This window comes from Halichondria panicea, chromosome 5 (genome assembly GCF_963675165.1).
Source record: "Halichondria panicea chromosome 5, odHalPani1.1, whole genome shotgun sequence".
Lineage (NCBI taxonomy): Eukaryota > Metazoa > Porifera > Demospongiae > Suberitida > Halichondriidae > Halichondria > Halichondria panicea.
In genome coordinates, this window is record NC_087381.1 from 1,453,070 (window position 1) to 2,560,616 (window position 1,107,547).

Consider the following 1,107,547-nt stretch of genomic DNA (forward strand, 5'->3'; position numbering starts at 1 on the left):
AGGATGGCGAGTGACAAGAGTAACTGCCTGAGACCAGAAGCCCACCATAATTATCATAAAATTTATACATGAGCAACAATGGAAGAGGCTCAAACTTCATATAATTATACGTATACGTAGAATATATATTTATAATGAACATCAAATGCTCTGCATTGATTTGATATGGAATACCTTGCAATTACTATATTTACTGCCAGCTCAATAATTGTAATTGCTGTACATAATATAACTTAATTAAGCATGCAATTTGAACTGTTGGGTCCACTATTATCAGCTATTAATTTTAGTTAAGGCTGATGTGCTCTCCCAAAACGGGTCATACCAACTATCAAGTGAAATACAAAACTTGTTTTCAGCTTCAATGCATATCTAGTATGTGTGCATGCAGGTGCATGGTTGCTGCAATTGAATACAGAACAAGATATCAATAGTCTAAGAAGTATAATTAATAGGCTAGGTATGGAGTTCTATTACCTCCTAATGTTAGCACTGTCTTCACATCTTATGATTGCTACTGCTGATTCTGTAACAGTAGAATCAAACACTGAAGCAGTGGATAACAATACTTGCTGGACAAAGATACAAATACCCTGTGAAACTTCATCAACCACACAAACTGGTTTAATGAAAGATCTGAGCTCAGAGAAATGTATTGGTTCAACAGTAATCGAAGATCCTGACCTGGATTGTTATCCTTGGATGTTTCGTAATCCCAGAAATGGAAAATGTGAATGTAGTAACATTCCACTTCACTCTGTACTATGTGATGTTGAAATCAGCAGGACATCCATTCTAGATTGCTATTGTATGACTTACGATAGTGAGAGCAATGAAACTCAATTAGGAAGATGTGTGTATGGTTGCGGGCATAAAACAGACACTGTGTTTTATACACTTCCAAATAGCACAGACGATCTTAATTCATACTCTTGTGGAAGAATGAATCGCGATTCAACACTGTGTGGAAAGTGTCTACCAGGATATTCACCACTCTTGTACTCGTATGAAATGAAATGCAAGAACTGCACGGGAGAGAACATGACCTACAACTGGATCAAGTACATAGCAGTTGCTTACATTCCTTTAACATTCTTCTTTTTCTTTGTCGTAATCTTCAAATTCAATGGAACTTCACCAATGCTGAAAGGTTTCATTAGTATTTCCCAAGGACTTTTTTCACCTATAGCTGTTAAAGCTTACTTTTCCGTTACTTCAAGGAAAGCTTATATTGAGAATTTCACCAGAGCTTTAGGTAGTTTTTATGGTATCTGGAATTTGGATTTCTTTCGTGCTGTCAATCCACCTATTTGTGCAACAGACATCAGTCAAATACAAGTGCTTGCTTTGGACTATGCTATTGCCTTTTATCCATTGGTACTGGTTATTCTGACTTACTTTCTCATTAGTTTGCATAGCCGTGATGTACGTATAGTTGTTTGGTTGTGGAGACCTTTTCATAAGGTTTTCAGTTTAGTTAGTCAAAACTGGGATATGAAAGGATCGATTGTGAATGCTTTTGCTACCTTCTTTTTACTCTCCTACTTAAAAATTCTCAATGTTACTGTTGATATACTAGTGTTCACTGAAATGTATGTACTGAAGGCAAACAGCAAAGAATATGTTATAAAGCATGTACTTTACTATGATGCCACAGTGGAATTCTTTGGACAGGACCATCTTCCGTACGCAATAGTAGCTTTGTTTGTCGGAGTTTTGGTTGTAATACTTCCTATAGTGTTTCTGATTGTATATCCAATGAAATGGTTTCAGAAATGTCTCAATGCTTTGAAAATTCAGCGTCAACGTCTTGACATGTTTGTCAATTGTTATCAAGGTTACTACAAGGATGGAACGAATGGTACCAGAGATTATCGATGGTTTTCAGTGACTTACTTTTTTCTTCAGCTGATTGTGTTCGTACTATTTACGTTCTCGCAAAGTATCTATTGTTTTTCTATCGCAGTGTTATTCATAATTACCCTCATGTTTATGCAACTCTCACTACGACCATACAAGGAAGAATTCAAAGTGTACGACATAACAGATGCCTTCATGCTACTGATTTTTGGTGGAATGTTCATTATGGCAATCGCAGGAGATGAAGCTGACATCAAAGCTTCCTACTTCAGTACATTTTCTTATTCATTTCTAGCACTCCTTGGAATTATCCCGATTATTTACTTTCTTGTAGTAACTATTTGGTGGCTCCTGGTAAAGAAACAACTCAAAACTTGGTGCATCAGCAAACTTCGTAGCTTTCGAGCTCAGCCTGAAATTCCACAAATTGAAGAGTCGTTTTCAGACAGTGATATTCCACACCGGTTGGAAAATCCATCAGATTACTCATCACCAAATACCCCGCTGATTTCTGCCACTGGAAAAGATGCAAAGTATGGTTCAGTTGCTTGAAGTGTCATTCCAGAGCCATGGTTGTAATGCTAAAGTTGACTGTACTGAAAGTGTAGCTTCCCTTCACATACAAGTATATAGGTGTTTGTGCACAGTGCACAACTATAGTGGTAGAGACAACATGTCATAATTACTAGAGCACTACAGTGAAAAACAGTGTTAGTCGAGGTTGAATAGCTTTATAAGTGACAGAAAATAGTTATTGTTACTGCATGAGCCATCATGTAATAATTCAGTATCATAGTTTGATGTACAATTCTTGCAACTTTGTTATAATAATTATTGTTCTACTATATTATTATAGGTAGTTCCACCGGTATTGAGTCTTCACATGGAAATAACAGGGCTCCTCCACATGGCAATTTACAGGAAGGAGGCAACTAGCCTCGAGACCAGGCCTATTAAAATTAATCGGCCTGGATTCGAGGCTAGGAGGCAACTGACCGCAATTTGTTTCCCCGGAAACCACACCCACTAATTATCGCATAGAAGCACATGCAAAATCGCAAAATTAATTGCAGAAAACTGCTATTTACCTGTTCTCCTTCTCTTTTCTTCATCAACAAGACAGTGATAGAGCTCATTTCTGCTCATTCTATATACCTAGTTAGCTAGTTATCTAGAAGTTAGCTAGCTAGAACTATTAAAAGCTAGCGAGGTGAGTCACATGAAACTTGAAGTTCAATGGTACAGGAGGCAAGGACCTCCTCTGCCTCATTGCTAGTTACACCCCTGTAAGTCTCATGTACCTCAGATGTAATGTTCTGTTACTACTATAATTTATTGATCATTTGTTTCGTGCATATGTATAGCCTCGTTCGGCCTGGGAACAAGACTAATGCTAATTAATCTTTAAAAAATTTAGGTACTCATGTGATATCTCCTCTGGTACATGTGCATGTGCATGAAACGCGTTCGAAAGTGAATATCATTAAGTACAATGAAAATCTTAGCAGCACTTAGCAGTTTGACATAGCATAATTTTTACATAGCTAGAATCCGCATAGTAAGACGCTCCATCCCCGCATGTGCTCCTGGTATACGTCAAGAGACTTTTTATGACAAATTGGTTTAGTACCTCGTGTCTGAACATACTATTAGCAAGATTGTTGAAACTCACCGTCACTGCATATATCAATGGGTTTCATTCTCAATACTGCATGTGTATGTAGCAATCAGTTAATTGCAGTCATTGCATGCTTATATAATATACCGTATAGAGGGTAATTTTCTTGGGGCAAAATATTCGTGGTTTTCGTGGGTGACGGTCTGACCACGAATATTTTACCCACGAATGAAGCGACCTTGCCTACCTTTACCTGCAGTGCAAGCAGCAACCACGAAAATATTATCCACGAAATGACTAAATACTGCTCAACCACGAATATATTTTGTCCTCCAAAAATTACCCGCTAGACGGTATAGTATTTTCGACACCTTGTAATATTAATGGTACACACAGCGGAATTTTCATGATGGTATTACGCAATGTAGCGTAGCTCACTTACAGTGGCCCTGAGGTATACACCTGCTCCATTTTGCGCTTGCGGTTCATTTTGCAGTTCAACTGCGTTTCTGCAGTTCGCTTTTGCAGTTCGCTTTTGCAGTTTGTTCTGGAGTTCGCTTTTGCAGTTTGCTTCTGCAGTTGACTTTTGCAGTTGCTCAATCTCACAATAATCACATGACATCAACATGTGCTTTAATAAGAAACAGACAAGAGAATAATTATGCTGGCTATATAATTATAGCTAGCTAGCTGTGTCTAATTCTAATATCTGTGCATGTCTGTCTGTGTTTTATCATGGCACATTTGCAACAACTCAACGGTATACGGTAGGATATATGCATGCAGACATTGAATAGCTACCCCATTTCAACATATCTGTTGATGGAATACTTTTACTCGTGGAGACCTTACAAATAATCGTTCATACACAGACAGACACAGCAGAGATATTAGACACAGTTAGCTATAGCCAGCATAATCATTGGCTTGCCTGTTTCTTATTAATAATTAGATGTTGCAACAACATAATTATATGTTGTTGCAACATCTTGTTGTTTATTATTGTGGTAACCTGTTTCTACAGGCTTGCTATCAGCATTTCTATAGGTCCTGCTGTACAATCTATGTCCTTAATGCTGTAAAATCATATTGAATTGTGATGTCAGTGATCATTGTGATTGAGCAACTGCAAAAGTCAACTGCGAACTGCAGAAGCCAACTGCAGAAGCCAACTGCAAAAGTCAACTGCGAACTGCAGAAGCCAACTGTAAAAGCCAACTGCAGAAGCCAACTGCAAAAGCCAACTGCAGAAGCGTAGTTGAACTGCAGAAGCGCAGGTGAACTGCGAAATGAACCGCAAATGCAAAATGGAGTAGGTGTATACCTCAGGGCCACCGTAATAATTACCAGTTGATTGACTATTTCAGTTGACTATATACATTTAGATCATGTTTGCCATAAATACTGCAATTTGATTGGCTAAAGGAAGTGTTCTGTCCAAACTTAGAAAATCAAGTACACATGCATGTATATATACTTATAGAAAATCATGTACTTACTGAAAATCATGTACTTCACTTAGAAAATCATGTAGCAAAGATCAGATAAGAACATTCAAATCTGATTGGCTAAATACTCATGGTTGCTATGATCTAAAATGCTTAGACACTGTTTAGGAAGTTTCCACATGATTTAGAAGTCCTCAGGGCTAGTAGAACCCTCACTGCGTTCGGGATACTACAACCAGCCCTTTGGGCTTCTAAATCATATAGAAACTTCCTAAACAGTGTCTAACTATTATATATAATTATATAAATGAAAAAGAAAACAGAGTATTCATAATTAAAATTCCGTGCAATACATAAATAATGAAACATTCTAATATTGTTTACTGTTTCACTTTCATCTCCAAAATAATACATTTTACCAGGTGCATGCTGATGCTCTACTAAATAGGCTTACGCTTACCGAATAGATCGAGAACAAGATCCCTCAGTTATAAGATTTAGATACGGAGTTCTATTACCTCCTAATGTTAACACTCTCTTCTCATCTTGTGATTGCTACTGCTGATTCTGTACCAGTAGAAGCAAACACTGAAGCAGTGGATAACGATACTTGCTGGACAACGGTACAAATGCCCTGTGAAATTACATCAACGACACCAGCTGGTTTAATAAAAGATCTCAGCTCTATTGGTTCAACAGTGATCAAAGATCATGACCTGGATTGTTATCCTTGGATGTTTCGTAATTCAGCAAATGGAAAATGTGAATGTAGTAACATTCCACATCACTCTGTACTTTGTGATGCTGAAATCAGCAGGATATCCATTCTTGATTGCTATTGTATGACTTACGATAGTGAGAGCAATGAAACTCAACTAGGAAGATGTGTGTATGGTTGCGGGCATAAAACAGACACCGTCTTTTATCCACTTCCAAATAACACGGACGATCTTAATTCATACTCTTGTGGAAGAATGAACCGCGATTCAACACTGTGTGGAAAGTGTCTACCAGGATATTCACCACTCTTGTACTCATATGAAATGAAATGCATGAACTGTACGGGAGAGAACATGACCTACAACTGGATCAAGTATATAGCAGTTGCTTACATTCCTTTAACATTCTTCTTTTTCTTTGTCGTAATCTTCAAAATAAATGGAACTTCACCAATGCTGAAAGGTTTCATTAGTATTTCCCAAGGAATGTTTTCACCTATAGCGGTAAGAGCTTTTCTTTCAGTTGTTTCAAGGAAAGCTTTTTATATTGAGAATTTCATTAGAGCTTTAGGTAGCTTTTATGGTATATGGAATTTGGATTTCTTTCGTACAGTCATTCCACCTATTTGTGCAACGGACATTAGTCAAATACAAGTGCTTGCTTTGGATTATGCTATTGCCTTTTATCCATTGGTACTGGTTATTCTGACTTACTTTCTCATTAGCTTGCATAGCCGTGATGTATGTATAGTTGTTTGGTTGTGGAGACCTTTTCATAAAGTTTTCAGTTTAGTTGGTCAAAACTGAGATATGGAAGGGTCGATTGTGAATGCTTTTGCGACCTTCTTTTTACTCTCCTACTTAAAATTTCTCAACACTACTACTGAGTTGCTAATATTTACTAGAATGTATGTACTGAAGGACAACAGCAAAGAATATGTTATAAAGCATGTACTTTACTATGATGCCACAGTGAAATACTTGGGACAAGAACATCTTCCGTACGCAATAGTAGCTTTGTTTGTCGGAGTTTTTGTTGTAATATTTCCAATAGTGTTTCTGATTGTATATCCCATGAAATGGTTTCAGAAATGTCTTAATTGTTTCAAAGTTTAGCATCAACGTCTTGACATGTTTGTCAACTGTTATCAAGGTTACTACAAGGATGGAACGAATGGTACCAGAGATTATCGCTGGTTTTCTGTTACCTACTTTTTTCTTCAGATGATTGTGTTCGTACTATTCTCAGTCTCGCTAAGTATCTATTGTTTTTCCATCGGAGTGATATTCATAATTACCCTCATGTTTATGCAACTGTCATTACGACCATACAAGGAACAATTCAAAAAGTATAACATAACTGATGCCTTCATGCTGCTGATTCTTAGTGGAGTGTTTATTATTATCATCGCAGGAGACGAAGCTGGCATCAAAGATTCCTACTTCAGTAGATTTTCTTATTCATTTCTAGCCCTCATTGCAATTGTCCCGATAATCTACTTTCTTGTAGTAACTATTTGGTGGCTCTTGGTAAGGAAACAATTCAAAACTTGGTGCATAAACAAACTTCGTAGCTTTCGTGCTCAGCCTGAAATCCCACAAATTGATGAGTCATTTTCGGAGAGTAATATTCTAGAGAATCCATCAGATTACTCATCATCAAATACCTCGCTGATTTCTGCCCCAGGAAAAGATTCAAAGTATGGCTCTGTTGCTTAATTGTGCTGTATAGCCATGATTGTATGCTGAGTAGTAGAGTGTATTGTCTGAAAGTGTAGCTTAAGCCTACACAAATAGGTGTTTGTGCACAGTGCACAGTATACATGCATAGAGACTATGTTTTTGTGTTCTTAAAAACTAGAGCGCACTAAATTGCAACCCCCTCAGTGTTATTCGGATTCTATTTTGGTATGGGAATGTATGATGAAATAGTTATGGGTGTGAGAGCAGCCTCCACTACACACATTGCCTATAGCTATCTATAGTGCTATTAAATGAAGTTGTAGGTTCCAAAAGAGTGTCATGTATATTATAGAGCACACGTAGTGCATGCACACAACAATAATAAATAATGGTGATAAAATATTCACTATAAATATAAAATTATTATATATACACAAGAGTACATGTACTCCTGATATGAACTTATTTGTGGGCCCACTATATAGCTATATTACAAGTTTTCAGGCCTGGTATAGTATGATGAAAGCACCACGGGTGCTGATACCTCGGCGGATGAGTCAAAGCTACATAACATAAAGCCATAGGTATTGCTAATACACACGTGATACTATTTGTCACGACAGAAGAGATTTAAAGGTAAAGAACCTGCAGCGTACAAGCTGAGACCCACACATGAGAAGCAAGTGTTGTTGGCTGTTTTTTACAGTTAACCCTTTAACCGTCACGGGCCACGATCGTGGCCCGCAATAGTGACTTTTTTTGCGAAATTCTAATTCTGCGATACTTAGGAAGTAGCTCGAACTACGCACATCCCTGTATAGAGGAAGAGCTGTAGAATCACGTGCAATTTAGTCTAGAATTTTCCAAGCCATGTTGCTATATTAAAATTTCATTAGCATCTTACCGCACGAAGTTTATAGCTATGGCTAGGTTGTTTACTTGTGCCGATGTGCTTGAACAGCTTGAGGACAGCAATGGCGATGTCTCCTCTGGTGATGACAGTGCCTATGAAGGAGAGAGAGGATAGTAGGATACCTCCCAAAGGCTACCAGCTTTATGCCAGACGCTGATGAACTGTCTGGGACTGAGGACATGCATGACATGGACCTAGACGCTAGAGCTATGGACCAGGACGGTGAAAGACCAGGAGAGGGCTCACTGTGTGACTCTGGCAAGTAGTATAGTATAGCCTGAATATCAGTAGTAAGTATAGTATAGCTAAAATAGAATTAGCAGTAATGAACAGTCTTTATGTGAGCTTGTAAATATCATAGATCGTTCACCGATATAGTATTACATGTACGTATTGTACTTCAAATTGATATATCTTAGCACTGTTACATTCATATGATGTGAAAATCAAGCTTAGTCAAGCCTTTATACCATTATGATAGGCTGATCCATAAAAAAAAATTTTTGGATTTTATCTCACCGCTGGCCGAGCATTTAAAATGATAAAAACGGGTGAGCGTAATAACCGTGGTTGTTATGGCAACACATGTTGCACCATTTTATTCCTTGTTGTATGGACATTCTATTGGTATATGGTTGCTAGGCATTTTATTGCTCTGGAAACCCGATAGAGAATTTACAGACATTTCACTTCACTGTTAATTAAGAATCCGACGGTTAAAGGGTTAACATAATAAATGCATGTCGCAGGAAAAAAACATGTACTATAGTGCACTTGACTTGTGTATACAACCGTTTTGACAACAGCAAAATCGATCAGTTAGTTCCACAACAACATTCTTTTCTACCCTCTTTCTATCCCGAGTCCCCAACACTCACTCCACTGGAATGCTGATATGTGTTACACCGGTCCGTATCAACATTCTACACACGAAAACAAGTTTGATACATAAACAAGTAAACCATAAAAATTATAGTCTATCTACGAACTATTGTATTGTTCGAACAATCAGTATTAATAGTCCATTTGAATTTATTTGGGACCACTATCATAAAGCTATTTAGCCACGCTGGTAAAATGTACTCTCCCAAAACAAGCCATATCATAAATGAACTATCAAGTGAAATACAGACTCTATATTTTCAACTTCATTCCTTACATGCAGGAGGTGCTTGCTAGTATATTATTATTTTATAAACTGTATTCAACTTCATTCACAATCTTATCATGTGCAGGTGTCACTATAGTGGACTTACCCCTACTCCATGAATGTAGAGAACAATAATTATTATAGTCAGTCTAAGATAGGTATGGAGTTCCTTTACCTACTATTGTTAACTCTCTCTTCCCATCTTATGATTGCTACTGCTAATTCTTCACCAGTAGAAGCAAACACTCAAGCAGTGGATAACAATACTTGCTGGACAAAGATACAAATACCATGTGAAACTTTATTAACGACACAAAATGGTTTAATAAGAAGAGGTATCAGCTCAGAGAAGTTCATTGGTTCAACGGTAATCGAAGATCATGACATGGATTGTTATCCTTGGATGTTTCGTAATCCCATAAATGGAAAATGTGAATGTAGTAATATTCCACATCACTCTGTACTATGTGATGTTGAAATCAGCAGGACATCCATTCTTGACTGCTATTGTATGACTTACAATAGTGAGAGCAATGAAACTCAACTAGGAAGATGTGTGTATGGTTGTGGACATAAAACAGACACTGTCTTTTATACACTTCCAAATAGCACAGACGATCTTAATTCATACTCTTGTGGAAGACTGAACCGCGATTCAACACTGTGTGGGAAGTGTCTACCAGGATATTCACCACTCTTGTACTCATATGAAATGAAATGCATGAACTGTACGGGAGAGAGTATGACCTACAATTGGATCAAGTACATAGCAGTTGCTTACATTCCATTAACATTTTTCTTTTTCTTTGTCGTAATCTTTAAACTTAACGGAAATTCTCCTTTGCTGAAGTTGTTCATTAGTGTGTCCCAGGGAATCTCTTCACCCATAGCGGCAAGAGCTTTTCTTTCAGTTGTTTCAAGGAAAGCTTATATTGAGAATTTCACTAGAGCTTTAGGTAGCTTCTATGGTATCTGGAATTTGGATTTCTTTCGTACTGTCATTCCACCTATTTGTGTGACGGACATCAGTCAAATACAAGTGCTTGCTTTGGATTATGCTATTGCCTTTTATCCATTGGTACTGGTTACTCTGACTTACTTTCTCATTAGTTTGCATAGCCGTGATGTACGTATAGTTGTTTGGTTGTGGAGACCTTTTCATAAGGTTTTCGGTTTAGTTAGTCAAAGCTGGGATATGGAAGGGTCGATTGTGAATGCTTTTGCTACCTTCTTTTTACTCTCCTACTTAAAGATTCTCAACACTACTACTGATTTGCTAATATTTACTACAATGTATGTACTGAAAGACAACAGCAAAGAATACGCTAAAAAGCATGTACTTTACTACGATGCCACAGTGGAATACTTGGGACAAGAACATCTTCCGTACGCAATAGTAGCTTTGTTTGTCGGAGTTTTCATTGTAATACTTCCTATAGTGTTTCTGATTGTATATCCAATGAAATGGTTTCAGAAATGTCTCAATGCTTTGAAAATTCAGCGTCAACGTCTTGACATGTTTGTCAATTGTTATCAAGGTTACTACAAGGATGGAACGAATGGTACCAGAGATTATCGATGGTTTTCAGTGACTTACTTTTTTCTTCAGCTGATTGTGTTCGTACTATTCTCATTCTCGCAAAGTATCTATTGTTTTTCCATCGGAGTGTTATTCATAATTACCCTCATGTTTATGAATCTTTCGTTACGACCATACAAGGAAGAATTCAAAGTGTACGACATAACAGATGCCTTAATGCTACTGATTTTTAGTGGAATGTTCATTATGGCAATCGCAGGAGATGAAGCTGACATCAAAGCTTCCTATTTCAGTACATTTTCTTATTCATTTCTAGCACTCCTTGGAATTATCCCGATGATCTACTTTCTTGTAGTAACTATTTGGTGGCTCCTGGTAAAGAAACAACTCAAAACTTGGTGCATCAGCAAACTTCGTAGCTTTCGAGCTCAGCCTGAAATCCCACAAATTGAAGAGTCGTTTTCAGACAGTGATATTCCACACCGGTTGGAAAATCCATTAGATTACTCATCACCAAATACCCCGCTGATTTCTGCCACTGGAAAAGATGCAAAGTATGGCTCCGTTGCTTGAAGTGTCATTCCAGAGCCATGGTTGTAATGCTAAAGTTGACTGTACTGAAAGTGTAGCTTCCCTTCACATACAAGTATATAGATTCTAGGTGTTTGTGCACAGTGCACAACTATAGTGGTAGAGACAACATGTCATAATTATTAATTTTCCTAGAGCACTACAGTGCAAAACCCTCAGTGTTAGTCGAGGTTGAATAGCTTTATAAGCGACAGAAAATATAGTTATTGTTACTGCATGAGTCATCGATATAATAATTCAGTATCATATATATAGTTGATGTACAATTCTTGCAACTTTATATTGTTCTACTATATATTGTTCTACTATATTATAGGTAGTCCACCAGTATTGAGACTTCACATGGAAATAACAGGGCTCCTCCACATGGTATATGTGCATGTATGGAATGTGCTTGGCTAAGATTGACTTATAGTCTCATGTACCTCAGATGTAATGTTTGTTCCTACTATAATTTATTGATCATTTGTTTCGTGCATATGTATAGCCTCGTTCGGCCTGGGAACAAGGCTAATGCTAATTAATCTTAAAAAATTGAGATTCTCGTGTGATATCTCCTCTGGTACATGTGTGCATGGCGATAACGCGTTCGAGCAAATATCATTAAGTACAATGAAAATCTTAGCAGCACTTAGCAGTTTGACATAGCATAATTTTTACATAGCTAGAATCCGTATAGTAAGACGCCCCATCCTCGCATGTGCTCCTGGTATACTTCAAGAGACTTTTTATGACAAATTGGTTTAGTACCTCGTATATAGTCTGTCTGAACATAGTATTAGCAAGATTGTTGAAACTCACCGTCACTGCATATATCAATAGGTTTCATTCTCAATACTGCATGTGTATGTAGCAATCAGTTAATTGCAGTCCTTGCATGCTTATATAATATACCGTATAGCGGGTAATTTTCGTGGGGCAAAATATTCGTGGTTTTCGTGATGGACGGTCTGACTACGAATATTTTGTTCCACTGCTGTGATCGGACCACCGGACCAGGTCCATTGCTGTCCAACGGACCAGGTCCACTGCTGTGATCGGACCACCGGACCAGGTCCATTGCTCCTGGTCCGGTGATCTGATCACTGCAGTGGACCTGGTCCGTTGGACAGCAATGGACCTGGTCCGGTGGTCCGATCACAGCAGTGGACCCAGCTGGTCCGGTACCCACGAATGAAGCGATCTTGCCTACCTTTACCTGCAGTGCAAGCAGCAACCACGAATATTTTGTCCTCCAAAAATTACCCGCTAGACGGTATAGCATTTTTAAATTAGTGACATCTTGTAATGGTATACACACAGCGGAACTTTCATGATGGTATTACGCAATGTAGCGTAAGGATATAATTTAGCCCTTAGCTCAGCTATAACTATATTATCCTATTTGGGCTTAATTGAATGCATGCATATACACAAGTTGACTATTTCAGTTGATTGACTATTTCAGTTGACTATACATACAGACGAAAGAAAACAAAGTATTCATAATTAAAATTCCGTGCAATACATAAATGAAACATTCTAATATTGTTTACTGTTTCACTTTCATCTCCAAAGCAATACATTTGACCAGTGGAACGCTGGTGCTCTACTAAATAGGCTTACACTTACCGAATAGAGAACAAGATCCCTCAGTTATAAGATTTAGATATGGAGTTCTATTACCTCTTAATGTTAACAACCTCCTCTCATCTTGTGATTGCTACTGCTAATTCTGTACCAGTAGAAGCAAACACTGAAGCAGTGGATAACAATACTTGCTGGACAACGGTACAAATACCCTGTGAAACTTCATCAACCACACAAACTGGTTTAATAAAAGATCTCAGCTCAAAGAAGTCTATATTGGTTCAACAGTGATCGAAGATTATGACCTGGATTGTTATCCTTGGATGTTTCATAATTCAACAAATGGAAAATGTGAATGTAGTAATATTCCACTTCACTCTGTACTATGTGATGTTGAAATCAGCAGGACATCCATTCTAGATTGCTATTGTATGACTTACGATAGTGAGAGCAATGAAACTCAATTAGGAAGATGTGTGTATGGTTGCGGACATAAAACGGACACTGTGTTTTATCCACTTCCAAATAACACAGACAATCTTAATTCATACTCTTGTGGAAGACTGAACCGAGATTCAACACTGTGTGGGCAGTGTTTACCAGGATATTCACCACTCTTGTACTCGTATGAAATGAAATGCATGAACTGCACAGGAGAGAACATGACCTACAACTGGATCAAGTACATAGCAGTTGCTTACATTCCATTAACATTCTTCTTTTTCTTCATTGTCATGTTTAAATTTAACGGAACTTATCCTTTGAAGTTGTTCATTGGCTTGTCCCAAGGAATCTTTTCACCTATAGCCTCAAGAGCTTTTCTTTCCATTGTTTCAAAGAAATTAGTTTATATTTAAAATTTCACTAGAGCTTTAGGTAGCTTTTATGGTATCTGGAATTTGGATTTCTTTCGTACCGTCATTCCACCTATTTGTGCAATGGACATTAGTCAAATACAAGTGTTTGCTTTGGATTATGCTATTGCCTTTTATCCATTGGTACTGGTTATTCTGACTTACTTTCTCATTAGTTTGCATAGCCATGATGTGCGTATAGTTGTTTGGTTGTGGAGACCCTTTCATAAGGTTTTCAGTTTAGTTGGTCAAAACTGGGATATGGAAGGATCGATTGTGAATGCTTTTGCTACCTTCTTTTTACTCTCCTACTTAAAATTTCTCAACACTACTGTTGATTTGCTAATATTTACTACAATGTATGTACTGAAGCCGAGCAGCAGAGAATATGTTATAAAGTATGTACTTTACTATGATGCGACAGTGGAATACTTTGGACATGACCATCTTCCGTATGCAATAGTAGCTTTGTTTGTCGGAGTTTTTGTTGTAATACTTCCTATAGTGTTTCTGATTGTATATCCAATAAAATGGTTCCAGAAATGTCTCAATGTTTTGAAAATTCAACGTCAACGTCTTGACATGTTTGTCAACTGCTACCAAGGTTACTACAAGGATGGAACGAATGGTACCAGAGATTATCGATAGTTTTCTGTGGCATACTTTCTTCTTCAGATGATTCTGTTCGTACTATTCTCAGTCTCGCTAAGTATCTATTGTTTTCTATTGGAGTGTTATTCACAATTACCCTCATGTTTATGCAACTTTCATTACGACCATACAAAGAAGAATTCAAAGTGTATAACATAACAGATGCTTTCATGCTGCTGATTCTTAGTGGAGTGTTTATTATGGGAATCGCATGAGATGAAGCTGGCATTAAAGCATCCTACTTCAGTACATTTTCTTATTCGGTACTAGCACTCATTGCAATTTTCCCGATAATCTACTTTTTTGTAGTAACTATTTGGTGGCTTGGTAAAGAAACAACTCAAAACTTGGTGCATTAGCAAATTTCGTAGCTTTCGAACTCAGCCTGAAACTCCACAAATTGAAGAGTCATTTTCGGAGAGTGATATTCCACACCGGTTAGAGAATCCATCAGATTACTCATCATCAAATACCTCGCTGATTTCTGCCCCAGGAAAAGATTCGAAGTATGGCTCTGTTGCTTAATTATGCTGTATAGCCATGATTGTATTCTGAGTAGTAGAGTGTAAAGTGTAGCTTAAGCCTACACAAATAGGTGTTTGTGCACAGTGCACAGTATACATGCATAGAGACTATGTTTTTGTGTTCTTAAAAACTAGAGCGCACTAAATTGCAACCCCCTTAGTGTTATTCGGATTCTATTTTGGTATGGGAACGCATGATGAAATAGTTATGGGTGTGAGCAGCCTCCACTACACACATTGCCTATAGCTATCTATTGTGCTATTAAATGAAGTTGTAGGTTCCAAAAGAGCGTCATGTATATTATAGAGCACGCGTAGTGCATGCACACAACGATAAAATAATGGTGATAAAACATTCAACTATAATATAAATTATTATACACAAGAGTACCTGATATGAACTTATTTGTGGACCATTCACTATAAATATAAAATTATTATATATACACAAGAGTACATGTACTCCTGATATGAACTTACTTGTGGACCCACTATATAGCTATATTACAAGTTTTCAGGCCTGGTATAGTATGATGAAAGCACCGCGGGTACTGATACCTTGGCGGATGAGTCAAAGCTACATAACATAAAGCCATAGGTATTGCTAATACACACATGATACCATTTGTCACGACAGAAGAGATTTAAAGGCAAAGAACCTGCAGCATACAAGCTGAGACCCACACATGAGAAGCAAGTGTTGTTGGCTGTTTTATACTGTTAACATAATAAATGTTGTGTATATACAACCGTTTTGACAACAGCAAAATCGATCAGTTAGTTCCACAACAACATTCTTTTCTACCCTCTTTCTATCCCGAGTCCCCAACACTCACTCCACTGGAATGCTGATATGTGTTACACCGGCCTGTCCGTATCAACATTCTACACACGAAAACAAGTTTGATACGACAAACAAGTAAACCATAAAAATTATAGTCTATCTACGAACTATTGTATTGTTCGAACAATCAGTATTAATAGTCTATTTTGAATCTATTTGGGACCACTATCATAAAGCTATTTAGCCACGCTGGTAAAATGTACTCTCCCAAAACGAGCCATATCATGAATGAACTATCAATAGCATTTAAAGGCATGCATTTAAATGCAGTTAACATCAGATGGGGCCACTTCCTGTTTAGCAGCATAATTGTGGTCAAATGCAAGGCCAGGTATAAGGATCATGTGTTGCACATAATGCACATAATACAATCATTGTGCATGCACTGTAGCTACTGCTAGCTCTATCACAAGCATAAACATATTCAGTTGTCAGCTGCAAAGTCTTCGTCTAACTTTGGTCTAACTACATACGATGCCACGTGGAAAGAGGACTAGAACTACCAGATCCACAGCGACAAGCCGACGCTCTACTCGAGCTGCCACACGAAACAATTCGACGGCAACTCCTCCTGGACAGGTAGTCCCAATCACCGCTGGACAGCCTCCAGCACCACCAGCCCCACCACCTGCCCAAGCCGACTTCACGGCATTTTTGCAAGTCATACGCAATGAAGTGCGGGCCGAACTAGAGGCCCAACGCATGGCAGCAAGCTCCCTTCCCGTTTCAACCCAATCCCAGGACCCACTGGAGCTGGCCAACTCTCTACCACAGCCACAGCAGCACCCCGCTCAGCAGCAGACACCGCTCACCACAGGACAACAGCGGCAACCGACCCGGCAACAACAAGTGATGCCCATTGCACAGACCGTGCAGCCTCCACAATATCAACCCACACAAGGGATAGGGACTCTCATCCCCACCACTCTCCAAGGTTGGTGTTATAAATACATTGCTAGCGCTTGGTACATATATCATATGTGATTGTCCATTTTTTTTAAGCTTCTCGCATAGCGTTGTGGAGTACACCTGTTGATTACTTTCCCATTGCTGCCATAATTATAGCTAATTGCCAGCGGCTGAAGTAGCAGTTTAGCCATGTCCCACGCCCCGTCAAACACTTGCTGCCCAGTATGACTATAGCACAGCATAGTATCTCATTTCCAAATCGCACTACCTAACCGTGAGCGCTTGCATGATGCTTGCATGATAAGCACTATGACACGTGGGATTAACACTATACAGTCCTATTCAGTACCTTGATAAGCACTAGCACTATTTACTCTTGTGGCTTGGCTAGGGCAAACTGACTCAGACTAACAGCTTGAGAAGCATATGCACTACTCACTTGTGGCTTTGGCTACTATACTCCTATTCAGTACTATTGCACAGCAGGAAACCTCAAGCACCATTAACAGTGAGTGCTTGCATGATAAGCACTATGACACGTGGGATTAACACTACAGTCCTATTCAGTACCTTGATAAGCACTACACACTATTTACTCTTGTGGCTTGGCTAGGGCAACCGGACTCAGACTAACAGCTTGAGAAGCACTATGCACTACTCATTTGCAGCTTTGGCTACTATAGTCCTATTCAGTACTATTGCACAGCAAAAAACCACACCGCTCATTCACATGGCCTTGGCCCTATTCCGTACTATTGCACGAGCATGATAAGCAGTCGATTTGGCTAGGACAATTGCAGTCCTATCCAGTACTAGTGAGCATGCAGTAACTAGTGAGCAGTATATTTACTTGCTGGTATTGAGTAGGACAGATTGCTACAGCCCTATCTCGCATTATTCACTCGCGTGGCTATATCTCACGCTTCTATTGTTTTTGCTTTTGTTTTGTGTTCCTCATTCACTCATCAATTCTTACGAGCACTTCGCCTCACTATAATATCTAATCCAACCCTCCTAGCAGCCCTTGGGGTCATACCACCACCAGCGCTGTTATCTTCGGTCCCGTTGACCCAAAACCAACTCAGCGCCCCATCTACATACCAATCGCCACAGTCATCCTATGGAAGCGGACTGATTCTCTCACCGGCAGAAGCGCCCGTCCCACAAAAAATTGTCGACAAGATTCGATCTGGTCAATTTGTGGAGATGCGAGAATTGCTGGCCGACAATATCTCCCTACTAGAACAGCTCCACAGCATCCACGCTCCAGGCAACATATCAGCGGCAGGCCCATCACGCCCCCGCATGAGGGATGTCCATACATTGCCATTATGGTTGTATTGCTTCCTGACTTACACAGTAATTCCCACCACAGATCAGCCCACAAAAGATAAGCTTGCCTATGCCCGGCTGATGATCCTAGAGGCCTCTCGTCACGGACACCTCGGCTGGCTGGACTACGATCGCTCTTTCCGGCAACAAGCTGCCGTGAAATACAGACTCTATATTTTCAACTTCATTCCTTACATGCAGGAGGTGCTTGCTAGTAGATTATTATTTTATAAACTATATTCAACTTCATTCACAATCTTATCATGTGCAGGTGCCACTATAGTGGACTTACCCCTACTCCATGAATGTAGAGAACAATTATTATTATAGTCAGTCTAAGAGATAGATATGGAGTTCCTTTACCTACTATTGTTAACTCTCTCTTCCCATCTTATGATTGCTACTGCTAATTCTTCACCAGTAGAAGCAAACACTGAAGCAGTGGATAACAATACTTGCTGGACAAAGATACAAATACCCTGTGAAATTTTATCAACGACACAAAATGGAAGAGGTATCAGCTCAGAGAAGTTTATTGGCTCAAAGGTAATCGAAGATCATGACATGGATTGTTATCCTTGGATGTTTCGTAATCCCATAAATGGAAAATGTGAATGTAGTAACATTCCACTTCACTCTGTACTATGTGATATTGAAATCAGCAGGACATCCATTCTTGACTGCTATTGTATGACTTACAATAGTGAGAGCAATGAAACTCAACTAGGAAGATGTGTGTATGGTTGCGGACATAAAACAGACACTGTCTTTTATACACTTCCAAATAGCACAGACGATCTTAATTTATACTCTTGTGGAAGACTGAACCGCGATTCAACACTGTGTGGGAAGTGTCTACCAGGATATTCACCACTCTTGTACTCATATGAAATGAAATGCATGAACTGCACGGGAGAGAACACAAGCTACAACTGGATCAAGTACATAGCAGTTGCTTATATTCCATTAACATTTTTCTTTTTCTTTGTCGTAATCTTTAAATTTAACGGAAATTCTCCTTTGCTGAAGTTGTTCATTAGTGTGTCCCAGGGAATCTCTTCACCCATAGTGGCAAGAGCTTTTCTTTCAGTTGTTTCAAGGAAAGCTTATATTGAGAATTTCACTAGAGCTTTTGGTAGCTTCTATGGTATCTGGAATTTGGATTTCTTTCGTACTGTCATTCCACCTATTTGTGCGACGGACATCAGTCAAAATACAAGTGCTTGCTTTGGATTATGCTATTGCCTTTTATCCATTGTTACTGGTTATTCTGACTTACTTTCTCATTAGTTTGCATAGCCGTGATGTACGTATAGTTGTTTGGTTGTGGAGACCTTTTCATAAGGTTTTCGGTTTAGTTAGTCAAAGCTGGGATATGGAAGGGTCGATTGTGAATGCTTTTGCTACCTTCTTTTTACTCTCTTACTTAAAGATTCTCAACACTACTACTGATTTGCTAATATTTACTACAATGTATGTACTGAAAGACAACAACAAAGAATACGCTAAAAAGCATGTACTTTACTACGATGCCACAGTGGAATACTTGGGACAAGAACATCTTCCGTACGCAATAGTAGCTTTGTTTGTCGGAGTTTTCATTGTAATACTTCCTATAGTGTTTCTGATTGTATATCCAATGAAATGGTTTCAGAAATGTCTCAATGCTTTGAAAATTCAGCGTCAACGCCTTGACATGTTTGTCAACTGCTACCAAGGTTACTACAAGGACGGAACAAATGGTACCAGAGATTATCGATGGTTTTCTGTGTCATACTTCATATATCAGCTGATTATGTTCGTACTATTCACAGTCACGCAAAGTATCTATTTTTTTTCTATTGGAGCGTTGGTCACAGTTACTGTCATGTTTATGCACCTTTCATTACGACCATACAAGGAAGAATTCAAAGTGTACGACATAACAGATGCCTTCATGCTACTAAGTATGAGTGGAGTGTTCATTATGGCAATCGCAGGAGACGAAGCTGGCATCAAAGCTTCCTACTTCAGAACATTTTCTTATTCATTTCTAGCCCTCATTGCAATTGTTCCGATGATCTACTTTCTTGTAGTAACTATTTGGTGGCTCCTGGTAAAGAAACAATTCAAAACTTGGTGCATCAGCAAACTTTTTAGCTTCCGTACTCCGCCTGAAAATCCACAAATTGATGAGTCATTTTCAGAGAGTGATATTCCACACCGGTTAGAAAATCCATCAGATTACTCCTCTCCAAATACCCCACTGATTTCTGCCGTTGGAAAAGATGCAAAGTATGGCTCCGTTGCTTGAAGTGTCATTCCAGAGCCATAATTGTAATGCTAAAAAGCTGACTTAGTATATAATATAGAGTTTGCTGGCAGTATATCACATACATAGGACTGGTTACATGCAGAAATGTTGTTGTGTACCTCGGTGACATCTAATTACTAAATGTACCTTTCAGTTTGTACGTTTATATTATTATGATTGTCCACCTATATATACTGTGCACTGACATTTGTATATAGGTGTGGGTATTTGTTGTATATACTGCATATAATTATTGTGTGGGTGTAGATCTATCCATTTATCAAAGTGAAACTACTACACAAACACAAATGACAAATTTAGGTGATGTCATTGTATATAAAGAGATAAGTAATGGATATGGGTATAATTATAGTGCCAGAATCACTGTTAAGGATGGTGTAATCACTAGCTGTATAATTGTATCAGCTTTCTCAATTCTCATCACCCTGGAATAAGCGGACGCTGATCTATATTATTGGCACTAGAAGAAGTAGTCACTGCTGTATACACAGGACCATAGATAGCAGGGGGTGGGGCAATTACCCCCTGAAATTCTAGATGGCATTGCAGGATGCATGATGGATGATCCACTAGTAGCAAAGAAACCTCCGCAATTTCTGCTTTAGTAAATGTAATTTTGCTAACTACAAAACTCTATGGTACATGCAGTGGATTGCACAAGCACACTGCATATTATGTTTCCTCGGGCCACCCCTGTAAATCTAAGCTATCTACGGACCTATACTGAGTATCTATAATGACAGCTAGGCAAATATATTTTACTGATATTAGTTACTCACAGTCTGTTTGAGTATTCAGAAACAAACTTACAAAACGAAAATGAAATTACTGTATCCCCACACAGTAAGTTAGAAAAAAGCAAAGCAACGGATGAGGCTTAAATGTTGCTTAAAGCTGTATTTCATTTTTTCCCCTGTTCTCCCTATAATAATTATAGAGTCAACCTACACTTAGAATATGCAAATTGCAATGATTTTATATCCACATGTAGATCACGTTGCTAGATCTATCATTGAATTAATTAGCTCCAGTACATATTTTATGGCTTGTATAGTATGCAATATCTGAATATAGTCAATTCGAACATCATTATTTGAGTCAGGCTAATAGCAATAATTATATATATCTGCTTATTTTAAGCATACACTATATATGCTTGTCAAGCCTCTACTTACCGAACTCTCAGGTGAAGTAAACAGAAGTTGATTATTTAATTAAACGTACTGTTTTCAACTTCATTCACATGTATATCATGTGCAGGTGTCGCTATAATTAGTGGATTTACTCCATCAAAATATCAATAGCTATTATTAAGATATAGGTATGGATTTCTTCTATCTCCTAGTGTTAACACTCACTTCTCATCTTATGATTGCTACTGCTAATTCTGTACCAGTAGAAGCAAACACTGAAGCAGTGGATAACAATACTTGCTGGACAAAGATACAAATACCCTGTGAAACTTCATCAACCACACAAACTGGTTTAATAAAAGATCTCAGCTCAGAGAAATTCATTAGTTCAACGGTTCTCAAAGAACATGATGTCATGGATTGTTATCCTTGGATGTTTCGTAATCCCAGAAATGGAAAATGTGAATGTAGTAACATTCCATATCACTCTGTACTATGTGATGTTGAAATCAGCAGGACATCCATTCTTGATTGCTATTGTATGACTTACGATAGTGAGAGCAATGAAACTCAATTAGGAAGATGTGTGTATGGTTGCGGACATAAAACAGACACTGTCTTTTATACACTTCCAAATAACACAGACAATCTTAATACCTACTCTTGTGGAAGAATGAACCGCGATTCAACACTGTGTGGACAGTGTCTATCAGGATATTCACCACTCTTGTACTCGTATGAAATGGAATGCATGAACTGTACGGGAGAGAACATGACCTACAACTGGATCAAGTACATAGCAGTTGCTTACATTCCTTTAACATTCTTCTTTTTCTTCGTCGTAATCTTTAAATTCAATGGAACTTCACCAATGCTGAAAGGTTTCATTAGTATTTCCCAAGGACTTGTTTCACCTATAGCTGCAAGAGCTTTTCTTTCTGTTACTTTAAGGAAAGCTTATATTAGAGCTTTAGAGGCCTTTTATGGTATCTGGAGTTTGGATTTCTTTCGTGCTGTCATTCCACCTATTTGTGCGACGGACATCAGTCAAATACAAGTGTTTGCTTTGGACTATGCTATTGCCTTTTATCCATTGGTACTGGTTATTCTGACTTACTTTCTCATTAGTTTGCATGGCCGTGATGTACGTATAGTTGTTTGGTTGTGGAGACCTTTTCATAAGGTTTTCAGTTTAGTTAGTCAAAACTGGGATATGGAAGGGTCGATTGTGAATGCTTTTGCTACCTTCTTTTTACTCTCCTACTTAAAATTTCTCAACACGACTATTGAGTTATTAGTATTTACTAGAATGTATGTACTGGAAGCTAACAGCAAAGATTATGTTATAAAGTATGTCCTTTACTATGATGCCACAGTGGAATTCTTTGGACATAAACATCTTCCGTACGCAATAGTAGCTTTGTTTGTCGGAGTTTTCATTGTAATACTTCCTATAGTGTTTCTGATTGTATATCCAATGAAATGGTTTCAGAAATTTCTCAATGCTTTGAAAATTCAGCGTCAACGTCTTGACATGTTTGTCAACTGCTACCAAGGTTACTACAAGGATGGAACGAATGGTACCAGAGATTATCGATGGTTTTCAGTGACTTACTTTTTTCTTCAGCTGATTGTGTTTGTACTATTTACGTTCTCGCAAAGTATATATTGTTTTTCCATCGGAGTGTTATTCATAATTACCCTCATATTTATGCAACTTTCGTTACGACCATACAAGGAAGAATTCAGAGTGTATAACATAACAGATGCCTTCATGCTACTGATTTTTAGTGGAATGTTCATTATGGCAACCGCGGGAGACGAAGCTGACATCAAAGCTTCCTATTTCAGTGCATTTTCTTATTTGATTCTAGCACTCCTTGCAGTTGTCCCGATAATCTACTTTCTTGTAGTAACTATTTGGTGGCTCCTGGTAAAGAAAAAACTCAAAACTTGGTGCGTTAGCAAACTTTGTAGCTTTCGTGCTCCGCCTGAAATCCCACAAATTGAGGAGTTTTTTTCAGAGAGTGATATTCCACACCAGTTAGAGAATCCATCAGATTACTCATCACCAAATACCCCACTGATTTCTGCCACTGGAAAAGATGCAAAGTATGGCTCAGTTGCTTGAAGTGTCATTCCAGACGCATAATTGTAATGCTAAAAAGCTGGCTTAGTATATATAGAGTTTGCTGGCAGTATATCACATACATAGGACTGGTTACATGCAGAAAGTTGTTGTGTACCTCTGTGACATCTAATTATTTATAGCTAAATGTACCTTTCAGTTTGTACGTTTATATTATTATGATTGTCCACCTATATACACTGTGCACTGACATTTGTATATAAGTGTGGGTATTTGTTGTATAGTGCATATAATTATTGTGTGGGTGTAAATCTATTTATCAAAATAGATAATTACTCATCTCTTTATATACAATGACATCACCTGAATTTGTCATTTGTGTTTGTGTAGTAGTTTCACTTTGATAATAGATCTACACCCACACAATAATTATATCACAGAGGTACACAATAAAATTTCTGCATGTAACCTATGTATGTGAATTAAAGAAAACTATAATATTATACTGCCAGTAAACTCTATATATACTAAGTCAGCTTTTTAGCATTACAACCGTGGCTCTGGAATGACACTTCAAGCAACGGAGCCATACTTTGCATCTTTTCCAACGGCAGAAATCAGTGGGGTATTTGGAGAGGAGTAATCTGATGGATTTTCTAACCGGTGTGGAATATCACTCTCTGAAAATGACTCATCAATTTGTGGATTTTCAGGCGGAGTACGGAAGCTACGAAGTTTGCTGATGCACCAAGTTTTGAATTGTTTCTTTACCAGGAGCCACCAACTAGTTACTACAAGAAAGTAGATCATTGGAACAATTGCAATGAGGGCTGGAAATAAACAAGAAAATGTTCTGAAGTAGGAAGCTTTGATGCCAGCTTCGTCTCCTGCGATTGCCATAATGAACATTCCACTCATACTTAGTAGCATGAAGGCATCTGTTATGTCGTACACTTTGAATTCTTCCTTGTATGGTCGTAATGAAAGGTGCATAAACATGAGAGTAACTATGAATAACGCTCCAATAGAAAAACAATAGATACTTTGCGTGACTGTGAATAGTACGAACATAATCAGCTGAAGTATGAAGTATGACACAGAAAACCATCGATAATCTCTGGTACCATTTGTTCCGTCCTTGTAGTAACCTTGGTAGCAGTTGACAAACATGTCAAGGCGTTGACGCTGAATTTTCAAAGCATTGAGACATTTCTGAAACCATTTCATTGGATATACAATCAGAAACACTATAGGAAGTATTACAATGAAAACTCCGACGAACAAAGCTACTATTGCGTACAGAAGATGTTCTTGTCCCAAGTATTCCACTGTGGCATCATAGTAAAGTACATGCTTTTTAGCGTATTCTTTGTTGTTGTCTTTCAGTACATACATTGTAGTAAATATTAGCAAATAAGCAGTAGTGTTGAGAATCTTAAAGTAGGAGAGTAAAAAGAAGGTAGCAAAAGCATTCACAATCGACCCTTCCATATCCCAGCTTTGACTAACTAAACCGAAAACCTTATGAAAAGGTCTCCACAACCAAACAACTATACGTACATCATGGCTATGCAAACTAATGAGAAAGTAAGTCAGAATAACCAGTAACAATGGATAAAAGGCAATAGCATAATCCAAAGCAAGCACTTGTATTTGACTAATGTCCGTCGCACAAATAGGTGGAATGACAGTACGAAAGAAATCCAAATTCCAGATCCCATAGAAGCTACCTAAAGCTCTAGTGAAATTATCAATATAAGCTTTCCTTGAAACAACTGAAAGAAAAGCTTTTGCCACTATGGGTGAAACGATTCCCTGGGACACACTAATGAACAACTTCAGCAAAGGAGAATTTCCGTTAAATTTAAAGATTACGACAAAGAAAAAGAAAAATGTTAATGGAATGTAAGCAACTGCTATGTACTTGATCCAATTGTAGGTCATACTCTCTCCCGTACAGTTCATGCATTTCATTTCATACGAGTACAAGAGTGGTGAATATCCTGGTAGACACTTCCCACATAGTGTTGAATCGCGGTTCATATTTCCACAAGAGTATGAATTAAGATTGTCTGTGTCATTTGGAAGTGGATAAAACACAGTGTCCGTTTTATGTCCGCAACCATACACACATCTTCCTAGTTGAGTTTCATTGCTCTCACTATCGTAAGTCATACAATAGCAATCTAGAATGGATGTCCTACTGATTTCAACATCACATAGTACAGAGTGAAGTGGAATGTTACTACATTCACATTTTCCATTTGTTGAATTACGAAACATCCAAGGATAACAATCCAGGTCATGATCTTCGATCACTGTTGAACCAATAGACTTCTTTGAGCTGAGATCTTTTATTAAACCAGTTTGTGTGGTTGGTGAAGTTTCACAGGGTATTTGTACCGTTGTCCAGCAAGTATTGTTATCCACTGCTTCAGTGTTTGCTTCTACTGGTACAGAATTAGCAGTAGCAATCACAAGATGAGAGGAGGTTGTTAACATTAGGAGGTAATAGAACTCCATATCTAAATCTTATAACTGAGGGATCTTGTTCTCTATTCGGTAAGTGTAAGCCTATTTAGTAGAGCACCAGCGTTCCACTGGTCAAATGTATATCTTTGGAGATGAAAGTGAAACAGTAAACAATATTAGAATGTTTCATTTATGTATTGCACGGAATTTCAGTTATAAATACTCTGTTTTCTTTCGTCTGTATGTATAGTCAACTGAAATAGTCAATCAACTGAAATAGTCAACTTGTGTATATGCATTCAATTAAGCCCAAATAGGATAATATAGTTATAGCTGAGCTAAGGGCTAAATTATATCCTTACGCTACATTGCGTAATACCATCATGAAAATTCCTCTGTGTGTATACCATTAATAATTATTACAAGATGTCACTAATTTAAAAATGCTATATATACCGTCTAGCGGGTAATTTTTGGAGGACAAAATATTCGTGGTTGAGCAGTATTTAGTCATTTGGTAGATAATGTTTTCGTGGTTGCTGCTTGCACTGCAGGTAAAGGTAGGCAAGGTCGCTTCATTCGTGGGTAAAATATTCGTGGTCAGACCGTCAATCACGAAAACCACGAATATTTTGCCCCACAAAAATTACCCGCTATATAGTATATTATATAAGCATGCAAGGACTGCAATTAACTGATTGCTACATACACATGCAGTATTGAGAATGAAACCCATTGATATATGCAGTGACGGTGAGTTTCAACAATCTTGCTAATATAGTATGTTCAGACAGACTATATACGAGGTACTAAACCAATTTGTCATAAAAAGTCTCTTAACGTATACCAGGAGCACATGCGGGGATGGAGCGTCTTACTATGCGAATTCTAGCTATGTAAAAATTATGCTATGTCAAACTGCTAAGTGCTGCTAAGATTTTCATTGTACTTAAGATATTCACTTTCGAACGCGTTTTCGCCATGCAAACATGTACCAGAGGAGATATCACACGAGTATCTCAATTTTTTAAGAGCATTAGCCTTGTTCCCAGGCTGAACGAGGCTATACATATGCACGAAACAAATGATCAATAAATTATAGTAGTAACAAAACATTACATCTGAGGTACATGAGACTAAGTCAATCTTAGCCAAGCACATTCCATACATGCACGTATACCATGTGGAGGAGCCCTGTTATTTCCATGTGAAGACTCAATACTGGTGGACTACCTATAATATAGTAGAACAATATAAGGTTGCAAGAATTGTACATCAACTATATATATGATACTGAATTATTATATCGATGACTCATGCAGTAACAATAACTATATTTTCTGTCACTTATAAAGCTATTCAACCTCGACTAACACTGAGGGTTTTGCACTGTAGTACTCTAAGAACAAAAATAATGCTGTCTCTACCACTATAGTTGTGCACTGTGCACAAACACCTATATACTTGTATGTGAAGGGAAGCTACACTTTCAGTACAGTCAACTTTAGCATTACAACCATGGCTCTGGAATGACACTTCAAGCAACGGAGCCATACTTTGCATCTTTTCCAGTGGCAGAAATCAGTGGGGTATTTGGTGATGAGTAATCTGATGGATTTTCCAACCTGTGTGGAATATCACTGTCTGAAAACGACTCTTCAATTTGTGGGATTTCAGGCTGAGCTCGAAAGCTACGAAGTTTGCTGATGCACCAAGTTTTGAGTTGTTTCTTTACCAGGAGCCACCAAATAGTTACTACAAGAAAGTAGATTATCGGGATAATTCCAAGGAGTGCTAGAAATGAATAAGAAAATGTACTGAAGTAGGAAGCTTTGATGTCCGCTTCATCTCCTGCGATTGCCATAATGAACACTCCACTCATACTTAGTAGCATGAAGGCATCTGTTATGTCGTACACTTTGAATTCTTCCTTGTATGGTCGTAATGAAAGGTGCATAAACATGAGAGTAACTGTGACTAACGCTCCAATAGAAAAAAAATATATACTTTGCGTGACTGTGAATAGTACGAACATAATCAGCTGAAGTATGAAGTATGACACAGAAAACCATCGATAATCTCTGGTACCATTTTTTCCGTCCTTGTAGTAACCTTGGTAGCAGTTGACAAACATGTCAAGGCGTTGACGCTGAATTTTCAAAGCATTGAGACATTTCTGAAACCATTTCATTGGATATACAATCAGAAACACTATAGGAAGTATTACAATGAAAACTCCGACAAACAAAGCTACTATTGCGTACGGAAGATGTTCTTGTCCCAAGTATTCTACTGTGGCATCATAGTAAAGTACATGCTTTTTAGCGTATTCTTTGTTGTTGTCTTTCAGTACATACATTGTAGTAAATATTAGCAAATCAGTAGTAGTGTTGAGAATCTTTAAGTAGGAGAGTAAAAAGAAGGTAGCAAAAGCATTCACAATCGACCCTTCCATATCCCAGCTTTGACTAACTAAACCGAAAACCTTATGAAAAGGTCTCCCAACCAAACAACTATACGTACATCATGGCTATGCAAACTAATGAGAAAGTAAGTCAGAATAACCAGTACCAATGGATAAAAGGCAATAGCATAATCCAAAGCAAGCACTTGTATTTGACTGATGTCCGTCGCACAAATAGGTGGAATGACAGTACGAAAGAAATCCAAATTCCAGATCCCATAGAAGCTACCTAAAGCTCTAGTAAAATTATCAATATAAGCTTTCCTTGAAACAACTGAAAGAAAAGCTTTTGCCGCTATGGGTGAAAAGATTCCCTGGGACACACTAATGAACAACTTCAGCAAAGGAGAATTTCCGTTAAATTTAAAGATTACGACAAAGAAAAAGAAAAATGTTAATGGAATGTAAGCAACTGCTATGTACTTGATCCAATTGTAGGTCATACTCTCTCCCGTACAGTTCATGCATTTCATTTCATACGAGTACAAGAGTGGTGAATATCCTGGTAGACACTTCCCACATAGTGTTGAATGGCGGTTCATATTTCCACAAGAGTATGAATTAAGATTGTCTGTGTCATTTGGAAGTGGATAAAACACAGTGTCCGTTTTATGTCCGCAACCATACACACATCTTCCTAGTTGAGTTTCATTGCTCTCACTATCGTAAGTCATACAATAGCAATCTAGAATGGATGTCCTGCTGATTTCAACATCACATAGTACAGAGTGAAGTGGAATGTTACTACATTCACATTTTCCATTTGTTGAATTACGAAACATCCAAGGATAACAATCCAGGTCATGATCTTCAATCACTCTTGAACCAATAGACTTCTTTGAGCTGAGATCTTTTATTAAACCAGTTTGTGTGGTTGGTGAAGTTTCACAGGGTATTTGTACCGTTGTCCAGCAAGTATTGTTATCCACTGCTTCAGTGTTTGCTTCTACTGGTACAGAATTAGCAGTAGCAATCACAAGATGAGAGGAGGTTGTTAACATTAGGAGGTAATAGAACTCCATATCTAAATCTTATAACTGAGGGATCTTGTTCTCTATTCGGTAAGTGTAAGCCTATTTAGTAGAGCACCAGCGTTCCACTGGTCAAGTGTATTGCTTTGGAGATGAAAGTGAAACAGTAAACAATATCATTTTATAATAAGAATGTATCATTATTTATGTATTGCACGGAATTTTAATTATGAATACTTTGTTTTCTTTCGTCTGTATGTATAGTCAACTGAAATAGTCAATCAACTGAAATAGTCAACTTGTGTATATGCATTCAATTAAGCCCAAATAGGATAATATAGTTATAGCTGAGCTAAGGGCTAAATTATATCCTTACGCTACATTGCGTAATACCATCATGAAAATTCCTCTGTGTGTATACCATTAATAATTATTACAAGATGTCACTAATTTAAAATGCTATACCGTCTAGCGGGTAATTTTTGGAGGACAAAATATTCGTGGTTGAGCAGTATTTAGTCATTTGGTAGATAATGTTTTCGTGGTTGCTGCTTGCACTGCAGGTAAAGGTAGGCAAGGTCGCTTCATTCGTGGGTAAAATATTCGTGGTCAGACCGTCAATCACGAAAACCACGAATATTTTGCCCCACGAAAATTACCCGCTATACGGTATATTATATAAGCATGCAAGGACTGCAATTAACTGATTGCTACATACACATGCAGTATTGAGAATGAAACCCATTGATATATGCAGTGACGGTGAGTTTCAACAATCTTGCTAATATAGTATGTTCAGACAGACTATATACGAGGTACTAAACCAATTTGTCATAAAAAGTCTCTTAACGTATACCAGGAGCACATGCGGGGATGGAGCATCTTACTATGCGGATTCTAGCTATGTAAAAATTATGCTATGTCAAACTGCTAAGTGCTGCTAAGATTTTCATTGTACTTAAGATATTCACTTTCGAACGCGTTTTCGCCATGCACACATGTACCAGAGGAGATATCACACGAGTATCTCAATTTTTTAAGAGCATTAGCCTTGTTCCCAGGCCGAACGAGGCTATACATATGCACGAAACAAATGATCAATAAATTATAGTAGTAACAAAACATTACATCTGAAGTACATGAGACTAAGTCAATCTTAGCCAAGCACATTCCATACATGCACGTATACCATGTGGAGGAGCCCTGTTATTTCCATGTGAAGACTCAATACTGGTGGACTACCTATAATATAGTAGAACAATATAACGTTGCAAGAATTGTACATCAACTATATAATTATATGATACTGAATTATTATATCGATGACTCATGCAGTAACAATAACTATATTTTCTGTCACTTATAAAGCTATTCAACCTCGACTAACACTGAGGGTTTTGCACTGTAGTGCTCTAGTAATTATGACATGTTGTCTCTACCACTATAGTTGTGCACTGTGCACAAACACCTATATACTTGTATGTGAAGGGAAGCTACACTTTCAGTACGGTCAACTTTAGCATTACAACCATGGCTCTGGAATGACACTTCAAGCAACGGAGCCATACTTTGCATCTTTTCCAGTGGCAGAAATCAGTGGGGTATTTGGTGATGAGTAATCTGATGGATTTTCCAACCTGTGTGGAATATCACTGTCTGAAAACGACTCTTCAATTTGTGGGATTTCAGGCTGAGCTCGAAAGCTACGAAGTTTGCTGATGCACCAAGTTTTGAGTTGTTTCTTTACCAGGAGCCACCAAATAGTTACTACAAGAAAGTAGATAATCGGGATAATTCCAAAGAGTGCTAGAAATGAATAAGAAAATGTACTGAAGTAGGAAGCTTTGATGTCCGCTTCATCTCCTGCGATTGCCATAATGAACACTCCACTCATACTTAGTAGCATGAAGGCATCTGTTATGTCGTACACTTTGAATTCTTCCTTGTATGGTCGTAATGAAAGGTGCATAAACATGAGAGTAACTGTGACTAACGCTCCAATAGCCAAAAAATATATACTTTGCGTGACTGTGAATAGTACGAACATAATCAGCTGAAGTATGAAGTATGACACAGAAAACCATCGATAATCTCTGGTACCATTTTTTCCGTCCTTGTAGTAACCTTGGTAGCAGTTGACAAACATGTCAAGGCGTTGACGCTGAATTTTCAAAGCATTGAGACATTTCTGAAACCATTTCATTGGATATACAATCATAAACACTATAGGAAGTATTACAATGAAAACTCCGACAAACAAAGCTACTATTGCGTACGGAAGATGTTCTTGTCCCAAGTATTCTACTGTGGCATCATAGTAAAGTACATGCTTTTTAGCGTATTCTTTGTTGTTGTTGTCTTTCAGTACATACATTTTCGTAAATATTAGCAAATCAGTAGTAGTGTTGAGAATCTTTAAGTAGGAGAGTAAAAAGAAGGTAGCAAAAGCATTCACAATCGACCCTTCCATATCCCAGTTTTGACTAACTAAACCGAAAACCTTATGAAAAGGTCTCCACAACCAAACAACTATACGTACATCACGGCTATGCAAACTAATGAGAAAGTAAGTCAGAATAACCAGTAACAATGGATAAAAGGCAATAGCATAATCCAAAGCAAGCACTTGTATTTTGACTGATGTCCGTCGCACAAATAGGTGGAATGACAGTACGAAAGAAATCCAAATTCCAGATACCATAGAAACTACCAAAAGCTCTAGTGAAATTCTCAATATAAGCTTTCCTTGAAACAACTGAAAGAAAAGCTCTTGCCGCTATGGGTGAAGAGATTCCCTGGGACACACTAATGAACAACTTCAGCAAAGGAGAATTTCCGTTAAATTTAAAGATTACGACAAAGAAAAAGAAAAATGTTAATGGAATATAAGCAACTGCTATGTACTTGATCCAGTTGTAGCTTGTGTTCTCTCCCGTGCAGTTCATGCATTTCATTTCATATGAGTACAAGAGTGGTGAATATCCTGGTAGACACTTCCCACACAGTGTTGAATCGCGGTTCAGTCTTCCACAAGAGTATAAATTAAGATCGTCTGTGCTATTTGGAAGTGTATAAAAGACAGTGTCTGTTTTATGTCCGCAACCATACACACATCTTCCTAGTTGAGTTTCATTGCTCTCACTATTGTAAGTCATACAATAGCAGTCAAGAATGGATGTCCTGCTGATTTCAATATCACATAGTACAGAGTGAAGTGGAATGTTACTACATTCACATTTTCCATTTATGGGATTACGAAACATCCAAGGATAACAATCCATGTCATGATCTTCGATTACCTTTGAGCCAATAAACTTCTCTGAGCTGATACCTCTTCCATTTTGTGTCGTTGATAAAGTTTCACAGGGTATTTGTATCTTTGTCCAGCAAGTATTGTTATCCATTGCTTCAGTGTTTGCTTCTACTTGTGAAGAATTAGCAGTAGCAATCATAAGATGGGAAGAGAGAGTTAACAATAGTAGGTAAAGGAACTCCATATCTATCTCTTAGACTGACTATAATAATAATTGTTCTCTACATTCATGGAGTAGGGGTAAGTCCACTATAGTGGCACCTGCACATGATAAGATTGTGAATGAAGTTGAATATAGTTTATAAAATAATAATCTACTAGCAAGCACCTCCTGCATGTAAGGAATGAAGTTGAAAACATAGAGTCTGTATTTCACTTGATAGTTCATTCATGATATGGCTCGTTTTGGGAGAGTACATTTTACCAGCGTGGCTAAATAGCTTTATGATAGTGGTCCCAAATAGATTCAAAATAGACTATTAATACTGATTGTTCGAACAATACAATAGTTCGTAGATAGACTATAATTTTTATGGTTTACTTGTTTGTCGTATCAAACTTGTTTTCGTGTGTAGAATGTTGATACGGACAGGCCGGTGTAACACATATCAGCATTCCAGTGGAGTGAGTGTTGGGGACTCGGGATAGAAAGAGGGTAGAAAAGAATGTTGTTGTGGAACTAACTGATCGATTTTGCTGTTGTCAAAACGGTTGTATACACAACATTTATTATGTTAACAGTATAAAACAGCCAACAACACTTGCTTCTCATATGTAGGTCTCAGCTTGTATGCTGCAGGTTCTTTGCCTTTAAACCTCTTCTGTCGTGATAAATGGTATCACGTGTGTATTAGCAATACCTATGGCTTTATGTTATGTAGCTTTGACTCATCCGCCGAGGTATCAGTACCCGCGGTGCTTTCATCATACTATACCAGGCCTGAATACTTGTAATATAGCTATAGTGGGCCCACAAATAAGTTCATATCAGGAGTACATGTACTCTTGTGTATATAATTATAATTTTATATTTATAGTGAATGTTTTATCACCATTATTTATTATCGTTGTGTGGCATGTACGCGTGCTCTATAATATACATGACACTCTTTTGGAACCTACAACTTCATTTAATAGCACTATAGATAGCTATAGGCAATGTGTGTAGTGGAGGCTGCTTACACCCATAACTATTTCATCATGCGTTCCCATACCAAAATAGAATCCGAATAACACTGAGGGGGTTGCACTTTAGTGCGCTCTAGTTTTTAAGAACACAAAAACATAGTCTCTATGCATGTATACTGTGCACTGTGCACAAACACCTATTTGTGTAGGCTTAAGCTACACTTTCAGACAGTACACTCTACTACTCAGCATACAATCATGGCTCTATACAGCACAATTAAGCAACAGAGCCATACTTTGAATCTTTTCCTGGGGCAGAAATCAGCGAGGTATTTGATGATGAGCAATCTGATGGATTCTCTAATCGGTGTGGAATCTCCGAAAATGACTCATCAATTTGTGGGATTTCAGGCTGAGCACGAAAGCTACAAAATTTGCTAATGCACCAAGTTTTGAGTTGTTTCTTTACCAAGAGCCACCAAATAGTTACTACAAAAAAGTAGATTATCGGGAAAATTGCAATGAGTGCTAGTACCGAATAAGAAAATATACTGAAGTAGGATGCTTTGATGTCAGCTTCATCTCCTGCGATTGCCATAATAAACACTCCACTAAGAATCAGTAGCATGAAAGCATCTGTTATGTTATACACTTTGAATTCTTCCTTGTATGGTCGTAATGAAAGTTGCATAAACATGAGGGTAATTATGAATAACACTCCAATAGAAAACAATAGATACTTAGCGAGACTGAGAATAGTACGAACAGAATCATCTGAAGAAGAAAGTATGCCACAGAAAACTATCGATAATCTCTGGTACCATTCGTTCCATCCTTGTAGTAACCTTGGTAGCAGTTGACAAACATGTCAAGACGTTGACGTTGAATTTTCAAAACATTGAGATATTTCTGGAACCATTTCATTGGATATACAATCAGAAACACTATAGGAAGTATTACAACAAAAACTCCGACAAACAAAGCTACTATTGCGTACGGAAGATGGTCATGTCCAAAGTATTCCACTGTGGCATCATAGTAAAGGACATACTTTATAACATATTCTCTGCTGTTCGGCTTCAGTACATACATTGTAGTAAATATTAGCAAATCAACAGTAGTGTTGAGAAATTTTAAGTAGGAGAGTAAAAAGAAGGTAGCAAAAGCATTCACAATCGATCCTTCCATATCCCAGTTTTGACCAACTAAACTGAAAACTTTATGAAAAGGTCTCCACAACCAAACAACTATACGCACATCACGGCTATGCAAACTAATGAGAAAGTAAGTCAGAATAACCAGTACCAATGGATAAAAGGCAATAGCATAATCCAAAGCAAACACTTGTATTTGACTAATGTCCATTGCACAAATAGGTGGAATGACGGTACGAAAGAAATCCAAATTCCAGATACCATAAAAGCTACCTAAAGCTTTAGTAAATTTTTCAATATAAACTAATTTCTTTGAAACAACGGAAAGAAAAGCTCTTGAGGCTATAGGTGAAAAGATTCCTTGGGACAAGCCAATGAACAACTTCAGCAAAGGATAAGTTCCGTTAAATTTAAACAGGACAATGAAGAAAAAGAAGAATGTTAATGGAATGTAAGCAACTGCTATGTACTTGATCCAGTTGTAGGTCATGTTCTCTCCTGTGCAGTTCATGCATTTCATTTCATATGAGTACAAGAGTGGTGAATATCCCGGTAGACACTTCCCACATAGTGTTGAATCGCGGTTCATATTTCCACAAGAGTATGAATTAAGATTGTCTGTGTTATTTGGAAGTGGATAAAACACAGTGTCCGTTTTATGTCCGCAACCATACACACATCTTCCTAGTTGAGTTTCATTGCTCTCACTATCGTAAGTCATACAATAGCAATCTAGAATGGATGTCCTGCTGATTTCAACATCACATAGTACAGAGTGAAGTGGAATGTTACTACATTCACATTTTCCATTTGTTGAATTACGAAACATCCAAGGATAACAATCCAGGTCATGATCTTCGATCACTGTTGAACCAATAGACTTCTTTGAGCTGAGATCTTTTATTAAACCAGCTGGTGTCGTTGATGTAATTTCACATGGTATTTGTATCTTTGTCCAGCAAGTATTGTTATCCACTGCTTCAGTGTTTGCTTCTACTGGTACAGAATTAGCAGTAGCAATCATAAGATGAGAGGAGATTGTTAACATTAGGAGGTAATAGAACTCCATATCTAAATCTTATAACTGAGGGATCTTGTTCTCTATTCGGTAAGCGTAAGCCTATTTAGTAGAGCACCAGCGTTCCACTGGTCAAATGTATTGCTTTGGAGATGAAAGTGAAACAGTAAACAATAATAGAATGTTTCATTTATGTATTGCACGGAATTTTAATTATGAATACTCTGTTTTCTTTCGTCTGTATGTCTAGTCAACTGAAATAGTCAATCAACTGAAATAGTCAACTTGTGTATATGCATTCAATTAAGCCCAAATAGGATGTTTTCGTGGTTGCTGCTTGCACTGCAGGTAAAGGTAGGCAGGTCCCTTCCATTCGTGGGTAAAATATTCGTGGTCAGACCGTCAATCACGAAAACCACGAATATTTTGCCCCACGAAAATTACCCGCTATACGGTATATTATATAAAGCCTCGATCCCAGGCCGAGTTTTCGCTTTTATAACGGTTAGGCGAACAACTAGGCCTGGTACTAGTTGTCTGCGCATGCGTCAGTCGTTGTCAGATTCTGACAAATGGATATTCTCGTTCACTTTCGTGACATTTATATTCGTGTACTATCGTGTACTAGAAGTCAGTTCCCGTTTTATCATTATTGGAATCGATTGGAATGGCTCTTAGCTGAAGCTTCTCTCTTCTCTGAAGCTTATTCTGAAGACTGAACAACAAGGGAAGAGGTATAAAGCTTTGTCAAGCTTGTTAAGGTCAGATATTTTTGTGTGGGCCCTATGGCTATGCTATCAAGTCTTGTTCATGTTTGGCAAGATCTACCGGTAGGTAGACTATAGTTTCATCATTAATATGGTGGATCAAGTGAAGAGTGTGAGAACTTGGTGCTGCCATCATCAGCTCGTCGACAATGACACTATAACCTGTTTAATACATATGTATTACATATGTATTAAACAGGTTATAGTGTCAACAGTATATAGATCTACACGTATTTAGAATGTCTACTTCTCTGTACAGGAGCAATGGCTAATATCCAGCTATCCCAACAGTGCTCCTCTTGGCTATACTAACGAACGAGACTGGACAGTTTGAGGTAAAGGTTTAACCATCTTTGGTTTCTTTTAATATTGTCCTATGCTCACAGGACTGGAGTATGACCTGCTCATTCGAGCGTTGCTGGATAGCTCAGAGACATCAAGAGAATCTACGTTTTCTCAAGCAAAATTTAACTGAGCTACGAGTTGGGGCCTAGAATCAGAGAAGTCCAGCAGCCTGCTAAATCTTTTTGAAACGTAATTTGAAGGCATTCAATCATCCTGAAGTTGTCCTGGGTCACTGTAATTGTGCTGCAGCACAACTGGCAACTCCCCAGGCCTTTGTGAAGCAGCTCCCTATGTGCACCTTTTGTGTACTCCCTATGTGCATCTTTTGTGTACTCACTCTGTGCATTTTTCTGTGTACAAATTTCGATTGTTGATTTATTAAATATTTTTGCCAACCACAAATAATTTTATACAATGAAAATTTGACGCATGCGCAGACAACTAGTACCAGGCCCAGTTGTTCGCCTAACCGTTATAAAAGCGAAAACTCGGCCTGGGATCGAGGCTATTTAAAATGATATGGAGTTCTATTACCTCCTAATGTTAGCACTCTATTCATATCTTATGATTGCTACTGCTAATTCTTCACCAGTAGAAGCATGCAAACACTGAAGCAGTGGATAACAATACTTGCTGGACAAAGATACAAACATCCTGTGAAACTTTATCAGCTAGTTTATTGAGTTCAGTGAAGGTTATTGGCTCAACGATAATGAAGATCATGACAAGGATTGTTATCCATTTCGTAATCCCAGAAATGAAAAATGTGAATGTAGTAGCATTAGGTGATGTCATTGTATATAAAGAGATGAATAATGGATATGGGTATAATTATAACACCAGAATCACTGTTAAGGATGATGTAATCACTGTCAATTCTCACTACCCTGGAATAAGCGGTTGCTGATCTATATCACTGGTACTAGTCACTGCTGTATACACAGGACCATAGATAGCAGGGGGTGGGGCAATTACGGTCAATTACCCCCCTAGCATTCTAGATAGCATTGCAGGATGCATGATGGATGATCCACTAGTAGCAAAGAAACCTCCCGCAATTTCTGCTTTAGTAAATGTAATTTTGCTAACAAACTCTATATAGGTACATGCAGTGGATTGCACAAGCACACTGCATATTATGTTTCCTCTTGTATATTAAACCTGATATTACGAAGAAGAAAAAAGGGGCCACCGCTGTAAATCTAAGCTATCTACGGACCTATACTGAGTATCTAGATCTATAATGACAGCTAGGCAAGTATCTTTTACTGATGTTAGTAACTCACATGTCTGTTTGAGTATACAGAAACAAACTTACAAAACGAAAATGAAATTACTGTATCCCCACACAGTAAGTTAGAAAAAAGCAAACCAACGGATGAGGCTTAAATGTTACTTAAAGCTGTATTTCATTTTTTCCCCTGTTCTCCCTATAATAATTATAGAGTCAACCTACTGCACTTAGAATATGCAAATTGCAATGATTTTATATCCACATGTAGATCACCTTGCTAGATCTATTATTGAATTAAATTAGCTCCAGTACATATTTTATGGCTTATATGCAATATCTGAATATAGTCGATTTGAACAACATTATTTGAGTCAGGCTAATAACAATAATTATATACATGTGCTTATTTTAAGCATACACTATATATGCTAGGCAAGCCTCTACTTACCGAACTCTCAGGTGAAATAAACAGAAGTTGATTATTATTTTAATTAAACGTACTGTTTTCAACTTCATTCACGTGTATATCATGTGCAGGTGTCGCTATAATTAGTGGATTTACTCCATCAAAATATCAATAGCTATTATTAAGATATAGGCATGGATTTCTTCTATCTTCTAATGTTAACACTCACTTCACTTCTTATGATTACTACTGCTAATTCTGTACCAGTAGAAGCAAACACTGAAGCAGTGGACAACAATACTTGCTGGACAAAGATACAAATACCCTGTGAAACTTTATCAACAACACAAGCTAGTTTAATGAAAGATCTCAGCTCAAAGAAGTCTATTGGTTCAACAGTGATCGAAGATCATGACATGGATTGTTATCCGTGGATGTTTCGTAATTCAACAAATGGAAAATGTGAATGTAGTAACATTCCACTTCACTCTGTACTATGTGATGTTGAAATCAGCAGGACATCCATTCTTGATTGCTATTGTATGACTTACGATAGTGAGAGCAATGAAACTCAACTAGGAAGATGTGTGTATGGTTGCGGACATAAAACAGACACTGTCTTTTATACACTTCCAAACAGCACAGACGATCTTAATTCATACTCTTGTGGAAGACTGAACCGCGATTCAACACTGTGTGGGCAGTGTCTACCAGGATATTCACCACTCTTGTACTCGTATGAAATGAAATGCATGAACTGCACGGGAGAGAACATGACCTACAACTGGATCAAGTACATAGCAGTTGCTTACATTCCATTAACATTTTTCTTTTTCTTTGTCGTAATCTTTAAATTTAACGGAAATTCTCCTTTGCTGAAGTTGTTCATTAGTGTGTCCCAGGGAATCTCTTCACCCATAATATAGTGGCAAGAGCTTTTCTTTCAGTTGTTTCAAGGAAAGCTTATATTGAGAATTTCACTAGTGCTTTAGGTAGCTTCTATGGTATCTGGAATTTGGATTTCTTTCGTACCGTCATTCCACCTATTTGTGCAATGGACATTAGTCAAATACAAGTGTTTGCTTTGGATTATGCTATTGCCTTTTATCCATTGGTACTGGTTATTCTGACTTACTTTCTCATTAGTTTGCATAGCCGTGATGTACGTATAGTTGTTTGGTTGTGGAGACCTTTTCATAAGGTTTTCGGTTTAGTTAGTCAAAGCTGGGATATGGAAGGGTCAATTGTGAATGCTTTTGCTACCTTCTTTTTACTCTCCTACTTAAAGATTCTCAACACTACTACTGATTTGCTAATATTTACGAAAATGTATGTACTGAAAGACAACAGCAAAGAATACGCTAAAAAGCATGTACTTTACTATGATGCCACAGTAGAATACTTGGGACAAGAACATCTTCCGTACGCAATAGTAGCTTTGTTTGTCGGAGTTTTCATTGTAATACTTCCTATAGTGTTTCTGATTGTATATCCAATGAAATGGTTTCAGAAATTTCTCAATGCTTTGAAAATTCAGCGTCAACGCCTTGACATGTTTGTCAACTGCTACCAAGGTTACTACAAGGACGGAACAAATGGTACCAGAGATTATCAATGGTTTTCTGTGTCATACTTCATATTTCAGCTGATTATGTTCGTACTATTCACAGTCACGCAAAGTATCTATTGTTTTTCTATTGGAGCGTTATTCACAGTTACTCTCATATTTATGCACCTTTCATAACGACCATACAAGGAAGAATTCAAAGTTTACGACATAACAGATGCCTTAATGCTACTAAGTATGAGTGGAGTGTTCATTATGGCAATCGCAGGAGATGAAGCTGACATCAAAGCTTCTTACTTCAGTACATTTTCTTATTCATTTCTAGCACTCCTTGGAATTATCCCGATAATCTACTTTCTTGTAGTAACTATTTGGTGGCTCCTGGTAAAGAAACAACTCAAAACTTGGTGCATCAGCAAACTTCGTAGCTTTCGAGCTCAGCCTGAAATCCCACAAATTGAAGAGTCGTTTTCAGACAGTGATATTCCACACAGGTTGGAAAATCCATCAGATTACTCATCACCAAATACCCCACTGATTTCTGCCACTGGAAAAGATGCAAAGTATGGCTCCGTTGCTTGAAGTGTCATTCCAGAGCCATGGTTGTAATGCTAAAGTTGACTGTACGGAAAGTGTAGCTTCCCTTCACATACAAGTATATAGGTGTTTGTGCACAGTGCACAACTATAGTGGTAGAGACAACATGTCATAATTATTAATTTTCCTAGAGCACTACAGTGCAAAACCCTCAGTGTTAGTCGAGGTTGAATAGCTTTATAAGTGACAGAAAATATAGTTATTGTTACTGCATGAGTCATCGATATAATAATTCAGTATCATATATATAGTTGATGTACAATTCTTGCAACTTTATATTGTTCTACTATATTATAGGTAGTCCACCAGTATTGAGTCTTCACATGGAAATAACAGGGCTCCTCCACATGGTATACGTGCATGTATGGAATGTGCTTGGCTAAGATTGACTTAGTCTCATGTACCTCAGATGTAATGTTTTGTTACTACTATAATTTATTGGTCATTTGTTTCGTGCATATGTATATAGCCTCGTTCGGCCTGGGAACAAGGCTAATGCTAATTAATCTTAAAAAATTGAGATTCTCGTGTGATATCTCCTCTGGTACATGTGTGCATGGCGAAAACGCGTTCGAAAGTGAATATCATTAAGTACAATGAAAATCTTAGCAGCACTTAGCAGTTTGACATAGCATAATTTGCATACCAGAATCCGCATAGTAAGACGCTCCATCGCCGCATGTGCTCCTGGTATACGTTAAGAGACTTTTTATGACAAATTGGTTTAGTACCTCGTATATAGTCTGTCTGAACATAGTATTAGCAAGATTGTTGAAACTCACCGTCACTGCATATATCAATGGGTTTCATTATATAATATACCGTATAGTGGGTAATTTTCGTGGGGCAAAATATTTGTGGTTTTCGTGATTGACGGTCTGACAACGAATATTTTACCCACGAATGAAGCGACCTTGCCTACCTTTACCTGCAGTGCAAGCAGCAACCACGAAAACATTATCTACCAAATGACTAAATACTGCTCAACCACGAATATTTTGTCCTCCAAAAATTACCCGCTAGACGGTATATATAGCATTTTTAAATTAGTGACATCTTGTAATAATTATTAATGGTATACACACAGCGGAATTTTCATGATGGTATTACGCAATGTAGCGTAAGGATATAATTTAGCCCTTAGGTGCTCTACTAAATAGACTTACGCTTACCGAATAGAGAACAAGATCCCTCAGTTATAAGATTTAGATATGGAGTTCTATTACCTCCTAATGTTAACAACCTCCTCTCATCTTGTGATTGCTACTGCTAATTCTGTACCAGTAGAAGTAAACACTGAAGTAGTGGATAACAATACTTGCTGGACAACGGTACAAATACCCTGTGAAACTTCACCAACCACACAAACTGGTTTAAGAAGAAGTATCAGCTCAGAGAAGTTCATTGGCTCAAAGGTAATCGAAGATCGTTACATGGATTGTTATCCATGGATGTTTCGTAATTCAATAAATGGAAAATGTGAATGTAGTAGCATTCCACATCACTCTGTACTTTGTGATGCTGAAATGGTTTTCTGTGACTTACTTTTTTCTTCAGCTGATTGTGTTCGTACTATTTACGTTCTCGCAAAGTATCTATTGTTTTTCTATCGCAGTGTTATTCATAATTACCCTCATGTTTATGCAACTCTCACTACGACCATACAAGGAAGAATTCAAAGTGTACGACATAACAGATGCCTTCATGCTACTGATTCTTAGTGGAGTGTTCATTATGATAATCGCGGGAGATGAAGCTGACATCAAAGCTTCCTACTTTAGTCAATTTTCTTATTCATTTCTAGCCCTCATTGCAATTGTCCCGATAATCTACTTTCTTGTAGTAACTATTTGGTGGCTCTTGGTAAGGAAACAATTCAAAACTTGGTGCATAAACAAACTTCTTAGCTTTCGAGCTCAGCCTGAAACTCCACAAATTGAAGAGTCATTTTCAGAGAGTGATATTCCACACCGGTTAGAGAATCCATCAGATTACTCATCATCAAATACCTCGCTGATATCTGCCCCAGGAAAAGATTCGAAGTATGGCTCTGTTGCTTAATTGTGCTGTATAGAGCCATGATTGTATGCTGAGTAGTAGATTGTACTGTCTGAAAGTGTAGCTTAAGCCTACACAAATAGGTGTTTGTGTACAGTGCACAGTATACATGCATAGAGACTATGTTTTTGTGTTCTTAAAAACTATATAGAGCGCAATAAAGTGCAACCCCCTCAGTGTTATTCGGATTCTATTTTGGTATGGGAACGTATGATGAAATAGTTATGGGTGTGAGCAGCCTCCACTACACACATTGCCTATAGCTATCTATAGTGCTATTAAATGAAGTTATAGGCTCCAAAAGAGTGTCATGTATAGAGCACGCATACATGCACACAACAATAAAATAATGGATAAAACAATCAACTATAAATATAAAATTATTATACACAAGAGTACCTGATATGAACTTATTTGTGGACCCACTATATAGCTATATTACAAGTTTTCAGGCCTGGTATAGTATGATGAAAGCACCGCGGGTACTGATACCTCGGCGGATGAATCAAAGCTACATAACATAAAGCCATAGGTATTGCTAATACACACGTGATACCATTTATCACGACAGAAGAGGTTTAAAGGTAAAGAACCTGCAGCGTACAAGCTGAGACCCACACATGAGAAGCAAGTGTTGTTGGCTATTTTATACATGCAGTTAACATAATAAATGCAGGTCGCAGGAAAAAAACATGTACTATAGTGCACTTGACTTGTGTATACAACCGTTTTGACAACAGCAAAATCGATTAGTTAGTTCCACAACAACATTCTTTTCTACCCTCTTTCTGTCCCGAGTCCCCAACACTCACTCCTGGCACTGGAATGCTGATATGTGTTACACCGGCCTGTCCGTATCAACATTCTACACATGAAAACAAATTTGATACGACAAACAAGTAAACCATAGAAATTATAGTCTATCTACGAACAATCAGTATTAATAGTCCATTTTGAATTTATTTGGGACCACTATCATAAATCTATTTAGCCACGCTGGTAAAATATACTATCCCAAAACGAGCCATAATTATCATAAATGAACTCTCAAGTGAAATACAGACTCTATATTTTCAACTTCATTCCTTACATGCAGGAGGTGCTTGCTAGTAGATTATTATTTTATAAACTGTATTCAACTTCATTCACAATCTTATCATGTGCAGGTGTCACTATAGTGGACTTACCCCTACTCCATGCATGAATGTAGAGAACAATAATTATTATAGTCAGTCTAAGAGATAGATATGGAGTTCCTTTACCTACTATTGTTAACTCTCTCTTCCCATCTTATGATTGCTACTGCTAATTCTTCACCAGTAGAAGCAAACACTGAAGCAGTGGATAACAATACTTGCTGGACAAAGATACAAATACCATGTGAAACTTTATCAACGACACAAAATGGTTTAATAAGAAGAGGTATCAGCTCAGAGAAGTTCATTGGCTCAAAGGTAATCGAAGATCATGACATGGATTGTTATCCATGGATGTTTCGTAATCCCATAAATGGAAAATGTGAATGTAGTAACATTCCACTTCACTCTGTACTATGTGATGTTGAAATCAGCAGGACATCCATTCTTGATTGCTATTGTATGACTTACGATAGTGAGAGCAATGAAACTCAACTAGGAAGATGTGTGTATGGTTGCGGACATAAAACAGACACTGTCTTTTATACACTTCCAAATAGCACAGACGATCTTAATTCATACTCTTGTGGAAGACTGAACCGCGATTCAACACTGTGTGGGCAGTGTCTACCAGGATATTCACCACTCTTGTACTCGTATGAAATGAAATGCATGAACTGCACGGGAGAGAACATGACCTACAACTGGATCAAGTACATAGCAGTTGCTTACATTCCATTAACATTTTTCTTTTTCTTTGTCGTAATCTTTAAATTTAACGGAAATTCTCCTTTGCTAAAGTTGTTCATTAGTGTGTCCCAGGGAATCTCTTCACCCATTGCGGCAAGAGCTTTTCTTTCAGTTGTTTCAAGGAAAGCTTATATTGAGAATTTCACTAGTGCTTTAGGTAGCTTCTATGGTATCTGGAATTTGGATTTCTTTCGTACCGTCATTCCACCTATTTGTGCAATGGACATTAGTCAAATACAAGTGTTTGCTTTGGATTATGCTATTGCCTTTTATCCATTGGTACTGGTTATTCTGACTTACTTTCTCATTAGTTTGCATAGCCGTGATGTACGTATAGTTGTTTGGTTGTGGAGACCTTTTCATAAGGTTTTCGGTTTAGTTAGTCAAAGCTGGGATATGGAAGGGTCGATTGTGAATGCTTTTGCTACCTTCTTTTTACTCTCCTACTTAAAGATTCTCAACACTACTACTGATTTGCTAATATTTACGAAAATGTATGTACTGAAAGACAACAACAAAGAATACGCTAAAAAGCACGTACTTTACTATGATGCCACAGTAGAATACTTGGGACAAGAACATCTTCCGTACGCAATAGTAGCTTTGTTTGTCGGAGTTTTCATTGTAATACTTCCTATAGTGTTTCTGATTGTATATCCAATGAAATGGTTTCAGAAATTTCTCAATGCTTTGAAAATTCAGCGTCAACGCCTTGACATGTTTGTCAACTGCTACCAAGGTTACTACAAGGACGGAACAAATGGTACCAGAGATTATCGATGGTTTTCTGTGTCATACTTCATATTTCAGCTGATTATGTTCATACTATTCACAGTCACGCAAAGTATCTATTGTTTTTCTATTGGAGCGTTATTCACAGTTACTCTCATATTTATGCACCTTTCATTACGACCATACAAGGAAGAATTCAAAGTTTATGACATAACAGATGCCTTCATGCTACTAAGTATGAGTGGAGTGTTCATTATGGCAATCGCAGGAGATGAAGCTGACATCAAAGCTTCTTACTTCAGTACATTTTCTTATTCATTTCTAGCACTCCTTGGAATTATCCCGATAATCTACTTTCTTGTAGTAACTATTTGGTGGCTCCTGGTAAAGAAACAACTCAAAACTTGGTGCATCAGCAAACTTCGTAGCTTTCGAGCTCAGCCTGAAATCCCACAAATTGAAGAGTCGTTTTCAGACAGTGATATTCCACACAGGTTGGAAAATCCATCAGATTACTCATCACCAAATACCCCACTGATTTCTGCCACTGGAAAAGATGCAAAGTATGGCTCCGTTGCTTGAAGTGTCATTCCAGAGCCATGGTTGTAATGCTAAAGTTGACTGTACGGAAAGTGTAGCTTCCCTTCACATACAAGTATATAGGTGTTTGTGCACAGTGCACAACTATAGTGGTAGAGACAGCATGTCATAATTATTAATTTTCCTAGAGCACTACAGTGCAAAACCCTCAGTGTTAGTCGAGGTTGAATAGCTTTATAAGTGACAGAAAATATAGTTATTGTTACTGCATGAGTCATCATGTAATAATTCAGTATCATATATATAGTTGATGTACAATTCTTGCAACTTTATATTGTTCTACTATATTATAGGTAGTCCACCAGTATTGAGTTTTCACATGGAAATAACAGGGCTCCTCCACATGGTATACGTGCATGTATGGAATGTGCTTGGCTAAGATTGACTTAGTCTCATGTACCTCAGATGTAATGTTTTGTTACTACTATAATTTATTGATCATTTGTTTCGTGCATATGTATAGCCTCGTTCGGCCTGGGAACAAGGCTAATGCTAATTAATCTTAAAAAATTGAGATTCTCGTGTGATATCTCCTCTGGTACATGTTTGCATGGCGAAAACGCGTTCGAAAATGAATATCATTAAGTACAATGAAAATCTTAGCAGCACTTAGCAGTTTGACATAGCATAATTTTTACATAGCTAGAATCCGCATAGTAAGACGCCCCATCCCCGCATGTGCTCCTGGTATACGCTAAGAGACTTTTTATGACAAATTGGTTTAGTACCTCGTATATAGTCTGTCTGAACATAGTATTAGCAAGATTGTTGAAACTCACCGTCACTGCATATATCAATGGGTTTTATTCTCAATACTGCATGTTTATGTAGCAATCAGTTAATTGCAGTCCTTGCATGCTTATATAATATACCGTATAGCAGGTAATTTTCATGCGGCAAAATATTCGTGGTTTTCGTGATTGACGGTCTGACCACGAATATTTTACCCACGAATGAAGCGACCTTGCCTACCTTTACCTGCAGTGCAAGCAGCAACCACGAAAACATTATCTACCAAATGGCTAAATACTGCTCAACCACGAATATTTTGTCCTCCAAAAATTACCCGCTAGACGGTATAGCATTTTAAATTAGTGACATCTTGTAATAATTATTAATGGTATACACACAGCGGAATTTTCATGATGGTATTACGCAATGTAGCGTAAGGATATAATTTAGCCCTTAGCTCAGCTATAACTATCCGTCTAGAAAAACATTTGCAATGTGAAAAATTGCTAGGATTGGCCAGGGGAACCACAAAAAAGCGTGGAAACAAGAAATCAGACGAGAGCATAACTCCAATCCGTTACAACGTCAATCACATGTACTGGTAGTTTCCCATGTTTTCCCAGCCAATAATATGCCATGCAATTTTTACTGGTGGAGTGATGACAAATCCCTATATATTTATTATACATCCATTTTGGAATGTGCGGGCACATAATCATGATGATTTGTGATGAATTGATGTTCCTAATACATGCAGTGTTGAGCACAGGTATACACACAGTACATCCATGCGTAGTAACATGCACGGGACCGTACTGGTGACCTGCATGGAATGATGTGGTGGATGGAAGCTGGTAGATAGATCTGGAACACTGTCTATTATTTAATATACTATGTATTGTACATGTTCATGATGTTGTAACGGATTGGAGTTATGCTCTCGTCTGATTTCTTGTTTCCACGCTTTTTTGTGGTTCCCCTGGCCAATCCTAGCAATTTTTCACATTGCAAATGTTTTTCTAGTCGGATTCCCTTTCTTTTTCAGTACAGTTTACGTATCATGACATGCATAAGTGGAACGTCAAGAGGCAGTACAGAAGTTCAAGAAGAGAAGACAGGACTAATCAGATATCTTCTCTGGACTAATAATAATGAGCTATTATAATTAATAAATTATAGTAATGAGTAATATTGCTTGTATGTTGAATTTGTGAATCAGTATTAAATGACAGCCATTTTAAGAGCATGCCTGTCAGAGAAAGGGAGCTAGAGCTGAACAGTGTGAAGAAAAGCAACACCTCAGGCTCTGGAAAAGCTGATTTAGGCACGGTTTATTAGCCACGCCTATCTATTATTAATTGGCCACAACGCAATAAAATTATTGCTGAGTCATTAAAGATGGCGGAATTGTCTAGGTAAGAGAAATAGAGACTGGGAGGTCATCTGCCTCGGGAAGCAATCGCAAATCTGAAGAAGCGCTTTGTAATCCAGGTTGTAGTCGTTTGGAAACCCTGTGCAGAATGTCCTGGAGATGGCTGTACTTGGAGCAAATGCTGGGCAAGAAACTTGCTCACTTACTTAGTCAGTCAACAAAGAGCGGTGAAACGTCGAAATAGTACAATTTTTAAAATGACAATATTCATTCATTAAAATGTTCATGGATTATGAAATGAGAGATACAAAGAGAGAAAAGGCTAAATAAACTATCTGTCTAGCCAGTTCCTTGATGTGGCCTTTCCCTGCAGAGATAGAACAGTTTGAACATGAGTCAAAATAATTGAAATATTGCTAAACATGGGCAAACCCACTGCCAATCCATATGTAAAACCTACTGGTTTTACTAATATTATCCTATTTGGGCTTAATTGAATGCATATACACAAGTTGACTATTTCAGTTGATTGACTATTTCAGTTTACTATACATACAGACGAAAGAAAACAAAGTATTCATAATTAAAATTCCGTGCAATACATAAATGAAACATTCTAATATTGTTTACTGTTTCACTTTCATCTCCAAAATAATATACTTTACCAGGTGCTCTACTAAATAGGCTTACGCTTACCGAATAGAGAACAAGATCCCTCAGTTATAAGATTTAGATATGGAGTTCTATTACCTCTTAATGTTAACAACCTCCTCTCATCTTGTGATTGCTACTGCTAATTCTGTACCAGTAGAAGCAAACACTGAAGCAGTGGATAACAATACTTGCTGGACAACAGTACAAATACCCTGTGAAACTTCACCAACCACACAAACTGGTTTAATAAAAGATCTCAGCTCAAAGAAGTCTATTGGTTCAACAGTGATCGAAGATCATTACCTGGATTGTTATCCTTGGATGTTTCGTAATTCAACAAATGGAAAATGTGAATGTAGTAACATTCCATATCGCTCTGTACTATGTGATGTTGAAATCAGCAGGACATCCATTCTTGATTGCTATTGTATGACTTACGATAGTGAGAGCAATGAAACTCAACTAGGAAGATGTGTGTATGGTTGCGGACATAAAACGGACACTGTGTTTTATCCACTTCCAAATAACACAGACAATCTTAATTCATACTCTTGTGGAAATATGAACCGCGATTCAACACTGTGTGGGAAGTGTCTACCAGGATATTCACCACTCTTGTACTCATATGAAATGAAATGCATGAACTGTACGGGAGAGAGTATGACCTACAATTGGATCAAGTACATAGCAGTTGCTTACATTCCATTAACATTTTTCTTTTTCTTCATTGTCATGTTTAAATTTAACGGAACTTATCCTTTGCTGAAGTTGTTCATTGGCTTGTCCCAAGGAATCTTTTCACCTATAGCCTCAAGAGCTTTTCTTTCCATTGTTTCAAAGAAATTAGTTTATATTGAAAAATTTACTAGAGCTTTAGGTAGCTTTTATGGTATCTGGAATTTGGATTTCTTTCGTACCGTCATTCCACCTATTTGTGCAATGGACATTAGTCAAATACAAGTGTTTGCTTTGGATTATGCTATTGCCTTTTATCCATTGGTACTGGTTATTCTGACTTACTTTCTCATTAGTTTGCATAGCCGTGATGTGCGTATAGTTGTTTGGTTGTGGAGACCTTTTCATAAAGTTTTCAATTTAGTTGGTCAAAACTGGGATATGGAAGGATCGATTGTGAATGCTTTTGCTACCTTCTTTTTACTCTCCTACTTAAAATTTCTCAACACTACTGTTGATTTGCTAATATTTACTAGAATGTATGTACTGAAGCCGAACAGCAAAGAATATGTTATAAAGCATGTACTTTACTATGATGCCACAGTGGAATTCTTTGGACATGACCATCTTCCGTATGCAATAGTAGCTTTGTTTGTCGGAGTTTTTGTTGTAATACTTCCTATAGTGTTTCTGATTGTATATCCAATGAAATGGTTCCAGAAATGTCTCAATGTTTTGAAAATTCAACGTCAACGTCTTGACATGTTTGTCAACTGCTACCAAGGTTACTACAAGGATGGAACGAATGGTACCAGAGATTATCGATGGTTTTCTGTGGCATACTTTCTTCTTCAGATGATTCTGTTCGTACTATTCTCAGTCTCGCTAAGTATCTATTGTTTTTCTATTGGAGTGTTATTCACAATTACCCTCATGTTTATGCAACTTTCATTACGACCATACAAGGAAGAATTCAAAGTGTATAACATAACAGATGCTTTCATGCTGCTGATTCTTAGTGGAGTGTTTATTATGGCAATCGCAGGAGATGAAGCTGGCATCAAAGCTTCCTACTTCAGTACATTTTCTTATTCGGTACTAGCACTCATTGCAATTTTCCCGATGATCTACTTTTTTGTAGTAACTATTTGGTGGCTCTTGATAAAGAAACAACTCAAAACTTGGTGCATTAGCAAATTTCGTAGCTTTCGTGCTCAACCAGAAATCCCACAAATTGATGAGTCATTTTCGGAGAGTAATATTCTAGAGAATCCATCAGATTACTCATCATCAAATACCCCGCTGATTTCTGCCCCAGGAAAAGATTCAAAGTATGGCTCTGTTGCTTAATTGTGCTGTATAGCCATGATTGTATGCTGAGTAGTAGAGTGTACTGTCTGAAAGTGTAGCTTAAGCCTACACAAATAGGTGTTTGTGCACAGTGCACAGTACATGCATATATAGAGACTATGTTTTTGTGTTCTTAAAAACTATATAGAGCGTACTAAACTAAAGTGCAGTGTTATTTGGATTCTATTTTGGTATGGGAACGTATGCTGAAATAGTTATGGGTGTGAGCAGCCTCCACTACACACATTGCCTATGGCTATCTATAGTGCTATTAAATGAAGTTGTAGGCTCCAAAAGAGTGTCATGTATATTATAGAGCACGTGTAGTGCATGCACACAACGATAAAATAATGTTGATAAAACATTCAGCTATAAATATAATTATTATATTATATACACAAGAGTACATGTACTCCTGATATGAACTTATTTGTGGACCCACTATAGCTATATTACAAGTATTCAGGCCTGGTATAGTATGATGAAAGCACCGCGGGTGCTGATACCTCGGCGGATGAATCAAAGCTACATAACATAAAGCCATAGGTATTGCTAATACACACGTGATACCATTTGTCACGACAGAAGAGATTTAAAGGTAAAGAACCTGCAGCATACAAGCTGAGACCCACACATGAGAAGCAAATGTTGTTGGCTGTTTTATACAGTTAACATAATAAATGCATGTCGCAGGAAAAAAACATGTACTATAGTGCACTTGACTTGTGTATACAACCGTTTTGACAACAGCAAAATTGATCAGTTAGTTCCACAACAACATTCTTTTCTACCCTCTTTCTATCCCGAGTCCCCAACACTCACTCCACTGGAATGCTGATATATGTGTTACACCGGCCTGTCCGTATCAACATTCTACACACGAAAACAAGTTTGATACGACAAACAAGTAAACCATAAAAATTATAGTCTATCTACGAACTATTGTATTGTTCGAACAATCAGTATTAATAGTCCATTTTGAATTTATTTGGGACCACTATCATAAAGCTATTTAGCCACGCTGGTAAAATGTACTCTCCCAAAACGAGCCATATCATAAATGAACTATCAAGTGAAATACAGACTCTATATTTTCAACTTCATTCCTTACATGCAGGAGGTGCTTGCTAGTAGATTATTATTTTATAAACTATATTCAACTTCATTCACAATCTTATCATGTGCAGGTGTCACTATAGTGGACTTACCCCTACTCCATGAATGTAGAGAACAATAATTATTATAGTCAGTCTAAGAGATAGATATGGAGTTCCTTTACCTACTATTGTTAACTCTCTCTTCCCATCTTATGATTGCTACTGCTAATTCTTTACCAGTAGAAGCAAACACTGAAGCAGTGTATAACAATACTTGCTGGACAAAGATACAAATACCCTGTGAAACTTTATCAATGACACAAAATGGTTTAATAAGAAGAGGTATCAGCTCAGAGAAATTCATTGGCTCAAAGGTAATCGAAAATCATGACATGGATTGTTATCCTTGGATGTTTCGTAATCCCATAAATGGAAAATGTGAATGTAGTAACATTCCACATCACTCTGTACTATGTGATGTTGAAATCAGCAGGACATCCATTCTTGACTGCTATTGTATGACTTATGATAGTGAGAGCAATGAAACTCAACTAGGAAGATGTGTGTATGGTTGCGGACATAAAACAGACACTGTCTTTTATACACTTCCAAATAACACAGATGATCTTAATTCATACTCTTGTGGAAGACTGAACCGTGATTCAACACTGTGTGGGAAGTGTCTACCAGGATATTCACCACTCTTGTACTCGTATGAAACGAAATGCATGAACTGTACGGGAGAGAACATGACCTACAACTGGATCAAGTACATAGCAGTTGCTTACATTCCATTAACATTTTTCTTTTTCTTTGTCGTAATCTTTAAATTTAACGGAAATTCTCCTTTGCTGAAGTTGTTCATTAGTGTGTCCCAGGGAATCTTTTCACCCATAGCGGCAAGAGCTTTTCTTTCAGTTGTTTCAAGGAAAGCTTATATTCAGAATTTAACTAAAGCTTTAGGTAGCTTTTATGGTATCTGGAATTTGGATTTCTTTCGTACTGTCATTCCACCTATTTGTGCGACGGACATTAGTCAAACACAAGTGCTTGCTTTGGATTATGCTATTGCCTTTTATCCATTGGTACTGGTTATTCTGACTTACTTTCTCATTAGTTTGCATAGCCGTGATGTACGTATAGTTGTTTGGTTGTGGAGACCTTTTCATAAGGTTTTCAGTTTAGTTAGTCAAAGCTGGGATATAGAAGGGTCGATTGTGAATGCTTTTGCTACCTTCTTTTTACTCTCCTACTTAAAATTTCTCAACACTACTACTGATTTGCTAATATTTACGAAAATGTATGTACTGAAAGACAACAGCAAAGAATACGCTAAAAAGGATGTACTTTACTATGATGCCACAGTAGAATACTTGGGACAAGAACATCTTCCGTACGCAATAGTAGCTTTGTTTGTCGGAGTTTTCATTGTAATACTTCCTATAGTGTTTCTGATTGTATATCCAATGAAATGGTTTCAGAAATGTCTCAATGCTTTGAAAATTCAGCGTCAACGCCTTGATATGTTTGTCAACTGCTACCAAGGTTACTACAAGGACGGAACAAATGGTACCAGAGATTATCGATGGTTTTCTGTGTCATACTTCATATTTCAGCTGATTATGTTCGTACTATTCACAGTCACGCAAAGTATCTATTTTTTTTCTATTGGAGCGTTAGTCACAGTTACTCTCATGTTTATGCACCTCTCATTACGACCATATAAGGAAGAATTCAAAGTGTATGACATAACAGATGCCTTAATGCTACTAAGTATGAGTGGAGTGTTCATTATGGCAATCGCAGGAGACGAAGCTGGCATCAAAGCTTCCTACTTCAGAACATTTTCTTATTCATTTCTAGCCCTCATTGCAACTGTTCCGATGATCTACTTTCTTGTAGTAACTATTTGGTGGCTCCTGGTAAAGAAACAATTCAAAACTTGGTGCATCAGCAAACTTCGTAGCTTCCGTACTCCGCCTGAAAATCCACAAATTGATGAGTCATTTTCAGAGAGTGATATTCCACACCGGTTAGAAAATCCATCAGATTACTCCTCTCCAAATATCCCACTGATTTCTGCCATTGGAAAAGATGCAAAGTATGGCTCAGTTGCTTGAAGTGTCATTCCATGCAGAGCCATGGTTGTAATGCTAAAAAGCTGACTTAGTAGAGTTTACTGGCAGTATATAGTTTTCTTTCACATACATAGATCACATGCAGAAAGTTGTTGTGTACCTCTGTGAAATCTAATTATTTATAGCTAAATGTACCTTTCAGTTTGTACTTATACTATTATGATTGTCCACCTATATACAACTGTCCACTGACATTTGTATATAAGTGTGGGTATTTGTTGTATAGTGCATATAATTATTGTGTGGGTGTAAATCTATTTATCAAAATGAAACTACTACACAACAACGAATGACAAATTCAGGTGATGTCATTGTATATAGATGAGTAATGGCTTAATGGGTATAATTATAACTCCAGAATCACTGTTAAGGATGATGTAATCACTGTCAATTCTCACTACCCTGGAATAAGCGGTTGCTGATCTATATCACTGGTACTATAGTCACTGCTGTATACACAGGACCATAGATAGCAGGGGGTGGGGCAATTACCCCCTGGCATTCTAGATAGCATTGCAGGATGCATGATAGATGATCCACTATAGCAAAGAAACCTCCCGCAATTTCAGCTTTAGTAAATGTAATTTTGCTACCTACAAAACTCTATATAGGTACATGCAGTGGATCACAAGCACACTGCATATTATGTTTCCTCTTGTATATTAAACCTGATATTACGAAGAAGAAAAAAGGGGCCACCGCTGTAAATCTAAGCTATCTACGGACCTATACTGAGTATCTAGATCTATAATGACAGGCAAGTATCTTTTATTGATGTTAGTTACTCACAGTCTGTTTGAGTATACAGAAACAAACTTACAAAACGAAAATGAAATTACTATATCCCCACACAGTAAGTTAGAAAAAAGCAAAGCAACGGATGAGGCTTAAATTTAATGTTGCTTAAAACTGTATTTCATTTTTTTTCTTGTTCTCCCTATAATAATTATAGAGTCAACCTACACTTAGAATATGCAAATTCTCAATGTTACTGTTGATATACTAGTGTTCACTGAAATGTATGTACTGAAACCCAACAGCAAAGAATATGATATAAAGCATGTCCTTTACTATGATGCCACAGTGGAGTTCTTTGGACAGGAACATCTTCCGTATGCAATATTAGCTTTGTTCGTCTGAATTTTTGCTGTAATACTTTCTATACTGTTTCTGATTGTATATTCAATGAAATGGTTCCAAAAATTTCTCAATGTTTTTAAAATTCAGCGTCAATGTCTTAACATGTTTATCAACTGCTACCAAGGTTACTACAAGGATGGAACGAATGATACCAGAGATTATCGGTGGTTTTCTGTGTCATACTTTTTTCTTCAGCTGATTATGTTCGTACTATTCACAGTCTCGCAAAGTATCTATTGTTTTTCTATTGGCTCATTAGTCACAGTCACCCTCATGTTTATGCAACTCTCATTGCGACCATACAAGGAAGAATTTAAAATCTATAACATAATAGATGCCTTCATGCTACTGATTCTTAGTGGAGTGTTTATTATGGCAATCGCAGGATGAAGCTGGCATCAAAGCTTCTTACTTTAGAAAATTTTCTTATCTGTTTCTAGCCCTCATTGGAATTGTCCCGATAATCTACTTTCTTGTAGTAACTATTTGGTGGCTCCTAGTAAAGAAACAACTCAAAACTTTGTGCAAAGCAAACTTCGTAGCTTTCGAGCTCAGCCTGAAATCCCACAAATTGATGAGTCGTTTTCAGAGAGTGATATTCCAGACCAGTTGGTGAATCCATCATATTACTCATCACCAAATACCCCGCTGATTTCTGTCACTAGAAAAGATGCAATGCAAATTATGGCTCATGATCAGTATTGCGTTATTCCAGATCTATGGCTAGTAGAATGTACTGACAGTGTAGCTTCCCATTGCATACCAGTATGAATAGATCTATATTTTTGTGTATTCCGTATATGCATATGCTAGAGATTTGAGGGACCTCGTGGACGGTAATAACTATGTATAGAATCGTAACTTCATACTAGAATGCAATCAGTCTGGAAACAAGGTACTGAAGCAATAAAGATCAGGTACTATATAACTGAACAAAGGAAATAATTATTATGGTGCGATTATAGGCTCGATTCGTTTTAAAAATCGTCATGGCATTATACTTGCATAATCTTGTAGAGAACAATAGTAACATCATATATATAGCGTACAGTTAACTCTATAAATTATATATAAATGTCAAAGAGAAAAAAACTTTTTGAGCACATGACTGTACATGTATGTTCATGCAACATTGACTGTATATATAATTATATGCACATAGATCTCTATACTATATTTATACGCAACAAAAAACAGTATTTTGTCTGCCCTCATGCAGTATTAATATTCTAATGAAAGCAAGAGGTAAACAATTGTGTTTAGTAACTCACAGTCTGTCTGAGCACATAATTATATATAGTTATATTATTGAGCTGAAAGAGTTATAGGATACACATAATGGACCCATTAATATAGACTATAGTTATTATTTTAGTCAGGCTAGTAAAAGACTCTCCCAAAACGGGCCAAATCAACAAAGGAACTATCAAGTGAAATACAAAAGCTGTAATACAAAATGTAATACATGCAGCTAGATGCAGTTGAGCAGTTACATTTGGAACAGACATAGCCTCGATTCAAGGCCAATTAAAATATGTGGCTAGAACAGACCATAGCTTATCTATGAACAGACACAGCCTGACTGAGACACTGTCAGCTACGCCTGGAGGCATAATAATGCAGTGAATCTTCTACTGCAGTGCAAAACAGCATGCTAGAACTGAAGGAGCATGTGCAGTACAGAATCTTAGTCTCTATTAAGTGTTGCATGCTATCATTGCTATGGATGTCAATGTTGAGAGAGAATCCTTTCCAAGTCTTCCAGACCAGCTCACCATCCAGCTAATTTGTTGTTCCCAAGCGGTCATTTGGAAAGTCCAAACCAATTCTGTCCTCTTGCCAAAACTTGGCTGTTTCTCCATTATGATGTGAATCAAGATGTTATGTTCTGTAACATTTGTGTTAGGGCTTTAAAGCTAAACAGAATCAAGTCCAGCAGTAGCCTCGAATCCAGGCCGATTAAAATACGTATTTTAATCGGCCTGATCTCGAGGCTAGTCCAGCATTAGACACTAGTTGATAAGATCTACATGGGAAGTACATGGGAAAAGTGCCTCAGAGCAGGTATACTCTGGAACTTAGTATACCTGCAAATTGAATATACCTCGCTTGCACATTGCACACTATTATACGATAGGACATTAGATATAGTGTATAATATACAATAAATGCATGTCGCAGGCAAAAACATGTACTATACAATATAGCTCTGACAACAGTAAGAAATGGTGATAAAACATTCAGCCACTTTTGTTTTAGCTCAACAACAGCATTCTTTTCTGCCCTCGATCTTTCTATCCCGAGTCCCCACAATACTCGCTCCACTTATAGAATGCTGATCTGTTACACCTGTCAGCATTAATATTCTACATGAAAATAAGTTTAATACATTCTATCCGAGCGCCATAATAATTATTGTCACGAATAATCAATAAAATTTATTTAGGACCTACTATTATCTGTTAGTCACGCTAGTAAAATACACTCTCCTAAAACAAGCCGTATCACAATGAAACTATAAAGTGAAATACAGAAACTATTTTCAACTTCCTTACATGCAGGAGGTGCTTGTTAGTAGATTTACAAACGTCAGTTACTGAAAATACAGAACAAGATATCAACAGTATATAAGGCTAGATATGGAGTTCCTTTACCTACTATTGTTAACTCTCTCTTCCCATCTTATGATTGCTACTGCTAATTCTGTACCAGCAAAAAAACAAAAACACAAACACCATCAGCAAAGCAAAGTGCTTTCAGTAGCCGTAAGAAAACAAAACAGATCACATGCATTTAAGAGCAAAGAGTATATCTGTGCAATATACATGCATAAACAGAGCATTGCAATTCAAGCTATAATTCCAATACACTAGGTATTCAATGCACCCCCTTCGGTATAAGATAATATTTCTTTTTTAACAGTTAATTTTGTAGAGAAAAGCAAAGTACAGTGATCGTTAATGGAGGTTCCACGTACTGTATACTGCACATAATTACACATATACGTTTTAATGGTAACATTAATATAGCACTCGACCATTACGTTGTTGTCGACTGCCTCCTTTTCCTTCCTCCTTCTGTGCTGAATTCCCCCCATCTATATACTCGATTCCATGCACTCCACTGGAATACTAATCTGTTACACCTGTCAGTAATAAGTAACTCACAGTTTGCCTCACTACCGAAACTCTATAATTATTTTATCAGTTGATGATCAGTTGCTTGAGATACCATAATTATGCTATATAGGTTACTATAATTATAGTAGTATAAATTATGTATAATGTCATAGTAAAAAACTTATTGTGCACATTCATGACTGTACATGTATGTATTTCTACATTGACTGTTGCACATACCGTATATAGCGGGTAATTTTCGAGGGACAAAATATTCGTGGGTTGAAGGTCTGACCACGAATATTTTACTCACGAATGAATCCACCCTAATTGCCTACCTTTACGTGCAGTGCAAGCAGCAACCACGAAAATATTACCCACGAAATGTCTCAATATTGCTGAAACACTGTCCCTCAAAACTTACCCGCTAGATAGATCTCTGTATTTATACACAACAGAAAAGGTTTAGCAAACAGTGTTTTGTCTGCCCTCATGCAGTATCAATACTCTAATGAAAAGCAAGAGGTTTAATAACAAACAAGTAATTCATAGTCTGTCTGAGCACAGATATATAGTTATGTTATTGAGTTGAAAGAATATAGGTGTTTTTATATTCATAATGGACCCATTAATAGAATTAATCGATAGTTATTATTTTAAGTCAGGCTAGTGAAACACTCTCCCAAAACGGGCCATATCAACAATTAAAGGAACTATAATTATCAAGTGAAATACAAAACTGTAATACAAAGTGTAATACATGCAGTATAGGTGCTTTGTAGATTTAAAGACGTCAGTTTATACCATAGATAGTAGATGGTTATACTGAATCGATACAGAAGAAGACATCAATAGTCTAAGATTTAGATACGGAGTTCTATTACCTACTAATGTTAACAGTTTTCTCTTTCCATCTTATGATTGCTACTGCTAATTCTGTACCAGTAGAAGCAAACACTGAAGCAGTGGATAACAATACTTGCTGGACAAATATCTGTGAAACTTCACAAACCACACAAACTGGTTTAATAAAAGATCTCAGCTCAACTGGTTTAGCGATAATCGAAAATCATGACATGGATTGTTATCCTTGGATGTTTCGTAATTCAACAAATGGAAAATGTGAATGTAGTAACATTCCACTTCACTCTGTACTATGTGATATTGAAATCAGCAGGACATCCATTCTTGATTGTTATTGTATGACTTACGATAGTGAGAGCAATGAAACTCAATTAGGAAGATGTGTGTATGGTTGCGGACACAAAAGAGACACTGTCTTCTATACACTTCCAAATGACATAGACGATCTTAATTCATATTCTTGTGGAAATATAAACCGAGATTCAACACTGTGTGGGAAGTGTCTACCAGGATATTCACCACTTTTGTACTCGTATGAAATGAACTGCATGAACTGCACGGGAGAGAACACGACCTACAACTGGATCAAGTACATAGCAGTTGCTTACATTCCTTTAACATTCTTCTTTTTATTTGTCGTAATCTTTAAATTCAATGGAACTTCACCAATGCTGAAGTGGTTCATCAGTGTATCCCAGGGAATCTTTTCACCTATTGCTGTTAGAGGCTATTTTTCTGTATTTTCAAAGAAATCACATATTGAGAAATTTATTAAAGCTATAGGCTGCTTTTATGGCATCTGGAATTTAGATTTCTTTCGTGCTGTCAGTCCACCAATTTGTGTGACGGACATCAGTCAAATACAAGTGCTTGCTTTGGACTATGCAATTGCCTTTTATCCATTGGTACTGATTATTCTGACTTACTTTCTCATTTGTTTGCATAGCCGTGATGTACGTATAGTCATTTGGATGTGGAGACCTTTTCGTAAGCTTTTCAGTTTAGTTGATCAAAAATGGGATATGGAAGGGTCAATTGTGAATGCTTTTGCGACCTTTTTATTACTCTCATACTTAAAAGTTCTCAACAAAACTGTTGATTTACTAGTATTTACTAGAATGTATGTACTGAAAGCCAACAGCAAGGAATATGATATAAAGCTTGTACTTTACTCTGATGCTACAGTGGAATACTTCGGACAGGAACATCTTCCGTATGCAATATTAGCTTTGTTTGTCGGAGTTTTTGCTGTAATACTTCCTATAGTGCTTCTGATGGTATATCCAATGAAATGGTTCCAAGAATGTCTCAATGCCTTGAAAATTCAGCGTCAACGTCTTGACATGTTTGTCAACTGCTACCAAGGTTACTACAAGGATGGAACGAATGGTACCAGAGATTATCGATGGTTTTCTGTGACTGGATTTCTTCTTAAGTTAATTGTGTTCCTACTATTTGCACTCTCACCAAGCATCTATTGTTACTCTATTGGAACTTTATTTATAATTACCCTCATGTTTATGCATCTTTTGCTACGACCATACAAGGAAGAATTCAAAGTGTACGACATAACAGATGCCTTCATGCTACTGATTCTTAGTGGAGTGTTTATTATGGCAACTGCAGGAGATGAAGCTGACATCAAAGCTTCCTACTTCAGTGCATTTTCTTATTTGCTTATAGGACTCTTTGCAAGTGTCCCGATAATTTACTTTCTTGTAGTAACTATTTGGTGGCTCTTGATAAAGATAAAGAAACAACTCAAAACTTGGTGCATAAGCAAATTTTGTAGCTTTCGAGCTCAGCCTGAAATCTCACAAATTGAGGAGTCATTTTCAGATAGTGATGATATTCCACACCGGTTGGAGAATCCATCAGATTACTCATCACCAAATACCCTGCTGATTTCTGCCCCAAGAAAGGATGCAAACTATGGCTCAGTTGCTTGTGCTGTCATTCCAGAGCCATAATTGTAATGCTAAAGTGAACTTATAGACTTAGTATAGAGTTTGCTGGAAGTATATACATAGGTCACATGCATGCAGAAAGTTGCTTTACTTTGTGTATTGAACTATCCTTTGTACGGTTATAATTCTGTGTTTAGGCAAGATACTTTTTACAAATTGTTTTTAATACCTAGTAGTACGTCTGTCTGCATGAGATTGTTGAAAACCACTGAGAAAATTGAGACATTTTTATTATATTTCCATGGATATAATTATATATAAATTATTATGTCCATGCATGGGTATTAATAAATGTCAGGGGAAATGTGTATATCTCAGTGGATATTTGTCATAGGTATGCATGGTATTTATTGTGTGCATATATTGTGTGGGTATTATTTATCAAAGTGCAGATATTCAAATTCAGGTATTTGCAAAAGTGTTAATATTGAACAAAGTCAGGGTATTTATAAGAAGGTGATGATACTTTTCAAGGTGTGGTTTTGTTACATTACAAGTGATAGTCTCGTGACTGTTACATCACCTGCCACACCAGCTGAAAGCTTGCTTGACTCTGGTTGGTAAAGGGACCACCACTTGTTGGCACTTGAGGGCCACTAGATGCTTGGGGGCATATAAAGACAACACTACGACATTCACATTTACTGAGCCTTCAGCAACCATGTGGTAGGTTATGTGACAGTCAGTAACAAAACCACATTTTGAAAAGTATCATTACTTTCTGGACAATAACCTGACTTATGTTCAAATCCACTAGGTGCCAACGTCCAAAGAAAAATTTCGGAACAAAAAAATTGAGGGGTTTAGCCCCATTTTGTAATGACACTATAATAATTATAGATGAGATTTATTATTAGCAGTCGCTTTCTGCGCATGCATGCTCAGTATGATCATGATGGAGAGCCCCACCCACAAAAACTGCAAAACAGTGCAGCAGCCCAGAGGATAAACTTTGTATTATAAAATAAACACTATAGCAAAAAAATTGTTTACTGTTTCACTTTCATCTCCAAAGCAATACATTTTATTAGGTGCATGCTGGTGCTCTACTAAATAGGCTTACACTTACCGAAATTAACAAGATCCCTTATAGTCTAAGAGATAGATATGGAGTTCTATTACCTCCTAATTATGTATAACACTCTCCTCAAATCTTATGATTACTACTGCTAATCCTGCATGCACCAGTAGAAGCAGACACTGAATCAGTGGATAACAATAGCATAAGTAGCAGTATTTTGTCTGCCCTCATGCAGTATCAATAATATTCTAATGAAAGCAAGTGTGTTTAGTAACTCACAGTCTGTCTGAGCGCAGATATATATTGAGTTATAGGATATACATAATGGACCCATTAACATAATAATTTATAGTTAGTATTTTAGTCGGGCTAGTAAAAGTCTCCCAAAATGGGCCATATCAACAAAAGAACTATCAAGTGAAATACAAAATCTGTAATACAAAATGTAATGCATGCAGCTAGATTCAGTGGACGAAACAGAACAAGACATCAGATTTATAGATATGGAGTTCTATTACCTGTAATGCATGCAGTAGGTGCTTGCTGAATTTAAAGAAGTCAGTTATACCATAGATAGTAGATATAGTTATATACTGCATCGATACAAAACAAGACATCAATTGTCTAAGATTTAGATATGGAGTTCTATTACCTCCTAATGTTAACTCTCACTTTCCATCTTATGATTGCTACTGCTAATTCTGCACCAGTAGAAGCAAACACAGAAGCAGTGGATAACAATACTTGCTGGACAAAGATACAAATACCCTGTGAAACTTTATCAACCACACAAGCTAGTTTAATGAAAGATCTCAGCTCAAAGAAGTCTATTGGTTCAACAGTGATCGAAGATCATGACATGTCTTGTTATCCTTGGATGTTTTACAATTCAACAAATGGAAAATGTGAATGTAGTAACATTCCATATCACTCTGTACTATGTGATGTTGAAATCAGTAGGACATCCATTCTTGATTGCTATTGTATGACTTACGATAGTGAGAGCAATGAAACTCAATTAGGAAGATGTGTGTATGGTTGCGGACATAATATAGACACTGTCTTTTATACACTTCCAAATAACACAGACGATCTTAATTTGTACTCTTGTGGAAATATGAGTCGCAATTCAACACTGTGTGGGAAGTGTCTACCAGGATATTCACCACTCTTGTACTCGTATGAAATGAAATGCATGAACTGCACGGGAGAGAACATGACCTACAACTGGATCAAGTACATAGCAGTTGCTTACATTCCTTTAACATTCTTCTTTTTCTTCGTCGTAATCTTTAAATTCAACGGAACTTCGCCAATGCTGAAAGGTTTCATTACTATTTCCCAAGGACTTTTTTCACCTATAGCTGCAAGAGCTTTTCTTTCTGTTGTTTCAAGGAAAGGTTATAGAATTATTAAGAATTTAACTACAACTTTAGGTAGTTTCTATGGTATCTGGAATTTGGATTTCTTTCGTACCGTCATTCCAAATATTTGTGTGATGGACATCAGTCAAATACAAGTGCTTGCTTTGGATTATGCGATTGCCTTTTATCCATTGGTACTGGTTATTCTGACTTACTTTCTCATTAGTTTGCATAGCCGTGATGTACGTATAGTTGTTTGGTTGTGGAGACCTCTTCGTAAGCTTTTCAGTTTAGTTAGTCAAAACTGGGATATGGAAGGGTCGATTGTGAATGCTTTTGCGACCTTCTTTTTACTTTCTTACTTCAAGATTCTCAATGTTACTGCTGACTTGCTAGTATTTACTACAATGTATGTACTGAAGGACAACAGCAAAGAATATGTTATAAAGTATGTACTTTACTATGACGCCACAGTGGAATTCTTTGGACATGAACATCTTCCGTACGCAATAGTAGCTTTGTTTGTCGGAGTTTTTGCTGTAATACTTCCTATAGTGTTTCTGATTGTATATCCAATGAAATGGTTTCAGAAATGTCTTAATGCTTTGAAAATTCAGCGTCAACGTCTTGACATGTTTGTCAACTGTTATCAAGGTTACTACAAGGATGGAACGAATGGTACCAGAGATTATCGATGGTTTTCTATGACTTACTTTCTTTTTCAGATGATTTTGTTTGTACTATTCACAGTCTCGCAAAGTATCTATTGTTTTTCTATTGGCGCATTAGTTATAGTCACTCTCATGTTTATGCAACTCTCACTACAACCATACAAGGAAGAATTCAAAGTGTACAACATAACAGATGCCTTCATGCTACTGATTCTTAGTGGAGTGTTCATTATGGCAATCGCAGGAGATGAAGCTGGCATCAAAGCATCCTACTTCAGTACATTTTCTTATTCGTTTCTAGCCCTCATTGCAATTGTCCCGATAATCTACTTTCTTGTAGTAACTGTTTGGTGGCTCGTGGTAAGGAAACAACTCAAAGTATGGTGTATAAGCAAACTTCGTAGCTTTCGAGCTCAGCCTGAAATCACACAAATTGAAGAGTCATTTTCAGAGAGTGATATTCCAGACCGGTTGGTGAATCCATCAGATTACTTATCTTCAAATACCCCGCTGATTTCTGCCCCAAGAAAGGATGCAAAGTATGGCTCAGTTGTGTGTGCTGTCATTCCAGAGCCATGATTGTATGCTAAAGCTGACTATATGTATGTAGAGTGTACTGGCAGTTCCCTTCGTAATTATAAGCATTTGTGAAAAGTTTTTCGTGTGTGTCTAGAATAATTTATTTTGCTTTGACTGATTGAGTCAGACATTTTCTCAGTGCTATTAAGATTTCGAATCAATGTACCCAATGCTCATTCTTCCCCCGTGCAACTCTATGGAACAAACTTATAGTTTACTGCCAAATTAATGTTTCTGATGACTGTACACATATAGCCTTGGTTTGGGCCTGAATACGAGGCTATAGTACACATGCAATGTATTTCTTACGATTATTTTACAATTTGGCCTGTTTTTGGCAGTCACACCACACCATGCAGTACTGAAATAGCACACTAATTTAGGTGTGATCCAAACAATAATCTAGCACACCAATTTAAGTGTGACTGTCACACCAACTATAGTGTACCCTACACATCAAAACTGGTGTGTGCATGTATTGGGATCAGTGTGGCAAACCACTATTTTTAGAGTGTATAAGTCACATGAATTAAGGTGACATAATTTCGCGAGTATTAATTTCTGCTATTTTTGCGAATGAGAGTAAATCGCAAAAATTTGAAATTACAATGTTAAAACCACTCGCGAGTACATAGAAACACTATGATTTCACAACTTGAGCAAGAATTAGCAGAATTTAATACCAGCAAAATGAGCTAAACAGTGAATTTGCAAACAAATCTAGAATCTACCTGTGAAAAGATGTCACCTTAAGGTATATTATACTCACGGAGTCAACACTTGGCTTACCAAACTGCCTCTACTTCTATATTGCAACGAAACTCTCAGGTGAAATACAAACAGATTTATAAACTGTTTTCAACTAATAGAACAAGTCAATAATTTAGTCAGTTTAAAATAATGATAGATATGGAGTTCTATTACCTCCTAATGTATTGGCTCAACGATAAATGAAGGTCATGACAAGGATTGTTATCCATGGATGTTTCGTAATCCCAGAAATGAATGTAGTAGCATTAGGTGATATCATTGTATATAAAGATGAATAATGGATATGGGTATAATTATAACACCAGAATCACTGTTAAGGATGATGTAATCACTGTCAATTCTCACTACCCTGAAATAAGCGGTTGCTGATCTATATCACTGGTACTAGTCACTGCTGTATACACAGGACCATAGATAGCAGAGGGTGGGACAATTACCCCTCTGGCATTCTAGATAGCATTGCAGGATGCATGATGGATGATCCACTAGTAGCAAAGAAACCTCCCGCAATTTCTACTTAGTAAATGTAATTTTGCTAACAAAACTCTATATAGGTACATGCAGTGGATCACAAGCACACTGCATATTATGTTTCCTCTTGTATATTAAACCTGATATTACGAAGAAGAAAAAAGGGGCCACTGCTGTAAATCTAAGCTATCTATGGACCTATCTAGATCCATAATGACAAAACAGGCAAGTATCTTTTACTGATGTTAGTTACTCACAGTCTGTTTGAGTATTCAGAAACAAACTTATCACAAAACAAAAATGAAATTAATGTATCCCCACACAGTAAGTTAGAAAGCAAAGCAACAGATGAGGCTTAAATGTTGCTTAAAGCTGTAGTTCATTTTTTCCCCTGTTCTCCCTATAATAATTATAGAGTCAACCTACACTTAGAATATGCAAATTGCAATGATTTTATATCCACATATAGATCACCTTGCTAGATCTATTATTGAATTAATTAGCTCCAGTACATGTTATGGCTTATAATTATAGTATGCGATGTCTGAATATAGTCAATTTGAACATCATTATTTGAGTCAGGCTAATAACAATAATTATATACATGTGTTTATTTTAAGCATGCACTATATATGCTAGGCAAGCCTCTACTTACCGAACTCTCAGGTGAAATAAACAGAAGTTGATTATTATTTTAATTAAACGTACCATTTTCAACTTCATTCACATGTATATCATGTGCAGGTGTCGCTATAATTAGTGGATTTACTCCATCAAAATATCAATAGCTATTATTATAGTCTAAGATATAGGTATGGATTTCTTCTATCTCCTAATCTTAACACTCACTTCGCTTCTTATGATTGCTACTGCTAATTCTTCACCAGTAGAAGCAAACACTGAAGCAGTGGATAACAATACTTGCTGGACAAAGATACAAATACCCTGTGAAACTTTATCAACCACACAAGCTAGTTTAATGAAAGATCTCAGCTCAAAGAAGTCTATTGGTTCAACAGTGATCGAAGATCATGACATGTCTTGTTATCCGTGGATGTTTCGTAATTCAACAAATGGAAAATGTGAATGTAGTAACATTCCATATCACTCTGTACTATGTGATGTTGAAATCAGCAGGACATCCATTCTTGATTGCTATTGTATGACTTACGATAGTGAGAGCAATGAAACTCAATTAGGAAGATGTGTGTATGGTTGCGGACATAAAACAGACACTGTCTTTTATACACTTCCAAATAACACAGACGATCTTAATACCTACTCTTGTGGAAGAATGAACCGAGATTCAACACTGTGTGGAAAGTGTCTACCAGGATATTCACCACTCTTGTACTCGTATGAAATGAAATGCATGAACTGTACAGGAGAGAACATGACCTACAACTGGATCAAGTACATAGCAGTTGCTTACATTCCTTTAACATTCTTCTTTTTCTTCGTCGTAATTTTTAAATTCAATGGAACTTCACCAATGCTGAAAGGTTTCATTAATGTTTCCCAAGCACTTGTTTCACCTATAGCTGCAAGAAGTTTTCTTTCTGTTACTTCAAGGAAAGCTTATATTGAGAATTTCACTAGAGCTTTAGGTAGCTTTTATGGCATCTGGAATTTGGATTTCTTTCGTACTGTCATTCCACCTATTTGTGCGACGGACATCAGTCAAATACAAGTGCTTGCTTTGGATTATGCTATTGCCTTTTATCCATTGTTACTGGTTATTCTGACTTACTTTCTCATCAGTATGCATAGCCATGATGTGCGTATAGTTGTTTGGTTGTGGAGACCTTTTCATAAGGTTTTCAGTTTAGTTGATCAAAGCTGGGATATGGAAGGATCGATTGTGAATGCTTTTGCTACCTTTTTTTTACTCTCCTACTTAAAATTTATCAACACAACTGTTGAGTTGCTAATATTCACGACAGTGTATGTACTGAAGGACAACAGCAAAGAATACACTATAAAGTATGTACTTTACTATGATGCCACGATGAAATACTTGGGACAAGAACATCTTCCGTACGCAATAGTAGCTTTTTTTGTCGGTGTTTTCAGTATAATACTTCCTATAGTGTTTCTGATTGTATATCCAATGAAATGGTTTCAGAAATTTCTCAATGCTTTGAAAATTCAGCGTCAATGCCTTGACATGTTTGTCAACTGCTACCAAGGTTACTACAAAGACGGAACAAATGGTACCAAAGATTATCGATGGTTTTCTGTCTCATACTTCATATTTCAACTGATTATGTTCGTACTATTCACAGTCACGCAAAGTATCTATTGTTTTTCTATTGGAGCGTTAGTCATAGTTACTCTCATGTTTATGCACCTCTCATTACGACCATACAAGGAAGAATTCAAAGTGTACGACATAACAGATGCCTTTATGCTACTAAGTATGAGTGGAGTGTTCATTATGGCAATCGCAGGAGACGAAGCTGGCATCAAAGCTTCCTACTTCAGGAAATTTTCTTATTCATTTCTAGCCCTCATTGCAATTGTTCCGATGATCTACTTTCTTGTAGTAACTATTTGGTGGGTCCTGGTAAAGAAACAACTCAAAACTTGGTGCGTAAGCAAATTTCGTAGCTTTCGTGCTCCACCTGAAATCCCACAAATTGAGGAGTCTTTTTCAGAGAGTGATATTCCACACCGGTTAGAGAATCCATCAGATTACTCCTCTCCAAATACCCCGCTGATTTCTGCCATTGAAAAAGATGCAAAGTATGGCTCAGTTGCTTGTGTTGTCATTCCAGAGCCATAATTGTAATGCTAAAAAGCTGGCTTAGTATATATAGAGTTTACTGGAAGTATATCACATACATAGGACTGGTTACATGCAGAAATGTTATTGTGTACCTCTGTGACATCTAATTATTTATACCTTTCAGTTTGTATGTTTATATTATTATGATTGTCCACCTATATACACTGCCCACTGACATTTGTATATAGGTGTGGGTATTTGTTGTATAGCGCATATAATTATTGTGTGGGTGTAGATCTATCAATTTTATCAAAGTGAAACTACTACACAAACACAAATGACAAATTCAGGTGATGTCATTGTATATAAAGAGATGAATAATGGATATGGGTATATTTATAACACCAGAATCACTGTTAAGGATGATGTAATCACTGTCAATTCTCACTACCCAATAAGCGGCTGCTGATCTATATCACTGGCACTATAGTTACTGTTGTATACACAGGACCATATATAGATAACATGCAGGGGTGGGGCAATTATTTCCCCCCTGGCATTCTAGATAGCATTGCAGGATACATGATAGATGATCCACTTTTGGTAACTACAAAAGTCTATAATAATTATATAGGCACATGCAGTGGATCACAAGCACACTCATGTTGTGCTGATACATTTCCTCTTGTATATTAAACCTGATATTACAAAGAAGAAAAAAGGGGCCACCGCTGTAAATCTAAGTTATCTACGGCTGCCCTGCTGAGTATTTATATAATGATAGGCAAGTATATCTTTTACTGATGTTAGTAACTCACAGTCTGTTTGAGTATTCAGAAACAAACTTACAAAAAGAAAATGAAATTACTGTATCCCCACACAGTATAAGTTAGAAAAAAGCAAAGCAACGGATGAGGCTTAAATGTTGCTTAAAGCTGTATTTCATTTTTTCCCCTGTTCTCCCTATAATAATTATAGAGTCAACCTATACACTTAGAATATGCAAATTGCATAATTATTATGTTTCCTCTTGTATATTTATTATATAAATATAATAAATTATATCCACATGTAGATCACCTTGCTAGATCTATTATTGAATTAATTAGCTCCAGTACATGTTATGGCTTATATAGTATACAATATCTGAATATAGTCAATTTGAACATCATTATTTGAGTCAGGCTAATAACAATATATACGTGTGCTTATTTTAAGCATGCACTATTATATGCTAGGCAAGCCTCTACTTACCGAACTCTCAGGTGAAGTTGATTATTATTTTAATTAAACGTACTGTTTTCAACTTCATTCACATGTATATCATGTGCAGGTGTCGCTATAATTAGTGGATTTACTCCATCAAAATATCAATAGCTATTATTAAGATATAGGCATGGATTTCTTCTATCTTCTAATGTTAACACTCACTTCACTTCTTATGATTGCTACTGCTAATTCTGTATTAGTAGAAGCAAATGCCGAAGCAGTTGATAACAATACTTGCTGGACAAAGATACAAATACCCTGTGAAACTTTATCAACGACACCAGCTAGTTTAATAAAAGATCTCAGCTCAAAGAAGTCTATTGGTTCAACAGTGATCGAAGATCATGACCTGGATTGTTATCCGTGGATGTTTCGTAATTCAACAAATGGAAAATGTGAATGTAGTAACATTCCATATCGCTCTGTACTATGTGATGTTGAAATCAGCAGGACATCCATTCTTGATTGCTATTGTATGACTTACGATAGTGAGAGCAATGAAACTCAACTAGGAAGATGTGTGTATGGTTGCGGACATAAAACAGACACTGTCTTTTATACACTTCCAAATAACACCGGTGATCTTAATACCTACTCTTGTGGAAGAATGAACCGCGATTCAATACTGTGTGGGAAGTGTCTACCAGGATATTCACCACTCTTGTACTCGTATGAAATGGAATGCATGAACTGTACGGGAGAGAACATGACGTACAACTGGATCAAGTACATAGCAGTTGCTTACATTCCTTTAACATTCTTCTTTTTCTTCATCGTAATCTTTAAATTCAATGGAACTTCGCCAATGCTGAAAGGTTTCATTAGTGTTTCCCAAGCACTTGTTTCACCTATAGCTGCAAGAGCTTTTCTTGTTGTTACTTCAAGGAAAGCTTATATTAGACCTTTAGATGCCTTTTATGGTATCTGGAGTTTGGATTTCTTTCGTGCTGTCATTCCACCTATTTGTGCGACGGACATCAGTCAAATACAAGTGTTTGCTTTGGACTATGCTATTGCCTTTTATCCATTGGTACTGGTTATTCTGACTTACTTTCTCATTAGTTTGCATAGCCGTGATGTACGAATGGTTGTTTGGTTGTGGAGACCTTTTCATAAGGTTTTCAGTTTAGTTGGTCAAAACTGGGATATGGAAGGGTCGATTGTGAATGCTTTTGCTACCTTCTTTTTACTATCCTACTTAAAATTTCTCAACACGACTATTGAGTTATTAGTATTTACTAGAATGTATGTACTGGAAGCTAACAGCAAAGAATATGTTATAAAGTATGTACTTTACTATGATGCCACAGTGGAATTCTTTGGACATAAACATCTTCCGTACGCAATAGTAGCTTTGTTTATTGGAGTTTTCATTGTAATACTTCCTATAGTGTTTCTGATCATATATCCGATGAAATGGTTTCAGAAATTTCTCAATGCTTTGAAAATTCAGCGTCAACGTCTTGACATGTTTGTCAATTGTTATCAAGGTTACTACAAGGATGGAACGAATGGTACCAGAGATTATCGATGGTTTTCAGTGACTTCCTTTTTTCTTCAGCTGATTGTGTTCGTACTATTTACGTTCTCGCAAAGTGTATATTGTTTTTCCATCGGAGTGTTATTCATAATTACCCTCATGTTTATGCAACTCTCGTTACGACCATACAAGGAAGAATTCAAAGTGTATAACATAACAGATGCCTTCATGCTACTGATTTTTAGTGGAATGTTCATTATGGTAATCGCGGGAGACGAAGCTGACATCAAAGCTTCCTACTTCAGTGCATTTTCTTATTTGATTCTAGCACTCATTGCAATTGTCCCGATAATCTACTTTTTTGTAGTAACTATTTGGTGGCTCCTGGTAAAGAAACAACTCAAAACTTGGTGCATAAGCAAGTTTCGTAGCTTTCGTGCTCCACCTGAAATCCCACAATTTGAAGAGTCTTTTTCAGAGAGTGATATTCCACACCGGTTAGAGAATCCATCAGATTACTCCTCACCAAATACCCCGCTGATTTCTGCCACTGGAAAAGGTGCAAAGTATGGCTCAGTTGCTTAAAGTGTCATTTCAGAACCATGATTGTAATGCTAAAATAAAGTTGACAGTACACTGAATGTAGTTTCCCTTCACATACAAGTATATAGGTGTTTGTGCACAGTGCACAACTATAGTGGTAGAAACAGCATTATTTTTGTTCCTAGAGCACTACAGTGCAAAACCCTCAGTGTTAGCTTAGAAAATAATTATTGTTACTGCATGCACAAGCTATTGATAATAATTCAGTATCATAGTTAGCTTTAATTTAAATGCAACTTTAGTGTTCTAGATAGTTCCACCGATATTGAGTCTTCACATGGAAAAAACAGGGCTCTTCAACATGCATGATATACATGCATGTATGGAATATGCATAGGGCTATCCTCTTCCTCAGGCCTATAAAATAACACCGGCTAGATGAACTCCCTTCTGAAATAAAATTGGCCTGGGAACAGAGTACAGTTGTAGGACGTGATATGATAAGTTAATTATTGATTGTGTGAGCAGCCTCGAGGCCCTCAATTCTACTCACTTTCAGCATTGCTTGCCTATAGGTACAGAGAGGATAATTATCATTGCATAAAATCACACAGTTAACAGTATTAAAATTAATGTCGTAGGTCCCAAAGGTTATGTATACATACAGTGTGAAAACATTCAACCAGTTTTCACTATAAATATAAACATATAGCAACAGCATATCCTATTTGCCTTCCCTCTCTGTCGCTTAATTCCTCAACTCTGGAATAGGCAAAACTGTATAGCTTCGGTCGGTCCCAGTATTAATCAGTATGGCACTGTAATGAATGCATATTGATGCTAGTAACCACTGTAACTGTATAATGGATGATATGATCACTGTATATAATGGATATCCGGTTTCCCAACTCAATCTCTCATGCACTAGACAGGAATAAATTAATGGCTGCTGCTGATCTGTATACGGGAATCTGTCAGTATTGTAATGATAGGCAAAAGACTTTTAGCTAACTCACAGTCACAGAAGCACACCACTATAAAATGAAAATGAAATCACTATCCAGGTTGCATGTATTATATACCCCATACAGTCAGTTAAAAAAACCAACAGATGAAGCTCAACTGTTTTAAAATTGTTCTCCCTCAGTAGATTCAATCTACACCTAGAGTATAATTATGCAAGCATTGAAAACCATGCAGGTCCTGTAATTATCTATGGTGAATATTTTATCTCCTCTGTATGCGCAGGAGCACATGAGGGGATAGAGTGTCTTTAGTATTGCGGATTCACTATCGTCTCTACCACATTTCCTTTTGTAATGTACTAAGTGCTCTGTACATGTGCAGAGGAGGTATGACACGAGTACCTCAATTTTACAATTAGCCTCTGCAATAACGTCGAGCGTGGGCGGATGATGTTATTGCAGGCTATAAATTGCTAAATTGAGGTACTCATGTCGTACCTCCTCTGGTACATGTGTGGCGATAAAGCGTTCGATATAGACGATTCAGAATATATCCGCGTATTAAAACGCTCCATTCCCTCATGTGCTCCTGCCCTCATGTGCTCCTGGTATACGTCGACAAGATGGTATACACACAGCAGAATCTTAATGCACGCATGATAGTATTACGCAATGTAGCATAAGGGCTACCTTAGCTCAGCTATAGTTATTTATTCTATTTGGACTGACTTACATACACACAAGTCTTTCAGTTGACTATACAAACAAACAAAAGAAAACAGAGTATTCATAATTAAAATTCCGTGCAATACATAAATGAAACATTCTAATATTGTTTACTGTTTCACTTTCATCTCCATTTGACCAGGTGCTCTACTAAATAGGCGTACGCTTACCAAACAGAGAACAAGATCCCTCAGTTATAAGATTTAGATATGGAGTTCTATTACAATAACATCCTAATGTTAACACTGTCTTCTCATTTTATGATTGCTACTGCTGATTCTGTAACAGTAGAAGCAAACACTGAAACAGTGGATAACAATACTTGCTGGACAAAGATACGAATACCCTGTGAAACTTCATCAACCACACAAACTGGTTTAATAAAAGATCTCAGCTCAAAGAAGTCTATTGGTTCAACATTGATCGAAGATCATGACATGTCTTGTTATCCGTGGATGTTTCGTAATTTAACAAAGGGAAAATGTGAATGTAGTAACATTCCATATCGCTCTGTACTATGTGATGCTGAAATCAGCAGGACATCCATTCTTGATTGCTATTGTATGACTTACGATAGTGAGAGCAATGAAACTCAATTAGGAAGATGTGTGTATGGTTGTGGACATAAAATAGACACTGTGTTTTATACACTTCCAAATAACACCGGTGATCTTAATTCATACTCTTGTGGAAGAATGAACCGCGATTCAACACTGTGTGGGAAGTGTCTACCAGGATATTCACCACTCTTGTACTCGTATGAAATGAAATGCATGAACTGCACTGGAGAGAACATGACAGACCTACAACTGGATCAAGTACATAGCAGTTGCTTACATTCCTTTAACATTCTTTTTTTTCTTCGTTGTAATCTTTAAATTCAATGGAACTTCACCAATGCTGAAAGGTTTCATTAATATTTCCCAAGGACTTGTTTCACCTATAGCTGCAAGAGCTTTTCTTTTTGTTACTTCAAGGAACGCTTATATTAGAGCTTTTGATACCTTTTATGGTATCTGGAGTTTGGATTTCTTTCGTACCGTCATTCCACCTATTTGTGTGACGGACATCAGTCAAATACAAGTGCTTGCTTTGGACTATGCTATTGCCTTTTATCCATTGGTACTGGTTATTCTGACTTACTTTCTCATTAGTTTGCATGGTCGTGATGTACGTATAGTTGTTTGGTTGTGGAGACCTTTTCATATATTTTTCAGTTTAGTTAGTCAAAGCTGGGATATGGAAGGGTCGATTGTGAATGCTTTTGCTACCTTCTTTTTACTATCCTACTTAAAATTTCTCAACACTACTATTGAGTTATTAGTATTTACTAGAATGTATGTACTGGAAGCTAACAGCAAAGAATATGTTATAAAGTATGTACTTTACTATGATGCCACAGTGGAATTCTTTGGACGCGAACATCTTCCGTATGCAATAGTAGCTTTGTTTGTTGGAGTTTTTGCTGTAATACTTCCTATAGTGTTTCTGATCATATATCCGATGAAATGGTTTCAGAAGTGTCTTAATCCTTTGAAAATTCAGCGTCAACGTCTTGACATGTTTGTCAACTGTTACCAAGGTTACTACAAGGATGGAACGAATGGTACCAGAGATTATCGATGGTTTTCTGTGGCATTCTTTATTCTTCAGATGATTGTGTTCGTACTATTTACATTATCGCAAAGTATCTATTGTTTTTCTATTGGAGCGTTAGTCACAGTTACTCTCATGTTTATGCAACTTTCGTTACGACCATACAAGGAAGAATTCAAAGTGTACAACATAACAGATGCCTTCATGCTACTGATTCTTAGTGGACTGCTCATTATGATAATCACAGGAGATGAAGCTGGCATCAAAGCTTCCTACTTCAGTACATTTTCTCATTTGATTCTAGCACTCATTGGAATTATCCCAACCATCTATTTTTTTTGCGTTGATCATTTGGTTGCTTCTGGTAAAGAAACATCTCAAAACTTGGTGCATAAGCAAATTTCGGAGCTTTTGAGCTCAGCCTGACATCCCACAAATTGAAGAGTCATTTTCAGAGAGTGATATTCCACATCGGTTAGAGAATCCATCAGATTACTCCTCTCCAAATACCCCGCTGATTTCTGCCCCCCAAAAAGATGCAAAGTATGGCTCAACAGTTGTTCCAGAGCCATGATTGTATACTAAAGTTGACTATAATTATTAGTATATAGTGTACTGTCTAGTGTAGCTTCCTTTGGCATTTTTATACTCAGACCGATTTTTATGAAAAGACAACTCGGCCTGGGATCGAAGTTTAAAAAAAAAAAAGTTTACGTGTCTTATTATAATTATGCTCGGCGGGGGAAGAAGAGAGAAAAGTAATCCTAAACTCTACTTGATTTTGTCCCCAATTTGATTAGCCTAGGTTTGGCCCCCATATTATAATATTCTTATACAGCACAGAGTAGCCCGAGCCCGACTCCACTACCAAGAGCGCGTATTGACGAAGTCATAATTGTCAGTAGTGGGCTCATAATCACTGATGACAAATTCTGGCGATGTCATTGTCTAATGAGTAATGGCAGTACTCATGCAGAGGAGGTCAGACATGCGTGCTTACATTCCTTTAACATTCTTTCATAATTTTTAAATTTAACGAAACTTTTCCTTTGCTGAAGTTGTTCATTGGTGTGTCCCAGGGACTTTTTTCACCTATTTCCATTCGAGCTTTTCTTTCTGTCATTTCAGGGAAGGCGTACATTGAGAATTTCTATAGGCTGCACCCTATAGCACCTGGAATTTGGATTTCTTTCGTACTGTCATTCCACCTATTTGTGCGACCGAAATCAGTCAAATACAGGTGCTTGCTTTGGACTATGCAATTGCCTTTTATCCATTGGTACTGGTTATTCTGACTTACTTTCTCATTAGTTTGCATAGCCGTGATGTACGTATAGTTGTTTGGTTGTGGATACCTTTTCATAAGGTTTTCGGTTAAGTTAGTCAAAGCTGGGATATGGAAGGGTCGATGGTGAATGCTTTTGCTACCTACTTTTTTACTTTCTTACTTCGATGTTACTGCTGACTTGCTTTTATTCACCAAAATATACATGGTAAAAGCAAACAGCAAAGAATACACCATAAATCATGTTTTTTACTATGATGCCACAGTGGAATTCTTTGGACATGACCATCTTCTGTACGCAATAGTAGCTTTGTTTGTCGGAGTTTTTGTCATAATACTTCCTATAGTGTTTTTGATCATAATTATATCCAATGAAATAGTTTCAGAAAAAATTCAGCATCAACTGCTACCAAGGTTTCCACAAGGATGGAACGAATGGCACCACACATTATCAATGGTTTTCTGTGACTGGCTTTCTTCTTCATCTAATTCTTATTACAGTCTCACAAACTATCTATTTTTATTCAATCGGAGTCTTAGTCGTAGTCATCCTCATGTTTTTACACCTCTCATTGCGACCATACAAGGAAGAATTAAAGTGTATAACATAACAGATGCCTTCATGCTACTGATTTTTAGTGGAGTGTTTATTATGGCAATCGCAGGAGATGAAGCTGACATCAAAGCTTCCTACTTCAGTACATTTTCTTATTCGTTTCTAGCACTCATTAGAATTGTCCTAATAATCAGTGTTGATCATTTGGTGGCTCCTGGTAAAGAAACAACTCAAAACCTGGTGCATAAGCAAATTTCACAGCTTTAGAGCTCCTGAAAATCCACAATCATTTTCAGACAGTGCTATTTCACACCCGGTAATCTAATGGATTACTCCTCATCAAATACCCCGCTGATTTCTGTAACATCAAAATAATACGATAGATACGTTATTCAAGTAATTTTATTAATAGTAGAAAATATATACATGGTTAATTATGATGGTAGGCGCTCGTGAGTGTCCCTTCTCGGCCACCGTGTGTACAGCTATAATTACACAACATGAAGAAAAGAGTTGTATTAACAGTACATCACGAGGGCATGACGTTTATTTACAAGCTAACACATCAATGCAAGTGGAGCTTTCATGCATGCATCGTGTATTATATACCCTAGGGGTATAGTTTTTGTTATCGTCTTGGACATGAATGTATACAAAGTAGCTTTCAATTGACCCACACAGAGGCAAAAGAAAAACAACATTTAAGCCTAACGTTTTACATCGCTTTGGCTATAAGGTACATCAAGAGTCGACATAATTATATAATTATCCGTGTAATAAAATTTATACAAATGGAGCATGAAAACTACTTTCTCCACAATGGCATATAAAAAATATTTCTCAGAATTATCTCAACATAATTTATTGGAAGTGTAGCTCCCCTTCATTACCACTTTGTGTATGTGCAATTAATGAAGGAGAATTAAATTTTGTACGCAGGTCTATTAGACATTCAGCCAGGGATCAAAGTGTCAATCATGCATGCAGCGATAATTATTAGTAAAACCAGTAGGTTTTACATAGGATTGGCAGTGGGTTTGCCCGTGTTTAGCAATATTTCACTTATTTTGACTCGTGTTCAAACTGTTCTATCTCTGCAGGGAAAGGCCACATCAAGAAACTGAATAGACAGATAGTTTATTTAGCCTTTTCTCTTTTTGTATCTTTCATTTCATAATCCATGAAGGTTTTAAATGTATGAATATTGTCATTTTAAAAATTGCACTATTTCGACGTTTCACCGCTTGTTGTCTGACTGACTAAGTAGAAGTGAGTAAGTAAGTGAGTGAGTGAGTAAGTTTCTTGCCCAGCATTTACTCGAAGTACAGCCCTCTCCAGGACATTCTGCACAGGGTTTCCAAACGACTACAACCTGGATTACAAAGTGCTTCTTCAGATTTGCGATTACTTCCACGAGGCAGATGACCTCTCAGTCTCTATTTCTCTTACCTATAGACAATTCTGCCATCTTTAATGACTCAGCAATTGCGTTGTGGCAAAAATTAATAATAGATAGGCGTGGTTAAGAAACCGTGCGCCTAAAATCATTGGATGAGTGCAGGCTTTTCCAGAGCCTGAGCACTGTTCAGCTCTAGCTCCCTTTCTCTGACAAGCATGCTATATGCACTGGCTAGATATCATGCTCTTAAAATGGCTGTCATTTAATACTGATTCACAAATTCAACATATCAAGCAATAATATTATTACTCGTGACTATAACATGCTATAATTATTAGTCCAGAGATATTCTAGAAGATATCTGATTAGTCCTGTCTTCTCTTCTTGAACTTCTGTATACTGCCTCTTGTGACGTTCCACTTGTACTGAAAAAGAAAGGGAATCCGACTAGAAAAACATTTGCAATGTGAAAAATTGCTAGGATTGGCCAGGGGAACCACAAAAAAGCGTGGAAACAAGAAATCCAACGAGAGCATAACTCCAATCCATTACAACGTCATGAACATGTACAATACATAGTATATAGACTGTGTTCCAGATCCATCTACCAGCTTCCATCCACCACATCATTCCATGCAGGTCACCAGTACGGTCCGTGCATGTTACTACGCATGGATGGACTGTGTGTACCTGTGCTCAACACTGCATGTATTAGGAACATCAATTCATCACAAATCATCATGATTATATGCCCGCACATTCCAAAATGGATGTATAATAAAAGGATTGGTCATCACTCCACCAGTAAAAATTGCGTATTTATATTATATTGGCCGGGAAAACATGGAAAACTACCAGTACATGTGATTGACGTTGTAACGGATTGGAGTTATGCGTTCTTGTCGGATTTCTTGTTTCCACGCTTTTTTGTGGTTCTCCTGGCCAATCCTAGCAATTTTTCACATTGCAAATGTTTTTCTAGTCGGATAAAGTTTATGATAGCAGCCTTCACACCAGGTATTCCATTTTGCAGTATACACCTGCTTTGTCATGGCATTACTTGCAATGCATTAACCCTCAGTACACTTAATAGATACCGTATTAAGATTAACCCTCGGTACACTTAATAGATACCGTATTAAGATTAACCCCTCGGTACACTTAATATATATCATAATTATTTATTTAAAATTAACTCGGTACACATAATATATAATACCATATTAAGATTAACCCTCGGTGCACTTAATAGATACCGTATCAAGATTAACCCTCAATACACTTAATAGATACCGTATTAAGATAATATATACTTTCTATATAGTGCATATAGTTAATTTCGGAGGCAAAAACAAAGCATAGTCTACAAAAACATTGCAGTGTGTTGTTGTCAACAGTCTGAGTCCTCTTTTTCCTACCTTCTGTGCTGAATCACCCCCCACACTCTCAAACACGTACTCCACTGGAATGCTGATCTGTTACACATGTCAGTAATATTTGCAGTTTGTTTGAGCACAGAAAGAAACCCACCATATAATTTTCTGCTAAGGGCGGATCAATTAAACTTCATCTAAGATGCTGTCAACATATAATAGCTGAAGAAGTTTATACATGATTTAGAAACTCAAAGGGCTTGTTGCAGTCCGAACGTAGTGGCGGTTCTACTAGCCCTGAGGGCTTCTAAATCATGTCCTAAACAGTGTCTAGATCATAGCAACCATGAGTCTCTAGCTATAGCCAATCTAATCTTCACTACATGATTGTGTAAGTGAGTATGATTGTCTACATAAGTACATGATTTTCTAAGTTGGGTAGAACAGTACCTTTAGCCAATAATATTGCAGGATTTATGGCTAACATGATCTAACTACAGATAGAATATGAACACGAAGACTACAGCAAATTTTCTGCATTTAGAATGCCCCACATGTAGCTGACTATAGACTACTTGTCTATCTATCAAATATTGTTGGCTTGCAGTACACAGTGAATATGTTATGGCTGTAATATTGCCCATTTTGAAATTTTTGAGACCACTATCATATTACATCTACAGCTATTAATTTTTTAGTCAGGATTAGTAAAGTAATGTACTCTCCCAAAACGAGCCATATCACAACGGAACTATCAAGTGAAATACAAAAACTGTTATCAACATCATCTACATGCAGGTTGTTGCTAGATAAAAAGTAAGACATCAGTTAATGAATTTATAAAGATACGTATAGGTATGGATTTCTTCTATCTCCTAATGTTAACACTCACTTCGCTTCTTATGATTACTACTACTGATTCTGTAACAGTAGAAGCAAACACTGAAGCAGTGGATAACAATACTTGCTGGACAAAGGTACAAATACAAATACCCTGTGAAACTTCATCAACAACACAAACTGGTTTATTGAAAGATCTCAGCTCAGCTCAGTCTATTGGTTCAATGGTTCTCAATAATCACGATTTCATGGACTGTTATCCTTGGATGTTTCGTAATCCCAGAAATGGAAAATGTGAATGTAGTAACATTCCATATCACTCTGTACTATGTGATGTTGAAATCAGCAGGACATCCATTCTTGATTGCTATTGTATGACTTATGATAGTGAGAGCAATGAAACTCAATTAGGAAGATGTGTGTATGGTTGCGGACATAAAAGAGACACTGTGTTTTATCCACTTCCAAATAACACGGACGATCTTAATTCATACTCTTGTAAAAAAGTGAACCGCGATTCAACACTGTGTGGGAAGTGTCTACCAGGATATTCACCACTCTTGTACTCGTATGAAATGAAATGCATGAACTGCACAGGAGAGAACATGACCTACAACTGGATCAAGTACATAGCAGTTGCTTACATTCCATTAACATTCTTTTTTTTCTTCGTTGTAATCTTCAAATTCAATGGAACTTCACCAATGCTGAAAGGTTTCATTAGTATTTCCCAAGGACTTGTTTCACCTATATCTGCAAGAGCTTTTCTTTCTGTTATTTCAAGGAAAGCTTATATTGAGAATTTCACTAGAGCTTTAAGTAGCTTTTATGGCATCTGGAATTTAGATTTCTTTCGTACTGTCATTCCACCTATTTGTGCGACGGACATCAGTCAAATACAAGTGCTTGCTTTGGACTATGCTATTGCCTTTTATCCATTGGTGCTGGTTATTCTGACTTACTTTCTCATTAGTTTGCATAGCCGTGATGTACGTATAGTTGTTTGGTTGTGGAGACCTTTTCATAAGGTTTTCAGTTTAGTTAGTCATAGCTGGGATATGAAAGGATCGATTGTGAATGCTTTTGCTACCTTCTTTTTACTCTCCTATTTAAAATTTCTCAACACTACTACTGAGTTGCTAATATTCACGACAGTATATGTACTGAAGGACAACAGCAAAGAATACGATATAAAGCATGTACTTTACTATGATGCCACGATGAAATACTTGGGACATGAACATCTTCCATATGCAATAGTAGCTTTGTTTGTCGGAGTTTTTGTTGTAATATTTCCAATAGTGTTTCTGATTGTATATCCAATGAACTGGTTTCAAAAATGTCTCAATTCTTTAAAAATTCAGCGTCAACGTTTTGACATGTTTGTCAACTGTTTTCAAGGTTACTACAAGGATGGAACGAATGGTACCAGAGATTATCGATGGTTTTCTGTGTCATGCTTTCTTCTTCAGCTGATTATGTTCGTACTATTCTCATTCTCGCAAAGTATCTATTGTTTTTCTTTTGGAGCGTTAGTCACAGTTACTCTCATGTTTATGCAACTTTCGTTACAACCATACAAGGAAGAATTCAAAGTGTATAACATAACAGATGCCTTCATGCTACTGATTTTTAGTGGAATGTTCATTATGGCAATCGCGGGAGACGAAGCTGACATCAAAGCTTCCTACTTCAGTGCATTTTCTTATTTGATTCTAGCACTCATTGCAATTGTCCCGATAATCTACTTTCTTGTAGTAACTATTTGGTGGCTCCTGGTAAAGAAACAACTCAAAACTTGGTGCGTAAGCAAATTTCGTAGCTTTCGTGCTCCACCTGAAATCCCACAAATTGAAGAGTCTTTTTCAGAGAGTGATATTCCACACCGGTTAGAGAATCCATCAGATTACTCCTCACCAAATACCCCGCTGATTTCTGCCACTGGAAAAGGTGCAAAGTATGGCTCAGTTGCTTAAAGTGTCATTTCAGAACCATGATTGTAATGCTAAAATAAAGTTGACAGTACACTGAATGTAGTTTCCCTTCACATACAAGTATAGGTGTTTGTGCACAGTGCACAACTATAGTGGTAGAGACAGCATTATTTTTATTCCTAGAGCACTACAGTGCAAAACCCTCAGTGTTAGCTTTAGAAGTGATAGAAAATAACTATTGTTACTGCATGAGCTATCGATAATAATTCAGTATCATAGTTTGTTAGCCTTAATTTAAATGCAACTTTGGTGTTCTAGATAGTTCCACCAGTATTGAGTCTTCACATGGAAAAAACAGGGCTACTCCACATGGTATACATGCATGTATGGAATATGCATAGGGCTATCCTCGTCCTCAGGCCTATAAATAACATCGGCTAGATGAACTCCCTTCTGAAATAAAATTGGCCTGGGAACAGAGTACAGTTGTAGGACGTGATACGATAAGTTAATTACTGATTGTGTGAGCAGCCTCGAGGCCCTCAATTCCTCTCACTTGCAGCATTGCTTGCCTATATAGGTATAGAGAGGATAATTATCATTGCATAAACCACACAGTTAACAGTATTAAATGTCGTAAGTATCAAAGGTTATGTATACATACAGTGTGAAAACATTCAACCAGTTTTCACTATAAATATAAACATAGCAACAGCATAATTATTATCTTATTTGCCTTCCCTCTCTGTCGCTTCCTCAAATCTGGAATAGGCAAAATTGTATAGCTTCAGTCGGTCCCAGTATATTAATCAGTATGGCACTGTAATGAATGCATATTATAATATTATAATGATGCCAGTAATCACTGTATAATGGATGATATTATGATCACTGTATATAAATGGATATCCAGTTTCCCAACTCAATCTCTCATGCACTAGACATGAATAAATTAATGACTGCTGCTGATCTGTATATGGGCATCTGTCAGTATTGTAATGATAGGCAAAAGACTTTTAGTATACTATAGCTAACTCACAGTCACAGAAGCACACCAGTATATAAAATGAAAATGAAATCACTATCCAGGTTGCATGTATTATATACCCCATACAGTCAGTTAAAAAAAGCAACCGATGAAGCTCAACTGTTTTAAAATTGTTCTCCCTCAGTAGATTCAACCTACACCTAGAGTATAATTATGCAAGCATTGAAAACCATGCAGGCCCTGCAATTATCTATGGTGAATATTTTATCTCCTCTGTATGCACAGGAGCACATGAGGGGATAGAGTGTCTTTAGTATTGTGGATTCACTATCGTCTATACCACATTTCCTTTTGTAATGTACTAAGTGCTCTGTACATGTACCAGAAGAGCTAGGTATGACACGAGTACCTCGATTTTGCAATTAGCCTCTTCAATAACGTCGAGCGTGGGCGGATGACGTTATTGCAGAGGCTATAATTGCTAAATTGAGGTACTCATGTCGTACCTCCTCTGGCACACGTGTGGCGATAAATGGTTCGATATAGACGATTCAGAATCCGCGTAGCTCCATTCCCTCATGTGCTCCTGCCCTCATGTGCTCCCGGTGTCATAAAATTTTGGGCCCCCCGGGCCTAGAATGTTAACAGTTTAGGCCCCCCAGGGGGTCCAAACTGTTAACATTCTAGGCCCCCCACTGTGAGATTAGGCCTCCCTCTTCTGCTATCCTTTTCTGCACGATAGAACGAAGTCAAAGAGATATAATAATATGGTAAGGTTAGCTCTATTAGTTGACAAAGCATCAAAGAGACTGCATGCATGCAAAGACTCTGTATCAAAGTAGCAAAAATGTTTGCATTATTATTCTATCAAAGTGAAGGAAGATTTACCTTTCAAGTTACTCATGCTTTACCTATAAGAGCTTTGATGCAGCTCTGCAATGTTGGATCTGCCTGTAAGACAATCGATGTTGTTGTATAGCTATCGCCATAATTATTTGCAACTTCGTGCTTACTTTCTCAGCCAAATTTCAGGACAAAAAAGTATAAAACACACAATTTCAGTGCAAAGACAACAATTCATATCTTCCTCCATGTTTTCCTATACATAGAAGATGTAAATTGTTGTGGGGATGCCCCAATAGCATCACTGGCTCAGCTCTCAAGTAATGTGGAATCACAGATAGAAGTCAAGAGAGAAACTGTTGTATCATGGTGGAATCACAATAGCAGTTTCCTTTCAGAACAAGGGTAATCTTGGACAGTCCTGATCAATTCGGGACAGTTGGCACCTATGTGCTTCGTGCTGCATGAGGCCTGATTCATAGAATGACATGGTGCAGTGTGATGGCTGTGAGACCAGTGGTATATACTACTGTACATGCATGAAATGTGTGTGTGTGAGGAGAGCTGCATTCAGTAACTGGCACTGCATAGACTGTGAAGACCATAGAAGACTGTATTGGTGTATTTTGAGAATGCACTGTCACATAATGTTACCGCTGTTGTGCTGTTAATGGGGGGCCTAAAATGTTAAAATTCTAGGCCCGGGGGGGGCCCAATCTCATGGGGGGCCTAAAATTTTATGACACCGGTATACGTCGACAAGAAACTTTTTAGTTTAGTCATACATTATACATCGTATAGTCTGTCTGAACATACTATTAGCAAGATTGTTGACTTACCGTCACTGCATCTCAATCAATTTTTTTATCATGTTCATGCATGTGTATGTGGCAATCAGTATGTCCATGAATGCTTATAATTATTATACATGCTGCGTTTTTAAATTAGTGACATCTTGTAACGGTATACACACAACAGAATTTTAATGCACGCATGATAGTATTGCAATGTAGCATAAGGGCTACCTTAGCTCAGCTACTTTCAGTTGACTATACAAACAAACAAAAGAAAACAAAGTATTCATAATTAAAATTCTGTGCAATACATAAATAATGATACATTCTTATTATAAAATGATATTGTTTACTGTTTCACTTTCATCTCCATTTGACCAGGTGCTCTACTAAATAGGCGTACGCTTACCAAACAGAGAACAAGATCCCTCAGTAATAAGATTTAGGTATGGAGTTCTATTACATCCTAATGTTAATACTGTCTTCTCATCTTATGATTGCTACTGCTGATTCTGTAACAGTAGAAGCAAACACTGAAGCAGTGGATAACAATGCTTGCTGGACAAAGATACGAATACCCTGTGAAACTTCATCAACCATACAAACCGGTTTAATAAAAGATCTCAGCTCAAAGAAGTCTATTGGTTCAACAGTGATCAAAGATCATGACCTGGATTGTTATCCTTGGATGTTTCGTAATTCAACAAATGGAAAATGTGAATGTAGTAACATTCCATATCGCTCTGTACTATGTGATGTTGAAATCAGCAGGACATCCATTCTTGATTGCTATTGTATGACTTACGATAGTGAGAGCAATGAAACTCAATTAGGAAGATGTGTGTATGGTTGCGGACATAAAACAGACACTGTGTTTTATACGCTTCCAAAAAACACAGACGATCTAAATTCATACTCTTGCGGAAGACTGAATCGCGATTCAACACTGTGTGGAAAGTGTCTACCAGGATATTCACCACTCTTGTACTCGTATGAAATGAAATGCATGAACTGTACGGGAGAGAACATGACCTACAACTGGATCAAGTATATAGCAGTTGCTTACATTCCCTTAACATTCTTCTTTTTCTTCGTCGTAATCTTTAAATTTAACGGAACTTCACCAATGCTGAAGTTGTTTATTAGTGTTTCCCAAGGAATCTTTTCACCTATTGCTGTTAGAGCATTTTTTTCTATTATTTCAGAGAAAGCTTATATTGAGAATTTCATTAAAGCTATAGGCTGCTTTTATGGTGTCTGGAATTTGGATTTCTTTCGTACAGTCATTCCACCTATTTGTGCAATGGACATCAGTCAAATACAAGTGTTTGCTTTGGACTATGCTATTGCCTTTTATCCATTGGTACTGGTTATTCTGACTTACTTTCTCATTAGCTTGCATAGCCGTGATGTACGTATAGTTGTTTGGTTGTGGAGACCTTTTCATAAGGTTTTCAGTTTAGTTAGTCAAAGCTGGGATATGGAAGGATCGATTGTGAATGCTTTTGCTACCTTCTTTTTACTCTCCTATTTAAAATTTCTCAACGCTACTACTGATTTGCTAATATTTACGAAAATGTATGTACTGAAAGACAACAGCAGAGAATATGCTAAAAAGCATGTACTTTACTATGATGCCACAGTGGAATACTTTGGACAAAAACATCTTCCGTATGCAATAGTAGCTTTGTTTGTCGGAGTTTTCATTGTAATACTTCCTATAGTGTTTCTGATTGTATATCCAATGAAATGGTTTCAGAAATGTCTCAATTCTTTGAAAATTCAGCGTCAACGTCTTGACATGTTTGTCAACTGCTACCAAGGTTACTACAAGGATGGAACGAATGGTACCAGAGATTATCGATGGTTTTCTGTGGCATATTTTTTTCTTCAGCTGATTGTATTCGTACTATTTACGTTCTCGCAAAGTATCTATTGTTATTCTATTGGAGCGTTAGTCACAGTTACTCTCATGTTTATGCAACTCTCATTTCAACCATACAAGGAAGAATTCAAAGTGTACAACATAACAGATGCCTTCATGCTACTGATTCTTAGTGGAATGTTTATTATGATAATTGCTGGAGATGAAGCTGGCATCAAAGCTTCCTACTTCAGGAAATTTTCTTATTCGTTTCTAGGACTCTTTGTAACTATCCCCTTAATGTACTTTTTTGTAGTAACTATTTGGTGGCTCCTGGTAAAGAAACAACTCAAAACTTGGTGCATAAGCAAGCTTTGTAGCTTTCGTGCTCAGCCTAAACTCCCACAAATTGAAGAGTCATTTTCAGATAGTGATATTCCACACCCGTTAGAGAATCCATCAGATTACTCATCATCAGTTACCCCGCTGATGCCTTCCACAAGAAAAGATTCGAAGTATGGCTCAGTTGCTTGTGCTGTCATTCCAGAGCCATGATGGTAATGCTAAAAAGCTGACTTAGAGTTTACTGGCAGTATTATATAGTTTTCTTTCACATACATACGACCGTGGTTACATGCAGAAAGTTGTTGTGTACCTCTGTGACATCTAATTATTTATAGCTAAATGTACCTTTCAGTTTGTACATTTATATTATTATGATTGTCCACCTATGTACAACTGCCCACTGACATTTGTATATAGGTGTGGGTATTTGTTGTATATACTGCATATAATTATTGTGTGGGTGTAGATCTATCAATTTTATCAAAGTGAAACTACTACACAAACACGAATGACAAATTCAGGTGATGTCATTGTATATAAAGAGATGAGTAATGGCAAGAGTAGATAAGAATAATGATATGGGTATAATTATAACGCCAGCAGAGGAGGTTGGTCACAATTGTTAATTAATCTTCTAATTTTCTCCGTATAACCTTCAATTCCATGGAAACTTGCAGAGAAAGTAGCTATCCTAGCTAAGCCAAAAGGCTGCAAACGATCATAGCTTTGTACTAGTAGGAAATGATTCTAACAATACTCAGTGACACTAGAAAGTGAGTAGCATAGTCATACTCGAAGTAATATTAAGCAGAAACTAAGATTAGTCACAAAGTTCCAGTTGTTGCTGCACTTTCCTTGTTTCTTTGACTCCTGTCTTAATATTATTAGACTACATTACATCATCTGTAATTGATCTGATTGGCTAAAAACAGTAGATTACATGGAAGCATAATCTACAGGAAGCACACTTATTCTACAGGAAATGGGCGCATATTAGTAAAACCAGTAGGTTTTACATAGGATTGGCAGTGGGTTTGCCTGTGTTTAGCAATATTTCAATTATTTTGACTCATGTTCAAACTGTTCTATCTCTACAGGGAAAGGCCACATCAAGGAACTGGCTAGACAGATAGTTTATTTAGCCTTTTCTCTCTTTGTATCTCTCATTTCACAATCCATGAACATTTTAATGAATGAAATATTGTCATTTTAAAAATTGCACTATTTCGAAGTTTCACCGCTCTTTGTCTGACTGACCATAGATGTAGGAGAGAGGGATTGGAAACGGAAGTAGATTTCAATGTACTTCACATATGACCTCGATAAACATCCGCGCCTCGCTTAATGAGGGCTAATCTATTCCCCAGGAACTTCGCGGGTAACTGAGATTATTGCAAATCTAGGATTTTATGAGTTGTCACTAGTATTCTGTTAAGTTTTCCAGTATCCAGTGCAACTGTGCTTTATATAGATAGTGAATAACCATTATTCAAGCTCTATTTACCGTTGCAACTATCTTCTTCATTGAATTTAGGTAAGTTTAATCTTGTATTGTACACATTTATCCCTTTTTCTCTGAAATGATTAATGTTTAGGTCGTATACTTCAATATGCTTGTTGGTAAATCATGTGGTATCACCCCAAGCCAAAGAAAATTAGTCATACATCAGCTGGTAGAATTTAGTGCTAGAAAAAAGTTGAATTAAAGAGCACCACTAAAGATCCCTTTTTTGGGAATACGCTAAGCGTTACAGAAATTTTAATTTTAGGCATACATTCCCTTATGATTGGTGATCACCCCAAGAGCATTAGTTTTGGATCAGGTGGATGTATAGCTTTTGTGTGCATGAATGTGTAGTCACCTATTTTTACCTCATAATTGTTATTGGCCCGGTAGTAGATTGTGGTGAAGGGCCTGTAGGCCCGAGATATTTAACTACTACAAATGCTGTTTCATATAGCAATACCTCGCAAGCCAAAACTTACTGAGTACGCTGAAGAAAAGAAGACAGAAGAATATCCCTCCTCTCTACACCCCTACACGTCACCGCCCTCGTAAATGTTATCGGCTGTTCCGGCTATATATACACCCTTGTATACCTCACCAGCTTCTCTCCATCTAAGACTGTCTGATTAGAGTGCTAAACTAATCATAATTATAGCTGTATAATAATCATTTTTATCGTGTAAGTTTTTGTTAATGTTGTTCGGTTTGATCCCACTCGTTTTACACTTAGAAAGCAACTGGCAGTGCTGTGGAGTGTTTTTGCTGTCTCCAAGTGTATGTAATTATACTTAATGAATTGGAAATTGAAATGTACGCTCACCAGCCTAGTATATATATTTAGACTACATTACATCATCTGTAATTGATCTGATTGGCTAAAAACAGTAGATTACATGGAAGCATAATCTACTGGAAGAACTTATTCTACAGGAAATGGGCGCATATTCTACAGGAAATGGGCGCATATTCTACAGGAAGTGGACGCATATTCTACAGGAAGTGACAATAATTTGCAGGAAGTTCTCAAAAGTTGGAATGAAATTTTTAGTGAAAGTGACAAGAAGATGACAAAAACATTATAAAAAACACAGAATGCAATAGTTTGTTCAGTCAATATCCATTCTTTCCATGTCCACTGTTGCTTTGTATTGCTTTTTCCAGTTGGGCATGGGCAAGGGGGCCAGGAAGCATCAAAAACACTTTAGCAGTTGCTTGACACTTTCTATTGAGGTTCCATGCCGGTCCAGTCTGCTCTATACCCCCTCCACTCCACCACAGTGCTTCATTCTTCTTCTTGTAGTGTTGCAGAGTCAGTTCTAGCATAGTTCTATGTTCTTTTTACTTGTCTGTTCTTTCCAGTATCTTCAGGAAGCGTTTCACAAGCTTTACTAAGTTTTACTGTAGTTTTTCGTTGTTTTGAAGCCGTCTTCTTGTCTTTTTCTGTCAACTGGTACATGGTGTCTCTCACAGCTCGTCCAGCTCGCACAAATTCAATTTCTGTTGCTACGCACCAAACCTGGCTTTTTATAACCACGCCTCGCGCATGCGCAATGAAGTCCAAGTTAGATAGACCACACCCACTCGTAGAATATGCGTCTTAGTAACCGCCTTGGTTACGGTTAGATTCCCTCGGCTTTGCGCCTCGGGCTAACCGCAACCGCGGAGGTTACATAGACACATATTCTACTCTTAGGTGTAGTCTATCCTATACTTATGTGCCCCACATTCCAAAATGGATGTATAATAAATATATATAGGGATTGGCCACCAGTAAAAATTGCGTGGGATATTGGCTGGGAAAACTACTAGTACATGTGATTGACGTTGTAACGGATTGGAGTTATGCTCTCGTCTGATTTCTTGTTCCCACGCTTTTTTGTGGTTCCCCTGGCCAATCCTAGCAATTTTTCACATTGCAAATGTTTTTCTAGTCGGATTCTACAGGAAGTGGACACATATTCTACAGGAAATGGACGTATATTCTACAGGAAGTGACAAATAATTTGCAGGAAGTTCTCAAAAGTTGGAATGAAATTTTTAGTGAAAGTGACAAGAAGGTGACTAAAAACACAGAATGCAATAGTTTGTTCAGTCAATATCCATTCTTTCCATGTCCACTGTTGCTTTGTATTGCTTTTTCCAGTTGGGCATGGGCAGGGGGGCCAGGAAGCATCAAAAACACTTTAGCAGTCGCTTGACACTTTCTATTGAGGTTCCATGCCGGTCCAGTCTGCTCTATACCCCCTCCACTCCACCACAGTGCTTCATTCTTCTTCTTGTAGTGTTGCAGTCAGTTCTAGCATAGTCTTTTTACTTGTCAGTTCTTTCCAGTATCTTCAAGAAGCGTTTCACAAGCTTTACTAAGTTTTACTGTAGTTTTTTGTTGTTTTGAAGCCGTCTTCTTGTCTTTTTCTGTCAACTGGTGTCTCTCACAGCTCTCCAGCTTGTCCAGCTCGCACAAATTCAATTTCTGTTGCAAACCTGGCTTTTTATAACCACGCCTCGCGCATGCGCAATGAAGTCCAAGTTAGATAGACCACACCCACTCGTAGAATAGGTTACGGTTAGATTCCCTCAGCTTTGCACCTCGGGCTAACCGCAACCGCGGAGGTTACATAGACGCATATTCTACTCTTAGGTGTAGTCTATCCTATACTAAATTGGCACCTCAGGGCTACAAGGGAAAATATGGCTCATAAATTGGCACCTCAAGCATATGCAGTAAAAATGTGTTTTCGATGAATGAAAATGTCTTGCATGAGAAACAAAATGTCATAAATGAAAACATAGAGACAGAGGGTGTAGTCTGTAGACTAGTTCATCAAAAATTCTGCTGTGTGCTTGCAGAAGGAGCTGCTTTAGAGACACTCTGGGAGAGGGCTAGGGCTCAGGCTGAGCCTTGCTCAGTAGCACTAGTACTGCACGCACTGCACTAGGCCTGTTCAGCTTCTGTATTTAAATAAAAAGAAGCCAGTTTAGTAATAATATAGGAGTGGCTATTTTAAGCTTACCTTTGCTTGCCTACTAGCCTGGCATAGCTGAAGAGAGCTGGTCTAGACACCGTCTAGAGCTAGCTGTGTTGTTTCTTAACTAATACATATTTTAAGCATACACTATATATGCTAGGCAAGCCTCTACTTACCGAACTCTCAGGTGAAATAAACAGAAGTTGATTATTTAATTAAACGTACTGTTTTCAATTTCATTCACATGTATATCATATGCAGTCGCTATAATTAGTGGATTTACTCCTACTGCATCAAAATATCAATAGCTATTATTATAGTCTAAGATATAGGTATGGATTTCTTCTATCTCCTAATGTTAACACTCAATTCGCTTCTTATGATTGCTACTGCTAATTCTGTGCCAGTAAAAGCAAACACTGAAGCAGTGGATAACAATACTTGCTGGACAAAGATACAAATACCCTGTGAAACTTTATCAACAACACAAGCTAGTTTAATGAAAGATTTGAGTTCAGAGAAGTTTATTGGTTCAATGGTAATCGAAGATCATGACATGTCTTGTTATCCGTGGATGTTTCGTAATTCAACAAATGGAAAATGTGAATGTAGTAACATTCCATATCGCTCTATACTATGTGATGCTGAAATCAGTAGGACATCCATTCTTGATTGCTATTGTATGACTTACGATAGTGAGAGCAATGAAACTCAATTAGGAAGATGTGTGTATGGTTGCGGGCATAAAACAGATACTGTGTTTTATCTACTTCCAAATAACACAGACGATCTTAATACATACTCTTGTGGAAGAATGAACCGCGATTCAACACTGTGTGGGCAGTGTCTACCAGGATATTCACCACTCTTGTACTCGTATGAAATGAAATGCATGAACTGCACTGGAGAGAACATGACCTACAACTGGATTAAGTACATAGCAGTTGCTTACATTCTTTTAACATTCTTCTTTTTCTTCGTCGTAATCTTTAAATTCAATGGAACTTCACCAATGCTGAAAGGTTTCATTAATATTTCCCAAGCACTTGTTTCACCTATAGCTGCAAGAGCTTTTCTTTTTGTTACTTCAAGGAAAGCTTATATTAGAGCTTTTGATACCTTTTATGGTATCTGGAGTTTGGATTTCTTTCGTACCGTCATTCCACCTATTTGTGCGACGGACATCAGTCAAATACAAGTGCTTGCTTTGGACTATGCTATTGCCTTTTATCCATTGGTACTGGTTATTCTGACTTACTTTCTCATTAGTTTGCATGGCCGTGATGTACGTATAGTTGTTTGGTTGTGGAGACCTTTTCATATGTTTTTCAGTTTAGTTAGTCAAAGCTGGGATATGGAAGGGTCGATCGTGAATGCTTTTGCTACCTTCTTTTTACTATCCTACTTAAAATTTCTCAACACTACTATTGAGTTATTAGTATTTACTAGAATGTATGTACTGGAAGCTAACAGCAAAGAATATGTTATAAAGTATGTACTTTACTATGATGCCACAGTGGAATTCTTTGGACGCGAACATCTTCCGTATGCAATAGTAGCTTTGTTTGTTGGAGTTTTTGCTGTAATACTTCCTATAGTGTTTCTGATCATATATCCGATGAAATGGTTTCAGAAGTGTCTTAATGCTTTGAAAATTCAGCGTCAACGTCTTGACATGTTTGTCAACTGTTACCAAGGTTACTACAAGGATGGAACGAATGGTACCAGAGATTATCGATGGTTTTCTGTGGCATTCTTTATTCTTCAGATGATTGTGTTCGTACTATTTACATTATCGCAAAGTATCTATTGTTGTTCTATTGGAGCGTTAGTCACAGTTACTCTCATGTTTATGCAACTTTCGTTACGACCATACAAGGAAGAATTCAAAGCGTACAACATAACAGATGCCTTCATGCTACTGATTCTTAGTGGACTGCTCATTATGATAATCGCAGAAGATGAAGCTGGCATCAAAGCTTCCTACTTCAGTACATTTTCTCATTTGATTCTAGCACTCATTGGAATTATCCCAACCATCTATTTTTTTGCGTTGATCATTTGGTTGCTTCTGGTAAAGAAACATCTCAAAACTTGGTGCATAAGCAAATTTCGGAGCTTTCGAGCTCAGCCTGACATCCCACAAATTGAAGAGTCATTTTCAGAGAGTGATATTCCACATCGGTTAGAGAATCCATCAAATTACTCCTCTCCAAATACCCCGCTGATTTCTGCCCCCCAAAAAGATGCAAAGTATGGCTCAACAGTTGTTCCAGAGCCATGATTGTATACTAAAGTTGACTATAATTATTAGTATATAGTGTACTGTCTAGTGTAGCTTCCTTTGGCATTTTTGTACTCAGACCGATTTTTATGAAAAGACAACTCGGCCTGGGATCGAAGTTTAAAAAAAAAAAGTTTACGTGTCTTATTATAATTATGCTCGGCGGGGGAAGAAGAAGAGAGGAAAGTAATCCTAAACTCTACTTGATTTTGTCCCCAATTTGATTAGCCTAGGTTTGGCCCCCATATTATAATATTCTTATACAGCACAGAGTAGCCCGAGCCCGACTCCACTACCAAGAGCGCGTATTGACGAAGTCATAATTGTCAGTAGTGGGCTCATAATCACTGATGACAAATTCTGGCGATGTCATTGTCTAATGAGTAATGGCAGTACTCATGCAGAGGAGGTCAGACATGTGTGCTTACATTCCTTTAACATTCTTTCATAATTTTTAAATTTAACGAAACTTTTCCTTTGCTGAAGTTGTTCATTGGTGTGTCCCAGGGACTTTTTTCACCTATTTCCATTCGAGCTTTTCTTTCTGTCATTTCAGGGAAGGCGTACATTGAGAATTTCTATAGGCTGCACCCTATAGCACCTGGAATTTGGATTTTTTTCGTACTGTCATTCCACCTATTTGTGCGACGGAAATCAGTCAAATACAGGTGCTTGCTTTGGACTATGCTATTGCCTTTTATCCATTGGTACTGGTTATTCTGACTTACTTTCTCATTAGTTTGCATAGCCGTGATGTACGTATAGTTGTTTGGTTGTGGATACCTTTTCATAAGGTTTTCAGTTTAGTTAGTCAAAGCTGGGATATGGAAGGGTCGATGGTGAATGCTTTTGCTACCTTCTTTTTACTCTCCTATTTAAAATTTCTCAACACTACTACTGAGTTACTAATATTCACGACAGTATATGTACTGAAGGACAACAGCAAAGAATACGATATAAAGCATGTACTTTGATTATACGAAAGAAATCTAAATTCCAGATGCCATAAAAGCTACCTAAAGCTCTAATGAAATTCTCAATATAAGCTTTCCTTGAAATAACAGAAAGAAAAGCTTTTGCAGATATAGGTGAAACAAGTCCTTGGGAAATACTAATGAAACCTTTCAGCATTGGTGAAGTTCCATTGAATTTGAAGATTACAACGAAGAAAAAGAAGAATGTTAAAGGAATGTAAGCAACTGCAATTAGGAAGATAAAACTAAACTAAAAGTTCAAAGGTCAAAGTGTAGTCTTTCTTCTGAATAAAGATAGAGTGAAATTGAAAGCCAATCACTTAATTTGCAATTACACATGTACCGGTACATGTACTTACAAAGACAACTCGGCAGCAATTGTCATCTCCCATCAGAGACTCCGCCTTCCTCTGGTAGGCTGACTCCGCCCCCAATCGAGACTCTCCACGTACAAAAGAGGGTGGTATGTTCTCAACAAAGCTTGTGTACAGGAATCATCTTATAGCAACTCTCTTCCGAGATAATAGCGTGAAGCTGTAGATGTGTGTGTGTGTGAAGGGGAGTGGGTTATTTTAATTTTTCAAATAACTATAAAAAAAACTCGTAGTCGGCAGGATTTGAACCTGCGCGGCAGAGCCCAATAGATTTCTAGTCTATCACCTTAACCACTCGGCCACGACTACACACACAAGTACTTCCACATCTACTGCATATGGGTGCATATCATAATAATATTGCTCACCAAAGCTCGTAGAAGCACGCTAACGACATGTAATTAGCCCCTCCCATTGCTAGACCCCTCACCTGTCTGACGATGTTCTGTACGAGTCGGTCGATGGTGAACACGACGTAGGCATTGACTCCGAACATCTCACGACACGTGTCTTCATACGTCGTTGTGTCGATATTTCCTGTACATGTACAAGTATGTGTATGGGATAACCTTTGACGTGGTCAGTTCAATGAGATCGATTGCTACATAAAAGCTTGCATGGTTTAGTATATCTATTCGGATATCGTAGACAAAAGTCTACTGAATTCTCTTGTAATTGCGTACATGTAGATACCCTAACTCAAGTAATGGACAGTAAACAGTACCTACCTACAATAAGTATTATACTAAAAAAGGCCTCACTCTGAGCAAGGAGCAGATTACAGAACCCCCCCTCATAACAAACAAATAAAGTACACCAAACAAGGGAGCCACACACCAGTAAACCCAACCCCAAACTAGGGAATCACAAGGTACCTTCTGTAATCTGCTCTTACTTAAAGGGAAGGTACCATGAAAAAATAAAGTATTATTTTTTTGCCTTAAAATGTTCTTTGTGAGATATAAAATAACCTTGATGCAAAAAAATTTTTTTTAAAATTAAAGTTTCTGAGGAACAGGATTGTTAAGAAAGGCTTAAAATTTTACTTCCTGTTGAGGTCAAATGTGGGCGCGGTCAAACGTGACGTCAGAGTAGGTACTAGTAAACATTGAATTGATGCATACTGGTGGCTGCATGAGTCTGACTGACAGACACATGTGATTTTAGCTATGATTTTCAAGCCAGTTGAGTTTTTCCTACTCCTTCTCATCTGTTGAGCATGAAAAAAGCTGCAGTGAAGATAAAGCAAGCGCTGTGGAGCCATATCTGTATGAGCGAGAAAGCCTTCCCATGCTAGTTCGAGTGGTGATGATGATGGTGACAATGAAGGCAGGATAGGAAATGTTAATTGACTAATTAGTATATAGACTAGGTCTATATGTATAAGTATACAGTCATGCAATTGAGTGTGTCAGGTGTGAATGCATGCGGTAGTACGTTGTGTAGAAATGTATATACCAATAGAGAATCAGTGTGATGGATTTGATCCTTGATATGTGGGTGCTACAGATGGCGTACACTGCCCACAAACACAGATATGGTGAGGCAGATGAGAATGAAGTATACACCAGTAAGTTTATCAGTGCGAAAGGTATAACTTTCTTAACTAGTCGGTTGTGCTGGGGCTGGCTTGGAAGACATATAATTATACGAGTTGTTCTACCAAGCTGTGCATGCAGTATAGCTGCGATTCGTAACAAATTTCCTTCTTCTTCACATGCAGGATTATTGACTCAACCTGTATTACGTGTATTACTCTTGAGACAATTTAAAAGTTACGTTTTTGTCAATGTCGCGACAAACGTTTAGGAGAAGAAGATGCTGGGCTCAAAATTAGGTTGTATGGGATTTGACAACAGGGGGAGAGTCACCATGCATGAGTCCAAGCACTTCACACTAAATATCGACATCCTTGGTAGTTATAATTTATAATTTAGATGGGGTTTGAGTTACTATCGGTAATCTTTACATTATTAACACGTCAAGTTTTAGTTTCACTGGTCTTTGCATGACAATGAGACCCTTGCTGAAGTTGTTTCCAACATGAAAATAGGAAGAGAGGTACTGCATGCATATGTAGTCTGATCAGGAGTCTCAGTTGCATGCCGGGTCTACATGCAGGAGTCACGGTATAGAGAGGTTGTCTCTTGTAAAGCATCAAGTATCAACTGCAGCGAGGTATTATAATTATACATGATTGAACAAAAACAGAAGCTATTAACCTGTCTCCGTTCTCGCTTTTCCGTATACAGTGGCCGACCGGGCACTTCTCTATAGGGCTATCTCTCCATTCCATGACTCTGATCTCAGGGCCTCTCTTTTTACAGGACAATATGGCAGTTTATTTCTGAATAACTGCCTTATAGAAAACAGTTAGAATGGCTTCAGACCTCAGATCTCAGCTTCTTCCTCTTTTGGATCCCAAACTGAGCAGCAAGGGAGGTCATATCTGTGAGTTTTCACTGTACACAGAAACAGGATTCTGTTGCTTTTCAGTGAGCTCTGGTAAATAGGACTTGTTTTTCCCACTCATATTTCAACTGAGAGAACTGTATGACTGCTAGATGTAAAGGAGCAACCAGCTGCAACACACTCAACACACACAGAATACATTTTACATGCAGCACAAATGCCTACTCTGACGTCACGTTTGACCGCGCCCACATTTGACCACAACAGGAAGCAAAATTTTAAGCCAGAAATTGTGTTTCTACAGTCCTGTTTCTCTGAAAAGTTAATTTTCAGAAAAATATTTTTTTGTCTCAGGGCTATTTTATACCCCACAAAGAACATTTTAAGGCAAAAAAATAAAACTTTATTTTTTCATGGTACCTTCCCTTTAAAAGGCCTTCTACATGTATACCCAACCTAAACTAGGAAATCACAAGGTATCTTCTGTAATCTGCTCTTACTTAAAAGGCCTTCTACATGTATACCCAACCTAAACTAGGAAATCACAAGGTACCTTCTGTAATCTGCTCTTGCTTTGAGAAACACAGTAAAAGGCTTTCTATAAACCCCTTGAGATGTGGTCACTCAGTTGTACCCTACCTTCCATGAAATTCTTGGCCATATTGAGGAAAGTGGGGTAGTACTCTTCCACTTTGATGTCAGGTGGTTTCCGGAGACCCAGTTGGAGCGCCACAGAGCTCTCCTTCACCTCTGCTGACTCCACCCCATCACCCCCTGAAGGGTAATAGCAAATACAGTCTATATCACATGCACATGAAAAACTCCAAAATCCAAATTAAAGTACAGATTAAAAATTAATGTTCCTGTATGTACATGTATGTATGCTAAAATCAAGGGAGGGAGGGACAGCTCTACATAATTCCGCTATGACAGATGAATGAGAATGAAAAAAAAGTTTCACAGGGTATTTGTATCTTTGTCCAGCAAGTATTGTTATCCACTGCTTCAGTGTTTGCTTCTACTGTTACAGAATTAGCAGTAGTAATCATAAGAAGTGAAGAGAGTGCTAACATTAGGAGATAGAATAAATCCATACCTATATACATATCTCTTATGTCTTATTCTGTATAAATTCATTAACTGATGTCTTGCTTTTAATCTAGCAACAACCTGCATGTAATAAGCAGTATTAAATTTTAGATGAAGTTGATAACAGTTTTTGTATTTCACTTGATAGTTCCGTTGTGATATGGCTCGTTTTGGGAGAGTAAATTTTACTAAGCCTGATTAAAAAATTAATAATTAACTATAGATAATAATTATGATAGTGGTCTCAAAAATTTCAAATGGCGTAATATTATAGCCATAATTATAACATAGTCACTGACTGTGTACTGCCAGCTCAAAATATTCAATAGACAGATAAGTAGTCTATAGTCGGCTACATGTGGGGCATTCCACATCAAATAAAATTGCAGAAAATTTGCTATAGTTTTCGTGTCCATGCATATATATATTATTTATAATATTCTATCTGTAGTTAGCCACAAATCATGCAATCTGATTTGCTAAAAGTAGTGTTCTATTCAACTTAGAAAATCATGTACTTATTTAAACAATCATACTTCACTTACACAATCTTGTAGTGAAGATTAGATAAATCTGATTAGCTATAGCTGGAGACTCATGGTTGCTATGATCTAGACACTGTTTAGGACATGATTTAGAAGCCCTCAGGGCTAGTAGAACCCTCACTATGTTCGGACTGCAACAAGTCCTTTGAGTTTCTAAATCATGTATAAACTTCTTCAACTATTATAATTTATGTTGACAGCATCTTAGATGAAGTTTAATTGATCTGCCCTTAGCAGAAAATTATATGGTGGGTTTCTGTGCTCAAATAAACTGCAAATAATATTATTACTGACAGGTGTAACAGATCAGTATTCCAGTGGAGTGTTTGAGAGTATGGGGGGTGATTCAGCACAGAAGGTGGGAAAAAGAGGAGAATCGACTGTTGACAACAACACACTGCAATGTTTTTGTACACTATGCTTTGTTTTTGCCTCCAAAATTAACTACCGTATATGCTTGATCAGGAGCCGCGGCTACTAAATGTTTCATTTTGCTGGAAGAGGAGGTAGCCTCGATCCCAGGCCGAGTTTTCGCTTTTATAACGGTTAGGCGAACAACTGGGCCTGGTACTAGTTGTCTGCGCATGCGTCAAATTTTCATTGTATATTTGTGGTCGGCAAAAATATTTAATAAATCAATAATCAAAATTTGTACACAGAAAATGCACAGAGTGAGTACACAAAAGATGCACATAGGGAGCTGCTTCACAAAGGCCTGGGGAGTTGCCAGTTGTGCTGCAGCACAATTACAGTGACCCAGGGCAACTTCAGGATGATTGAATGCCTTCAAATTACGTTTCAAAAAGATTTAGCAGGCTGCTGGACTTCTCTGATTCTAGGCCCCAACTCGTAACTCATTGCTTGAGAAAACGTAGATTCTCTTGATGTCTCTGAGCTACCCAGCAACGCTCGAATGAGCAGGTCATACTCCAGTCCTGTGTCTGTGAGTATAGGACAATATTAAAAGAAACCAAAGACGGTTAAACCCTTACCTCAAACTGTCCAGTCTCGTCCGTTAGTATAGCCAAGAGGAGCACTGTTGGGATAGCTGGATATTAGCCATTGCTCCTGTACAGAGAAGTAGACATTTTAAATACGTGTAGATCTATACATATTAAATTTCTCGGTTATAGTGTCATTGTCGACGAGCTGATGATGGCAGCACCAAGTTCTCTAGCTCACACTCTTCACTTGATCCACCATATTAATAATGAAACTATAGTCTACCTACATTCTTGCCAAACATGAACAAGACTTGATAGCATAGCCGGCCATAGGGCCCACACAAAAATATCTGACCTTAACAAGCTTGACAAAGCTTTATACCTCTTCCCTTGTTGTTCAGTCTTCAGAATAAGCTTCAGAGAAGAGAGAAGCTTCAGCTAAGAGCCATTCCAATCAAGTCCAATAATGATAAAACGGGAACTGACTTCTAGTACACGATAGTACACAAATATAAATGTCACGAAAGTGAACGAGAATATCCATTCGTCAGAATCTGACAAACGATTGACGCATGCGCAGACAACTAGTACCAGGCCCAGTTGTTCGCCTAACCGTTATAAAAGCGAAAACTCGGCCTGGGATCGAGGCTAGAAGAGGAGGCTACAATTCAAGAGAGGCCACTGTTCAAGAGCGGCGTTTATTAGCTCCAGATAATTTAGTTTGTCATCAAAAGTTGTTTCCACCTGCATAAACTTGAACTCTGCCATGAGAAAGTCTTTGTGAAGCACTAACAAGCTGCTACTTGTAGCTACGTACATGTAGCTAGCTGCTAGTAATAATTTTTTTGGCTGCCACGTGCAGAAATGCTAGAGTCAAAGTTCACTGAGGCTACTATTTGAGAGCGGCTACTAAATGTTTCATTTTGCTAGCAAGGGAGGCTACTATTTGAGTGCGGCCTTTATACAAGAGCGGCCTCTGATCAAGCATATACGGTATATGCACTATATATAGAAAGTAGATATTATCTTAATACGGTATCTATTAAGTGTATCGAGGGTTATAATCTTAATACGGTATCTATTAAGTGCACCGAGGGTTAATCTTAATAATTATGGTATTATATATTATGTGTACCGAGTTAATTTTAATAATTATGGTATATATTAAGTGTACCGAGGGTTAACCTTGATACGGTATCTATTAAGTGTACCGAGGGTTAATCTTAATACGGTATCTATTAAGTGTACTGAGGGTTATGCCATGACAAAGCAGGTGTATACTGCAAAATGGAATACCTGGTGTGAAGGCTGCTGTCATTTACACCATAAACTTTATATCGCTGCATGCATGATTGACACTTTGATCCCTGGCCGAATGTCTAATAGACCTGCATACAAATTCTCCTTCATTAATTGCACATGCACAAAGTGGTAATGAAGGGGGGCTACACTTCCAATAATATTGGAAGTGTAGATTTGATACAAATATTTTTTATATGCCATTGTGGAGAAAGTAGTTTTCATGCTCCATTTGTATACATTTTATTACACGGATAATTATATATGTCGACTCTTGATGTACCTTATAGCCAAAGCGATGTAAAACGTTAGGCTTAAATGTTGTTTTTCTTTGCCTCTGTGAGGGTCAACTGAAAGCTACTTTGTATACATTCATGTCCAAGACGATAACAATAACTATACCCCTAGGGTATATAATACACTATGCATGCATGAAAGCTCCACTTGCATTGATGTGTTAGCTTGTAAATAAACGTCATGCCCTCGTGATGTACTGTTAATACAACTCTTTTCTTCATGTTGTGTATAATTATAGCTGTACACACGGTGGCCGAGAAGGGACACTCACGAGCGCCTACCGTCATAATTAACCATGTGTATATTTTCTACCATTAATAAAATTACTTGAATAACGTATCTATCGTATTATTTTGATGTCACAGAAATCAGTGGGGTATTTGATGAGGAGTAATCCATCAGATTACCGGGTGTGAAATAGCACTGTCTGAAAATGATTGTGGATTTTCAGGTGTAGCTCTAAAAGCTGTGAAATTTGCTTATGCACCAGGTTTTGAGTTGTTTCTTTACCAGGAGCCACCAAATGATCAACACTGATAATAAAGTGTATAACATAACAGATGCCTTCATGCTACTGATTCTTAGTGGAGTGTTCATTATGGCAATCGCAGGAGATGAAGCTGACATCAAAGCATCCTACTTCAGTACATTTTCTTATTTGTTTCTAGCACTCCTTGGAATTATCCCAACCATTTATTTTTTTGCGTTGATCATTTGGTGGCTCCTGGTAAAGAAACAACTCAAAACTTATAAGCAAACTTCGGAGCTTTCGAGCTCAGCCTGATATCCCACAAATTGAAGAGCCATTTTCAAAGAGTGATATTCCACACCGATTAGAGAATCCATCAGATTACTCCTCTCCAAATACCCCGCTGATTTCTGCCCCAAGAAAGGATGCAAAGTACGGCTCAGTTGCTTGTGCTGATTCCACAAAGCCATGATGGTTGCATACTAAATCGGACTGTGTAGAGTGTACTGTCAGTGTATAGCAAGCTCCCTTCATATAATTATACATACAAGTTGGCGTTTGTGCAAAGTTTTTTGTTTGTGTCTAGAATAATTGATTTAGTCGGCTTGACTGATTGAGCCATACATTTTCTCAAGGGGGGGGGGGGAGTAATCCCAGCTCTCCTTGATTTTGCCCCAAGAAAAAAATCCAGATGATCGAGAGTATGAATCATTGTAAATGGGTGTAAAGATGTAACTGTTGTAATTCCAGCTTTCTAGTAACCACTGTAATGGATGCATATATGTAATCACTGTATTCCTATTCAGTGAGTCAGTTAGAAAAAGCAACGGATGAAGCTCAAAGCTGTTTCTCCCTCAATAGGAGACAGCCTACACCTATATAAAAATATTGGATTGATTGATAGAATGGACCATGCACATGTATCCTGTATTATTGAATGATAAGCTGGCAGTGTACAGTAAATGTTATAATTATGCCTACAGGATAGTAACATAAACGTATTATATTAGACAGTTGGCTTGCCAAGCCTCTACTTCCATACCGCAACGGAACTCTCAGGTGATTCACAAACAGATTTGTTTATTTATAAACTGTTTTCAACTTCAGTCACATTTTTATCATGTGCAGGTGTCACTATATAGTGGACTTACCCCATAGAGAACAAGTCATTATTATAATCAGTCTAAGTGATAGATATGGAGTTCTATTACCTCCTAATGTTAGCACTCTCTTTTCATCTTATGATTGCTACTGCTAATTCTGTAACAGTAGAAGCAAACACTGAAGCAGTGGATAACAATACTTGCTGGACAAAGATACAAATACCCTGTGAAACTTCATCAACCACACAAACTGGTTTAATAAAAGATCTCAGCTCAGAGAAATTCATTGGTTCAACGGTTCTCAAAAAACACGATGTCATGGACTGTTATCCGTGGATGTTTCGCAATCCCAGAAATGGAAAATGTGAATGTAGTAACATTCCATATCGCTCTGTACTATGTGATGTTGAAATCAGCAGGACATCCATTCTTGATTGCTATTGTATGACTTATGATAGTGAGAGCAATGAAACTCAACTAGGAAGATGTGTGTATGGTTGTGGACATAAAACAGACACTGTCTTTTATACACTTCCAAGTAACACGAACAAACTTAATTCAAACTCTTGTGGAAGAATGAACCGAGATTCAACACTGTGTGGGAAGTGTCTACCAGGATATTCACCACTCTTGTACTCGTATGAAATGAAATGCATGAACTGTACGGGAGAGAACATGACCTACAACTGGATCAAGTACATAGCAGTTGCTTACATTCCTTTAACATTCTTCTTTTTCTTTGTCTTAATTTTTAAATTTAACGGAACTTCGCCTTTGTTGAAAAATTTCATTAGTGTGTCCCAAGGAATCTTTTCACCTATTGCCATTCGAGCTTTTCTTTCTGTCATTTCAGGGAAGGCGTACATTGAGAATTTCATTAAAGCTATAGGTTGCCTTTATAGCATCTGGAATTTGGATTTCTTTCGTACAGTCATTCCACCTATTTGTGCAACGGACATCAGTCAAATACAAGTGCTTGCTTTGGACTATGCGATTGCCTTTTATCCATTGGTGCTGGTTATTCTGACTTACTTTCTCATTAGTTTGCATAGCCATGATGTGCGTATAGTTGTTTGGTTGTGGAGACCTTTTCATAAGGTTTTCAGTTTAGTTAGTCAAAGCTGGGATATGGAAGGATCGATTGTGAAAGCTTTTGCGACCTTCTTTTTACTCTCCTACTTTAAAATTCTCAATGTTACTGCTGACTTGCTAGTATTTACTGGAATGTATGTACTGAAGGCAAACAGCAAAGAATACACTAAAAAGCATGTACTTTACTATGATGCAACAGTGGAATACTTGGGACAAGAACATCTTCCGTACGCAATAGTAGCTTTGTGTGTCGGAGTTTTCATTGTAATACTTCCTATAGTGTTTCTGATTGTATATCCGATGAAATGGTTTCAGAAATGTCTCAATTCTTTGAAAATTCAGCGTCAACGTCTTGACATGTTTGTTAACTGCTACCAAGGTTACTACAAGGATGGAACGAATGGTACCAGAGATTATCGATGGTTTTCTGTGGCATACTTTCTTCTTCAGATAATTCTGATTGTATTATTTACAGTCTCACAAACTATCTATTTTTATTCGATCGGAGTCTTAGTCGTAGTCATCCTCATGTTTTTACAGCTCTCATTACGACCATACAAGGAAGAATTTAAAGTGTACAACATAACAGATGCTTTCATGCTGTTGCTTCTTAGTGGAGTTTTTACTATGGCAATCGCAGGAGATGAAGCTGACATTAAAGCTTCTTACTTCAGTAATTTTTCTTATATGGTACTAGCGCTCATTGGAATTGTCCCGATAATCTATTTCTTTGCATTGATCATTTGGTGGATCCTGGTAAAGAAACAACTCAAAACTTGGTGCATGAGCAAACTTCGTAGCTTTCGTGCTCCGACTGAAATCCCACGAATTGAAGAGTCATTTTCAGATAGTGATATTCCACACCGGTTAGAGAATCCATCAGATTACTCATTACCAAATACCCCGCTGATTTCTGCCATTGGAAAGAATACAAAGTATGGCTCAGTTGCTTGTGCTGTCATTCCAGAGCCATGATGGTAATGCTAAATAATAGTAAAGCTGACTCAGTAGATTTTAGCAAAATGTTTAGTAGTGTAACTTCGATCCCTTCACATGCATGTTAGGCATCTTTTAGTTGTATAGTTAATGTGTGTTTATTCGCACATAAATTATGCGCATGAATGTGGGGCTCCTTGTCTTCTGAAATAATGGTGTATCCTGTGCGATAGAGTCATGTGAGAGCGGTTCATGCAGTTTGTCGAGCATTTTAAGAGGAAAGCAGTTTATTGTGTAATGCGCATGGTTAGCTATGGCAGTACTGTATGTATATATGCCTTGCATGGGAGTGTACAGAGTTTAACAACCAATCCAGATAGCAAAGATTCAATCTTAGCTCTTTCAAGCAACATTTCCGAGCATATGTACATGACTGTATATAAAAGAAACCTCAACGAGGTATATACATACATGCGTCCAATTCTTTCTGAGTTAGATCCATGCAATCGCATTCTATCCTGAAGCAGTAATGAAGCCAGCAAGCTCTTGTAGTGACGCCCCTCAAGACGGACCATCTGAAAAATACTGGATTGCCACTGATAGTACTAGATCTAGCTCTCATTCGCCCTAGGGCGCTACTGTGACATGAATCTGAACAAGCTAGCTGTAGCTGCAACACTGCTGGAGGATGGATTCAAGAATCAGTTGGATTACATGGAAATAAATTATAGCTGATTCTGAGTGCTTCTGATGAATCTGTATATTAAAGTTATGACTACTGTGTCCGTGTGTCCTTTTTTGGTAGTGGGCTCATGTAAAGTGTATCTAGAATGTGCCTTTTGCACATGTGCACGCAATTAATGGGACTGACATAAGACATAAAGATAGTTAACTAAACAAATGAAAAATATATTCCTACGACGACCTTTGCCCAACAGCGTATACTAACTAGCCTCGATTCCAGGCCGCAGGAAAAGCTTTTGAAGGGGCTGCATTACACAGTACAGAGCCGGTGAACAGAGCAATGAAGTTCACACTGTTGTTAATCATTAATTACAGAAGCTGATACAACACAGTCATATAATTAGAACACATAAAATATTAAATTTCTATAGTGCACAACAGTAAAAATTAATTTTAGGCAAAAAACAAAAGAACTATAGTGCACGTATATACGTAGATTTTACTACACGTACAACAGTTTTGAGAGAATGACAAGAAAATTTTGGTGTTAAAAGATTCAACCAGCTTTCACTAAAAAGTTTCAGCCTAGCAACAGCCTCCTTTCTTCCCCTCCTTCTCTGCGGAGTCCCCAACTCTGACTCCACTTGAATAGGCCGGCTGCTGATCTGTTACCTGTCAGTGTGTGTGTGAGGGGGAGGGGGTCATAATCATGTGATCTAACAAATAAATGTTAACACCGTTCAGAACTAGCAAGCTACCTCAGGAATAGATCACAATATGTCATAATAAATGGAAAGTCATCAAATATCTCGGAGGTTGTGTCAGGAGTTCCCCAGGGTTCGGTGCTGGGACCTCTTCTTTTCCTAATCTTTATAAATGACATCGATCTACATCAAAATGAAGGAAGTCTCTTGCTCTATGCTGATGATCTTCTTCTTTACCATCCTATTCAATCTCCTGAAGATTATATAAAATTGCAAGGAGATATTGATCAACTCCAAGCATGGTCTGAAAGAAATGTACTCTTGTTTAACCAAAGCAAGTGTAAATACATGACTATATCAAGAAAATTCAGCCCACCACTTCCCAACATGTGTCTCAATATCAGTGGACGTCCCCTACTTAAAGTTGACCACTACAAGTACCTTGGCGTGTGGATCTCTCACGACCTCTCATGGTCAAAACACATAGAAGAAATGTGCAGAAATGCCTGCAAGCAGGTTGGTATAATTTACCGACAGTTCTATGGCCACTCGTCACTAGAATGTTTAAGACAACTCTACATCTCCCTTGTGAGATCAAAACTGGAATATGCTGCCCCTGTTTGGGATCCACACCAAAAAACAAATTCTCACAAAATAGAAAAAGTACAAAAGTTTGCCCTTAAAATCTGCACAAAACTTTGGAATATGGACTACGACTCCCTATTAGATACTGTGGACCTACCGTCCCTTTCTACAAGAAGATTGTACCTGAAGCTATCATACCTTTACCAGGTAATAAATGGTAACTTTAAATTCCCTGATCCACCACTGGAAAGAAGAGTATGCCCTCTCAATCTAAGAAGCACAAAAAATATACAGTTTGAAAGACCAATTTGCAGAACAAATGCATATGCGAACTCTTTTTTCCCAAAGGCAATATCTGTGTGGAATGAATTACCACTGGAGCTGCAGGAAAGTACATCGATTTTGTCATTTAAGAGAAATGTACTCTGTCACTTGCATTAGTATAATACTAGTCTTTATTTTTAATTTGTACTCGCTATTGTAAGTAATATATACAGGGCACACATTAGGTTAGCGTAATATGCTACTAGTGTATCCATGCATTTTGCAGAATTATTATAAAAAAATAAAAAAAAAACACGAATGTTTATGACTGAATAAGGGCTTTCATATTATGTAATCGACATAATAATAAACATAATTATAAAAGTTGGCACACATCACTGTTACTGTGCTAGTCACTTACTGATTTCCTGTCCATTTTATTCTTAATATCCTTCGCAAGTGCCAAGAATGCCTGTACATAGGAGATGCAAGTATAAAGGTAAAGATCGACAGAGTAAAAAGATGGTAATAATATAATTATATACAACAGGTAAAGGCATCATACTGACAAGTACTAAACACGCTCATGAAAGAGGGAGCATATGCATAATTGAATGAATGAGCATGAAAATACAAATATCAAATAATTATTTCTTAATAATTGATACATACCGAATCAACGTTCAGTCCAGACTTGGCACTGGATTCCATGAACTTGACCCCGTGCTCCTCTGCAAGCTGAAAGTGAACATAGAGAGATATAATCAACTCCTTTCACTAAAACTTCTAACAAAGAGATAATTAATATACTTCTAATAATTATTATAGAGAACGCACGGATCTTCCTAATTCAAAGTGTATAACATAACAGATGCCTTCATGCTACTGATTCTTAGTGGAGTGTTCATTATGATAATCGCGGGAGATGAAGCTGACATCAAAGCATCCTACTTCAGTACATTTTCTTATTCGTTTCTAGCACTCCTTGTAATTATCACAACCATCTATTTTTTTGCGTTGATCATTTGGTGGCTCCTGGTAAAGAAACAACTCAAAACTTTGTGCATAAGCAAACTTCGGAGCTTTCGAGCTCAGCCTGATATCCCACAAATTGAAGGGCCATTTTCAAAGAGTGATATTCCACACCGATTAGAGAATCCATCAGATTACTCCTCTCCAAATACCCCGCTGATTTCTGCCCCAAGAAAGGATGCAAAGTACGGCTCAGTTGCTTGTGCTGATTCCACAAAGCCATGATGGTTGCATACTAAATCGGACTGTGTAGAGTATACTGTCAGTGTATAGCAAGCTCCCTTCATATAATTATACATACAAGTTGGCGTTTGTGCAAAGTTTTTTGTTTGTGTCTAGAATAATTGATTTAGTCGGCTTGACTGATTGAGCCATACATTTTCTCAAGGGGGGGGGGGGGGGGGAGTAATCCCAGCTCTCCTTGATTTTGCCCCAAGAAAAAAATCCAGATGATCGAGAGTATGAATCATTGTAAATGGGTGTAAAGATGTAACTGTTGTAATTCCAGCTTTCTAGAAACCACTGTAATGGATGCATATATATATGTAATCACTGTATTCCTATTCAGTGAGTCAGTTAGAAAAAAGCAACGGATGAAGCTCAAAGCTGTTTCTCCCTCAATAGGAGACAGCCTACACCTATATAAAAATATTGGATTGATTGATAGAATGGACCATGCACATGTATCCTGTATTATTGAATGATAAGCTGGCAGTGTACAGTAAATGTTATAATTATGCCTACAGGATAGTAACATAAACGTATTATATTAGACAGTTGGCTTGCCAAGCCTCTACTTCCATATCGCAACGGAACTCTCAGGTGATTCACAAACAGATTTGTTTATTTATAAACTGTTTTCAACTTCAGTCACATTTTTATCATGTGCAGGTGTCACTATATAGTGGACTTACCCCATAGAGAACAAGTCATTATTATAATCAGTCTAAGTGATAGATATGGAGTTCTATTACCTCCTAATGTTAGCACTCTCTTTTCATCTTATGATTGCTACTGCTAATTCTGTAACAGTAGAAGCAAACACTGAAGCAGTGGATAACAATACTTGCTGGACAAAGATACAAATACCCTGTGAAACTTCATCAACCACACAAACTGGTTTAATAAAAGATCTCACCTCAGAGAAATTCATTGGTTCAACGGTTCTCAAAAAACACGATGTCATGGACTGTTATCCGTGGATGTTTCGCAATCCCAGAAATGGAAAATGTGAATGTAGTAACATTCCATATCGCTCTGTACTATGTGATGTTGAAATCAGCAGGACATCCATTCTTGATTGCTATTGTATGACTTATGATAGTGAGAGCAATGAAACTCAACTAGGAAGATGTGTGTATGGTTGTGGACATAAAACAGACACTGTCTTTTATACACTTCCAAGTAACACGAACAAACTTAATTCAAACTCTTGTGGAAGAATGAACCGAGATTCAACACTGTGTGGGAAGTGTCTACCAGGATATTCACCACTCTTGTACTCGTATGAAATGAAATGCATGAACTGTACGGGAGAGAACATGACCTACAACTGGATCAAGTACATAGCAGTTGCTTACATTCCTTTAACATTCTTCTTTTTCTTTGTCTTAATTTTTAAATTTAACGGAACTTCGCCTTTGTTGAAAAATTTCATTAGTGTGTCCCAAGGAATCTTTTCACCTATTGCCATTCGAGCTTTTCTTTCTGTCATTTCAAGGAAGGCGTACATTGAGAATTTCATTAAAGCTATAGGTTGCCTTTATAGCATCTGGAATTTGGATTTCTTTCGTACAGTCATTCCACCTATTTGTGCAACGGACATCAGTCAAATACAAGTGCTTGCTTTGGACTATGCGATTGCCTTTTATCCATTGGTACTGGTTATTCTGACTTACTTTCTCATTAGTTTGCATAGCCATGATGTGCGTATAGTTGTTTGGTTGTGGAGACCTTTTCATAAGGTTTTCAGTTTAGTTAGTCAAAGCTGGGATATGGAAGGATCGATTGTGAAAGCTTTTGCGACCTTCTTTTTACTCTCCTACTTTAAAATTCTCAATGTTACTGCTGACTTGCTAGTATTTACTGGAATGTATGTACTGAAGGCAAACAGCAAAGAATACACTAAAAAGCATGTACTTTACTATGATGCAACAGTGGAATACTTGGGACAAGAACATCTTCCGTACGCAATAGTAGCTTTGTTTGTCGGAGTTTTCATTGTAATACTTCCTATAGTGTTTCTGATTGTATATCCGATGAAATGGTTTCAGAAATGTCTCAATTCTTTGAAAATTCAGCGTCAACGTCTTGACATGTTTGTTAACTGCTACCAAGGTTACTACAAGGATGGAACGAATGGTACCAGAGATTATCGATGGTTTTCTGTGGCATACTTTCTTCTTCAGATAATTCTGATTGTATTATTTACAGTCTCACAAACTATCTATTTTTATTCGATCGGAGTCTTAGTCGTAGTCATCCTCATGTTTTTACAGCTCTCATTACGACCATACAAGGAAGAATTTAAAGTGTACAACATAACAGATGCTTTCATGCTGTTGCTTCTTAGTGGAGTTTTTACTATGGCAATCGCAGGAGATGAAGCTGACATTAAAGCTTCTTACTTCAGCAATTTTTCTTATATGGTACTAGCGCTCATTGGAATTGTCCCGATAATCTATTTCTTTGCATTGATCATTTGGTGGATCCTGGTAAAGAAACAACTCAAAACTTGGTGCATGAGCAAACTTCGTAGCTTTCGTGCTCCGACTGAAATCTCACGAATTGAAGAGTCATTTTCAGATAGTGATATTCCACACCGGTTAGAGAATCCATCAGATTACTCATTACCAAATACCCCGCTGATTTCTGCCATTGGAAAGAATACAAAGTATGGCTCAGTTGCTTGTGCTGTCATTCCAGAGCCATGATGGTAAATGCTAAATAATAGTAAAGCTGACTCTATAGATTAGCAAAATGTTTAGTAGTGTAATTCCCTTCACATGCATGTTAGGCATCTTTAGCATTATTTTGTATAGTTAATAATTATGTGTGTTTATTTGCACATAAATTATGCGCATGAATGTGGGGCTCCTTGTCTTCGGTGTATCCTGTGCGATAGAGTCATGTCACAGTGAGAGCGGTTTATGCAGTTTGCCGAGCATTTTAAGGGAAAGCAGTTTATTGTGTAATGCGCATGGTTATAGCTATGGCAGTACTGTATGTATAATTATATGCCTTGCATGGGAATGTACAGAGTTGAACAACCAATCCAGACAGCACAATTCAATCCTAGCTCTTTCAAGCAACATTTCTGAGCGTATGTACATGACTGTATAAGCAACATTTCTGAGCGTATGTACATGACTGTATATACATGCATGCGTCTATTCTTGCTGAGTTAGGTCCATGCAATCGCATTCTATCCTGGAGCAATAATGAAGCCAGCAAGCTCTTGTAGTGACACCCCTCAAGACCGACCATCTGGAAAATACTGGATTGCCACTGACAGTACTAGATCTAGCTCTCATTCAGGGCTACTTTGACATGAATCTGAACAATATCTGTAGCTGCAACACTGCTGGAGGATGGAAGAGGGTAACCACCTTGACATGACCGATCCCAACCAGAGTACGTTGTCCAGATTATTTTTTTGTGAACAGAAGAGCGGAAACATTCAGGAATCAGTTGGATTACATGGAAATAAATTATGGCTGATTCTGAGTGCTTCTGACGAATCTGTATATTAAAGTTATGACTACTGTGTCCGTGTGTATTTTTTTTGGTGGTGGGCTCATGTAAAGTGTATCTAGAAAGTGAAAGCACTAAGAGAATGCCTTTTGCACATGTGTGCGCAATTAATGGAACTGACATAAGATGATAAAGATCGTTAACTAAACAAATGAAAAGTGTACAGCACTAGCCTCGATTCCAGGCCGCATGGAAAAGGCTAAATATTAACATTACACAGTACAGAGCCAGTGAACAGAGCAATACTGTTATTAATCACAAGCTGATACAACACAGTCATAATTAGAACACACAAAGCATTAAATTGCTATAGTGCACAACAGTAAAAATTATAGTTTAGGCAAAAAACAAAATGAACTAGATCTATATAGTCTAGTGCACGTATATACGTAGATTTTCCTACACATACAACATTTTTCAAGAAATTTGATTCAACCAGCTTTCACTAAAAAGTTGCAGCCTAGCAACAGCCTCCTTTCTTTCCCTCCTTCTCTGCGGAGTCTCCAACTCTCACTCCACTTGAATAGGCCAGCTGCTGATCTGTTACCTGTCAGTGTGTGTGTGGAGGGGGGGTCGTAATCATGTGATCTATACCACAAATAAATGTATATGTATTAATACCGTTCAATAATATAATAGTGGCTATTATGCTCCAAATTTTACCGGTTATTCTATTCTCCAATTCCCAAGCTATAGCCTATTATTCTCAGTGATTCAGCCCATTATTCTCATGAAAAAATCGATATTAAATTTTTCATTAAAAATCTCACAATAAAAATCAATTACTGAATTATACTTTCTTGCCTGGTATAGAGAGAGCATAATTATTGTAATTAAATGTCATAGTCTAGAACAAGTATTATTATTGTGCACATGACTGTACATGTATGTTTATGCATCTGATTCATTATACACAACAGAAACCATATGCATTTAGTATTTATTTATTTATTATGTCTGCCTTCAGGTTATAGTTGTGACACAGGCACAAGTGCCACATGGGATATATTGGCTCAGTAGTGACTTAGGCCCGAGGGCCACAGGCCTCGAGGGAAAAGGCACTACTGAGCCAATATATCCCATGTGCGCACGAGTGAGCTGTGTAACAACTGATTTGTTGCATTCCTTGTGCATTCCTTTCCGTGTACACATCACTCCTTTTATAATAAACATGTAATGAATATTGTGAGTGACTGAGGCTGAAATATAGATATGGCAGGGTCCTTTTATAGGACAACTAGTTTCAACTAGGAATGCACCAGACGCATGAAAAACTTCTTCCTACCACTGAATCTAGTGTTATACTATAAAAGGGACCGTTTCAGGTTACTGGGTGGAGGGTGGGCTTTAGGTAACTTCAGCCATACTATGCCAGTATCTAGATAGGCAGATATTGGCAGAGTGTTTCCTTTGATCTGCCCACTCAAAATGCAACAATATCTATCATGAACAAGAGGTGTTAAGTAACTCACAATCTGTCTGAGCACAGATATCTATTATTGAGCTGAAAGAATAGTGAATGTGTTATTATATTGTACTATCATTGTATACATAATTATTATAGTCTAGCTAATATTTTAATCAGGCTAGATCTAGTAAATACTCTCCCAAAGCGGGCCACATCAGCTAGCAAAGGAACTATCAAGTGAAATACAAAAACTGTAATACAAAATGTAATACATGCAAGGAGGTGCTTGCTAGATTTAAGGACGCCAGTTACTGAATTGATATGATTTAGATACGGAGTTCTATTACCTCCTAATGTTAACAGTTTTTTCTTTCCATCTTATGCTTGCTACTGCTAATTCTGTAACAGTAGAAGCAAACACTGAAGCAGTGGATAACAATAACTGGACAAAGATACGAATACCCTGTGAAACTTCATCAACCACACAAACTAGTTTAATGAAAGGTCTCAGCTCAGAGAAGTCTATTGGTTCAACAGTAATCGAAGATCATGACCTGGATTGTTATCCGTGGATGTTTCGTAATTCAACAAATGGAAAATGTGAATGTAGTAACATTCCATATCACTCTGTATTATGTGATGTTGAAATCAGCAGGACATCCATTCTTGATTGCTATTGTATGACTTACGATAGTGAGAGCAATGAAACTCAACTAGGAAGATGTGTGTATGGTTGCGGGCATTAAACGGACACTGTGTTTTATTCGCTTCCAAATAACACCAACGATCTTAATTCGCACTCTTGTGGAAGACTGAACCGTGATTCAACACTGTGTGGGAAGTGTCTACCAGGATATTCACCACTCTTGTACTCGTATGAAATGAAATGCATGAACTGCACAGGAGAGAACATGACCTACAACTGGATCAAGTATATAGCAGTTGCTTATATTCCTTTAACATCCTTCTTTTTCTTCGTCGTAATCTTCAAATTCAATGGAACTTTACCAATGCTGAAAGGTTTCATTACTATTTCCCAAGGACTTTCTTCACCTATTGCTGCAAGAGCTTTTTTACCTACAGGCTATTTCAAGGAAAACTTATATTGAGAATTTTACTAGGTAGCTTTTATGGCATCTGGAATTTGGATTTCTTTCGTGCTGTCATTCCACCTATTTGTGCAACAGACATCAGTCAAATACAATAGTTGTTTGGTTGTGGAGACCTTAATTTTCATAAGCTTTTCAGTTTAGTTAGTCAAAGCTAATATTCACGACAGTATATGTACTGAAGGACAACAGCAAAGAATACGATATAAAGCATGTACTTTACTATGATGCCGTCAAGGAGGGCCCCGGGTTTACGATGAAATACTTTGGACATAAACATCTTGTATGCAATAGTAGCTTTGTTTGTCAGAGTTTTTGTTGTAATATTTCCAATAGTGTTTCTGGTTGTATGTCCAATGAATTGGTTTCAGAAATGTCTCAATTCTTTAAAAATTCAGCGTCAACGCCTTGACATGTTTGTCAACTGTTTTCAAGGTTACTACAAGGATGGAACAAATGGTACTAGAGATTATCGATGGTTTTCTGTGTCATATTTTTTCTTCAGCTGATTATGTTCGTACTATTCACAGTCACGCAAAGTATCTATTGTTTTTCTATTGGCTCATTAGTCACAGTCACCCTCATGTTTATGCAACTCTCATTACGGCCATACAAGGAAGAATTCAAAGTGTATAACGTAACAGATGCCTTCATGCTACTGATTCTTAGTGGAGTGTTCATTATGGCAATCGCAGGAGATGAAGCTGACATCAAAGCATCCTACTTCAGTACATTTTCTTATTCGTTTCTAGCACTACTTGGAATTACCCCAACCATCTATTTTTTTGCGTTGATCATTTGGTGGCTCCTGGTAAAGAAACAACTCAAAACTTTGTGTACTTCGGAGCTTTCGAGCTCAGCCTGATATCCCTCAAATTGAAGAGCCATTTTCAAAGAGTGATATTCCACACCGATTAGAGAATCCATCAGATTACAAATACCCCGCTGATTTCTGCCCCAAGAAAGGATGCAAAGTACGGCTCAGTTGCTTGTGCTGATTCCACAAAGCCATGATGGTTGCATACTAAATCTGACTGTGTAGAGTCAGTGCACTGTCAGTGTATAGCAAGCTCCCTTCATATTTATAATTATACATATACAAGTTGGCGTTTGTGCAAAGTTTTTTATTTGTGTCTAGAATAATCGATTTAGTCGGCTTGACTGATTGAGCCATACATTTTCTCAAGGGGGGGGAGGAGTAATCCCAGCTCTCCTTGATTTTGCCCCCAGAAAAAATCGAGATGATCATTGTAAATGGGTGTAAAGATGTAATTCCAGCTTTCTAGTAACCACTGTAATGGATGCATAGTTATATGTAATCACTGTATTCCTATTCAGTGAGTCAGTTAGAAAAAAGCAACGGATGAAGCTCAAAGCTGTTTCTCCCTCAATAGGAGACAGCCTACACCTATATAAAAATATTGAATTGATTGATAGAATGGACCATGCACATGTATCCTGTATTATTGAATGATAAGCTGGCAGTGTACAGTAAATGTTATAATTATGCCTACAGGATAGTAACATAAACGTATTATATTAGACAGTTGGCTTGCCAAGCCTCTACTTCCATATCGCAACGGAACTCTCAGGTGATATATAAACAGATTTGTTTATTTTATAAACTGTTTAACTTCATTCACATTTTTATCATGTGCAGGTGTCACTATATAGTGGACTTACCCCTACTCCATGAACATAGAGAACAAGTCATTATTATAGTCAGTCTAAGTGATAGATATGGAGTTCTATTACCTCCTAATGTTAGCACTCTCTTTTCATTTTATGATTGCTACTACTAATTCTGTACCAATAGAATCAAACACTAAAGCAGTGGATAACAATACTTGCTGGACAAAGATACAAACACCCTGTGAAACTTCATCAACCACACAAACTGGTTTAATAAAAGATCTCAGCTCAGAGAAATTCATTGGTTCAACGGTTCTCAAAGAACACGATGTCATGGACTGTTATCCTTGGATGTTTCGTAATCCCAGAAATGGAAAATGTGAATGTAGTAACATTCCACATCACTCTGTACTATGTGATGTTGAAGTCAGCAGGACATCCATTCTTGATTGCTATTGTATGACTTACGATAGTGAGAGCAATGAAACTCAATTAGGAAGATGTGTGTATGGTTGCGGACATAAAAGAGACACTGTGTTTTATCCACTTCCAAATAACACGGACGATCTTAATTCATACTCTTGTGGAAGAATGAACCACGATTCAACACTGTGTGGGCAGTGTCTACCAGGATATTCACCACTCTTGTACTCGTATGAAATGAAATGCATGAACTGCACAGGAGAGAACATGACCTACAACTGGATCAAGTACATAGCAGTTGCTTACATTCCTTTAACATTCTTCTTTTTCTTTGTTGTAATTTTCAAATTTAATGGAACTTCACCAATGCTGAAGTTGTTCATTAGTGTGTCCCAAGGAATCTTTTCACCTATTGCTGTTCGAGGTAATTTTTCTGTCATTTCAAAGAAATCATATATTGAGAAATTTATTATTAAAGCTATAGGCTGCTTTTATGGTATCTGGAATTTATATTTCTTTCGTGCTGTCATTCCACCTATTTGTGCGACGGACATCAGTCAAATACAAGTGCTTGCTTTGGATTATGCGATTGCCTTTTATCCATTGGTACTGGTTATTCTGACTTACTTTCTCATTAGTTTGCATAGCCGTGATGTACGTATAGTTGTTTGGTTGTGGAGACCTTTTCATAAGGTTTTCAGTTTAGTTAGTCAAAGCTGGGATATGGAAGGATCGATTGTGAATGCTTTTGCGACCTTTTTATTACTCTCCCACTTAAAGATTCTCAGCGCTACTGCTGACTTGCTAGTATTTACTGGAATGTATGTGCTGAAGGCAAACAGCAAAGAATACACTAAAAAGCATGTACTTTACTATGATGCCACAGTGGAATACTTTGGACATGAACATCTTCCGTACGCAATAGTAGCTTTGTTTGTCGGAGTTTTTGTTGTAATACTTCCTATAGTATTTCTGATTGTATATCCGATGAAATGGTTTCAGAAATGTCTCAATTCTTTGAAAATTCAGCGTCAACGTCTTGACATGTTTGTTAACTGCTACCAAGGTTACTACAAGGATGGAACGAATGGTACAAGAGATTATCGATGGTTTTCTGTGACTTACTTTCTTCTTCAGCTAATTCTGATCGTATTATTTACAGTCTCACAAACTATCTAATTTTATTCGATCGGAGTCTTAGTCGTAGTCATCCTCATGTTTTTACAGCTCTCATTACGACCATACAAGGAAGAATTCAAAGTGTACAACATAACAGATGCCTTCATGTTGTTGCTTCTTAGTGGAGTTTTTATTATGGCAATCGCAGGAGATGAAGCTGACATTATAGCTTCTTACTTCAGCAATTTTTCTTATTCGGTACTAGTGCTCATTGGAATTGTCCCGATAATATATTTCTTTGCATTGATCATTTGGTGGATCTTGGTAAAGAAACAACTCAAAACTTGGTGCATGAGCAAACTTCGTAGCTTTCGTGCTCCGACTGTAATCCCACGAATTGAAGAGTCATTTTCAGATAGTGATATTCCACACCGGTTAGAGAATCCATCAGATTACTCATTACCAAATACCCCGCTGATTTCTGCCATTTGAAAGAATACAAAGTATGGCTCAGTTGCTTGTGCTGTCATTCCAGAGCCATGATGGTAATGCTAAATAATAGTAAAGCTGACTATAGATTAGCAAAATGTTTAGTAGTGTAACTTCCCTTCACATGCATGTTAGGCATCTTTAGCATTATTTTGTATAGTTAATATGTGTGTTTATTTGCACATAAATTATGCGCATGAATGTGGGGCTCCTTGTCTTCGGTGTATCCTGTGTGATAGAGTCATGTCACAGTGAGAGCGGTTTATGCAGTTTGCCGAGCATTTTAAGGGAAAGCAGTTTATTGTGTAATGCGCATGGTTAGCTATGGCAGTACTGTATGTATATATGCCTTGCATGGGAATGTACAGAGTTTACCAACCAATCCAGACAACAACGATTCAATCCTAGCTCTTTCAAGCAACATTTCCGAGCGTATGTACATGACTGTAAAAGAAACCTCAACAAGGTATATACATGCATGCGTCCATTCTTTCTGAGTTAGGTCCATGCAATCGCATTCTATCCTGAAGCAGTAATGAAGCCAGCAAGCTCTTGTAGTGACGCCCCTCAAGACGGACCATCTGAAAAATACTGGATTGCAACTGATAGTACTAGATCTAGCTCTCATTCGCCCTAGGGCGCTACTGTGACATGAATCTGAACAAGCTAGCTGTAGCTGCAACACTGCTGGAGGATGGATTCAAGAATCAGTTGGATTACATGGAAATAAATTATAGCTGATTCTGAGTGCTTCTGATGAATCTCTATATTAAAGTTATGACTACTGTGTCCGTGTGTCCTTTTTTGGTAGTGGGCTCATGTAAAGTGTATCTAGAATGTGCCTTTTGCACATGTGCACGCGGGACTGACATAAGACGATAAAGATCGTTAACTAAACAAATGAAAGATATATTCCTACGACGACCTTTGCCCAGCAGCGTATACTAACTAGCCTCGATTCCAGGCCGCAGGAAAAGCATTACACAGTACAGAGCCGGTGAACAGAGCAATGAAGTTCACACTGTTGTTAATCATTAATTACAGAAGCTGATACAACACAGTCATATAATTAGAACACACAAAATATTAAATTTCTATAGTGCACAACAGTAAAAATTAATTTTAGGCAAAAAACAAAAGAACTATAGTGAACGTATACGTAGATTTTACTACACGTACAACAGTTTTGAGAGAATGACAAGAAAATTTTGGTGTTAAAAGATTTAACCAGCTTTCACTACAAAGTTGCAGCCTAGCAACAGCCTCCCTTTTTCCCCTCCTTCTCTGCGGAGTCCCCAACTCTGACTCCACTTGAATAGGCCGGCTGCTGATCTGTTACCTGTCAGTGTGTGTGTGAGGGGGGAGGGGTCGTAATCATGTGATCTACCATAAATAAATGTACACCGTTCAGAACACGAATGTTTAATAATGAATAAGGGCTTTCATATTGTGTAATCAACATAATTAGAAAAGTTGGCACACATTCACTGTTACAGTGGTATATAGTCACTTACTGATTTCCTGTCCATTTTATTCTTAATATCCTTCGCAAGTGCCAAGAATGCCTGTACATATGAGATGCCAGTATAAAGGTAAAGATCGACATATACAACGGGTAAAGGCATCAAACTGACAAGTACTAAACACGCTCATGAAAATACATAAGATCAAATATCAAATAATTGTCATCTTTCCTAATAATTGATACTTACCGACTCCACGTTCAGTCCAGACTTGGCACTGGTTTCCATAAACTTGACCCCGTGCTCCTCTGCAAGCTGAAAGTGAACACAGAGAGATACAATCAACTCCTTTCACTAAAACTTCTAACAAAGAGATGACATGGCTCTTTAATTAATATTATAGAGAAAGCACGGATCTTTATATGTACTGTATATTGTAGCATTGTGTAGAGCACATACAATAGCATCACACACCATCAGTTGAGTACCGTATACTGGGTATATTTCGAGGATATAAACTTTCGCGGAATGACCTTTAGAAAGATTTTCGCGGAATAGCAGCCTTTCTGCAGCATGCGATATTAAAAATTCGTGGGTATAAATGTTCGCGGTAGATGCATGATTAGCGAAAACCACGAACATTTATACCCTTGAAATAATTATACCCGCTATACAGTATACACCCAGATACCCTAAAAGCTTAACTATCACACAATCCTAGTCCCCCCTCCACACTATAAGTAACTGCACTCACCATAACCCTAAACGCTCAACTATCACACAATCCTAGTCTCCCCCCATACTAGTAAGTAACTCACCACTCTCCCTCTCTCTTGGCTGACTACCCGGGACTCTTGGAGGTCGCACTTGTTACCCAGAATCATCTTTTCCACATCGGCTGAGGCATTCTACAACCAGAGTGAACGTTGATTGTGAAAGAATTGCATATTATACATACATGCACACGTTCAGAATACACGTTCACACCATAAAAACACTTCACCTGTCTTCCCTTTTAGGTATTATACATCGTACTTTTTTTGTAAGATGAACATGCTATTATGTTTTTAATTTTAGGTACAGTTGAATTGAAAAACTGCACTTTACAAGAGGGGGATTCCCCCACTCCACCCCTACATTGATTGACATGGGAATCGGGTTAGTACCTCTTCGATATTTCTGATCCAGTTCCTGATGTTCTCGAATGTTCTCTCGTTGGTCACATCGTACACTAGCATGATGCCCTGCAGGACATAAATGAAATGTCGTAATTAATGTGTATAAATAGAAATACAAATTGCTAGAATGGGTACAAAGGTCAGGACCACTATTTTAGATTTACAATCATGAAAGTACATTAATTAATGTTGTGTCTTCATTGTTAATCAATCAGATGCTTTAATTAACAGTACAATAAACATGTAGTCTACAGTGAGCAAAGTTGATAACCGTATTACTAGAATGCTTTGCCCGCGAAAAACCTTTGCCAAAGAGCCAAATCAGCCAAAAATGTGAGACTTTGCAATCTAACATAGACTGCGTTCTTGCGAGTAGGCAGTGATTACAACCAAACTATCAGCAGTACAGACAATAGTCTCAGTAACTAAAGTCTGCAAAACCCATTCTCACCATACTCCTCAAATTAGTAAAAGTATTCATGGTTTGAAACACGCAAAAAAACACAAATTGCACCTCAGATAATAAAAATTTTTCCGGGAAACGACCCCCAGACTCCCTTGAATTAAACATTACCCCCTCCTAAGCAAAGTTCACGAGCAGCAAAACAATTTCTCACCATGGCCCCTCTATAATATGCAGTGGTGATGGTCCTGAACCTCTCCTGACCGGCGGTGTCCCAGATCTGGAGTTTGATCTTCTTACCCTCGATCTCCACCGTTCGGATCTTGAAGTCGATCCCTGCGGAGGTGTGTATACTATTAATGTCATGGAAGTTACACGGACATGTACAGTGTATATGTAATGATGGGAGTTTGCACCGAAGCACACCATATGCATGGTGCTGTCTAAGATCACATTTTTTTAGGAATGAAATTGGATGCTATAAACTCAAGTTATTGTTTTGCAGACTAAGAAAACCACTAATCCGTAGGTTTTAAACTGGCAATACAATGTGCATGTACAACGCTGTCTATGCCCTTATTATTATAGTATGTACATGTACACTCCATTGTATCACACACACACACACACACACACACACACACACACACACACACCCACACACACGAGCTTAGTTACACATCCCTACAAACAAAATACTGTCCTACACATAAGTCCTACACATAATAAAGCTGCTACACACACACATGTATATATGATAGTGTCGACACTGCCTTATTAAGGTGGGTGATTGAGCAACTATAGTCACATGTGTGATCACCCTAAAACAATGATGATTCCTCAAGCTAGCATTACCATAACTACCACAAATCAGCTTAAGTGCGTGCATGTGCTGTGTATGTGTGCATGTGTGTGTGTGTGTAAGATCAAAAATTCACCGATGTCATTATTACTCTACTCTATATACCGTACTACAATAACATAAAAACCAACACCACTATTCTCCCATCTCCCTAATCCAAACACACACACCGGTTACTCATGTACGCACATACGTACCTATGGTTGATATAAATGTAGAGTTGAAAGCATCTTCAGAGAATCTCACAAGAATACAAGTCTTCCCCACACCACTGTCTCCAATCAGTAGCAACTTGAACAAGAAGTCATACGTCTTTGCCATCCTCACAGCGAAAGTATGTACAATGTGCTTTTGATGAGTGATGCAGTACTTTAGTATACTGTGGCCCTAATTAAACAACTTGCTGGGCACACCCTTTTTGCACTGAGGAGAGGCTGTAAAAGCCAGAAAGACTCTTTGTCAGCTAGGAACTATCGCTGGTGGCTATACACTACCTATACAAGTAGCTACACTGCTTCTACACGAGTTCCTAGTCGACAAAGAAAGCTATTTTCAGCAATCACAAAGTGCAACTGTTAATTGTCTCCAAACCGAGTCACGTGAGGACATTCTATGCTATGGGCGTGGCGCACTGGCAGCTGATTCAGCAGAAAAAGTTGTAGGTGTGACCGACACATTTTATGTTGAGTCAGCAGAAAACTTGTCAGTGGGCAGGGCTGCTTGCTTGGTGATGCTGAGTCAGCACAACTGTGCCTCACCATGTGGCTGTGTTTCAAGCCACTGTAAAGAGATGGATTTTGCTAGAAAACAGCTCCAAAAGTATGGTTGGAAAGAAGGTAAGAATGACACTAGCTCTACTACAGTTATAGTATTGCTGATTTTGTGTGCACAGGTCAAGGGCTTGGCAAAACTGAGAGTGGTATAGCTAAACCAATCAAGGTTGGAATCAAGAGAGATCATGCTGGTGTAAGCTTTAGTACTGCTATTACACTGTACGCTCGTCTCCATCACGAGCAATGATATGCACACTCTCATTCATGCACACATAACTGTACTATGAGTCGGCAAAAATGTTCGACTGACTGTTGTATCTACGTTTTAAACATGAAATGCATGCATGTACATATATGTAGCGGATCAACTTACTGGCATTCTATATATAAATAATTTGTCCGTGTGCAGGTTGGAGCTGTTCCTGGGGAGGAATATACTAGCGACTGGTGGAGCAGTCTCTTCAACAAGGCTGCCAGTAACATATTAGTAGTTGACGGACAGGTACTTACAGCATTGACCGGCCGTCAATCATAATTAAGGGCTTATTATTATGTCGGATTTACTGTTCCAACACAAGGCTGAAAGTTTTTATACACAATTTTAACTATTCAAGATAGTTTGATTGGTCTCCCGTAGATATATATAAACTTGACCCATTATATAATACATGCAGCTCTGCTAAAGCTTGTTGATTGTGTATATACTAGTTGCTGTAAATTTGCTTATAAATTACACAAAATTCTTGTGATAGCTCAGGCTTTAAAGGTGCTCCGATTCAATCATTAGCTGTTTCATATAAATTCTAATTTGTACTCTCTATAGGATACTGTGGAACTGAAGACAGGTGCAGATTCTGGTGTTTGCCTCAAGAAGAGACACTACGGCAAACATCGTTCATCTCTCCTATACGGAGGGTTTGTAGACGCCGCTACAAAGTCACATGATGTAGGTCTAGTGACGAATGATAAGGACTTGAGCAAAGAGGTTGTGCCAAAGAAATTGATTCAAGAGAGGTGTGTTATTGTGACTGCTACCTCTCTATTGGCGTGTTTCAACACACATACAATAATTAATTGATGAATTGTATACGTACAATAATTATACCACTATGTTATGTATTTACTTTATACAGTATCTCCGATGATGCTTTAATTCGCGCTTGTGAAGGACGAACTGGACACAAGTAAGTTTCATGGAGAAATTTGTGCTACAAAATGTCTTATATAATTATACTGTTCATTCATACTATACCTTGCACCTGAGGCTATACCTGTAACTCTGAGACCTTGTACCGTGCATACTTCAAGCTATTATATCCCGCTGGCTCTTTGTGACCATGCAACATTTCTTCGTACACTTGTCTTGTACAACTATGCTAATGTTTGTGATTTTGACACTCCTCACATCTGTTATTTGATCCACTGCAGGGCTGCCAGACACGGATTAAAACTGTGTGGAAAATTAAAGAGACTGAGAGAGCAAGAGGGAAAGCAAACTGAGATGATACATAAGAAACAAAAAACACACAAGTGTGAACACTTTCTCAATAGAACTGAATCTTTTTAATCTAGCGATTCTATTATTTTGTTCTTAAATATTATTTATTGACGAACAGAAATCATTCACTCTAGGATCGATATCATGGAAGTATGATAGGGAAGTAATTTAATTGATAATTATATAAATACCAGTTTTTAGTCTCTCCATTAGCTTTTAGCGAACATATATTTGTATAAAGCTGAAAGCAATATTTTCAGATTCGTTTAGGTCATCTTCGCAAAGCCTAAACTCGATATCTTCTGAACTTGGCTGGTTTAACTCTCTACAGAACACCGGTGGGTTGTTTCGAGTGCAACAGTCATCAGAGACACCTACCATGCAACCTTTAGAATCGCTCCACATTATACCGTTGTTTGGGGGATTTCCACAGAAGTAATCGCTACCTATGAAAGATTGGTCGGCGTGAGGAGATTCGTGATTACTACTGAAAGTCCAGATGTGTTCTCGTGGGCTGGAACCATATGTAAGACTAACCCCATCGACATAGTTTGTGTCAATACCTCCAGTGTGAAAACCATCTGCTAAAGCGACTCTATATCCGATAATTCTGCCACAAATGTGAGAATATTCAACTCCATGGGTAGGAAAAATTATAGACCTACAACCAATACTATCTTTGTTGCAAAAACGTACTGTCTCGGTATTTATCGTTATCTCTATTAGGCTAAAGCCAGATGGACAATCTTGTTCCGGATCTATCATGTTAAGGTTTGCTATTCGCATCCATCCATTTGTGCTAGTGGTGCAGCTGCAAGTTGTTTGGTCCATTTCGCAATAAACTTGAGCAGGTTCGCTAGTACTTGTCGTGTTAATCCAATAGTTACCAGATGGTAAGATGGAAATTGCAATGCAAGAGTTCGCTGGATTCTCAAATGTACCTATTGAAGGTGGTAGGGTTGGCGGCGGTTGAGTCGTTGGTCCTTCCACCTCCGCTCTTAGCTCTGCAATCTCGTTTCTCAGATCCTGTATATCACTTGAGACCGTAGACGACACATTCGGGTAAACAACTACCAAAACAATCGCAGCAACTCCAGCACAGAGAGCCAAGAAAGCAATCAAACCAACAAAAAATAAAAAAAAACATTGTAATTTGCCAGTACTTTTATCTTTTTTGTCCACCTGTCTTTCATTGTTGCTTGTCACCGCTGTAGCCGGTTCATAACTTGCCAAAAAGTTTCCAGCTTTGGGAGTAGTTGGTGGAATATAGCTTAAGTTAAAACCTGTCGTAGTAGGTTCTTCCATGTTCGATCCATATGCATCAGTGTTCTGGGTTTTCATTTTGTCTACCTGCCTTTTATTGTTGCTTGCTGGCCTGTAACTTGCAAAAATGTTTTCTTCAGGAGTAGTTAGTGGGAAAAAGTCAAAACCACTCTTATTGGGTTCCATGTTAGCTCCAATGCAGCAGTGTTCAGGGTAGGGCAGCCAATGATTTGTTTGTTTATTGTGTGGTATGAAAAATGGGTGGGTATGCTAATGAATACACTGTGCACAATGTTGCTGAGAAAAGTTAGGTGAATGAATATTATTGCACATGCGCAGATCTAGCTCATCAGCAACTACTATAAACTCTGATTTATAGATTCACAATCATTCCCCATTTACAATGTGTAATCGTGGCGCTGTGCACGTGATCAACACACAGGGTGAGAACATCTTGGGTTGGTTATTGCTTAACCTTGCAAGCTAATTAATAGCTTCTACACCCATGCATATATAGCCTGCTACACCTCAATTTCAATACAACTGGCATTTCAGTATCACTTCGACCATCTCAAGATCTGCCAAACACACTACAAATAAATATTGTTCACAGTAGAGACTACTGAATGTGTACTTGTGCTAGAGTCTAGCGCAGGAGCCATAATTATTGTCGTGTGGTTATATACCTGTCCTTGGACATTTTTTTAATTAAGTACTAATCGTGAATATCTTGCAGTATAGTGACTATAAGAGAGTTGCATCTAAATGCTACTTTACATGTAGTCTTGTAGATGAGCCATCTTGCATGCCTGGCATGGGGATTCTTGGGCCCAAGGCTGGAGCTATCATTACTGCATGGCAACATGCAGCTACATGTAAAAGTAAGCTGCATGATGGTACAATAATAGACAACTTATTATGGACTCAAATCGCCCATGAGTTCATGACACCTTAATTAATAATTAATCAGTATTTTACATAACCGTGACAAGTCATGCTACAGTCAAGCATATTATAGCTAATACATTCAGCTCTCCGAACTATGATTTAGTTTACCATATCATGGATTAAGCTCTCAGCGAACGTATATCTCTACGAAGCTAAATGGAATATCTTCATTGGAATTCACTTCATCTTCGCAAAGTCTAAACTCGATATCTTTGGAAATTGGCGGGTTGAGCTCTCTATGAAACCATGGTGGGTTATTTCGAGAACAACAGCCAGATGTGTCGGCCATTTGTGTTTCACACTCTTCAGTACTGATCCACATTGCATAGTAATTGTCTGCTGGGAGAGGATTTCCACAGAAGTCAGTAATTGTCTCCAACAAACTGTTGCCCTGTACCAGGTGTATCCAACCAATTACTAAAGCTCCAGATGTGCTGCCGAGGCCGTGATCCGTACGTAAGACTAACACCGTCTATACATAGGTACTGTCAATACCTATATCAGGGTTAAAATCATCTCCTGAGAAATGTCTATGTCCAACAACCCTGCCACAAATCTGAGAATAGTCAATTCCGTAAGTGGGGAATAATACAGACGTGCAACCAATAACCTCTTTGCTGCATAAGCGCATCAGCCCTGTATCTGCAACATTTACAGTTATAGTGTCAAAGCCAGTTGGGCATTCTTGTTCTGGATCAGACATGTTGACTTTCGCTATTCGCAACCATCCACTCATGTCATCACCACAATTTCTTTGATCCATGTCGCAATAAACTTGAACAGATACGCTAGTACTTGCCGTATCAATCCAATAGATTCCAGATGTTCTGTCTTCAGGAATTGCAGTGCAAGAACTTGCTGGATTCTCAAAAGATCCGATCGCAGGAGGTTGGGTTAGTGGTAGTTGAGTTGGTGGTGGTTGAGTTGCTTCCACTTCCAGTCTCAGTTCTGCAATCTCTTTTCTTAGCTCTGTAATCTCGTCTTTCAAATTCTGTGTATCACTCGGGACTGTACATGTCACATTCGGATAGACAACTATCAGAACAATTGCGGCAACTCCAGCACAAAGGGCCAAGAAAGCTATCAAATATATAAGAAATATCATACAGCATTGGCATTTTCCAGCTTTTTTCTCTTTTCTGGCAGCTCGGTTTTCGCTGTTGCTTTCTTCTACAGTTAGTTCATAGCTTGGCAGAAGCATGTCATTAGGAACAGTCGTCAGTTCATAATCATTCTTCGACTCCATGTTGGCTCAACTGCAGTGTGTGTCAGTGAGCCCAGATGTGTGCTAACCCATGAATACATAAGTATCATTTCATGCAGGGTGTGTCAGTCAATGAATATAAGTAGCATTTAATGCAGGGTGTGTCAGTCAATGAATGAATATAAGTATCATCCACCTCCTATCCAGCGCATCACATGATTGTTGTTTTTTTGCTGGTATAGGTATATTTATTAATTTATTAATTTTAGATTGGAGAAGCCTGCAAAAAATTGTGAGCCTGCTCACAGCTATACACTGAAAAAAAGGTTTCACTGGAATGTGTCGCAGATGTATGTCTCCATATAGATGACGCATTCAGATGCAGAAGTAGTCGAATACCCGTCTCTACTTGAGCTTTTTGCGTAGAGGTGGGATTCGAGACTATTTATGTTTACGCAGAATAATATCAAACTGTGTGTCTTTTAGTTTGGAGCTGCAGAACGATTGTGAGCTAGCTAGCTATAGTGAGAAAGATTTCAAATGTTACCCCTGCGGTGTATCTCCGCGCAGTGTTGTGAGCATGCGCATGCATTAAAAGCAAATTAAGGGCGGCTAATAATAAAGTGAAGAATATTCTTATAGGGGTCAAAGGTCATAGAGGCTAGGTACGTATGTAGACTTGATCTCACACGTACGTACACATGGTGATGTGTTTCTGAATCTAAGCTTAGCATAAAGCCGTGTACCCTATTGCTTTTCTGTTCTCATTGATTAAAGTACCGCCCTATTGCAATGGCAAGTGCCACAAATTCCAACACGGTGAGTTTCCCATTTAAAGCACACCATTAATGATTACACATTAATTTTTACATTACACACACACACACACACACACATACATACATGAAATGAAATGATTAACTTCCCTTCACGCCCACGCCACATCACACACACAGGCCACTCCTCCATTGAGCCAGGCATCACACAGCCCAATATCGGCAGCTGCCCTCTCGGCAGCACAACTCGTAACGTCTGCCGCTGTCAACAGTACTGCGGGGGCATCGTCACAGTCACAGGTGTGTATACTTGTGTGTGTGTACATGTACCCCAATAGGCATGTGCTTTTACAGAATGACATGTACATGTATGTGTGAAGTGTATGCCCAAGACAATATGATCGATGGTGGTTACTTTGTTACCCTGCTCTACCACACACCTCTTAGTCCTAGTTACTACATAAATATTTTAATTTGTGTGTTGACTCGAGATTAATGTTTAGCGACCATTTCGACAATTCTGAGCAGAACACTTTTACATGATTGCATGTGTTCCTAGGAAGTGCTAAATGAACCAATTTCTACATGTAGTTCAAATTTCATGTACTTAACACTACTATAAGTAAATGTATGCACACACCTCCCTCCACACCCACACACCCACACCCCCCCACACACACACACCACCCACACACACACACACAACCCTCTCTGCACACACCCTACACACTGATACACACATACACACTCACAACCCTCCCTCCACACACACACCACACACACACACACACACAACCCTCTCTGCACACACCCTACACACTGATACACACATACACACTCACAACCCTCCCTCCACACACACACCACCCACACACACACACACAACCCTCTCTGCACACACCCTACACACTGATACACACATACACACTCACAACCCTCCCTCCACACACACCACCCACACACACACACAACCCTCTCTGCACACACCTTACACACTGAGACACACATACACACTCACAACCCTCCCTCCACACACACACCACCCACACACACACACAACCCTCTCTGCACACACCCTACACACTGATACACACATACACACTCACAACCCTCCCTCCACACACACACCACCCACACACACACACAACCCTCTCTGCACACACCTTACACACTGATACACACATACACACTCACAACCCTCCCTCCACACACACACCCACACACACATCCTCCCCCACACCCACCCCCTCAGGGTTCATCATCGTCGAGTCAGTTCCAGCGTCTGAAAGTGGAGGATGCTCTCTCGTATCTGGACCAGGTCAAGCTGCAGTTCGGGAACCAGCCGCAGGTCTACAACGACTTCCTTGACATCATGAAGGAGTTCAAGTCCCAGAGGTGCTCCTGGTACTATAATAATTATATACATTGTATAATTATGCGTTCGATCCTCTAAATATGGACATTTCGCCCATACAATGTAATTATGTATAATGGATAGTTTTATTAGTGTTGCTTGAAATTGAAGACATCCATGGATACGTTGATATAGTGAAACGTCCGAATAAAGGGGACACATTGGGAGCAATTGTACCACTCATCCCTTTGTCGAAATATTATATTATAAAAATGTTATTCAATGACGGAAGTACATTCCTTTGAAGATTTTCAGCCTCTCTATTTCTTGAAGTACTGATTTTGGTACATGTACATATAATAATACGTCATCCTATCGTTCTTTCCTGCCTCCAGTATTGACACTCCCGGAGTCATCAGTCGTGTGTCTAACCTCTTCAAAGGTCATCCGGATCTCATAGTGGGTTTCAACACATTCCTTCCCCCAGGCTTTAAGATTGAAGTGCATCAGAACGAGATCAACATCAGTGGCCCTGCCCAACACTCCGTAACACTGGCCAAGATAGCACAGGCTCACAACAGCAGCACTGCCGCCGCAATAGAGGCAGCAAAGGTGGAGATGAACGTTATATTAAAGAATTTTATATACTGTATCTATTATTTTTACGAGATTTGTACATTATTTTATGACAAATAGAGGCAGCAAAGGTAGAAATGACTATAAATATTGGAATTTTTATTTATTTTACGAGCAATTACTATAATTATGACATTCAAAAGATTATTGTTAATTATACATGTACATGTACGTGCACACACCACACCTCACATCCCCTCAGGCCGAGGCCGCCCTCTCCTCTGCCACCACAACCTCTGCTGGGGGCACCGCTGCAACAACTGGTTCAACCGGATCAACCAGCGGAGGCCATCAGCCAGTCGAGTTCAACCATGCTATCAACTATGTCAACAAAATTAAGGTACACTGTAGTTTTTGTCGGCAAACTTCAATCAGTTTATTTGAGAGGTCTGTAACAACTCTACCAATAAATTTGAAGGGCAAAGGTGTATTTATGTGGCGACACAAAAAATAATTGTATGTACATGTGCATGTATACGAATTACGGAGAAATATCCAAATGTCGTATATTTAGAGTGTTGCCTTGAACTCCATTCCTATACACTCAGAATCGGTTCCAGAACCACCCGGACATCTACAAAGCTTTTTTGGAGATCCTACACAAATACCAGAAGGAGCAGCGTATTCTCAAGGAGGGTGGCAACATCAGCAACATCCCTCTCAATGAGTCAGAGGTGTACATGCAGGTACGTAACTAAGGGGGTGTGACTAAGGGGTGTGGTCTCAGATATGTGCGCTTGCTGAGATTAGTGTGTGCAATTGTGAGAATTTATCATTGTAGTTTTCAAATACAGACACAGCAATAATTGTTAAAAAGCTGTAATTGTAATTCGGTTGATCTTATTTCAAAGAAGAGATTTGCTGGTGCCTTTCAGATTGTGTACTTCTCTGTCATTGGCAGCTAGTATTACAATGTACAATTCACACACCTCTTACCACGTACAGGTGTACAGGTACTCTACATGTATGTACTATACATTATTTTGTTTACAGGTCTCCAACTTATTTGAGAATCAAGAGGATCTCTTGTCAGAGTTTGGTCAGTTTCTACCGGATGCCACAGCGTCCTTTGGTGCCTCCTTTATGGGCCCACCCCCTACCAAGAAACCAGCACTCAGCTCGTCCGGGGGCGGGAAGGGGTCCAAACCTGTACACAGCAGGAAGGCATCGCAGGTGAGAGGGGGTGTGGTCATGGTAGATGTATGAAGTAAAGAGGTACACACGTACACTGTGTACTTTAATATATGTGCAACCTCCCCCCACACACACACCACACACCCCACACACACACCCCACACACACACCCCACACACACACCACACACACACACACCCCACACACACACCACACACCCCACACACACACCCCACACACACACCCCACACACACACCCCACACACACCCCACACACACACCCCACACACACATCACACCCCCCCCACACACACACCCCACACACACACCACACACACTCACACACACACCCCACACACCCCACACACACACACACACACACACACACACACACACACACACACACACAGAGTGGGAGTACTTCCTCAGGGGGAGGTGGTAAGAAGCCGAAGAGTTCGGCCAAAGATGTCCTGGCTGAGGCCGCCAAACACACCAACTATACTGAGGTGGCTCTCTTTGACAAGGTACACAGTACACAGTCTGTAGTCATGGCGACAACTATAAAACAGTGTGTACAATAGCAGTGCACGTGCACTAGTCTCGTCCCCACACCCACTTCCGCTCCTCATTAAGTGTCCATGTATGTGTAAGAAAAGGGCTACAAGTACATGTATACGTGCATGTTCACATATAGCCCATAAACAACATGTTGCAACATACATATGTAAAATTCTCATAAGAAACATGAGAATTTTACGTATGTATGTTGCAGCACTGTACATGCTACATGCTGTATGTAGCGTACTGCCATTGAAAACTTTAATACATGTATAATTTACTTGTACATGAACATGGCCACACCCCCTCACAGATTCGTCGGGCATTTAAGAATCCGGATATCTACGATAATTTCCTCCGTTGTCTGGTGCTGTTTAATGAGGAAATTGTATCGAGACAAGAGCTGGTGCATCTCGTCACACCGTTCCTGGGGTGAGTAGTCATGTGACACTGTCATGTAGTGGTCATGTGACCTTCATCATTGACAGGGTGTCTTTTAGCTTATCCATACTTTTAATTCTGCCCACCCGCTGCATGTACATGTTAACCATTTGTTTGTGCAATTGTATTGATCACCAGAATACAAGTTAAAACTGTTTGAACCCAACTTGACAATTTCGATAGTTACCGATTCTACATTTTACTGAGTTGTACTACGTGTATATACGTGTACAAAAAAAGTACATGTACTGACTGTGACTGTAATAAAAGCCTTTATGTTGTGTCAATTTCATCCTACTTCCTGTATAGAAAGTTCCCTGAATTATTATCCTCGTTCAAGACGTTGCTGGGGTTCAAGGACCCTAGTCTAGTGGAGGCCTTGCCCTCATCGGGGGGGACCACCCCCTTCTCAAACAAGGAGAGGGTCACAGAGTTTGCTGCCGAGATAGGTAAGTACATGTGTACCATTAGTCAGCCTGGCTGTACGTGTTACGCATACATGTATTAGAGGGTGGCTGTATTATAGAGGGTGGCTGCTAACACAGGTACAAGCACATGCTATAGAGTCTCTGGACCATTAACCAGGCTGTATTATAGAGGGTGGCTGCTAACACAGGTACAAGCACATGCTATAGAGTCTCTGGACCATTAACCAGGCTGTATTATAGAGGGTGGCTGCTAACACAGGTCCAAACACATGCTATAGAGTCTCTGGACCATTAACCTGGCTGTATTATAGAGGGTGGCTGCTAACACAGGTCCAAACACATGCTATAGAGTCTTTGGACCATTAACCAGGCTGTATTATAGAGGGTGGCTGCTAACACAGGTCCAAACACATGCTATAGAGTCTTTGGACCATTAACCTGGCTGTATTATAGAGGGTGGCTGCTAACACAGGTCCAAGCACATGCTATAGAGTCTTTGGACCATTAACCAGGCTGTATTATAGAGGGTGGCTGCTAACACAGGTCCAAGCACATGCTATAGAGTCTTTGGACCATTAACCAGGCTGTATTATAGAGGGTGGCTGCTAACACAGGTCCAAGCACATGCTATAGAGTCTTTGGACCATTAACCAGGCTGTATTATAGAGGGTGGCTGCTAACACAGGTCCAAACACATGCTATAGAGTCTTTGGACCATTAACCTGGCTGTATTATAGAGGGTGGCTGCTAACACAGGTCCAAGCACATGCTATAGAGTCTTTGGACCATTAACCAGGCTGTATTATAGAGGGTGGCTGCTAACACAGGTCCAAGCACATGCTATAGAGTCTTTGGACCATTAACCAGGCTGTATTATAGAGGGTGGCTGCTAACACAGGTCCAAGCACATGCTATAGAGTCTTTGGACCATTAACCAGGCTGTATTATAGAGGGTGGCCTGCTAACACAGGTCCAAGCACATGCTATAGAGTCTTTGGACCATTAACCAGGCTGTATTATAGAGGGTGGCCTGCTAACACAGGTCCAAACACATGCTATAGAGTCTTTGGACCATTAACCTGGCTGTATTATAGAGGGTGGCTGCTAACACAGGTCCAAACCCATGCTATGGAGTCTTTGGACCATTAACCTGGCTGTATTATAGAGGGTGACTGCTAACACAGGTCCAAGCACATGCTATGGAGTCTTTGGGGACCATTAACCTGGCTGTATTATAGAGGGTGGCTGCTAACACAGGTCCAAACACAGCTACATGTATTTAGGCATTAAATAGGCAGTAACCTGCTTACATACATGTATATGTATACAATGCAATTGACAGGTTGTTTCACAGTATTATGATTTGACCAACCTGCCCACAGATTACAAGAGCTTGAAACGTCATGGTGCCAGTTACAGAGCCCTCCCTAAAACATACGCCCAACCGAAATGCTCCGGACGATCTCACATGTGTCAGGATGTGCTCAACGATACGTGGGTGTCATTTCCAATGTGGTCCGAAGATTCAACTTTTGAGGGCACCAGAAAAACTCAGTATGAGGAGTACATCTTCAGGTGTGTACTATATAGATCAGGGATGTGCCCACTCTGGTCGGTGGTAGTGGTCGGTACTAGATATAGTACTAGTACTTTGTCTCTAGACAAAGAATAATCACCTTTTAGCTAGGCCTACAATAGTTGACTACATTTTAAGCTGTAAAAGAAGAACATTTGTGAGATTGTTCTTAGGCCCAGTTGACTACATGTTAGGCTGTAAAAAGGAACATTTGTGTGTTTGAATTTGTAAATAGCCACCACTTTGAAAATGATGTGCACATCACTGTTAATATAGCAGGTAATTTTGCATAGTGCAGATTTTCGTATAAACTATATATTTAGTTCAGTTTCCATGCTTGAGTAGTAGAATGTTGAATGATGTCATACATGTAGTAATTACTACTTGAGTAGTTAACACGAGCATGCAGTTACATTGTAAATATTTCATATTTTTAATTTTTGGACAGATTAGAATGGTTACATACATGTAGGGCCAATTGTGCAGTAATATTTCACCGTAATTGCGGTATTTGTAAATCTCCTTTACATGCATGCACGTACGTGATTCAGTAGCGCTTTGTACATGTACAGACATAATTATACATACAGACTCGGTGTATACAAATTCTCGTATTACTATACATGTACGAATATACCAAATTAGCAGAAAACGTTGCGATCTGGCAAGGATCGTGATGTCACCATACAAGTGTCATATATACATGTGTACGTATAGTACGTCTTTGCTACATATGTACATGTATCTAGTCAATAGCGAAATACAGCATATCTTTTTACGGGACGCAATTTAGATCATGGCCGTTCATAGATCCCGGCCATATGGCACTTTTTTATCGGCTGACTAATTACACTGTACGTACATGCATACATGTATATATGTACATGTACAGGAGTGCATTGTACAGTACAGAGCTAGCTAGCTACATGCAGACGTGTTTTAGTGGCAGCATGCATGTCATTTTAGTTCATAGTCTTGGAAAACTAATTCTGAGTTTAATGTTGGCGCAGTTTCCTGCATGAGTGCAAGTGCATACATTCCAGCAGTGTAATAATTATATACAATATGTATACTTATGTATGTAGTATGTTTTCAATTCTAAAGTTTTATCGTACGTACATCTCTATTATCTCAATGGGCGTGTCTTCATCTAGAAGAGCTTGATCAGCACAAATCCTCATCTCGATATCGTCTGTAGTTGGTTGAGGGAGTTGCTTGCAGAACCAAGGTGGGTTGTTGAACTCACAGCAAGTACTGTTACCCCCGCATCCCTGACCGTCCCAGAGTGGATCATCAGAATAGACGATATGAGTATTAGAAGTAATGAGCTGTCGACTTCCAGTTTCACAGAAGTAGTCTTGACCAATGAAGGGAGGTACAACTCCAGTGTAGGTGAGGTCAGGTCTTGTGCAGGGACATACCTCTATAGTGGAGCGAGTTTCATCGATTGCATTCACAAATGTCCAGATGTGCTGACGAGGCGACTGACCATGGGTTAGGCTCACACCATCAACGTAAACATCATCAATAGATAAAGCTCTGTTATTGAAATATGGAGTGAAAGCATCCGGAGTGGTACTTTGATACGCAATAATTCGACCACAAACTTTCGAATACTCCACCCCATAAGTTGAATAGGTAGTGGAAGTACATCCTGCTGGTTCTTCTACTCGGCCACAAGTACGCGATGGTGGTTCTGTTCTGGTTACCAGTCTCAATCCCTCTGGGCAGTTTTGGTTGGGATCAGTCATGTCGAGGTTGGCTACTCTCATCCATCCTCGGCCTCCTGCAGTGTTGCAGCTACAGCTTGTTCGATTCATGTCACAGTAGACCTGAACAGGAGAGCTAGTGGTGTTTCGAATCCAGTATTCTCCAGATGGTCGGTCTTGAGGGATGTCACTACAAGAGCTAGCTGGGTTTCCTATTCTTGCTCCAGGATAGTATGCCATTGGACCTAACTCAGCAATATGGTTGTTCAGTTGCTCGTTAGTAGACTGTACTTGCTTATTAGTACTGCTCAGTTGCTCAGAAAAGTTGTTTTGAAGGAGCAAAATTGAATCACTGAGTTGAGCTTGTAGGATTTGAATCTGTTGACTGGATCGGTTGTTCAGTTGTTCGTTCATGGACTGTATTTGCTTATTGTTACTGCTCATCTGGTTCTTCAACTCTATATTGGTGTACACGAGTGCTGCCACAGCTACCAACAGAGACACAACAAAAGCTACGACGACAAGAATTGCAAACCATTTCTTACCAGATTCATTTTTAGCCACTTTTTGCCTTATTCTCTTTGTGTTGCTTTTGTTGTCCAGGACACTACTTTCGGTAGATTTAATATCTCCAGCAGTATTATGCTCTATGTATCCAGTGTTCTCAACGGTACTGTACTCATTATCTTCGTCTGATTGGGTGAGACTTCTCTGGTGGATATTGTAAGCGGTGTTTTCCTGCGATATGGGGACTTGTGTGTCTCTTCTGTTGTTAGCATGCACAACATTGTAGGCAACATTTGGATCCATAATTCACTGTTGAAACTTGAAATAACTTCAATAATTCAGAACTCTGATACGTAAAAAATACACAGGTTATTTACAATACTAGAAAGAACCTTCTAGAACACTAGTGGTACTTGTAACAGAAATGACTAAATAAGGACATGAAACTAGAAAGGAATCACTAGAACTATAACACAACAGGTACAATACAGTATTGTCTTTATCTTAATGTTAGTTCCATACGGGAAGGATACCACAAAACTCTACCACTGGCTTGAAATAGTGTTACTATATAGACTTAGCTGAATGTTGGTAAGTGCAACACTCGATCGGTATACATGCATTTCCTTCTAGGTTTGTCTCAAGTCATTGACGCCAACAGTTACAAGTTATGTTATAAGAGGCTTGCACGATACTAACAGAGACAGAACAAAAGCTATGACCGCAATAATTGTAAACCACTTCTTAGCACATTCGTTTTTAGCCAAGCCTTGCCGTATTTTCTTTGTATTGCTCAGAACGTCGGAGGTAGAATTAGTTTTTGTTGTAAACACTTCTCTGTTTATTGCATAGGCTGTGTTATTTTTCGATGCAAACGTTTCTCTCTCATTGTTCTCAACCGTAGTGTAGCCATTATCTTGGGTAGAATCGTTATTGTAAGCAGTGTTTCCTTGCAATGCAGTGGCTTGTGTTTCTCTTCTCTTGTTGGCATGCGCAACTTTGTAGGCAGTGTTTAGCTCCATAATTTAAAGTTGAAACTCTACCACTAACGAGGCTAGCTGTTACTGTGCATGAGGTTAAAGTAGTTGCCGTGTTTTATACTAAGTGTAGCACTCGGTAAATATTTCCCTTTCAGATTTGTCTAATGCATCGATGAGTTACATATTGTTGTGTGCACGGGAGGCTTGCATGGTGATTCTATCACTTGCTTGTTTGTTCTGACTGCTTGCATAATGATTCATTCATTTTGTCACTGCATGTGCATGATAACACAACACCTTCTACCATGGTTTAGTAGTAGCTTTATGTTACATGTATGTAGCTTTGACACTTCCACTGAGGCATTATTAGCACATTATTCACGGTTTTTATTTTCAGATTAATAGCACTATTAAGTATGAAAATAACCCGCTATTATAATACGATACCGTACATTTCCTTTACATGCGCACGTACATTGTAGGTCAGTAGAACTGTGGTACTGTACATAATTATATGTACATGCGCAGACTCAGTGTATACCAATTCTCGTATTACTATATGTACTGTGTCAGTGTGGGAATCCTGTTGCCGAACTTTTACTTCTGTTTAATACTTGAGGCTATATGACACCAAGAGTTTATGATAGAGAGAGAGTATCGAACGTAGGCATACTGTACATCAGATGTATGCGGAGAGTAACGTGACTTCCTGTATCTGTCACAAGCTTGGAATTTGCACACTGACCAATCCAGTGTGGGTGATGTAATCTATCAAGAAAGTAGATTACATCACCCACACTTGGATGGGTTGATAGATTACATCACCCACGCTTGGATTGGTCAGTGTGCAAATTCCAAGCTTGTGACAGATACAGGAAGTCACGTTACTCTCCGCATACATCTGATGTACAGTATGCCTACGTTCGATACTCTCTCTCTATCATAAACTCTTGATTGACACACAGTACAACTACTTATTTAGGTTGTTCTAGCTGTATTATAGGTGTTATTGGTACAGTTGTACATGTGCGAATAAACCAAATTAGCAAAATTATTTGCTATCTAAGTTTGCTATCTGGTTAGGATTGTGATGTCATCATACAAGTACCATATATATAAACTGTACGTATAGATTTTGGTTATATTAGCACTAGAAAAGTTTGCATGGTTTGATGCAAACCATTGTAGTAATAATTATGATTATATCTTTTACGGTAGATCATAGCCATGCATAAAGTGTGTACATATATATACATACATAGAATCTAAATCCCACGGGGCACTTTTTCATTTGATGAACTAGAGCACTAAAGTGCAAACCCTCGGCTGGTGACATGATTATAAAGAAACCAGAAGACTGATATAATGCAGTGCATATAGTGATGTTGTTATCATCATCATGCATGACTTGCACAGCAACTCAGGAGCAATAAAACTAAACCAGACTGGAGGCATGCTGAAACATTTGAGAACAGGTAGTAGTACTATAAATATATGCACTGTGGATTAGGATCACAGCAAAGAAGCATGGAGTCTCAGAGAAGTATGGCTCCAGGTCCTGCATGGATCCCAGTCAGCTAAAGCAAGCTTTCTGGTTTAGTGACCCTGTTCCAATATTGTTCCTGGTATATACAGCTTTCTACTTTAGTGACCCTGTTCCATTGTTTCTGGACCTGGTACAGGATCACTTCAGTTATAAGTAACGCATGTGCAAGTTCTGTTCAAGCTACATTTTGCTCGCTTTTATTAGACAATGAAGCTTTAACACCGAAAGCTGCCACTATTAGAAGTACTGACTTGTTGTGTGGAGGCTACCCATGCTGTAAACGCAGTGCTAGAGCATCCAGGTAAGCAGACCCAGTCACAAGCTTCTTAGCTTTTGCTCGTTTTTATTTGACAACGAAGGTTTAACATGAAATTCTGCCACTATTAAAATTAATAACTTGTTGTATGAAGGCTATCCATGCTGTAAACGCAGTGCCATGGCATGCAGGTGAGTAGACTCACACATTACAAACAAACAAACAAACAGACCAACGGACTACTATACCCGTGGCCGCCCACGCGCGCCTCGGGTAATAAGCATTACGTCATATGTAATCTACACAATCATGTATATAGTTACTGGGAAGTATGCACAATCATGCATGTATAGAACTGGCTAGCTACAGGTGCATGTTGTAGGTGGTAGTGTCATTTACAGTAGTTCATATGGATTCAGAGTACAGTGTTAAACTTAGTGTTAAATGTGTTAGTGCCAAGTGCAATGTGCAGAATAATAACAAAACGTACTATTTTCAGTTTGAATTTTTAGCGAACGTACATCTCCATTATCTCAATGGGTGTATCTTCATCTGGAAAACCTTGATCGAAACAAATCCTCATCTCGATATCGTCTGTAGTTGGTTGAGGGAGTTGCTTGCAGAACCACGGTGGATTGTTGAACTCACAGCAAGTACTGTTATCCGCGCAACCCTGACCGTCCCAGAGTGGATCGTTAGCGAAAAATCGTCCCCTATCGCCAGCCCCAGCGCCAGTCTCACAGAAATAATCTTGTCCGATGAAGGGTGGTACGGTTCCTAGGAAAGCATCGTTTGGACGTGTACAAGGACATCGGCTGGATTGGGTGTTAATGTTAGAGACAAACTCATCAATGGCGCACGCAAATGTCCAGATGTGTTGCCGTGGTGATTGTCCGTGTGTGAGACTGATTCCGTCAACGTAATCTCTGTCGATTGTCAGCGATGTTCTTCTTCGATGAAAAGGTGCAAAAGCATCCGGTCGACCATTTTGATACGATATGATTCGACCACACACATGCGAGTATTCCACTCCGTAAGTTTGAATTGGAAAAGACGTACAACCAGTTCTGAGTTCTCCTGTTCTACCACAAGTACGCAGTGGTGGCTCTGTCCTTATTGTAAGGTTGAATCCGTCTGGGCAGTTTTGGTTGGGATCGGTCATGTCGAGGTTGGCTACCCTCATCCATCCTCCTGCAGTGTTGCAGCTACAGCTTGTTCCATTCATGTCACAGTAGACCTGAACAAGAGAGCTAGTGGTGTTTCGAATCCAGTATTCTCCAGATGATCGGTCTTGAGGGATGTCACTACAAGAGCTAGCTGGGTTGTTGATTGTTCCAAGATAGAATGGCTCAAGTTCTTCAAGAATAGAATTTATGTTCTGAACATCTCTGAAAAGTATTTGTGAATTTTGTTGATCAGAAATGTTGTTTAGTATTATTGTGATTGATGTTATTTCTTGATTAACATTCCTTAACTCTATGCTCGTGTGTACCAGTGCTGCCACAGCTAATGTAAGAGATAGTAGAGCAAATACAATAGCTAGGATGGATACAACTCTGTGGTGTTTTAGTTGAGTCGTCATTTGAGATGTGTTTGTTGTATGCTCATCTTTTCTCGTAGTTGTATTTGGCACTATGTATACATATTCGTCCGTTTCTTGTGTTTGACTGTCTTTCCGAATTTTATTGGCATTTTCCACAATGTTATAGGCTGGATTTTTTTTACAACTTCTTTGTGTTTCAGTAGATGTCTCCACAATGTTGTAGGCAATGTTCTGATCTGTAAGTGTTGCATATTTCTCATTATCGATGATGTTATAGGCAATATTCTCTTCCATTTGATGAGGGGAACCTTGCATTCCATGTTGTGTGACGTTCTTAGTAGTAGGAACAACATTGTAGGCTACATTAGACTCCATAATTGGAATTGTTAGCTGCTGCAAACTCTTTGGTTGTTGACAGCAGTTAGGACGTTTTTTTAACTTTCCTTCGTGACTTGTTGTACGATAGACTGACATGCACCTATATATATACTGCACACAGTGCCACATATACCTACAGTGTGAGTGGGTGTAGAGCATGCACACATCATTATAGTGGACTTTTCCTTCCTGCTAACAGGATATGGGGGACACAAATATATGGCATCTTATAGTTGTTGTGTGTAATTTAATTAGGCCAGTATTTTAACCTTGCCTCCATGCATGCATGTACTTACACTAGTACTGCAACCTACATAATTATAATAATAGATGTATAATTAGAAATCTCTGCTTACATGTATAATAGCATTCAAATCGTAGTTTACCTTTCCTTCCTGCTAACAGGATGCAGGGACACACACATACATTTATACAGACAGTGCACTCTCGCTAATCCTGTTCTCTCAAGTACGGTCACCTCAATATAACAGTCGTTTTGTTTCGTTTGGCACGTATTGCTACATACATTGTACATGTACATGTAGCTTGATCTTTGCTGCACAAAACTCGCCCTGAAATACGGTCACTCGCTATTCTATACCGGCCAGTTCTGGCTACCCCAAACTAGTTTTAATGTACGTTTGTTATGACCAGTTATGACGTTTTGGGTGTGGTTTGGCAAAATCATTAACTTCAAGGTATAGGACCACTGTTTAGCCGCGGCTATTTTCTGAAATACAGCTACCTTCGCTATTCTGGCCCAAGGGTGACTGGATTAACGAGAGTCTACTGTACATAATCATGTATGCCCAGGAGTAGATAAGAGTAAGAGTGTTGAACTGCTGTAGTAATGTGGAACCTTGACATGCGTCATCACTGTCAGCACTATTCAATTAATGAGTGCTGTTAAGTACACTGTGGTCTGTGGTTTGTTACACTGTGGTCTGTGGTTTGTAGCACTGAACTGTGCAATCACAACATGTGCAGTTTCTGGGAAGTGTTGATAACATAACAATTAGTACTGATTAGCCTCTACACAGGCTCTCCTTTTTCTTCTTTATCACAATCATTCAATAAGATAAAATACTGTATTAATTGGAGAAATAAAGAAAGAAATAGACGTAGAGTTAGGGCCTGTATCGGGAAGTCGCGTGAGGGTAGAAGGGTGGTAGAAGGGTGAAAATGAGCGTGGGCATGCTGAGCTAGAAATGTTGGACTGCCCACGCAGAGATCTATGACTAATAAAACTTTGCCTGCAGCAAGCTGGACATGGACTTGGAACTGGAAGTTTGCAAGCACTATAGCTAGCTATACCTTAGGCTTAGCTAGATGATCTACTAGTCTAGATTGTGTGTTCAGATTCTATCAGACTATTACTTTTTCTTGTGTCTTTCTACACAGTATAGATCAAGAATAGCTTAGTCATCATTATCATATAGCAGGTAGCTACTGCCACCAGAGCTAGCCACGCTGTTCTCTGATCTGACTTGTAGCACAGCTTGGTGGTTATGCGTGGGAGAATACCTTACGTCACGATTGTGGGCTACATATCGCCCACGTTCATAAAAATCCTTGTGGATCACGTGATTTCCCAAACCAGGCCTTACTTTTTCTTAACTGTACGCCCATTTTTTTCTTTGCTGCCTCACTATGTCTTTCTTATGATTTTAATGGATGAACAGTGACAGCAGCAAGAAAAAGTAAGGCCTGGGAACGAGGCTAAGTACTGATTACTATCAAGTGATGACACAAGAGCAGGAAATTGCTATTACTAGCAGTTCAACACTCTTACTCTTATCTACTCTGGCTATTACAACTTTTAGTTGTTGGAAGCAGAATTAGGCTGCCTCGCTTACTCTTATCTACTCTTGGTATGCCTTATAGGCTATTATTAATGAATTAAGTTAACTTTAATGACTGTACAGAATATATTGTGTATTTAATGCGTTAATTCTAGAAAGGATTCAATATGTCTTTTTAGCATAATTTATGTACATCTCTATTATCTCAATGGGTGTCTCTTCATTATAAATGTCTTGATCAGCACAAAGCCTCAACTCGATATCGTCTGTAGTTGGTTGAGGGAGTTGCTTGCACACTGGTCGGTGGTAGTGGTCGGTACTAGATATAGTACTAGTACTTTGTCTCTAGACTAAGAATAATCACCTCTGAGCTAGGCCTACAATAGTTGACTACATTTTAAGCTGTAAAAGAAGCACATTTATTTTGTGAGATTGTTCTTAGGCCCAGTTTACTACATGTTAAGCTGTAAAAAGGAACATTTGTGTGTTTGAATTGTGATTGAGGATTGTAAATAGCCAACACTCTGAAAATGATGGGCACATCACTGCTAGCTTAAATGTAGGGGTTACCGTATTATAATATAGCAGGTAATTTTGCATGGTGCAGTTTTCGTATAAACTATATATTACATGTATTTATGCCTCGAGGCGTAGCCGCACGAGGGATACGGTAAAGCTGACTGTGTGTGTGTCTGTCTGTCTGTGTGTGTGTGTATTCCAGCTATAACTGCTCAACGGTTGCAATGCGACGAAAACTAACAGCTTCTATAGGCTTCTAGCCACGTTCTCTTGGATTTTGATTCGTGGATTAGCAAACTAAAGCTTCTTTCTCGAGTTATGGCTAGTTTGACTCACATTGAAGGCTGTTGCAGTCTCTTCAGAATCTTTCATAGCATCATCTGTCCGCACAAACTTTCTATTCAACATATGAGTTAGCCTTGCACTAAAGCGCTAGCTTTTTGTTAGCTACAATACTCAGAAAATATCTGTTAAAACAGCTAGCTAGCTAGCAGTACAGTAGCCATTTGTGAAATTGATCTCTTTGGACACACCCTTTAATTATTCCTGTGGATGTAATGCGCATGCGCGCTCATTCCCACGTGTGATATCCAAGATCCAGATCCAGATTCTCCTGGCAGAATCATTTTTGTCTTGAGGGCCTGGTAAACCACAAAACACTACCATATAACAATATAGATAACAATATGCATGTACACAGGTCTTTTCTTCTTAGATATTATATACACTGAACTACAGATCCTGGAAGAATCAATTTTCTTCTTTCTTGAGGTCCTGGTAAGCCACATAATACAATAAATAACAACAATAGATGCATGTAAATAAGTATTTTCTTCTCAGTGACTTTATATAGATAAGCTAACTTTAATATAAAATTCATTATAGATAACACTCTAATACTTTTGAGCGAAAGCAAAAACATGGCGAGAGGCATTAGCACAGCGCCAGCTTGAACACTAGTTAGTTCAGTTTCCATGCACTGTTTGCTTGAGTAGTAGAATGTTGAATGATGTCATACATGTAGTAATTACTACTTGAGTAGTTAATACGAGCATGCAGTTACATTGTAAATATTTCATATTTTATAAATTTTAGAATGGTTACATACATGCATGTAGGGCCAATTGCGCATTAATATTTCACCGTAATTGCGGTATTTGTAAATCTCCTTTACATGCATGCATGCACGTAGGTGGTTCAGTAGCGCTTTGTACATGTACAGACATAATTATACATACAGACTCGGTGTATACAAATTCTCGTATTACTACATACATGTACGAATATACCAAATTAGCAGAAAACGTTGCGATCTGGCAAGGATCGTGATGTCACCATACAAGTGTCATATATACATGTGCACGTATAGTACGTCTTTGCTACATATGTACATGTATCTAGTCAATAGCGAAATACAGCGTATCTTTTTACGGGACGCAATTTAGATCATGGCCGTTCATAGATCCCGGCCATATGGCACTTTTTTATCGGCTGACTAATTACACTGTACGTTAGGTACTTTAGGTAAATAGCTGTGAGCTGGCTAAGGCTATGGCTATATAGAGTCACTTTCAATTTGTTTTATTGTCTTTTTATTGTCAAAGCTTTTCCTCGCATTGAGCGATTCATCAGGACAAAAAATAATAAAAACAAATAGTGACTTTTATAGACAAAAGTGATATCCAGACGTCAAACCAGACGTTATACAGGTATTTTACTATAGGGCTACCTAGTCAACGTCAATGCGAGGAAAAGCTTTGACAATAAAAAGACAATAAAACAAATTGAAAGTGACTCTATATAGCCATAGCCTTAGCCAGCTCACAGCTATTTACCTAAAGTACTAAAACACTGTACGGAGTACATTGTACAGTACAGAGCTAGCTAGCTACATGCAGACGTGTTTTAGTGGCAGCATGCATGCATGTCATTTTAGTTCATAGTCTTGGAAAACGGATTCTGAGTTTAGTGTTGGCGCAGTTTCCTGCATGAGTGCAAGTGCATACATTCCAGCAGTGTAATAATTATATACAATATGTATACTTATGTAGTATGTTTTCAATTCTAAAGTTTTATCGTACGTACATCTCTATTATCTCAATGGGCGTGTCTTCATCTATAAGAGCTTGATCAGCACAAATCCTCATCTCGATATCATCTGTAGTTGGTTGAGGGAGTTGCTTGCAGAACCACGGTGGATTGTTGAACTCACAGCAAGTACTGTTACCCCCGCATCCCTGACCGTCCCAGACTGGATCATCAGAGTAAAAGATAAATCTACGTTCTTGTCGACTTCCAGTTTCACAGAAGTAGTCTTGATCGATGAAGGGAGGTACAACTCCAGTGTAGGTCAGGTCAGGTCTTGTGCAAGGACACACACCAGAATCGGATCGAGTTTCCTGGACTGCATTAGCAAATGTCCAGATGTGCTGACGAGGCGACTGACCATGGGTTAGGCTCACACCATCAACGTAACCATCATCAATAGATAAAGCTCTATTATCAAAATATGGATCGAAAGCATCCGAAGTGCTACTTTGATATGCAATGATTCGACCACAAACTTTCGAATACTCCACCCCATAAGTTGAATAGGTAGTGGAAGTACATCCTGGTTCTTCTACTCGGCCACAAGTACGCAATGGTGGTTCTTCCCTGGTTACCAGTCTCAATCCCTCTGGGCAGTTTTGGTTGGGATTGGTCATGTCAAGGTTGGCTACCCTCATCCATCCTCCTGCAGTATTGCAGCTACAGCTTGTTCGATTCATGTCACAGTAGACCTGAACAGGAGCGCTAGTACTGTCAGTCGCGATCCAGTATTCTCCAGATGGTCGGTCTTGAGGAATGTCACTGCAAGAGCTTGCTGGGTTGTTGATTGTTCCAAGATAGAATGGCTCAAGTTCTTCAAGAATAGAATTTATGTTCTGATCAGAAATGTTGTTTAGTATTATTGTGATTGATGGTATTTCTTGATTAACATTCCTTAACTCTATGCTCGTGTGTACCAGTGCTGCCACAGCTAATGTAAGAGATAGTAGAGTAAATACAATAGCTAGGATGGATACAACTCTGTGGTGTTTTAGTTGAGTCCTCATTTGAGATTCGTTTGTTGTGTGCTCATCTTTTCTCGTAGTTGTATTTGGCACTATGTATACATATTCGTCCGTTTCTTGTGTTTGACTGTCTTTCCGAATTTTGTTGGCATTTTCCACAATGTTATAGGCTGGATTTTTTTTACAACTTCTTTGTGTTTCAGTAGATGTCTCCACAATGTTGTAGGCAATGTTCTGATCTGTAAGTGTTGCATATTTCTCATTATCGATGATGTTATAGGCAATATTCTCTTCCATTTGATGAGGGGAACCTTGCGTTCCATGTTGTGTGACGTTCTTAGTAGTAGGAACAACATTGTAGGCTACATTAGGCTCCATGATTGGAATTGTTAGCTGCTGCAAACTCTTTGGTTGTTGACAGCAGTTAGGACATTTTTTTAACTTTCCTTCGTGACTTGTTGTACGATAGACTGACATGCACCTATATATATACTGCACACAGTGCCACATATACCTACAGTGTGAGTGGGTGTAGAGCATGCACACATCATTATAGTTGACTTTTCCTTCCTACTAACAGGATATGGGGTACACAAATATATGGCATCTTAGTTGTTGTGTGTAATTTAATTAGGGCAGTATTTTAACCTTGCCTCCATGCATGCATGTACTTACACTAGTACTGCAACCTACATAATTATAATAATAGATGTATAATTAGAAATCTCTGCTTACATGTATAATAGCATTCAAATCGTAGTTTACCTTTCCTTCCTGCTAACAGGATGCAGGGACACACACATACATTTATACAGACAGTGCACTCTCGCTAATCCTGTTCTCTCAAGTACGGTCACCTCAATATAACAGTCGTTTTGTTTCGTTTGGCACGTATTGCTACATACATTGTACATGTACATGTAGCTTGATCTTTGCTGCACAAAACTCGCCCTGAAATACGGTCACTCGCTATTCTATACCGGCCAGTTCTGGCTACCCCAAACTAGTTTTAATGTACGTTTGTTACGACCAGATATGACGTTTTGGGTGTGGTTTGGCAAAATCATTAACTTCAAGGTATAGGACCTCTGTTTAGCCGCGGCTATTAATTTTTCTGAAATACAGCTACCTTCGCTATTCTGGCCCAAGGGTGACTGGATTAACGAGAGTCTACTGTACATAATCATGTATGCCCAGGAGTAGATAAGAGTAAGAGTGTTGAACTGCTGTAGTAATGTGGAACCTTGACATGTGTCATCACTGTCAGCACTATTCAATTAATGAGTGCTGTTAAGTACACTGTGGTCTGTGGTTTGTTACACTGAACTGTGCAATCACAACATGTGCAGTTTCTGGGAAGTGTTGATAACATAACAATTAGTACTGATTAGCCTCTACACAGGCTCTCCTTTTTCTTCTTTATCACAATCGTTCAATAAGATAAAATACTGTATTAATTGGAGAAATAAAGAAAGAAATAGACGTAGAGTTAGGGCCTGTATCGGGAAGTCGCGTGAGGGTAGAAGGGTGTTAGAAGGGTGAAAATGAGCGTGGGCATGCTGAGCTAGAAATGTTGGACTGCCCACGCAGAGATCTATGACTAATAAAACTTTGCCTGCAGCAAGCTGGACATGGACTTGGAACTGGAAGTTTGCAAGCACTATAGCTAGCTATACCTTAGGCTTAGCTAGATGATCTACTAGTCTAGATTGTGTGTTCAGATTCTATCAGACTATTACCTTTTCTTGTGTCTTTCTACACAGTATAGATCAAGAATAGCTTAGTCATCATTATCATATAGCAGGTAGCTACTGCCACCAGAGCTAGCCACGCTGTTCTCTGATCTGACTTGTAGCACAGCTTGGTGGTTATGCGTGGGAGAATACCTTACGTCACGATTGTGGGCTACATATCGCCCACGTTCATAAAAATCCTTGTGGATCACGTGATTTCCCAAACCAGGCCTTACTTTTTCTTAACTGTACGCCCGTTTTTTTCTTTGCTGCCTCACTATGTCTTTCTTATGATTTTAATGGATGAACAGTGACAACAGCAAGAAAAAGTAAGGCCTGGGAACGAGGTTAAGTACTGATTACTATCAAGTGATGACGCAAGAGCAGGAAATTGCTATTACTAGCAGTTCAACACTCTTACTCTTATCTACTCTGGCTATTACAACTTTTAGTTGTTGGAAGCAGAATTAGGCGGTCTCGCTTACTCTTATCTACTCTTGGTATGCCTTATAGGCTATTATTAATGAATTAAGTTAACTTTAATGACCGTACAGAATATGTTGTGTATTTAATGCGTTAATTCTAGAAAGGATTCAATATGTCTTTTTAGCATATGTACATCTCTATTATCTCAATGGGTGTCTCTTCATTATAAATGTCTTGATCAGCACAAAGCCTCAACTCGATATCGTCTGTAGTTGGTTGAGGGAGTTGCTTGCACACTGGTCGGTGGTAGTGGTCGGTACTAGATATAGTACTAGTACTTTGTCTCTAGACTAAGAATAATCACCTTACATGTATAATAGCATTCAAATCGTAGTTTACCTTTCCTTCCTGCTAACAGGATGCAGGGACACACACATACATTTATACAGACAGTGCACTCTCGCTAATCTTGTTCTCTCAAGTACGGTCACCTCAATATAACGGTCGTTTTGTTTCGTTTGGCACGTATTGCTACATACATTGTACATGTACATGTAGCTTGATCTTTGCTGCACAAAACTCGCCCTGAAATGCGGTCACTCGCTATTCTATACCGGCCAGTTCTGGCTACCCCGAACTAGTTTTAATGTACGTTTGTTACGACCAGATAGGATGTTTTGGGTGTGGTTTGGCAAAATCATTAACTTCAAGGTATAGGACCTCTGTTTAGCCGCGGCTATTAATTTTTCTGAAATACAGCTACCTTCGCTATTCTGGCCCAAGGGTGACTGGATTAACGAGAGTCTACTGTACATAATCATGTATGCCCAGGAGTAGATAAGAGTAAGAGTGTTGAACTGCTGTAGTAATGTGGAACCTTGACATGCGTCATCACTGTCAGCACTATTCAATTAATGAGTGCTGTTAAGTACACTGTGGTCTGTGGTTTGTAGCACTGAACTGTGCAATCACAGCATGTGCAGTTTCTGGGAAGTACTGATTACTATCAAGTGATGACGCATTTTTTTCTTTGCTGCCTCACTATGTCTTTCTTATGATTTTAATGGATGAACAGTGACAACAGCAAGAAAAAGTAAGGCCTGGGAACGAGGCTAAGTACTGATTACTATCAAGTGATGACGCAAGAGCAGGAAATTGCTATTACAACACTCTTACTCTTATCTACAGCAGTTTTAAGCACCTTTGCAACACACACACACAAATGGGTAAACCACAATCTAAACCTACAATGTAAACATGGAATACATGCAGGCTAGCCTTGAGTGGTTTCTTACCAAATAAAAATTGGCCAGTGTACTAACACAACGACTATAGATCTAGCTATACAGGGTTGCAGTAATAAGGCCTACTCCACAGATGTGATATGGAGAATGATGTACCAGAGCTGAGGTGTGTACTTGGTCTATCTCATATCACACAGAAAAAATAACTAGCAATTTGAAATGTGAACATAATTATTGACAGCAGTGACAGCAGTGGCGTAGGAAGAGAGTTATCACTTAGAGAGCATGGAAAAAGTTTAGAAGGGGAGCTGATACGCATGTGCACACATATTAAAGTGCCTGCAAGGGGGTCTTAGGGTAGTCCCCTAAAAAAATTGCATGCTCTGGTATTGATTGGTGTATTTGGTACAATTAAAAGCTTGATCTTTGATTCAATTGAGCTTGGGTAAAAAGCAAGCATGCAGTGTTAGGGGCCTGGTTCCTACTTTTAGTACACCACTGGACTGGACAGTACTGCAGATGGTCTCCCATTTGAGTAACCACAATTTACTACAATAGTACATTGTGGTTTTATGCTTGTGTTCATGTGTTGCAAAGGTGCTTAAAACTGCTGTACTCTTGCTATTACAACTTTTAGTTGTTGGAAGCAGAATTAGGCGGCCTCGCTTACTCTTATCTACTCTTGGTATGCCTTATAGGCTATTATTAATGAATTAAGTTAACTTTAATGACTGTACAGAATATGTTGTGTATTTAATGCGTTAATTCTAGAAAGGATTCAATATGTCTTTTTAGCATAATTTATGTACATCTCTATTATCTCAATGGGTGTCTCTTCATTATAAATGTCTTGATCAGCACAAAGCCTCAACTCGATATCGTCTGTAGTTGGTTGAGGGAGTTGCTTGCACACTGGTCGGTGGTAGTGGTCGGTACTAGATATAGTACTAGTACTTTGTCTCTAGACTAAGAATAATCACCTCTGAGCTAGGCCTACAATAGTTGACTACATTTTAAGCTGTAAAAGAAGCACATTTATTTTGTGAGATTGTTCTTAGGCCCAGTTTACTACATGTTAAGCTGTAAAAAGGAACATTTGTGTGTTTGAATTGTGATTGAGGATTGTAAATAGCCAACACTCTGAAAATGATGGGCACATCACTGCTAGCTTAAATGTATAGGGAGGGGTTACCGTATTATAATATAGCAGGTAATTTTGCATGGTGCAGTTTTCGTATAAACTATATATTACATGTATTTATGCCTCGAGGCGTAGCCGCACGAGGGATACGGTAAAGCTGACTGTGTGTGTGTCTGTCTGTCTGTGTGTGTGTGTATTCCAGCTATAACTGCTCAACGGTTGCAATGCGACGAAAACTAACAGCTTCTATAGGCTTCTAGCCACGTTCTCTTGGATTTTGATTCGTGGATTAGCAAACTAAAGCTTCTTTCTCGAGTTATGGCTAGTTTGACTCACATTGAAGGCTGTTGCAGTCTCTTCAGAATCTTTCATAGCATCATCTGTCCGCACAAACTTTCTATTCAACATATGAGTTAGCCTTGCACTAAAGCGCTAGCTTTTTGTTAGCTACAATACTCAGAAAATATCTGTTAAAACAGCTAGCTAGCTAGCAGTACAGTAGCCATTTGTGAAATTGATCTCTTTGGACACACCCTTTAATTATTCCTGTGGATGTAATGCGCATGCGCGCTCATTCCCACGTGTGATATCCAAGATCCAGATCCAGATTCTCCTGGCAGAATCATTTTTGTCTTGAGGGCCTGGTAAACCACAAAACACTACCATATAACAATATAGATAACAATATGCATGTACACAGGTCTTTTCTTCTTAGATATTATATACACTGAACTACAGATCCTGGAAGAATCAATTTTCTTCTTTCTTGAGGTCCTGGTAAGCCACATAATACAATAAATAACAACAATAGATGCATGTAAATAAGTCTTTTCTTCTCAGTGACTTTATATAGATAAGCTAACTTTAATATAAAATTCATTATAGATAACACTCTAATACTTTTGAGCGAAAGCAAAAACATGGCGAGAGGCATTAGCACAGCGCCAGCTTGAACACTAGTTAGTTCAGTTTCCATGCACTGTTTGCTTGAGTAGTAGAATGTTGAATGATGTCATACATGTAGTAATTACTACTTGAGTAGTTAATACTGAGCATGCATGCAGTTACATTGTAAATATTTCATATTTTATAAATTTTAGAATGGTTACATACATGTAGGGCCAATTGTGCATTAATATTTCACCGTAATTGCGGTATTTGTAAATCTCCTTTACATGCATGCACGTAGGTGGTTCAGTAGCGCTTTGTACATGTACAGACATAATTATACATACAGACTCGGTGTATACAAATTCTCGTATTACTATACATGTACGAATATACCAAATTAGCAGAAAACGTTGCGATCTGGCAAGGATCGTGATGTCACCATACTAGTGTCATATATACATGTGCACGTATATAGTACGTCTTTGCTACATATGTACATGTATCTAGTCAATAGCGAAATACAGCGTATCTTTTTACGGGACGCAATTTAGATCATGGCCGTTCATAGATCCCGGCCATATGGCACTTTTTTATCGGCTGACTAATTACACTGTACGTTAGGTACTTTAGGTAAATAGCTGTGAGCTGGCTAAGGCTATGGCTATATAGAGTCACTTTCAATTTGTTTATTGTCTTTTTATTGTCAAAGCTTTTCCTCGCATTGAGCGATTCATCAGGACAAAAAATAATAAAAACAAATAGTGACTTTTATAGACAAAAGTGATATCCAGACGTCAAACCAGACGTTATACAGGTATTTTACTATAGGGCTACCTAGTCAACGTCAATGCGAGGAAAAGCTTTGACAATAAAAAGACAATAAAACAAATTGAAAGTGACTCTATATAGCCATAGCCTTAGCCAGCTCACAGCTATTTACCTAAAGTACTAAAACACTGTACGGAGTACATTGTACAGTACAGAGCTAGCTAGCTACATGCAGACGTGTTTTAGTGGCAGCATGCATGCATGTCATTTTAGTTCATAGTCTTGGAAAACGGATTCTGAGTTTAGTGTTGGCGCAGTTTCCTGCATGAGTGCAAGTGCATACATTCCAGCAGTGTAATAATTATATACAATATGTATACTTATGTAGTATGTTTTCAATTCTAAAGTTTTATCGTACGTACATCTCTATTATCTCAATGGGTGTCTCTTCATCATAAATGTCTTCATCAGAACAAAGCCTCATCTCGATATCGTCTGTAGTCGGTTGAGGGAGTTGCTTGCAGAACCACGGTGGATTGTTGAACTCACAGCAAGTACTGGTACCCCCGCATCCCTGACCATCCCAGAGTGGATCATCAGGGAAAAAGATAAATCTACGTGCTTGTCGACTTCCAGTTTCACAGAAGTAGTCTTGACCAATGAAGGGAGGTACAACTCCAGTGTAGGTGAGGTCAGGTCTTGTGCAGGGACATACCGCTGTAGTGGAGCGAGTTTCATCGATTGCATTCACAAATGTCCAGATGTGCTGACGAGGCGACTGACCATGGGTTAGGCTCACACCATCAACGTAAACATCATCAATAGATAAAGCTCTGTTATTGAAATATGGAGTGAAAGCATCCGAAGTGCTACTTTGATATGCAATGATTCGACCACAAACTTTCGAATACTCCACCCCATAAGTTGAATAGGTAGTGGAAGTACATCCTGGTTCTTCTACTCGGCCACAAGTACGCAATGGTGGTTCTGTTCTGGTTACCAGTCTCAATCCCTCTGGGCAGTTTTGGTTGGGATTGGTCATGTCAAGGTTGGCTACCCTCATCCATCCTCCTGCAGTATTGCAGCTACAGCTTGTTCGATTCATGTCACAGTAGACCTGAACAGGAGAGCTAGTACTGTCAGTCGCGATCCAGTATTCTCCAGATGGTCGGTCTTGAGGGATGTCACTACAAGAGCTAGCTGGGTTTCCTATTCTTGCTCCAGGATAGTATGCCATTGGACCTAACTCAGCAATATGGTTGTTCAGTTGCTCGTTAGTAGACTGTACTTGCTTATTAGTACTGCTCAGTTGCTCAGAAAAGTTGTTTTGAAGGAGCAAAATTGAATCACTGAGTTGAGCTTGTAGGATTTGAATCTGTTGACTGGATCGGTTGTTCAGTTGTTCGTTCATGGACTGTATTTGCTTATTGTTACAGCTCATCTGGTTCTTCAACTCTATATTGGTGTACACGAGTGCTGCCACAGCTACCAACAGAGACAGAAAAACAAAAGCTACAATGAAAAAAAGTGCAAGGCACTTTTTAGCACATCCATTTTTAGCCAAGTTTTGCCTTATTCTCTTCGTGTTATCTAGAATGTCGTAGGTAGAATTAGTCTCTGCCGTATTATTTATTACATCAAAAGCAGTGTATGATATGTTAGTTCTCGATGCGAACGTTTCTCTCCCGTTGTTCTCAATGACACTGTAGCCATTATCTTGAGTGGAAGTTCTTTCGTCTCCAGAAGTCCCAATATTGTAGGCAGTGTTTTCCTGCACTGCAGTGGCTTGTATTTCTTTTTCTCTTCTATTTTTAGTGTGCACAACATCGTAGGAAACGTTTGGCTCCATAATTCACTGTTGAAACACTACCACTGACTTGAAATAGAAATAGACAGGCTGCTACTGTATGTTAGTTATAAACTATATAATATATAGACTTGATATTCAGTACATTTCCCTTCTACATTGTCTTGTTTTGGTATCCCTTTATTCAGTACATGTACAGTGTGTATCTTTAAATGATGTCATGCATGCCAAGGTTATAGGGTATGTTATAAGAGAAGGGTAGGAGGTTAAGTATGTATATATATAGGCATGCATCATAATAAAGATTCTTAGATTACACTGAGTATTTTCATTTGCAAGATGGTTTATTGCTGTGCGTGCACTGTGTAATTGTGTGACAATTTGTATTAAGTTGCGCAACCATTTTTGGTCATTCAATTAAGTGTGCCCAATTGGGCCTGAGTACTATAATTAACTGGCTACTTTATGAGCATGATTTGAAGTCAATCATATCTATATATGCATGGGTGAGTGCATATATGGTAGCTAATTGAGATCCCTCTTTTCATTGGAGAGCTACAGTACTATAGCAACCAATATGAAGTTCCCGTTCAGGAGAATAATTATAGCGAGCCAGCAGCAATTATTCTCGTTCGCATTCTAAGCACTATTCTCCTGCGTTGCAATGGCTTGTATTTCTCTTTCTCTTCTATTGTTAGTGTGCACAATATACATGTGTATAGCGTATTGTGTACAGGCAACGTTTAGCTCCGTAACTGCTGTCAGAAATCTACCACTGACTTGAGACTGTTACTGTATTTGACAAGTTGCTGTGCACTTGGGTATAAAAATACCCTAAGTGCAATACTCGGCACATTTCCCTTCCTGTAATGTCTATTGTTAATCAGTAGATCTACAGTGTCTGTGAGTCATCAGATGGTTACAGGTTATGCTGTAAGAGAATAACTGATGTGTGATGGGAGATCAGTATGTGCTTAACTAGGCGTATTATCAATGGAGGGGAATGTTAGGGTTATGCTTTTTTATGCAAGAAGTTTCTTGCTGTGCATGCACAATGTGCACGAATGCGTGTCAATGTCTATTTGCTTTAATTCAGTGCTGAATGCCTCGTCGATCAAAAAGAATTAGTCATTTAAGCATGCTCCATTGTGCCTGCAAGTACTGCATTTAACAGATGACTTTTTACACAGGTGTGAGGACGAACGATTTGAACTCGACGTTGTCTTGGAAACCAATCTCTCTGCAATACGGTATCTCGAAGCCATTCAGAAGAAAATGTCGCGGTACGTAATGGTTGGAGCTTACTATTTCAGTATGTGCAATGTACGTACATGCATGTATATGTTGATACTCCCAGCTCACACCCACTCACACCACTCACACCCTCACACCACTCACACCTCACACCCTCACAGGATGTCTTCCGAGGAGCTCACTCAGTTCACACTCGACAGTGGTGTAGGGGGGCGCTCTGAGATACTACAACGAAAGGCCATACATCGTATCTATGGCGACAAGGCTGCGGACATTGTAGATGGCCTAGTAAAGAACCCCAATATAGCCGTACCTGTGGTTCTTAAGAGGTAAGAGTGAATAAATAATTATTGACCGTAATGTTACAATACTGCTTGTAAGCATGTTACGTTTTAGTTTGATTCAAGTGCCCAAAAGCTCATTCTAAGTTTTCAGAAAACCTAAAAATGGATTATTAAAACTCAAAACTGGGTGGTTCTGGAAATGCAGTGTGTCATGTGACTGTGTGTATCTTGTCTTGTGCTATGTATTATGACTATGTTATGTACGATCTATAATTATATCTGCACACAGGCTGAAGTCGAAACAAGAGGAATGGCTTGAGGCTCAGAAATCATTCAACAAAACGTGGAGAGACCAACTGGAGAAGTATTACCTCAAGTCTTTGGACCACCAAGGAATCAACTTCAAACAAGTGAGGAGGATGAGTGGGTAGAGAATGAGTGGGTGTGTGATGAGTGGGTGGAGGATGAAGTGGGTGTACATGTACATTACATTACACTGAGTAGCATTGCAAATCAACCACTTTATATCACTTCACGCGTACAGTGCACAGCGTCGTATTACTACTGACAACAATGTTTTGCAAGCATCAAACTCTGCGAGTGCTACTACATGTCATGTATACTGGCTTTGCAAAAAATATGATCACAACCTATTTACGTATCATATGACCTTCGCAAAATCACAATGTTGCTCATTCGCTAAGGTTTTCCACATTGTAGTAATACAGTACATGTAGTTCACATAAATTTTCTTTGTTTTGGTGGTACATAGTACATGTAGCTGTTAGCGCCCCAAAACGTTTAATCCGTACGTTTATCTAGGTGGAGCTCAAAGGAGGTCTGACACGTGATCCAGTTTTTAATACAAAGTATTGTTTTTTAATCCGTAATTTTGCAAGAGCCCAGACTACATGTACATGTATTATTATCTCCCCAGGTGGACACTCGAGCCATGCGCTCAAAGTCCCTCATCACAGAGCTAGAGACAGTGTTTGACGAGAGACAGGAACAGCTGGCAGAGGGCGGGGCTCCAGTATTAGGACCACACCTACTTTACTCATTTCCCAGTGAAGGCGATGTGTTCAATGATGCTGTCGGCCTTGTCATGTACTATACTAAGAGGGCGTCCAGTTTACAGCACAGCGATGCTTTAAAGATCAGGTCCCTGTTGACCATGACACTGGCGGACTTCTTCTTTTATCCGAGGTGAGACTCAGAGAGGATACAGCACATGTACTGTATAGAGTGTTGTAGTATGTGCATTTGTTGTATAGCGTGTGTGTCTATAATTATGTTTGCATTTCCTCGCATTCCTCGCTTATAAAAATAACAGTATACGGGGGGAAAAGCTCTGTATTTTCAAATTCAGCTTGTAAACTTTCTCACACCCTCCAAATACACACCTCGTACACATCCACACACACACACACACACACCCACCCACACACACCCACACACCCACACACCACACACCACACACACACACCACACTCTCACAGAGCCGAGGTGAGCTCAGAGGATGACCTCAGTCCTGACACAGACTCTGACTCTATGGAAGTGGATATCACTCCAACCAGGGAAATGGGTGAAGCTTCTACGCCTGTCCGAGTAGCTAGTAACCAAGACAACAAGAGCGGAGACAAGTCAATCGGGAGTGCACTAGTACCTGAAGTTCAACCACACTTTGCCGTGAGTATAAAGTAACATTTAAATACGCGTGTACACCTCTTGCAGTAGCGGGTTGTTAGAGAGGTTTTTGAAGGCCAGGACAACGTGTGATTGGGTAAAGGTCTCATTTGTAGTGAGAGAATTTTCGGCGCAGCTAAACACGATAGCTCAGAGGAGGTCCATTTTCGAGAGCCAGAGTCTGTTGACAATAGAGATCGGACTACAAATTAGTGCTCTGTTTCTGTATAAAGCATATAAAGCATGAAATAAAATGTGAACTGAAAATGCTACTCTAATTGAGCTAAGGTATGTACAGTAGTATACAGAGGAGCCTATGGCGTGGTCCCACTGTGTACTGATACATTGTGGTGCAAAGGAGTGTAACAGCCACAGTATAAGTTGTTGTTGTGAAGAGTGTTGAACTACTGATTTGTATCTCTCGTAGAGCATGGACTATCATGTGATGTTCACCAACAGTGTCCTCTACACATTCTTCCGACTATTCCAGGTGGGTGTGGTCATCACTGTGTGTGTGTGTACCATACTGTACATGTACATGGTATCATTATGGTCATAGTACATGTATCTCAAAAACAAAGATCTCTGCATGGTTGTGTTCTCCTGACCCGTGCAGTTTCTGTGTGAGCGCTTGAACAAAGTGTACCAGTCTTCTCTGTCGAGCATAGCGGAGCTAGAGTCCCACTCCACTGTCACAAGTCTGGAGGAGCTGAACGGTGAGGCAGACGGGGAGGGGGTGGGGTCAGTTAGCATGACGACTAGTGACGTATGCGTTGTGTGTTTTAGATCGGTCTGATTACAAGTATAGTTGCATGAGGTCTCATAAATGTTCAGTTATTATACTTAAAGGCAGTATGCAATAGAGTTACTTGTACATTGTACCTAATGACCTTAATAGAATCGGCTATTTTCATACCGATACAATGATTTCATTCTCGTTCATTTGTCATAGCGAAATTATGTAGAGCTGTCCCTCCCTCCCTTGATTTTAGCATACATACATGTACAAACAGGAACATTAATTTTTAATCTGTACTTTAATTTGGATTTTGGAGTTTTTCATGTGCATGTGATATAGACTGTATTTGCTATTACCCTTCAGGGGGTGATGGGGTGGAGTCAGCAGAGGTGAAGGAGAGCTCTGTGGCGCTCCAACTGGGTCTCCGGAAACCACCTGACATCAAAGTGGAAGAGTACTACCCCACTTTCCTCAATATGGCCAAGAATTTCATGGAAGGTAGGGTACAACTGAGTGACCACATCTCAAGGGGTTTATAGAAAGCCTTTTACTGTGTTTCTCAAAGCAAGAGCAGATTACAGAAGGTACCTTGTGATTTCCTAGTTTAGGTTGGGTATACATGTAGAAGGCCTTTTAAGTAAGAGCAGATTACAGAAGGTACCTTGTGATTCCCTAGTTTGGGGTTGGGTTTACTGGTGTGTGGCTCCCTTGTTTGGTGTACTTTATTTGTTTGTTATGAGGGGGGGTTCTGTAATCTGCTCCTTGCTCAGAGTGAGGCCTTTTTTAGTATAATACTTATTGTAGGTAGGTACTGTTTACTGTCCATTACTTGAGTTAGGGTATCTACATGTACGCAATTACAAAAGAATTCAGTAGACTTTTGTCTACGATATCCGAATAGATATACTAAACCATGCAAGCTTTTATGTAGCAATCGATCTCATTGAACTGACCACATCAAAGGTTATCCCCATACACATACTTGTACATGTACAGGAAATATCGACACAACGACGTATGAAGACACGTGTCGTGAGATGTTCGGAGTCAATGCCTACGTCGTGTTCACCATCGACCGACTCGTACAGAACATTGTCAGACAGGTGAGGTGTCTAGCAATGGGAGGGGCTAATTACATGTCGTTAGCGTGCTTCTACGAGCTTTGGTGAGCAATAATATTATGATATGCACCCATATGCAGTAGATGTGGAAGTACTTGTGTGTGTAGTCGTGGCCGAGTGGTTAAGGCGATAGACTAGAAATCTATTGGGCTCTGCCCGCGCAGGTTCAAATCCTGCCGACTACGAGTTTTTTTTATAGTTATTTGCAAAATTAAAATAACCCACTCCCCTTCACACGCGCACACACACACACACACACACATCTACAGCTTCACGCTATTATCTCGGAAGAGAGTTGCTACAAGATGATGGAATTGTACACAAGCTTTGTTGAGAACATACCACCCTCTTTTGTACGTGGAGAGTCTCGATTGGGGGCGGAGTCAGCCTACCAGAGGAAGGCAGAGTCTCTGATGGGAGATGACAATTGCTGCCGAGTTGTCTTTGTAAGTACTTGTACCTGTACATGTATAATTGCAAATTAAGTGATTGGCTTTCAATTTCACTCTATCTATATTCAGAAGAAAGACTACACTTTGACCTTTGAACTTTTGGATACCGATGAAACACCAGACACCGTTCGCCAGGATGTCAAGGTGAGAGTTTAATTTGTGCCCTGATTTAGTTCAATGTCATAATCATAGCAGGCCGGGTTTCATCTAGTGAGGGACAGGGGGAACCTCCCCCCCCCTATTTGTTTTGTAGATGTAGAATAATGACATCATCACATTATGATGTGCAATATGTAACCCCCCACACACACACATACACGCGCACACACATACACGCGCGCACACACACACACACACACACACACGCACACACACACACAGAAGTGGCATAACTACCTTCAAGCGTACAGTCGTACAGGGGAAGAGGCTCCCCCTGAAATGATGGATATCATGACCACCAGAACTGTCTTCTTAAAAAGGTGGGTTCTTATATATAGACTCTATATATATAGCTACTGGCATGAGTACTACACATCCATGTAGATCTTCCTTTTTGATATCACAGTTGCATGCAAGCATGTAATGTATACCGTATAGCGCAAACTTTTCGAGGGGCTTAATTTTCGCGGATTTCGTGGGTTAGCAATCCTACATGAAAATTGTTTTTTAGTTAGAATTATCTGCTATAACATGCAAATATTTAAAAGGCGTGGCTTCCAGTAAGCAGTCATTCCGCGAACATTGTTCAACGATACCATCTCCTATTGTATCCTCTACACATGCTGTCTGTATTGCTTTTAGAGGCCATTCCACGAAATATAATTGCCTCGCGAAAATTTCGCGCTATGCGGTATGTGGTTTCTGGAAGCTTGAGAAACCAACGTCTTGGACATAGTTCTTGATTACTGGTGTGTATAAGGTTTTGAGCCCTATAATACAAATGTTGCCATTAGAGCTATGTATGGGTTTTATGTATTAGGGTAAATTATGATTTCTAATCAGGAAATGGGATGAGGTGGTTTCTGTATGTGTTAAGTTTGCTTCCTTGTTAGAGAAATTTGAAATTTGATATGTTCCCAATCAACAACTTCCTTTGCATACCATACCATACATTTATTTGGTAGCTAGCTAGACTAGCACTGGAGTTTGCAGAATCTTTGCAACACATGAATAAAAGTGTTGTATGAGCACTGTGGTTTCTTGTAATTATGGGAAATGCTCATACATTTAGTAATGAAACAGACCACAGTGTGTACACAATGGTATAAGGAACACGTAATGCTCTACGCTTTTACTGGTGTGTTGTAAAGACTCTGCAAACTCCAGTAAAATGTTTGATGATATGTATGACAGTAGTCATCAGACTGCACGTTGATGCTGTACGTATATGCACTCTGTACTAACAGCCCCTCCCTTTCTGTCTCTCCCCCTCTCTCTCTCTCTCTAGGAGTCTACGCAAGTGCTCCATGCCTCCCCTGGTTACCGAGGAAGAAGTCATCCTCTCTATCCTGCCCAACATGGAGACCAGTGGAGCCATCGAGTTTAAAATGGACAAAAAGTCGTATAGAATGGTCCCACTGGCCAACAGTGAGGACTATCTCTACAACAAGAACTCCCTGGACCGAGCTAGAGAGGTGTGTTTTGGTATATACATGTACAAAATCTATAATACTGTGCAGAGAGGCCAAATTGTGTAATACAATAGTTATACCGTATATATAGCGGGTCATTTTTGGGGGACAAAATATTTGTGGTTTAGCAATATTGAGACGTTTCGTCGGTAATATTTTTTTGGTTGCTGCTTGCACTGCAAATAAAGGTAGGCAAGGTCGCTTCATTCGTGGGTAAATATTCGTGGTCAGACCTTCAACCACGAAAACCACAAATATTTTGCCCCACAAAAATTACCCGCTATACAGTACATGTACATACTGTTTATAATTATTCACGTGACTCACATGCACACACACTCACGCACACCACTTCAGGTCAACCCGCTAGTATTCGCACGTAAGAAAACCAAGTTTCAAGAGTGGCTCAAGGGCTGGTGTGCTGATCATGTGACAACCGAGGATAGTGACCTTTGTACCGACTGGTTCCTTGGGAAAGGGGCTTTATTTGGAGGAGACACGCCCCTAACGGAACGTCGAGAGGAGCAATGTATCGGACAGTCACGGAATAAGTACATAACCAGCTGAATATAACACTTTGAGATGAGACTCTTAAACTATAGCTACCTAAACTGCTATTGCATATAGTATGATTTTGAAAAGCAATTTTTTGTTGTTGCTATCCCCTACTACGTCTTTCTTGTATAACTATAAATCTGATCTTTAAAATAAATGAAATGTGTTGAGTGAATGGTTAGGAATTGATGTAAGTATCGTAGGTATAATTATCACGGGCACGATCGAGGGGGTTGATAATATGCTCTTATATATTATAGTGCTTTCACTTTCTAGAACCCACTACTAATTAATACAGCCTATATTTATTTTGTTAATTGCTAGTTGACTGCCTTGCAACATTTATATCAGCATATAAATTATATGCAAAATGATGGGGCGTCTTCTGCCATAATTATAATAATAATTAGCTTTGATTCTGCTTTGCATGTGTATTAAAAAATAATGGGTGTATATGTGGTTAGAATTAAGAACTACAATTAAGTGTAGCTAGCTAGGTCTCGCTGTCTCACTAAATTGAAACGGTATATATTCAATTATAATTCAGTGTGGCACCTATAATTATAACATAATTATCTTACTATAGTTCAGTATGCACCTATCAATGCAATTAAAGCCCCACTACCCCCTGCCCTCCCGGGACAAGGGCTTTGTTAGTAAAACCTAGCCATGCATGGGGGTGGGAACTTTGTAAAGTCAGTATAATATTATTATCATAGCTGTTTGTATGTATACTAAAGTATTGCAATTATTATTGTGTTCAATTGTCATGCCCGGGTATTTGCCAGGCCGGGGTTTGTCAAATAAAATAGCCCCGGGGGAGAGTCCTTTGCACCTCATAATTGACAAAGCCCCCCTTGTCCCAGGAGGGGGGTAGGGGGGCTTTGCATTGATAGGTGCATTATAGGCACTAGTAAAATGTTTTAGCAATATTATACTGAGTGGGTGTGTGTCAGTAACAATTTCTGCATGGATTACTAAATGCACAGAATGTATAATTAAAGTCAATGAGGCATTGCAAAAAATGCATGCAATTAGCGCAAGATCAGCGTACATAGATCTCAACGAGCTCGATGGGTGTGTCTTCGTTAACAATACCATCATCACCACAAATCCTCAACTCGATATTGTCTGTAGTCGGTTGAGGGAGTTGCTTACAGAACCACGGTGGATTGTTGATTATACAGCAGTTATGTGTGCAAGATGATTGTGGGGCAGCCCAGTTCGGCTCTGGGATATCGTTAATGCCGCAAAAATAATCATTACCCACAAACGAAGGGACAGTTGAACCGGAATTGATTTCCCCACCAACAAAACTCCAGATGTGTTCCCGTGGCAACATTCCGTACGTGAGACTGACACCGTCAAGATATATATCGTCTACGCTATTGTTCCTTATGCCATCAGGTGAGCCCTCACGATATCCAGTGATTCTTCCACAGATAATAGAAAATGGTACGCCATGTGTAGGGTATGTGGTGGACACACACCCAGCTGTTGGCCGAACCCTGCCGCAAATACGAGTGGGTGTAGTTGGAGATTGAATAAATCGTTCGTTGAATCCTTCTGGGCAGTTTTGGTTGGGATCGGTCATGTCAAGGTTGGCTATCCTCATCCATCCTCCTGCAGTGTTGCAGCTACAGCTTGTTCGATTCATGTCACAGTAGACCTGAACAGGAGAGCTAGTACTGTCAGTGGCAATCCAGTATTCTCCAGATGGTCTGTCTTGAGGGATGTCACTACAAGAGCTTGCTGGATCATCAAATGTTCCTATTGTAGAAGGTATCTCGGTAGTTGCAGCTGATTCTGTTGGAGGGTCGGTAGTTACAGCCTCTGCACACTGTTGAGTAACTGCACATTTTAAAAATAAACACAACAATTAATTAATGTCCAATTGATCACTAAGATCTAACACACCAAGTTGTTCCAGAGAAGCACTGATTGATACTAATGAGCTCTCTAAAGTTTCTCTTATCCTTCTGATGTCCTCTTTGACCTCCGAGTCCCCAGAGCATGAAGACTGTCTCACATAGCAGGTGCTGGGTTGGTTCCAGGCTGACCCCAGACCAAGGATAGAGCAGATCATCAGCAGTTGCAATTTCATGATCATTTCAATATTGTTTCAAATGCACTATAGAACTAGCTGATGCCTTTATATATTATACAGTAACTGTACATGTAATACTATTATGGTTCGAATTCTAGATCACATCTATGTGAACTGATAGCTAGCTGTTATAGCTAAGTGCACAGGAAACTAATGGGACAGTTGCTATTTCAATTAAAAACCCAGACAAGAATGTGAAGGAGGAAACAACAATGATCAACCGTGCGTTCACTCAAAATCGTATAAACAAATTCAAGTGAAATGCAATAATCACTAGCTATACTATAACAAACTTATTTATACGATTGTCAGTAAGTAATTAGCTAGAGATAAAAAAATACAGCAGTTCTCTACAAAAATGTAACTGTCATGTGATTGCAGTCTACTTCTACATCTTGAAAATAAATCCATCGTCAAGCACATCATCGACGAGATAGTTGAGGTAATTCCCCTGAATGAGCCCGTCTCCCTGGTAGCCGGCGTTCATGGCGGTCCAGCAAAGCTGGTCATCCTCTACCTTTCTCTCCATGAAGCCCCAGATAGGACGACGCATAATGGGAACAGGCTCCATTTTTGGCAGCAAGAGGAACTTGCGAACGGTATCGATCTTCACACCATCACGGAAGAACTGACCTGCATGCATGGATAGCAACGCGGCATTGTGAAACTATATACATGTACAGTCAGTCACTATAGACCTCACAAAAAACTGAGTTGTTTATATACTGATTTATGAATAATAATAATTACAATTTTCAAATTCGAAATTCAAATTCATGCACATTTTCAAATTATGGGCACCCTATTTTTTGTAATTATGTAATTAATATGTTATAATTTTCACTTACCTACGAGACCATGAACATGTTTGTTGCCCTCGTTGTCGATGGTAACGCTGTTCCAAAAGATGTCCAGATGCTCGCCAAAGAAGGTCACATGAAAATGAAGACCAACGTCCTCCAAATTGACACACACGCTTGGGTGCTCAAGATCATTACCTTTGTCCTCGGGGCCTTTCTCCGTTATCATCAATTTCCCGTTTTTGAAATGCAGAGTGTCTACTCCAGCGGCTTTGAGTGTGAGCTTGTTTCCCACGGAAACGGTCTTGGTCTTAGCGTCAAATCGTAGGCTAGTCTTATTGGCACCATAGTAATTCTCTCCCTGTACAATAATTCCCAGTGCCCCCATCCAGGTGACCTCTTCACGGACGGAATCGGCAACAAAGAGCGCGTTGATGTCGACACGGTCTGTCGAGATTAGGTTGAAGGCAAAATCGCGTTCTCCTTGTACAGTGAAACAGAGTAGTTTGCCCGAGGGCAGGATTATACTGAAATGTGGGTCGTCTCCACCTCCCATAGCAACTGTGAGTGCATGTGTGGGGGCGTATGTAATTACCTTGATAATAAAACGATTACATTAATTTAAGTGATGATATAATTTTCTTGCTAAGTGTGTGCACTATACATAAGTTACATCATTGTCGTATATAAATATGATGACGTTTTACTAACCGCATGTATTCCCATTTCCTATAAAGCCAGGTCGACAAGCACATGTGAATCCATTGGTTGACCCGATTTGGGTGCAGACTGCGTTAACGTCACAGGGGTTGCTGGAACACGGGTTGTTTGATACTAAAAACGATAAGTGTTGTGTGAGCATGTAAGTGTGCATTAAGTTATACATTGTTAATCATGATGACGTTTTACTAACCGCATGTATTTCCATTTCCTATAAAGCCAGGTAGACAAGCACATGTGAATCCATTGGTTGACCCGATTTGGGTGCAGACTGCGTTAATATCACAGGGGTTGCTGGAACACGGGTCTGTTTATGAGTGTGTGTAGGTGTGGGAGAGATGTGTGTGTGTGTGTGGGTGTGGGAGAGGTGTGTGTGTGTGGGTGTGGGAGAGACACATTTTAATGAGAGTGATAAAACAGATCGAGGCATGTGTGTGTGTGTGTGTGCGTGTGTGTGTGCGTGTGCGTACGTGTGTGTGTGTGTGTGTGTGTGTGTGGAGGGAGGTAAACGTACAAGGATAATTATTAAAATATACTTACTAGACCCAACATCATTGTCTTGGATAGTAATAGTCGCAGCCCCAGGTGACAAAGTTACTCCTGCTGCACTGGTTGCCAAGACAACAGATAAAGACTCCGCCCCCTCGACAAATGTGTCTTCTATAGTCTGCACATTCATGCACATAAGTTGTTGGTCATTTCCTGACCCGAAAGACAAAGAAGCTGAGAAGGAGTCGTAGTCAACACCTGCTGTAGCTGATCCGGGGGAAGTGGAAAAGGAGAATATGATTTCACGATCCACCTGTTGGTTGTTTTGCACTTGTGCACACACCAACACGTTACCGCCCTCAACCACACCGTAGGTAGACAATTGGAACCCAATCGTTACAGCTGTGTGTGTGTGTGTGTGTGTGTGTGTGTGTGTGTGTGTGTGTGCGCGTGTGTGTGTGTGTGTGTGTGTGTGTGTGTGTGTGTGTGTGTGTGTCACTGTGTGTGTCAGTTAATTTATACAGGGTGTGAGTGTGCATGTGTGCGTGTGCATGTGATGCATTACAACCGATAAAGTTCTCAATTAAGTATCACAAGGGTGTACCTGTTTCTAGGCAGTCAAATTAGTAACTAACAAACAAACTGCATACTGTTGTTGCTTGCGTAGAGCACACAACAACAAGAAGCCTGTGGCAGTATGTATAGGTATTGATTGAGTTAACATTACAATTGCCGTGGATACCTATGAAGGGTGCAGCACATGCACACAGCTATGTTTTCTGACTGCCCAACGGCATTTGCAATAATTCGTATGGGCCCAACAACACGTATATTCAGTAAAATCAAACGCAGAATAGCATTTCAGGTGCAGCTTACGTGTGGGTCCTGTCCCACCCCCAGTGATAGTGATGGTAGCACTTCCTGGGCTCTCCGACAAATCGGGATTGTTGAGCTGGTTGAAAATGAACAGAGAAAATTCACCGTCGCCATTATTAACAATGGGGACTGTGATGCAGAGTGGCCCTGGGTTTTGGGCATTGAATAACAAAACGCCACTCGTAGAAGTAAAGTCGGCAGGAGAAGCTGCAATTAGCAAAGCATAACATGCGGTATAAATTTTAGTTTCACCAATGTATAGCTGTCAATGACATTATGGTGGGTTGTGAAGCATTGGAGATTCAAATCAAAAGGATTCTGACTTTATACACTTTAGGTCTAACTCTATAGCTCTATAGTCTGCAAAAGTTTTACTTGCTGATTTCAATTTAGACTCAGTCATTGCAAACAATTTTTACAGTTGCTGATGCATCTTACTAGCAGTTCCAGGCACTGTGAAGTAGCCTACAGAGATTTGTCGGCCAGCAATGGACCCAGACTGTACTGCCACACATGCTTGAGCGGAGCCACCACTAGCAACAGCGTAGTTCAATTGTTCGAAGCCAACCGTCAGCTGTATATACAAGACCAGAAACAGGAGTATGCCATGGTTATAGAGGGTATAAAAGCTATCAACACGTTTTAATCGATGCATGTAAAAATATATACACTGCTTCTTGTGCAATTGATAAAGAGGAAACTATGTTGAAAGACATTTCGATTTAACATTTTGAATACACATTCACACACAAGTTTCTATAGTTAAGTATAGCAATGCTCGCTATAGCTTCTGACATGTATGTAAATTAATATACTGACTCACCGCCTGCGAATACACAGCGGGAAGGGCACAGAGAAGACCCGCCACGCAAAGAGATAACCAATTCATGTCTCTCAACTCGATATTTTCTTCTTACAGCTTTCTATAAATCTCAATATACAATTCTCAAAAACTACTGAGAAATGGGCAAAGTGTCTGCTTAAATGTGTATGCACATGCACGCACTTGTAATGTATTATAGCATACCTTGGTAACTATGGCGTGAAGATACACACACACACCGAATTAGGAGAAGCTATACAACAGTTTACTATAACAGGTTTAGCGAGTCAAACTGGTACTCGACACGCATTTGAACTGGACATACTAACCCATGCAATGGTTCGAATAATATGCAGTTTCTTAATTGCAAGTAACTATCGTTCAATCAGTACGTATCTTCCACGGTAACGCTGGAATGGTCAGTATTTCCACATAGCAACGACAATTGCTACGGGTTCAGTATTGGGAAATACAATGACGAGAGTATAAGTGCATGCTGTTACCGTATTACTAGAATATTTTGCAGATGAAAAACCTTTGCGAATGATCGAGTCAAATCAGCAGAAAAATTGACCCTTTGCTATTATAGCGTTCTGGCAAGGATCGTGTGTAATTATACCTACCAATTTTAGGCTTTGTGGTTTTATTTATATATATGTGAATTGATCAAAATAATGATGCTCGCAAAACATTCTAGTAATACGGTAGTCAATGACAAAGTTAGAAAAAGTAGTCAATGCAATCTCAACACACACATGTACAAAAACAAAATTTTCTTACCTATAATAATTTAATTTTAAATTATCTGACAAGTACTAGCTTAGTTTACATTTGCACACGTGCAGATTTTGGATCATAGAGTGGCTGCAGGCTAATTTTAGCGGGGTATCTTTGTCCATCAATTTCCACCGTGTAATGCCCGCTCTTGATGTACTCTGTCGTGATCTTCTTCACCCCCTTTGGTGCCTCCACAAACCCCATGACAACCGGGCTGCCGATAGAGTATCCGTATGAAGCTGATGTAGCGTAACCAACGTATTCTCCATTTCGATAAATCAACTCACTGCCCCAGGGAAGTACGTCTCGATCAGCTGGTATATCGACGGTGAAAGAAACTAGAGATTTTCTTACTCCTCTTTCCCTCTGTTCCAATAGTGCTTGGCGACCGATGAAATCACCCTGCAGGTTGTCGACGAAAAAATGTCACTATAATTTTATACTTGTTAGTCAGGTTGCCTATTATAGTGTCTATATACTGAAGCATTTGTATATACATGCATAGCTACAGACACTTTTTGGAACACAGCAAATTAATGTGTGGATAATGCAGTCACTGTACATGAAAGAAAGTTGTGACAGTTTGTGTGATAACACCAATACAAACAGACCTATTACAATTTAAAAATCAGATCCCTCATATTACATGCTGTTGTTAGGTTCCCACGGTCAAAATGTATACATGGCATAATTATATAGTTACTTATACTGAACACATAATAATCACAAAGCTTTATTGCTCAGTTAAAAATTTCATGGTATACAACAAAGCAAGCATGCATGGACACGTACCATGCACGTGCATGATGTCCACCATGGCATGCATGCAAACACATGCATGTGATGTCCACCATGGCATGCATGCAAACACATGCATGTGATGTCCACCATGGCATGCGTGAAAGCACATGCTTATAACATTAATCAGTTGCTGACAAGATATTTGCACACTTGAGGTCACAACAGATGTGCCTGAACTATCACAAATCTTTCTTGTGTGAAGGGACAAAAGAAATTCCGTTTACCATAATCGTATGGCAAATTAACACAGTATAGTCATGCACCCACTGTTCTAGGTACAATAAAAGGGACCTTAGTACACATGAACAAAAAGCTCCTAAGTACAATCTAGAGAAGTTAAAAAAGTTGACTGCATGCAAAATGCTTCTCTCAAAGATCTGTGCTTCTATCTTTTTGTTATCTATTCTAGTCTCCATTAACGGGCAATCAGGATCTGGATCAGGAGATTGTAATCCATGCCTTGAAGTAGAGTGTCCAAGATATCTAAACGCCGATTGTACAGCTGTACTTTGTGAAGCCGTCTTTACGTGGAGGGATAATGATGTCACCGACCGATGTGCCGTAACTACATGTGAAACCCGTGAGTGTCCTTCGAACAGAGATTGCGTCGAGGCGGTTCGTCCAGCGAGATGCCCTGAGAACAATTCGAAATGTCGACAGTTTATTATAAGCAGGTGTGAGCTACGACCTCCAAGCCACCCGCTGTCATGTGACGATATCGAGTGTGGGGTGGGCATGACGTGCCAAAGAAGAGACAGACCAGCTGGTTTTAGACCAGTGCTGAGGTGTGTGCCACAGAAAACAAATTTGTTGCTACCAGATGATGATTGAACAATTGTTACACAAAAGTTTAACGAGTTAGCCTAACTACGTAGCTACGCCTATAATAGGCCACTATTATTGTATCGTCTACATTGAAATAATTATTGTGTCAACACTGTACTTTAATAACATTTATATATTAGTTGAAGCAAGAGTTCATTAGGAAGAGTAAGCAACTCCACTTAGGCATTTGTCCAACCTACGTCACAACCACATGTTGTTGTATAAACCGTAAATTTGCAATGAAGTGATGATAGGTGATTATCAGCATTGTTATTGTTAGCGCCTTGTACCTAAAGTGGTTGCATGTGCATGTGGTTAAAATGTGAGTTTTTGTGACATACGTATACCTTAAGGTCGGTATTATTAACGGGTTGTTATTTTAGCGAATTTAGCGAATTGACATTTTTTCGCTAAATCAACCACTCGCTAATAATACAAACACGTCAGCATTACGTACAATTAGAGAGTAATATTGATTCAAATCGCTAAAATTAGTACCCGCCAAATGCAGTATCTCAGCAAACCGCTAAAATTAGTACCCGCCAATAATACCAACCTTAAGGTATATAGGTCAGGCAGAATGCCTCCTGTGTACAGTCTATTGGAGTTGTGTACTCTTCCTAATGAACGATTGGTTGAAGTTATGGTTTATAGTTATAGTGCAGGTCTATTTGTCCGTTCTGACCTGCTGCAGGCGTGTATGCCTGTGGCTTCGTTGTCCCGTCTCAGCTGTATAATTATGTACACAATGTAGCTAGCTTATATTGCACAAGTACACATATCGTGATCGTCCATGATAATATAATTATAAAGAGTAGATAAGAGTAAGAGTGTTGAACAGCATTTGTCTAACTATGCGCCATTACTGACATAGTAGTAAATACTAATTTTGTTAGTCAAGCAACAAATCCGAGAAACCTCGCACATGCTGTACGTTGCACACATGCAGGGCAAGTGCTACAAACCACAGACCACAGTTCACTCAACAACACCAGAGGAGGTACGACATCCGCGAGTCTTAAAGACCCATATTCCTTATTATATCCTGATCAAAGTTCAATAGCACATCAAACGAAGTGATACTCATAGCAACTCCAGGCATCCCTCCTGAAGATTCTGAAGCTGAAACAATTAAGCTAATAGCTATAACCTAGATCAAACAGTGCACACAAATCAGACTCTTGGCAGCTAAAAATAGCCCAGTGCTTGTGTTTGGCAGGTAACACGCAATTGAACTTTGACCTAAGCAATGTGAGTCTAAAACACTTCCTTTGACTCGCGGATGTCGTGCCTCCTCTGCAACAACACTATTAAATTGAACAGCGATGAGCTCAAGCAGTTCAACACTCCTACTCTTATCTACTCTTGCATATATAATTATACAGACAAAATTACAATGCTGAGCATGCACTAGGTAGCGACTCGCTTTGCTTGTCCTAACTAGATACTTACAGTGTAGTTGGGCGTGGCCCCACCCTGGACGTGAACGTAGGGTTGGGCACCACTGCAATGTCAGGTTTGTTCCTGCTGCAGAAAATTTGCAGCCCAATCAGATTGCAGAGTTCAAGTGTGAAGGCGTGGCTCATTAATGAACGAGTCAGTAACTAGTCATTCTCTTCAAAATGCAACAATAGTAGACAAGCCAGCTTGATCCAGGAACACGCCAGGTCAGTTAGAGCTAGTGGTATGCAAAAGTGACTCCTGCAGTAGCATTCTAACTGAGCTTTGCGGTTACCGCCCACTTGGAATTAATCGTATTCATGCTTAGCCACTCCCTAAAGCTAAGTACCGTGGAACAAACCTGACATTGCAGTGGTGCCCAACCCTACGTTTGCGTCCAGGGTGGGGCCACGCCCAACTAACTTACATGTACACACTTGAGGTCATAACAGATGACTGGTCAGGGCCTTTTTTTTTTATTCATACGAAGTGTCCACCAGTATTTCTTGTGGAGGAAGCAAACTGTTTACCAATCACTCCAATTATCCACTAGCATATATTTTTGATAGAGAATTTTCAGTAGTACAGACCAAGTGTGCATGCGCAATCCAGTTTGAAATTTGAAATTAATGAGATTCATAACAAAGCTAACACCCACTCGCCATATGCCGTAACTACGTATGCGAAAAACTAGCAATTGAATTATAGAGTGGCTTATTATCATCATGACTAACTATTATATCATAATGACAATTAAGTACACAGTAGTACGCACAGTAGTATGCAGTCATGCACCACACATGCATGTTCTATAAAAGATCACTCTAACCTCTCACTTATCATAAAAGGTCGCCTATTTTTTTTTTTTTTTACAAGAAGAAGTTCTAGATTGCATGCAAAATGCTTCTCTCAAAGATCTGTGCTTCTATCTTCTTGTTATCTATTCTAGCCTCCATTAACGGGCAATCAGAATCTGGATCAGGAGATTGTAATCCATGCCTTGAAGCAGAGTGTTCAAGATTTCTAAACGCCGATTGTACAGCTATACTTTGTGATGCCGTCTTTACGTGGAAGGATAATGATGTCACCGACCGATGTGCCGTAACTACATGTGATACCAAACAGTGTCTTTCAAACAGAGATTGCGTCGAGATGGTCCGTCCAGCGAGATGCCCTGAGGACAATCTGAAATGTCGACAGTATATTTTGAGCAAGTGTGAGTTACGACCTACAAGCAACCCGATGTCATGTGACGATATCGAGTGTGGGCCGGGAATGATGTGCCGAACGAGGGAAAGACCTGGTTTAAGTCCAGTACTGAGGTGTGTCCCACAAATAACAAATTTGTTGCTACCAGATTTTGAATAAAGACCAAACGATTATAAAACTATACATGAATTAGCCTATAGCTACATGTATCCTATACAAAAACATGTATAGGTAATATTATTGTAGCGTCTACGTTAAGATGTTGTGTCAACATTGTATTTCAATTATTATCATTGGAACGTGGTTGAATGAAGTTACGTTGTAACTAAAGTGAATTAAAGAAGGTTTTGCTGAGTGCATGACACCTACGTAGGACATTGTTTTATAATTACGGTAATGGCTAACTTTAAATCTGTTTAAAGGATCGATACCATGTATATATGTATAAATAATTATGTATACCTTGTTAAGGTCGACAGTGAAGCCAAGTCGAGCCTCCCAAGGTGACGTTTCAGTGTCCATCTCATGGCTCCAATGGCGATACCCCTTCTCTATACGGAGGCTGTCCACTGCATAAGCCCCACCCATTTTCAGGCTGTAGTCTCGTCCAACTGAGAGGAGGGTCTCCAACACAGACTGGGAGCACTGTATGGAATGGAGATCGACAGTTTGGATTCATTGTATGGAACAGGGACATGTTCACCATAATTATAGAGATTGATACTTGTACATGTTAAACGGGATGATCCCGAGACTACTCCATGAAAAGGTACAGTTCAACCGATATGGTAAGGTACTATGGTAGAACAATGAATTTCATTTGACACATCCTGTCTGTCTGATACTGTAATACTACGGAATGTGATACAATGACCATTATGCATAACCATCTGGCAGTTATACCGGAGTGTAAAGCTCCAACCAGCTAAAAGTTAACATTTTCTATGCAGGATGTCTTCCGAACCGCTTCGAACTATGGCAAAACTTAGGTAACAGCATGTTTGGTGTGTTTAACATTTGTTCGACTCGATCTTTGGAACTTTGATAAAACAGTTCAACGTGAATTAGTTACCAAGGTCGAGAAAATTACCATTCACATTGCCCTGTGAGTTTGAGCTGGACACATTATAACGATCGATAATACTTGTCAACCACATAAAGCCTAAATGAAGCCACAATTGACCATAGAACTTCCAGGGCTCCAAACTCAACTCAAATACACTTCAATTGTGTCCATTTTTGAAGTGTTAATCAGAAGGAACTGTGTAACAACAGCTGTGCTAATGTCACATGCATCAAAAGCACCTTAGATGTAAATTACGGTTAGATAATCACTTTGACACCTTACAGTCATAATAAGTTATCACTCTCGGGATATTTGTATTACATGTAGATGCGTTCTTGGTAGCAGAACAGAGGAACAGAGAGGGTTGGAAACTAGGGACCAAATCGTGTGTTTAAACGGGATCAGCTCTCTCACAGCTCGGGCATCTTGGTGCTCAAATCACAAACCGCGTTACATGTACCAAACTAGTGTGCGCTACAACCATTGACCCTGATGCTCTAATGCAGCTAAAGAAAAAGAGACACTTTCCAACACAATCTTCGTGGGGAAGTTAAGAACTTTATTATGCATGCCTTTAAAAATGGCCGGCGGCCGGGTGGAATTAAGACATGCATCTTAATTCCAACAAACGTTATGTAAACACAAATCGTATCAAGTTACGTATTGCACAGTGACATTCCACCTCGATCAACACAATTGCAGAAATGCATGCTGCACTAATTGACCACGAGTGTGTAGACTAGTGTACATAGTGCCTACGGTGTGGTTCCACTGTGTACACTATAGTGGTTGACTTAATAAGGTATGTTTCCTCCATTGCATTTTAAGTGAGGTGGTAGTATAACTCGGAACTGTACGTGGTATTGTACAGACCTCAGTGTACGGTAGAAGGTGTGTGTGGGGGGTGGGTGGGGGTGGAGTGTGTGTGTGGGAGGGGGTGGATGGAGTGTGATTGATCACCAGACTGCTGTCTGTAGATAACACACTAGCTAGCTCGAGACTAAAGCAATTACTTATATACTTGTATTTCAAGTGAGGTGGTATAAGCTGTGTGCATGTATAACTCGGAACTGTACGTGGTATTGTACAGACCTCAGTGGGAATGTTGAGCTCCCATCCCAGCTCTCCCATGAAAGTCATTCTCAGTGCTCGCACGTCAGCAACCAGCCCGACATCAATTGTCTGTGTGTGAGAGGGGAGGGGTGGAGTGTGTGTGGGGTGGTGGAGTGTGTACGGTAGAAGGTGTGTGTGGGGGGTGGTGTGTGGGGGGTGGGTGGGGGTGGAGTGTGTTTGTGGGAGGGGGTGGATGGAGTGTGATGATAAAATTGTATCACCAGACTGCTGTCTGTAGATGACACACTATATACTAGACTAAAGCAATTACTAGCTAAGGTGATCCAATATGTCATTGATTTTCTATTGTTTTCTAGAAGATGCATTTTCAATGTTGTGTTTTGCTGTACCCCATGCATGGTATTTGCCGAAATTGGATCCAACAAAAAGGTCCTTCTAAGCTTTCAGAAAATCCTAGAAATTGGATTACGAGAACTTAAGTTGTGACTGCATGTTTAAAAGCATCACTTATAAATTACCTGAACAGTAGAGAAAGGGAAGTGCTGATTGTCGAGTGGAACCCTCGTGACTTGCTCAAGCATCTCCCTTGATTTGGGACCCATCAGTGCCAGCACAGAATACCTGAAGAACGAAGTGCATTTAAAGCATTATACGTACGTAGCTAAAAGAAGGAAGGTGATAATTAATTAATTTTAGGCTCGTCTTCCATATCTAATTTCAGAATTAAGACTTCATGCAGGGAATTATAATCGTCCCGATTGTCATTGTATGATAGCTCCTGATCGAGGCATGAAAGGTACGGATATAGACACTTGCTTTTAGAGATCGAGCTAAGACAATTCATTCTTACTTACGAGACGTCTATAAACATTTTAGGAATCGGAAAACCCCAGCAAACGAAATGTAGCTATATTTGATGCCCTCACTTTGCTGTAATGTCCGTCAGTCTTACAGTGGAAGGTAAGTGTTTCTTCACCCACTTAGCCACGTGGGTGACCTGCAGTCATAAATACAAAAATTTCAAAAACATTCTCCTAATTAGTTCAACATTACTTGTGCAGACGGAGCGATGAGGAGGTACTTATCAGCGGATAATCTAGATACGGTACAGTCGGTCTGATAGCCTCCTTGAGTGTTGAGTAGTCCAGTGTAGACCACAGTGCCTGGGGGCACGGCAACATTGTTGGAGCACAGCTGCTGCATAGCCGATTCAGCATCTGGGCCCTGTATGAGAAAGAGGGAGAACATGTGTATAGTGGTCTCTTTCTAAGCTTTCAGAAACTTAATCATTGAAATTGGAGCCACAGAATTTATGGCAGCTGAAAAGATTGATTGATTAAACGGAGAGGGCTGGGGTGTAGTACGTTGAACATCTTTCAACAGCCATATATTTTTAATTCATTATATCTGAAAGCCTAGAAAGTGACATTTCAACGAAATTTGGTGAGGCTAAAATTTGTCATTTTCCGGCCTTGGATCATGGGCTATGGTATTGGCAAAATACATGTACCTTCATCTCTAATAATAAACTGTTGTAAATCGAACATAATAGCTGTTAAAGATAAAAAGCATAGCTATTCAGGAAAAGACTTCTTTCCTATGAGAGCAGGTAGGTATAATCAATGTACGCACGTATAACTCTAACAATAACTTTTGACTCAAAAGCCTTATCGAGGATTTGCGCTATCTCTACTCACCTCAATCTCAAACTTAGCGAAGGTGCTCATATCAAACAAAGCCACACTGTTTCTGCACGCAAGATGCTCCTCCTTCACGTCGTCAAACCAGTTTGGCCGCCCGAATGTTTTGTTGTTCACGCGCTCATCAGCTGTTAAAGTGAGCAATTATCAAATCATAAGTCGAAACAGCCAGCGCATACATTTATTAATAAATGCAGTTCTTACGATAATTTTATAAGTTCCCCCTATTTATTTAATTAAGTAAAGGAATTTACAAAACTTGAGTTTTAAGTTTGAGGGAGATATAGATACAAGGCAGCAATTAAGTTGATAGTAAATTCATTTGGTTTAATCACACGAAGAGCAGTTACAGTTCCTATGGTATAATTAAGTTCCCCTATCAGAAATTTAAGAACACCTTCAGGCTTAGTTTGAGGGAGATAGATACAAGGCAGCAAGTACGTAAGTTGGTTGAGAGTAAAGTAATAGAAAGAACATTTTCCATAGAGAAAATATTTCTTGGAAGGATAGTGCATATAATTATAATCAGCTAACAATAATACCTGATTTCCCTTTGCCGTACCAATTGGCCCTCTCCCATCCGTCCATGCATCCCCAACTGGCGCCCATCCCCTCCTGCATAGAGTACATAGGGTTCATCTTGATGCCACGCCCACTTTCCAGCTCCCAGCCAGGGTATGAGATCGCGTAGTGACGACCCAGTACCTCCTTAGAGCGGTGTTTGAGGTATTGTTTGTTTGAGGTGAATGGACTGAAACGAGCGATGTCATATTCCCATAAATCCATCGGAGGTTCTCCTGTAAAGTGTGTGTTGTGTGAGGGTGTAGTACGTGTGTGTGTGTGTGTGTATAGTGTGTGTTGTGTGAGGGTGTAGTGTGTGTGTAGTGTGAGGGCTGAGTGTGTGTAGTGTCAGTTAGTGTGAGTGTGTGTAGTGTAAGTTAGTGTGAGTGTGTGTGTGTGTAGTGTGATATTGCATATATATGCCGATCTCACTTTATGAAAACAGTGACTGTAAGTTACACGGACAGTAACAATCAATGTAAACAGGAACACATGGAAGTCAGTATATATACATGTACATGTACACACCGGTAGCAATCCACTGTGACAGTACGTGGCCATATCCTCCAGAACTAGCTACACCAGTGGAGTTGAGACCTGCCAACACATAGTAGTTGTCAACCTGGAACACAGTATAAACTCATTGTATGTGCATATTTCAACTACCACAAGTTGATTTACAGAAATTTGCAGTTGAGTTACCATCCCTGAGAAACTATAGGGCCATGTAAACGTCAACAAATAAAGGGCAGGTCCCAAACAAACAGTTTATGTACAAACTAACTCCTCAAGACAGCTAGACCATCTCTGTATAATTATGCATTCTTTGTTCCCCGTTATAAAGGCGTTCTACCTGTATCTATACAAATGATTTGAACCACACTTTATTGAATGTACAGCAAATTATCACTTTCTTTGTCCAATAATGTAACTCAATTACCTCAGGGGCTTCCCCCATGATTGCATGCATGTCAGGTGTGAAACTCTCAGGACCGTTTATCTGTTGACGGATTTCAGCCTTCTCCATTAGCGGGATACGGTTGAGTACCTGGTCCATTAGTGGCTCTGTGGGGGTGGGGTATTGTGTAGTGTGTGTGGGCGTAGTGTGTGTGTGTGTGTGTGGGTGGGTGGGGGGTGATGAGTTCAAAATACATGTGTACGTACACACATTTAAGACAAATTGACAGCCAGGAATTAAAACACACAGCAAATGAGGGCGGCTACTATTTGAGACACTCACGAATATGCTCCCAATCCTCGGGCAATAGTTGGAACTCGAATGGTTTGGGAATTCCCTCGGTGAAGATGGGAGTGCCGTTGGTCTCAAAGCAGCCCACCAGTAGCCCGCCACTCCACTCTCGTATGTACATGGTCCCCTCTTTGTCTCTGACCGTGGGCATGTTGAAATCAACCCCTGCAAATCGAAAAATGACAAATACACACAGCGAACATAAAAAATGCAGTGGAACCTCGATTATCCGAACACCTTCCAGAGGTAGGCCAGATAATCAAATAAATAAACCACACCTTGATCCACCCACTTAATTGATAAACAGCAGTGCCACATGGTTGTCTGCGCATGCGCAGAAGATAAGCAGGCCCGTCTCCATAGTAACAACTGTAATGTGCATGAGCATTTAAGGGACACGCCCATTTTCTGTTTTCAAGCAGAATAATCGAGGTTCCAGATAATGGAGGGCCGGGTAATCGAAGTTTTACTGTAATCATTAATTAACACACACACTACACACATACGCAAAATTATATGCCTGCATTACATTAATCACATTGGATACACTTCACTCCAGCCACCTTAGGTGGCCCACCTACCAAGAAAATGGTAGTGCAGAGAGCTTAGATAATGTTAAGCATGTAGTATGTGACAAAAAGTGGCTATCAAAATACTCTTGGCTATATACATGTATACATGATGTAAGGTTGCTAACAATCACCACGGATATATAAACTTTGTAAAGAAGCCTTTTGAATCCTTTCTACAACATCTTGCATGTGATTCCGAGCAATGTTTCCAAGAGCAGCCTGTGTACACACTTGCTATCTTCCTACAAGACACAATGTTCCAGTACACCAGAATTCTTTCACTTGTCTTGTCCATTTTATGTTTCATCCGTGAAGTTAGTCGGTATGGAGGCCACGAGTTCTGTGTATTTGAGGAGGGTATATAAAGAGCTATGCTACTGCACGACTATATCAAACTTGAAAATCAACATCAAGAAGTTCGAAGTTCCAGTTAAGAAGTGAAGAATGAAGCTGCATCTTGTGCTCTTTGCGACGGCAGTACTAGCTGCCAGTGCAGTGCATGCAAGGTTCACTCTGAAAGATGATGTGTTCCAGAAAATTGCCCTGATGCAAGATGAGTCGGAGGGAGATGACGTTAGTGGAGGTGTGGTGGCATCTCCGACTAATGGAACTCTTCAGAGTATCTTACAAGAGCTGAACTTAAACAAAAGGTATTAAAAAACCATGAGGTTGTTCGGTATGCACTTATATATAATAATATATATCTGCTTCATTTGTCCCTATATAATTATACATGTCTCTATAATAGAAGTTATATATGAACTCTGGTAGGGTGCGTAGGGGGACTGGTTGCTATGCCGCTGGACCATATGGAGGTGGTGGTGGTGGTGGTTTCCATGAGCTCATTGACAACTGCCAATCTCTTGTCAAACGAATCATTGTCCGTTCTGGAAGTCTAGTGGATTCTATTGAGGTGACGTATCAGCTCTCCAATGGCCAATTACACTACGGTGGACACCGCGGAGGGCACGGTGGAGGGGCACATGTTGTGGATATTAATATTAATGGTGGTGAGAGAATTATCAGTGTTTTCGGTCAAAGTGGAAGTCTACTTGATAATATCGGTTTTGCTACAAACCATGGCAGAATTTTTGGACCATACGGTGGAACTGGTGGTGGTAGGTTTACTGTTAACAACTGCGTCCTTCGTGGGTTTTTCGGACGATCTGGTAGTCTGATTGATAGCATTGGGTTCTACTGTGGAAGTATTTGAAACGAAGATTAACTCTGACATTCTTATAGGCCTAGCCTTATAGAGAACATGTAATGTATATTAGCTAAATCATTCGCAAACTATGTCATGAGATTGTATACGTAACATTGTACACATGCAAGTCATGTGCATGTGACATGCACATTAACAGCATGCATAAAAGCAGAAGGTACGTATATAAACATACAGGCAAAATACTCATCTATTTATGAACCCTAAACATGCAATTAAGATAATAGGTCGGTGAAGGACACTTTAAACTAAATAGCCGGTAGCAATTACTAAATGTAAATTCTTTCATTTGAAAGTTAGGGGACAATACAATTTAGGGGAAAGTACAGCAACTTGTGAAACGGTATATAAAAAAGACAAGACAATTTCAGATTTATTCAGTCTGCACAGCTTGATCTCAAACTCTGCCGGAATAAGAATGAAGCTTGGTGCTGTAGTCTTGGTGACTGCAGTTCTAGCTGCAACCACAGTGAATGGTCACCTGCCCCTGAGTGTACAAAAGGCCCTGGAGCGATTCTCTTCGAAGCAGACAGAGTTTGTGGAGGATACTGAAATTGCTGCTACTGCCTCAAACGCAACTATCGATAGCATTCTAAGTGAACTGAACATAAACAGAAGGTAATCATTTTGAGAATTCCCCGCAAACAAAAAGAGTATTTTTTTTGCATTACGCATGCGTATATTGCATATACATGTACCACCTTATCAACTGCATGTGTTTGAAATGATGCTGTAATAATTATTATACTTGAAGGATTGCATATAACAAGCAATTTACGATTATGTCTATAATTATACATTTTGCAGGAAGCGTCAGAGCACTGGCTGTTTTCCAACAGGTCTCTACGGTGGTAAAGGGGGTGGTGCTTTCCATGAGCTGCCCGACGATTGCCAAGCAACTATCAAAAAGATCGTGCTTCGTACGGGATCACTTGTTGATTCCATCCAGGTGACTTATCGACTCTCAAATGGAAAAGATTACACTGCTGGTTACTATGGCGGCAAAGGAGGAGGAAAGAATGTCATAAATGTCAACATCGAAAAAGGAGAGAAAATAATCGGAGCATTCGGAAAAACGGGGCGTTTGGTTGATAATATCGGCTTTTTCACAAACAAGGGAAAAGTGTTTGGGCCATATGGTGGGAAAGGAGGCGGTGACTTCACTGTGCACCTGTGTTCCATTCGTGGTATTTTCGGACGAGTTGGTTCGCTGGTGGATAGTATTGGATTCTATTGCGGAAAACTCTCGTGCTAAACTCACAATATACTGGAATGTAAAACTTTAGGTATATACATGTAGTTTTTTAGAGTTAGTTTGCATGTATACAAATAGAACTACAACATTCTAGTACCATATTAGTGATATAGATGGCAATTTTCAAAGAATCTTTTTACGAAAATGTGTATAATATCTAGACAAGTTTATTCAACCCCCCGCTATGGCTTATAATTATAGTACTGAGCAGATTTCTCTATTCATGATTCAAGACACAGCACAGTAATAAGAGTAAGCTGCAGGAATCTACTGTAACAGTACAATTAAGAGACACACTGGTACAGAAGAAATTTAATGTTTGGCATACCTTCGAGAGGTTTGGTGATAATGTAGTAATGCATAGTGGAGTGAAGGGGTATGTTCACGGGGGTGTCAGACAGTGCCCCTAGGTCTCTTGCCCACTGCAGGTGTATAATGGTATACTGCATGGTGATACTGGTGGATCCAGTACTACACTGATATTACAGAGCTATTTAAAATTGAGAGGGTGTATGTGCATGGTGATTCAAAAGTGACTACATACATGCATGTATACATTGCAGCTTGAATGGTTCCTAGGCAACAATTGGCTTAACATGAACTCCAGGACCTATTATATAGATCTGTACAAAACAGTGTGTTTGAAACTTTGCATATATACACTGCCTGCCATGGTCAATAAAAACGTACCACACCACATGTATGTATAGAGACGTACGTACGTAGGAAGATTACTAAAATTGGTGAATTAATTAGACGTCACATTGGGCTGACACTAAGTCTGGGTGTGGTTTACAGCAAGGTGTGTATGCCTCAAAATATGAGGGGGTGATCATTTGTCATGTGATTGATGAATTAATTACCAGTTCAACTCACCTGTCCAGCACAATTGACGAATGTTTCACACTCGATGTATCCCTGATCGGTATGCACACCTCTCACACGCCCACTCTCCACCTCCACACGTTCCACGCCCACACCCTCCACAACCCGTACCCCCTGCATTGTGGCCCCCTTGGCCAGTGACTGAATGAGATCACTAGGGTTGCCCATCGAGGGGTCCCCTGGAATGTATAGTGCTCCCTAAAGGCACGAGTGAGTGAGTATGAGGTAATCAATAATAATAATTTGCAGTCAAGCATGATATGTAGAATTAATGACCTTTACCAGATATTGAACACCCGCTCTAGCTCTCATTATATTATACGTATACAGCGTTTAAAAAAGTTGGTGTGACTATATTCATAACAAGGTTTGCCGAATCTTCATAATCATTATTTAATTAGGCAGGAAACCATACTAATTACTAGAATGTTTTGCAAGCATTAAACATAATTATGCGTATTTGAATTGATCACTTGGCAAAAATAAAAATTGCTTAGTACTGTAATTACACACGATCCTTGCCAGAACGCCAGTCAAAAAAGTCTTGGCTCATTCGCAAAGGTTTTCACCAGCAAAATATTAGATCGAGTAGATTTTGCTCCATTATAATAACTTTAAGGAAGCCATGGGCCTTGAGCTGAGATTTCTGATACATTGACAACTGACAGATTTCCCCGAAGTAAGGAGGTGCTCCGAATACAAGCTCAGTTCTAATTATTCCGGACACTTCGCATGCTGTATAAAAATCTGTTCCAATTATACCTGGACAATTTCCAAAATAATTATTTTTTGCTGTCCAATAAATTAGAAGATATACGGTAACTTGGTTTTAGTAATACAGTACATACAGTAATTAAACTCACCGCGAGATCGTCTGTCTTCAGAATAGGGCAGAGTTCTGATGCCTGCTCGGGTGAGATTATCTCAGCCTCTATAACACCGCAACTCCTGTGAATACGACACGACATTATATACCAATTGTGAAATGTCGAAAAAACAATAAATAGTAGCTATACGTAGGTCATCGCTGTATTAAATGAACACTCCTGAGAACAATATACGTATACTCTTTCTGATTGACCATTACTATAATTATAAAAGCTGTTATCACGACTCTAAAGATGTAGTTAGACTAGCTTTTACCTGGCCACAGCTACATTTCTTCTGAACTCAGTAAGCTTGTCTTTAGTTCTGGCAAGGTTGAGGTTGCCTGTAGCTCTACAACCTATAGAAACACAGCTATTTACGTAGTTGAATGTCTCGAACAATGAATCAAGTTTCCTTTCTATATACATGTGTGCGTACAGATATATAATACGTACCGTATATATAGTGCGAAAACTTTGAGGCACTTAAGTTTCGTGGGAAAAAACATTTTTCGTTGAATAAATTTCGCGCTATTTGTTTAAATGACGTTGTGTCTTCCGTTAGCTAAGAAATTTTCGTGGACCTAATTTTCGTGGAGGATTGCTAACTCACTAAAACGGCAAAAATTAAGCCCCTCGAAAATTTCGCGTTATATGGTATTATTTGCAGTGACCTATTAAAAGTCGAATGCTGATTAATTAGTAGTATGGCTACGAGTGCAATATGGGATTAATAGCACGAGTAACAAGCGCTGGCAAGGATAATAGCACTCGGCGTAGCCACACTATTGACTTCTTCGTGTATGATGAATTTCTCTGCAGATTTTATTAACATTTTGGCCGCGGCCGTTATTTGAAAACAACACGTTGTCATTGACAGCGTGCAATTACTTGACAGGTAATTGCACGCTGTCGTTGACGACGTGCAATTACTGGACCGGATGTGATACAAGCTGTACACTCTCCAGCCACTAGTAGCACATCATACACACAATAATAATTAACGAAATTGTGAATGTCCATCGCAAGTCAAATTTAGTCTTCAAAAAAGATCGTTTTGGTTGCAATTATATCTACCAAACAGAGAGAGCTAGTACGTACACCGTTACAAACCAGTAGACAATCCTGTCTCCTTTTCCAGGTTCATATAGAGCTCGTTTGAGATCTGACAGATCTTGGTGTGAGTTCGCGAGCCCCTGCTGACGCCTAGCAACCCGGCAGAGTGCCAGCTAGTACCACAGCTCAATCTGCAAGCCAGAAATGCGTGTGCATAAATTGTGGTCAGTAGACTTTTGGTGTAAATGTGGTAAGAATGGTTGTGATGGTAACTGGTCAGAGGAGGTCCGACATGCGTGCACAAATCACTACAAAATCAGTGCATTGATGTCATTGTGGTCTGTCACGTGATAACCTTCTGGCCACAATGCACTGAACTTGTAGTGATTCGTGCACGCATGTCAGACCTTCTCTGGTAACTGGTAAGGAATACTTGACACTTTTGAGAAGAAATTGAATCAAGTTTTACACAACAATGTTCGTGAGAAAAATTGCGAACCGCGAGAAAATCCCGGATGATGATAACTTTTGGTGTGAAAAATAACAATTGAGTGAATGTGGTAAGAAAGAATGGTTGTGCTAAATATACTCTTGAATGAAGTTTTACAAACAAATGTAAATTTTCTCGCGAGAAAATATGTGAACCGCGAGAAAATCCCGCACGATGATAATAGATAATAAGGAAGTTTCATTTTTGTTTTGGGTGGACAGGAAATCGATTACTCACCAAACTAACCTTCCCTGCTCGAGTAGTATGACATCCGTGATTCCCACTTTTGGAAGATGGTAGGCTAGTGAAGCACCCGCAATTCCTCCACCGCAGACAACCACCTGTGCCCTCGAGGGCAGGCTCTGATTGGTCGGAGCATCACTTGCCAGACGTCTCCATCTAAGGGTAGAACAAAGTAGGTAGGTAATTACGGTTCAGGTGAACACGATGCATGTAATAAATGAGCCCACAATATAGGACGTAGAGTAGACATAGCTTCACATCAAAGTTTTAACGGATATCGGGTCTACATCATTAATTCGACTTTTGGAGCATGCATCTACTGCTAACCTAGTCCACTGTGTAGGCCTAGACACAGCACATTGATTGATCTTCCTCCATGCACAGTACATATCTCTCTCAAGTCTCAGTACGCGCAGTGCAGTATAGACATGCTCTTAGTCACACCAGAGAGATAGGGCAGCCTTTTGTGTTCTGGCTCTGCCACCACGCCCACTAATAGCACACCCTGTTAAAATCAAGGAAACTAACTCGTTTCCTCTTTGGCCATGTGGTTGTGTTCTCATAAAACAAACGGAGTTGAAGTACCAGGTCAGGAAAACGTTTAGTCTATTTTTTTTTACTACTGATAGAAGATGAAGATGTTCACAGAATGTTTAATAGTGGCAATAATCTCTTTTTGGACCATACAGCCAAGTGAGTTTGCATGAAATGACGTTATAAATAAGCCAAGTTGCCATAGCTTTCTCAGCAATGCAAGAGGTAATTATTATTGTTTCAGTAGCTTGTCTACTCTCTACTAAATGTGCAGATTTTTTTTAGTCGTTTGTAAAAGATACACACGCGTATTGCTATGTCCTACGTATACGTCTGCACCTTTTATATCTAGAACATTCATTGTCAACAAAATTAAGCTTGTTACCCGTACCACCCCGCTCCTTAATCCGCTTCCAAGGTGTTCTATCTTATCATAAATTATCAGCTAGGTTGTCATGACCCTCTACATGACGCATCCCAGCTGTGTCTGAGCGTGGTTGCAGGCGACAGCAGCTCACATTCTCTGGCATCCATGCATTAATTCCTAGAGGCAGAAACAAAGATAACCTTATTAGATAATGCAAGCACCCTCTTGAGCTAGCTAGCCAAGCTGGAGGCATGGCAACCAAGTGTTTGTGGATTGGGCTGTATAATAATTATAATCAAATTTTACATATCATTTGATGCATTGTGTACGTCTGAGCAGACTGCAGAGACGTGTCATGTGGCATCCTGTTGTGGATGGTGTGTTTGAGCCTTTGTCGAGGGGATGTTTGTATATGTGCAGTGTTGCACCTGGCTTTATATCGCAGTTGGCCGTTCTCTTGAGTCGAGGGGAGGGGGAGGGTTGGCTGTTAAGAGTGGAGACGGGTCAGGGTCAGGGGGGTGGCTGAAGAATGTATCTGGGTCATGGTCAGGGGGGTGGTTGTTAAGAGTGTATCTGGGTCATGGAGACGGGTCAGGGGGGGTGGCTGAAGAGTGTATCTGGGTCAGGGTCAGGGGGGTGGTAAGAGTGTATCTGGGTCAGGGTCAGGGGGTTGGCTGTTAAGAGTGGAGACGGGTCAGGGGGGTGGTTGTTAAGAGTGGGCTCGTATACACAGTGTGTTACGTGGTACATACGTCTTATTACGTCGCCTGTTATCGTTGACACGTGAGTCATGTTTATAGAAGTATGGGAATGTTAGTTTTAGCCTAATTAGCAGAAGATGTCTTCATTAAACATTTGACTATTGGCTTAGTTAACACTCTAGTAAGTAACTATAGTAATTGTTGTTTCACAACCTTTTGTCTTGTTAAACTGAAAATTACTAATAATAATACTGATAATTACTCTCTAAGTTAAAACTTCCGGTGTAAAACACAATAATAAAGGGATTTATTTAGTCAGCTATTGTTAAGCTCATATCCTCCCGGGCTGCGTATGTTACCACACTGGTGTCAAGGATATTCACTGTAATAGTTGAGGGTAATGATATTCACTAGTTCGATGTTTACGCTTCCCTTCTGACGGGGCATTTTCAGTTCCTTTATTATCCTGAACTTGCAACGGTGTACACATTTTTTTTAAAAAACTGTCGTCAACAATAAATAGTGCAGTGATTAGTCATGGGAAGTGAGCCGCGTCTTTTTAGTCCCTTGGAATGTACTAATATTCCGTATCCAATGACAAACTCTTTATTTGCCGATATGCAATAAATGATTGAAATTCATACAGGGAATATTACCTCGATATCACTATGAATAGGATATCGTATGTACATTGTACATGTATGTAAGTACGTGTCATTACATATGTCATGTGATTACAGTAGCAGTTATGATATCGTCGGAACATCCTCAGGGCACAATATGTAGGGGACAGTCCTGATGAGCTTATTGCTTACATGCAGTACCTGGTAGTTAGTGTTTACCAGTTAACTGGGTTTTGTCTTGTTGTTTTTGTGGCTAAAAATAGCTCATTTTGACCCCCGTGCCTGTGCGCTCATAGTGAAATGGTAAACAGGTTACCAGTCTCAGAATCACGGTAACTGCACCGAGGGACGAGTTAGATTGTCAACACTGACTCATTTACACAACTTCATGTTTAAACTTGCACACAAGTTGTGTAAACTTGTTCCAAGGTTCCGAAGTTGAAAGACATATTGCTTATGCAATGAAGCATCCATGCACGAACAGTGAAAGCTGTTCAAATGTCACATGTTATTACTGTACTGGAGTTTACGGAATGCAGCATCTTTGCAACACATGTAGGGGTTTATTCAGTGCAGGGTGGTTTAATTTTCACCCGCTTGAAATTTTCTGTCACCCGCTTGGAGCAAGCTCTTAGCAACTTACTTGGAATTCTGGGGGAAATGGTAAAATATTTAATACTAACTTGAGATAATCGTAACAGTAAACCACTTCACACTCTATGATCTCGGTTATTACACGCATGGTTCCCATTATGGTCAAGTAGCCTTGTCTTTCTCAATGGTAGCCTGTACTTAACTAACTATCTTTCTCAATGCTATCATGCCTTAATTACCTTGATTAGCACGATTTATATATGGACGTCAAGAGTCACATTACATACAATAATGAATCCTTAAAATTAATAAATACAATGTTGAGAAATATGATCCTTGAAGCCCTGAGATTTATGGTTGTCGTTCCAATTACGTCTTTTGGGAAACAACATCGTGAGGTTTGTAGAGGGGGGTGGTCTAATTCAATATTGCGTGCATTTGTACGGACACAGTACATGTACGATTGAGTGGTTTCAGTGAGTACAATGTCTGAAACCTTTTCTGAGCTTGTTCTTAATTGATAGAGATGACCTTGTAAAGAGGTTAGTCTTCCCAACATGTGTGCATGTGATCTTCCTTGCAAGACCACCTCTCCATATTCAGAGGAGGTACAACACACGAAGTGCAAATGCACGCAAGACCCACCTCTCCATATTCAGAGGAGGTACGACACACGAGTGCCTCGATTAGGCTTGGTCACGTGCAAAATTCAACAGTAAAGTCATTGTTGTATGTGACCTAGCCTAATTACCTCCATTTTAGCCTGATCGTGCGTGGTACTCGTGTCGTTTGTACCTCCTCTGATAACCTTCCTGGCAAGACCCACCTCTTCATTCAGAAACACCCTTCTAGATTGTTGGAAAGTTCTTATGAGGCTTCTTGCATGCAAATAATACGCCCCTTCCGTTTTTGTAGCCCCTCTCAGGAACTGCATGTGATATCATTGGTGGCCACGGCATTTCTATTGTCAGGCCTAGGGAACATATAAGTCTCTGCATACATACATTTACCTTAGTAGCTCTAGTTTGTCTATGTCACTATGGAATGTTATTATGTTGCTTCTTTCGTTTAGTTTATTATATTCAAAGGAAGCTGTATGCATTAAAAGGGGAGGAATTTTGTTGTTGAGTTTGGGACTTAAAATAAAGTTTTTTACTTTACTTGACCACAAAAATTATGCGGTTGCTAGGAAGCGATTGTCAACAATGTTTGTGGTAATTCCGCTCTAATCTGTGCCATGTTAATAAGGTTAAGTGCTCAAGAGTCTAATTATACACTGTAATAATTGATAAATTAATGAAAATTAATTGCGGTATGTGTTAAAATATTCATACATAGGAATGTGCGTGTTTGATGTTTATAGTCGTAATTAAATTTTAGTGGAGATACGTGTAACTATGTTTTTTTGCATGTACAATTGTGTGTATACTCTGTTATGCTTTTTTGCCAGTAAGTAAGTACAAGTAAATATTAAATATTGAATAATTGTACTTTTGAAGCTGGTTCCTTAATTCGATAACTTTAACACTTTGTCAGTAGAGATCGAGATTTTAATGCTTAATTAATTGTTATAATTAATAGAGCAAAACTAATGCACCGTGTTACGTGCTGTTTAGTGTGATTGTCATTAACCGCTAAAAGTTAACGATCGTTTCAAAACAAGCGCCCTCTTTGACATGCATTTATAATCTGTATTGTAATTACATCGTTTTTATTGCTTCTAATTACCCATAATTAGAATGATTAACTCTCGGTATGTGTTACATAACTTTTTCTAACAGGTGTCCCAGATAGTCCAATAGTCTAGACTTTTGTCCATTGTCTATTTCCTCTCTTTGTATGTACGAAGAAATTGCGTGGTACTTCAATTGACAATGTAGGACAATTATACAGTCTTAATGTACAATCATGTGGCACATAATTGTAAGAAAAGCACAAGTCAGTAATCAATGTGTATATACGTGTTACTTAGTATACCTCTGTAGAGTACAATCCTTTTGGTCTCACTTGAATAACATTTTTCAAAAGCAATGCTGCTATGGACTAGCTAATTGACCACAAGTGTGTAGACTAGTGTACACAGTGCCTACGGTGTGGTCCCACTGTGTACACTGTAGTGGTTGACTCAGGTATGTTCACTACTGTAGTAAGGTTTGCATGAAAAACTGTGTGCATGGGATGTCAAAATTAGAGAGGCCAAAGCCATCCCCACAATTGAATTCAAACTTTACAGTTACCACTGGTTACCAGACTTGGTGTGGGAATTTGGAGTAGGTAGAGGGTAGGCTCTGCCTTTGATCACTACAATACAGTACATACAGTAATACAAGAGTCAGCTTATAAATAGCTTTATCACTGCCTAGGCTGCATTTTAAATCTTATTTATAGGCTTTTTTGGTCTTTTTCATTGTGTTGTGTGTCATGCCTTGTGTACTGTGTGGGTAGTGTGTGTGTGTGTGTGTGTGTGTGTGTGTGTGTGTGTGTGTGTGTGTGTGTGTGTGTGTGTGTGTGTGTGTGTGTGTGTACTGTGTGGGTAGTGTGTGTGTGTGTGTGTGTGTGTGTGTGTACTGTGTGGGTAGTGTGTGTGTGTGTGTGTGTGTGTACTGTGTGGGTAGTGTGTGGGTAGTGTGTGTGTGGGTAGTGTGTGGGTAGTGTGTGTGTGTGTGTGTGTGTTACCACGCAGTGGGCGTATACATGCAAGTTGCCAGAATTATTTGCTGGGATGCAAAGTCATTCAACAGTGCACAAGCACTGGAACATACTTAAACGTATTAGATGTCTTTCTGTGTGGATAACGAGTTAGGGGTGCTTGAGTTTGGAACGTCCTGGCATCCTCCAAAGAATTTCAATAAAAGGCGCTTGTTTAATATCCGTGACAACCAAGTTTGGTGAATTGATTTTGTTTTCCTCCACTGGGTGTTAATTGTTTGCAGAGCTATGTATACACTGAGGGTGGTCTGTTAGGGAGGAAACACGAACAGTGGCACAGTTACCGACAATGACACGTGTGGTCAATGTATCAATAGAAACATTGACTCTTTGATACCTTTATTTTAGGTCAATATTTATTGTACAAGCATCCCAGTATTTCTCATCCCAGTGCATCTGTACTAACCCTCCCTTTCTGTTCACTGGGCTTGTTAGTACAATTGTATTATTTATTGTAAAGGAAGTTGCTAAGTGCCGAAGGTCATCGTTCCCAGCTGTTGCATTGTGTTTGGTATAAATATTTAATAAATATAAATTTGTGAAACCATACAGGGGCAATGTGTACAGCAATACCTGAATGCTTGCTACATGTACATGTCCATTAATTTATCGTATAGCGGGTAATCTTCGTGGGGTAAAAAATTCGTTTATCTGGAAAACGGTGGATTCGTGAGTAAAAATTTCGTTTAGTCTCGTTCCCTGCACTGCATTCCTACGTTAAAATTTTGTGGAGGTCAGCTTGCCGACGAAAATAACGAATTTTTTACCCCACGAAAATTACCCGCTATACAGTATATATATATAATGTACACTCAGGGTTTATTTGAGGAATTTGCCTAAGCGGGTGAAATTGTGGTTTTCAAATAATTATTAGGGGGGTGAGTTATATTTGGTGCAAGTACATGTACTACATTTACTTGCTCTAACAGAACATTTCAAGCGGTTGGAATATATCACCCGCTAACCTGCACTGAAATAAACCATGATATGATATTGTCACTGTACAATGTAAGAATAGGCGGCTTGTGTCACTGTGCATGTCACTTCCATGTTACTGTGAAGTCGTTTGTTTAAGAATTTTAACTTTGTTATTCTAGAGCTCACTTCAAAGGGCCTGCATTGTGTACAGGTGTATACTAGTTCCTGTGTACAGTCTAGGCTACCTCATCTGTGTGTCTAGCTACATCACTGAATATGTATTATTATTGTGTTGTCGTTTGCTCAAGAACAGTAAGTGTCTTTGGAAAGCAGCCACTTCAGAGAGGGCATGCAACTATTCTAGCCAAGAATTGAATTTGATTCGATCACAATAACTTGTGTAATGTCTGGTGTGAAATTAACAGTGTTGCAGGCCATGCATAATTATGACACGTGCAGAAGCTTATTTGTGACTCTAGGTTTAGATATGGATAGCCGAGCTATCTGTTATCTTGTACTTGAACATATGTGATGTACAATGTGTGTACACACATCGGGATGGTGGCAGGTTGTAGCGTAAGTGGATAAAGGTGTAAAAGAGGTAGTAGATAGTTGTACATGTGCAAGTCCGGAACATAATGCATTGACATTTAAAACACACGAACAAGCAGCAAACAAATTGACGACATGTACACTTGTATATTATGATAATGTGTGCATGTACCATTGATATTAATAGCTGAGTTGCTCGTATATAAATATAAGCAGATGATATCCCACTAGTTGTACATGTGCAGGTCGGACCATGTTCAGAACATAATGCATTTAAGTTTAACACACACGAACAAGCAGCCAACAAATACACACGTGTACATTATATATGTGAAGTTTTATGTACTGCATATTGTGTTGTCACTGTGATATTCATACATGTATAACCGGGTATAATGTCATCATCCCTCACACACCACACACACACACACAACACCCACACACACACACACACACACACACACACACACACATACAATACCCACACACACACACACACACAGCTCACTCGCAAACTGATGGAGACGTCAGATTAGCAGGGTTCGGAGCCAACCGATTACGAGGGAAACTGGAGATATTCTACAATGGGGAATGGGGGAGGGTGTGTGCCACGCCCACTACCATGATACGCACCAACACTTTTGAGTTGGATGCGGCCAACGTTGTGTGTCGACAGCTAGGGCTGGGGTTTGCCGTTAGCTACTCTTCGTACATCCACCTTCCAGAGCAAAGGTATTAATAGCTAATATATTACTAACAGTGAAACCTGTCTCTCTATTGTGGTGTCCCTCAGAGGAGGTCGACACGAGTACCTCCATTAGGCTAAAATTGAGTTAATTAGTCACATGCAACAATGACTTTAACATTAAATTTTGCACGTGACCAAGCATGATCGAGGTACTTGTGTCGTACCTCCTCTGGGTGTCCCTATAAGCAGGCCACCCTCTATAATACAGCCAGGTTAATAGGCCTCAAAGTCTCCATAGCATGTGTTTGGACCTGTGTTAGCAGGCCACCCTCTATAATACAGCTAGCTTCCCATACATTGTATTTACTGAGTAAGATGCGCTAATAATATAATATTTGGTTGGTGTAAGGAAGAAATTTTTGCCTGGTAATTAGTTGCCATACGTAGTACCACAGCAATTTGTCATGGCTTGGCCGAGTATATCTAACAAACATTTTCTGGCAATCTTCTAAAACTGTTTTTATGCATACATGTATACAGGTGTACACAGGCTAGACATTTTGTGACACACTCTTGATGTGTTTGTTTAGTCTCCAGGGTGGGGGGTAGGTATGTCGTGCAAACACAACTATAACCCCCATAGCTGTGTAGTTGTCAGACACTGTTAGTCGAGTCCATTACTAGTAATGCCAAGATTCATAAAATAGGGACTTAGATGTTGTATACAGTATAGCACCAACCAATGCCCCACAATGATAGCTGTTCAATATATATTCATATAACAGATACTTTAAATTTCATTATAGTGTATATACTGTCAAGGGCGTACATTATTGAGAAAAAGACATGCGGCTCACTATTAGTCTAACCTGTGAGCTGTTACATAAAATGCCCTCTCTCTTTTTATATGCCCTGGTATCATATAGCTGCCAAACAAAATTTTCGAGGAAACTAACTATTTCCCAGATTTTATTTAGAGGCTAGACATTCTAATAACCGGTAATCGTTTCTAGGCTCAATATTAATTATTGGTGAAAACCACGAAAATTATGCACCCTTGAAAATATTATGCTATACGATATTGCATACAAGGTTGACTAGATGTGCAGTGTACACATGGCATGCCAGTGCCAAGCTTCACTGTCTGTTTAATCATGCTTCCATTGTCATGGTTACAGGTCTCGCTTCGGAGGGGGGAGTGGTCCTATCCACCTGGACGGTGTGGTGTGCAGAGGAGGGGGGCAGCCTCACCTGCTGCGCTGTGACCACGGGACACTGGGACAGCCCTCCAGTGACTGCACTCATGACGATGATATCAGCGTGGAGTGCTGTGAGTTAGAACCTGTGATGGTGGCTTTGGTTGAATCTAGAGTGTTGATTGATTGTCAGTATGTAAAGAACTCTTATAATGTATGTGTTTGAAGTAGGAAAAAGTAGGTTTTGTAAACAATCACTGTAACGCCTTGGGTAGATCAAGCGGCTGTAATAACTGGTTAAACACAGACAGGTTGAAACACATGCTTAGGGGCCCACTGTACATGTATGTATTATCGCATGGCAATGATGTTAGTAGCCGGTGACCTGCTTTATAGGGTGACCACAACAGACATGTATCTTCACAAAACGAAGACTATTTATAGATCAGCATGTCCATTGTGAAGCGATTTTAATTTTGGATTCTACTACATGTGTTTTAGTTAGTACATGCAGCACATGCAATTGTGTCGCGAGCCACGCTGTCTCATGTTCCAGCTTTCTACCAGACTAAAAGTCTATATCTGTACATTCGAGTACAAATTTATTGCATAGCGATGTAATTACCAGGACCTGGTTTATCACGCACATGTACATGTATGTAATTACGTACGTCCATGTTTGGCATACCTCAAAGTCATTGTCTCTGATTCATTGTCTATTAACTATTGTATCAACTAACTGTTAGGTCATCGCTATTTCTGCACAGAATTGGAATTTTTGCAGCTATTACTGAGTTTACATATTAAATTAGCTTAATGCGTCAAAAATCTACCCACTAGTTACCGTTTCCATTGGTTACCTAGCGTGGAACTTCAAGAATGTGAACGTTTTTAATTGAACAGTTTGTCTTAAGCGGCGGATATATTTTTTGTTTTTCTCACCATCTCGTGGTGTATTTCTTGGCATATCTTCTACGCGTGTTTAATGATATTGGATATAATTGCCTCGTTAAGTTTCCCGAGTTCCTCCTAACAGCCTTTCAGGTGCAGCTTTGTTTTTGGTCATTAAGAGCCCTTACTAACAGTCTGTCTGTCTCTGTGTGTATAGCTAGTCACATAATGTGCACAAGTCCCTAACTCCAAGTACATGTATACGTGGGTGGGGGTTTCCCCACTTTCTACATGTAGATGCACTTTTCATGAGCCCACTACCGCGTTCAATAAACTATTCTACTACATGTTGTAACTTCCCAACCTAAACTACTCAGCAATAGACTACCGTATAGCGGGAAATTTTCACTATTTGGTTCCATAGCCCTCTCCTTGTTTTTGGGTGCATGAAATACTGTAAAACATGTATTTTTTGTGTGGTTCTTTAAAGTGTAAGTATAATATTGCTACAGCGAGTGTACACAGTTTGCCTTGAGTGCAAATATTAAAGTGAAGAGAGACTGGTTGTCTAAGTACCACAGATAAAGATCTTGTACCTGCATGTTTCTTTCTCTTTGATGTGGTAAACATAACCCTTTGATCTCACTCCTACACAATGCTAGAGTGTGCATTAGTAGGCCTCCATTCACTGCAGGAGGTGCTAACCACCATGCTCAAGTGTCAGAGCTTTTATCTAAACAACCTGGGAAGCCATTATCAAACCAACATCTTGTGGTGTGGTGTAATTAATAGCATAGCAACACTGTACACATGTGCCCCATTCACCTGTGTACACTGTCTTATGTAAACTCACCAAACCACTGCACATGTGTATAGAAAAGTGGCTACCTTGCACTATTAACACAGTACTAATAATACAAAGCTAATGGGTTCTCCCAGGATTTTGGGTCAGGCCCTACACTATAAACCAGGCTATTTAAGGTATACAAGAGTGACTATATATACCTATAAACCAGGGCTGGATAAGTGCATTTAAGGACACCACATGTCATCAGTATAATGTGTACTTAGGGCTCTAGTATTCATGGCACCATTAATGTATTATTAAGCATCGTTTATATTAGCTAAAGAAAGTAATAATTATATTGTGCTTGGTCACCCTGCTTCAGTATACTGACTGTTTTCGTATACATGTACGTACAGTGATATTGTTAGATGCTTTTTTTTTAATTTACACACATAGTTCTAATTGCAAGTATACCGTATATCTTCTAATTTATCGGACAGCAAAAAATAATTATTTTGGAAATTGTCCGGGTATAATTGGAACAGACTTTTATAGAGCATGCGAAGTGTCCGGAATAATTAGAACAAGCAAGCAGCTGCATGCGAGCTAGCTAAGTTTAATAGAACAGGGTACGACTGAATAGTTGCACTAGCTATCTAAAACTAGCTACTCAAAGGCTATCTAACTGCAGCACTCTAAGTCTCACTTGCCGTCTATGAATGGTAACTCAACTTTTCAAGGTATTGTCCGGATATTTAGAACAAATGTAATATTAAAGTACTGGAGTGTCCGTTGTATTAGAACAACGAAAATTGCCCAAAAGAGTGTCCGGGTAATTAGAAGTGTCCGATAAATTAGAAGATATACGGTATTATTATATCTGTACAATAATCTTTCTCCTAATAACAACTTGCTTGCTGCTTGTAAACAACAACATGTTGTACTGCTACAAGATTCTTACATGATTGTAGCAGTTGTTTACCCACAAGTACAAGCAAAGTACATCCATTATCATTTTTGTGGTCAATTGAACAACTTTTCCTGAGGAGCCAGCATTATGCCATGTGTTTGTGGTATCTGTAGAATACTTACAACTTGGACAAATCCATTTTTGTAGGCTTCAAACACTCTTTCCTCCGAATGTTATCTGAGCATCAACAGCATTGTATTGTGTGTGTAATTGTATAATGACAGTACAAGAATAAGATCGCAAAGACCTATACTAGTACATGTTGATCGCAAAAAGCATGTCAATTTTTCTGCTGGCTAGTTCCTTTGAAAAGGTTTTTCACTCACAAAATATACAGTGTATGTGAAACTAGAGTAATACATTATACAGTGATCAATCTACGAATTACATTATTAGAGACCGGCCATAAAATGAATGGTAGAAGCCTCCGTTGTTATACCCGGCCTGTCTTAACAATGTCCGAGTACGCTATAATGATCGCAAGCTCCCTAAACATTTTAGCTAGGAGGGGGGGGGATATTTCCCACGACCGCTGATCATGGGGGGAGGGCTCGGAATATCGTCCGGAATTCTTGTCATGTGACTGGCATGTTGTGAATAATTTTTGCTCGCTTAATGATGAGAGTTAGAAACCGAACGTACTTGTAGGAATTCATGGTATCCCTTTTTTTGACAAACTAACAGCCGGCGTGTGTAATTAACGACACGCTCGCAGTAATTGTCGTGTTGTTTTACGGCATATGGCTGTTGAGTAGGAGGCTTATTAAATTAGGATCTTACAGGGAAAATTGAATTATCGGATCTGGTAATTTTTTACGACAATATCTCCTATAGTTACCGTGAGATCGACTTAAAACTTAATTACCAATTACCGCTCGTTATATTGTTTGCACTTTTCTGCTTCTAACATGTAAATAATAAATAAACATCTTAATGACATGTATTATGTATTTTAGTCTTCACACGTTTTTTCTGCTGACAGATAATTCTCTGTTGCACATACACTGCGATTAAATCACAGCACTGACTTCATCCTACACAGCTGTTACATTAAGCTCCTTAGCAACAAGTAACTACATGTACATGTATGACAGTTGGCAGATTACTTCCTATGAAACTTTAGAATAGCAACAAATATTCCCACATCAAACAAAAAAGGCAAACAGCTCGTGACTAACCACTTCCAGTGCTAAAAATCCCACTAGCTTTGAATATTGTGTTTTTAGTGCATCCATACATTGTGAGGTTGTATTGCCAGTGCAAGTATGTGTGAGGTTGATTTATGTAGTTCTTCCCTGCACTTGTATATGCAGTTTAGGTCATCAGCTAGCATACTACAATGCCATATATAATATATGTAGCCCTATATGCTTCTTTGTGACTGTATTTCCGCTATACTTGCTTTTATCTAGACGCCATATTTGAGTGATTCTCGAGGAAATTGTGAGAACAATCGTAAATTATGGCAACGAAATCCTACACTCTGTTTACATGTATTTAGTGTAAATTTCCTGTCTTTCGCATTTTCACGCTCATTTCTACTTCTATATCTGGTTACCTTGCCAACCAACCTACGTACATGTATCATGCATGATGGCTATAATTATGATCAAAGTCGAAGTGGTTCTTAAACTTCGTGTGGTCAATATATGGATACTTGACCAGCAGCTCGTATAGAGTTCAAAGGTCATTCGTACAGTATAATTATAACTGTGCAATTATGCTCTCAATTTACATGTAGAGTAATTATTAAATTACACTATGAAGATATTTGACTGCACTTAGGTATGTTCCATCTTCACACAGAATAATGGCTGTGAATGTACAAACACACAGCGGATCTGTTACCCACACTGCATTAGTTTAAATTCAATTTAGCCCATTTTGGGGCGTTGAAATTTGATCGATTCTTGAATGACGGATAGTTTTACAATTGTCGTCCACTTGATGAGGTATGAAGAATGTTTCGTTTGATCCGATGTTTGCCTGAGCGTGACTGGGTTGGTGTCTGGTTACAATGCAATAAAACTGGTAGTGAAAGTTCGCACTTTGTGTCCTTTGAAGAACACGATTGGTCGGCTTTTACGTACGATCGTGTTCAACTTTCAGTACCAGTTTAGCTATATTGTAACCCTACACCAATCCGCTCACGCAAACATCGGATCAAACGTAATATTCACTTTTACGCACATGTACATGTACGTACAATCACATGACAAGACTGCTCTCCTGACACGGATGGGTTGTTTGCTAGAACGTGCTTTTTAAATCATCTAGCAACGTCTATAGCGAGTAATTTTTTCATTTGATTTAAATATCGTTGTATTTCTGATTGAACCTCAGAGCACGATTGAAGAGATCATTGACCACCTTTACCTCCAGTGCAAGGAGCAGCCACGAAAGTAATATCCACTGAGTGTCTAATATTGCTCAACCACGAATGTTTTTTACCCCTGGAAATTACCCGCTATACTGTCTTTCGTTAACATTGTCTCTCTGCAAAAAGCTACAACGTAAGTAGATGGAGCTCTAGCTATAGTTTTAGTGATTACATAACACTTGATGAAAATGTTGATAATGCAGCAGTCTTTATAGTGTTACCTAGTGCTTGCTTGGCTTCTTAGTGTACAGTATGGTGTGATTCTCTGAGTGTGGTGGCTTTTAGCTAACTTATTGTGGTGACAGAAAATTGCAATTAGTTTTGATTGGACCTACTCTAAGCATTATTAGATTGTAGAGAAATTATCGCCAGCTGGCATTCATGGGATACTTGAGTAGAGAGGGTCTTTCAACCAGCTGGCATTCATGGGATACTTGAGTAGAGAGGGTCTTTCAACCGGAAGTAAACCAATTTTTGAGACACTACATTTTCGAGGTTTTTGAGGATTAATTGACCTCGAAAACAGAGCTTGCAGACATTGTTGATGATGTAAGCACATATCACATGATGTAGGCTTCACTTGTATACACATGGAAATTGCCACAAATGGACACAAACAACTTAATGCCGTTATAATTATGCTATTAAACCACTTAACTGTTGTAATGTGTTGAATTTGTCAGTAGAACATATGGAATGTGTTGCATTGCATTCTCATGGACCCCCTACACACATTCCCACACAAACATTCTCGTCACTAACTTTCATAAATTCGGTTATTGTTCAGCACAATCTCGCGTATACATACATGTACATATACATGTAATATCGATCCTCTCGCTGTACATGTATATCTGTCTTTGAACGCTGGGTCCATACAATATTGACACAGACCAATTATGAGTTGAAACGTCGTGTCTCTATTGTAATTGTTCATTTGTTTTTCCTAATGAAGTGTCTGGCCCAAACAATGCACTGGATGCGTGTGTTATAATTATACATTCTTCATAATATAGTAAAGTGTGTCTATTGTGGTCATCCTACATGTATAAGCAAGTCTCCCTCTATAATACAGCCAGGTTAATCGTCCAAAGTCTCTATAGCATGTGTTTGGACCTGTGTTAGCAGGTCACCCTCTATAATACAGCCAGGTTAATGGGCCCTAAAGTCTCCATAGCATGTGTTTGTATATACCTGTGTTAGCAGGCCACCTCTTTATTGCATCCACTAGCTAGCTGTTTGTCAGTCTTAGGTGGTGTGACTTGAAGACAAATTTCTTATAATTATTAGGCCTTCCCTCCACACATCACACACACACACACACACACACACACACACACACACACACACACACACACACACACACAGCCGAGCTCCACGCTCCGTACAGTGGTGAGGTGAGACTGTCCGGAGGCTCCTCTGGTTTACTGGAGCTCTACTCGACGGGTCGGTGGGGGGCGGTCTGCTCAGAGGGGGGTTTCGGAGATTCACACGCCCACTCAGTGTGTCGACAACTCGGCTACACAGAAGCAAGTTCACAAAGGTGAGATAATTAATTTGCATTAAATTTGCTGAAAAATTGATTTTTCCACTGTAACTTTTTCAAGCAAAACTAGTCTAAAGTACTTTTTATTTCGATATTCGGGATCCATTTGCAGAAATTGTACTGCAATAGAGATCAAGGTACTATTTTTCAGCATACGTGCCTGTTTTGGTTGTAGAGATACACTGCGTGTCTTGCTGAGTTTTTTCCTCTAGACAAAATCGCTTGGATATTGCACCTGTATATAGTACTAGCCCCCCACACTCGCACTGAAACCATCAAAAAGAGCGTTTTGTTTTGTGAGCTGTTGTATGCATACATGTAGAACAGATGGTATGGTGCTTATTTAAATATTGGATATTATAAACGAGGGTCTTCATCACACTAGTGGGTCTTTATGCATTCCTAGTGGGCAGCTGTACTTGTACGAATGGTGGGTAATCTCACAGTCGTGTGGACAACTACTAACCATCGTGGTCACGTAGCCACCAAAACACCTGCATGTGAGCTATTGCAATTAAGCTTAGCTAGCATTTTAAGAAGACCTGTACCGTATACATGTAGCGGGTTATTTTCGTATGGTGACAATTTTTCGCATTGTAGAGCATCATACGAAAGTTGAAACTACATATTGCAATAGCTGTACATGTACACAGAATACGAATTATTTAATTGGGCAGTTCATACAAAAATTTGCACCAACGAAAATCGGTACGTGATTTAGTGTAAAATTTTTTCATTGTTGGAAAACACGTTAGCCATTCGGGCATCAAACAGTACATGTACATCATGCAGGGTTTGTTTTACAGGTGATTGTCAAGGTACAAGAGTAGGACATTTACTTAATTCTCAGCCCCTTTTAATTTTGTTTAGGTGCACTGTAGAGTGTCTAGTCTAGCCACATGTACATGTATGTGCTGAGAACATGCTATCAATAATTTGAACCCATAATTAAGTACGTGCCAAATTGAAGAATCCTCCCTAGGCTCCATATATAATAAACATTCACTGTGGCATGTTTTACAGGCTGTTAACATCACCATGACTACTTTGTGTACGGCACTAGAATTATGTCAGTTTGGCTGAGCGTTGATTGATTAAAGACAATCGCTACTCCAGCGTATAATCGCCCTCATCCAAGTACATAATTAAAACACCCTTTTTGGAGGAGGCGTAATAATTGAAAGGAATTGAAATTTAAGAAACACGATACAATTTTGCAGTGGCATGCATTAATAATGCGATTACAAAGTCTGGAATTTCGATCTAACAATAATAATTATATTAATTAGAAGATCTGTAGACACTATAGAGCGTTGTAGACACACACCTGTCAGTGGGCTATAGCCCCGGGTGGAGTTAGTCTGTCAGTACATGCTTGTCATATAAGTGAGTCAAAATCTCCCCCACACGCAATCACTTCAAAAATAGTGAGTGTATGTATCTGGCTGCTAGCAATGAAGGCAATGATCCAACCATTGTTATAAATTATAGGAAAGTTTCTTCTAAGGTTTGTAAAGTACGACTAACAATCCTTCATAGTTAATACCTTTTAATCAAACACACACACACACACAGAGTGGTACCCTCCACAGACTACAGTGGCCTCTATTGGGACCTTGAGGGGGGGTCTCTGAGTGATGCCTCAGGGGAGGAGGCGTGTTTCACGACCAGTCTACAACAACTGCCCACTGCATCCACAGCATCCGACTGCTCCCCGGTACACGTGCAGTGTGGTGAGTTACATAAGCATTGCAGTGCATGTGTATGTATGGATTACAGACCCTCATTATGCCTTGGGGCGTAGCCGCATGAGGCATACGGTGAAGCTGTCCGTGTGTGTGTGTGTTCCATATAACGGTTGGCAGCAATGCGAATGGAACTATAGTCTTAGATTTTTACTCATTTTACAAAGACTGTACTTGAGCTATAATCAAGTTTATATCTGCAAGATATATGAATGGTGTGTACCAGTGGATACGCCAATTAGACTATAATTAAAGCATTGACCCTTTACCAGTTTTCAATTAGCCCAAATGTGTGGGCGTTTGTTTACATTGCATTTACACTGGTAAAGGTCACCTTTTTCTAAAAATGAAATTGCATGTACACTGGTAAAGGGTCACCCTTCCATAAAGCGCAGCATTACTTTCATTTAACATTATTCTTTTGCAGTATACAGAGATGAGGATGCAGCTGTACAGACTGGTGGAGATGCTTACCTTTGCACTCTGAACCCAGCGACCCCTTACGAAGGAAATGTGAGGCTAATAACCTCCGGGGACATTCTGACCGAGGGTCCAGTAGAAGTATTTTACGACGGACAATGGTCACAAGTTTGTTTTGACACTTTTTCAGTTTTCGACGCAGATGTCGTGTGTAAGCAGCTGAGATTTCCATCTGCCTTCAATTCATATGATGCAGGGTAAGTTGTACTAATACAGTGATGTATTCATGTGTTTATGTGTTTAGGGATCTAATAAAATTGTCTGTGGTTTTGGTTAGATTTTAGCCTGTTTTGTGTTTCAACAAAGTAATTATGAGACTGTACGATACTTCATTTGCATGCGTGTTCTCTCTCTTTTGCGAGTCTTTTGTTGGCGATCTATGCAAATTCAATTCGCAATCGAAAAAGTCTTACACTCGAAACACGGTATACTGTAGTTAACTTTTGCATTAGCTTCTGCAGTTATTAGCTGTGAAAATTACTCAGTACTAAAATGCTTTTGTTCTATGAAAGTTCAATGCATTTCTTAGGGTGGGCCAACTAGCTTGCTGTTACAGGAGTAGCCCTTAGATACCTCATACCCCCATACATGTTCTAACCTTGCTACTCCCCACGGATGCAGGGCTCTCTCCTCTGATGACACGGCAGTTAGTGTACTGTGTAATGGAGTGGAGACTGATGTCAGAGACTGCACCACCACTGTCCTCAACTCCTCACAGTGCAGTTCACAAGGCGGAGCAGACTGTAAGTCGTAAAGAGTGGAATTGTGAACTTGTAACATTTCATCATTGGGCCAGCAATTCTAGCTTTGCCTTTGGCAATTAAATGACCTGCACTACAAATCTTTACCTTCATTTTGTTGTCCAAGTTTAACTGGTACTTGAACCTATACACAAGCACACACACACGCACGCACACACACACACACGCACGCACACACACACACACACACGCACGCACACACACACACACACACACACACACACACACACACACACACAGGTGCCCCTTACTCCTATCCATACTCTGAGATCTTCCTACTAGACGGTGCTGGACCAGCTGGTAACTTGTTCATCCACGGAGGGTGGGACCCCCAACCAGTGTGTGCTATTGGGTTCGGTCAAGCTGAAGCCGAGGTGGCTTGTAGGCAGATGGGGTACGAGGGAGCAGTGGCCGTGAGACACCAACCATAGTAAGTGTAGTTATAGTTTCATTGCACAAAAACAGTCCAATGACAAACAGTGTCTTAAAATTTAAATAATGCAATTTCGTACTCATTTGTACCGTATAACCGTATACCGGGACATTTTCTAGGCGCTTAGTTTTCAATTTTTCATGGGTTAGCAATCCTCTACAAAAAATAATCTAACGGTGGACGTAACATGCATACATGTCAGTTTTGAAGCAATTCCACAAAAGCTAAAATTCCGTGCTGTACAATATTATGCGTGTACTGTAGCTGCATGCATTGACTAACTAACTATGGTAACACATGCTCTGTAATTCCATGTATGAGTTTTTCATCCCAACTGCTCATGACTTCTCTCACCTCATGCTCCCTTGCAGCTATGGAGATGATCTGTTTACAATGGACGGTCAGTGTCTTGGTTCTGAGACTCACCTACTCAATTGTGTACAGCCTCCAGCAAACAGCAGTCAGTGCAACTCACTGGTCAGACTTCAGTGTGGTGAGTCCCCTAACTCTCTCTCTCGTATAGTATCAAATTGTACAGCATTAGCCATGATCTTTACCTCTACTATACTTGTACTACTACTGCTGTTTTACTATTGCTGCGATAGATCAGTTTGCAAGTTACATAATTATACTGTTGGTAGGACCCAGTTATTGCAGTATCCTTGGGTTTGTTTTAGTTAAAAGCAAGCAAATTTCTTGATCAGCTGGGAAACATTTTTTTTACTGCTCTCCTTGTATACATAATATTCTAAACCCCCCCCCCCCCCCCACACACACACACACACACAGCCACAAGCCCGTCCTACTCCCCCTCCCTACGACTGGTGGGTGGTCCCATTTCCTCGCTAACCAATCAACCACTCTCTGGCAGACTTGAGGTCAACTTTGACGGTGTCTGGGGGGCTATAGGAAGTACTGGCTTTGACCATCTTTCGGCTCATGTGATCTGCACTCAACTAGGCTATGCCTCTGCAAGACAAGTATTCAACAGTTCTCGGTATGTGATTTTGGGGAGCATTCAGTCGTGGCCCACGCTAGGTATATTTTTTGGTAGTTCCCTGAAAATCAGTAATGACATGATTTGATGTACGTTATTCTTTATTCCAGGTTTGGTACTGGAATGGGACCCACCATCCTGGACCAAGTGCAATGCCGAGGCTCCGAATCGTCTCTGTTCCAATGTCCCTATTCCGTGGAGGTGGGAGAAACTCACGTCAGCAACAGTGTGGGCATTGAGTGCAGTAAGTCTCAGTGTGTACATCTACATGTACAAACTGCTGCATTTGAATTTGGCTTGAAAGAAAATAATAAAACACATTTTAGCTCTCAACAACTTCCTCTCTCTCTTACCAGAATACATTTTATGTACCCTATACAAATACTATATATACTACATTGTAGCTCTATGTATTGAATGGAGACATTATTTAGTACAAGAATCGTTTTTTTCCCTATCACGCTAATCGTTCACCCCCTCCCCTCTTATAGGTGAACAGTTGGAGTTTGTTGATGGATCCCTAAGACTACTAAACAATAATAACACTGACGACACTTCGTCTGGTTCATTGGAGGTGTACACATATGGAGTGTGGATGAGTGTGTGTGGTGTGGGCTTCACCATGGAGACGGCTACCGTGGCTTGCTCACAGCTCGGCTTCATAGACGCTCTCAGTTACTGCACCGACTCATGGTGAGATAAATAACCAATTCAATGTCATTATTTGAAATAAACTGTTGCAATCTGCACGCAATTTAATTTCTTATCAAGTGGTATTTTAGATCTTGCTCAATATTTTACAGCCATTTTAAATAATTAGCTATAGAGAACGGCAACTCAAACCTGAGAAATGAAAGTTCTGATTCTTTCTTGCCCATCAGTGTGTTTCTAGTTTTGAATGCAGCTGCAATGTTCTTACTACATTTCCTGCTCTTCCCTCTGCAGTTTTGGTGAAGGTGGTGAATACGTGCACCCTGTTGAGTACCAGTGTGGGGGGTCCGAGGGTTCGTTACAGGAGTGTGGGGGGTCAGTCCGTGTCAATACCCCCTGCAATGACTCAAGCAACATCGGCCTTGTCTGCAGTAAGTGCTACTTGCTGGAATCATGCATGGTGGCTGTACATTTGCCTTTAAATTGGGAAACATTTTTGTAGTTTTGAGGGCTATATAGATTTCCTCTTAGCAATCTAACTAATGAATATTCATCACCTCTATAGGGAGACCTCCAACTATGAAAACCCCCATCATGACCACACCCACTGCTGCTATGGTAACACCGGACGCTATTCCTACCCCTACGGTTTCTACTATCATCCCTGGCCTGAGTGATACGTATTTCTATATTATCGTGGGTGTTGGAGGTTCGGCAGTGTGTGTGTTACTGATCGGATTTCTGGTGTGTTGCATCTGCTGTGTTGCTAGGAGACGTCAAAAGAGGCGTGGCACTTGGCGGTCATCCGTACACAATAATGGTAAGTCCTATACGATTACAAGCTAGGTTATAATATTATTCGTCAAGTGTATTATCTTAGTGTGCCCTAAATTGAGCGTGTAGTGCAATTTCATAACTTTCAGTGTCAAGCCACACCCACGCACACACACACACACACACACACACCCACACACACACAGGAACTCATCAAAATGGCCCTAGGCTAAGCAACAGTAATTCTCGATGGTCACACGAAAGAAACTCCAAACTAGCGATGGAGAAAGTCAGCGATTTTAACGATCCCCTGAACCCTGCTGAAATGAATGGCTTCACTCACACACCGAGCTCTGCCTCTGACAGTGACCCTAACTTGGACTACAAACCAGAAATGTCGCTGGAATTGAAACCGGAACATTTCGATCCACACTACGAGAATTTACCGCAGAGGCCACCTAATGTTACTGTAAGCAATACGATATATTTAAGTGAAGGCTCCAGCCCAGCGAGCCCACCCCCTGGTTACGACGAACTCGAGTTTTTACCTCATACTGCAACAAATGTATGATGGTCACATGACTAATAGACTTCAAAAACCACCATTAAATATACGAACAATTTCATAATAATAATTATTCTATAATAATTTATTTGCAGTAATTATTTTATCATGTCATTTTTTTGCTCCAACAAGTCTCTTAATGATTAATTTCTCTCCACCCCATTCTGCACGTATTGTACACATAATTATTGTAGTCACGTGTTAACAATCTGATCATTTGAAATAACGAATTCACATATTCCATGCATGCATCGGGTGCAAGGCTAATTATAAAATATAGAATTCTCTTATATAATAGAGTATTCTGCATAAGGCCACTGTTAGTTGCATACTTGTTTCAGATCAACCTCCCTCCTCGGTTTTGCTCACCTCCTCAATTAAGTCATTATTGCTGATGTCAGCCATTATTTGAGATCAAAGTCCTTTTTTTTGCTGACATTGCATTATTTTACCATGTGACATGTGCAAGTTGCATTGTGCACCAAAAAGCCAGTGCGTAAAAAAAATTATATGTTCAGACTCCGTCCTTTTGTGTATTTTCGTCAGTTAAAAAAACAGGATATGACGTCATCAAATAATGGGATAATGAGTAATGAAGATCGACCTCCCTCCCTCATCGGGGTTGAGCTAGCTAGAATTCTCATCTGAAACAAGTATGCAACTAACAGTGGCCTAATTATAGAGTCTAGTTCCTTTCTAACTAGCTTACTATAATTATAAACCAAAGTAAATACCGGCCTGTATTCAGTCAACTAATTAACACATGCATGCACGATAACTTTAATATGAGTGTCCTGTATACAGTTCGACACTTGTATATAATGATCAGTCCAACAGTCCGAGCCAGTAACCACACCTCCTGCATACATGTACAAGACAAAATTACACTTTATTATCTAATGGCCTATAGCTGTTATAGGATATATATATATATAGCCTCGATCCCAGGCCGAGTTTTCGCTTTTATAACGGTTAGGTGAACAACTGGGCCTGGTACTAGTTGTCTGCGCATGCGTCAGTCGTTCGTCAGATTCTGACGAATGGATATTCTCGTTCACTTTCGTGACATTTATATTCGTGTACTATCGTGTACTAGAAGTCAGTTCCCGTTTTATCATTATTGGAATCGATTGGAATGGCTCTTAGCTGAAGCTTCTCTCTTCTCTGAAGCTTATTCTGAAGACTGAACAACAAGGGAAGAGGTATAAAGCTTTGTCAAGCTTGTTAAGGTCAGATATTTTTGTGTGGGCCCTATGGCTATGCTATCAAGTCTTGTTCATGTTTGGCAAGATCTACCGGTACGTAGGTAGACTATATATAGTTTCATCATTAATATGGTGGATCAAGTGAAGAGTGTGAGCTAGAGAACTTGGTGCTGCCATCATCAGCTCGTCGACAATGACACTATAACCGAGAAATTTAATATGTATAGATCTACACGTATTTAAAATGTCTACTTCTCTGTACAGGATCTAGGAGCAATGGCTAATATCCAGCTATCCCAACAGTGCTCCTCTTGGCTATACTAACGGACGAGACTGGACAGTTTGAGGTAAGGGTTTAACCGTCTTTGGTTTCTTTTAATATTGTCCTATACTCACAGGACTGGAGTATGACCTGCTCATTCGAACGTTGCTGGATAGCTCAGAGACATCAAGAGAATCTACGTTTTCTCAAGCAAAATTTAACTGAGCTACGAGTTGGGGCCTAGAATCAGAGAAGTCCAGCAGCCTGCTAAATCTTTTTGAAACGTAATTTGAAGGCATTCATTCATCCTGAAGTTGCCCTGGGTCACTGTAATTGTGCTGCAGCACAACTGGCAACTCCCCAGGCCTTTGTGAAGCAGCTCCCTATGTGCATCTTTTGTGTACTCACTCTGTGCATTTTCTGTGTACAAATTTCGATTATTGATTTATTAAATATTTTTGCCGACCACAAATATACAATGAAAATTTGACGCATGCGCAGACAACTAGTACCAGGCCCAGTTGTTCGCCTAACCGTTATAAAAGCGAAAACTCGGCCTGGGATCGAGGCTAATATATATATTGCAATTGGCTGAGGAAAGCACGAAACAAAACATGCCATGTATAATAATTATAATTATGCATGCATGCGCATGCAGCTATAATTATTATAGGGAAGTTAATTTAAAGATTTCATTAATTAGGAATTAAGAGTACGGCAAGTCCTAATATATATAGCTGTATATACCAATTAAGCTAGAGTTCTAATAAACTCTATTATAGACTGTACACATAATTTATGCAGGAGGCTGCAGCCCATGCAGACCTAATTCGTATTATAAGTTAACCACAACCACTTAAAATGCTGCAGGGCGTAATAATTAAACGAAGTGACAGCACATGCAACAGCAAAACAGATCGGGGGCAGATGAATGTACAGGGCAAGAAACTATAATACTTGCATGTGTGTTATGTGGCCTAAATGAAGTGCAAAATGCTAAAAAGCTACGAAAGTGGTGCAAATGCCTGCACATCAGTACCAGTTATGAAGTGTGCATGATAATTACATACGTGTACATGCAGCATGCATGATTGTGTATATATACTCACATTGAGTGATCAAGTGCTGACATATTTTATCCTCTCTTTTCTCAGTTTCAGTAACAACTCCAGTAGATCAAGAGGAGCTCTGTATAAGTTGCTGCATAAGGATTGTGCGTCTTCCAGAAATGCAAACACTTCATCATGCATGGCTGCTTGGGTTCCTTAATTCTCTCAGGCACAACGTAACGCATTCACATCAGCTGGTTCTGTGGGAGTTAGTCCCATGGCATTCGAATAGATCGCTACACCATCGACATTTTCTGCCAGGCAGGGAAAATCAGTGACCTAGCTCTATTTCACTGTTGAGTTGCTCATCAATTAGCTTGTATTGTCTTACTAGTTCTTGGAGAGGGACTCGATTACACATTTAGCGGGAGGTCCTACAGAAAAAGCAAACATTGATTATAGGGGCAAAGAATTCACATGAAAATCCTATATAGTCAGCAGTGAATTACCTATTGGACTTCTGTAATCACGTAATATTGGAGTTCTTACTCTCTGGACCGGAATTGCTGAGTATTAAAACTTTTCCGAGGACTCGGGCACCTCATCCAGGGGCGGATCCAGGACTTTTGGTAGGGGGGAAAATCTTTTTCTAAAAAGGTCAACTGTTTTTCATTCTTGGATCTGTTTTCTGCATGACTCATCAAGAATTCTCAGTCATGCACTATAGTATATATCTACGTATACAATATTTACTGCATGCATGTATACATCATGAATCAGCCGCACTTGGAAAACTTCCAAGTGCGGCTGATTTATGAGACTAGTAGCGACTATAGAGACTAAAATTTAGCAAGAAAGTGTAGTGGAATATTTAAGATTCCTAATGGCCCCCATGATTCCGTACCAAACAGATAACTGCAAGCCAAACTACCAATGGATATGGAGACTCAATGTGTTCTCCTTCTGCTGCTTTTGCTGTGTGCTGTGTCCACCTGCTGGGGACAGCAAGGTATTAAAATGATTACTATATTGAGTAGTAGGTATGAGCTATTTACTTTATAGACTAAAGTAAATAGCTCATAGACTACTACAGTAATGTATGCATGCAGTGACACTAAAGTTCGCATGCATACAGTCTACCTGACCCTGGGATTGGGTCCTGTCATCACTGCTAACAATACTGAGATCCTCATCACTGCCATTGGAGAGGATGTCCCGGGTGGTGGTCTGCCTTCTCTCACCTGTCACACTGATCTGACTACCTGCTGTAGAAATATTGGTGACAACAATGGCAATGGATCACTAGGACAATGGACGTATCCTGATGGGAGTGTGTTACTGAACAATAGGGACTCAACGGATGCTGAACAGCAGTTCTATAGGCTAAGGAATGCACCTCAGCTCATCAGACTGGCTCGTAGAGAGTTTAACGACCCCCTCACTCCAACTGGGTATTACTGTTGTACTGTACCAACTACTGGAGGAAATATGACCTTCTGTGCTACACTAGGTGCGTGGCCAGGCATGGATTGCACAATGCTTGGCATGCAGTAATCTATATAACACATGCATGCATGCAGTCGTGTGTATGTCCCTCCTTTTTCCCACCAACGGAGTCATTTCCTACTCTGACCCAACACTGGGTGAGAACACTGTGGCTGCCTATACCTGTGACATTGGCTACACTCTCAATGGAGGCAGCACCAGCACTTGTAGGAGTGGAGAGTGGAGTGGGTCAGTTCCAACTTGTCAAGGTGCTATAATGTTACATAACGCATTCTTTAAATTATTCTTGTACTATAATTTGTAAAGCTACCACTGTCACATGCTCTGATGATCTCCCGACCATCTCTAATGGAGGCATAACCTATGTTTTTGGGTCCACTAACAGCAGACCAGTGGGTGCTACAGCCACTTACGTTTGTTTTAGTGCCTACCGTCTAGTTGGAATGTCAGTGAGGACTTGTGCAAGTAATGGAACCTGGAGCTCATCAACAGTTCCAGTGTGTCAGCGTAAGGATATGGTGTATATGTTGAGTGTGCATGTACCTGTTGCCATAATTATAGAGATAGCCTGTTCTGACCTACCCTCATTGGTAAATGGAAACATCGACTATAGTGGAGCTGAATCTCCTGGCAGCAGACCAGTGGACACTGTGGCCACATACACCTGTAACTCTGGCTACACTCTCAATGGAAGTAGCACCAGGACCTGTAGGAGTGATGGAAATGATATAGTATGGAGTAGGTCAGCTCCAATTTGTCAGCGTAAGTAAATGGACTTGTACTGCTGTTTGTCATGTGCATATTCCCATTCAGAAATCACGTGCTCTGACCTACCCTCACTGCCTAATGTTCGTATAATGGTGGATCCACTGACAACAGACCTATCAACACCATAGCTACACAAAGCTGCAGCACTGGCTTCATCCTCAATGGAGACATTGTCAGAGTTTGTCAGAATGACAAAACATGGAATGGCTCACCTCCAACTTGTCAAGGTGAGGACAATTAAATAGTTACACGGCTAGTACTGAGTTGATTCTTGTTTATAGTTTCTTGTGGCCCCCCTCCCACTATTAATAACGGATCTCTCGGACAACCGACCAGCACCATGATCAGAGGAGAGGTGACCTACACCTGTGTCACTGGATTCATTCTTATTGGCCCTGAAACCATCACATGTTTGAGCACTGGCAACTGGAGCAGCTCACCGTCCTGTCAGAGTAAGCGTGCATGGCAGTTTCTGCAATGGTATATTATCACGACCCCCCATAGCCCCTCCCCCTGTGTACTTGTCCCTCTCCTCTACCAACTACTTGTCTGGGCTCTCTGAGATCCCCCTGTCCTCCGTGGGAGACGGGAGTGGCCTCGTCTGTCATACTAATCTTGCTGGCTGCTGTGAAGGGAACACGGGAGATTGGCACTATCCTAACGGGTCTGTTGTTATGGAGGATGGAGCGTTGTACATTAGCAGAGGTCAGATGAGTGTCAGTCTGATGATGAGTGGAACAGCTACTGCTCCTGCTGGTGTCTACTGCTGTGTGGTGCCTACCAGTGGAGGGATGGACACAGCATGCATTGTGTTAGGTTAGTGATATTAAACATACTCACTGCATGTTGCTTGTCATTGTCTCATTACAGCCTCCTCTACTGATGAGAGCTCCCCCTCCTCTGACAACACTGGTGCTGTGGTGGGAGGAGTGGTGGCCCTGGTAGCAGTGGTAGCAGTGACTGTAGTGATGGTGACCTACTTAGTGCTCCGATACAAGAGAGGAGGGAAAATGTGAGTTTGTTTAAAAATTGCATGTTTAAAAAGTGCATGGTTTGTGTGTACTTCTGGACCAAAACTTGAAACTGGAAGTTTTTATTGTCACAACTACTTCTGTTCTTTCCACACGCAGTACTGTTGCTCGAGATATTCCCCTTACTGACCAGGGTCAAAATGCAACCGCTATCTACGAAACTGTGCATGCTACTTATGAGGAGATCCCAGCCAACAGAGAGGTCAAAGGTGACTACAGCTACACACAGAACAATGCCTACTTGACTGAATGTGGGCCTGGAGAAACTCCAGCTGCTGGAGGAAAATACAATAACAACTACAAGAATTAATATCATGTTTTTAACTCATGCAAATGTGATCATTAGTTTGTGCACCATGTAAAAAGTAGCTATTGTACAAGCCCCTCCCCTCCCACTTCACAATAGTCATAGCATACATGATTGGCTTCACGATAAGTTCAGAGTCACATGACTACACAGCTGGGTCATAGACCTGCCTGTTGAAGCCGTCCGTAGGTGATCATTGGAAAAGCTAACAATTAAAATGGTTTGAATGGTGTCTGTATCTGCTGTAGTTTTTAAGATACAGTGGAACCCCTCTATAACGAACACCTTTGGGGAACAATGTTTTGGCCTTTATACAGAGGTGGCCTTTGTTGAGAGGTTGTTTTGTACACAAATTGCTCATTTGGGACCTGGGTGCCTGGCCGTTATATAGCAACTGGCCTTTGTTGTTAACAGAGGTTCTGCTGTATCACTGTCCGACATAATTATGATGACGTCCGATGATCATAATTATACTTTATACTCTAGTTGATAATAATGTTGAAATTGTCAGTAGAATGTATGGAATGTGTTGCGTTGCATTCTCATAAACTCCCTCCACACATTCCCACACAAATTAAACATTCTCGTCATAAATTTTGTTTAGAACAATCTCGTGTATATCGATCCTCTGGTTGTACTCGTGTATCTGTCTACGAACGCTTGACACAGACCAATTATTGTTGAAACGTCGTCTCTATATAATTATTCTCTGAAGTGTCTGGCCCAAACAATGTATTGGTTATATACGTTGTACCAGGAGCACATGAATCTGCTCCTGCATGTGGTCATCTTATAAGTAGGTCATCCTATAATACAGCCAGGTTAATGGGGCTTCAAAGTTTCCATAGCATGTGTTTGGACCTGTTAGTAGGGCAGGCCACCTCTTTATTTACTATACAACCACTGTTGGTCTGCCTAAGGTGTAACTTGAAGACACGTTTCTTGTGACTATTAAGCTTTCATTTACATACACCCCCTCCACACATCACACACCTCCACCCACCCACGCACAAGACTGAATTCTTCCTATAGGCTCATAATTAAGCATTCACTGTGGCATGTTTTACAGGCTGTTAACATCACCATGGCTACTTTGTGTACGGCACTAGAATTATGTCAGTTTGATTGAGCGTTAATTGATTAAAGACGATGGCTACTCCAGCGTATAATCAATAATCAGCCTCATCCAAGTACGAAATTAAAACAAGTTTCTGGAGGAGGCTTAATAGTTGAAAGGAATTTATATTTAAGAAACACGATACTATTTTACAGTGGCATGCTCCAACAAGTCTTTTAATGATTAATTTCTCTCCACCCCATTTTGCACGTACTGTACACATATTAATTATTGTAGTCACGTGTTGACAATCTGATCATTTGAATTCACATATTCCATGCATGCATGGGGTGCAAGGCTAATTATAATAATTATATAGGATTCTCTTAAATAGAGTATTTGAGTCTAGTTCCTTTGTAGCATAATAACTAGCTTACTATAATTATATAAAACCAATTAATAATTATTGCAAAATAAAATACTATAGTATCTATTTTACAGCCAACTAATTAACACACACGATATATAACATAATGATTTTAAATATTAGTGTACAGCGTTCGACACTTACATAATAATCAGTCCAACAGTCCGAACCAGTAACCAACCACACCTCCTGTACAAGACAAAATAATTATTAATCACCATTAATTATTATAATTATAATTATTAGACACTAGTTGATAAGATCTACATGGGAAGTACATGGGAAGTACATGGGAAAAGTGCCTCAGAGCAGCTAGGTATACTCTATATGGGACTTAGTATACCTGCAAATTTACTTAGTATATCTATTAGTATTCCGTTGTCAAGTAATTGTATTGTAGTACGTCAAGCGGTTTGCGCATGTGCACTAGTATATCTAAATGAGTTAGTTTTGTCGGTGTCTATATATAATTATGTGATTTAGAAGCCCTCAGCCATTTTAGTACCCTCGCTACGCTCAGGATACTAAATCAGTGCCTTTGGGCTTCTAAGTCCCATTGACACCTCCAAAACAGTGTCTAACTATTATATAGTCCGGCCTGTTACGATATATTGGCTGAGGAAAAAGCACGAAACAATTAAACATGCATATATTACGGAAGTTTTAAAATTAGGAATTAAGAGTACACGTACACAAGTCCGCTGTACCATGCAAGAGTTCTAAAATAATAATATTTATATTGACTGTGCACAGGAGGCAGACCTAATTCACTTATAGTGTATTTCAAGTTAACTGCAACCACTTGAGATGCTCAGGGCGTAATAAATGAAGAGACGGCACAACAGCAAATTAAACAGCATAATTCAAATCAATGTACAAATGTGCTACTAAAATAGAAAAAAATAGAAATGTCTATTTTTAGCACTTCATGCATGGTCTATCATTTTCTTGCGTGCTGCACTATGATTATAAATTATAGGGTTTTTTTAGCACAAAGCTCATTAATCGACACATGTATGGCTTGGCAATTAAGATCAGCAATGAACGTGCAGGTACAGGGCAAGAAACTGCATGTGTATGTGGCCTAAATGAAGTGCAAAATACTAAAAAGCTACGAAAGTGGTGCCAATGCCTACTGCACATCAGAACATAAAGTGTGCTAGCCTCGATCCCAGGCCAAGTTTTCGCTTTTATTAGTTAGGCGAACAACTATAGTTTTTAGTTTTCGCTTTTATAACGGTTAGGCGAAAAGCGAAAACTCGGCCTGGGATCGAGGCTAAAAGTGTGTATTATTATAAATAATAATTTTACATAAAAATTGTACAGCATGCATGATTTGTACCGTATATTATAGCGGGTAATTTAAGTGAGGTAAAAAAATTCGTTCAACTCGAGAAACGGTGGTTTTTGTGAGTACATATTTCGTTTAGCCTTGTTGCTTGCACTGCATTCCTACGTTCCGGTAAGCCACGCCTACGTTAAAATTTCGTGGAGGTCAGCTTGCCCACGAAAATAACGAATATTTTACTCCACAAAAAATTTCCCGCTATACGGTATACTCACATTGAGTGATCAAGTGCAGACATATTTCATCAGCTATCCTCTCTGTTCTCAGTTTCAGTAACAACTCTAGTAGAGTTCTGTAAGTTGCTGCATAAGGATTGTGCGTCTTCCAGAAATGCAAACACTTCATCATGGCTGCTTGAGTTCCTTCTCTCAGGCACAACGCATTCACATCAGCTTGTTCAACGAGTTAGTCCCATATGGCACTCGAATAGATCGTTACACCATCGTAGTTTTCAGCCAGGCAGGGAAAATCAGTGACCTCTATTTCACTTTTAAGTTACTCGTCAATTAGCTTGTATTGTCTTACTATAGTTCTTGGAGAGACACTCGATTAGCGGGAGGTCCTACAGAAAAAGCATGAGCACCAAGAATTCACATGAAAAGTATAGTCAGCAGTGAATTTACCTAGGACTTACATAAACCGCCACGTAATATATTAATAAGGAGTTCCTACTCTCTGGGCCGAGTATTGGAACTTTTCTGAGGACCGAGGGACGTGACCCCGAGTCATCCGGCTACGATTTTTGACAAGTTTAGCAGATTTAGCAGCCCTTTCAGTTTGAGTATGCACTTGACTGTCACCACCAGCCTGTGGAGAGGAGTGAGTGATACAGTTTCAGTGCTTGTAGTATCTTGACTGCATCATGCGTGACAGTGTACAAGAAAAGTAACTAAACATAATAAACAAACTGCAGTGCATGGGGGGAAATATCTTTCATTGTATATAATGTTACAAAAATATTGCAATGAAAGTAGTAGTCTATCTATCAATAGATAAATAAATGTACCTAGGACTCATGCGCTTAAAACATACAAAACCATAACAAAATAGTTTTGCAATGTAGAGTAAGTCGCCGAACTCCGTCAGACATCAAAGTGCGTCAGGTAAAAGGGCGTGTAACGCACAAACAAAACAAGACTGGTTCAAACTAATTACACACACTAACAGATGGCCATGGGCATATTGTCCAGCGAAAACTTGGATAGGCCAAGTCGCTTCCAGTCCGAGCAGTGATAACTTGAAAAAACTACCGAATTTTTCGATTTTTGTCAGAACGTACCGATCCCCGTTTTTGCCAAACTACACAGCTAGAGCTAACTAACACAAGCTGAGTACAATCTAGATAGAGTGCAGTACAGAGTGGAGCAATTCCCAGAATCAGGCAACCCTGCAAAGCGGAGCTACACTTATTTCTCTGTGAGGGTTGTAAAGTGCTTAGTCAGCAATATTTTAGCTATAAGCGCTAATATTAGCGCCTATGGGTTATAAGCGCTTATAATTATTAGCTTCTGTTCGGTGGTTGAACCAGAGATACAAAAGAAAGGGGATTGGAAACGAAATTTTTACGAAATTTTTGCGTGAAGCATTCCGTGTTATAGGGCGTGGCTAAAACTACAAAGAATTATATTTATAGTCAGCATGCTCATTACCTGTCTTGACTGCTCTACAATGTGCTGTACATAGAAACAGTGAAATTGATCATTTTTAATGTTGATTTTTCTAAAAAGTAAAGAGAATTTAGCTCTAAAAAGTCGACTAAGCCATGCAGCCACTATTACTAGACAAATAAATGCTATGCAAGAAGAAATAGCCTTTACTATGAAGTCGTAGGAGGGACAGGCCCGTGGTGTGTCTAAAAGTATACTAAAGCAGTTTGAAGGACTATACTGCAAACGTTTATGAACAGTACAGCTTATTTATAGCATGAAGCCATTCTATGTAGCACTTAGATACATAATAACCAAGTCAAGCAATGTCCTTTGCTGTTTTGACTTCACAGGAGGGACAGAGAAAAGTTGACATAGAGTAATTCAAGCTAAACTCAAAAAAATTGGAAATAGAGTAAAGACAACGGACTTAGAGCTTGTCAGTGGTATAAGCTTACTTCTCTCAAGTATCTCCCAGGCCCTGAGTGATCTCTAGTGGATAGGAGAGCTAGAAACCAGGGATACAAAACCGTAGCGCAGTCCTCCATGTAATTATTTGCGAGCGCAATAATTACACGGAGTGCTTCACCGGATGTCAGTCCTTTTACATAGGGCGTGGGCGGTCGTTTCCAATCCCCTTTCTTTTGTATCTCTGGTTGAACCAGTCTTGTTTTGTTTGTGCGTTACACGCCCTTTTACCTGACGCACTTTGATGTCTGACGGAGTTCGCCGACTTACTCTATGTTCAAAACATGGCAAGGTCTAAGTATAAGATAGTGACTAACTTGATTTATAATTACAATGTTTGTAAAATAATGAGTTTATAATTGTTTGTGTTCATTCCATAGTAATTTATGAGCTAAAAATATTGATCTTGAGCATAACATTGCAGTTTTACCAGCAGCTACTCCTAGCAACATTTCTAACATTAATTTTAGACTGGAACTTTTGGCATCGATCGTTCGATTTCGGCAACAATCATGGTGATCATTACCCACTCCTTGAGCTCTCCGTGCTTAACTTCTTCTCTTTGCTTACTGATGTTCATCATGATCGTGTGATAATTATGCCTCGGTGCGCATGCGCAAGCAAGGTATACGGTAGTGTGTTTGTGTGTCTGTGTGTGAAGACCGCTACAGCTGCTCAAGGATGAATCAAGTGCAAGTAAGAGTTTCTATAGGCTTCTAGTCATGTTTACTTGGATTTTTGATTCATGGATTTGCAAAATAATGCTTCGTTCTCGAGTTATGCCTAGTTTTGCTTACTTGGAATGCCATTGCAGCCTTTTCAGAAGAGTTCGTAGCAAAACTTGTTCACCGAGTGTTACTACTCTACTTAGTAGTTAGCTCTGCACTAGAACACTAGCTATTGGTAGCTGCAAGAGTGAGCAGAGAGCTGCAAGGCTCTGCTGACTTGTAGCCATTAATTTTAGACTTGGAATTTTTGGCATCGATCGTTTTTAACAACAATCATGGTTGATCATTACCCACTATTCGGTTGATTGCATGCAGCAAATTTATATCAACCGAGGGCATCAGCACCTGCGGTGTTTTCATTAAAAGAACTTTTTAGAAAAGTATTGTATTACTAAGTAAAAGTTTTACAAAAATATCTGCTATATCCGGGCTAGCTTAGTCAGTGAGCGGTTGTCGGCTTTGGTTTAGCTCTATGGCCTTGAGTCGGGCCTCCCTGACTGCATGGGAAATAATAAATTATTCGCATATATATATATATACCCCCATGACTAACCCTGCGTAACGTTCTCTGAGGCACTTGAACTAGTTGTAGTAGGTGTAGCTCCTACGAGAAGTGAGAAGTACATAGCAAAATGAAGAAAACACTATCATACCTGATTCAGCAGTCAAGGGCAGAGGTGTCTCGTAAGCAGGATCTCCCTCACCTACATTGTATATGGCATGAAAATTAAGACTATAGACTCTACAGTGCTAGCAGCCTAGAGAGTAAAATACCACAATAGGTAGTTGTACTTAAATGTATCTCAAGATTGGAAAATTTCTAAGAAATTGTGCTGATACCATTTTAGTGAATAAATAAGCTACAACATTATTTGAAAATATTTCCTCAAAAGTTGTTGTAGTGGAAAATCATTTTAGGTGAAAATGGGGGTGATCGTAAAGAAAATAATGTGTGTAACATCAAATATCTCCGGAACTAAAGTATTTTTGGACAACTTTGTTGTATCAAAAAATAGAAAATTTATTAACAATTAATGTGCAAAAACAATTAGACCTTAGCCAACAAATTTGCTTGAGTTCCGTCGCTAAGCGAAAAGGCACCCAAAAAACACGATAATTGAGTAGTAATCAGTGTGTAATCAGTGTGTGTACATAACAAAACCATGCATAATTATGTTAGATAAACTATTCAGGAATGTTGTGCCAGAGTTCCCTTACCTTAGCCAACAACGATTGGTCTTTTCCATCGCTAAGTGATTGTCCACTATAAAACATTTTTACTTTTATATAAACCACCACATACCCACCACCTTTGGTTTCCATGAAAACAATTTAAGGTATATTCTTTTATCTACACATGCAATGGTATCAGCAAAATTTCTTAGAAATGTTCCCATCACAAGATATTCACACTTATGTACCAATACAATACCAGCAAAATTTGGGTTTTTCTACTCTCTACATCTACACTAAGATTACCGGAAGTGTGTATTATTGACTTCATATCACAATTTATATGGGCCCTTATGGGCGTTAATGATATTCATAGACAGCGGTATTAGCACAAAATGGTACAGTCTATTTTTTAAAGAATAACTCTGCAACAATATAATTATAACAAGAAGTAATGAATGATAGAGAGTTGATGCGAAAATAAATAAGCTGATATAAAAATCAAGCTCTATTATAGAATGATGATTGAGAGAAACAAAATAAACAACTTCTTTGTTTACAGCAACTTTGATTTCTGGGCAAAATAGTTCTGAGGGTGCTGGACAAGTATAGACAGGCTAGACTATAAGACAACACTGGTAACTACTAGTGCAGCTCTTAAAAACACCTTTGACTCAGGCTTACATCAGATACAACAAAATAAACATTGACAAAAATAAGTAACTTCAATTCTTGCCTGTCTGCCACTTGAGTATCCAAAGTTTCTTGAAAGTACATAGATAGCTAATAGCATACACTTGAAGTTAGTATTTCCAAAAAACTAAGCAGCTATAGCACTTGCTAATTTTTTTTTATAGATGGTCTTGTGCACTTACATCAGTACTTTTATTGGATATTGTCTGTTTGGTCCAACTTTGATTTCTGGGCAAATTAGTTCTGTTCTGTTCTGGATCCTGATGTTGCTTTAGTCAGCTCATGATCACTATAGCTACTATTACAATGACTCTGGAACCTGGCTTGCACTCCTGGGCCTGGGTATAGATGCTGGAAATACTGAAGAACTTGTTCAATTCTGATAGTAAACAGTGACGTCACAGAAACCATAATTAAGTTTACGGAGCATTTCTGTAGTAGAGTAAGGCATCTATAATCAGACACAATGTATGTTCAGACACTCAAACAAGCAGTGATAAACATTTTTCTTTTGCACCATCTGATCAAGCATGTGTTACTATGAATGTATGCAAAAAAGAAATCAACTACTAAGTCTTCAAGAGCTGAAAATGTGCTAGTAAGTGTTTGATAAACGGTAAGAACGGACAAAAAAATCGATCATCAGACACAACCTACCGTTTCTTCTGTAGGGGGATATGCTGAGAGTCACAGAGTAATTATGTAAGGACAATAACTAAACAATAAAACCCCCAAAGTTGGAGTTGCAAACGCTTGTATGTCCATGCAGCAATTATTTCTGCTGAGTCATTCGCGTATCAATGATCAGACAGCAATGGGGTCAAAGATCAAAGGTTATTGGCATCTCACGTACAACTACCCAAAAACCTTTGACATTTGGCCCCGCAGTTACACATGGGATGCTAAGAACATTTGACGTTTGACCCAGTGGTGGATCCAGGAAATATGAAAGGGGGGTTCCAAACTACGAGCGCGCAGTGCGAGTAGTGAAAGTCGCGCGTAGCGTGAAATTTTTGGGGTTACGCCCACTTCCGGTCACACATGACTAGGTAAAATCCCAGGGGAAGTCCCATAATAAACTTGCGTAGAGCTAGCTAGCTCTGCCACGAACAGTCAACTAGCTAACCTAGGCTAGCCTGAACACTCCTTTGGCAGTTGATGCATCAGAACAACAGGTACAATCATTGAATCAAGCTACAATACTGATAAATAGCTACAATACTGATCGATAAATAGCTAGCTGGTAGCTGTAGTAAAGCCACAATAGCTTAGTCTGAAAGGGGGGATCCATGGCACCCTGGGATCCCCCCCCTGGATCCGCCACTGTGACCCCATTACTGTCTGATCATTGACATGCGAGTGACTCAGCAGAAATAATTGCATGGACATACAAGCGTTTTGTATTACACATGCTTGATCAGATGGTGCAAAAGAAACATTTTAATCACTGCTTGTTTCCTTAGAATGAGTGTTGTCTGAACATACATTGTGTCTGAATATTACGGTGGTCCAGAGAGTTCACAAGAGTACGATTGACCTTCGCTAGTGGACAGTATGATTGGCCTTCGCTAGTGGGCAGTACGATAAACCTTCGCTAGTAGAGAGTACGATTAACCTTCGCTAGTGGAGAGTTCATTTTTTTCTAGTAAAAGCTCACCTTGTAGCTAAAAACCTTTACCTAGGTACATAGAGGGGTGCTGACCTTATATTTGACCTTTGCTACACACAGATGCTATTTACTACTATAATATTAAAGAGCCATGCATAGCCTGCTTTGGACAGCAGGCACAACACTAGCCTATAGTAGGTTACAGTTGAACAGTAAGTTGAGCTTGTTTGTGTGCTGTTGTTTGTACCTCTACATGTACGTTGATCTAATACAGTCATTCCTACAGGCTACATGTTCTACTCTGGACTTCAATCTGGCAAAAGAAAAATAGTCCACTCAACACTGAACAGTCCTAGTATTAACTACAACAAATCAACATGTACTAGAAACAACAGCACACAAATAAGCAACCATGCAGCTTAATTGCTTACTGTTCAACTGTAGCCTACTAGGCTAGTGAGTCACTAGGACATCTAGTGTTGTGCCTGCTGTCCAAAGCAGGCCACGCATGGCTCTTTAATAATTATAGATAGCATCTGTGTGTAGCAAAGGTCAAATATAAGGTCAGCACCCCCCTACGTACATAGGTAAAGGTCTCTAGCTAGAAGGTGAGCTTTTACTAGAACTGTCCACTAGCGAAGGTTAATCGTACTCTCTACTAGCGAAGGTTAATCGTACTCTGTGAACTCTCTGGGCCGTTGAATGCCTTACTCTATTTACACTAGTGAACAAACCACAATCATGATTGTTACTAGCCTCGATCCCAGGCCGATCCGTCTCTAATTGAACGCTAGGTCGTAGCGTTCAATTGGAGACGGATCGGCCTGGGATCGAGGCTAGATTGTTACATAACAACAAGGAAATACTACTCACTATGACACATAACCACAAGTACATGATTTGAAGCCAAATTTGGAGTCTTAGTGTAGACTGTACTGTCTAGGCTGCGCTGCAAGTAGTTGGGCAGAGCCCAACCGTCCCTGACGGGAGGTCGGGTTTCAAGCCTATGCCAGGATTTGTCTTGTAACACGCTGATAAAAGCAGCTATGAATAATCATTTTATTCTTATTATTCTGAAGTGGGTGTTAACCAATTTTACCTTGCTTGAGGTTGCGCAACCGGACGTGACACAGACCACAGTAGAAATGCTGCAATCTGATTGGGCTGCAACTACAAATCCTGACATAGGCTTGAAACTCTACCTCCCGTCAGGGACGGTCGGGCTCCGCCCAACTAGGCTGCAAGCACTGTACATGTCGAAGGCATGTATATTTACTATCATACCTGATTCAGTAGACAAGGGCAGAGGTGTCTTGTAAGCAGGATCTCCCTCACCTACATTGTATATGGCATGAAAATTAAGACTATAGAATCTACATGTCAAAGACATGTATATTTCCACATTGACACATAGCGTACCTCTATGTTTGACAAGCTGCTGTGCCAGATCTTCGAGACCTAGCGGATCATTGTACAGAATGAGTACCAACGTATTGAATATCAAGGTAGCCTTTTCTTGACTAATAACCGTTTGCACATGCGAATACACGGCCGACATCAGTTTACTGGCTTTAGTGTAATCATCGATTCCAGTTGGGCTGAGAATATTCCTTGCTGCCATTTCTCCCACTAACTTATTCTGAACCAGTAGATCAGCAAACACTTTGGGCACAGGAAGTGTGGACAGGGCCATGTTCAGTGTAGCAGTGAATGCGCGCAGTGTATCCAACTCTTTGTACTGGGCCATCTTCTAATTTCTAATCTAAAATACAATCAAGGCTGTAGGTTTGCAGGGGTGGCAAATAACAACTGTTTACTAAAAAAAGGTCAACTGTTATTTCACATCCTCCGAGTACAGCTGTTTATGGCAACTTGTAACTTGCTGTGGCACCAACTCAGCTATTCATGAGCAGCTGAAACAAGCCAGAGGCGTATCAGAGCAAAGATATAGGAAGGGAAGGATTGGCAATGGTAGAAAATTTGAAGCGTGACACGTACTACGTCATTGGAATGCATCACTTTGCCTCTACTTTTGTTGCCTCCAAACTATGGCAATAAAAATAACAGAGAGAACAAGTCATTATTAACTCTGAAAGAAGTCATTGATGACAGATGCAAGTTGACATCCCAAGAATCTGCCTCATGTTAAATACTGAGAGGGATTCTCAAAGTCAACAAGAAAGAGAGAAGCTCAGAAACAACACTTTAATACTTAGACAATACTGCTTGTGTTCATGTCCATTCTCACATTTGATACAAGCTCTGGGCTTGTATGCACAAGAACTAGATAACATAGATAGACTGATAGTACTGTAGCCATTATCAATATTCTCTGTAACATGTTCTGTACGACATTTTATCAATACCAAATTTTAATAAATTATCAACATTTCACAAGTCATATAAAGTTAAAAAGTTAAACTGCCATAATAAGCTGCATAATGAACTGCTACTGCTGCTACTGCATGAGGTAGAGCTGGTGCTATACAACTGTACAGGTCTTTTGCATGTAACAAAGTCTTTCATTTCGTTTTTTAATATGTAGCCCAAAACAGTCAATCAACTCTTCCTTCTTCAGCTTCATAAATTTCTTCCAGCATACTGATAGTACGATGAAGATCTAATAGTATGACTGTGTATGTGGGGACGGGGGGGGCATATGAATGAGTTAGTAAAACACTGTGGCACTGACCTGGAGCTTTCTATCCCAGTTCTGTTTCTTACTATATAAGCCGATAATCAGGCCTTACACCTCCAGTCATATTTTCTGCAACAGACAAAAATTTAAAGCACAAAACCTGTGCCAGTTGATGGACCTGACATTGATGAACACTCTCATGAAGTCAGTATAATTTTAAAAGCATGTGTGTTTCTTAAAAAGGGAGCATAAAACGTCAGATGAAATAAGCCATACGCAACACTACAACATGCAACACATTCTAAATGGTATGAATAGGCGATTTTTGCCTTTCAGTAGATCAACCTACATACATACAACCAGGAAAACTTGAAGAATAGTAATATGGATGAGTACTGTTTCTTAAAAAGGGATCAAACCTTGTAAATTGTAGTTTTTCTGTAGTAAAAAGTCTTTGTTTCTTTAGTTTTACAAACTGGCGAGATAATCTAACTCTAAATAAAGCACAACATCAGTGTAACACCATGAGAGGTCATGAGGCACTAAAGGAAGACCACAAACAGACTTTTTTTGCTTTTCGCGGGCATTCTGGCAGGAAAACAGGCGAGTCACGGATGGTTTCATTACAAAACTGCAGAAACACATGTAAAATGATCACGTGAACCACTTCCGTTGCCAATAGAGCGGTTGCATCGACGTCATCGCATTACGTCATAAAAAGTTTTTGGAGGACAACCTCCCGAAAATTTACATGGCGGCTGCACAGAACTCTCAGTTTAGCTTTACTCTCTTAGCAGAGAAAGCGAATTAAGCAACGTTAATAGCTATAGACGATCAAAGGACCCCTACCTGAACTGCTGCAGAGGAAATGAGTTTGATGTAAGCTCTCATGCTTATAAATTATCATATGAATCAGGAGTGCATCATATCATATGGATAGATCTATGTCAATATCTGCTGGCTGCCTTTTAGATCTAGTCAGCAGCAGCTTTATATGAAGTACATACACAGTACATCTAAATGATCATAATGGCAGGGGAGCATAATTTATAGCGTACTTTTGTTCGGATTACCTTCTGATGTATGCACACACAACACATACAGGGTGTGCTCCTCCTCTCGATGATATGGTACAAAGATTTGGATGCTTGCTTCTGTCATCTTCTAAGCTCAATAATTAACAGTGTTGTTTTTTGTTGTCTTTTTTTGTCAATCTTGAGTCAACCAACATTCATTATTGCTCGACCCATATTAAAATTACTATTAATGTTTCAGAGACCAGAGACGATGTCGGTAAAGGTATATACACTGAGCACATAATTAATACATGTACTGACACATGATAATCAATGTCAATTTTATCTTGACTTTTGTCTCCATCATTCTCTGTGTGGGAGAAATTATGTAATCATGAGCACTCAAAGGAGGTACTGTATAATTATACGAGATGACGTGCGCCTGTGTAATTAACAAGGCAACGTAACTTAGGAAAATGATGTGCACTAGCTATAAAGTAGTAGTAGTAGTACAGTGGAACCTCTGTTAACAACCACCTCTGAATAAATGCCAGTTGCTATATAACGGCCAGTCACTCAGGTCCCAAATGTGTACAAAACAACCTCTCAACAAAGACCACCTCTGTATAAAGGCCAAAACATTGTTCCCATAGGTGTCCGTTATAGAGGGGTTCCACTGTATATTACCACTCAAATACATTTGCGATAAAATTACATTACATTGCATGCCATACGTTCAATTGACTGATGACACATGTGCATGTCCTATCTCCTCCATAGTCAGCGCCTTGCACAGCACACATAATTTAGTTCAGACATAATAATAATCATAGCTTTAGAATTAACCACGAACGAATGATGAACAAGCAAAGGTCACAGCTAGCTTGAACTCAACTGTGTTTTATACTTAAGACAAAAAAATACTTGAGATAGAAAAATACTTGAGATACGTATATATAGCTAAGTGTAGCAGGTAAATAATGGCCCCCGCACCACTCTATCAAAGGAAACTGTCACACTTATTTTTTCACCTCAAACTGAGTGTGCAGTGAGCTCGAGCATAGTTTTACACAAACTTCCCAAAAATATTATGGTGGCGCTTAAGTGCACAGCTATTATAGTGTTGAGTGCAATCTTTTAGTATATAGTATGCAGTGGATCTACTGTACGGTTTGATTTTTTGTCTCTGTATTTTACAGCAGCTCTACAGTACGAATCAAATGCATGTGCATAATAAAAGAAAAGCCTACTGCCTTGCATCTTTTAATTACAGCAACCGTTGGAGGACTTAAATAATGGAATTCAGTCAGAGTTGGCGCTGTAATTACAGCATAGTAACACAAAGAGCACTTACATTAATTTAATACTGTGGTGATCGTGTCCCACACAATCCTCCCAGCCAGCAATGATCGATCGATGCCTGACACATGATGATCAGGGCACTCCTACCTTCACTTGAACATAATTATGGTAGCCATCTTCACACAGAGCTCAGCTTGTTCAGCTAGTACACTGTCAAGAAACAAGCAAAGGAAAACCTGAAAATTTTGTACTGAGATATAAATGTGTGAGAATAAAGTGAGAATAAAGCTAGTGAATTTCAGTGGATTTCCTTAGCTTGTACATTATGATGCATGCAAGTTTCTCACCTCAGCCTTCTCTGTAAGCTAAGGTAGACTTACAGTTACAATACTAGAGCACTCTGTATCCTGGATCATAGTTCTACTGTGCCAAATGGTGTCGAGTTCTTTGTGTACTTTTACATTGTTTACACCTGTGTTTTTGGAGGTTGTCCTCCAAAAACTTTTGTGCGTGGGTGGATGACGCGCGATGCAACCGCTCTATCCTTCCCTCCTATATCTATGATCAGAGCAAAGGTCATCACTTTTTCTCAACAGTCAGCATGCGCATGCGCATCAGATAGCTCTGCCCACATTTAAAAACCATGCATGGGGCCAGACCTTTTTCTCAAAGGGGGGAGGGGGAAGAGAGACAGCACTCCGTCAGAGGACAGAGGAGGTACGACATAGGTTGACCTTTTTGCTAATGAGTTACTCCCGTATTGCATTCCTGCAGCATGACAGGATGTCACGCCCACATTTACCTAGAGGAGGTGTGGCCTTGCGTCATAATTTATCATCAAGTTTCACGGAGGAATTGTGAGTGTACGGAGAAAGAAGAGAATATACGGAAGCACAACACCAAAACTTGCTCTCCTAGCTAGCTAAAAGACTACAAACAATCATAGTACTCTACAGTAGTTATAAATAATGCCTAGCTATATCCTGTGACATAAGATAAGAAAATGAATAGCATAGTCATTGTTGAAGAAATAAGCTATTAACTTACAGTGTAAGAGTTTGTTGTGCTTTCTATGGCTCCTGTGTTAATGTAACACTTATAGTAGATACTAAGATTGATAAACTAGTAGAAAATGCCTCTTGGAGAGACTCCAGAAGAGATAAACACAAAGAACAGTAAAATAGCGCTGACGGTGCATAAAATACCTGCTGAGTCAACACAAATATCATGTGGGCGTGACACTTGTCATGCTGCAGGAATGCAATACAGGAGTAACTCATTAGCAAAAGGTCAACCTATGTCGTACCTCCTCTGCACTCCGTGTGCTCTTGGAATGTCAATAGGGAGGAGACTGTGATATTGGAGGTTATAAAAAAGGAGTAGATGTAGCAATAGAGTACAAGGGGGTATTATGAGACCTCTAAATGTGTCTGGCCCCCCTGTCTTGCAGTAATCTTGAGGGAGCTAAATAGCCTGTTCACTAACTATTATGGTCAATATGCTTTGCATGTAAGCAAAAAAAATTAGTGACAGTGCTTTGTTTGCAGCTAATGCTAGCATTTTAGTGTTCAAAGTGGTTTGGGTATTATGAGACAGGGGGGGTATTTACGAGACACCGTTGTAATTAATTAATTTTAACGCTAATTGGTTGTTCTAACATATCCTGGAACTTTTTGATATTAAAATATAGTGATTATTTTGACTATAAAAACAGTTACTCCTGTTTTAACTGATACCTAGTGAATTTTACTACAAACATTTGGCACCCACTTAAATTTGGTCAATTAAAAATGTTTTTTCCAATTAAATTATGTACTTAAACAAACTATTGTGGTATCTCTGTCAACACAAGCATACAACTCCAAATTTCTTTTGGAAAAAATACTAGAGTGGTAGTGCTATTAACTGCAGACAGAATAGCTGAAGCACTCCTGTTTTAAACAGCTGTCTCATAACCATCTCATAATACCCTCTTCTACTCTACTCGGCTGTAATCCAAATTTTATCATAGATTGAAAAGGAAGGGGATTGGAAACGACCAGGCCTCCCTGTGTAAATGGTTGAAACACTCCGTGTTATGATTTCGCGATCGCGATTATTTTTGTTTTGACCGTACTCTGGTTGTATTTCAACTGTTTCTAGCTCTCCTATCCACTAGCGATCACTCAGAGGCTGGGAGGTTACTCTAGAGAAGTAAGTTTACACCACTGACAAGCTCTAACTTGTCTAAGTCCGCTGTCTTTACTCTGTTTTTAGTTTTTGTTGAGTATAGCTTGAATTACTCCATGTCAACTTTTCTCTTTCCCTGCTGCGAAGCCTAAACCATAGATAGTAGAGGGGAGGGATTGGAAACATCACCGGTGACAAATGTATTTCCCTAGAGAATTCTGACACCATATGCGTGTTGCATTCCGCAAGTGATGATTGCGATTGATTGCGAGCCAGATTGGATCAATCGAAGACAGAGTAATATTGAACATTTATACTTTATACCACCTGCAATAATGATGATAAGCTTGATAGGAAACATTATTCTAATTATCTGGTTTTGTACTTTATGGAGAAGGCAAATCACAAGGAGAAGAGATGTACTAAAAGAAATTGGATTGTTTATCACTCTATTCCTCATTACTATGCTTGTGTTTTTGATGGGTTTTCTCCCTATCTTTTCATCTCGGTGGTTTACAGCCTTACAACAAACAGTTATTGCAACTTTTATATCGTTTTTCCCACTCCTAGTTTTTGGCTACTTGTGCTACTGTAACAGCTTTCGTAGCCGAACAAGACATGTGAGGTTTGCCAATAACAGAGCAGATATCGAGACCGCTGGTCCAGGACTACGAAATGCTCCACCCTCCACTAGAGTCAGCCTACCTACGGACACAGCCGATCATGCTCCCAACTTCCTGAGCCCAAGCACAGCTGAGCCTTCAGAGGTGACGCCATTGATAACATGAAGGACTGATTACAACGGTATAGTATAGCATTAGCTATAATTATAATATAATGTCTACAAAATTAATATGTACCTTTTAACTTGTATGATGGCTTTGCAATTTCATCCATTACAAATAATACGAGTGATGCAAGCTGCGCTGTGCTAATGCCTCTCGCTATGTTTTACTTCGCTTAGAGTGTATAATTATATAGAAGAGGTAAATAAAGTTTGCTTTGTATAATGTTCTGTTATAACATAACATTATAAGAATTAACATTATAAGGGTTCATGTCACAAACAATGTTTGTGACAATGAACCCACACAGTCATTATAGAAGAGGAGCTTAATGGAAACAGGCTGTACAGTATAGGTTAGCCTCCTTCACAGGCCTTGGATTGAAGAGAAGGGGCTAGAAACCTTTAATCATAATTATACCGGTATCTACTAACAGTGTCTATATAGATACTAGTGCGCATGCGCAACCTTGCCCTTGAATAATAATAATTATATTTATATATACCTTGCTTGGGTCTTTCACAGGAGTATACTCGTCAAAAGAGGGTTAAACTTATTGAGAGATTCATCCTGATGGTTGTCTGATCCTTCCGAAATAGGATCCAAAGAGATGGCCTACTGGTGAGGAAAGGCGATCGCTTGGCGTTCCCTCTATGATGCTCCGCAAGGCTGGTTGACCCGTAAACAGAAGGTCCAGCAGCAGTGGATCACTAGGTAACAAGGACAAGCGAGTGGCTAGTAGGGATCAAAACGGGATCACTTTTAGTTATATAGTGTAGATGGTGACATTCAGATTAAAACTGTAACACCCTTCCTATCGCAGTGATCAATGTGTTTTGATACAAGTTCAGTAATTTTCATGCTTGTGTGCTGAAACAGGTGGGCGTACGTTTATCTAATAAAACATGAGCTCTGTGACGCTTGGAAAGCGCCACACATGCACAGCACATTAATCCACAGGTCCAAAGCATGCAGAATGAAATTGTACGAGAAGATATTTCACAAAGACCGGAGATTTGGAGTATTGGAGATAGTTGAGAGAACGTTGATAATCAGTTTTCACAGTCAATTCGGTGGTAGATTCTACTTAACAAATACAAATTTAACTCAATACTTAAATGCTAAACCCTGTTTCTAGAACGTTCTACTAACAAACTAGCTACATCATCTAGAATGTTCTTGCAATCTAACTAGAATAGTCTTACAGTGCATGCAATGTGTTTAAGTCTGAGAGAGGAACTATAATTATACAAATAAAACAAGACAGTTATTTTTTGGACAATTCATGTGTCACTTGTCTCTAGCGATCCTAATCTCAATCTCATTGGCAATGTCCCCCTGACCAAGAGCACGGGATCTGAGAGCCTCAATGAGAGCAGACCAGGAGGGGGGAGGGTCGGTCTGGGTCAACCAGTGCTCCAGCATGCCAGTTAAACAAGCTCCAGCTACATCATGATGGTTGTGATGGTTGTACTGAATCTCCTGTAGGAAGAAAATCACAGCATGATAACTTACTTCGTCTAATTGACTCCACTAATAAAACTATTTTGTGAGGGGCCATTACCTATTACTTGAAGAAGTAGGTACAGTACAGTACAGCATAGGATACATAAACCTTTACATCAATTGAAGGAAAGTCTAGAAATTCTGAGGCTATTTAATAGTATATCATAATTATATATCCTCACCTCTAATTTCTCCATGGTTATAACTCCCAACTGTTCTCCCAGACACTTCCATTTGGCTCTTGCTTCCCAGGTGGTCTCTCTCACCACCTTCAAGTGCTGGTCTACACTGAGTGGCTCTGTAGCAAGCAAGTCAAGCTGAAATCAATGCTAATAGATTATGACAAACCTTTCTGGACAAATACGTTTTGCTGACCCTGAGAGGGAATGGATGATTCACCATCTCTAGATACTCCCAAATCCTGCACATAGGAGTTAGTTAATGCAATATACTGTACGATGGCCGAGAAGGGTCACCCGCCTCCGCCAACTGCCACAAGGAACCACGCGCGGAGGTTTTGTTACTGATCGCGCATGCTATGTGTATATAAGTGTTATGATGCAAATTTAAGCACTCGCGGCGTAGGCACATTAAACGCGCGCGATTCTTCCTATTGCCTGCGGGCGGTTAAACAAAGAACCGCCAACAATTTTCCAGTCCGTTTGCACAAGGTCAAAGGTCAAATAATCATGTATGCATTCTAATTAACGCACGTATTACTTTGTTTGAAATGGCCATGGTCTCACTATAATAATATATACGTACTATAATTATATGCTAGTGATCTGCAAGAGTAGCTTTAGGACCAAATCCAACTCACTGCATTGATAGCCAAAGAATACCTTGCGTTAATTAGAATGCTGACATGATTCATTGACCGTTGACCTTGTGCAGACTGACCGGAACATTGTTGGCGGTTCTTTGTTTAACCGCGCGCAGTTCATTATGGCGGTAGGCGGAGGCGGGTGACCCTTCTCGGCCACCATAGCACTGTATACACACAATTGTACAACATACAGTAGCCCTCATATAAAAGTTCCCGTTGCGTTTCAGTTGCACGTAACGTTCCCGTTTTTACGGAGTCAGAAAACGCTAACTAAACGGTAGCGTATTATTCATAAACGCACCGTAATTACCTACACCGTTCTAGGAGAAAAAACGGGTGGAATTTGCTGAGTTAGCAATAATAATTTTTATTTATTCTGTATGTACTAAGCAAGCTACAAATGTACTAACTTCTCTAGTGTAATCCAGGGGCATACAAATAGCACTGGGAATACTGCAGAACTTACATGCAAGGCTGGAAGAAAATGAGAAAGTTGGTAGTAGCAAGTCAACCGGATCTCTCAGTCTGGAATCTTAGATACAGCTACATTATTATTATGATCTGATTGTACTATTACTTTTGTTGAACACTTCATTATAAATTATACACTATCGTATACAATGTCCTGTATCATTAAAACATCATGTCAAATGAAGAATAACAAATTCATGTACAGTGCTATAAATATAAATATAAATGTTCAAACTGAATGTCAGTAATTATTCTAACTAGATCTAGCTCGCCTTGACCTTGCTTCTTAGGGATTCTGTACTTGCTCCGTAGCTGTTTGTGAAGGATGAGGATTCTTTGTTTAGTAGAACAGTTCACCAGCTTGATTTCTTGGAACACTAGCCAGCTAGCTACGGAGCAAATCATGCAGCTACACGTGCGAACGTTATTTCAGAATTAAAACGGTTATTTCCGTACCGTATTAAATTTTAATGAGCTGGCTTCCGTTTTCATTCCGTTTCTACGCGAACCGTTGTACGCAAATTGAACGGTACGGAACGGGAACTTTTATATGAGGGCTACTGTACCTGATGTTTCTCCAAGTCTGCTGCAATGTCTGCTGCAATGTCTGCTCGACTGATGACGGGGCACTTTAGTGCTCTAATGAGGACCGACCAGGAGGGGGGAGGGGAGGGTCTCCTCACCCAGTCCTGCAACATGGCATGGAACCTAGCTGCTGCCGATGGGTGGTCACACTCAATGACCTGGTCATGACAACAATGATGAATATTCGCTCATGCATTACATGATTGTCACTCTGATACATGTATCAATAATGAGGTTTCATACCTTTCTAGCTTTGTAGTCGATATCCAGCTGTATTGCCAGACTGTACCAGTCAGCAGTGATTGCAATGACGGCTTTCTTCACTTTATCTAGTGGTAGCAAGTCTTCTCCTGCATGTGGTGATGAACCATGAGGTCACAATTTGTAATCTCCACAAAATTTAAGTGCCTCGAAAATTTCGCGCTATACGGTATTTGAAGTCAACAGAGTATAGTTATATACACAAACCTCTCTGTGTGCATGTGGCTGAGTCATTCTTTCCGGAAATCTGAGATACTGAGAAAAAAAAATCTTTTTAACACTATAATATCAAGAGAGTTATGTTCACACTGGGAGTATCATAATGCCTGAGCTGCATGAATCATGTGTGTAGGCTCAGGTTTTAGTGGTCCATGTATGTATTAGGTATTATTATACAACCTGTAGAACACAATCATGCATGCACTTAATAATTATGAGACCCAATTTTAAGTAAAGTGAATATAATGTTTATAGCGTGACTGATAGTGTTCCCATATTTACCTTGCACCAGGTGCTCCTCTCCGAATGTGTCATGGTCCTGTAAAGAGCATTATAATAGTTACACATTCTACACATTGTTTTACAAGCACTGTATGCAAACAGGCACCGAAGTGTGCATTTTGAAATGCTGCATGCAGTAACATAATACTGTACACACAGTGCAAAGTAAACACCTTTTTTTCCAAGTACTGACAAATGTTGGTAACAATTTTTTCCTTCCTCAGATCCCATAAGATCCTAATCAGTGCTCTGAAGGTTGCTTCGCTGGGTTTGTGTCCCCTCCAGATTGACAAACAGTTAATCACTGCTACTTGATTACTGCTACTAACATGACCGGAAGTCCTCACATCAACTTGTTCGTTTCCATTCAACTTCAGTGGGTTGAGGTAGAGCTCCACAGTATCAAAGTGCATAGCTACTGGAGCAAGGTCCTCTTGTGTAATCTCTCGATTCAACTGTTTGTCAGTGACTCCATACTTGACCATCAACTCACAGAGACTGGTAGTCCGTGGATCCTATACACATAATTATAGGACATGTAATTTATATTGGATCTGCATGCATGTCTATAATTACACTGTTCTGGGAACATTTAAAAGAGTAAAAGTTTCAGAATAAGTGCGAGTTCTATTGCATTCGGGGTTACTAAATTACAAATTCACCTGTTGATCATCATCACTAATATCATCATGAGCTAGGTCCTGCATGTGCATAGGGGAAATGGGAGTAGTAAAGTAACGTTACAGTGGGTATATTTCAAGGGTATAAATGTTTTCACTGAAAGCAAGCATTTTATACTTACGAATTTTATCACATGCATATATGCATGCATGCATGCTGCAAAGCGGTTATTATTCTGCCAAAATTAAATCTTCGGCTAACATGCCGTCTTTCCACAAAAATGTATTATACCCACATAATACATCCACTATACAGTATAGGTCCTGCTATGCATGTGTGCATGCGTAAAAAAAATAAGAGCTAAGGTGCACGGTATATATTTTTAAAACTCCTGTTTTTGCTGGCCATACATATACACTATATATTACAGCTGCATTCATGCTTAGAGGTACATTATTATATACAACTCACCTTTGTGAACCATGTCTTCATTTGAAGGGTTACATCTATAGCAATCTTGCAGCTCTCGCAAGTCATGCTTTTAAGGTGCTGGTCTTCTGGATTAATTACTAGTAATGATGATCCGCTACCCATTGTTTTCTTACAGTTGCTTTGAGGGCATTTAAAAGCAAAATCATAGCCATGTGACGGCTGGAATAGAGAACTCTGTCGCATTCTGTCGATTACATCCTTGATTGATTTCTGTAACATGTCTTTAAGCAGTGGGCAAAATTTGCTGAACTCTTCATCTTTAGCAGCACCTAGGGGTCGAGATACTCGAAATTCACAATACTTGGCCCGGGAAATCAGCACAATATTGTAACGGCCTCGAAATCGAAATGTGATTTTGTTTTTGTACACCACTTCTTCTTGCTCGTTCCCAAGTAAAAGCAGATCCTTGTTGTTATTATTTAATAAATTAGCCACAAGGGCAGAAACAAATCCCAATGGTACAAAACCAGTTTTAAAACGGACACAAAGGGGCTCTGGATCTCGAACAGTATCTGCTCCATCGAGAGACATGTTCAATACCTCACTGGTGGCTGTTTGAAGAACTGCTGGAAGAAAGTACCCATTGATCGAATCCACAACCATCGGAACAGCTATGTTTAGATACTCCAACAACGGTATTAGGTCTTCAATGGGTAATTGGTTTTTTTTAGCAGCGATAGCCTCCATGCTGTGATCTTCAGGAGAAAAGAAACCCTTTTGTGTGAAGCGATCGAACACAGGTGGTTCTACATCTGGATCATAAATATTAAAAATAAGGTCACTAATAGAAGTGAAAACTGCTTGAGGACCACAGATGACGATATCCTTTGAAAGTTTGAGCTTTTCATCCTTCTGAAAGTACATCACTAACCCGATGTATTTGTGAAGGAATCTTAGAGCAACTTTGACTGTCTTTTCATCATTGATACCAAAACGCCTAGCAACTTCAACACAGTCCAGAAATTCTATGACACTCTTCTTTTTTTTCTGAGCAAGAATTTTCAAGCAAATACTAAACATCAACCACCTTGCAGGGATTTTATACTGTCGGAATTTGCTTTCAATAAGATTTTTAATAAGTTTTCTATAGTTATCAACTTCAGGTTTGCCCCCAGACTTATTATTAATTTGAAAGAGAACTTCTTTTTTGCATAGACTAGAATATTTGATAAGGCCATCCTTATAGAAAGGGGTAGTGGCCAGCGTTGCACGAAGTCGCTTATTGGTGTCTTCTACTTTTTTTGTAGCTGCTAGATCCTCAGATTTGAGGTCATCTGCATAGGTGCCCATAATCAATGCAAGTGAGTTGATTTTCTTCTTATTTACATCTGAGTTAGCATCCTGGTCAGAATATACATACTTCTCTACTTCCTGATCAGAGTGACCAAAGCATGCAATACTTGAGAGAGCAGTGAAAATAACTTCTTCTGGTGTATATGTGTAGTTTTTACAGATTAATGCTTCCATCTCGTTTTCGCCTTTGTATCTTGTCTCCTGTGGAGTATCCAATTCCCATAGAAGTTTCATGAATACAAGGTACATTGCTGGTCCAATTGTCAAAGAAGGTAGCAATTCTAAGAAAGCTGGTTGACCACCAACATCAGCGATGTTGATTAAGGCATGTATTGACTTTATATCATCATCGGGGGAATCACTCGATGTGGAAGAACGTAGCTTCTCAAACTCTTCATAGACTTCATCAATCTCGCTTTTTTGAACTTTTGTTTGAGCTTTTAGAGTGTCGGAAGATGGACAAGTATTATTTGTTAAAGCAACAGAGTTTTTTTCAGATTCTCTTTCATTTACTGTTGGGATCACTTTAGAATCAGATAAATCACTAGGAGGTGAATCACTTTGTTGAAGAGATGCTTGAGGAGTCACCTTTGTTTCTTCTGAAGCAACCGTTTCACTAAGTGTTTCGGCTTCAGTCTGAATATTTAATAGGGAAATGAGTGCTCTCAATTCCTTACCTACGTCTGATTCATCAAGTACATGCCAGCTTTGTTCAGTTGACAGAGCTACTGATTCGTGACTATAGCGTAAGAATACTTCTCTATATTCAGAAAGGCTAGTGCTTCTTGTTGGTCCATTTTCGGGATCTTCATCGATATCCCATTCCATGATTCCAAGAAGTCTACGGATAAACGTTGACTTTCCTATTTGTCCTGGTCCAAGAGCAAGCATTTTGAGACAGAACAATTTAATCTTTTTATCATTTTTTATTGCTTCATCATAGATTTTATCCTCCTGTATCCCTGAAAACATATAAATGAATAGCAAAAATAAATAACTTTATGAGGTGTACAACTTAGCGTACAATCAGGAGTACATTAAGGCAAGTTGTAGTGTAAACCAGGTTACGGTACGAGTATGTCATACCACATCACTATCAGACCGCATCTTAAGAGGGTGCATAGGTGTAGTGGTTAATTAGGTCAAAATGATATCAGCATACACACGTGTGGTTTGTACCTCCAGCCCACATTTACACAACTACAAGTGTTAGTGATGGATTCAGTCCTAGATGTAGAATGGAATGTGCGTGGGAGTTGAATACTCCTCTTTATGTACTCTTGGTACAGAGTGCAGGATGAATGATATTGTATTGCTTACGTGTTGTCAACTTCTGTTCCAGATCAGTTGATAAATATGATGTCTGTGTGGTCCGATCAAGGACTATTTGTAGCTCCTCATAAGTCAGATTACTTGTTCCACTGAGTAGCTCCGTAATATTTAAATCCAGTTCACCATCTTGCAGTGAAGTCACCTTCTGTAAAATTATTCCAAGGAGTTTAGACTCCTCGTCTTCAATTTTGGTTCCATCTGTACATTCAATGAGAATTCTAATTAGGGTTAACTATTTTTTTATGCAAATTTCGTATGAACCATAACTGTTCAGAATGGTGACCTAGAACCTATAGCATAATAATATGTTCGTTTAATTAATGGACCATACATAATCATGAAAAAACTCTGCATAATAATAATATAACATTTATATCTACCAATTTCAAGGACAGCCGAAAATGAAGGGACTTGCACATCCGATAAAAGTTGATCTGTGACAATACACTTGTAGCTACCACAGTGCTTGGACAAGGACTTCAAAACAACCAGTTCACTTGTTGTTGCTCCCTTGTAGTTAGCGTTGTCATCTGATATACTCTGATTGTTAAAGCACCAGTTGTAAGAGACCTGCCCAGGAGAAGACGCGGTCACAGCAATGAAGAATTTGGCATCCTCACCAACTTTAATAAGCACATCCTGGGGATGTTGTTTAATGTTCCATTGAACTGAAAGTGGAAAAAAGTTAATGGAACAAATTAAGAGGGGCGTTTTGTGGTTAGTGCATTATGCTGTGTGTTGCACTTGGCAACAACGTATAGCAACGGGATAAAAGCTATCCAACACACTGGATTGATCTATAAGCACTATGCAAACATATAATTATGCATGCACTTAATTATTTGTTCCCCATGCAGGTATATATTCCTCATAATTAATTGGGCTAGGTTTTATCCCCACATTGCGCTTAATTTTGAATCTCAGTATGTTGCTGGTGTAACAGATTGGAGTTATGCTCTCGTCTGATTTCTTGTTTCCACGCTTTTTTGTGGTTCCTCTGGCTAATCCTAGCAATTTTTCACATTGCAAATGTTTTTCTAGTCGGATTATAATTATGCATGGTAACCATTGAGGCTCAGCCACTATTATATATACCCTTCAACATAATTATATGTTAAATGAATGTCTCAAACGTTTCAGGTATGATCATAGCAAGTATTTTATCAGTACGTAACACTGATGTAAATTGTTATAGTATGTGTACCTCGAAGAGAAGCAAGGAGTGGTCTTATCCTTTCCTTCTCACCCATGTTAAAGTCTAGCGTGTTAAGCTGGAGACGTTTCAGTTCTCTGATACTTGTAAATCCATTTCCTTTACAATAAAATGAAAAAATAGTGGAATAGTTTGTGCATGTTTACTCACTCTTTAATTTATTGATTTCTGATTTTTTTAATTTCCAAGTTCTTCTGAGCTTATCTTCAAAGAGATCTGTTGAAACAGGGATCATTATTGCCGCATATACGAACTTATAATGCTTACCAAGCTCATTAGATTCAACACAGTTGCCGAATCTGTCCTTTACTTGGCATTTGAAAAAAACTTCTGACAATAAATCGCTATCTTTAATGATAAGACTGTCTGTTGCATAGCCGTCATAGTCGTGGTCATCACCATCACAGAGCTTTATCCCACCTACAAGCCATTCATATGTTAGTGGTCGTACTCCATCAGCACGTATGCTTATGACATTCCCTTTTCGAGCAGGCTGCTCGCAAATTCTTAGAGGAGTGCTTGGAACCTGTAAAACATAGGAATCATCTGTATACGGGTACTGTTTTTAGGTATTGCGTTTTACCTACCTTACCAAACCATACCATCATTTCTGGAGTTAGTGGAATAGCAGTTTTACATTTTGTACATATAACCTTCTCCGGAATATTTTTTTCTACGTCAATCTCTTTATCGGAATCATTATAGTCAAGTTTAGCGAGACATTCCTGTCCAAAGTCAGTATCGGAATTCCTTTGGCAATGCGCATGGAAAGCAAAATCATATATTTCAGAATCATTGTTTACTGAACGCAAGCCATGCTGCAAAGATTGAATAACTTTATTGGCAACTGTACGTACAGTTTCCATGATCAGAGGACAACCATCCTCACTCCAAAACTCAATGCTATCATTATCTGGGAGCTGCCTAGTGACACGGAACTCACAATATCGTGGCAAAGAAATTACAGTGAGATTAATCATACCCTGAAATCGAAATTGAATCATATTCTTGTAGAGCTTGTTGCTTTCGTCAAAAAGTAGATCACATTTTTTTTCAGCAGTAAGATTTGCAATTAAAGCACACACAAATCCTAAAGGTATATATCCGGTTTTGAATCGAATGCAGATTGGTTCTGGAAGTAATTGATCATTTCCTCCCTTTTGCTTTCTTTTAATAGCATCTGTTTCAGCAGTTTGAAGAACCGCAGGTAGAAAATACAACACCTCGCCCTTACTAGAAGATACGGGAACTTTAGCAGCAATATTTAAGTGCGTTAGTAGATCAACTACGGTGGTAATAGAAAGAAGTTTCTTCTTATCTTCTTTCACGTGTGTTAGCATGATATCTTGAGGTGAAAAGCAGCCAGTTTCCACAAAGCGGTCATACTGTGCCTCGCTAACTTGATTCTTGTTGTGATCGTAAATATTAAAGATTAGTTCACTGATAGTTGAAAATACTACTTGGGGATCACATATTACAATTTTCTTAAGGCTTTCATGATGAGGAAAATACATCACAAGCCCGATGTATTTGTGGAGAAATTGCAAAGCAACACTCACCATGTCTTCGTCCATGTTCAAATACTTCCCCAACTTGACACAATCAGCAAAGGAAACATGATACTTGTTTTGATTTCTAGCAAGAAGCTTAAGACAGATGCTGAGCATTAACCATTGTGTTGGAATTTCATACTTTCTAAACTTTTCAGTAAGTATTGTTTCTAGTTTTTTTCTGTGAGCTTCTATTTCACTATCTTCTGCACTCATATTGTTCACTAGTAAACTGAAACTTTTTCTGTGAAGAAGCCCTTCTTTATAAAATGCTGTGCCTTTAAGTCGTTCATTTAGCTGCTGGTTAGTTAATTCTATTTCTTCTTTATTTTTAACTTCATCAAAGAACGTTCCCACAAGTAATGCAAGAGAATCTTTCCGCTCTTTATCACCTGATGCTGGTTTCTGAACATATTGTTCAACTTGCTCATCTGGGTGTCCAAAGCAAGCAATACTTGAAAGTGCTGAAAATAAGACTTCTTCTGAAGTATAGGAGTAATCTTTACAAAGACTTGTTTTTGAGTCCTTACATTTGAATGGCACACTGTATCTTGAACTTAGATCTTGTTTAAGGTTCATAAATAAAAGGTAGAGAGCTGGCCCTATAGTTAAGGCTGGTAGCATTTCTAGAAACGCTGGTTGGCCACCAACATCAGCTACATTAAACAACATTTCAAATTCGACCGTTTCTAGCCTATGACTGCATTCATGTTTTAGTTCATCAAATTCTCTAATTGTTTTATCAATATCTGATTCCCTAGGCATCAATGCACTTTGTCTGGTAACAATTGGCTCTTGAATAGTAACTGGCAACAATTTCAGAATATGTCTGCCAGCAGTAACTAGCAATGATTTTATTCCAGTGCCTTCATTACCAGGGGATAAATCTGTAGTTACTTGAATACCACGATCATTAACCAGTGATTCAACAGTTTCAATCTTGCTTGCTCTTTGACTATTATTTTTAGATGTTTCATGCTGTGGGCCTTGTTGAGATTGCTTCACTATTAGTGACATTAGGCCACTTAGTTGATTGTGTAGCTCATCTTGCAAAACATGCCACTTTCTTTCATTAGTAATAGCACAAGTTAATCTTCCATATTGTATACAAGCTTCTCTCGACTCCGAAATACCTGTACTAGATCGAGGCTGTGTTTCTGGAGGAGAAGTTTGGATGTTTCCTACCATTATTCCCAACAATCTGCTAACAAAAGTAGACTTTCCAACCTGGCCTGGACCAAGGGCAACGATTTTGGTGTAGGTAAGGGAGATCTTCTTTTTTATGGCTTTGGCATAGAGTTGCTCCTCTTTCAGTCCTGCATATAAAAGAATGTAATAGCACTGTTTTTGAGGTGTCTAGCCCAAAGGTACTGATTTAGTATCCCAAGCATAGTTAGGGTGCTATATACAAGTGGCTGAGGGCTTTTAAATCACATGGACACATGTCTAACTCATTTAGATACTAGTGCGCATGAGCAAACCTTAATTAATTGCCTCAAGGTTTGATTACAATACAACAAGTTTACTTTACTTGACAACAGGACACTAGGTAAGTTGCAGGTATATACCGGCTGAGTCCCATATATATAGTATACCTCCTCTGAGGCACATTTACCAGGTACTTCCCATGCATATACCGTATACATGTATGCTACTAATTACCCGAGTCACGTGTGGGCGGCCACGGGTATAGTAATCGGTTGGTTTGTTTGTTTGTGATAGCCTTTTCTACTCACCTGGATACCACAGCACTGCGTTTACAGCATGGATAGCCAGAGGAGGTTGGACACATGTCATAATGTTTTACAGAGGAAATGTGTGTGCATGCATGGAGAGATATACGGAAAAAAACGGAAACTTGCAGAGAACAGTAGCTATTCAGCCAAGTCAAAAGCCTGCAAGCGATTTTAGCACTCCATACTAGTAGTAAATAATGCTAAAAATACCCAGTGAAACTAGAAACTGAGTAGCATAATTATAGTCATACTAGAAGCAATGAGCCAGAAACTTAGATTAGTCACAAACATCGAGTTGTTGCTGCACTTGCCTTGGTTTTTTTTACTCCTGTCATGATGTATATAGCAGGTATAACAATCATATTGTTAAACTACTACGACTCATTAACTAACAGGAGATATAATACAAGAGAGATAGACAAGCAAGAATGGAAGAGTTAAGTAAAAGCTGACTCAGCAGGATCGAAAAGGATCAATTTTAAGCGTATTCCTGAGATTATTGATGTCTATTAATGAGTAATAATGCTACCGGATGACACATGTCCAGCCTACTCTGATGGATAGCCTTCACACAGCAATATATTGATTTAAATAGTGGCAGATTTTGATGTGTTAAAGCTTCTTTGTCAAGCAAAAGCTAAGAAGTTTGAACTTGCACGTTGGCAGTTACACGTGGCAGACGACGTATTTGCAGCTGAAGTGATCCCGTATATACCGGAATTGGGTCACTAAAGTAGAAAGCTAGAATTGTGACTGATTGTTGACTGACTCTGGATCCAGTTTAGCTCTTTTGTCTATATGAAACAGCCTGGCAGGAGCCATATTTCTCTAAGACTGTATGGCCAATTTTCCACAATGCATGCCTCATGTACTACCACTGCTCTCAGCATGCATGTGCCTCTCCAGTCTGGTTTAGTCGAGTTGCTACATGCATGCACTGCATTATAACTATACTCTTATAATCATGGCACCAGCCGAGGGTTTGCACTTCAGTGATCTAGTTGTTTCATTTTGCTGGAAGAGGAGGCTACAATTCGAGAGAGGCCACTGTTCAAGAGCGGCGTTTATTAGCTCCAGCTAATTCAACAACCTTTAGCTTGTTAACAAAAGTTATTTTCACCTGCATAAACTTAAACTCTGCCATGAAAAATCTTTGTGAAGCACTAACAAGCTGCTACCTGTACCTAGTAGCTACGTACATGTAGCTAGCTACGCTGTAAAAAATGGTTTTCACACAAGTGCGTGACTATTGTGGCAACTACCAGGAAAAAACGCACGTTTGCTACAATAGTCTGCGTGAAAAATACATCATTTTTTACAGTACTAGTGTAGCTGCTAGTATTAATAATTTGTTTGGCTGCCACGTGCAGAAATGCTAGAGTTAAAGTTCACTGAGGCTACTATTTGAGAGCAACTACTAAATGTTTCGCAAAGGAGGCTATAATTATACTATTTGAGAGCGGCCTCTGATCGAGCATATACGGTAGATCTTATCAACTGAGTGTCTAAGAATAGACTATCTAGATATAAGAGTAAAATATAGGTCCATTTAATCTCCGCAGTTGTGGTTAGCCCGAGGCAAAGCCAAGGGAATCAAATCGTAACCGCATATTCTACGAATGAGTGTGGTCTATCTAACTTAGACTTCATTGCATATGCGTTAGGAGTGGTTACAAAAGGCCAGGTTTGAATGCATAGCAACAGAAATCAAATGTGTGTGACTGGAAAGCACCAGTTGACCCTTCAAAACAATGAAAGACGACAGTGTAGAGCTTGTAAAATGCTTCTTGAAGATACTGGAAAGAACAGACAAGTAAAAAACTAGAACAAGGTATTTTGACTCGATTATACGCCCACCCAGAATTAAGAGTTTGACAGTAGCTGAATGCCACATGTTCACTATTAATTTTAGTGAAGAAAGTAAGCTTTAGTTAGACTATACTCCTTGCTGGACCAAGATCAGTTATTATGTGTGGATCTGTTTGCCCTTGAAGAGTTTGCCTTTAAAGATGTATGCAGGGAACAACTAGTCCTATGTGCAGAGAAAAGGAACAATTAACACAAATCTGAGAACAAAGTCATCACCCAGGCCAATTTTGCAAGTTACCTAGCCTTGATTTTGAAACAAAGTACCTGATAGCTTTGTTGGAGTATGATCTTACCATCCTTCGGGAAATTCCTGCTACTACATCTGACGAGCAACGAATAGCACTTCTTCATGTTCATTCTCATGTCATGCTTCAATCATACTCATGCATTAGTTTATAACATTGTTGTTGTCAATAAAATGTTCATACTATATGCACTGAAATAAAAATAATAAACATAGAGCTAAGTGTATGCTTCAATTTGAGGCCGCTGGTGGGCGTATATTCGAATGAAAACTCGCCGTTTGCGATTAAACGCCCAGTCCCCTAATAAGTCCAAACTTCTTACAGAAAAGGGTGGGTGTATTTTCGCGAGGGTACGGTATTCAAAAAATGTATACCGTACAGTGGGTTATTTTTGTATCGTGGACATTTTCATTTATTTCGTATTGTAGAGCATCATACAAATTAGTTGTAACTATCCTGAGCTATACTTAGGCAGTTCATATGAATCTGCACCAACGAGAATTACCCGCTGTACGGTAATGAGTTTTAAGGACAGACATAATTATGCTTACTTGATGTGACTTCCTGTTTTAGGTTGATGGACAGCACTTGTGTCCTTAGATTCAAATTCATTACAAACTCCATTTCTTCGTAAGTCACATCACTCGAGCCATTGAGTAGGTGCCCCTTCTCAATCCCGTAGTTGCCAAAGTCAATTGCAGATTTTTCCAACATTTTCCCTATGAATTGTAATTCTTGCTTTTCAATATTCTCTCCCTCTGTGTTAAAATCAGTAACTAAAAAAATTTTTTTTTATGAAAGCACCGCAGGGTGGGTGCACGCCTCGATAGAGGCACCAAACAAATGAAGCTACTAGATCCGTAGCTATTAAATTTACATTGGTGCAAAAAGTGGGACCATGTCGTTTCTTAAAAGGCTGTCAAAGTTTAAAAGTCCATAAAATTAATGGCTGCATGACACAGCTAAGTACAGTGCATCCATGCAGCTTTGCAGCTCTTTTTTCCCTCCTGCAGCTACCAATAACTATATTACGTCTAGTGCAGAGCTAACTACAGTAGCAACACTCTATATGGACAAGTTTTGCTACGCACTGTTCTGAAAGGCTACAATGTCAATGGCATGCAAACCTATATATATAGCGAGGACGAATCATCATGAATTATGGTGAGTAATAAAGGCAAATAAGTTACCTGCAGTGAGTGTTGCATGACGTGAGGTGGTCCGTGTTCCTGATGCATCTTCAGCAACACACCAGTAAACACCTTTATGCTTAGGAAGGAATTTTAATATCAGGAGACGTTCAGATGTTTGTCCTTTGTAGTCAGGATTTGATATTATTTGATTTTTAAAATACCACTGATATGTAGTAGCAGGTGGTGATGTCAATATCGTTAGTTTAGCTTGCTCTCCAGGCTTACAGCAAATATCGTTGGGTTGGGTTGTAATGTTAAATGGTGACCCTGCAGTATATGAATGACTATGATGATAATGACTGACTTTAACACCAGCCAAAAGAAAGCGTATAATTATATATACATGCATGGGGGGAGGCAAGGGGGGTAAGTTGTTCCCCCCCCCCCCAAGAATCTAGCCATAAGCATTTGTATACTGCTTGACTTGTGAGCTGAAATTGCACCAGAATCAATCTAAGGCCCTCAAATATTCAAAAGAGCCGGCATGCACTTTTGGTGTATGCATACGCTGCAAGGGATTTGCCCCTCCCCTACATCAAACACAGTGCTATCGCATCCAGGTAAGTAGACTCAGAATACACAGACAGACAGACAGACAGACAGACAGACAGACAGACAGCAGTCTTCAGTCATAAACCATAGATAGTAAAGGAAAGGGATTGGAAACGCATCACGTGCACCAATGTTTTCAACAGAGTCTGGATGGCACAATCCTAATTACGATTTTCATTGCTAGTCAAAAGGTCATTTGTTGTTTTGGACCTCAAGATCATTCTTTCAGCGTTCAAGCCAATCAAGTGAGCTATTTGGGTACATAAAACATAAGCTTTCCAATGGCAATGGTAGTGGTACCATAAAGTTTGGATGTATATTGTACCCAAAAAAGTGTTTTTCTACCTTGAAAGTTAGGGTGAGTTTTTGCAGGCGCTTTATTACTCAATAGGAGGTAACAAGGATTGATTGCACGAAAGAATCTTTTTCTGGCTGATTGAACTATAAGGTGGTATGTGATATAAGAGGCATGTTACATGGATTAGTGAGTTATACTTGGTTTTAATCAAAATTATTCTCGTTGTAGTGACAATTTTGTGGGCGCCTTTTCTCAATAATGCTTTGGCAGATTATTTTTTATGTTGTAGTACCTATGCTAGTAAATGAGGTGCAAATGATTTTGGAGTGATTAAGACACCCACTATTGATTTACAACAACTTTTATGTACAATGTGATTTATATAATTGAATGTGAAGCAAAAAGCTCGTAAGAAAAAATTCAAGCCATTCTCGACCTCAACCAGATCCTACCCTCTCTCAACAAAACAAAAGCATCTAGGAAGATATGAATTCAACCATAAGACACTTAGTAACCTCACCTGTCACCTCATTATTAAGTATACATAATTATAATTCATATATACATGTTTATTTTTGCTTGTGTGTATACACTGTAGTTTTTGCAACCACTTACTTTAAACATTATAAAATTATTATTGGCATCCCTTAGAGTGGATCTACAATATACACTTATGATTAGTGTCAAGACTCACAAAGGGAGTTTAGTAAGATAATAAATACATTGTTGTCGTGTTTATAATTATGTAACTAAAATACACAGATCATCTGGGTTAACCCTTTAACCGTCACGGGATCGTGGCCCGCAATAGTGACTTTTTTTGCGAAATTCTAATTCTGCGATACTTAGGAAGTAGCTCGAACTACGCACATCCCTGTATACAGGAAGAGCTGTAGAATCACGTGCAATTTAGTCTAGAATTTTCCAAGCCACGTTGCTATGTTAAAATTTCAGTAGCATCTTACCGCACGAAGTTTATAGCTATGGCTAGGTTGTTTACTTGTGCCGATGTGCTTGAACAGCTTGAGGACAGCAATGGTGATGTCTCCTCTGGTGATGACAGTGCCTATGAAGGAGAGGGGATAGTAGGATACCTCCCAAAGGCTACCAGCTTTATGCCAGACGCTGATGAACTGTCTGGGACTGAGGACATGCATGACATGGACCTAGACGCTAGAGCTATGGACCAGGACGGTGAAAGACCAGGAGAGGGCTCACTGTGTGACTCTGGCAAGTAGTATAGTATAGCTAGAATATCAGTAGTAAGTATAGTATAGCTAAAATAGAATTAGCAGTAATGAACAGTCTTTATGTGAGCTTGTAAATTTCATAGATCGTTCACCGATATAGTAATACATGTACGTATTGTACTTCAAATTGATATATCTTAGCACTGTTACATTCATATGATGTGAAAATCAAGCTTAGTCAAGCCTTTATACCATATGATAGGCTGATCCATAAAAAAAAAATTTTGGATTTTATCTCACCGCTGGCCGAGCATTTAAAATGATAAAAACGGGTGAGCGTAATAACCGTGGTTGTTATGGCAACACATGTTGCACCATTTTATTCCTTGTTGTATGGACATTCTATTGGTATATGGTTGCTAGGCATTTTATTGCTCTGGAAACCCGATAGAGAATTTACAGACATTTCACTTCACTGTTAATTAAGAATCCGACGGTTAAAGGGTTAATGATGTAAAAACAAAGTACATCTTTACCGTAATTGATTGGCCACAGTTTGCCTGTAGCCACTTGAGCACGAGCACAAGTAGCATCACTTTCCTCTGAATATCGAGTCTTTATCGTAGTAGAAGGTAGTTCACAGAATGCTTTTGGCACATCGTTAGGCAGTTCATCCTCCTTGGATGGCTTTTGTTCTAGAAGGAAGTACATACGATTATAATTATAGTTCAGCCTATAATACCTGTTTCTCTTCCTCTCTCTGGGCTTGGTTTATCAGCCTTTACAGGTTGTGGTTTATCAGCTTGTTTGTAAGGGCTTGGGAAGATTCCGGGGACAACATGATCACTGCCAGCTTTGTCATCTGTTGGCAACAAAAATTTAATATGAAACAAGACCATCATGCAGATGCAGATGCTACGCATACTCTCGCCATTGAGTAGGTGCACCGTCTTAATCCCATATTGGCCAAAGTCTATTGCAGATTTTTTCAAAAATGTCCTTATTTCTTGCCTTTTAATAATCTCCCCCTCTGCATGTATATATAGCCACAAAATTAAATGAGGCATAATTATTGTTCTACATCATGGGCTAGTAATTAGATCATAAATACTGCAATCTGATTGGTTAGTAGTCTCGCGAGCGGACTTGTCCTAGAAGGAACGTCTGGTCACTTATATTGCAGCAATTCCATGGCACTGAGGAATGTAGTCACGTGCAAGATATTTGTTAATTAACCAAATCACATGTAGACAAATATTTTCATTCGCAGCTAGCTAGCTCTTGCTTGGTCTGAGCTCCTTGTAACCGAGTTCCTTCGCAACCAGGTATGGTTCAACACTAAAATTAGCCTTGCTAGAGTCAATAATCCTTCTTTTCACGTTCATTTTATGCTATAATAGGAAATATACCGCCCACTAACACGTAGTCAAATCTAATTAGCACTGCCAACATTCCGGCAGGGGCCACGGAATTGCTGCAATAGTGACCAGACGTTCCCTCTAGGACAAGTCTGCTCGCGAGACTAATTGTTAGAGGAAGTGTTCTATCCAACTTAGACAATCACTTAGACAACACTTATATAGAGAATCATGTAGCAAAGATAGATCAAATCTGATTGGCTAGAGACTCATGGTTGCTATGATCTAAAATACTTAGACACTGTTTAGGACATTTCTACATGATTTAGAAGCCCTCAGGGCTAGTAGAACCCTCACTACGTTCGGGATACTACAACCAGCCCTTTGGGTTTGCATGATTGTGTTTTTTATGACAATTCCAGGGGCTTCTTAGCCATACTATATACTCCAGTGCTTAGGATGAAACCCATATGCACTCTAATATAGATGCAAAAGCACGGATATGCTATTCAATATAGTAAACCCCGTTAAAAGTATCACCTAAGGTCGGTGTAGAAGATATCAAGTGCTCTTCTCTTAATGTATTATGGTCCTGTGAAGAGTAAGTCTTGCCTTCTTTGTCAGTCACATTCCGATCGCTATGGAATTCTGCCTTGGCTCTGTATTTCAAGAGTAGCTTTTTGATCTTAGGGTCGTTGACTAAATCGAGAGGTGTCTTGCCTTCTTTATCAGTCACATTCGGATCACAACGGCATTCTTCCAGTAGAAACTCCACTGTTGAATCTTGCTCATGCTTTACTGCTAGCAAGAGGATACCTGAATATACATGCAAATGTAATAATGGTAATTAAAATGTCGCTGTACTCCATAGGACACTAGTATAATAATACATGCATTCTTGGTAAACGACCCTATATAATAAATATCCCAGCACATAATTATACTAAGGTATTGGCTGCTGCTATATATAACTCTACATGACCTCCATTGTAACTTTCAATAAAGTTCTCATGTTGATTTAAGTATCAAATTAATACAAGGGGGAAGAGTATGGAAAAAACGCAAATAGAATATAAATTCTAGGTTAATTGAATGGTCCAATGCAAAGAATCATCGGAAGGATTCACGCAATTGTGAACGTTAATAATAATAAGCAATTAAGAAGCTAAAAAGGAGTCAACTCATCCATAACTGGCCTAGCCTATAGCTTTTATACTTTTAGCTTATGCCATGCATGGCTTGCTGAATCGTTGTTAAAACATTCTATGGGTCATATTTTAAGTGAGCAACAATCCTCTGATGCAAAGAAAACCAAATCAAACCATTACATGCATGGGCTAATTTTCTCAAATTGATGCAAATCATTAGTATTCTGAATCATAAGACAATTGACCAGTGTATAATGCTATACAACAAGCATTGAATTTAAAGTGGCTGAGATCCAGAACAGGGGCACTTTCTCCTCAACGGCCTAATTTATACTATCATGCTCCTGATGTTCAGTCATACCGTAGACTTTCGTTAATCTGGTCACCCTTAGGACAGTGCAGTTTGGCCGCAATACCGAAGTGGCTGCATTTTAGAAATTAGCCCCAGCTAAATATACTAAAGCCAGTCCTATACCTCTGTGTCTGAATCTACGCTTCTATTTCATTGTTCATCTGCCAAACCACACCTTAAACTTCACATCCAGCCGTACAAAATTATTACTGGTTTGAGGAAGTCAGAATTGAACAGTATATACGGAATAGCAAGGTGGCTGCATTTCAGGGCGAGTTTTGCCTTGCGAACCAGAAATTAAATGGGAATTACTTGTTGTATCACAGTGGTGAGTGATGGCGAGATACTTGACCACTTCCCAGTGTCCACCTTTGTAGGCCAGAGAGAGTGGGGTGTCACCAGCCTTGTTGACTGGCTCTGTGAAAAACCACCATCACAACTTAACAGCACTGATCATTGATCATGATGAACACTTACTTTTTGGATCAACATGCTTGTTGATAAGAGCCTTGACCATCTCCAGGTTACCACGGGAACACTCAAGGGAGAGAGGAGTGTCTCCAGCCTCGTTCACTGCAACTGTGGATACAAGCAAATTGTGGACACTAGAAAGGTAACGGTTTGCAGTACACACATTTTGGGTCGCACTGATGTTTTTGAGCAAGATATTTGATCGTTTCCAAATGTCTGTTTTTGTACGCCAGAGAGAGTGGAGTGTCTCCAGCCTCATTCACTGCCACTGTGGATACAAGCAAATTGTGGACACTATAAAAAAATTAACAGTGACGTTTTACCCTCGCGAAAATTACTCCCCCCCTTTTCTGTAAGAACATTTCTAACAATTGAAGCAGGGGGTGCTCAAGGATACAGGTGAGTAACGGGGCCGTGTGAACGAAACTGTATCTTACACAAAAGTACTAGTTAATGCACGGTTGCGAGTGCTCTATGTTCTTGCGGAAGTTCTCGAAGCATTATGTAGCACTCGGTGTCGCCTCGAGCTACATGAGCTTCTCGAACTTCCGCGAGGCCAATAATATCCATAGAGCACGAGCGTAAAACAGTGCATTGACTGGTTTGTAGTTATTAGCTTCTTGCAGCTACCAATCTATCGGCTCTAGTATAGAGCTAACTACTAAGTAGAATAGCAACCTTCTACGAAAAGATTTTGATATTCCTGATTCTGGAGAGACTGAAATGGCCTTCAACGTACTGGTAAGCAAAACTAGCCTTTACTCGAGAATAAAGCCTTTGTTGGCAACAAAAATTTAATATGAAACAAGACCATCATGCAGATGCAGATGCTACGCATACTCTCGCCATTGAGTAGGTGCACCGTCTTAATCCCATATCAACCGTGCTCTATAACTACCCCAGCTGTGCTCTAACTACCAAACTGTTCCAAAAATGCCAAACAGAATAATAGAGCACGGTCTGTGGTTACTACAGTTGTAGATCTTAGTCTATGGCATTTGTTAGCATAGTTTTTCCTTTGATCTTTGCTACAAACGTTATTGCTAGTATTCATTTTGTCAATGTTTTCGTAATTGTCCCGGCCTCTATTTTGCAATCATTTTCATTCTGTGATACACTTGTTTCTTTTGTTTAGTCGATATTACTACGTATTTGTATGAACGTTTCGGTGAATGTAAAACATTTTTGCATGGTTACGGGCTGGTGCATGACAACACGCTAATGAAGTGTGTCCAACACACTAGTACTTATAGACCAGCACACTCCTTGAAAAGTGTCTACAACACAAATGTGACAGTACGTATGCTCGACACAGCGTGCTATAATTATGATCCCTGTCCAGCACAACTCCGGAATATTTGGCACAGGCCTAATGGTCAGGGGATACCACCAGTACAAAACAATCTGGGCATAGACGTAGAGCAAGCTAGCTGGCTATACCGGCGTCCTTGTCTCTTGATTCCTTTTTTCTTTTCTCTTATTGTCGATAGGTGTGATCAATAATACTGTACACGCCTAACATATAAATTTTCGCGGTGCAGGCTCAATCCGCGAAAACGCGAACATTTTATACCCTCGAAATATACCCACTATACGGTACATAATATCCAAGTAAAGCGATGTCTTTTGCTGTTTCGGCTTCACAGCAGGGAAAGAGAAAAGTTGACATGGAGTAATTCAAGCTAAACTCAACAAAACTTAAAAACTGAGTAAAGACAACGGACTTAGAGCTTGTCAATGGTGTAACTTACTTCTCTAGAGTATCTCGTAGCCCCTGAGTGATCGCTAGCGGATAGGAGAGCTAGAAACAGTTGAAATACCATCAGAGTACGGTCAAAACTAAAATATTCGCGAGCGCGAAATCATAACGCAGAGTGTTTCACCCATTTACACAGGGCGGCCTGGTCGTTTCCAATCCCTATAGCTATAGCTCTTACTGTTATATCTATGGGCTACAAGTATAATATAGGATATCTGACTTATACCACGTGACCGCAGCACTATAAAAGGACCTCCCCTTAGCAATAATTCAATCCACAATGCAGACTGCAAAAGAGTAAGACTGTATGCCGGATTTTGCAGCCGTTAAAAAGCTAGCTGAGCAACACATTGACTCCTCCTATAGATACTCAAGACTTTCCTTGGTCCAAGCGTTCGCCATGCATTTAACGTCCCTTACTGGAGTTGCAAGCTCTTCTTGAGCTAAACCACGCCCATGGACTTAAATCTATAATAGATATTGTAATCTATAATTATTGTGGGCTCAGGCAGGCAAATAAGTAGAGCTTCGGCCTTGTGTATAGGATTGAAAGAAAACCTGAAACGTTTTCTTGAGGTACTATTATATAGTTCACCTTTTGGATCGAGGCCAAAAGTTTCCACAAGACGCTTGACACAGTCCAGCCAGCCATAGAATGCACTCACTGACAGCGCACTCTCACCTTCCCCTGTATTGTTAGTACAATTTAGAATACTTATAATTATCATTGTACTATGGAACGTGAATACATACAGACGGATGGCAAAAGAGAAAAAGAGGCTATCCTACACAAGCTTATAGTACTGGACAGAGTTTCCCAAATAACAAACGCTAGTAGTTTAACAGCAGTTACTAACCTTGCTGACTGCAAACACTCTCTGCCAACTTGTACTCTCCAATGCTCATTAGAGCTTCCACAATATCCTTCCACTGCATGTCAATATTCTTGAGTTTGGCTGCCTGAAGAGTTTCTGTTGTGGGATGTTGGCTTTTCTTTATGGTGTCCAGTTGGTCATTGCCCAATCCCAAGCGAACACCAAGTTGAAGCCATTGGTCACATTTCAGCTGACTCAGCTGTTCCAGTGTTGGGTACGAGGACAGTGGATCTACACAATGATTAGAAAATCTTCAGGAGGTATATCTATGAGATTTAGAAGCCAAACAGACTCCCGAGTGTACTGAGGGGGCACTGCATACAAATAGTCCCTAAGGCATTCATTGTCTATCTGTGGTATTGCACAGTACACAAGGCTGTAGACAGTGTTGATAGGCAAGTTTTATATGTATCACAAAAATTTGACGGATCCTGTGGCCAACAAATTAATACGTTCCAAACATCTTCAGAGAAAAATGATCACGAGATTCACCACTTGTAATCCAATATATGCGGACTGTGCATAACAAAGAAACCTATAGCTGTATACTGACATGCAACTCACTATATAGATACCTACTGACTATACTGTGTACAACAGCTGATGGACAATTCACCTCTAGGTCGAGGCTGGAAACCCTCCACATAATCAGCCAAGGCACTGTACCCCTTCTCTCTGGCCACATCAGCAGCAGTCTGTCCACTACTGTCCTTGATATCTGCATGGTTGGTTGAACACTGACGTTTAATGTGTGCTAGCACTCACCCGACGTAACATACGAAAGTTAAAAACAAATGCTTTGGCAAATCTATAAGTTAAGGTAAGGGCGCTTTAGATTCACCAATTCTACTGTGAATTTTATGGCTTGCCTATAACTATCAAACTAAAAAAACATTTGCAATGTGAACGTTGCTAGGATTGCCAGGAAAAGAAAAGCGCGAAAAAGCGAAGAAACAAGAAATTCGGCGAGTGCATAACTCCAATCCGTTACAACTTCATTCACATGTACTGTTTCAATTTTTTGTTCGTTTTGTGCTTTTCCTGGCCAATCCTTCAGCAATTTTTATCATATAATTATAGTGCATTTTTTGCAAGCTATATAATGTTTTTGATGTTTTCCCTTACAGTGTTGAGCAAACATGCAAGTGTTGGATGTGTGGGTGGATGATTCAGTTATTCGCGGTTCATTTTTACCCAACCTGTATTTTGATTCTAAAATCATTATCAACAGTAGGCCACTCGGCTGTACATGTTCATGGCGTTGTAACGGATTGGAGTTATGCACTCGCCGAATTTCTTGTTTCTTCGCTTTTTCGCGCTTTTCTTTTCCTGGCAATCCTAGCAACGTTCACATTGCAAATGTTTTTTTAGTTTGATTCCCTTTCTTTTTCAGTACAGTAGTATTTTTATACTCTTCAATTATAATGAAATGTGGTTCAAGAAGAGAAGAGAAGACAGGCCATGCAGACTGGAACACATAATTCTTATTACAGTGTTCATTTACCTATGCATGTTAAATACTAGAGTGTATACTTCAAAGTGCAAAAGCCTATGGTAGATCAAACTAAAAAAACATTTGCAATGTGAACGTTGCTAGGATTGCCAGGAAAAGAAAAGCGCGAAAAAGCGAAGAAACAAGAAATTCGGCGAGTGCATAACTCCAATCCGTTACAACTTCATTCACATGTACTGTTTCAATTTTTTGTTCGTGTTGTGCTTTTCCTGGCCAATCCTTCAGTAATTTTTATCATATAATTATAGTGAATTTTTTGCAAGCTATATAATGTTTGTGATGTTTTCCCTTACAGCGTTGAGCAAACATGCAAGTGTTGGATGTGTGGGTGGATGATTGTGAATTCAGTTATTCACGGTTCATTTTTACCCAACTTGTATTTTGATTCTAAAATCATTATCAACAGTAGGCCACTCGGCTGTACATGTTCATGGCGTTGTAACGGATTGGAGTTATGCACTCGCCGAATTTCTTGTTTCTTCGCTTTTTCGCGCTTTTCTTTTCCTGGCAATCCTAGCAACGTTCACATTGCAAATGTTTTTTTAGTTTGATTCCCTTTCTTTTTCAGTACAGCAGTATTTTTATACTCTTCAATAATGAAATGTGAAATGCCTAAGAGGAATGTCAAGAAGCAAGAGAAGTTCAAGAAGAGAAGAGAAGACAGGCCATGCAGACTGGAATAATTATATGAACACATAATTCTTATTACAGTGTTCATTTACCTATGCATGTTAAATACTAGAGTGTATACTTCAAAGTGCAAAAGCATGGAGGCCTATGGTAGATCTAGCCAGTAGCATACCTGAGTTGAGAATGGAGAGAAGTTGGAGAAAAGGACTATACTAGGGACTGTTTGTGTACCGATCGATGTCACAGCCGGTTAACCAGCCACGCCCATCTCATAAGTTGCCATGTGCGTTGCTGTGGCAGTCATTTAAACGGAATTGCGTAGGTAAGAAAAGTGGAGCCTGAGAGGTCATCTGCCTCTTGGAAGCGGACGCAATTCTGAGAAAAACGCCCATGGTCCGGGTTCTAGTCGACTAGAGGCTGTATCTAGAATCTTCTGAACATGTCTGTACAAGGAGGAAATGCTTTCCAAGAATGTTACTTACTAACTTACTTACTTACTTACTTAGTCAGTCAGACAAAACGCGGTGAAATATGAAAATAGTGCAATTTTTCAAATATCAATATTAATGCATAAGAATATTCATTGACTATAATTTCACACATTTAGACAGATAAAAGGCTAACTAAGCTATCTGTCCACTCAGTTTCTTGCTGTGGCCCTTCCCTGCAGAAATAGAGCAATCTAAACACGAGTCAAAATTTGTGCAATAATTGAAAACACACACTACTGCACTGTCAATCCTATGTACAACCTACTGGTTGTACTAATAAGAGTAATAATTATAGTATAGGTAAACGTGATCACAAAAGTAATATCAGTAAATTTACAATCTCCATGTGTCTATATAAGTCACCAAACTTCCGCTGTGTTACAGTACAATAACCGGTATTTCCATAATGGGATAACCTACTACCATGGCAGACCGTGAAACATGCTAAACAGTATTTGTAAGTGTGTTACATAGTGGCCACCAGAAGATGAAATTCGTATGCCTATATATACGCACGTATGCTTACTGACTACTCAAATGTACCTACTGTGAAGCTTTGCTATATATAGCTACAATGGCGGTCACTGCCACACACCTGGACAAGATGACAGACACCTATATTGACACAGCTGGACTAATACCCAGGCTCACCTGTAGGACAGTGGTGCTCCAGTAACAGCTTAGCAGTGTCCTTATTGTTGTGAAGACATGCCCAGTGTAAAGGGGTACTGCCATAGTTATTTGTTGTAGCTGCAATGGCTCCGAACTTCATGAGTAGTTCGGCATTGCGGAGATGATTGTTAGCACATGCCCAGTGTAGTGGAGTGTGTCCATCCTGCTCTCTAGTGTAGTAGTGACTGTTGTTGGGTGGAGCTCCTCTCTGTAGCAGCTCAAATATATTTTGGTCAGGGCCATTCTGACTATCCCAGTAGAGTTGTTTAGCAAGGTTGTCACTATGGGGAGTGTAGTATTTGGGCTTGCATGTGTGTTACAATAATTGTATTTTGACCTCTAAGATCAGTAGAAACAGTGTGCTATCTTGCCATATGGTGTAGTTAGATACTGGCACAGTAAGGCTTAAGCTTCTTAAAGCTCACCCACCTACCCAACACCCGTTTTATAGTATTATAAGATTGGAGAAAATCACCATTTCGAAATTTTTACCCCACGAAAATTACCCATGGCACTATACGGTATATTGGCTCAGTAGTGCTCGGATGGAAAAGAATGCGTTGTTACACAGCTTCACTCGTGGGATATAATTATTGGCTCAGTAGTGCCGTTTGCCCTCGGGCCGCACTTGCGTGATGTAAAATACACAATAAGCTATAATAGACATTAGTGTCATGCCCACTGATAATTATAGCTGACATAAAAGCAGTGAAACAACAGCAAACCATGCACTAACCTCATTTTTCAGGCAGTGACTTGCCTTCCTATGTCTCTGTAACCTCACTATATAGCTTACTCACTGGCTTGCATACAATCAGTAGCAGCCACAGCTTTAGTGATAGTAACAACACTCTCAACTTCTGCAAGTCTGTACAATAAGAAACTGGTTATACGGATTATCTGAACCCACTGGTGGTCATCTAGCAGAATGATAACACAAGATAGTATTAAACCATGATTGATTGAGTATACTTGGACATAATTACATGTATTAGCAATTTACCTGATTCTTGTATAAAGTAGCTTTTCACCAACTGGATCTACACACACTCATGCAGACAGATAGCAACAGAAATTATGATTGGTCAAATCATCGTTGGTCACTATACACTACCAAACATGGTCACGTCAGTACACCATACAGGAAAGAAGGATGCCATATATTTACAATGGGAAACCACAAACCAACCACCTACATCGACAACAATGCACATGCACACCTGCAATCCAAACCAGCTCACAATATACAATATTTGTGTGGGAATCAATGTATTTAACAATGCATGAACTAAATTCATGTTCGATGGATGTCTCGCAGCCCATACTTTGAATATTGACAGTCAGTTGAGCCTTGGTGTCCCCACCTCATCCAGATTGGCATGGCTTAAAATTATTATTATAACTTTACAGTCACTATGTGTGAGGTAATGATATAAGAAAGGGGTGGCTTGGTAAATTGTGACTGACAGCAGGCATCACTAACATATGATGCCCCTAGCTGAGTATAAAATACATAACCTTAATGGGAACAAATATATAATTATGTTATATATATACATGCATACGAACCATTTGTGCCAGACCACCAGACCATCCCACACATGCCCATTTTTGGCCTGGCCATCGTGAATTATTGTCATGATAATTAAGCTATTACCTTTCAGTTTGAGACACAATATTCATTTGTCACATGCCTCATCAGTGGACCAGAAACCTCACAATTAAAGGATATAATTATAGCTATAGCCACTGAATATTCATAATCACTAAACGATATCCGTTAATCCGGAAATTTCAAGCCAGTACTCAGATGGAGTTTAGTCCCGCTCTATTCAGATTAGCGAGGGTCTATATACTGTAGTTCGATTTACACAACACAGTTGTGTGCATCATAGACGAGTGACCTGATGCGTGGGGTAGATCTATAATAAGAAAATGAATCTAATTATAACCACAATGAAAGTCACATGTGCACTGTGGGTGCATGTGTATAGATAATAGATTATAAGTTTCTTTATATCTAAAGATAGTAGCTTTGCTTTGACTAGCCAACGACCTTTAAGAACCTATAGGTTTGACTCGCTGATATACATTTGACTTGGGAGTCTGTGAGAATGAACTGCTATCTTGTTAATGATTCGAATCCGGATTCCATGCCAGATGTCTACATTGCTCAAGCAGTAGTTTTTTCATTGGCGTTTCCATTGAGCTTTATTGGGATGGTGTTGAATATTGTCTTTATCTGTCTAAAGAAGACTAACTTTCTCGTAAGAAGGATAGTCTACACGACTGTCCCCACTACACTACAGCTTGGAGCGTTGTGGCTTTGGAGCATTCCTGCATTCAAACGAGACGATTCATGGTACCAATTTTGTGTTGACGGTGGAAAATTGTATTTGAGTGCCACAACTAGTGCTCTATGGATGACGAGTATGTTGTTCTGCTCTATCAGTTTTACCCTGGTAACACAACTGTGTGGTTGTTCATGCTGTAGGCTTCCGTGGAGTGATCGATCTTGTTTCCGTTTGGAAGCTTTTCTTGTCACGATGACATTGTTTATTGGGTTGGTGTTCGGTGTGCTTACATATAATATTATAACAATTAGAATGATCACAGATATAGATACAGTAGCATTATATTTTTTCCTATTACCATTTGCAATACTGATGATAAGCTTGATAGGAAACATTATAATTCTATATATCTGGTTTTGTACTCTACGGAGAAGGCAAATCACAAGGAGACAAACTGAGGCTGCACTAGTAGTGAGCGAAATTAAATTCCTCAAATTTCTTAAACCATTGTTATTGATACATGTAGGGTATTTTATTTCATCTCCATGGTTTACACCCTTAGGGCGAACAATTACTGCAACTTTTATATCGCCTCTCCCACTCCTATTTTTTGGTGGCTTGTTGTACATCTTTTGTAGCAGAAGAAATATCGAGACAACACCTGGTCCAGGACTACAAACTGCTCCACCCTCCAATAGAGTCAGCCTACCTACGGACACAGCCGCTCATGCTCCCAACTTCCTGAGCCCAAGTACAAATGAGCCTTCAGAGGTGACGCCATTGATGACATAAAGGACTGTATATATATTATAGCCTAAATAGCTTTACAATTAGTTTCTGTAATGACTTTGCTAGCTTTAATAGTTAATTACTTAGTCATTTCCTGCTGTTCTTTCTATTTCCTGTGTTGTAATATTTACTGTACCTGCATGAGTTCTTATTCCTAGTTAACACTTTTGTATAGGTCTATCTTATTGCTTTGTGCTCTAGCCCGGCGGTCTGCTCCTAGCGGCGCCCTTTAATTGTGTATGGGAGCATCTGCTCCACTGTTTTTGTTGTCTTAGTATTTACTATCTATGCATACTGTCGGTTGATCTATAATTATGGTTGATCATTAATATTAACTGAACAGTTTCAATTTCGAGTACCTTTTATTTTAATTTAGGCTTTGTAATTTCATCCCTTACAAATATAAATAGTACGAGTGATGCAAGCTACGCTGCAAGTGCTAATTCCTCTCGCTATGTTTTGCTTCGCTCAAAAGTACATGTAGAAGAGGAATATATATTAGTTCATGCTTTGTGTAATGTTGTGCTATAAGCAATATATTGTTGACAATGAACCCACTCAGTCATTATAGAATAGGAGCTTAATAGAAACAGATTCTGAGAATTCTATCTGATGGCTTGATGAATGCATGATCTTCAAGGATAGAAGTATGATAGAAGTACGTAGATCTACAATGTAGAAGTTTTAAAAGTACTGAGGGGGTGGATCTGCAATGAGAGCATAGTTTACAAGGGCTGCTTCTGGCAGTACAGTGCATGTAGGCTAGCCTCCTTCACAGGCCTTGGATTGAAGAGAATACATATAGCAGTCGATACCAGGCCCACTCTCAGAGAAAATGCGGCCTGGGATCAAGGCTAAGTGTAGGCATGCAGCTTTGCAGCTCTTTCCTGGCTCTCTTGTATATAACTAACAAACAGCTAGCAGCTTTATTGCACGGCTAACTCATTAGAAAGTTTGTGGGAACAGAGATGATGCTATAAAAGAATTTGAAAGACTGCAACAGCCTTCACTGTGATATTAAACTATATAGAGTAAGAAATTTTAGTTTGCTAATCCACGAATAATATATCCAAGAGAACGTTGCTATAGAGAAACTGTTTTTTCCCCATCGCATTGCAACCATTGACAGACACACACTCAACTTTACCGTATATCCTTTGTATGGATACGCCCAGTGGCGGATCCAGACAAGTTCTATGGGTTCCATGAAACCCCCTTTCACCTTTTCACACAAGAACACACTGGAGATCAATTTACTAGCTAGAGCAACTCAGTGTGATCTGTAGTTACTACAAGTGATGACCTTTTTTTGGAACCCCCCTCTCAAAATTCATGGATCCGCCCACTGACGCCTCGAGGTATAATAACAGTACATGCCGTGTAGACAGTAAAACTGTGCAACAACATGCAGTGAATTTGTCATGCATGCATGTGTGCTGACAAATTACCTTTTTTCAAGTATTCTGGCAGACCTTTGTGACAATCTATTCTTTCCTCACATTCAATAGCAGTACTCTGAAGGTTGTTTCGCTGCATGGGTTTGTAATCCTTCCAGATCGACAAACATGCAGTTTATCACTGCCATATATTGCCTTTAACAAAAGTGTCTCTCTTTACATCAGTGTTTGTTTCTAGTCAACTTCAGTGGGTTGAAGTAGAGCTTCGCATCATCAAAGTGCATAGCTATACTGGAGCAAGGTTGTTTTGTTCAATCTCTTGATCCAGTTAACTGCTTGTCCTGCTTGACCATCAACTGTGGATCCTACACATGATGGCAGTGTATGGGTCCACATTAAAAAAATTGGAAATTTTAAAGCACATGAGGCACCTGATTAAAGCAGTAAATATAAAGTACTAGAGTGTCACAAATTAAGAGAAAGTCGACTCAATATCGATAGTTCAGTTTATAGCAAAGGATAAAGATAAAAACATGTATATATAGTAATAATTATACCAACTCTCCCACTGCTGCATGCTGCTGGTGGAACATCAAACAGCAACTAGACCTGTCACTTTGTATTCCAATTGTCCAGTGAATGTAGTGTCTACACTATTCTTTATATAGCAGACAATTCTCAGCTGCATGACTGTTGAACATTTTTGCAAGAGAATGCACTGTTGAAGCTAGCCTCGATTCCAGGCCTTTCTCTTCGCGGCCTAGAATCGAGGCTTGTTGAAGTATGACAAGTTGTCACAAGTCTAGTTAACGATTCTTACCAGACAAACACATGCCTCTAGTGTATGCATGTACATGTAGTAGTTTGGGGAGCAGCAAACATGACTACATTAGAGATAGAATCCACAGAGTAAGTTATAGCAATAAATACCTTTATAATTATAACTTCCCCCTCAGTATAATTCGGCTGGTTGAGCAATATCTGAAAGAGAACCATTTGCTCAAAACTTTGGCAACAATTCAGGTATGCCCTGCCCCTTTTTATATATGTATCTATAATTTGATGGTGTTGTGTTGCTTCGTAACCTATTCTTGTTGCCCATGACGACAGGATGAGACGGGGTAACTCTAAATACGGAGAGTACTGATGGGTTTGTGTCAGAGATCAACCACGGTCACTGGGACACTGCTGCAGGTGATCCAGAGCCTCAAGTTACCAAACAAGACACTCATAGATCTGTACGAACAGGTGTGTACTCTGTGACAGTGTGGGTGTGTGTGCGGGTGGGGGTAGCTTGTCTTGCAGGTCTCCCTCTATAATACAACCAGGTTAATGGCCCCAAAGCAGAGGTATAAATAACACATCTGACAAGTTTTCTACATTTTGTTCTGCCATCAAGTGATACTGATCGGACACTAAATTACCCATGCAATGTCCTTAGTAAAAAGGAGGGTTTATGGAAGGTAAAGTAATGCTTAGATCATAAAATAGAAGCTTACCTAGTCGTCTTGTCACTCTGCTACATAGCTATATAAATATCTAGGCCTCCTCTTGTGCAATGAACAAAGACACGTGGCTGTTATGAGATCATTATTTTAGTGCGCATGCGCATTATAACTATGACCTTTGGCCTTCAATATTTGCATGCTAGGACACTATGACTGCGAGCAAGTAGCTAAATGGTTGGTCAAATAGGCTAATTGCTCGGAAATTGACCAATGACCGACTGTTATTTATACCTCTGCAAATTCTCCATAGCATGTGTTTGGACCTGTGTTAGTAGGCCACCTCTTTATTGGAGTTGAGACATTAACTTGTGTGTGTCAGGATGCACGCTTGTGGGTCTATGAATTATGATCAATGTATTCTTTGTTGATTGAGTGGTCTCTATGCTTAAACTATCTGTTAAAAGTAGGGCAATACATGCGTATTGCATATTGGATCAATCAGAATCAAATAAATTATCTTGTTTGTAAACAATAAATAATAGTTAGACACTGTTTTGGAGGGTAGATTTAGAAGCCCAAAGGCACTGACTTAGTATCCCGAGCGTAGTTGTGACTGAGGGCTTTTAAATCACATGGACATTGACAAAACAGTGTCTAACTCATTTAGATACTAGTGCGCATGCGCAAACCTTGCCCTCGAGGCTTGACTACAATACAATTACTTGACAACAGGATACTAAGTAAATTGCAGGTATACTAAGTCACCTGTTCCAGAGGAGGTCGGACACCACTTGACCTTTCTGCTAATTATGACCTATAATTAAATTCTTTGTCACTACCCACGCTCTGCTAGATCTGCCCATAGAACCGCCCAACTAGTACAATAGTAGCCGTGGCAACACTCGAGGCAACAATAGATCAAGACTCTAGAGTTAGACTGGCGGCGATAGCTGCCCGAGCGCGTAGCGCGAGCGACTGGCAAACTGCCTATCAGTCACTCGTCTCAGCGGAAGTGTAATAGATCGTACGACACTACTAAACATGAATATCGTTATAGATAATGTGGTTAAATTTTGCTATGAGATTCAGCTACTATGGAATGCACTGAATCCCCTGAAGTGTAAGTGCGGTTACAATTACAGGGCTAATATGACGTTGAGCAATCTGATAGGCTGCAATGCTCGTTGCAGCTGAGACGAGTGACTGATAGACAGTTTGCCAGTCCCTCGCGCTACGCACGCGAGGGACTGTCGCCGCCAGTCTAAACCTAGTAACCTATTATAATTATAGCCTCTCGATCTTCTAGCTTAAGAGGCTCAGAGTCTCTGTTCATCGGTACTTTTCAAGCCAGAGTTTATTTTCTGTCTGTTTGTTTATCTGTTTCTAAACAATGGCCTGTTGTGTGCTGTATTCTGACTAGAGACTAGTGAGGATAGTGAGGACCAGGTTAACAGGTGATTAGAGGAACTGGCAGAGCTATAAGATCTATAAGCCATCGCGGTGCAGCTCAAGCAATTACTACACTTAGTAATTATGTTTGAAAATGGTATTTCAGCTCGAGGATTTGCTACCGCCATTATAGTGCAAGAAGTGATACTTAACCTGTAGCTGCTGTTAGTTGGTAAGCTGTTGCTTTTGCAATGCTTGGTTGTGATTACCATAATAGCCGTTCATTTTCAGGGGGGAGTTAAATTATTCATGGTTGAGCAATATTTAGTCACTTCCTGGATAATAGTTGCTGCTTGCACTACAGGTAAAGATAGGCAAGGTCGCTTCAATTTGTGTGCAAACAACCAACCATCTTTTGTATGGGAGTGATTAATTCTCAGCCATTTACTCAAACTGTAGGAAAGCGCAAACTAATAATAATAGTAATGTTAATGGAAGAATCTGAGATATTGTTTGGTCAGAATCCCATACAGTACATTTAGTCTAACGAGTAAAAACGCAAATTTGCTCCTATTAGTGAATATTTTGTGATGTTAGTTTGGGCATGTTAATTTGGGCAATCTTCAAATCCTCCAAAATGTAGTGCCTCAAAAATAACCTGCTATAAGGTATGTCTGGTTGATACAGGTCAAAAACCATCTAGGTAAGGCTGCCTCAGGCTCCCTATATACCACAAGTATATGGAAGTAGTCTACAGTCAAGTGGTTCCAGTCTTCTCTGGTGGTGGCCTGATGAATTGTGGTGATAATTAAATGAGGGTATTTTCCCTGGGAAGGTCCTGTAGTAGTTGGTTATGTAGTTCAGTCCCTGGGAGAATCCCCAGTAGCTACATGATTATGTTAGTTGGTTCAATGGTCTTGTTGTAGTTCAGTCCCTGGGTAGCCAGTCTTCTCTGGTGGTGGCCTGATGAATTGTGGTGATAATTAAATGAGGGTATTTTCCCTGGGAAGGTCCTGAGGTGGTTATGTAGTTCAGTCCCTGGGAGAATCCCCAGTAGCTACATAATTATTTTAGTTGGTTCAGTGGCAGAGGAGGACAGGCAGGTGCAGCTCAAGTAATTAGCCTCTGATTACTCTCAGCAAAAACATACATGTGGGCTGATAATTAAGGCTAATTGCCTGAGCTGCACCTGCCTGCATGTGTACCTCCTCTGGTTCAGTGGTGGTTATAGTGATATAGACTGCTAGGTTTGATGGTAAATCCCCACTGGGATGCTGATCCATATAAGTTAGTATCACCCTTTCACTAAAATGATGATCAATCGTAATTTAGAGAAATGAGGGTGGGATCCTGCTGTTTTCCATATACTGTCCTTAAATTACTGTATGAGTATTGGTGCACGTGACCCGTCTCTTGTATCTACGTGTATGTGTAGACTCAGCTAGGTTGGTCACATAGCATAATTGAAAATCTGCACTTTTCATGCACAAATCCTAGTCTAAATCTCTTTGCTAATTACTGAGGCGCACAGGCGTGTGTCCTATATACCTTCTCGGGCATGGCCTGGGAATGCTTCCATAACATTTAATCACTTTTAGAGGTCATTCTACGAAATTTAAGTGCCTCGAAAATTTTGCGCTATACAACAGTATATACGGTGTGTTGGCTACAGTGGGATTGCAAATTCGTGGTTGAGCAGTCACAGACCACATTCATTATAAACATGCACGTATTAATTTAATTGTGCAGGCAACCGGAACTAGGGCCTTGGCATACATGTATACGTATGCTAGTTTCTGTAAACTGTAAAGTTGTATTGATTTGCACGTTGTAATATACAACTATAGTTATACTGTATATCTATCCTTGAATAGCTGGTGAACATGAGTCGAGTTGTAGCTGTACATCCTGCATGTGCATGAGTAATCTATACACATGTACATGACTATATACTGAATGTTTGCCTTTGCTTAATCTTCTAAAGTAAGAGACTAAGTACATGTATAATTGGATTACTGCAGCTGCAAGAGGTGGTTAGGCTTCTTCCTCTTGGTGGACTCCTGTTTGTGTAATTATAATGGGATTTTCCCTGGGAAGGACCCATATATTGTTTTAAAGGGGCTGTCCCTGGGAAGATCCTTGTCAGTGGTCTTGTAGTGATACCCACCACCCAACTTTAGAAGAGGATACAGAGTACCTCATTAGGCTAAAATTGAGGTGATTAGTCACATGCAACAATGACTTTACTGTTGAATTTGCACGTGACCAAACCTAATCATATAGAGCATCATTCAACCTCCTCTGCCTCAACTTTATAGCGCACAGGCAATCTTACATAATATTTTAATGCTCTTATATTTCCTAGCAGTACAAGAAAATTATGTTCATGTATAAATTGTGCATGTGGGTACCTGTAAAACTTGTCATGGCCTTAAGAACACTCGTAAAACTTTTTCATTGCCTTGGGAATATGAGACTATAGATTTCCCCTTAGCAATCTAGCTAATGAATATTTCTTACCTCTATAGGGAGACCTCCAACCAGAGGAGGTACGACATCCGCAAGTCAAAGGAAACGTTTTAGACACATTCCTTAGGTCAAAGTTCGGAATGTGTGTGTTAAAGACACGCGGATGACACGCGGATGACACGCGGATGTCGTACCTCCTCTGACCTCCAACTATGAATACCCCACCATCACCACACCCACTGCTGCCATGGTAACAGCGAACGCTATTCCTAACCCTACGGTTTCTACTATCATCCCTGGCCTGAGTGATACATATTTCTACATTATCGTGGGCGTGGGTGGGTCGGCAGTGTGTGTGTTGCTGATCGGATTTCTGGTGTGCTGCATCTGCTGTGTTGCTAGGAGACGTGAAAAGAGGCATGGCATTTGGCGATCATCCGTACACAATGGTAAGTCCTATATAATTATATATGTATTCAGTACAGTCAAGTGTTTATTCGTCGAGTCTGTTGATAGTTACCTCTAACTTACAATGTAGCATACCCTAATTGTAGTGCAATTTCAGAACTGTCCATTTTAAAGTTCAGTGTAACACACCACACACACACCACACGTACATACACACACACTCACACACACCACACACACACACACACACACACACCCACGCACACACACACACACAACACACACACAACACACACACACACACACACACACATAGGAACTCATCAAAATGGCCCTAGGCTAAGCAACGGTAATTCTCGATGGTCACACAAAAGAAACTCCAAACTAGTGATGGAGAAACGGTCAGCGATTTTGCCGACCCCCTGAACCCTGCTGAAATGAATGGTTTCACTCACACACCGAGCTCTGTCTCTGACAGTGATCCTAACTTGGACTACAAACCAGAAATGTTGCTGGAATTTAAACCAGGACATTTCGATCCACACTACGAGAATTTACCGCAAAGGCCTAATGTTACTGTGAGCAATACGATCTCCAGCCCAGCGAGCCCATCCCCTGGTCACGACGAACTAGAGTTTCTGCCTCACAACTACAACAATTATAAGTGTATGGATGGTCACATGACTGGCAAACAATTTTCAAATAAGCAGTAATTATATTGTATCATATCATTTTTTGCTCCAACAAGTCTCTTAATGATTAATTTCTCTCCACCCCATTCTGCACGTACTGTACACATATAATTATTGTAGTCACGTGTTGACAATCTGAAATAACGAATTCACATGACTTATATTACAAAGTGTACGGTCGTGTATAACATTAATTATCCATGCATGCATGGGGCAGTATTGTGTTGAGCTGGGACTTTCATACTATCCCCAATGGGATCGACCTATATACATGCTATATAAAACCGCTCCGCCGCTAGGTGCTGCTAACATTATTCATTGTCAGTGACTTAATTACTGCTAAGTACGTGACTTAGCACATTAATTAGTGACATTACAAACAATTAAGTAAATGTGGTATAGAGGATAACACAATATACAACTAGTGTTCAAGCTGGCGCTGTGCTAATGCCTCTCGCCATGTTTTTGCTTTCGCTGAAAAGTTATATTAGTTTCTATAATGAATTTTATATAAAGTTAGCTTATCTATATAAAGTCACTGAGAAGAAAAGACTTATTTACATGCATCTATTGTTGTATTATGTGGACCTCAAGAAAGAAGAAAATTGATTTGTAGTTCAGCATATATAATATCTAAGAAGAAAAGACCTGTGTACATGCATAATTATTGTTATCTATAATATTATTGTTATATGGTAGTGTGTTTTGTGGCTTACCAGGCCTTCAGCCAGGAGGATCTGGATCTGGATCTTGGAGTCTTACACATGGGGAATGAGCACGCATGCGCATTACATCCACAGGAATAATTAAAGGGTGTGTCCAAAGAGATCAATTTCACAAATGGCTACTGCTAGCTAGCTGTTTTAACAGATATTTTCTGAGTATTGTAGCTAACAAAAAGCTAGCGCTTTAGTGCAAGGCTAACTCATATGTTGAATAGAAAGTTTGTGCGGACAGATGATGCTATGAAATATTCTGAAGAGACTGCAACAGCCTTCAATGTGAGTCAAACTAGCCATAACTCGAGAAAGAAGCTTTAGTTTGCTAATCCACGAATCAAAATCCAAGAGAACGTGGCTAGAAGCCTATAGAAGCTGTTAGCTTTCGTCGCATTGCAACCGTTGAGCAGTTATAGCTGGAATACACACACACACACACAGACAGACACACACACAGTCAGCTTTACCGTATCCCTCGTGCGGCTACGCCTCGAGGCATAACTAGTGAGTCACAATATAGGGTAGTGTGTTTGTGTGTCTGTGTGTGTAGAGTCATCCTTGAGCAGCTGTAGTTTTTTTTTGTTTTTTTGTGAAAACACACATGTAATGGCAGAAATTTGTAATGTATAAATAAATGAGAAAAAGTTTAAAAAAGTTTATTCTTCGCCGCTGCTGGCCTGGGGAACATTGCCCTCAGAGCAGGCTAGGTTTATGTCCATGTGGTCTTTGATTGGGTGGTTCTTTGAGGATCGACTTCCCCTAATACACATTATTGCACTTCTCAGGATAGCAAAGGAGAGTTTGCATCTCAGCCAGCCCATTAGTATGCTGTATTGCATTTCTTTTTTTTGAGCTAGCTTATCTGCAAGTCTTTTGTAAAAAGTCTGTGCTTCTCTACCCATGCCTCCGGAGGTTGACATCACCAGCGGGGTGAACACACCATGTTTGATTTCTAGAATTCTTTGGCCATAAGTTCGTTTTTTCTCGTCTTCATGCCTTTTATAGACTGCAGAGAGCCTTCCCGACCTGTTGCTTCGAGCGTTTGGGTGGAACACTCTTACATCGAAAAAAGTGTCCTGTCCTGCGGTCCAGAAGCTTCTTGCACGTATATCCAGTCTTGCACCGTCATTTATGTTTGTTGAGGCTAAGCGGAAGGATTCACCTGTGAATGGTTGAAGGTGAGGTTCTGTGGCCACGTTTGGGCATACTTCGGTGAGCAATTGTGCCGTTATGTCTCTGATTTCATTGTGGCGTAAGGTGGGGTATCCTCCCATGGGGCAGGTCATTACATGGTCAATTTGAAATGCCTTACCACAGTTGCACAGCCTTGGTGTATTTGGTAGTACCCATCCATATCTTAGGCACACTGCATCTCTAAATTCCCCCTTGTGTAGGTGGAACCCCTGCTCTGATAGAGGTAGGACGGATATAGCCAGGAGAATGACCCTCGTTCTTTGGCTCAAGTTAGACTGCTACAGCTGCTCAATGATCAATGAAGTAAGAGTTTCTATAGGCTTCTAGTCATGTTTTCTTGGATTTTAATTCGTAGATTTGCAAAATAACGCTTGGCTCTCGAGCAAGTTATGCTTAGTTTTGCTTGGTCTCGCGGGCCATATATTATACTTTGAATATTGATACAGTTGAGCCTTGATTAACCGAACACCTGGTGTCCCCACCTCATCCGGATGGCTGAAATATTCGGATACTGGCATGCATAATTATATACATGCATGTACATTTTTCGCGCTCGGGCCACAGAGGCACACCAACCATTTGTGCCAGACCACCACACCATCCCATACACATGCTTATTTTTAGCCTGCATGGCCATAATTATAGAGAATGCTTGTCATAATGCCCATAATTATATTACCTTTGAGACACAAACACCCAGGCCACATATCTCTTTGTCACATGCAGTGGACCAGAAACCTTCCTAAGCCACGGTGAAGTCACATATGTGCACTACTGTGGGTGCATGCCGTGTAGGATATAAGGAAGAATCTATTATCATAATGACTTTATCCAAAGATAGTAGCTTTGCTTTAACTAGCCAACGACCTTTAAGAACTTGACTCGCTGATATGTATTTAACTTGGGAGTCTGAGAGAATGAACTGCAGCTATCTTGCTAATGATTCCACCACAACCCTGCCAGGTGTCTACATTGCTCAAGTGGCAGTTCTCTCAGTTGCGTTTCCATTGAGCTTTATTGGGATGGTGTTGAATATTGTCTTTATCTGTCAAAAGAAAACTAACTTTCTAGCAAGAAGGATAGTCTACCTAACTGTCGTCACTACACTACAGCTTGGAACGTTGTGGTTTTCAAGCATTCCTACATTCAAACGAGATCCTCCCATTTCACGGTACCAATTTTGTGTTGACGGTGCAACCTTGTATTTGAGTGCAACAGTTGGTTCAGTATGGATGATGGCTATACTGGTCTGCTCTACCTGCTTTAGTCTGGTAACACAACTGTGTGGTTGTTCATGTTGTTTCTCAAGAAGGCTTTGTTTTCGAAATTACTGTTTGGAACTTTTGCTTGTCATGATAACATTGCTTATTGGGTTGGTGTTCAGTATGTTTACATATAAAACTATTAGATTGATCATAGATATAGACACAGCATCACTATATTTTTTCCTATTACCGCTTGCAATAGTGATGATAAGCTCGATAGGAAACATTATTCTAATTATCTGGTTTTGTACTAGACTATGTATATGGAGAAGGCAAATCACAAGGAAAAAAGCCGCGGCTGCACTAATACTGAAAGAAATTGGATTGTTTAAAGCTCTATTGGTATTGATATTGTGTTTCATGCCATCTCCATGGTTTTCAGTCATAGGGCAAACAATCGTTGCACCTTTTATATCGTATTTCCCACTCCTAATTTTTGGCAGCTTGTACTACAGCTTTCGTAGCAGAACCAGTGCAGATATTGAGACGGCTGGTCCAGGACTACAAACTAGTCCACCCTCCACTATACCTACGAACACAGCCGAGCATGCTCCCAACTTCCTGAGCCCAAGTACAAATGAGCCTTCAGAGGTGACGCCATTGATAACATGAAGGACTGATTATAACGGTATAGTCATTTCCTGTTCTTTCTATTTCCTGTGTAACAGTTGTATAATGTTAATTGTACCTGCATAAGTTCTTATTACTAGTTAACACTTCTTTTGTATAGGTCTATCTTATTGCTTTATGCTCTAGCCCGGCGGCCTGCTCCTATAGCGGCGCCCTTTGTGTATGGGAGCATCTGTACCATGTTTCACTGTCTTTGTTGTCTTAGCATTTACCGTCTATGTTTTGCATACTGTCAGTTGATCTATGGTTGAATGTTATTAATCTTAATCTTAAACTGCCGCACGCTACTCGGTGCACGGACTCAATTTCGAAGAAAATGTACCTTTTAATTACCCTTACAAATAAAAATAATACGAGTGATGCAAGCTATACGCTGCATGTGGTAATGCCGTTTTGCTTCGCTCAAAAGTGTCAATAAAATTTATTTATGTAGAAGAGGTATATATATTAGTTCATACTTTGTGTAATGTTGTGCTATAAGCAATTGTTGACAATGAACCCACACAGTCATTATAGAATAGGAGCTCAGATTCTGAGAAGTCTGTCTGATGGCTTGATGAATGATCTTCAAGGATAGAAGTATATAGAAGTACGTAGATCTACAATGTAGAAGTTTATTTTAAAAAGGGGGTTGATCTGCAATGAGAGCATAGTTCACAAGGGCTGCTTCTGGCAGTACAGTGCATGTATAGGCTAGCCTCCTTCACAGGCCTTGGATTGAAGAGAAGGCTTGCTACTGACTGCTTGCACATGCATGCGTAAATTTATTCTCGTAAATAATTTCCCATAATCCTGAATATACAGACTAAGAATACACACGTGCAGACCTAGTATAGCTAATGACAGAGCTGTATAGGTTTGTTACAACTTGGAGTCAATAGCAGTAGTAAAATTATAGTAAATTTCACCGAAGGTAGTATTAGATGGGGCATGCATGGCCTGTCCATATATATAGGCTATAGTGTCAGCTTTCATGCACTTCCTTCAGATGTTTGTGAACTCATCTATGCACACTGTTGCAGGCTTTGTTGGCATAGCAATTGCAAGCTAGGGGCAGCTATCGGAATGCTATCAGATGGGCTAGAAACCTTCAATCCTCATTGTGACTTCATTTTGTACTGAGTATTATATACGTTGTTATCTTGCGTTAGCCGGTATCTAGCTAATGGTTAGCGCATGCGCAAGCAGTCGATACCATGCAGGCTCATTCTCAGAGGGAAGTGCATGCAGCCTGGGATCGAGACTAAGTGTACACGTGGGCATGCAGCTTTGATTCCTGGCTCTTGTATATATTTAGCTAACAAACAGCTAGCTAGCTAGCTATAGTGTATGGCTAACTCATTAAAGTTGAATAGAAAGTTTGTGCGAACAAATGATGCTATAAAAGATTTTGAAGAGACTGCAACAGCCTTCACTGTGAGTAAACTAGCCATAACTCAAGAAAGAAGCTTTAGTTGGCTAATCCACAAATCAATATCCAAGAGAACGTGGCTAGAGAAGCTGTTTTTTTTTCCGTCGCATTGCAACCGTTGACACACATGCACATGCACACACAGTCAGCTTTATACCGTATATCCTTCGTATAGATACGCAGCGCCTCAAGGTATAATATATAAGTACATGCCGTCTAGACAGTAAAACAGTGCAGCATGCAGTGAATTTGTCATGTATGTGCTGACAGATAAATTAAATTACCTTTTCTTTCAAGTATATTCTGGCAGATCTTGGTAACAATCTCTTAATCTTTCCTAATATTCAATAGGATCTTAATCAGTGCTCTGAAGGTTGCTTCGCTGCATGCATGGGTTTGTGATCCCTCCAGATTGACAAACAGTTGATCACTGCCATAGATCAATTGCTTTTAACAAAAGCATCTCTCTTTACATCAGTTTGTTTGTTTCCAGTCAACTTCAGTAGAGCTCCACATCATCAAAGTGCATAGCCACTGCGGGGAGCAAGCTTAAGGTTGTTTTGTTCAATATTTTGATCCAATTAACTGCTTGTCCTGCTCGACTATCAACTTGTGTAGTCTGTGGATCCTACATATGATGATAGTGGGTCCACCGGTACGAGGTCCTAACAGCCTCTGCTCTGATTAGCAAACTGATCAATTTAAGGAGCACATGACTGAGGCACCTGATGTAAACCAGTAAATATAAAGTACTAGAGTGTCACAAATTAAGAGAAGGTCGACTCAATATCGATAGTTTAGTTTATAGCAAAGGATGAAGTTAAAACATGTATAGTTATAATTATATACCAACTCCCGGGCCACTAGACCTGTATAATTATGATCATACTTCACTTTGTATTCCAGTTGTCCAGTGAATGTAGTGTCTACACTATTCTTTATAGCAGAGCTGTATGACTGTTGAACATTCATTACATTTAGGCATGCACACTGTTGAAGCTAGCCTCGATTCCAGGCCTTTCTCTTCGCGGCCTGGAATCGAGGCTTGTGGAAGTATGACAAGTTGTCACAAGTCTAGTTAACGATTCTTACCAGACAAACACGTGCCTCTAGTGCTAGTAGTTTGGGGAGCAGCAAACATGACTACATTAGAGATAGAATCTACAGAGTAAGTTATCCACAATAATACCTTTATAATTATAACCTCCCCCTCAGTATAATTAGGCTGGTTGAGCAATATCTGAAAGAGAACCATTTGCTCAGAACTTTGGCAACAATTCAGGTATGCCCCGCCCCTTTTTATATACGTATCTATAATTTTATGGTGTTGTGTGGTGTTGTGTTGCTTCGTAACCCAGAGGAGGCCCGACATGCATGCACGAATCACTACAAGTTCAGTGCATTGATGTCATTGCGGTTACGTGATAATGTCTAGGCCAAATGCACTGAACTTGTAGTGATTCGTGCACGCATGTCTGACCGCCTCTGTTCGTAACCTATTTGTAACCTATTCTTGTTGCCCATGACAACAGGATGAGACGGGGGTAACTCTAAACACTGTGGAGAGTATTGACGGGTTTGTGTCAGAGATCAACCACGGTCACTGGGACACTGTGCTGCAGGTGATCCAGAGCCTCAAGCTACCCGACAAGACACTCATAGATCTGTACGAACAGGTGTGTACTCTGTGTGGGTGTGAGTGTGTGGGGAGTGGGGTGTGTGTGGGTGCCTCAAGCTACCAGACAAGACACTCATAGATCTGTACGAGCAGGTGTGTACTCTGTGTGGGTGTGAGTGTGTGGGGAGTGGGGTGTGTGTGGGTGCCTCAAGCTACCAGACAAGACACTCATAGATCTGTACGAACAGGTGTGTACGGTGTGAGTGTGGGAGTACTGTGTGTGTGTATACAGTGAAGCTTGTCTAACAATTTACCCTCTATAATAACCAGGTTAATGGTCCCTAAAGTCTCCATAGCATGTGTTTGGACCTGTGTTAGTAGGCCACCTCTTTATTGGAGTTGAGACATTAACTGGTCTGTGTGCGCGTGTGTGTGTGTTTACTTTCTGTTTAGTACGTACTGTATGATATAATTATTACTATTGATTATGTAGATTGTGATTGAGCTGATAGAGCTTCGTGAGCTGGGTGCAGCAAGGTCACTGCTGCGTCAGACTGACCCGATGATCAGACTCAAGGAGGAGGAGCCTGAGAGATACATACACCTAGAGAATATGCTCGCCAGATCGTACTTTGACCCCAGAGAGGTGAGTGGATAATGCGGTATGGGTGTTCTAAAAATGAATACTGACCTTTAACCTTTACTTAATTTTCCTAGTACAGTATTGCCTTTTCTTAACAGTATGCATTCGTACATGTATAATTGGATTCTTGACTTTTAGCTGAAATCAGATGTTATTTTCACTAATCCCTCGTTCCCCTTAGGCATACCCAGAGGGCAGCTCTAAAGAGAAGCGACGTGCGGCCATAGCGCAGGCTCTATCTGGAGAGGTGTCAGTGGTACCACCCTCCAGACTCATGGCACTGCTGGGTCAGAGCCTCAAGTGGCAGCAACACCAGGGACTGCTGCCTCCTGGAACAGTCATTGATTTGTTCAGGTGACTAGTAGTTGCCCCCCCCCCCACATACTGTTAGGTTGGTCTATAGGTGTTATTAGTGGCCTAGACAACACCAAGGACTGTGCGTATAATGCATGTTGTAGCATCTTCAGACAGTCGTATCTTGTACTAATTTTGTAATTTTCTAGGAGCCCTTTCAGATTATGTTCTCAGTTCTATATATTTGATTTTTCTTTTTTTGTGCTAGTTCTTGATAGTAGAACTGCATTAAAAAACTCTGCATGCCACACACTTTACACACCCTCACACACACGCACGCACTTTACACCCCCTCACACACACACACACACTTTACACACCCTCATACACACGCACTTTACACCCCCTCACACACACACAGAGGCCGTGCTGCCATTAAAGATCTAGAGGAGGAGAAATATCCCACCCTACTCAACAGGACGATAAAGTTTGGCACCAAGCCGTACCCTGAATGTGCAGCATTCTCTCCGGACGGTCAGTACTTGGTCACCGGGAGTGCCGACGGTTTCATTGAAGTGTGGAACTTCACCACGGGGAAGATAAGGAAAGATCTCAAGTATCAAGCACAGGTGAATGAAACACATTTGAATGGCTGTAACTAATTAAGACCGTAGGTCCATTCATTTCTATTTGAAAGCTTAGAAAGAGAGCCCTTTCATATGATTTGTTCCAAGGGTCATTTTTTGGCCGTTTTGATAGACTTCATTTGCTCATCTGAAGCATGCATGGTACGTTTACATTCGCAGGTGAATTTGAGTGGCAGCTAGTAACTTTAGCCATTAGATGAACACACATAATAATGGGACTGTTCTAGTTTAGCATTTTTGAACGCCCTTACATGTAACTTACATGTACTTTTGTTAAATGTTCCACTATTTCAATGATTTTCCTGAAAGCTTAAAATGGGATATGATCAACTGGTGGTGTATGGCTGGCACCTGTGTATAATGGTTGTCACCCCCTCAGGATAGTTTCATGATGATGGAGGACTCTGTGCTGTGTGTGGCCTTCAGTAGAGACAGTGAGATGCTTGCCACTGGGTCACATGGAGGGAAGATCAAGGTACAGGCACAGACTGTGTGATACCTGTACCTTGATGTGCTCTGATACTATCATTATGGAATGTAGTACCTTGTAGATGAGTACGCTGTACAGCTGTACTTTAATACCATATTCCTTTTATCAAGAATTAACGTGATCACTGTCAGATTTGGTGTGGTGATTTTTGACCTGTTTGGAGCAAGTAAATTTTCTACTGCACCTTGGTCGACCACCCGCTTGATATTTTGAACCTATATTTTCACCCACTTGTGCAAAATCCTAAAAGAAACCCTGAGTTTCAATATAATTATACGCACCCATCTCTGTTCTGATTACAGGTATATACATATTCCCAACCCTCCGCTCAACCCTCCAGGTGTGGAAGCTGCAGACTGGTCAGTGCTTGCGTAGATTTGAGCGTGCCCACTCTAAGGGGGTCACAAGTGTACAGTTCTCACGAGACGGCTCTCAGCTGCTCAGTGCTTCTTACGATCAGACGATTCGTATCCATGGTCTCAAGTCCGGGAAGACGCTGAAAGAGTTCAAAGGTCACACGTCTTTCGTGAACATGGTGACATTTGTTCCCGACTCTCCGCAGATTTTGTCGTGCAGTAGCGACGGCAGTGTTAAGGTGAGAGAGTTATGTAGTTCAATATTACTTTGTGCTACCTTTGAGTGGTGCATTTAATGCTTATCATTGATTTAGCTCAAGAACTGTGGAGTTATTATGAAACTCGCTTGCTGTTACAGGGGTGGCCCTTAGATACCTCATGCCCATGATACCTGCCACGGATGCAGGGCTCTCTCCTCTGATGACACGGCAGTTAGTGTAATAGAGTGGAGACTGATGTCAGAGACTGCACCACCACTGTCCTCAACTCCTCACAGTACAGTTCACAAGGCGGAGCAGACTGTAAGTCATAAAGAGTGGAATTGTGAACTTGTAACATTTCATCATTGGACCACCAATTCTAGCTTTGCCTTTGGCAATTAAATGACCTGCACTACAAATCTTTACCTTCATTTCGTTGTCCAAGTTTAACTGTTAAGTACTTGAACCTATACACAAGCACACGCACACGCACACACACACGCACGCGCACGCACACACACACACACACACACACACACACACACACACACACACACACACACACACACACACAGGTGCCCCTTACTCCTATCCATACTCTGAGATCTTCCTACTAGACGGTGCTGGACCAGCTGGTAACTTGTCTTAAAATTTAAATAATGCACTTTCATACTCATTTGTACCGTATAACCGTACACCGGGACATTTTCTAGGCGCTTAGTTTTCAATTTTTCATGGGTTAGCAATCCTCTACAAAAAATAAGCTAACGGTGGACGTAACGTGCATACATGTCAGTTTTGAAGCAATTCCACAAAAGCTAAAATTCCGCGCTGTACAATATTATGCGTGTACTGTAGCTGCATGCATTGACTAACTAACTATGGTAACACATGCTCTGTAATTCCATGTATGAGTTTTTCATCCCAACTGCTCATGACTTCTCTCACCTCATGCTCCTGCAGCTATGGAGATGACCTGTTTACAATGGACGGTCAGTGTCTTGGTTCTGAGACTCACCTACTCAACTGTGTACAGCCTCCAGCAAACAGCAGTCAGTGCAACTCACTGGTCAGACTTCAGTGTGGTGAGTCCCCTAACTCTCTCTCGTATAGTACAGCATTAGCCATGATCTTTACCTCTACTGTACTTGTACTACTACTGCTGTTTTACTATTGCTGCGATAGATCAGTTTGCAAGTTACATAATTATACTGTTGGTAGGACCCAGTTATTGCAGTATCCTTGTAAAGTTTTAGTTAAAAGCAAGCAAATTTCTTGATCAGCTGGGAAACATTTTTTTTACTGCTCTCCTTGTATACATAATATTCTAACTACAACCCCCCCCCACACACACACACACACACACAGCCACAAGCCTGTCCTACTCCCCCTCCCTACGACTGGTGGGTGGTCCCATTTCCTCGCTAACCAATCAACCACTCTCTGGCAGACTTGAGGTAAACTTTGACGGTGTCTGGGGGGCTATAGGAAGTACTGGCTTTGACCATCTTTCGGCTCATGTGATCTGCACTCAACTAGGCTATGCCTCTGCAAGACAAGTATTCAACAGTTCTCGGTATGTGATTTTGGGGAGCATAAAAACGTTGGTACACAGCAACTGTATATGTACAGTATGTATTTGCACCATATCCTCCATTTCTGCATGAGGATACTCGACAGTGTTTAACCTATACAATGTACAATGTATATGGGATAACGCGGTGTGTTTATATACATTTAGTACTTGTCAGTTGTTGAATGCCCGTAATGTGAATTTGGAGCATTCAATATTTCAGTCGTGGCCCACTCTAGGAATATTTTTTGTAGTTTCCTATAATGACATGATTTGATGTCATTCTTTATTCCAGGTTTGGTACTGGAATGGGACCCACTATTCTGGACCAAGTCCAATGCCAAGGCTCCGAGTCGTCTCTATTCCAATGTCCCTATTCCGTGGAGGTGGGAGAGACTCACGTCAGCAACAGTGTGGGCATTGAGTGCAGTAAGTCTCAGTGTGTACAACTACATGTACATGTACAAACTGCTGCATTTGAATTTGGCTTGAAAGAAAATAATAAAACACATTTTAGCTCTCAACAACTTCCTCTCTCTTACCAGAACCCTACAAATACTATATATACTACATTGTAGGTCTATGTATTGAATGGAGACATTATTTAGTACAAGAATCGTTTTTTTCCCTATCACGCTAATCGTTCACCCCCCTCGTATAGGTGAACAGTTGGAGTTTGTCGATGGATCCCTAAGACTACTAAACAATAATAACACTGACGACACTTCGTCTGGTTCATTGGAGGTGTACACGTATGGAGTGTGGATGAGTGTGTGTGGTGTGGGCTTCACCATGGAGACGGCTACCGTGGCTTGCTCACAGCTCGGCTTCATAGACGCTCTCAGTTACTGCACCGACTCATGGTGAGTTAAATAACCAATTCAATGTCATTATTCGAAATAAACTGTTGCAATCTGCACGCAATTTAATTTCTTATCAAGTGGTATTTTAGATCTTGCTCAATATTTTACAGCCATTTTAAATAATTAGCTATAGAGAACGGCAACTCAAACCTGAGAAATGAAAGTTCTGATTCTTTCTTGCCCATCAGTGTGTTTCTAGTTTTGAATGCAGCTGCAATGTTCTTACTACATTTCCTGCTCTTCCCTCTGCAGTTTTGGTGAAGGTGGTGAATACGTGCACCCTGTTGAGTACCAGTGTGGGGGGTCCGAGGGTTCGTTACAGGAGTGTGGGGGGTCAGTCCGTGTCAATACCCCCTGCAATGACTCAAGCAACATCGGCCTTGTCTGCAGTAAGTGCTACTTGCTGGAATCATGCATGGTGGCTGTACATTTGCCTTTAAATTGGGAAACATTTTTGTAGTTTTGAGGGCTATATAGATTTCCTCTTAGCAATCTAACTAATGAATATTCATCACCTCTATAGGGAGACCTCCAACTATGAAAACCCCCATCATGACCACACCCACTGCTGCTATGGTAACACCGGACGCTATTCCTACCCCTACGGTTTCTACTATCATCCCTGGCCTGAGTGATACGTATTTCTATATTATCGTGGGTGTTGGAGGTTCGGCAGTGTGTGTGTTACTGATCGGATTTCTGGTGTGTTGCATCTGCTGTGTTGCTAGGAGACGTCAAAAGAGGCGTGGCACTTGGCGGTCATCCGTACACAATAATGGTAAGTCCTATACGATTACAAGCTAGGTTATAATATTATTCGTCAAGTGTATTATCTTAGTGTGCCCTAAATTGAGCGTGTAGTGCAATTTCATAACTTTCAGTGTCAAGCCACACCCACGCACACACACACACACACACACACACCCACACACACACACAGGAACTCATCAAAATGGCCCTAGGCTAAGCAACAGTAATTCTCGATGGTCACACGAAAGAAACTCCAAACTAGCGATGGAGAAAGTCAGCGATTTTAACGATCCCCTGAACCCTGCTGAAATGAATGGCTTCACTCACACACCGAGCTCTGCCTCTGACAGTGACCCTAACTTGGACTACAAACCAGAAATGTCGCTGGAATTGAAACCGGAACATTTCGATCCACACTACGAGAATTTACCGCAGAGGCCACCTAATGTTACTGTAAGCAATACGATATATTTAAGTGAAGGCTCCAGCCCAGCGAGCCCACCCCCTGGTTACGACGAACTCGAGTTTTTACCTCATACTGCAACAAATGTATGATGGTCACATGACTAATAGACTTCAAAAACCACCATTAAATATACGAACAATTTCATAATAATTATTATTCTATAATAATTTATTTGCAGTAATTATTTTATCATGTCATTTTTTTGCTCCAACAAGTCTCTTAATGATTAATTTCTCTCCACCCCATTCTGCACGTATTGTACACATAATTATTGTAGTCACGTGTTAACAATCTGATCATTTGAAATAACGAATTCACATATTCCATGCATGCATCGGGTGCAAGGCTAATTATAAAATATAGGATTCTCTTATAATTATAATAGAGTATTCTGCATAATTCTAGTTCCTTTCTAGTATAATAACTAGCTTACTATAATTATAAACCAAAGTAAATACCGGCCTGTAATTAGCTAGCAGTAGCCATTGATCTCTTTGGACACACCCTTTAATTATTCCTGTGGATGTAATGCGCATGCGCGCTCATTCCGATCCAATCATCGATCTTTGTCTGAAGGCTGGTAAGCCACAAAACACTACCATAATTATAACAATATAGATAACAATATGCATGTACACAAGTGTTTTCTTCTTAGATATTATATACACTGAACTACAGATCCTGGAAGAATCAATTTTCTTCTTTCTTGAGGTCCTGGTAAGCCACATAATACAACAATAGATGCATGTAAATAAGTCTTTTCTTCTCATATAGATAAGCTAACTTTAATATAAAATTCATTATAGAAACTAATATAACACTCTAATACTTTTCAGCGAAAGCAAAAACATGGCGAGAGGCATTAGCACAGCGCCTGCTTGAACACTAGTTACTGAAGCGCACGGATGCGTGTCTTATACCTTCTCTGGGTATGGCTTGGGAGAGCTTCAGCTGTGTTGCTAGGAGATATCAAAAGAGGCGTGGCACTTGGCGATCGTCCGTACACAATAATGGTAAGTCCTATATATATACAATGTAATGCTAGGTTATAAGGCTGTCTGTAATCAGTGGACTGGACTACTGGACTGGACTGGACTGGACTTTGACCTGACTATTGCAACACCAATTACCGTTGATTCCTTTTCCTAATAACAAGACCACAATACTGAACAAATTAATGATTGTAAAAACTTAACACATGTACATCTAGCTACATTACAAAACACCTACTGTGGCAAGAACAAAAATTAATGCTTGTCTTTAGGTTTGCATGATGGAAGACAAGAGCATGTTTAGCTTTCTGTATAGGAGGACAGGTAACTGGCCTAGCTGGTTGAGACTATGATGCATTCTTGCTTAATTGAACTACAATTGGAGCATCTATATATAGAACTGTTGTTTTTAGGCTCAAACGTAGGTTAAATTAAAAATGGTACATTGATTGTAAACACTTTCGATAAAGCGTGTCTGCTTCTCTGTTGAGCCGTGGAGAGTGAATATTTGCCATCTTTCATAGTGTACGAAGATCGAGTCTATGTGCATGCTCTGTGTGCATACTCCTGTCGTACTTTCCATGAAGCCGTTGCACATACACACTTATCTTTTCTAGTAAACTATAAACCACAAACAAGACGGATGAGCATCCCCTCCCTGCTATTTGTATCAGATCCGGTCGTAGTAGATACAAAGGATGTTATCCTGTACAAGGAAAATCACTTGAAAAAGGTGCTGTTTCAGGAGGGATTTGAAAAAAGGGCATAAATGTGACAGGGCCTAGGAAAACAACCCTTATGGAGCAAACTAATTAATTGTATTTTAGTGCTTAATTAAATAAAGCAGTGCTTAAGCTTCAAATTGATTACAATATCACTCACTTTGCACCTCCCTACCCCAAAATATTTTCAGGTGAAAGGGGGACAGTATTGACCTACCGTTTTGAGAAACTAATGTTCCAAGTTCTATCCGCATACAAGAACAGCATGAAAAAATTCAATGGCTGCCTTGTAACGGCTATACAAAAAAATTTTCGGATAAAAAATTTTTTTTTTAAGTTAGAGGAGATATTGAAGTTACTTCTTATGAAAGAAAACCAAAATCCTAAAATAGTTCTAAATATTTTACTTTGTAGTGTACTGAACATTATTAGTTTGCTCCCATAAGGGTTGTTTTCCTAGGCCCTGTCACAAATGTTTAGAGACACACTTGGGAACTGTTTACTCACTGTAGATCTACCTGTAACGTTTCCCGTGTTTGTGTATAATTTAAATTTATTTCTCCTACTTTGAGCCTGTGTTTAACAGTTCAATTGTCGTGCAAGCAAGAATGCTGCTTATCATTGTGTTCTTATACTTGAATAGGTATGTTTGTAATGTATAGCTAGATATCTATGTTGTGTTTTTTGTTTTTTAATCATTTGTCATTGTGGTCTTGTTATGAGGAAAAGGAATGTAATTGGTGTTGCAATAGTCAGGTCAAAGTCCAGTCCAGTCTAGCCTCGATCCCAGGCCGCACTTCCCACTTCACTTCTTTCCTATGAAGGCCGGTGAAGGAGGCTAAGTGTTCAGTCCAGTCCAGTAGTCCAGTCCACTGATTGCAGACAGCCCGGCTATGATAATATTTGTCGAGTGTATTATCTTAGTATGCTCTAACTTGAGCGTGTAGTGCAATTTCAGAACTTTCAGTGTCAAGCCACACCCATGCACACACACACGCACACACACACACACACCCACACGCACACACACACCCACACACACCCACATCCACACACACACACACACACACGCACACACACACACACACACACACGCACACGCACAGGAACTCATCAAAATGTCCCTAGGCTAAGCAACAGTAATTCTCGATGGTCACACGAAAGAAACTCCAAACTAGCGATGGAGAAAGTCAGCGATTTTGACGATCCTCTGAACCCTGCTGAAATGAATGGCTTCACTCACATACTGAGCTCTGCCTCTGACAGTGACCCTAACTTGGACTACAAACCAGAAATGTCGCTGGAATTGAAACCAGAACATTTCGATCCACACTACGAGAATTTACCGCAGAGGACTGTGAGCAATACGATATATTTAAGTGAAGGCTGATAATGACATAATGAGACAAGCCGCCCGCTCGCTAGCCTTGAATCCAGGCCGATTAAAATACGTTTTAATCGGCGTGGTCTCGAGGCTACCCGCCCGCATGCATGCATGCAATAATAGAAACTTCAGGACCAGAAACCAGAGTGTCACTTGGAGTGGCCTTACCTAAAAAAAAGGTCATCACTTTTCCTCAGCATGCGCATTAAATGGCCCTCCCCACAATTCTTTTGAATGACATCATTCTAGTAACTATGCGTGCAGTACAGTACAGAATAGATCGACAGATCAGAAGCTATTAAAGTTGGAGTTAATGGAGCACAAAAGAGGGGGGGGGCTCTAGCGGATTTCGTGAGTTAGCAATCCTACACGAAAATTAAGTCCACGAAAATTGTTCTTTAATTAGAATTGTCTGCTATAACGTGCAAAGATTTAAAGACGTGGCTTCCGGTAAGCAGTCATTCCGCGAACATTGTGCAACAAAATGCTTTTAGAGGTCAATCCACGAAATATAAGTGCCTCGAAAATTTCGCGCTATACAGTATAATGCTCGATGACATTGCAATGAACGGAAGTGGATTGAAGGAATTAGACACTACTTGATAAAATCTACATGGGAAGTACATGGGAAAAGTGCCTCAGAGCAGGTATACTATGGGACTTAGCATATACCTGCAGATTTACTTAGTATACCCAGTATCCCATTGTCAAGCAATTGTATTGTAGTCAAGCCTCAAAGGCAAGGTTTGCGCATGCGCACTAGTTATGTTATGTAGTCTACAGTAGATACAGGTATTAGAAAGTTCAAATAAAGGTTTCTAGCCCCTTCTCTTCATTCCAAGGCCTGTGAAGGAACCTAGCATATATTGTACAGCCAGAAAACTTCTGTTTCCATTAAGCTCCTCTTCTATAATGACTGTGTGGGTTCATTGTCACAAACAACAACAATTATTATAAGGCCACTCCAAGTGATACTCTGGTTTCTTGTCATGATAACATCGCTTATTGGGTTGGTGTTCAGTATGCTTACTTATATAACATATTATAATATAATTATTGGATCAATCGAAGACAGAGTAATATTGAACATATTTTTATACTTTATACCACCTGCAATAATGATGATAAGCTTGATAGGAAACATTATTCTACTTATCTGGTTTTGTACTTTATGGAGAAGGCAAATCACAAGGAGAAGAGATGTATTAAAAGAAATCGGATTGTTTATCACTCTATTCCTCATTACTATGCTTGTGTTTTTGATGGGTTTTTTCCCTATCTTTTCATCTCGATGGTTTACAGCCTTACAACAAACAGTTATTGCAACTTTTATATCGTTTTTCCCACTCCTAGTTTTTGGCTACTTGTGCTACAGCTTTCGTAGCCGAACAAGACATGTGAGGTTTGCCAACAGAGCAGATATCGAGACGGCTGGTCCAGGACTACAAACTGCTCCACCCTCTACTAGAGTCAGCCTACCTACGGACACAGCCGAGCATGCTCCCAACTTTCTGAGTCCAAGTACAGCTGAGCCTTCAGAGGTGACGCCATTGATAACATGAAGGACTGATATATAGCATTAATAGCATTAGCTATAATAATGATTATAAATGTACAGATCAGGTGTAATTCGTACAACAATAAATAATGTAGTAATTCAAAGTTCCAATGTTTCGAGGGAGAGGGTCTGCGAGTCCATTGTGCCCATCACTGAGGCCGCATTTCCACGCTGTACTGCGACCGACAGCCTTTGCAGTAAGTAATGGGAGGACTTCTGATCTCCCGTGACACGTGCAACGCGCCCACCTAATTCCTTAACAAATGTCTTAGACTTAGGCCCTAGAACACCTGTAGTCTCTATGGCTAGTGGGGTGAAGCAGTGCAGTGAACCAAGGCTGGTGTATTTGGCCTCCTTCCTCTCTTCTGCTCCTGCAGCTACAAGCCCTGCATCCGAAATTTCATGTAGTCTGGTCCCGCTCTGTTTGGATTAGCGAGGGTCTACTGTGTACTTTGATTTACACAACCTGATGCGTGGGGTAGATCTATAACAAGAAAATGAATATAATTATAGCCACAATGAAGTCACATGTTGTGGGTGCATGTGTAGAAAGAATCTATATATGACTTTATCAAGATAGTATAGCTTTGCTTTGAATAGCCAATGACTAATTAGTTTCAATTTACCTTTTAATATTATAATGGCTTTGCAATTTATAAATAATACGAGTGATGCAAGCTACGTTGTGTTAATGCTTCTCCCTATGTTTTACTTCGCTCAAGTATTAAGAGTGTATAATTATAGAAGAGGTAAATAAAGTTTGCTTTGTATAAATGTTCTGTTAGGCCACTCCAAATGACACTCTGGTTTCTGGTCCTGAAGTTTTTCTAATTGCATGCGGGCGGGCGGCTTTTCTCATTATGTCATTATCAATTTCACCTTATGAACTCATTATTTTGCAAATGAATATCATTATCACACTATTATTTTTGTACCACGTGGACCATTATGCGCATGCGTAGTAGAAATAATGGGATAGAAATCCAATAGAATAAAATCTGATGCGGGCGGTAGACCCGTCAGCCCCCCTTTGCCTACGTCACAGAGTTGTGTTGTCCGCACCACAAATATTGTGGTGCTCTAAGTGGCTGATAAGTGTTTGTAGTAAGTTGTGAAACCACACAGCTGCACTGCTAGATTTGGCAAATCTAATTATGTGGTTTCATACATCCAGCCTCTAACCACTAACCACTTATCAATGCCACTTAGACCTCTGCACAAGTATAGCTAATGTGTAATTTGCCAGACAATATGATATATCGGCTGGTCTACGAGACTACACCCAGGCCACATATTCAATTTATCTTTGTCACATGCAGTGGACCAGACGGCACAATAATTATAGGACAGTTGGGGTATATAATTATATAGATATAGCCACTGAATAGATATAATCCGAAAGACATCCGAAATTAGTTAAATAGTTAGCGTATGCGCAAGCAGTCGATACCAGCTGGCCCACTCTCAGAGGAAGTGCGGCCTGGGATCGAGGCTAAGTGTAGGCATGCAACTGCAGCTTTGCAGCTCTTTCCTGGCTCTTGTATATATATAATTATACTAACAAACAGCTAGCGCTTTAGTGCATGGCTAATTCATATAAGTTGAATAGAAAGTTTGTGCGAACAGATGATGCTATAAAAGATTTCTGAAAGACTGCAACAGTCTTCACTGTGAGTAAACAAGCCATAACTCGAGAAAGAAGCTTTAGTTTGCTAATCCACAAATCAAAATCCAAGACAACGTGGCTATAGAAGCTGTTTTTTTCGTCGCATTGCAAGTCAACCGTATAGACAAACAGACAGACCGAACACACATACAGTCAGCTTACCGTATCCTTCGTGCGGATACACCTCGAGGTATAATAACATAATTATATAATTTTATAGTATACATGCTCTGTATAAATAGTAAAACTGTGGTGCAACATGCAGTGACTTTGATGCATGTGCTGACAGATAAACTAGCTCTGTCAGATCTTAATTTCCTCAGATTCAATATAGGCAGTGCTCTGAAGGTTACTTCTCTGGATTTGTGATCCCTCCTGATTGACACACAGTTGATCACTGCCACATATTGTGGGTCCTACACATGATAGAAAAACATTTAGTAGTGGGTCCTAATTACAGCCTCTGCTAGCTCTGTTTAGCAAACCAATCAATTTAAGATCTATAGTAATTTATGTTATCGATCAGGAGCACATGAGGCTCCTGATGTTATATGTTAAAGCAATTCAGTCAATATGAAGTATATATACAGGGTGCACAATTTAAATATCGACAGTTCAGGTAGCAAAGGATCACATGTACTGTATACCTCGCTTGTGCATGCGCACCAAGGAATAATGATACCACGAGTTGCACATATCACACTGGAGCATTTCATCGTAGGAGTCAGGGCGGAGACAAGGGCAGTATATATAGTAATCACAGTGCTGGAAAACCTCTCTGGTCTCTTGCGGCTATTCAGTTCTTTTGACTTTGGAAATCTTCTGAGTTAAAAGCAACTCATTTTGTCTTCATTTAGGATAATTTGATCCAAATTGAATGCGTGGTATATGCAGCGGCAATAGCAAATAAACCACAGTTGTTGCTGCCATGCACTGTATATCGGCACATTAATACTGTATCTTAGCTATATACATACAAGACCCACAAATTAAGTGTGAAATTGCTAGGATTGGCCAGGGGAAACACCAAAAAGCAAAAAAACAAATAATAAAGCGGACGAGAGCATAACTCCAATTTGTTACAACATCATTCATATGTAGATGTTAACAAGTATACTCAACTATACCTTTCTTGTTAAAGCTAAGTAGTCCTTTGCTTCTTCAGAGGTGGCTCCATAGAGAATGTAGTTTTGTGAGATGAGGGGGCGTCTGGCTTGTGAGAGGAGGGAAAATCGCAGTTTTTCTTCCACAGCTTCTAAAAATGGAGTGCATGAAAACATACTATAAAGAGAAAAATTGATGTGCATATAATTAGCTTCAAAATCTAGAAACGCATGCATTATAATTATATATACCTCGCTTGAACTGGGTCTTTCACAGGAGTACTCGTCAAAGGAGGGTTAAACTTATCGAGAGATTCATCATTCTGATGGTTGTCTGATCCTTCGGAAATAGGATCCGTGAAGAGATTGCCTATATACTGGTGAAGAAAGGCGATCGCTTAGCGTTCCCTCTATGATGGTCCGCAAGGCTGGTTGACCCGTAAACAGAAGGTCCAGCAGCAGTGGATCACTAGGTAACAAGGATGCGAGTGGCTAGTAGGGATCAAAACGGGATCACTTTTAGTTCTAGTGTAGATGGTGACATTCAGATTAAAACTGTAACACCCTTCCCATCGCAGTGATCAATGTGTTTTGATACAAGGTCAGTAATTTTCATGCTTGTGTGCTGAAACAGGTGGGCGTTTATCTGGTTAAGCATTATTTAAAAAAACATGAGCTCTGGTGACGCTTGGACACACATGCATGCACAGCACAAGTTAATCCACAGGTCCAAAGCATGCAGAGTGAAATTGTACGAGAAGATATTTCACAGTATGTGCAGTGTATTATACCACCACCCCTACACAAAGACCGGAGATTTGGAGTATTGGAGATAGTTGAGAGAACGTTGATAATCAGTTCACAGTCAATTCGATGGTACTTAACAAATACAAATTTAACTCAATACTTAAATACTAAACCCTGTTTCTAGAAGGTTCTACTAATAAACTACATCATCTACAATGTTCTTGCAATCTAACTAGAATAGTCTTACAGTGCATGCAATGTGTTTAAGTCTGAGAGAGGAACTATAATTATACAAATAATACAAGACAGTTATTTTTTGGACAATTCATGTGTACACTATGTCTCTAGCGATCCTAGTCTCAATCTCATTGGCAATGTCCCCCTGACCAAGAGCAGGGGATCTGAGAGCCTCAATGAGGGCGGACCAGGAGGGGGGAGGGCCGGTCTGGGTCAACCAGTGCTCCAGCATGCCAGTTAAGCAAGCTTCAGCTACATCACGATGGTTGTACTGAATCTCCTGTAGGAAGAAAATCACAGCATGATCAACTTACTTCGTCTAATTGACTCCCACTAATAAAACTATTTTGTGAGGGGCCATTACCTATTACTTGAAGAAGTAGGTACGGTACAGTACAGCATGGGATACATAAACCAATTGAAGGAAAGTCTAGAAATTCTGAAGCTATTTAATAGTATATCATAATTATGTATCCTCACCTCTAATTTCCCCATGGTAACTCCCAACTGTTCTCCCAGACACTTCCATTTGGCTCTTGCTTCCCAAGTGGTCTCTCTCATCACCTTCAAGTGCTGGTCTACACTGAGTGGCTCTGTAACAAGCAATTCAAGCTGAAATCAATGCTAATAGATTATGACAAACCTTTCTGGACAAATACGTTTTGCTGACCCTGAGAGGGAATGGATGATTCACCACCTCTAGATACTCCCAACACATCCTGCACATAGGAGTTAGCTAATGCAATATACTGTACGATGGCCGAGAGGGTCACCCGCCTCCGCCTACTGCCACAAGGAACCACGCGCGGAGGTTTTGTTAATCGCGCACGCTATGTGTATATGATGCAAATTTAAGCACTCGCGGTGTAGGCACATTAAACGCGCGCGATTCTTCCTATTGCCTGCGGGCAGTTAAACAAATAACCGCCAACAAATTTTCCAGTCCGTCTGCACAAGGTCAAAGAATCATGTATGCATTCTAATTAACGCACGTAGAAATGGCCATGGTCTCACTATAATAATATAATTATACGTACTATAATTATATGCTAGTGATCTGCAAGAGTAGCTTTAGGACCAAATCCAACTCACTGCATTGATAGCCAAAGAATACCTTTCGTTAATTAGAATGCTGACATGATTCATTGACCGCTGACCTTGTGCAGACTGACCGGAACATTTGTTGGCGGTTCTTTGTTTAACCGCGCACAGTTCATTATGGCGGTAGGCGGAGGCTGGTGACCCTTCTCGGCCACTATAGTACTGTATACACACAATTGTACAACATACCTGATGTTTCTCCAAGTCTGCTGCAATGTCGTCTGCAATGTCTGCTCGACTGATGACGGGGCACTTTAGTGCTCTAATGAGGGCCGACCAGGAGGGGGGAGGGGAGGGTCTCCTCACCCAGTGCTGCAACATGGCATGGAACCCAGCTTCTGCCGATGGGTGGTCACGCTCAATGACCTGGACATGACAACAATATCTAAGTATATTCGCTCATGCATGCATTACATGATTGTCACTTATCAATTGAGATTTCATACCTTTCTAGTTTTATAGTCAATATCCAGCTGTATTGCCAGACTGTACCAGTCAGCAGTGATTGCAATGACTGCATTCTTCACTTTATCTAGTGGGAGCAAGTCTTCTCCTGCATGTGGTGATGAACCATGAGTTGTAATCTCTACAACATTTAAGTGCCTTGAAAATTTCGCGCTATACGGTATTTAAAGTCAACAGAGTATAGTTATAGACATAAAACATAATACATTTATATACACAAACCTCTCTGTGTGCATGTGGCTGAGTCACTCTTTCCGGAAGTCTGAGATACTGAGAAAAATAAAAAATCTTTTTAACACTATAATATCAAGAGAGTTATGTTCACACTGAGAGTATCATAAAGCCTGAGCTGCATGAATCATGTGTGTAGGCTCAGGTTTTAGTGGTCCATGTATGTATTAGGTATTTTCATACAACCTGTAGAACACAATCATGCATGCACTTAATAATTATGAGACCCAATTTTAAGTAAAGTGAACATAATGTTTATAGCGTGACTGATAGTGTTCCCATATTTACCTTGCACAAGGTGCTCCTCTCCGAATGTGCCATGGTCCTGTAAAGAGCATTATAATATATAATTCTTATACACATTCTACAAATTGTTTTACAAGCACTGTATGCAAACATGCACCAAAGTGTGCATTTTGAAATGCTGCATGCAGTAACATAATACTGTACACACGCATGCAGTTCAAAGTAAACACCTTTTTTTTCAAGTACTGACAAATGTTGGTAACAATTTCTTCCTTCCTCAGATCCCATAAGATCCTAATCAGTGCTCTGAAGGTTGCTTCGTTGGGTTTGTGTCCCCTCCAGATTGACAAACACTTAATCACTGCTACTTGATTACTGCTACTAACATGACCGGAAGTCCTCACATCAACTTGTTCGTTTCCATCCAGCTTCAGTGGGTTGAGGTAGAGCTCCACAGTATCAAAGTGCATAGCTACTGGAGCAAGGTCCTCTCGTGTAATCTCTCGATTCAACTGTTTGTCAGTGACTCCATACTTGACCATCAACTCACAGAGACTGGTAGTTCGTGGATCCTATAATTATATACACATCATTATGATATTATGAACATGTAATTTATATTGGACCTGCATGCATGTCTATAATTATACACTGTTCTGGGAACATTTAAAAGAGTAAAAGTTTCAGAATAAGTGCGAGTTCTATTGCATTCGGGGTTACTAAATTACAAATTCACTTGTTGATCATCATGAGCTAGGTCCTGCATGTGCATGAGGGGAAATGGGAGTAGTAAAGTAAGGTTACAGTGGGTATATTTCAAGGGTATAAATGTTTTCACTGAAAGCAAGTATTTTATACTCACGAATTTTATCACATGCATGTGCATGCATGCATGCTGCAAAGCGGCTATTATTCTGCCAAAATTAAATCTTCGGCTAACATGCCGTCTTTCCACAAAAATGTATATACCCACATAATACATCCACTATACACCTGCTATGCATGTGCGCATGCGTAAAAGAAATAAGAGCAAAGGTGCATGGTATATATTTTTAAAACTCCTGTTTTTGCTGGCCATACATATACACTATATATTACAGCTGCATTCATGCTTAGAGGTACATAATTATATACAACTCACCTTTGTGAACCATGTCTTCATTTGAAGGGTTACATGTATAGCAGTCTTGCAGCTCTCGCAAGTCAGGCTTTTAAGGTGCTGGTCTGCTGGCCATGGATTAATTACTAGTAATGATGATCCGCTACCCATTGTTTTCTTACAGTTGCTTTGAGGGCATTTAAAAGCAAAATCATAGCCATGTGACGGCTGGAATAGAGAACTCTGTCGCATTCTGTCGATTACATCCTTGATTGATTTCTGTAACATGTCTTTAAGCAGTGGGCAAAATTTGCTGAACTCTTCATCTTTAGCAGCATCTAGGGGTCGAGATACTCGAAATTCACAATACTTGGCCCGGGAAATCAGCACAATATTGTAACGGCCTCGAAATCGAAATATGATTTTGTTTTTGTACACCACTTCTTCTTGCTCGTTCCCAAGTAAAAGCAGATCCTTGCTGTTATTATTTAATAAATTAGCCACAAGGGCAGAAACAAATCCCAATGGCACAAAACCAGTTCTAAAACGGACACAAAGGGGCTCTGGATCTCGAACAGTATCTGCTCCATCGAGAGACATGTTCAATACCTCACTGGTGGCTGTTTGAAGAACTGCTGGAAGAAAGTACCCTTTGATCGAATCCACATCCATCTCAACAGCTATGTTTAGATACTCCAACAACGGTATTAGGTCTTCAATGGGTAATTGGTTTTTTTTAGCAGCGATAGCCTCCATGCTGTGATCTTCAGGAGAAAAGAAACCATTTTGTGTAAAGCGATCGAATACTGCAGGTTCTTCTACATCTGGATCATAAATATTAAAAATAAGGTCACTAATAGAAGTGAAAACTGCTTGAGGATCACAGATGACGATATCCTTTGAAAGTTTGAGCTTTTCATCCTTCTGAAAGTACATCACTAACCCGATGTATTTGTGAAGGAATCTTAGCGCAACTTTGACTGTCTTTTCATCATTGATACCAAAACGCCTAGCAACTTCAACACAGTCCAGAAATTCTATGACACTCTTCTTTTTTTTCTGAGCAAGAATTTTCAAGCAAATACTAAACATCAACCACCTTGCAGGGATTTTATACTGTCGGAATTTGCTTTCAATAAGATTTTTAATAAGTTTTCTATAGTTATCAACTTCAGTTTTACCCCCAGATAAATTATTAATTTGAAAGAGAACTTCTTTTTTGCATAGATTAGAATATTTGATAAGGCCATCCTTATAGAAAGGGGTAGTGGCCAGCGTTGCACGAAGTCGCTTATTGGTGTCTTCTACTTTTTTTGTAGCTGCTAGATCCTCAGATATGTCATCTGCATAGGTGCCCATAATCAATGCAAGTGAGTTGATTTTCTTTTTATTTACATCCGAGTTAGCATCCTGGTCAGAATATACATACTTCTCTACTTCCTCGTCAGAGTGACCAAAGCATGCAATACTTGAGAGAGCAGTGAAAATAACTTCTTCTGGTGTATATGTGTAGTTTTTACAGATTAATGCTTCCATATCGTTTTCGCTTTTGTATAGCGTCTCCTTTGGAGCATCCAATTCCCATAGAAGTTTCATGAATACAAGGTACATTGCTGGTCCAATTGTCAAAGAAGGTAGCAATTCTAAGAAAGCTGGTTGACCACCAACATCAGCGATGTTGATTATAGCATGTATTGACTTTATATCATCATCATCGGGGGAATCGCTCGATATGGAAGAACGTAGCTTCTCAAACTCTTCATAGACTTCATCAATCTCGCTTTTTTGAACTTTTGTTTGAGCTTTTGGAGTGTCGGGGGACTGCTCGGAAGATGGACAAGTATTATTTGTTAAAGCAACAGAGTTCTTTTCAGATTCTCTTTCATTTACTGTTGGGATCACATTAGAATCAGATAAATCACTAGGAGGTGAATAACTTTGTTGAAGAGATGCTTGAGGAGTCACCTTTGTTTCTTCTGAAGCAACCGTTTCACTAAGTGTTTCGGCTTCAGTCTGAATATTTAATAGGGAAATGAGTGCTCTCAATTCCTTACCTACGTCGGATTCATCAAGTACATGCCAGCTTTGTTCAGTTGACACTGATTGCTCATTAGTGGACAGAGCTACTGATTCATGACTGTAGCGTAAGAATACTTCTCTATTTTCAGACTGGCCAGTGCTTCTAGTTGGTCCATTTTCGGGATCTTCATTGATATCCCATTGCATGATTCCAAGAAGTCTACGGATAAATGTTGACTTTCCTATTTGTCCTGGTCCAAGAGCAAGCATTTTGAGATAGAACAATTTAATCTTTTTATCATTTTTTATTGCTTCATCATAGATTTTATCCTCCTGTATCCCTGAAAACATGCATAAATGAATAGCAACTTTATGAGGTGTACAACTTAGCGTACAATCAGGAGTACATTAAGAGGAGTATCTAACTATGGCAAGTTGTAGTGTAAACCAGGTTACGGTACAAGTATGTCATACCACATCACTATCAGACCGCATCTTAAGTGGGTGCGTAGGTGTAGTGGTTAATTAGTTAAAAATGATATCAGCATACACACATGTGGTTTGTACCTCCAGCCCACATTCAATAATTATTACACAACTACAAGTGTTAGTGATGGATTCAGTCCTAGATGTAGAATGGAATGTGCGTGGGAGTTGAATACTCCTCTTTATGTACTCTTGGTACAGAGTGCAGGATGAATGATATTGTATTGCTTACGTGTTTGCAACTTTTGTTCCAGATCAGTTGATAAATACGATGTATGTGTGGTCTGATCAAGGACTATTTGTAGCTCTTCATAAGTCAGATTACTTGTTCCACTGAGTAGCTCCATAATATTTAAATCCATTTCACCATCTTGCAGTGAAGTCACCTTCTGTAAAATTATTCCAAGGAGTTTAGACTCCTCGTCTTCAATTTTGGTTCCATCTGTACATTCAATGAGAATTCTAATTAGGGTTAACTATTTTTTTATGCAAATTTCGTATGAACCATAACTGTTCAGAATGGTGACCTAGAACCTATAGCATAATAATATGTTCGTTTAATTAATGGACCATACATAATCATGAAAAAACTCTGCATAATAATAATATAACATTTATATCTACCAATTTCAAGGACAGCCGAAAATGAAGGGACTTGCACATCCGATAAAAGTTGATCTGTGACAATACACTTGTAGCTACCACAGTGCTTGGACAAGGACTTCAAAACGACCAGTTCACTTGTTGTTGCTCCCTTGTAGTTAGCGTTGTCATCTGATATACTCTGATTGTTAAAGCACCAGTTGTAAGAGACGTGCCCAGGAGAAGACGCGGTCACAGCAATAAAGAATTTGGCATCCTCACCAACTTTAATAAGCACATCCTGGGGATGCTGTTTAATGTTCCATTGAACTGAAAGTGGAAAAAAGTTAATGGAACGAATTAAGAGGGGCGTTTTGTGGTTAGTGCATTATGCTGTGTCACTTGGCAACAACATAGCAACGGGATATAAGCTATCCAACACACTGGATTGATCTATAAGCACTATGCGAACATATAATTACTGTATTTAAACGCCCGGGCGTTTATTTCAGATCGAAGTCTTTAGAGGGGGTGTTTAATCCAGGAGGGCGTTTATTGTTATGTCTCTTCCAAAACTCTTGCACAGCAGCAGTTATCGTGCTCTTCTTGGGCTGCTGTCTCAGCTTAAATCTATTTCTCAGCTTAAATTTAAGTCATAGGAGTGCCCTCTGTGTCAGTATCTATCTCTCTGCCATTGATGCATCGTAAAAAAGTATTTTTATTCTATGCTGCCATGTTTGCAACTGGTTCCACGTGCTATTTGCCGCTTTATATAATGGTATAGGCTATAGCTGGACCTTTCAATTGCTAGAGGTTTCAGACTGGCGTGCATGGGAACTGTTTTCCTGTCTCTTTATACTACAGCCACATTTCGCTTTCTGTACTGCACCAATGGATGATAATTATGATAGGCCTAGTCTGTTGCAGAATTTCTAGCTTGCATGTCATTAATTTTGTAAAGTATAATCATGAACAAGCAGTCGATGCCAAGCCAACTTCTTGGACCAAGCAATTATGAGTGAATACACAGCCTAATATGTACATGCTTACATTTGCACACTTGCCCCTGCATGAACACAGCTTATCGATATTGAGAATATAATAATGGCCTGAACAATACAACACCGCACGCACAGTAGAAACTGGATTATTAGCGTGCACTCATGGGGTCAATAGCAGAGCTCTATACGCTTGTATTTCAGAATATTTTGAGCCCCATCTCCCAGTAACCGGATGTCTCTGTGATGAGCAATAGCTAGCTATAGGTGAGCAAGCTAGGCAATCAGAGCAATCCCATAATTATCATAATTTAGATCCCACTTGTGTGTGTTTAGCAGGGAATTATGCGCCATAATTGCATAATTTATCAGGGCCTATAGAGTATAGTGAGTAGACTCAGAATACACAGAACGACAGACGGACGTGGCAGACTGACAGACTACTATAACCTGTGGCGTCGCGGCGCGCCTCGGGTTGAAAAGGGCCAATTAATCCACTTCATATCTCAGCATGATCTGATCATAGATAGAGTAGAAGAGGGATTGGAAACGGAAGTGATTCACGTGATGTTTTACAATGAAGTCTACGTAGTGGCTCTGGGACCATCCGTGTATCTCCTCATAACTCCCGCAAAAGCCCGGGAAACTTATTGTGTTCAAAGCATACATCTCAGAGCTACCCCCATTACTGAATCACATGCCCCCTGATAGTAGGTATCAATTGGAAACAAAGAAAATATAATCTCGATTGTCGTGAAGTAGCTAGAGGTACACAGAGCGCTTTTTCATGCTTGTGTTCCTATAGTACCTTTGATATAGCTAAGGCTTTGTAACTAAATAGTGTCCTGTGTCCCAAATGGCCTCAAGTATTAGAGAAAGTTGATGTTTAGCAGCAGAACTGCTCGTGGACTTCTTACAGAGAGCAAAACAATTCTCATGAATTATTCATGTTTAGCCCTCGTGTTAAAAAGTAAGCCTCGATTAAAACCGCGGAGATACACGGATGGTACTTCGAGGGTACTTCCGTTTCCAATCCCTCTTCTACTCTATCTATGATCTGATCAACCAGAGATACTGGTTTTAAGGGCTGCTAGGAGTCCACTATAATGGTGATGTAGGGAAATCTGTGCTTGTGCCGTCTGCACAGCATATATATCTCTGAGAACAATATGATATCTATAATAAATGCACGCACATACACACACACACGCAACCGCACACGCACACGCACACACACACACACACACACACACACACACACACACACACACACACACACACACACACACACACACACACACACACACACACACACACACACACACACACACACACACACACACACACACACACACACACACACACACACACACACACACACACACACACACACACACACACACACACACACACACACACACACACACACACACACACACACACACACACACACACACACACACACACACACACACACACACACACACACACACACACACACACACACACACACACACACACACACACACACACACACACACACACACACACACACACACACACACACACACACACACACACACACACACACACACACACACACACACACACACACACACACACACACACACACACACACACACACACACACACACACACACACACACACACACACACACACACACACACACACACACACACACACACACACACACACACACACACACACACACACACACACACACACACACACACACACACACACAATGGTACAATACAACTCGCTGAAAGCTAAAACAAGCAGTCACCATCACAATCAACAATAATTATTAATAACTGGAATAGTAGACTGAGCATTATTATTATAATTATGCATGGTAACCATTGAGGCTCAGCCACTATTATATATACCCTTCAACATAATTATATGTTAAATGAATGTCTCAAATGTTTCAGGTGTGATCATAGAAGTACTTTATCAGCAAGTAGAACTTTAACTCCTATATACACGTGGCAGCCAAAACAAATTATTAATACTATATATATAGATAGCAGCTAACTATATGTACATATAGCTACTAGGTACAGGCAGCAGCTTGTTAGTGCTTCACAAAGACTTTCTCATGGCAGAGTTCAAGTTTATGCAGGTGAAAATAACGGTTGTTGAATTAACTGGAACTAATAAACGCTGCTCTGGAACAGTGGCCTCTCTCAAATTATAGCCTCCTCTTCCAGCAAAAAGCAAAATGAAACATTTAGTAGCCGCGGCTGCTGATCAAATATACGGTAATTATAATTATTTTATAAAAATTTATAGGGAAGTTTAAATCAAAATTCATTAATTAGTAGGAATTAAGAGCTGAGTACGCTATAGTCCAATTAATAGCTGTTGTACCAATAAACTCTATAGACTGTATTATACACAGGAGGCTGCCCATGCAGACCTAATTCACTTAGTGTATTACAAGTTAACCACAACCACTTGAGATGCTGCAGGGCGTAATAAACGAAGACACGGCACAACAGCAAATTGAACAGCATAATTCAAATCAGTGGCAGATGAATGTACAAATGTGCTAATTAAAAATAGAATTGTCTATTTTTAACACTTCGTGCATGGTCTATAATGTTCTTGTGGCTGCAATAATTGTGATTACAAATTATACAAATGTAGGTGTTTTTTTTATACGTATGCACAAAGCTTATTAATCGACACATGTATGGCTTGGCAATTAAGATCAGCAATGAACGTGCAGGTACAGGGCAAGAAACTATAATAATCGCATGCATGTGTGCATGTGGCCTAAATGAAGTGCAAAATGCTAAAAAGCTACGAAAGTGGTGCCAATGCCTACTGCACGTCAGTACCAGTTAATACATGAAGTATGGATGATTATTATTATACATAAACATTGTACAGCATGCATGCATGATTGTGTATTAATACTGCATGTATTTACTTGATTAAACGCCCGGGCGTTTATTTCCTAGCAGCATCTGTATAGGGGGCGTTTAAACGAGATGGGCGCTTATTATTTGTCTACTGCAAACTCTTGCTCATCATGCAGCAGTCTTTTTGGCTGCTGCCACAGCTCTCAGCTTCAATCTTAGTCGATCGTAGGAGTGGTGTTTCTCCCTCCGTGTCCTCTCTGCCATCATAAAAATAGTATCTATTTATTCTATGCTGCCATTGTTTCAGCTGGTTCCACGTGCTAATTCAGCTCCACCCATAGTGCCACGCCCCATATATGGGCGATTATTTAAGAGGGGCGTTTATTGACCAAGCAGCTTTTACCATGGGCGTTTAAACGAGATGGGCTTAATCAAGGAGGGCGTTTAATCAAGTAAATACGGTACTCACATTGAGTCAAGTGCTGACATATTTCATCAGCTATCCTCTCTTTTCTCAGTTTCAGTAACAATTCTAGTAGAGTTCTGTAAGTTGCTTCATAAGGATTGTGCGTCTTCCAGCAATGCAAACACTTCATCATGGCTGCTTGAGTTCCTTCTCTAAAGCACAACAAATTCACATCAGCTTGTTCAGCACGAGTTAGTCCCATGGCATTCGAATAGATCGTTACACCATCGAAGTTTTCTGCCAGGCAGGGAAAATCAGTGACCTCTATTTCACTGTTGAGTTGCTCATCAATTAGCTTGTATTGTCTTACTAGTTCTTGGAGAGACACTCGATTAGCGGGAGGTCCTACAGAAAAAGCAAACATTGCATGCATGATTATAGGGGCACCAAGAATTCGCCTGAAAAGTATAAATAACTATAATTATAGTCAGCAGTAAATTTATCTATGGACGGTTAAGGCTTTCCGATTGAGGCTCAGCCACCATCACTCTTCAAATATATACATTTATATACGTATGTTAAATGTATGTCTCAAACGTTTACATCATAAGTACTTTATCAGTACGTAACACTGATGTATAGTATGTGTACCTGAAGAACTGTCAGATTTGTTTGTCTGAAAATTAAGAGAAGCAAGGAGTGGTCTCATCCTTTCCTTCTCACCCTCGTTGAATTCCAGCGTGTTAAGCTGGAGATGTTTCAGTTCTCTGATACTTGTAAATCCTTTTCCTGATAGAAATAGTCAAAATTGGAATAACATCATCAAGTTTATGGGTACTCACTCTTCAATTTAGTGATTTCTGATTTTTTTAATTTCCAAGTTCTTCTGAGCTTATCTTCAAAGAGATCTGTTGAAACAGGGATCATTATTGCTGCATATACGAACTTATAATGCTTACCAAGCTCATCAGATTCAACACAGTTGCCGAATCTGTCCTTTACTTGGCATTTAAAAAGACCTTCCGACAATAAATCGCTATCTTTAATGATAAGACTGTTTGTTGCATAGCCGTCATAGTCATGGTCATCACCATCACAGAGCTTTATCCCACCTACAAGCCATTCATATGTTAGTGGTCGTACTCCATCAGCACGTATGCTTATGACATTCCCTTTTCGAGCAGGTTGCTCGCAAATTCTTAGAGGAGTGCTTGGAACCTGTAAAACATAGGAATCATCTGTATACGGATACTGTTTTTAGGTATTGCGTTTACCTACCTTACCAAACCATACCATCATTTCTGGAGTTAGTGGAATAGCAGTTTTACATTTTATGCATATAACCTTCTCCGGAATATTTTTTTCTAAGTCAATCTCTTGATAGGAATCATCATAGTCAAGTTTAGCAAGACATTCCTGTCCAAAGTCAGCATCGGAATTCCTTTGGCAATGCGCATGAAAAGCAAAATCATATATTTCAGAATCATTGTTTACTGAACGCAAGCCATGCTGTAAAGATTGAATAACCTTATTGGCAACTGTACGTATAGTTTCCATGATAAGAGGACAACTATCCTCACTCCAAAACTCAAAGACATCATTATCTGGGAGCTGCCTAGTGACACGGAACTCACAATATCTTGGCAAAGAAATTACAGTGAGATTGATTATACGCTGAAATCGAAATTGAATCATATTCTTGTAGAGCTTGTTGCTTTCGTTGAAGAGTAGATCGAAATTTTTTTCAGCAGTAAGATTTGCAATTAAAGCACACACAAATCCTAAAGGTACATATCCCGTTTTGAATCGAATGCAGATTGGTTCGGGAAGTAATTCATCATTTTCTCCTTTGTGCTTTCTTTTAATAGCATCTGTTTCAGCAGTTTGAAGAACCGCAGGTAGAAAATACAACACCGCGTCCTTACTAGAAGATACGGGAACTTTAGCAGCAATGTTTAAGTGCGTTAGTAGATCAACTAAAGTGGTAATAGAAAGAAGTTTCTTCTTATCTTCTTTCACATGTGTTAGCATGATATCTTGAGGTGAAAAGCAGCCAGTTTCCACAAAGCGGTCATACTGTGCCTCGCTAACTTGATTCTTGTTGTGATCGTAAATATTAAAGATTAGTTCACTGATAGTTGAAAATACTACTTGGGGATCACATATTACGATTTTCTTAAGGCTTTCATGATGAGGAAAATACATCACAAGCCCGATGTATTTGTGGAGAAATTGCAAAGCAACACTCACCATGTTTTCGTCCATGTCCAAATGCTTCCCCAACTTGACACAATCAGCAAAGGAAACATGATACTTGTTTTGATTTCTAGCAAGAAGCTTAAGACAGATGCTGAGCATTAACCATTGCGCTGGAATTTGATACTTTCGAAATTTTGCAGTTAGTATTGCTTCTAGTTTTTTTCTGTGACGTTCTATTTCACTATCTTCTGCACTCATATTGTTTACTAATAAGCTGAAGCTATTGCTGAGAATAAGCCCTTGTTTATAAAATGCTGTGCCTTTAAGTCGTTCATTCAGCTGCTGGTTAGTTAATTGTATTTCTTTGTCATTAACTTCATCAAGAAACGTTCCCACAAGCACCGCAAGAGAATCATTCCGCTCTTTATTACCTGATTCTGGTTTCTGAACGTACTTTTCCACTTGCTCATCTGGGTGTCCAAAGCAAGCAATACTTGAAAGTGCCGAAAATATTACTTCTTCAGAAGTGTAAGAGTAATCTTTAAAAAGATTCGTTGTTGAGTCCTTACATTTAAACGGCACAGGGTATCTTGAACTTAGATCTTGCTTAAGGTTCATAAACACAAGGTAAAGAGCTTGTCCTATAGTTAAGGATGGTAGCATTTCTAGAAATGCTGGTTGGCCACCAACATCAACTACATTAAATAACATATCACATTCCATCCTATGTGGACTTAGTCTGCATTCTTCTTTTAGCTCTTCAAATTCTCTAATTATTTTATCAATATCTGATTCCTTAGTCATCAACGTACTTTGTTCACTAGCAATTGGACCTCGAGGCAGCAATTCATTACCAGGAGGTAATGTTTCAGGTTGTTTCTCGTCCATTTTCACTTGCACAGCAGTATCAACTAGTAATTCATTTACTACAGTTTCAATCTTCATTTTCCTAGATGATTGAGTAGTTCTGGTGGTTCCATGCAGTGGGGTTTGCTGAGATTGCTTAACTATCAGTGACATTAAGCCACTTAGCTGATCGTGCAGATCGTTTCGCAAAACACACCATTTGTTATTAGTAATGGCACCAATTACTCTTGTATACTGTATACAAGCTTCTCTCGCCTCCGAAATACCTGTACTAGATTGAGGCTGTGTTTCTAGAGGAGAAGTTTGGATGCTTCCTTCCATTATTCCCAACAATCTGCGAATAAAAGTAGATTTTCCAACCTGGCCTGGGCCCAGTGCAAGGATTTTGGTGTAGGTAAGGGATACCGTTTCTTTTATGGCTTCGGCATAGATTTGCTCCTCTTTCAGTCCTGTAAAATAATTACCGTATTATTACAATATTTTGCGGGTGAAAAACCTTTGCAAATGAGCCAAATCAGCAGAAAATTTGACCCTTTGCGATCTAACTATTGCGTTCTGGCAAGGATCGTGTGTATTTACTGGTAATAAATTAGGTTGTGCGGATTTTATTGTTGCGAATTGATCAACCCTCACAAAGTTCGCAAATGTTTGATGCTCGCAAAACAATAGTAATACGGTACAGGAAAATTATTATACTCACAATCGGTAGACTGAAGTTCCCACTACATTATTATTTTATAGACATAATATATCACTATAATAACGAGTGGTGCAAGCTGCGCTGTGCTAATGCCTCTCACCGTTGTTTTGCTTTCGCTCGTAGAAGAGGTGAAGAGTTACGTTGTTATTGTTGATTGCTATTGTTGACAGAATTCTGAATTGAATTCCACACAGTCATTATAGGAGAGGAGCCGAATGGAAACAGAAGCCTATCTGATCATGAATAATCTTCAACGATACTAAAGCAACTGCATGTTATTTAAATGGCCTGTATGGCCAACAGTGAGAGCAAACCAGTGCGAGCAAACCTTTGTCAAAGGCACGGAGTAAGAGAGAATTTAAGCACAGACAGTAGTATAGCACAGACAGTGTAGTATCTAGAAAAGACTTGTGTACATGTATCTATTGCTACCAGACTTGTGTACATGCATCTATTGTATTGAGTATCATTGTCATGCTTTGTGGCTTACCGGTATACCAGGACCTCAAGAAAAAGAAGTAATTCTGTCACTGGATTCTCTAGACTAACATGTGGGGGTGAGCGCGCATGCGCATTACATACACAGGAATAATTGCGAAGGGTAATTAAAAGAGATCAAGTTATGGCTACTATAGCTACATAGCAGATCATTTCTGACTCTTGTAGCTAACAAAACTTAAGCTAGTGCTTTAGTGCAAGGCTAACTCATAGTAATATTGAATAGGTGCATGCGAACAGATGATGCAATGAAAGATTCTGAAGAGACTGCAACAGCCTTCAATGTGAGTCAAACTAGCCATAACTCGAGAAAGAAGCTTTAGTTTGCTAATCCACAAATCAAAATCCAAGAGAACGTGGCTAGAAGCCTATAGAAGATGTTAGTTTTTGTCGCATTGCAACCGTTGAGCAGTTACAGCTGGAACAGACACACAGACACACAGACACACACAGTCACACATGCACACACACACACACACACACACACACACACAGTCACAGTCAGCTTTACCGTATCCCTTGTGCGGCTACGCCTCGAGGCATAATGAAAGCACCGCGGGTGCTGTGACCCGCTCACACACTGGTTATTGCCACAAGTAAAGTAAAACCTAACACACACAGAATTGTATGATGCCTCGGTGGAGGTGCCAAAGCTACATAACATAAAGCTATACTAATACACACATTATATCGTAATGAGCATTAATTAATTCTGCATGCAGAATCCAGAATCACAGGAAAATTCAAAGAGTAGACAATGATCGATGATGATTGTTGTTAAAAACGATTGATGCCAAAAGTTCAAGTCTAAAATTAATGGCTGCATCATGTCAGCAGGTAACTCTCTTCTTAGCGTTCTAGTGCAGAGCTATATAGCCTCAATCCCATGCAGCTGGGCCGTACTTTTTTGAAGAGTGGGCCTGGTATCGACTGCTTGCGCATGCTCTAACCATTAGCCAATTACCGGCTAACGCAGAATAACAACGTGTATGCTCCGTAAAATCATAGATAAACGAATAGAGAGGGATTGGAAACGTCTCACATGATCCATTGCAATCTCAACGTGTGACGTCATACCCTCAGAATAGGCCTAGTTACGCCCACTTTTCTCTTCAGTCGATCTTTAGAGGGGAAATCCAGGTATGCACTGGTCTAGCATCCACACGGTTTCCCATATAGCTCCAGCTGATGTTCAAGTACGCTCACTGGCAGTTGTGCTTGGATTTGTGCTCAAAACAGCTACATTTTAAGGTATTATTCACCTTTGCAAAGTCTATTACTTACTGAATACTGCATTATATGGTGCCACAAAGAAAAATTTCCGGACAAAAAATTAGGAGACACTTGAGGAGATTTATTATTAGCAGTTGTTTTCTGCGCATGCTCAGTATGATCACCCTGGAGAGCCCCACCCACAAAAACTGCAAAACAGTGCAGCAGCCCCACCCCTCTTTTCTTTTGATCGTAGCGATAGACGGACAGCATAGTGCAAGAAAACGAATTCTGTTCATGATTTAAGCTTTCAAGCCAGTATTTTTGAGCTTCTTTGGACTGTATTATCCCAGCTCAGGAGCAGGAACCGGGTAAATAGCAATTTCCGGACGGGACACAGGACAGAGCCTCCAAATCCGGGACTGTCCCGGGAGTTCCGGGACAGTTGGCACCTATGAAGCCCATATTCAATGGAATGGGAATAACCATCAATGCTGGCATTCTATTATAAAAACAATTTGGTAACTACTTGTAGTATATACATTTTCTCTATGATGTTTCCGTTCCTCCACAGTGACTTCTAAGTTAGCGTGAGTAGTGTTTAACGTGTGGTCTAATTGTTTATGCATAGTAGAACAGGAATATAACATTTATTTTTGGTATTGCTTTAACACCTAGCTGTGAACCATGCATGTATACCTTTCGTTACATACATTTTTGATGCTGTGTGTGCATGTATATAATTATACTAAATGAAAAGGCTGCAATGGCATTCCAAGTAGCAAAACTAGGCATAACTCGAGAACCAAGCATGATTTTGTAAATCCATGTATTAATTAAAATCCAAGAAAACATGACTAGAAGCCTATAGAAACTCTTACTTGCACTTCATTGATCCTTGAGCAGCTGTAGCAGTCTACATGCACACATGCATGCAGACACACACGCACACACACACACACACACACAAACACACTATCGCTTGCGCATGCGGACCGAGGCATAATTATAGATGTTTCTTACTTGATGTGATTTCCTGCTTTAGGTTGATGGACAGCAATTGTGTCCTTGGATTCAATTTCATTATAAACTCCATCTCTTCGTAAGTCACATCACTCTCACCATTGTGTAGATACTGGCTAAAGTCTATTGCAGATTTGTTCAAAATTTTCCCTATAAAATCCAATTCTTGCCTTTTAATAACCTCCCCCTCTGTGTATGAAAGAAACATATTAATATAATTATAGCCACTAAATTAAATGAGGCATTATTTTAATTGTTTTATACCTGCATGCATGGCTAGTAAAAACTTAAAGTACATAATAAAGCATACAAGTACCTGCAGTGAGTGTTGCATGACGCGAGGTGATCTGTGTGCCTGATGCATCTTCAGCAACACACCAGTAAACACCTTTATGCTTAGGAAGGAATGTTGATATCAGGAGACGTTCAGATGTTTGTCCTTTGTAGTCAGGAAGTGATAATATAGCTTGATTTTCAAAACGCCACTGATACATAGTTGCAGACGGTGTTGTTGATATTGTTAGCTCAACTTCTTCCCCAGGTTTGCAGCAAACATCTTTTGGTTGGATTGAAATAGTAAATGGCGACCCTGCAGTATTTTAATATGGTTTTAAAAATTATATTATTGCCATACTTATCAGCAGTACGACCCTGTGCTATTAAACTTTAAATCAATCTCATCAGTATGGTGGCGGATAGGAGTCACCCGCCTTACCTCACTTAATTAACCCTCTTAATTATGGTGCCACTAAATATGCCCATGGCAATACCGCGAGTGGTAAAGGGTCACCGCCCAAAATACCGTGAGCGGTAAAGAGTGACCACCTCATTTATCCGCCCAGATTGACACCAATACCGCGAATAGTGACTGCTTTTTTTAACCGCTGCGGCCAGTGGTAACAATCACAAGAGAGATTGCATTTCTAAAAGAGCGCTCATGTGTGTTTGCATGATTGTGTTCTTTATGACAGTTCCAGGGGCTCCTTAGCCCTACTCTACTCCAGAGCTTAGGTGAAACCCATGTGTGCTCTTACTAGAAACAATATAGATGCAAAAGCACGGGTATATGCTATTCAATATAGTAAACCTCGTTAAAAGTATTACCTAAGGTCCGTTTAGAAGGTATAATTGAGTGCTCTTCTCTTAATGTATCATGGTCCTGTGAAGAGTAAGTTTTGCCTTCTTTGTCAGTCACATTCTGATCGCTATGGAATTCTGCCTTGGCTCCGTATTTCAAGAGTAGCTTTTTGATCTTAGGGTCGTTGGCTAAATCGAGAGGTGTCTTGCCTTCTTTATCAGTCACATTTGGATTACAACGGCATTCTTCCAGTAGAAACTCCACTGTTGAATCTTGCTCATGCTTTACTGCTAGCAAGAGGATACCTGAATATACATGCAAATGTTAATAATGATAATTAAAATGTCGATGTACTCCATAGGACACTAGTATAATAATACATGCATTCTTGGTAAATAACCCTATAATGAATATCCCAGCACATAATTATACTAAGGTATTGGCTGCTGCTATATATAACTCTACATGACCTCCATTGTAACTTTCAATAAAGTTCTCATGTTGATTTAAGTATCAAATTAATACAAGGGGGAAGAGTATGGAAAAAACGCAAATAGAATATAAATTCTAGGTTAATTGAATGGTCCAATGCAAAGAATCATCGGAAGGATTCACGCAATTGTGAACGTTAATAATAATAAGCAATTAAGAAGCTAAAAAGGAGTCAACTCATCTATAACTGGCCTAGCCTATAGCTTTTATACTTTTAGCTTATGCCATGCATGGCTTGCTGAATCGTTGTTAAAACATTCTATGGGTCATATTTTAAGTGAGCAACAATCCTCTGATGCAAAGGAAACCAAATCAAACCATTACATGCATGGGCTAATTTTCTCAAATTGATGCAAATCATTAGTATTCTGAATCATAAGACAATTGACCAGTGTATAATGCTATACAACAAGCATTGAATTTAAAGTGGCTGAGATCCAGAACAGGGGCACTTTCTCCTCAACGGCCTAATTTATACTATCATGCTCCTGATGTTCAGTCATACCGTAGACTTTCGTTAATCTGGTCACCCTTGGGACAGTGCAGTTTGGCCGCAACACCGAAGTGGCTGCATTTTAGAAATTAGCCCCAGCTAAATATACTAAAGCCAGTCCTATACCTCTGTGTCTGAATCTACGCTTCTATTTCATTGTTCATCTGCCAAACCACACCTTAAACTTCACATCCAGCCGTACAAAATTATTACTGGTTTGAGGAAGTCAGAATTGAACAGTATATACGGAATAGCAAGGTGGCTGCATTTCAGGGCGAGTTTTGCCTTGCGAACCAGAAATTAAATGGGAATTACTTGTTGTATCACAGTGGTGAGTGATGGCGAGATACTTGACCACTTCCCAGTGTCCACCTTTGTAGGCCAGAGAGAGTGGGGTGTCACCAGCCTTGTTGACTGGCTCTGTGAAAGACCACCATCACAACTTAACAGCACTGATCATTGATCATGATGAACACTTACTTTTTGGATCAACATGCTTGTTGATAAGAGCCTTGACCATCTCCAGGTTACCACGGGAACACTCAAGGGAGAGGGGAGTGTCTCCAGCCTCATTCACTGCAACTGTGGATACAAGCAAATTGTGAACACTAGAAAGGTAACGGTTTGCAGTACACACATTTTGGGTCACACTGATGTTTTTGAGAAAAATACTTGATCGTTTCCAAATGTCTGTTTTTGTACGCCAGAGAGAGTGGAGTGTCTCCAGCCTCATTCACTGCCACTGTGGATACAAGCAAATTGCGAACACTAGAAAAAAATTAACAGTGACATTGTACCCTCGCGAAAATTACTCCCCTCATTTTCTGTAAGAACAAGGGACCTATACAGGGGCATTTCTAAAATTGAAGCAGGGGCTGCTCAAGGATACAGGCAAGTAACGGGGTCGTGTGAATGAAACTGTATCACAAACGTTATGGACTAAGTTGCTAGTATTATTTTGTCAATGTTTTCGTAATTGTCCCGGCCTCTATTTGTGCAATCATTTTCCTTCTGTGATAGACTTGTTTCTTTTGTTCAGTCGATATTACTACGTATTTGTATGAACGTTTCGGTGAATGTAAAAATTTTTTGCATGGTTATGCTGGTACATGACAACACGCTAATGAAGTGTGTCCAACACACTAGTACTTATAGACCAGCACACTCCTTGAAAAGTGTGTACAACACAGATGTGACAGTACGTATGCTCGACACAGCGTACTATAATTATGACCCCTGTCCAGCACAACTCTGGAATATTTGGCACAGGCCTAATGGTCAGGGGATACCACCAGTACAAAACAATCTGGGCATAGACGTAGAGCAAGCTAGCTGGCTATACCGGCGTCCTTGTCTCTTGATTCCTTTTTTCTTTCCTCTTATTGTCGATAGGTGTGATCAATAATACTGAACACGCCTACTATTCAATAACATATAATTTTTCGTGAGTATAAATTTTCGCGGTACAGGCTCAATCCGCGAAAACCGCGAACATTAATTTTATACCCTCGAAATATACCCACTATACGGTACATAATATCCAAGTAAAGCGATGTCTTTTGCTGTTTCGGCTTCACAGCAGGGAAAGAGAAAAGTTGACATGGAGTAATTCAAGCTAAACTCAACAAAACTTAAAAACTGAGTAAAGACAACGGACTTAGAGCTTGTCAATGGTGTAAACTTACTTCTCTAGAGTATCTCGTAGCCCCTGAGTGATTGCTAGCGAACAGGAGAGCTAGAAACAGTTGAAATACCACCAGAGTATGGTCAAAACTAAGTATTCGCGAGCGCGAAATCATAATGCAGAGTGTTTCACCCATTTACACAGGGCGGCCTGGTCGTTTCCAATCCCTCTTACTGTTCTATCCATGGGCTACAAGTATAATATAGGATATCTGACTTATACCACGTGACCGCAGCACTATAAAAGGACCTCCCCTTAGCAACAATTCAATCCACAATGCAGACTGCAAGACTGTATGCCGGATTTTGCAGCCGTTAAAAAGCTAGTTGAGCAACACGTTGACTCCTACAGATACTCAAGAGCCTCCTTGGTTCAAGCGTTGGCCATTTGACGTCCCTTACAGGGATTTGAGGTGTTCTTGCAACTGTAATGTCGAGAGCGGAAGTACCTGTCACGTGAACCTTGGTAACAAGATTGAAATTTTGGCTCATTCCAAACCAATTTTTCTCCAATAGAGCCTATTCATTTTTGTTAAACTGGGAAAACATCGACTTACATCAGAAAGCTACTAGCCTTTGGTAAAGGCTTTGCACCACAGCAGGTTGTCAGCTGAAGCTATCCTTGAGATTCTATTAGTTTTGTGAGCTACTACTTGCCCCAGCCTGCCCGTAAGCTGTTGAAAGTGTATCACTAGTCTCAGTAAAATCTCTCTTAGGCTAGCTCCAGCTGGATACACAGTTTGTGTGACAGACTAATAGTAGTAGCTCACGATTGGGCTCAAGGATAGCTTTAGCTGTGGTGTTTGGGCTTGCAGATAATTATAGATTGCAGATGCAGAGCAAAGCCTCCTGTATAGGTCGATTTTCCCCCAAAATAAACTAAGGCTTTATTGGAGAAAAATTGGTTTGAAATGAGCCATAATTACGTAACTGTTCACGTGACAGGCACTTCCGCTCTCGACATTACAGTTGCAAGAACTCCTCAAATCCCTGTACTGGAGTTGCAAGCTCTTCTTGAGTCTAAACCACGCCCATGGACTTAAATCCAAATGGATATTGTAATCTATAATTATTGTGAGCTCAGGCAGGCAAATAAGTAGAGCTTCGGTCTTGTGTATAGGATTGAAAGAAAACCTGAAACTTTTTCTTGAGGTACTATAGTTCACCTTTTGGATCGAGACCCACAGTTTCCACAAGACGCTTGACACAGTCCAGCCAGCCATAGAATGCACTCACTGACAGCGCACTCTCACCTTCCCCTGCATTGTTAAAATACTCATCGTTGTACTATAATTATACTAACGTGAACACAGACGGATGGCAAAAAGAGACTATCCTATACACAATAGTACTGGACGGAATTTCCTAAACAACAAATGCTAGTAGTTTAACAGCAGTTATTGACCTTGCTGAGTGCACACAGTGTCACTCTCTGCCAACGTGTACTCACCAATGCTCACTAGAACTTCCACAATATCTTTCCACTGTATGTCAATATTCTTGAGTTTGGCTGCCTGAAGAGTTTCTGCTGTGGGATGTTGGCTCTTCTTTATGGTGTCCAGTTGGTCATTGCCCAATCCCAAACAAACACCAAGTTGAAACCATTGGTCACATTCCAGCTGACTCAGCTGTTCCAGTGTTGGGTACGAGGACAGTGGATCTACACAATGGTTAGAAAATCTTCAGGAGGCATATCTATGAGATTTAGAAGCCAAACAGACTTTCGAGTGTACTGAGGGGGCACTGCATGCATATAAATAGTCACGAGATTCATCAAACTTGTCACTTACAAGTGATGCACAGAACCACTAATATAGCTGTACTGACATGCAACTCACTATATAGATACCTACTGACTATACTGTGTACAACAGCTGATGGACAATTCACCTCTAGGTCGAGGCTGGAAACCCTCCACATAGTCAGCCAAGGCATGGTACCCTTTCTCTCTGGCCACACCAGCAGCAGTCTGTCCAATACTGTCCTTGATATCTGCATGGTCGGTTGAACAACTGACGTTTAATGTGTGCTAGCACTCATGCACCCGACGCAACATACAAACGTTATAAACAATGATGCTTTGGCAAATCTATAAGGTAAGGGCGCTTTAGATTCACCAATTCTAGTGTGAATTTTACGGCTTTCAAGAGTAATAATTATGCCTCGAGGTGTAGCCGCACGAGGGATACGGTAAAGTACACTCTACAAGACTAATTATTAAGTGTTAGCCACAATCATAATAATTATAATTATTGTGACTATTATTATTATTGGTACAGCCAATGCTATTACTAGTAAGTTGCTATAGGTATAATTATAGTCCTTTATTGAGTCTCTTTCAAGTGGAGACGCAATGATATACGTAACCGAATGGGTCAACAAGTATTTCATCACTATAGAATTTTAGTGATTAATCACTTGTTGACACCTTGTTTTGTCATAATTATATACTCAAATGGTCAGCTAGAATGCCTGAAAATGTGTGTTCACTCATGTTAAAGGCTCAGCATGAAATTATATTGCATTGCTAAAGATTTATCTAGAGTTACTGTTGTATTGTGTATAGTCTACATACATATTGCACCATCAGTGCCCACTGTAGTTATCATATCTCTCAAACCCATGGCAGTCCCAGAACCAAAATGTTACCGCTTAAAGAAGAATACCTAACAAACATTTTGTCAAAGTAAAAAAAAAATCGAAGGATCCCCATTACTACAAAAGTAAACCACTATATAGCGGACAATGACCTTTTCACCTCAAGTTAATTAAATACCATATTTTCACATATTATCTTAGAGGGCATTAAAATGCTCTAAGGTAGTATATTTATATTGACTTAAAAGCAACCTGTTCCAAAGATATGGCACACTTTGTAACAGAAGGTAGACAAAATTTTGCACGAAAGTCACAACTTTGGCACCTTGTATCTCAGAAGCCATGCAATAAGTGACCCCAAAATTATTGTGGTTCGATAACTTTATGCATACTATGAATGTACCGAGTTTCGGGATAATTTGAGGGGGGCGTGCATTTTGTGTGGTTGATAAACAACCCATAGGCTTCTAGCCACGTTCTCTTGGATTTTGATTCTTGGATTTGCAAACTATAAAGCTTCTTTCTCAAGTTTAATGGTAACATTGAAGGCTGTTGCAGTCTCTTCAGAATCTTTCATAGCATCATCTGTTCGCACAACTTTCTATTCACTAATATATTGTAATGCGCATGCGCGCTCATTCCCCACGTGTGAGAAAATAATATCCAGAATAATCCAGATCCTCCTGGCAGAATCATTTCTTGAGGTTCTGGTAAGCCTCAAAACACTACCATATAACAATATAGATAACAATATGCATGTACACAAGTCTTTTCTTCTCAATAGATACTGAACTGATCTTGGACGAATCAATTTAAGGTGTGTTAGTGAGTGTGTGGTCAATTACTTACCCGTGGTTGTAGCTAGATCTACTACTGATTATCAAATAATGCGAAAATGACAATATTAATTTGTTCATGGATAATAAAAGGAGACGTACAAAGAGAGTAAAGGCTAAATTAACTATCTGTCCAGCCAGTTCCTAGATGTGGCCTTTCCCTGCAGAGATAGAACAGTTTGAACAGGAGTCAAAATATGTAAATTATTACCGGCTAAACACAGGCAACCATAACAATTTTTATTATTATGAGCAAACCTACTCACTGCCAATCCTTACTCACTGCCAATCCTTATGTAAAACCTACTGGTTTTACTATTTTATAGCAGTTTGCTTGAGATATGGCCTTTCCCTGCAGAGATAGAACAGTTTGTCCCAAAATAAGTGAAATATTGCTGAACACACGTGAACCCACCGCCAATCTGATGTAAAACCCTTACTAATTTTACTATCGATTTTGCTTGTTGAAGCCTAGCCTTGATCCCAGGCTGCACTTTCTGAGGCCTTGTGAGGGAAACTAGCTGAAGCCATGCCCAAGACTAAAAAAATCTAAACACTAGAGGTACTGCACTGTACAAGAACTTGGGGACCTCCTCTCCTGGAGCCACAGCAGATATAGTCAAGGAATATCAAAGCTTTCTGTTTCCCAGTCCAGAAGGGAAATGAAACTATTTTGAGATATTAAATGTCACAACACAATGCATATGGCATAGATAAACTGGATTGCTGCACAGGCCACTTGTTTGTGTACGTGTACTGTGGTTGTGCTAAACCACAGTTTACACAACTACTAAGTGTTTGCTACGTCACAGTGAAAAAGTCTGGAGTGGAATGTGCGTGGGTGTTGGATACTCCTATTCATGCACTCCTGGTAAACGTGATCACAACAGTAATATCAGTAAATTTTTGCTGTCTCCAATAAGTCGCCAAACTTCCGCTGTTACAGTACAATAACTGAATGGGATAACCTACTACCATATTAGTTGGGCAGAGCCCGACCGTCCCTGACGGGAGGTCAGGTTTCAAGCCTATGTCAGGATTTGTCTTGCTGAATCATGTAACACGCTGATAAGCAGCTATGAATAATCATTTTATTCTATGAATATTATTATTCTAAAGTGGGTGTTAACCAATTTTACCTTGCAGGTTGCGCAACCGGACGTGACACAGACCACAGTAGAATTGCTGCAATCTGATTGGGCTGCAACTATAGTTGCAGCAAAGACAAATCCTGACATATAGGCTTGAAACCCTACCTCCCGTCAAGGATGGTCGGGCTCCGCCCAACTACTACCATATGGCCACCAGAATATGAAATTCGTATGCTTACTGACTTCTCAAATGTACCTACTGTGAAGCTTTGCTAGCTACAATGGCGACCTCTGCCAAACACCTGGACAAGATGACAGACACCTACAGTACTGACACAGCTGGACTAACACCCAGGCTCACCTGTGGGACAGTGGTGCTCCAGTAACAGCTTAGCAGTGTCCTTATTGTTGTGGAGACATGCCCAGTGTAAAGGGGTACTGCCATAGTTATTTGTTGCAGCTGCAGTGGCTCCGAACTTCATGAGTAGTTGGGCATTGCGGAGATGATTGTTAGCACATGCCCAGTGTAGTGGAGTGTGTCCATCCTGCTCTCTAGTGTAGTAGTCACTGTTGTTGGGTGGAGCTCCTCTCTGTAGCAGCTCAAGTATATTTTGGTCAGGGCCACTCTGACTATCCCAGTAGAGTTGTTTAGCAAGGTTGTCACTATGGGGAGTGTAGTATTTGGGCTTGCTTGCATGCGTGTTATAATAATTGTATTTTGACCTCTAAGATCAAAGGAAACAGTGTGCTATCTTGCCATAATTATGGTGTAGTTAGATACTGGCACAGTAAGCTTAAGCTTCTTAAAGCTCACCCACCTACCCAATTAATACCCGTTTTAGTATCGCAAAGTTGGAGTTATTTTGTGGTAGACATAAGAATTCCATGTGCATGCACAGCCGACCACAAGTAGTTGCAAACTAGGGAATATGTGTACAGGAAAAGAATGCAGTTGTTACACAGCTTCACTCGTGTGTACATTGGATAGCAGGATACCGTATAGCGTGTAATTTTTGTTATCTTCGTGGGCAAGCTGACCTCGATGAAAACGTAGGCATGGCTTACCGGAACGCATGCAATGCAGTGCAAGCAATGCAGTGCAAGCAATGCAGTGCAGGCAATGAATTTTACTAACGAAAATCACCGTTTTCGAATTTTTACGCCACGAAAATTACCCACTACTACGGTATATTGGCTCAGTAATGCTCGAATGGAAAAGAATGCGTTGTTACACAGCTTCACTCGTGGGATATAATTATTGGCTCAGTAGTGCCGTTTGCCCTCGGGCCGCACTTGCGTGATGTAAAGTACACATTAGTATCATGCCCACTAATAATTATAGCTGACATAAGCAGTGAAACAACAGCAATGCCATGCACTAACCTCATTTTTCAGGCAGTGACTTGCCTTCCTATGTCTCTGTAACCTCACTATAGCTTACTCACGGCTTGCATATACAATCAATATCATCAGTATAGCAGCCACAGCTTTAGTGATAGTAACAGCACCCTCAACTTTTGAAATTAATACACAATAGATTAATGTGTGTTGACTCAAGGGGGAGGATTGGTGAGCAAATTCATACCAAGTGCCAAATGAATGATATAATCACCTCATAATGGTGAGGTTCAACCTCAAAAGGGGTGGATCAGACCTGCAGTAAATACATGATCATGTTGATATTCATGCAGTGGCACAAACAACAGGTGTGCAATAAGTATAGTAACAAATACGGATTATTTGAACCCACTGGTGGGGTCATCTAAGCCGTCCAGTTCCATGCAGATAACACAAGATAGTATATTAACAGTAACAAAACCACGATTGATTGAGTACTTGAACATAATTACATGTATTAGCAATTTACCTGATTCTTGTACATTGTGTATAAAGTAGCTTTCACCAACTGGATCTACACACACTGTATAGCGGGTAAGTTTCGTGGGGTAAAAAATTCGTTTAACTCGAGAAAAGGTGGTTTTCGTGAGTAAAAAGTTCGTTTAGTCTCGTGGCTGCACGGCATTCCTACGTTTCGATAAGCCACGCCTACATTAAAATTTCGTGGAGGTCAGCTTGCCCACGAAAATAACGAATATTTTACCCCACGAAAATTACCCGCTATACGGTATGCAGACCAATGCAGATAGCAACAGAAATTATGATTGGTCAAATCATCGTTGGTCACTATATACGCTACCAAACATGGTCACGTCAGTACACCATACAGGAAAGAAGGATTCCATATATTTACAATGGGAAACCACAAACCAACCACCTACATCGACAACAATGCACATGCACACCTGCAATCCAAACCAGCTCACAATATACAATATTTGTGTGGGAATCAATGTATTTAACAATGCATGAACTAAATTCATGTTCGATGGATGTCTCGCAGGCCATACTTTGAATATTGACAGTCAGTTGAGCCTTGGTGTCCCCACCTCATCCAGATTGGCATGGCTTAAAATTATTATTATAACTTTACAGTCACTATGTGTGAGGTAATGATATAAGAAAGGGGTGGCTTGGTAAATTGTGACTGAATCACTAATATATGATGCCCCTAGCTGAGTATAAAATACATAACCTTAATGGGGACAAATATAATTATGTTATATTATATATACATGCATACGAACCATTTGTGCCAGACCACCAGACCATCCCACACATGCCCATTTTTGGCCTGGCCATCGTGAATTATTGTCATGATTCCAATTTAGCTATTACCTTTCAGTTTGAGACACAATATTCATTTGTCACATGCCTCATCAGTGGACCAGAAACCTCACAATTAAAGGATATAATTATAGCTATAGCCACTGAATATTCATAATCACTAAACGATATCTGTTAATCCGGAAATTTCATGCCAGTACTCAGATGGAGTTTAGTCCCGCTCTATTCAGATTAGCGAGGGTCTATATACTGTAGTTCGATTTACACAACACAGTTGTGTGCATAGACGAGTGACCTGATGCGTGGGGTAGATCTATAATAAGAAAATGAATCTAATTATAACCACAATGAAAGTCACATGTGCACTGCTGTGGGTGCATGCATGTGTATAGAATAATAGAGATTATTAGGAAGAGTCGACTTTATCTAAAGATAGTAGCTTTGCTTTAACTAGCCAATGACCTTTAAGAACCTGTAGGTTTGAATTGCTGATATATATTCGACTTGGGAGTCTGTGAGAATGAACTGCAACTATCTTGTAAATGATTCGTTGTATCCGGCCTATTTATATCCGAATCAGGATTCCAACAGCACCACAACCGTGCCAGATGTCTACATTGCTGAAGCAGCAGTTCTCTCAGTGATGTTTCCATTGAGCTTTATTGGTATGGTGTTGAATATTGTCTTTATCTGTCGAAAGAAGACTAACTTTGTAGTAAGAAGGATGGTCTACCTAACTGTCATCACTACACTACAGCTTGGAGCGCTGTGGTTTGCGAGCATTCCTGCATTCAAACGAGATGATTTATTGTACCAATTTTGTGTTGACGGTGGAATATTGTATATGAGTGCAATAACTAGTTCACTATGGATGATGAGTATACTGTTCTGCTCTGTCTACTTTAATCTGGTAACAAAATTGTATGGTTGTTCATGTTGTTTCTCAAGAAGGCAAAATTACTGTTTGGAATTTTTGCTTATCATGATAACATTGCTTATTGGGTTGGTGTTCGGTGTGTTTACACATAAAATTGTCACATCAATTAGCTTGATCATAGATATAGATCTAGATGTAGCGGCAACATGTTTTTTCTCATTACCAGTTGCAATAGTGATGATAAGCGTGATAGGAAACACTAGTCTAATTTGTATCTGGTTTTGTCGATGGAGAAGGCAAATCGCAATTAAGAGAAGAGCCACGGCTGTACTAGTACAGCACGAAATTAAAGTCCTAAAGCTTTTATTATTCTTGATAAGTTATTTCGTTTTACATTCATGGTTACCAGCCTTAGGGCAAACAATTTTTGAAACTGTTATGTCGCTTTTCCCACTCTTAACTTTTGGCTGCTTGTGCTACAGCTTTTGTAGCAGAACAAGACATGTGAGTGCAGATATCGAGACGGCTGGTCCAGGACTACAAACTGCTCCACCCTCCACTAGAGTCAGCCTACCTACGGACACAGCTGAGCATGCTCCCAACTTCCTGAGCCCAAGTACAAATGGGCCTTCAGAGGTGACGCCATTGATAACATGAAGGACTGATTATAACGGTATTATAGCCTTACAATTAGTTTCTGTAATGACTTTGCTGGCTAGTTAATCACTTAGTTATTTCCTGTTCTTTCTATTTCCTGTGTTATAATGTTTACTGTTTAATTGTACATATACCTGCATGAGTTCTTATTACTTCTTTTGTATAGGTCTCTTTATTGCTTTGTGCTCTAGCCCGGCGGCCTGCTCCTAGCGGCGCTCTTTGTGTATGCATGGGAGCATCTTTATTGTCTTAGTATTTACCGTTTATATGTTTTGTGCATACTGTATATGGTTGAATGTTAAACTTGAACTGCCGCACGCTGCTCGGTGCATGAACTCAACAGTTTCAATTTCAAAGTTCCTTTTAATTCATATATAATTTTATCCCTTACAAATACGATTCCGAGTGATGCAAGCTACGCTGCATGTGCATGCTAATGCCTCTCGCTATGTTTTGCTTCGCTTAAAAGTATCAGGTATATTATGATTAATTAAGAGGTATATATGTGCTAGACAATGAACCCACACAGTCATTATAGAATAGGAGTTCAGATTCTGAGAAGTCTGTCTGATGGCTTGATGAATGATCTTCAAGGATAGAAGTATATAGAAGTACGTAGATCTACAATGTAGAAGTTTTAAAAGTATATTTTAAAAAGGAGGTTGATCTGCAATGAGAGCATAGTTCACAAGGGCTGCTTCTGGCAGTACAGTGCATGTAGGCTAGCCTCCTTCACAGGCCTTGGATTGAAGAGAAGGCTTGCTACTGACTGCTTGCGCATGCATGCATAAAATTATTCTCGTAAATAATTTCCCGTAATCCTGAATATATACGGACTAAGAATACACACGTGCAGACCTAGTATAGCTAATGACAGAGCTGTAGGTTTATTACAACTTAGAGTCAATAGCAGTAGTATATAGTAAATTTCACCGAAGGTATAGTATTAGATGGGGCATGCATGGCCTGTCCATATATAGGCTATATAGTGTCAACTCTCATGCACTTCCTTCAGATGATTATCAACTCATCTATATGCACACTGTTGCAGGCTTTGTTGGCATAGCAATTGCAAGCTAGGGGCAGCTATCGGAATGCTATCAGATGGGCTAGAAACCTTCAATCCTCATTGTGACTTCATTTTATACCGAGTATTATACGTTGTTATCTTGCGTTAGCCGGTATCTAGCTAATGGTTAGCGCATGCACAAGCAGTCGATACCAGGCCCATTCTCAGAGGGAAGCACAGCCTGGGATCGAGACTAAGTGTGCACGTGGGCATGCAGCTTTGCTTCCTGGCTCTTGTATATATAGCTAACAAACAGCTAGCTAGCTAGCTATAGTGTATGGCTAACTCATTAAAGTTGAATAGAAAGTTTGTGCGAATAAATGATCGATGCTATACGTATAACAGATTTTGAAGAGACTGCAACAGCCTTCACTGTGAGTAAACTATAGCCATAACTCGAGAAAGAAGCTTAGTTGGCTAATCCACAAATCAATATCCAAGAGAGCGTGGCTAGAGAAGCTGTTTTTTCGTCGCATTGCAACCGTTGACACATACACACATGCACATGCACACACATGCACAGTCAGCTTTATACCGTATCCTTCGTATAGATTCGCAGCGCCTCGAGGTATAATATATAATTTAAGTACATGCCGTGTAGACAGTAAAACAGTGCAGCATGCAGTGAATTTGTCATGCATGTGCTGACAGATACCTTTTCTTTCAAGTATATTCTGGCAGATCTTGGTAACAATCTCTTAATCTTTCCTAATATTCAATAGGATCTTAATCAGTGCTCTGAAGGTTGCTTCACTGCATGCATGGGTTTGTAATCTCTCCAGATTGACAAACAGTTGATCACTGCCGTATAGATCAATTGCTTTTAACAAAAGCGTCTCTCTTTACATCAGTTTGTTTGTTTCCAGTCAACTTCAGTAGAGCTCCACATCATCAAATTGCATATAGCTACTGCGAGAGCAAAAGGTTGTTTTGTTTAATCTCTTGATCCAATTAACTGCTTGTCCTGCTCGACCATCAACTTGTGTAGTCTGTGGATCCTACATATGATGGTAGTGGGTCCACCGGTACGCGGTCCTAACAGCCTCTGCTCTGATTAGCAAACCGATCAATTTAAGGAGCACATGACTGAGGCACCTGATGTAAAGCAGTAAATATAAAGTACTAGAATGTCACAAATTAAGAGAAGGTCGACTCAATATCGATAGTTCAGTTTATAGCAAAGGATGAAGATAAAACATGTATGGTTATAATTATACCAACTCCCGGCCACTAGACCTGTATAATTATGATCATACTTCACTTTGTATTCCAGTTGTCCAGTGAATGTAGTGTCTACACTATTCTTTATAGCAGAGCTGCATGACTGTTGAACATTCCTTACATTTAGGCATGCACTGCTGAAGCTAGCCTCGATTCCAGGCCTTTCTCTTCGCGACCTGGAATCGAGGCTATGTTGAGTATGACAAGACTTGTCACAAGTCTAGTTAACGATTCTTACCAGACAAACACGTGCCTCTAGTGTATAGTAGTTTGGGAGCAGCAAACATGACTACATTAGAGATAGAATCCACAGAGTAAGTTATAGCAATAAATACCTTTATAATTATAACCTCCCCCTCAGTATAATTCGGCTGGTTGAGCAATATCTGAAAGAGAACCATTTGCTCAGGACTCTAGCAACAATTCAGGTATGCCCCGCCCCTTTTTATATATGCATCTATAATTTTATGGTGTTGTGTTGCTTCGTAACCCTGAGGAGGTCCGACATGCATGCACGAATCACTACAAGTTCAGTGCATTGATGTCATTGCGGTCACGTGATAATGTCTAGGCCAAATGCACTGAACTTGTAGTGATTCGTGCACGCATGTCGGACCTCCTCTGTTCGTAACCTATTTGTAACCTATTCTTGTTGGCCATGGCGACAGGATGAGACGGGGGTAACTCTAAACACTGTGGAGAGTATTGACGGGTTTGTGTCAGAGATCAACCACGGTCACTGGGACACTGTGCTGCAGGTGATCCAGAGCCTCAAGCTACCCGACAAGACACTCATAGATCTGTACGAACAGGTGTGTACTCTGTGTGGGTGTGAGTGTGTGGGGAGTGGGGGTGTGTGTGGGTGCCTCAAGCTACCAGACAAGACACTCATAGATCTGTACGAGCAGGTGTGTACTCTGTGTGGGTGTGAGTGTGTGGGGGATGGGGTGTGTGTGAGTGATCCAGAGCCTCAAGCTGCCTGACAAGACACTCGTAGATCTGTACGAACAGGTGTGAGTGTGGGAGTACTGTGTGTGTGTGTATACAGTGAAGCTTGTCTAACAAGTTACCCTCTATAATACAGCCAGGTTAATGGTCCCTAAAGTCTCCATAGCATGTGTTTGGACCTGTGTTAGTAGGTAACCTCTTTATTGGAGTTGAGACATTATAACTGGTCTGTGTGTGTGTGTTTACTTTCTGTTTAGTAGGTACTGTATGATATAATTATTACTATTGATTATGTAGATTGTGATTGAGCTGATAGAGCTTCGTGAGCTGGGTGCAGCAAGGTCACTGCTGCGTCAGACTGACCCAATGATCAGACTCAAGGAGGAGGAGCCTGAGAGATACATACACCTAGAGAATATGCTCGCCAGATCGTACTTTGACCCCAGAGAGGTGAGTGGATAATGCGGTATGGGTGTTCTAAAAATGAGCAATTTAGAATACTGACCTTTAACCTTTACTTATTTTCCTAGTACAGTATTGCCTTTTCTTAACAGTATGCATTCGTACATGTATAATTGGATTCTTGACTTTTAGCTGAAATCAGATGTTATTTTCACTAATCCCTCCTTTCCCCTTAGGCGTACCCAGAGGGCAGCTCTAAAGAGAAGCGACGTGCTGCCATAGCGCAGGCTCTATCTGGAGAGGTGTCAGTGGTACCACCCTCCAGACTCATGGCACTGCTGGGTCAGAGCCTCAAGTGGCAGCAACACCAGGGACTGCTGCCTCCTGGAACAGTCATTGATTTGTTCAGGTGACTACCCCCCTACCCATACTGTTAGGTTGGTCTAGAGATAGGTGTTATTAGTGGCCCAAGGACTGTGCGTATAATGCATGTTGTAGCATCTTCAGACAGTCGTATCTTGTACTAATTTTCTAGGAGCCCTTTCAGATTATGTTCTCAGTTCTATATATTTGATTTTTCTTTTTTTCGTGCTTGTTGTATAAGTGTAGTTCTTGATAGTAGAACTGCATTAAGAAACTCTGCATGCCACACACATTACACACCCTCACACACACACACTTTACACACCCTCACACACACACACTTTACACCCCCTCACACACACAGAGGCCGTGCTGCCATTAAAGATCTTGAGGAGGAGAAATATCCCACCTTACTCAACAGGACGATAAAGTTTGGCACCAAGTCATACCCTGAATGTGCAGCATTCTCTCCGGACGGTCAGTACTTGGTCACCGGGAGTGCCGACGGTTTCATTGAGGTGTGGAACTTCACCACGGGGAAGATAAGGAAAGATCTCAAGTATCAAGCACAGGTGAATGAAACACATTTGAATGGCTGTAACTAATTAAGACTGTAGGTCCATTCATTTCTATTTGAAAGCTTAAAAAGAGAGCCCTTTCATATGATTTGTTCCAAGGGTCATTTTTTGGCCGTTTTGATAGACTTCATTTGCTCATCTGAAGCATGCATGGTACGTTTACATTCGCAGGTGAATTTGAGTGGCAGCTAGTAACTTTAGCCATTAGATGAACACACATACAGTATGGGACTGTTCTAGTTTAGCATTTTTGAACGCCCTTACATGTAACTTACATGTACTTTTGTTAAATGTTCCACTATTACAATGATTTTCCTGAAAGCTTAAAATGGGATATGATCAACTGGTGGTGTATGGCTGGCACCTGTGTATAATGGTTGTCACCCCCTCAGGATAGTTTCATGATGATGGAGGACTCTGTGCTGTGTGTGGCCTTCAGTAGAGACAGTGAGATGCTTGCCACTGGGTCACATGGAGGGAAGATCAAGGTACAGGCACAGACTGTGTGATACCTGTACCTTGATGTGCTCTGATACTATCATTATGGAATGTAGTACCTTGTAGATGAGTACGCTGTACAGCTGTACTTTAATACCACATTCCTTTTATCAAGAATTAACGTGATCACTGTCAGATTTGGTGTGGTGATTTTTAACCTGCTTGGAGCAAGCAAATTTTCTACTGCACCTTGGTCGACCACCCGCTTGATATTTGGAACCTATATTTTCACCCACTTGTGCAAAATCCTAAAAGAAACCCTGAGTTTCAATATAATTATACGCACCCATCTCTGTTCTAATTACAGGTATATACATATTCCCAACCCTCCGCTCAACCCTCCAGGTGTGGAAGCTGCAGACTGGTCAGTGCTTGCGTAGATTCGAGCGTGCTCACTCTAAGGGGGTCACAAGTGTACAGTTCTCACGAGACGGCTCTCAGCTGCTCAGTGCTTCTTACGATCAGACGATTCGTATCCATGGTCTCAAGTCTGGGAAGACGCTGAAAGAGTTCAAAGGTCACACGTCGTTCGTGAACATGGTGACGTTTGTTCCTGACTCTCCGCAGATTTTGTCGTGCAGTAGCGACGGCAGTGTTAAGGTGAGAGAGTTATGTAGTTCAATATTACTTTAGTGCTACCTTTGAGTGGTGCTTATCCATTATTTAGCTCAAGGACTGTGGAGTTATTATGAAACTCTTGCCACAGGAATTTTACGCTAATTATGTTAAATATGGTCCTTTTAGTCTTGCGATAACTTTGTTAGTTTATTGTATTCCTTGCCCATCCCTGATAGTCTGTTGATATTATTGGACTGCTGTAACTCTCTCTCTAGTACTGGAACTTGAAGACGACCGAGTGCATCAACACGTTCAAGGGTCCGCCCTCGGGGGGTCAGGCTGACATCACCGTCAACTCCGTCCATTTTCTACCCAAGACTCCCGACCAGTTTGTCGTCTGTAACCGTAGCAACACTCTACTGCTCATGAACACACAGGGACAGGTATGTTTTAGAACCACGGCAACTATAAGAAATAATTATGAATAGACATTATAGCATCTAAGAAGTTGAACTCTGTCTCTTACAACCTAGGCCACCCTCTAATATAGCCAGGTTAATGGGTCACAAATTCTCCATATACGATTGGGGAATGGAAGAAATAATTGTATTTGCGGCGAGAGCACACTGGAACACATTTCTTATGCTATCCAAGGCTATAGTATTCAGGTCATCCTTCCCTTGTTCTCGCAGATCGTGAGGAGTTTCAGTTCTGGTAAGCGTGAGGGCGGAGACTTCCTGTGCTGTATACTCTCACCCCGAGGAGACTGGATCTATTGTGTAGCAGAGGACAGGATTCTCTATTGCTTCAGTACAACCACAGGGAAGCTGGAGCATACGCTAGTGGTAAGTTATTGTGGAGGGGGAGAGTGTGTGCTTGGTTGATGTTGTGTACTCTGCTTTATAGAATCCTTACATATGTATGTTTATAAATAAAACCAAATGATAGCAATTCTATATAGGCTTGGCTTATTGACTTATAAATAATTATATTTAGCGTTGAGGTGTTGTGATGCTTTTGTCTGGTGTGGTCTCAGTCTTTATATGTGTACAGTGTATAACTGATCAGTCACTTATACTGAGAAATATCGTGATGCCCTATTTGAGCTGGTCTCGGTCTTATTCCCTTCCTTCTTTATTTCTCCTCCCAGATTCATGAGAAAGATGTCATTGGTATAGTGCACCACCCGCACCAAAACCTCATCGCCACCTTCGGAGAAGACAGTCAACTCAGACTATGGAAGCCCTAGCAACGGCACGCTAGAGTAACTCACTTTGTTCATGAATGCATATACAGTACAATAAAGTCTGTTTAGTAACCTAGCTACTGAGCTTTTTGTTATCATTATACCTTACTAATACCTAATTAAGGTGACATAATATTTTCCCGGGTATTAATTTCTGCTATTTCTGCAATTAATTGTAAAAATCGCAAACATTATACTCTCAGATAATTGGACTCATTAAAACTACATTATAATAGAAACGCATCATATAACGAGTGCTGCAAGCTGCGCTGTGCTAATGCCATGTTATGCGTTGTACGAACAAAATTAATGATGCTACGAAAGATTCTCAAGAGACTGCAACAGCCTTCAATGTGTAGCCATAACTCGAGAAAGAAGCTTTAGTTTGCTAATCCACGAATCAAAATCCTATAGAAGCTGTTAGTTTTCTTTGCATTGAGCAGTTACAGCTGGAAAAGACACACGTACACACAGCTTTACCGTATCCCTCGTGCGGTTACACCTCGAGGCATAATTATTATACACATAACATTAATTTATGAGTAGAATTTAATACCAAATGAGGCTAATAGTTAGGCCTTATTAATTGATAAAGAATTGCTTTTTTTCACCTTCAATTCTTGAGAATTGTGCCTCAAAAAATAAGACGTAATTTTGTAAACATAAACACAACTGCAATATTCATGACACAAGACATAATTGTAAGGTTATCCTGCTGAACTATAATATCCACTTTCAACCATTATTTTTGGTATACCATTTTTTTGCCATGAGAACGTCGTTATGCAAAACTTATGCCCACTAAACTGTCGTAGAATTGACAAGCTAATTGATTAAGGGCTTACTGTGCTGAGATATATACTATCAAAATTATTAACAGTCAAGCAAAGCGTGTTATAAGTAAAAAAAAAAAGTGGAAAGTGATATGGTACAGATCAGTCCACATGTTATACAGCATGCAGATACTAATTAATTTGCTATCAGTGACTATCACTATCAGTTAAAGTTCAATTCACTGAGCAGAAGGTGGTTGTCCAGTGGGGTACTGAGCAGGGGGTGGTTGTTCAGCGGGGTACTGAGCAGGGGGTGGTTGTTCAGCGGGGTACTGAGCAGGGAGTGGTTGTCCAGCGGGGTACTGAGCAGGGGGTGGTTGTCCAGCAGGGTACTGAGCAGGAGGTGGTTGTCCAGTGGGGTACTGAGCAGGGAGTGGTTGTCCAGCAGGGGATGGTTGTCCAGTGGAATAAGGGGCTGGGGGCTGCTGAGGGTAGGACGTGTGATACTCGGGGTCAGCATATTGTCCAGTTGGGTAGACAGCTACTGGTTGCATATTTTGAGGGGGGGGCTGTGGCGAGTAGGGAGGAGTTTGATCCATGGGCTGCTGCACAGGATAGGCCGTATCTTGTGTATTTGACGCAGTGACGCCGACTACATCTGTCGACGCAGCATTATTGATTAGGGGAGTACTGCGTGCGTAGAGAGCAAGACGACGTCTTCTCCTTATTAAACTACGGACCGAGAATACAATCAAAAGTGTGACGATGGGGATAGCAACAAGAAGACTCACTACAATTCCAGCTATAGCTATTTTCCAGTTGTAGGATAACGATAAACCTGCATAAATAGTATATCAGCGTCGATAAGCAATAAATATTAGCAGGAGTACATGAATAGGAGTAAGCAACTACTATACACACCATCGGTATTATCTCACTACGTCACAAACACTTGTGTAGTGTAAACTGTGGTTACTTTGTGTACATGACCATGTATGGCTGCATGTAGACTGGCGGCGACAGCCGCCCGAGCGCGTAGCGCGAGTGACTGACCAACTGCCTATCAGTCACTCGTCTCAGCGGAAGTGTATAGATCATATGACACTACCAAACATGAATATCATTATAGATAATGTGGTTAAATTTTGCTATGAGATTTAGCTACTATGGAATGCACTGAATCCCCTGAAGTGTAAGTGCGGTTACGGCTAATATGACGTTGAGCAATCTGATAGGCTGCAATGCTCGTTGCAGCTGAGACGAGTGACTGATAGGCAGTTTGCCAGTCCCTCGCGCTACGCACGCGAGGGGCTGTCGCCGCCAGTCTAGGCTGCATGGTAGGCTCACTTAGAAATTGTCAACAAGAGTGCAAGGGCATGTGCAGGCTAGGCTGAAACTATATACAAGACTTAGAGTACTCTTTAGAACAGCATAGATCTAGATCTACTCAGCTAATATCATCTAGAATTGGCTGTTCACCATGAAATTGGTAACTAATCTTTGCTGAATAACATGTTTGATCCAATGCAAAGTAGTTAGCATTGTGTGTGGTGCTGGGTTACCGTGTATAGAGAGAACTAAACTAGAGGTGTGACAAGCTGCTCCATCTCTTACTTGCAATGTCATGGAATATTGCAAGTTGTGTGTCTGAGGAAACAACATCAACCTTGAGAGACACAGCAGTAACAAGGGATGCCCATGCACTAAAAGTAGGAATTTCTTCAAAGTCTGAGTCGATTACTTGTGAGTCTTTTGAGAGCTTCATTTCTACCCCAGATGCAACGCAACGTGATCATTCACATCAAGTGAAACAAGAGCAGATCAGACTGGAAGGAAACTTTACGTGACAAGGGGAAAAACCAACTATACTAGACATTTCTACCTAAACAGAATTGCCAAATTATGGAACTCACTCCCGGCTGATATATTGGACTTTTCAGCATCTGTCTACAGTATAAAACAAAAAGTACGGCAATATTTAATATCTAACTTTGAACAATCGGATGTATGCTCGTACCACCTGATATGCCCATGCCAGAACTGCCACACAATATAATGATTTTTGTTTTGTTTGTTGTTGTTTTTTGTTTTTTCTTGTTTTGTTTTGTTCCATGCAGCTGCCCCTGAAAAGGGGTCAGTCTGTTAGCATTAGGATGTATGCCTGCTAGACCTTACTACCTTACTCTATTTTCTGTACTGTCATATGCTGTAAAGCTCTCATAATAATAATAATAATATTAAACGTAGGAAATCGTATCACGAAAATTTAAGTATGCATCTTTGCCTCTATACACTTGATGTAAAATTGTTTGTATTGATTGCACAGGCAGTCTGCAAGCTTTACCAAGCCATCATCTATAGATAAAAACCTGTTTTCTCTCCGGGTACATCTCTAGTTGTGGTAGCTTCTCTACTTCTTCAGTTAATTTTCTCACCAATGCTAGATTATTTTATTCAGTAGCAAGCTTTTTGGCAACTTCTATCACAGTTGCTTTGCTGTGTTCATGTTTCTTTGCTTTTCTTCATTTTGTGCAAGAGCTAGCCACCTGGACATTCTACCAAGTGTGCTTGCACAATGTATGTAATTAACCACACTGTTTTGATTGTGGTTGTAGGCCACTTGAGATGTGGGCGTTTTACACATGCACATGTAGTATGACGTGACATGACACAGTGAGATAACAACACGTTTGTATGGGCTGTATAGTAGTTGCTTACTCCTATTCATGTACTCTTGATATTAGTCATAATTATTGTGATAATAATGCCAATGTCTCAGCTATGCAAATTACTGTATTGATACTATATAATTTTATTATACCTGTAAAACAGATCAAGGCCACATCTTCTGAATGGCTGCAATCTTCAACTCCAATAGGGTTAGCAAGACAATCAATGAGTCTGCTCTCAATTCCTGAGCAACGAAGCTCATCCAGCCATATCCGAGTGATTGATGAAGCTTGGGAAAAACTATAAATAAGGAAATCATTATCAGAACTATATATCGAAGCTGCATGCAATAGAAACTTTGGTACAAACTGTACAATTTCTTCAATTCAATAGCGAGTCATGCATGAAAGGATATATAATTATAGTTAACACGACTATCTTTTCTGATGAGCATACACACCCACCCTAGTGTTGCAACATTTCCGTATAGAGTGTAGCTTGAGAACCCTAGTTGACGACAAGCCACTCTTGCATCATTTGGACCAAAGCTATCATCACACACTGTCCCCCATTGTCCATTGTAGAAGAACTCCAATCTGCCAGAGAAGCCTCCTGTTCTGCCTACCAGCCTCAGGTCTCCACTTATTTGTCCTGTATATATAATTATATGGAAGGCACGAAAATTAATACACTGATGATTATATAAGTAGGCCACACCCCTCCCACACATAATGTATACTCATGCGCGAGGGTAGCCTCGATTCCAGGCCGCTCTTCCTCGAAGAGAGGGCCTGGTATCGACTGCTTGTGCATGCGCTAACCATTAGCCAGATACCGGCTAACACAGGATAACAACGTGTATGCTCAGTAAAACAAAGACGTCACAACGAACGGAAGTGGATTGAAGGAAGTAGATAGAAAGTTCGATTGAAGGTTTCTAGCCCATCTCTGAGAAAGAGCTGATAGCTACCCGTAGCCTGCTATGCTAACAAAAGACCCACAGCCTGCAACAGTGTGGATGACAATCGTCTGAAGGGAGTGAAAGCTGACAATAGCCTAATGGACAGGCCACGCCCATCTAATACTAACTTTGGTGAAAGTCTACTATACTGCTACTGGCTCTATCAGAAAGAAAATAGTTGTGCATAGCTGTACAACAAAACTACAGCTTTGTCTCTAGCTAGCTAGCTAGCTGGCTAAATAGCTCTGTGTATGACTTCAATACTTTGTCAGAATATTTTCGTGATAAATTCAGTATTATAGGACATTTTACGGGAACAAATATCCAATAATGTTGCGCATGCGCAAGCAGTTAGTAGCAGGCCTTCTCTTCAGGGGAGGCTAGTGAAGGAGGCTAGCGCGAGGGCTGCATGTAGCTGCATGTATTTAGCTGTACAGCACGAGGGCATGACGTCATAACCGATTTAATGATTATAGCCGCAGTTATCAACACAGAATGACAGAAGACAGACAGACTGACCGATTACTATAACCTGTGGCGTAGTGGCGTGCCTCGGGTTAATAATTATGCCTCGGTGCGCATGCGCAAGCGAGGTATACGGTAGTGTGTTTGTGTGTCTGTGTGTGTGTGTCTGTGTGTGTCTGTGTAGACCGCTACAGCTGCTCAAGGATGAATCAAGTGCAAGTAAGAGTTTCTATAGGCTTCTAGTCATGTTTACTTGGATTTTAATTCGTGGATTTGCAAAATAATGCTTCGTTCTCGATTTATGCCTAGTTTTGCTTACTTGGAATGCCATTGCAGCCTTTTCAGAAAAGTCCGTAGCAAAACTTGTTCACCGAGTGTTACTACTCTACTTAGTAGTTAGCTCTGCACTAGAACGCTAGCTATTGGTAGCTGCAAGAGTGAGCAGAGAGCTGCAAGGCTCTGCTGACTTGCAGCCATTAATTTTAGACTTGAACTTTTGGCATCGATCGTTTTTAACAACAATCATGGTTGATCATTACCCACTATTTGGTTGATTGCATGCAGCAAAATAAAAGATGTTCATCATGATAATAATAATTTATAATCAATGTGTGTATAAAAGCTAGTTTTATGTTATGTAGCTTTGGCACCTCCACCGAGGCATCAGCACCCGCGGTGCTTTCATTATACATGTAGTATATACCGTATAGCGCGAAATTTTCGAGGCACTTATATTTCATGGATTGGCCTCTAAAAGCACATTTCGTTGCACAATGTTCGCGGAATGACTGCATGCTTACCGGAAGCTACGCCTTAAATCTTTGCACGTTATAGCAGGTAATTTAACAATTTTCGTGGACTTAATTTTCGTGTAGAATTCTAACCCACGAAATCCGCGAAAATTAATCCCCTCGAAAATTTCGCGCTATACGGTAGTTTGCTTGTTGAAGCCATACCCAAAATTAGATACAACAAGCTTGTTTCCATAGTAACAGCGCAATGCGCATGCACATTTTCGGGAGACGCCCATTTTCTGAAATAAGAGGGCCGGATTGTGCTTACAGTGTTAACACAATTTCAAACAGTTGACACAAGTACTAAGATTTGTGACTTCAACATGCAGTATATACTCAGGAGTGAAATGCGTGGGCCCAAAACTAGATTATATAATACGTTTATTACGGCCGGATATGACGTTTTGGCAAATAAAATTGGAATAGAGAGCAAAATAATAATGATTCATTATCCTTGAGACAGAACCGTCATTAGTTAAGGTAGGGTACTTTTTGTAGCCACTTTCTAAGGCCACCTCACTATTCTGACCAAGCTGCACTGTCTCAAGGGTGGCCAGATTAAGGAGAGTGCAGAAGCATGCAGTCAATAGATCTATAGCAAATTCAAAAGTAAGAGCTCACCTCTAACAGCCCAAACCAGGCTCATAAAAGTGACTGACTTCCACAGCAAGCAACTCATTCTTGGCAATGCTTCTTACAATTCAGTCAACTGTCCCAGATTTAGCACCCCGAAAGAAAACTGCTCTATTCACCTCGGATATCCCGGATTTTCAAGGTTGCTGCTTCTGAGCTGGGTTCTGAAACTACTGCTAGAATATTCAGCTAGAATATTCAAACAATGAACAAAAAAACAGCTTTAGGCCACTCCAAATGAGACTGGTTCCTGTCAGAGACTCTAGTAAATTATATGCGGGTGTGAGCAGTATTATCATTATTCATTACTATGAATCTCATTATAAATGTGTTGCGTCATCAATGAATTTAATTAATCACCCACAAAAATGTTACTATACACACATACCCCCACAAACAGTAAACAAAGAACAAGAAAAAAGTAATTTCAATATTTCATTGGATAATTAGAGAAATAATGGCCATAATGAGTCTCTCATTTGGAGTGGCCTTACACCATAAGATAGTGTAGAAATCTTTCTACACTATCTATGCCTGTAGCCTCGAGACCAGCCGTTCCTTATCTGAAAGAACGCCTGGTCAAGTTCCAATGTAGCACTCGTCCAGCTGAGTCAGCGTTTTATAGCTACTAATGATATTCATGGGTAATACACCTTGGGCGGACCTTGTGCGGGCAATTACCGGTCCAAGAAATTCCTGGACTGCTGGACAAGTGCTACATTGGAACTTGACCAGGCGTTCTTTCAGATAACGAACGGTTGGTCTCGAGGCTACTATGCCTGGACTGTTTTGTGTTTATTACACACACTTGATAAGCCCACGTGATCCCGTTTCCAATCCCTCTTTCTACACTATCTATGGTTAGCTAAGCTAATAACTGGGTGGGGCTCACTTACACCTAGAGTACAAAATGTACTGATAGTGCAATTAATAATGACATAATAATTATTATGAGCTGCTTTGCGCAGTGAGCTAGTGGAGGAGTAGCCTCAATTCAAGACCGATTAAAATACGTATTTTAATCGGCCTAGAATCGAGGCTAGTGGAGGAGCTGAGCCTCAGTGTTGGAGCAACAATTTCAGTACATCTTCTCCCATGTAGGAAACATGATTGAAACAGATATATTTGCGCTGAAAATAAGGCACAGAGTGGGGCAGTTGGGAGCACGAAGCTTGTCCTCTGTCCCAAGAAAGTCCGCTTGTGGGAGGTTGTTTTTGTCAGTGTACTTAGCTAGTGAGAGGTTGTCCTCTCTAGTGGGAGGCTATATAGGGTCCACTATAAGTGCAAATACACTATATAGAGGCTGGCTGGTTGGGGCTGCTCTACTAAAAAATAACTCTGCAGTACACATGAGTTAAAATGTTTAATAACAATGATTACTCAGTATAAGCTTGCTCAAGTATGTACAGCAGGTCAAGGTCTCAGTTTGTGCATGTATACTATAAGACCTCAATTTAAATCCATCATCCAAATATGCGATACCTTTGAGCTTAATTTTTAACAGCGGCGTTTACTTTTTTATGCAAATTCAGTCGGGTCGCCAATGACACGTTTTAATGAAGTAAATTATTATATCATCACTTTAAACAAATGTACTGTGGTGTTCTAACCTCTTGTCTGAGTAGATTGATAGTATACCGTATAGCGGGTAATTTGGGATTACCAAGGTTACACCAAACATGTGCATGCATGTGCATGCTTGAGTACTCATGCACACATATAGCCTCGATCCCAGGCCGAGTTTTTGCTTTTATAACGATTACTAATAGGCGAACAAAAGCGAAAACTCGGCCTGGGATCGAGGCTAGCACACATAATGATGATAGCTAGCTCATGTTGAGTGTGTGATTATAACTATAGAAACTGTGGCTATAGTAATTCAATTATAACAAGTGGGCAGCTACCTGCACTCTGTTACCAAGACAATGTGAAACTATGCAGCTCTATATATAGTGAGAGCTGCATGTAGGGTCTAAGCTATAACATTTTCTAACTCTAGTAGGATGTGGGTTCTTAGGCTCGTTTGTTTTGAGGCCTTGCTTGTAGGCCAAGTCTTTTCTCAAGAATTACCGGCAGATGCTTGTGAAAGATTAACTGAAGGAAACTTGGGAACCACGGACTTGTCCTCAACTGGTTTGGTGTCTGCCGCTATTATCACAACAGTTGGTGATGGCATTGTCGTCTCTACTCGTCTGATTCCTGGTAGCATACATATTGTGTGTGAAGCCCAGCATGAGATTCGAGACAGATACAGATACACATCAGCTCTCTTTTCTTATGTCTGTACCACTACTGGTAACCGCACGCTTGCATTCTGTGATAATTCTGCAGTCATCACAGCCCAACTAACTTTGAGCTGTGTGGATCGTGCCTGGTCTCTCACTCTCCTCGGCACTAGTGCTTCTCCCTTAACACCAAATCCTGTGGCCACTGCTTCAACTTCACTAGCCTCTACTTGTTCATTGTGCTTTCCTCCAGACAATACTTTTGTTAACTTTTTACAGTTGGTGGTTTCAGAAGTTACCCATTGTGTTGGTAAGTATACTCTGTCACTTACCAGTGTAAGCTTTTAATATGAACTGTTTTAATAGAATGTGACTGTGCTGTTGGTCTTGGACGCTGTTTTGGCTCAGAAATTAGTGACCAGACTTGTTGCAACTACTTTAGTGAGAGTAGTTGTGTTGAAAACTGCCCTCTAGGTCAAGTATCTGGTACCAACTTTGTATGTGGTAAGTTTGAACTGCTGTATACATATAGTAAACACGGAACCACATTTGCCAAACTCTGTGTCATATCATTGTCGTCACTGTTCAATTAATGAGCATTGTTGAGTTTATTGTTTATAGTGTTCTTGAGTAAATATCATCTGTGATTTGTAGCACACCTGTATCAAGAACTATGCAATCAGCATGTGCTGTTTCTGAGAAGTGTTGCTAAAAATAATTCATTTCTCTAGAATGTATACTCCAGCTATAATGACGTCATATTAACTGTGACGCTACGATTACGCTATTACACCCATAGAACATGTAGGCCCACCACCTCTTAGTTTACCTGCATAGTAGAATAGTGGCCTTATAGTGATTCATTACTGAGTTATTATGTGTATTATAGAAACAACATTTTGGAAGTTAATGCTGAAGTGCACTATACAAAGTCAGGGTACGAGTAGTATAAACAGTTGCTTGCAAAATTGCAGGCAACTTGGTTGCATACAATTAACAGTTGCAGGCAACAAATTGCCTGAAAGTTGCCTGCATGATGTACGTATGGTGGCGGTGGTCTATAGCCTATAATAATTATGCTTGTATATATATATATATGTACGTATACCGTATATGCTTGATCAGGAGCCGCGGCTACTAAATGTTTCATTTGGCTAGCAATTAAGGGAGGCTACTATTTGAGTGCGGCCTTTATACAAGAGCGGCCTCTGATCGAGCATATACGGTATGTGTCTTTCTCTCTTCTTAGAATTCAATGGCAGCTGTGAATTAGATCTTGATTTGACCTGGAGTATAGAGTGGCCAAACACACCCAGCGGCTCAACTAGCACACAGCAATGTCCTGGAGGAAACTCTACTGGTAAGGTCAAATTGTACGAATATAAATGTGTTGAGGCATACGTGCATGTATTTCATACTAACTGGATTGTTAGAGTGTACGTAGGTGCCAGTATTCAATGCAGTTGGCTACGTCCTGTGAGGATGTTGCTAAAGTGCATCTATTATCGCGTGCTGTAATACAAAATAGGCTTCTACCATGTGGTGTTATAAGTTTAACTCTTTTCTCACTTGTTCTTTGTTATGCATGCAGGCCAAGCAACAAGGCTCTGTAATAGTGACGGAGAATGGGAGAATCCGAATGTATTAAGCTGTCAGCAAATGGAGTTTATGGAAATAGAAGTTCAGGTGAGACTAATTATGCATGCAGACAGCAATAATTGGCGTGCATTTGCATATATGCAGTAGTGTAATATGTAGAAGGGGAATATTAACTTCTCAGTTCGAGCATGTACTCCTGCACATATTCTGTGTTACCTTCATTTATTTAGAGTAGCTTACATAATTACAGTCATGTATCCCGTATACTGTACGCATATATACGCACTTGTTATTATAGTACATGTATCCCGTTACTTTACGTATTATAATTATACACACCTGTTTCTGTATAGGCCTCTGACCTTCTGTCTGGCACCCTGGACTCTGCTACTATTGTAGAACACGGTAGTGATCACTCAGCAACTAGAAGTGATCACTGAAGTTGATACCACTCCACTGCTGCCCTCCTCCCTCAACACGACTAATCAAGTGTTGACTGCTGTTATTAATGCCCTGGAACAAGTGGGAAATGATACAGTAACCACAGTAACCAATGAGGTTAATAATAAAAAAGCAAACAAATATATCCTAGCTGTAATTAATGATTGTTTCATACTTTTACAGCTTATTGTGGATGTCTTCAGTAATATCTTGGAGAGAAATAACTCAATAACTTGGATGGCTTTGCAAGAAGTAAATTTCATTCAGGCATAATTTATATAATTATGTTAATTTGTATAATTATATACATGTGCGTCCCAGAATACAGGAGGTAGTCAAGTGCTTCTCAGCAACGTGGAGAGGTTTAGTGTACTGATGGCTCGCTCTCAGAGTGGAAATGGCTTAACTGAGCCTGTCAGAATATCAAGGCCCAATTTAATTAATATAGGTGAGCTTTGGTTTGTGTGTTTTACCAAAAACAATACGCATAAATTTGCCTATACATGCATGCTTGCATATATAGAGAGTATAGCTAATTATTGATTTTGCTTTAATCTGTTTGACATGCAGCGATTTCTGCTAAGCTGTATGATGGATCTCAAATGGATGAGCTCAAGAAGGACCTAACATTCCCTCAACAGGAAGATTTGGCGAACTATTCCTTTTCAGCGTTTGTTCCCGCTCAGATAAGTATTCCTCCAGGGTTTCTACAAGAGAGGCTGAGTCAGAAAAATGGTATATAGTCGCTATTTTTATACTATCACAGACTCCCTCTAATAATTCTACTATCCTCTTGTAACATTTATTTATTCATTGCATGAAAGTAGAATGCCTGTCTATATGTTCATGATCATACGATGTATATATGGGTCTCATAGGGCACTGGAAATTCGTATATATATGTGTATACATGTATATAGGCCTTTATTCGAGTGAGCGTTTGCAGTGTGCTCATTTTTATACACACAATTGACATGCAGGTAGTAGCCTACCGGTTTCGTTCATCCTGCTTCAAACCTAGAGGCTTTCCTTCCCTCCTCTGCTCGTGGACTAGATAACAACACTGGAAGTGCTTCAGTGGTAATTTCCTCCCAGGTCGGAGATAGGGGCTTCACTGGTGCATCTGTATCTCTCAAAGAATCTCCGATCCTCTTAAATTTCAGTTTTCAATCTGTCCAAGTAAGTTGCTATAGTACTCACAGAGATTGAGTGTTACTAACCGAGTAGCCACATATACTTAACATATAATTATAACCCTGCCATAATATAATTATTATGGTGGCCTGAGAATGTCAATGACTCATAACAGTGTCTCAGCTACATAGTGTATAATAAGGTTATCGTCAAGTTCTGCAAGTTAATGCAACTAACCAAAGCTATATATATTATTGTGCAAGTGTTTGTGGATAAAATCGAGTCATTTCATTGGGAACTCATTCATGCAAGTACCGGTATTAACACTAATCAATTCATGCATGCATGACTACACACATTTCTGATTATATATATTCAAAGTTGCTTACTTCAGGTTAATGAAAGTACAGTTCAGTATCATTGCGTTTTCTGGAATTTCTCAAATCCGTAAGTGAATTGCTCACTAACAGTATTGCTCTGATTAGCACACAATATATATACTCATGCAGTCTCAAACCTGGCTGCTAGAGTAGAATGCACCTGTATAATTATAATCTCAACTATATACCAGATCATTGAGTATCAGTATCATATTTATCGCAACCACTATAAGTTAAATTGAGGTTTTTTCAGTGTTGGAAACGGAGGATGGATTACTGATGGAGTGAACACTGTGGGGAATGCTTCAGATGGAGCCGGCAGGAGTACTGTTAATTGTACAAGTTCTCATCTAACCAGCTTTGCAGTACTCTTCACTGCTGTTAGAACGGTACCAAAATGGCATTAAAAATGAACGCAATTTTGGGGGGTTCAAAGTCTAGTTTCCAAGCCCTTTTCGTGTCTCATAATATTCGGCAAAAGTGAAAATGATTATCCTTCAAATGCAAAATGTTCATATATATAATTATAGGTCTAGGATTCATGCAGTGCAGTGCATGCATGCATGCATGGTTAAACCCTATAGTTTCAGATACTATATTTGATTTCTGCAGAATGAAACCAGAGGAGATGAATTTGCTCTTGCTGTGGTGTCCTATATTGGCTGTGCTATCTCTATCATCAGTCTTCTGATTGCTGTCATCTTCTATCTCGTCCAAGGGTGAGAAATCATGGACACTTTGCATGCATAATTATATAGAGGTTTGGTATAACAGCTATAGAGAACCTTTCCTCACTAAAACTATATACGTGTGAGTTGTACTTCAGTGAATACTAAATGTGGTCATTCAGTGTGTTTTCTCGCTTTATATCATACAAATTACTTCCTCTCTGCCTTACATTAATTGTAGGAAAAAGTTGCTTATACTTCAGCCAAAGTCCACAACTTTGTTCATCTGAATCTCTTTATTTCCATGCTTCTATCCTATTCTGTTTTTGTTGCTGGAGTGAGTGCTGCCGTCGGCGATACTGTGAGTCTAAGTTGTATAGTGACAAAAAGCACAAATCAAGTGTTTGTGCAGCTGATTTTGGGTACTAATGTGTGCATGTCAAGTTTTTACTATACAGTCATAATTAAATCGTTGCACAATAATAATAGGTTGGGTGTGCGTTTGTTGCTACTCTACTGCACTACTTGTTCCTGTCAAGTTTCTGCTGGATGTTGTGTGAGGGAGTGATACTCTTAGACTACGTGCTGTTGTGTGAGAGGTTGTTCATGTTCAGTTGGGTTGCAAAGACATGGTGGTTCTTTCTACTCCTCGGTTATGGTGAGTATATGAATGCCCATGCCATATTAAATTTATTAGCTATACAAGCAAATCAACGATCAACTAATAATGAATTGCTTGCCTCGTATAGTGACTCCTATTCCAATAGTTGCTGTAACAGTGGGCATCAGGTGGCAGTACTATGAAACCCTTGATGTGTGAGTTTGCATGGCGTACAAATTGGTACTCTATATATATGTATATAGATAATCCGCTTGCATGCATGAGTATATCACATGCAGCTAGCTACATATATATAATGAAAGCACCACAGGTGCTGATGCCTCGGTGGAGATGCCAAAACTATTATTATAATAGCTTTTATACACAGTCAAGATGAACATTTTTGCATTGCTGCATGCAAACTCAAAGAGTGGGTATAATATTGATCGACCATGATTGTTGTTAAAACGATCGATGCCAAAGGTTCAAGTCTAAAATTAATGGTTGCATCAGCAGAGCCTTGCAGCTCTCTTCTCACTCTTGCAGCTACCAATAGCTAGCATTCTAGACACACAAATACACTACCGTATACCTCGCCGCTTGCGCATGCGCATCGAGGCATAATAATGAAAGGTAATTAGTGTTGTTGCAATATCTTCAGCTGTTGGTTGCCACTGGCAGAGGGAACTATTTTCGGATTTATTGTGCCAGTTCTTGTCATTATGTTGGTGAGGAGATATTGTATTCTAGATCTTATCTACGTGTGTGCCGAGAAGTATAAATTGTGATTATGTGTACAGTCATGCATGATATGTCGATAATTGTTATATACTTCTCTTTCACAGATTAATTTTGTATTCATTGTCATTGCCTTGAGAGGAATAGTAGGTAGGAAAGGCTTTCAGTGTGGAAAACAAAAAAGTAGTGCAAGGTACGTATACTTATCAGTATACGGCATAGCGGGTATATTTCGAGGGTATAAACTTTCGCGGAATGACCGTTAGAAATTTTGATTTTCACGGAATAGCAGCCTTTTACAGCATGCATACATGCATGCGATATTAAATTTGTGGGTATAATTCTCGCGGTACATGCTTAAATCAGCGAAAACTGTCGAACATTTATACCCTCAAAATAATAATTATACTCGCTTATTACAGTACTTGCATGCTCAGAATTTATATTGTATATAATCATTATTATGCCGAGTACCTTCTTCAGAAAAGAGCTTGTCTAGGCCTAGGTATTCGTCCGCATCCATTCTTTCGGTTAGTTTTTGAAATGAACCTAGCAACTAAACTCGTTAGATACTGTTTAGTCAGTATCTATGGGAATTATAAGCCCGCAGGCACTCGTAGTATCCTCGCTTCGCTCGGGATACTACAGCAGGCCTTTGGGCTAAAAAAGTCTGATGTAGATACTTGCTAATTTGCTACCATAATTAATTCCGTTGCCATACTATTGCTATGTGCAATATGCAGCATAATGCACTGAATCTCACATTCTGCACTGCATCTCATATTCTGCACTGACCATGCACAAAGCCTTACAGTAAAAATACTTAGTTTTTATATTTTTATACTTAGTTTTTATACTGTCCGCCGCTTAAACGTAGTCCTAGGACATAGTCACTGGTTGGAGGCATTGTCAGAGTTGGGGAGTGGCTTATTGCAGCAGAGTTTGAGGTGAGGCTGCTCGAGTTGCTCTGCAGCTTTGCCTTTAGGTCAGGGGTGTTTTACAGCAGCGTTGAGAAGAGAGAGTCTTTTTACACCGTTCGGGGGGGTGGGGCTGCTTTACTCTTGTCTAGCATCGAGCGAGGAGCCCAACGTTTTGTAGGTCAAGCCATTCGTCGTGCCAATGACAGCAATCTTGAATGGTCAGATACTGGTGTCTTTGAGTAGAGATGCAAGTAGCTGGGACCAGTAATTTTTGTAGAAGCTGTGTGTGGACAGGTGTAATTTGTGTTGCTCGGGATATATAACACGTGCATGCACTCGCGGGATGCATGCATGGTGTATATTGCACTCAGCCACATAAGAAGCATTATATGCATTTATTTCAGATACATTTTACTGGCCACTGTTGTCCTTTTTCCTCTCCTTGGTCTAACTTGGCTATTTGGTCTCCTCATGATCGCTGACCGATCGCCTGTCTTTAACTGGCTCTTCACAATACTCAATTCACTTCAGGTATGTGTATCGTGCACATAATAATTACGGCACTCGTGCATGCATGCACTCTGTTAAAAAAGACCAATTTTGCAGGGTGTGGCTATACTATTCATTCCTGTAATCAGGAGATATTATAAAGACGAAGTTTTCAGGAGAGAGGTTAATTGATGGTATATATAGATGCATATGTGTGCAAAATGAGTCATAATTTTACCACACTGTATCCAGCACGGTATTACATTACTTTTGTCCCATGCAGGACTTGGAGGATGTGGTGGTTCCTGAACCTCCTGCTACAGATGATACAGGTTGTTTGGATAATTATGCATTGTGAAATAGTTCATCACCACATGCAGGAGAATACTTGCTACCACTAGATGAAGTGATGAATGCAGTCTACGAAAATCACTGCTGACTGGTACAGTCTGGCCATACAGCTGGACATTGACTACAAAACTAGAAAGGTGTGTGCAAGAAATCTCAACTGATACAATAGCTAGCTCTAAGCTACAATCATGTAATCATAACAAAATAAAGTTCATTATACCACAATAATGACCCGTTAGTTAAGAGTGGGTTTGCTAACCACAGTTCCTTTTTTGTCATGTCCAGGTCATTGAGCGTGATTACTCATCGGCAGAACTTAGGTTCTATGTCATGTTGCAGCACTGGGTAAGGAGACCCTCCCCTCCTCCCTCTTGGCCGGCCCTCATTAAAGCAGTAAAGGGCCCCGTTATCAAACGAGCAGACATTGCAGCACACATGATAGAGAAACATCAGGTATCATTTATGTTGTATAATTGTATATACATGTGTGTACAGTATATAGTGCCTTAACTATATATACTCCTGAATGTGTAGGATGTGCTGGGCATATCTGGAGATGATGAATTATCTATTCCCTCTCTGGTTTATCAAAATATATTTGTTCTAAAAGGTGTGTACCGAATGTATTTGCAGTATAGTAATTATAGCTTGAATTGCTTGCTATATGCAGAGCCACTCGGTATGGACCAGCACTTGAAGGTGGTGAGAGAGGCCACCTGGGAAGCAAGAGCCGAATGGCGGTGTCTGGGAGAACAGTTGGGAGTAACCATGGGGAAATTAGAGGTGAAGAATTCTTCCCTAATGTGCTATAATTTGTATTTACAGTAGACTCTCGTTAATCCAGTCACCCTTGGGACAGTGCAACTTGGTTGGAATAGCGAGGTGGCTGTTTTCAGAAAATAGCTGCGGCTAAAAAACCAACCTTACCGTGACTAGTCTAATCATTCTGCTCTCTATAAGTGTTCATTTGCCAAATCATACCCAAAACATCATATCTGGCCGTAATAAACGTATTTGTTGCCCAGTGAGTGGGCAGATCAAAGCAATCCAGTGCTCAGTATATGGCATGTTGCATCACTGCCATGGCTACCATATATTGCACTGCATAATGCACTGGATTATATGCACTTGCACTGTGTGTAAATGCAGTAGATTTCTTTAAGTGATATTCATTTGGGACTTATGCCCCACCATCCCACCCAATAACTCATTTGGTTCCTTTTATAGGCTACTACTTTTATAACTACTAGTGGGAAAAAAACCTAAAAATTTTACTATGGAATTCAGCAAAACTGATGAATACACTAAATTCCTTCAAAACACATGTCTTTTATTACGATTTATATGACCAGTCAGATGAGTTTAACGTCATTGGGCAACAAGTTAGTTATTGCAGGCGCCCTCGTGCAACATGCCATATATTGCACTGGATGACATAACCCTCGGCCCCGAGGGCATTATATTGCTCCAGTGCAATATATGGCATGTTGCACTCTGGCTGGGCAATAACTAATACATAATAACCTATAGTTTGGGGCAGCCAGCACTGGCCATGCAGTATACGAAATAGCGAGTGGCCGCATTTCAGGGCGAGTTTTGCGCAGTAAACATAATTATTGCTAGCGATCCGTGTCAAACCAAATGGCTGGTATATCGAGGTGGCCGTACTTCTTCAGAGAGCCGGAATAGCAAGACTCTACTGACTCGCATGATGGTATCCACGAGTACACATTTTTGCGATTCATAGAAATAGCAGAAATTAATACCACGAAAATATGTCACCTTATAAAGGTATAGTCAGTATTATCCCACTCATGTAATGACATGATGGTAGAGTTTTTATAGACAGATCATGCTATGATTTTTTCTCACAGGCGATTCAGCATAACCATCATCATGTAAGTGGAGCGTGTTTAACTGCCATGCTTGAGCACTGGTTGACCCAGACCGACCCTCCCCCCTCCTGGTCCGCTCTCATTGAGGCTCTCAGATCCCCTACTCTTGGTCTGTGGGACATTGCCAATGAGATTGAGACTTACAATAGACAAGTGCATGAATACATGCATTGTCGACAGAGTTATTAATTATTTTCGATGTCATTTTCTCCGACTCTATTAGAACATATATATACTGTACGTGTTATTTTTTTGGTTTGTATTCTTGTTTGTTAGAAAATACAGTATAACTATAATTATATGTATATAGCTATAGCTATACATAATTATTATATTAAATATCAGTCAATTTGATTATTATTGTGATGAAATGAATAATATCAGTACATGCATACATGCATGGTGCATCGAGTACTGTTTTGGGCCAGAATTTAATGACCAGACTTGTTGCAACTACTTTAACGAGAGTAGTTGTGTCGAAAACTTCCCTCTAGGTCAAGTATCTGGTACCAACTTTGTATGTGGTGAGTTTGATTAACATGAATTGATGGAATTAACGTTTTTTGCAGGATGTTCAACACTGAATGATGCAAATGGAGAGTTTTCGTATAGTAATGATACAGACCTTGGTAGTGTGGCCACTCTAATTTGTACACGTAAGTAGCTAGCGTGTATATATGCTAATTAAGTCCATTCTTTCCAGCTCTCTGTATGCATGTGGTGTTGCCCTTATTGGTTGATGGAGACATTTCCTACACTGACCCCCCCCCTCCCCCCCCCCAACAAACTTGAAGCTGGCACCGAAGCAAACTTCCCCTGCAACATATGATTCCTGATAGATCCTGAGAATGGACATACAAGAACATGTCTGACTAGTGGAACGTGGTCGGGCAAGAGTCCAACATGCAGTGAGTTTATACTGCATATCAGGCATATCATACTAGTAAAGCTGTGTTTATTTTGTTTGTGGTTTTTTGCATTTTCTATAAATGTAAGCAACACTATAAGACAGTATGTGGTGTTTGGTACATGCATGCATCTTTGTATTCCTGCTGTAGCCTGTGAAGGAGGCTAATAAATTATATCATGTAAGGAACATATCATACCAAGGGCGGTCAATACACCTTTGATCATACCCAGGAGAAAACCTGCTGTTCCACAGCAAGCAACTCATCATTTCATGGTAATTTTCTTGGGCACGCCCCCCAATTTTATTTATCATGTAAAGTCTCTTTATAGAAGTGTATTGCAATTTAGTACAGTGTTTAAAATAATACGGTATACGGGTATAGTGAAAATGAAATACGTGTAGTCTAGATAATTAATAGTGAAAGTGAGTCTCATGCACGACACCGATTACTGCACATGCACACTAAACTGTTGCAGAGTTGACAGGCTGCTAAGGGCTTGTTGTACTTAATAATAGCTAGTGAGGTACTAGGTAATCAAAATAATTCAACAGTCAGCCAAGCAAGCAGAACGTGTTATAAGTAAAAAAAAGTGCATATACAGTGTAGCGATGTGGTTAGCATTTGTTATAGATCTATCTATACATCTTATACAGCATGCAGACACTACACTATCAGCATATATATCACTATCAGCTAAAGTCGATTCTCTACTTGTGCGGTGGGTAGTCCCCATATACATGCATGAACTTAGTCCCGATATGCTGGAGGCAAGTACTGAGCAGAAGGTGGTTACTCAGTGGGGTACTGAGCAGGGGGTGGTTGTCCAGTGGGGCACTGAGCAGGGGGTGGTTGTCCAGTGGGGTGCTGAGCAGGGGGTGGTTGTCCAGTGGGGTACTGAGCAGGGGGTGGTTGTCCAGTGGGGCACTGAGCAGGGGGTGGTTGTCCAGTGGGGTGCTGAGCAGGGGGTGGTTGTCCAGCGGGGTGCTGAGCAGGGGGTGGTTGTCCAGCGGGTTGCTGAGCAGGGGGTGGTTGTCCAGTGGGGCACTGAGCAGGGGGTGGTTGTCCAGTGGGGTGCTGAGCAGGGGGTGGTTGTCCAGCGGGGTGCTGAGCAGGGGGTGGTTGTCCAGCGGGTTGCTGAGCAGGGGGTGGTTGTCCAGTGGGGTGCTGAGCAGGGGGTGGTTGTCCAGTGGGGTACTGAGCAGGGGGTGGTTGTCCAGCGGGGTACTGAGCAAGAGGTGGTTGTCCAGCGGGGTACTGAGCAGAGGGTGGTTGTCTAGTGGGGTATTGCTGAACAGCAAGGGGTGGTTGTCCAGTGTGGTACTGAGCAGGGGGTGGTTGTCCAGTGGAATCAGGGGCTGGGGGTTGCTGAGGGTAGGACGTGTGATACTGAGGGTCGGCATATTGTCCAGTCGGGTAGACAGCCACTGGTTGCATATTTTGAGGGGGGGTTTGTGGGGAATAGGGAGGAGTTTGATCCGTGGGTTGCTGCATGGGATAGGCTGGATCTTGTGTATTTGACGCAGTGACTACATCTGTCGACGCAGCATTATTGATTAGGGGAGTACTGCGTGCGTAGAGAGCCAGACGACGTCTTCTCCTTATTAAACTACGGACCAAGAAGACAATCAAAACTGTGATGATGATGATCGGAATAGGAATAGTCACTATAAGAGCGATCGTGTTGCCGGATATTAATAAACCTGCATAAAATAGTAATAGCTACATGCAGTATGCAATATCAGCGTCGATAAGCATGTATATCCAGTTTGAATATATACGTAGAACCTCGATTATTCGGCCCTCCATTATCCAGAACCTCGATTATCCGGCTTGGCAATTATCTTTTTTAGAAAATGGGCGTGTCACTTAAATGCGCATGCGCATTGCAGCTGTTACTATGGAGACAGGCCTGTGGCACAGCTGTTTATCAATTAAGTAGGTGAATCAAGGCGTGGTTTATCAGGCCTGCCTCTGGAACCAAGGTGTTTGGAATCGGGATAATCGAGGTTACGCAATAATTAATTCAGATAATTCGGAGCTAAAAAAAGTCTCAGCCATTACTGTATTGATAATTATAGTGACTCTTACCTGCAGTACAGAACAAGGCCACATCTTCTGAATGGCTGCAATCTTCATCTCCAATAGGGTTAGCAAAACAATCAATGAGTTTGCTCTCAATTCCTGAGCAACGAAGCTCATCCAGCCATGTCCGCGTGGTTGATGAAGCTTGGGAAAAACTATAAATAGGAATAAATCATTATGCACAAGTCAAGCTGTATAATTATAGACAATAGAAGCTTGGTACAAACTGTATACAATTTCTTCAAGTGGATAATTCGATAGTCAGTGAGTTAAAGGGCCGGCTATGCTATACTTATAACATGACTATACTATTTTCTGATGAGCTTATACACACTCACCCTAGTGTTCCAACTGTTCCGTATCGAGTGTAGGTTGAGAACCCTAGTTGACGACAAGCCACTCTTGCATCATTTGAGCCGAAGCTGTCCTGACACACTGTCCCCCATTGTCCACTGTAATAGATCTCCAGTCTGCCAGAGGAGCCTCCAGTTAGACTAAAGCTGCCTACCAGCCTCAGGTCTCCACTTGAAGGGCCTATATAAATGCATTGCATGGCTATAATTATTGATGGCTAATCGGAGTGTAACAATGCTATACGCACTATTCGTACTCATTTCTTACTTGCAGTTCTTCCAGTGCAGATCAAGGCTACATCTTCTGAATGGCTGCAATCTTCAACTCCAATAGGGTTAGAAGGACAATCAATGAGTCTGTTCTCACTTCCTGAGCAACGAAGCTCGTCCAGCCATGTCCGAATGGTTGATGAAGTTTGTGAAAAACTATAGGAAATCATTATCATAACTATTACACAAGGTCAAGCTGTATATAAAGAGAAAAGAAAGTTCGACGTGATTTCATTGAAACTTGGTACAAACTGTATACATTTCTTCAACATGGATATTTCAAGTAAGTCATGAAAGGCTACACTCTAAAAACGTTGGTGTGCCCAGCACACCAAATTTGGTGTGCCACATTTGTCCCAATACACACACCAGTTTTGGTGTGACGTGCACACCAAAATTTTAGTGTGCACGTCACACTACAATTGGTGTGACTGTCACACTTAAATTGGTGTGCTAGATTATTAACGGTGTGAGGGTCACACCTAAATTAGTGTGCTATTTCAGTACTGGTGTGAATTGCACACTGCCAAAAACAGGCCAAAATTGTACAAAAAGAATAATAAAAGTAAACTATTCTACAATGTCATACATGTTTGTTCTGTTTCTCAGTTCTGCTGTTTCTTCATCACAAGGACTTTGCATTTCTGTTTTCTTCAGGAGTATATTGCCTGTTCTGTTTCTTCATCACAAGGACTTCACTTCTGTTTTCTTCACGGGTATATTGTTTTGTGTTTATTCATCACCAAGACTTCATCTCTACGAGTATCCAGTTGTACTTGATTCTGCATGTCAAATACGTAAACATTTTCGATGTCTGTATGTGTTGGCATCTTAATAGTCATAAAAACATTTGTTATATCATCGTAGCTGCATACATAATGATAATTATCTTATGTCCCTACAGTGGTTCTGGAAACTATATCGTTGTTGGTGAACTCGGATGTAGCATACAATTCATAGCTCCATATATTATCTTGTACAAAACAATAATTATAGTGTTTGTCATAATGCAATATTTTGGTTTGGGTTGTTTGAGAATGTACGTGTATAATTATAGCAATTATAATTATTAAAAAAGCACACCATAAAAAGAGAATCCAGCACACCATTTTTAATGGTGGATCCAGCACACCGATATGACACACCATTTCAGAGAAAGCACACCATCAAAAGAGGTGTGAATCCAGCACACCAATATATGACACACCATCTTTAATGGTGTGAATTCAGCACACCAATTATGACACACCATCTTTACTGGTGTGAATCCAGCACACCAATTATGACACACCATCTTTAATGGTGTGAATCCAGCACACCATTCGTCAGTTGGTGCACACCAGTTTTGTTAGCACACCAAAGTGACACACCATTTTCAGGTTACCACACCAAATGACACACCTAATTCACAGCATGGTGTGCCATGCACACCTAAAAGTTGGCACACCATGCTAAAGGTGTGCACGTCACACCAAATTGTGTGGTGTGCCAGATATTTGGTGTGACGTGCACACCGCTGTTTTTAGAGTGTATATATATAGTTAACACGACTATAATTTTTTTTCTGATGAACTTACACATGCAAGTACTCACCCTAGCGCTCCAACTGTTCCGTATCGAGTGTAGGTTGAGAACCCTAGTTGACGACAAGCCACCACTGCCTCATCTATACCAAAGCTGTCATTACACACTGTCCCCCATTCTCCACTGTAATAGATCTCCAGTCTGCCAGAGGAGCCTCCTGTTTGGCCAAAGCTGTCTACCAGCCTCAGGTCTCCACTTGAAGGGACTATAAATAGCAATTCGGCTATAATTATTTATGGCTAATCGCGGAGTGTAACAATGCTATATATACGCACTATTCGTACTCATCTATATATAATTATACTTACCTGCAGTACTTCCAGTGCAGATCAAGGCCACATCTTCTGAATGGGAGCAATCTTCAACTTTGCCAATGAGAGTATTAGCAGGGCAATTAATGAGTCTGCTCTCAGTTCCTAAGCAACGAAGATCGTCCAGCCATGTCCGAGTAAATGATGAAGGTTGGGAGAAACTATATTATAGAAGGTAATGGTCATGTCTGCATGTGTCTAAATTTTGAATTGCACCAGCTACAGAAATTACAGTGTATAGCAATACCATGCATGCAGGAAGTAAATTATGACTGGGAGATATTTTATAGGAGTAAAGCAGCCCCACCCCCGAACACTGCAAAAACACTCTCTCTTAACAACGCTGCTGCAAAACAGCCCCACTCCGAACTCCTTCAACGAGTGGACTGGACAAGACTACAAAATTAGATGTGTACTGTAAGCCTGCAATGTGCTATGTGGCCTTTACTTTTGTAAAATGCCATATATATCATTCAATCCCTCCATGCTCTGTGGTCAGTCATGCAGTGCAGAATATGAGATTCAGTGCATTATGCTGCATAATATTATACATCACATAGCAACAGCATAATTATAAACTTTATTGACACTGTACAAACTCTACAATAAAAAGGAATACATTTCTTCAAGATGAACGATTCGATGGCAAGAAAGGTTAGTAAACACGATCACTGCATGAGTGATGAGCTTGTATACATACTCACCCTAGCGTTCCAACTGTTCCGTAATGAGCGTAGGTTGAGAACCCTAGTTGACGACAAGCCACTCCTGCATCATTTGGGCCAAAGCTGTCCTGACACACTGTCCCCCATTGTCCACTGTAGTAGACCTCCAGTCTGCCAGAGGAACCTCCTGTTTGACCTGAATTGCCTACCAGCCTCAGGTCTCCACTTAATTGTCCTTTTTATATGAAAGACACGAACATTAATACCACTGATGATTATATCTTCTCACGTATTACCAGTATAGGCCACACCCCTCCCACACACATAATGTATAGGTATTCATGCGCGAGGGCTGTATGTACGGCTGTATTTAGCTGCGCAGCACGAGGGCATGACCTCATAATCTACTTATAGTCATTCATCTTTCTTTACTAGACTACATAATGATTATATATATTGCAATTGGTTGCCTTTTGACCTCTGAGATCAAAGGAGGAATAGCAGTGCCAATAATTATAATTATGGCATATTGCAGTGGCGTAGCCAGGATTTTGGGAAGGGCAGGGCTCAAATTAGTTGAGCATAATTATAGGCACTGAATTTCATAGCATTTTATCTAAAAAAAAGGTCATCACTTTTCCTCAGCAGTAAGCATGCACATCAGATGGCCCTGCCCACATTTCCATTGAATGACATCATTCTAGTAACTATATATGCATGCAGTATACAGTGCAGAATAGATCGACAGATTGCAGTGATTCAAGCAAAGTTGGAGTTGATGGAGTACAAAAAAGGAGGGGGGGCTCTAGCCCCGTGAGCCCCCCTCTGCCTACACCACTGTATTGTACTGTGGTCAGTGGCATACCTTTCAGCTGCAGTGAAGTGCCCTAACTCCCACCCTAATTAACTGTCAAATCATTGCTTTTTTATAGTGCACACTGAATGAGATATTTATGGTTCCTGTGGGAAATTTATCACTGAGGCGGCAGCATAATTATGTATAATAAATTATGGTTTTAAGAGTATAGCTATATAGATAAGAGTAAGGTGTTGAACTGCTGTAGTAATCGTGGAACCGCATTTGCTTTGACATGCTTCACATCACTATTAAATTAATAAGTGCTGTTAAGTACACTGTGGTCTGTGGTTTGTAGCACTGAACTGCACAATCACAGCATGTGCGGTTTCTGGGTAGTGTTTCTAACATAGTACTGATTTCTATCAAGTGATGACGCAGGAGCAGGCAATTGCTATTACTAGCAGTTCAACACTCTTACTCTTATCTACTCTTGATGGTTTCGATGGAGTTACTATATAAATATTGTAATCCTAGCCACCAAAAACAGAACAAAAACGACCAAATTATCTCGTTTCTACTCATTCTATGCAGAAAATGGTTTTCAAGGCAACAAATTAGTTATTATTAAATGGCAATTCGTTCCCACATTGCTGTTTATTGGCCCGGTAGTAGATTGTGGTCAAGGGCCTTTATAGCCATGTAGTAACTATAGACTCTCGTTAATCCGGTCCCCCTTGGCCCAGGATAGAGTGCATGGCTTGGCCGGAATATAGCGAGGTGGCTGTATTTCCGGAAATAGCCGCGGCTTAAAAACGACCTTACCTTGAATCTAATCTAATTTTGCGGTTCTTGTCTCCAGGATACTGCTCTCTAAGTATAAAGTATAAGTGTAATCCTGCTAAACCATACCCAAAACGTCATATACGGCCGTAATAAATGTACATGGAAAACCTAGTTTGGGACAGCCAGCACTGGCCAATATACGGAATAGCGAGTGGCGGTACTTCAGGGTGAGTTTTGTGCAGTATAATTAAACATATAGCTAGCAATCCGTGCCAAACCAAATGCATGGCCAGTATATCGAGGTGTGCCCGTACTTTAGAGAGCGGGAATAGTGAGTCTATACTGTATTCATATAAAATTTAGTACTGCAAATAACCACTATAAAAGGGATGTAAGTCCAAGGGCAGTGGGTGGTACTTTAGGTGAAAAATTACCCTCTTTGATTGATATTGCTGATACCACATCCTGGTAATATCTTTGATGTGTTCTGTCAGTAGACGATAAGAAATCTTAGAAGTTTATAGGGTTTATAATCTTCAGCATTGCTAATACTTTTGTTTTTCAGAATGACTTAATGATCTAATTGTAGTTATATATACGAGTAACAAACACTCCAGGACAGAAACAACACCTGTAGCTATACAGAATATTCTATATACGAAGTACGCCAGATCTCGCTCAAATTCATACCAGTCTACTAGTCATGCACACAACATCACAGTAGTTAGAACAAGATGGTACCAAGTTTGACATTCACAATTCATTATACTTATAGCGGGTAATTTTCGTGAAATGACGCAATGCAGTGCAGGCAGTTATGAAATTGTTTACTCACGAAAAGCTTAATATGTGGATGGGTGTAAAAATGGTTAAATGGGTGACTGGTTTTGTAGGCAGAAGCAGTCAAATTATAGCCAATTCATGAGAGCTCACCTCCAACAGCCCAAACCAGGTTTAGGAAAGTGACTGACTTCCACAGCAAGCAACTCATTCTTGGCAATGCTTCTTACAAACTCAGTACAGCGTTACTGCACTGTAGGGTAATGACAATTCTGTCCGGAAATAGCCAATTTACCATGCACATGTGCACTAAACTATTGTAGAATCTCCTCTGTATGGATCTAGTCGTCCTATCTGCGCTCCTGGTAGTATCAAGGGCTTATATTTGTGAAGAGAGAAGAGGGTATGCAACTCAGGCTATTCTCAGACTCAGCAAAATTCGCTTGTTATCCTTTTTCCTGAGGCAAGAGATGAATGTAAATGTCAACTGCCAAGTACACGCAAGTATATGCAAGTATATATAATAGGCTGGCTGGTGGCGGCTGCTCTACTACTAACTCTGTACTCCTCTGTGCACCATGAGTTTAATAACAATGATTGCTCAGTATTAGGCCTAAAGCTTGCTATGTATAGCAGGTCAAGGTCTCCGTTTGTGCATGTAGTACTACGGTATACCATTCAAGACCATTATCCAAATATACGACACCTTCAAGCTTAATTAAAACAGGGGCATTTACTTTTTTATGCACATTCAGTCAGGTGGCCAATGACGCGTTTTAATGAAGACCATTCTTCTCTATCATCACTTTAAACGAATGTACTGCGGTGTGTTTTAACCTCTTGTCTGCATGCATGAGTACTGATGGTAGTCAACGAACTGCTCCTCCTAGTTTTTGTCTCTAGTCCTATATAGTTGTTCTGTTATCAGCCAGTTGTTGTCATTATGTTAATGGATATTTGTACCATAATGTATGAGGTGCCGTTTGTCTCAAAACGGTGTAAAAGTGAGACATATATATATATGTCCATGAGTATATTTATATATGTCCATCATGGGTATTTATAAATGTCCATTTGGTATTTAGTGGGTATTTATCAAAGTGAGGGTATTTATCAAAAGGTGATGATACTTTTCAAGGTGGTGTGGATTTGTTACATTACAAGTGATAGTCACGTGACTGCTACATAACCTGCCACATGGTCACAACGCAAGCCACGCCCCTTCACTAACTGCAGCCAGTGGCGGATCCAGAGGGGGTTCTTTGGGTTCAATTAAACCCCCCTTTGAGAAAGAAGTGAGTGGGAGGCTCAAGCAACTAGTTAGCAAGTTGTTTTCTCACTTACCTTTAGTCCTTGTTAGTCTTGCGAAGCTTTGTCTGTGCAGTTTCAGTGACTATGAACGCTAAAAACTCTCCAGCATAGTGCATGCAGACTGCTTATGAAAAGTGATGACCTTTTTCTAGGAAAAAATTCGGCGCATGCTCACTGTTTCGAAGAAGTGACGACCTTTTTTTAGGTAAATTTAACAGTCGCTCAGAGCCCTGGAACCCCCCTTTCAAGAATCCTAGATCCGCCACTGGCAGCACATGCATGTGCATGTGGAGTTGTCCCAGTTGCCAAGCCCACTCTAGATAGTGGGCGTGGCAGATCAGCTACTCAGCATGCTAATCCATGACATTATGTGGGTGTGGTTTTATGATACGAGTGGGTTGATGAGGATGTTTTATACACATCTACAATCTGATTGGTGGCGCCAAGATCCTGGCGCACTCCACTGACATGCACACTGTTGTCAGACCCTTCTACGAGTGAAGGGGCGTGGCTTACGCTGTTACCATGTGGCAGGTTATGTAACAGTCATGTAACTATCACTTGTAATGTAACAAAACCTTGAAAAGTGTTCTGATAAATACCATCACTACCCACTAACATTTTTAAATATACCCATGGACATATATAAATACCCATGGACATTTATATATACCCATGGGCATATAATAAATACCCTTGGACATTTATATATACCCATGGACAAAAAAATGTCTATGAGTATTTATAAATACCCATGGACATTTATAAATGTGGATTCGAGGCTACCTGTACTATGGATATCTGCGTGTGTACTACCTCGTGCAGTTGTATGTATTCCCTCGGCTGGGCCCTCGGAAATGCATAGAACTGCCCTCAGTAGTAATAAATCCAATACACCCTTGCTTATCCATGGTACAACTATTACTATTATTGTGTGGGTATCGAGAGGTATATCTGTAATACCGTGAGATGCATGTTGATCACGGTACTTCTCTTTTTATCTTTTCACAGATTAATTTTGTATTTATATCATTGCCCTGAGGATGATTCAGAAAGGGATAGCTCTAAGGACAGGCAGGAAAGGCTCTCAGAGTAGAAAACAGAAAAGTATTGCAAGGTACGTATACTTGCTCAGAATCCATTGTAGATATATATATTTGATCGATATATACGTGTATGCATGCAGCTAGCCTCGACTCCAGCCCCTTCAATATAGTGGGCCTGGTATTAAATTTTACTGTTGGCACGTGGGTGGACAATTAATTTATTATTTACCGTATTTTATCTCATTGAACGTTTAAAACAGTATTCTATCTTATTGAACGATGATAAAAACAGAAAAAAGAAAAAGGAGAGGCTACCTCTCTGTATATACTGTAGACAGAGACAGCTAAGTAAAACCTCAGCTCTGTAGATTTATCCATTAACTTGAGGCTCGGATCGGACACACACTCAGGCGACAAGTCAATCTCATAAGAAATTAGTTAAACCTGTGGGTAAAAAATAAATGTGGATAAGTGCAGTGGCTGCGACGTAACATAATGTGAGGATTACTTATTGATTTACACAATAGATTTACCATTGAAAGCACTATCCATTAATACACACTCAAGCAACAAGTCCCTCGGATCGGATACACACTCAGGCAACAAGTCCCTCGGATTGTAAGCACATTCAGGCAACACATTTCTCGGATCAGATACCACGTACTTACTCTGTGACCAATTTTCGGCAAATGTCACAACAATGCTTCCTTCCAGAGAGAATGGCACTGAACGTTGAACAGACACACCAACACTTTGAAGATGGCTTCACTAAGATAAACAAGAGGAGAAATCACCATCACAACACTTCTTTCAGAGAGAGGTACACTGGTCCTGTCAAGCTTCACATCAATCAAGAAAGGGAGAGTCTGGAAAGCAGATGGACTTGCCATAGCCGGTCGGTACGGTATCCACATAAACACCAACGTACAGACACTTCAACGCCTCCAGCTGCTTGTCTTTCAAGACTAGACCTGGTTTTCCAACACAGGATAACGCGTACACGAGAGCAGAAGAGAAGGTAGCAGCCATTACTACTTGGACTAGATTTCTTTTTTCAATAACATCATTATATGAAACAAATATCAATGTTTTACAACTAAATGCGAAAAAAGAATACTGCTACAATTTACGATTACCAACTATATATTTGGTATGTATGGGCTAATAATCTATATAGACAAGACCCATGCACAAAAACATTATAATTATAACGAGTGTTGCAAGCGTGCACTTGCTAATGCCTCTCGCCATATTTTTGCTTTCGCTCAAAAGTATTAGAGTGTTATAGAAGAGGTAAATAATTGGATCCAAATAATTTGCAATGTGCTTTAATTGTTTCACAAGAAAGGGGTGTCCACAGTTATTAATAGTGCATACTGATCGTCTTAAATGGCCTGTAGCCAAACAGTGGGAGCAAACTTTTGTCAAAGGCATAGTCATTAGTCTGTGAGATAAGCAGAATTCAATCACAGAAAGTAGTATCTATAACAAGCAGTCTAAAAAGAGGATTGTGGCTTACCATGCAGGACCTCAACATTGATTTTGCTACAACTGGGTATTGAGCGCGCATGCGCATTACATCCAGGAATAAGGGGTGTGTCTGCAAGATCAATAATGCAATGGCTACTAAAATAGCTAGCTTCTTTAGCAGCTCTTTCTGACTCTTGTAGCTTACAAAAGCTAGCGCTTTAGTGCAAGGCTAACTCATAAGTTGAAAAGAAAGTTTGTGCGAACAGATGATGCTATGAAAGATTCTGAAGAGACTGCAACAGCCTTCAATGTGAGTCAAACTAGCCATAACTTGAGAAAAAGAAGCTTTAGTTTGCTAATTCACGAATTAAAATCCAAGAGAACGTGGCTAGAAGCCTATAGAAGCTGTTAGTTTTCGTCGCATTGCAACCGTTGAGCAGTTACAACTGGAACAGACACACAGACACACACACACCGCACAGTCAGCTTTACCGTATCCCTCGTGCGGCTACGCCTCGAGGCATAACAATGTGGTAAGATTGGCGGAGGAAACACCAAAAAAGAGTAGAAACAAGAAAGTGTATGAGAGCAATCACATAACTCCAATCCGTAAAATATTTTGAGTCATGACCGACCTCTTCTAGGGGGAGACGGCCTCCAGTTCCTGATCGTCACCAGGCATAAATTATAACAGAGGTGATTTACTGCACTCTGTTCTATATTAACACCGAGTGGATTACCAAGGTTACACCAAACATGTGCATGCGCATACTTGAGTACTCATGCACATAATTATAACAAGTGGGCAGCTACCTGCACTCTATTACCAAGACAATGTGAAACTATGCAGCTTTATAGTAAAGCTGCATGTGGGGTCTAAGCTATAGAATTTTCTAACTCTAGTAGAATGTGGGTTCTTAGGCTCGTTTGTTTTGAGGCCTTGCTCATAGGCCAAGTCTTCTCTCAAGAATTAAACGCTTGTGAAAGATTGACTGAAGGAGACCTAGGAACCACGGACTTGTCTCAAACTGGTTTGGTGGCTGCCGCTATTATCACAACAGTTGGTGATGGCATTGTCATCTCTACTCGTCTGATTCCTGGTAGCATAAATATTGTGTGTGAAGCCCAGCACGAGATTCGATACAGATACAGACACACATCAGCTCTCTTTTCTTATGTCTGTACCACTACTGGTAACACACTTGCATCCTGTGATAATTCTACAGTCATCACAGCCTAACTAACTTTGAGCTGTGTGGATCGTGCCTGGTCTCTCACTGTCCTTGGCACTAGTGTTTCTCCCCTAACACCAAATCCTGTGGCCAATGCTTCAACTTCAATAGCCTCTACTTGTTCATTGTGCTTTCCTCCAAACAATACTTTTGTTGACTCTTTACAGTTGGTGGTTTCAACGATTACCCATTGTGTTGGTAAGTACTCTGTCATTTACCAGTGTAAGCTTTTAATATGAACTGTTTAATAGAATGTGATAACTGTGCTGTTGGTCTTGGACGCTGCTTTGGCCCAGATGTTAATGACCAGACTTGTTGCAACTACTTTAACGAGAGTAGTTGTGTTGAAAACTGCCCTCTAGGTCAAGTATCTGGTTCCGACTTTGTATGTGGTAAGTTTAATTAACATGAATTGATGGAATTAACGGTTTTTGCAGGATGTTCAACACTGAATGTATATAATTATGTAAAGCTGTGCTAATTGTTTGTGGTTTTTTGTGCATTTTCTATAAATGTAAGCAATTACACTAGGAGAGTGGTGTTTGTTACATGCATGCAGCTTTGTATTCCTGTTGTAGACAAATATACGTCCTACATTTAATTGCTTGGTATGCTGTGTTGGTTTGTAGTGTATAAGACAGCTGCATAGGTACAGGGGCGTAGCCAGACTTTTGACATAGGGGTTTCCTTTGAAAAACCAGCGGCGCGGTAGCGCCGGGAAATTTTAGCCACGCCTACTTCCGGTGCCACACCCTCTTGATTGGGGCACACCTACTGCTCATTGTTTGTAATGACTTTTTTTACATGTTTGTGAGAAGCTAGCTAGACTAGCTAGTCTAGCTAGCTATAGACATTCTAAAAGGCAGGTGTCAATTGTGTATTGCTAGTCTAGCTGAGCACCATTACATTTACCTGAGAGGTTTCATGTGGCTGAGATTGTTCTAAACTTGTCCTTCCTGAATATCGAATAAAGTTGTGCTTAGAGCTGAGTCTGAGAATACTGGAGCATGCAGGATTGATACTAGAACTTAAGTCTTGGTCTTCTTTGTTTGAGGTAGCTAGCTAGCTAGCTGAGACAAAGCTAGCCAAAGTGAAACGATTCACGGTGCTATCTCTACATGATTTGCAGCCACGTGCATGAAAAGATGGGCAGGGCTGCTTGATTTCAATTATTGGGGAGCCCTGCCCAATTTTCTCAGCAGCTCTTGGGGGGGTTTCTGGGCAACCAGGAAACAATGGTAGCTACGCCCCTGAGGTATGCGTGTCACCCAATACTGCATGAAAGAATGTTACCATGAGTAATAGATAACAGGAAACAGTGGGCGGCTTATGCATTGCTCAAGAACACTCGTAAAGTTTCATAATTATTTCAATGAAAACACCAAGAGTAGATAAGAGTATGAGTATTGAACTGCTGTAGTAAACACGAAACCTCAGTTGCCAAACTCTGTATCATATCATTGTCGTCACTGTTCAATAAATGAGCGTTGTATAGTTTATTGTTTACTTTTCTTGAGTAAATGTCGTCTGTGATTTTTAGCACACCTGTATCAGGAACTGTGCAATCAGCATGTGCTGTTTCTGAGAAGTGTTGCTAAAAATAACTCATTTCTCTAGAATGTATACTCCAGCTAATGACGTCATGTTAACTATGACGTCACGACGATACTACTGTGAGTTTCTCTGATTCCTGAATTAGACTCCCTGGCCAGTTAAGTTTTGTTACATACTGTAAAACCTCGATTTAAAGCGACACTTTTAAATAATTACGTTTTGCAAAAGTAGATTTAATGTACACAACAAATTATATGGTGCTATATCGGTGAAATGTCCAAGTGTCGCTTAGTTAGAGGGTCGCCTTAAATAGAGGTTTTACGGTACTTCTGTCAGCACTCTTATTCATTATGGCGGATTGACAGGAATCCACCATGAGGGAAAGACCTAGAGGACATGTTCCATAGCACATGCAGGGAATGTGAGTGGATAACGGAGAACCAACACATCAACAAAAGCACTTTTGTGCAAGCAAAATCCATGCTCAGCAATTGGCAGGGTCGTTAGCCAGCTAGAAACACCTCTTGTGCCAGCTCCATGGCCTTGACATTACCTTGGCTTATTTTTTAGCGTGCGTGGGCGTGAAAATCAGTGCCTGGCGACAGTTAGCTAGCTATAGTCTCCGCATGGGATAATAATTATACGACCTCCCACATCTACTTCTCGCAAGTTAAATAGCTAGGGTTTGAACTGTTCTTGAGATGAGGGAGAAACTGCTTACTGTCCTCTTAGTCTACGATGTGCCATTTATGTGGTAAGTAAAGCAATCAGTAGATGAAGTTACAAGTAATAGTTGTACCTTGGATATTGCGCCCTCGGGGAATAAATAGAACTGCCCTCGGTAGTACAATAACAATACACACGCAGATATCCATGGTACAGGTAGCTTGTACTATTAACACCTATTGATTAGAAGCTGTTATCCAACCCATTTACAACTGTCTTTGATCCCTGCCGTGCATGCACTGTGCACATTTTGTGTGTGTGTGCTTGCACTTGACAAACCACATTTACAACTTCAGACACCCGCACATTTTTGTGCTTTCCACAGATTTTGTCTCGGTAGTCTTCTTTAAAAGAGAGAGTCCTTAAAGGGTGGAGGGAGGGCTTCAGGCTGACCACAGCCAATGCAATGACCTTAGGATATATGAATGTACACCCTAGCAGGGCAGTGGCGTAGGAGGGGGGGGGCTCCAGGGGCTGGAGCCCCCCCATCTTTCTAGGCTATTAAATAGAGATGACTTATCCAAGCTGCACTATGTCGATAAGCCTTACTCTTTTTTCCATTAAAACCTAGAGCCCCCCCCCCCCCCATTGAGAAATTGCTTTCTATGCCACTGCAGGGTACGTCTATCCCTCTACTAACAGTACAAGCATAACACTCTCCTCTTCAGTGTCGGATTCAGCCAATGCTAGAGTGAATACATTATTGCCAACACCGTCACAAGCGCCAACTCATTCAGCGTCAGATTCAGCCAGTCCTAGCGATATTGCGGTATTGTCAACAGTTACACTATTGAAAATATCAACTCATTCGGTGTCGAGTTCAGTCAGTACTAGCCTGACTGCATTTGTGTCAATTCCTTTAAAGTCCGATTCGGTTAGTTTTTTCAATATTGCAGTTGTGTCAACTCTGCCGCAAATGCCAACTCTGTCGTCAATGAGTCCTAGCGAGACTGCAGTGGTGTCAACTCCATCACAAACTACTTTGGCGTCAAATTCAGTCAGCACTAGTGTGTTGTCAACTCTATCGCAAACCCCATCTCCTTCTGCGTTGAATTCAGTCAGCACTGGTGTATTGTCAACTCCATCACAAATATCGACTCATTTGGCATCAAATTCAGTCAGTACTAGTGTGTTGTCAACTCCATCACAAATTGCAACTCCTTCGAAGTCCAATTTGGTCAGTTCTATTGATATTGCAATTGTGGCAACTACATCGCAAATGCCAACACCTTCATTGAAGTATTCTGTAAGTCCTAGCAATATTGCAACTCTATCACAAACCCCATCTCCTTCTGCGGTGAATTCAGCCAGCACTGGTGTGTTGTCAACTCCATCGCAAACCCCATCTCCTTCTGCGTCGAATTCAGTCAGCACTGGTGTGTTGTCAACTCCATCGCAAACCCCATCTCCTTCTGCGTCGAATTCAGTCAGCACTGGTGTGTTGTCAACTCCATCGCAAACCCCATCTCCTTCTGCGTCGAATTCAGTCAGCACTGGTGTGTTGTCAACTCCATCACAAATTCCAACTCCTTCGAAGTCCAATTTGGTCAGTTCTATTGATATTGGAATTGTGGCAACTACATCGCAAATGCCAACACCTTCATTGAAGTATTCTGTCAGTCCTAGCAATATTGCAACTCCATCGCAAACCCCATCTCCTTCTGCATCGAATTCAGTCAGCACTGGTGTGTTGTCAACTCCATCGCAAACCCCATCTCCTTCTGCGTCGAATTCAGTCAGTACTAGTGTGTTGTCAACTCCATCACAAATTCCAACTCCTTCGAAGTCCAATTTGGTCAGTTCTATTGATATTGCAATTGTGGCAACTACATCGCAAATACCAACACCTTCATTGAAGTATTCTGTCAGTCCTAGCAATATTTCAACTCTATCGCAAATCCCATCTCCTTCTGCGTTGAATTCAGTCAGCACTAGTATGTTGTCAACTCCATCACAAATGCCGACTTCCTCAAAGTTCGTTTTGGTTAGTCCTAACGTGATTGCAGTGGTGTCAACTCCATCCCAAACACTAGTTCAAATAGCAGCAAGTTCTACCACAAGCATGGCCATGATTCAAGGTGCCCCAATAATTATAATGATAATAATTATGCAATAGTTATATTATGATTATTATTATATATAGTTGCAACAGCAAACCAAGAAGCAACTAACACAGTTTCAGCAGCTCCATCCCCCACAAGCAATTATGGTAAGCATTATAATTATTGTTAGCACTAAAAATTAGGATTATAGCTATAAGATAAAATTATGCTATCACGATAATTATGGGTCTTAATTTATTCCCCTTCTATACAATAAACAATTCCGTCTGTAGGTGCTGCTGCATGGGATGATGAATAACCTTGTACCTGTTCATATAATGATTATTGTTCCTATTGTTGTCAACGGATTACTCTATAGCTATAGAACTAGTTGATGCATTAATAGTTCATTCGCTTTATTGTTATAAATATAGATACAGTATATAGACTCTCACTATTCCGGCTCCCAGAAGTACGGTCACCTCGATACACCGCCCATTCTTTTGGTTTGGCACGGATTGCTAGCTAGATGTTTCATTTCAGCTCCTGAAGACTTAGTAGTCAATTCATTTTTGCATAATGTTCATAGTAACACATGCATGCTTAATCAGATGGTGCAAAATAACAATTTTTTTATCACTGCTTGTTTCTTTAGAATGAGTGTCTGAATATCGATGCCTTACTCTAGTTTGACTCATAGTAAGGCTACTGCAGTATCTTCATAATCTTTCATAGCATCATCTGTTCGCACAACCTTTTATGACGCCATATAATTATTTAAACACGTATCAAGATGCATGAGTGGACAGACAGAGGTAGTCTATACAAGAATTTAACCATTTCGACGATGTCTCAGACTCTTTCCTTTCCAAGTAGTGTAAACAATTGCTTGCTGGTTGCTTGAAAATTGTTGCATGGTTGCATACAACAGTTGTAGGCAATGAATTTCCTGAAAGTTGCCTGCATGATGTATGTATGGTGGCGGTGGCCTATAGCCTTAAGATGTAATAATTATGCTTGTAAAAAAATTATGTACGTATAATATACGTACATAATTTTTTTTTATGTCATTCTCTCTTCTTAGAGTTCGATGGCGGCTGTGAATTAGATCTTGATTTGACCTGGAGTATAGAGTGGCCAAACACACCCAGCGGCTCAACTAGCACACAGCAATGTCCTGGAGGAAACTCTGTCACTGGTAAGGTCAAATTGTACGCAATATAAATGTGTTGAGGCATACATGCGTGTATTTCATACCATATTGACTGGATTGTTAGAGTGTACGTAGGTGTCAGTATTCAATTTCAGTTGGCTACGTCCTGTGAGGATGTTGAAAGACAGCTAAAAGTGTGTCTATTGTCGCGTGCTGTAATACATGTTACATAAACCGGCTTCCACCATGTGGTGTTATAAGTTTGACTTTTTCCTCACTTGTTCACTTGGAATTTTGTAACTCTTTGTTATGCATGGCGCAGGCCAAGCAACAAGGCTCTGTAATAGTGAAGGAGAATGGGAGGATCCGAATGTATTAAGCTGTCAGCAAATGGAGTTTATGGAAATAGAAGTCAAGGTGAGATTTAATTATAATACTGCGTGCAATTGCATAATTATATGTAGGAGTGTAATAATTATGTGGAAGGGAATAATTATTATTAACTTTATAATTATTTTCTCAGCCAGAGCATGTATATACACTCCTGCACATACGTATTCTGGATTACCTTTAGAGTAGCTTACATAATTATATAATATGTAGATATAGCCTTACTCTTTTTCCATTCAAAAAACTAGACCCCCCCCCCCCCCATTGAGAAATTGCTTCCTACGCCACGTACTGTATACACACTTGTTTTCTAATATACATACATGTATTCTGTTACTGTAGATACACACCTGTTTTTCTGTATAATATATAGACCTCTAACCTTCTGTCTGGCACCCTGGACTCCGCTACTATTGTAGCAAACACGGTAGTGATCACTCAGCAGCTAGCAGTGATCACTGAAGCTAATACCACTCCACTGCTGCTGCCCTCTTCCCTCAACACGACTAATCAAGTGTTGACTGTTGTTATTAATGCCCTGGAACAAGTGGGAAATGATACAGTAACCACAGTAACCAACGAGGTTAATAATTCATAGTTGCAGTAATACTAATTGTTTCGTACATATACAGCTTATTGTGGATGTCTTCAGTAATATCTTGGAGAGAAATAACTCAATAATTTGGATGGCTTTGCAAGAGGTAAATTTCATTCGGGCATAAACTATAAGTTTTAGACTCGCTGGCCAGTCCATCCTAGGGATTGGGACTGGTCAACTGCCAATCATTGAGTTGTTCTAGTGGAATTTTAATTAGTTGTATGACATCATCTTGTGGTTTGTTAAAGTTGCGTAACTATTAAGTGAATGTGGGTTATGTCCCATGGTTTATCTAACACAACATAAGACACAGCCCAACTACAACGAATTACGTGGGTGAAATATGTCACATGACATTGCACTGTGATTGGTTATTACCGATTTCGGTAATGAGAACAACTCGTTGATTGGCAGTTGACCAGTCCCAATCCCTATAGATTGGACTGGTCAGCGAGTTAACTTGTATATATACATGCTCGTCCCAGAATACAGGAGGTAGTCAAGTGCTTCTCAGCAACGTGGAGAGGTTTAGTGTACTGGTGGCTCGCTCTCAGAGTGGAAATGACTCAACCGAGCCTGTCAGAATATCAAGGCCCAATATTGGTAAGCTTTGGTTTGTGTGTTATACCGAAAACCACATGCATACGCATAAATCTTGCATACATGCATGCATAAAGAGTATTATTGATTTCGCTTTAATCTGTTTGACAGCGATTTCTGCTAAGCTGTATGATGGATCTCAAAAGGATGAGCTCAAGAAGAACCTAACATTCCCTCAAGAGGAAGATTTGGCAAACTATTCCTTTTCAGCATTTGTTCCCGCTCAGATAAGTATTCCTTCAGAGTTTCTACAAGAGAGGCTGAGTCAGCAAAATGGTAATCGGTAATCGCTATTTCTATACTCTCACATGCAGGCTCCCTCCAATAATTCTACTTTCACAGGCTCCCTCTAATACTAGCTTCTACTATTTCCTCGTAACATTTATTTATTCATTGCATAAAAGTTGCCTGTCTATATGTGCATGATCATACGATGTATATATAGGTATCTAATAGGGCACTTGAAATTTGTAGATGTGCATGCATATATAGGCCTTCATTCGAGTGAGCATTTGCAGTGCTTATTTTTATACACACAATTGACATGCAGGTAGTAGCCTGCCGGTTACGTTCATCCTGCTTCAAAACCTAGAGGCTTTCCTTCCCTCCTCTGCTCGTGGACTAGGTGACAACACTGGAAGTGCTTCAGTGGTAATCTCCTCTCAGGTCGGAGATAGGAGCTTCATTGGTGCATCTGTATCTCTCAAAGAATCTCCGATTCTCTTAAATTTCAGTTTCCAATCTGTCCAAGTAAGTTGCTAGTACTCACATATGCAGAGCCTGAGTGTTACTAACCGTGTAGCCGCATATACTTAACACATATAATATAACCCTGCCATATGCAACTATATTATGGTGGCCATGCTGAGAATGTTCTTTGATAATTATGACTCATAATAGTGTCTCAGCTATACATAGCGTATAATTATAAGCTTATTGTCAAGTTCTGCAAGTTAATGCAACTAACCAAATATATTATTGTGCAAGTGCTTTTGGATACGATCGTCATTGGGAACTCATTCATGCAAGTACCGGTATTAACACTAATCAATTCATGCATGTATGTACACACATTTCCGATTAATATATATATATTCACGGTTGCTTACTTCAGGTTAATAAAAGTACAGTTCAGTATCATTGCGTTTTCTGGAATTTCTCAAATCCGTAAGTGAATTGCTCACTAACAGTATTGCTCTGATTAGCACACACAGTATACTCAGTCTCAAACCTGGCTGCTATAGTAGAATACTTTATCCTAGCTATATAATTACGGTCTCAACTATAAGTATACTGGATCATTGAGTACCATGGCATGTATCATTTTTGGTTTTTCCACGCAGTGTTGGAAACGGAGGATGGATTACTGATGGAGTGAACACTGTGGGGAATGCTTCAGATGGAGCAGGCAGGAGTACTGTTAATTGTACAAGTTCTCATCTAACCAGCTTTGCAATACTCTTCACTGCTGTTAGAACGGTACCAAAATGGTTTTTATTGACAATTTTTAGGAGGCCAAAAAGTCTAGTTTCCAAGCCCTTTTTGTGTCATAATTATTTACAATCACATGTGATGTTCCACTTACAGGGAAAAAGTTGTAAAAATATCCCTTAAATGTAAAATTTGTATACGATCAACATTCAGAGTGCAGTGCACGGTTAAACCCTATATTATATATGCAATGTGATTTCTGGCCACAGAATGAAACCAGAGGAGATGAATTTGCTCTTGAATTGGTGTCCTATATTGGCTGTGCTATCTCCATCATCAGTCTTCTGCTTGCTGTCATCTTCTATCTTGTTCAAGGGTAAGAAATCATGGACATTTTAATCTGTGGACTATTATGTAGAGTTTCAGTATTGAAAGAGGTTCAGTATAATTATAATAGATACCCTTTCCTCAGTAAAAAACTATACGTGCATGTGAGTTGTACTTCTGTGAAATAAAATTAATGCGGTCATGTTCAATGTTTTCTTGCTTTATACAGTAAAATGTAACGTCTCTCCTGCCTTACATTGTAGGAAGACGTTGTTTACTTCTGTCCACAACTTTGTTCATCTGAACCTCTGTATTTCACTGCTTCTATCCTATTCCGTTTTTGTTGCTGGAGTGAGTACTGCCGTCGGCGATACTGTGAGTCTAAGTTGTACATGTATATACAGTGATAAAAAGCACGAATCAATTGATATTTTGGTTTTGGGTGTACTAATTTGTATTTGTGTGTACATATATAATAGGGATATCTATATATATATTGCAAATCTCCCTACCATACTCGTTCAATTCAATTATCTCATTGAATTTCAACAAAATTTTACTATACAGTCATTATTATGTGTTAAAATCGTTGCACTATAATAATAGGTTGGATGTGCGTTTGTTGCTGCTCTACTGCACTACTTGTTCCTGTCCACTTTCTGCTGGATGTTGTGTGAGGGAGTGATGCTCTACCTGATGCTGGTGGTGGTGTTCAGTCAGCTTGCAAAGACATGGTGGTTCTTTCTACTCCTCGGTTATGGTGAGTGTACCGTATTACTGGAATATTAATTTTATGGATGAAAATCTTTACAAATGTGCCAAATCAGTAAAAAAATGGACCCTTTTGCGATCTAACTATTGCGTTCTGGCAAGGATCGTGTGTATTTACCAGTACTAATTTCGGTTTTGCGATTTTATTGAGCAACTCTCGCAAAGTTTGCATAATTATGTTTGATACTCACAAAACAATCTAGTAATACGGCTATACCTTGGTATAAAAAGTCACAATTCATGAATATAATTAAACCTCTATAATGAGGGTATAGGCATCAATATTATGGTTACATTCCATTCCAATAAGTGTACGTACGCATGGAGTGTAACATATAATTATGTCACCACTGTAACAACTGTAACACCAGTCACCACTGTAACAACTGTAACACATGTCACCACTGTAACACATGTAACCACTGTAACAACTGTAACATCTGTCAACATTGTAACAACTGTAACAATTGTAACAACTGTAACAACTGTAACACTTGTCACCACTGTAACGCTAGTCACCACTGTAACAACTGTAACGTCTGTCAGCACTGTAACAACTGTAACAACTGTAACACCAGTCACAACTGTAACACTTGTCACCACTGTAACAACTGCAACACCAGTCACAACTGTAACACTTGTCACCACTGTAACAACTGTATCACCAGTCACAACTGTAACAACTGTAACACCAGTCACAACTGTAACACTTGTCACCACTGTAACAACTGTAACACCAGTCACAACTGTAACAACTGTAACACTAGTCACAACTGTAACAACTGTAACGCTAGTCACCACTGTAACAAGTGTAACATCTGTCAACACTGTAACAACTGTAACACATGTCACCAATGCAACACATGTCACCACTGTAACAACTGTAACACCAGTCACCACTGTAACAACTGTAGCACTTGTCACCACTGTAACAACTGTAACACATGTCACCAATGCAACACATGTCACCACTGTAACGCTAGTCACCACTGTAACAACTGTAACACTTGTCACCACTGTAACAACTGTAACACATGTCACCAATGCAACACATGTCACCACTGTAACGCTAGTCACCACTGTAACAACTGTAACACTTGTCACCACTGTAACACTAGTCACCACTGTAACAACTGTAACACTTGTCACCACTGTAACGCTAGTCACCACTGTAACAAGTGTAACATCTGTCAACACTGTAACAACTGTAACACATGTCACCAATGCAACACATGTCACCACTGTAACAACTGTAACACCAGTCACCACTGTAACAACTGTAACACCAGTCACCACTGTAACAACTGTAACACTTGTCACCACTGTAACACATGTCACCACTGTAACGCTAGTCACCACTGTAACAACTGTAACACTAGTCACAACTGTAACAACTGTAACACTTGTCACCACTGTAACAACTGTAACACATGTCACCAATGCAACACATGTCACCACTGTAACGCTAGTCACCACTGTAACAACCGTAACACATGTCACCACTGTAACAACTGTAACATCTGTCAGCACTGTAACAATTGTAACAACTGTAACAACTGTAACACCAGTCACCACTGTAACAACTGTAACGCTAGTCACCACTGTAACAACTGTAACACTTGTCACCACTGTAACACTAGTCACAACTGTAACAACTGTAACACCAGTCACCACTGTAACAACTGTAACACTTGTCACCACTGTAACACTAGTCACAACTGTAACAACTGTAACACTTGTCACCACTGTAACAACTGTAACACTAGTCACCACTGTAACAACTGTAACACCAGTCACCACTGTAACAACTGTAACACTTGTCACCACTGTAACACTAGTCACAACTGTAACAACTGTAACACTTGTCACCACTGTAACAACTGTAACATGTCACCAATGCAACACATGTCACCACTGTAACGCTAGTCACCAATGCAACACACGTCACCACTGTAACAACTGTAACACCAGCCACCACTGTAACACCAGTCACAACTGTAACAACTGTAGCACTTGTCACCACTGTAACACTAGTCACAGCTATAACAACTGTAACACATGTCACCACTGTAACACTAGTCACAAATGTAACAACTGTCAACTGTAACACATGTCACCAATGCAACACATGTCACCACTGTAACAACTGTAACACTAGTTACCACTGTAACAACTGTAACATCTGTCACCACTGTAACAACTGTAACACATGTCACCAATGCAACACATGTCACTACTGTAACACTTTAGTCTGGCACCACTATAGACTATAAGTACTATAAGAACTAGTGTTACAGTTGTTGCATGTGTTACAGTGGTGACAAGTGTTACAGTTGTGACTAGCGTTACAGATGTTACAGTGGTGGCATGTTGTTACAGTTGTGACTAGTGTTACAGTTGTTACAGTGGTGACTGGTGTTACAGTTGTTACAGTTGTGACTAGCGTTACAGTTGTTACAGTTGTGACAAGTGTTACAGTTGTTACAGTGGTGACAAGTGTTACAGTTGTTACAGTGGTGACTAGCGTTACAGTTGTTACAGTTGTGACTAGTGTTACAGTTGTTAGAGTGGTGACTAGCGTTACAGTTGTTACAGTTGTGATAAGTGTTACAGTTGTTACAGTGGTGACAAGTGTTACAGTTGTTACAGTGGTGACTAGCGTTACAGTTGTTACAGTTGTGACTAGTGTTACAGTTGTTACAGTGGTGACTAGTGTTACAGTTGTTACAGTGGTGACTAGCGTTACAGTTGTTACAGTGGTGACTAGTGTTACAGTTGTTACAGTGGTGACAAGTGTTACAATTGTTACAGTGGTGACTAGTGTTACAGTGGTGACAAGTGTTACAGTTATTACAGTGGTGACTAGCGTTACAGTTGTTACAGTTGTGACAAGTGTTACAGTCGTTACAGTGGTGACATGTGTTACAGTTGTTATAGCTGTGACTAGTGTTACAGTGGTGACAAGTGTTACAATTGTTACAGTGGTGACTAGTGTTACAGTGGTGACAAGTGTTACAGTTGTTACAGTGGTGACTAGCGTTACAGTTGTTACAGTTGTGACTAGTGTTACAGTTGTTACAGTGGTGACAAGTGTTACAATTGTTACAGTGGTGACTAGTGTTACAGTGGTGACAAGTGTTACAGTTGTTACAGTGGTGACTAGCGTTACAGTTGTTACAGTTGTGACTAGTGTTACAGTTGTTAGAGTGGTGACAAGTGTTACAGTTGTTACAGTGGTGACAAGTGTTACAGTCGTTACAGTGGTGACATGTGTTACAGTTGTTATAGCTGTGACTAGTGTTACAGTTGTGACATGTGTTACAGTTGTTACAGTGGTGACAAGTGTTACAATTGTTACAGTGGTGACTAGTGTTACAGTTGTGACATGTGTTACAGTTGTTACAGCTGTGACTAGTGTTATAGTTGTTACAGTAGTCAAGTGTTACAGTTGTTACAGTTATGACTAGTGTTACAGTGGTGACAAGTGTTACAGTTGTTACAGCGGTGACTAGCGTTACAGTTGTTACAGTGGTGACAAGTGTTACAGTTGTGACTAGTGTTACAGTTGTTACTGTGGTGACAAGTGTTACAGTTGTTACAGTTGTTACAGTGGTGACAAGTGTTACCAGTTGTTACAGTGGTGACTAGCGTTACAGTGGTGACAAGTGTTACAGTTGTTACAGTTGTTACAGTGGTGACAATAGTTACAGTTGTTACAGTTGTTACAGTGGTGAGTTGTGACTAGTGTTACAGTGGTGACAAGTGTTACAGTTGTTACAGTGGTGATAAGTGTTACAGTTGTTACAGTGGTGATAAGTGTTACAGTTGTTACAGTGGTGACTGGTGTTACAGTTGTTGCAGTTGTTACAGTGGTGATTGATGTTACATTAGTTACAGTAGTGACATAATTATATGTTACACTTAATTATGTGGAATGGAATGTAACCATAATATTGATGTCATTATAGAGGCTTAATTATATTCATGAATTGTGACTTTTTATACCAAGGTATAGCCAGTAATACCAAGGCGTATAAAAGAAGAGAGGGCATGCAACTCCACTATCAGTACACGTAGCTAGCAGAGTTCAAATGTGGGCGGAGGAATGTGTGCATTTGCATAAAGTGCTAGAAATAGAAATTTCATTTCATGCACAGTCATGCACATTCAACCGCCCACGTTTGAACTCTGCTCATATAGGAGTTGCATGCCCTCTCTTCTTTTATACGCCCTTGGTAATACGGTATATTTTGAATGCTATACTTTATCAATACAGCCATCATTATTAGCTACAAGCAAGAATCAAACGATCAACCTAATAATGAATTGCTTGCCTCGTAGTGACTCCTATTCCAATAGTTGCTGTAACAGTGGGCATCAGGTGGCAGTACTATGAAACCCTTGATGTGTGAGTTTGCATGGCGTACAAATTGGTGTGTATAAAAGTAATATCCGCTTATATGAGTATCACAGCTATTGCTACGTATGTGCTATTGCCAGTAAATGTATTTAACAAAAAATATAAAAATTAATTCTTCAGCTGTTGGTTGCCACTGGCAGATGGAACTATTTTCGGATTCATTGTACCAGTTCTTGTCATTATGTTGGTGAGGAAATATCTATTGTATTCGATATTGTGTGTGTGCCGAGAGGTATCTGTAATAAAAATTAATATTGCTAGTATTATATCATTCTATGTTGATGTACTTCTCTTTCTATCTTTTTACAGATTAATTTTGTATTCATTGTCATTGCCCTGAGGGTGATTCTGAAGAACCAGAAAGAAAGAGCTGTAAGGACAGGCAGGAAAGACTCTCAGAGTGGAAAACAGAAAAGTATTGCAAGGTACGTACTTGCTCAGAGTCCATTGTAATTATAGATATACGTGCCATGCATGCATGCCGTACGGATATAAAAATGTACCAGGATTTTAGTTCGGGTCAGCTTAATCTCTATATATAATTATACTGGTATGCATGGGCTAATAATAAATCTCTATGAATTGTATAATATTATTATGCTAATTTTCTACCATAATAATTAATCATAATTATTATGAAATTCAGATCCATTTTACTGGCCACTGTTGTCCTTCTTCCTCTCCTTGGTCTAACTTGGCTATTTGGTCTCCTCGTGATCGTTGCTACATCACCTGTCTTTGATTGGCTCTTCACAATACTCAATTCACTCCAGGTATAATTAGGTGACATAATTAGGTCGTAATTACGACATTCGTGCATGCATGCTTGAATGACCAATTTTTGCAGGGCTTGGCTATACTATTCTTTCATGTGATCAGGACTGATAAGGTATACATAGAATTTTCCAGGAAGGAGATTAATTGATGGTATGATGCATGTGCAAAATGAACTATTTACCACACTGTAAAAGTTAGGATAATTATAAGGAAGTGTGTACATGACACAGAGAGACCTATATTTAACCGTATATATGTCCAGTAAAGGTTACACGCATGCATGCTCGCATATTATTGAACATGCCTCTTTTATAATACTCTCTCTCTCTCTCTCTCTCTCTATACACCTCCCCTTTCTCTTAATTCGGATTAGTAAGCTGGGAAGTATTCGTGTTCAATGCTATAATTATATACATGCATATTATTATAGTAGAATGTGTATATGATTGTACCCATGCATGCATGCATCCTATGATTATATTGTTTTTAGGTGTGGAGTAGAATTGGTCCGCATTTCTCATCTGCTTCCAAGTGGTTCTCAACACATTTTGGGCATGCGAGCAGAAAGTTCAGATCGGTAGGTCAAATTTTGTGGACGTGTGTTTAGCATACATGAGACTATACATTATTGGCCCCTCTGTTTTAAGTATCAAAATAATTTCCAGCTATAATTATATTCAAGATTTCAAAATGATTTCATCTCAGTTATTTTTATAGATGACAAGATCTTCTGCTTACACAAATAAGTCAAAGTCTATTTCCGAGCTCAAGGGTAAGTTTTGTGCTCATGAATGCATGAGGATGGAAGATTAGTATATCGTATGTATATTTATTTCGTTATACCTATAATTTTATACAATGTGTTTCTGAACTGAAATACAATTGAAAGTTAATTGTCTGCAGACACTGGATTGGGCGCACTAAGGTCAACTCTCCCTTCTGACAGCACTCTTAAACAAGTGCCCTCCTCAAGCCTAAGCTTCACTAACCCTCAGTCTCAATTTCATTCCGACCCGGTGAAAGAAGACTTCGCCCTGTCACAGGAGGTTCCTATGGAAACTATGGACTTACAAGAAGTGGAAGATGAATCAATTCATTTTAAGTTTAAATTTAAAGGAGCCACGGTAGTCGTCTACCCTAATGCTGGTGTATCTACTGCAGAATTATAATTATAGGCCTGTAAAAACAGTGTGAAGTATTACTTCTATCGATTAGTTCATAGTTTATAGTGTCAACGAACATGTATTGCTAAACCTTGACATTAATTTACACATATCAAAATTATCTGTACATACATCCAATCAGGATACAGTATAATTATTGGACAATTTGTAGGACATAATAAATGCATGGTCATTGACGTATATTTTTGTAGAATGTATAAGTGAATGTTGAGTTTTAGACATTATTATACTACATATACATGTTGACATGCTAAAATTATTCCAAGCATAATTTATCAGGGCGCCTACTCTGCAGTTAAAATAAAATGTTTGGACGTGGCTGTTATTCGAAAACAAGTACTCGTTTGACAACATGCAATTTAATTACTGATACGGGATTAAATTACTGTACGAATTCCTGTCACTATAATAGCACATCATACGATTATAATTATGCTGTAATAATTATTCTAAGTATGATTGACATGGCCACAATTTGAAATATGATTCTAGCGTTCCCTTTTGTCGTACGTCGGAAGTCCAGCAGTGGAAGCCACCTCCCAGAGAGTTGGCATGGCGAATTGAGACCTGCATCAAAATAATAATACATAAAGAGATGCACCGCAGATGCTGATGCCTCGGTGAAGAGGTACTAATATAGCTTTTATACACACATTGCCATATATCATGATGAACGTTCTTAATTCTGCTGCATGCAGGCAGAATCTAGATGGGCGTGCCTGTCCCATGCAGCCATAAAATAGTCTTCAAATGCACAATAGCACTCACTGTATACATGCACTATAGCTGTCAATGTAATATAAATATACATGTATACACATTATAACTATAGGTGCACATTGTGCCATAAGAATTCCATTTCTGATGAAAATCAATTCCATTTCTGCATGTAAATTATCTAATTTACAATTATACATACGTAATTATTACCTTAATGCATTTTATGCCTAGGCTTTCAAACATCTTCTGTGTTAGCTCTTTGTGTGCCTCCACCAGCACTCTCCCTGGGTCCAGCATCAGCACATTCATTGATAGCCATTTGGAGGGCATCCAGAGAGGATCAGGCAATAGCGGCTTGGGGGCCTCCACTATCTAGCGTGTGAGTGCATGTGTGGGGTGGGGGTGGGAGTGAGTTAAACGTGCAATTAAAGGCACTTCACATTCTATAAGATGCATTAACGGCTTGGGGGCCTCCACTATTTAAAGGTGTATGAGGGTAGACATGTGTATATATGATTGGAAACACTTTCATTGGCTTTAGGATCATGTGTTTAAGCTATAGTAACTGGTTACAAACACATTATCATACACATAATACGTATATGTACTCAATTTACAATAGTATATATGTACATGTCAATCTTCATTACTTATATAGACCGTCTCAACGTATACACCACTCAACATACATAGTCCAAATTAACTCAAGGCTAAACGTGCATTTACATCTACGTATTACTATACATGTACCTGCTACTTATTACTACAAATGAATGTTTTTGCAAGTCAGCATTCTATCTATAGTGCATGGGGGCACTCAGGGGGGAAACTTCTACCATCTACTTAAATGGCATTCAAATTGCATCTCTTAGAAGCTACCATTTCTTGGGGAAAATTAACATTTTATTGCACAGTTAATTGTGCATGCAATCACAAATTTTAATACTCACAAGAGTTCTAGCTATAATAATGAAAGCACAGCGGGTGCATGCTGATGCCTCGGTGGATGCATGTGCAAAGCTACATAACATAAAGCTACAAGCTATTGCTAATACACACATAATATCGTGATGAACATTTTTGCATTAGGCTAATCACAGGGAAACTCAAAGAGTGGGAAATGATTGATAATCGTAATTGTTGCTAAAAGGATGCCAAAAGTACAGTCTAAATAAAGTTAATGGCTGCTACCGTGACACCGATCAGTACAGTAGAGCCTTGCAGCTCTCTTCTCACTCTTGCAGCTAACCAATAGCTATATATAGTGTTCTATAGTGCAGACCTATAACAATACCCTCCATTGACAAGTTTTGCTCCGCACTTTTCTGAAAGGGATCCAATGACATTCCAAGTAGGCATATAACTCAAAGCAAACATTATATTGCAAGTCTACAAATTAATTCAGCTACTATGGAATGCACTGAATCCCCTGAAGTGTAAGTGCGGTTACAATTACAGGGCTAATATGACGTTGAGCAATCTGATAGGCTGCAATGCTCGTTGCAGCTGAGACGAGTGACTGGTAGGCAGTTTGCCAGTCCCTCGCGCTACGCACGCGAGGGGCTGTCGCCGCCAGTCTAGCTAGCTAGCTAGCTGCCAATGTGCAAGTTCAAGCTTCTTAGTTTATGCTCGCTTTTATTCGACAACAAAGCTCTAACATCAAAATCTACTATTGTTAAAACTAATAACTTATTGTGTGAAGGCTATCCATGCTGTAAACGCAGTGCTGTGGCAGCCAGGTGAGCAGATCCTGAACTTACAAACAGACAAACAAACAGACAAATCAAACGACTACTATACCCATGGCCGCCCACGCGCGCCTCGGGTAATAACCTCCTCTGAACACATTCATCTCTATAAATCTACAAGTATAGTATAAACTGAAGAAGAGAGGGCATGTGCTATGGGATGGAAACGTATAATCTTGGTTGCCGGATGCGTGGTCTTCTTTTCTTTCTTGCCTCCTTGAACAGTGGCCTGGTCTCGAGGCTAGGCTGGGACGTTTATGGTCAGCCAGAGGAAGTCTAATGCATGCATGCTCTCAATAAGAGGAATTACTGTGAGCATTATAATCATTTTGTAAAATTTTCTCTGCCACACTGCATGCCTGATTGAACTTGACGAAATAGGCTAACCAAGTGTTAGCTATAATTATTACATGAAATATAAAAAATACAAAACAAACGTGATAATTATAGATTATGCTGAATAATAATAAATAGCTAATTATTGATAATTATGGCCATGCACATTAGAAGTATGATTCTAGCGTTCCCTTTCGTCGTACGTCGCAAGTCCAGCAGTGGAAGCCACCTCCCAGAGAGTTGGCATGGCGAATTGAGACCTGCATTAAATTAAACTGTACATGTCACTGTATAAATACCGTATATGCTTAACCAGGAGCCGCGGCTACTAAATGTTTTTGCTGGAAGAGGAGGCTACAATTAGAGAGAGGCCACTGTTCAAGAGCGGCGTTTATTAGCTCTAGCTAATTCAACAACCTTTAGTTTGTCATCAAAAGTTCTTTTCACCTGCATAAACTTGAACTCTGCCATGAGAAAGTCTTTGTGAAGCACTAACAAGCTGCTACCTGTACCTAGTAACTACGTACATGTAGCTAGCTAGCTGCTAGTATTATTTTTTTGGGTTGCCGCTAGTTGGGCGGAGTCCAACCAACTAGGTTGCCGCTAGCCTCGATCCCAGGCCGAGTTTTCGCTTTTATAACGGTTAGGCGAACAACTGGGCCTGGTACTAGTTGTCTGCGCATGCGTCAGTCGTTCGTCAGATTCTGACGAATGGATATTCTTGTTCACTTTCGTGACATTTATATTCGTGTACTATCGTGTACTAGAAGTCAGTTCCCGTTTTATCATTATTGGAATCGATTGGAATGGCTCTTAGCTGAAGCTTCTCTCTTCTCTGAAGCTTATTCTGAAGACTGAACAACAAGGGAAGAGGTATAAAGCTTTGTCAAGCTTGTTAAGGTCAGATATTTTTGTGTGGGCCCTATGGCCGGCTATGCTATCAAGTCTTGTTCATGTTTGGCAAGAATGTAGGTAGACTATAGTTTCATCATTAATATGGTGGATCAAGTGAAGAGTGTGAGCTAGAGAACTTGGTGCTGCCATCATCAGCTCGTCGACAATGACACTATAACCGAGAAATTTAATATGTATAGATCTACACGTATTTAAAATGTCTACTTCTCTGCAATGGCTAATATCCAGCTATCCCAACAGTGCTCCTCTTGGCTATACTAACGGACGAGACTGGACAGTTTGAGGTAAGGGTTTAACCGTCTTTGGTTTCTTTTAATATTGTCCTATACTCACAGACACAGGACTGGAGTATGACCTGCTCATTCGAGCGTTGCTGGGTAGCTCAGAGACATCAAGAGAATCTACGTTTTCTCAAGCAATGAGTTACGAGTTGGGGCCTAGAATCAGAGAAGTCCAGCAGCCTGCTAAATCTTTTTGAAACGTAATTTGAAGGCATTCAATCATCCTGAAGTTGCCCTGGGTCACTGTAATTGTGCTGCAGCACAACTGGCAACTCCCCAGGCCTTTGTGAAGCAGCTCCCTATGTGCATCTTTTGTGTACTCACTCTGTGCATTTTCTGTGTACAAATTTCTATTATTGATTTATTAAATATTTTTGCCGACCACAAATATACAATGAAAATTTGACGCATGCGCAGACAACTAGTACCAGGCCCAGTTGTTCGCCTAACCGTTATAAAAGCGAAAACTCGGCCTGGGATCGAGGCTAGGTTGCCGCATGCAGAAATGCTAGAGTCAAAGTTCACTGAGGCTACTATTTGAGAGCGGCTACTAAATGTTTCATTTTGCTAGCAAGGGAGGCTACTATTTGAGTGCGGCCTCTGATCGAGCATACAGTGCACACTTTTCTACATTTCTCAGGTAAATTGAAGAGAGGTGCATTCCAGACCATAGAGATAGAAGAGAAAGGGATTGGCAACGGAGTGCACTTCCGGTACCATCCGTGTTTCGCCTCGAGGCTTACTTCTACATGGGAGTCTAAACATGAATAATTCATGAGAATTGTTTTTACCGTGTATAAAAAAGTCTACAAGCAGTTCTACTGCTAAACATCAACTTCACCTCATTTGTGTGGCGATTTGGGACATAGCACACTACTTAGTAACACAACCTTAGCTATATCATAGGTGCTATAAGCAGGTAGCAGGAACACAAGCATGAAAATGCCTCTGACAGAGGCTCTGTGTACCTCTAGCTACTTCACGAAATCAAGATTATATTTTATTCATTTCTAAATGATACCTACCATCAGGGGGCATGTGTTTAAGTGTTGGAGGGGTCTTTGAGAAGTAGGCATTAGATACAATAAGTTTCCCGGGTTTTCGCGGGAGTTTTAGGGCGAAACACGGATGGTTTCAGGCCCATCTGTGTTCATTCAATGTAAAAGCATCACGTGAACTGCCCCCGTTGCCAATCCCTTTCTCTTCTATCTATGGTTAATTAAAGCATGTGTATACACAGAAGTATGTGAACCTAGTAACTATACATAATTATATGTACTGGCTAACACAGCAATTCTTTTCAAACAGCATATCAACTGGCACAAAATTATTACAAGAGTGAACACAGCCATTTTCATCTCCACAAATCAGCTACAACGCTCTGACCGAGCTAAAGCTTACTTTACAGGCCTATATTATAGTCAAAGCCAATCACAATGGTATAGCACTTCAGCCTGCAAACAAAGATTCTGCTATATAACAACAGATTCTTTGCTTGCCAGTAACTCTTCATTTTCTGGACCAGCGGTAGCTGTGAGTCAATCATGCTCCCAGCAAAACTCTTGATATTATCTGTAATCTCATTAACTGTCATGCCATTCTCCACAGATTCTGGCAGTGAGGAAACTGCTATTAAAGATGTGCCATCAAATTGCACTGGGAATGGCCTATTTGGCCGAGCAGAAATTTGTCCATCGAGACCTTGCAGCCAGAAACTGCATGTGAGTTAAATAACTGTATATACATTCCTAGTTTTTTGTATACATCACTGCTATTATACAGTTTTAGTTTTGATAACTCTCATTGGAAAGTACCAATGCATCGATTATTGTAACAGCATCACAGTCAATAATACACTCGTTATAACGATTGTTTCGGTGTGTTTGCACTTTATAGACATAATACATTCCTATAGGCTGGACTCGGGAGGGGGTATCAGGGTGGGGGACTTTGGTCTGGCTGAGGACGTCTATGCTAGCGGCTACTTCAGACAAAACAACAGAGCTAATGCGAAGGTCCCCTACAAATGGATGGCTTTGGAAAGTCTCAACGATGTCATCTTCACAGAGAAAACTGATGTGGTGAGTATAATTATGATATACCCATGCATACAGCGCAATGCTTCATTTTCGTGTGACTAACATCATGTAATAGATGGCTCTTTCTTACACTATAACAATTTAAACTCCAGTTACGTGTAATAATTACCACTCAAGTATAATTATAGCAACAGTGGCGGATCCAGAGGGGGTTCTTTGGGTTCAATTGAACCCCCCTTTGAGAAAGAAGTGAGTGGGAGGCCCAAGCAACTAGTTAGCAAGTTGTTTCTTTCTTACTAGCTTTCACATGCACTTCTCACTTACCTTTAGTCCTTGTTAGTCCTGCAAAGCTTTGTCTGTGCAGTTTCAGTGACTATGAAGGCTAAAAACTCTCCAGCGTAGTGCATGCAGACTGCTTATGAAAAGTGATGACCTTTTTTTTAGGAAAAATTCGGTGTGTTAATGCGCATGCTCACTGTTTCGAAGAAGTGACAACCTTTTTTTTAGGTAAATTTAACAGTCCTTGACCGGCCGCTCAGAGCCCTGGAACCCCCCTTTCAAGAATCCTAGATCTGCCACTGAGCAATAGTTGTTGCTCTCAATATCATGACATGTACTCGTTGTCTATGTGCCCATGCAGTGGTCGTATGGTGTGACTGTGTGGGAGATATTCAATAGAGGACGGACCCCCTACCCTGCCGTAGACCCACTGTCCCTCATCCAGCTGCTGGAGGAGGGGAGGAGACTAGAGAGATCTCTAAACGCAGCCTGTGCCACCGAGATGTGAGTGTACTGAGTTTGTATGTATATTGGTGTATATATAGCACCTGCTGCATGAGTACTGTAAGTGTTTGCAAGCCTCTCTTGGAGTTGGCTTCAATTGAAGGGAAAGGATTGTCATGTGACTTACTACCATTCTACTATAATTATTCCCCAAGGCCTCTTTAACCTGTAATTGTACAAGCCCTTAGGAGAGTTACTTTGGGTTGTGGATTTTCACTTCCAACTGACCGTACACCCATGCAGTTCTGTTGTGATGCGTAAGTGTTGGAGGGAGGACCCAGAGGAGAGGCCAACCTTCTCACAACTGTCCTCCATTGTGGAGAGGCTACTGACAGCCATCGCTGACTATACTGAGCTCGGTATGGTGCTAGTAGACACTAGTCAAGAGGAGGAGCAGCTCAGTAAGTCAGTGTATCCTATATATACCTTATGTGCATGAGCATTTTTATGTGTTGTGGTTTTATAATTATGTCGTGTCCGCCCACTAAAGTCCCTCATCACTATGGCAACCTTCCGTTAGCTGACCCTCTAACAATTGAGAATAGTGCCTACTGCCTCGAGGAGGACAGTCAAGAGAAAGAAAAGCTCAGTAAGTGTGCATGCATGTAGACACAATCTAATTTAGAGATTTTAAAGGTTCCTGTATATAATAATTATTATACATGCACTATATAATTATAATCATGACATTGGCTAGAGAAGACTGTTTATAGCTGTATATATATGATTCCTATCAAGGACTAATTAAATGGAGTCTCTGCATGTACATGCATGCATGAATGCTGTATGCTTTGATTTCATTATCCGCTTGGATGCTATATAATTATACGTATATCAACAAACTTGTTCTCATTATATATATACGATTTTGTTTCTGGCAGATAATGTGCCCACGCTGACACCCACTGATGAAGTACCTCATCACTATGATGACCTTCCATCAGTAACTGAGAACAGTGTCGTAGGAAAGAATTGACTACCATAACAACAGACAATTAAATTGAATGCTTTTACTATGTGTTAAAGGTCGAATGGTTGTCCTATTCACTGTGCAAATTAAATAAGTATCATGTATATCTATCATACTAATTATGTGACTGTCAGATGAATAGAGCAGATCTATAAGTTGTAGACTGACTATTTGCTAAAAGCAGAATCAACAAACACATGCATGCAAGATGATTTTAATGCCCAGCAAAAAAATTAAGACTAAAATTATAATAGTTAGCTTTATCCACTTCTCGAATTAGACTTTTAAGTTCAGCTTGTTCGTCTGTAACAGCTGCTTCTTGTAGGAAGGCTTGGTACTCATTCTCAATTACTGTGTCTGAGGGGAAGTATGTGGTGTGTGTTAATTGAGCCTGCCACTCAGTGAGTATATATAGATTTAGTACATAAATCGACATAATTATTCCTATAGGAATATATATAATGTATGCTTTAAACAATTATGATGTCCATATAAATTGCCATGGTAAAAAATGTATAGGTGTACTGTCTCACACTGCATGCACCATGGCAATCGAGAGAGGAAAACATGCATGCTATAGCATGTATAAACCTACCAATTAAGCATGGAAGGGTTGTACTATACTATCTATAGTCAACAAACTGCTTCTCCTAGTTTTTGGGTCTATAGTAGCCCTAGATTGTTAGTCTATAGTTGTTCTAGAAGAAACTGTTTTCAGAAGTGCCAGTTATTATAATTGTCATTATGTTAATTGGTGAAGAGATATCAGATCCCTTTCTGAATCATCCTCAGGGCGGCATGCAATGATAATTGATACATAATTAATCTGTGAAAAGATAAAAAGAGAAGTACTGTGATCAACATGGATGCATGACTGACATTAACTAGCCCATTAATAAGATAGTGCATGTATTATTATGATGACACAGCCATTAATACTGTACTGTTAAGGCCAGTGTTCGTCAATGTCTTGTTTCTGGTTTGGAAATCACCTTACCACTAGTGAGGGAGGGAGGTTATCATTATTCATTATTGTGACATCACTTCCTGTAAAACCCATTTCCTGTTAATTAAAATAACCACACTGGATATACAATAAAACCACAAATATGAAAAAGGAAAATCTTACCTAATCTATGCTGCAATCTATGCTATTTATCATGTGACACACCCACAAAAGTAGGTGTGGCTAATGAAAATAATGGAGTGATGTCATAATAATGAGTTTTTTGATGAGGCAGTGAAATTTGAGGAGGGAGGTAACCAGAAACAAGACATTGATTAACATTGGCCTAAAGTGCAGTACTTCAAGAGCATGGAGGTCTATGCCTATACTAATTATCTACTGAGCCTAGTCTCGAATACCCGCCTCAACCTAAAAGCTTGAAGCTTTTAGGTTGAGGCGGGTATTCGAGACTATACTGAGCCAGTGCATAATAATATCTACCTGCATGAGATGAGAATGTAGAGCTGAAGGGAAGATCAACAGTCACTGCACTAGCACTAGGCAGTGTAGGTCTGCATGCTGTACTTGTAGAACGGTGAACGGTTTATCAGCCACGCCTATCTATTTCATGGCCACAAATGAGGCGTGGCTGATTATCTGCAGAGTCATTAAAAGATGGCGGAATTGTCTAGGTATGAGAAGTAGAGCCTGAGAGGTCATCTGCCTTGTGAAAGCGATCGCAAATCTGAAGAAAATATTTTTAATCCAGGTTGTTTTCATTTGGAAATGCTATGCAGAATATCCAAGAGATGCTCCTACTTGAAGAAAATGCTCCCCAAGAAACGTCAGTCAGACAAAGTGCGGTGAAAGTTAAAGTAGTGCAATTTTTAAAATGACAATATTAATTCATTAAAACGTTCATGGATTATGAAATGAGAGATACAAAGAGAGAAAAGGCTAAATAAACTATCTGTCCAGCCAGTTTCTTGATGTGGCCTTTCCCTGCAGAGATAGAACTGTATCTACGGTAAACCTACTGGTTTTACCAATACGTGCATGCATGCAGCATACGGGACTATTAATATACTAATAGATCTACCAGGATTTTAGTTTCAGATCAGTTTAATCTTACTCGCTAAATCAACTATAATATATTTGGTATGCATGGGCTAATATATAGACAAGACCCACGCACAAAAACATTATGCAATGTGAAAAATTGCTAAGATTGGGCGGAGTAAACACCAAAAAGAGTAGAAACAAGAAAGTGGACGAGAGCAATCACATAACTCCAATCCGTAAAATATTTTGAGTCATAATCAACCTCTTCTAGGGGGAGGCCGTCTCCAGTTCCTGATCATCACAGCCATCAATTATAACAGAGGTGATTTACTACACTCTGCATGTTCTATATTAACACCGAGGGGATTACCGAGGTTACACCAAACATGTACATGTGCATGCTTGAGTACTCATGCACACATAATAATGATCATGCATGATAGCTAGCTCATGTTGAGTGTATTATAATTACAAAGCAACCAGGAAACTGTGGCTATAGTAATTCAATTATAACAAGTGGGCAGCTACCTGCACTCTGTTACACTATGCAGCTCTATATAGGAAAGCTGCATGTAGGGTCTATAAGCTATAGAATGTCTAACTCTAGTAGGATGTGGGTTCTTAGGCTCATTTGTTTTGAGGCCTTGCTTGTAGGCCAAGTCTTCTCTCAAGAATTAGCTTGTGAAAGATTGACTGAAGGAGACCTGGGAACCACGGACTTGTCCTCAACTGGTTTGGTGGCTGCCGCTATTATCACAACAGTTGGTGATGGCATTGTCGTCTCTACTCGTCTGATTCCTGGTAGCATACATATTGTGTGTGAAGCCCAGCACGAGATTCGAGAGAGATACAGATACACATCAGCTCTCTTTTCTTATGTCTGTACCACTACTGGTACCATGCTTGAACGCTGTGATAATACTACAGTCATCAGAGATCAACTAACTTTGATCTGTGACGCTCGTACCTGGTCTCTCTCTAGTTCTCTCTTCAGCAATCCTGAGTTTGCCCTAACATCAAATCCGTCGGCCAATTCGTCAACTTCACTAGCCTCTACTTGTTCATTGTGCGTCCCTCCAGACAATCCTTTGGTTGACTTTGTTGGCTTGGCGGTTTCAAACGTTACCCATTGTGTTGGTAAGTACTCTGTCATTTACCAGTGTAAACTTTTACTGTTTTATTTAATAGAATGTAACTGTACTGTTGGTCTTGGACGCTGTTTTGGCCCAGATTTTAATGACCAGACTTGTTGCAACTACTTTAACGAGAGTAGTTGTGTTGAAAGCTGCCCTCTAGGTCAAGTATCTGGTACCAACTTTGTATGTGGTGAGTTTGATTAACATGAATTGATGGAATTAACATTTTTTGCAGGATGTTCGACACTGAATGATGCAAATGGAGAGTTTTCGTATAGTAATGATACAGACATTGGTAGTGTGGCCACTCTTACGTGTAATAACGGTTATGAAGATAACAACTCACCAGCTACTTGTACGCCATCTGCTGTCTGGACTACCACACCAATTTGTACATGTAAGTAGCTAGCATGTATGCTACTGCTATTAAGTCTATTCTCTTTCCAGCTCTCTGTATGGTGTTGCCCTTATTGGTTAATGGAGAGATTTCCTACACTAATCCCCCCAACAAACTAGGAGCTGGCACCAAAGCAAATTACACTTGCATCCCAGGATTCCTGATAGATCCTGAGAATGGACATACAAGAACATGTCTGACTGGTGGAACGTGGTCAGGCACGAATTCATCATGCCGCGGTGAGTCTATACTGCATATCATCTGTGCTTTACAGTAAACCTGTGCTAATTATGCCTCGGTGCGCATGCGGATGCGCAAGCGAGGTTGGTGAGTTCTTATCTTGGTGTAGAGGGATTCTAGGCAAGCTAGACAAATTATCTAGAGACAGGCTCCTAGCTACAACTAGTTACAGACAAATTTACTTCACAATGTAGCTTAAACAAATACTTAGATGGAGAAGCAAAACATCAACTACTGACAATACAGATAAAGTGAAGTGAGGCAAAGAAGCAACACCTTAAACGGTGGAGCAGGGCCCCAAAGGCTCGCACAACAACAAAGGGAGGAAGTGGAGCATTAACAATGAGAAAAGAGTATGGGATATCAAATCATGGTTAAGGTAGTAGTAAATACATTACGTATGGTGCTAATAAGGTTCTAATTGGGGCGAGTACTGCAGAGAGCTCATGCAGCGACCAGATATCCGTCTGTCTGGAATTCATCCGTCTGTCTGTCGCTTGAAGCTTTTTAGCGTGACGATCTGTTTGTCTCACAGTTCAAAGCTTTTTAGCGTGCCGATCGCTGCAAGACATCTCAAGTAATAATAATTTTACTCGAATGCACTAGATGTAACTGATACAGCTCAACAACTAAGGCAATGAGGCAATGGCGTTGGGAACGCCATATCAAAGACACCATCTGCTGGCAAGGCTAAGGGAAGTTTGACAACAAGAAAGAGCATAAGACAGAAGCTCAGCTCATCTGTCATCTGTCTGAAGAGGAAGAAAGAACAATTAGAGAGACCTTTACGAAACAGCAAGTCGAACAAGTAACTACCCACTACTAATTCTCGTTGCTATAAGGCTCGCCCCACACAATGCTTCCAGCATTCCTCTAGTAAATGTTAATTAAAGTAAGATGCATTGAGCGTGAACAGAGGTATATGGTAGTGTGTTTGTGTGTGTGTCTGTGTAGACTGCTCAGATATGTATACAGCTGCTCAAGGATCAATGAAGTGCAAGTAAGAGTTTCTATAGACTTCTAGTCATGTTTTCTTGGATTTCAATTTGTGGATTTGCAAAATAATGCTTCGTTCTCAAGTTATGCCTAGTTTTGCTTACTTGAAATGTTATCTTAGCCGAGTGCGTAGTAAAACTTGTCTATGGAGTGTTGCTATTCTACTTAGTAGTTAGCTCTGCACTAGAACGCTAGCTATTAGTAGCTGCAAGAGTGAGAAGAGAGCTGCAAGGCTCTACTGATATGATGCAGCAGCCATTAATTTTAGCTTAGACTTTGTACTTTTGGCATCCTTCAATCAATCATGATCATTTCCCACTCTTTGAGTTTCCCTGTAATTACAGATGCAAAATTACTGTAAGAACATTATGAAATCTGGAATAGCTAGTAACTTTCTGTTATGTAGCTTAATTTGACACTGATCCATCGAGGCATTAGCACCCACGGTGCTTTCTTGTTTGTGGGTAAGAGAGCGATCTTTGTTACATGCAACTTTGCATTCCTGTTTTAGACAAATACGCCCTATACATTTAATTTTAATTGCTTGGTATGCTGTGTTGGTTTATAGAATTATAGCTAGTGTATAAGACAACCTAGAAAGCATGCAGGTGTCACCCAATACTGTTCCAGTCAAATGGCCATAGATAACAGGAAACTGTGGGCGACTTATACATAAGTATATGTATATTGTATATGTATGCATTGCTCAAGAACACGCATCAGTTTTACTGCTGATCATATGATCTCCAGCCAGTCAACTTGGCTAAAAAAGGAGTCACATGATCAATTTAATACTTAATACACACTTAAGTGTGCTTTAAGTTGGGTTTAACAACATAATTATAATACAAGCAGATTGAATATGTACAGCTGAAAGTTGAATGTTATTGTCAACTTTGATGTGTTTGAGTCCACCCTTATTCGTCTTCGTTTCCAAAATCAACATATTCGAGATAAACACGACCTTTCTCATCAACTTTTTCGTGAATGCTTCAGATTGCAATGTTCTGCAGACCAAAAACCTTATAGTAAGCAGTGTGACGCAAGGCCTTGTGTACCGAATTGCTGACTTGACCATAGCCTTACTTCTTCGTCTGGACAAATACGCTCAGCTTGCTTCAAAGACGTACCTAAGCCAGATCCCTGTAAGCGATTCATTTTAGCATCGAAGGTGCTTCGAAAATGTTCATATCTTTCATCAGTTGAACATAGTGGATTAATATCGTAGCGTTCCTTTTGGTTATGAAACAGCAAACCATTCGGTGGATACTCACTGCCATTCAGTTTGCACACCTCAAGCACACATTTTCCCATCCAGTAAGCGAGATTACGGCCTGGAGACTTATCCAGTAGTGGGGTTGTTGGTAGAACTCGAGACATGACATCAACAGGGGAAATCAGTCGAGAACATACCCAGTCAGTCCAGGTTTGCTTTCGTCTTGCCAGGGAAGCTTTAGATCGTATTTCCTTCTCCTTTGCATCAGTTACTGGATCTGTAAACCTACTCAAACTCACCATTACATTTTAGCTAGCTACCAGCAACTGATTTAATGGATGAACAGGTACAAAACTGGTTTAACACGCACCATGAGGCTAGAGCTCATGTGACAGCTAAATCCTTTAGAACACACCTAGCCAAGTCACGGCTGATGCATTTGGATGGCCTCTCGGTTAGATAATGCACTCGGCTGCGCCTCGAGCACCACGTTAACCTCGAGGCCATCCTCGGTACACAGATTAAAACACTTAATCTTGGCTAGGTGTGTTCTAAATAATACTTCGATGTAAAACATATAGTGATATGTCTATAGATAAGAGTATGAGTGGCTGTAATAAACGCGGAACTGCATTTGCCAAACTCTGCGTCATATCATTGTCGTCACTGTTCAATAATGAGTAAACTGTTTATAGTGTTCTTGAACTGTACATGTGGTCTGTGATTTGTAGCACAACCTGTATCAGAAACTGCGCAATCATGTGCCGTTTTTGGGAAGTGTTGCTAAAATAACAAATTTTTTTACTGTTCAACACTTTTACTCTTATAGCACCCATTTCTCTGAAAAATGTATCCAGCTATGACGTCACATTAACTATGATGTCATGACGATGCTACTGCATGCCTTAAGCAAAGGGCTGTGGAAGTCAGTCACTTTCCTGAGCGTGGTTAGTATGCATGGGGTGCCAGATGTGTCAAAATTAAAAAATTTCCCGTATTTATATATATCCACGTGTGTGTATTTATAAAACAAGATGGTTATGTATAGGATATACCACACCGAAGAGGAGGATATACACCCATATATCCTCCGCTACCATGGTTACTCCGAGGCGTAGCCGAGGGGTATGTAACCATAGTAGCAGAGGATATATAGGGTGCATATCCTCAGAGTAGGTGTGGCATATCTGACTTATATACCACGTGACTGCAGCACTATAAAAGAAACCTCCCCTAGCAACAATTCAATCCACGATGCAGACTACAAAAAGAGCAATGGCTATGCCGGATTTCACGGCCGTCATAGAGCTAGCTAGTTAAGCAACATGTCGACTCCTACAGATGCTCAAGAGCTTCCTTGGTACAAGCGTTGACTATTCGACGTCCCTCACTGGAGTTGCAAGCTCTTTTTGGATAAAATGTATCTAAACCACACCCATGGACCCATGGAGGCTTAGCCATCTTGTTGGAGAGCAGCTTCCGTATTTCTGCCGTCGCTTTGAGTCTTAGTACCGTCAAGCATGGCTCCTTTCTCTTTGCTTACTTTCTTGAACAAATAAATAAAAACTTGAAAACGGTGCATACCTGGGGCTGTATGTTATTTTTCTATGTATCCTACAGCTGTTGACCAATGAGATCAATTAGTGGTGACGTAAGTGTAGTATCAATAGCGTAATAATAATTACAAATCCATTCTCATGCAGATTTATATACCCATGCTCAGATTTATATATCCATATATACCCAGTGTCTAGATATTGATACATCTATGCATGTCCAAATTTATATCCATAGCTATGCCCATCATTTATAAATCCCACACCCAGATTTCAATGATATCAGTCAAGTGATACTTATGTGATTAAGAGGTTGCAGCACATCAGAGGAGGCTGGAACCTCTTGACCTTAGCTAATTAGGTCACTAATTGGATTTTTCCAAACTTACTTCAAGCCTAAAATCGAAAAGACCCCCGGCCGCCCCTCCCCCCCCATGGGGTGCTGTTTGTGTCAAAACACAGTGTATAAAAACTGTATATGTTTAATATACACAAAAATCAACTCATGGTATCGGGCTCCCGATTTACTAAATCGGGATCACAAATCGGGCTTACGCTTTAATAAATCAGGATCACGCTTTAGTAAATCGGGAGCCCAATTTAGTAAAGCGGGAGCCAAAGCGTGATCCCTAATTTAAAAGCGTGATACCGATTTAGTAAATCGGGAGCTCCGATTTAGTAAAGTGTGATCCCGATTTAGTAAAGCGTGAGCCCAATAGTACAGTGAGTGGATTTTAAACATGCAGTTTTTACACATTGTGTTTTGACACAAACGGGATCCCATACCCCCCCCCCCCTGTAAAATAACGTTTTAAGCTGACAGGCACTAAAAACTATAGTAAGTCTGTAAGAGAAATCCAATTAGTGATGGGTTAACGAGAGTCTATACTGTGCTGTCATTACCGTATAACGGGTTGGGGGGAAATTTCATTTACCTTGAATGTGGAGATTTTCATGAGTAAATATTTCTTAATTGCCTGCACTGCATTGCATGCATGTGTTACAGTATTAATTTTCATGTCTTGCATATCATAAAGGACAATCAAGACAATTAAGTGGAGACCTGAGGCTGGTAGACAGCTCAGGCCAAACAGAAGGCTGCTCTGGCAGACTGGAGGTCTATTACAGTGGACAATGGGGGACAGTGTGTGATGACAGCTTCGGCCCAAATGCTACAAGAGTGGCTTGTCGTCAACTAGGGTTCTCAACCTACACTCAATTCGGAACAGTTGGAGCGCTAGGGTGAGTGAGTGCCTGTGTAAGCTCATCACTGAGTGATCGTGGTTAACAATGTAACTATATATCCTTTCTTACCATCGAATTGTCCATCTTGAAGAACCGCTTTATTGTAGAGTTTGTACAGTGTTAATGTTAATTAATAAGCTATGCAGCATAATGCACTTATGGTTTCTTCCAACCTTCATCAACAATGATATATATATATATATATAGGAATCATTTATCCTCCATGCAGTCCTGCATGCATGCATGGTAGCACTGTACACTGTAATTTCTATAGCTGGCAATTGTGATCATGACCTAAAAGTACATAATTATATAGTTTCTCTCAACCTTCATCATCCACTCCGATATGGGTGGACGAGCTTCGTTGCTTAGGAACTGAGAGCAGACTCATTGATTGCCCTGCTAACGCTATCGGAGTTGAAGATTGCACCCATTCAGAAGATGTGGCCTTAATCTGCACTGAAAGTATTGAAAGTGAGTACGAATAGTGCGTATAGCTTACATTACTACACTCCGATTAGCCATCAATAATTCTATAGCCATGTAATGAATTGCGCTATTTTAGGACCTAAGTTTTAGGTCCTTCAAGTGGAGAGTCGACCTGAGGCTGGTAGACAGCTTAGGCCGAACAGGAGGCTCCTCTGGCAGACTGGAGGTCTATTACAGTGGACCATGAGGGACAGTGTGTGATGACAGCTTCGTCTCAAATAATGCCCTGCGCCCCTTTTTGTTTGTAAAATGTTAGCTCTGAACTGGCTCATTTCAGTGGCGGGTGCAGGAAATCTGAAAGGGTGGTCCCTAAAGGACAACGAGCCCAAAGGGCGAGTAGTCTTAATTCCTGCTCTTTTCCTGTGTCGTACGAGTAGACCAGAGTTAATAGCAAACAGCATAATATTTATAATTTTACTTGCCATTAATTTTTGTTTGTTGATACTAAGTCAGGGTACAAGTAATAGTTGTACCATGGATATCAAGGGTGTATTGGATTTGTACTACCAAAGGTTAGTACAAACACAGTACACACACACAACTGCACGAGGTTAGTACAAACACAATACACACACAGATGTCCATGGTACAGGTAGCTTGTCGAACTACCGATACTTCTACACAAACACTGTACACAAAGTAACGTGACATCCTGTCAATTGCACGTGAGCAACTCGCAATTGATGACGTTTGTGCAAAGTTACGCAACGCACAGAAGTTGTTAATAGTGAGTAAAGAGTGCAAGTGAAGAGGATAAAATCGACTATTGTCTCTATTTTGATGATTTTTGTGAAGAGATCGTCTCCTATCAGTGTGCAGTGAGCAGCTCCACAAGCTCTGAACGTTGAACGCGAACAACTAGCTAGAATTGTTCGATTACCACACCCCTAAAAACGTCATAGTTAACATTTACTAGGAGATTACTAGTAAAAAATTTACAATACTTTATCACGTGCGAGTCATGTTACTTTGTGCACAGTGTTTGTGTAGAAGTATCAGTAGTTCAGACACTCTTCTCTTCTTATGTACTCTTGGTACTATGAATACTGTTGATTAGAACCAATCAGAAGCTGTTAATCCAACCCATTTACAACTGAGTAGTAGTAGTAAACACTCTTTGGTCCCTGCTGTGCATTGCACTGTGCATGTTTTGTGTTTTTTGCAGGATGTTCGACACTGAATGATACAAAAGGAGAGTTTTCGTATAGTAATGATACAGACATTGGTAGTGTGGCCACTCTTACGTGTAATAACGGTTATGAAGATAACAACTCACCAGCTACTTGTACGCCATCTGCTGTCTGGACTACCACACCAATTTGTACATGTAAGTAGCTAGCGTGTATGCTACTGCTATTAAGTCCATTCTTTCCAGCTCTCTGTATGGTGTTGCCCTTATTGGTTAATGGAGAGATTTCCTACACTAATCCCCCCAACAAACTAGGAGCTGGCACCAAAGCAAATTACACTTGCATCCCAGGATTCCTGATAGATCCTGAGAATGGACATACAAGAACATGTCTGACTGGTGGAACGTGGTCAGGCACGAACGCAACATGCCGCGGTGAGTCTATACTGCATATGACCAGTGGCGGATCCAGGGGGAGATCCCAGGGTGCCACGGATCCCCCCTTTCAGTCTAGCTATTGTGGCTTTACTACAGCTACCAGCTAGCTATTTATCAGTTTTTTACTTTGATTCAATGATTGTACCTGTGTATCAACTGCCAAAGGAGTGTTCAGGTTTATGGAATGCCATAGTGGACAATACTAGAGTTTGATTCCGATTGTTGATGGCGATTATCGATTTCCTTTAAAGTGATCGATCATTGGAATCGATTCACACCATCGATTGCCATAGAGGAATCGATTGCAGGAATGGATTGCCACCATCGATTGTTGGAATCGATTGTAGGAATCGATTGTAGAGTTCGATTCCGATTGTCGGTTGCCTTCCCAGCTGTCATAGAGGAATCGATTCCTGCAATTGATTGCCACCATCAATTGTCATCAATGAAACGATTCCCACAATGATTACAGGGATCGATTGCCACCATCGATTGTCAGAGGAATCGATTCCCACAATAGATTGTCATATAGAGGAATCGATGTGGTAATCGATCATAGGAATGGATTGTTGGAGTCGATTGCCCCTCTCGGCTCATTAAAAATTATGATTACAAAGTTGTTCATAGCACATGCCTGTACAATTTACATTGATATAGCTAATTATATTATCTTCGCAATCGTTTTATCAACAATAATAGTGTTATATCAACCAAGGTATAGATCTATACGTACATAGATCTGCATCCTACGATCGATGGTTGGTGACGATCGATCCCTCTACAATTGATGGTGGCAATCGATTCCAAAGATCGATTGCTGGGAAGGCAATAGACAATCGGAATCGACCACTCTACAATCGATTCCCGTAATCGGTTGTGGCAATCGATTCCAGTTCCTCTATGATAATCGATGGTGGCAATCGATTCCTGCAATCGATTCCTCTATGACAATCGATGGTGGCAATCGATTCCTGCAATCGATTCCTCTATGACAATCGATGGTGGGAATCGATTCCAACGATCGATCACTTGAAAGGAAATCGATAATCGCCATTAACAATCGGAATCAAACTCTAGTATTGTCCACTGTGGCATTCCATACAGGTTAGCCTAGGCTAGATAGTTGACTGTTCGTGGCAGCTAGCTAGCTCTACGCAAGTCTATTATGGGACTTCCCCTAGCTGAGTATGGGATTTTCCCTAGTCACATTGTGAGCAGAAGTAGACAATTACGTCCTACTTGCAGCCAGAGGAGGTACGACATCTGCGTGTCAAAGGAAATGTTTTAGACACACATTCCTTAGGTCAAAGTTCAATATAATAAGCAATGTGTGTGTTAAGACACGCGGATGACACGCGGATGTCGTACCTCCTCTGACTTGCAGCTCTCTTCTCACTCTTGCAGCTACCAATAGCTAGCGTTCTAGTGCATAGCTAACTAAGTAGAGTAGCAACACTCGGTGAACAAGTTTTGCTACGCACTCCTTGAAAAGACTGCAATGGCATTCCAATTCCAAGTAAGCAAAACTAGGCATATCGAGAAGGAAGCATTATTTTGCAAATCCACAAATTAAATCCAAGAAAACATGACTAGAAGCCTATAGAAACTCTTACTTGCACTTGATTGATCCTTGAGCAGCTGTAGCTGTCTTCACATGCACACAGACAGACATGCAGTTTTACAATCATTTCTATGTAAAACACCAATAAGAGTATGAGTGTTGAACTGCTGCATGTAATAAACGTGGAACCGCATTTGCCAAACTCTGCGTCATATCATTGTCGTCACTGTTCAATTAATGAGTGTTGTTGAGTAAACTGTTTATAGTGTTCTTGAACTGTACATGTGGTCTGTGGTTTGTAGCACACCTGTATCAGGAAATGCGTGTGCTGTTTCTGGGAAATGTTATAATTATACAAATTAGTCAACACACTTCTTACTCTTTTCTAGCACTCGAATGTACTCTAGCTAATGATGTCACGTTTAACTGAACTATAACGTCATGGCGATGCTACTGCATGCCTTAACGAAAGGACTATTATCTATAGACGGATAGTAATTTTAGCGTTTTCAGATTTTTCTCTGTTTTTAGGATACTAATTTGGGAGTCATGCAGATACAGCTGAACAGGGGCTTAGAATACTCTCAAAAGTACATTACATGTATACCAAGATTAGCTAGACTTACAGAGGAGTAGGAAGATGTTTTTGTAAGGGGGTGCTTTACAAATCTGGGGATCCGGGGGCTTGCCCCCGGAACATTTTGGCATTCTACATTCCCGGAGATTAATTCTGAGCAAATTTGGTATAAAATTATCAGTATCAAAATTTAAATAATTAATTCTAGTTTACCTGGATTAATTGTTCTGCCATATACTTTAAATCTATAGAATCTGTTAAGTGGGTATGAATATACAATAAGAAAAGATTGCATTGTTATTGTACTTCGGAGGAATGTTTCAATCTTCGCAGTGAAGAAAACAAACGTTCGGCAGTTAGACAGCATGTCTATTTTAGGATCCAATTATTATAGTCTAGCTACCCTCTTTTAGTAGAGCTGTTCATGGAAACTTACCATTGATGTCAAAAATGAGAGGAGACTTGCTTGTTGCAGATTCGCAATGTGCTTGCTCTTTATAAGAGATATCTACGATATGGTTCATCTAGCTGACCTTTGTACTGTGTACGTAACTATGCTAGTATAGCTAGCTTAGTAACTAATAGCTAGCTAGCTAGCTAGCTGTTCTGAACTTCATGGAGGCAAGTAGGTAAGGTAGCTTGAGATAAGGGGGTGCTCCAACACCCTGAGCACCCGTGCTTCCTACGCCACTGCTATAGGGTATAGAGTATAGTTCAGCGGTGCTGTATGTAGCACTGTACTGGCTGGCAAGAATCTGCAAACACTGTATATGCATTGATAACTCGCCAGAATAGAGGGGATCGCTGGGGATCGGGTTGGTTAATGAAAGGTTTAATTATTCAAAGTAGCCAGAGAGATACATAAATGTTGTCTTCAGTCTCCAATGACCATGCAACACCAGCTAGAAGTTTACATAGAAAATCCTTGTCAATTTCTGTGCCAGCTCAGCAAAAAAGTGGTTTACAGCATTTGATTGTGGGTTAGGCTATTTGGTTTTTAGCCCTTCAATTAGCTATAGACAAGGTATCCTAAAATTGGCTTCGAATTTTACATTTGCGAATAATGTACAATGTCATGTGAATGACGTTGTAACGGATTGGAGTTATGCTAGCAACGGTTCAACAGCTTATATATAGGCTTCTAGCCACGTTCTCTTAAATTTTGATTCATCGGATTAGCTTCTTTCTCGTTTGACTCACAGTGAAGGCTGCTACATATATATAGCATCATCTGTTCGCACAACCTTAATTATGATGCCATATAATTATTTTAACACGTATCAATGAGTGAGGACTCAGGTAGTCCAAGAATTTAGTTGTTTATCCATTTCGACGATGTCTCTTCTTTTTCCTTTGTCGTACGAGTAGACCAGAGTTAATAGCAAACAGCATATAATTTCTAATTATATCTGCCATTTTGTTGTTGATACAAGGTCAGGGTACAAGTAGTGCAATCAGTTGCTTGCTGGTTGCTTTCAGGAATTAAATTGCCTGAAAGTTACCTGCATGATGTATTATAGTGGCAGTGGCCTGGCCTGTCATTATATAATTTTATGTACATGTGTCATTCTCTCTTCTTAGAGTTCGATGGCGGCTGTAAAGTAGATTTTGATTTGACCTGGAATATAGAGTGGCCAAACACACCCAGCGGCTCAACTAGCACACAGCAATGTCCTGGAGGGAACTCTGTCACTGGTAATGTCCAATTGTTCACAATAATTATTTGAGGCATATGTGCATGATGCAAACATTGCTTGTATTATACTGACTGGATTGTTAGAGTATATAGGTGTCAAACAGTTGGCTACGGTCCTGTAAGTGATGTCAAAGTGTGTCTATTCGAGTACCTTAAGGTGACATATTTTCGCGAGTATTAATTTCTGCTATTTCTGCGAATGTAAAATCTCCTTAAAACCACTTGTGAGTACATAGAATCACTATAATTATGAATAATTTCACAACTTGAGTAGGCAGAATTTAATACCAGCAAAATGAGCTAAACAGTGAAAACGCAAACAAATCTACCTGTGAAAATATGTCACCTTAAGATATATTTGTTGCCCAGTGAGTGGGCAGATCAAAGCAATCCAGTGCTCAGTATATGGCATGTTGCATCACTGCCATGGCTACCATATATTGCACTGCATTATATGGCATAATGCACTGGATTATATGCACTTGCACTGTGTGTATATGCAGTAGATTTCTTTAAGAGATCCGACTAGAAAAACATTTGCAATGTGAAAAATTGCTAGGATTGGCCAGGGGAACCACAAAAAAGCATGGGAACAAGAAATCAGACGAGAGCATAACTCCAATCTGTTACAACGTCAATCACATGTATACTGGTAGTTTTCCCATGTTTTCCCAGCCAATATGCCACGCAATTTTTACTGGTGGAGTGATGACCAATCCCTATATATATTTATTATACATCCATTTTAGAATGTGGGGCACATAATTATGATGATTTGTGATGAATTGATGTTCCTAATACATGCAGTGTTGAGCACAGGTACACACAGTCCATCCATGCGTAGTAACATGCACGGACCGTACTGGTGACTGCATGGAATGATGTGGTGGATGGAAGCTGATAGGTGGATTTGGAACACAGTCTAATATACTATGTATTGTACATGTTCATGACGTTGTAACGGATTGGAGTTATGCTCTCGTCTGATTTCTTGTTCCCACGCTTTTTTGTGGTTCCCCTGGCCAATCCTAGCAATTTTTCACATTGCAAATGTTTTTCTAGTCGGATTCCCTTTCTTTTTCAGTACAGTTTAGGTATCATGACATGCATAAGTGGAACGTCAAGAGGCAGTACAAGAAGAGAAGACAGGACTAATCAGATATCTTCTCGAATATCTCTGGACTAATAATTTATTGCTTGATAATTAGACCCTATGTTGAATTTGCGAATCAGTATTAAATGACAGCCATTTTAAGAGCATGATATCTAGCCAGTGCATATAGCATGCCTGTCAGAGAAAGGGAGCTAGAGCTGAACAGTGTGAAGAAAAGGAACACCTCAGGCTCTGGAAAAGCACTGCTGCACTGATTTTAGGCGCACGGTTTATTAGCCACGCCTATCTATTATTATTGGCCACAACGCAATTGCTGAGTCATTAAAGATGGCGGAATTGTCTAGGTAAGAGAAATAAAGACTGAGAGGTCATCTGCCTCGTGGAAGCAATCTCAAATCTGAAGAAGCGCTTTGTAATCCAGGTTGTAGTCGTTTGGAAACCCTGTGCAGAATGTCCTGGAGATGGCTGTACTTGGAGTAAATGCTGGGCAAGAAACTTACTTACTTACTTACTTACTCACTTACTTAGTCAGTCAGACAAAGAGCGGTGAAACGTGGAAATAGTGCAATTTTTAAAATGAAAATATTCATTCATTAAAATGTTTATGGATTATGAAATGAGAGATACAAAGAGAGAAAAGGCTAAATAAACTATCTGTTCAGCCAGTTTCTTGATGTGGCCTTTCCCTGCAGAGATAGAACAGTTTGAACATGAGTCAAAATAATTGAAATATTGCTAAACACGGGCAAACCCACTGCCAATCCTATGTAAAACCTACTGGTTACTACCATATAATTGCACTGCATTATATGGCATAATGCACTGGATTATATGCACTTGGACTGTGTGTATATGCAGTAGATTTCTTTAAGAGATATCCATTTGGGACTTATGCCCCACCATCCCACCCAATACTCAGTTGGTCCCTTTTATAGGCTACTACCTTTACAACTACTAGTGGGAAGAAAACCTAAAAAATTTACTATGGAATTCAGCAAAACTAATGAATAAACTAATGAATACACTAAATTCCTTCAAAACACATGTCTTTTATTACGATTTATATGACCAGTCAGACGAGTTTAACGTCATTGGGCAACAAGTTAGTTATTGCCGGCGCCCTCGTGCAACATGCCATATATTGCACTGGATGACATAATGCCCTCGGGCATTATATTGCTCCAGTGCAATATATGGCATGTTGCACTCTGGCTGGGCAATAACTAATACGTGTTGCATTACAGCAATGCATGTGACATAAACCGGCCACGTGCATGGTGTTAAGTTTGACTCCTATATTCCTCACTTGTTCTCTTGATTCTTTGTTATGCAGGCCAAGCAACAAGGCTCTGTAATAGTGACGGAGAATGGGAGGATCCGAATGTATTAAGTTGTCAGCAAATGGAGTTTATTGAAATAGAATTCCAGGTGACACTATAATTTATTATGACAGTAATAATCGCTGGCGTACATTTGCATTCATGTGGAAGGGGACTTAATAACTCAATCAGAGCATGACATTGTACTCGTGCATATATTTCGCGTTACCTTCATTCATTCAGAGTAGCTTTCATAGTACATGTATCATCGTTACTGTATATGTATAATTATATACACACTGTTTTTCTAATGTTCTGTATAGATCTCTAATCTGTCTGACACCCTGGACTCTGCTACTATTGTAAAGAACACAGTAGTAATCACTCAGCAACTAGCAATGATCACTGTAGCTGATACCACTCCACTGCTGCCCTCCTCCCTCAACACGACTAATCAAGTGTTGACTGCTGTTATAAAAGCCCTGGAACAAGTGGGAAATGATGCAGTAACCACAGAAACCAACAAGGTTAATACTAATTAAATGTATTCATAGTTGCAGTAATACTTAGTTTGTTTCGTACATAATGATATACAGCTTATTGTGGATGTCTTCAGTAATATCTTGGAGAGAAATAACTCAATAACTTGGATGGCTTTGCAAGAGGTAAATTTCATTCAGGCATAAATTAAATATAATTATATGTTAATTTGTGCGTCCCAGAATACAGGAGGTAGTCAAGTGCTTCTCAGCAACGCAGAGAGGTTTAGTGTACTGCTGGCTCACTCTCAGAGTGGAAATGACTCAACCAAGCCTGTCAGAATATCAAGGCCCAATATTGGTGAGCTTTGGTTTGTGTGTTATACCGAAAACCACATGCATACGCATAAATCTTACATGCATGCATGCATATAAATTATAGAGAGTATAATTATTGATTTTGATTTAATCTGTTTGACATGCAGCGATTTCTGCTAAGCTGTATGATGGATCTCAAATGGATGAGCTCAAGAATGACCTAACCTTCCCTCAAAAGGAAGATTTGGCGAACTATTCCATTTCTGAATCAGCGGTTGTTCCCGCTCAGATAAGTATTCCTCCAGGGTTTCTACAAGAAAGGCTGAGTCAGCAAAATGGTAATCGCTATTTCTACTATCACAGGCTCCCTCTAATACTAGCTTCTACTATTTCCTCGTAACATTATTTTATTTATTCATTGCATAAAAGTTGCCTGTCTATATGTGCATGATCATACGATGTATAATATATATAGGTATCTAATAGGGCACTAGAAATTCGTAGATGTGCATGTATATAGGCCTTTATTCGAGTGAGCGTTTGCAGTGCTCATTTTTATACACACAATTGACATGCAGGTAGTAGACTACCGGTTACGTTCATCCTGCTTCAAAACCTAGAGGCTTTCCTTCCCTCCTCTGCTCGTGGACTAGGTGACAACACTGGAAGTGCTTCAGTAGTAATCTCGTCCCAGGTCGGAGATAGGGGCCTCACTGGTGCATCTGTGTCACTCAAAGAATCTCCGATCCTCTTAAATTTCAGTCTCCAATCTGTCCAAGTAAGTTGCTAGTATACTCACAGAGCTTGTGTGTTACTAACCGAGTAACTGCATATATATACTTAACACATAATTATAACATAACCCTGCCATTCATCTATAATTATTATGGCAGGTTTTGGGCCTGAGAATGGTCTTTGATTTCAGCTACATGATAGTTGTGATAGACCAGTGGCGTAGGAAGAGGGAGGCTGACGGGGCTAGAGCCTCCCCTTTTGTGCTCCATCAACTCCAACTTAGCTTAAAATACTGCGATCTGTCAATCTATTCTGCAGTACTGCAATAGTTACTAAATGTGGGCAGGGCTATCTGATGCGCATGCTTACTGCTGAGGAAAAGTGATGACCAGATAAAATTCAATAACTATATGCTAGCCCTGCCCTTGATCATTCTAGTCCATCACAATAGTGCATGTATATAAGCTTATCGTCAGTGTATTTAATGCAACTAACCAAGCTAATTATGACTATTGTACACGCAAGTGTTAACTTATGGATAAAATCGTTCATGCAAGTATTACTAATCAATTCATGTACACACATTTCCGATTGTATTGTTGCTTACTTCAGGTTAATGAAAGTACAGTTCAGTATCATTGCGTTTTCTGGAATTTCTCAGATCCGTAAGTGAATTGCACACTAACAGTATAATTATATTGCCCTGATTAGCACACACTGTATACTCATGCAGTCTCAAACCTGGCTGCTAGAGTAGAATACTTTCTTCTCTCTAGCTATATAACTGTATAATTACGGTCTCAACTATTATACCGGATCATGGTATGTATCATTTTTGGTTTTTCCAGTGTTGGTAACGGAGGATGGATTACTGATGGAGTGAACACTGTGGGGAATGCTTTAGACAGAGCAGGCAGGAGTACTGTCAATTGTACAAGTTCTCATCTAACCAGCTTTGCAGTACTCTTCACTGCTGTTAGAACGGTACCAAAATGGCTTTTATTGAAAAGAAAGGCAATTTTGGGAGGCCAAAAAGTCTAGTTTCCAAGCCCTTTTTTGTCATACAATCACATGTGATGTTCCACTTACAGGGAAAAAGTTACAAAAATATCCCTCAAATGTAAAATGTATATACGATCAACATTCAGTGCAGTGCATGGTCTATATATATGCATGTGATTTCTGGCCACAGAATGAAACCAGAGGAGATGAATTTGCTCTTGAATTGGTGTCCTATATTGGCTGTACTATCTCTATCATCAGTCTTCTGCTTGCTGTCATCTTCTATCTTGTTCAAGGGTGAGAAATCATGGACATTTTAATTTGTGGACAATTATGTAGAGTTTCAGTATTGAAAGAGGCTCGGTATAATTATAATAGAGACCCTTCCTCGTAAAAAAATATACGTGCATGTGAGTTGTACTTCAGTGAACTAAAATTAATGTGGTCATGTTCAATGTTTTCTCGTTTTATACACAGTAAAAAATAACTTCCTTCCTGCCTTACATTGTAGGAAGACGTTGTTTACTTCCGTCCACAACTTTGTTCATCTGAACCTCTGTATTTCACTGCTTCTATCCTATTCCGTTTTTGTTGCTGGAGTGAGTACTGCCGTCGGCAATACTGTGAGTCTAAGTTGTACATGTATATACAGTGATAAAAAGCACCAATCAACTGTTTATATGGTTTTGGGTATACTAATTTGTATTTGTGTGTACATATATAATATAGGGATATCTATATATAATTATTGCCAATCCCCCTACCATACTCAATTATCTCATTGAATTTCAACAAAGTTTTACTATACAGTAATTATTATGACTTGTGTTAAAATCGTTGCACTATAATAATAGGTTGGATGTGCGTTTGTTGCTGCTCTACTGCACTACTTGCTCCTGTCAAGTTTCTGCTGGATGTTGTGTGAGGGAGTGATGCTCTACCTGATGTTGGTAGTGGTGTTCAGTCGGCTTGCAAAGACATGGTGGTTCTTTCTACTCCTCGGTTATGGTAAGTGTACCGTATTACTGGAATATTTTGCTGGTGAAAATCTTTACGAATGTGCCAAATCAGCAAAAAAATTGACCCTTTGCGATCTAACTATTGCGTTCTGGCAAGGATCGTGTGTATTTACCAGTACTAATTTCGGCTTTGCGATTTTATTGAGCAACTCTCGCAAAGTTTGCATAATTATGTTTGATACTCACAAAACATTCTAGTAATACGGTATATTTTGAATGCATATACTTTATCAATACAGCCATCATAATTATAATTATTAGCTACAAGCAAGGATCAAACGATCAACCTAATAATGAATTGCTTGCCTCGTAGTGACTCCTATTCCAATAGTTGCTGTAACAGTGGGCATCAGGTGGCAGTACTATGAAACCCTTGATGTGTGAGTTTGCATGGCGTACAAATTGGTGTGTATAAAAGTAATATCCGCTTATAATTATGAGTATCACAGGTATTGCTACGTATGAATTAAGTAAATGCTATTGCCAGTAAATGTATTTCTTTGTTTTAACGAAAAATATGAAAATTCTTCAGCTGTTGGCTGCCACGGACAGAAGGAACTATTTTCGGATTCATTGTGCCAGTTCTTGTCATTATGGTGGTGAGGAGATATCTATAATTATGGATATAATTATTCGATATAATTATTGTGTGTGTTCCAAGAGGTATCTGTAATAAAAATTAAGCATAATGGAAGCACTGCAGGTGATGCTGATGCCTCGGTGGAGATTCCAAAGCTACATAACATAAAGCTACTAATAATACACATGATGAACATTTTTTTAATTTGCATACTGCTGCATGCAAACTCAAAGAGTGGGTAATGATCGACCATGATTGATGTTAAAAACGATCGATGCCAAAGTTCAAGTCTAGCTGCCATCAGAGCCTTGCACTACCAATAGCTAGCTAGCGTTCTAGTGCAGAGCTAACTATTAAAAGTAGAGTAGCAATACTCTGTAAACAAGTTTGGCTACGTGCTCTTCCGAAAAGACTGCAATGGCATTCCAAGTAAGCAAAACTAGGCATAACGTGAACAAAGCATTATTAATTTTGCAAATACACGAATTAAAATCCAAGTAAACATGACTAGAAGCCTATAGAAACTCTTACTTGCACTTCATTGATCCTTGAGCATGCAGCTGTATAGCAGTCTACACACACATACAGACAGACAGACACACACACAAACACACTAGATCTACCGTATACCTCGCTTGCGCATGCGCACCGAGGCATAAAACTAGGGGATGCTGGAAGCATTATGTGGGGCGAGCCTATAGCCTTAGCAAAGACAAAGAAGTTGTAGCGAGTTGCTGTTTCCTTCGTTTCCTAAAGATCTCTCTAACTGCAATTCTCTTTTCCTCTTCAATTCGAACCTTTTGACGACAGACTAGCTTCTGTCTCATAGCTCCTACTTGTTGTTAAACTTCCTTAGCCTTGCCAGCAGATGGTCTCCTTGCAATGGCGTTCCCTTAGTTGTTGAGCTGTATCAGTTTCATCTTACTGTTTCGTAAAGGTCCTCTAACTGTTCTCTCTTCCTCTTCAGACAGACGACAGACGACAGACGAGCTGAGCTTCTGTCTCATTACCTCCTTTTTGTTGTCAAACTTCCCTTAGTCTTGCCAGCAGATGGTGTGTTTGATATCCCAACGCCATTGCCTCACTGCCTTAGTTGTTGAGCTGTATCAGTTTCATCCAGTGAGTTCGAGTAGAAATAAAAATTAATGTCTTGCAGCGATCATCATGCTACAAAGCTTTGAACTACAAGACAAACAGATCGTCACGCTAAAAAGCGTGCAAATGGAGCGATTGTCATGCTAAAAAGCTTCAAGTGACATATAGACAGACAGACACTCAGACGGATATCCGGTCGCTGAGCTTTTCTCTACAGTACTCGAAACTATGGGACTCGCCTCAGGGCTCGCCCCAATTATTTATAATTATGCATGTTGATGTACTTCTCTTTTCACAGATTAATTTTGTATTCATTGTCATCGCCCTGAGGGTGACTCTGAAGAACCTGAAAGGAAGAGCTGTAAGGACAGGCATGAAAGACTCTCAGAGTGGAAAACAGAAAAGTATTGCAAGGTACGTACTTGCTCAGAGTCCATATAGATATAGATATACGTGCATGCACATGCATGCCGTATACGGATATAAATCTACCAGGATTTTAGTTCGGGTCAGCTTAATCTTACTCTCTGTCTATATATAATTATACTGGTATGCATGGGCTAATAATAAATCTCTATGAATTGTAGATACTATATATAATGCTAATTTTCTACCGTAATAATGAATCATAATTATGAGGTTAGTATTAATTCAGATCCATTTTACTGGCCACTGTTGTCCTTCTTCCTCTCCTTGGTCTAACTTGGCTATTTGGTCTCCTCGTGATCGTTGCTACATCGCCTGTCTTTGATTGGCTCTTCACAATACTCAATTCACTCCAGGTATAATTAGGTGACATAATTAGGTCGTAATTACGACATTCGTGCATGCATGCTTGAATGACCAATTTTTGCAGGGCTTGGCTATACTATTCTTTCATGTGATCAGGAGTGATAAGGTATACACAGGAAGGAGATTAATTGATACATGTGCAAAATGAACTATTTACCACACTGTAAAAGTTAGGATAATTATAAGGAAGTGTGTACATGACACAAAGAGACTTATATTTAATCGTATGTCCAGTAAAGGTTACACGCATGCATGCTCGCATGTTATTGCTCTTTTATTATACTCTCTCTCTATATACACCTCCCCTTTCTCTATAGTAAGCTGGGAAGTATTCGTGTTCAATGCTATAATTATATGCATAATTATTATTATAGTAGAATATGACTGTATATGATTGTACCCATGCATGCATGCTATAATTATATTGTTTTTAGGTGTGGAGTAGAATTGGTCCGCATTTCTCATCTGCTATGGACTTACAAGAAGTGGAAGATGAATCTCCTCCAATGCAAACAATTCATTTTCAGTTTAAATTTAAAGGAGCTACGGTAGTTGTCTACCCTAATGCTGGTGTATCTACTGCAGAATTATAATTATAGGCCAGTGTGAAGTACGTATTACTTCTATCGATTAGTTCATAGTTTATAGTGTCAACGGACATGTATTGTGCTAAACCTTTACATTAATTTACACATATCAAAATTATCTGTTAGTTAAAGATTATTAGCCATTATAAATTTTTATGACAATTGTATATAAATTAAAGTCTCGCAAAAACATTTGCAACGTGAAAAGTCGCTAGGATTGGCCGGGGGAAACAAGAAATCTGGCGAGAGCATAACTCTAATCGGTTACAACATTATTCACATGTGTATATTTGCTCCATGCCGGTAGGGTGATGTTCATGCACTTCTATACACATACATCCAGTCAGGATACAGTATAATTATACATAATTATTGGACAATTTGTAGGACATAATAAATGGTCAGACGTACATTTTTGTAGAATGTATATTAAGTGAATGTTGAGTTTTAGACCTATAATCCATCCATACATGTTGACATGCTAAAATTATTCCGAGCATAATTTATCAGGGCCTTACTCTGCAGTTAAAATAAAATGTTCGTACGCGGCTGTTATTCGAAAACAAGCCCTGTGCAGCTACTCGTTTGACGTGCAATTTAATTACTGATACGGGATTAAACGTACGAATTCCTGTCACTAATAGCACATGCTTATAATATGTACATCATACGATTATAATTATGCTGTAATAATTATTCTAAGTATAATGATTGACATGGCCACAATTAGAAGTATGATTCTAGTGTTCCCTTTCGTCGTACGTCGGAAGTCCAGCAGTGAAAGCCACCTCCCAGAGAGTTGGCATGGCGAATTGAGACCTGCATCAAAATATACATAAAGAGAGATGCACCGCAGATGCTGCTGCCTCGGTGGAGAGGTCAAAGCTCATAATATAAAGCTACTAATAGCTTTTATATATACACACATTGCCATATATTATGATGAACGTTCTTAATTCTGCTGCATGCAGGCAGAATCTAGATGGGCGTGCCCGTCCCCAGCCATAAATAGTCTTCAAATGCACAATACACTCACTGTATACATGCACTATAGCTGTCAATGTAATATAAATATATACATGAAACTATACACATTATAACTATAGGTACACATTGTGCCATAAGAATTCCATTTCTGCATGTAACATTTCTGCATGTAAATCATATAATTTACAAATCATTATAATTATACATATGTAATTATTACCTTAATGCATTTTATGCCTAAGCTTTCAAACATCTTCTGTGTTGGCTCCTCGTGTGCCTCCACCAGCACTCTCCCCGGGTCCAGCATCAGCACATTCATTGATAGCCATTTGGAGGGCATCCAGAGAGGATCAGGCAATAGCGGCTTGGGGGCCTCCGCTATCTAGCGTGTGAGTGCATGTGTGGGGTGGGGGTGGGAGTGAGTTAAACGTGCAATTAAAGGCATTTCACATTCTATAAGATGCATTAACGGCTTGGGGGCCTCCACTATTTAAAGGTGTATGAGGGTAGACATGTGTATATATGATTGGAAACACTTTCATTGGCTTTAGGATCATGTGTTTAAGCTATAGTAACTGGTTACAAACACATTATCATACACATAATACGTATATGTACTCAATTTACAATAGTATGTACATGTCAATCTTCATTACTTATATAGACCGTCTCAACGTATACACCACTCAACATACATAGTCCAAATTAACTCAAGGCTAAACGTGCATTTACATCTACGTATTACTATACATGTACCTGCTACTTATTACTACAAATGAATGTTTTTGCAAGTCAGCATTCTATCTATAGTGCATGGGGGCACTCAGGGGGGAAACTTCTACCATCTACTTAAATGGCATTCAAATTGCATCTCTTAGAAGCTACCATTTCTTGGGGAAAATTAACGTTTTATTGCACAGTTAAGTGTGCATGCAATCACAAATTTTAATACTCACAAGAGTTCTAGCTATAATAATGAAAGCACAGCGGGTGCTGATGCCTCGGTGGATGCATGTGCAAAGCTACATAACATAAAGCTACAAGCTATTGCTAATACACACATGATATCATGATGAACATTTTTGCATTAGGCTAATCACAGGGAAACTCAAAGAGTGGGAAATGATTGATAATCATAATTGTTGCTAAAAGGATGCCAAAAGTACAGTCTAAATAAAGTTAATGGCTGCTACCGTGACACCGATTAGTACAGTAGAGCCTTGCAGCTCTCTTCTCACTCTTGCAGCTAACCAATAGCTATATATATATAGTGTTCTATAGTGCAGACCTATAACAATACACTCCATTGACAAGTTTTGCTCCGCACTTTTCTGAAAGGGATCCAATGACATTCCAAGTAAGCATATAACTCAAAGCAAACATTATATTGCAAGTCTACAAATTAATTCAGCTACTATGGAATGCACTGAATCCCCTGAAGTGTAAGTGCGGTTACAATTACAGGGCTAATATGACGTTGAGCAATCTGATAGGCTGCAATGCTCGTTGCAGCTGAGACGAGTGACTGGTAGGCAGTTTGCCAGTCCCTCGCGCTACGCACGCGAGGGGCTGTCGCCGCCAGTCTAGCTAGCTAGCTAGCTGCCAATGTGCAAGTTCAAGCTTCTTAGTTTATGCTCGCTTTTATTCGACAACAAAGCTCTAACATCAAAATCTACTATTGTTAAAACTAATAACTTATTGTGTGAAGGCTATCCATGCTGTAAACGCAGTGCTGTGGCAGCCAGGTGAGCAGATCCTGAACTTACAAACAGACAAACAAACAGACAAATCAAACGACTACTATACCCATGGCCGCCCACGCGCGCCTCGGGTAATAACCTCCTCTGAACACATTCATCTCTATAAATCTACAAGTATAGTATAAACTGAAGAAGAGAGGGCATGTGCTATGGGATGGAAACGTATAATCTTGGTTGCCGGATGCGTGGTCTTCTTTTCTTTCTTGCCTCCTTGAACAGTGGCCTGGTCTCGAGGCTAGGCTGGGACGTTTATGGTCAGCCAGAGGAAGTCCAATGCATGCATGCTCTCAATAAGACGAATTACTGTGAGCATTATAATCATTTTGTAAAATTTTCTCTGCCACACTGCATGCCTGATTGAACTTGACGAAATAGGCTAACCAAGTGTTAGCTATAATTATTACATGAAATATAAAAAATACAAAACAAACGTGATAATTATAGATTATGCTGAATAATAATAAATAGCTAATTATTGATAATTATGGCCATGCACATTAGAAGTATGATTCTAGCGTTCCCTTTCGTCGTACGTCACAAGTCCAGCAGTGGAAGCCACCTCCCAGAGAGTTGGCATGGCGAATTGAGACCTGCATTAAATTAAACTGTACATGTCACTGTATGAATACCGTATATGCTTAACCAGGAGCCGCGGCTACTAAATGTTTCATTTTGCTGGAAGAGGAGGCTACAATTTGAGTGTGGCCACTGTTCAAGAGCGGCGTTTATTAGCTCTAGCTAATTCAACAACCTTTAGTTTGTCATCAAAAGTTCTTTTCACCTGCATAAATTTGAACTCTGCCATGAGAAAGTCTTTGTGAAGCACTAACAAGCTGCTACCTGTACCTAGTAACTACGTACATGTAGCTAGCTAGCTGCAGTATTATTTTTTTGGGTTGCGGCTAGCCTCGATTCCAGGCCTATTAAAATACTCCTTGAATCGAGGCTAGGTTGCGGCATGCAGAAATGCCAGAGTCAAAGTTCACTGAGGCTACTATTTGAGAGCGGCTACTAAATGTTTCATTTTGCTAGCAAGGGAGGCTACTATTTGAGTGCGGCCTCTGATCGAGCATACAGTACACACTTTTCTACATTTCTCAGGTAAATTGAAGAGAGCAGTGGCGGATCCAGGGGGGATCCCAGGGAGCCATGGATCCCCCCTTTCAGACTAAGCTATTGTGGCTTTACTACAGCTACCAGCTAGCTATTTATCAGTATTGTAGCTATTTATCAGTATTGTAGCTTGATTCAATGATTGTACCTGTTGTTCTGATGCATCAACTGCCAAGGAGTATTCAGGTTAGCCTAGGCTAACTAGTTGACTGTTCGTGGCAGCTAGCTAGCTCTATACGCAAGTCTATTATGGGATTTCCCCTGGCTGAGTATGGAAATTTCCCTAGTCACTTGTGACCAGAAGTGGGCGTAACCCCAAAAAATTTCGCGCTGCGTGCGATTTTCACTACTAGGGCGCAGTTTGGAACCCCCTCTCATTTTTCCTGGATCCGATCTCCAAGCTATATATCAGATCTGGCGACCAAGTAAACGGTATTCAAGCCGAGTATCCGCCACTGCGCTATACGGTATACGGTAGTGTATTTGTGTGTGTGTGTGTGTGTAGACCGCTACAGCTGCTCAAGGATGAATCAAGTGCAAGTAAGAGTTTCTATAGGCTTCTAGTCATGTTTACTTGGATTTTAATTCGTGGATTTAAAATAATGCTTCGTTCTCGAGTTATGCCTAGTTTTGCTTACTTGGAATGCCATTGCAGCCTTTTCAGAAGAGTCCGTAGCAAAACTTGTTCACCGAGTGATTGGCAGCAAAATAAAAGATGTTCATCATGATAATTATAATCAATGCATGTGTGTATAAAAGCTAGCTAGTTTTATGTTGTGTAGCTTTGGCACCTCCACCGAGGCATCAGCACCTGCGGTGCTTTCATTATAATAATATTTCCTCCATATGTATACAGTGCATGCATTGAATAAAGGTATACTACTAGTTGCAATAATGAAAGCACCGCGGGTGCTGATGCCTCGGTGGAGGTGTCAAAGCTATGCAATATACATACTACTGCGATAGCTCAGCATATAATTTTTGTTTTGTTGCATGCAAGCAAATCCAGAATCACGTAGTTATTACAGAGAAACTCAAAGAGTGGGGTATAATGATCGACCATGATTCGATTGCCAAAAGTCCAAGCCTAAAATTTTCTTGCAGCTCTCTTCTCACTCTTGCAGCCATGCACAGTGGCGTAGGCAGAGGGGGGCTGACGGGGCTAGAGCCCCCCCTTTTGTGCTTCATCAACTCCAACTTAGCTGAATGCGTAGTTACTAGAATGATGTCATTCAATGGAAATGTGGGCAGAGCCATCTACTGCGCATGCTTACTGCTGATGAAAAAGTGATGACCTTTTTTTAGGTAAAATTGCAAGCTATTCAGCGCCTGCTCTGGCCCTGCTCAACGGATTTGAGCCCTGCCCTTCCCAAAATCCTGGCTAACGCCATGCACTGATGCACAAATATAACTATAGCGTTCTAGTGCAAAACTATCTATACACAGACAGACAAACACACACATGCACACACACAAACACACTATCGTGTGCCTCGCTTGTGCATGAGCATCGAGGCATGATTAACAAGATGCTCAGTACAGCATTCATGCACCCGTGCATTGAACTTCATATAATTATATTCATCGCACATCGGCAGAAAGGATACGATAACTTTTTACCGTACATTACGGGGAATGATTGTGAATCTATAAAGCACGATTAGATTCAAAGTGATTATCGCGTTCGAAGATTGCCGACAAGTTTCAACCTATTATTTTTCAACCACTGCATGTACCCTCGAAATACATAACCGCTATACGGTACACAAATTATATAAATTATGTATACACATTGTACACATGCAATGATTCTATATAAATATTTTGCGGATGAAAAACTTTTGCGAATGAGCTAAATCAGCAGAAAAATTGACCCTTTGCGATCTAACTATTGCGTTCTGGTAAGGATCGTGCGTATTTACCAATTTAGGTTTTGCGATTTGCATATGTTTGATGCTCGCAAGTAATACCTTAATGCATTTTATGCCTAGGCTTTCAAACATCTTCTGTGTTGGCTCCTCGTGTACGTCCACCAGCACTCTCCCCGGGTCCAGCATCAGCACATTTATTGATAGCCATTTGGAGGACATCCAGAGAGGATGATGATCAGGCATTAGCGGCTTGGGGGCCTCCACTATCTAGCATGTGAGTGGGTGGGGTGGGGGGTATGTATGAAGACATGTCCATGCAGTGGCTTAAGATTGTGTATGTATAACCATAATTATACTCACATCATCCAATTTATAAATCATGGCCATGTATATATATGGCATACTTATATTACCTCAGTGTACACACATGCAGTATACACAACATGCACAGTCCATGCATGCAGACTCAGGCTAAACATGTACATCAATCACCTGCTATACGTATTACAAGTCAGGGGGAGAACTAAACACGTCAGATTCTCCCCAAACAGCCTATATAGCTAGTTCACAGTCTACAAATTCCTATGATCCACCATGTACTGGTATTTAAATTGCATTTCTACCATTTTTCTTGGGGAATATAATGTTTTATTTCCCAGTTATAAGTCTATATAGCTATACCAATCTCAGGGATAGACTCACTTTCCAGCCTGCTCTCTGAAACATGTCTATCTGATCACAAGGTCGTTCGGGATTAGATATGACCAGTCCCGGCCCGATGATGTTGAACGTAGCGTCAATGTGCATCGGGTTCGGGTCTTTGAAAGAGAGGAGGTGAATATTGTAGCGTCCCTCTAAATGACGTTTCATCCATTCTATACCAAAATAGTTGGTTACCTAGACAATAAAGATACGTAAGATAAGCTCACCAACCAAAAATAAAAAGTGTAATTTATAGAGTCTACCTGACTTCTTTGTACAAAAATATCCTTTCCAGCACGAATAAAATCAGCTGCGTCGAAACACGGCTCAAACTCTGTGGTAACGAACTTTCCTTCTTTTGCCAACTCGTGCCGATCTTCAACTGTCATCATTGGATAGTTGTGATTGTAAAGTTCATCGCTCATTTGTGGTTTTGGGGCTGTAGTCCATTTGGCCCCCTTCTGGAAATACTCTTTTATGAGTGGGCGGTACGCTCGGTACTCGAAGAAACGCGATCGCCATGCCATCGGTGCTTCTATTATCTCATCTCCGATAATCAGGAGGATGTCCCTGCAATTATAATTTAAAGAAAGAGATTAAAGGAAAACTGTAATTAAGTCCCCAAAATTGTACCCCAAAATCATAAATAATTAGGAATTGAACATCCTGCAAGCAATGTGAAATTGTTAGACAAAAAATTCTACTCGCAAAAACAATAATGGAGTGATGTTAAATTGTAACAAATTGTAGTTAACGGGGGAGCGGCCTTACCTCGAGGTAAGGGGCACACAGACATACGGGAGTGCCCCTGGCCTTCGTGCTAAGCTATACCGAGCATGCGTACCTACACGTGCAAGTATGAAAACAAGAAAGCGGGACAGTGCCTTACGCCAATGAATCGAAAATTGAGCAGCCAGTAGATCAGTTCTGTAAGCAGCTGTCTTTTTGGTGTGTCCCCCCGGCCAATTCTCTAGCAATTTATGGCAAATATTTGTATGGGAAAAAATTACTACTATTACTTCCTAGATACAATCATTTTGGCCGGTGTACACGATAAGATAGTTTACCTTGGCATAGCAGCATACAAACCACACGGTGACTCAAAATCGGGAGTTTTGTAGCCATCTTCATAGTTGATAAGTTCCGGTCTTCTAACGGTGACCCCTTCTTGCTCGAGAATGAAACACAATTCTTCAATCTCTTGTACTGCTTTCTCAATATGCTCTTTGGGGAAAGGTTTTCCTCCATTTTGCTGAAAGAATGGCCAGTGTTTGTCGTACGTATTGGCTCTAACTTCGACGGAAAATTCAGGAACACAAGCTCCGTCTGCTCTACCGACAATCACTTCCTGGGAAAACAGATCCAATTTATGATTCTAGCTACATGCAACTCCACACCCATGGATTTATACTAATATTTGCTCAACAAAAGAAAAGTACAATGACCATGCTTCCTTAGGGGGGGAGGAACGTCAGAAAAACAGTCTTGTTACATGTATGCACATGCAGTTCTGTTTTGTTTGACACTGAAATTCCGGCAGCTCATGCAACAAAACTGTAGATATAGGCTTGGTTCCTTACAAGGTCGAGAATGGCGACACCCATCTTACATAGTCTAGCCACCCTATTTGAACTTTACACTGGGATATTGTCGCATATATACGAGAATGAACTTTAAAGAGCCATGACGATCAGATCCGGGAAAACACTAGGATCGCTTACCAGTTTCAAGTATAATTATAGCTATGTAGAATAAATATTTTTTCAACCAGTGGCATTTCTAAGAAATGGGGAGTAGGAGGATACTGAGAGCACGCAAAAATGATTGCGTGCATGCCCACGGACAGGAAGCCACACCCACTATCCCTGCGCATGACAACGTTTTTAAGGTGTGATCTCAATAATTATATAGCCTGCAAAAGCTTTAGCTTTCAATAGCTAGCTAGTGCTGCTCACCGTTTTATGAAAAGCTTTCAGATGAAAACAGTAATAATTTTTAGCTTAGCAAGCACCCTGAGCCCATAGCTGGATATGCCACTGAGCAGTCAAAGTGTCCAGTTTGCTCAAACAGCTCATTTTTTTTTACCTACCGCACACACACACACGTACACAGCCATAGACAACCAATCCCTCGCATGCGCGCACACAGCCCGGCCTGGGTAAACACATGCAACAGTCATTACCTCCAGTAAATCCCATTCGTTGTATGAACACACTGGAGACGTGTACGTGAACTTCTGTAATTCATGCAATGCAGGCTTGGCTGCAGTGTCAGGTTGCAGAGATACTTGAGCTGCAACACTTGGTCCTGTAGGGTTAGGGACACAGCTCAGTGCTCTAGAAGGCTGTTGCCATGAGTGCTGGATCTTTAATTGCGGATTAGAGTGTGTAAAAATTGCTGCTGCTACAGTTTTCTGCAAACATTTATAATTATATGTCGGTAGACAGAAAATTTATGTGCTTGCTAAATACACTCACTGCTGTATCATTCATTCCACAATACCCTCTTTTGAACACTTTCATCTTCTTGAAGGCCGCGCGCGCCGGGATACTAGTATAGTCTAGTCGAGTCTAGTCTAGTACAGTATAGATGTACTACTAGTACGTACCTGAGTGTGCAAATGCAGCTGCCGGTGTAACAAAGGGTTTCCCCCTTATTATAACAATGCGCATCATAGATAGAGTAGAAGAGGGATTGGAAACGGAAGTGATTCACGTGATGTTTTACAATGAAGTCTACATAACTCCACAAAAGCCCGGGAAACTTATTGTGTCCAAAGCGTACATCTCAGAGCTACCCCCATTACTGAATCACATGCCCCCTGATAGTAGGTATCAATTGGAAACAAAGAAAATATAATCTCGATTGCCGGCACTAAGCAACTTAGCTTCGATTCCAGGCCTGGAATCGAGGCTATAAGCAACTGTGAAGCTGCATGAGTATGCTGTGCACGTTTTGTCAGCATGGAGACAGACAAAGGATGCAGTCATATTACTTTGTGCCACACCAAACAAAGATTAGACATATATACATGTACAATTCCCATAATTACAATAATGCCATGTCACCTTTGTCAGTAACAAAATTGATAGTTGCATGCAGTATAAAATACTTACCTTGACAGGTGGGCTCGCTACTATTCCAGGTACGAGAACTTTTTTTTAATTACCCACCGATAAATTTGAGTATACCTAAGTACAAAGAGTAACTCAGTTGGATACACTGCATGTGCGCACTCACAGCTATACTGAACATAGCCTTGTCCACACTGCATGCATGTGCCTCTGAGACTGTTTGCATGCTGATCTATATATACTGGTCCAGAATAAGTTAGTGAGAGAAATGGCAGCAAGGAATATTGTCAGTCCATTTGATGATTACACCAAAGCCAGTCAACTGATGTCGGATGTGTATTTGCATGTGTAAATGGTTTCCAGTCAAGAAAAGGCTACCTTGATATTCAATACGTTAATTGGTACTCATTCTGTACAATGATCCGCTAAGTCTGGAAGACCTGGTACAGCAGCTTGTCAAACATAGAGGTAGCTATATATGCACTGTTTGTGGGGAAGATATTAATACCAATATTAAGCCTTCGACGTGTAGAAAAACATGTCTCTATAGTCTTAATTTTCATGCCATAGGTGAGGGAGACCCTGCTTACAAGACACCTCTGACTTTGACTGCTGAATCAGATTTAGACTAAGTGTTCTTTTCTTCATTTGCTATGTACTTCTCATTTCTCGTAGAAGCTGCACCTACTACAACTGGTTCATTACCAAGTGCCCCAGTTGAAGGTTAGCCATAGGGTATATGCTTTTATGTTTTATTATTCGGCCCGTGCAGTTAGGGCAATTATATAGAGCTAAGCCTAAGCCGACTCCGGTTCAACCGCTCATTGACTAATCTAGAGTAGCAGTACGTAGATCTATATAATTATTTTTGTAAAAACTCAGTAAAGACAGTCTTTGCTCCAGGAGTACATGCACTGATAATTATTGCACCATAAACATGGAAATAGTTAGTGGTTTGCAAAAGAATGCTATGGAATTAATCAAATTCATGGGGCAGGAAACTCACACATTGCCTTCCCGAGCCACTCCCCTTTGTATGTTTGTACAATCTCTCAGAGATTTCAGTAATAAGCTAGCTAGCTACGCTGTAAGATGAATACCAAGGCACCTAAGAGCTCTGGGTAAGCTATACATATTCAGAACTGCTAAATATATCCCCTAATTCACCTTTGTATGTATAATCTAGTCTATAGTGACTGCATGTACGTACTAGCGTCTTATTTTCTTTCTCAGAAATTTCGTGATTGCCAAAGGTGCAGTAGTGTGCGCTGAAGCACAGCTGACAGGAGATGTCACTATCGGTACGAGACACATTCCAATCATCTCACCCCCACACACACACCACTTACACACCCACACACGTTCCAACCATCTCACCCCCACGCACACACCCCACTCACACACACACACGTTCCAACCATCTCACCCCCACACACACACGTTCCAACCATCTCACCCCCACGCACACACCACACACACATGTTCCAACCATCTCACCCCCACCCACACATACACACACGTTCCAACCATCTCACCCCCACGCACACACCACACACACACGTTCCAACCATCTCACCCCCACGCACACATCACACACGTTCCAACCATCTCACCCCCACGCACACACCACACACACACGTTCCAACCATCTCACCCCCACCCACACATACACACACGTTCCAACCATCTCACCCCCACGCACACATACACACACGTTCCAACCATCTCACCCCCACGCACACACCACACACACACGTTCCAACCATCTCACTCCCACGCACACATACACACACGTTCCAACCATCTCACCCCCACGCACACACCACACACGTTCCAACCATCTCACCCCCACCCACACACACACACATTCCAACCATCTCACCCCACGCACACACCACTCACACACACATACAATCCAACCATCCTATCCCCCACACACACATACAGGCACCCAAACAGTCGTTCACCCCAGTGCCAAGATACTAGCTGAAGGAGGTCCTATTATCATCGGAGAGGGTAACCTTATACAGGAGGAAGTTACCATTATCAATAGGTAAGTGACACAAAAACGTTTCATTATGTGTTGTATTATCTACATTGTCAAGGTAACAAGGGTGTAATAAAAATCATACACAGTGACACTCTCTTCCGTGTTACATTATTTTTATTACACAGTCGCATAGCCTCGAGATGTGATTTGGTAAGAGGTCGTCGTGATATAAACACATAATTATAGCAAGAGAATCCTCATGTTTATGCAATATACAACGAGCTTGTGCCTGTATATTTCAAAACATTCGGTCTCATGGCATCTAATACTTACGATTTTTGTTCCCTACTCAAGAAAACCTGAGAATGGTGAAGAAGCGACTCCACTTATCATTGGAAGGGGAAATGTATTTGAAGTGAAATCCCGTATCCTAACACTGAGTCTACAATAAGTATTATTATGCAGTTCGTGCCAAGTTAAGATTTACGTATGCCCCTCCCCTTTATTCCCCACTATCCCCACCTCAACTCGTTCCCCTTTTTTTCTTTGCTATATATCTCCCCCTTAATTTATTCCTCACTGTCCCCCGGCCACTCTATCCTTAACTTAGTCTCTTTAGACTGCGAGAGCAAGTGTGTTGGTGACTTCAACACATTGGAAGCAAAGAGTAAGTGAATTTCACCCAGCCACACTGGTCGGTGGTGGTTGGGTACACTGTATATAGCCACAAAAGTACACCAAAATAACTACTGTATAGCGGGTAATTTTCGGGGGACAAAATATTCATGGTTCAGCAATATTGAGACATTTCGTGGGTAATATTTTCGTGGTTGCTGCTTGCACTGCAGGTAAAAGTAGGCAAAATCGCTTCATTCGTGGGTAAAATATTCGTGGTCAGACCTCCAACCACGAAAACCACAAATATTTTGCCCCATGAAAATTACACGCTATACGGTATATACCTACGTGTGTGTTGAATTGATAAATTTTGAAAACCTACTATACTATAATTGTAGAAGCTTTTTGGGATTTTTTGCATGTTCTTTTATACAGATCGAGGGAGGGATTTTTGTACACAAACTGTTCATTTTGGACCTATATAGCTGGGTACCTGGCCCTTAATTATTCCAGTGGTGGATGCATGCTAAAAGGGCATAATAATATTCGAAGTACCACACCGAGTATGTGTTGTGTGTGTAATTAAGGTTGCCTGTGTCTTTCATATCCTGTTTCCTGTTTCCTGTTTTATATATACTGTTTGCAGGTTTCGTTGGTCCGAGAGTGACGGTGACTGAGCAGTGTGTAATAGGGGCGGGGTGTACAGTGGATTCCATGGAAACGATCTCTCCGAACACGGTCATGTACGGGTCAAAGTGCACCCGATATATAAAGACCATTCCTGCCCACGCGTCGAATCAGCAACAGTTGGAATATCTCATCAAAGTACTGCCTAACTATCACCACTTGACAAAATCTACTAGTTAATCAGTGACTTTTGTGTCATTATTATTGTAGTTTATTAATTAATGACTGTTAATAATTATGATAATTATAATTATGGTGACACGTACATGCAATAAATATTGCACAAAAAAGAAGCTAATCTGTAAACAAAATAACATTAGAATACAGTGTATACATTAATTTATGAGTATACATGTACATTAGTGGATTTTTTTGGGTGTGTGAATCGTGTATAAGTTAACGTTCAGAATTCATAGTTCAAACAGGTGAGTCGTTGCCATGGAGGTTCTCCATATCAATCAGCCGAGCTGGCTCAGAGTTTGCACTCCATGGTCGAATCCTAATCAACGAGTCGGAGGTTACGCTACCAGAACCATCCGATTGCCCCCTGGCAATTGCCGGCTTCTGCGGTTGACCTTTCCCCTCAGACACTGATTCAAAAGTTCCATTGAATATACCGATACCGGTACCCGCACCTGAATCAACACTCGGTTGAAGTTTGGAGCTCTTGGTGCTCTGAATCGAGGGTGAACGTGATTTGGGTGGGTTGTTGGTAGGAAGAACTCTATTGCTGATTAGACTGATGGATCGTTTCATATCAAATCGTCGTCGTGTTTTTGTGGGCTGCTCGTAGCTGCTATAGGGAACGTTGAATCTGTTCTTCTTGGGTGGGGTTTCGATCAACGGAGTGTTAGGTTCCGAGGGGGAAGATACTGACATTAAATGTTTGCGTACACACTGTTTGATGGTCACATTCTTGTCGAGGGGTAGGGCAAGTGTCTGGGGGGCACTGCTACGGCTAATACTCTCACATGTGGTAAGCTCTATCCACACAGTAGGGAGGAGTTCATCCTGCATTAGGTGGTGAGAAAAAGGAGATTAAAACATTACACAATTGTGTCAAAATTCAAAATTTTTTATTTGTAATACAGGTCATACAAACAGGGTTTGTGTTCGGGTTACTAAAGCAGTACCTCTGCATGCATGGGCTTCTAAATCGCTATACTTCCAAAACAGTGTAACGTTTAGTTGCTAGATCTAGTATAGGCCGGTACATGCAAGAGCATTTTATTTGGGAAATATAAACCATGCATGTATTGGCCAATCAGATTGCTGGAGACTCTACGCTACTAGTATGAAATAGTATTCTTGTATGCATGCATGTGCATGGTTATACTGCATGTATAGCAACGTGCACATGCACAGTCTTTATTGCTGACCTGAATAGGTATGGTTGCATTTTCAGTGACTCTAAAGTCGGGGGAATTCTTGAGAAGCTGTCCGGCTTCAGAGCTGGCGAGAATCTGTCCATCTGTGTGTGTGTGTGTGTGGGATATGTGTGTTGGTAGAGGGGGCTCGGGGGTGAATTTTACACCTATCATGAAATTGAAACATTATTAATGGCCATGCATAATTATTATGCATACTATAAAAGGAGACATGCACACTGATACCTTTGCCAGCACTGGCAATGTTGATGGCAGTTGTGATAGATTTGCCGAGGGTAACCAACTGTGGAACAGGCTCTTCAATAACTCCACACAGCATGCTTCCTGCAAGTATACATGTGTGCAGGGATTATACACTCCTGATGTAGGTAATAGATTATTAACATGTAAAATTATGCTATGCATGAAAATAATCACAGCAATATAATTTTGCGACCATATTATCGAGAGGTTGTGTTTGCTCGCTGAGATGTAAGGACTATATACCTTCCTAGTACAGATGTGCCCACACTGGTCGGTGATCAATGCATGGTTGGTACTTCTATATATAGACATTAACAGCCTATATATATATATAAATGTGTGTATTGACTGAGATTGAGGATTGCCATATGCACCACTTCAACAATTCTGGGCACCAACAACAATTATTCAAGTGTCACTTATTGACGGCTCCATGCACTGCACAAATACGTGCACCCACCCTTTCAATCATTACTCACCTGTGTGGATCCCCACACGCACTGTGGGGTGCACGTAGGGCAGACCAGGAAGGAAGATACCACTGAAGGTGTCCAATACAGTGATGGCAGCATTGGTAGCCTCAGTGATCTGATTGGTGCCGCTATCAGACAGAATTCCCGAGGCAAGAATCCCTGCATGCATGCATGTGATAATGTAATAATAAACAAGTCGCTACAGAGATCTACACACATGTATAAGAACAGGGAGGGGGGAAGAGACAGCTATAGGATGTCATTGTTGTATTGTATGCCTAAAACCCTAGGGCTAAGTTTCACCAGACACATGCACGCGCACACACACACCACGCACATACTAACGGCCCCCTATTGTGTATAGTAATTATATGACCTCACAGTATAGTGGTAGCCAACGTGACATTCCTTAATTGGTATGTGATTATGAGAAGGAGGAAATTCTCTTACACATGTTTCCGCTTGAGTGGATCTTCTTCACATCAAAGGCGACAGTGACTCCCTCAATAGCTTTCTGCATTGTCAGCACTAGGTACTCGATGGATTCAGGGTTCATTTTGTCTGAGAGCAACTCAGTACACGTCAACTCTCTGTAGAATTAAGACAGTATAAATTATATATAATAATAATATAGTGAACCTCACTTCTTTCGGCTTGTAACCTTCACAGTGCATACACTGTCTGATCAAATAAATAAAATTATTAGGGGGACCTATAGCCTGGCCTGATAACTATAGAAATGATAGCAGCCTTATCCCGTACATGGTGGAGAAGCAATGGCTACCTAGATCTTGGCTTCAATGGATCAATAGCCATCCTATAAACTCTATGCCAACATAATTTAATGCTACTTAAAAAACGGCATATACTCTCTCTAAATGTTGCACTACTGACACAACATTAATTTTAGTGCCACAAACACCATGATAATTATTACGCTGAAACGCTCACATGCATAAGATAGCTACGTTCTTGTGCTCCGTGATAGGAACGTCCTTTTCGTCTTTTATAGTCGCCACCATCGTCTTGGGGATGTAATCTGCATGTGTAGGGACAGGTTAATGTAAACTGAACACACCATATTTTCCATATAGTGTATATATAGGAGCATATTAATAGCGATCTCTCAAACATAAGTTACGAGCAATCAAAACTATAGCTATGTATAGCATCACATATAATTATGCACGTATAGCTATTATGATGTAAGAGTATAAAGATAGTACCCACGTTGCATGATTTCGGTCTGTTTGTCTTTCTGATTGGACACTTTGTCCAATAGCTCCTCCAAACGATCTTCTAGCTGTTGAGAGTAGATCTGCATCTGCAGCCATCACACAACAGGGCAACATTTAACCTCTATGCATGGTCTCTATAATATATATAGTTATAGAACTAACAGTTATTACACCATATAATTATCATTATGGTCTAAACACACACCCGTATACGGCAAGAGCATATATGGGATTTGTACACTGATTATGGCAAAATCAATTTGCAACTATATAATTATAGTGGGCAGTTTATGAGGTACTATGTATAGTGTATGCATGGTGCACTAATTACTGCTAATGTTGCACTATGAGTTACCACGCCATGTTCAGTGATGTTGTGCTCTGTGAGTACGATGTCAGTCAGTTGCAGAGTGACGCTCTCAAACGATGGCCTCTGTTGAGGTCGGTTGTCCAGGCAAGTACTGATCAGCTAAACAAAGGTATAAGGATAATTAATAACACACGCATGTGTGCATGTACACCATAAATCAGCTAATATAAAGAATGTCCCATGCATGCAATGAATTATCATGAACAATCATGCTGCTTGGCCACCAACATTTAATTAATGCATACAAAATTAAGTAAAGTCATTCAAATTCATATAGTGGTCACCCTTCTATAATGCAGCTATAGCTATATATATAGTCATAATTATAGGAACGTCGCCCAGGCCAAGTTGTCTCCAAAGTAACATTAGTTCACCCAACTGTAATTTACAACCAAACACACTATATAGACACCCAGATGTAGACCTACACACTTGTACAGCATGCACGGTATACAACCAAAAGATTTGCCTCATGCATGCATGCAGTATATAGATTGTGTTGTAAATACATTGAATAGGTTGGGTGAGATGGGCTCTTTTTGCGTGGTCCCTTTAGACGATGAATCTGTACCAGTCCAGTCATTCCTCCTATCGACGAGCAACTCCTCCAGGAGGTGACCAAAGCTAAACATGTCCGCTGATGGGTTGGGCAAAGCTCCTAGGAGACGGACCTCTGGAGCCACCTTTAACACAGACACCTTGGAGCCACACCGTACATATCCCGCTGCATACTGCAGGCCCATGCATATAAAATTACGATAACATTAATCAATAATTATGATTACTGATACACAATGATGCATGTGCATGCCCAGAATTTTTGAAGCGCTGCGGATTGATATATTTTCAATTCTCAATCTCAATTCAAATGCCTCTCTTACACCTATATATAATGAAGGTGGTTATTTTTATTTATACCGACCACCACCTGAATACCGTATATATTGCGGGTAATATTCATTGGTGCAAATGTTCGTATTTTTGATATTCGTACAGCTCAGGATAGTTACGTCGAACTTATTGTGCCAGAAAAATTTCGCATTTTAAATTTTCGTAGGTGCTCTACTGATACGAAAAATACTAAAATTTGAAAATAACCAGCTATACATTAGTGTGAGGTACTATATACAGGCAGTCTTGTTGTGCATTCCAATTCAAGGAATATAAAAATACATGTCTGAGTCAAGTATCTACGTATATCTTAAGGTAATACGTAATTATTTTCGAGGGTATTAATTTCTGCTATTTCTGTGTTGCAGATAATTTTAAATGCAAGAAACCTCATGCACGAAAACCACTCGAGCGTTTTGAATATGAGCAGAATTTAATACCAGCATATAAATGTGATGCAGTGAAATAGCAGGAAAATCTACCTATAAAATATGTAAGGTACATCACCATAATTATACACGCAACGGCAATTAAGATATCCATGCACTAATATTGTATGATACACATGCATGTATGTAGTTTCTGCAATTACAAATCATGGGTACCTGGTTTGGTTTGCCGTTTGAAGTAACATTCATTTTGTGAAGATCCTCCAAACCATAGTCTGTATAATAATTATTAATCAACAAACACATGCATGCACGCTCTAACCTGTCCATGCCTGAAGGATGGAATTTAACATGCACCCTTAAGTTAGTATATAGCTATAATTATGTGTGTATATAATACTTCTAACTGGGAAGTATCCTTAGTTTAAGGGTGTACCGGAAGGGAAAATGTCTGTATAGCGGTCACTCTTGACCAGACGAACCGTGCATAGCTTTATTTAAGGAAGTTGCTTGCTATACGTGTGCTTGCTATACGTGTGTTTAAAAACACATGCTTTATAGGGGTTCCATTGACCTGGCTTTATAACAGAGGTTGACCTAGCTACCTATTAGCAAAAGGGTGACTACATATACACGCAATGGTTGACTTTTTTCAGTTACTATGCAAAATGGCAAACTTACTTCTCACTTTCACTACCCAATTTTCATCGACGACACAGTTACGCGTCTCTAAACGACCGTGAGTAATCTTCTTAGAGTGCAAATACTCCATACCATGAGATATGTCCAAGGCAAAGGATAATCTAAACACTCTCTGCAACTCGATATTAGAGTTGCAGAGAATATACTTAAGAGTGCCCCTAGGGTAGTACTTGTACAGTAGAGCTGACTTTGCTCCGTTCAGTAGACAGCCAAAGAATGGACAGATGTTAGGGTGTTTCAAGCCCCTGAAAAGAAGATTATCAGTATAATTATGTTGGGGACACTTCCATAATAGCAGTATACATTCTGGCCGCTCCCTATACTAGATTATTGTAGGTATGTATATCTGGCACTGTGGGGTGAGGAAGTGTCACCTTATACGTACCTCATGATGTTGCACTCTTGGTACATTTTCTCCGTGATCATTTTATTTGGCAGAGAGAGTCGAATCAGTACAGCAATGTTACCGTCATTTCTACATAGGCAGGATTGAGTGTGAGGTGATGCTATATAATTATAATAATTACGAGTGCAGTACGTAATTAATATTTAGCAATCCCTCACTAGATTTGATACCAGCTGGTCTCTTCGGTGATTTAGAGAAGAGGAAAGCAAACGATATATACAATGGTCAATTTTAGGTTTCTATGCAGTGTTATACATGCAGAGGAGTTGTATAGGTTGTACAGTTCATGAATTACTTACTTACACAGGAATAACATTGTTAAGCTCTGTTTACACGAGGCCTTTAATCGGAATCTGGATTAAACCTATCCGCATGCGTTCGTGTAAACGGGTCTAATCTGGATTAGCCAACCTACCTCCGGAGGTGGTTCATATATCAGCTGCGAGTAAACACAAAAGGCTAATAATTCTGAGGTGTTGTGGGTGTTCCTATAGAGTAAGCTTCCCTATATATAATATACCAGCCAATGTTGGCACAAATGCAATTAGTGGTCGTTTTACCATGCACAACGTGAACCGGATTCAACCCAGATTATAGGTGTTGTGTAAACGGATTTAATCAGATATATACGTACAATTTCGTTGCTTCCTCCATCATGTTACTTGCGTTCCTAATCCCCATCATTTTGGTGATGTTGTTCAGCCGCCCCCAAATGCCTTGCTGACGTTCTGCACAATAAAGAACGTATAGCTACATGCAGTGAGTGCAAAAAAATCACGAGCACTCAAATATCGTAATTGCATGCTACATACATACACTATACAAATAAGTTCTGGTATATATGAGTTTTTCCAAAATGAACAAAAGATCCTACTGAGCTCTAGTTATATACATACATGTAGCATTGCAATACTGCATGGCCAGTGGTATCAATGCTTATACATGTACCTATCAACTGTCATCTATATAGCCATGCAGAAATCTATAATTATCATAGCATGATGTGCATGAGGTATTATTTATATAGTCATATATCCCATATTTAAACCTTTGCATGCATGGGTATTGTGACACTATAACATATTATATAGATACCTCATGTCCATGATCTAGCGATTGCACAGTAACTTATTCAAATACCATATATACAGCAGGTATTATTTTAGCGCAGACATCTTTTTTGGGGGGGCAACCCTAACCTAGAGTCGCCATATATATATACCTGCTATACACGGTGCATGGTTATAGCTATTATGACATGCACTCTAGCATTCGACTGACCGCCCGAGATGAAGTGCAGGTCGCCCTCGTTGAAGATCCAGCTGCTATTGTACATCTCCCTCTTCTTGTCATGGTAGTACACCATTCCAACATAGCCAAGAACTGCCAGCGTAAATATGAGGATCGAGGACACAGAACTGATAATAGTGGCCTCATGGGCTGCATGGATGGAGGGGTATACATATGTGTGTGAGTAAAGGTACAAATATACAACTGTTATCTGACAGACAGCTCAGAGTACAAAAAAATATTTTTGGCCGATTTTTGCCATGTGCATAAAGCTCCCAATATTAGCTACTGTGTAACAGGCATCATTGGATGGAGCTACAGAGAAATACCTCAGTACTCGGGACTATATACATACCCTCAGGCTTCGGGACACTATACACATGATCTAACCAGACAAAAAGCAAGTCACCTCTTCTGAATGGCCTATATGGCTTTCCCGAAGGGACAGTGGTTGAGCCTGAGGGGAATACAACGAAGCTCTGATCCGGACCAAGTGAGGTCCCATTCTCATCGAAGAACTCAAATTCAAACACCGACTTATCAGCTGGCCGATTCATTATGCATGCCCGAACTTGTACCACCCACGGTGCAAAACTTTGTGAAGAGTTGACTGAGAAATTGCTGTTCTCAATCGGGACAAAGTTTCGAACACTGATAAAAGTGCTCTCTCTATGGCCATTATCTATGAAGCTGAGATTACCTGCCACTGCTTCGGGGGATTGGAGTACTACTCGATGGAGAATGGAGGCGAGGGTTCGTCTGTCGTCAAATGATACATTCACCATGGACTGGGTTGTGTTGAGGAGGAAGGCCTTCTCTTCAACCAGTGTCTGAAGAGACCAACCCAGCAAACCTGTATATATAATTTATTTACGAGACATTCATATTATTGTTTGTTCTAATAGGAAATCATAACGGCTATAGACACTGTGAGTATATAGCTATATACACTGTGAGTATAGATTAAGACTTGAAGTACCATTGAATATACATTAAAACATATTTACAGGAATACAAACCCAGAACACATTTTATAATTATGTATGTAGCACATTACAGTAATGCATGCGTATATATGCTCCTGGTATATACATGCATGCATGTATGTATATAAAACTCTGCAGTACCAATGAATATATAAGCAATCTATATATATATATATATATATAATAGCTATACTCAGTCTCTTATCCAGATCATAGCACATGCACTAACTTACCAATAATGTCATAAATGCGTGAAGTCTGAGGAAAGTGAGTGTTATCTTTGTAGAAACTCAAATCTCCAGTAATCCGATTGGAGAAATTAACAAACTTCTCAACAAAATAATTGTATTGACTAAAGATACCCTCTGATATTCCAGCAGAGAGAGTACCACTCAGTGCATTCTTGATGATAAACACCTCTTCGTCAGTGTAGCCACACCACAAGTTGGAGAGCTGGTAGCTGTCAGGGAACGTGGCTCCGGCATAGGGAAAGATCCAGACATATCTGTATAATAATGTATGCGAAATTAAGACAGGCAGGCATTATAACAACGACCCTTCCTAATGGTACCTCGAGGCTACGTACGTGACCGTGTAATAAAAACATACAAAAGGGACTGTATGATTTTATTACATGGACAACGTGATAAAAAAGAGAAGTGTATTATTGTATAGAGCGAGGTTTTAGCAACACCATGCATGCATACGCGTCAATTTAAACAACTTAATTATACACACTGAAACTCACTCTGGCCCTACAAAGCTGTAGCGAGAAGCCTCGAGGAGCAAATCAAAGTAGCGTTGCACGGTGCCATGGAAGACTATCACTTGTAGCTCATTCTGACTCAATTGTTTGAACAGATTCAATAAGTCACCATCCACTTGTTGGTAGCCAAAGAAGTACAGCCTGATGCATGTGCATGCATGTGCATGCATGAGCAAAAATGAATTTTGCGTACAGTACAAAATGAGAAATTTATAAGTATAATTATATACTTGAAGTTTTATAGTCCTTTAAACATAGTTTTCCTTTATTCATAATTTTCATCACATGCACATGCAACACATACACACTTATCAGTCACTTCATATCTCTCACAGTATAGCTTACGTTACATCAATTCCTGTATAGACACGAGAAAATCCCGAAGCCAGTGTCGTAGCCGACCAATCATCTGCAAGAATGTACGCCACATTTTTCCAACCGTAAAACTTGTAGAGGTCTAGAAGTGCATAATGAACTTCAATGCCGTCCGGGTCAGCTACAAAGAAGTATTCTTCATACAGTTCCTCAGCAAGCTTCACGACAGAAATTGTTTGACTCGGTGATCTATTCAGTATTCTTCTGTTTAATCTACTCCAAACATTATGGCCGTTCACAGGGAGCAAATTCCCGTAATTAGAGTGACGTAACAATGGAATATTGGAAGGTAAGACAAGGTGCTGAAGAAAGATTGAATTTTGATCACCTGCTACGTCCACGATAACAGGAGTGATTGGAAGTCCAATAAAAGTATTAAATCCAGTCTTGACATCTACTGAAAGGTCCAATGGGATGCCAGAGTATATGCATATCTTGTGGTAGGGAAGGACATCGGTGCGGTTGTTAAACTCCTCCACATGCATTAGCAGAGCTAGGATGTACTCTGTATGTGTGTGTGTGGGGGGGGGGGGTTGGTATACCTGCTTGCTTGTATTGCAAGCAAAATAGCACAATCTACACTCATTATTATTTTTTATGATTATAGGGCCCTTAAATCTGTCTATAATATATAGCGGTCACCCTAGCTTGCATGAGCATATAATTTATATATACCGTATAGCTAGAAATTTCTGCGGTCTAAAAATTCTGCAAATAGCATTCTGCGTATAATGTTTCTTTGAACTTTCAACTGTTAAATTAGGCGTGGTTAATAAGCATTTGCAGCGTTTACTCATTCATTCGCAGAATTCGCAGAATTTTTGGGCCACAGAAATTTCTAGCTATACGATAGTACAGTGGAACCTCTGTTACGGCCAGGCACCCTACATGGTCCCAAATAAACAGTTTGTGTACAAAACAACATCTTAACAAAGGCCACCTCTGTAAACATTGTTCCCCAAAGGTGTCCGTTATAGAGGGGTTCCACTGTATACCAACAGCGGCTGTAATAATTTTGTACAAAAGACATGCAGGTTTAAATTGCAAATTGCAAGTTTTTATATAGGTCGCAATGCAGCGAAATAAACGTAAAGGAGTGAGTATGCACGCATGCATATATACCCGGGAATACATTACGGCTCACCTGATACAGGCGGGTAGTACCCGGGAAGACCAGGTAGGCAGGAGTTATTAGACTGATTCCTTATAGCATCTACGTTGTCATCGGACAAAGTCAACAGAAATGGGTCCAAACAACCAAGCACTCCAATGAATATTGTATTCTGCTTGTAAGTATCGTTGAGCGACCCTGCCGGACAGTAGACTTGATCGGGAGCAAATGTGGTTGCATTGATACTCAAATATTCGAGCACGTTTTGAACGTGCACTGGACTCCAATTATTCACAGTATGCACATGAGGATGGAATTCCGACAGTACCGGAGTCACAACAAAACAGACAGAACACAACAGAAGTATCTGGAGAGACATGAAAGCTCTGAGCTGGATAAACATATTCTAAGCTGCCTGGCTGTGGTACTGAAAATGTCAACCTATAACTCAGCTGTGCTTTGGGGCAATAAACTTCAGGAGATGCTGTTGAAATTTAACCATCCACTTTAGAACTGCCAAAAGCACGAAGGATTGGGCTATAAATAAACTGCGAAAGTGCGAAAATTAAAAGTTGATAAAGGATAGTTGACACTGTCAAGAAATCCTTACCAAATCGCGCTATGAGGTGGCAAGCATAATATATGAGTTACTTAGGCCTGAAGACATGCAAATAGCAACAAAGCCTAGTATTATGTATAGCAACTTGTAAGTACATTATTCGTACTAGATCATTATAACGAGTAACTTGTAATTATGCCTCGAGGCGTAGCCGCACGAGGGATACGGTAAAGCTGACCGTGTGTGTGTGTGTGTGTGTCTGTGTGTCTGTTCCAGCTGTAACTGCTCAACGGTTGCAATGCGACGAAAACTAACAGCTTCTATAGGCTTCTAGCCACGTTCTCTTGGATTTTGATTCGTGGATTAGCAAACTAAAGCTTCGTTCTCAAGTTATGGCTAGTTTGACTCACATTGAAGGCTGTTGCAGTCTCTTCAGAATCTTTCGTAGCATCATCTGTTCGCACAAACTTTCTATTCAACACATGAGTTAGCCTTGCACTAAAGCGCTAGCTTTTTGTTAGCTACAAGAGTCAGAAAAGATCTGTTAAAACAGCTAGCTAGCTATAGTAGCCATTGTGCATGGACTTGATCTTTGGACACACCCTTCTTTAATTATTCCTGTGGATGCAATGTGCATGCGCGCTCATCCCCACATGTTAGAGAATCCAGTGGCAGAATCAACTTTCTTGAGGTTCTGGTATACAGGTAAGCCACAAAACAAATGATACCATATAGACTAGATAATAATAGATTCATGTACACAAGTCTGGTAACAATAGATACATGTACACAAGTCTTTTCTTCTCAGTATTAATATAGATAGATGCACACTTTGCTTGTTTATATACTATACTGTCTGTGCTTAAATTCTCAGTGCCTTTGACAAAGGTTTGCTCCCACTGTTTGGCTACAGGCCATTTAAATAACATGCAGTTGCTTCGGTATCGTTGATTTAATTCTGTGATTGAATTGTACTTATCTCACAGGCTATATAATACTGACTATTATGCCTTTGACAAAGGTTTGCTCCCACTGTTTGGCTACAGGCCATTTAAACCCCACATCCTAACAGAATCAATCTTCTTCTTTCTTGCTTCCTTCAGGTCCTGGTAAGCACTATACGTATTAAATAATGATACCATATACAATAGTCTAAGATAACATGTATATAAGTCTGACAGTTATAGATATTATGCAACTTTTTTATCAGCAGATTTTATTCAATTTGTTGTTGCAAAATGATTATAAACTTTTTTGAATTATGCAAACAAACTTTTCCCTCTTCTATAACACTCTATTACTTTTGAGCGAAAGTAAATCATGGCGAGAGGCATTTGCAAGCGCCAGCTTGAGCACTAGTTAATTATAGTAGCTAGCTGCCAATAGCGAGTAAACCTTACAAATTCAAGGGAGAAACGACTGCATGCATGAGGTTAGAAATAATCAAAAATAATTTTGGGAATTACCAAAGGCTATGGATGCAATGTTGTTCTCGATCCTGAAGTTACGGCAACCATGCACACAACCATGCAGACATGCTTTCACTTCCACCATAGATAGAGTAAAGAGGGATTGGAAACGGAAGTACCCTCGAAGTACCATCTGTGTATCTCCACGGTTTTAATCGAGGCTTACTTTTTAACACGAGGGCTAAATATGAATAATTTATGAGAATTGTTTTGCTCTCTGTAAGAAGTCCACGAGCAGTTCTGCTGCTATATAAACATCAACTTTCTCTAATACTTAAGGCCATTTGGGACACAGGACACTATTTAGTTACAAAGCCTTAGCTATATCAAAGGTACTATAGGAACACAAGCATGAAAAGGCGCTCTGTGTACCTCTAGCTACTTCACGACAATCGAGAGTATATTTTCTTTGTTTCCAATTGATACCTACTATCAGGGGGCATGTGATTCAGTAATGGGGGTAGCTCTGAGATGTATGCTTTGGACAAAATAAATTTCCCGGGCTTTTGCGGGAGTTATGAGGAGATACACGGATGGTCCCAGAGCCACTACGTAGACTTCATTGTAAAACATCACGTGAATCACTTCCGTTTCCAATCCCTCCTTTACTCTATCTATGCTTCCACACACATGCAACGGAGACAACAACTGAAACTGAAACTGAATGGCTCCACAATCATGTGCATAAATTATACAGACTGTACCCTATACATGCGTACACATATCCAATTTGAAAAACAACAACCAGTATGATTGTTTTGTAACGTACACTATTATATAAGGGAGGAACCATGGAATTTCAGAAGTAGCTGTGGCATACAATTAAAATACAAATGACATGGATCAATAATTATACCGTATACCGTACTATATGATAGCTAGCGCAGAATTTTGGAGGTACTTTATTAAAATTATTTTGTGGAATGGCCTCTAAAAGAATTTCATTGTGGGTTGACTGCTTATACTGGAAACACTCCCAGGTCACGCCTTCAATCTTATACATGTAAATTCTATGTTTCTATAGGATTGCTAACCCCACGAAAACACCGAAAATTAAGCCCTCGCCAATTTTGCGACATACTAAGTATAATTATTATACAGTATAGATCGTCGCTATTCTGGCTCTCCAAAGTATATACATGGCCACCTCAACTGATATATACCAGCCATTGGTTTGGCACGATATTAATTGCTACAGTAGCTAGACACAACATTCGCTGAAATGCGGCCACTCGCTATATACACTGGCTACACCAAACTAGGTTTAGTTTATTATGGCCTGATATAGTGTTTTGGGTGTAATGGATTAGAGAGCAAAATTATTAATTACGTGTAGCTGGTAATTTCTGGGAGACAAGTTCTTTTTGTGGTTGGAGCTCAGACCACGAATATTTTACCCACGAATGAAGCGACCTTTACCTGCAAGTACAAGCAGCAATCATGAAATATTATCCACAAAGTGACTAAATATTGCTTAACCATGAATGTTTTGTCCCCCAAAAATTACCGGCTATATATATACGGTGTCATCGAGACAGAAACGCAAATTTATAAATTTGTCATTACAATCGAGGTATAGGTACGTACTGCCTTTTATAGCCGCGGCTATTTTCTGAAATGTGACCACCTCATTATTAATTCCGGCCAAGCTGCACGTACTGTCTCAAGGGTAGGGTTGGTAGATATGCTCAAGATAATTATTACAAGAGTTCATTAGGAACAGTATGCAACTCCACTTAAAACCGTAGTGGGCGTTTCTTCCAACCTACGTCGCAACCACATGCATGCTGTTGTATAAACTAATTTGCAATGAATAACATAGTGATGATTGTGATAATTATCATTAATTTACAACTGCCAGTAGGAAAGGCAATGCATGAAGTAGTTACTAATTGCCTTTCCTGCCCAGCTAGTCTGCGACATGCAGAGGATGTTCGACACGGTCAAAAGGTCATTAATGAATTAACCACGTGCTCTATGTTTCTATTGGAGATCCAACCTGATGCTAATTCGTCGATGTACCCCAGCTCTACTTCTTTCATCATTTTGATCAGTTCTCTCAATTCAAAATAATAACAATCAATCCGATGTACCCCTCAGGTACATCAGTAGGAAGCGAGAAATTCTAGCTTAACCTTTTGAACTCTACACCATACCCATTTTCACCAACGCTTTGGAAACGCATGAAGTATAGCAGTGCTTACAAGCATTAGCAGCCTTCAAAGACATTGCTTAGACTAAGCCTTATAGTTCTTTTACATAAAAAAAAAGCTTCTTAGAACTATTAATGTGCCTTCAAACGATTAAAATATAGTTTGCGTTATGCGTGTTAAGTACTAACGCATTGGATCCAAAGGCCTGGAATGCAATACGCATTAGGTCCAAAGGTCAAGAATGCAGTACGCAATAATTTTCTGGTGTCATTATCATTGACTTTTTGATACTGTCGAACCTCCTATGGTTTGCGACATAGGTCTGGAGGAATGCTTTTTATGTACGCAATATACAGTGTATTGGAGTTGCGTACTCTAGCTTCCTAATGAACTCTTGTTATTACCTATAAGAATTTACTGTTATGCTATTACCCCATGCTCAACAACATCGATCAGCCTATAATTAATTGCCTATTATTCCCACATTATTCCTCCAAGGCACAACATAGACCCCATGCATAATTATGTCATCGCACAAGTATTATAACATCAATCCATTCGATCTACATTTATTTATAAGAATGCACCATAAAAAAAGACCAAAACATATATTGTTCCCTAAAGGTGTCCGTTATAGAGGGATTTCACTGTATTATTCTACCAACTTCTACTCGAGGGTGCATGGCCAGATTAACGAGAGTCTATATACTGTCTACGTATAATTAATTTTTATAGTTATAATAGTCATTATTAGAATAATAAAGATTTATGAGACATACTATAATTAATAGTGATTAAAAACAGTGACTCTACAAGCCAGTCATTGCAACACAAGAAGACGGACAAAATTAATTAATAAGTACTGAGGACTCGATAAGGGGAGTGTCTTCATTGTTCACAAGGGAGGACTCTGACGAGCTATTATCGAGAGAATTCTCCTCGTTACTGACCACACCCACCTCGTTAGTGGCAAAGGATTCGGCATCATTGATGAGAGAAGACTGGTCCTGCAAATGCAAGGCACGATTGTAACATCGAACATTATTGTTGCAAATGTATGATAATCAAACACTTCAGGAATGTGCCCACACTATATAGTCGGTGGTCAGAAGAGGTACGTGGCATGGGCGTAATTATGCCTCAATTAACCGCCCACGCTCAATGTTATGCAGAGGCAATTAGCCTAATCGAGGCACACGTGTCATACCTCCTCTGGTCGGTGGTGTTGGTACAAACCATGCACCTTAGACCACACCCACCCTTTAGGCCCAGTTTACTACATGTAGGCTATGAAAGAGGCACATTTAATTGAGACTGCATGCGGTGCTGAGGATTAAAAATAGCCACACTACATTCCAGGCACGTTACTGACACTTCAGGCACGTTACTGACACTTTATTACTTACATCGGGAATGTTTGGGGGAGGAACTGAGATGACAGTAGAATGTGCCGAGTCATCTATCACAACCTCTGTGAACACAAGATAATACATTGTACATGTAAGTAAGTTTAGTACGCTGCATCAAGATATAATTATACTTACTAGCACTAGTAGCTGGACTGGTTGCAAGATAAATCTAGTTCTTGACCATATATGGATATACAGGATGCAACAAATCAGTTGTTACACCCAGCACTCGTGCGCACATATGGATGGGATATATTGGCTCAATAGTGCCGTTGTCCCTAGAGGCCTGCGGCCCTACGTCACTACTGAGCCAATATATCCCATGTGGCACTCGTGCATGTGTCACAACTATTACATAAAACACAATGCCCAGCAAAAATCCCAGTGGCACTCTTAACTATTCTGACAAAAGTTCCTAATAATGTCCTACACCGTAAAAATAAGGCGAAATTGTTATGCTTGCAAAAACTATATGTACATGTATGCATGTACATGTACATACACAGAACAAAAGTATGTTATAATTATAGATTAGGTGAAGCGTCTCAATCAGAATAGGTATCCCAATGGTTCTTAACCTCAACCATTCCGATAAAAACCTTCCTATACTAAACTCACAAACCTGTCTCATTTGAGTTGCCAACTCCTCCAATAAGTTCAACCTCGGCACCACCCTCTGAGGGGAATCCCCCGTGGACATCGGGGACGTATGCAGGGGGTGGTCCTTGAACCCATTGACCTTCAACAGTCTGATACCACTCTTCTGGTTTGGGCTGATAGTAGAGTGTCTGCGGCTGGGGAGTGGGTTGAGGACGAACAGTGAGCTCGGAACGAAGACGTTGGAATTGGACTCGGCGTTGATTACGCTGCTTCAGGTGACGATGGATAGCAGTCACTATGGCAACGACGAAAACAAAGATGACGACTACACCTGCGATCGAGATACCAAAAATGGCTCCAGTAGCTGTGTGTGTGTGTGTGTGGGGGGGGGGGGTCATACATGTTTATAATTATACAGCTGATTCAACCTGGAAAGTGTTGCTGGTTAGGAGCACACTTTGTAGTATATGATTATAAACATTCACATATTCAAATACCAACAATTTATAATTGTACAGCACTACGCACGCACGCACGCACGCACGCACACACACACACACACACACACACACACACACACACACACACACACACACACACACACACACACACACACACACACACACACACACACACACACACACACACACACACACACTCACAAACATCATAAGAAGAGCAGTTGCTTTCGTCACTCCCATCTGCACAATCGTCGTCACGCCCGTCACACTTTAGAGACGACTCCACACACCCTCCACTAACACAGCTGTACTGACTATTACGGCAAGATGGAGTGTGCCAAGATGTGCAAGCGATTTCATCAGTTCCGTCCCTGCAATCTGACACTAGACCGTTGCAGTGGTCACGGTTGTTAACACAAGACCCATCGGTACACCCAAACTCGTACGACGTACATATATCTGAGAGTGAGTGCATGGGAACAAGCGTACGTATCAGTAAACAACAAACGCTGGCATGAATTACAATCAGATATGTCAGCAGAATCAGCGAAAAGATCACGATGTGCCCAACAACTTCCTAGTGGTGGCTATTTTCAATCCTAATTGATAATTGATAATTAACAATTCCACACACACATTTTCCTAGCCAACTTGGCATAAGAGGTGTTTGTTTTATATCTATAGCGGTCAGTGTGGACACATCCCTGTACACTACACTCCTCCATACGCATTTATCAGGGTACCTATAAAGAGAGCTACAATTATGTACACAATTTAGGACCTCCAAACTCAAGTTAGGGAATCCAATGATTTTTAAAATCCTTATTAAAGTGTCTTTCAATAATTAGTAGACGCACGCACGCACGCACGCACGCACGCACGCACGCACGCACGCACGCACACACACACACACACACACACACACACACACACACACACACACACACACACACACACACACACACACACACACACACACACACACACACACACACACACACACACACACACACACACACACACACACACACTTACTGGCTCGTCTCAACTTGTACACCACGTTGCTCCACACACTATTCGGGCTATTGAGACAGGCAATGGGATTCTGGCTCTGCAAACTGCGACTATACAAAGAGGAACACAAGCGTCACAACAAGTAGCTACTAATAACAGCACTAGAGGAGAACTTCAGTGCATGTACTTAAATAGAATACAGTGTGACTTGCATGGTCACCCCTGGGTGTACTGTACAGTGTAATAAAGTGGTAGGACTAGTCTTTGAGGTGTATTATAGAGGGTGATCAGTTTATAGGGTGATCATAATAGACACATTTCACTGTAAGACTGTGACATTTAATACAGTACGTATATGCACTGTACATGAAGTGAATGCAAAATCAAATTCAATTCTGAGCAGCTGTATTCAAGATAGAGGCACATACACTATAAGCACTACCACACTACAGTGTATAAGCACTACCACAATAATTATAAGCACTACCACAGTAATTATAAGCACTACACCTTAATAGCAGCTACATGTACATAACCCTCTCACCTATAGGGGTGATTCCTGTAATGACCGTAGGGATCTCCGAACCCGATAGTTGCATCACTGCTAGACCACAGCATTCCTCCGCACTGGTACGTGAAGATGGCGTATGACTCAGAATCAGAGGAAGCAACGATGGCTTGGAATGTATTTGTTTCCTGTTTATAGCGATCATATGATTTGGTACGACTCATATATAGGAAGATAAACTCTGACAGTTATGGTCATTTACACAAACTATTGCTTAACAAAGGAAATGTGATCAGGCACTTAAGTTCCCTTATTTATATGGAAGGAAGGGAGTACATGTATGACTGTATGGTTTCCCTGGCATTGACGTGTATCCACCTGCCAATACTAGACATGCTTCAGTGTGCACAGCTGCTAGAAACGACTACTACCGTATTACAACTGAATGTTTTGCGAATGAGTCAACAGAAAATTTCCTAGTTAGCGATCTAACTTTAGCTAGGATGGCATACAAGTGCGATATAGGTCCTGAGCTGTCTGGTCAGCCTTAGCGAGCGAGTGTAGTGACTGCGGGTGCAGTCAAGCAAATTAGTGATTCATTACTACTGGCTACATCAAAGGTTGAATAATCTTAACATTTTCTAAGAAGGAAAAAATCCCACATCACGCCATTAACACATGGCCCCGGTCCAAAACAGTTAAGATAATTTGACGGTGCATGAATATAAACTCACTCGAGAAGAACTGTAGCCAATCATTCCTTTCCACTCGACAACGAGCAATGACTTGACAACAGGATAGACACCTATAGTACTGCCGATATAATTTTCCACTCTTTTCTTCAGACTCATTGATAGGGCGGAGGACTGGTACTCGTTGTGTACATGTACTTCGTATCGCACGTGACCGTTAGAGTTGAAGTACATATCATCCCAAAATGGAGCGATAACATATTCTTGTGAAATCGAACTAAACGCTGATCGGTAAGTTATATTCTTTTGGAATGATATGGCTCCATTTTGATTAATCTGTGTGTGTGTGTGTGTTGAAAATTAGGTATGGCTTACAATAGGGTACCAGATGTAGGGGTATGGGCACCCCATAGTAAAGTAGAATCGTGACTAAAATAATGTTAAATTCACCCACACACAAAATAAGTGTCATTGCCCAACAACAAACAACACAAAGAATTGCTTACATAGGCACTATTAAAGTAGCCGTATAAGCCAATTTTGATACCAGGATAGATGGGGCTAGCAACCCTGTAGTTATCACTGTTGTACTGGTAGAGATCCTCATACGAGACTCCATTGGAACCCAGGTCCACAAAGGGGAATTGGTTTTGCTTCGTGCCTGATAGAGTAAAAGAGTACAATATACTCGTACTCAAACTCGAGTATGAGAACTGTGAGCTGTATAATTATACAAATGCATACGCTGTAGAGATAGCTAGCTAAGCTTTAAAAGACAACATAAATGATGTATGTAGCCCATCACTGACCTAGTAAAGCTGATGGCAAGCCTGTAGAGACAGGTTACCATAACCAAGCCTGTAGAGACAGGTTACCATAACCAAGCTACCGGTATAATTATAGCTAACAGTGGTATAGAAATACAGTTAGCTTTAATACTGCATGGATATCCGCCTCAACTCACCTAGTCCATTGGTTCTAAGCGAAAATAAAAGAAACAGAAAAGTCACTGATTGAACAAACATTCTCTCCAGTAGCCACAGCAGAATATCGAACACAATGGAATATGGTAGGACTCCAAACGCTGTAAATACTAGTACTATAATTATTATTCAGTATTGTACTGAATTCCTATAACTGATCATGTGTTCATTAAAAACACATTACATCATCTCTTTTCGTTTTTGTTGACTCAGCAGTAGTGTCTATGTACTTCTGCTAGTCTCTATTTTAGCCGCCCTCTAAAAGTTGGGCGGCCTAATCGCAAGTCTATGTTATAGAGGGCAATTTATTCATGAGACAATATTTATGCACGGTTTCTGTCGGCTGATTCTGTTGACAACTAGTTGTGTTTGGTGTCTGTGATGATTACTGGACCTAACCCTATCAGCACATAATACCCATACTAGCTAGATGTGCCTAGATCCAGTCATGTTCTACTGCTGAGTCAGCAAAAACGAAAAGCAATTTGGCCTGGAATGTCATTAAAAGTAGTGAAAGTTCAAGTGATGTCCGACCTCCTCTGGGCTACCACGCATGCGTGCACTTCATTGACATTGCCTGTATATATGCAGGTCTCATTTAGTCGGGCACCGCCGCTCTCTACCGTTGCCCGGAAGGAGGGCGGCAGAGCTCGACTAGGTCTCATCATGGTCTCATTCACAAAGACTGCACATTAATCTCATGTACATGTAACCATAGATTATCTATGATGTAACAGACTGGACATTGCAGAAATAAGAGTGGCATAGACAATAGTACAAGTTAGTCTATAAGTGGTGATATAGGCTAATCCGTCAAAACTCATCAGTCAGTAAGCTTTTTTATCCAGGACTGTCGACTAGCGATGGAGTGCTGGATGAGTGTGAGTGGTTGAGCCGTAAAAAGGTAGTGGGGACGTGTCTCTATCAGACATCTCTGCACACGCCCTCCACGGACCAACAGCCTCACTTAAGCCTGCAGGAGGATACATAATAATTTTTTATTGTTTAAAACTACCTGATCAAAAATGAAAACCAATACACTATGTCAAGAGTATAGTCTTGACTGTGTGCATAGAAAAACAACAGGCAGCAATTGCAAGACACATAATTATTATGTCAGAGTATTAAAGTTATAGTTCTCAGGTATAAGGTCACTGTCACTGTATTGAGCATCAACGTAGCTACATGTACACATATTTGCTGGCTCGACAGTAATCGTAGCATGTGACATGTCCAGTCAGCATAATATAATTATAGAACAACTCACAAATGAAGCATAAAGTCAACAAGCACACCATGCACACTCACCATTCCCTTTAGTGACACTCCTGTTGTGAGTACTGTCAATCGTGTGTGAGGTGTGAGGGGGTTGATAGCCCACAAGGCCGGAGACAGTGGCCCCGTCCTTCCATAGATCACCAATGCTCACCACTGTGGGAGAGGACAGTGCCCTCGACTCAATCCTAGAATGTGTAATGTGCAATGTGCAATGTGCATGCTATAATTATGATAATGTTGGAGACAATGTGAAAAGTACATATTTTGCTATGTGCATATACTTACGTAGAAATCCAAGTCCACGAAATGAATTAGACATTCAAACATTAATTTTAGATAGCGAAAAACGAAACAATTAGAAAGAGTACAGCTAGTTCTATAAATAAAAATGGAAAAATGGACCTATTCAGATCTTTCATTACCATCTGTCTGGCCATGTACCTTCTCATGCATAGCGGACTGGATGGTCTCCACTGCATCTGATGCGTCAGACTCTTTGCTTTCACTCAGCTCAATGTCATGTGATCTGCGCCTGGTAATTATACTTAACCCTTTCCCCGTTTTAATTAAAACAAGAAAATGCAGAATAAATAACAATTTTCTTTAAAAATTCATATATCCTGAACCATGCATACATTGAAATGACTTGTAACTATAGTAGCGCAGACCCCAGAGGTATCTTGACACCATCTTTGTTACCTAACAACTGACCACCCCCACTAATTAGCAATTGTTTATAAACATTCACAATTATGTACACAAATAATATTGTATGAGGGCACAGAGTGGCTAAAGACACTAAATAAGTGTTCTCAATCAGGATCTGCAAAAAGTTCTCTGTGAGGTCGTACCAGCAGACGCCCTTTTCCCGGGAAATGCTTTCTTCACCTACACACAGGTTTACAAGTTCAATGGTGACTCATGATGTCCACTGCTGTACTAAATACAGTTATACTGAAGCTATCAAGGCTACAGATGCTACTCTAGACTTACCAGATCCAAGAAGTTTATCCATCGCAAGAGCTTCTTCCTCAGGCCTTCAGGCTCTATAAATATAGCTTGAGGTAGCTTTTTATCTAGCTATGATCCCATTCACTATCCTCTCACTCAACAAGGCCATAAGCATCGATATTCTCACTGTCTAGCTGCTCTAGAACCTCACTGAGGTTGTACTACGAAGATCTTGAAACATTATTAATTAAACGGTCACTTTTCTTTCGACATTACTGTACAAAGCGTACCTCGAGGCAGCATATTAAAGATACCACGTGAAAGAGCAGCTCAATGCGCATGTGCTGGTACCTACAGCGTGCAACACAGCGAATTTTTGAAAATTACCACTAGAGTGGCTGTCATAATTATGACGGTTTCAACGGGGAAAGGGTTAATTTAGCGTTAATTACAAATTCGCTAAAATTAGTACCCGTTTGTAATAGTAACAATAAGGTAGAGATGTCAGACCGGAAGTAGTGCGTGGGCGTATTTTCTTACAGTAATTCAATGGTAAAAAACGGGACCAGAAAGTGAGTGAACAAGAAGGGCTTTCCGCAAGCCCTGGAAGAGTCTAGCAAACAACAGCTGTTCCCAAGGGTAAAAAATAGCGTAGAATTTGATTTTTATAACAGTTTTTTATGATTTTAGCATTTGATGCTTGTTTTGTGTGTGATTTTTCTCAAAGGTGATCATCATTTTGGCAACCAAACATGAAAATGAACAAAAACACAAGTGAGCATGTCTTTCATCTCTAACTCTCTCCAGATTATACAAAAAGTTGCTACAATAAGCTTTTATTTCTTGCGGAATCACATATTGCATGGATAGATGGGTGGAGCTGAGAATAGAAATGCAGTAAAATCAAGCCAAGTGTACCAATAGCTGTATTTATTTCTTAGAAGTTCCTAGAAGTTACTGAAAGTAATTATTGAAGCAATCTGAAAGCCTCTGTTGAAAAGAAACAAGAAAGATTGGAGAGAATTCCAGGGACAACAATGTAATCTACCAAAACTATTAAATTGCAAGAAATGATTCAATTTGCACACAAAAAAGACAAGAGTAATCTACTGTATTAATTAGAAGCTGTCAACAGAGTTGTATCATAGATTTATAGTTCTATGGCCTTAAATCTACATCACACTAAAAACGAATTATTTAGACCAAATGAAATTGACAGAAAAGTTGCTTATAAACATCAAGAAACAGATACAAGCGTAAGGTGGACATTGATGAGAGTTCTGAAACGTGATACAATATACTGAAAAGATAGCATGGTTACTTTAAATCCAAAAGAACTCTCTGAAGCAGGAGACATCATACTATTATAGGGACATCATAAAGATATACATTACAGAAACATTATAAACTTAATAATAGATATCAAATGGTTACAATGTTAACTCCCGAGTCCTGAGTGTCCATTTCATACTTTTTTAATTAAAAGAGAATAGACCAAGCGGTTCAGCAGATATTCTAACTATAAGATCATTTCCGGTATTAACAACAAATTTCATAAGTCCCGCCCAAGTACATTAAAATGCGGTAAATTTTTGTACGAATTTTTCCCTGACTAGTGTTCTTCAAAACGCTGTATCTCTGCATTCGCTTGACCAAATCCAGTGCAGTAAAGTTTTTCTGGTTTGCCTAGAGTGTTCAAAAGAGATAGTAATACATAGGAGTTACAAATAGCAAAAATGAAAATCGGTCTGACATCGCTAAATAAGGTAATAAGTTGGGTGATTTTCGTATTTAGCGATGCTGCGCATTTGAATATAGTTGTGTACAGCGGCTGAGCACATATCCGACTAGAAAAACATTTGCAATGTGAAAAATTGCTAGGATTGGCCGGGGGAACCACCAAAAAGCATGGAAACAAGAATCAGACGAGAGCATAACTCCAATCCGTTACAACGTCATTCACATGTACTGCATGGTAGTTTTCCATGTTTTCCCGGCCAATCCAAGTAGTTTTTACTGGTGGGGTGATGACCGATCTCTATATATATACATCCATTTTGGAATGTGCGGGCGTATAATCATGATGATTTGTGATGAATTTATGTTCCTACTACATGCATTGTTGAGCACAGATATACACAGTTCATCCATGCGTATAGTGACATGCAGTACTGGTGACATGCATGGAATGTGGAATGATGTGGTGGATGGAAGCTGGTAGATGGATCTGGAACACAGTCTATATACATCAATCTCCTTTATAATTCCTAATTGTGCATGATGCTATAATGTAACGTATTAACACACAACATAGTTGTGTACAGCTATAGAGCTAGTGCAGTGAAAGTGCTAGTTCCCGGGAGCCTTGGCACTGCGCACTTAGCCTCGAGACAAGCCGTTCATTATCCGGCTGGTCTCGAGGCTACTGCATGCGCATGCACTGTCCACGTAGTTTGCTCCATGCAGCTCTGTGGGTATGGGTGGCTTTAGTCATGGAGGAGGAGCTAGCCAGGGCGGGGCTCAGAGTGTTTGCATTTCTTTGACAGCGTGGCACTAGAGAACTCTGGTGTCAAACGGTAAGCAATACCGTAATTGATGTAATTACAGAGCCAGAAAAAATGGGTTAGACAACTGTGTAGTGAAGGAAGTCAAAGATGCAGGATGATTGTCTTGACGTCTCAAACAAGCCTTTTTATATAAGCGCCATAATTCCAGCAACGGTTGGCGCTTTTTTAGGACCTAAAAAATTAAGCTGATGCTGACGTGGTGCTTAAATTATGGTGGCGCTGTAATTACATCAATTACATGCAGTAGTACCTGTAGCTAGCTACCTATTGACAGAGCAAGCTTCTTCTCAATGCTTTCTTTTTGCTTTCTGGTAGTTTGAACGTGAGTTACCATGGTAGAGGAGTAAATGCGCAATTATAGCTAGCCAATGACATAATTATAACACTCATACTATGGTTGCGGGATTTATGGCAACATATTCCCCACTTGCATGGGGTCTGTATCATAGCATAGATAAAGAAGAGAGGGATTGGCAACGGAAATTAAAACGTAGACTTTTGTGCAGGGGTGTGGCTTAATCCTGAAACGATGCGTGTTGTCCCCCACCATAACGCCGCAAAACACTTTTTTTATGTTTGAGGCCTTACACAGAGCTTTCTAAGACTCCCCAAAACTTCATTTCCATGCTTCTTGATGATGTGTATTATGTGGAAATTCCCAAAAATTTTTCTAGATTGTTGAGAAAGAGCTTGCAGTACATAGCGCTTTTTCACCTCTTTTTTATGGCTATGCATCAATAGCACCTATAATACTATAGATTATTTATGCGCTCTTGAAATACAGCTATGTATACAGCTAGCTCTGCATGGATATCCTCAACTCACCTAGTCCATTGGTTCTAAGCGAAAATAAAAGGAACAGGAAAGTCACTGATTGAACAAACATTCTCTCCAGTAGCCACAACAGAGTATCTAACACAATGGCTAGAATGGTAGGACTCCAAACGCGCGCTATACCTAGCTGAAAGGCTATTGAGTGCATGTGTTTATCATTAAAAACACATTACATCATCTTCAACAGAGTGCAAACCTCGCTACGCATGCGCACACAGTGATTGTTCTCTTGGCTCTGATCTGGACCTAATAATCTCACATAAGAAAGCTAGATCTATATGCATTCAATCTGTATAATGGTCGACACACAGGAAAGCTAGATTTAAGTTCGACCGTCCAGGCTCCGGTTTAGCCACTCCTGGCTGTTGCTGAGGTTTAAGACTGTGAGTCGACGTCCCTCAGCATCTGCCAAGACTCCACACCAAGTATCAAAGCCTACATGTTCACCAAAAGTCCAGGTAGAACTCCTTTTGCCTCGACGTCAACCACCACCGCCGCCACCACCGCCATGGAAAATCTCGATAGGGACCCGAACATAACCTCGCTTCGCTCAGAATTATCGTTATGCCTACCACGCATGCGCGCACTTCATTGCTTGCTCTGGTCTAGGTACTGTATAATCTCATGTACATGCATGTAACAGACTGGACATTGCAATAGCATAACAAATAAGAGTGGCATAGTACAAGCTATAAGTGGTGATATAGCTAATCTGTCAAAATTCATCAATCAGTAAGCTTTTTTCTCCAGGACTGTCGACTAGCGAGATAGTGCTGGATGAGTGTGAGTGGTTGAGCCGTAAAAAGGCAGAGGGGACTAAAGGAGGCGTGTCTCCATCAGACATCTCTGCACATGCCCTCCACGGACCAACATCCTCACTTAAGCCTGCAGAAGGATAGATATGTCATGCATAGTAAAACTATACATGTACCTGATCGAAAATAGAAGCCATGCAATACTGTACGTGTACATGTACCATGCAGGGCTTCATAGAGGGGGGGCACAGGGGGGCGCTCGCCCCCCCTGACAATTGTATTGAAAATATAGGCCATAACGCACTGTGTTACAGCTGGTGACACACCAACCAAACAAAGAGCGTTGCCTTAATATTCATAACAACAATAGAGTTCTTTAAGATTAATTAAACTGCTATTCTTCTACTCTTTCTGTTCCATACGTCCATAATTTCTTCTTCTAAGTTACTATCTGTAAGTACAGGGGGTACGTGATTCAAGAGCGATTTTCATTAAGTGAGAAAGGTTTGTGTCGCTTAGGCTATATGGCTTTTACCTAGTATTCAGCCCAGGCAATTGCATTTTTATTACATTCCATAATACTATATTAGTACTTAATAACAATACCCCTAATCGCCTCGCCCCCCCCCCCTATTTTTCTGAAAATGTTGATTTGCCCCCCTGTCAATTTGTTCTGTATGAAGGCCTGTGTACACTATAATACAGTGACGGAAATTCTAGGAATGTATCATGTACACATTAGGTGCATCTTCAATAGAACCCATAATTTACCGCAGGATTTTGGGACTATATTCTCAATGTAAATAGACTTTACTAGGTATCTTAAGATGCAACTGCCCAGTGATGAGGGAAATTCTAGGAATGATAACATGTATATAATTTAAACAAAGCATAAGCCATAATTAACCATGCACAGGACTTCGGGGCCATTCTCAACGTAAATAGACTTAAGTTTACTATGGTATCTTAAGGTATAAATTGTGTGCATCTTTAATAACAACTATTATCACTCTATTATACAGATACAGCATGCTCTTTGACTCAAATTGTTCCAGCATTTAATCAGATGAACAAGCTGAGTATATTTGCAAGATCCTTAGCTACTGCAGCTATGCCAACCTTCAGAAGTGCTACTGCAAGAGATGCTGCTTCTATTACTAGGATGGCCATTCAAGAAGGCTGGCACGTTGGACCGTATGATTTCCCTACATTTTTCGAATTTGATCCAAAGAACTACTATATTGGAGAGGTTGATGGAAAGTATGCATGTCAAATTGGTGGGATTGAGTTCCCTAAACACCACTATCACGGAGGTGGTATGATTGTTGCTGAGGAATTTCGAGGGATGAGCTATAGCACAGCATGTGTTAAGTATGGCCTGAGCCTCGTTGATAAGAGATACACAATTGGAACAGACATCAGTTTGACTGCACTAGCACAATTCGAGTTTTTTGGATTTAAAAAATTCTGGAACACATAATTATGTTGTAATGTTAGATATCGAGAAAATCACTAAATCTGGCGTAGACGAGAACACTTCAATCTTTGTTATGCCGATCCAGAATGTAGATCTCGACAAACTACTGCAGTATGACCACAGAGTGTTTGGTACGCCACGAGACAAGCTAATGACAAGATGGATCAACACTCCGGGAAGCTTTGGATGGGCAGCAATCGATCACAGCAATAACATAACCGGCTACATTGTTCTGAAACAAGTCATTCGAGGAGGGGGAACAGAAATCGGCCTAGCTATGGCCCCTTTGTTTGCTAACGACAAGGATACTGCTAAGATACTAATAAAGACAGCAGGCCAAGAGTGTCTAGCTAATCCAGCCATCCCAAAGACAAAGCTGGAGTTGTTTCATCCGGCGGGGGATATTTGTGGAGAGGGTGCTGCAGAGCTGATGGATGAGCTGGGAGCTGAGATGACTCATATCGCTCACAGGGTTTACACCAACGGGATACCAGAAGGAAGACAAACAAGAATGATCTACGGTATTACATCACCGACCTGTGACTAACAAAAACTTTTGCAATGTGACAGTATATATACGTATATCGTATCCATGCATGTACATGCATTTATAACTGTATAGTGGCTGCTATTATTTTTGAGACTTAAATTTAGACACTCGTGTAATGATGTATATATATTATATAGGTCTATACGTTAACTTGCTCACGCATGCAGTTCCATTATAATTCTTGTTCGGTATACCGTATATGCTTGATCAGAGGCCGCTCTTGTATAAAGGCCGCACTCAAATAGTAGCCTCAGTGAACTCTGACTCTAACATTTCTGAACGTGGCAGACAAAAAAATTATTAATACTATAGCAGCTAGCTAGCTACATGTACATAGTTACTAGGTACAGGTAGCAGCTTGTTAGTGCTTCTCAAAGACTTTCTCAGGGCAGAGTTCAGGTGAAAAGAACTTTTTGTTGGCAAACTAAAGGTTGTTGAATTACCTAGAGCTAATGAACGCCGCTCTTGAACAGTGGCCTGTCTTGAATTGTAGCCTCCTCTTCCAGCAAAATGAAACATTTAGTAGCCGCGGCTCCTGATCAAGCATATACAGTATATATACTAATGACAGCATTGCCTATAAAGGGAAGTGCATACACATACATGTACGCAATACTAACAATTTAAAGCAACATGTTGTATTTATGCTGAACCCATGCGGCAGTATATATACATGCATGTGCATGATGGGGATCAAATAACTCTCAAACTGATTCCATACATGTACACGCATGCACTTAAAGGGCTTTGGTTCAGTCAATATAATGTGTATATATAATATAGGACATGCACCCATAATTATATCTCCTCTTAATATACCCCTGCATGCAAGAAAAAAGGCCAACAACCATGCATGCATGCAAGGATAAGTAAAACTTTGTTCCCAAATTAGTGTATATATATGTTATATAGAGGAGTACCATGGCAGGGTGTCATAATTATAATTATATGCAGAGGGGGAGGGGGGTATCCCACCTGGCTCAAATTCTCCTCCCTAAGGTTTCCATTCTATAGCTGGCGATGTTACATACTAACAGGGCATTAATTTAGCTCTAGTTTAAAATTCGGTATGGCACCAGAGTACTATAATACCCATGCATCAAACGCATTATAGGAATACAAAACAAATGAATATACAATATTCACTTTACAGCTAGCTAGCTAAACTTCAACATTGGCCATACAATGTAGATTGTATACATGAGCATCAACGGGCCACGCCTATATGATTAAGCACATGCATGTGCACTATCACACACGCAATAAATCGGCCTGGAATTGAGGCTACAGCACATGCATGCAACTGCACACTCACTATTCCCTTTAGTGACACTTCTGTTGTGAGTACTGTCAACCGTGTGTGAGGTGTGAGGGGGTTGATAGCCCACAAGGCTAGACACAGTGGCCCCGTCCTTCCATAGATCACCAATACTCACCACTGGCACTGGGGGAGAGGATGGTGCCCTCGACTCAATCCTGCATGTAGTATTTTAGAATGTGCAGTATGATAATGCACTAGACCATGTGGGATACTTTTACCAGGTTTTGTTAACCATTATACCACCTATATACGAGGAAATTTTATCCCCAAAAAGACATCTGCTCGCTAAATTATGCTAAACTGAAAATGAAAAAATACACAGTTTATTTTGCTTTGTGCATGTGTAGCAATCCAAGTCCACGAGATATTTAGACCCGAAGCCATTATAGACTTGAACTGAGGCTTAATTAGAAAGAACAGAGTTCTATAAATGGAAAATAGAAGTTTGGACCTATTCAGATCCTTCATTGCCATCTGTCTGGCCATGTATCCCCTCATAGCGGACTGGATGGTCTCCACTGCATCTGATGCGTCAGACTCTTCACTACCACTGCTTTCACTCAGCTTAATGTCATGTGATCTGCGCCTGGTAATTATAAGTGGAAATAGCAGCAAGAAAACTACTTAACAAGAATAGTAAAGGAAGTACATGTACATGCATGCAATGTATTATATTAACGAGCAGAACCATAGAATGATAGAATGGAGATAGCACACATTGAAACGTAGCACTTTTATAGGGAATCATGCAAGCCTACAATATTAGCATACATGCGTGCATACCATTACGTATACTGCCCACATCCCAAATTTGGTACAGGCCATAATTTCCTGGGGTATAGCCCATAATATATATATCCTGTTTTCATGCGATTGCTAGGATATGGCCAGGGGATAACTAGGATAATTCCCTCTGATATTTCCTCTGATATTTCCCCATAATAATTTGTCGAAAACAGGCCAAAACGATCATAACACGTCATTGCCTCTCTCTATAAGGTTTCAAAAAATCATAAAATGAACCAACCGCTAAATGTATGGCCGTTCATAGCTGCTCTATTCTATAATAATACACATGCATGCATAATTTTTATAATTATCACCTAATTGGCTCATCCACTCGATCTAGTTTTGTGCCTTCCACCATTTGCCTCCTGGCCATATGCCCTCTAAGTGCACTCTGGAGATGCAGTACGGCTTGTTCCCGCTCTTCCTCAAACCGTCTTTGTTTAATGGTTGACTGTCGTCTCTTCCAGTGGTGCTGAAGAGTAGAAGCTGCCGTCAATTGCTTCTCTCGCTCAGGAGTGAATACAAGAGACTTGCGACTGCATATGTGTGCATGGGTAGACAATGTATACATGTATATATACTACACACAACACTCTAAGGACATGCACTAGCAGTATTATAGAAATTTATCTGATTTACGTACCATGCTCAAATAATCCCCTATAATTATGCTTGCATGAGTATAAAGTTAGGTGATTTTCCGGTGTATTTAGCGATGCTGCATGCGTATTTGATACAGCAGCTGAGAAAACAAATTTGATTTCTATATACATAATTATTATACCTAGCCAACTTTCTTGCATGGTCAATAGCAGTCATTTCATTCTGATGCTTTTCTCTGAGGACTTCTAACTCTTTCACAACTCCACTCTTGTTCATTTTCTCACTCTCCAAGTGCTCCTGCACTGTAGCCAGTGACTCTCTAATAGATAATTATGGGACTCTAAGTGTACAGTGTATCATGTGAAATGTTTCGTATACACATGCAGTGCATGTCGTGTGACAAAAGGAACATACAAGAAACACCCAATACAGTATAATACACGTGGTACTATAATTATATGAATGACATGCGTATTTTTTTGCATGCACTATATATAACGTATATAATTATTGTAACTCACTGAGTGCCCTCAGCCACTGTTCTGTAGTGGGTTCTATCATCCTTCAATTTCCTCACAACATTGCGAAGTTTGTCTCTCTCAGTCACCACTTCTGACATCTGAGTCTATATAGTGAGGGCGAATATACTGTAGTTAAAAAAGTGTCACGGTAATCAGTATAATTATTACACTCAATTGTAATGTTAATGACCATTGAAGTTTTGACCATGGCATGCAATTGAATAGTAACACGATCACATCAGTAACACAGACATAAATTAACTGTTAACAATATAAAATAATATAATAATATAAGAAGAAAAAATGGTGGATTGAAAAAATAACAATTGGATCAGAGTTTCGTTTCTAGTGGGCTGATGGTGACAGGGTAATTGACGTCAGACTCGTTGCAGGCATACCACGGTAGACCAAGAACATCGTCGTCATATTCCTGCAAGAAAGAATGAAGTTAACGATACAACCTCATGACATGTATTACGTGGCATTTTGGTGCAATACATACACACATGCATGTACATGTATACATGTACCGTATATATATAGCGGGTAATTTTCAGGGGACAAAATATTCGTGGTTCAGCAATATTAAGACATTTCGTGGGTAAAATTTTCGTGGTAGCTGCTTGCACTGCGTTTAAATGAGGACAAGGCGTTTAATTACAATCACTGCATGGCATTTAATCGAGGAAACACGATACACAAATGTTCATGTACATGTATTATAATTATATAGATCATTAAGTATGTATAATTATTGCCTGCAACATTTCTTACCTCGACCCGGTCCTCAAGGTACCAATCCTCGAATGGAGTCGGAATGAAGTCCAGCATGTCACTTTGTGTCTTCATGCCAGCATCCATTGAGTAACTGTGACTGTCGGTAATAGTAGAGTTAAAGGTACTGGAGCTGGTGAGACTTGAGCAGGTTGTATCCACCTGTGTACGAGGAGCCAATAGTAAAAATATACACACATGCAAAAATACAAGCAACATCAGAATAATAATTTACTGATACACGTATAGTATATGGTGTGTGCATCAAACTCACCACACTATCTGGCAGGCGTCTAACATGAGAACACTCTGGAATACTGAATGACACACGCTTCCCTTGACAGACAGGAGTGCTACTTGAACGCTTGGCCAGTGGTGTTTCATCTACAGAGTCTTCTTCGCTTCTCTCCTGCTGAGGACTTGGTGGCGTTCCATTGACAGTGCGACCCAGAATAGAAGCAGTGTGTAGTCGGCCATCATGCCATAGTACAGAGCAGCTACTCGAGGGAAAGGAGAAGGGAAAAGCAACTCTCTCAGAGGAAACAATGACACACTCTTTGTTGTCAAGCTGAACAACATAGTGACTGGTAGCATTGGAGAGTAGAGATGTCTTGGATGCCATTTTAGAAGAGATTCCACTTTATCAGATTTGAAGGGTGATATAAGATGTTGATACTCAGGGATTGCTTTTATACATGTACATGTATGTGAAGGTCTCCTCTCACAACCTGTCATTTTAGGCGACCTTTAAGCCTAACCAATTAACACAGGAATGAAAGGAATGTTGTACTCATTCAGGGGTATACTGATGGGTGCACAATGCCTTTGAAATGTACAGGTGTTATGGTGTTGTTCATTGCATTGTAGCACCCACCACAAATCAAATATACACTCAAATAGAGCACTGAAGTGCTAACCCTCCGCTGTTTACATGAATACAATAAATGCAGTAGTAGTGGAAGCTGGCTAAGAAGCACTGAAATTAGGTATGCTGAAACTGTTTTGCATTCATGAGGCATACTAGGATCACAGCAAAGTCAGTCAGAAAAGAGCCTAGAGAGTTATGGCTCCTGCATGGTCTGGGGCTAGGGATAAGCAAAGAAGCAACAACCCTAATCACAATTCTAGCTTTCTATTTTAGTGACCCTTTTCCATTGTTCCTGGTACAGGATCACTTCAGCTGTAAATACATGCCTCACATAAAGGGTGACTGTAGCTAGAGGCCATGTAGCCAACGTTATTCGACAATGAAGCAATCAAATTCTGCCACTATTATAAAACTAATAACTTGTTGCGTGAAGGCTATCCGTACTGTAAACGCAGCACTATAGCATCTAGGTGAGCAGGCTCAGAAATTACAAAATTACAAACCAAACGACTACTCTATACCCGTGACCACCCACGCACATCGGGTCATAATTACACATACATGTATACCGTACAATGTACGTATAGTATAGTAACACGCAAATGTCAGGCTAAGTTATACATGTGCATGACTGTACATACAATGTAGTGCAGTATTTCTTAGTATATACAGGCTCTGCAAGGCTTCTTCTACCCAAACCCAATGGAAACATGCCCATAGACAAATTCCAACTGTAACAACCTTGCTATGTGGTTGTTGCAAGGTATATAGATGTAGTTACAACCTTTCAGTCATTTGTCAACCATGTGAAAACCATGTAACAAGCTTGGAAATAACCAGTGACAAAAGTTGAACAACCTCGTAACATGCTAATTATAAGCTTGAATGTACATGTATGAGGAATAATCCCGGGGTGGCTATGCTAGAGATACATACACTCACTTGCAGTGACTGTATCCTGTCAGAGGAGTCACTCTGAGCACCGGTGAGTTCCCCTATCCTTCTCTCATAGTGAGCCTTGCTGCTCTCCATCTCAGACACCATGGACTTTAGTTTGGACCCAGTCTCGGAAGCTTTCTATATCAATATGTATTAATTTGTGTACATGCACACATTGTACGGTTCAATCGTTTTGATAACACAAGTACATGTACATGTATGCCTAAAAATCCAGAAACGGTATGTTACCGTACGTATGTCTAATTCCGCACACAAGTACACTTTTCACAATATACACGTACATGTTCAATAACTAATAGTTAGACTAACTAGATACTTAGTGCCGCACATGCACAAACCTTGCCCTCGAGGCTTGACTACAATAAAACAAGTTCCTTTGCTGGACAACAAGATACTAAGTATATAAGTTGGCAGGTATACAAGTCCCATAGTATACATGTACATCCTCTGAGGCACTTTTCCCATGTACTTCCCATGTAGATCTTATCAACTAGTGTCTAAAGTACCGTATTACTAGAATGTTTTGTGAGCATCAAACATATGCGAACTTTGTGAGGGTTGATCAATCCACAAAATAAATTGCAAAACCTAAATTAGTAAGTAGTAAAATACACACAATCCTTGCCAGAACGCAATAGTTAGATCGTAAAGGGTCAATTTTTCTGTTGATTTGGCTCATTCACAAAGGTTTTTCATCAGCAAAATATTCTAGTAATACGGTATATTGTACATGTACATGTCTCACCAGTTCTAGGTCCACAATACTTGAGAGCAGTTGACTTCTCTTGTGATCCACGTATTTGTCGGCGATACTTCCCCTCAGCCCCTGCTCATTATGACTAATAACCTCGGGTCCAGCACTTCTGTCAGCTTCATACTGCGAAAGAAAGCCAGAAGCATCAGGGTGTCATACAGGGGGAAGGGGGATATCCCCCCTCTAAAATTCAAGTACAAGTGTTCATAGCTGGAAATGTTACAGGGTATTGAAATACATGACTGTAACCATTGATCCTTTTTTTAGCAAAAATTTCAAAAGCATGCCTTATATCCCCCCTCTACTTCAAAATCCTGTATGAAACCCTGAGCATGGTATACATACTGATACAGTTTCCGTTCAGCTTGCAAAGCAAGTTGAATAGATAGCACTCCTGATAGCACACAAAGGCTCGCTTCCACATGTATGGATTCCACATGTATGGGTCCCACATGTATGATTTCGTGTTTACTTTGTTTACTGTTAGAAAACACAAATGCACAAAAAACAATTGTTTTGCTGCAGCTTACTGTACTGTATGCAATTGGAAGAGAATTTTACTTTTAATTTCGCCTCCACTGCATGCACATATGTACATTACACCTCGCCACTAATCGATCTCATTGGTCAACAGCTGTTACAGTATGATTTAGTATATAAATCACAGGGCTCGAAATTACAGTCAGACACCTGACAAAATCCAGTCATTATGTGCACGTGTCCAATCATTGCATGTGTTAGTCAGACATTTTGTCGAAGCATACATGTAGAGCTAGCCAGAGATCGCTATATAGGGGTTAGCTATTCTAGCACTAGTAAGAGCCTTATCAGAGTTCTTGTAGCTCAGAACAAGAAGTGTGGACAGTGAAAATGATCAAGAATTACAAATTGCCTCGTGGCTGTACATTCAATGTAGTTAGCTAGTTGAGAGCAAGCGAGCTGTCTCTGAAGTTCTTAGTTTATTATCTCTCTCTGGCTGAATGGTCGGTCTCTCTCTTTGGCTGGTGGGTCTTTCTCTACAAAGTTTCATGATAAGCTATCAGGCCTAAGAAACTTGAACGAGTTTATTGATGGCTCAAGGAATATTCGAGAGTCCAACTTCGAAGATCATGCTGCCAGCCTCATGCACAAGAACCAATGACTTGTGTGCCTGATTTTGAATATAGAAATTGTATAGCCTAGCCAACTTTGCATGTCAGAGCAAAATTACATGTTGTCAGATCAAAACATTAATTGGACTGACATGTTGACAGTCATGCTAATATTTTTAGCGCGAGCCCTGAAATCAGCACAATTAAGCACCAAACTTTGTTTACACAATGAAATTGCAACTTCATAAACAAAATGTAGATGATCATACAATCATGGGTAGTGGACGCATATGAACAATACATATTATTATGTGCATGTAGATAATCATACATGTACATGTGTATAGTGGATAGTTAAAACACACCATTTTCAGTTTCTTGGTCAATAGAGAGTTTTTGTGCTCCATGCCCTCCACTTGAGCAGCCATCTTGACCATGGCTTTGTTGAGTGCCTTCAGTTTGATCTGAGCACCTCTCTCTGTCTGGGATGATACAATACCCTCTCTCTCAGACAACATGCTCGATAGTCTGATCACGCAGGAAAAGAAAACACATGCAATAGACCGTATGTATATATACATGCATGTAGGATTGGTTCTTATAATATATCAAATAAATTTCACTCACTCAGAGTGAATTAAAGGACGAGAATCACTTGTTGATTAAGTTAAAGTATATGTATGTACATGTACAGATTACTGTATACACAGTATATGTGTATGTAGTAGGTATAATTATTTGGTGATGTGACAAATCTAGGTGAGGATTGCCAATTTAAAAATCCGTCAATGTGATCAACCAACATGAGATATAGAGTCACTAATGTCATGCAGCATGATTGTCAAGTTACTATGCCTATTGCTTGCCAACTATACGTGATATGTGCACATGTTAATTTTGATTGATAATCGTATAAAGATAGTGCCCACATGCACAGAGCTGACATGTGCTCTTACCTGCATACTTCCCTGTAATAAGTCTCAGTCTGTATCTCCATCTCTCTGATCCTCGTTACAGACACGTCACCTTTAACAGCTGCCAACTCTCTCTCCCTTTCCCTCAGTGCCGTCTCCAGGGAATGAACTTTGACCCTGAGAGCAGTACCGGGTGATGACCCACTCTTTTTAACTAGAGAGCGAGTAGCCTCTCGCGACTGTGTGTGTGTGTGTGTGTGTGTGTGTGTGTGTGTGTGTGTGTGCAGCGTGTATGTGTGTAAACACATGATATACTGACACGAATGGACAATCATCCATCAAAACATGATCGTAATCGTACATCAGACTTGATGGTATAGGTTGCCTTATAACATACAATTCTAATTTTATACAGTGTGGGATAGCCTTATCATGCACTCCAAGGTATAGTAGAGGAAGCCAACATGCAATACCACATTTCAGTGTACTGGGAAGCTACCAATTTCTTGGAATAATAGGGCATATTGCATGGTGTGTACATGTACTATAAGGTATGTGTGCATGTCACCACACAACTGTGGCAATGAAGACTACCATAAGAATTACTCCAAACTGATGCGAGAATTCCAACACAGTGAAGTTTTGTCCATGCAGTATATGGTATTCTAGCAAATGAATTACTCGATCCTCTTTTGAGCTGTGAAGCAAGTGGAAACTTGTGAAGTGAAGATAGCAATAGTTTAATGTACCATGTAGCACGCTTCATTTTGGAAATGACATTTAATGCTAAAACGTAACACAGAAAAAATCTATGATAGTTATATAGCGCTGTTGTAATAAATTTGTAATAGTGTAACAGTGAGAGGAAGCTAACAGTGTCATGCATAGTCAGTGTATACTGGTATAGCTACCGTATAGCGGGTAATTTTCGGGGGACAAAATATTCGTGGTTCAGCAATATTGAGACATTTCGTGGATAATATTTTTGTGGTTGCTGCTTGGATTGCAGGTAAAGGTAGGCAAGGTCGCTTCATTCGTGGGTAAAATATTCGTGGTCAGACCTCCAACCACGAAAACCACGAATATTTTGCCCCACGAAAATTACCAGCTATATGGTATCTAAACCCATTTCTTGGAATGGTTAGCATAGTCCATGTACCAGTATATATAGCTATAATATTTAATTATAGGAAGTATCACTGCCACTATTATTATGGCCAGGTAACAAGACTACACCACAATCAAAAATGGAAATGATAAAAATTAATGATAATGGACATTCTAGGAATGATACCTGTGCATATCTAGAAATTTCTTGGAATATTTGTATAGTGATCATGCATGTCTGTATATATAAAGGCGCTGTCACCCTGCTACATGAAGATATATTATACCCACTCTTCGACTCAGATTATCTTGGCATTATAAGATGAGTTTCGTTAACAAGCTGAGCGCATTCGCAAGATCTTTTGCCACTACAGTTAAGCCAGTTTACCGTGGTGCTACTACAGTTAAGCCTGTCTACAGAAGTGCTAATGCAAAAGATGCCGCTTCTATTACTAGGATGGCCATTCAAGAAGGTTGGCACGTTGGACCGTACGATTTCCCTACATTTTTCGAGTTTGATCCAAAGAGCTATCATAATTATTGGAGAGGTTAATGGACAGCATGCATGTCAAGTTGGAGTGATTGAATTCCCTAAACACCACTATCACGCAGGTGGTTTGATTGTTGCTGAGGAGTTTCGACAGATGAGATATAGCACAGATTGTGTTAAACACGGCGTCGATTTAACTGATAATTAAGAGATACACAATTGGAGCAGACATCAACATGACTGCACTAGCACAATTTCAGTTTTTTGGATGTGAAAAATTCTGGGACACGTACGTTGCAATGTTTGATCTTGAGAAAATAGCTAATGTTGGCGTAGATCAGAAATCTTCAAGTTTTGCTATGCCAATTCAGGATGTAGATCTCGACAAGCTACTGAAGTATGACCACAGAGTGTTTGGTACGCCACGAGACAAGCTAATGACAAGATGGATCAACACTCCGGGAAGCTTTGGATGGGCAGCAATTGATCACAGCAACAACATAACTGGCTACATTGTTCTGAAACAAGTCATTCGAGGAGGGGGAACAGAAATCGGCCTAGCGATAGCCCCTTTGTTTGCTAACGATAAGGATACCGCTAAGATACTAATAAAGACAGCAGGCCAAGAGTGTCTAAGCTAATCCAGCCATTCCAAAGACAAAACTGGAGTTGTTTCATCCGGCAGGGGATATTTGTGGAGAGAGTGCTGCAGAGCTGGTGGATGAGCTGGGAGCTGAGATGACTCATATCGCTCACAGGGTCTATTTGGTGTTTTTTCACACAAATCAAGCTGAATAAAAGAAAACTCGGCACTAACATAGCTATCAGTAGTGCTGGGTGTATGTGTGCATGATGCCTGATTGCTTTGAATTTCTCTTTTAGGCCCCCTACGAGAAAAATAAGCAGATATAGTGATCATTGTGTACTTTCTTGAGCGCAACTCGCCTCCAACCAGAGGGTGTGACGTCACACACTGCATTTACCTAGCATCACGTGGGGCGTTGCCTATCCGTTTATCTATGCTTGAACAGAACTTGCACATGCGTTACTTATAACTGAAGTGATCCTGTACCAGGAACAATGGAACAGGGTCACTACAGTAGAAAGCTGTATATACCAGGAACAATGGAACAGGGTCACTAAAGTAGAAAGCTTGAATTATAGCTCCTGCTGCTTTTAGCCGACTGGGAATCCTACTCCATGCTAGCCTCGATCCCAGGCCGCACTTCCCACTAGGGAAGTGGGCCTGGTATCGACTGCTTGCGCATGCGCTAATATCCCCCCGGTATCTGGGGGCTTTGGATAACATCGTTTATGCTCAGTAAAACTATGACATCACAACGAAAGGAAGTGGATTGAAGGAAGTAGATAGAAAGTTCGATTGAAAGTTTCTAGCCCATCGGATAGCATTCTCTGATAGCTACCCTTAGCCTGCTATGTTAACAAAAGACTCACAGCCTGCAACAGTGTGGATGACGATCGTCTGAAAGGAGTGACGGCTGATAAGAGCCTATATGGACAGGCCACGCCCATTTAACACTAACTTTGGTGAAAGTCTACTATAGTACTGCTACTGATTCTATCAGAAGAAAATAGCAGTACAACAAACCTACACAGCTCTGTCTCTAGCTAGCTAGCTATATAGCTCTGTGTATGACTTTTAGGATATTTTCTCTGATGTATCCAGTATTATAGGAATATTTACGGGGGAAAAAAATCCAATAATTTGGCGCATGCGCAAGCAGTCGATAGCAGGCCTTCTTTCAAAGGCCGGTGAAGGAGGCTAACTCCATGCAGGACCTGGAGCCATACTTCTCTGAGACTCCAGGCTTCTTTGCTGTGATCCTAATCCACAGTACATATATCTATAGACTATAGTACCACTACCTGTTCTCAAATGTTTCAGCATGCCTCCATTCTTTATTGCTCCTGAGTTGCTGTGCAAGTCATACATGATAACAACATCACTATAATTATGCACTGCATTATATCACTCTTCTGGTTTCTTTATAATAATGTCACCAGCCGAGGGTTTGCACTTTAGTGCTCAAGTTGTACAAGTTTGTTGGATCTATTCTAGAACTGACATCAAGCGTTCAAGATGACACTGTTTCCCTCTGAACACCAGAACACATGGTACTTCCAGCCCTTTTCCTCTTGACAGTTGTGGCAGAGTGTCTTCTTTCTCATCATTCCTGGAGGCTGTACATCGATCATCCAGCCCATGGACAAATGTATAAACAAGACCTACATGAGACAAGAATGGGGAGGAGTGGATCAAGCAGGACAGACCCGTACCCACCACTAAATCTGGGAATCTTGACTGGGTGTCAAGAGCCTGGGCATCCAGCGATCACAGTGCATTTCTTTTTAGTCTGTGGATTGGCTAATGCTCTGGATGAAACAGAGGATAATAAAGTTTCAGATGACATCCCTCACATCTGAGGAAGACCAAGTAAACCAGGACCCCTCAGACTCAGATGTAGACAGCATGGGGGATCCCTTCTCTGATGAAGACTCTGAAGATCAAGATGAGGAAGACTGAGCTCACAAATTATTATGCTATTGCTTTTTATCTTGCATACCGTATTTACTTGATTAAATGCCCTCCTTGTAAAAGCTCTGTCTTTGTCAATAAACGCCCATCTTGAATAATCGCCCATGTATGGGGCGTGGCACTGTGGGTGGAGCTGAAATAGCACGTGGAACCAGTTACAAGCGTGGCAGCATAGAATAAAAATACTTTTTTACGATGCATCGATGGCAGAGAGAGAGACACCGACACAGAGGGCACTCCTATGACTTAAATTTAAGCTGAGAAATAGAGATTTAAGCTGAGACAGCAGCCCAAGAAGAGCACAATAACTGCTGCTGTGCAAGAGTTTTGGAGGAGACATAACAATAAACGCCCTCCTGGATTAAACGCCCCCTCTAAAGACTTCGTTAATCAAGTAAATACACATGTATTCTGTTATCTGTATGTGTTGTTGATTTACTGACAGTGTTAATTAAGTTTGGTGGGCGTTAATTGAATTAGGTGGGCGCTTACACGGTTCAGTAGCCATAATCAAATATCCGCCCACCCCTTGTTTAGCCTAAATGTAGCTATCAAAACATATGGACGGTTCGCCGGTTAAGTACGGTATACATGTTATATAATAATTATATAGAAGCATGCAACTTATATACATGCATGCAGTAGTATACTAGCTGCACGTTAAAGATTTTTGTTCAACCTAAATTCATATACCTTAAGGTGACATATTTTCGCGAGTATAAATTCTGCTATTTCCGCGAACGAGAGTAAAATCGCAAAAATGTGTAGTCGCAGATAATTAGAAAATACAATGAATCTCATTAAACTCACTTGCGAGTAATTAAAAACGCTATATTATGATTCACCACTTGAGCAGGATTTAGCAGAATTTAATACCAGTAAAATGAGCTAAACAGTGACATCGCAAATAAATGTATCTGTCACCAAGGCAATAATTTGTACTTCCTGTATTAGAGTCAAATAAATGTATCTGTCACCAAGGCAATAATTTGTACTTCCTGTATTAGAGTTAGAGTACGCAATTCCAATAGAATGTACACAAAAAGCATTCTTCCAGACCTACGTCACAGATACTTAAATTTAATACCAGCAAAATGAGCTAAACAGTGATATCGCAAACAAATTTATCTATCACCAAGGAAATAATCTGTACTTCCTGTATTAGAGTTAGAGTACGCAACTCAAATAGACTGTACACAAAAAGCATTCCTCCAGCCCTACCTAGTCACAGATACTTCGCAAAGTCATAATGCAAAACGCCCCTCTGGTATTAGACAGACAATTAAATTAAATATTGTACATGAGAAATAACAAGTATCAAAGTCCAGCCATGCAGGAATGTTCAGCATTGCTAGAGTTTCTTCTTTGCAACCATGCAGGTTTTATAATTGTCCAAGGCTCATTTTGTAGAAGATTCTGTGTTCCTAGACCTATAGTCCTCGACTTCTTGGGATGCATGTCAATTCTGCTTCACCATAGCACTAGAAGCGGCTCTTTTTGCTGGGGGCTTGAGCTGTTTTGCAGCAGTGTAGAGGCGAGCTTCTTTGGCTTGGTTGTGATGCCGAGGATAGTGGAGGGCTGTTTGAGCAGCAGTTACACTGAGTAGTGGGGGGCTGTTTCTTTGCAGCAGTAGTGGGGTGGGGCTGTTTTGCAGTGGTTTCAGCGTTGGACAATTTTGTGTCAAGCCATTCGTCGGTCATACCAATCTTATACGCTGCATACGCTGGCGTCTAGAAGAGAGAAGAGATGGAGCTGTGTCTAGAGTAGTCGTTGTCATCTTTTTGTGCAGTTTATATTGTGTTACTAAGACAGTGTTATGTTGCTATGCCCTCGGGATATAAACTAGTTATAACACATGCACTCGGGATGCATGGCATATATTGGACTCACTTACGCCCTCGTGCTTAAGTGCAATATATTCCATACATCCCTTGTGCCCGTGTTATAACTATAACTTATACAACAGCATGTGGTTGTGATGTAGGGTTGAAGAAACACCTACTACGATTTTAAGTGGAGTTGTGTATACTCTTCCAAATGAACTCTTGAGACCATGCATGCACCACCTCGACAAATTCCTGAGTGACACCCAACGTTGTACGGAAACCCGATGTATACAGTATTGAATACTGCCAAGAGTTCATTAGGAAGAGTATAAGCAACTCCACTTAAAACCATAGGGGGCGTTTCTCCAACCTTACGTCGCAACCACATGCTGTTGTATAAACTGTGAAATCAAATTTGCAATGAATGACATAGTGACGATTGTGATAATTATCACTAATGGTAGGAAAGGCAATGAATAACATAGTTACTAATTTTATTCATTGCCTTTCCTGCTACAGTGCAACAACCAAAGAGAGTAGATTTTTTTTTATATTATTTTTTTTCACATTTTGTGGCATATCTTCTGAAGTAAAAGTGATATGATCTATTTGAGTGCAGGTACTGAAAGTTCAACTATTGGCGCTTCCATTGGACCACCACCTGTTACATCATATGACATCATCACTATGAAATGGCTGTCTAAAGATGTGTACCTCCGAAAATATGTTAGGAATAGAAGTAGCTTATTTGTTTGAGTTAAGATCTGAAATTTGTTGTGTATGTACCTGAGTATATTGCTCATCTTTTGAGCTTCAACGGAAGTCTGGGCTATTAGTAAGTTCTGAGAAATACTGCATTTTGTTGTTTTTTGGTGGCAAATATGTTAGGAATACAACTTTCAATTTTATGCTAGTTAAGGTCTGATTTTTGAGAAGGATGTACTACAATAGTGTAAAATTCACTTGCACTAACTTACAGGAGCTAAACAAGTATCTTCTTTGCTAGAGCGGCCCTTCTTGTCAAAAACGGTGATTTTGCTCCGTTTTGCTACTTTTGCTGACGTATGCAATGATATTCATTGATTTGTGACATCACAAATCATCTTGTTGTTATTTGCTACATCCAAAGGTCATGTGATGTCTACCTGCAAATACACAGTTGGTGCTGGTCATTCCGTGTCACAGGGGCGTGGCAATTGAGCTTACTACGTAGCCAAATCGCCCCAAAAGTCATAAAAAGCACTGTTTTTGACAAGATGGGCCGCTCTAGCAAAGAAGAGGCTAGCCTAACTCCTGTAAGTTAGTACAGATGAAAAGTACACTATTGTAGTACATGCTGCTCAAAAATCAGACCTTAACTAATATAAAATCAAAAGTTGTATTCCTAACATATTTGCCACCAAAAAACAACAAAATGCAGTATTTCTCAGAACTTACTAGTAGCCCAGACTTCCGTTGAAGCTCAAAAGATGAGCAATATACTCAGGTACATGCACAACAAATTTCAGATCTTAACTCAAACAAATAAGCTACTTCTATTCCTAACATATTTTCGGAAGTACACATCTTCAGACAGCCATTTTATACTGATGATGTCATGTGATGTAACAGGTGGTGGTCCAATGGAAGCGCCAATAGTTGAACTTTCAGTACCTGCACTCAAATAGATCATATCACTTTTACTTTAGAAGATATGCCACAAAATGTAAAAAATGTGTACCAAAAAAAAAAATCTACTCTCTTTGGTTGTTGCACTGTAGTTGCGGTTACTACAGCCAGTATCTGTGACGTAAGATTGGAGGAATGCTTTTTGTGTACAGTCTATTGGAGTTGCGTACTCTTCCTAATGAACTCTAGATACTGGGTTTTGAGGTGAATTTTTTTTTTTATTGAGTTTCAAATATAAGACACATGCATGTGCATGCAATTTCCCATGCTTTTGGCATGCGATTCACAATAGTTAGAAATGTAATCAGCTATGTAATTTATAGGCTTCTATACTGAGTCATGAATTCGCATACCTGATTCACGACTTAGTATTCGCAAACCTGATAAAAGGTATGCACCACAATCCTTTGATGCGTGAGAATGTATATAATTGCAGCGATAACTCTTAATTGGTATTGATTTTGACAATACATAGTAATGCATGAATGCATGCCTGTGTAGTTGTGTCACCTTTTACAACAGGTATAAATACTGCGTGTTCTTCAACCTAAATCTATCATAACATCAACTTAAAGATGAGTTATTTCGTCAACAAGCTGAGTATCTGTGCAAGATTATTCACTACTGCTGCTTACAGTAGTGCCACTGCAGTTAAGCGTGGTGCTACTGCAGTTAAGCCAGTTTACAGTGGTGCTACTGCAGTTAAGCCTGTCTACAGAAGTGCTAATGCAAAAGATGCCGCTTCTATTACTAGGATGGCCATTCAAGAAGGTTGGCACGTTGGACCGTATGATTTCCCTACATATTTTGAATTTGATCCAAAGAGCTATAATATTGGAGAGGTTGACGGACAGTATGCATGCCACATTGGTGTGATTGAGTTCCCTAAACACCATTATCACGGAGGCGGTGTCATGGTTGTGGACAGGTTTCGACAGACGGGGTATAGCACAGTGTGTGTTAAGCATGGCCTTAGTGTTGTTGATAAAAGATACACAGTTGGCACAGACATCAACTTGAGCACACTAGCACAATACGAGTCCCTTGGATTTGAAAAATTCTGGGACACGTACGTTGCAATGTTTGATCTCGAGAAAATAGCTAAGGTTGGCATAGATCAGAAATCTTCAAGTTTTGCTATGCCAATTCAGGATGTAGATCTCGACAAGCTACTGAAGTATGACCACAGAGTGTTTGGTACGCCACGAGACAAGCTAATGACAAGATGGATCAACACTCCGGGAAGCTTTGGATGGGCAGCAATTGATCACAGCAACAACATAACTGGCTACATTGTTCTGAAACAAGTCATTCGAGGAGGGGGAACAGAAATCGGCCTAGCTATGGCCCCTTTGTTTGCTAACGATAAGGATACTGCAAAGCTACTAATAAAGACAGCAGGCCAAGAGTGTCTAGCTAATCCAGCCATTCCAAAGACGAAGCTGGAGTTGTTTCATCCGGCGGGGGATATTTGTGGAGAGGGTGCTGCAGAGCTGATGGATGAGCTGGGAGCTGAGATGACTCATATCGCTCACAGGGTCTACACCAACGGGATACCAGAAGGAAGACAAACAAGAATGATCTATGGCATTACATCACCAAGCTGTGACTGACAGAAAAAACAATAGCGATATACATGTATATATATAATTATCGTGTATACATGCATGTGCATGCATTTATGTTTAATTGGCTGCACGTATAATATATACATGCATTTATTATTATTACTCATTGTGGTCAGAAATTAAATTATTGTACTACTATTGTAAATACAGTCCATGCCTGTGTGATATCAATTCACCAAGAATAGTTACAGTAGAGGCCAAAATTAAGATTCTGTTCTGTTTGCGTACCGTTTCTTCCTACAGACGTACCACGCTGCGGTTTCGTGGTTACATTCACAGCATGCCTTACCAATTAGCGGTTTGTGTAAGTCAACACACTATTGCAAGATTGAGTGCACATATGCACCAAAATTTTGCTGGCCTGCAACAAACAGAATCAAAACAAACGGAACAGAAACTTTAATTTGGCCTCTACTCACTGTACGTCGGGAATCGCATCTTGTGCAACTTTGCAAAAGCATGACCTTATATGCAAAACCGCTACTGTAGGTAGGTGATAATCATCTGCGGGCGAGTGTTAATTGAGATGACGGTGCACTTTTACCAACGCGTAGGTCAATAAAAGTGAAAAGCTACAGCTAGCTAGTTAGCTGTAGGCCTGGTAGTCTTCTACATGTTAACCCATGCAGTAAGACTCCTACTGCAAAAACAAAATGCCTATATACAGTCATGAATTCACATACCTGATTCATGACTCAGCTGATAAAAGGTATTATAATACCACAATCCTTTGATGCAGCGATAACATCATTCTCTGGTACTAAAACAATGATTAATGACAATGGATAGTAATCATGCCCATGCATGCCTGTGTAACTATGAGTTGTGTCACACCACAAACAAGAATGATCTACGGCATTACTAACAAGTAAGCAAAACTATCGAGAACAAAACATTATTTTGCAAATCCACAAATTAAAATTCATGACTAGAAGCCTATAGAAACTCTTACTATAATTGCACTTCATTGATTTGCACTTATAATAATTGCACTTCATTGATCCTTGAGCAGCTGTAGCAGTCTACACAGACAGACACACAAACACACAGACACACAAACACACTACCGTATACCTCGCTTGCGCTGCGCACCGAGGCATAAAAATGGGTTAAAAAAGCGTGGGCTGTATGTAGCTATAGCCCATACTTTATAAAATGGAGAATTTGAGCCCGAAATAAATCACTGAGATACATGTACCTGACTGAGATCTAAGCACACCATAATTACTGTAGCGCATGTAAACATTAAAAAGCATCAAACGGACGTTCGCAACACAAGTTATGGACAATCAAAGATTAGATAGATACATACATGTACATGTACATTGTTTACATTAGTGCTGGCTGTGGCATATCGAACTCACTTATCTATACGAAGCCATGTACGTACACAGTGTATGTACACAGTGTATGTACACAGTGTATGTACACAGTGTATGTACACAGTGTATGTACACAGTGTATGTACACAGTGTATGTACACAGTGTATGTACATGTACACGCCAATAAACTTAGCACCTACATGTACATGTACATGCATGTACACTATTGACAAAATGGGCTGCATCTGTATTCTCAATTAACCATCAATGGTTAAAAGTGGTACAGTGGATTGCAGTGCACTTGCAACAGGAAATTGCCAAACAGCAAAACCACCAGATATGAATTTCATTACCAATAATAATTCTAAAGCTCAGCTTGCACTTTTATTACAACGATTTTTTTAGCAGAATCTCATTGAACATCTACTTATTCCTAAACGTATTATTATATAGGTATGAGCAAATTGAATCTACAAGCTGGGGGGAATTAAAGCCCCAAAAAGGTGTTCGAACAGTCATACATCTCCCTGCGATTATATAGATATTCTCAGGGCACTCCTATTAGTCTAGATACCTACAGAATGGATACTTTATTATAGCATTCTTGAAAATTCTATAGTAGTCTATGAACATAGAGAAATGCATTCAAGATAATGCTTGACTGACTGTATATACAGTGTACAAATGTCATGCATGTAAATTACGTTCTTTGTGGGGAGAGGGAGCATGCTAGAGAAAAATTGGTTGTTATTTCAATTGGCTCTATGTTTTCTACCCGTAATAAATAAAGTGCCAAGTTATTAAAGTACTCTTGGAAAAATTCAAAGTAAACTCCAAACTGATAATGATATTCATAATAATTTATCTGATTGCGGTTTTGCTGTTTCTGTTGAAGTGCAATGCAATCCACTGTACAAACACCCCTCGCTTACCGGGACATGTCCTGCTGTCAATAGGTCTTGAATCTCCTTGTCCTTCTTAGCCACCAGTGCTTGAGTTTTGCTCAAAATAGCCTTTGCTAAATCTCTCTCTTTCATTACAGAGTTGATGAGTTGCCTAAGTCTCACTGTTTCGTCTCGTAGGGCTATGATATCCAGATCCCCTGAGCTGGAGAACATCGGCCCTCCATTGGAGATTGATTCGTGCTTTGTCTTCTCTCTCTTGACAGAGTGGCTACCTGTGTGGAAAGAAGGGAAGGAAACCACGTAATCATGTACACTATACTGCTATGTGCACTACAAATACACGTAGCAGTGACGAATAATAATTTCATGAAGATGAAAAAAGTGTTCACAAAGCCAAGGGCATAAATTTGTAACTGCCTGCAGTCTTCAAACTCTGACTCTAACTCAATCAGTATGAATCATCCAGTTCCTTCTGCTAGGGAAAACCTTCTTAGACTAACTGATACATATAGTTAGAACTTCATGTACACCCTAACATCACAGGCAGTTACAAATTCAACTCTTGCTAACATGTATATTTATATACAATATATGGTCCACACAACCACTCACTAGAGTAGCTGTGAGTCCTCTTTCTCTTTGAGGGGGTAGCCCCCGTCAGGACAGCCGAGAAACCCCCTGTCATCATGAGGGACTGGAGGAACGAGGAGCCGGAGGGGTGAGGTACACCTACAGGCACGGGAGAGGGTACTGTGATGAACAATGGAGGACCACCAGGACAGGAGATACAAAATGTACACCATCACAGCCACTAGCAGGTACACGTACACTGTAAGGCTTATTAGAAAAGATGAATCTCATTAAGGGGATTGAAATTCCAGCTGATTATACAGGCCTGAGGGTATTTTAAATGTTTGAAGAGGTACAATTTTGATGCAAGATGTATACAACAACATAATGGTTGTTTATCTTACATGTATACAAGATGTGCTACAGTAACGAACGTTTTGGTGGTTTTGAGCTGTTTCGTCGAGACTGTGATCCCATTGAGCTCTCATTAGCTGACGATCTTCTCTGCCTCTTCTTGTTAGGATAAGGTGTACTGGTGGCAAGGGAGCCCGACCTCACTGTAACGAACGTGTATTTGAAATGAAGCTTTACATACATGTACTGTACATGTAAAACAAATTATTTTAAGTGAAGGTGTAAGGTTAAAAAATTATAAACACAGTGCTACGAAGCCGAATGTACAGTATAGATTTTGGGGCCTTTGCTATTTTTATGGATAACCTATCAAGATGTTCGATATCATACCGACTTTCCCTGATGATTTCGTGTGGAATCGTTGTGCTGATGGCTTGGGTCTATCTGTGCATGGTTGCAGGTACAGTTATATTAACAAAAAAATGACCAAGAGAACTTTAGGTTATAAAGCATTATTAAGGATCCCCCAAAACAAGCATAGCATGACTTTATTGTTAATTTGTTTGCCTCTAGTGTAAAGTAAAATGGTCTGGGGAAGAGGCTAACCTACTTGCCTAGGAAGGTTTGCTTTAAGCTGTATTATTCACCAGTGTTTAGCACTTCCTTCCAGATTGCTGTACAATTGTAGGGCAACCACTTTGCCCATAATTGTAGCACCATAAAATATTTGTTTACGTGTAACCAACGGTAACACGTTCAGAAGGGGTAAATGTGTGTGTGTGTGTGTGTGTGTGTGTGTGTGCATAGTTTATGTATCTGTGTTACCTGGTGGCCTAGGATGGTGGACACTGCTCGTGGCCGATATGCTGCTCACCTGCAATAAATGGTAACCAAGGGGGTGAACGTGTGTATGGCTTCATGGTAACCCACAGCTATATAACCACGCCCACATAAACACATACATGTAGATGTACATGCAAATAAACATAGGTGCAGATCTACATGCATGCTATAAGTGCTATATAAAAGCACAGTAATTAATTGCAGGGAAAATACAATATTAAGCGCTTACGAAAGAGACACTCGATAAATCATCGCATTCTCCCTCCATTTTCTTGAACTTTCATTGACCTTCGCACGTGAGGTTGACGAGCTCCATTTAGAAACTAACTTTGCAGCACCTTCAGCTCTGCCTTCAGCTTAGCTTTGTCTCCTCTCTTGTACTACACTAAGAAATGGCAGACTTCTACTTAAGATACTACGTGGGTCACAAAGGAAAGTTTGGTCATGAATTCTTGGAGTTTGAGTTTAGACCTGATGGTAAGTGTTAAAGTACGTGTGTACGTGTACGTACATGCACAGTACAGGTAGTAGGTAGGTAGTAGCATTTATAGCTCTATACAAACTGCATGCTTTGCTAGTATCTAATGAGCTCAATGTTTTTTCTAGGTCGGCTGCGATATGCAAACAATTCTAACTACAAGAATGACGTCATGATCAGAAAAGAGGTAATCTCATAAATCTTAGCATAGCCTTCACCGCATTATTCTAAGTATAAAGGCGTAAGGCAACACTAAAATCGTGCTAATTCAGCAAAATTTAGAGTGTTGCCCTAAGTAGACTGTGGTAAGTGTGTATAGTCTAATCTTGCACCACTTTAGTAACACTTGTTGTATGTGCTCTGGTCAGGTGACTGTGAGCAGAATAGTGAGAGACGAGCTGAGGAAAATCGTGGAAGACTCGGACGTAAGTTGTACTGTTTTATCGAGGTCCCAGTACGAAACAAGAGCAGAGTGTAGTCCACTTAATTATAGTGCATTGGCTACAATAGCTGTGGTAGAGCAATCGTAATAGTTATCTAGTCTACCGAGTTATTATTATAAGCACAGGCCAACATAGATTTTTTCATAAGTTGTGTTCTATTTTTGCCCCTCCTCTCCCCTCCCATAGATAACGTCTGAGGATGACAAGCTGTGGCCAGTGCCTGACCGAGTGGGAAGACAGGTGCAGTGTGCAAGTGTATATACAGTTGTGTGTGTGTGTGCACTATTACCTGATACTGAGCTTAGGAGTTAACTTGTGCAAGAATTTTGATTATTAGAAAGTTTGCAGAAGTGTTGGAGAGGTCATTTTAAGCGGCATATTATTTATTAATTTTAGTGTTACAAGTACAAGTACTTCTTGTCTCATTGCAATGCAGGAGCTTGAAGTAGTGCTTGGTGACCAGCACATATCCTTCACCACCTCCAAGATTGGTTCCTTATTAGACTGCAAATCATCCAGGCAAGCTGCTCAGTGGATAGTTCTGTACTGTCAATTCTAATACATTATTATACTTGTAAGACTAGATTTTTTTTATTGCTTAAAATTACGTACAGAAACAACATGCAATTTTTTTTAGTTATTAGCAAATTCCAATGCGTTCCATAATTATAGAGTCTGAGTTAACGTAAATCCTCCCCTTCTCTCCAACACACACACACACACACACACACACACACACACACACACACCACACACACACACCACAGGGATGAAGAGGGCCTGAGAGCGTTCTACTATTTGGTACAGGACATCAAGTGCTTTGTCTTTAGTCTCATAGGTCTCCATTTCAAGATTAAGCCTATCTAGCACCTCACAACTGAACTATGTCGCCACCACTTTTGCATGATATATTATACTTATATACCCTTTTGTGCTGCTGTATTGGCAATGATTTCTATTGTGATCTAAAAAAGTAAGGTTACCATTTTGACAAAATTTAATGTATCAAAGTGGTAATAATCGTTAATTTAATAGTGGTTCATGTGGTATCATTATGTTTGTTTGAGGATCCGTACCCATTAAGTAATGATCGTAACAACTTTGACTGAGCCATTAAATTTTAACGATCAGTACCTACTGCATTCATTAATCTCCAGAGCAAAATTTTTCATGTTGCATTGCATTGCAGTCAAGCATGGACATACGCTCTCGCAGACCTCTCTCTGAAGTATCTGCTCCTCGAGTGGAGCTTGAAGTAACTGCAGAAGGAACAACTTTGTCTGAATCAGACAAGAGGAGGAGGATTTGGACAATTTACTTCATTGGATTCATTGTCAGTGCAGTGTCTATTTAAGAGATCCTGTGTTAATATGTACATACAGTAAACGTTAAACAAACAAGCGATAAAATGTGGCAGCTATTTGGAAAAACAGTCTTCGTATAGATCTAGTAGTTAATTTTATGTCAATAGTCGCAGTTTTTAGTAATTGTATAAATCTTCCTCTTGAAACTCACAGGACTTATTCGGTGTGAGTATGATGATTCCATTCTTTCCCCGGATTGCCGCTAACGTTGGAGCTAGTCTCACTGCAGCCGGGCTCATTGGTGGGTGAGGGAATAACTGTACATGGCTGTATAGAACTGAATGGCTGCTAGATCAATTAATGATTATAGCTTATATAATTGCCATAAAGCGTGTGTACGTTTAATATAAACTTATTATGTTAAATTTTCCTTTGTTCCGTAATTTAAACTACCGTACCGTAACTAGTTTTAATTCAGACAATTACGGTAGTAAAAATGACATTCGCAAGACTATTTCCATGTTCTCGTACAAGTGGCGCTTTACAGTATAATTACTATACACCTTGCATGTATGTGAGTGATGTAATGTTTGTCTTTGAATAGGGTCACTTTATGGAGCTCTTCAAGTTGTGTCTAGTCCAGTTATTGTGAGTGCAGTACAGTTTTGACATGTGGCCAATGTTGATAATTTAAGTTTCATTTTCAAATTATATTATTTTCAATCTTATTGCAATTTAACAGTTATTTTTATGCTCTTGTCTTGATTGTGAAATAATTGTGCATATAATTATTACCTGATGATCATGCAGGGAAAGTTGAGTGATGTGTACGGACGTAGAAATCTTCTTCTGTTGTGTTATCTCGCTCCGTGTGTCGGCTACTTCATGATGAGCAGAGCAGACTCTGTCCTCCTGTTGGTACTATCAAGAATACTACCAGGTAGACTGACTCTTTACAGGGCTCTACGTATTATGACGCTGACTACTGTGTATTGAACAAGGTCTAGGGTACCAGTTTTTATAAGAGCTTGTGCATTTTTATAGGTTAAGTGTTAAGTTAGCTAGTTGCACATTACACAAGCCCAAAACTGAGCATTAGTATTGTTACAGCTTACAAGAAGTTGCTACATTGAACAAGCCGTAACTCAGCAATTAATTATACAATCATGTAGATTGAGCTGGAAGCATCAATTAAAAGATGCATTTTGTACACCTTTGAAATGGCTTGTGATGTGTTTAGATCTGTGCTTGCTATTGGATCAAGCAAGCCTGAACTTAGCTTTTTTCGAAATGGAAATGGGCCTGTTTTGATCGCTAACTTTAATCACTCATACTTGAGTTAAGATTCTATTTTATTGACTCACATTTACGTCTTATCTTGTTTAGTTACAATTTATTATTACTTGTTAATCTCACCCCTTACACAGGGATCCTGAAGCACGGACAGTCAATTTCCAAGGCATACTTAACGGACATCACCAGTGATAAGGATCGCCGCTCGGTACTTGGTCTATTCAACGCTCTGAGCAGTCTAGGATTCATTTTTGGCCCTCTCTTGTCCGGCTACTTGGCTGATATTGACCCTAGCTTAAAACTCAGTATTTTATTCGGCTCAGTGGTGTTTGGATCGAATCTATTTATAGTGTTGTTTTTTCTACCACCGCTAAAAACCAGATATTCAAGTAGCGATCACAGTCAAGAGAAACTCTTTAGTTTACGATCGATTATTGACTCTTTGAATATATTCAAGGGACTACATGTTCGAGAGATGTTTGATATTCTGCTAGTTCGATTTCTACTTGTATTTGCCGTAATCATGTTCAGAAGTAATTTCCCCGTTCTGTTGGATAAGCACTTCCACTCTGATGGGTCAACACTCGGTAAGGTCCTCTCGTTCAATGGAATTATCTCTGCTATATCTGCGGCAACTTGCGGATACCTGTCATCTTTCTATTCAAACCCAATCACACAGGTGACTCACTTCTCGATTCTACTAGCTATATCGCTTATTTTGTCTACCATCTCCACGTCTATACTCCTGCTAGTGTTGTGTCTGGTTCCCATGGCATTGGCAACTGCTAACCTTCGGATTTGTATGCTCAGTTTGCTGTTGCAGAGAGGACGAGAAAACGAAAGAGGTGCTATTATCGGAGTGGGTGCTGCTATGGCTTCGTTGAGTCGTATGATAGCCCCGGGCATTGTGGGCGTGGCTCAAGAGTACGGGAGTGAGGTGGTGGGCTACCTGTGTGCTGGACTAACTCTGGTTGCTGTGACAATTTTGATAGGATGTTTTAGAAGTAGAGAGATCGTATCCAAGGACAAAACTGATAAGGATAGATAACTGAAACTGAAACTAGAATTATTTTATTTTTTGTGACAATGTTTATATCTGACTTGTGACTGTTTGGATCAGTACCTAGTCCATATGGATTAGACTGAGATTTTTTGCTAGCTTCTCAAGTGCATTCCAGTCTATAGTCTAGCACAGCATGGACATACGCTCTCGCAGACCTCTCTCTGATGTGTCTGCTCCTCGAGTGGAACTTGAAGTAACTGCAGAAAGAACAACTTTGTCTGAATCAGACAAGAGGAGGAGGATTTGGACAATTTACTTCATTGGATTCATTGTCAGTGCAGTGTATATATAGATCCAATGTATGTTTGAGATTCTAGTCCAGAAGCAAACGTTGTTATAATTACAGCATTATAGAATCTTTCTGAGGGGTCAATCCAGGAAAAAACAGTGTGCACATAGATCTACCAATCTCTACCAAAACAATAACCACAGTATTTAAATTACATGACGTATATAACTTTATTACTCCTCTTGACACTCGCAGGACTTATTTGGTGTGAGTATGATGATTCCATTCTTTCCCCGGCTTGCCGCTAACGTTGGAGCTAGTCTAACTACAGCCGGGCTCATTGGTGGGTGAGGGAGTAACTGTACTCTATAGTGAGATCACCATGCATGCAGTGTACATGCAGTATTAAAGTCAGGTTCGTCTTTGACTATAGGGTCACTTTATGGAGCTCTTCAAGTTGTGTCTAGTCCAGTTATTGTGAGTTGATGGTCGTATTTTTAACATGTGCAAGTTCAGAAAGGCTTTGATCCAAGCTAGTGCCTTAATTGTATGAAATAAAGTTCTCCATGCAATTATCATGCAGGGAAAGTTGAGTGACGTGTACGGACGTAGAAATCTTCTTCTGTTGTGTTACCTCGCTCCGTGTGTCGGCTACTTCATGATGAGCAGAGCAGACTCCGTCCTCCTGTTGGTACTATCAAGAATACTACCAGGTAGACTGACTCTTCACAGGGCTCTACGTATTATGACGCTGACTACTGTGAGCTTATGCATATAAGGTTGAGTTGTGATCTCTACTGATCTTTTTCACTATAAATTAAGTAGTGTTCCCCCAGTCCCACTGTAAACTCATTTAATGCTTGCTAGGATTTTTTTCAGGATTTTGCACAAGTTAGGTGAAAACGAATTGATATCAACAGGGTACAAGTAGGAAATTTACTTGCTCCAAGCGGGTGAAAATTCACCCACTAGCCTGCACTGAAATGAACCCTGCTTGTTTATCTTATCTCTGCAGGGCTTCTAAAACACGGGCAGTCAATTTCCATGGCCTACTTAACAGATATAACCAGTGATAAAGATCGCCGCTCGGTACTGAGTCTATTCATCTTTCTAAGAAGCCTGGGTTTCATATTTGGCCCTCTCTTATCCGGCTACTTGGCTGATATTGACCCTAGCTTGAAACTCAGTATTTTATTCGGCTCAGTGGTATTTGGATTGGATCTAATTCCAGTGTTTTTCTTTTTACCACCACTCAAAACCAATACTGATCACAGTCAAGAGAAACTCTTCAGTTTACGATCGATTATCGACTCTTTGAACATATTCAAGGGACTACATGTTTGAGATATTTTTGATGTTTTGGTGGTTCAATTTTTACTTGTATTTGCCGTAGTTATGTTCAGAGGTAATTTCCCCGTTTTCTTAGACAAGCACTTCCACTCTGATGGGTCAACACTCGGTAAGGTCCTCTCCTTTGACGGAATTATCTCTGCTATATCTGCGGCAACTTGCGGATACCTGTCATCTTTCTATTCAAACCCAATCACACAGGTGACTCACTTCTCGATTCTACTAGCTATATCTCTTATTTTGTCTACCCTCTCCACGTCTATACTCCTGCTAGTGTTGTGTCTGGTTCCCATGGCATTGGCAGCTGCTAACCTTCGGATTTGTATGCTCAGTTTGCTGTTGCAGAGAGGACGAGAAAACGAAAGAGGTGCTATTATCGGAGTGGGTGCTGCTATGGCTTCATTGAGTCGTATGATAGCCCCGGGCATTGTGGGCGTGGCTCAAGAGTACGGGAGTGAGGTGGTGGGCTACATGTGTGCTGGACTAACTCTGGTTGCTGTGACAATTTTGATTGGATGTTTTAGAAGTAGAGAGATCGTATCCAAGGACAGAACTGCTGATAAGGATAAATAACTGAAACTGAAGCTAGTGTTTGTTTGTATTTTTGTATTTTTGTGCTGAAGTTATGCTTATCTTTTATCTCTGTGCATGTTTATTGTGAAACCAGTCATCATGAATGTTGTCTAATCTCGAAGTCACATGTTACATAACTGTACTCTGTACTTAATTGGTATTTGCAGCAAATCACTGGCCAGACACTCAGTTTTACAGTTTTTGCTGATATCTAGCTAGCTAGAGTGCAGCCATGGCTTTGACTGACTTCAACCTGAATGAAGGTCGCTATATGGGGCTGATGGAGAAGCTCATTGGAGAGACAGAGTTCTTGCAAGACAACCCTCCCAAGTTCGTGCCCCAGGAGGACAGGTATGTAGTGGCGTGCTGCCTTATAGAGAGGCTAGAATAATGTTGTGTGAAGGCTCTACCTTTAATTAAAGGCAGTGTTGGAAGCTTGTAGTTTGTATATTTTGCATGTTTGAGCTCTGTAAAAATTATCGGCCACGCAAACTAAATTACTTGTTTCTCTGGCCCTTTTCCTCAAAATTTGACGCGAGGAATGCAGTTTTTAGCACAGTATACATAAGGAAAGGTCAAATTTATCTGCATCATCGTGCTAGCAAAGGTCGTTAAGAACTTAGTTGTTGTTTTAACGATCGTTACAACCCACTGTAAACGAGCAAGTGGTAAAAAATAACAAAGCCAGCGGGCCTGAGAAACAAGTGATGTAGTTTGTCTGCCCTAGCAGTCAAATTACTGTGACACATGCTGAATAAAAACTATCCTTAGCTATAACATGTGACGTGGAATCATCTCTGTTTAATTTCGCGCGCACACACACACACACACACACCACACACACACACTTTAGGGCCATCAAGCATCTGATGGACTTGCTAACCCCCCACACCATCGAGAACGGGGGTCCGCTCAAAGTTGATCATGTGACCTTCGTAGAGGGGCGTGGCAACCTCTTGCTTGAGTACGATTCTGAGGGGGCCGAGGGAACAGTAGCATTTGTCGGCAGCCATCTTGATGTGGTTCCTGCTAACCCCGAGACTTGGGAAAGAAACCCTTTCAAGCTTACGGTGGAAGTAAGATAAACTGATAGTGGATTATAGTGGTTTGAAATCGAATACTACACATGCGTGACAAACTCCTCAACATGATCATGTGATAATGTACTCTTGTTCTGTAAATTAATTTTATCACGCAGTGTGTAGTATTCATGTGACTGCCCAAAAATTAATATATCTTTTATTTGCCCCCCCCCCCCCCCAGGGAGACAAGATGTATGGTCGTGGTACCACGGACTGCCTGGGGCACGTGGCCCTCATCACCGACATCTTCCTGCAACTGGCCGAGAAGAAGCCAAAGCTCAAGTTCAAGGTCGTATCCGTCTTCATCGCAAGGTAAATCTTCTGAAAATAAGTAGGAAAAAATTTTTTTTTTGAACTTAGTTTGTCATCAACCAAGCAAGTGTGTGACCCTCTCCAGTCTACGCCGTGGAAATCTTGACTGCAAAATAATTGTGATCTATGTCCCCATTAGACAGTAGTCACTCCAATCTTAGTAGTTAGTTGCCATGTGCAGTGTGTCAGAGGAGGTACGAAAGCATATTTTGATCTTTCTGATTCAGCAATATCCTGCTAATGGCCTAAAGCGCACACAGTCATGTCGTACCTCCTCAGGCAGTTTGTGTTGAATTGCATGCTGTGTATGTTATGTATTATTACCACCACGCCCTCTGCCCCCCCCCCCCCGTAGCGAGGAGAGCACTGCAATTCCCGGAGTGGGTGTGGACAAGCTCCTGGAGACGGGACGATTAGACCATATCAAGAATGGACCTATATTCTGGGTTGACTCCGCTGATAGTCAGCCGTGCATGGGTAGGTCGGAGACTTGCAAAATAGAGTTGTGTTTTTACGAATCCTTTTCTTACATGTACATCATATATGTGGTACTGAATTTGTGTAGGGGAGCATTAATTGAGTATCAGCAGTGAAAGTACTTATAATTATGATACAGTGAAACGTGTCTATTATGGTCACTCTGTAAATCAAATCACTCTCCATAATAACAGCCATGCAGGGTTCAGGGTTCAGGGTAATGGCCCAAACCAGAGGAGGTCTGACATGCATGCACAAATACTAAGTACTACAAGTTCAGTGCATTGGTGTCATTGTGGTCACATGATAAGGTCCACTAAATGCACTAGCACTTGTAGTGATTCGTGCGCGCATGTCGGACCTCCTCTGGGCCCAAACCTACAACCCCAGGTGGTGTGTATTGTCTTTGCTAACTGAGTTTTTGTAGAAATCTTTTTTTCTCGTCACGCATGGCTCTAATGCCCCCCACCCCCTCAGGCACTGCGTCGTGCTGTATGTGGACCCTGAGGGCAACTGGTCGTCTGTTCCACTCTGGGCTGCCTCACAAGGGCATTAACAGCGTAGAGTTTGGTATGGACGCCATCAAGTACATCCAGGACAAGTTCTACAAAGAGTTCCCCCCTGTGAGTGCAGGGTTAGAAATGGTTTTGCAGAATTTTTGCAACAACAGCTAGGTTGCGTGGACTGACCAGCTTTCATGTCAGTCAAAAGCCTCTTGCTCCTTGACAGGCTATCATTGAAGTGCTTCCAATGTAAACGTCACTATAATTATTATCTGTGATCTTCCCCACCCCTAGCATTCCGAGGAGGAGCGCTACAAGTTTGCCACGCCCTCCACCCTCAAGCCGACCCAGGTGGCCTGCTCTGAGGGCTCCATCAATCAGATACCACCGTGGGCAGAGATCAAGGGAGACATTCGTCTGACCCCTTTCTATGACATCAATGTCTGCATTGAGAAAATGAAGGGCTATATCAAAGAGATCAATGACGGTGAGTGAGTGTGTGTTGTTACCAGGAGTATAATGAAGCTTGGCTGTTTTGGTCACCCTCTATAATACAGTCTTGCTTTATAATACAGCCAGGTTAATGGGCCCCAAAGACTCTATAGCGTGTGCTTGGACCTGTGTTAGCAGGCCACCCTTTATAATACAGCCAGGTTAATGGGCCCCAAAGACTCCATAGCGTGTGTTTGGACCTGTGTTAGCAGGCCACCCTCTATAATACAGTCAGGTTAATGGGCCCCAAAGACTCCATAGCATACATGTGTTTGGACCTGTGTTAGCAGGCCACCCTCTATAATACAGCCAGGTTAATGGTCCCCAAAGACTCTATAGCGTGTGTTTGGACCTGTGTTAGCAGGCCACCCTCTATAATACAGTCAGGTTAATGGGCCCCAAAGACTCCATAGCATACATGTGTTTGGACCTGTGTTAGCAGGCCACCCTCTATAATACAGCCAGGTTAATGGTCCCCAAAGACTCTATAGCGTGTGTTTGGACCTGTGTTAGCAGGCCACTCTCTATAATACAGTCAGGTTAATGGTCCAAAGACTCCATAGCATGGGTTTGGACCTGTGTTAGCAGGCCACCCTCTATAATACAGCCAGGTTAATGGTCCAAAGACTCCATAGCATGGGTTTGGACCTGTGTTAGCAGGCCACCCTCTATAATACAGCCAGGTTAATGGGCCCCAAAGACTCTATAGCATGTGTTTGGACCTGTGTTAGTAGGCAACGTCTTTATTAAGCCCTGAAAGTCTCCATAGCATATTGTACCTGTGTTAGTAGCATTGCCCTGGGTGATTGGTTTCATTGTAGTAATTGATTAAGCTCTGTGACCTCAAGAGAGCATGTATGTTGTTCACTGTGTACAAATATGTATCTCTGAGTTTTGTGAGTACAAACAAGTTGCTGTTGGTACTCTGCTGACTTGTGTGTCCCAAATTAGAGTACATGTAGTCACTGCTGTTACTGAAATGAGTTAGTGTTGTCAATGTGTTGCTCTGTTGGTATGATAGCATCTGTACTAGCGGAGCAAGTTTGTACAGAGAAACTATACTTTCAGTTTCTAAGCATGTTATCTAATGCTGAGTTGTAGCACCATAAATTACATGGCCGGTGCTTTCATTATAATGTATAGAATTTGTGCTTGTGAGTGTACATTTATGTGTGGGTGTGTTGTACTGTAAATATGTGTATTCGTCATCAACCCCCCCCCCACACAACACACACACACACACACAGACCCTACGATACTGGAGGGGCGTGGTCCTTGCTCCAAATACGTCATCAGTATCCCCGAGGGTGACTTCAGGGGCAAGCTAGAGCTGTCTATCGAGGGAGATCCATTCAAGGTAAGGCTGTTGTTATCACTATAGACTCTTAATAGCAGTAATTGTTTCAACTTGTTATAGTACAGTGTATTGTCGCTGTTTCATATAATACATTTCATGTTTTGTCTTAATTTGCCTCATTGTATGATTGTTTACATGTACTCTATCTTTATGGTTCTAGTGGTAATTAATAGTAGCCCACTGCATAATAGAACTGTACTGTGTACTTCAGTGTCACATTTCAACACTAGATTCTACATATGTTTGTAGCTGTTACATTTGGGCCTTGCCATTCCGTGCCTCTACACACCACACACACACACACACACGCACACATTCACAAATACCATACCCCACACGCGCACAGGGAATTGCCGTCAACCTTGACTCCCCAGCCTTTGCCCATCTCCACACCTCCACTGCGGAAGTGCTCGGAGAGTCCAAGCCGTACTCCATTACCGGGAGTCTCCCCCTAGTGGGTGACCTTCAGGAGGCGGGCTACGATGTGCAGATTTGCGGCTATGGCCACTCCAGTGTGTACCACGGGGATAACGAGTACTGTTCCCTCTCAGTTATGAAGGATGCTTTTAAGATCCTCTGTGGCCTGCTGAGCAAGTACAACAAATAAACTGAATGAACCACTTTGAACAAGAATGTATAATCATAGCTTTGAAAATGGTTGTACATGTATGTGTATAATTATAGATTGAGTATTTTTGCCTGAACTCTGAACTGTGGAACAATTTTTATTGTTGGCTGTGGTAGATTTATTCCTTGTAAATGTGAAAAAAAAATTTTTTGCTGATCAATTCTGTAATTGTCTCTGTCTGAATTTCTTAAAGGTATTGCTATAATTATATAGAGTCTCAATAGAATTGCAATTGAGTAAATTTACACAATAATTGTAAGTAGATTCAGGAGTGCATGAATAGCACTCCTGGTAGATTCTATAATACTAATTATATTAAAAGGTTGAATGGAAAGTTTGGAGTCATAATTATATGTAGATCTAGTATACTCTCAAAAGTACATTTTCATAATTAGAAAAAGAACTACTGAGCCAATCCAATTTAAAGGCATACACAGAGAAAAGAGGTGTGCTGTTTTAGACCCTGAGTGTGTGCTATATTAGCACCGCGGTGTGCTAAACAGTGATTCAGCACACTACATGTGCTGTTTTGTAGGCATATAGCACAGCCTACGTGTTGTATTGGTGTGCTTTTTCATGGCTTGTGATTTTGATGTTCGATTAATGTGCTAAATGGACTGTGCTAAATGTAATGGGTGTGCTGAAACAGGTAAACATGCTAATTCAGCACAGTGTGCTGTTTTCAGTACCAAATAAGGGCATGCAGTACAACAGATGTGCACCGGCAGCTGCATAGCAACAAAGATTTTTTTTTTTGCTGTTCTTGCAAAGAAGAAAAGAAGTTGAGTTTAGACATGGTTTGAGAGCTGTTTGAAAAAACTGTGGAACTAGGTAAGTTTCCCTCAACATGCTGAACAATGCTGTACAATGTAATTGCACAGCTATTGTATTGTAGCAGGTGTCGTACAGTACACAAGGGAGCATCTGTACAATGTAATTGCACAGCTATTGTATTGTGCCAGGTGTCGTACAGTACACAAGGGACCATCTGTACAATGTAATTGCACAGCTATTGTATTGTACAAGGTGTCGTACAGTACACAAGGGAGCATCTGTACAATGTAATTGCACAGCTATTGTATTGTAGCAGGTGTCGTACAGTACACAAGGGAGCATCTGTACAATGTAATTGCACAACTATTGTGTTGTACAAGGTGTCCACTAATTTTATTCATTGCTTTTCCTTATCAGCATTGTTATTGTTATTATTGTATCTCAAGTGACTGTGGTTACATGCAATAGTGAGTTTGCCTCCTGTGTACAGATTATTGGTGTTGCGTACGGTGTTGCGTACTCTTCCTCTTGGTCTTACCTGTGTTATATGACTCTTTCTGTAGCTAGAATTCTTTGCTTTCGGCTCATGTACTTTTTCATGCACTGGCATTTGTCATGGATCACAGCAAATACTTTTCTTATTTCGCCCCATAATAATTATAAGTTTCATCGCAATGCATACTTTGTTCATGCTATGACTGATGTTATGTACCTAATCTATACGCACTTAATTATTCTTATACTTGGTTATAATTCTACTGGCTTTTATGTGACATATTTTTCTACTTCGCTCATGCAGGTGATGCTGAGAAGTCAAAGGCAGTATCTTGCAATTGCAGTGATCTGAGTGCAGACTTACTATGTTTAACTATGTTAAAAGAAACCTTTCACTTTTGTATATCCTTATCGTTTGTTTAGATACAATTTTAATACTGAATTGATGTATTGTTGTTTTTAATGTTTGAAAACAATACAATCAGCACAGATGTTTCAGCACATTAGAATTTAGCACATGTGCCGGTTTTGACACAGTAAAAATGACATATATTAATTTGACACCCGTGTTAGTGTGTTAATTTTTGGGAAAGCAGTTTTTGACACGCATTTGCATGCTAAATTGACACCTTTCATTTATGTGTGTACCATTATTTCTCATGAAATACTTTTTTCTTTTACTGTTTGTGGGTGTATGTGTGTATAGTAACATTTTTGTGGGTGATTAATTAAATTCATTGATGACGCAACACATTTATAATGAGTTCATTAACCCTTTCCTTGCCATTCGTGAAATCTGGAACAGGAGCGTCTTTAGGTCGATCAATTAGTGTGGATCCGGCCTCACCACGCCTCCATGTCATTCTATTAGTCTAGATCCGGCTAGCAATTCTAGCTGGGACTCCCAGTTCTAGCTCGTTTTGTTTAGCGTGTCAGAGACTGGGAGAAGATGATTGGCACTCCCTGGCTCCTTTGGATGTACAGCTGTCCAGATCCCTAGAACATACCCTCCATTCTGACGAGTTATCAGTGCATAGGGTGCTTACTAGATTCTTGCCAGCCAGTACAGTTCAAGCTACACACAGCACCGCTCAACTATTCTCTACCCCATTATCTAGCTAAATCTGGTCCAACTAGACAGCAGACACAGCTAGTTAATTCAGTAAAGCCAGGGGTAGCCCTACTTCTACGGTTGTTCAGTACCCACGGTAACAATTCCTCTGGGCTGGGCTAACTAGTTGAGCCACGCCTCCCAATTCTCAAGGCTAGGTACAGTCTCTGTCTAGCTGCTTCTTCAGCTTCTTGCTCAGTTTTGTGGCTTAGAGAAAGGCCAGCTACTCAGGGGGAAGAGTCCAGATGAAAGTCTGGCAGCCAGGTGACGTCCAAACGGTCAGTTATTCGTTCCACCAACTTTTTAATCTAGTCTAGTCCTGCTTGCACTGCTACTACTACTGCTACTCTTCCTACCACTACTGCTGCTACTCTTCCTAGCTAGTCAAAGGTTTCTTTTTTTTTATAACTACATATGCACAAAGAGACATCAAAGCTTACATCAACGGACACAGATTTTTAGCCTACTTGACTGATAAGGCCGTTACCTAGACTACAGTTTGTTTGTCAGGGAGGAGCTCACATACAACTTCATCTAATTCATCATAACGATTCGTTACCGTTGTTGTAATTTCTACAAAAGATTGCCAAGGAAAGAGATAACTGCTCACACCCGCTTTTACTAGAGTCTCTGACAGGAAACTACAGTCTCATTTGGAGTGGCCTTAGTAGGAATTGAGGTAAACCAGGCATGCAGTAAAGTACCCCCACCTCTGAGATCAGTGGCTCTATAAAAACTGCTTAGTTTATCAGTATCCATCAGTTGTTTATCAGTAGCCCTCAGCCTTAAATGATATAGCATCTCCCTGCACTAACCAAGAATTACAATTCTACTCTCTTACTCTTAACTGTCAAAGAATGAATCCATTTTTAACTGCACAAGAGGTGAGAATAATAAACTTATAATAATCAGACGCATATATGGTTTACTCATGCATGCATGTGCTTACTTTCAGTTGGCTATTTTGGCTCAAGGAAAAAAACCATACTTTAAGTTATGGGTGAGGGCAGAGGACCAACAGTCGGTGGCGTATGTAGGCACAGAGGAGCAAACGTTAAATTACGACCCAGTAACATACCAAGGGAGATGGGACTCAAATCTTTCTGGTATGGGCATGTATTGTATGACGTTAGTACGGAATTATAGCATATAATTATACGACTCCATTGACGGTACAGCTTGTCCAAAAACGTAGCTACATAAGATACTGCTGAGACCATGCACTCATGCAGTACTGTCCCTATAATGCTATCACTATATTGATTTCCCTAAAGAGACCACCTCTCTATTGAGACCACTCAGTACTATCCTTACAATGCTATCACTATTGACCTCCCTAAAGAGACCACCTCTCTATTGCATGAGACCACTCAGTATACTGTATGTCCCTACAATGCTCACTATCTTGCAGTTGTAATGAAGATTAAAAACGTTGGCAAAGTGGATGACCCCAAGTACCATATCTCTAACATTGTGATACCAAACACATACTTGGAAGTCACAAGTGCAAAATTAACAGGCGATGATTACCAAGTCAGGTTTCTGTATGTGAGTCACCAACAATCCAACCCACAATAAATTATTATACAGAATGTCTGCTTTGAAAATTGAGTTGCAGTAATTTATTTTTTGATAAGCAATTCCCGTATTACGTCGTGCTCCTACTACAAAAGGACGTAAGATAATTATAACAGTTAGTGAACTTTATAATTATAGAATAAGATGTTGTCTAATAAGTCCATTATAATTATATTTCAAAAAATTTCAGAACTCAAACATATCAGATATACCCGCATTCACAGTCAAGGAATCCAACTGGAATGACACATACCTGGAAATTATAAACGAAAAATCTCTCTACATCAAGCCCATTACAGTGAACTATGGCGGCCGCATAAGCAAGGTGATGGCTGTCTCAGCTACTGTATACGATCGTATTGGTATCACCTACATCCCAAACTTTAATCTGCCTGGGCTATGGACGACCGACGAAGAGTGGCCAGCGTTTCATCACCATCACCATGACCACCATGACCACGTAGGGTACGGAGGAAAAGTCATCAAAGAAGTCGACCGTTGCCTCAAAGTACAAACGGATGAGCAAGATGAGCCGAGGAGCAGTACAGAGGAACAGTGAACTATAGATACAACTACAAATAGATACATAGCTATATACATACTAATTATATACTAACTTTTAGTGTAGTGATAGTGTTGAAGGACAGCTAGACAGTCAATTCACTCCAGTTATTGTGCAAACTGTTGTGGTTTTGTGTAGATATACCGGTTACAGTAATTTCTATAGCTATACATAGCTATGTGGTTTCAGAGTATAATTTTACACAGATCACAGATTAACGAAGACATACTGACTACCATAATATGTCTCAATCGATGCATGACAAACAAACACTTTCCTAAAGCTTTTTCAATGTACCAAATCAAAAACACATACATAATTATATGAAGAACTCAGCCGACTATTAAATCAATCGGCTATCATGCAGAAACAGTCTTACTATACAAGCTAAACTTGTGCACAGCATACGTAGAACCACCCAATCACACACACCCACTCACTGTTTTGTTTCGGCAGTGCCTCAAGGAATCCGGTGAGCATCCCTCGTGACATGGCAAGACAGACAAAAGTTCGGTACTTGATGTTTGTAATCCTTCATCAGCGTCTTGAGGGAGTTGATCGGCTGAAAGACGAGTTTGTCGAATGACGGATAGACCAAAGACGGATTGGATTGAGCTGGTGGAGGGTTTTGGTGGGGACAGGTCTAAGCGTTGAAACAGTACGTATTATTAGGTTTATGCTTTGGACCAGATTGCATTGTAATATTGGTTGGTGTTATGAGAGTTTAGTTGTCAAAACAATTCCTAGATCTCTTTGTTGGGTCACTGATTGAAGTTGGTGGCCATTAATAACGTAATTTGTGGTGTTTGTGCAGGGTTGGGCTAGTGAGATTCACATTTATCGTGGTTAAGAGTGAGTTTCCATTGGTTACACCAGGTTGAGATATCGCCTAGTAACCAACTACCGCCCGATATCTCTTCTACCAATTCTTTCAAAAGTCTTAGAGACTCTTATCTATAACAAAGTTATTACCTTTATTCGTCCAAATATAAACCAGCAACAATTTGGTTTTCTGAAGAACAGATCCAGTTTATCCCAAATGCTCTTCTTCCTCTGGGCCGTAGTCAATAACACTGACCAAAAGTTTGCTTGTGACATTGTATATCTTGATTTTAGAAAAGCGTTTGATTCAGTGCCCCACAAGGAACTACTATATTTAAGCTTTGGCTCATGGGTATAACTGGCGACCTGTAGTTCTGGTTCAAGTCATATCTAAGTGGCCGTACCTACCTTACTAGCTTTAACAACCTTTGCTCACAATCCAGGCCTGTGATTTCTGGTGTACCACAGGGAAGTATAGTTGGACCTCTGCTCTTTGTGATCTATGTGAATGACCTACCAACATGTATAGCCAACCCAAGTATATACCTTTTCGCTGATGACACTAAGATACTACAGCGTATGGACTCATCTGACAGCCAACATACCCTACAAACAGCACTAAACGCTTGGGTCTCCCAGCAAAATGTTGTTATCCTGACAGTCACCTGGAATGGCTGATTCACTCCATGCATGTTTACAGTATAACCACATTTTGCTTCACTTGCAGTAAATCTCTCAAATGCAACCATATAAATAGGCCTACAAATACTAGGTCTCGTTGCATGCTCTTAGAGGTTCCGAGGTCTTCGCAGCAATAAAGGGGCAATAAGCGATCGATCGGTATGTAGTGCGAAGCAACGTTCATGTAGAAACGCGTCCCCCCCCTTCATTGACCTTTGACCTTCGACACAACACATACACACAGTAAGTACAAATGCAGGCCCGGGGCATAAGTGCGCTGGCACTTAGCCCTCGGGGCAAGGTAGTTCTATTTCTGCTAGTTAGAGGGAGTATTCATAAGGAATTCCCTCAAGTTCAACGCATATGCAGACAGTCCTTTGGGCAGCAAATCCAGGTACTTTCCGGTCTTTGGTTCACGTTTACACGGATGCCCATATTCGGCCCACAGTTTCTTGGCAGCAGGCGTTGGCTTGTTATGTCTATGAGTAGTGCCAAGTCGCCTACACACACTTCCGTCGGAATGCTTATCCCATGACAACATCTAATCTAGTCTCGCGGGCCATACTCCACAATCTGATACTACGTATGGTGACTATTGCCAGGTTTTCCTGTACAGTTCTGGAATTTCGGAACGATGGCATTTCAAGAATTTCCACACAAAAATGCAAAAATGTACCGCAAGCATTCAAAAGGGGTGTGGTTTAAAATTGTTCACCATTGCTAAAAGTTGACAAGCTACACTGTACTGATCTGAGTCTGTTGGTTTGTACAATCAGGCACTCTAAAGGATCAAGACTATCATTGTATTGCTTTCTTGAATATGTAGCTGATGGATAGCTGCAGTCAAGAATGAAAAGAAAGATTAATTAAGGAGCCCAAAAGTTGGCAAAACTATGGTTTCATTTATTCCAAGCAGAAATAGCCATGGCAAGACCTCTTCTCCAGAGTTTAATACTGAACATGAGATAATGTGTGATATGGAAGCAGAAATCAATGCATGCAATAGACAACATTTTCTTGTATTATTTTGCAGCTCTACAGATCTAGATCTACAATTGTTGAGTATGAATAGCGATGTCAGACCGATTTTCATTTTTGCTATTTCTAACTCCTATGTATTACTATCTCTTTTGAACACTCTAGGCAAACCAGAAAAACTTTACTGCACTGGATTTGGTCAAGCAAATGCAGAGATACAGCGTTTTGAAGAACACTAGTCAGGGAAAAATTCGTACAAAAATTACTGCATTTTAATGTACTTGGGCGGGACTTATGAAATTTGTTGTTAATACCGGAAATGATCTTAAAGTTAGCATATCTGCTGAACCGCTTGGTCTATTCTCTTTTAAAAAAGTATAAAATGGACACTCAGGACTCAAGAGTTAACATTGTAACCATTTGATATCTGTTATGAAGTTTATAATGTTTCTGTAATGTATATCTTTATGATGTCCCTATAATAGTATGATGTCTCCTGCTTCAGAGAGTTCTTTTGGATTTAAAGTAACCATGCTATCTTTTCAGTATATTGTATCATGTTTCAGAACTCTCATCAATGTCCACCTTACGCTTGTATCTGTTTCTTGATCTTTATAAGCAACTTTTCTGTCAATTTCATTTGGTCTAAATAATTCGTTTTTAGTGTGATGTAGATTTAAGGCCATACAACTGTAAATCTATGATACAACTCTGTTGACAGCTTCTAATTAATACAGTAGATTACTCTTGTCTTTTTTGTGTGCAAATTGAATCAGTTCTTGCAATTTAATAGTTTTGGTAGATTACATTGTTGTCCCTGGAATTCTCTCCAATCTTTCTTGGTTCTTTTCAACAGAGGCTTTCAGATTACTTCAATGATTACTTTCAGTAACTTCTAAGAACTTCTAAGAAATAAATACAGCTATTGGTACACTTGGCTTGATTTTACTGCATTTCTATTCCAGCTCCACCCAGGTTTGCCAAACACATGCCCAAGGCCTCTCTCTGGAACTACTTGAAAGGCCAGCAGCTTATCACCAGCAAACAGACATTCTGAAGGAAAATCCTTCAGTTTCTTCAATTGATTGCTGTTATGCTGGTCACAGTCCTCCTCATAGAACCGGACCTTGTCTCGAAGCTCTAATATGGGGTGTCTGTGATAAACACCCCACTGAGCATACCCAGAAGGCGCACAGGCTTCTCAAACTCCTCCGCCCACCTCTCCATGGCATCAAAAGATGCCCATGTTCGATGGAAAAAAAAAATGTTCGATGGTGACGTAACCGCGGTGTTTTAGGTCCCAATTAACAGCAAAGTCACCAGGGGCTGACTTGCCGTCTTGGGTAATAATCCACTCCTCTTCGTAGTCGAAATCCATTGCTAATTTTGTGGTTTAGGTACCCAAAACGTCGAAGATATACTGTATTTAGCGGAAATAATAGTAAAAACATTCATTTCCTTCTTTAATTTCACATTTTATTGAAAATTACTTCCACAGGATGTTTAATTTGTGGTTAATCTACGCAGCTTGTGCCCCGCCGGGTACTCGCGGATGCTATGTACAGCGATCTGCGCCTCCGCCAACCCTCCTCTAAATTATGCTATAAATAGCCTCATTTCGGGCATTATACATTAGTTTTTCATTACTAAAATGACTCAATCAAGGATCTGGAAGGTTACTCTGCAACATGCTGATACCATTGATTGGAGAGAATCATGCAAGACATTTGCAAAGAATTGCTATCCCACCAGGCTGGTGTTGGGACCGGTAGAGACTGCCCCTACCACTGGGACTAAACACATTGATTGGAGAGAATCATGCAAGACATTTGCAAAGAATTGCTATCCCACCAGGCTGGTGTTGGGACCGGTAGAGACTGCCCCTACCACTGGGACTAAACATCAGCATCTATTTATACGAATGCCTCGATGTCAGACCGCGGGATACTTCCTCAGGCACATCCCACATTTGCAGGAGGCGGCCTGGCTAAAACGCTGTGAGAACCCCGAGGCTTTCCTACAATATGTAGTTAAAGAGGGCCTTGCTGTATACACCATTGGAGAAGAGCCACGCCCCCGGTCTACAGCATATGTCCGAAAAGCTAAGTCTGACCAGATACTAGCTATGGTACTCAAGGGATTAAAGTACAATGCCATTATTAGAACCCCTGGTTTTGCCGGATGTGGTAAGCTTATAAGGAAACTCCTCTCACAAAGACACCAGACAAAACACAGGGCGGAATGCATGTATGTCTGGGGTCCATCCGGTACAGGCAAGACTGATAGCATCCGGTATGCTATTGATGCCTGGAAGGATGCCAACCCGGAACTAGTTGTTGATTACCATAACAGGGGCGGATCCAGGAAAAACAAAAGGGGGGGCTAGCTAGAAAGGGGCGGAGCCGCCCAGGGCAACCTCGAATTTTTTGCAAGATTTGACCTTTGAACTTTCATATTAATGAGTAGAATACGTTGACGTGACCTCTGCACTTACTTTTAATACTATGGTGATACTGTACTGATCAGATGTACGTACGTACGTACAGCTAGCTAGCTAGCTAGGTACGTCCAGCTAGCTACCCTAGATCCTTTATATTCCTAGTAGCTGTTGTCTAGCATCTCTCAAGTGATTTCAAGTGAGTCTACAGATGCATAATTGGTGGCAAAATTGTTGTAGAGTCAGACTACAACACATGGTAGTTTTTTCAAAAGGGGGGGGCTTCAGCCCCTCAAAATCACCCCTGGATCCGCCCCTGCATAACAAGATGGGAGGTTGGGAGAAATGGCATGATGGTTATGATTGTCATGAAGTGCAAATTATTGATGATTGTGCCCCTTTCAGACATACCATTCAACACCAAGAGTGGCTGCAGTTGCTAGGGAACAGGGGACCTCACACGGTGCAGATGAAAGGATCTACAATCAACTATGAAGCCAGGCTGGTGTTTGCTACTTCTAATAACAGCCCATCAGAGATGGTGGCTAACCTCATGGACTCACACAAGCCTGCCATGCTCAGGAGAATTCAAAAGAACGAGTATCACATGAGTGAGGCTAATGAACGCCCCATGCTGCAGCTGAAAGTGATGGAATTGATGTGCAAGTTTTTCAAAGGCATTAATCCATATAGGGAGATGGGGAAAGACCTCTACATGCAACAGGATTTCAGTCTAGACAACTTGGCACCTCTGCCAAAACCAATGCAAACAACATTACATGCATCACTGCCAAGGATTATTGGATGCAGAAGGGGAAACCATACAAAAGACACCAGACCAATTACAAGAGATAGAGAAAGAAACTCAAGCCAAATATGACTCTTTATAGGTAGGTTTAGAGAGATGAAAAAGAAAGCACAGAAAAAGAACAAATCTAGCAAATAGAGAGTGTAATTCCATGTGTATATTATCAATATGAGCCCGTAAGGGCGAATGTGAGTGGTGGATGAGGGCGAAGCCCGAATGAGGCTGGAAAGCATAGGGTTAGGCTCCTTTCTTGTGTATAGGGACAATATTGTGCTGTTTCCAGTCGCTGGGGAAAGTTTTTTGCTGGGGCTTTGGTTAAAGATGTCCCTTAAGAGTACAGTTAGTACATTCGCACAAGCTTTTAGAACCTTGTGGTTGATGTTGTCGACACCAGGTGTCTTCGTAGGGTTTAGAGAGGCTAAAGTTTGGTAGACCTCGCAGATGTGGATGTGGAACAATTTTTATTGTTGGCTGTGGTATATAGATTTATTCCTTGTAAATGTGAAAAAAAAATTTTTCTGGGCAATTGTGTCCTATATAATTATATATTATGTGACATCTAATGGAATTTTGTGGTATCCAGCACCTGCATGGGATTTCAGCATGGGACAATCAGAGTGTAAGCCGAGGTATTAAAGAAGAAGTTCTATATAGTGTCGATCGCCGTGCCTCCGGCAGGAAAGAATATACACTACATCACACCACACGCCCTTGACTCTTCGGCCTTAATTGTTGTTGAGGTTAATGATTTATTCCTTGCAACCAGTGTGAAAGAATAATTTTGACGATTATATGTATGATTCAAGAATAAAGGATTGGGTAAATTCACACAACACACATAATTAGCTACAATTGCAGAAGTATAAGTACCTAGCTATATAAAGTTCAGTATGATAATGTGGTGTACGCCGCTATTTTGTGTCAGGTGTAGGCAATACTAGCCTCTCACAGCTCACACCAGCATCCTCGCTATGGTTACACTGAGTTGTATCAGTATCGAACACACAATCGGCCAGGACTATCTCAGTACCACGACACTCAACGTTGTCATAGTAGATGGGGGAAGATTCCGGGCCAGGAGTGACACCGTCTTCAAGGAAAAATGCAGCAGCACCTATGTGCATGTGTATAAGTAGTAACAGTTTAATACAGTTGCAACAACAAACTCACTGTCCAAGCCAAACACTACAGCGCAAGCAGACACTTTTACCTCAATCGTATCACAAGGTTATGGAACTTGATGTCCACCATGGATATCAGCGCACCACTAACTCTAATAAAGAATATACACTCCACCACTACGTCTGGGAGCACTTTAAACAAAACTTTAACTCTGACAACCCATTCACCTATCACTATGCCCATGCAACAGATGCTCATAGCTCCACATGTAATTATAGTTAAATGTATAATTATCCAGCTGTGTTGCTCAATGCAGCACAGTCTGTCAGCCAGCCTTTGTGTCAATCATTACTTGTTTTTATCACGTTATAGGTTGTAAAGTCTTAATAATAATACCACCTGAAAGAATGCATGAAACTGTAATAATGAAAACACTGCAGGTGCTGATGCCTCGGTGGATATGCCAAAACTATATAACATTATACTGATGAATATTTTTGCAATAATTATTTTGCTGCATGCAAACTCAAGGAGTGGGTAATGAACGACCCATGATTGTTGTTAAAAACGATCGATGCCAAAAGTTCAACTTCAGGTCTAAAATTAATGGCTGCCATCAGCAGAGCCTTGCAGCTCTCTTCCTCACTCTTGCAGCTACCAATAACTAGCGTTTTAGTGCAGAGCTAACTACTAGGTAGCCTCGATTCCAGGCCGCAAAGAGAAAGGCGGCCTGGTATACTTTGTATGCGCATGCGTGAAATAATTTCATCATGCAAATTGTAAAAAAATGGACAAAGTTACAAAAAGGAAGAATACATATGACAATGTGACCACAATGGCAGCTTTCAGAGACACTAATCAAAGTAGAATAATTATGCTGCAGCAGTGTTGCTTCTTCTAGCTCTGTTTATCAAAGAGACAGTTCAAGAAGGCCTCCCAGACAGTAGAGCTGCCAGCGCAGCTAGGAAAAGTGGTTGACTCTTTAATACATCAGTAGATCTTGAGTGAATATTAAACTTCCTGAGTGTCGAGTTAAAGCTTATTAAAAGCTTTCAGGAGTAATCATTAGCTTCTTTATCTTCAGCAATGACTTCCTGTCGAACATAAAAGGCAAGATTTAGTAGCAGAAGACTTGCCTGGTCCATATTACCACAGCCTCATCAGAGGACCCACAGGAACACACCATGCCTTTCCTATAACATCTGTAGCCTTACAGTGTAGGGTGTCGTTAAGTAGAGACTTGGCTTGATACAATAAAGGGCGTAAGAACTCAGTCATCTTTGCACAATACTTCTATGTAAATGGACTGTAACTTCAGAATACAAATAGTACACGGTTTATTTTACTGACAGTATCCACAAATACACGGATTACCCCCTTGTTGGGGTAATGTACACGCATGCGCATACAAGGTATACCAGGCCGCCTTTCTCTTCGCGGCCTGGAATCGAGGCTAACTACTAAGTAGAGTAGATAACACTCGGTAAACAAGTTTGACTATGTGCTCTTCTGAAAAGGTTGCAATAGCATTCCAAGTAAGCAAAACTAGGCATAACTCGAGAACGAAGCATTATTGCAAATCCAAAATCCAAGTGAACATGACTAGAAGCCTATAGAAACTCTTACTTGCACTTCATTGATCCTTGAGAAGCTGTAGCAGTCTACAGAGACACACAGATACACAGACAGACAGACACACAGACACACAAACACACTACCGTATACCTCGCTTGCGCATGCGCACCGAGGCATAATTATTACCTATATTTATTTTAGGACTAAATTGCCCATTATCTGAAAAAGTGTGTGCTATATATATATATATATATAAATGGCACAATCACGGAATAGGGTTGCACTTTCAATTTAAGCAACATTATTTTCACACTCAATGAACAATGACCTATTAAAAGGCCTGTGCAAGGCATGTCATGATTATATATAGAAGCCATGCTTTATACACGCTCATGCAGTCGATACTCTTGCACTAACCAATATCAGAGAGCCCCAGCTGCCGGCAGACCACAGTAGCATCATCATCATCCCACAGGTCATCACATATAGTACCCCAGACACCGTCCATACACACTTCCACTCGACCCTGGAGGAGACTTGGCGTGCTAACTCCATCCACCACTCTTAGCTGGCCATCACTGCATCTGGGTGCTGTGTAATAGGATACAGGGTGTCATGAAATTACTACGAGCAATTCTGACTCTATAAAGTGTGTTATTATAATTACAGTAGACTCTCGTTAATCCGGTCACCCTTGGGACAGTGCAGCTTGGCCGGAATAGCGAGGTGGCTGTATTTCGGGAAATAGCTGCGGCTTAAAAACGACCTTACCTCGAATCTATAAAGACTACTTTTGCGGTTCTTATTGTCTCGAGGATAATGAAGGACAATGAATCATTCTGTTCTCTATTTAAGTGTTTTATCTGCCAAACCACACCCAAAACGTCATACCCGGCCGTAATAAACGTATAAATTACATTGAAAAGGGCAGCCAGCACTGGTCAGTATACAGAATAGCGAGTGGCCGTACTTCAGGGTGAGTTTTGTGCAGTAAACATATAGCTAGCAATCCGTGCCAAACCAAATGGCCGGTATATCGAGGTGGCCGTACTTCAGAGAGCCGGAATAGCGAGAGTCTATGTATACATGAAATGCGTACACTACATAGAAGATACAACTTGCAACGTATAACTTCTTGAGTTATACTACTAGTTAGCCGGCTCCACAAATCCATCCCTATCTTCATGACTTGCAGCCATCTTCTCACTCTTACAGCTACCAATATAGCTGGCGTTCATGCAGAGCTATAACTACTATACAAGCAGAGTAACAATACTCCATGGACAAGTTTTGCTATACTCAATCTTCTGAAAAGGCTGCAATGGCATTCCAAGTATAGCAAAACTAGCCCCGAAAACAAAGCATTACTGCAAATCCACAAATTAATTTCAAGAAAGCGTACTAGAAGCCTAGTATGTAGAAACTCATTTGCATTTTATAATTGATCCTTGAGCAGCTGCATGCAGTAGTCTACACACACAGACACACAAACACACTATTGTATACCTTGCTTACTCATGCACACACCGATACATAGTTACACAGACAATTATTAGAAGGGTATAATTATATACTCGGTAGCACTATACTAGATTCGAGGCTAGTGCATGCTATATACATGCATGCTCAGCATAATTGTATATACATACACAAAGGAACACAATCAACTTACAATCAACTATACAGAAACAGAATCTTAGCTGATAACAAAACTTTGGCTACATTGATAAATCAGTGAAATATCGAGCACCTTCTAAGAAAAATCAGTCATAGTTTGTTAGTCTGTTTTAGCACACATTATAAAAGTCCCATCATCACAGACACTCGCTTAAATTGCTGCACCCAAAAAAGAGGTTTACATCAGTCTAAAAAGCGATCATTAATTTTGTGAAGACTATAACTTACGGATGCAAGATGGTGGCTGGACGCGACTCCACTCTGACCCATTGCAAACTGGTGACTGACCACCCCCCACTAAAATGAATCCACCGTTGCAACTATACGTGACCGTAGTTCCAATGTCAAAGTTGGGTGTGCTATCAGGGTCATAAAAGATGAATCCGTTAGGGATTGATGGAAGGAGAGGACAACCTCTGGCTACTGCATGGATGCACAGGACCTGTAACTATATCCCTCCCATCATGCAGGCATGCAGGCCACAGAGAGAGTAGAAAGGTGTGAAGACGCGAAGCTATCAAAACTATAATAAGCATAATATATAGATATCTAGATAAGTTAAGTTCATGCAAGCATATAGTTATAGTTCGTGTTATGGGTCACACTGCGAGTAAGACAAACCTTGACTAGAGACAACGGTGATCGTGGCCTCGGCAGGACCTGCTGATACACCAGCTGTGTTGATACGGTTGATCCTGTTTGTAAAGACCTCATCAGATTCAACCAAATTATCCATGTTTATAGCAACTGATCTAGTCACACGAGTTTGGCCAGCAGGGATGACGAGAGAGTATCCAATGGAGGTATAGTCTGCATGGTGAACAAAAAAGCTTAGCTTAGATTAATATATGAAGTTTCATTCAACATGCAATTCTCACTCGCACAAGTGTATACCGGTATACACCTTAGTTAGGGGTAGATCTAGTTTAGTTTATAGCTTTATACTCAGTATTCCGGTGCTGAAATGAAAATCATGAACATTTATCTGCTAACTTACCAACACCGCCACCTGTGGCTGTGCCGTCAATGTTGATGACATCAAATGACACATCTCTCGCTGCTTCTCGGTCTAGTGCATATGAGAGCTGTACAAATCCCTCAGCTTCTGTCACTCTATACTCTCGTTGCCCAGCACTCAGAAACACAGCTGTTTAGAAAAATGAAATTACGTTTATATTCTGCATTGTACGGATTGTTTAACATACAATTTCACCACAAAAGCAAATGTGTAGAACCTTCAGGTAACCATAGTTGCATGATAATGTATTCATACCATCGTCATCCACCACTTGTACAGTGGCTTGAGTCAGAGCCCCCAAAGTGTATCCAGCCATTTCTGCTTGAGGAGAGAGGGAGATATTTCCCATGTAGATCTCCGGAGCCTCTAGACCAATTACATCATCAATGATATCGAACGGTACTCGGAAGGAGCTCTGGTCAGCAGAGAATGTAAACGTGAACGCGAACGAGAACAATTCACTGACAACAGCCGACGGAACTACGAACTCTCGACTTCCAGTAACTGCATACCGGTTATATATACATCACAGGAATAATCCGTAATTTAAAAGCACTAAAATTCATTTGTGGGATCTCTATAGTAAAATATAGCACGTACAATCTCTCAAGGAACTATACTGAAGGATGAACTACGTATATTGATTGCATCAAAATAATTATGAGCCTGACCTCCATTCAGAATGAAATCGAAGCTTTGTGGGGATGGCCTGTTGGTAACATACTCCACAAATCCTTGCATGTCATTTTCAGCAAACTCGAATATAGCCATGCTGAAAGAGATCTCCACTCCTAACAACAGGAGCAGCATTTTTGTAACAAACAGTTATTATAACTCAGTCAGTTAGCTACATTTATCTGTCTACTTACGGACACAGCGAGGTTCTTGGCTATCCCATGCAACATTGTCTTCACGGATCACACAAGTCCTCGTCTCAGATCCTCCTGTGGTCAGGTCGAGAACAAACCCAGCGTTGCAAGTATAAGTCACCACGGTCCCCTCATTATAATCAGGTGTATTATCGGGACTGTACGACAATATTCCGTTATCAATTGGTCGGAGGGGAGGACATTGAAGAGCTGTAACATGGATACAAGCAAACGTGGTCTGAGTGTGCATTGTATATACGTACGCTAGCTCAAATGGCAATACAAAAACCATAACTTTAAAATTTATGTCGCAAGTGGCTATATTAAAATAATACAGTATATAGCCCATTAAGGCTGTTCACTTACGGACACAGGTTGGTGCAGAACCACCCCACACTCCTATAGCATCCATCCCATCATCGTCATTGCAATTCCTTAGCTGAATTGTAAAAGCTGAAGAAAACGTAAACCCTTCATCGCAAGTGTAAGTGGCCAGAGTTCCAATATCATAATCAGCTGTATTGTCGGGACTGTACGTGATGAATCCGTTATCAATTGGTTGGAGGGGAGGGCATTCAATCGCTGCAACCATATATAATAATAAAACATTTGAACTATATAGATCATTCTAACAGCAAATGAGTTATAGTCTTTAACGCTATAACTATAGTCATGACACGTATATATGACGTAGATCTAAATACTGATATAACTGAACCCGATAGGATTTTAGTAAAAGTCACAGTAGCAGTTGAAGCTGTCACCACGATCAATGCAGTTATGTAGTATAAGTTGTAACTCACGTTCACAGCTGGGAGGCTCCCCACTAAAAGTACCGTCCCTTTGACACACTCGGAATCTTTCTCCGACTAGAGTATGCCCAGAATCGCAGCCGTAAACAGCTTGAGTTCCTTCAAAGATAGATTCATCCAGGATAAGTGGGTCGTAGAAAACAAAACTGTTGATGGGAGCCTCCAGTGCTGGACAGACAACTGTGAAAGGAGTCATTACAGAGGTTACAAATAATGATCCCCTTGTATGCATGTATAAAATAGAAGATACATGGTATGCGGGTGGGAGGACATGCATGTACATATACATAATTATAAGCAATGCAAAAAATACTACAAAAGCATGTCTACAAACAACTCAGTCCATAATTTTGTGTGCACATTTTCAAAAATGGTGGCATGCCATGATATGTAATTTGATTGAAGGAATGCTCTAAAATACCCACTACCGTATATCTTCTAATTTATCGGACACTTCTAATTACCCGGACACTCTTTTGGGCAATTTTCGTTGTTCTAATACAACGGACACTCCAGTGCTTTAATATTACATTTGTTCTAAATATCCGGACAATACTTTGAAAAGTTGAGTTACATTCACCATTCACAGACGGCAAGTAAGACAAGACTTAGAGTGCTGCAATTAGATAGCTTTGAGTAGCTAGTTTTAGATAGCTAGTACAACTATTCAGTCGCACACTGGTCTATTAAACTTAGCTAGCTCGCATGCAGCTGCTTGTTTGTTCTAATTATTCCGGACACTTCGCATGCTGTATAAAAATCTGTTCCAATTATACCCGGACAATTTCCAAAATAATTATTTTTTGCTGTCCGATAAATTAGAAGATATACGGTATATAAATGAAGCCCAATGCAGTACTCGGTAGAGACTGAACTATTTGTATAGTTTTTCAGATTACCTCTCGGTGCGGCTGACATACATCTCACTCCAGCATCTTCACCATGAGCACAGTTGCTAACGCCAAACCCGCTACTAGGACAGTTCTCCAGTCTCTCCTCATTCCCGATGCAAATCACATCATCCAGTAGGATAGGCCCCTCCCCCTCTCCGAACCTGGCTCGGCTAAATGGTTCGGCACCTACACAAAGCAGTATCATGATTTACTGAATTAGTATTCAGTACGTGATCTAGCTGCAATTAAACTTATACTTTCAACTGCAAAATTTGGATGTGCAATGCCCTTATGTATTTTACAGAATCGGATCAACCGAACCTAAAACGTCAAAACGTTATGAAGGCTGTAAAGTATTTCATACAGCTTTCATTGAATATGGATTATATAACATTTATCACCTTCAACAGAGTGACCCAACTGTCTGCACACAACTGTAGCATCAGGAGCATCCCAAGAGTCATCACAAACCGTCCCCCACACTCCATTAAAGCATACCTCCACACGACCTTCCAGCTCATTTTCACCATTCACAATCCGCAAATCTCCCGTAATGCAGATTGGAGAGGGGGTATTTGTAACAGCAGTTGGACATTCTGTCGTTGGGGGGCACGTAATAACTGGGCATTCTGTGACAAAGGGGGTAGTTACAATCGGACACTCCATGGTTGTGGGACACTCTGTCGTTGGGGGGCAAGTAACAACTGGACACTCTGTGGTTGGGGGGCAAGTAACAACTGGACACTCTGTGGTTGTGGGACACTCTGTGACAGTCGGACAATCGGTTGTAATGGGAGGCTCAGATAGAGTGGAGTGTGATAGTGAAGCAAAAGGTCCTCTTCCGGCATCATTCTCTCCAGCGACTCGAAATGTGTACATGGTGCCTGGCTCTAGATTCCTGATAGTGACATTTTGTCTAAATGTGATGATGGTACTGGTAGCTCCTCCCAATTGAGAATACTCGACAAAATATTGGAGCGGCCCCAAACTATTTCGTTCTAAGCAATCAACTTTGTCCCACCTCAGAGCAATCACATTGGTGTCGATTGTTGTTGGCCTGACTGACTGTGGGGGGCCGCTGGGAGCTGTACAAAATAGAACAAACAAAGTATACAGTCAAGCTGGGTAAGAGAACATACTGACATTGACACAGCTAGCTAGCTGATTTTAAACTTACCAGTTCCAACAGTAATTTCCTGTAGTTGACTTCCCTCACTCCTTCCAGCACCATTCAGAGCAGACAACTCGATAGTGTAAGAACTCCCCTCTTCCAGACCAGTGATAGTATACGAGCGCAGTGAACCATTAAAAAACATCATCTGACTGTTAGGTGTACATGGTCCATTGTAAGTGATATCGAGTATGTAGCCTGTGACTACTTCATCTTGCGTCCACAGCAACTCGATGCTAGTTGTACCAACTTCAACTGATTGCAAATTCCCTGGTGAAGAAGGTGGTGGCACTACAAGAGCTTCTGTACAGAGAAAATACAGTGCAGTCATATAGCTAGGGAACTCAGAGAAAGCAGTTACATGTAGTACACAATTTAATTCAGCTTGCAATCGTATCAAGATTGGCAATGCAAAATTTACAGAAGTTTTTCAATGCACAATAACGTAAATCGAAAAATCTCTTATTTGATTGATCTTCACCTTCGCAGGTGGGTGCATCTGGAGTCCATAGTCCATTGTTGGCACAGAATCGAACAGTAGAGCCGGTCAAAACCAGTCCCTCATCACATGAATAGAAAGCCCCATTACCGACTGTGGTACCAGAGGGTGTGGCCACATTTCCATTGAGGGGTGAGGGGAGGCGACCACAATCAACTGTAGATTTCATAGCATGCATCAATTGATGACAGTATAGTTATAGACTGATGTGCAAAACATACTTATTCTCAAACAGACGGGTGCTGCTGGAGTCCATCCTCTATCACTGGTACAGGTACGTGTGGCTGATCCAGTCAGATTGAACCCTGTGTCACAGGTGTAGCTTGCCATACTTCCTTCACTGACACCACTGGACAGAGACAGAACTCCATTGACAGGGCTAGACAGTTGCCCACACGTTGGAACTACAATGTAATGGAAAGAATTATGTGCATCTGCAAAGAAACCAAATTGCAATACAATAAAAGTAAGATCACTCTAAAATTCACGGCAATACAAGATTTAGAGCATTCTATTAAGCACTGTTAAACCATAGATTGAAGAGTTAGAGGGATAGGAAACGGTTGGTATTCTCGAATACACCCGCCCTACGCTGCGGTTTAATCAAGGCCATCACAACAATATCTATTTCTACACTCAGTGCATAATAAACTACAATTAACTGTGCTTAGTCCGCAACTCACTTATATTTCAAGGTCTATACCTATTGTAATAGTCATAACCAGCACGCTTACGCGTTACATGTTCCATTAGCTCTAAAACAGCCTCGAAACAGCCTTGGGAAGATATAACTTTATTGGAAAGTCTCTTTTTACTGGGTGTAAGTCATTAGCAAGTACTACACATGGCTCATGGACTAGGCGTGTTATAAATTGCTGAAAGAGATGATGTCTCGAGGAAACACAACTTTCTTTTTTGAGGGAGTTACCCGGCATAATAGCCTCGTTCATAGGGGGTAACACGGATAGTTTTCGAGGCTGCACTGCAGATTCAATGTAAAATTATCATGTGCACCACTCCGTTTCCTATCCCTCTAACTCTTCAATCTATGGTTAAACCGAATCAGAGCTCAATTGTAAGTCAACATTTCCACGCATTAGTACAGACCTTCGCAAGTGGGTGCCTGTGTGTAAAATATAGCACAGTCATAGCTATATAGGGAACTTAGACAAGCAGTTACAGCTTGCAATCATAATTATCAAGATTGGCAATACAAAAATTGACCAAGCCAGCTTTTTAATGCACAATAATGTAATCAAGAAGTCTCTTAATTTTGATTGATCTTCACCTTCGCAGATGGGTGCCTCTGGTATCCAGAGTCCACCATTCCCACAGACACGAGCAGGAGAACCGGTTAAAAGCAGTCCCTCGTCACACGAATAGGAAGCCAGATTACCAACTGTGGTACCAGAGGGTGTGGCCACATTGCCATTGGAGGGCGAGGAGAGGGGACCACAGTTGGTTACTAAACAATGTAGGGAGAACAAAAGCGGTCAACTTTCTGAGATGTCAAACTTTTCAAGCTTTTTCCTCATGCATGCACTGAAGGAAGCGTAAAGATAATAGAATTATTATAAGCACAATAAATAACAATGGCCATTCGAAACCTCTAATTAAGCCGTATTATAACAGTTCCTAGCTCTTACCATCTGTGTCTAGTAAGGTGACAATGGTAGTGCTTATTTCCAGGAAAACATCATCTCCAGCTGTGAGTGTGACGTTGAATAGTTCAGATGATTCTGGAGTGGTGTCTTGTGTGAGCTCAATTGTTAGAGGTACACTCCAAACTCCAGGGAACAGCATTAGGGAACCACTCGTACCAGTGACATCATTGCCATCTGTGTATATGGTTGGTTGTACATGCATGGAACTTAACATAGTTTAGATCGATACCAACGAATAAGATAATCTAGCAGAAAATGCCTTGGGGGAAGGTTTTTACAATCTTTAACTGTACAGCATTTACTTATATCGTTGAATAGATGATAATTATACTAATGCCAGCACATGTAAGTACGTGTGTACATGCAGTACAGGCCAGCTCATATAATTATGGACTGTTTGATAGCAAGAAAGCCTGCCACAACGATTAAGTTAGTGTTAGATCAACTGTTTACTATGGATATAAAGAGCCACAAACTAAAATATTATGTACGTATGATACACAGAAGCGTTTGCTGTTCTAATCTCTACATACCTTGTGTGTTCCTTTCTTCCACGGTGTAACTGACAATGACTGGGTCGGGGTTAGCGCCATTGCTATTGACAACAAGAACAGCTGTTCCAGCTTCCTCCACCGTGGTGAAGCTACTCTGGGAAAATCCAACTCGAGCAACTGCAGAGGAGAGATAATTATCAAATGGTCTGTTTCTCCTTCTCCAGCTAGGAAGAGGCAAAACTAGTAGACGAAAAATTAAGTACGATCTTCTAAAAAGAAAATTAGGGGGAAATGGGCTCAAACCTATTCATGGTCTGTTTCTCCTTCTCTGGCTAGGAAGAGGCAAAACCATGAGAGAGAACTAAATATAGCTTTTGAAAGAGATAAACTGATCGAGGGAGTTGGAATGAGCTTAAACAAATCTCATACTATAGTGGTTGACATTTTACACACCTGGTCTTGGATCATTGTCCTCAATCTGAAATTCAATAGTAGAAGTTTGGATGGTGACTCTGTCGGGAACATCTCCAGACAACAGAGACAGTTGCACTCCAAACCTCTCGTTTATTTCCCCCTCAAACACTCCATCGTCATTGACTACGATGAGTTCTTCGAAGATTGTTAGTGAAGAAAGTGTGACTAACTCATTTGAAGCGGCCTCATAGTCCTCTAGATTTGAGTCTCCACCTTATGGTGAGAAGGAAGCAAGTATATAAAACAATACAGTTGACTGTATACTGAGGCTTCAAATTATTTCGTAGCTTATTTTGTGAATGTCCTCTCTCTGTTGTGAGTCTTTGATCTATGGGAAAACTCGCAATTGGAATCTAATGAGTTCATATATTCAAAACCCGGTATACAGTATTCAGCTATAAATTAAATGACAGAATTGTATATAGAGAAAAATTACTTTTAGTTTATGCTATACTCTAGATTTTGAGTACAGAGCATGTAACCACTTAAGTTTTATTGATATCAATAATATTTTGCTGAAAATATTTTCAGTGTGTAGCAATGAATATCTGAAGACAAAATCATATACCATTGGATACAATAAGCTGTGCAGTACCTGTGGCATTGATGTTGTATGTAGAGTACACTAGATCCACTGGTATCCCTAGTTCACCAGAGAGTAGTCTGATATTGAACCGAGCACTGCCTCCTCCCTCCCGAATAACACTCCTCACACCTTCAAGCACAATCACAGCAGCTGGAGAGATAAAAAATAGCATGTTGATGTATAAAAGTGTATCCAAAACCTAAGAGAGAAGAGTAGAGAAGCCTATATACACAGCTGAACCACACCGTGACCTGCAACATTGCTCGTAGGATAGTATAGTTCAATTATGTAAGTAGCTGTAGAAATCCTTTTAACGAAACTTAATAATATAGTCAGACACTGTTTAGACTAGAAGCCCAAAGGGCTGGTTGTAGTATCCCAAACGTAGTGAGGGTTCTACTAGCCTGAGGACTTCTAAATCATGTGGAAACTTCCTAAACAGTGTCTCAAAGCATTTTAGATCATAGCAACCATGAGTATCTATAGCCAATTAGATTTGAATGTTCTTATATCTAATCTTTAATTGCTACCATGATTTTCTAAATGGAGTACATGATTTTCTAAGTTGGATAAAACACTTCCTTTAGCCAATCAGATTGCAATGGCAAACATGCATGATCTAACTATGGAACGATACCTAAAATGATGGTATATAGCTTACAGTGTAATTACAGGTTATCGTTACTGTACAAGTAACCTACTATCTAAGTCATTGATGGTGATCTGAGCAACGTCTCTTCCAATGACAATGTTCCCACTGGCAGCGTCTTGTTGGGAAGTTGTCAAGCCAATAGAAAATGTCTCATCTCTCTCAACTAGACCATCGGGAATGATCATTATCATTATTGGTACCGACGAGGGACCATCGGGACTGAACACAACTGTCTGATCGAGGCCAATGTAGTCGATATTCTCTGAGGTGAGACAGAGAGAAAATATAATTATGAAAGCTACGAAAGTGGTGCCAATCTTATAGCACTAAAGCCTACTGGTGTAACAATAATATAATTATAGTCGTTTACTTTAACAATGGCATGCATGTATATACTCAGTCTCATGACATTACATATGCAGCTAGTACAGTATATGCATACACACGCCCTATCATCAGGATATCATAAGAGTAATTATCCAGTGTACCTATTGCAGATCCACTCCGACTTAACAACTGCAATTCAACAGTTCTGTCGAGGACACCATATTCCAACGACACTTGAACAAACGATGCCGACTCGTTTGTGGAGTACGTTGCTTGTTGGAAACTGAACACAGCAACTGTAAGAATATTGAAGCAATGACATAAAACTTGACTGTGTATAAATATATACATGCAGTGAAGACTACAATATAACATACACGGATTAGCTCACAAGATTATACTATTCATCTGTTCTGCTCTATTGAAATATTGCATATAACAAGTAATCTTACCATCATCATCAGTGATAGTAACCGTGGCAGTTGCGTCCACCACATTCACAGGGAACACTCCATCTCGGGCCTCAATCCGAAGATTTAACTGCTTCACATTCTCCACAACTTCATCGTTCATAATGAGCAGTGTTCCCTCGTACTGCAGCTCCTCAATGGCAAAGGTAATCACTTCATCAATGCTCTGATAGTCCCTACCAGCTGTGGGTGAGGCGGGAATGCATTACGGAGGTATCTGTAAACTTGATGAGCATGCATAACACGTATAATTCTGGTAAAATAGACAGAATTTCGGATTTAATAGTAACTTTTAGAGAGTTCTGTAATCCGTCTCCACAACTTGAAGGCTAGGGAACACTTTAATAGTAACGTAATGACTCACCAATTGCTGAGTCATCAATAGTGAAGAGTCTGACACTGACATCACCTACTGCCCCTTGAGTCTTGTCAAGCGTGAACCTGACCACGCCCCCCTCTACCTCATTCAGTGACACCGCAGAGAAACTCACATTCATTACTGAGAGTGGAGTTAAGAAATATAAATTAATACGTGCCTCTGTAAAATAAAAATGAGTTGCTATACAATTATATTAGTGAGGATAGATAACAGATTATTGACAAACATCTATATCACGATTATTGAAGTTCTGCTGACATACTATAATTATCATATGAATATACCAGGCAAATCAGGGTCTCGATCATTGATAACAACGGTAGCGACTGCCGGAGCCTGAATATACACTCCGGAGGAGGCAGACAGGAACACTTGGAATGATTCCGTTGCCTCAGGGAACACATCGTTGATCAGCGGGATAGTTATCTGGGTTTGATCTACACCTCGTGCAAATGTCACATTCTCTTCAGTATGCACAAAGTCAACACCGGCTGAGATAGAGACAAAACAATAGCGCTATAAATTATACTATACAGTGATTTTGGTTTCATCTTGCTTGACTATAAATTATGAACATCAAGATGTGCTAATTCAATTTTTTAAACACTGTTTGCAGTGGCGGATCCAGGGGAGTTTCAATGGAAACCTCCTTCTGGTAATGTCTAAGAGATCTGATCAACAACTCAGTCAACTGTTATAATTTCTGGATTCACCACTGACATATACTCTTGTTTTTTAATCTATAGAATGCTAATAGAGCTTCGAGGGGGAATTTATTTCCAGGCACACACTTCTATTTTATGCATAGCCCTCACCAATAGCAGCGTTATCATCAATCAGCTGAGATGTTTTTAGTTTGACAACAACTTCTGAATCCAGATCCCCCTCCCTCATTACAGTCACGTTTACGGAATTGTTATTCTCGAACACAGTGAACACACTGGACGTCAAAGAAACAGCTGGCACTATGGATAGATTGAAAAAACCGTGACAAAAGAGTGTAAGGTGAAACAGTACTCAAAAAGCCTTTTAGGGATTACAAACTGCTATGTTTCGATCTCAAATTGAATCTCATCTCCATTTTTTGAGACAATCACTACAATTTAGGCACAGCACCCACTAAAATCACATTTACTTAACTCACATGCAATAGGCCTTTGTGTCATTCCTGCAAAGTAGCCGTAGCCCACTCTAAATTCATACCAGTATACAATCGCATTGATCGTCATGTTGTCAACGTGGTATAGTATCGGAGATTCGCTAACACCTTCAACAAGTATCGAGTAAGCACAGATTTCTTCACCATCAGGACATGGAATTGCTGTTATTTTGCTGCTTGAAATTTCCATATCGTTAAGACGAATTCCAGATGGTAATGTATCAACTGGAAATAGAATATTCAAAAAGTAAGACCCAATCTGACTTTCAGTACTGACAGAACTTCTAAACGAGTGGGTGTTGTAGCGACTGCGATACTGCTCCACAGGGGGCACGACAATCATGAACGGGTCACTAAGAAACACGCCATCTAAAGTACTTGACATAGAAAACTGCACGAGTAGAATCGGTTGACTCGACATAAAATAGCATGAACTGTCGGAAGATATAACAAACTGACTCATCTCTCCCTTATCTAGAGAAATAGACATTGATTCGTCGTTAGTGCATCCAATTTGAACATTCGTATTATCCCTTGAAGCTACAATTTTGAAAGTGTCACCGGAGGTCCTATTAGCCAGAGGAGCAGTGATAAATTGCTTGCCCCAGGTAGCAGTGGGGGGTATCTGCTCGTTCATATGATCACAATAGCTGATATTGCTGGGAACAGTTCCACACTCGTGACCACTAAAGAACGCAATCGGTTTGTCGGAGACGACTCTTGAACCTGACAAATCTTCATCACTGCCCAAATATAGAGTTTGAATTCTCTTAGCAATGTTAATAGTTACTGGCTGACCAGCTTCTATCTCCCCTTTAGGGACTTGATCCTTCAAATCGTCAGCAAATAGATCAACATTTTGAGTTAAAGTGATTTGCAATGTGGTATCATCTTCAGTAGTTACAATAACCAACGCACTTCTTCCTTCAATATCTAGAAACTCGCTGGCTTGGGTATATTCATAGTCTTCATCATAATCATCTTGCCGTTCTTGTATCTGTGAAATTGGCACTGACACAGCATAATATTCGTAACCGTCGCTAGGGTGATGCACACAAGGAAGAACTTTGAAAGCATCTGAGGATTGGAATTCTTCAGCAAGAGCTATCACTGACATAGCTTCACCATCTTTGGAGTAAATGTAGACACCTTTGTTTCTCTCTTCGGGGCTCTGGAGATTAATTTTGTCGGCTTCAAACTCAAATTCAATTGGAGTGGAGTATGTCTCGATTTTACCATCGTCCAAGGGAGATTGTACAAAGACAGTGACTTGTTGGTTAGTTACAGAGTTGACAGCAAACCGAACTTTGTTGATTCTGGAGCTGGACCTTGGGTTGAAGTTGCCGAAGAAACCAACGAAGAAAGAGTTGCCTTCAGTTGTGAAACTTTCCTCATCTGTAGAGAGAATAATTATTAGACCCAATAACGAAATATTGAGGTGCATAGTACGTATACACATATGCAATACAAAATTTACAATGAGGATATAAAAGCAAGACTTACTGTAGCAGTTAGAGCATTGAGAACCCTCTCTATAAGACAACCCTCCACCGGGGACACAGCAGCCGGACAAAGTGGCAGGGAATCCATCAATCTCATCACCATGGCAATCGAGCGAGGACAAACAAGATTCTGCATTGTATCAGTTGGTGTAGTTTCGTGCGTTTATTGACCAACAATTGCTATTATCAGCTATAGTCTACTTTATGACAGTGCATTAATTACAGTCTCCTACCAGTACCTGGCCGATCCAGGAAAAAGGAAAGGGGGGTTCTAAATTAACGAGTGCTAATTTTGGGGGTTACGCCCACTTCTGGTCACACGCAGACTAGGGAAAATCCCATTCTCAGCCAGGGGAAGTCCCATAATAGGCTTGCGCTGCTACAAACAGTTAATGGTGCTGATGCCTCGGTGGAGATGCCAAAGCATAAAGCTACGTACTAATAGCTTACACTGTATGATGAAAAAATTTTTCTGCATGCTGCATGCAAACTCAAAGAGTGGGTAATGATCAACCATGATTGTTGTTAAAAACGATTGATGCCAAATTAAGTTCAAGTGTCTAAAATTAATGGCTGCCATCAGCAGAGCCTTGCAGCTCTCTTCTCACTCTTGCAGCTACCAATAGCTAGCATGAAATCCAATAAAACATGACTAGAAGCCTATAAAAACTCTTACTTGCACTTCATTGAGCAGCTGTAGCAGTCTACACAGACAGACAGACAGGCGTACAGACACACAGACAGACGTACAGACAGACACACAGACAGACAAACACACACACACACACACACAAACACACTACTGTATACCTCGCTTGCGCATGCGCAGCAAGGCATAACTAGCTAGCCTAGGCTAACCATTGACTTTGAATCCTTATTTGGGAGATAGAATCAAATTACAATAGCCAAAAATCTACCTGGTAGCTAGTGGTGGTAGCTGTACTGAAGCCATAATAGCTACTAGGTTTAGGGGGCTTCAGCCATAATAGCTACTATATAGGTAAACTAAAAGGGGGGATCCGTGGCACCCTAGGATCTCCCCCTGGATCCGCCACTGCGTACTTCCAAGCTGACAGTGGACACATTCGATTTTGAGGTCTCGTGCAATACAGTGCATAAAGTGGATTTACTTCAAGAGACTTACCGTAATCAATATACTGTTGACAGTGGCGTATTTAGCAGGGGTTTAGGGGGCTTCAGCGCTTGCTCAACTGATTTGAGCCCGGCTACGCCATGCACTGGGCTTGAATCAGCACTGGTCTAGCTACTGCACAGTATTCTATACGCAAACTAAACTTACAGCACTGGCTTTTGCTATTAATTTTACGAATAAGCGATGACCGCACCCAATTTAGCATGCGCAGTCAGCATCATGGGCATTGGACTTCCATAAGAGGCGCACCAAAAATCTCGGCTGCGCGGAAAAGTACTGTTTTTAATTGAACTTCAGTACCCTCTGCATGCTTCACTAGATATGCCACTGGTTGAGTCTCTTATACTATTTAATGGAGAGAGCATGGATAATTTTGAGTGTGATCAGCTATATAGGCTGCTTCCAAAATGCTATAGTATTCAGAGGTCACTTTCATTGTGTTTTTGCAACATTGTTGATCACAGTGGAGTCTCCTATTATCTATTATACAATGAACACAATACTTCTAGTACACATTAAGCTCTTATATAATGCATGAAACAGTACCTGAGCTATGAATTCAGAGACTCCATTGCAGTAACAGTCATGTTCGTACTAATAGAGCTTCGTACTAATTACCCCGTATCACAGTGAGGCTTCACCGTATGTTGTGGTGGCTTTAAGGTGGGCAGATGGCCATTAGTATAATGTAGTAGTACAACACCTCAATCCATTATGGAGCCTAACAATTGCACCAGATGGTTACAGGTTCGTAGTTGCAAGCAACTTGCTTTAATGTTTTTTGTGTACCATGCAGGTTGCACTGTTACAGCTATTAAATGTACAGTACATACCCTTGCCTGCATGTGATTAATTTATCGTACAATATTCACACAACAATATTATGGCTTAAATCTGATTTTGCTCTGTTTGCCTTATTTCAAAAATACATAAGACTCACGTTGCGCATGGCCTGTAGAGCTTGATACCAGGATACAAATGGCAATCACCAGCATTTTTGAGACTGACAAAATTGTCATTTTCAGATCAACCTGGATGATAATAATGAGGACAGGTTATGTTTCTAGCTTACTGGTTGTATAAATTTACAGCAGACTAAATCTATATACATTACACAGTAAAAACAGATGTGTTATAATAACATAAAACATCTCAAATAAAATGCATCATTTGAAATTTAATGTAGAAATGACATAAATTTCTGTCATTTTAACACTAAAATACGATGATGCATCCCATATAACATAATTATGTGTTTTTGCTGTGTAACTTCATAATTAGTCATGCATGCTATATACCAGTCAAGTAGATGTACTTCACTTACATTCAGTTCTTGATTGCTAACAGTCTGTCACTGCATAGTCAACTTTAGCTTTGCACTAGTGAAAGAGGCTAGCTGCACCAGCCTGTGTACAGATCCATGCGGCTAGATATCGAGGGCGAGGCATTTACAAGCCCTGTTTTAACCTCGAGACCACGAGATTTGTTATTCTGCAAAGACAGTAACAGTGTTATAATTATAGGCACTAGTTTGTAGTCATATACTTAGAGTGTGCTTGACCCACACCCTCCAGTTTGGCAATCATCTTTCTCACTACTAGTACTAAATCTAGTGTCCCGTACGTACACACATCACTGCATGATCACAGTATAAACGCTTGTGCTGCCAGTATTTCTCCATAGCAATGAATTTACAAAGATTCTTGTTTCGAAATTGTTATAGCAAGAAAAAAAATGCACCCATATACTTCCAAAGACAAAGTCACACTGTGTAGGTGGGCATGGCCCTTCCTCCCAAAAGAAGGGAGGACAGGTTTCAAGCCTATATCTGGATTCAACTGCGAGAAACTTGCAGTAGAGCCTGGACCAATCAGATTATGTCAAATCATTACTAGCTGTACATGCACGTACCCTAGCTATAAAGTATTATACCGATTAAATTTTACTCGTCAGGATCATGTGATGCATGCATGCATGCAAGGGGATTACAAACAACTGCACAAAAAGAGATAATCAACTGAACACAATGAAAAGGCTACACGCAACTACTGAAGCTATAGAGCACACATACTACCAGCACTACGTCAGTCTAATAGTTCCAGCATAATTATGCATTACAAGTTCATCACCCTGTACGTAAAAAAACAAAAGATCACCAGATGATATACAGGTAGGAGAACATACGTATACATATGAAACAGAAGATCACCAGATGGTATACAGGTAGGAGAACATACGTACGTACATATGAAACAGAAGATCACCAGATGGTATACAGGTAGGAGAACATACGTACACATGAAACAGAAGATCACCAGATGGTATACAGGTAGGAGAACATACGTACAGAAAGATTAGCAGTTAAAATATTGCCCAAAGCATGTTAGTTTACGGTCTCTAAAATGTAGCTGATCACATTTTATTTACAAACAACTGTTTCGTGTGCACATTAATTTTTCTTACAGATTTGGTGACACATATCAGATGATCACATTGGAAAGAATGCATCTAAAAACGAAACCTAAATGACCCACGGCACTATAATTATAACTATTTGCATGGTTTTCAGATTACCTCTGGGTGCGGCTATTATGCCATACACCTCACTCCAGCATCTTCCCCATGACTACAGTTGTTGACGCCAAACCCATTACTAGGACAGTTCTCCAGTCTCTCTTCATTCCCGTTACAAATCACATTGTCTAGAAGGATAGGCCCATCCCCCCGTCCGAACATGGCTAGACCAAATGATTCAGCACCTACACACAGCAGTATTAATAGCAACATGCTCAGTGATGTAATGAATTAGTATAAGCTGCAATTAAACGTACCTTCAACTGCAAAAAACTGTGCAATACCCTTATGTATACTTTTACAGATCAACCGAACCTAAAACATCTATACAAGCTAGTCATGCAGGCTAAATATCTTATATAAGGTGCTTAATACAGCTTTCATTGAATATGGACATTCATCACCTTCAACAGAGTGACCCAACTGTCTGCACACAACTGTAGCATCGTCTACATCCCACAAGTCGTCACAAATCGTCCCCCATAGTCCATTAAAGCATACCTCCACACGACCTTCCAGCTCATTTTCACCATTCACAAGCCGCAAATCTCCCGTAGTGCAGTCATCAGGAAAACGTGTAGAGGGGGTACCTGTAACACAAGTTGGACATTCTGGGGTTGGGGGGCAAGTAACAACAGGGCATTCTGTGACGAAGGGGGTAGTAACAACCGGACACTCTGTCGTTGTGGGACATTCTGGGGTTGGGGGGCAAGTAACAACAGGGCATTCTGTGACGAGGGGGGTAGTAACAACCGGACACTCTGTCGTTGTGGGACAATCTGTCATTGGGGGGCAAGTAACAACAGGGCATTCTGTCGTTGGGGGGCAGGCAACAATTGGACACTCTGTCGTTGTGGGACATTCTGGGGTTGGGGGGCAGGTAACAACCGGACACTCCGTGATGACAGGGGTAGTTACAACCGGACAATCCGTGACAACTGGACACTCTGTTGTCGTGGGACACTCTGTGACAGTTGGACATTCTGTTGTCGTGGGACATTCTGTGACAATCGGACATTCTGTTGTAACGGTAGGCTCAGATAGAGTGGAGTGTGATAGTGAAGCAAAAGGTCCTCTTCCGGCGTCATTCTCTCCAGCCACCTGGAATGTGTACATGGTGCCTGGCTCTAGATTCCTGATAGTAACATTTCGTCCAGATGTGATGATGGTACTGGAAGCACCTCCCAATTGAGAATACTCGACAAAATATCGGAGCGGCCCCAAATGATTTCGTTCCAAGCAATCCACTTCGTTCCACCTCAGGGCGATCAGATTGGTGTCGATTGTTGTTGGCCTGAGGGACTGTGGGGGGCCGCTAGGGGCTGTATACAGAATGGGACGAACAGAATTACTATGTATATTATATGTATAGATCACCAATTAAGCAGTAGGACGAAGTATATTAATCAATTGGGTAAGAGATTAATAATATTAATTAACACACTGATAGATCTTTATACTTATAAGATCACCAAGCAGTATAAAAATGACACAGCTAGCTAGCTGATTCTGCTCACCAGTTCCAACAGTAAGTATCTGTAGTTGACTTCCCTCACTCCTTCCAGCACCATTCAGAGCAGACAACTCGATAGTGTAAGAACTCCCCTCTTCCAGACCAGTGATAGTATACGAGCTCAGTGAACCATCTAAAAACATTGTCTGACCGTTAAGGGTACATGGTCTATTGTAAGTGATGTCGAGTATGTAGCCTGTGACTACTTCATCTTGTATCCATAGCAACTCAATGCTAGTTGTACCAACTTCAACTGATCGCAAATTCCCTGGTAAAGAAGGTGGAGGCACTACAAGAGCTTCTGCACAGAGAAAAGATACAGTACGTCATAGCTTAAACTCAGATAAAGCAGTTATAGTAATTTTATCCAGCTTGCAATGGTATTAAGATTAGTAAACAAAAGTATTAATCCTCGCCTTCGCAAGTGGGTGTGCGTGGGATCCACTCTCCGTCGTTCCTGCAGACCCGAGCAGTAGAGCCGGTCAAAACCAGTCCATTTACACACGAATAGAGGGCCACGTCACCAGCTGTGGTACCAAAGGGTGTGATCACACTGCCATTGGGGGGTGGCGAGAGGATACCACAGTCAATAACTGCATGGTGGATACTGCCATGAAAGCACGAGTACTAACAATCTGAGAAATACACTAGTATAATTGAGACACATACCCATACACATGTAAGTATACACTACACAGGCACAATACGGTCACATTATGTTATTATATTAACTCAATTCATGTCTACCAGACTTTTGCAATTAACTGCATGCATGCATTTTTTAATTCACCTGTCCCTGCGGCCATACACCTCACTCCAGCATCTTCACCATGGTCACAGTTGCTGATCTCGTATCCGTTATGATCGCAGCTCTCTAGTCTCTCCTCATTCCCATTGCAAAGCACATTATCCAGTAGGATGGGTCCCTCCCCCTCTCCAAAAAAGGCAGAACGAAATGCTTCAGCACCTATAGTATATACAGAAGAACATTCTAATAGTATAGTAAATGTCATTGATGTATGCTCAAGCTGCAAAAAATTGTGTTGTCTCTTCATACATTAGGTTCTTCATTGGAGAATTTACGAATTAGGCTATTAGTAAACAAATTATGCATGAAGGCTCTCACTGACTACTACCTTGATCAGAGTGACCCAACTGTCTGCACACAACTGTAGCGTCATTAATGCCCCACAAGTCATCACAAACTGTTCCCCACTCTCCACGAAAGCATATCTCCACGCGACCTTCCAGCTCATTTTCACCATCCACAAGCCGCAAATCTCCCGTAGTGCAGTTAAGGGTGACAGTTGGACACTCTGTGGTTGTGGGGCAAGTAACAACTGGACAGTCTGGGCAGGTAACAACCGGACACTCTGTCGTTGGGGTGCCTGTAGCACAAGTTGGACACTCTGTGGTTGGGGGGCAAGTAACAATCGGACACTCTGTCATTGTGGGACGTTCTGTGGTTGTGGGGCAGGTAACAATCGGACACTCTGTCGCTGTGGGACACTGTGTGGTTGGGGGGCAAGTAACAACCGGACATTCTGTCATTGTGGGACGTTCTGTGGTTGTGGGGCAGGTAACAATCGGACACTCTGTTGCTGTGGGACACTGTGTGGTTGGGGGGCAAGTAACAACCGGACACTCTGTGGTTGTGGGGCAAGTAACAATTGGACACTCTGTCGTTGTGGGACATTCTGTGACAGTCGGACATTCTGTTGTAACGGTAGGTTCAGATAGAGTGGAGTGTGATAGTGAAGCAAAAGGTCCTCTTCCAGCATCATTCTCTCCAGCCACCCGGAATGTGTACATTGTGCCTGGTTCTAGATTCCTGATAGTAACATTTCGTCCAGATGTGATGATGGTACTGGTAGTACCTTCCAATCGAGAATACTCGACAAAATATTGGAGCGGCCCTAAATTATTTCTTTCCAAGCAATTCACTTCGTCCCACCTCAGAGCAATCAGATTGGTGTCGATTGTTGTTGGCCTGAGGGACTGTGGGGGCCTGCTGGGAGCTGTACAAAATAGAACGAAGTATACAGTCAAGCAGAGTAAGAGAAGTTGAACACATGTACCGGTAGATACGTAGAGATCAATAATGACACAGCTACCTAGCTGATTCTGAACTGACCAGTTCCAACAGTAAATGTCTGTAGTTGACTTCCTTCACTCCTTCCAGCACCATTCAGAGCAGACAACTCGATAGTGTAAGAACTCCCCTCTTCCAGACCAGTGATAGTATACGAGCGCAGTGAACCATCTAAAAACATTGTCTGACTGTTAGGTGTACATGGTCCATTGTAAGTGATGTCGAGTATGTAGCCTGTGACTACTTCATCTTGTGTCCATAGTAGCTCAATGCTAGTTGTGCCAACTTCAACTGATCGCAAATTCCCTGGTGAAGAAGGTGGTGGCACTACAAGAGCTTCTGCATAGAAAGAATAGATGCAATTAACTTAATGGAACTCAGAGAAAGTGATACACAATATTTCATTCAGCTTGTGGTATCAAGATTGGTGAAGCAAATCGATCTAGTCGAACTTTTCAATACACAATAAGGTAATTTAAGCTGTCATATTTCATTGATCTTCACCTTCACAGGTTGGTGCGTCAGGAGTCCACAGTCCGTTATTCCCACAAACCCGAGTAGTTGAGCCGGTCAAAACCAGCCCCTCGTCACACGAGTAGAGGCCCACGTTACCGATTGTGGTACCAGAGGGTGTGGCCACATTTCCATTGAGGGGTGATGGGAGGCCACCACAGTCGACTATGGCAGATAGTAGGCACAAGTTTGAATATCAATGACAGTAGCTGTATACTGATGTGCTATTTAACTTACTTATTCTCAAACAGACGGGTGCTGCTGGAGTCCACCCTCCATTACTGGTACAGGTACGAGTGGCTGATCCTGTCAGATTGAACCCTGTGTCACAGGTGTACGTTGCCACACTTCCTTCACTGACACCACTGGACAAAGACAGAGCTCCATTGACAAGGCTAGACAGTTGCCCACACGTTGGAACTGTGGAAAGAAGTGCAAACAATAATTATAGAAGACTTTTCTACATTTCCTGGCAATAAGGAAAAGTGACTGCTCCCAAAGTTCCTTAAGATAATAATATTCCTCTTCAAAAGTTCATGCATTATCACTTACCTTCACAAGTTGGCGTGTCCGGGACCCATAGTCCGTTATTGTCGCAGGATCTAACAGTAGAGCCAATCAAAACTAGCCCCTCGTCACACGAGTAGAGCGCCACATTACCCGCTGTGGTGCCAGAAGGTGTGGCCACATTGCCATTGGGGGTTGATGGGAGGGGACCACAGTCAACTATGGTAAATTTCACAAGTTAGAGCAGCGTAATGAAGCGGTACTAGAGTTAAGACTTACTTATTCTGAGACAGACTGGTGCTGCTGGAGTCCACCCTCCATCACTGGTGCAGGTACGAGTGGTTGATCCAGTCAGATTGAACCCTGTGTCACAGGTGTACGTTGCCACACTTCCTTCACTGACACCACTGGACAGAGACAGAGCTCCATTGACGGGCCTAGACAGTTGCCCACAAGTTGAAACTACAGTGTGAAGGAAATAATGATGTGCATGTGCATAAAAAAATCCCCAATACAATAAGGAAATTAAGTAAGATCTCTCTACAATCCACGTCAATATATTTTAGGGCATTCTATAGTATTCTTTAGGCAAATCAGAGCTCGACTACAGTAAAATGTCTACAAGCACAGACCTTCACATGTCGGTGCCTCTGGGGTCCAGAGTCCTATATTCCCACAGACACGAGCAGGAGGGCCGGTCAAAACCAGTCCCTCATCACACAAGTAGAGGGCCACGTTACCGACTGTGGTACCAGAGGGTGTGGTCACATTGCCATTGGAGGACGAGGAGAGAGGACCACAATCGACTGTAGGTATAGGTAAATATTCATTTCATAGTACGCATAAGTTGTACATTTAATTACAGTATATAATTTTATATACTGTGATTTACTTATTCTCAAACAGACGGGTGCTGCTGGAGTCCACCCTCCATCACTGGTACAGGTACGAGTGGCAGATCCTGTCAGATTGAACCCTGTGTCACAGGTGTACGTTGCCACACTTCCTTCATTGACACCACTGGACAGAGACAGAGCTCCATTGACAGGGCTAGACAGTTGCCCACAAGTTGGAACTGTGGAAAGAAGTGCGAATGGAAAAATCAATCAATAGCAATATAATTATAGAAGACTTTTCTACATTTCCTGGCAATTAAAACAACGCTCCTTATTACAATAAAGGAAAAGTGACTGCTCCCAAAGTTTCTTAAGATATATCCTCTACATTCAATGCACTACCACTAACCTTCACAAGTCGGCATGTCCGGGGCCCATAGTCCGTTATTGCCACAGGATCTAACAGTAGAGCCAATCAAAACTAGCCCCTCGTCACACGAGTAGAGCGCCACATTACCGACTGTGGTGCCAGAGGGTGTGACCACATTGCCATTGGGGGTTGATGGGAGGGGACCACAGTCAACTATGGTAAATTTCACAAGTTAGAGCAGTATAATTATATAAACTGATGTGGTAAGAGTTAAGACTTACTTATTGTGAGACAGACGGGTGCTGCTGGAGTCCACCCTCCATCACTGGTACAGGTACGAGTGGCTGATCCAGTCAGACTGAACCCTGTGTCACAGGTGTACGTTGCCACACTTCCTTCATTGACACCACTGGACAGAGACAGAGCTCCATTGACAGGGCTAGACAGTTGCCCACAAGTTGGAACTGTGGAAAGAAGTGCGAATGGAAAAATCAATCAATAGCAATATAAATATAGAAGACTTTTCTACATTTCCTGGCAATTAAAACAACGCTCCTTATTACAATAAAGGAAAAGTGACAGCTCCCAAAATTCCTTAAGATATATCCTCTACATTCAATGCATTATCACTACCACTGACCTTCACAAGTTGGCATGTCCGGGGCCCATAGTCCGTTATTTCCACAGGATCGAACAGTAGAGCCAATCAAAACTAGCCCCTCGGCACACGAGTAAGAAGCCACATTACCGGCTGTGGTGCCAGAGGGTGTGGCCACATTGCCATTGGAGGGCGAGGGGAGGGAACCACAGTCGACTATGGTAGATTTCATAGACTAATGTGTTAAGAGTTAACACTTACTTATTGTGAGACAGACAGGTGCTGCTGGAGTCCATTCTCCATCACTAGTACAGGTACGAGTGGCAGATCCAGTCAGAGTGAACCCTGTGTCACAGGTGTACGTTGCCACACTTCCTTCACTGACACCACTGGACAGAGACAGAGCTCCATTGACAGGGCTAGACAGTTGCCCACAAGTTGGAACTACAGTGTAATGGAAAAATTGTGTATACACATGCAATACAATAAGGGAATTAAGTAAGATCTCTCTACAATTCAGGTCAATACATTTTAGGGAATTCTCTTTATGCAAATCAAAACTCGACTGCAGTAAAAATGTCTACAAGCACAGACCTTCACATGTCGGTGCCTCTGGGGTCCAGAGTCCATCATTCCCACACACACGAGCAATAGAGCCAGTCAAAACCAGTCCCTCATCACATGAGTAGAGGGCCACATTACCGACTGTGGTGCCAGAGGGTGTGGCCACATCACCATTGAGGGGCGAGGAGAGAGGACCACAGTCAACTGTATAGGTAGGTAAATATTCATTTCATAGTACGCACAAGTGGTACACATTTAATTATTTAGAATACGTAAGTCTTACTTATTCTCAAACAGACGGGTGCTGCTGGAGTCCATCCTCTATCACTGGTACAGGTACGAGTGGCAGATCCTGTCAGATTGAACCCTATGTCACAGGTGTATGTTGCTACACTTCCTTCACTGACACCACTGGACAGAGACAGAGCTCCATTGACAGGGCTAGACAGTTGCCCACAAGTTGAAACTATACGGTATGATGGAAAAATTATGATTGTGCACGTGTATATAAATCCAGGGAATTATTATAAGTACATTCTCTCAATTCATGTTAATATTAGTATTTTCAGAGCTTGACTGCAGTAAAAATGTCTACAAGCACAGACCTTCACATGTCGGTGCCTCTGGGGTCCAGAGTCCATCATTCCCACACACACGAGCAATAGAGCCGGTCAAAACCAGTCCCTCATCACACGAGTAGAGGGCCACATTACCGACTGTGGTGCCAGAGGGTGTGGCCACATCACCATTGAGGGGTGAGGAGAGAGGACCACAGTCAACTGTAGGTAGGTAAATATTCATTTCATAGTACGCACCAGTGCAGGTACACATTTAATTATTTTGAGAATAAGTAATTATGCGCATATGTTAAGACTTACTTATTCTCAAACAGACAGGTGCTGCTGGAGTCCATCCTCTATCACTGGTACAGGTACGAGTGGCAGATCCTGTCAGATTGAACCCTGTGTCACAGGTGTACGTTGCCACACTTCCTTCACTGACACCACTGGACAGAGACAGAACTCCATTGATAGGGCTAGACAGTTGCCCACAAGTTGAAACTATACGGTACGATGGAAAAATTATGATTGTGCACGTGTATATAAATCCAGGGAATTATTATAAGTAAAATCTCTCAATTCATGTTAATATTAGTATTTTCAGAGCTTGACTGCAGTAAAAATGTCTACAAGCACAGACCTTCACATGTCGGTGCCTCTGGGGTCCAGAGTCCATCATTCCCACACACACGAGCAATAGAGCCGGTCAAAACCAGTCCCTCATCACACGAGTAGAGGGCCACATTACCGACTGTGGTACCAGAGGGTGTGGCCACATCACCATTGAGGGGTGAGGAGAGAGGACCACAGTCAACTGTAGGTAGGTAAATATTCATTTCATAGTACGCACCAGTGCAGGTACACATTTAATTATTTTGAGAATAAGTAAGTCTTAACATAATTATGCGCATATGTTAAGACTTACTTATTCTCAAACAGACAGGTGCTGCTGGAGTCCATCCTCTATCACTGGTACAGGTACGAGTGGCAGATCCTGTCAGATTGAACCCTGTGTCACAGGTGTACGTTGCCACACTTCCTTCACTGACACCACTGGACAGAGACAGAGCTCCATTGATAGGGCTAGACAGTTGCCCACAAGTTGAAACTATACGGTACGATGGAAAAATTATGATTGTGCACGTGTATATAAATCCAGGGAATTATTATAAGTAAAATCTCTCAATTCATGTTAATATTAGTATTTTCAGAGCTTGACTGCAGTAAAAATGTCTACAAGCACAGACCTTCACATGTCGGTGCCTCTGGGGTCCAGAGTCCATCATTCCCACACACACGAGCAATAGAGCCGGTCAAAACCAGTCCCTCATCACACGAGTAGAGGACCACATTACCGACTGTGGTGCCAGAGGGTGTGGCCACATTGCCATTGAGGGGTGAGAAGAGAGGACCACAGTCAACTGTATAGGTAGGTAAATATTCATTTCATAGTACGCACAAGTGGTACATTTATTACAGTATATAGATTGCATGTGTAAGACTTATATACTTATTGTGAGACAGACGGGTGCTGCTGGAGTCCACCCTCCATCACTGGTACAGGTACGAGTGGTTGATCCGGTCAGAGTGAACCCTATGTCACAGGTGTACGTTGCCACACTTCCTTCACTGACACCACTGGACAGAGACAGAGCTCCATTGACAGGCCTAGACAGTTGCCCACAAGTTGGAACTACAGTGTGATGGAAAGAATTATGTGCATGTGCATAGAAAAATCAACCAATACCACAAGGGATATAAGATTTCTCTACAATTCATGGCAATATAATATTAAGCACTGTTAAACCGAATCAGAGCTCGACTGTAGTCACACGCCATTAGCACAGACCTTCACAAGTCGGTGCCTCTGGGGTCCATAGTCGATCATTCCCACAGACACGAGCAGGAGAGCCGGTCAAAAGCAGTCCATCGTCACACGAATAGGAAGCCAGATTACCGACTGTGGTACCAGAAGGTGTGGCCACATTGCCATTAGAGGGCGAGGGGAGGGGACCACAGTTGGGTGCTAAACAATGGGAACAAAAGCCTGAGGTTTCAAACTTTATAAGTTGTTACTCATGCATGCATGCACTGAAGCTTAGGACTACGCAATAAAAATAACAATAGCCATTTTGAAACCACTAATTAAGATCGATGCTGCTATAAGAGTCCCTCTTACCATCTGTGTCTAGTAAGGTGACAGTGGCAGTGCTTATTTCCAGGAAAACATCATCTCCAGCTGTGAGTGTGACGTTGAATAGTTCGGATGATTCTGGTGTGGTATCTTGTGTGAGCTCGATTGTTAGAGGTACACTCCAAACTCCAGGGAACAGCATTAGGGAACCACTCGTACCAGTAACATCATTGCCATCTGTATGTGTGGTTGGTTGTACATGCTATAGTATACTGATGATCGACAAGCAGAAAATGCCTTGGGGAGGTTTTTACAATCAATCAATTGTACAGCGCTTACTTACTGTTTAATAGATTATGTATTAGGGCAATAAAATAGTGTGCCAGCATATGCAAGTACGAGGCCAGTCAGCATAATTATAATTATGGACTGTTTGATACAATTATGATATCAAGAGTCTGAGAGCCACAACAATTAAGTTAATGTTATCGACTGTTGCAAGCCACAAAACTTGTACTTATGACACACAGAAGCGTTTGCTATTCTAATCTCTACATATACCTTGTGTGTTCCTTTCATCAACAGTGTAACCGACAATGACTGGGTCGGGGTTAGCGCCATTGCTATTGACAACAAGAACAGCTGTTCCAGCCTCCTCCACCGTGGTGAAGCTACTCTGGGAAAATCCAACTCGAGCAACTGCAGAGGAGAGAGAATTATCAAATGATCTGTTTCTCCTTCTCCAGCTAGGAGAGGAGGCAAAACTAGTGAAGAAAAAATGAAATACAACGAATGAAGAGATAAAATTAGGGGGAAATGAGGTAAATCAAACCTACTGTACTATAATTATACAATTTAACAGAACTTAAACCACTGTGCTGTTTTGTATCATCTCTACTTCACGCTGACATTTCATATATACACACCCTGTCTTGAATCATTGTCTTCAATCTGAAACTCAATAGTAGAAGTTTCGATGGTGACTCTGTCAGGAACTCCAGACAACAGAGACAGCTGCACTCCAAACCTCTCGTTTATTTCTCCCTCAAACACTCCATCGTCATTAACTACAATGAGTCCTTCAAAGATTGGTGATAGTGACGAAAGTGTAACCGGCTCATTTAAAGCAGCCACATAGTCCTCCAAATTTGAGTCTCCACCTGCATGGTGAGAATTAAGCAAGTAAAAATAACAAGTACCGTATATCGAGCAAATTAATGCGTAGTCAATTATTTTGAGAATGACACTGTATACATGTATACCAGCCCTCTCTCTTTTGTGAGTATTTAATTTTCAATTTATGCGAAAACTCGCAATTCAAAGTTTCACCTTCGAAATTCAGTATAATTATTAATATTCAGCTGCTCCACACAAATTTTGTATGTAGAGCAATTCAATTACAAGCTAGTTTAAACGCTACTCTAGATTTATTAGTACAGAGCCTGTAACCACAAGTATTACGCCAAGCTTGATACAATTATAATTATCAGCTGAAATGTTTGCAGTAAAATAGTGTGTAGCAATGAATATCTGAGGACAAAATTATATACCAGTAAGCTGTGCAGTACCTGTGGCGTTGATGTTGTATGTAGAGTACACTAGATCCACTGGTATCCCTAGTTCACCAGAGAGCAGTCTGATATTGAACCGAGCACTGCCTCCTCCCTCCCGAATAACACTCCTCACATCTTCAAGCACAATCACAGCAGCTGGAGAGATAAAATGTATATAGCATTTCGGGGTGTAATAATTAGTCTATCCAAAACCTAAAAGCACCCTCTATATATGCACAGATACTAAACCAAGTCATCAAACCAACCTTGCTCCAATTTGTGGATCTTATGCTGGTTATCTATACCCACAAAATAAACATCAAAGCATTAACTTACTATCTAAGTCATTGATGGTGATCTGAGCCACGTCTCTTCCAATGACAATATTCCCACTGGCAGGGTCTTGTTGGGAGGTTGTCAAGCCGATAGAAAATGTCTCGTCTCTCTCAACTAGACCATCGGGAATGATCATTATCATTATTGGTACCGACGAGGGACCATCGGGACTGAACACGACTCTCTGATTGATGCCAATATAGTCTATATTCTCTGAGGAGATCAAGAGAAGAGACATAATTATTAAAAGCTACAAAAATGGTGCCAATAGCTGAAAAGCCTACTGGTTTAACAATAATTATAGTGGTATAGTCTCGAGGACAATGCATGGCATCCACATACTTATAAACTTTTAATATATATTCGGTCACATCATTACAATAGAGTATATGTACCCACGCTCTATTAGGACATCAATGAACATAAGAGTAGATATCCAGTATATACCTATTGCAGATCCACTCTGGCTTATCAGCTGCAATTCAACAGTTCTGTCGAGGACACCATACTCCAACGACACTTGTACAACAGAATCTGACTCGTTTGTGGAGTATGTTGCTTGTAGGAAACTGAACACAGCAACTGAAGTGAAGTAATGACATACAGCTTGTATACTGTCGTGAAGCCACCAATAACAGAATTTAGCCTACAACATGCATGCTGAATAAAATACAGTAGTTAATCAAATGTATAGCTCATACTATTCCATCTGTTTTACATGCTCTACTGAAATATTGCTCGTCGTGTGAATGCATGCGAGATCTCACCATCATCATCAGTGATAGTAACCATGGCAGCTGCGTCTATTACATTCACAGGAAACATTCCATCTAGGGCCTCAATCCGAAGACTTAACTGCTCCACATTCTCCACAACTTCATCATTCATAATGAGCAGTGTTCCCTCGTACTGCAGCTCCTCAATGGCAAAGGTAATCACTTCATCAATGCTCTGATAGTCCCTACCAGCTGTGGGTGAGGCGGGAATGCATTACGGAGGTATCTGTAAACTTGATGAGCACTGATATAAATTATAGATAAAATCTGTCTCCACAACTTGAAGGCTATATATAATAGGGAATAGTGATGTAATGCTCACCAATTGCCGAGTCATCAATAGTGAAGAGTCTGACACTGACGTCACCCACTGCCCCTTGAGTCTTGTCAAGCGTGAACCTGACCACTCCCCCCTCCACCTCATTCAGTGACACCGCAGAGAAACTCACATTCATTACTGCCAGTAAATACAGACCCCTTTATAATTTGGTGTGTACAAAATCTTAATTGCTATACGAATGAAAAAGTAGGTATATTAGTGAGGATAGATAACAGATTAAGATTGAAATTATCGTTAGTATTTATAAGTTCTGCTGACATACTATAATTATCACATGAACATACCAGGCAAATCAGGGTCTCGATCATTGATCATCACGGTAGCAACTGCCGGAGACTGAATGTACACTCCGGGGGAGGCAGACAGGAACACTTGAAATGATTCCGTTGCCTCAGGGAAGACATCGTTGATCAGTGGGATAGTTATCTGGGCTTGATCTACACCTCGTGCAAATGTCACATTCTCTTCAGTATGCACAAAGTCAACACCGGCTGAGATAGAGACAAAATTGAATGATTGCACTATAAATACAGTGATTGGTTTCATCTTGCTTGTTTGACACTATAGAAACTATAATTATCAAAATGTACTGAACAAATAAAATATTATCATAACTGACTGTACAGCACAGTGTTTTGTTATCTAAAATGCAAATAGCTTAGAGGGGTAATTTCTTTCCAGCGCTATTATACGCACATCTCTATTAGCATAGCCCTCACCAATAGCAGCATTATCTTCAACCAGCTGAGATGTTTTTAGTTTGACAACAATTTCCGAATCCAGATCCCCCTCCCTCATTACGGTCACGTTTACGGAGCTATTATTCTCGAATGCAGTGAACATACTGGATGTTAAAGAAACAGCTGGCACTGTGGATAGATTGAAAAAAACCGTGAAAGAGTATGAGGAATTTTACGTATACTTTACAACACAAAACAGTATTACAAAAAGACTTTAGGGATTACCCACTGCTATATTTCGATCCCAAATTGCTTCTTAAGACGATTCCTACAATTTAGGTACAGCATCTGCTTAAATCTCATTTACTTAACTCACATGCAATAGGCCTTTGGGTCATTCCTGCGAAGTAACCGTAGCCCACTCTAAATTCGTACCAGTACACAATCGCATTGATACTCATGTTGTCAACGTGGCGTAGTATCGGAGAGTCGCTAACACCTTCAACAAATATCGAGTAAGCACAGATTTCTTCACTATCAGGACATGGAATTGACGTTATTTCGCCGCTTGAAATTTCCATATCGTTAAGACGAATTCCAGATGGTAATGTATCAACTGGAAATAAAATATTCAAAAAGTAAGACCCAATCTGATCTTTAGTACCGACAGAACTTCTAAACGAGTGGGTGTTGTAGCGACTGCGATACTGCTCCACAGGGGGCACGACAATCATGAACGGATCACTAAGAAACACGCCATCTAAAGTACTTGACATAGAAAACTGAACGAGTAGAATCGGTTGACTCGACATAAAATAGCATGAACTGTCGGAAGATATAACAAACTGACTCATCTCTCCCTTGTCTAGAGAAATAGACATTGATTCGTCGTTAGTGCATCCAATTTGAACATTCGTATTATCCCTCGAGGCTACAATTTTGAAAGTGTCACCAGACCTCCTGTTAGCCAGAGGAGCAGTGATGAATTGCTTGCCCCAGGTAGCAGTGGGTGGTATCTGCTCATTCATATGATCACAATAGCTGATATTGCTGGGAACAGTTCCACACTCGTGACCACTAAAGAACGCAATCGGTTTGTCGGAGACGACTCTTGAACCTGACAAATCTTCATCACTTCCTAAATATAGAGTTTGAATTCTCTTAGCAATGTTAATAGTTACTGGCTGACCAGCTTCTATCTCCCCTTTAGGGACTTGATCCTTTAAATCATCAGCAAATAGATCAACATTTTGAGTTAAAGTGATTTGCAATGTAGTATCATCTTCAGTAGTTACAATCACCAACGCACTTCTTCCTTCAATGTCTAGAAACTCGCTGGCTTGGGGATCGTCGTCTTCATAATCATCTTGCCGTTCTATCTGCGAAATTGGCACTGACACAGCATAATACTCGTAACCGTCGCTAGGGTGATGCACACAAGGAAGAACTTTGAAAGCATCTGAGGATTGGAATTCTTCAGCGAGAGCTATCACTGACATAGCTTCACCATCTTTAGAGTAAATATAGACACCTTTGTCTCTCTCTTCGGGGCTCCGGAGATTAATTTTGTCGGCTGGAAAGCCAAATTCAATTGGAGTGGAGTATGTTTCGATTTTACGATCATCCAAGGGAGATTGTACAAAGACAGTGACTTGTTGGTTAGTTACAGAGTTGACAGCAAACCGAACTTTGTTGATGCTGGAGCTGGACCCTGGATTGAAGTTGCCGAAGAAACCAATGGAGAAAGAGTTGCCTTCAGTTGTGAAACTTTCCTCACCTGTATAGAGAATAATTTAGACCCAATAATGAAATATGAAGGTGTAAAAGTATTATGCACGTGTGCAATACAACATTTACAATGAGGGCATCAAATCAAGTCTTACTGTAGCAGTTAGAGCATTGAGAACCCTCTCTATAAGACAACCCTCCACCAGGGACACAGCAGCCGGACAAAGTGGCAGGGAATCCATCAACCTCATCACCATGGCAATCGAGCGAGGACAAACAAGATTCTGCGAGAATCAGTTGGAGGAATTAATTGAAATACAGTGTGTATATAGAGTGTAGTAGGAGACTTAACGATAATCAATAGATTACTGTTGACAATATAGTGCAGCATATCTAGCAGGGGGCTTGAGTACCACCTGGCCTCACATGCAGACATGCAACAATGAAACTAATCTATAGCTATCAGCACTAGAGAAGATGGAAATGGTCGAACCAGCCAGGTGTGGACAAGGCAAAAAAACCGTGCAACAAGTGTAATTCAACAACTCACTCGTGATCAAACCACAACGATTGTCCCCATAAATCAAAAACCAGAAAGTTATCAAAGGTCTAGCTATACTGCACAGCTCTATCCTATCATATTCTATACTAGCCTCGATCCCAGGCCGATCCGTCTCCAATTGAACGCTAGGTCGCCTACTAGGCCTGGTATTGATTGTATTTGGGCGTGATCTGGGCGTGGTTTTTTAATAAATTGACTCCGGTACAACAAAAAATGAATCCTCCAACAGTGGTCTTCAACAACAGCCTCTGGGGCAGTATACAGCAGGAAATACTTCCCAGAAGACACTTCTTTGGCAGTGGCAACCAAATTTTTGTCGATTCCTTTATTGCTACTGAGCTACTGAGGATGGCAGCAGAAACACCTCTATTGTTTAGACTCCTGCCTGGTCAATTATGAGTCTCATGATGAGAGATACAAGGGGAGAGACAATTAACAAGAACAACACTTTTGTCAACAGGAGGAGCCTTGGTCCTACCTAGCTTGTAGTCCATTAAAAAGGGTAGCAACTGATATAGCAGAGAGACTTGCCATACCCCGTTGGGAACCAGATAAACACGTCCCTTCCCTCAAACAGGAGCTTGAGAGCCTGGGCCTGTTCTGCCATGAGAGTGAGGCCATCTTGCTTCAAACAAACAACGCGTTGCATGCATGCCATAGCTAGCTAGCTATAAATTGAGAACATGACACGGAGCTACATTACTGTAAGTTTTACGGGAGTAAAATGCCTCTACGTACACCTTTAGTATTACAGAAAAAAAGCAGGAAACAAAATGTGAAGAATCTCTGCTTTAGTTTCCGGTTCCTGCCACGCCCAGATACAATCAATACCAGGCCGTATTTTTCAACTTCGTTCTATTAAAAAAAAATCGGCCTGGGACCGAGGCTAATTCTATACTTGCAGGTTTTTATTATTACTAAGTTGTGACCACGCCCAATTTAGCATGCAAACATAATTCATGGGCGTTGGACTTCTGTAAGAGGTGAACCCAAAATTTAAAACTTTAAGTACCTCTCTGCTTTACTTTCTAGAAACACCCCTACATGGTTGAGTCTCCTACTATACTATACCAAAGCGCTAAGCAAAGTAGATCGACACTTTTGATTGTGATAAAATAAGACGCATGCTTCCAAAATGCTTCCAAAATGCTATTATTCAGAGGTCAGTTTGCATCATTGTTGATTACAGTGGTGCCTCTTATTATGCAAATACAATGAACACAATGCTCTTATAGTACACATGAAGCTCCTTACGACCAGAATGAGGCTACAGCTGCATGTGTTAAAAATTCAATTTATTTAGATGCTCCATTGCAATGTTCTAACAATCATGAAACTACTTTAGAGCTTCTTACTAATTACCCCGTATCACAACACTGTATGTTGTGGTGGGTTTAAAGTGGGCGGACGTCCATTAGCATAATGTAGTAGTACAACACCTCAATCCATTATGGAGCCTGACAATTGCACCAGATGGTTACAGGTTCGTGGTTGCAACAGTTTTGTTTTTTTGTGCACCAGCTAGTATAATGTTACAGCTATTCAATGTACACACATGACTATGCTCACAATAATAGCTATAAGGCTTAAATCTCATTTAGCCCTGTTTCATCAAAAGACTCACGTTGCGCATGACCTGTAGAGCTTAATGCCAGCATACAGATGACAATCACCAGCATCTTTGAGACTGAAGAAATCATCATTCTCCTGTGCAAATTAGATCTATAGTCTCAGATATAATTATATGAGGACAGAAAATTAATAGTAAATATTTCTAGTTGGCTGGTTAAAATCTTAAATACTTCGCAGTACATTCACTTACATTCAGTTCTAGATTCATTCATTAGTACTGCACACTCCTGCACTGCACAGACTAAAGACCTGCCTGGAGTCAGCTTTTATAGAGCAATGCGGCTATACTTCGACGCAAGACTGACATAACTAGTGTTCAAGCTGGCGCTGTGCTAATGCCTCTCGCCATGTTTTTGCTTTCGCTCAAAAGTATTAGAGTGTTATCTATAATGAATTTTATATTAAAGTTAGCTTATCTATATAAAGTCACTGAGAAGAAAAGACTTATTTACATGCATCTATTGTTGTTATTTATTGTATTATGTGGCTTACCAGGACCTCAAGAAAGAAGAAAATTGATTCTTCCAGGATCTGTAGTTCAGTGTATATAATATCTAAGAAGAAAAGACCTGTGTACATGCATATTGTTATCTATATTGTTATATGGTAGTGTTTTGTGGCTTACCAGGCCCTCAAGACAAAGATGATTCTGCCAGGATAATCTGGATCTGGATCTTGGATATCACACATGGGGAATGAGCACGCATGCGCATTACATCCACAGGAATAATTAAAGGGTGTGTCCAAAGAGATCAATTTCACAAATGGCTACTGCTAGCTAGCTGTTTTAACAGATATTTTCTGAGTATTGTAGCTAACAAAAAGCTAGCGCTTTAGTGCAAGGCTAACTCATATGTTGAATAGAAAGTTTGTGCGGACAGATGATGCTATGAAAGATTCTGAAGAGACTGCAACAGCCTTCAATGTGAGTCAAACTAGCCATAACTCGAGAAAGAAGCTTTAGTTTGCTAATCCACGAATCAAAATCCAAGAGAACGTGGCTAGAAGCCTATAGAAGCTGTTAGTTTTCGTCGCATTGCAACCGTTGAGCAGTTATAGCTGGAATACACACACACACACACAGACAGACAGACACACACACAGTCAGCTTTACCGTATCCCTCGTGCGGCTACGCCTCGAGGCATAATTATTATTGTGTATAGCGCGAAATTTTCAAAAACTACTAATCCACAAAATCCGCGAAAATTAAGCACCTCGAAAATTTCGCGCTATAAGAACACAAAAAATTGAGTGCTGTGTACGATTATAGGCCTCCATTTGACCATAATCATGCTCATGCAGCCATGCATGCAGTGATCATGAGGTTGTTGTGCTCATAGTATAGTACCAATGAATCAGTTTGCATATCAGTAATCTCTCGAGTTGAGTGACTCAATATGAGCTACATATACGTAGTACATTATAATAATTAATTATCAGTAACTCGTATGGAGGTTCTCTAACTACTTGATGTTGGAGAGGCGTCCTTTATCGTAGGCACACTAAAGTTTGCACATGTCACATGCAATGCACTTCACATGCATGGTATTTATAATGCGGATTACTCAAAAGGCATGAATCAACCATAATTATACTCAGAAACAGATCAACAATTATACCACTTTTGTACATTTCATATACGTGCATATACACAATGACACAATGCAATGAACATAATGTACAAACAGTATGACTGTGTGTTTGTTCATATACTTCAACCAATAGACAGAGTTGCAGCATCAGAGACGACTGATCCCGCACTGTTGGTCACAACAACTGTGTAATCTCCAGCATCGCCAGACTCAACATTGATAATCTGCAGGGTGGATGAATTGGATCCTTCGATGTCTCCGTCGACGTCAGTGAGAGCGTTCCCGCCAGGACCAAACCACTGGTAGCTCAATCCTTCACCAGAGGCTTCCACGGTGAATGTGGCAGTTCCACCCGCTTTCGCAGTATTCACATCGCTCGGCTGTACGTCAATTGCAGGACCTGTACACAAAGGCAAGTAAAGCATGAACATGCACGCCCGCCACACAGACACAAACTGAGCCGTAAGAATATAGGCATGTTTCAAATCTCACCAATAGACAGACTTGCAGCATCAGAGGTGACTGATCCCACACTGTTGGTCACAACGACCGTGTAGTCTCCCGCATCGCCAGGCTCAGCGTTGAAAACTGTCAACGTTCCTGAAGTGGACCCCTCAATCTCTCCGTCACTGTCAGTCAGAGCCACTCCACCAGGACCATAGGTCAGTCCTGCACCAGAGGCCTCCACGGTGAATGAGGCACTTCCGCCTTGCTCGACACCCACACTCTCTGGTTGGGTCTCAATTTCAGGGGCTACATAGAGTGAGTATGAAACGATCAGCAATTGAACACTCAGCATTACTTGTTTGGCACAAACAATGGAAGGGATTCACCACCGAGTCGACCATAATCAACTGGACCGCTCACCCACTTTTTAGAGGCTCAACTGCTACGCTGCTATCAGCGGTGCACACACATGCAGTTACGTTGAGGAGGATTGAACTTAGTTTACACTCTATAATTGTAGTTTACACGGCCATGACGTACGTACTACAAACAAGGGGAACGACACATTCACTATAATATACTAAAATGTTTAACGCATGCTGCCCACACCCACTTAATTTGGTACGAACTCAAGAAACGGCTCGGCCAGGGTGAATATACATTTACCTGTGGTTGTGATTGTAATGGTTGACGTGAAACCAGCTCCATCCGCTGGATCGGTTGCACTGATGACAATGGTCTGGCTTCCTGAAGCTCCAGCAACAGACACAAAGAACGGGAATTGTCCACCTGCATGCAAACAGAAACAATGCGTCAATCACACGAGACCAACAAACGATGGATGAAGGCATGCAGCAGAGACACCAAAACTCACATCCTTCTGTTACTGATGAATCATTGAAGCTGCACTCAAAGTCCAAGCCGTCGAGATCCCTACTTGACGTGCAGCTCACACTCACTTGCTGAGACTCAGCGAGGAACTCGGCACTGCAGTTCAGGATCAGAGGAGCAAGTGTGGGACCTTGGGTAGGTTGAGCTGCATGTGTGGAAAGGGGAACGTTTGACTAGCACACACTGACTATTATTATATCCTTCCGAAAACCACACGTATAATTACACACTAGCAAGAATATAATTGCACTTGAACCGTATAAAAATAGGCATGTTTCAATCTCTCACCAATAGACAGAGTTGCAGCATCAGAGACGACTGATCCCGCACTGTTGGTCGCAACGACTGTGTAGTCTCCCGCATCGCCAGAGTCAACATTGATAATTCGAAGAGTGGCTGTAGCGGACCCCTCAACCTTTTTGTCTCTGTTAGTCAAAGCGTTCCCACCAGGACCAAACCACTGGTAGGTCAGTGCTAATCCAGAGGCTTTTACAGTGAACGTGGCAGTTCCACCTGCTTCCACATTGACATTGTTTGGTTGTACATCAATTTTAGGCCCTGTTCAAATTAAATGCCTGCCATGTACACAAACAAATCAGATGAACTCACAAATAGAAATTTCCACACTCTCTGGTTGAGACCTAATCACAGGAGAGCTTCGCCTGAATCCGATATTTGCACATAATAAATAACCTTGCACCGTAAAGATATGGTAATCTCACCAATAGACAGAGTTGCAGCATCAGAGACGACTGATCCCGCACTGTTGGTCACAACGACTGTGTAATCTCCAGCATCGCCAGACTCAACATTGATGATTTGCAGGGTGGATGAATTGGATCCTTCGATGTCTCCGTCAACGTCAGTGAGAGCGTCCCTACCAGGACCAAACCACTGGTAGCTCAACAGTCCTTCACCAGAGGCTTCCATGGTGAATGTGGCAGTTCCACCCGCTTCCGCAGTATTCACATCACTCGGTTGTACATCAATTGCAGGACCTGTACACAAAGGCAAGTAAAGCATGAACATGCCCGTCACACAGACACAAACTGAGCCAAGAATATAGGCATGTTTCAAATCTCACCAATAGACAAACTTGCAGCATCAGAGGTGACTGATCCCGCACTGTTGGTCACAACGACCGTGTAGTCTCCCGCATCGCCAGGCTCAGCGTTGAAAACTGTCAACGTTCCTGAAGTGGACCCCTCAATCTCTCCGTCACTGTCAGTCAGAGCCACTCCGCCAGGACCAAACCACTGGTAGGTCAGTCCTGCACCAGAGGCCTCCACGGTGAATGAGGCACTTCCGCCTTGCTCGACACCCACACTCTCTGGTTGGGTCTCAATTTCAGGGGCTACATAGAGTGAGTAGTGAAACGATCAGCACTGAACTCAGCATTGCTTGTTTAGCACGAACAATGGAAGGGATTAACCACCGAGTCGACCATAATCAACTGGACCGCTCACCCACTTTTTAGAGGCTCAACGTGCTATGCTGCTATCAGCGGTGCACATGCACACATGCAGTTACGTTGAGGAGGATCGAGCTTAGTTTACACTCTATAATTGTAGTTTACACGGCCATGACGTACGTACTACGATAAACACAAACAAGGGGAATGACACTTTCACTATACTAAAAAGTTTAACGCATGCTCACATGCACGCATGCACTCAATTTGTACTAACTCAAGAAACAGCTTGGCCAGGGTGTATATACTAATTTACCTGTGATTGTGATTGTAATGTTTGACGTGAAACCCGCTCCATCAGCTGAATCAGTTGCACTGATGACAATGGTATGGCTTCCTGAAGCTCCAGTGACAGACACAAAGAATGGGAATTGTCCACCTGCATCCAAACAGAAACAATGCATCAATCACACGAGACCAACAAACGATGGATGAAGGCATGCAGCAGAGACAGCAAACTCACATCCTTCTGTTACTGATTCATTATTGAAGCTGCACTCAAAATCCAAGCCGTCAAGGTCCCTACTTGACGTGCAGCTCACACTCACTTGCTGAGACTCAGCGAGAAACTCGGCACTGCAGTTCAGGATCAGAGGAGCAAGTGTGGGACCTTGGGTGGGTTGAGCTGAATGTGTGGAAAGGGGAATATTTGCAAAACATAATTATACTCTTATAGGAACTTTAATACTATAATTATAATTATATGCTATACTGAATGCTATGTGTACAATCAACAAAGCAAATAATCAAGCTAGGATATAAACTTTCCTGGAAGGAGCTGAATGATTATGCAGATTTAATTTTCGTGGACAAGTCAGCCTTTTGGCGCATACTTGCGATACAATATTCGAGGATATAATTTGAGAAATGTTATACCCTCATAACAATAATTATTATACCCGTAACAATTAGGGACAATGCACATGTATTGCTTAGCAATCAAAATGCAGGTTGAATCTACGCATGTCAACCAGAAGGATGTGTAGCAGCAAAATTGATTTTCTCTCAGTTGAAGACGAGTTTAAGAAAACGGCTAAAAATCAAAAAAACAAATAGAACACCATGCAGGAGAGCTTGCGAATTAGGCAAAGATTTTGTAGAGAACAGAAAAGAAGAAAAAAAACGTTGCAACCAGCAATCCGTTTTGAAAATGCGTGTGTTTGTTTTCTATCATGCTCCAGTGTATCAGAAGAGGAAACGTGCGCCGCTATAGCAGAATAAAATTGTGACAACCGTTTTGAAGCCAAAACGACATACAAGAGCCTGAAGAGGCTTAAATGGTGGTGCAGTACACTTCTACATGTGCAATATTCCGCTTTCCCAATCCCAACACTGATGCCTGTTCGATGCATTAAAGTGACTGCTAAACTGAACACTGATAACTTCCTGACCCTCAGCCTCATGTAGCGAAAAGTGATACAGAGCAGCATCAGAAAACATGAAAAGAGACTGATAAACATTGCATTGTATAACTATTTAAAGTGTGTAAATTATTGTTCTCTCACTGCATGCTGAACACATTTCATTCAAAATAAAAAGCACTTCCTAGTGTGCATAACAAGCGATAATGAAAATTATTTGCACACTTGGTGATGAGTCGCAATTTGAATGTAAAATGCTGATGTAACCACTTATTAAAAAGCAATAATAATAGACTGCTAGTACTACACGCGTATGGAAAGATAGAACATGTAGATCTTTTTATACAACCAGTGCTCAACAATTATTCAACCTTCACAAGTGGGTGCCTCTGGGATCCATAGTGCATTATTCCTGCACACACGAACAGTAGAGCCAGTTAAAACCAGTCCCTCGGCACACGAGTAAAGAGCTACATTACCGGCTGTGGTACCAGAGGGTGTGGCCACATTCCCATTAGGGGGTGGGGAGAGGAGACCACAGTCAGGAACTACATGGTGGATACAGTGAATTATTCTATCATTTGAGACATATAATTACGCCAACATGTTCCAATTGCATGATAAGCATAAAAATAATTTTAGTAGCAGAGGAAGTGTCGACACTCTATACAGTGGTTTACCGTTAGTCTAGCTATAATCAGGTTCAAGACATTAATTATAATAAGTACACAGTTGATATAGTATTGTTTGCCCTACCTGCTCTCAGACAGACAGGTGCAATCAGAGTCCATCCTCTATTAGTGGTACAGGTACGAGTGATTGATCCGGTCAGAATGAACCCTTCGTCACAGGTGTACGTTGCCACACTTCCTTCATTGACATCGTCGGACAAAGATAGATCTCCATTGACAAGGTCTGGTAATTGCCCACAAGTTGGAACTGTCGAATGAAGTTTGACATAATTATAAACTATAATAAAGGACAGAGTGACTGCTATATACCATAATAATATTCACTAATCATTTAACGTGCTGACCTCAACATGAAGGTATATCTTCTGGAGTCCACAATCCGCTATTGTCACAGAATCGAATAGAAAAACCATTCAAAACCAGTCCATTATCACACGAGTAGGAACCAAAGTTACCAGTAGTGGTGCCAGAAGGTGTGACCACGCTCCCATTGGTAGGTGGGGAGAGGGGACCACAGTCAGCAACTGCATTGTGAGTTATGAAAGCATTGTTATAAGTATTGTTGATCTGAATAGAGACACCATAGTATCAGCATTGGTATAATTATGGTGTCACTCCATAATACACTAGGGGGCTGTTCACACAAGTCTACTAAAATAGACTATATAATTTATGTACATAATCATAAAATTATGGTATTAGGGAATTATTTTCCCTACCTGCTCTCAGACAGACAGGTGCAATCAGAGTCCATCCTCCATTAGTGGTACAGGTACGAGTGATTGATCCTGTCAGATTGAACCCTGTGTCACAGGTGTACGTTGCCACACTACCTTCATTGACATTGTCGGACAAAGATAGATCTCCATTGACAAGCTCTGGTAATTGCCCACAAGTTGGAACTGTCGAGAAGTTTGAACATAATTATAAACGGACAGAGTGACTGCTATATACCATAATAATATTCACTAATCATTTAATGTGCTAACCTCCACATGAAGGTATATCTTCTGGAGTCCACAATCCGCTATTGTCACAGAATCGAATAGAAAAACCATTTAAAACCAGTCCATTATCACACGAGTAGGAACCTAAGTTACCAGTACTGGTGCCAGAAGGTGTGACCACGCTCCCATTGGTAGGTGGGGAGAGGGGACCACAGTCAGAAACTGCATTGTGAGTTATGAAAACATTATTATAAGCATTGTTGATCTGCTGCTTTTCAATAGCTTAATTAAAACGCCATAGTAGCAGCATTGGTAAGGTGTCACTCTATATACTAGGGGGCTGTTCACACAAGTCTACTAAAATTTGGTATTATTTTCCCTACCTGCTATCAGACAGACAGGTGCAATCAGAGTCCATCCTCCATTAGTGGTACAGGTACGATATATAGACTGTGTTCCAGATCCATCTACCATGCAGCTTCCATCCACCACATCATTCCATGCAGGTCACCAGTACGGTCCGTAAATGTTACTACGCATGGATGGACTGTGTGTACCTGTGCTCAAGACTCCATGTATTAGGAACATCAATTCAGTACAAATCACATGATTATATATGCCCGCACATTCCAAAATATAAATATATATAGGGATTGCATGGTCATCACTCCATGCACCAGTAAAAATTGCATGGTATGTTGGCGCATGGACGGGAAAACATGGAAAACTACCAGTACATGTGATTGACGTTGTAACGGATTGGAGTTATGCTCTCGTCTGATTTCTTCAAACATAATTATATCTGGACATCACCTTGAGATACATTCCAAGCAACATAGCTTTATAGCCAACAAGAGTGCTGCACTGGTCTACATAAATATTGAATGACTACTCACCTTCGAAGTACTCATATCTCTATCAAGATGGCTATAATTATACTATACTCCAACTATTCCTATAGTACAGACGGTGGGTCGAACTCCATGGACGTTACTCTTTCACTAGCTTGCGTCACACTATAATACACTAACAATCTTTCAATTATAGGATCATTAATTTACTCGTTGTACTAATTCGCCAATTTTTCAGAATTTTCATTGCAGAGAAAAAACTGTCTTCTCACAAATGCTTTGAAAATCAATAAATAGGCTGTTCACTTATGGACACAGGTTGGTGCAGAACCACCCCACACTCCTATAGCATCCATCCCATCATCGTCATTGCAATTCCTTAGCTGAATTGTAAAAGATGAAGCAAACGCAAATCCTTCATCGCAAGTGTAAGTGGCCAGAGTTCCAATATCATAATTGAGTGCACTGCCGGGACTGTACGTGATGAATCCGTTGGCAATTAGTTGGAGGGGAGGACATTGAATCGCTGCAACCATGGATACACACCATTGCATATAATAAACTAGCTGGAGTAAAGAATTGATAATCTGACACAATTGACGTTCAGACACTCGGAAACAAATGAAAAATATTATTTTGCACCGGCCATCTATCTGGTTAAGTATAAAATATAATAATTTGAAAGAATTGATAAACTATTTGATATTATGCAAGATTAGACAAAAAATTAATCATTGGACACAGTGAGCTCTTATCTTGGTGTAGAGGGATTCTAGACAGGCTAGACAAATTAGCTAGAGACAGGCTCCTAGCTATAGGCAACAACAACTAGTTACAGACAAATTGACTTCACAGTGTAGCTTAACCAAATTCTTAGATCGAGGAGCAAAACATCAACTGACAATACAGGGTAAAACCATAGATAGAGTAGAAGAGGGATTGGAAACGGAAGTGATTCACGTGATGTTTTACAATGAAGTCTACGTAGTGGCTCTGGGACCATCCGTGTATCTCTTCATAACTCCCGCAAAATCCCGGGAAACTTATTGTGTCCAAAGCATACATCTCAGAGCTACCCCCATTAGCCCCCTGATAGTAGGTATCAATTGGAAACAAAGAAAATATAATCTCGATTGTCGTGAAGTAGCTAGAAGTACACAGAGCACTTTTTCATGCTTGTGTTCCTATAGTACCTTTGATATAGCTAAGGCTTTGTAACTAAATAGTGTCATGTGTCCCAAATGGCCTCAAGTATTAGAGAAAGTTGATGTTTAGCAGCAGAACTGCTCGTGGACTTCTTACAGAGAGCAAAACAATTCTCATGAATTATTCATGTTTAGCCCTCGTGTTAAAAAGTAAGCCTCGATTAAAACCGCGGAGATACACGGATGGTACTTCGAGGGTACTTCCGTTTCCAATCCCTCTTCTACTCTATCTATGGTAAAACGAAGTTAAAGTGAAATTAAGGTGAAGTGAGGCAAAAAAGGTAAACAAAACCTTAAATACGTGGAGCGGGGCCCCAGAGGCTCGCACAAAAACAAAGGGAGGAAGTGGAGCACTAACAATGAGAATTGTTAGAAAAGAGTGATATCAACATCAACATCAAATCATGGTTAGGTATAGTAGTAAATATTATAAGGTGTTAATAAGGTTCTAATAAATGTTAATTTTAAGGTACATTGAGCGTGAACACCTAATAAATCTTACGTACGTGTACACTCAGGAGGCTGGCCAGACCATATCCCTCCAGCTAGACACACTTGTGTCGCAGATCCTCGCAGAATGAAACCAGGATTACAGCTATGAGTTATCGCCACAGCATTCAAATCAGCATCATATGTAATAGCTGTATTTGAATTGGGTGACGGTAGTGGACATAGCACCGCTGTAAAGGATATATAATTATGTCTGGTGAATTATTAAGATAAATACATGAATTTATATAAGTTTTGACATGACATTAAAATGAAATTGTAGGTCATGTTAATTCAATAATTAAAGTTAACGAACATTTGCACACAGGAATCAGGAGAGACCATCTCCCCGTGTCCAAACACACTCGAGTATAAGAACCAAACAGAAGGAAACCAGTATTACAGCTATGAAAAGCCACTGTATCAACATCAAAATCAGCGTTCGTATCCAGATCATATGTAATAGCTCCGTTTGGAATGGGTGCCAGTGCTGGACATTGACCTGTAAAAGAGAGAAAAGAGTGTGCAACACAGCTGATAATTATAACACGCACACTTTGTACTGTGGCGAGAATACAACAGCAAAGATCAGTGGCGGATCAAGGATTCTTGTCAGGGGGGTGGCTCACGCGGGACAAGGACTCTGCATTTCAGGTCCTTAGAAAAAGGTCGTCACTTTTACAAAACAGTCAGCATGCGCATTAGGACATTATACATCTTAAGGTCAGCACTTCTTAGCGACAGTCAGCATGCACTGGGGGTTTAGAGCCTTTACTTCACAAACAGAGTTTCACAGGACTTAATTAGGAGAAATAATAATAAAATTAATAAGTGAATAATTATAAAAGCTTGTAATAAAGTTGCTAACTGGTTCCTTATGCCTCCCACTCACTTATATTCATGGATCAACCACTGTGAGGTCAGGGGGTGCTTGAGCACCCTCTACTACCTGCTAGATCCGCCCATGAATCGACTAGAACATCGCAAACAGTTGGTTCGATTACACACAATACAATCATGTTGCTAAGCATGTACGAGATAACATAATTACATGCATAAGTTGCGTTCAAAACAATTAAAGCTGCATGTATAGTACAGGATAATATAAATACAATAATATTTTTTCAATGAATCTTCTGTATATAATTAAGGGCTGCTGTTCTCAGGCAGTGCATGTCCTCAAAAGTCACATTTGTGCTATATGCATGCTTATAGTACTAGCTACTAGCTTACTAACCATCCATTACCACCAGCCAAAGCATTTTACGAACACAATCAGCACAGAAACAAAATCATCCACAACTTGAACAAAAATGTTGCTAATGCATGGGTGCAATAAAAAAAGCACACCTTTTAAGAAAAAAGATTCTAAGAAAAAATATGTCACTGTCTGGTTTTATGCCATACTATCTTAGATCTCATTTGAGTGTATTTAGCAGGGAACTATGGGTGGAGCTAGCTAGGACTATGTCCATCAAACTGAGGTGGAGGAACAGGGTTGACTTGAATAGAGACCACAGACTTAGTAGAGACACAGAGATGCCAACTTCAGATATTAGTTTTCAAAAGAATAATGATGCAGTTGCTAGGTTGGCTGTTTATATAGGTTGACTGTTGCTAAGCTAGTGCATTTCTAGTAGCCAATAGGTTTTGGGATCTAAATCAGTTAGAACATGTGCATTCGGTATCTATGGTTAACCATAATATAGATATTCAAGGAAAAGGGATGGGAAATGGATCACAGGATCGCAAATTAGTATGAGAGTTCGGTGCATGGTGTAGTATTGGAGATGAATCTGTTAGTTAATTTGGCGGTTTTTAATTTAGTAAATTTGCCAATTTTTCGGAATTTTCATTGCAGAGAAAAAACCGTCTTCTCACAAATGCTTTGAAAATCAATAAATAGGCTGTTCACTTACGGACACAGGTTGGTGCAGAACCACCCCACACTCCTATAGCATCCATCCCATCATCGTCATTGCAATTCCTTAGCTGAATTGTAAGAGCTGAAGCAAACGTAAACCCTTCATCGCAAGTGTAAGTGGCCAGAGTTTCAATATCATAATCAGGTGTATTGTCGGGACTGTACATGATGAATCCGTTGGCAATTGGTTGGAGGGGAGGACATTGAATCACTGCAACATGGATACAAGAAATGATATGGTCTGAGTGTGTATTGTATATACGTAGCTCAAATGGCATTTACATCAAGGGTCTCAATAACAGCAAATGCTAATTACTATATTGGCAAACTAGGCTGTTCACTTACGGACACAGGTTGGTGCAGAACCACCCCACACTCCTATAGCATCCATCCCATCATCGTCATTGCAATTCCTTAGCTGAATTGTAAGAGATGAAGCAAACGCAAATCCTTCATCGCAAGTGTAAGTGGCCAGAGTTCCAATATCATAATCGGGTGTATTGTCGGGATTGTACGTGATAAATCCGTTGGCAATTAGTTGGAGGGGAGGGCATTCAATCGCTGCAACCATGGATACACACCATTGCATATAATAAACTAGCTGGAGTAAAGAATTGATAATCTGACACAATTGACGTTCAGACACTCGGAAACAAATGAAAAATATTGTTTTGCACCGGCCATCTGGTTAAGCATAAATATAATAATTTGAAAGAATTGATAAACTATTTGATATTATGCAAGATTAGATAAAAAATTTAATCATTGGACACAGCCTACCATTTCTTCTGGAGGGGATTTGCTAAGAGTTGCGTAGTAATTCTGTAATAAGGAGAACTATGAAAACCTCAAGTTAGAGTTGCTATTGCAGCAAGGGTTTCTGTTGAGGCACTCGCTGATCATTATTCGGACAGGATTCAAAGGTAAACGTATAGGGTTACATAGAGATAGGCTATTAATCGAGGTAATTTACCATACCCATGAGCAACGGACTATGTGCTCCGGACACACCCAGTTGAAGGTCATATTATACATGTACAGCTATGAAACTCAGATATAGAGAATGTGGTAGTAAATTTACTGAAATTGTATAAACCTTCTTATTGATTGATCTTCACCTTCGCAAGTGGGTGCCTCTGGGGTCCAGAGTCCATCATTCCTGCACACACGAACAGTAGAGCCAGTTAAAACCAGTCCCTCGGCACACGAGTAGAAAGCTCCATTACCGACTGAGGTACCAGAGGGTGTGGCCACATTGCCATTGGGGGGTGATGGGAGGGGACCACAGTCAACTGTAATTAGTCCAGTCAACACATAATTGTAGTAAAATAATCATGCATACAGCAGTGTTACTGTAGCTAGCCTGTGATACAAATTCTCTTTCTGAGACAAACGAGTGCTGCTAAAAAATTTTAAATCACGTTATTGCACCAATGAAATTAAATGTATGGCCGTTTAAAAGTACTCTATTAAACGCTATGTCCCCTTTTGAGTTCTGCATGGTGGTCCAAATTCATGATTTTTGCTTCTGAAGGGAAATGTAACTGGTCTCAGAGTTGCTTAAATTGATCCTCCATTGCTACTGTCACAGTAGTCGAGTTACCACTGACCTTCACAAGTTGGCGTGTCTGGGGCCCATAGTCCATTATTGCCACAGGATCGAACAGTAGAACCAATAAAAACTAGCCCCTCGTTACACGAGTAGGAAGCCACATTACCAACTGTTGTACCAGAGGGTGTGGCCACATTGCCATTGGGGGGTCGGGAGAGAGGACCACAATCAACTGTAGGTAGATAACTAAAAGTTAGCATACTTGTTGTCAACCACATGCATATAGCATTAATTAAGCTATAAAATGACCACATAACTTCCGGGGTAAAACTCAACGCAAATAGACTTTTAGCTATGTGCTACAACATACTTATTCTGAGACAGACTGGTGCTGCTGGAGTCCACCCTCCATCACTGGTACAGGTACGAGTGGCTGATCCAGTCAGAGTGAACCCTGTGTCACAGGTGTACATTGCCACACTTCCTTCACTGACACCACTGGACAGAGACAGAGCTCCATTGACAGGCCTAGACAGTTGGCCACATTTTGGAACTGTGAAAAGAAGTGCGAATGGAAAAATAAATCATAGCAATAAATTTTGAAATCTGAAGAATGATTGGCATCCCTTTAGGGTAAGTATTTCATAAAATCGTTGAATTTTGACTCTAATAAAGGCGACCTAGCATATTCAATAGATTCTGTTACAACAATAATTCAACGCTTGTTACAATAAAAGAAAACGTAGCTGCTTCTGAAATTCCTTATATTATCCTCTGCAGTCAAAAGTTCATGCTACTGACCTTCACAAGTTGGCATGTCTGGTACCCATAGTCCGTTGTTGCCACAGGATCGAATAGTGGAGCCAATCAAAACTAGTCCCTCGTCACACAAGTAAGAAGCCACGTTACCAACAGTGGTACCAGAGGGTGTGGCCACATTGCCATTGGAGGGCGAGGAGAGGGGACCACAGTTGGTTACTAAGCAATGGAGAACAAAAGCGGTTAACATTCTGAGGTGCCAATATCAGCTCTTCAATATTGTTTTTAATGCATGCACTGAAGGAAGAATAGAACTACACAATAAAAATAACAATGGCCATGCATTCAATTAAGCTGCTGTAAATTCTCTCTTACCATCTGTGTCTAGTATGGTGACGATGGCAGTGCTTATTTCCAGGGAAACATCATCTCCAGCTGTGAGTGTGACGTTGAACAGTTCGGATGATTCTGGTGTGGTGTCTTGTATGAGCTCAATTGTTAGAGGTACACTCCAAACTCCAGGGAACAGCATTAGGGAACCACTGGTACCAGTGACATCATTGCCATCTGTATGTGTGGTTGGTTGTACATGGCACAATAGTTTGGATCGATACCAACTAATTAACAACCAAAAATTACAATCAAAACAATATTCAACTGTACTGTGTTTATTTAACCCTTCATACGTCACGGGGCACGATTGTGCCCTGCAGCAGCGGTAGCTATTACTGTATTGTGGGTACTTTTCGTGTGGTAAAAATTTCGTTCAACTCGAAAACATGGATTTTAATTTCTGCACTGCATTGATTGCATTTCGGTAAGTGCGTTTTGTGGAGGTCAGCTTGCCCACGAAAATTACCCGCTATATACAGTACTAAAATCTATTGGAGACTCAGGAGTGAAATCTGTAGCTAAGGCATTTTACTGCACATTGTTACTAGGGAATACACTAGAGTGCAACCTCACTATGCATATAATCATCACACTCTGATCCAGTATCAGAAGTAGCTTGGCGGAGGTATAATGATCGAAATGTCACGAATAGTCTATTTAAGAACCATTGTCTAGCTTATGAGCAGAACGCTTGAAATAGGGCCTTCTGAGCTGTAGAATGAAGCTCAAGCTAGTGTCCTCAGTACAATCTAAAACCAACTTTGAGTCAAAGCGTTACAGTCTGCAACAACCAGAGACACTAGTTCGATTGAGCAGTGTCCGTCGTCATCCTTTTTTCCCGCCAAAATCTCAAAGTGACCTGATTAGAGCCTCGCTTTGCTCGGAATTATTACATTGTCAGCAGTGGGTGAGGCTACAAGAATTTTGCAAAACTAGCAAAAACTCATCGTGAACTAACCGTGGTTTGATCCTACTCGAGAAAAGAAACCCTCTTGTGCATGATCACGAGCTCTCTTTTGTTACAATACTGCATGTGAGCTAGCAATATAGTGTAGTAAGTGTGTCTAGCTATAGAGAACAACTCTGCAGCAAACATCTTGCTGACTTAACCACACACACTATCTTCTTTTACACATGCATGATGATAATTATGCATGTAGTCACAACTATCAAGTGTAGTGTCTGGAATCTCTTCGGCTTTAGAAACATCTCTTCACTTTAATTTAACTGGATTGCTAGGCAACCAAACATTCAATTATGACACTTCACCAAATAATTTCTGGCTATAAATTTTTCCCACACTGTCTAACACTAATTTCTGAGTACATAAAGCGTACAGTTAAAATTAATCTGACGGCAAAGGGTTATTTATAACTAAGGAAATAACTATTAGGCACTACGCTACATAATAATTATTATGAATTATGTGTATTTAGTGTTTATATGAAAGTACGTATGTACAAGTAGTTGATATTGATAGAGAGAGCCACAACCACGTTTGCTGGATACAGAGAACCAGAATGTATAATATACGTATGATACATAGAAGCGTTTTGCTGTTCTTATAATTTATCTCTACATACCTTGTGTGTTTTCTTCTTCCACAGTGTAACCGACAATGACTGGGTCGGGGTTAGCACCATTGCTATTGACAACAAGAACAGCTACTCCAGCCTCCTCCACAGCGGTGAAGCTACTCTGAGAAAATCCAACTCGAGCAACTGCAGAGGAGAGAGAATTATCAAATGGTCTGTTTCTCCTTCTCCGGCTAGGAAAAGGCAGAAATCTAAAAAGAAGGAAGATATGAAATTATCAAACCATGCAACCATATACTATAGCTTTCTTACAGAACATAAATCTACTTTTATGTCTAAGTTGAATTATACCCTGTCTTGAATCATTGTCCTCAATCTGAAAATCAATAGTAGAAGTTTCGATGGTGACTCTGTCAGGAACTCCAGACAACAGAGACAGCTGCACTCCAAACCTCTCGTTTATTTCTCCCTCAAACACTCCATCGTCATTGACTACGATGAGTCCTTCAAGGATTGATGATAGTGAAGAAAGTGTGACTGGCTCATTTAAAGCAGCCACATAGTCCTCCAGATTTGAGTCTCCACCTGTGGTGATGAGAATGAGCAAGTAAAAATATAAAGTATAATACTATACTATAATAATTATAGTAATAATTATATCGAGGCCAATTAATGCGTAATCAATCATTGTATACCAGTATTAAATTTTCGATTAATGGAAACGAGCAATTTGGAATTCACCTTCGAAATTCTGTATTATTAGTATTCAGCTGCCCCTTACAAAAATGTTTAAGTGCGGCACGCATGCTGCACACTAGCAATAATGAGTGCAGCACACAAGCAAACAATTTTCAAGTGCAGGATAAGTGCAACATGAGATCTGATTTCCAATTACATTTTCATGCGTGCTACACGCATGAAAACTGCATGCGTGTAAGTTGCGCACATTAGGCACACATCAAACTTTCCTACAACGACTTGCACGTATGCCACACACATGCAAGTTGCACACGTGTAGGCTGCGCACATTAGGCACACATCAACTTTTATAGCAGTGACTTACACGTATGCCACATACGTGCAAGTTGCACACGTGTAAGTTGCGCACATTAGGCACACATCAACTTTAATAGAAGCGACTTACACGTATGCCACATACGTGCAAGTTGCACACGTGTAAGTTGCGCACATTAGGCACACATCAACTTTAATAGAAGCGACTTACACGTATGCCACACACATGCAAGTTGCACACGTGTAGGTTGCGCACATTAGGGACACATCAAACCGTTATAGCAGTGACTTGCACGTATGTCACATACATGCATAGACAGCTGCACATCAGTTAAACTAGCAGCTGCCCCAATTTTTGAAACTCTGTCTCTGCAAGCTCTTTTAGAATGGACAGTATGATAGATACAAAGGAGAGCAAATTCAAGACTACTTTTGCTTGACATTGGTGAGTTTTGTCTTGTTGGCTAAAGGTTCATGTTTTTAGCACATTAATTTTAGGAATTAAAGTGTATTTACAGCAAGGTACAGTCTAATTTTAGTGGCTTAGCCTACTAAGTATTTATGCTTCCCTGTGGGCTGTAGCATTCTTCTTAATGCCAATAATACTATATAGGTGGAAAAAAAGAACTACAAAAGACAAAGAAAGAGCTCGCTAAAAGTTCCGTAGTTGATTAACACGTAGTGGAAGGCAACAAACAGGCTGAAAATCCAATACTCAAATTGAAAAGAAAGAGAGAAGAGAAAGAAGCCGAAGAGCTACCAGCTTCAAAGAAATATGAAAAGCACGAACAGTTGATCACAGCCAAAGATAGTAACAGTAACACAGTAACAAGTTAAGACCAAAAGACCAAAAGAGCTTCAAACTAGCCCAAACGATAATTCTTGAACAAAGTTAGCTTGTACTGCATTCTAGTGCATAATTATGGATCTGTACGCGTGTTTCCATGGCAGCAACTTTTAATACTGGCATTCAAGTGGCACGTATGCTGCATGTATGTAGAATATGGGTAGCACGCGTGCTCAATATGCGTAATATAGGTGCAAAATGAAAGCACCAATTGTAAGTGGCATGTGTGCAGCACGCATGTACATTGCATGCCGTTAAATGCGTGCTGCACACATGTGGGAAGCACACAACCTTCAAATACGAGCAGCACACAAGCAGGCTACATACATGAGACACACGTGCAGCACATGTACCACAGCTATAACAGTTGCACTCATTCTGCACTCGTCCCACGCCTATGTCTAAAATACACCATGCAGCACACAAGCAGCACAAATGCTAAACAAATGCCAGACACGTGCAAGATGTAAGTGCACGTGTGTTGCTGTTATGTGCTGCATGCGTGCTGCTCATATTGCATTTTTGTAAGGGGCGCTCCACACAAATTAATTGTATGCAGAGCAATTCAATTACAATACTTAATTTTTTTGGTATGTAGCAATGAGTATCTAAAGAGAAAACCATAACCATATACCTCAGTAAGCCATGCAATACCTGTGGCGTTGATGTTGTATGTAGAGTACACTAGATCCACTGGTATCCCTAGTTCACCAGAGAGCAGTCTGATATTGAACCGAGCACTGCCTCCTCCCTCCCGAATAACACTCCTCACACCTTCAAGCACAATCACAGCAGCTGGAAAGAAAGAAAAAATAGCGTTTTTATGTGTAAAAGTGTATCCAAAACCTAAAAAAAGCACCACTCTATACATGCACAGATGCTAAACCAAGTCATCAAACCAACGTTGCTCCAGTTTGTGTATATGCTGGTTATCTGTACCCACACAAATTAATAAACATTAGAGCATTAACTTACTATCTAAGTCATTGATGGTGATCTGAGCCACATCTCTTCCAATGACAATGTTCCCACTGGCAGCGTCTTGTTGGGAGGTTGTCAAGGCGATAGAAAATGTCTCATCTCTCTCAACTAGACCATCAGGAATGATCATTATCATTATTGGTACAGACGAGGGACCATCGGGACTGAACATGACTATCTGATTGATGCCAATATAGTCGATATTCTCTGAGGAGAGACAGAGAAGAGACATAATTATTAAAAGCTACAAAAGTGGTGCCAATAGCTGAAAAGCCTACTGGTTTTAACAATATTATAGTGGTATAGTTCTCGAGGACAATGGCATCCACATACTTATAAACTTTGAATATATATTCGGTCACATCATTACAATAGAGTATATTGACCCACGCTCTATTAGGACATCAATGAACATAAGAGTAGATATCCAGTATATATACCTTTTGCAGATCCACTCTGGCTTATTAGCTGCAATTCAACAGTTCTGTCGAGGACACCATACTCCAACGACACTTGTACAACAGAATCTGACTCGTTTGTGGAGTATGTTGCTTGTAGGAAACTGAACACAGCAACTGAAGTGAAGTAATGACATACAGCTTGTACTGTCGTGAAACCACCAATAACAGAATTTAGCCTACAACATGCATGCTGAATAAAATACAGTAGTTAATCAAATGTATAGCTCATACTATTCCATCTGTTTACATGCTCTACTGAAATATTGCTCGTCGTTTGAATGCATGCGAGATCTCACCATCATCATCAGTGATAGTAACCATGGCAGCTGCGTCTATCACATTCACAGGAAACATTCCATCTAGGGCCTCAATCTGAAGACTTAACTGCTCCACATTCTCCACAACTTCATCGTTCATAATGAGCAGTGTTCCCTCGTACTGCAGCTCCTCAATGGCAAAGGTAATCACTTCATCAATGCTCTGATAGTCCCTACCAGCTGTGGGTGAGGGGGGAATGCATTACGGATGTATCTGTAAACTTGATGAGCATTGATATATAGCAGATTATAATCAAACTGATAAAATAGACAGAAGCTTGGTAATCTGTCTCCACAACTTGAAGGCTATAATAGGGAATAGTGATGTAATGCTCACCAATTGCCGAGTCATCAATAGTGAAGAGTCTGACACTGACGTCACCCACTGCCCCTTGAGTCTTGTCAAGCGTGAACCTGACCACGCCCCCCTCCACCTCATTCAGTGACACCGCAGAGAAACTCACATTCATTACTGCCAATAAATACAGACGCCTTTATAATTTGGTGTGTACAAAATCTTAATTGCTATACAAATGAAAAACTACGTATATTAGTAGCAGATTAAGATTGAAACACATAAAATTATCGTTAGTATTTATGAAGTTCTGCTGACATACTACACATGAACATACCAGGCAAATCAGGGTCTCGATCATTGATCACCACGGTAGCGACTGCCGGAGACTGAATGTACACTCCGGGGGAGGCAGACAGGAACACTTGAAATAATTCCGTTGACTCAGGGAAGACATCGTTGATCAGTGGGATAGTTATCTGGGCTTGATCTACACCTCGTGCAAATGTCACATTCTCTTCAGTATGCACAAAGTCAACACCGGCTGAGATAGAGACAAAATTGAATGATTGCACTATAAATACAGTGATTGGTTTCATCTTGCTTGTTTGACACTATAGAAACTATAATTATCAAAAAATATGTAAAGATCAGTGTTTTGTTATCTAAAATTCAAATAGCTTAGAGGGGTAATCTCTTTCCAGAGCTATTATAGGCACATTTCTAGCATAGCCCTCACCAATAGCAACGTTATCTTCAACCAGCTGAGATGTTTTTAGTTTGACAACAATTTCCGAATCCAGATCCCCCTCCCTCATTACAGTCACGTTTACGGAGCTATTATTCTCGAATGCAGTGAACATACTGGATGTTAAAGAAACAGCTGGCACTGTGGATAGATTGAAAAAAACCGTGAAAGAGTATGAGGAATTTTACGTATACTTTACAACACAAAACAGTACTACAAAAAGACTTTAGGAATTGCCCACTGCTATATTTCGATCCCAAATTGCTTCATTTTTACTACAATTTAGGTACAGCATCTACTTAAATCACAAACTCAGCCTTTGGGTCATTCCTGCGAAGTAACCGTAGCCCACTCTAAATTCGTACCAGTACACAATCGCATTGATACTCATGTTGTCAACGTGGCGTAGTATCGGAGAGTCGCTAACACCTTCAACAAGTATTGAGTAAGCACAGATTTCTTCACTATCAGGACATGGAATTGCTGTTATTTCGCTGCTTGAAATTTCCATATCGTTAAGACGAATTCCAGATGGTAATGTATCAACTGGTAATAGAATGTTCAAAAAGTAAGACCCAATCTGATCTTTAGTACCGACAGAACTTCTAAATGAGTGGGTGTTATAGCGACTGCGATACTGCTCCACAGGGGGCACGACAATCATGAACGGATCACTATGAAACACGCCATCTAAAGTACTTGACATCGAAAACTGCACGAGTAGAATCGGTTGACTCGACATAAAATAGCATGAACTGTCGGAAGATGTAATAAACCGACTCATCTCTCCCTTATCTAGAGAAATAGACATTGATTCGTCATTAGTGCATCCAATTTGAACATTCGTATTATCCCTCGAGGCTACAATTTTGAAAGTGTCACCAGACCTCCTGTTAGCTAGAGGAGCAGTGATGAATTGCTTGCCCCAGGTAGCAGTGGGTGGTATCTGCTCGTTCATATGATCACAATAGCTGATATTACTGGGAACAGTTCCACACTCGTGACCACTAAAGAACGCAATCGGTTTGTCGGAGACGACTCTTGAACCTGACAAATCTTCATCACTTCCTAAATATAGAGTTTGAATTTTCTTAGCAATGTTAATAGTTACTGGCTGACCAGCTTCTATCTCCCCTTTAGGGACTTGATCCTTTAAATCGTCAGCAAATAGATCAACATTTTGAGTTAAAGTGATTTGCAATGTAGTATCATCTTCAGTAGTTACAATCACCAACGCACTTCTTCCTTCAATGTCTAGAAACTCGCTGGCTGGGGTATAATCGTCGTCATCATAATCATCTTGCCGTTCTATCTGTGAAATTGGCACTGACACGGCATAATACTCGTAACCGTCGCTAGGGTGATGCACACAAGGAAGAACTTTGAAAGCATCTGAGGATTGGAATTCTTCAGCAAGAGCTATCACTGACATAGGTTCACCATCTTTGGAGTAAATGTAGACACCTTTGTCTCTCTCTTCGGGGCTCCGGAGATTAATTTTGTCGGCTGGAAAGCCAAATTCAATTGGAGTGGAGTATGTTTCGATTTTACGATCATCCAAGGGAGATTGTACAAAGACAGTGACTTGTTGGTTAGTTACAGAGTTGACAGCAAACCGAACTTTGTTGATTCTGGAGCTGGACCCTGGGTTGAAGTTGCCGAAGAAACCAATGTAGAAAGAGTTGCCTTCAGTTGTGAAACTTTCCTCACCTGTAGAGAATAATTTAGACCCAATAATGAAATATGAAGGTGCAAAAGTATTATGCATGTGTGCAATACAACATTTACAATGAGGGCATCAAATCAAGTCTTACTGTAGCAGTTAGAGCATTGAGAGCCCTCTCTATAAGACAACCCTCCACCAGGGACACAGCAGCTGGACAAAGTGGCAGGGAATCCATCAACCTCATCACCATGGCAATCGAGCGAGGACAAACAAGATTCTGCGAGAATCAGTTGGAGTAATTAATTGAAATACAGTGTGTATATAGAGTGTAGTAGGAGACTTAACGATAATCAATAGATTACTGTTGACAATATAGTGCAGCGTATCTAGCAGGGGGCTTGAGTACCACCTGGCCTCACATGCAGACATGCAACCATGAAACTAATCTATAGCTATCAGCACTAGAGAAGATGGAAATGGTTGAACCAGCCAGGTGTAGACAAGGCAAAAAAACCGTGCAACAAGTGTAATTAAACAACTCACTCGTGGTCAAACCACAACGATTGTCCCCACAATCAAAAACCAGAAAGTCGTCAAAGGTCTAGCTATACTGCACAGCTCTATCCTATCATATTCTATACTTGCAGGCTTTTATTATTACTAATTATAAGTTGTGACCACGCCCAATTTAGCATGCAAACATAATTCATGGGCGTTGGACTTCTGTAAGAGGTGAACCCAAAATTTAAAACTTTAAGCACCTCTCTGCTTTACTTTCTAGAAACACCCCTACATGGTTGAGTCTCCTACTATACTATACCAAAGCGCTAAGCAAAGTAGATCGACACTTTTGATTGTAATAAAATAAGACGCATGCTTCCAAAATGCTTCCAAAATGTTATTATTCAGAGGTCAGTTTGCATCATTGTTGATTACAGTGGTGCCTCTTATTATATGTATATACAATGAACACAATGCTCTTATAGTACACATGAAGCTCCTTACGACCAGAATGAGGCTGGCTGTGTTAAAAATTCAATTTATTCAGATGCTCCATTGCAATGTTCAACAACACCTCAATCCATTATGGAGCCTGACAATTGCACCAGATGGTTACAGGTTCGTGGTTGCAACAGTTTTGTTTTTTTTTGTGCACCAGCTAGTATACTGTTACAGCTATTAAATGTATACAAATTATTATGCTCACAATTATAATAGCTATAAGGCTTAAATGTCATTTAGCCCTGCTTCATCAAAAGACTCACGTTGCGCATGACCTGTAGAGCTTGATACCAGCATACAGATGATCTTTGAGACTGAAGAAATCATAATTCTCCTGTGTACATTATAAATTAAATGAGGACAGAAAATAACACTAGTTGGCTGGTTAAAACATTCACTTACATTCAGTTTTCAGATTCATTGCATACTCCTGTACTGCACAGACTAAAGACCTAGGTCAGCTTTTTATAGAGCGGTGCGGCTATACATTGAGGCAAGATTGCAGTTGAACATTTGCGCTATATTCCTGAATGTTTCTATTTTAACGCTAGCCTAGCGTAAAAATTAATTGTTATAGCTATGTATAACAATTTTAATCAGAGCTCAGCTGGCCGGTGCGAGACTAATCTACCATAAATATTAAAAGTTACTGGCCATCACCACCACGTCCAGAGTGCTGTGTATGATTATATAGACTTCCATTTGACCACAATCATGCTCATGCAGTCATGCAGCGAGGTTGTTGTGCCTCATATTTATAGCCAATCAGTTTGCATATCTCTTGAGTTGAGTATTTATAATCAACTGCATGGATGTATATAATTGTTGCTATTTCTATACATCCATGCAGTTGATTATAAATACTTGTACTTTAGTGTATAAAGGAAACTTTACAACTCCTCTCCAAGTCTATAGAGAACCTCGATACGAGTTACCACCATAATCGTTGTGAATGAGTCACTCAACTCAAGAGATATGCAAACTGATTGGCTATAAATATATGAGGCACAACAACCTCGCTGCATGACTTGCAGTGTATACTTTTGTACATTTATGTGTGTATACACAATGACACAATGTATTGAAGAGCACACTGCATAGTTTCGATGTATGTTCTGGAATGAGTTCATCACCCACGCGTAGCTGTAATGTATACAAACAATTATGGCTGTGTTTGTTCAAATTCTTCAAGCTCACCAATAGACAGAGTTGCTGCACCGAAAGTGACTACAGTACTGATCTCAGTATGTTGGTCACAACGACTGTGTAGTCTCCCGCATCGCCAGACTCAACAATGATAATTTGAAGAGTAGCTGTAGCGGGTCCCTCAATCTCTCCGTCACTGTCAGTCAAAGCGTTCCTATCAGACCAAACCACTGGTATGTCAGTACTAAACCAGAAGCTTTTACAGTGAATGTAGCAGTTCCACTTGCTTCCACATTGACATTGCTTGGTTGTACGTCAATTACGGGCCCTATATAGACTTAATTCACTTCACGACATTCATATACCTTCATACGATTAACTGGAAAAATCAACCAAAGGTACGTAGAAAGTAGTTAATGATACGCTACATGTTTTAAAACAGTGCATACTGCAGGATAAGATTTCTACTCTCAGTTGACGACAAGTTTTCCACAGTATAGGTGAGAGTTTTGAGGGTTGTGTATGTATATTATAATAATTATTATTATACATGCATATACGTACACAAACATGTTGCATGCACATTCATTGCACAGGTTATGCAAACAGTCATGTAGACTTTCAGTCTTTTGTGCCAGCAATGAATGTCCTGCATGCCTGTCCAAAGGTAGGTGTGTTTTACATTAATCTAATGATTATCACTTACTGTGCTGTTAAGGCAGAGATGCTTTGAATCCAATGATTATGTTAATAGACGCAAACTTTCGTCTTTGTTGCCGTATCAATGCTGCTACAGAAATCAAAGACACAGAACCTTTGATTTCACCTTCATTCTATCCCAGAAAGAAGTTGACTGCTGTACGTAACCTCACAAGAACGTCCTACCACTACAGAGGTACGTGCATTTATATTTAACACTCAGGATTTTCATAATAATTATACCTACCTAGACTACATGTTTTCATTAGAGTATAGCTGCAGTGAATTCAAAGCTGGCAATGCGTTACGCTCTCGATCACGCTATCACTCCCTTGATGAAACTGCTGTGTTAGGAGCAATCTGTAGACATAACTTCCCTCTACAAATTTTGAGCCTCAAACATGGGGAAAGGTTGTTTAATAATTAATAAAGCTTGAGATACAGTATTTATATAATACCTTGAATTTCCACAGGCTAGCATATGTAGATTTTCTACTGGGGTCTATGAGGCGTCTTCTACCTGAACATGTTAACCTATTGTATGACATTGGCTGTAAACTTAAAGCTCACTGGAAGGTAATTATGAAGAGGCTTTTAAGCTCTTTAATAAACATCTGAAAGCAGCAGGTTTTGAACAACAATTGTCTAAGGAGCATGTATTCTAGTCCTCACTCGCCATGCTGGTAATACTGATAGAGAAATGAGTGTAGATGCTTTCACATGATTCATGTCTTTCAGGTGGAAGCTTCCAGAGTACACAAGCTGATTCAATCTTGTACATCAAGGATAAAGAAGCTATTTGAAGAATATCAAGAAGTAGATCTACAAAGAAACGCAAATGGTGATGTGTCAAGCACCTCTGTTAAAGACGTATATGTGACCTTAAGTCAATTAGCTTCTGGGCGACAGAACACTCATATCCCATATCACTGGATGTGAGAGCAGAATACCAGTTTCTATAGTCAACGACAATTTGTTGAACTTTGTAACCTAATAGACCAAACAAGTGAAGAGCAACAACTTTCTGTATCTGACATGATCCGTACGCTGATGTTCTATAGGAACCAGTTAAAAAAGGCTACGATACGCTTATATCAATGCATCGGTCACTATGATTCGACCCATATTAAGACCGTTTCTTTGAGGACCACCTGTCTCCAATTATTGACTATCTACCCACAGGAGTTGCTGGTCATATTGCTGCCTTATTGTGTTGCTGTGATGAACTATAATTATATTAAAAGCAAGATCATCGGAGGAGGTCATGGCGTGTGTAGTTAAAGCCTATTGGGAGAAAGATCGCACAATTTCCTCTAGACTTGTGGGTGACGCTAGGACTGTATACATTCAATGGTGATTAAATGTCTTCACAGTGTTCATGAAACGACCCTTGGTACACCAGTATTCTCAGTGAGAACCACTGCTTCCAAAGACCCTGACAACTCTACAGATCTAATATTTCTGCTCATCCGATAGCGACTCTGATGATCTACGTATTATAGTGATTGACTATACGTTTATTTAAATTGGCTTATTTAATAAATGTAATTACTGTTCCTATTAATTATGTGCATATTACATCATACTTGAAATTAGCTTAATAAACATGTACATAATGAAACTTGACAGACAGTCTACATACATGTATAATTTATGTATAGATATGAATATTGTATACTGTACATTTAAACGTAAACATATATAATCCATAATCAATCACGACTTGGTAGTTGTGACGTATCAGCACTAGAATTCAGTTCTGTCAGAGCAGATACAGTACAGTATTGGTAACACTGTATAATGGTGTTGCTTCTATTGAATCGCTGTCCGCAGATACAAACTTGAATTTATCCAAACTGTCATATACACGCCTTAGTTTATTTGACTTGTAAAGAGAAGGTTGCTTGAACTCTATTCCATCTGGCAGACCTACTGGAACAACACTCATTTGCTCAGGATGAGAATAGAGAACTCTGCCTTGACCAGACACATTCCCTGTATATGGGGATTGTTTAATAGCAAAGGATCCATCATAATTCTAAACACAATAGCGAAAACCATAGCATGGACATTAATTTTAGCACGTGACATATATTACATAATATAGGAGTGATGTGAATAATGTTATATACATGCAGCTGATTCAGAAGTGTGGTACGAATTGTGTATCATCTAGGTTACCAACATCATGCATCCTATACATGTATACACGAACAACTGCAAATTCAAAACTTACGATACTTCCGCTTCCAATCTGAACGAACATCGGCAAGCATATCATCATAGGTTTTCCGCTTCCTTTTCCTTAATCCTTTTTCAAGGTACACAGAAGCTGAGAAATGAAGCATAATTATATTCCAAATGGCAAATAATAATGATGCCCATACTGTATGATACTGAGGGCATGCAACTGACTATCAACCCTACGTGCGAGCAAAAACTAAAGCCACGTTACCACACAAACTTAAAGAATCTTGTTTCAAGTCCTTCGATCCTCTTTCTCTTCTTCTTCTTGAGAAAGAAAATTGTCGGAATTTTCAAATCTACATAGATACGATCGAACCACATGCTCACCAGTCTTTTTGTTCAGTATCACTGAAAAGCCTTCATAATCTAACTTGGATAAAGTTTTCAACTGCAGAGGAATAAAAGAAACCTCTATTACTTCCATTACAATGGCTAAGGTTATATATAGCTAGAGTATATAACATAGAGAGAGTATCGAACGTAAGCACACTGTGTATCAGATGTATGCAGAGAGTAACGTGACTTCCTGTATCTGTCATATTACATCGCCCACACTTAGATTGGTCAGTGTGCAAATTCCAAGCTTGTGACATCTGAAAGTCACGTTATACTCTCCACATACATACACAGTGTGACTACATTAATTTTGTTATACTCTTAGTTATAGGTACACAAGCGAAACACATTTCCTAAACTGGTTGTAGCTACTACACATAATTATAAGCAGTAACACTGGGACACTCATGGTAGTCACTACTCCACAAAGTAAAATATAGGTGATACAACAATTACGTTATTAACTACATACAACAGTAGTAGAATGTATACGTACATTTTCCTCAATTGCCGAAATTAGCTCCCTTTCTTTGTCATAGAGTAACTGTCATAGAGTAACTGACTAACATTCAATGCCTTCTTCTTCCATTCATCCTGTTGCTCTAGTGACAACTCTGCCCAACGTCTGGAGCTCTGCCATTACAGCTGGACCATCTGATTAGGAATGCAACAAATACACGTAATCATGTACTGCGCTAAGCACTTCGCTCAAAATTATTATGGCAACCAGCTGAATGCATCAAGTACATGCATGCTATATAATACAGCTAGAACTTAGAGTAAAGTAAAGTTGGAATCCACCGATGTGGTTTCCCATGACACTGATTTCTGATGGCTCAACAATAGAAGCCTGAAGCAATTTCATTGGATATTCCGATACAACAGGCTAGGGAGTGTACACATGCAGTTAACTAAATTAGTAACAAGTTTAGCTATCTCCAAACATGTACAATGATGTAGTCTCAGGCATCTTTCTGATTATGCATGATTCAAGAATAAAGGAAATTCACAAAAATAAAAACAACAACACAACACACATTATTTTAGCTATACAGAAGAGTATATACTAGCTAAAGTTCAGTATAATAATTATGTACGTGTTGCATGCCACTATTTTGTGTCAGGTGTAGGCAATACTAGCCTCTCACAGCTCACACCGGCATCCTCGCTATGGTCACACTGAGTTGTATCAGTATCGAACACACAATCGTCCAGGACCATCTCAGTACCACGACACTCTACGTTGTCATAGTAGATGGGGGCTGCTTCCGGACCAGGGGTGACACCGTCTTCAAGAAAAAATGCAGCAGCACCTGTGTGCGTGTGTAATGTGTGTATGTGCATGGTAACATGCTACAGTGGATCGTCCATGCAGTATCTCTGAAAGAATGAAACTGTAATTTAGCTATAATAATATATTATTATTATTACATAATGCAGTGATTTTATTTTGGGACCAAATCGTCCATTTTTTGAAAAAACCATGGGCACAAGTATCAGTATAAGATGACATATTATTGTGAGTATTACTTCTGCTATTTTTGCGAATGAGAGTAAAATCGCAAAAATGTGTACTCGCAGATAATTGGAAATTGCAATGAATCTCACTTGTGAGTAATATGAATAACATTAACTTCACAACTTGAGCAAGAATTAGCAGAATTTAATTCCAGCAAAATGAGCTAAACAGTGAATTCGCAAACAAATCTACCTATGAAAATATGTCACCTTAAGGTAACTAATGTAATGGAGATGCACTTTCAATTGAAGCACCGTACCATTGATATTATTTACACACTCAACGAACGATGACCTATGGCATATCATGATTATAGAAGCCATGCATGCGTGGTTTTCTTTGTACATGCTCAGTCGATACTCTTGCACTAACCAATATCAGAGAGCCCAGCTGCCGGCAGACCACAGTAGCATCATCATCATCCCACAGGTCATCACAAATAGTACCCCAGACACCGTCCATACACACTTCCACTCGACCCTGGAGGAAACTTGGCGTGCTCGTTCCATATCCACCACTCTTAACTGACCATCACTGCATCTGGGTGCTGTGTTAACGATACAGGGTGTCATGTAATTAATACAAGAAAGTCTGACTATTATTATTATATAGTGTGCCTGCAGGCATACAGTGAAATGTTTATAGTACACTCCATAAAATCAGCATTATCAGTGATAAAAGATAATTATACACATACCAGTAATTACAACTTAAAATTTTCCTGAATCATAATGTGAAAACTTCTGGAAATTAATTCGTCGGCTCCACGAATCCATTTTATTTTATGATGTTTTAGCAAGATACTTGAAATACTTAAAGATACTATTATACGAAGGAACATAATCAAATCAACTGTACAACTATAATGAAAAAAAAATTGGCTATATACTTTAATCAGTGCAATCAAGAGCACCTTCTAAATCAAAATAAAAAAAAATCAAGTCCCATCATCACAGAGGCTCGCTTAAATTGCTGCACATAAAGAGATCGAGGTGTACATCACTTTAAAAGCAACTATTCATTTTGTGAAGAATAAGACTTACGATTACAAGATGGTGGCTGGACGCGACTCCACTCAAACCCATTGCAAATTGGTGACTGACCACCCCCCACTAAGATGAATCCATCGTTGCAACTATACGTGACAGTAGTTCCAAAGTTGAAGTTGGGTGTCATATCAGAGCCATAAAAGATGAATCCGTTAGGGATTGATGTAAGGGGAGGACAACCTCTGGCTGCTGCACGGATGCACAGGACCTGTAAGTATATCTCCCCCCCCCCCCGATGCATGCAGGCCACAGAGCATGGAAAGGAGTGAAGACGCAAAGCTATTAAATTATATAATGAGTGTGAAAAATGATTTGTAGATATACCGTATAGCGCGAAATTTTCGAGGCACTTATATTTCGTGGATTGGCCTCTAAAAGCCATTTCGTTGCACAATGTTTGCGGAATGACTGCTTACCGGAAGCCACGCCTTTAAATATTTGCATGATAGCAGGTAATTCTTATTAACGAACACTTTTCGTGGACTTAATTTTCGTGTAGAATTCCAACCCACAAAATCCGCAAAAATTAAGCCCCTCAAAAATTTCGCGCTATACGGTAAGTAAATTTATGCAATCACGTAGTTATAGCTCATGCTATAGGTCATATTACGAGTTAATAAAATTAATGTTGACAAACCTTGACTAGAGACAATGGTGACCGTTGCCTCGACGGGACCTGCTGACACACCAGCTGTGTTGATACGATTGATCCTGTTCGTAAAGACCTCATCAGATTCAACCACATTGTCCATGTTTATATAGCAACTGATCTGGTCACACGAGTTTGGCCAGCAGGGATGATGAGAGAGTATCCAATGGAGGCATAATCTGCATGGTGAACAACAGCTGCATATAATAGCTAAAATTCAAACTATATTATAGTGGCGATGGCTCATGACAATTACTCTATATGAAGTGTCATTCAAAATGCAATTCTCACTCACACAATCATGTGCGTGCACAATTACACACCTTAGTTTGGGGTATAGTCTACTTTATAGCTTTACTATTTCGGTGCTAAATATAAAAATCGTGTATCTGCAAACTTACCAACACCACCACCTGTGGCTGTGCCGTCAATATTGATGACATCAAATGACACGTCTCTCGCTGCTTCTCGGTCTAATATATATGAGAGTAGTACGAAGCCCTCAGCTTCTATAACTCTATACTCTTGTTGCCCAGCACTCAGAAACAAAGTTGTTTAGAAAAAGAAAAAGGAATGACGTTTATATTCTGCATCGCACGGATTGTTAAACATACAATTTCACCACACAAAAACATGTGCATGTGAGTAACTATATAGTTACATGATCTGTATTCATACCATCGTCATCCACCACTTAATTGTAGAGTGGCTTGAGTCAGAGCCCCCAAAATGTATCCAGCCATTTCTGCTTGAGGAGAGAGGGAGATATTTCCCATGTAGATCTCCGGAGCCTCTAGACCAATTACATCATCAATGATATCAAACGGTACTCGGAAGGAGCTCTGGTCGGCAGAGAACGTGAACGTGAACGCAAACGAGAACAATTCACTGACAACAGCTGACGGAACTACAAACTCTTGACTTTCAGAAACTGCATATATACATCGTATAAATCTTTGGTAAAGTAATGAAAGTCACCAAAATTCATACGTGATCTCTATGTGTGTGCAATTAAGATCTCTGAAGGATGAACTACAGATTGAATAATTATAATGAGCCTGACCTCCATCCAGAATGAAATCGAAGTTTTGTGGGGATGGTTTGTTGGTAACAAACTCCACAAATCCCTGCCTGCCATTTTCAGCGAACTCGAGAATAGTCATGCTGAAAGAGATTTCCACTTCTACATGTATATATAGGAGCAAACAATATTACTGACAAATTACAGCTGAATAGATCACCCTAACTAAAGATAAGCACCCATTCAAGACAACCTCTGTTACACTTCTAGCCCTCTTATTTTAAGAAAAAAAAACAACATCAGTTTATAATATCATTATGAGGACAGGGAGTTATAAAGTGCTACACTGGTATGATACGCAGTACAACACAGAAATACAATCAACCGTAACAAAAATTATAATCAAAAAGTTTGGGCAAAACTAAAAAGCTACTGAAGAGCACATTGCTAACAATATTCATAAGTCTACGTAGTTTACATGTTCCAGGCACATGAATGTCAGAGTAATAAATCCATCACCCACGAAGAGCTGTATAATTATGTATATAAAAACAGAGAGGAGTTCGAACACTCAATGCTAATGTCACCATAAAAATCATTTAGGATCATAAAGATACACTACATAATTCTGTTAACTATACAAATGAGATGACTTACAGTTTAACAAGACGGCACTTGGCCACGCCACACTGGTCCAAAACCCTCATCAATGCAAGTAAGTACCCCAGAGAGATTCCCTAACCCACACGTATAAACGGCCACAGTTCCAATATCAAAGTCGGGTATCGTATCAACAGAATAAGTGATCATTCCATTCCTGATTGGTGGTGGCGGAGGACAACTACCGGTACTGGCTGCTGCATGGATGCACATGACTCGTATAGAGAAATAGCCTCCTGCTCAGGCCTCAGAGCATTAGAGCAAACGAATAGTATTAAAAGACGAAGCTATGTAAATCAGCAGCTATACCCAAAATGAGCATATTACCAGCTTGCAAAATTGACTTGTAGACCATTAAGTTTGCTGCTGGGTTAGTAATTTACACCCAAACATGCAATATGCTTATTACATTGTGGGATTTTGGTGCTAAGTGCATGCTATAGATATAGGCTCGATAACTTACCGATACAGCGAGGTTCCCGACCAATCCACACTGCCATAGTATTATCTATACTGGCTGTACAAGTTCTTGTCTCAGATCTCCCTGAGGTCAGGTCCAGAACAAACCCAACGTTGCAGGAATAAGTCACCACGGTCCCAATATCAAAATCAGGTGTAAGGTCAGGACTGTACGAGATGATTCCATTAATTGGTTGGAGGGGAGGGCATTGAAGAGCTGTAACATGGATACAAGCAATTATGGTCTGAGTGTGTATTGTATACGTAGCTCAAATGGCATTACATCAAGGTTCTCAAAACATTTTGATGGCAAATGCTATATAATGAAAATTAAGGCTGCAATGGCATTCCAAGTAAGCAAAACTAGGCATAACTCGAGAACGAAGCATTATTTTGCAAATCCACGAATTAAAATCCAAGAAAACATGACTTTCTATAGAAGCCTATATAGAAACTCTTACTTGCACTTCAATCCTTGAGCAGCTATAGCAGTCTACACACACACAGACACAGTAACACACTACCGTATACCTCGCTTGCGCATGCGTACTGAGGCATAAGAATTTATGTGTTTATTTCAGTCCTGTCTTCTCTTCTTGAAATTTTCTACTTCTTGACGTTCCTCTTAATAGGCAGTTTACTCGTACTTCTGTACTGAAAAAAGAAAGGGAATCAAACTAAAAAACATTTGCAATGTGAAACGTTAGGATTGCCAGGAAAAGCATGAAGAAGTGTATATAAACAACAAATTTGGCGAGTGCATAACTACAATCCGTTACAACGTCATGAACATGTACAGTTAGTGTTGATACATTACATTAGTACAAATTGCTAGGAATTGTAATTAGGAGATTGTGTTCCAAACTTCCAAACTTCCGTCCGCATCATCCCTTCCATGTCACCACGCATGGATGGACTGTGTATTCCTGTGCTAACACTGTATTATGGAACGTTATCAGCATAGTCATTATGTCACACAAAGTATCCCCCAACAAAATGCATGTACCAAATAATTATCATGAAAAAAGTAATACCAAAAACATTTGCGAAAAATGTACATGTGATTGACATTGCAACAGATTGGAGTTATACACTCGCTTTTTCATTTGTTTCCTGGAAATCCTATAGCAACATTTCACATTGCAAATGTTTTTTTAATTTGATAATTATGCAGAAGGGACATTGTGACTTTAAATGTATGCGTGATACAAACTAATGTTATTAATGCGAGCACCTATCATATTGCATATCGCACAATTATTGCTTTATTCGAGGCCTCCGGTACAATCCCTATTGAAATCTCGCGTTTAATCGAGTGTTTTCGTAGCCTTATAATTGGCCAAAACGCAATATTGTATGCTCGCATATAATTATATGTAGCAAGACTCTCGGCATGAATGATTTTTAAATTTACCTGTCCCTGCGGCCAAACACCTCACTCCAGCATCTTCATGATGCCCACAGTTGTGGACCTCGTACCCTCTACTACCGCAGCTCTCTAGTCTCTCCTCATTCCCATTACAACTCACATCGTCTAGTAGGATAGGACAATCCCCCTGTCCGAAAAAGGCAGACTGAAATGCTCTGGCACCTACACATGTATTGAAGAACTGTTTATGCAGTTTTTAATAACAAAACAACGTAGTAAAATAATGTTATGTAATAAAGCTCTTGAGAGTTAACAATTATTCTATTATACTCTAAGTTGCAAAAAAACTTGTGTTGTGCCCTCATACATCATAGGTTCCATTATTCTGAATCTAGCTAAACATGAAGGCTCTCACTGATTACCAACTTTATTACCTTGATCAGAGTGACCGACTTGTCTGCACACAACTGTAGCGTCATTATTGCCCCAAGAGTCGTCACAAACTGTTCCCCACTGTCCATTAAAGCATATCTCTACACGACCTTCCAGCTCATTTTCACCATCCACAAGCCGCAAGTCTCCCGTAGTGCAGCAAGGGGGTGGACACTCTATCATTGTGGGACACTCTGTGACAGTCGGACATTCTGTTGTAATGGTAGGTTCAAATAGAGTGGAGTGTGAAAGTGAAGCAAAAGGTCCTCTTCCGGCGTCATTCTCTCCAGCCACCTGGAATGTGTACATGGTGCCTGGCTCTAGATTCCTGATAGTAACATTTTGTCTAGATGTGATGATGGTACTGGTAGCTCCTCCCAATTGAGAATACTCAACAAAATATCGGAGCAGCCCCAAATTATTTCGTTCCAAGCAATCCACTCCATCCCACCTCAGGATGATCAGATTGGTATCAATTGTTGTTGGCCTGACTGACTGTGGGGGCCCGCTCGGGGCTGTACAAATAGAACAGACAAAATATACAGTCAAGCTGGGTAAGAGAACACACTGGTAGATACGTAGCTAGTAGCTGATTTTGAACTCACCAGTTCCAACAGTAAATATCTGTAGTCGACTTCCCTCACTCATTCCAGCCCCATTCAGAGCAGACAACTCGATATTGTAAGAACTCCCCTCTTCCAGACCAGTGATAGTATACGAGCGCAGTGAACTATCTAAAAACATCATCTGACTGTTAGGTACACATGGTCCATTGTAAGTGATGTCGAGTATGTAGCCTGTGACTACTTCATCTTGTGTCCATAGCAACTCAATGTTATTTGTACCAATTTCAACTGATTGAAAATTCCCTGGTAAAGAAGGTGGAAGAGTTTCTGCATAGAGAAAAAAGATACAGCATAGTCATTCATACAGCTATGGAAGTCAGAGAAAGCAATTAAATTCTGAATCAGTTTACAATGGTGTTAAGATTGGTAAATTAAGATATCTATAATAATTACAAAGTAAGTTCAAGCTATCTTATTCTTCACCTTCGCAGGTTGGTGCGTTTGGAGTCCACAGTCCATTGTTGTCGCAGATACGAGCAGGAGAGCCGGTCAAAACCAGTCCCTCGTCACATGAGTAGAGGGCCACGTTACCAGCCGTGGTACCAAAGGATGTGTCCACATTTCCATTGGAGGGTGAGGAGAGAGCACTACATTCAACTGTAGGTAAATAAATGTTTATAGTAAGTACAAGTTAGAGTGCTATATACAGTAGCTAGGCTGCATGTGCTATAACTTACTCAAACAAACAGGTGCTGACGGAGTCCACCCTCCATTACTGGTACATGTACGAGTGGCTGATCCAGTCAGAGTGAACCCTGTGTCACATGTGTACGTTGCCACACTTCCTTCATTGACACCACTGGAAAGAGACAGAGCTCCATTGACAGGCCTAGACAGTTGCCCACACGTTGGAACTACAGTGTGATGGAAATAAAGAATTAGATCGCCTACAAGTTTCAACTATAACTAGCCTAAGGCTATTACTTCGAAAGTGTATAGTTCGCTCAAACAGCTCTTTTGTGTCCACGTACACACACAAACCGATATATTATATACACCACCAATCACTCTACCCCTGCTGCGCACGCACGGGGTAAATAATAAAAGATCTCTCTACAATTTTATGGCAATATAATTTTTAGGGCATTTTATAGTATTGTTCAAGCACTGTTAAACCATATTATATTATATATAAATGAAAGAAAGCAACGCCTTTTTGCTCATTAAAATTAAACGCAATGCCTCATCATCCAACGAAAGTGCTGGTCGTTGTATCCTTTCTTTTGTTTATCTATGGTTAAACCGAATCAGAGCTCGACTGTAGTCAACATTTCTACAAGCACAGACCTTCGCAAGTGGGTGCCTCTGGGGTCCATAGTCTGTCATTCCCGCACACACGAGCAGTAGAGCCGGTCAAAACCAGTCCCTCGTCACACGAGTAGGAAGCCACATTACCGACTGTGATGCCAGAGGGTGTGGCCACATTGCCATTGGAGGGCGAGGAGAGAGGACCACAGTTGGGTGCTAAACAATGGAGAACAAAAACGGTCAACGTTCTAAGGTGTGTCATTTAATTGGGTAATTATTTTATCAAGCTCTTTAAATAGCCTCGATCCCAGGCCGAGTTTTCGCTTTTATAACGGTTAGGCGAACAACTACTAGTTGTCTGCGCATGCGTCAAATTTTCATTGTATATTTGTGGTCGGCAAAAATATTTAATAAATCAATAATTGAAATTTGTACACAGAAAATGCACAGAGTGAGTACACAAAAGATGCACATAGGGAGCTGCTTCACAAAGGCCTGGGGAGTTGCCAGTTGTGCTGCAGCACAATTACAGTGACCCAGGGCAACTTCAAGATGATTGAATGCCTTCAAATTACGTTTCAAAAAGATTTAGCAGGCTGCTGGACTTCTCTGATTCTAGGCCCCAACTCGTAACTCATTGCTTGAGAAAACGTAGATTCTCTTGATGTCTCTGAGCTACCCAGCAACGCTCGAATGAGCAGGTCATACTCCAGTCCTGTGTCTGTGAGTATAGGACAATATTAAAAGAAACCAAAGACGGTTAAACCCTTACCTCAAACTGTCCAGTCTCGTCCGTTAGTATAGCCAAGAGGAGCACTGTTGGGATAGCTGGATATTAGCCATTGCTCCTGTACAGAGAAGTAGACATTTTAAATACGTGTAGATCTATACATATTAAATTTCTCGGTTATAGTGTCATTGTCGACGAGCTGATGATGGCAGCACCAAGTTCTCTAGCTTAAACTCTTCACTTGATCCACCATATTAATGATGAAACTATAGTCTACCTACATTCTTGCCAAACATGAACAAGACTTGATAGCATAGCCATCCATAGGGCCCACACAAAAATATCTGACCTTAACAAGCTTGACAAAGCTTTATACCTCTTCCCTTGTTGTTCAGTCTTCAGAATAAGCTTCAGAGAAGAGAGAAGCTTCAGCTAAGAGCCATTCCAATCGATTCCAATAATGATAAAACGGGAACTGACTTCTAGTACACGATAGTACACGAATATAAATGTCACGAAAGTGAACGAGAATATCCATTCGTCAGAATCTGACGAACGACTGACGCATGCGCAGACAACTAGTACCAGGCCCAGTTGTTCGCCTAACCGTTATAAAAGCGAAAACTCGGCCTGGGATCGAGGCTAGCTCTTTAAAATAATGCATGCACTGAAGGGAGGATAGAACTACGCACAATAAAAATAACAATGGCCATTTGAAATCTCTAATTAATGCTGCTCTAAGAGTCTCTCTTACCATCTGTGTCCAGTATAGTGACAGTGGCAGTGCTTATTTCCAGGGAAACATCATCTCCAGCTGTGAGTGTGACGTTGAGTAGTTCGGATGGTTCTGGTGTGGTGTCTTGTGTGAGCTCAATTGTTAGAGGTACACTCCAAACTCCAGGGAACAGCATTAGGGAACCACTCGTACCAGTGACATCATTGCCATCTGTATGTGTGGTTGGTTGTACATGCTATAGTATACTGATGATCGACAAGCAGAAAATGCCTTGGGGAGGTTTTTACAATCAATCAATTGTACAGCGATTACTTACCGTTGAATAGATGATGTATTAGGGCAATAAAATAGTGTGCCAGCATATAAAAGTACGAGGCCAGTCAGCATAATTATAATTATGGACTGTTTGATACAATTATGATATCAAGAGTCTGAGAGCCACAACAATTAAGTTAATGTTATCGACTGTTGAGAGCCACAAAACTTGTACTTATGACACACAGAAACGTTTGCTATTTTAATCTCTACATACCTTGTGTGTTCCTTTCATCAACAGTGTAACCGACAATGACTGGGTCGGGGTTAGCGCCATTGCTATTAACAACAAGAGCAGCTGTTCCAGCCTCCTCCACTGTGGTGAAGCTACTCTGGGAAAATCCAACTCGAGCAACTGCAGATGAGAGAGAATTATCAAATGGTTTGTTTCTCCTTCTCCAGCTAGGAGAGGCGAAACTAGTAGAGGAAAAAATGAAATACAACGTGAAATTAGGGGGAAATGAGGTAAATCAAACCTACTGTACTATAAACAATTTAACAGAACTTAAACCACGATGCTGTTTTGTATCATCTCTACTTCACGCTGACATTTCATATATACACACCCTGTCTTGAATCATTGTCTTCAATCTGAAACTCAATAGTAGAAGTTTCGATAGTGACTCTGTCAGGAACTCCAGACAACAGAGACAGCTGCACTCCAAACCTCTCGTTTATTTCTCCCTCAAACACTCCATCGTCATTGACTACAATGAGTCCTTCAAAGATTGGTGATAGTGACGAAAGTGTAACCGGTTCATTTAAAGCAGCCACATAGTCCTCCAGATTTGAGTCTCCACCTGCATGGTGAGAATTGCGTCATGAACACCACCACCCCGAGATCAAAGGCAAGGAACCCCCCCCCACACACACACTGTATTCAATGCATGCTGTATGTATATATGCGGTATTATCAGGATTGAGCAAGTAAAAATAACAAGTACCGTATCGAGCAAATTAATGCGTAGTCAATTATTTTGAGAATGACACTGTATACATGTATACCAGCCCTCACCTTTCACCTTCGAAATTCAGTATAATTCTTAATATTCAGCTGCTCCACACAAATTTTGTATGTAGAGCAATTCAATTACAAGCTAGTTTAAACGCTACTCTAGATTTATTAGTACAGAGCCTGTAACCACAAGTATTACGCCAAGCTTGATACAATTATAATTATCAGCTGAAATGTTTGCAGTAAAATAGTGTGTAGCAATGAATATCTGAGGACAAAATCATATACCAGTAAGCTGTGCAGTACCTGTGGCGTTGATGTTGTATGTAGAGTACACTAGATCCACTGGTATCCCTAGTTCACCAGAGAGCAGTCTGATATTGAACCGAGCACTGCCTCCTCCCTCCCGAATAACACTCCTCACATCTTCAAGCACAATCACAGCAGCTGGAGAGATAAAATGTATATAGCATTTCGGGGTGTAATAATTAGTCTATCCAAAACCTAAAAGCACCCTCTATATATGCACAGATGCTAAACCAAGTCATCAAACCAACCTTGCTCCAATTTGTGGATCTTATGCTGGTTATCTATACCCAAAAAATAAACATCAAAGCATTAACTTACTATCTAAGTCATTGATGGTGATCTGAGCCACGTCTCTTCCAATGACAATATTCCTACTGGCAGGGTCTTGTTGGGAGGTTGTCAAGCCGATAGAAAATGTCTCGTCTCTCTCAACTAGACCATCGGGAATGATCATTATCATTATTGGTACCGACGAGGGACCATCGGGACTGAACACGACTCTCTGATTGATGCCAATATAGTCTATATTCTCTAAGGAGATCAAGAGAAGAGACATAATTATTAAAAGCTACAAAAAGGGTGCCAATAGCTGAAAAGCCTACTGGTTTTAACAATAATTATAGTGGTATAGTTCTCGAGGACAATGGCATCCACATACTTATAAACTTTGAATATAATTATACTCGGTCACATCATTACAATAGAGTATACATGCTCTATTAAGAGTAGATATCCACCTATTGCAGATCCACTCCGGCTTATCAGCTGCAATTCAACAGTTCTGTCGAGGACACCATACTCCAACGACACTTGTAGAACAGAATCTGACTCGTTTGTGGAGTATGTTGCTTGTAGGAAACTGAACACAGCAACTGAATTGAAGTAATGACATACAGTTTGTATACTGTCGTGAAGCCACCAATAACAGAATTTAGCCTACAACATTAACTGCATGTATGCTGAATAAAATACAGTAGTTAATCAAATGTATAGCTCATACTACTATTCCATCTATTTTACATGCTCTACTGAAATATTGCTCGTCGTGTGAATGCATGCGAGATCTCACCATCATCATCAGTGATAGTAACCATGACAGCTGCGTCCATCACATTCACAGGGAACACTCCATCTAGGGCCTCAATCTGAAGACTTAACTGCTCCACATTCTCCACAACTTCATCGTTCATGATGAGCAGTGTTCCCTCGTACTGCAGCTCCTCAATGGCAAAGGTAATCACTTCATCAATGCTCTGATAGTCCCTACCAGCTGTGGGTGAGGAGGGAATGCATTACGGAGGTATTTGTAAACTTGATGAGCACTGATATAAATTATAGATAAAATAGACAAAAGCTTGGTAATCTGTCTCCACAACTTGAAGGCTATATAAGTTAATAGCGATGTAATGCTCACCAATTGCTGAGTCATCAATAGTGAAGAGTCTGACACTGACGTCACCCACTGCCCCTTGAGTCTTGTCAAGCGTGAACCTGACCACGCCCCCCTCCATCTCATTCAGGGACACCGCAGAGAAACTCACATTCATTACTGCCAGTAAATACAGACCCCTTTATAATTTGGTGTGTATAAAATCTTAATTGCTATACGAATGAAAAAGTAGGTATATTAGTGAGGATAGATAACAGATTAAGATTGAAATTATCGTTAGTATTTATAAGTTCTGCTGACATACTATAATTATCACGAACATACCAGGCAAATCAGGGTCTCGATCATTGATCATCACGGTAGCAACTGCTGGAGACTGAATGTACACTCCGGGGGAGGCAGACAGGAACACTTGGAATGATTCCGTTGCCTCAGGGAAGACATCGTTGATCAGTGGGATAGTTATCTGGGCTTGATCTACACCTCGTGCAAATGTCACATTCTCTTCAGTATGCACAAAGTCAACACCAGCTGAGATAGAGACAAAATTGAATGATTGCACTATAAATACAGTGATTGGTTTCATCTTGCTTGTTTGACACTATAGAAACTATAATTATCAAGATGTGCTGAACAAATAAAATATTATCATAACTGACAATAATTATACAGCACAGTGTTTTGTTATCTAAAATGCAAATAGCTTAGAAGGGTAATTTCTTTCCAGCACTATAGGCACATCTCTTTTAATTTTATGCATAGCCCTCACCAATAGCAACATTATCTTCAACTAGCTGAGATGTTTTTAGTTTGACAACAATTTCCGAATCCAGATCACCCTCCCTCATTACGGTCACGTTTACAGAGCTATTATTCTCGAATGCAGTGAACATACTGGATGTTAAAGAAACAGCTGGCACTGTGGATAGATTGAAAAAAACCGTGAAAGCATGAGGAATTTTACGTATACTTTACAATACAAAACAGTACTACAAAAAGACTTTAGGGATTGCCCACTGCTTTATTTCGATCCCAAATTGCTTCATTTTTAAGACAATTCCTACAATTTAGGTACAGCATCTGCTTAAATCTCATTTACTTAAACTCACATGCAATAGGCCTTTGTGTCATTCCTGCAAAGTAGCCGTAGCCCACTCTAAATTCATACCAGTATACAATCGCATTGATCCTCATGTTGTCAACGTGGCGTAGTATCGGAGACTCGCTAACACCTTCAACAAGTATCGAGTAAGCACAGATTTCTTCACTATCAGCACATGGAATTGCTGTTATTTCGCTGCTTGAAACTTCCATATCGTTAAGACGAATTCCAGATGGTAATGTATTAACTGGAAATAGAATATTCAAAAAGTAAGACCCAATCTGATCTTTAGTACCGACAGAACTTCTAAAGGAGTGGGTGTTGTAGCGACTGCGATACTGCTCCACAGGGGGTACAACAATCATGAACGGGTCACTAAGAAACACGCCATCTAAAGTACTTGACATCGAAAACTGCACGAGTAGAATCGGTTGACTCGACATAAAATAGCATGAACTGTCGGAAGATATAACAAACTGACTCATCTCTCCCTTATCTAGAGAAATAGACATTGATTCGTCATTAGTGCATCCAATTTGAACATTCGTATTATCCCTCGAGGCTACAATTTTGAAAGTATCACCAGACCTCCTGTTAGCTAGAGGAGCAGTGATGAATTGCTTGCCCCAGGTAGCAGTGGGTGGTATCTGCTCGTTCATATGATCACAATAGCTGATATTGCTGGGAACAGTTCCACACTCGTGACCACTAAAGAACGAAATCGGTTTGTCGGACACGACTCTTGAACCTGACAAATCTTCGTCACTTCCTAAATATAGAGTTTGAATTCTCCTAGCAATGTTAATAGTTACTGGCTGACCAGCTTCTATCTCCCCTTTAGGGACTTGATCCTTTAAATCGTCAGCAAATAGATCAACATTTTGAGTTAAAGTGATTTGCAATGTAGTATCATCTTCAGTAGTTACAATCACCAACGCACTTCTTCCTTCAATGCCTAGAAACTCGCTGGCTGGGGTATAATCGTCGTCTTCGTAATCATCTTGCCGTTCTTGTATCTGTGAAATTGGCACTGACACGGCATAATACTCGTAACCGTCGCTAGGGTGATGCACACAAGGAAGAACTTTGAAAGCATCTGAGGATTGGAATTCTTCAGCAAGAGCTATCACTGACATAGGTTCACCATCTTTGGAGTAAATGTAGACACCTTTGTCTCTCTCTTCGGGGCTCCGGAGATTAATTTTGTCGGCTGAAAAGCCAAATTCAATTGGAGTGGAGTATGTTTCGATTTTACGATCATCCAAGGGAGATTGTACAAAGACAGTGACTTGTTGGTTAGTTACAGAGTTGACAGCAAACCGAACTTTGTTGATGCTGGAGCTGGACCCTGGATTGAAGTTGCCGAAGAAACCAATGGAGAAAGAGTTGCCTTCAGTTGTGAAACTTTCCTCACCTGTAGAGAATAATTTAGACCCAATGTAATGATATGAAGGTGCAAAAGTATTATGCACGTGTGCAATACAACATTTACAATGAGGGCATCAAATCAAGTCTTACTGTAGCAGTTAGAGCATTGAGAACCCTCTCTATAAGACAACCCTCCACCAGGGACACAGCAGCCGGACAAAGTGGCAGGGAATCCATCAACCTCATCACCATGGCAATCGAGCGAGGACAAACAAGATTCTGCGAGAATCAGTTGGAGGAATTAATTGAAATACAGTGTGTATATAGAGTGTAGTAGGAGACTTAACGATAATCAATAGATTACTGTTGACAATAATTATAGTGCAGCATATCTAGCAGGGGGCTTGAGTACCACCTGGCCTCACATGCAGACATGCAACAATGAAACTAATCTATAGCTATCAGCACTAGAGAAGATGGAAATGGTCGAACCAGCCAGGTGTGGACAAGGCAAAAAAACCGTGCAACAAGTGTAATTCAACAACTCACTCGTGATCAAACCACAACGATTGTCCCCATAAATCAAAAACCAGAAAGTTATCAAAGGTCTAGCTATACTGCACAGCTCTATCCTATCATATTCTATACTAGCCTCGATCCCAGGCCGATCCGTCTCCAATTGAACGCTAGGTCGCCTACTAGGCCTGGTATTGATTGTATTTGGGCGTGATCTGGGCGTGGTTTTTTAATAAATTGACTCCGGTACAACAAAAAATGAATCCTCCAACAGTGGTCTTCAACAACAGCCTCTGGGGCAGTATACAGCAGGAAATACTTCCCAGAAGACACTTCTTTGGCAGTGGCAACCAAATTTTTGTCGATTCCTTTATTGCTACTGAGCTACTGAGGATGGCAGCAGAAAAACACCTCTATTGTTTAGACTCCTGCCTGGTCAATTATGAGTCTCATGATGAGAGATACAAGGGGAGAGACAATTAACAAGAACAACACTTTTGTCAACAGGAGGAGCCTTGGTCCTACCTAGCTTGTAGTCCATTAAAAAGGGTAGCAACTGATATAGCAGAGAGACTTGCCATACCCCGTTGGGAACCAGATAAACACGTCCCTTCCCTCAAACAGGAGCTTGAGAGCCTGGGCCTGTTCTGCCATGAGAGTGAGGCCATCTTGCTTCAAACAAACAACGCGTTGCATGCATGCCATAGCTAGCTAGCTATAAATTGAGAACATGACACGGAGCTACATTACTGTAAGTTTTACGGGAGTAAAATGCCTCTACGTACACCTTTAGTATTACAGAAAAAAAGCAGGAAACAAAATGTGAAGAATCTTTAGTTTCCGGTTCCTGCCACGCCCAGATACAATCAATACCAGGCCGTATTTTTCAACTTCGTTCTATTAAAAAAAAATCGGCCTGGGACCGAGGCTAATTCTATACTTGCAGGTTTTTATTATTACTAAGTTGTGACCACGCCCAATTTAGCATGCAAACATAATTCATGGGCGTTGGACTTCTGTAAGAGGTGAACCCAAAATTTAAAACTTTAAGTACCTCTCTGCTTTACTTTCTAGAAACACCCCTACATGGTTGAGTCTCCTACTATACTATACCAAAGCGCTAAGCAAAGTAGATCGACACTTTTGATTGTGATAAAATAAGACGCATGCTTCCAAAATGCTTCCAAAATGCTATTATTCAGAGGTCAGTTTGCATCATTGTTGATTACAGTGGTGCCTCTTATTATGCAAATACAATGAACACAATGCTCTTATAGTACACATGAAGCTCCTTACGACCAGAATGAGGCTACAGCTGCATGTGTTAAAAATTCAATTTATTTAGATGCTCCATTGCAATGTTCTAACAATCATGAAACTACTTTAGAGCTTCTTACTAATTACCCCGTATCACAACACTGTATGTTGTGGTGGGTTTAAAGTGGGCGGACGTCCATTAGCATAATGTAGTAGTACAACACCTCAATCCATTATGGAGCCTGACAATTGCACCAGATGGTTACAGGTTTGTGGTTGCAACAGTTTTGTTTTTTTGTGCACCAGCTAGTGTACTATTACAGCTATTAAATGTACACAAATTATTATGCTCACAATTATAATAGCTATAAGGCTTAAATCTCATTTAGCCCTGCTTCATCAAAAGACTCACGTTGCGCATGACCTGTAGAGCTTGATACCAGCATACAGATGACAATCACCAGCATCTTTGAGACTGAAGAAATCATCATTCTCCTGTGTACATTATAAATTAAATGAGGACAGAAAATAACACTAGTTGGCTGGTTAAAATCCTAAATACTTTGCAGTACATTCACTTACATTCAGTTCCAGATTCATTCATTAGTACTGCACACTCCTGTACTGCACAGACTAAAGACCGAAGTCAGCTTTTTAGAGTAGTGCGGCTATACTTCGAGGGAAGACCGCAGTTGAACATTTCCGAATGTTTCTATTTTAACGCTAGCCTAGTGTAAAATTGTTATGTGCTATGTATAACAATTTTAATCAGAGCTCAGCTGGCCGGTGCGAGACTAATCTACCATAAATATTAAAAGTTACTGGCCATCACCACCACGTCCAGAGTGCTGTGTATGATTATATAGACTTCCATTTGACTACAATCATGCTCATGCAGTCATGCAGCGAGGTTGTTGTGCCTCATATTTATAGCCAATCAGTTTGCATATCTCTTGAGTTGAGTATTTATAATCAACTGCATGGATGTATATAATTGTTGCTATTTCTATACATCCATGCAGTTGATTATAAATACTTGTACTTTAGTGTATATAAAGGAAACTTTACAACTCCTCTCCAAGTCTATAGAGAACCTCGATACGAGTTACCACAAATATATAATCGTTGTGAATGAGTCACTCAACTCAAGAGATATGCAAACTGATTGGCTATAAATATGAGGCACAACAACCTCGCTGCATAACTTGCAGTGTATACTTTTGTACATTTATGTGTGTATACACAATGACACAATGCATTGAAGAGCACACTGCATAGTTTCGATGTATGTTTTGGAATGAGTTCATCACCCACGCGTAGCTGTAATGTATACAGACAATTATGGCTGTGTTTGTTCAAATTCTTCAAGCTCACCAATAGACAGAGTTGCTGCACCAAAAGTGACTACAGTACTGATCTCAGTATGTTGGTCACAACGACTGTGTAGTCTCCTGCATCGCCAGACTCACCATTGATAATTCGAAGAGTAGCTGTAGCGGATCCCTCAATCTCTCCGTCACTGTCAGTCAAAGCGTTCCTATCAGACCAAACCACTGGTACGTCAGTACTAAACCAGAAGCTTTTACAGTGAATGTAGCAGTTCCACTTGCTTCCACACTGACATTGCTTGGTTGTACGTCAATTACGGGCCCTATATATAGACTTAATTCACTTCACGACATTCATATACCTTCATACGATTAACTGGAAAAAATCAACCAAAGGTACGTAGAAAGCAGTTAATGATACGCTACATGTTTTAAAACAGTGCATACTGCAGGATAAGATTTCTACTCTCAGTTGACGACAAGTTTTCCACAGTATAGGTGAGAGTTTTGAGGGTTGTGTATGTATGTACATGATAATAATATTATACATGCATATACGTACACAAACATGTTGCATGCACATTCATTGCACAGGTTATGCAAACAGTCAAGTAGACTTTCAGTATTTTGTGCCAGCAATGAATGTCCTGCATGCCTGTCCAAAGGTAGGTGTGTTTTACATTAATCTAATGATTATCACTTACTGTGCTGTTAGGCAGAGATGCTTTGAATCCAATGATTATGTTAATAGACGCAAACTTTCGTCTTTGTTGCCGTATCAATGCTGCTAAAGAAATCAAAGACACAGAACCTTTGATTTCACCTTCATTCTTCCTATCCCAGAAAGAAGTTGACTGCTGTACGTAACCTCACAAGAACGTCCTACCACTACAGAGGTACGTGCATTTATATTTAACACTCAGAATTTTCATAATAATTATACCTACCTAGACTACTGTACATGTTTTTCATTAGAGTATAGCTGCAGTGAATTCAAAGCTGGCAATGCGTTACGCTCTCGATCACGCTATCACTCCCTTGATGAAACTGCTGTGTTAGGAGCGATCTGTAGACATAACTTCCCTCTACAAATTTTGAGCCTCAAACATGGGGAAAGGTTGTTTAATAATTAATAAAGCTTGAGATACAGTATTTATATAATACCTTGAATTTCCACAGGCTAGCATATGTAGATTTTCTACTGGGGTCTATGAGGCGTCTTCTACCTGAACATGTTAACCTATTGTATGACATTGGCTGTAAACTTAAAGCTCACTGGAAGGTAATTATGAAGAGGCTTTTAAGCTCTTTAATAAACATCCGAAAGCAGCAGGTTTTGAACAACAATTGTCTAAGGAGCGTGTATTCTAATCCTCACTCGCCATGCTGGTAATACTGATAGAGAAATGAGTGTAGATGCTTTCACATGATTCGTGTCTTTCAGGTGGAAGCTTCCAGAGTACACAAGCTGATTCAATCTTGTACATTAAGGATAAAGAAGCTATTTGAAGAATATCAAGAAGTAGATCTACAAAGAAACGCAAATGGTGATGTGTCAAGCACCTCTGTTAAAGATGTATGTGACCTTAAGTCAATTAGCTTCTGGGCGACGGAACACTCATATCCCATATCACTGGATGTGAGAGCAGAATACCAGTTTCTATAGTCAACGACAATTTGTTGAACTTTGTAACCTAATAGACCAAACAAGTGAAGAGCAACAACTTTCTGTATCTGACATGATCCGTACGCTGATATTCTATAGGAACCAGTTAAAAAAGGCTACGATACGCTTATATCAATGCATCGGTCACTATGATTCGACCCATATTAAGACCGTTTCTTTGAGGACCACCTGTCTCCAATTATTGACTATCTACCCACAGGAGTTGCTGGTCATATTGCTGCCTTATTGTATTGTTGTGATGAACTATAATTATATTAAAAGCAAGATCATCGGAGGAGGTCATGGCGTGTGTAGTTAAAGCCTATTGGGAGAAAGATTGCACAATTTCCTCTAGACTTGTGGGTGACGCTAGGACTGTATACATTCAATGGTGATTAAATGTCTTCACAGTGTTCATGAAACGACCCTTGGCACCACACCAGTATTCTCAGTGAGAGCCACTGCTTCCAAAGACCCTGACAATTCTACAGATCTAATATTTCTGCTCATCCGATAGCGACTCTGATGATCTACGTATTAGTGATTGACTATTATACTAAATTGGCTTGTTTAATAAATGTAATTACTGTTCCTATTAGCATATTACATCATACTTGAAATTAGCTTAATAAACATGTACATAATGAAACTTGACAGACAGTCTACATACATGTATAATTTATGTATAGATATGAATATTGTATACTGTACATTTAAACGTAATCCATAATCAATCACGACTCGGTATAGTTGTGACGTATCAGCACTAGAATTCAGTTCTGTCAGAGCAGATACGGTATTGGTAACACTGTATAATGGTGTTGCTTCTATTGAAAAGTTGTCCACAGATATAAACTTGAATTTATCCAAACTGTCATATACATGCACGCCTTAGTTCATTTGACTTGTAAAGAGAAGGTTGCTTGAACTCTATTCCATCTGGCAGACCAACTGGAACAACACTCATTTGCTCAGGATGAGAATAGAGAACTCTGCCTTGACCAGACACATTCCCTGTATATAGGTAATAGCAAAGGATCCATCATAATTATAAACACAATAGCGAACACCATAGCATGGACGTTAATTTTAGCACATGACGTATATTTAGGAGTGATGTGAATAATGTTACATGCAGCTGATTCAAAAGTGATATCTGTCATATTACATCACCCACACTTAGATTGGTCAGTGTGCAAATTCCAAGCATCAGAAAGTCACGTTACTCTCCACATACATCTGATACACAGTCTGACTACATTAATTTTGTTATACTCTTAGTTATAGGTAACACGAGCGAAACATATTTCCTAAATTGGTTGTACTATAAGCAGTAACACTGGGACACTCATGGTAGTCACCACTCCACAAAGTGAAATATAGGTACAACAAATCACACTTGTGGTTTCTTAACCATGACACTGATTTCGGATGGCTCAACAATTAATACAAATAGAAGCCTGAAGCAATTTCATTGGATATTCCGATACAACAGGCTAGGGAGTGTACACATGCAGTGAACTAAATTAGTAACAAGTTTAGCTATCTCCAAACATGTACAATGATGTAGTCTTAGGCATCTTTCTTATGTAGGTGGCAAACCTGATAGCACCCCCCTGGCTACGCCCCTGTGACCTCTGATCTTTAATATGCAGTGACTAGCCCACGGTGTTGTCAGGTGGCAATGGTTTCCAAGGTGCAGTACAAGAACAAAACGTGGGACGATTACGGTACCTGGTCTCATCGATAGAACTTAATTGTCTTCAGATCGTGGCACCACATGGAAGCAAACTACACTGGAAACCACTCCCTTCACTGCACTCTGGGGATTGGCAACAGAGGATGCGTGCACGAATCACTTCAAGTTCAGTGCATTTGGCTTAGACGTTATCACGTGACCGCAATGAGCAATGCACTGAACTTGTAGTGATTCGTGCACGCATGTCGGACCTCCACTGGACTGGAAAGCTGCCGTGTTGGAGTTGTCCTGTTGTAGAACAAACCACAAAATGCGTAATGCGTGGGTGATATTGCTTCAGCCTCGAGAACAGACCACCAGTGAAGGGAGTGGTTTCCAGTCTAGACGCGAACAAAACGAACATTATTGGATAGGAGTTACAAGTTACAAGTTACAATGTGCATATCCTTTACTCACTCCCCCATTGCATAGCATCAGGACTGCAGCATAATTATATTCAAAGAGGAACACAGCATCAGAATAAACAAGTTTTTACGAATCGGCTATTTGGTACGATATCTCTACATACGTAAGTCTGATTATGATGTTCTGGTGTGACAAGTCCCATCACAGACGCTCGCCTGCATACAAAAGAGAGGTGTACATGTATTGACAAGATTATTGAGTGTCCAGCTAGATCTACACTACAGACCGAGCATAATAAATATTAGCGCGACAAGAAAAGGGGAACACCCCGCTATTGACAAAAGGGTATATAGATACATTGGCTGCACTCAAAGCGCACAAATTACGTATCGTGTGAATGAACGGAACAAGTATAATCTCACCATCATCATCAATAATGGTAACCATGGCAGTAGCGTCCACCACGTTTACTGGAAACACACCATCTAGGGCCTCAATCTGAAGACTTAACTGCTCCACATTCTCCACAACTTTATCATTCAAAATTATCAGTGTTCCCTCGTACTGCAGCTCCTCAATGGCAAAGGTAATCACTTCATCGATGCTCTCATAATCCCTACCAGCTGTGAGTGAACAGGAGTGTATACAGGTTATGCATTATGCAAGAGGGATGTACAACTCAGAGGAAAGAGGTACGACAGGCCCCGCCCATGTCGTATGTTTTTGCTGAGTGTAATCAGAGGCTAATAGCTTGAGCTGCACCGCGCCTGTCAGACCTCTTCTGTGTACAGCTAATACATCCCTCTTGTATGACGTAATAACCTACTTATTGCTGATTGTGTAATAATTTCAAGGATCATTACCTAATGGACCAATCAGATTACAGGATTTTGCCCGACTGCATTGGGATTTGCCACACATCAATGTACTTACATGACCACAGTCATGTTGTCAGGTGGAAATGGTTTCGAAGGTGCAGTATAAGAACGAAACGTAGGACGATTATCATTCAAAAAGCAGTGTATGGTACAGTGTATGGGCACCAATCAATACATATAATGTGTAAGCTTTACTGTCAGAGTGCCAGCAGCCATTCGAAACTTGTAGGCATGCAGCTTTGCAGCTCTTCCCTGACTCTTTTGGCTAACAAACAGCTAGCGTTTTAATGCAAGGCTAAGTTTATGCGAACAGATGATGCTATAAAAGAGACCTTTAATGTAGATTAAACTAAGAAAGAAGCTTTAGTTCGCAAATCCAGGAATAAAATCCAAGAGAACGTGGATAGAAGTCAGTTTTCGTCGCATTGCGCAGTTACAGCTGGAACAGACACAGACCAGACAGACGCACGCACGCACACACGCACGCACACACGCACGCACACACACGTACACACACACACACACACACACACAGTAAGCCAGCTTTACCGCAAAGGAGGTACGACACGGTCACACGACCATGCAGCCAAAAATATTATGCTTTAACTTATGAACAAGACTGTGTACTTTTATAGTGGATGTGGTTTAGAGTGTCTTTCAAGAAATACACTTAAAGTTTCTAAGATAAGGCTGGTTGATTGTTTGGCTTATGCTGATGTGAAACAGCTTTTCAACCGATTTAATGACTTATTTGTCTTTTTTGCCTTCACTAAAGAAGTAGCAGCCACGTAAGCTTAACTGCGTGTCGTACCTCCCCTGGCTTTACCGTATCCCTCGTGCGGCTACGCCGAGGCATATTGACCCACCAATTGCTGAGTCATCAATAGTGAAGAGTCTGACTCTGACGTCACCCACTGCCCCACGAGTCTTGTCCAGAGTGAACCTGAAAATGCACACCCCCTCTCTCGCACTCAGTGATACGTCAGAGAAACTCACATTCATTACTGTGGAGTTGAAGAATACATGTGGTGAAATTTATAATTATGTGTCAATCGTTTATCAAAATTACTATCTTCTATTTTTATGCACTATAGCTTATATACAGCAACATATAGATTTCCTCGTTTGGATCTGACGTTGGTGTATGTAATTAGCTAGTTGATCACTTAGACCTTTCCTGTACCCCACGTTTCCTGTGTTGTAATTGTTAAATTGTCATTCATGCATGGGTTCTCTTTCTCAGTGACTCAGTGATAAATAAAATGCAAGTAAGAGTTTCTGTACGCTTCTAGTCACGATTGAAATCAGTAAATAAATTATTTGGACAAAATACTGCTTCGTTCTCGAGGTTTGTTTACTTTTGAAGACTATTCAAGACTCTTCATACTCGTGTGTAGCACCATCTAGATCTGTTAGCTATAATTCTACTTAGTAGTTAGCTCTGCACTAGAACGCTAGCTATAGGTAGCTGCAAGAGTGAGAAAACTGCTGCAAAGCCACACTGTTTTATGAGCCTACACTAATTACCCCGTGCAGGAGTGATTGGTGTGTGTGTGTGGACACAACATGAGCTGTTTGTGCAAACTAGACACTACTTCTATTTAATGAGACACAGACTTGAAACTTGTAGGCAATCTTTGAAGGCGACAACATCGCTTATTGTTGCTTTATAGATTAACGATCAGTACCCAATTATAATTGTTAACTTTAAAAAGTTTTTGTTACAGTATCCGTTTGCCGTTGTGCAATGAAGCTCAACGCACGGGTGAATGCTCTATATGCATGAGCACCTTTTTACGGATTTTGCAGCAACAAGCATATGGTCGACCATTTCCCACTCTTTAAACAATTTCCTGTCCACAGTTTATTCTAATAATAGCCTAAAGTGCTATAGTACAGGATATGCTTACACTGAGGCATCAGCACCTGCGGGCTTTCATTTTCTTTATTGCTTTGTGCATGCTCTAGCCTGGCGGCCTGCTCCTATAGCGGCGCCTTTTGTGTATTGGCTGCTCCCTGTCATTGTTGTACTTAGTTACAGTCTACATACTAGTTGATGTACGGTTGAATTTTAGAATCTGCTAAAAAAAAGAAAACTGCTGCATGCTGCTCGGTGCACGAACTCAACAGTATATATAAATTTAATAGCCAGTATCGTGTGCTGATGACATGCACTTAATGTATACACAATTATGGTCGATCATTTCCCACTCTTGACTTTCCCTGTCTGTGACCTGTAATTACCCAAAGTTGGAAAAGCCTACATGTTACCAAAATTAATGCAAAAATGTTCATCATGATAATTTGTCATGACATTGTGTGTACAATAGATAGTATAGCTTTATGTTATGCGATAGAGGGATGGAGGGGACGGGGGAATGATAGGACATTAAGTAATAGGAGGGGGCGGGGGAATGATAGGACATTGACCGATATTTATTCATTAGTTTTATGGTTGTAACAGTAGATAAGTGTGTGTGAGGCATACCGCGGTGCTTTCATTGATTCAAGAGTATAGATAAGAGTAAGAGTGTTGAACACTGGTATAGTATTAACAGCATTTGCCTGGTACTGCGTCATCACTGATAGATCCAGTGGCGTAGGCAGAGGGAGCTGACGGGACTAGAGCCTCCCCCTTTTGTGCTCCATCAACTCCAACTTAGCTTGAATCACTGTGATCTGTCAATTTATTCTGCATGCATATTTGTATTGAACACTTTACTTTATTGTATTAACCATTATTGATTTCTGTAGTCACTTTTACCAGTATTCCGTTATTGTGTCACGTTATGTAATAGAATTTAATCAAGCAATGCGCTACTACTTTATTCATGCTCATTTCTTTGTAGCCCTACCGCATTGCCTCTTTTTGTGATTTTTACTATTCTTTTGTTAGCTTCTGTATTTAGATGCATACACCCTGTTTCTGTCTCACCATTCACTTCATTTTATGTTTCTGGACAAGAATTTGGAATGAAATACTCAGATGTTATGTAATTGAAATGTGGGCAGGGCCATCTGATGCACATGCTTACTGCTGAGGAAAAGCTAACCTTTTTTTAACATTCAGCTGAACCAATTTGAGCCCTGCCCTTCCCAAATCCTGCCTACGCCACTGAGATCAGTTAATATGTTAGCAACACTTTCCAGAAATCATACATGCTGATTGTGCAGTTCCTGATACAGGTCAGTGCTACAAACCACAGGTCACAGTTTACTCAAGAGCACTCATTACATGTAATTGAAAAGTGACGACAGTAATGACCTGGTTCCACATTTACTATAGATAAGAGTAATAGTGTTGAACTACTGTACTCCTGCATGCTTAACTAACATGCTATAATTATGCCGCGGTGTGCATGCGCAAGCGAGGTATATATATACGGTATAGTGTGTTTCACAGTGTGTCTGTGTGTGTCTGTGTAGACTGCTACAGCTGCTCAAGGATATGAAGTTCAAGTAAGAGTTTCTATAGGCTTCTAGTCATTTTTCTTGGATTTTAATTCGTGGATTTGCAAAATAATCCTTTGTTCTCGAGTTGTGCCTAGTTTTGCTTACTTGGAATGCCTTGCAGCCTTTTCAGAAGAGTGCGTAGCAAAACTTGTCCATGGAGTGTTGCTACTCTATACTTAGTAGTTAGCTCTGCACTATATAGAACGCTAGCTATATCCGACTAGAAAACATTTGCAATGTGAAAAATTGCTAGGATTGGCCAGGGGAACCACAAAAACGCGTGGAAACAAGAAATCAGACGAGAGCATAACTCCAATCCGTTACAACGTCAATCACATGTACTGGTAGTTTTACATATTTTCCCGGCCAATATACCACGCAATTTTTACTGGTGGGGTGATGACCAATCCCTATTATACATCCATTTTGGAATGTGCGGGCATATAATCATTATGATTTGTGATGAATTGATGTTCCTAATACATGCAGTGTTGAGCACAGATACACACAGTCCATCCATGCGTAGTAACATGCACGGACCGTACTGGTGACCTGCATGGAATGATGTGGTGGATGGAAGTTGGTAGATGGATCTAGAACACAGTCTATATACTATGTATTGTACATGCTCATGACGTTGTAACGGATTGGAGTTATGCTAGCTCTCGTCTGATTTCTTGTTTCCACGCTTTTTTGTGGTTCCCCTGACCAATCCTAGCAATTTTTCACATTGCAAATGTTTTTCTAGTCGGATTCCCTTTCTTTTTCAGTACAGAAGTATAAATTTACGTATCATGACATGCATAAGTGGAACGTCAAGAGGCAGTACAGAAGTTCAAGAAGAGAAAACAGGACTAATCAGATATCTTCTCGAATATCTCTGGACTAAGGCCACTCCAAGTGATACTCTGGTTTCTGGTCCACCGCCCGCATCAGATTTTATTCTATCTCATTATTGGATTTCTATCTCATTATTTCTACTACGCATGCGCAGAATGGTCCATGTGGTACAAAATAGTGTGATAATGATATTCATTTGCAAAATAATGAGATTCATAAGGTGAAATTGATAATGACATAATGAGAAAAGCCGCCCGCCCGCATGCAATCAGGACCAGAAACCAGAGTGTCACTTGGAGTGGCCTATAATTATAGTAATGAGTCAGTAATATTGCTTGATGTATTGAATTTGTGTTAAATGACAGACATTTTAAGAGCATGATATCTAGCCAGTGCATATAGCATGCCTGTCAGAGAAAGGGAGCTAGAGCTGAACAGTGTGAAGAAAAGCAACACCTCTGGCTCAGGCTCTGGAAAACACGGGCAAACCATAGATAGAAAAGGGAGCGATTGGAAACGAACGACAGTTTCAATGATATCCGTTGAAACACTCCTTGTCGTGTTACGTAATCACGTTCTGGCGGGATTGTAACAAAGATTTTCTCTGACTCAGTTCGGTTGAAAACGTTGTTAGAGTCTAACTTTGACTTTTGGGTTAGGCCAATAATGTCCGTGGCTTAACTGTATTCATACCTGGTAAGTTAGAGCGTCATATAAACTCACTTCAGTAGAATTGAAGCAGAATAATAGGCCAGTTTTGTAGGGTAAGGTGATAGTCAAAATTATGTCTCCCTCTAGCAGATATGTAAAGCTGATTTGCAGTTTGTACTTGTGTCAAACTGTATACTTGGGTCCTAGTGCTTTGCGTAAGTATTACTTTTTGAATGATACAAGTGAAACTTTCATACTATATCAATAAATAAACTATTTCAGGAGTGTTTTTGTCTCCTTTTTTCATCTCTAAAAAGGGCTAGTTGAATATATTCTGCTAATTATACTGTTAGAGGAGTATTTGAAGTTTTGCATTTTCTTTGTTTGCACTTACAGAAATGCCGTGAAAATTTAGAATCATCATTCACAAAAGAATGAATTTAGGATTACTGGTAAGTATGCTATACTGATTATTGCCCACACTATACTTTTATAACAATACCTGCAGTGAGGTCATTTGTGGAGATGTTAGATATCTGTTCACGATACCTGGAGTCATCAACAACAGGTTGTGGCCAACAAAGACAGAGGGGTAAATCCAACGAGAACCCGAATGTTAGTGAATTTGCTAAGAACACACAGGCTCTTCGGGTGATCAACAGCACATGTGCAACAATTAGAGGCAACTGCTGAAAGACAATAGAATACGACCATTGCAACTAGGTGATGAGAATAACACCTTCCCAAAAGAAGGCACAAGCATAATATTGTATAGAGAAATCAATTGTTCACATGTTCAATCACATTCACATGTTCAATTCTTAACTGTGATAAATAATTGTTCAATTCTATGTGCATGATAATTAAATGATGCTGCAGAGTGTCACAACTTCAATTCTGAGTAGAATTTCACAGTAAAAGCCCGAACCATCACACTAACGAAACTATCAACGCAGAAGCTGTGTTGAGGGCAACTGCTTCCTCTGGTGATGAAGCTTTGAATCTATACTCTCTGTCAAAACAGTCTTAAAAGCTTCCTTAAACCTACCTGCATTTACATGAAAAGGAAAGAAAGTAAATAGAAAGTAAATTATTATTAACAAACAGTTCAATATCACTTACTCTGAAATGGAGCCGGAGCACTACTTTCCATTGCAGTGCAAATGTAGACCTGAGCTAGAAAGCCATATACTCGAAATCAGCTGGCTGGAACACAATTTTTATTTTGAGGAAATATAAGTATAGTGATCACTTCCCTCTTCGATCTATGCTTCCGGCAGACAAGGAGTGTTCGGCACACGTGATTCGTTTCCAATCCCCTTCCTCTTCTATCTATGGGCAAACCCACTGCCAATCCTATGTAAAACCTACTGGTTTTACTAATATTGGTAGCTGCAAGAGTGAGAAGAGAGCTGCAAGGCTGCTGGTGCAGCCATTTTTTAGATTTGGACTTTGGCATTGACAATAATTATGGTCGATCATTAGTTTACCGAGATTCTGGATTCTGCCTGCATGCAACAAAATTAATTGATGCAATGATATAACGTGTTTTGTTATGTAGTTTGACACCTCCACTGAGGCATCAGCACCCGCGGTGCTTTTAGTATCATATGAACCTTACCAGGAAAATAGGGGCCTAGATCATGGATCTCCACGATAGCGACTGCCGGATACTGAATGTACACTCCAGGGGAGGCAGACAGGAACACTTGAAATGATTTCGTTGGCTCAGGGAAGACATCGTTGATCAGTGGGATAGTTATCTGGGCTTGATCTACACCTCGTGCAAATGTCACATTCTCCTCAGTATGCATAAAGTCTTCACCAACTGAGAACGATTGCAAGAGACCACAATATAATGATTGCACTAGCTAAAGCAGCAATAATAATTATGTTACTCTCACAAATGGAACATTTATAGCTATGTAGCTATGTATACTGTGTACATACAATTTTCGGTATGCATAGCCCTCACTTATAGCAGCGTTATCCCCAACCATCTGAGCTGTTCTCAGTCTGACCACAATATCAGAGTCCAGATCTCCTCCCCTTACTATGGTAACAGTTACGGAGCTGTTGTTCTCGAATCCGGTGAACTTGTTGGACGCCAAAGAAGCAGCTGGCACTGTGATGGATAAATTGATACAATAAAACACAACACAGACACCTATAATGTTACCAAGGGCAATTGTAAGATCAAGAGGAGCAATAACGTCAACATTATACAAATTCTTTTTACTAACGTGCAATAGGCCTTTGTGTCATTCCTGCAAAGTAGCCGTAGCCCACTCTAAATTCATACCAGTATACAATCGCATTGACCCTCATGTTGTCAACGTGGCGTAGTATCGGAGAGTCGCTAACACCTTCAACAAGTATCGAGTAAGCACAAATTTCTTCACCACTAGGACATGGAATTGCTGTTATTTCACTGCTTGTAATGTTCCTGTCGTTAAGACGAATTCCAGATGGTGATGTATCAACTGGAAATAGAATGTTCAAAAAGTAAGACCCAATCTGAGCTTCAGTACCGACAGAACTTCTAAACGAGTGAGTGTTATAGCGACTGCGATACTGCTCCACAGGGGGCACGACAATCATAAACGGATCACTAAGAAACACGTTATCTAAAGTACTTGACATCGAAAACTGCACGAGTAGAATCGGTTGACTCGACATAAAATAGCATGAACTGTCGGAAGATATAACAAACCGACTCATCTCTCCCTTATCTAGAGAAATAGACATTGATTCGTCGTTAGTGCATCTAATTTGAATATTTGTATTATCCCTCGAGGCTACAATTTCAAAAGTGTCGCCAGACCTCCTGTTGGCCAGAGGGGCAGTGATGAATTGCTTGCCCCAGGTAACAGTGGGTGGTATCTGCTCGTTCATATGATCACAATAGCTGATATTACTGGGAACAGTTCCACACTCGTGACCACTAAAGAACGCAATCGGTTTGTCGGAGACGACTCTTGAACCTGACAAATCTTCATCACTGCCCAAATATAGAGTTTGAATTTTCTTAGCAATGTTAATAGTTACTGGCTGATCAGCTTCTATTTCCCCTTTAGGAACTTGATCCCTCAAATCGTCAGCAAATAGATCAACATTTTGAGTTAAAGTGATTTGCAATGTAGTATCATCTTCAGTAGTTACAATCACCAACGCACTTCTTCCTTCAATGCCTAGAAACTCGCTGGCTGGGGTATAATCGTCGTCTTCGTAATCATCTTGCCGTTCTTGTATCTGTGAAATTGGCACTGACACGGCATAATACTCGTAACTATCGCTAGGGTGATGCAAACAAGGAAGAACTTTGAAAGCATCTGAGGATTGGAATTCTTCAGTGAGAGCTATCACTGACATAGGTTCCCCATCTTGAGAGTAAATGTAGACACCTTTGTCTCTCTCTTCGGGGCTCCGGAGATTAATTTTGTCGGCAGGAAAGCCAAATTCAATTGGAGTGGAGTATGCTTTGATTTTACGATCGTCCAAGGGAGATTGTACAAAGAAAGTGACTTGTTGGTTAGTTACAGAGTTGACAGCAAACCGAACTTTGTTGATTCTGGAGCTGGACCCTGGGTTGAAGTTGCCGAAGAAACCAACGAAGAAAGAGTTACCTTCAGTTGTGAAACTTTCCTCACCTGTAGAGAACAATGAAAAACTTTAATGAACGATTGGTGTGTACCGAGCACTTTTATGCAAACATAATGTGGGTATCGAATCCAGGTTGAACACTTACTGTAGCAGTTAAGGCATTTCTTTTGACGACCTTGTCCATAAGATAACCCTCCACCAGGAACACAGCAGCCTGACAAAGTGGCAGGAAATGCATCAACCTCATCACCACGGCAATCGAGAGAGGAAAAACATGATCCTGTGTGGAGAATTTGAAAGTTTTGGTTTCGTTTATTGCTACAACATTCAGTTCACTTCGTAGTTTTTGTAAGGAAAAACTATGCTAATGGGTGATGCAAGCTGCGCTGTGCTACTGCCTCTCGCTGCTGTTTTGCGAGTACAAAAATGTGAGTACACATTTTTGCGATTTTACTCTGGCCAATCCTTTCACATTCAATTTATAGTGATGGTTAATGTTCAATTGTGTGTGTTTTTAATTATTGCACACATTTTAACTACACTGTTGTCTCAATTCCTAATGAGTTATGTTGTCAAATTGTGCTAATGTAATATCAACACCGGTAATTCTTATTATTATATTCATTTATCTATGTGATAAAATGACAGCCATACTGTAGAGTGTAGATGTTACTTTGAAAGCATGGTAGATCTATTATAGTCATTGCATACGTCTGCAGTGTTGCTGTCACTGCGTTGTTGTGGCAGTCATTAAAGATGATGGAATTGCGTAGAAGAAAAGTGAAGCCTGAGAGGTCATTGTCTATTGAAAGCGAACGCAATTTTGATAAACACCCATGGTCCGGGATGTAGTCGACTAGAAGCTGTATGCTAGTGAACATGTTTCTACAATGAGGAAATGCTTTCTTGTACAACACCTCAGAATTAGCACTCTGTGCTTACTCACAGCTAAACCGCTTCTGACACAATCTGCACCACCTCCAAAGGTGGGTTGGCTAATCCGGATTAGAATCCGGATAAGGGCCGTTTACACGAACGCGGTTAGGTTTAATCCGGATTCCAACCCGGATTAAAGGCCTGGTGTAAACGGGGCTATAGATACCTCATGCCCATGTTATAACCTAGAAATGCACTATAGCTTAGCAACAAACAGTCAACCTATATAAACAGCCAACCTTGCATACATCATCAATTTTCTTTTGGAAAACTAATATCTGAAATTGGCATCTCTGTGTCTCTACTAAATCTGTGGTCTCTATTCAAGTCAACCCTGTTCCTTCACCTTAATTAGTACTAGCTCCACCCACAAAACGGAAACATCCAGCTCCTCCCCCAGTTGTGCAGCAAACAAGCCCAGCCACACTCCAAGAAACGAGCGGCTCGTACTACTCTCACAAAGCGGATTTGCAGCAAACGAGCGGCTCCTATCTACTCTTGAACAAAGCAAAAGGAAGAAGCCAAAGCTAGAATCCCAGCACTTCTATACATCCAGCTCCTCCATACATCCATGCAGCTCCTCCCATGTAGCCTTGCAGCAAAAAAGCACAGCCCACTAGAAACGAGCGGCTCCTACTACTCTCGAACAAAGCCACTATATAGAGCTTCTCTCTTCCATTCTATTATGTTAGACAAAGCATCTAGCTACAATAATTTGTATGTTATTACATGTGTATCATATCTTCTTGTAAATGACAATATACAATGTAGTTTGTAGCCCTGAGCAGTACTGGTACTATAGCTCATAGTTCCCTGCTAAATACACTCAAATGGGATCTAATAATTATAGTAGACTAATTAAAATTCTGAGATCTATATACATGTAAAATACATCTTTGTCTTAAAACTCTCATCAAAGATGCTCCCAGTGCCGGAACAACAAATGAGACACTCTTTGAGTAGCCATTTTCATTTGGAATAATCGTATACTATATATAGTGTAAACTTCCGCTATATCCGATGCAATGAGTGGGACAGCCAAAACACCGGAAACTACCGTCGTTTCATATCCTATAGATCTATGGCGTAGGAAGCAATTTCTCAATGGGAAGGGCGGCTCTAGTTTTTTGAATGGAAAAATGTCTACATAGTGCAGCTTGGATAATAGACTCGCAAGCCACTCCCTTTTCTCTGATTGGACGGGGGCGGGAGAAAAGGGACTGGTGACTCTGGGCTACAGCTTGTGTAAATCAGGAATGCTATTAAATATTAATGTCACGTGCAAATTATCCAATTTATTCTGATGCGTCAAAAGCTAAAGACACACAGAAGACAAGTATACAGATCTATCTAGCCAGCCTTTTGATTTTATAGATCCTTGTACCAGTGTCTGTTGTGCCACAACTTGTGGATTAGCATGAAACAGCTGATGAACGTAGAAATCTTGGCAGTCCTTCTTTGAACCGAGGAGTGGCAGCGATTTAAGACAGCTTGTACAAGTCTGACTACTCTCAATTCAACTGCTGCCGTCTGCCATTATCTGTCTTGTATTGTACAGGTTATTAAAAGCTTTAGGCAACCAATGACTTTCGGCTGCCAGTTCTCATCACGTAAAACTAAAACAAGCTAATCTCTGCTGGTGTCTTAGATGACTATATCCTAGCTGAATGCCTGATGATGTTATTACTCCATCATCTTCTCTTTTCTAGCACTAGCATCCATTCTTAAACTGTAGTTAAGAAGCCCACAATCACTTTTGCAGGCTACGCAATTCTACTTAACCTCACGCAATTTTTGGATCACGTGGAAAAATCAATGAATAATCTCTACCCAAATTCTGGTAGAGACACAAAATGTGTCCCATGCAGAGTCACCAGTCCCTTTTCTCCCGCCCCCGTCCAATCAGAGAAAAGGGAGTGGCTTGCGAGTCTACTTGGATAAGTCATGTAATAGTTGTGACACATGCACGAGTGCCACATGCATGCGCAGGATCTGCGGCCTCGAGGGCAAAGGCACTACTGAGCCAATATATCCAATGTGCGCACGAGTGAGCTGAGTAACAACTGATTTGTTGCATTCCTTGTTGCATTCCTTTCCGTGTACACATCACTCCTTTTATAGGACAACTAGTTTGCAACTACTCGTGGTCGGCTGTGGAATGCACCAGACGCATGAAAAACGTTTTCTGCTTACCACTGAATACTGCAACAGTGTTGTACTATAAAAGGGACCGTTTCAGGTTACTGGGTGGAGGGTTACTGGGTGGAGGGTGGGCTTTAGGTAACTTCAACCATACTCTGCCAGTATCTAGATAGTGGCACATTTGACCTGTGCCATAATTATGGTAGATATTGGCACAGTGTTTCCTTTGATCTGCCCACTCAAAATGCAACAACTCTACTAGAAATATTGGGGGCTCCAAGGGCTCCCCCTTCCTACGCCACTAAAATGCTATTGTATTCTTCAGAGGCTCCATTGCAATATGTTTTATACTAACAGCACATGAGGAGATGGAGCGTTTTACTATGCGGATTCTATATCGTCCTCAAATCGCCTATGTCAAACCACTAAGTGCTTATATTAAAAGATTTTTCACTATTATCAGCTGTACATACCTGTACAGAGCACTTAGCACATGGAAATGTGGTTAAACGATATTGAGTCGGCAATAATTATTAGGCATAGTAATCTCCTCATATGCTCCTCTTTATACCAATCATGAATATAATTATACCTATTACAGACGGGTAGTAATTTTAGCGTTATCAGATTTTTCTCTGTTTTTTAGGGTACTAATTTTGGCGGATTTGTAGCAAGTTCATGTAGCACAAAAAGATGTACAAGTATGAGTTTTAAGGTTGAATGGAAGTTTGGAGTCAGATACAGGGCTAGGTTGCTTAGCATACTCTCAAAAGTAAAGTACAGTAGAACCTCGATTATCCGGCCCTCCATTATCCGGAACCTCGATTATCCGGCTTGGCAGTTTTTTTATCAGATCAGAAAATGGGCGTGTCCCTAAAATGCGCATGCGCGTTACAGCTGTTACCATGGAGACATACCTGCTTATCTTATGCGCATGCGCAGACAACCATGTGGCACTGCTGTTTATCAATAAAGTGGGTGGATCAAGGCGTGGTTTATCTATTCAATTATCCGGCATATTCACTTATCCGGCCTGCTTCTGGAACCAAGGTGTCCGGATAGTCGAGGTTCTACTGTACTACAAGAAAAAGAAAAAAAAGCTGCGTTTTATTATTAGCGCGTAGTGTTAATTACAAATTCGCTAAAATTCACTAAAATTATAATACCCGTTTATAATAGTAACAATAAGGTACGTATACCAAATAATTATAGAGCTTTGTACTAACCAAGTATGGTCAAGTAATCTCACCATCATCATCATCAGTGATAGTAACCATAGCAGTTGCGTCCACCACATTCACAGGAAACACTCCATCTAGAGCCTCAATCTGAAGATTTAACTGTTCCACATTCTCCACAACTTCATCGTTCATAATGAATAGTTTCCCCCTGTACTGGAGCTCCTCAATGGCAAAGGTAATTACTTCATCGATGCTCTCATAATCCCTACCAGCTGTGAGTGAGGCAGGTGTGATTACAGACACTTGTAAATTTGATGTACACACAATTCTCACAATAATAAAATAGTCAGAATCTCATATTTTGCCTGATCTATCAAGTACTAGGTATACGCACACAGGGGCGTAGCCAGGATTTTGGAGAAAGAGGTGCTATCACAGATAAAAGAGGGCGCTAACCCCCCCCCATTTTTAGCCGCGCAGCAGCCGAAATTTGGTTGACCGGAAGCCACACCTCTTATTAATGACGTCATAATTAACTTATCTGCCAAGTTGGGCGTGGCTGAACGTTTATTTGCATAGAGAAGCTGGCCACGATCACAAAAGAGAACTAGTTTATAGATTTAAGCCAGAATGCCTCACAGTTTAGAGACTAAATCGTTTTCCTTGCTATACTCGCTAGCTAACAGCCTAACTGCAGCAAGATCTGGAAGAGAAAGGGTGCTCAAGCTCAAATGACAATCAGATACATTTCTGTGTGATTTGTATACTTGACTCAGACTGGTTGGGGGTGCTCGAGCACCCCTAGCACCCCCCCTGGCTACCCCCCTGGCACACGCATGAACAGCCTAGCTCGCGCAGAGTTGTATTTAAGTACAATTAGGAGAGTAGACTTGCTAGAAGTACGAGTATATAGAGAATGAGATTTGGATATAATTATGGATGGCATGCGTACACGTATATATAGATCTACAAACATAGCAATTACATTATTGGTTAGAATCAGTCTCTCTAGAACTCTGCTTTCTCTTTCCAAGAGTAGTATTGTCGTTGTTGGCTTCGTTCATGTGAGTATAGCTACTACAGCTGGCCTATAATATAGCTAGCTCTTCCAGCTAGTACGTAGCTTTATTCTTGTGTATTATCTAATGCAAATAGTAGATCAGTTTAACCGAACGTAGCCACAACCAATTCCGCATTCCTGAAGCGTGACATTCCTGAGCGAGACATACATACATACATATACATGCATACAATTTTCTGATATGATTCAGTATTAGTTGCCTCGCGCTAAGGCGCTCTGCAATTAACAATGATGTAATGACCCACCGATTGCTGAGTCATCAATAGTGAAGAGTCTGACTCTGACGTCACCCACTGCCCCACGAGTCTTGTCCAGAGTGAACCTGAAAATGCACACCCCCTCTCTCGCACTCAGTGATACGTCAGAGAAACTCACATTCATTACTGTAGGGTTAGAGAATACATAATTCTACTGATACAGCTCAACTAAGGCAATGAGACAATGGCGTTTCCTATGCTATATCAAAGACATCATCTGCTGGTAAGGCTAAGGGAAGTTTGATAACAATTATAGGAGCTAATGAGACAGAAGCTCGTCAAAAGGTTCGGATCGAAGAGGAATAGAGAATTGCAGTTAGAGAGACCTTTAAGAAACAGCAAGTCAAACTAATGATTACTACTCAGTACAATTTCTCTTCGCTAAGGCTCACCCCACATAATGCTTCCAGCATCCCCTAGTATTTATGCCTCTCTGTCCGCATGCGCAAGCGAGGTCTTTGCGTCTGTCTGTCTGCTTGTGTAGACTGCTACAGATCAATCACAAGTGCAAGTAAGAGCTTCTATAGGCTTCTAGTCATTAATTTCGTAAAATAATGCTTGGTTCTCGAGATATACCTGGTTTTGCTTATACTAGGAATGCCATTTCAGAATAATTTATTGGTTTATTACGTGACGTAGAACAAATTGTCCATGGAATGTTACTACTTACTTAGTAGTTAGTTCTGCACTAGAATGCTATAGCTATTAATTGGTACCGTAGCTGCCAAAGTAAGAAAAGAGCTGCAAAGCTGCACTGCTCAGTATAGCCATTAATTGACTTTGGTCATTGACGATGGCATCGTTTATAGCAACAATTATGGTTGATCATTTCCCACTATTTTGCAGCATTATTCCCTGCAATGGGCTGCATGCAATTACATTTAATGTAAATTGCACATGTGTGTAATTGTAATAATTATAGTTAGTAGCCTCCAACAAGGCATCAGCACCCGTGGTGCTTTCATTATGCCTCAGTGCGCATGCGCAAGCGAGGTATACGGTAGTGTGTTTGTGTGTGTGTGTTGACAGCTACGGCTGCTCAAGGATGAATCAAGTGCAAGTATAAGAGTTCCTATAGGCTTCTAGTCATGGATTTGCAAAATAATGCTTCGTTCTCGAGTTATGCCTAGTTTTGCTTTATACTTGGAATACCATTGCAACCTTTTCCGAAGAGTGCGTAGCAAAACTTGTCTATAGAGTGTTGCTACTCTACTTAGTAGTTAGCTCTGCACTAGAACGTTAGCTATTGGAAGCTGCTGCAAGCTAAAGAGTGACACTGTCAGAGAAGAGAGCTGCAAGACTCTGCTGATTGCAGCCATTAGGCTTGAACTTTTGGCATCGATCGTTTTTAACAATAATCATGGTCGATCATTATCCACTCTGTGATTCTGGATTCTGCCTGCATGCAGCAAAATTAATCAATTCATGGCTATTAGTAGCTATGTAGCTTTGGCACCTCCACCCGCGGTGCTTTCATTCTTCTTACAAAAGTTGGCTAACTACAGCAAAGATTTCTCACATTTGTATATATATAATCTTGCTATGATATTGCCTGTATTGCAGATACATTATGACTTACATACCTAGCAAATCGAGATCGAGATCATGGATCTCCACGGTAGCGACTGCCGGGGCCTGAATATACACTCCAGAGGAGGCAGACAGGAATACTTGAAATGATTTCGTTGGCTCAGGGAAGACATCGTTGATCAGTGGGATAGTTATCTGGGCTTGATCTACACCTCGTGCAAATGTCACATTCTCTTCAGTATGCATAAAGTCTTCACCAACTGAGAACGATTGCAAGAGACCACAATATAATGATTGCACTAGCTAAAGCAGCAATAATAATTATGGTACTCTCACAAATGGACTAAAATCAAAATATTAGTTATGTAGCTATGTATACTGTGTACATACAATTTTCGGTATGCATAGCCCTCACTTATAGCAGCGTTATCCCCAACCATCTGAGCTGTTTTCAGTCTGACCACAATATCAGAGTCCAGATCTCCTTCTTTTACTATGGTAACAGTTACGGAGCTGTTGTTCTCGAATCCAGTGAACTTGTTGGACGCCAAAGAAGCAGCTGGCACTGTGATGGATAAATTGAACACAACACAGACACCTATAATGTTACCAAGGGCAATTGTATAAGATTAAGAGGAGCAATAACGTCAACATTATACAAATTCTTTTTACTCACATGCAATAGGCCTTTGTGTCATTCCTGCAAAGTAGCCGTAGCCCACTCTAAATTCATACCAGTACACAATCGCATTGATCCTCATGTTGTCAACGTGGCGTAGTATCGGAGAGTCGCTAACACCTTCAACAAGTATCGAGTAAGCACAAATTCCTTCACCACTAGGACATGGAATTGCTGTTATTTCACTGCTTGTAATGTCCCTGTCGTTAAGACGAATTCCAGATGGTGATGTATCAACTGGAAATAGAATGTTCAAAAAGTAAGACCCAATCTGATCTTTAGTACCGACAGAACTTCTAAACGAGTGGGTGTTGTAGCGACTGCGATACTGCTCCACAGGGGGCACGACAATCATGAACGGATCACTATGAAACACGCCATCTAAAGTACTTGACATCGAAAACTGAACGAGTAGAATCGGTTGACTCGACATAAAATAGCATGAACTGTCAGAAGATATAACAAACCGACTCATCTCTCCCTTATCTAGAGAAATAGACATTGATTCGTCGTTAGTGCATCTAATTTGAATATTCGTACTATCCCTCGAGGCTACAATTTCAAAAGTGTCACCGGACGTCCTGTTAGCCAGAGGGGCAGTGATGAATTGCTTGCCCCAGGTAACAGTGGGTGGTATCTGCTCGTTCATATGATCACAATAGCTGAAATTGCTGGGAACAGTTCCACACTCGTGACCACTAAAGAACGCAATCGGTTTGTCGGAGACGACTCTTGAACCTGACAAATCTTCATCACTTCCTAAATATAGAGTTTGAATTTTCTTAGCAATGTTAATAGTTACTGGCTGACCAGCTTCTATCTCCCCTTTAGGAACTTGATCCTTTAAATCGTCAGCAAATAGATCAACATTTTGAGTTAAAGTGATTTGCAATGTAGTATCATCTTCAGTAGTTACAATAACCAACGCACTTCTTCCTTCAATGTCTAGAAACTCGCTGGCTTGGGGATAATCGTAGTAGTCTTCATAATCATCTTGCTGTTCTTGTATCTGTGAAATTGGCACTGACACGGCATAATACTCGTAACCGTCGCTAGGGTGATGCAAACAAGGAAGAACTTTGAAAGCATCTGAGGATTGGAATTCTTCAGCAAGAGCTATCACTGACATAGGTTCACCATCTCTAGAGTAAATGTAGACACCTTTGTCTCTCTCTTCGGGGCTCCGGAGATTAATTTTGTCGGCTGGAAAGCCAAATTCAATTGGAGTGGAGTATGTTTCGATTTTACGATCATCCAAGGGAGATTGTACAAAGACAGTGACTTGTTGGTTAGTTACAGAGTTGACAGCAAACCGAACTTTGTTGATTCTGGAGCTGGACCCTGGGTTGAAGTTGCCGAAGAAACCAACGAAGAAAGAGTTGCCTTCAGTTGTGAAACTTTCCTCACCTGTAGAGAATAATTAGACCCAATAATGAACTTCAATAAATATAGACTGAGGTGCACAGTACGTATACACATATGATTTACAATCAGGATATAAAAGCAAGACTTACTGTAGCAGTTAAAGCATTGAGGACCCTCTCCATAAGACAACCCTCCACCAGAAACACAGCAGCCTGATAAAGTGGCAGGGAATCCATCAACCTCATCACCATGGCAATCGAGAGAGGAAAAACATGATTCTGTGTGGAGAGTTTGAAAGTTTTGGTTTCGTTTATTGCTACAATATTCAGTTCACTTCGTAGTTTTTGTAAGGAAAACTATGCTAACGGGTGGTGCAAGCTGCGCTGTGCTACTGCCTCTCGCTGTTGTTTTGCTTTCGCTCAAGAAGAGGTGAAGAGGTATAATGTTAACTTAATGTGACATATTTTCACAGGCAGATTTATTTGCGTTTTCACTGTTTAGCTCAATTTGCTGTTATTAAATTTTGCTAAATTCTGCTCAAGTTGTGATTATTCATAGCGTTTCTAATTACTCGCAAGTGGTTTTAATGAGATTCATTGCAGTTTCAAATTATATGCGAGTACACATTTTTGCGATTTTACTCTGGCCAATCCTTTCACATTCAATTTATAGTGATGGTTAATGTTCAATTGTGTGTGTTTTTAATTATTGCACACATTTTAACTACACTGTTGTCTCAATTCCTAATGAGTTATGTTGTCAAATTGTGCTAATGTAATATTAACACCGGTAATTCTTATTATTATATTCATTTATCTATGTGATAAAATGACAGCCATGCATACTGTAGAGTGTAGATGTTACTTTGAAAGCATGGTAGATCTATTATAGTCATTGCATACGTCTGCAGTGTTGCTGTCACTGCGTTGTTGTGGCAGTCATTTAAAGATGACGGAATTGCGTAGAGAAGAAAAGTGAAGCCTGAGAGGTCATTGTCTATTGAAAGCGAACGCAATTTTGATAAACACCCATGGTCCGGGATGTAGTCGACTAGAAGCTGTATGCTAGTGAACATGTTTGTACAATGAGGAAATGCTTTCCAAGAAAATTACTTACTTACCTACTTACTTACTTAGTCAGTCAGACGAAATGCGGTGAAATATATAAATAGACTAAGTGCAATTTTTCAAATATCAACGTAATGCATGAGAATATTCATTGACTATAATTTCACACATTTAGACAGATAAAAGGCTAACTAAGCTATCTGCCCAGTCAGTTTCTTGATGTGGCCTTTCCCTGCAGAGATAAAGCAGTCTGAACACGAGTCAAAATTTGTGCAATAATTGAAAACACACAAAATCGCACTATCAATCCTGTACAACCTACTGGTTGTACTAAGTTCATTATATGTGGATTCGGTATCTGGTTATAGTATCCTATAACACATAAGCCTCTTTACACCGCACCTAATCGAATCCGGGTCAGATTTTTCTGAGTAGTGGGCATAGTAAAATGACCACTAATTGCATTTGCGCAAACATTGGAAGCTACAGGCTTACTCTAGAAACACCCACGAACATGTACAACACCTCAGAATTAGCACTCTGTGCTTACTCACAGCTAAACCGCTTCTGACACAATCTGCACTACCTCCAAAGGTGGGTTGGCTAATCCGGATTAGAACCCGGATAAGGGCCATTTACACGAACGCGGTTAGGTTTAATCTGGATTCCAACACGGATCTATGGGCGTAGGAAGCAATTTCTCAATGGGGAGGGTGGCTCTAGTTTTTTGAATGGAAAAATGTCTACATAGTGCAGCTTGGATAAGTCATGTAATAGTTGTGACACATGCACGAGTGCCACATGCGTGGAATATATTGGCTCAGTAGTGACTTAGGCGCCGCAGGCCTCGAGGACAAAGGCACTACTGAGCCAATATATCCAATGTGCGCACGAGTGAGCTGTGTAACAACTGATTTGTTTGTTGCATTCCTTTCCGTGTACACATCACTCCTTTTATAGGACAACTAGTTTGCAACTACTCGTGGTCGGCTGTGGAATGCACCAGACACATGAAAAACGTTTTCTGCTTACCACTGAATACTGCAACAGTGTTATACTATAAAAGGGACCGTTTCAGGTTACTGGGTGGAGGGTGCGCTTTAGGTAACTTCAACCATACTGTGCCAGTATCTAGATAGTGGCACATTTGACCTGTGCCATATGGTAGATATTGGCACAGTGTTTCCTTTGATCTGCCCACTCAAAATGCAACAACTCTACTAGAAATATTGGGGGCTCCAAGGGCTCCCCCTTCCTACGCCACTAAAATGCTATTGTATTCTTCAGAGGCTCCATTGCAATATGTTTTATACTAAGAGCACATGAGGAGATGGAGCGTTTTACTATGCGGATTCTATATTGTCCTCAAATCGCCTATGTCAAACCACTAAGTGCTGCTATATTAAATGATTTTTCACTATTATCAGCTGTACATACCTGTACAGAGCACTTAGCACATGGAAATGTGGTTAGACGATATTGAGTCGGCAATAATTATTAGGCATAGTAATCTCCTCATATGCTCCTCTTTATACCAATCATGAATATAATTATACCTATTACAGACGGGTAGTAATTTTAGCGTTATCAGATTTTTCTCTGTTTTTTAGGGTACTAATTTTGGCGGATTTGTAGCAAGTTCATGTAGCACAAAAAGATATACAAGTATGAGTTTTAAGGTTGAATGGAAGTTTGGAGTCAGATACAGGGCTAGCTTGCTTAGCATACTCTCAAAAGTACATTACAAAAGTACTACAAGAAAAAGAAAAAAAGCTGCGTTTTATTATTAGCGCGTAGTGTTAATTACAAATTCGCTAAAATTCACTAAAATTATAATACCTGTTTATAATAGTAACAATAAGGTATACCAAATAATTATAGAGCTTTGTACTAACCAAGTATGGTCAAGTAATCACCATCATCATCAGTGATAGTAACCATAGCAGTTGCGTCCACCACATTCACAGGAAACACTCCATCTAGAGCCTCAATCTGAAGATTTAACTGTTCCACATTCTCCACAACTTCATCGTTCATAATGAATAGTTTCCCCCTGTACTGCAGCTCCTCAATGGCAAAGGTAATTACTTCATCGATGCTCTCATAATCCCTACCAGCTGTGAGTGAGGCAGGTGTGATTACAGACACTTGTAAATTTGATGTACACACAATTCTCACAATAATAAAATAGTCAGAATCTCATATTTTGCCTGATCTATCAAGTACTAGGTATACGCACACGCATGAACAGCCTCGCGCAGAGTTGTATTTAAGCACAATTAGGAGAGTAGACTTGCTAGAAGTACGAGTATATAGAGAATGAGATTTGGATATAATTATGGATGGCATGCGTACACGTATATATAGATCTACAAACATAGCAATTACATTATTGGTTAGAATCAGTCTCTCTAGAACTCTGCTTTCTCTTTCCAAGAGTAGTATTGTCGTTATATTGTTGGCTTCGTTCATGCATGTGAGTATAGCTACTACAGCCGGCCTATAATATAGCTAGCTCTTCCAGCTAGTACGTAGCTTTATTCTTGTGTATTATCTAGTGGATCAGTTTAACCGAATGTAGCCACACCCAATTCCGCATTCCTGAAGCGTGACATTCCTGAGCGAGACATACATACATACATATACAATTTTCTGATACGATTCAGTATTAGTTGCCTCGCGCTAAGGCACTCTGCAATTAACAATGATGTGATGACCCACCGATTGCTGAGTCATCAATAGTGAAGAGTCTGACTCTGACGACACCCACTGCCCCACGAGTTTTGTCCAGAGTGAACCTGAAAATGCACATCCCCTCTCTCACACTCAGTGATACGTCAGAGAAACTCACATTCATTACTGTGGGGTTAGAGAATACATAATTCTACTGATACAGCTCAACTAAGGCAATGAGACAATGGCGTTTCCTATGCTATATCAAAGACATCATCTGCTGGTAAGGCTAAGGGAAGTTTGATAACAATTATAGGAGCTAATGAGACAGAAGCTCGTCAAAAGGTTCGAATCGAAGAGGAATAGAGAATTGCAGTTAGAGAGACCTTTAAGAAACAGCAAGTCATACTCAGTACAATTTCTCTTCGCTATATAAGGCTCACCCCACACAATGCTTCCAGCATCCCCTAGTATTTATGCCTCTCTGTCCGCATGCGCAAGCGAGGTCTTTGTGTCTGTCTGTCTGCTTGTGTAGACTGCTACAGATCAATCACAAGTGCAAGTAAGAGCTTCTATAGGCTTCTAGTCATTAATTTCGTAAAATAATGCTTGGTTCTCGAGATATACCTGGTTTTGCTTATACTAGGAATGCCATTTCAGAATATTGGTTTATTACGTGACGTAGAACAAATTGTCCATGGAATGTTACTACTTACTTAGTAGTTAGCTCTGCACTATAGAATGCTATAGCTATTAATTGGTACCGTAGCTGCCAAAGTAAGAAAAGAGCTGCAAAGCTGCACTGCTCAGTATAGCCATTAATTGACTTTGGTGTTTATAGCAACAATTATGGTTGATCATTTCCCACTATTTTGCAGCATTATTCCCTGCAATGGGCTGCAGCAATTACATTTAATGTAAATTGCACATGTGTGTAATTGTAATAATTATAGTTAGTAGCCTCCAACAAGGCATCAGCACCCGTGGTGCTTTCATTATGCCTCAGTGCGCATGCGCAAGCGAGGTATACGGTAGTGTGTTTGTGTGTGTGTGTTAACTGCTACGGCTGCTCAAGGATGAATCAAGTGCAAGTATAAGAGTTCCTATAGGCTTCTAGTCATGGATTTGCAAAATAATGCTTCGTTCTCGAGTTATGCCTAGTTTTGCTTTATACTTGGAATACCATTGCAACCTTTTCCGAAGAGTGCGTAGCAAAACTTGTCTATAGAGTGTTGCTACTCTACTTAGTAGTTAGCTCTGCACTAGAATGTTAGCTATTGGTATAGCTGCAAGCTAAAGAGTGACACTGTCAGAGAAGAGAGCTGCAAGGCTCTGCTGATTGCAGCCATTAGGCTTGAACTTTTGGCATCGATCGTTTTTAACAACAATCATGGTCGATCATTATCCACTCTGTGATTCTGGATTCTGCCTGCAAGCAGCAAAATTAATCAATTCATGGCTATTAGTAGCTATGTAGCTTTGACACCTCCACCCGCGGTGCTTTCATTCTTCTTACAAAAGACAGCAAAGATTTCTCACATTTGTATATATAATCTTGCTATGATATTGCCTGTATTGCGGATACATATGACTTACATACCTAGCAAATCGAGATCGAGATCATGGATCTCCACGGTAGCGACTGCCGGGGCCTGAATATACACTCCAGGGGAGGCAGACAGGAATACTTGAAATGATTTCGTTGGCTCAGGGAAGACATCGTTGATCAGTGGGATAGTTATCTGGGCTTGATCTACACCTCGTGCAAATGTCACATTCTCTTCAGTATGCATAAAGTCTTCACAAACTGAGAACGATTGCAAGAGACCACAATATAATGATTGCACTAGCTAAAGCTGCAATAATAATTATGGTACTCTCACAAATGGACTAAAATCAAAATATTATACATTTATAGCTATGTAGCTATGTATACTGTGTACATACAATTTTCGGTATGCATAACCCTCACTTATAGCAGCGTTATCCCCAACCATCTGAGCTGTTTTCAGTCTGACCACAATATCAGAGTCCAGATCTCCTCCCCTTACTATGGTAACAGTTACGGAGCTGTTGTTCTCGAATCCGGTGAACTTGTTGGACGCCAAAGAAGCAGCTGGCACTGTGATGGATAAATTGAACACAACACAGACACCTATAATGCTACCAAGGGCAATTGTATAAGATTAAGAGGAGCAATAACGTCAACATTATACAAATTCTTTTTACTCACATGCAATAGGCCTTTGGGTCATTCCTGCAAAGTAACCGTAGCCCACTCTAAATTCATACCAGTACACAATCGTATTGATCCTCATGTTGTCAACGTGGCGTAGTATCGGAGAGTCGCTAACACCTTCAACAAGTATCGAGTAAGCACAAATTCCTTCACCACTAGGACATGGAATTGCTGTTATTTCACTGCTTGTAATGTTCCTGTCGTTAAGACGAATTCCAGATGGTGATGTATCAACTGGAAATAGAATGTTCAAAAAGTAAGACCCAATCCGATCTTTAGTACTGATAGAACTTCTAAACGAGTGGGTGTTGTAGCGACTGCGATACTGCTCCACAGGGGGCACGACAATCATGAACGGGTCACTAAGAAACACGCCATCTAAAATACTTGACATCGAAAACTGAACGAGTAGAATCGGTTGACTCGACATAAAATAGCATGAACTGTCGGAAGATATAATAAACCGACTCATCTCTCCCTTATCTAGAGAAATAGACATTGATTCGTCGTTAGTGCATCCAATTTGAACATTCGTATTATCCCTCGAGGCTACAATTTTGAAAGTGTCACCAGACCTCCTGTTAGCCAGAGGAGCAGTGATGAATTGCTTGCCCCAGGTAGCAGTGGGTGGTATCTGCTCGTTCATATGATCACAATAGCTGATATTACTGGGAACAGTTCCACACTCGTGACCACTAAAGAACGCAATCGGTTTGTCGGAGACGACTCTTGAACCTGACAAATCTTCATCACTTCCTAAATATAGAGTTTGAATTTTCTTAGCAATGTTAATAGTTACTGGCTGACCAGCTTCTATCTCCCCTTTAGGGACTTGATCCTTTAAATCGTCAGCAAATAGATCAACATTTTGAGTTAAAGTGATTTGCAATGTAGTATCATCTTCAGTAGTTACAATCACCAACGCACTTCTTCCTTCAATGTCTAGAAACTCGCTGGCTGGGGTATAATCGTCGTCATCATAATCATCTTGCCGTTCTATCTGTGAAATTGGCACTGACACGGCATAATACTCGTAACCGTCGCTAGGGTGATACACACAAGGAAGAACTTTGAAAGCATCTGAGGATTGGAATTCTTCAGCAAGAGCTATCACTGACATAGGTTCACCATCTTTGGAGTAAATGTAGACACTTTTGTTTCTCTCTTCGGGGCTCCGGAGATTAATTTTGTCGGCTGGAAAGCCAAATTCAATTGGAGTGGAGTATGTTTCGATTTTACGATCATCCAAGGGAGATTGTACAAAGACAGTGACTTGTTGGTTAGTTACAGAGTTGACAGCAAACCGAACTTGTTGATTCTGGAGCTGGACCCTGGGTTGAAGTTGCCGAAGAAACCAATGTAGAAAGAGTTGCCTTCAGTTGTGAAACTTTCCTCACCTGTAGAGAATAATTTAGACCCAATAATGAAATATGAAGGTGCAAAAGTATTATGCATGTGTGCAATACAACATTTACAATGAGGGCATCAAATCAAGTCTTACTGTAGCAGTTAGAGCATTGAGAGCCCTCTCTATAAGACAACCCTCCACCAGGGACACAGCAGCTGGACAAAGTGGCAGGGAATCCATCAACCTCATCACCATGGCAATCGAGCGAGGACAAACAAGATTCTGCGAGAATCAGTTGGAGGAATTAATTGAAATACAGTGTGTATATAGAGTGTATTAGGAGACTTAACGATAATCAATAGATTACTGTTGACAATATAGTGCAGCGTATCTAGCAGGGGGCTTGAGTACCACCTGGCCTCACATGCAGACATGCAACCATGAAACTAATCTATAGCTATCAGCACTAGAGAAGATGGAAATGGTTGAACCAGCCAGGTGTAGACAAGGCAAAAAAACCGTGCAACAAGTGTAATTAAACAACTCACTCGTGGTCAAACCACAACGATTGTCCCCACAATCAAAAACCAGAAAGTCGTCAAAGGTCTAGCTATACTGCACAGCTCTATCCTATCATATTCTATACTTGCAGGCTTTTTCAGAGGTCAGTTTGCATCATTGTTGATTACAGTGGTGCCTCTTATTATATGTATATACAATGAACACAATGCTCTTATAGTACACATGAAGCTCCTTACGACCAGAATGAGGCTGGCTGTGTTAAAAATTCAATTTATTCAGATGCTCTATTGCTATGTTCAAACAATCATGAAACTACTTTAGAGCTTCTTACTAATTACACCGTATCAAAACACTGTATGTTGTGGTGGGTTTAAGATGGGCGGACGTCCATTAGCATAATGTAGTAGTACAACACCTCAATCCATTATGGAGCCTGACAATTGCACCAGATGGTTACAGGTTCGTGGTTGCAACAGTTTTGTTTTTTGTACACCAGCTAGTATACTGTTACAGCTATTCAAGTGACTATGCTCACAATAAATAGCTTAAATCTCATTTAGCCCTGTTTCATCAAAGACTCACGTTGCGCATGACTTGTAGAGCTTGATACCAGCATACAGATGACAATCACCAGCATCTTTGAGACTGAAGAAATCATCATTCTCCTGTGCAAATTAGATCTATAGTCTCGATATATATGAGGACAGAAAATTAATAGTAAATATTTCTAGTTGGCTGGTTAAAATCTTAAATACTTTGCAGTACATTCACTTACATTCAGTTCTACTCATTAGTACTGCACACTCCGCACTGCACAGACTAAGACTTGCCTGGAGTCAGCTTTTATAGAGCAATGCGGCTATACTTCGATGCAAGACTGACATAATTTATTGTGTATAGTGCGAAATTTTCAAAAACTACGACGTTGCTAATCCACGAAATCCGCGAAAATTAAGCACCTCGAAAATTTCGCGCTATACAAACACAAAATTGAATGTTAATTAGCTTGGCCATCACCACCAGAGTGCTGTGTACGTTGGACCATAATCATGCTCATGCAGCCATGCATGCAGTGATCATGAGGTTGTTGTGCTCATAGTATAGTACCAATGAATCAGTTTGCATATCAGTAATCTCTGAGTTGAGTGACTCAATATGAGCTACATATGCATAGTACATTATAATAATTAATTATCGGTAACTCGTATGGAGGTTCTCTAACTACTTGATGTTGGAGAGGCATCCTTTATCATAGGCACACTAAAGTTTGCACATGTCACATGCAATGCAATTCACATGCATGGTATTTATAATGCGGATTACTCAAAAGGCATTAATTTATAGAATCAACCATAATTATGCTCAGAAATAGATCAACAATTATACCACTTTTGTACATTTTATATACGTGCATATACACAATGACACAATGCAATGAACATAATGTACAAACAGTATGACTGTGTGTTTGTTCATAATAATTATTACACTTCAACCAATAGACAGAGTTGCAGCATCAGAGACGACTGATCCCGCACTGTTGGTCACAACAACTGTGTAATCTCCAGCATCGCCAGACTCAACATTGATAATTTGCAGGGTGGATGAATTGGATCCTTCGATGTCTCCGTCGACGTCAGTGAGAGCGTTCCTGCCAGGACCAAACCACTGGTAGCTCAATCCTTCACCAGAGGCTTCCACGGTGAGTGTGGCAGTTCCACCCGCTTCCGCATTCACATCGCTCGGTTGTACGTCAATTGCAGGACCTGTACACAAAGGCAAGTAAAGCATGAACATGCATGCCCGCCACACAGACACAAACTGAGCCGTAAGAATATAGGCATGTTTCAAATCTCACCAATAGACAGACTTGCAGCATCAGAGGTGACTGATCCCGCACTGTTGGTCACAACGACCGTGTAGTCTCCCGCATCGCCAGGCTCAGCGTTGAAAACTGTCAACGTTCCTGAAATGGACCCCTCAATCTCTCCGTCACTGTCAGTCAGAGCCACTCCGCCAGGACCAAACCACTGGTAGGTCAGTCCTGCACCAGAGGCCTCCACGGTGAATGAGGCACTTCCGCCTTGCTCGACACCCACACTCTCTGGTTGGGTCTCAATTTCAGGGGCTACATAGAGTGAGTAGTGAAACGATCAGCACTGAACTCAGCATTGCTTGTTTGGCACGAACAATGGAAGGGATTAACCACCGAGTCGACCATAATCAACTGGACCGCTCACCCACTTTTTAGAGGCTCAACGTGCTATGCTGCTATCAGCGGTGCACACACATGCAGTTACGTTGAGGAGGATCGAGCTTAGTTTACACTCTATAATTGTAGTTTACACGGCCATGACGTACGTACTACAAACAAGGGGAACGACACTTTCACTATAATATACTAAAAAGTTTAACGCATGCTGCCCACACGCACTCAATTTGGTACGAACTCAAGAAACGGCTCGGCCAGGGTGAATATACATTTACCTGTGGTTGTGATTGTAATGGTTGACGTGAAACCAGCTCCATCCGCTGGATCGGTTGCACTGATGACAATGGTCTGGCTTCCTGAAGCTCCAGCGACAGACACAAAGAACGGGAATTGTCCACCTGCATGCAAACAGAAACAATGCGTCAATCACACGAGACCAACAAACGATGGATGAAGGCATGCAGCAGAGACACCAAAACTCACATCCTTCTGTTACTGATTCATCATTGAAGCTGCACTCAAAGTCCAAGCCGTCGAGGTCCCTACTTGACGTGCAGCTCACACTCACTTGCTGAGACTCAGCGAGGAACTCGGCACTGCAGTTCAGGATCAGAGGAGCAAGTGTGGGACTTTGGGTAGGTTGAGCTGCATGTGTGGAAAGGGGAATGTTTGACTAGCACACACTGACTATTATTATATCCTTCCGAAAACCACACGTATAATTACACATGCACTAGCAAGAATATAATTGCACTTGAACCGTAAAAATAGGCATGTTTCAATCTCTCACCAATAGACAGAGTTGCAGCATCAGAGACGACTGATCCCGCACTGTTGGTCACAACGACTGTGTAATCTCCAGCATCGCCAGACTCAACATTGATAATTTGCAGAGTGGATGAATTGGATCCTTCGATGTCTCCGTCGACGTCAGTGAGAGCGTTCCCGCCAGGACCAAACCACTGGTAGCTCAATCCTTCACCAGAGGCTTCCACGGTGAGTATGGCAGTTCCACCCGCTTCCGCATTCACATCGCTCGGTTGTACGTCAATTGCAGGACCTGTACACAAAGACGAGTAAAGCATGGACATGCCCGCCACACATGCAGACACAAATCAGATGAACTCGCCGACGGAAAGTGAGACAGTGTCAGAATCGACAATTCCTCCATTGACAGTTATAATTCGCACTCTATAGTCTCCAGCGTCATCTGGTCCAGCATTGGTAATCCGTAAAGTGGATGCGGTGGCTCCTTCAATCTCTCCATCAGGACCAAACCACTGGTAGCTCAGTCCCTCTCCGGTTGCCACCACACTGAGCGTGGCATTCCCACCCCGCTCAACGTCCACATTCTCTGGTTGGGTCCCAATCACGGGGGCTTCGCCTGAAACCGACATGCACACGAGTAATAATACCTGAGCCGAACAAATACGCATGTTTCAATTAATCTCACCGATAGACAGGGTTGCAGCATCAGAGATGACTGATCCCGCACTGTTGGTCACAACGACCGTGTAGTCTCCAGCATCGCCAGACTCAACATTGATGATTTGCAGGGTGGATGAATTGGAACCTTCGATGTCTCCGTCAATGTCAGTGAGAGCGTCCCCGCCAGGACCAAACCACTGGTAGCTCAATCCTTCACCAGAGGCTTCCACGGTGAATGTGGCAGTTCCACCCGCTTCCGTATTCACATGGCTCGGTTGTACGTCAATTGCAGGACCTGTACACAAAGACGAGTAATGCATGGACATGCCCGCCACACATGCAGACACAAATCAGATGAACTCACCGACGAAAAGTGAGACAGTGTCAGAATCGACAATTCCTCCATTGACAGTTGTAATTCGCACTCTATAGTCGCCAGCGTCATCTGGTCCAGCATTGGTAATCCGTAAAGTGGATGCGATGGCTCCTTCAATCTTTCCATCAGGACCAAACCACTGGTAGCTCAGTCCCTCTCCGGTTGCCACCACACTGAGCGTGGCATTCCCACCCCGCTCAACGTCCACATTCTCTGGTTGGGTCCCAATCACGGGGGCTTCACCTGAAACCGACATGCACACGAGTAATAATACCTGAGCCGAACAAAGACGCATGTTTCAATTAATCTCACCGATAGACAGGGTTGCAGCATCAGAGATGACTGATCCCGCACTGTTGGTCACAACGACTGTGTAGTCTCCAGCATCGCCAGACTCAACATTGATGATTTGCAGGGTGGACGAATTGGATCCTTCGATGTCTCCGTCAACGTCAGTGAGAGCGTCCCCGCCAGGACCAAACCACTGGTAGCTCAACAGTCCTTCACTAGAGGCTTCCACGGTGAATGTAGCAGTTCCACCCGCTTCCGCAGCATTCACATCGCTCGGCTGTACGTCAATTGCAGGACCTGTACACAAAGGTACGTACTACGATAAACACAAACAAGGGGAACGACACTTTCACTATAATATACTAAAAAGTTTAACGCATGCTGCCCACACGCACTCAATTTGGTACGAACTCAAGAAACGGCTCGGCCAGGGTGAATATACATTTACCTGTAGTTGTGATTGTAATGGTTGACGTGAAACCAGCTCCATCCGCTGGATCGGTTGCACTGATGACAATGGTCTGGCTTCCTGAAGCTCCAGCGACAGACACAAAGAATGGGAATTGTCCACCTGTATGCAAACAGAAACAATATACGTCAATCACACGAGACCAACAAACGATGGATGAAGGCATGCAGCAGAGACACCAAAACTCACATCCTTCTGTTACTGATTCATCATTGAAGCTGCACTCAAAGTCCAAGCCGTCGAGGTCCCTACTTGACGTGCAGCTCACACTCACTTGCTGAGACTCAGCGAGGAACTCGGCACTGCAGTTCAGGATCAGAGGAGCAAGTGTGGGACTTTGGGTAGGTTGAGCTGCATGTGTGGAAAGGGGAACGTTTGACTAGCACACACTGACTATTATTATATCCTTCCGAAAACCACACGTATAATTACACATGCACTAGCAAGAATATAATTGCACTTGAACCGTAAAAATAGGCATGTTTCAATCTCTCACCAATAGACAGAGTTGCAGCATCAGAGACGACTGATCCCGCACTGTTGGTCACAACGACTGTGTAGTCTCCAGCATCGCCAGACTCAACATTGATAATTTGCAGGGTGGATGAATTGGATCCTTCGATGTCTCCGTCGACGTCAGTGAGAGCGTTCCCGCCAGGACCAAACCACTGGTAGCTCAATCCTTCACCAGAGGCTTCCACGGTGAGTGTGGCAGTTCCACCCGCTTCCGCATTCACATTGCTCGGTTGTACGTCAATTGCAGGACCTGTACACAAAGACGAGTAAAGCATGGACATGCCTGCCACACGTGCAGACACAAATCAGATGAACTCACCGACGGAAAGTGAGACAGTGTCAGAATCGACAATTCCTCCATTGACTGTTGTAATTCGCACTCTATAGTCGCCAGCGTCATCTGGTCCAGCATTGGTAATCCGTAAAGTGGATGCGGTGGCTCCTTCAATCTCTCCATCAGGACCAAACCACTGGTAGCTCAGTCCCTCTCCGGTTGCCACCACACTGAGCGTGGCATTCCCACCCCGCTCAACGTCCACATTCTCTGGTTGGGTCCCAATCACGGGGGCTTCGCCTGAAACCGACATGCACACGAGTAATAATACCGGAGCCGAACAAATACGCATGTTTCAATTAATCTCACCGATAGACAGGGTTGCAGCATCAGAGATGACTGATCCCGCACTGTTGGTCACAACGACTGTGTAATCTCCAGCATCGCCAGACTCAACATTGATGATTTGCAGGGTGGACGAATTGGATCCTTCGATGTCTCCGTCAACGTCAGTGAGAGCGTCCCTGCCAGGACCAAACCACTGGTAGCTCAACAGTCCTTCACCAGAGGCTTCCACGGTGAATGTGGCAGTTCCACCCGCTTCCGCAGCATTCACATCGCTCGGCTGTACGTCAATTGCAGGACCTGTACACAAAGGCAAGTAAAGCATGAACATGCACGCCCGCCACACAGACACAAACTGAGCCGTAAGAATATAGGCATGTTTCAAATCTCACCAATAGACAGACTTGCAGCATCAGAGGTGACTGATCCCGCACTGTTGGTCACAACGACCGTGTAGTCTCCCGCATCGCCAGGCTCAGCGTTGAAAACTGTCAACGTTCCTGAAGTGGACCCCTCAATCTCTCCGTCACTGTCAGTCAGAGCCACTCCACCAGGACCAAACCACTGGTAGGTCAGTCCTGCACCAGAGGCCTCCACGGTGAATGAGGCACTTCCGCCTTGCTCGACACCCACACTCTCTGGTTGGGTCTCAATTTCAGGGGCTACATAGAGTAAGTAGTGAAACGATCAGCACTGAACTCAGCATTGCTTGTTTGGCACGAACAATGGAAGGGATTCACCACCGAGTTGACTCACCCACTTTTTAGAGGCTCAACGTGCTATGCTGCTATCAGCGGTGCACACACATGCAGTTACTTTGAGGAGGATCGAGCTTAGTTTACACTCTATAATTGTAGTTTACACGGCCGTGACGTACGTACTACAAACAAGGGGAACGACACTTTCACTATAATATACTAAAAAGTTTAACGCATGCTGCCCACACCCACTCAATTTGGTACGAACTCAAGAAACGGCTCGGCCAGGGTGAATATACATTTACCTGTAGTTGTGATTGTAATGGTTGACGTGAAACCAGCTCCATCCGCTGGATCAGTTGCACTGATGACAATGGTCTGGCTTCCTGAAGCTCCAGCGACAGACACAAAGAACGGGAATTGTCCACCTGCATGCAAACAGAAACAATGCGTCAATCACACGAGACCAACAAACGATGGATGAAGGCATGCAGCAGAGACACCAAAACTCACATCCTTCTGTTACTGATGAATCATTGAAGCTGCACTCAAAGTCCAAGCCGTCGAGGTCCCTACTTGACGTGCAGCTCACACTCACTTGCTGAGACTCAGCGAGGAACTCGGCACTGCAGTTCAGGATCAGAGGAGCAAGTGTGGGACCTTGGGTAGGTTGAGCTGCATGTGTGGAAAGGGGAACGTTTGACTAGCACACATTGACTATTATTATATCCTTCCGAAAACCACACGTATAATTACACATGCACTAGGAAGAATATAATTGCACTTGAACCGTAAAAATAGGCATGTTTCAATCTCTCACCAATAGACAGAGTTGCAGCATCAGAGACGACTGATCCCGCACTGTTGGTCACAACGACTGTGTAGTCTCCAGCATCGCCAGACTCAACATTGATAATTTGCAGGGTGGATGAATTGGATCCTTCGATGTCTCCGTCGACGTCAGTGAGAGCGTTCCCGCCAGGACCAAACCACTGGTAGCTCAATCCTTCACCAGAGGCTTCCACGGTGAGTGTGGCAGTTCCACCCGCTTCCGCATTCACATTGCTCGGTTGTACGTCAATTGCAGGACCTGTACACAAAGACGAGTAAAGCATGGACATGCCTGCCACACGTGCAGACACAAATCAGATGAACTCACCGACGGAAAGTGAGACAGTGTCAGAATCGACAATTCCTCCATTGACTGTTGTAATTCGCACTCTATAGTCGCCAGCGTCATCTGGTCCAGCATTGGTAATCCGTAAAGTGGATGCGGTGGCTCCTTCAATCTCTCCATCAGGACCAAACCACTGGTAGCTCAGTCCCTCTCCGGTTGCCACCACACTGAGCGTGGCATTCCCACCCCGCTCAACGTCCACATTCTCTGGTTGGGTCCCAATCACGGGGGCTTCGCCTGAAACCGACATGCACACGAGTAATAATACCGGAGCCGAACAAATACGCATGTTTCAATTAATCTCACCGATAGACAGGGTTGCAGCATCAGAGATGACTGATCCCGCACTGTTGGTCACAACGACTGTGTAATCTCCAGCATCGCCAGACTCAACATTGATGATTTGCAGGGTGGACGAATTGGATCCTTCGATGTCTCCGTCAACGTCAGTGAGAGCGTCCCCGCCAGGACCAAACCACTGGTAGCTCAACAGTCCTTCACCAGAGGCTTCCACGGTGAATGTGGCAGTTCCACCCGCTTCCACAGCATTCACATCGCTCGGCTGTACGTCAATTGCAGGACCTGTACACAAAGGCAAGTAAAGCATGAACATGCACGCCCGCCACACAGACACAAACTGAGCCGTAAGAATATAGGCATGTTTCAAATCTCACCAATAGACAGACTTGCAGCATCAGAGGTGACTGATCCCGCACTGTTGGTCACAACGACCGTGTAGTCTCCCGCATCGCCAGGCTCAGCGTTGAAAACTGTCAACGTTCCTGAAGTGGACCCCTCAATCTCTCCGTCACTGTCAGTCAGAGCCACTCCACCAGGACCAAACCACTGGTAGGTCAGTCCTGCACCAGAGGCCTCCACGGTGAATGAGGCACTTCCGCCTTGCTCGACACCCACACTCTCTGGTTGGGTCTCAATTTCAGGGGCTACATAGAGTAAGTAGTGAAACGATCAGCACTGAACTCAGCATTGCTTGTTTGGCACGAACAATGGAAGGGATTCACCACCGAGTTGACTCACCCACTTTTTAGAGGCTCAACGTGCTATGCTGCTATCAGCGGTGCACACACATGCAGTTACTTTGAGGAGGATCGAGCTTAGTTTACACTCTATAATTGTAGTTTACACGGCCGTGACGTACGTACTACAAACAAGGGGAACGACACTTTCACTATAATATACTAAAAAGTTTAACGCATGCTGCCCACACGCACTCAATTTGGTACGAACTCAAGAAACGGCTCGGCCAGGGTGAATATACATTTACCTGTAGTTGTGATTGTAATGGTTGACGTGAAACCAGCTCCATCCGCTGGATCAGTTGCACTGATGACAATGGTCTGGCTTCCTGAAGCTCCAGCGACAGACACAAAGAACGGGAATTGTCCACCTGCATGCAAACAGAAACAATGCGTCAATCACACGAGACCAACAAACGATGGATGAAGGCATGCAGCAGAGACACCAAAACTCACATCCTTCTGTTACTGATGAATCATTGAAGCTGCACTCAAAGTCCAAGCCGTCGAGGTCCCTACTTGACGTGCAGCTCACACTCACTTGCTGAGACTCAGCGAGGAACTCGGCACTGCAGTTCAGGATCAGAGGAGCAAGTGTGGGACCTTGGGTAGGTTGAGCTGCATGTGTGGAAGGGGAACGTTTGACTAGCACACATTGACTATTATTATATCCTTCCGAAAACCACACGTATAATTACACATGCACTAGCAAGAATATAATTGCACTTGAACCGTAAAAATAGGCATGTTTCAATCTCTCACCAATAGACAGAGTTGCAGCATCAGAGACGACTGATCCCGCACTGTTGGTCACAACGACTGTGTAGTCTCCAGCATCGCCAGACTCAACATTGATAATTTGCAGGGTGGATGAATTGGATCCTTCGATGTCTCCGTCGACGTCAGTGAGAGCGTTCCCGCCAGGACCAAACCACTGGTAGCTCAATCCTTCACCAGAGGCTTCCACGGTGAGTGTGGCAGTTCCACCCGCTTCCGCATTCACATTGCTCGGTTGTACGTCAATTGCAGGACCTGTACACAAAGACGAGTGAAGCATGGACATGCCTGCCACACGTGCAGACACAAATCAGATGAACTCACCGACGGAAAGTGAGACAGTGTCAGAATCGACAATTCCTCCATTGACTGTTGTAATTCGCACTCTATAGTCGCCAGCGTCATCTGGTCCAGCATTGGTAATCCGTAAAGTGGATGCGGTGGCTCCTTCAATCTCTCCATCAGGACCAAACCACTGGTAGCTCAGTCCCTCTCCGGTTGCCACCACACTGAGCGTGGCATTCCCACCCCGCTCAACGTCCACATTCTCTGGTTGGGTCCCAATCACGGGGGCTTCGCCTGAAACCGACATGCACACGAGTAATAATACCGGAGCCGAACAAATACGCATGTTTCAATTAATCTCACCGATAGACAGGATTGCAGCATCAGAGATGACTGATCCCACACTGTTGGTCACAACGACTGTGTAATCTCCAGCATCGCCAGACTCAACATTGATGATTTGCAGGGTGGACGAATTGGATCCTTCGATGTCTCCGTCAACGTCAGTGAGAGCGTCCCCGCCAGGACCAAACCACTGGTAGCTCAACAGTCCTTCACCAGAGGCTTCCACGGTGAATGTGGCAGTTCCACCCGCTTCCGCAGCATTCACATCGCTCGGCTGTACGTCAATTGCAGGACCTGTACACAAAGGCAAGTAAAGCATGAACATGCACGCCCGCCACACAGACACAAACTGAGCCGTAAGAATATAGGCATGTTTCAAATCTCACCAATAGACAGACTTGCAGCATCAGAGGTGACTGATCCCGCACTGTTGGTCACAACGACCGTGTAGTCTCCCGCATCGCCAGGCTCAGCGTTGAAAACTGTCAACGTTCCTGAAGTGGACCCCTCAATCTCTCCGTCACTGTCAGTCAGAGCCACTCCACCAGGACCAAACCACTGGTAGGTCAGTCCTGCACCAGAGGCCTCCACGGTGAATGAGGCACTTCCGCCTTGCTCGACACCCACACTCTCTGGTTGGGTCTCAATTTCAGGGGCTACATAGAGTGAGTAGTGAAACGATCAGCACTGAACTCAGCATTGCTTGTTTGGCACGAACAATGGAAGGGATTCACCACCGAGTCGACCATAATCAACTGGACCGCTCACCCACTTTTTAAAGGCTCAACGTGCTACGCTGCTATCAGCGGTGCACACACATGCAGTTACGTTGAGGAGGATCGAGCTTAGTTTACACTCTATAATTGTAGTTTACACGGCCATGACGTACATTCTATGATAAACACAACAAGGGGAACGACACTTTCACTATACTAAAAAGTTTAACGCATGCCCATACGCACTAAATTTTTGGTACGAACTCAAGAAACGGCTCGGCCAGGGTGAATATACATTTACCTGTGGTTGTGATTGTAATGGTTGACGTGAAACCAGCTCCATCCGCTGGATCGGTTGCACTGATGACAATGGTTTGGCTTCCTGAAGCTCCAGCGACAGACACAAAGAACGGGAATTGTCCACCTGCATGTAAACAGTAACAATGCGTCAATCACACGAGACCAATAAACAGTGGATGAAGGCATGCAGCAGAAACGCCAAAACTCACATCCTTCTGTTACTGATTCATCATTGAAGCTGCACTCAAAGTCCAAGCTGTCGAGGTCCCTACTTGACGTGCAGCTCACACTCACTTGCTGAGACTCAGCGAGGAACTCGGCTCTGCAGTTCAGGATCAGAGGAGCTAGTGTGGAACCTTGGGTAGGTTGAGCTGCATGTGTGAAAGGAGAACGTTTGACTAGCACACACTGACTATTATTATATCCTTCCGAAAACCACACGTATTATTACACATGCACTAGCAAGAATATAATTGCACTTGAACCGTAAAAATAGGCATGTTTCAATCTCTCACCAATAGACAGAGTTGCAGCATCAGAGACGACTGATCCCGCACTGTTGGTCACAACGACTGTGTAATCTCCAGCATCGCCAGACTCAGCATTGATAATTTGCAGGGTGGATGAATTGGATCCTTCGATGTCTCCATCCACGTCAGTGAGAGCGTTCCTGCCAGGACCAAACCACTGGTAGCTTAATCCTTCACCAGAGGCTTTCACGGTGAATGTAGCATTTCCACCAACTCCAACTTCTATATCACTAGGCTGACTTGTAATGACTGGTGGTTGAGTAGCTGCAGCTGCACCAGAAAACGATCTTGATATAGCTAGGAGGTTACATCTAGAACTTACCAATGTATAATATGGCCTCTTCAGAATCTACTGATCCACCAAGATTGGACACACGGACACTGTAGTTTCCAGCATCACCAGACTGAGCAAAAACAATCTGCAAAGTAGTTGTAGTGGATCCCTCAATCCTTCCATTACTGTCTGTGAGAGCCTCTCCATTGGCACCAAACCATTGGTAGGTCAGTCCTGCACCAGAGGCTTCCACGGTGAATGTGGCATTGGCACCAATAGTAACTCTAACACTGATTGGCTGTCTTGTAATTACTGGTTCAGTGACTGTAGCAAAGCAGATTGTGAAGCATCAAGCACTATCGCACACCACTTATCTTTTTGACTCACCTATAGTTAGCGTGGCCTCCTCAGAATCCACTGACCCACCAATATTGGATACAAGAACTGTGTAGTTTCCAGCATCACCAGATTGAGCAGCAACTATCTGCAATGTAGCTGCAGTGGATCCTTCAATCCTTCCATCACTGTCTGTGAGAGACTCTCCGTCAGGACCAAACCATTGGTAGGTCAGTCCTTCACCAAATGCCTCCACTGTAAATGTGGCAGTTGAACCTGCAGCAGCTTCAACATCGTTTGGCTGTCTTGTAATTACGGGTGGATCAACTGTGGAAGAACAATCATAATTATATCGACTCTGTTCACCATTATTGATGAAACGTCAATCAAAGGGCAGTATATCATCGCACCATATAAATACATACAACATACCTATGGTTAGCGTGACCTCCTCAGAATCCACTAATCCAGCAACATTGGATACACTAACTCCGTAGTTTCCAGCATCACCAGACTGAGCATCAACGATCCGCAATGTGTCTGTAATAGATCCCTCAATCTCACCGGTGTTGTCGGTCAGAGCTTCTCCGTCGAGGCCATACCACTGGTAGCTCAGTCCTTCACCAGAAGCCTCCACAATAAATGTGGCAGTTGAACCAGCAGCAACTTCAACATTGCTTGGTTGCCTTGTAATTTCAGGTGGAGAGACTGAAAGAATAAAAAATCAAAAAATGAATGTCATGGAGGTTATCTCTGTTCAACTTCACCAATTGTCAAAGTTGCTTCATTTGAAAATATGTATCCGCCAGTAGCGAACACTTGAACACGGTAGTTTCCAACATCATCTGATTGAGCACTGACAATCCGCAAGGTAGCTGTAGTGGATCCCTCAATATCTCCTTCACTGTCCGTGAGAGCTTCACCATTAGGACCAAACCACTGGTAGCTCAGATCTGTCCCAGAGGCCACAACAGAAAACGTGGAGGTTCCACCAGTGGCCACTCCACTACTTCTTGGCTGGTTAACAATGAACACTGCATGAGCAAGAAAGTGTAACTAACAATCATGACATTACAAGTAACGTACATTGAGCAAGAAAGTGTAACTAACAATCATGACATTACAAGTAACGTACATTCAGCGATGAGAATGAAGCTAGATGAAAACAGAGCACCAGATGTAGGGGGTAGAAAAGGTGGACCAGAAAAGTCAGTACGGATCCTACGAACTTGAAACGCCTCCAGGCTCTCTGTGATATTGTCTGGATAGAGTGTAAATTCAAAGTCTACCGTCTGATCGTCCGGACCAAATACTAGCAGGACAGTATTCTCCCCTTGAGCTGATATAGAGTAGTCATTGTTACTAACACTTCCATCTCCATTCAATGTAGATATCGTGGCTGGTGAAATACTGGCATTTGGTGTGTTAGAGCTGGCTTCAATAGTAACCAGGAAGGTCTGTTCTGATATGCGCCCATCTTGCTTTTCAAGAGTAACAGTGACGTTCCGTGCCTCCTGAGGCTCAACAAAGGTGTATGATGCATTCTCAAACCCAATACGTATATCTGTAATGGTAATTAAAGCCTCACAAACAATATTTAACATAAATGTTACAAACCATCGTCATCTTGAATGATGCATAGTGATGAGCGTCTGCCTGAACTCTCGTCATTGCTTCCTTGAACTGAGACAACAAGTATGAACACTTCCTCATCAGCTTCATCGAATTCATCATTTACGATAGGTATTTGGACGTCAACATCATTTTTCTGGGATCCGTCCTCGTCAGCCTCTACAGTTACAGCAATTGCATCTGGTGAGAAGTCTTGAAGGCTCTCAGGAAAACCTAAAAAGAGAATTCAAAAATAGTCACTGATCATAATGAGTGTTGTAAACTGCGCTGTGCTAATGCCTCTCACCATGTTTTGCTTTCGTTCAAAAGTATTAGAGTGTTGGAAGAAAGTGTGTATAATTATCTAACTGAGAATAACTGAGAAGAAAAGACTTGTACATGCATCTATTGTATTATAATTGACTTGTGTACATCCATCAGTGTTTTGTGGCTTCTAGACCTAAAGTATTTTGCCAGGATCTGGGGTTCAAAATTGCCAGAGGAGATAGGACTACATGCATCACGTGCGCCTCAATTAATTAACAATCCAGGTTTAACAAATGGACAAGGATTTGTGCATGAAAAGTAAGGATCTTCAAGCAGCCAAAACAGCTAGCGATCCCACGGTAATTTTCTCTAAAATTTAGCTATCATGTAGTGAAAGGATAGTAGTACTAACTTGTGGATCAGCAATTCCAGTGGGATCCCGGCTCAATAGCTTGAAATTCACCATCAAACCTACTGTACATAATCTACTACGGAGAGCAGTCTATGGAGATTCATTCCATTGCCATGTGATTGATGACACATGTCCCACCTCCTCTGGCTAGCTGTTTAACAGCTCTTTTTCTGACTCTTGTAGCTATTAAACAAAAAGCTAGCGCTTCAGTGCAAAGCTGTGTTGAATAGAAAGTTTGTGCGAACAGATGATGCTATGAAAGATTCTAAAGAGACTGCAACAGCCTTCACTGTATAAAGTAAAATTTGCCATTAAACTACCGGTAGAAAACAAAGCTTTAGCTTGCAAATCCACGAATCAAAATCCAAGAGAACTTGGCAAGCCTATAGAAGCTGTTAGTTTTCATCGCATAGCAACCATTGAGCAGTTATGGCTGGAATATGGAATACACACACACACACGTAGACGTACGTCTAGACATAGACACACACACAGTCAGCTTTACAGTATCCCTCGAGGCATAATAACAAAAACTTACATCTAGCACGATTCGGAGAGTATGGATTGTCATCATCTGGGATACCATCAGGTATTGGTTGACCCAATCTGATAGCATCTTCGACAGCGTACGGGGTCAGCAGTGCAGTAACCCTATTGGCCAGTCTTAAGTTCTTCCTGATGGTAACTTCTATAAATCCAGTTCTCTCAGAAGCACTGTAATCGTTTTTTTCCAACTCAAAGTTTACAACTGAATGAAGAGAAAGTATGGTTTTCAAAAACAAGCAAGTAGCTATATAATAGCGTCGATTCTAGGTTGCAGGGAAGCAGCTTGGTATACTTTGCATGCATGTGCATGCAAAGTATATTTCACAAATTTCACGATACAAATTGTAAATAAACAGATTATTTCAAACAGAACAAGGGTAACCTCAGATCAAACTCACATAATCTTGCATTTAGATACTCCTACTTTGTTATTGCCACCCATGTGTATGGAATAGGTTACCAACTTCAGTTGTGCAATCAACGGGGGACCTACCTTTAAACAATTTATTAGGTCACCTGTCATATTATATCCTTTTAATCCCAGTATTAAATCTTTTTTCCCCCCTATTAGTTCTGTTTGTTTTTTTCGTTGTGTGCGTGTATATGTTTTGGGAAGCACCTAGATAGGATTACCTTTTGTGCAACGCGTTCCATGCATGTATATGTATTGGATAATTATTTCACAAAGGAAGAATTTTTGTTGATCTATGGTGGTAAAATGTTCATGTTGAATAATTGTGCTGCAGCAGTGTTGCATCTTCTAGCTCGATCTGTTTAGCAAAGACTTTAAGAGGAGACCTTCCTGGCAGCTCTAGCTGTAGTTAGTAAGAGTGATGGACTCTTCTTACACATTATTTTGTAGAGGTTGGATGAATAACTTCCTGAGTGTCGAGTCTAAAAGCTTTTAGGAGGATCGTTAGCTTCTTTATCTTCAGAAATAACTTCTTGTCAAACATAAAGGTAGCGCATAATTATTTGAAAGGCCATAACTTTAGTTCCAAAATTTGGTAGCAGATAGATCGACTTGCCTGGTCCATAATCACAGGGGACCAGCAGGAACAAGAAAGGGCGTAAACCAAAGCAGGACTCAGTTATCTTTGCACAATACTTATGTAATGAGTGTACTAACTTCAGATTACAAAATAGTGTATAATACTGTACCAGGCCGCTCCTCCGAGTTTCGAGGGCGGCCTGGAATCGAATGTATTCAGCACGTACAATATTTCATTTGTGATAGCTCACCGTCACTGTCTATAATCACAACTGTTAGACTGTTTAGAAACAATGCGTTGGGAGATGGTGGGGTGGACATTAGAGTCAGCTCAAACAGGAGCGTTTCATCATCCTCTGCAGCAATACTGTCAGCTCTCAGAGTGAACTGGTAGATAGCATTCCTAGTTGTAAATACTCTAAATCTAGGATTTCCCAAAGAGTAGTCTCTGGTGGGACCTGCATATATAGTAGGTGGGAAATTGTTGTGACTTTGCTTGTCACACATCAAATTAACATACTTGCAGTTCCAGCAGGGTCTACTGCAACGTTTCCTAGAAGGATGGTAGTGGTGGTACTAGGACGCTTCAGATATCCAATCTCAATCTCATAAGCAGATAAACGCTCAGGTAGAACAAGACGATTCTCCAGGAATCCATACACTACATACAGCAAAAATAACTCGTTCCTTAGAAAATTGATCAGAGTAAATAAACATACCTATACAATCAAAGCATTGGTCCGATGTTGTGTATGATAGTGCCTCTGTATTGACACAGCACTCTCTTCTCTCAATCTCTTCTGAACCCGTAGCTCCCAGCCCAATAGTGTCACCAGAACATTGATAGTCAAGAAAACACCCACGGATAAAGCTAGGATCTGCAGAAATATATACATCATAATTTACGAATTAGCAATACCGATTGAAACTTGTTTCTTTTCATGTATAATTATGGGCATGGTGACTTTAACCCGAGACACGTGGTGGTTGCAGGTTTTAGTAGTTGGACAAGGACAGTGTATTTGCTTGTTATAATTTGTGTGTCACGGTATTCTGAGCCTGCATTCCCACCTGGATGTCAAAGTACTGTGTTCTTACAGCATGGATATGCAGCCTCAACATAACTAAAACTTTTAGTTGTATAACTGCGAGCAAAGCTAAGAAGATTAAGCTTGGGTGTGGTTTCCTGGCATTGAAACGCGAATATTAGACCCATAACATTTTCTGCTGAGGGCTCTGGAGCCAGAACACGTACCACAGCAGTAATGATATTCTCAAAGCCTTACCAGAGCTTAGGGCATAATAATTATAATTATTATGTACATGAGGTTTGTATTTCAAAAACACGTATTTTAATCAGCCTGCATTCGAGGCTAGATCTTTTAAAATACCCTTCTGCACTTTTTCTGCAATTTTATAGATCTACAACTACCGACGATTAATTTTAAGCAATTTGTGCTCTTTGTTTCATACTGTAGGTGACAAATATAGGTGTCTCTACAACAAACAAAAGGTTTAATCTCTCTTACTAAAATAATGGTTTAAAGCCTGACTAATTTATTGTAGCCAAACTATGTTGCCTATTATCTCATCATGTCCTACAGTATAAAAGCTATATTAATTTTGTCAATTAAGAAACTTACTGAACGTCAAAAAGGCACGATCAGAAATGATAGATCCATCAGAGTTTGACACTACACAACTATAGCCTCCAGCATTACTCAGTTGCACATTTAAGATCTGCAGAGTGGCTGTATTTGACCCTTCAATCTCTCCAGCTTGGTCTGAAAGGGGCTCTTCATCCGGGCCAAACCACTTGTACCTCAATCCTTCACCAGAGGCTTCCACGGTGAATGTCGCAGTTCCACCCACTTCCGCATTCACATCGCTCGGTTGTACGTCAATTGCAGGACCTGTACACAAAGACGAGTAAAGCATGGACATGCCTGCCACACATGCAGACACAAATCAGATGAACTTGCCGACGGAAAGTGAGACAGTGTCAGAATCGACAATTCCTCCATTGACTGTTGTAATTCGCACTCTATAGTCGCCAGCGTCATCTGGTCCAGCATTAGTAATCCGTAAAGTGGATGCGGTGGCTCCTTCAATCTCTCCATCAGGACCAAACCACTGGTAGCTCAGTCCCTCTCCGGTTGCCACCACACTGAGCGTGGCATTCCCACCCCGCTCAACGTCCACATTCTCTGGTTGGGTCCCAATCACGGGGGCTTCGCCTGAAACCGACATGCACACGAGTAATAATACCTGAGCCGAACAAATACGCATGTTTCAATTAATCTCACCGATAGACAGGGTTGCAGCATCAGAGATGACTGATCCCGCACTGTTGGTCACAACGACTGTGTAATCTCCAGCATCGCCAGACTCAACATTGATGATTTGCAGGGTGGATGAATTGGATCCTTCGATGTCTCCGTCAACGTCAGTGAGAGCGTCCCCGCCAGGACCAAACCACTGGTAGCTCAACAGTCCTTCACCAGAGGCTTCCACGGTGAATGTGGCAGTTCCACCCGCTTCCGCAGCATTCACATCGCTCGGCTGTACGTCAATTGCAGGACCTGTACACAAAGGCAAGTAAAGCATGAACATGCACGCCCGTCACACAGACACAAACTGAGCCGTAAGAATATAGGCATGTTTCAAATCTCACCAATAGACAGACTTGCAGCATCAGAGGTGACTGATCCCGCACTGTTGGTCACAACCACCGTGTAGTCTCCCGCATCGCCAGGCTCAGCGTTGAAAACTGTCAACGTTCCTGAAGTGGACCCCTCAATCTCTCCGTCACTGTCAGTCAGAGCCACTCCGCCAGGACCAAACCACTGGTAGGTCAGTTCTGCACCAGAGGCCTCCACGGTGAATGAGGCACTTCCGCCTTGCTCGACACCCACACTCTCTGGTTGGGTCTCAATTTCAGGGGCTACATAGAGTGAGTAGTGAAACGATCAGCACTGAACTCAGCATTGCTTGTTTGGCACGAACAATGGAAGGGATTCACCACCAAGTCGACCATAATCAACTGGACCGCTCACCCACTTTTTAGAGGCTCAACGTGCTATGCTGCTATCAGCGGTGCACACACATGCAGTTACGTTGAGGAGGATCGAGCTTAGTTTACACTCTATAATAATAGTTTACACGGCCATGACGTACATACTACGATAAACATAAACAAGGGGAACGACACTTTCACTATACTAAAAAGTTTAACGCATGCACTCAATTTGTACGAACTCAAGGAACGGCTTGGCCAGGGTGTATATACTAATTTACCTGTGGTTGTGATTGTAATGGTTGACGTGAAACCGGCTCCATCAGCTGGATCAGTTGCACTGATGACAATGGTATGGCTTCCTGAAGCTCCAGAGACAGACACAAAGAACGGGAATTGTCCACCTGCATGCAAACAGAAACAATGCGTCAATCATACGAGACCAACAAACGATCGGATGAAGGCATGCAGCAAAGACACCAAAACTCACATCCTTCTGTTACTGATTCATCATTAAAGCTGCACTCAAAATCCAAGCCGTCAAGGTCCCTACTTGACGTGCAGCTCACACTCACTTGCTGAGACTCAGCGAGAAACTTGGCACTGCAGTTCAGGATCAGAGGAGCAAGTGTGGGACCTTGGGTGGGTTGAGCTGAATGTGTGGAAAGGGAAATGTTTGCAAAACATATACTCTTATAGGAAATTTAATACTATAATTATAATTATATGCTATACTGAATGCTATGTGTACAATTTAACAAAGCAAATAATCAAGCTAGGATATAAACTTTCCTGGAAGGAGCTGAATGATTATGCAGATTAAATTTTCATGGACAAGTCAAAGTCAGCCTTTTGGCGCATACTTGCGATACAATATTCGAGGATATAATTTGAGAAATGTTATACCCTCATAACAATAATTATTATACCCGTAACAATTAGGGACAATGCACATTTATTGCTTAGCAACCAAAATTCAGGTTGAATCTACGCATGTCAACCAGAAGGATGTGTAGCAGCAAAATTGATTTTCTCTCAGTTAAGGACGAATTTAAGAAAACGGCTAAAAAACAAAAAACAAATACAACACCATGCAAGAGAGCTTGCGAATTAGGCAAAGATTTTGTAGAGAACAGAAAAGAAGAAAAAAAAACGTTGCAACCAGCAACCCGTTTTGAAAATGCGTGTGCTTGTTTTCTATCATGCTCCAGTGTATCAGAAGAGGAAACGTGCGCCGCTATAGCAGAATAAAATTGTGACAACCGTTTTGAAGCCAAAACGACATACAAGAGCCTGAAGAGGCTTAAATGGTGGTGCAGTACACTTCTACATGTGCAATATTCCGCTTTCCCAATCCCAACACTGATGCCTGTTCGATGCATTAAAGTGACTGCTAAACTGAACACTGATAACTTCCTGACCCTCAGCCTCATGTAGCGAAAAGTGATACAGAGCAGCATCAGAAAACATGAAAAGAGACTGATAAACATTGCATTGTATAACTATTTAAAGTGTGTAAATTATTGTTCTCTCACTGCTGAACACATTTTATTCCAAATAAAAAGCACTTCCTAGTGTGCAATAACAAGCGATAATGACAATTATTTGCACACTTGGTGATGAGTCGCAATTTGAATGTAAAACGCTGATGTAACCACTTATTAAAAAGTAATAATAATAGAGTGCTAGTACTACACGCGTATGGAAAGATAGAACATGTAGATCCTTTTATACAACCAGTGCTCAACAATTATTCAACCTTCGCAAGTGGGTGCCTCTGGGATCCATAGTGCATTATTCCCGCACACACGAACAGTAGAGCCAGTTAAAACCAGTCCCTCGGCACACGAGTAAAGAGCTACGTTACCGGCTGTGGTACCAGAGGGTGTGACCACATTCCCATTAGGGGGTGGGGAGAGGAGACCACAGTCAGGAACTACATGGTGGATACAGTGAATTATTCTATCATTTGAGACATATAATTACGCCAACATGTTCCAATTGCATGATAAGCATAAAAATAATTTTAGTAGCAGAGGAAGTGTTGACACTCTATACAGTGGTTTACCGTTAGTCTAGCTATAATCAGGTTCAAGACATTAATTATAATAAGTACACAGTTGATATAGTATTGTTTGCCCTACCTGCTCTCAGACAGACAGGTGCAATCAGAGTCCATCTTCCATTAGTGGTACAGGTACGAGTGATTGATCCGGTCAGAATGAACCCTTCATCACAGGTGTACGTTGCCACACTACCTTCATTGACATCGTTGGACAAAGATAGATCTCCATTGACAAGGTCTGGTAATTGCCCACAAGTTGGAACTGTCGAATGAAGTTTGAACATAATTAGAAACTAAAGTAAAGGACAGAGTGACTGCTATATACCATAATAATATTCACTAATCATTTATCATGCTGACCTCCACATGAAGGTATATCTTCTGGAGTCCACAATCCGCTATTGTCACAGAATCGAATAGAAAAACCATTCAAAACCAGTCCATTATCACACGAGTAGGAACCTAAGTTACCAGTAGTGGTGCCAGAAGGTGTGATCACAATCCCATTGGTAGGTGGTGAGAGGGGACCACAGTCAGCAACTGCATTGTGAATTATGAAAACATTATTATAAGCATTGTTGATCTGCTGCTTTTCAATAGCTTAATTAAGACGCCATAGTAGCAGCATTGGTAAGGTGTCACTCTATAATATATACTAGGGGGCTGTTCACACAAGTCTACTAAAATTGAGTATTATTTTCCCTACCTGCTCTCAGACAGACAGGTGCAATCAGAGTCCATCCTCCATTAGTGGTACAGGTACGAGTGATCGATCCTGTCAGAATGAACCCTTCGTCACAAGTGTACGTTGCCACACTTCCTTCATTTACATCATCGGACAAAGATAGATCTCCATTCACAAGCTCTGGTAATTGCCCACAAGTTGGAACTGTCGAATGAAGTTTGAACATAATTATAACTAAAGTAAAGGACAGAGTGACTGCTATATACCATAATAATATTCACTAATCATTTAACGTGCTGACCTCCACATGAAGGTATATCTTCTGGAGTCCACAATCCGCTATTGTCACAGAATCGAATAGAAAAACCATTCAAAACCAGTCCATTATCACACGAGTAGGAACCTAAGTTACCAGTAGTGGTGCCAGAAGGTGTGATCACACTCCCATTGGTAGGTGGTGAGAGGGGACCACAGTCAGCAACTGCATTGTGAGTTATGAAAACATTCTTATAAGCATTGTTGATCTGCTGCTTTTCAATAGCTTAATTGAGACGCAATAGTAGCTGCATTGGTAACGTGTCACTTCATAATATATACTAGGGGGCTGTTCACACAAGTCTACTAAAATTGACTATAATTATATACATAATTTAAAATTATGGTATTAGGGTATTATTTTCCCTACCTGCTCTCAGACAGACAGGTGCAATCAGAGTCCATCCTCCATTAGTGGTACAGGTACGAGTGATCGATCCGGTCAGATTGAACCCTGTGTCACAGGTGTACGTTGCGACACTACCTTCATTGACATCATCGGACAAAGATAGATCTCCATTGACAAGCTCTGGTAATTGCCCACAAGTTGGAACTGTCGATGAAATAATTAGAAACTAAAGTAAAGGACAGAGTGACTGCTATATATACCATAATAATATTCACTAATCATTTAACGTGCTGACCTCCACATGAAGGTATATCTTCTGGAGTCCACAATCCGCTATTGTCACAGAATCGACTAGAAAAACCATTCAAAACCAGTCCATCATCACACGAGTAGGAACCTAAGTCACCAGTAGTGGTGCCAGAAGGTGTGATCACGCTTCCATTGGTAGGTGGGGAGAGGGGGCCACAGTCAGCAACTGCATTGTGAGTTATGAAAGCATTTTTGAACTGCTGCTTTTCAATAGCTTAATTAAGACGCCATATAGTAGCAGCATTGGTAAGGTGTCACTCTATAATATACTAGGGGGCTGTTCACACAAGTCTACTAAAATTGGGTATTATTTTCCTTACCTGCTCTCAGACAGACAGGTGCAATCAGAGTCCATTCTCCATTACTGGTACAGGTACGAGTGATTGATCCTGTCAGAATGAACCCTTCATCACAAGTGTACGTTGCCACACTTCCTTCATTTACACCACTGGACAAAGATAGATCTCCATTGACAAGCTCTGGTAATTGCCCACAAGTTGGAACTGTCGAATGAAGTTTGAACATAATTACAAACTAAAGTAAAGGACAGAGTGACTGCTATATATACCATAATAATATTCTAATCATTTATGCTGACCTCCACATGAAGGTATATTTTCTGGAGTCCACAATCCGCTATTGTCACAGAATCGAATAGAAAAACCATTCAAAACCAGTCCATTATCACACGAGTAGGAACCTAAGTTACCAGTAGTGGTGCCAGAAGGTGTGACCACGCTCCCATTGGTAGGTGGTGAGAGGGGACCACAGTCAGCAACTGCATTGTGAGTTATGAAAGCATTGTTATAAGTATTGTTGATCTGAATAGAGACACCATTGTAGCAGCATTGGTAAGGTGTCACTCTATAATATACCGGCTGTTCACACCAGTCTACTAAAATTGGGTATTATTTTCCCTACCTGCTCTCAGACAGACAGGTGCAATCAGAGTCCATCCTCTATTAGTGGTACAGGTACGAGTGATTGATCCTGTCAGAATGAACCCTGTGTCACAGGTGTAGGTTGCCACACTTCCTTCATTTACACCACTAGACAAAGATAGATCTCCATTCACAAGCTCTGGTAATTGCTCACAAGTTGGAACTGTCGAATGAAGTTTGAACATAATTACAAACTAAAGTAAAGGACAGAGTGACTGCTATATATACCATAATTAATAATATTCTAATCATTTAACGTGCTGACCTCCACATGAAGGTATATCTTCTGGAGTCCACAATCCGCTATTGTCACAGAATCGAATAGAAAAACCATTCAAAACCAGTCCATTGTCACACGAGTAGGAACCTAAGTTACCAATAGTGGTGCCAGAAGGTGTGACCACGCTCCCATTTGTAGGTGGGGAGAGGGGACCACAGTCAGCAACTGCATTGTGAGTTATGAAAACATTATTATAAGTATTGTTGATCTGCTGCTTTTAAAAAGACACCATAGTAGCAGCATTGGTAAGGTGTCACTCTAATAATATACTAGGGGGCTGTTCACACAAGTCTACTAAAATTGACTATAATTATATACATAATTTAAAATTATGGTATTAGGGTATTATTTTCCCTACCTGCTCTCAGACAGACAGGTGCAATCAGAGTCCATCCTCCATTAGTGGTACAAGTACGAGTGATTGATCCTGTCAGAATAAACCCTTCGTCACAAGTGTACGTTGCCACACTTCCTTCATTTACACCACTGGACAAAGATAGATATCCATTGACAAGCTCTGGTAATTGCCCACAAGTTGGAACTGTCGAATGAAGTTTGAACATAATTACAAACTAAAGTAAAGGACAGAGTGACTGCTATATATACCATAATAATATTCTAATCATTTAACGTGCTGACCTCCACATGAAGGTATATTTTCTGGAGTCCACAATCCGCTATTGTCACAGAATCGAATAGAAAAACCATTCAAAACCAGTCCATTATCACACGAGTAGGAACCTAAGTTACCAGTAGTGGTGCCAGAAGGTGTGACCACGCTCCCATTGGTAGGTGGTGAGAGGGGACCACAGTCAGCAACTGCATTGTGAGTTATGAAAGCATTGTTATAAGTATTGTTGATCTGAATAGAGACACCATAGTAGCAGCATTGGTAAGGTGTCACTCTATAATATACTAGGGGGCTGTTCACACAAGTCTACTAAAATTGGGTATTATTTTCCCTACCTGCTCTCAGACAGACAGGTGCAATCAGAGTCCATCCTCCATTAGTGGTACAGGTACGAGTGATCGATCCTGTCAGAATGAACCCTTCGTCACAAGTGTACGTTGCCACACTTCCTTCATTTACACCACTGGACAAAGATAGATCTCCATTGACAAGCTCTGGTAATTGCCCACAAGTTGGAACTGTCGAATGAAGTTTGAACATAATTATAAACTAAAGTAAAGGACAGAGTGACTGCTATATATACCATAATAATATTCACTAATCAATTAACGTGCTGACCTCCACATGAAGGTATATCTTCTGGAGTCCACAATCCGCTATTGTCACAGAATCGAATAGAAAAACCATTCAAAACCAGTCCATTATCACACGAGTAGGAACCTAAGTTACCAGTAGTGGTGCCAGAAGGTGTGATCACACTCCCATTGGTAGGTGGTGAGAGGGGACCACAGTCAGCAACTGCATTGTGAGTTATGAAAACATTATTATAAGCATTGTTGATCTGCTGCTTTTCAATAGCTTAATTAAGACACCATAGTAGCAGCATTGGTAAGGTGTCACTCTATAATATACTAGAGGGCTGTTCACACAAGTCTACTAAAATTGGGTATTATTTTCCCTACCTGCTCTCAGACAGACAGGTGCAATCAGAGTCCATCCTCCATTAGTGGTACAGGTACGAGTGATCGATCCTGTCAGAATGAACCCTTCGTCACAAGTGTACGTTGCCACACTACCTTCATTGACATCGTCGGACAAAGATAGATCTCCATTCACAAGGTCTGGTAATTGCCCACAAGTTGGAACTGTCGAATGAAGTTTGAACATAATTATAAACTAAAGTAAAGGACAGAGTGACTGCTATATATACCATACTAATATTCACTAATCATTTAACGTGATGACCTCCACATGAAGGTATATCTTCTGGAGTCCACAATCCGCTATTGTCACAGAATCGAATAGAAAAACCATTCAAAACCAGTCCATTGTCACACGAGTAGGAACCTAAGTTACCAGTAGTGGTGCCAGAAGGTGTGACCACGCTCCCATTTGTAGGTGGGGAGAGGGGACCACAGTCAGCAACTGCATTGTGAGTTATGAAAACATTATTATAAGTATTGTTGATCTGCTGCTTTTAAAAAGACACCATAGTAGCAGCATTGGTAAGGTGTCACTCCAATAATATACTAGGGGGCTGTTCACACAAGTCTACTAAAATTGACTATAATTATATACATAATTTAAAATTATGGTATTAGGGTATTATTTTCCCTACCTGCTCTCAGACAGACAGGTGCAATCAGAGTCCATCCTCCATTAGTGGTACAGGTACGAGTGATCGATCCGGTCAGATTGAACCCTGTGTCACAGGTGTACGTTGCCACACTACCTACATTGACATCGTCGGACAAAGATAGATCTCCATTCACAAGCTCTGGTAATTGCCCACAAGTTGGAACTGTCGAATGAAGTTTGAACATAATTATAACTAAAGTAAAGGACAGAGTGACTGCTATATATACCATAATAATATTCTAATCATTTAACGTGCTGACCTCCACATGAAGGTATATTTTCTGGAGTCCACAATCCGCTATTGTCACAGAATCGAATAGAGAAACCATTCAAAACCAGTCCATTATCACACGAGTAGGAACCTAAGTTACCAGTAGTGGTGCCAGAAGGTGTGACCACGCTCCCATTGGTAGGTGGTGAGAGGGGACCACAGTCAGCAACTGCATTGTGAGCATTGTTATAAGTATTGTTGATCTGAATAGAGACACCATTGTAGCAGCATTGGTAAGGTGTCACTCTATAATATATACTAGGGGGCTGTTCACACAAGTCTACTAAAATTGCATGGGTATTATTTTCCCTACCTGCTCTCAGACAGACAGGTGCAATCAGAGTCCATTCTCCATTACTGGTACAGGTACGAGTGATTGATCCTGTCAGAATAAACCCTTCGTCACAAGTGTACGTTGCCACACTTCCTTCATTTACACCACTGGACAAAGATAGATCTCCATTCACAAGCTCTGGTAATTGCTCACAAGTTGGAACTGTCGAATGAAGTTTGAACATAATTATAACTAAAGTAAAGGACAGAGTGACTGCTATATACCATAATAATATTCACTAATCATTTAACGTGCTGACCTCCACATGAAGGTATATCTTCTGGAGTCCACAATCCGCTATTGTCACAGAATCGAATAGAAAAACCATTCAAAACCAGTCCATTATCACACGAGTAGGAACCTAAGTTACCAGTAGTGGTGCCAGAAGGTGTGACCACGCTCCCATTGGTAGGTGGGGAGAGGGGACCACAGTCAGCAACTGCATTGTGAGTTATGAAAACATTCTTATAAGCATTGTTGATCTGCTTTTCAATAGCTTAATTGAGACGCAATAGTAGCTGCATTGGTAACGTGTCACTCCATAATATATACTAGGGGGCTGTTCACACAAGTCTACTAAAATTGACTATAATTATATACATAATTTAAAATTATGGTATTAGGGTATTATTTTCCCTACCTGCTCTCAGACAGACAGGTGCAATCAGAGTCCATCCTCCATTAGTGGTACAGGTACGAGTGATCGATCCGGTCAGATTGAACCCTGTGTCACATGTGTACGTTGCCACACTACCTTCATTGACATCATCGGACAAAGATAGATCTCCATTGACAAGCTCTGGTAATTGCCCACAAGTTGGAACTGTGGATGAAATAATTAGAAACTAAAGTAAAGGACAGAGTGACTGCTATATATACCATAATAATATTCACTAATCATTTAACGTGCTGACCTCCACATGAAGGTATATCTTCTGGAGTCCACAATCCACTATTGTCACAGAATCGACTAGAAAAACCATTCAAAACCAGTCCATCATCACACGAGTAGGAACCTAAGTCACCAGTAGTGGTGCCAGAAGGTGTGATCACGCTCCCATTGGTAGGTGGGGAGAGGGGGCCACAGTCAGCAACTGCATTGTGAGTTATGAAAGCATTTTTGATCTGCTGCTTTTCAATAGCTTAATTAAGACGCCATATAGTAGCAGCATTGGTAAGGTGTCACTCTATAATATATACTAGGGGGCTGTTCACACAAGTCTACTAAAATTGGGTATTATTTTCCCTACCTGCTCTCAGACAGACAGGTGCAATCAGAGTCCATTCTCCATTGCTGGTACAGGTACGAGTGATTGATCCTGTCAGAATAAACCCTTCGTCACAAGTGTACGTTGCCACACTTCCTTCATTTACACCACTGGACAAAGATAGATCTCCATTCACAAGCTCTGGTAATTGCTCACAAGTTGGAACTGTCGAATGAAGTTTGAACATAATTATAACTAAAGTAAAGGACAGAGTGACTGCTATATACCATAATAATATTCACTAATCATTTAACGTGCTGACCTCCACATGAAGGTATATCTTCTGGAGTCCACAATCCGCTATTGTCACAGAATCGAATAGAAAAACCATTCAAAACCAGTCCATTATCACACGAGTAGGAACCTAAGTTACCAGTAGTGGTGCCAGAAGGTGTGACCACGCTCCCATTGGTAGGTGGGGAGAGGGGACCACAGTCAGCAACTGCATTGTGAGTTATGAAAACATTATTATAAGTATTGTTGATCTGCTGCTTTTAAAAAGACACCATAGTAGCAGCATTGGTAAGGTGTCACTCCAATAATATACTAGGGGCTGTTCACACAAGTCTACTAAAATTGACTGTAATTATTATTGAGTCTATACATAATTATAAATTATGGTATTAGGGAATCATTTTCCCTACCTGCTCTCAGACAGACAGGTGCAATCAGAGTCCATCCTCCTTTAGTGGTACAGATACGAGTGGTTGATCCGGTCAGATTGAACCCTTCGTCACAGGTGTACGTTGCCACACTTCCTTCATTTACATCGTCGGACAAAGATAGATCTCCATTGACAGGCCTAGACAGTTGCCCACAAGTTGGAACTGTCGAACAAAGAATGCATGTGGGATGAGGCAAATTACAAATGGCATCCTATTATTAAAGGACATTCAGATATTGACCACTCGATTCCAAATCGTTGTTACGCTTTTTTACATGCTGACCTTTGCATGTAGGTATATCTGGAATCCACAATCCATTGTTATCACAAAATCGAACTGTAGATCCACTCAAAACCAATCCATCATCACACAAGTATAGAGCTACGTTACACGCTGTGGTACTAGAGCGGGTGATCACACTTCCATTAGGGGGTGGGGAGAGGGGACCACAGTTGGGTACTAAGCAAGAATATATAGAAGTGTATTGACAGTAGGAATCCATCAATTAAAAAGGGCCCCTTGTTTCTCAATGTGTGCAAGTAATTGCATACTTAGTACATAATATGTGAAATGGAAGGTGCAAAGGTAGTATAGGCACACTCATTTTATAGAAGCCGATACATCTAGCTACTAAGGTGCTCTCTTATATACCATCTGTGTCTAGTAAGGTGATAGTGGCAGTGCTTATTTCCAGGGAAACGTCATCTCCAGCTGTGAGTGTGACGTTGAATAGTTCGGATGGTTCTGGAGTGGTGTCTTGTGTGAGCTCAATTGTTAGAGGTACACTCCAAACTCCAGGGAACAGCATTAGGGAACCACTGGTAACAGTGACATCACTGCCATCTGTATAATTATGTGTGTGAGTGGTCAGCTGCATATAATTATTATTGCTACTATATACCTCTAAAGTACTGGGGTATGACATAATGTTCCTAGTGAAGTCATTTTAAAGAAACCATCGGATAACTTCAACATAAGAGATCACATAAAATTTGTTACTGTTCGCACCCGTTTGCAATAACAAACTCGCTGTCAAAGCCAAACACTATAGAACAAATAAACATTTTTACTCTCGTAATCGTATTGCAAAGTTATGGAATTTACTTGATGCCCACCATGGATATCAACGCACCAGAATACCCTCTTACTCTATCACTACTTCTGGGAATACTTCAAACAAAACTTTAATTCTGACAACCCATGCATGTACATATACTACTTAATATGCTCATGCTACATATGCTCATAGCTCCTCCACATGTTATTGTACTACATATTTATTCAGCTGTGTTGCACAATGCGGCACAGTCTGTCAGCCAGCCTTTGTAACAATAATTATACTGTGTTTTTATATCACAATTACATTACAGGCTGTGAAGCAATAATGTAGGTGCATGTACGTACATTAGTTACTAGTAGCCCAGAATCCAGCAATCTGATTGGTCAGTACAGGGTTTATATTTCCCATATTAACCTGTAAATTCTCATATAAACCTGTAATTTTCATGTTCACAACAACCATTCATTATTTTGTGTTTTTCAAACATGTTTTTTGTAGATTGTGTTATAAAAAACAATGAGAAGTAACTGTTCTGTTTTTGGTAATGACATAAAATTATAATGTTCAGTCGCTGTTAATACGTTGGTTGTTGGATGTAGGCATAGAGAGATTGATGGTAACGTTGCAGGTACTAAAGTTAAAGTTTGGAGGCATAAATTGACAGCAGTTGGTTTGTGAGTTCTGTTGCACTACTGCCATCTGTGAGTGATCAGTGTGTGCCAGTATGTTAATTGGCTTTACGTTGAGGATGTCTGAAACTGACTTCTTTTGACACTCAGAAGTTCTCTTGTAGCTGCGAACTCCTTCCAAGCTTCGGTGTCCAGTTGTTTCCATTATCATTTGTTCGTCCACTCCAGCATTGTAGAGTCTAGTAGCAGCAGTTGCACAGAGAGAATGATTCGTTCGGTACCCCTTAATACTAGCTGCAGAGCATAGTCGAGCCACTGTTTGGTCCAGCGTACGTATTGTGGCCAATTGGTTTGTTCGAAAACCAAGTAGTAGGTGTTGGGTTTTTCAAGGCTCGAAAGTAAAATGAATTTTTAGGACAATCTTTTGGCAGGAGCTGTTGGTAAAGCTTGAATAGCCGAACGAAGCATTCTTCAGGGTTTTCGGGATTGTTGTAGTGAGACACTACTTTTCGGCTTGAGTTTCCTGCCTTTCAAGCCTCCTGGTCGATTTTTGATATGTCTTCTGTGTATTTCAAATACGACCGCTGTCCTTCAACTTCAATTACTTGAATTTGGCATGGTTCTGACCTCAATTGACGATGTTCGCTACCACTTCGTAGAGCAAAGTAGACACCATTCATAAAAAGTACCGTATCAACCAGTGCTTGTGGAGTTTTGCATCCAAGAAGACCTTTGTTCCATAGAAGTTCTTCTTCTTCTTCTGTTAGAGGTTCAGCCTTCTTCTTTTGTGACCCTAGTCCAGCTCTCTGGGCCATCGTTCTTTTCCGAATCTGAAAAATGAAGCATTTCAGGTTCTCGGATAGTTCCTCGGATTTCAGGTCACTCAATAGTGGAATAACATCCCCTTGGCACTTTAATCGGTACTCACACCAGTCATTCCATAGCTTGAAGTAGTACTTTGTATCTGAAGTTGTGCTATTAGGAATAGCACTCTTCAATTTTTCCATCTCATTTTTTGTTAACTGAGGTGCAAATGCATGTACGCACTTGCTTGGAGGTAGAGGCACTGCTTGAAGAAAGCTTCATTCGCTTTGAGTTAGGTAGAGAAGATTGTGCAGGTTCTGTTGGCTCGTCCAGCTTCTCCTCCTTTCTTTGTTCTGTAGAAAAAGTAGCCAGCTCCGCTTCCACATTTATGTCGTAGAGGGCGGGGTCTATGGGCTCGGTCATTATTATGCCGAGTACTTTTTGAAAAGAGCTTGTCTAGGCCTACGTCTTCGTCCGCGTCCATTCTTTCGTTGAAATGAACCTAGCAACTAACTCGTTAGATACTGTTTAGGAGGTATCTATGGGAATTATAAGCCCGCAGGCACTCGTAGTACCCTCGCTTTGCTCAGGATACTACAGCAGGCCTTTGGGCTTATAATTCCCATAGATACCTCCTAAACAGTATCTAACTATTATGTAAACTCTCGTTAATCTGGTCACCCTCAGGACATTGCAGCTTGGCCAGAATATAGTGAGGTGTGGCCGCATTTCAGAAAATGGTCGTGGCTAAAAACGATTCTACCTCGACTAATTATTTTTGCGGATCTGTCCCGAGGATTAATGCATTAATCATACTTATCTGGCACAGTTCTAACTTATGTCATGCCTTATTTATGCAAGCTTTATTGTGCGATATAGCACCAAACAACAATAGTTTATCGTAATTCAATTTTATCTGCCAAACGACACTTACAACGTAATATCCAGCCATAATAAACGTACATTTCACTGTTTAGCTCATTTTACTGGTATTAAATTCTGCTAAATCCTGCTCAAGTTGTGAAATTAATGTTATTCATGGGCTATAACATAATTACAGTGGAACCTCCATTAACGACCACCTCCAAAATGCAACCACATGCACGCTATATAACGGCCAAAAGCTCAAGGTCCGGATTGAAACTACAATGACTTCAAGTAACCTCTGAGGAGCGACCACCTCTCTACTCCCTATAACAAGCAGCTTTCTAGTCCCTGATCAGCTTTAGCAATGGAAAATTACTTCCCAGAACGGACAGCCACACCCAGAATTAGCAGAAAATTATTGCTAAGATAGCATTATTATGCACAACAATCGTGAAAATCTGGCTGTAGCTTGTCCCTACAGCCTTTTCAAAGCTTGTATGAGCTAAAGAAGCAGTTAGCAAAGCTCCAAGATTGATTTGCAGCAAGAAATGACTCATAGAGCATACATAGCTGGCAATCGAAACCTCCCAAAGAAGACCACCTCTCTTATTATAACGGCCAAAAGGTTGTTTCCCAATGGTGTCCGTTTATGGAGGTTCCACTGTATCACAGTACCAGTTATAGGCGTTATTTAAATCAGCTCTATACAACTCAATTGTAATACCTTGTGTGTTCCTTTTTTCCACGGTGTAACTGACAATGACTGGGTCGGGGTTAGCGCCATTGCTATTGACAACAAGAACAGCTGTTCCAGCCTCCTCCACTGTGGTGAAGCTACTCTGGGAAAATCCAACTCGAGCAACTGCAGAGGAGAGATAATTATCAAATGGTCTGTTTCTCCTTCTCCAGCTAGGAAGAGGCGAAACTAGTAGACAAAAAAATTAAATACGATTTTCTAAAACGAATGAAGAGATAAAATTAGGGGGAAATGAGCTCAATCAAACCTATCATACTTACAATTTACAGAACTGAAACCACGGCGCTGTTTTGTATCATCTCTACTTCACAATTAAAGGTTGACTATATACACACCCTGTCTTGAATCATTGTCTTCAATCTGAAACTCAATACTAGATCTAGAAGTTTGAATGGTGACTCTGTCAGGAACTCCAGACAACAGAGACAGCTGCACTCCAAACCTCTCATTTATTTCTCCCTCAAACACTCCATCGTCATTGACTACGATGAGTCCTTCAAAGATTGGTGATAGTGAAGAAAGTGTGACTGGCTCATTTAAAGCAGCCACATAGTCCTCCAGATTTGAGTCTCCACCTGCATGGTGAGAATTGAGCAAATAAAAATAACAAGTACTGTATATCGAGACCAATTAATGCATAGTAAATCATTTTGAGAATGGCACTGTACATGTATACCATCCCTCTCTCTTTTGTGAGTATTTAATTTTCGATAATTCGGAATCGACAGAGTTTCACCTTCGAAATTCCGTATATATAGTATTTAGCTGCTCCACAAAACTTAATTACAAATACTTTTAGCAATAGTTTAAACGCTACTCTAGATTTATTAGTACAGGCCTGTAACCACAAGTATTACATCAAGCTTGATACAATTCTAAATATCAGCTGAAATGTTTGCGTAAAATAGCATGTATAGCAATGAATATCTGAGGACAAAACCATAACCAGTGTGCCATGCAGTACCTGTGGCATTGATGTTGTATGTAGAGTACACTAGATCCACTGGTATCCCTAGTTCACCAGAGAGTAGTCTGATATTGAACCGAGCACTGCCTCCTCCCTCCCGAATAACACTCCTCACACCTTCAAGCACAATCACAGCAGCTGGAGAAATAAAATGTATATAGCATTTCGGGGTATAATAATTATATATATCCAAAACCTAAAAAAGCTCTACACTGTAAAAAATGATGTGTGGTTTTGACGCAGAGTGCGTGGCTATTGTGGCAAACGTACGTTTTTTTCTTGCGTTTTTTCCTGATAATTGCCACCATAGTCACGCACTTGCGTCAAAACCACACACCATTTTTTACAGTGTATATATGCACAGATGCTAAACCAAGTCATCAAACCAACGTTGCTCCAATTTGTGGATCTTATGCTAGCTGGTTATCTATACCCATAAAATAAACATAAAAGCATTAACTTACTATCTAAGTCATTGATGGTGATCTGAGCCACGTCTCTTCCAATGACAATGTTCCCAGTAGCGTCTTGTTGGGAGATTGTCAAGCCGATAGAAAATGTCTCATCTCTCTCAACTAGACCATCGGGAATGATCATTATCGTTATTGGTACAGACGAGGGACCATCGGGACTGAATACGACTGTCTCATTGATGCCCACATAGTCCATATTCTCTGGGATATATAGAGAAGAGACATAATTATTAAAAGCTACAAAAATGGTGCCAATAGCTAAAAGCCTACTGGTTTTAACAATAATTATAGTGGTATAGTTCTCGAGGACAATATGGCATCCACATACTGAATATACTCGGTCACATCATTACAATAGAGTATATGTACCCACGCTCTATTTTAGGACATTGTGGTGAACTAGAACATTCTGTGACTGGGTTAATTAAGAACTAGAACATTCCGTGGTAAAGGACCAGAACTTTATGTGTTAAGAACCTTCCAGAGGTTCAGTATTCTAGAACTTTGTGGGTGTTGTAGAACAATCTAGATCTTTGGTGCATGTGTCTGTATAAAATAGCTAGAGAAGGAGTTATATTCAGTTCTGTTCTCATGTTAAAGTTATAGAAGACTCCTATTTACTTGGATCGTGTTCTGTTTAAGTCAACTGCGAGCCTTGGCGCAGCCGGGGGCTCATGACAGACATCAATGAACATAAGAGTAGATATCCAGTATATACCTATTGCAGATCCACTCTGGCTTATCAGCTGCAATTCAACAGTTCTGTCGAGGACACCATACTCCAAAGACACTTGTACAACAAAATCTGACTTGTTTGTGGAGTATGTTGCTTGTAGGAAACTGAACACAGCAACTGAAGTGAAGTAATGACATGCAGCTTGTACTGTACATGTCGTGAAGTCACCAATAACAGAATTTAGCCTACAACATTAACTGCATGCATGCTGAATAAAATACAGTAGTTAATCAAATGTATAGCTCATACTATTCCATCTGTTTTACATGCTCTACTGAAATATTGCTCGTCGTGTGAATGCATCCGAGATCTCACCATCATCATCAGTGATAGTAACCATGGCAGCTGCGTCCACCACATTCACAGGAAACATTCCATCTAGGGCCTCAATCTGAAGACTTAACTGCTCCACATTCTCCACAACTTCATCGTTCATGATGAGCAGTGTTCCCTCGTACTGCAGCTCCTCAATGGCAAAGGTAATCACTTCATCAATGCTCTGATAGTCCCTACCAGCTGTGGGTGAGGCGGGAATGCATTACGGAGGTATCTGTAAACTTGATGAGCATTGATATATAGCAGATTATTAAACTGATAAAATAGACAGAACCTTGATCTGTCTCCACAACTTGAAGGCTATAATAGGGAATAGTGATGTAATGCTCACCAATTGCTGAGTCATCATTAGTGAAGAGTCTGACACTGACGTCACCCACTGCCCCTTGAGTCTTGTCAAGCGTGAATCTGACCACGCTCCCCTCCACGTCATTCAGTGACACCGCAGAGAAACTCACATTCATTACTGCCAGTAAATACAGACCCCTTTATAATTTGGTGTGCACAAAATCTTAATTGCTATACGAATGAAAAACTACGTATATTAGTGAGATTGAAACACATAAATTATCGTTATAAAGTTCTGCTGACATACTATAATTATCACATGAACATACCAGGCAAATCAGGGTCTCGATCATTGATAACAACGGTAGCGACTGCCGGAGCCTGAATATACACTCCGGGGAAGGCAGACAGGAACACTTGGAATGATTCCGTTGCCTCAGGGAAGACATCGTTGATCAGTGGGATAGTTATCTGGGCTTGATCTACACCTCGTGCAAATGTCACATTCTCTTCAGTATGCACAAAGTCAACACCGGCTGAGATAGAGACAAAATTGAATGATTGCACTATAAATACAGTGATTGGTTTCATCTTGCTTGTTTGACACTATAGAAACTATAATTATCAAAAAATATGTAAAGATCAGTGTTTTGTTATCTAAAATGCAAATAGCTTAGAAGGGTAATTTCTTTCCAGCACTAGGCACATCTCTATTAATTTTATGCATAGCCCTCACCAATAGCAACATTATCTTCAACCAGCTGAGATGTTTTAAGTTTGACAACAATTTCCGAATCCAGATCCCCCTCCCTCATTACGGTCACGTTTACGGAGCTATTATTCTCGAATGCAGTGAACATACTGGATATTAAAGAAACAGCTGGCACTGTGGATAGATTGAAAAAAAAACCGTGAAAGAGTATAGGAATTTTACGTATACTTTACAACACAAAACGGTACTACAAAAAGACTTTAGGAATTGTCCACTGCTATATTTCGATCCCAAATTGCTTTATTTTGAACCTACAATTTAGGTACAGCATCTACTTAAATCACATTTACTTAACTCACATGCAATAGGCCTTTGGGTCATTCCCGCAAAGTAGCCGTAGCCCACTCTGAATTCGTACCAGTACACAATCGCATTGATCCTCATGTTGTCAACGTGGCGTAGTATCGGAGAGTCGCTAACACCTTCAACTAGTATCGAGTAAGCACAAATTTCTTCGCTATCAGGACATGGAATTTCTGTTATTTCGCTGCTTGAAATGTTCCTGTCATTAAGACGAATTCCAGATGGTAATGTATGAACTGGAAATAGAATATTCAAAAAGTAATACCCAATCTGATCTTTAGTACTGACAGAACTTCTAAACGAGTGGGTGTTGTAGCGGCTGCGATACTGCTCCACAGGGGGTACAACAATCATGAACGGGTCACTAAGAAACACGCCATCTAAAGTACTTGACATAGAAAACTGCACGAGTAGAATCGGTTGACTCGACATAAAGTAGCAAGAATCATCAGAAGATAAAACAAACTGACTTATCTCACCCCTACTCAGAGACACTGACATTGATTTGTCGCTAGTACATCTAATTTGAACATTCGTATTATCCCTTGAGGCTACAATTTTGAAAGTGTCACCGGAGGTCCTATTAGCCAGAGGAGCAGTGATGAATTGCTTGCCCCAGGTAGCAGTGGGTGGTATCTGCTCGTTCATGTGATCACAATAGCTGATATTGCTGGGAACAGTTCCACACTCGTGACCACTAAAGAACGCAATCGGTTTGTCGGACACGACTCTTGAACCTGACAAATCTTCATCACTGCCCAAATATAGAGTTTGAATTTTCTTAGCAATGTTAATAGTTACTGGCTGACCAGCTTCTATCTTCCCTTTAGGAACTTGATCCTTCAAATCGTCAGCAAATAGATAAACATTTTGAGTTAAAGTGATTTGCAATGTGGTGTTATCTTCAGTAGTTACAATAACCAATGCACTTCTTTCTTCAATGTCTAAAAACTCGCTGGCTTGGGAAAAATCGTCATCTTCATCATCATCTTGCCGTTCTATCTGCGAAATTGGCACTGACACGGCATAATACTCGTAACCGTCGCTAGGGTGATGCACACAAGGAAGAACTTTGAAAGCATCGGAGGAATGAATTTCTTCAGCGAGAGCTATCACTGATATAGGTTTTCCTTCTTCGGAGTAGATGAAGAAACCTTGATTTCTCTTTTCAGGGCTCTGGAGATTAACTTTGTCAGCTGGAAAATCAATTTCAAAAGGGGTGGAGTATTTGTTGACTTCACTGCTCAAGGGAGATTGTACAAAGACAATGACTTGTTGGTTAGTTACAGATTTGACAGCAAACCAAACTTTGTTGATTCTGGAGCTCACGTCTAGTTTTACGTTGGCAAAGAAACCAATGAAAAAGGAATTGCCCTCGGTTGTGAAACTTCCCTCACCTGTGTATAATTATATAGTACAATAACTAAAAGCACCGCAGGTATATATAATAATAATAAAAATGTTTTCTTTTTGTAAATTTGCTATAATGCTTTACAAAAGAAAACATTTTTTTTACAATTCAGAAATTCCAGGATACAAGAAATAGCAAAAGCTAATAAGTTAGTACTCTAAAAATAGTATAACTATGTATTCAATGCATACTAAGTACTGAAAGATCATTAAAAGGAAGTACAAGCGCTAAGTTCACAATTTGCTACAATCTTGTTCCATAATAGTTGGGAAGAAAGAGTTATTATAGACCGAGGTTCTGCATAAAACTGGAGCAAGAGACAGATTATTAACATGTCTTATATCGTATGGTAAGTGTCTCTTCTTAGGTGTGTGCTCGTAGTAACTTAATTTGAATAGATGGTACAGGCTGGCCAATGCCCTTCTCTGTCCTAGCGTTGGTAGTTTTTTGCTTGTTTCAAAAGATCCAAAGAGTTGTCCACTGCTTTATAGGCAAACTTTTATTGCAAACTTTTGAACCTTTTCCATACCCTCGATTGTTGCATTTCAAGTGCGGGTTCCAAACAATCGAAGCATACTCAAGATTTGGTTTAATAAAAGATTCGTATAGTTTCAGCATAACAGTATAGGGGGAGAATGAGTTGCGAAGTTTCTGTGTAGCAGTCCAACAAGTTTTCTCGACTTCTTACAAAGTGCCTTAGTGTGGGAATGCCAAGAAAGATCTGATGCAAATTGGATTCGTATATAGATATCTCAACGTCTCCACACGCTCCAGGGATAAGCCATATAACTCTTACCTGCATTTTGTTGATCTTTGAGCAGTTGTATAGCAGTCTACACAGACACACACAAACACAGTACTGTATACCTTGCTTGCATGCGCATGCGCACCGAGGCATAATAATTATGTTCAATCAATACTTACTGTAGCAGTTAGAGCATTGAGGACCTTCTCCATATGACAACCCTCCACTGGGGACACAGCAGCCTGACAGAGTGGCAGGGAATCCACCAAATACATCACCGTGGCAATCGAGAGAAGAAAAACATGATTCTGCAGTACATGGACACCATTGCATGAAATACAACCTAAAATTGTAAGACTGCTGCTTACTACTATATTTTGAAGGCTCTAATATAATGTTTCTTGTATCATTTTTGTATCATTGAACAGCTATAAGTATCCTATTATGTATACAATGATTGTCAAGGAACTCTTCTCTTTGAAGTGGTACAATAGCGAGTACATTTCAGTATAAACTTTCGCGGAATGACCATGCATTATCGAAAGGTTTTGGATTTCATTTTCATGGAATAGTAGCCTTTCTGCAGCATGCATGCATGCATGCATGTAATGTTAAATTCGTGGGTATAAATATTTGCGGTAGATGCTTGATCAGCGAAAAAACCACGAACATTTATACCCTCGATATATACCTGCTATATAGGTATCAGGAGTATATCAAGAGGCCAACTCCCACGCACAGGAGCATAGCCAGGATTTTGGAGAAAGGGGTGTTATCATAGAGATGAAAGAGGCCTGAAATTTGGTTGACAGAAAGCCACACCTCTTATTAATGACGCCATAATTAACTTATCTGCCAAGTTGGGCGTGGCTAAACGTTTATTTGCTGGCCACGATCACAAAAGAGAACTAGTTTATACATGTATAGATTTAAGCCAGAATAGCTCACAGCTTAGAGACTGAATCGTTTTCCTTGCCTATACTAGCTAGCTAACAGCCTAACTGCAGCAAGATAGCTGGATAATCAGATACATTTCTCTGTGATTTGTATAACTGACTAGGCTGGTTGGGGGTGCTTGCACCTCCCTGGCTACGCCCTTGAGTCATCGCACATCCCATTCTACATCTAGGACTGAATCCATAACACTTTTAGTTGTGTAAACTGTTAGCCATGAATAAAATTAACGTGACATACTTGTATCGTATCGTAACGTGGTTTACACTACAACTGCTACAGTTGCATACTCCTCAGTGGCGTAGGAAGCACGGGTGCTCAGGGTGCTGGAGCACCCCCTTATCTCAAGCTACCTTACCTACTTGCTCCATGAAGTTCAGAACAGCTAGCTAGTAGTCGTCTAGCCTCGGTCCCAGGCCGATTTTTGCGTTCAATTTGAGACGGATCGGCCGGGGGTCGAGGCTAGTAGTGGTCAAGCTACATGTAGTAGCTAAAATGTTACTGAGCTAGCTATACTAGCATAGTTACGTACACAGTACAAAGGTCAGCTAGATGAACCACATCGTAGTAGATATCTCTTATAACCCTTTCCTTACCATTTGTGAAAGTCTGGAACAGGAGCGTCTTTAGGTCGATCAATTAGTGTGGATCTAGCCTCGATTCCAGGCCGCATTAAAATACGCCTGGAATCGAGGCTAGTGTGGACCAAGCCTCCATGTCATTCTATTAGTCTAGATCCGGCTAGCAATTCAAGCTGGGACTCCCAGTTCTAGCTCCTTTTGTTTAGCGTGTCAGAGACTGGGAGAAGATGATTGGCACTCCCTGGCTCCTTTGGATGTACAGCTGTCCAGATCCCTAGAACATACCCTCCATTCTGACGAGTTATCAGTGCATAGGGTGCTTACTAGATTCTTGCCAGCCAGTACAGTTCAAGCTACACACAGCACCGCTCAACTATTCTCTACCCCATTATCTAGCTAAATCTGGTCCAACTAGACAGCAGACACAGCTAGTTAATTCAGTAAAGCCAGGGGTAGCTGTACTTCTACGGTTGTTCAGTACCCACGGTAACAATTCCTCTGGGCTGGGCTAACTAGTTGAGCCACGCCTCCCAATTCTCAAGGCTAGGTACATGTCTCTGTCTAGCTGCTTCTTCAGCTTCTTGCTCAGTTTTGTGGCTTAGAGAAAGGCCAGCTACTCAGGGGGAAGAGTCGAGATGAAAGTCTGGCAGCCAGGTGACGTCCAAACGGTCAGTTATTCCTTCCACCAACTTTTTAATCTAGTCTAGTCCTGCTTGCACTGCTACTACTACTGCTACTCTTCCTACTACTACTGCTGCTACTCTTCCAGGCTAGTCAAAGGTTTCTTTTTTTTTTTTTTTAACTACATATGCACAAAGAGACATCAAAGGACACAGATTTTTAGCCTACTTGACTGATAAGGCCGTTACCTAGACTACAGTTTGTTTGTCAGGGAGGAGCTCACATACAACTTCATCTAATTCATCATAACGATTCGTTACCGTTGTTGTAATTTCTACAACATATTGCCAAGGAAAGAGTTAAAGAGCATGCAAACATGACATCGTTTCCATGAACTTTAACTATAGATATAGATCAAGTGTATTAATTGGATCAAAATAGACATGCTGTCACATGCAGATGGATCTATACTATTAAACTGAAGCTGAAGATGGTATTGTAGAGCAATTGAATGAACATGAACCTGATGATGAACATGAACCTCTTTTTTTATTGTACCCACTTAACAGATTCTCAGGGGCTATAGATTTAAAGTATAATATATAGCAGAATAATTTATCTAGGTAAACTCACGTAGAATTAATTATTTTGGCAAATTTTGATAGTGATATATGCCAAAATTTTACGGGGGCAAGCCCCCGGACCCCCAAATTTTTACATCAGCACCCCCTTACAAAAACATCTTCCTACTCTTCTGCTCCTCCTAATGTACTCCTGGCGGTATACATCACTATAATTATGAAGTCTCATGCACTATAATTTAGACAGCATGCTTGCAAATTAATCAATGCAAGAGGTTCCATTGAAGTACTAAATTCCCAGCACCACGGTCTGTGAGGTTTCACCGTATGATGTGGGCAAGAGATCCATTAGTGTAATGTATAGTACACAACTTCACACGATTGTGCAGACTAACCACGTAATGCACCAGATGGTTACATGCAAGCCGTGGCCAGTGGTTGCAACACATTATCCTTTAATGTTTTTGTGCACCAGGCTGCATGCACGTACTGCATTTGTTGAATATTTATTATATAATTATATTGAGTACCTTCGTTTGTAATTATAATACACCTGTCATTGCATGTACAATTATCCTGGAGCCATCTCGTTTGTTATATTGATAAGACTCACCTTGTGCATGTGTAGAGCTTACTACCAGCATACAGATGGCAATCAGCAGCATCTTGGAGACTGAAGAAATCCTCATTCTCTTGTGCAGGTATATATAATCTCTAAATCTATAGCTGATTGGTTGCATATAGCCTTGCCATAGTACATTTACAGTACAGAAAAGGCACATTCAGATCAGTTATTGATTGATTCATTAGCTGGATTCTCTACATTTATAATTATGTCTCGGTGCGCATGCGCAAGTGAGGTATACATGGACACGCGCGTCAACCTAGTCTCGAATACCCGCCTCAACCTAAAAGCTTGAGTCTGGTCAAACTCACATATGAACTTTGTTCTGCACAGTCAGCAAAGTCAAGTGGGCTACACGCCCACAAGCATAGTGATAAAGCCACAAGCCACCGCATGTTAGGGACAGAACATACACAGAGGGCTATATCAGACAGTGTATCAATTAAGGCTAGGAGTTGAAAGCCTACGAGAAAAACACTGAGCTTGAAGCCATCATTGCACAGAGCTAGAGCTAGAGGGCCATGAAACCATGGTCGACGGTCACATTCACATAAATGAGCATTTAGGCTGTTAATTTCGACAAGGTGTTCCAAAGGTCCTGTTGCTAGTCTGGAGAGTTCTAGTATCACATCCTTACAACTCTATCCACGAATTTTCCTACGTCGCCTTCTGTCAGGGGCTAATTCTTCTACTAGTAACAATCCATGCTGCGTGGCGGTTAGCTATAATGATTTCATGTAGACTATAATTTTATTCATGTTCCACACCCACTTGTGGTCAATTAAATGTCCAAGAAATTCCTGGACACACTTGAACCAAACCTCAATGTGAGTTTGACCAGACTCAAGCTTTTAGGTTGAGGCGGGTATTCTAGACTAGCGTCAACCGGGGTTGTCTAAGTTCACCGTGTTTGAAGCAGTGACGTCATTATAAACATTACATCATTACAAATAATCTTAGTTGAAGCATGAGAGATTTATATAATAAATTAAATCAGTATACAGTCTCGAGCTCTCATACAGGGCCAGTAGAGACTCAGAGGGATGCTTACGCCTAGCCTAGCTGGAGGACCTTGCTCACTGGAGGAACTTGCTCACTTTTGTGAGGGTAGGACTATAGTAATGTATTGATACTAGTCTTATAGGTTAGCAGAGAGTGTGGTGTCACTGACTGACTTAAAGTACTGAGTAGCCAGATAAAGTTTGATCCAGAGCCTATTTACTATATTATTATAGTGTACAAGTAGTGTACAAGTATACTAGCCAAGTAATTAATATTAAATATGAAGTTCTTTATAGGTCATTGTCAATAGTAAAACTCTGTCATTGGGGTCTGGAAGGCATTCTCTACATACATTTTTCATTATAATGTCTTAAAAATGTCGTTCTTCGAACTTTTGTGATTCTGTGATTCTTTACTCACTAATTCTGCAGTTACCCGTCGTTTATCTATTCTCTTACCCCTGTATAGGATGACCAGTGTGGCATTCTTCTGTTAGCAGTGAAACAAAAATAATAGAGGGTACACGTTGTTACACACTGTCAGTTTCCATCAAACATTTTCTTGTCACGAATCGTACACTTCAGTTACCTAGTGTGCAGACATGATCACTGCATAAGGCGATCATTGCACGTGCATGCTATGTCGGTATATTCACACCAGGACACTCCTAGCAGTTACCAGTTACCAGTTACCAGTTACCTCCTAGCACAGAGACTAATGGTTGCATGTGCAGACATGATCACTGCACACGCAGAGACTAATGGTTGCATGTGCAGACATGATCACTGCATGTGCAGAGACTAATGGTTGCATGTGCAGACATGATCACTGCACACGCAGAGACTAATGGTTGCATGTGCAGACATGATCACTGCATGTGCAGAGACTAATGGTTGCATGTGCAGACATGATCACTGCATAAGGCGATCATTGCACGTGCATGCTATCTCGGTATATTCACACCAGGACATGCCTATGTACATGCAGACATTGTTATTGAAATACACGGCGCGCCATACAACCCCATTAATAACAAGGGCGTCCTTGTTACTAGTCATCAATAATCTCATGAATACGCTTAAAATCTTCGATCCTGCTGAGTCAGCATTTTACCCATTCTTACTTATAGAGAGCTGCAAGGCTCTGCTAACTTGCAGCCATTAATTTTAGACCAGAAGTTTTGGCATCGATCGTTTATAACAACAATCATGGCCGATCAGTACCCACTATTTAAGTTTCCCTGTGATTGCATGCAGCAAAATTAAAAATGTTCATCATGATAATTATAAGTGTATAAAAGCTAGCTATTAGTAGTTTTATGTTATGTAGCTTTGGCATCAGCACCCGCTGTGCTTTCATTTAATTTGAAACACTTGCAATAAGGACAGCCAGTAATTTAATTGTCTGTTGTCACGGTATAGTCATTTCTTTCCCACAACACTGTTCTCAGTTACTGATGGAAGGTCATCATAGTGATGAGGGACTTCACCAGTGGGCATCATCGTGGGCACATTATCTGCAAAATTGCAATGAGAACAAGTTTGTTGATATAATTATATATGGCATCCAGGATAATGAGCATACAGCATTCATGCATGCATGTACATGCAGAGACTCCATTTAATTAGTCCTTATAGGTATAATTATACATGCAGCTATAAACAGTCTTCTCTAGCCAATGTCATGATTATAGTGTATAATTATATAAGGAATACACGGCACATCCAAATTAGAATCTGTCTACACACTTACTGAGCTTCTCTTTCTCTTGACTGTCCTCCCCGAGGCAGTAGGCACTCTTCTCAGTTGTTAGAGGGTCAGCTGACGGAAGGTTACCATAGTGATGAGGGACTTTAGTGGGCAGACACGACATAATTATAAACCACAACACATAAAAATGCTCACGTACATAAGGTATAGGATACATGCACTGACTTACTGAGCTGCTCTTCCTCTTGACTAGTGTCTACTAGAACCATACCGAGCTCAGTATAGTCAGCGATGGCTGTCAGTAGCCTCTCCACAATGGAGGACAGTTGTGAAAAGGTTGGCCTCTCCTCTGGGTCCTCCCTCCAACACTTACGCATCACAACATAACTGGGTGTATGGTCAGTTGGAAGTGAAAACCCACAACCTAAAGTAACTCTCTTAAGGGCTTGTGCAATTACAGGTTAAAGAGGGCCGGCTAATTATAGTAGAATGGTAGTAAGTCACATGACAATCCTTTCCCTGAGAGGCTTGCAAACAGTACTCAAATCAGCAGGTGCTATATATACCAATACATACAAACTCAGTACACTCACATCTCAGTGGCACAGGCTGCGTTTAGAGATCTCTCGAGTCTCCTCCCTTCCTCCAGCAGCTGGATGAGGGACAGTGGGTCTACGGCAGGGTAGGGGCACCGTCCTCCATTGAATATCTCCCACACAGTCACACCATACGACCACTGGGCACATAGACAACGAGTACAATTTGAGTGGTTATACACGTAATACAGGAGTTTAAATTGTTATGTGTAAGAAAGAGCCATCTATATTACATGATGTTAGACACAAGAAAATAAAGCATTGCATTAAGCTTAATTGTGCTGTATGCATGGGTATATCATAATTATACTCACCACATCAGTTTTCTCTGTGAAGATGGCATCGTTGAGACTTTCCAAGGCCATCCATTTGTAGGGGACCTTCACATTGGCTCGGTTGTTTTGTCTGAAGTAGCCGCTAGCATAGATGTCCTCAGCCAGACCAAAGTCCCCCACCCTGATACCCCCTCCCGAGTCCAGCCTATATTATTATGTTAATATGTCTATAAAGTGCAAGCACACTGAAACGATTATGTATAATTATAATTATAACGAGTGTATTATTGACTGTGATGCTGTTACAATATCGATCCCATCTACGTTCCAATGAGAGTTATCTAAACTAAAACTGTTTATAATAGCAGTGATGTATACAATAACAAACTAGGAATGTTATCACCCGGTTACCAAATACTAGCTTTAATAATGCGGATAATAACAAAGCACAATGAATACAACTTCCTACGTGGACGAGTATAATTATATGATAATTATTGAGATCTCTGTATATACAGTAATTACGTTAACTCACATGCAGTTTCTGGCTGCAAGATCTCGATGGACAAACTTCTGCTCGGCCAAGTAGGCCATTCCCAGTGCAATTTGATGGCACATTTTTAATAGCAGTTTCCTCACTGCCAGAATCTGTAGAAAATGGCACGACAGCTGATCAAATAATTTGGTGGTGTCGTCATCTGTAAATTTCGGCCCCATGGCACCGACCTCTTCTTACTTTGAGACTATAATTATACTCTAACTATCTTTGCTCATGCACAGATAATTATATACAGAGAAGTTAGACTATATAATCTTAGCTCGAAAATATACCACACACCTGATCAATCTCACAGTCATCGTCCAGCTCAAGGATGTCCCTCTCTTTCTTGAGGTAGTCGAAGAGGCTCCCGTTTGCCATATATGGCATCACTATGGCAATACCGGGGCCAGCATCGAGGCAGACCCCGATCAAGGACATAACGTGAGGATGGTGGAGGTCTTGCATCTTATTCACCTCACACACCATGCTCTGAACATCCGACAACGAGAACAGGCCTATACAGGGTAGACAATGATTAGCAGACTCATCACGAATACATCATGCAGTATAACAGTTAGCCAGAAATTGTGTAGGGGTCTAGCTAAATCAATGACAAAGAACATAATACACATAATATATGTTGCGGCTGACAATATGCTATAATAGGTGCATCAAGTTATATAATGGGATGTAACCTTTTAATGTCTTCACGGCCACTCCCTGCATAGGTACATTGTTCCAGTCTATCAGGACGCCCTTGTACACAATGCCAAATTCACCTGCATAGAGAAACCACCATAAATTACGTCAGTGAAATTCACATCTTTGTTACCTTGTCCAATTGTATTACTGGAGAGCTTCAATGTTGAGGATGGTATTTTGAATGAGTCTGGGATGGACTCAGCAATCTTATTGAGTTCTGATTCTGTGGATCAGTGAAGATTGCATGTAACAGAGACTATAAACATGTGATATGAAACTTACTAACGAGTGCAGTATTGCCATCCACTATCTCTTGATATCTCCTGTGAGTCATATATACAACCGTAAATAGGAGATAATGAACAGCTGCATACCATTTTATTTACCCAGTAGCCACGAGCTCCATGTTTTGTTGGTGCATTTTAATTGACACTGACTTCTTTTTTCGGTAGTTTAGATACAAGCAGATGAAAACTATCAGTACACACACGACCAGTAAAAAGATGATTGCACTTAATGAGATAATAATCTCCTGCAGAGGAACTCTATCAGTCACAGGAAGAATTACCGCTGCCACAGGAACTTTGTAAGTCAGTCGCTTATGCAGTTCTTGAGCGATGTTGCTTCCAACGGTCACCTAAAGGGACAGTGATGCAAATTACAGTTTATTAGTCACTCACATTTATGATGGATGTGTTTCCCCCTCCTGGAGGCTTGAAGGGGGCAGTACAGATGATGACACTCCTTCTCTCACTGGGTGTTAGGACACACTCTTCCCCTCCCACGGTCACTCGTATCTCACTGGTCTCCACTGAGTCAAGATTATCACCCTGCATGGATACACATGATAACAATAGGGTGAGTATACTGACTATAAAACATACCACAATACGTAGGAAGTTCACTGTGCCAGTGATGACCTCTTCAGAGGTCTCCAGTCTGAAGTTGGAGGGATCTGATTGGACACTGATGGGAAAGCACGCTTGTGTGGTGGGTGGAACATCATCAAACAATAGAGCGTAGTTCAGGGAGATCCCTGACACGTTGGGAGTGGAGCATGTGATAGTGGTAATGTTCACAGCGCTGCAGATGGTACCATTTCCAAGACTACAGTTGCTCCTCTGTATAGGGGAGAGTATAGCTATATACGTACATATCTTATATCACGTTGTCAAGATAAAAGCGATATATACGAGTGAGTAGAATATATGTCTATGTAACTTCGGAGGCGCTAGCCAAGGTAACCTAACCCAAGGAGGTTACAAAAATGCAGGGTCTATCTAACTTGGACATAATTGTGCATGCAACACTCCTTATTTATTGGCCACTTCCTGTAGATTATATGCTAAACTACTGTTTCAGCCAATCAAATTGTACAGTCCACTTAATCCAACATAAGCCTCGAGGTACAATTTGATAAAAGGTCGTCGTGATATAAAACACATGATTATTGCAATAATCCTTGTATGCAGGCAGCTCCCCCTCAGGCTTGTGCCTGTGTATTGCATACAACACACGATCTCATGCTATATAATTATATCTATTCAGTCATACCGTATAATTTTAGGACAAAAAAAGCCACGAACATTTCAGTCCCTGTTTAGTTCAATATTGCGGTTCTCTGTGAAAACTTTGTCATAAAATTCACATTTTAAATGAATTAGACCCACAAAAGTTTGATCTACCCATTATATGGTAGTTGCTGGCTTACCAGAGGAGCCTCAAATGGCTGGTAGACCTCTAACACAGGCTGTTGTACCACATCAAAGTTCAGTCCAGTAAAGGTTAGCATGATGCCTCCGCTGGAAATCGTGTTGCTAGGAAATACATTAATCACATTGGGGTTGTCAAGATAACTGAAGACTAGTCCAGGATTGCTGATTGTGGCAGCATCAATGCTCACCACCAGCATTGCATTAGAGGTGAAGTTTGCTTCTGTGGTAGTGCAACGAATCTCATGAGACTGGATAGATCTGCAGGGAAAGGTTTGAGCACCAGCTATTTATACAGACACTTACCGTAACAATACATTGCAGACATAGCTTGACCCACTGATGTTTAGAGAGACTCTTGTGTCCTCCTGGTTACCCACGTCCAGTCCAGTCCCACTCACAGCCACTATGGTCCCCCCGGCCATAGGTCCAAAAGTCGGCGTTACACTATTGACAGTAGGATACACTGCAGTAAACGAGCCAGCGTTTACGATGGCTTCTCTAGAGCCAATCGTTAGAGAGAAGTTTTTGGGCCCTTCAGTTCTTAAATTGGTGGTCATACAGACAAATTGGCACCCTATCTTGTAGCCAGTGTTGATAGGAGAGCAGGTCACACCCCCTAATGTAAGATTGGAGCTCTGAATGTCGGCGAAGGTTACTCCGAGATCAGTGCCGTTCACAGTGATTTCTGTACCACCCTGAACTGGTCCTATAGGGGAAGGTGCATAAGTCAGGATTCGTAGATATACAATAACACTAGGAACCAGAAGCAACCACCCTCTATATACAACTGCACATAATTATCAAACTACAATGTAAAGCAATCTCTAACGGAACGGCTAAATCTACTCCATACAACAAGCAGCTTCTTCGATCATCAGCTTTATATAATCAAAGACCAAACGGGCAGCCATGCACAAACTGAATTCAGCAGCAACATTTGCTGAAGTATATGCAATCTACGAAAATTAGCTGTAGCTCGTCCATGCAGCCTTTTTTAAATCCAAGCTAGGAAGTAGAAACGTTCTAAGGTGCAGAAATTGACTATCGAAAACCTCTAACTCAGAAGGACACCTCTGAAGATTCCACAATGGTGTCTGTACATACTTATAATTATTGGGATTCCACTGTTACAGTAACAAGCATGCTTACCAGACATTGGAGTGAATGAGTTGATGACAGGGGCAGGACAATTGTCCCCCTCAGTAATGAAACTATTAGAGCACTCTTGCATGACTTCACAACTACCCCCACACCACCCACATGGGAACTCTAGTCCAATTCCGGCCGCAATACATTCTAAACATCCACTGGCCAAATTACGACAATCATACAACGTCACTGTATGTGTGTGTGTGTGTGTGGGAGGGGGGGGAGTGAAATAGACCCGGTAAAGTGCATGGTTGACAGATGAGGGTACCTTCAGTTAGTGGCACAGTGCTGCTGAGTGTGTTGTTGACATTATTCACAGGCCAGATCACCATGACAACCATGACAACCGCGAGGGAACTACCAACCCCAGCAGAAAGTGTGAGCTATAATTTATACACAGAATAATTAGTACGTACAAGCATGCATGCAAGAGTAATTAGCATTTAGACTACACTACACCAGAAACAGTATTTTTTGTGCTGTATAGTTCATGCATTATTGTCACCATGCATGCACTCACATTCCCACTGCCCACTATACACAGGATGGTGTTCTCGTTCTCATACTGAGCTGTCAGATTAACTCCATTCACAAGACATAAGTACTCGAAGTCATCTGTCTGATGGAGATAGAAGCCATGGAACAATCAAGTACAGGGGTCATGTGACTTACAGGGGCGATGAGGTTCTCGGTGATCAGTCGAAGGTCCAGGGGCAACCTCACTGGTTGAGTAACAACCAGGCCTTCATACAGAAAAAAATTGACAGTGGGGTCAAAAGTCACATTTAAGAAAAATCGGGGATTGATTGACCTGGCTATCATAAATTATCTCCTTCGTAAGGCATTATGAAGGAATGCTCAAAATACCCACTTTAAACGAAACTCACTGTGTAGTACTCGGTGAACTAATTAAAACTATATGCATGGTTTTTCACATACCTCTGAGTGCCATACACCTCACTCCAGCATCTTCACCATGAGTACAGTTGTGGGCCACGTAGTCGCTACTACCGCAGTTTTCCAGTCTCTCCTCATTCCCGGTGCAATTCACACCGTTCAGTAGGATAAACCCCTCCCCCTCCCCGAACATGGCTCGGCCAAATGCTTCGGCACCTACACAGACACAATGATTTATTATACCTCGGTGCGCATGCGCAAGCAAGGTATACGGTAGTTTGTGTGTGTGTGTGTGTCTGTGTGTGTGTAGACTGCTATACAGCTGCTCAAGTAAGAGTTCTATATAATTATAGGCTTCTATAGTCATGTTTTCTTTGAATTTGTGGATTTGCAAAATAATGCTTGGTTCTTGAGTTATCAGTGTCTAACTATTTTATCTTTATGTTACGTAGCTTTGACACCTCCACTGAGGCATCAGCACCCGCGGTGCTTTCATTCAGAGTAATTATCCCTCCGGCTCAAGCATGCTGTATTCAGTGATCTGTAGCTGCACTTCTAAACTGCAAAATCACGGGTTGTGCCCTCATAATTACAACGAGAGCACTAAAAGTGCAGAACCCTCGGTGTTATAGTCAGGTTTACGAATGCATAAAGTTCCATATTTCATGCATAATTATGAAGAAATACCGTAGACGGGCATTATTAAGCGGAGGCACCTATTATCCCATGCACAGGAACGATTATTAGTATATTGAAGGGCACCTATTATATAAGGAAGCTTTTAGAGTGCCTTCAGTTTTGACAACATAATTATTACAGGCCTAGGATACATGCAGCAAAATAAATCAGTTTAGAGACGCTGTAGGATAAATACTACTGCTAGAAGTGATTAAGTAACAAAAGACAGGAGCTGGATCTAGCTCTTATCAACAATTGAAATAGCACCTAACATCGTATGCGTATGGTAGCAGCTCGGAGCTCACGTTGCAGTCCACAAGGGTGGGAGTGCTGGCTCCATGCATGTGGCATATAGAGTGCGCATGCAAAGGACTAGATAGTTTATTGTTTCAAATCAAAGCCGCATACATGTATCTTTACTGCACTTTAGCTTTTGCTTCCTTTTATAAGCTTTTATGAAAATCCCACAATTAGATATCTATTCTGTCAGAAGCAGATGAGGTGATGGAGCGTCTTACTCTAACTATGTAAAATTCTGTAAACACATGCAGCATGCACTAGCTATGGCCATCCATGCATGGGAGTAGACTCAGAATACACACACAAACAGACAAACTACAATGTATATATAGAGCACTAAAGTGCTAACCCTCGGCTGGTGACGTGATAATACAGATCTAGAAACCAGAGGAGTGATGACATATACATAATTGCAGTAGTATGATTGACTGAGTTATATATATATGGACTAGGATCACAGCAAAGAGCTTGGGAGTTTTAAAAGTATGGCTCCTGCATGGAGCCTGGAAGAGTCAGCAAAGAAGCCTTCCAAAACAACAATTTAATAATTGCCTCAAATGAAGGCCGCAGGCAGCTAGCTAGCCTCGATTCCAGGCCGCTGAGAAAGGCGGCCTGGTATACACTGTTTACGCATGCGCCAGAATTACCAAGAATCTTGGTAATCGTAAATTGTAGTATATTTATCAGTATTCTTATTCCACATTTAGTTGTAAAACATTGATATCCGTTTCATTTATAATGATGTCATTGAAAAAGAAATCTAGTCCAAGTTAATTGTGTAATGGCTGCTACCTTCTCTTCTGCTTTTGCGTACGCGTTATCCTGTGTTGGAAAACCAGGTCTAGTCTTGAAAGACAAGCAGCTGGAGGCGTTGAAGTGTCTGTACGCTGGTGTTTATGTGGGAAAGTCCCAGAGCAAGTCCATCTGCTTTCCAGACACTCCCTTTCTTGATTGATGTGAAGCTTGACAGGACCAGTGCACCTCTCTCTGAAAGAAGTGTTGTGATGAAAGAAGTGTTGTGATGGTGATTTCTCCTCTTGTTTCTCTGAGTGAAGCCATCTTCAAAGTGTTGGTGTGTCTGTTCGACGTTCAGTGCCATTCTCTCTGGAAGGAAGTATTGTTGTGACATTTGCCGAAAATTGGTCACAGAGTAAGTACGTGGTATCTGATCCGAGAACTGTGTGGCCTGAATGTGTTTACAATCCGAGGGACTTGTGTGTATCCGATCCGAGGGACTTGTTGCTTGAGTGTGTATCCGGACTTGTTGCTTGAGTGTGTATTAATAGATAGTGCTTTCAATGGTAAATCTATTGTGTAAATCAATAAGTAGTCCTCACATTATTTTACGTCACAGCCACTGTACTTATCCACATTTATTTTTTACCCACAGGTTTAACTAATTTCTTATGAGATTAATTTGTCGCCTGAGTGTGTATCCGATCCGAGCCTCAAGTTAATGAATAAATCTACAGAGCTGATGTTTTACTTAGCTGTCTCTGTCTACAGTATATACAGAGAGGTAGCCTCTCCTTTTTCTTTTTTCTGTTCTTTATCACAATAAGATAAATACTGTTTTAACGTTCAATGAGATAAAATACGGTAAATAATAAATTAATTGTCCACCCACGCGCCAACAGTAAATACCAGGCCCACTATTCAAGGGGCTGGAGTCGAGGCTAGCAGCTAGCCAGCAGCCAACGTGCAAGTTTAAGCTTCTTAGCTTTTATTCGACAATGAAGCTTTAACATCAAAAATCTGCCACTATTATTTGTTGTGTGACGGCTATCCATGCTGTAAACGCAGCGCTATGACATCCAGGTGAGTATATACTCAGAATACACAAACAGACAAACAAACCGAAGGACTACTATACCCGCTGGCCGCGACACGGCCTCGGGTAACATGACCAACTACTAGTATATAATATAGAGTATCGAACGTAGGAATACTGTGCATCAGATGTATTACATCATCCACACTTAGATTGGTCATTATCGTGCAAATTCCAAGCCCATGACAGATAAAGGAAGTCACGTTACTCTCTGCATACATCTGATACACAGTATGCCTACGTTCGATATTCTTGCTACAACCCGCGGCGCCTCGGTTAAAATAATAGATCAAACTGAATTAACATCAAAATCTACAAATCATGTCAGGCTCTTATATGGCAATAAGTACAATTGAAATACGAATAATTCCTTACCTTCAACAGAGTGACCCAACTGGTTGCACACAACTGTAGCATCCGGAATGTCCCAAGAATCGTCACAAACCGTTCCCCATATTCCATAAAAGCATACCTCCACACGACCTTCCAGCTCATTTTCACCATTCACAAGCCGCAAATCTCCCTCAATGCAGTTAATAGGTGCAACTACCGTCGGTAATATCACTATACCGTTCGTGTCGGGGCAAAAAACAATCGGATACTCTATGATATGAATAATTATATATGAAACTCAGATACACATTTCATTTAGCTTGCAATGGTATCAAGATTGGTGAAGCAAATCTAGCCAAACTTATCAATATACACCACAAGGTAATTTCAAGCTATCTTATTTGATTGATCTTCACCTTCGCAGGTGGGTGCGTCTGGAGTCCACAGTTCATTGTTTCCACAGACCCGAACAGAAGGGCCGGTTAAAAGCAGTCCATTATCACATGAGTAGAGGGCCACATTACCGACTGTGGTGCCAGAGGGTGTTGCCACATTGCCATTGGAGGGTGATAGGAGGCGACCACAGTCGACTATGATATTATATAGTAAGCACAAGTTTGTGACAGTAGATGAATAGACTGGATGTGCTATATAACTTACTTATTCTGAGACAGACTGGTACTGCTGGAGTCCATCCTTCATCACTGGTACAAGTACGAGTGGCTGATCCAATCAGATTGAACCCTGTGTCACAGGTGTACGTTGCCACACTTCCTTCATTGACACCACTGGATAAAGATAGAGCTCCATTGACAAGCTCAGGTAACTGTCCACAAGTTGGAACTGTGGATGAAAAACTAACATGATAGCGATATGAAAAGAAATCTATAAATGACACTATAAAGAGAACAGGGTGAGATCACACAGTTACTAAACATGCACTGATCATACACATTTATTAACCCGAGGCGCGTGGGCGGCCACGGGTTATAGTAGTCGTTTGGTTTGTTTGTTTGTTTGTTTGTTTGTTTGTTTGTTTGTGACAGGTGAATCTACTCACCTGGATGCCACAGCACTGCGTTTACAGCATGGATAGCCTTCATACAACAAGTTATTAATTTTAATAGTGGCAGAATTTCATGTTAAATCTTCGTTGTCAAATAAAAACGAGCAAAAGCTAAGAAGCTTGTGACTGGGTCTGCTTACCTGGATGCTCTAGCACTGCGTTTACAGCATGGGTAGCCTCCACACAACAAGTCAGTACTTCTAATAGTGGCAGCTTTCGGTGTTAAAGCTTCGTTGTCTAATAAAAGCGAGCAAAATGTAGCTTGAACAGAACTTGTACATGCGTTACTTATAACTGAACTGATCCTGTACCAGGTCCAGAAACAATGGAACAGGGTCACTAAAGTAGAAAGCTGTATATACCAGGAACAATATTGGAACAGGGTCACTAAAGCAGAAAGCTTGCTTTAGCTGACTGGGATCCATGCAGGACCTGGAGCCATACTTCTCTGAGACTCCATGCTTCTTTGCTGTGATCCTAATCCACAGTGCATATATTTATAGTACTACTACCTGTTCTTAAATGTTTCAGCATGCCTCCAGTCTGGTTTAGTTTTATTGCTCCTGAGTTGCTGTGCAAGTCATGCATGATGATGATAACAACATCACTATATGCACTGCATTATATCAGTCTTCTGGTTTCTTTATAATCATGTCACCAGCCGAGGGTTTACACTTTAGTGCTCTAGTTAGATATTGAATCATTGCTGATGATAAACGATGAGTTTAGTGTGCACAGTAAATATACCGTGCGTATAAAAGAAAAAAGGGCATGCAATCAACGTACCCTACGTACGAGCAAAAACCAAAGCCACAGACAGACAGGATATAGTACTATCTGCTACTATGTACTTCTTCACACAAACATTTTTTAATACTAAGAAGTCTATTTTTAGATATTACTGCATGTACTTTTCCACCGCCCTTTTAGTTTTTGCTCGCAAGCTGTTTCATGCACGCCCTCTTCTCTTTATACGCCCTTAGTATTCAGTATACTCGAATATTTTGCTTGTGAAAAACCTTTGCGAATGACTAGAAAAATTGACCCTTTGCAATCTAGGTTTGGTGATTTTATTTTTGCGAAGTAATCAACGGTCGCAAAGTTCGCATTATTATGTTTGATGCTTGCAAAACATTCTAGTAATACGGTACTTTGCTCAATTAAACTATAATTATGTATAGTTTACATGTATACATGCAGATCAATGGTGCATATATCTCCCATACAGATGGCAATGATGTCACTGTTACCAGTGATTCCCTAATGCTGTTCCCTGGAGTTTGGAGTGTCCCTCTAACAATTGAGCTCACACAAGATACCACACCAGAATCATCCGAACTATTCAACGTCACACTCACAGCTAAAGAAACTGGAAATAAGCACTGCCACTGTCACCTTACTGGACACAGATGGTAAGAGAGACTTAGTAGTTTCAAGTGGCCATATTTAATTAGCGTACGTACCACCTTACTTCCATACTCGCATATTATTAATTTCATGCATACACTTATTACGGCCGCGGCGAGCAGGTATAGTGTCATGTCCGTTGGTTTATTTGTTTGTTTGTGATATCTGAGCCTACTCACTTGGTTGCCATAGCACTGCGTTTTTACCGCACGGATAGCCTCTAGTCGGCCCTCTACTGTGGCACGGAAGGAGGTCGGAAATCATGCCTATCTTTACACACCTGGTTTTGGTTCATTGTCTTCAATCTGAATTTCCAGAACAGATGTTTCGATGATGACTCTGTCAGGAACTCCAGACAACAGAGACAGCTGCACTCCAAACCTCTCATTTATTTCACCCTCAAACACTCTATCGTCATTGACTACAATGAGTCCTTCGAAGCTTGGTGATAGTGAAGAAAGTGTGGCTGGCTCATTTAATACAGCCACATAATCTTCTCCACCTGCATGCATGATGGTGAATTGAGCAATGAAATTAAACATGCAGTGGAGTTATCTACAAACAGTTACGTACTGTTGCTAGAGTGAAATGTATACAGCTATAACCACAATCTTATACCAAATTAAAACACCACAGTATAATTATTATACCTAAGCAAAAACAATGTCACCGCGCGGCCAGTACCTGTAGCGTTAATGTTGTAAGTAGAGTACACTAGATCCACTGGTATCCCTAGTTCACCAGAGAGCAGTCTGATATTGAACCGAGCATTGCCCTCCCCCTCTCGAACCACATCGTTCATACCTACTATCTCAATCACAGCAGCTGGAAAGAAATAAATAGCGTCAAAATAAAAGAGCTAGCATAGTTACACTACATTACATTGATAATGTAATTTTAGATTAATTTGTTTGATCTACTGAACAAACCAGGTTACAGATTAAGCAGTAATGATAATTAACCTACTATCTAAGTCATCGATGGTGATCTGAGCCACGTCTCTTCCAATGACAATGTTCCCACTGGCACCGTCTTTTTGGGAGGTTGTCAAGCCGATGGAAAATGTCTCATCTCTCTCAACTAGATCATCTGGCAAAATTGTTATTGATACCGGAACCGAAGAGGGACCATCGGGACTGAACACGACTGTCTGGTTGATACCAATGTAGTCTAGATTCTCTGGGATAGAGTAATAGCGTGATTGCATGTCTCAAAACATGACACACTTAATTAAGCCTTCCCACAACAAAACTAAAGTAAAATTTCCTTTTAGAATTATTTGGCATCACCAGACATTACTATCTAGTACGTACCTATTGCAGATCCACTCCGACTTAACAGCTGCAATTCAACAGTTCTGTTGAGGACACCATACTCCAACGACACTTGAACAACAAACGCTTCGGAATCCGACTCGTTTGTGGAGTACGTTCCTTGTTGGAAACTGAACACAGCAACTGTAAGAATGAGAGTCAGTGAAGCCTATACCTGACCTATCAATGTACAAGTGCATTTTATGAAAAAATGGGGGGGAAATAGGGTTGGCTCATATCGGCCAAAAAAGACGCAAACAGGATACGGGTTAGGGTTGGCTATTAATTTGACATTGGCATGCATGGTTAGAGTGAGGTACAGTACTACTTCTCCTTCAGTTTTTGTAACTTATTATATAGAATACGGTAATCATATACATTGTTTTTCGACATTATTGGGCTGGTTATCTGAATGGTGATAATTCTCTGATTGGTATGCCTCATCAAGAGTCCAGGTTTAGACAATGGAGAAATTTGGCGAGAGCATGACTACAAACGTCATGCATTCATGCATATCTACATTTTTCGCAAAGAAGTTTTTTCTGAATTCGAACAGGTAATTTTTTCACACTATTTGGTGGTTTCCTCGGGCAATCTTAACATTTTGCTGGTATAATAGGGCGATGTTCAAACAGTACATGCATTTTGGGGGATATAATTATATTTGTGGGACATAATAATCATTGAGACTGTGCATTTTGTGCAACCCAGCAATAAGTGTTGACTGAATGTGAGTTTTGTGACAATTTTCCGTAATATATACAGTGGCATATGCAGTCCATCCATGCATGGTGAGTCTGGTGACATGGAGGACTGGTATAGACGGAAGCTGGTATATGGATCTGGAAGGGTACCATTGGGCAAAAAGCCAAATTTCCTGAGATGTACAGGACAGGTGTGGGAGTTTATCCCAGCTTTATTTTTGCGTTTTCTGCCTGCCCTCGAAAAACACAAAATTTTGCAACTCACGAAAATGTCTCGCTGTACGGTATATGGCAAAGTTAGACAATACAGAATCCGCATTACTTAGCCAGACCATAGATTGAAGAGAGAGGGATTGGCAATGGGGTACACTTCTGGTGCCATCTGTTTTTCCCCGCGATTTTAATCAAGGCTTACTTCTAATGTGGAGTCTGCATGGACATGAATAATTCATGAGAATTGTTTTTGCTGTCTGTAAAAAGTCTACAAGTAGTTCTGCTGCTAAACATCAACTTCGATTCACCTCATTTTGTGGCCATTTGGGACACAGCATACTATACTTAGTAACACATAACATACACAACCCTAGCTATATCATAATTATATATATAGGTGCTATAGGAACACAAGCATGAAAAAGTGCTCTGTGTACCTCTAGCTACTTCACAACAATCAAGGTTATATTTTCTTTCTTTCCAAATGCTATACTCACCATCATAATATTATGTTTAAGTGTTGGAGGGGTCTTTGACATTATAGACACAATAAGTTTCCTGGTTTTTGCGAGAGTTTTAAAGGCGAAACACGGATGGTTTCAGATCTACTATACGCAGTCTTCATTGTAGAAGAATCACGTGAATCGATTCCGTTGCCAATCCCTCTCTCTTCAATCTATGGTAAGACACTCCATTCCCTCATCTGCTCCTGATACTAGCTGTTTATGACGTAACGGATTGGAGTTATATACTCTCGCTTTGTTTCTACGCTTTTTGGTGCTTTCCTGGCCAATCCTCGCAACTGTTTCACATTGCAAATGTTTGTTTAGTGGATTCCCTTTCCTTTTTTATTACAATAAAGAAATGCGTAAGAGGAACGCCAAGAAGCAGTAGAAGAGAAGACTGGACTGGAATAGATGTCTATAATTATATGACAGATGTCAGTTAATACTGTATAGATGTACTTTGAAATGCTAGGTTAATTGCAAGAACATGCATGCATGGGGATTGAGGCCTATATGCCTAGCCAGTACATATTATCTAGCCAATATATCCAATGTGCGCACGAGTGAGCTATGTGACAACTGAGCTGTGTGACAACTGGCACGAATTTGTTGCATTCCTTTCCATATGATGCATATAAAGCTGATAGGCTCCATGCAAACAGCTAAAAGGTAGCATTTTTAACCCGTGGCGCCGCGGCTAGTAGTCAGTCAGTCAGTCAGTCTGTCTGTCTGTCTGTCTGTCTGTCTGTCTGTCTGTCTGTCTGTCTGTCTGTCTGTCTGTCTGTCTGTCTGTCTATCTGTCTGTCTGTGTATTCTGAGTCTACTCATCTGGATGCGATAGCACTGTGTTTGTACCATGGATAGCCTCAACACAACAAGGTAGTAGTTTTTAATTTGGCTGATTTTGATATTGAAGCTTCATTGTCGAATAAAAGTGAGCAAAAGCTAAAAAGCTAAAAAGCTCGAACCTGCACGTTGGTCTAGATGTACATGCGGCTTTAACTCGAGACTGTAAACTCACTAAACACCGAGGGTTTGCACTGCAGTGCTCTATGTAGAAGCCCCTGGCATACCACATAAAGCATAAATGAAGCCATTAATTTTGACCACAAAACTTCCAGGGCCGAATTTAGTTAATACAAAGAGACTTTAGTTTTTGTAACTGCTTGTGAATAGCTGTGCATGCACCAGACGTCCTGAATATACTTAATACCGACTACCGTAATTGATGTAATTACAGCGCCACCATAATTTAAGCGCCACATCAGCATCAGCATAATTTTTTAGGCCCTAAAAAAGCACCAACCGTTGCTGGAATTATTTTTTTCTGGCACTTATAAAAAGGCTTGTTTGAGACATCAAGACAATCATCCTGCATCTTTGACTTCTTTCACTTCTAAACAGTTGTCTAACCCATAACTACAGTCGATGAATGTTGTTCACGAGTCACTCAGCTCTCAACGGTGCAGCTAGCAAGTGAAACTGAGCTAGACCACGCCCATTTTCTCTACAAATTCTATACTATAGCTGTTGAACATAAGCGCCACCATAATTTAGGCGCCAGCTTGGGCTGAACGCAATTTTTTGTGTTCTAAAGATGCGCCACTCAGAAGTGGAATTAATTTTTTCTGGCGCTGTAATTACATCAATTACGGTACAGTTAATATCAAGACAGTATGTTTTACAGGTATTGGTGGGCAGGCGGGATCGAGGGCTTTAGGTAACTTCAGCCTTACTGTGCCAATATCTGGATACTGGCACAGTTTATATCACAGGGAAAATATTTAAATTTCCTGCTATAGTGACAGTGCTGCTTACAGTGCAGCCCTTAAAATCTGCACATTTCCTGAAAAATATCAGGTGTCCTGCAGGTGTCTAGCCTCGAATCCAGGCCGATTAAAATACGGCCTGGTATCTGTAATTAATCATAGGCGTGGCCGTCCACGCCTATGTACTACCTACTATTAGCTAGCTAGCTAGCTGTGGCCTTATCTATGGTGTTGTGTTGAGAAGGCTTGCACACGAAGCCATAAGAGGCTCTCATCTACTTCTATGAAGGTTGGATTGGTCGTGATGTTTTGAACTGGGTTTCTGATAGACTATGGCAAGTCTTTAACTTTGTGCTTCCAACTGCAACCATATAGGGCCATCGTAGAGGTAGATGTGAGCCTCTTCTGGTTTCAGAATAGTGTGCAAGCCTTCTTGACAACGCAATAGAGAACGTAAGCCACAGCTTCACATGCAGGAGACAGAGTTTAAAGACTATATGGCAAGTCTTTGACTTTGTACAACACAATAGAGCAAGAGACAAGTATTTGTTAAAAATAATACCGAAAGAAACTAGTAAACAAACTATAGTTTATGGTACAATTTTACAAAGGTTTACTAACGTGAATGAATTCCCCAGATTCTGGGGAACTCAGTTCGCGCATGTGCACTATCACCCATGCAATAGAGACCAGGCCGTATTTTAATCAGCCTGGTCTCGAGGCTAGCAGGTGTCCTGCAACCTACTTACAAAAGATAGTGCAACGTTTCCTGTACAGTTTCCTTTACCAATCATGAAGAAGTTCAGGAAATGTGTAAGATTCATAAAGGAACAGGAAATGTTGCGCTATCCTGAAAGTATAGGAAATTTAGATTTTTTTCCTGTGTATGATATAGTGTCATGCATATGGCATGCAGATATTGGCACACGGTTTCCTTTAACGTTAGAGGTCAAAATGTAAAGTATACTTCTAATATCATGCAGAGACTCTATTGCAATGTTCTATATTAATCATGAAAGTACTAATAGAGCTTCGTACTGGTATCACAGTGAGGCTTCACCATAATATTATGATGTGGATGTGTGGTAGGTTTAAAGTGGGTGTTTAAATTCATTAGCAGACATCGGTAATGTAGTACACAACTTCATTCGATTACATGCAAGCAAGTGGGCAACACATAATAATTATCCTTTGATGTATTTGAGCACCAGGCTGCACGTACTACAAATGTATATATGGACCTTCGTTAGTTTATACTGAGATTACTCCACCTGCGTGCACAATCATTATCCAGGAGCTATCTTGTTTGTCGTATTGATAAGACTCACCTTGTGCATGTGTAGAGCTTAATACCAGCATACAGATGGCAAACAGCAGCATCTTGGAGACTGATGACTGATTAATCCTCATTCTCTTGTGCAGGTATATAATCTGTAAGTCTTATAGCTGCATAGCCTTGCCATAGTACATTTACATTAATAATACATGTACATAAAATAATTTGAAAAGACACATTCACTTACATTCAGATCAGTTCTTGATTCTTTGATTCATTTGGAATCTGTCTATCACATTGCGGTTTATATAGGCGGTGTCATAAAATTCTTATCTGGGATTGGCTTTGTTCAGTGTTCACTCAATGTCAGGAATGGAAGTTAAATTTAACCATAACACACCCCTCGAATTCTTCAGCAGTCAGTGCAGGAAGGCAAACTGGGACACTGCACAACAATAGGTCAACATAATTATGGAGGAGTAGTGGATGATGTTGATTGAATGCCTCCTAGATAGAGCTGCATGCACAGCTCTACTTTACTACGAGTACATTGGTACCAGGACTTCAGTGAGCAAGGTGCATGTAGGTGCAGGTGCATGGACGATGAACAGACTCCCATTGTTACCAAAGTAAGTAATGACAGTAAGTTAAAATTATTAAGAACATGTATCGGTGTTTTGGAATCCTTCATTCGATGGCATCCCACTGAATGAGCATTCAAAAGCAGTAGTTTGGTTAGCCTCAGCGAGACCAGGCCGATTAAAATATGGCCTGGTCTCTATTGCATGGGTGATAGTGCACATGCGCAAACTGAGTCACCCAGAATCTGGGTGACTCGTATACTTTATAGTAAACCTTTGTAAAATTATACCGTAAACTAGTTTGTTTACTAGTTTCTTTCCGTATTAATTTTAACAAATACTTGTCTCCTGTGAAACTGTGGCTTATATGCTCTCTATTGCGTTGTCGAGAAGGCTTGCTAGCTAGCTGTGGCCCTCTATGGTGTTGTCGAGAAGGCTTGCACACTAGTCTGAAGCCAGAAGAAGCTCTCATTTGTACAGAAACCAATTTCAAAACATCACGACCATCCGACCATCATAGAGGTAAATGAGAGCCTCTTTTGGTTTCAGACTAGTGTGCAAGCCTTCTCGACAACACCATAGAGGGCCACAGCTAGCTAGCTTCATAGTAAATAGTACATGGGCGTGTATGGACCACGCCTATGATTAATTACACATGCAATAGATACCAGGCCGTATTTTAATCGGCCTGGATTCGAGGCTATAGTTTGGTCAACAAACCTCAACATCTATAATTATAGTCAAACACGTCTCCAAGGTACACGCGTACGCAAAGTGGGCTGTCCAGCACACATTCATGTACATGAGTTGATACTTCCCATCATTTGCTGTTTCCATTGAACCCAGTAACCATCGAATCTGAAACAAAGGCAACAAAGTTTGCAGCTCTAAAGCAAGTACAAGAGTTCTTAACGGGAAAGAAGTGGAGACAATAAAATGTTGAAATATAATTATATACTGTTCGAGAGATTATCACGGATAAGGCACTAAGACAGGTATGTCGTTACTTTTCAAACATAATTATTGGTACCATAATAACTATTATATTTCCTTATACATAGTCATTTGTAGGCTAAGGAGAAATTACTGGAAGAAAACCCTGAGTCCATCCAGGCTAATCTCAGCCACAAAGCAGTAAATTCTTTGTTTCACTACACGCTTTAATGGTATGAATGTATACCTGCATGTAAATGCATGAGATATATAAATTATTGATTATAATTATGACAAACAGGGAGAAAGAGGTACAACGAATACTCTGAGAAGATTGTCTTGGTTACAAGATGCCTGCATGCATTGTGCCGGTGAGTATCAATGATTAAATTGCGTATTAACTGCAGTTTCTATATTATAATTATGTTGACAGCATTGTTTCTTGCGTATGCTGCCCCCAACAGCATGTCGTGGATGAGACTAGATATGTTATTCCTGTAATTTTTCCTTAGCCTACAAAATAACTGTATCAAAGAATGCATAATATCAAGTATTATGTTTGAAATTGAAATGTGACGACATAATACCTGCATGTCTTAGTTCCTTAATGTCTCCGACAGTATCGTATGTTACTACATTTTGTTGTCTCCACTTCTTTGTTGTTTTAGAGCCGCAATTTTTGTTGCTTGTTTTTTAGATCCGAGTGAATGGTTGCTGGGTTCAATGGAAACAGCAAATGATGGGAAGTATTAACACATATATACATGAATGTGTGCTGGACAGTCCACTTTGCGTGTACGCGTGTGTGTACCTTGGAGATGCGTTTGACTAGATGTTGAAGTGAAGTACTGCTCGAAACAATAATGGAATGCTATCCAACATTATTGTGGCCTTCAATTGCCCGGAATGGTTGCCTAAATCCGAGTGAATCTTTGCTCCAGGCTTCTTTGCTGTGATCCTAGTCCACAGTGCATATAAAACCCTGTTCTCAAATATTTCAGCATACCTCCAGTCTCCTGAGTTGCTGTGCTAGACAGTTTAATAAGTCATACATTATACATGATATTCATCACTATACATGCACTGCATTATATAACTCTTCTGGTTTCTTTATAATCATATCAGGTCACCAGCCGAGGGTTTGCACTTTAGTGCTCTAGTATTAGTTTAAATGATGCATTGTGTAGAGTCTACATGCATTCTCAAAAGTACAACAACAGAAAAATCAGCTATTTGCAGCTTTATAGTCTATGCAGTACCAATCGCTCTCCTCAAACGCACACGCACATTTCATGTGGCACCACTTGTCACAACCATCACACTGCAATATATGTAATCCTACACAGTAGACTCTCGCTATTCCGGCTCTGAAGTACAGCCACCTCAATATACCGGCGAAGCTGCACTGTCCCAAGGGTGACCGGATTAACGAGAGTCTACTGTAAAATCATTTCCCTCTGCTCCTTGTTTTCCACAGCAAGTCTCTTCTCATCACCTTAATTTGGGGTAAAATTGTACTACTGCATGGTTAGTATGAATATAATTATGTATCAGGGCACAACGACTGTGTATATACGTAGTCTCCGGCATCGCCAGACTCAACATTGAAGAGTATATAGCTGTATAGCGGACCCCGCAATCTTTCCGTCTCTGCACGTCAGTCAAAGCGCTCCCACCAGGGCCAAACCACTGGTAGGTCAGTGCTACACCAGAGGCTTTTACAGTGAATATGACAGTTCTACCTGCTTAATTTTGCATTGCCATTGCTTGGTTGCATGCATATATAAATATATACATCAATTGCAGGCCCTGTTCAAAGACGATAGAAATATCTGCCACACAAACAAAAAATCAGATCAAACAGAAATGGTTACATTTTCTATATATAGTTGAGATCCAGCGGATCCCTCAATCTCTCTGTCACTGTCAGTAAGAGTGTTCCTAACAGGATCAATTAAACCCCTGGTAATTAACTCAATCCTCATTAGAGGCTTGGAGATAATCATATACTCTTCATAATTAAGTATGTGAAGAATACAATTAATACTCGAAGTACACTAATTACTGAGGTGACAGTACTGCACTACAATAATAGTTTTGATGATTAAGTCAGGAGAGATAGAAAACCCTCTCTATAATTATAAGACAACCCTCTATGCACGAGGGACACAGCATGCACCCTCATGCATAGAGTAGCAGGGATTCCATTAACCACGTCTGTCTGTCACGTCACCATGGCAATCGAGAGAGAAAAACATGCTATAGCTAATGTCAGGAGTTCCGCAAGGAGGCATCCTAGGCCCACTATTATTTATCAACGACCTATACCTGAGTGCATTTCATCTAGCTGCCAATCTGTTTCTATTTGTGGATGACACAAGCTATAGGAAAGTGCATCCATTGTACTGAAAACCAACCAGAACTCCAAACACCAGTTGTCATCCCTTATTAGTGCGCCACATGGCCGGAACATGCAACTCAATAAAGCCAAATGTAACGTGCTATATATATGTAGCACACCCTATAGCTGGCACTAATTATACACCCCAATATACACATGCACTACTCAGTCAACAATTCTCACCTCAACTGCTACAAAATAAAAATACTTAGGCTTAATTGTGCATAGCCAGCAACCTCTCCTGGTCACTGCATTATATGATTGACCTCATTATTATTGTCTATAAGGCGTACCGAGCTAGCTCTTAATCTCACATCCGACGTGCGATTTCTAACCAATCAGAAACCAGTACAAAGAAGTCAATACATAACCATATAGTTTGATCCCAAGTCACCTACTGCTCCCAATTAAGTCTGCATGGAGACCAAATTTGATCAAGGCTGCATGGAGATAATCTAGAGGAGAGCGCCACCAAATTAATCCTCAATGATTACTCAAGCTCGTACTGATTGAGGCTGTCCAAATTGAAGCTACTATAACTCTATAACGTATAATGTACTGGTTTGAAACAAGACATATGTAAAGTCATTAAAGGAACCATCGGAAAACTTCAACATTAGAGATCACTTACTGGTTACACCCGCTTCAGTTGCAACAAAGCAACAAACTCGTTGTGAAAGCCAAACACTACATATAGATCTACAGAGCAAATAAACACTTTTACCTCAATCGTATAGTTCAAGGTTATGGAACATGATGCCCACCATGCATGCATGGACATCAGCGCACCACTAACTCTAATCAAGACTACCCTCTATCACTATACTTCTAGGAGCAAACACAATATAATGTGCAATATGCATGTATTTGCAGATGCTCATAGCTTCACATGTAAATAATTACTCTGTGCATGCGCAGCAGGACAGTTTACGGAGCAATATAGTTTTTATGCACCTTAATTTTTAAAGACTACAAACGATCACCTAGTATATAGTTGTAAATAATGCTAGGGTGTCATACAGAGGAGGGAAAGGGGGATACCCCCCTCTGGCTGAAATTTCCCTTCTCCCCTAAAATTTGCATTCAGGTACTATAGTATATGCAAGAGTAATAACCCCAATCCACCTATAATTATGAATAAGACTATACCTAATAAACGAACATTTTCCAGGGGGCATGCCCCTCGGTTCCCCTAGCCGGCGACACACTCCGTGTGCCTTTATTTCCCTATACTTTAAAATCCTGACACCCTGCATGAATACCTAGAAAGTACTCCTGTTTTAATAGAGCACCTATAGTAGACTTTTAGGATTTTTAATAATGATGGTTCTTATCTACTATATATAGGATTGATATCATACGTAGCATCAGTAATGGTCCGCGAGACTAGCGCACACCGAGGCATAATAATAATAATAATTGGTTAAGCACAGGACAGCATTCTACTTATAATTATAGTTGTCTGCTGAATTGTAGTCATTTCTTCCCCATGTCACTGTTCTCATGCAGTTACTGACGGGAGGTCATCATAGTGATCAGGGACTTCACCAGTGGGCGTCAGCGTGGGCACACTATCTGCCAGAAACAATGAAACATCATAAGTTTGATAAATAGTATCTAAGATATAATGAAAGCACCGCGGGTGCATGCTGATGCCTCGGTGGAGGTGCCAAAGCTACATAACATAAAACTACTAATAGCCAGCTTTTATACACTTATAATTATCATGATGAACAATTTTAATTTTGCTGCATGCAATCGCAGTGAAACTCAAATAGTGGGTAATGATCGGCCATGATTGTACGATCGATGCCAATTAAAAGTTCAAGTCTAAAATTACTGGCTGCAAGTCAGCAGAGCCTTGCAGCTCTCTTCTCACTCTTGCAGCTACCAATAGCTAGTGCAGAGCTAACTACTAAGTAGAGTAGCAACACTCGGTGAATAAGTTTTGCTACGGACTCTTCTGAAAAGGCTGCAATGGCATTCCAAGTAAGCAAAACTAGGCATAACTCGAGAAGGAAGCTTTATTTTGCAAATCCATAGAAACTCTTACTTGCACTTCATTGATTTTTGAGCAGCTGAAATAGTCTACACACACACACACACGCACACGCGCACGCGCACGCACACACACACACACACACACACACACACACACACACACACACACACACACACACACACACACACACACACACACACACACACACACACACACACACACACACACACACACACACACACACACACACACACACACACACACACACACACACACACACACACACACACACACACACACACACACACACACACATTACCGTATACCTCGCTTGCGCATGCGCACCGAGGTATAATGAATCAAATAAAACATGCATAATGATATGGCACCTATATTGCTATAAACATAAAGGTACATTTCTAGCAGCGGCCCAGGGGCATAGCCATGCATGCAGAGGGGGTGCTGGGGGGGCTCAAGTCCCACCCAGCCTGGATCATGATCAAGTACAAACCACAGAGAAATGTATCTAATTATCCAGCTGAGCACCCTTTCTCTTCCAGATCTTGCTGCATGCAGTTAGCTATATATATATAGCTATATAGTAGGCAACCAAGCAAAATGATTCAGTCTCTATAAACTGTGAGCTATAATTGGTTTAAATTTTCGTGGCTAGCTAGCTTCTCTATGCAAATAGAAGATTCGGCCACGCAGGAGATATAAATTAATTATGATGTCATTAATAAAGTGTGGCTTCCGGTAAACCAAATTTCGGCGCTGTGCAGCAAAAATTGGGCGCAAAGTGCTCTTTCATCTATAATAGCACCCCCTTCCTCAAACTCCTGTGTTTATATACAGGAAGACCTACGAGTCTGTTTACACTTACTGAGCTCTTTCTTCTCTTGACTGTACCCGAGGCCGTAGGCACTGTTCTCAGTTGTAAGAGGGTCAGCTGACAGAATGTTGCCATAGTGATGAGGGACTCATATAATTATAACTAGCAATATATTAGGTATACGATAATAATTATAGTACAATACCTTTATATAGCGTATCTTTATAATATAATTTAGGTTGTGCATGTATACACTCACTGAGCTCCTCTTTTTCTTGCCTGTCCCCGAAGCCGTAGGCACTGTTCTCAGTTGTTAGAGGGTCAGGTGACAGAAGGTTGCCAGGGAGTTCAGTGGGCGGGGATACGTAGTCATATTCTACAGTAGAGGTAACAAAACATTGTTAACATAGGTCAATCCAAACATTAGACAATGCTATAATTATAGAGATATATAGACAGGAAATGGTGGCATCCATGCACTGCATGTGTGGGTTTTCATGCAGGTCCTGGAGTACAAAAAAATAAGGGTGACACAACATAATTATATAACCATAACAATGCTTACATAAAAGGTATATAAGGAATGTCAGTTTTGATTTGGACACAATGCACTTTGTGTTACACATGCATGCAGTATATAGCTCTCTCTGGTATTTTTTTCGTAGTTTTGCACCATGAAATCCAAAATGTTGTGGTAATTAAATAGCTAAATAGCATAGAGTCTACACTTCATACGTGGATCCAATGGGATTAATGATACTCACTAGCAGAAAGGTACTGACAATCTTTTGGCAAATAGCTAATTATAATAATTATATACATGCAGTAAAACAAAAATTAAGGTCAAAAGTTTGAGTATAATTATTATATACACTGCATGACTTACTGTGCTGCTCCTCCTCTTGACTAGTGTCTACTAGCACCATACCGAGCTCAGTATAGCCAGCGATGGCTGTCAGTAGCCTCTCCACAATGGAGGACAGTTGTGAGAAGGTTGGCCTCTCCTCTGGGTCCTCCTTCCAACACTTACGCATCACAACAGAACTGGGTGTGCATGTATGGTCAGTTGGAAGTGAAAACCCACAACCCAAAGTAACTCTCCTAAGGGCTTGTGCAATTACAGGTTAAAGAGGGCTAATTGTAGAATGGTAGTAAGTCACATGACAATCCTTTCCCTTCAATTTCAGCCAACTCCAAGAGAGGCTTGCAAACAGTACTCATAGCAGGTACTACATGTATACACCATTACATACAAACTCAGTACACTCACATCTCGGTGGCACAGGCTGCGTTGAGAGATCTCTCGAGTCTCCTCCCTTCCTCCAGTAGCTGGATGAGGGACAGTGGGTCTACGGCAGGGTAGGGGCACCGTCCTCCATTGAATATCTCCCAAACAGTCACACCATATGACCACTGGGCACATAGACAACGAGTACAATTTGAGTGGTTATACACGTAATACAGGAGTTAAAATTGTTATGTGTAAGAAAGAGCCATCTATTACACGATGTTTGTATCATTTCACGAAAATGAAGCATTGCATACTCACCACATCAGTTTTCTCTGTGAAGATGGCATCGTTGAGACTTTCCAAAGCCATCCATTTGTAGGGGACCTTCGCATTGGCTCGGTTGTTTTGTCTGAAGTAGCCGCTAGCATAAATGTCCTCAGCCAGACCAAAGTCCCCCACCCTGATACCCCCCCCCGAGTCCAGCCTATATTATTATGTTAATAATTATGTCTATAAAGTGCAAGCACACTGATCGAAACGATCATGTATATAATTATAACGAGTGTATTATTTACTGTGATGCTGTTACAATATCGATGCCATCTACGTTCCAATGAGAGTTATCTAAACTAAAACTGTTTATAATAGCAGTGATGTATACAATAACAAACTAGGAATGTTACCAAATACTAGCTTTAATAATGCGGATAATAACAAAGCACAATGAATACAACTGCCTATATACGTGGACGAGTATAATTATGTGATAATTATTGAGATCTCTATAATACAGTAATTACGTTAACTCACATGCAGTTTCTGGCTGCAAGATCTCGATGGACAAACTTCTGCTCGGCCAAGTAGGCCATTCCCAGTGCAATTTGATGGCACATTTTTAATAGCAGTTTCCTCACTGCCAGAATCTGTAGAAAATGGCACGACAGCTGATCAAATAATTTGGTGGTGCCGTCATCTGTAAATTTCGGCCCCATGGCACCGACCTCTTCTTACTTTGAGACTATAATTATACTCTAACTATCTTTGCTCATGCACAGATAATTATATACAGAGAAGTTAGACTATATAATCTTAGCTCGAAAATATACCACACACTTGATCAATCTCACAGTCATCGTCCAGCTCAAGGATGTCCCTCTCTTTCTTGAGGTAGTCGAAGAGGCTCCCATTTGCCATATATGGCATCACTATGGCAATGCCGGGGCCAGCATCGAGGCAGACCCCGATCAAGGACATAACGTGAGGATGGTGGAGGTCTTGCATCTTATTCACCTCACACACCATGCTCTGAACATCCGACAACGAGAACAGGCCTATACAGGGTAGACAATGATTAGCAGACTCATCACGAATACATCATGCAGTATAACAGTTAGCCAGAAATTGTGTAGGGGTCTAGCTAAATCAATGACAAAGAACATAATACACATAATATATGTTGCGGCTGACAATATGCTATAATAGGTGCATCAAGTTATATAATGGGATGTAACCTTTTAATGTCTTCACGGCCACTCCCTGCATAGGTACATTGTTCCAGTCTATCAGGACGCCCTTGTACACAATGCCAAATTCACCTGTATAGAGAAACCACCATAAATTACGTCAGTGAAATTCACATCTTTGTTACCTTGTCCAATTGTATTACTGGAGAGCTTCAATGTTGAGGATGGTATTTTGAATGAGTCTGAGATGGACTCAGCAATCTTATTGAGTTCTGATTCTGTGGATCAGTGAAGATTGCATGTAACAGAGACTATAAACATGTGATATGAAACTTACTAACGAGTGCAGTATTACCATCCACTATCTCTTGATATCTCCTGTGAGTCATATATACAACCGTAAATAGGAGATAATGAACAGCTGCATACCATTATTTACCCAATAGCCACGAGCTCCATGTTTTGTTGGTGCATTTTAATTGACACTGACTTCTTTTTTCGGTAGTTTAGATACAAGCAGATGAAAACTATCAGTACACACACAACCAGTAAAAAGATGATTGCACTTAATGAGATAATAATCTCCTGCAGAGGAACTCTATCAGTCACAGGAAGAATTACCGCTGCCACAGGAACTTTGTAAGTCAGTCGCTTATGCAGTTCTTGAGCAATGTTGCTCCCAACGGTCACCTAAAGGGACAGTGATGCAAATTACAGTTTATTAGTCACTCACATTTATGATGGATGTGTTTCCCCCTCCTGGAGGCTTGAAGGGGGCAGTACAGATGATGACACTCCTTCTCTCACTGGGTGTTAGGACACACTCTTCCCCTCCCACGGTCACTCGTATCTCACTGGTCTCCACTGAGTCAAGATTATCACCCTGCATGGATACACACGATAACAATAGGGTGAGTATACTGACTATAAAACATACCACAATACGTAGGAAGTTCACTGTGCCAGTGATGACCTCTTCAGAGGTCTCCAGTCTGAAGTTGGAGGGATCTGATTGGACACTGATGGGAAAGCACGCTTGTGTGGTGGGTGGAACATCATCAAACAATAGAGCGTAGTTCAGGGAGATCCCCGACACGTTGGGAGTGGAGCATGTGATAGTGGTAATGTTCACAGCGCTGCAGATGGTACCATTTCCAAGACTACAGTTGCTCCTCTGTATAGGGGAGAGTATAGCTATATACGTACATATCTTATATCACGTTGTCAAGATAAAAGCGATATATACGAGTGAGTAGAATATATGTCTATGTAACTTCGGAGGTGCTAGCCAAGGTAACCTAACCCAAGGAGGTTACAAAAATCCAGGGTCTATCTAACTTGGACATAATTGTGCATGCAACACTCCTTGTTTATTGGCCACTTCCTGTAGATTATATGCTAAACTACTGTTTCAGCCAATCAAATTGTACAGTCCCTTAATCCAACATAAGCCTCGAGGTACAATTTGATAAAAGGTCGTCGTGATATAAAACACATGATTATTGCAATAATCCGTGTATGCAGGCAGCTCCCCCTCAGGCTTGTGCCTGTGTATTGCATACAACACACAATCTCATGCTATATAATTATATCTAATCAGTCATACCGTATAATTTTAGGACAAAAAAAGCCACGAACATTTCAGTCACTGTTTAGTTCAATATTGCGGTTTTCTGCAAAAACTTTGTCATAAAATTCACATTTTAAATGAATTAGACCCACAAAATTTTGATCTACCCATTATACGGTAGTTGCTGGCTTACCAGAGGAGCCTCAAATGGCTGGTAGACCTCTAACACAGGCTGTTGTACCACATCAAAGTTCAGTCCAGTAAAGGTTAGCATGATGCCTCCGCTGGAAATCGTGTTGCTAGGAAATACATTAATCACATTGGGGTTGCCAAGATAACTGAAGACTAGTCCAGGATTGCTGATTGTGGCAGCATCAATGCTCACCACTACCATTGCATTAGAGGTGAAGTTTGCTTCTGTGGTAGTGCAACGAATCTCATGAGACTGGATAGATCTGCAGGGAAAGGTTTGAGCACCAGCTATTTATACAGACACTCACTTACAGTAACAATACATTGCAGACATAGCTTGACCCACTGATGTTTAGAGAGACTCTTGTGTCCTCCTGGTTACCCACGTTCAGTCCAGTCCCACTCACAGCCACTATGGTTCCCCCGGCCATGGGTCCAAAAGTCGGCGTTACACTATTGACAGTAGGATACACTGCAGTAAATGAGCCAGCGTTTACGATGGCCTCTCTAGAGCCAATCGTTAGAGAGAAGTTTTTGGGCCCTTCAGTTCCTAAATTGGTGGTCATACAGACAAATTGGCACCCTATCTTGTAGCCAGTGTTGATAGGAGAGCAGGCCACACCCCCTAATGTAAGATTGGAGCTCTGAATGTCGGCAAAAGTTACTCCGAGGTCAGTGCCGTTCACAGTGATTTCTGTACCACCCTGAACTGGTCCTGCAGGGGGAGGTATATGTCAAGATTTGTATATATATATATATACAATAACAGTAGGAACCAGAAGCAACCTGCACGTAATTATCAAAGTACAATGTAAAGCAATCTCTCAGGAACGGCTACTTCTACTCCGTACAACAAGCAGCTTCTTCGATCCCAGCTTTATATAGCAAAGGCCAAACGGGCAGCCATGCACATACTGAATCAGCAACGTTTGCTGAAGTATATGCAATCTACGAAAATTAGCTGTAGCTCGTCCATGCAGCCTTTTCTAAATCCAAGCTAGGAAGTAGAAACGTTCCAAGGTTCATATAATTATGCTACAGAAATTGACTATCAAAAACCTCTAACTCATAAGGACACCTCTGAAGATTCCACAATGGTGTCTGTACATAATTATATTGGGGTTCCACTGTTACAGTAACAAGCATGCTTACCAGACATTGGAGTGAATGAGTTGATGACAGGGGCAGGACAATTGTCCCCCTCAGTAATGAAACTATTAGAGCACTCTTGCATGACTTCACAACTACCCCCACACCACCCACATGTGAACTGTAGTCCAATTCCGGCCGCAATACATTCTAAACATCCACTGGCCAAATTACGACAATCATACAACGTCACTGTATGTGTGTGTGTGTGTGTGGGGGGGGGGGGGGGAGTGAAATAGACCCGGTAAAGTGCATGGTTGACAGATGAGGGTACCTTCAGTTAGTGGCACAGTGATGCTGAGTGTGTTGTTGACATTATTCACAGGCCAGATCACCATGACAACCATGACAACTGCGAGGGAACTACCAACCCCAGCAGAAAGTGTGAGCTATAATTTATACACAGAATAATTAGTACGTACAAGCATGCATGCAAGCATTTAGACTGCACTACACCAGAAACAGTATTTTTTGTGCAGTATAGTTCAATACATGCATTATTGTCACCATGCATGCACTCACATTCCCACTGCCCACTATACACAGGATGGTGTTCTCGTTCTCATACTGAGCTGTCAGATTAACTCCATTCACAAGACATAAGTACTCGAAGTCATCTGTCTAATGGAGATAGAAGCCATGGAACAATCAAGTACAGGGGTCGTCTGACTTACTGGGGCGATGAGGTTCCTGGTGATCAGTCGAAGGTCCAAGGGCAACCTCACTGGTTGAGTAACAACCAGGCCTTCATACAGAAAAAAATTGACAGTGGGGTCAAAAGTCGCATTTAAGAAAAATCGGGGGGGCCGGGGGGAACTAATTAATTGATTGAGTTGCATAATAGGCCCACATTTCACAGGACCCCATGTTGTGATATCTATCTGCATGTGTTATTTTGCTGAGTCCATTTTAAGAGTAACGTCAGCCTATAAATTAGGTGTCATCAAGTCTCTATACATAGTCTAAAATGTGCATGATCAGACTGTAGTGGCAGAGTATACTCCAAAGCATGGTCTATTCAGGTTTCTGTAGCTTAGCTGTTGATGGGTTGTCTGTTGATTTTTACATAGTTTGGCTCAGCACTTGTCCAAACAAAATTGCTCATAATAAATTATTTCGTCCCTTCCTTAATAGTTACACGCTTCCCTCACATCGCACGAACGCTGTATGACACAGCCTTTAAGTCGATTCTCACCTGGCTATCATAAATTATCTCCTTCGTAAGGCATTGTGAAGGAATGCTCAAAATACCCACTTTAACGAAACTCACTGTGTAGTACTCGGTGAACTAATTAAAACTATATGCATGCATGGTTTTTCACATACCTCTGAGTGCCATACACCTCACTCCAGCATCTTCACCATGAGTACAGTTGTGGACCACGTAGTCGCTACTACCGCAGTTTTCCAGTCTCTCCTCATTCCCGGTGCAATTCACACCGTTCAGTAGGATAAACCCCTCCCCCTCCCCGAACATGGCTCGGCCAAATGCTTCGGCACCTACACAGACACAATGATTTATTATACCTCGGTACGCATGCGCAAGCGAGGTATACGGTAGTTGTGTGTGTGTGTGTGTGTGTGTGTGTGTGTGTAGACTGCTATACAGCTGCTCAAGTAAGAGTTTCTATATAATTATAGGCTTCTAGTCATGTTTTCTTTGAATTTGTGGATTTGCAAAATAATGCTTGGTTCTTGAGTTATCAGTGTCTAACTATTTTATCTTTATGTTACGTAGCTTTGACACCTCCACTGAGGCATCAGCACCCGCGGTGCTTTCATTCAGAGTAATTATCCCTCCGGCTCGAGCATGCTGTATTCAATGATCTGTAGCTGCACTTCTAAACTGCAAAATCACGGGTTGTGCCCTCATAATTACAACGAGAGCACTAAACGTGCAGAACCCTCGGTGTTATAGTCAGGTTTACGAATGCATAAAGTTCCATATTTCATGCATATGAAGAAATACCGTAGACGGGCATTATTAAGCGGAGGCATCTATTATCCCATGCACAGGAACGATTATTAATATATTGAAAGGCACCTATTAAGGAAGCTTTTAGATTGCCTTCAGTTTTGACAACATAATTATTACAGGATACATGCAGCAAAATAAATCAGTTTAGAGACGCTGTAGGATAAATACTACTGCTAGAAGTGATTAAGTAACAAAAGACAGGAGCTGGATCTAGCTCTTATCAACAATTGAAATAGCACCTAACATCGTATGCGTATGGTAGCAGCTCGGAGCTCACTTTGGATCTAGTGCTTATCAACAATTGAAATAGCACCTAACATCGTATGCGTATGGTAGCAGCTCGGAGCTCACTTTGCAATCCACAAGGGTGGGAGTGCTGGCTCCATGCATGTGGCATATAGAGTGCGCATGCAAAGGACTAGATAGTTTATTGTTTCAAATCAAAGCCGCATACATGTATCTTTACTTCACTTTAGCTTTTGCTTCCTTTTATTTGACAAACAAAGCTTTTATGAAAATCTCACAATTAGATATCTATTCTGTCAGAAGCAGATGAGGTGATGGAGCGTCTTACTCTGGGGATTCTGTATCGTCTAACTTTGTACAATTCTGTAAACACATGCAGCATGCACTATGGCCATCCATGCATGGGAGTAGACTCAGAATACACACACAAACAGACAAACTATATATAGAGCACTAAAGTGCTAACCCTCTGCTGGTGACGTGATAATACAGATCTAGAAACCAGAGGAGTGATGACATGTACATAATTGAAGTAGTATGATTGACTGAGTTATATGGACTAGGATCACAGCAAAGAGCTTGGGAGTTTTAAAAGTATGGCTCCTGCATGGAGCCTGGAAGAGTCAGCAAAGAAGCCTTCCAAAACAACAATCGTAATAATTGCCTCAAATGAAGGCCGCAGGCAGCAGCCAACGTGCAAGTTTAAGCTTCTTAGTTTTTATTCGACAATGAAGCTTTAACATCAAAATCTGCCACTATTAATTTGTTGTGTGACGGCTATCCATGCTGTAAACGCAGCGCTATGACATCCAGGTGAGTATATACTCAGAATACACAAACAGACAAACAAACCGAAGAACTACTATACCCGCTGGCCGCGACACGGCCTCGGGTAACATGACCAACTACTACTATATAATATAGAGTATCGAATTAACGTAGGCATACTGTGCATCAGATGTATTACATCATCCACACTTAGATTGGTCATCATTGTGTAAATTCCAAGTCGATGACAGGTAAAGGAAGTCACGTTACTCTCTGCATACATCTGATACACAGCCTACGTTCGATACTCTTGCTACAACCCGCGGGGCCTCGGTTAAAATAATAGATCAAACTGAATTAACATACAAAATCTATAAATCATGTTGCAGGCTCTTATATGGCAATAAGTACAATTTGAATACGAATAATTCCTTACCTTCAACAGAGTGACCCAACTGGTTGCACACAACTGTAGCATCCGGAACGTCCCAAGAATCGTCACAAACTGTTCCCCATATTCCATTAAAGCATACCTCCACACGACCTTCCAGCTCATTTTCACCATTCACAAGCCGCAAATCTCCCTCAATGCAGTTAATAGGTGGAGTTATCACTATAACTTCGGGAACTTCGGGGGTAATAAAAACCGGACACACATACACAATGACAACTGGACACTCTGTCGTTGTGGGACACTCTGTGACAGTCGGACATTCTGTTGTAACGGTAGGTTCAGATAGAGTGGAGTGTGATAGTGAAGCAAAAGGTCCTCTTCCGGCGTCATTCTCTCCAGCCACCTGGAATGTGTACATGGTGCCTGGCTCTAGATTCCTGATAGTAACATTTTGTCCAGATGTGATAATGGTACGAGTAGCTCCTTCCGATTGAGAATACTCGACAAAATATTGAAGCGGCTCCAAACTATTTCGTTCTAAACAATTCACTTCGTCCCACCTCAGAGCGATCACATTGGTGTCAATTGTTGTTGGCCTGACAGATTGTGGGGGGCCGCTGGGAACTGTATATACAGAAGGACAGGCAAAGTGTAATTATAGTCAAGCTGGGTAAAAGAACACACCGGTAGATACAAATAATGGGACCGCTAGCTAGCTTATTTTGAAATCACCTGTTCCAAGAGTAAATATCTGTAGTCGACTTCCCTCACTCCTTCCAGCACCATTCAGAGCAGATAACTCGATAGTGTAAGAACTCCCCTCTTCCAGACCAGTGATAGTATACGAGCGCAGTGAACCATCTAAAAACATTGTCTGACTGTTAAGAGTACATGGTCCATTGTAAGTGATGTCGAGTATGTAGCCTGTGACTATTTTATCTTGTGTCCATAGCAAAATGTTATTTGTACCAACTTCAACTGATTCTTCTGGTAAAGAAGGTGGTGGCACTACAAGAGCTTCTGCATAGAGAACAGATAGCGCACAACATATCTATTAAGCAATAATTATATATGAAACTCAGATACACATTTCATTTAGCTTGCAATGGTATCAAGATTGGTGAAGCAAATCTAGCCAAACTTATCAATATACACCACAAGGTAATTTCAAGCTATCTGATCTTCACCTTCGCAGGTGGGTGCGTCTGGAGTCCACAGTTCATTGTTGCCACAGACCCGAACAGAAGGGCCGGTTAAAAGCAGTCCATTATCACATGAGTAGAGGGCCACATTACCGACTGTGGTGCCAGAGGGTGTTGCCACATTGCCATTGGGGGGTGATAGGAGGCGACCACAGTCGACTATGGTAAGCACAAGTTTGTGACAGTAGATAAATAGACTGATGTGCTATATAACTTACCTATTCTGAGACAGACTGGTACTGCTGGAGTCCATCCATCATCACTGGTACAGGTAAGAGTGGCTGATCCAATCAGATTGAACCCTGTGTCACAGGTGTACGTTGCCACACTTCCTTCATTGACACCACTGGATAAAGATAGAGCTCCATTGACAAGCTTAGGTAACTGTCCACAAGTTGCAACTGTGGATGAAAAACTAACATGATAGCGATATGACTATAAATGACACTATAAAGAGAACAGAGTGAGATCAACAGTTACTATATTGAATCATTGCTGATGATAAACGATGAGTTTAGTGTGCACATTAAATATACCGTGCGTATAAAAGAAAAGAGGGCATGCAATCAACGCATCCTACGTACGAGCAAAAATCAACGCCACAGACAGACAGGATGTAGTACTATCTGCTACAGTGACAGTAACTATGTACTTCTTCACACAAACATCTTAAGAAGTCTATTTTTAGATATTACTGCATGTATTTTTCCTCCGCCCTTTTAGTTTTTGCTCGCAAGCTGTTCATGCCTTCTTCTCTTTATACGCCTTTATAGTATTCAGTATTCAGTACTCCAATATTTTGCTGGTGAAAAACCTTTGCGAATGACTAAATCAGTAGAAAAATTGGCCTTTTGCAATCTAGGTTTGGCGATTTTATTTTTGCGAAGTGATCAACGGTCGCAAAGTTTGCATTATTATGTTTGATGCTTGCAAAAATTCTAGTAATACGATACTTTGCTCAATTAAACTATATGTATAGTTTACATGTATACATGCAGATCAATGGTGCATATATCTCCCACACAGACGGCAATGATGTCACTGTTACCAGTAGTTCCCTAATGCTGTTCCCTGGAGTTTGGAGTGTCCCTCTAACAATTGAGCTCACACAAGTTACCACACCAGAATCATCCGAACTATTCAACGTCACACTCACAGCTAGAGATGATGTTTAACTGGAAATAAGCACTGTCACTGTCACCTTACTGGACACAGATGGTAAGAGAGACTTAGTAGTTTCAAGTGGCCATATTTAATTAGCGTACGTACCACCTTACTTCATACTCGCATATTATTAATTTCATGCATACACTTATTACGGCCGCGGTGAGCAGGTATAGTGTCATGTCCGTTGGTTTATTTGTTTGTTTGTGACATCTGAGCCTACTCACTTGGTTGCCATAGCACTGCGTTTTTACAGCACGGATAGCCTCTAGTCGGCCCTCTACTGTGGCACGGAAGGAGGTCGGAAATCATGCCTATACACACCTGGTTTTGGTTCATTGTCTTCAATCTGAATTTCCAGAACAGATGTTTCGATGATGACTCTGTCAGGAACTCCAGACAACAGAGACAGCTGCACTCCAAACCTCTCGTTTATTTCACCCTCAAACACTCTATCGTCATTGACTACAATGAGTCCTTCGAAGCTTGGTGATAGTGAAGAAAGTGTGACTGGCTCATTTAATACAGCCACATAATCTTCTCCATCTACATGCATGATGGTGAATTGAGCAATGAAATTAAACATGCAGTGCAGTTCTCTACAAACAGTTACGTACTGTTGCTAGAGTGAAATGTATACAGCTATAACCACAATCTTATACCAAATTAAAACACCACAGTATAATTATTATACCTAAGCAAAAACAATGTCACCGCGCGGCCAGTACCTGTAGCGTTAATGTTGTAAGTAGAGTACACTAGATCCACTGGTATCCCTAGTTCACCAGAGAGCAGTCTAATGTTGAACCGAGCATTGCCCTCCCCCTCTCGAACCACATCCCTCATACCTACTATCTCAATCACAGCAGCTGGAAAGAAATAAATAGCGTCAAAATAAAAGAGCTAGCATAGTTACATTACATTACATTGATAATGTAATTTTAGATTAATTCGTTTGATCTACTGAACAAACCAGGTTACAGATTAAGCAGTAATGATAATTAACCTACTATCTAAGTCATCGATGGTGATCTGAGCCACGTCTCTTCCAATGACAATGTTCCCACTGGCACCGTCTTTTTGGGAGGTTGTCAAGCTGATAGAAAATGTCTCATCTCTCTCAACTAGACCATCGGGAATGATCATTATCATTATTAGTACCGACGAGGGACCATCGGGACTGAATACGACTGTCTGATTGATACCAATGTAGTCAATATTCTCTGGGAGAGAGTAATAATAAGCTTAAGTGATTGTACTGTCAGATATTATAATGTCGGCACACGTTTCCCTTTGGTTTACAAAATTATTCGGTATCACTATGCAAATAATACAAAAGTAATTATCCAATACCTATTGCAGATCCACTCCGACTTAATAGCTGCAATTCAACAGTTCTGTTGAGGGCACCATACTCCAACGACACTTGTACAGCTGAATCCGACTCGTTTGTGGAATGTGTTCCTTGTTGGAAACTGAACACAGCAACTGTGTAAGAATGGGTCAGTGAAGCCTAAATACCAGATGTAAATGGGATAAGGTTGGTTGAACTGCTCAAATGCCAAAAAAGACGCAAACATGTAAGATGGGTTGGGGTTGGTTATTTATAATTAACGTAATTGGCCAAACCATGATCGCTCAGGTTCGTTGAGGTCCAGCATTAACCCTTTCCCCGCTTTAGCCGACTATAGTCGGCATGGCTACTGATAAATTTCAAAAAATCGTTGTGCACTCTGTGTTGTAGCTATGCACACACTGCTGGTACCAGCACATGTGCATTGAGCTGCTCTTCCACATGGTATTTTTAATATTTTGCTTTGAGGTACAGTTCGATCAGAATTGTCGAAAGAAAAGTGACTGTTTTATAATTGCTACAAGATCTTTGTAGTACAACCTCAGGGAGGTTCTAGGGAAGCTAGAGAGTGAGAATATCGATGCCTATGGCCTTGTAGAGTGAGAGGACAGTGACTGGGATCATAGCTAGATAGGAAGCTTCCTTTCAGAGGTCAAGCTAAAAAGAAAGAGCCTGAGAATCCTAAGGAAGACGCACTTGAGGTGGACCATCTTCCTGAACCTGGTAAGTCACTATAGAGTAGCATTTGTAGTCTTGATAGCTTCACTATAAGTTTGTTTAGGCTAGTTAGTACAACAGTGGACATCATGAGCCACCATTAAACTTGTAAACCTGTGTGTAGGCGAAGAAAATATTTCCCGGGAAAAGGGCGTCTGCCGATAGAACCTCAAATACAAGTTTCTGCAGATCCTGATTGAGTCCTGAGTGAGCCATGTCACCGTGAGAACATTCTGAACACTTATATCATGTGTTCAGTCACTTCGTAACATCATATAATATTGTTTGTGTACATAATTGTGAATTTTTGTTAACAATTGTTATTTGTGGGGTGGTGGTTGGTTGCTAGGCAACAATGATGATCCCATGGATGCGACAGGTCCGGTTCTACCTGTGGAACTTTGTTACAAGTGTTTTTAATATACGGTTCATGAGTTATAAATTTTTTAAACAAAATAAGCGAATATTCACTTTTAATTAAAGCAGGGAAAGGGTTAAGCTAGTTAGCTCTGATATACCAATAATAATATTATTACCCAATCTTCTCTGTTGAAGAAGACTCTGATAGTGACTCGTATACTTTTCTTTATAATTATAGTATATACCTACTTTACCTATGCATGCATTACCATTTTTGTAATGTATTTTAAGAGCTGGCAAGCCTCCGACGCAGAAAGAAAGACTTGATTTTGAGGTAAACACCTGGATGGCGTAATTTCGAAACGAAACAAAACAACGATTTTCAAAACTAAGCCCATCCCACCTGTAGCTGTTGTGTAGCATGCAATTAGGATGGGCGTAATCTTGGCACAGTACGATAATCGTACACATTGTTTTATCTGATGATAATTTTCTGATTAGTATGTCATCAATTAAAGGTAATGGAGGGCTATACTAAGGGGGGCCAAAAACCCCACGTTTGAGACGCTTTACTTTCATTACCACGCATCTAGTTTTTATTGATTTGCACAGTGCATATTATTAGCCCCCCCCCCCATTAAAAAATTCCTGGCTACGCTGGCTGCGGTACCATGGAAATCGAGCGAGGAGAAACATGATTCTGTATAGAATTTGTGTTCAGAGTTGTATGTGTAGTTTTGGGTGTGTTTATTGCAGTACAGTCAAGTCTTCTGTTACTACTGCCAGTACAGTATGGGCTTAGCCAAATGCTATTTATTCATGCAGAGACTCCATTGCAATGTTCTATATACCAATCATGAAAGTATACGTTATAGATAGTATATGGGCATGAGATATCTATGTGTTATAGTGTCCCATATCACGAGGGCTTTTCCCGAGGGATGAGGGACACTATAACCATAGATACAGAATGCACATGCATGTGCTAACTGATTTAGATCCCACTTTTCATTGGCTATGTACTAGCCCTGCCTCAGGCAAAAGTGCATTTATAAAAGCAGCAACAGTTTTATTTTTGAAAATGTCTTGCTTCTGACTGGGTGATTTCTGCTTCTCTGCTAAAAAACCTTCGCATTGGCCCTGAATTGCCCTGCTTCAACATTGGAATGGAATGGACATTGGAATGGACAAGTTAAGCTAGTGGATTAACTATGACTCGACCTTCTGCAGCTAGTGCTTTGCCCAGCCTTCTGCACTCAAGCCCCAACCCCCAGCCCAAGGTTCTCAGTTCTGTAAGGCTGGCTAGCTAGCAATGAATAGCTTGCTACACTATACTATCGTTCCCAAAAAGACACAAGAGTCTACTAAATGGGGAATTAACAATTTTGAAATTTGAAACATGGCTGCATGATAGGAACAGAAGTCATGCAGGAGGACGAAATTAACAAATGCCTAGAAATGCCTAGAATACCTGCTTGTGACAATGGACCTAAAATCCTTGGCTCTTCGTGTTCCTGTAGAGACAAGAAAAGTTACTACCATCAACCCAGCAAGCGCTACTGGTAGTGAAAAAACTGAACAGCCATGGCTATAATTATAGATCTAGCTAATAAATTACAACTTCATCATTTCTGCACTGTAAAAAAATTAAACTTATAGTTTATACCTCAAGCTTATATATAATTCCCTGGGAAACTATGAGATTATGCTCATAATTCCCTGCTAAATACACACTAGTGGGATCTAATATATAATAGAGCTTCGTACTCAATTCTCCCTCTGCATGTAATAAGTATCACAGTGAAGTTTCACCATATGATGTCAAAGGAGGTTGGTAATGTATACTCCTGCTGCCACATGCATACAAGCTGTTTCTGGCAGCCAGTTACTTCCATATGATTAGGGGATAACAAGCAACTGTTGAGCCACAAATATTTGCAGTGTCATATATCATGCACTTTTAATATTTCACGGTTTGTCTTCAAATGTTCACTACATTTCTAACATACAATTCTAACATACACATGTATAGGCAGACTAGGTATATTTTGCGTTTGGAAACCAGGATTGAACCTGTTTCCTGAGTACATACAGTAGACACATAATTATGGTACCCATGCACATATTACCTTATGAGCCATTGTTGTATCGCTATAACAAGCAAAAAGGCATCAAACTACATTATAATTATTGTGTGTTAGCACATAAATTCATATATTATGTTGCTCCAAGAACGTAGTTAAAAGATCAAGAAAAGGTTGCACAGACTAGTGCAGTCAACTTAACTTACTATAGCTCCTTGACCAGCTAACAGTAGCCATAATTAGGCTGACTAGCGCTAGCTATAAATGCGTCCTGCTGCATACGCTTCTTGTCACATTCTTTATCCTTTAATGTCAATCCTTGATCTGATTGGTCAGGTCGGAATTCCGACCGGGCTTGTACTAAAGTGCCCAGACAAGTACAGATTTTCCTAGGGCGGCTGATTCATGAGACTAGCAGCTAGTATACGTACATGCAGCTAGTCTAGCTGCATGTACGTATACCGTATATCTTCTAATTTATCGGACACTTCTAATTACCCCGCAGTGGCGTAGGCAGAGGGGGGGCTGAGGGGCTAGAGCCCCCCCCTTTTGTGCTTTATCAACTCCAACTCAGCTTGAATTACCACGATCTGTCCATGTATTCTGCACTGTACTGTTATACTAGAATGACGTCATTGAATGGAAATGTGGGCAGGGCCATCTAATGCGCATGCTGACTGCTGAGGAAAAGTGACTGAGCCCTGCCCTTCCCAAAATCCTGGCTACGCCACTGCCCCGGACACTCTTTTGGGCAATTTTCATTGTTCTAATACAACGGACACTCCAGTGCTTTAATATTACATTTGTTCTAAATGTCCGGACAATACCCTTGAAAAGCTGAGTTTCATTCATAGACGGCAAGTAAGACTTAGAGTGCTGCAGTTAGATAGCTTTGAGAGCTAGTTTTAGATAGCTAGTGCAACTGTTCAGTCGCACACTGTTCTATTAAACTTAGCTAGCTCGCATGCAGCTGCTTGCTTGTTCTAATTATTCCGGACACTTTGCATGCTCTATAAAAATCTGTTCCAATTATACCTGGACAATTTCCAAAATAATAATTTTTTGCTGTCCGATAAATTAGAAGATATACGGTACTGCATTTGTTGAATGTATGGACTACCTTCGTTTGTCGATACTGAGATTATTCAAGTATTATAATACACCTGTCATTGCATGCACAATCATTATCCAGGAGCTATCGTATTGATAAGACTCACCTTGTGCATATGTAGAGCTTAATACTAGCATACAGGTAGCAATCAGCAGCATCTTGGAGACTAAAGACTGAATCATCGTTCTCCTGTGCAGGTATATAATCTGTAAAGTCTAGCTGCCTGGTTGCATAGCCTTAGTTTAATAGGCCGGTCATGTTTACACATTCACTTATTCAGTTCTCATTAGTGTATAGCGTACCAAAATCCACAAAAATGCAATATCTAGATAAGTGCGGCGATGTACCGAGGCCTAACCTGAGCCATGTGGATATTGCCAAGAGTTTGGCAATGACTGATTTTCAAACCCAGGAGAGTCCTGCTGGTGAATGCAGCTCATCTGAGCAGGTAATTAACCTGTTCTCAGGTCTGCAGGAATTGTTTGATAGAGAGCAAGTCAGGAAAGAGGTACTAGTCACAGCTAGTAGATGTTCTAACTATTTTAATGATTATTATTCTCTAGAAAATCCGGACCGTGGTAAATGAGATAGAGCAGTCTACCCGAAACATCCACACGGCAATACAAGCTGCTCATCAGTGTACTCTCAAAGACGGTACGCTATCGAGGTGGGGGTGTGCCCTTTAGGAGTTTTCAACATATTTGTAATACACTAAAGTGCAAACTCTTGGCTGGTGACATGATTCCAGAGGAGTAATACTGGTATAATGCAATGCATGTAGTATGTGTATGACTGAGCTGTCTAGCACAGCAACTCAGGAGCAATGAAACTAAACCATACTAGCGGAGGCATGCTGAAACATTAATTTAAGAACAGAGACATGTACTGTGGACTAGGATCACAGCAAGAAGCTGGAGACTAAGAGAAGTATGGCTCCTCGAGTCCTGGTGCTATAGGATCCGGAGCCAGCAAAGAAGCCTCCTCTCGAGACAACAAACCAGTCACAATTCTAGCTTTCTACTTTAGTGACCCTTTTCCATTGTTCCTGGTACGGGATCACTTTAGCTGTAAATACATAGTCTACCTCGAATAAAGGCCGCGTGTAGTTAGCACTTAGCTTTTATTGACTAAATCTGCTGCTAAAAAACTGTTGCTGTAAATGCAGCGCTATGGCACCCAGGTGAGTAGATTCACTTGTCACGAACAAACAATTAACCAACGGACTACTATACCCGTGGCCGCCCACGCACGCCTCGAATAATTATATAGTTTCCCACTTTGTCGTCAGTTCTCTGCTATAAATAATTAAGGCCACACAAAATTAATATTATGTTTCACGGACTTTTAATCCCCCAAAACGGTCCAGTGTGGGCCATGAATTTCATAATATCATTATAAACTACAAACGGAGTCACAACACACCACAAAAAGTACTTTAGCAAAACAGCTAGATCACGTGACACGTGTCACATTATGACCTAGACCACTAATAAGCATTCTGCAAAAAATATGACCTGGAAAATCTGTAAAACACCAAAAAAATTGTGTGGCCTAGTTGTAGCAATTAAGACCGATTGACATAATCACTTGATAAATACCAACATGTTTTAGTTATGATGCATAATGGACTGTGAAATGACTTCACTATCAGCTGTGAAAACAATCCCAGGCTTTCTGAAAAATAATCACTCTACTCTATACTCTATCATTTTACATTTTATAGCACTAAAGGTGTGCCAAACATTTAAAACTGTTTTCCCCATAATCTACAGTTCCTGCTCTGTGCTTGAAGATAAGACCAATGTTTGCCGACCCTAAGAGACAGATTCAAACTCTTAAGGAGCTAATACCAAAAGATTCTTACTACAGGTATAATCAGGAGTGCATGCACTCCTGGTATAATGAATGAATGACTTGACTCTCTATATCAAAGGTCATTTACATTTGCTAGTAAATCGGCTTGTACTTGTACATTTACTTGTATGTAAGGTGCTTTCCCTTGTACTTGTTCCCTCGGTTGCTTGTAAATGGGTACTTTCCCTTTAATTGAGTCTACCAACATTTTTAACTAAGTCTTCACTACGATACTAATTAGATCTGCCTGCCCCAGATTCAATGACCAATGGAAACACTCATTTCAGCGTCTGTGTTTCCTGTCCTCTTTCCTCGTTTACCTGGAGACTGAGAAGCTGGCCACTAAACTAGAAGTGGCCACCATGCTAGGAGGTAAGGGTTGAGGAATAGTACAGTCATCATTATTATACATGTACATGTATAACATGTGTATGTACACTGAATAAATCAACATGTAATTTGCATATAATTACACGGTTTTTCACTGTGTTCAAAACGGTTATAGCTGGGCTTTCGTTTGATTTTAAGTGCGTATTTTGGGAGAGAAAGCTGACATTCGTAGCAATAAGCTTAGCCTTCATTGTTTGACCTGTGTAATAGTGTGTCCCTCCTCGATCCCTCAGTTGAGGCCAAGGAAGATGATGGATTCCATCTTGATTTGGATGACTTTCTCATTGGATTACTCTTCATGACCAATGAACTGGTGTGTGTGTGTGTGTGTGTGTGTGTGTGTGTGTGCGTCTGTGTGTGTGTGTGTGTGTGTGTGTGTGTGTGTGTGCGTGTGCGTGTGCGTGTGTGTGTGTGTGTGTGGGGGGGGGGGTATAAAATTATGATCGACCTTTTAGGTGTATAATCGTGCTGAGGTTTTGCCCTAGCTCTTGTTGTGAAGTTACTCATTACTACATATCTGTGTTTTCTGAATGGAAACAGTATTTTAAAGCTTCTTATTTACTGCAATGCTATAAAACCTGTCTATAGTGGTCACCCTATTAATTTGAACAGGTCATTGTTATAATACAGCCTGTCCTCAAAGTCTCCAATCATGTGTTTCGTGTTGGTGTGCTCAAGGGTGACCTCTATAATCTCACTACTGTATATATTGGCATTAATGTAGAAACCACTTTTTTTCCTTTGTAGCCTCGTCTTGCTGTGAACAGTGTCATTCTAGAAGACTACCAACGCCCACTCGCCATCTCAACCTTCCTCTCTGATGTCACAGCTGGCTTCAGACTACTCAATCTCAAGAACGATTTCCTGCGGAAGAAATTTGACTCTTTAAAGTACGATGTAAAAAAAGTAGAAGAAGTCGTTTATGACGTTTCTATCAGAAAGTTTAAGTGATTAAAACAATTTTAATGTTGTTTGTGTGGGAAATTACACTTTATGAATTCACTTCCTGTTCACCTCATCATGAATATCATTACTGTGCTAATTGCATGAGAAAAACTCAGTCGTCACTTTTTTGTGTATTAGCTAGCTAGCTAGAGCCACTCTCTAGCCATGAGTTTTTTCGGTTCTGGGCAAACTCCTATAGTGAAGCGACTCCTCAGCTACAAGAAGACCCCTGATGAGGAGGACGGAGCCGAAAAGTGGGACGAAAAGGCTGTCAAGTCCCTCATCAAGAAGCTCAAGAAAACTGGTACGTTTATAACCGGACAAACCATCTGTTTTCTGAAGCTGTAATAGTTCTAGCACTGTGTTACCAAGGTTAAACAGCTTTTACCTACTAGCACTTAAAATTAACCTAATTTCCATGCTTGTAGAGCAACAAAAAACATGCTATTGAACTGTTTTGTACACAAAAAGTACACTATGTTTTTGTAGATAAAATGTCGACCTTGCACACAGCAAGCTTGAGATATCCCAAGCTAGTCCGGCTGGAGCTGCATAACATATTTGTTGAGTGCGTTGATCTTATTACCCCTCCCCCACTTTGACTCAGGAGGCCTTCAAGAGCTCGAGAAAGCCCTTTCATCGAATGGCATAGTTCCCACTGGCTGTGTGACTATACCCAGGAGCCTCGATGGACGATTGCAGGTATGTTTAGTTAATCTAATTTCATGTGTATAAAATAGAAATAATTATTCGGTATGCTGGCCTACTGGCCTATCTTTTGTGAAGGTAATCTTGTGTTATTAGTTCAACTTTGTGGATATTACTATACCCAAATGCACTCCATTACTGTCTGGGAAAAATGGGGATTATTTCTGTATATTGTAGTAGGTACTTCACAGCTCATTAGTTACCACCTACCTTATTCATCTATCTGTCTGCTTTGCCTCTGGCTACACTGTAGTAGTATAGTGTAGAATATTATACTGAAACTGCTACATGTAGGTGGTAGGCAGATAATTAATTGGTTTGCCCAGGGAATTCTTATTTTATAAATGACCTTCAGTAGTAAATATTTTGGTTTAGGTTTTCAACCCCAAGCTTTTATTGATAAACTAACACCCCCAATTATATGTACACTGCTATCTGTAAACACACCTTCAAAGCATACCTTTGCCCACAGCTCTCACTGAACTATGGGTTGGTTGTGGTTTTATTCCTTATATTGTATGCACCTCTACTAAGTTTGCTTGGCACCAAGGCTCTGTTTTGTAGCAACTTGGGGTGTGTCCAAGGAATGATTTGGCTGGGGGGTAAGAGAAAAACATGCTTTCTCCATGACATTCACAAATTGCACCGTTATTTTGCATAATGGTGACAAGTTTATCAAAAGTAACCACTTTTAACAGTAGGTGCATACAAAGAGTCAATTGTTTCCTGTGAACTTGCACCCCAGGCTGTGTTGCCAGGGGGGCTGCTTTAGAGTGATCTCTCTTTGATAGACGTAATGTTGACTAATTGTACATGTACTGAGTATTTCCTACTATGAAAGGTTTCCCATCGCAAGGGCCTGCCGCATGTGATCTACTGTCGGATGTGGAGATGGCCAGACTTGCAGAACCACCATGAGCTTCGGGCGATCGGACAGTGCCAGTTTGCGTTCAGTCATAAGAGGGACGATGTGTGTGTCAACCCCTTCCATTATGTCAGAGTAGAAACGCCAGGTGAGGGAGTTTTGTTTTAATATTCCTTAGTGCTGTGTTAGTTGTCATTGTGATCCCAAATACTACTTCTAGTCAGGGCATAATTAATGTACTCAGTGTATAGCATTTATTGTGACTCCACACACTGATTCTAAACTGGTTTAGTTCTATCTAAATATACTGGTAACTGCTTCTTGGTTAATAGCCAATTTTTAGAATTAGCATATGTTTTTGTCATTAATGTGGTGCAGTGAGAAAATTAATGTTCAGGTGTTTGGTATTCAAGTTCTAGCTTTGATGCCTTGCCCAATTATGCTAGCATAATTTTGAGACTAATAGGTGCATTGAGCATTATGCCAGCCTAATAGGCAACAAATATTAGCCTATTAGGCAATTTTTACCAAATTTTGGTAGAAAGTATTTATAGAAGCTCAATAGCATGAATAATGCTAATAGTTAACCTTTACACTACTTCTGAGCACATGATCCAGGCCACATTGTGGCAGACTGAGTATATACTATGGAAGGTGCTAGTACTACTAGATCAGTTGACTTTTTTCTAAGATTTCTTTCACCAATAATACTTCTTTAAAAGATTATATAGAAGCATCTGTGATGTCTAGTATAATTCTGGTTGATGATTTTGAGACTAATGGGTAAGAATTAATAGATCAATAGGTACAATGCATGAGACTTGGAGACTAGACTATAGGCAAAATTTTGAGTATAATTGGGCAAGGCCTCCCTGAGTCATCAGGCTGCGGTTGTGTGCATGTACTGATTTCCTGTGGCTAGAGTAGGTCCAGCACCACAAGCCCCTCCTTGTGGCCCAACTAGGGTTACCAGGTGTGAGATAACTGCTTTGATCTGAGAGGAAGTTTCCTCTGTGGCTGTTGACTGTTATCCTAGGTACAACACCAGTCCCACCTGTGGCCCAATAGTGCACCCACAAACTCACTAGTAGTTGAGAAAGTTTACTTACCTCTGTTCTGGATTTGTAGACATGTGCATTGCTTTTAGTAGTGCCCAAATTTTCCCAGATGATTAGTGTTTGTCTTCATTATGCTGGCTAGTACATTATTGTATGAGAGTACATTTAATTATTTTTTTACAGTGAATATTTGCCCCTAGTGCTACTAATTTTACACGCTTTAACTTCATAATGTCCTGTCTTATAAGCTTGTTTTGTATACACAGTGGATTAGTTATAATTATATAGAGAGTCAGACACTTGACAAATGGCCCTAGCTGTAGTTGGGCTAAAGCTGTAATATATAGAGTGTAGATAAAGTTAGAGACACTTGTCCACACTTGTAGTAAGTATTATTATAGAGCTGCAGCTCAGGCAACTTTTCTCTTCTGGTTGTAGTCAATTATGTTTAAGTGAGTGTAATTGATATAACAGCATTTGCAGGGTTCTTTGCATAGTTGGTAGAGGGCTTCTGTTCTTTTAAGCCTTTCCTGTGAGAAGTACAGTGTACAAGGTGCCACAACACACACTATAGATAACCTCTCAAAGAAGTGATAATAGCTAACTGGTGTTAATTGTAACCACTGTACTATAAGGCATTTGTCTGGGTGCCTGTAGCTACCAGAGAATCACTCTAAAAAGGAAGGGAATGTTTACCCACAACAACTGAACTGAAATGAAACTTGATCTTTGAGGATGATCATAATTTGTAGGCTAACAACTAGTGCTTGAAGTAAGTGAGGTCACCTGGCTGATTTGTTTATCCACTTTAATTAGCAAGCGGTCCCCACCCCACTTATGTCTGGTCAAAACAGTCAACAATGCCAGTGCCTGTCCTAAAAAAATGGCTTGCTTTTTGTACCTGTCAGCAATAAAAATTAATAAAGGCTGATGGAATTCATGGAAATCTATCATTTTTTCGATGAAAGTTCTGGCCCTTGTTTTCATTTATATTTGACTCACTTACGTACACATCGTAAAGTATAGTACCCTAACCGAAACGCAATGGAATGCTTAATTTTAGCCCGTATAATAAGTAATATCATTACTACAAGCTATTTTAAGAGGGATTGAATCTCACAGTGACACTAATTACCCCCCACAGTGCTCCCCCCTGTACTGGTACCTACCAACATGCACCACGACATCCCTGTATACCGTCCCCCTCTCCCTCCTGATGACACACTCCCGGCGAATATGACCCTGCCCCCTTACAGTGAGGAACAAGTTTGTTATAAGAATAATTGTTTATTTCCTCCAATTAATACCGTATTTTATCTTATTGAACGATTGTGATAAAGAAACAGAAAAAGGAGAGCCTGTGTAGAAGGCTATAGATGTCCCTATATTTTACTAACACACTTATACCTGCTGATACAAAGAATCCCTGTAGAGGTTGAAATCAATCTGTGTGTATAGAATTATATAGTCATGTCTATTATAGTGATTGTGTTCACTTCACCCATCTGTACACCCCCTCGTACGTACACACACAGCAGGTGATGAACCCCCTACCTATCATCAGTCAGAGGACGGAAATGGGCTCTGTGTAGACAGCCCCCCAGGGCCGGGCAGCCAATTTTCGTCTTCAGGTGGTGAGTAGACTGTGGGATTGTATTCACCGAGGCTATATATAATTACGTAGAAATGAAGTTTTACGGTAACAGTAATAAACCCAAATTTCTGAGTTGCTAATTAATTAAGTGTGAGTTAAAAATTTATGAAATTATTGCATAATTAATAAACACACACACACACACACACACACAGTTGGATCCCCTCTCTCTCCTTCATCGTCTGGTCCCGAGTCTATCCCTCCACCATCCTATGGTAAGTCTATTATTTTATTTTGTCTCCCTTACTTAACAAAATTCACTTTATATGTCTATATAGATTGTAGGTTGTGTTTTTATAATTATAGCTGTCATAATTATAACCACTGTGGTGAGTGCCACTAGAGTATTTGTTTTGAATGCCTCTCCCCCATAAAAAAAGAAAAGAATATTAAGAGAGAGAAGTTGTTATGATGTGGTGTAGGTGTACCACTGAATGACCCCATTCTGTAATTCTATCTATTGCTGTTTGGTCATTGTAGCCTAAAAAGTAGTTTTTTTGTCATAGCAGGCAATCTTTGTGATGAGGTCACTGAAGATTGCATGTGTTTAGCTCTGATCTCTCCCCCACTCTTAATCACTAGCATTCCATAGTGTGAGAGATGAGTGAGGGTTTGTTTTGATTCCATGTCCACAGGACTGATAAAGCAGCTTGAAAAGTTATATAGGTAGTTTATTAATAACCTGCCAGAGTCAACTAATTCAAATGGTCACATACATATACGATAACCTTGATCATAGTTAGGCGACCATGACTTCAATATCGTAAAATTATATTGTTTCACAATTACAAAAAGTACTATTTCTTACATACCATAATTATCGTACTGTAATCCACAGCTGAAAGCCCTCCACCTTCGGTCAGCTACGAGAGTGTCAACTATCTTGAGCCGGCATACTGGTGTTCTGTCTCGTACTATGAGATGAAAAACCGTGTAGGTGAAATCTTTCAAGCCTCTAAACCGAGTTACACTGTCGATGGCTTCACTGATCCAAGCTCCTCTGATCGATTCTGTCTAGGCCTCCTCTCAAATATCCATAGGGACCAGCAAATCGAGCAGACTCGAAGATTCATTGGTAAAGGCGTCCATCTGTTTATGGTGGGCGGTATCGTGTACGCCGAATGTGCCAGCGAAGCTAGTATATTTGTGCAAAGTCCAAACTCGAACATGGGCTTTGGTTGGCATCCTGCAACTGTGTGCAAGATCCCCCCAGGCTGTCACATGCAAGTGTTCAACAACCGAGACTTTGCCGACCGACTTGCTTCGAGTGTACATTCTGGATTTGAGACAGTTTACCAGCTTACACGCATGTGCACAATTCGTATAAGCTTTGTAAAAGGATGGGGTGTGGAGTATCGGCGGCAGACGGTCACCGCTACCCCTTGTTGGATAGAGGTTCATCTGAACGGCCCCTTGCAATGGCTGGACAAGGTTCTGACGCAAATGGGTTCACCAAGTACAATCCCTCACTCTGACTCCTAGACACACGTACACCATTCCTCAAATCATAACTACTATACTCTATAATTATTATCCGAACAACGTTGCTACACACAACAATGTATTGTATTTCACTGGACAGTTTTGTTTTTCACAAAGTTACTGACTTATTATAGTTTTGTATCTCAATAATTATTATTATTCACCAGATTTTTGTAAGTGATTATTATTATCACTTCTGTATACTTCATCAAGTTTGATATGAATTTTCTTATTAACCGTTATAATTATGCAGGTGTTCAGAGGTCCTCTTGTCGGAAATTAAACGTTCCTTTTAGCTTTAATTCTCAAAATGTAATTAATTTTGATTACCATTAAGTGTATAATTAGTAAGACCCTCTAAATGTGCGGACTATATATAGTGGAGGGGGGAAGCTGAAGTGTTGGGTTTTCTATAGACATATCTGTTGTTAGGACATGACTGAGCTAGTTGAGAGGCTATAGCTATATGACTAGTGGCTAGGCCACATGGGGAGAAACTTCCTCCTGCCTCCCACGTATATACGGCATATCTATGAATGAAGCTTGAACAGTATGTATTAATTAATTAAAAGGACTTGTCTTTGTTTTAAGTTTTGTTGTGCTACCAATAAGATTAGATCATTAGTTTGGACAAAACCTGTGTTATGTATGCCTTCTTTGGTCTTCGAAAAGCTTCGCATGCTCTATAAAAATCTGTTCCAATTATATACCTTGATGATACAGATATGGTTGGCATATATATAGACTGGAAACCACTAGCTCCCTTCACTGCGTTCATGGGGGTCGACTGGCAAGCTGCTGTGTTAAGAGTTGTCCCGTTGGAAAGCAATTACAACAAAATGCGTAATGCATGGGTGATATTGCTTCAGCCTCGAGAACAGACCGCCAGTGATGTACTTATAATTCGAGGCCAGATAAAATTTCGTGCAGTAATAGTTAGCGCGTGAGCAGTGGCACATGAATATTTGTGACATTAGCATTCTTGTGGGAGCGTGACATTCTTCACATATGCACTGGGACAACTCTCAACACGGCAGCTTGCCAGTCCCTAGAGCACAGTGAAGGGGAGTGGTTTTCAGTCTGTACTGCATAATTATAGTACCCTGATACTTCAGATTATGACGTTAGCGTTAGAAAAATAATGCTGCATAGTGTGCAATGATGCAGGAGTCATGCCGGCTAAGGGGGAATCTGTGATTGAGGCTTTAATTGGCCGGTGCATGTATGTTATTTTGTTAGAGTAGAGCAGAGCATGCATGGCTACAATTATTCTTCATGCATAGCAAACGTCTGACACCCTGACACTATTTACCCACCCACCCACACACACATACCACAGATGGAGCTTCTCTCTTCTCCACCACCTTAATGGGTACGGAGCACATCCCTCCACTCTCATTCAGTAAGTCTATGTACTTCACAAATATTTTCATTTCCTCTGTATAAAGTATTAAAAGTTTTCCCAGTATTAGTACAACTGCATGGGTAGTAAAAGTGTTATTAAGAGTATAATTATGATATAGAGAGAGTATCGAACGTAGGCATACTGTGTATCAGATGTATGCATTAGATGTATGCGGAGAGTAACGTGACTTCCTGTATCTGTAATCTACATCACCCACACTTGGATTGGTCAGTGTGCAAATTCCAAGCTTGTGACAGATACAGGAAGTCACGTTACTCTCCGCATACATCTGATGTACAGTACGCCTACGTTCGATACTCTCTTCTCTATCATATACTCTTGGTACTAGATAGTGAGTTGCATGCCTTCTTTTCTTTTATACGCCCTTGATGATATTTCCATGCATAATTCCACCTATAATCATTGTTACAGTAGTACCGTATGAACAAAATAATATTATCATAATTATCGTGTGAACAAGCTATTATCATAATGATTATTCTATACAGCTGAAAGCCCCTCACCTCCTTTCAACTACAACTTCGTCCACTATGTTGAGCCGGCTTTCTGGTGCTCGGTACAGTACTACGAGATGAAGAACAGTGTTGGTAAAATGTTTCAAGCTTCTAACAAATCTTTTGTTGTCGACGGTTTCACCAGTCCAAACTGTTTGGACCGATTTTGTTTGGGGGTCCTTTCCAACACTGAAAGGGAGAAAGAGCAGAAAATTGAAGAAACCCGGAACAGTATTGGCAAAGGTGTCCATCTTTACAAGGTCTGTGGTATCGTGTACGCGGAGTGTTTGAGTGATGCACGTATCTTTGTTCAAAGTCCTGTTGCAAACATTGGTTATGGTTGGCATCCTGCAACCGTCTGCAAGATTCTTCCTGGGGAAAATATTCCAATCTTCAACTTCCAAAAGTTTGCTGCTCAACTTGGTCAGTCTGCGAATTCTGACTTCGAGACTGTGTACAAGCTTTCACACATGTGCAAGATTCGTATCAGTTTTGTAAAGGGATGGGGTATTGATTATCGGAGACAAAGCATTACCGCTACCCCCTGCTGGATTGAGATTCAATTGAACGGTCCCCTGGAATGGCTGGACAGAGTCCTGGTAAGAATGGGATCTCCGAGCACGACCCCTCACTCAAATACGTAATTCATCCATTCTACTTTTTATATCGAACTTTGAACTGTAATTGTTAGTGTGTTGGGTTATTTGTCACAGGCCAAGCGATCATTTAATCACTGAATTGTCATTCATCGATCATCACTTTTTGTAGATTTACAATGACAATGTATGTCTTGAGTTGTATAATATAAAGCTTAATTAAGAGCCGTATGTGAAAATGTATGGAGCGCCATAACATCAAATGAATAAGGTCGATGATGTACAATTCTTAGACATGAATTTTGTCCTCTATGGTGCTCCATAAAAATAAACATGCATGCCAGTACATATAAAACGTGCACTTATTACAATACACAACAATATTCAGTTTGTCAAAACAATCAGGCAGCTGTTCCGTATGAGATGCGTCGTTGATTCTCCTCTTGCAATAAACCCGCTTGAACTTGATAATTTATAGGATTTTCCATCCGATCAGGAAAATTATAAGAGGTGTCGTTTTCTTCAATATCGATATTATGATGCTGTTTCCAATGACTACCCAGCTCTTTCACCCTCTTAACACACAATTTGAAGCAATTTGTTGACCATATCCTCCACATAGTAACAGCTACTAAATACACAAATGGAAGAACTGCAAACATTCCGGTAAGAACAAAAGAAAAGTTAGCAAAACGAACTGCTTTCAGGCTAGCTTCAGCTGAAGCACTTGCCATCACCATAATCAGAACAATATTCAACATTATCACAATATCGATTAAGTTGTAGATACGAAACTGCTCTTTGTATGGCTGTACCAGTAGCTGGACGATGACTATTAGTATCATAAACACGGCACAAATAGGGAAGGAGTAAATATTTCGTGAGAGGGTAAACAAGACAAACATAATGATTTGAGAGAGAAAGAATGTTATAGAAAAGCATCGACAGTCACGAGTTCCATTTGTCCCGTCCTTGTAGTAACCTTGGTAACAGTAAACAAACATATCAACGTGTTGACGCTGAATACTAAACTTGTTCAGAACTCGTTGAAACCAACGCATTGGATAGATGACAAGAAATACAAGTAGAAAGATAATCACAAAGATCAAAACAAACAAAGCAGTGATAGCGTAGGGAAGGTGTTCTTTACTGAAGTAATCCACAGATGCATCCAGGTAGAGAACATAGCGGACACTATACTGGCTACTGTTACTGTGTTCGAATGTGTACATCTCTGTATACAAAAGGAAATCAAAAGAAACATCAATCAACTTCAAGTATGAGAGTAAAAAAAAAGTGGCGAAAGCTTTTACAAGCGAACCCTCAAAATCAAAATTTTTATTCCTGAAAGAGCCTAGAAGTTTGTGAAATGGTTTCCAAAGCCATACAATGACCCTTACGTCACGACCGTGCATATTCACTAGTATATAAGTAACAGAAACTAGTAACAATGGATAGAATGCAATTGCATAATCTAAAGCAAGTGCCTGTAGTGGAGTTACACTCACGCATATCGGTGGGATAATTGTCCGGAAAAAATCCAAATTCCAAATACCATAAACACACTCGAGTAGTCGAATAAATATGTTCATCCTGTTCCTGGCAACTCGCAAGAAAGACCTGGCTACTATAGGGGAAGCTACACTTTGACAGAGAAAAATGAAAGCTTTCATCCATGGAGATGTTCCACTGAATTTGAAACCCACAACACAGAAAAAGAAGAATGTTAATGGAATGTAAGCAACTGCTATGTACTTGATCCAGTTGTAGGTCATGTTCTCTCCCGTACAGTTCATGCAGTCCATTTCATACGAGTACACAAGTGGTGAATACCCTGGTAAACACTGCCCACACAGTGTTGAACCTCGATTGTATTTTTCGCACATTTTGGAGTTCAAATCACTCACATTAGCTGGTAATCCATAATACAATGTGTCAGCAATACGATCACAGCCAAAGAAGCACACTCCTAGTTCAGTCTTTCTTGTAATGCTATCATACGTCATGCAATAACAGTCGAGTATAGACGTCTGAGGAATTGTGGGATCACACAGAACAGAGCGATAGGGAATGTCACCACACGCACACTCTCCAATCGTATCATTGAAGAACATCCATGGGTAACATTCTTCGTTTGAACCAAGCAGCTGATGAGATGTTAATTTTAACTCTGCTACAAGAGCACCAGGTCTTCCATCGCTGGCAAATGATAACGACTTGCAAGGCAGTTCTATCTCACCAAGCTGACAACTACTGTTGTCCACACCGTTGACTGTGTCCACATAAACCACAGCTTGATGCTCCGAGCAAAGCACCAAACAAATTACCACACTCAAGTACAAGGTGACTAAAACTTTATATTTGAAGAACATCTATAATAATAATCGACAAAATAGATTCTATAATGAGCTGATTTGGTCTATTGGAATAAAGAAAAACCACTACTCTACATTTGTGTGTCTCAGTATAATATTATTAATAACTCTACTAAAATGAGTCAATATTGCATGTTCAGTTGATCATAACCATCAGGCAGCTGTTCCGTATGAGATGCGTCGTTGATTCTCTCCTTGCAATAAGCCTGCTTGAACTTGATAATTTATAGGATTTTCCATTCTATCAGGAAAATTATAAGAGGTGTCATTTTCTTCAATATTGATATTATGATGCTGTTTCCAATGACTACCCAGCTCTTTCACCATCCTAGCACACAATTTGAAGCAATTTGTTGACCATATCCTCCACATAGTAACAGCTACTAAATACACAAATGGAGCAACTACAAACATTCCAGTAAGAACAAAAGAAAAGTTAGTAAAACGGACTGCTTTCATGCTAGCTTCTTCTGCAGCAGTTGCCATAACCATTATCAAAACAAAATTTAACCCAATCACAATATCGATTAAGTTGTAGATTCGAAACTGTTCTTTGTATGGTTGTACCAGTAGCTGAACAATGACTAGTAGTATCAATAACACTGCAAATATGGGATAGCAATACATATTTCCTGAGAGGGTGAACAAAACAAACATAATGATTTGAGTGAGAAAGAACGTTATAGAAAAGCATCGACAGTCGCGAGTTCCATTTGTTCCATCCTTGTAGTAACCTTGGTAACAGTAAACAAACATATCGATGTGTTGACGCTGAATACTAAACTTGTTCAGAACTCGTTGAAACCAACGCATTGGATAGATGACAAGAAATACAAGTGGAAAGATAATTACCAAAGTCAAAACAAACAAAGCAGTGATAGCGTAGGGAAGGTGTTCTTTACTGAAGTAATCCACAGATGCATCGAGGTAGAGAACATAGCGGACACTATACTGGCTACTGTTATTGTGTTCAAATGTGTACATCTCTGTATACAAAAGGAAATCAAAAGAAACATCGATTATCTTCAAGTATGAGAGTAAAAAAAAAGTGGCGAATGCTTTTACAACCGAACCCTCAAAGTCTGTTTTCTTATTACTGAAAGAGCCTAGAAGTTTGTGAAATGGTTTCCAAAGCCATACAATGACCTGTACATCACGACTGTGCATACTCATTAGTGTATAAGTAACAGTGACTAGTAACAGTGGATAGAATGCAATTGCATAATCTAGAACAAGTGCCTGTAGTGGAGTTACACTTACGCATATCGGTGGGATAATTGTCCGGAAGAAATCCAAATTCCAAATACCATAAACACATCCGATTAGTCGAATGAAGATATTCGCCCTGTTCCTAGCAATTCGCAAAAAAGATCTGAGTACTATAGGGGAGGCTAAACCTTGACAGAGAGAAATGAAAGCTTTCATCCATGGAGATGTTCCATTGAATTTTAAACCCACAACAAAGAAAAAGAAGATTGTTAACGGAATGTAAGCAACTGCTATGTACTTGATCCAGTTGTAGGTCATGTTCTCTCCCGTACAGTTCATGCATTTCATTTCATACGAGTACACAAGTGGTGAATATCCTGGTAGACACTTCCCACACAGTGTTGAATCACGGTTGTACTTCTCGCACATATAGGTATTCAAATCGCTCACATTAGTTGGTAATCCATAATACAATGTGTCAGCAATACGATCACAGCCAAAGAAGCACACTCCTACTTCAGTCTTTCTTGTAATGTTATCATACGTCATGCAGTAACAGTCGAGTATAGACGTCTGAGGAATTGTGGGATCACACAGAACAGAGCGATAGGGAATGTCACCACACGCACACTCTCCAATCGTATCATTGAAGAACATCCATGGATAACATTCTTCATCTGAACCATGCAGCTGATGAGATGTTCGTTTTAACTCTGCTACAAGAGCATCAGGTCTTCCATTGCCGGCAAATGATAACGACTTGCAAGGCAGTTCTATCTCACCAAGCCAACAACTACTGTTGTCCACACCGTTGACTGTGTCCACATAAACCACAGCTTGATGCTCCGAGCAAAGCACCAAACAAGTTACCACGCTCAAGTACAAGCTAGCGACTAAAACTTTATATTTGAAGAGCGTAGTCATTCTACGTATAGTATATATAGTTCTACTAATTGCTGATTTGGTATAATTTTTTCTGGAAAACCACGCATTCATGTGTGTTCGCAGTATATAATTATGTAACCAAAATGAAAGATAACTGGAACTATATTTATTGTGAAAGGTGGGAAAGATTTCAAACACAGGCATCCATATTATAATTATGTAATAATTATCTAATGATTATCTAATTTTGATTGGTATGGAAATTTTCTTCTAACAGTGTATATAAACAATCTTGTGAACAGTAATCTACAAGCTTATAGTTATGTAGCGTTACAACATGCACAATATAGTCATAGTATGTTTACCTACACATTTTGTGTGTCTGTATAATTATGTAAGTCAAATCCAGGTGTTACTAATCGAAGCACCAATTAAGTTCTGGCGCTTTGATATCCACTGCAACATCTCACTTCAAGCATATCTGGCCAAACGTAGGTCTCATCTTGAAGTCATGATGTCTGCATTTTGTTTTATGGTGAGAAAAACTGCAGACATAGAAATGTAAAAATTGCATGATGTAATGAGAATAAGGCCAGCAGCCTATCATGCATGAGCTTAAAGATTGCTCTATTGCTCTCCATGGAGTAGATGGAGTCTATAGCCGTTTGACTTTACGTTAGCTTTGCGAACTCTGACTTTGCTCTGTCCTAAAAAATCGTGAAATGTTGCATCCCACGAAACTTTCCCGCTATATATACAATCCGTTACGGCTACCCTCTTCTGGATTGAGATTCAATTAAACGGCCCCCTGGAATGGCTGGACAGGGTCCTGGTAAGAATGGGATCTCCGAGTACGACTCCTCACTCGAATACGTAATGCTTGTGTTTGCATCCATTCTACTGAACAATTTGCTTTGAACTGAGAACTCTTAAGAGTGAGTTGGTTATTAACGTGTCCAACATTCATTTAATTATGCACTGAGTTGTTATTCATCACTTACACTTTTTTGTCACCGGGTTTTCGAACAATCGTAAGCCACTAACAAGAGATAATGATGATCCTTAGGTGTATATTCGATAATAACCGTGGTTAATTAACCTAAGCCTATATAGCCTCGACTCCAGGCCGTTGGAAAGTGGTTTGATATTGCAGACTGATTGGCATACGTGGATTCATTAGAAAATTTGTTAATAATTCTCTCTAGATCAGTTGACTGTACAGGAACCTTCCGTTGTTTAACTACTACTAGTATAATTAATTTTTGCGATGACATCACAATAATTATCAAGTTTACAAATTAAATGTGGAATAGAATACTGATATACACTATAGACTATTAAATTCATTCGCTACATGTCTATTTCGTATAGTTCTTGGTGTAAACATAATTATACAGTAACTTGATGAAAATGGACATAACATTTTTCTGGAGGAATAGTACTTTACTCCCACTTAATCGTCGTACATTGACAAAAATAATCATGTATACAATGACTATTAGTATAGGTATCTTGACCTTCAGAAATTAGATATAATTATATATACATGCAGGTTCACAGTATCTATCTGCTATAATTAAGGTGGAGACGCTAGCTGCTAGGAGTCAAAATAGTTATTATTTTGTTATGAAATGCGTGGGCAAACTTTGACATATACATATCTACTAAAATGAGTTCAAAATTGCATGTTCAGTTTTGATCAAAACAATCAGGCAGCTGTTCCGTATGAGATGTGTCGTTGATTGTCCCCTTGCAATAAGCCTGCTTGAACTTGATAATTTATAGGATTTTCCATCCGATCAGGAAAATTATAAGAGGTATCGTTTTCTTTAATATCGATATTATGATGTTGTTTCCAATGATTACCCAGCTCTTTCACCCTCCTAGCACACAATTTGAAGCAATTTGTTGACCATATCTTCCACATAGTAACAGCTACTAAATACACAAATGGAAAAACTACAAACATTCCGGTAAGAACAAAAGAAAAGTTAGTAAAACGAACTGCTTTCATGCTAGCTTCATCTGCAGCAGTGGCCATCACCGTTATCAGAACAAAATTCAACATCATCACAATATCGATTAAGTTGTAGATACGAAACTGTTCTTTGTATGGCTGTACCAGTAGCTGAACAATGACTACTAGTGTCAAAAGCACAGCACATATAGGATAGCAATAAATACTTTGTGAGAGGGTGAACCAGACAAACATTATAATTTGAGAGAGAAAGAACGTTATAGAAAAGCATCGACAGTCACGAGTTCCATTTGTTCCATCCTTGTAGTAACCTTGGTAACAGTAAACAACATATCAACATGTTGGCGCTGAACACTAAACTTGTTCAGAACTCGTTGAAACCAACGCATTGGATAGATGACAAGAAACACAAGTGGAAAGATAATCACAAAGATCAAAACAAACAAAGCAGTGATAGCGTTGGGAAGGTGTTCTTTACTGAAGTAATCCACAGATGCATCGAGGTAGAGAACATAGCGGACACTATACTGGCTACTGTTACTGTGTTCGAATGTGTACATCTCTGTATACAAAAGGAAATCAAAAGAAACATCGATCAACTTCAAGTATGAGAGTAAAAAAAAAGTGGCGAAAGCTTTTACAAGCGAACCCTCAAAGTCTCTTTTCTTATTCCTGAAACATCCCAGAAGTTTGTGAAATGGTTTCCAAAGCCATACGATTACCTGTACGTCCCGACTGTACATACGCACTAGTATATAAGTAACAGTGACCAGTAACAGTGGATAGAATGCAATTGCATAATCTAAAGCAAGTGCCTGTAGTGGAGTTATACTTACGCATATCGGTGGGATAATTGTCCAGAAGAAATCCAAATTCCAAATACCATAAACACACTCGAGTATTCGAATAAAGATATTCATCCTGTTCCTGGCAATTCGCAAGAAAGACCTGGCTACTATAGGGGAAGCTACACCTTGACAGAGAGAAATGAAAGCTTTCATCCATGGAGATGTTCCACTGAATTTGAAACCCACAACACAGAAAAAGAAGATTGTTAACAGAATGTAAGCAACCGCTATGTACTTGATCCAGTTGTAGGTCATGTTCTCTCCTGTGCAGTTCATACATTTCATGTCATACGAGTACACAAGTGGTGAATATCCTGGTAGACACTTCCCACACAGTGTTGAACCTCGGTTGTATTTCTCACACATATAGGTGTTCAAATCGCTCACATTAGTTGGTAGTTTAGTATAAAGTGTGTCAGCAATACGATCACAGCCAAAGAAGCACACTCCTAGTTCAGTCTTTCTTGTAATGTTATCATACGTCATGCAATAACAGTCTAGTATAGACGTCTGAGGAATTGTGGGATCACACAGAACCGAGCGATAGGGAATGTCACCACACGCACACTCTCCAATCGTATCATTGAAAAACATCCATGGATAACATTCTTCATCTGAACCATGCAGCTGATGAGATGTTCGTTTTAACTCTGCTACAAGAACATCAGGTCTTCCATTGCCGGCAAATAATAACGACTTGCAAGGCAGTTCTATCTCACCAAGCCAACAACTACTGTTGTCCACACCGTTGACTGTGTCCACATAAACCACAGCTTGATACTCCGAGCAAAGTACCAAACAAGTTACCGCACTCAAGTACACACTAGCGACTAAAACTTTATATTTGAACATAGTTATTCTTAGTCTCGTGGACCAGCCGATATATCATTATCGTGGCAAATTACTCATGCTACTTATGCAGCGGTCTAAGTGGATGTTTGCATTGATAAGTGGTTAGAGGACGGATGTGTGAAACCACATAATTAGATTTGCCAAATCGCTAGCCATGCAGCTGTGTGGTTTCACAACTTACTACAAACACTTATCAGCCACTTACTGACTTAGAGCGCCACGATATTTGTGGCGCAGTCAACACAACTCTGTACGGTGAAATTGGCCATACCCTCTTTCAGGGTCTGGGTCCGCGAGACTATCACAGCCAAAAATCCACGGGTCAGTTTCAGGCCGTTCGGTGAACCGTTTGGTTTCCAAAGCCATACAATGACCCGTACGTCCCAACTGTACATACTCACTAGTATATAAGTAACAGTGGCTAGTAACAATGGATAGAATGCAATTCCATAATCTAAAGCAAGTGCCTGTAGTGGAGTTACACTCACGCATATCGGTGGGATAATTGTCTGGAAGATATTAATCCAATTTCCAAATACCATAAACACACTCGAGTAGTCGAATAAAGATGTTCATCCTGTTCCTGCAATTCGCAAGAAAGACCTGGCTACTATAGGGGAAGCTACACTTTGATAGAGAGAAATGAAAGCTTTCATCCATGGAGATGTTCCACTGAATTTGAAACCCACAACAATGAAAAAGAAGATAGTTAATGGAATGTAAGCAACTGCTATGTACTTGATCCAGTTGTAGGTCATGTTCTCTCCCGTACAGTTCATTTCATACGAGTACAAGAGTGGTGAATACCCTGGTAGACACTTCCCATACAGTGTTGAATCACGGTTGTACTTCTCGCACACACATATGTGACAGGCTCTGGGGAAAAGGCCATATTGGAGCAGGCTACAATTGTTGAGATTTAAATACCAGATGATAGAGCAAAGAATTGCCTATGCATTGTGATATGCTTAGTTTACATATACCTTTTTTCATGCCTGAGTTATGCATGTTGGAAACTCAAAGTAGTGGTATTGAGAAACGCCCACTTGCTAAATTTGGAAAAGTAAGGTAATGGTGGATGCTTAGACAAAGCGCTTTGGTGAAACGTGTTGGATTCGGATTCAGAGCATCAGATTTTACAAAGAAGTAGTAGAAAGACTGTAGATTATGGAAGGGTATTAGAGTCAAAATTCCCAGCTTTTGTCCCAGTATTTGTCCCAGTGTTTGTCCTGGTAAATGTCCCGGTAAATGTCCCGGTACACGTCCCGGTACGCCTTTTTCCTGTGGGCGAGGTCGACCTGCCTCCCAAATTTGAGGTGTGGTCGTCACAGCCCAGCAATTACTGCTTGCATCCGCTCCAGTTCTTTGCCCCAGCAAGTGTCCCGGTATGTGTCCCAGTAAGTGTCCCGGTTTGTGTCCCAGTAAGTGTCCCGGTATGTGTCCCAGTGATAAAACGCAAAACTTCACGAGGTATTTATTCGAGGCAATACACTTTAGGGAGTGATTAGCCTAGTGTGCATTATATATAATAATTAGTGTCTTGATGTATGTGATCTGACAGTACAGTATGTGTGTGACAGTACAGTAGAATGTATGTGACAGTGCAGTAGAAGCGAAGACACTATCAGTGTCACTGACATACATCTATACACATAGATTAGTGCAGCAAGTCCTAGAGTAACTTCTATGAAGAGGAACACCAAGAATATCTGTCACCAACCGACGGAAACACTCTTGAACTGGACTGCATTCCTCTAGAACGACTTTAATACCACCCATTTCAAGTGCTGTTTCATACTCCTTTGTACTCCAATCTATTAAACATTATAACTTTAAATTTAACACTGGCTTTATTTTGTGTATAATTATCCGGTTTACATGACTAAAATGGGAGTGGTCTTGTATAATAGGCAGCTGCCTCACTACTATGCACTACAACCCTCCTCTTGAGACAAAAAACAACAACAAACAGTCATAAGTTTATGTGTAAAATCAAATCAGAAGTTTGAGTCTTCTTAGCCCCTCACAAGGCTGCATGCTAGGTTCTTAGTGTCTTCTTAGCCTCACAAGGCTAGGTTCTTTGTGTCTTCTTAGCCTCACATGGCTAGGTTCTTCGTATCTTCTTAGCCTCCACAAGGCTCTTTTATGACACGAGGCATTCACTTCCATTGCGCATGCGCATTCCATGAGTTAACTTGTCGCAATCTTTATTCTGGTACTGGGGCATGTGCCGGGACACATACCGGGACACATACCGGGACACTTACTGGGACACATACCGGGACACTTGCCGGGGCAAGAAACTGGAGCGGATGCAGCAGTAATTGCTGGGCTGTGACAACCACACCCCAAATTTGGGAGGCTGGTCGACCTTGCCCACAGGAAAAAGGCGTACCGGGACATGTACTGGGACCTTTACCGGGATGTTTACTGGGACAAACACCGGGACATTTACTGGGACAAAAAGGCTGGGAATTTTGACTCTAATACCCTTCCATAGTAGATAACTATAAGCTAAGAAAAATTATTATGAGATTATGCACTGCAGTCCATAAATCTGGCTATTGCTCAATACCAATATCTGCTCCAATATGTCCTTTTTCCCAGAGCCTGTCACATATAGGTATTCAAATCGCTCACATTAGTTGGTAATCTATAATACAGTGTGTCAGCAATACGATCACAGCCAAAGAAGCACACTCTTAGTTCAGTCTTTCTTGTAATGTTATCATACGTCATGCAGTAATAGTCTAGTATAGACGTCTGAGGAATTGTGGGATCACACAGAACAGAGCGATAGGGAATGTCACCACACGCACACTCTCCAATCGTGTCATTGAAAAATATCCATGGATAACATTCTTCATCTGAACCATGCAGCTGATGAGATGTTAATTTTAACTCTGCTACAAGTGTTTCAGGTCTTCCATCGCCGGCAAATGATAACGACTTGCAAGGCAGTTCTATCTCACCAAGTTGACAACTACTGTTGTCCACACCGTTGACTGTGTCCACATAAACCACAGCGTGATACTCTGAGCAAAGCACAAAACAAGTTACCACACTCAAGTACAAGCTAGCGACTAAAACATTATATTTAAAGAGCGTAGTCATTCTACGTATAGTATAGTTCTACTAATTACTGATTCGGTATAATTTTTTCTGGAAAACCACTGCTTTGCATTCGTGTGTGTCCGCAGTATATAATTATGTAACCAAAATGAAAGATAACTGGAACTATATTTATTGTGAAAGGTGGGAAAGATTTCAAACACAGGCATCCATATTATAATCATGTAATAGTAATTTATTATGTCTATAATTTTGATTGGTATGGAAATTTTCTTCTAACAGTGCATATAAACAATCTTGTGAACAGTAATCTACAAGCTTATAGTTATGTAGCGTTACAACATGCACAATATAGTCATAGTATGTGTACCTACACATTGTGTATGTCTGTAAAATTATGTAAGTCAAATCCAGCTGTTACTAATCGGAGCACCAGTTCTGGCGCTTTGACATCCACTGCAACACCTCACTTTAGTAATACCCAGGCCAAATGTAGGTCTCATCTTAAAGTCAGGATGCCTGCATTTAGGGGGAGAAAAAACTATAATGATAATTATGCAGACATAGAAATGTAAAAATTGCACGATGTAATGAGAATAATGCCAGCAGCCTATTATGAGCTCTATTGCTCTCCATGGAGTAGATGGAGTCTATAGCCGTTTGACTTTACGAATCACCTGATGATATAAGACATAGCTCGTCGGTCTGCGAACCCTAACTTTGCTCTGCCCTCAAAAAACGCGAAATGTTGCATCCCACGAAACTTTCCCGTTATACAATCCGTTACGGCTACCCTCTTCTGGATAGAGATTCAATTAAACGGCCCCCTGGAATAGCTGGACAGGGTCCTGGTAAGAATGGGACCTCCGAGTACGACTTCTCACTCGAATACGTGATGCCTGTGTTTGCATCCATTCTACTGAACAATTTATAGTGAACTTTGAACTGAGAACTCTTAAGAGTGAGTTAGGTTATTAACGTGTCAAGCGTTCATTTAATTATGCACTGAGTTATTATTCATCACTTATATACACTTTTTCGTCACCGAGTTTTCGAACAATCATAAGCCACTATAACAGGAGATAATGATGATCCTTAGGTGTATTCGATAATAACCGCAGTTAACATTAACTTTAGCCTATAGCCTCGACTCCAGGCCGTTGGAAAGTGGGTCTGCTATTTACAGACTGTTTGGCGTTGGAAGATTCAATAGTAAATTTGTTAATAATTCTCTGTATATACTTGAGTATATACGGAACCCTCCGTTGTAGTTAACTCCTACTAGCACAATTAATTTTTGCAATGACGAAAACGCAATACAACTTGATGAAAATGGACATAACATTTTTCTGGGGGAATACCATATACTTTACTCCACTTGTCTAATGTACTACAAAAATAATCATGTATACGATGACTATTAGTATAGGTATCTTGACCTTCAGAAATTAGTATATACAGGTTCACAGTATCTATCTGCTATAATTAAGGTGGAGACGCTAGCTGCTCTAGGAGTCAAAATAGTTATTAGAAAATGTATGGGAAAACTAATTGGCACATAGCTACATATACTAAATGAGTTCAATATTGCATGTTAAGTTGATCAAAACCATCAGGCAACTGTTCCGTATGAGATGCATCGTTGATTCTCCCCTTGCAATAAACCTGCTTGAACTTGATAATTTATAGGATTTTCCATCCGATCAGAAAAATTATAAGAGGTGTCGTTTTCTTCAATATCGATATTATAATGCTGTTTCCAATGACTACCCAGCTCTTTCACCTTCCTAGCACATAATTTGAAGCAATTTGTTGACCATATCCTCCACATAGTAACAGCTACTAAATACACAAATGGAGCAACTGCAAACATTCCAGTAAGAGCGTAAGAAAATTTGGCAAAAGAAATCGCTTTCATGCTAGCTTCATCTGCAGCAGTGGCCATCACCATTATCAGAACAATATTCAACATAATCACAATATCGATTAAGTTGTAGATACGAAACTGTTCTTTGTATGGCTGTACCAGTAGCTGGACGATGACTATTAGTATCAAAAACACGGCACATATGGGATAGCAATAAATATTTCGTGAGAGTGTAAACAAGACGAACATAATGATATGAGTGAGAAAGAATGTTATAGAAAAGCATCGACAGTCACGAGTTCCATTTGTCCCATCCTTGTAGTAACTTTGATAACAGTAAACAAACATATCAACGTGTTGACACTGAACTTTAAACTTGTTCAGAACTCATTGAAACCAACGCATTGGATAGATGACAAGAAATACAAGTGGAAAGATAATCACAAAGATCAAAACAAACAAAGCAGTGATAGCGTAGGGAAGGTGTTCTTTACTGAAGTAATCCACAGATGCATCCAGGTAGAGAACATAGCGGATACTATACTGTCTACTGTTACTGTGTTCAAATGTGTACATCTCTGTATACAAAAGGAAATCAAAAGAAACATCGATCAACTTCAAGTATGAGAGTAAAAAAAAAGTGGCAAAAGCTTTTACAATCGAACTCTCAAAGTCTGTTTTCTTATTACTGAAAAAACCTAGAAGTTTGTGAAATGGTTTCCAAAGCCAAACAATGACCCGTACGTTCCTACTGTACATACTCACTAGTATATAAGTAACAGTGACCAGTAACAGTGGATAGAATGCAATTGCATAATCTAAAGCAAGTGCCTGTAGTGGAGTTACACTCACACATATCGGTGGGATAATTGTCCGGAAAAAATCCAAATTCCAAATACCATAAACACATCCGAGTAGTCGAATAAAGATGTTCATCCTGTGCCTAGCAATTTGCAAGGAAGATCTGGCTACTACAGGGGAGGCTACCCCTTGACAGAGAGAAATGAAAGCTTTCATCTATGGAGATGTTCCACTGAATTTAAAAACCACAACAAAGAAAAAGAAGATTGTTAAGGAATGTAAGCAATTGCTATGTACTTGATCCAGTTGTAGGTCATGTTCTCTCCTGTGCAGTTCATGCATTTCATTTCATACCAGTACAAGAGTGGTGAATATCCTGGTAGACACTTCCCACACAGTGTTGAATCGCGGTTGTATTTCTCGCACATGTAGGTGTTCAAATCGTTCACATTAGTTGGTAGTTTAGTATAGAGTGTGGCAGGAATGTGACCACAGCCAAAGAAGCACACTCCTAGTTCAGTCTTTCTTATAATGTTATCATACGTCATGCAATAACAGTCGAGTAAAGACATCTGAGGAATTGTGGAATCACACAGAACAGAGCGATAGGGAATGTCACCACATGCACACTCTCCAATTGTGTAGTTGAAAAACATCCATGGATGACATTCTTCATCTGAACCATGCAGCTGATGAGATGTTCGTTTTAACTCTGCTACAAGAGCATCAGGTCTTCCATCGCTGGCAAATGATAATGACTTGCAAGGCAGTTCTATCTCACCAAGCCGACAACTACTGTTGTCCACACCGTTGACTGTGTCCACATAAACCACAGCTTGATGCTCCGAGCAAAGTACCAAACAAGTTACCACACTCAAGTACACACTAGCAACTAAAACTTTATATTTGAAGTGCGTAGTCATTCTACGTATAGCTAGTATAGTTCTACTATCTTTCCTATTGCAATAGAAAACCACTGCTTTGCATTCATGTGTGTCCGCAGTATAATTATGTAACCAAAATGAAAGATAACTGTAACTATATTTATTGTGAAAGGTTGTTATTATTATGTGTATGTGTGTGCACTTGACTAATGTGTACATTGTTTACTTAGTTAATTTGTACTGTAGCTATGGTTTCTGTTATAGGTATGTTAAGTAGGTTAATTACTTCCTGTGGAGCAGAGCCTCTATTTGTGTTAACAATAGATTCTTTGTAAAGAGGCCCTGCACGTTTCTCTTGTTTTTGGTGCATGTATGATCTCTGTTTTGTCAGTTGTTACTTTTGTCTATCTTGTTTAATGTTAAACCCTTGTCAAATCTTGAACTGACTCCGCCGCTTAGCTAGTTCTGGCACTCAACTCTGCCAACAAAGGTGAGAAAGATTTCAAACACAGGCATTCAATTATATTTTGGTATAAACTAACAGTCTATAAAAAAATCTTGTCAACAGTAATCTACAAGCGTCACAACATGCACAATACAGTCATAGTGTGTTTACCTACAATTGTATGTAATGGGGTACCAAGTCTGGCGCTACTGCAACACCTCACTTTAGTAATGCGTAAGTATCTGGCCAAACGTAGGTCTCATCTTGAAGTTAGGATGCCTGCATTTAGAATCAAGGGTGAGAGGTGAGGGTGAGAAAACTCTAACATAAATAATTATATGCAGACATAGAAATGTAAAAATTGCACCATGTACTGAGAATAAGGCCTATTTTATGAGCTTAAAGATTGCTATATTGCTCTATTACTCTCCATGGCCCGGAGTGGATATAGTCTATAGTCGTTCGACTTTACGAATCACCTGATAATATAAGACATAATTATAGTCGGTCTGCGAACTCTGACTTTGAGACTGTATGGATATATACATGTGGTTATAGCAATATGCTTGTATGTCGGGGGCCCTCATTCAGCACTTTTTGTAATCAAACATCATGCGACTGAAATCGCAATGATGGAAAAGAGTAGTTAACTCCAAGTCCAACCGGCTCACAAAATGTGCTGCCAAGGAATGCATGGGCTGTTGCATATTAAACACACTCTGTTACGGCTACCCTCTTCTAGATTGAGAATTAAACGGCCCCCTGGAATAGCTGGACAGGGTCCTGGTAAGAGTGGGATCTCAATCCGAGTACGACTTCTCACTTGAATACGTAATGCCTGTGTTTGCATCCATTCTACTGAACAATTTATAGTGAACTTTGAACTGAAAACTCTTAAGAGTGAGTTAGGTTATTAACGTGTCAAGCGTTCATTTATGCACCGAAATGTTTATTCATCACTTACACTTTAATGTACTACAAAATAATCATGTATACGATGACTATATATTAGTATAGGTATCTTGACCTTCAGAAATTAGATATACATATAATACAGGTTATAATTATATACAGGTTCACAGTATCTATCTGCTATAATTAAGGTGGAGACGCTAGCTGCTCTAGGAGTCAAAATAGTTATTATTTTGTTATGAAATGCGTGGGCAAACTTTGGCATATACATATCCTAAAATGAGTTCAAAATTGCATGTTCAGTTGATTAAAACAATCAGGCAGCTGTTCCGTATGAGATACGTCGTTGATTCTCCCCTTGCAATAAGCCTGCTTGAACTTGATAATTTATAGGATTTTCCATTCTATCAGGAAAATTATCAGAGGTGTCGTTTTCTTCAATATTATGCTGTCTCCAATGACTACCCAGCTCTTTCACCCTCCTAACACACACTTTGAAGCAATTTGTTGACCATACCTTCCACATAGTAACAGCTATGAAATACACAAATGGAAGAACTACAAACATTTCGGTAAGAATATAAGAAAAGTTAACAAAACGAACTGTTTTCAGGCTAGCTTCAATTGAAGCAGTTACCATCACTGATATCAGAACAATATTCAACATCATCACAATATCGATTAAGTTGTAGATACGAAACTGCTCTTTGTATGGCTGTACCAGTAGCTGGACGATGACTATTAGTACTAAAAACACGGCACATATGGGATAGCAATCAATATTTCGTGAGAGGGTGAACAAGACAAACGTAATAATATTAGTTAGAAAGAACGTTATAGAAAAGCATCGACAGTCACGAGTTCCATTTGTCCCGTCCTTGTAGTAACCTTGATAACAGTAAACAAACATATCGACGTGTTGACGCTGAACTTTAAACTTGTTCAGTATTCGTTGAAACCAACGCATTGGATAGATGACAAGAAATACAAGTGGAAAGATAATCACAAAGATCAAAACAAACAAAGCAGTGATAGCGTAGGGAAGGTGTTCTTTACTGAAGTAATCCACAGATGAATCCAGGTAGAGAACATAGCGGACACTATACTGGCTACTGTTACTGTGTTCAAATGTGTACATCTCTGTATACAAAAGGAAATCAAAAGAAACATCGATCACCTTCAAGTATGAGAGTAAAAAAAAAGTGGCGAAAGCTTTTACAATCGAACCCTCAAAGTCCGTTTTCTTATTACTGAAAGAGCCTAGAAGTTTGTGAAATGGTTTCCAAAGCCATACAATGACCCTTACGTCACGACTGTGCATACTCACTAGTATATAAGTAACAGTGACTAGTAAAAGTGGATAGAATGCAATTGCATAATCTAAAGCAAGTGCCTGTAGTGGAGTTACACTCACGCAAATCGGTGGGATAATTGTCCGAAAAAAATCCAAATTCCAAATACCATAAACACATCCGATTAGTCGAATGAAGATATTCGCCCTATTCCTAGCAACTCGCAAGAAAGATCTGAGTACTATAGGGGAGGCTAAACCTTGACAGAGAGAAATGAAAGCTTTCATCCATGGATGTGTTCCACTGAATTTTAAACCCACAACAAAGAAAAAGAAGATTGTTAATGGAATGTAAGCAACTGCTATGTACTTGATCCAGTTGTAGGTCATGTTCTCTCCCGTACAGTTCATGCAGCCCATTTCATACGAGTACAAGAGTGGTGAATACCCTGGTAGACACTGCCCACACAGTGTTGAATCACGGTTGTACTTCTCGCACATATAGGTATTCAAATCGCTCACATTAGTTGGTAATTCATAATACAGTGTGTCAGCAATACGATCACAGCCAAAGAAGCACACTCCTAGTTCAGTCTTTCTTGTAATGTTATCATATGTCATGCAATAACAGTCGAGTATAGACGTCTGAGGAATTGTGGGATCACACAGAACAGAGCGATAGGGAATGTCAACACACGCACACTCTCCAATCGTATCGTTGAAAAACATCCATGGGTAACATTCTTCATCTGAACCAAGCAGTTGATGAGATGTTCGCTTTAACTCTGCTACAAGAGCATCAGGTCTTCCATCGCTGGCAAATGATAATGACTTGCAAGGCAGTTCTATCTCACCAAGCCGACAACTACTGTTGTCCACACCGTTGACTGTGTCCACATAAACCACAACTTGATGCTCCGAGCAAAGCACCAAACAAGTTACCACACTCAAGTACAAGCTAGCGACTAAAACTTTATATTTGAAAAGCGTAGTCATTCTACGTATAGTATAGTTCTACTAATTACTGATTCGGTATAATTTTTTCTGGAAAACCACTGCTTTGCATTCGTGTGTCCGCAGTATATAATTATGTAACTAAAATGAAAGATAACTGGAACTATATTTATTGTGAAAGGTGGGAAAAATTTCAAACACAGGCATCCATATTATAATTATGTAATAGTAATTTATTATGTAATGATTATCTAATTTTGATTGGTATGGAAATTCTCTTCTAACAGTGTATATAAACAATCTTGTGAACAGTAATCTACAAGCTTATAGTTATGTAGCGTTACAACATGCACAATATAGTCATAGTATGTGTACCTACACATTGTGTATGTCTGTATAATTATGTAAGTCAAATCCAGCTGTTACTAATCGGAGCACCAATTTAGTTCTGGCGCTTGGGTATCCACTGCAACATCTCACTTCCAGCATATCTGGCCAAACATAGGTCTCATCTTGAAGTCATGATGCCTGCATTTTGTTTTATGATGAGAAAAACTGCAGACATAGAAATGTAAAAATTGCATGATGTAATGAGAATAAGGCCAGCAGCCTATCATGCATGAGCTTAAAGATTGCTCTATTGCTCTCCATGGAGTAGATGGAGTCTATAGCCGTTTGACTTTACGTTAGCTTTGCGAACTCTGACTTTGCTCTGTCCTAAAAAACCGCGAAATGTTGCATCCCACGAAACTTTCCCGCTATATATACAATCCGTTACGGCTATACCCTCTTCTGGATTGAGATTCAATTAAATGGCCCCCTGGAATGGCTGGACAGGGTCCTGGTAAGAATGGAATCTCCGAGTACGACTCCTCACTCGAATACGTAATGCCTGTGTTTGCATCCATTCTACTGAACAATTTGCTTTGAACTGAGAACTCTTAAGAGTGAGTTGGTTATTAACGTGTCCAACATTCATTTAATTATGCACTGAGTTGTTATTCATCACTTACACTTTTTCGTCACCGGGTTTTTGAACAATCGTAAGCCACTAACAAGAGATAATGATGATCCTTAGGTGTATATTCGATAATAACCGTGGTTAATTAACCTAAGCCTATAGCCTCGACTCCAGGCCGTTGGAAAGTGGTTTGATATTGCAGACTGATTGGCATACGTGGATTCATTAGAAAATTTGTTAATAATTCTCTCTAGATCAGTTGACTGTACGGGAACCTTCCGTTGTTTAACTACTACTAGTATAATTAATTTTTGCGATGACATCACAATAATTATCAAGTTTACAAATTAAATGCGGAATAGAATACTGATAAATACACTATAGACTATTAAATTCATTCGCTACAAGTCTATTTCGTATAGTTCTTGGTGTAAACATAATTATACAGTAACTTGATGAAAATGGACATAACATTTTTCTGGAGGAATACTACTTTACTCCCACTTAATCGTTGTACATTGACAAAAATAATCATGTATACAATGACTATTAGTATAGGTATCTTGACCTTCAGAAATGATTATAATTATATACAGGTTCACAGTATCTATCTGCTATAATTAAGGTGGAGACGCTAGCTGCTCTAGGAGTCATGTTATGAAATGCGTGGGCAAACTTGGCATATACATATCTACTAAAATGAGTTCAAAATTGCATGTTCAGTTTTGATCAAAACAATCAGGCAGCTGTTCCGTATGAGATGCGTCGTTGATTGTCCCCTTGCAATAAGCCTGCTTGAACTTGATAATTTATAGGATTTTCCATCCGATCAGGAAAATTATAAGAGGTATCGTTTTCTTTAATATCGATATTATGATGTTGTTTCCAATGATTACCCAGCTCTTTCACCCTCCTAGCACACAATTTGAAGCAATTTGTTGACCATATCTTCCACATAGTAACAGCTACTAAATACACAAATGGAAAAACTACAAACATTCCGGTAAGAACAAAAGAAAAGTTAGTAAAACGAACTGCTTTCATGCTAGCTTCATCTGCAGCAGTGGCCATCACCATTATCAGAACAAAATTCAACATCATCACAATATCGATTAAGTTGTAGATACGGAACTGTTCTTTGTATGGTTGTATCAGTAGCTGAACAATGACTACTAGTGTCAAAAGCACAGCACATATAGGATAACAATAAATACTTTGTGAGAGGGTGAACCAGACAAACATTATAATTTAAGAGAGAAAGAACGTTATAGAAAAGCATCGACAGTCACGAGTTTCATTTGTTCCATCCTTGTAGTAACCTTGGTAACAGTAAACAAACATATCGATGTGTTGGCGCTGAACACTAAACTTGTTGAGAACTCGTTGAAACCAACGCATTGGATAGATGACAAGAAACACAAGTGGAAAGATAATCACAAAGATCAAAACAAACAAAGCAGTGATAGCGTAGGGAAGGTGTTCTTTACTAAAGTAATCGACAGATGCATCGAGGTAGAGAACATAGCGGACACTATACTGGCTACTGTTACTGTGTTCGAATGTGTACATCTCTGTATACAAAAGGAAATCAAAAGAAACATCGATCAACTTCAAGTATGAGACTAAAAAAAAAGTGGCGAAAGCTTTTACAAGTGAACCCTCAAAGTCTGTTTTCTTATTCCTGAAACATCCCAGAAGTTTGTGAAATGGTTTCCAAAGCCATACGATTACCCGTACGTCCCGACTGTACATACTCACTAGTATATAAGTAACAGTGACCAGTAACAGTGGATAGAATGCAATTGCATAATCTAAAGCAATTGCCTGTAGTGGAGTTATACTTACGCATATCGGTGGGATAATTGTCCAGAAGAAATCCAAATTCCAAATACCATAAACACACTCGAGTATTCGAATAAAGATATTCATCCTGTTCCTGGCAATTCGCAAGAAAGACCTGGCTACTATAGGGGAAGCTACACCTTGACAGAGAGAAATGAAAGCTTTCATCCATGGAGATGTTCCACTGAATTTGAAACCCACAACACAGAAAAAGAAGATTGTTAACGGAATGTAAGCAACTGCTATGTACTTGATCCAGTTGTAGGTCATGTTCTCTCCCGTGCAGTTCATACATTTCATGTCATACGAGTACACAAGTGGTGAATATCCTGGTAGACACTTCCCACACAGTGTTGAACCTCGGTTGTATTTCTCACACATATAGGTGTTCAAATCGTTCACATTAGTTGGTAGTTTAGTATAAAGTGTGTCAGCAATACGATCACAGCCAAAGAAGCACACTCCTAGTTCAGTCTTTCTTGTAATGTTATCATACGTCATGCAATAACAGTCGAGTATAGACGTCTGAGGAATTGTGGGATCACACAGAACAGAGCGATAGGGAATGTCACCACACGCACACTCTCCAATCGTATCATTGAAAAACATCCATGGATAACATTCTTCATCTGAACCATGCAGCTGATGAGATGTTCGTTTTAACTCTGCTACAAGAGCATCAGGTCTTCTATTGCCGACAAATGATAACGACTTGCAAGGCAGTTCTATCTCACCAAGCCAACAACTACTGTTGTCCACACCGTTGACTGTGTCCATATAAACCACAGCTTGATGCTGCTCCGAGCAAAGTACCAAACAAGTTACCGCACTCAAGTACACATTAGCGACTAAAACTTTATATTTGAAAAACATAGTTATTCTTAGTTTCATGGACCAGCCGATAATTATATCATTATCGTCTGGTAAATTACTCATGAGCTACTTATGCAGCGGTCTAAGTGGCTGTTTGCATTGATAATTGGTTAGTGGGTGGAGGACGGATGTATGAAATCACATAATTAGATTTGCCAAATCGCTAGCCGTGCAGCTGTGCAGTTTCACAACTTACTACAAACACTTATCAGCCACTTACTGACTTAGAGCGCCACGATATTTGTGGCGCAGTCAACACAATTCTGTACTGTGAAATTGGCCATACCCTCTTTCAGAGTCTGGGTCCGCGAGACTATCACAGCCAAAAATCCACGGGGTCGTTTCGGGCCCGTGAACGGACCCGTATCAGGACGTAGCCCACCCACGTCCTGTGTACAGGACGTTAGCCCACGTCCTGTTAAGAGCCCATGGATACGGGCTTGTATCAGGGCGTAGTACCCACGAAAGGTTACATCAAAAGATAATTGCACCAGACTAAAACATGTTACAGAACAGAACCATTATTAGTACAACCAGTAGGTTGTACATAGGATTGACAGTGCAGTTGTGTGTGTTTTCAATTATTGCACAAATTTTGACTCGTGTTTAGACTGCTCTATTTCTGCAGGAAAGGGCCACAGCAAGAAACTGAGTTGACAGATAGCTTAGTTAGCCTTTTATCTGTCTAAATGTGTGAAATTATAGTCAATGAATATTCTCATGCATTACTATTGATATTTGAAAAATTGCACTATTTTCATATTTCACCGCGTTTTGTCTGACTGACTAAGTAAGTTAGTAAGTAAGTAAGTAAGTAAGTAAGTAAGTAAGTAACTTTCTTGAAAAGCATTTCCTCCTTGTACAGACATCTTCAGAAGATTCTAGATACAGCCTCTAGTCGACTAGAATCCTGACCATGGGCGTTTTTCTCAGAATTGCTTTCGCTTCCAAGAGGCAAATGACCTCTCAGGCTCTACTTTTCTTACCTACGCAATTCCGCCATCTTTAAATGACTGCCACAGCAACGCACATGGCAACTTATGAGGTGGGCGTGGCTTTGACATCAATAACACAAGCCTCCTTTCTTCAGCTCGGCTCTCCATTCTCTCTCACTTCAGGTATGCTATATATGCTAGACATATGCATTGACTGGATATACCATAGCCATAGGCCTCCATGCTTTTGCACTTGGAAGTACATCTACAGTATATAGTATAAACATGGCTGTCATTTTATCACATAGATTCTGAATAAAATAATAATGTTTATTCCAGTCCTGTCTTCTCTTCTTGAACTTCTCTTGCTTCTTGATGTTCCTCTTCAGGTATTTCACTTTCATTATTGAAGAGTATAATATACTTCTGTCCAACGACCACTTATATAATTATTATCTTCAACAAGATTACAGGACAATGACAAATTAATCAACGTCACATATATCTTATCATTAATGTACTACTGTAATGAAAAAGAAAGGGAATCAAAACTAAAAAACATTTGCAATGTGAACGTTGCTAGGATTGCCAGGAAAAGAAAAAGCGAAGAAACAAGAAATTCGGCGAGTGCATAACTCCAATCCGTTACAACGCCATGAACATGTACAGCCGAGTGGCCTACTGTTGATAATGATGTTAGAATCAAAATACAAGTTGGGTAAAAATGAACGGCGAATAACTGAATTCACAATCATCCACCCACACATCCAACACTTGCATGTTTGCTCAACACTGTAAGGGAAAACATTACAAACATTATATAGCTTGCAAAAAATTCACTATACAATGTAATTATAATTATTATGATAAAAATTACTGAAGGATTGGCCAGGAAAAGCATAAAACGAACAAAAAATTGAAACAGTACATGTGAATGAAGTTGTAACGGATTGGAGTTATGCACTCGCCGAATTTCTTGTTTCTTCGCTTTTTCTTTTCCTGGCAATCCTAGCAACGTTCACATTGCAAATGTTTTTTAGTTTTGATTATAATATAGAAAAGACACCAACAAAATTTTGCAGTACTTGCCCTCGCCAAAAGGTTTGGCAGACCAGAATAAAACTTTACAAACAACATTGTCATTGCTGTGACACTTAAACTTGGATATTCAATAACTTGTAGCACCGGAACCCTATCAGCTGTTAGCTAGCTGGGGATCGTTAAATCAGTTTGTGTTGCTGTGCCATTTTCTAGTTTCATGTCTTCTTATGCTCGAGTAGGATCAACACATGACTTTGACTACCAAGTGAGAGGAGGCTTTGAGCATCTTCCAGTCTGTTCCAGTATATTGTACTTTTCAGGTCTCTCTAAATAAGAAGCCACCTCTTCTCTTTTTGTAAGCTCATACCCTCTGGTCTTTATCACACTTTAGGAGTCCTGTAAAACGAGACATCTTTATATTGTCCTGATCACTTGGAACATCTTAAAACTTGGCAGCTAGCTAGATAAACAGAGTCCAGCTGTAGTCCAAAATGGCCGACAAGTTGATTTTCACGTGACTGTGCGTCACATGAAAACGCTCTACTGCAAGTCAGAGGAGGTACGACAGGCGCGGTGCAGCTCAGGCAATTAGTCTTTGATTAAGCAATAATTATCCGCCCACGCCCCGCCCACGTCACGTCGTATGTTTTTGCTGAGAGTAAGCAAAGGCGCGCCGGCTAATTACTTGAGCTGCACCGTGCCTGTCGGACCTCCTCTGATTGCAAGTCTGGAGTTACCTAGCATGCATATAGTAAAGTCTAAAGACTAAAGATCTATCCTTGTTGCCGCTAGTCACAAAGATTTTATATTTGAAGAGCATAGTCATTCTACAAAATTGATCGTACTAACTGATTTGGAAGCTTTCTACAGTAATTGAAAACCATGCACTGCTCATCATTTGTGTGTCTTAGTATAATTATTATGTTACTAAACTGAAAGAATGTGATATGCTTCAGTCCACAGATGTGTTTCAAGTTATTGTTTCTATTAGCTACAATGTTTCCATAACATTAACAAAAATCATACTGCACAGAATAATTATAACTTCCAGAATGAATGTTTGAAATGTTGCACACCTTTTACAACAAACAGCGTTCGAGTCATAATTATTATCTCAGTTTACTAATTAGCAATTATTCTTATACAGCCTAAATCATTATAGTCAGGGTTAATTTTCATACACATTTTGTAAGTCAGTATATAAGTCAAACCCGACTGTTAATGGGGCACCATGCAAGTACTGTCGCTTGGGCGTCCACTGCGACATCTTTCTGGTCCCACTTTAAAAGCTCTGACAGAGGTTGACTATAATACATAAGGATGCCTGCACGTTATATTGATCAAAGGAGAATACATGGCTGCAGGCCTAAAAATATGAATTAGGCACTCATAAGATGGAGCCGGACCTAGACGACACTCGCTACCTTTCTTTCCCGGGCTTATTAGGATAGAAATTCCCGAGCATGTGTGGGAGGAAGACACTTCCATGAGCTACCATTTTGGCTGGATACTCGAAACATCTCAAGACACATATTTTTTCGATCCTCGCTGCCTTCAGGTCGTCCTCATTCTGAGGATAGTGTTTACATTTCGGCTTGCCCCTGCTACCAAAGTATTGCTCAATGTCCCTTCCCTGCAAAAATGTTGCTCCGTTTGGAAGAGTGGGATATGCTGGTGCAACGATGATGGAATCACCACACATCTCGAGCTTTGTGACAACAAATCGTTCACTATTAAAATACGATCTGAAGTTCTTACACCTGAGAGCCTAGCCCATCGCTCCAAGGTAGTCAACAAAATTCTCGAAACGGTGCAAGATGTTTGTCCCAATATTGCAGTTGGAGAATCACTGATCGATTATTTCAAAAAAATCTGTGAAATCGGTTCATCGAGCACTTTCACTGAAACGTCTTCTCCAGTTTGAGCCGTATGCTGGTTTGGACATCAACACTCTACAGTGTATTCACAGTGACAAGAATGGCATGAAGGATGAACAAATTTCAAACGCCTTCGTTTCTAATTTCGCTAGTCAAATTTCCGATCCAAACAGTATTATTTTTCATGTACAGAAGAATCCTGAGCCAATCTCAAGCTGCTAATGCCAACATAAAGTTAGTCAGTCCCAGACAGGAGGTGGTCCAGGCCCTTGAGACGTGGAGGAGTGAGACTGAGGGAACTTACAGCTGTCTGAGGGAGACTCTCAACAAGTACAGCGTGTTCACTGGGAGAAACTTTCTGGTGAGTGGCAAATAACCCTTAGTACATTCACATGCACATGTTGATATACATGCATGATATAATTATATGCGCTATTTTGTCCCAGGTCCTAGTTGGTGTGGCTCATGATGACATTGATCCCTCTGTGTTTAGTATCAGTGGTGATAAGCAGAATGTGAGTCATCCGTATATCTATATACAAAATATATTTTCAGGAAAATTATGTAATCCTCTGACCCTTTCATGCGTATTTTGGACTTATATTAATGCATGTATACAAGCTTTTTTTAAATTATTTTAGAGTTTATCCCAGATTATACAAGCTTTTTTTAAATTATTTTAGAGTTTATCCCAGATTATATAATTATTATAAGTTATACATTACAATTTCTCAACATGTTATATAATATAAAATATAAGATCCAGCATCTTCCATGGGTTGATGGTCAAGCATGGAGTCACTGATGAGCAGTTAGATCTAATAATCAAGGATAAAGACACTGCCCTCATTTCTATAAACTTTGATGATTTTGAAAACTACATCCACCGTCTTGAGTTGACTGGTAATGAACAAGCTGACGTAAAGAAAATCGCTTAAGTTAGTGGCAATCTAGTGGCAGTCATCAACTGTTTGTCAATCTGGAGGATCACGAACCCAGCAAAGCAACCTTCAGAGCATTGATTAACATTTTATTGGACCTGAAGAAGGAAGAGATTGCTACCAAGATCTGTCAGTACTTAAAAGAAAAGGTAATTAGTGTACAGTGATTGTATTCCTTCCAACATATATTGCTATAGTGTCGACATGCAAGCTTTTTGTATACGTACTGCATGTGTGCTTAGCTCATTAATTTCCAGCTCCATATAATTATACTCAGAATTCATGTACTGCTTGAGTCACTAGTATACTTTCTTTACAATCAAGCAGACCCAGTGATCTATGAGTGCTGAGAGTACGTGACTTCATGGCTGCAAAGCTAGAGCTATATGTAGGTCTCTTGTACTGAATTGAAACACAGACATTTTTGCTGAATTATTGTGTGTATGCTTTTTATTATACCCAATTGCTGGTGTAGAGTGGAATCAAGTCTGTTTAACTCTTGTTGAGGTATTGATATTTACCTTGATTGCCAGTTAATTAAAAGTGTAAAAGTTAAAAAAATGAATGTACCGGTATTGAAAATACATGACCGGATCTGTCGTTGCCTCGCAACCAGCCATCACCCCACAATTAAAAATTATTGTTACAGTTATAACAAACATTATTCAGTACAGGTATGATGTTGCAATGTGACTGAACACATTATATTAGTGACGTGGCTCAATCAGGATCTGCAGAAATTTGCCTGTGAGGTCCTATCGGCAGACGTCCTCCGGGAAATATTTTCTTCACAGGTTTACAAGTTCAATGGTGGCTCATGATGCTGCATGTACTAACTATCCTATTCAAGACTACCAAATGTAATGCTCTATACTTTCACTATGCAGGTGGAATAGTCTCGCGGGCCATGCATACTTTGAATATCAGTTCAATCAGTTCATAGTATGGCCCGCGAAACTAGTCCAAGAATGTCCGGTCGCCTTCTGTCCCACTAAACAAAACACCACTAGTAGTCAATAATGCGCGTGGCACCTAATTACCTATATATCTCTAACCCTAACGGTATACTTTAACATTATTCTTAGACCTCCACCATGTCAACTATACGAGCTCGTAAACACCTACACATTTTAAATGGGGCACCAAGATCTGGCGCTTGCATGGGTATCCACTGCAACATCTCACTTTAGTAATACGTAAGGCCAAACGTAGGTCTCATGTTGAATGTCAGCAGGATGCCTGCGTTTAGTTTTAGATGAAAGGGTGAGAAAAACTCTACTATATAATAATGCAGACATAGAAATGTAAATGCACAATGTAATGAGAATATATATAAGGCCAGCAACCTATCACGAGTTTATAAAGATTGCTCTATTGTTCTACATGGAGTCTATATAATTATAGCCGTTCAACTTACGAATCACCTGTCAAGGAATGCATGGGGTGTTAAGTACCATTACAAACACAATCCGTTACCGCTAACCCCTGCTGGATAGATTCAGGCCCCCTGAAATGGCTGAACAGGGTCCTGGTAAGAATGGGATCTCCGAGTACGACCCCTCACTCAAATACGTAATGCCTGTGTTTGCATCCATTCTACGGAACAATTTATAGTGAGCTTTGAACTGAGAACTCTTAAGAGTGAGTTAGGTTATTAACGTGTTAAGCGTTCCTTTAATTATGCACTGAGTTGTTATTCATGTTATCCATTCTACGGAACAATTTATAGTGAGCTTTGAACTGAGAACTCTTAAGAGTGAGTTAGGTTATTAACGTGTTAAGCGTTCATTTAATTATGCACTGAGTTGTTATTCGTCACCGGGTTTTCGAAAATAATTGGATAATTGTAAGCCACTAACAAGAGATAATGACGATCCTTAGATGTGTTCGATAATTAATAATCTCTGTTAACATTAACCAAAGCCTATAATTTATAGCCTTGATTTCAGGCCGTTGGAAAGTGGGTCTGATAATCATATTGCAGACTGTTGCGTGGGTGGATTCAATAGTAAATTTGTTAATAATTATCTGATTAAACTTCAGTGTACGGAAACCCTCTGTTGTAGTTAACTACTAGCATCATTAATCTTCCAATGACATCACAATATAATAATAATCAAGTTTACAAATTAAATGTGGAATAGAATACTGATAAATACACTATAGACTATTAATTTATTCGCTGTCTATTTCGTATAGTTCTTGGTGTGAACATAATTATACAGTATCTTGACCTTCAGAAATTAGATATAATTATATATACATGCAGGTTCACAGTATCTATCTGCTATAATTAAGGTGGAGACACTATAGCTGCTCTAGGGGTCAAAATAGTTATTACTTTGTTAGGAAAATGCGTGGGCAAACTTTGCCACATATGTATCTACTAAAATGAGTCAATATTGCATGTTCAGTTGATCAAAACAATCAGGCAGCTGTTCCGTATGAGATGCGTCGTTGATTCTCCCCTTGCAATAAGCCTGCTTGAACTTGATAATTTATAGGATTTTCCATCCGATCAGGAAAATTATAAGAGGTGTCGTTTTCTTCAATATTGATATTCTGATGTTGTTTCCAATGACTACCAAGCTCTTTCATCCTCCTAACACACACTTTGAAGCAATTTGTTGACCATATCCTCCACATAGTAACAGCTACTAAATACACAAATGGAAGAACTGCAAACACTCCGGTAAGAGCAAAAGAAAAGTTAGCCAAAGGACTCGCGTTCATGCTAGCTTCAGTAGAAGCAGTTGCCATCACCAAAATCAGAACAATATTCAACATCATCACAATATCGAGTAAGTTGTAGATACGAAACTGCTCTTTGTATGGCTGTACCAGTAGCTGGACGATGACTATTAGTATCAAAAACACGGAACATATGAGATAGCAATAAATATTTCGTGAGAGGGCGAATAAGACAAACATAATGATATGAGAGAGAAAGAACGTTATAGAAAAGCATCGACAGTCACGAGTTCCATTTGTCCCGTCCTTGTAGTAACCTTGGTAACAGTAAACAAACATATCGACGTGTTGACGCTGAATTTTAAACTTGTTTAGAACTCGTTGAAACCAACGCATTGGATAGATGACAAGAAACACAAGTGGAAAGATAATCACAAAGATCAAAACAAACAAAGCAGTGATAGCGTAAGGAAGGTGTTCTTTACTGAAGTAATCCACAGATGCATCGAGGTAGAGAACATAGCGGACACTATACTGGCTACTGTTACTGTGTTCGAATGTGTACATCTCTGTATATAAAAGGAAATCAAAAGAAACATCAATCAACTTCAAGTATGAGAGTAAAAAAAAAGTGGCGAAAGCTTTTACAAGCGAACCCTCAAAATCAAAATTCTTATTTCTGAAAGAGCCTAGAAGTTTGTGAAATGGTTTCCAAAGCCATACAATGACCCGTACGTCACGACTGTACATACTCACTAGTGCATAAGTAACAGTGATCAGTAACAGTGGATAGAATGCAATTGCATAATCTAGAACAAGTGCCTGTAGTGGAGTTATACTTACGCATATCGGTGGGATAATTGTCCGGAAGAAATCCAAATTCCAAATACCATAAGCACATCCGAGTAGTCGAATAAAGATGTCCATCTTGTTCCTGGCAATTCGCAAGGTAGATCTGGCTACTACAGGGGAGGCTACACCTTGACAGAGAAAAATGAAAGCTTTCATCCATGGAGATGTTCCACTGAATTTGAAACCCACAACAATGAAAAAGAAGAATGTTAATGGAATGTAAGCAACCGCTATGTACTTGATCCAGTTGTATGTCATGTTCTCTCCTGTACAGTTCATGCATTCCATTTCATACGAGTACACAAGTGGGGAATATCCTGGTAGACACTTCCCACACAGTGTTGAACCTCGGTTGTATTTTTCGCACATTTTGGAGTTCAAATCACTCACATTAGTTGGTAATCCATCGTACAGTGTACGATCACAGCCAAAGAAGCACACTCCTAGTTCAGTCTTTCTTGTAATGTTATCATACGTCATGCAGTAACAGTCGAGTAAAGACGTCTGAGGAATTGTGGGATCACACAGAACAGAGCGATAGGGAATGTCACCACACGCACACTCTCCAATCGTATCGTTGAAGAACATCCATGGATGACATTCTTCATCTGAACCATGCAGCTGATGAGATGCTAGTTTTAACTCTGCTACTAGAGCATCAGGTCTTCCATCGCCGGCAAATGATGACGACTTGCAAGGCAGTTCTATCTCACCAAGCCGACAACTACTGTTGTCTACACCGTTGACTGTGTCCACATAAACCACAGCCTGATGCTCCGAGCAAAGTACCAAACAAGTTACCGCACTCAAGCACACACTAGCGACTAAAACTTTATATTTGAAGAACATAGTTATTCTTAGTCTCGTGGACCAGCCGATATATCATTATCGTGGCAAATTACTCATGCAAACATGCAAAATTACTCATGCTACTTATGCAGCGGTCTAAGTGGCTGTTTGCATTGATAAGTGGTTAGTGGTTGGAGGACGGATGTGTGAAACCACATAATTAGATTTGCCAAATCGCTAGCCATGCAGCTGTGTGGTTTCACAACTTACTACAAACACTTATCAGCCACTTACTGACTTAGAGCGCCACGATATTTGTGGCGCAGTCAACACAACTCTGTACGGTGAAATTGGCCATACCCTCTTTCAGGGTCTGGGTCCGCGAGACAATCACAACCAAAAATCCACTGGTCAGTTTCAGGCCGTTCGGTGAACCGTTTGGTTTCCAAAGCCATAAAATGACCAGTACGTCCCAACTGTACATACGCATTAGTATATAAGTAACAGTGGCTAGTAACAATGGCAATTTCGGGATAATTGTCCGGAAGAAATCCAAATTCCAAATACCATAAACACACTCGAGTAGTCGAATAAAAATGTTCATCCTGTTCCTGGAAATTCCCAAGAAAGACCTGGCTACTATAGGGGAAGCTACACCTTGACAGAGAGAAATGAAAGCTTTCATCCATGGAGATGTTCCACTGAATTTGAAACCCACAACACAGAAAAAGAAGATTGTTAATGGAATGTAAGCAACCGCTATGTACTTGATCCAGTTATAGGTCATGTTCTCTCCCGTACAGTTCATGCAGTCCATTTCATACGAGTACAAGGGTGGTGAATACCCTGGTAAACACTGCCCACACAGTGTTGAACCTCGGTTGTATTTTTCGCACATTTTGGAATTCAAATTGCTCACATTAGCTGGTAATCCATAATACAATGTGTCAGCAATACGATCACAGCCAAAGAAGCACACTCCTAGTTCAGTCTTTCTTGTAATGTTATCATACGTCATGCAATAACAGTCGAGTATAGACGTCTGAAAAACATCCATGGATAACATTCTTCATCTGAACCAAGCAGTTGATGAGATGTTAATTTTAACTCTGCTACAAGAGTTTCAGGTTTTCCATCGCCGGCAAATGATAACGACTTGCAAGGCAGTTTTATCTCACCAAGCCGACGACTACTGTTGTCCACACCGTTGACTGTGTCCACATAAACCACAGCTTGATGCTCCGAGCAAAGCACCAAACAAATTACCACACTCAAGTACAAGGTGACTAAAACTTTATATTTGAAGAACATAGTAATTCTATAATAATAATCGACAAAATAGACTCTAATGAGCTGATTTGGTCTGTTGGAATAAAGAAAAACCACTACTCTACATTTGTGTGTCTCAGTATATAATAACTCTACTAAAATGAGTCAATATTGCATGTTCAGTTGATCATAACAATCAGGCAGCTGTTCCGTATGAGATGCGTCGTTGATTCTCCCCTTGCAATAAGCCTGCTTGAACTTGATAATTTATAGGATTTTCCATTCTATCAGGAAAATTATAAGAGGTGTCGTTTTCTTCAATATTGATATTCTGATGTTGTTTCCAATGACTACCAAGCTCTTTCATCCTCCTAACACACACTTTGAAGCAATTTGTTAACCATATCCTCCACATAGTAACAGCTACTAAATACACAATTGGAAGAGCTGCAAACACTCCGGTAAGAGCATAAGAGAAGTTAGCAAAACGGACTGCTTTCATGCTAGCTTCATCTGCAGCAGTCGCCATCACCGTTATCAGAACTAAATTTAACATCATCACAATATCGATTAAGTTGTAGATACGAAACTGCTCTTTGTATGGCTGTACCAGTAGCTGGACGATGACTATTAGTATCAAAAACACGGAACATATGAGATAGCAATAAATACTTTGTGAGAGGGTGAACCAGACAAACATAATAATAGGAGTGAGAAAGAACGTTATAGAAAAGCATCGACAGTCACGAGTTCCATTTGTCCCGTCCTTGTAGTAACCTTGGTAACAGTAAACAAACATATCAACGTGTTGACGCTGAACACTAAACTTGTTCAGAACTCGTTGAAACCAACGCATTGGATAGATGACAAGAAATACAAGTGGAAAGATAATCACAAAGATCAAAACAAACAAAGCAGTGATAGCGTAGGGAAGGTGTTCTTTACTGAAGTAATCCACAGATGCATCGAGGTAGAGAACATAGCGGACACTATTATGGCTACTGTTACTGTGTTCGAATGTGTACATCTCTGTACACAAAAGGAAATCAAAAGAGACGTCAATCAACTTCAAGTATGAGAGTAAAAAAAAAGTGGCGAATGCTTTTACAAGCGAACCCTCAAAGTCTGTTTTCTTATTCCTGAAAGAGCCTAGAAGTTTGTGAAATGGTTTCCAAAGCCATACAATGACCCGTATGTCCCGACTGTACATACTCACTAGTATATAAGTAACAGTGACTAGTAACAATGGATAGAATGCAATTGCATAATCTAAAGCAAGTGCCTGTAGTGGAGTTATACTTATGCATATCGGTGGGATAATTGTCCGAAAGAAATCCAAATTCCAAAACCATAAACACATCCGGCTAGTCGAATAAAGATGTCCATCCTGTTCCTGGCAACTCGCAAGAAAGATCTGAGTACTATAGGGGAGGCTACCCCTTGACAGAGAGAAATGAAAGCTTTCATCCATGGAGATGTTCCACTGAATTTGAAACCCACAACACAGAAAAAGAAGAAAGTTAATGGAATGTAAGCAACTGCTATGTACTTGATCCAGTTGTAGGTCATGTTCTCTCCCGTACAGTTCATGCATTTCGTGTCATACGAGTACACAAGTGGTGAATACCCTGGTAGACACTTCCCACACAGTGTTGAACCTCGGTTGTATTTCTTGCACATATAGGTGTTTAAATCGCTCACATTAGTTGGTAGTTTAGTATAGAGTGTGTCAACAATATGATCACAGCCAAAGAAGCACACTCCTAGTTCAGTCTTTCTTGTAATGTTATCATACGTCATGCAATAACAGTCTAGTATAGACGTCTGAGGAATTGTGGGATCACACAGAACAGAGCGATAGGGAATGTCACCACACGCACACTCTCCAATCGTATCGTTGAAGAACATCCATGGGTAACATTCTTCATCTGAACCATGCAACTGATGAGATGTTCGTTTTAACTCTGCTAAAAGAGTTTCAGGTCTTCCATTGCTGGCAAATGATAACGATTTGCAAGGTAGTTCTATCTCACCAAGCCGACAACTACTGTTGTCCACACCGTTGACTGTGTCCACATAAACCACAGCTTGATGCTCCGAGCAAAGCACCAAACAAGTTACCACACTCAAGTACACGCTAGTCACAAAGACTTCATATTTGAAGAGCATAGTCATTCTATATGACTGGATCTACTGAGAATAATAAAACAAAATTGATCGTACTAACTGATTTGGAAGCTTTCTACAGTAATTGAAAACCATGCACTGCTCATCATTTGTGTATCTTAGTATAATTAATGTTACTAAACTGAAAGATAAGCTTCAGTCCACAGATGTGTTTCAAGTTATTGTTTCTATATTAGCTACAATGTTTCCATAACAACAAAAATCATACTGCACAGAATAATTATAACTTCCAGAATGAATGTTTGAAATGTTGCACACCTTTTACAACAAACAGCGTTCGAGTCATAATTATTATCTCAGTTTACTAATTAGCAATTATTCTTATACAGCCTAAATCATTAAAGTCAGGGTTACACACTCTGTAAGTTAGTATATATAAGTCAAATCCGACTGTTAATGGGGCACCAAGTACTGTCGCTTGGGTGTCCACTGCGACATCTTTCTGGTCCCACTTTAAAAGCTCTGACAGAGGTTGACTATAATACATAAGTATCTGGCCAAATGTCGGCCTCAACTTGAAGTCAGAATGCCTGTATGTTAGAGAATATGTGGCTGCAGGCCTAAAAATATAGAATTAAGCACTCACCAGCAGCCTATCATGAGCTTATAAATGGCTCTAGTATATCCAGGGGTGGCGAGAGTCTAGAGTCGTTCGATAACTTATGAATCACCTGAAATTATATAAGACGTATAAAACTCTGCATGCTTATATAGTTAGTATACCATACATCCATATATTCACCTCCATGTTGGTTACTCCTTCAAATGGCTTGCAGCCAAGACTCCATATTTCAAACAGTAGGACTCCGTAACTCCAAACGGAGGAATACTTTTTGTAATGAAGGGCCTTTGAAGAAAAGAAATCAAATTATGCGTAAACTGATTCACTTGCATGATTATGTGTACAATTATTATTTAACCTCTGGTAATGTCCACTTGAGTGGTACTAAGCCCCCTTGTGATATATAGTAGTCACTTTCTTCCAGATCCCTCGCCATTCCAAAGTCAGAAATCTATTAATCACAATTATAAAACTATAGAGTATAGTCCAACAATCACAATCCAGAAAAGGACGAAGCTTACACTGCCCGCCATTTTTTGTCATCAGAATGTTTCTAGCTGCTAGGTCTCTATGAACAAACTGTTTGTTGGACAGGTAACTCATGCCTGATGCTATCTAACAAGAATAGTCAAGACACTTCAATGCAACTTCTTTGTTATCTTGTGCCACCCTGCATGTCGTACAGTATTCAACACGAACATGCACGTCACACGTATACCACTCTAAGGCACCGATGCATATCCATAACAGGTATGGCTGTTTGTGACAATGGTACTAAGATTACTTTAGTATACCATTGATATTAATAGACCTTTCAAAAGACTGATGTGTTTAAATAAGCATAAATAATCCATGGTATGACCACATTGTCATTTCAAACATGGACTTTATAGTAACACCATTTGAAAGGAAAATCATAAATTAGATGCACAGAATTCAAGATGATTTGGCAGCTGATCGAAAGAGTCCTCGAACTAGTTGGAATACATTGTATGGGTATACAGTCCTAGATGCATGTGTTGTATAATTCACCTCCGTTGCAAAGTTGGAAGATAATCTTTCATATTTCCACCTTCCATCAGCTCAAGAATAATCATAGCCTGCAAAATTCATGTAACACTCTATAGTAACTCAATTAATATAATGACTTGCCTCGTTTCCAATGGTTACAACACCATGTAGGGAAATGATAGAGCGATAATGAAATTGTCCGTTAATGGCTGCTTCTTGCAAGAGCTTCACTTTATCTTCCTCCGTAGTCTCATCGTTGAGAGTCTTAACAGCGACGTCTTTTGGGCCATCTAGTGACGTCCACACACCTTTCTTAACCACACCAAACTGACCCGAACCGATGCACTCAGATATGCTGAAATTATATATTAACAACAACAAAGTAAATAAGCCAGACAAATAATTATAAATTAAATGCACAATGAGCTGGAAATCACCCACCACAATAATAATAATTATTATACCTAAGCCCGAACAATAGTAATTCGGTAACCATAGTAATGGCTCATTCTGTTACTCTATAGTAAATAATGTTCCTTTTTACGTATACAGTAGACTCTCGTTAATCCGGTCGCCCTATGGGGCCATGCAGCCTTGGCCGGAATAATGGCTGTATCTCAGGAAATAGCCATGGCTTAAAAACGACCTTACCTCGAATCTAACAACTACTTTTGCGGTTTTTGTCTCGAGGATAATGAAGGATAATGAATCATTCTGTTCTCTATTTAAGTGTAATCCAATTTTATTTGCTAAACCACACCCAAAACATCATATCTGGCCGTAATAATTATACGTATAAAATTACATTGAAAACTTTGTTTGGGACAGACAGCACTGGCCGGTAAACGGAATAGCGAGTGACCGTACTTCAGGGTAGATGGGCGTGCCCGTCCCCAGCCATAAAAGGGGGGACGGGTTTCAGCCCTATCTAGCATTCGTTTTGCTGTTCCCGTACTAACTATGAATATAGTTAATATTAGCCGCGCCTCTAACCACAGAGCTCAGCTTGCTATAGAGAAAGGGAGGAGCTGGGAAGCCAAGGAATGCATTACGTAAGAACTATACAATCTGATTGGTGCTGAAATGTATTACGTAAGCAGTCTGCAATCTGATTGGTGCTGCATGATTTTCTGCAGCAGAACGAATGCTAGATAGGGCTGAAACCCGTCCCCCCATTTTATGGCTGGGGACGGGCACGCACATCTAACTTTAGGGTGAGTTTTGTGCAGTAAACATATAGCTAGCATTCCGTGCAAAGCCAAATGGCCGGTATATCGAGGTGGCCGTACTTCAGAGAGCCGGAATAGCGAGAGTCTACTGTACTAATAAGCTAAAGCATAACATTAAGTTACTCACTTTTAATTAGCTCGTTCAGAGGAATCTCGCGATATTTATGTCTTGCCAGCTGCTCATAAAGCGCGTTTGCATTAGAAGAGGGCGTCCAATAAATAGGCTGCTCTTCGAAGAACTTTGATGCATCGTCCTCTCACTATAATTATATGCCGCAAGTTTTAGGAGTATGTGACGGGTACAATATGAACATTTTTATGACACTCATTCGATTTAAGGCGACACAAAAGGTTTTGCAAGGACAAACCTCTTCTTGAAGTACTGAAAACAGTGTGTCATACACAGGAGATAGATCCGCTTTAGATGTGACTGGCTCTTTTCTCTGATTCTGAATAATTGTATAATATCACATGTATGATTTTGTTGTAAACTAACATTGTATATAGTTTTAACTTACTTGTGTTGGAACGTAGATACCTCGAGCACTTGGAGTAGTTTGCGATCGAGTAGGCACAGACTGAAATAAAAAAAGCAAGTGGAGTAATTAGTCACTATAGCATAATTATTATAGTATAGCCGCTCACGTAAATACTGTTGTCAAAATAAGAATCTTCAAGGTCCAATTTTGCTCAGAGTACAGTGGATTAGGAAAGTTCACATTTGGAAACTTATACCTACATCTTTGTCGTTTGAGTAGACTAAGTACGACTGTTAGTACCACTATAACAATTAGTACGACAATCGCGCCAACAGCTATACCAATGCCTAGTACAATTGTAGATGTGGCGGTACCCATGGGTACCGCCATGATGATACAGATGATACAGATGGATTTGCAAGAAGGATGGAAGAAGTTGGAAGAGGCATCAGTAATTCAGAAGAAGATATTCCAACATTAGTTTCATCTGTACTACTGCTGACAATGGATGCAGATGGAGGTGGATTGGGTGTCGATTTTACACCCGATCTGAATGTAGATATGACTGTATATTCGTAAGCAGCATTGAAGAAGTTGGGAAAAGAGTAAGTGAAGGTATTGCAGTGTTAGACTCATCTATACTGCTGCTGACAATGGAGGCAATGGGAGAAGGAGTGGGAGTTGATGTCAGTGTCAGAGAGCTAGTTGACATATAGCTGGAAGTAGATTCACTGACCGAAACGTCCATGCTAGATGTTGGCTGCATTGTTCGAATTACCGGAGAAGTTGCGCTATAGGGAGCAATATGTTTGATGTTGTCAACGGAGATGTAGTTCCATGATATGCATAGACTGACTAGAGCTCAACAGAGCAGAAGAAATGGTTATAGTTTCAGTAGTCGAAGGTGCTGTACTTAGCGGTAATGATGGGTTTACAGTGGCAGATCTAGAAAAAGTGGTAGGTAGGTACTGAGCAAGAGAGGTAAGGAGCATTTCGCACGGTAGCGCGAGAAAATTTGAGGTTTTGATGTCATTTCCGGTATTTGCGGCATCAATGTGACAGTAATAATTTTGCAGAGGTTCTCTTGCACTACTCTGTGTATTTACTTGTCGAGTCTAGTCTGCACTGCAGTGCAGCTTGTCGAGCTTTTATTGTAGCTTTTAAAAGTTCAAGTGATGTCCGACCTCCTGCTAGCTAGCAACCTTTAATTATTCCTGTGGATGTAATGCACATGCGCGCTCATTCCCCACGTGTGAGACAAAATAATATCCAAAAGATCCAGATCCAGATCCTCCTGGCAGAATTATCTTTGTCTTGAGGGCTGGTAAGCCACAAAACACTACCATATAACATAACAATATAGATAACAATATGCATGTAAACAGGTTTTTTCTTCTTAGATATTATACTGAACTACACTAACAGATCCTGGAAGAATAAATTTTCTTCTTTCTTGAGGTCCTGGTAAGCCACATAATATAATAAATAACAACAGATGCATGTAAATAAGTCTTTTCTTCTCAGTGACTTTATATAGATAAGCTAACTTTAATATGAAATTCATTATAGACTAGGAGCATGCAGAGCATGTTTGGGGCGAGCGAGCAATTTTGTATTTGTTGTGCAGTCATTTGGTACATGTGGTCATTTTAAGTATATTGTTTATTTATGAATCGAATGAAAAAATTAATGAACAGTGATTGTGAATAACCGAGTAGTCCATGTAGACGACTTTCCTGTGCCAGCTGTATACCCGTGACAATTATTCTGTCACAGTGGTGTAGGGTTGTTGTCTTTGACTGTGCATGGTGTAACATGAAGTTGACTTACTAAGAGTGAAACATAATTATATCTAGAGTAAGTAACCTATCTTCGCCAGACACCTATAATCGGCGGCTATTGCACGAAGCACAAGACAATTTTGCACAAAACTAACTACATGGATCTACAGATGGGTAAGAAAGTAACAGCTCCCCAAAATTTGGAAAGAATAACTTGCTTGCGGACGGAATGGTGGTCATGAGAAAAATGAGCTGCCGAATGTATCGATAATCGTCAGTGAGACATTTATCTCCGTCTTTGCACGCTTACCAAGCACTGAAACTACCAACACTAACAATACTTCTTGGCACAACTCTAACTAGTGAGCACTACTTGCAGGCAAAGCAGCGTTAGCTGCAGATCGAGCCCCACCCAGCTAGGCATGACGAAAATTTTGCAAAAAATAATGCTGATTCAGCAATAATTGTGCACATTCAGCAATAATTGTGGCAAATTAAACTGGGATTACCTCGATTTTAGGCCGCCCTGAAGATATGTGCACAATTATTGCTGAATCAGCACTATTTTTTGCAAAATTTTCGTCATGCCTCGATCCCAGGCCGAGTTTTCGCTTTTATAACGGTTAGGCGAACAACTGGGCCTGGTACTAGTTGTCTGCGCATGCGTCAAATTTTCATTGTATATTTGTGGTCGGCAAAAATATTTAATAAATCAATAATAGAAATTTGTACACAGAAAAAATGCACAGAGTGAGTACACAAAAGATGCACATAGGGAGCTGCTTCACAAAGGCCTGGGGAGTTGCCAGTTGTGCTGCAGCACAATTACAGTGACCCAGGGCAACTTCAGGATGATTGAATGCCTTCAAATTACGTTTCAAAAAGATTTAGCAGGCTGCTGGACTTCTCTGATTCTAGGCCCCAACTCGTAACTCATTGCTTGAGAAAACGTAGATTCTCTTGATGTCTCTGAGCTACCCAGCAACGCTCGAATGAGCAGGTCATACTCCAGTCCTGTGTCTGTGAGTATAGGACAATATTAAAAGAAACCAAAGACGGTTAAACCCTTACCTCAAACTGTCCAGTCTCGTCCGTTAGTATAGCCAAGAGGAGCACTGTTGGGATAGCTGGATATTAGCCATTGCTCCTGTACAGAGAAGTAGACATTTTAAATACGTGTAGATCTATACATATTAAATTTCTCGGTTATAGTGTCATTGTCGACGAGCTGATGATGGCAGCACCAAGTTCTCTAGCTCACACTCTTCACTTGATCCACCATATTAATGATGAAACTATAGTCTACCTACATTCTTGCCAAACATGAACAAGACTTGATAGCATAGCCGGCCATAGGGCCCACACAAAAATATCTGACCTTAACAAGCTTGACAAAGCTTTATACCTCTTCCCTTGTTGTTCAGTCTTCAGAATAAGCTTCAGAGAAGAGAGAAGCTTCAGCTAAGAGCCATTCCAATCGATTCCAATAATGATAAAACGGGAACTGACTTCTAGTACACGATAGTACACGAATATAAATGTCACGAAAGTGAACGAGAATATCCATTCGTCAGAATCTGACAAACGATTGACGCATGCGCAGACAACTAGTACCAGGCCCAGTTGTTCGCCTAACCGTTATAAAAGCGAAAACTCGGCCTGGGATCGAGGCTACGTCATGCCTAGCTGGGTGGGGCTCGATCTGCAGCTAACGCTGCATGCTTTGCCTGCAAGTAGTGCTCACTAGTTAGAGTTGTGCCAAGAAGCATTGTTTAGTGTTGGTAGTTTCAGTGCTTGGTAAGCGTGCAAAGACGGAGATAAATGTCTCACTGACGATTATCGATACATTCGGCAGCTCATTTCTCATGACCACCATTCCCTCCGCAAGCAAGTTATTCTTTCCAAATTTTGGGGAGCTGTTACTTTCTTACCCATCTGTAGATCCATGTAGTTAGTTTTGTGCAAAATTGTCTTGTGCTTCGTGCAATAGCCGCCGATTATAGGTATCTGGCGAAGATAGGTTACTTACTCTATGAGTGAAAGTTCAGCACGAAAGAGCTGGCTGTACAAACTAAGCAAGGAGATAATTATTATTATCACTTTTTGCTGGACCCAAATTACAAGGCTATAGTATACTGTCAGTGTAAACAATCCTTAAAGCTACTCTGACCTGTTGTAAGCATGCCTGTGTGGCCTCAGAAGTTTCCATCTGAGCTGGTCTGATCTGCCGTAGTGCTGTATTGTCTAAAGGTGCCTGTACAACTTTAGAAGTCTCCATCTGAGCTGTTCTGACCTGTCCTAGTGACTGGCCTCGATCTCTGTTTTGTCCTGTTGAGCTAGCAGGTTTATTATCACAAAAACACAAGACTTGGAAGTGAAACATGGCAAGTAAGCTGCTGTGACCTCCTGCAGGCGTGCCTGTGTGATCTTAGGCTCAGGAGGTCCCTATTTGAGCTGCTCTGACCTGCTGTAGGCGTGCTTGTAGCCTCAAGCGTCTCTGTGTCTTGTCTGAGCCTTCGATCCTGAGTGTAGCTAGCTCTTGTGCCCATGCACAGCTTTCACGTAAAATTTGGTAAAGGGTCACAGTACAAAAAACAAATATCGTACCGGTCCATGACACACACACACACACACACACACACAGACAAAATTGCCGGTCCATGACACACACACACACACACACACACACACACACACACACAGACAAAATTGCCGGTCCATGACACACACACACACACACACACACACACACACAGACAGACAAAATTGCAACGTTCATCACTAGGAAGGGACTCGCTTCGCTCGCCCCAATAACACTCTAATACTTTTGAGCGAAAGCAAAAACATGGTGAGAGGCATTAGCACAGCGCCAGCTTGAACACTAGTAGTATAGGTATCTTGACTTTCAGAAATGAGTATATACAGGTTCACAGTATCTATATGCTATAATTAAGGTGGAGACGCTAGCTGCTCTAGGAGTCAAAATAGTTATTACTTTGTTAGAAAAATGCATGGGAAAACTTTGCCACATACATATCTAGTTAATATTGCATGTTCAGTTGATCAAAACAATCAGGCAGCTGTTCCGTATGAGATGCGTCGTTGATTCTCCCCATGCAATAAGCCTGCTTGAACTTGATAATTTATAGGATTTTCCATCCGATCAGGAAAATTATAAGAGGTGTCGTTTTCTTCAATATCTATATTATAATGCTGTTTCCAATGACTACACAGCTGTTTCATCCTCCTAACACACACTTTGAAGCAATTTGTTGACCATATCCTCCACATAGTAACAGCTACTAAATACACAAATGGAAAAACTCCAAACATTCCGGTAAGAATATAAGAAAAGTTAACAAAACGGACTGCTTTCAGGCTAGCTTCAGCTGACGCAGTTACCATCACCAAAATCAGAACTAAATTCAACATCATCACAATATCGATTAAGTTGTAGATACGAAACTGCTCTTTGTATGGCTGTACCAGTAGCTGGACGATGACTATTAGTATCAAAAACACGGCACATATGGGATAGCAATAAATATTTCGTGAGAGTGTAAACAAGACGAACATAATGATATGAGTGAGAAAGAACGTTATAGAAAAGCATCGACAGTCACGAGTTCCATTTGTCCCATCCTTGTAGTAACCTTGGTAACAGTAAACAAACATATCAACATGTTGACGCTGAACTTTAAACTTGTTCAGTATTCGTTGAAACCAACGCATTGGATAGATGACAAGAAATACAAGTGGAAAGATAATCACAAAGATCAAAACAAACAAAGCAGTGATAGCATAGGGAAGGTGTTCTTTACTGAAGTAATCCACAGATGCATCCAGGTAGAGAACATAGCGGACACTATACTGGCTACTGTTACTGTGCTCGAATGTGTACATCTCTGTATACAAAAGGAAATCAAAAGAAACATCGATCAACTTCAAGTATGAGAGTAAAAAAAAAGTGGCAAAAGCTTTTACAATCGAACCTTCAAAGTCTGTTTTCTTATTACTGAAAAAGCCTAGAAGTTTGTGAAATGGTTTCCAAAGCCATACGATGACCCGTACGTCCCTACTGTACATACTCACTAGTATATAAGTAACAGTGACTAGTAACAGTGGATAGAATGCAATTGCATAATCTAAAGCAAGTGCCTGTAGTGGAGTTATACTTACGCATATCGGTGGGATAATTGTCCGGAAGAAATCCAAATTCCAAATACCATAAACACATCCGAGTAGTCGAATAAAGATATCCATCCTGTTCCTCGCAATTTGCAAGAGAGATCTAGCTACTACAGGGGAGGCTACACCTTGACAGAGAGAAATAAAAGCTTTCATCAATGGAGATGTTCCACTGAATTTGAAAACCACAACAAAGAAAAAGAAGATAGTTAATGGAATATAAGCAACTGCTATGTACTTGATCCAATTGTAGGTCATGTTCTCTCCTGTGCAGTTCATGCATTTCATTTCATACGAGTACAAGAGTGGTGAATATCCTGGTAGACACTTCCCACACAGTGTTAAATCGCGGTTGTATTTCTCGCACATATAGGTGTTCAAATCGTTCACATTAGTTGGTAGTTTAGTATAGAGTGTGTTAGGAATGTGACCACAGCCAAAGAAGCACACTCCTAGTTCAGTCTTTCTTGTAATGTTATCATACGTCATGCAGTAACAGTCTAGTAGAGACGTCTGAGGAATTGTGGGATCACACAGAACAGAGCGATAGGGAATGTCACCACACGCACACTCTCCAATCGTATCATTGAAAAACATCCCTGGATAACATTCTTCATCTGAACCATGCAGTTGATGAGATGTATGTTTTAACTCTGCTACAAGAGCACCAGGTGTTCCATCGCTGGCAAATGATAATGACTTGCAAGGCAGTTCTATCTCACCAAGCCGACAACTACTGTTGTCCACACCGTTGACTGTGTCCACATAAACCACAGCTTGATGCTGCTCCGAGCAAAGCACCAAACAAGTTACCACACTTAAGTACAAGCTAGCGACTAAAACTTTATATTTGAAGAGCGTAGTCATTCTACGTATAGTATAGTTCTACTAACTGATTTGGTATAATTTTTTCTAGAAAATCACTGCATGTGTGTCCACAGTATATAATTATGTAACCAAAATGAAAGATAACTGGAACTATGTTTATTATGAAAAGTGGGAAAGATTTCAAACACACTCCATGCACTTAAGGCCTGGGCCTTGTACTGATAGCATTCATTACCCTAGCCTCCTTCACAAGGCCTAAACAATTAGGCCTGCTACTGACTGTTCGCGCATGCGCAAAATTATTGGATAATTTTCCCGTAATGTTTCTCATTAAACTGAATTTTTACCCGAATTATATCCTGAATAACATATACAGACAAAGAATACTCTTCATAAAGTCAGACACAGAGCTATATAGCTAGCTAGCTAGAGACAGAGCTGTATTGGTTACAGTAGCAATTTCTTTCTGATAGAGTCGACTTTTACCAAGGTTAGTGTCAGATGGGCGTGGCCTATCCATATAGGTTATTGTCAGTCTTCCCTCCGTTCAGAGGATTGTTATCCACACTGTTGCAGGCTGTGAGTCCTTTGTTAAAATAGTAGCTATTAGAATGCTATCACACGGGCTAGAAACCTTCACAATGAATCACACTTCTATCCACTTTCTTCAATCCACTTCCGTTCGTTGTGACGTCATTGTTTTACTGAGCAAATACAATGGTATCCGGAATTACCCACTTTGCCTTGCCGTAAAAAAAAAAAAAAAAAAAAAAACTTTCTGGGTAATAGGTGGCGCATGCGCAAACAGTCGATTACCAGGCCCTCTCTTCGAGGAAGAGCGGCCTGGGATCGAGGCTATCATTACCCAAGATTGTGTAGATTATGTAGTGTTAATGAGATTCATAATCTTTATCAGTGCATGTGACGTCATGAGTCAATGCGTTTGCCTAGCTATAGTAGCCTCGATTAATCGGCCTTGAATCGAGGCTACCTAGCTAGCTGCTGGAACTATTATACAATGCTGTTTAGGCCCTCAAAAGATAGAGTATGTTGTCATGATTATGTTTCCCAAGTGGGAAGTCAATATGTGCAAAATTATCTTAGCTATACTAGCTCTGGCAGCCACCCTAGAGGTAGGCTATGTTGTGTATCTCAAGAATACAGTAACTGCTACTCTCCCCATTTATGATACTAGTACCTAGCAATGAGTTGTTCATCTAGCCTTGTTTTTGAAGCTTGATCTTAGCATCTTCATAGCCGCTTTTTGCAGTTTTCTTACTAAAAGTGGCATGACGTCATCACCATTTATGGGGCTAATTAGCATAATTGAATTAGTTTTTTGGAAAAAGAAAACATTGAACTTTATGTTGAATCATCTTGATGTAGCATAAATTACTACGGTGGCCCTGAGGTACACACACACCTACTCCATTTTTCATTTGCGGTTCATTTCGCAGTTCAACTACTCTGTTTTTCATTTGCGGTTCATTTCGCAGTTCGACTATATGGAGCTTAATTTGTGTCAAAATTAAAAAGCAGTATTTTCTATTCCAAGTGAGTGTTCCAAATCATATTCCAATAATTATTTCAAAGCTGTAATTACATAATTATACGATCGCAACATGATGATTTGTTGCATGCCGTCTCCCGGTATGGTCTTCCATCCAGAGTGAGAATGGACATGGGAGGAGAGAATACTGGAATTGCTCGTTTTATGCTATCTCATCCTCTTAGGGGTCCAGGGAGAGGGAGTGCGATTGTCAGTGCTAGTGTACATAATCAAGGGTGGAAAGGTTTTGGAGAGATCTTTTCATCGGCTGCACAGGAATATTTTATCATCTTTTTTATCACATGGAATAAACAGGCCAGTTGAATCCGATAGACACCTTACATCTTTTTCGCCTGCACTTCGTATATTTGCCCTACATTAATTATCAAATAGATATATTTCTTGATGCGTGGGCAAATCACTGTTTATGTTCAGAGCGAAACCAAACTCCACTACAGCTATGGATGCAAGGGATGTGTACACAGTTACTGGACACAATTACTGATGTAAGTGGTAAGTGCTATAATAATATACAGTGTACCTTAATAGCTTAAACAATGTATTCTTTTTATCTACATGTATATAGGACTACCCTTGTTATGGGATTGATTGGGAAGAGCCTGTGCCAGAAGTTTAAGAAAATGAACATGTTGAAGTACCACCTATATACTCATTCTCCACTGTCAGAAGAACAATTTCAAGATCTTTCAGCACTCTATCCTCTACAAAGAACTCTCCATTCCAGTGTTCATGCTGTAGATGTCTTCCAAGAAGTGTTGGACTATGTTACGGATATTACCCAATAATGTTTTACTGTGTGCATGTGGTATGTGTGTGTGTCCAATGAATACTATTACATTTTGGAAATTGTTTACGAGAAATACATTAAATATATTGGAATTTTAATTGGAACACTGACTTGGAATTGTAATGTTTTTACTGTGTGTGTGGTATGTGTGTATGTGCCTTTGGAATTTGCATTGGATTGTTGACATTTAATATTGGAATTTGAATTGGAACATGGACTTGGAATTGAATAAACTGCTCTTAGAATTTTGACACAAATTAAGCTCCATATAGGTGTGTACCTCAGGGCCACCGTAATAAATAGTATGTTGCAAAAAATACAGCAGTATAAACATTGTGTTAAATTTTGGTATTCAGACTTTGACCCGGTGTCATAAAATTTTGGGCCCCCCCATGTTTAGGCCCCCCGGGCCTAGAATTTTAAAATTTTGGGCCCCCCTGGGCCTAGAATATTAACAGTTTAGGCCCCCCAGGGGGTCCAAACTGTTAACATTCTAGGCCCCCCACTGTGAGATTAGGCCCCCCCTCTTCTGCTATCCTTTTCTGCACGATAGAACGAAGTCAAAGAGATATAATAATATGGTAAGGTTAGCTCTATTAGTTGACAAAGCATCAAAGAGACTGCATGCATGCAAAGACTCTGTATCAAAGTAGCAAAAATGTTTGCATTATTATTCTGTCATGGAATTCAAAGTGAAGGAAGATTTACCTTTCAAGTTACTTATGCTTTACCTATAAGAGTTAAATGCTTTGATGCAGCTCTGCAATGTTGGATCTGCCTGTAAGACAATCGATGTTGTTGCATAGCTATCGCCATATTTGCAACTTTGTGCTTACTTTCTCAGCCAAATTTCATGACAAAAAAGTATAAAACACACAATATCAGTGCAAAGACAACAATTCATATCTTCCTCCATGTTTTCCTATACATAGAAGATGTAAATTGTTGTGGGGATGCTCCAATAGCATCACTGGCTCAGCTCTCAAGTAATGTGAAATCACAGATAGAAGTCAAGAGAGAAACTGTTGTATCATGGGGGAATCACAATAGCAGTTTCCTTTCGGGACAATGGTAATCTTGGACAGTCCTGACCAATTCGGGACAGTTGGCACCTATGTGCTTCGTGCTGCATGAGGCCTGATTCATAGAATGACATGGTGCAGTGTGATGGCTGTGAGACCAGTGGTATACTACTGTACATGCATGAAATGTGTGTGTATGAGGAGAGCTGCATTCAGTAACTGGCACTGCATATACTGTGAAGACCATAGAAGACTGCATGTATTGGTGTATTTTGAGAATGCACTGTCACATAATGTTACCGCTGTTGCGCTGTTAATGGGGGGGCCTAAAATTTTAAGAGGGGCCAAAATTTTAGGCCCGGGGGGGCCCAATCTCATGGGGGCCTAAAATTTTATGACACCAGCAGAGCAGGTATTCATATTATAATTATGTAATATCATTAGCATGGTAGTGCTAATAGTATAGGGTTGGGTCGAAAACAGCAAAAGGCCCCCTTTGGATCTCACCCAAGACACAAGACACAGTTACTTTGAGTTTATATATCTATTGCCTATATCATTTGTAACATTTGTGTGAAATATGAACTGAATTGAACATTGTACAAAAAAGTTATACTGAAGAACAGCAAAACTAAAAAAACAACAACTTTTTCTTCATCTTCCTCTCACGTTCTTCAGTGAGATAATCTAGAGAACTGTAGGTCCACAGGACAAACTAATGGCACCGTACTGTTCTCTGTCGCCTTGGGTAGTGCAGTAACTAATCTACGAAGTTAAATTTGCTAGGGTGGAAGCTACGCCCTCTTTAATGAGTGCAGAGGTGAGGTCGCCATTGTTTACCTACTGAGCATGCTCAGACATAGTAGAAAGCATGGCCACACCCCTCTTATCTTAGCAACCACTTGAGATCTATAGCAACAGTAGTGTTTTGCACTGTCGATTCTTACCGCTCCAGTTAATGCTCCTTCTAGCCTCGATCCCAGGCCGCACTTCATCAGGAAGGAGGCTAGGCTAGCTCCTCGCATGCAAGTTAAATTGACACAAGCTCTTATCTGAGCAGCTTTTATTCTGCCCCTTATCATAAATTTAAGTTATCATAAAGTTCTTGGTCTTGCAGAGATGCATGCAATAATCATATGGCTTATGATTATTGCATGCATCTATATACAAGACCAAGAACTTTATGATAATTATCATGACAGACACTGCAACAGTGCAAATAAAAATTCGATCAGCCTACAGCTAGCTAGCTAGATCTAGCTGTAGCAGCCTTCTTTTTTATCATAGTACTATGGTAATGCCACCTACTTGATCTAGGTAGCACCATAGAATCTATGTGCTGGTACCTATAAGAAAAAAAGTGTACAAACAAGTGTATTTGTGAAAAAAATAATGGTGAGAAGTAGACTACCGTATAGTGCGAAATTTTCGAGGGGCTAAATTTTCACGGATTTCGTGGGTTAGCAATCATACACGAAAATTAAGTCCATGAAAAATTTTCTTTAATTAGAATTACCTGCTATAACGTGCAAAGGCGTGGCTTCCGGTATAAGCAGTCATTCCGCGAACATTGTGCAACGAAATGCTTTTAGAGGCCAATCCACGAAATATAAGTGCTTCAAAAATTTCGTGCTATACGGTATCTATGGTTGCATGTTGGATAAGCTGTTCAAACCAAAAAGTTGGAGTGCACAAGATGGGTAACCCTAAAAAAACCGCCCATTAACAAAACGTGATTAGTTACGTGGCCTCCCAGGACCACTCTATGCATGCATGCACGCAGTGAAAAAAGTTTGCAAACAAGTGCAAAAAACATTTTTGAAAAAATGGGGAAGAGTACAGGGTTGGAAGAGCATGCATGCATGTGCATTGAAGTAACAAAAAGTTCGAAAACAAGATTGTGGGTTGGTATAGTCTTTGCATGCTCCAACTAGTTGGGAGTGGGGCTCAATCTTTACGATCTTTAACAGTTGGGTCCAGCACTACTTCGAGTTTTGGTGGGCAGGGCTCATCTGTAGAGTCTCAAATTCAGGAGTGCTATTCATGCACTCATGTAATTATACACTATGTGTTTCAGTGCTGGTCCTCCCTGGTGGAAAAAAGTCTCATTCAAATGCATTATTATTGTATCGAAACACATGCAAGTTGATGGTCAAATAGGGGATCGAGCGCCTTGCATAAAGAAAAAGGTGAACGAGAAGTAGTGCTGGACCCAACTGTTAAAGATCGTAAAGATTGAGCCCCACTCCCAACTAGTTGGAGCATGCAAAGACTATACCAACCCACAATCTTGTTTTCGAACTTTTTGTTACTTCAATGCACATGCATGCTCTTCCAACCCTACTCTTCCCCATTTTTTCAAAAATGTTTTTTGCACTTGTCTAATTTTGATTGGTATGGAAATTCTCTTCTAACAGTGTATATAAACAATCTGTGAACAGTAATCTACAAGCTTATAGTTATGTAGCATTACAACATGCACAATAATTATAGTCATAGTATGTTTACCTACACATTGTGTAGATCTATGTCTGTAAAATTATGTAAGTCAAATCCAGCTGTTACTAAAAGTAGCGAATGTTTTTACAAGCGAACCCTCAAAGTCTGTTTTTTTATTCCTAAAAGAGCCTAGAAGTTTGTGAAATGGTTTCCAAAGCCATACAATGACCCGTACGTCCCGACTGTACATACTCATTAGTATATAAGTAACAGTGACTAGTAACAGTGGATAGAATGCAATTGCATAATCTAAAGCAAGTGCCTGTAGTGGAGTTACACTTACGCATATCGGTGGGATAATTGTCTGGAAGAAATACAAATTCCAAATACCATAAACACATCCGGCTAGTCAAATGAAGATGTTCATCCTGTTCCTGGCAACTCGCAAGAAAGATCTGAGTACTATAGGGGAGGCTAAACCTTGACAGAGAGAAATGAAAGCTTTCATCCATGGAGATATTCCACTGAATTTGAAACCCACAACAAAGAAAAAGAAGATTGTTAATGGAATGTAAGCAACTGCTATATGTACTTGATCCAGTTGTAGGTCATGTTCTCTCCCGTACAGTTCATGCAGCCCATTTCATACGAGTACACAAGTGGTGAATACCCTGGTAGACACTTCCCACACAGTGTTGAATCACGGTTGTATTTCTCGCACATATAGGTGTTTAAATCGCTTATATTAGTCGGTAGTTTAGTATAAAGTGTGTCAGCAATATGATCACAGCCAAAGAAGCACATTCCTAGTTCAGTCTTTCTTGTAATGTTATCATACGTCATGCAATAACAGTCGAGTATAGACGTCTGAGGAACTATGCATGGGATCACACAATAGGGAATGTCACCACACGCACACTCTCTAATCGTATCGTTGAAGAACATCCATATGGATGACATTCTTCATCTGAACCATGCAGCTGATGAGATGTTCGTTTTAACTCTGCTAAAAGAGCATCAGGTCTTCCATTGCTGGCAAATGATAATGACTTGCAAGGCAGTTCTATCTCACCAAGCCGACAACTACTGTTGTCCACACTGTTGACTGTGTCCACATAAACCACAGCTTGATGCTTCGAGCAAAGCACCAAACAAGTTACCACACTCAAGTACACGCTAGCGACTATATTTGAAGAGCATAGTGATTCTCTATGACTGGATACTGAAACAAAATTGATCGTACTAACTGATTTGGAAGCTTTCTACAGTAATTGAAAACCATGCACTGCTCATCATTTGTGTGTCTTATAGTATAATTAATGTTACTAAACTGAAAGATATGCTTCAGTCCACAGATGTGTTTCAAATTATTGTTTCTATTAGCTACAATGTTTCCATGACAACAAAAATTATACAGCACAGATAACTTCCAGAAATGAATGTTTGAAATGTTGCCTACCTTTTACAACAAACAGCGTTCAAATCATAATTATTATCTCAGTTTACTAATTAGCAATTATTCTCATACAGCCTAAATTATATTATAGTCATAGTTAATTTTCATACACATTTTGTAAGTCAGTATATAAGTCAAACCCGGCTGTTAATGGGGCACCAAGTACTGTCGCTTGGGCGTCCACTGCGACATCTTTCTGGTCCCACTTTAAAAGCTCTGACAGAGGTTGACTATAATGCGTAAGTATCTGGCCAAATGTCGGCCTCAACTTGAAGTCAGGATGCCTGTATGTTAGACAATACGTGGCTGCAGGCCTAAAAATATAGAATTAGGCACTCACCAGCATCCTATCATGAGCTTATAAATGGCTCTAGTACATCCAGGGGGTGGTGAGAGTCTAGAGCCGTTCGATAATTTACGAATCACCTGAAATTATATAAAATAATTATAACTCTGCATGCTTATATAGTTAGTATACCATACATCCATATATTCACCTCCATGTTGGTTACTCCTTCAAATGGCTTGCAGCCAAGACTCCATATTTCAAACAGTAGGACTCCGTAACTCCAAACGTCACTGGCGGAGGAATACTTTTTGTAATGAAGGGCCTTTGAAGAAGAGAAATCAAGTAAACGTCACTCGCATAATTATAGCGTATACTTATTGTTTAACCTCTGGTGATGTCCACTTGAGTGGTACTAATCCCCCTTGTGATATATAGTAGTCACTTTCTTCCAGATCCCTCGCCATTCCAAAGTCAGAAATCTATTAATCACAATTATAAAACTATAGAGTATAGTCCAACAATCACAATCCAGAAAAGGACGAACCTTACACTGTCCGCCATTTTTTGTCATCAGAATGTTTCTAGCTGCTAGGTCTCTATGAACAAACTGTTTGTTGGACAAATAACTCATGCCTGATGCTATCTGACAAGAATAGTCAAGACACTTCATTGCAACTTCTTTGTCATCTTGTTCCACCCTGCATGTCATGTACAGTATTCAACACGAACATGCACGTCACACGTATACCAATCACATAATTATAAGGCACCGATGCATATCTATAACAGGTATGGCTGTTTGTGACAATGGTACTAAGATTACTTTAGTATACCATTGATATTAATAAAAGACTGATGTGTTTAAATAAGCATAAATAATCCATGGTATGACGACGTTGTCATTTCAAACATGGACTTTAGTAACACCATTTGAAAAGAAAATCATATAAAATAGATGCACACAATTCAAGATGATTTGACAGCTAATCGAAAAAGTCCCTGAACTGTTGTAGTTGGAATACATTAATTTGTATGGGTATACAGTCCTAGATGCATGTGTTATGTAATTCACCTCTGTTGCAATGTTGGAAGATAGTCCTTCATATTTCCACCTTCCATCAGCTCAAGAATAATCATAGCCTGCAAAATTCATGTAACACTATAATTATAGTAATTCTATAACGACTTGCCTCGTTTCCAATAGTTACAACACCATGTAGGGAAATGATAGAGCGATGATGAAATTGTCCGTTAATGGCAGCTTCTTGTAAGAGCTTCACTTTATCTTCCTCCGTAGTCTCATCGTTGAGAGTCTTAACTGCAACGTCTTTTGGGCCATCTAGTGACGTCCACACACCTTTCTTAACCACACCAAACTGACCCGAACCGATGCACTCAGATATACTGAAATTATATATTAACGACAACATATTAAATAAGCCTAACAAACATAACGCTTACAATGTAGTTGGAAATCACCCACCACAATAATAATATTATACCTAAGTCCTTACAATAGTAATTTGGTAACCATAGTAATGGCTCATTCTGTTACTATATGCGGTATCTATAGCGTAAATAATGTTCCTTTTTACGTACTAATAAGCTAAAGTATAAGATTAAGTTACTCACTGTAGCTCGTTCAGAGGAATCTCGCGATATTTATGTATTGCCAGCTGCTCGTAAAGCACGTTTGCATTAGAAGAGGGCGTCCAATAAATGGGCTGCTCTTCAAAGAAATTTGATGCATCGTCCTCTCCCTATAATCATAATGCAAGTTTTAGGAGTATGCGACGGGTACAATAATTATGAACATTTTTACAACACTCATTCAATTTAAGGCGACACAAAAAGTATTGCAAAGGACAACCTCTTCTTGATGTACTGAATACAGTGTGTCATACACAGAAGATAGATCCGCTTTAGATGTGACCGGCTCTTTTCTCTGATTCTGCATAATATCACATGCATGATTTCTTTTTGATTGTATATAGTTTTAACTTACTTGTGTTGGAACGTAGATACCTCGAGCACTTGGAGTAGTTTGCGATCGAGTAGGCACAGACTGAAAAATAAAAAAGCAAGTGGAGTAATTACAGTCACTAGCGTAATTATTTTAGAAGCCACTCACGTAAATACTGTTGTCAAAATAAGAATCTTCAAGGTCCAATTTATGCTCCGAGTACAGTGGATTAGGAAAGTTTCTCTCTAACTCGCTGTTATCGAGATCTTGGTACCTCTCTTCTAGATCAGAATAAACCGGTGGCTCATTGTGATCAGTAGAATTACATCCTCTGTTTGTGAGAGTCATTTCTATGCAAACAGAAATCAAGGGCATATTAAATGTACAACCCACATGACAAATTGTATTGAGTAAAGTACATGCTGAGGAAATCATTACAGAAGTAAACTCAAATTCCCGATGTCATGCACGGTAATGATTGATATTGTATACATGGTTACGAGCAGACATATAATTATAGCAATAATAATCCCTCATAAAAGTTTCCGAAACATATTTCATGTAGTGTGCATGTTGCTAAATTGACCAATGTTACATGCATGTATAGTATACTCACCTATTGAGCTATATACAGGGTTCTGGACACCGTTGCTATGCACATTTGGAAACTTATACCTACGTCTTTGTCGTTTGAGTAGTACGACTGTTAGTACCACTATAACAATTAGTACGACAATTGCGCCAACGGCTATACCAATGCCTAATCCAATTGTAGATGTGACGGTACCCATGGGTACAGATGGATTTGCGAGAAGGATTGAAGAAGTTGGTAGAAGCATCAATAATTCAGAAGAAGTTATTTCAACACTGATTTCACTGCTGACAATGAGTGCAGAGGGAGGTGGATTGGGTGTCGATTTTACACCTGATTCGACTGTAGATAGGACTGTGCCCATTATATTTGTGAGCAGCATTGAAGAAGTTGGGAGAAGAGTTACCATTTCAAGTGAAGGTATTGCAGTGTTAGAATCATCTATACTGCTGCTGACAATGGAGGCAATGGGAGATGGAGTGGGAGTTGATGTCAGTGTCAGAGAGCTGGTTGACATATAGCTGGAAGTAGATTCACTGACCGAAACGTCCATGCTAGATGTTAGCTGCATTGTTCGAAATACCGGAGAAGTTGCGCTAGGGAGTAATATGTTTGAGGTTGTCAACGGAGATGTAGTTTCCATAGACTGGCTAGAGCTCAATAGAGCGGAAGAAATGGTTATAGTTTCAGTAGTCGAAGGTGCTGTACTTAGGGGTAATGATGATGACAATGGGTTTAAGGTTGCTAACGGAGATGTAGTGGAAAAGACGGTACTAGTCTCACTATTCAAGGCTGTTATGCTAGCCCCATTAGAAGATGTAGTCAACTGCACAGAGATGCTAGATGTTATGTCATTCTCACTGCTTGAAGTTGGAGACAAGCTTGGCTGCATGGTCATTGTTGGTAACATTTCAGAGGGTGTGACGAAAACATTCTCTAAGCTGCTTGTTACTGAACCAGTCATAGAAGCATCTAGAGTAGAGGATATTTCGATGGAGGCAGATGGGCTCGTTGACGACAATAATACTGGTGTACTCTTATCTAATGTTATCGTAGTAGACACTCTCAAAGATGTCGATGGATTGGCAACCAACGTGGAAGTAGGAACTTCAGTTGAGAGAATTAGCGGGATGCTTGTTGTTTGTGGCACACTTGTGACAATGTTTGTCATCGGAAAAAAGTCTGGTGAAGAGAAATCAGTAGTTTAGCAATTAACTGTATGCATTTAAATTCATAGATAATGTAACTTATTCATTATAGCATCTAAATGGAGTTTCTAAATGAATATCCATTGGTGGTTCCCCAAAAAGACGTGAGGAATTTAATATGCCCGAATACAGTAATGCGTTATTAGTGGGTTGGTCTCATGCACACTCACCTATTCCAAGAGATATCAAAGGTAGAGCAACATCCATTGAAGGCGGTGGCACAGTGATTGCAGCTGGTAAGGGTATGGTTACTGGACTCACTACATAGTTAAGAAGTTCATATCCGTTTATAAAGAACAAACCGACCACTCCAGAAGCGCCACGTCCGCTGAACTGGGGTAGGTATAATCCAGGTACATCACCAGCACTGAATTGCAGAGGTGAATCAAGCACCCCACTATGTAAATTAACATCCGTTGTAAGTGGAGGAGGTAGAGTAACTTCATCCATCCTGTTGTAGCTAGTTGGTGGATCAGAATTAGGTCTCCAGATTTGAAGCCCAGGATATTCGTTTCTGCCTCCTCCAGTATTTAAGGTAGCTGCTATGGTCCAATTTTTGATTTCACCGGCGCAAGGGAAAATGACCTCAGGTAATATTCTCAGCTGTAAGGAATCCAAGGAAACTGTTGAAGCTATCAGCAGTTGATCTTCTGTCAAAAATCCAACAGTACAATCAGTTGTATCACCTGTATACGAGAAAATACGATCACTTACTATAGCTATATACGTAGCCATAGATCTAGAAATAATTAGCTATATAGTTTCTATCTCACCATCGGTACTGATTTCCATATTAATCAAAGGAGCGTTATTATTTGTGGTGATACCGTTGACTAGATCTAATTCTGCTAGGTCTTGTGGTCCACTATCTGCTCGTACACTGTAGCTCAGATATCCTGATATTGTTTGAAAGTTCATATTGAGCTGACTGTTCTGTGACCTAGGAGAGAAAACACCAAGAACATAGCCAGATTGAAAGCTCACTCCAGGACTGACATCGTAACTGTAGTACTTTCTCTCAGGAGAGCCATTCAGCAGTGGGACATTTATTGCAATGGTGCTTCCACTCACAAGCCGATAAGTTGTTCCACCAATATTCTCCCATAATTGTATTTCAGGACTAACAGGCTCAGTGGTATCAAAATCCGAAGCAACAAAATTCACTCGTGTTATGTTGCCATTGCAACCCTCAAATCGAGTGTTGGGGAAGATGTACTGTGTCCGATCATCAGATGTTATTGCTCCAGCTTGAGGTTCATTGACAGCCGATAGGTCTGGTTGAGTCAACGAGCAGATTTCAACCTGGGAATATAAACCTAGACAAGAAGGGAGTGTAAGAGTAGACTGTATTAATTAGCTCTTGAGTAATTTACCTAGATCTATGCATGGGCTGCTATTGCTTAATGTTTCTACTTTAGCTGTTAATGTGCTCCTAGATCTATATGCCTGGAATTTCTTTATCACTCACATTGAATAAGAATAGACAAGACCAAGTAACTGAGACTCCTCATCTTGATTGTTGTGATTGCGCTGCGCTACGTAGATGTTGTTACTCTACTCCTTGCAGATGAGCCCCTCCCCCTAAAGTTGTTATCATGACCACACCCAGTTTGACTGAGAATTCTTGATGAGTCATGCAGGAAACACAAAATAGATCCAGACTATCACCTCAGAACTACACTGTAGAGCATTGAAAAACGGTTGACCTTTTTTCTTAGAAAAGTGTTTTGTGATTTCCCCCCTATCAAAATTCCTGGATCCGCCCCTGATTAGCTTGAATCTGTGTCTAGTCTAGCTCATTCTCTGCAACTTTCAACAAAGTGGGTGTGGCTAAGAGCAGCAATCAATTATTTCATAGCAGCAGCATTATGGTATAACCCCCCAATAAAGAACACCTTCGAATAGCAGACAAAACCTCCTGCACCAACTTGTTCGTTATTCGGAGGTTCCACTGTATTGCATGTCAATTCTAAAACATGCAGAATGATTCTGAAGCAAGAAATGATACTCCCACTGCAAAAGAAAATCTCGCACTAGAGGAGACTGTTTCCACAGACAGCAAGGCCCCCATTAGACTATGGACGATGGTCTACTCTGTTCTGACTGTGTGTTTGCTCTCTCTACTCGCTGGAGTCACGCTTGCCTTCCCATCACCAGTGCTGGTGGAGCTGCTACAATTGGACGATCCTCAGTTCAGATTTGACACTCAGCTGCATGGCTGATATCTTTGGGGTAAGATGTTAGGCTCTATATATCCGTTTAGATTTTAGTTGAGATGTGTGCACATATTTTTCTCTATTTACCTTTTATGGTTACCCTATTAGTATTACTGTCACGATGTTGATGAATACCATTTTTACCATGTAAGTATAGTCACATTACAATAATTATTGCACAATACAGTAGTGGATCATCTGACTTAGTACAACAACAATGAGGTCTAGTCTAGCTGGCATAATTAAATAATTATTCAGATCGCAAATTGCATCAGAATGTATTGACCTTAATTGTCACCCTTTGCATAGTAATCACATGCACCTTCTCAATACAACTACTACATACTGTTACAGTATTGTTGTAGCCTCACAATTTACACAAACGCTTTATAATTATACAATAACAGGCAGCTGCTCCAGTGGGTGGTCTCTTTGGTGGACTAATTGCCGGGTGGTTGGCAGACAAGTTAGGTCGTAAAACCACCATCATTCTGACGTCTGTGCCCTATCTGAGTGGTTACTTCATTATCCTCTGTGCTGTGCTCGCTGAAAATGGCATAATCTTCAAGGTGGTCTTGATGGTGGGCCGATTTCTGACTGGTGTGGGAATGGGAAGGACGTTTGCAATAATGGGGGTGAGCTATATACATCGACCATATAGCTAAATGGCAGAGAACTATAATTATGTGCATGCATTTCATGATTCTATGAAGCAACCATTTTTATGCCTCGAGGCGTAGCCGCACGAGGGATACGGTAAAGCTGACTGTGTGTGTGTGTGTGTGTGTGTGTGTGTGTGTGTCTGTGTGTGTGTCTGTTCCAGCTGTAACTGCTCAACGGTTGCAATGCGACAAAAGCTAACAGCTTCTATAGGCTTCTAGCCACGTTCTCTTGGATTTTGATTCGTGGATTAGCAAACTAAAGCTTCTTTCTCGAGTTATGGCTAGTTTGACTCACATTGAAGGCTGTTGCAGTCTCTTCAGAATCTTTCATAGCATCATCTGTCCGCACAAACTTTCTATTCAACATATGAGTTGGCCTTGCACTAAAGCGCTAGCTTTTTGTTAGCTACAATACTCAGAAAATATCTGTTAAAACAGCTAGCTAGCAGTAGCCATTTGTGAAATTGATCTCTTTGGACACACCCTTTAATTATTCCTGTGGATGTAATGCGCATGCGCGCTCATTCCCCACGTGTGAGAAATAATATCCAAGATCCAGATCCAGATCCTCCTGGCAGAATCATCTTTGTCTTGAAGGCCTGGTAAGCCACCATATAACAATATAGATAACAATATGCATGTACACAGGTCTTTTCTTCTTAGATATTATATACACTGAACTACACAGATCCTGGAAGAATCAATTTTCTTCTTTCTTGAGGTCCTGGTAAGCCACATAATACAGCAATAGATGCATGTAAATAAGTCTTTTCTTCTCAGTGACTTTATATAGATAAGCTAACTTTAATATTCATTATAGAAACTAATATAACACTCTAATACTTTTCAGCGAAAGCAAAAACATGGCGAGAGGCATTAGCACAGCGCCAGCTTGAACACTAGTTTGTCAAGCATCCTTACAATTATGTATGCTCAAAAGCTTACTAAGGCCACTCCAAATGAGACTAGTTTCCAGTCCAACTCGCGCTTCCTGCTTTAGCTACCGCATTAATAGTCATTATGGCCATTATTTCTCTAATTATCCAATGAAATATTGAAATTACTTGTTCTTTGTTTACTGTTTGTGGGTGTATGTGTGTATGGTAACATTTTTGTGGGTGATTAGTTAAATTCGTTAATGACGCAACACACATTTATAATGAGATTCATAGTAATGAATAATGATAATACTGCTCACACCCGCATATAATTTACTAGAGTCTCTGACGGGAAACTATAGTCTCATTTGGAGTGGCCTAACATAATTATTTCCCCTTGTGTATATATATATACATGCAGGTATACATTGGTGAAATATCGCCGTCAAAATCACGAGGAGTGTTTGCTGCAATGGCTGAACTCGGACTTGCTTTAGGAATTCTATTAATTCTTGTTCTGGGGGCTATTTGGAACACACACTATTACCATTTGGCCATCGTCATGGTAGGAATTGTAACATTGTTCGTATTACTGGGCATTTGGATACCCGAGACACCAAGATGGCTACGTTTGAAATCGAAGAACGAAAAAGAAGCTACGGCTGTAATGAAGTACTTGCGAGGACCGAGGTACCCAAAACTCAAACAGGAAATCGAAGAAATAAAATCATCTATGTCTGCCAAAAAACCAAACTTTTGGACTATTCTCAAACAACTGTTTTGTGATAAAAGTACCCTGGTTCCATTTTTGCTGCTTATGTACCTTTTCATTTATCAACAAACAGGAGGAAGTGGATCGCTAGCTGCGTATGTTGGACCCATATTCTTTGACATCGGTTTACCTTTTCCGAACCTCATTGCAGCATTTGCATTGGGTGGAGTTAGTTTAATTGGAGCTATTATTTCTATATTGTCCATTGAATTTGCCGGAAGGAAACTACTCCTTGCAATCAGTTCATTTGATATGCTTGTGGGCTCGTTAATACTGAGTGTACAGTTTTATCTTACCCAACCATCTCTCTGTAACAACTCCACCATTCTTGAATTATCACCTGATGCAGCTATTGACTGTAATGCGATCGTATACCCCAATGGCTATTGCTGGAGTTATACTATTCATATTTAGTTTTGCTACGGGAGTTGCACCTGTTCCTTGGGTGCTTATACGTCTGAGTATCTTCCGCTTAATGTCAGAGGCATAGCAGGTGGATTTGTGACGGCTATACCTTGGGCCTTTGCCGCTGTTACCATGGGAACCTTTCTAAATCTATCCGAGGCCGTAGGAACATGGGTAGTTTGGCTTATGCTGTCTGTTTACCACCTGTTGTCGTTTTTAATCATTCTGCTGTTTTTCCTGGAGACGAAAGGAAAGAAATTAGAAGATGTACAAGAAATGTTCTCTAACAAACTGAAATGTTCAACTTGTCATGAAGAACAGAACAGTGAGTAGAATTATAAGTAGAATCATATTTATTCAATAATTTATTCACTTTTTAACAGTTTTTCTAAGCTGTATATAAATTATAAGATTGTTATTTAATCAATAATCACTTTTTATATAGTTTTTCTATGCTGTATAATTATATTGATTCAAACCCATGTACTTTTGTTGATCGTTTCTTTGTCATTAGCTTCAGAACTCTTCGATTGTTCAACTAAATACGTGTTCTCTTGTCTGAGAATTTCGTTTTCCTGTGTCAATAATTGGTTTTCAAGAGATAGATCATCATTGCATCTTCGAGCTTGACCCAGTTCCTCTTGTAGCTCTTCACATTTGCATTCAAGCTTGGCGATGGATTCTTTAGTTTCGTTTTCGTAATTTTTAGTAGGCGGTTCTTCCATTTCATTGTTAAGGGTGAAAAGTTCGTGCTGTCCATTTTCTTCCAACTCCATAGAGGTTTTTCATCACTTGCATTCGGTAGCATTTCAAGTAGGTCCTTATGCCCAAGATGAATGTCAGCATTCCATGAAACAGAGTTCTTGAGGGCTCTCCAAAATCGACAGTACCAGTCCTTTCCTTTGGTAGATAGAATCTCAAAAAGATAGGGTACTTGACGATGTTTTCCTTGTAGTTGAAGTATTTCGCTCCGTTCATCAAAAGTTAATAGTTCCTCGGCTAATAGATAGGTACAGATATTCACAACGTTCATATAATCGACTAGTGCAGGCATTAGTTTGCAAACAACTCTTGTCAGGTACAAGCTGTTTCCATACCAACCCCTGTACAAAAAACACAAGTATATAATTATCATGACTGCATACAAAATTTAGCTGACAGCTAGCTTACCTGTTATTGGTCGATCTTTGGAGAGTAAGACGCACAACCTCCATACACTGTCACTAAAGAGCATTATAATTGTCAAATTAATATTATTATGACAAAAATGTTAAAGATCTCACTTTTATAGCTGAGCTCAGACTAAGATTGCGCAACTATGAAAGCATAATCATCTGATCATAACACCCATTGTTATGCTTGTGCGGGTGCCTTTTTGTCTGTATTTGGTGCACAAAATGCCCCTTTAGTATTGCTCAATGGTATTATAATTAGGGATCTACCCACAACAACGGTCAACACAGTGTCACAGACTGTCACCAATGTAGGAAATTCAACATAGTGAAGTCCATATATGGTACAATGAATACATACAAACATGAATACAATAGGGCAGATCTATTTCACAACAATTCTGATGTGGTGTGGAGGGGATTGCAGACATAAGACTAGTATAGTAGTTGTAAACAAACAAAAACACGCGACAGATAATGAGATGTCTATGGTACACACTTAACTAAACGTTTATTATGAACTCTTGATACAGTGTATTATACTGATAATAATTATAATGGTATTTAATGTGCTATTTAATTGATTGACTAGACTTCTATTTACTTCTTGGTATACTGACTCGGCTTTAGCTTTCACTTCACTTGAAGGGATAGGAAGTCACAACCATTGCTTAGTTGTGGGTGTCAACTTCCTTACTTCCTTATACTGGATGTACAATACTAGTGATTCTTTCCAAATTCGCTTTGTTTACACTAAGGTAGGTGTGCTTAATTGAACAGCTGGCCTCTTTGAGTATCACAATTTCACAAACCCTTATAGGGATTCCAGAGAATCATTCAAGCATTCCTTCATGCAGCTGTTAAGAAGCCAATGAAAGTCACTGAATCAGTTTGTAGGCCATTAAAGTGTCACCTGTTCAACAATTGAATGCCATGTACATGTAGTGTAACATAATAATGAATCCAAACTGAATGAATGAAATGATGGTCGATTCACAATAAGAGAACTGAAGTGATAATGTGAGAATTAAATAGCTATACAGACTTACACTGTTTTTTAGAGCAAGTCTGACACTGAAATCTAGCTGCAAACATTTCTTGCACTTCTTCAAGTTTCTTCCCTTTGGTCTCGATGAAAAACAGCACAATTACGAGAAAGGACAAGGCGTGATAACTTGCTATCATCAACCAGAGTCTCCATGCTCCAATGGCTTCGGAGAGATTTAAAAATGTCCCTGAGGCAATCGCAGATATTCCCCATGATATAGCCGATGCAATACCACCAGCCATAGCTCTCACATTAAAAGAAAGATATTCTGAAACCAGTACCCATGACACGGGTCCTACTCCAGCCGAAAACGCGAATGCAAAGAGAACGACTCCAGCAATAGCCAATGGATAAAGGTGTGGATTGCAATCAACCACTAAATCTGCAGTCTCTATAATAGTTGAGTTATTACAATAAGACGGTTGCGTCAAGTAAAACTGCACACTCATTATTAAAGATGCCAAAAACATTCCACTAGAGCTTAAAGCAAGAAGTAACTTTCTACCAACAAAATCAATCACTATGACACCAATAATAGTAGCTACAAAGCTGACACCACCAAGTGAAAATGCAGCCGCAAGGTTTGAAGATGGAACACCAATTTCGAAAAATATTGGCCCAACATAATTTGCCAATGCGACCTTTCCACATGCCTGCTGATACACGAAGATGTAAAAAACAAGTAAGAATGGAACTACAGTGTTCCTTTCAAAAAGTAGCAGTCTTATAACCTCAAAAAACTTCAGATTTTTTGAAATCTTCGTATTAATCTGTTCAATTTCTTGTTGGAGTTTTCGGTATTTGGGTCCGCGTAAGCACTTCAGTACAGCAACAGTTTGTTTCTGGTCTTTAGAGTTCAGGAGTAACCATCTTGGTGTCTCGGGTATCCAAATAGCCAGTACTACAAAGGCAGCTAGAATTCCTACTACCACAAGAGCCAAATAATAATAGTGAAAGTTAGAAATAGCCCCTAGCGCCAGAATTAACAGCACTCCAAGTGCAAGAGTGACTTCAGTCATTGCAATGAACATTCCTCGAGACCTAGCAGGAGATATTTCACCAATGTAAGCCTGTAGGTGCCAAAAAGATGAGTTAATTACAGTATATAGCGGGTAATTTTCGTGGGGTAAAAATTCGTGGGCAAGCTGACCTCGCCAAACATTTTACCCACGAAAACCTATAGGTGTGTTCAAATTCAACGATTTTTTATCCCACAAAAATGACCCACTATACGTTATAAGAAAACAAGTACGTGGCGCACTTTATTTCACGTACCCCTAATATTGCGAAGGTCCCTCCCATTCCCACACCAGTCAGAAATCGGCCCACTATCAAGACCACCTTGAAGACTGTGCCATTTTCAGCGAGCACAGCACAGAGGATAATGAAGTAGCCACTCAGATAGGGCACAGACGTTAGAATGATGGTGGTTTTACGACCTAACTTGTCTGCCAACCACCCGGCAATTAGTCCACCAAAGAGACCACCCACTGGAGCAGCTGCCTATACAAGTAAGTCTGTATAGATGTTGAGAATCACTGATCCATGCTGACTTATAAACTTATGCTTCCTCACCCCAAAGATATCAGCCAGCTGAGTGTCAAATCTGAACTGAGGATCGTCCAGTTGTAGCAGTTCCACCAACACTGGCGATGGGAAGGCAAGAGTGACTCCAGCGAGCAGAGAGAGCAAACACACAGTCAGAACAGAGTAGACCATTGTCCATAGTCTAATGGGGACCTTGCTGTCTGTGGAGACAGTCTCGATGACTGTGCTAAGCCTCTCACCATCTGATTGATGCTGTAAATTAATTGTTTTAGAGATTAGCCTATTATCATCAATCATTGAAATTGGACTAGACTTATAATTAGCCATAGCTAGCTATATAATTATAGTCTACTGTAACTTGACTGACTGCATGTGATGACTATAGTACTTATAGTTCACAGGTACTAGGTAATGTGTCCATCTTTATCTACCCTATAGGCTTAACTGTGGTGACACTATCATGAAACAGATGAAATAGATCTACTTAGGAATGTATTTGTATGTTCCTGCTTAATTGAGTTCACCACATGCACTGCAGTGCTTAAAAAACATGGCATAGATGTGCACAATCATTTCAAATTACTGAACTGTCAATTCAAAATGTCATCACCCAGATACGACCTAACTAGCTATTAGCATAAGTCTCAAAGGACTGTATATCAATACATGCAGTGATCGAATAACAACTGAAATAAGAATCTGAATGATATTACAGATTAATTAAGTCTATGTATGCAGTTGTTGCTAAGCATGTATTTAAGATTCTACACATAAATATAGATCTAGCTACAGGGCGTGCATGAGCTAATAACTCGATTAACACGTACATGCAGTATCATCCACGTCAATGTTTTTTAGAGCAAGTCTGACACTGAAATCTAGCTGCAAACATTTCTTGCACTTCTTCAAGTTTCTTCCCTTTGGTCTCGATGAAAAACAGCACAATTATGAGAAAGGACAAGGCGTGATAACTTGCTAGCAATAACCAGATTCCCCATGCTCCAATGGCTTCCGAGAGATTTAGAAATGTCCCAGACGAAATTGCAGCCATACCCCAAGAAATAGCTGACATAATGCCTGCAGCCATACTTCGTACATTAAACGGAATATATTCCGAAACTATAACCCACGGCACAGGTCCTACTCCAATTGAAAATGACAATGAAAAAAGAATGACTCCAGCAATAGCCAATGGATAAAGATGCGGATTGCAATCAACTACTAAATCAGCAGTCTCCAGAACAGTTGAGTTATTACAATAAGACGGTTGCGTCAAGTAAAACTGCACACTCATCATTGAAGATGCCAAAAACATTCCACTAGAGCTTAAAGCAAGAAGCAACTTTCTACCAACAAAATCAATCGCTATCACACCAATAATAGTAACCAGCAAACTCACACCACCAAGTGAAAATGCAGCTGTGAGATTGGGAGATGGAACGCCAATATCGGAAAATATTGGACCAATGAAATTTGTCAGCGGTCCCTTTCCACATGCTTGTTGATATATTAAAATGTACAACACAAGCAGGAAGGGAATGAGCATATTTCGATTGCAAAGCAGTTGTCTGATAGTATTGAAGAATGTGGGACTTTTCTTCGTAAAACTTGATTTAATTTCATTAACTTCCTGTTGTACTTTTCGATACTTTGGTCCTCGCAAGTACTTCAAAACAGCCGTAGCTTCTTTTTCGTTCTTCGATTTCAAAAGTAGCCATCTTGGTGTCTCGGGTATCCAAATGCCCAGTATAACAAACAATGTTACAATTCCTACGATCACAAGGGCCAAATGGTAATAGTGTGTGTTTGGAATAGCTCCCAGCGCCAAAATTAATAGAATTCCAAGAGAAATGGTCACTTCAGTCATACTAGCAAACACTCCTCTGGATCTTGACGGAGAAATTTCACCGATGTAAACCTACAATCATGTATTGAACACAAAAAGTTCGCGTATGGTATTTAGCAGACTATAGTGCTATCTTTTATTTTACCCCCATTATTGCGAAGGTCCATCCCATTCCCACACCAGTCAGAAATCGGCCCACCATCAAGACCACCTTGAAAATTATGCCATTCTCAGCGAGCACAGCACAGAGGATAATGAAGTAACCACTGAGATAAGGCACTGACGTCAGAATGATGGTGGTTTTACGACCTAACTTGTCTGCAAACCACCCGGCAATTAATCCACCAAAGAGACCACCCACTGGAGCAGCTGCCTATATAAATTAAGGGAGTCGCACGTTCATGCAATTGTACATCACTTGCTAAGGAGCTGTAACAAAAGTTACAGGCATGGATGAAACTTATGCTTCCTCACCCCAAAGATATCAGCCAGCTGAGTGTCAAATCTGAACTGAGGATCGTCCAATTGTAGCAGCTCCACCAGCACTGGCGATGGGAAGGCAAGCGTGACTCCAGCGAGCAGAGAGAGCAGACACACAGTCAAAACAGAGTAGACCATCGTCCATAGTCTAATGGGGACCTTGCTGTCTGTACTGGAGACAGTCTCCTCCAGTGTAAATTCCTCTTTTAGTAGTTCGTCCATGCCCTGCATCATTATGATTACATTTGTATGAAAGGCTCTCAATAACGCATGTGCAGACCACTTTGGAACTGCAGCTATATTGACAAGAATCATATATAGAGCACTCTATGTAGATCAACTCCCCTTTCTGCATGGATCCGCCTCCTGATCGAGATCTACACCCATGCAAATCATTCATTGTAAGAATGATATACAGTGCAACCTCCCATAACGGACCCTCCCACTAGACAATAGCTGTTTTAATAAGTACCTTATTAAGGTGACATAATTATTTTCATAGTAGATTTGTTTGCAATTTCACATTTTGCTGGTGCTAAATTCTGCTCAAGTTGAAATAATTATTAATGTTTTCATAGCATTTCTACTTGCAAGTTTCTCGAAATAGCAGAAATCAATACCTGCGAATTTTTTCACCTTACACAAAAGCAACCTACAAGCGGACCTTCTTGATTTCCGGACACAACAGCTGTGCACAAGCTTCGAGTGCTCTCCAAAACTGCCTCTTTATAACGAGGAAATCACACCCACATTTTATGTCCAATATGGTAGAGATCGTTTATTATGTTATTGCTAATCATACTTGCGATACTTGCAGAAAAATAATTATTGCTTTTTTATACATGTTTACAGACATACTATACATGAACATGCTATCCATAAATGTTAGATAAATAGGAATGTCAATGACAAAAGCTCTGCTCCAAAACTGTCCTTTATTCTGAGGTTCCACTGTATATAGATACAGGAAGGCTAAAGCAAGCTGCTCTCCAACAATATGACTAAGCCTCTATGGGTTAATGGGCATAGTTGAAATACAAGAAGAGCTTGTAATTGCAGCAAAGGGCGCCTGAACATCTGTAGGGACGATGTGTTGCTGCTTTAATTGACGGCTACAAAATCCAGCATATAGTATGTACAAAAAATGCATGTATCATGCACTGAATTACATGGTATGACCCGTATGAGTCAACTATATTCTGTATGAGTCAACTATATTTTGTCACGGTCACATGGTATAAGTCTTTGTATCTGGAACCAGGCGTCATAAAGAACCCGCCAGTGAAGCAACCTTCAGAGCATGTTATTATTGAGATTGTAGCCTCGTTCCCGGCCCGACTCTTTTTGTTTTTTAGGTTTGGAACCGAGGCTAGCCTGAAGCCAGAATAGGCTTTCTCATTTACCTCGTCGTATGGTCAATGACTCATAGAAAATATAAAACGGAGAACGTTAGTGTGAAGCTGCTTGAGGTAAAGTATTAAACGTTTGTTTTGCCAGGCAAGACATTCCTTCTCATTTTTTACGTCACCTGAAAATCCTTGATATATCTTACAACAAACTTGATGGTGACGCTGTGGACCACATTGCCAAGACCATCCCTCACATGCCTCAACTGGAAAAGCTTGATCTGAGCTACAATCCTAAAATCCGAAGTGGAGGTGCTACATCTCTTGTATCAGCCCTCTGTGACCATAAAGCTCTGAAGAAGTTGGTTTTGTCTTGGACTGGTATTGCCGAGAAAGACTGTGAACAATTAGCTCAACTTTTGTGTTTTAGTCAGTGTCTCGAATCGTTGAATGTCAATGACAATTCTCTCTCCTCCGACAGTGTCCATATTCTATTCAAAGGACTACAGCAAAAAACAGCTCTCTGAAACAACTGGACATATCATTGAGTAGCATTTCGCTAGAGGCCACAATAACTCTTTGTACTTACCTTGGGGACAATGACAAGTGTAAACTGCATACACTAGAGCTGTGTGGCTGTGGCATTTCTCCAGAATTAGCTATTGAGTTAACATACGCACTCAGTCGAAACTGTTCATTGAAGAAACTGGATTTCTCTCACAATCCACTTGGAGACAGTGGATTGATTGCTCTCGGTAGAGCACTAGAAACAAACGAAATAATCACAGAACTCTTGTTAGTCAATTGCTTCATTACTACCATTGGAGGAGCAGCACTGGCCTCATCTCTGACGGCTAACTCAACAATAGAGGATCAGTGAACATTAGCGGCAACTTATTAGGCGGAGAAGTCATTCAAAAGTTTGCAGAGCTAACAGAACATAACAAGACACTCAAGAGACTAGATTACACAGATGACTCATTAACTCAATTCAATATCGATACTCTCCTCAAAAGTTTAACAAAAAAACCAACTACTGGAAACGCTGACACTGCCAGAGAAATTCAAAGTTGAGGACACTGACAAAGAGAGTGGTGTGATTGTAGTTACCTAGGTTACTAACATAACAATTATATAGGTATACAATAAACAAAACCTTAAGAGCTTTGGAAAGTTGTCTTTATAACTCTGAATCGCAACATTGATATCTAGTACATTATCGCATTTTTATAATTGTGTGTGTATAGGCTGAATGTCTAAAACATAATATAAAATGGCCAAAAATAAAGTGGCATTAGCTATCTATAATTTACAAGTCAATAATAATTATGGAACAATTATTAACTACATCACTAGCTGATCTCATGAGGCATGCAGTTTTCTAATTGTCAGCAGTGTTGACATCTAGTTCCTCAAACTCTCGATTATGACTAATATCCTTTTCATAAAACTCTTCAATGAACTTCCGTATATTGCAGAACTCATCACGCTGTCGATACTGGTACTTCTTTGCCGCTACTGTGAAAGCCACAACACCAGCGACAGATATCACTATGTTGACTGAGAAATACACCAAACCTGCTCTTGGGGAGGAAACCCAGAAACTGAATGGTAGCAGAATTCCAAGAACACCGATCAGCTGAAAGACTCCTTTAACAGCAAAGGAGATTCCAATGAGAAGACCTTTCATGGAATGAGGGCTTTGTGCACAAATAAACTCAAACACACCACCATAGATCAGTATGTAGGCCATTGCTAAAAGGACTTGCTGAATAATAAGGAACTGTGGAGAAACGTTCAGTGGTGCCGGGCCCACATACTTAAATTCATTGAAACTGAAGTGTTGAGGTTGAAATACAGAGGTGGAATTCAGACCACTGGGTAGAAGGTGACCAATTGAGTCAATTAGCAGTGAGCAGATTAGGTTGATTGTGATTAGACAAAGACCGATTCCAATACGCTTTAGGATACCATATCTCTGAAGTAGAGGATGAATTATTTTGAGATAAACTGGAAGCAAAACGACAATGATAACAGGGTAAAGTGTATCACCAGTTGAAAATGCAGAATCAAGTATGTTTTCAAAACTGACATCATATAGAAAGCTAGTACTTGTACTTGTCATGTGATGTTTCAGAATTAGAAGGAAAACAGATGCAGCAATATCCACTGCAAAGAATGGTCCGAGTGAAAGCAAGATGTACAAAATTCCAAAGAATGATTTCACATTCTCCACCTGCTCTGTTGTGAAGGGTCCTCCATACTTGCTCTTGCCAAGATCCAGTCCTGTCGGTATATCATCCTCCCAGTAGGTAAAGGCACTGCGTCTAATTGGTACTTTGTGTTTCCGAGCAAAAGAAACAACTCTTGCTACGTCTTTATACGGGTTGCCAATTCCAGAGTCGGTAATAAACCACCTGCGCTTAGCAACACAAAGAGAAACAGGAACAGCAATCAAGAACAAAAACAACACAAATGCATAATAAAAAATAAAACTATAACCACCAGTGGAAATTCCCATGCTATACGCAATCTTTCCCAGACCAATTCCAAAGTAAAGTGTGAATAAAAACCAGTGAATAAATAAGAAGCAATCTCTAGCAGGAGAGTCTTGAAGCTGGTCAATTCCAAACTGTATCACATTAGCAGAAAATGTAGCAAATCCTGTTAGTATAGTAACAACTACAACAAAAGACAACAAAATTCCCAAAGCAATAACAGAGTAGATAAAAATATCACAAACTGAGGAATGTGAATCTGAACATTTCAGAAAGATAACAGGCAAAGTTATACAACAAAAGACACCTCCACAGATGATTAAGCTCAACAATGATCCCCACATTGTTTTCAATCCACACATAACAACTTTATACCTCCCAAAACGAACATCAGCCAAGTATCCAGCCAGGGGGTAAAACAGCAGCCAAAACGCAATCACACCATACACCCCTGATCCTATCATGATGTAATAAACTATGGTATTTGTAGGGTACGTGTACACCTCAGGCAAGTTGATAGAATTACCAGGATTTGCAAAATATCCGAAAATTAATACAACTAGAGTATTCCAAAAAAGTATCATCTTAGCAGCTTTGGACTTGATCAGTATGGACTGTCGAAACCTTTGAAAGAAAGGTATCCTTTGCAGTTTCTTGTTTTTCTGCAAAAGAGGTTGGTCTTCTGCAGTGACAGTATTAGGATCAGTCAATTGAGTAGCTTGTTCTATTACACCTTGTTCATGGCTAGCCATGACTATTAGCGAGCTTTGATCTACAAAAAATAATTAATTACTATATATTCTCTTGTGGAAACAAACAAACGCATGTTGAGATCTAGATCTAAACACTGTATTATTATCTCATCGAATTTAAAAAACTAAGTCTTGTTACAGTAACTTTATAGTTAATGTACGCAAACACTTTTTTTGGGAAAATATGACTATAATTATAGCTACATGTACTCCTTTCGTCCTCCTCAGTATCTACACGAGTACATTCTGTAATCTGCTCCTGGTATCTAAATACGATCATGCACCATCACTATAGGACACTATACAATCAGCGACTCTCCGGCCATCTCTCATACTCACTTTTTAATGAAGCTGTGTTGTGATAGTTCAGTTTGTCTCCCTTGCAGTTGTTTAAAGAATGAGGCTTGTACTGAGAGCAGAAAGTGACACACCACTGAACTTCAATGAACCCATGGCCATGCACTGGCCCGTAGATTCTAGATATGATTGAATGATATATATCAGATGTGGTTACATTAATTGTATCACTTCTTAGTAACTCACATTAATTTTCATGCTTACAATTTCATTTTACATGACTGTATAGTTATCCTATACGTCCTGCACGAAATTCTAAACTGAATCTGGGTCGGATTTCTTTTTTGCACTATTCGTTTTGGTTTGTGGTTGTGAACTTCACACTCTTCTGGAACTATATATACTTATTATTGTTTATTCCAGATTTTTGTTGCTGCATGGGATTCTAGACTATATTCCTTGGCTGAGTTGTATAATTTCCATACTATTATTTTGCTGAGTGCACATGATTTGTTGTTTGTAACAAGTGTGCATGAATCGATATTCAGTTTATGAAACTATCAAAGCTCGATATATATTTACACATTATCCCAAAAGAAACATTTAAACTCACTATACACTTCCCTTGCATATGTGGGAGTGCATATAATATGGCCAGCAAGTGTACGTGAATGAAAAACATAGAGGATTCCGTCCAAAAATCTTCTCAGTGCTTCATTACTCGAATCTCCAGAAATTTTCAGAACATCATCGAGATTATTGCACTGCTGAAATTCTGAAATGCAGTGCTGGTATTCTCAGAGCTATGCATAGTGTATATACGATATCATCAGTGAGTCAAGGATTCTTGTTCAACAAGTTGCGAGGGCCGAGATGCCGTGCTTCAGCAATTAACATAAATGATCATTATTATGATTTGCTATCTTTCAACGAAATTCAAGTTATGCTCATTCCAAAGCAGCTATTAATCTCATGTACTTGGGGTAAAATTTACTTTACACTGACTGGGCATCCCCGCTGTCACCTCCTTCATAGCATGAGTTGTGATAACCCCCTGCATATGATAATAATTATATAGGATTGCATGCATGTGCATAATTTATAGTTATATGCATGGAGTGTTTTGGGAGATTCTCAATGAATTGGCTGTCTGAGTTAATATACTTTAACCAAGGCAAATGTGTGAATGGTGAGGGATTGGGAACCTGTGTGTGTAAAATGGTAATAAACCCCCAAAGTTGGAGTTGCAAAACGCTTGTATGTACGTCCATGCACAACTACTTTGACCTTTGGCCCCAGTTACGTGGGGATGCCAATAACATTTGACCTTTGACCTCATTTGCTGTCGATCATTGATACGCGAGTGACTCAGCAGAAATAATACTGCATGGACATAGAGTAAGACTGATTCAAACTAATTACACACTAACAGATGGCCATGGGCCTATTATCCAGCGAAAACTTGGATAGGCCAAGTCGCTTTCAGTCCGAGCAGTGATAACTTGAAAAAACTACAGAATTTTTCGATTTTCGTCAAAACGTACCGATCCCCGTTTTTGCCAAACTACACAGCTAGAGCTAACTGACACAAGCTGAGTACAATCTAGATAGAGTGCAGTACAGAGTGGAGCAATTCCCAGAATCAGGCGACCCTGCAAAGCGGAGTTACACATTAGGAGCAAGCAGGTTCTGAAAGCCCTGCCCTAACACTTTTGCATTGCATGGCATGTTAACAGCATGGAGCAGGCGAAAGGATTGTTCCCTACAAGCATGGTGGAGGCACTTGGTGGGGGCACTGTGACATGGGCGGCTGGTTCCGCTTGGCCTGACACCCACGTTTTTCCCAACATTAGACATACATATCTTACATCTTACATATCTACACTATAATTACGGTGTCCTACACACCCCATGCATGCATGCATTCATAGATCAGCAGCAACAATGACGAGGGTGGACATGCCATGCAATGCAAAAGTGTTATGGCAGGGCTTTCAGAACCTGCTTGATCGCTGGATAAATATAATTACATCGCTCGATCACATCGCTCAATGATCGTAATACATCGCTCAATGATCGTAATACATCGCTTGATAATTGTAATACATCGCTCAATGATTGTATTAATACATCGCTCGATAATTGTAATACATCGCTCAATGATTGTACTACATCGCTCAATAAAATATCGCCTGCAGTTGGAAATGATCGACAATTTTGTTGAAACAAACGGCTAACCATAACACTATAGATGTGTGGCTGTGGCATTTGATTTCTCTAGAATTAGCTATTGAGTTAACATACGCACTTGTCGAAACTATTCATTGAAGAAACTGGATTTATCTCACAATCCACTTGGAGATACATTGGAACCCCTCTATAATGAACACCTTTGGGGAACAATGTTTTGGCCTTTATTACAGAGGTGGTATTTGTTGAGAGGTTGTTTTGTACACAAATTGTTCATTTAGGACCGGGGTGCCTGGCCGTTATATAGCAACTGGCCTTTATTTGGAGGTGGTTGTTAACAGAGGTTCCACTGTAGTGGATTGATTGCTCTCATAGAGCAATAGAAATAAACAATTAATAATCACTGAACTTTTGTTAGTCTATATTGCTTCAATACTAGGAGAAACAACTAGATCTACTGGCCTCATCTCTTATGGCCAACTCGCAATAGAGGATCTGAACATTAGCGGCAACTCATTAGGCGGGAGTCATTCAAAAGTTTTCAGAGCTAATAGAACATAACAAGACACTCAAGAGACTAGATATTTACAAAGATGACTCATTAACTCAATCCGATATCGATACTCTTCTTAGTTTAACAAATACTGGAAACGCTGACACAGCCAGAGTCGAGGACACTGACAATAGAGTGGTGTGGTTGTAGTTAGGTTACTAACAATTAGTAGTACAATAAAATTATACACAATAGAACGTCAAGTGTCTCAAGGTAAATAATAAAATAAGTTTAGAAATCAATTCTCGTATATACATGTACATGCAGAGAGGTTTGTTAGAGAACAGCTGACTCTGACGCCCACTCAAATGATCACCTTCCCTCACAACAACCAGGGCTCTGTCCAGCAAACACATGCACTATTACATGCATTGCATAATTATATATAAGTGAATCCATCAATCTTCTCGGTGCTTCGATCATCACTTGAGCTATATATAGGCACTCAGATTATTGTACTCATGAGGAATGAGCGTGCGTGCCAGTAGTGTATCGACCACTAAAAAGCAAAGGTTATATAATTATGACTGGATCTTTAGTTTCTTTCATTATATTCAAATAATAGTATAGGTGTGAAGCACAAATCACTAAATATAACCAATTTACCGAGCCAGAAGATGGATGGAAAGTTAATTGTCTTTATAACTCTGAATCGCAACATTGATATCTAGTACATTATCGCATTTTTATAATTGTGTGTGTATAGGCTGAATGTCTAAAACATAATAAAGATATAAAATAGCCAAAAATAAAGTGGCACTAGCTATTAATTATCACAAGTCAATAATAATTATGGAAAAATTATTAACTACATCACTAGCTGATCATGAGGCATGCAGTTTTCTAATTGTCAGCAGTGTTGACATCCAGTTCCTCAAACTCTCGATTATGACTAATATCCTTTTCATAAAACTCTTCAATGAACTTCCGTATATTGCAGAACTCATCACGCTGTCAATACTGGTACCTCTTTGCCACTACTGTGAAAGCCACAACACCAGCGACAGATATCACTATGTTGACTGAGAAATACACCAAACCTGCTCTTGGGGAGGAAACCCAGAAACTAAATGGTAGCAGAATTCCAAGAACACCGATCAGCTGAAAGACTCCTTTAACAGCAAAGGAGATTCCAATGAGAAGACCTTTCATGGAATGAAGGCTTTGTGCACAAATAAACTCAAACACACCACCATAGATCAGTATGTAGGCCATTGCTAAAAGGACTTGCTGAATAATAAGGAACTGTGGAGAAACGTTCAGTGGTGCCAGGCCCACATACTTAAATTGATTGAAACTGAAGTGTTGAGGTTGAAATACAGAGGTGGAATTCAGACCACTGGGTAGAAGGTGACCAATTGAGTCAATTAGCAGTGAGCAGATTAGGTTGATTGTGATTAGACAAAGACCGATTCCAATACGCTTTAGGATACCATATCTCTGAAGTAGAGGATGAATTATTTTGAGATAAACTGGAAGCAAAACGACAATGATAACAGGGTAAAGTGTATCACCAGTTGAAAATGCAGAATCAAGTATGTTTTCAAAACTGACATCATATAGAAAGCTAGTACTTGTACTTGTCATGTGATGTTTCAGAATTAGAAGGAAAACAGATGCAGCAATATCCACTGCAAAGAATGATCCGAGTGAAAGCAAGATGTACAAAATTCCAAAGAATGATTTCACATTCTCCACCTGCTCTGTTGTGAAGGGTCCTCCATACTTGCTCTTGCCAAGATCCAGTCCTGTCGGTATATCATCCTCCCAGTAGGTAAAGGCACTGCGTCTAATTGGTACTTTGTGTTTCCGAGCAAAAGAAACAACTCTTGCTACGTCTTTATACGGGTTGCCAACTCCAGAGTCGGTAATAAACCACCTGCGCTTAGCAACACAAAGAGAAACAGGAACAGCAATCAAGAACAAAAACAACACAAATGCATAATAAAAAAAAAAACTATAACCAGTGGAAATTACCATGCTATATGCAATGTTTCCCAGACTAATTCCGAAGTAACTTGTGAATAAAAACCAGTGAATAAATAAGAAGCAATCTCTAGCAGGAGAGTCTTGAAGCTGGTCAATTCCAAACTGTATCACATTAGCAGAAAATGCAGTAAATCCTGTTAGTATAGTAACAACTACAACAAAAGACAACAAACTTCCCAAAGCAATAACAGAGTAGATAAAAATATCACAAACTGAGGAATGTGAATCTGAACATTTCAGAAAGATAACAGGCAAAGTTATACAACAAAAGACACCTCCACAGATGACTAAGCTCAACAATGATCCCCACATTGTTTTCAATCCACACATAACAACTTTATACCTCCCAAAACGAACATCAGCCAATGTATCCAGCCAGGGGGTAAAACAGCAGCCAAAACGCAATCACACCATACACCCCTGATCCTAACATGATGTAATAAACTATGGTATTTGTAGGGTACGTGTACATCCCAGACAAGTTGAAAGAATCAAAAACATAATTACCAGGATTTGCAAAATATCCGAAAATTAATACAACTAGAGTATTCCAAAAAAGTATCATATTAGCAGCTTTGGACTTGATCAGTATGGACTGTCGAAACCTTTGAAAGAAAGGTATCCTTTGCAGTTTCTTGTTTTTCTGCAAAAGAGGTTGGTCTTCTACAGTGACAGTATTAGGACCAGTCAATTGAGTAGCTTGTTCTATTACACCTTGTTCATGGCTAGCCATGACTATTAGCGAGCTTTGATCCACAAAAAAATAATTAATTACTATTCTCTTGTGGAAACAAACACAAACGCATGTTGAGATCTAGATCTAAACACTGTATTATTATCTCATCGAATTTAACAAACTAAAGTCTTTTTACAGTAACTTTATAGTTAGTTTACGCAACTTTTTTTGGGAAAATATGACTATAATTATAGCTATACTCCTTTCGTCCTCCTCAGTATCTACACGAGTACATTCTGTAATCTGCTCCTGGTATCTAAATACGATCATGCACCATCACTATAGGACACTATACAATCAGTGACTCTCCGGCCATCTCTCATACTCACTTTTTAATGAAGCTGTGTTGTGATAGTTCAGTTTGTCTCCCTTGCAGTTGTTTAAAGAAGGAGGCTTGTACTGAGAGCAGAAAGTGACACACCACTGAACTTCATTGCCACTGGCCGGTATAGATTCTAGATATTTGAATGGTCTCATGCAGATGCATAATTATGGTTACATTAATTGTATCACTTCTTACTAACTCGCATTAATTTTCATGCTTACAATTTCATTTTACATGACTGTATAGATATCCTACGTCCTGCACGAAATTCTAAGCTGAATCTGGGTCGGATTTCTTTTTTGCACTATTCGTTTTGGTTTGTGGTTGTGAACTTCACACTCTTCTAGAACTATATATACTTATTATTGTTTATTCCAGATTTTTGTTGCTGCATGGGATTCTAGACTATATTCCTTGGCTGAGTTGTATAATTTCCATACCATTATTTTGCTGAGTGCACATGATATGTTGTTTGTATACAAGTGTGCATGAATCGATATTCAGTTTATGAAACTATCAAAGCTCGGTATATATTTCCACATTATCCCAAAAGAAACATTTAAACTCACTATACACTTCCCTTGCATATGTGGGAGTGCATATAATATGGCCAGCAAGTGTACGTGAATGAAAAACATAGAGGATTCCGTCCAAAAATCTTCTCAGTGCTTTATTACTCGAATCTCCAGAAATTTTCAGAACATCATCGAGATTATTGCACTCCTGAAATTCTGAAATGCAGTGCTGGTATTCTCAGAGCTGTGCATAGTGTATATACGATATCATCAGTGAGTCAAGGATTCTTGTTCAACAAGTTGCGAGGGCCGAGATGCCGTGCTTCAGCAATTAACATAAATGATCATTATTATGATTTGCTATCTTTCAACGAAATTCAAGTTATGCTCATTCCAAACCAGCCATTAATCTCATTGGTACTTGAGGTAAAATTTACTTTACACTGACTGGGCATCCATGCTGTCACTAGGCCCTGATAAATTATGCTTTTTTCACCCATTATTCTATTCTTTAATTCTTGAAAAATGTGCCTATTAATCCATAAAAAATCCGATTATTCTCTCGTAAAAAAATGCGTGGCTGAGAAACCATGACTGGTACGAGTGCAGATACTACGGTCAAATTAAGACATAGCCTGACATAAACACAGCACACAACTGACACACGACATAATTAGTAATTATATCACATGGTTCTCAGTGTTATCTTGCTTGAACTGATGCATAATATTCACCTTTAACAGCCATTTTTTGCCAAGAGAACATCGTTATGCCAAATTCAAGTTATGCTAGTAATGATCTTTACCAAAAATGAACATTGATGCCCAATCATTCTTTAGTGCTGATCACATAATCTCCAGCCAATCAGCTTATCTGAAAGTAGTCAGGTGACCATGGATTAAATAACTTAATCCACACTTAAGTGTGCTTTAAGTTGGTTTGTTAATGCACACTTTTTATCAATACAAGCAGATTGAATCTGAATGTCATCATAATTATAATAATAATACAAGCAGATTGAATATGTACACAAGCAAAGCTGAAAAGTATTAGAAAGTTGAATGTTATTGTTTCGACTTGTTTCATGTGTAGTTAAGTGTATCGAATTGCTGACTTGACCATAGCATCGCTTTTTCGTCTGGAGAAATAGGCTCAGCTTGCTTCGAAGATGTACGTACCTGTACCTAAGCCAGATCCATATAATCGTTTCTGCGCCTCGAGCACCACGTTAACCTCGAGGCCATCCTCGGCACACACTTAATCTTGGCTAGGTGTGCTCTAAATAATACTTAGACACTTAGATCTATAATTATGCTAAAATTATTCGAGCATAATTTATCAGGCCTAGCTGTCACCTCCTGCATAGCATGAGTTGTGATAACCCCCTGCATATGATAATAATTATAGGCTTGCATGCTTTTATTCAGATCTCGGTGTAAAGTAAGCCACCCAGGTCCCTAGATAAAATTTTTAATAGATAAATATTGTGGTCCACGAAATGATTATTATCACAGGTTTAATAATGTCAAGGGAAAATTGACTGCATCAGGAATTGTACATGCACAAATAAAAGTCATATATAGCACTGATCTTGACCGTAGTATCTGCACTTGTACCGGTCATGGTTTCTCAGCCATGCCCATCTATTATTGATTAAAGATGGTAGAATAGTAAGAGAAGTAGAGCCTGAGAAGTCATCTGCCTTGTGGAAGCAATTGCAAATTTGAGGGACTGCTTTTTAATCTAGGTTGTGTTTGTTTGGAAGCGCTATATGCAGAATGTCCTGGAGATGGCTATACTTGGAGCAAACGCTGGGCAAGAAACTTATTTTAATACTCACTCACTTACCTTACTTCAGTCAGACAAAGTGCGGTGAATGTTAAAATAGTGCAATTTTTAAAATGACATCATTAAAACGTTCATGGATAATAAAATTAAACTATCTGTCGAGCCACTTTCTTGATGTGGTCTTTCCCTGCAGAGATAGAACAGTTTTAACATGAGTCAAAATAAATGAAATATTGCTAAACACATGCAAACCCACTGCCAATCAAATGATCAAGAGAGTGGTGTGGTTGTAGTTACTTAGGTTATTAACAATTATATAGATCTACTAAAGGTTGGTGTAATAATTGAAATGTTAAAAGATTTTAGTAGTAGTACAATAAAATTCTGTACAGCAAATTAAACACACTATGATATATAAGTGGATCTATCAATTATGTTCTCGGTATATACTTCATCACTCGAATCTCCAGAGCTTTCCAAGTTTTCAGAATATTATCGGCACTCAGATTATTACAATTTTGAAATCCAGTCATTGTAATTGCATATCACATTTTTATATATGTAGGCTAAATTAATAATATATATAAATGGCCAAAAATAATGTTAATCTATTATACTCCACACGAAATTAGACTATGTCAATAATTAACTACATCACTGAGGCAGTTTTCTAAATGTCAGCAGAGTTGACATCCAGTTCATCAAACTCTCGATAATGACGAACATTCTTTTCATAAAACTCTTTAATAAATTTCCGTATATATATTGCAGAACTCATCACGCTGTCGATACTGGTACCTCTTTGCCGCTACTGTGAAAGCCACAACACCAGCGACAGATATATCACTATGTTGACTGAGAAATACACCAAACCTGCTCTTGGGGAGGACACCCAGAAACTGAATTTTACCCATGAAAACCTATAAGTGTGTTGATTTTTTTATCCTACAAAAATGACCCACTATACGTTATAAGAAAACAATTACGTGGCGCACTTTATCTCACGTACCCCTAATATTGCGAAGGTCCCTCCCATTCCCACACCAGTCAGAAATCGGCCCACTATCAAGACCACCTTGAAGACTGTGCCATTTTCAGCGAGCACAGCACAGAGGATAATGAAGTAACCACTGAGATAGGGCACAGACGTTAGAATGATGGTGGTTTTACGACCTAACTTGTCTGCCAACCACCCGGCAATTAGTCCACCAAAGAGATCACCCACTGGAGCAGCTGCCTATACAAGTAGATGTTGAGAATCACTGATCCATACTGACTTATAAACTTATGCTTCCTCACCCCAAAGATATCAGCCAGCTGAGTGTCAAATCTGAACTGAGGATCGTCCAGTTGTAGCAGCTCCACCAGCACTGGTGATGGGAAGGCAAGCGTGACTCCAGCGAGCAGAGAGAGCAAACACACAGTCAGAACAGAGTCCATAGTCTAATGGGGACCTTGCTGTCTGTGGAGACAGTCTCGATGACTGTGCTAAGCCTCTGACCATCTGGTTGATGTTGTAAATCAGAGACTAGCCTATCATCATCATCAATCATTGAAATTGGACTAGACTTATAATTAGCCATAGCTAGCTATATAATTATAGTCTACTGTAACTTGACTGACTGCATGTGATGACTATAGTACTTATAGTTTAATATAAACACAGGTACTAGGTAATGTGTCCATCTTTATCTACCCTTTAGGCTTAACTGTGGTGACACTATCAAGAAACAGATGAAATAGATCTACTTAGGAATGTATATGTATGTTCCTTCACCACATGCACTGCAGTGCTTAAAAAACATGGCATATAGATGTGCACAATCAATTCAAATTACTGAACTGTCAATTCAAAATGTCATCACCCAGATACGACCTAACTAGCTGTAAACATAAGTCTCAAAGGACTGTATATCAATACATGCAGTGATCGAATAACGACTGAAATAAGAATCTGAATGGTATTACAGATTAATTAAGTCTATGTATGCAGTTGTTGCTAAGCATGTATTTAAGATTCTACACATAAATTATAGATCTAGCTACAGGGCGTGCATGAGCTAATAACTCGATTAACACGTACATGCAGTATCATCCACGTCAATGTTTTTAGAGCAAGTCTGGCACTGAAGTCTAGCTGCAAACATTTCTTGCAATTCTTCAAGTTTCTTCCCTTTGGTCTCGATGAAAAACAGCAAAATTATGAGAAAGGACAAGGCGTGATAACTTGCTAGCAATAACCAGATTCCCCAAGCTCCAATGGCTTCCGAGAGATTTAGAAATGTCCCAGACGAAATTGCAGCCATACCCCAAGAAATAGCTGACATAATGCCTACAGCCATACGTCGTACATTAAACGGAATATATTCCGAAACTATAACCCATGGCACAGGTCCTACTCCAATTGAAAATGACAATGAAAAAAGAATGACTCCAGCAATAGCCAATGGATAAAGATGCGGATTGCAATCAACTACTAAATCAGCAGTCTCTATAATAGTTGAGTTATTACAATAAGACGGTTGCGTCAAGTAAAACTGCACACTCATTATTGAAGATGCTAAAAACATTCCACTAGAGCTTAAAACAAGAAGCAACTTTCTACCAACGAAATCAATCACTATCACACCAATAATAGAAACCAGCAAACTCACACCGCCAAGTGAAAATGCAGCTGTGAGATTGGGAGATGGAACGCCAATATCGGAAAATATTGGACCAATGAAATTTGTCAGCGGTCCCTTATGCTTGTTGATATATTAAAATGTACAACACAAGCAGGAAGGGAATGAGCCTATTTCGATTGCAAAGCAGTTGTCTGATAGTATTGAAGAATGTGGGACTTTTCTTCGTAAAACTTGATTTAATTTCATTAACTTCCTGTTGTAATTTTCGATACTTTGGTCCTCGCAAGTACTTCAAAATAGCCGTAGCTTCTTTTTCGTTCTTCGATTTCAAAAGTAGCCATCTTGGTGTCTCGGGTATCCAAATGCCCAGTAATACGAACAATGTTACAATTCCTACGATCACAAGGGCCAAATGGTAATAGTGTGTGTTTGAAACAGCCCCCAGCTTCAAAATTAATAGAATTCCAAGAGAAATGGTCACTTCAGTCATACTAGCAAAAACACTCCTCTGGATCTTGACGGAGAAATTTCACCGATGTAAACCTACAATCATGTATTGAACACAATAAGTTCGCGTATGGTATTTAGCAGACTAGTGCTATCTTTTATTTTACCCCCAGTATTGCAAAGGTCCATCCCATTCCCACACCAGTCAGAAATCGGCCCACCATCAAGACCACCTTGAAGACTGTGCCATTCTCAGCGAGTACAGTACAGAGGATAATGAAGTAGCCACTGAGATAGGGCACAGACGTTAGAATGATGGTGGTTTTACGACCTAACTTGTCCGCCAACCACCCGGCAATTAATCCACCAAAGAGACCACCCACTGGAGCAGCTGCCTATATAAATTAAGGGAGTCGCACATTCATGCAATTGTACATCACTTACTAAGGAGCTGTAACAAAAAGTGACAGGCATGGACGAAACTTATGCTTCCTCACCCCAAAGATATCAGCCAGCTGAGTGTCAAATCTGAACTGAGGATCGTCCAATTGTAGCAGCTCCACCAGCACTGGCGATGGGAAGGCAAGCGTGACTCCAGCGAGCAGAGAGAGCAGACACACAGTCAAAACAGAGTAGACCATCGTCCATAGTCTAATGGGGACCTTGCATGCTGTCTGTACTGGAGACAGTCTCCTCTAGTGTAAATTCCTCTTTTAGTAGTTCTCCAGATTTTTCCATCATTATGAGTATGAAAGGCTCTCAATAACGCATGTGCAGATCACTTTGGAACTGCAGCTATATAATCATAATAGAGCACTCTATGTAGATCAACTCCCCTTTCTGCATGGATCTGCCTCCTGATCGAGATCTACACCCATGCAAATCATTCATTGTAAGAATGATATACAGTGCAACCTCCCATAATGGATCCTCCCACTAGACACTAGCTGTTTTATAAGTACCTTATTAAGGTGACATATTTTCATAGTAGATTTGTTTGCAATTTCACATTTTGCTGATATTAAGTTCTGCTAAATTCTGCTCAAGTAAAATAATTATTAATGTTATTCATAGCGTTTCTATTCGCAAGTTGAGCATTTTCCACACAATAAATAATAATTCGACGGCATCCCGAGCATTCGAAAGCATCACTGCCATGTAGTTTGCATGGTCAGCAATAATATTTAACATTCTTTCCACTGTATAAATGTATGACCATAATTATACATGTATTGTAAATGGAATGTTTGATTATGTATGACAAACAGGGAGAAAAGAAGAGAAAAAGAGGTGTAACGAATGCTCTGAATGTAAAAGAAGATTGTGGTTTGTGTCAAACATGATATGCAAAGACATGCTGTTGCATGGGGGCAGTCCATGTACGCAAGAAACAATGCTGTCAACACAATTATAGAAACTGCGTTAAATCAGTTAATGAACCCCTCTACGAACACCTTTGGGGAACAATGTTTTGGCCTTTATACAGAGGTGGCCTTTGTTGAGCCGTAAGCGTTCTAATTATAGAACCAGCCTTGGTTAGGATACCCTCTTTTATAACGCCCATATACTACCAATTTTTTTGTATATACATTGTTTCTAGAAAAAGAATTATTTTTTACACTGGTTCTATAATTACAAGAGGTTGTTTTGTACACAAACTGTTCATTTGCATGGGACCTGGGTGCCTGGCCGTTATATAGCAACTGGCATTAATTTATTCGGAGGTGGTTGTTAACAGAGGTTCCATGCATAGACTGTACATTAAAACGTGTATATAGTGAAACAAATCTGCTTTGTGGCTGAGACTAGATGGAGCCAGTAATCTTTCCTTGGCCTATACAATATGCCTGTACCAAGCAAGTTTCTACATTTTATTGTCTCCATACACTTCTCTGTTAAGTACTTGCTTTAGAGCTGCAAACAATTGAAAGTAGCTTGCATACTAGTCTGAAACCAGAAGAGGCTGTCATCTACCTCTATGATGGTTGGATGGTCGTGATATTTTGAACTTGGTTTCTGTACAAATGAGAGTTTCTTCTGGCTTCAGACTAGTGTGCAAGCTTTCTCGACAACACCATAGAGGGCCACAGCTAGCCAGCAAGTCTTCTTGACAACGCAATATAGAGAGCATAAGCCATATGCAGCTTTACAGGAGACTTCAAGTATTTGAATAGGGAAATTCTAGATCCAAGTGAATGCATGGCTGCTGGGTTCAATGGAAACAGCAAATGATGGGAAGTATCAACTTGTGTACTTAGCCTTAGCCTTAATTAGCATATAAGAGTTGGTGGGGGAGAAATGATAGCAAAAAACAGCACAATTTTAGAAGTTATTCAGTGTTCATACAAATGAAGAGTGATAATCTGACACTGTAATGCTGTGCAGTATATTTTATCAAAATCATACAGGTTCGTCTAGACTTTTTAAAGACGAAAAGACTCAACTCAGCAGTAAAACAGAAGAATTGGGAGCCAGCCTACAGGATTCTAGGATTGCAGTATGTATTAAATTGTTGGAGAGCATATAGGATTTCTAGCATACTCTTTAATTATTAAAGAATTGTATGTATGCTGGAGAATTATGCTCTCCAGCAAACTGTACTGACTACAGATCAATAAGATCCCACTCAATGCACTTCTTCTCTGAGGGTCTAGCAACTTAAAGTCTAGTACAAAGCTTTGAATGTGTGTTGTTCAGCTAGATCTAGCTAGCTGGTCACAATGCCTGTACTCCCCCGCCCACTTTAATTTTGACTTATAAGGCTAAGGCACGTGAGCAAATGAGTCAAATTTCCACAATGCAAGCAACCTGAAAAATTCTGTGTTGTACATTGTTGTGCAGAGGCAGAGGAGGTACGACATCCGCGTGTCAAAGGAAACGTTTTAGACACACATTCCTTAGGTCAAAGTTCGGAATGTGTGTGTTAAAGACACGCGGATGACACGCGGTTAAGCTCACGTGGCTGCTATTTCTTGGATTGAAGGCAAGAAAGACAAAGAAGTCGTTAAAAATGCATTCCAATGACGACATTCAACTGGTGGCAAGTAAGCGCCATAAAGAGACAAGTTTAGAGCATAAAACTCAGTGAATTTGTTGCTGGCTAGTAGCTAGAGTTTTACAAGTAGAGATTAGATCTGTTGTAACAACCAAGGCTCAGATGTTGGCAGTGATCCTATCCTGAATGCAGGCACAGAATACTTATTAAACACTCTAAAACAGCTAAAAACAGTAATATCTGACCGTGTCGTACCTCGTCTGGGTGCAGAGGAGGTACGACACGGTCACATGACCAGCCAAAAGGATTATGAATCTCATTAACTTGTGTATGAATATCATTCAAGACTGTGTACTTTGATAGTGCCATAGTGGATTTGGTTTGGCGTGTATCTTTCAAGAAATATACTTGACGTTTCTAAGATCAGGATGGTTAATTGCTGGGCTTATACTGATGTGAAATAGCTTTTCAACCAGTTTCAACCATTGAGATATTATTGTTTTTAGTGTAATTCTGTTTTAAAGTGTTTAATAAGTATTCTGTGCCTGCATTCAGGATAGGATCACTGCCAACATCTGAGCCTTGGTTCTTAACAAATCTAATCTCTACTTGTAAAACTCTAGCTACTAGCCAACAACAAATTCACTGAGTTTTATGCTCTAAACTTGTCTCTTTATGGCGCTTACTTGCCACCAGTTGAATGTCGTCATTGGAATACATTTTTAACGACTTCTTTGTCTTTCTTGCCTTCAATCAAGAAATAACAGCCGCGTGTCGTACCTCCTCTGATTGTTGTGTAAACTGATAGCCATGAATAAAATCAAATGTGGGCTGGAGGTACAAACCACAGCATACTTGAAATATCATTGTTATCTACTACACCTACACACCAGTGCCGCAGTATGACATACAACATGTACTTGTATCGTAACGTGGTTTGTACGGATACTCCTCTTTATGAACTTCTGATAATAATTTTATGTACCTTAAGGTGACATATTTTCGCGTGTATTAATTTCTGCTATTTCTGCGAATGAGAGTAAATCGCAAAAATTAGTACTCGCAAATAATTGGCCGCCCTCTTGTCTAATGTATCCAGATCGACATTTCGCAAAAAATTATATCGCAAAATGTACAAAACTGTAAAAACGCAAACAAATCTACCTCTGAAAATATGTCACCTTAAGGTACATGATTTATTATAAATGTCCAGCAGGTTCACTGACTCAAGTCCTCCTGTGATAGTAAGCACTTCTCCAACTATGAGTGCATGTGTGTGCGTGGGGATAGGGGATTCAGTATAGTGCTCTATACTATACTACATGCACGGTGTATAGTGTTAACCGTTGTGTGAACCAGCTAATAGTTTGCATCATACGTCCATAATCGTACGTCTATAATTGTGCAATTTCAGCTGATAAGTCAATCCGTGCATGCAGGTACCTGTATAACCATATACTAAGCAAACATTAAACCCTAACCCTAAAAATAAGCATTTGCCTTACTAAAATGCATGCAGACTGGCTATAGACAGGGTGTATACTCACTTTTTGAGCGAAGTACTGACATATTTGAGCAGCTACTTCCGTTCTATTTAGCCTCAGTAGCAGCTCCAACAGTGCTCTGAATGTTGCTTGAAAAGCGTAGAGTTGTTTCCATATTGACAAGCATTTCGCCATGGCTGTCTGAGCATCGTATTGAACGAGGTTAGTTCTCACAGTAGTTTGATCAGCGGCACTCAGACCCATTGCTTGAGAGTAGAGCTCCACACTGTCGAAAAAGGCAGCTATGACAGGGACTTCAACATCAGGGATCTCTCGATCAAGTTGGACGGTATCGATATGGTACTTGTCTATCAACTCTTGTAAACCAACTCTTACATCTGAGGCTGTGTCTACAAGAAATATAGAGCATGCGTTTAGCGTATTATTCCAAGCTGCAGATTACAACACTGCATATAGAGATAGTCTATTGTTTACATCCCCATCTTATATCTACATCACATGCAATGACAACAGAAATCATACAACTGATCACGACAATCCACATTAGTTACATGTGCTGAACTACTTGGAGCGCCGGCATAATCTGCATTAAAGTCACCTTTATAGTCCGCGCTCAATGCATCGCCATATACATCCCCTACCATATTCAATAAGTCTGGCAGTACCTACCTGTGCTTGGACAGTTTACTGGTTTGGATGCAGGTAGTAGATCGTCACTAGTCTCCTTAGCAATAACACCAGCCAGTTCCTATTTGTACAAAAAAATCACTAAACTCGAGAACAGTACAACACACAAACTCAACACCTCAGCACATATCTACAGTATAGAAATCATAGCCAAAAGAAACATTTAAACTCACCAGAGGGTTCTGTTCAGCAAAAACACTAAGTGGATCCAGAAATTTTCTCAGTGCTTCATTACTCGAATCTCCAGAGCTTTTCCAGACTTTCAGAACAGCATCGAGATTATTGCACTCTTGAAATGCAATGCTGGCATTCTTGGTAATAGCTGTGCGTACGATATCAGCTAGTCGAGGATTCTTGTTCCAACAAGTTGCAAGGGCCGAGATGAATCGATCAGACAGTTCCTTGTGTGCTGGATTGAACAGAAGCTGTAGAATATTCTCACCGAGATCAGCGTACACCTCAGCTTGGAGCAGATCACTCAATGGCATGTTGTGTACACCTTTAGCCGAAACAACAAACATTTTTTGGTTTACAACGCTTTCAGCGAGGGACTTGAGATCAAAGACGTGTGTATCTTCCAGAGGATAGGTCACACTGTGTGGAGGAAGGAGGGCCTCTTCAGTGACTACAGTAGGGCACAACTCAGCGGAGGTGTCCACAACTTTTTTCATCACAGTATAGCGCAGCTTGAATAGGTCCAGTGAGAGATGATGAGCTTGGATCAAAACAAACACCTTCTTCTTGTCAATAACTTCCACTAGCACTTTGACACCGTCAGCTGTGCTCCAGCAAACACCAGTCTTCCAGACAGCGCATTGACGTTGCAGAGCAGGGACATCAAGATCTATCACAGGAGCAAGCCCGAGAGAGAGAGATATTCGAAGCAGAAGAACGTGGAGAAATCGAGCGTCCAGAAACTGGTCCTTTAAAGAGCAAAACATCACCCAACCAAAATGATAAGCAAGGTCATCTCGATGGCTGAACACTTTCGTGTCGACTTCTAATCGAATGAGGGCAGGAAAGAAGAGATATTTCTCATTGAGCGGTACAGACTCATCAGCGTCTTTTTGTTGCTGATTGATAAAATGAAGAACTTCCGAGTCTTTAATGGGCACGGCGAACTCAAGGTTTATTAAAAATCCAATGAACATGTCAGTGTCCAACTTAGGGAAGTGAATAGCCAGCTTAGAACAAGGTACAACACCAGTGCTTGTGGAGAGTTTACAGTGCTGATCGAAATCCTCTGGAGCAAATATAGTACCATTGATTTTACCCAGGAGCTCTTGTTTCTTTAGGACAATAAAGCTCTTCTCTGGTGAGATATTGTTGTGTAGAAAGAGGATGTGACCTTTGTCGTTAAGCTGAATACATATTTCAACAAGACAAAGAATGGTTGTCGGAATGAATGGTACAACTTCTTTGTTCTGTTTGGAGAGTGCTTGACTGGATTCTTCTTTAATTTGCAGCCGAAATTGTTCCAGAGATACCGCCATCTCATCCTTGGAAACAAGGTAAATCAGGAGCATGTGTGCATTTAAAGAAACAGCTAAATGTGATCGAATTTGGGAACAAATAGGGCCGACAGTGTCTCGCAGTATCGTCATGCCGCTAGAGTTGGAGTAGCGATTATCCATGGGAATGAACTTCAGCAGATCCAGGGTCGGATATCTCGAAACGGCTTGCAAAACGATCTCTTCTTTCTTCAAAACCCTCTGTTTGTCGGTTAAGCAATCGGCATGGCTACCTACCACAATGAGTGGGGCGTTGCCCTCCATATTGGCACACTGATTGGCAATTATCCCCAACCAATAGGAGACAGAATGGGTGGTAAAGGTGTCATCTCTATGGAGCCCTAGAACTAGAACAACAATTGGCCGACATGAATAAACTGCTGACTTGATAATGGCAGCGTGACTACTGTAGTAGGCCTCTTGACCAGCAAAGTCGTAGACCAACACATCTCCAAAGACACGACTCTTGAATAATCGAGGGATGATTCCGGCTGTTTTCTGGCTGACTCCATCGACTTCTTTAGGAGAGATGAAGATGTTGACTAGCGATGTGAGTGCTGTTGGCTCTTGTTCCATTGCTTCAATGAGAGTGCTTTTTCCTTCTCCACCATGACCGATAACAAGCATCTTCACAGGGTTTTTCAGAGGATCCTTTGAAAAAACATTACCAAGAGCCTTGCGATGGTGAGTGTAAGCATCTTCAGCAGTTGCTCCGTTCTGCAACAAGAGTAGAATGATGTCCTTGTCCTGTGCAAGAGAGAGTGGTGTCTGTCCATGGCCATCTTTGATATTGGGGTTGCAGCCAACGTCATTCAGAAGATACTCAACAAATTTCGCGTCTGATTTCTTGCATGCTAACAATAGTACACCGTCTGCGATAGGAATAATAAATCACTAAGTGCCTGAATGTACAGTATAATTATGCTAATAATTATAATACTCTAATCATAGATTGAAGAGTTAAAGTAATTATGCCATATTGCACAGTTCATAGTGGTGAACTAAAGTTACAAAAATGTACTTAAAAGCCCACCCACCTGCCTTCCTGCCCAATACCTGAAAATATCACTTTTATAGTAATACAAGCTTGAAGTTAACTTGATTATGTCAATTAATATACATTTTCACTGACCCATACATAATGTAGCTATCTTACCATTGACGGCCACATTGCATTTCATGATGAGGAACTTTATGATGTCCAGCTGCCTCCATCTGACTGCCGCTTCCAGTGGAGTGAGCCCATCACTGGTTACGGCTCCTATATAGTGGTGAGTCAGGTTAACAGAAAGTGCACACCACCTCAGTATACAAGGACCGGACTACATAGCCAATAATCCACGGGCCTGTTTCAGGCCCGTGGGGAAAATCAGTGGAATACATGCCAGAATACGGGCCTGTATACGGATGTAATCGCCCACGGCCTGCTTACATCCTGGAACCACAGGCCCATTACAGCACGTACATACTGTCCTGAATACGGACCGTAAATAACGGGCCTGTTTCAGCCTGTACCACCCACATCCTGCTTACAGCCTGTGCAGCCAGTGTATGTGCATGCGCAGCAGGGGCGTACGGAGGTGCAGGGCTTTGGGGGCTGGAGCCCCCCTTCCTCTGCAAAAACCACACTAAGAGCCCTACCTTCTCTGATGACAGTCTTCAGCCTGGGAATTCGTCCGCATACAGCCTGTGCAGCCAGTGTATGTGCATGCGCAGAGAGAGAGTTGCTTAGCTCCGAAAAAAGGTGCTTCAGTTTGATCTTCTCGTTCAGTTGCAGCTTTAAAGGATAGATGGAGTAATTATATTATTTATGGAACTGACTGCCAAGACCAGCTAGCAAGAAAAAGAGAGGGAGAGAGGAAGTTACTAAATAAGGAGCTACATTATACTAGTACCGTGTTTGATGTAATTACAGTGGCAGAAAAAATTAATTCCGCTTCTGAGTGGCGCATCTTTAGAGCACAAAAAATTGCGTTCAGCCCAAGCTGGCGCCTAAATTATGGTGGCGGTTATGTTCAACAGCTAGTATAGAATTTGTAGGGAAAATGGGCGTGGTCTAGCTCAGTTTCACTTACTAGCTGCACCGTTGAGAGTTGAGTGACTTGTGAACAACATTCATTGACTGTATACCTATGGGTAGACAACTGTTTAGAAGTGAAGGAAGTCGATGATTGTCTTGATGTCTCAAACAAGCCCTTTTATAAGCGCCAGAAAATAATAATTCCAACAACGGTTGGCACTTTTTTAGGACCTAAAAATTATGCTGATGCTGACGTGGCGCTTAAATTATGGTGGTGCTGTAATTACATCAATTACGGTATAGAGCGGGAAACATTTTCTTTGCAACGATATTCACATGTCTTCTTTATACACACAGTGACAGAGGACATGGCTGGTAGTACAAACAGTCGAGTAAACAATTTGTAATCGTTAGAAACATTATTTTCTTTGCAAAACCATTCTTCACATGTCTTCTTTATATATATATACACACAGTGACACACTCGAGCAGTACAAGCACTAGAAGAAACATTCCTATTAGTGTTGTAAACTGTCTAACTGAGCTATGTTTGTTTCTTTAAAATTTTAACACTTTTTTGACTCTCCCATTCTTGCTTGTCTATCTCTCTTGTCAGTCCTGTTAGTCGTAGTAGATTATTCATGCCAAACTCAGCTTTTAACTGTATAAAAGTAAACCGGAACTAACTGAGAACATAGGGCTGCTTACTGGCCGTGCTCAGACTGCTTACAGCCCGTTTCACAGCTGATTACATGCTGAAATCCACAGGCTACTCTAACCAAACAGTTGAATACACCACGTGGATTTATACCTGTAACGGGCCCGTAACAGGCATGAAACGGCCTGTGGATTTTTGGCTGTGTAGCCGTATGTTATAGTTATAGTACATGGGCTTGAGGTATCTATGTGTTATAGATGAGGGACACTATAACCCCATAGTAACCGAATGTACTGACTGATTTAGATCTCATTTGGCTGCCTCAGGCAAGAAGTGTATCTATAAAAGCAGCAAGCCTTAGCAACAGGTTTATTTTTGAAAATGTCCTGTTCTGACAAGCTAGATCATCATGATTCTGCTTCTCTGCTAAAAAAATCTTTGCATTGTGGCCCTGCTGCTTCAACATTGGAATGGACAAACTAGTGACTCCACCTTGTGCAGGAAGCGCTCTGCAAAAAATGAGCCCAGCCTCCTCTTTTCTCTGCACTCAAGCCCCACACCCAGCTTAAGCTTCTCATTCAAACTGTTCTGTACACCTAGCTAGCAAGGAACAGCTTGCAGCAATGCTACAGTTCACAATCTTTCCCAAAAAGACACAGGAGTCTACTGAAGTAAACACTTTTGAAACATGGCTGCAGGATAGAAACAAAAGTCAGGAGGACGAAGTTGACAAATGCTACATGTATATAGAAGACATGCTTTCATGCTTGTGACAATGGACCCAAAACAGTTAAAATCATTGGCTCTTAGTGTTCCTCATAGAGACAAGAAAAGATACTGGTGAACCCTACCATCAACCCAGCAAACGCTATAGACACTGGTAGTGAAAAAACTAAACAGCCATAGCTAATTATCATGTAGCTACAGCTTTATTTATCATTATAATTTCTGTACATTAAAAAAATTATACTTATACTCTCAAGCGTATAATTCCCTTCATGGGAAACTATGAGATTATGGCTCATAATTCCCTGCCAGAGGAGGTACGACTGACACGGTCACATGACCAGCCAAAAGTATTATGAATCTCATTAACTTGTGCATGAATATCATTCAAGACTGTGTACTTTGATAGTGGATTTGGTTTGGTGTATCTTTCAAGAAATACACTTGATATTTCTAAGATCAGGATGGTTCATTGCTGGGCTTATACTGATGTGAAATAGCTTTTCAACCAGTTTCAACCACCACTTAGATTTTGAGATATTATTGTTTTTAGTGTAATTCTGTTTTAATAAGTATTTTGTGCCTGCATTCAGGATAGGATCACTGCCAACATCTGAGCCTTGGTTGTTACAACAAATCTAATCTCTACTTGTAAAACTCTAGCTACTAGCCAGCAACAAATTCACTGTCTAAACTTGTCTCTTCATGGCGCTTAATTGCCACCAGTTGAATGTTGTCATTGGAATGCATTTTTAACGACTTCTTTATCTTTATTGCCTTCAATCAAAAAATAGCAGCCACGTGAGCTTAACCGCGTGTCGTACCTCCTCTGTTCCCTGCTAAACACACACAAGTGGGATCAGTCTAAAGTATTGTAATACATTGCATCCAGTCTACTATAATATATAGAGAGTATAATATAGATTACCACAAATGTGTGAGTAATTGTACTTTTAAAAACTAAGATATTGGAACATTTCTAAGAAATTGTGCTGACACCATTATGTAGGTGAATAAATAAGCTCCAAGATTATTGCTCCCAAGATTATTCATTTCCTCTACAGTGGGAAATCCATTTAGGAGCACTCATTAGCGGTAATCGCTTATGCAGAATCACAGAGAACTCAACGAGTCGGTAATGATCAACCATTATTGTTGTTAAAACGATCGATGCCAAAAGTCCAAGTGAAATGAACAGTGCACAAAATAAGAATTTGTAAATGTTCAGCCATATGTCCGAGCAAACAACACTTTGGTTGGCCATTAGTTAAAATTGGTAGGACACATACATTTTTCTCACATGTAATCAGCAAAGACAATGATTATGAAAAGTTGTACAAACAAAAAAGTTTCAAAAAAATATTATACACATAAAAAAGTGTCCCAATCAGCTAGCAAGTCATCTTCACCATGAGTTCAGGCTCATCATTATTACTGTACTATCTGTATTATGATGAACTTACATCAGTCTGATGTTGAAATTCTGATTATAATTTATACAGGTTATTATTGTAGGAGGATGAATCTTCTCTCTACACCACATGAACAAGGGGTAGCACCATCAGTAACCATCGAATCCTGGACTAGACCTTTCACTATTACTTATTACTTGATAGGCTAGCTACGTACAGTATAGTACATGTAGCTAGTTCAGTTTTCAATAACAATAATAATTATGCTGACATAGCAATAATTGCCACAAGGATAAATGCGCATGTGCAATAGTATTTCCAATACTTGAGCAGACAATGAACCGAACAAAAGCTACATATACTTTGCTCGGAAATAAAGCTATTTGTGCGGAAATTGGCCGATGTCCGACTGTTGTTTTGTGCACTGAATGAATAGCTGCTTCATATAAGGCCACTCCAAATGAGACCGTCAGAGACTCTAGTAAATAATTTATCATATGCGGGTGTGAGCAGTATTATCATTATTCATTACTACGAATCTTATTTTATAACTGTGTTGCGTCATCAATGAATTTAAATAATCACCCATAAAAATGTAACCATACACACATACAACCACAAACAGTATAAACAAAGAACAAGAAAAAAAGTAATTTCAATATTTCTAGAAAAAATAATGCGGTAGCTAAACAAGAAGCGCGAGTTAATTGGACGGGAACTACAGTCTCATTTAGAGTGGCCTAAGCAAGCTAGAGCCTCCTTGCTGCTCTCTTCTAACTCTTGCAGCTAATAGCTAGCGCTCTAGTGCAGAACGAAGATTAAAATCCAAGAAAACATTACTAGAAGCCTATAGAAACTCAGTTCGTTGATCCTTGAACATCCTACTGTAGCAGTTTACACAGACACACAGACACATGCAGACACACAAACACACTACCGTATATTATATAACTTCGCTTGTGCATGCGCACCGAGGCATAATTATGTAGACTGGATACACTGAAGAAAACTAATAGTATAGAAGTATGGCATAATACATACAGCACATTCCAATGACATCACGTATGATGACATCCCAATGTACCCACAATTACTGCTGATATTAGGCAACTATGAAGCGTTATAATTATTACAGAACTTCCAGTACCATGTATAGGTTTTATCTTAATGATGCATCATACCGTATTAACCATGGCTTTGTTTTAGTCGGCCTGGAATCGAGGCTAGCACAGTTCTTACCATTAACATCCACATTGAGTTCTGAGATGAGACACGTGATACTATCCAGCTGCCCCCATCTGACTGCGTTTCCCAGTGGAGTTAGTCCATCACCATTCACAGCTCCTAAAGTGGTGATCGAGTCAGGTATATGTACATCATTAGCCTTTTTCCCAGCTGGCCGAGGCTATAGTACATATATCATTAAGAGGTCTGTCAACCGTTTAAAATAGCTATACGTATATACACGTACACACCCTTTACCAAAACATAAGAGGTGTGGCTTTACATGCATGTAATAATTCACAAGCCATGGCAGTTAGCAACAATGGAAAAGATACTTCTATGTTTATAAATCGGCCTCTTAGCGGATTTTGCTGGCAGAAAAAATGTATATAGGTGTTCTTAAAATACGAACATTTTTCGTTAAAAAGTTGCAGTCGCCACAGTTTCTGTGTTACGTCATTTTTTTCACATAATTATATACGGCCTTAACCTGTTATAATTGGGACACACACTGACTTACCTAAGTCACAATTCCCAGTTGCCATCAGTAGCCGGACACACTTGAGGTGTCCCCAGTAGCAGGCCCGGTGCAGAGGAGTGTCCTTACCAGTAGACTGTACATTGACATTGATGCCATCTTGCTGAGTTAGTATCTTCACCACATCAGGGAGGTTGTTGTGGCATGCCATATGGAGAGCGGTCTGTTCATATCTGTCCTTCCAGTTTACAGGAGCTCCTTCAGCCAGCAGCCTCTCTACCTCATCCGCAAGACCGGGAAATTGTGAAGCCCAATACAGTTTCTCACCCAAATCATCACTATAATATAATGCAGTGGTTATGGCAGGAGGTAAACAATGAAGGGTAATAATCGTTTACCTATAATTATTACGACAAATAGATTGTGACTGGCAATCTTATAGTCTAAAATTAGACGACTTAAAGGTAGGTAAATATGCAGGGGTAACTGCATTTATTTATAGGGGCTATAGCTAAATACTAGCCTCGTCCCCAGGCCGAGATGTCCTCCGTAAAATAACGCACACAGCGTTGAACAATGTACTCTTCAGTACTTTTCTTGTGGGAAGATATACAGGAGATTAATTAAGGTGGTACAGCAGTTCATGGAAGGATCTTAAAGTTGTGTCATGATCATGATTCATGAGTAAATGTATCACAGACCACAAAACTACAACACACTTGAGAGTCACACCTACTGCTACTAAGTATGACAACTGATGGTATCCAGCCGTGACGTCACAAGGTAAATTTATTTTTAATTTGCAATCTACAAATTGAATCAATGCATAAAAATGTGACAATAGCTTGCACGTCGCCGCCCCCGACTGTTGCATAGGAAAGAGGACAGGAATCAAGCCTATATCAGCAGTTTTGGTCTGCCAGTAAAATTCCACAGGCAGATATCGAGACTGAGCGGCGTGGGCGACACCCACTTCAATAAATGATATTCATCACTATTGACTACATGTGTACAACACCACTTAAAAATAACAATATTCATAACTGATATTGCGCAATGGCCAGAACAAAATTGTTGATATAGGCTTGTATGATTCCCGTCCACCTTAATTCCTGTGCAACAGTCGGGGGAGGCGACGCCCATCTAGCTAGTACTAGCAGTCTTCTATCTTAGTTATAGGCTTGGATTGTGTGGAATGGGATAATTAAACTACTCAAGTACAGCTACAGACAGACACATGCATACACACACATGCATTCATACAAATACACTACCGTATACGTATATGTTGCGCTCGAGGATAAGTATAACATGGATAGGGGCATAGCCAGGATTTTGGGGAAGGGGATGCTATTATAGATGAAATAGGCCGTGAAGCGCTGAAATTTGGTTGACCGGAAGCCACACTGGTTAAGACGTCATAATTAACTTATCTGCTAGAATTTGTATAGAGAAGCCTATTAGCTAGCCACGAAAGAGAACTATAGCTCACAGATTAGAGACTTCCTTACCTATTCTATAGCTGGCTAACTGCAGCAAGATCTGGAAGAGAAGGGGTGCTCAACTGGATAATCAGATACATTTCTCTGTGATTTGTACACTGACTCCAGCTGGTCGGGGGTGCTCGAGAGTACCCCTAGCACTCCCTGAGGGAGTTGTGTGCTTATAAGGCCACTACAAGTGATACTCTGGTTTCTGGTCCACCGCCCACATCAGATTTTTCTTGGATTTTTATCTCCTACGCATGCGTAGAATGATCCATGTGGTACAAAGTAGTATGATAATAATGATACAAAATAGTGAGTTCATAAAGGTGAAACTAAAATACAATGACAAAAGCCGCCCGCCCAGAAACCGGAGTATCACTTGTGTTGATAGAGATACCACAATAGTTTTTTTAAGTACAGTATTTAATTGGGGAAAACATTCAAACTTAAGTGCATGGGTGTGATGTGTAGTTGATATCTTGTTACATGCACAAGAGTATATAGTATAGACAAGAGAAGGATATATGCATGCCAGACGCAGTGAATTTCTCGTAACATAATCCGTCAATCACTAAAAGCTAACATTAGCTGCACACAAACCATTGTCACATTTAATAGTTTTTGTTGCCCAGTGAGTGGGCAGATCAAACAAAGGAATCCAGTGCTTTGTATATATATGGCATGTTACCATCCCACCCAATAACTCAAATGGTCCGTTTTATAGGATAGACAGACTGACACACACATACAGACAAAATTGCAATGTTCATCATTATAGGTATAGGACTCGCTTCACTCGGCCCAATAATTATTTACAGAACAACTTAACCAATCAGAAGAGTTTGATGTCATTGGGGCAACAAGCATAGTTGGGCGGAGTCCAACCAACTGCGTGGGGTTGGGCACCACTGCAATGTCAGGTTTTGTACTTAGCTTTAGGGTGTGGCTAACAAAGTGGGCGGTAACCGTAAATCTCAGTTAGAATGCTCTGCAGGAGTTACTTTTGCTTGCCACTAGCTCTAACTGACCTGGTGTGTTCCTGGATCAAGCTGGCTTGTCTACTATTGTTGCATTTTGATTTGACTTATCAGTTACTGACTCGTTTATTAATAAGCCACGCCTTCAGCACTTGAACTCTGCAATCTGATTGGGCTGCAAAATTTCTGCAGTGGAACAAAACCTGACATTGCAGTGGTGCCCAACCCCACGCAGTTGGTTGGACTCCGCCCAACTACAACAAGCAGGCGCTCTCGTGCAACATGGCAATGGATGATAATGCCCTCGGGCATTGTGTTGCTCCAGTGCAATATGTGGGATGTTGCACTCATGCTGGGCAATAACTAATACAACTTTTTATTTTCATGCAAAGCCTATTATATTGACAATGGTTGTTAGCGCATGAAGAGGGGTCAAAAATAAAACAATGTCCTGCCAATAATTATAATAAGTCTATATCAAATTAATTACAAACTCACCTAATTTTGGTTGCCATAGTCCAGGCCTGCCCTGGGGCGGCCAGGAACACTTACACACTTAGATATCTACTAGTCTTGTAGCTGCAAGAGTATAGCCTAGCTGTACAAGTAGATCTAGATCTACGTAGAATAAGTCTTGAAAGAGATAGGACGTCCTGGCAGATATGAGATACGCCCCTTTTTTCTAGACTTAAAATTAATCGTGCATGTGTTAGCCTTGGCCATGGAACAAGGCTAATCACTTGTTCACCTCCTCTGAGATCAAAGGGCTAATATGATTATATAGGGCCTATAATGCACTGTGTAAGGATACCGTATAGCGGATAACGCAACACAATAAACTAAAACTAAACCCATTCATCACCAAATGGATTGAAAGCTATCTATCGGGAAGGCTCCAGCTGGTTGTTCTTGATGGTGTAGAATCAAGCCTCCTACCTGTGCTTTCAGGAGTCCCTCAGGGGTCAATTCTTGGCCCTCTACTCTTCCTAATCTATATTGATAAGGCTGCCAACTGTGTGTCATCGAGCAGCATAGCAATGTATGCTGACGACATCGCGCTCTACAGGTCAATCAGTTCACAATCTGATTACTCAAAACTCCAGGATGATGTGAACTCACTCTGCTACTGGATATCCCACAATCACTTGAAGTTAAACGTTCAAAAATGTTGCTACATGACCTTCTCTAGGAAACACTCACCCACACTTCCGAACTCCACTCTTACTATTGACGACAATTTTTCTCTCTCAAGGGTAGATGTTTTCAAATACCTTGGCGTCAACTTCTCAAGTGATTTCTCCTGGACCAAGCATATTACTTCTACATGCAATAAATCGAGAAAACTTATTGGCATGCTCCACAGGAGCTTTTACAAATACTCGAAACCTGACTCTACCTCTAAATTATACAAATCACTAATTAGACCTCATTTAGAATACGCCTCTGCTGTCTGGAGTCCCCACTTGGCTAAGGACATCAAGTTATTGGAGGACACCCAGAAGTTTGCCCTAAAAGTGTGCACCAAGAAATGGGATGAGAATTATGAGACACTGCTAACCATGTGCAACATAAAAACGCTAGCTATGCGTCGGAGCATAGTCAGACTCTGCCTACTCTTCAAGATCATATCAGGGGAAATACCCTATCCCAATCTTCCATTCACCATTAGAGCCCAACCGTACCAATTAAGACATTTGAACACTAAACAGCTTTCGGGCCACGGACGGTATATCTCTTGCATTCTTTAAATATCAGTTACTGTAGTTTAATTAAGTGTAATTTACATGTTCTGTTGTAGGTTATTGCGTATTGTTTTCTGTGTAGGTAACTGATTTGAATTAGCTACTATTTTGCTATTTTCTGTTACCTTTGCTGTATGCAGAAATTTGTATAATAAAAAAAAAAAAAAAAAAAAAAAAAAAAACACCTCGCTGATGCACATAACATCAATTCCTTATAGCTTATATATTACGGAACTCATCCAAACCTAGCTCTTGGGGAGGAAACCGAGAAACTAAATCGTAACAAATTCCAATACTGACACCGATCAACTGCTATAGGCTTTAACAGCTAAGGAGATTAGATCTTTCATGAGGGCTTTGTGCGCAAATAAAACCAACATAATTATAGATCAGTAGATGCACGCCATTGCCAAAAATACTTGCTGAATAAGAAGGAAGTGCATGTGGAGAAAGGTTAAGGCTTGAAGTACTGAAATTCAAATACAGAGGTGGCATTTAAACCACTGCATGGGTAGAATGTTAACAATTGAGTCAACTAGCAATGAGGTTTATTGTGATAAGACAAAGACCGATTCTAATACGCTTTAGGATACCGTATCTCTGAAGTAAAGGATAAATTATCTTGAGATAAACCGGAAGCAAAGTGATAATGATAACAGGGTAAAGTGTGACACCAGTTGAAAATGCAGAATCAAGTATGTCATCAAGACTGCCATATGAAAGCTAGTACTTGTACTTGTCATGTGATGTTTCAGAATTAGAAGGACAACGGATGCAGCGATATCCACTGCAAAGAATGGTCCGAGTGAGAGCAAGATGTACAAAATTCCAAAAGAATGATTTCACATTCTCCACCTGCTCTGTTGTGAAGGGTCCTCCATACTTGCTCTTGCCAAGATCCAGTCCTGTCGGTATATCATCCTCCCAGTAGGTAAAGGCACTGCGTCTAATTGGAATTTTTTGTTTCCGAGCAAAAGAAACAACTCTTGCTACTTCTTTATACGGGTTGCCAATTCCAGAGTCGGTAATAAACCACTTGCGCTTAGCAATGCAAAGAGAAACAGGAACAGCAATCAAGAACAATAACAACACAAAAGCAAAATAACACACACAACTAAAACCACTAGTCGAAGTTACCATGCTATATGCAATCTTCCCAGACTAATTCCAAAGTAAAGCGTGAATATAAACCAGTGAATAAATAAGAAACAATCTCTAGCTGGAAGCTGGTCAATTCCAAACTGTATCATCACATTAGCAGCAAATGCAGCAAATCCTATTAGTACAGCAACAAAAAACAGCACATTTGCCAATACATCAAATGTGTAGATAAAAATGCTACAAAATGAAGGTGAACATTTCAGCAAAATGACAGGAAAACCTATACAGAGCAAATGACGACTCCGCAGATGATTAAGCTCAACAACGATCCCCACATTGTTTTCAATCCACAAATAACAACTTTATACCTCCCAAAACGAACATCAGCCAAGTATCCAGCCAGGGGGTAAAATAGCAGCCAAAACGCAATCACACCATACCCCCCCTGATCCTATCGTGATGTAATAAACTATGACATCTCTAGTGAAGAAAGGGTACACCTCAGACAAATTGAAAAGTGAAACAAAAACATTACCAGGATCTGCAAGAAGTCCAAACATTAATACAACTACAGTATTCCAAAAGAGTATCATATTAGCTGCTCTGGACTTGATCAGTATTGTCTTCTGCATTGACAGTATAGGACCAGTCAAGGGAGTAGTTTGTTCTATTACACTTTGTTCATGGCTAGCCATTAAACTTCAAGCTACAAAAATAAAAAGTCATGTGGGACAACATTATAATAATTATGTAGAAACAAAAACAAACACATGTTGAAAGCTAAACTGTTTGTGCTGAGATTGAAGCAAAAAATGTTACACTAAGATCTACAGTATATTATTACAGATATAGATATGATTTATTGTTTGTTTGCGCATTCAGCTGTATATATTCAAGAAGACATGCATGTGTGCGCTGATTCACAGCTGAATGCTTAAACAAAGTATAGTATCTTCAGTTAAAACACCTCTGTTAGGGTATATTTACAGTCTAGCTAATCCTTTCGTCCTCCTCAGTGTAAGAGCAGATTCTAGCAATCGTGCAGTGTACAGTTTCCTCTCTTGTGATCAGCCCTCTGTGACCACAAAGCTCTTGGTTTTAATTTATTTTGGACTAGTGGATCGTATCGTATCGCTGAAAAAGATTGTGATTAATTAGCGTTGTTCCTGTGTTCTAGTCAATGTCTCGAATCGTTGGATGTCACCGACAATTCTCTCTCCTTTGACAGTGTATATTATATTCAGAGGACCATATACAGCAAAACAGCTCTGCATGAAACTACTGGACATAATAATCATAGATTAACATTTCGCTAGAGGTCACGATAACTCTTTGTAGACTATAGCTTACCTTGGACAATGACAAGTGTAATTAAACTGCATACGCTATATAGATGTGTGGCTGTGGCATTTGATTTCTCTAGAATTAGCTATTGAGTTAACATACGCACTCGTTAAAACTGTTCATTGGAAGAAACTGGATTTATCTCACAATCCACTTGGAGATACAGTGGAAACGCTCTATAATGGACACCTTTGGGGAACAATGTTTTGGCCTTTATACAGAGGTGGCCTTTGTTGAGGGGTTGTTTTGTTCACAAACTGTTCATTTGGGACCTGGTTTCCTGGCCGTTATATAGCAGCTGGCCTTTATTCGGAGGTGGTTGTTAACAGAGGTTCCACTGTAGTGGATTAATTGCTCTCGATAGAGCAATAGAAATAAACAATTAATAATCACTGAACTTTTGTTAGTCAATTGCTTCAATACTATACAATTGGAGGAACAACTACATCTACTGGCCTCATCTCTATGGCCAACTCAGCAATAGAAGATCTGAACATTAGCAGCAACTCATTAGGCGGAGTCATTCAAAACTTTGCTGAGCTAATAGAACATAACAAACACTCAAGAAACTATATATTTACAAAGGTGACTCATGAACTCAATCTGATATCGATACTCTTCTCAGTTTAACAAAAAATCGAATACTGGAAACGCTGATACTGCCAGAGTCGAGGACACTGACAATAGAGTGGTGTGGTTGTAGTTAGGTTACTAACAGTAGAGCTTTTAGTAGTACAATAAAATTATACAATAGAACGTCAAGTGTCTCAAGGTAAATAATAAAATGAGTTCAGAAATCAATTCTCGTATACACATGTACATGCATGTAGGTTGATGTGATTGTAGAGAGGTTTGTTAGAGAATAGCTGACTCAAATGATCACCTTCCCTAACAACCATAACGTCAGGGTTCTGTCCAGCCTCGATTCAAGGCCGATTAAAATATGTATTTTAATCGGCCTGGAATCGAGGCTAGGTTCTGTCTTGAGCGTGCGTGCCAGTAGAGGGAACTTTGTATCGACCACTAAAAAGCAACAACAAAGGTTATAATAATTATGATTGCATCTTTACATTATATTCAAATAATAGTTGGTGTGAAACAAATCACTAATTTATCGAGCCAGAAGATGGATGGAGTTAATTGTCTTTATAACTCTGAATCGAAACATTGAAATCTAGTACATTTATAATTGTGTGTATAGGCTGAATGTCTAAAACATAATAAAGATATAAAATAGCCAAAAAAATAAAGTGGCATTAGCTATCTATAAATTATAATTATTACAAGTCAATAATAATTATGGAACAATTTAACTACATCACTAGCTGATCATGAGGTATGCAGTCTTCTAATTGTCAGCAGTGTTGACATCCAGTTCCTCAAACTCTCGATTATGACTAACATCCTTTTCATAAAACTCTTCAATGAACTTCCGTATATTGCAGAACTCATCACGCTGTCGATACTGGTACCTCTTTGCCGCTACTGTGAAAGCCACAACACCAGCGACAGATATCACTATGTTGACTAAGAAATACACTAAACCTGCTCTCGGGGAGGAAACCCAGAAACTGAATGGTAGCAGAATTCCAAGAACACCGATCAACTGAAAGACTCCTTTAACAGCAAAAGAAATTCCAATGAGAAGACCTTTCATGGAATGAGGGCTTTGTGCACAAATAAACTCAAACACACCACCATAGATCAGTATGTAGGCCATTGCCAAAAGGACTTGCTGAATAATAAGGAACTGTGGAGAAACGTTCAGTGGTGCCGGGCTCACATACTTAAATTCAACGAAATTGAAGTGTTGAGGTTCAAATACAGAGGTGGAATTCAGACCACTGGGTAGAATGTGACCAATTGAGTCAATTAGCAGTGAACAGATTAGGGTGATTGTGATTAGACAAAGACCGATTCCAATACGCTTTAGGATACCGTATCTCTGAAGTAGAGGATGAATTATTTTGAGATAAACTGGAAGTAAAGTGATAATGATAACAGGGTAAAGTGTGTCACCAGTTGAAAATGCAGAATCAAGTATGTTTTCAAAACTGCCATATTGAAAGCTAGTACTTGCCATGTGATGTTTCAGAATTAGAAGGAAAACGGATGCAGCAATATCCACTGCAAAGAATGGTCCGAGTGAGAGCAAGATGTACACAATTCCAAAGAATGATTTCACATTCTCCACCTGCTCTGTTGTGAAGGGTCCTCCATACTTGCTCTTACCAAGATCCAGTCCTGTCGGTATATCATCCTCCCAGTAGGTAAAGGCGCTGCGTCTAATTGGAATTTTGTGTTTCCGAGCAAAACAAACAACTCTTGCTACTTCTTTATACGGGTTGCCAATGCCAGAGTCGGTAATAAACCACCTGCGCTTAGCAATGCAAAGAGAAACAGGAACAGCAATCAAGAACAATAACAATATAAAAGCAAAATAAATAAAACTATAACCACCAGTGGAAATTCCCATGCTGTATGTAATTTTTCCCAGACCGATTCCAAAATAAATCGTGAATAAAAACCAGTGAATAAATGAGAAACAATCTCTAGCAGGAGAGTCTTGAAGCTGGTCAATTCCAAACTGTATCACATTAGCAGCAAATGCAGCAAAACCTATTAGTACAGCAACAAAAGCAACAAAAATCTACACATTTGCCAATACATCAAATGTGTAGATAAAAATGCTACAAAATGAAGGTGAACATTTCAGCAAAATGACAGGCAAACCTATAGAGCAAATGACGACTCCGCAGATGATTAAGCTCAACAACGATCCCCACATTGTTTTCAATCCACACATAACAACTTTATACCTCCCAAAACGAACATCAGCCAAGTATCCAGCCAGGGGGTAAAATAGCAGCCAAAACGCAATCACACCATACACCCCTGATCCTATCATGATGTAGAAAACTATGGCATCTCTAGTGAAGAAAGGGTACATCCCAAACAAATTGAAAAGTGAAACAAAAACATTACCAGGATCTGCAAAAAGTCCAAACATTAATACAACTAGAGTATTCCAAAAGAGTATCATATTAGCTGCTTTGGACTTGATCAGTATTGACTGTCGAAACCTTCGAAAGAAAAGGATATCTTGGAGTCTTGTGTCATTCTTCAGAATAGGTTTGTCTTCTGCATTGACAGTAGGACCAGTCAAGGGAGTAGCTTGTTCTATTACACTTTGTTCATGGCTAGCCATTATTAATAGTAAACTTCAAGCTACAAAAATAAAAAGTCATGTGAGACAACATATTATTATGTAGTTTTTGTGGAAACAAAAACAAACACACATGTTGAAAGCTAAACTGTTTGTGCTGAGATTGAAGCAAAAAATGTTACACTAAGATCTACGGTATAATTATTATTACAGATATAGATATGCATGATAGATTGTTTGTTTGCGCATTCAGCTGTATATATACAATTAAGAAGACATGCATGTGTGCGCTGATTCACAGCTGAATGCTTAAACAAAGTATAGTATTTCAGTTAAAATACCTTTGTTAGGGTACATTTACAGTCTAGCTAATCCTTTCGTCCTCCTCAGTGTAAGAGCAGATTCTAGCAATCGTGCAGTGTACAGTTCCTCTCTTGCGATCAGCCCTCTGTGACCACAAAGCTCTTGGTTTTAATTTATTTTGGACTAGTGGAATCGTATCGTATCGCTGAAAAAGATTGTGATTAATTAGCGTTGTTCCTGTGTTCTAGTCAATGTCTCGAATCGTTGGATGTCACCGACAATTCTCTCTCCTTTGACAGTGTATATTATATTCAGAGGACCATATACAGCAAAACAGCTCTGCATGAAACTACTGGACATAATAATCATAGAGTAACATTTCGCTAGAGGTCACGATAACTCTTTGTAGACTATAGCTTACCTTGGACAATGACAAGTGTAATTAAACTGCATACGCTATAGATGTGTGTGGCTGTGGCATTTGATTTCTCTAGAATTAGCTATTGAGTTAACATACGCACTCGTCAAAACTGTTCATTGAAGAAACTGGATTTATCTCACAATCCACTTGGAGATACATTGGAACCCCTCTATAATGGACACCTTTGGGGAACAATGTTTTGGCCTGTATACAGAGGTGGCCTTTGTTGAGGGGTTGTTTTGTTCACAAACTGTTCATTTGGGACCTAGTTTCCTGGCCGTTATATAGCAGCTGGCCTTTATTCGGAGGTGGTTGTTAACTGAGGTTCCACTGTAGTGGATTGATTGCTCTCAATAGAGCAATAGAAATAAACAATTAATAATCACTGAACTTTTGTTAGTCTATTGCTTCAATACTATACAATTGGAGGAACAACAAGATCTACTGGCCTCATCTCTTATGGCCAACTCAGCAATAGAAGATCTGAACATTAGCAGCAACTCATTAGGCGGAGTCATTCAAAACTTTGCCGAGCTAATAGAACATAACAACACTCGAGAACTATATATTTACAAAGGTGACTCATGAACTCAATCCGATATCGATACTCTTCTCAGTTTAACAAAAAATCGAATACTGGAAACGCTGATACTGCCAGAGTTGAGGACACTGACAATAGAGTGCATGGTGTGGTTGTAGTTCGGTTACTAACAGTAAGAGCTTTTAGTAGTAAAAAATTATACAATAGAACGTCAAGTGTCTCAAGGTAAATAATAAAATGAGTTCAGAAATCAATTCTCGTATATACATGTACATGCATGTAGGTTGATGTGATTGTAGAGAGGTTTGTTAGAGAACAGCTGACTCAAATGATCACCTTCCCTAACAACCATCAACGGCAGGGTTCTGTCCAGCCTCGATTTAAGGCCGATTAAAATACGTATTTTAATCGGCCTGGAATCGAGGCTAGGTTCTGTCTTGAGCGTGCGTGCCAGTAGAGGGAACTTTGTATCGACCACTAAAAAGCAACAACAAAGGTTATACTAATTATGATTGCATCTTTACATTATATTCAAATAATAGTTGGTGTGAAACAAATCACTAATTTACCGAGCCAGAAGATGGATGGAGTTAATTGTCTTTATAACTCTGAATCGAAACATTGAAATCTAGTACATTTATAATTGTGTGTATAGGCTGAATTTCTAAAACATAATAAAGATATAAAATAGCCAAAAAAATAAAGTGGCATTAGCTATCTATAAATTATAATTATTACAAGTCAATAATAATTATGGAACAATTTAACTACATCACTAGCTGATCATGAGGCATGCAGTCTTCTAATTGTCAGCAGTGTTGACATCCAGTTCCTCAAACTCTCGATTATGACTAACATCCTTTTCATAAAACTCTTCAATGAACTTCCGTATATTGCAGAACTCATCACGCTGTCGATACTGGTACTTCTTTGCCGCTACTGTGAAAGCCACAACACCAGTGACAGATATCACTATGTTGACTAAGAAATACACTAAACCTGCTCTCGGGGAGGAAACCCAGAAACTGAATGGTAGCAGAATTCCAAGAACACCGATCAGCTGAAAGACTCCTTTAACAGCAAAAGAAATTCCAATGAGAAGACCTTTCATGGAATGAGGGCTTTGTGCACAAATAAACTCAAACACACCACCATAGATCAGTATGTAGGCCATTGCCAAAAGGACTTGCTGAATAATAAGGAACTGTGGAGAAATTAACGTTCAGTGGTGCCGGGCTCACATACTTAAATTCAACGAAATTGAAGTGTTGAGGTTCAAATACAGAGGTGGAATTCAGACCACTGGGTAGAATGTGACCAATTGAGTCAATTAGCAGTGAACAGATTAGGTTGATTGTGATTAGACAAAGACCGATTCCAATACGCTTTAGGATACCATATCTCTGAAGTAGAGGATGAATTATTTTGAGATAAACTGGAAGTAAAGTGATAATGATAACAGGGTAAAGTGTGTCACCAGTTGAAAATGCAGAATCAAGTATGTTTTCAAAACTGCCATATTGAAAGCTAGTACTTGCCATGTGATGTTTCAGAATTAGAAGGAAAACGGATGCAGCAATATCCACTGCAAAGAATGGTCCGAGTGAGAGCAAGATGTACACAATTCCAAAGAATGATTTCACATTCTCCACCTGCTCTGTTGTGAAGGGTCCTCCATACTTGCTCTTACCAAGATCCAGTCCTGTCGGTATATCATTCTCCCAGTAGGTGAAGGCACTGCGTCTAATTGGAATTTTGTGTTTCCGAGCAAAAGAAACAACTCTTGCTACTTCTTTATACGGGTTGCCAATGCCAGAGTTGGTAATAAACCACCTGCGCTTAGCAATGCAAAGAGAAACAGGAACAGCAATCAAGAACAAAAACAACACAAATGCATAATAAAAAATAAAACTATAACCACCAGTGGAAATTCCCATGCTATACGCAATCTTTCCCAGACCAATTCCAAAGTAAAGTGTGAATAAAAACCAGTGAATAAATAAGAAGCAATCTCTAGCAGGAGAGTCTTGAAGCTGGTCAATTCCAAACTGTATCACATTAGCAGCAAATGCAGCAAAACCTATTAGTACAGCAACAAAAGCAACAAAAATCAACACATTTGCCAATACATCAAATGTGTAGATAAAAATGCTACAAAATGAAGGTGAACATTTCAGCAAAATGACAGGCAAACCTATAGAGCAAATGACGACTCCGCAGATGATTAAGCTCAACAACGATCCCCACATTGTTTTCAATCCACACATAACAACTTTATACCTCCCAAAACGAACATCAGCCAAGTATCCAGCCAGGGGGTAAAACAGCAGCCAAAACGCAATCACACCATACACCCCTGATCCTATCATGATATAAAAAACTATGACATCTCTAGTGAAGAAAGGGGACACCTCAAACAAATTGAAAACTAAAACAAAAAGATTACCAGGATCTGCAAAAAGTCCGAAAATTAATTCAACTAGAATATTCCAAAAGAGTATCATATTAGCAGCTTTGGACTTGATCAATATGGACTGTCGAAACCTTCGAAAGAAAAGTATCCCTTTCAGTTTTTTGTTTTTCTGCAGAAGAGGTTTGTCTTCTGCAGTGACAGTATTAGGACCAGTCAATTGAGTAGCTTGTTCTATTACACCTTGATCATGGCTAGCCATGATTATTAGCAAACTTTAAGAATTAATAGTTATTGTCTCGTGGAAACAAACACAAATACATGTTGAAAGTTATGTTATTGTTTGTGCTGGTTTAGATCGATAGACACTGTATTATTATGTCATCGAATTTCAGACCAGTAAAAATAACAAACTAAAATCTTGTTACAATAACTTTATAGTTAGTTTACGCATTCAGCTGTGAATCAGTGCACACATGTCTTCTTGTATTAACAAACAACTGTTTATAAAAGTGTCTTCAGTTTCTAAATAATAGTGAAAACACTTTTGTTTGGAAAAATATGGCTATATAGCTACTCCTTTCGCCCTCCTCAGTATCTATAACCGATCTATAACCGATCTTGCATCATCACTATAGGACACTATACAATCAGTGACTCTCCGGCCATCTCTCATACACTCACTTTTTAATGAATCTGTGTTGTGATAGTTCACATTGTCTAGTCTCTCTTGCAGTTGTTTGAAGAAGGAGGCTTGTACTGAGAGCAGAAAGTGACACACCACTGAACTTCAATGAACCCATGGCCACTGGCCGGTAGATTCTAGATATGATTGAATGGTATATCAGATGCATAATTATGATTTCATTAATTGTATCACTTCTTAGTAACTTGCATTAATTTTCATGCTTACAATTTCATTTTACATGACTGTATAGTTATCCTATACGTCCTGCACGAAATTCTAAGCTAAATCCGTGTCGGATTTCTTTTTTTGAACTTAACACTATTCGTTTTGTGTTTGTGATTTTGAACTTTACACTCTTCTGGAACTATACTTACTATTGTTTATTCCAGATTAATTTTCTGTTGCTGAATGGGATTCTAGACTATATTCCTTGGCTGAGTTGTATAACTATTATTTTACTGAGTGCATATGATTTTGTTGTTTGTATATACAAGTGTGCATGAATCGATATTCACTTTCTGAGCTTGGTATATATAATTATTTCCACATTATCCAAAAGAACTCACTATATACACTTCCCTTGCAGATGTTGGACTGCATATAATAATGAAAGCACCGCGGGTGCTGATGCCTCGGTGGAGGTGCCAAAGCTACATAACATAAACACACCTGCATAAACACACATTGATTAATAATTATCATAATTTGCTGCATGCCAAATATAAATCTATAGTGATCAACCATGATTGTTGTTAGAGAAGTCGCCAAACTCTGTCAGACATCAAATTGTGTCAGGTAAAAGGGCGTGTAACGCACAAACAAAACAAGACTGATTCAAACTAATTACACACACTAACAGATGGCCATGGGCCTATTGTCCAGCGAAAACTTGGATAGGCCAAGTCGCTTCCAGTCCGAGCAGTAATAACTTGAAAAAAACCACCAAATTTTTCGATTTTTGTCAGAACCTACCTATCGCCGTTTTTGCCAAACTACACAGCTAGAGCTAACTGACACAAGCTGAGTACAATCTAGATAGAGTGCAGTACAGAGTGGAGCAATTCCCAGAATTGTATATATCCACCACCAAACGACTCTATGAGAAAATTGCTGGCACTACCCGCAAGGCTAGGTGGATTAGGAATACCAGACGCCTCCTCCCGCTCAGACGACGAATACAATGCTTCCATCAAGATCACCACCCCTCTGATAAACCTAAGGGGTAGTGAACCCACCTACAAAGCCTTTGCGGACCAGATAACTGCCAAACGCGAGATCCAGCGTGACCGAAGGGAGCACATGACGCAAGCTGCATCCACCCTACAAGAGGAAGTAACCCCTGAGCTCTCTAAAGCTATGGACCTCGCAAGCCAATCAGGTGCCTCGAGCTGGCTGACTTCTCTGCCAATCAAGGAACATGGCTTCTGTCTCCACAAGGGTGCCTTTGTTGATGCCATGGCCCTACGCTACGGCTGGACACCCATCAAGACCCCCACACACTGTGCCTGTGGCGCTGCGTTTGTTGTGGATCATATACTTTCTTGCCCACGCGGTGGGTTTCCTTCCCTGCGTCACAATGAAATAAGAGATTTAACAGCGAGACTCTTAACTGAAGTATGCAATGATGTGCAAATTGAACCAGAGCTTCAGGAGATCACCACAGAGACCATGTCCGGGAGAAGCGCAAATACACCATAGGTGCTAGGCTCGATGTTGCTGCCAGTGGTCTCTGGGGAGGCAGACGCGAGAGAACCCTGATGGATGTCAGAGTCTTCAACCCTTTTGCTCCCTCAAATCGCAACACAACCCTAGACCAATGCTTCAGGAAGCACGAGAGGGAAAAGATCCGTGCATACGGACAAAGGGTGAGAGATGGAGCATGCTACTTTCGTCCCCATTGTGATGTCTGCGACTGGCGGCCTTTCAAAACAAGCTACAAACTTCTACAAACGACTGGCCTCCCTGCTAGCAGAGAAATGGGACCAACCCTACAGCACCACCCTGCACTGGCTGAGATGCTCCCTCTCTTTCAGCCTGCTCAGGTCCGCCATTCAATGCATACGTGGCGCTCGTTCATCAAGAGGCCACGCTATGAAGATGTCACCTGTGGACCTGGTTATAGCAGAGGCCAGCTTGCAGCAAAACTAACAAACTAACTGTTCACCTCATGTACACACTATTTTACATACACTGTCCTTTGTTTTATTATTTTATTATACTATTATTTACTTGCTTCCACCATAAAGGTGTTGTTTACTCCCAAAAAAAAAAAAAAAAAAAAAAAACTGTGTGTGTGTGTGTGTGTCTGTGTGTCTGTGTGTCTGTTCCAGCTGTAACTGCTCAACGGTTGCAATGCGACGAAAACTAACAGCTTCTATAGGCTTCTAGCCACGTTCTCTTGGATTTTGATTCGTGGATTAGCAAACTAAAGCTTCTTTCTCGAGTTATGGCTAGTTTGACTCACATTGAAGGCTGTTGCAGTCTCTTCAGAATCTTTCATAGCATCATCTGTCCGCACAAACTTTCTATTCAACATATGAGTTAGCCTTGCACTAAAGCGCTAGCTTTTTGTTAGCTACAAGACTCAGAAAATACCTGTTAAAACAGCTAGCTAGCAGTAGCCATTTGTGAAATTGATCTCTTTGGACACACCCTTTAATTATTCCTATGGATGTAATGCGCATGCGCGCTCATTCCCCAGATCCAGATCCTCCTGGCAGAATCATATTTTTCTTGAGGGCCTGGTAAGCCACAAAACACTACTATAGATAACAATATGCATGTACACAAGTCTTTTCTTCTTAAATATTATAATTATACACTGCATGAACTACAGATCCAATTTTCTTCTTTCTTGAGGTCCTGGTATTAAAGCCACATAATACAACAATAGATGCATGTAATAAGTCTTTTCTTCTCAGTGACTTTATATAGATAAGCTAACTTTATGAAATAATTATGCACTTCCGCTTATAATTAATTGAAAACAAAATCTTCTTCTTTGTTGCTTCCTAGATCCTTGAGGTCCTGGTATAAGCAGCCACAAAACACAACAATGATACCATAATTATACAATTGCAAGTCAGTTTTAGACAGATTATTTTATACACTTTTCCTCTTCTATACTTTCTCTTCTATACTTTTGAGCAAAAGCAAATCATGGCGAGAGGCATTAGCACAGCGCCAGCTTGAACACTAGTTTTATTATAATTTATTCACCCTACGTCTTGCCACGGAATTCTAAACTGAATCACGGTCATATTTCTTTTTCAAATAGGGGGCTGTGTATAACATGCAGTAGTTTTAAACTTAACACTATTTGTTTTGTGTTTGTCACACTATTCTATTCGTAATAATTATGCATGCATGCATGGAGGGACTTATCACTATATTCCTTGGCTCAGTTGTATATTATAATTAATTATGTCCATACTATTATTTTACCGAGTGCACATGATTTTGTTGTTAGTATATACAAGTGTGCTGTTTAGTTACAATGTTGCGATATTCACTTTCTGAGCTTGGCATTTCCACATTATCCAAAAGAAACACTTGAACTCACCACACTTCCCTTGCAGATGTGGGACTGCATATAATATGGCCAGCAAGTCTACGTGAATTGAAAACATAGAGGATTCCGTCCAGAAATCTTCTCAGTGCTTCATTACTCGAATCTCCAGAGCTTTTCCAAACTTTCAGAACATCATCGAGATTATTGCACTCCTGAAATGCAGTGCTGGTATTCTCAGTATAACTGTGCGTAGTGTATGATATCAGCGAGTCGAGGATTCTTGTTTCCGAGATGAATCAATCAGACAGTTCTTTGTGTGCTGGGATAACAGAAGCTATACAGCTATGTAGAATATTCTCACCGAGATCAGCGTACACCTCAGCTTGGAGCAGATCAATTAAAGGCATTTTTTTGTACACCTTTCAACGCTTTCAGTGAGGGACTTGAGATCAAAGACGTGTGTATCTTCCAGAGGGTAGGTCACACTGTGTGGAGGAAGGAGGGCCTCTTCAGTGACTACAGTAGAGCACAACTCAGTGGAGGTGTCCGTAACTTTTTTTGTCACAGTATAGCGCAGTTTAAAGAGGTCCAGTGAGAGATGATGAGCTTGGATCAAAAGAACACCTGAATATTATAATTTCCACTAGCACTTTGACACCGTCATGCATGCAATGCAGCGCCGTACTCCAGCAATGTCATTGTTTTGGGGCTGATTTCAACAAAAAACCGTAGGTTATAATTATATAGGTGGTGGAAAAGTACAAAAGCATGTTCGTTCAAAGAGCTTAACATAACTGCTAGCTTTCCACGAAATTCAAGTTATGCTCATTCCAAAGCAGTCATGTACTTGGGGTAAAATTTACTTTACACTGACTGCATGGGCATCCAACGCTGTCACCTCCTGCATAGCCTGAGTTGTGATAACCCCCTGCATATGATAATAAACTTGTGCGTAGAGCTAGAGTACTATAGAGTGTTTTAGGAGATTCTCAATATACTGAGTCAATAATTATATTGTAACCAAGGGAACTGTGTGGACGGTGAGGGATTGGGAACCTGTGTGTGTAACCATTATTTCTGAAAGTTTACTCAGATCTCGATCGGTGTTAAGTAAGCCACCCTAGATAATAGGTAAACATTGTGGTGTGGTTACTTCCATGTTATTATGTGCACAAACGAAATAACAAGTACACAGGGTATAATAATTATAATGTCAAGTGAAAATTACTGCATCAGTGAAAACAAAAGTTGCACATGCACAATAAAATGCCTATCATCATAGATATCACTAGCTATAGTTTATTCTAGTCATCCTCACGCTTGGTGCATAGCTAACATTTACATTTATCATGAGTTTCTCGTCCTTATCATACACTGGTGGGAGGGACTCTGACATATCACACAATGGGTAGTCATACTCTTGTAGAGTGGAGGGAGGTGGGCCAGTAGTGAGGGTGTTGGGTTGAGTCATCTCACACACACCGTATACCACGTTGTTCTGACATGGTATGTCATTGAGGGACGCTGACATATCACACAATGGGTAGTCATACTCTTGTAGAGAGGAGGGAGGTGGGCCAGTAGTGAGGGTGTTGGGTTGAGTCATCTCACACACACCGTATACCACGTTGTTCTGACATGGTATGTCATTGTTGGCTGCACCTCCACTAACAGTTACTGTATATGCATGGATAGCATCAAGTTGTTGCACAGTACACACATGCACACATGCACATGCACACACACACACACACACGCACGCACGCACACACACACACTGAGATAGACCTGTATACGTGTCTTGCTTGTTCTTGAGGATAATCACTATGACAATGACCACCACTGCAATCAGTACAATGCCCAACAGTCCCGCCACCACTCCACTAGCTATAGCAGCTGTTGCATCATCTGATCTAGTCTCTGAAGTAGGAAATTACATAACGGAATTCAATGCTAATCAGTCCTCCACTTGTTGGAATGATAAGGATGTGTTTACCTCGTGTCTCCTCCACACTGCACATCTCTCCAGTGAAGCCATACACACACTCACAACTGAACGAGTTGACACCATCCACACACACACCATTTCCACTGCAGTTCCTATTCACGCAATCATCAATGTTGGTCTCACAATCAGCACCAGTGTAGCCAGGTTCACCACAGACACAGGTGAAGGAATCACCATTATTTGTACACTTTCCTTGGTCACTGCATGTGACAGCATTGGACTCACAATGATTGAAGACATCACAACTGCTTCCAATGTAGAATGGAGCACATAATACAGTAGCATTCAGAAAAATAGCCATTCCGTTATTTGATGAGGTAGATAATGTGATTATCGATCCCACTAAGGGACTTAGATCAAATCGATACCTTACAATAAGATCATCCGAATTGCTATCAAAATCAAACACTTGTACGTAAAGCTCAGCTCCAGCCTGCATGCAATAACAAAGACGGTAAATTGAAAAATGAAAACAGTGATCATTATACCTCCCATGCTGTCGTTATTCCAGTGAGATTGAATGGATTAGGGAGCCCTAGTACAGTAGGTTGTGAGAAATCAATGTCCGCCCCATCAAAGATATTGGTGGTACTGACTGCAGTAAATCCGGAAGCAGTATTGGGACACTCTGTAGTAGTACTGGCATGTGGTCTCAGGCAGTAGATGAAGTAGGTGTCACACCGCTCCCCTCCGCTACATGGTTCAAGAGTTAATGAATCACAACATCGGCCATCAGAGCGTGTGTTGGATGGATTACTGTAGGAGAGCATCTCCACTTGTACCACATAGTCTGCAGACACCAGTACACTGAGCTGCAAGCATTGGGACTCTCAACTGCAGCTATATTTTGACTATTATATCACTCACCTTCCCCAGCCATAGACACAGGCAGCTTATACACAATACAAGGAATCTCATTCTCTCAGAAAATAGCATGCAGTTTATTCCAAACCAACTATTTTGTTTGAGATGTTAAATACAGCAGATCTCTCTACTATATATGTGGGTGTATGATAAAGGGGAAGGGCTTGATGGCTTCTAAACAGAAAAGCTCTTGACATTTACTTGCCATATACCATTCAGTCTGAGGGGTGCAGCCAGGTAGACCCAGTGAAAAGTCAATGGGAGTATTGTCTGTTGATCTCAGAGGTCATCATGCATGCAGGAGCTGATCTTGGAAGTCGCTAGCGTCTTCACACAGAATGTGAAAAAGCACTGCATATATACCACCAGCTGGGCAATCCAGGTCACAGTAGTTACTATAATTATAGTACCCCAGAAAACACCTGCATGCATGCATGCCATGCAGTGTTGGTATACGTATACATAGGGTCGGTGTATAGTCATTATATGATGGAATATATTTAACGGCATCTTATTAATTGAATTTTCATGGAGACACCATATCTAGCTACCAAATTACTAGAATGTTTTGCGAGCATCAAACATAATTTAATATGCAAACTTTGATCAATTCGCAAAAATAAAATCGCATGCAAAACCTAAATTATTTGCCAGAACGCAATAGTTAGATCGCAAAGGGTTACATTTTCTGTTGATTTGGCTCATTCGCAAAGGTTTTTCACCTGCAAAATATTCTAGTATAATTATAATACGGTATATCTGAGGACTGCATGATGTATATTATATAATACCACTGCAATGATCTATAATCTATATAGTAACAGAACAACTGAATTAAAAATCTGATAGACTATAAAAACTGAGTTGTTTCTATATATGCACGCAAATTATTTCTTCTTTATAACTCTAGTTCCTTTCCTGCCACAAATCTCCTTAAGATATTTCGATCATCTCCTAAATGGAAGAAAAGACACGTTATATACAGTCATGTGCAAAGTTAATGCATGAACTGATATTTCAATAAATGCCTGCAGTGTGTACATATATACCATAATATTACTGTACATGTACTCACCTAAATAGAGGAATTTCATAAGAACGTCCTGCACGAAAAAGTACAACATAATAAAGTACACAGTTATTCAGTATTATAGGCTCATAATAAGTAAAGGATTTTGAAAAAGCTATAGAAGTTCAAACTACATATAGTCCGCTTCATTTGTGAATAAATATCTTGCCATTATACTTTAGACAATCGAGGCATCAGCACATGCACTTATTATTATACGTCTCATAATTGTAAGCATATATTATACATTTTAGCCCACTGATCCTATACTTACATCAAAAGAATCCCATTCAAAAGTGTCAAACGTATTGTTTGGTGGGTTGACGTCGATTAGCAGTGCATCCAACTCTTTACCAGCCTATACAGGGAGGAACGAGGTAACTGACAAGAGAATCACTTATATTGGTGTATAGGGTCTCGGGTATACAATGGGGTCAACGTCACTATTGTCCATTGCATGTATATATAGAGATCGGTTATAATTATGCACTGTGTTAGGTGTAGGAACTAAACTTTAGGGATGGAAAAGCATGCACTGTGCATGTCCTTTATGTAAGTATTATAGTGTCAGGCTCCATTGTTATCGGACATTTAATTCTAACATACCTTAAAATTTCCAATCTTGTCATCCAGAGAGAGAACTGAAAGTGGAATGATGAATTGTCTACATATATAAAGCTACACACTATATGCAGCCATTAATTTAAAGTATAATTGAATGAGAGAATGTAATTGTATGATTGTGTAAGTATACTTGATGAAAGACGCAACACAATCAATGATTGGGTTTAAGGACCGCCTCACCTTTAGCACCACCTAAAGTTGCCATGTAGAGAGCCTCGTGATGGCTGATTGGTCGATAGTCGTCCTGTTTGCCGAAAGAGAGGGCCTTGGACACATCTATAGATTTCCTGAGGGCATCGAACACGGAAGAAGAATACCCCCCAGACACATCTGGGGCAATTATATATCGTCAAGGTTACAAGGGTGTCAGTCCTTTCTGTGTTACTATTAAACAGTCACGTAGCCTTGAGGCATGATTTGGTAAAGGGCCGTTTTGATATAAAACACATATAGATGAGAATCCGAAAATATATTATAGGCAATAACTCGTCCTCGTGTGCATGTAAAACACTTACTTTTAAAACACTATAGTCTTACGCTAAAATACTAGTATTATAGTAGCAGCGACTACACATCATCACAAACTACATTACAGTGCATGTATAAGGAATAAAAGCAGCTAGTAAAGGACTATTATTGAATACATTCTCACGCACTATTATATGCATACCTGTGCCAAGCCCAATTTTCAAGCCCAAATCAAGCATTTTTCGTGTATCCAGAAGACCGCTGCATAGACTGCAAGGTTAGGTAATAATCAACCTATGAACTTGATGAGATCAACACGCTAAAGATTGTATCATGTGCAGTATAAGAAATAGAGGACGTAAAACTATATGCATGTGTGCATGAGCTTAGTAGCTATAGCTTACCAAAGGTTAGAATTTGGGCAATGAGATATGCCCACTCCTTTCTGTTGGAACAGTTGTACCTCATTCTCCTCCAAGTGAATACAGTGAGCCATGTACGCCTGCATGTACAGCGGAAACAACAATAGTTTAGCGACCAAGCAAAAATAGAAAATTTGGGGTGGGGAGGCGAACATGCAGATATCTGTGTGCATGCAATAGTAGATGATTTCTAGGGGAGTTTGTGGGAATGCCCCTCATGCAGGAATCTTTTTTTAGACTGTCTAAAATTGCGTTCTCAAGTACTACTATATTCAACAAAAAAAGTTGCATTGTAGAATGCGTTTGAATTAGTAAAAATGTCACACCTTGTCAGTAAGAAGTCCATGTTTCTCGAAGATGCTTGAGCAGTCCTGAAAGCCGAGGAACAGGCTGAGAGTGTACTTGACTTCAGGCAGCTGCTCGCAGACGTGGCTCTGTATCGGCAAGTCGTGCTCTCTAGCTAGGTCACCCAGTCCTTGGAGCAACTCGGGGGAGCAACTCGGGGAGAACCGGGGAGTTATGACCGCTTGGACGAGGGGGTTCTGTGTGTAGGGGGTTGATGAAAATTGGGAAACAACCACGCAATTATGACCATATGGAATCATTTAAAGTGGGTAGTGCTTACAAACAATAGTGACAATAATTATACAGACCAATAATTATTCATAAAGGTGATTCTTTGCTTACATTCAGCTCTTTCACAAACTCAATGAACCTACATAAACAAAACAATAGTCACAAGTGCTGACCATTTTTATATCAAAATATTACTTTTTAGTGTCTTCTAGTGACTCTTGGGTGGTCTCAACGTAATAGTCAGGTGACTCCCTGTCCATGTTCACCTTACCAATCAGAGCTCTTTGCCCGAGGCGCTCTGTGGACAGGTAGAGTGAATATCTATAATACAGCCTGGTTAAGGGGCCCGGCCCAAAGTCTCCACAGCATGTGTTTTGCCTGTATCAGCAGGCCATCTAGCCTATTTACTATATATAACAGCCACTGCATGTTGGTCATCATATTATAATTCCCAAAGGTGACTGCTATAAGCAGTTTCACTGCATGTACAATCTATAATTAGCGCATACGTAATAATTATTTTGTACCCACTGTCCTGCACAACTCCTTGGTAGCCTCGAGATGAATAGTTGCAAAGTAGCTCGCAGTGGTCGTGCCATGACGGAGGGAACGACTCTGCATGCAAGGAGCAAAATTATGGGATACAGAAAATATTTAGATCCCATTTGAGTGTATTTAGCAGGGAACTATGAGCTATAGTACCGGTACTATAGATTGCTCTGGGCTACAAACTACAAGATTGTACATTGTATTGTGATTTACAAGAAGATACACATGTAAATTATTGTAGCTAGATGCTTTGTCTAGTAATATAATAACAGAACTAGAATGAAAGAGAGAAGCTCTAGTTTCTTTTTTTTGGCTTTGTGAGAGTAGTATATAGGAGACGCTCGTTTTTGGCGGCAGTGTGCAAGTGCAAGGCTGCATGGGGGAGGAGCTGAATGTATGGGAGTGCTGGGATTCTAGCTTTGGCTTCTTCCTAAAGTTCCTTTCGCTTTGTTCAAGAGTAGTATAGGAGCCGCTCGTTTGCTGGGCTTGTTTGCTGCAAATTATAGCTTAGGTGTCTTCCTTTCGCTTTGTGAGGAGTAGTACGAGCCGCTTGTTTCTTGGGAAGTGTGCTGGGCTTGTTTGCTGCAAAACTGGGGGAGGAGCTGGATGTTTCCCTTTTGTGGGTGGAGCTAGGACTATAATATTATTGTCCATCAAACTGAGGTGGAGGAACAGAATAGAGACCACATGCAGATTTAGTAGAGACACAGAGATGCCAACTTCAGATATTAGTTTTCAAAAGAATAATGATGCAGTTGCTAGGTTGGCTGTTTATATAGGTTGACTGTTGCTAAGCTAGTGCATTTCTAGTAGCCAATAGGTTTTGGGATCTAAATCAGTTAGAACATGTGCATTCGGTATCTATGATTATAGTGTCCCTCATCCCTCGGGCTAAAGCCCTCGAGCTTTGGGACACTATAACACATAGATACCTCATGCCCATGTTCTAACTATAACATAGGCTCTCCCCAAATCTGTTTGTATAAGCCATTTCATTAAGGGATACAATGTATAATTTGAGGGTTCTCTGCATACAATCAGGAAATATGATTCTTCAACATGCAGCACAGACTCACCACTGCTATGGGATACACGTCCCTAGCAACCTGCAAGTCCTGGAATCTTGCCTCGGCAGGGAAAGTATAGTCTTGCAGCCAGGCCAGCAGCTGCTTGTCGTAGCCTGTGCCTGCATTCACGTACTGGGGAGCGTGGATGTGAGTGTCCACTAGACCAGGCATCAGGAACTGACTGCATGCATGTAGAAAGGTGGATCCGAATAATTAATACATGCATGTATTATACTGCAATCAGCGTCAATGGAATGTCTCACAACTAGTCTACATGTAGTATAGACAATTTTTCTAATATCAATATATCTCTGCATGATGGAGGTCACCAGTAAAGCACTCTTGAAAGTAAAAATTGTCATTAATCTGGCATGCATTAATATAATGAAGAATTGACTTTAGATACAAAAACAGATCATTACAAATAAGCCTGGAAGCTCACCTCTTTGTCAGTGTGATGACCGAGTCTATACTGAAGCCATGCTCAGCTGCTAAGTCATTTAACTTTGAGGCAGCTTCCACAAAGACAATCTGTGGTAAACAAACGGTCAGTGTACATAACTTGTGGTTAGTAGTTAATGAACCAACCACAATGTGGTATACCCACATGCTGTGTAGCAACATAACTAAAATTCTGCTATACAAATACCATATAGCGGGTAATTTTCGAGGGACAAAATATTCGTGGTTCAGCAATATTGAGACATTTCGTGGGTAATATTTTCGTGGTTGCTGCTTGCACTGCAGGTAAAGGTAGGCAAGGTCGCTTCATTCGTGGGTAAAATATTCGTGATCAGACCTCCAACCATGAAAACCACGAATATTTTGCCCCACGAAAATTACACGCTATACGGTAGCCATGTATCTAAATGTATCTGACTGACTTGAGGCTAGCTAGAGCGAATTAAAATCAGTACTATATTGATTACCACTCCATTTTCTTTCTCATTGAAGCCAATCACATAATTCTCCAGTACTTGAATGCTCTCTGGACAGATACAGTGAACCAGTGTCCCTCTGATGACCTTCATGCTACTACCACCATAGAGCTAGAGCTAGATGTGCTACCATGTACACTCGTACTCCAATTAACTCCAGAATATTAATTAATTAAAAACATGGGAGGGGCCGAGGTGGAGCAAACACACCCACTTTCTTCATTAGCAAGATCAACAATACGTTGAGGATCAAGCTTCAAGGGTTACATCATAGTTGCAGTGTACCTTAGTATATTGCATTGACAACTCGAACCACAGTATTAGAAACTATACCTACGTCTGTCAGAAAGAACACACTCACCATGGATTCCATCTTCAAGACAAACAAATTCTCCATGAAAGCTATATCTGATTTCTCCAACTTGTAAGTACAAACATCATGAACATCTTTATGAAGCCATTAATGATGTACTCACGTACTCACTAGCACTGTATCCATTCTGTTAATTACGTAGGAACAAAACCACGAGGAAGCACTTGAAGAATGTCTACTCTGCATTGGCCCTCACCATGTTGTCAGCCTTCGGGGGAGCTATTGCTTTCTTTGTCACTGGCTTCTCTGTACGTTTATTGATTATTACTATTGGGGCTGTATAGTAGATGCCCCAAACAAGCGTGTATTATCCTATGTACAAAGGTTATGTTTGGTTAACATACCACGTTAAAACTGGCAAAATTGGGGAAACAGAGCTTTAGCCATTATATACACAGAGGTGATCTTTGTTGGGGGGTTGTTTTGTATACAAGCTAGTCATTCGGGACTATACATGTACGTATACGTGTATATTGCAGGTGGCCTTTTTAGTGAGTTTTCTCCATTGTACTTTCATGCTTCAATTTTGTTTTCATTAATATGTACATGTACATGTAGCCCCTAGTGTATGCATGTAGCTCACACTTTTGAACCAACCGTATCAAGCCACACCAAAGTTGCATCAGAAAAATGATTATGCATCATGTATAATAATAATGTGAACAACATAATTACCATGACAATGCAAATTCCTTCAAGAACACGCCCACACACACACACACACACACACACACCGCACGCACACACACGTAGATGTCGTTCTTAGCAGCGATTGGCTCCATTCTCCTGATCATCGGTCTGGTAGCCACACCCAACACGCCACAGAACCAACTCACAAGACTGGGTAAGCTAGTACGGGTTCACAATACGTATACTTTACGTAAATTACCGTAGCTCCACTCTATTTATACGAAATTTAAATATTACGCATAATTATTATATAGTACCATAATTATAAATTCTGTAAATAGGAATAACAACTGCTTAGGGTACAGTTTAAAGTGGTCTTCAAATATTTTGCCACAGTCAATTTTCAATTGTGTTTTTTTTGAATTCACGTTATCAGTCGTACTTGAGTGCTACATGCTTGTGCATTACACAATGAGAGTGACAGGTAGCAACAATGGCAACTGTACTATAGTGTGTTGTTTCACTTCCTCTTGTGTTGGTTGCAGGAATGCTGTGTGGAATTGGAGGATGTACAGGTAAGAGCGTGGTTGCTAGGGACTGTAGTACAGTCATGTGAGGTGCTTTCCCCTTGTACTGATTACATGTACATTTTTAGGTGCTTTCCCCTTACATTTGCTTGCTAATAACGTACATGTACATGTAGATAGGGTGTTTTCCCCTTGTACTAGTTACATTCGATTGTAGACAAGTCGGTCACTTGTACACTTAGTTACATAGTGGTATCCGTATTAAATCCTTGTTTCCAACACACACACGCACGCACGCACGCACACACACACACACGCACACACACACACACACACACACACACACACACACACACACGCACACACACACACACTTACAGGCTTCTCACTTGGGCCCCTGCTCAGCATGGTGCTTGAAATCAACCCAAGGTATAACTACTACACTAGTACTGTACAAATGCAACCACTGTAATAAGTTTTGTGCAAAATTAATGTGTTTCACTATACCTGGCCTTTAGAGAAAATAGCCGTCAAATTAGTAAGGGCATAATCTTTGCTCTTGAGATCAGAGTGATATACTATAAAATATATGTTTTATTTGCTTCCCCTCTCCTTGCAGCATAATACCAACTGCCTTCCTGGGTACTTGTGTTATCTTCGCCTGCTTCAGTCTGGCTGCCCTGCTCAGTGAGAAGAGGTCATTCCTCTATCTTGGAGGTGAGTTCAATCTTTGCTTGCCTCCACTGTTTAACTGCTCACTATATTATCTAAAGCTCTGTGTGCATTACATTCTACATGTAGCTCTGATAAACTGTACACATGTACATGTATGTATAGCGCATAATTCTGTTTTTTCGTTTGAGTTTTTGGAGCAGAGTTTTGTGAAAACAACACTTTCTGAAGTTGAATGTAATGCCGATACTACACTTAGTAATACTGGTAGAGTCCATGTGATTGTATATCCCTCCTATTACTTCAGGTTTTCTGATGTCGGGACTGAGCATGCTCTGTCTCATGATGTTCATCAACATCTTCATTGGCTCCTATATGGCATTCCAGGTGAGTAGTACTAGTACCCATAACATACGTGCAAGTATGACACCAGTACTAGTACCCATAGGTAAATTTTGTGGTGAGTATTCAGCCTGCAGTACATGTACTCATGGGATGCGTACAAGTGTGAAACTATTGTGCCTGGAAAGTGTCTATTGTGCATTGAACTAGCTATCCATGATTGTACATTCACAAACAATGTAACAGACACTAAAACAATGCAATGTGCACTGTACACATAGATATGTTATGTAAGGCAGCTGGTAAAGGCTTCTCTCTGATAAATCCATAATTATCAATCCAATAGTTAGCTAATGATTGGTGATGCCTATACCTTATCATAATTATTGTATAAGCTCTTTTGTTCTTTAGTGTGCTTATAATAATAGTAACATACATAATTATCTAAAATAATTACTATTTTCACTACAATCCCATGCAGATTGAGCTGTACGGAGGCCTGCTCCTGTTCTGTGGCTTCATACTGTTTGACACCCAGCTGATTGTGGAGAAGTGCGAGCGTGGAGACAACGACTACATCTGGCACTCGCTAGACCTCTTCCTCGACTTTGTTAACATATTCCGTCGTCTGCTCATTATTCTGGCTTCCAAGGTACGACCTATACTGTATGACATAATATATACTACATGTACGTACCGGTATGTGCAAATGTACACAGTCTACATTTTCATAAGGTATATAACTCTCCTATGTACAGTTTTTGTATAATTATCAATGCTCGTAGTCATTGTGTCACTTTGAAAGTCCGCTATAGGGTATATATATCTGATCATAAGAGACCACATGTACTAGTGGAATGTCAATTGTACACATTAAATAATACGGTTTGTGTTGTAAAGTACTGTGCTCTAATGATGTGTTTGCTTCACCTCTGCAGGAGAAGAAGAAAAGCAACAAGTGAACAAATCATAAGCAAGAGACGTTATTAAAACTGAGGAGCGTATTATAATTGTTAGCATATAATTATACAAACATTACTGGTCTTTGATTGTTTAGTGTAACCGTGTCTTCTTCCATAAGTTTTGTCTCTAAACTCCCAACATGTTATTGCAATTTGACGTACGCCAATATATAATAGTACTATATAGCTGGAGTTATGATAGATGCATGATGCTTCAACACTACGACAGGACAGTATCTATGAGGCTATGAAGGAGTTGGGCAGACGCACATCACGTGACATACGACAGATTGATCCAAATTAAGAGAAGTTGATCAACGTATTATTATGATGTGTATATAATTATTATAATTATACAGATCGATATAACGAACAATCATCTAGTAAATAATTTAATGGAAGAACAAAACGTTCAATCAAACTAATTATCTCTACAACTGTTTTTCAAAGTCCCTTTTTGACTACACGCGATGACCAATATGAAATGTGGAGCCATCATCTGCCCAGCTCACTTCCAACTCGTCAAAAGACATGTCCTCAGACTGTTCCTCACCGTGGTCATGACGACAGAAAGTGGTAGTCACATTGCGATTCCTGTCAGATCTCTCCTTCTGACGCTTCTATATGCAGGGCAAAATAAATGTCATCATTCAGTGTAGCAAACATTTACAGTGCATGCATATAATTAATATAATTATACCGTTATATATAGCGGATAATTTTCGTGGGGTAAAATATTCGTTATTTTCGTGGGCAAGCTGACCTCCACGAAATTTTAACGTAGGCGTGGCTTACCGGAACGTAGGAATGCAGTGCAGGCAACGAGACTAAACAAAATTTTTACTCACGAAAACCACTGTTTCTCGAGTTGAACGAATTTTTTTACCCCACGAAACTTACCCGCTTAATACCAACTGGTCTGCAAAACACTCCTTCAACATAAGAGATAATTATATTATACTGAGTACAAAACGTTCTAATTGGCCAAAATTCTTCAACATTTTTATTGGTTCCTATACTATGGCATTATAGGTACCGTATAGCGGGGACTCGGTATATTTCGAGGGTATAAATGTTTGCTGTTTTTGCTGGTTAATAAGCACGAACATGAATTTGATTCCGCGAAAATTAAAGCGTTCAAAGAAAGTTACACCCTCAAAATATACCCGCTCTACAGTATAGTAAACAGTTGTTTCAAAGTGCACTTGAAAAACCTCAGTAATAGTTTGTTCCAGCTTCTTCACTCTGGCCTTCAACTCTTGGCATTCTTCGCAGTCTGATCTCCCAGCGTCATTCACAAAGATGGTTGAGAGTGGAGCTACTTTGCCAAGGGGGTCGTTAACGCTGAAGATGTGGTTACCATCCGGATCTCGATACAAGTTCAACATCTACAGAAAAAATATGCATGCATTCATCACAATGTGGCTATAATTATAACAGATAAATAATATTATACTGTTCAGTGAAATTTGTTTATTAAGTTTGTCCAAATGAACTCTTGGTCAGACCAACCAATGAATCTCATAATTATGCCATATTAACATTTTTGAACGCAAAATGTACCTTGGGAATGAATACCAGTCCCTGCATTATCATTGTCACCAGCACGACAGATGTAGCCACAACAACAGGGTAAGTGTTAACTCTATTTCTCAAGGTAAAAGTTGCAATTAATTGGATTAAAGAGACGAGACTTGCAAGGTAGACGATTGCTGCAATGTGCTTGGCATCATTTAATCCTTTGATTTGAACTTTTCTTGTCTTGACGGCCATAAACAGAGCACAGATCTGTAAAATTGCAATTGTTCCATATATAATGGCCGTGGTAACTGTTCGCAAGTTGGGCACTCGACTGCAATTGTAATATTCATATTGTGTGTCGATTTTTCGTTCCTGCATGGATAATTTATACATGCATGTATAATTATATATGTAAGAGGAATCATCCATGCACAGCATACCCCAACAAGCCCTCTCAGCTGATCCTCATTAAGTCTTCTCTCCAACTCGTATCCTGGAGCAGCTATCTCCACACCGAAGTACACGAGGAGTACAATTATCTCCAGAGAAAACAGTAGAAGAACAAACGTGAGGAGTTGGCAGTCTGTAATAGCTCTCTTCTTAGCAGAGTCTGGATTTCTGCATGCAAATATTGAATTGCTTGAATGTTCAATACATATATAAGTGACTCTGCTCTATCGATCTAAGTATATTACTCTCGAAGCTTGCCTGAAAATGTAATAGATTCTCCAGAGTTTGGCAACAATGGTGCCCATGAATAGAAAATAGCCACTTCCCAGAAACCCAATTTGAAGCTAAAGATGTGACACACAGTATTATACATGTGAAAAGATGAAAGGTATACTACTTACGCAACAAGATGCAAGTACTACATCTGTGTTTGTTGAGGGAATAAGATACCAGTACACTGAGGTATAGATGAACAGACATCCGATGATTATCAGGTAATTGAGGTTGGGACTTGTTAGTCGAACAATCCTGAAAGTAAACCATGCACGTATACAGTAATTATGATTGATATGAGCAGATTGTAATTGATAATAAACCCACTTTGTTTTCCTGTAGGCATAATTGAATACACAACAGACTAGTGTTGAGATGATACCAGCAGTTGCAAATAAATAATAAACAACAGCTAATGGAGTGGACACGGTAACTATCACACTGACAAGTTTGCCATCATATGGAATTCCATCTATACAGAACGAGATGAATTATAACAGAAATGAAGATTCACCGTACCCTACCTGGCCATATGGTTTTGTTGTCATAAAGTGTCAATTCACTATGCATGTACGATCCTATAGTAACAGCATTCAAGTTACTCCATTGTGACTCTTCAGTTTGATATTGTATCACCAGTATCTCAATGCCATCAGTCGATCGCTCCCCGCCATTGGTAAATCTCACATGACCCTGCAAGCAGCCACCTCCATGTAATCAGGATTGCATGCAAAGATCAATGATGTGTAACTATAATTATATTATGGCACTGAGGGAAATCTGTCTTTAATGGTGGCCATTGGTCAATTGCAAATAAACAATGGTTGTAATAAAAAGAGGTGGCCTTTAAGACTTTAGTGTCATGATTCAACCTGGCTTAGACAATTAGTTTAATGTACGTAGTGGGCAATCATAATTATAACCGTTAGCAGGACTGTTTCGTGGGTGAACATTTTCGCTATTTGGCTCGAAAGCCCTCAGAATAATTTTTGTGGGAGGTTGTGTGGCCATTATAATTTCGCGGTAACTGCTCAGTCCTCGAAAAATGCGAAATGTTTGCACTTCATGAATATTTCCTGCTATACTTATGGTTATGGTCTTACAAAATGAATCCTTATGAATAGTTGAAATTATGTTATAATAAATAAATTAATGTGACAGGGCCTAGGAAAACAACCCTTATGGAGCAAACTAATTAATTGTATTTTATTGCTTAATTAAATAAAGCAGTGCTTAAGCTTCAAATTGATTACAATATCACTCACTTTGCACCTTCCTACCCCAAAATATTTTCGGGTGAAAGGGGGACAGTATTGACCTACCGTTTTGAGAAACTAATGTTCGAAGTTCTATCCACATACAAGAACAGCATGAAAAAATTCAATGGCTGCCTTGTAACGGCTATACAAAAAAAAATTTTCGGATAAAAAATTTTTTTTTAGTTAGAGGAGATATTGAAGTTACTTCTTATGAAAGAAAACCAAAATCCTAAAATAGCTCTAAATATTTTACTTTGTAGTGTACTGAACATTATTAGTTTGCTCCATAAGGGTTGTTTTCCTAGGCCCTGTCACCAGTCATGCATACAATTTGTTTATTGTTTATTTATATAATCCATTTACTGTTTTTCCAATGAAGTCAGTTTCTTGAATATTACTGTACAACTGGTCCATTTGAGAGTCTTGATAAGTGCAGTCGATATCACCAAACTCTGGACGAAATTCGAATAATTGGAGCACAATTAAATACTTTTGGTATACCTGTCACGGTTTTGTTGAGTGCCAAAGCAAGTGTCCAGACAGCATCGTAGCAATACTTAGCCTGTGATCCGCCAGTAAAGTTAGAGATATCAGTATCCTCAGAAATATTCTAGGAAAAGCACACAAAGATCAATTAACCTTTTAAAATTACCACGAAGTGGATGACTTACTGTGATGTATGTACATAGCTAGCTATATACCTATCAAGATATATATAAAGAGTAATCTCACTTTGATTACCTGCTGTTTACGAACAATGTAATCTTGATTTAGTTGCAGTCCAAGTGAATGGCTCAGCACATCAGCTCGTTGATTAGAAGAGCAGCCGTAACGTCCATCCTCTGATTGTGATGATACCCACCAGTTGCTGTTTTGTTCACTAACCAATACAAACTCATGTTTGGGATACTTCACACTTTGCTGGAATGCCTGTATTCACAATGGGAAAGGATCTATAGTTACCGGAAGAACTAATCAGTATCGTGATCTATAATACTCAGGGCGATATTCACAACTGCTATATTCGTACCTGACAAAGCAAGTGTCGAGCCATTTCCGAAGACATCACCAGTATGAATATCCTTACGTCAGAGTCCTGTATTTATTTATGAAGTCATGATTATGAAAGTAACGAGCACATGAAAGATCTTACAAATATATCTTTGCCACAGCTCCCGATCACTTTTAGCGAGTCTCCTTGGAGATCCATAGTTGTGACAGAGAGGGTAATGTTCAGGTCCATCACTTCCTCCTTCAACGCTTTAATCATCTATAAATACATGCATACATCCACATTATTTCTTATTACACATTACACAAGCATCTTCTGTTATTTAATGACAGTAGTCAAAGCACTTAGCCTCCATTATTGATTAGTGTGAACGGTAGTATTACAAAATAGAGGTATTTATATTCCTATATACACTCCCTTTGTATAATGAGTGCATGAGGAAGAGCATGCGAAGGTGTCTATAATATAAGAACAAGAACAATTAAAGATCATATACCACTAAACAACGTCAGCTAGCATCACGTTAATACTGTTGCTCATAGTTTCAACGTACTTGAGTGTATTCTTGCTTGTTCTCCACCATGAGAGCCACTTTCGTCCATTCATAAGAGGCTATGATGCTAACGAGAGCAGGTACAAGCACTAACTTGGAGGGATGAGTTCTAAACACATTTAAATCTCTTGCATCACTTTGTACAGTCTGAGAGCACAGTATCTGCACAACAAAATTATTCGTTTCGATATCACGCCCATGCATGCAGAGACTATAATAATGAGATGCGATAATGGAGATTGTACAAAACTTTTGTTCAAGACACAAAGTTGATACAGGAAACCTATAGCTATATATAGTTGCCTCTGTATAATTACATACATGGGCATGCATATAATAATATAGTGAACAATTTCCATACCTCAGGGACATTGAAGTGATTGCCCACATAAGACGAAACAAGTGATGTGCTAGTGCAACCTGCAGTGATTAAGCCAAGTTTCTTACAGCCATCTGGTCTGCTATCCAGTTGTGTGAAGGTCTTATCCACCAAGTCACTTCCAGAGCACTGCATTGAAATAAAACTTGTCTCAGTCCCTGCATGTGCAGTCAACCTGCCACTATAGAAGAGCAGCATGTATAACTGTGCAATTATATGTACTGTACTATACAGTTATACACAGTTTACATGTTATATATAAAGGACATTTATTATTTACACCAGAATAAGTCAGAGTGTAGTGAAGAGAATATCCACTCAAAATGTCTGAGCGATTATTGATGATGTCGAGAGACAATCTCACAGCTGCAAGTACTGAGCTATTCTCAAGTGAACCTCCAACCAATAATCCAAAGTAAAGGGAGCCAATGTCAGGATCAGGAGAAATCGTTGGATAAACTGGTAAATCATTATTTTGCCCTTCAGTGCTTCCACCACAGATGAGAGTGAGAGTTACACACAGCAGCGAAAATAAACTTGAGCTAAGCATAGTATTGTCAATAGAAACGAACAGCTATATATAGCCTATATAGATCTGTCAGTCAAATCTCTGCTCACTTGTTAGCAGACTGAAATGCTACAGTAAGTATAGATCTATCTATATACATAGTAATAGTCTGTCTCAATGATAATGATAATTATGCCTCGAGGCGTAGCCGCACGAGGGATACGGAAAAGCTGACTGTGTGTGTGTCTGTGTGTCTGTGTGTCTGTTCCAGCTGTAACTGCTCAACGGTTGCAATGCGACGAAAACTAACAGCTTCTATAGGCTTCTAGCCACGTTCTCTTGGATTTTGATTCGTGGATTAGCAAACTAAAGCTTCTTTCTCGAGTTATGGCTAGTTTGACTCACATTGAAGGCTGTTGCGGTCTCTTCAGAATCTTTCATAGCATCATCTGTCCGCACATACTTTCTATTCAACATATGAGTTAGCCTTGCACTAAAGCGCTAGCTTTTTGTTAGCTACAAGACTCAGAAAATATCTGTTAAAACAGCTAGCTAGCAGTAGCCATTGATCTGTTTGGACACACCCTTTATTATTCCTGTGGATGTAATGCGCATGCGCGCTCATTCCCCACGTGTGAGAAACCAAGATCCAGATCCAGATCCTCCTGGCAGAATCATCTTTGTCTTGAGGGCCTGGTAAGCCACAAAACACTACCATATAACAATATAGATAACAATATGCATGTACACAGGTCTGATATTATATACACTGAACTACAGATCCTGGAAGAATCAATTTTCTTCTTTCTTGAGGTCCTGGTAAGCCACATAATACAATAAATAACAACAATAGATGCATGTAAATAAGTCTTTTCTTCTCAGTGACTTTATATAGGTAAGCTAACTTTAATATAAAATTCGGATCAGGTGTCATATACGGCACCGGATGTAATTTTGAAGGGGGAGGGGTTCGGGTTAGCTTAGGGAAAATAACAAAAATTAGGGCGTGTCCACATCCGGTGCACATCCGGTGCCGTATATGACACCTGATCCTAAAATTCATTATAGAAACTAATATAACACTCTAATACTTTTGAGCGAAAGCAAAAACATGGCGAGAGGCATTAGCACAGCGCCAGCTTGAACACTAGTTATTGTGTGCAATCCATGCAAACTTTTATACTAAATGCATGCAAGCACCTTGTTTTCTTTTGTGCTAGAAGTTACAATAACCATCCAAATAACGATCATACAGATCTACCGTATCATAGTTTGGGAATAACAATAACCAATAATAATAACCAATAATAATAATAATAATAGTATATCTATAGTATGTCTATATTGAATGTGCAGTAATAATAATAATAATTCACAGTCAATTTTCAATTGTGTTTTTTTAGAATTCACGTTATCAGTCGTACTTGAGTGTTACGTGCTTATGCATTACACAATGAGAGTGACAGGTAGCAACAATGGTGGCAACTGTACTATAGTGTGTTGTTTCACTTCCTCTGTGTTGGTTGCAGGAATGCTGTGTGGAATTGGAGGATGTACAGGTGAGAGTGTGGTTGCTAGGGACTGTAGATACAGTCATGTGAGGTGCTTTCCCTTGTACTGATTACATGTACATTTTTTAGGTGCTTTCCCCTAACATTTGCTTGCTAATAACGTACATGTACATGTAGATAGGGTGTTTTCCCCTTGCACATGTTACATTCGATTGTAGACAAGTCGGTCACTTGTATACTTGTACACTTAAAATTAGTTTCTGTATTAAATCCTTGTTTCCAACATGCACACACACACACACACACACACACGCACACACACACACACACACGCACACACACGCACACACACACACACACACGCACACACACGCACACACACACACGCACACACACACACACACGCACAGACACACGCACACACGCACAGACACACACATGCACGCACAGACACACACATGCACGCACACACACACACACGCACCCACGCACACACGCACGCACACACACACGCACTCACGCACGCATGCACTCACGCACACACGCATACCCACACACACACACACACAACACACGCACGCACGCACACACACACACACACACACACACACACTTACAGGCTTCTCACTTGGGCCCCTGCTCAGCATGGTGCTTAAAATCAATCCAAGGTATCACTTAATTGTATGCAGTACTTGTTGCAAATGGAGCTGTGGATATCTGCATGTACAGTATATGTTTATACCATAAATATTGACCCCCGCCCACACACACACACACACACAGGGTCACAGGGGATCACACAAGAGAGAAAATAGTGAGTGACAGAGACCATCATTACTGGAGTGTTGCAGTATACCCAATCTTGCATGCACTGTCAGTTCTTATAGAGCTATAGAGCTACAGAATACATCTCTTTTATAGTTTTGATATTACAACCTCCTCCCCTCCGTTTAATCAATGGTTCGGAGATGTGTGATTCAAAGCTTAGATGTTCAGATGGTATCATCAATGTTCATATTTATTTTGAGAGATGAAATGATTGGTTAAATACCATGCATTATAGGGGATAGTCGTCCAAGGCCAAAAACTGACGCCTGTAGCTAAAGTGGTTGACTACTAATAAGGTTTGCATTTCAAGTGAAGTGACAATTAAGTGATTAAATTCATATTTTAGTGTTGATATCCCAACTTCATCCAAAGTTAGCCTCTAAAACTAGCCATTTTGTGTACATAATTATAGTCCCCTCATAATGATGAGTGTCCTCTTGTGAAATATCCTTCACCCAGTGCCATGGGTCTGTGTGCATGCATGGAGACATGCATGTGAACCTATGACAGGACGGTATCTATGAGGATATGAAGGAGTTGGGCAGACGCACATCACCTGACGTACGACAGATTGATTTGATGTATTCAAAGAGAAGTTGATCAACGTATTATTATGGTGTGTATATTATAATTATACAGATCGATATAATGAACAATCATCTAGTAAATAATGTAATGGAAGAACAAAACGTTCAATCAAACTAATTATCTCTACAACTGTTTTTCAAAGTCCCTTTTTGACTACACTCGATGACCAATATGAAATGTGGAGCCATCGTCTGCCCAGCTCACTTCCAACGTCCCTTCCAACTCGTCAAAAGACATGTCCTCGGAGTGTTCCTCACCGTGGTCATGACGACAGAAAGTGGTAGTCACGTTGTGATTTCTGTCAGATCTCTCCCTCTGACGCTTCTATATGCAGGGCAAAATAAATGTCATCATTCAGTGCATGTAGCAAACATTTACAGTCATGCATATAATTGTAGTAGTCTATATATAATACCAACTGGTCTACAAAACACTCCTTCAACGTAAGAGATAATTATATTATACTGAGTACAAAACGTTCTAATTGGTACACCCAAATTCTTCAACACTTTTATTGGTTCCTATACCATTGGTTCCTATACCATGGTACAGGTACCGTATAGCGGGGATCCGGTATTATAATTATTTCGAGGGTATAAATGTTCGCAATTTTCGCTGGTTAATTATAAGCATGTTTACGAATTTAATTCCGCGAAAATTAGAGCGTTCTAAGGGTTTTTCCGAGAAGTTTACACCCTCGAAATATATCTGCTCTACAGTATAGTAAACAGTTGCTTCAAACTGCACTTGAAAAACCTCAGTAATCGTTTGTTCCAGCTTCTTCACTTTGGCCTTCAACTCTTGGCATTCTTCACGGTCTGATCTCCCAGCGTCATTCACAAAGATGGTTGAGATTGGAGCTACTTTGCCAAGGGGATCGTTTACGCTGAAGATGTGGTTACCATCCGGATCTTGATACAAGCTCAACATCTACAGAAAAGAATATGCATGCATTCATCACAATAATTATGGCTATATTATGCTGTTAAGTGAAATTTATCTATTTGTCCAAATGAACTCTAATTGGTCAGACCATAGATAGAGTATCTATGGTCAGACCAACCAGGCGCCTTTGTTATTTTTGTTTATTTTCTGAGGTTCCAATGAATCTCATAATTATGCCAAATTAACATTTTTGCACGCAAAATGTACCTTGGGAATGAATACCAGCCCCTGCATTATCATCACCAGCATGGCAGATGTGACCACAACAGCAGGGAAAGTGTTAACTCTATTTCTCAAGGTGAAAATTCCTATTAATTGGATTAAAGAGCCGAGACTTGCAAGGTAGACAATTGCTGCAATGTACTTGGCATCATTTAAACCTTTGATTTGAACTTTTCTTGTTTTGACGGCCATAAATAAAGCACAGACCTGTAAAACTGCAATTGTTCCATATAAAATGGTCAAGGTAACAGTTCGCGAGTTGGGAACTCGACTGCAACTATAAAATTCATATTGTGTGTCGATTTCTCGTTCCTGCATGGATATACATGATAATATCATATATAATATTATTATAAGGAATGATGTATAGTGGCTCAATTGTCAGTGATTATAATTATAGAGAGCATGCAGGCAGCGAGTAATTGGTATAATAATAGGAAATGACTGTAAAATTATATAGCTACGTATGTATAATTATAATAGTCCTCTCATACCCCAACAAGCCCTCTCGGCTGGTCCTGATTAAGCACTCTCTCCAACCTATATCCTGGAGCAGCTGTCTCCACACCGAAGTACACGAGGAGTACAATTATCTCCAGAGAAAACAGCAAAAGAACAAAAATGAGGAGTTGGCAGTCTGTAATAGCTCTCTTCTTAGCAGAGTCTGGATTTCTGCATGCAAGTATAGGACCAATTTATTGCTTGAATATTCAGATGCAGCTATATACGTAAGTGGCTCTCTACGTAGTACTCTCAAAGCTTGAATTGATTACCTGAAAATGTAATAGATTCTCCAGAGTTTGGCAACGATGGTGCCCATGACAAGAAAATAGCCACTTCCCAGAAGTCCAATTTGAAACTGAAAATGTGACACACAGTATATACATGTGAAAAGACGAAAGGTAAACTACTTACGCAACAAGATGTAAGTACTACATCTGGGTTTGTTGAGGGAATAAAATACCAGTACACTGAGGTATAGATGAACAGACATCCGATGATTATCAGGTAATTGAGGTTGGGACTTGTTAGTCGAACAATCCTGAAAGTAAACCATGCACGTATACAGTAACTATATGATTGGTATGAGCAGATTGTAATTGATAATAAACCCACTTTGTTTTCCTGTAGGCATAATTGAATACACAACAGACTAGTGTTGAGATGATACCAGCAGTTGCGAATAAATAATAAACAACAGCTAATGGAGTGGACACTGTAACTATCACACTGACAAGTTTGCCATCATATGGAATTCCATCTACAGAACATTTCAAGATAAATTATAACAGAAATGAAGATTCACCACACATTTTTCCTACCTGGCCATATGGTTTTGTTGTCATAAAGTGTCAATTCACTCTGCACGTAGGATCCTATAGTAACAGCATTCAAGTTACTCCATTGTGACTCTTCAGTTTGATATTGTATCACCAGTATCTCAATGTCATCAGTCAATCGCTCCCCGCCATTGGTAAATCTCACATGACCCTGCAAGCAGCCACCTCCATGTATAATCAGGATTGCATGCAAAGATCAATGATATGTAACGATAATAATATAGCACTGAGGGAAATCTGTCTTTAATGGTGGCCATTGGTCAAACAAACAATGGTTGTAATAAAAAGAGGTGGCCTTTAAGACTTTAGTGTCATGATTCAACCTGGCTTAGACAATTAGTTTAATGTACGTAGTGGGCAATCATAATTATAGCCGTTAGCAGGACAGTTTCGTAGGTGAACATTTTCGCTAATGGGCTCAAAAGCCCTCAGAATAATTTTCGTGGGAGGTTGTGTGGCCAGTTATAATTTCGCGGTAACTGCTCAGTCCTCAAAAAACGCGAAATGTTTGCACTTCATGAATATTTCCTGCTATACTTATGGTTATGGTCTTACAAAATGAATCCTTATGAATGGTTGAAATTATGTTATTGTACAGTCATGCATACAATTTGTTTATTGTTTATTATAATCCACTTACTGTTTTTCCAATGAAGTCAGTTTCTTGAATATTATTGTACAACTGATCCATTTGAGAGTCTTGATAAGTGCAGTTGATATCACCAAACTCTGGATGGAATTTGAATATTTGGAGCACAATTAAACTTTTGGTACCTGTCACGGTTTTGTTGAGTGCCAAAGCAAGTGTCCAGACAGCATCGTAGCAATACTTAGCCTGTGATCCGCGAGTAAAGTTAGAGATATCAGCATCCTCAGAAATATTCTGGGAAAAACACACAAAGATTTTAAAATTACCACGTATTAAGTTAGTGGATGACTTACTGTGATTTATATTACATAGCTAGCTATATACCTATCAAGGTATATATAAAGAGTAATCTCACTTTGATTACCTGCTGTTTACGAACAATGTAATCTTGATTTAGTTGCAGTCCAAGTGAATGGCTCAGCACATCAGCTCGTTGATTAGAAGAGCAGCCGTAACGTCCATCCTCTGATTGTGATGATACCCACCAGTTGCTGTTTTGTTCACTAACCAATACAAACTCATGTTTGGGATACTTCATACTTTGCTTGAATGCCTGTATTCACAATGGGAAAGGATCTATAGTTACCGGAAGAACTAATCAGTATCATGATCTATATACTCAGGGCGATATTCACGACTACTATATTCGTACCTGACAAAGCAAATGTCGAGTCATTTCTGAAGACATCACCAGTATGAATATCCTTACATCAGAGTCCTGTATTTATTTATAAAGTCATGATTATGACAGTAACGAGTGCAGGAAAGATCTTACAAATATATCTTTGCCACAGCTCCCGATCACTTTCAGCGAGTCTCCTTGGAGATCAATAGTTGTGACAGAGAAGGTAATGTTCAGGTCCACAACTTCCTCCTTCAACTCTTTAATAATCTATAAATATCATGCATGCACATTATTTTAGCATTCTTCAGTGGTCAAAGCATTTAGCCCCCTCGATTATAAATTATTTTTCTATTTATTAGTATTAACGGCCGGTCCATACAAAATAGCATATTTGTATACACTTCCTTTTGTATTAGCGAGGAAGAGCATGCGAAGGTGTATGGCTATAATTATAAGGAAAAGGGTCATACCACTAAACAACAGCTATATTATAGCCTCACGTTAATACTGCTGCTCATAGTTTCAACATACTGGTGTGTATTCTTGCTTGTTCTCCACCATGAGAGCCACTTTCGTCCATTCATAAGAGGCTATGATGCTAACGAGAGCAGGTACAAGCACTAACTTGGAGGGATGAGTTCTAAACACATTCAAATCTCTTGCATCACTTTGTACAGTCTGAGAGCACAGTATCTGCACAACATAATTATTTGTGGTTTGATATCGTGCCCAGAGACTATAATAATGACAAGCAATAATGGAGATTGTACAAAACTTTCGTTCGAGACACACAAATTAAGTTAATACAGGAAACCTATAGCTATATATAGTTGCCTCTATATAATTATTATATAATTGCATACATACATGGGCATGCATATAACAATTTCCATATACCTCAGGGACATTGAAGTGATTGCCCACATAAGATGAAACAAGTGATGTGCTGGTGCAACCTGCAGTGATCAAGCCAAGTTTCTTACAGCTATCTGGTCTGCCATCCAGTTGTGTGAAGGTCTTGTCCACCAAGTCACTTCCAGAGCACTGCATTGAAATAATAATTGTCTCAGTCCCTGCATGTGCAGTCAACCTGCCACTAGAAGAGCAGCATGTATATAACTATATAATTATAACATATGTATACTGCACTATACAGTTATATATACAGTTTACATTATATAAAGACATACACCAGAATAAGTCAGAGTGTAGTGAAGAGAATATCCACTCAAAATGTCTGAGCGATTATTGATGATGTCGAGAGACAATCTCACAGCTGCAAGTACTGAGCTATTCTCAAGTGAACCTCCAACCAATAATCCAAAGTAAAGGGAACCAATGTCAGGATCAGGAGAAACTGTTGGATAAACTGGTAAATCATTATTTTGCCCTTCAGTGCTTCCACCACAGATGAGAGTGAGAGTTACACACAGCAGCGAAAATAAACTTGAACTAAGCATAGTATTGTCAATAGAAACGAACAGCTATATATAGCCTATATAGATCTATCAGTCAAATCTCTGCTCACTTGTTAGCAGGCTGAAATGCTACAGTAAGTTCTGTCTCAATGATATAATTATTGTGTGCAATCCATACAAACTTATACTAAATGCATGCGAGCACCTTGTTTTCCCTTGTGCGGGAAGTTACAATAAACATCCAAATAACGATCATCATAGTCTTAGATCTACCATAATTATATAGTTTGGGAATAACCATATCTATGTATAGTATCTATACTGTCAATTTGTAAGCAGATCAATAGATCTAACTCACATGCGCTCCATGTCCATGTATGCATGGAGCGTAAGCTCAATTTAACACCTGACGGAAAACATACCAACCCCTCGTGTAGACTCGCCAGCCAGCCCTTCCTCGGGGAAGGGCTGGCTGGCGAGTCTAACCCTCATGCACAGCCAGAGTCTCTTGGTTTGTGACACCTTCATACTGAATATTGTATGAAACATATTGCCAATGATGAGTTGTTTACTGTGGAAGTCATTGTCCTGAGCCTGGTTTGGGCTGTTGGAGGTGAGTTTTCTTAATAGATAATAAAATTTGAGCCATAATAAAAGCTTGAGCTAACTTAGATCTATTATCTACAGCTATAGCAAATAGATAATTCTTCTACCGAGGTTTTGGCCAGTGTTCGTCAATGTCTTGTTTCTGGTTTGGAAATCACCTTACCACTAGTGAGGGAGGGTTATCATTATTCATTATTGTGACATCACTTCCTGTAAAACCCATTTCCTGTTAATTAAAATAACCACACTGGATATACAATAAAACCACAAATATGAAAAAGGAAAATCTTACCTAATCTATGCTGCAATCTATGCTATTTATCATGTGACACACCCACAAGTAGGTGTGGCTAATGAAAATAATGGAGTGATGTCATAATAATGAGTTTTTTGATGAGGCAGTGAAATTTGAGGAGGGAGGTAACCAGAAACAAGACATTGATTAACATTGGCCTTTACTATAAGCCATTTTTTGGTATAGCTAGATCTATATATACTCTATCCGCAACACAAGCTATATAGTTCTATAGCTGTCTATACAGCAAATTAAGCCTTTATGTAATTAATTGGTACCATCTTGTATAATAATAGTACTCTTTATTTGATAGTGTGTATGAATATTATTTCTGCTAAGAAACTTAGCACGAGACACTAAGACTCCAAAGCGACAGCAGAAAGAGCTTGCCGCAAGTTCTTTCTGCCGAACTGCAAGCAAGGGATGTCAGATGCATGCCGCTTGGACCATGGAAACTCCTGAGCATCCGTATAGGAGACGACGTGCTGCTCCAAAACTATATGGTTGAACATAATAAATTATTATAGTCTCGCTCTTTTTGCAGTATGAATTAATTGTGCATTTCAGGGCCGTAGGAACGCCTTGAAGTGCGGGGAAGCCCATGTGACTCTGCAGGCAGTATAGAGGGGGGTATTACGGTTCTTGGATAGTTGCAGCTATAGACCTTGATATAGACTATGCCGGTGTCATAGGCGCGAGTGACTCCCCCAAATAATGACTCCTGGTCACTCTTACCTAGTCACCAGTGACCCCGGCCGGTCAGCAAGGTAAAATCACTTCAGAATAACATGACTGCTATCAAATATTCATAGCTGCTATCACTGTGTTACATAATCCAGCAAGACAAATCCTGACATAGACTTGAAACCCGACCTCCCGTCAGGGACGGTCGGGCCACGCCCAACTAGGTTTTCGCGATTGTGCAAATAATGCTGTCTCAACAATAATTTCTTGCTAATTCTGGGTGTGACTCTATTCTGGGAGATTATTTTCCATTTACTAAAGCTGATTGGGTCTAGAAAGCTGCTCGTTATACAAAGTACGTGTGGCTGTTCTTGAGAAATTGCTTTACATTGAAGCTATAATTGTATAGTTTCAATCCGGACATGTGCTCTTGGGCCGTTATATAATTATAGCGTGTGGTTGCCCTTTGAAAGTGGTCGTTAATGGAGGTTCCACTGTATTGACTAATAGTGGTGCAATGCCTCGACAGCGATCACGCCCGAAGGCGGAGAATTATTGATAGGTATGCATGGTGAGTACGAATTTGAAACGAACAACCGTTTAAAATAGGTGAATCAGAGCCAGATTAATGCTACCATAAGGGTGGGAAGGGAATTAAAGGAAGACTTGCAGCTGAGAACTGATCGACTACCGTAGAAACTGGATTAATAGCGCTTACTCGACTATAAACGTATCTTTATTTTCAACGCATGGTCAACTGCAGGTTTTTTGTACTCGAATTGAAGCGCTTTTCCAATTATGCGAAGGTTAGAATTGATTCAGCTAATTTTGTTTATCTCTAAACTAGCTAACTTGTACAGTGTATGGCAGCTATACAGCTGGTGATATCCATCTGAAAAGACTCTCTGGGCATGCTGTTACCTTGTTGATCTGATTGTGCTGAGATAATGATGAGGTCCTTTTGTTCCAGTTCCTGGTCAATATGAATGTTTATAATATGAATTTTTATGTTGTAAAATGAACAGTAAAATGAATTGTAACATAATAGTATGATATAGATCCAGTTAGGGTCCAATCAAACTAATCATAGCTCTTATACTGCAACTAATAATTATAAAATTAATTTTCAAAATCCCTTTTTGACTACACTCGATGACCAATATGAAATGTGGAGCCATCATCTGCCCAGCTCACTTCCAGCGTCCCTTCCAACTCGTCAAATGATATGTCCTCAGAGTGTTCCTCACCGTGGTCATGACGACAGAAAGTGGTAGTCACGTTGCGATTCTTGTCAGATCTCTCCCTCTGACGCTTCTGTAAGCATGGGAAAAATAAATGTCATCATTCAGTATAATTATAGCAAACAGTAAAACAAATCATTAAGTGTATTCATGATGCATATACAGTAGACGCTCGCTATTCCGGCTCTCCGAAGTACGGCCACCTCGATATACCGGCCATTTGGCTTGGCACGGAATGCTAGCTACCGTATAGCGCGAAATTTTTGAGGCACTTATATTTCGTGGATTGGCCTCTAAAAGCCATTTCGTTGCACAATGTTCGCGGAATGACTGCTTACCGGAAGCCACGCCTTTAAATCTTGCACGTTATAGCAGGTAAAGAACGATTTTCGTGGACTTAATTTTCGTGTAGGATTGCTAACCCACGAAATCCACGAAAATTAAGCCCCTCGAAAATTTCGCGCTATACGGTATATGTTTACTGCACAAAACCTACCCTGAAGTACGGCCACTCGCTATTCCGTAACCCAGTGCTGGCTGTCCCAAACAAGGTTTTCAATGTACGTATTATTACGGCCGGATATGATGTTTTGGGTGTGGTTTAGCAAAAAAATTGGTTAAATAGAGAACAGAATGATTCATTATCCTACATTATCCTCGAGACAAGAACCGCAAAAGTAGTCATTAGATTCGAGGTAAGGTCGTTTTTAAGCCGCGGCTATTTCCTGAGCTGCAGCCACCTCGCTATTCCGGCCAAGCTGCATGGTCCCAAGGGTGACCGGATTAACGAGAGTCTACTGTAGTTCAATATAGGTGAGAGATAAAAAAATTATTTCAAAGTCCTAAGAGTGGGCGTGAAAAACGCTCTTTCGACAAGAGAGAGATAGTGAGTGCGTATATAAGTGTTCTAATTGCATGATGGGGTACCCACTTTTTTCTTATATACTAGCTGTATAATACTGGTTTTCACACAAAGTGCGTGCATGACTGTTTTGGCAAATATTAGTTTTTTTCCTGATATAATTATTTGTCACAATAGTCACACACTTGGGTGAAAAAACCACACATTATTTTTACAGTGATATGCATCGGAGTACACTAAACCTCAACAATAGTTTGTTCCAGCTTCTTCACTCTGGCCTTCAACTCTTGGCATTCTTTGCAGTCTGATCTCCCAATGTCCTTCACAAAGATGGTTGAGAGTGGAGCTACTTTGCCAAGGGGGTCGTTTACGCTGAAGATGTGGATACCCTCCGGATCTCGGTACAAAATCAACATCTACAGAAAATATCATCACAGTTGTAACACTATAGCTGACAGCCTGTATAATTATATGCAGGTTGAAAAAAATGCTATGGAGACTTTTTGCATACGCTTAGGACAAGGCTAGGGTGCAAGATAAAGTACGTAGCATGTGGTATTGTGGCTGCATCTAAAAGGCTTATTTTGCTAAATTTGAAGGCCTAGCAAAGTGCTCATTGCTTTCAAGTCCCTATTTTGCTAAAAATTTTGTTTTGGTCAAGGCCTACCGGTAACCACGCCTATAGGTTTTCGTGTGATTAAGTTATGTCAAGACTAGCTTGAATCATTAGTGTAATTGAATGTGAATTTTGTCAATTGTACATGCATACATATAGCTTTGTTGCATTTTGAGTGGGCAGATCAAAGGAAACACTGTGCCAATATCTGCCATGAACTGTGCCACTATCTAGATACTGACATAGTATGGCTGAAGTTACCTAAAGCCCACCCTCCACCCAGTAACCCTCCACCCAGTAACCTGAAACGGTCCCTTTTATAGTATAACACTATTAACAGATTCAGTGGTAGGCAGAAAACGTTTTTCATGTGTCTGGTGCATTCCACAGCCACCACAAGTAGTTGAAACTAGTTGTCCTATAAAACGAGTGATGTGTACACGGAAAGGAATGCACAAGGAATGCAACAAATCAGTTGTTATATATCCCATGTGGCACTCGTGCATGTGTCACAACTATAACATAATAATTATATAACTGACCAAACTATAAACCTTCATCTTATATATATATTGCACACAAACGCTTTACCTTAGGAATGAATAGCAGTCCTTGGAGTGCCATTGTTCCCAATAAGACGAACATAGTTAAAACAGCAGGGAAAGTGTCGACTTTATTTCCCAGTGTGAAAGTTACAATTATATGGATTAAGAACTGGAAGCTTGAAATATACACAATTGCTGCGATGTACTTAGCATCATTTAGACCTTTTATTTGGACCTTTCTTGTCTTGACGGCCATAAACAGAGCACAACACAGAAGAATAGCGATTATTCCAAATATGATGCTGATAGTAATTGTTCGTAAGTTGGGAACTCGTCTGCAAATGTAGTATTCATATTTTGTGTTGATTTTTTGTTCCTGCAATAAATTTCACCAGTATATATAGCTCTATATATCTTCAATTGGTATAGGAAATGACAGTAGTTATACGTATGGTAGCAAATTAATTATGGCCCTCTAGACGTTCACACAATATAATATAATTTGCATCACATTATACAGTCTGTTCACGCAAAATCTTCCATACCCCAACAAGCCCTCTTGGCTGGTCCTGGTTAGTCACTATATCCAGCTCGTATCCTGGAGCAGCTGTCTCCACACCCACATACACGAGAAATATGGTTATCTCTAAAGCAACCATCAAGAGAATGAAAATAAGGAGTTGACAGTCTGTAATAGCTCTCTTCCTGGTGCACTCTGGATTACTATATGTATTGCATGGAAAAGTCAAATCATTTGGATGCAACTATAAATGCCTTTAAGTATACATAATTATATGCATATAATTATACGTATGCATGTGCATGCATACTTGTAATGCTATCGAAGCATACCTGAAAATGTAGTAGATTCTCCAGAGTTTGGCAACGATGGTGCCCATGACAAGAAAATAGCCACTTCCCAGAAATCCAACTTGAAACTGTAAATGTGACATATGTACATGCAGATTATTATGCTCGTAAATACAACTTACACAACAAGCCGTAAGTACTACATCTGTGTTTGTTGATGGAATAAAATACCAGTACACTGAAATATAGATGAACAGACATCCGATGATTATCAGGTAATTGAGGTTGGGACTTGTTAGTCGAACAATCCTGAAAGTAAACCATGCATGTATACAGTAACTATGATTGATATGAGCAGATTGTAATTGATAATAAACCCACTTTGTTTTCCTGTAGGCATAATTGAATACACAACAGACTAGTGTTAAGATGATACCAGCAGTTGCGAATAAATAATAAACAACAGCTAATGGAGTGGACACGGTAACTATCACACTGACAAGTTTGCCATCATATGGAATTCCATCTACAGAACGAGATGAATTATAACAGAAATGAAGATTCACCACACATTTTTCCTACCTGGCCATATGGTTTTGTTGTCATAAAGTGTCAATTCGCTGTGCATGTACGATCCTATAGTAACAGCATTCAAGTTACTCCATTGTGACTCTTCAGTTTGATATTGTATCACCAGTATCTCAATGTCATCAGTCGATCGCTCCCTGCTCTTGGTAAATCTCACATGACCCTGCAAGTAGCAACCTCCATGTAAACAGGATTGCATGCAAAGATCAATGATATGTAACTATAGCACTGAGGGAAATCTGTCTTTAGTGGTGGCCATTGGTCAAACAAACAATGCCTGTAATAAAAAGAGGTGGCCTTTTATGGTGAGCCTTTTGTTTCAAAATGGCGATACAAAATATCATGTGTTGGTGTCCCAAAAATCAACTCGATTTGTTTTATCAACTCGATTTTATTGACTTTATCTGGTAGGGATCGACTCGATGTGTTATATCAACTCGATTTTATCCAGGTAAGGATCGACTCGATGTGTTTTATCAACTCGATTTTATCCAGGTAAGGATCGACTCGATGTGTTTTATCAACTCGATTTTATCCAGGTAAGGATCGACTCGATGTGTTTTATCAACTCGATTTCGAGAGGATCGACTCGATTCCAGGCCGCTGGGGGAAAAGGCGAGTTTCGAGGGCGGCTTGATATCTAGGCTATCTATGGCCGGCTGTACTCAATTGCAACAAAGGCGCTAGGCTCAGACAAGGCACTGAGACTCTTGAGGCCACAGGCAGGCCTACAGCAGGTCAGAGTAGCTGACCTTCCAGGTACGCCTGCAGAAGGTCACAGGCTCAGCAGCTTACTTGTGCTGGATCACAGTAAATTAAATCACTAAATGCTTGTCTACTTGACTCTTGAGTTCATGAAACATAGCAAGTAGCTGCTGTGTGATCTCAGGCTCAGAAGGTCCCCATCTGAGCTACTCTGAGCTGCTGTAGGCGTGCATGTGGCCTCAAGAGTCTGAGTGCCCCTTGTCTGAGCCTAGCGCCTTTGTTGCAAGAGTATAGCCTCGATATCAAGCCGCCCTTGAAACTCGCCTTTTCCCCCAGCGGCCTGGAATCGAGTCGATCTTTACCTGGATAAAATCTAGTTGATAAAACACATCGAGTCGATCTTTACCTGGATAAATCGAGTTGATAAAACACATCGAGTCGATCTTTACCTAGATAAAATCGAGTTGATAAAACACATTGAGTCGATCCCTACCAGATAAAGTCGATAAAATCGAGTTGATAAAACAAATCTAGTTGATTTTTGGGACACCAACACATGGTATTTTGTATCGCCATTTTGAAACAAAAGGCTCACCATAGCCTTTAAGACTTTAGTGCCATGATTCAACCTGGCTTACTATATAAAAGGGTGTTAATATAATCATAGACAAGTTTCAATGTATGTACTTGTAGCTAGTGCATATGGACAATCATAATTATAACACCATTAGCAGGAACGTTTCGTGGGTGCAAATTTTCACTATTTGGCTCGAAAACCCTCAGAATAAATGTTCGGGAGTTTTAATATTCGCGTTTTAATGCCAGGAAACCAAGAGCTTTGTGTTGTGTTTGCTTTACAGTTTTAATTTTCGCGTTAACTGCTCGGCCCTTGAAAAACGTGAAATGTTTGCACTTCATGAACATTTCCTGCTACTTATGGTTATGGTCTTACAAAATGAATCCTTATGAAATTGATGTTATTGTATGCCAGTTCATTTATTGTTTATTATAATCCACTTACTGTTTTTCCAATGAAGTCAGTTTTCTGAATATTACTGTACAACTGGTTCATTTGAGAGTCTTGATAAGTGCAGTCGATATCACCAAACTCTAGATAGAGTTCAAATAATTGGAGCACAATTTAATACTTTTGGTACCTGTCACGGTTTTGTTGAGTGCCAAAGCAAGTGTCCAGACAGCATCGTAGCAATACTTAGCCTGTGATCCGCAAATAAAGCTAGAGATATCAGGATTCTCAGAAGTATTCTGAGAAAAGCACACAAAGATTAATTAACCTTTTAAAATTACCACATAAATGGATGACTTACAGTGATTACTTATTATTATATAGCTAGCTATACCTCTCAAGATAAAGAATAATCTCACTTTAATTATTTTGATTACCTGCTGTTTACGAACAATGTAATCTTGATTTAGTTGCAGTCCAAGTGAATGGCTCAGCACATCAGCTCGTTGATTAGAAGAGCAGCCGTAACGTCCATCCTCTGATTGTGATGATACCCACCAGTTGCTGTTTTGCTCACTAACCAATACAAACTCATGTTTGGGATACTTTATACTTTGCTTGAATGCCTGTATTCACAATGGGAAAGGATCTATAGTTATCGGAAGAACTAATCAGCATCATGATCTATATACTCAGAATGATATTCACGGCTGCTATATTGGTACCTGACAAAGCAAGTGTCGAGTCATTTCCAAAGACATCACCAGTATGAATATCCTTACATCAGAGTCCTGCATGTATTTATTTATAAAGTCATAATTATGACAGTAACGAGTGCAGGAAAGATCTTACAAATATATCTTTGCCACAGCTCCCGATCACTTTCAGCGAGTCTCCTTGGAGATCCATAGTTGTGACAGAGAGGGTAATGTTCAGGTCCATCACTTCCTCCTTCAACACTTTAATTATCTATAAATATTATGCATGCACATTATTTTAGCATTCTTCTGTGGTCAAAGCATTTAGCCTCGATTATAAACTCCATTGATTAGTATGAACGGCCGGTCTATACAAAATAGATATTCGTATACACACGGTCACTCCCTTTTGTATGAGTGAGGAAGAGCATGCAAAGGTGGCTATAAGTATAGGGACAAGTATCATACCACTATAGTGTCCGTTAATACCACGTACTGGTGTGTATTCTTGCTTGTTTTCCACCATGAGAGCCACTTTTGTCCATTCATAAGAGGCTATGATGCTAACGAGAGCAGGTACAAGCACTAACTTGGAGGGATGAGTTCTGAACATATTCAAATCTCTTGCATCACTTTGTACAGTCTGAGAGCACAGTATCTGCTCAACAAAATTATTCGTTTCGATATCACGCCCATGCATGCAGAGACTATAATAATGACATGCGATAATGGAGATTGTACAAAACTTTTGTTCGAGACACAAAGTTAATACAGGAAACCTATAGCTATATATAGTTGCCTCTATATAATTGCGTACATGCATGGGCATGCATATAATAGTATAGTGAACAATTTCCATACCTCAGGGACATTGAAGTGATTGCCCACATAAGACGAAACAAGTGATGTGCTGGTGCAACCTGCAGTGATCAAGCCAAGTTTCTTACAGCCATCTGGTCTGCCATCCAGTTGTGTGAAGGTCTTGTCCACCAAGTCACTTCCAGAGCACTGCATTGAAATAAAACTTGTCTCAGTCCCTGTATATATGTGTAGTCAACCTGCCACTAGAAGAGCAGCATGTATATAACTATATAATTATAACATATGTACTGCACTATACAGTTATACACAGTTTACATGTTATATAAAGACATTCATTATTTACACCAGAATAAGTCAGAGTGTAGTGAAGAGAATATCCACTCAAAATGTCTGAGCGATTATTGATGATGTCGAGAGACAATCTCACAGCTGCAAGTACTGAGCTATTCTCAAGTGAACCTCCAACCAATAATCCAAAGTAAAGGGAACCAATGTCAGGATCAGGAGAAACCGTTGGATAAACTGGTAAATCATTATTTTGCCCTTCAGTGCTTCCACCACAGATGAGAGTGAGAGTTACACACAGCAGCGAAAATAAACTTGAACTAAGCATAGTATTGTCAATAGAAACGAACAGCTATAATTTATATAGCCTATAATTATAGATCTATCAGTCAAATCTCTGCTCACTTGTTAGCAGGCTGAAATGCTACAGTAAGTATAGATCTATATATACATAGTAATAGTCTGTCTCAATGATAATGATAATTATTGTGTGCAATCCATGCAAACTTATGCTAAATGCATGCAAGCACCTTGTTTTCCCTTGTGCGAGAAGTTACAATAAACATCCAAATAACGATTATCATATAGATCTACCGTATATGGTTTGGGAATAACCATAATAATAATAACCAATAATAACAATAATAATAATAGTATATCTATAGTATATCTATAGATCTACACTGTAAGCAGATCAATAGATCTAACTCACATGCGCTCAATGTCCGTGTGTGCATGGAGCGTAGGCTCAACACCTGAAGGAAAACATACTGACCTCTCGTATAACAGTATAACACATGTCCTACCCTCAGGAACCTTACTCCACTAGACAACTACCTCCTGCATGCATTGTACTTGTCTGGTGGAGAACCTCTAGCATAATACATAGATTGGGCTATGTTATGGGTGAAAGTATTGAACAAAGCATTGGACGCATTAAACTGAAGTATAGTGACCTTTAAGAGAACAGATCCAGAAATCTCACTGGCAGCTGTCTTCCCTAGCTTTCAGTTGTGATTGTAGATTAGTCTCGAATACCCGCCTCAATCTAAAAGCTTGCAAGCCAAGGTGTAAGCTTTTAGGTTGAGGCGGGTATTCGAGACTAATTGTTATTATGCCTCGGTGCGCATGTACACGTGTGCATGTGTGTGTGTGTGTGTGTGTGTGTGTGTGTACAGTAGATCTGCTCAAGGATGCAAGTAAGAGTTTTTATAGGATTCTAGTCATGGATTTAATGATTGGTTCTCTAGCCTAGTTTTGCTTTTACTTTGTACTTGGAATGCCATTGCAGCTTTTTCAGAAGAGTGCGTAGAAAAACTTGGTCCACAGAGTGTTTCTAGTAGTTAGCTCTGCACTAGAACGCTAGCTATTGGTAGCTAAAAGAGTAAGAAGAGAGCTGCAAGGCTCTGCGCAGCACCCATTTGACTTGGACTTTTGGTATCGATCCTAACAACAATCATGCATGGTCGATCATTTCCGACTCTTTGTCAAAGAGTGGGAAATGATGAGTTTCCCTGATTCTGCAAAAATTAATCATCATGAAATGTGTGTATAGCTATTGCTAATAGCTAGTAGCTTTATGTCATGTAGCTTTGACACCTCCACCGAGGCATCAGTACCTGCTTTTCATTTGATCTGGTAATGGACACAATAATACAAGGACAACATGCAGTGCATGTGCATGTGATGACAGATTTAGTCCAAACGATGCAAATTTGCAAATTAGGTTTGTGCTCAGCATGAGTATATGTAGACTACATGCACTCAGTATAGACACATTAGGGTAATATGGTGAGTATCACTGCAAGCATGTATTATTATGCCTCGGTGCGCATGCATGCATGCGCAAGTGAGGTATATGTTATAGTTAAACAATGGCCTCGAGTGGTATATTTGATTTACACACGAGAGTAATCTGATAAACCACGAGGCGCAGCCGAGTTGGTTTATCTGATTACTCGAGCGTGTAAAGCAAATATACCACGAGAGGCCATAGTTTAACTGGCTTGTACTATGTTTAGAACTGTACTACTATGTTTAGCTACTTCCTGTCATGCTTCTTCAATGAATATGCTTATAACTACTGTTTGACGTCACTGTTGCTATAGCTATGCAATGAATTTGCTATCTTTTTAAAAAGCGATGGCTGATTCAAGCAAGCGTCTATGATTCAAGCAAGCAATTGTGAAGGCTGTGTTTCTGCATCTTTATAGAAGGCACTTCAAGAAAGTACACTGGTGCTACTTGTCTACAAAGAGTGCAAATGTACCCGAAAATATCATTCCACAAGCCTACTGTACTGGCCCAGTGCAGTGCAGTCTCTTTAGTCTGAGAAACACTTGGCAGTCTGGACCCATGCTCCTGGTCCCATGCAGCAATGTAATAAGCAGGTTGTGACAACCAATGTTGAAAGTTGAAAAAAAGCAACACAAACAAACCAGTATCGTTCGGTTCACGGAGTTCTTCCAAATTTGCCTCCTTTTTGGAACTATTCATCGCTCGAACTTGGCTCTTTTTATGTTGACTAAAATCATTAGTAGTCTGTTTTGTATTGGAGTCTCTCTATATAGCTCTAATATTGCTAATATTGATTGAATTGAGTAGTGTGTCATTGTTTTAATTGAAACAGTGTGTCAATTTTGTTGCAAAGGTGGGATACTGTATTCAGTTCTAGCTGTACATGTAGTTTGACCACAAGCCATGGTATATGGCTGTTATACACTAGGGTATAACAGCCATATACCATGGCTGTGGTCAGACAGGTTGTATAAGTAGTATAAACTACAACTGAAGCCTTTGATCTTTGGTGCAACCATAGTACAAATATATATATATATATGATTATAGTTATAACTAGTTTATATCCCGAGGGCATAGCAACATAACACTGTCCTAGTAGATTCTAACACAATATAAACAGCACAAAAAAAAAGGACAAAGACAACTCTAGACACAGCTCCATCTCTTCTCTCTTCTAGACGCCAGTATCTGCAGCGTATAAGATTGGCATGACCGACAAATGGCTTGACACAAAATTGTTGGAGTTTCAACTGAAATCTGCAAAACAGCCCCACCCCACTTCTATATTATATATTAGCTGCTGGTCTACGCTCGGCCTCACAACCAAGCCAAGAAAGCTCGCTTCTACACTGCTGCAAAACAGCTCATGCCCCCAGCAAAAAGAGCCACTTCTAGTGCTACGGTGAAGCAGAATTGACATGCATCACGAGGTCATATTTCCTATGTTACGAGATATCGTAACATAGGAAATATCTCTCCCGGGGATGCATCGTGTAAACTATGCAACACGGAAGAAGAATCACCTTCACACTTTTTAGTAAGTTGCCCTGCTCTCTCAGCGCGCAGACATGCTCTCCTGCAGAATGTCCCTACCTGCGTCAGTGTTCACCTCCCCCAAGATCCAAGGGCACTACATGACACCCTCTACAATCTCCTGCAAGGCCTTGTCTGGCTGAAAGATGCCCACGCGCAAGAGTGGCTCTTGCTCTTCATCAAAGATCTAAGGCAAACGCGCGCTGATCTTCTCACACGCACATTGGTTTAAAGCTCCACCCTCTTGCTGCGTGTATAATACCAAATTTCAATATTCTTTTTCGTCTGCCCGCAATGGGCTACTCTTCATTACTTGGAGGCTACAAAGAAGAAGAAGAAGAAGGTCGAGGACTAGGTCGATCTAGGAACACAGAATCTTCTGAATCTTGGACAATTTTAAAACCTACATGGTTGCAAGAAGAAACTCCAGCAGTGCTGAACATTCATTCCTGCATGGCTGGACATACTTTGATACTTGTTATTTCTCATGCGTATTAATTTTTAATTTTAATTTAATTGTCTGTCTAATTGCCAGAGGGGTGTTTTGTGATTAAGTGCATTATGACTTTGCGGTCAGTGTATTATGACTTTCAGCAGTGCTTATGCTGCATATTGCACTTGGCAACAACATAGCAACGGGATATAAATATATATATAATACAGTACGTAGTGTGTGCGTGTGTGTGCGTCTCTGTATCACTATGTGTGTGTAGACTATACTGCTACAGCTGCTCAAGGATCATTGAAGTGCAAGTATAAGTTTTTAAATTTGTGGATTTGCAATAGTGCATGCTTCGTTCTCAAGTTATGCCTACATTTGCTTACTTGATGCCATTGCAGCCTTTTCGGAAGAGTGCGTAGGGAAAAACTTGTCCATACATGGAGTGTTGCTACTTTAGTAGTTAGCTCTGCACTATAGAATGCTATAGCTGTTGGTAGCTGCAAGAGTGAGAAAAGAGCGGGCTGCAAGGCTCTATATATATATACACTGATCAGCAGCCATTAATCGGGGCAAGCAAAGTCCCTCCTATAGTGCTCAACATTGCTGTGTGTCTGTCTGTGTATATGTGTGTCAGTTGTCTGTCATGGTGCTCGTGCAACATTGCATTTTTGTCTGAGGCTAATTGCTTGAGCTGACCTCCTCCTTTGCCTTATAATTATAGCTTTATTAAGGAGCATGCAGTCTGGCCTCGAGACTAACTGTACTAAAGAGAAATACCGGATGCAACAGGGACAGGTATTAAACATGTGAGACTCTGCATGCACAGTCATAATTTGCGACTGAATATTGTATGAGGCATTGCCAATAATGAGTTGTTTACTGTGGAAGTCAGTCATTGTCCTGAGCCTGGTTTGGGCTGTTGGAGGTGAGTTCTCTATTATCTACAGCTATATAATTATAGCAAATACTACCTATATATATACAAAACTGTCATCATGAGGTTTTACTATAAGCCATTTTGCAATTAATATTATTATAGCTATACTCTATCTGCAACACAAGCTATTATATATATAAAGTGCTATATATAGCTGTCGCTATAATTATACCGCAAATAGTTGTTACTGAGCCTTAAAGTTTATATAATAGTACTCTTCATTCGATAGTGTGTATGGAATACTATTTCTGCTAAGAAACTTTGCATGAGACACTAAGGCTCCAAAGCGACGGCAGAATCATGGAAACTTCTCTCTAGCAAGATGGCTAAGCGGGGGTATAGTCATAATTATATACACTTTTGTCACCATGGCGAAAGAGCTTGCAACTACAGCAAGGGATGTCAGATGTACACCACTTGGATCATGGAAACTCCTGAGCATCCGTAGGAGACGACGTGCTGCTCCAAAACTATATATTAGCTCTTTGATGGCTGAATATAATAACTCGCTTTTTTTGCAGTATGAGCTAGTGCATTTCAGGCCGGGCCGTATATATAGGAACGCCTTGAAATGCGGGAAAGCCCAAGTGAGCAGGCAGTATATATATATATAGAAGCAGGGGCAGATCTAGCAGGTAGCAGAGGGTGCTCAAGCACCCCCCTGACCTTGGACAAATAATTGTCAGTCTTTGTGTCTCACTCATTGGTTGATGGAAGTCACTCAGACTTGGTACTAGCTAGCTGAGTAGCTGTAAACCTATCTATTGCAGTATACTGTCTTGTAAAAGCTATGATAAAAGTAAAAGACTGCTCCTTACCTTTCTTGCTCAGCACCTATCTACCACTTTTTCTAGATCCGCCACTGAGAAGGAGGTATTACGGCTCTTGGATAGTTGCAGCTAGATTATGCCGGCATGGCATATAAATGAATCTTGGAGCTTTGCTAACTGCTTATTCAGCTCATACATTGTAAGCTTTTGAAAAGGCTGTATAGGGACAATTGCAAGCTACAGCTAGGTTTTCACAATTGTGCAAATAATGCTCAATAATTTCCTGCTAATTCTGGATGTACGAATCAAACCGTTTAAAACATAGGTGAACCAGATTAATTAATGCTACCATAAGGGTGGGAAGGGAATTAAGGGAAACTTTGCAGCTGAGAACTGACTACCGTAGAAACTGGATTAGCGCTTAACTCGACTATAAGCGTATCTTTATTTTAAGCGCATGCTCAACTGCAGTTTTTTGTACTCGAATTGATGCGGGATGTTAGTGGAATTGATTCAACTATATTTATCTATGAGCTAACTAGCGTGTATACAGTGCATGGTAGCTACACTGTAAAAAAAAAAGTGCAGTGAGCACACTAAAACCGTCGCATATAGCACACTTTTTCAAAAAAGCGTGCTATATGCGACGGTTTTAGTGTGTCCACCGCACTTTTTTTCAATCATTTTTTACAGTGTATATAGCTGGTGTTGTACTATGGTTGCACCAAAGATCAAAGGCTTCAGTTGTAGTTTATACTACTTATACAACCTGTCTGACCACAGCCATGGTATATGGCTGTTATACCCTAGTGTATAACAGCCATATACCATGGCTTGTGGTCAAACTACATGTACAGCTAGAACTGAATACAGTATCCCACCTTTGCAACAAAATTGACACACTGTTTCAATTAAAACAATGACACACTACTCAATTCAATCAATATTAGCAATATTAGAGCTATATAGAGAGACTCCAATACAAAACAGACTACTAATGATTTTAGTCAACATAAAAAGAGCCAAGTTCGAGCGATGAATAGTTCCAAAAAGGAGGCAAATTTGGAAGAACTCCGTGAACCGAACGATACTGGTTTGTTTGTGTTGCTTTTTTTCAACTTTCAACATTGGTTGTCACAACCTGCTTATTACATTGCTGCATGGGACCAGGAGCATGGGTCCAGACTGCCAAGTGTTTCTCAGACTAAAGAGACTGCACTGCACTGGGCCAGTACAGTAGGCTTGTGGAATGATATTTTCGGGTACATTTGCACTCTTTGTAGACAAGTAGCACCAGTGTACTTTCTTGAAGTGCCTTCTATAAAGATGCAGAAACACAGCCTTCACAATTGCTTGCTTGAATCATAGACGCTTGCTTGAATCAGCCATCGCTTTTTAAAAAGATAGCAAATTCATTGCATAGCTATAGCAACAGTGACGTCAAACAGTAGTTATAAGCATATTCATTGAAGAAGCATGACAGGAAGTAGCTAAACATACCGTATAGCGCGAAATTTTCGAGGGGCTTAATTTTCGCGGATTTCGTGGGTTAGAATTCTACACGAAAATTAAGTCCACAAAAAGTGTTCTTTAATTAGAATTACCTGCTATCATGCAAAGATTTAAAGGCGTGGCTTCCGGTAAGCAGCTATTCCGCGAACATTGTGCAACGAAATGGTTTTTAGAGGCCAATCCACGAAATATAAGTGCCTCGAAAATTTCGCGCTATACGGTAGTAGTACAGTTCTAAACATAGTACAAGCCAGTTAAACTATGGCCTCTCGTGGTATATTTGCTTTACACGCTCGAGTAATCAGATAAACCAACTCGGCTGCGCCTCGTGGTTTATCAGATTACTCTCGCGTGTAAATCAAATATACCACTCGAGGCCATTGTTTAACTATAACATATATCCATCTGGAAAGACTCTTCTTTGGGCATGCATGCTGTTACCTTGCCGATATGATCATACTGAGAGAATGTGAGACAAAGATGAGGTCCTTTTGTTCCAGTTCCTGGTCAATATGAATGTTTTATAATATGAATTTAAATGTTGTGAAATAAACTGTAAATACTGTAACATAATCCAGTTAGAATTGCCTACTTGCCTTGCTTGCTCACTTTCTAGCTAGCTTATATGAGTCAACTCTCATCACAGAGACATCCGGTTAGTGCATGGGTGGGGCTCAAAAATGACTGCATTCTCGAATATAAGCGTATATAGAGCAGATCTGCTATTCACCCATGCGCTATAATAATCCAGTTTCTATGGTATATATTATGCTTGTGAGCTGGTTGTGCACAATGATTGATTTAATTCATGTGAGACACGTGTTCTTTTGTATACTGCATGGCCTTGCATTAACCACAATTATGCCCATGCACTATAAACAGGACGCGGCCTCATCCTTAATGTTATATAACTGCATTTAAATGCAAATGCTTATGACCTGTCTATATGCATGCATGCAGTAGGTTAGTTAAATCTCAGACTCATGCAGGTATAGATCTACTTACTGACTTATAGGCTGCCTGTTTATGCTCGACACTTTCCTTAATTATTTTATCAATCAAATTTCCCTGCAGTCATTATATTATTCCTCGCACTATTCCTCATGGTTATATTATATATAGGACATGTAAAAAAAAGTGTACAGGAAATATTGCACTATACGTATCCTGATCAATGGTACAAGAAATTTAGATTTTCTTCCTGTGAAATGAGTATAATATAGATGGAGTGCATTATATAGGTTCACAGAAACACTATAATTATTATGGTCTCAATGGTGCTAATTGCTGTGTATACATAAGCAGTGTGTTTGTGTGTCTGTGTGTGTGTGTGTGTAGACCGCTACAGCTGCTCAAGGATGAATCAAGTGCAAGTAAGAGTTTCTATAGGCTTCTAGTCATGTTTACTTGGATTTTAATTCGTGGATTTGCAAAATAATGCTTCGTTCTCGAGTTATGCCTAGTTTTGCTTACTTGGAATGCCATTGCAGCCTTTTCAGAAGAGCACGTAGCCAAACTTGTTTACCGAGTGTTACTACTCTACTTAGTAGTTAGCTCTGTACTAGAACGCTAGCTATTGGTAGCTGCAAGAGTGAGGATGAGAGCTGCAAGGCTCTGCTGATGGCAGCCATTAATTTTAGAATTGAACTTTTGGCATCGATCGTTTTTAACAATAATCATGGTCGATCATTACCCATTCTTTGAGTTTGCATGCAGCAAAATAATTATTGCAAAAATGTTCATCAGCTATTAGTAGCTTTATGTTATGTAGCTTTGGCATCTCCACCGAGGCATCAGCACCTGCGGTGCTTTCATTTTACTGGCAATGTTTGTACAGAGCAGGATGATATTGATTCTGCGTACTAATACGCTGCATGTTATATAATTATACTCATTCGCTCTTGGTACAACATAATTATATAGACATCAGAATTATCACTGATATCAATGAACAGTGGGGTACATGCATGGTGCTGTTTAGCAGTTACAATGGTCTCAGAGAATTGAATAACAGCGTGCATGGAGCATATTAATCAGGGGGTATATACATGCATGCATGCATGGTGCTGTTTGGAATGAGGGATGAAACAAACTCAATTTACTGGATAATATAATTATATGTATAGTTTCTTCTTATCCTGCATTCTAAGCACCACTCTGTATGCTGTGGTGTTCTTCGGCAGTTAGTTGTACGTTATAAAAACAGAATTATACAGGCGAATTAATCATAAAGAATAATAGGGTGAACGGAAAAGTTATATAATTATGCATGGGAATCCGCAGACACTAGAATAACAGCTTAATTTACGGAGTATATAATCTATCAAGCAAGGCATATAATTGTATAGTTGCAGCATCCAAGCCTATATATATACATGTATATACACTACACTGCGCATGTGCAGTAATTTCAAGTGGGATGGATCTCTGACCCTTATAATATTTGCATAATAATAATAGTAATTGGCTCAGCTCTTGAAGCTCAACAGCCGCTGCATTTAATTTCCTATTCCTCTGGATCTACCGGAGGTCTTATTAGTGCAGCAGGCATGTGCATGGTATATAAGTCAGCAGGAGCACATGCTCATGAAGTCAGATATACCGCATAGCGCGAAATTTTCGCTGATTTTGTGGGTTAGCAATCCTACATGAAAATTAAGTCCACGAAAATTGAGAATTATCTTGCTATAAAGTGCAACCATTATAAAGGCGTGGTTTCCAGTAAGCGGTCATTCTACGAACATTGCATGTGCAAAGAAATGCTTTTAGAGGCCATTTCACAAAATAAAGCTAAAATGCCTCGCGCTATACAGTACGTACTTCTCTAATAAAGAATGCTGTATTGGTTTTGTTGTCGTGCTGGAATGTTTGGTTTCAATTAAACAAGATATTAAGTCAACATTGAAAGAATAACAACACTGGTGTAATTGTTGATACACATACGGAACTACTAATTGTGATAATTACCATTATTGATCAACGTTGAAAGTGAAAGAAGCCTTTAATAATACATAAATTGTATCACAGTAACCACAATAATTATGTGAGTGATGGCTGGCCTATATAATTATTGTGCTGTCTATAGTTCATTTCGTGCCTGCAGGACAATCGAGTGGAGATGTGAGGCTGATAGATTTATCTGGTTCAATAGGATACAGAATTGGTAGACTGGATGTCTACTATAATAGCCAGTGGGGGACAGTGTGTCAGGATGGATTCGGTCCAACTGGTGCACTTGTGGCTTGTCGTCAGCTGGGTTTCCTAGGTTACGTAGCCTATGGGGTCGTACGGAGGTATAAGTATACCAATAATTATAGCTTGCGTAAAACGAACTACTATTACAGACAGTAATATTGATCCAAATTCTTTCACTCATAAATATATGCAGTGCACTAGCAGTGCCAGTATCCACTCCAATATGGTTGGATGACCTTCGCTGCAATGGTTCTGAAAGCAGATTGAACGACTGTCCACGAAATCCTATCGGAGTTCATAATTGTGTACATTCTGACCATGTGGGATTAGTGTGTGCAATAAGTGAGTGCTTTCAATAGTTATAATTATATTCATACATCTTCTGTATTTATAGATCATGTTTTGAGACTAGTAAACACCACTACCAGTGGGATAGCCTCCGCTGGTAGACTGGAATTGTTTTATAATGATCAATGGGGGACCGTGTGTGATGACAACTTTGGTCCAAATGATGCAATGGTGGCTTGTCGTCAGCTGGGGTACGCAGACTATACTAAGTTTGGAAGGGTAGAAACGTTAGGGTGAGTGTAACACACTGCATGCACTTGACTACTTTTAGCTCCAATTCCTCGTATATTGTTCTTCCAATCTTCACCCATAATTATTATAATTATATATTAAAGGATAATAATTTCCTACAATATAGTTTCTACCAGTCTTCAAATTCCAGTCGGACATGGCTGGATAATCTTCGTTGCATAGGAACTGAAAGAATACTGACTGATTGCCCTGCTAACACTATTGGAGTTGAAGATTGCACCCACGCACAAGATGTGGCCTTGGTTTGTACTGTAGGTAAGTTAGATGATAATTATAATGATAATAGTGCATGCATGCATGTGCTGCTTGTACTATAGCATTGCGTTATATCTACAGTTCCAATGATCAAGAATATATATACATGCATGAAATACTCTTGTCAATGATCGTTGCAGAACTGTTTATTATACAGTGCATCGAGTAGATTACCACAAATGTGTGAGTGCATGTTACTTAAATATTTGGGAAATGGCCGGTGCTGCATGATACTATTGTGTACGTGAATGAATAAGCTGCAACATTTCTTAACATGCATGAGGTGGTGGATTTGAGGGATTAATAGAATAACAGCAAATATTATTGTTATAGTGGGTATAATCGGTTAGAGTAACAAACGCTATCTTTAAACAGCTAAGATCTCAGATAATTGTTGAATGGTTTATGTTTCCTGGCTATCCTTTAATTTCGTGGCCACACCAACTTTTTTGCGTCATTCCTAGATACATGAGTGATTTACAATTGCCCTTGTATATAGGTGCATGTGGTTTGCAATTAAAACTTCACATCTTCTACTGCACTATAGTCTGCACTTCAGCAGTGCACTATAGTCTGCATTTCAGCAGTGCTACATACAAGCTTTTAATTTAAAGACATCAACTGCATGCATGTATTAAATAGATAGTCTATACAGCTACTCAGTTGAGTCAGCTATAGTACCAAGACTTCAATCAGCCAATGATTGAGGCACATAAATTGTCCTTGATTACCCTCTAGCTGCTATACCAGCCTCCTACAGACTAGACTGTACAGTGTACATGCAGTTATACATAATATAATCAGGAGGGCACAGCTGGAGGGAATACATTAATTTTTTAAGAGACATATTAATAAAGAGCCAATGCACTTGATTTTCATTCTGCACTTCATTTTATCATTCTATAAAACTCGTAGTCATTCTACAAAACACATTCTAGCTATAATTATATACATTCTCATTATCAATTTAATTTTATGCAGAATGAGTCATATAGACATTCAGACTCAGTTCTCATGATTGACAATGAAGCATCTGCATGTCACTTGTTCGCTTTGGAATTATTTTGGTCAACACTCTTCGATCTATGCTATATAATAATATGCACACAACTGTGCTTTATGGCAGTCTAGTTCGTAGTACGCAGAAGAATGCCACTGCCATAATTATGTAGGTATATGCATTCCTTTGCCACTCACAAAAGTTTGCGATACTATAAATTGACTGTATTCCCTCCAGATGGAGACCTGAGGCTTATAAGCAACTCAGGCCAAACAGGAGGCTCCTCTGGCAGACTGGAAGTCTTTAACAATGAACAATGGGGTACAGTGTGTGATGATAACTTCAGTCCAAATGATGCAAGGGTGGCTTGTCGTCAATTAGGGTTCTTAACCTACACGCAATACGGAACAGTTGGAACGCTAGGGTGAGCGTAATTATATGTATGTTCATCATTGAGTGACTGGAGGGGGAGGGTACCATACAGTTTTATTTTTTGCCTTAAAATGTTTGTTGGTATAAAATAACCCTGATGCAAAAAAATGTTCTAAAAATTAAATTGCAAGGGATTCAAAATTGTTCTTCTCCTAAGCATTCGTCAGAGTCTAAGAATGAACTCAGCGACATTGTTGACAGAGACGTACTTACAGTAGGCTCTTCTGGCTCCTACAGATATGGCTCCACAGTGCCTGCATGTTTCATCTTCACTGCAGCTTTCTTCATGCTCGACATGCAGATGAGAAAAACTCAACTGGCTTGAATCATGGCTAGAATCAGACTCACTAGATGCAGCCATTCCTTTGTATAATATTACGTACCCTCTTACGTCACGTTTGACCTCAACAGGAAGCAACATTTTAAGCCTTTCTTACAATCCTGTTCTCCTCTGAATATTTTCAGCACATCAGATTATTTATACCCCACAAAAAAAATTTTAAGGAAAAATAACACTTTATTTTTTCATTCCCTTAACCATAATTATAGCCAGTTCTTTCATGACTCTAAGATTACTTTATTGAACAGTTTCAATGAAATTTCATCCGACTTTCCAATATGGCTGGACGAGCTTCGTTGCAGAGGAACTGAGAGAAGACTCACTGATTGTCTTGCTAACACTATCGGAGTTGAAGATTGCACCCACTCACAAGATGTGGCCTTGGTCTGTACTGCAAGTAAGTAAGGGATGAGTACAAATAGTTTGACAGTGAGTATGCAGTCATGCAATGAACTCGTTTTATACATATATACAGCATAATTATTATTGTGTACTATCAGGCTATTATGACATTGTAGTATATACATTCATTATTGATCACTGCATTCAGATGGAGACTTGAGGCTGGTAAGCAACTCAGGCCAAACAAGAGGCTCCTCTGGCAGACTGGAGATCTATTACAATGGACAATGGGGGACAGTGTGTGATGACAACTTCGGCCCAAATGATGCAAGAGTGGCTTGTCGTCAACTAGGATTCTCATCCTACAGTCAATACGGAACAGTTGGAACGCTAGGGTGAGTGTATAAGCTCATATTAATTAACTTACTCGCCATCACTGAAACACCCATCTTGAAGAGACATGAATCAGAATAATGATTATACATTATTCCATGCACATGTAGTTTCAATGAACTCCTATCGGACTCTCCAACATGGCTGGACGAGATTCGGTGCTTAGGAACTGAGAGCAGACTCATTAATTGTCCAGCTAACACTATTGGAGTTGAAGATTGTGCCCACACACAAGATGTGGCCTTGGTGTGCAGTTCTATAGGTAAAAGTTGCATAACTTACAACGTTATAAACATGTACAGCCGAGTGCATGGCCTACTGTTGATAGAATCAATTGGGTAAACTGCACAAAACAATGCAGTAATTGCACTAGAATAAGAATTCAATATAATATACCTTTGGACAGTAAATGGTTGAAGTAGTAGTCCTATATAAGCATAATTATATGTAATTCTAATAGCACAGAGTCATAAGAATTATACGTATAGAATATAATATGTAACTAACAGCAAATCATACCCACAAATAAGAAAAAAATGTACATGTGTCTTACCTATATGTAGAATAATTATTTTTTTGCAGGGTATCATATAATAATTATTATTGAAGTGGAGGGGGGAAATAAAGGCACTCGGAGTGTGTCGCCGGCTAGGGGAATCCGGGGCTGGAAAATGTTTGTTAATTAGGTGCATGGTATATTGGTGAAATCTGGTGAGTTGAGGTTGCCTTTGCATTCTCAGTCATACAACTATACCGTTTTGTTGAACAACACAACGACTTTAATAACAGCTTACCAGATCAAACTTTATACTGCAGAGCTCACAGTAACACCACAAACAGCCTCTCCTACCACTACTATACTTACTACCTCTGTAACAACAACAACTGCAACAGGTATATGCTTGTGTTATATTAGCCTCGATTCCAAGCCGATTAAAATACGGCCTGGTGTACCTATTGCATGGTGATAGTGCGCATGCGTTAGAGTTTATTCACCAGAATCTGGGGAATCCTCTTTTTTCTTTCTCTCAGAAGGCTTTAACACTAGTCTGAAGCCAGAAGAGGCTCTCATCTACCTCTATGACGGTTGTATGGTCAGGATGTCTTACCTTGGATCTGTACAGGCTATGGGAAGTTGTATGGTGCCTCAAACTGCTACTCGCGAAGACAACCCGGCTATAGGACCATCCTAGACGTAGATGAGAGCCTCTTCTGTCATAAAACTAGTGTTCAAGCCTTCTAGCCAACGCAATAGACGGCATAAGCCACAGCTTCACAGAACTCAGTCATAGAGATAAAGCATTACGGAACATATATTCTTAGTAAACGGACTAATTTCCTATAATTTACTAAGGTTTTACGTTCATAGTACAATTACCCATATTCTGGGTAATTTGAAGCGCATGCATGCGCACTATCACCCCTGCAATAGGTACCAGGCTGTATTTTAATCGGCCTTGAATCGAGGCTAGTGTTATATATGCCATTGCGTATATATATAGGTATTCAATTTGAGTGGGTACGATTTCTGTGTCGGCTATCTAATTATATGATCAGATTTGTCATGCATGCGTGATGCCCCATGCATGACAGGTGCATGTTGGCACATAACATTTCCTTACACACTGCATGCTGATTGTGGATGTGGTGTTTTGTGTGCATGGCAAATGCATGGTTATAGCAAATTTAGCTTGGAATGTGGTATTTTGATACTTATTAGTCTGTCATGATTATTTGTGGTTCTCTTGCAAAAGGGCTGTGTTTATATAGCATGGATATAGTTATTGTATATGTATGATTATAAACTATATATACTCATATGCCAATGAACCTATACAATTAACTTTTAACTCGGTTCAGATACAACTGGCATCATCATTGGATCTGCTGTTGCGGGGACAGTAATTGTGTTTGTCGCATTGACTTGCTTTATAGTTTGTTGTGTTGGGCTCCTCAAACGAAGACAGTTGAAAGCAAAACAACTTACAATGATGTAAATTATGCCGTAATAATGCACTTAGACCATGTATGCAGTATACAAAGCCATAGAAACACTAAAACTCTATGTAGGTATGATCTTGACGCATTACCTAATAATGCTATTCGTCCCTCGCTGTCGACTCCTTTCAATGACACACGACAATCGATCCTGAGTTCCACCACCAACAAGATGAACAGGACAGAGTTGCCGCCAAAGTTGGTACCACGATTTCCAACAGCCAATGCTTGTACGTATATGTTACATGATGATGAGTGTTAATTACGAATGCATGCATAATTTAATTGATTTTTAAGCATTATTGCATGGTATACATGTAGTATAATTTTAAACAATTGCTGGGCCTGTACGAAGCAAGCCACATGCAACTTCATGATTTGGTCCAAATGTGTGTCCAGGCTCAAAGATACTTGGTAATACGAAGGAGCTGCCTGATCTACCACTATCTCTAAAGATATCAGGATCTCAGTTGAAACTGAGCAGTGGCCTCATTGGACAAGGTGAGAGAAATTTGAATATGTACGTCTCTTCTCTTGCATGCACTTTGTATTGTGCGCATGATCCAGTACCGTTCAAAAAGTGACAGTAACAATTAATAATGACATTAATGGTTTCCAGGGGAAACCGGTATGGTCTACAAAGGTTTACTGATAAACTGGAAAGATAAGCCGTTACAAGGAGTGGCGGTCAAAACATTGAAAGGTATATAGTGACAACTTGCACAATCATGAAGCTATGAAGTATACATACATGTAGCTAGTTACAAATAATTATTGGTAGATTATAGTTCTAAAAATTTTTGTTTTATTATTAGGTTTGTTTTCTTCTACGGATATTCAATTTCTGATCACTGAGATTATCAAGATGAAAGATTTCAATCACCCTCACGTCATGCCCCTGATTGGAGTCTGTCTAGATGTCGGACCCGGCACTTCCATGGTGATGCCGTATATGGCAAATGGGAGTGTACTGGAGTATTTGAGGAAGGAGAGAAATGGTCTAAAATTGAATGAAAACTGCAGCAAAGAAGAGGTCAGATAATTATACTAACAAAAGGTTATCGTAGTTCTCTCCATCTCTCCAAAGCAATTTGCAAAGCAATTTTTTGGTGCCCAGTGAATGAATATTTATTCCTTATACTATATACACAGGCCCATGCTGTCAGGAAGCTTCTATTGCGAATATGTCATCAGATTGCCTTAGGAATGGAATATCTCTTTCAGCAAAGATTTATTCATCGAGACTTGGCAGCACGAAACTGCATGTACGTTTTCAAGCACATTACGTAATTAAGTTTGTAACAATTATACTGTCCAAACTTTTCTAATATAATTATGTCAAGGTTTTCTTTATAATAGACACGTGTTTTGAGTGAATTCGTTAGTTTGCCGAATTCCATAGTAAATTCCGTTAGTTTTGCTTCCCACAACCCACAACAAGTCTAAAGGCATAAAACGGACCATTTGAGTTATTGGGTGGGATGGTGCGGCATTAGTCAAAAAGCAGTTTCATCCACTGCATGCATTTACACATATGCAGTGTAACATGCTCTCTATAATTATGTTCTGGTATATTGCAGTGCATGGTAGTGATGTAACATGCCATATAAAGAGCACTGAATTGCTTTGATCTGTCCACTCACTGAGCAACAAGCATGCATGTACAATAAATTCACTCGTGCATGCATATTAATTTTAGCACAGTACAGAATATTTCCTCAGACTAAAACCCTCTGTTCAGGTTGGACTCTAGTGGTGATATCAGAGTTGGTGACTTTGGACTGGCCGAGAATGTGTACAGTACTGGATATTATAGACAGAATGAACGAGCTAATATCAAGCTGCCCTACAAGTGGATGGCATTGGAGAGTCTAAACGATGCCATCTTTACAGAGAAAACAGATGTGGTATAGATAGTGTTAATTGCTATAAGCTGTCCCTTATTACTGTGCCAGTTTTGTTTCTGGCTAAAGGCTTATAGTACAATTAACATTTAATACCCCCTGCAGTGGTCGTATGGAGTGACTATGTGGGAGGTCTTCAGTGGCGGTCAGATTCCCTATCCTGGAGTAGACGTCGTGACTCTTGTTAAGTTCCTACAGAGAGGAAGCCGATTGGACTCTCCCGTTAACGCTGCCTGTACTACTAACATGTGAGTTGGTTTGTTGGGTAGTTGTGTATGTAACCAATTTAATAAGAGCTCGTAACTTGTTACTTGCACCCTGATACAGCGCAGTTTGGCCGGAATATAATTATATCGAGGTGGCTGCATTTCAGAAAAAATCAGCCGCGGCTAAAAAGCGATCCCCACCTCGAATATAATGACTAATTTGCGGTTCCGTCGCGAGGATAATGAATCATTATTCTCTCTGTGTAATCCAATTATCTGCCAAACCACACCCAAAACGTCATATCCGGTCATAATAAACCTGGTTTAGGGTAGCCAGAACTGACCAGTATATTGAATAGTGAGTGGCCGCATGCATTTCAGGGCGAGTTTTGTGCAGTAAAGATTAATTAACTACTGTATTACTAGAATGTTTTGTGAGCACCAAACATTTGCGAACTTTGCGATGGTTGATTAATTCGCAGCAATAAAATCCGCAAAACCTAAAATAATAATACACACAATCCTTGCCAGAACGCAATAGTTATATCGCAAAGGGTAAAATTTTCTGCTGATTTGGTTCATTCGCAAAGATTTTTCACCCACAAAATATTCTATAATAGTATAATTCGTGCCAAATAAAACGACCAGTATGTCGAGATGACTGTTCTTCAGAAGCCGGATTAGTGATAGTCTACCGTATATATATATAGCTAGAGTGGCCAATTTTAAAGTGATACACGGTAGACTATCGCTAATCCAGCTCTCTATAAAATGTAGTTTTTATAGGCAGGTCTATAAAAATAATAATGTGTTTTAGCTCATACCTAAAAAATGCTGTTCTTAAAGGTTGTTCTACGTCACTCCAGCTCAGCAGTGATGCAGAGATGTTGGCTCGAGGATTCTGAAGAGAGGCCATCCTTTGCTGACCTGTCTTCAATAATGGACGCCATGCTCTCCTCTGTGTCTGGCTACACTGAACTGAATATGAAGCTCCCTCATAATAGCGATACTGTTGGCACAATTAATGTACGTCACTAACTAATCAGAGGTGTAGGAAGATAGTTTTGAAAAGGGGTGCTGAGGAGGTGGCCTATATCTATCTATAGCTAGCTGGCTTATTCAAGGAGCGTAAGGTAGCTTGAGACAAGGGGTGCTCCAGCACCCTGAGCACCCATGCTTCCTACGCCCCCCTGTTAGCAACAATCAACTCAATACCCCATGCATGCAGTCTCTATAATAATATATGTGCTAGACGGCCACCTTTTTAATACATGCAGTGTTAGTCTATAATTATACCTAAAAGCGACTATACAAATTATTATGTTTACTTGAAAATCATATAATTATGTTGCAGACATGCATGAAAACGATTTAAGCGAGTCACTAATGAACAGAGCAACTAATGTGAGAATTGAACTAACTAACATCAATGATAGATTGATTAAATAGATTAATGAGATTAATGACTGCAATGCAGCATGCAATAACTTTTGCTGTGACATTGTTTTGTTTTATTTTTATTTTTAGTTTAAATTATAGCTATAGTACAAAAAAAACTGCTATATACATAACCCATGATATATATAAGAAGTTAACGCAACGTTTTTCACTGTTTCTTTGGTTCCTGCATGGGTAAACAAACATGCATACCATGCATGTGTGTATATAGCAGGTGACCGAGCTGGTGACCTGGAGATAGGTATAGTGGGGATATACATAATTATAGGTGGGAGGACATATAGTTGACGGACACACCACGTCACCAGTAGGAGGGAGGCTGTATTATTAACACGTGCACATGCACACACACAACTTGAGAGTTGTCTGGAGGAATGATCGGAGGAGCACAGTTTCTTCCAGCTATACGTATATAGTTTCGGCAATGGAAAACCATGCTCATTCAATGGGGTGGGTGTCATGGCAACATAAAGGTCTACGCGGCCATAGTATTGTACAACCTGCATGTTCTCGCTCAACATCTGTGACAGTGGTTGTGGGGATAATGTATATACAGAAGCTCCATGCTTCACTATACTGCATTATAATAAGTGTAATATTATAGCTTTGATCAAGGACATTCAAAAACTGGAGAGACTCCAGAGGAGAGCCACCTCAAGCTCGTACAGATCAAGGCTGTCCAAATTGAAGCTATACTTAGTCTACCTCTAATGTACTGGTTTGAAATACAAGACATAGTATAAAGTCATTAAAGGAACCATTGGATAACTTCAACATAAGAAATGTGTTACTGCATGGTCTCATCCGTTTCAGTTGCAACAACAAACTCACTGTCAAAGCCGAACACTACAAAGCAAGTAAACACTTTTACCTCAATCGTTGCAACTGCCATGGACATCAGCGCAACAGTATAACTTTAATCAACAATATACCCTCTATCACTCACTATACTTTTGCATGAGAGAACTTTAAACAAAATGTTAACTACAATAAACAGTGCCATTTATAATGGACTAACACACAGTGAGTCGGTATATTATACTAGTGCAGACAGGTTACCTTGACATTATGGGTAGGTAATGACTATATACTATCAATGTTGGTGATTTGGCGAATCAAGGATACTTCACAATACAATCTCACTTAGCAATAATGCTATATGCAGCGCGATCGTCCATTTATAGAATAACAGTTCATTTGTCTCATTCGACATTTAAAATTATACTTATATACAGCACACATTTCATACTGCAGCAGTCATGCATTGATATACTACGTATATATACTACATATATCGTCCAATAATAAGAGTAGCTAACAGAGCTATATATGTATGCATGTTAGATCATTGTTCAGTGTCTCTAAATCATCGATTAGTAGACGTATAGTTCCATTTGTTCAAGAGCAATTTTAGCACTATAATTATGCAGAATTATGCATGCATAATCTCATTTCGATGTCATCAGTTGTGGGGGTTGGTAGTGTTTTGTTGAACCACGGTGGGTTATTGAACTGACAGCACGGGTTGTCATGGATACACCCCTGACCATCCCAGAGAGGATTATCAGAAAAGAGGTGATATCCACGTGCAGAGCGAGAGCTTACGCCACTATCACAGAAATAGTCGTTACTGACAAAAGGAGGGCGGGCCGTACGTGTTTCCTGGGTTACAAGGGCAGCGATAGTGTTCATTTGTACTTTCAATATCAGTTGCATTACTGTTTCCTTGATTGGCACCAGCTGCAAATGTCCAAATGTGTGTCCTGGGTGTCCCATGAGTGAAACTTAGTCCATCAGCGTACTGTGCACTGATATGATGTGAAGCAGAGTGATACCCCCTAAAGGAATACATGTACCCCCACTGATAAGCCCTAGCTCTCCCACATACTCGACTATATTGATATCCACCGACATGAAAAATGACCGAAGAACAAGCGTACGAATTTGTATTGGTTCGACCACACGGTAGTTTGAGCAGCCAGTCAGTGTTAGTCCTTGAGGGCAGTTTTGGCTTGTATTAGTCATATCAATGAATGCCACCTTCCTCCATCCTGGACCACCACACAATGGTATAGATCCCGCTGGATCTTGCTCACCTGTCATTCCTTTATCTCCCTTTTGTCCATTATTGCCTCCAAAGCCTCGATCTCCTTTAACCCCCTTGGCACCCGGCTCTCCTTTGTATCCTGGGTAACCAAGCTGGCCTTTCACACCATTCTCACCACACTCGCCTTTAACCCCCGTATCACCTTTCACACCGATGTTAACTTACCCATATCTCCTTTAACCCCTCGCTGCCCTATTGGGCCGGGATCGCCGGTAGGACCCTTTAGACCTACTTCCCCTTTGTGACCAGGGTAACCAGGGTAGCCATTGTGACCTATGTGTCCTTTAACGCCAGGCTCTCCACGAATTCCCTGAGGACCTTCTTTACCCTGATCACCCAGGCCTCCCTTATTCCCCTTTGGGCCTGGTTTGAGCGAACAGTCAGTTAAATTATCATCATTTCTAGCACACTCCATTATAGTGTACAGTTTCTTTTCAATTAGTTCTGTCAGAGCATCAGAAAGTAGATCTGTAGCACTTTGAGAGGAGCTTGATTGTCGTGTTAGTCGCTTTAGTGTGCCCATCACCGTGGCTTCATCATTCTAGTAGGGGTTTGGATTAGCTTGAACAATATCTTGCAATTTAGTGATTTGGTTCTGTAAGATTGCATTTTCAGACTTGAGAGTCCACACAGCAAAAAACAGACCACCAAACAATGAGAATTTCAGTAGCACAAATGCTATTTGAGAGATTATCTTACTGAACTTCACATTCGAGTCCATCTTTGTGTTGTACTGCATGTAGCTACATGTGGCAAGATTATAACTTAAGTATACACAATACAGTAACCTCTACGGTATGCTGTGGGTTTATGTTGTGGTGCATTTGATTCCCTCCTCCAACATACGGAATTTTGGTGGTATTACTGAACCAAAGTGTAAATTCCAACTGGGAATTCTACTCTTAAACAGTCGCTTTCGGAATCCCTCCCCCCCTAAAAAAACTCTTATACAGTAGACTACATGTATACTGTATAATTATCCAGCGGGTACCTTTGACCACTATACTGGGCAAATACTGCTGACATACTAGTAACTACATGTAATCCATACTGGTCAGTGCAGGTACTGATGCCTCCGTGGAGGTGTCAAAGCTACATAACATAAAGCTATATACTAGCAATTTATATAGCAATAGCTTTTATACACACATTATAATTATCAGTTGTAAATTCCAACTGGGAATTCTACTCTTATACTGACAGTCGCTTCTGGAATTCCGGAAATTGATGCCAAAAGTCCAAATCTAAAATGAATCGCTGCACTAGCAGAGCCTTGCAGCTCTCTTCTCACTCTTGCAGCTATATATACAAATATAGCTAGCGTTCTAGTGCAGAGCTAACTACTATGAGTAGCAACACGCACTCCATGGACAAGTTTTGCTACGCACTCTTCTGACAAGGCTGCAATGGCATTCCAAGTAAGCAAAAACTAGGCATAACTCGAGAACCAAGCATTATTATGCAAATCCACGAATCAAAATTCATGTTTAGAAGCCTATAATAACTAGTTCTTCATTGATCCTTGGCTGTAGCAGTCTACACAGACTATAGACCTGTGCCAAATATTCCGGAATACCCACATTTTACATTGCAGTAAATGTATTGTTAGTTCAATCAATGTTTGAAACCACATTTTTTGTGCTCAAGTTTGTTATTTCGCTGCTGAAATTAAAAGTTAATCCCATTTTTAGTGCTATGTAGTTTAGAGTTTGGCAACAATGGTACCCATGAGTAGAAAATAGCCACTTCCCAGAAACCCAATTTGAAACTGAAAATATGACACACAGTATATACATGTGAAAAGACGAAAGGTAAACCACTTACGCAACAAGATGTAAGTACTACATCTGTGTTTGTTGAGGGAATAAGATACCAGTACACTGAAATATAGATGAATAGACATCCGATGATTATCAGGTAATTGAGATTGGGACTTGTTAGTCGAACAATCCTGAAAGTAAACCATGCACGTATACAGTAACTATGATTGGTATGAGCAGATTGTAATTGATAATAAACCCACTTTGTTTTCCTGCAGGCATAATTGAATAACACAACAGACTAGTGTTGAGATGATACCAGCAGTTGCGAATAAATAATAAACAACAACTAATGGAGTGGAGACAGTAACTATCACACTGACAAGTTGCCATCATATGGAATTCCATCTACAGAACATTTCAAGATAAATTATAACAGAAATGAAGATTCACCACACATTTTTCCTACCTGGCCATATGGTTTTGTTGTCATAAAGTGTCAATTCACTCTGCACGTAGGATCCTATAGTAACAGCATTCAAGTTACTCCATTGTGACTCTTCAGTTTGATATTGTGTCACCAGTATCTCAATGTCATCAGTCAATCGCTCCCCGCCATTGGTAAATCTCACATGACCCTGCAAGCAGCCACCTCCATGTATAATCAGGATTGCATGCAAAGATCAATGATATGTAACGATAATAATATAGCACTGAGGGAAATCTGTCTTTAATGGTGGCCATTGGTCAATTGCAAACAAACAATGGTTGTAATAAAAAGAGGTGGCCTTTAAGACTTTAGTGTCATGATTCAACCTGGCTTAGACAATTAGTTTAATGTACGTAGTGGGCAATCATAATTATAACCGTTAGCAGGACAGTTTCGTGGGTGAACATTTTCGCTATTTGGCTTGAAAGCCCTAGCTCAGAATAATTTTTGTGGGAGGTTGTGTGGCCATTATAATTTCGCAGTAACTGCTCAGTCCTCGAAAAATGCGAAATGTTTGCACTTCATGAATATTTCCTGCTATACTTATGGTTATGGTCTTACAAAATGAATCCTTATGAATGGTTGAAATTATGTTATTGTATGCATTCATACAGTCATGCATACAATTTGTTTATTGTTTATTTATATAATCCATTTACTGTTTTTCCAATGAAGTCAGTTTCTTGAATATTACTGTACAACTGGTCCATTTGAGAGTCTTGATAAGTGCAGTTGATATCACCAAACTCTGGACGGAATTCGAATAATTGGAGCACAATTAAATACTTTTGGTATACCTGTCACGGTTTTGCTGAGTGCCAAAGCAAATGTCCAGACAGCATCGTAGCAATACTTAGCCTGTGATCCGCCAGTAAAGTTAGAGATATCAGTATCCTCAGAAATATTCTAGGAAAAGCACACAAAGATCAATTAACCTTTTAAAATTACCACGAAGTGGATGACTTACTGTGATGTATGTACATAGCTAGCTATATACCTATCAAGATATATATAAAGAGTAATCTCACTTTGAATACCTGCTGTTTACGAACAATGTAATCTTGATTTAGTTGCAGTCCAAGTGAATGGCTCAGCACATCAGCTCGTTGATTAGAAGAGCAGCCGTAACGTCCATCCTCTGATTGTGATGATACCCACCAGTTGCTGTTTTGTTCACTAACCAATACAAACTCATGTTTGGGATACTTCACACTTTGCTTGAATGCCTGTATTCACAATGGGAAAGGATCTATAGTTACCGGAGGAACTAATCAGTATCATGATCTATAATACTCAGGGCGATATTCACAACTGCTATATTCGTACCTGACAAAGCAAGTGTCGAGCCATTTCCAAAGACATCACCAGTATGAATATCCTTACGTCAGAGTCCTGTATTTATTTATGAAGTCATGATTATGAAAGTAACGAGCACATGAAAGATCTTACAAATATATCTTTGCCACAGCTCCCGATCACTTTTAGCGAGTCTCCTTGGAGATCCATAGTTGTGACAGAGAGGGTAATGTTCAGGTCCATCACTTCCTCCTTCAACGCTTTAATCATCTATAAATACATGCATACATCCACATTATTTCTTATTACACATTACACAAACATCTTCTGTTATTTAATGACAGTAGTCAAAGCACTTAGCCTCCATTATTGATTAGTGTGAACGGTAGTATTACAAAATAGAGGTATTTATATTCCTATATACACTCCCTTTGTATAATGAGTGCATGAGGAAGAGCATGCGAAGGTGTCTATAATATAAGAACAAGAACAATTAAAGATCATATACCACTAAACAACGTCAGCTAGCATCACGTTAATACTGTTGCTCATAGTTTCAACGTACTTGAGTGTATTCTTGCTTGTTCTCCACCATGAGAGCCACTTTCGTCCATTCATAAGAGGCTATGATGCTAACGAGAGCAGGTACAAGCACTAACTTGGAGGGATGAGTTCTAAACACATTCAAATCTCTTGCATCACTTTGTACAGTCTGAGAGCACAGTATCTGCACAACAAAATTATTCGTTTCGCTATCACGCCCATGCATGCAGAGACTATAATAATGACATGCGATAATGGAGATTGTACAAAACTTTCGTTCGAGACACAAAGTTAATACAGGAAACCTATAGCTATATATAGTTGCCTCTATATAATTGCATACATGGGCATGCATATAATAATATAGTGAACAATTTCCATACCTCAGGGACATTGAAGTGATTGCCCACATAAGACGAAACAAGTGATGTGCTGGTGCAACCTGCAGTGAGTAAGCCAAGTTTCTTACAGCCATCTGGTCTGCCATCCAGTTGTGTGAAGGTCTTATCCACCAAGTCACTTCCAGAGCACTGCATTGAAATAAAATTGTCTCAGTCCCTGCATGTGCAGTCAACCTGCCACTAGAAGAGCAGCATGTATAACTGTGTAATTATATGTACTGTACTATACAGTTATACACAGTTTACATTATATAAAGACATTCATTATTTACACCAGAATAAGTCAGAGTGTAGTGAAGAGAATATCCACTCAAAATGTCTGAGCGATTATTGATGATGTCGAGAGACAATCTCACAGCTGCAAGTACTAAGCTATTCTCAAGTGAATCTCCAACCAATAATCCAAAGTAAAGGGAACCAATGTCAGTATCAGGAGAAACCGTTGGATAAACTGGTAAATGCCCTTCAGTGCTTCCACCACAGATGAGAGTGAGAGTTACACACAGCAGCGAAAATAAACTTGAACTAAGCATAGTAGTCAATAGAAACGAACAGCTATATAGCCTATATAGATCTATCAGTCAAATCTCTTCTCACTTGTTAACAGGCTGAAATGCTACAGTAAGTATAGATCTATATATACATAGTAATAGTCTGTCTCAATGATAATGATAATTATTGTGTGCAATCCATGCAAACTTTTATACTAAATGCATGCAAGCACCTTGTTTTCCTTTGTGCTAGAAGTTACAATAACCATCCAAATAACGATCATACAGATCTACCGTATCATAGTTTGGGAATAACAATAACCAATAATAATAATAATAATAATAATAATAATAGTATATCTATAGTATATCTATATTGAATGTGCAGTAATAATAATAATAATTCACAGTCAATTTTCAATTGTGTTTTTTTAGAATTCACGTTATCAGTCGTACTTGAGTGTTACGTGCTTATGCATTACACAATGAGAGTGACAGGTAGCAACAATGGTGGCAACTGTACTATAGTGTGTTGTTTCACTTCCTCTTGTGTTGGTTGCAGGAATGCTGTGTGGAATTGGAGGATGTACAGGTGAGAGTGTGGTTGCTAGGGAGTGTAGATACAGTCATGTGAGGTGCTTTCCCCTTGTACTGATTACATGTACATTTTTAGGTGCTTTCCCCTTACATTTGCTTGCTATTAACGTACACGTACATGTAGATAGGGTGTTTTCCCCTTGCACATGTTACATTTGATTGTAGACAAGTCGGTCACTTGTATACTTGTACACTTAAAATTGGTTTCCGTATTAAATCCTTGTTTCCAACATGCACACACACACACACACACACACACACACACACGCACACACACACGCACACACACACACACACACGCACACACACACACACACACACACGAACACGCACGCACACACACACACGCACGCACACACGCACGCACACGCACACACGCACGCACACGCACGCACACACACACACACACACACACACACACACACTTACAGGCTTCTCACTTGGGCCCCTGCTCAGCATGGTGCTTGAAATCAACCCAAGGTATAACTACTACACTAGTACTGTACAAATGCAGCCACTGTAATAAGTTTTGTGCAAAATTAATGTGTTTCACTATATATACCTGGCCTTTAGAAAAAATAGCCGTCAAATTAGCAAGGGCATAATCTTTGCTCTTGAGATCAGAGTGATATACTATAAAATAGATGTTTTATTTGCTTCCCCTCTCCTTGCAGCATAATACCAACAGCCTTCCTGGGTACTTGTGTTATCTTCGCCTGCTTCAGTCTGGCTGCCCTGCTCAGTGAGAAGAGGTCATTCCTCTATCTTGGAGGTGAGTGCAATCTTTGCTTGCCTCTACTGTTTAAATGCTCACTATTATCTATAAAGCTATGTGTGTGCATTACATTCTACATGTACATGTAGCTCTGATAAACTGTACACCTGTATGTATAACGCATAATTCAGTTTTTTCGGTTGAGTTTTTGGAGCAGAGTTTTGTGAAAACAACACTTTCTGAAGTTGAATGTAATGCCGATTACTACACTTAGTAATACTGGTGGAGTCCATGTGATGGTATATCCCTCCTATTACTTCAGGTTTTCTGATGTCAGGACTGAGCATGCTCTGTCTCATGATGTTCATTAACATCTTCATTGGCTCCTATATGGCATTCCAGGTGAGTAGTACTAGTACCCATAACATACGTGTAAGTGTAAGGTGACACCAGTACTAGTACCCACAGGTAGATTCTCTGGTGAGTACTCAGCCTGCAGTACATGTACTCATGGGATGCATACAATTAAGTGTGAAACTATTGTGCCTGGAAAGTGTCTATTGTGCTGTATGTACATTGAACTAGCTATCCATGATTGTACATTCACAAACAATGTAACAGACACTAGCAATGTGCACTGTACACATAGATATGTTATGTAAGGCAGCTGGTAAAGGCTTCTCTCCGATAAATCCATAATTAGCAATCCAATAGTTAGCTAATGATTGGTGATGCCTATACCTTATCATATTGTATAAGCTCTTTTGCTCTTTAGTGTGCTTGTAACATACATAATTTTTTTAGGCATAAATCACTACAATCCCATGCAGATTGAGCTGTACGGAGGCCTGTTCCTGTTCTGTGGCTTCATACTGTTTGACACCCAGCTGATTGTGGAGAAGTGCGAGCGTGGAGACAACGACTACATCTGGCACTCGCTAGACCTCTTCCTCGACTTTGTTAACATATTCTGTCGTCTGCTCATTATTCTGGCCTCCAAGGTACGACCTATACTGTATGTATACAGTACATAATATATACTACATGTACGTACTGGTATGTGTAAATGTACACGGTCTACATTTTCATAAGGTATATAACTCTCCTATGTACATTTTTTGTATAATTATCAACGCTCATAGTCATTGCGTCACTTTGAAAGTCTGCTACAGGAGGGTAATATATATCTGATCATAAGAGACCACATGTACAGTGGAATGTCAATTGTACACATTAAATAATACGGTTTGTGTTGTAAAGTACTGTGCTCTAATGATGTGTTTGCTTCACCTCTGCAGGAGAAGAAGAGAAGCAATAAGTGAACAAATCATAAGCAAGAGACGTTATTAAAACTGACGAGCGTATTATAATTGTTAGCATAATTATAATTATACAAACATTATACTGTCTTTGATTGTTTAGTGTATTAACCGTGTCTTCTTCCATAATTTTATTGTTTTATCTCCAACTCCCTACATGCATGTTATATTGCTTACAATGCAAGAAAGTACTGTCAAATTATTACGTACTCTGATATAAATTATAGTGCTATAGCTGGAGTTATGATAGATGCATGATGCTTCAACACAGCATATACGCAGTACATATAGCTATTATATTTCCTATATTGGGGTCAAAAATCATTGAAACAACGATTCAAAATACCATACTATAGCCTCTAAAACTAGCCATTTTGTGTACATAATTATAGTCCCCTCATAATGATAGTCCCGGCCCTCATAATGAGTGCCCTCTTGTGAAATATCCTTAACTCAGTGCCGTAGGTCCGTGTGCATAGAGACATGTGCTCGATATTGAGAACCTACGACAGGATGGTATCTATGAGGCTATGAAGGAGTTAGGCAGACACACATCACCTGACGTACGACAGATTGATCTGATGTATTCAAAGAGAAGTTGATCAACGTATTATTATGGTGTGTATATACAGATCAATATAATGAACAATCATCTAGTAAATAATGTAATGGAAGAACAAAATGTTCAATCAATTCAAACTATACATCTACAACTAAAATTAAAAGTCCCTTTTTGACTACACTCGATGACCGATATGAAATGTGGAGCCATCGTCTGCCCAGCTTATTTCCAGCGTCCCTTCCAACTCGTCGTCCTCGGAGTGTTCCTCACCGTGGTCATGACGACAGAAAGTGGTAGTCACGTTGCGATTCCTGTCAGATCTCTCCCTCTGACGCTTCTGTATGCAGGGCAAAATAAATGTCATCATTCAGTGTAGCATGCAGTGCATGCATATAATTATAGTAGTCTATGCTATAATACCAATTGGTTTCAAAACAGGTACATTCTTTCAACGTAAGAGATAAACTGAGTATACCAAACGTTCTAATTGGCCAAAATTCTTCAACACGTTTATTGGTTCCTATACCATGGCAATAGGTACCGTATAATATATAGCGGGGGGACCTGGTATATTTCGAGGGTATAAATGTTCGAGAAAGTTTACACCCTCAAAATATACCCGCTCTACAGTATAGTAAACAGTTGTTTCAAAGTGCACTTGAAAAACCTCAGTAATCGTTTGTTCCAGCTTCTTCACTCTGGCCTTCAACTCTTGGCATTCTTTGCAGTCTGATCTCGCAGCGTCATTCACAAAGATGGTTGAGAGTGGAGCTACTTTGCCAAGGGGGTCATTTACGCTGAAGATGTGGTTACCATCTGGATCTCGATACAAGTTCAACATCTTACAGAAAAAAGTATGCATGCATTCATCACAATGTGGCTATATAAAATATACTGTTCAGTAAAATTTTTCTATTTGTCCTAATGAAAATTCCTGGTCAGACCAACCAGTGAATCTCACAATTTTATCCCAAATTAACATTTTTGCACACAAAATGTACCTTGGGAATGAATACCAGCCCCTGCATTATCATTGTCACCAGCACGACAGATGTAGCCACAACAACAGGGTAAGTGTTGACTCTATTTCTCAAGGTAAAAGTTGCAATTAATTGGATTAAAGAGCCGAAACTTGCAAGGTAGACAATTGCTGCAATGTACTTGGCATCATTTAATCCTTTGATTTGAACCTTTCTTGTCTTGATGGCCATAAATAGAGCACAGATTTGTAAAATTACAGCTGTTCCATATATAATGGCCGTGGTAACTGTTCGCAAGTTGGGCACTCGAATGCAACTGTAAAATTCGTATTGTGTGTCAATTTTTCGTTCCTGCATGGATAATTTATACATGTACAATTATATAGGAATCATCCATGCACAGCATACCCCAACAAGCCCTCTCGGCTGGTCCTGATCAAGTTTTCTCTCCAACTCGTATCCTGGAGCAGCTATCTCCACACCGAAGTACACGAGGAGTACAATTATCTCCAGAGAAAACAGCAGAAGAACGAACGTGACGAGTTGGCAGTCTGTAATAGCTCTCTTCTTAGCAGAGTCTGGATTTCTGCATGCAAATATGAAAAATTGATTGCTTGATTGTTCAATACGTAAGTGACTCTGTTCTATCGATCTACATGTACGTATATTACTCTCGAAGCTTGCCTGAAAATGTAATAGATTCTCCAGAGTTTGGCAACAATGGTACCCATGAGTAGAAAATAGCCACTTCCCAGAAACCCAATTTGAAACTGAAAATATGACACACAGTATATACATGTGAAAAGACGAAAGGTAAACCACTTACGAAACAAGATGTAAGTACTACATCTGTGTTTGTTGAGGGAATAAGATACCAGTACACTGAAATATAGATGAATAGACATCCGATGATTATCAGGTAATTGAGATTGGGACTTGTTAGTCGAACAACCCTGAAAGTAAACCATGCACGTATACAGTAACTATGATTGGTATGAGCAGATTGTAATTGATAATAAACCCACTTTGTTTTCCTGTAGGCATAATTGAATACACAACAGACTAGTGTTGAGATGATACCAGCAGTTGCGAATAAATAATAAACAACAGCTAATGGAGTGGACACGGTAACTATCACACTGACAAGTTTGCCATCATATGGAATTCCATCTATACAAAACGAGATGAATTATAACAGAAATGAAGATTCACCAAACATTTTTCCTACCTGGCCATATGGTTTTATTGTCATAAAGTGTCAATTCACTCTGCACGTAGGATCCTATAGTAACAGCATTCAAGTTACTCCATTGTGACTCTTCAGTTTGATATTGTGTCACCAGTATCTCAATGTCATCAGTCAATCGCTCCCCGCCATTGGTAAATCTCACATGACCCTGCAAGCAGCCACCTCCATGTAATCAGGATTGCATGCAAAGATCAATGATATGTAACGATAATAATATAGCACTGAGGGAAATCTGTCTTTAATAGTGGCCATTGGTCAAACAAACAATGGTTGTAATAAAAAGAGGTGGCCTTTAAGACTTTAGTGTCATGATTCAACCTGGCTTAGACAATTAGTTTAATGTACGTAGATCATAATTATAACCGTTAGTAGGACAGTTTCGTAGGACAGTTTCGTAGGTGAACATTTTCGTTAATGGGCTCAAAAGCCCTCAGAATAATTTTCGTGGGAGGTTGTGTGGCCAGTTATAATTTCGCGGTAACTGCTCAGTCCTCAAAAAACGCGAAATGTTTGCACTTCATGAATATTTCCTGCTATACTTATGGTTATGGTCTTACAAAATGAATCCTTATGAATGGTTGAAATGATGTTATTGTACAGTCATGCATAAAATTTGTTTATTGTTTATTATAATCCACTTACTGTTTTTCCAATGAAGTCAGTTTCTTGAATATTATTGTACAACTGATCCATTTGAGAGTCTTGATAAGTGCAGTTGATATCACCAAACTCTGGATGGAATTTGAATATTTGGAGCACAATTAAACTTTTGGTACCTGTCACGGTTTTGTTGAGTGCCAAAGCAAGTGTCCAGACAGCATCATAGCAATACTTAGCCTGTGATCCGCGAGTAAAGTTAGAGATATCAGCATCCTCAGAAATATTCTGGGAAAAACACACAAAGATTTTAAAATTACCACGTATTAAGCTAGTGGATGACTTACTGTGATGTATGTATATAGCTAGCTATATATCTCTCAAGGTATATATATAAAGAGTAATCTCACTTTGATTACCTGCTGTTTACGAACAACGTAATCTTGATTTAGTTGCAGTCCAAGTGAATGGCTCAGCACATCAGCTCGTTGATTAGAAGAGCAGCCGTAACGTCCATCCTCTGATTGTGATGATACCCACCAGTTGCTGTTTTGCTCACTAACCAATACAAACTCATGTTTGGGATACTTTACACTTTGCTTGAATGCCTGTATTCACAATGGGAAGGATCTATAGTTACCGGAGGAACTAATCAGTATCATGATCTATATACTCAGGGCGATATTCACGACTACTATATTTGTACCTGACAAAGCAAGTGTCGAGTCATTACCGAAGACATCACCAGTATGAATATCCTTACATCAGAGTCCTGTATTTATTTATAAAGTCATGATTATGACAGTAACGAGCGCAGGAAAGATCTTACAAATATATCTTTGCCACAGCTCCCAATCACTTTCAGCGAGTCTCCTTGGAGATCAATAGTTGTGACAGAGAAGGTAATGTTCAGGTCCATAACTTCCTCCTTCAACTCTTTAATAATCTATAAATATCATGCATGCACATTATTTTAGCATTCTTCAGTGGTCAAAGCATTTAGCCCCCTCGATTATAAATTATTTTTCTATTTATTAGTATTAACGACCGGTCCATACAAAATAGATTCATTCATATTTGTATACACTTCCTTTTGTATTAGCGAGGAAGCGCATGCGAAGGTGTATGGCTATAATTATAAGGAAAAGGGTCATACCACTAAACAACAGCTATATTATAGCCTCACGTTAATACTGCTGCTCATAGTTTCAACATACTGGTGTGTATTCTTGCTTGTTCTCCACCATGAGAGCCACTTTTGTCCATTCATAAGAGGCTATGATGCTAACAAGAGCAGGTACAAGCACTAACTTAGAGGGATGAGTTCTGAACACATTCAAATCTCTTGCATCACTTTGTACAGTCTGAGAGCACAGTATCTGCACAACATAATTATTTGTGGTTCGATATCGTGCCCAGAGACTATAATAATGACAAGCAATAATGGAGATTGTACAAAACTTTCGTTCGAGACACACAAATTAAGTTAATACAGGAAACCTATAGCTATATATAGTTGCCTCTATATAATTATTATATAATTGCATACATGCATGGGCATGCATATAACAATTTCCATACCTCAGGGACATTGAAGTGATTGCCCACATAAGACGAAACAAGTGATGTGCTGGTGCAACCTGCAGTGATCAAGCCAAGTTTCTTACAGCTATCTGGTCTGCCATCCAGTTGTGTGAAGGTCTTGTCCACCAAGTCACTTCCAGAGCACTGCATTGAAATAATAATTGTCTCAGTCCCTGTGTATATGTGTAGTCAACCTGCCACTAGAAGAGCAGCTAGCATATATATATATATAATTATAACATATGTACTGCACTATACAGTTATACACAGTTTACATTATATAAAGACATTCATTATTTACACCAGAATAAGTCAGAGTGTAGTGAAGGGAATATCCACTCAAAATGTCTGAGCGATTATTGATGATGTCGAGAGACAATCTCACAGCTGCAAGTACTGAGCTATTCTCAAGTGAACCTCCAACCAATAATCCAAAGTAAAGGGAACCAATGTCAGGATCAGGAGAAACCGTTGGATAAACTGGTAAATAATTATTTTGCCCTTCAGTGCTTCCACCACAGATGAGAGTGAGAGTTACACACAGCAGCGAAAATAAACTTGAACTAAGCATAGTAGTCAATAGAAATGAACAGCTATATATAGCCTATAGATCTATCAGTTAAATCTCTGCTCACTTGTTAGCAGGCTGAAATGCTACAGTAAGTTCTGTCTCAATTATTGTGTGCAATCCATGCAAACTTATACTAAATGCATGCAAGCACCTTGTTTTCCCTTGTGCGGGAAGTTACAATAAACATTCAAATAACGATCATCATGGATAGTCTTAGATTTACCATAATTATATAGTTTGGGAATAACCATATCTATGTATAGTATCTATACTGTCAATTTGTAAGCAGATCAATAGATCTAACTCACATGCACTTGTAGGACCAGAAAGCCAGAAAATCAGAAAAAGCGGAAGTGAAGGGTAAATGAGTGGGCGTAGCATGGCAATGCATTCCAAGGTTAACCCTTGACTTGCGCATACACATGTAGGACCGGAAAGACAGAAATCAGAAAAGGCGGAAGTGAAAGGTAAATGAGTGGGCGTAGCAGGGCAATGCATTCCAAGGTTAACCCTTGACTTTGCACAGATGTAATGAGATATGCTCTTGCCTGATCACTCTACTAGTCTATGTAAGTAAATAGAAAGCTGGCCAGCCTAGTTTTAAGTAGTAGACTCTCTATTGTCTGCAGTATAGACTTAATATAATAGCTAGCTACTTGCACATGTCTGCAGTAGACTCTAGCTATAGCTACATGCACAATGACTGAATTAATTATGTCTGTACACTGAGCTAGATTTAGTATGAATTTAACATTATCATTTTTAATTCAGCCAGTCACCTAACTCCTACTTATACTCCCCAATTTATTGTCCAGAGGTTATTTGGCTCTATACTGAAACACGCCGAGCCACTTTTCTGACTTTTTGAGAGCCATGATTATAGAACGGGAACTGAAATAATTATGTTCAATCCTGGTCTATATACAAGCAATTAAGTATATCAGCCAATAAGTTATGTTGATATACTCAAGTTACTTTAATCGACTGGAACTTGCTGAGCAACTTTTCTGACTTTCCGAGAGCAGTGATTCATTAACAGGAACCCAGAAAAATAATATATTCAGTGCTGGTCTAAACATGCATGCAGATATCAGCCAGTATGTTGAAGTTTACAATTCTGAGGTTACTTCAATCGACTGGAACTTGCTGAGCAACTTTTCTGACTTTCCGAGAACAGTGGTTCGTTAACGAGAACCCTGAAAAATAATATATTCAGTGCTGGTCTAGACATGCATGTAGATATCAACTAGTATATTGATATATACTCTTTTGAGATTACTTGAATCGACTGGAACTTGCTGAGCAACTTTTCTGACTTCCGAGAGCAGTGGTTCGTTAACGGGAACCCAGAAAAATAACATATTCAGTGCTGGTCTAGACATGCATGCAGATATCAGCCAGTATATGCTCAAGTTTACAATTTTGAGGTTACTTTAATCGACTAGAACTTGCTGAGCAACGTTTCTGACTTTCCGAGAACAGTAGTACTGGTTCGTTAATGGAAACCCTGAAAAATAATAATTCAGTGCTGGTCTAGACATGCATGCAGATATCAGCTAGTATGTTGATATATACTCAAGTTTACAATTCTGAGGTTATTTTAATTGACTGGAACTTGCTGAGAAACTTTTCTGACTTTCCGAGAGCTGTGGTTCGTTAACGGGAACCCTGAAAAATAACATATTCAGTGCTGGTCTAGACATGCATGCAGATATCAGCTAGTATGTTGATATATACTCAAGTTTACAATTCTGAGGTTACTTTAATCGATTGGAACTTGCTGAGAAACTTTTATGACTTTCCGAGCAGTGATTCGTTAACGGGAACTCTGAAAAATAATATATTCAGTGCTGGTCTAGACATGCATGCATGCAGATATCAGCCAGTATGTTGATATATACTCTTCTGAGGTTACTTTAATCGACTGAAACTTGCTGAGCAACTTTTTTGACTTTCCGAGAGCTGTGGTTCATTAACGGGAACCCTGAAAAATAATATATTCTGTGCTGGTCTAGACATGCATGCAGATATCAGCCAGTATGTTCAAGTTTCCATTCTGAAGTTACTAGAACTTGCTGAGAAGCTTTTCTGACTTTCCGAGAGCTGTGTGGTTCGTTAACGGGAACCCTGAAAAATAATATATTCAGTGCTGGTCTAGACGTGCATGCAGATATCAGCCAGTATGTTGATATAATTATACTCAAGTTTACAATTTTGAGGTTACTTTAATCGACTGAAACTTACTGAGAAACTTTTCTGACTTTCTGAGAGCTGTGGTTCGTTAACAGGAACCCTGAAAAATAATATATTCAGTGCTGGTCTAGACATGCATACAGATATTATCCAGTATGTTGATATAATATTATACTCAAGTTTACAATTCTGAGGTTACTTTAATCAACTAGAACTTGCTGAGAAACTTTTCTGACTTTCCGAGAGCTGTGGTTTGTAAACGGAAACCCAGAAAATATATTCAGTGCTGGTCTTAGACAACCAGGTATGGCAGCCAATACGTTGATACACTCTTCTGAGGTTACTTTAATTGACTGGGAACTTGCTGAGAAACTTTTTAGACTTTCCGAGCAGTTATTCGTAAACGGAAACCCATTCAGTGCTGGTCTTAGACAAGCAGGTAGCAGCCAATACGTTGATACACTCTTCTGAGGTTACTTTAATCGACTGGGAACTTGCTGAAAATTTTTTCAGACTTTCTGAGAGCAGTGATTCGTAAACAGAAACCCAGAAAATATATTCAGTGCTGGTCTTATAGACAAGCAGGTATCAGCCAATAATTATGTTGATATACCTAAGTTTACAATTCTGAGGCTATATACTTTAATCGACTGCATGGAGTTTCCTGAGCAACTTTTCAGACTTTCCATGAGTATATAGTGATTCAACGGTAATTCATGAAAAGCATTTTTTGGACAAGCAATGCAGGCAGTCAGTCCGTCCATACCTTCAGTTATTGTTACTTCACTCAACTAGAACGACTCTTGATGTTCCATCGGCAGTAATTCATGACTCTTAAATGTTGATTACAATTTCACTATAGATGCAAGATTATAATTCAAGGCTCAGTGCAAAGATAGCCTTTTGAGTAAGTTCGTGACAGAAGATTCAATCATAAGAAACTATATTGAGTTCTGACTATTATAGAGATTGAATCAAAGTGTACAGACTATATATGTAGACTATATATACTATAATTATAATTTCATTTTGCTGGGCTGATAGACTGGTGTGTACTTGGTTTGTTGCATGACCATGCATCTATATACAGTGTGTTGTCAGCAGCTATACTTACTATAGGTTTTGCTTGAATAGATGTACCGGTATTACTGTGTATTGTCTTGATCTTTACATTAATTTGATATAATTATAGCTATAGTGTATGTCATGGGTGCATGTAGACTAAATTCTATACCAGGATCCATGCAACACATGCAGTACACACAAACAATCCTCATATTATAGTCAAGTCCTGGCAGTGTATATATACGTAGTCTACAGCTATATACAATAGGTATGGATGAGCAGTGACAATGAAGTATAGGCAGTGATGATGCTGCGATTGAAAGACAGTTATGAGAGAGAGTGCATGCATGAGGAAAACTCTCACTGGATAAATACAGGCGTATAGTTACAACATAAACTACATTGCAAGTAGATGATAATCGCTATAGTTAAGCTTGTAGATTGTACACCATCGTCTCTAGATATAATTATATGTCCTATATAGCTGTAATGCAAAGCCTATATAATTATATAGGCGATAGGAAAATAGGAGTGAGGCTGAAGCCCCCCATGCAGGTGATTCTGGTGCACTTCCTGACACAGTAATTTATGTTGCTTACATTTTATAGAAGGCAAGCATAATTATATCTCTACCAAAGATTGGAGCGCCCCAATAAAAAAGACTTACTACTGTCGTGGCCGTACCGTGACTATACCGTGACAATTAGTCTGTCAGTATGTAAAATGAATAATTATGTTAATAATTTTTTTACACCATAATTAAAATTAAATACACCAAGCCACAGGTGTTTCAACCATTGACGAAAAGTCTGTCAAAGAAAGAGATTCCATGAAGTGTTCTGCATGGCATTAGCGAAGATGAGGTGCAAAAATAATTATATCAATATAGTTTTCGACTCAACCCAAAAATCAAAGGAAGATTTGAGAATAAACCATCCAATGCATTCAAGCAATCCTTATATAATTATAGTTAACGGGAACCCTGAAAAATAATATAATGTAGACATGTATGCAGGTATATCAGCCAGTATGTTGATATACTCTTCTGAGGTTACTTTAATCAACTGGAACTTGCTGAGGAACTTTTTTGACTTTCCGAGAGCTGTGGTTCGTTAACGGAAACCCAGAAAATATATTTAGTGCTGGTCTTACAAGCAGGTAGCAGCCAAATTGAATACATTGATACACTCTTCTGAGGTTACTTTAATCGACTGGAACTTACTGAGAAACTTTTTTGACTTTCCGAGAGCTGTGAACGGGAACACTGAAAAATAACATATATTCAGTGCTGATCATGCAGATATCAGCCAGTATAATTATATGTTGATATATACTCAAGTTTACAATTCTGAGGTTAATTTAATCGACTAGAACTTGAGAAACTTTTCTGACTTTCCGAGAGCTGTGGTTCGTTAACGGAAACCCAGAAAATATATTTAGTGCTGCATGGTCTTATATACATGCAGGTAGCAGCCAATACGTTGTTACACTCTTCTGAGGTTACTTTAATCGACTGGAACTTAAGAAACTTTTCTAACTTTCCGAGAGCTGTGATTCGTTAACGGAAACCCAGAAAATATATTTAGTGCTGCATGGTCTTATATACATGCAGGTAGCAGCCAATACGTTGATACACTCTTCTGAGGTTACTTTAATCGACTGGGAACTTGCTGAACAATTTTTCTGACTTTCCAAGAGCTGTGATTCGTAAACGAAAACCATGAAAATATTCAATGCTGGTCTTACACAAGCAGGTATCAGCCAATAATTATGTTGATATACCTAAGTTTACAATTATGAGGCTCCTTTAATTGACTGCATGGAACTTCCTGAGCAACTTTTCAGACTTTCCATGAGTTCAACAGTAATTCATATAAAAGCATTTCTCGGACAAGCAATGCAGGCAGTATAGTCCATCCATACCTTCAGGTATTGTCAACTAGAACGACTTATGACGTTCTAACTCTCAAATATTGATTACAATTTCACTATGCAAGATTATTATTCAAGGCTCAGTGCCAAGATATAAGCCTTTTGAGTAAGTTCATGACAGATTGAAGGTTCAATCATAATTATAGAGACTCTATATTGAGTTCTGACTAGAGATTGAATCAAAGTGTACGACTATATACGTAGACTCTATACTATATAATTTCATTTCGCTGGGCTAGCTGATGTCTTGCATGGTGTGTACCTGGTTTGTTGCATGACTATCTATATATAGCCTGTTGTCAGCAGTAATTACTACAGGTTTTGCTTAAATAGATGTAGTATACTGTGTATTGTCTTGATCTTTGATAGGTGCAGACTAGATTCTATACCAGGATCCAACACAGTATACACAAACAATCCTCATTATAGTTAAGTCCTGGCAGTGTATATAATACATAATTATACGTAGTCTATATGCACCAGTCCTATATTATACAATAGATTTATAGGTATATAGACGAGCAGTGACGATGAAGTAGGCAGTGATGATGCTGCAATTGAAAGACAGTTATGAGAGATAGTGAAGAAAACTCTCACTGCATGGATAAATACAGGCGTATATATATAGTTACATCATAAACTACATTGCAAGTAGATGATAATCGCTATAGTTAAGCTAGCTTGTAGATTGTACACCATTGTCTTTAGATGTATATATGTCCTATAGCTGTAATGCAAGGTCTATATATATATAGGCGATAGGAAAATGGGAGTGAGGCTGAAGCCCCGCATGCATGCAGGGCTATTTACAAGTGATTTTGATGCATCCAAAGCACTTCCTGAACAGTAATTTCATACATTATGTTGTTTACATTTTATAGAAGGCAAGCATAATTATATCCCTACCAACGATCAGAGCGCCCCAATAAAAAAGACTTACTATTGTCAATATACACATATACCGTGACAATTAATCTGCCAGTACGTAAAATTAATATGTCATAATTTTTTACACCATAAATACACCAAGCCACAGGTGTTTCAACCATTGACGAATAGTCTGTCGTCTGATTCGCCCAACCAGAAAAAAAGTACAATCATACTCTTCCAGGAAAACAAAGCGACGACCCAGAATTGAAGTTCATTTTGCTGCAAATTCTATAATTATTACGATAGATCAAAGGGAGATGAGGAAAGAAAGAGATTCCATGAAGTGTTCTGGCATTAGCGAAGATGAGGTGCAAAATCAATACTTCTCGACTCAATAATAATTATAATGAGCATTATGCATGGACTATCCCGTAGACATACAAAGCAAGATAATAATACAACGTACATACCATGGGGTGTTAAATGTTATGTCGTTGAAACTTATCCAACTGATAGCCTCCCTTCACATATACAGGGCAATATTCTAGATTTATTTTAACAGATACACCGGAGAGGGTATAGTGGATCAACCAATCCATAATAATTATGCAAGAACTATATACTCCGACCACTTCTTAGTTTTATTCTCTCTCACAGCCAACTATATAATTATAAGCCACAAATAACTTTTTTTTACAATTCAAGCTATAACTTCAGCAATAATTATAATTTTAATAATGGTCTTCTACCCAATCGTTTCCCCAAGCCTCCCAAAATGTCCCAAAATGTGAAAACTGTCTGGTTATAATTATAAAAACAGACATAACATCAGCTATTATATACAGACATGTACCAATGGCCACAACTGCGTTCTTAACTGGTTCACCAAGGAATAAGTCATAACATTAAAAACTTGGATTCACTCTCTGAAAAGGAAACACACTACTATCAAGCTATGCAAACTAGAGGAACTGCAATTACAAAACCAATCCCTGATCCTAAAATTGATTATGACACAAACCTATAGCACAAACTCTATAGCAGCCAACCCCAAAAAGCTGTTCTCTAAATCCACTATACCTATGCATGCCCTTGTAACAGATGTATCATGAACTGCATGCATATAAGAACTTACCAGAACCATAGCTATAGCGTTAACAATCTGTCTATATATGTTATGTGTTTGTCCAATACAATTATATACACACTCAGCGGCATCATATTAGTGATGCCTGTCTGTCTGTCACAACTTTCCAAGCCATCCCCTTATATCATTACCTCTAAATTGAATAATCAGAGAAGACGAGGGAATCCGTACACGAACAAATTCTTTGTTCCAAAGTTGATTATACCTAGAGTATAATTATATGCATGATATGTATTATATAAGCAGAGAAAAACTATACCGATACCTCTATACACAAAAATGTACCAAGTAACATGACTCGCACGTGATGAAGTGCTGAAAACTTACTAGTATTCTCGTAGAAAATGTTAACCTTGACGTTTTTAGGGGTGCATGTACAATGACATCTGATTCTAGCTATAGTCGTTCGCGTTCAATGTTCAGAGCTGCTCACTGCACACTGATAGAAGACAATCTTTTCATAAATAGAGACAATATAGTCGGGTTGATCCTCTTCACTTGCACTCTTTACTCACTGCTAACAAATTCAGAATCTGTGCGTTGCGTAATGTATGCGCAAACTTGCACAATTGACAGGATATCACGTTACTTAATTGTACACAGTTTTGTGTATAGAGGTATATTGCATGGTAGTTTGACACTTCTCTTCTTATAATTATTATCTATACTCTTGCCGTAACGTAGTGCTATATTGATATACTAACTATTGTGAGCAGTTATCATAATAATTATCGCACAATTAGAGGCCTGCATGCAGGGAACAATTCCCATTGAAATCGCGGCATTTACTAGATGGTAATGGCATAAATAAATGTCACATAACGTTTTAGGAGCCTTAAAACCAAACACACATAATTTTATATCCTCGTATATCACAATACGTATACGGTATCTCACATATACCATGGCATAGTTATAACCATGGGTACATGTATAATTATATATATGCACTCAGCCATATTTTCAGGTTACCAATAGTATGTAATGCCGTTCACATGCACATGCATAGTATAGGTAGCAGAGCTTTTCCAGTTTGAAAGAGTATGGCATTGCCCTGTATAATTACACTAGCTGAGTTTTGAAAAAGTGAGACAATTATTATTGAATGACACTATTATAGATGCTTAAAACTACTGGAATGTTTTAACTGCATGTTCCCACATAACATATATAATGCATAAATGACCTGATCATGACATCTTCAGCAGATTGCGTCAAGAACAAAGACATAAATAATGCTCATAGGACACATGCATGCAGGACACCATCAATGCGCATACAGATACAACCAACTGATAAATAAATTATAGGGATTGAATCGCATAATTATACATTCAACGGTGACATTATAATACATAGCAAAATAATCAACTACAAACAACACTGATTTCATACCTCACAGAATCCATTGGTTCCTAAACAGTCACATGCATTGCAGTTATAGCAGATCTATAATTATATAGAATGCACATTGTTAATTATTACAGCATAAAACAATTTACGCATGCAGTTACTTTGCCCTGGGATTGAGATGTCTCAATAATTATAATGTCTCAGTAAAATTATATATAGCACTGCTTCGAATAATTGTCACTTTCAGCGTCATAGTGACACACACAACTCAGAACGTCTTTCACAATCAAGCCGAACCAGAAATCAAAAATCAACAAAAATCGAAAATCAGCAAAAAAATCTGGAGATGCAACTGCTGATTGCTTTGTATAGAATGAGATACCTCGAAAAGGCCTCAATGCGCATGACATTATCCACTTGCAATTTTGTACCTAAATTATATGTCTACAGGATAGTCTATCATGCTCATTAGAACTTGATGCTAAGGATTGCTTGAATGCACTGGACGTAATTATTAAAGCATGGTTTTCTCAAATCTTAATTCCTTTAATTTGATTTTCTGGTTGAGTCAATTAATTATTTTTGCACCTCATTTTCCTACAGTGCATGAATACTTCATCGAATTTCTTTTTAATCTCCCTTTGATGGCATCCTTTTTCTTCTGTACGCAACACATGCGCTTTTCTTTCTGGTTGGTTAATGGGTTTCAATTTCACTCACTGACAGATTGTCACGGTATGTGTATATGGTATAGTAAGCCTTTTTCGTTGGGGTGCTCCGATTGTTGGTAGAGATATGCTTGCCTTCCAATACGGGGACGATTTTTTTTAAGAAACTGGCCCCTGGCACGTATTACCACAAAACTCATTAATTTATGTAGTAAACATTGCATAACCATTACGTATAATTAACACATTGTACACATCGACAGTTTATGTTGTAACTATAATTATGCCTGTATTATAGCTTACCTCTGATTCAGCACAATCTGAGCATTCCTCACTCACTCTCATATCTTCTTCAATCTCTAGTATTGCAGCATCATCACTGCATGCCTATACTTCATGATATCGCCCTGCTTATCCATACCTACATCTTTATTGTATAGCTGTATAGACTATAATAATTATACACAACAGGACTTGACTATAATTAATGAAGATCGTTTGTACTGTGTTTGATCCTGGTATAGAATTTACCTTATTATTATTAAGAGATGTTTCAACACATTTTCAGGGTTTCCGTTTATGAATTACTGCTCTTGGAAAGTCAACAAGTCCTAGTCGATTAAAGTAACCTCAGAATTGGTATTATATATCGTTGATACATGCTTGTCTAAGAACAGCACTGAACATATTTTCAGGGTTTCCGTTTACAAATCACTGCTCTCGGAAAGTCTGAAAAGTTGCTCAGCAATTTTTAGTCGATTAAAGTAACGTCAAACTTGGGCATATCAACGCATTGGCTGATACCTGCTTGTCTAAGACCAGCACTGAGGGTTTCCGTATCACTGCTCTCGGAAAGTCTGAAAAGTTGCTCAGCAACTTCTAGTCGATTAATGTAACCTCACAATTGGGTATATCAACGTATTGGCTGATACCTACTAGTCTTAGACCAGCCAGCACTGAACATAATTATTTTCATGGTTCCCGTTTACGAATATTATTCTGTTCACGGAAAATCTGAAAAGTGGCTCAGCGTGTTTCAGTAGAGCCCAGTAACCTCAGGACAATAAACTGGAGTACAAGTAGAGTTAGGTGAGGCTTGACAGTTGTTACTGAGACTAGCCACTTTACCACTATAAATAAATCACTGCACAGCAGTATGGTACAAAACTATCAATCTGCAACGCACTTAATGGTTCAGCATGTCGAACTCACCTTAAAAGAATGATAGGCCTATTGGGTGAATTTCATACTAGATCTAGCTCAGTGTACAGACATAATTCATTCAGTCATATTATTATTGTGCATGTATACAGCAGTAGGTAGCTATAGTCTACTGCAGACAATAAAGTCTACTTACCTGACTCTTAAAACTAGGTTGGCCAGACATAGAGTGACTAGTGGAGTATCTACTAGCAGGAGCAAATAAGAAGATCCTTCTCATATGCTCCTGCTAGTAGACACAGTGCAGTAATAATGATTAGACTAGCTATGCCCAGCTCCTTCTGCTCAAAATCAAGGGTTAACCATTGCCCTGCTACGCCCACTCATTTACCTTTCACTTCCTCCTTTTTTGATTTCTGGCTTTCTGGTCCTACATGTGTATGGTCTATATTGGCTATTTCCGGACAGAATTGTCATTACCCTACAGTGCAGTAACGCTGTAGATCTACTGAGTTTGTAAGAAGCATTGCCAAGAATGAGTTGCTTGCTGTGGAAGTCAGTCACTTTCCTAAACCTGGTTTGGGCTGTTGGAGGTGAGCTCTCATGAATTGGCTATAATTTGACTGCTTCTGCCTACAAAACCAGTCACCCATTTAACCATTTTTACACCCATCCACATATTAAGCTTTTCGTGAGTAAACAATTTCATAAAACTGCCTACACTGCATTGCATCATTTCCTCCTAAATAACAAATTTTTTGTCTCACGAAAATTACCCGCTATAATTATATACAGTATAATGAATTGTGAATGTCAAACTTGGTGCCATCTTGTTCTAACTACTGTGATATTGTGCATGACGAGTAGACTGGTATGAATTTGAGCGAGATCTGGCGTACTTTGTATATAGAATATTGTGTATAGCTACAGGTGTTGTTTCTGTCCTGGAGTGTTTGTTACTCGTATATATAACTACAATTAGATCATTAAGTCATTCTGAAAAACAAAAGTATTAGCAATGCTGAAGACTAAGATTCTTATCTCTACTGACAGAACACATCAAAGATATTACCAGGATATGGTATCAGCAATATCATCAAAGAGGGTAATTTTTCACCTAAAGTACCACCCACTGCCCTTGGACTTACATCCCTTTTATAGTGGTTATTTGCAGTACTAAATTTTATATGAATACAGTATAGACTCTCACTATTCCGGCTCTCTAAAGTACGGGCACACCTCGATATACTGGCCATGCATTTGGTTTGGCACGGATTGCTAGCTATATACTGCACAAAACACACCCTGAAGTACGGCCACTCGCTATTCCGTATACTGGCCAGTGCTGGCTGCCCCAAACTAGGTTTTCCATGTACATTTATTACGGCCGTATATGACATTTTGGGTATGGTTTGGCAGGATTACACTTACTTAGAGAGCAGAATGATTCATTATCCTTCATTATCCTGGAGACAAGAACCGCAAAATTAGAGTAGATCTAGATAAGAGTAAGAGTGTTGAACTGCTAGTAACAGCATTTTCCTGCTCCTGCGTCATCACTTGATAGAAATCAGTACTACTGAACAAATTATTGGACACATTAAACAACTGAAGTAGTCTTTAAAACAAATTTACTAATTATAATCATAAATCTCACTGGCAGCTATTTTAATTGTCTTCGATTAATTCCCTAGCTTTCAGTTGCGATTGTAGATCTGCTATTAATTATGCCTCGGTGCGCATGCACTTGCATGCAAGCGAGGTATAGTACACTACCGTATAATATGGTAGTGTGTATGTGTGTGTGCGTGTGCGTGTAAATCTGCTCAAGGATGCAAGTAGGCTTCTATAGTGTCATGTTTTCTTAAATTTTAATTCGTGAAAATTAATAATGCTTGGTTCTCGAGCCTATAGTTTTGCTTATACCATTATGCAGCTTTTTTAGAAGAGTGCATAGCAAAACTTGTTCACGTGTTGCTACTTAGTATAGTTAGCTCTGCACTATACTAGAACGCTAGCTATTGGTAGCTGCAACTTAAAGAGGAGTCTGGCCTCGAGACTTACTGTAGTGTAGAGAAATATTTATACTGGATGCAACAGGGAACAGGTAAACATGTGAGACTCTGCATGCATATAGTTAGAGTCTCTTGGTTTGTGACACCTTCATACTGAATATTGTATGAGGCATTGCCAATGATGAGTTGTTTACTGTGGAAGTCAGTTATTGTCCTGAGCCTGGTTTGGGCTGTTAGAGGTGAGTTCTCACTAATTTAGATATATGCATGCACACTCCTGTCTATAGCTATAGCAAATAAATAATTCTTCTACCTATAGTATAGGTAGATGACAGTTTGTATAGGCTATACAAACTGTCATCATCGAGGTTTTACTATAAGCCATTTTGCAAACATCGAGATAAATCATATAATTATAAGTGTCGCTATACCGCAAATTAAGCCTTATGTAATTGGTACCATCTTGTATACATTCTTTATTTGATAGTATGTATGAATATTATTTTTGCTAACTAAAGAAGCTTGGCACGAGACACTAAGAATCCAAAGCGACAGCAGAAAGAACTTGCCGCAAGCTCTTTCTGCCGAACTGCAAGCAAGGAATGTCAGATGCATGCCGCTTAGACCATGGAAACTCCTGAGCATCCGTATAGGAGACGACGTGCTGCTCCAAAACTATATAGCTCTTTGATGGCTGAATATAATAATTATAGTCTCATTCTTTTTGTAGTATAAATTAATTGTGCATTTCAGGGCCGTAGGAACGCCTTGAAGTGCGGGGAAGCCCATGTGAGCGGGCAGTATAGAGGGGGGTATTACGGTAGTTGCAGCTAGGCATTGATAGATTATGCCGGCATGCATATAAATGAATCTTGGAGCTTTGCTAGCTGCTTATTCAGCTCATACATTGTAAGCTTTTTAGAGAGGTGGCCGTTCCTGAGAGGTTGCTGCATGTGCATTGAAGTTATTGTAGTTTCAATCTGGACATGAACTCTTGACCGTTTTGGTGAGGAGGTTCCAATGTATTGATTAATAGTGGTGTAATGCCCCGACAGCGATCACGCCTAAAGGCAGAGAATTGTAAATTGACATCGAACTGACTACCGTATATAGAAACTGGATATAAGCGTATCTTTATTTTCAACGCATGGTCAACTGCAGATTTTTTGTACTCGAATTGAAACGCTTTTCCAATTGTGCAAAGGTTAGAATGTGAGACAAAAATGAGCTCCTTTTGTTCCAGTTCCTGGTCAATATGAATGTGAATTTAAACATTGTGTAAAATGAACTGTAACATAATAGTATGATATAGATCCAGTTAGGGATGCCTGCTTGCTCACGAGCCAGCTCTCATCACAGAGACGTTCGGTTATTGGGTGGGGCTTGAAAATGACTACATTATATAATATTATAGGGCCTGGCGCATTCTCAAAAATAAGTGTGTAGAGCTCTGGTATTGACCCCCATGAGCACATGCGCTATAATAATCCAGTTTCTATAATGGTATGCTTGTGAGCTGGTTGTGCACAATAATCGATTATGCAGATTAATTCATGTGAGACACATGTTCTTTAAAATTTATACTGCATGGCTTTGCATTTCCACAATTATGCCTGTATATATGCTCACTAACAGGAAGGGGCCTCATCTTTAATAATATTGATGTTAACTGCATTTAAATGCATGCATGCCTTTAAATGATACTAATTTTATGACATGTCTATGCAGTAGCAGAGCAGTGGCGGATCCAGAGGGGGTTCTTTGGGTTCAATTGAACCTCCCCTTTGAGAAAGAAGTGAGTGGGAGGCTCAAGCAACTAGTTAGCAAGTTGTTCCTTTCTTACTAGCTTTCACATGCACTTCTCACTTACCTTTAGTCTTTGTTAGTCCTGCAAAGCCGTTTGTCTGTGTAGTTTCAGTGACTATGAAGGCTAAAAACTCTCCAGCGAGTGCATGCAGACTGCTTCATGAAAAGTGATGACCTTTTTTTTAGGAAAAAATTTGGTGTGTTAATGCGCATGCTTACTGTTTAGAAGAAGTGACGACCTTTTTTTTAGGTAAATTTAACAGTCCTTGACCCGCTCAGAGCCCTGGAACCCCCCTTTCAATAATCCTAGATCCGCCACTGCAGAGGAGGTTGGCCACGCGTCATCAATCATGTGACATTCCTAAGGTCTCTGCTCACGTTACCATAGATACAGAATAACTGTAATAAAAAAGTTATGGATACTCTTTCTTTGCTGACTTGTAACACCGGACTAGCTGTGTCTGTTGTCTGGCTGGACCAAGATTAGCTAGACTATAGGGTAGAGTATAGTTCTGTACTTCAGCGGTGCTGTATGCAGCTTGCATTGTACTGGCTGGCAAGAATCTAGTAAACACTGTATGCACTGATAACTCGCCAGAATAGAGGGGATTGGTGGGGATCAGATTGGTTAATGAAAGTTTTATATCAAAAGAAGCCAGAGAGGCACATAACGTTTGCCTTCAGTCTCTAATGTGACCGTGCAACATCAGCTAGAAGTTTACATAGAACTCATTGTCAATTTTTGTGCCAGCTCAGCAAAAACGCAAAAAAAGTGGTGCACGTGATCGTGTCCAACCTCCTCTGATGCAGTAGTAGGTTAGTTAAATCTCAGACTCAGGTATAGAGCTACTTACTGACTTTAGGCTGTGTTTTTATGATCGACATTTTCGGTCCTTAATTATTTTATTTTTGAAATCAAATTTCCAGGCAGTTATTATTCCTCACACTACACGTATTCTTCATAATTATATAGGACATATAAAACAGAAATGCACAGAAAATGTTGCACTACGTATATATATATATATATCCTGTTCAATGGTTACGTACAGGAAATTTAGATCTTCTTAATTCCTGTGAAATGATTATAATTATATTATAATAGATGGAGCGCATTATATGGTTCGCAGAAACACTACATGCATGGTCTCAACGGCTAATTGCTGTGTATACATAATCAGCTGATATACCGTGTTGATCATTTATTTAGCTGAATATATACTTAGCTAAATAAAGGATCAAACACGGTATATCAACACAGCAATTAGCCATTGAAACCATGTAAAACTACTCAACGGCTAATTGCTGTGTATACATAATCAGCTGATATACCGTGTTGATCATTTATTTAGCTAAATATATACTTAGCTAAATAAAGGATCAAACATGATATATCAACACAGCAATTAGCCATTGAGACCATGTAAAACTATATAATTATACTCATATGCTAAGTGGCACCTTATTTATTGTATATTAGATCTTCTTAATTCCTGTGAAATAATATTATAATAGATGGAGCGCATTATATAGGTTCACAAAAACACTACATGGTCTCAACGGCTAATTGCTGTGTATACATAATCAGCTGATATACCGTGCTGATCATTTATTTAGCTAAATATATACTTAGCTAAATAAATAATCAAACACGATATATCAACACAGCAATTAGCCATTGAGACCATGTAAAACTATATAATTATACTCAATATGCTAAGTGGCACCTTATTTATTGAATAAATAATGAATATACAATAAATAAGGTGCCACTTAGCATTGAGTATATATAGTTTTACTTATGGCAATGTTTGTACAGAGCAGAACGATATTGATTTCGCGTACTAATACGCTCTGTGTTATATACTCATTCGCTCCTGGTATAATATAATTTATGGTAATCTATCAAGGCGTATATATATATTTAGTTGCAGCATCTATCTAGCCTGCATGCATGCATGGACTGAACCAAGCCTATATATATACACACATGTGCAGTAATTTCAAGCCGGGTGGATCTCTGACACTTACAATCTTTGCAAGATAAATAGTAGCTGGCTCAGTTCTTGAAGCTCAATAGCCGCTGAATTTAATCTCAAGTTCCCAGTACTCCTCTTGATCTGTTGTTGCTACTGGAGGTCCTTTTATAGTGCTGTGGTCATGTAGTATATAAGTCAGATATGCTGTATATAGCGCAACATTTTCGAGGGGCTTAATTTTCGCTGATTTCGTGGGTTAGCAATCCTATATACGAAACAAAAATTATTCCTTAATTATCTGTATATAACGTGCAAAAATTAAAGGCCTGGCTTCCAGTAAACAGACATTCCACGAACATTGTGCAACGAAATGGATTAATGTTTGTTTCAATTATAGTTGTGAGATATTAAGTCAACATTGAAATAATAACTTAAAATTATTCATTATTGAGTCAACGTTGAAAGTGAAAGAAGCCTAGTTTAATAATATAAATCGTATCACAGTATATTATGTGCATGAGTGATGGCTGGCCTATATAATAATACTGATAATTGTGCATATTGTATAGTTCATTTCGTGCCTGCAGGACAATCATTGACAAGTGGAGATGTGAGACTGGTAGATTCATCTGGTTCAACAGGAGGCAGAGGAATTGGTAGACTGGAGATCTACTATAATGGACAATGGGGGACAGTGTGTCATGATGGATTCGGTCCAACTGGTGCACTTGTGGCTTGTCGTCAGCTGGGTTTCCTAGGGTACGTAGCCTATGGGGTCGTACGGAGGTAAGTATACCAATATAGCTTCCGTATTTAAAACGAACTGCTATAATATTGATCCAAATTCGTTCACTCATAATTATATGCAGTGCACTAGCAGTGCCAGTATCCACTCCAATATGGTTGGATGACCTTCGCTGCAATGGTTCTGAAAGCAGATTGAACGACTGTCCACGAAGTCCTATCGGAGATCATAATTGTGTACATTCTGACGATGTGGGATTAGTGTGTGCAATAAGTGAGCTAGTGTTTTCAATATAGTTGCAATAATTATTCATGCATCTTGTATTTATATAGAGGGTGTTTTGAGACTAGTGAATACCACTACCAGTGGGATAGCCTCCGCTGGTAGACTGGAATTGTTTTATAATGATCAGTGGGGGACCGTGTGTGATAACAACTTTGGTCCAAATGATGCAATGGTGGCTTGTCGTCAGCTGGGGTACGGAGACTTTACTAAGTTTGGAAGGGTAGAAACGTTAGGGTAAGTGTAACACACTGCATGCACTTGACTACTTTTAGCTCCAATTCCTCGTTTGTTCTTTCAATCTTCACCCATAATTATTATATCAATTATAGATAATAATTTCCTACAATATTATAGTTTCTACCAGTCTTCAAATTCCAGTCGGACGTGGCTGGATGACCTTCGTTGCATAGGAACTGAGAGAGCACTGATTGATTGCCCTGCTAACACTATTGGAGTTGAAGATTGCACCCACACACAAGATGTGGCCTTGGTTTGTACTGTAGGTAAGTTAAATGAATATAATGATAATCGCATGTTGTCCTGTGATGTGTACAGTGATTAATCGCGTATCAGTAATTGCACGTCGTCAAGGCAGTAATTGCACGTTGTCACATTAACGACGTGCAATTACTGCCTTGACGACCGCACGTTCGAATAACGGCCGCGGCTAATTTTTTTACTGAAACTGCAGCTAAAAATGCTTATAACTGCATCACAAACGATTAACAATCAATAGTATGGCTACTCGTGCAATAAGGGATTAATAGCACTCATAACAAGGACTGGCAAGGTTAATAGCACTCGGCTATGCCTCGTGCAATTAGTATCCTTGCCATTGCTTGTTACTCGTGCTATTAATCCCATATTGCACTCTTAGCCATACTATTAATTATACTAATAGTACATGCATGTGCTGCTTGTACTAGCATTACTTTACATATACAGTTCCAATGATCAAGAGTATACATGAAATGTACTCTTGATCATTGGAACTGTTTATTATACAGTGCATGCATCCATGTAGCCTCCTTCACAAGGCCTAAACAATTAGGCCTGCTACTGACTGTTCGCGCATGCGCAAAATTATTGGATAATTTTCCCGTAATGTTTCTCATTAAACTGAATTTTTACCCGAATTATATCCTGAATAACATATACAGACAAAGAATACTCTTCATAAAGTCAGACACAGAGCTATATAGCTATAGCTAGCTAGAGACAGAGCTGTAATGGTTACAGTAGCAATTTCTTTCTGATAGAGTCGACTTTTACCGAAGTTAGTGTCAGATGGGCGTGGCCTATCCATATAGGCTATTGTCAGCCTTCCCTCCGTTCAGAGGATTGTTATCCACACTGTTGCAGGCTGTGAGTCCTTTGTTAACATAGTAGCTATTAGAATGCTATCACACGGGCTAGAAACCTTCACAATCACACTTCTATATCCACTTTCTTCAATCCACTTCCGTTCGTTGTGACGTCATTGTTTTACTGAGCAAATACAATGGTATCCGAATTACCCACTTTCTGGGTAATAGGTGGCGCATGCGCAAACAGTCGATACCAGGCTCTCTTCTAGGAAGAGCGGCCTGGAATCAAGGCTAGCATCCATGCAGTTAGAAAGTAGATTACCACAAATATATGGGAGTATTTGTAGCTTAAATACCTTTTTAAGAAATGGTGCTGATACCATTGTGTACGTGAATGAATAAACTTCAACATTTCCAACATGAGGTGCATGGTGGATTTGGGGGATTAATAGAACAACAGCAAATTATTATATTGAGTAATCGGTTAGAGTAACAAAACATTAACTTTAAACAGCTAAGTCTCAGACTTATAGATAATGTATAGATTTCCTGGCTATCCTTTAATTTTGCGGCCACACCCACTTTTTTGCGTCATTTCTGGGTTCACGTGAATGATTACAATATTGCCTTTGTATATTATAATAGGTGTGCATGGTTTGCAAATATCTTCTACTGCACTAGTCGATCTGCACTGCAGCAGTGCATGCTATAATTAGAGTCAAGCTTTAATTTAGTACAGCTTTTAAAAGACATTAGCTTCATGTAATAGATAGTCTATACAGCTCGGTTGAGTCAGCTAGTACCAAGACTTCAATGAGCTAATGAGTGAGGCACATAAATTGTCCTTGATCACCCTCTAGCTGCTATACCATCAGCTTCCTATAGACTGTATAGTGTACAGTTATACATAATATAATCAGGAGGGCACATACATGCAGCTGGAGGGAATGCATTATTTTTTAAGAGATATATAAAGCCTAAAGAGCCAAAGCGGACAAATCAAACCAATTTGATTGTCATTCTGCACTTCATTTTTTCATTCTATACAACTCGTTGTCATTTTACAAAAACACATTCTATAATTTATTATATACATGTTCTCATTGCTTAATAATTATGAGTTTTATGTGGAATGAAAATGAGAATAATGCTTATAGAATGCATGACATTCAGTTCTCATGATTGACAATGAAGCGCTACAGCGCACTGTAAAAAAATGTATGGTTTTACTATTGTGGCAAGTATCAGGAAATAACGCAGGGAAAACGCACATTTGCCATAATAGTCACGCACTCTGTGTGAAAACCACACATCAGTGTGCATGCATGTCACAATGAATTTTTCCGCTTTGGAATTCTTTTAGTATAATTATATTGATCAGCACTCTTTGATCTCTGCCATGCACACAACTGTGCTTTATATATGGCAGTCTAGTTCCTGGTGCGCAGAAGAATGCCACTGCCATATGTAGGCATGCATGCATGCATTTCTTTGCGTTCCATACAAATTTGTAAATCCACTCCAGATGGAGACCTGAGGCTTATAAGCAACTCAGGCCAAACAGGAGGCTCCTCTGGAAGACTGGAGGTCTATAACAATGGACAATGGGGTACAGTGTGTGATGATAACTTCAGTCCAAATGATGCAAGGGTGGCTTGTCGTCAATTAGGGTTCTTAACCTACACGCAATACGGAACAGTTGGAACACTAGGGTGAGCGTATAATGAGTGAATGGAGGGGAGGGTATCATGAAAAAATACAGTTCTATTTTTTGCCTTAAAATGCAAAAAAATGTTCTAAAAATTAAAATGTTCAGAGGAACAGGATTGTAGAAACACAATTTTATACTTATGTTTGTGTTCAAATGTGGGCGTGGTTAAGCATAACATGGGAGGGCATTTGTGCTGCATGCAAGTCTCTTCAAAAACGTCAAAAATGGTATACAAGTGTGTTGCAGCTGACTCCAATATAGATCTATACAGTTTTTTCTAGGAGACCCTCAGTTGAGACATGAGAGCGAAAAAGTCTTACGTACCAGAGCTCGCTGGAAAACAACAGAATCCTTGTTTTTGTGTAGTGAACACTTCTATAGATGATTGTTTTGAGGCAGAGTCCTCCCTTAATTGCTGCTCAGTTTGGGATCCAAATGAGGAAGAAGCTGAGGTCTGGGTGCCATTCCAACTATTTTTCTAAGGCAGTAGTCATTCAGAAATAAAACTGCCATGTTGTCCTTTTGAAAGAGAGGCCCTGAGAGCCGTGGAATGGAGAGAGAGCCCAAGAGAAGTGCGGTAGAAAATCGAGAACAGAGAGACACGTAATAGCTTCAGAATCTGTTTTTGCTTAATCGTATATTATACCTAGTAAGTTAGTACTTGATGCTTTACAAAAGACTACTGAGACAACCTCTACCAGCATACCAACATGACTCCTGCCATGGATATAGACCATGCCGGTATTGATGAGATTCCTGATCAGATATAGCAGCAGGGTCTCATCGTCATGCAAAGACACAAGTGAAGCCAAGCTTTAAATGTAGGTAATTAGTACCAATTACTTTTGCAGCAACTCAAACCCCATCTGTTTAACTACCAACGATGTCGGTAATATCGTAAACTGCTTGGACCCACGAAGAGGATGCAAGAGGTTCAAAATTCCTCTTCTCCTATAAGCGTTCGTCGGAGTCTAAGAATGAACTCAGCGACATTGTTGACAGAGGCGTACTTTAGATCAGGATTAGCCTCGAGACCAGGCCGATTTTATTACACTCTTCTTTTGATATACCTTCTTCCTGGGTGTGAGCTGATGCTCTCTCACGAGATAGTTACAAAATGGCTGTCAAAAGTTTATTTTAAGACTTTTAACTTGTCTCAAGAGTCAAGTACATTGTTTGAAGTTAACAAGTAATACACACTTTAAAGTTACCAAAGTCAATTTGCTTTTCGTACGAGGGAATGCATGCATGGACTTACGAATATACTGTGTGATAAGATTATAGGACCCTGATTGGCTGCTGCACTTCAACGAGGAAACAGGCTATTACTAAGAAAGGAGATCACCGCTTTAACATGCATTGTTTTTCCCAAGTACAAGAAGGGGAAATATGTAGTCAAAAGAGTTGTTTGTAAACCTCTGTAACAAAAACTTCATGTATACATAATTTGTTTTGTGCTATAGAATATGTGACGGAACTGGATTTTTGGAAGGGTAGGGCTCGACAAGGGGTCTGGGGGTCCTCCCCGGGAAAAATTGGTTGGGATGTGCTCTTAGATTGATTCTATAGTACAATCTGGAGAGTCTATTTTTATATTGGTACAATGATAAGTGTTAATTGTACAAAAATTAAGTGGAGTAAACTAAAAATACGACTAATCAGCAAAAAATAATGTTAAAATTTGTAGGCGACGAGGGTGACGTCAAGCAAACTCGAGTGTAAAAAAAGTTTCAGAATGATTCATGCCAGCTGAGTTTGAGTTTCTGGAGCTTACAATGGGGGCTCCTCTGCCTATGCCACTGCATTGCTACACAAATACCGCATTCACGCATGTGTGAAAGAAGCACTGATAAAATACAAAGCTGTTCAATTGCATATATTATACTTAAAGTATTATAATACTAATAATAATATAATATAGTCTGTACTTACCAGTCAACATTTCTTATCCTGCGCACTATCAGCATCATCACTCAAACTAGTATAGTGCTTGTTCCATCTTCACTGCAGCTTTCTTTATGCTCAACAGATGAGAAGGACTCAACTGAGTTGAATCATGCATGGCTAGAATCATACTCACTACTATAGATGCAACCATTCCTTCATATTATAATATATGTACTCTCTTACGTCATGCACATTTGACCTCAACAGGAAGTAACATTTTAAGCCTTTCTTATAATCCTGTTCCTCTGAATTAATTTTCAGTGCATCATGATTACTTATACCCCACAAAAACATTTTAAGGAAAAACTAACACTTTATCTTTTCATGGTACCTTCCCTTAACCATAATCATATCCAGTTCTTTCATGACTCCATTAAATTAAGATTTACTTTATTGAACAGTTTCAATGAAATTTCATCGGACTTTCCAATATGGCTGGACGAGCTTCGTTGCATAGGAACTGAGGGAAGACTCACTGATTGTCCAGCTAACACTATCGGAATTGAAGATTGCACCCACACACAAGATGTGGCCTTGGTCTGTACTGCAAGTAAGTGAATAGTGTGACATTGCTACAGTGAGTATGTGTTTATACAGTCATGAAAGGAGCTCGGTTTATACGTACATCATATTATTGTGAATCATACATTGTATAGCTATGTATAGACTTTCATTTGTATTGATCACTGTATTCAGATGGAGACTTGAGGCTGGTAAGCAACTCAGGCCAAACAGGAGGCTCCTCTGGCAGACTGGAGATCTATTACAATGGACAATGGGGGGCAGTGTGTGATGACAACTTCAGTCCAAATGATGCAAGGGTGGCTTGTCGTCAACTAGGGTTCTTAACCTACAGTCAATACGGAACAGTTGGAACGCTAGGGTCAGTGTATAAGCTCATATTAATTAACTAATTAATTACACGGCATGCATCACTGAAATACTCATATTGAAGAGACATGATTCAAAATGATTACGTTATTGCATGCACGTGTATATAGTTTCAATGAAATCCTATCGGACTCTCCAACATGGCTGGACGAGATTCGTTGCTTAGGAACTGAGGGCAGACTCATTGATTGTCCAGCTAACACTATCGGAGTTGAAGATTGTACCCACACACAAGATGTGGCCTTGGTGTGCAGTTTTACAGGTAAGAGTTGCATAACTCTAATCCATTACAATGTAATGAACATGTACATGCAGCCGAGTGGCCTACTGCTGATAGAATCAAAATACAGGTTGGGTAAAATGCACAGTTTATAAGAATTCACATTAAAAATGATACCTTTGGACAAGTAAATGATTGAAGTAGCAGTTCTACAGGTAAGAGTTGCATAACTCTAATCCATTACAATGTAATGAACATGTACATGCAGCCGAGTGGCCTACTGCTGATAGAATCAAAATACAGGTTGGGTAAAATGCACAGTTTATAAGAATTCACATTATTAAAAATGATACCTTTGGACAAGTAAATGGTTGAAGTAGCAGTTCTATATGGGTATATAAGCATAATTCTGTATAGCAAAGTCATTGTATATATATACGTTTAGATCATGTTTGCCATAAATACTACAATTTGATTGGCTAAAGGAAGGTGTTCTATCCAATCATGTACTTACTTAGAAAATCATGTACTTCACTTAGAAAATAATGTAGCAAAGATTAGATAAGAACATTCAAATCTAATTGGCTAAATACTCATAGTTGCTATGATCTAAAATGCTTAGACACTGTTTAGGAAGTTTCCACATGATTTAGAAGTCCTCAGGGCTAGTAGAACCCTCACTGCATTCGGGATACTACAACCAGCCCTTTGGGCTTCTAAATCATGTAGAAACTCTAACTATTATATAGAATAACTAACAGCAATACAAATTTGCGAAAAAATGTACATCATGTGTCTTACTAGATGGGCGTGCCCGTCCCCAGCCATAAAATGGGAGGAAGGGTTTCAGCCCTATCTAGCATTCGTTCTGCTGCAGAAAATCATGCAGCATCAATCAGATTGCAGACTGCTTATGTAATACATTTCAGCACCAATCAGATTGTATAGTTCTTGTGTAATGCATTCCTTGGCTTCCCAGCTCTTCCCCTTCTCTACAGCAAGCTGAGCTCTGTGGTTAGAGGCGCGGCTAATAATAACTATATTCATAGTTAGTACGGGAACAGCAGAACAAATGCTAGATAGGGCTGAAACCCGTCCCCCCCTTTTATGACTGGGGACGGGCACGCCCATCTAGTGTTTACCTGTATATAGAATGTTTTTATAGGGTATCATACAATATTATTGAAGTAGAGGGGGGAAATAAAGGCACAACAGAGTGTGTCGCCGACTATAGGGGAATCCGGGGCTGGAAAATGTTGTTAATTAACGTGGTGTTGGTGAATTCTGGTGAGTTTTGAGGTTGCCTTTGAATTCTCACTCGGTACAACTATATACCATAAATTTTTGAACAATAACGACTTTAATAACAATGCCAGATAAAAATACAAATTAACACCATAAACTGCCTCTCCTATCTTCAATCTGAGTGGGTATGATTTCTGTGTCGGCTATCCAATTATATGAAAGGGAGTGATTTGTCATGCATGATGCCCCATACATGACAGGTGCATGTTGGCACATAACGTTTCCTCACACACTGCATGTGCATGCATGGATGCATGCATGATTGTGGATGTGGTATTTTGTGTGCATGGGACTTGCATGGTTATAGCAAATTTAGCTTGGAATGTGCTATTTTGATACTTATTAGTCTGTCATGATTATTTGTGGTTCTCTTGCAAAAGGGCTGTGTTTATATAGCATGGATATAGTTATTGTATATGTATGATTGATTATACACTATATATACTCATATGCCAATGAACCTATACTTAACCCGTTTCAGATACAACTGGCATCATCATTGGATCTGCTGTTGCGGGGACAGTAATTGTGTTTGTCGCATTGACTTGCTTTATAGTTTGTTGTGTTGGGCTCCTCAAACGAAGGCAGTTGAAAGCAAAACAACTTACAATGATGTAAATTATGCCGTAATAATGCACTTAGACCATGTATGCAGTATACAAAGCCATAGAAACACTAAAACTCTATGTAGGTATGATCTTGACGCATTGCCTAATAATGCTATCCGTCCCTCGCTGTCGACTCCTTTCAATAACACACGACAATCGACCCTGAGTTCCACCACCAACAAGATGAACAGGACAGAGTTGCCGCCGGAGTTGGTACCACGATTTCCAACAGCCAATGCTTGTACGTATACGTTACATGATGATGAGTGTTAATTACGAATGCATGCATAATTTTGATTTTTAAGCATTATTGCATGGTATACATGTAGTATAATTTTAAACAATTGCTGGGCCTGTACGAAGCAAGCCACATGCAACTTCATGATTTGGTCCAAATGTATGTTACTTTTTCGCTGCATGCATGGCCTATAATTATTAGCTATATACATGTATGTATGTATATATGCAGCTATAATATAATTATAGTCAGTCACATGAATGACTCTGTGTCCAGGCTCACAGATACTTGGTAATGCGAAGGAGCTGCCTGATCTACCACTATCTCTAAAGATATCAGGATCTCAGTTGAAACTGAGCAGTGGCCTCATTGGACAAGGTGAGAGAAATTTAAATATGTATGTCTCTTCTCTTGCATGCACTTCATATTGTGCGCATGATCCAGTACCGTTCAAAAGTGACAGTAAAAATTAATAATGACATTAATGGTTTCCAGGGGAAACCGGTATGGTCTACAAAGGTTTACTGATAAACTGGAAAGATAAGCCGTTACAAGGAGTGGCGGTCAAAACATTGAAAGGTATATAGTGACAACTTGCACAATCAGCTACGAAGTATACATACATGTAACTATAGTTACAAATAATTATTGGTAGATTATAGTTCTAAAAATGTTTTGTTTTATTTTTAGGTTTGTTTTCTTCTACGGATATTCAATTTCTGATCACTGAGATTATCAAGATGAAAGATTTCAATCACCCTCACGTCATGCCCCTGATTGGAGTCTGTCTAGATGTCGGACCCGGCATTTCCATGGTGATGCCGTATATGGCAAATGGGAGTGTACTGGAGTATTTGAAGAAGGAGAGAAGTGGTCTAAAATTGACTGAAAACTGCAGCAAAGAAGAGGTCAGATAATTATACTAACAAAAGGTTACCGTAGTTCTCTCCATCTCTCCAAAGCAATTTGCAAAGCAATTTTTGGTGCCCAGTGAATGAATATTTATTCCTTATACTATATATACACAGGCCCATTCTGTCAGGAAGCTTCTATTGCGAATATGTCATCAGATTGCCTTAGGAATGGAATATCTCTTTCAGCAAAGATTTATTCATCGAGACTTGGCAGCACGAAACTGCATGTACGTTTTCAAGCACATTACGTAGTTATGTTTGTAACAATTATACTGTCCAAACTTTTCTGATAGGTCAAGGTTTTCTTTATAATAGACACGTGTTTTGAGCGAATTTGTTAGTTTGCCGAATTCCATAGTAAATTCCATTAGTTTTGCTTCCCACAACCCCACAACAAGTCTAAAGGCATAAAACGGACCATTTGAGTTATTGGGTGGGATGGTGCAGCATTAGTCAAAAAGCAGTTTCATCCACTGCATGCATTTACACATATGCAGTGTAACATGCAGTGTAACATGCTCTCTATATGTTCTGGTATATTGCAGTGCATGGTAGTGATTCAACGTGCCATATAAAGAGCACTGACTTGCTTTGATCTGTCCACTCACTGGGCAAACAAGCATGTACAATAAATTCACTCGTGCATGCATATTAATTTTAGCACAGTACAGAATATTTCCTCAGACTAAAACCCGGCCTCTGTTCAGGTTGGACTCTAGTGGTGATATCAGAGTTGGTGACTTTGGACTGGCCGAGAATGTGTACAGTACTGGATATTATAGACAGAATGAACGAGCTAATATCAAGCTGCCCTACAAGTGGATGGCATTGGAGAGTCTAAATGATGCCATCTTTACAGAGAAAACAGATGTGGTATAGATAGTGTTAATTGCTAAGCTGTCCCTTATTACTGTGCCAGTTTTGTTTCTGGCTAAAGGCTTAGTAAATTAACATTTAATACCCCCTGCAGTGGTCGTATGGAGTGACTATGTGGGAGGTCTTCAGTGGCGGTCAGATTCCCTATCCTGGAGTAGACGTCGTGACTCTTGTCAAGTTCCTACAGAGAGGAAGCCGATTGGACTCTCCCGTTAACGCTGCCTGTACTACTGACATGTGAGTTGGTTTGTTGGATAGTTGTGTATGTAACCAATTTAATAAGAGCTCGTAACTTGTTACTTGCACCCTGATACAGTGCAGTTTGGCCGAAATATAATTATATCGAGGTGGGTGCATTTCAGAAAAAATCAGCCGCGGCTAAAAAGCGATCCCCACCTCGAATATAATGACTAATTTGCGGTTCCGTCGCGAGGATAATGAATCATTATTCTCTCTGTGTAATCCAATTATCTGCCAAACCACACCCAAAACGTCATCCGGTCATAATAAATCTGGTTTAGGGTGTAGCCAGAACTGACCAGTATATTGAATAGTGAGTGGCCGCATGCATTTCAGGGCGAGTTTTGTGCAGTAAAGATTAATTAACTACTGTATTACTAGAACGTTTTGTGAGCACCAAACATTTGCGAACTTTGCGATGGTTGATTAATTTGCAACAATAAAATCCGCAAAACCTAAATAATACACACAATCCTTGCCAGAACGCAATAGTTATATCGCAAAGGGTAAAATTTTCTGCTGATTTGGTTCATTCGCAAAGATTTTTCACCCACAAAATATTCTATAATAGTATAATTCGTGCCAAATAAAACGACCAGTATGTCGAGATGACTGTTCTTCAGAAGCCGGATTAGCGATAGTCTACCGTATATATATATAGCTAGAGTGGCCTATTTTAAAAGTGATACACGGTAGACTATCGCTAATCCAGCTCTCTGTAATATGTAGTTTTTATAGGCAGGTCTATAAAATAATGTGTTTTAGCTCATACTTAAAAAATGCTGTTCTTAAAGATTGTTCTACATCACTCCAGCTCAGCAGTGATGCAGAGATGTTGGCTCGAGGATTCTGAAGAGAGGCCATCTTTTGCTGACCTGTCTTCAATAATGGACGCCATGCTCTCCTCTGTGTCTGGCTATGCTGAACTGAACATGAAGCTCCCTCATAATAGCGATACTGTTGGCACAATTAATGTACGTCACTAACTAATCAGAGGTGTAGGAAGATAGTTTTGAAAAGGGGTGCTGAGGGAGGTGGCCTATATCTATCTATAGCTAGCTGGCTTATTCAAGAAGCGTAAGGTAGCTTGAGACAAGGGGTGCTCCAGCACCCTGAGCACCCATGCTTCCTACGCCCCCCTGTTAGCAACAGTCAACTCAATACCCCATGCATCCTGTCTCCATAAAATAATAATTTAAAGCATGTGTGTTATAATATATAGAAGGCCACCTTTTTAATACATGCACTAATTATACCTATACCAAAAGCGACTACAAATTATTATGTTTCGCTTGAAAATCATATATATATATTTTTTGTTGCAGACAAGCATGACAACGATTTAAGCGAGTCACTAATGAACAGAGCAACTAATGTGATGAGAATTGAACTAACTAATTATCTCAATGATAGATTGATTAAATTTTGTTATAGATTAATGACTATTATAGATTAATGACTGCAATGCAGCATGCAACAACTTTTGCTGTGACATTAATTTTTATTGTTTTACTCACAAGTTTATAGCTAGTACAAAAAAACTGCTGTACATAACATAGAAACACATGATATATTATTATAAGAAGTCAGATATACACATGCAGCAAGTGAATACTACACTGGGAAAAAGCGTGCTATAATTATATGCGACTGTTTTAGTGTGCTCACCACACTTCATTTTTACAGTGTAATCATGAAACGGCACTATAGATTTACACCTCTACTTTTATCATAATTATAATTACAGTGGAACCTCCATTAACGACCACCTCCAAAGAGCAACCACACGCTATATAACGGCCAAGAGCTCAGGTCCGGATTGAAACTACAATGACTTCAATGTAAAGCAACCTCTCAGGAGCGACCACCTCTCTACTCCGTATAACGAGCAACTTTCTAGTCCCCAACTAGCTTTAGCAATGGAAAATTACCTCCCAGAACGGACAGCCACACCCAGAATTAGCAGAAAATTATTGCTGAGATAGCATTATTTTGTACAATCGTGAAAACCTGGCTGTAGCTTGTCTCTACAGCCTTTTCAAAGCTTGTATGAGCTAAAGAAGCAGTTAGCAAAGCTCCAAGATTCATTTGCAGCAAGAAATGAGTCATAGAAAATACATAGCTGGCAATCGAAACCTCCCAAGGAAGACCACCTCTCTATAACGGCCAAAAGGCTGGTCCCCAATGGTGTCCGTTTTATGGAGGTTCCACTGTACACACAACCTTACATCTTCTTCATAAGCAGGGGCATAGCTTAATGGTTTCCTAGTTGCCCAGAAACCCCCTTGCTTGCTGAAAAATGGGTGGGGCTGATCATGTGCTGAAGTTAATATTGACCACAAGTAGAGTAAGTAACCGATCTTTGCCAGATACCTATAATCGGCGGCTATTGTTCGAAGCACAAGACGATTTTGCACAAAACTAACTACATGGACCTACAGATGAGTAAGAAAGTAACAGCTCCTAAAAATTTGGAAAGAATAACTCGCTTGCGGACGGAGTGGTGGTCATGAGAAGTGAGCTGCCGAATTGATTAATTGTCGTCAGTGAGACATTTATCTCCGTCTTTGCACGCTTACTAAGTACTGAAACCACTAGCCTCGATCCCAGGCCGATCCGTCTCTAATTGAACGCTAGGTCGCCTCCTCGGCCTGGTATTGATTGTATCTGGGCGTGTATCTGGGCATGTGCTGTGGTTGCTGTGGTTGCTCAGGTATTCGCTAAATAAGAGCGAATACCTGAGCAAGGTGGAGCGAATAGAACACTAATAGTGTATGTAAGCATACTTACTCCGTAAAATCACCGTTAAATCACAAAGAACTCCGTGTCATAGGTCTATTCGTTTAGTTTGTCATAGATATAGGCTTAGCTAGTTAGAGTGTGAGGAGCTGTCTTGTGCGAAGGAAGAAGGAGCATCACTCTTGTGAAAGAACAGACCTAGGTTCTCAAGTTTCTGCTATCAGTGGCTACCTTTGATTGACTACACAATTTAATACAAGCGCTTGATTAGACTATTGATTGCCAGATACACTTGGTAGAGTCTATCCTCAGACTCTGGCCATCGATCTCTTGTATACTATGCTCAGGGGTGTCCACAAGTGGCTGGGCCTGGGATGTATTGTCAAGGTGAGCGATATAAATCAATAATCCCCTTTCATCATTGGAAATTGTACACTATAGCCTATAGCCCAATCCTTGGTATCTGGATCAAGATATGACATTACGGCACTGACACTGGTGTTGTGTTAGCCTCCTTCACCGGCCTTCAAGGAAGTGCGGCCTGGGATCGTGGCTAGTTTGTGTGGACCATCACTGTGAGTTACAAAATGTATAGTGGAATGGTGAATTTAAGTTCATACTAATTTGTATACAGGAGCAAAATGGAACCTTCCCCTCCAACCCCCGTCGTACTCCTCCTAGCTGATGGGTGTGAACTAATTGAAAGAGGATGCCCCAGTGCCACTCGTGTCCTTCCCAAGGGTCCGATCTTATAGAACTACCTGCACTAAAACTACGGACGTGGAATGGCTCTTTCAACACTTGTGGTTGCTATCCTGACCAGTGACGTCAGGATTCTACTGTCTCTTGATGCACTGTGAACACACAATCTTTGTTATGCCACCTGAAGGCTTAGCAGGCATATCCAACACAGTAATTATTAAGTCTTTCTGGAAGCTCTTGTTTGAGATCTTCGCTTCTAAACATCTGCATTTATTATGGACGCATGCAGTACTGCTGTGCACAGTATTAATTTCTAGTGTCATTATATCATTATTATATCACTGTATTTTTAGCCAACTGTGATGAACTGAAGATTTTACAGTACATAGCTGATACTTACCAGTTTCCGGTCACGCCCAGATACAATCAATACCAGGCCGAGGAGGCGACCTAGCGTTCAATTAGAGACGGATCGGCCTAGGATCGAGGCTACTAGCTAGCTAGCTAGCTCTACGCAAGTCTATAATGGGACTTCCCCTGGCTGAGTATGGGATTTTCCCTAGTCACGTATGACCGAAAGTGGGCGTAACCCCAAAAAATTCTCGCTGCGCGCGACTTTCACTACTCGCGCTGCGCGCTCGTTCAGTTTGGACCATAGATTGAAAAGGAAGGGGATTGGAAACGAAAATTTTTGCGTGAAACACTCCGCGTTATAGGGCGTGGCTAAAACTACAAAGGGATTATTTTATAGTCAGCATGCTCATTACCTGTCTTGGCTGCCATACAATGTGCTGTACATAGAAATGGTGAAATTGATCACTTTTAATGTTGAATATTCTAAAAAGTAAAGAGAATAATTAGCTCTAAAAGGTCGACTAAGCAACGCAACCACTATCACTAAACAAATAAATGCTATAAAAGAAGAAATAGCCCTTACTATGAAGTCATGAGAGGTCAAGGCCCGTGGTGTGTCTAAAAGTATACTAAAGCAGTTTGAAGGACTATACTGCAAACGTTTATGAACAGTAAAGCTTATCCATGGCATGAAACCATTCTATGTAGCACTTAGATACATAATAACCAAGTCAAGCAATGTCTTTTACTGTTTAGGCTTCGCAGCAGGGAAAGAGAAAAGTTGACCTGGAGTAATTCAAGCTATACTCAACAAAAACTAAAAACAGAGTAAAGACAGCGGACCTAGACAAGTTAGAGCTTGTCAGTGGTGTAAACTTACTTCTCTAGAGTAACCTCCCAGCCTTTGAGTGATCGCTAGTGGATAGGAGAGCTAGAAACAGTTGAAATACAACCAAAGTACGGTCAAAACAAAAATAATCGCGAGCGCGAAATCATAACGCGGAGTGTTTCAACCATTTACACAGGGAGGCCTGGTCGTTTCCAATCCCCTTCCTTTTCAATCTATGGTTTGGACCCCCCCTTTCATTTTTCCTGGATCCGCCACTGGAGGCGGGTATTCGAGACTAATCTACAATCACAACTAAAAGCTAGGGAAGACAATTAACCTAGCTGCATGCATGCCATGCAGTGACATTTCTGGATCTGTTCTCTTAAAGGTCACTATACTTCAGTTTAATGCTTCCAATGCTTTGTTCAATACTTTCCCCCATAACATTGCCCAATCTATGTATTATGCTAGAGGTCCTCCACCAGACAAGTACAATGCATGCAGGAGGTATAGTTGTCCAGTGGAGTAAGGTTCCTGAGGGTAGGACACATGTGTTATACTGTTATACGAGAAGTCAGTATGTTTTCCTTGAGGTGTTGAGCCTACGCTCCATGCACACATGGACATTGAGCGCATGTGAGTTAGATCTATTGATCTGCTTACAGCTAGTGTAGATCTATAGATATACCATAGATAGTGTGGAAAGGGATTGGAAACGGATCGCAATCGTCGGCCAGTCCAGGCTGCGCAGGAAGTTAATTCACTGCACCGGAAGCTAATAATAGTTTCTTCACATCACCTTGGGATATATGGGATGGCAGCACAGATTACAGAGCAGACAGACAGCATATGAGACTTGAGAAGAGCTAGAGCTAAAGAGCAGTGATGAGCATTGAAGGTATAAGTCCAAAATACCAGTCTACATTTGTATAGCTTGCTTGTCCAATTTAATATTGTCCCTTTTAATTAATATTAATTAATACAGAGAAACACTCTATACTGAGATCGAGAGAAGCCACTAAGCCTCTGTTTGTGAAGACGAAGGATTCAAGATATTTAGCAGTGCCAGCATCATGTAACTGCAGTGACTTTAGCAACAAAGTTGTAGCTATGAATGGATGATTTACGAGGGAAATACAATTTAATAGCTTAATCACTTTAGCGTATTGTGTATTCACACTCTTATACTCTTAGTATTATAGTTGATTCAATTCATAATTATAATTACGGTTGTTTGATCACACGTAAAAAAATAATTATGTGCATCAAATAGAAATGTAGTTAAACACTTCAAGAGGGTTCTAGCCGATTCGCTCACTCAGAAAGGCACTTGCATCAGGGAGGATGAACAGGTCCCCTACCATGTCAATGAATGATTTGACTGCAAAGGGACGAGGGGAGTTTTAGGTTTACAATACACATTGTATATATACGTACCTGACTGTAAACTTCAGTCCTTGTGGCATCACTACAGCATGCATCTTAAGCTCCTTACGGCTAGAAACAGATTTTTCCCAGTATCCCAGTCGTCCAGATATTCATTCTCCAACCCTATAGTATATATCACCCATGGGTAAGTAAACAAGACGGTAGTAACATAATAACGTATGACCAGTATATACATGTACGTACGTCAATTTGTAAATATACATGTAGACTAAACATCACAGCTACTGCCAAAATAAGGCTTTGTTCAGTCAAATAAGGGTGCCCATTCCACAATATACAGTACTCACTACAATATAAAAGCATTTAGAAATACCCAAGACAAATTATAAGCCAAAGAGAGGTACGGAAAAGTGAACATAAATTCCGGTAAATTTTGCCATTAAATTTTTATCACATGTTGTGAACTTTCCTTAGTACTTAGCAGTGCCAATTCAACACCATTCCATTCCTCATCTAATTCTCTATTCAACAAAGTCAAAATAGTAAATATTGCTTGTATAACAACAAAGATATAGGTACAGAAAGTCATTCCCAGTTGAATATGCCGCTAATTTCACTAATATAGGCCTGGAAATCCAGGCCCCAATTAATAATTAGCACCTACATGGTAAGAGAGGCTCTAATAAATACTGCTACTGGTCTTAGTGCTATTGAAAGTGTTACCTTTGTCCAAGAATAGGAGAAAACCTTGTCTTTGGTATCTCTGAACGTGCGTAATTTAGCGCTTGTAGCTGCGTTAATTGAAGCCTGGACTGCCCGCTGGCCTTTGCGTTTATTACACACACTTGATAAGCCCACGTGATCCCGTTTCCAATCCCTTTCTACACTATATCTATGGATATACTATAGATATACTATTATTATTATTATTATTATTGGTTATTATTATTATGGTTATTCCCAAGTTATATACGGTAGATCTATATGATGAGCGTTATTTGGATGGTTATTGTAACTTCTCGCACAAGGGAAAACAAGGTGCTTGCATGCATTTAGTATAAGTTTGCATGGATTGCACACAATAATTATCATTGAGACAGACTATTACTATGTATATATAGATCTATATACTTACTGTAGCATTTCAGCCTACTTTGACTGATAGATCTATATAGGCTATATATAGCTGTTCGTTTCTATTGACTACTATGCTTAGTTCAAGTTTATTTTCGCTGCTGTGTGTAACTCTCACTCTCATCTGTGGTGGAAGCACTGAAGGGCAAAATAATGATTTACCAGTTTATCCAACGGTTTCTCTTGATCCTGACATTGGCTCCCTTTACTTTGGATTATTGGTTGGAGGTTCACTTGAGAATAGCTCAGTACTTGCAGCTGTGAGATTGTCTCTCGACATCATCAATAATCGCTCAGACATTTTGAGTGGATATTCTCTTCACTACACTCTGACTTATTCTGGTGTAAATAGTGATATATATATATATATATATAATGTAAACTGTGTATAAGTGTATAGTGCAGTACATATAATTATATAGTTATACATGCTGCTCTTCTAGTGGCAGGTTGACTGCACATGCAGGGACTGAGACAAGTTTTATTTCAATGCAGTGCTATGGAAGTGACTTGGTGGATAAGACCTTCACACAACTGGATGGCAGACCAGATGGCTGTAAGAAACTTGGCTTGATCACTGCAGGTTGCACCAGTACATCACTTGTTTCGTCTTATGTGGGCAATCACTTCAATGTCCCTGAGGTATGGAAATTGTTCACTATATTATTATATGCATGCCCATGTACACAATTATATAGAGGCAACTATATATAGCTATAGGTTTCCTGTATTAACTTTGTGTCTTGAACAAAAGTTTTGTATACAATCTCCATTATCGCATGTCATTATTATAGTCTCTGCATGCATGGGCGTGATATCGAAACGAATAATTTTGTTGAGCAGATACTGTGCTCTCAGACTGTACAAAGTGATGCAAGAGATTTGAATGTGTTTAGAACTCATCCCTCCAAGTTAGTGCTTGTACCTGCTCTCGTTAGCATCATAGCCTCTTATGAATGGACGAAAGTGGCTCTCATGGTGGAGAACAAGCAAGAATACACACCAGTATGTTGAAACTATGAGCAACAGTATTAACGTGAGGCTATAATATAGATGTTGTTTAGTGGTATGACACTTTTCCTTACTTATAGACACCTTCGCATGCTCTTCCTCGCTCATACAAAAGGGAGTGTATACGAATATCTATTTTGTATAGACCGGCCGTTCATACTAATCAATGGAGTTTATAATCGAGGCTAAATGCTTTGACCACAGAAGAATGCTAAAATAATGTGCATGCATAATATTTATAGATGATTAAAGCGTTGAAGGAGGAAGTGATGGACCTGAACATTACCCTCTCTGTCACAACTATGGATCTGCAAGGAGACTCGCTGAAAGTGATCGGGAGCTGTGGCAAAGATATATTTGTAAGATCTTTCCTGCGCTCGTTACTGTCAGAATCATGACTTTAAATAAATACAGGACTCTGATGTAAGGATATTCATACTGGTGATGTCTTCGGAAATGACTCGACACTTGCTTTGTCAGGTACGAATATAGCAGTCGTGAATATCGCCCTGAGTATATAGATCATGATACTGATTAGTTCCTCCGGTAACTATAGATCCTTTCCCATTGTGAATACAGGCATTCAAGCAAAGTGTGAAGTATCCCAAACATGAGTTTGTATTGGTTAGTGAGCAAAACAGCAACTGGTGGGTATCATCACAATCAGAGGATGGACGTTACGGCTGCTCTTCTAATCAACGAGCTGATGTGCTGAGCCATTCACTTGGACTGCAACTAAATCAAGATCACATTGTTCGTAAACAGCAGGTAATCAAAGTGAGATTACTCTTCATATATACCTTGAGAGGTATATATATAGCTAGCTATGTACATACATCACAGTAAGTCATCCACTAGCTTAATATGTGGTAATTTTAAAATCTTTGTGTGTTTTTCCCAGAATATTTCTGAGGATACTGATATCTCTAACTTTACTGGTGGATCACAGGCTAAGTATTGCTACGATGCTGTCTGGACACTTGCTTTGGCACTCAACAAAACCGTGACAGGTATACCAAAAGTTTAATTGTGCTCCAAATATTCAAATTCCATCCAGAGTTTGGTGATATCGACTGCACTTATCAAGACTCTCAAATGGATCAGTTGTACAATAATATTCAAGAAACTGACTTCATTGGAAAAACAGTAAGTGGATTATAATAAACAATAAACAAATTGTATGCATGACTGTACAATAACATCATTTCAACCATTCATAAGGATTCATTTTGTAAGACCATAATCATAAGTATAGCAGGAAATATTCATGAAGTGCAAACATTTCGCGTTTTTCGAGGACTGAACTGTCCTGCTAACGGTGTTATAATTATGATTGCCCACTACGTACATTAAACTAATTGTCTATTATTAACACCCTAGCTATTATTATTATCAGGTTGAATCATGACACTAAAGTCTTAAAGGCCGCCTCTTTTATTACAACCATTGTTTGTTTGACCAATGGCCACCATTAAAGACAAATTTCTCTCAGTGCTATATTATTATAGTTACATATCATTGATCTTTGCATGCAATCCTCATTACATGGAGGTGCTTGGCTGCTTGCAGGGTCATGTGAGATTTACCGAGGGCGGGGAGCGATCGACTGATGACATTGAGATACTTGTGATACAATATCAAACTGAAGAGTCACAATGGAATAACTTGAATACTGCAACTATAGGATCGTACATGCACAGCGAATTGACACTTTATGGCAACAAAACCATATGGCCAGGTAGGGTATGGTGAATCTTCATTTCTGTTATAATTCATCTCGTTCTGTATAGATGGAATTCCATATGATGGCAAGCTTGTCAGTGTGATAGTTACCGTGTCCACTCCATTAGCTGTTGTTTATTATTTCTTCGCAACTGCTGGTATCATCTCAACACTAGTCTGTTGTGTATTCAATTATGCCTACAGGAAAACAAAGTGGGTTTATTATCAGTTACGCTCTGCTCATATTAATCATAGTTACTATATACATGCATGGTTTACTTTCAGGATTGTTCGACTAACAAGTCCCAACCTCAATTATCTGATAATCATCGGATGTCTGTTCATCTATATCTCAGTGTACTGGTATTTTATTCCATCAACAAACCCAAATGTAGTACTTACGGCTTGTTGTGCAAGTTGTATTTACGAGCATAATAATCTGCATGTACATATGTCACATTTTCAGTTTCAAGTTGGACTTCTGGGAAGTGGCTATTTTCTTGTCATGGGCACCATTGTTGCCAAACTCTGGAGAATCTACTACATTTTCAGGTATGCTTCGATAGCAAGTATGCATGCACATGCATACGTATACATGCATATAATTATGTATACTTAAAGGCATTTATAGTTGCATCCGAATGAATTGACTTTTCCATGTATGCATAATTATAGGAATCCAGAGTGCACCAGGAAGAGAGCTATTACAGACTGTCAACTCCTTATTTTCATTCTCTTGATGGTTGCTCTAGAGATAACCATGTTTCTCGTGTATGTGGGTGTGGAGACAGCTGCTCCAGGATACGAGCTGGATATAGTGACTAACCAGGACCAGCCAAGAGGGCTTGTTGGGGTATGGAAGATTTTGCGTGAACAGACTGTATAATGTGATGCAAATTATATTATATTGTGTGAACGTCTAGAGGGCCATAATTAATTTGCTACCATACGTATAACTACTGTCATTTCCTATACCAATTGAAGATATATATAGAGCTATATATACTGGTGAAATTTATTGCAGGAACAAAAAATCAACACAAAATATGAATACTACATTTGCAGACGAGTTCCCAACTTACGAACAATTACTATCAGCATCATATTTGGAATAATCGCTATTCTTCTGTGTTGTGCTCTGTTTATGGCCGTCAAGACAAGAAAGGTCCAAATAAAAGGTCTAAATGATGCTAAGTACATCGCAGCAATTGTGTATATTTCAAGCTTCCAGTTCTTAATCCATTATAATTGTAACTTTCACACTGGGAAATAAAGTCGACACTTTCCCTGCTGTTTTAACTATGTTCGTCTTATTGGGAACAATGGCACTCCAAGGACTGCTATTCATTCCTAAGGTAAAGCGTTTGTGTGCAATATATATATAAGATGAAGGTTTATAGTTTGGTCAGTTATATAATTATTATGTTATAGTTGTGACACATGCACGAGTGCCACATGGGATATATTGGCTCAGTAGTGACTTAGGCCCGAGGGCCCGCAGGCCTCGAGGGAAAAGGCACTACTACGCCAATATATCCAATGTGCGCACGAGTGAGCTGTGTAACAACTGATTTGTTGCATTCCTTGTGCATTCCTTTCCGTGTACACATCACTCCTTTTATAGGACAACTAGTTTCAACTACTTGTGGTGGCTGTGGAATTGCACCAGACACGTGAAAAACAGTGTTATACTATAAAAGGGACCGTTTCAGGTTACTGGGTGGAGGGTTACTGGGTGGAGGGTGGGCTTTAGGTAACTTCAGCCATACTATGTCAGTATCTAGATAGTGGCACAGTTCATGGCAGATATTGGCACAGTGTTTCCTTTGATCTGCCCACTCAAAATGCAACAAAGCTATATGTATGCATGTACAATTGACAAAATTCACATTCAATTACACTAATGATTCAAGCTAGTCTTGACATAACTTAATCACACGAAAACCTATAGGCGTGGTTACCGGTAGGCCTTGACCAAAACAAAATTTTTAGCAAAATAGGGACTTGAAAGCAATGAGCAATTTGCTAGGCCTTCAAATTTAGCAAAATAAGCCTTTTAGATGCAGCCACAATACCATATGCTACGTACTTTATCTTGCACCCTAGCATTGTCCTAAGCGCATGCAAAAAGTCTCCATAGCATTTTTTTTAACCTGCATATAATTATACAGGCTGTCAGCTATAGTGTTACAACTGTGATGATATTTTCTGTAGATGTTGATTTTGTACCGAGATCCGGAGGGTAACCACATCTTCAGCGTTAACGACCCCCTTGGCAAAGTAGCTCCACTCTCAACCATCTTTGTGAATGACATTGGGAGATCAGACTGCAAAGCATGCCAAGAGTTGAAGGCCAGAGTGAAGAAGCTGGAACAAACTATTGTTGAGGTTTAATTTGTTAAGTGTACTCCGATGCATATCACTGTAAAAATAATGTGTGGTTTTCACCCAAGTGTGTGACTATTGTGAGACAAATAATTATATCAGGCAAAAAACTAACATTCGCCAAAATAGTCATGCACGCACTTTGTGTGAAAACCAGTATTATACAGCTAGTATATAAGAAAAAAGTGGGTACCCCATCATGCAATTAGAACACTTATACGCACTCACTATCTCTCTCTTGTCGAAAGAGCGTTTTTCACGCCCACTCTTAGGACTTCGAAATAATTTTTTATCTCTCACCTATATTGAACTACAGTAGACTCTCGTTAATCCGGTCACCCTTGGGACCATGCAGCTTGGCCGGAATAGCGAGGTGGCTGCAGCTCAGGAAATAGCCGCGGCTTAAAAACGACCTTACCTCGAATCTAATGACTACTTTTGCGGTTCTTGTCTCGAGGATAATGTAGGATAATGAATCATTTCTGTTCTCTATTTAAGTTTAATCCAATTTTTTTGCTAAACCACACCCAAAACGTCGTATCCCGCCGTAATAATAATACGTATAAAATTACATTGAAAACCTTGTTTGGGACAGCCAGCACTCAGAGGAGGGAGGACACGATTAACCTTAGCTCTAATTAGCTAATTATCGCGACCTTTTAATTACATTCTTTGAACGATTCATCTTTTCTTTCTTTGTAACCTCTACATATTGGGACACACAGAACAGTACTGTAGTATGAGTGACAGGCAATTCTTGCAGGCACAGAGCAAACCATACAAATAAAGGGGTGCTAGAAGCTGAGACTGTTAGTGTCATTGATGTTCTTCATGTTGGAGACACTCTGAACTAAACAATTCCATGTTGCAGCTTTATCACAGAGACAGGAGTTCCTGGGGCGCTTCTCACAGGGATCTTGGAGACAGGAGTGCCTGGGGTGCTCCTCATAGGGATCCTGTCTCCAGGATCAAGAGTGCTTCTCACAGAGACAAGATCAGAGTGCCTGGGATGCTTCTCACAGGGATCTTAGAGATAGGAGTACTTGAGGTGCTTCTTATAGGGGTCCTATTACCTTCAGGTCCTGACAACTTGGCCATAGGGGTACCTCCAGTAGGAGAAAAGGCTTACTTTGCTCTAGTTGGGCGGAGTCCAACCAACGCTGCATGAGCGAAGCGTTGGTTGGACTCCGCCCAACTAACTTTGCTCTAGCTCTTGTGTCCAATATGTAGAGGTTATAAAGAAGAAAAAGATGAATCGTTCAAAGAATGTAATTAAAAGGTCGCGATAATTACGGTTAATACACTAAACAATCAAAGACAGTAATGTTTGTATAATTATAATTATGCTAACAATTATAATACGCTCGTCAGTTTTAATAACGTCTCTTGCTTATGATTGTTCACTTGTTGCTTCTCTTCTTCTCCTGCAGAGGTGAAGCAAACACATCATTAGAGCACAGTACTGGACAACACAAACTGTATTATTTAATGTGTACAATTGACATTCCACTAGTACATGTGGTCTCTTATGATCAGATATATATACCCTCCTGTAGCAGACTTTCAAAGTGACGCAATGACTATGAGCGTTGATAATTATACAAAAAATGTACATAGGAGAGTTATATACCTTATGAAAATGTAGACCGTGTATACATACCAGTACGTACATGTAGTATATATTATGTACTGTATACATACAGTATAGGTCGTACCTTGGAGGCCAGAATAATGAGCAGACGACGGAATATGTTAACAAAGTCGAGGAAGAGGTCTAGCGAGTGCCAGATGTAGTCGTTGTCTCCACGCTCGCACTTCTCCACAATCAGCTGGGTGTCAAACAGTATGAAGCCATAGAACAGGAACAGGCCTCCGTACAGCTCAATCTGCATGGGATTGTAGTGAAAATAGTGATTATGCCTAAAAAAATTATGTATGTTACAAGCACACTAAAGAACAAAAGAGCTTATCTCTTTCCTTGGCAATCTGTTGTAGAAATTACAACAACGGTAACGAATCGTTATGATGAATTAGATGAAGTTGTATGTGAGCTCCTCCCTGACAAACAAACTGTAGTCTAGGTAACGGCCTTATCAGTCAAGTAGGCTAAAAATCTGTGTCCTTTGATGTAAGCTTTGATGTCTCTTTGTGCATATGTAGTTAAAAAAAAAAAGAAAGAAAAAGAAACCTTTGACTAGCTAGGAAGAGTAGCAGTAGTAGTAGGAAGAGTAGCAGTAGTAGTAGTAGCAGTGCAAGCAGGACTAGACTAGATTAAAAAGTTGGTGGAAGGAATAACTGACCGTTTGGACGTCACCTGGCTGCCAGACTTTCATCTGGACTCTTCCCCCTGAGTAGCTGGCCTTTCTCTAAGCCACAAAACTGAGCAAGAAGCTGAAGAAGCAGCTAGACAGAGACATGTACCTAGCCTTGAGAATTGGGAGGCGTGGCTCAACTAATCTAGTTAGCCCAGCCCAGAGGAATTGTTACCGTGGGTACTGAACAACCGTAGAAGTACTGCTACCCCTGGCTTTACTGAATTAACTAGCTGTGTCTGCTGTCTAGTTGGACCAGATTTAGCTAGATAATGGGGTAGAGAATAGTTGAGCGGTGCTGTGTGTAGCTTGAACTGTACTGGCTGGCAAGAATCTAGTAAGCACCCTATGCACTGATAACTCGTCAGATGGAGGGTATGTTCTAGGGATCTGGACAGCTGTACATCCAAAGGAGCCAGGAAGTGCCAATCATCTTCTCCCAGTCTCTGACACGCTAAACAAAACGAGCTAGAACTGGGAGTCCCAGCTAGAATTGCTAGCCGGATCTAGACTAATAGAATGACATGGAGGCGTGGTGAGGCCGGATCCACACTAATTGATCGACCTAAAGACGCTCCTGTTCCAGATTTTCACGAATGGCAAGGAAAGGGATATAGGGCCCACACAAAAATATCTGACCTTAACAAGCTTGACAAAGCTTTATACCTCTTCCCTTGTTGTTCAGTCTTCAGACTAATGTTTTCTAAGCTTCAGAGAAGACAGAAGCTTCAGCTAAGAGCCATTCCAAATAATGATAAAACGGGAACTGACTTCTAGTACGATAGTACACGAATATAAATGTCACAAAAGTGACCGAGAATATACTAATAGCCAGTTAGATCCCATGCACTTGTGTGTGTTTAGCAGGGAATTATGAGCCATAATCTCATAGTTTCCCAGGGAATTATAAGCTTGAGGGTATAAAGTACAAGTATAATTTTTGAATGTACAGAAATGATAATAAAGCTGTAGCTGCATGATAATTAGCTATGGCTGTTCAGTTTTTTCACTACCAGTTTCTATAGCGTTTGCTGGGTTGATGGTAGGGTTCACCAGTATCTTTTCTTGTCTCTACGAGGAACACTAAGAGCCAATGATTTTAACAGTTCTGGGTCCATTGTCACAAGCATGATGAAAGCATGTCTTCAACTTGTAGCATTTGTCAACTTTGTCCTCCTGTTTCTATCCTGCAGCCATGTTTCAAATTGCAGTAGACTCCTGTGTCTTTTTAGGAACGATAGTGCACTGTAGCATTGCTACAAGCTGTTCCTTGCTAGCTAGCCGTACATATCAGAACAGTTTACTGAGAAGCTTGAGCTGGGATGGGGCTTGAGTGCAGAGAAAGAGGAGGCTGGGCTCATTTGTTGCAGAGCGCTTCCTGCACAAGGTGGAGTCACTAGTTTGTCCATTCCAATGTTGAAGCAAGGCCAATGCAAAGGTTTTTTTAGCAGAAATCATCTAGACTAGCTTGTCAGAACAGGACATTTTCAAAAATAAAACTGTTGCTAAGGCTTGCTGCTTTTATAGATACACTTCTTGCCTGAGGCAGCCAATGAAAAGTGGGATCTAAATCAGTTAGCACATGTGCATTCGGTATCTATGGTTATAGTGTCCCTCATCCCTCGGGCAAAGCCCTCGTGATATGGGACACTATAACACATAGATACCTCATGCCCATGTACTACCGTATAGCTGATAATTTTCGTGGGGCAAAATATTCGTGGTTTTCGTGGTTGGAGGTATGACCACGAATATTTTACCCACGAATGAAGCGACCTTGCCTACCTTTACCTTCAATCCAAGCAGCAACCACGAAAATATTATCCACGAAATGTCTCAATATTGCTGAACCACGAATATTTTGTCCCCCGAAAATTACCCGCTATACAGTATCTATAACAAATTGGCTAATTGGTTGACGCATGCGCAGACAACTAGTTGTTCGCCTAACCGTTATAAAAGCGAAAACTCGGCCTGGGATCGAGGCTAAATTATAGCTTTATTAAGGAGCATGCAGTCTGGCCTCGAGACTAACTGTACTAAAGAGAAATACCGGATGCAACAGGAACAGGTATTAAACATGTGAGACTCTGCATGCACAGTCATAATTTGCGACTGAATATTGTATGAGGCATTGCCAATAATGAGTTGTTTACTGTGGAAGTCAGTCATTGTCCTGAGCCTGGTTTGGGCTGTTGGAGGTGAGTTCTCTATTATCTACAGGTATATAATTATAGCAAATACTACCTATATATTATGGGGTGCCGTTTGTGTCAAAATATTGAAATAAAAACACAAGGTTTTGGTGGTATTTAGTACACAACTGAGGGTATTTAGCAAACAACTGAGGGTATTTAGTAAATGTCTGTGGGTATTTACTAAACAACTGAGGGTATTTAGCAAAGGACTGAGGGCATTCAGTGAATGACTGAGAGTACTTTAGCAAATGGCTGAGGGGATTTAGCAAATAACTGAGGGTATTCTCTTCAGCAAGTGAAGGTCAACACTAGGCGTTTGTCTACTCCACTTAACAGAGTGTGGATTCATCTGGGCACAGTAGAGCTCTATAGTTCTATAGCTACAGAATTCTAGAAGAAGTCGTGCACACTGCATGTGCATGCGCACAACCTTGTGCCCTGCACACCTCCCTAATACCAGGAGCAGATTACAGATTAGTCAGTTATTTACTAAATACTCTCTGTCATTTGCTAAATACCCTCAGACATTTACTAAATACCCTCAGTTGTTTAGTAAACATCCTCAGACATTTACTAAATACCTCCAGTCCTTTGCTAAATACCCTCAGTTGTTTAGTAAACACCCTCAGTCCTTTGCTAAATACCCTCAGTTGTTTACTAAATACCCTCAGTCCTTTGCTAAATACCCTCAGTTGTTTACTAATTACCCCCAGTCCTTAATTTGCTAAATACCCTCAGTTGCATGTTTAGTAAAATACCCTCAGTCCTTTGCTAAATTCCCTCAGTCCTTTGCTAAATACCCTCAGACATTTACTAATATACCCTCAGTCGTTTAGTAAATACCCTCAGACATTTACTAAATACCCTCAGTTGTTTGCTAAATACCCTCAGTTGTTTACCAAATACCCTCAAATGTTTAGTAAATACCACCAAAACCTTGTGTTTTTGTCATCAATATTTTGACACAAACGGCACCCCATAATATATATATACAAAACTGTCATCATGAGGTTTTACTATAAGCCATTTTGCAATTAATAATTATTATTATAGCTATACTCTATCTGCAACACAAGCTATATTTTTATATATGTAAAGTGCTATATATAGCTGTCGCTATAATTATATCGCAAATAGTTGTTAAGCCTTAAAGTTTATATAATAGTACTCTTCATTCGATGGTGTGTATGGAATACTATTTCTGCTAAGAAACTTCCTGCTCACTTGGGCTTCCCCGCATTTCAAGGCGTTCCTATACACACGCCCTGGCCTGAAATGCACTAGCTCATACTGCAAAAAAAGCGAGTTATTATATTCAGCCATTAAAGAGCTAATATATAGTTTTGGAGCAGCACGTCGTCTCCTACGGATGCTCAGGAGTTTCCATGATCCAAGTGGTGTACATCTGACATCCCTTGCTGTAGTTGCAAGCTCTTTCGCCATGGTGACAAAAGTGTATATAATTATGACTATACCCCCGCTTAGCCATCTTGCTAGAGAGAAGTTTCTGTGATTCTGCCGTCGCTTTGGAGCCTTAGTGTCTCATGCACAGTATAAATATAGAAGCAGGGGCGGATCTAGCAGGTAGCAGAGGGTGCTCAAGCACCCCCCTGACCTTGGACAAATAATTATCAGTCTTTGTGTCTCACTCATTGCATGGTTGATGGAAGTCACTCAGACTCGGTATACTAGCTAGCTGAGTAGCTGTAAACCTATCTATTGCAGTATACTGTCTTGTAAAAGCTATGATAAAAGTAAAAGACTGCTCCTTACCTTTCTTGCTCAACACCTACCTACCACTTTTTCTAGATCCGCCACTGAGAAGGAGGTATTACGGCTCTTGGATTGCAGATATAGATTATGCCGGCATGGCATATAAATGAATCTTGGAGCTTTGCTAACTGCTTATTCAGCTCATACATTGTAAGCTTTTGAAAAGGCTGTATAGGGACAATTGCAAGCTACAGCTAGGTTTTCACAATTGTGCAAATAATGCTCAATAATTTCCTGCTAATTCTGGATGTACGAATCAAACCGTTTAAAACATAGGTGAACCAGATTAATTAATGCTACCATAAGGGTGGGAAGGGAATTAAGGGAAACTTTGCAGCTGAGAACTGACTACCGTAGAAACTGGATTAGCGCTTAACTCGACTATAAGCGTATCTTTATTTTAAGCGCATGCTCAACTGCAGTTTTTTGTACTCGAATTGATGCGGGATATTAGTGGAATTGATTCAACTATTTATCTATGAGCTAACTAGCTTGTATACAGTGCATGGTAGCTATATAGCTGGTGATATATCCATCTGGAAAGACTCTTCTCTGGGCATGCATGCTGTTACCTTGCCGATCTGATCATGCTGAGAGAATGTGAGACAAAGACGAGGTCCTTTTGTTCCAGTTCCTGGTCAGTTTTTTTTTGACACTTTACTGTCATAAACCCCTCTACACTGTTACAGTACATTAACTAATACATAACTGCATTTAAATGCATGCCTTTAAATGCTTATGACCTGTCTATATGCATGCATGCAGTAGGATAGATCTACTTACTGACTTATAGGCTGCCTGTTTATGCTCGACACTTTCCTTAATTATTTTATCAATCAAATTTCCCTGCAGTCATTATATATTATTCCTCACACTATTCCTCATGATTATAATTATTATATAGGACATGTAAAAAAAAGTGTACAGGAAATATTGCACTATACGTATCCTGATCAATGGTACAAGAAATTTAGATTTTCTTCCTGTGAAATGAGTATAATATAGATGGAGTGCATTATATAGGTTCACGTAAACACTATATTATGGTCTCAATGGTGCTAATTGCTGTGTATACATAAGCAGTTGACATACTGTGTTTAATCATTATTAGTTAGCTAAGTATAATAAATAAGGTGCCACTTAGCTTAATTTATATAGTTTTACTGGCAATGTTTGTACAGAGCAGGACATTATTGATTCCGCGTACTAATACGCTCCATGTTATATAATTATACTCATTCGCTCTCGGTACAATATAATTATATAGACATCAGAATTATCACTGATACCAATGAACAGTGGGGTACATGCATGCATGGTGCTGTTTAGCAGTTACAATGATCTCAGAGAATTGAATAACAGCGTGCATGGAGCATTAATCAGGGGGTATATACATGCATGCATGCATGGTGCTGTTTGGAATGAGGGATGAAACAAACTCAATTTACTGGATAATATATATGTAGTTTCTTCTTATCCTGCATTCTAAGCACCACTCTGTATGCTGTGGTGTTCTTCGGCAGTTAGTTGCACGTTATAAAAACAGAATTATACAGGTGAATTAATCATAAAGAATAATAGGGTGAACGAAAAAGTTATACATTTATGCATGGGAATCCGCAGACACTAGAATAACAGCTTAATTTACGGAGTAATATAATCTATCAAGCAAGGCATATAATTATATAGTTGCAGCATCCAAGCCTATATATATACATGTATATACACTACACTGCGCATGTGCAGTAATTTCAAGTGGGATGGATCTCTGACCCTTATAATATTTGCATAATAATAATAGTAATTTGGCTCAGCTCTTGAAGCTCAACAGCCGCTGCATTTAATTTCTACCGGAGGTCTTATTAGTGCAGCAGGTATGTGCATGGTATATAAGTCAGCAGGAGCACATGCTCCTGAAGTCAGATATACCGTATAGCGCGAAATTTTTGCTGATTTTGTGGGTTAGCAATCCTACATGAAAATTAAGTCCACGAAAATTGAGAATTATCTTGCTATAAAGTGCAACCATTATAGAGGCGTGGTTTCCGGTAAGCGGTCATTCTACGAACATTGCATGTGCAAAGAAATGCTTTTAGAGGCCATTTCACAAAATATAGCTAAAATACCTCGCGCTATACAGTACGTACTTCTCTAATAAAGAATGCTGTATTGGTTTTGTTGTCGTGCTGGAATGTTTGGTTTCAATTAAACAAGATATTAAGTCAACATTGAAAGAATAACAATGCTGGCGTAATTGTTGATACACATACGGAACTACTAATTGCGATAATCACCATTATTGATCAACGTTGAAAGTGAAAGAAGCCTTTAATAATACATAAATCGTATCACAGTAACCACAATAATTATGTGAGTGATGGCTGGCCTATATAATTATTGTGCTGTCTATAGTTCATTTCGTGCCTGCAGGACAATCGAGTGGAGATGTGAGGCTGATAGATTTATCTGGTTCAACAGGAGGCAGAGTTAGAGTTGGTAGACTGGATGTCTACTATAATAGCCAGTGGGGGACAGTGTGTCACGATGGATTCGGTCCAACTGGTGCACTTGTGGCTTGTCGTCAGCTGGGTTTCCTAGGTTATGTAGCCTATGGGGTCGTACGGAGGTATAAGTATACCAATAATTATAGCTTGCGTAAAACGAACTACTATTACAGACAGTAATATTGATCCAAATTCTTTCACTTATAATTATATGCAGTGCACTAGCAGTGCCAGTATCCACTCCAATATGGTTGGATGACCTTCGCTGCAATGGTTCTGAAAGCAGATTGAACGACTGTCCACGAAATCCTATCGGAGTTCATAATTGTGACCGTTCTGACGATGTGGGATTAGTGTGTGCAATAAGTGAGTGCTTTCAATAGTTTACAATACTTATAATAATATTCATATACATCTTCTGTATTTATAGATGGTGTTTTGAGACTAGTAAACACTACTACCAGTGGGATAGCCACCGCTGGTAGACTGGAATTGTTTTATAATGATCAATGGGGGACCGTGTGTGATGACAACTTTGGTCCAAATGACGCAAGAGTGGCTTGTCGTCAGCTGGGGTACGGAGACTATACTAAGTTTGGAAGGGTAGAAACGTTAGGGTGAGTGTAACACACTGCATGCACTTGACTACTTTTAGCTCCAATTCCTCATATATTGTTCTTCCAATCTTCACCCATAATTATTATAATTATATATTACAGGATAATAATTTCCTACCATATAGTTTCTACCAGTCTTCAAATTCCAGTCGGACATGGCTGGATAATCTTCGTTGCATAGGAACTGAGAGAGTACTGATTGATTGCCCTGCTAACACTATTGGAGTTGAAGATTGCACCCACGCACAAGATGTGGCCTTGGTTTGTACTGTAGGTAAGTTAGATGATAATTATAATGATAATAGTGCATGCATGTGCTGCTTGTACTATAGCATTGCTTTATATCTACAGTTCCAATGACCAAGAGTATATACATGCATGAAATACTCTTGTCAATGATCGTTGCAAAACTGTTTATTATACAGTGCATCGAGTAGATTACCACAAATGTGTGAGTGTTACTTAAATATTTGGGAAATGGCCGGTGCTGCATGATACCATTGTGTACGTGAATGAATAAGCTACAACATTTCTTAACATGTATGAGGTGGTGGATTTGAGGGATTAATAGAACAGCAAATATTATTGTTATAGTGGGTATAATCGGTTAGAGTAACAAACGCTATCTTAAATTTAAACAGCTAAGATCTCAGATAATTGTTGAATGGTTTATATTTCCTGGCTATCCTTTAATTTCGTGGCCACACCAACTTTTTTTGCGTCATTTCTAGGTACATGAGTGATTTACAATTGCCCTTGTATAGGTGCATGTGGTTTGCAATTAAAACTTCACATCTTCTACTGCACTATAGTCTGCACTTCAGCAGTGCACTATAGACTGCATTTCAGCAGTGCTACATAAATTATATATAGTCAAGCTTTTAATTTAGTCCATTTTAAAGACATCAACTGCATATATATTAAATAGATAGTCTATACAGCTACTCAGGAGTCAGCTATAGTACCAAGACTTCAATCAGCCAATGATTGAGGCACATACATTGTCCTTGATCACCCTCTAGCTGCTATACCAGCCTCCTACAGACTAGACTGTACAGTGTACATACAGTTATACATAATATAATCAGGAGGGCATAGCTGGAGGGAATACATTAATTTTTTAAGAGACATATATATTAATAAAGAGCCAATGCACTTGATTTTCATTCTGCACTTCATTTTGTCATTCTCGTAGTCATTCTACAAAACACATTCTAGCTATAATTATATACATTCTCATTATCAATTAAATTTTATGCAGAATGAGTCATAGACATTCAGACTCAGTTCTCATGATTGACAATGAAGCGTCTGCATGTCACTTGTTCGCTTTGGAATTATTTTGGTCAGCACTCTTCGATCTATGCTATATAATAATATGCACACAACTGTGCTTTATGGCAGTCTATATAGTTCGTAGAATGCCACTGCCATAATTATGTAGGTATATGCATTCCTTTGCCACTCACAAAAGTTTGCGATACTATAAATTGACTGTATTCCCTCCAGATGGAGACCTGAGGCTTATAAGCAACTCAGGCCAAACAGGAGGCTCCTCTGGCAGACTGGAGGTCTATAACAATGAACAATGGGGTACAGTGTGTGATGATAGCTTCAGTCCAAATGATGCAAGTGTGGCTTGTCGTCAATTAGGGTTCTTAACCTACACGCAATACGGAACAGTTGGAATGCTAGGGTGAGCGTATAATTATATGTATGTTCATCATTGAGTGACTGGAGGGGGAGGGTACCATGCAGTTTTATTTTTTTGCCTTAAAATGTTTGTTGGTATAAAATAACCCTGCTGCAAAAAAATGTTCTAAAAATTGAATTGCAAGGGATTCAAAATTGTTCTTCTCCTAAGCATTCGTCAGAGTCTAAGAATGAACTCAGCGACATTGTTGACAGAGACGTACTTACAGTAGGCTCTTCTGGCTCCTACAGATATGGCTCCACAGTGCCTGCATGTTTTATCTTCACTGCAGCTTTCTTCATGCTCGACATGCAGATGAGAAGAACTCAACTGGCTTGAATCATGGCTAGAATCAGACTCACTAGATGCAGCCATTCCTTTGTATAATATTACGTACTCTCTTACGGCACATTTTACCTCAACAGGAAGCAACATTTTAAGCCTTTCTTACAATCCTGTTCTCCTCTGAATATTTCAGTATACATCAGATTATTTATACCCCACAAAAAACATTTTAAGACACTTTATTTTTTCATTCCCTTAACCATAATTATAGCCAGTTCTTTCATGACTCTAAGATTACTTTAATTATTGAACAGTTTCAATGAAATTTCATCGGACTTTCCAATATGGCTGGACGAGCTTCGTTGCAAAGGAACTGAGAGAAGACTCACTGATTGTCCTGCTAACACTATCGGAGTTGAAGATTGCACCCACTCGCAAGATGTGGCCTTGGTCTGTACTGCAAGTAAGTAAGGGATGAGTACGAATAGTTTGACAGTGAGTATGCAGTCATGCAATGAACTTGTTTTATACATACCTTAAGGTGACATATTTTCACAGGTAGATTTGTTTGCGTTTTTACAGTTTTGTACATTTTGCGGTATAATTTTTTGCGAAATGTCGATCTGGATACATTAAACAAGAGGGCAGCCAATTATTTGCGAGGACTAATTTTTGCGATTTTACTCTCATTCGCAGAAATAGCAGAAATTAATACACGCGAAAATATGTCACCTTAAGGTATATACAGCATAATTATTATTGTGTACTATCAGACTATTATGAGTATATATAGACATTCATTATTGATCACTGCATTCAGATGGAGACTTGAGGCTGGTAAGCAACTCAGGCCAAACAAGAGGCTCCTCTGGCAGACTGGAGATCTATTACAATGGACAATGGGGGACAGTGTGTGATGACAACTTCGGCCCAAATGATGCAAGAGTGGCTTGTCGTCAACTAGGATTCTCATCCTACAGTCAATACGGAACAGTTGGAACGCTAGGGTGAGTGTATAAGCTCATAATATTATTAATTAACTTACTCGCCATCACTGAAACACCCATCTTGAAGAGACATGAATCAGAATAATGATTACATTATTCCATGCACATGTATAGTTTCAATGAACTCCTATCGGACTCTCCAACATGGCTGGACGAGATTCGTTGCTTAGGAACTGAGAGCAGACTCATTAATTGTCCAGCTAACACTATTGGAGTTGAAGATTGTACCCACACACAAGATGTGGCCTTGGTGTGCAGTTCTACAGGTAAAAGTTGCATAACTTATACAAAGTTATAAACATGTACAGCCGAGTGCATGGCCTATACTGTTGATAGAATCAAACTATATACATGCATGTAAAATTGAGTAAACTGCACAAAACAATGCAGTAATTGCACTAGAATAAGAATTCAAAATAATATACCTTTGGACAGTAAATGGTTGAAGTAGTAGTCCTATATAAGCATAATTATATGTAATTCTGATAGCACAGAGTCATAAGAATTATACGTATAGAATATATAATTATAACTAACAGCAAATCATACCCACAAATAAGAAAAAAAATGTACATGTGTCTTACCTATATGTAGAATAGTTATTTTTTTGCAGGGTGTCATATAATATTATTGAAGTAGAGGGGGGAAATAAAGGCACTCGGAGTGTGTCGCCGGCTAGGCGAATCCGGGGCTGGAAAATGTTTGTTAATTAGGTGCATGGTATATTGGTGAAATCTGGTGAGTTGAGGTTGCCTTTGCATTCTCAGTCATACAACTATACTCTTTTGTTGAACAACACAACGACTTTAATAACAGCTTACCAGATCAAACTTTATACTGCAGAGCTCACAGTAACACCACAAACAGCCTCTCCTACCACTACTATACCCTCTGTAACAACAACTGCAACAGGTATATGCTTGTGTTATATTAGCCTCGATTCCATACCGATTAAAATACGGCCTGGTGTACCTATTGCATGGTGATAGTGCGCATGCGTTAGAGTTTATTCACCAGAATCTGGGGAATCCCCTTTTTTCTTTCTCTCATCTATTTTCTATCTTGGTACATCAGCTTAGCTCTCTATTGCGTTGTTACAGAAGGTTTTAACACTAGTCTGAAGCCAGAAGAGGCTCTCATCTACCTCTATATATATGACGGTTGTATGGTCAGGATGCCTTACCTTGGATCTGTACAGGCTATGGGAAGTGTATGGTGCCTCAAACTGCTACTCGCGAAGACAACCCGGCTATAGGACCATCCTAGACGTAGATGAGAGCCTCTTCTGTCATAAAACTAGTGTTCAAGCCTTCTAGCCAACGCAATAGACGGCATAAGCCACAGCTTCACAGAACTTAGTCATAGAGATAAAGCATTACGGAACATATATTCTTAGTAAACGGACTAATTTCCTATAATTTACTAAGGTTTTACGTTCATAGTACAATTACCCATATTCTGGGTAATTTGAAGCGCATGCGCACTATCACCCCTGCAATAGACGTATTTTAATCGGCCTTGAATCGAGGCTAGTGTTATGTATGCAATTGCGTATATATATAGGTATTCAATTTGAGTGGGTATGATTTCTGTGTCGGCTATCTAATTATATGATCAGATTTGTCATGCATGCGTGATGCCCCATGCATGACAGGTGCATGTTGGCACATAACATTTCCTTACACACTGCATGCTGATTGTGGATGTGGTGTTTTGTGTGCATGGCACATGCATGGTTATAGCAAATTTAGCTTGGAATGTGCTATTTTGATATACTTATTAGTCTGTCATGATTATTTGTGGTTCTCTTGCAAAAGGGCTGTGTTTATATAGCATGGAATAGTTATTGTATATGTGATTAGTTATAGTTGTGACACATGCAGAGTGCCACATGGGATATATTGGCTCAGTAGTGGCTTAGGCCCGAGGGCCACAGGCCTCGAGGGCAAAGGCACTACTGAGCCAATATATCCAATGTGCACACGAGTGAGCTGTGTAACAACTGATTTGTTGCATTCCTTGTGCATTCTTTTCCGTGTGCACATCACTCCTTTTATAGGACAACTAGTTTCAACTATACTTGTGGTGGCTGTGGAATGCACCCAGACTCATGAAAAACGTTTAATAATACACAGGAAGTCATGAATATACTTAATAGGCTTAGGCCATACTATGCCAGTATCCAGATAGTGGCACAGTTCACGGCTTGACCTGTGCCATATGGCAGATATTGGCACAGTGTTTCCTTTGATCTGCCCACTCAAAATTGGTGGGTGGGCTTTAGGTCACTTAGGCCATACTATGCCAGTATCCAGATAGTGGCACAGTTCACGGCTTGACCTGTGCCATATGGCAGATATTGGCACAGTGTTTCCTTTGATCTGCCAACTCAAAATGCAACAATACACTATAAATACTCATATGCCAATGAACCTATACAATTAACTTTTAGCCCGTTTCAGATACAACTGGCATCATCGATTATATCATTGGATTTGCTGTTGTGGGAACAGGAATTTTGTTTTTCGCATTGACTTGCTTTATAGTTTGTGTTGGGCTCCTCAAACGAAGACAGTTGAAAGCAAAACAACTTACAATGATGTAAATTATACCGTAATAATGCACTTAGACCATGTATGCAGTATACAAAGCCATAGAAACACTAAACTCTATGTATATAGGTATGATCTTGATGAGTTATCTAATGATGCTATCAATCCCTCGCTGTCGACTCCTTTCAATGACACACGACAATCAATCCTGAGTTCCATCACCAACAAGATGAACAGGACAGAGTTGCCACCGGAGTTGGTACCACGATTTCCAACAGCCAATGCTTGTACGTATACGTTACATGATGATGAGTGTTAATTACGAATGCATGCATAATTTGATTTTTAAGCATTATTGCATGGTATACATGTAGTATAATTTTAAACAATTGCTGGGCCTGTACGAAGCAAGCCACATGCAACTTCATGATTTGGTCCAAATGTATGTACTTAACATTACTTCTTCGCTGCATGCATGGCCTATAATTATTAGCTATATACATGTATGTATGTATATATGCAGCTATAATATAATTATAGTCAGTCACATGATTGACTCTGTGTCCAGGCTCAAAGATACTTGGTAATGCGAAGGAGCTGCCTGATCTACCACTATCTCTAAAGATATCAGGATCTCAGTTGAAACTGAGCAGTGGCCTCATTGGACAAGGTGAGAGAAATTTGAATATGTACGTCTCTTCTCTTGCATGCACTTCGTATTGTGCGCATGATCCAGTACCGTTCAAAAAGTGACAGTAAAAATTAATGATGACATTAATGGTTTCCAGGGGAAACCGGTATGGTCTACAAAGGTTTACTGATAAACTGGAAAGATAAGCCGTTACAAGGAGTGGCGGTCAAAACATTGAAAGGTATATAGTGACAACTTGCACAATCAGCTACGAAGTATACATACATGTAACTATAGTTACAAATAATTATTGGTAGATTATAGTTTTAAAAATGTTTTGTTTTATTTTTAGGTTTGTTTTCTTCTACGGATATTCAATTTCTGATCACTGAGATTATCAAGATGAAAGATTTCAATCACCCTCACGTCATGCCCCTGATTGGAGTCTGTCTAGATGTCGGACCCGGCATTTCCATGGTGATGCCGTATATGGCAAATGGGAGTGTACTGGAGTATTTGAGGAAGGAGAGAAATGGTCTAAAATTGAATGAAAACTGCAGCAAAGAAGAGGTCAGATAATTATACTAACAAAAGGTTACCGTAGTTCTCTCCATCTCTCCAAAGCAATTTGCAAAGCAATTTTTGGTCCCCAGTGAATGAATATTTATTCCTTATACTATATATACACAGGCCCATTCTGTCAGGAAGCTTCTATTGCGAATATGTCATCAGATTGCCTTAGGAATGGAATATCTCTTTCAGCAAAGATTTATTCATCGAGACTTGGCAGCACGAAACTGCATGTACGTTTTCAAGCACATTACGTAGTTATGTTTGTAACAATTATACTGTCCAAACTTTTCTGATAGGTCAAGGTTTTCTTTATAATAGACACGTGTTTTGAGCGAATTTGTTAGTTTGCCGAATTCCATAGTAAATTCCATTAGTTTTGCTTCCCACAACCCACAACAAGTCTAAAGGCATAAAACGGACCATTTGAGTTATTGGGTGGGATGGTGCAGCATTAGTCAAAAAGCAGTTTCATCCACTGCATGCATTTACACATATGCAGTGTAACATGCAGTGTAACATGCATGCAGTGTAACATGCTCTCTATATGTTCTGGTATATTGCAGTGCATGGTAGTGATTCAACATGCCATATAAAGAGCACTGACTTGCTTTGATCTGTCCACTCACTGGGCAAACAAGCATGTACAATAAATTCACTCGTGCATGCATATTAATTTTAGCACAGTACAGAATATTTCCTCAGACTAAAACCCGGCCTCTGTTCAGGTTGGACTCTAGTGGTGATATCAGAGTTGGTGACTTTGGACTGGCCGAGAATGTGTACAGTACTGGATATTATAGACAGAATGAACGAGCTAATATCAAGCTGCCCTACAAGTGGATGGCATTGGAGAGTCTAAATGATGCCATCTTTACAGAGAAAACAGATGTGGTATAGATAGTGTTAATTGCTAAGCTGTCCCTTATTACTGTGCCAGTTTTGTTTCTGGCTAAAGGCTTAGTAAATTAACATTTAATACCCCCTGCAGTGGTCGTATGGAGTGACTATGTGGGAGGTCTTCAGTGGCGGTCAGATTCCCTATCCTGGAGTAGACGTCGTGACTCTTGTCAAGTTCCTACAGAGAGGAAGCCGATTGGACTCTCCCGTTAACGCTGCCTGTACTACTTACATGTGAGTTGGTTTGTTGGATAGTTGTGTATGTAACCAATTTAATAAGAGCTCGTAACTTGTTACTTGCACCCTGATACAGTGCAGTTTGGCCGAAATATAATTATATCGAGGTGGGTGCATTTCAGAAAAAATCAGCCGCGGCTAAAAAGCGATCCCCACCTCGAATATAATGACTAATTTGCGGTTCCGTCGCGAGGATAATGAATCATTATTCTCTCTGTGTAATCCAATTATCTGCCAAACCACACCCAAAACGTCATCCGGTCATAATAAATCTGGTTTAGGGTGTAGCCAGAACTGACCAGTATATTGAATAGTGAGTGGCCGCATGCATTTCAGGGCGAGTTTTGTGCAGTAAAGATTAATTAACTACTGTATTACTAGAACGTTTTGTGAGCACCAAACATTTGCGAACTTTGCGATGGTTGATTAATTTGCAACAATAAAATCCGCAAAACCTAAATAATACACACAATCCTTGCCAGAACGCAATAGTTATATCGCAAAGGGTAAAATTTTCTGCTGATTTGGTTCATTCGCAAAGATTTTTCACCCACAAAATATTCTATAATAGTATAATTCGTGCCAAATAAAACGACCAGTATGTCGAGATGACTGTTCTTCAGAAGCCGGATTAGCGATAGTCTACCGTATATATATATAGCTAGAGTGGCCTATTTTAAAAGTGATACACGGTAGACTATCGCTAATCCAGCTCTCTGTAATATGTAGTTTTTATAGGCAGGTCTATAAAATAATGTGTTTTAGCTCATACTTAAAAAATGCTGTTCTTAAAGATTGTTCTACATCACTCCAGCTCAGCAGTGATGCAGAGATGTTGGCTCGAGGATTCTGAAGAGAGGCCATCTTTTGCTGACCTGTCTTCAATAATGGACGCCATGCTCTCCTCTGTGTCTGGCTATGCTGAACTGAACATGAAGCTCCCTCATAATAGCGATACTGTTGGCACAATTAATGTACGTCACTAACTAATCAGAGGTGTAGGAAGATAGTTTTGAAAAGGGGTGCTGAGGGAGGTGGCCTATATCTATCTATAGCTAGCTGGCTTATTCAAGAAGCGTAAGGTAGCTTGAGACAAGGGGTGCTCCAGCACCCTGAGCACCCATGCTTCCTACGCCCCCCTGTTAGCAACAGTCAACTCAATACCCCATGCATCCTGTCTCCATAAAATAATAATTTAAAGCATGTGTGTTATAATATATAGAAGGCCACCTTTTTAATACATGCACTAATTATACCTATACCAAAAGCGACTACAAATTATTATGTTTCGCTTGAAAATCATATATATATTTTTTGTTGCAGACAAGCATGACAACGATTTAAGCGAGTCACTAATGAACAGAGCAACTAATGTGATGAGAATTGAACTAACTAACAATTATCTCAATGATAGATTGATTAAATTTTGTTATAGATTAATGACTATTATAGATTAATGACTGCAATGCAGCATGCAACAACTTTTACTGTGACATTAATTTTTATTGTTTTGCTCACAAGTTTATAGCTAGTACAAAAAAACTGCTGTACATAACATAGAAACACATGATATATATAAGAAGTCAGATATACACATGCAGCAAGTGAATACTACACTGGGAAAAAGCGTGCTATAATTATATGCGACCGTTTTAGTGTGCTCACCACACTTCATTTTTACAGTGTAATCATGAAACGGCACTATAGATTTACACCTCTACTTTTATCATAATTATAATTACACGCAACCTTACATCTTCTTCATAAGACTTTTGTTTCTTTGGTTCCTGCATGGGTAAACAAACATGCATGCCATGCATGTGTGTATATAGCAGGTGACCGAGCTGGTGACCTGGAGATAGGTATAGTGGGGATATACATAATTATATAGGTGGGAAAACATAGTTGACAGACACACTACATCACCAGTAGGAGGGAGCTCGAGGCTGTATTCTTAACACGTGCACATGCACACACACAACTTGCATGAGAGTTGTCTGGAGGGATGATCGGAGGAGCACAGTTTCTTCCAGCTATACGTATAGTTTCGGCAATGGAAAACCATGCTCATTCAATGGGGTGGGTGTCATGGCAACATAAGGGTCTACGCGGCCATAGTATTGTACAACCTGCATGTTCTCGCTCAACATCTGTGACAGTGGTTGTGGGGATAATCTGTATTATACAGAAGCTGCATGCTTCACTATACTGCATTATAATAAGTGTAATTATTATAGCTTTGATCAAGGACATTCAAAAACTGGAGAGACTCCAGAGGAGAGCCACCTCAAGCTCGTACCGATCGAGGCTGTCCAAATTGAAGCTATACTTAGTCTACCTCTAATGTACTGGTTTGAAATACAAGACATAGTATAAAGTCATTAAAGGAACCATTGGATAACTTCAACATAAGAAATGTGTTACTGCATGGTCTCATCCGCTTCAGTTGCAACAACAAACTCGCTGTCAAAGCCGAACACTACAAAGCAAGTAAACACTTTTACCTCAATCGTTGCAACTGCCATGGACATCAGCGCAACAGTATAACTTTAATCAAGAATATACCCTCTATCACTCACTATACTTTTGCATGAGAGAACTTTAAACAAAATGTTAACTCTAACAATAAACAGTGCCATTTTAATGGACTAACACACAGTGAGTCGGTATATTATACTAGTGCAGACAGGTTACCTTGACATTATGGGTAGGTAATGACTATATTATACTATCAATGTTGGTGATTTGGCGAATCAAGGATACTTCACAACACAATCTCACTTAGCAATAATGCTATATGCAGCACGATCGTCCATTTATAGAATAACAGTTCAATTGTCTCATTCGACACTTAAAATTATACTTATATACAGCACACATTTCATACTGCAGCAGTCATGCATTGATATACTACGTATATATACTACATATATCGTCCAATAATAAGAGTAGCTAACAGAGCTATATATGTATGCATGTTAGATCATTGTTCAGTGTCTCTAAATCATCGATTAGTAGACGTATAGTTCCATTTGTTCAAGAGCAATGTTAGCACTATATGCAGAATTATGCATGCATAATCTCATTTCGATGTCATCAGTTGTGGGGGTTGGTAGTGTTTTGTTGAACCACGGTGGGTTATTGAACTGACAGCACGGGTTGTCATGGATACACCCCTGACCATCCCAGAGAGGATTATCAGAAAAGAGGTGATATCCACGTGCAGAGCGAGAGCTTACGCCACTATCACAGAAATAGTCGTTACTGACAAAAGGAGGGGGGGCCGTACGTGTTTCCTGGGTTACAAGGGCAGCGATAGTGTTCATTTGTACTTTCAATATCAGTTGCATTACTGTTTCCTTGATTGGCACCAGCTGCAACTGTCCAAATGTGTGTCCTGGGTGTCCCATGAGTGAAACTTAGTCCATCAGCGTACTGTGCACTGATATGATGTGAAGCAGAGTGATACCCCCTAAAGGAATACATGTACCCCCACTGATAAGCCCTAGCTCTCCCACATACTCGACTATATTGATATCCACCGACATGAAAAATGACCGAAGAACAAGCGTACGAATTTGTATTGGTTCGACCACACGATCGATAGTTTGAGTAGCCAGTCAGTGTTAGTCCTTGAGGGCAGTTTTGGCTTGTATTAGTCATATCAATGAATGCCACCTTCCTCCATCCTGGACCACCACACAATGGTATAGGTCCCGCTGGATCTTGCTCACATGTCATTCCTTTATCTCCCTTTTGTCCATTATTGCCTCCAAAGCCTCGATCTCCTTTAACCCCCTTGGCACCCGGCTCTCCTTTGTATCCTGGGTAACCAAGCTGGCCTTTCACACCATTCTCACCACGCTCGCCTTTAACCCCCGTATCACCTTTCACACCGATGTTAACTTACCTATATCTCCTTTAACCCCTCGCTGCCCTATTGGGCCGGGATCGCCGGTAGGACCCTTTAGACCTACTTCCCCTTTGTGACCAGGGTAACCAGGGTAGCCATTGTGACCTATGTGTCCTTTAACGCCAGGCTCTCCACAAATTCCCTGAGGACCTTCTTTACCCTGATCACCCAGGCCTCCCTTATTCCCCTTTGGGCCTGGTTTGAGCGAACAGTCAGTTAAATTATCATCATTTCTAGCACACTCCATTATAATGTACAGTTTCTTTTCAATTAGTTCTGTCAGAGCATCAGAAAGTAGATCTGTAGCACTTTGAGAGGAGCTTGATTGTCGTGTTAGTCGCTTTAGTGTGCCCATCACCGTGGCTTCATCACTCGAGTAGGGGTTTGGATTAGCTTGAACAATATCTTGCAATTTAGTGATTTGGTTCTGTAAGATTGCATTTTCAGACTTGAGAGTCCACACAGCAAAAAACAGACCACCAAACAATGAGAATCTCAGTAGCACAAATGCTATTTGAGAGATTATCTTACTGAACTTCACATTCAAGTCCATCTTTGTGTTGTACTGCATGTAGCTACATGTGGCAAGATTATAATTTAAGTATACACAATACAGTAACCTCTACGGTATGCTGTGGGTTTATGTTGTGGTGCATTTGATTCCCTCCTCCAACATACGGAATTTTGGTGGTATTACTGAACCAAAGTTGTAAATTCCAACTGGGAATTCTACTCTTAAACAGTCGCTTTCGGAATTCCCCCCCCTAAAAAAACTCTTATACGGTAGACTACATGTATACTGTATAATTATCCAGCGAGTACCTTTGACCACTATACTGGGCAAATACTGCTGACATACTAGTAACTACATGTAATCCATACTGGTCAGTGCAGGTACTGATGCCTCCGTGGAGGTGTCAAAGCTACATAACATACTAGCAATTTATATAGCAATAGCTTTTATACATACATTATAATTATCAGTTGTAAATTCCAACTGGGAATTCTACTCTTATACTGACAGTCACTTCCGGAATTCCGGAAATTGATGCCAAAAGTCCAAATCTAAAATGAATCGCTGCACTAGCAGAGCCTTGCAGCTCTCTTCTCACTCTTGCAGCTATATATACAAATATAGCTAGCGTTCTAGTGCAGAGCTAACTACTATGAGTAGCAACACGCACTCCATGGACAAGTTTTGCTACGCACTCTTCTGACAAGGCTGCAATGGCATTCCAAGTAAGCAAAAACTAGGCATAACTCGAGAACCAAGCATTATTATGCAAATCCACGAATCAAAATTCATGTTTAGAAGCCTATAATAACTAGTTCTTCATTGATCCTTGGCTGTAGCAGTCTACATAGACTATAGACCTGTGCCAAATATTCCGGAATACCCACATTTTACATTGCAGTAAATGTATTGTTAGTTCAATCAATGTTTGAAACCACATTTTTTGTGCTCAAGTTTGTTATTTCGCTGCTGAAATTAAAAGTTAATCCCATTTTTAGTGCTATGTAGTTTGGAGTTTGGCAACAATGGTACCCACGAGTAGAAAATAGCCACTTCCCAGAAACCCAATTTGAAACTAAAAATATGACACACAGTATATACATGTGAAAAGACGAAAGGTAAACCACTTACGCAACAAGATGTAAGTACTACATCTGTGTTTGTTGAGGGAATAAGATACCAGTACACTGAAATATAGATGAATAGACATCCGATGATTATCAGGTAATTGAGATTGGGACTTGTTAGTCGAACAATCCTGAAAGTAAACCATGCACGTATACAGTAACTATGATTGGTATGAGCAGATTGTAATTGATAATAAACCCACTTTGTTTTCCTGTAGGCATAATTGAATAACACAACAGACTAGTGTTGAGATGATACCAGCAGTTGCGAATAAATAATAAACAACAGCTAATGGAGTGGACACGGTAACTATCACACTGACAAGTTTGCCATCATATGGAATTCCATCTACAGAACATTTCAAGATAAATTATAACAGAAATGAAGATTCACCACACATTTTTCCTACCTGGCCATATGGTTTTGTTGTCATAAAGTGCCAATTCACTCTGCACGTAGGATCCTATAGTAACAGCATTCAAGTTACTCCATTGTGACTCTTCAGTTTGATATTGTATCACCAGTATCTCAATGTCATCAGTCAATCGCTCCCCGCCATTGGTAAATCTCACATGACCCTGCAAGCAGCCACCTCCATGTATAATCAGGATTGCATGCAAAGATCAATGATATGTAACGATAATAATATAGCACTGAGGAAATCTGTCTTTAATGGTGGCCATTGGTCAATTGCAAACAAACAATGGTTGTAATAAAAAGAGGTGGCCTTTAAGACTTTAGTGTCATGATTCAACCTGGCTTAGACAATTAGTTTAATGTACGTAGTGGGCAATCATAATTATAACAGTTAGCAGGACAGTTTCGTGGGTGAACATTTTCGCTATTTGGCTCGAAAGCCCTCAGAATAATTTTTGTGGGAGGTTGTGTGGCCATTATAATTTCGCAGTAACTGCTCAGTCCTCGAAAAATGCGAAATGTTTGCACTTCATGAATATTTCCTGCTATACTTATGGTTATGGTCTTACAAAATGAATCCTTATGAATGGTTGAAATTATGTTATTGTATGCATTCATACAGTCATGCATACAATTTGTTTATTGTTTATTTATATAATCCATTTACTGTTTTTCCAATGAAGTCATTTTCTTGAATATTACTGTACAACTGGTCCATTTGAGAGTCTTGATAAGTGCAGTCGATATCACCAAACTCTGGACGGAATTCGAATAATTGGAGCACAATTAAATACTTTTGGTATACCTGTCACGGTTTTGTTGAGTGCCAAAGCAAGTGTCCAGACAGCATCGTAGCAATACTTAGCCTGTGATCCGCCAGTAAAGTTAGAGATATCAGTATCCTCAGAAATATTCTAGGAAAAGCACACAAAGATCAATTAACCTTTTAAAATTACCACGAAGTGGATGACTTATACTGTGATGTATGTACATAGCTAACTATATACCTATCAAGATATATATAAAGAGTAATCTCACTTTGATTACCTGCTGTTTACGAACAATGTAATCTTGATTTAGTTGCAGTCCAAGTGAATGGCTCAGCACATCAGCTCGTTGATTAGAAGAGCAGCCGTAACGTCCATCCTCTGATTGTGATGATACCCACCAGTTGCTGTTTTGTTCACTAACCAATACAAACTCATGTTTGGGATACTTCACACTTTGCTTGAATGCCTGTATTCACAATGGGAAAGGATCTATAGTTACCGGAGGAACTAATCAGTATCATGATCTATAATACTCAGGGCGATATTCACAACTGCTATATTCGTACCTGACAAAGCAAGTGTCGAGCCATTTTCGAAGACATCACCAGTATGAATATCCTTACGTCAGAGTTCTGTATTTATTTATGAAGTCATGATTATGAAAATAACGAGCACATGAAAGATCTTACAAATATATCTTTGCCACAGCTCCCGATCACTTTTAGCGAGTCTCCTTGGAGATCCATAGTTGTGACAGAGAGGGTAATGTTCAGGTCCATCACTTCCTCCTTCAACGCTTTAATCATCTATAAATACATGCATACATCCATATTATTTCATTACACAAACATCTTCTGTTATTTAATGACAGTAGTCAAAGCACTTAGCCTCCATTATTGATTAGTGTGAACAGTAGTATTACAAAATAGAGGTATTTATATTCCTATATACACTCCCTTTGTATAATGAGTGCATGAGGAAGAGCATGCGAAGGTGTCTATAATATAAGAACAAGAACAATTAAAGATCATATACCACTAAACAACGTCAGCTAGCATCACGTTAATACTGTTGCTCATAGTTTCAACGTACTTGAGTGTATTCTTGCTTGTTCTCCACCATGAGAGCCACTTTCGTCCATTCATAAGAGGCTATGATGCTAACGAGAGCAGGTACAAGCACTAACTTGGAGGAATGAGTTCTAAACACATTCAAATCTCTTACATCACTTTGTACAGTCTGAGAGCACAGTATCTGCACAACAAAATTATTCGTTTCGCTATCACGCCCATGCATGCAGAGACTATAATAATGACATGCGATAATGGAGATTGTACAAAACTTTTGTTCGAGACACAAAGTTAATACAGGAAACCTATAGCTATATATAGTTGCCACTATATAATTGCATACATGGGCATGCATATAATAATATAGTGAACAATTTCCATACCTCAGGGACATTGAAGTGATTGCCCACATAAGACGAAACAAGTGATGTGCTGGTGCAACCTGCAGTGATTAAGCCAAGTTTCTTACAGCCATCTGGTCTGCCATCCAGTTGTGTGAAGGTCTTATCCACCAAGTCACTTCCAGAGCACTGCATTGAAATAAAATTGTCTCAGTCCCTGCATGTGCAGTCAACCTGCCACTAGAAGAGCAGCATGTATAACTGTGTAATTATATGTACTGTACTATACAGTTATATACACAGTTTACATGTTATATATAAAGGACATTTATTATTTACACCAGAGTGTAGTGAAGAGAATATCCACTCAAAATGTCTGAGCGATTATTGATGATGTCGAGAGACAATCTCACAGCTGCAAGTACTAAGCTATTCTCAAGTGAATCTCCAACCAATAATCCAAAGTAAAGGGAACCAATGTCAGTATCAGGAGAAACCGTTGGATAAACTGGTAAATGCCCTTCAGTGCTTCCACCACAGATGAGAGTGAGAGTTACACACAGCAGCGAAAATAAACTTGAACTAAGCATAGTAGTCAATAGAAACGAACAGCTATATAGCCTATATAGATCTATCAGTCAAATCTCTTCTCACTTGTTAGCAGGCTGAAATGCTACAGTAAGTATAGATCTATATATACATAGTAATAGTCTGTCTCAATGATAATGATAATTATTGTGTGCAATCCATGCAAACTTTTATACTAAATGCATGCAAGCACCTTGTTTTCCTTTGTGCTAGAAGTTACAATAACCATCCAAATAACGATCATACAGATCTACCGTATCATAGTTTGGGAATAACAATAACCAATAATAATAATAATAATAATAATAATAATAGTATATCTATAGTACATCTATATTGAATGTGCAGTAATAATAATAATAATTCACAGTCAATTTTCAATTGTGTTTTTTTAGAATTCATGTTATCAGTCGTACTTGAGTGTTACATGCTTATGCATTACACAATGAGAGTGACAGGTAGCAACAATGGTGGCAACTGTACTATAGTGTGTTGTTTCACTTCCTCTTGTGTTGGTTGCAGGAATGCTGTGTGGAATTGGAGGATGTACAGGTGAGAGTGTGGTTGCTAGGGAGTGTAGATACAGTCATGTGAGGTGCTTTCCCCTTGTACTGATTACATGTACATTTTTAGGTGCTTTCCCCTTACATTTGCTTGCTATTAACGTACACGTACATGTAGATAGGGTGTTTTCCCCTTGCACATGTTACATTTGATTGTAGACAAGTCGGTCACTTGTATACTTGTACACTTAAAATTGGTTTCCGTATTAAATCCTTGTTTCCAACATGCACACACACACACACACACACACACACACACACGCACACACACACGCACACACGCACACACACACGCACACACACACACACACACACACGCACATGCACGCACACACACACACGCACGCACACACGCACGCACACACACGCACACACACACGCACACGCACACACACACACACAACACACACACACACACACACACACACACACACTTACAGGCTTCTCACTTGGGCCCCTGCTCAGCATGGTGCTTGAAATCAACCCAAGGTATAACTACTACACTAGTACTGTACAAATGCAGCCACTGTAATAAGTTTTGTGCAAAATTAATGTGTTTCACTATATATACCTGGCCTTTAGAAAAAATAGCCGTCAAATTAGCAAGGGCATAATCTTTGCTCTTGAGATCAGAGTGATATACTATAAAATAGATGTTTTATTTGCTTCCCCTCTCCTTGCAGCATAATACCAACTGCCTTCCTGGGTACTTGTGTTATCTTCGCCTGCTTCAGTCTGGCTGCCCTGCTGAGTGAGAAGAGGTCATTCCTCTATCTTGGAGGTGAGTGCAATCTTTGCTTGCCTCTACTGTTTAAATGCTCACTATTATCTATAAAGCTATGTGTGTGCATTACATTCTACATGTACATGTAGCTCTGATAAACTGTACACCTGTATGTATAACGCATAATTCAGTTTTTTCGGTTGAGTTTTTGGAGCAGAGTTTTGTGAAAACAACACTCTCTGAAGTTGAATGTAATGCCGATACTACACTTTAGTAATACTGGTGGAGTCCATGTGATGGTATATCCCTCCTATTACTTCAGGTTTTCTGATGTCAGGACTGAGCATGCTCTGTCTCATGATGTTCATCAACATCTTCATTGGCTCCTATATGGCATTCCAGGTGAGTAGTACTAGTACCCATAACATACGTGTAAGTGCAAGTGTGACACCAGTACTAGTACCCACAGGTAGATTCTCTGGTGAGTACTCAGCCTGCAGTACATGTACTCATGGGATGCGTACAATTAAGTGTGAAACTATTGTGCCTGGAAAGTGTCTATTGTGCTGTATGTACATTGAACTAGCTATCCATGATTGTACATTCACAAACAATGTAACAGACACTAGCAATGTGCACTGTACACATAGATATGTTATGTAAGGCAGCTGGTAAAGGCTTCTCTCTGATAAATCCATAATTAGCAATCCAATAGTTAGCTAATGATTGGTGATGCCTATACCTTATCATATTGTATAAGCTCTTTTGCTCTTTAGTGTGCTTGTAACATACAAAATTTTTTTAGGCATAAATCACTACAATCCCATGCAGATTGAGCTGTACGGAGGCCTGTTCCTGTTCTGTGGCTTCATACTGTTTGACACCCAGCTGATTGTGGAGAAGTGCGAGCGTGGAGACAACGACTACATCTGGCACTCGCTAGACCTCTTCCTCGACTTTGTTAACATATTCTGTCGTCTGCTCATTATTCTGGCCTCCAAGGTACGACCTATACTGTATGTATACAGTACATAATATATACTACATGTACGTACTGGTATGTGTAAATGTACACGGTCTACATTTTCATAAGGTATATAACTCTCCTATGTACATTTTTTGTATAATTATCAACGCTCATAGTCATTGCGTCACTTTGAAAGTCTGCTACAGGAGGGTAATATATATCTGATCATAAGAGACCACATGTACAGTGGAATGTCAATTGTACACATTAAATAATACAGTTTGTGTTGTCCAGTACTGTGCTCTAATGATGTGTTTGCTTCACCTCTGCAGGAGAAGAAGAAAAGCAACAAGTGAACAAATCATAAGCAAGAGACGTTATTAAAACTGACGAGCGTATTATAATTGTTAGCATAATTATAATTATACAAACATTACTGGTCTTTGATTGTTTAGTGTATTAACCGTGTCTTCTTCCATAATTTTATTGTTTTATCTCCAACTCCCTACATGCATGTTATATTGCTTACAATGCAAGAAAGTACTGTCAAATTATTACGTACTCTGATATAAATTATAGTGCTATAGCTGGAGTTATGATAGATGCATGATGCTTCAACACAGGATATACACAGTACATATAGCTATTATATTTCCTATATTGGGGTCAAAAATCATTGAAACAACGATTCAAAATACCATACTATAGCCTCTAAAACTAGCCATTTTGTGTACATAATTATAGTCCCCTCATAATGATAGTCCCGGCCCTCATAATGAGTGCCCTCTTGTGAAATATCCTTAACTCAGTGCCGTAGGTCCGTGTGCATAGAGACATGTGCTCGATATTGAGAACCTACGACAGGATGGTATCTATGAGGCTATGAAGGAGTTAGGCAGACACACATCACCTGACGTACGACAGATTGATCTGATGTATTCAAAGAGAAGTTGATCAACGTATTATTATGGTGTGTATATACAGATCAATATAATGAACAATCATCTAGTAAATAATGTAATGGAAGAACAAAATGTTCAATCAATTCAAACTGTACATCTACAACTAAAATTAAAAGTCCCTTTTTGACTACACTCGATGACCGATATGAAATGTGGAGCCATCGTCTGCCCAGCTTATTTCCAGCGTCCCTTCCAACTCGTCGTCCTCGGAGTGTTCCTCACCGTGGTCATGACGACAGAAAGTGGTAGTCACGTTGCGATTCCTGTCAGATCTCTCGCTCTGACGCTTCTGTATGCAGGGCAAAATAAATGTCATCATTCAGTGTAGCAGTGCATGCATATAATTATAGTAGTCTATGCTATAATACCAATTGGTTTCAAAACAGGTACATTCTTTCAACGTAAGAGATAAACTGAGTATACCAAACGTTCTAATTGGCCAAAATTCTTCAACACGTTTATTGGTTCCTATACCATGGCAATAGGTACCGTATAATATATAGCGGGGGGATCTGGTATATTTCGAGGGTATAAATGTTCGAGAAAGTTTACACCCTCAAAATATACCTGCTCTACAGTATAGTAAACAGTTGTTTCAAAGTGCACTTGAAAAACCTCAGTAATCGTTTGTTCCAGCTTCTTCACTCTGGCCTTCAACTCTTGGCATTCTTTGCAGTCTGATCTCGCAGCGTCATTCACAAAGATGGTTGAGAGTGGAGCTACTTTGCCAAGGGGGTCATTTACGCTGAAGATGTGGTTACCATCCGGATCTCGATACAAGTTCAACATCTACAGAAAAAAGTATGCGTGCATTCATCACAATGTGGCTATATAAAATATACTGTTCAGTAAAATTTTTCTATTTGTCCTAATGAAAATTCCTGGTCAGACCAACCAGTGAATCTCACAATTTTATCCCAAATTAACATTTTTGCACACAAAATGTACCTTGGGAATGAATACCAGCCCCTGCATTATCATTGTCACCAGCACGACAGATGTAGCCACAACAACAGGGTAAGTGTTGACTCTATTTCTCAAGGTAAAAGTTGCAATTAATTGGATTAAAGAGCCGAAACTTGCAAGGTAGACAATTGCTGCAATGTACTTGGCATCATTTAATCCTTTGATTTGAACCTTTCTTGTCTTGATGGCCATAAATAGAGCACAGATTTGTAAAATTACAACTGTTCCATATATAATGGCCAAGGTAACTGTTCGCAAGTTGGGCACTCGAATGCAACTGTAAAATTCGTATTGTGTGTCGATTTTTCGTTCCTGCATGGATAATTTATACATGTACAATTATATAGGAATCATCCATGCACAGCATACCCCAACAAGCCCTCTCGGCTGGTCCTGATCAAGTTTTCTCTCCAACTCGTATCCTGGAGCAGCTATCTCCACACCGAAGTACACGAGGAGTACAATTATCTCCAGAGAAAACAGCAGAAGAACGAACGTGACGAGTTGGCAGTCTGTAATAGCTCTCTTCTTAGCAGAGTCTGGATTTCTGCATGCAAATATGAAAAATTGATTGCTTGATTGTTCAATACGTAAGTGACTCTGTTCTATCGATCTACATGTACGTATATTACTCTCGAAGCTTGCCTGAAAATGTAATAGATTCTCCAGAGTTTGGCAACAATGGTACCCATGAGTAGAAAATAGCCACTTCCCAGAAACCCAATTTGAAACTGAAAATATGACACACAGTATATACATGTGAAAAGACGAAAGGTAAACCACTTACGCAACAAGATGTAAGTACTACATCTGTGTTTGTTGAGGGAATAAGATACCAGTACACTGAAATATAGATGAATAGACATCCGATGATTATCAGGTAATTGAGATTGGGACTTGTTAGTCGAACAATCCTGAAAGTAAACCATGCACGTATACAGTAACTATGATTGGTATGAGCAGATTGTAATTGATAATAAACCCACTTTGTTTTCCTGTAGGCATAATTGAATACACAACAGACTAGTGTTGAGATGATACCAGCAGTTGCGAATAAATAATAAACAACAGCTAATGGAGTGGACACGGTAACTATCACACTGACAAGTTTGCCATCATATGGAATTCCATCTATACAGAACGAGATGAATTATAACAGAAATGAAGATTCACCAAACATTTTTCCTACCTGGCCATATGGTTTTATTGTCATAAAGTGTCAATTCACTCTGCACGTAGGATCCTATAGTAACAGCATTCAAGTTACTCCATTGTGACTCTTCAGTTTGATATTGTGTCACCAGTATCTCAATGTCATCAGTCAATCGCTCCCCGCCATTGGTAAATCTCACATGACCCTGCAAGCAGCCACCTCCATGTAATCAGGATTGCATGCAAAGATCAATGATATGTAACGATAATAATATAGCACTGAGGGAAATCTGTCTTTAATAGTGGCCATTGGTCAAACAAACAATGGTTGTAATAAAAAGAGGTGGCCTTTAAGACTTTAGTGTCATGATTCAACCTGGCTTAGACAATTAGTTTAATGTACGTAGATCATAATTATAACCGTTAGTAGGACAGTTTCGTAGGACAGTTTCGTAGGTGAACATTTTCGTTAATGGGCTCAAAAGCCCTCAGAATAATTTTCGTGGGAGGTTGTGTGGCCAGTTATAATTTCGCGGTAACTGCTCAGTCCTCAAAAAACGCGAAATGTTTGCACTTCATGAATATTTCCTGCTATACTTATGGTTATGGTCTTACAAAATGAATCCTTATGAATGGTTGAAATTATGTTATTGTACAGTCGTGCATACAATTTGTTTATTGTTTATTATAATCCACTTACTGTTTTTCCAATGAAGTCAGTTTCTTGAATATTATTGTACAACTGATCCATTTGAGAGTCTTGATAAGTGCAGTCGATATCACCAAACTCTGGATGGAACTTGAATATTTGGAGCACAATTAAACTTTTGGTACCTGTCACGGTTTTGTTGAGTGCCAAAGCAAGTGTCCAGACAGCATCATAGCAATACTTAGCCTGTGATCCGCGAGTAAAGTTAGAGATATCAGCATCCTCAGAAATATTCTGGGAAAAACACACAAAGATTTTAAAATTACCACGTATTAAGCTAGTGGATGACTTACTGTGATGTATGTATATAGCTAGCTATATACCTCTCAAGGTATATATATAAAGAGTAATCTCACTTTGATTACCTGCTGTTTACGAACAATGTAATCTTGATTTAGTTGCAGTCCAAGTGAATGGCTCAGCACATCAGCTCGTTGATTAGAAGAGCAGCCGTAACGTCCATCCTCTGATTGTGATGATACCCACCAGTTGCTGTTTTGCTCACTAACCAATACAAACTCATGTTTGGGATACTTCACACTTTGCTTGAATGCCTGTATTCACAATGGGAAGGATCTATAGTTACCGGAGGAACTAATCAGTATCATGATCTATATACTCAGGGCGATATTCACGACTACTATATTTGTACCTGACAAAGCAAGTGTCGAGTCATTTCCGAAGACATCACCAGTATGAATATCCTTACATCAGAGTCCTGTATTTATTTATAAAGTCATGATTATGACAGTAATGAGCGCAGGAAAGATCTTACAAATATATCTTTGCCACAGCTCCCAATCACTTTCAGCGAGTCTCTTTGGAGATCAATAGTTGTGACAGAGAAGGTAATGTTCAGGTCCATAACTTCCTCCTTCAACTCTTTAATAATCTATAAATATCATGCATGCACATTATTTTAGCATTCTTCAGTGGTCAAAGCATTTAGCCCCCTCGATTATAAATTATTTTTCTATTTATTAGTATTAACGGCCGGTCCATACAAAATAGATTCATTCATATTTGTATACACTTCCTTTTGTATTAGCGAGGAAGCGCATGCGAAGGTGTATGGCTATAATTATAAGGAAAAGGGTCATACCACTAAACAACAGCTATATTATAGCCTCACGTTAATACTGCTGCTCATAGTTTCAACATACTGGTGTGTATTCTTGCTTGTTCTCCACCATGAGAGCCACTTTCGTCCATTCATAAGAGGCTATGATGCTAACAAGAGCAGGTACAAGCACTAACTTGGAGGGATGAGTTCTGAACACATTCAAATCTCTTGCATCACTTTGTACAGTCTGAGAGCACAGTATCTGCACAACATAATTATTTGTGGTTCAATATCGTGCCCAGAGACTATAATAATGACAAGCAATAATGGAGATTGTACAAAACTTTCGTTCGAGACACACAAATTAAGTTAATACAGGAAACCTATAGCTATATATAGTTGCCTCTATATAATTATTATATAATTGCATACATGCATGGGCATGCATATAACAATTTCCATACCTCAGGGACATTAAAGTGATTGCCCACATAAGACGAAATAAGTGATGTGCTGGTGCAACCTGCAGTGATCAAGCCAAGTTTCTTACAGCTATCTGGTCTGCCATCCAGTTGTGTGAAGGCCTTGTCCACCAAGTCACTTCCAGAGCACTGCATTGAAATAATAATTGTCTCAGTCCCTGCATGTGCAGTCAACCTGCCACTAGAAGAGCAGCATGTATATAACTATATAATTATAACATATGTACTGCACTATACAGTTATATATACAGTTTACATTATATAAAGACATACACCAGAATAAGTCAGAGTGTAGTGAAGAGAATATCCACTCAAAATGTCTGAGCGATTATTGATGATGTCGAGAGACAATCTCACAGCTGCAAGTACTGAGCTATTCTCAAGTGAACCTCCAACCAATAATCCAAAGTAAAGGGAACCAATGTCAGGATCAGGAGAAACTGTTGGATAAACTGGTAAATCATTATTTTGCCCTTCAGTGCTTCCACCACAGATGAGAGTGAGAGTTACACACAGCAGCGAAAATAAACTTGAACTAAGCATAGTATTGTCAATAGAAACGAACAGCTATATATAGCCTATATAGATCTATCAGTCAAATCTCTGCTCACTTGTTAGCAGGCTGAAATGCTACAGTAAGTTCTGTCTCAATGATATAATTATTGTGTGCAATCCATACAAACTTATACTAAATGCATGCGAGCACCTTGTTTTCCCTTGTGCGGGAAGTTACAATAAGCATCCAAATAACGATCATCATAGTCTTAGATCTACCATAATTATATAGTTTGGGAATAACCATATCTATGTATAGTATCTATACTGTCAATTTGTAAGCAGATCAATAGATCTAACTCACATGCGCTCCATGTCCATGTGTGCATGGAGCGTAAGCTCAATTTAACACCTGACGGAAAACATACCAACCCCTCGTGTAGACTCGCCAGCCAGCCCTTCCTCGGGGAAGGGCTGGCTGGCGAGTCTAACCCTCATGCACAGCCAGAGTCTCTTGGTTTGTGACACCTTCATACTGAATATTGTATGAAACATATTGCCAATGATGAGTTGTTTACTGTGGAAGTCATTGTCCTGAGCCTGGTTTGGGCTGTTGGAGGTGAGTTTTCTTAGCTAAAATTAATAGATAATAAAATTTGAGCCATAATAAAAGCTTGAGCTAACTTAGATCTATTATCTACAGCTATAGCAAATAGATAATTCTTCTACCGAGGTTTTGGCCAGTGTTGTCAATGTCTTGTTTCTGGTTTGGAAATCACCTTACCACTAGTGAGGGAGGGAGGTTATCATTATTCATTATTGTGACATCACTTCCTGTAAAACCCATTTCCTGTTAATTAAAATAACCACACTGGATATACAATAAAACCACAAATATGAAAAAGGAAAATCTTACCTAATCTATGCTGCAATCTATGCTATTTATCATGTGACACACCCACAAGTAGGTGTGGCTAATGAAAATAATGGAGTGATGTCATAATAATGAGTTTTTTTATGAGGCAGTGAAATTTGAGGAGGGAGGTAACCAGAAACAAGACATTGATTAACATTGGCCTTTACTATAAGCCATTTTGGTATAGCTAGATCTATATATACTCTATCCGCAACACAAGCTATATAGTTCTATAGCTGTCTATACAGCAAATTAAGCCTTTATGTAATTAATTGGTACCATCTTGTATAATAATAGTACTCTTTATTTGATAGTGTGTATGAATATTATTTCTGCTAAGAAACTTAGCACGAGACACTAAGACTCCAAAGCGACAGCAGAAAGAGCTTGCCGCAAGTTCTTTCTGCCGAACTGCAAGCAAGGGATGTCAGATGCATGCCGCTTGGACCATGGAAACTCCTGAGCATCCGTATAGGAGACGACGTGCTGCTCCAAAACTATATGGTTGAACATAATAAATTATTATAGTCTCGCTCTTTTTGCAGTATGAATTAATTGTGCATTTCAGGGCCGTAGGAACGCCTTGAAGTGCGGGGAAGCCCATGTGACTCTGCAGGCAGTATAGAGGGGGGTATTACGGTTCTTGGATAGTTGCAGCTATAGACCTTGATATAGACTATGCCGGTGTCATAGGCGCGAGTGACTCCCCCAAATAATGACTCCTGGTCACTCTTACCTAGTCACCAGTGACCCCGGCCGGTCAGCAAGGTAAAATCACTTCAGAATAACATAACTGCTATCAAATATTCATAGCTGCTATCACTGTGTTACATAATCCAGCAAGACAAATCCTGACATAGACTTGAAACCCGACCTCCCGTCAGGGACGGTCGGGCCACGCCCAACTAGGTTTTCGCGATTGTGCAAATAATGCTGTCTCAACAATAATTTCTTGCTAATTCTGGGTGTGACTCTATTCTGGGAGATTATTTTCCATTTACTAAAGCTGATTGGGTCTAGAAAGCTGCTCGTTATACGAAGTACGTGTGGCTGTTCTTGAGAAATTGCTTTACATTGAAGCTATAAAATTGTATAGTTTCAATCCGGACATGTGCTCTTGGGCCGTTATATAATTATAGCGTGTGGTTGCCCTTTGAAAGTGGTCGTTAATGGAGGTTCCACTGTATTGACTAATAGTGGTGCAATGCCTCGACAGCGATCACGCCCGAAGGCGGAGAATTATTGATAGGTATGCATGGTGAGTACGAATTTGAAACGAACAACCGTTTAAAATAGGTGATTCAGAGCCAGATTAATGCTACCATAAGGGTGGGAAGGGAATTAAAGGAAGACTTGCAGCTGAGAACTGATCGACTACCGTAGAAACTGGATTAATAGCGCTTACTCGACTATAAGCGTATCTTTATTTTCAACGCATGGTCAACTGCAGGTTTTTTGTACTCGAATTGAAGCGCTTTTCCAATTATGCGAAGGTTAGAATTGATTCAGCTAATTTTGTTTATCTCTAAACTAGCTAACTTGTACAGTGTATGGCAGCTATACAGCTGGTGATATCCATCTGAAAAGACTCTCTGGGCATGCTGTTACCTTGTCGATCTGATCGTGCTGAGATAATGATGAGGTCCTTTTGTTCCAGTTCCTGGTCAATATGAATGTTTATAATATGAATTTTTATGTTGTGAAATGAACTGTAAAATGAATTGTAACATAATAGTATGATAATAGATCCAGTTAGGGTCCAATCAAACTAATCATAGCTCTTATACTGCAACTAATAATTATAAAATTAATTTTCAAAATCCCTTTTTGACTACACTCGATGACCAATATGAAATGTGGAGCCATCATCTGCCCAGCTCACTTCCAGCGTCCCTTCCAACTCGTCAAATGACATGTCCTCAGAGTGTTCCTCACCGTGGTCATGACGACAGAAAGTGGTAGTCACGTTGCGATTCTTGTCAGATCTCTCCCTCTGACGCTTCTGTAAGCATGGGAAAAATAAATGTCATCATTCAGTATAATTATAGCAAACAGTAAAACAAATCATTAAGTGTATTCATGATGCATATACAGTAGACGCTCGCTATTCCGGCTCTCCGAAGTACGGCCACCTCGATATACCGGCCATTTGGCTTGGCACGGAATGCTAGCTATAATTATGTTTACTGCACAAAACCTACCCTGAAGTACGGCCACTCGCTATTCCGTAACCCAGTGCTGGCTGTCCCAAACAAGGTTTTCAATGTACGTATATTACGGCCGGATATGATGTTTTGGGTGTGGTTTAGCAAAAAAAATTGGTTAAATAGAGAACAGAATGATTCATTATCCTACATTATCCTCGAGACAAGAACCGCAAAAGTAGTCATTAGATTCGAGGTAAGGTCGTTTTTAAGCCGCGGCTATTTCCTGAGCTGCAGCCACCTCGCTATTCCGGCCAAGCTGCATGGTCCCAAGGGTGACCGGATTAACGAGAGTCTACTGTAGTTCAATATAGGTGAGAGATAAAAAAATTATTTCAAAGTCCTAAGAGTGGGCGTGAAAAACGCTCTTTCGACAAGAGAGAGATAGTGAGTGCGTATAAGTTTTCTAATTGCATGATGGGGTACCCACTTTTTTCTTATATACTAGCTGTATAATACTGGTTTTCACACAAAGTGCGTGCATGACTGTTTTGGCAAATATTAGTTTTTTCCTGATATAATTATTTGTCACAATAGTCACACACTTGGGTGAAAACCACACATTATTTTTACAGTGATATGCATCGGAGTACACTTAACAAATTAAACCTCAACAATAGTTTGTTCCAGCTTCTTCACTCTGGCCTTCAACTCTTGGCATTCTTTGCAGTCTGATCTCCCAATGTCATTCACAAAGATGGTTGAGAGTGGAGCTACTTTGCCAAGGGGGTCGTTTACGCTGAAGATGTGGTTACCCTCCGGATCTCGGTACAAAATCAACATCTACAGAAAATATCATCACAGTTGTAACACTATAGCTGACAGCCTGTATAATTATATGCAGGTTGAAAGAATGCTATAGAGACTTTTTGCATACGCTTAGGACAAGGCTAGGGTGCAAGATAAAGTACGTAGCATGTGGTATTGTGGCTGCATCTAAAAGGCTTATTTTGCTAAATTTGAAGGCCTAGCAAATTGCTCATTGCTTTCAAGTCCCTATTTTGCTAAAAATGTTGTTTTGGTCAAGGCCTACCGGTAACCACGCCTATAGGTTTTCGTGTGAATAAGTTATGTCGAGACTAGCTTGAATCATTAGTGTAATTGAATGTGAATTTTGTCAATTCTACATGCATACATATAGCTATAATAATTATATAACTGACCAAACTATAAACCTTCATCTTATATATATAATTATTGCACACAAACGCTTTACCTTAGGAATGAATAGCAGTCCTTGGAGTGCCATTGTTCCCAATAAGACGAACATAGTTAAAACAGCAGGGAAAGTGTCGACTTTATTTCCCAGTGTGAAAGTTACAATTATATGGATTAAGAACTGGAAGCTTGAAATATATACAATTGCTGCGATGTACTTAGCATCATTTAGACCTTTTATTTGGACCTTTCTTGTCTTGACGGCCATAAACAGAGCACAACACAGAAGAATAGCGATTATTCCAAATATGATGCTGATAGTAATTGTTCGTAAGTTGGGAACTCGTCTGCAAATGTAGTATTCATATTTTGTGTTGATTTTTTGTTCCTGCAATAAATTTCACCAGTATATATAGCTCTATATATCTTCAATTGGTATAGGAAATGACAGTAGTTATACGTATGGTAGCAAATTAATTATGGCCCTCTAGACGTTCACATAATATAATATAATTTGCATCACATTATACAGTCTGTTCACGCAAAATCTTCCATACCCCAACAAGCCCTCTTGGCTGGTCCTGGTTAGTCACTATATCCAGCTCGTATCCTGGAGCAGCTGTCTCCACACCCACATACACGAGAAATATGGTTATCTCTAAAGCAACCATCAAGAGAATGAAAATAAGGAGTTGACAGTCTGTAATAGCTCTCTTCCTGGTGCACTCTGGATTCCTATATGCATGCATGGAAAAGTCAAATCATTTGGATGCAACTATAAATGCCTTTAAGTATACATAATTATATGCATGTATACGTATGCATGTGCATGCATACTTGTAATGCTATCGAAGCATACCTGAAAATGTAGTAAATTCTCCAGAGTTTGGCAACGATGGTGCCCATGACAAGAAAATAGCCACTTCCCAGAAATCCAACTTGAAACTGTAAATGTGACATATGTACATGCAGATTATTATGCTCGTAAATACAACTTACACAACAAGCCGTAAGTACTACATCTGTGTTTGTTGATGGAATAAAATACCAGTACACTGAAATATAGATGAACAGACATCCGATGATTATCAGGTAATTGAGGTTGGGACTTGTTAGTCGAACAATCCTGAAAGTAAACCATGCATGTATACAGTAACTATGATTGATATGAGCAGATTGTAATTGATAATAAACCCACTTTGTTTTCCTGTAGGCATAATTGAATACACAACAGACTAGTGTTAGTAATAATTTTATCCAGGTAAGGATCGACTCGATGTGTTTTATCAACTCGATTTTATCCAGGTAAGGATCGACTCGATGTGTTTTATCAACTCTATTTTATCCAGGTAAGGCTCCTCTCTATGTGTTTTATCAACTCGATTTCTAGAGGATCGACTCTATTCCAGGCCGCTGGGGGAAAAGGCGAGTTTCGAGGGCGGCTTGATATCTAGGCTATCTATGGCCGGCTGTACTCAATTGCAACAAAGGCGCTAGGCTCAGACAAGGCACTGAGACTCTTGAGGCCACAGGCAGGCCTACAGCAGGTCAGAGTAGCTGACCTTCCAGGTACGCCTGCAGAAGGTCACAGGCTCAGCAGCTTACTTGTGCTGGATCACAGTAAATTAAATCACTAAATGCTTGTCTACTTGACTCTTGAGTTCATGAAACATAGCAAGTAGCTGCTGTGTGATCTCAGGCTCAGAAGGTCCCCATCTGAGCTACTCTGAGCTGCTGTAGGCGTGCATGTGGCCTCAAGAGTCTGAGTGCCCCTTGTCTGAGCCTAGCGCCTTTGTTGCAAGAGTATAGCCTCGATATCAAGCCGCCCTTGAAACTCGCCTTTTCCCCCAGCGGCCTGGAATCGAGTCGATCCTTACCTGGATAAAATCTAGTTGATAAAACACATCGAGTCGATCTTTACCTGGATAAATCGAGTTGATAAAACACATCGAGTCGATCTTTACCTAGATAAAATCGAGTTGATAAAACACATTGAGTCGATCCCTACCAGATAAAGTCGATAAAATCGAGTTGATAAAACAAATCGAGTTGATTTTTGGGACACCAACACATGGTATTTTGTATCGCCATTTTGAAACAAAAGGCTCACCATAGCCTTTAAGACTTTAGTGCCATGATTCAACCTGGCTTACTAGGGTGTTAATATAATCATAGACAAGTTTCAATGTATGTACTTGTAGCTAGTGCATATGGACAATCATAATTATAACACCATTAGCAGGAACGTTTCGTGGGTACAAATTTTCACTATTTGGCTCGAAAGCCCTCAGAATAAATGTTCGGTAGTTTTAATATTCACGTTTTAATGCCAGGAAACCAAGAGCTTTGTGTTGTGTTTGCTTTACAGTTTTAATTTTCGCGTTAACTGCTCGGCCCTTGAAAAACGTGAAATGTTTGCACTTCATGAACATTTCCTGCTACTTATGGTTATGGTCTTACAAAATGAATCCTTATGAAATTGATGTTATTGTATGCCAGTTCATTTATTGTTTATTATAATCCACTTACTGTTTTTCCAATGAAGTCAGTTTTCTGAATATTACTGTACAACTGGTTCATTTGAGAGTCTTGATAAGTGCAGTCGATATCACCAAACTCTAGATAGAGTTCAAATAATTGGAGCACAATTTAATACTTTTGGTACCTGTCACGGTTTTGTTGAGTGCCAAAGCAAGTGTCCAGACAGCATCGTAGCAATACTTAGCCTGTGATCCGCAAATAAAGCTAGAGATATCAGGATTCTCAGAAATATTCTGAGAAAAGCACACAAAGATTAATTAACCTTTTAAAATTACCACATAAATGGATGACTTACAGTGATTACTTATTATTATATAGCTAGCTATACCTCTCAAGATAAAGAATAATCTCACTTTAATTATTTTGATTACCTGCTGTTTACGAACAATGTAATCTTGATTTAGTTGCAGTCCAAGTGAATGGCTCAGCACATCAGCTCGTTGATTAGAAGAGCAGCCGTAACGTCCATCCTCTGATTGTGATGATACCCACCAGTTGCTGTTTTGCTCACTAACCAATACAAACTCATGTTTGGGATACTTTATACTTTGCTTGAATGCCTGTATTCACAATGGGAAAGGATCTATAGTTATCGGAAGAACTAATCAGCATCATGATCTATATACTCAGAATGATATTCACGGCTGCTATATTGGTACCTGACAAAGCAAGTGTCGAGTCATTTCCGAAGACATCACCAGTATGAATATCCTTACATCAGAGTCCTGTATTTATTTATAAAGTCATAATTATGACAGTAACGAGTGCAGGAAAGATCTTACAAATATATCTTTGCCACAGCTCCCGATCACTTTCAGCGAGTCTCCTTGGAGATCCATAGTTGTGACAGAGAGGGTAATGTTCAGGTCCATCACTTCCTCCTTCAACACTTTAATTATCTATAAATATTATGCATGCACATTATTTTAGCATTCTTCTGTGGTCAAAGCATTTAGCCTCGATTATAAACTCCATTGATTAGTATGAACGGCCGGTCTATACAAAATAGATATTCGTATACACACGGTCACTCCCTTTTGTATGAGTGAGGAAGAGCATGCGAAGGTGGCTATAAGTATAGGGACAAGTATCATACCACTATAGTGTCCGTTAATACCACGTACTGGTGTGTATTCTTGCTTGTTCTCCACCATGAGAGCCACTTTTGTCCATTCATAAGAGGCTATGATGCTAACGAGAGCAGGTACAAGCACTAACTTGGAGGGATGAGTTCTGAACATATTCAAATCTCTTGCATCACTTTGTACAGTCTGAGAGCACAGTATCTGCTCAACAAAATTATTCGTTTCGATATCACGCCCATGCATGCAGAGACTATAATAATGACATGCGATAATGGAGATTGTACAAAACTTTTGTTCGAGACACAAAGTTAATACAGGAAACCTATAGCTATATATAGTTGCCTCTATATAATTGCGTACATGCATGGGCATGCATATAATAGTATAGTGAACAATTTCCATACCTCAGGGACATTGAAGTGATTGCCCACATAAGACGAAACAAGTGATGTGCTGGTGCAACCTGCAGTGATCAAGCCAAGTTTCTTACAGCCATCTGGTCTGCCATCCAGTTGTGTGAAGGTCTTATCCACCAAGTCACTTCCAGAGCACTGCATTGAAATAAAACTTGTCTCAGTCCCTGCATGTGCAGTCAACCTGCCACTAGAAGAGCAGCATGTATAACTATATAATTATAACATATGTACTGCACTATACAGTTATATACACAGTTTACATGTTATATAAAGACATTCATTATTTACACCAGAATAAGTCAGAGTGTAGTGAAGAGAATATCCACTCAAAATGTCTGAGCGATTATTGATGATGTCGAGAGACAATCTCACAGCTGCAAGTACTGAGCTATTCTCAAGTGAACCTCCAACCAATAATCCAAAGTAAAGGGAACCAATGTCAGGATCAGGAGAAACCGTTGGATAAACTGGTAAATCATTATTTTGCCCTTCAGTGCTTCCACCACAGATGAGAGTGAGAGTTACACACAGCAGCGAAAATAAACTTGAACTAAGCATAGTATTGTCAATAGAAACGAACAGCTATAATTTATATAGCCTATATAGATCTATCAGTCAAATCTCTGCTCACTTGTTAGCAGGCTGAAATGCTACAGTAAGTATAGATCTATATATACATAGTAATAGTCTGTCTCAATGATAATGATAATTATTGTGTGCAATCCATGCAAACTTATACTAAATGCATGCAAGCACCTTGTTTTCCCTTGTGCGAGAAGTTACAATAAACATCCAAATAACGATTATCATATAGATCTACCGTATATGGTTTGGGAATAACCATAATAATAATAACCAATAATAACAATAATAATAATAGTATATCTATAGTATATCTATAGATCTACACTGTAAGCAGATCAATAGATCTAACTCACATGCGCTCAATGTCCGTGTGTGCATGGAGCGTAGGCTCAACACCTGAAGGAAAACATACTGACCTCTCGTATAACAGTATAACACATGTCCTACCCTCAGGAACCTTACTCCACTAGACAACTACCTCCTGCATGCATTGTACTTGTCTGGTGGAGGACCTCTAGCATAATACATAGATTGGGCTATGTTATGGGTGAAAGTATTGAACAAAGCATTGGACGCATTAAACTGAAGTATAGTGACCTTTAAGAGAACAGATCCAGAAATCTCACTGGCAGCTGTCTTCCCTAGCTTTCAGTTGTGGTTGTAGATTAGTCTCGAATACCCGCCTCAATCTAAAAGCTTGCAAGCCAAGGTGTAAGCTTTTAGGTTGAGGCGGGTATTCGAGACTAATTGTTATTATGCCTCGGTGCGCATGTACACGTGTGCATGTGTGTGTGTGTGTGTGTGTGTGTGTGTACAGTAGATCTGCTCAAGGATGCAAGTAAGAGTTTTTATAGGATTCTAGTCATGGATTTAATGATTGGTTCTCTAGCCTAGTTTTGCTTTTACTTTGTACTTGGAATGCCATTGCAGCTTTTTCAGAAGAGTGCGTAGAAAAACTTGGTCCACAGAGTGTTTCTAGTAGTTAGCTCTGCACTAGAACGCTAGCTATTGGTAGCTACAAGAGTAAGAAGAGAGCTGCAAGGCTCTGCGCAGCACCCATTTGACTTGGACTTTTGGTATCGATCCTAACAACAATCATGCATGGTCGATCATTTCCGACTCTTTGTCAAAGAGTGGGAAATGATGAGTTTCCCTGATTCTGCAAAAATTAATCATCATGAAATGTGTGTATAGCTATTGCTAATAGCTAGTAGCTTTATGTCATGTAGCTTTGACACCTCCACCGAGGCATCAGTACCTGCTTTTCATTTGATCTGGTAATGGACACAATAATACAAGGACAACATGCAGTGCATGTGCATGTGATGACAGATTTAGTCCAAACGATGCAAATTTGCAAATTAGGTTTGTGCTCAGCATGAGTATATGCATGTAGACTACATGCACTCAGTATAGACACATTAGGGTAATATGGTGAGTATCACTGCAAGCATGTATAATTATGCCTCGGTGCGCATGCATGCATGCACAAGTGAGGTATATATATATATGATTATAGTTATAACTAGTTTATATCCCGAGGGCATAGCAACATAACACTGTCCTAGTAGATTCTAACACAATATAAACAGCACACAAAAAAAAGACAAAGACAACTCTAGACACAGCTCCATCTCTTCTCTCTTCTAGACGCCAGTATCTGCAGCGTATAAGATTGGCATGACCGACGAATGGCTTGACACAAAATTGTTGGAGTTTCAACTGAAATCTGCAAAACAGCCCCACCCCACTTCTATATATATATTAGCTGCTGGTCTACGCTCGGCCTCATAACCAAGCCAAGAAAGCTCGCTTCTACACTGCTGCAAAACAGCTCATGCCCCCAGCAAAAAGAGCCACTTCTAGTGCTACGGTGAAGCAGAATTGACATGCATCACGAGGTCATATTTCCTATGTTACGAGATATCGTAACATAGGAAATATCTCTCCCGGGGATGCATCGTGTAAACTATGCAACACGGAAGAAGAATCACCTTCACACTTTTTAGTAAGTTGCCCTGCTCTCTCAGCGCGCAGACATGCTCTCTTGCAGAATGTCCCTACCTGCGTCAGTGTTCACCTCCCCCAAGATCCAAGGGCACTACATGACACCCTCTACAATCTCCTGCAAGGCCTTGTCTGGCTGAAAGATGCCCACGCGCAAGAGTGGCTCTTGCTCTTCATCAAAGATCTAAGGCAAACGCGCGCTGATCTTCTCACACGCACATTGGTTTAAAGCTCCACCCTCTTGCTGCGTGTATAATACCAAATTTCAATATTCTTTTTTGTCTGCCCGCAATGGGCTACTCTTCATTACTTGGAGGCTACAAAGAAGAAGAAGAAGAAGGTCGAGGACTAGGTCGATCTAGGAACACAGAATCTTCCGAATCTTGGACAATTTTAAAACCTACATGGTTGCAAGAAGAAACTCCAGCAGTGCTGAACATTCATTCCTGCATGGCTGGACATACTTTGATACTTGTTATTTCTCATGCGTATTAATTTTTAATTTTAATTTAAGTCTGTCTAATTGCCAGAGGGGTGTTTTGTGGTTAAGTCCATGCTGTGTGTGCATGTGGGGTTGTACTGATATAGAGGTTCCCATGCTGTGTGTGCATGTGGGGTTGTACTGATATAGGTTCCCATGCTGTGTGTGCATGTGGGGTTGTACTGATATAGAGGTTCCCATGTGCTGTGTGTGCATGTAGGGTTGTACTAGAGGTTCCCATGCTGTGTGTGCATGTGCCCACTTAATGGATGCTCCCCCTCCCCCCTACAGAGAAGAAGCCAGGGAGTCAATTGAAGCATTTTCCCATCATAAATCATCATTCATGAACAGTTCAACCATGCATGCATGCATGGAACACTTAAAAACTTTGTTGAATTTTTGTCTTACACCACGTACCTAATTGATTCAATGTTTTGAGAGCCAACGATAATTATGTATCAAAATTTAATTATAACAAGTCATTTGGCTATAATAGTACATTGTAAGCTAAGCCACTAGCTATACTGTAACAGTGCACCCAATATAATTATTCCATGCCTCTCCAATAATTAAGATGAGCCCATTACGGCATGCATGAAAGTGTATTTATTATACTAACAATTTAGTGCATGAAAAAACATGTTACAAAATAATACGATGACAATGGTTAATATAAAAATTACTGTTGTCTGTTTGTCTGTCTACGCTTGTGTTCATTCAACAAGGAATCCTGTGGAGAGGGGATCGCCCTCCTCCAGCCAGTACTCTCCTCGGCCAGTGTAATGACCCCACCCACTCACTTCCACCACAACCGCCAGCTCGTAGGGTCCAAAGGTCACAGTGGAGACCACCCTTCCTCTCATCTCTGAGCCAACCTTCGGCTGTACAATCAACCTCTCTTGGTCTGAGGGGACAAAAAATAATTCATTTGGGGGTTTTGAGCAAAATACAAACTTTGTGAGGAGTTGATTTGTGCAAAACTGTTCATTTGGGACTCACTGTATAGCAAGCAAATACCTAATTAATAAATTACTACCATCCCCAAACTTTTTATCTGTCCAAAATGATATCATCAACAGGCTGGAGGTACCTAGTTTCACTTGGCCCTTGTGATACTGTACAGCTAGTCGTGCAGTTGTTCCTGAGCCGCATGGTGAGCGATCCACCTGTGACCGTGTGTGTGTGGAGGGGGGGGGTTAGAAAAAACAACTAGAAGTTGGGGCCTCTGAATAAAAGACCAGCCACTTTGATAAATCTTATATAAGGAGGCTAAAGGCATACAAATGGCCGGTGCTTGCCCATTATAATGCATGAGAGTGGCTGTTCTTCTCACGGACATGTGCAATAAGAGCACTACCTCTTCAGCCTCTCCAAAGAAGCAGATGTTATTAGACACATCCGCTGTATCACAGCCATCAGTGAGAATAACTCCATACAGGAAAGCCAAGTCAGCACTATCAGGGTGTGTCAGTGTAGTGATGTTTTTAACTCCATGGAATATATCGTTTGCAAGGTGAAGTAATTCTTGAATGGGTGTGGTCTTTAGGTCCACGTTGAACTGCTGTACACTGACTAGAGCATAGAATGCCCCACCATAGCCGAGGTCATACACCACTGGACCTCTACCACCTGCACGAGAGTCACATAGTACATAAATTAAAGCGAGCACTTTCATTCTCTAGTTTAAATGGTTATTTCTAAAAAAACACTCTAGAGGAAACAAACAGAGAGTAGCCAGGAAACTGGTTTTGTTGCAAGCGATCTAAACACATGACTAGTTACATACCGGTGACATATTTTCACAGGCTATTAAAATTCTGCTCAAGTTGTGAAATGAATGTGCATTTCAAATTATTGACACGCAAGTGGTTTTAATTGCATTTTCCAATCATCTGTGAGTACACATTAATTTTTACAAACTCTCGTTTGCAGAAATAGCTGTATGCATGGACTTACTGATCTCAATCTTCTGATTGACGGCAAATGCAAATGCAGGTACACTCTTGAAGCGAACACGCCCACTCTTCCCCGAGGCACTGTCGTACTGCACATGTGCAGTGACCAGACCACATGGGCACTGTATCTTGACCTCTGTTTCCGGGCTGGCCCGCGGGACTAATCCATAATCAACAGCATATCGTCCCAGGGATAGCATTGCATGTCCACACATGGTACCGTAGCCTGTGAGAAAAGGGTTAATGATACGTAGCCTGTGCATGGGAAACAATACAACACTGCATCCATTTTTCACCAGGTAAGTTGAATGGAGGGTCTGACGATATTACTTGCAGTAGGTATAAGAGGCACCCCAGGTTCCAATGCCTGACAAACTATGATATAAAGGATACAAGTTCCAGTTTGCCCCTCAACGAAGGCCACTTCTACCCACAACTATGTCATACTGTACTCAGTAACGTTAGAGGTACACTATTTTTTCTAGCACACCAAAGTTCTGCATTTATAAGCACATTCAATGCACCTTCACAATGAATGAACAAGACGGCCAGATCTGCCTTGTCAGCATCTTTCTCCACAAGGATAGCCCCGTACATGTCCTTATGACCTCGAGGCTCAAACATGAGAGCACGGCGGAGGTGGTCCAAGTGATCTCGAGCATAACGGCGTTTGTCTAGGAGAGTGTCCCCACACAAACGAGGGTAACCTGATCAGTGGGGTGGAGCGAAACGGTCAATACAACACATTTATAAACAGTTGAGCTAGCGATTACGATATCTCTCGGTATTAAGCTTAATATTCTGCTCACCGGACACCACCACTCTGAGTGGTTCTCCCCCAGTATGCATCTCCACAGTCTTGATGAGCACACCATCCTTCCCCTGTAGCTCAGGAGATGACATTATTCCAGCACACCTCAGCTACAAGATACGTATGTAATTAGTAAAAGTGAGAAATTCTCCATATCCATTTCCAGTCGGCCGACGCCCATAGTAACAAATTGATAACATTTAACCACAAGAATGCAGATAGTACGGCTGCAATAATTGCACACGCAATGTTTACAATCACTGTGTGTGCGTTATGTTATAGTTATAACACGGGCACGAGGCAGGGGCGGGCTAGTAGAAAGGGGGGGGCTAGTAGAAAGGGGCGAAGCCCCGTACGAGGGTGGCAGAGCCACCCAGGGGGTGGGTATGGGAGGGGGAGCATCCCCCTCCCGCCTCGCCGGAGGCGAAATTTTTTGCTTTTTACAATTTGCTCACACTTTTACCTGGGTGCCCGCACATAGTAACAAATTGACATAATTTAACCACAAAAATGCAACGTTTAGATCCTGAGACTTGCACACACAGTATTTAATTTCAATGCGTGCGCTAGTATAGTAGTAACCACAAGTAACAACATAGTGGTTTTGTGAGAATGTCTTCAATTAAATTAACTACAAGCTGCAAAAGAAAATCAGGTAGCTACACAAACTAATAAATCAATAACAAAATAACACAATCCAATAAATACAGAGCCAGATTTGTAGCAAAGGAGTGCCTTCAGTAGTAGATGGGAGAAACGTAAGTGTGCCAATAGACCCCAGTCTCAGTACAATCAGCACGAGTGTCCGAGTTCCTCAACTAGCATTAGTCACACAGCAGGTTGGATTGTCTTTTAATGTTAATACACACTGTCTTCATTTGTGTCGAGTGGAGACGTTTCACTTCAGTGCTTTAGACGTGTACTATCCACGATTTGAGCTGTTCATGGCACTATCCAGTGTTGTCCTTTCTCCTCAATGGCCACCTGCATGTTGATACGTCCGGTTGAGTGGCTGGTTGGGTCTTCCACCATGTTCCAGCACACAATGGCATCGCATCCTTCAGAAGCTGGAGATCCTTGCCACCAAGTTAGCAGAATGGTCCTGTGGTCAGGTACGAAAAAAATATTGTGAACAGGGGTGATGACAAAAATAAGTTGGTTCCTATGGATGGATTCTACCTGACCCGGTGCCACTACATAATTATTCACTGTACATGCACATGTATTGTCCAGATGAAGGGGACAGTCACCTTTCTGGCAAAAAACTTGGGATGGAGGACCTATACTTACAAACACGCTAGGAACTCGTCTGGAAGGTTGGCAATCTGTGTTATTATTTATTTTATGTATCACACTCACAGAAGCTCATTTCCAGATGTCCTGGCGATGGAGGCAGTTACGACACACCATTCACTGATCAGCTGCCTCCCCAACCTCCCTATTCGGTCTGCTAATAAGCAGATGGAGCTGTGTGGACCTCACAAAAGCGGAGGTTCCACCAATCTGATGCCCGGGGAAGCCAAGCATTACTGCAGCCCAGACAAAGAGACTGGTCCAACTTGGCCTGGAGCACAGCACTCTGGTGACACTGAGGTCCAAGAGTGGTATTACACACAGGCTTTCATGGAAGCTCTGAAGGGGAAGGGAGTGAAAAGCAAGGCCCTGTGTATCAAGCTAGCAAAGCTAGTTCATAGTTTACCTTCAAAGTCCATCAAAACAGCAGCCAACCCTGGCAGAAGTCTATGAGCCAGCCAATTGTCAGCGCTGTCTGTAGCCCCAGCGTTGCCTATCTCTTCTCTTCAGGCTACTAACAAATGGCTCTTATATAATTATATGTATAGTTTCTTCTTATCCTGCATTCTAAGCACCACTCTGTATGCTGTGGTGTTCTTCGGCAGTTAGTTGTACGTTATAAAAACAGAATTATACAGGCGAATTAATCATAAAGAATAATAGGGTGAACGGAAAAGTTATATAATTATGCATGGGAATCCGCAGACACTAGAATAACAGCTTAATTTACGGAGTATATAATCTATCAAGCAAGGCATATAATTATATAGTTGCAGCATCCAAGCCTATATATATACATGTATATACACTACACTGCGCATGTGCAGTAATTTCAAGTGGGATGGATCTCTGACCCTTATAATATTTGCATAATAATAATAGTAATTGGCTCAGCTCTTGAAGCTCAACAGCCGCTGCATTTAATTTCCTATTCCTCTGGATCTACCGGAGGTCTTATTAGTGCAGCAGGCATGTGCATGGTATATAAGTCAGCAGGAGCACATGCTCATGAAGTCAGATATACCGCATAGCGCGAAATTTTCGCTGATTTTGTGGGTTAGCAATCCTACATGAAAATTAAGTCCACGAAAATTGAGAATTATCTTGCTATAAAGTGCAACCATTATAAAGGCGTGGTTTCCAGTAAGCGGTCATTCTACGAACATTGCATGTGCAAAGAAATGCTTTTAGAGGCCATTTCACAAAATAAAGCTAAAATGCCTCGCGCTATACAGTACGTACTTCTCTAATAAAGAATGCTGTATTGGTTTTGTTGTCGTGCTGGAATGTTTGGTTTCAATTAAACAAGATATTAAGTCAACATTGAAAGAATAACAACACTGGTGTAATTGTTGATATACACACATACGGAACTACTAATTGCGATAATCACCATTATTGATCAACGTTGAAAGTGAAAGAAGCCTTTAATAATACATAAATCGTATCACAGTAACCACAATAATTATGTGAGTGATGGCTGGCCTATATAATTATTGTGCTGTCTATAGTTCATTTCGTGCCTGCAGGACAATCGAGTGGAGATGTGAGGCTGATAGATTTATCTGGTTCAATAGGATACAGAATTGGTAGACTGGATGTCTACTATAATAGCCAGTGGGGGACAGTGTGTCAGGATGGATTCGGTCCAACTGGTGCACTTGTGGCTTGTCGTCAGCTGGGTTTCCTAGGTTACGTAGCCTATGGGGTCGTACGGAGGTATAAGTATACCAATAATTATAGCTTGCGTAAAACGAACTACTATTACAGACAGTAATATTGATCCAAATTTTTTCACTCATAAATATATGCAGTGCACTAGCAGTGCCAGTATCCACTCCAATATGGTTGGATGACCTTCGCTGCAATGGTTCTGAAAGCAGATTGAACGACTGTCCACGAAATCCTATCGGAGTTCATAATTGTGTACATTCTGACCATGTGGGATTAGTGTGTGCAATAAGTGAGTGCTTTCAATAGTTATAATTATATTCATACATCTTCTGTATTTATAGATCATGTTTTGAGACTAGTAAACACCACTACCAGTGGGATAGCCTCCGCTGGTAGACTGGAATTGTTTTATAATGATCAATGGGGGACCGTGTGTGATGACAACTTTGGTCCAAATGATGCAATGGTGGCTTGTCGTCAGCTGGGGTACGCAGACTATACTAAGTTTGGAAGGGTAGAAACGTTAGGGTGAGTGTAACACACTGCATGCACTTGACTACTTTTAGCTCCAATTCCTCGTATATTGTTCTTCCAATCTTCACCCATAATTATTATAATTATATATTAAAGGATAATAATTTCCTACAATATAGTTTCTACCAGTCTTCAAATTCCAGTCGGACATGGCTGGATAATCTTCGTTGCATAGGAACTGAAAGAATACTGACTGATTGCCCTGCTAACACTATTGGAGTTGAAGATTGCACCCACGCACAAGATGTGGCCTTGGTTTGTACTGTAGGTAAGTTAGATGATAATTATAGTGATAATAGTGCATGCATGTGCTGCTTGTACTATAGCATTGCTTTATATCTACAGTTCCAATGATCAAGAGTATATACACTGTAAAAAAAAAAGTGCAGTGAGCGCACTAAAACCGTCGCATATAGCACACTTTTTCAAAAAAGCGTGCTATATGCGACGGTTTTAGTGTGTCCACCGCACTTTTTTTCAATCATTTTTTACAGTGTATACATGCATGCATGAAATACTCTTGTCAATGATCGTTGCAGAACTGTTTATTATACAGTGCATCGAGTAGATTACCACAAATGTGTGAGTGTTACTTAAATATTTGGGAAATGGCCGGTGCTGCATGATACCATTGTGTACGTGAATGAATAAGCTGCAACATTTCTTAACATGCATGAGGTGGTGGATTTGAGGGATTAATAGAATAACAGCAAATATTATTGTTATAGTGGGTATAATCGGTTAGAGTAACAAACGCTATCTTTAAACAGCTAAGATCTCAGATAATTGTTGAATGGTTTATGTTTCCTGGCTATCCTTTAATTTCGTGGCCACACCAACTTTTTTGCGTCATTCCTAGATACATGAGTGATTTACAATTGCTCTTGTATATAGGTGCATGTGGTTTGCAATTAAAACTTCACATCTTCTACTGCACTATAGTCTGCACTTCAGCAGTGCACTATAGTCTGCATTTCAGCAGTGCTACATACAAGCTTTTAATTTAAAGACATCAACTGCATGTATTAAATAGATAGTCTATACAGCTACTCAGTTGAGTCAGCTATAGTACCAAGACTTCAATCAGCCAATGATTGAGGCACATAAATTGTCCTTGATCACCCTCTAGCTGCTATACCAGCCTCCTACAGACTAGACTGTACAGTGTACATGCAGTTATACATAATATAATCAGGAGGGCACAGCTGGAGGGAATACATTAATTTTTTAAGAGACATATTAATAAAGAGCCAATGCACTTGATTTTCATTCTGCACTTCATTTTATCATTCTATAAAACTCGTAGTCATTCTACAAAACACATTCTAGCTATAATTATATACATTCTCATTATCAATTTAATTTTATGCAGAATGAGTCATATAGACATTCAGACTCAGTTCTCATGATTGACAATGAAGCATCTGCATGTCACTTGTTCGCTTTGGAATTATTTTGGTCAACACTCTTCGATCTATGCTATATAATAATATGCATACAACTGTGCTTTATGGCAGTCTAGTTCGTAGTACGCAGAAGAATGCCACTGCCATAATTATGTAGGTATATGCATTCCTTTGCCACTCACAAAAGTTTGCGATACTATAAATTGACTGTATTCCCTCCAGATGGAGACCTGAGGCTTATAAGCAACTCAGGCCAAACAGGAGGCTCCTCTGGCAGACTGGAAGTCTTTAACAATGAACAATGGGGTACAGTGTGTGATGATAACTTCAGTCCAAATGATGCAAGGGTGGCTTGTCGTCAATTAGGGTTCTTAACCTACACGCAATACGGAACAGTTGGAACGCTAGGGTGAGCGTATAATTATATGTATGTTCATCATTGAGTGACTGGAGGGGGAGGGTACCATACAATTTTATTTTTTTGCCTTAAAATGTTTGTTGGTATAAAATAACCCTAATGCAAAAAAATGTTCTAAAAATTAAATTGCAAGGGATTCAAAATTGTTCTTCTCCTAAGCATTCGTCAGAGTCTAAGAATGAACTCAGCGACATTGATGACAGAGACGTACTTACAGTAGGCTCTTCTGGCTCCTACAGATATGGCTCCACAGTTGCCTGCATGTTTCATCTTCACTGCAGCTTTCTTCATGCTCGACATGCAGATGAGAAAAACTCAACTGGCTTGAATCATGGCTAGAATCAGACTCACTAGATGCAGCCATTCCTTTGTATAATATTACGTACTCTCTTACGTCACGTTTGACCTCAACAGGAAGCAACATTTTAAGCCTTTCTTACAATCCTGTTCTCCTCTGAATATTTTCAGCACATCAGATTATTTATACCCCACAAAAAACATTTTAAGGAAAAAATAACACTTTATATTTTCATTCCCTTAACCATAATTATAGCCAGTTCTTTCATGACTCTAAGATTACTTTATTGAACAGTTTCAATGAAATTTCATCGGACTTTCCAATATGGCTGGACGAGCTTCGTTGCAGAGGAACTGAGAGAAGACTCACTGATTGTCTTGCTAACACTATCGGAGTTGAAGATTGCACCCACTCACAAGATGTGGCCTTGGTCTGTACTGCAAGTAAGTAAGGGATGAGTACAAATAGTTTGACAGTGAGTATGCAGTCATGCAATGAACTCGTTTTATACATATATACAGCATAATTATTATTGTGTACTATCAGGCTATTATGACATTGTAGTATATACATTCATTATTGATCACTGCATTCAGATGGAGACTTGAGGCTGGTAAGCAACTCAGGCCAAACAAGAGGCTCCTCTGGCAGACTGGAGATCTATTACAATGGACAATGGGGGACAGTGTGTGATGACAACTTCGGCCCAAATGATGCAAGAGTGGCTTGTCGTCAACTAGGATTCTCATCCTACAGTCAATATGGAACAGTTGGAACGCTAGGGTGAGTGTATAAGCTCATATTAATTAACTTACTCGCCATCACTGAAACACCCATCTTGAAGAGACATGAATCAGAATAATGATTACATTATTCCATGCACATGTAGTTTCAATGAACTCCTATCGGACTCTCCAACATGGCTGGACGAGATTCGTTGCTTAGGAACTGAGAGCAGACTCATTAATTGTCCAGCTAACACTATTGCATGGAGTTGAAGATTGTGCCCACACACAAGATGTGGCCTTGGTGTGCAGTTCTACAGGTAAAAGTTGCATAACTTACAACGTTATAAACATGTACAGCCGAGTGCATGGCCTATACTGTTGATAGAATCAATTGGGTAAACTGCACAAAACAATTAATGCAGTAATTGCACTAGAATAAGAATTCAAAATAATATACCTTTGGACAGTAAATGGTTGAAGTAGTAGTCCTATATAAGCATAATTATATGTAATTCTAATAGCACAGAGTCATAAGAATTATACGTATAGAATATAATATATAACTAACAGCAAATCATACCCACAAATAAGAAAAAAATGTACATGTGTCCCACCTATATGTAGAATAATTATTTTTTTGCAGGGTGTATCATATAATAATTATTATTGAAGTGGAGGGGGGAAATAAAGGCACTCGGAGTGTGTCGCCGGCTAGGGGAATCCGGGGCTGGAAAATGTTTGTTAATTAGGTGCATGGTATATTGGTGAAATCTGGTGAGTTGAGGTTGCCTTTGCATTCTCAGTCATACAACTATACCGTTTTGTTGAACAACACAACGACTTTAATAACAGCTTACCAGATCAAACTTTATACTGCAGAGCTCACAGTAACACCACAAACAGCCTCTCCTACCACTACTATACCTACTACCTCTGTAACAACAACAACTGCAACAGGTATATGCTTGTGTTATATTAGCCTCGATTCCAAGCCGATTAAAATACGGCCTGGTGTACCTATTGCATGGTGATAGTGCGCATGCGTTAGAGTTTATTCACCAGAATCTGGGGAATCCTCTTTTTTCTTTCTCTCATCTATTTTCTATCTTTGTACATCAGCTTAGCTCTCTATTGCGTTGTTCCAGAAGGCTTTAACACTAGTCTGAAGCCAGAAGAGGCTCTCATCTACCTCTATGACGGTTGTATGGTCAGGATGTCTTACCTTGGATCTGTACAGGCTATGGGAAGTTGTATGGTGCCTCAAACTGCTACTCGCGAAGACAACCCGGCTATAGGACCATCCTAGACGTAGATGAGAGCCTCTTCTGTCATAAAACTAGTGTTCAAGCCTTCTAGCCAACGCAATAGACGGCATAAGCCACAGCTTCACAGAACTCAGTCATAGAGATAAAGCATTACGGAACATATATTCTTATTTCCTATAATTTACTAAGGTTTTACGTTTATAGTACAATTACCCATATTCTGGGTAATTTGAAGCGCATGCGCACTATCACCCCTGCAATAGGTACCAGGCTGTATTTTAATCGGCCTTGAATCGAGGCTAGTGTTATATATGCCATTGCGTATATATATAGGTATTCAATTTGAGTGGGTATGATTTCTGTGTCGGCTATCTAATTATATGATCAGATTTGTCATGCATGCGTGATGCCCCATGCATGACAGGTGCATGTTGGCACATAACATTTCCTTACACACTGCATGCTGATTGTGGATGTGGTGTTTTGTGTGCATGGCAAATGCATGGTTATAGCAAATTTAGCTTGGAATGTGGTATTTTGATACTTATTAGTCTGTCATGATTATTTGTGGTTCTCTTGCAAAAGGGCTGTGTTTATATAGCATGGATATAGTTATTGTACATGTATGATTATAAACTATATATACTCATATGCCAATGAACCTATACAATTAACTTTTAACTCGGTTCAGATACAACTGGCATCATCATTGGATCTGCTGTTGCGGGGACAGTAATTGTGTTTGTCGCATTGACTTGCTTTATAGTTTGTTGTGTTGGGCTCCTCAAACGAAGACAGTTGAAAGCAAAACAACTTACAATGATGTAAATTATGCCGTAATAATGCACTTAGACCATGTATGCAGTATACAAAGCCATAGAAACACTAAAACTCTATGTAGGTATGATCTTGACGCATTACCTAATAATGCTATCAATCCCTCGCTGTCGACTCCTTTCAATGACACACGACAATCGATCCTGAGTTCCACCACCAACAAGATGAACAGGACAGAGTTGCCGCCAAAGTTGGTACCACGATTTCCAACAGCCAATGCTTGTACGTATATGTTACATGATGATGAGTGTTAATTACGAATGCATGCATAATTTAATTGATTTTTAAGCATTATCGCATGGTATACATGTAGTATAATTTTAAACAATTGCTGGGCCTGTACGAAGCAAGCCACATGCAACTTCATGATTTGGTCCAAATGTGTGTCCAGGCTCAAAGATACTTGGTAATACGAAGGAGCTGCCTGAGCTACCACTATCTCTAAAGATATCAGGATCTCAGTTGAAACTGAGCAGTGGCCTCATTGGACAAGGTGAGAGAAATTTGAATATGTATGTCTCTTCTCTTGCATGCACTTCGTATTGTGCGCATGATACAGTACCGTTCAAAAAGTGACAGTAAAAATTAATAATGACATTAATGGTTTCCAGGGGAAACCGGTATGGTCTACAAAGGTTTACTGATAAACTGGAAAGATAAGCCGTTACAAGGAGTGGCGGTCAAAACATTGAAAGGTATATAGTGACAACTTGCACAATCAGCTACGAAGTATACATACATGTAGCTATAGTTACAAATAATTATTGGTAGATTATAGTTTTAAAAATGTTTTGTTTTATTTTTAGGTTTGTTTTCTTCTACGGATATTCAATTTCTGATCACTGAGATTATCAAGATGAAAGATTTCAATCACCCTCACGTCATGCCCCTGATTGGAGTCTGTCTAGATGTCGGACCCGGCATTTCCATGGTGATGCCGTATATGGCAAATGGGAGTGTACTGGAGTATTTGAAGAAGGAGAGAAGTGGTCTAAAATTGACTGAAAACTGCAGCAAAGAAGAGGTCAGATAATTATACTAACAAAAGGTTACCGTAGTTCTCTCCATCTCTCCAAAGCAATTTGCAAAGCAATTTTTTGGTGCCCAGTGAATGAATATTTATTCCTTATACTATATACACAGGCCCATGCTGTCAGGAAGCTTCTATTGCGAATATGTCATCAGATTTCCTTAGGAATGGAATATCTCTTTCAGCAAAGATTTATTCATCGAGACTTGGCAGCACGAAACTGCATGTATGTTTTCAAGCACATTACGTAATTAAGTTTGTAACAATTATACTGTCCAAACTTTTCTAATAGGTCAAGGTTTTCTTTATAATAGACACGTGTTTTGAGTGAATTCGTTAGTTTGCCGAATTCCATAGTAAATTCCGTTAGTTTTGCTTCCCACAACCCACAACAAGTCTAAAGGCATAAAACGTACCATTTGAGTTATTGGGTGGGATGGTGCGGCATTAGTCAAAAAGCAGTTTCATCCACTGCATGCATTTACACACATGCAGTGTAACATGCTCTCTATATGTTCTGGTATATTGCAGTGCATGGTAGTGATGTAACATGCCATATAAAGAGCACTGAATTGCTTTGATCTGTCCACTCACTGGGCAACAAGCATGCATGTACAATAAATTCACTCGTGCATGCATATTAATTTTAGCACAGTACAGACTATTTCCTCAGACTAAAACCCTTTGTTCAGGTTGGACTCTAGTGGTGATATCAGAGTTGGTGACTTTGGACTGGCCGAGAATGTGTACAGTACTGGATATTATAGACAGAATGAACGAGCTAATATCAAGCTGCCCTACAAGTGGATGGCATTGGAGAGTCTAAACGATGCCATCTTTACAGAGAAAACAGATGTGGTATAGATAGTGTTTTGCTATAAGCTGTCCCTTATTACTGTGCCAGTTTTGTTTCTGGCTAAAGGCTTATAGTACAATTAACATTTAATACCCCCTGCAGTGGTCGTATGGAGTGACTATGTGGGAGGTCTTCAGTGGCGGTCAGATTCCCTATCCTGGAGTAGACGTTGTGACTCTTGTCAAGTTCCTACAGAGAGGAAGCCGATTGGACTCTCCCGTTAATGCTGCCTGTACTACTGACATGTGAGTTGGTTTGTTGGATAGTTGTGTATGTAACCAATTTAATAAGAGCTCGTAATTTGTTACTTGCACCCTGATACAGTGCAGTTTGGCTGGAATATATATCGAGGTGGCTGCATTTCAGAAAAAATCAGCCGCGGCTAAAAAGCGATCCCCACCTCGAATATAATGACTAATTTGCGGTTCTGTCGCGAGGATAATGAATCATTATTCTCTCTGTGTAATCCAATTATCTGCCAAACCACACCCAAAACGTCATATCCGGTCATAATAAATGTACAAAACCTGGTTTAGGGTAGCCAGAACTGACCAGTATATTAAATAGTGAGTGGCCGCATGCATTTCAGGGCGAGTTTTGTGCAGTAAAAATTAATTAACACTGTATTACTAGAATGTTTTGTGAGCACCAAACATTTGCGAGCTTTGCGATGGTTGATTAATTCGCAACAATAAAATCCGCAAAACCTAAATAATACACACGATCCTTGCCAGAACACAATAGTTATATCGCAAAGGGTCAAATTTTCGCTGATTTGGTTCATTCGCCAAGATTTTTCACCCACAAAATATTCTATAATTCGTGCCAAATAAAACGATCAGTATGTCGAGATGATTGTTCTTCAGAAGCCGGATTAGCGATAGTCTACCGTATATATATAGCTAGAGTGGCCAATTTTAAAAGTGATACACGGTAGACTATCGCTAATCCAGCTCTCTATAAAATGTAGTTTTTATAGGCAGGTCTATATAAAATAATGTGTTTTAGCTCATACCTAAACAATGCTGTTCTTAAAGATTGTTCTACGTCACTCCAGCTCAACAGTGATGCAGAGATGTTGGCTCGAAGATTCTGAAGAGAGGCCATCCTTTGCTGACCTGTCTTCAATAATGGACGCCATGCTCTCCTCTGTGTCTGGCTATGCTGAACTGAACATGAAGCTCCCTCATAATAGCGATACTGTTGGCACAATTAATGTACGTCACTAACTAATCAGAGGTGTAGGAAGATAGTTTTGAAAAGGGGTGCTGAGGAGGTGGCCTATATCTATCTATAGCTAGCTGGCTTATTCAAGGAGCATAAGGTAGCCTGAGACAAGGGGTGCTCCAGCACCCTGAGCACCCATGCTTCCTACGCCCCCCTGTTAGCAACAGTCAACTCAATACCCCATGCATCCTGTCTCCATAAAATAATAATTTAAAGCATGTGTGTTATAATATATAGAAGGCCACCTTTTTAATACATGCACTAATTATACCTATACCAAAAGCGACTACAAATTATTATGTTTCGCTTGAAAATCATATATATATTTTTTGTTGCAGACAAGCATGACAACGATTTAAGCGAGTCACTAATGAACAGAGCAACTAATGTGAGGAGAATTGAACTAACTAACAATTATCTCAATGATAGATTGATTAAATTTTGTTATAGATTAATGACTATTATAGATTAATGACTGCAATGCAGCATGCAACAACTTTTACTGTGACATTAATTTTTATTGTTTTGCTCACAAGTTTATAGCTAGTACAAAAAAACTGCTGTACATAACATAGAAACACATGATATATTATTATAAGAAGTCAGATATACACATGCAGCAAGTGAATACTACACTGGGAAAAAGCGTGCTATAATTATATGCAACTGTTTTAGTGTGCTCACCACACTTCATTTTTACAGTGTAATCCTGAAACGGCACTATAGATTTACACCTCTACTTTTATCATAATTATAATTACACGCAACCTTACATCTTCTTCATAAGACTTTTGTTTCTTTGGTTCCTGCATGGGTAAACAAACATGCATACCATGCATGTGTGTATATAGCAGGTGACTGAGCTGATGACCTGGAGATAGGTATAGTGGGGATATACATAATTATAGGTGGGAGGACATAGTTGACAGACACATCACATCACCAGTAAAGGAGGGAGGCTGTATTATTAACACGTGCACATACATGCACATACACAACTTGAGAGTTGTCTGGAGGGATGATCGGAGGAGCACAGTTTCTTCCAGCTATATAGTTTCGGCAATGGAAAACCATGCTTATTCAATGGGGTGGGTGTCATGGCAACATAAGGGTCTACACGGCCATAGTATTGTACAACCTGCATGTTCTCGCTCAATATCTGTGACAGTGTGTGTGGTGTGGTTGTGGAGGGTATATACAGAAGCTCCATGCTTCACTATACTGCATTATAATAAGTGTAATTATTATAGCTTTGATCAAGGACATTCAAAAACTGGAGAGACTCCAGAGGAGAGCGCCACCAAATTAATCCTTAAGGATTCTCAAGCTCGTACCGATCGAGGCTGTCCAAATTGAAGCTATACTTAGTCTACCTCTAATGTACTGGTTTGAAATACAAGACACAATGTTTCTAGTATAAAGTCATTAAAGGAACCATCGGATCACTTCAACATAAGAGATCATATAAAATGTGTTACTGCATGGTCTCACCCGCTTCAGTTGCAACAACAAACTCACTGTCAAAGCCAAACACTACAAAGCAAGTAAACACTTTTACCTCAATCGTTGCAACTGCCATGGACATCAGCGCAACAGTATAACTTTAATCAACAATATACCCTCTATCACTCACTATACTTTTGCATGAGAGAACTTTAAGCAAAATGTTAACTACAATAAACAGTGCCATTTATAATGGACTAACACACAGTGAGTCGGTATATTAGACTAGTGCAGACAGGTTACCTTAATTGACATTATGGGTAGGTGATGACTATAATTATACTATCAATTTGGCGAATCAAGGATACTTCACAACACAATCTCACTTAGCAATAATGCTATATGCAGCACGATCGTCCGTTTATAGAATAACAGTTCAATTGTCTCATTCGACACTTAAAATTATACCATTATATACAGCACACATTTCATACTGCAGCAGTCATGCATTGATATACTACGTATATATATACTACATATATCGTCCAATAATAAGAGTAGCTAACAGAGCTATATATGTATGCATGTTAGATCATTGTTCAGTGTCTCTAAATCATCGATCAGTAGACGTATAGTTCCATTTGTTCAAGAGCAATGTTAGCACTATATGCAGAATTATGCATGCATAATCTCATTTCGATATCATCAGTTGTGGGGGTTGGTAGTGTTTTGTTGAACCACGGTGGGTTATTGAACTGACAGCACGGGTTGTCATGGATACACCCCTGACCATCCCAGAGAGGATTATCAGAAAAGAGGTGATATCCACGTGCAGAGCGAGAGCTTACGCCACTATCACAGAAATAGTCGTTACTGACAAAAGGAGGGGGGCCGTACGTGTTGCCCGGGTTACAAGGGCAGCGATAGTGTTCATTTGTACTTTCAATATCAGTTGCATTACTGTTTCCTTGATTGGCACCAGCTGCGAATGTCCAAATGTGCGTCCTGGGTGTCCCATGAGTGAAACTTAGTCCATCAACGTACTGTGCACTGATACTATGTGAAGCAGAGTGATACCCCCTAAAGGAATACATGTACCCCCACTGATAAGCCCTAGCTCTCCCACATACTCGACTATATTGATATCCACCGACATGAAAGATGACCGAAGAACAAGCGTACGAATTTGTATTGGTTCGACCACACGATCGGTAGTTTGAGTAGCCAGTCAGTGTTAGTCCTTGAGGGCAGTTTTGGCTTGTATTAGTCATATCAATGAATGCCACCTTCCTCCATCCTGGACCACCACACAATGATATAGGTCCCGCTGGATCTTGCTCACCTGTCATTCCTTTATCTCCCTTTTGTCCATTATTGCCTCCAAAGCCTCGATCTCCTTTAACCCCCTTGGCACCCGGCTCTCCTTTGTATCCTGGGTAACCAAGCTGACCTTTCACACCATTCTCACCACGCTCGCCTTTAACCCCCGTATCACCTTTCACACCGATGTTACCCATATCTCCTTTAACCCCTCGCTGCCCTATTGGGCCGGGACCGCCGATAGGACCCTTTAGACCTACTTCCCCTTTGTGACCAGGGTAACCAGGGTAGCCATTGTGACCTATGTGTCCTTTAACGCCAGGCTCTCCATGAATTCCCTGAGGACCTTCTTTACCCTGATCACCCAGGTCTCCCTTATTCCCCTTTGGGCCTGGTTTGAGCGAACAGTCAGTTAAATTATCATCATTTCTAGCACACTCCATTATAGTGTACAGTTTCTTTTCAATTAGTTCTGTCAGAGCATCAGAAAGTAGATCTGTAGCACTTTGAGAGGAGCTTGATTGTCGTGTTAGTCGCTTTAGTGTGCCCATCACCGTGGCTTCATCACTCGAGTAGGGGTTTGGATTAGCTTGAACAATATCTTGCAATTTAGTGATTTGGTCCTGTAAGATTGCATTTTCAGACTTGAGAGTCCACACAGCAAAAAACAGACCACCAAACAATGAGAATCTCAGTAGCACAAATGCTATTTGAGAGATTATCTTACTGAACTTCACATTCGAGTCCATCTTTGTGTTGTACTGCATGTAGCTACATGTGGCAAGATTATAACTTAAGTATACACAATATACAGTAACCTCTACGGTATGCTGTGGGTTTATGTTGTGGTGTATTTGATTCCCTCCTCCAACATACGGAATGTTGGTGGTATTACTGAACCAAAGTTGTAAATTCCAACTGGGAATTCTACTCTTAAACAGTCGCTTCCGGAATCCCCCCCCCTCAAAAAACTCTTATACGGTAGACTACATGTATACTGTATAATTATCCAGCGGTACCTTTGACCACTATACTGGGCAAATACTGCTGACATACTAGTAATCCATACTGGTCAGTGCAGGTGCTGATGCCTCCGTGGAGGTGTCAAAGCTACATAACATACTAGCAATTTATATAGCAATAGCTTTTATACACACATTAAATTATCAGTTGTAAATTCCAACTGGGAATTCTACTCTTATACTGACAGTCGCTTCCGGAATTCCGGAAATCGATGCCAAAAGTCCAAATCTAAAATGAATCGCTGCACTAGCAGAGCCTTGCAGCTCTCTTCTCACTCTTGCAGCTATATACAAATATAGCTAGCGTTCTAGTGCAGAGCTAACTACTATATGAGTAGCAACACGCACTCCATGGACAAGTTTTGCTACGCACTCTTCTGACAAGGCTGCAATGGCATTCCAAGTAAGCAAACAACTAGGCATAACTCGAGAACCAAGCATTATTATGCAAATCCACGAATCAAAATTCATGTTTAGAAGCCTATAATAACTAGTTCTTCATTGAACTAGTTATTGGCTGTAGCAGTCTACACAGACTATAGGCCTGTGCCAAATATTCCGGAATACCCACATTTTACATTGCAGTAAATGTATTGTTAGTCCAATCAATGTTTGAAACCACATTTTTTGTGCTCAAGTTTGTTATTTCGCTGCTGAAATTAAAAGTTAATCCCATTTTTGGTGCTATAGTTGTGACACATGCACAAGTGCCACATGGGTATTGGCTCAGTAGTGACGTAAGCCCGAGGGCCGCAGGCCTCAAGGGCAAACGGCACTACTGAGCCAACTAGTGTTCAAGCTGGCGCTGCATGTGCTAATGCCTCTCGCCATGATTTGCTTTCGCTCAAAAGTATAGAAGAGGAAGTATAGAAGAGGAAAAAGTGTATAAAATAATCTGTCTAAAACTGACTTGCATCTATTCAATTGTATAATTATGGTATCATTGTTGTGTTTTGTGGCTGCTTATACCAGGACCTCAAGGATCTAGGAAGCAACAAAGAAGAAGATTTTGTAATTATAAGCGAAAGTGCATAATTTTACTAATTTTAGTTTATCTATATAAAGTCACTGAGAAGAAAAGACTTATTACATGCATCTATTGTTGTATTATGTGGCTTTAATACCAGGACCTCAAGAAAGAAGAAAATTGATTCTTCCAGGATCTGTAGTAGTTCAGTGTATAATTATAATATCTAAGAAGAAAAGACTTGTGTACATGCATATTATTATCTATATTGTTATATAGTAGTGTTTTGTGGCTTACCAGGCCCTCAAGAAAAATATGATTCTGCCAGGAGGATCTGGATCTGGACCTTGGATATCACACATGGGGAATGAGCGCGCATGCGCATTACATCCATAGGAATAATTAAAGGGTGTGTCCAAAGAGATCAATTTCACAAATGGCTACTGCTAGCTAGCTGTTTTAACAGGTATTTTATGAGTCTTGTAGCTAACAAAAAGCTAGCGCTTTAGTGCAAGGCTAACTCATATGTTGAATAGAAAGTTTGTGCGGACAGATGATGCTATGAAAGATTCTGAAGAGACTGCAACAGCCTTCAATGTGAGTCAAACTAGCCATAACTCGAGAAAGAAGCTTTAGTTTGCTAATCCACGAATCAAAATCCAAGAGAACGTGGCTAGAAGCCTATAGTAGACTCGCAAGCCGTCACTGTTTGCCTGCAACAGTGACGGCTTGCGAGTCTAGCCTATAGAAGCTGTTAGTTTTTGTCGCATTGCAACCGTTGAGCAGTTACAGCTGGAACAGACACACACACAGACACAGTCAGCTTTACCGTATCCCTCCTGCGGGTACGCCTCGAGGCATAATAATTATATCCAATGTGCACACAAGTCGAGTGAAGCTGTGTAACAACTGCATTCCTTTCCGTGTACACATCACTCTTTTTATAGGACAACTAGTTTGCAACTACTTGTGGTCGGCTGTGGAATGCACCAGACGCATGAAAAACGTTTTCTGCCTACCACTGAATCTGTTAACACGTTTTTTTTCAGGTTACTGGCTGGAGGGTGGGCTTTAGATAACTTCAGCCAGTTCACCATTTGTGTTTCCTTTGATCTGCCCACTCAAATGCAGTGCAAATGACTATTTTTGGCACACACTAGCTCGAGACCAGGCCGAGTTTTCGCTTTTATAACGGTAGGGGTTTTCCAACTGCTGAATCAGCGTTTCTTGCTTTACCCCTCCCCCCTCTAGCTCTCTACACTATTGTATACAAGCCAAGAGACTCTCTTAGCGCTGTGTATAGTAAAATCATGGGCAGTATTGAATCAGTTGCAGCTGCCCCCCCTGCCTGCAGTTCAGTCTCCTTCACACTAAACGGTTTCCCAGTGAGTGTAGCAGATGCAAGTCCTGGAGTCAGCTTGAACCAATGGTTGAGGTCTCAGCCTGGACTAACTGGAGCCAAGAGGATGTGTGGGGAAGGAGGCTGTGGGGCCTGTGTGGTGGCCGCAAGTGTACCGCACCATGGTGATGGGGAGACGAGTGTCGCAATCAACTCAGTGAGCTCTAATACTTGCATATAAATGGCTATTATAGCATGGCATAATGTCAAGGTACATAGTAAGGTATTATAATTATTGTCTTGCTTTTATAGTGCCTGTGTCCCATCTACTCCATTGAAGGGTGGTCCATAACCACTGTGGAGGGTATTGGGAGGTAAGATTGTGACTAAACATGCTAGATCTACTTTAATATCTATTAAAGTAAGTATTTCCGTACGGACAAGTTTGGGTATAGACCACTAAGTGCATGTCTCAGTATAATATTATATGCTTGGTACATACATCATTATAGAACCATCCTTTGGTGCCAGGAAGTTAAGACACAGTGAAATTCAGTGGTACCATGTATATGCATGAAGAAATATGTTTGAGGTTGTTGTATATAGAGAGCCAATCTATACTACCGTGTATAATTATGACTGTAATCGACCCTTGCACATGCACACACACACACACAGTTCCAAGGTTGGTTTCCACCCAATCCAGACAGCCATTGCTGAGTACAATGGCAGTCAATGTGGCTACTGCACTCCAGGCTTTGTCATGACCATGTACAGGTGAGTATAGGCTAGCGAAATGCTCTGTATTATAGATCAGAAATATGGGCAGGGAATGTACTAGCTTCGATTCCAGGCCACTTTCAAAGGAGAAAGACTCTTTCTCCAGTGTTAAAAAGGCAGGTTTTGTTTAATCAACCACGTGGGTGACCATAGGACTATTACTGAAACAGTACATGGATATATATACCAGGTCCTCTTTTCACTAAAATTGAGGCCGAAATGTACAGACTGCATTTCATTCTATTTTTGACCTGATTATAACTTCCAATCCTTTTATGCTGTAATTATTCGCGAGTGATATTCATTCATTGCATTTTTGTTATCGTATACGAAAAATGTATGTTAAAAATGTCGCCTTAAAACATTTTAGCGTTAACACCTACTAAATATCAGGTAATAATTATGTTTTTTACTTAGCTTGCTTCAGAGGAACCCCCAACCTACTGAGAGAGAAGTGGAAGACGTGTTCGACGGGAATATTTGCAGGTGTACTGGGTATCGTCCGATCCTGGATGCTATGAAGAGCTTTGCCATTGACCACACCCCCACCACCACCGCCACTCACCATATTGCTGATATTGAGGTAAGCAGTCCACGTAACGAAAACAAAGGCTATACTGTTGATTTTTACTTACTCATACCAACAAATAAATTGATGCATGTGTCTAATTGCAACTACATGAAGTGCATTATGTACATGTATCACATGGCAGCTATCGGCTAAATCCTGAATTCCATATGAAGCCTCAAGCAATTAACTATAATTATTTGCATTAACTGTTTGCAATTCCCCCTTCTCCATGCACAGGACCTTTCTCCCCGAGTGTGCTCTGATGTTGGTGACTTGTGCTTGGATCTAGGCCGAGGATTGAGGAGGACAATCTTTGACCCTCAGTGGTACCGTCCCTCCTCTTTGTCAGAGCTAGTGGCGGTTGTCAGGGGTAATGAGGGGAAAAGAATTGGGCTGGTAGCCGGAGACACTGGAAGAGGTCTGTCACACTTTGAGATAATAGTATATAACGTAAAAGCAGAAAATAAACTTATAACTATTTAAGATCGAAGGGCAATTAAGCTGCTGCTTCAAACTTGTTCTATATCTCAGTGCATGCATGCTTTAATAATTAATTTTATAGCGCTAAATAGAGCAATTGAGCCATTGAGCATTCTTACCAGCTGGTTGTAACTTCAATCCCCCCCCCCCCCCCCCCCCTCTCTCTCTCCCTCTCTCTCTCTTGCACATGCACATTCAGGGGTATTTAAACACTCACCACGAGATGAGGTGCTTATTGATTTAAAGGCTATTCATGAGTTTAGCGAAATAAAGGTCAGTCACTATCAAAATGTGGGTGTGTCTCTGTCATGAATATTGTAAGAACTATTGTCAATTAGGTGACAATTTGCTTCTCTGCAACTGTATTGCATGAAATCTTCCTGCTAGCTGTAATGATGTAATCGATCGTCACCAGCATATACCTCTCCCTCCACAGGTAACCCCCAGTGTCCTTATAGTGGGTGCCTGTGTGAGCATCTCTCGATTGGTGGAAGTACTCCTTAACAACCCCACCCCCTCGTTTAAAGTCCTGAGTCAGCACCTGCTCATGGTGGGCAATGTCCCCGTGAGGAACGTGGGTACATGGGCGGGTAACCTCATGTTGGTCCATAAGCATAGGGACTTTCCCTCCGATGTCTTCATCACACTGGCCGGACTTGGAACTACAATCACTATCGGTAAAAGGAATGTTTTTGATGTTATAATTCTGATATGTAGAGCTTGCTTTCAGGTGCATGTTTAAAATTGAATTTTCCAGGCCATCATAAAATTCATTCCATGTAATAGGTCGCTTGTCAGATCTATCCACTGTTGACATGACACTGTGGAAGTTTCTGGAGACAGACATAAAAGACAGTGTAAGCATATACATTATAGTGATAGCGTGTATACACATATACATGAATACTATAATTACTTGAGGATGTTGTCAAAAACTGTTCACATGAAATTGTCAGTTTATGTTTAATCAGAGTTTCATAATTAGAGTTTCAATTCCACAGATTATTCTCTCTGCGTCCATCCCTGTCCTTCCTGAGAGTGTAGTCTACCAGAGCTTCAAGATTATGCCCAGAGCTGTGGTATGCATAATGAATTAAGTATTATACATGTATATCTACCATACGGCCATGCATGTAGTAGTACTGTAGCTTGTGTAGTACGTAGCCTCTAGTATTATTTAGTCGGTCAATATATATGCTGTGTGTACATTGTACAGAGCATAACTGCATTGGCTACGAGTTATATCCATAATGATAAAGCCATGGCTTTGTGTACAGGGCTCATTAAATTTCAAGATTGCATAATTATTAAGGGTATAAATTATATACTAGTCAGATTGAGAGCACTATAATAATTATCATACTATTATTTTCATCTCCCCAAAGAACTCTCATGCTTACGTCAACGCCTCCTTCTGTGCCAAGGTGGGGGAGGGCTCAGTGATAAAGGCCACGCCCACCATCATCTACAGCGGACTCACCAACAAACCAGTGTGTCTATATCTGTCTCATATGTCATAGTTATGCGATTACTAATACACATACTCAACATTTTTCAGGTTTTAATGACGGCTCTCTGTGATTACTTGGTGGATAAAGATTTCTCTGATCCGGCCACCCTTAAAGGTGTGCTCTATTTCTTTACATAAGTACAACTTCTCCCTTGTGGTTGAGTTCCTACAAATTTATAATGCTCTCTTTTAATCATTGATTGCTTTTAATTTGTTAACATGTCGTACCTAACAGCAATTCTTGATCACTAATTTCCTTCCTTGTTTTCAGATGCTGTGGACATCCTGAGCAGTTTAGTCTTGCAGGACACACCTCTTTCTGCCTCGTCTGAGTACAGAATGAGCCTGGCAACAACACTGTTCTACAAGGTATAATATGTAATATTCATTTGGCGATAACATTTTTATGATGATATGTATATGCATGGTTACTCAGAGCGTTGACTCTTTAGTGTAAGTGTATATGTAGTACGTACTTTACATTCCCCTAGCTCAGAAAATTGTAACACACACACACACACATACATCTAGTTCATCGTTTGTATCCTCCCGAAGCCGCTCCCCCCTTCCCTCCAGTCAGTGGTTGTCCCACCCACCAGAGCTGTGTCAAGAGGCAAACAGCTGTTTTCTAGTATACCCTCCGAATATCCGATAACACAACCGCTGACAAAACTGACCGCTAAGTTACAGGTTAGAAATAATATTATAATGTCACTTATTTAGTTGAGTCTATGATATAATTAACATCTCGGTAAATGCATTGGAGATGTGATTTGTGCAGGCCGGCCAGCTGGGATATACAAATACATTATACAAACTGGGCAGAATAAGAATTATAATTTTTGTCTAATACAATTATGTATGTGCCCTGCTTGATTAATCCTTAACCTAGTATCAGGAGCAAATGAGTAGATGAAGCTATGCATAGTATTGCGGAATCAGTATTGTAACTTGTTTGTAATGTGCTAAGTGCTCTGTACATAACGCGTTTGACTAAATAATTATAAGTACAATGAAATGTCAGCACTTAATTAGCGGTGTGACATAATTATAATTACGGCAATATTTGTACACCAGGACAATCAAATCCGCGTAGTAAGACACTCTATCTACTCATGTGCTCTTGATAGTACACACATGTTGTGTAGTGTGAAAGTTGCCAGCTGTGCACGCATGTCACCCCCTTATACAGGCGTCAGGTGAGGCCCAGTATATCAGTGACTGTCCTGTCCTACCCAAAGAACTAGCCGCTGCTTTCGTCCTAACCACTATGGCACGTTAGCACATCCAGTGTATATCCTGTATTGATAACATCTTTTTTATACTTAGGGCAATGCTGAGATAATATCAATTGACTGCTCCACTGCTAAGGTATGTCTATTATTTTTATGCCCTCTCGTTTGATGCAATTTCTATATCTGTACTATTCTAGAAACTGCCTGGCTTTGTCAAGATGCTCACATCAAAAGATATTCCCGGTGATAACAACTTCATGTCTGATCGAGATGCTGAGATCCCTGAAGAAGTAATTAAGTGATACAATAATTATTCATTTCGTATAATAATGCATGGGGAGGTTTATTAAGACACAACGAAGAATGAGGTTAGCACCTCCGTGTTTAAAGGTCCTTTGACATGTACCATGTAAGCATATTAAGTAATTCCATCTACAGCACTTTTTAGGTAAGATAATCACACGAAGAAGTTATAATGTTGAACTTCCAATAATTGATTGTTCAGAAGCAATTGATGAATTGATACTTTTGTGAATCAGTCAGAAATGCAGCCCGACTTTGCATACTTTTAGTTTAGATCATTTTTGAGAACCAACCACCAAAGTACACATATAGCCGCTTGTGTCAATACCACAGATTGTATATATAGTTAATACGGCAAAGTTGAGCGTATGGTTTTAGCTAAGCCATGAAGTGCAAGTACAGAGTGAGATGGTTCTATTCTAAAGGAGCCCTACTTGTTCTGTTCTGGTTTCTGCTTATCACCTTTGTCATCATATCAATGTTCAGAATTTTGCCTCCTCCAATAACACTTTCAGCAAGTTCTTATTGGGTGCCTGATGTTTTGTTACTTCTGTCAGTGTTGACGGTGCCACTAACAGGATGGCTGGCTGACGCAAAGTTTGGAAACTATAAAGTAGTAAGATTTGGTGTATTGCTTTTATTCCTTGCTACTATTTTTAATTGCTTCTATTACTTAATTGAACCATTAAATTTTGTAGTTAACGTTTTGGTTCTGAAATGGTTTGTGTTTGTGATAAACGGTTTGTTTTTGGTAGGATGTGTTGGTTGCTCTTTAGTATTATTTCAACTGGGTATGGATCAGATGCCTGATGCTTCAAGCTCCAGCATTTGCAGCTTTATCACTTGGTTTTCATGTAGTGGTGTATTGGGAGCCTATTTAAGCAATGTTTTATATAATCTGAAGGTAGATTGCTTGGATGTTTCATTGCGTACCAACTACCAACAGGTTTGGAGCTTACTTCTTGTTCTATCTTTAAGCTGTGTTCTTATTTCGGATTTTTGTCTCTCCAAAAATTGGCTAATAATTGAACCAAAGTCACCGAACTCTCTCAAAATTATCTACCAAGTTCTCAAGTTTGCAGCCAAGCACAAAGCTCCCCTCAATCGTAGTGCTCTCACATACTGGGAGGAAAATGTACCTTCAAGAATGGACCTCGGAAAGTCGAGATATGGTGGTCCATTCACTACAGAGCAAGTTGAAGATGTAAAAACTATGTTTCGTATTTTCTTTGTAGGTGTATCATTAATGGTGATTGGCTTGGCTATTTCTTTGCATCCAGACGTTGTATTGATGCCCAGTGGTCTGAACTTATGTAATTCGCAAATCGTGAGATTTGTTTCATATGATGAGACTTTATTTTTCATACTTTGGACTTTATTTCATGAGTTTCTAATATTTCCACTGCTTAGAGACAGGCTTCCAAGTATTCTAAAGAGAATAGGAATTGCTGCATTTCTTTTGTTTGCTGTGAGTTTGATATGCTTGATTCTGAAGCTCATTAATTATCACTTTGAAGGAAGTTTGATAGCAATTGATTGGACTGTTCCTATACTTTACAAATCAATGCAAGGATTGCTTTCTCAAACTTTTGTCACTTCAACAGTTGAATTTCTTTGTTCCCAATCACCATACAGCATGAGAGGTCTGCTTACAGCATGTATAACTATCTTAGGTATCTTTTCCTCAATGCTTGGTTTTGGTACAAGGTTTTTTTTGGAGAAATACACTTGTGACACAAGCTTGTGTTTTCCTATTTCTTGGTGTGTGGAAGTAACTCTAAGCAGTATTGGACTAATCTTTTACTGTGTTGTGGCTCGTCGGTACAAGAGAAGAGTGAGGGGAGATGGTTATTTTGCACAGACAATTGTGGAAGAAGTTTATGATCGTTATCTCACTCCTAGAGACAACTAGTGACAGAATGTATATTATATATATAGCTATACGTATAGTACAGAATTGTATATAGAAGGTTTAGATGTTTAGATAATTAAATGTTGTATAGCCGGGAAATGTTTGTGAGGTGGCAAAATTTTGTTTTTTCGAGGGCAGAGCAGTGCCAAGATTAAAACTCCCACGCACCAGCATTCACATGCAAAGCTACTGGTGGGTGTGGATTCCTTGCAAATATTAAAACCCACCAACATTTCTGCTGAGGGCTCTGGAGCCAAATAGTGAAAATTTGCACCCATGAAAATTTCCCGCTCTACAGTAGTTAATAATGATAAGATCTACATGGAAACTACAAGAAAAGTGCCTCAGAAGAGGTATATACAGTAGACTCTCGTTAATCCGGCCATCTTAATTTGTGGCAGTGCAGCTTGGCCAGAATAGCGAGGTGGCTGTATTTCTAATGACTAATTTTGCGGTTCTGTCTCGAGGATAACGAAGGATATGGATCATTCTACTCTCTAATCCAATTTTATCTGCCAAACCACACCCAAAACGTCTTACCTGGCTGTAACAAACGTATAAAATACCTAGTTTGGGGTAGCCAGTGCTGGCCAGTATATACGGAATAGCGAGTGGCCGCATTTTCAGGGCGAGTTTTGTGCAGTAAACATACATCTAGCTAGCAAACTGTGCCAAACCAAATTGCCGGTATATCGAGGTGGCCGTACTTCAGAGAGCCGGAATAGCGAGAGTCTACTGTACTATGAGACTTAGTATACCTACAACTTACTTATATTATAGTATCCTATTAGCCAAGCCTCGAGGGAAAGGTTTGCGCATGCGCACAGTATGTAAATGAATAAAATCAGATGTTTTGTCGGTGTCCATGTGGTTTAGAAGCCCTCAGGCACTCGTAGTACCCTCGTTATGCTCAGGATATACTAAAGCAATACACCTTTGGGCTTCTAAATCCCATGCACAGACACCTCTAAAACATATTATGATATTTTGGTTAGTATATATAATAATTATGCTAAGTTAAATAATCATGCTAAAATTGTACTTGACAGTCGTTTTACTGATTAAATTGTGCACTAATACGTATACTTTTAACAGGTGTTTGCGGAGAAAATATCGCAATATGCTGGTCAACCTGTTGCTCTGGTACTTGCTGGTGAGTATATCTGTATGAAACTGGCATCATGCACCTGTGTTGTCTTTGTTGCTTCTTACATGCACGTAAAATCTACAAACCTGCAAAGGACTATATACATGTACTTTTAGGATTGTGTGGTTCACTCTTGCCTTCTTAATATTGCATGTGTTATATACAATACATGCATGCATGCACGTGTCCATCAAAAATTATGAATAGTGAAGCGTGTTAATTTGTTATAGAAAGGCTGCCGTATACAAACGATATAATCATAGAGGTGATACAGTAACTATAATTATGTTCACACATTAACCATCCAGGCCGAGTAACACATGCAACCATGCACCCCCTTCTGTATATAGACACACAGGAGCATGCTGATAGGATTGCTTGTGCTGTGGAGGTCACTCACAAGACTCTGGGGCCACCCATACTCACTCTGGAGGAAGCCATTCAGAGACAGTCTTTCTTCTCCAGTCCTCGCAGAACCGAGCGGAAAGTGGGAGACACTGAAGGTGTTAAAAATGCAACAGTGTCGAGTATACCAGTGCCTATAATTTACCTCTATAAGTGTACTAATTATGGTAGTGCATATAATTATGTCTGTTTGTATTTGTTAAGCATTAAAAAATGACTCTCAGAGTTTCAAGCACTTGAATACATTCAAGAAGTTGCAATTTATCGCTTATTAAAATGACTTGTGTATATAGCTGCCATGTCTGGTGCTGATCACGTGATCACGGGCAAAGTGGAACTCGGCTCTCAATACCATTACCACATGGAGACACACACAGCCGTCGTTATTCCGGATGAGGGTGGGTTTAAAGTCCAATCTGCCACTCAATGGGTCGACAGAGTACAAGCCGCTGTTGCTATGGTGATGAACATCCCAGCAAGCTCTGTAGATGTATCAGTGAAGAGGATAGGAGGTGCTTACGGTGCCAAGACCACCCGTCCCAATCTGGTAGCTGCAGCTTGTGCACTCGGTGCTTCAGTTACTGGGAGGTAAAATTGGCAAATCAATGCAGTCACTGTGGCTTTAATACTAAATGCTATAGCATTGAGAATGGCCCCAAAAGTTTTGTGATCAATTATGGCATGGGTGTTGTATAACTGGTTATTAAACGCCATGGATAGACATTAATAAATAAATTATAGCTGTTAGGAGATTATTACCTATATACAGCATGCATACAGAGAAGTGCTTTTTAACATGCAATCCAATGGTGACATTTTGAATTTGAACAAAGACAACCAACGGCTACAACAAAGTGATGGTAACATTAAGAGGGCCATTCTTAGACTTAAAAATCTGACAAATGCTTATTTTCTTGTTTTAAATGAGATTCTATATTAATATCCAGGCCTCATGCAGTTTAATTCGTTTGTTGAGCATTTTTAGCTGATCGTAATTATTTTCTCTTTACGGAATAAATCTTACACTATTATATGTAACTGTCAACATGCACCGCTTGTACACAGGCCAGTGCGTATGTACATGGATCTTGAGACGAACATGAAGGCCATCGGGAAGAGATTCCCGTACATGGTTAGGTACAAACTAGGCAGCACTAAAGAAGGAGTCATCACGGCTATAGATGTTGAGATATTTGCTGACTGCGGTGTTGCCCCTAATGAGAATGCTATATCTGTAGTGAGAGACTTCATTGACAATGGTACGCCGCGAGTTTGTCTCTAGTAGTATGTTTACAGTATATATACATATGAATGTACGTGCTCTTTGTTATAATTATTGTTGTGGTATATATGGACTGCTAGTATACATAATTATGTGTTGTATACCTTGTTGCTTACATTGTATCCCAATTAAAAGGTATCTCACTCCTTAGCGTACTACGTTCCCAATTGGAAGATTGCTACACAGCCATGCAAAACAAACACACCCGCCAACGTCTTCTGCAGGTCACCAGGTAATAATGCATGCATGTGTACTCAACTGCATGTGAGGTATACTGCGTGTGAGGTATACATGCAGTGAAATTTAAGTTACAGTACATATACATCGAACATTCTTTAATGGCATATTGCATAATAATTATAATAGTATTACTATTATAGTGCACAGTGTGCAAAATAATTACAGGTGGCCACTGGCCAATTTTCGTGCACTGATGCAATTAACAAATTGCCAGCAAATGATCAGCCAGTGCATCCGATCAATCGTTTTGGGTGTGTGCTTCCTCGCACGCGCAGAACAGTTTGCACAAACGTGTTAAAAATTGCTAGATCGTGAGATTATTATACTTAACAGTTCAAGAGATGTATCAAGACGAGTATTTATAGTGTTATGTAATTGTTACATTCTCTTTAGGTACTCTACCGAGTATCTTTATGATGGAGACCATGATAGACCACCTCGCCACCTCATTGGGCATGGACGTCGAGGTTGTCAAGGTAGCCAATCTATACAAGAATGGTCACATGACTCTTGTCGGGAAGGAGCTGACTAACTGTAACATGTCGAGAATCTGGGAACGTGAGTTTTAATGTATTTACGACTGTACGTAGAATAAGTTTATGTGAATTGGTATCAGTGAAACAATATTCTCTTGACATGTTATAGTGCGAACACATCTTTCAATTTATTCAGAGCTGTACCAATCTGCTGAAGTTGACAGAAGAAAGAAAGAGATTTCTGAATACAACAAGGTGCTTGACAGCTAGCTTGTTGTGTTAACTTTTTGTTGTAAAACATCATTTACATGCACGATGATGTCATAATTGTTTCACATATACACTGTACAGACGAGTCGGTGGTACAAGCGTGGACTGAACATGATGCCACTGAAGTACACTATCAACTGGGCGGAGGCCACACCCTATTACGTGACAGTCAACATTTACGCTGAGGATGGCACAGTGGCCATAGCTCACGGTGGTGTGGAGATGGGCCAGGGGATAAACACCAAGGCAATTAAGACCTTGTGTGCAGTATAGTATATAGACACTAACATGTATACAACTGCAAAAAGTTTGTATTACATGTGCACATAAAGGCTTGATTTTATCATTTCTCCGGCGACATAATTATTGATTGTGTAGTCAACTGTTTGAGCCAAGTACTAGATAACTCAGCCGTACAATTACAGCATATCAATTGGAATACGTCTATTGGATAATTTACCTGCATGCTCCCTCCTCTGATAGGTAGCCCAGGTGGCATCAAAGGTGTTGGGTGTTCCCTTGGAGAAGATACGCATCAAGCCTACGGACTCCATGCTCAATCCCAATGGCATATGGAGTGGAGCCAGCACCACCAGTGAACTGAACTGTCTGGTGAGCCAAACATAAAAATCATACTGTTGAGCCTTCAAAAATTGACCTCTGAGACTTAGCCAATCACTTACGTTCACACTGGCTCTTATATTCACTTTTGTGGCATGTGCAGGGGACCATAAATGCTTGCAAAGAGCTGAATAGTCGCATTGACAGTATCAGAGAGCAGATTCCCGGACTGGAATGGGAGGACCTTATACAGATGGCCAGCAGTGCTGGGGTCAACCTATCAGCAAGGGCATTGTCAGTAATGTCTGTATAATTATCATGCATGCCCACATAATTATATGTACAATGCATGCATGTAGCTATAGTAGGCTCTAAGTATAATATAAGAGATTGAGTGTGTTGGCAAGAATGGCGCTAACGAGTTAATTCCAGTCTAACGTTTGCACTCAAGTATTGTCTCCTGATAAGTATGATAGAAAAAAGTATTACTGTATAATTATAAAGTACCTGACTGAGCTTTTAATAGCGTGATCACGAAATACTTAATCTAATCGTGTCTTTATACCTGCAGTGTGTCTGAATCTTGTGACGGCAAGTTCAATTACGTTTGCTGGGGTAGTACAGTAACGGAGGTGGGCGTGGACGTGCTGACGGGGGAGACGAGGGTGGAGAGGGTGGACATCCTCTATGACTGTGGGGACAGGTAGGGGAATAGGAGGAGCTTATATTCACATTTATTTATGGATGAATGTATTGAGATGAGTATAATATATGGAACTTGTATAATATCTTCATGTACTTATGCAATGTATACATGTACATTCAAGCAAGTATAGTCACCAAATGCACACTACTTTCTCCGTCATTAACTTTATAGGCACAATGCATGTGTCATGGTACAATGTTGTATCTATATACTCCCGGGGATCATGTATTTATTGGTCATCTCATTTATGCATATACAGCCTGAACCCAGAGATAGACATTGGTCAAGTGGAGGGTGCGTTTGTGATGGGTCTGGGCTACTGGCTCTCTGAGAAGATTGTCTACAATAAGGAGACAGGACAACTGCTAACTCACAACACTTGGGTAAGTCTATATATACAGCTTAGCTGCTACTAATAATAATTATAGTACACGCGGCAACTAACGTTTTGTGTCCTACATTTACAAGAGTACTTTGACACTGTCGAACACATCCTACGCATAATTAACAGAGATTGATATTTTAGCGAAAGTCATTCGGCATAATTATAAGTTAATCAGGCATTACGAGCTTTTAATTGTAATTATTTTCTGAATAAGGTTTGACATGATTATGGTGTGTGCATGCATGACTGTGCTGTTTTTCACTTTTCACTTTGCAATATTTACAGGAGTACAAGCCCCCCTCTCACAAAGACATCCCCATTGATTTTAGAGTTGAACTGCTCAAGGATGCAACTAATCCATTCGGAGTGCTCGGATCCAAAGGTATAAGTTACAGTCACGTATACTGTCTATTGTGGTTGGGGTCTAAATTATGCTTCGGATCCATATATAGACTATCCTCAAATATAAAGTTGCCTATTATAAACAGAGCCAATGCAGTACTTTAATGTGTACACTACATGACTGTGTTGTTCCTCTAGCTAATGTTCGTAATAATTATATCGTGAGACAGGCTGCATACGTAGTTCCTTTGCTTAAATGGTCTGTCTATCTATATAGCTATATAATATACTTGTACTTGGTACATGCACACACACACAGCTGCTGGCGAGCCTCCTCAGTGTATGAGCTGCTCCGCACTGTTTGCAGTCAAGAGAGCTATTGAGAGTGCTCGAGCAGACGCTGGAATCAGCACACATTTCACACTAGGTGTGATATAGTATACTGCATGGACATATAATAGGCACTTTATGCAGGGGAGGGAGGTGTATGCAAATGTTAGTTGGTTATAATTATTGTTAAGATCCACTCTGCATGTGATTGCTATATGATTAGACCTCTCTTGACTATAGTCTTAGCCACATTTTCATGTAACTTATACACATGCAGTATCGTATCCCCCTTAATCTGTCTACCATGTATTACAATAGTGCATTGATCTCTGATTTATCTGACCATCTGTTATTTTCAGATGGACCTGCCACAGTGGAGAATATTCAACAAGCTTGTTTAACATCAACAGAACAGTTGAGTATAATAAACTGACTGATATAGAGAATGGTATATGCTATAATTATATTGCAGTTAATGTAGCCTAAATTTTATATAATTATTTTGTAATTAATGGTTGACTTGAAATGTGTATAATAATTATTTATAGCTATACTGCTACAATTATATCTAGCAAATAGTAATCCTTGAGATAAATCACTGAGATCCCCATGCATGTTACCCCACACTTGTCTTTAGCATAAAGAAATGTACCGGTATGTGCTTTATTTTGAGATAATGATTATCTATAAGCTCTCTAAACAAAATCTTGAGTTCTGACATGAACAACAATTTAGATTCATAATAACAGTTTTTGATTGCGTAACCATAATCTTGTGTTGAATGTCATATCCCATTTCACTTACAGTTTATTTTACGGTTTATTTTACAGTTTATTTTACAAGATCTTCATTTCCGTTTGTTTGTGTGAAAGACAAGTCATCAGTTTTATTTGCAAAATTATTGTTTGTTATCACAGTTTATTATGCAAAGTCTTCATTTCCGTTGGTTCGTGTGAAAGAAAAGTCATCTCATTTCACAGTTTTATTACCCTGTGCATGCGTGTATGTGTGGAAGCGTTTGAGAAAACTAGACAATTTCATGGACCACTTCAACTGTGATAAAACAGTAGTTGAACGCTATATTTATACTTGAAACTTATATAGGCGATCCTCGAAAGGCAACAAAACTATGTTTTGCCTCGATCGTTGGCTTTCTTCAATCATTCCCTATTATTATAGTATATCAGGAGCATAATTATGAGGGGATGGAGCATCTTACTACGCGGATTCTGTATCGTCTATTTTATAGCTGGATCTATATGTATGTCAATCAATGCAAGTGCTGCTAACATTATTCATTGATATTCAGGATCAACCAGGTTATCAGATACACATGTACAGAGCACTTAACACGTTACAAACGAAATCTGGTGAATCCTGCTATAAGAGCCTCCCTAAGTGAGGAGACTGCTGGACAGATTGTTAATAAGTAGTTAGCTGCCGAGTTTGGAGGTGGCATCGTCGGGTGCAGCATTGGTGTTTCTAAGAACTTATATCTTGAAGCGTCTAGTTCAAGGCCCGCGTAAGAAGACAAATTCTGAAATTTGATCTGACCTCTGTCTTCTGCATGCCACTGATTGTTTGCATTCTGTCAAAATAATAAAACACGGAAAATCCGTGAAATTAACAATTTGGTGTGGTATATATGCCTAAAATTAATGACATGTCATCCCATTTCAATTAATTTTAATGTTCAAAATCCTTCATTTCCGTTTGTTTGTGTGAAAGGTAAGCCATTCAATTTCACAGTTTTATTTGCAAACTCAAGTCACTGGCCATGGTCTAATGATCTATCACCAAATTAATACAAAAACAATGTATAGAATTATGATACAGACTGAAGTGATAATTTAATTATGGAGATAGTTTAAGTATGCAGAGTGCATGTGCATGAATCACTATAGATCTATATCTGTGTATTTGTGTGAGTCTTTGACATGATCCAGTAAATCAGACAAGGATTCAAATGTTGGCCTTGTCCAAGGATCTAGTTTCCAGCAATCCAGCATAATTGTGTAAAATGTCCCTAAGCAGTTATGTGGGCGTGGCATGTGGGTTCCTGAGCATATATGTTGTTCTGCTTCTTCAATCGTTAGTCCAGGATAAGGATCTGTGCCATTTGCAATGACCTGCCATAGAAGAATCCCATATGCCCACACATCAGATTTAAGGCAGAATCGGTGCTCTTTAAGAACTTCAGGAGCACACCATTTAACTCGTAGTTTAAGGGTCTTTTCAGCTATAACCTCTTCATTATAATTCTGCAGGACCACTGCTGAGCTGAAATCAATTATTTTGCATTTCAAATTTTCTCCAACTAAAACGTTATCCACTCTAATGCGTCGATGAATGCAAAGATTTTCCTGAAGATATTCAAGTCCATTCGCAAGTTGTTTTCCAACAAATACTTGTTGATGCAGCAGCAAGGGGTTATTGTTTCGTAGGTAATTCTCTAAGCTTCCATTTGACATGTACTCCAATACCATGTACACATCTTCACCTGTTGTCATCGCAAACATCATACTTACAAGATTGGAATGCACGAGTTTCTCCAAGATATGTATCTCAGTAAGAATTTCAGCTGGAGAGGCACCTGGTACTAGTCTCTTAATTGCGATTTCAATACTATTGTACTTTCCTTTCCAAATTTCGGTATTTTTCTTACCTCTGTGAATTATTTCAGATTCTAACTTTTGTTCATCTATGACTGGTGAACTAATTGCAGAGGGTAAATGATAAAGCCTGCTTAAATTAAATTTTAGTTCGTGATATCTAGATTCAAACTCTTCTGTCAATTTCTCTAGCTGGCCATTTACTTTTGTTTCTTGCTCTTTCACTTGTTTTTGAATTTCTTCGTCTCTCTCTTTTATCAACTTGTGCAGTGCTTCATCCTTTTCCATCAGCTGTTGGCTATGTTGTTCAAGCATCTTCTCAAATTGTTCATCTTTTTCTGCAATTAAGTCATGAAGTTGCAATTCCTTATTTTGTAGTTCGTCTTCAAAAAATTCGACCAGAAAGGCAATATGTATTTGCCAATTATTTTGGTGATGTTCTGCCAAGTCTTTTCTAAGCATTGTTTTAGAGCAGCCAGCGTAACTAAAATCACATTTGATTTCATGTAATGAACACTCAACCAAGTGATCTTCTAAATTGATTTGTTTGATAGCATTCGCTCCACAGTTGTTAGGGCACTGAATAGAAAGCTCGGGGCACACATTCTTATGCTCTCCATTAATGAATTCTTGTTTATCTTGTTTGTTGCAGTGATTACAAACGACCAGCCGCTGAGGGCAAAAAAAGTTTAAGTGCTCAGTTAATTCCTTCTTGTCCAATCTTTCTCCACATCCATTTGTACAAGTGGTAATAACGTATTCACAATCACCAGTAAGAACATCGATATGAGCAGCTCCTGCTTTTAGTTCCCCAGTCCACAAGCAACCATTGCTAGTAAATGGACACTTAATATCCATTTCTATTATTTTTTTCCATTTTTTTCTGTTGAGAATAGCAGCAACGTCCCAAACGTTGCAATCTGGGCACATATACAAATAAGTATAAAAACTATAAGTATAAGGATCTTCTTCCATTATACATGATTCGCAAAAAGTACTTCCACAGCATTCGATCATCATAGGCTTCCTAAATACTTGCTTGCAGTGGCCACAGATATAATCTTTCGTTGGAGGGTCTATGAAGTCCCATTCGTACAGAAAGAGCTTTGTTTCATCCATACTGATATAACTACTTCTGAATAGCAGCAGGCTAGCAGGAATAGTTAAAATTATACTATAGACTCTAGTTTGTTTTATTTTATAGTCGCAAGAGTGCATGCACGTTGCACATTGCAGTCTATATCAGAGTTAATCAATCTACACTTCCGGGTGCCAATTTCTATATAAACAGCTGCATGTTATGATAATTATGTGCACAAAACTGTTATAAAGTTGCATGCAGCTAAAGACTCTATAGCTGCTATGGCAAGTTATGATCAGAGAAATGTGTTCGATCTACACCAGTATCAGTGGTCTTTTATTGATAATCCAATAACAGAAGACGATTTGTGCAGTCGATGTGGTAAAATCCTCAAGGAACCAATGCTAACTGAATGCTGTGGAACACATCTCTGCAGAACATGTGCTGAGCCTGACTTCATTGAAGGAAAACTTAATGAATGCCCTGGTTGTAATCAGCCGTCTGTTACGTGCATCCTAGATAGACCAAAATGGAAGAATATTCTTTGTTTAAAAGTGAAGTGCCCAATGAAAGAAAGAGGTTGCCAGTGGAATGGAGACATTCAAAGCATCCACGATCACTTGACTGTGGACTGCAAGTATATGGATTTTGAGTGCAGTAATGGATGTGGTGAGAGTCTTGAAAGACATGATCTCCCTGATCATCTAGAAAATGCTTGCCCCAAACGCTCTGTGGCATGCCAACATTGCAATCAAGTGGGTGCATTAGAGAACATTGTTGGTGATCATCTTTTTATCTGCTTTGAATATATTATTCCTTGCCCCAATGGTTGTGGAGAGCAAATAAAGCAGTTTAGTTACTATAATCAACATTCAGAAGATTGTACCCACTTGATTGTACCATGTCCCTTCAATTTCGTTGGTTGTAGTGCTCTATTTGAGAGAAGGTTGATGCCCCAACACCTTATAGAAGACAATCAAAAGCATACTCATCTTCAGTCGAAATTCATCTGCAGCAAATTAGAAAAGAGAAATAACGAATTTCTTCAGCAGATGGAAGTAAGTGAAAGGCTATACAAATACTATCAAGAGGTGAGCAAAATGAATACTGATGAAATGAGGGAGTCAATTGAGCAACAGATAGAACGTACTACTTCAAGACGTGCGCAAAAGATTGAAAATGGTACAAAGAAATCAATTCAGAGAATTGTCAATTGCGAGAATAGATTTGAACAAACACATAAGCATCTGGAAAACACAGTGAAAATGTTGTTAACAAAAGCACCCAATACACTGTGGGAAATAAACCACAACGTGATTCAGTTCGAAAGTAAACTGTATTCTGGTCAATTCAGTGAAATATGGACAGGACTACATCATCGAAAGCATCAAGTTGCTATCAAAAAACATAAGACGGGTTCAATGACGCCATCGAAATTCCTTCAAGAAGCGTACATGCTGAGCACTCTACATCATTACAATATTCTGACACTCCATGGTGTAGGCACAAGCCAAGAACCTCTCCTTATTGTCACTGAATATTTGATTCATGGTAATTTGATCAACTTTTTTAATAGCACGAAGAAGGAAAACTTTAGTGTTGGCCTGAAAATGATTGAGCAAGTGCATGGCATCTGGAATGGCTTATCTTGAGAGTGTGAATTGTATTCACAGATGTATTACGTCTCGTTCAATCTTAATTGGCAACAAATTCCATTGCAAGATAGGAAGCTTCTCGTTAGCTCGAAGGTTGAAAGAAGGTGAATTTGAATATAAAATTCCACAAGGAGAGAGAGTACCAATCAAATGGTCTGCACCTGAAGTTCTTTCCGAAAATGTATATTCCGTAAAATCTGATATTTGGTCATTTGGAATTTTACAGTATGAGATTATGAGCCACCATACTCTTAAAACGTCTAATTCAAATCTCATAAATACAGAATACAATTTGAACCGTCCTGAGGATTGTGAAGAGGAACATTATAAACTCATAGTTCAATGTTGGAGTGGGAACCCTGATATGAGACCTTCTATCAGCATGTTTTTAAATTTAAATACTGCAATTTATAGCGTTGCTGACGTAGACAAATTGGCTGAGAATGAAAAAGTTGATTCCAGCTTAGATCTAAATAATGAAGAACTTTATGTGGATGTAGGATCAGACCCACGAGAAGACAACAGCCAGAAACAAGGCCCCAAGGAAACTCCTTTTGACGAGGAAGACCCTTGTGATGACCTGAGCGCTATTGACGAGGAAGAAATTTATGAGAAATTTACCTTTTAATGTTCTGGAAAATCCCAAGGACGGCATCTATATTAGTCGTATAAGTTCTTACCAGATAATTGTTTCACAACAGGAAAGATTGATAGTAAATTTAATTGATGCCATACATACTAGCTGTGTCCAGTCTAGGGACATTCCACTCTGTAGTATATCTGCATGTCTATACGTACAGAATATATTTAGCATACTAACAAATCGACACTAAGGTGGTGGGTGATGGTCGTGACGGTAATCGCTTCGCAGAACAGAGGTGGCAACTGCACATGCAGTTGACTCTTTTAAAAATGAAGAAGGTTCTAATAAACAGAAGTATAATAATTATGCATGGTTTGAGCACTTAGTGCAGCTTCAATGTTTAACATTCATGATGTGGCAATATCCCCCCATTTCCTCGAGGGGAAAAAAGGGAGGGTTTGGTAAACTGCGGGGCCACTCCCTCACTGTGCTAACATTCATACCACTGCATGCCTGAATAGCAGTTTTTTAAAGCCTTATGCCAATGATTGCTTTGGCCGCTTGGCCACGTCATCTGCTAAGCCGCTTGGCCATACCACATTCATTATAATTTTATCCTTAATAATTATAATTTTATGCTTAATAATTACCTATACTCTAATCTGACAGCGATCACGCCCGAAGGCGGAGAAGTATATATATTATGGTAATATATAAGCGTTAATAACAACATTTTCAAACCATGCTATATAGAATTAAGGGTGGAAAGGGAGGGGAAGACTCTGCAGCTGACAACTGAATAGGTTTATGCTTGTGATAGAGCTAGCAGTAGCTATAGTGCACAATAATTGTATTATGCACATTATGTGCAACACATGATCCCTTATACCTGGCCTTGCATTTGACCACAATTATGCTGCTAAACAGGAAGTAGCCCCATCTGATGTTAAATGCATCCCTATTTAACTAGTCTAATATCATTATTTTAGCTCTGTTAAAATACTTCTAACAGAAAGGATGAGGTACAAGTTGCGATATTTCTACTCAAAGGGAACTTTTCTAGTTCTTGTGTAGAGAATGCTTATAACATCAACATCGACTTTCCTATTTCTTATGCTCACCAAATCAGGAGGTATCCATTGGCAAACCAATAAGGATCCAAATTTCGATGATTGCATTTATCCCCATAGTGGGCTGGCTAGCTGATGTCAAGTATGGAAACTTCAAGGTGTTTAGGTTCGGTGTACTGCTATTATTTGTTTCAACGGTAATGACCTGTATTTTTCTGATAATTAAAGAAGAGGGAGTTCATCCGACTGTTACTAGGGTTGCTACAACTGCAGCTGTGTTAGGTGCTTATCTTGGAGTTAGTGCATGCATATATAGTAACAGCTCTTCAGCTATAGGCTTGGATCAGATGCCAGATGCTTCGTCTGCATGACAACATTATAAGTTTTATAAAGTGGTTCATTTTTTCAGCTCTCTTTGGTGAATGGAGCAGTGAAGTAATCATAAGAAGTACAAAAGTATGTACTTCTGTAGTACAAAAGTATGTACTTCTGTAGATCCTGACAATAAATTCAAGTCTCTACCCAGTGTTTGCTATGAGCATTCTGTGCTATAGTATATTTCTTTTAGCCCTCAAATGGCTAATAATTGAACCAAAGCCACCTCAATCCCTCAACATCATCTACCAAGTTCTCAAGTTTGCAGCCAAGCACAAAGCTCCCCTCAATCGCAGTGCTCTCACATACTGGGAGGAAGACATACCTTCAAGAAGGACCTTGGAAAGTCGAGATATGGTGGTCCATTCACTACAGAACAAGTTGAAGATGTGAAAACATTCTTCAAGCTTATTGTTATCCAAATATCATTATTTATTGTCTCATTGTCATTTCGGAAATTATTTGTACATATTAATCACCAACCATTAACCTCCTCTGTCGACATAATTATATGCACTGCTTCACTTATTAGTCTCTTCATTTATCACCCATGTGTCTGTGCAATGTTAGTAATGCTTATCTCAGTTTATAGTCTATCCTCATTAAAATGGAACCACCAAGTATCCTGAAACAGATTGGATTTGCTTGCTTCATCATTGTGATAGCATGGAATATTGAGTGCAGAATTTGTGAGCTATTTCCATGATATACAATTGAAATAGCTAGTTCAATTATTGATGGTCTTGTTCACATTTCCTTCTTGACAAATACGTACTGTTCTGTTGTTTGCTTGTGCGCAATCTCCATATAACATGCGTGGTTTATTGGTGGGATTTGCATTATTACTTCACGCCTCATCATTAAACCTTGGTGAAGTTTTCTTCCATACCACGATGAAGTTTTGCGACAAATGCTACTTTTATCAGCCATGGTAGCGATCACTTTGTTTTGGTACTGTCTCCTGGCTCGCTGGTATACAAGAGGAGAGTTAGAGAAGTGGAATACAATGCACACAGAGTGGTGGAGGAGGTCTATGATCGATACCTTTCCAACGACATGTACCACTGAACAACTAAGATATAATTATAACAGAGCAACCTCGTATAAGTATATGGGTCATAAACTGTTTCTTTACATATTACGATAGTCATTATTAGCTTTATTTGTCTTTAAGCACATACATACAGTCATGCACTGTGTGGTTTCATTTTCAATCAAAATTATTACAGCCAATCTTTCCCTCCTCTGGCTTGCGCCCTCAGGCTCGATTGGTTTACTGCTATAAGTACCTATATATAATAAAATATGTATCGATCTTATGGCAAGCGGAGTGGTTCAAAAATAGAAAGCACAAAACGTACTGTTATTATGCCTAAAAACGTACGTGTTTTCTATAAACGTAAGTGTTTCATTATACCGCTACGTCTCCTGCAACGTAATGTTATTTATTATAAACATACGTGGTTTTTCATACAAAAACGTACGTGCCAGGTTATATATATCTGAAACACCTAGCAAGTGACATAGAGACTTGCACAAAAAGCGTAGCTGGCTAATTATTACATTAATACGTCTCCAAGAATAGGTTTTTGCGTAAAATGAAACACGTATGTTTATAACAAAACACGTACGTTTATAATAAAACACCTTACGTTGCAGGAAGACATAATAGCGGTATAATGAAACACGTAAGTTTTTAGGAGAAAACAGGTACGTTTTTAGCCAACACACATAGGTTTTAAGGCATAATAAATAACAGTACGTTTTGTGCTTTCTATTTTTGAACCACTCCGCTTGCCATATGATCTCGTCCTCCACACTGTCCAATTGTGTATATCATTATACAGGTGTTTGAATAACAGAAGCTGTGTAGACTAATTGTGATAGATATTCCCACATGCATTCATACGCACAATTGATACTTGTTTACATGGAAATAGAAAGTGATAAATGTCAAAATGAGAAAATTTAGAGTATAGTTAGCTAGATCATTAATTTTACACTTATTCAAAGAAAAAGAAAAAGAAAAAAAGATGAAGTACAAGCTGCGATATTTCTACTCAAAAGGAGCTTTTCTAGTTCTTGTGTGGGTGATGCTTATTACATCAGCAATGAATTTCTTATTTCGTATACTCAACAATTCATGGAGTATCAAAACCTATCATTCCTACAATGATCAAACAGTTCTTCTGATACCTATAATCACCTTTATCCCCATAGCGGGCTGGCTAGCTGATGTACGGTATGGAAACTTCAAGGTGTTTAGGTTCGGTGTACTACTATTGTTTATCTCAACAGTATTGACATGTAATTGTTTGATTATTAAAGATGTAAGAGTTAATCCGACTGTTACTATGGTTGCTACAACTGCAGCTGTGTTAGTTGCATATCTTGGAGTTAGTGCATGCACAGTAACAGCTCTTCAGCTAGGCTTGGATCAGATGCCAGATGCTTCGTCTGACAACATTATAAGTTTAATTGAGTGGTTCATTTTCTCAGCTCTTTTTGGTGTATGGATTAGTGACATTATCCTAAACAGTACAGTATCTTGTGCTTTCGTGGATCCTGATAATGATTTCATTTTCTTTAGTCTCTACCCAGTGCTTGCTATGAGCATTCTGTGCTGTAGTATTTTTATTTTAGCCCCAAAATGGTTAATAATTGAACCAAAATCACCTCAGTCCCTCAAAATCATCTACCAAAATCTAAAGTATGCTGCCAAGCACAAAGCTCCTCTCAATCGCAGTGCTCTCACATACTGGGAGGAAGACATACCTTCAAGAACGGACCTGGGAAAGTCGAGATTCGGTGGACCATTCACTACAGAGCAAGTTGAAGATATGAAAACGTTCTTTAAGATTATCGTTATCCAAATACCACTGTTTTTTGTCTCATTATCAATTCGCAAATTACGTGTATATCTTGATCACCAACCATTACCATCTATCAACAAATGCACTGCTTCACTTATTAGTTTCACATATCACCCGTGTGTCTGTGCAATGTTAGTAACGCTTATCTCAGAATTTATAGTTTATCCTCTAGTTAAAATGGAACCACCAAGTATCCTAAAACAGATTGGATTTGCTTGCTTCATCATTGTGGTAGCAAATATAGGAATATTGAGTGCAGAAATTGTGAGCTATTTCCATGATATACAAATTTGGATTGAAATAGCTAGTTCAATAATTGGTGGTCTTGTTAACTTATCCTTTTTGACAAACTGTATTCTGTTGTTTGCTTGTGCGCAATCTCCATATAACATGCGTGGTCTATTGGCGGGATTTGCATTATTACTTCATGTTTCATCATTAGCCCTTGGTGAAGTTTTCTTCCGTATCACAATGAGGTTTTGCGACAAATGCTACAACTATATAATATATTCATCAGTCATGGTAGCGATTACTTTGTTTGGATTCATCCTGTACTGCCTCCTGGCTCGCTGGTACAAGAGGAGAGTTAGAGACGAGGAATACAATGTACACAGAGTGGTGGAGGAGGTCTATGATCGATACCTTTCCAACGACATGTATCACTGAACAATACAACTAAGATATAATTATAACAGAGCAACCTAGTATACGTATATGAATGTATTCATAAACTTTTTTCTTCACATAATTATGATAGTCATTATTAGCTTTATTTGTCTCTTAGTACGTACAGTCATGCACTGTGTGGTTTCATTTTACCTCTGTGTATCCATCTCGTCTTCCACACTGTCCAATTGTGTATAATTATCATTCGACTAGAAAAACATTTGCAATGTGAAAAATTGCTAGGATTGGTCGGGGGAACCACCAAAAAGCGTGGAAACAAGAAATCAGACGAGAGCATAACTCCAATCCGTTACTGTTATAATTGTACATATAATTTTAGTAGGATTATAATGATCACATTAAAAGGTGGTTCATAGGACAACAACTTCAAAATTGAAGCAATTGAGGAAGCACTTGACACTTAAGTTTAGTGTGCGAACATGGTACATTTAGTTTCATTTGATAAGAACCCACAATCATATACACATAGCTGCATGTGTCGACTGATTGTGGTGAATACGGTAAAATTAACAATCTTATGGGACAATGCCGAGGCAATATTAATTAGCTCTACGGCCTAAAGTAGATGTATATTTCTGATATGACATCCCTTCTCTGTTTGAAAAACAAAAGATGTTCCTGGAGAGAATAACTTTATGTGTCTGACTAGGATACTGTATCCCTAAAAAGTAGGTAAGGATTAATTATTCATTTTTATGTGATTAGGACACATCAAAAAACCAGAGAAAGTTTCCATATCTATGGAAAGACCAATCAAATTTTATGTTGAAAAGGGTTGATTTTGTTATTCAGAAGCACCTGGTGAATCCCTTGTTATTCATATGCAGTTGTTAGTCTGAATCATAATACTTTTAGTTTCATGTCAACCCACATACATGCATGTAGTTGTGGTGAATGGTAGCCTCGAATCCAGGCCGATTAGTATTTTAATCGGCCTGGATTCAAGGCTAGGTGAATGGTGGTCTAGCTTAAGGGCCACTATGCATGCATCAGGCATTTATTTTGTTGCACTGTGAAAGTTGTACGTGTCCCCCTACAGGGATCAGGTGATGCCTGTATATCAGTGACTATCCTGCCGTACCCAATGAACTAGCCGCTGCTTTCGTCCTAACCATGCACTATAATTATTATGGTACGTTAAAATAATAAGTAATGGATACGAGTATTACTATGTATGAAAAGCAAATATGAGACAGTAGTTAATGCACATCTAGCCTCGATCCCAGGCCGAGTTTTCGCTTTTAGTTCGCCTAACCGTTATAAAAGCGAAAACTCGGCCTGGGATCGAGGCTAATGCACATCATGCGCGGTAGATTGTACACTCTAAAAAACGACCATCGCACATTCTATATACCGTATAGTTGGTTATTTTCTTCGATTTATAGAGCATCACACGAAAATGAAATTATTGCACTGCAATAGGTTCAACATCACTATAATTATTGAGCTGTATGAATATTTAAAATACGCAAATGGTAGTTCATACAAAATAATTTGCACTAATGAAAATTACCCGCTATACGGTACTAAGAAAAGGACGAAAATATAGGTGCAGTCAGACGATAAGACAGTTATCATACACCTCTGTGTTGAAAAGCCCTTTCCCATGTTAAGTGACGTACATATACGTAGCACTTTCGTTAGTATTCTAATTAGATAAAAAGGTTCATGGGACAACAATTCTATCGATTATTCGGAAGCAATTGAGGAAGCACTTGAGAAGCTTGTGAAACATAAAAACGTGGTTACTGTAGCTATAGGTGTAAACTTAATTTCATTTGAGAATATCATATACATGATGATGTAGCTGCAGCCATGCTTGTGTCAATGCCACAGATTATAACTTCCAATAATTGATTAGTACAACCAGTAGGTTGTACATAGGATTGACAGTGCAGTAGTGTGTTTTCAATTATTGCACAAATTTTGACTTGTGTTTAGACTGCTCTATTTCTGCAGGGAAGGGCCACATCAAGAAACTGAGTTGACAGATAGCTTAGTTAGCCTTTTATCTGTCTAAATGTGTGAAATTATAGTCAATGAATATACTCATGCATTACTATTGATATTTGAAAAATTGCACTATTTTCATATTTCACCGCGTTTCGTCTGACTGACTAAGTAAGTACCGTATATCTTCTAATTTATCGGACAGTAAAAAATAATTATTTTGGAAATTGTCCGGGTATAATTGGAACAGATTTTTATAGAGCATGCAAAGTGTCCGGAATAATTAGAACAAGCAAGCAGCTGCATGCGAGCTAGCTAAGTTTAATAGAACAGTGTGCGACTGAATAGTTGCACTAGCTATCTAAAACTAGCTACTCAAAGCTATCTAACTGCAGCACTCTAAGTCTTACTTGCCGTCTATGGAATGAAACTCAACTTTTCAAGGGTATTGTCCGGATATTTAGAACAAATGTAATATTAAAGCACTGGAGTGTCCGTTGTATTAGAACAACGAAAATTGCCCAAAAGAGTGTCCGGGGTAATTAGAAGTGTCCGATAAATTAGAAGATATACGGTAAGTAAGTAAGTACCGTATATGCTTGATCAGGAGCCGCGGCTACTAAATGTTTCATTTTGCTGGAAGAGGAGGCTACAATTCAAGAGAGGCCACTGTTCAAGAGCGGCGTTTATTAGCTCCAGATAATTTAGTTTGTCATCTAAAGTTGTTTTCACCTGCATAAACTTGAACTCTGCCATGAGAAAGTCTTTGTGAAGCACTAACAAGCTGCTACTTGTAGCTACGTTTTGGCCCACGTACAGAAATGCTAGTTCACTGAGGCTACTATTTGAGAGCGGCTACTAAATGTTTCATTTTGCTAGCAAGGGAGGCTACTATTTGAGTGCGGCCTTTATACAAGAGCGGCCTCTGATCGAGCATATACGGTAAGTAACTTTCTTGGAAAGCATTTCCTCCTTGTACAGACATGTTCAGAAGATGCTAGATTACAGCCTCTAGTCGACTAGAACCCCGACCATGGGCGTTTTTCTCAGAATTTCGTCCGCTTCCAAGAGGCAGATGACCTCTCAGGCTCCACTTTTCTTACCTATGCAATTCCGCCATCTTTAAATGACTGCCACAGCAACGCACATGGCAACTTATGAGATGGGCGTGGCTGGTTAACCGGCTGTGACATCGATCGGTACACAAACGTAAACAGTCCCTAGTTGAGTCCTTTTCTCCAACTTCTTTCCATTCCAACTCAGGTATGCTACTGGCTAGATCTACCATAGGCCTCCATGCTTTTGCACTTTGAAGTATACACTCTAGTATATAACATGCATAGATAAATGAACACTGTAATAAGAATTGTGTTCATATATTCCAGTCGAGTCTGCATGGCCTGTCTTCTCTTCTCTTCTTGAACTTCTCTTGCTTCTTGACATTCCTCTTAGGCATTTCACATATCATTATAAAAATACTGCTGTACTGAAAAAGAAAGGGAATCAAACTAAAAAAACATTTGCAATGTGAACGTTGCTAGGATTGCCAGGAAAAGAAAAGCGTGAAAAAGTAAAGAAACAAGAAATTCGGCGAGTGCATAACTCCAATCCGTTACAACGCCATGAACATGTACAGCCGAGTGGCCTACTGTTGATAATGATTTTAGAATCAAAATACAAATTGGGTAAAAATGAACCACGAATCACTGAATTCACAATCATCCACCCACACATCCAACACTTGCATGTTTGCTCAACACTGTAAGGAAAAACATCACAAACATTATATAGCTTGCAAAAAATTCACTATAATTATACTGAAGGGAAAAGCACAAACTGAACGAACAAAAAAATTGAAACAGTACATGTGAATGAAGTTGTAACGGATTGGAGTTATGCACTCGCCGAATTTCTTGTTTCTTTACTTTTTCACGCTTTTCTTTTCCTGGCAATCCTAGCAACGTTCACATTGCAAATGTTTTTTTAGTTTGATTGTTTATAAGCATTTGATGAAATTTTTTGATTGTAAAGCATTCAGAAATGCAGCCCTACTGTGTGCAAACTTTTAGTTTCATTTGAGAATATCGTATACATGATGATGTAGCTGCAGCCATGCTTGTGTTGATGCCACAGACAATAATTGATTGTTCAGAAGCACTTGATGAATATTTGCTTGTAAAGCATTCAGAAATGCAGCCCTACTGTGTGCGTGCTAAGTTTCATGTGAGAAGTCAATAAATGTAGCTCTTGTGTCAAATGCAACAGATTGTAGTGAATTCGAATTTGAACGTATGGTTTAGCCATGAAGTGCAAGTACAGAGTGAGATGGTTCTATTCCAAAGGAGCACTACTTGTTTTGTTCTGGTTACTGCTTGTTACATTTGTCATCATATCAATGAATCAGATGATTTTCTTGCCTTCCATAAAATATTCAACAGATGGCTATTGGATGTACGGTGTTTTATTGCTTCTGTTAATTTTGACGGTGCCACTAACAGGATGGCTGGCTGACGCAAAGTTTGGAAACTATAAAGTAGTAAGATTTGGTGTATTGCTTTTATTCCTTGCTACTGTTTTTAATTGCTTCTATCACTTAATTGCACCGTTTGTAGGTAACGCTTTGGTTCTGAAATTGTTTTTGTTTCTGATTTATGTTTTTTTAATTATAGGATGTGTTGGTTGCTCTTTAGTATTGTTTCAACTGGGTATGGATCAGATGCCTGATGCTTCAAGCTCCAGCATTAGCAGCTTTATCACTTGGTTTGTATATTGTGCTATATTAGGAAGCTATTTAAGCAATGTTTTATATACTCTGAAGGTAGACTGTTTGGATGTTTCATTGTATACCAACTACCAACAGGTTTGGAGCTTGCTTCTTGTTCTGTCTTTAAGCTGTGTTCTTATTTCAGATTTTTGTCTCTCCAAAAATTGGCTAATAATTGAACCAAAGTCACCTAACTCCCTCAGAACCATCTACCAAGTTCTCAAGTTTGCAGCCAAGCACAAAGCTCCCCTCAATCGCAGTGCTCTCACTGCATACTGGGAGGAAGACATACCTTCAAGAGTTGACTTGGGAAAGTCGAGATATGGTGGTCCATTCACTACAGAGCAAGTTGAAGATGTAAAGACTATGTTTCGTATTTTCCTGGTAGGCTTGTCATTAATGGTGATTGGCTTGCCTATTTCCTTGCATCCACACAATGTTGATATACCTAGTGGTCTGAACATATGTAATTCACATATAGTGAGATCATTTTCATATAATGTGAATTTATGTTTCATAGTTTGGACTTTATTGCACGAGTTTCTAATCTTTCCACTGCTTAGAGACAGACTTCCAAGTATTCTAAAGAGGATAGGAATTGCTTCATTTCTTTTTGTTGTCATTAGTTTGATATGCCTGATTCTGAGCCTCATTAATTATCACTTTGAAGGAGGTTTGATAGCAATTGATTGGACCGTTTCTGTACTTTACGGATCAATGCAAGGATTGATTACTCAAACTTTTACCACTTCAGTACTTGAATTTCTTTGTTCCCAATCACCATACAGCATGAGAGGTCTTCTCACAGCATGTATAGCTGTCTTAATTATTTTATCTTCCATACTCAGTTCTGGTACAACTTTTTTATTGAAGAAATATTATACTTGTGAGGCAAGCTTGTGTTTTCCTGTGTCTTGGTGTGTGAAAGTAACTCTAAGCAGTATTGGACTAATCTTTTACTGTGTTATGGCTCGTCGGTACAAGAGAAGAGTGAGGGGAGATGGTTATTTTGCACAGACAATTGTGGAAGAAGTTTACGATCGTTATCTCACTCCAAGAGACAACTAGCTATTTTAACAGACTGTAACATGTATATAATTATATAGTATTTTGGTATTACAACTTTAGCAGTCATTACTATTATCATAGTTAGTGCATGTATACTCACTCGTTACTTTGCTTTATATTTGTGTATGTACATGTTTTTAAGAGGTGTTCAGGGAGAAAATATCACACTTGAACAGCTAGGTGCTTGCTGGTGAGTAGTATACTATGCTGTTATCTGTTAAACCAGCATGCATTCCGACTGTGTTGTTAATTCGTGTGTACACCGATGAAGTTGTAGTATAACCGAGTTACTTCATCTCATAGTTTCATCACCTCGCAAAGAATGGCACTTTTCTTTATAGGATTTTGTGGTTCACCATACTGTATAGCAGGTATAAGGTTTTGAAAATGAGACAATTGAACTATATTATTGTTAATTTTAAACTCGACGATTATGGTGCATGGCATTACTTATCACGTGGGATATAATATACTGGGACTGAGTAGTAGACTATAGTGAGCTAATCAATTTGTAAGAAGAGAGACTCTGCATTACAATACAAAAGCACAAGAATTAATTTCGTATTAGCAAACTATACAAACGACAGAACCAAACAACAGAACCAACAACAACTGAAAAGGGTAATGAATGGACAACTATATATTTATAAGAGTCAGGCCCCAGGGGGGTGATGATTGAGAATAATCCAGAATAGTCCAGAATAATCCGGAGAGGAAGGGTGCATGATAATCGGAAACCAAGGAAAAACTGTGATCACACAACATCATAAATGTGGTATAACAAGTGTGATAAATACATAACAAAACACATCAGGATAGAATAGGATAGGTCAAGATAGATCACAGCACATCATGAACAATCACGCTCTCGCCAGTACACAGCAACAGCCTATTCTGATTCAAACTTTGAAAAAATTTTCATGCCTAATCACGTGCTGAGATCCATGAAGTAGTGAATCTGATAATACTGAGTGCATGGGAAAGGTTTATGATTAGCATACATATTGAACCACATCAAAGAAAGAGAAAGATAACACCGCCTTTGTGTTGAAAGGTTCTTTGGGAAGCTTCCCAGTGTACTAAGTGAATTTGATGTGGCTATTATAATAATAGCACTTTCAAATTGGGGAAATTTCGCTTGTGAATCTCAATGCACATGCATGCAGACTAATGAATTTTAATGAGGCTCATCATTTAATATAATTATACTGTTAGCAAGAAAGATAAACATTTTTCCGTTTTATCGAGGTTTGATAATCAATATAAATACACACAATTAACACAACACTCGTTTTTACACCGTCAATAAGAAAGTTAGACCTTAGACCTTAATTATGTTAAAAGCCTTTCCAAAGCCTTTTGGAAAACCTAATTAGTCTATTATGCCTCGGTGCGCATGCACAAGCGAGGTATACGGTAGTGTGGTTGTGTGTGTGTGTGTGTGGACCGCTACAGCTGCTCAAGGATGAATCAAGTGCAAGTAAGAGTTTCTATAGGCTTCTAGTCATGTTTACTTGGATTTTAATTCGTGGATTTGCAAAATAATGCTTTGTTCTCGAGTTATGCCTAGTTTTGCTTACTTGGAATGCCTTTTCAGAAGAGTCCGTAGCAAAACTTGTTCACCGAGTGTTACTACTCTACTTAGTAGTTAGCTCTGCATTAGAACGCTAGCTATTGGTAGCTGCTGTGCAAGAGTGAGCAGAGAGCTGCAAGGCTCTGCTGACTTGCAGCCATAATTTTAGACTTTTGGCATCGATCGTTTTTAACAACAATCATGGTTGATCATTACCCACTATTCGGTTGATTGCATGCAGCAAAATTAAAGATGTTCATCATGATAATTATAATCAATGTGTGTATAAAAGCTAGCTATTAGTAGTTTTATGTTATGTAGCTTTGGCACCTCCACCGAGGCATCAGCACCCGCGGTGCTTTCATTGATACATGCAGCACTAGGTGAATACATGTGTGAATCATTGGAATTGCTGCCTCACTCTATATGGTATACTTTTAGTTTCATTTGGAAATCATATAGATCTATAGCTATACTTGCGCCATGCCATAATATTATAGCTATAGTGGATACAGTGAAATTGGACACATGGTAATTAAGCCATGAAGTGCAAGTACAGAGTGAGATGGTTCTATTCCAAAGGAGCACTACTTGTTCTGTTCTGGTTACTGCTTATCACCTTTGTCATCACATCAATGCTCAAAGTTTTTCCGAGTCCTTCCACAACATTAACAAATGATTTATACACTTGGATGTATGGTGTTTTATTAATTCTGTCGCTTTTGGTTGGGCCACTGGCAGGATGGCTGGCTGATGCTAAGTTTGGAAACTATAAAGTAGTAAGATTTGGTGTATGGCTTTATTTCTGGCTACTGTTCATAATTGCTTCTATTACTTAATTGCAGACAACACTTTGGCCCTGAGATTATTATTGTTTGTGATATACATTTTGTTTATTGCAGGATGTGTTAGTTCTTTTTTGGTATTGTTTCAACTGGGTACATGGATCAGTCGCCTGATGAGCTAGATGCTTCAAGCTCCAGCATTAGCAGTTATATCACTTGGTTTGCTTGTAGTGGTATATTGGGAGCCTATTGTAGCAATTTCTTATCTACTTTGAAGTTGTTTTGCTTGCAGGATGTTTCATGGTACTCTAACTACCAACAGGTTTGGAGCTTGCTTCTTGTTCTGTCTTTAAGCTGTGTTCTTATTTTGGATTTTTGTCTCTCCCGAAAATGGATAATAATTGAACCAAAGTCACCAAACTCTCTCAGAACCATCTAATATACCAAGTTCTCAAGTTTGCAGCCAAGCATAAAGCTCTCCTCAATCACAGTGCTCTCACATACTGGGAGGAAGACATTCCTTCAAGAATGGACCTGGGAAAGTCAAGATATGGTGGTCCATTCACTACAGAGAAAGTTGAAGATGTAAAGACTATGTTTCGTATTTTCCTGGTAGGCTTGTCATTAATGGTGATTGGCTTGTCTATTTCCTTGCATCCAGGCTATTTAATATGCCCAGGGGTCTGAACATATGTAATTCACATAATTATAGTGAGATCATTTTCATATAATTTGAATTTATGTTTCATAGTTTGGACTTTATTGCACGAGTTTCTAATATTTCCGCTGCTTAGAGTCAGGTTTCAAAGTATTTTAAAGAGGATATAGGAATTGCTTCATTTCTTTTTGTTGTCGTTAGTTTGATATGCCTGATTCTGAAGCTCATTAATTATCACTTTGAAGGAAGTTTGATAGCAATAGATTGGACTGTTCTTGTACTTTACGGATCAATGCAAGGATTGCTTTCTCAAACTTTTTTCACTTCAGCAGTTGAATTTATTGTTCTCAATCACCATACAGCATGAGAGGTCTGCTTACAGCATGTTTAGTTATTTTGTCTTCCATACTCAGTTCTGGTACAACTTTTTTATTGGAGAAATATACTTGTCAGGCAAGTTGGTGTTTTCCTGTGTCTTGGTGTGTAAAAGTAACTCTAAGCAGTATTGGACTAATCTTTTACTGTGTTGTGGCTCGTCAGTACAAGAGAATAGTGAGGGGAGATGGTTATTTTGCACAGACAATTGTGGAAGAAGTTTACGATCGTTATATCACTCCAAGAGACGTACAACTAGACTAGTGACAGACTGTAACATGTATATACAGTACTTTGGTATTACAACTTTAGCAGTCATTAGTATTATCATAGTTAGTGCATGTATACTCTTTGCTGATCATGATTAGATTTGTGTATGTGCGCATGTTTTTAAGAGGTGTTCAGGGAGAAAATATCGCACTTGGACAGCTAGGTGCTTGCTGGTGAGTATTATTTTTTAGTCAGTATACTATGCTGTTATCTGTGAAACCAGCATGTATTCTGACTGTGTTGCTTTAATTTGTTAATTCGTGTGTACACTGATGAAGTTGTTATAACCGAGTTACTTCATCTCATTATAGTATAATTTCATGTGTAGTCTACCAGAGCTTCAAGATTATGCCTAGAGCTGTGGTATGCATAATGAATTAAGTATTATACATGTATATCTACCATACGGCCATGCATGTAGTAGTACTGTAGCTTGTGTAGTACGTAGCCTCTAGTATTATTTAGTCGGTCAATATATATGCTGTGTGTACATTGTACAGAGCATAACTGCATTGGCTACGAGTTATATCCATAATGATAAAGCCATGGCTTTGTGTACAGGGCTCATTAAATTTCAAGATTGCATAATTATTAAGGGTATAAATTATATACTAGTCAGATTGAGAGCACTATAATAATTATCATACTATTATTTTCATCTCCCCAAAGAACTCTCATGCTTACGTCAACGCCTCCTTCTGTGCCAAGGTGGGGGAGGGCTCAGTGATAAAGGCCACGCCCACCATCATCTACAGCGGACTCACCAACAAACCAGTGTGTCTATATCTGTCTCATATGTCATAGTTATGCGATTACTAATACACATACTCAACATTTTTCAGGTTTTAATGACGGCTCTCTGTGATTACTTGGTGGATAAAGATTTCTCTGATCCGGCCACCCTTAAAGGTGTGCTCTATTTCTTTACATAAGTACAACTTCTCCCTTGTGGTTGAGTTCCTACAAATTTATAATGCTCTCTTTTAATCATTGATTGCTTTTAATTTGTTAACATGTCGTACCTAACAGCAATTCTTGATCACTAATTTCCTTCCTTGTTTTCAGATGCTGTGGACATCCTGAGCAGTTTAGTCTTGCAGGACACACCTCTTTCTGCCTCGTCTGAGTACAGAATGAGCCTGGCAACAACACTGTTCTACAAGGTATAATATGTAATATTCATTTGGCGATAACATTTTTATGATGATATGTATATGCATGGTTACTCAGAGCGTTGACTCTTTAGTGTAAGTGTATATGTAGTACGTACTTTACATTCCCCTAGCTCAGAAAATTGTAACACACACACACACACATACATCTAGTTCATCGTTTGTATCCTCCCAAAGCCGCTCCCCCCTTCCCTCCAGTCAGTGGTTGTCCCACCCACCAGAGCTGTGTCAAGAGGCAAACAGCTGTTTTCTAGTATACCCTCCGAATATCCGATAACACAACCGCTGACAAAACTGACCGCTAAGTTACAGGTTAGAAATAATATTATAATGTCACTTATTTAGTTGAGTCTATGATATAATTAACATCTCGGTAAATGCATTGGAGATGTGATTTGTGCAGGCCGGCCAGCTGGGATATACAAATACATTATACAAACTGGGCAGAATAAGAATTATAATTTTTGTCTAATACAATTATGTATGTGCCCTGCTTGATTAATCCTTAACCTAGTATCAGGAGCAAATGAGTAGATGAAGCTATGCATAGTATTGCGGAATCAGTATTGTAACTTGTTTGTAATGTGCTAAGTGCTCTGTACATAACGCGTTTGACTAAATAATTATAAGTACAATGAAATGTCAGCACTTAATTAGCGGTGTGACATAATTATAATTACGGCAATATTTGTACACCAGGACAATCAAATCCGCGTAGTAAGACACTCTATCTACTCATGTGCTCTTGATAGTACACACATGTTGTGTAGTGTGAAAGTTGCCAGCTGTGCACGCATGTCACCCCCTTATACAGGCGTCAGGTGAGGCCCAGTATATCAGTGACTGTCCTGTCCTACCCAAAGAACTAGCCGCTGCTTTCGTCCTAACCACTATGGCACGTTAGCACATCCAGTGTATATCCTGTATTGATAACATCTTTTTTATACTTAGGGCAATGCTGAGATAATATCAATTGACTGCTCCACTGCTAAGGTATGTCTATTATTTTTATGCCCTCTCGTTTGATGCAATTTCTATATCTGTACTATTCTAGAAACTGCCTGGCTTTGTCAAGATGCTCACATCAAAAGATATTCCCGGTGATAACAACTTCATGTCTGATCGAGATGCTGAGATCCCTGAAGAAGTAATTAAGTGATACAATAATTATTCATTTCGTATAATAATGCATGGGGAGGTTTATTAAGACACAACGAAGAATGAGGTTAGCACCTCCGTGTTTAAAGGTCCTTTGACATGTACCATGTAAGCATATTAAGTAATTCCATCTACAGCACTTTTTAGGTAAGATAATCACACGAAGAAGTTATAATGTTGAACTTCCAATAATTGATTGTTCAGAAGCAATTGATGAATTGATACTTTTGTGAATCAGTCAGAAATGCAGCCCGACTTTGCATACTTTTAGTTTAGATCATTTTTGAGAACCAACCACCAAAGTACACATATAGCCGCTTGTGTCAATACCACAGATTGTATATATAGTTAATACGGCAAAGTTGAGCGTATGGTTTTAGCTAAGCCATGAAGTGCAAGTACAGAGTGAGATGGTTCTATTCTAAAGGAGCACTACTTGTTCTGTTCTGGTTTCTGCTTATCACCTTTGTCATCATATCAATGTTCAGAATTTTGCCTCCTCCAATAACACTTTCAGCAAGTTCTTATTGGGTGCCTGATGTTTTGTTACTTCTGTCAGTGTTGACGGTGCCACTAACAGGATGGCTGGCTGACGCAAAGTTTGGAAACTATAAAGTAGTAAGATTTGGTGTATTGCTTTTATTCCTTGCTACTGTTTTTAATTGCTTCTATTACTTAATTGAACCATTAAATTTTGTAGTTAACGTTTTGGTTCTGAAATGGTTTGTGTTTGTGATAAACGGTTTGTTTTTGGTAGGATGTGTTGGTTGCTCTTTAGTATTATTTCAACTGGGTATGGATCAGATGCCTGATGCTTCAAGCTCCAGCATTTGCAGCTTTATCACTTGGTTTTCATGTAGTGGTGTATTGGGAGCCTATTTAAGCAATGTTTTATATAATCTGAAGGTAGATTGCTTGGATGTTTCATTGCGTACCAACTACCAACAGGTTTGGAGCTTACTTCTTGTTCTATCTTTAAGCTGTGTTCTTATTTCGGATTTTTGTCTCTCCAAAAATTGGCTAATAATTGAACCAAAGTCACCGAACTCTCTCAAAATTATCTACCAAGTTCTCAAGTTTGCAGCCAAGCACAAAGCTCCCCTCAATCGTAGTGCTCTCACATACTGGGAGGAAAATGTACCTTCAAGAATGGACCTCGGAAAGTCGAGATATGGTGGTCCATTCACTACAGAGCAAGTTGAAGATGTAAAAACTATGTTTCGTATTTTCTTTGTAGGTGTATCATTAATGGTGATTGGCTTGGCTATTTCTTTGCATCCAGACGTTGTATTGATGCCCAGTGGTCTGAACTTATGTAATTCGCAAATCGTGAGATTTGTTTCATATGATGAGACTTTATTTTTCATACTTTGGACTTTATTTCATGAGTTTCTAATATTTCCACTGCTTAGAGACAGGCTTCCAAGTATTCTAAAGAGAATAGGAATTGCTGCATTTCTTTTGTTTGCTGTGAGTTTGATATGCCTGATTCTGAAGCTCATTAATTATCACTTTGAAGGAAGTTTGATAGCAATTGATCAGACTGTTCCTATACTTTACAAATCAATGCAAGGATTGCTTTCTCAAACTTTTGTCACTTCAACAGTTGAATTTCTTTGTTCCCAATCACCATACAGCATGAGAGGTCTGCTTACAGCATGTATAACTATCTTAGGTATCTTTTCCTCAATGCTTGGTTTTGGTACAAGGTTTTTTTTGGAGAAATACACTTGTGACACAAGCTTGTGTTTTCCTATTTCTTGGTGTGTGGAAGTAACTCTAAGCAGTATTGGACTAATCTTTTACTGTGTTGTGGCTCGTCGGTACAAGAGAAGAGTGAGGGGAGATGGTTATTTTGCACAGACAATTGTGGAAGAAGTTTATGATCGTTATCTCACTCCTAGAGACAACTAGTGACAGAATGTATATTATATATATAGCTATACGTATAGTACAGAATTGTATATAGAAGGTTTAGATGTTTAGATAATTAAATGTTGTATAGCCGGGAAATGTTTGTGAGGTGGCAAAATTTTGTTTTTTCGAGGGCAGAGCAGTGCCAAGATTAAAACTCCCACGCACCAGCATTCACATGCAAAGCTACTGGTGGGTGTGGATTCCTTGCAAATATTAAAACCCACCAACATTTCTGCTGAGGGCTCTGGAGCCAAATAGTGAAAATTTGCACCCATGAAAATTTCCCGCTCTACAGTAGTTAATAATGATAAGATCTACATGGAAACTACAAGAAAAGTGCCTCAGAAGAGGTATATACAGTAGACTCTCGTTAATCCGGCCATCTTAATTTGTGGCAGTGCAGCTTGGCCAGAATAGCGAGGTGGCTGTATTTCTAATGACTAATTTTGCGGTTCTGTCTCGAGGATAACGAAGGATATGGATCATTCTACTCTCTAATCCAATTTTATCTGCCAAACCACACCCAAAACGTCTTACCTGGCTGTAACAAACGTATAAAATACCTAGTTTGGGGTAGCCAGTGCTGGCCAGTATATACGGAATAGCGAGTGGCCGCATTTTCAGGGCGAGTTTTGTGCAGTAAACATACATCTAGCTAGCAAACTGTGCCAAACCAAATTGCCGGTATATCGAGGTGGCCGTACTTCAGAGAGCCGGAATAGCGAGAGTCTACTGTACTATGAGACTTAGTATACCTACAACTTACTTATATTATAGTATCCTATTAGCCAAGCCTCGAGGGAAAGGTTTGCGCATGCGCACAGTATGTAAATGAATAAAATCAGATGTTTTGTCGGTGTCCATGTGGTTTAGAAGCCCTCAGGCACTCGTAGTACCCTCGTTATGCTCAGGATATACTAAAGCAATACACCTTTGGGCTTCTAAATCCCATGCACAGACACCTCTAAAACATATTATGATATTTTGGTTAGTATATATAATAATTATGCTAAGTTAAATAATCATGCTAAAATTGTACTTGACAGTCGTTTTACTGATTAAATTGTGCACTAATACGTATACTTTTAACAGGTGTTTGCGGAGAAAATATCGCAATATGCTGGTCAACCTGTTGCTCTGGTACTTGCTGGTGAGTATATCTGTATGAAACTGGCATCATGCACCTGTGTTGTCTTTGTTGCTTCTTACATGCACGTAAAATCTACAAACCTGCAAAGGACTATATACATGTACTTTTAGGATTGTGTGGTTCACTCTTGCCTTCTTAATATTGCATGTGTTATATACAATACATGCATGCATGCACGTGTCCATCAAAAATTATGAATAGTGAAGCGTGTTAATTTGTTATAGAAAGGCTGCCGTATACAAACGATATAATCATAGAGGTGATACAGTAACTATAATTATGTTCACACATTAACCATCCAGGCCGAGTAACACATGCAACCATGCACCCCCTTCTGTATATAGACACACAGGAGCATGCTGATAGGATTGCTTGTGCTGTGGAGGTCACTCACAAGACTCTGGGGCCACCCATACTCACTCTGGAGGAAGCCATTCAGAGACAGTCTTTCTTCTCCAGTCCTCGCAGAACCGAGCGGAAAGTGGGAGACACTGAAGGTGTTAAAAATGCAACAGTGTCGAGTATACCAGTGCCTATAATTTACCTCTATAAGTGTACTAATTATGGTAGTGCATATAATTATGTCTGTTTGTATTTGTTAAGCATTAAAAAATGACTCTCAGAGTTTCAAGCACTTGAATACATTCAAGAAGTTGCAATTTATCGCTTATTAAAATGACTTGTGTATATAGCTGCCATGTCTGGTGCTGATCACGTGATCACGGGCAAAGTGGAACTCGGCTCTCAATACCATTACCACATGGAGACACACACAGCCGTCGTTATTCCGGATGAGGGTGGGTTTAAAGTCCAATCTGCCACTCAATGGGTCGACAGAGTACAAGCCGCTGTTGCTATGGTGATGAACATCCCAGCAAGCTCTGTAGATGTATCAGTGAAGAGGATAGGAGGTGCTTACGGTGCCAAGACCACCCGTCCCAATCTGGTAGCTGCAGCTTGTGCACTCGGTGCTTCAGTTACTGGGAGGTAAAATTGGCAAATCAATGCAGTCACTGTGGCTTTAATACTAAATGCTATAGCATTGAGAATGGCCCCAAAAGTTTTGTGATCAATTATGGCATGGGTGTTGTATAACTGGTTATTAAACGCCATGGATAGACTTATTAATAAATAAATTATAGCTGTTAGGAGATTATTACCTATATACAGCATGCATACAGAGAAGTGCTTTTTAACATGCAATCCAATGGTGACATTTTGAATTTGAACAAAGACAACCAACGGCTACAACAAAGTGATGGTAACATTAAGAGGGCCATTCTTAGACTTAAAAATCTGACAAATGCTTATTTTCTTGTTTTAAATGAGATTCTATATTAATATCCAGGCCTCATGCAGTTTAATTCGTTTGTTGAGCATTTTTAGCTGATCGTAATTATTTTCTCTTTACGGAATAAATCTTACACTATTATATGTAACTGTCAACATGCACCGCTTGTACACAGGCCAGTGCGTATGTACATGGATCTTGAGACGAACATGAAGGCCATCGGGAAGAGATTCCCGTACATGGTTAGGTACAAACTAGGCAGCACTAAAGAAGGAGTCATCACGGCTATAGATGTTGAGATATTTGCTGACTGCGGTGTTGCCCCTAATGAGAATGCTATATCTGTAGTGAGAGACTTCATTGACAATGGTACGCCGCGAGTTTGTCTCTAGTAGTATGTTTACAGTACACTGTTAAAAATGTGGTGCTATTGTAACACCCAAAAGTGGGGTAAAACCATTGTACCAAATATGGCACTCATATATGGAGTTATTACAGCACCAGATTTTAGTGTTATTAAAACACTCATTTTGGAGTTGTAACAGCATGAAAATGTGCTGTACTTGCACTTTCTTGGAGTTACTGCAACTCCAAACTGTGTGTAACTTTTACAACTACACCTACAATGGTGTTATTAAAGCACTGGGGATGGGTGCTGCTGTTACTACAGGTACAGTTGTCATTGCTACTCTTCATGCAAAGCATAAAATATTGCATGCATGCTTATTGCACTTCTCGATAAGCTCATGCACTTGACTTAAATGACGTAACATAATTATAGCATGTGTATAATGATATGCATCACGATAGCATACAATAAAAGTATGAAGATATGTATACCTATAACCTCATAAAGTGTTTAATAACTACGACCACAATACACTTAGGCAGTTCGGGACCTTAAAAATAAAAAATAAAAGGATGCCATGCAGACATGCACGTGGGTACTAAAATGTCAAAAACATAGTACAAGAGTTTCATAGAATGAATCTACTTCATACACTTCTTTCTCTACGATGACGAAGTAGTTCATTGATCCAGATTCAATAGCACTTTTTCTACCTTGAACGAACGTTGCATGTCATCCACCTGCATGTATATATTATGATGGGATAAGGATGGGGCTCACAAAAACAGTAGGCAGTGATATAAGTGAGTAGGAGACAATTATTCAAATAAGCCGAAAGCCTAACACTTTAACAACTGTTGTCACCTCTTCCAAATATCCAGTGTGCATGCATTACTGTGTATAATTATATATGTATGATGACAGGGTTATTCTCGTTATAATAAGCATATACCCCCCCACACAGGATGAATTCAAGGGCAACAGAAGAATCTGTTCTCAAGTATCAAGTATTTGTAACTGTTTATGCATTACATACGTGGAGCAGCAGCTTGACAAATATCATTTGTACTGCATCCTTCTTCTTACAGTATTATCTTCAGAACTGAATAAAAAAAAATGTATGTTTGAAGATATGGGTTTCTATTTACCATTAGATTGTGACTGCACCAGTGACTGCATAGTCTTCGACCAGCTCCTGTAGCTTAACATTGTTCTCCTTTGTTCGAATTCTTTCCAATTTACCTCAAAAGTAAATCTATAGGTATCTTTTCCTGTAATTTCAAAAAATTCTATTACTACTGCAAACATTTACAGCTATATGCTTGAACACAATAATGATTAATAGTGAACTTACATAGACATAATCGGTCAGTGGTGGATAGAAGGTAAGTATATACGCACATCTGTAACTGCTGGTCGATCATATCACTCCTGATAGCACCTTTGTTACGCTTTGTTTTTGGACTATTCCTTTTAAAGAGCAGTGGTTTATCTTTGGACAGATATTGAATCTCAATTTGCGACGCATATTCTTTAACCTCGTTTAAATAGCTCGACTCCATGAACCCTGCATGAAAAGAGTACCTATAGCTCTTACGATGCGATAATTTTGTAAGAAACAACCATTATCTTGTTGTCATTGGAAATTAATTTAACAATAATCGGAAGACAAAAATTATAATTATGATGATTTGTATGCAAATGTAGATACGTGCGAAAAACCAGTCTGACAGGAAAGTGTTCCTAACGCTCAACATACATCTAACTGACGGACACGTACCCACAAAGCCCAACATATCAGACTGACAGACAAGTGCCCACAAAGCCCAACATATCAGACTGACGGACAGCTGCCCACAAAGCCCAACATATCAGACTGACGGACAGCTGCCCACAAAGCCCAGCATATCAGACGGACGGACAGCTGCCCACAAAGCCCAACATATCAGACTGACGGACAGCTGCCCACAAAGCCCAACAAGAATTATTATATAGTTACAATTATAGTAGTGAGTAGTAGACTTGCAGTCTGTCTATGTCAAGCTTTTTAGCACAACAATGGTTTTGCAGCAACTTACTCTATAGTTCCGAGTCAAAGCAGTGTGCCATCTTGCAGTGTAGTACATCTAGCAACTTAGTCCATGTAGTACCAGAGCACAGTACAGAGCTAGAGTAGGCCTGGCGCCTTTGTACAGTTAAGGTGCACGCAGCTGTGTGCAGAGACTCTCATGCAGGCAGCTGTCTATCACAAGGTTCACGTGAGATCAGTGCTGCACGTCTACCACCCACGATTTTGTTTTGTTTATGTAGTCTTGGCTACCCACCACGCATTTGAGTCTGTGCTCATCAATTAATTATGATCACATCATCAGTGTATGCCCTTGCATGGAAGAGGGGAGGGGTGGGAGCAAAGTAAGAGTTAAATTTGCAGGGCAACTGTACGAGTAGAAAGAACACACTATAAGCCAGCTACTTTGCTAAATACAGGATGTATGATTTTTCAGACGATTGAATTGTTAATAATAATTATTGTTGGGCATTAATTTGTCCGTTAGCGTGACATGCACATAGTCTAGACCTCAATAGATGTTGCAACTTCAAACACATAGTTTTACAGTAACTAATAATGATAACTAGTACTGGTTCATCACATAAGTTATAAATACTGAATAGCTAAAATATTGCCGGTACACTTGAAAAGTGCACTAATTTTTTCTTGGAAAGTTCCTCACAGGGCCAATTGTTCCGTCATCAGTACAAGTGTGCTGCTTCACCCCTGTATACATAATTACGCATGTGATTAGAATTTATACTGAATAAGTATAATAAATAAGGTGACTATAATTATAATCTACTTGCATGCTTGAATATAAAGGTATAATAATTATACCAGATTCAACTATTTTAATGGAACGGGTTTGTTACTATATAAGCAACTATTTATTTACACATGCAACTACACGAATCATTATAGACTGGCCTTGATTTGCATGCAGGTGATTTGTAGAGGTGCTTACATTGCACCATGTATAGTGCTACAATCACACAATTCTTATTTGAGTAACACCATCTGGTGTATAGTTAGAGTAATATGATTTTAACAACTAGGTAAGTGCATGCACAACACTGTTTAAAGTGTTCCACAAGCACTTATAAGTGTATAATAGCACCCTTTATTGTTCTAGTAACACGTAGCAGTTACGACTGCACTCTTAGTGTTGTGATAGCACCATTAGGTGAGTGTTGGCATAGCACTTTGGGTGCTATTGTAACTACCCATTTTTAACAGTGTATATATACATATGAATGTACGTGCTCTTTGTTATAATTATTGTTGTGGTATATATGGACTGCTAGTATACATAATTATGTGTTGTATACCTTGTTGCTTACATTGTATCCCAATTAAAAGGTATCTCACTCCTTAGCGTACTACGTTCCCAATTGGAAGATTGCTACACAGCCATGCAAAACAAACACACCCGCCAACGTCTTCTGCAGGTCACCAGGTAATAATGCATGCATGTGTACTCAACTGCATGTGAGGTATACTGCGTGTGAGGTATACATGCAATGAAATTTAAGTTACAGTACATATACATCAAACATTCTTTAATGGCATATTGCATAATAATTATAATAGTATTACTATTATAGTGCACAGTGTGCAAAATAATTACAGGTGGCCACTGGCCAATTTTCGTGCACTGATGCAATTAACAAATTGCCAGCAAATGATCAGCCAGTGCATCCGATCAATCGTTTTGGGTGTGTGCTTCCTCGCACGCGCAGAACAGTTTGCACAAACGTGTTAAAAATTGCTAGATCGTGAGATTATTATACTTAACAGTTCAAGAGATGTATCAAGACGAGTATTTATAGTGTTATGTAATTGTTACATTCTCTTTAGGTACTCTACCGAGTATCTTTATGATGGAGACCATGATAGACCACCTCGCCACCTCATTGGGCATGGACGTCGAGGTTGTCAAGGTAGCCAATCTATACAAGAATGGTCACATGACTCTTGTCGGGAAGGAGCTGACTAACTGTAACATGTCGAGAATCTGGGAACGTGAGTTTTAATGTATTTACGACTGTACGTAGAATAAGTTTATGTGAATTGGTATCAGTGAAACAATATTCTCTTGACATGTTATAGTGCGAACACATCTTTCAATTTATTCAGAGCTGTACCAATCTGCTGAAGTTGACAGAAGAAAGAAAGAGATTTCTGAATACAACAAGGTGCTTGACAGCTAGCTTGTTGTGTTAACTTTTTGTTGTAAAACATCATTTACATGCACGATGATGTCATAATTGTTTCACATATACACTGTACAGACGAGTCGGTGGTACAAGCGTGGACTGAACATGATGCCACTGAAGTACACTATCAACTGGGCGGAGGCCACACCCTATTACGTGACAGTCAACATTTACGCTGAGGATGGCACAGTGGCCATAGCTCACGGTGGTGTGGAGATGGGCCAGGGGATAAACACCAAGGCAATTAAGACCTTGTGTGCAGTATAGTATATAGACACTAACATGTATACAACTGCAAAAAGTTTGTATTACATGTGCACATAAAGGCTTGATTTTATCATTTCTCCGGCGACATAATTATTGATTGTGTAGTCAACTGTTTGAGCCAAGTACTAGATAACTCAGCCGTACAATTACAGCATATCAATTGGAATACGTCTATTGGATAATTTACCTGCATGCTCCCTCCTCTGATAGGTAGCCCAGGTGGCATCAAAGGTGTTGGGTGTTCCCTTGGAGAAGATACGCATCAAGCCTACGGACTCCATGCTCAATCCCAATGGCATATGGAGTGGAGCCAGCACCACCAGTGAACTGAACTGTCTGGTGAGCCAAACATAAAAATCATACTGTTGAGCCTTCAAAAATTGACCTCTGAGACTTAGCCAATCACTTACGTTCACACTGGCTCTTATATTCACTTTTGTGGCATGTGCAGGGGACCATAAATGCTTGCAAAGAGCTGAATAGTCGCATTGACAGTATCAGAGAGCAGATTCCCGGACTGGAATGGGAGGACCTTATACAGATGGCCAGCAGTGCTGGGGTCAACCTATCAGCAAGGGCATTGTCAGTAATGTCTGTATAATTATCATGCATGCCCACATAATTATATGTACAATGCATGCATGTAGCTATAGTAGGCTCTAAGTATAATATAAGAGATTGAGTGTGTTGGCAAGAATGGCGCTAACGAGTTAATTCCAGTCTAACGTTTGCACTCAAGTATTGTCTCCTGATAAGTATGATAGAAAAAAGTATTACTGTATAATTATAAAGTACCTGACTGAGCTTTTAATAGCGTGATCACGAAATACTTAATCTAATCGTGTCTTTATACCTGCAGTGTGTCTGAATCTTGTGACGGCAAGTTCAATTACGTTTGCTGGGGTAGTACAGTAACGGAGGTGGGCGTGGACGTGCTGACGGGGGAGACGAGGGTGGAGAGGGTGGACATCCTCTATGACTGTGGGGACAGGTAGGGGAATAGGAGGAGCTTATATTCACATTTATTTATGGATGAATGTATTGAGATGAGTATAATATATGGAACTTGTATAATATCTTCATGTACTTATGCAATGTATACATGTACATTCAAGCAAGTATAGTCACCAAATGCACACTACTTTCTCCGTCATTAACTTTATAGGCACAATGCATGTGTCATGGTACAATGTTGTATCTATATACTCCCGGGGATCATGTATTTATTGGTCATCTCATTTATGCATATACAGCCTGAACCCAGAGATAGACATTGGTCAAGTGGAGGGTGCGTTTGTGATGGGTCTGGGCTACTGGCTCTCTGAGAAGATTGTCTACAATAAGGAGACAGGACAACTGCTAACTCACAACACTTGGGTAAGTCTATATATACAGCTTAGCTGCTACTAATAATAATTATAGTACACGCGGCAACTAACGTTTTGTGTCCTACATTTACAAGAGTACTTTGACACTGTCGAACACATCCTACGCATAATTAACAGAGATTGATATTTTAGCGAAAGTCATTCGGCATAATTATAAGTTAATCAGGCATTACGAGCTTTTAATTGTAATTATTTTCTGAATAAGGTTTGACATGATTATGGTGTGTGCATGCATGACTGTGCTGTTTTTCACTTTTCACTTTGCAATATTTACAGGAGTACAAGCCCCCCTCTCACAAAGACATCCCCATTGATTTTAGAGTTGAACTGCTCAAGGATGCAACTAATCCATTCGGAGTGCTCGGATCCAAAGGTATAAGTTACAGTCACGTATACTGTCTATTGTGGTTGGGGTCTAAATTATGCTTCGGATCCATATATAGACTATCCTCAAATATAAAGTTGCCTATTATAAACAGAGCCAATGCAGTACTTTAATGTGTACACTACATGACTGTGTTGTTCCTCTAGCTAATGTTCGTAATAATTATATCGTGAGACAGGCTGCATACGTAGTTCCTTTGCTTAAATGGTCTGTCTATCTATATAGCTATATAATATACTTGTACTTGGTACATGCACACACACACAGCTGCTGGCGAGCCTCCTCAGTGTATGAGCTGCTCCGCACTGTTTGCAGTCAAGAGAGCTATTGAGAGTGCTCGAGCAGACGCTGGAATCAGCACACATTTCACACTAGGTGTGATATAGTATACTGCATGGACATATAATAGGCACTTTATGCAGGGGAGGGAGGTGTATGCAAATGTTAGTTGGTTATAATTATTGTTAAGATCCACTCTGCATGTGATTGCTATATGATTAGACCTCTCTTGACTATAGTCTTAGCCACATTTTCATGTAACTTATACACATGCAGTATCGTATCCCCCTTAATCTGTCTACCATGTATTACAATAGTGCATTGATATCTGATTTATCTGACCATCTGTTATTTTCAGATGGACCTGCCACAGTGGAGAATATTCAACAAGCTTGTTTAACATCAACAGAACAGTTGAGTATAATAAACTGACTGATATAGAGAATGGTATATGCTATAATTATATTGCAGTTAATGTAGCCTAAATTTTATATAATTATTTTGTAATTAATGGTTGACTTGAAATGTGTATAATAATTATTTATAGCTATATACTGCTACAATAATTATTATATCTAGCAAATAGTAATCCTTGAGATAAATCACTGAGATCTCCATGCATGTTATCCCACACTTGTCTTTAGCATAAAGAAATGTACCGGTATGTGCTTTATTTTGAGATAAGGATTATCTATAAGCTCTCTAAACAAAATCTTGAGTTCTGACATGAACAACAATTTAGACTCATAATAACAGTTTTTGATTGCGTAACCATAATCTTGTGTTGAATGTCATATCCCATTTCACTTACAGTTTATTTTACGGTTTATTTTACAGTTTATTTTACAAGATCTTCATTTCCGTTTGTTTGTGTGAAAGACAAGTCATCAGTTTTATTTGCAAAATTATTGTTTGTTATCACAGTTTATTATGCAAAATCTTCATTTCCGTTGGTTCGTGTGAAAGAAAAGTCATCTCATTTCACAGTTTTATTACCCTGTGCATGCGTGTATGTGTGGAAGCGTTTGGGAAAACTAGACAATTTCATGGACCACTTCAACTGTGATAAAACAGTAGTTGAACGCTATATTTATACTAGAAACTTGTATAGGCGATCCTCGAAAGCCATCAAAACTATGTTTTGCCTCGATCGTTGGCTTTCTTCAATCATTCCCTATATAGTATATCAGGAGCATAATTATGAGGGGATGGAGCGTCTAATTACTACGCGGATTCTGTATCGTCTATTTTATAGCTGGATCTATATATATGCCATGTCAATGCAAGTGCTGCTAACATTATTCATTGATATTCAGGATCAACCAGGTTATCAGATACACATGTACAGAGCACTTAACACGTTACAAACGAAATGTGGTGAATCCTGCTATAAGAGCCTCCCTAAGTGAGGAGAGAGCTGGACAGATTGTTAAGAAGTAGTTAGCTGCTGAGTTTGGAGGTGGCATCGCCGGGTGCAGCATTGGTGTTTCTAAGAACTTATATCTTGAAGCGTCTACTTCAAGGCCCGCGTAAGAAGACAGATTCTGAAATTTGATCTGACCTCTGACCTCTGACTTCTGCATGCCACTGATTGTTTGCATTCTGCCAAAATAATAAAACACGGAAAATCCGTAAAATTAACAATGTGGTGTGGTATGCCAAAAATTAATGACAAGTCATCCCATTTCAATTTAATGTTTAAAATCATTCATTTCCGTTTGTTTGTGTGAAAGGTCAATTTCACAGTTTATTTGCAAACTTAAGTCACTGGCCATGATCTAATGATCGTTACTGCAAATACAAAAAAACCGTATAGATACAGAAGTGATAATTATGGAGATAGTTTAAGTATGGCGAGATGTGTGCATGAATCACTATAGATCTATATCTGTGTATTTGTGTGAGTCTTTGACATGATCCAGTAAATCAGACAAGGATTCAAATGTTGGCCTTGTCCAAGGATCTAGTTTCCAGCAATCCAGCATAAGTGTGTAAAATTTCCCTAAGCAGTTATGTGGGCGTGGCATGTGGGTTCCTGAGCATATGTGTTGTTCTGCTTCTTCAATCGTTAGTCCAGGATAAGGATCTGTGCCATTTGCAATGACCTGCCATAGAAGAATCCCATATGCCCACACATCGGTTTTAAGGCAGAATCGGTGCTCTTTAAGAACTTCAGGAGCACACCATTTAACTCTTAGTTTAAAGGTATTTTCAGCCATAAACTCTTCATTATAATTCTGCAGGACCACAGCTGAGCTGAAATCATTGATTTTGCATTTTAAATTTTCTCCAACTAAAACGTTATCTACTCTAATGCGTCGATGAATGCAGAGATTTTCCTGAAGATACTCAAGTCCATTCGCAAGTTGCTTTCCAACAAATACTTGTTGATGCAGCAGCAAAGGGCTATTGTTTCGTAGGTAGTTCTCTAGGTTTCCATTTGACATGTATTCCAATACCATGTACACATGTTCACCTGTTGTTGTTGCATCCACCATCCTTACAAGATTGGAATGCACGAGTTTCTTTAAAATGTGTATCTCAGCAAGAATTTCAGCTGGTGAGGCACCTGCTACTGGTCTCTTAATTGCGATTTCAATACTATTGTACTTTCCTTTCCAAATTTCGGTGTTTTTTTTACCTCTGTGAATTATTTCAGTCTTTTCTAACTGTTGTTCATCTACGGCTGGTGAACTAATTGCAGAGGGTAAATGATAAAGCCTGCTTAAATTAAATTTTAGTTCGTCATACTTAGATTCAAACTCTTCTGTCAATTTCTCTAGCTGGCCGTTTACTTTTGTTTCTTCCTCTTTCACTTGTTTTTGAATCTCTTCGTCTCTCTCTTTTATCAACTTGTGAAGTGCTTCATCCTTTTCCATTAGCTGTTGGCTATGTTGTTCAAGCATCTTCTCAAATTGTTCATCTTTTTCTGCAATTAAGTCATAAAGTTGCAATTCCTTATTTTGTAGTTCGTCTTCAAAAAATTCTACCAGAAAGGCAATGTGTATTTGCCAATTATTTTGGTGATGTTCTGCCAAGTCTTTTCTGAGCATTGATTTAGAGCAGCCAGCGTAACTAAAATCACATTTGATTTCATGTAATGAACACTCAACCAAGTGATCTTCTAAATTGATTTGTTTGATAGCATTCGCTCCACAGTTGTTAGGACACTGAATCGAAAGCTCGGGGCACACATTCTTATGCTCTCCATTGATGAATTCTTGTTTATCTTGTTTGTTGCAGTGATTACAAACGACCAGCCGTTGAGGGCAGAAAAAGTTCAAGTGCTCAGTTAATTCCTTCTTGTCCAATCTTTCTCCACATCCATTCGTACAAGTGGTAATAACGTATTCACAATCGCCAGTAAGAACATCGATATGAGCAGCTCCTGCTTTCAGTTCCCCAGTCCACAAGCAACCATTGCTAGTAAATGGGCACTTAATATCCAGTTCAATTATTTTTCCCCATTTTTTTCTGTTGAGAATAGCAGCAACATCCTTATCGTTGCAATCTGGGCAAGTATAATTGATATCACCAGTATAAGGATCTTCTTCTATTATACAAGAGGCGCAAAAAGTACTTCCACAGCATTCGATCATCATAGGCTTCCTAAATACTTGCTTGCAGTGGCCACAGATGTAATCTTTTGTTGGAGGATCTATGAAGTCCCATTCGTACAGAAAGAGCTTTGTTTCATCCATACTGATATAACAACTTCTGAATAGCAGCAGGCTAGCAGGAAAAGTTGAATTTGAACTAGTTTGTGTTATTTATATAGTGCAACAGTGCATGCACATTGCACATATCAGAATTAATCAATCTACACTTCCAGGTGCCAATTTCTATATAAACAGCTGCATGTTATGATTATGTGCACAAAACTCAGTGTTATAAAGTTGCATGCAGCTAAAGACTCTAGCTGCTATGGCAAGTTATGATCAGAGAAACGTGTTCGATCTACACCAGTATCAGTGGTCTTTTATTGATAATCCACTAACAGAAGACGATTTGTGCAGTCGATGTGGTAAAATCCTCAAGGAACCAATGCTAACTGAATGCTGCGGAACACATCTCTGTAGAACATGTGCTGAGCCTGACTTCATTGAAGGAAAACTTAATGAATGCCCTGGTTGTAATCAGCCGTCTGTTACATGCATCCTAGATAGACCAAAATGGAAGAATATTCTTTGTTTAAAAGTGAAATGCCCAATGAAAGAAAGAGGGTGCCAGTGGAATGGAGACATTCAAAGCATCCACGATCACCTGACTGTGGACTGCAAGTATATGGATTTCGAGTGCAGCAATGGATGTGGCGAGAGTCTTGAAAGACATGAGATCGCTGATCATCTAGAAAATGCTTGCCCCAAACGCTCTGTGGCATGCCAGCATTGCAATCAAGTGGGTGCTTTAGAGAACATCGTTGGTGATCATATCTTAATCTGCTTTGAATATATTATTACTTGCCCAAATGGTTGTGGAGAGCAAATGAAGCAGTCCTGGTACTATAATCAACATTCAGAAGATTGTACCCACTTGATTGTACCATGTCCCTTCAATTTCGTTGATTGTAGTGCTCTATTTCAGAGAAGGTTGATGCCCCAACACCTTATAGAAGACAATCAAAAGCATGCTCATCTTCAGTCAAAATTCATCTGCAGCAAATTAGAAAAGATAAATAACGAATTTCTTCAGCAGATGGAAGTAAGTGAAAGGCTATACAAATACTATCAAGAGGTGAGTAAAATGAATACTGATGAAATGAGGGAGTCAATTGAGCAACAGATAGAACGTACTACTTCAAGACGTGCGCAAAAGATTGAAAATAGTAGAAAAAAATCAATTCAGAGAATTGTCAATTGTGAGAATAGATTTGAACAAACACATAAGCATCTGGAAAGCACAGTGAAAACGTTGTTCACGAAAGCACCCAATACACTGTGGGAAATAAACTACAACGTGATTCAGTTCGAAAGTAAACTGTATTCTGGTCAATTCAGTGAATTATGGACAGGACTACATCATCGAAAGCATCAAGTTGCTATCAAAAAACATAAAACGGGTTCAATGACGCCATCAAAATTCCTTCAAGAAGCGTACATGCTGAGCACTCTACATCACTACAATATTCTGACACTCCGTGGTGTAGGCACAAGCCAAGAGCCTCTCCTTATTGTCACTGAATATTTGATTCATGGTAATTTGATCAACTTTTTTAGTAGCACGAAGAAGGAAAACTTTAGTGTTGGCCTGAAAATGATTGAACAAGTGGCATCTGGAATGGCTTATCTTGAGCGTGTGAATTGTATTCATAGACGTATTACGTCTCGTTCAATCTTAATTGGCGACAAATTCCATTGCAAGATAGGAAGTTTCTCGTTAGCTCGAAGGTTGAAAGAAGGTGAATTTGAATATAAAATTCCACAAGGAGAGAGAGTACCTATCAAATGGTCTGCACCTGAGGTTCTTTCCGAAAATATATATTCCATGAAATCTGATATTTGGTCGTTTGGAATTTTACAGTATGAGATTATGAGCCACCATACTCTTAAAATGTCTAATTCAAATCTCATAAATACAGAATACAATTTGAACTGTCCTGAGGATTGTCAAGAGGAACATTATAAACTCATAGTTCAATGTTGGAGTGGGAACCCTGATTTGAGACCTTCTATCAGCATGTTTTTAAATTTACACACTGCAATTTATAGCGTTGCTGACGTAGACAAATTGGCTGAGAATAAAAAAGTTGATTCCAGCTTAGATCTAAATAATGAAGAACTTTATGTGGATGTAGGATCAGACCCACGAGAAGACAACAGCCAGAAACAAGGCCCCAAGGAAACTCCTTTTGACGAGGAAGACCCTTGTGATGACCTGAGCGCTATTGACGAGGAAGAAATTTATGAGAAATTTACCTTTTAATGTTCTGGAAAATCCCAAGGACGGCATCTATATTAGTCTTATAAGTTCTTACCAGATAATTGTTTCACAACAGGAAAGATTGAGTAAACTTTATAGTAAATTTAATTGATGCCGTACATAGCTGTGTCCAGTCCAGGGACAGTCCACTCTGTAGTATATCTGCATGTCTATACGTACAGAATATATTTAGCATACTAACAAATCGACACTAAGGTGGTGGGTGATGGCCGTGACGGTAATCGCTTCGCAGAACAGAGGTGGCAACTGCACATGCAGTTGACTCTTTTAAAAATGAAAAAAGTTCTAATAAACAGAAGTATAATAATTATGCATGGTTTGAGCACTTAGTGCAACTTTAATGTTTAACATTCATGATGTGGCAATATCCCCCCATTTCCTCAAGGGGAAAAAAGGGGGGGTTTGGTAAACTGTGGGGCCACTCCCTCACTGTGCTAACATTCATACCGCTGCATGCCTGAACAGCAATTTTTTAAGCCTTATGCTGATGATTGCTTTGGCCGCTTGGCCATACCACATTCATTATAATTTTATCCTTAATAATTATAATTTTATGCTTAATAATCACGTATACTCTAATCTGACAGCGATCACGCCCGAAGGCGGAGAAGTATATATTATGGTAATATATAAGCGTTAATAACAACATTTTCAAACCATGCTATATAGAATTAAGGGTGGGAAGGGAGGGAAAGACTTTGCAGCTGACAACTGAATATGTTTCTTCTTGTAATGGAGCTAGCAGTAGCTATAGTGCACAATAATTGTCATTATGTGCAACACATGATCCCTATACCTGGCCTTGCATTTGACCACAATTATGCTGCTAAACAGGAAGTAGCCCCATCTGATGTTAAATGCATGCCTTTAACTAGAGTCTAATATCATTATTTTAGCTCTGTTAAAAGACTTCTAACAGAAAGGATGAGGTACAAGTTGCGATATTTCTACTCAAAGGGAACTTTTCTAGTTCTTGTGTAGAGAATGCTTATAACATCAACATCGACTTTCCTATTTCTTATGCTCACCAAATCAGGAGGTATCCATTGGCAAACCAATAAGGACCCAAATTTCTTCTGATACCGATGATTGCATTTTTCCCCATAGCAGGCTGGCTAGCTGATGTACAGTATGGAAACTTCAAGGTGTTTAGGTTCGGTGTACTGCTATTATTTGTTTCAACGGTAATGACCTGTATTTTTCTGATAATTAAAGAAGAGGGAGTTCATCCGACTGTTACTAGGGTTGCTACAACTGCAGCTGTGTTAGGTGCTTATCTTGGAGTTAGTGCATGCATATATAGTAACAGCTCTTCAGCTATAGGCTTGGATCAGATGCCAGATGCTTCGTCTGCATGACAACATTATAAGTTTTATAAAGTGGTTCATTTTTTCAGCTCTCTTCGATGAATGGAGCAGTGAAGTAATCATAAGAAGTACAAAAGTATGTACTTCTGTAGATCCTGACAATAAATTCAAGTCTCTACCCAGTGTTTGCTATGAGCATTCTGTGCTATAGTATATTTCTTTTAGCCCTCAAATGGCTAATAATTGAACCAAAGTCACCTCAGTCCCTCAACATCATCTATACCAAGTGCTCAAGTTTGCAGCCAAGCACAAAGCTCCCCTCAATCGCAGTGCTCTCACATACTGGGAGGAAGACATACCTTCAAGAAGGACTTTGGAAAGTCGAGATATGGTGGTCCATTCACTACAGAACAAGTTGAAGATGTGAAAACATTCTTCAAGCTTATTGTTATCCAAATACCATTATTTATTGTCTCATTGTCATTTCGGAAATTATTTGTACATATTAATCACCAACCATTAACCTCCTCTGTCGACATATTATATGCACTGCTTCACTTATTAGTCTCTTCACTTATCACCCATGTGTCTGTGCAATGTTAGTAACGCTTATCTCAGAATTTATAGTCTATCCTCATTAAAATGGAACCACCAAGTATCCTGAAACAGATTGGATTTGCTTGCTTCATCATTGTGAATTGTGATAGCATGGAATATTGAGTGCAGAAGTTGTGAGCTATTTCCATGATATACAATTGAAATAGCTAGTTCAATTATTGGTAGTCTTGTTCATATTTCCTTCTAGACAAATACTGTTCTGTTGTTTGTTTGTGCATAATCTCTATATAACATAGTTTATTGGCGGGATTTGCATTATTACTTCACGCCTCATCATTAGGCCTTGGTAAAGTTTTCTTCCATGCCACGATGAAGTTTTGCAACAAATGCTATTTTCATCAGCCATGGTAGCAATCACTTTGTTTTGGTACTGTCTCCTGGCTCGCTGGTACAAGAGGAGAGTTAGAGACAAGGAATACAATGCACACAGAGTGGTGGAGGAGGTCTATGATCGATACCTTTCCAACGACATGTATACTGAACAACTAAGATATAATTATAACAGAGCAACCTCGTATAAGTATATGGGTCATAAACTGTTTCTTTACATAATTATTATGATAGTCATTATTAGCTTTATTTGTCTTTAAGTACATACATGCACTGTGTGGTTTCATTTTCAATCAAGATTATTACAGCCAATCTTTCCCTCCTCTGGCTTGCGCCCTCAGGCTCGATTGGTTTACTGCTATAAGTACCTATATATAATAAAATATGTATCGATCTTATGGCAAGCGGAGTGGTTCAAAAATAGAAAGCACAAAACGTACTGTTATTATGCCTAAAAACGTAAGTGTTTCATTATACTTCTACGTCTCCTGCAACGTAATGTTATTTATTATAAACGTACGTGGTTTTTCATACAAAAACGTACGTGCCAGGTTATATATATATCTGAAACACCTAGCAAGTGACAGAGAGACTTGCACAAAAAGCGTAGCTGGCTAATTATTACATTAATACGTCTCCAAGAATAGGTTTTTGCGTAAAATGAAACGCGTATGTTTATAACAAAATACGTACGTTTATAATAAACACCTTACGTTGCAGGAAGACATAATAGCGGTATAATGAAACACGTAAGTTTTAGGTATCTATAGAAAACAGGTATGTTTTTAGCCAACACACGTAGGTTTTAAGGTATAATAACAGTACGTTTTGTGCTTTCTATTTTTGAACCACTCCGCTTGCCATACGATCTCGTCCTCCACACTGTCCAATTGTGTATTAGTACAACCAGTAGGTTGTACAAATAGGATTGACAGTGCAGTTGTGTGTGTTTTCAATTATTGCACACATTTTGACTTGTGTTTAGACTGCTCTATTTCTGCAGGGAAATTAAGGCCACATCAAGAAACTAACTGGATAGATAGCTTAGTTAGCCTTTTATCTGTATACATGTGTGATATTATAGTCTATGAATATTCTCATGCAATACTATTGATATTTGAAAAATTGCCCTATTTTCATTTCACCATGTTTTGTCTGACTGACTAAATATAAGTAAGTTAGTAAGTAAGTAACATTCTTGGAAAGCATTTCCTCCTTGTACAGACATGTTCAGAAGATTCTAGATACAGCCTCTAGTCGACTAGAACCCGGACCATGGGTGTTTTTCAAAATTGCATTCGCTTCCAAGAGGCAGATGACCTTTCAGGCTCCACATTTCTTACCTACGGAATTCCGCCATCTTTAAATGACTGCCACTGCTAAATCTATTCTAATGATTATTGAAGACAGATATCATAGAGGCTTCAGGTTCATTACAGCTATGCGCCGGGCAGGAAGCCGGCTCAGAGGCTGCGATCCATGCCATGAGATCCATCTTTTCTGGGGAAGAATGTGAGGCGGTACTCCTAGTTGATGCTAAAAATGCCTTCAATACTCTGAATCGCCAAGCCACGCTTCACAACATTCGCATTATCTGTCCTGCTTTTTCAACCATTCTCATCAACACCTATCGGTCCCTCAAACTACTCCTGCAAGGTGGTGAGCACTTACTCTCGGAGGAAGGCACCACACAGGGAGACCCTTTAGCAATGGCTATGTATGCTCTGGGCATGTGCATATATCCACTCATTACTCAACTGTGCGGCCCTGCTCGACAAGTTTGGTTTGCCGATGATGCAACTGCAGCCACTGCTAAATCTATTCTAATGATATTGAAGACAGATATCATAGAGGCTTCAGGTTCATTACAGCTATGCGCCGGGCATTTCCATCAAGGAAATCAAGAAGTGGTGGGACACACTAGTCTCGTCTGGTGGAGCCTTCGGCTATGACCTGGCTGATTGTCAAAGAAGAGTTTTACGACAAAGCTATGGACACTTTCAAAACAACTGGCATTGGGATCTCTGTAAATGGAAAACGACACTTAGGTGCAGCCATCGGAAAGCGGTCATTTGGAAGAATATGTTACCATAAAGGTAGAAGAATGGGTTGACCAAGTTCATCGTCTCTCAACCATAGCCAAAACACAGCCCCATGCGCAGCGGCATATGCAGCCTATACCCATGGCCTGACTAGTAGATGGACTTATTTCCTTCGGACCATACCCGACATCAATCACATCCTACAACCCCTGGAGGAAGCAATACATCAGGTCTTCCTTCCCGCTCTAATTATAACGGGTCAACCAACGTTCAGTCTCAAAGTAAGAGAAGTGCTGTCTCTACCAGTATGCTTAAGTGGTCTAGGCATCTCAATTCCATCAAAATCTGCATCCAGTGAATTCTCAACATCAGAAAAAGTAACAGCCCCCCTAGTGACACTTATCACTGATCAAGAGCCCTGCTACAATGTAGACTATGAGAAACTGAAGGAGATCAAAGCCAAGATAAGATCTGACAAAGCCCAGAATCAGACTTCTAGACTAACAGATCTAAAGAAAGACCCTCATTAAAGCGTGCACTCGACCTTGCTGAGGAGAAAGGAGCCTCAACATGGCTCACAGTACTCCCAATTGAAGAGTATGGATTTGCTCTGCACAAGGGGCCTTTTGTGATGCTTTGTCCCTCCGCTATGCGTGGCACATTCCTCATCAGCCAGAGACTTGTGCTTGTGGGAAGTCTTTTGATGTGAACCACGCAATGATTTGCCCTAAAGGTGGCTTTCCTATTATTCGCCACAATGAAGTAAGAGACATAACAGCTGACCTGCTTACGGAGATCTGCCATGATGTTGAATTAGAGCCAACGCTGCAACCGCTCACCGGTGAAAGGCTATCTCACCGCACAGCAAACACAGAAGATGGAGCAAGGCTGGATGTTAAAGCCCGTGGGTTTTGGGACAGGATGCAATGTGCATTTTTTGACATTAGGGTTTTTTACCCCAACGCACAAAGTAATCGCTCAGCCCAGTTATCCACAGCATACAACAAACACGAATCAGAAAAAAGACGCGTATATGGCCACAGAGTCAGGGATATATAATATGGCTCATTCTCTCCCTTGGTATTCTCCTCAACTGGAGGTATGGGCAAAGAAGCCAAGATTGTGTTCAAGAGGATAGCATCACTCGTGTCTGTTAAGAGGAACACCCCGTCTCCAAAGCGATTAATTGGATTCGCTGCAGGCTCTCTTTTTCGCTCTTAAGATCATCACTTCACTATGCATTCGTGGCACACGCTCCCACACCCACAATGCGCTGAAGAACAGTGACATTTCAATTGAGCTGGCTCTTAGCGAGAGCCACCTCAATTAACAGTTGACAGTGTACTTACATGTGTTTCTCACTACTTTACTATTTTTACAACTAGTCTACATGCTTGCCCTCTTGTAATTTCTTGTTTCTTCGCTTTTTCGCGCTTTTCTTTTCCTGGAAATCCTAGCAACGTTCACATTGCAAATGTTTTTTTAGTTTGATATCATTATACAGAATAACAGAAGCTTGTGTAGACTAATAATTGTGATAGATATTCCCACATGCATTCATACGCACAATTGATACTTGTTTACATGGAAATAGAAAGTGATAAAGGTCAAAATGAGAAAGTTTATATAGAGTATATAGCTAGCTAGCTAGATCATTAATTTTACACTTATTCAAAGAAAAAAAGATGAAGTACAAGCTGCGATATTTCTACTCAAAAGGAGCTTTTCTAGTTCTTGTGTGGATGATGCTTATTACATCAGCAATGAATTTCTTATTTCGTATGCTCAACAATTCATGGACGAGAATCAAAACCTATCATTCCTACAATGATCAAACACTTTTGTTACCAATGATTGCCTTTATCCCCATAGCGGGCTGGCTAGCTGATGTACGGTATGGAAACTTCAAGGTGTTTAGGTTCGGTGTACTACTATTATTTATCTCAACAGTATTGACATGTATTTGTTTGATTATAAGAGTTCATCCGACTGTTACTATGGTTGCTACAACTGCAGCTGTGTTAGTTGCATATCTTGGAGTTAGTGCATGCGCAGTAACAGCTCTTCAGCTAGGCTTGGATCAGATGCCAGATGCTTCGTCTGACAACATTATAAGTTTAATTGAGTGGTTCATTTTCTCAGCTATCTTTGGTGTATGGATTAGTGATATTATCCTAAACAGTACAATATCCTGTGCTCTCGTAGATCCTGATAATGATTTTATTTTCTTTAGTCTCTACCCAGTGCTTGCTATGAGCATTCTGTGCTGTAGTATTTTTCTCTTAGCCCCAAAATGGCTAATAATTGAACTAAAATCACCTCAGTCTCTCAAAATCATCTACCAAGTTCTCAAGTTTGCTGCCAAGCACAAAGCTCCCCTCAATCGCAGTGCTCTCACATACTGGGAGGAAGACATACCTTCAAGAACGGACCTGGGAAAGTCGAGATACGGTGGTCCATTCACTACAGAGCAAGTTGAAGATGTGAAAACGTTCTTCAAGATTATCGTTATCCAAATACCACTGTTTTTTGTCTCATTATCAATTCGCAAATTACGTGTATATCTTGATTCCCAACGATTCCTATCTATCAACAGATGCACTGCTTCACTTATTAGTTTCACTTATCACCCGTGTGTCTGTGCAATGTTAGTAACGCTTATCTCAGAATTTATAGTTTATCCTCTAGTTAAAATGGAACCTCCAAGTATCCTCAAACAGATTGGATTTGCTTGTTTCATCATTGTGGCATCAAATATAGGATTATTGAGTGCAGAAGTTGTGAGCTATTTCCATGATATACAAATTTGGATTGAAGTAGGTAGTTCAATAATTGGCGGTCTCGTTAACTTATCCTTTTTGACGAACAGTATTTTGTTGTTTGCTTGTGCGCAATCTCCATATAACATGCGTGGTCTATTGGCGGGATTTGCATTATTACTTCATGCCTCATCATTAGCCCTTGGTGAAGTTTTCTTCCGTATCACGATGAAGTTTTGCAACAAATGCTACAACTATATAATATATTCATCAGTCATGGTAGCGATTACTTTGTTTGGATTCATCCTGTACTGCCTCCTGGCTCGCTGGTACAAGAGGAGAGTTAGAGACGAGGAATACAATGCACACAGAGTGGTGGAGGAGGTCTATGATCGATACCTTTCCAACGATATGTATCACTGAACAATACAACTAAGATATATTTATAACAGAGCAACCTCGTATACGTATATGAATTAATGTAATAAATTTTTTTCTTCACATATTATGATAGTCATTATTAGCTTTATTTGTCTTTAAGTACATACATACAGTCATGCACTGTTTGGTTTCATTTTCAATCAAGATTATTACAGCCAATCTTTCCCTCCTCTGGGTTGCGCCCTCAGGCTCGATGGGATAAGTACTATATATCTATGTATCGATCTCATCCTCCAATTGAGGTTATAATTATACAGGTGGTTGAATAACAAAAAAGCTGTGTAATTGTGATCAATTAATGCTTAATTGTTTACATGGAAAGTGATAATGTCAACAGAACATGTTAGAAAGTTTAGAGTATATAGCTAGCTAGATCATTAATTTACAAAGAGAAAAAGGTGAAGTACAAGCTGCGATATTTCTACTCAAAGGGAGCTTTTCTAGTTCTTGTGTGAATAATGCTTATTACATCAGCAATGAATTTCTTATTTCGTATGCTCAACAATTATTCATGGAGAATCAAAACCTATATCATTCCTACAATGATCAAACACTTCTTCTGATACCGACGATTGCCTTCATTCCCATATCAGGCGGGCTAGCTGATGTACAGTATGGAAACTTCAAGGTGTTTAGGTTTGGTGCAGTACTATTATTTGTCTCAGGGTATTGACCTGCATTTGTTTGGTAATTCAAATGGAGGGAATTCATCCGACTGTGGCTATGGTTGCTACAACTGCAGCTGTGTTAGTAACATACCTTGAAATTAGTGCATGCGCAGTAACAGCTCTTCAGCTAGGCTTGGATCAGATGCCAGATGCTTCGCCTGACAACATCATAAGTTTTATTAAATGGCTCATTTTCTCAGCTCTATTTGGTGTATGGATTAGTGACACTATCCAGTATCTTGTGCTTTCGTAGATCCTGATAATGATTTCATTTTCTTTAGTCTCTCTCTACCGGGTGTTTGCTATGAGCATTCCGTGCTGTAGTATTTTTCTTTTAGCCCCAAAATGGCTAATAATTGAACCAAAATCACCTCAGTCCCTCAAAATCATCTACCAAGTTCTCAAGTTTGCAGTCAAGCACAAAGTTCCCCCCAATCACATTCTATATACCATATAGCTGGTTATTTTTTTCGATTTATAGAGCATCACACGAAAATGAAATTATTGCACTGCAATAAGTTCAACATCACTATAATTATTGAGCTGTACGAATATTAAAAATACGCAAATGGTAGTTCATACAAAATAATTTGAAAATTACGCTATACGGTACTAAGAAAAGGACGAAAATATAGGTGCAGTCAGACGATAAGACAGTTATCATGCACCTCTGTGTTGAAAAGCCCTTTCCCATGTTAAGTGACATACATTTACGTAGCACTTTTGTTAGTATTCTAATTAGATAAAAAGGTTCTTGGGACAACAATTCTATCGATTATTCGGAAGCAATTGAGGAAGCACTTGAGAAGCTTGTGAAACATAAAAACGTGGTTACTGCATGTAGCTATAGGTGCAAACTTTTAGTTTCATTTGAGAATATCGTATGCATGATGATGTAGCTGCAGCCATGCTTGTGTTGATGCCACAGATTATAACTTTCAATAATTGATTGTTTAGAAGCACTTGATGAATTAATTTTGATTGTAAAGCATTCAGAAATGCAGCCCTACTGTGGACATACTTTCAGTTTCATTTGAGAACTCACAATCATATAAATGTAGCTACTTGTGTCAATGCAACAGATTGTAGTGAATACGTCAAAGTTGAAGATTTAACCATGAAGTGCAAGTACAGAGTGAGATGGTTCTATTCTAAAGGAGCACTACTTGTTCTGCTCTGGTTTCTGCTTGTTACGTTTGTCATCGTATCAATGAAGAGAATCTTGCCTTCCATAAAATATTCAACAGGTGTCTTTTGGGTATACGGTGTTTTATTGCTTCTATCAATTTTGACAGTGCCACTAACAGGGTGGCTGGCTGACGCAAAGTTTGGAAACTATAAAGTAGTAAGATTTGGTGTATGGCTTTTATTCCTTGCTACTGTTTTTAATTGCTTTTATAGTTTAATTGTACCATTTGTAGGTAATGTTTTGGTTCTGAGATCATTTGTGTTTGTTATATACAGTTTGTTTTTGGTAGGAGGTGTTGGTTGCTCTTTAGTATTGTTTCAACTGGGTATGGATCAGATGCCTGATGCTTCAAGCTCCAGCATTAGCAGCTTTATCACTTGGTTTGTATATTGTGGTATATTGGGAAGCTATTTAAGCGATGTTTTATATACTCTGAAGGTAGACTGTTTGGATGTTTTATTGGGTACCAACTACCAACAGGTTTGGAGTTTGCTTCTTGTTCTATCTATAAGCTGTGCTCTTATTTCGGATTTTTGTCTCTCCAAAAATTGGCTAATAATTGAACCAAAGTCACCAAACTCCCTCAGAACCATCTACCAAGTTCTCAAGTTTGCAGCCAAGCACAAAGCTCCCCTCAATCGCAGTGCTCTCACATACTGGGAGGAAGACATTCCTTCAAGAATGGACCTGGGAAAGTCGAGATATGGTGGTCCATTCACTACAGAGCAAGTTGAAGATGTAAAGACTATGTTTCGTATTTTCCTGGTAGGCTTGTCAATAACACTGATTAGTTTGTCTAGTTCCTTTTATCCAGACGTTGTATTGATACCCAGTGGTCTGAACTTATGTAGTGCGCATATAGTGAGATTTTTTTCATATAGTGAGGCTTTATGTTTCATACTTTGGACTTTATTTCATGAGTTTCTACTATTTCCACTGCTTAGAGACAGGCTTCCAAGTATTCTAAAGAGAATAGGAATTGCTTCATTTCTTTTGTTTGCTGTGAGTTTAATATGCTTGATTCTAAAGCTCATTAATTATCACTTTGAAGGAGATTTGATAGCAATTGATTGGACTGTTCTTATACTTTACAAATCAATGCAAGGATTGATTACTCAAACTTTTGCCACTTCAGCACTTGAATTTATTTGTTCCCAATCACCGTACAGTATGAGAGGTCTGCTTACAGCATGTATAGCCATATTCACTTTTCTGTCCTTTAGTGTCGGTTATGGTACAAGGTTATTATTGAAGAAATACACTTGTGAGGCAAGCTGGTATTTTCCAATTTCTTGGTGTGTGAAAGTAACTCTAAGCAGTACTGGACTAATCCTTTACTGTGTTGTGGCTCGTCGGTACAAGAGAAGAGTGAGGGGAGATGGTTATTTTGCACAGACAATTGTGGAAGAAGTTTACGATCGTTATCTCACTCCAAGAGACAACTAGCTATTAACAGACTGTAACATGTATATAATTATAGTATTTTGGTATTACAACTTTAGCAGTCATTACTATTATCATAGTTAGTATGTATATTCACTCATTGCTTTGCTGATCATGATTAGATTTGTGTATGTGCGCATGTTTTTAAGAAGTATTCGGGGTGAAAATATCGCACTCGGACAGGTGCTTGCTGGCGAGTAGTATTTTTAGCCAGTATACTATACTGTTATCTGTGAAACCAGCATGTATTCCGACTGTGTTGCTTTAATTTATTAATTCATGTGTACACCGATGAAGTTGTATTATAACCGAGTTACTTCATTTCATATATATAGTTTCATCAGCTCGCAAAGAACGATACTTTTCTTTATAGGATTGTGTGGTTCACCATACTGTATAGCAGGTATAAGGTTTTGAAAATGAGGCAATTGAACTATTATTGTCGATTTTAAACGTCGACGATCATGGTGCATGGCATTACTTATCACGTGGGATATAATAATATACTGGGACTGAGTAGTAGACTATAGTGAGCTATCAATTTGTAAGAAGAGAGACTCTGCATTACAATACAAAAGCCCAAGAATTAATTTCGTATCAGCAAACTATACAAACGACAGAACCAGAACCAAACGACAGAACCATGCAACAACAACTGAAAAGGGTAATGAATGGACAACTCGAATAATCCAGAACAATCCGAAGAGGAAGGATGCACGATAAATCGGAAACCAAGGAAAAACTGTGATCACACAACATCATAAATGTGGTATAACAAGTGTAATAAATACATAACAAAACACATCAGGATAGAATAGGATAGGTCAAGATAGATCACGTACAGCACATCATGAACAATCACGCTCTCGCCAGTACACACCAACAGCCTATTCTGATTCAAACTTTGAAAAAATCTTCAAGCCTAATCATGTGCTGAGATCCATGAAGTAGTGATAATACTGAGTGCATGGGAAAGGTTTATGGTTAGCATACATATTGAACCACATCAAAGAAAGAGAAAGATAACACCACCTTTGTGTTGAAAGGTTCTTTGGGAAACTTCCCAGTATATAGATCTACTAAGTGAATTTGATGTGGCTATTATAATAATAGCACTTTCAAATTGGGGAAATTTCGCTTGTGAATCAATTGATTAAATGCACATGCATGCAGGCTAATGAATTTTAATGAGGCTCATCATTCATACCGTTAGCAAGAAAGATATAAAATTTGTTCCGTTTTATCGAGGTTTGATAATCAATAATACACCCAACACAACACTCGTTTTTACACCGTCAATAAGAAAGTTAGACCTTATGTTGAAAGCCTTTCCAAAGCCTTTTGGAAAACCTTCCAATGCTGATACAGCACTAGGTGAATACATGTGTGAATCATTGGAATTGCTGCCTCACTCTATATGGCATACTTTTAGTTTCATTTGGAAATCATATAGATCTATAGCTATACTTGCGCCATGCCATAATATAGCTATAGTGGATACAGTGAAATTGGACACATGGTAAGCCATGAAGTGCAAGTACAGAGTGAGATGGTTCTATTCCAAAGGAGCACTACTTGGTTCTGTTCTGGTTTCTACTTATCACCTTTGTCATCACATCAATGGTCAAAGTTTTTCCGAGTCCTTCCACAACAGATTTATACACTTGGGTGTATGTTTTTTTTTATTAATTCTGTCGCTTTTGGTTGGGCCACTGGCAGGATGGCTGGCTGATGCTAAGTTTGGAAACTATAAAGTAGTAAGATTTGGTGTATGGCTTTTATTTCTTGCTACTGTTCTTAATTGCTTCTATTTACTTAATTGCAGACAACACTTTGGCCCTGAGATTATTTTTGTTTGTGATATACATTTTGTTTATTGTAGGATGTGTTAGTTCCTTTTTGGTATTGTTTTAACTGGGTATGGATCAGTTGCCTGATGCTTCAAGCTCCAGCATTAGCAGCTATATCACTTGGTTTGCTTGTAGTGGTATATTGGGAGCCTATTATGGCAATTTCTTATATACTTTGAAATTGTTCTGCTTGCAGGATGTTTTATGGTACTCAAACTATCAACAGGTTTGGAGCTTGCTTCTTGTTGTGTCTTTAAGCTGTGTTCTTATTTCGGATTTTTGTCTCTCCCGAAAATGGCTAATAATTGAACCAAAGTCACCAAACTCTCTCAGAACCATCTACCAAGTTCTCAAGTTTGCAAAAAAGCACAAAGCTCCCCTCAATCGCAGTGCTCTCACATACTGGGAGGAAGACATTCCTTCAAGAATGGACCTGGGAAAGTCGAGATATGGTGGTCCATTCACTACAGAGCAAGTTGAAGATGTAAAGACTATGTTTCGTATTTTCCTTGTATAGGCTTGTCATTAATGGTGATTGGCTTGCCTATTTCTTTGCATCCACACTATTTTGATATGCCCAGTGGTCTGAACATATGTAATTCACATAATTATAATGAAATCATTTTCATATAATTTGAATTTATGTTTCATAGTTTGGACTTTATTGCACGAGTTTTTAATATTTCCGCTGCCTTAGAGACAGGCTTCCAAGTATTTTAAAAAGGATAGGAATTGCTTCATTTCTTTTTGTTGTCATTAGTTTGATATGCTTGATTCTGAGCCTCATTAATTATCACTTTGAAGGAGGTTTGATAGCAATTGATTGGACCGTTTTTGCACTTTACGGATCAATGCAAGGATTGATTACTCAAACTTTTGCCACTTCAGCACTTGAATTTATTTGTTCCCAATCACCATACAGCATGAGAGGTCTTCTCACAGCATGTATAGCGGTCTTAGTTTCTTTATCCTCCGTATTTGGTTTTGGTACAAGGTTATTATTGGAGAAATACACTTGTGAGGCAAGCTGCTGTTTTCCTGTTTCTTGGTGTGTGAAAGTAACTCTAAGCAGTATTGGACTAATCTTTTACTGTGTTGTGGCTTGTCGGTACAAGAGAAGAGTGAGGGGAGATGGTTATTTTGCACAGACAATTGTGGAAGAAGTTTACGATCGTTATCTCACTCCAAGAGACAGTTAGCTAGTGACAGACTGTAACATGTATAATATACTTTTTTGGTTATAGTATTTTGGTCAGCTAATTATGCCAACTTTAGCAATCACATAGTGCATGCATGTATACTCGTTGCTTTGCTGACATGATGATTTGTGTATACATGACATGTGCATGCTTTTAAGACGTGTTGTTTGCAGAGAAAATATTGCGCTGTATATATGCTGGCCAACCTATTGCCTTGGACAGGTGTTTGCTGGTGAGTCAGTATCCTATAAATTATGTTTAGCAGTCACTAGGAGAAAAGAATGCAATAATTATGTTGGTCAATCTATATAGCTGTTGTCCTAGTTGGTGTTTGCTGGTGAGTTGTCTGTATGAAACCAGCATGCATTTGACTGTGTTGCTTTTGTTAATACATGACTTGTATGAAGTAACTTCAAATCATAGTAGTATAAAATTATACTAGATACATAAGCTTGCAAAGAACGGATTGTGCATGTGGTTTACCATACCATATAGCAGGTAGCATATATGAATGATTTGATGATCATGGTGCTTCGTGTTATTTATGACGTGGGATACGATATACTGGGACTGAGTAGTAAATTAGTGAACTAATCAATTTTTATGAAGAGAGACTCTGCCTTTACATATAATACAAAGTCCAAGAATTAAGTATAATTATGGTCAATGCGACTCCACTCAATGATATCCCCTATAGTGTTGTACCAGTAGAACACATCTACAATATTTTTTATTCACTGTTTTTGTTTTTGGATACAAGGTTGTAGGTTACAGGTAACTGGTTGTATAGGGGTATAGCATGCTCGAGATATAACCTATTACTTTATACGTCAAGTTAACAGCAATATCCTTTCAAATTTCCTATTAAATCACTTATTATTCCCTCCAAAGCACAACATAAATCTCATGTTATCGCATGCACAAGTAACATCGAACTATATAAAATAGCCACATGACACCAAAGAGATAGTTAACCACCAGTACTTCCATCAGGCCCATATGTTTATACTAGACAATGGATGACCTGTATTTCCAAAACTTGCATGCCTGTTATATTCTCATAGAGCAATGCTGAGAAATGATTGCTCCACTGCTATAGGTATGTGTGTCTATATATTTTACCCTCTCATTAATTTTGCATAATTTCTGTCTCCATGCACTTAATATTATTCTAGAAACTGCCTTGCTTTGTCAAGTACATCAAAAGATGTTCCCGGAGAGAACAACTTATGTCTGATCGAGATACTGAGATCCCTAGAGAAGTAAGTAAGTAAGGATGTAAAACTCATTTTTTCTATGCATGGTAGGACACTGATCAAATTGTTGACACAAATTACAAATTCAGTTTCCTGAAATTCCATTGTTTATCAGGATAATTATCTCTTTAAGATAAACCCTCACGCAGATCATTTTAATACAATGGAACATAGATTATGCTGGCATAATTTTGAGCATCATAATTATAGACACATATATTTTGGCGAGAATTATGCTGGCATAATAATGGGAACCTTTATAAACAATTTAGAACAATTATAGGCAGATTTTGAAAATACAGGTCAGTCAAGTCAATAGTATGAACATATGTAGTCCTGATGGGAGTATACTGGGTAGCTCATACAAATTGGTGGATAATTATCTCCTTAATTAGCATGGCATCATTCTATATAGCGTTTAATGAGTGATCCTGCTCTGCGTCATGCAGGCATCCCAACAACAGCCGATACCAGCACCCAGACGTCATTTGACAAGAGATAGGTAGGAACCTTAACCATGAATCGAACTAATTAACTAAATTATGTCTTATGTTATTTGTGTGATTATTATTTACGCATACATGTATTCCTTTGTTTGGTGCCCGCTGCATCATCATATTTCCAACTCTCAGAATAATTTTTATATGCTTAACTTAGAGTTTGTCATGCAGTAGACTTGGAAGTAAAACTATGCACTGGTAGTCTAACACTGTATTTCAATGATCAGCAACAAAGTAATACCGATCTATAATCCAAACCCATGCAGTTAAACTAAAGAGCAACCAGCATTTGGAAAGCATAATGACATTATCCTCGAGACAGAACGGCAAAATTCTTCATTGAGGTATTTTTTGAAATGCAGCTATCAGCCAAGCGCTGCACTGTCCTAAGGGTTGCCGGTAGATTAGCGAGAGTCTACTGTAGATATGCACTGAAACAAACGAATGTACTCATCTAATTTCATCTTTGCAGTAGCCAGTGTAGCAATCAAAACGATAAAGGAGGGTGCTCCAGCTGATCTCTAACCCGTCTGCAATAATAGAAAAGTACTTGAGGACACAAATGGATTATTGTAAAACTGATATATAAAACATCAGACTCACCACAACATAACTTAAAAACCCCGGAGATAAGATTGAATAAAGGTCGCCATTAACAACACAAAGATGGACTCGATTGTGAAGATTAATGTCTTTGTGCTACTGACAATCACACTCTATGGTGGTGGTCTATCCTTTGTGGTGTGGAATCTACATATATATGCCAAAGTGTGAGTCTAAAGACTGACGATTTAATGACAGAATTTCACAGTCTAAAGATCGAGAATCAGAACCAAAACACTGAATTGCAAAGTCTGAAGTCTGAGAATGCAAATCTACAGAACCAAATCACTCAACTGCAAGATATTGTCGGAACTAATCCAAACCCCTATCACTTGAGTGACGAAGCCACGGTGATGGACACACTAAAGCGACTAACTCGACAATCTCGCTCCTCTCAAAATGCTAAAGAAGGCCCTCAGGGAATTCATGGAGAGCCTGGAGTCAAAGGACACATTGGCTATCCTGGCTATAATTATATGACGTTGCGTACACCGCTTAAATTAGGTTTAAGGCAATCTTTGGTAAAATATACCAAATTGCACATACACATTATCAAAGAGAAAGTTAGGCCCTGTGTCACATACATAACATTGTATATATAGGCCAATAATTGATGCATCACTTGGTGAATACGCTCGTGAATCACTGATTAATTTTGGCAATTCAGTAAGCCCCACTTTTAGCTTCAAATAACAGTCATCTATATAGTAACGGTGTCAATGCCACAGAAGATTGTAGTACGTGGATCGATATAATCATAGTGATATTGAAAGTACAGTTTAGCCATGCAGTGCAAGTACAGAGTGAGGTGGTTCTATTCCAAAGGAGCTCTACTTGTTCTGTTCTGGATTCTAATTATCACCTTTGTCATCACATCAATGCTCAAAATTCTACTTTTCAAGGAATATTCAACGGATATCTATTGGATGTACGGTGTTTTAGTTCTTCTGTCAATTTTGGTTGCACCACTGGCAGGATGGCTGGCTGATGCAAAGTTTGGAAACTACAAAGTAGTAAAATTTGGTATATGGACTTTATTTCTTGTTGCTGTTCTTATTTGCTTCTATTACTTAATTGCACCATTTGTAGGCGACACTTTGGTTTTGAGGTTGCTTCTTTTTGTGATATACGTTTTGTGTATGGCAGGAGGTATTGGTTGCTCTTTATTACTGTTCCAACTGGGTATGGATCAGATGCCTGATGCTTCAAGCTCCAGCATTAGCAGCTATATCACTTGGTTTGCTTGTAGTGGTATATTGGGAGCATATTTTAGCAATTTCTTATATACTTTGAAGTTGTTCTGCTTGCAGGATGTTTCATGGTACTCCAACTACCAACAGGTTTGGAGCTTGCTTCTTGTTCTGTCTTTAAGCTGTGTTCTTATTTCGGATTTTTGTCTCTCTCGAAAGTGGCTAATAATTGAACCAAAGTCACCAAACTCTCTCAAAACCATCTACCAAGTTCTCAAGTTTGCAGCCAAGCACAAAGCTCCCCTCAATTGCAGTGCTCTCACATACTGGGAGGAAGACATTCCTTCAAGAATGGACCTGGGAAAGTCGAGATATGGTGGTCCATTCACTACAGAGCAAGTTGAAGATGTAAAGACTATGTTTCGTATTCTCTTAGTAGGTTTTCCGTTAGTATTGATTGGTTCGCCATTTTTCTTGTATCCAGGAATGGATATATTGAAGCCCTATGGTTTTAATTTATGTAGTGCAAAAGTAGTGAAACTATTTTCATATGACGAAGTTTGGTGTTTCATAGTTTGGACGTTAGTGCACGAGTTTGTAATCTTTCCACTGTTTAGAGACAGGCTTCCAAGTATTCTAAAGAGGATAGGAATTGCTTCATTTCTTTCTGCATCTGTGAGTTTGATATGCTTGATTCTCAGCCTCATTAATTATCACTTTGAAGGAGGTTTGATAGCAATTGATTGGACCATTTCTGTACTTTACAGATCAATGCAAGGATTGATTGCTCAAACTCTCGTCTCTTCAGCAATAGAATTTATTTGTTCCCAATCACCATACGGTATGAGAGGTCTACTTTCTGCATATGTTGTCATCTTGGCTCCTCTGTCTGCCGTGTTTGGTTCTGGTATGTCGTTTTTATTAAAAATATATACTTATAAGGCATGCTGCTGTTTTCCTGTTTCTTGGTGTGTAAAAGTAACTCTATGCACTATTGGACTAATCTTTTACTGTGTTGTGGCTCGTCGGTACAAGAAAAGAGTGAGGGGAGATGGTTATTTTGCACAGGCAATTGTGGAAGAAGTTTACGATCGTTATCTCACTGTAAACAAAACTATTGACAAAATGTAATTATACTATAGTCGGTCTCTTAGTTGTTTTACGGATTAAATGTGTGTATGCATGTACTTTAACAGGTGCATGTACATGCTTGTAGTGAACATAACGTATCGTAAAATGCTGATAAATTTAATGTGTTGCCTTAATTGGGTGGTTGCCGGTGATCTAGTATATATATCTATCTGAATCATGTATCACCTGTGTTGCTTTTGTTACGTCATGCCTTCACTTATAATATAAATTTCTCCAGCTCAAGATGTTTTGATTATTTAGTTCACCCTACATTATTTCAAGTATGTTTGCGTATTGTATACAGCCATGCATGAATGTGTCGATTATGTCTGCATGATCAAGATATCCATGGTGACGCTGATTCTGAGATCCTTTGACCATTTTGTATGTGAGGAGGTTTTAAATTATTAGGACACATCAAAGTTTGCGCATTTATGTTGAAATACCAATCACATATAAAAGCGAATTTCATAATTAAAAGGCTTACTTTGTTATTCAGAAGCACTTGGTGAATATTCTGGTTATTCAGAAATGCAGCTGTATTGTCTGCACTATAGATACTTCTTAGTTTTAGTTTCATAAATGCCCACATAAATGTAGTTGCTCGTGTCAATGTAGATTGTAACGAATACGGAAAAGTTGAACGCATAGTTTAGCCATGAAGTGCAAGTACAGAGTGAGGTGGTTCTATTCCAAAGGAGCCCTACTTGTTCTGTTCTGGACTCTAATTATCATCTTTGTCATCATATCAATCGCGAATGTTTTTCCTTCCATAAAAAAGTCTTATTGGGTGTACATTATTTTTTATTTCTATCAATTTTGGCTGCACCACTGGCAGGATGGCTGGCTGATGCAAAGTTTGGAAACTATAAAGTAGTAAGATTTGGTGTGTGGCTTTTATTCGTATCCGCTGTTTTTAATTGCTTCTATTATCTAATTGTACCATTTTTCGGTAACACTTTGGTCTTGAGATGGTTTGTATTTGTGATATACGTTGTGTTTATGATAGGAGGTGCTGGCTGCTCTTTAGCATTGTTTCAACTTGGTATGGATCAGATGCCTGACGCTTCAAGCTCAAGCATTAGCAGTTTTATCACTTGGTTTGTTTGTAGTGCTATATTGGGAGCCTATTTTGGCAATTTTTTAATTGCTTTATTGGTGTTTTGCTTGGATATTTCGCTGCATTCCAACTATCAACAGATTTGGAGCTTGCTTGTTGTTCTGTCTTTAAGCTGTGTTCTTATTTCGGATTTTTGTCTCTCCAAAAATTGGCTGATAATTGAACCAAAGTCACCAAGCTCCCTCAAAACCATCTACCAAGTGCTCAAGTTTGCAGCCAAGCATAAAACTCCCCTTAATTGCAGTGCTCTCACATACTGGGAGGAAGACATACCTTCAAGAATGGACCTGGGAAAGTCGAGATATGGTGGTCCATTCACTACAGAGCAAGTTGAAGATGTAAAAACTGTATTTCGTATTTTCTTGGTAAGTTTGTCAATAACGGTGATTGGTTTATCCATTTCGAATTCATTGCATCCAGGTTTAGATAAGTTGATACCCAGTGATTTGAACTTATGTAATGCACAAATAGTGAAGTTATTTTCATATAATGAGAGTTTTTGTTTCATACTTTGGACTTTAGTGCACGAGTTTCTAATCTTTCCACTACTTAGAGACAGGCTTCCTAGTATTCTAAAGAGGATAGGAATTGCTTCATTTCTTTCTGCTTTAGTGACTTTGATATGCTTGATTCTGAAGCTCATTAATTATCACTTTGAAGGAGGTTTGATAGCAATTGATTGGACTGTTTCTGTACTTTACGGATCAATGCAAGGATTGATTGCTCAAACTTTTTCCACTTCAACAGTTGAATTTATTTGTTCCCAATCACCATACAGCATGAGAGGTCTGCTTACAGCATGTATAGCCATCTCAGTTCTTTTGTCTTTCATACACAGTTCTGGTACAACATTTTTATTGAAGAAATATTATACTTGTGAGGCAAGCTTGTGTTTTCCTGTTTCTTGGTGTGTGAAAGTAACTCTAAGCAGTATTGGACTAATCTTTTACTGTGTTGTGGCTCGTCAGTACAAGAGAAGAGTGAGGGGAGATGGTTATTTTGCACAGACAATTGTGGAAGAAGTTTACGATCGTTATCTCACTCCAAGAGACAACTAGCTATTAACAGACTGTAACATGCATATAATTATAGTATTTGGTATTACAACTTTAGCAGTCATTACTATTATCATATAGTTAGTGCATGTATACTCACTCGTTGCTTTGCTGATCATGATTAGATTTGTGTATGTGCGCATGTTTTTAAGAAGTGTTCGGGGAGAAAATATCGCACTTGGACAGCTAGGTGCTTGATGGTGCATGAGTACTATGCTGTTATCTGTGAAACCAGCATAATTATGATGAAGTTGTAGTATAACAGAGTTACTTCATCTCATAGTATAATTTCATCAGCTCACAAAGAACGGTATTTTTATTTATTGGATTGTGTGTACCGTATAGCAGCTAGGTACTGCCCTTTGCAGCTCAATTGGAAGTAAATTAAAAACAAAAAAACCCTTGAGATAAGTGTAACAGTAAACCACAATACTATATATGGAGCAAGGACAAAATTTGGGAACAATAGTGTAAGACCAGTTTAATTTGTTGTTGTAGTTTTTTCACGCTATTTGGTGTAACTCATAATTATTAGCTCACGTGAAGTTTTAGTAAATAGTAAAATGCAAAAAATCACTTGAGATAAGTGTTTACCTGATGCTGAACCAGTCTCCAATTCTCTGCCACATAACTCCTCTTGATAAGCAGTGGTGTCGGAAAGGGGGGGAGGCTCCAGGGGCTGGAGCCCCCATCTTTCTAGGCTAGATGACTTGTCAAGCTGCACTATGTAGATAGCCGCACTTAAAAAACTAGATCCCCTCATTGAGAAATTGCTTCGTATGCCACTGATAAGGGTTTCCTGGTTACCCAACCAGTAGTTTATTGAATGTTTAGGTTAACTTATAAATCTATATATATCCACATGAATCTTCTGTTTCAAAATTTAAACGTTTTTATTTTATTTTATTTTATAATAATTCAGCATATAGCATAGGATATACACAATTAGCTAGTATAGCTATAGATGTAAAGTGCATCCTAAAGAATGTGTACAGAAATATTTAAACACACTGACAAGCAGTAACAATATCTTCTATATTGTGCGTACTAACAAAGTTTGTTCCATAAAGTTACAGCATGTGGGAAGAATGAGTATTGGTACATTGATGTTTGAAATCTAATTGGTACCAGGGAAAGACCATTAACTGAACGGCTATTGTAGACAATCTCTCTTCTTTCAACCGGTGGGTTGGGAAAGTCTATCATGTCATGTAAAATTTTGTACAAGTGGCACATTCTTGCAACTACTCTTCTTGTCTCCAGACTTGTAAGGCCAGATGCTGACAGCAGTTCTCCCTGCTTTAGATCCCACTGACCCAGACACACTCTCATGGCAAATCTCTGTACTTTTTCCAGGTTTTCTATATCTCTTCTATAGTGGGGACTCCATACTTCTGAAGCATATTCCATATATGTGGCCTGGTACAGTATCTTGTGCTTTCGTGGATCCTGATAATGATTTTATTTTCTTTAGTCTCTATACCCAGTGCTTGCTATGAGCATTCTGTGCTGTAGTATTTTTCTTTTAGCCCCAAAATGGCTAATAATTGAACCGAAATCACCTCAGTCCCTCAAAATCATCTACCAAGTTCTAAAGTTTGCTGCCAAGCACAAAGCTCCTCTCAATCGCAGTGCTCTCACATACTGGGAGGAAGACATACTTTCAAGAATGGACCTGGGAAAGTCGAGATTTGGTGAACCATTCACTACAGAGCAGGTTGAAGATGTGAAAACGTTCTTTAAGATTATCGTTATCCAAATACCACTGTTTTTTGTCTCATTATCAATTCGCAAATTACGTGTATATCTTGATTCCCAACCATTACCATCTATCGACAAATGCACTGCTTCACTTATTAGTCTCACATATCACCCGTGTGTCTGTGCAATGTTAGTAACGCTTATCTCAGAATTTATAGTTTATCCTCTAGTTAAAATGGAACCACCAAGTATCCTAAAACAGATTGGATTTGCTTGTTTCATCATTGTGGCATCAAATATAGGAATATTGAGTGCAGAAGTTGTGAGCTATTTCCATGATATACAAATTTGGATTGAAGTAGGTAGTTCAATAATTGGCGGTCTCGTTAACTTATCCTTTTTGACGAACAGTATTTTGTTGTTTGCTTGTGCGCAATCTCCATATAACATGCGTGGTCTATTGGCAGGATTTGCATTATTACTTCATGCTTCATCATTTTAGCCCTTGGTGAAGTTTTCTTCCGTATCACGATGAAGTTTTGCGACAAATGCTACAACTATATACTATATTCATCAGTCATGGTAGCGATTACTTTGTTTGGATTCATCCTGTACTGCCTCCTGGCTCGCTGGTACAAGAGGAGAGTTAGAGACGAGGAATACAATGTACACAGAGTGGTGGAGGAGGTCTATGATCGATACCTTTCCAACGACATGTATCACTGAACAATACAACTAAGATAACAGAGCAACCTAGTATACGTACATGTATTCATAAACTTTTTTCTTCACATATGATAGTCATTATTAGCTTTATTTGTCTCTTAGTACGTACAGTCATGCACTATGTGGTTTCATTTTACCTCTATGTATCCATCTTGTCTTCCACACTGTCCAATTGTGTATAATTATCATCCGACTAGAAAAACATTTGCAATGTGACTAGGATTGGCCGGGGGAACCACCAAAAAGCGTGAAAACAAGAAATCAGACGAGAGCATAACTCCAATCCGTTACTGTTATAATTGTACATATAATTTTAGTAGGATTATAATGATCACATTAAAAGGTGGTTCATAGGACAACAACTTCAAAATTGAAGCAATTGAGGAAGCACTTGACACTTAAGCTTAGTGTGCGAACATGGTACATTTAGTTTCATTTGATGAGAACCCACAATCATATACACATATATATAGCTGCATGTGTCGACTGATGGTGTTGAATACGGCAAAATTAACAATCTTATGGGACAATGCCGAGGTAATATTAATTAGCTCCACGGCCTAAAGTAGGTGTATATTTCTGATATGACATCTCTTCTCTGTTTGAAAAAAAGATGTGTTCCTGGAGAGAATAACTTCATGTGTCTGACTAGGATACTGTATCCCTAAAAAATAAGTAAGGATTAATTATTCATTTTTATGTGATTAGGGCACATCAAAAAACCAGAGAAAGTTTCCATATATGGAAAGACCAATCAAATTTTATGTTGAAAAGGGTTGATTTTGTTATTAAGAAGCACCTGGTGAATCCCTTGTTATTCATAAATGCAGCTGTTAGTCTGAATCATAATACTTTTAGTTTCATGTCAACCCACATACATGTAGTTGTGGTGAATGGTAGCCTCGAATCCAGGCCGATTAGTATTTTAATCAGCCGGCCTGGATTCGAGGCTAGGTGAATGATGGCCTATATACCGTATAGCGGGTATATTTCGAGGGTATTAACTTTCGCAGAGTGACCGTTAGAAAGGTTTTTGCGGATTTATTTTTCGCGGAATAGCAGCCTTTCTGAAGCATGATTAATTATATAATTATGTACGTACCAAAAGCAAATATGAGACAGTAGCTAATTATTTTAATGCACATGGATGCGCGATAGACTGTACACTCGTTATGATAAAAACCGACCATCACACATTCTATATACCGTATAGCGGGTTATTTTCGCATATTTAGATTTATAGAGCATCCACACGAAAATAAAATTATTGCACGTATATAAGGTTCAACATCACTATAATTATTGAGCTGTACGAATTTTTTAAATAAGCAAATGGTAGTTCATACAAATTTGCACTAATGAAAATTACCCGCTATATACGGTACTAATCAGTCTGGCGATAAGAAAGTTAGCATGCACCTCTGTGTTGAAAGGCCCTTTGAAATGACGTACGTAGCACTTTCGTGAGCATAAAAAGGTTCATGGGACAACAATTCTATTGATTATTCAGAAGCAATTGAGGAAGCACTTGAGACGCTTGTGAACCTTTCAAAAATGTAGTTACGGCATGTGTGCAAACTTTTAGTTTCATTTGAGAACTCACAATCATATACATGTAGCTGCAGCCATGCTTGTGTCAATGACACAGATTAATTAACTTCGATTGTTTTAGAAGCACTTGATGAATATTTGCTTGTAAAGCATTCAGAAATGCAGCCCTACTGTGTGCGTGCTAAGTTTCATGTGAGAAGTCAATAAATGTAGCTGCTTGTGTCAATGCAACAGATTGTAGTGAATTCGAATTTGAACGTATGGTTCAACCATGAAGTGCAAGTACAGAATGAGGTGGTTCTATTCCAAAGGAGCACTACTTGTTCTGTTCTGGTTACTGCTTGTTACATTTGTTATCATATCAATGATGAGTGTCTTGCCTTCAACAGATGGCTACTGGGTATACGGTGTTTCATTGCTTCTGTCAATTTTGACGGTGCCACTAACAGGATGGCTGGCTGACGCAAAGTTTGGAAACTATAAAGTAGTAAGATTTGGTGTATGGCTTTTATTCCTTGCTACTGTTTTTAATTGCTTCTATCACTTAATTGCACCGTTTGTAGGTAACGCTTTGGTTCTGAAATCGTTTTTGTTTCTGATTAACGTTTTTTTCATTGTAGGATGTGTTAGTTGCTCTTTAGTATTGTTTCAACTGGGTATGGATCAGATGCCTGATGCTTCAAGCTCCAGCATTTGCAGCTTTATCACTTGGTTTTCATGTAGTGGTGTATTGGGAGCCTATTTAAGCAATGTTTTATATACTCTGAAGGTAGACTGCTTGGATGTTTCATTGCGTACCAACTACCAACAGGTTTGGAGCTTGCTTCTTGTTCTGTCTTTAAGCTGTATTCTTATTTCGGATTTTTGTCTCTCCAAAAATTGGCTAATAATTGAACCAAAGTCACCAAACTCCCTCAAAACCATCTACCAAGTTCTCAAGTTTGCAGCCAAGCACAAAGCCCCCCTCAATCGCAGTGCTCTCACATACTGGGAGGAAGACATACCTTCAAGAGTTGACTTGGGAAAGTTGAGATATGGTGGTCCATTCACTACAGAGCAAGTTGAAGATGTAAAGACTATGTTTCGTATTTTCCTGGTAGGCTTGTCATTAATGGTGACTGGCTTGTCTACCTTGCATCCACACTATATCGATATACCCAGTGGTCTGAACAAATGTAATTCACAAATAGTGAGATCATTTTCATATAATGTGAGTTTATGTTTTATACTTTGGACTTTATTGCACGAGTTTCTAATATTTCCGCTGCTTAGAGACAGGCTTCCAAGTATTTTAAAAAGGATAGGAATTGCTTCATTTCTTTTTGTTGCCGTTAGTTTGATATGCCTGATTCTGAGCCTCATTAATTATCACTTTGAAGGAGGTTTGATAGCAATTGATTGGACCGTTTTTGCACTTTACGGATCAATGCAAGGATTGATTACTCAAACTTTTGCCACTTCAGCACTTGAATTTCTTTGTTCCCAATCACCATACAGCATGAGAGGTCTTCTCACAGCATGTATAGCGGTCTTAGTTATTTTGTCTTCCATATTCAGTTCTGGTACAACCTTTTTATTGGAGAAATACACTTGTGAGGCAAGTTGTTGTTTTCCTATTTCTTGGTGTGTGGAAGTAACTCTAAGCAGTATTGGACTAATCTTTTACTGTGTTGTGGCTCGTCGGTACAAGAGAAGAGTGAGGGGAGATGGTTATTTTGCACAGACAATTGTGGAAGAAGTTTACGATCGTTATCTCACTGCAAGAGACAACTAGCTAGAGACAGACTGTAACATGTATAATTATATGGTATTACAACTTTAGCAGTCATTACTATATTATCATAGCTAGTGCATGTATATACTCACTTGTTGCTTTACTTTATATTTGTGTATGTACATGTTTTTAAGAGGTGTTCGAGGAGAAAATATCCCACTTGAACAGATAGGTGCTTGCTGGTGAGTAGTATACTATGCTGTTATCTGTTAAACCAGCATGTATTTCAACCGTGTTGTTAATTCGTGTGTACACTGATGAAGTTGTAGTATAACCGAGTTACTTTATCTCATAGTTTCATCAGCTCGCAAAGAATGGCACTTTTCTTTATAGGATTGTGTGGTTCACTATTATTGGCTGATTTAAAATTTTAAACTTGACGATAGCATAGCATAGCATTATTTATCACGTGGGATACTATATACTGGGAAATGGTTATCAAACGGGATACCATTCTTTTCTCCTTAGCTTAAATCTGTATTTTATGTGGAGTGTGGCCGCAACTTCATGCATTGCCTACTGATGTGGCCGGGACTGAGTAGTAGACTGTAGTGAGCTAATTAATTTGTAGGAAGGAGACTCTGCATTACAATACAAAAGCCCAAGAATTAAGTTCGTATATGTATAATTTTTATGGTCCAAGCGACTCCACTCAACGATTCCCCCTCCTTTTCTATAGTATCGTAATCAGTAGAACACATGCATGCATGCATCCACAAATTATTGCTATTCTTGTTGGGTATAGGGTAGGACAGTCATGGATATGCTGGGCCTCACCAGATCCTAGGGGGACATGTACAATTTTCACACTGCAACAAATTGCCTGGTGCATGGTGGCCACTATGCACCAGGCAACTTTCAGGCACTGATTTGTTGCCTGCACTGTTATAAGCAACCAGTTAGGGGTTGGTAGATTATGCTGGTATAATTTTTGTCATAATAGGCACATTTTTTGGTAAGAATTATGCTGGCATAATGGGCACCTTTAGAATTATGAGAATTAGGTTTGGAGGTTAATTATCTCCTTGGCATTCTAGATAGAGTCATGCATGTGTGGCCATTATTTATAGTTCGATGTTACTTGTGCGACAACATGGAGTTTATGTTGTGATTTCTTATGGAGGAATAATGAGGAATGGATATTTGAGTTGAAAAGAATAATGCTGCTAACATGAGCTTAATTTTTTTAATGCACATGCATGCACAGTAGATTTAACACTCGTTATGACAAAACAGCGACCATCACATTTCTATCATAATTTATAGCGGATTATTTTCGTATGATAGAAAGTGTATTTCGTTTTGTAGAATTGCACTGCAATTGGTTCAACGTCACTATATTGAGCTGTACAAATATTAAATGAGTATCAGTTCATACACAAATTTGCACCAATGAAAACTACCCACTATACGGTACTAAGAAAATAGCACTTTCATGAGTATTCATCACTGTTAAAAAGGTTTATAGAAGTTCTTCATTATATTGATTTATTTGGAAGCAATTGAGGAAGCACTTCACGCTTGTGAATCATACCTACTGTGCAAACATTTAGTTTCATTTGAGAAAACCCACAATCTTATATTAATTATCTAAAAGGAGCCCTACTTGTTCTGTTCTGGTTTCTGCTTATTATCTTTGTCATCGTATCAATGATGAGTGTCTTGCTAATTGCTTTTATAGTTTAATTGCACCGTTTGTAGATAGTGCTTTGGTTCTGAAATCGTTAATTTTGTGTTTGTGATCTAAAAAAAAAATTAAATTAAATTAGTATTGTTTCAACTGGGTGTGGATCAGATGCCTGATGCTTCAAGCTTCAGCATTAGCAGCTTTATCACTTGGTTTGTATGTTGTGGTATATCGGGAACCTATGCGGTGTTTTATATACTCTAAAGGCTTATACTGTTTGAATGACTCTTTGGTACATGCACTGTTTGGATGTTTCATTGTATTCCAACTACCAACAGGTTTGGAGCTTGCTTCTTGTTAAGCTGTGCTCTTATTTCGGATTTTTGCCTCTCTACTAATAATTGAACAAAAGTCACCAAACTCTCTCAAACCAAACTCCATCTACCATGTTCTCAAGTTTGCAGCCAAGCACAACATGTGTTATTATAATTATACCGTATGACTGGAAAGTTTGGTGGGTGTTTTAATTTGGCCATTACATCCTCATATTTAATGCAGTTCTCGATCTTTAAACTGGCCCAGTTATAATTATACTGCATGTATACACTGTATCCAGCTATAACTGTATCCAGCTATTATAACGTCCATGTTTTTCGCATAATCGTGATAGTTCTTTTGTTGTCAAACTGTCTGTATAATTATAGGACGTCATAGCTTACATATATAATTAGTAACTGCATCGAAACCATGCATATACTGTCTAGTAAATTTACCACAGGAACCATGTCACTATAAAAGCAATGATTTGAAGTATTGAAGTATTGGGTGGAGGGTGGGCTCCGGTCAAAAAGGTCACTTTACCCCAGTGCAACATGCCATATTATACGTACTGCTCTTCCTTTGATCTCAGAGGTCAAAAGGCAACACAGTATACACATTCACAAGATGAAAAATAACTGAGTCAAATTCATTTTTCTGCAGTTGTGCTCTAATTATAGCATCAAACAGTCAGTTAGTAAATACTCTTTCAACAGCTGCTGATGATGGCTGCATGCATGTACTGTACTAGCAACACAATACAATTTGCCACTAGTGAGAAAATTGCTAGAATGCTCACATTTAAGGATGTTCTGGATCTTCATGCGTATAATCATGTGCTGAGATCCATGAAGTAGTGATAATACTGAGTGCATGGGAAAGGTTTATGGTTAGCATACATATTGAACCACATCAAAGAAAGAGAAAGATAACACCACCACCTTTGTGTTGAAAAAGGTTCTTTGGGAAACTTCCCAGTATACTAAGTGAATTTGATGTAGCTATTATAATAATAGCACTTTTCAAATTGGGGAAATTTCGCTTGTGAATCAATTGATTTTCAATGCATAATTATATGCATGCAGGCTAATGAATTTTAATGAGGCTCATCATTCAATATATACCATTAGCAAGAAATATATAAAATTTGTTCCGTTTTATCGAGGTTTGATAATCAATAATACACACAACACAACACTCGTTTTTACACCGTCAATAAGAAAGTTAGACCTTATGTTGAAAGCCTTTCCAAAGCCTTTTGGAAACCTTCAAATGCAGATACAGCACTAGGTGAATACATGTGTGAATCATTGGAATTGCTGCCTCACTCTATATGGCATACTTTTAGTTTCATTTGGAAATCATATAAATCTATAGCTATATACTTGTGCCATGCCATAATATATAGCTATAGTGGATACAGTGTGTGGTGAACTAGAACATTCTGTGACTGGGTTAATTAAGAACTAGAACATTCCGTGGTAAAGGACCAGAACTTTATGTGTTAAGAACCTTCCAGAGGTTCAGTATTCTAGAACTTTGTGGGTGTTGTAGAACAATCTAGATCTTTGGTGCATGTGTCTGTATAAAATAGCTAGAGAAGGAGTTATGTTCAGTTCTGTTCTCATGTTAAAGTTATAGAAGACTCCTATTTACTTGGATCGTGTTCTGTTTAAGTCAACTGCGAGCCTTGGCGCAGCCGGGGGCTCATGACAATTGGTGGCAGCGGTGGGATAGTCGAAGACAGTGGTTTTTCGAGACCCACAAATTTGAGAAGCGAATGGTAGATCTGTATGTCGGTGACAAGGACTGGCAGAATCTACAACCTAGGAGAATCGGCGAACGAAACAGAACAAGACGTGGAGAGTGACCAAGCTGTAATAACGATGGCAGAGACAGGAACTGGAGTGACTGAACTTCTACAGATGCTGCTGAAAGATCGCCGGAGCCGTGACGAGGCAGAAACGGAAAGGGCCAGAGCAAGAGAAGAAGAGAACAGACAACGAGAGCGAGAACGAGCAGAAGAACAGGAACGTAGAGAGAGAGAAAGTGAACAAAGAATGCAAATGATGCAAAGTCAGGTGGAGATGATGAGAAACTGGATGGACCTAAATCAGAGTCGAGAGGAGATCAAGGCGAAACGAGCGGAAGATCTACGACATTTGAACCTAGCCAAACTCACGGAAAAAAAAGACATTGAGGCATACTTGACTACGTTTGAGCGACTGATGACAGCCTTTGAAGTGAAAGAAGAGCACTGGGCCCATAAGTTAGCGCCACAACTTATGGGGAGAGCCCAGCAGGCCTTTGCTGCAATGGATGTAGAGAAAGCTAAGAACTATGAGGACGTGAAAAGAGCTATACTGCAACGCTATGATATTAGCGAAGAAACGTACCGCAAACGCTTCCGAACTACGAAGAAGGCCGAAGGGGAGGCGTACCTGGAGCTCGCAACAAAACTGAGAGACCTCCTGGAGAAATGGACAGCAGGCTGCACCACGATGGAAGCACTCAAGGAGAAAATTGTAGTGGAGCAACTGATGGAGGGGATGCCTAGAGACCTGAGAATTTGGTTGGGCGACCGAAAGCCCACTACCGGAGAAGAAGCGGGAAGACTGGCCGACAGCTATGTTCCTAAGGAGTTACCGCCACGAGAGACTCGTCGGCCCAGCAGTGAGAGCGGAGCAACCAAAACGTGCCACTACTGCAAGATAAAGGGCCATATTGCCAAAGACTGTAGGAAGGCTATGGCTGATCGAAGGACAGAGAAGGGACGGAGGGAGGCCAACAAAACAAAGATGGAATGGAACAAAATCAAATGCTACAACTGCCAAGAGACCGGACATATTGCCGCAAATTGCCCTAGCAAGTCAAATCTATTCACAGAAGAAACTGAATTGGTGTACATGAATGAGGACAAGTTGGAGAAGAAAATCAACCCCCAGATTACACGATCCGGCACAGTGGAGGGAAAAGCAGTAGACGAGATTGTCCTTGACACCGGTTGTGCCCGTTCGATGGTGAGAAGTGATCTGCTACCACAGAAGAAGCAACTAGGACGAGTTCGCATCCGATGTGCTCACGGAGACGTTCGAGAATATCCACTCGTAAGTGTAGAAATTGGCCTCGGAGAAGGAAGACACCAAATCGAAGCAGCAATTTCAAAGACCCTCCCAGTACCAGTGCTACTCGGACGAGATGTGGCAGGCCTACTCGAAATGTTACAGAATAAGGAAGGGACAGTTCGGACTGAAGAAGCCCTTGCCGTAATGACCAGAGCCCAGGCCAAGAAAAACGAAGAAGAAAGAGTGGAACTGGAGAAGATACAACAACAGGAGGGAAGCAAACAGCCTACTACCACGTCCGACACATCCACTGATGAGATGCCTGATGACCAAGTGGCCAAGATGGTTCCAAACACTCCCAACACTCCTGATGACCAACAAGCCGAGATGCTAACGGACTTGGACGTAACCGATGACCAAATTGCTGAGATGCCAATTGGCGCAGAGATGGACCCAGATCTTTTTCTCGAAGTAAAGAAACACCAGCAACTAACTAGGAGAGAGAAGAGGCAGCAGAGGCGTGAAGTGGCTCAAAACAAGCAGACACACCCCTTGGACCTGTCCCCCATTGAGTTGCGACGAATGCAGCAAGAAGATGTCACGCTTAAAGGTATTCGAGAAGCAATGAACGGTGCTACTGGAGCCAGCAAGATGGTCTTTCACGAAGAAAATGGACTGATTTACCGTCAATGGATCTCACCCCATGGCGAAGACAGCAGCCCGATACAGCAGTTGGTGCTACCAGAGTCGTGCCGTAGCCTAGTGATGTCCCTTGCTCACCATATTCCAATGGCCGGCCACATGGGGCAGCGAAAGACCGTAGAACGGATTCTCCAGCAGTTCTATTGGCCGACAGTATTCGAAGATGTGAAGAAGCTATGCCAATCGTGCGAAGAGTGTCAGAGGACATCAAAGGGGAAAAAGCAGCGTGTACCAATGATTCCCCTACCCATCATTCGAGAGCCGTTTGAACGTATTGCTATGGATATCGTGGGTCCTCTTCCTCGTAGCCGCACGGGAAACCGCTACATCCTGGTGATTTGCGACTATAGTACAAGGTACCCAGAAGCTGTCCCCCTACGAACCATAGATGCTGAGCACGTAGCCAAGGAGCTGATAATGTTTTTCTCAAGAGTAGGCATACCCCGAGAGATCCTGACTGATCAAGGAGCTAATTTCACATCTGGATTGCTAGCAGAGCTCTACCGCTTGTTGAAGATACAGCCGATCCAGACCAGCCCTTACCACCCTCAAACGGACGGATTAGTAGAACGTTTCAATCAAACCTTGAAGTCCATGCTTCGCAAAACCGCCAATGAAGAAGGAAAAGACTGGGACCAACTAATTCCGTATTTGCTGTTTGCCTACCGTGAAGTACCCCAGTCATCAACCGGATTTTCTCCCTTCGAACTAATGTATGGAAGGCAGGTGCGAGGACCTCTTGATGTGCTCAAAGAATCGTGGGAATCTAGCAAGAAATCTACAGAGAGTGTCGTTTCTTATGTCCTGACGATTCAAGAAAAACTCGCCAAGATGTCGGAGCTAGCTTGTGAGAATCTGAAGAAGGCCCAAACAACCCAAAAGAAGTGGTATGATCGAAATGCACGAGAGAGGCAGCTGCAGGTAGAGGACAACGTACTAGTCCTTCTACCTTCCTCGACCAACAAACTCCTAGCGAAGTGGCAAGGTCCCTACCCCGTGAAGAAAGTGATTTCACCGGTGACATATGAAGTGGACATGTTCGATCACAAGAAGCGGAGAAGAGTCTTCCACATCAACATGTTGCGAAAGTGGAATACCCCCACGATCCCAAACCTCTTGGCGGAGGAAGAGAGAGGAGAATTAACGGATGAACTCCCGTTGTGGAAAGAAAGTGACGGTATCACAAAGAAGATTGTCATGGACAAGCGACTGGAAGAGACCCAACAGTATGACCTCCGTCAGCTAACCAACGAATTCGTAGAAGCTATGCGAGACACCCCAGGACGGACAGCAATCATTGAGCACGACATTGAAACCGGAACGGCACGCCCAATCAGGTTGCCTCCTTACCGCTTACCTCATGCCTATCGAGAGACAGTGAAGAAAGAAATTGCGGAAATGCTAGAACATGGAGTGATCGAGCCTTTGACAAGTGAATGGTCAGCCCCTATTGTATTGGTGAAGAAGAAAGATGGTACTATGCGATTCTGCGTTGACTATCGACGTCTAAATGGAGTTTCTGAGGCAGATGCATACCCAATGCCCTGCATTGACGAGATGATCGACAGACTAGGCCAAGCTAAGTACATCACCACTTTGGATCTGACAAAAGGATACTGGCAGGTACCCCTCACCAAGAAAGCCCAGACGAAGACGGCATTTGTAACCCCTTTTGGTCTTTATCACTTCAATGTTATGCCATTTGGCTTGCAAGGCGCACCGGCAACTTTCCAGAGGCTAATGGACCGGGTACTGCAAGGACTGGAAGAATATGCTGCAGCATACCTAGATGATGTTGTAATCTACAGCTCCAATTGGAAGGACCACCTCTACCATTTACGTCAGGTGCTGGAGCGGATCCAAGATGCCGGCCTAACCATGAAGCTCAGCAAATGTCAGTTTGGGATGGCCCACTGTATATACCTAGGCCATGTCGTTGGGAGTGGAGTGGTGAAACCAGAGGAAACAAAACTAGAGACAATGATGGAATTTCCAAGACCAAAAACGAAAAAAGAAGTGCGTTGTTTCCTTGGATTAACTGGATATTACAGGAGGTTTATCCCGGATTTCGCCTCCATTGCCACCCCCCTGTCCGACCTCACCCGGAAGAATTTACCCTCAACAGTAATATGGACACCAGCTTGTGAGACAGCATTCCAGACCCTGAAGAAGCAGATGTTGTCACAGCCGATATTGCACAATCCAGACTTTTCGAGAGCCTTTGTCCTCCAAACCGATGCATCCCAGCGAGGTGTAGGGGCAGTCCTCAGCCAAACTGATGGGGATGGCGCTGAACACCCAGTAGGATATTTTAGCCGAAAACTCCTTAACCGAGAAGAACACTACTCGACCGTGGAGAAGGAGTGCCTAGCAATTAAACTCGCTGTTGAAGCTTTCCGAGTCTACCTCCTAGGACGACCCTTTGTAATCCAGACGGACCATCACTCCCTGGAATGGATGGAGCGAATGAAAGAGAACAACAATCGTCTCATCCGATGGAGCCTGGCCTTGCAACCATTCAACTTTTCTGTCCGCTATCGGAAGGGCAAAGACAACCAAAACGCAGACGCCCTCTCCCGATTGCCTATTTCTCACCCCGACATGAATGTCGCAGGAGAAGGGGAGAGGAATGTGGTGAACTAGAACATTCTGTGACTGGGTTAATTAAGAACTAGAACATTCCGTGGTAAAGGACCAGAACTTTATGTGTTAAGAACCTTCCAGAGGTTCAGTATTCTAGAACTTTGTGGGTGTTGTAGAACAATCTAGATCTTTGGTGCATGTGTCTGTATAAAATAGCTAGAGAAGGAGTTATGTTCAGTTCTGTTCTCATGTTAAAGTTATAGAAGACTCCTATTTACTTGGATCGTGTTCTGTTTAAGTCAACTGCGAGCCTTGGCGCAGCCGGGGGCTCATGACACAGTGAAATTGTGAAATTGGACACATGGTAAGCCATGAAGTGCAAGTACAGAGTGAGATGGTTCTATTCCAAAGGAGCACTACTTGTTCTGTTCTGGATTCTAATTATCACCTTTGTCATCACATCAATGTTCACAGTTTTTCCGAGTCCTTCCACAACATTAACAAACAATTTATACACTTGGGTATATGGTGTTTTATTAATTCTGTCGCTTTTGGTTGGGCCACTGGCAGGATGGCTGGCTGATGCTAAGTTTGGAAACTATAAAGTAGTAAGATTTGGTGTATGGCTTTTATTTCTGGCTACTGTTCTTAATTGCTTCTATTACTTAATTGCAGACAACACTTTGGTCCTGATATTATTTTTGTTTGTGATATATACTTTATTGCAGGATGTGTTAGTTCCTTTTTGGTATTGTTTCAACTGGGTATGGATCAGTTGCCTGATGCTTCAAGCTCCAGCATTAGCAGTTATATCACTTGGTTTGCTTGTAGTGGTATATTGGGAGCATATTTTTGAGTCATGCATGGGTTATCACACTAAATCATTGGACTCATCCCATCAGTATAGTAAGATAGACGTAATTATACTACCCTATAATGTATCAAAAGAGAACTCAAATTTAATCAGTTATATAGCTGTCTCCAGGAGCGGATCCAGGAAAAATGAAAGGGGGGGCTAGTAGAGAGGGGCGAAGCCCCGTACGAGGGTGGCGGAGCCACCCAGGGGGTGGGTGTGGGAGGGGGAGCATCCCCCTCCCGCCTCGCCGGAGGCGAAATTTTTGCTTTTTTACAATTTGCTCACACTTTTACCTTTGAACTGTCATATTAATAAGTGAATACTGAATATGAAAAAGTTAATCAAAAAACTCGTTCTAATCAACAAAAGGATGTATACTGTAGATGTTACATCTACATTCATGCACTCTTGGTACTACATGAAAGAATCACAATGCCTACCCAGACTGCACTGAGAGTGAGAGGAGGTAAGGCTGGTTCCTTGCAACTAGCTGAAAAAGTCTGAGATCTGCTCCATGTTGCAGCTCAATAGCATGCACAATAGCCTCCTTCACAAGGCCTAGGAAGAGAGGCCTGGGATATGATCGAGGCTACAAACATTGCACAAGGAGCTGACTCAGCAACAGCAATAGTTGACCTATGCACTTTTAGCTAGCTAGTATAGTATGTACTTCCAGCTAGCTAGCCTACATCCTTTATACTCTCAGTAGCTAGACTTGGCTGTTGTCTAGCATCTCTTAAGTCAGTGAGTCTACATGCAGATGCATAAGTAACAAGGTTGGTGGCAAAATTGTTGTAACCTCAGACTAGCAATACATAGGTAGTTTTTTCAAAAGGGGGGGGGGGCTTCAGCCCCTCAAAATCACCCCTGGATCCGCCCCTGGTCTCTACCGAGGGCAGTTCTATATGTATTCCCCGAGGCCATTTACAACTGAGTACAGTTGAGCCTCGGTTATCCGAACACCTTTGTCCCCGGGCCCATTCGGGTAAGTGAAATATTCGGATAATCAAAAGCTGGCTTTTTGCCAGCCACGTGGGCAATTTCCTACTGCGCATGCTCAGATTGCACTATGCTCTAGCATTCGGATAATCGAGGATTCGGATAACCGGGATTCGGATAATCGAGGATTCGGATAACCGGGATTCGGATAACCGAGGCTCAACTGTAGTAGTAAACACTCTTTGATCCCTGCCGTGCATGCACTCTGCACATTTTGTGTGCGTGTGCTTCACTTGACAAACCACATTTACTTTCAACACCCGCACATTTTTGTGCTTTCCATGCACAGATTTTGTCTCGGTAGTCTTCTTTAAATTAAAACAGAGGGTTCTTAAAGGGTGGAGGGAGGGATTCTGGCTGACCACAGCCAATGTACCCTAGGGTATATGAATGTACACCATGGGATTTGTACCCTGAAGAACTCTGAGAGTTTCAATGCATGGATATTCCTTAGTGTCAGAGCACATCATGGTATACATGAGTATTATGTTTGCATATTGTATATACATGCAGCTATGCATGTGTCGATTATGTCTGATCGATGCTGAAATCCCTTGAAAAATATGTTACCGTATATCTTCTAATTTATCGGACAGCAAAAAATAATTATTTTGGAAATTGTCCGGGTATAATTGGAACAGATTTTTATAGAGCATGCAAAGTGTCCGGAATAGTTAGAACAAGCAAGCAGCTGCATGCGAGCTAGCTAAGTTTAATAGAACAGTGTGCGACTGAATAGTTGCACTAGCTATCTAAAACTAGCTACTCAAAGCTATCTAACTGCAGCACTCTAAGTCTTACTTGCCGTCTATGGAATGAAACTCAACTTTTCAAGGGTATTGTCCGGATATTTAGAACAAATGTAATATTAAAGCACTGGAGTGTCCGTTGTATTAGAACAACGAAAATTGCCCAAAAGAGTGTCCGGGGTAATTAGAAGTGTCCGATAAATTAGAAGATATACGGTATATCCATTTTGTATGCGTGAAGGTTTATTAAAACACATCAAAGCTAAAGTTCACACATTTATGTTGAAAGACCAATCACATAATATGCAGACACACACACAGTCAGCTTCACCGTATCCCTCGTGCGGCTACGCCTCGAGGCCTAATTATACAAATTCATAATCATAATTATGCCTCGAGGCGTAGCCGCACAAGGCATAATTATTATGTGTAGATCTACATGTATAATTTATGTGTGTGTGTTATGTGTACGTGTGTGTGTGTGTGTGTGTGTGTGTGTGTGTGTGTGTGTGTGTGTGTGTGTGTCTGTTCCAGCTGTAACTGCTCAACGGTTGCAATGCGACAAAAGCTAACAGCTTCTATAGGCTTCTAGCCACGTTCTCTTGGATTTTGATTCGTGGATTAGCAAACTAAAGCTTCTTCTCGAGTTATGGCTAGTTTGACTCACATTGAAGGCTGTTGCAGTCTCTTCAGAATCTTTCATAGCATCATCTGTCCGCACAAACTTTCTATTTCAACATATGAGTTAGCCTTGCACTAAAGCGCTAGCTTTTTGTTAGCTACAATGCTCAGAAAATAATTATATGCTAGCTCTAGCTAGCCTCGATTTCAGGCCGCTTGAACAAGGCGCGGCCTGGAATCGAGGCTAGCAGTAGCCATTTGTGAAATTGATCTCTTTGGACACACCCTTTAATTATTCCTGTGGATGTAATGCGCATGCGCATTAATCCCCACGTGTGAGAAAATAATATCCAAAATAATATCCAAGATCCAGATCCTCCTGGCAGAATCATCTTTGTCTTGAGGGCCTGGTAAGCCATAAAACACTACCATAATAACAATATATAGATAACAATATGCATGTACATAGGTCTTTTCTTCTTAGATATTATATACACTGAACTACAGATCCTGGAAGAATCAACTTCTTAAGGTCCTGGTAAGCCACATAATACAACAATAGATGCATGTAAATAAGTCTGTTCTTCTCAGTGACTTTATATAGATAAGTTAACTTTAATATAAAATTCATTATAGAAACTAATATAACACTCTAATACTTTTGAGCGAAAGCAAAAACATGGCGAGAGGCATTAGCACAACGCCAGCTTGAACGCTAGTTGTATGTATGTATGTTGTGGTGATTATATATGTACTGAGAAAGCACACTCATTATACTCACATCTTGGATTGTCATTATACACTTTTGCAACATTAAATTGCAGTGTGCTTCATTTAAACTTACGCATTATCGGATCAAAACATAATCCTTGAGTCCTTGCGAACCTTACACTTTGGGCCAACTAACAAGCTGTCATTCTGCAGTCATACAAAAAAATGCATTCAATCTAGTTTAATGGATTGCATAAATCTCCGTACTTTGTTCCAGTCCTCCTCCCCCGACTGAGTGGCCTCAAAGATCGTGTCAGAGACTCCGGGGAAGCAATCATATACTGTATAGCGGGAAATTTCCGTGGGTGCAAAATGTTCGCTATCTGGCTCCCAGAGCCATCAGCAGAAATTTTCGTGGATTCTAATATTAGCGTTTCAATGCCAGTAAACCACACCCACCAATAGCTTTGCATGCATGTGAAATACTGGTGAGTGGGAGTTTATCCCAGTTTTAATTTTCGCGTTAACTATACTCTGCCCTCGGAAAACGAGAAATTTTGCAGCCCACGAAAATTTCCCGCTATACGGTAAACATTAAGCTCAGGTTAACGTTTACTCATCAGTATAGTGCTGAGAGAAGTACAAGAGCTTTGACCAGATGTTACTGCTATGTGTCCAAACTAATTCCAAGTGACCAATTCTATACAAGCATGTGAAGTTAGTACTTAATTAGTGAATAGTGAATCATTCGGCAACGAATTCCGACTTTGATGTTAGCAATGCCTGTTTAGAGAGCTATATATAATTTGAGTTTTAGCTCTTTCGATACATTAGGGTAGTATAATTATACCATCTTGAAACTCATACGACATCTTCCCATATTATTGGATGTATATATAAAAGCACTTGGTGAATAGTGAATCATTCAGTAATGCATCCCTACTTCAAAAAACAAATTTTGAGAGCCTATTATAATATTATTATTATAGGTGCTTGTGTAAGGTTTCAGTTGAAATTATATATGAAGTGCAAGTACAAGAGTGAAGTGGATCTATTCCAAAGGAGCACTACCGTTCTGGTTTCTTCTTATCATCTCATAAATCATCAATAATGATTGTTTTGCCTTCCATAAAATATTCAGCAAGTTCTTATTGGTTGTATGCTGTTTCGTTACTTCTGTTAATGTTATAGCTGCACCACTGGCAGGATGGCTGGCTGACGCAAAGTTTGGAAACTATACAGTAGTAAGATTTGGTGTATGGCTTTTATTCCTTGCTACTGTTTTTAATTGCTTCTATCACTTAATTGCACCGTTTGTAGGTAACGCTTTGGTTCTGAGATCGTTTGTGTTTGTGATATACGTTTTGTATTTGGTAGGAGGTGTTGGTTGCTCTTTAGTATTGTTTTAACTGGGCATAGATCAAATTCCTGATGCTTCAAGCTCCAGCATTAGCAGTTATATCACTTGGTTTCATTGTAGTGGTGTATAGGGAGCATATTTTAGTTGTTAGTATTGAAAGTAGACTGTTTGGATGTTTCATCGCATTCCAACTATAATTATACCAACAGGTTTGGAGTTTGCTTCTTGTTCTGTCTTTAAGCTGTGTTCTTATTTCGGATTTTTGTCTCTCTCAAAAGTGGCTAATAATTGAACCAAAGTCACCAAACTCTCTCAAAACCATCTACCAAGTTCTCAAGTTTGCAGCCAAACACAAAGCTCCCCTCAATCGCAGTGCTCTCACATACTTTGAGGAAGACATTCCTTAATTCAAGAATGGACCTGAGAAAGTCGAGATATGGTGGGTGGTCCATTCACTACAGAGCAGGTTGAAGACGTGAAGACCGTGTTTCGTATTCTCTTACTTTATAATTATGCCATCAGTGATGATTGTTTTCTCTTTTTCTTGTATCCAAGGATTGATATAATTATTGATGCCCAGTGATCTGAACTTATGTAGTAAAAATAGTGAACATATTTTCATATAACGAAGTTGGAATTTCATACTTTGGACTTTATTTGCATGAGTTTCTGATATTTCTGCTGCTTAGAGATAGGCTTCCAAGTATTCTAAAGAAGATAGGAATTGCTTCATTTCTTTCTGCTTTTGTAAGTTTGATATGCTTGATTCTGAAGCTCATTAATTATTATCACTTTGAAGGAGGTTTGATAGCAATTGATTGGACTGTTTCTGTACTTTACAAATCAATGCAAGGATTGATTGCTCAAAGTGTTGCCACTTCTGCAATTGCGTTTATTTGTTCCCAATCACCATACAGTATGAGGGGTTCTTACAGCATATATGGCCATTTTTGCTCCCCTGCATGGCTGTCGTTTTTGGTTTTGGTACACAAGTGTTTTATTGGAGAAATACACTTGTGAGGCAAGTTGGTGTTTTCCTATTTCCTGGTGTGTAAAAGTAACTCTAAGCAGTATTGGACTAATCTTTTACTGTGTCATGGCTCGTTGGTACAAGAGAAGAGTGAGGGGAGATGGTTATTTTGCACAGACAGACAATTGTGGAAGAAGTTTACGATCGTTATCTCACTCCAAGAGATAGTTAGTAACCAACTAATCGACTATGTCAGTTTAGTGAATGTAGTCACGTGACTCCCGTGGTTAATAATTATGTTTAACATCGCTATGTAATAGTACGTGCTATAGTCATCTTAGAAAGTTTGTCCAGATCATGTACATTTATATTAGCAGGTGTTTACCAAGATATAAACAATCTGACTACAATTATTTGGCCGTGGATTGTCTCATTAATGTTTTGTGCATGTCTCGTACGTATACGTGATTATAGTGTAGTGTGTTTTAACTTCACGGTCTATAATTTGTACTCAGTTACCATTGATTTATGAAATGCTGTGAGCAGTGGAACCTCTGTTAACAACTACCTCCGAATAAAGGCCAGCTGCTATATAACGGCCAGGCACCCAGGTCCCAGTTTGTGTACAAAACAACCTCTCAACAAAGGCCACCTCTGTATAAAGGCCAAAACATTGTTCCCCAAAGGTGTCCGTTATAGAGGGATTCCTCTGTAATTCCAATAATAATTTTTTATTGACTGCTCCATAGCTTATAATTATGCATGCTCTCTGATTTAGAATACTGAAATGTTCTATAAAAATTAATTGCCTGGCTGCATGTGCTCACATCAAACATGCAGACAAAAGCTAACTTGGATGCTGAGATCCTTTGCATGGGAAAATCTCTAATACGTGATGATGCAACAATATCTTTGGTGAAATATCGCTGGTGAATCAATGGATGCAATAATATATATACTGCATTGCATGCATCAAAGAAAGAGCACTGAGTCTTTATTGTTGTAAGCATTAGTCAACTTTCGAATTGACGATTCAGAAGCCCTTGATGAATACATTTGTGAATCATCAATCATCGGCAATGCAGCCCTTAAAGTACTTCGCATACTTTTAGTTTCATTTGAATAATTGTGTCAATATAGCCAAAAAGTGCAGCATGCATGTACAAAGTGAAGATAACAGCAAAAAACTACTCAAAAATTTGCATATGTTCATGACATTGTAGATCGTTTGTGTTTGTGATATACTGAAATGGTGATAGACCAGAGTGTAGCACTCATATCAGCTAAGGTATAGGGTATAAATATTGCAACAAGAGTTATAATTAAACAGATCTCACAATTGGAGCAATGTATATAAAAAGCACACACACAATAATTATAACAACAACAATTAATGCATATAATTATGTCTATTGCGTTCAATTCAGTGCAAAAGTCCTACACATAGCTATATACAGTCAGTCACTCGTAGATCACCGGGTCTGCATGTAAAGAAAGTACTATACATGAATTCCCGTTTTATTATGAACTAGCATAATTATGCAATCTAGTCTATACACAAGCTTGTATGTCAATACTAGCATAATAATGATGTTGGCCAGTCACTGTACAGTGGATCGATACTAATTACTTTTTGTTTTAAGTACTGGCATATTTTGGTAGCCATCTCTTCCTTCCCCAGATCCAATAATATCCTAATCAGTGCTCCGAAGGTTGCTTCGCTGGGTTCGTGACCCCTCCAGATCAACAAACAATTGATCACTGCCACTTGATTGCTTCTACTTAAATAAGTCTCTCGCCTCACATCAGATTGTTCATTGTCAGTCAACTTCAGTGGGTTAAGGTAGAGCTCCACATCATCAAAATGCATAGCTACTGGAGCAAGGTCGTCTTGTTCAATCTCTCGATCCAACTGCTCGTCAGTGACTCCATGCTTGACCATGAACTCATGGAGGATGGTAGTCCCTGGATCCTATATACACATAACATGTTGAGAAAACTGTAATAACTAACTGTTTTTTGTATGTACGTACACATTACAATTAATGGCTTGACAAGGATAGAAGCGTGTATATAGATCTACAATGTATTTTTGCATTTCCTGCATGCATAATTCCAAGTAAAGCGAGGTTATGTTTGGGTTCTATTCGAGATTTTTCGTGCATGGTGGTGTTTGGTGTTGGTTGAACTCATATTAGGGATGTTGGCTCATAGTCTTAGACCTTAGCAACAGCCATGCAGGAGTGGCTAAATCGGAGCCTGCACTTAAATCTAGCTCTCTTGTGTGTCGACCATTAGGACGTCTTTACCAGATTGCATGCACATATAGACCTAGATTATTAGCACTTAAATCTAGCTTCTCTTGTGTGTCGATCATCACAGTTTTAAACCTCATAAATCTTTATTGTGATTCTAGATTAAACTCAATGACCTGAACTCAATGACCAATTGACCAATTATTCTTTACATTTGATTCACTGAGCGAGGATTAAGGTACCCCTATAGTTAAAAAAGGGAGTAGACTGCAATGAGGTCATGCCATGCAGATCGAGTTCACAAGGGCTGCTTCTGGCAGTATACAGTGTAGGCATATGCACATGCAGTTTTGTAGCTCTTTCCTGACTTTGCAGTTAACAAACAGCTATAGCGTTTTAGTGCTCATAAGTTGAATAGAAAGTTTGTGCATACAGATGATGCTATGAAAGATTCTGAAGAGACTGCAACAGCCTTCACTGTGAGTCAAACCCACATACAATGTAGCCATATCTCGAGAAAAAAGCTGTGCATGGTGCGTAACGCAGATAGTTTTTGAGGCTTTACTGCAGATTCAATATAAAATCGTCACATGTACTGCTTCCGTTACAAATCCCTCTTCTTCTTCTATCTATGCACACACACAGTCAGCTTTATCATATCCCTCGTGTGACTACACCTCGAGGCATAATTATTAGTCACTATAGCCAAACTAGAGCATGCACTGAAGTGCAAACCCTTGGCTTTTAATAGTTTGAGATTTAGTGAGTCTACAGCCTCGAGTCAAAGCCGTGTGTATACATCTATAGGCCAACGTGCAGATTCGAGTTTTTTTAGCTTCCTATAGCTTTGCTCGCATTTATTCGACAGCTTTAACATCAAATTTAAAACTACTACTTTGTTGTGTTGAGGCTATGTAGTGCTATCGCATCCAGGTGAGTATAGACTCAGAATACACAGACAGACAGGTAGACTGACCGACTGACCGACTGACCGACTACTATAACCGGTGGCACGCCTCGGTTTAACAACCTAGCTATAGTCTGTCTACATGGGCAAATAATTAAAAGCGATCGAGCCTGAAGCACTCATTAAGGTTGAGCCAAAGGAGAAAGCACCCAAAATAGATTTTGTGCATGATTATGATTTATGGACAACGCACCTTTTGCTCATCACTACTGATATTAAACACAGAGGGGTCAATATCACCATGAGCCACACCGGCTAGGTCCTATAGAAGTAAGTGAAAGCAAAATCAGTATAATAATTAGACATGTATTTATTTATAAGCTATTTATCCACTCACCAGAGGGTTTCTCCCAGTGAAGACGCTGTACTTGTTGAGAGTCTCCTTCAGACAGCTGTACGTTCCCTCAGTCTCACTCCTCCACGTCTCAAGGGTCTGGACCACCTCCTGTCTGGGACTGACCAACTGAAAGTTGTCGTTACAAGCTCGAGATTGGCTCAGGATTTGTCTGAACATCAGAATACTGTTTGGATCAAAAATTTGACTGGCGAGATGAGAAATGAAGATGTTCCAAATTTTATCATTTTTCATAACAGTCTTGTCACTGTGAATACACTGTAGAGTGTTGAGGTCCAAACCAGCGTACGGATCAAACTGGAGAAGGCGTTTCAGTGAAAGAGCTCGATGAACAGATTTCACAGCTTCTTTTTGAGAGATGACAGCTGCAGCAAGATCTCTAACACTAAACAGAGTGAGCTCTGAGGAAGGTTTCAGAGGATGACTGACAACTTCCTGTGGATTGATCAATGATTCCACCACTACAATACTGGGACAAACATCTTTCACTGTTTCGAGAACTTTATTGACTATCTTGTAGCGATGGGTAAGGCTCTCGGGTTTAAGAACTTCAGATCGCATTTTAAGAGTGATACATTTGTTGTTGCTAAGCTCAAGGTATGCAGTGATGCTATCATCGTTGCACCAACAAATCCCACTCTTCCACACGGAGCAGAATTTTTGAAGGGCAGGGTTTTTTGTGTTGATCTTCTCGGAAGGAGTAAGGCAAAAAGTGAAAACTAGCCTTAGGATAAGAATTTGAAAACTCCTTGGATCAAAGAATTGGATGTCTTGTGCACATTCGATTATCCAGCCAAAGTGGTAGCTCATAGAAGGGTCTTCCTCCCACACACGCTCGGGAGTTTCTATCCTGATTAACCCAGGAAAAAAGAGGTAGCGAGTATCGTCTAGGTCTGGCTCCATCTTGTGAATGCACTCTAGAACTTGCTTGTCTTTGATCTCAAAGCACAGCTCTAAATGTGTCATAAAAGCAATTAGCATTTCAATGTCGTAGCCCTTAAATGCTTCAGCATACTTAGACAAAGGCACCACTCCAGTGCTTGAGGCGAGTTTGCAGTGCTGGCGAAAGTGCTTAGGAGCAAATACTGTCCCAGTGACATCAGACAGCAATTTCTTGGAATCACAAATCAGAAAAGACTTTTTAGGTGATGATTCGTTGTAAAGAAACAGCAGCAGACCTGTTTTGCTAAGCTGGTCACAGATATCAACTAAACGATTGAGGGTGGTCGGAATGAAGGAAAGAATGTCTGCCATTATCTCTGAGTCGTGTGTTTGGTCTAGATCACTGAGTATTCGTTGTTGAACAACCTTCAATGAAACTGCAAGTTTGTCTTTAAAGTTTTCGGCAAGGTATATGTAAAAGGTGTGAGCATTCAGGCTGATGGTTTCTGGAGAGTGGAGAATAGCTGAACTCTTCTGGATCTGTTTTCTCATGATATTCATGTCATCCGAATCAGCAAAGCGGCAATCCATTGGAATGAACCCTGTAAACTCAAACTTTGGGAATTGCTTGATAATGGGGGAAAAGATGCCCTCTTTGGCTCGTGGATCTTCTCCCATTTCCTTCATCTGGTCGGCATGGCTACCAACTACTATCACGTGTGCTTTGTCTTTCAGATTGGTGCACTGGTTTTGGATGAGGGTTAACCAGCGATTCATGGTATCAATAATCGCCTGTTCACTTTCTACAAGTTTGGCACAGAGGATAATGATGGGTGGTGAGGTTTTAACAGCATTCTCCAGAATGGCACAGTGGCTTGTGTAAAATTCTTTCTGGCCAGCAAAATCGAAGTAGATAATTCTCCCAAACTCTTTGGTGTATATTTCATAAGGTATGATCCCCACTGTCCTCGCATCGACGTCATCTACAGGTGTTGCTTTCTGGAAAATAGACCAAAAACCTTTTGAGTTCAGAATGGATTTCAACAGAGTGCTTTTCCCCACGCCACCGTCGCCAGTGATGAACACAGATAGAGGAAGGTGTGGGAGTCGCTCGGAGGAGAGCTTTCCGATGAGTTTGCTGTGTTTTTTGTAGACGTTGGTAGCCTTGGCTCCATGTTTCAAGAGCAGCTTTATGTTCTCAGGGTCGTTGGCCAAATCGAGTGGTGTCTTGCCTTCTTTGTCAGTAACATTCGGATCACAGTGACATTCTGCCAAAAAATATTCCACAGCTCTTTGATTTCGATTCCCTTTGACAGCGGCTAGCAGGAGGTAATCTGGAATAGAAAGTATACATAATTCACTTAGACCCCTGCTAAAAAAATTAAAGCATAAGAATTTAAGCAGTTCGAACACAGCAACAAAACGAACAAATCGTTAAAATATTTAGTCACCATTAATTTTTGTAGCACAGCGTGCATTTTAAATACAACAACAAAATGTTAACAAATCATATCGAGCTATTAACTAGTAGATATCTAGTCACCATTTATAATACAGCCATGGATGATGATGAAGTACTTAATCATTTCCAAGTGGCCATTGACACAGGCTAGTGAGAGTGGGGTGTCACCAGTCTTGTTGACTGTACCTGCACAAATTATTGGTGTATAATGTTGTTGTATAATGTTGTTGTATATAGTGAAAGAGAGAGATGTGTTGGTAACCAAGCAACACTTCCTATATTCACTACACATACATGCATGATTGTATGTTAAACAAACAAAATGTTTAATGGAAAATATATAAACTTACTTCTAGGATCACAATGATGCTTGTTTACAAGGTACTTGACTGTGTCTAAGTGGCCATTGGCACAGGCCAGAGAGAATGGGGTGTCGCCAGATTTGTTGACTGGCTCTATAAACACCAATTCAGGAGTTTGTTTAAAAGTATTCTTAAATGGTTGTTGGTTGTTGAGCTGCAACAAACTCATGCAATAACTATTATAGTGTAAGCACATAACTATATATGTGTATACTATACATGAACTTTGGTCAAGGAGTGAAAGGATGAGGTATTACCTTTAGGATTTAGACCCATAGTTTCCACAAGACGCCTCACACAGCCATATATTGCACTCTCACCTTCCCCTAGCCCTGGAGTTGCACAATTAATTAAAATACATTTTCGGATAGCAAAAGAGTATTTTATTATGCCCTGAGGCGTATATATTGCTGCACGAGGGATACAGTAAAGCTGACTGTGTGTGTGTCTGTTCCAGCTGTAACTGCTCAACGGTTGCAATGCGACGAAAACTAACAATTAACTTATATATATAGGCTTCTAGCCACGTTCTCTTGGATTTTAAATCGTGGTTTAGCAAACTATTTCTCGAGTTATGGCTACATTGAAGGCTGTTGCATGCAGTCTCTTCAGAATCTTTCATAGCATCACTCTGTTCGGTTAGCTACAGGAGTCAGGAAAGAGCTGCAAAGCTGCATGTCTAGCCAGCCTACGGTGACTGTACTGTCAGAAGCAGCCGCGAACTCTAACCTCATTGCAGATCCACCCCCTTTTTTAATTATTCATTGACAGGAAATGCAAAATATACTGTACTTATTATGCCTCACGTAGCCGCAAGGGATACGGTAAAGCTGACTGTGTGTGTATTCCAGCTGTAACTGCTCAACGGTTGCAATACGACGAAAACTAACAGCTTCTATATTAGCCTCCTTCACCGGCCTTCATAGAAAAGAAGGCCTGCTATCGACTGCATGCAAAATTATTGGATATTTTTCCCAGAACATTTCCTATAATACTGAATTCATCAAAGAAAATATCCTAAAAGTCATACACAGAGCTATATAGCTAGCTATAGCTAGAGACAGAGCTGTGTATAGAATTGTTGTACAGCTATTTTCTTGATAGAATCAGTAGCAGTACTATAGCAGACTTTCACCAAAGTTAGTGTTAATGGGCGTGGCCTGTCCATAATGACTCTTGTCAGCTTTCACTCCATTCAGACAATCGTCATCCACACTGTTCCAGGCTGTGAGTCTTTTGTTAACATAGCAGGCTAAGGGTAGCTATCAGAGAATGCTATCCAATGGGCTAGAAACTTTCAATCGAACTTTCTATCTACTTCCTTCAATTCACTTCCGTTCGTTGTGATGTCATTATTTTACTGAGCATATACGATATGTTATCCAAAGCCCCCAGATATACCGGGGGGATATTAGCGCATGCACAAGCAGTCGATACCAGGCCCACTTCCCTGAGTGAAGTGCGGCCTGGGATCGAGGCTACTTCTATATATATAGGCTTCTAGTCACATTTTCTTGGATTTTGATTGCAAACTAAAGCTTTGTTCTCCAGTTATGGCTAATTTAGAAAGGAGCTTTTAAAGCAGCTAGCTATATTTAGTAGACATTTGTGAACTTGACCTTTTGCAGACACACGGTCACACCCCTTATTCCAATGCGCATGCGCGCTCATCCCCACGTGCGAGAGAATCCCCATAATTAATTTACTTTTTTCTTGAGGTCCTTGTAAGCCACAAAATACTACAATTATACCATAATTATATATACAACAATAGATGTATGTACACAAGTCAGTTATAGATGGATAATAATATACACTTTTAAATGCAAACTGTAATGTAAAAGAAAAAAAATTCTTTCCTCTACTATTTTTTTAGCATAACATGGTGAGAGGCATTTGCACAGCGCAGCTTGCAACACTCGTTAAATCTGGTGTCTGTACTTACATAGGCAGTATTATTATAAGCTAGGGAATTTCGCAAAAAAGATAACTATAGCAGCAGTCACTAACCTTGCTGAGTGCACACACTCTCTGCCAACTTGTACTCTCCAATGCTCACTAGAGATTCCACAATATCCTTCCACTGCATGTCAATATTTTTGAGTTTGGCTGCCTGGAGAGTTGTTGCTGTGGGATGTTGGCTTTTCTTTATGGTTTCCAGTTGGTCATTACCCAATCCCAAGCGAACACCAAGTCGAAGCCATTGGTCACATTCCAGCCGACTCAGCTGTTCCAGTGTTGGGTATGAGGACAGAGGATCTACATAATAGTTAGTGTTTAGTATGATAATTAGAATCCAAAGAGACTCATGTAGTATCCCAAGTGTACTGAAAGGCATATAGTCCAAGGCATTTGCATGCATTTTCAATTAAGTCATACATATAATTATGATATACTATTGCACTGCAGATTATTATAACAGGGCTCTCTCTGCACATGTAAACTGCTGGAGAGTTACAAATGAATATGCAGACTTAATTTTCGATGGAATTACAAAAAACAATGGACGTTATATGCGCCTATCTGGGACCAATCCTATATCGCTCTATTTGTGAAAAGTTGGTTTCAAACAACTTCAGAGAAGCTAATCACTAATTGCATGAGATTCAACGGACATATCACTTGTAATGGATTAAATGGACTGACGATATCACAAGGAAACCACTGATCTAGCTGTACTGATCTGCAACTCACTATATAGATAACTATACTGACTACTGTGTACAACAGCTGATGGCCAACTCACCTCTAGGTCCAGGCTGGAACCGCTTCACATAGTCAGCTAGGGCACAGTGCCCACACTCTTTGGCCATATCAGCAGCAGTCCGTCGGCCATTACTGTACCAGATATCTGCATGGTTGGTCAAGCATACATGCAGCTGAGCGTGAACTGACAGTACATGCGTAATGCATAGAACTTAATTGTACAATTATGTATGTGGCTTTAGACATTACAAATTATAACAGACCATGATAAATTACACATGCAATCAAAATATATGATTATTTCATTAAACATTTGTTTGTTTATCATACAACATACAATATCTTGCAATTGCATGTATGTAGTGAATATAAGATATAGCAAAGGGTCAAATTTTCAACAGCGAGTACGTCAATATACAATGATATAAACGCATCAACTCGAATGACTCGTGGATTATATTATAGTTTATGAGGAATGCGGAGTTTATGGTAGTTAAATCCCACCCAGTTGCTATGATACAGACCCCAAGTTAGACTCGCAAGCTACTCCCTTTTCTCTGATTGGACGGGGCGGGAGAAAAGGACTGGTGACTCTAGGCTACAGCTTCTGTCTCTACCAGAATTTGGGTAGAGATTATTCATTGGTTCTTCCACGTGATATAACAATTGCGTGAGGTTAAGTAGAATTGCGTAGCCTGCAAAAGTGCTCGCGGGCTTCTTAGCTACTGTTTGAGAATGGATGCTAGTGCTAGAAAATAACTGATTTATTTACTGCAAAAACAACAAAACAGTCATTTGAACATCAGTGGAGACAGTCATCAGTGGAGACAGTCATCAGTGGAGACAGTCAAGACAATCCAAACAATACCTATTATTACTGTCACATTGATACTGCACCCACTGGAAATGACGTAAAAGGGGCGTAATCCTAGATTTTTGCGCGCTACCGCGCGGGATACTTCTTGCCTCTTTTGCTCAGCACCTATATACCTACTAGATCCGCCACTGCATGCTATGGCACAACCGGCACAACAGACACTGTGGTACAAGGATCTATAATATCAAAAGGCTGGCTTGATAGATCTGTGTACTTGTTTTTAACTTTGACTCTGCTTTGACGCGTCAGAATAAATTGCATAATTTGCACGTGACATTATTACCTAATAGCATTCCTGAGATACACAAGCTGTAGCCCAGAGTCACCAGTCCCTTTTCTCCCGCCCCCGTCCAATAAAAAAAAGAGAGTTGCTTGCGAGTATAACCCCAAGTGGGGTATATTATAGGCTATGGCCAGGCATAGGCAAAACAGGCATACTGATAGACAAAACACACACACAGCTGTGGCTATTATTATCGCGGGATTATTTATTATGCCTCGAGACATAACCACATGAAGGATACGGTAAAGCTGACTGTGTGTGTGCATGTGTGTGTGTGTGTGTGTGTGTGTGTGTGTGTGTGTGTGTGTGTGTGTGTGTGTGTGTGTGTGTGTGTGTGTGTGTGTGTGTGTGTGTGTGTGTGTGTGTGTGTGTGTGTTCCAGCTGTAACTGCTCAATGGTTGCAAAAACTAACAGCTTCTATAGGCTTCTAGCCACGATCTTGGATCAGTTTTGATTCCTGGATAAGGCTGTTGCAGTCTCTTCAGAATCTTTTGTAGTATCCTTTGTTTGCACAAAGTTTCTATTCAACTTATGAGTTTAGCCTTGCACTAAGCTCAAGAGTCAGCTATTATAATTTAGTAGCCATTAATATTTGAACTTGACCTCTTGCAGACACACCCCTATTCCTGTGGATAATGCGCATGCACGATGATTCCCCACGTGTGAGGCAATCCAGCAGATTCAGTTTTCACTTTCTTGATGTCCTTGGTAAGCCACGAAACACTACAATGATACCATGCATATATATATATACAATAGATGTATGTATACACAAGTCTTTTCTTCTCATAGATAGTTCTTTGTAAATGCAATATAAAAGAAAAAAATATTCCCCCTATATATACAAATCCACGAATTGAAGTCCAAGAAAACATGACCAGAAGCCTATAGAACTTTTTATTGATCCTTGAGCAGCTGTAGCAGTTTACACACACAATAACACTGAGCGAAAGCATAACATGGCGAGAGGTATTAGCACAGCGCAGCTTGCAGAACTCGTTTGGTACAGAACCGCTAGTAAATTGGACCCTGCTGCGCCTCGCCTATTATTTCATATCCTGTATTTCTCTTTTAATGCTTTTCTCAGCCGTTGCCACCAGTCAGGTTAGTCAGGTTTCAACCTGACCACATTTTCCGAGGTGAATAGGCAATGGTCGTCACTACAGTAAACACATATAACATGCAAGCATGCTAGAACTATATTAAGTGATGAAGACTATTAGTCTGTAAGTGTTGCATGCTATCATTGCTATGGCGAGAGAGAATCCCTTCCAAGTCTTCCAGACCAAGCTCACCATCCAGCTAATAATTTGTTTTTCCCAAATAATTTGTTTTTCTCAAATAATTTGTTTTTCAATAATTTGTTTTTCCCAAGCGATCATTCAAACCAGTTCTGTAGTCTTGCCAATTTGCTGTTTCTCCATCATGATGAGAATCTGTAGCTAAACAGAATCTAGATGGTCAGTAGACAAGGGGCGCAACCAACGATACCGGAAGTGGGCGTGGCCTCAACCTTTTGGCGCGCGTATTTGTTCCATTTCATAACCTGATCACTCTAAAGTTGGTGGCTACAGCCCTGAGGCTTTAGTGCATGGCCTAACACACGCCATTACTGTGCTGTATATATAGGCTCACCTGTGGGAGAGTGGTGCTCCAGTAATAGCTTAGCAGTGGCCTTCCTATTGTGGAGACATACCTTTTGTAAGGGGGTCCAACCATTGTTATCTGTAGCAGCTACAATGGCTCCAAACTTGATAAGTAGTTCAGCATTACCGATATGGTTGTAAGTACATGCTATGTGCAGTGGAGTGAGCCCATCACGCTCTTTAGTGTAGTAGTCACTGTTAGGTGCAGCTCCTCTCTGTAGCAGCTCAAGCATTTCTTCGTCACGCCCATTCCAACTAGCCTGGTAGAGTTGTTTAGCAAGGTTGTCACTATATATGGGGAGATAAACTGAATGAGTGCAAGAGTATTTATATATAATTATATATATAGGTGCGTGATAATGTTGTGGTAAAACATATACGTTATGCCGTAAAGTATCTTAACCATGCCGACTGAACATTAATATGAAAACAGTGGACTGGTGTCATGCACTAACCTCATTTCAGGCAGTTAGATCTACTTGCTTCCAATGAATGTCTCTGTAGCCAGTTACCTCACTACTTACACAAGGCTTGCAGTAGCAGCCACACAGCTTTAGTAACAACACTCTCACTATGTGGTAACTCTGACTAGCTAGTATTAAATTTTAGTGGTATCTACATATTTGTGGGTTTTAGTCTCTGTATTGGTTTCCTGTCTGTCTCGTTTTGTTATTAAGTCAGTGTTTTGTGCACATTGGAGTTGTATTCAGATGCTAGGTGAACCCCTGTCCCTATAGTCATAGTGCAGAGTATATATATATAAGCAGTGATCTAGAGTCTAGGCTATCAAAGATACAACACTCAACTTCTGCAATTACACATGCATAATGATATTATAGATTCACTTAAGTGTACTGTGCAGGTTGACTCAAGGGGGAAGATTGGTGAGCCAATTCATAATTATACCTTTAGACAAGTCTTGTATGCATGCAGTAAATACATTAATTTTCCTATAAAGACACAGTCAGTCTACAAGCGACAAGTATGAAATATGTATATAATTATAGCAACTGATACAATAGACTGCACTCCTCACCCATGCACTTATACCTATATAGCCATCCACATATATTCTGATAATCGAAGTTCCAAATAACGCAAGACTTGTATGAAAAACCTCATTGATTAATAATATCTGCACTAAAACTGTTTCAAGAAATTTAATATCTTATATATATACCTGATTCTGGTATATGGAGTATTCTTCTCACCAACTCAGTATATATTATTATTATGACAACACTCATTGACAAACTGACAGCTCTACAACTCATAAAGACATGCAGCTAGCAACATTCATTATTGGTCCCAGGAATGCACTCCTATATTCAATAGACACAATGGGGAACCACACCCATGCAATCTAAGAATAACAACAATGCACACACCAGACCTGCAACACAACACCAGCTCACATTATACATATTCACCTGGGATGCTGTAGCATCAATAATTGAAAGTACTTTGCAACCACTATATATAGGCCTTCATAGTTTTCCACAGTAGCAATATTTGAGTGTACATGTATAGGTACAGTTTTTGGGGGAGAATTATTTATGCTCTCCTAAGGTTTTCCTCGCGTTACCATAGATACTGTAAAAAAAGCCAGTATGTCCGACTTTACTGAGCCTGACTATAGCTAGCTGTATCTGTTGCCTAGAGAGGATATTTGGAGTTGTTGCCCAGTGAGTGGGCAGATCACAGCAATCCAGTGCTCAGTATATGGCATGTTGCATCATTATACCATAATTATATTGCACTGCATTATATGGCATAAGTAGATTTCTGAAAGAGATATCCTTTTGGGGACTTATACCCCACCATCCCACCCAATAACCCCTTTTATAGGCTACTACTTTTAAAACTAGAAGTGGGAAAAAAACCTAAAAATTTACTAAAATTCAGCAAAACTAATGAATACACCAAAACACAAGTATTTTATAATGACCAGTCAGACGAGTTTAACGTCATTGGGCAACAGGTTAGTTATTGCAGGCGCCCTCGTGCAACATGCCATATATTGCACTGGATGACATAATACCCGAGGGCATTATGTTGCACTCGTGCTGGGCAATAACAAGTATTAAGGTGCATAATTATTATGCATGTGGGAATACCTATCACAATTAGTCTACACAAGCTTCTGCCATTATTCGATATACAATTGGACAGTGTGGAGGACGAGATAGATACATAGATTATATATAGGTACTTGTAAACCAATTGAGCCTGAGGGCGCAAGCCAGAGATGGAAAGATTGGCTGTAATAATCTTGATTGAAAATGAAACCACATAGTGCATGACTGTATGTATGTACTTAAAGACAAATAAAGCTAATAATGACTATCAGAATCAGACGAGAGCATAACTCCAATCCGTTACTGTTATAATTGTACATATAATTTTAGTAGGATTATAATGATCACATTAAAAGGTGGTTCATAGGACAACAACTTCAAAATTGAAGCAATTGAGGAAGCACTTGACACTTAAATACTTAAGCTTGGTGTGCGAACATGGTACATTTAGTTTCATTTGATGAGAACCCACAATCATATACACATAGCTGCATGTGTCGACTGATTGTGGTGAATACGGCAAAATTAACAATCTTATGGGACAATGCCGAGGCAATATTAATTAATTGATTGCTCCACGGCCTAAAGTAGGTGTATATTTCTGATATGACATCCCTTCTCTGTTAGAAAAAAATATGTTCCTGGAGAGAATAACTTCATGTGTCTGACTATAGGATACTGATATCCCTAAAAAGTAAGTAAGGATTAATTATTCATTTTTATGTGATTAGGACACATCAAAAAACCAGAGAAAGTTTCCATATATGGAAAGACCAATCAAATTTTATGTTGAAAAAAGGGTTGACTTTGTTATTCAGAAGCACCTGGTGAATCCCTTGTTATTCATAAATGCAGCTGTTAGTCTGAATCATAATACTTTTAGTTTCATGTCAACCCACATACATGTAGTTGTGGTGAATGGTAGCCTTGAATCCAGGCCGATTAGTATTTTAATCAGCCGGCCTGGATTCAAGGCTAGGTGAATGATGGCCTATATACCGTATAGCGGGTATATTTCGAGGGTATTAATTTTCGCAGATTAACCGTTAGAAAGGTTTTCGCGGATTTATTTTTTGCGAATTAGTAGCCTTTCTGCAGCATGATTAATTATATAATTATGTACGTACCAAAAGCAAATATGAGACAGTAGCTAATTATTTTAATGCACATGGATGCGCGATAGACTGTACACTCGTTATGATAAAAACCGACCATCACACATTCTATATACCGTATAGCGGGTTATTTTCGTATATTTCGATTTATAGAGCATCCACACGAAAATGAAATTATTGCACGTATATAAGGTTCAACATCACTATAATTATTGAGCTGTACGAATTTTTTAAATAAGCAAATGGTAGTTCATACAAATTTGCACTAATGAAAATTACCCGCTATATACGGTACTAATCAGTCTGGCGATAAGAAAGTTAGCATGCACCTCTGTGTTGAAAGGCCCTTTGAAATGACGTACGTAGCACTTTCGTGAGCATAAAAAGGTTCATGGGACAAAAATTCTATCGATTATTCAGAAGCAATTGAGGAAGCACTTGAGACGCTTGTGAATCTTTCAAAAATGTAGTTACGGCATGTGTGCAAACTTTTAGTTTCATTTGAGAACTCACAATCATATACATGTAGCTGCAGCCATGCTTGTGTCAATGACACAGATTAATTAACTTCGATTGTTTTAGAAGCACTTGATGAATATTTGCTTGTAAAGCATTCAGAAATGCAGCCCTACTGTGTGCGTGCTAAGTTTCATGTGAGAAGTCAATAAATGTAGCTGCTTGTGTCAATGCAACAGATTGTAGTCAATTCGAATTTGAACGTATGGTTCAACCATGAAGTGCAAGTACAGAATGAGGTGGTTCTATTCCAAAGGAGCACTACTTGTTTTGTTCTGGTTACTGCTTGTTACATTTGTTATCATATCAATGATGAGTGTCTTGCCTTCCACAAAATATTCAACAGATGGCTACTGGGTATACGGTGCTTCATTGCTTCTGTCAATTTTGACGGTGCCACTAACAGGATGGCTGGCTGACGCAAAGTTTGGAAACTATAAAGTAGTAAGATTTGGTGTATGGCTTTTATTCCTTGCTACTGTTTTTAATTGCGTCTATAACTTAATTGCACCGTTTGTAGGTAACACTTTGGTTCTGAGATCGTTTGTGTTTGTTATATACAGTTCGTTTTTGGTAGGAGGTGTTGGTTGCTCTTTAGTATTGTTTCAACTGGGTATGGATCAGATGCCTGATGCTTCAAGCTCCAGCATTAGCAGCTTTATCACTTGGTTTGTATATTGTGCTATATTAGGAAGCTATTTAAGCAATGTTTTATATACTCTGAAGGTAGACTGTTTGGATGATTCATTGTTTACCAACTACCAACAGGTTTGGAGCTTGCTTCTTGTTCTGTCTTTAAGCTGTGTTCTTATTTCGGATTTTTGTCTCTCCAAAAATTGGCTAATAATTGAACCAAAATCACCAAACTCCCTCAGAACCATCTACCAAGTTCTCAAGTTTGCAGCCAAGCACAAAGCTCCCCTCAATCGCAGTGCTCTCACATACTGGGAGGAAGACATGCCTTCAAGAGTTGACTTGGGAAAGTCGAGATATGGTGGTCCATTTACTACAGAGCAAGTTGAAGATGTAAAGACTATGTTTCGTATTTTCCTGGTAGGCTTGTCATTAATGGTGATTGGCTTATCTACCTTGCATCCATACTATATCGATATACCCAGTGGCCTGAACAAATGTAATTCAAATATAGTGAGATCATTTTCATTTAATGTGAGTTTATGTTTTATACTTTGGACTTTATTGCACGAGTTTCTAATATTTCCACTGCTTAGAGACAGGCTTCCAAGTATTTTAAAGAGGATAGGAATTGCTTCATTTCTTTTTGTTGTCGTTAGTTTGATATGCCTGATTCTGAGCCTCATTAATTATCACTTTGAAGGAGGTTTGATAGCAATTGATTGGACCGTTTTTGCACTTTACGGATCAATGCAAGGATTGATTACTCAAACTTTTGCCACTTCAGCACTTGAATTTATTTGTTCCCAATCACCATACAGCATGAGAGGTCTTCTCACAGCATGTATAGCGGTCTTAGTTATTTCGTCTTCCATATTCAGTTCTGGTACAACTTTTTTATTGGAGAAATACACTTGTGAGGCAAGTTGTTGTTTTCCTATTTCTTGGTGTGTGGAAGTAACTCTAAGCAGTATTGGACTAATCTTTTACTGTGTTGTGGCTCGTCGGTACAAGAGAAGAGTGAGGGGAGATGGTTATTTTGCACAGACAATTGTGGAAGAAGTTTACGATCGTTATCTCACTCCAAGAGACAACTAGCTAGAGACAGACTGTAACATGTATAATTATATAGGTATTACAACTTTAGCAGTCATTACTATAATTATTATCATAGCTAGTGCATGCATGCATGTTGCTTTGCTTTATATTTGTGTATCATACACAAAAACATGTACATACTATGTACATGTTTTTAAGAGGTGTTCAGGGAGAAAATATCACACTTGAACAGCTAGGTGCTTGCTGGTGAGTAGTATACTATGCTGTTATCTGTAAAACCAGCGTGCATTCCGACCGTGTTGTTAATTCGTGTGTACACCGATGAAGTTGTAGTATAACCGAGTTACTTCATCTCATTAGTTTCATCAGCTCGCAAAGAATGGCACTTTTCTTTATAGGATTGTGTGGTTCACCATACCTTATAGCAGGTATAAGGTTTTGAAACTGAGACAATTGAACTATTATTGTCGATTTAAAATTTTAAACTTGACGATAGCATAGCATATCATTATTTATCACGTGGGATATGATGAAATGGTTATCAAACGGGATACCATTCTTTTCTCCTTAGCTTAAATCTGTATTTTATGTGGAGTGTGGCTGCAACTTCATGCATTGCCTACTGATGTGGCCGGGACTGAGTAGTAGACTGTAGTGAGCTAATTAATTTGTATAGGAAGAGAGACTCTGCATTACAATACAAAAGCCCAAGAATTAAGTTCGTATATGTAAAATTTTTATGGTCCAAACGACCTCACTCAACGATTCCCCCTCCTTTTCTATAGTGTCGTAACCAGTAGAACACATGCATGCATGCATCCACAAATTATTGCTATTCTTGTTGGGTAGGGTAGGACATTCACTGATATGCTGGGCCTCACCAGATCCTAGAGGGACATGTACAATTTTCACACTGCAACAAATTGCCTGGTGCATAGTGGCCACTATGCACCAGGTACTTTCAGGCACTGATTTGTTGCTTGCAACTGTTATAAGCAACCAGTTAGGGGTTAATTGGTAGATTATGCTGGCATAATTTTTGTATAATAGGCACATTTTTTGGTGAGAATTATGCTGGCATAATGGGCATCTTTAGAATTATGAGAATTAGGTTTGGAGGTTAATTATCTCCTTGGCATTCTAGATAGAGTTTTGCATGTGGCCATTA

The 1,107,547-nt window shown here is 39.8% G+C and overlaps 107 protein-coding genes, 19 long non-coding RNA genes, 2 other non-coding genes and 1 pseudogene across 203 annotated transcripts; 55 read left to right on the forward strand and 74 right to left on the reverse strand.

Moving 5' to 3' along the window:
• The first annotated feature begins 349 nt into the window (after positions 1–349).
• LOC135336286 (uncharacterized) lies at positions 350–2,668 on the forward strand. The gene has a single exon (XM_064532045.1). It carries the CDS (start codon positions 463–465, stop codon positions 2,410–2,412), a length of 1,950 nt encoding a protein of 649 aa, XP_064388115.1. The 5' UTR covers positions 350–462; the 3' UTR covers positions 2,413–2,668.
• A 274-nt stretch (positions 2,669–2,942) lies between these two features.
• LOC135336287 (uncharacterized) lies at positions 2,943–7,557 on the forward strand. Its single transcript, XM_064532046.1, has 2 exons — positions 2,943–3,146; positions 5,349–7,557. Exon 2 carries the CDS (start codon positions 5,451–5,453, stop codon positions 6,450–6,452), a length of 1,002 nt encoding a protein of 333 aa, XP_064388116.1. The 5' UTR covers positions 2,943–3,146; positions 5,349–5,450; the 3' UTR covers positions 6,453–7,557.
• Positions 7,558–16,249: 8,692 nt separating this feature from the next.
• LOC135336290 (proline-rich protein 36-like) lies at positions 16,250–18,615 on the forward strand. Of its 3 annotated transcripts, XM_064532051.1 has the most exons (3): positions 16,255–16,898; positions 17,892–18,409; positions 18,477–18,615. In XM_064532051.1, the coding sequence occupies exons 1-3, from the start codon at positions 16,439–16,441 to the stop codon at positions 18,486–18,488; spliced, it is 990 nt and encodes a 329-aa protein (XP_064388121.1). In that variant the 5' UTR covers positions 16,255–16,438; the 3' UTR covers positions 18,489–18,615. The 3 variants fall into 3 exon arrangements, with proteins under 3 accessions (XP_064388120.1, XP_064388119.1, XP_064388121.1); XM_064532050.1 differs by having other exon boundaries at positions 16,250–16,898; positions 17,895–18,615; XM_064532049.1 differs by having other exon boundaries at positions 16,252–16,898; positions 17,892–18,615.
• On the forward strand, positions 18,554–19,495 carry LOC135336292 (uncharacterized). Its single transcript, XM_064532054.1, has one exon. It carries the CDS (start codon positions 18,554–18,556, stop codon positions 19,493–19,495), a length of 942 nt encoding a protein of 313 aa, XP_064388124.1.
• A 2,347-nt stretch (positions 19,496–21,842) lies between these two features.
• On the forward strand, positions 21,843–24,308 carry LOC135336289 (uncharacterized). The gene has a single exon (XM_064532048.1). The coding sequence runs from the start codon at positions 21,843–21,845 to the stop codon at positions 23,781–23,783; it is 1,941 nt and encodes a 646-aa protein (XP_064388118.1). The 3' UTR covers positions 23,784–24,308.
• Positions 24,309–24,314: 6 nt separating this feature from the next.
• LOC135336288 (uncharacterized) lies at positions 24,315–26,264 on the reverse strand. The gene has a single exon (XM_064532047.1). It carries the CDS (start codon positions 26,262–26,264, stop codon positions 24,315–24,317), a length of 1,950 nt encoding a protein of 649 aa, XP_064388117.1.
• A 2,110-nt stretch (positions 26,265–28,374) lies between these two features.
• LOC135336291 (uncharacterized) lies at positions 28,375–29,786 on the reverse strand. Its single transcript, XM_064532053.1, has one exon. It carries the CDS (start codon positions 29,697–29,699, stop codon positions 28,686–28,688), a length of 1,014 nt encoding a protein of 337 aa, XP_064388123.1. The 5' UTR covers positions 29,700–29,786; the 3' UTR covers positions 28,375–28,685.
• A 7,014-nt stretch (positions 29,787–36,800) lies between these two features.
• On the forward strand, positions 36,801–37,769 carry LOC135335735 (uncharacterized). The gene is made up of 3 exons (XR_010394601.1): positions 36,801–37,022; positions 37,288–37,363; positions 37,415–37,769. It is a non-coding gene; the product is annotated as an uncharacterized LOC135335735 (long non-coding RNA).
• Positions 37,770–49,183: 11,414 nt separating this feature from the next.
• On the forward strand, positions 49,184–51,423 carry LOC135336714 (uncharacterized). The gene has a single exon (XM_064532571.1). It carries the CDS (start codon positions 49,293–49,295, stop codon positions 51,234–51,236), a length of 1,944 nt encoding a protein of 647 aa, XP_064388641.1. The 5' UTR covers positions 49,184–49,292; the 3' UTR covers positions 51,237–51,423.
• An 8,052-nt stretch (positions 51,424–59,475) lies between these two features.
• LOC135336696 (uncharacterized) lies at positions 59,476–61,768 on the forward strand. The gene has a single exon (XM_064532554.1). It carries the CDS (start codon positions 59,621–59,623, stop codon positions 61,562–61,564), a length of 1,944 nt encoding a protein of 647 aa, XP_064388624.1. The 5' UTR covers positions 59,476–59,620; the 3' UTR covers positions 61,565–61,768.
• An 8,764-nt stretch (positions 61,769–70,532) lies between these two features.
• LOC135336726 (uncharacterized) lies at positions 70,533–72,669 on the forward strand. Its single transcript, XM_064532580.1, has one exon. It carries the CDS (start codon positions 70,563–70,565, stop codon positions 72,498–72,500), a length of 1,938 nt encoding a protein of 645 aa, XP_064388650.1. The 5' UTR covers positions 70,533–70,562; the 3' UTR covers positions 72,501–72,669.
• A 19,532-nt stretch (positions 72,670–92,201) lies between these two features.
• On the reverse strand, positions 92,202–99,668 carry LOC135336734 (paired amphipathic helix protein Sin3b-like). 3 transcript variants are annotated; one of them, XM_064532590.1, is made up of 6 exons: positions 99,580–99,668; positions 99,123–99,257; positions 96,502–96,608; positions 96,057–96,231; positions 92,485–95,978; positions 92,202–92,422 (listed from the first exon to the last, which is right to left on the reverse strand). In XM_064532590.1, the coding sequence occupies exons 1-4, from the start codon at positions 99,587–99,589 to the stop codon at positions 96,169–96,171; spliced, it is 315 nt and encodes a 104-aa protein (XP_064388660.1). In that variant the 5' UTR covers positions 99,590–99,668; the 3' UTR covers positions 92,202–92,422; positions 92,485–95,978; positions 96,057–96,168. The 3 variants fall into 3 exon arrangements, with proteins under 3 accessions (XP_064388660.1, XP_064388659.1, XP_064388658.1); XM_064532589.1 differs by having other exon boundaries at positions 92,202–95,978; XM_064532588.1 differs by lacking the exon at positions 92,202–92,422 and having other exon boundaries at positions 95,950–95,981; positions 99,580–99,667.
• On the reverse strand, positions 96,300–96,380 carry Trnas-aga (transfer RNA serine (anticodon AGA)). Its single transcript has one exon. It is a non-coding gene; the product is annotated as a tRNA-Ser (tRNA).
• Positions 99,669–100,711: 1,043 nt separating the features above from the next.
• Positions 100,712–102,059, reverse strand: LOC135335764 (uncharacterized). Its single transcript, XR_010394610.1, has 2 exons — positions 101,110–102,059; positions 100,712–101,058 (listed from the first exon to the last, which is right to left on the reverse strand). It is a non-coding gene; the product is annotated as an uncharacterized LOC135335764 (long non-coding RNA).
• A 5,256-nt stretch (positions 102,060–107,315) lies between these two features.
• On the reverse strand, positions 107,316–109,242 carry LOC135336636 (uncharacterized). The gene is made up of 3 exons (XR_010394854.1): positions 109,167–109,242; positions 108,916–108,966; positions 107,316–107,613 (listed from the first exon to the last, which is right to left on the reverse strand). It is a non-coding gene; the product is annotated as an uncharacterized LOC135336636 (long non-coding RNA).
• Positions 109,243–117,492: 8,250 nt separating this feature from the next.
• Positions 117,493–119,771, forward strand: LOC135336728 (uncharacterized). The gene has a single exon (XM_064532582.1). The coding sequence runs from the start codon at positions 117,537–117,539 to the stop codon at positions 119,028–119,030; it is 1,494 nt and encodes a 497-aa protein (XP_064388652.1). The 5' UTR covers positions 117,493–117,536; the 3' UTR covers positions 119,031–119,771.
• Positions 119,772–120,502: 731 nt separating this feature from the next.
• On the reverse strand, positions 120,503–123,954 carry LOC135336604 (ras-related protein Rab-8A-like). Its single transcript, XM_064532470.1, has 7 exons — positions 123,563–123,954; positions 122,718–122,839; positions 122,089–122,166; positions 121,741–121,830; positions 121,172–121,237; positions 120,974–121,024; positions 120,503–120,798 (listed from the first exon to the last, which is right to left on the reverse strand). The coding sequence occupies exons 1-7, from the start codon at positions 123,684–123,686 to the stop codon at positions 120,712–120,714; spliced, it is 618 nt and encodes a 205-aa protein (XP_064388540.1). The 5' UTR covers positions 123,687–123,954; the 3' UTR covers positions 120,503–120,711.
• Positions 123,955–124,041: 87 nt separating this feature from the next.
• On the forward strand, positions 124,042–125,829 carry LOC135336601 (G patch domain-containing protein 4-like). The gene is made up of 6 exons (XM_064532467.1): positions 124,042–124,201; positions 124,258–124,331; positions 124,548–124,640; positions 124,962–125,152; positions 125,272–125,322; positions 125,567–125,829. The coding sequence occupies exons 1-6, from the start codon at positions 124,096–124,098 to the stop codon at positions 125,703–125,705; spliced, it is 654 nt and encodes a 217-aa protein (XP_064388537.1). The 5' UTR covers positions 124,042–124,095; the 3' UTR covers positions 125,706–125,829.
• Positions 125,830–129,697: 3,868 nt separating this feature from the next.
• On the forward strand, positions 129,698–164,154 carry LOC135336433 (paired amphipathic helix protein Sin3a-like). Of its 2 annotated transcripts, none has more exons than XM_064532223.1 (25): positions 129,698–129,870; positions 130,008–130,127; positions 131,080–131,222; positions 131,577–131,793; positions 132,020–132,157; positions 132,366–132,503; positions 132,811–132,990; positions 133,362–133,475; positions 133,823–133,941; positions 134,260–134,399; positions 135,761–135,953; positions 157,448–157,540; positions 157,673–157,840; positions 158,085–158,205; positions 158,733–159,001; positions 159,295–159,484; positions 159,909–159,971; positions 160,098–160,197; positions 160,584–160,718; positions 161,217–161,323; positions 161,611–161,787; positions 161,863–161,937; positions 162,175–162,272; positions 163,241–163,427; positions 163,782–164,154. In XM_064532223.1, the coding sequence occupies exons 1-25, from the start codon at positions 129,844–129,846 to the stop codon at positions 163,989–163,991; spliced, it is 3,522 nt and encodes a 1,173-aa protein (XP_064388293.1). In that variant the 5' UTR covers positions 129,698–129,843; the 3' UTR covers positions 163,992–164,154. The 2 variants fall into 2 exon arrangements, with proteins under 2 accessions (XP_064388293.1, XP_064388294.1); XM_064532224.1 differs by having other exon boundaries at positions 161,866–161,937.
• Positions 136,992–138,605, reverse strand: LOC135336519 (uncharacterized). Its single transcript, XM_064532357.1, has one exon. It carries the CDS (start codon positions 138,471–138,473, stop codon positions 137,061–137,063), a length of 1,413 nt encoding a protein of 470 aa, XP_064388427.1. The 5' UTR covers positions 138,474–138,605; the 3' UTR covers positions 136,992–137,060.
• LOC135336492 (uncharacterized) lies at positions 141,367–143,438 on the reverse strand. Its single transcript, XM_064532314.1, has one exon. It carries the CDS (start codon positions 143,030–143,032, stop codon positions 141,461–141,463), a length of 1,572 nt encoding a protein of 523 aa, XP_064388384.1. The 5' UTR covers positions 143,033–143,438; the 3' UTR covers positions 141,367–141,460.
• LOC135336501 (uncharacterized) lies at positions 147,138–148,774 on the reverse strand. The gene has a single exon (XM_064532327.1). The coding sequence runs from the start codon at positions 148,755–148,757 to the stop codon at positions 147,267–147,269; it is 1,491 nt and encodes a 496-aa protein (XP_064388397.1). The 5' UTR covers positions 148,758–148,774; the 3' UTR covers positions 147,138–147,266.
• Positions 154,517–156,438, reverse strand: LOC135336515 (uncharacterized). Its single transcript, XM_064532348.1, has one exon. The coding sequence runs from the start codon at positions 156,297–156,299 to the stop codon at positions 154,860–154,862; it is 1,440 nt and encodes a 479-aa protein (XP_064388418.1). The 5' UTR covers positions 156,300–156,438; the 3' UTR covers positions 154,517–154,859.
• Trnas-aga (transfer RNA serine (anticodon AGA)) lies at positions 161,445–161,526 on the forward strand. The gene has a single exon. It is a non-coding gene; the product is annotated as a tRNA-Ser (tRNA).
• A 767-nt stretch (positions 164,155–164,921) lies between the features above and the next one.
• LOC135336573 (uncharacterized) lies at positions 164,922–166,231 on the reverse strand. The gene is made up of 2 exons (XM_064532428.1): positions 165,897–166,231; positions 164,922–165,830 (listed from the first exon to the last, which is right to left on the reverse strand). Exons 1-2 carry the CDS (start codon positions 166,087–166,089, stop codon positions 165,025–165,027), a joined length of 999 nt encoding a protein of 332 aa, XP_064388498.1. The 5' UTR covers positions 166,090–166,231; the 3' UTR covers positions 164,922–165,024.
• Positions 166,232–166,281: 50 nt separating this feature from the next.
• LOC135336475 (uncharacterized) lies at positions 166,282–169,968 on the reverse strand. Its single transcript, XM_064532280.1, has 8 exons — positions 169,795–169,968; positions 169,410–169,545; positions 168,972–169,178; positions 168,147–168,497; positions 167,800–167,913; positions 167,598–167,720; positions 166,935–167,447; positions 166,282–166,719 (listed from the first exon to the last, which is right to left on the reverse strand). The coding sequence occupies exons 1-8, from the start codon at positions 169,858–169,860 to the stop codon at positions 166,475–166,477; spliced, it is 1,755 nt and encodes a 584-aa protein (XP_064388350.1). The 5' UTR covers positions 169,861–169,968; the 3' UTR covers positions 166,282–166,474.
• A 484-nt stretch (positions 169,969–170,452) lies between these two features.
• LOC135336446 (pyruvate dehydrogenase phosphatase regulatory subunit, mitochondrial-like) lies at positions 170,453–187,576 on the reverse strand. 2 transcript variants are annotated; one of them, XM_064532242.1, is made up of 18 exons: positions 187,416–187,576; positions 187,092–187,244; positions 186,413–186,546; positions 185,577–185,658; positions 185,297–185,381; positions 184,425–184,631; positions 183,877–183,970; positions 180,488–180,661; positions 180,188–180,312; positions 179,776–179,869; positions 179,229–179,483; positions 178,684–178,814; positions 178,040–178,210; positions 177,913–177,983; positions 177,505–177,607; positions 177,005–177,094; positions 175,309–175,491; positions 170,453–170,973 (listed from the first exon to the last, which is right to left on the reverse strand). In XM_064532242.1, the coding sequence occupies exons 1-18, from the start codon at positions 187,475–187,477 to the stop codon at positions 170,620–170,622; spliced, it is 2,568 nt and encodes an 855-aa protein (XP_064388312.1). In that variant the 5' UTR covers positions 187,478–187,576; the 3' UTR covers positions 170,453–170,619. The 2 variants fall into 2 exon arrangements, with proteins under 2 accessions (XP_064388312.1, XP_064388313.1); XM_064532243.1 differs by lacking the exon at positions 187,416–187,576 and having other exon boundaries at positions 187,083–187,225.
• LOC135336602 (uncharacterized) lies at positions 181,444–183,693 on the forward strand. The gene is made up of 3 exons (XM_064532468.1): positions 181,444–181,718; positions 181,840–182,911; positions 183,101–183,693. Exons 2-3 carry the CDS (start codon positions 182,712–182,714, stop codon positions 183,546–183,548), a joined length of 648 nt encoding a protein of 215 aa, XP_064388538.1. The 5' UTR covers positions 181,444–181,718; positions 181,840–182,711; the 3' UTR covers positions 183,549–183,693.
• A 42-nt stretch (positions 187,577–187,618) lies between the features above and the next one.
• Positions 187,619–209,180, forward strand: LOC135336442 (scavenger receptor cysteine-rich domain superfamily protein-like). The gene is made up of 15 exons (XM_064532236.1): positions 187,619–187,781; positions 194,590–194,818; positions 195,953–196,104; positions 202,367–202,541; positions 204,120–204,277; positions 204,717–204,966; positions 205,391–205,512; positions 205,771–205,960; positions 206,335–206,456; positions 206,753–206,960; positions 207,071–207,204; positions 207,452–207,653; positions 207,906–208,042; positions 208,177–208,431; positions 208,592–209,180. The coding sequence occupies exons 1-15, from the start codon at positions 187,721–187,723 to the stop codon at positions 208,954–208,956; spliced, it is 2,760 nt and encodes a 919-aa protein (XP_064388306.1). The 5' UTR covers positions 187,619–187,720; the 3' UTR covers positions 208,957–209,180.
• A 718-nt stretch (positions 209,181–209,898) lies between these two features.
• On the forward strand, positions 209,899–210,889 carry LOC135336638 (uncharacterized). The gene is made up of 2 exons (XR_010394856.1): positions 209,899–210,502; positions 210,554–210,889. It is a non-coding gene; the product is annotated as an uncharacterized LOC135336638 (long non-coding RNA).
• A 1,422-nt stretch (positions 210,890–212,311) lies between these two features.
• Positions 212,312–213,180, forward strand: LOC135336619 (uncharacterized). The gene is made up of 2 exons (XM_064532490.1): positions 212,312–212,475; positions 212,602–213,180. Exons 1-2 carry the CDS (start codon positions 212,400–212,402, stop codon positions 213,018–213,020), a joined length of 495 nt encoding a protein of 164 aa, XP_064388560.1. The 5' UTR covers positions 212,312–212,399; the 3' UTR covers positions 213,021–213,180.
• A 652-nt stretch (positions 213,181–213,832) lies between these two features.
• Positions 213,833–215,495, forward strand: LOC135336588 (uncharacterized). The gene is made up of 5 exons (XM_064532446.1): positions 213,833–213,967; positions 214,022–214,192; positions 214,245–214,556; positions 214,611–214,752; positions 214,871–215,495. The coding sequence occupies exons 2-5, from the start codon at positions 214,081–214,083 to the stop codon at positions 215,079–215,081; spliced, it is 777 nt and encodes a 258-aa protein (XP_064388516.1). The 5' UTR covers positions 213,833–213,967; positions 214,022–214,080; the 3' UTR covers positions 215,082–215,495.
• Positions 215,496–221,090: 5,595 nt separating this feature from the next.
• On the reverse strand, positions 221,091–226,216 carry LOC135336615 (uncharacterized). 2 transcript variants are annotated; one of them, XM_064532483.1, is made up of 5 exons: positions 225,647–226,215; positions 225,512–225,562; positions 221,406–221,456; positions 221,306–221,356; positions 221,091–221,249 (listed from the first exon to the last, which is right to left on the reverse strand). In XM_064532483.1, the coding sequence occupies exons 1-5, from the start codon at positions 225,972–225,974 to the stop codon at positions 221,188–221,190; spliced, it is 543 nt and encodes a 180-aa protein (XP_064388553.1). In that variant the 5' UTR covers positions 225,975–226,215; the 3' UTR covers positions 221,091–221,187. The 2 variants fall into 2 exon arrangements, with proteins under 2 accessions (XP_064388553.1, XP_064388555.1); XM_064532485.1 differs by lacking the exon at positions 225,512–225,562 and having other exon boundaries at positions 225,647–226,216.
• Positions 226,217–226,233: 17 nt separating this feature from the next.
• LOC135336641 (uncharacterized) lies at positions 226,234–229,720 on the reverse strand. Of its 5 annotated transcripts, none has more exons than XR_010394861.1 (4): positions 229,531–229,720; positions 229,236–229,393; positions 226,920–228,251; positions 226,234–226,859 (listed from the first exon to the last, which is right to left on the reverse strand). It is a non-coding gene; the product is annotated as an uncharacterized LOC135336641 (long non-coding RNA). The 5 variants fall into 5 exon arrangements; XR_010394863.1 differs by having other exon boundaries at positions 226,920–227,025; positions 227,285–229,393; XR_010394860.1 differs by having other exon boundaries at positions 226,920–227,043; positions 227,285–229,393.
• Positions 229,721–233,189: 3,469 nt separating this feature from the next.
• On the reverse strand, positions 233,190–260,246 carry LOC135336416 (uncharacterized). Of its 3 annotated transcripts, XM_064532180.1 has the most exons (30): positions 260,144–260,246; positions 259,877–260,008; positions 259,120–259,421; positions 256,451–256,552; positions 255,817–256,065; positions 255,555–255,647; positions 253,364–253,468; positions 253,207–253,308; positions 253,042–253,146; positions 251,770–252,045; positions 250,614–250,733; positions 250,408–250,566; positions 247,829–248,098; positions 247,190–247,396; positions 241,826–244,104; positions 241,506–241,764; positions 241,389–241,454; positions 241,230–241,337; positions 240,406–240,693; positions 240,014–240,223; positions 237,380–239,655; positions 236,950–236,988; positions 236,461–236,802; positions 236,288–236,324; positions 235,994–236,041; positions 235,769–235,875; positions 235,507–235,683; positions 233,992–234,064; positions 233,826–233,941; positions 233,190–233,619 (listed from the first exon to the last, which is right to left on the reverse strand). In XM_064532180.1, the coding sequence occupies exons 2-30, from the start codon at positions 259,879–259,881 to the stop codon at positions 233,428–233,430; spliced, it is 8,712 nt and encodes a 2,903-aa protein (XP_064388250.1). In that variant the 5' UTR covers positions 259,882–260,008; positions 260,144–260,246; the 3' UTR covers positions 233,190–233,427. The 3 variants fall into 3 exon arrangements, with proteins under 3 accessions (XP_064388250.1, XP_064388252.1, XP_064388251.1); XM_064532182.1 differs by lacking the exon at positions 235,994–236,041; XM_064532181.1 differs by lacking the exon at positions 260,144–260,246 and having other exon boundaries at positions 259,877–260,023.
• Positions 260,247–264,440: 4,194 nt separating this feature from the next.
• Positions 264,441–328,102, forward strand: LOC135336491 (WD40 repeat-containing protein SMU1-like). 5 transcript variants are annotated; one of them, XM_064532308.1, is made up of 11 exons: positions 264,441–264,529; positions 264,577–264,643; positions 276,778–276,921; positions 277,357–277,509; positions 277,688–277,860; positions 278,222–278,429; positions 278,827–278,922; positions 279,278–279,532; positions 326,981–327,148; positions 327,398–327,550; positions 327,856–328,102. In XM_064532308.1, exons 1-11 carry the CDS (start codon positions 264,465–264,467, stop codon positions 327,952–327,954), a joined length of 1,581 nt encoding a protein of 526 aa, XP_064388378.1. In that variant the 5' UTR covers positions 264,441–264,464; the 3' UTR covers positions 327,955–328,102. The 5 variants fall into 5 exon arrangements, with proteins under 5 accessions (XP_064388378.1, XP_064388379.1, XP_064388382.1 ...); XM_064532309.1 differs by lacking the exon at positions 264,577–264,643 and adding an exon at positions 276,461–276,527 and having other exon boundaries at positions 264,462–264,529; XM_064532312.1 differs by lacking the exons at positions 264,441–264,529; positions 264,577–264,643 and adding exons at positions 276,336–276,413; positions 276,461–276,527.
• On the forward strand, positions 280,457–283,458 carry LOC135336520 (scavenger receptor cysteine-rich type 1 protein M130-like). Its single transcript, XM_064532359.1, has 7 exons — positions 280,457–280,578; positions 280,862–281,069; positions 281,362–281,495; positions 281,728–281,929; positions 282,182–282,318; positions 282,453–282,707; positions 282,870–283,458. Exons 1-7 carry the CDS (start codon positions 280,479–280,481, stop codon positions 283,232–283,234), a joined length of 1,401 nt encoding a protein of 466 aa, XP_064388429.1. The 5' UTR covers positions 280,457–280,478; the 3' UTR covers positions 283,235–283,458.
• LOC135336415 (uncharacterized) lies at positions 291,429–318,451 on the reverse strand. The gene is made up of 28 exons (XM_064532179.1): positions 318,233–318,451; positions 317,211–317,512; positions 314,215–314,316; positions 313,775–313,984; positions 313,491–313,583; positions 311,279–311,383; positions 311,122–311,223; positions 310,957–311,061; positions 309,683–309,961; positions 308,895–309,167; positions 308,579–308,767; positions 303,358–305,594; positions 303,039–303,297; positions 302,922–302,987; positions 302,731–302,868; positions 302,143–302,484; positions 297,826–298,113; positions 297,434–297,643; positions 294,739–297,056; positions 294,334–294,357; positions 293,828–294,169; positions 293,640–293,676; positions 293,343–293,390; positions 293,102–293,208; positions 292,845–293,021; positions 292,198–292,273; positions 292,035–292,147; positions 291,429–291,834 (listed from the first exon to the last, which is right to left on the reverse strand). The coding sequence occupies exons 1-28, from the start codon at positions 318,235–318,237 to the stop codon at positions 291,643–291,645; spliced, it is 8,739 nt and encodes a 2,912-aa protein (XP_064388249.1). The 5' UTR covers positions 318,238–318,451; the 3' UTR covers positions 291,429–291,642.
• Positions 328,103–328,808: 706 nt separating the features above from the next.
• On the reverse strand, positions 328,809–334,547 carry LOC135336574 (uncharacterized). Its single transcript, XM_064532429.1, has 4 exons — positions 334,236–334,547; positions 331,859–332,045; positions 331,546–331,694; positions 328,809–329,562 (listed from the first exon to the last, which is right to left on the reverse strand). The coding sequence occupies exons 1-4, from the start codon at positions 334,291–334,293 to the stop codon at positions 328,964–328,966; spliced, it is 993 nt and encodes a 330-aa protein (XP_064388499.1). The 5' UTR covers positions 334,294–334,547; the 3' UTR covers positions 328,809–328,963.
• Positions 334,548–336,058: 1,511 nt separating this feature from the next.
• Positions 336,059–375,406, forward strand: LOC135336422 (mucin-3B-like). 2 transcript variants are annotated; one of them, XM_064532203.1, is made up of 24 exons: positions 336,059–336,782; positions 336,839–336,976; positions 362,183–363,643; positions 363,709–363,774; positions 364,692–364,805; positions 365,083–365,177; positions 365,524–365,733; positions 365,783–365,851; positions 366,234–366,351; positions 366,460–366,624; positions 366,899–367,098; positions 367,463–367,515; positions 367,692–367,827; positions 368,049–368,155; positions 368,370–368,481; positions 368,713–368,866; positions 373,219–373,285; positions 373,418–373,484; positions 373,607–373,722; positions 373,944–374,070; positions 374,145–374,186; positions 374,565–374,651; positions 374,792–374,846; positions 374,978–375,406. In XM_064532203.1, exons 1-24 carry the CDS (start codon positions 336,251–336,253, stop codon positions 375,241–375,243), a joined length of 4,557 nt encoding a protein of 1,518 aa, XP_064388273.1. In that variant the 5' UTR covers positions 336,059–336,250; the 3' UTR covers positions 375,244–375,406. The 2 variants fall into 2 exon arrangements, with proteins under 2 accessions (XP_064388273.1, XP_064388274.1); XM_064532204.1 differs by lacking the exons at positions 336,059–336,782; positions 336,839–336,976 and adding an exon at positions 360,562–360,958.
• LOC135336663 (uncharacterized) lies at positions 341,443–343,519 on the forward strand. Its single transcript, XR_010394884.1, has 3 exons — positions 341,443–341,510; positions 341,957–342,226; positions 343,358–343,519. It is a non-coding gene; the product is annotated as an uncharacterized LOC135336663 (long non-coding RNA).
• On the forward strand, positions 344,083–346,027 carry LOC135336617 (uncharacterized). Its single transcript, XM_064532487.1, has 4 exons — positions 344,083–344,246; positions 344,328–344,403; positions 344,464–344,576; positions 345,668–346,027. Exons 1-4 carry the CDS (start codon positions 344,124–344,126, stop codon positions 345,875–345,877), a joined length of 522 nt encoding a protein of 173 aa, XP_064388557.1. The 5' UTR covers positions 344,083–344,123; the 3' UTR covers positions 345,878–346,027.
• LOC135336464 (soluble scavenger receptor cysteine-rich domain-containing protein SSC5D-like) lies at positions 347,156–354,520 on the reverse strand. Its single transcript, XM_064532266.1, has 8 exons — positions 354,380–354,520; positions 351,904–352,099; positions 351,197–351,360; positions 350,898–351,093; positions 349,303–349,460; positions 349,020–349,215; positions 348,688–348,836; positions 347,156–348,299 (listed from the first exon to the last, which is right to left on the reverse strand). Exons 1-8 carry the CDS (start codon positions 354,435–354,437, stop codon positions 347,389–347,391), a joined length of 2,028 nt encoding a protein of 675 aa, XP_064388336.1. The 5' UTR covers positions 354,438–354,520; the 3' UTR covers positions 347,156–347,388.
• On the reverse strand, positions 349,763–350,871 carry LOC135336661 (uncharacterized). Its single transcript, XR_010394882.1, has 2 exons — positions 350,388–350,871; positions 349,763–350,086 (listed from the first exon to the last, which is right to left on the reverse strand). It is a non-coding gene; the product is annotated as an uncharacterized LOC135336661 (long non-coding RNA).
• On the forward strand, positions 356,569–406,981 carry LOC135336429 (adhesion G protein-coupled receptor L3-like). 2 transcript variants are annotated; one of them, XM_064532218.1, is made up of 27 exons: positions 356,569–358,797; positions 385,433–386,195; positions 386,247–386,384; positions 386,430–386,591; positions 386,642–386,830; positions 391,637–391,841; positions 392,161–392,318; positions 393,499–393,660; positions 393,709–393,897; positions 397,620–397,733; positions 400,182–400,276; positions 400,491–400,694; positions 400,764–400,832; positions 400,890–401,007; positions 401,132–401,302; positions 401,543–401,742; positions 402,312–402,364; positions 402,548–402,683; positions 402,892–402,998; positions 403,213–403,324; positions 403,556–403,709; positions 404,034–404,100; positions 404,253–404,319; positions 405,694–405,809; positions 406,051–406,177; positions 406,252–406,293; positions 406,622–406,981. In XM_064532218.1, exons 2-27 carry the CDS (start codon positions 385,604–385,606, stop codon positions 406,778–406,780), a joined length of 3,906 nt encoding a protein of 1,301 aa, XP_064388288.1. In that variant the 5' UTR covers positions 356,569–358,797; positions 385,433–385,603; the 3' UTR covers positions 406,781–406,981. The 2 variants fall into 2 exon arrangements, with proteins under 2 accessions (XP_064388288.1, XP_064388289.1); XM_064532219.1 differs by lacking the exons at positions 356,569–358,797; positions 385,433–386,195 and having other exon boundaries at positions 386,247–386,377; positions 406,622–406,980.
• Positions 378,075–415,825, reverse strand: LOC135336506 (glycine amidinotransferase, mitochondrial-like). Of its 3 annotated transcripts, none has more exons than XM_064532338.1 (8): positions 415,685–415,825; positions 415,390–415,620; positions 414,275–414,555; positions 413,471–413,777; positions 413,208–413,402; positions 412,605–412,772; positions 407,982–408,143; positions 378,075–378,322 (listed from the first exon to the last, which is right to left on the reverse strand). In XM_064532338.1, exons 1-8 carry the CDS (start codon positions 415,727–415,729, stop codon positions 378,230–378,232), a joined length of 1,482 nt encoding a protein of 493 aa, XP_064388408.1. In that variant the 5' UTR covers positions 415,730–415,825; the 3' UTR covers positions 378,075–378,229. The 3 variants fall into 3 exon arrangements, with proteins under 3 accessions (XP_064388408.1, XP_064388407.1, XP_064388409.1); XM_064532337.1 differs by lacking the exon at positions 378,075–378,322 and adding an exon at positions 407,406–407,593; XM_064532339.1 differs by lacking the exons at positions 378,075–378,322; positions 407,982–408,143 and adding an exon at positions 409,865–410,111.
• Positions 380,897–383,174, forward strand: LOC135336315 (fibroblast growth factor receptor 2-like). The gene is made up of 6 exons (XM_064532076.1): positions 380,897–380,979; positions 381,174–381,339; positions 381,938–382,080; positions 382,324–382,481; positions 382,571–382,669; positions 382,962–383,174. Exons 1-6 carry the CDS (start codon positions 380,897–380,899, stop codon positions 383,054–383,056), a joined length of 744 nt encoding a protein of 247 aa, XP_064388146.1. The 3' UTR covers positions 383,057–383,174.
• LOC135336655 (uncharacterized) lies at positions 383,184–384,626 on the reverse strand. The gene is made up of 2 exons (XR_010394876.1): positions 384,498–384,626; positions 383,184–383,407 (listed from the first exon to the last, which is right to left on the reverse strand). It is a non-coding gene; the product is annotated as an uncharacterized LOC135336655 (long non-coding RNA).
• Positions 415,826–417,292: 1,467 nt separating the features above from the next.
• LOC135336614 (dynactin subunit 6-like) lies at positions 417,293–419,820 on the forward strand. The gene is made up of 6 exons (XM_064532482.1): positions 417,293–417,402; positions 417,515–417,582; positions 418,229–418,334; positions 418,626–418,696; positions 418,891–418,938; positions 419,536–419,820. The coding sequence occupies exons 1-6, from the start codon at positions 417,374–417,376 to the stop codon at positions 419,754–419,756; spliced, it is 543 nt and encodes a 180-aa protein (XP_064388552.1). The 5' UTR covers positions 417,293–417,373; the 3' UTR covers positions 419,757–419,820.
• On the reverse strand, positions 419,805–430,953 carry LOC135336427 (receptor-type guanylate cyclase Gyc76C-like). Its single transcript, XM_064532214.1, has 19 exons — positions 430,238–430,953; positions 429,064–429,598; positions 428,701–428,859; positions 428,186–428,457; positions 427,376–427,819; positions 426,958–427,116; positions 426,311–426,404; positions 425,656–425,745; positions 425,250–425,515; positions 424,785–424,843; positions 423,798–424,019; positions 423,274–423,387; positions 422,911–423,004; positions 422,632–422,719; positions 422,131–422,270; positions 421,687–421,839; positions 421,190–421,288; positions 420,956–421,047; positions 419,805–420,587 (listed from the first exon to the last, which is right to left on the reverse strand). Exons 1-19 carry the CDS (start codon positions 430,605–430,607, stop codon positions 419,994–419,996), a joined length of 4,044 nt encoding a protein of 1,347 aa, XP_064388284.1. The 5' UTR covers positions 430,608–430,953; the 3' UTR covers positions 419,805–419,993.
• A 4,179-nt stretch (positions 430,954–435,132) lies between these two features.
• Positions 435,133–445,787, reverse strand: LOC135336484 (uncharacterized). 2 transcript variants are annotated; one of them, XM_064532297.1, is made up of 9 exons: positions 445,674–445,787; positions 439,576–439,730; positions 439,112–439,405; positions 438,414–438,565; positions 437,891–437,979; positions 437,057–437,314; positions 436,417–436,758; positions 435,792–435,856; positions 435,133–435,392 (listed from the first exon to the last, which is right to left on the reverse strand). In XM_064532297.1, the coding sequence occupies exons 1-9, from the start codon at positions 445,732–445,734 to the stop codon at positions 435,234–435,236; spliced, it is 1,575 nt and encodes a 524-aa protein (XP_064388367.1). In that variant the 5' UTR covers positions 445,735–445,787; the 3' UTR covers positions 435,133–435,233. The 2 variants fall into 2 exon arrangements, with proteins under 2 accessions (XP_064388367.1, XP_064388369.1); XM_064532299.1 differs by lacking the exon at positions 445,674–445,787 and adding an exon at positions 440,034–440,230.
• LOC135336657 (uncharacterized) lies at positions 440,728–443,221 on the reverse strand. Its single transcript, XR_010394878.1, has 3 exons — positions 442,324–443,221; positions 441,361–442,218; positions 440,728–441,025 (listed from the first exon to the last, which is right to left on the reverse strand). It is a non-coding gene; the product is annotated as an uncharacterized LOC135336657 (long non-coding RNA).
• Positions 445,788–446,281: 494 nt separating the features above from the next.
• Positions 446,282–470,645, reverse strand: LOC135336456 (uncharacterized). Its single transcript, XM_064532257.1, has 16 exons — positions 470,560–470,645; positions 470,313–470,361; positions 469,878–469,931; positions 469,568–469,690; positions 469,176–469,292; positions 468,591–468,835; positions 457,102–457,298; positions 456,511–456,673; positions 455,046–455,177; positions 454,283–454,417; positions 451,699–451,802; positions 451,359–451,496; positions 450,889–451,110; positions 450,237–450,371; positions 449,780–449,940; positions 446,282–446,567 (listed from the first exon to the last, which is right to left on the reverse strand). The coding sequence occupies exons 1-16, from the start codon at positions 470,596–470,598 to the stop codon at positions 446,398–446,400; spliced, it is 2,184 nt and encodes a 727-aa protein (XP_064388327.1). The 5' UTR covers positions 470,599–470,645; the 3' UTR covers positions 446,282–446,397.
• LOC135336605 (uncharacterized) lies at positions 451,811–454,275 on the reverse strand. Its single transcript, XM_064532471.1, has 3 exons — positions 452,747–454,275; positions 452,473–452,634; positions 451,811–452,128 (listed from the first exon to the last, which is right to left on the reverse strand). The coding sequence occupies exons 1-3, from the start codon at positions 453,092–453,094 to the stop codon at positions 452,030–452,032; spliced, it is 609 nt and encodes a 202-aa protein (XP_064388541.1). The 5' UTR covers positions 453,095–454,275; the 3' UTR covers positions 451,811–452,029.
• LOC135336566 (uncharacterized) lies at positions 465,191–466,480 on the forward strand. The gene has a single exon (XM_064532421.1). The coding sequence runs from the start codon at positions 465,283–465,285 to the stop codon at positions 466,318–466,320; it is 1,038 nt and encodes a 345-aa protein (XP_064388491.1). The 5' UTR covers positions 465,191–465,282; the 3' UTR covers positions 466,321–466,480.
• A 19-nt stretch (positions 470,646–470,664) lies between the features above and the next one.
• On the forward strand, positions 470,665–472,247 carry LOC135336620 (protein mago nashi homolog). Its single transcript, XM_064532491.1, has 6 exons — positions 470,665–470,807; positions 470,937–470,995; positions 471,177–471,233; positions 471,438–471,491; positions 471,688–471,770; positions 472,019–472,247. Exons 1-6 carry the CDS (start codon positions 470,723–470,725, stop codon positions 472,116–472,118), a joined length of 438 nt encoding a protein of 145 aa, XP_064388561.1. The 5' UTR covers positions 470,665–470,722; the 3' UTR covers positions 472,119–472,247.
• A 134-nt stretch (positions 472,248–472,381) lies between these two features.
• Positions 472,382–477,400, forward strand: LOC135336532 (major facilitator superfamily domain-containing protein 9-like). 3 transcript variants are annotated; one of them, XM_064532379.1, is made up of 9 exons: positions 472,382–472,584; positions 472,769–472,856; positions 473,160–473,203; positions 473,366–473,495; positions 473,983–475,182; positions 475,396–475,487; positions 475,574–475,617; positions 475,724–475,853; positions 476,156–477,400. In XM_064532379.1, the coding sequence occupies exons 1-5, from the start codon at positions 472,447–472,449 to the stop codon at positions 474,894–474,896; spliced, it is 1,314 nt and encodes a 437-aa protein (XP_064388449.1). In that variant the 5' UTR covers positions 472,382–472,446; the 3' UTR covers positions 474,897–475,182; positions 475,396–475,487; positions 475,574–475,617; positions 475,724–475,853; positions 476,156–477,400. The 3 variants fall into 3 exon arrangements, with proteins under 3 accessions (XP_064388449.1, XP_064388448.1, XP_064388447.1); XM_064532378.1 differs by having other exon boundaries at positions 475,396–475,483; positions 475,724–475,900; XM_064532377.1 differs by having other exon boundaries at positions 475,396–475,483.
• Positions 477,272–482,074, forward strand: LOC135336535 (uncharacterized). The gene is made up of 8 exons (XM_064532381.1): positions 477,272–477,414; positions 477,917–478,139; positions 478,327–478,457; positions 478,813–478,934; positions 479,412–479,557; positions 479,732–479,924; positions 481,177–481,286; positions 481,633–482,074. The coding sequence occupies exons 1-8, from the start codon at positions 477,296–477,298 to the stop codon at positions 481,891–481,893; spliced, it is 1,305 nt and encodes a 434-aa protein (XP_064388451.1). The 5' UTR covers positions 477,272–477,295; the 3' UTR covers positions 481,894–482,074.
• Positions 482,075–484,782: 2,708 nt separating this feature from the next.
• Positions 484,783–486,641, forward strand: LOC135336600 (uncharacterized). Of its 2 annotated transcripts, XM_064532466.1 has the most exons (5): positions 484,783–484,973; positions 485,151–485,178; positions 485,250–485,400; positions 485,706–485,842; positions 486,063–486,641. In XM_064532466.1, exons 2-5 carry the CDS (start codon positions 485,152–485,154, stop codon positions 486,429–486,431), a joined length of 684 nt encoding a protein of 227 aa, XP_064388536.1. In that variant the 5' UTR covers positions 484,783–484,973; position 485,151; the 3' UTR covers positions 486,432–486,641. The 2 variants fall into 2 exon arrangements, with proteins under 2 accessions (XP_064388536.1, XP_064388535.1); XM_064532465.1 differs by having other exon boundaries at positions 484,787–485,178.
• Positions 486,642–488,509: 1,868 nt separating this feature from the next.
• LOC135336665 (uncharacterized) lies at positions 488,510–489,586 on the forward strand. Its single transcript, XR_010394886.1, has 2 exons — positions 488,510–488,907; positions 489,081–489,586. It is a non-coding gene; the product is annotated as an uncharacterized LOC135336665 (long non-coding RNA).
• Positions 489,587–490,510: 924 nt separating this feature from the next.
• LOC135336637 (uncharacterized) lies at positions 490,511–492,352 on the forward strand. Its single transcript, XR_010394855.1, has 2 exons — positions 490,511–491,551; positions 491,758–492,352. It is a non-coding gene; the product is annotated as an uncharacterized LOC135336637 (long non-coding RNA).
• Positions 492,353–492,928: 576 nt separating this feature from the next.
• On the reverse strand, positions 492,929–531,679 carry LOC135336414 (uncharacterized). Its single transcript, XM_064532178.1, has 51 exons — positions 531,150–531,679; positions 530,715–531,093; positions 530,517–530,599; positions 528,486–528,614; positions 526,979–528,379; positions 526,642–526,791; positions 526,207–526,413; positions 525,905–526,039; positions 525,574–525,774; positions 525,254–525,388; positions 524,807–525,019; positions 524,486–524,626; positions 523,844–524,077; positions 523,479–523,616; positions 522,963–523,154; positions 522,633–522,809; positions 522,294–522,476; positions 522,031–522,204; positions 521,709–521,891; positions 521,424–521,597; positions 521,102–521,284; positions 520,829–521,002; positions 520,507–520,689; positions 520,254–520,427; positions 519,921–520,103; positions 519,702–519,875; positions 519,343–519,525; positions 519,101–519,274; positions 518,748–518,930; positions 518,488–518,661; positions 518,135–518,317; positions 517,901–518,074; positions 517,586–517,768; positions 517,340–517,513; positions 516,878–517,174; positions 516,126–516,761; positions 515,880–516,041; positions 515,534–515,710; positions 515,160–515,336; positions 501,304–501,600; positions 500,528–501,211; positions 500,133–500,312; positions 499,225–499,413; positions 498,788–499,003; positions 498,422–498,631; positions 498,224–498,343; positions 497,808–498,056; positions 497,532–497,681; positions 497,156–497,344; positions 495,275–495,448; positions 492,929–493,274 (listed from the first exon to the last, which is right to left on the reverse strand). Coding segments are annotated over exons 2-51 (11,061 nt in total). The 5' UTR covers positions 530,717–531,093; positions 531,150–531,679; the 3' UTR covers positions 492,929–493,071.
• A 1,771-nt stretch (positions 531,680–533,450) lies between these two features.
• On the reverse strand, positions 533,451–538,344 carry LOC135336352 (CUB and sushi domain-containing protein 2-like). The gene is made up of 13 exons (XM_064532115.1): positions 538,326–538,344; positions 537,969–538,148; positions 537,699–537,881; positions 537,372–537,503; positions 537,044–537,226; positions 536,659–536,835; positions 535,390–535,551; positions 535,183–535,305; positions 534,540–534,809; positions 534,178–534,453; positions 534,065–534,117; positions 533,744–534,013; positions 533,451–533,600 (listed from the first exon to the last, which is right to left on the reverse strand). The coding sequence occupies exons 1-11, from the start codon at positions 538,342–538,344 to the stop codon at positions 534,101–534,103; spliced, it is 1,722 nt and encodes a 573-aa protein (XP_064388185.1). The 3' UTR covers positions 533,451–533,600; positions 533,744–534,013; positions 534,065–534,100.
• Positions 538,316–576,766, reverse strand: LOC135336419 (uncharacterized). 13 transcript variants are annotated; one of them, XM_064532188.1, is made up of 26 exons: positions 576,686–576,766; positions 576,516–576,598; positions 574,481–574,609; positions 572,970–574,376; positions 572,630–572,779; positions 572,185–572,391; positions 571,885–572,019; positions 571,540–571,740; positions 571,208–571,342; positions 570,789–571,001; positions 570,468–570,608; positions 569,773–570,006; positions 569,424–569,561; positions 568,910–569,101; positions 567,465–567,641; positions 566,855–567,031; positions 566,601–566,774; positions 566,157–566,444; positions 565,554–566,066; positions 565,165–565,341; positions 563,755–563,967; positions 562,674–562,793; positions 562,012–562,541; positions 560,956–561,789; positions 560,285–560,884; positions 559,435–559,706 (listed from the first exon to the last, which is right to left on the reverse strand). In XM_064532188.1, coding segments are annotated over exons 1-23 (5,454 nt in total). In that variant the 5' UTR covers positions 576,688–576,766; the 3' UTR covers positions 559,435–559,706; positions 560,285–560,884; positions 560,956–561,789; positions 562,012–562,293. The 13 variants fall into 13 exon arrangements, with proteins under 13 accessions (XP_064388264.1, XP_064388270.1, XP_064388258.1 ...); XM_064532189.1 differs by having other exon boundaries at positions 559,437–559,706; positions 560,285–561,150; positions 561,599–561,789; XM_064532190.1 differs by having other exon boundaries at positions 559,437–559,706; positions 560,285–560,459.
• On the reverse strand, positions 551,587–554,292 carry LOC135336488 (uncharacterized). The gene is made up of 3 exons (XM_064532306.1): positions 554,229–554,292; positions 553,112–553,240; positions 551,587–553,007 (listed from the first exon to the last, which is right to left on the reverse strand). Exons 1-3 carry the CDS (start codon positions 554,290–554,292, stop codon positions 551,602–551,604), a joined length of 1,599 nt encoding a protein of 532 aa, XP_064388376.1. The 3' UTR covers positions 551,587–551,601.
• On the reverse strand, positions 567,813–568,903 carry LOC135336643 (uncharacterized). The gene is made up of 2 exons (XR_010394864.1): positions 568,198–568,903; positions 567,813–568,146 (listed from the first exon to the last, which is right to left on the reverse strand). It is a non-coding gene; the product is annotated as an uncharacterized LOC135336643 (long non-coding RNA).
• Positions 576,767–579,711: 2,945 nt separating the features above from the next.
• Positions 579,712–608,460, reverse strand: LOC135336418 (uncharacterized). 2 transcript variants are annotated; one of them, XM_064532186.1, is made up of 22 exons: positions 608,422–608,460; positions 608,229–608,311; positions 607,278–607,406; positions 605,771–607,173; positions 605,510–605,659; positions 605,138–605,344; positions 603,586–603,723; positions 602,760–602,981; positions 599,947–600,075; positions 598,430–599,839; positions 598,169–598,318; positions 597,807–598,013; positions 596,212–596,349; positions 594,954–595,157; positions 590,772–590,906; positions 589,267–590,673; positions 588,999–589,148; positions 588,645–588,851; positions 582,946–583,083; positions 581,624–581,824; positions 581,365–581,416; positions 579,712–580,111 (listed from the first exon to the last, which is right to left on the reverse strand). In XM_064532186.1, exons 4-21 carry the CDS (start codon positions 606,894–606,896, stop codon positions 581,403–581,405), a joined length of 6,333 nt encoding a protein of 2,110 aa, XP_064388256.1. In that variant the 5' UTR covers positions 606,897–607,173; positions 607,278–607,406; positions 608,229–608,311; positions 608,422–608,460; the 3' UTR covers positions 579,712–580,111; positions 581,365–581,402. The 2 variants fall into 2 exon arrangements, with proteins under 2 accessions (XP_064388256.1, XP_064388254.1); XM_064532184.1 differs by having other exon boundaries at positions 579,712–581,416.
• A 1,032-nt stretch (positions 608,461–609,492) lies between these two features.
• On the reverse strand, positions 609,493–611,571 carry LOC135336583 (opioid-binding protein/cell adhesion molecule-like). The gene is made up of 5 exons (XM_064532439.1): positions 611,312–611,571; positions 610,649–611,242; positions 610,342–610,503; positions 610,134–610,256; positions 609,493–609,774 (listed from the first exon to the last, which is right to left on the reverse strand). The coding sequence occupies exons 2-5, from the start codon at positions 610,947–610,949 to the stop codon at positions 609,494–609,496; spliced, it is 867 nt and encodes a 288-aa protein (XP_064388509.1). The 5' UTR covers positions 610,950–611,242; positions 611,312–611,571; the 3' UTR covers position 609,493.
• LOC135336353 (uncharacterized) lies at positions 610,974–650,323 on the reverse strand. The gene is made up of 79 exons (XM_064532116.1): positions 650,125–650,323; positions 646,954–647,082; positions 644,615–646,015; positions 644,280–644,429; positions 643,873–644,079; positions 643,587–643,721; positions 643,235–643,435; positions 642,902–643,036; positions 642,175–642,384; positions 641,708–641,848; positions 641,079–641,318; positions 640,711–640,848; positions 637,278–637,469; positions 636,909–637,085; positions 636,606–636,788; positions 636,224–636,403; positions 635,944–636,126; positions 635,608–635,787; positions 635,334–635,516; positions 634,953–635,132; positions 634,673–634,855; positions 634,349–634,528; positions 634,069–634,251; positions 633,696–633,875; positions 633,413–633,595; positions 633,069–633,248; positions 632,786–632,968; positions 632,459–632,638; positions 632,178–632,360; positions 631,805–631,984; positions 631,520–631,702; positions 631,197–631,376; positions 630,919–631,101; positions 630,585–630,764; positions 630,311–630,493; positions 629,927–630,106; positions 629,647–629,829; positions 629,301–629,480; positions 629,020–629,202; positions 628,635–628,811; positions 627,366–627,527; positions 627,157–627,279; positions 626,534–626,803; positions 626,166–626,441; positions 624,579–624,737; positions 624,380–624,520; positions 624,111–624,317; positions 622,861–623,070; positions 621,650–621,877; positions 621,168–621,596; positions 620,800–621,066; positions 620,465–620,740; positions 620,084–620,359; positions 619,745–620,020; positions 619,408–619,692; positions 619,102–619,263; positions 618,894–619,016; positions 618,263–618,532; positions 617,895–618,170; positions 617,571–617,825; positions 617,232–617,501; positions 616,926–617,087; positions 616,718–616,840; positions 616,107–616,376; positions 615,739–616,014; positions 615,415–615,669; positions 615,076–615,345; positions 614,769–614,930; positions 614,561–614,683; positions 613,950–614,219; positions 613,582–613,857; positions 613,258–613,512; positions 612,919–613,188; positions 612,612–612,773; positions 612,402–612,524; positions 611,975–612,250; positions 611,651–611,905; positions 611,312–611,581; positions 610,974–611,242 (listed from the first exon to the last, which is right to left on the reverse strand). Exons 1-79 carry the CDS (start codon positions 650,291–650,293, stop codon positions 610,974–610,976), a joined length of 17,349 nt encoding a protein of 5,782 aa, XP_064388186.1. The 5' UTR covers positions 650,294–650,323.
• A 2,070-nt stretch (positions 650,324–652,393) lies between these two features.
• On the reverse strand, positions 652,394–670,482 carry LOC135336424 (hepatocyte growth factor receptor-like). 2 transcript variants are annotated; one of them, XM_064532206.1, is made up of 29 exons: positions 670,367–670,482; positions 670,172–670,298; positions 665,652–665,795; positions 665,305–665,517; positions 665,023–665,163; positions 664,619–664,840; positions 662,526–662,708; positions 662,282–662,455; positions 661,908–662,135; positions 658,766–658,939; positions 658,499–658,569; positions 658,347–658,445; positions 658,095–658,209; positions 657,827–658,015; positions 656,981–657,383; positions 656,674–656,935; positions 655,847–656,083; positions 655,643–655,792; positions 655,349–655,599; positions 655,245–655,285; positions 655,093–655,185; positions 654,956–655,039; positions 654,558–654,775; positions 654,255–654,367; positions 653,759–653,924; positions 653,442–653,584; positions 653,078–653,235; positions 652,891–652,989; positions 652,394–652,654 (listed from the first exon to the last, which is right to left on the reverse strand). In XM_064532206.1, the coding sequence occupies exons 2-29, from the start codon at positions 670,251–670,253 to the stop codon at positions 652,560–652,562; spliced, it is 4,548 nt and encodes a 1,515-aa protein (XP_064388276.1). In that variant the 5' UTR covers positions 670,254–670,298; positions 670,367–670,482; the 3' UTR covers positions 652,394–652,559. The 2 variants fall into 2 exon arrangements, with proteins under 2 accessions (XP_064388276.1, XP_064388277.1); XM_064532207.1 differs by lacking the exons at positions 665,023–665,163; positions 665,305–665,517; positions 665,652–665,795; positions 670,172–670,298; positions 670,367–670,482 and having other exon boundaries at positions 664,518–664,655.
• Positions 660,459–661,286, forward strand: LOC135336666 (uncharacterized). The gene is made up of 2 exons (XR_010394887.1): positions 660,459–661,002; positions 661,092–661,286. It is a non-coding gene; the product is annotated as an uncharacterized LOC135336666 (long non-coding RNA).
• Positions 670,483–675,345: 4,863 nt separating the features above from the next.
• On the reverse strand, positions 675,346–694,128 carry LOC135336420 (uncharacterized). The gene is made up of 30 exons (XM_064532201.1): positions 693,958–694,128; positions 689,579–689,713; positions 689,236–689,448; positions 688,954–689,094; positions 688,550–688,771; positions 687,280–687,462; positions 687,047–687,220; positions 686,592–686,879; positions 685,902–686,483; positions 683,800–683,973; positions 683,148–683,218; positions 682,996–683,094; positions 682,748–682,862; positions 682,477–682,665; positions 681,637–682,039; positions 681,326–681,587; positions 680,500–680,736; positions 680,296–680,445; positions 680,002–680,252; positions 679,900–679,940; positions 679,748–679,840; positions 679,611–679,694; positions 679,213–679,430; positions 678,910–679,022; positions 678,418–678,583; positions 678,139–678,281; positions 677,755–677,912; positions 677,128–677,244; positions 676,920–676,985; positions 675,346–675,609 (listed from the first exon to the last, which is right to left on the reverse strand). Exons 1-30 carry the CDS (start codon positions 694,031–694,033, stop codon positions 675,536–675,538), a joined length of 5,238 nt encoding a protein of 1,745 aa, XP_064388271.1. The 5' UTR covers positions 694,034–694,128; the 3' UTR covers positions 675,346–675,535.
• LOC135336667 (uncharacterized) lies at positions 689,887–690,762 on the forward strand. Its single transcript, XR_010394888.1, has 2 exons — positions 689,887–690,302; positions 690,421–690,762. It is a non-coding gene; the product is annotated as an uncharacterized LOC135336667 (long non-coding RNA).
• A 60-nt stretch (positions 694,129–694,188) lies between the features above and the next one.
• Positions 694,189–697,108, forward strand: LOC135336594 (translin-like). 2 transcript variants are annotated; one of them, XM_064532455.1, is made up of 6 exons: positions 694,189–694,359; positions 694,415–694,505; positions 695,624–695,720; positions 695,947–696,077; positions 696,329–696,408; positions 696,843–697,108. In XM_064532455.1, exons 1-6 carry the CDS (start codon positions 694,243–694,245, stop codon positions 697,044–697,046), a joined length of 720 nt encoding a protein of 239 aa, XP_064388525.1. In that variant the 5' UTR covers positions 694,189–694,242; the 3' UTR covers positions 697,047–697,108. The 2 variants fall into 2 exon arrangements, with proteins under 2 accessions (XP_064388525.1, XP_064388527.1); XM_064532457.1 differs by having other exon boundaries at positions 695,962–696,077.
• Positions 697,109–697,131: 23 nt separating this feature from the next.
• LOC135336522 (mothers against decapentaplegic homolog 3-like) lies at positions 697,132–705,551 on the forward strand. Of its 4 annotated transcripts, none has more exons than XM_064532363.1 (8): positions 697,132–697,344; positions 697,648–697,742; positions 698,605–698,761; positions 700,816–700,926; positions 701,207–701,305; positions 701,481–701,540; positions 704,147–704,209; positions 704,722–705,551. In XM_064532363.1, the coding sequence occupies exons 1-8, from the start codon at positions 697,206–697,208 to the stop codon at positions 705,369–705,371; spliced, it is 1,374 nt and encodes a 457-aa protein (XP_064388433.1). In that variant the 5' UTR covers positions 697,132–697,205; the 3' UTR covers positions 705,372–705,551. The 4 variants fall into 4 exon arrangements, with proteins under 4 accessions (XP_064388433.1, XP_064388431.1, XP_064388432.1 ...); XM_064532361.1 differs by having other exon boundaries at positions 697,133–697,344; positions 698,590–698,761; XM_064532362.1 differs by having other exon boundaries at positions 697,133–697,344; positions 698,590–698,761; positions 701,210–701,305.
• A 128-nt stretch (positions 705,552–705,679) lies between these two features.
• On the reverse strand, positions 705,680–707,736 carry LOC135336466 (uncharacterized). Its single transcript, XM_064532269.1, has one exon. It carries the CDS (start codon positions 707,693–707,695, stop codon positions 705,725–705,727), a length of 1,971 nt encoding a protein of 656 aa, XP_064388339.1. The 5' UTR covers positions 707,696–707,736; the 3' UTR covers positions 705,680–705,724.
• A 3,570-nt stretch (positions 707,737–711,306) lies between these two features.
• LOC135336513 (uncharacterized) lies at positions 711,307–713,547 on the reverse strand. The gene has a single exon (XM_064532346.1). The coding sequence runs from the start codon at positions 713,468–713,470 to the stop codon at positions 712,028–712,030; it is 1,443 nt and encodes a 480-aa protein (XP_064388416.1). The 5' UTR covers positions 713,471–713,547; the 3' UTR covers positions 711,307–712,027.
• A 935-nt stretch (positions 713,548–714,482) lies between these two features.
• Positions 714,483–715,307, forward strand: LOC135336652 (uncharacterized). Its single transcript, XR_010394873.1, has 2 exons — positions 714,483–714,940; positions 715,127–715,307. It is a non-coding gene; the product is annotated as an uncharacterized LOC135336652 (long non-coding RNA).
• Positions 715,308–725,790: 10,483 nt separating this feature from the next.
• Positions 725,791–727,415, reverse strand: LOC135336505 (uncharacterized). Its single transcript, XM_064532336.1, has one exon. The coding sequence runs from the start codon at positions 727,388–727,390 to the stop codon at positions 725,906–725,908; it is 1,485 nt and encodes a 494-aa protein (XP_064388406.1). The 5' UTR covers positions 727,391–727,415; the 3' UTR covers positions 725,791–725,905.
• Positions 727,416–732,827: 5,412 nt separating this feature from the next.
• LOC135336355 (uncharacterized) lies at positions 732,828–740,899 on the reverse strand. Its single transcript, XM_064532117.1, has 6 exons — positions 740,875–740,899; positions 740,697–740,801; positions 740,541–740,625; positions 740,268–740,484; positions 739,702–739,957; positions 732,828–732,859 (listed from the first exon to the last, which is right to left on the reverse strand). Exons 3-6 carry the CDS (start codon positions 740,552–740,554, stop codon positions 732,828–732,830), a joined length of 519 nt encoding a protein of 172 aa, XP_064388187.1. The 5' UTR covers positions 740,555–740,625; positions 740,697–740,801; positions 740,875–740,899.
• Positions 735,160–736,634, reverse strand: LOC135336467 (uncharacterized). The gene is made up of 2 exons (XM_064532270.1): positions 735,701–736,634; positions 735,160–735,426 (listed from the first exon to the last, which is right to left on the reverse strand). Exons 1-2 carry the CDS (start codon positions 736,556–736,558, stop codon positions 735,298–735,300), a joined length of 987 nt encoding a protein of 328 aa, XP_064388340.1. The 5' UTR covers positions 736,559–736,634; the 3' UTR covers positions 735,160–735,297.
• On the reverse strand, positions 737,964–739,704 carry LOC135336316 (uncharacterized). The gene has a single exon (XM_064532077.1). It carries the CDS (start codon positions 739,359–739,361, stop codon positions 737,964–737,966), a length of 1,398 nt encoding a protein of 465 aa, XP_064388147.1. The 5' UTR covers positions 739,362–739,704.
• Positions 740,863–745,424, reverse strand: LOC135336595 (uncharacterized). The gene is made up of 6 exons (XM_064532458.1): positions 743,402–745,424; positions 743,275–743,334; positions 743,125–743,205; positions 741,669–741,882; positions 741,549–741,616; positions 740,863–740,967 (listed from the first exon to the last, which is right to left on the reverse strand). The coding sequence occupies exons 1-6, from the start codon at positions 743,623–743,625 to the stop codon at positions 740,901–740,903; spliced, it is 714 nt and encodes a 237-aa protein (XP_064388528.1). The 5' UTR covers positions 743,626–745,424; the 3' UTR covers positions 740,863–740,900.
• A 252-nt stretch (positions 745,425–745,676) lies between these two features.
• On the reverse strand, positions 745,677–747,043 carry LOC135336649 (uncharacterized). The gene is made up of 2 exons (XR_010394870.1): positions 746,088–747,043; positions 745,677–746,036 (listed from the first exon to the last, which is right to left on the reverse strand). It is a non-coding gene; the product is annotated as an uncharacterized LOC135336649 (long non-coding RNA).
• Positions 747,044–748,792: 1,749 nt separating this feature from the next.
• On the reverse strand, positions 748,793–750,119 carry LOC135336356 (uncharacterized). The gene is made up of 2 exons (XM_064532118.1): positions 749,196–750,119; positions 748,793–748,921 (listed from the first exon to the last, which is right to left on the reverse strand). Exons 1-2 carry the CDS (start codon positions 750,069–750,071, stop codon positions 748,793–748,795), a joined length of 1,005 nt encoding a protein of 334 aa, XP_064388188.1. The 5' UTR covers positions 750,072–750,119.
• Positions 750,120–757,241: 7,122 nt separating this feature from the next.
• LOC135336431 (probable inactive serine/threonine-protein kinase DDB_G0280131) lies at positions 757,242–762,980 on the reverse strand. The gene is made up of 15 exons (XM_064532220.1): positions 762,827–762,980; positions 762,132–762,674; positions 761,529–762,044; positions 760,175–761,332; positions 759,727–759,908; positions 759,601–759,660; positions 759,466–759,546; positions 759,228–759,355; positions 758,786–758,999; positions 758,668–758,735; positions 758,140–758,293; positions 757,982–758,074; positions 757,804–757,917; positions 757,647–757,732; positions 757,242–757,590 (listed from the first exon to the last, which is right to left on the reverse strand). The coding sequence occupies exons 1-15, from the start codon at positions 762,867–762,869 to the stop codon at positions 757,404–757,406; spliced, it is 3,627 nt and encodes a 1,208-aa protein (XP_064388290.1). The 5' UTR covers positions 762,870–762,980; the 3' UTR covers positions 757,242–757,403.
• A 50-nt stretch (positions 762,981–763,030) lies between these two features.
• Positions 763,031–766,775, forward strand: LOC135336570 (facilitated trehalose transporter Tret1-2 homolog). Of its 5 annotated transcripts, none has more exons than XM_064532424.1 (3): positions 763,031–763,590; positions 763,982–764,209; positions 765,536–766,775. In XM_064532424.1, the coding sequence occupies exons 1-3, from the start codon at positions 763,573–763,575 to the stop codon at positions 766,298–766,300; spliced, it is 1,011 nt and encodes a 336-aa protein (XP_064388494.1). In that variant the 5' UTR covers positions 763,031–763,572; the 3' UTR covers positions 766,301–766,775. The 5 variants fall into 5 exon arrangements, 1 of the variants encoding a protein (XP_064388494.1); XR_010394845.1 differs by lacking the exons at positions 763,031–763,590; positions 763,982–764,209 and adding exons at positions 764,217–764,838; positions 764,885–764,963 and having other exon boundaries at positions 765,536–765,591; XR_010394846.1 differs by lacking the exons at positions 763,031–763,590; positions 763,982–764,209; positions 765,536–766,775 and adding exons at positions 764,217–764,838; positions 764,885–764,963; positions 765,087–765,529.
• LOC135336487 (facilitated trehalose transporter Tret1-2 homolog) lies at positions 766,644–770,598 on the reverse strand. 3 transcript variants are annotated; one of them, XM_064532305.1, is made up of 5 exons: positions 770,427–770,598; positions 770,087–770,311; positions 769,787–770,014; positions 767,462–769,581; positions 766,644–767,394 (listed from the first exon to the last, which is right to left on the reverse strand). In XM_064532305.1, the coding sequence occupies exons 2-4, from the start codon at positions 770,228–770,230 to the stop codon at positions 768,499–768,501; spliced, it is 1,455 nt and encodes a 484-aa protein (XP_064388375.1). In that variant the 5' UTR covers positions 770,231–770,311; positions 770,427–770,598; the 3' UTR covers positions 766,644–767,394; positions 767,462–768,498. The 3 variants fall into 3 exon arrangements, with proteins under 3 accessions (XP_064388375.1, XP_064388374.1, XP_064388373.1); XM_064532304.1 differs by having other exon boundaries at positions 766,644–767,290; positions 770,087–770,597; XM_064532303.1 differs by having other exon boundaries at positions 770,087–770,597.
• A 141-nt stretch (positions 770,599–770,739) lies between these two features.
• On the reverse strand, positions 770,740–773,159 carry LOC135336499 (facilitated trehalose transporter Tret1-2 homolog). Its single transcript, XM_064532325.1, has 4 exons — positions 773,050–773,159; positions 772,380–772,610; positions 772,051–772,278; positions 770,740–771,977 (listed from the first exon to the last, which is right to left on the reverse strand). The coding sequence occupies exons 2-4, from the start codon at positions 772,605–772,607 to the stop codon at positions 770,904–770,906; spliced, it is 1,530 nt and encodes a 509-aa protein (XP_064388395.1). The 5' UTR covers positions 772,608–772,610; positions 773,050–773,159; the 3' UTR covers positions 770,740–770,903.
• Positions 773,160–774,881: 1,722 nt separating this feature from the next.
• LOC135336470 (solute carrier family 15 member 4-like) lies at positions 774,882–777,177 on the reverse strand. Its single transcript, XM_064532274.1, has one exon. The coding sequence runs from the start codon at positions 776,979–776,981 to the stop codon at positions 775,113–775,115; it is 1,869 nt and encodes a 622-aa protein (XP_064388344.1). The 5' UTR covers positions 776,982–777,177; the 3' UTR covers positions 774,882–775,112.
• Positions 777,178–780,845: 3,668 nt separating this feature from the next.
• Positions 780,846–782,815, reverse strand: LOC135336523 (solute carrier family 15 member 4-like). Its single transcript, XM_064532365.1, has one exon. It carries the CDS (start codon positions 782,338–782,340, stop codon positions 780,976–780,978), a length of 1,365 nt encoding a protein of 454 aa, XP_064388435.1. The 5' UTR covers positions 782,341–782,815; the 3' UTR covers positions 780,846–780,975.
• Positions 782,816–787,981: 5,166 nt separating this feature from the next.
• Positions 787,982–790,751, reverse strand: LOC135336621 (facilitated trehalose transporter Tret1-2 homolog). The gene is made up of 3 exons (XM_064532493.1): positions 788,946–790,751; positions 788,616–788,843; positions 787,982–788,544 (listed from the first exon to the last, which is right to left on the reverse strand). The coding sequence occupies exons 1-3, from the start codon at positions 789,087–789,089 to the stop codon at positions 788,488–788,490; spliced, it is 429 nt and encodes a 142-aa protein (XP_064388563.1). The 5' UTR covers positions 789,090–790,751; the 3' UTR covers positions 787,982–788,487.
• A 1,794-nt stretch (positions 790,752–792,545) lies between these two features.
• On the reverse strand, positions 792,546–804,816 carry LOC135336435 (uncharacterized). 2 transcript variants are annotated; one of them, XM_064532226.1, is made up of 8 exons: positions 804,627–804,816; positions 801,707–802,002; positions 801,202–801,306; positions 796,303–796,407; positions 793,809–796,018; positions 793,618–793,696; positions 792,991–793,337; positions 792,546–792,703 (listed from the first exon to the last, which is right to left on the reverse strand). In XM_064532226.1, the coding sequence occupies exons 1-8, from the start codon at positions 804,641–804,643 to the stop codon at positions 792,662–792,664; spliced, it is 3,201 nt and encodes a 1,066-aa protein (XP_064388296.1). In that variant the 5' UTR covers positions 804,644–804,816; the 3' UTR covers positions 792,546–792,661. The 2 variants fall into 2 exon arrangements, with proteins under 2 accessions (XP_064388296.1, XP_064388297.1); XM_064532227.1 differs by lacking the exon at positions 804,627–804,816 and adding an exon at positions 796,788–796,923 and having other exon boundaries at positions 801,707–801,848.
• Positions 804,817–809,391: 4,575 nt separating this feature from the next.
• On the reverse strand, positions 809,392–811,572 carry LOC135336553 (uncharacterized). The gene has a single exon (XM_064532408.1). The coding sequence runs from the start codon at positions 810,789–810,791 to the stop codon at positions 809,664–809,666; it is 1,128 nt and encodes a 375-aa protein (XP_064388478.1). The 5' UTR covers positions 810,792–811,572; the 3' UTR covers positions 809,392–809,663.
• Positions 811,573–813,359: 1,787 nt separating this feature from the next.
• On the reverse strand, positions 813,360–815,599 carry LOC135336498 (solute carrier family 15 member 4-like). Its single transcript, XM_064532324.1, has one exon. It carries the CDS (start codon positions 815,416–815,418, stop codon positions 813,886–813,888), a length of 1,533 nt encoding a protein of 510 aa, XP_064388394.1. The 5' UTR covers positions 815,419–815,599; the 3' UTR covers positions 813,360–813,885.
• A 1,019-nt stretch (positions 815,600–816,618) lies between these two features.
• On the forward strand, positions 816,619–818,100 carry LOC135336560 (uncharacterized; annotated as a pseudogene).
• Positions 818,101–820,499: 2,399 nt separating this feature from the next.
• LOC135336527 (protocadherin Fat 3-like) lies at positions 820,500–822,359 on the reverse strand. The gene is made up of 5 exons (XM_064532369.1): positions 822,231–822,359; positions 821,852–822,175; positions 821,352–821,796; positions 821,144–821,275; positions 820,500–821,032 (listed from the first exon to the last, which is right to left on the reverse strand). Exons 1-5 carry the CDS (start codon positions 822,297–822,299, stop codon positions 820,644–820,646), a joined length of 1,359 nt encoding a protein of 452 aa, XP_064388439.1. The 5' UTR covers positions 822,300–822,359; the 3' UTR covers positions 820,500–820,643.
• A 606-nt stretch (positions 822,360–822,965) lies between these two features.
• LOC135336531 (guanine deaminase-like) lies at positions 822,966–828,173 on the reverse strand. Its single transcript, XM_064532376.1, has 14 exons — positions 827,932–828,173; positions 827,445–827,533; positions 827,012–827,183; positions 825,914–826,001; positions 825,582–825,684; positions 825,498–825,525; positions 825,137–825,352; positions 824,793–824,890; positions 824,591–824,658; positions 824,101–824,250; positions 823,903–823,937; positions 823,571–823,654; positions 823,303–823,330; positions 822,966–823,181 (listed from the first exon to the last, which is right to left on the reverse strand). Exons 1-14 carry the CDS (start codon positions 828,031–828,033, stop codon positions 823,126–823,128), a joined length of 1,317 nt encoding a protein of 438 aa, XP_064388446.1. The 5' UTR covers positions 828,034–828,173; the 3' UTR covers positions 822,966–823,125.
• A 48-nt stretch (positions 828,174–828,221) lies between these two features.
• LOC135336597 (bax inhibitor 1-like) lies at positions 828,222–831,603 on the forward strand. The gene is made up of 9 exons (XM_064532460.1): positions 828,222–828,364; positions 828,456–828,561; positions 829,067–829,157; positions 829,489–829,518; positions 829,851–829,899; positions 830,090–830,187; positions 830,450–830,529; positions 830,966–831,136; positions 831,423–831,603. The coding sequence occupies exons 1-9, from the start codon at positions 828,303–828,305 to the stop codon at positions 831,444–831,446; spliced, it is 711 nt and encodes a 236-aa protein (XP_064388530.1). The 5' UTR covers positions 828,222–828,302; the 3' UTR covers positions 831,447–831,603.
• A 149-nt stretch (positions 831,604–831,752) lies between these two features.
• Positions 831,753–837,949, reverse strand: LOC135336452 (gamma-aminobutyric acid type B receptor subunit 2-like). Of its 2 annotated transcripts, none has more exons than XM_064532253.1 (16): positions 837,807–837,949; positions 836,876–837,022; positions 836,515–836,676; positions 836,103–836,219; positions 835,980–836,045; positions 835,691–835,879; positions 835,451–835,559; positions 835,313–835,401; positions 834,215–834,383; positions 834,018–834,162; positions 833,819–833,945; positions 833,676–833,761; positions 833,408–833,585; positions 833,010–833,339; positions 832,661–832,834; positions 831,753–832,066 (listed from the first exon to the last, which is right to left on the reverse strand). In XM_064532253.1, the coding sequence occupies exons 1-16, from the start codon at positions 837,876–837,878 to the stop codon at positions 831,908–831,910; spliced, it is 2,319 nt and encodes a 772-aa protein (XP_064388323.1). In that variant the 5' UTR covers positions 837,879–837,949; the 3' UTR covers positions 831,753–831,907. The 2 variants fall into 2 exon arrangements, with proteins under 2 accessions (XP_064388323.1, XP_064388322.1); XM_064532252.1 differs by lacking the exon at positions 837,807–837,949 and adding an exon at positions 837,174–837,644.
• Positions 837,950–837,964: 15 nt separating this feature from the next.
• Positions 837,965–845,029, forward strand: LOC135336630 (uncharacterized). 5 transcript variants are annotated; one of them, XM_064532514.1, is made up of 6 exons: positions 837,965–838,097; positions 838,154–838,220; positions 838,931–838,960; positions 839,532–839,580; positions 839,696–839,726; positions 845,012–845,029. In XM_064532514.1, coding segments are annotated over exons 1-6 (267 nt in total). In that variant the 5' UTR covers positions 837,965–838,008; the 3' UTR covers positions 845,013–845,029. The 5 variants fall into 5 exon arrangements, with proteins under 5 accessions (XP_064388584.1, XP_064388581.1, XP_064388580.1 ...); XM_064532511.1 differs by lacking the exon at positions 845,012–845,029 and adding an exon at positions 841,999–842,140; XM_064532510.1 differs by lacking the exon at positions 845,012–845,029 and adding an exon at positions 840,200–840,454.
• LOC135336448 (gamma-aminobutyric acid type B receptor subunit 2-like) lies at positions 840,333–845,983 on the reverse strand. 2 transcript variants are annotated; one of them, XM_064532247.1, is made up of 16 exons: positions 845,300–845,979; positions 845,007–845,153; positions 844,641–844,802; positions 844,260–844,376; positions 844,137–844,202; positions 843,849–844,037; positions 843,610–843,718; positions 843,476–843,564; positions 842,818–842,986; positions 842,612–842,756; positions 842,411–842,537; positions 842,269–842,354; positions 841,990–842,167; positions 841,481–841,807; positions 841,085–841,258; positions 840,333–840,652 (listed from the first exon to the last, which is right to left on the reverse strand). In XM_064532247.1, exons 1-16 carry the CDS (start codon positions 845,567–845,569, stop codon positions 840,482–840,484), a joined length of 2,526 nt encoding a protein of 841 aa, XP_064388317.1. In that variant the 5' UTR covers positions 845,570–845,979; the 3' UTR covers positions 840,333–840,481. The 2 variants fall into 2 exon arrangements, with proteins under 2 accessions (XP_064388317.1, XP_064388316.1); XM_064532246.1 differs by lacking the exon at positions 840,333–840,652 and having other exon boundaries at positions 840,911–841,258; positions 845,300–845,983.
• A 2,118-nt stretch (positions 845,984–848,101) lies between these two features.
• Positions 848,102–855,861, reverse strand: LOC135336450 (gamma-aminobutyric acid type B receptor subunit 1-like). Of its 2 annotated transcripts, XM_064532248.1 has the most exons (16): positions 855,310–855,858; positions 855,006–855,152; positions 854,641–854,802; positions 854,299–854,415; positions 854,172–854,237; positions 853,884–854,072; positions 853,637–853,745; positions 853,501–853,589; positions 851,769–851,937; positions 851,568–851,712; positions 851,369–851,495; positions 851,229–851,314; positions 850,922–851,099; positions 850,423–850,752; positions 849,458–849,631; positions 848,102–848,426 (listed from the first exon to the last, which is right to left on the reverse strand). In XM_064532248.1, the coding sequence occupies exons 1-16, from the start codon at positions 855,577–855,579 to the stop codon at positions 848,256–848,258; spliced, it is 2,529 nt and encodes an 842-aa protein (XP_064388318.1). In that variant the 5' UTR covers positions 855,580–855,858; the 3' UTR covers positions 848,102–848,255. The 2 variants fall into 2 exon arrangements, with proteins under 2 accessions (XP_064388318.1, XP_064388319.1); XM_064532249.1 differs by lacking the exon at positions 849,458–849,631 and having other exon boundaries at positions 855,310–855,861.
• A 3,958-nt stretch (positions 855,862–859,819) lies between these two features.
• Positions 859,820–878,648, forward strand: LOC135336441 (deleted in malignant brain tumors 1 protein-like). Of its 2 annotated transcripts, none has more exons than XM_064532235.1 (20): positions 859,820–859,951; positions 865,349–865,538; positions 865,634–865,782; positions 865,835–866,021; positions 866,147–866,295; positions 867,533–867,719; positions 868,316–868,464; positions 868,618–868,804; positions 868,913–869,064; positions 869,619–869,696; positions 870,663–870,795; positions 870,873–871,030; positions 871,200–871,301; positions 871,420–871,503; positions 871,616–871,833; positions 871,953–872,065; positions 872,542–872,707; positions 872,810–872,952; positions 873,777–873,936; positions 878,514–878,648. In XM_064532235.1, the coding sequence occupies exons 1-20, from the start codon at positions 859,894–859,896 to the stop codon at positions 878,517–878,519; spliced, it is 2,769 nt and encodes a 922-aa protein (XP_064388305.1). In that variant the 5' UTR covers positions 859,820–859,893; the 3' UTR covers positions 878,520–878,648. The 2 variants fall into 2 exon arrangements, with proteins under 2 accessions (XP_064388305.1, XP_064388304.1); XM_064532234.1 differs by lacking the exon at positions 878,514–878,648 and adding an exon at positions 874,265–874,506.
• On the reverse strand, positions 878,503–881,696 carry LOC135336528 (gamma-aminobutyric acid type B receptor subunit 2-like). Of its 3 annotated transcripts, none has more exons than XM_064532370.1 (10): positions 881,238–881,694; positions 880,948–881,094; positions 880,587–880,748; positions 880,175–880,291; positions 880,052–880,117; positions 879,754–879,951; positions 879,523–879,631; positions 879,385–879,473; positions 878,705–878,873; positions 878,503–878,643 (listed from the first exon to the last, which is right to left on the reverse strand). In XM_064532370.1, the coding sequence occupies exons 1-10, from the start codon at positions 881,496–881,498 to the stop codon at positions 878,609–878,611; spliced, it is 1,353 nt and encodes a 450-aa protein (XP_064388440.1). In that variant the 5' UTR covers positions 881,499–881,694; the 3' UTR covers positions 878,503–878,608. The 3 variants fall into 3 exon arrangements, with proteins under 3 accessions (XP_064388440.1, XP_064388442.1, XP_064388443.1); XM_064532372.1 differs by having other exon boundaries at positions 879,763–879,951; positions 881,238–881,688; XM_064532373.1 differs by lacking the exon at positions 878,503–878,643 and having other exon boundaries at positions 878,732–878,887; positions 881,238–881,696.
• A 327-nt stretch (positions 881,697–882,023) lies between these two features.
• LOC135336623 (probable Bax inhibitor 1) lies at positions 882,024–884,243 on the forward strand. The gene is made up of 6 exons (XM_064532495.1): positions 882,024–882,048; positions 882,485–882,533; positions 882,728–882,825; positions 883,091–883,170; positions 883,599–883,769; positions 884,067–884,243. Exons 2-6 carry the CDS (start codon positions 882,511–882,513, stop codon positions 884,088–884,090), a joined length of 396 nt encoding a protein of 131 aa, XP_064388565.1. The 5' UTR covers positions 882,024–882,048; positions 882,485–882,510; the 3' UTR covers positions 884,091–884,243.
• Positions 884,244–884,673: 430 nt separating this feature from the next.
• LOC135336447 (gamma-aminobutyric acid type B receptor subunit 2-like) lies at positions 884,674–889,796 on the reverse strand. Of its 2 annotated transcripts, none has more exons than XM_064532244.1 (16): positions 889,361–889,796; positions 889,057–889,203; positions 888,693–888,854; positions 888,305–888,421; positions 888,182–888,247; positions 887,895–888,083; positions 887,655–887,763; positions 887,521–887,609; positions 886,858–887,026; positions 886,655–886,799; positions 886,456–886,612; positions 886,314–886,399; positions 886,038–886,215; positions 885,651–885,980; positions 885,317–885,490; positions 884,674–884,986 (listed from the first exon to the last, which is right to left on the reverse strand). In XM_064532244.1, exons 1-16 carry the CDS (start codon positions 889,628–889,630, stop codon positions 884,825–884,827), a joined length of 2,550 nt encoding a protein of 849 aa, XP_064388314.1. In that variant the 5' UTR covers positions 889,631–889,796; the 3' UTR covers positions 884,674–884,824. The 2 variants fall into 2 exon arrangements, with proteins under 2 accessions (XP_064388314.1, XP_064388315.1); XM_064532245.1 differs by having other exon boundaries at positions 886,456–886,582; positions 889,361–889,795.
• Positions 889,797–900,439: 10,643 nt separating this feature from the next.
• On the forward strand, positions 900,440–918,709 carry LOC135336445 (lysyl oxidase homolog 4-like). The gene is made up of 19 exons (XM_064532241.1): positions 900,440–900,612; positions 906,407–906,605; positions 906,689–906,837; positions 906,897–907,083; positions 907,204–907,352; positions 909,682–909,868; positions 912,216–912,364; positions 912,511–912,697; positions 912,816–912,967; positions 914,712–914,844; positions 914,922–915,079; positions 915,353–915,454; positions 915,572–915,655; positions 915,767–915,984; positions 916,105–916,217; positions 916,698–916,863; positions 916,961–917,103; positions 917,921–918,080; positions 918,432–918,709. Exons 1-19 carry the CDS (start codon positions 900,555–900,557, stop codon positions 918,450–918,452), a joined length of 2,715 nt encoding a protein of 904 aa, XP_064388311.1. The 5' UTR covers positions 900,440–900,554; the 3' UTR covers positions 918,453–918,709.
• An 801-nt stretch (positions 918,710–919,510) lies between these two features.
• On the forward strand, positions 919,511–931,021 carry LOC135336457 (gamma-aminobutyric acid type B receptor subunit 1-like). Of its 6 annotated transcripts, XR_010394840.1 has the most exons (15): positions 924,181–924,597; positions 924,749–924,895; positions 925,097–925,258; positions 925,507–925,623; positions 925,679–925,744; positions 925,844–926,032; positions 926,166–926,274; positions 926,322–926,410; positions 926,834–927,002; positions 927,055–927,199; positions 927,272–927,538; positions 927,662–927,839; positions 928,011–928,341; positions 929,201–929,374; positions 930,802–931,021. XR_010394840.1 is itself a non-coding variant. In XM_064532259.1 (13 exons), the coding sequence occupies exons 1-13, from the start codon at positions 924,328–924,330 to the stop codon at positions 927,724–927,726; spliced, it is 1,692 nt and encodes a 563-aa protein (XP_064388329.1). In that variant the 5' UTR covers positions 924,181–924,327; the 3' UTR covers positions 927,727–927,840. The 6 variants fall into 6 exon arrangements, 1 of the variants encoding a protein (XP_064388329.1); XR_010394841.1 differs by lacking the exons at positions 924,181–924,597; positions 930,802–931,021 and adding an exon at positions 919,511–919,622 and having other exon boundaries at positions 925,165–925,258; positions 929,201–930,539; XR_010394842.1 differs by lacking the exons at positions 924,181–924,597; positions 930,802–931,021 and adding an exon at positions 923,430–923,545 and having other exon boundaries at positions 925,165–925,258; positions 929,201–930,540.
• On the reverse strand, positions 930,655–931,834 carry LOC135336633 (bax inhibitor 1-like). Its single transcript, XM_064532516.1, has 3 exons — positions 931,672–931,834; positions 931,087–931,257; positions 930,655–930,795 (listed from the first exon to the last, which is right to left on the reverse strand). Exons 1-3 carry the CDS (start codon positions 931,702–931,704, stop codon positions 930,772–930,774), a joined length of 228 nt encoding a protein of 75 aa, XP_064388586.1. The 5' UTR covers positions 931,705–931,834; the 3' UTR covers positions 930,655–930,771.
• A 1,929-nt stretch (positions 931,835–933,763) lies between these two features.
• LOC135336440 (deleted in malignant brain tumors 1 protein-like) lies at positions 933,764–958,151 on the forward strand. Of its 2 annotated transcripts, XM_064532232.1 has the most exons (20): positions 933,764–933,884; positions 938,085–938,280; positions 938,376–938,524; positions 938,589–938,775; positions 938,901–939,049; positions 940,285–940,471; positions 941,068–941,216; positions 941,574–941,760; positions 941,875–942,026; positions 942,604–942,672; positions 944,223–944,361; positions 944,442–944,599; positions 944,881–944,982; positions 945,101–945,184; positions 945,296–945,513; positions 945,634–945,746; positions 946,242–946,407; positions 946,505–946,647; positions 947,465–947,624; positions 947,974–948,196. In XM_064532232.1, exons 1-20 carry the CDS (start codon positions 933,827–933,829, stop codon positions 947,992–947,994), a joined length of 2,787 nt encoding a protein of 928 aa, XP_064388302.1. In that variant the 5' UTR covers positions 933,764–933,826; the 3' UTR covers positions 947,995–948,196. The 2 variants fall into 2 exon arrangements, with proteins under 2 accessions (XP_064388302.1, XP_064388303.1); XM_064532233.1 differs by lacking the exons at positions 942,604–942,672; positions 944,223–944,361; positions 944,442–944,599; ... (6 more) ...; positions 947,465–947,624; positions 947,974–948,196 and adding exons at positions 955,914–955,943; positions 956,395–956,443; positions 956,638–956,735; ... (1 more) ...; positions 957,510–957,680; positions 957,978–958,151.
• Positions 958,152–958,591: 440 nt separating this feature from the next.
• On the reverse strand, positions 958,592–963,927 carry LOC135336451 (gamma-aminobutyric acid type B receptor subunit 2-like). Its single transcript, XM_064532250.1, has 16 exons — positions 963,253–963,927; positions 962,962–963,108; positions 962,598–962,759; positions 962,210–962,326; positions 962,087–962,152; positions 961,800–961,988; positions 961,560–961,668; positions 961,426–961,514; positions 960,763–960,931; positions 960,560–960,704; positions 960,361–960,487; positions 960,219–960,304; positions 959,943–960,120; positions 959,556–959,885; positions 959,223–959,396; positions 958,592–958,896 (listed from the first exon to the last, which is right to left on the reverse strand). The coding sequence occupies exons 1-16, from the start codon at positions 963,520–963,522 to the stop codon at positions 958,735–958,737; spliced, it is 2,520 nt and encodes an 839-aa protein (XP_064388320.1). The 5' UTR covers positions 963,523–963,927; the 3' UTR covers positions 958,592–958,734.
• A 93-nt stretch (positions 963,928–964,020) lies between these two features.
• LOC135336357 (soluble scavenger receptor cysteine-rich domain-containing protein SSC5D-like) lies at positions 964,021–984,043 on the forward strand. Its single transcript, XM_064532119.1, has 8 exons — positions 964,021–964,093; positions 980,456–980,645; positions 980,741–980,889; positions 980,942–981,128; positions 981,254–981,402; positions 982,763–982,949; positions 983,512–983,699; positions 983,853–984,043. The coding sequence occupies exons 1-8, from the start codon at positions 964,021–964,023 to the stop codon at positions 984,041–984,043; spliced, it is 1,314 nt and encodes a 437-aa protein (XP_064388189.1).
• Positions 966,135–968,020, reverse strand: LOC135336613 (uncharacterized). The gene is made up of 3 exons (XM_064532481.1): positions 967,811–968,020; positions 967,204–967,377; positions 966,135–966,392 (listed from the first exon to the last, which is right to left on the reverse strand). Exons 1-3 carry the CDS (start codon positions 968,018–968,020, stop codon positions 966,222–966,224), a joined length of 555 nt encoding a protein of 184 aa, XP_064388551.1. The 3' UTR covers positions 966,135–966,221.
• Positions 967,999–973,056, reverse strand: LOC135336503 (gamma-aminobutyric acid type B receptor subunit 1-like). Of its 5 annotated transcripts, XM_064532332.1 has the most exons (13): positions 972,977–973,056; positions 972,733–972,775; positions 971,783–971,929; positions 971,418–971,579; positions 971,076–971,192; positions 970,953–971,018; positions 970,665–970,853; positions 970,418–970,526; positions 970,282–970,370; positions 968,752–968,878; positions 968,612–968,697; positions 968,310–968,487; positions 967,999–968,140 (listed from the first exon to the last, which is right to left on the reverse strand). In XM_064532332.1, the coding sequence occupies exons 4-12, from the start codon at positions 971,532–971,534 to the stop codon at positions 968,338–968,340; spliced, it is 1,050 nt and encodes a 349-aa protein (XP_064388402.1). In that variant the 5' UTR covers positions 971,535–971,579; positions 971,783–971,929; positions 972,733–972,775; positions 972,977–973,056; the 3' UTR covers positions 967,999–968,140; positions 968,310–968,337. The 5 variants fall into 5 exon arrangements, with proteins under 5 accessions (XP_064388402.1, XP_064388403.1, XP_064388401.1 ...); XM_064532333.1 differs by lacking the exon at positions 972,733–972,775 and having other exon boundaries at positions 972,977–973,043; XM_064532331.1 differs by lacking the exons at positions 972,733–972,775; positions 972,977–973,056 and adding an exon at positions 972,083–972,638 and having other exon boundaries at positions 970,418–970,478.
• LOC135336563 (trans-L-3-hydroxyproline dehydratase-like) lies at positions 975,484–977,807 on the reverse strand. The gene is made up of 6 exons (XM_064532418.1): positions 977,632–977,807; positions 977,347–977,529; positions 976,824–977,048; positions 976,225–976,496; positions 975,958–976,033; positions 975,484–975,771 (listed from the first exon to the last, which is right to left on the reverse strand). Exons 1-6 carry the CDS (start codon positions 977,723–977,725, stop codon positions 975,581–975,583), a joined length of 1,041 nt encoding a protein of 346 aa, XP_064388488.1. The 5' UTR covers positions 977,726–977,807; the 3' UTR covers positions 975,484–975,580.
• LOC135336634 (uncharacterized) lies at positions 978,232–979,458 on the reverse strand. The gene is made up of 3 exons (XR_010394852.1): positions 979,333–979,458; positions 978,993–979,265; positions 978,232–978,735 (listed from the first exon to the last, which is right to left on the reverse strand). It is a non-coding gene; the product is annotated as an uncharacterized LOC135336634 (long non-coding RNA).
• A 178-nt stretch (positions 984,044–984,221) lies between the features above and the next one.
• Positions 984,222–989,812, forward strand: LOC135336547 (tyrosine-protein kinase receptor UFO-like). Its single transcript, XM_064532402.1, has 12 exons — positions 984,222–984,301; positions 984,864–984,941; positions 985,941–986,073; positions 986,151–986,308; positions 986,478–986,579; positions 986,698–986,781; positions 986,893–987,110; positions 987,230–987,342; positions 987,809–987,974; positions 988,075–988,217; positions 989,030–989,189; positions 989,538–989,812. Exons 3-12 carry the CDS (start codon positions 986,069–986,071, stop codon positions 989,556–989,558), a joined length of 1,170 nt encoding a protein of 389 aa, XP_064388472.1. The 5' UTR covers positions 984,222–984,301; positions 984,864–984,941; positions 985,941–986,068; the 3' UTR covers positions 989,559–989,812.
• Positions 989,813–991,101: 1,289 nt separating this feature from the next.
• On the reverse strand, positions 991,102–992,791 carry LOC135336510 (uncharacterized). The gene has a single exon (XM_064532342.1). The coding sequence runs from the start codon at positions 992,727–992,729 to the stop codon at positions 991,263–991,265; it is 1,467 nt and encodes a 488-aa protein (XP_064388412.1). The 5' UTR covers positions 992,730–992,791; the 3' UTR covers positions 991,102–991,262.
• Positions 992,792–994,978: 2,187 nt separating this feature from the next.
• On the forward strand, positions 994,979–1,008,774 carry LOC135336703 (xanthine dehydrogenase/oxidase-like). Its single transcript, XM_064532561.1, has 31 exons — positions 994,979–995,507; positions 995,603–995,664; positions 995,969–996,067; positions 996,488–996,653; positions 996,879–997,059; positions 997,321–997,394; positions 997,558–997,798; positions 997,908–997,978; positions 998,123–998,200; positions 998,507–998,611; positions 998,680–998,746; positions 998,903–999,000; positions 999,163–999,321; positions 999,824–999,904; positions 999,961–1,000,002; positions 1,000,064–1,000,156; positions 1,003,177–1,003,234; positions 1,003,579–1,003,731; positions 1,003,927–1,004,221; positions 1,004,699–1,004,892; positions 1,005,067–1,005,147; positions 1,005,549–1,005,713; positions 1,005,828–1,005,886; positions 1,005,983–1,006,147; positions 1,006,385–1,006,513; positions 1,006,626–1,006,756; positions 1,007,034–1,007,165; positions 1,007,428–1,007,551; positions 1,007,839–1,007,935; positions 1,008,215–1,008,322; positions 1,008,585–1,008,774. Exons 1-31 carry the CDS (start codon positions 995,262–995,264, stop codon positions 1,008,656–1,008,658), a joined length of 3,828 nt encoding a protein of 1,275 aa, XP_064388631.1. The 5' UTR covers positions 994,979–995,261; the 3' UTR covers positions 1,008,659–1,008,774.
• A 1,187-nt stretch (positions 1,008,775–1,009,961) lies between these two features.
• Positions 1,009,962–1,012,023, reverse strand: LOC135336684 (tyrosine-protein kinase csk-1-like). Its single transcript, XM_064532542.1, has one exon. The coding sequence runs from the start codon at positions 1,011,954–1,011,956 to the stop codon at positions 1,010,124–1,010,126; it is 1,833 nt and encodes a 610-aa protein (XP_064388612.1). The 5' UTR covers positions 1,011,957–1,012,023; the 3' UTR covers positions 1,009,962–1,010,123.
• Positions 1,012,024–1,012,155: 132 nt separating this feature from the next.
• On the forward strand, positions 1,012,156–1,014,369 carry LOC135336685 (TNF receptor-associated factor 4-like). The gene has a single exon (XM_064532543.1). The coding sequence runs from the start codon at positions 1,012,200–1,012,202 to the stop codon at positions 1,013,568–1,013,570; it is 1,371 nt and encodes a 456-aa protein (XP_064388613.1). The 5' UTR covers positions 1,012,156–1,012,199; the 3' UTR covers positions 1,013,571–1,014,369.
• Positions 1,014,370–1,029,258: 14,889 nt separating this feature from the next.
• Positions 1,029,259–1,043,213, forward strand: LOC135336669 (xanthine dehydrogenase/oxidase-like). Its single transcript, XM_064532526.1, has 22 exons — positions 1,029,259–1,029,378; positions 1,029,447–1,029,513; positions 1,029,670–1,029,767; positions 1,029,930–1,030,088; positions 1,030,591–1,030,671; positions 1,030,728–1,030,769; positions 1,030,831–1,030,923; positions 1,033,944–1,034,001; positions 1,034,346–1,034,498; positions 1,034,694–1,034,988; positions 1,035,468–1,035,661; positions 1,039,070–1,039,150; positions 1,039,552–1,039,716; positions 1,039,831–1,039,889; positions 1,039,986–1,040,150; positions 1,040,388–1,040,516; positions 1,040,629–1,040,759; positions 1,041,037–1,041,168; positions 1,041,431–1,041,554; positions 1,041,842–1,041,938; positions 1,042,218–1,042,325; positions 1,042,588–1,043,213. The coding sequence occupies exons 2-22, from the start codon at positions 1,029,453–1,029,455 to the stop codon at positions 1,042,659–1,042,661; spliced, it is 2,499 nt and encodes an 832-aa protein (XP_064388596.1). The 5' UTR covers positions 1,029,259–1,029,378; positions 1,029,447–1,029,452; the 3' UTR covers positions 1,042,662–1,043,213.
• Positions 1,035,690–1,036,956, forward strand: LOC135336671 (uncharacterized). Its single transcript, XR_010394890.1, has 2 exons — positions 1,035,690–1,035,962; positions 1,036,606–1,036,956. It is a non-coding gene; the product is annotated as an uncharacterized LOC135336671 (long non-coding RNA).
• Positions 1,036,055–1,038,016, reverse strand: LOC135336670 (uncharacterized). Its single transcript, XR_010394889.1, has 5 exons — positions 1,037,720–1,038,016; positions 1,036,996–1,037,208; positions 1,036,790–1,036,912; positions 1,036,678–1,036,743; positions 1,036,055–1,036,381 (listed from the first exon to the last, which is right to left on the reverse strand). It is a non-coding gene; the product is annotated as an uncharacterized LOC135336670 (long non-coding RNA).
• Positions 1,043,214–1,043,896: 683 nt separating the features above from the next.
• Positions 1,043,897–1,045,979, reverse strand: LOC135335763 (tyrosine-protein kinase SRK2-like). Its single transcript, XM_064531311.1, has one exon. The coding sequence runs from the start codon at positions 1,045,928–1,045,930 to the stop codon at positions 1,044,104–1,044,106; it is 1,827 nt and encodes a 608-aa protein (XP_064387381.1). The 5' UTR covers positions 1,045,931–1,045,979; the 3' UTR covers positions 1,043,897–1,044,103.
• Positions 1,045,980–1,047,293: 1,314 nt separating this feature from the next.
• Positions 1,047,294–1,048,151, forward strand: LOC135336358 (tyrosine-protein kinase SRK3-like). The gene has a single exon (XM_064532121.1). The coding sequence runs from the start codon at positions 1,047,294–1,047,296 to the stop codon at positions 1,048,149–1,048,151; it is 858 nt and encodes a 285-aa protein (XP_064388191.1).
• Positions 1,048,152–1,077,997: 29,846 nt separating this feature from the next.
• On the forward strand, positions 1,077,998–1,083,198 carry LOC135336713 (uncharacterized). Its single transcript, XM_064532570.1, has one exon. It carries the CDS (start codon positions 1,078,361–1,078,363, stop codon positions 1,082,975–1,082,977), a length of 4,617 nt encoding a protein of 1,538 aa, XP_064388640.1. The 5' UTR covers positions 1,077,998–1,078,360; the 3' UTR covers positions 1,082,978–1,083,198.
• Positions 1,083,199–1,090,318: 7,120 nt separating this feature from the next.
• LOC135336668 (death-associated protein kinase 1-like) lies at positions 1,090,319–1,102,265 on the reverse strand. Of its 5 annotated transcripts, none has more exons than XM_064532522.1 (11): positions 1,101,434–1,101,903; positions 1,100,968–1,101,266; positions 1,098,213–1,098,317; positions 1,097,477–1,097,725; positions 1,095,724–1,095,798; positions 1,095,455–1,095,559; positions 1,095,186–1,095,290; positions 1,092,743–1,094,976; positions 1,092,599–1,092,667; positions 1,090,830–1,091,155; positions 1,090,320–1,090,664 (listed from the first exon to the last, which is right to left on the reverse strand). In XM_064532522.1, the coding sequence occupies exons 1-11, from the start codon at positions 1,101,436–1,101,438 to the stop codon at positions 1,090,631–1,090,633; spliced, it is 3,606 nt and encodes a 1,201-aa protein (XP_064388592.1). In that variant the 5' UTR covers positions 1,101,439–1,101,903; the 3' UTR covers positions 1,090,320–1,090,630. The 5 variants fall into 5 exon arrangements, with proteins under 5 accessions (XP_064388594.1, XP_064388591.1, XP_064388595.1 ...); XM_064532523.1 differs by having other exon boundaries at positions 1,090,814–1,091,155; positions 1,101,434–1,101,902; XM_064532524.1 differs by lacking the exon at positions 1,101,434–1,101,903 and adding an exon at positions 1,102,159–1,102,265 and having other exon boundaries at positions 1,090,319–1,091,155.
• Positions 1,102,266–1,107,547: the final 5,282 nt, after the last annotated feature.

Excerpts from the sequence above, each read along its gene's own strand:
- LOC135336588 (XM_064532446.1), top strand. The coding sequence starts at position 214,081 with ATGATCAGAGGAGAGGTGACCTACACCTGTGTCACTGGATTCATTCTT. Across the intron at positions 214,193-214,244 it reads CAGCTCACCGTCCTGTCAGA|CCCCTCCCCCTGTGTACTTG; the intron begins GTAAGCGTGCAT and ends GACCCCCCATAG. Across the intron at positions 214,557-214,610 it reads CACAGCATGCATTGTGTTAG|CCTCCTCTACTGATGAGAGC; the intron begins GTTAGTGATATT and ends GTCTCATTACAG.
- LOC135336505 (XM_064532336.1), bottom strand. The coding sequence starts at position 727,390 with ATGAAACTAAGAATAACTATGTTTTTCAAATATAAAGTTTTAGTCGCT.
- LOC135336414 (XM_064532178.1), bottom strand. Across the intron at positions 526,040-526,206 it reads TCGAGACCCTGATTTGCCTG|TAATGAATGTGAGTTTCTCT; the intron begins GTATGTTCATGT and ends ATTTACTGGCAG. Across the intron at positions 516,042-516,125 it reads AACTTGTGCTACAGGCACCC|TTAACTGCACTACGGGAGAT; the intron begins CAACGACAGAGT and ends CAACTGTCACCC.
- LOC135336531 (XM_064532376.1), bottom strand. The coding sequence starts at position 828,033 with ATGAAGGTCATCAGAGGGACACTGGTTCACTGTATCTGTCCAGAGAGC. Across the intron at positions 827,184-827,444 it reads GTCATCACACTGACAAAGAG|TCAGTTCCTGATGCCTGGTC; the intron begins GTGAGCTTCCAG and ends ACATGCATGCAG. Across the intron at positions 825,526-825,581 it reads TCACTAGAAGACACTAAAAA|GTTCATTGAGTTTGTGAAAG; the intron begins GTAATATTTTGA and ends TTGTTTATGTAG.
- LOC135336447 (XM_064532244.1), bottom strand. The coding sequence starts at position 889,630 with ATGCTTAGTTCAAGTTTATTTTCGCTGCTGTGTGTAACTCTCACTCTC. Across the intron at positions 888,248-888,304 it reads GCTGTGGCAAAGATATATTT|GACTCTGATGTAAGGATATT; the intron begins GTAAGATCTTTC and ends AAATAAATACAG. Across the intron at positions 886,216-886,313 it reads AGAATCTATTACATTTTCAG|AAATCCAGACTCTGCTAAGA; the intron begins GCAAGCTTCGAG and ends ATTTGCATGCAG.
- LOC135336613 (XM_064532481.1), bottom strand. The coding sequence starts at position 968,020 with ATGGCCGTCAAGACAAGAAAGGTCCAAATAAAAGGTCTAAATGATGCT. Across the intron at positions 967,378-967,810 it reads GACTGCTATTCATTCCTAAG|ATGTTGATTTTGTACCGAGA; the intron begins GTAAAGCGTTTG and ends TATTTTCTGTAG. Across the intron at positions 966,393-967,203 it reads TGGAACAAACTATTGTTGAG|AAGCGTCAGAGGGAGAGATC; the intron begins GTTTAATTTGTT and ends CCATGCTTACAG.
- LOC135336620 (XM_064532491.1), top strand. The coding sequence starts at position 470,723 with ATGGCAGACTTCTACTTAAGATACTACGTGGGTCACAAAGGAAAGTTT. Across the intron at positions 470,808-470,936 it reads GTTTGAGTTTAGACCTGATG|GTCGGCTGCGATATGCAAAC; the intron begins GTAAGTGTTAAA and ends TGTTTTTTCTAG. Across the intron at positions 471,234-471,437 it reads AAATCGTGGAAGACTCGGAC|ATAACGTCTGAGGATGACAA; the intron begins GTAAGTTGTACT and ends CCCCTCCCATAG.
- LOC135336621 (XM_064532493.1), bottom strand. The coding sequence starts at position 789,089 with ATGGTCTACTCTGTTTTGACTGTGTGTCTGCTCTCTCTGCTCGCTGGA. Across the intron at positions 788,844-788,945 it reads AGCTGGCTGATATCTTTGGG|GCAGCTGCTCCAGTGGGTGG; the intron begins GTGAGGAAGCAT and ends TAATTTATATAG. Across the intron at positions 788,545-788,615 it reads GGACCTTTGCAATACTGGGG|GTTTACATCGGTGAAATTTC; the intron begins GTAAAATAAAAG and ends ACATGATTGTAG.
- LOC135336442 (XM_064532236.1), top strand. The coding sequence starts at position 187,721 with ATGAAGATGTTCACAGAATGTTTAATAGTGGCAATAATCTCTTTTTGG. Across the intron at positions 206,961-207,070 it reads CAAGTATTCAACAGTTCTCG|GTTTGGTACTGGAATGGGAC; the intron begins GTATGTGATTTT and ends TCTTTATTCCAG. Across the intron at positions 207,654-207,905 it reads AGTTACTGCACCGACTCATG|TTTTGGTGAAGGTGGTGAAT; the intron begins GTGAGATAAATA and ends TTCCCTCTGCAG.
- LOC135336466 (XM_064532269.1), bottom strand. The coding sequence starts at position 707,695 with ATGTTCTTCAAATATAAAGTTTTAGTCACCTTGTACTTGAGTGTGGTA.
- LOC135336523 (XM_064532365.1), bottom strand. The coding sequence starts at position 782,340 with ATGTGTGGATTGAAAACAATGTGGGGATCATTGTTGAGCTTAGTCATC.
- LOC135336527 (XM_064532369.1), bottom strand. The coding sequence starts at position 822,299 with ATGCTATTTTCTGAGAGAATGAGATTCCTTGTATTGTGTATAAGCTGC. Across the intron at positions 822,176-822,230 it reads TGTGTCTATGGCTGGGGAAG|CTCAGTGTACTGGTGTCTGC; the intron begins GTGAGTGATATA and ends CAATGCTTGCAG. Across the intron at positions 821,276-821,351 it reads CAGTGTGGAGGAGACACGAG|AGACTAGATCAGATGATGCA; the intron begins GTAAACACATCC and ends TTCCTACTTCAG.
- LOC135336450 (XM_064532248.1), bottom strand. The coding sequence starts at position 855,579 with ATGCTTAGTTCAAGTTTATTTTCGCTGCTGTGTGTAACTCTCACTCTC. Across the intron at positions 853,746-853,883 it reads ACATTGTTCGTAAACAGCAG|AATACTTCTGAGAATCCTGA; the intron begins GTAATCAAAATA and ends TGCTTTTCTCAG. Across the intron at positions 849,632-850,422 it reads GACTGCTATTCATTCCTAAG|ATGTTGATTTTGTACCGAGA; the intron begins GTAAAGCGTTTG and ends TATTTTCTGTAG.
- LOC135336600 (XM_064532466.1), top strand. The coding sequence starts at position 485,152 with ATGAATCCATTTTTAACTGCACAAGAG. Across the intron at positions 485,179-485,249 it reads CATTTTTAACTGCACAAGAG|TTGGCTATTTTGGCTCAAGG; the intron begins GTGAGAATAATA and ends GCTTACTTTCAG. Across the intron at positions 485,843-486,062 it reads ACCAAGTCAGGTTTCTGTAT|AACTCAAACATATCAGATAT; the intron begins GTGAGTCACCAA and ends AAAAAATTTCAG.
- LOC135336574 (XM_064532429.1), bottom strand. The coding sequence starts at position 334,293 with ATGAGTTGCTTGCTGTGGAAGTCAGTCACTTTTATGAGCCTGGTTTGG. Across the intron at positions 332,046-334,235 it reads CCTGGTTTGGGCTGTTAGAG|GACAAATAAGTGGAGACCTG; the intron begins GTGAGCTCTTAC and ends TTATATATACAG. Across the intron at positions 331,695-331,858 it reads GGAAATGTTGCAACACTAGG|TTTTTCCCAAGCTTCATCAA; the intron begins GTGGGTGTGTAT and ends CCTTATTTATAG.
- LOC135336614 (XM_064532482.1), top strand. The coding sequence starts at position 417,374 with ATGAATACCAAGGCACCTAAGAGCTCTGG. Across the intron at positions 418,335-418,625 it reads GAAGTTACCATTATCAATAG|AAAACCTGAGAATGGTGAAG; the intron begins GTAAGTGACACA and ends TCCCTACTCAAG. Across the intron at positions 418,697-418,890 it reads TGTATTTGAAGTGAAATCCC|ACTGCGAGAGCAAGTGTGTT; the intron begins GTATCCTAACAC and ends TAGTCTCTTTAG.
- LOC135336353 (XM_064532116.1), bottom strand. The coding sequence starts at position 650,293 with ATGTGCCTTTTCTGTACTGTAAATGTACTATGGCAAGGCTATATGCAA. Across the intron at positions 630,494-630,584 it reads AGATATACCTTCATGTGGAG|TTCCAACTTGTGGGCAATTA; the intron begins GTCAGCACGTTA and ends TTTCATCGACAG. Across the intron at positions 616,015-616,106 it reads TGCTGCAAGTCTGTCTATTG|GTCCTGCAATTGACGTACAG; the intron begins GTGAGATTTGAA and ends CTTTGTGTACAG.
- LOC135336617 (XM_064532487.1), top strand. The coding sequence starts at position 344,124 with ATGTTGCAGCACTGGGTAAGGAGACCCTCCCCTCCTCCCTCTTGGCCG. Across the intron at positions 344,404-344,463 it reads AAATATATTTGTTCTAAAAG|AGCCACTCGGTATGGACCAG; the intron begins GTGTGTACCGAA and ends TGCTATATGCAG. Across the intron at positions 344,577-345,667 it reads TAACCATGGGGAAATTAGAG|GCGATTCAGCATAACCATCA; the intron begins GTGAAGAATTCT and ends TTTTTCTCACAG.
- LOC135336503 (XM_064532329.1), bottom strand. The coding sequence starts at position 972,352 with ATGCTTAGTTCAAGTTTATTTTCGCTGCTGTGTGTAACTCTCACTCTC. Across the intron at positions 968,698-968,751 it reads TAGTACTTACGGCTTGTTGT|TTTCAAGTTGGATTTCTGGG; the intron begins GTAAGTTGTATT and ends TCACATTTACAG. Across the intron at positions 968,488-968,611 it reads AGAATTTACTACATTTTCAG|GAATCCAGAGTGCACCAGGA; the intron begins GTATGCTTCGAT and ends GCATGCATATAG.
- LOC135336499 (XM_064532325.1), bottom strand. The coding sequence starts at position 772,607 with ATGGACGAACTACTAAAAGAGGAATTTACACTGGAGGAGACTGTCTCC. Across the intron at positions 772,279-772,379 it reads AGCTGGCTGATATCTTTGGG|GCAGCTGCTCCAGTGGGTGG; the intron begins GTGAGGAAGCAT and ends TAATTTATATAG. Across the intron at positions 771,978-772,050 it reads GGACCTTCGCAATAATGGGG|GTTTACATCGGTGAAATTTC; the intron begins GTAAAATAAAAG and ends ACATGATTGTAG.
- LOC135336288 (XM_064532047.1), bottom strand. The coding sequence starts at position 26,264 with ATGGAGTTCTATTACCTCCTAATGTTAACAACCTCCTCTCATCTTGTG.
- LOC135336484 (XM_064532297.1), bottom strand. The coding sequence starts at position 445,734 with ATGTTTGTTCAATCAGTGACTTTCCTGTTCCTTTTATTTTCGCTTAGA. Across the intron at positions 437,315-437,890 it reads GTACAAGTTGAGACGAGCCA|ATATATGTACGTCGTACGAG; the intron begins GTAAGTGTGTGT and ends ACTCACTCTCAG. Across the intron at positions 435,393-435,791 it reads CTCCCCCAAACATTCCCGAT|GACCAGTCTTCTCTCATCAA; the intron begins GTAAGTAATAAA and ends TTGCATTTGCAG.
- LOC135336703 (XM_064532561.1), top strand. The coding sequence starts at position 995,262 with ATGGGCAGTATTGAATCAGTTGCAGCTGCCCCCCCTGCCTGCAGTTCA. Across the intron at positions 997,979-998,122 it reads AGACAGACATAAAAGACAGT|ATTATTCTCTCTGCGTCCAT; the intron begins GTAAGCATATAC and ends TCAATTCCACAG. Across the intron at positions 998,201-998,506 it reads AGATTATGCCCAGAGCTGTG|AACTCTCATGCTTACGTCAA; the intron begins GTATGCATAATG and ends ATCTCCCCAAAG.
- LOC135336623 (XM_064532495.1), top strand. The coding sequence starts at position 882,511 with ATGGTGCTTGAAATCAACCCAAG. Across the intron at positions 882,826-883,090 it reads GTCATTCCTCTATCTTGGAG|GTTTTCTGATGTCAGGACTG; the intron begins GTGAGTGCAATC and ends CTATTACTTCAG. Across the intron at positions 883,770-884,066 it reads TCATTATTCTGGCCTCCAAG|GAGAAGAAGAGAAGCAATAA; the intron begins GTACGACCTATA and ends TCACCTCTGCAG.
- LOC135336467 (XM_064532270.1), bottom strand. The coding sequence starts at position 736,558 with ATGTTCTTCAAATATAAAGTTTTAGTCGCTAGTGTGTGCTTGAGTGCG. Across the intron at positions 735,427-735,700 it reads CAATTATCCCACCGATATGC|AGATGTACACATTCGAACAC; the intron begins GTAAGTATAACT and ends TTTTATATACAG.
- LOC135336464 (XM_064532266.1), bottom strand. The coding sequence starts at position 354,437 with ATGAGTTGCTTGCTGTGGAAGTCAGTCACTTTCCTAAACCTGGTTTGG. Across the intron at positions 351,094-351,196 it reads CTGCACTGGAAGTACTGCAG|TCCCTTCAAGTGGAGACCTG; the intron begins GTAAGTATAATT and ends TGCTATTTATAG. Across the intron at positions 349,461-350,897 it reads GGAACAGTTGGAGCGCTAGG|TTTTTCACAAACTTCATCAA; the intron begins GTGAGTACTTGC and ends GATTTCCTATAG.
- LOC135336356 (XM_064532118.1), bottom strand. The coding sequence starts at position 750,071 with ATGACTACGCTCTTCAAATATAAAGTTTTAGTCGCTAGCTTGTACTTA. Across the intron at positions 748,922-749,195 it reads CAATTATCCCACCGATATGC|AGATGTACACATTCGAGCAC; the intron begins GTAAGTATAACT and ends TTTTGTATACAG.
- LOC135336633 (XM_064532516.1), bottom strand. The coding sequence starts at position 931,704 with ATGAAAGTCTGGCAGCCAGGTGACGTCCAAACG. Across the intron at positions 931,258-931,671 it reads AGCCAGGTGACGTCCAAACG|ATTGAGCTGTACGGAGGCCT; the intron begins GTCAGTTATTCC and ends AATCCCATGCAG. Across the intron at positions 930,796-931,086 it reads TCATTATTCTGGCCTCCAAG|GAGAAGAAGAGAAGCAACAA; the intron begins GTACGACCTATA and ends TCACCTCTGCAG.
- LOC135336441 (XM_064532234.1), top strand. The coding sequence starts at position 859,894 with ATGAGTTGTTTACTGTGGAAGTCAGTCATTGTCCTGAGCCTGGTTTGG. Across the intron at positions 865,783-865,834 it reads GGGATTAGTGTGTGCAATAA|ATCATGTTTTGAGACTAGTA; the intron begins GTGAGTGCTTTC and ends CTGTATTTATAG. Across the intron at positions 867,720-868,315 it reads GGAACAGTTGGAACGCTAGG|TTTCAATGAAATTTCATCCG; the intron begins GTGAGCGTAATT and ends TTTATTGAACAG.
- LOC135336535 (XM_064532381.1), top strand. The coding sequence starts at position 477,296 with ATGGCTTTGACTGACTTCAACCTGAATGAAGGTCGCTATATGGGGCTG. Across the intron at positions 477,415-477,916 it reads TTCGTGCCCCAGGAGGACAG|GGCCATCAAGCATCTGATGG; the intron begins GTATGTAGTGGC and ends CACACACTTTAG. Across the intron at positions 478,458-478,812 it reads GTATCCGTCTTCATCGCAAG|CGAGGAGAGCACTGCAATTC; the intron begins GTAAATCTTCTG and ends CCCCCCCCGTAG.
- LOC135336470 (XM_064532274.1), bottom strand. The coding sequence starts at position 776,981 with ATGGCTAGCCATGAACAAGGTGTAATAGAACAAGCTACTCAATTGACT.
- LOC135336713 (XM_064532570.1), top strand. The coding sequence starts at position 1,078,361 with ATGTCGGTGACAAGGACTGGCAGAATCTACAACCTAGGAGAATCGGCG.
- LOC135336597 (XM_064532460.1), top strand. The coding sequence starts at position 828,303 with ATGGATTCCATCTTCAAGACAAACAAATTCTCCATGAAAGCTATATCT. Across the intron at positions 829,519-829,850 it reads TGGAATTGGAGGATGTACAG|GCTTCTCACTTGGGCCCCTG; the intron begins GTAAGAGCGTGG and ends ACACACTTACAG. Across the intron at positions 830,188-830,449 it reads GTCATTCCTCTATCTTGGAG|GTTTTCTGATGTCGGGACTG; the intron begins GTGAGTTCAATC and ends CTATTACTTCAG.
- LOC135336433 (XM_064532223.1), top strand. The coding sequence starts at position 129,844 with ATGGCAAGTGCCACAAATTCCAACACG. Across the intron at positions 159,972-160,097 it reads CATTCTTCCGACTATTCCAG|TTTCTGTGTGAGCGCTTGAA; the intron begins GTGGGTGTGGTC and ends TGACCCGTGCAG. Across the intron at positions 160,198-160,583 it reads AAGTCTGGAGGAGCTGAACG|GGGGTGATGGGGTGGAGTCA; the intron begins GTGAGGCAGACG and ends ATTACCCTTCAG.
- LOC135336630 (XM_064532510.1), top strand. The coding sequence starts at position 838,009 with ATGCGCATGCGCGCTCATTCCCCACGTGTGAGAAACCAAGATCCAGAT. Across the intron at positions 838,961-839,531 it reads TGGAATTGGAGGATGTACAG|GCTTCTCACTTGGGCCCCTG; the intron begins GTGAGAGTGTGG and ends ACACACTTACAG. Across the intron at positions 839,581-839,695 it reads GTGCTTAAAATCAATCCAAG|GGTCACAGGGGATCACACAA; the intron begins GTATCACTTAAT and ends ACACACACACAG.
- LOC135336520 (XM_064532359.1), top strand. The coding sequence starts at position 280,479 with ATGGACGGTCAGTGTCTTGGTTCTGAGACTCACCTACTCAACTGTGTA. Across the intron at positions 280,579-280,861 it reads ACTGGTCAGACTTCAGTGTG|CCACAAGCCTGTCCTACTCC; the intron begins GTGAGTCCCCTA and ends ACACACACACAG. Across the intron at positions 282,319-282,452 it reads CAACATCGGCCTTGTCTGCA|GGAGACCTCCAACTATGAAA; the intron begins GTAAGTGCTACT and ends TCACCTCTATAG.
- LOC135336547 (XM_064532402.1), top strand. Across the intron at positions 986,309-986,477 it reads ATTTCCAACAGCCAATGCTT|GCTCAAAGATACTTGGTAAT; the intron begins GTACGTATATGT and ends ATGTGTGTCCAG. Across the intron at positions 986,580-986,697 it reads CAGTGGCCTCATTGGACAAG|GGGAAACCGGTATGGTCTAC; the intron begins GTGAGAGAAATT and ends AATGGTTTCCAG.
- LOC135336355 (XM_064532117.1), bottom strand. Across the intron at positions 739,958-740,267 it reads TAGGCTGTATAAGAATAATT|ATCCAGTCATATAGAATGAC; the intron begins GCTAATTAGTAA and ends TATTCTCAGTAG. Across the intron at positions 732,860-739,701 it reads AACATCTCATCAGTTGCATG|TCACATTGCAACATCATACC; the intron begins GTTCAGATGAAG and ends TAATGTGTTCAG.
- LOC135336726 (XM_064532580.1), top strand. The coding sequence starts at position 70,563 with ATGGATTTCTTCTATCTTCTAATGTTAACACTCACTTCACTTCTTATG.
- LOC135336532 (XM_064532379.1), top strand. The coding sequence starts at position 472,447 with ATGGACATACGCTCTCGCAGACCTCTCTCTGAAGTATCTGCTCCTCGA. Across the intron at positions 472,857-473,159 it reads CACTGCAGCCGGGCTCATTG|GGTCACTTTATGGAGCTCTT; the intron begins GTGGGTGAGGGA and ends GTCTTTGAATAG. Across the intron at positions 473,204-473,365 it reads TTGTGTCTAGTCCAGTTATT|GGAAAGTTGAGTGATGTGTA; the intron begins GTGAGTGCAGTA and ends ATGATCATGCAG.
- LOC135336619 (XM_064532490.1), top strand. The coding sequence starts at position 212,400 with ATGGATATGGAGACTCAATGTGTTCTCCTTCTGCTGCTTTTGCTGTGT. Across the intron at positions 212,476-212,601 it reads CACCTGCTGGGGACAGCAAG|TCTACCTGACCCTGGGATTG; the intron begins GTATTAAAATGA and ends GCATGCATACAG.
- LOC135336728 (XM_064532582.1), top strand. The coding sequence starts at position 117,537 with ATGGAGTTCTATTACCTCCTAATGTTAGCACTCTCTTTTCATTTTATG.
- LOC135336446 (XM_064532242.1), bottom strand. The coding sequence starts at position 187,477 with ATGTACTGTGCATGGAGGAAGATCAATCAATGTGCTGTGTCTAGGCCT. Across the intron at positions 184,632-185,296 it reads TGAAGACAGACGATCTCGCG|GGAGCACTATACATTCCAGG; the intron begins GTGAGTTTAATT and ends TCGTGCCTTTAG. Across the intron at positions 180,313-180,487 it reads CGAGGATTGGGAGCATATTC|AGCCACTAATGGACCAGGTA; the intron begins GTGAGTGTCTCA and ends CCACCCCCACAG.
- LOC135336290 (XM_064532049.1), top strand. The coding sequence starts at position 16,439 with ATGCCACGTGGAAAGAGGACTAGAACTACCAGATCCACAGCGACAAGC. Across the intron at positions 16,899-17,891 it reads CATCCCCACCACTCTCCAAG|CAGCCCTTGGGGTCATACCA; the intron begins GTTGGTGTTATA and ends CAACCCTCCTAG.
- LOC135336445 (XM_064532241.1), top strand. The coding sequence starts at position 900,555 with ATGAGTTGCTTGCTGTGGAAGTCAGTCACTTTCCTAAACCTGGTTTGG. Across the intron at positions 912,698-912,815 it reads GGAACAGTTGGAACGCTAGG|TTTCAATGAAATCCTATCGG; the intron begins GTCAGTGTATAA and ends ACGTGTATATAG. Across the intron at positions 916,218-916,697 it reads TTGGCAGCACGAAACTGCAT|GTTGGACTCTAGTGGTGATA; the intron begins GTACGTTTTCAA and ends GCCTCTGTTCAG.
- LOC135336291 (XM_064532053.1), bottom strand. The coding sequence starts at position 29,699 with ATGGAGTTCTATTACCTCCTAATGTTAACAACCTCCTCTCATCTTGTG.
- LOC135336420 (XM_064532201.1), bottom strand. The coding sequence starts at position 694,033 with ATGATTCAGTCTTTAGTCTCCAAGATGCTGCTGATTGCTACCTGTATG. Across the intron at positions 689,449-689,578 it reads TCGGAGTGGATCTGCAATAG|AGAATATTGACTACATTGGT; the intron begins GTATTGGATAAT and ends ACTCTCTCCCAG. Across the intron at positions 686,484-686,591 it reads GATATTTACTCTTGGAACAG|TTCCCAGCGGCCCCCCACAA; the intron begins GTGATTTCAAAA and ends CTGTATATACAG.
- LOC135336684 (XM_064532542.1), bottom strand. The coding sequence starts at position 1,011,956 with ATGGATGAAACAAAGCTCTTTCTGTACGAATGGGACTTCATAGACCCT.
- LOC135336714 (XM_064532571.1), top strand. The coding sequence starts at position 49,293 with ATGGAGTTCTATTACCTCTTAATGTTAACAACCTCCTCTCATCTTGTG.
- LOC135336429 (XM_064532218.1), top strand. The coding sequence starts at position 385,604 with ATGCAGCTCTATATAGGAAAGCTGCATGTAGGGTCTATAAGCTATAGA. Across the intron at positions 405,810-406,050 it reads AAACAGAAAAGTATTGCAAG|ATCCATTTTACTGGCCACTG; the intron begins GTACGTACTTGC and ends GTATTAATTCAG. Across the intron at positions 406,178-406,251 it reads CAATACTCAATTCACTCCAG|GGCTTGGCTATACTATTCTT; the intron begins GTATAATTAGGT and ends CAATTTTTGCAG.
- LOC135336594 (XM_064532455.1), top strand. The coding sequence starts at position 694,243 with ATGACTGATTTTCAAACCCAGGAGAGTCCTGCTGGTGAATGCAGCTCA. Across the intron at positions 694,506-695,623 it reads TCAGTGTACTCTCAAAGACG|TTCCTGCTCTGTGCTTGAAG; the intron begins GTACGCTATCGA and ends CATAATCTACAG. Across the intron at positions 696,078-696,328 it reads AGTGGCCACCATGCTAGGAG|TTGAGGCCAAGGAAGATGAT; the intron begins GTAAGGGTTGAG and ends TCGATCCCTCAG.
- LOC135336734 (XM_064532590.1), bottom strand. Across the intron at positions 96,609-99,122 it reads GGCCAAGAATTTCATGGAAG|GAAATATCGACACAACGACG; the intron begins GTAGGGTACAAC and ends GTACATGTACAG. Across the intron at positions 96,232-96,501 it reads TACAGAACATCGTCAGACAG|CTTCACGCTATTATCTCGGA; the intron begins GTGAGGGGTCTA and ends ACACATCTACAG.
- LOC135336422 (XM_064532203.1), top strand. The coding sequence starts at position 336,251 with ATGTGGGTTCTTAGGCTCGTTTGTTTTGAGGCCTTGCTTGTAGGCCAA. Across the intron at positions 368,867-373,218 it reads CTTTCTACTCCTCGGTTATG|TGACTCCTATTCCAATAGTT; the intron begins GTGAGTGTACCG and ends CTTGCCTCGTAG. Across the intron at positions 373,485-373,606 it reads CAGTTCTTGTCATTATGTTG|ATTAATTTTGTATTCATTGT; the intron begins GTGAGGAAATAT and ends ATCTTTTTACAG.
- LOC135336573 (XM_064532428.1), bottom strand. The coding sequence starts at position 166,089 with ATGATCATGAAATTGCAACTGCTGATGATCTGCTCTATCCTTGGTCTG. Across the intron at positions 165,831-165,896 it reads TGCTTCTCTGGAACAACTTG|TTACTCAACAGTGTGCAGAG; the intron begins GTGTGTTAGATC and ends TAAAATGTGCAG.
- LOC135336435 (XM_064532226.1), bottom strand. Across the intron at positions 793,697-793,808 it reads TTGCTGAACAGAACCCTCTG|GAACTGGCTGGTGTTATTGC; the intron begins GTGAGTTTAAAT and ends TTGTACAAATAG. Across the intron at positions 793,338-793,617 it reads AGTAAACTGTCCAAGCACAG|ACACAGCCTCAGATGTAAGA; the intron begins GTAGGTACTGCC and ends TATTTCTTGTAG.
- LOC135336566 (XM_064532421.1), top strand. The coding sequence starts at position 465,283 with ATGAGTTATTTCGTCAACAAGCTGAGTATCTGTGCAAGATTATTCACT.
- LOC135336522 (XM_064532361.1), top strand. The coding sequence starts at position 697,206 with ATGAGTTTTTTCGGTTCTGGGCAAACTCCTATAGTGAAGCGACTCCTC. Across the intron at positions 697,345-697,647 it reads CAAGAAGCTCAAGAAAACTG|GAGGCCTTCAAGAGCTCGAG; the intron begins GTACGTTTATAA and ends ACTTTGACTCAG. Across the intron at positions 704,210-704,721 it reads CATCCCTCCACTCTCATTCA|CTGAAAGCCCCTCACCTCCT; the intron begins GTAAGTCTATGT and ends TATTCTATACAG.
- LOC135336491 (XM_064532308.1), top strand. The coding sequence starts at position 264,465 with ATGCATGTACATGTAGTAGTTTGGGGAGCAGCAAACATGACTACATTA. Across the intron at positions 276,922-277,356 it reads TCATAGATCTGTACGAACAG|ATTGTGATTGAGCTGATAGA; the intron begins GTGTGTACTCTG and ends TTGATTATGTAG. Across the intron at positions 327,551-327,855 it reads AGCTGGAGCATACGCTAGTG|ATTCATGAGAAAGATGTCAT; the intron begins GTAAGTTATTGT and ends TTCTCCTCCCAG.
- LOC135336451 (XM_064532250.1), bottom strand. The coding sequence starts at position 963,522 with ATGCTTAGTTCAAGTTTATTTTCGCTGCTGTGTGTAACTCTCACTCTC. Across the intron at positions 961,515-961,559 it reads ACTCAACAAAACCGTGACAG|AGTTTGGTGATATCGACTGC; the intron begins GTACCAAAAGTT and ends AGTTCCATCCAG. Across the intron at positions 960,705-960,762 it reads CAATAAAACCATATGGCCAG|ATGGAATTCCATATGATGGC; the intron begins GTAGGAAAAATG and ends CGTTCTGTATAG.
- LOC135336570 (XM_064532424.1), top strand. Across the intron at positions 764,210-765,535 it reads GGACGTTTGCAATAATGGGG|GTATACATTGGTGAAATATC; the intron begins GTGAGCTATATA and ends ATATACATGCAG.
- LOC135335763 (XM_064531311.1), bottom strand. The coding sequence starts at position 1,045,930 with ATGGATGAAACAAAGCTCTTTCTGTACGAATGGGACTTCATAGATCCT.
- LOC135336615 (XM_064532483.1), bottom strand. The coding sequence starts at position 225,974 with ATGGCCCAGTACAAAGAGTTGGATACACTGCGCGCATTCACTGCTACA. Across the intron at positions 225,563-225,646 it reads GCAGCTTGTCAAACATAGAG|GTGAGGGAGATCCTGCTTAC; the intron begins GTACGCTATGTG and ends TATACAATGTAG. Across the intron at positions 221,357-221,405 it reads GCCCTTGACTGCTGAATCAG|GAGCTACACCTACTACAACT; the intron begins GTATGATAGTGT and ends CACTTCTCGTAG.
- LOC135336415 (XM_064532179.1), bottom strand. Across the intron at positions 302,869-302,921 it reads AGAAATCACTAAATTGAAGA|GAAAAGGATTTACAAGTATC; the intron begins GTGAGTACCCAT and ends TATTTCTATCAG. Across the intron at positions 302,485-302,730 it reads CAAATCTGACAGTTCTTCAG|GACCTCCCGCTAATCGAGTG; the intron begins GTACACATACTA and ends CTTTTTCTGTAG.
- LOC135336358 (XM_064532121.1), top strand. The coding sequence starts at position 1,047,294 with ATGACGCCATCAAAATTCCTTCAAGAAGCGTACATGCTGAGCACTCTA.
- LOC135336685 (XM_064532543.1), top strand. The coding sequence starts at position 1,012,200 with ATGGCAAGTTATGATCAGAGAAATGTGTTCGATCTACACCAGTATCAG.
- LOC135336452 (XM_064532252.1), bottom strand. The coding sequence starts at position 837,443 with ATGCTTAGCTCAAGTTTATTTTCGCTGCTGTGTGTAACTCTCACTCTC. Across the intron at positions 833,586-833,675 it reads AGAATCTATTACATTTTCAG|AAATCCAGACTCTGCTAAGA; the intron begins GCAAGCTTCGAG and ends ATTTGCATGCAG. Across the intron at positions 833,340-833,407 it reads AGCTGAGAGGGCTTGTTGGG|GAACGAAAAATCGACACACA; the intron begins GTATGCTGTGCA and ends TTATCCATGCAG.
- LOC135336487 (XM_064532304.1), bottom strand. The coding sequence starts at position 770,386 with ATGGCTAATTATAAGTCTAGTCCAATTTCAATGATTGATGATAATAGG. Across the intron at positions 770,015-770,086 it reads AGCTGGCTGATATCTTTGGG|GCAGCTGCTCCAGTGGGTGG; the intron begins GTGAGGAAGCAT and ends TTACTTGTATAG. Across the intron at positions 769,582-769,786 it reads GGACCTTCGCAATATTAGGG|GCTTACATTGGTGAAATATC; the intron begins GTACGTGAAATA and ends TGGCACCTACAG.
- LOC135336488 (XM_064532306.1), bottom strand. The coding sequence starts at position 554,292 with ATGATTTCTTCAGTCTCAAAGATCATCTGTATGCTGGTATCAAGCTCT. Across the intron at positions 553,241-554,228 it reads CTCTACAGGTCATGCGCAAC|AATCTTGTTTGTCCTCGCTC; the intron begins GTGAGTCTTTTG and ends TGATTCTCGCAG. Across the intron at positions 553,008-553,111 it reads TCAATGCTCTAACTGCTACA|GTGAGGAAAGTTTCACAACT; the intron begins GTAAGACTTGAT and ends TATTCTCTACAG.
- LOC135336424 (XM_064532206.1), bottom strand. The coding sequence starts at position 670,253 with ATGAGGATTAATCAGTCATCAGTCTCCAAGATGCTGCTGTTTGCCATC. Across the intron at positions 664,841-665,022 it reads TTACAACATTAACGCTACAG|GTGGAGAAGATTATGTGGCT; the intron begins GTACTGGCCGCG and ends TCATGCATGCAG. Across the intron at positions 653,585-653,758 it reads TCACAGAGAAAACTGATGTG|TGGTCGTATGGTGTGACTGT; the intron begins GTGAGTATAATT and ends CTATGTGCCCAG.
- LOC135336286 (XM_064532045.1), top strand. The coding sequence starts at position 463 with ATGGAGTTCTATTACCTCCTAATGTTAGCACTGTCTTCACATCTTATG.
- LOC135336506 (XM_064532338.1), bottom strand. The coding sequence starts at position 415,729 with ATGAAAGTGTTCAAAAGAGGGTATTGTGGAATGAATGATACAGCA. Across the intron at positions 414,556-415,389 it reads ACGAATGGGATTTACTGGAG|GAAGTGATTGTCGGTAGAGC; the intron begins GTAATGACTGTT and ends CTGTTTTCCCAG. Across the intron at positions 413,403-413,470 it reads TTTTTGTACAAAGAAGTCAG|GTAACCAACTATTTTGGTAT; the intron begins GTAGACTCTATA and ends TTTATTGTCTAG.
- LOC135336595 (XM_064532458.1), bottom strand. The coding sequence starts at position 743,625 with ATGGCGGTACCCATGGGTACCGCCACATCTACAATTGTACTAGGCATT. Across the intron at positions 743,335-743,401 it reads ATTTTGACAACAGTATTTAC|TCTGTGCCTACTCGATCGCA; the intron begins GTGAGCGGCTAT and ends TTTTTATTTCAG. Across the intron at positions 743,206-743,274 it reads GTATCTACGTTCCAACACAA|AATCAGAGAAAAGAGCCAGT; the intron begins GTAAGTTAAAAC and ends ACAATTATTCAG.
- LOC135336287 (XM_064532046.1), top strand. The coding sequence starts at position 5,451 with ATGTTAACACTCTCTTCTCATCTTGTGATTGCTACTGCTGATTCTGTA.
- LOC135336528 (XM_064532370.1), bottom strand. The coding sequence starts at position 881,498 with ATGCTTAGTTCAAGTTTATTTTCGCTGCTGTGTGTAACTCTCACTCTC. Across the intron at positions 879,952-880,051 it reads CTCGACACTTGCTTTGTCAG|GCATTCAAGCAAAGTGTGAA; the intron begins GTACGAATATAG and ends TTGTGAATACAG. Across the intron at positions 879,632-879,753 it reads GTAAACAGCAGGTATTCAAA|AATATTTCTGAGGATACTGA; the intron begins GTGAGATTACTC and ends TGCTTTTCCTAG.
- LOC135336583 (XM_064532439.1), bottom strand. The coding sequence starts at position 610,949 with ATGTCCATGCTTTACTCGTCTTTGTGTACAGGTCCTGCAATTGACGTA. Across the intron at positions 610,504-610,648 it reads TGCTGCAACTCTGTCTATTG|CTCAACCTACCCAAAGTCCC; the intron begins GTGAGAGATTGA and ends CCACACATGCAG. Across the intron at positions 610,257-610,341 it reads TGAATCAGTAACAGAAGGAT|GTGGACAATTCCCGTTCTTT; the intron begins GTGAGTTTTGGT and ends GTTTGCATGCAG.
- LOC135336427 (XM_064532214.1), bottom strand. The coding sequence starts at position 430,607 with ATGTTTATCCAGCTCAGAGCTTTCATGTCTCTCCAGATACTTCTGTTG. Across the intron at positions 427,117-427,375 it reads ATATAGGCCATTCAGAAGAG|CCCATGAGGCCACTATTATC; the intron begins GTGACTTGCTTT and ends CCATCCATGCAG. Across the intron at positions 420,588-420,955 it reads ATGCAACCATACCTATTCAG|GATGAACTCCTCCCTACTGT; the intron begins GTCAGCAATAAA and ends CACCTAATGCAG.
- LOC135336431 (XM_064532220.1), bottom strand. The coding sequence starts at position 762,869 with ATGAGGAGTCTCAGTTACTTGGTCTTGTCTATTCTTATTCAAT. Across the intron at positions 759,661-759,726 it reads ATTTTGACAACAGTATTTAC|TCTGTGCCTACTCGATCGCA; the intron begins GTGAGTGGCTTC and ends TTTATTTTTCAG. Across the intron at positions 758,294-758,667 it reads CTTCCAACATTGCAACAGAG|GGTGGAACAAGATGACAAAG; the intron begins GTGAATTACATA and ends CATGACATGCAG.
- LOC135336492 (XM_064532314.1), bottom strand. The coding sequence starts at position 143,032 with ATGCTCTACACCCACTCACACTGTAGGTATATGTGGCACTGTGTGCAG.
- LOC135336292 (XM_064532054.1), top strand. The coding sequence starts at position 18,554 with ATGGAGTTCCTTTACCTACTATTGTTAACTCTCTCTTCCCATCTTATG.
- LOC135336352 (XM_064532115.1), bottom strand. Across the intron at positions 535,306-535,389 it reads TGAATCAGTAACAGAAGGAT|GTGGACAATTCCCATTCTTT; the intron begins GTGAGTTTGCTG and ends GTTTGGATGCAG. Across the intron at positions 534,810-535,182 it reads CATTACAATCACAATCACAG|CCCCTGAAATTGAGACCCAA; the intron begins GTAAATTAGTAT and ends CACTCTATGTAG.
- LOC135336440 (XM_064532232.1), top strand. The coding sequence starts at position 933,827 with ATGAGTTGTTTACTGTGGAAGTCAGTCATTGTCCTGAGCCTGGTTTGG. Across the intron at positions 938,525-938,588 it reads GGGATTAGTGTGTGCAATAA|ATGGTGTTTTGAGACTAGTA; the intron begins GTGAGTGCTTTC and ends CTGTATTTATAG. Across the intron at positions 944,983-945,100 it reads CAGTGGCCTCATTGGACAAG|GGGAAACCGGTATGGTCTAC; the intron begins GTGAGAGAAATT and ends AATGGTTTCCAG.
- LOC135336510 (XM_064532342.1), bottom strand. The coding sequence starts at position 992,729 with ATGCAGTACAACACAAAGATGGACTCGAATGTGAAGTTCAGTAAGATA.
- LOC135336501 (XM_064532327.1), bottom strand. The coding sequence starts at position 148,757 with ATGTGGCACTGTGTGCAGTATATATATAGGTGCATGTCAGTCTATCGT.
- LOC135336289 (XM_064532048.1), top strand. The coding sequence starts at position 21,843 with ATGGATTTCTTCTATCTCCTAGTGTTAACACTCACTTCTCATCTTATG.
- LOC135336601 (XM_064532467.1), top strand. The coding sequence starts at position 124,096 with ATGCTGAGTCAGCACAACTGTGCCTCACCATGTGGCTGTGTTTCAAGC. Across the intron at positions 124,202-124,257 it reads AAAGTATGGTTGGAAAGAAG|GTCAAGGGCTTGGCAAAACT; the intron begins GTAAGAATGACA and ends TTGTGTGCACAG. Across the intron at positions 124,332-124,547 it reads TCAAGAGAGATCATGCTGGT|GTTGGAGCTGTTCCTGGGGA; the intron begins GTAAGCTTTAGT and ends GTCCGTGTGCAG.
- LOC135336315 (XM_064532076.1), top strand. The coding sequence starts at position 380,897 with ATGTGCCATCAAATTGCACTGGGAATGGCCTATTTGGCCGAGCAGAAA. Across the intron at positions 381,340-381,937 it reads TCACAGAGAAAACTGATGTG|TGGTCGTATGGTGTGACTGT; the intron begins GTGAGTATAATT and ends GTGCCCATGCAG. Across the intron at positions 382,482-382,570 it reads TCAAGAGGAGGAGCAGCTCA|TCCCTCATCACTATGGCAAC; the intron begins GTAAGTCAGTGT and ends CGCCCACTAAAG.
- LOC135336515 (XM_064532348.1), bottom strand. The coding sequence starts at position 156,299 with ATGGAGCCAAACGTTTCCTACGATGTTGTGCACACTAAAAATAGAAGA.
- LOC135336475 (XM_064532280.1), bottom strand. The coding sequence starts at position 169,860 with ATGAATTGGTTATCTCTTTGCGTGGCGGGTCTTCTCTGTGCCCTTCCC. Across the intron at positions 168,498-168,971 it reads GGGTGGGACAGGACCCACAC|CTGTAACGATTGGGTTCCAA; the intron begins GTAAGCTGCACC and ends ACACACACACAG. Across the intron at positions 166,720-166,934 it reads ACATGTTCATGGTCTCGTAG|GTCAGTTCTTCCGTGATGGT; the intron begins GTAAGTGAAAAT and ends CCATGCATGCAG.
- LOC135336357 (XM_064532119.1), top strand. The coding sequence starts at position 964,021 with ATGAAACATATTGCCAATGATGAGTTGTTTACTGTGGAAGTCATTGTC. Across the intron at positions 980,646-980,740 it reads GCCTATGGGGTCGTACGGAG|TGCACTAGCAGTGCCAGTAT; the intron begins GTATAAGTATAC and ends AAATATATGCAG. Across the intron at positions 981,129-981,253 it reads GGAAGGGTAGAAACGTTAGG|TTTCTACCAGTCTTCAAATT; the intron begins GTGAGTGTAACA and ends CCTACAATATAG.
- LOC135336419 (XM_064532188.1), bottom strand. Across the intron at positions 574,377-574,480 it reads TCAATGCTCTAACTGCTACA|GTGAGGAAAGTTTCACAACT; the intron begins GTAAGACTTGAT and ends TATTCTCTACAG. Across the intron at positions 571,002-571,207 it reads CCGGAGTGGATCTGCAATAG|AGAATATAGACTATATTGGC; the intron begins GTGGATATCTAC and ends TGATCTCCTTAG.
- LOC135336668 (XM_064532521.1), bottom strand. Across the intron at positions 1,095,291-1,095,454 it reads GCATCATTGTGATCCTAGAA|GTACAGTCAACAAGACTGGT; the intron begins GTAAGTTTATAT and ends TAATTTGTGCAG. Across the intron at positions 1,091,156-1,092,598 it reads TCAGTAGTGATGAGCAAAAG|GATCCAGGGACTACCATCCT; the intron begins GTGCGTTGTCCA and ends ATGTGTATATAG.
- LOC135336669 (XM_064532526.1), top strand. The coding sequence starts at position 1,029,453 with ATGACGGCTCTCTGTGATTACTTGGTGGATAAAGATTTCTCTGATCCG. Across the intron at positions 1,030,924-1,033,943 it reads ATGCTGAGATCCCTGAAGAA|GTGTTTGCGGAGAAAATATC; the intron begins GTAATTAAGTGA and ends TACTTTTAACAG. Across the intron at positions 1,034,499-1,034,693 it reads GAAAGTGGGAGACACTGAAG|CTGCCATGTCTGGTGCTGAT; the intron begins GTGTTAAAAATG and ends TTGTGTATATAG.
- LOC135336456 (XM_064532257.1), bottom strand. The coding sequence starts at position 470,598 with ATGGAGGGAGAATGCGATGATTTATCGAGTGTCTCTTTC. Across the intron at positions 456,674-457,101 it reads TATTACAGGGAAGTATGCAG|ACTATCGAGCATGTTGTCTG; the intron begins GTAAGAGCACAT and ends CTGCGTGATCAG. Across the intron at positions 451,111-451,358 it reads CATGCAAGAAAGTTGGCTAG|TCGCAAGTCTCTTGTATTCA; the intron begins GTATAATAATTA and ends ACACATATGCAG.
- LOC135336513 (XM_064532346.1), bottom strand. The coding sequence starts at position 713,470 with ATGTTCAAATATAAAGTTTTAGTCGCTAGTGTGTACTTGAGTGCGGTA.
- LOC135336416 (XM_064532180.1), bottom strand. Across the intron at positions 244,105-247,189 it reads AAAACAGGAAGTCACATCAA|GACTGAAAGAGGAGCAACTC; the intron begins GTAAGCATAATT and ends TTTTATATGCAG. Across the intron at positions 239,656-240,013 it reads GGAACAGAAGTTGACAACAC|GGATACAGGAGGATAAAATC; the intron begins GTAAGCAATACA and ends ATATGTTTTCAG.
- LOC135336604 (XM_064532470.1), bottom strand. The coding sequence starts at position 123,686 with ATGGCAAAGACGTATGACTTCTTGTTCAAGTTGCTACTGATTGGAGAC. Across the intron at positions 122,167-122,717 it reads CATATTATAGAGGGGCCATG|GGCATCATGCTAGTGTACGA; the intron begins GTGAGAAATTGT and ends TATGTCCTGCAG. Across the intron at positions 121,025-121,171 it reads CTGGACTGAACGTGGAGTCG|GCATTCTTGGCACTTGCGAA; the intron begins GTAAGTATCAAT and ends TCATATGTACAG.
- LOC135336418 (XM_064532186.1), bottom strand. The coding sequence starts at position 606,896 with ATGTCAGTGATAGCTCTTGCTGAAGAATTCCAATCCTCAGATGCTTTC. Across the intron at positions 588,852-588,998 it reads TGGGGATAACGCTGCTATAA|TTGGTGAAGACTTTATGCAT; the intron begins GTGAGGGCTATG and ends AATCGTTCTCAG. Across the intron at positions 581,825-582,945 it reads TATTGATGACTCAGCAATTG|CTGGTAGGGATTATGAGAGC; the intron begins GTGGGTCAATAT and ends GTTCACTCACAG.
- LOC135336605 (XM_064532471.1), bottom strand. The coding sequence starts at position 453,094 with ATGGCATCCAAGACATCTCTACTCTCCAATGCTACCAGTCACTATGTT. Across the intron at positions 452,635-452,746 it reads GACGCCTGCCAGATAGTGTG|GTGGATACAACCTGCTCAAG; the intron begins GTGAGTTTGATG and ends CCTCGTACACAG. Across the intron at positions 452,129-452,472 it reads ACCTTGAGGACCGGGTCGAG|GAATATGACGACGATGTTCT; the intron begins GTAAGAAATGTT and ends TCTTTCTTGCAG.
- LOC135336553 (XM_064532408.1), bottom strand. The coding sequence starts at position 810,791 with ATGGGAATTTCCACTGGTGGTTATAGTTTTATTTATTTTGCTTTTATA.
- LOC135336316 (XM_064532077.1), bottom strand. The coding sequence starts at position 739,361 with ATGCATGAACTGTACGGGAGAGAACATGACCTACAACTGGATCAAGTA.
- LOC135336563 (XM_064532418.1), bottom strand. The coding sequence starts at position 977,725 with ATGTCATCTCCTGAGCTACAGGGGAAGGATGGTGTGCTCATCAAGACT. Across the intron at positions 977,530-977,631 it reads ACTCAGAGTGGTGGTGTCCG|GTTACCCTCGTTTGTGTGGG; the intron begins GTGAGCAGAATA and ends CCCACTGATCAG. Across the intron at positions 975,772-975,957 it reads CAAGGGCCAAGTGAAACTAG|ACCAAGAGAGGTTGATTGTA; the intron begins GTACCTCCAGCC and ends TTGTCCCCTCAG.
- LOC135336602 (XM_064532468.1), top strand. The coding sequence starts at position 182,712 with ATGAAGCTTGGTGCTGTAGTCTTGGTGACTGCAGTTCTAGCTGCAACC. Across the intron at positions 182,912-183,100 it reads GAACTGAACATAAACAGAAG|GAAGCGTCAGAGCACTGGCT; the intron begins GTAATCATTTTG and ends TACATTTTGCAG.
- LOC135336457 (XM_064532259.1), top strand. The coding sequence starts at position 924,328 with ATGCTTAGTTCAAGTTTATTTTCGCTGCTGTGTGTAACTCTCACTCTC. Across the intron at positions 925,259-925,506 it reads ACAAGCAAGAATACACACCA|ATGATTAAAGCGTTGAAGGA; the intron begins GTATGTTGAAAC and ends TAATATTTATAG. Across the intron at positions 925,745-925,843 it reads CTCGACACTTGCTTTGTCAG|GCATTCAAGCAAAGTGTGAA; the intron begins GTACGAATATAG and ends TTGTGAATACAG.
- LOC135336448 (XM_064532246.1), bottom strand. The coding sequence starts at position 845,569 with ATGCTTAGTTCAAGTTTATTTTCGCTGCTGTGTGTAACTCTCACTCTC. Across the intron at positions 844,203-844,259 it reads GCTGTGGCAAAGATATATTT|GACTCTGATGTAAGGATATT; the intron begins GTAAGATCTTTC and ends AAATAAATACAG. Across the intron at positions 843,719-843,848 it reads ACATTGTTCGTAAACAGCAG|AATATTTCTGAGGATGCTGA; the intron begins GTAATCAAAGTG and ends TGTTTTTCCCAG.
- LOC135336498 (XM_064532324.1), bottom strand. The coding sequence starts at position 815,418 with ATGGCTAGCCATGATCAAGGTGTAATAGAACAAGCTACTCAATTGACT.
- LOC135336519 (XM_064532357.1), bottom strand. The coding sequence starts at position 138,473 with ATGGATCCAAATGTTGCCTACAATGTTGTGCATGCTAACAACAGAAGA.
- LOC135336696 (XM_064532554.1), top strand. The coding sequence starts at position 59,621 with ATGTTAACAGTTTTCTCTTTCCATCTTATGATTGCTACTGCTAATTCT.